This window comes from Aotus nancymaae, unplaced genomic scaffold (assembly GCF_030222135.1).
Source record: "Aotus nancymaae isolate 86718 unplaced genomic scaffold, 86718_ANA_hifiasm-v0.15.2.pri h1tg000103l, whole genome shotgun sequence".
In the NCBI taxonomy this organism is placed as follows: Eukaryota; Metazoa; Chordata; class Mammalia; order Primates; family Aotidae; genus Aotus; species Aotus nancymaae.
This window is the reverse complement of record NW_026988518.1, coordinates 2,270,898-3,394,296: the sequence shown is the minus strand read 5'-3', so window position 1 is coordinate 3,394,296 and position 1,123,399 is coordinate 2,270,898. Positions and strand designations below refer to the sequence as shown.

The window sequence follows — 1,123,399 nt, the reverse complement described above, 5'->3', positions numbered from 1 at the left end:
GATGATATACATTCAGGTGTTTAAAGACTTAAAGAGTAATTTGCATTTAACAACTGAAGAGTTACTACTTTCACTTCTTAAACAGTTACAATTAGGGTGCTATTTATATTCAAAATACTTTGGTCACTTTTTCTAAACAGATATATTGGTATCAAATAACTTTGAAGTTATGCATGTTCCTTAGGTTTGTTCTGTTATAAAATATCCCACAGTTATGCAAAAGTTATACAGAAGATAAAAAGTAAATGAAGGAACATAAAATTATGTTTAAATATACTATACTTAGTACAGTAATTCAGTCACCTCCAAGAAAGAAGAATCTAGTAAGTAAAATAATTTTGTTTAGTATCACTGTTGTCATCTGAAGAAGACCTATTAGAGTCAACAGTTTGGGATGATTTGGAAGCTAGGTGATCCTTGTTTTTTTCTTAAAATAACATTGTAGCACAGAGGAACTCGCAGCATTAGATATTTCTAAAGTCTTAAAAACGAATACCGTGGTTAGTGAACAGTAATTGAACAAAGATTCTCAAGGTGAAGTTTTTCTCAGTAATTGGTGGTGGTTATAGTATTTGAAAGTAGGTTCTGTCACCTTTTCAGGCAGTTCATTGTGGGTCAGATTGCCTGGGGAAGGAGAAACCAAGTCCTGAGCTGTGTCTGTGAACTGAGTTTGCTCCAGTTGCTAAGCTGGTGAGAGTTCCCAGTCTTCCTAGTGGGAGATAACCGGAAACCAGCTCTTCCTGCCTAAGGCAGATCTATACTGTCTTACAGTATGCCCCAGTACAGCCTTCCTTCCAAAGCACCAAGTCAGTAAAGGTGAATTTTGATGTTCTAGAATATTTTTAATTCCGTACATTAACCCAGGCCTTGGCATATAGTGAATTGCTTATTAAAAGGTAAAAATAACAGCTTCAGTACTCTGTGCCTCTTACAGTGAACTAGCTAACAATGAAGTATTCTTAGGACTCAGCTGCTTTGTAAGGTCTTAACTTGAATATTTAGAAATGACTTTATCAGAGAGAAAAATGACTTTTTGATCTTAAATGATGTATTTGGAAATGAGTTTTAAAGCAGCTACTTAAGGAAGAGATTCTTACGGTTTATATTTAATATTAGCATTTGAAAGCAACTAAGAAAATTTTTGCTTTAGCAGGAAGTGTAATGAATCATTATATTAGAGATTAAATTAACACCTTGGAGGCATTTTAGCCCCTAGAGTTAAGGCTAGTAGAGTGAAATTATGGTGATTAGCTTAATTCGTTCATGTACATCTATTTGGATCACCATATAATTAGTAGGGAAAGGACAAATCACTTTTCAGAGCCTCAGTATTATTTGTAAAATGGAGGCAGTAAGTTCTGCTCTGCTCACCTCACAGGATTATTAAGAGGCTCAAATAGGATAAGTGAAGGAATGCTATGCAATTAGTAAACTGTTATGCCAGAGATCCCAGACTATCAGATTTGCCCATAGTAAACTTCATTATCCACAATGCATGCTATCATAATAGGTCTTCTTGCTACAAAGAAATATTAATGTTTCAAAATTATTTAAATACTAGTTTCATAAAGCAAAAATATGTGAAATGCAGTTATAGAGAGCATCCCAAAGCCAAATGAAAAGAAACTATGGATTTAGCTTTATATTTTGTTTGAACTTGATAGCCCAATCATAAAATGGGCTATACAAACATACAATATATTTATATTTAATTATAGACTGCACTTAAAATGAGATTTCATATGTATAAAAAAAGTTGCTGTGAAACTTAGAGGTAATTCTAACACAAGAATTTCAAGGCTAAAGAAGAAAGACATATTCTCACGAGCAGCTCTGAACTTCAAACAGGATTTTCTGGCTGCCTTAATATATTTAAATGGAGCCTAAATCTGAAAACGTTTTTTTATTCAGAAGAAAGTACAGAACTAAGTGAAACAATATACCAGAAAATCTGATGGCAAGAATTCAGCAGAAAGTCATTTTGTTGTTGTTGTTGTTGTTGTTTTTGTTTTTTTGAGGTGGAGTCACTCTGTCACCCAAGCTGGAGTGCAGTGGTGCAATCTCATCTCACTGCAACCTCCGCCTCGCTGGTTCATGTGATTTCTCTGCCTCAACCTCCCAAGTAGCTGGGATTACAGGTGCCTGGCACCACGCCCAGCTGATTTTTTTATTTTTAGTAGAGACGGGGGTTTCACCATCTTGGCCAGGCTGGTGTTGAACTCCTGACCTGGTGATCCACCCATCTCGGCCTCCCTAAGTATTGGGATTACGGGCGTGATCCACTGCCCATCCTCAAAGTCTTAATTTTAAACTACAATATTCACTGGCTATCCAAAACCTTAATTTTACAGTTACTGTTATTTTGAATAGTTTCCTTTTAAATTTTTTAGTTTTGGATTTTGCAAATAAAAGCGTACACTTTAAAGTTACAGAGTATTAGATTATTCACATTAAAACCAAAATGAAGTGTTTTAAATATGTGGAAAAATAATAAATAAAACCATAACGAACACCTATCCACTTCACTAAACTATATCACCACCTAACATTTTCTGTGTTTTAAATGTAATTCTATATCACTTGAAAGAAAGAAAATGTTACAGAATGAACTAAAATCCTACATGAACCTCTTTCTGATCTTAGTCCCAACCTTACTCTTTTCCCAGAGGTTACCTTCAATTTAGTATTACTCATTGGTTGTTTTTCAGGAGGAATTTCTATATTCTGTAGGTTAAATTTCTTGTTCTGCCTAGTTATAAAAATAGCAAATAATACAATATTGGGTGTTTAAGTAGTACAATATTTTGTTGTCCAAAACACACTATAATTTTTAACATTAGAATGTTTGAACATTGATAATCCCCTTATCAAATCTCGTGGCATTTAACCAATTTTTAAGAAAAGTTTTAAGTCGTGTTTAAGAAATACGTTATTTGGGCCTCAGGTTTCTCTTAAAGATGTAAACAAGGAGCTATCGTTGGTATTTTGGAAGGTGAATTATACGTAAGATCCTTAAATACAAACATACCCTTTCTAGCTTCACATTATAACCACCCTTTTTGCACTTTTCCCCTTTTTCTTCCTCCCTACTTTGCTTCCATTTCAATGGACAGACTGTGGCATCTCTGTTTTCATTCACTTGGTTTATTGTCTTGGCGTGTTGTATAGGTTTTTGAGTCAAGGAATTTTTAACATTTTTAGAGATTTCAAACATACAAAAAATAGAATATAACAAACCCTTTGTCAGTTAGCTTCAGTTACCAACTAGACCGTTCTTGTTTCCTCCGCCCAATTCTGATCTCCTGGTTAATGCAAATCCCAGACATATTTTATCATGAAATTTTGTGGCATTTATTTGTGGTGTTTTATTCCTGGTCATAGTTGCTTTCTCTAATATCTAGACTAGCGTAGCTTGTCAATACTACATTTCTTCAAATCCTAGAAGCTTGCTATCCAAAATGCAGTCACCAGACCAGTGGCAAATTAGTGTCACCTAGGAGTTTATTAGAAATTCAGAATCTCTGGCCCTGCTGAATCTACATTTTGACAAGATTGGCAGGTGATGCATTTGAACATAAGTTGGAGAAGCACTCTTAATAAGACGGCATTTTTTCATTTCTGTAAAAATGAGCTTCAAAGTTTGTTTTTTCCTAAGTGAAAATTATTAGTAATTTTACGTTAGGCAGATAGATAGTTAATAACACTAAGAAATAATTGAACTGAAAAGGAATCCAGATATCTAGTTTTAACCTCTTGTTTTAAACAGAAACAGTTCTAGAGATCAAATGAATAATTTAGCAACATATTTATTGTAACTTACCTGTAGTTAGAATCCAAGTCCCTGGGTTTCCAATCCAGTCTTCAATGTATTACACTGATCAAAAGAAATAGAGGCCTGCTATTATTCATAAATTTAAATGATTATGTACAAGTAGATAGCTTATAATAGAAATCAGTAAGATTATTTTGTATTAACAGTCAAATTTAGTCTGACAGGGAAGGGATTTCCATGTGAATTGATTTTTTTAATAGACCGCAAATTAATGCTCTTAATCCCTTATTTGGTTATTGCATCTTGTGGTTTAATATACTCTTGGGTCAATTTGGTAAATAGACAGCTTTTCTATTAATGCTTCCTCATTCACTTTCTCTACTATTGCATAGCACAGTCTAATCGTTGAAATGCCTAAGCCTTACTGAATGATGACTGATACTCTGTCTCAGAGTTAGAGCTGTACTATAAATATACATTTACCTGTGCAAAGTATGGCTTCAGGCGCTACTCTCCATAACCTTAGCAAAATTTAAAAATGTGGCTAGCAATTTTCGCTATTGTCATGTCTTACTATTTCCTGCTTACCACCCCTATTTGTCTCTAAACCTTGTTGCTGCATTAGCTGTCCATCATGTAACACTGTTTATTTCTTTTTCTTCCATCATTCTCTTCTTTGCAACTAAATGTCTTAGACTTTTTATAACCATAATCAACCAGTTAGATTATTTTTATTTGTGGTTAATGACAAATGATAGTGCATTTTATGTACTATTCATGTGTTTTGCCTTTTTTGTCTAGTTCAGCTCAAAATCTCCCTGCTCACCGCCCCCGTGTGTGTGTGTGTGTGTGTGTGTGTGTGTGTCGCACTTGTTTTTTTGTTTTGTTTTGCTTTTTAACTTCTGGGACTGCAGTGGTTTCAGATGGTTGAAATCACTAGTAGTCTTTAGAAACTTGAAGCATTCATGTATTTATTAGTGGTATATGCAACTATAGTGGAAAGAAATTGGTGAAGAATTATGGTTAAAGAGATCGTTTGAAAAGGAGATCTGTAGAATTCTAAAATGTGATTTCAATTCATATAGTCATGATTCTTAGAAATTAGCCTCAAGAAGAGATAGTAACATTGCTGTAGTTGTCTTTGCCCTAAGTTTGGAGTTTTATAGTGTAAAATATATATAATAGCTGTAATTATAAATACATTTTTACTCTGGAAAAAGCATAGACATTGACATAAGAGACATTTGAAAGCTGTAATTTCCTCATCTGTAAAATGGAGAGAACTACTTCATGTGTTCACTTACAAGGATTTTGTGAAATACTGTTCCATTCCATTAGTTTTTCTTTTCCTCTGATTGGGGATGGGGGCAGTTTTTGTCATTTATGGAATTTTTTTCCCTGAAATCATTTTGACCTCTCAAAAGACATTTATTGGACATTGTAGAGAATGCAGTGATAAACAGAACCACAGTACAGTCGGTTCTATAAGACATTGAAAACACAAATTTGTTCTAGTACGTTTATTATATTAGGGAACAATTTAAGCATAATGTGAATTTTATGTTTACTTAAGATTTCATCCTGAGAAACAGATGAAGGCAGGAAATTACAACCAGCTGAACCAGCTGTGTAAGAAAATAAATATATATTTATCAGGTGTGCACACACATACATACCTCAGACAGCTATTAGTGTGCTCAGTTCTCCACAAGTTAGGAGTCACACTCATCCACATCTGGTGCTAATAACTTCCCATCCGATTTTAGATAGCTGTTTTCAACACATCTGACACCCTCTTTTGTTCAAGCAAACTTCAGGGCTTTTTCAAGATAAAGTCATTTATAGTAGTATTTATGTATTTCTTAACCATTTAACATGTAAAACTGTGCTGCCTTTTAAAACATTTTTATTCTTAGCGTCACTGATGAAGATTTTTAGTGTTGTGCCCTAACCTTATTTTCCTCATAGGTCCTGTGGTTTTTATTGTATGATTTTGCATAGTGTGGCAATTCTTGAAAATGCTTGTGTTACAGTACAACTGACTTAGTACTTTAAAAAAGCTTTTAGTCTGACTCACATTATGAGAGTATACAGTATAGCAAAGTAAGGACATCAGGGAACACGAGGCTGAGCATATCACCATTTACTAATGGTAGCTTGAGCAAGGCCCTTCATTTATTTGAGTCCATTTTCTCATCTGTAAAATGGAGGTGATGATAGTACATGTCTTTCTGTCTTGTGTTATTTGTAGTTTCAAATAAGATAACTTACAAAATATCAAATGCTGTAGAAATGAAGGGTTGGAAATATCTGTAGTGGTACAAAAATCACCTTTTGGGACAATTTTAAGGTGAAATAATTATGAGACATTTTTCGACCTCAAAGTCTTTGCTCTTTTCTCTCTACACCATTGTGAATAACACAGTGTACATAAGTTGAGATTAATTTATTAATCGACTTTCCATTTTTGTTTTGTAAAGCAATAAGTTAGTTTAATTTTTTAAATCTACAAAGTTAACTGTAGGAGTGTACCTGCAGTTAACTTTATACAGTTAAGAAGAGATTGGTTTCAGTTTTAAAGATTATGTGTCAGTGTAAAACATCCATTATTATGCTTTCAAGTAAAATAGCTCCTAAAAATATGGATTACTACCAACTTTCAAGGAAAGTAGCTCCTAGAAATATGGATTATTAGCCACATAAGTTGCTAACATTTTAGAGTTTATTTGCCGCCCCCCCCCCCGCCCTTTTTTTTTTAAGACACAGTCTTGTTCTGTCGCCCAGGCTGGAGTGTAGTGGCGTGATTTCGGCTCACTGCAACCTCCATCTTCTGGGTTCAGGCAATTCTCCTTCCTCAGCCTTCCGAGTAGCTGGGATTACAGGCACCCGCCACCACACCCAGCTAATTTTTTTATTTTTAGTAGAGATAGGGTTTCACCATGTTGGCCAGGCTGGTTTCGAACTCCTGACCTCAAGTGATCCACTTGCCTTGGCCTCCCAAAGTGCTGGGACTACAGGCGTCGGCCACTACGCCTAGCCTACTTCCTAACATTTAGCCTCTTGAGAGTCTTTAATTCTTGTGTTCAACATCAATACCTGCTAACTATGTGCCAACTTAGATGCCATGGATGAAATATAGGTTGGTGCAAAAGTAATTGCGATTTTTGCCATTAAAATTACAAAAACCACAATTACTTTTGCACCAACCTAAATAACTAAAACACAATATCCTATCATGGGGTTTTCAGCTCAGTGTGAGATAAGTAAACAATTATATGGGTTGATAAACTTTCTGGAGGAACTGCTGGGAGTTAGAAAATGGATTCTTGAAGGTAGTTGTATTACCTGGGTTTGAGGTAAGTGTGGAAGACACATCGGAAACAGAACAGTTTGTTTAAAAGGGGGTGGGGGGAAGGGACCAGAATCAAGATTATGGCACCCTGGCGAAAGTTCAGCATGCCAAGGTCATAAATTATGAGACAAGGAACAAATAGAGAAATATGTTTGGATAGAAAGGTCAGATTATGCGCTATGCTAAGGTGTTTAGACTCTGCTAGGGTTTCTAAACGCAATTATTGGACTTAGTAGAAGGGACAGGGTTGATGTGACATAACTAGTGAATTTATTATGTTCATTCAAGTATCCCTTTTGAATTGATTTTGTTTTTATAATTCCAAAAAATTATACAAGTAAGTTTATTTAAACTTACCCATGTAAAGGCTGTACACAAAACTTGATACTAGATTCTTTTAAAAAATACAATATTAAGACTTCCAAAAGAATCTTGTTGAATACCCTAAAAGAAAGACCCTTACTCGTTAAAGCTGAGTTATACTTTGGTAGTTTGAACCCATGGCCATGCTCCTCTGTGTGATAAAAATTAGGTAAAACCATGGAATAAGCATGCATGTTTTTGAATTGTCTTTCCTTGGTAACTTGAAGTATTTTTAAAAATGAAACATGGATATATCATTAGAAAACTGCAAAACATAAAGCTTGTAAGACTTGAATTTTTTTTCTTGAGATGGAGTGTTGCTCTGTCACCCAGGCAACAATTATATTTTTTAGATAATTTGAGTAGAATTATACATGCAATACATTCTTGAGTTTGTGACCACACACAAACAGATTAATGATTGAAAATTCACCATACGTTACTACCTATGTCTCTCCACCTGCTATCTACTTCAATTTATTTTGTATATAGGAGTCATTTGTAATTGAGTTTAGTTTTTTTTTTTCTTGAGATAGGGTCTCACCCTGTCACCCAGGTTGGAGTGCAATGGCACCATCACAGCTCACTGCAACCTCAACCTCCCAGGGTCAATAGATTCCCACTTCAGTCACCACAGGCATGCATCACCATGTCTGGCTAGTTTTTCTATTTTTTTGTAGAGATGAGGTTTTGCTGTGTTGCCCAGGCTGGTCTCAAACTTGGGCTCAAGCTATCCACCTGCCTGGGCCTCCCAAAGTGCTGGCATTACATGTGTGCGCCACCACACCCAGCCATGAAAATTATTTTAAATCAAGTGAACAAAATGTCTATGGGAAGATTTAGCTTTATGATAGATGCATATGTTTTCCCAAAAATAATTGTGTTAATGTTTCACTGAAATCACTATAACCTAGAAATCTAGGTTACCAATATCATAGTCTCCAGGTTTTCCTCTTTCTGTGTCTTTCTTTTTACTAATCAGTCATAACTGGGATGGCTTATGGAGTTGATAGCTTAGGTCAAATCCCAATTTAGAAACTCCAAAAGCTTGTCAAATTTTGACACATATTACTTTAAATGAGTTGTTATTGAGTAGGTGTAATTTAGTTGTAATTGGTTTAATAGTGTTTGACCTATGCAAGCAGATGAAAGAACTCTGTTTATTCAATCTATACTTAATATATTTACTGCATGAATCTCAGACCCTCTTCATCTAGCACATGTCCCTAATAAATGAAAAAGAAGTGGCAAAGTTCGTCCAAACTTTGTTTTCACTTGTCATCTATTTTCACTAAACTGAATATCTAAACACAATATAGACGAGTACGAATCTGCCAGTAACAAGAGTTTTCCATTTGTTTTTTTATTTTCAAGAATAGCTAGGATTTTGTTTTTTCATTGGGGTTGGAAAGATGAAGTATGTGGTTCCTGGTAGAACTGTTGAGGGAAACTATAGGAAGCAATTGAGATTATAAAACAAGACACACAAGAACATAGCAACATTATTTAACATTTAAGAAGATTATTGAAATAACACAAACATGGTTACGTATGTCCTTTTAAATCTGCGCTTCTCTCAATCAACTCTTCATGCATTGGGATCTGGAATCGTGAATTTTTTTCTCTTCCTCTTTTGAAAGAAGTATTTTCTAAGGAGCCAATAACAGCTATTTGACAATTTGCTGAAAATTCGAGGTTAAGTACAAAAACTAAATTTATACTGTTTCATTTGCTGTGATGAAGACATGACAAAATCAAAATGGTATTCCTACCCATGGACTTAATCTAGCTTTGTTAGATTTGCAGTGCAAGAAGAGGACATATTCCTTTAATTTGTATCTACAGCCATCACTAAAAGTGAACCATTTGGTGGTCCTTCAGTGAAAAGAAGATGGAGAAAATAATGTTTTTTGAATTTTATCCTTCTTGGTTCTGGCTCTTTATTTCTGACACAGTTTTATATTAACATTTCTTCTGTCTTTTAGATATAAATATTACACATTTTTATCATAGGATCTAAATGCATTTTTGCAATAAAGAGTCAGAACTTTCAGCTGTCCCCCATCTTGTCCTGACGTACCAGCGTCGGAACAGATCTGTTTTCCTTTTTCAAATAATGAGGGTTTAGTAAAGCTTCAGGAAATGACACTCCTGATGGAGCAATGGCAGCAGGAAAACAAATCCAATATCCAGTAGGTCTGGATTTAAAAGTGTGGTCTTCTAGTAAGTAAGAGCCAGAGCTTAGGGAATATTTTCTAGCAACATTCACTATGCCGAACTCTATATGTATTTGCTGATTTAATTCCAGTGGCAAATATTACTTCCATATTAGATAAAACAGGTTCAGTAGATGTTAACTACCAAGGTCGTATAGCAGATGGTAAAGCCTGAACCTGTATTTTAAACACTGATTCTCCTACTGTCATCCCAGGCCACAAGCTTTTACTGATAACACTTTAGCATATGCCTCCATAAATATGCAGAATTTTCTTTTGACACATTTATTTATCCTGTCTCATTGCCCTTGCCTACTTCAGGCTCTAGGGTATTGACAAATAAATACACAAAGCTGGGCTCACTTTCCAATGAAGGTGAGCCAGTTGCAGAGACCAGGTGATAGTATTCTTTGCTATTTACTCTTCTAGTTGGGTAGGTACACCAGAATCTCAACTCTGCCTAAAAGGAATGTGTGTGTGTTCATGAATAGATACATATGTGGGTATGTAGAATATTTATAGTCTGCCTCAGCCACGCTAGCTGCTTTCTAACAACATATACTCATTTTTCCTTGGAGTTAGGTTTTTCTTGTGTTTCTCCCTTCCCTCAGCTTGCTTGCTTCTAGCTCTCTAATCTCCACATATCCTTCCAGAGTCATTAAATTTCCCCTCCTCTGATGAGCCCTCTCTGATGTCTAGAGACTGCATGCCTTTCTCTCTACTATTCGGCTGATCACTTTATTCATTCAAAACAGACTTATTAATAACCTCTGATTACCAGGAATGCATTTGTAATTAGGGCCTGAGTTTATTCTCTTATTTGTGGCCCTTGGATCAGTATCAACATTACTTGAGAACTTAGTATAAATGCATATTCCCAAGATTCAGCCTAGACCTACTGAAATACAAATTAAGAGGGGTGGGGCTCAGCAATTTTTTAACAAGCCTTGCAGATGATGCTGATGGACACGAAAGTTCGAGAATCATTGGCTTACGTAACAAGGCCACCTATTTTTCAGCACTTAACATCTGTGCTGGCTGTGAGGCTCTGATCACCTGCTATGTCTGTTACTTACCCCAGTGTACTGAAGCCTCAGTCCACTCTGAGTTTTTCAGTATGTTCACCTCCATTTCCATTGGGAACCTATTTGTACTAACTTAAACATCTACAGATCAGACCTCTGATTTCTCAGGGCTTCAGCCTACACTAGCTTATAACCAGGCCTTCGTGACTAGTTCCATTCAACTTTCAACACTTCCTTTGGCTTTAACACATTAATCATAGGTACTATTTAAGAATTGCTTTGTGCAAGCTCTACATAAATTACTTTATATGGTTTCCAAAGTCACAGTCTATACGTGGTAAAGCTGTAATTCTAACAGGAATTCTGTCTCCAGAACCTGCACTCATCCGCACTATGCTCTTTGTAACACTTGAGTCAGCTAAGTGCACTCTTAGATCACTGGTCACAATGTGAGTTCCTCAAGTCATTTCTCATCTTCTTCCTCACACTCAACCCTGTACATTTCTGCCCTTTTTTTTCCTGAACCAACTTCACCACTGCCACTATCTCCTTGAACTTTGTGCGGCCTGTGGAACTCTCATGCCAAGGTAAATAAAATGTATACTTAAGGTTCATAAAATGTGTTTTCCTTGGTCTTGTCTTAACCAATATTAACTGAGTTCTGCTCCTTTTGTTTGCATCCCACAGGACCACGAAGTAGTGCATGTTCTTTCTCTCAGTGGCTGCTTATCAGCATATTCTACTTTCAAGTAAAAATTCTTACTTCAATGAAACATTTGCATCTGACTATGCTCTCTTCTACCCATTTTCATCTCTACAATCCAGGAACGTCCTGTTCACTCCACATTCATTGAAGACTTTTGCATCTAGCCTTTTGTCCCATATCATCCAAGTCCTGATATCCTGATTATTCTGATTGATTTCCTGTTTATCACTTAAACATATTATTATAGCATATGTTCTCCTTAAAAACACCACACTTGAGTCATGTATGTTCTTTGGGTTTTCCAGAACTGGTTTATCTCTGAAAACTTGAACATTAACAAACATCTTGGGGATTTTTGTCTTTCCTTTTATTGTTGTATCTCCAGTGCTGAAACAGCACTTGGCACATAGGAAGTGCTTAGTAAATAACCTACTGGATCCATGAATTATAACTTTCCATTTTTCAATTCCAGTATATCTGACTTTTGAAAACATAGTCTGTCTTCCTTGATTTATCCCAGTTTTTCTACATAATCTGGTACCTTCTATGAATGACAGGTTATCTGAACCATTAGTAAAATCTTCATTATCCTTATATTTGTCTACTTATGCCACACATGCCCCACAAATCCCAAACCAAGTTGGTATTAAACTCTATATTCTTTGTTTGAATGCCTAGGTACAGTTGAACAAAATCTTATATCCTTGCAGTTGAGCTCAACTCATCTGAGTCTTTAGCAACATCATTTAAACATTTAAAATATCAGGTTCAATTCTGCTTTCCTATTTCCCTTAGCTTATATATACATATTTCCATCTTTACCACTAGCAAATACATAAGGATCACTGAACATGACATTTTGTACATTTGTCCTTCTGCTGGAATGTCCTCCCCTCTTTCCTAGCTTGCTGATGTATATGTACTCCTAAGACTGAATTATTTTACATAAATCCTTCCTGATTTCTCAGCCTAGCCTTGGTAATTTGCACTCTGCTAACAAACTCTGTTTATTTGTATTGCTGTACTTTCCAAATTCATTCAAGTAAAAATTATAAAAATCACAGTCTAGCAAAGAAAACACAAACCATACCAATATATATAACCATGGGAGTATGATTTATATTCGTATAAATTGTGCTATGAGAGCACATGGGAAAGAGAATGCTGCAGAGGAAGTGGTATTCCTTAGGGTACTGAAGGTTAGGGAAGCGTTTGCCAAAGGAGAAAAGGATAAATGCGAACATCTTGGTTAGACACAGTAAAAAAATATATTCAGATTAGTGGAAAAACATATTATGTTTAGCTCATATGAATAGTTCAATATTGATGGCAGGTGGGAAGTGGCAAGAGATAAAAGAGGGAAAGCTATAGGTCTTGTTTCTATAGATAGAAATAGTCAATATTTAAGTAAGGGCTTTATCTGATCAGATTTACATTAGAAAGGGAACTGGTAAGAATGATGAGGATGAATTACAGTGAAGAAAGCCTGCAGTAATAGAGATCAGTCAGAGAAACTCCTGGAGTAGTGCAAGCCAAAGATAATGCTATCAGCTCGGGCAGTGGGAATGGAGAGAATTTGAGAAATACTTCTTAGATGGGTTGAAGGTTTGACTAAATGAGAAGATGTGAAAGAGGAGGAAGAGCTGGTGACCAGAAGGTTAAACTATTATTTTTTAGGAAAAAATTAGAAAGAAGTAGTTCTTATAGTGTAGTCTAAGAGTGTGGAAGCTAGTGAACTGCACATTAGTTTAAAGAGCTTTTGAAACATCCATTGGATTATAAAAGAGTAATATGAATCCCAGAGAATAGGTGAGAGTGAAGATGACAGAGAGACTGGCCATACCATACAGATAGTAGTTTACGCAGTGGGAGTGGATAAGATTATCTCTAGAGAGAGGGTAGATATTTGTGTTTTTATCTATTTTATGTTCTATCGGTTTGTCTCTGTCCAAGTAGACTATGTGCACCTTGAGGGCTGAGATTGAGTCAAATTTTGTATGCCTCTAAAAGTGCGGCAGCAGAAAATGATATTTTCAATGTAAATAAATATTTGCTTAAGAAGTTTTTTCCCTCTCTGCTCCTTTATGTTTAAAGTACTTCTGTTTCTTCGTTTATGCACTCTCTGTTCAATTCAGCACAGAGAGTAATTTAGAAAGTAATTTCTGGCAAGGTGCATAATATAATGAAATTCTACCACAGGGAAAAATTTGAACGCTCTGTGGAACCTACTCTAGGCAGAGTTTCTTTTCACCTTAGAGACTTTTCAAGAACATAAAAAAGTCATTTTTGTAAAGTGATGATGATGTAACTTCTATTGTTCTGCTTTGAAGCTAAAATATATGCTAATTGGAATGGATACAGTATATAAATAGGGTACTGTGTGGTTTTCACCAAATGTTTGAAAAGGGGCCTAGACTATCACTGCTTATTCTATAATGATATAAATTACTTACAGATATGCTGTCACAGATTAAACAATTCTAGATCTATACCTGTACACTCTATGTCAATAGGCTGACTCTATATTTGTGGATAGATATTACAATTTTATTCCTTTACATTTGGCATTTTTTCTTCATATTTTCCACTAACTGGCTTAGGTGAGGTGGGGTTTGTTTTCCTTTTCTTTTTTCCCCACATTCTTTTTGTTCCATTAAAGTCTCAGAGATAAAGAAGCAATTTTCTAAGGTGTCCTCGTCAGGCGACATTATGAAAATTATTTGAATATCATTGCTAAGCCAGGTGAGCCATTTAAAAATGTAAATAATTTGCAATACCATGAATCTAGCTGATGAAGAGCAGCCTTAACGCTGATTGATTTATTAGAATCTTATCCTGATTCGTAATTGCTTCAAAAATCTCTTTTCTACGTTTCAGCTCATCATTTTACTGCCAGACCTTAATATATAGCTGTATAGCTATCAAATTTGTAATAACCATTTTATGTCATTAGTTACCCCATACTTTTCCAGCCAATCATAGAGGGCCAGATACGGCTCATGCTTAGTGCCTGGTTGATATTATTAATGATCTGACTCATAAATATTTGAAAGTTTTGCACTGGTCCTTCTCAACACTGTTTTCCTCAGGGTATTCTATTGTTAAACGTATATTATGGCACCAAACCTCATTCGGGTCACAGACTTTCAGGCTTGCATTCATTCTTTAAAATTACTTTAAAAGATGTAATCATGACCTTGAAGCATATTGAACTTGAGCTTTGCTGGAAATTCACAAACATGATTATATTTTCAAGAAGTACTGTCTTAAAGTTGCCTTATTCCTGTAATTAAGCTGCTAGAAATTTCATTTATTCTCAAGTTAAATAATCTCAGGAAGCCTATTTTATCATAGGAAATCAGTCAGTGCTAAAATACTGCTTTGATTCTATAGTTCAAACTTATTCATATAACTCCTGAGTAATGCCTTTCACTCAATCACAGAAATTTTATTGCCTATGATATATTTTTTTAATATACATTTAAATTTAGCATTCTCTGAGGGTAAGTACCCCGTGTGTTGCCACTTTTATCATGTATGTGTCTTCTTTTATTTAACTATAAATACATCATGAAGTTTGCCACATTCTACATGTCACAGACTTTGGTGGTATAGTAATAGTAGGATTTAAGGACGATACGTGTTAACTCAAAAATCTGTGGTTGTGGCTGATTGTTAGTCATCTGTTTCATGGTTAAGAGACATACTATGTGCTATACAAGAATGTTTTGCACTTTGGAATTAACATGACTGTGATGTTACTTTGGCAGTTATGATTATCATAAGAACCATGGTTTACTGATGCCAAGTTTAATACTTGCTATATTCCTGACAATGTTAGGATAGATCATTTATTAAAATAAGAGCAAATACATATCTCTTTTAAAATGTTCACTTGTAGCTCAAAATTTCATGCATTGATTGTCCCAAAAATATCTTTTCGTGAAAACAAAAGGCATTTTTATCAATTTCTCAGAATGTAACAACTTTTCTTTAAAAAAGCATAGTTATTTAAACAGCTTTTGTGCTAGCATCTATTACTTCAAAAGTAATTTATCTTATTCTTAAATTGAGGAATCTAACGTATTTTTAAAATCTGGAGATAATATACACCACCACAGTATTGCAGATAAAATATGATTTCTCTTTGTGTATTCATCTAAAAATTGTTTTTATAACTAGAAGCATGTGTAAGTTTTATTTGTTCAATGCTATACCTTTTTTTCTGAGGTGCAGGCTAGTTTTGTTCTGTTTATGTTTTATTTAGCAAGAATTTGTGAGGCCTAAATAGACTATTTATTTGAAATAATAGAGTACCAGAGTGTAAAATGAACATGTCGTTTCTGAAGTCAATAGGGAAGAAAGGACAAACTGCAAGGATTCTAGCTAGAGTGAAAAATGAGAGCATCTTTTTCCCCTAGATAATTGTACTAAACTGTTTTTCTTTCAGTTGATTACTAAGATATAGTTCAAAAATGCTTCACTTGAACTTAAATGTAAATAGGCACTTCTTAAATAAAAATAAGAATTTATTTATTTTGTTGATGGTGAAGCCTACTAGGACAACTGAAAGACTGTCTCACATCTGATCCATTATACTTATTTAGTACAATTGTATTTTTTCATCTAGAAAATGTCCATTTTATCATGGAATTTTTTTTTTTGTTTTAAAGCTAAAACTTAATACATAAAGGAACACATTTAAAAGTCCAGAAGAATGAGCCAGTATTGAGAATGATTTAAATCTGACCTTGAATAAATCATTTAACTATTTAATGGATACATTTTCTCATGAATAGATTTACTATATTTAATGGATACAGTTTTAGAGAAACTAAAATATCTCTTTATATAGAAAAAAAGTCTTTTCATCTATCTTTCCATTTCAATAGGAAATGCTACACATTTTTTAAAGAATGCCGACAACATATAATGTTTCTAATTATAAAGTAAGTGCAGGGTTTATCTCTAGTGGAAGAAAAAAAATCACAATATAGTTGAAAAAAATCATACTGTGGTGTAGTTGAAAAGAGCTAGGCTCCTAAGTAGGATCTAATCTTAACTAGTTTAAGGACTCTGAATAGCAGTGCTTTGAAAATCATGATCGCTTGGAAGATCTCTATAGGACTTAGCCCCAGCTACTCAGGAAGCTGAGGCAGGAGAATTGCTTGAACCCGGGAGGCAGAGGTTGCAGTGAGCTGAGATCGCGCCACTGCACTCCAGCCTGGTGCCTGGCGACAGAGCAAGACCCCGTCTCAAAAAAAAAAAAAATCATCACAGACTTAGAATTTGTTTAATATAAAATGATAAAGGAGAGCTCCTTGGAATATTACTGCAGTTGTTTCAGAGAGATGGGGTCCTTTAAAGAGTACATCAGGCAGGGTCCGAGTGGCAAATTTCTCCAAAACTTACTGCAAATGTCAGTTGTTTGGTAGCATGTTTTGTCTATACAGTCTATGCAGTCTCAGAATCAGACTTCTTCATTTACATATCTGGGCGATGGATCCAGAGATGAAGACAGGCTCACAGCTGTTAGACTGCGCCCATCACTTACTTGGCCCTCAATGCTCCGTGTCAGTCATTTTACTTGACCTCAGTGAAGTCCTACTCCCCTCCTTCTCCTCTAACATTCTATTACGTGTGTATTCTTCTCCTGGTATTGCCTAGGACAGGAGTCATCAAACACTGGCTGGTCCACAGACCAGCCTTCCTTTTTTGTAAATACATATTTATTTATGTACTGTCTATGGTTGCTTTTATGTTGCAATGGCAGAGCTGAATGTTGCAACAGAGACCTTATGGCTTGCATGGCCCAAAATATTTACTATCTAGTCCTTTACAGAAACACTTGTAAGCCCCTGGCCTAGGGAGTTGAGCCTGGTCTTGTGTGAGAGTAGAAGAAATGGCTGCTGTGCTTAGGTAGAGGGACTTGACACAACCACTAAGCACGTAATAGGAAAATGATTTCCCATGCACTCAGAGTGGCAAAAGAGTGGAGGAAAGCCTAAGACACGACAGGTGAGTTTTTCACCACTTATGTATGGCGTGGATGCAGCAGAACAATGACTGTACAGAAATAACTAAGAATATCATCAGGGCATGGGAGAGCCAGCACAGAAATGAACAAAGGATGGCCCCTCACTATCCCTTAGTATCCCTCACGATCCAGTGGCCAGGGACCCAAAGGGATGACTGATGTTATTAACTGATGCTAGCCTGGACTAAGAACCTACACCACAGACCAGGTACTCCCCACTTGCCATGTCAATGCACAAAGCCCCTTTGAAGAATGTCAGCAATGGGAGAGTGGAGACCTTATATCCATTGCTTCATTGATTCATCAATTCATTCAGCATTCAACAAATACTCAGAGAACTCATATTGTCTTCCTAGAATTGATCTAAGAATGGGAAGCACAACATTAAAAAAAAAAACTTTCGCTTAATCGTTTTCACTATGAAAGACAGTGTAAGAAGTTTAAACAATGTTGAACTTCCTCCAAATATCAGCGACAACCTGTTAAAGAAACAAAGATAAATTCATTAGAAATGACTGCAATAAAGGAGAACACCACCTTGATAGAGTTTTAAGAGTGGCTCAGAAAGGCGAAGTCAAAAGTTTAAGGGTTAAATGACTTTGAGTTGGAGCTCAAGTAGTTTATGGCAGGCCTCTTAAAGCGGGAGCCTGAAATTGCCCATTTTGAAATTATAAAATTTTTCAGGATTAGTGAACACGGGGAACTGAGAATTTTGAAGTGAATCTTGATAAGTAAGCTGTGGTTGATGCGTGAATTGTTTGTTGAGGTGAACAGCTCATTGTCTGATAAACTGTTCTCGGGATTTCCTAAAGAAAACAATGAAGTTGTTTACTGGCTAACAGCCTTTCCTTTTCCTTGCAAAGATTTTCTGGAACAAGCAGCTCATGCTGACTGACATAGTGGGTGTGCTGTCATCTACATCATATTACCACAGATGCCCTCAATGCTCATCAAAGCCCACATGGAGCTTTCATTTAGTAAGGGACGTCAGGCAATGAACAAATTATACCTACATCTGTCTATCTAAATCTATCATCTATCGACTGTATCATCTCAAATAGTGGAAAATGCAATGGGGACACACACATACACACACAACTTGGAAAGAGATTGGAATAGAGTTAGGGAGTGCTATTCTGTATGACATGATTAAGAGGCTTCATCGGTAGAGGAACATTTAAGCAGCATTCTGAAGGGTGTGTGAGAGAGCCACAAAGACTGGGCTAGGAATTGCCTGCGAGTATCTTCATCGCTTTAGAAACAAAGGCTCCACAATTAGTTCAACCAGAGAAAAATACGGTTACATTTTTTTCTCACCTGAGACTGAAATTTGTACCTGCTCTTCCAATAAAATAGCCAGCCCACCATTTCCTCTTTTTCTGGCCTTCCTGCTTTAGCCTCCCACCATCCTGTCTCAACTGTTGATCCCTTTTTCTGAGTATATCTCACCTCCCCCAGGTCTGCGGCAAGAAAAAGCAGCCTTGGTCTTCCAGATCTCCAGGTTTCTCTTCCACATTTCATCATGCTTCACTCTCCTCTTCCACTTGCTGAACTTCCCACGCACTTTGCTGCTCAGGAAACGCTTTTTTCCTCCCCTCCCCCAGGGCGCACACGGCCTCCTGGCCTGTGCAGACCACCAGGGGATGCTGGAGAAGCCACGGCACTTGAGAGAAGTTTTGCCGAAGAGGATACCGAGGCACAGAATGGTGAGAGTTTCCCTAGCAGACAACATTAGGGCTGTAAGATGCAGCTGAGCTTTCCTGCACCCAGTTCTTATCTTTGAACCAAGAAGACTCTCTGAAGCCAGGTGTGGATCGTAAGGCTTTACATTGCCCAGGCTACCTCAGACTCTTAGGTCTAAAGTTTTAATTTAATATAATTATAAGTTAGCCTCCTGTAGCACTTTGCAGTTGGCAATACATTCCTATATTCATTTAGGTTTTATACAAAACTTTCAGAGGTGGCCCAGCCAATGAGGACGATGATGATGATGACAACGGCTGAACTTTAATCATTCACTAACTATGGACCTCTGTCAGATCTAGGTGGTTTACATATATTATCATTTTATTCTCGCAAAGTCCCCTTTGAGGGACTGTGTTAGAGGGACTTCCCCAGTTGGCTAGGGGCTTTGTCTAAAGGCAGGGACTTTTACCGCCTCTGGCCCCTGGAGGCGGAGGCTCAGTAACCCAGGGTTTGAAAACTTTAGGCTTTGAGCTTGGAGGAGGCCAAGGTGCAGCAACTTTCTTCGGTCGTCCGGAATCGGGGTTCATCCTACACCAGCCGCTGAAGTTCGACCCCAACGAGATCAAAGTCATACACCTGAGGTGCACCGAGGGTGAAGACAGCCCCCTGGGTCTGTCTCCAAAAAAGGTTGGTGATGACATTGCCAAGGCAACGGGTGACTGAAAGGGCCTGAGGATTACAGTGAAACTGACCGTTCAGAACAGACAGGTCCAGATTGAGGCGGTGCCTTCTACCTCTGCCCTGATCATCAAAGCCCTCAAGGAACCACCAAGAGACAGAATGAAACAGAAAAACAGACACGGCGGGAATATCACTTTCGATGAGACTGTCAACATCGCTCAACAGATGCGGCACAGATCTTTAGCCAGATAACTCTCTGGACCCATTAAAGAGATCCTGGGGACTGCCCAGTCTGTGGGCTGTAATGCTGATGGCCGCCACCCTCATGACACCATAGATGACGTCAACAGTGGTGCTGTGGAATGACCAGCTAGTTAAGAAGCACGAAGGGAAATATTTCAATAAAGGATCGTTTAACAACGGATGAAAGGAAAAGAAAACAGTAACCAATCCGGTAAAGGATTCAAAGATCAATTAATCCAGAGAAAGGCTGAAACAACCCCTCTCATTGGACAAGAACAAGAATGGGGAAGGAATAGCTCAGGGGTATAATCCCAGCCGCCCAAGCCTGCAGCGGCACCCCCTCCCGATCCGCTCCCACTGTCCTTTCGTTCTGCCTGATAAACTGCTCTACTGCACACTCTTTGGGTCCATGAGTTCTATCTGAGCTGTAACATCCACCGCGACACGAGGCCCCCTTCCCCATTCTTCCGGATTAGGGAGGCCAAGAACCTAAGTTTTGGAGAATCCGGTTGCAGCGAGTCCAGTTTCACTATGATTACCACTCTTGCTTATTGGTTAAAATACTGAGTTAAATAACTCTTTAGCTGTAGGTGACTGAGTCAGGAGTTAATCCCAATGGTCGGACCCGGAGTCTGCACACTCACCACTCCACCGTATACCGCTAGAGTGTCTCTGGTTTTACGGGTATGGAAGAAAACAGAGGTTTCGACATTGCTGCTCAAGGATGAAACTAGAAGTATAACCCATAGTTTTGTCTCTTTCCACCTCATAAAATCTCCCTTTAAAAACCTAGCTGTTTTTAGCTAAACTCAAAATGGAAACCGTAAGAAGCAGCTTTGTTTAACCTGAAGAAGGGGATAAAAATGGATTTAGCATGAAGATAGTTTTTCACTATTCAAGACAGTGTAAGAAGTTCCAGACTTCACAAGCTACCCCCTTTCATCTTCCTATAACCCGTGGTAATATGAACTACTGCATTATATGAGCTCAATGTAAGGGTCAGAAGTCCCTTAAAGAAAGACCAATCTCCGTGCAATCTTGTCAAAATATTTAAAAACTCTATTCTCATAGACGGAACATGAACAATAATGTTTTCCCTTGAGGACTCTTTGCTCTCTGACACTGAAGATTCTTATTTTCTGCAGTTTCTGTTCTCCTGACTCGTAAACAGTTTGCAGCTAAAAGTTAAAGCAAAAAAGCCAAGCTGGATGTGTTTAATAGGCTCCATCTGGGCATTAGTGGCAGTTTGAAATACACAGCTTCTCCGCGAACAACTTTATTTTAAGAGCATTCTAGTCTATTCTCTTGAATATTCTGTTTCTCGCTGTGGTCTGCATATACTTAATATGCAGCACCCTGACCAGCTAAAACAGAGTGAATGCAAAGTATGTAGAATAATGTCAGTAGACATTGCCACGTCTCTTCCTGGTCTCTCTCTGCTAAGTCCTTTTGCTCACAGGTAGAATACTATGTTTGCCCATTTTCATCTTCAAAGAATTTTTCTGGACAGTTGGTTATTAATCTTTATAACCTTCTTTAGAACCGTTTTCATTATATTTTCATTTTCTTTTACGGGGGAAGAAACTGAGGTAGAAAAGTCAGGAAGTCAAGACACTTGCCAAAAGCTAGAGTGTGTTTTCTGAGAACTGAGATTAAGATGAGGCCAGATCTTTGCCTCAAGTTCTGCGCTCACAGTTCTCCCGCTTCATGAAAAATACATGCCATTTAAATATTTACATTTTGCTAACAGTAGCAGAAATAATGCCGAGAAATGTTAATTAAGCAGCCACAAGATGATGAAAACACTGGTGCTGGCCTCCCCAGCAAGAGTAAATCTATTAACATTTTCTTATTGACTCTCAGATGCCTCACTGTGATCTGTCTCCATGAGCTGAAACAAAACAAAATTTCTGATCAAAGGGATTTGTCTCATGGGGGATCAACTTTGTCAGTAGATAACTCATCATTCGCCTGGTGGGGAGTCGTTACTTATCTGAGGACAGCCAGAAATGGCAGCATGACTCTCAGAAAGGATTTGTAGTCAAAACCAGTAACTCTCTGGGTGCTGGGTGTGAACTAGGGCTGCTCAGCCCCCACCATTACTTGTTCCTACGATTTCTTGAACAAAGGGCTATCTCTGCTTCCTGCTTCAATAGATGAGGTCCCTATAGCTACAAGCAGTGCTGTGTTCCTCACCCAGCCCAAGAGCCTGCAGACACAAGACGCCAGGTGAGCGTGGGGTTGTGTGTAGGGGTGGGGGTGGGCCAGCTTTACCTTTTTCCTCTCATCCAGCAAGTTCTTTCTCCAAAGTTGGGGACTGGCTTCATCACCTTCCCTAAGCATAGATGCAGGCTGGCCCCACTCAGATTCCTGGCCCCACTCTGATTCCTGGCCCCACTCTGATTCCTGGCCCCACTCGGATTCCTGGCCCCCTCAGATTCCTGGCCCCACTCGGATTCCTGGCCCCACTCAGATTCCTGGCCCCTTTCTTTTCATTCCAATAGGTTCATATTGGCTGCTCTGCTCCTTCCTGTACTCCTTGGCAAAGCAGCCATGGGACGTCTTTCTTTTCTCTTTAAGGTAACTCTTATGAACATCGTTGGGTGAGGACCCTCTTTATTGGCCACACTTTTCCCCAACTCTGGTCTCTCTCTCCCTCTCTCTCTCAATTTTATTTTTTCACTAGAGTTCCTTCTTTGTGGCCTTCACACTGCCGCTGAGAACTGAGGACTGTGTTTGGTGGATAGGCGGCCCCATTGTGCATGCTCAGAGCTGACTTCGGCCTGGCTTTCTAGTATCCCCTGAGGCCACAGACACCTGTCACTGAAGGAAGCTTTTCTAACAGAATGGATTTCAAGTACAAGCAAGAATTTATAGTAAGAAGAATCTGAAAACAAGAAACACCTCATTCATTCAGTCAGAAAATATTCTCATGGGTTTTGCCCTAAAGGAGCTCACGAAATAACAGGAGACATAAGGTAGTTAATGTTCAAAATAGTGAGAGAAGTACTCTGATAAATCTATTCATATGGAGCTTATATAAGGGGCACCAAAATTAGACTGCTGGGTTAAGGATGCCAGCATGGAGGAAGTAATGCTAAAGTTCTAGGTGTGGAGTATCAAGGGTAAGTGGAGATAAGACTGTACCTAGGGGGCTGTGACAGTTATCAGGTAATTCAAGCAGACAGATTTTGGCAACTAAGTACAGGGAGTGTACAAGCACTGACGACTCAGTGGTCTCGAGCACAGGCAGGGTTGGTAGTGAGATAAACGGAAACATTAGGAAGAGCGCTCTGATCTCTCTTTGAGTGTCTTGGCTTCTGGAGATGCCAGTCATTGAGATGGGAATGCAGGAAGCAGAGTGTGTTTGTCAGGGAAGAAATGCGATTGGTTTTGGACATGTTGCCTTGGTGGTGCTTGCAGGTCACCCAAGTGAAGATGACATTCTCCTTGCCTGTGTGTTTAACAGACCCATCTGCAGACTCAAAGCAACAGACACCTTGCCCTAGCCGTTTCCAATTAGCAGGGAGTCCTAGGATATCCTGAGGAGCAGAAAACTTTTCAAAGTTCTTTATGAACGCATAGATGATTAGAACTGGAAACACCCTTAAACAGCAACAACTCGCCTTATATTGAAGATGGTCTAACCTTAACAACGTGTGTTGGGTATCACTGGAAAAAACAAGTGCTACCGTTGGCTGCTATAGGAAGGATGAAAATGGCCAAAGAAACATTTCTGAGCCTCTAACACAGAATGCCGCCTCTGCACAAGCCTACTTCATTCACATACGAATAAGAATCCAGAAGATATATACTTACTGAACCATGTCAAGACTAGACAACTTCTTTGGGATAAAGAGACCCTCTCCTCATCAGTGCTCTGAGTCAGAAATCCTCAGTAGCCTAAGACTTCTCTGTTTTTTAAAATCCTCCTGGACAATGGATGGGAGAACTGGAATCAGAATCTGAATGACAAGGACAATCTCCCTTGACATTTGCCACTCACACTCAATTCTATCAAATGGATACACTCAACGCTCATTGAGTTTTCTGTACCAACCACTGCTAAGTACCATGAGTCAGACAGAAAGAAAAATTATAAGCAATAGTTTCAACCTTCAGATTGCTTATGGCCTAAAAGAAGAAATACACATTTAAAGAAAACATTACAACATAAATTCTTGACTTGTTCTGCTGACAATTTTCTCTCTCAGAAGGTTAAGCAAGCAATGAGAGGAACCAGTGCATTGGGTCCATCTGTGAGAGTCATAGAGGGAAGAAGCATTAAACTCACATTATATTTTCCTGTCAAAGAAAATTATCTTTAGCAGAAATTCTAGATTAGACATTAGCATGAGGAAATTAAGGCCAGAGAGCGAGGGATGTTCAAGTGTCCTGGTGTGGATGAACTTCATGCCAGGTCACTCTCAGAATTTACAGGTGCAGCCTTCAAACGCTACTTAGTGACTTTTGAGGAAATGAGAAGTCCTGGAGGGGTACCCCCAAACTGAAGGCAACAGTGCAGCTTTTCAAAAAGAGAAGCATATGAGTTTAATGACAAGGCAGGACATTGTCATCAAACTGAATTTAATTTGTTTTTTAGAACACACAAATACTTAGAAAAGGAATCATAATTAACATGAATCAACCTTGTTAAGAATAAATTGTGCCAAACTCACCCTATTTCCCTTTCGATTCAGCCAGCACACTGACGCATCATGAAAACTAACATTGTGTATCCAATTTATTTGGGGACACCACATGTGGTTTTTAGAGCCACAGTTCCAAAGATATTGCAAGAACATTAAAAATTCTCAGAACATAGCGTTTTAGCTCTTACTTTAGGTGTAATTAAATTCCCCTGTATTTGCAGTGTCCTCATGACCAATCAACTGAAAGCCATCGTACAGCCCAGGAGGCTATTAGAGAGCACCCAGCGGTTACATTTTAGTTACTTATTCACTTTATCTCATGCTATTCTCTCTCAACTCTTCAACCTTTCCATTAATCTGTTAGCCTGTCTTCAGACTCTGTTTGCTTTAAGTTCCTTTTCTCAGGCCCTGGGACTTGATTAAGGAAAATATCTATGCAATTCGTCAAAGCCAGAGGAAAATCCAAGCAGTCTTTCAGGTTTCAAGTATAATGTAACCTTTTGCTTTGCCTCCATATTTATTAACAAGGTCAAGTGGTGGACATGGGCCCCTGAGGGTCTCTGTTTGACCTTGATTTGGGCCAGGCTGCCTCGAGAAAAACAAAATGAACTCAGAGTATAGATTGCTTTGTATTTTGCTCACACTAGACGAATGGCTCTCCAGTTTTTTGGGCCACGACTCACATCACTTACGGCCTTTATATCTGCACGACACTTTCGTGGTTACAGCCAGATTATACGGTGTGGCAAGAATTAGATTGGGGCAGTTCACCTGCAATTCTTGACAACTTAGTTCTAAATCCACCTTTTCCTTTATCACACAAGAGAACATGAGTGAAATTCATGTTATTACTGGGACAATCTTGATTCTGTTCCATGTTTATGAAAAATGTGTTCGTTCCTATATCTTAGTAGTATTATTAAAGGTTACAAGTTACTTACAACATCTTATAACTGATTGTTTGGCACTAGTGGGTCATGACTCCAGTACCAGGAACTGTTCTAGATAACAGTGACACAGCCAATGGCTTACGCTTCAACATAAACTACTTACCATATTGAGGGAAAATTCAGTTTGTGGACACCTTTGTGTTTCTAATAATTAAGGTTGTTTCAGGCAGATTGGTGAAAAAGGTCAGCCTTTCATGCTTCAGTTAGTTATTTCTCAGATTAACACAAAGAAACAACAAACTTTGTCAAGCTTTCTCTACTTTCAGTAACCAATATCTTTGCTTTCCTTTCTCCTCTACTATCAAAATCTGCACTCATCAAAAGATCTGGCATCAGTCATTAACTCTATAGTATAAATTTAAGTCAATGTACATTGTATATTTAGAAAAAGTGTATTGCTTGCATTTTTTTGGTCTCATTTCAGCTGTAGAGTTAAGAGCATTCCTATCCAGTAGATGTAATTCTAAGTAACTGCTTTAAAACTAGATAGCTTGATGCTGAAATCTAGTAGGGAGATGAGTTACCATTTTCTGAAATGATTTTAAAAAAAAAGGAAATTGCAAAGAAAGGCAGTGTTGATTCACAGCCTCCTCTGCCGGTACTTTGCAAAATTTGCTGGCTGAGATCAGTGATTCCTCTTCACTGCTGTAACAGTTCCTCTATAAAGGGCCCATTTCCCTGAAATTTAAAAATTATCCTTCTTTATAGGAAGAACAGTTTGATTCAGCCCATTTTCACAAACTAAATTTTTCACACAGGAGTGTTACGAATTGGATAGTAAAACCAGATGCCAAAGAGAAGGAGAAAAAAGGAAGTCAAGGCTTTATATCAACCATAACCCACACATAGTCATAGGATCCCTCCTCAGTAATTCTTTTATAATTCTATCTATACCTTTTCTGATTTAGTTAAGTACATGTGGTGGGCAGCTAATCAGGCTTTTGTTTTTTTAATTAAAAATTAAGGCTCGATACTAAGGGAAAAAAATCTCCCATTGACTAGTTTAAGTGCTTAGGCATGTAAATTTCTTTTGAAACAAATCACATCCCTGATTAGATATTTGCTACATTTCAATGTCTTTAATTTGGAAAGTCAAATTGGGGATAATAACAGCCATTAAAAATAAAAGGTCTAAAAGACACCACAGACATTTGTGGAGAAGACAGACCCAGCATGGAGTTAGAGGGAGTCAGCAGCATAGGTTCCCTTCTGGAGTGTTACTCAGACCCGTAGGCCTGCATTACTTTTGAGGAATCAAGTTAAAGTAAGTAAGAGGATTGTTTTACTGGCAGCGTTTTTAACCTGTGAAACTCTATTCTCTCTTCTTTAAGTTATTGACCGAATACCTTCACACTTCAGCGTTGAGGCTGTGGGAAAACCAGAAGAGGTTGCAGCCATTCATAGTTTCTGTTTTCATGGCCAGTACAACCTTCATCCACGGCTTCTTTTAAACCCTCTAGCAAACTCGAGCAGCTTCCAAAAAAAAAAAAAAAAAAAAAAAAAAAGCCATAGACTGGGTGGCTTATGCAACAGGCATTCATTCTCACAGTTCTGGAGGCTGCAAATCTGAGATCAGGGTGTCAGCATGGTCAGGCTCTGATGGGGCCCGCTTCCTGACTTGCAGACAGCTGCTTTTTCATTGTATCCTCACATGGCAGAGAGACAAAGCTCTGGCGTGTCTTCTTCCTCTTCGGAGGGCACTCATCCCATCATGAGAGCCCCACTGTCCCTACTTCATCTAAACCTCATCACTTCCCAAAGGCCCCACCTCCTAATACCATGACATTACGGGTTAGGGCTTCGAAATATGAATTTTAGTGGGGGACACAAACATTCCGCACATAACAACCTCCCGACTTCAAGTCAATGAAGATATCCCCACCTGGAATTAGAAACCCTTTTCTATACGGCTCCCTGCCTGTCTCTCCCCACCCTGCATCTCATCCCTCCCCTTATAGGCTGACCCACGTCTATTCCAAACCACTTTTGCCACGTGCTTTCTGATGGCTTTTTGCACCTTACGTTACATGGCCTGGGATCTCTTCCTTAGCGTTTTTTACCTGAGCAATTCTCATTCTTTTAAGAGTAGCCAATAGAGCCTCTCTCCTCGCCACCATTTTAGGATGTAGTGTTCCATCATTTCTTTTTTTCTTTTTCTTATCAAGGAAGGAAGGAGGGAGAGACGGGGGGAAAGAGGGAGTGAGGGCGGAAGAGAAAAAGAGAAGAAAAAAAGAAAGAGAAAGAGAAAGGGGGAGAGAGAACAGGAGTCTTGCTCTATTGCCCAGGCTGAAATGCAGTCTAAAAATAGATATTAAAACCCTCTTTTATGCCAATAATTGTGCTTAACAGCGGAGACAGGAAGGAATAAGGGAAGAAAATAACAAACAAACAGCCAACCAATATTTCATTTAAGTCTGTGAAATGCTATGCAAATGCTGAAGAGTGATTTATTTCCAATTATGTAGTCACTTTCAAAACAGGTGTAATGTGATACTGAGAAAAATGTATGTTCTATGGACCTGGGGTGAAGAATTCTATAAATATTCACTGAGTTTACTTGTTCCAGGTCTGAGTTCAAATCATAGATGTCTCTGTTAATTTTCGATCTTGTTGATCTGTCGAATATTAACAATGAGGTGTCAAAGTCTCCCGTTATTATTGTGCAGGAGTCCAGGTCTCTTTATAAGTCATTAAGAACTTGTCTTATGTATCTGGGTGCTCCTGTATTGGGTGCATATATATTTGTGATCATTGACTCCTGTTGTTGCATTGATCCTTTTACCATTATGTAATGTCCTTCTTTGTTTCTTTTGGTCTTTGTTACTATTAAAGTCTATTTTGTCAGAGATGAAAGTTACAACTCCTGTTTTTTTTTTTTTTTTTTTTTTTTTGCTCTCCATTTGATTGGTACATCTTCCACCAACTCTTTGTTTTAAGTCTTAGTATGTCCTTGCTTATGAGATGGATCTGGATACAGTGTACTGATGGGTTTTGACTTTTTATTCAATTTGCCTGTCTGTGTCTTTGATTGGGGCATTTAATCCATTTAAATTTAGGATTAATATTGATATTTGTGAGTTTAATATTTGTGAGTTTAATGCTAGCTGGCTATTTTGCCCATTAGTTGATGTAGCTTCTTCATTATAGAGATACTCTTTACCTTTTGGTAAGTTTTTGGGATGACTGATACTGGTTGTTCCTTTCTGTGTATAGTGCTTCTTTCAGAAGCTCTTGTAAAGCAGGCCTGGTGGCGATGAAATCTCTGAGGGCTTGCTTGTTCGTGAAAAATTTTATTTTTCCTTCATTTATGAAGCTTAGTTTGGCTGGATATGAGCTTCTGGGTTGAAAATTCTTCTCTTTGAGGATATTGAATATTGACCCCCACTCTCTTCTAGTTCATAAAGTTTCTGCTGAGAGACCTACTGTGAGTCTGATAGGCTTCTCTTTATGGGTAACCTGACCTTTCTCTCTAGCTGCCCTTAGAATTTTCTCCTTTATTTCAACTCTGGTGAATCTAATGATTATGTGTCTTGGGGTTGCTCTACTTGAGGAATATCTTTGTGGTGTTCTCTGTATTACCTGGAGTTGAGTATTGTCCTGCCTTACTAGGTTAGGAAGGTTTTCCTGAATAATATACTGAAGAATATTTTCCAGCTTGGATTCATTCTCTTCATGACATTCAGGTACACCTATCAAATGTAAATTAGGTCTTTTCACATAGTCCCATATTTCTTGGAGACTTTGCTCATTCCTTTTTACTCTTTCTTCTCTAATCTTGTCTTCTCATTTCATTTCATTAAGTTGGTCTTCAACCTCTGATATCCTTTCTTCTGCTTGATCAATTTGACGGTTAAAACCTGTGCATACTTTGTGGCATTCTCATGTTGTATTCTTCAGTTCCATTAATTCACTTATGTTCCTCTCTAAATTGTCTATTCTCATTAGGATTTCGTCAAACCTTTTTTCAAGGTTCTTAGTTTCTTTACATTGGGCTAGAACATGTTCTTTTAACTCACAGAAGTTTCTTATTATCCACCTTCTGAAGCCTAATTCTTGTTAATGGAATGCACTTGTTCTCCATCAGGCCTTGTTCTCTTGTTGATGAGGAACTGTGATCCCCTGTAGAGGGAGAGGCATTCTGATTTTGGGTATTCTCAGCCTTTTTACGCTGGTTTCTTCCCATCATTGTAAATTTATCCACCTGTTGTCTTTGTAATTACCAACTTTCAAATTAGGTCTCTGCGTGGACATCCAACTTGTTGATTCCCAGTGCTGGAATCTGAGCAACCCACTGCACCAGCTTAAACAGCGGCGTTAAGATTCATGATGCTTTTCTGCCTGGGAATCTCTGGTCTGGCTTCCTTCTTGAGTCCCTTTTTCAATCAGCTGAATAGGTGACTCTGCCCTCCCAGAGCTCCAAACGTCAACCAAAAGGGGACCCAGTCCCGTTTACTCTGCACCGGGAACCGCCACACCAGGGTGCCAGCAAAACCACCGTGCCAGCCACAAGAGTCGCGCTGGCGACCCATGGGGCTCCTCCGCTAGAAATCTCCTGGTCCGTGAGCAACAAAAATTCATCTGAAAGTGTGGTGTCCTCTCATTCTCTGCGCTTTCACTGGGAGCTACAATCCCAAACTGTTAGTAATTGGCCATCTTGGATCTCTCGTGTTCATCATTCAGTCGGCTGGGGTAGTTATTCTGCTTATTTTCTCAGGAAAAGCAGCGAGCAGAAGACAAAGCATCTGTCCTTGACTTTTGAGTTTTTAAAAGCCTTAGGCCCTCAGGGAAAGAGAGACCATGGATTTGAGAAAATAATGAGGCATAAAAGCAGCTTTTCCCCCACCACAGATGAAAGCACCAAAGATGAATTCTCTACTGCTCTAAGGAAGGAGGAGTTGGTGGAGGAGCCATGAGGAATGAGTAAGCAGGGGCGGTGGGTTGGGTTGGGGACAGGGAGGGGCAGGTCTCTTAGAGAGGTGTGTGTGATTGGAGAGCACAGAAGGCCATGTCTCCACACTGGGAGAAGCAGCCTCAGAGAGGGAATGGTTTCGTGGCCCATCCAAGCAGATGGGCCTAGAGCTCCAGCCAGGACACCCCAGTTCTGGGAGCTGTGACTTCTCAGAAGGATCTCGTGAAGGCAAGTGCCATAAGATTTTAGCACCTTTGTTTTTGAATGTGCAGTGGCAGCAGCAGAAAGGGAATCTGAATGGAGTTGCTGGATATGAATTGGCCTTTTGCGGGATGGGAGGGATGACCTGGGTGTGATTGGCATGGACCACCCGAGAAGCAGGTGGGATGATGGATACGGTTATAGATGCCAAGCCCCCAAATGCTACCATACACACAACACCTGGGCACTGTAAACACCCCTAGAATGTGGATACAACCCCAAACTGACTGAGGTGAAGATTCTACCACCTGCCAGAATGGGCACACAAGATAGAAAGTGATTAAAATCAATGCATTCCGCACCAGAATTTTCAGACAGAGATTCAAACCCATACAAGTCTTTAAGATTCAATGCAGAGATCATCCTTATAGACCTTCTAGTAAACCTTCATGAGAATGTTAGGGGCTGTCTCTTTTTTTTTTTTTTTTTTTAAAAAAGGAAAACAATATAAGGATTAATGATAGCATGTTTGTAAAAGACTCAACACAGTGCCTAATTTGTAGGAAACCCTTAATTTGTGGATTTGATTCCAATTCATCTTGCTCACCTTTGTTTGCATGGTGCCTGGTACGAAGCAGACACTCGTATATGCTCACTGAAGTGAACCATGATCTGTCATCTAGTTAATAGAAAAGTCCGGCATATGTAAAATATGAATGTTTATAAATTATGTACCACTCTCTGTATTTGCAGAGTAGTATATAATCTATCAGAGCAGATAGATTATACAGAAGGGAGGAAGAGATCATTTTTGTTAGTAGTGTAACTTTCTAAAATCTGAACCACAAAGAAACAAGAAAGTTTGCTTGGCAAAGAAATCAAATCCCCCTACCTAGAATATGAGAAAAATTATCTACCATCTGCTGAACCACTGCAAATTTGTTCTCTGATTCTAGCTTAAAGAATGTACAATAACTTTCAGTACGACTCTGTCCACACGTGGATAAAACACCCATCAAAATTATTTTTCTTTATAGCATTTGGTTAAATTTGAAAATCATATTTAGAGAGGCCACAGAGAAATGCAGGTACATCACAGTGGGACATGTCAGAGGCTGTTAGTAGTCGGCAGGAAGCAAAAGTAACGTTTCTATAGGAGAAAGAGAAGGGAAGACTGTGGGTGGAACAAGTCAGGGTGGGGCAGGAAACAGCGCCCCTACTGGCTCTGAATTGCAGGCCACCCCACCTGGGCACACTGTGGGGACATCAAGGCACAGTGCAGGATGTTTGACTCCTTGGAGTGGTCTGCGGCTGTGACTAATTAGCGGCATTAAGGAAAGTAACACCAGCATCACTAATCAGGTACCTGGTAAGCGTCTTTATCTGCATGGGGTAGAAAATTAACTGTAGAACAGACCCATCACGAAGGTGTGAGACAACCAAGAGGGTGACTTGGTATATGCTGTGCTTGGCTGGAAAAAAGAAGGTCTATACATGAATTGCCAGCTAAGAATGAAATGAAATATTCTGCAGGGGATACAGCAGTCCTTCTCTTTCCTTTCTCTCCACGCCCCACTTCCCTCTCCTCCCCATCCCCTTCTTTTCTCTCTATCCACTCACCTCCACCCCTTACTAGATATTCATCAGTTGAACAGTGTTGGGACAGCCACAGGTTTGAGAACTTTTTTCCAAGTAAGACGTAAAAACCCCAAACATAGGCCAGGCGCAGTGGCTGATGACTGTAATGCTAGCACTTTGGGAGGCCAAGGTGGGTGGATCACATGAGGTCAGGAGTTTGAGAACAGCTGGCCAACATGGTGAAACCCTGTCTATAATAAAAATATAAAAATTAGCTGGGCGTGGCGGTGGGTGCCTGTAATCCCAGCTACTCAGGAGGCTGAGGCAGTAAAATCACTTGAACCTGGGAGGTGGAGGTTGCAGTGAGCTGAGATCGTGCCATTAGACTCCAACCTGGGCAACAAGAGAGAAACTCCATCTCAAAAAAACAAACAAACAACAACAACAACAACAAAAACCCAAGCCTTTAATGGGAGCCAGAAGGGAGAAAGGGGAAATAGACTATTTTTGTCAGAGGTCTGGAAATTGAGGAGCTCTTAAGGCGTTAGTGCTAGGAAAGTTTGTGAGTATGTGGACCAATGCCCTTTGCTTTCTTCCACTGAGGTCAGAATGAGGATTAACAGACAAACTGGAATAGGGATGGATAGGGAAGTACTGGGGGAAAGGTTTAAATTTATTGTGAGGTATAGATACCTATGGAGCCAAAATACAGATTCACTTCAATCGTTTTAATGGGGCATTTTGTTTCTGTTTTTGTTTTTTGACTAGTGTAATGTTGAAAAGACACTAGATCAAAGTTTCTTATCCCTGGCCTTATAGATACGTGGGGCTGGAGGGCTGCCCTGGGTATTGTAGGATATTCAGAGAATCCTTGGCCTCTACCTACTAACCACAGGAAGCATCCTCCCAACTTTTGGCTACCAAAATGTCTCTAGACATTGTCAAATGTCCCCTTGGGGGTAAAATCAATCCTGGTTGAGAACCACTGCATTAGAGAGTAAAACAGCGAGACATTCACTGATGCTTGTAGCACTGTGATTCTGAGCTCTAAAGTAGAGTAGAAAACATCTTGAGAGAGAACTGACAATGATTCCAGGTTGCTCCAAGTTCAGGGTAGAATGATCTGAAAATTTATAGCACATGTTGAGAAGTTTCTTGACAAATCTGGACATAACACTGATAATAGTATTCACTTGGAGATACATTTCTGTCTAAAACAATTATTTTAAAAACCTAAGGACGAAGAGTGTTTGTGGAGATGTGAGAGATGTAGATGTTAAAAGGGGAATAATGATAGAAATAAGAGCAGTTTCATTTCTGTTGCCCCAAATCGTAAATCAGTCCACAAAGATTAAAAACACCACACAATCTACCTTAATGGCAAACTACACCAAGCACTCCATGGCGGAGAAGTAAGAATGAAAATGATGAAATGGAATGGGCCACAGCAATGCCCAGTCTCAGTCCATTATCTTTTACCCATCCAGCCCTCCATCCAGGATGAGATATCTGCTTTCCACACAAGGAATTCAGAATTGCACATTTGCTGCTACCCTCTTTGGAGTCCAAACACAAAGGGGAAGAGTATTTGAATTGGGTTTGAAAACTTAATAAACAATTTGAAATAAACCTGTGATAAACTGGTGAAACCAGACATATGAACACATTTCAAGAGCAAGCCATAAATGAGCATTCAGCTGCAAGTAAATCCCATGATGGGATCTAGGAGAAGTCAGTATGGATTTTGGGTCAAAGAAGCCAAAGAATAGAGTTAAAACACCCAAACCCTGAAGTGGTAGATAAAGGAATCTTCAGATCACAACTAAATGATGTTCCTATAATACTTGCATTTGAGAGGCTAAAAAATATTTGGACACTGTATTCCACTTTGCCCCTTTCCACTTGGTTCATACGGTAATCCTGCTGTGTTTCTGTTTTTCCTGGGACACTGGACTCCAATCACACATGATATGGTTTGTCTCTGTGTCACTACTCAAATTCCATCTTGAATTATACTCCCATAATTCCCACGTGTTGTGTGAGGGACCTGGTGGGAGATAATTTGAATCATGGCGGCAGTTTCCTGCATATGGTTCTCATGATAGTCAAAGTCTCACGAGATCTGATGGGTTTATTCGGGGTTTCTGCTTTTGCTTCTTCCTCATTTTCTCTTGCTGTTGCCATGTAAGAAGTGCCTTTTGCCTCCCGTCATTATTCTGAGATCTCCCCAGCCATGTGGAACCAATTAAACCTCTTTTTCTTCCCAGTCTCGGGTATGTCTTTATCAGCAGTATGAAAATGAACTAACACAGCAAATTGGCACCAGTAGAGTGGGGCGTTGCTGAAAAGACACCTGAATATGTGGATGCGACTTTGGAACTGGGTATCAGGCAGAGGTTGGAACAGTTTGAAGGGCTCAGAAGAAGACAGGAAAAATGGGAAAGTTTGGAACCTCCTAGAGACGCGTTGAATGGCTTTGATAAAAATGCTGATAGTGATATGAACAATAAGATCCAGGCAGAGGTGGTCTCTGATGGAGATGAGGAACCTGTTGTGAACTGGAGCAAAGGTGACTCTTGTTATGTTTTAGATAAGAGACTGGTGACAATTTGCCCTTGCCCTAGAGATTTGTGGAACTTTGAACATGAGAGAGATGATTTAGGGTGTCTGGCAGAAGAAATTTCTAGGCAGCAAAGCATTCAAGAGGTGACTTGGGTGCTGTTAAAGGCATTCCATTTTAAAAGGGAAACAGAGCATAAAAGTTCAGAAAATTTGCAACCTGAAAATGCAATAGGAAATAAAAACCTAGTTTTTGTAGAGAAATCCAAGCTGGCTGCAGAAATTTGCATAAGCAACAAGGAGCTGAATGTTAATCACCGAGACAATGAGGAAAATGTCTCCAGGGCATGTGATAGTTCTTCATGGAGCCTCCCATCACAAACCCAGAAGCCTAGGAAGAAAAAATGGTTTTATGGGCCGGGCCCAGGTCCTCATGCTAGGTGCAGCCTGGGGACTTAGTGTCCTGCATCCCATCTAATCCAGCCATTGCTAAAAGGGGCCAAGGTACAGCTTGGTCCATGGTTTTAGAGGATGCAAGCCCCAAACCTTGGCAGCTTCCATGTGGTGTTGAGCCTGTGGATGCTCAGAAGTCAAGAATTAAGGCTTGGGAACCTCTGCCTAGATTTCAGAAGATGTATGAAATACCTGGATGCCCAGGCAAAAGTTTGCTGCAGGGGTGGGGGCCCTCATGGAGAATGTCTGCTAGGGCAGTGTGAAAGGGAAATGTGGGTCAGAGCCCCCCCCCACAGTCTTTACTAGGAAACTGCCTAGTGGAGCTGTGAGAAGGGGGCCACCATGCTCCAAACCCCAGAATGGTAGATCCACTGACAGCTTGCACATTGTGCCTGGAAAAGCCACAGACAATCAATGCCAGGCTGTGAAAGCAGCTAGGAGAGGGTATACACCCTGCAAAGCCACAGGGTTTGGAGCTGTCCAAGGCTATGGGAACCTACCTCTTGCATCAGCATGACCTGGATGTGAGACATAGAGTCAAAGGAGATCATTTTGGAGCTTTAGCATTTGACCTTCCTGATAGATTTTGGACTTGCACGGGCCCTGTAACCTCTTAGTTTTGGCAAGTTTCTCCCATTTGGAACAGCTGTATTTACCCAATACCTGTACCCCCATTGTATCTAGGAAGTAACTAGCTTGCTTTTGATTTTACAGGCTCAGAGGTGGAAAGGACTTGCCTTATCTCAGATGAGATTTTGGACTGTGGACTTTTGGGTTAATGTTGAAATGAGTTAAGACTTTGGGGGACTGTTGGGAAAGCAGGGGTGGAATGATATGGTTTGGCTGTGTCTCCACCCAAATCTCATCTTGAGTTTTACTCCCATAATTCCCAAGTGTTGTGGGAGGGACCCAGTGGGAGATAATTTGAATCATGGGAGTGGTTTTCTCCACACTGTCATCGTGGTAGTGAATAAATATCACGAGATCTGATGGTTTTATCAGAGATTTCTGCTTTTGCATCTTTCTCCTTTTCTCTTGCTGCCACCATATAAGAAGTGCCTTTTGCATCCCTCCATGATTCTGAGGCCTCTCCAGCCACATGGAACTGTAAGTCCAGTTAAACCTAGTTTTCATCCCAGTCTCGGGTACGTCTTTATTAGCAGCATGAAAATGGACTAATGCAACAGACAACTCACTGAGAGATTAGAAAAGCATTGTCTGGAGAATAAGGAGAGTTGGTGGGTAAACTTGGATGGCTTAAAATGAGGGGTTATTGTCAGGATAGTACAGGGCTGGGATGTGGGTCCTGTGTGCTCCATCAGGATATGGCCTGAGCCCACCACTTCCATGCAATCCTTCTCACCTTGAAATGGTTAATGCAATACTGACTAAATTTGCAAATAGCACAAACCTTGCAAGGAGGGGAGATAAAGAAGATGACATATTACCACCCAGCAGGATATAGATAATTCAGGACATTGACTGAACAAAAGTGAAATGAGGTTTAATACAAAGCCATGCAAGATAATATATGCACCTGAGAGAAAATAATGCTCAGCACAGATTCAAATTATGGGAGTATTACTCAGGAAGCTGTCGTGCTGAGTGAGACTTGGGGAGGATGGAGGATAACAAATTGAATAGGAGTTCATAGTGCAATGTGATGTCAAAGAAGGGCAGTGCTATTTTGAGATGTATAGGCAATATAAAGTGATCTTTGAAAATACAAGAGGGAATGGCGTGCTGCTTTACACCATGTCGGTAAAATCTCACCTTGAACTCCCTGGTGACCTGACTTTAACAAAGACACAGTTAGATGGGAGATTTAGCAAAGATAGTCGTTTGAATGCTATTCAACATGATGCACGGGTCTCACTAGGAAAAGCAGAATTGTCTTCTCATGCCAAGCAAACACATTTATAAAAAAGTTTTCTCATGATAAGGTCCTCCTGCCATTATATTTTCTTTAATGCCATTTTGACTTTCAGAAAGGGGAAAATAACAATTTACGCAAGAAAAAAAAAAGACAGAAATAAGGAAATAGCCATTATCAATTTTTTTAGGAAGCAGAAAAATCACAATAGAATTAAGATAGACTAAAATTAGAATATATATTCAGCAATATTTATTGGGATTAAATTCCTGCCTGCTAAAAGCTTTGACTCTAATAAGAGATGACAAAATAATCATACAAGAGTAAACGTGGCAAGAACAGTATTAGTTTACAGAGAACATGTGCTATAAAGTTTAAAAAGGAGAGATTTTGTCCTTCAAGACAGTTAGGGAATTTTTCAAAGAACTTTCTCTCCCTTTCATACTCTTGATCAGTAATATGGGAGTGGGCAGATGGTTGAATATGGAGGAACTGGAGCCCAAGATGCTGGTGAGGGAGACAGATGATAGTCACCTGAGCTGGCTGGTGGGCGTATTGGGAATGGAAAAGAACAGAAGTGTACAAGGATTTGTATGAAGGAAAAATAAGCAATACTCAGGAAGATGGCTTTGGAATCAAACATACTGCATTTTCATCTGGACTTTAGTACTTAGTAGATCTATATATGTAGTTTATTTAATCTCTCTGAGCCTAAGATTTTGTATCAATTGAATTTTAAGAACTACTTTGCAAGATGACTATGATTTAAAAATAATATGCCAGAAGCACTTATAAGTTAAAATTTGTAGTAAGTTCATGAAAAATGTTTATGATTTTAGCGACTGATTAGTTGCTGAGGGCATAGGAAAAAAACATGGAGTTTTATTCCTGGAAAAATTTTGGTACTATTTTTAGAAATACATAAAACAGGAGGAGTTATTTGCTTAGCAAGGTGCTAGAACTGGGTTTTACCTATGTTGATTTAAAGAGATGATAGAACACCCTGGCTTTTAACTTTGCCAGAAATTGCCTTTTTAGGTGTTTCGTGAACACTGCTGAATATAGTGAAAGCAGAATCTCTAAAACTGTACGGTTTTGTAAAAATTCTGAACCCAGTTTTCAACACCTAGAGAGAGAAATAGAAATGGGTTAGCATTTCTGTGAAACAGATTTTTGAACATTTTGATGGGCCTCAGTCAAACTGAAAAAGAACTCAGGGCTAAGAATCCTCAGATCATTGGATTACATGTGTTATTTTTTAAAAACCTAAGTATCTAGCTAAAGTAAAGGAATTCTTTGTGCTCAGTTTCTAATTCAGACAAATAATTGGCAATTTTAAAACTCTTTCTTCCTTTATTAAAACAACATTTGACATAATTATGGGGTATATATGAGTGTTTGTTACATGCATAGAATGTGTAATGATCATGTCAGGGTACTTGGGTATCCATCACCTTGAGAATTTATCATTTCTATGTGTTGGTGTTATTTCAAGTCCTGTCTTCTAGTTATTTTGAAATATACAAAAGTTTTGCTAAGTATAGTCACCCTAGTCTGCTATCAAACGTTAGAACTTACTTCTTACATCTAATTGTATTTTTGCACCCATTAATCAACTTCTCTTTATCTGTCCCCTGCCCCCACCCACATTTCTCAGTCTCTGATATCTATCAATCTATTTTCTATGTCCAATCTATGACATGGAGTGTTTTAGTTTCCATATATGAGTGAGAATATGTAGTATTTGTCTCTCTTTGCCTGGCTTACCTTACTTAAGATAATGACCTCCAGTTCCATCCATGTTGCTGGAAATAACATGATTTCATTCTTTTTTATGGCTGAATAGTATTCCATTGCATATATATGTGTGTGTGTGTTTATATATGCATATATAGTATTTCATTGCATACTCACACACACACGCTCCCCACATTTTCTTTTTTCCATTCTTCTGTTGATGGACACTTATGTTAATCCCATATCTTTACTATTGTGAATCGTGCTGTGATAAACATGACAGTCTAATAGTCTCTGTTGGTTTTCATCTTTCTGTGGTGTCAGTTGTAATGTTGCCTTTTTCATTTGTGATTTTGTTTACTTGAGTCTTCTCTCTTTTCTTGGTTAGTCTAGCTAGAAGTTTAGCAATTATGTTTATCTTTTTAAAGAACCGGCTTTTCATTTTTTCACTCCTTTGTATTTTTACTTTAGGCGATATTTTGTTAAGTTCTGCCTTGTTGTTTGTTTCTTCTGCTAACTTCGGGTTTGGTTTGTTCTTGCTTTTTTAGTTCCTTTGTGTGCATTGTGAAATTGTAGCTTTGAAATCTATTTTTTTGATGTAGGTGTTTATTGTTATAAAATTCCGTCTTGGCACTGCTTTAGCTGTATCCCACATGTTTTCTTATGTTGTTTTCATTTTCATCTTTTTCAAGAATTTTTTTTATTTCTGTCTTGATTTCACTGACCCAGGCGTGGTTCAGGAGCACGTTATTTGGATTCCATATATGTGTATAGCTTCCGAAGTTCCTCTTGGTATTGATTTCTAGTTTTATTCCATTGCAGTCTAAGAAGATACTTGATATGATTTTGAATTTTAAAAAATCATTGAGGTTTGTTTTGTGGACTAACAGATCCTGGAGAATGTTGCGTGTGCTGATGAGAAGACTGTATTCTGCAGTTGTTGGATAAAATGTTCTTTAAAGGTCTGTTAGATCCATTTGATCTAAAGTCCAAGTTTAAGTCTAATGTTTCTATGCTGATTTTCTGTCTAGATGATCTGTTTAGTGCCAAAAGTGAGGTATTGAAGTCCCCCACTATTATTGTATGGAATCTGTCTCTCTCTTTAGATCTGATAATGTCTGCTTTATTAATTTGGATGAGTGCATATGTATTTAAACTCATTATATCCTCTTGCTGGACTGATCCCTTTATCATTATATAATAATCTTCCTTTTTGCCCCTCTTTTTGACTGAAAGTCTGTCTTATCTGATATAAGTATAGCTATTCCTGCTTGATTTGGGTTTCTGTTTGTATGGACTTTTTTTCCATCCCTTTCCATCAACATGTGTCTTTACCGGTAAAGTGTGTTTCTTGTAGGCAGTATATAGTAGGATCATGATTATGATTTTTTGTCCCTTCAGCCAGTCTACATATTTTAAGTGATAAATTTAATCTCTTTACATCAAAGTTGTTATTGATATGTGAGGTTTTGTCATTTTGTTGTATTGTTAATTGTTTTCTGGTTGTTGTGTATATTCTTTGTTCCTTTCCATTTCCTTTACTGTTTGTCCTCGTGGCTTGGTGGTTTTCTGTTGTGGCACAATATGAATCTTTTCTCTTCTTCATTAGCGTGTTTGCTTTACCAGTGTGCTTTATGTTTTTGTGTGTTTTCATGATAGTAACAGTTTTCATGATGGTAACAGTTTTCATGATGGTAACTCTCTCGAGCATTTCTTATAGGACCAGTCTAGTGGTGATGAATTCCCTTAGCATTTGCTTGTATGGGAAAGACTTTATTTTTTTCTTCATTTTATAAATTAGTCTTTATAAGGCTAATTTTGCTGGATATAGTAATATAGTATCCTTGGTGGTGACAGCTTTTTCTTTCAGCATTTTAAATATATCATCTCATTCTCTCCTGGCCTGCAAGATTTTTCCTGAGAAGTCCACTGTTCATCTGAAGGAGATTCCTTTAGAGGTGACTAGTTGCTTTTCTCTTGCTGTTTTTAGAATTCTCTCTTTATCTTTGACTTTACACAATATGAATATAATGTACTATGGAAAAAAACACTTTTTTCATTGTATCTGTTTGGGAATCACTGGGCCTCCAGTTTCTGGATGTCTTAATCTCTTACTAGACTTGGAAGACTCTTTCTTTTCTCTCTTTGCCTTCTAGATTACTGATAATTCATGTTTTTGATCACTTTACGGTATCCCATGTATCACTAATTCTTTGTTCATTCTTTTTCTCTGTTTTTATCTGCCTAGGTTATTTCAAGATACCTGTCTTCATGTTCTGAGATTCTTTCTTCTGTCTTATCTAGTCCATTGTTGAAGCTTCCAAATGTATTTTGTAGTTTGTTCAATTAATTCCACAGTTCTAGAATTTCTATTTGGCTTGTTTTTATGGTATCTATTTTTTTTTGTAAATCTCTCATTCACATCATGAATTATTTTTCTGATTTCTTTGTATTGTTCTTTCAGAATTGTGTTATATTTCACTGAGTTTCTTTAAAATCAATATTTTAAATTCTTTTTCTGGGATTTAGTGAATTTCTTTTGGATTAGGGTCTGTTGCTGGGGAATCACTGCGTTCCTTTGGAGCTGTGGTATTTCCTTGCTTATGTTTCCTGTTTCCTTACGTTGATATCCGCACATCCGGTGTGACTTCTTCCAATATTTTGAATTTACTTTTGTAGGGAAAGATTGTTTCTTAAAATGTATCTATGGCCTATAATCCCAGCACTTTGGGAGGCCGAGGTGGGTGGATCACGAGGTCAAGAGATCGAGACCATCCTGGTCAACATGGTGAAACCCCGTCTCTACTAAAAATACAAAAAATTAGCTGGGCATGGTGGCGCGTGCCTGTAATCCCAGCTACTCAGGAGGCTGAGGCAGGAGAATTGCCTGAACCCAGGAGGCAGAGGTTGCGGTGAGCCGAGATCGAGCCATTGCACTCCAGCCTGGGTAACAAGAGCGAAACTCCGTCTCAAAAAAAAAAAAAAAAGGTGTATCTATGATATTGGTTGAGTAGGGCCTGACTTTGGCTTTGATTCTGGGTGTATGCAGTAGTGTAGTTTCTGTCTGGTTTCCTCAGCTAAAAACAGCATCAGTAGAATCTGTGATTTCCCCAGTGGCTTAGAATGCAGTTGTTAGTGGAGGCTGTAATGAAGTTTTTCTGGTGACAGGGATGCTAGGTAGACAAGTCTTCAGGCCTCACTAGTGGCACGGGTTGGCTGACTGTGCCTGTCCTTTGGCCCCAGGGTGGTATATGCTGGCACTGGTGTTAGTGGGTTCAGGTAGATCCTTTCCTGGGCCTCCAGGTAGCTTTCTCAGTTGGTAGTAGTGGCAGCAGTGTGTTGGGCAGGTGGACAGGTTTTCGGGCTCTTGGGCAGCTGGTGTGGCACGGGCAATGACAGTAGCAGGGGCAGGACCCTCTGGTTCCTGAGCAGTGCGTGCTGGTATTAGTGGTGGCTGTGATGGGCTGGGAAGATCAGTCTCCAGACTCCTAGGTGGTACATGTGGGTAGGTAGGCATGGTGTTGGTGGCAGGCTGGGTGGACCCATCTTTAGGTTCCCAGTGGTGAATGCACAGATGCCAGATGTGGTAGAATGGGTGGAGTGATGCCCAGATCATTGGGCAACATTCTCAGGCTCTGAAGAGTACTGTCAGCCCAGGTGGGTCTGACCTCAGGCCCCTGGTCATTTGCAGTGGCATAGGCTGTAGTAAACAGAATGGGCAATCTGTGATGGTGGGTGTGGAGAACCTGACCTCAGGACTTGTGCTAAAGCATAGCAGTCCCGCTGTTGATGTGGGCGGGGTTGCTCTTAGCAGTCTCCTGCAGGCAGCTCTGAGGCTCCAGTGAGTGTGCATTTTGTCTCTGGGAGCAGCAGCAGCTGCCTTGGTATACCTGGGGAGCCTATATTTGGGATGGCCCTTGAGCACAGAGGCCATGCTCTTGCAATGGGTGGGGTTGGCTATCATGGCCCCAGATAGTAGCTCTCAGGTTGTGGATTGTGCTTTTTTGGCTCCTGGCAGCTGTGCTGTGCAGAGGCAGGGAGGGATGTTGCTCTCTGTGCATGGGCCAGGCACAGAGACCACGCAGCCAGTGGGGATGTGGTTGCCACACATAGCTCCAGACACACTGCCCTCAGGCTCACCCACCCCTACTCTTGGTGGCAGCAACAGTGGCTGCAGCAGTGTGCAGAATGGGGAAGAAATCTTGCTCTATGACAAGCCTGAGCATAGAGGTCACTCCACCAGGGGAGCAGGGTTTCTACTCCCAGACCAGACAGTCTACCCTCAGGCTTGCCCACCTCAGCTCCTGGTGGCAGCAACTGCTGTGGTGATGTGTGGAGTAATGGAAGGGGTTCCACTCTCTGACAGTTGGCCTGAGAATGGAATCTGTGCTGCTGCTGGGGGTGCGGTCACTTCTCACGGCCCCAGAGGGAGCTCTCAAGCTCCGGAAAGTGCATGCTTTGGTTTCCATTGTGCCAGGTGCCGCCTCCTTGGTGAGTTGCACCATCCTTTTGCTTGGGAGTAGTATATCATGCTGCCTAGAGTACTACAGACCCCCCGCATCTTTGGGTCTAGCCAGCACTGTGCCACTGTAGGCCTTGGTGTGAACACTGAGGGATGTCAGTGGGGGCTCCTGGGATGTGGATATATGGAGGCTTTGCTTCCCAGGGAAGGATAACGTCTCATGATGGCTGGACTCTCACAGCAGTGCCATCCTGCACTGCTTAGGTCTCATGGTTGTGTGTGATCCAGCACCGTTCCCTCTTTGGTGCAGTACCTTCCAGAGCATCCAGATCACTGCCTACACTAGTCCCAGGGCTCGTGTGGGTAGAGGAGCTCTCCTATGGCTAGGATTGCAGCAGGTCACTGTGGAATGTGGACTGCTCAGGGCCTCTCACTTACCCTTTTCCTGCAAGAGGGAGTCCCTTGGGCTCCCAGTTGATCTTGGCTGACCTAGCTGCTCACTTCCTTCTCTTTCTGTGACTCAGATGTTTACTGTGACTTCTCTGCTGAACTCCAGTGTTCTCTCCAAGATGTTCTATTTGATGAGAGATCATTTATTCACAATCTTGGTTCTTCTTTTTGGTGTGGGCATGAGTCTGATGTCCCTACTCAGTCATCTTGAAGCTATGCCCCAGTAATATTTTTTATGAAAATCAAGAGTATGTGTGATGGGCAAGTTTTCATAGGGGAGTATCCAGATAAATAAATAAGCAAAACACTAAATTAACAATAACCGAAATAGAGGATGTGGCCAGCATATCTACCTTGGGTCTGTGACACCTTGCTTTAAGGCTTATCTTGTTACCTTTTATGTCAGTAGAGTGCTATCAGTTATTCCATTGCCCATAGCCACAAAACAAAACGTGAATATCTGATTAAAAGAGTCACTGATGACACTTCTTTGCACATGTATCTGTTCTGTTTTGTCTTCATTCAGAGGTATTTTTATTTCTGTCATTCCAACAATAACTCCTCTTGACTTAAAATAATATAATAAAATTAAAAATGCAAGTAACAGCATAATGGGTGAAGCGTATCTAATTTTACTCATGAAAACTTGCTAATAAAGGAGAGAAAGTTAATATTAGTGGTTACAATCACCTTTCTAATTTCCCATATTTATTCTTACACTTCAATATTCTAGAACAAGGGTCAGCAAACTTTTTCTATAAAGGAGAAGGTAGTTAGTATTTTAGATTTTGTGAGCCAACAGGCAAAATCTAGGATATTATGTAGGTGCTTTTATAAAAGAGAAAAAGCAAATGTATACAAGTATTTGAAGTACCGTAATGATAATAATTGAATATTATTAATCAATACAACTCACTTCGTATATTAATGATTGAATACATATTTTTGGAATAAAGGTCTATAACTGAGAAAAATAGGATTCTTTTGGGGGGAACAACATTTCATTTAATTGTGATTCAATTAGTGTTCCCTGTCATCATGGTAGAAACGTGGCCTCATTCCCCTACAAAGCCTTCCTGTACTTCTCTGAAAAAGAGTGATTTTTTGGGAGGTTGGAGGAAACACACCAGAATGTGTTGCCTGAGTCCCTCTCTTGGCACTTATGTACTACCCTGATAGTGTTGGATTTTTTTTCAATACAAGGAGACAGGTTAAGGACACAGGCTCTTGGGTAAGAACTCCATGGCATGAGGTCAATTCATTAGCCGTGTGATCTTTGACTACTTACTTCAACTTCCTTCTCTATAAAATGAGTAAGAGTATCTACTTCACATAGTTATTGTAGAGATTAAATGAAAGGGTAAATGCCAAGATTTAGAAGAGTGCATGACATATTGCAAAGTATTCAATAAATGTTATTTTTCCTTGCATTAAAAAAACTATGTAAAAAATGTAAAACTATCCATAGTTCATGGGTTGTACAAAAGGAGGCAGTGGCTGGATTTGGATCGTGAACTACATTTTTCTGAAATTTTCATCTTCCCTTAAATTTGCATTATCTTTGTATCAGAATCAAAATGTAAGAGCCAGTTGGGCGCAGTGGTTCATGCCAGTAATCCCAGGAGGCTGAGATGGGCACATCACCTGAGGTCAGGAGTTCAAGACCAGCCTGGCCAACATGGTGAAACCCCGTTTCTCCTAAAAAAACAACAGCAACAAAAATAGCCAGTGTGGTGGCACATGCCTATAGTCCTAGCTCCTTGGGAGGCTAAGGCAGTAGAAATTCTTGAGGCTGGGAGGAGGAGAGGTTGCAATGAGCCGAGATCATGCCACTGCACTCCAGCCTGGGGAAAAGAGCTAGAATCTGTCTTAAAAAAAAAAAAAAAAGAGCCGGAATGAAGCTCGAGATATCCCTGCCCTGTCAAAACTATTTCACTCATTATACAGATTAAAAAATGGAGACCCAATGGGGAACTGACTTTCTCTCATCACTTCGTTAATTAGTGATAGGTCTTGTATTGGAACTCGAGTTTCTGAGCCTTCCTGTAGTTACAAGGCAAAGGACTGAGATGATGGTTGGAACAGCACGGCATGAGTTGACCTGAGTTAGAATTGGTGAGTTCAGACATTTAGGTCTTAGCGATCACTTAAAAGGAGAACCAGTATTCTGGCCTCCTGCTTGATTCATAGCAGTTGTTAGAGTTGAGGAATTACTCTTACAGAAAGACAGGATTTGCAATCTGTTCTAGGATCCAAACTCCCACAGGTTCTGTATCAGGTTGCTAAGGCTGTCTAAACAAACTACCGTAGGCCAGATAGCTTAAACAATAAAAATTTATTTCCTCACAATTCTGGAGGCTAGAAGTCAGAGACCAAGATGTCAGAAGGATTTGTTTCTTCTGGGGCCTCTTTCCTTGGAAGACAGCCATCTTCCCTCTGTTTATGTTTGTGTCCTAATCTCTAAGTACACTAGTCATACTGGATTAGGGCCCATCTTAATGATTTCATTTTAGCTGAATTACCCCATCTCCAAACAGTCACATTCTGAAGTCATGTGGGTTAGGATTTCAACATATAAATTTTAGGGGACCATAATTCAGCTCACAGCAAGAAACAAGTGCTAATTCTTGAGTATCTTGTACCTACTTAATTCTGTTACACACTGAGCACAGGAGAGTATATTGGGAAGAAATGGATGGCAAGTAACTTTATATAATCTTTCCCCTTTCAGTGTTAGAGTGTTAGAAGTAAGATGGACTTTCATGACCAAGTCTCCCAAATATTCCATGGGCCTTAATTTTCTCATCCATAAAACAAAAATCCTGACCTAACTCACAGAGGCACAGCAGAAGTGAATAGATGTTTGCCAAGTACCTCAGGGTTCTAGAGGAAAGTAATTCCATCGGCCCAAAGCTTTCAGTTATGTATTGCGGTTTCAAAATTACATTTTTAACCAAGTAATATTTCACAGAGATAACATAATCACCTAATGAAGTCGCCTTGAATGTTAATTATAGAGAGGAATTGAAATGTACCAACATGATTTATTTTGTCTGAAATATCTTTTACTTTTTTCTACAGTGTAATTTAGAGCGTGTTGTGCCTTCAGCACTCCATTCAAAGTCATCTTGCTCCTTCACAAACTTTGTCCTGTTAGAAACACATTTACATTAGTGCATGGTATACAGATTTTCATCTTACAGAAATTTGTGAGCATTTGTGATTAAAAATAAGTGTAAGAATAGCTGTTTGTAAGAAAAGCGTCGGAAGGCAAAATTTTGTCTACATTACTCTATACTTCTCTTTTAATAAGAATCTCTTACTTTTGGTAAAGCACATTTACCTTCATTTGAAATAGACCAGGAGGATATCTTGTAGGCGAGGAGACAGATGTTTAGTACTCTGCCCAAGGTCACAGTTTGTAGGTGGTGAAGTCGAGACTAACTTCCACTCTTGTTTGACTCTATTCAAACACTTTCGCTAAAACATATTTCTTTCTCTTTCAGAATCCCTTTCGCTGGAAGAACCTAGTAACCTGAAGTACAAAAGTTTTCTACGATGTATATTGCATGTCTGTAAGTCTTGAAGTACCCTAAGACTCTCTCCACTCAATGATCCTTACTTCAGTAGTTAATCCTCCTGATCATCTTCTCATATTTTCTTTCTTCATCTTATAATCTGCTTTTCTTGCTTATTAATAAGAGCCAATATTTGAATATCATTTGATGCTCTACAAAGCATGTTCATGTAATATTAATATTTCAATTGTGAAGTGGATTTTGTTTTTCCCCATTTTGCAGAACAGAAACTGAGGTTCAGAGAGATAAATAGTCCTGTCCAAGGTCCTTCAGCAAGGAGGAGATAGAAACAAAACTGTACTCGAGTCTTTTATTTTTTCTAACTTTATGATAATGCCTTTTCTCCAGCATCAGATGATATTCTCCAACAGAGAAGAGAATTATCCTCTGGGCTGTTATGGTTGAAAAGTATGGAGTGGAGCCCAAATGTCATGGAAACTTGAAATCCAAGGAAGCTATGCCTGGAAGGTGGTTCATGTCCTCTTGTGGCCTTTTCAGTCTCCTCAAGGGAACCCCAGGCTGCCTTTAGGCATCCTTAGGGGCCAGGAGGAGAGGATGAGCTGGAGACCCTTCAGGCTTTCCCATCAACCAGCAAAGATGCACTTCCATCTCTTTTACATAGTGAACTTTTGCCGAATGTTATTTTAGATGCTGGCGTCTCCAGCTTAAAAGCTGCTGCTAAAAAAAAACAAGCAAAAGAAAAACAGAATGAAAAAGTTCTGGTTATCTTCCAAACTTCAGACAGGTAAAAATTTTCCCAAAATCACACAGCTCATAGCAACATAGAACCAGCAAGGCCATAACCCAGTTCTCCCAAGTTCCATCCCAGGGCTCTTTCTACCAAACCATGATAAATACTACCTTCCTGAAGAAAACAGTCATTTAAAAACCCATTACAGAAATGACAAACTGGGAGCCAGGAACAAAATCTTAAGAAAAAAGTAGGCCAAGTGCTGTATTGAGGTCTGAGAAGGCCATTTTAGCCTACTCAGGCACAATTCAATTTTTCATTTTGGCATGATTTGAGCTTTCTTCTTTCTCATGTCCAGGTACAACTCTTTTTCAGGAAATTCACTATGGACAATTATCTACTTGGGGAAATAAATGAGACTGTTTTTAATGGTGCTTCTTGCCCTGCTATGCAGAAAGATAAATCAGAATTTATCCCAAAAACAAATTAGCAAAGACATGAAAAATATACTTTAATATTTACACACATCACTGGGTAAATGTAAAATAAAATATACGCATGATATGCATGGAAAATACAAGTGATCAAAATTTTAATAAAAATATAATAAAATGCTTAATTTGCTAGAATACTCAGGTAATAAAATAGGCATATGAATATACTTTTCTAGTGAACCGAAACAACCAAAAAGGGATTATTTGAGCCCTGACAAAAGTTTTTAGTGTGATTTCCCTCATTCTTAAAAATAACTATCATATGCTTAATGTAGATTATTTGACAATTTAGAATATTACAGTGCTTTTGGGTCATCATTCTGAATATGAATCCTCATTGAGTTCTCATAAGGTGAAGGAAATTGGACTTAATGAAGCTGATCCAAAAGGGTATTTTAATTTTAAAAATTTCTAAAATTTTCTCTTTAAAAGTTTCAATTACTTTTATGTCTGGCTGTGACAGAATAACTGATACTTGACTTTCTCCCTGCTCTGCAACCCCCACAGGAAAAACAACAACAACAACCAGAAAACTGGACAAAATACATTGAACAACTCTTTTCAGTCATTGGATAACAGGCAGAGGAAGATTGTGACCCCCTAAGAAAAGGAAAACAAATGAGACTATTTCTATAATTGCCCTAGATTTCTGACTGGAGGCACTTTTCATACTGTGGCAAAAGTAAGATGGACCCATACTGAACACAGAGGTGTCAGTGAATTATGCAGTCAGAAATCAGAGTTCAGGGAAGATGAAGTAGTTGGAATTTGAGGGTCACTGCAGGAGAGGAAATACTTGCCCAGAGTAATAGCTGCAAAATTTGCATAGGAATCCACTGTGTTTTTTTTTAAAAAAATACGATGTTACATGATCATATGATGGAATTATGCTGGAATAATCAGAGACTACAGGCACTGTAAGACAAACAATTCTCAGACCTAAAACAGGGCTGGGAAATGTTCAAGCTCTGACTAGGTTGGTAGAGAGATCACTTTGAGCAACTGAAACATTCATCCTAGTAGAGAACCTAGAAGGGTCACTTTTTAATATTAAGACTAAACCAAAACTAAAGTAAATGCTGCTCCAGTACTATGTTGAATAGGAGTGGTAAGAATGGACATCTTGTTTTATTCCAGTTCCTAGGGGGACTCCTTTCAACTTTTCCCCATCCAGTATGATGTTGGCTGCAACTCTGTCATATATTCCTCTTGTTATTTTGAGTAATGTTCCTTCAATGCCTACTTTTTTGGAAGATTTTTATTATGAAAGGAGGTTGTATTTTATTGAATGCTTTTTCTGCATCTATTGAGATGATCATATTTTTGTTTTTAATTCTGTTTATGTGGTGAATGACAATTATTTGTTTGCATATGTTGAGCCATCCTTGCATCCCTGGAATAGAACCCATTTGATCATGATGTATTATTCTTTTGATGTGCTATTGAATTTGGTTTGCTAGTATTTTTTTTTTTTTTTTTGAGAATTTTTGCATCTACGTTCATCTGGGATATTGGCCTGTAGTTTTATTTTCTTGTTTGTTCTTGCCTGAATTTTGGTATCAGGGTGACTCAGACTTTGCAGAATGAGTTAGAGAATAATCCCTTCTCTTTGATTTTTTTGGAATAGTTTCAGTAAGTGGTACCAGCTCTTCTTTGCAATATCTGGTAAAATTCTGCTGTGAATTCATCTGGTCTTGAGCTTTTTATGTTGGAAGATTTTTTATTATTGATTCAATCTCATTACTTCTTATTGGTATGTTCAGGATTTTTATTTCTTCCTCATCCTATCTTGGGAGGTTATATGCTTCCAGGAATGTATCCATTTCCTCTATGTCTTCTAGAGAATTTCACAGTAGTCTCTGATAATCGTCTGAATTCTGCTCTCATCTTTATTTTATCTTTTCTTCTGCTAGTTTTGGGTTTGGTTTGTTCTTTTTTTCCTAGTCACTTAAGTGTGATGTTAGGTAGTTAATTTGAGATCTTTCTTAGTGATGTGGGCATTTAATGCTATAAACTTTCCTTTTAGCATTGCGTTTGCTGTATCCCAGAGGTGTTAGTGTATTGTGTCTCTATTTCCATTTGTTTCACATACAATTTAGTTTCTGCCTTAATTTTGTGTTTACTGGAAAGTCAAGAGCAAGTTGTTTAGCTTCCATGTGCTTGTGTCGTTTTGAGGGTTTTTCTTGGTACTGATTTCTAATTTTATTCTACTGTGGTCTAAGAAGATACCTGATATGATTTTGACTTTTTTGAATTTGATTAGACTTTATGGTCAAACCTCTGGTCAATTTTGGAGAATATTCCAGGCACATATGATAAAAATGTTTACTCTGTGGTTTGGGGGGTAGAATATTCTGTAGATGTCTATCGGCTCCATTTGGTTTGGAGTCTTGTTTAAGTCTAGAGTTTCTTTGTTGATTTTCTGCCTTGATGGTCTCTCTAGTGCTATCAGTGGGGTGTTAACATCCCCCACTGTTACTGTATTGCTGTCGATGTCATTTCTTAGGTCTGTAGTATTTGTTTTGAGAATATAGATGCTCCAGTGTTGGGTGGATATATATTTAGGCAGTTAAATCTTCTTGTTGTATTGAACTCCTTATTATTGTGATACCCTTCTTTGTCTTTTTTAAATTGTTGTTGGTTTAAAGTATCTTTTATCTGATAGCAGAATAACTCCTCCTGCTCATTTTTGTTTTCTATTTGTGTGATATATTTTTTCCTTCCCTTTTCTGTGAGTTGGTAGGTGTCTTTACCTGTTAGATAAGTCTCCTGTAGTCAGCAGATGATTTCATCTGGGTTTTCTAAAAATCCAGTTTGCCAGTGTGTCTCTTTTGAGTAGGGCATTTAGGCCATTTACATGGAAAGTTAATATTGGTATGTGAGGTTTTGTTCTGGTTATAGTGTTGTTAGCAAGTTACTTTGTCTTCTCAATTGTGTAATTACTTTATAGGATCTGTGAGTTTTGTACTTACATGTGCTTCTATGATGGCGAGTATCATCCTTTCATTTCTATGTTTAGAACACCTTTGAACATTTCTTGTAGGAACAGTTATGGTTATGGATGCCCATAGCATTCACTTATCTAGGAAATACTTTATTTCTCCTTCATTTATGAAGCCTAGTCTGGGAGGATATAAAAATCTTGGCTGGCTTTTTTTTTTCTTTTTATTTAAGAAGGCTAAATAGCAGCTCATATCTCTTCTGGGTTATAAAGTGTCTGCTGAGAAGTCTGCTTTTAGCCTGATGAGGTTTTTTTTTTCAATAGGTGATTTGACACCTCTCACTAGCTGCCATTAAGATTTATTTTCTTTTAAATTGACCTTAGATAGTCTGATAACTATCTGCCTTGGTGATGTTCATTGTATACGGTATCTTCTAGGTCTTCTTTGACTTTCTTGTATCTGGGTGTCTACACCTGTAGCAAGATCAGGGAAATTTTCTCTCAAATATGTTTACCAAATTTTTTACTTCTTCTTCTCCCTCAGGAATGCCTGATAGTTGTAGGGTTAGTTGCCTCACATAATCCTTTATTTCTCAAAGGTTTTATTCAGTTTCAAAAATTCCTTTTAAAAATCTTTTTATTTAACTGAGTTAATTTGAAAGACTAGTCTTTAAGCTCTGAAATTCTCTCTTCTGCTTTGTGTAGTCTACTGTTAAAGCTTTCCACTGTATTTTGAAATGCCTTCAGTGAGTTTTTTATTTCCAGAATTTAAAAAAACCACATCTATCTTTATCTCTAGGCTGCATTACTACTGAGGTTCACAGGAAATTCCCATCTGGCTGCTTACTGCAGAAATTATATCTGCGTGGAACCTCTTCCCCCAGCCTGAAAACAGATAGATCTGTGGCTGGTCCACTCTCTGTTGCAGGGATATTGCAGCTATGTGTGGGAAGGGAAAGATGAGCCCTACTGTTTGTGTGGGCCTGTACAGCAGGCATGCTTTCAGCAGGGATGCAGATGCTGAGAATAGCACTGGAGAGGCTGTCTCTAAGTGTACTTACAAGAGCCCCCAGTTGTAAACTTTGTGTTCCATCAGCATTCTTGTCTTTTTCATTTGTACATTTTTCTGAAATGACTCATTTTCTGACCTGGTTGTACCTCTGATTTTCTCATTTGATGTATGATTTTCTGATTTATAAAGGAATATTTAAGTCAAAGCTGCAAAACAAATTTAATTATTACATTTTCCTTTTTTGATTGATGTGAACTTTATTCATTCTTTAACTTTCTAAACATTTGAATAAGACAGCACAACCTAGTCTTTGGAATCAGCCAATTAGACTTGGGTTCTAATCCTGGCCAGTTATTACTTATGTGATGTTGGGTACCTCGGTCTTTTATTGCTGTTGTTCTACGCTATGAAGTCAATAAGTAGCAGAATTAATAAGTCATAAAGAAAAGGCACAGTCACTGCCTCTGAGAAGCTTACACTTGGAGAGAAAGGCAAAGAAACAATTGTGAAATACTTTGGTTACTGTCAGGATGAATGAATATATGTGGGCAATGGAAGCTCAATGAAGAGCCATTTTAATCTCCTTCAGTCATTAGAAAAGGTGTCAGAAGTTCATATTTAAGCTCAGGGTTGAAAAATTACTAGGAATTTACCTAGTTGACAAGCAGGCAGAGGCCATTTTAGGTACAGGAAACTAAAGTGCAAATGGAATAAGGCATGATGTTTTTCTGTTGTAGGGGTGTAAATGTAAGGGTTGTGGGTAAAAGCCAGGGGAGATGAAGCAGGACAGGCAAACACACACCAGATCATAGATGTCATTGCATTCTATCTATATGAGGGCTTTATGGGACAGGGTGCTAATTCATAGAAATTTTATCTTACTTATCTGGATGTAGTGAGATAATCAGACAGGAATCACAATGCTGACCAACACAGTAGGCTATTTTTCCTTTGTGTAAATCTGCCAATTCTATTAAAAGCTTCTACTAGGTTGTTTAAAGTTGTAGTTATTTGTTATAATTTATATTAGATGGTGCTAATATTTTATCAATATACCTACTTTGCCTTTCAATGTGTGAATTTAGAATTTTCTATATTGTTGGATAAGCTGATTTCATTTTTTGCTTCATTGAGAATAAAGTTTGCCAATTTTGAAATGATCATTCATGGAAAAAATGCAGTCTTATAAATTGAAATCTAATTTATAAATAACATATGTACATAAAAAATCAAGTTCATGTTTAAAGTGTCTTTGAAGCACCACCTTTCTCATATCTTTTCCCCAAATATTTTAGAATTTAGTGACCAATAAAAGAAGGTTAAATGAAGTCCATTTTATCTAATGTTCCAAATAAACAATAGGCTTAAAACTCTGTTTTAAGATAAAACTCAGAAGGATAAGAAACCATTGATCAGGGCCATATTTCAAAACAAATAATATTTACCAAAATTCAGTGCAGGAAATAGAACACTATGTATTTCAAACAGTAAGGGGTATAACGTAGGGTACTAGAAACTTACATGCATTATTGGAAAGGTTGGAGAAGTAGGAGTCAGGAAATGACGATTCAATTAATGAGTTTAAGGATATATCACCATAGCTGCAATGCAGGAGTCAGAAGGATATTGCTATCCCAACCGCCATCACTGCAACTAATGCTGCCACGAGTAACTCCCACCTGACACACATAAAGCCAAAGACAAGACAGTGAGAAGCTGAGTCCAGCCACCACAACTGCCTCTGCCCCGTAATCATGATTGTCAGCACCCATTAACAAGAAGCTGCTCTCTAATTCTCTTCCACCTTCCAGACCCAAGAGAGTACACCTAATTGGTACCTAATTGGCAGAAATTAATTTGCATTTATAGATATAGCTACAAAGATATCTGAGAAATGAAGACTGTAGTTTTCCTTCCCCCAGGGGAAAGTGCATAAAAAGGTAAACAGATAAAAATGAATGCTGAGGACCTATTTGATCATAGCCAACGTATCCTTTAATCCTTAGAATTTTATATCATCAGGAGAAAATGTGATGATTTAATATTGAAATGGAACATAATATAAAGAATCATAGTGTTGGAGACTGATGTCCTATAATGTGAACTACAAAGTAATATCTCCATTAAATTGTGTGTGAGCTCCTTGGAGGCAGGATTACTATCTTATTGATCTCTGTATTTTTAATCTGATTAAAAATACTTGATGTAAGATGGACATTCAATAACAATTTATTAAATAAGTGAGTCAAATAAAATATGTTACTCCAACACAGCTGGCCAAGGCTCTTCATTTATTTATTAACATTAAAACTTCAACTACTCATGCTAGGTGCAGTGGCTCACACCTGTAATCTTAGCATCTTGGGAGACTGAGATGGGAGGATTGTTTGAAGCCAAGAGTTTGAGATAAGTCTGTGTAACATAGCAAGACCCCATCTCTAGAAAAATAAACCAATTTAGCCAGGCATGGTGGCATGTTTCCCAAGTAGCTGATGTCATCTCAGCTACTGGGAGGCTGAGGCAGGAGTTTTACTTGAGCCCAGGAGTTTGAGGCTTCAGTGAGCTATGATCATGCCACTGCACTCCAGCCTGGACAACACACCAAGATGGAAAATAACTTCAAATATCATAGTTCAAGTAAATAAACTTTTTTCCATTTTCCCTCCAGCATAGATATATGTAATTTATACATACATATATGTATATATATACATACACATACATACACCATTGGACAGTTAGTTACTCATATTTTGCTACATTTATCTTCTAAGAATAGAATATTCTTCAGCATAAATGAATTTCAGTTATCAAATTTAGGAAATGGAACTTTGACATAGTGCTAATATTTAATATACAGTCTATATTCAGATTTCAGCTTTTGTTTTAAAACCTAAGATTTGATAAAGGACCATATATTGTATGTAGTTGTCATTTCCCTTTAGTGTCCTTTAATCTAGAAGGTCTCCATTCATTATTTATTTATCTATCTGTCTATATCCATTTATTTTCATTTTTCATAACATGGTCATTTTTTTAGTGTAGGTTGATACTTTGCAAAATGTCCTTCGGTTTGCATTAGTTTGACTGTTGTTTCATAACTGGAGTCAGGTTTACATTTTTGACATTAGGGTCAGTAGTACTTTGTGGTGATGCTGTGTTTTCAGTGCATGACATCAAGAGGCACTGATGTCACTTTGTCCTGTTTCAGTGGTGTTATGTTTGATCACTTAATTATTAGTAGTAATTTTATTTTGAGGCTTACATAGTGTCCTCAATATAGGTGTACTGTCATTGTGTTGAATGTCTTCTAGCTCCTAGAGACTTATGTATACAAAAGGGATATGTTTTAAACTATTTCTTAGCAATATAGGAAAATATGAGGAAAAAACTTTATATAATTTTGACAATTTTTTATTTGAGCAAAAAATAACTAATGAATTGGGCAGCACTCAAAACCATAAGAGCTTCCAAGAACTTGCTCTAGTGGCATGACCAGCAAGATTTTACAAGTTGAACATGGAAGTAAAATGAAATTACCTGATTTGGCTGGAGCTAGATGTTTGCCTTATTTGGGCAGAGTATGCTGGAGGTCCCTAGTTATATAGCCAATTGACTGATTAGCTATCTGTGATCGACTGAAGCTCAATGCAAAATTAATCAGTTATTAGGAATGCCTCTAAATTAAGTTTCTGTTTGCTTATGGAAGAGTTCTGGTTACAGAAACAACCCCAGGCTAACAGCCTCCTGCTTATCTTGCTTTAACAGAGATAAATAGAGAATATTTCTCGTCAGCTATTTTCTCTAAGGAGTTTGGCACCCACTTATTACACAACTATAACTCTTATAAATTCAACAGATAGGAGATTGAATAAAGCAGAAAACACTAATGTGAGTATAAAAGTTTTGGGCAATGCCAGGAAATTATCTCTGTTAACAGATTCTCAAGTAGAGGTGAGCCTTCCTGGAAGCTTGTTTCTTTACTTTGGATTCTGCTCTTTGCCTCAATATTTAACTTGAAGTGGTGATCTGCACAGAATTTCCAGACCCAATCCAGGAAATAGCTAAGGTCTGCAGCATTTCCCACACATAGGACTTTTCTCTAAATACTCTGATGGTCTTAATCCAGAACTTTGCTTGGATTAGTATTTTCTCCTTTTTTTGAAAATTTTTGGAAAATAGGTCTCTTTACTGGTAGGAAAAAGATGGTTCTTTGAGATTTACTATTATACATGTAACCTAGTGAACTAGAAGCATTTGTGGGATGTTGTGGAACTAGAAACTAGCTTTATCACAGATGGAAATTTCACTTCAAAGAGGAAGATTGATATAAATTTTTCTTTTTCCCAGATACAGTAGTCAGATCTTCCTGACTGTGTTTACAGAATAACTTAGATTAAGAATCCAGTTTGTGAGAAACACTTAAACATGTAAAGCAAATATTAGCAGAAGTGAAGGGAGAAATAGACAGCAATATAATAGTAGTAGGAGACTTCAGTACTCCACTTTCAACAGTTAATAGATCATCCAAACAGAAAATTAATAACAGAACAGTGGACTTGAACAACACTATAGACCCAAATGGACTTAAAAGTCAAACACAGAACATTCCATCAGTAGCAGAATACAAGCTCACACGGAACATTCTCCAATACAGATCATAGGTTAGGCCACAAAACAAGTCTTAACAAATTTAAGAAGATTGAAATCATATCAAGTATCTTTTTCAACCACAATGGTATAAAGTTAGAAACCAGCAATAGGAGAAAAATTGGGAAATTAACAAATACATGGAAATTAAACACCACTCTCCTGAATGACCAAGAAGAAATCAAAAGGGAAGTTTTAAGTATTTTCAGATAAATGAAAATGGAAGCACAACTTAGCAAAACTTATCAGATGCAGAAAAAGCGGTTCTAAGAGGTAAATTTATAGTTATGAACATCTACATCAAGAATGAAGAAATATTTCAAATAAACAACCTAAATTTATATCTCAACAAGATAGATGAGATTGGGTGTGTTCAGCCTGTATAGCTGTATACCAGTAGAATAGAAAAGAAAGAACAAACTAAGCCCAGGGTTAGTAGAGGGAAAGAAATATTATAATTACAAATCAGGACAGAAATAAAGACTAGAAAAACAATAGAAAGGATCAATGAAACAAAGAGTTGATGCTTTGAAAAGATTAAAACATGGACAACTATTTAGCTAGGCTAAGATAAAACAGAAAACTCAAATAAATATTATAAATGAGAAAAATAGACATACAACTGACACCACAGAAATACAAAGGATCAAACGATACTACTAACAACAACTACACACCAACAAATTGCATAACCTAGAAGAAATGAATAATTCATAGAAACATACAGTCTACCAAGACTGAATCATAGATTAAAAAAATAGAAAATCTGAATAGGACAATAATGACTATGGAGATTGAATCAGTAAAAACCTTCCAACAAAGAATTGTTAGGGTAATGCTGACTTCATAAATCAGTTTGGAAGCCCTCCTCTTCAAGTTTTTGGAAAAGTTTGAGAAGGGTTGGTGTTAATTTTATAAATATTTGGTAGGATCCGATGAACTTCAGGTTACCAGCATTACCATGTGTATTAGTCCATTCTCACGCTGCTAGGCACTCTCCTCTCTCTTATACTCAGCCCTGTGACAACTCGGGAAAGACAAAAAAATGACTTAAATAGGAGAGCACCGAACACATCTTTATATCTTTCTGTTTCACACGATTTCCTATGAAATGATTGTCTTCTCTTGTTACCATTTATTTGTTTATTTATTTTGAGGCAGTCTCACTCTGTCACCCCGGCTGGAGTGCAGTGGAACCATCCTGACTTACTGTGCCTCAGCCTCCTGTGTAGCGGGGATTACAGGAACACACCACCACGCCCAGATAATTCTTTTTTGTATTCTTAGTAGAAATAGGGTTTCACTATATTGGCTGGACTGGTCTCGAACTCCCCGCCTCAGGTAATCTGCCCGCCTTGGCCTCCTAAAGTGCTGGGATTACACACAAGAACCACCGCACCCAGCCTCTTGTTACCTTTCAATAATGGATGAAACTCTGCTAAAATATATTGTCTTTTTTCAGTGAATAAAAATTAATTCAAATAGCACTTAGAAGAAGTATTCAAGAGGAAAATAAGGTTCCAAGTTTATTTCTCTGATTTCTGGGGCTGTGGCCAGCTCCTAGTTGTTCAGTAATCTCAGAATACACACACACACACACACACACATACACACACACACACACACAGGTTTTTATTAGTTTTGTCAAAGTTAATTATATTACAGATTTGAATATTTAAATAATAGGATTCCTAGATACGCTAGGATCTTTGTATATGGAGAATTATTTATAAGTAGGTCCCTAATAAAATCTTTTTCTGGATTTCTATTGAAGATGTAGACAGAAATCCACTGTCTAAGTATTTATTAAGCATTTATGTATTACAAAGGAATATTCTAAATTCTAAGGGGTAAGAAAGAGTAATGAGACACGACCTCTCTTCTGAAAGAGCTTGTAATACAATTAGAAAGCCAACACAAGCAAATAAAATGATAACTGACAAGAGTTCTTGGAAGATAACTCAATAGATATTTGCTATGTTTCATCACCTAGCTTCCCAATCCCCTTTTTTTGTATATCCAGTTCCAAAAATGGATAACTTACTGTAATCTTTATGATTTTATAATTTATAGACTAAATGCAAACTCCAGTGGATAAGTTGGACTTAATTCAAATTAAAAACTTCTGCACTGTGAAGTACAATATCAAGTGAATGAGGGGACAAGTCACAGAATGAGAGAAAATATTTGCCAAAGACACACCTGATAAAAGACTATTATCCAAAATATACAAAGAACACTTAAAATTCAGTAAAAAGAAAATGAAACCATCCAATTTAAAAAACGGGCCAAGTTCTTACCAGACATCTCATCAAGAAGATATACAAATGGAAAATAAGCATCTGAAAAGATGTTCCACGTCTTATGTCATCAGGCAAATACAAATTAAAACAACAGTGCGGCACCACTACCCACCTATTAGAAAGGCCATAATCCTTAACACTGACAACACCAAATGCTAGCAAGAAGGTGGAGCGATAGAACTCTCTGGTGGGAATGCAAACTGGTACAGCCACCTTGGAAGATAAGTTGGCAGTTTCTTACTAAACTAAACATATTCTTACCTAAAACTGAGTAACTGCACTTCTTGGTATTTACCCAAAGCAGTCACAAATTTATGTTCACACAAAACCCAGCACATACATGTTTACAGAGGCTTCACTTATAATTGCCCAAACTTGGAAGCAATCAAGATGCCCTTTAGTAAGTGAATGGATAAATAAATTGTGATTCATCTAAACAGTGGAATACTATTCAGCACTAAAAGGAATGAACTTATCCAGCCACAAAATGACATGAAGGAACCTCAAATGCATAAACTAGGTAAAAGAAGCCAAACTGAGAAGACTACATACTGTATGATTTCAACTAAATGACATTCTTGAAAAGACAAAACTATGGAGACAATGAAAAGATCATTGCTTGCCAGGCGATGTGGAAGGAATGAATAGCAAAACACACAGGATTCTCAGGGCAGTGAAAATACTCTGCAAAATACTGTAATGGTGGATACATGTCATTATACATTTTCTCAAACCCACAGCATCTACAAAACCAAGAGTGAACGCTAATGTAAAATGGATTTATTTGGAGTGATTATGATGCATGTGTAAATGTAGGTTCATCAATTATAATACATGTACCACTCTGGGGGTAATGGTGATAATGGGGGAGGCTATGCATGTTTAGAAGCAGGGAGCATATGGGAAATCTCCATACCTTCCTCCAAGACTGCTCTAAAAAAAGAAAGTCTTAAAAAAGAACAACAACCGTAGAGGAGTTAAAAGGATGATTAGCAAATTGGAAAAATGTAGTTGTATATGTTAAGTGGGGGTAAAGTACTGAAGTATTATTAAAACAGAGATGGCAGTCATGTTAAAAATATTATATACATGGGGAAAATTTGGCAATAAACACAACACATGCGCACGTGCAAATACACACACACACACGCACCCCACACCCAAATATACCCCAGCCAATATTCAATACTAGTTGAAAAACAAAACAATTAAAACAAAAATCTCATTTACCAAAGGGAGGGAGAAAAGGTAAGGAAACTTCAGGTAAACACCATATACTGGTCAACTTCTGCATCCTCTGGATAGGATAATAAAGTATATTATGGGAAAAGAGACATCCATGGGAAATCGTTTATCAGATTCCTTTTTTGGCATTAGAATACATTCCTTGGCAGGAAATCTTGACTCCCTGCTCCAGGCTGGCTAGGTAGTTTTCTCTAGCATAGTATTTTCTCTAGGTCCCATCTTAATAGGGCACTAGGAATAATTTTAAGTATGTATGTATGTGTCCGAATTGCCATAGTATCCATTGTACTTTGTCTTAGTTTTAGCCTTGGTGACACTTCCAGTCAGATGAATCAATCATAAGCCACTACTCTCTAAGCTTGGGGTTTTTATTGATGTTTCTACCCTCTTGAAACCTCCCCATTCACTTTAGAAATGCCATTTAATTTGTTAAAAGCCACTTCTAGAGATCTCTGCCTCTCAAGCCATCTTTCCCAAATTCTGTTTACTCAGTTAATTTGTTTGCTTATTTTGAGGATCAAGACCACTTTCATGGGATTAAACTCTGCTATTTGGGACCTGTTCATCCACATTCCATGTTGTTCTGTGCTTAATGGCCCTTGTCTCAGGGCAGGGATGAAGGAAAATGGATTGGGAAGAAGCAGACGGAGCTTTTTCCTGCCTAATTTGGCTTTATCATATCACCGGTCACTGCACTGAAAATTCCAAATCTAGAAGTAGAATGAGCTGGTAGTTTATTGCATATCCACCATTTTCTCTTTCCTACAGGAAGGACAAATTGGGTAGAGGGGAAGATAAGTTTAATTTTGTGGGTTTGAATTTGAGACTGTCAGCAAATTTCCAAGAGAAAATGTTTTGAAGATAGTTTGAAATTTGAAATAAGAAAGTATAGTAGAGCTAGGAGATTGGGATTGGAGAAGTAGTTTTGGAATCTACTTTCAGCAAATTTTACAGTTGAAATCCTGAGTACATTTAACCTCAGCAAGGAAGTAAATCCATGGTGAGAAAGAATTTTGGAGAATCAAATAGGGTAAGTAAGCTAGCATGTATCGTATATACTAAAATTCAATGAAATATTGGTTTTGATTTTTAATTTATAATTATGATAATAGCTATTGTTATTAGAAGGAGGAAGAGGAATCAGAAATGGATTACTTATAGGGAAGGAAGAGAATAATGAAAGTTAAAAAGCCAAGGGAGAATACTAGAAACTTCCAATAATGTCTCTAGTATCGAATGTGCCAGAAACGTCAGTGTCATTGACTGACAGAAATTCATGATATTTGGTAAAGGAGAGAATCATCAGTGATGATGTTAGGGGTAAGAGTAAGAGTACATGAAATTACAATGAGAATTAAGGTCAGGAATGGGGCATTTGTTTAGATTGTTGGCATAAAAATGGAGGGTGCTATGGACTGGTAAGTAGAAAGGACATTAAAATGAAGTGGAAAAGTGTTATCAACCGGGATACATGAATATATTTCAGAATGGAAAGGCAGGGGAGAGAAGCGGGGATGCAGCTTGTAGTGAGGAAAATACTGAATTATTCTAGGGTGGTGATGGTGGGTGGTAATCTTACAAAGAAAATAGGAAGGAGCGTGGGGGTTCTCTCAAGAATTGCTCTTCATTTGAACTCAGCCAGAGATGGTGTGGAGCCTACCACACCACACAAGAACTTGTTCTCTTTCCATTCTTACTAGGTGACATATATTCTCTATCTATTTCATAGATTTTTTTTTTCCTTTCAACATCAATTGAAACTTTCCACCTTGCTTTGGCATCATATTTATATTCTTTTTTTTTTTTTTTGTGACGGAGTTTCGCTCTTGTTGCTCAGGCTGGAGTGCAATGGCACGATCTCAGTTTACTGCAACCTCCGCCTCCCAGGTTCAAGCAATTCTCCTACGTCAGCCTCCCTGTATTTATATTCTATTTGCCTACACATCTCGCAATATAGCTTACTTATGCGATAACATATAGAATTGTGTCATAGACACATAAGAAGGGTCAAACAACTGTGAACCTCATGCCCAGTGTAATGCAAGTGTTTGCAAGAATGCAATGACTACTCTTATTCAATGCTCAAATATATATATAACAACAATTCTTTTCGTAGCTATCTAGAAAGTGTTCAAGATGAATTACTTCAGAATTGTGAGTGGATACAAGAAAAAAGCATATTTTATTCTTTTAATGTAAGGGTTTTAAAACAACATTATTTCTCTGAATTGATTTATCATGTATTTTTTTGTTTGCATGTTTTTTTGGGGCTCAGGTTCAATAGACTTCACAAAATCAACTTCAAATTCTGTTATTGTTATTGTCCTTCCTCCCTCACCTCCTAGTGTCAAAATATGTGCAAAGGCTGAGATTTTGATTTAAAAACATGGATACATCCATAGAGATTATCAGAGGAGAGTGTATTTTCATAACACTCTCTGATTTTTGTGTACAATGTGTACATAAGGGATTTAAAGTTGATGTAAGTACCTTTTCAATTATAATTAGAACTGAACAAAAACAACGGTTAATAGATTTTTTTTCTTTTTGAGGCTCTAAGAAGTCTCCAACAGAAATTACATTTTGGGACAGCAGTGCAGGATGCTATATAGAAAAAAAATGAATTAATTATAGCCATTATGATGATTTCATCTGAAGGAAAGAAAATCTTTTAAATAAACTTCTTATTTAATCCACCTGAATCTGGTCTTCTTTTGTGCAAGCCTCAGAAGGATATTTTCATGTGGTTGTGTTTGTTACTTCACAACTTTGTGATATTTACGTGAGTGCCAATGATCAGAGAGAATTTGTTCTCTCCATTCTTTCTCACACTCTGGATTGATTCACACAAATTGAGGCGGTGTGTAGAAAGGTTTCAATAATTTCAGACAGGTCATGGATTGAAGAAACATATAGGGTGTTAATTGAAAATACCAGATTGTATGCCGTTTCCTTCTTAATTTCCTAGTTAAAAAGCTGGCTGGAGTTTTCCTTTTTGTCACGTAATGTATGTCTTCTCTGTTTTTATATTAGCTTTGGGTTGCTGCTTGGTTGAAACATCATATTGAAACTTGTTCTAAGCTAAATTATTATAAACCATTTGATTGTGTGTTTTATTTTCGACCACTTCTTTTATCTAGATTATTTAGGTTGAAAAGATAAATTCAAGTTCACCAGATGTAAGATAATTCTGGCGTAACAGAATGTCATAGTCTGTTTCAAAAATATTTTGTTGTACCATTTCATGAGGAAATATGTCTGTGATTTCTCATTTTATAGAACTATGACTTGTATTTCTTAAAGATAGTATTGGAAAACATAATGCTTCTTGATCAAATGGCTGTCATATTCATGGACCCCATAAAGAATCCTGAATGTGAGTGTGTATAGGGTAACTTTAAAAATATCTAGGTAAAAGCTATAAATGTGAATTTAAAAAATTATCTATTTTATTTTTAATTGACACATAATAGTACATATTTGTACATAATTGCACATACGTATGATGTTTATATACATGTATATGTTGTGCAAAAATAAAAGATATTAGCACATCCATCACCTCATACGTTTATCCTTTCTTTGTGCTGAGAACATTCAAACTCTCTTTTCTATTTTGAACTATGCAATACAACGTTGTTAACTATGTTCTTCATACTGTGCAATAGAACACCAGAACTTATGCCTCCTACCTAACTGTAACCTTTGTATCTGTTGACCAATTTTTCCCTATCCTCTTTTCCTTCTTCTCTCCCAGCCTCTGTTAACTGCTATTCTACTCTCTTCTTCAATGAGATCAATTTCTTTAGATTTCACATTTTCATGAGATCATGCCATATTTTTCTTTCTGTGCTTGACATATTTCATTTAAAGAAACCAAATAATACAAATGCTCGTGTGGATATGAAAAAAGGGGAACTCATATACTTTTTTTGGGAATGTAAATTACTATAGCCATGATGGAAAATAATACAGAGATTCCTCAAAAAAATTAAAAGTAGATCTATCTTGTGATCCAATAATCTCATTACAAGGTATATAAAAGAAGGAAATGAAATTAGTATTTGAAGAAATAGCTGCACTCTCACTGCTATTCACAATAACCAAGATACAGAACCAACCTAAGTGTCCATCAACAGATGAATGGACAAAAATACATAATGTAATTCTACAATGTAATATTATAATGTGACATATAAACATAATGTAATACTATTCAGCCATAAAAAAGTAAGAAAGCTGTCATTTGTGGCAATATGAATGAACCTTCTATTGGAATGAGGTGATGTCTCATTGAGGTTTTGATTTGCATTTTCCTGATGACTAATGATGCTGAGGATTTTTACAATATACCTGTTGATCATCTAATCAACAGGTATGTCTTCTTTGGGGAAATATATGTTCAGGTTTTTTGCTCATGTTAAAATTGGATAATTTAGTGTTTTTGTTGTTGAGATGTTTTTAGTCAGTTGCAATCACATTTTTCTAAGTTCTCTTCTATTGCTTGTGCTTTTGGGTATCATACAAAACATTTTTGCCCAAACTAATGTCATGAAGCATTTCCCCTATGGTTTCCTGTAGCAGTTTTTTTTTATTGTTTTAGGTCTTACATTTAAGGCTTTCTGAGTTGATTTGTGTATTTGATGAGAGATGAGGATCTAGTTTCATTCTTTTGCATGTGGATATCCAGTTTTCACAGCACCAATTATTGAAGAGACTGTTTCTTTCTCCGTTGTGCATTCTTGGCAACTTGGTAAAAAATCAATTGGCTGTAAATACATATATTTATCTCTGTGTTCTCTATTGTGTTCTTTTTTTCTATGTGTCAATTTTTATGCTGTTATCATGCTGTTTTGGTTACTATAGCTTTGTAGCATATTTTGAAATCAGTGTCATGCTTTCATTTTTGTTCATTTTTCTCAAGTTTGCTTTGGCTTTTTGATGTCTTTTGTGGTTCCATACAGATTTTAGAATTATTTTTTGTATTTCTCTGAAGAATGTCATTCGTATTGTGATAAGAATTTCTTTGAATCTGCAGAGTGCTTTGGGTAGAAGGGTCATTTTAACCATATTCTTCCAATCTATGAGTATGGAATATTTTTCCACTTATTTTTATCTTCTTGAGTTTATTTGATCAATGTTTTATAGTTTTCAGTGTAGAAATATTTCACTTCTTGGTTAAATTTATGCCTAAGTATTTTATTTTTTTGTAGTTATTGTAAATGAGATTATTTTCTTAATTTATTTTTCAAATAGTTCACCATTACTGTATAGAAACGCTACTGATTTTTGTATATTGACTTTATTTTCTGCAACATTTTGAATGTATTAGTTCTAACAGGTTTTAGTGGAGTCTTCAGCGTTTCTATATATAAGATCATGTCATTTGCAAACAATGACAATTTAACTACTTTCTTTCCAAGTTGGATGTCATTTATTTCTTGATTTTGCCTAATTGTTCTGAGTAGGACTTTCAGTACTATTCTGAATAGAAGTGGTGAAAGTGGACATCCTTCTCTTATTCCCGGTTTAATAATGAGGAGATTATTAGAGGTTTCAGCATTTCTCCATTCAATATGATGCTAGTTTTGGGTTTGTCATGGATGGTCTTTATTGTGTTGAGGCACATTTTTTGTATCTCTAATTTTTGAGGATTTTTATGATAAAGCCATGTTGAATTTTATCAAGTACTTCTTGTGCACTATTGAAATGATTATGTGGTTTTTGTTTTTGGTTCTGTTAATGTGATGTATCATGTTTATTGATTTGCATATGTTGAACCATTCTTGCATCCCTGGGATAAATCCCACTTGATCCTGGTGAATGACCTTTTTAATGTGTTGTTGAATTTGGTTTGCTTATATTTTCTTGAGGATGTTTGCATCTATGTTCAGCAGGGATGTTGGCTTGCAGTTTTCTTTTGTTATTGTGTCCTTGTCTGAATTTGGTATCAGGGTAATGCTGGCCTTGTTGAATAAATTTGAAAAATTTTCCTTCTCTTTAATTTTCTGGAATAGTTTGAGTAGAACTGACATTGGGTTGGTGCAAAAGTAATTGCTATTTTTGCCATTAAAAGTAATGCGAAAAGCCACAATTACTTTTGTACTAACCTAATAGTCTTTCTTCTCTTAATGTTTGGTAGAATTCAACAGTGAAGCCATCAGGTCCTGGGCTTTTCTTTGGTGGGAAACTTTTTATTACCGATTCCATCCTGTTGCTTGTTATCTGTTTGTTCAGATTTTCTCTTTTTTTTGTGATTGAAATTTTGTAGGTTGTATGAGCTCATGAATTCACTCATTTATTCTAGGTTAGCTAATTTGTTGATATATAATTGTCTCTTATGATACTTTGTATTTCTGTGTTATCAGTGTAATGTCTACTTTTTCATCTCTGATTTTACTTACTTGAGTCTGTTTTTTCTTAGTCTGTTTACAGGTTTGTCAATTTTGCTTATCTTTGCAAAAAAATCTCTGTTTTATTGATCTTTTGTATTGTTTTTATACCCTATTTTATTTTTTTCTGTTTTGGTCTTTATGTTTTTTCTATAAATTTTAGGTTTAGTTTATTCTTTCTTGTTTAGTTCCTTGAGGTGCAATGTTAGGTTGTTTAAGATCTTTCCTTTCTTCTTTCTTTCCTTCTTTTCTTTCTTTCTTTTTCTTTCTTTCTCTTTCATTCTTCTTTCTTTCTTTCCTTTTTTCTTTCTTTCTTTCATTCCTTCTGATGTAAATCTTTACTGCCATAAAGTGTTGGGAGGATGGATATGGACAGGTAGTGAGCAGCATCTGTTACAAAGACTCTGTATGGTAAACATTTCCACCATGCGATAATCAACTATGGTCAAATCTCAAAAGAGTGTCCCAATTTACCCCTCTCAGGCATCAGGGTGTGCTTCTGCTGTGTCTGAAAGTATAGGAGTAAGAACAGAGTTCTCTAGTGACTTTTGTTCTTGAACTTTCACGGGAGGAAACGTTTGCCATTTGGAGGAGATGATCATTGGTCACCAGGCATGAAGGCAGGTCAGTTTTTACATTGTGTACAATTTTTCTTTTTAAAGTTTTTGTTATTTATACCAGAAACAATGGCACTGTGTCCTCTTGCTTCTAATCATCAGCATCCTTGGTGCAGGCTCCAGTGGAAACCTAAAATGGAGCTGAAACAGAATCAAGCTGCCAAGAACAGGACTTTCTGGGCATATTGTTAAGAAGTTGATGATGGAGAGGGATATGTGGTAACATTTGAAAAAGTGTTCTAGGATCAGTAAGGTTGCCCTTCTCACCGATGCTAAACACCGTATTTAGGATGGCATTTCTTTCCAACCACTACAAAGGCTTACACATATCTTTCATTTATATAATAATTTCTGCTTTGCATATAAAGGAATAAATGTGCATGAAACTATAAAAATTGTAACCATTTTAACATTTTTGTAAATTTTTTCATATGTTTAAAAACTTATCTGTGCACAAACACATATAAACACATGTTGAATCACATTGTATATTTAATTTGGGATCTTACATTTTGTACTTCACATTACTATATAAGACTTTCCCCCCAGTTCTTATAATTATACTCTAAAAACATGATTTTAATGATTATATGTTGTTAGTTTGATATTTCATTATTTTCTTATTTTTAGGTTTTTTTCCCTAATTTTTCTACATTATTTAAATTTTAATATTAAGCATCCTTAAATTATAAAAGTCACTTAGTATATTAATTATTGGGTCAAAGATAGAAAACATTTTGAAGCTGTATGTGGATATATTTATAAAATATTATATATACATAAATGTTGCCAAATCTTTCGGAAACCTTGTGCCAGTGTATTTTTTGCTTGTAATGCAAGTACCTCTCTTTTTGTACTTTTATACCCAAATGAATCCATTTTAAATCTTGCTAAATTTGGTGTCATTATTTTTCAAATGATAAATTCTGCTTTTTACCATTGAGTAGAAGTTTTTTTAAAAAAAAAATTTGGTTATTGTGTGAGGTTTAAATGACAGCACATCTAAATTGGGACACTTTTTTGAGAGTCAATGATAATTAATTATTGTGTTGCTTTGAAAATTGCTTGACCCATAGAATGAGTTCATTTAATTATTACTCACCCACATGCACAGAGCCACATCACCACCACTCCCTGAAACACACGCACACAGAGTACCCTTTGGATTGAAATCTAATATTTTTCACATTTAATTTTGTAATGGCTACATGATATTCTCTTATCTGCTTGTTTTAATGAATCTCCTTTGTAATACATTTAGGTTGTTTCAAGATTTTCAAATTTTATATGTTGCATATACTACAGCAATAAAGATTCTAGTAGTTACAGCTTTAACAGATTTTGTTATTTTCTTACGATAAATTCATAGAATTGCTGAAATCACTTATTTTTAAAATATGTAAAATTTAATCCTCTTATATGTACTCCCAGTTGTAATACTACAATGATTTCTTTATAATGTTAGTCACATATTTTTCCAGGAAATTATTTACTACATTGAGATTTTCCAATGTATACATATTCTTCTATGGTAATAATTATAATAAACACTATGTTTGTTTCAGTAGCCTTTTTCACATTTGTCATTTTTATTGCTTTCCTTCTGTTGTTCTACATTGACTTTTTAATAGATTGACCTGGTTTATTCATTTATTATACAGCAGAAAACCTTTTAAGATTTATTAATTCATTTTTTCTGTTTTTAAAGTAATTCATTTAAACTATTATTTGTGTTTGTATTTTTACTTTCCATGATGTTAAATTCTTGGCGTTTTTTTTTTTTTAACTTTCTGAGTAAATCTTGAGTTTTAGATTTACATATTAATTCTATTTTTCTGTTTTAAAAATCATTCATTTATGGTATTATGTTATTTTCTCTTACATTATATTTTTTATTTCCTTGGGGCTTATTTGGTGTTGGTAGTAATGTATATTCTTACTCTTTGAGTTGAAAACCAATAAATCAGGATTTAATGACCATTAAATATATGAAATTAGTCAGAAATTAGTAGAGATTCAGTTGCCTCTCATACTTTTGTGTATTAATGTATAAGGTTTTTATTTTTATTTAAACAATATTTAATTCTGTAACTTTATTTTCTGCTTGTTCCATACACTGTTTATGGACTATGTTTCAAATTCAGTTGTTTGGGATTTATGTTAAAACTTTGATATTAATTATTTAACTTCACTGTAATTGGAGAAAATAGTCATTAGGGTTTCTATATTGGGAGGTGAAAACAGCAAGATGGTAGACTAGGAGCTCTCAGGCCCTGCTTACCCCATGGATACACTGATTCAACAGCAAATGGGCCTTTCTGCTTTGTGAGAAACCAGACACCAGCTAAGAGGCTCTTGTGTACCCAGGGGAGCACCAAAACAGTTGCATCCAAGTTGGTAGAAAAATTCATAGCACTCATTCTCCAGAGCCCCTGTCTCTAGCATAATGTGGTGAATTGGGGGAAGCTTCCATCCCTCAGCTTCCGCTAGGGATGGAAAGAAAAGACTGGCAGGTACATCTAATGTGATAACTTTTGGAAGTCTAACTAAATAACTGGTTTCTGTTTTACCCGAATCTAAGTGGTGACAGAAATGAATGCCAGGTTAGGGGCCACTAAGCACAAAGGTAATGCTTTCACCTAGCACATATTCATTCACCATTGCTGCTTCTCCTAGCTCAGTGCAAAGTCAGCAGCAGAAACCCCCCCTCCGCCCCCATTTGTGGCTTCTTCCTGGTGAGAGAAAGAATTGGAGCACGTGTCCAACATTCCAGCTTCTTGTTGGGGTAGGGGAGTGGCTGCCTAAGGGGTGGTTACTATCTTGCCCAACTTGGAGAGTTAATAGGACTTTAAATGCCTGGGGTCCACTAAGAACAAAAAAGCTGGAAAACTTGCTGCTGCTTCATAGAACTCATAGCATAATATATGGGCTGATACAGCTTGGTAGCTTCTCCCTTACTTTCTGGCTTCCGAAGGGCGTTGCCTGAGGGACTGGTTAGTATCTTACCTGACTGGTGGCATAACAAAATCAGCATACTTTAGATGCCAAGCGGCCAGTGACAGAGAGAGAGAAAAATCTTACAGTAGCCCCAGGGAACCCAAGAGAGGTACCAGGGGGTGCAAGAGATTGCAAGCTGCTGAAAAAGGAACTGAGCAAACCCACTCTAATTTGGAATTACTCATGTAAGTCAGAGAAGAATCATCTACAGAAAAGATTTGAGAGGCTGTCAGAATCTCTAATGAGCCTATTGGTGAAAGTCTTTGCTTGCATAAAGCCAGTTTGTAAACATTGGGAGAGGTGGCTGTTTTTTCAAATGTCTACATCCCAACACAAAGTAATAAGGGAGAAACAGGGAAACATGACCCAAACAAAGGAACAAAACAAATCTCCAGAAACCAACCCTAACAAAACAGAAGTATACAAATTACCTGACAAATAATTGAAAATAATTGTAAAGATAGTCAACAAGCTTAGGAAAATGATGTATGAACAAAATGAAAATAGTAAGAGAGAAGTGGAAAATATCTAAAATAACCAAACAAATTTTGAAGCTGAAAAATATATAACAGAATACCATATGTTGAATAAGAAGTTAATAACCAAAATATATCAGAATGTCCTACAACTCAATAACAAAAAATGCATGAATAACCCAATTAAAAACTGGACAAAGGACTTTAACAGACATTTCTCCAAAAGAGACATATAAATGGCCAACAGGTATATTTTTTAAATGTTCAACATACTAATTATCACAGAAATGCAAATATAAATCACAAATAAGATCTCACTTTATACTTGTTAGAATGGCCATCATTAAAAAAATTAATAAATAACAAATTTCGCCAAGGATGTAGAGAAACTGGAACCCTCGTGCACTGTTGATGTAAAGGTAAAGTGGTGTAGCTGCCATGGAAAATAGTAGGATTCCTCAAAAAATTAAGAATAGAACTACCATATGATCCAACAATCCTACTTCTGGGTATTTACCAAAAAGAACTGAAAAGAGGATCTTGAAGAGCTATTTGCACACTCATGTTTATTACAGCATTGTTCACAATAGCCAAGAGATGGAAATAACCTATGTCCATTGTTAGATGAATGACTAACAGAAATTTGATACATACATACAATGGGATATTATTCTGACTTTAAAAAGAAGGAAATCCTGTCATTTGCAGCAACATGGATGAAATTTGAGAGCACTAATAAGCCAGTAACAGAAGGACAAATACTGCATGATTTCACTTATGTGAGGGATCCAAAGTAGTCAAATTCACAGAAGCAGAAGATAGAATGTTGGTTTTCAAGGATGGTGGGGAGGGAGAAATGTAAGTTGCCAGGCAGTGGATATGAAGTTTCAGGTATGCAAGAAGAAAAAGTGCTGTTAGGTTGGTGCAAAAGTAATTGCAATTTTTTTTGTCCTTAAAAGCAATGGCAAAAGTGGCAATTACTTTTGCATCAACCTAATATATAACAAAGTATACACTCTGCTATACAACAAAGTGCATAGAGTTAATACTGTACTGTACACTTAAAAATATAATAGGATAGATTTCATGTTATGTGTTCTTTACCTCTCCCAAACAAGTTTTCTACATTTGAATCTTGATGAGTTAAAAAAACTAGTTTAGTACATATTTAATGATTTCGAATGTCCTTTGGATATTTAAAAAATTACATATATACATATTTAAAATAATCAGTAAATCTAATTACTAAATAAGGCCTATGAAACCTGTTATTTGAACCATGTATATCATAATTTTGGGAACTGAGTTTTTTACAGATGGACGGTAGCTCATGAAAGTCTTCTACACAGTTCATTTCTCCTGAAAATTTTAAACAACTTTCCTTTATAATTTTATATATCTGCCCCATTTAATGCTTTGTTCTGGCATTGCCTTCTCTTTTATGTTTTTGGCATTTGCTCAATATATATTTAATCATTTTTATGTCTTTTTAGTTTTATCTTTGCTGTTTAAACAGCATATAATGTATTTTTATTTTTTGTAATGTTTTGTTTTTTGAGACAGGGTCTCACTCTGTCACCCAGGCTGGAGTCTGCTGCCAGTAGCATGATCTCGACTCACTGCAACCTCTACCTCCTGGGTTCAAGTTATCCTTCTGCCTCAGCCTCACAAATAGCTAGGATTATAGGCACATGCCAACACACCTGGCTAATTTTTGTATTTTTGGTAGAGGTGAGGTTTTGCCATGTTGCTCAGGCTGGTCTCGAACTCCTGGGTTCAAGTGATTTGTAGGCCTTGGCCTCCCAAAGTGTATTGTCAATTTTAATGTCTTACTTTTTCAGCATGTTTTGTGCTTTCTAGTTTCTTTTTTACCTTTCATGAGAATATTTACTTTATTTTTACTTTCTTTAATGTTGCAGCCAGGATATATTCTATTCTAAATTCTAACTTTGATTGTTTTTAATTTATCAAATAAATGCATAATTCTAATTTCTCCATTTATTAAAATCAAGAACCAAGCAGAAATGACACTCCCTTTATGTACTGAGGAATGTATGCCATTCTACTTCTTCTTCCTAGTGCTATTTCTGAAGGATGAATATAGTTATTAGGGGTGTTTTTGTGCATAATTTTTAATGTAATTATTGTAAATATATCTGCAGAAGTTATATTAGTTGGTTTTAATTTTGCAACTTTGCCATTCTTGAGTTTTTTTTATTTTGATTATCTCTTAGTAACCAAGAAGATCTTTGAATAATTTTTTCTAGGGAGATCTGTAATTGGCATAATTTGGGAACATCTTTTCATTTCATTGTCTTAGGTGTAAGTATTGCAAGAAAAGTTAGAGGCTGACCTGATGTTTGTTCTAAGTAAGAAGCTTTGGTATTTGCAGAAATGTTATTGTATAATTAGTTTTAACAGTTGGGCTGTGGTAAGGTGTGTGCCTTTTTCATTAACCATGTCTGAGACATGGTGAGCTCTTTCAGTCTCACACCACAGGTTTGGATCTCAGGAAAAATTTCTCTGAACACATCTTTGATGATTGTGTTCAAGACGATGATAATGGTATTGGCAACAGTTATTCATAGAGTACTTAAAATGCCTACGTAAAAAATTTTTATGCATTATCTAATGTAATCGTAAGAATAGTGATTATTCTTTTTCTCTTAAAGGGAAGCACACAAAACTCAGGGATGTTAGTTAACTTTCCCAAGCCTCTAAGCTAGTAAATAGCAGAGTTTCAACCCCAAATGCCTCACTCCAAATCCTAAGTACTAGGCCAGTAGTTTATACTGTCTCCTCAAGGGTTCCAGGTTTCTGATGTTTTTCTTTAGGGCCTATATATGTATTAGCTTGGATCTCAGCCCTTTATCCTATATCATATTATATTCATATTCATAACTATATCGAAATAATTCTTTTCAAATTCTAGTAGAGCATCTCAAGTTGGACCATTTCCTCAAAGATTTGATTTTACATACTGTAACTTTGCTTTTTTTTTTGCCTATTTTTTAAAAAATTTAAATTATATTTTAGGACTCATTAAAATCCTTTCTTACTTCAGCTTCATTTTTGCCTGTGCCTTGATCTAACAGCGCTTTTCATCATGCCTCGGGACCTGTTGCACAAAGGACTTGTTTTACATCTTTCAGAAAGCACCAAATCGACACTGTTCTAAAATGGTCTTATGTTTTCCCGAGTTTTCGGTACACTTTTCCTTTTCTCATGTGTTGCTTTTTGTTGTTTACTTCTCTTCGGTTGGGGAGAAGTCTCTCTATGTCTCACATTCGTCGGTAGACATGACACAGGGAATGTGTTGTTAGCAACCTTCCTTGTCTACTGATTGTTGGGAAATGCCTTCTCTCAGATTTAGGTCTTAGAGGCAGAGTAGTATCAATAGTCTCTACATTTAGTTTCTAGCACTTATTTTATTCAGGGTGGGTCTACTGGGGTGAGATACTTTTCTGTGGCTGGGTTCTCTACCTATGCTGGTGAGACAGCAATTCTTGCACAAATTTAGAATAGGGGACATTAATCCCTGCCAGTGTGTACTTGTCCCTTTAATATTCATGTCCCAGCATCTCACAGTACACTTTTTTTTTTTTTGGGACGGAGTTTCATTCTTGTTGCCCAGGCTGGAGCGCAATGGCACAATCTCAGCTCACTGCAACCTCTGTCTCTCAGGTTCAAGTGATTTTCCAGCCTCAGCCTCTGGAGTAGCTGAGATTACAGTTGTGCACCATCATGCCTCACTAATTTTTGTATTTTTAGTAGAGACAGGGTTTCACCATGTCAGGCTGGTTTTGAACTCCTGACCTCTGGTGATCCACCTGCCTTGGCCTTCCAAAGTACTGGGATTACAGGCGTGAGCCACTGCGCCCAGCCCACAGTTCACATTTTTTTCCAGGTGCCTGTGTGTCTCCAAAAAACGCTGTACACCATTGAGTGTTCTCGTCTTTTTCTGGTGACATGGTTTGTTGACTTTCATAGTCCCTGAATATGTAGAAAGTGGCAAGCATATGGAAGCAGGGAGAGAAGGGTTATTTTGGTCAGCTAGGTTTTGTAAAGTTTACCATGTACACCATGGCTAAGGGCTAATATTGCAATTGAATCAAGTTTGTTCTTATGGTTTTCTAGTGTTTTCGGTATTCTGTATTATTCTTGGTCAGACCCCAGACTATATGTGATCTAAGAATATGTTTATGAATGCATAAACCTCAGTGACAGTTTTACTGAAAACCTCCCCAGTATTTAACATATATGCTTTTGGGAATTTTGTTTTATACTTCTTTTGCCAGTTTTTAACTTTTTTTCTTTGATAGGACAATTTAATTGCAATATGCAAAGATGCTGTCTTCTACTACGTTCCCTAAAATGTAGAGCCTGGACCCTATACTTTATTTAGACTGTGCCTTCAGGTAGCAGGGTCCAAAGCAAAAAAGGAGGGAAAGCCATTACAAAGAGTGATTCTGGAGCTGGTCTCAACTACCAATCTTGTTGGATATTTGAGAAACCAAATGAAATGTGTCTTAGCATCTAGTGTAAATTAGTTCCCATCTCTCTAACCCATGGGACATTAACCCATTGGTTGTACCTGTGTGAACATTGATTAGGTTCCTGCAATGTCACAAACCACAGTATGAACCCAGGAACCCCAGAGTAAGAGGACAGGGCACACAGCACAGGCTTGGGCTAGGTGCTATCAAAATGCTCTTCCCTGAAGCTGATCAGGGTCCATGTAGAACCACGCTCTGACCAGGGGCTTGAGAAAGATACCACTGAGTCTCAGAGGATGTGGAGTAGTAAAGAAGGGTCTATTGGAGACAAAATAGCCTACCAGTAAAGGTTTGAAGAAGCGTGAAATGTAATAATCGGGAATGGAGCATATTATTTTTAATTAGATTTGACATTACCTTGGATTCCAATAAAATTGAAATCGCTAACATTGTTCGGAAGTTTGCTGTTTTTCCGAGATTTTTCATTTTCTGACACTGTATGAATTAAGGAATCAATATCACATCCACTAAACTGCTCTGGTGTGATCCTATGTATCCTACAACATCTCCTACAACTCTGAATAGAGGCCTTCATCTTATCTTTTATGTGAAACACATACTGTCTTCATGAAATCTGTTAATGGACAGAGGTGACACGGAGATCTTATGCAAGGGAATTATAGTGTAATTCAAGCAGAAGGCTTGGGGGTAAGAACTGAGGATATTGGGCTCTTGAGAAAGGAAGGCAGGAAGAGTGGAAATTCCTGGGGGCCCATTTCACATGTTTGCACCACCCTGTTCCCTGACTTTTCTCAATCATAAATTACTCCTGAAGATAAGAGAGGTGTTTTAACTGTGGGTGGAGTTCAGACCCATGCAAAGACAGATCAGTTAGTAACAATGAACTACTGAAATGCTTGTATACCATATGCTGCTTAACCACAGACATTCAGCTGTTTCTGACTTGCTGTGATGCCTGATAGTGTAATTGTACCCCACATACAATTTTATGGCTGTCACTACTGTGCTGAATAGACCAAAATATTGGTAAGATTTTAAACTGTTGTAAACCCACACTCATATATGTCTTATAGAGGTGATTTTTAAACACTTTTTATTTTGAACTTATTTTAGATTTATAGAAAACTGGCAAAGATAGTACAGAGAGTAGCTATGTATGTCTTATCTCACTTCCGCTAATGTTAACACCTTAAAAAACCATCATTGGATTGTCAAAACAAGGAAATTACTGATTGAATGCTCTTATCTAAACTTCACATCTTATTTTAACTTCACCTATTTTTCCAGTATTTGTCCTTTTTTTTTTTTTTTCTGTTCCTGGATCCTATCGAGGATCCCATGTTGCATTTAGTTGTTACGTCTTCTGTCTCTACAATCTGCAACAGTTCTTCAGTCTCTCTTGGCCTTTCATGATCTTTACACTTTTGAAGAGGAGAATACTGGTAAATTATTCTGTAGAATGTCCTTCCATTTGGGTTTGTCTACTATTTTCTCATTCTTGGAATATACTTTTGTCTCTTTGGCAAGAATGTCAAAGAAATGATGTTGTATATTTCTGAATACATAGAGGCGGTTTTTTTTAAATCTTCTCTACGTCTAGATAAAACTCGTAAAGTTTTCAGAAACAGTGACTAGTCAATGCTCAGGGATGTTGTCTGTAAGATTCTTGGCTTTAGATGTAAAATCAAAGTAGATAATTTCTAAGATCCCTTTCTATTTATCATATTCTATGATTCTGCCTTATTCATTCAGCCAGTATATTTTTACTAAGAAATGAGTATTTGCCAAGTAGTGAAACATAGACAAATATTTGTATTTTTAAAAATCCAATATTCCAGAAATACATACATATAAATACAGATACACACAGAGCAAAAACTTTATGTATATATGATGTTTAATATGTATATATGTATTTGTATTGTGATTATGCAGAACAAGAACTTCAAGATCTACCGTCGTCGACAATCTGTAGAAGTAGGAAAGCAGGTGGTGCAATTCAGTACTAACACTAAGGCCCAAGAACCAGGAACACCGATATCTGATGGCAGAAAAAGAGGAATGTCCTAGCTCAAACAGAGAGAGATCAAATGCATCCTTCCTTTACCTTTTTGTTCTATTGAGACCTTCAATGGATTGGATGATGCCCAACCTCATTGATGAGCTTAGATCTTCTTTACTCAGTCCACTGATTCAAATGCCAGACTCTTCCAGAAACACATTCACAGACATACCAGAAATAATGTCTTACACTCCTCAGCCAGTCAAGTTGACATCAGATATTACCATTACAGGAGACTCTCCTCCCTTCTCTATTCTTCTAACTGAATTAGCTCATTGCTGAGATTGGTAAGAATCTGACATACCCTGGGTCTCACTTTTCCACTTGGCATTGATAAACTGTTTATGTATGGTGCGGACACTTGATCTCCAGGACTGATTTCTTTGGAAGCCATATACCTTCCTTGTAATTTCCATGAGGTCAGACTCTCAGTAGCCCAAGCTCTGGGAAAGGGTGAGGGAGATGACCCTACTATCTTTTTATCTGTTCGTAGTGTGTATGCTTGAATGTGTCTGGGTAGCCGGTGGTTATGAGGCTTTACTCAGTTCTCCAATCCAGCCTTACCATTAATAAGTGAACACTTCAAACCCTGTTCTTATTCATTTATCTAATATCTGATTTGAATCCAACGGGAAGAAAAAACATAATTGGCATTCTTAAACTCTAATACATTTACTGTCAGAACAGGCTTTATAGAGGCAGAGATCTTTAGACTAGATTTTGAAGGTAAGACAGAGAATGGCAAGGATGGAAGACAGGTAAATATTTCAGTCAAGAGTATTGGAGTATTTGGAAATGACCAATTATAGCATCATTCTTCTCTACCTGAGATTTGGAACAAATCATTAAAAAAGACAATGGAGTAGCAGATAGAGAAAAAACAAATATATATATATATATATTTTTTTTTTTTAACCAATACATGCCAAGTTGGAGAATGTAGCTTAATATAGGCCTGCTGACCAGTCTTGAGAATTATGCAGACTTAGCCCCATGGTCATAGACAGTGATGAATTGGGGTAAGCCTCCTGACATGGGTGTATGTATGTAAATTGTGTGTATGTGTGTTTGAAACAATAGGATATGTGACTAGAAAGGACAATTGAAAGAGACTTAGCTCCTTGATATATAGCTTGTATCCTATTTTAGATCACTCTTGCGTGTGAGGGATGCTTTGGTGGGAGGGGAGACAGAGGAGGACAGTAAGTTCACTTCTCCCTTTTTTGAACTAACCTAGAAATGAAATGATTAGCTTATGAACCAATACGAGGGAAGTGAGGGTAGAGTTGCCAGAATAGGTTCAAGACAACAGTTCAATAGCATAGGCCTGCTTGGTGAACAGTTCGATGCGGAAATGTGGGAGACCGAAGCAGCCTCAATTCCTTCTTCCAAATTAACTGAAGTCTGATCAGATTTTACTGGAAAGTTTTTGCTGGAATCTATGACACATTTTCAAAGAAACAGCACTCTTCATAATTATGTTTACTAGCCTCCTAGTATCGGAACCAAATCTGTTCTGTGATTGCCATGCCATCTCTGCTTGATAGCAGCACTGATCTTGAGTTTAGACAGACTCAGAGAACACTGTAGGGTTCGTCCAGCATCGTTTATTTGGTTTTCAGAAAGGCCACAGGATGCAATCACAGCATGAACGAAACAGTAGAATGGAAGTCCCATGACTTGTAGGCACAGCTTCTGAGGTCCCCATCGTTCTACAATTGGAATGAAATAAAAGTGAGCAGATGCAGACAAACTCAGTTTAGGAAAACCATAAGTTCTGGGCCCTTTTAGATTTTATAGACTAGCTAATCTCTTAGACTCCTCAGGATTGTAATTCTAACTCTCATTCTCTGGTGCATCTGATTCTTACCACTGAAAATTATTCATTATTTGATGAATAACCTTGCTAATAAGGTATAGGTTCTTGGTCCAGTACCTAGTCCTTGGCAGGATTATTATTTATCTTGGAGCTGGTATACGTATACTCCTAAAATTCCTTCCATTACTGTTAAAGGAGGATTTGCAGTATCAAATTCCGGGTGTCTCTGAGAATAGAAGGAAGGCCACAGAATCAGCTCTTAAGCATTTCATTCCAGTAATGAAGAAACAAAAATCAAGTGAAATATAAAAAAACTGTATTGTACCAACTGTTGAACCAACTTTAGTCTAGAAAATAATTGTTAGTGCATTTGGATGATCAGTGATCATTTAAGTGACAAAAAAGCAGCCCCAAACAAAACCAAATCCAAAATCTCTAGTCAATTTAAATAAAAAATGAAAATAATTGACTAAAAACCTAGAGGCAAAATACAGCCTCAGATACAGGCTGATCTGGGGTCTGTGCTCTGCTTTTTGACTTATACTGACTTACTGATTAGGTAGGCCCAACACAGTAGCCCCTCTAGATGCAAGGCTCAGTTTTCCCAGTATTTAAATCTAACGGGAAAGGAATGTATTTTTCTTCCAAAATTTTTATGCTGCGTCATTGGCTCTGATTGGGGCATATTTCCATTTTTGAGCCAATCACCCTGAGGCCAGGGAATTTGGCGCTCTAGTTGGCCACACTTAGTGAAGGTTGAGCCTATAAGAACGGGAACAGGGTGCCTCCTGGAGAGGGAATTTGAACAACTGTTACTGAAAACATGGTGAATAGATGCTGAATGGCTAAAAAAGTCATTTATATTTAAGATATTTTTTCTCTCTCAACTTATAGGAACCCAGCTCAAAATAACTTAAAGATAGAACAACATTCATTAACTCACATACATGGGAAGTCCAGAGATGCAGCTGGTTTCTTATAAGGCTGCACCAGGGGCTCAAATGATGTTGGCATGATTCTGCTTCACTTGCACTCTCTCACTTCTCTTTATGTTATTTTAGCAATCAGGTTTCTCCACAAAGAGGGCGGATGGCAACTAGAAGCCTTGTGCTTGCTATAAAGCTAGAAATGTTCAACTACTTGAACACTCTCAGTGGACAAAAGCTGTCTTTACTGTTAGCTCCAGAATCCTTGAAGAAGACTTTGTGGCTCTGTTTGGGTCAGTTTCCTATTCCTACATTAATTCCTAGGTCCCAAGACACATGGCTACTTTGGCAATATTTAAACCCAGTTTCACCAGGTGAGACCAGGTCACTGGGATTAATGACCCCAAACGGCATCAGGAAGTAAAGTTTCCTGAAAGAAAATTGGTATATATCAGAAGGAGAGACATGAGCAGACAAAACCATAGCCACCACAGTCCACTATGGCTGTGTAGTTGCCTCTGAGGGACTTGATATTGTGCCCCTATTAACTTTATTCATGAATTTTCTCACTCCTCTGAAAGCCAATCACCAATCACAAATGTCTGTCACAGAAGTTTTTTAAAATGAAAAAGAGAAAGATCACATATGACTTCCACTTGATCAGAACATATCTACTTCTTGCAACTAAATTTGGAAGAAATTTGGGAGGACTCATGAAATTTCTGGTAATAGGTCTGGTATTTTCTTCTGTAAAGCTACACTCATCAGATCGGAGGAAATAAAGCTACCCAAATGACTAAGCTGAGTTCCACTGACTGAGTTTTGATAGTTGTAACTATTGCTAATGTCATCTCTTAAATAGAGTATCAGAGCAACAATAACATCTCTCCTTAGCACTCCTAGAGTAACTTTGGCAACATTCTTATTTAGCTGTAATTCCTTTATAAGCAAATCTTCTGGAAATCAGCTTTCAGAAAGGGAGATCAATTAGGGAGTCCCTTCTAAACTCATATATCTTTAGGATTAGGCTTGGAGGTGAGTAGGGTGCTTTTGGTGAGGTAGATTAGAGACGATTCACTTTATTTGTTCACCACTAGCCACACATTTCTGTACGTGTGAGCTGAGTTTTTTTCATGTTCATCAGTAGGAATGAACCCACTAAAGCCGATTAACTCACACCAAGGGTTTAAATGGAATGGAATAAAGATGGCTTATTTAAATCACACGCATTTTGAGGATCATTAGAGCTCTGTGTCCTATGAATAAGGACGATTAAAATTCAGCAGAGTTTTGTGTATTCTTAATATGCGTTTAGTTTACACCACAACGTTGTCTTTAACATACCATTATGCGGTGTGCTGTGACTGCTATTCATAATGGCACACGCTTGGTAATGTGCATGATGATACAGAATAAGTTTAAGTGTCTTTACATTATTCTTAATATACTAATGGTTCCTAGGGCTACATGCAGCTGTGAGTGCATATTAACAGAGGTAGCCCACTGAGAATTATGAATCTATAACACAAAATTTTCAGAAAAAGTACTTACTGTGTATGTAAAATAGCAGCGCTTTAAAGCTTGAAACTTGGGCTGGTTAAAATTGCTCCTAGAAATATTTTTAAAAGAAAATATTCCAGAAGTAATAAGTGAACTGAATGGATTTGTGAATGATTGCTATAAAGTCTTCTTTTTAAGGTAATAACTCATAAAACTGCAAAAGGAGTAGAAAATTATCTTTTTATGCATGTGCAATATGAAATCAATTCAAATGAATTTCAGTAACAAATGTTCTTGATGTTTTTACCATCTTAATGGATCTCACAATTTATCTTTTATTCTTGTTGATTGAATGATACTGAGACAGAAAGAACCCTATTTCTTTGCTAATTTGAGCTCAATCTCTACAAATATAGACAGTATAAAGAAGTATTTGTAAATGGTCATTTTTGACCTTATTTTGATAATGTCCACTCTCACTTCCACTCCTCCCTAAAATCTCTCTAAAATTCTCATCATCCTATAAATTAGTTCAAACACTTGAATGTCATACATGAAGTTCATTGAGAACTATCCGCTACTCTCCCTGCACTTAACTTCCTTTACCTCCCATATTCTCACACAGTATACATCAGCATTTTACAACTATTCATTATCTTTTGGTCTGCACACACCATTCCTTTACCCTGGAATGTTTGTCTTGCCCCTCTGGACATCATTTTTCAGTTTCAAGACACAGTTAAAGCTTCATCTTCTCTATAAAATGGTCCTTGACCCTATGTGTGTTATACCTCCTACCCGAGTTCACCCCAATCATGCACTGAGTGACTCCCTTTATAATGCCATTGCTGGACTGGGTGGACTGACCTTCATCAGTATACTTGCTGGGCAGCATGATCATAAAACAGCTAAAATAATACTCTTCCCATGGGATTGGCATATGTTTGAAAATATGTGTAATTGACAGTATCTAGCACATACTCTATTCAGTACATATGAGCTACATTCTTATTGCTGCTAAACTGAATTTTAAGTATTTTAACATATTAGTCTCTTCTACTAGTCTGTGAATTCCTTGAGGGCAGGGACTATGTTCTATTCTCATTTTACTTTCAGGATCAAACATAATACTAAGCATAAAATAGGTGACTAATGAATGTGTGTTTCATCAATACATTGAATATTTCACTAAAGTACCTCATATTCTGTAGAATTATTTTACATGTGAATTGTTGTGGTATTTCTAAGATTCACTTTTTTGCACATTTTAACTTCTCAGAAATTAGAATGGGTTGTCACAGCTTGATTAACAGCACTCATTTTTTCATTTTATTTTATGAAACATATGATAATGATGTGTCTTACATTTGACGGTGTCTTAAATTCAAAGAAATATGGTATTTCTGTTTCTTAATAGAGTTAATAAAATCAGTTAAAATATCTAAGTGTCTGCATTAGTCAGAGTAGTCTAAGTATCATAATAAATAACTAGAATGTCTCAGTGGCTTACCAGAGGTTTAGGTGTTACTCATGTTCCAGTTTAACATGGGTCAGAGAAGGGATGAGGGGAGCCTGTTGCCATGCAGCCTTTCAGGGAGCTATGCTTGTTCCATCTGGTGGCTCCTGCATCCTCTGGGGTGGGATGTCCACCGCTAGATTTTCTGAATGAAGGGAAAAGTGAGAGCACAGACAACTTCACAGCAGACTTACCAACCAGTCTTACAAGTGGTATACATCACTTGCTTTCACATTCCACTAACCAAACTCAGTCACATGGCCCAACCTAACTGCAGGAAAGACATGACATGTAGTCCAGATATGTGCCAGGAGAGAAAGGAAACTGGGTTTGGTGAGTGCATAAAAATGTCTGCCACATGGCCAGTGCTGCACAAGGCAATGTTGAGAACACACGTAAAAGTTACCACAGCTCCTATCTACAGAGAGCAGACAATTCAATCTTTGTTCATTCAGTCCATAAATATCCATCAAATACCTCCTACGAGCTATACCATGTGCTACATGACGTGAGACTTACAGAGCTCAATGAGATTTGGATCCTGCTGCTGAGAATTTTTATTATCTAAGATAAAATAGGCACATAAATAATAATAATACAAGACAGAAAGTGAAAAGGATCATAAAATAGAAGATGCATCTACCTGGAGAAATCAAGAAATGGTTTTGGAAAAGAGATGTGTAGACCTAGACTAAAATAAAGAAGGCTTTGAACGAGAAAGGATCCCAGGAAGCGGGATAGCCTTAGACTCAAATTGTCAAAGAGGATGAGGGCGCAGGTTTGATAAGAAGCTTCCAGAGATTCTCTTGGAATAAGAAATGGTCTCAAAGAGCAGAAATAAATCTTACTGAATAGAAGCCATCTAAAGAGAGGGATCCGAGCAATGTCTTGAGGAGAAGAGAGCATTTTGTTAGGTAAAGCTTAGGCAGGAGAGAAACCAAGAAAGTAAATGCTCAGAGGCAAAATCTCCATATTGCCACCTTTGGTTCTGTCATTTCAGTAGCTGTGTGAGCACATATTTTCCTCGGTCCACATCACTACCACCTAAGCAAAATAAGATGTAATGTGTCATGCTCCATAGGTGAGTCTGTTAAGAACTCACTATCTTTTCCATTTATCTGTCATATAATATAGTATGATACATGTATAATGTATAATACCTATATATGTATATAGTCATATTAGCCTTTTAAAAATAACATTGGGGACTACAGTAGACTCCTTTGGTACCCAGTGTCACATCATCTCTTACCATATCTGATTTCAGCTACAGCTGTGATGCACAGTTCCATGGGAACTCAAACTCTCGTTGTGTTGGTAGCTTTCCTACAAAACCTATAGGTCCAGAAGTCATGAAGAAGTTCACAGCCTTGGGGCAACCCTCAACTCGTGATGAGGTGGTTGAGGGGAATCAGTGGATAAATGCTCATATGTATTTCAATTCAAATATTTAAAACTCTCTGAAGAAAATTTTTGCAATCTACCCATCTGACAAAGATCTATATCCAGAATTTACAAGGAACTTAAACAAATTTATAAGAAAACAAAGAACTCCATCAAAAAGTGGGCAAAGGATATAAATAGACACTTCTCAAAAGAAGACATTTACGTGGCCAACAAATATGAAAAAAAGCTCGATGTCGTTATCATTAGAAGTGCAAATCTGTAATCCCAGCACTTTGGGAGGCCGAGGCGGGTGGATCACGAGGTCAAGAGACTGAAACCATCCTGGTCAACATGGTGAAACCCCGTTTCTACTAAAAATACAAAAAATTAGCTGGGCATGGTGGCGCGTGCCTGTAATCCCAGCTACTGAGGAGGTTGAGGCGGGAGAACTGCCTGAACCCAGGAGGCGGAGGTTGCGGTGAGCCAAGATTGCGCCATTGCACTCCAGCCTGGGTAACAAGAGCGAAACTCCGTCTCAAAAAAAAAAAAAAAGAAGTGCAAATCAAAACCACAATGAGATACCATCTCATGCAGTCAGAATGGCAATTATTAAAAAGCCAAGAAACAATAGACACTGGTGAATGTGTGGAGAAATAGGAACGCTTTTACACTGTTGGTGGGAATGTAAACTGGTTTAACCATTGTGGAAGACTGTATGGTGATTCCTCAAGGATCTAGAACTAGAAATATCATTTGACCCAGCAATCCCCTTACTGGGTATATACCCAAAGGAATTTAAATCATTCTACTGTAAAGACACATGCACTCATATGTTTATTGCAACACTATTTACAATAGCAAAGTCATGGAACCAACCCAAATGCCCATTAATCATAGACTGGATAAAGAAAATGTGGTATATATACACCATACATATACGTAGCCATAAAAAGGAATGGGGTCATGTCCTCTGCAGGGACATGGATGAAGCTGGAAGCCAGCATTCCCAGCGAACTAACACAGGAAGAGAAAATGAAACACCGCATGTTCTCACTCATAAATGGGAGTTGAACAATGAGAACACGTAGACATAGCGTGGGGAACGACACACACCAGGGCCTGTTGGGCGGTGGGAGGTGAGGAGGGAACGTAGAGGACAGGTCAGTAGGTGCAGCAAACCACCATGGCACACGTATACCTACGTAACAAACGTAGGTGCAGCAAACCACCATGGCACAGGTATACCTATGTAACAAACCTGCACCTTCAGCACAAGTATCCCAGAACTTAAAGTAAAATTTTTTAAAAAAAGAATTACTATAAAGTAATAGTCATCAAGACTATATGGTATTAAAAAAAGGATAGATAGATGAATGAATGGAATAGAATAAAATGTTCACAAAATAGACCCACACATATATGCTCAATGGATATTCAGAAAAGGTGCAAAGACAATTCAACAGGAAAAAAAAAGATAGTCTTAATGATGTTGAAACAATTAGACAATCATCAAAAAAAGAGAAACTTCAATACCCAAAATATGGAATAAATATAATGTTCATTGGTAAATGAATAAAGAAAATTTGTTATATAAACACAATGGAATACTGTTCAGCCTTTAAAAAGAAGGAAATTCTTTCATTTGCAACAACATGATGAACCTGGAGGACGTCATGTTAAGTGAAGTAACCCAGACACAGAAAGACAAGCACTGCATTATGGTACGTACACGTGAAATCTAAAAAAGTTGAACTAGAAGCAGAAAGTAGAATGGTGGTAGCAGGCGCTGGGAGGTGAGGAGGCCAGTGAAGTGGAGTGATGTTAGTCAAAGGCTACAAAGTTTCAATTAGGATAAAAATCTTTTGGAGATCTATTGTATAGCATGGTGGCTATAGTTAATAATAATGTATTATATATTGAAAATTGCCAAGAGATTAGATTTTTAAATGTTCTCATCACAAAAAAATGCATATGTGAAGTGTAAAAAAAAACTCTTTGAGAAAAATAATAAGTTTCCCTATTGATTGCTGGCAAAGGGGAAGAAATGTTGAAGGTGTTTCAGGAATGGAGGAAACATTCTCCAGACTCATAGATTAAGAAACTTCTTACCAATGTATAAAGAAATTGTGATATAAACACAATGGAATACTATTCAGCCTTAAAAAAGAAGGAAATCCTGTCATCTGGCACAATATGGATAAATCTGGAGGACATTATGTTCAGTGAAATATTTCAGGCACAGGAATACAAATACTGCATAATCTCATATGTATAGTGTAAAAATGTCAAATTCATAGAAACAGAGAGTAAAATGGTGGTTACCAAAGGCAGTGGGGATAGGGGTACTAGGGCAAGTTGGCCTAAAAACACAGTTTCAATTAGACAGGAGGAATAAGTACAAGAGATCTATCGTACATAATGGTGACTACAGTTAATAATATTTTATATGTTTGAAAATTGATGATAAGTGTCCTCACCACAAAAAGTGTGTCAAGTAATACATATGTTAACTTGCTTGATTGAGCCATTCCATGATGAGTACATGTATCAAAATATCATGTTATACACAATAAGTGTATGCAACTTTTACTTGTCAATTAAAGAAAATTTATGAATTTTCCTTATTATGAAATTTGTATTCTTTTTGGACCTCTGAAATAATCAGACATCTTCCAGGGTGTTTGGATTTTTATTGGGTTACTGTTCTTTTACCTTAATAAATGTTGACTCTTTAAGTCTTCCTTTAAATATAAAAGATATCCCTTCTTTGTCTAACAGCTATAAAAGCCTATCAGCACCTCAGTAACCTTTAGAGGTTTATATCTATTTAACTCCCTTAATCTGATTTGCACTAGTCTTTTTAAAAGAAGCAATATTTTCTTGTGCTAGACACACTTTGAAATTAATGTGGTTTAAATCTTCCCACATGTGACTCTGAGTGGTGACTTACTGCTTTCCTTAGTTGCCAGCAGACTGAAGAGATGCCAATAATAATAACAGAAAACACAGGCTTCCCTTCCTCTCTGTCACCTCAAAATTCTATAATTCTGAATGGCTAAAATAAGAAAATATGATAAGGATACCATCTGGGCTTTTATTATAAAAGTTAACTGCAGAAAACATTATTAGCGATACACATCTCTACCTTGCCTTGCTTACAGATTTCCTCAAGCTCTGATGTTGGTTGATAGAATGCAGTTTACAACTTTAACCTACCTCATTTTGATATGGATGACAGCAATGATGAGAATATCAAAAACGTTATACAGATTGAGTGTTTACTCTCTGCTATGAAGTATGAAACACGTTTACACGTCATTCACTTATTCCTCAAAACAACCCAATGAGGTAGGTACTATTATTCGCATTTTACAAATGAAACATTAAGACTTAGAGAAAGACTAAGTAATTTTTCTTAAAGTTACATACTAGTAAATGGCAGGTCCCTTCAAAGCAGATCTGTTTGATTTAGACTGCATTGATCCCATTTGGTTGAAATGACAAACTGGCTTATTCCTTCCCGTCTTTATTCCTCCCTTCCTTCTGTCCATCCATCCACGTTATTCCTCTTATCCTTGTATAGATCCATACTGAATACCTTTTCTGTAATTGATTCTGGCTTATAATCTTTTATAGGCTTATCAAAATGCATCCATTGGGTAAAACCACCGAGGTGTAATGAACCTAAAAGAGTATCTAAGTGGTTAGACTTCCCTCCAGATGCAGGAAAAAGGAAAAAAAAAAAAAGCTACGTCATTCCAAACAGTTCTAGTTCCACTTGAAACCTTTCTGGGATTGGGAATTTAGTTCTTTTAAAACAGCCCATTCTTCAAATTTCAGCCTTAATCCTTTTCTTTAAGTGTCTGTGGTAACTAGATTCTATCCCTGTGCTCTGCTAGAGCTGCCTGCAGGGGAAGACCCAGCTTGTCTCCAGAGACAATGGAGTTGCTAGACTGCTTTGGCTCCCAATCAAGTGGAAAAATGGGTTTAGAAGGGTCAATTCTAGTTGCCTCGATCAATTTCCAAATAGGAAAGTTTGACTGCCATTGTCTCCTTTTTCACGTAGAGAACAGATATTTAAAATTTCTGATCTTCCAGCTGAATTTCCAAATTGATTGGGAGGATATTTATTTATCTCCCTTTCCTTTTCTTCACCTTCTCCTCCATTTTCTCTTTATTATTGTCAGAAACCAACATAAAGTTTCCATCCAACTAATTGTCTCTCTATTTTATCCACTGTCTCTCTTAGGTATTTTTCTGTCTGAAGCTCGTACTCTAGCACAGCCTCCACTGAAGGTAACTCTATATATTCTGATTTATTCAAATCCAATCAGCTAGAGTTAATGAATTCCTAAGGGCAGGAGATCAATCATGTGCTATTTATATTTAATTAATTTCATGTTGCTTTACTTGTTTTTTTATAACAACGTTAAAGCATTTGAAAAAAGCATATCTGTGATACATTCTTATCTTAGAATATTTTTTCTTATATATTGACAGATTTTGCTATACCAAAATCATAAAAATCTTACTTTCTTCAGGACTTTTAGGACATGCACGCTAATAATACTTTTATTTGCACAAGAGGTCTCCTCACGAATTTTCTCATTTCCTCCAAGGTAGAATTGATCTCATCCCCGTACTTTGGTCTCAAATTAAACTCAATTGTAACAGTTTATTGCATGTGCTTGTTGATCTGTTTGCCTCTTTCTGGGCCATGAAATCCTTTGTCTCCCTGTGTTTATGTGTAACAGGCTGGTTACACACAATGCAAAGGGATATGTCAGATGAAAGAAATAATAGCTCAATATAGTTAACTGTTGAATAAAATGAAAGCATGCTATAATCTATGTTCCTAGGCACTAGGGTTTTAGTATAGAGAAAAAGAAGGGCTACATTGGAAGAAGAAAACAGTTTGGTGGAAAAGTGAATATATTGAGGGAAGATTGAGAAAACAGAACCAGGGCATGAGAGACCCATATCTTTGAGAGAAGCTGGTATAACATGGACACAGGTTCTTTTTTTAATCAAAGACTCTCAGACTTCACTTTGGTTGCCATGCCAGTTGCTAATTTTCCTTCTCAACAAAGTAGGGAGACCATCTAGGGCAGGGGACCGCAAACTTTTTCTATAAAGAGCCATATAGCAATTATTTTCAGCTTTGCAGTCCATATTGTCTCTGCAGAAAATTCTCAGCTCTGCTGCTGTGAAAACAGCCATAGACTGAGGCCATGTGTAAGTGGTTTGATTAAACTTTATATACAAACTCAGGCATTGGACTGGATTTGGCCCACAGGCATCATCTGTCGACTCCTGATCTAGCATAGCAAGATCTTAGTCTGTGCCTTCTGGTTCTCCCTCTGCTCTGTTGTGTTTTCATGGCTTGTCCAGCAAATTGATCTAATGTGATATTAAGAGCTTTATTCTAGGAATAAACAAATCACAATTTTGCTTGTTTACTAACTGAAATTCCTTAACAGAAAACAAAATATTTAATTTCCAATTTAGCTATACACTATTCACTATTCGAATAATACAATGTCTGAAATTAACTTACTAAAATATGCTGTATTAATAAACCAAAAAATTCCAATGACTGTTATTAAATCTTTTCTAGTATTCCAAAAGAAAAGAGACAAGTCAGAGATGATAGCTTGATTTATCTGAAGTTGGGAAACTGGTAGACATGGAAGTGGTAGGGGAATAAAAGTGGCAGAAAAGATTAATTGGAGGGGAAGAAAATCAGCTTTGCTGTCCTCATTATTTGATTGAAATTTGGTCCAGTTGGCCTTAAACTAGTCACAGAAAAACGGATGTTGAGTAGGAGGCAGTTTTTTTGGTCAGCCATGCTCTTAAGACTCTATGGCTTTGTTTTTCAAGATTTCTTGAGGGGGCCTGGGAATTGTTTAAACAATTCATCTGACCACAGGAAAAGAGAAGTATATTTCAAAGGATTCTAATTGTGGTGGCACTCCATTCTTTGGATTTAAAACTCAGACTAGAGAGGTAGTGATCTGATTGAGGTAGGGTTGAAAGTTTATGTATAAAACTACCTCCCTGCAACTACAAACCTATAGTAATGATAGCTATAAATAATATTTATGGAACCATTGTTGCTCTGGAAAAAATATATAAATGTTTCTTATATAAAAACAGAAAAACAAAACCAAACTGCAGTAAGTTAGGCTAAAGCTGGAGATCTACTGCACTACGGGGAGGCTGAAACTGGAGATCTGCTGTACAAAGAGGCAGTTAAGATCTCAATTTCTGTGGGGAAGTAGGACCTAAGACTTCCACACTCCAGTCAGAAGCTGGAGTAGGGAAAAGAGCCAAAATCATTCTCAGGGACTGTAGCCTATATTGTAGTGCTGGATGGCATGGCAGGAGGAAGCAGAGACAGCTGAATATGGCTCAAGCCATATGTTGACTTGGACCCTCAATTTGTTACAGCTCCCAGAATGGTAATTCTGAGCTGCCAATACAAGACTTGTTTCTGACTGGAGACTTGGGTAACCCAAATAGAGGCAACTATAAAAAGACCAGACATATAGAAGGGAGTGCCGAGAGAGAAATAGAAAAAAAAGTTAAAATAAAACACAAGGAAATTGTTAACTTGATCTTGCAACGAAAATTCTATGAATGAAAACTAAATTCATAATAGCCAACAAATTTCATAAATAGTAAAATTCATTACCCAGAAAATTACAATCTTCTGAACATGGCATTAAAATATACATGGTCAACATCCTCAAAATTATACAGGAAAAATATACAGCAAGAGCAAGATATTACGAACAAATATAAATGATTATGAGTCAATTATAAGAGTTTTTTTAATGTATAGGTTTGAGAAATAAAAATCATAATCACGGTAATAAACTCAGTCGATTGACCATAGCCAAGAAAGAAAGAGTTAACTGGAAGAAATATCTGAGAGCTTGACCTATTATTCAGGAGAGATAGACAAAGAGATGGGAAATATGTAAGTAAAATTAAGAAGCATAGAAGATACGGGAGACCCAAACTGCATATAACAGTTCCAGAAGTAGCAAAAAGAGGGAATAGCAGAGAAGTAGCATTTCAAGAGATAATAGCTTAGTGTTTTTCTGAATTGAAGACAAGAAATTTATTGTTACAAAATACACACTGCAAGCTGAAAGGGGAAAATAAAAGTAAATCCAATCAGAACCAAAGAAACCTGTAAACAACAAAAAGGAAATAGAACATTTTGAATGTCAACATAGGATAAATGACATGCTACCTAAAAAAGACTGAAATTAAATTGACAATAGACTTCTAAGAGGCAACAATAGATGTTACAAGTTGCCAGAGAGGGAAAATAACTCTCAACATGTAACTATAACTGGCTAAACTATCATTCAATAGTAAAGGCAAAATATCATTTTCAGGCACTAGGATTAAGTAAATTTGTTGCCCATATGTAATTAATGAATGAAGAAATAATGAACTAGTGAATTCGTGAATCTCTACAAAGACATCATTGGAATATGAATGGAGCCAAATTACTGACTCTAAAAGGAATATTAATAGTCACTATCTTAAGATTATTGGGAATAACAATAACTTAGAAAAAAGGAAGGGCAGTATTTGGAGGATAAAACATGTTAGGAGTAAGAGAGAAATAGCAAAAGCTTTAAATTTTGTTGGAAAAACATGAAAATAAGTAGGATTGTAAACAATTTTAATGTTGCCACTAAAAGAATAGAAATACAAATGATAATTTCTAAGTTAACATAGAAATAAAGAGCAAACAAATGTTATCAATCAAACAACATGCTGAAAATGTGTAAAAGGAAACAGTAGAAAAAATGTGGTATAGAGAAAACATAAAAGAAAATAGTATAATTAAGTCTAAATAAATCAGTAATCACAATAAATGTAAATGGATTATATACATCAGTTAAAAAAAGATGATCCAATTGTATATGAAAAATAAAAGCAAAACCTAGAATGATAGAAGTATCATTGGAAAGGGTGGTTTGAAAGAAAGAGAAGTCAAAGTAAGGCATTTTGGTAGCATTTGTGTTAGTTGGAATTTAGATGACTTCGATATGATTTTGTTTATACAGGAAACCAGAATTAATGAAAGAAGTTAATACCACTGAATTTGTCAACACATTATTAAAGCAACTCTGCTTTTCAGGGGTTTTGGAATGAAGGATGCTTAAGCTTGAATTCTTTTTGTACCACTTGGTTTTGTGACCCAGAATAATTGTCTAAGATTTTTGTGACTGTGTTCTCATCTATAATACATTTTAAAGAATCTACCTCACAGGTTGTGGTTAAAATTAAATTGGATGATGATTTAAAGTGTTTATTACAGTTCAGTATATGTTAGTACCCTTATTTCTCTTTCCCTTGTACTCTTTAAGGTCCTTTAATTTTGAATAAGATGAAATGAAACATTTGGCTTGATTTGTTTCTGTAAAGAAAACTTAGAGGCAGCAAAGGTTCATTTAATCTCAGTCTCCAAATATAGACGGTGTTGTACTTGGAAGCACTACAGGAAATTCAAGATGACACAATAGCTAAGAAATGGGGTTTTCCAGCTTGCATTTGCTGTAAGTCATAAATTGTGGACAGGATCTTAGTGAACAGTTAGTTCATCTCCTTCATTTTACCAGTAAGAAAAATGGAACACAATAGATTAGTGTGCTGAGGTTACATAGACCAATGCCTCTCAAACTTTAATGTACCCATGAATTTCTCAGTATCTTCTTGAAATACAGATTCTGATTTACTATGTGTGGATGGAGACTGAGTTTATGTATTTCTCACCAGCTCCCAGGTGATGTTGATGCTGCTGATCTGTGGACCACACATAGAGTTACAAGGACAGATACGGATGGCAGAACAAACGTTAGAATCAGAAGCTACTAGATACACATATGTTCTATACTATGCCACACTTTAGGAAGTCTTTCAGGGAATCAAACAAGAGGTTTCTGACACTTAAAAAAGGCACACAATGCAGTGGTTTATAGTACAGGTAGAATAGAATTTATATTGATATATACTCTTCTTAGTTTGTTATTGGAAGTCAGGTGGCAACCCTATCTATACAAATACAAATTGAATTGATCAAAAGACTTGTTAGAGGAGAAAAATCTGAATAATGCCACATTAGAGTTCCCCCTTTGTACCTTTCTGCTAACTTCTCTGGCAATCTTTAAAACCCATCTCAAAGTGTTTCCATTTGAGGAGGTGCTTTGAAATTCACTTAGTTTTCAGTGGAAACACTTTGGAAGGTGACCAAAATCCAAACAAAAATTCCCTGAAACAAAAGGCATTGGATTGTTGAGTTTGGATTCAGGTATTTTAGTCAATTTTATTTAGGCAATGTTTGTTTCACAAATACTTCTTCCTTTTGAGATTTGTATAAGATTCTTATACTCTTGGGCTCTATTTCCCTGCCTGTTCTAACACTAATTATTAAAAAAAAAAAAAAAGAAACAAAGAAACACTTAAAACTGTTATTTAAGTGCTAAGTTCTTAGATTTATGGATTCAATAAAAAACAGTGCCTCTTCATTTTTCAGGGCTTGTGCTGATTTATATAGGCTTTACGGGCATAAAAATTAGATTAAAATTTTTTATTGAATCTTGTCTGAAATGCTTAAACTTGAAGGGAGACTTCAAGAAAGAAAATTCATTCTCCCAATTCTCTCATTGGATTTGGCTTTGGGAAAACAGAATGTGTAAGCATACTAGGCTGCTGGTTTATCTCTGGATGCAGCCCAGGCTGCCCAACCCACCAGGGGAAGAAGTTTCTTATTCTATTCATAACCTCACCAGTTATGTATTCTGCTTAGTATTTCAAGGATTTCAAGGTGTGGCAGACTAATTACCATCTATGTAGACAGGGGTTTGGGTTTTCCAGGATCCCAGCAGTTGAGTAGAACTCCTTTTGACTTGCTGATAAATTCTCAGGAGATTTCTTTAGTGAATTTGAAAAGGAACTTGTTTGTCAGAGCTCACATTCAAATTTCTGTGTTGCAGCTTCCTGCAGATCTAATCATAGCTTTTCTCTGCTTGGTCATGATTTTCTTCATTTGAGCTCAGTTTGGTCTCCAGAAGTCCAGTAGTGCTTCATGCACCTGGATGAACATTGAATCAGGAGGACAATTAAATAGCTGAGAACAATGAACTCAGGGATGTCTGCCTTTCTTCTTTGTTTAAATTCAGGAATTCTTCTGGGCTTCACTTTCAGGATGATCAAAACTCTTTGGTTTTTATCCATCAGTTGCAGACTACCAGCAAAGTGTGGAATTGGTTTCATTACCTTGTGAGATTGCTGGCGACAGTGACTCATGCAGGGATGGTTATTTGCTTCCTGTGATTTTCCTGCCATGCAGGTGGTTGGTTATAAAAAAAGAAAGTTATTTTCAGATATGTCTTGAAATAATATCACCTCTGTCGGGTTGCCTAAGGTAACAGGACACTGAAGGATGAGGGGTACTGGGGGATTGGGGCTTGGTCTTATATCAGTGCATCAGAAAGGAGCTGAATTGACAAAGTATCTTAGAATATCTACATGTAGAATGTAGTGCTATAATTGCTTATGGCTAAAACAATTAAGAAACATTGCAATAACATAATTACCTTGTTAGGTGAGTTGGTTGACTGTGGTAGTTTCATTAATGTGTTTTTTAATATGAAAGAAATGTCTACCATAAAAGTCATTAAGCAGGAATTATGATACCTAGTCTTTGCTTTCGTCATTGTCACTCCACCATACATTCGATCCCATGAAGAGCCCCCGACTACCCAGTGTTTCCATTCTCTCATCTAGGACAGTGAAGACTAGGTTTTTGAGAAATTTATTTTTAGCACGTGAATTGTACATAATGCTTTTGAAGTGTAGGTGTTAAATGGATTTTAAATATTAAACATTCCTGGAGCATTGGTGTTTTCATACTGCGAGTGGTCAGAAATATTAAAAAAAATAAGTATCTGCTGTCATCCACAAAATACATTGGTTTCTCATCCTGGCACAAATTATTACCCCATTTCCTAATTTTCCAACTTGTGAGTTTAGTAAAAGGATACTAAGCTCTGTTGTCCCTGTAAATTTAACCAATCACCAAATGCTTTTGAGTATACTTCCTCAGAAGTACCATGCAATTGTGTGGGGATGCTGGCTTCCGTGGTGACAGCGAGGTCTTTGGATGCTACTCTGTTTGCTAAGATCTCACTCTCTCTCCACCCAGCTTGAAGCCACTCGGTTTCTATGTGAGGGATTTGGAGGCCATTATGAGTCAGGCAACAGCTTTCTCATTGATGGGGTCATGGGCTTCTTCTGGGAAACAATGAAGCACTGGCCCTGGCTGCAACCAACAGAACGTCTGCTGCTTCAGAGTTGCTGTTTGTCAAAGCTAATCTTTTTTTCAGTTTATTTGTACATTTAGACTTTATTACCATGTAAAAATACAAATAGAAGAAGAAGCACAAATTTACTCTGAGAGGATATTACTGACTTAATCTCAAGAGATATCATGACTGCCATACATTTCTTTTCAGCTGTTATCACTGGAATATTTCATATTAATCAAGGAGGATATGATTTTACTGGAGGAACCAGTTGGTACTGCCGTCAGTTTTTCCTGTGTATGGTTTTATCATCTTTTTAATTTGAGGGTAGGAGAATTTCTTCAGACTCTGAGCCAGAATAAGATCCAGGAAAAGGTGACATGATCTATAGTCTCAATTTAAGAACCTGTTTCTAATGATCAATATCTGCATCAAAAGTGTAGTTTTTACTCTTTCACTTTAAATGTAGATCAAGTAGCACTTCTGACTCATATATCTTCTTCATTAAGCATTTAATTTATTATGTTTTTTATTTAAGGCTTGGGATGAGGGAACTATTAGTTTATAAAAGAAAATAACTTTTTGACTGAGTTTGAATTTTGCTGAGAGGAGGCAGAAAATTGGAGCTGAAATTGGACAATGTGAGCACTTGGGTGAATTTTAGGTGAATGAAAAGGTATGTATTTTCATTTAATTAATCACTAGACCAAATTCCAAAGAATAACTTGCCTCTAATGAGATGATTGTTCACTTACAGTAAAAACACAGGCAAAGCGAGTTTAAGCACTCAGTGAAAGTTTCAAATCTACACTGGCGTTAAGACAGGGGTCCCCAACCCCAAGCGTGTTAGGAACTCGGCTGCACAGCAGGAGGTGAGCGGCAGCCAGGTGAACGAAGCTGAGCTCCACCTCATGTCAGATCAGCTGCAGCATTAGATTCTCATGGGAACGCGAACCCTGTTGTGAACTGTGTATGCAAGGGTTCTAGATTGCACATACCTTATGAAAATCTAATGCCTGATGATCTGTTATTATCTCCTATTACCCCCAGATGGAAACATCTAGTTGCAGGAAAATAAGCTCAGAACTCCCATTGATTCTCCATTATGGTGATTATGTAATAATAACAGAAATAAAGTCTGCAATAAATATAATGTGCTGGAATCATCCCAAAACCATCTCCCACCACCCCTTGCCCCCAACCTGTGAAAAAATTGTCTTCCATGAAACCAGTCCCTGGTGCAAAAAGATTGGGGACCACTGCATTAGGGCATAGATAAGAGCCACCTACAGCCGCCTACACAAAACACTATAGGTGTTTTGTGTTAACTTTGTACTTTAGGAATTTAAGCAAGGTTACCATGCACCAAACAAATGGTACTTAAAAAAAGAATGGGAAAGAAAGACACTTTTACTAAAATAGTTCCTCAATAAAAATAATAGTTCCTTGATATTTATTAAGCAACTTCTACATCCTAGACACCGTGCTAAGGGAAGGAGCTCTGGCTCATTTTGGTAAGTGTCCAATACCATCTAGCATGACCCCACCTTCTTTCTCACTGCTTGTCTACAATGACCAAGTCACAGGTCCTGGAAAGTGTCTCTTGGACTAATTCGGTTTTCCTTGTTTTGACCATCTGTGGGATGGTTTTTGCACTAGCTGTCCTGGTCTTCCTGCTCTTTTTTTTAGTTAGCCATCTATCTGACCAGCCCAGGACTCTAGTGTAACTTGTCTAAATGGTGTTCTGATAATGGCTGTGTCCCAATCCTTTTGGGAGTGGGATTGTACATTTCTGGGTGTGGCTGCTGTACTTCTACAGGATATATTAGAAGCTGTGATTCATCAGAACTCTCAGCATAATCAACCAAAAATGGATTTCCTCTAGCACGCTGTACTTTTTAAACAAATTAACTTGTTAAATAAATGATACTTGTTAAACAAATTTTAAAGTTAAAAAAATTAAAATTGTTAAATTAAACTTTTTTTCTGAAATAAACACTTTGCACTTGTGAACGATGCTTTTAGTGTCAGGAAACTATGGAAATGGAATGAATTTCCATTGTTTTCGTAGAAATAAAGGCTTACATCTTCAAGGAATTTCCTAGAGGAAGAGAGAAGATGCCTCTCTTGATGCAATTTTCTTTTCAGTGAATATCTTTGCCTTAGACTGTCCTGAGCAAAAGTGAACACTAAGCAGGAAAGAATTCTAAGATTTTTTTCCTTAATTCTAATGTCTCTGGCCATTTGTTTGGCAGTGTCTAGAGAAATTTGGCCACTCATCATTGCCAACATGGACACTTTTTTTCTTTTTAGCAGCAAATATTTTTTGAGAATTCTCAGAAACTTTTATGGTTTTTGGTTAGATTTTTAAAAAGATCATAACAATGAAATTTCAAGTGTTTACTGTGACCTGTGATCATTAAAGGGAATTCAAAATCTAACTATAATATCTCAATTATTTGTATCTGATATGAGTCTGAGGTAAGAAGGAAAAGAGGAAAAAATAGAAAATTTTTTTATTCTGTATTAAGTCACTCTTAAGTAACTCCTGTGTGTTGGTGTATTCGTCTGTTCTTAAACTGCTATAAAGAAAATACTTGGGACTGGGTAATTTATAAAGTAAAGAGATTTAATTGACTCACAGTTCCATAGGCTATACAGGAAGCTGACTGGAGAGGCCTCAGGAAATTTTCAATCATGGTAGAAGGTGAAGGGGAGCAGACATGTCCTTTGTAGCTACATTGGGAAGAGAGTAGGGGGAGGTGCTACACACTTTTAAACAACCAGACCTTATGAGCACTTACTCTCTTGAGAGCAGCACTGAGGGGGAAATCGGCCCTCATGATCCAATCACATTCCACCAGGCCCCACCTCCCACACTGGGGATTACAGTTGAACATGGTATTGGTATGGGGACACAGATCCCAACTGTATCAGTTGGGAAAATATAATTAAAACCAAAATTTTCTCCTAGCCGAGAAAACCTCTCCACAAGGTAGTTCAAAAAGAAAACAGTTTTATTATTAAATAAGCATTAAATTTATATGATGCACATCAGAGACAATCCACTAAGAGGCTGCAAAGACAGAAAGAAATCTCATCGTCTTTTTTGTTTTAATATATATATTTTATTGCACTTTAGGTTTTGGGGTACATGTGAAGAACATGCAGGATTGTTGCATAGGTACATACATGGCAATGTGGTTTGCTGCCTCCATCCCCATCACCTATATCTGGCATTTCTCCACATGTTATCCCTCCCCAACTCCCTACCCCTCACTGTCCCTCACTTAGTCCCTTCTGATAGACCTCAGTGTGTGATTCTCCCCTCCCTGTGTCCATGTGTTGTCATTGTTCAACACCCACCTATGAGAGTGAACATGCAGTGTTTGATTTTCTGTTCTTGTGTCAGTTTGCTGAGAATGATGCTTTCCAGGTTCACCCATGTCCCTACAAAGAACATGAACTCGTCGTTTTTTCTGGCTGCATAGTATTCCATGGTGTATATGTGCCACATTTTCCCTGTCCAGTCTATCATCAGTGGACATTTGGGTTTGTTCCAGGTCTTTGCTATTGTAAACAGTGCCGTAATGAGCATTCGTTTGCATGTGTCTTTATAATAGACTGATTTATAATCCTTTGGATATATACCCAGTAATGGGATAGCTGGGCCAAATGGAATTTCTATTTCTGTGCCCTTGAGGAATTGCCACACTGTCTTCCACAATGGTTGAACTCATTTACACTCCCACCAACAGTATAAAAGTGTTCCTATTTCTCCACATCCTCTCCAGCATCTGTTGTCTCCAGATTTTTTGATGATCACCATTTTAACTGGTGTGAGATGGTATCTCAGTGTGGTTTCGATTTGCATTTCTCTAATGACCAGTGATGATGAGCATTTTTTCATGTTTGTTGGCCTCATAAATGTCTTCTTTTAAAAAGTGTCTGTTCATATCCTTCACTCATTTTTGAATGGGTTAGTTTGTTTTTTTCTTGTAATCTGTTTTAGTTCTTTGTAGATTCTGGATATTAGCCCTTTGTCAGATGGGTAGATTGTAAAAATTTTTTCCCATTCTGTTGATTGCTAGTTCACACTAATGATTGTTTCTTTTGCTGTGCAGAAGCTGTGGAATTTGATTAGGTCCCATTTGTCTATTTTGGCTTTTGTTGCCAAAGCTTTTGGTGTTTTAGTCATGAAGTCCTTGCCTGTGCCTATGTCCTGAATGGTTTTGCCTAGGTTTTCTTCTAAGGTTTTTATGGTGTTACGTCTTATGTTTAAGTTTTTAATCCATCTGGAGTTAATTTTAGTGTAAGGTGTCAGGAAGGGGTCCAGTTTCTGCTTTCTGAACATGGCTAGCCAGTTTTCCCAACACCATTTATTAAACAGGGAATCCTTTCCCCATTGCTTGTTTTTGTCTGGCTTGTTGAAGATCAGATAGTTTTAGATGTATGGCGTTGCCTCCAAGGCCTCTGTTCTGTTCCACTGGTCTGTATCTCTGTTTTGGTACCAGTACCATGCTGTTTTGATTACTGTAGCCTTGTAGTATAGTTTGAAGTCAGGTAGCATGATGCCTCCAGCTTTGTTCTTTTTGCTTAGAATTGACTTGGCTATGCGGGCTCTCTTTTGGTTCCATATGAAGTTTAAGGTGGTTTTTTCCAGTTCTGTGAAGAAGGTCATTGGTAGCTTGATGGGGATAGCATTGAATCTTTAAATTACTTTGGGCAGTATGGCCATTTTCATGATATTGATTCTTCCTAACCATGAACATGGAATGTTTTTCCATCTGTTTGTATCCTCTCTTATTTCCTTGAGCAGTGGTTTGTAGTTCTCCTTGAAGAGGTCCTTTACATTCTTTGTTAGTTGTATTACTAGGTATTTTATTCTCTTTGTAGCAATTGTGAATGGCAGTTCGTTCTTGATTTGGCTCTCTTTAAGTCTGTTATTGGTGTATAGAAATGCTTGTGATTTTTGCACATTGATTTTGTATTCTGAGACTTTGCTGAAGTTGCTTATCAGTTTCAGGAGATTTTGGGCTGAGACCATGAGGTCTTCTAAATATACAATCATATCATCTGCAAATAGAGACAATTTGACTTCCTCCTTTCCTAATTGAATACCCTTTATTTCTTTTTCTTGCCTGATTGCTCTGGCTAGAACTTCCAATACTATATTGAATAGGATGGTGAAAGAGGGCATCCATGTCTAGTGCCAGATTTCAAAGGGGATGCTTCCAGTTTTTACCCATTCAGTATGATATTGGCTATGGGTTTGTTGTAAATAACTTTTATTATTTCGAGATACATTCCATCGATACCTAGTTTATTGAGAGTTTTTAGCATAAAGGGCTGTTGAATTTTGTCAAAGGCCTTCTCTGCATCAATTGAGATAATCATGTGGTTTTTGTCTTTGGTTCTGTTTATGTGGTGAATTACGTTTATAGACTCGCGTATGTTGAACCAGCCTTGCATCCCCGGGATGAATCCTACTTGATCGTGATAGATAAGCTTTTTGATGTGCTGTTGCAATCAGTTTGCCAGTATTTCATTAAAGATTTTTGCATCTATGTTCATCATGGATATTGGCCTGAAGTTTTTTTTCTTGTTGAGTTTCTGCCGGGTTTTGGTATCAGGGTGATGTTGGTCTCATAAAATGATTTGGGAAGGATTCCTTCTTTTTGGATTGTTTGGAATAGTTTCAGAAGGAATGGTACCAGCTACTCATTGTATGTCTAGTAGAATTCGGCTGTGAACCCATCTGGACCTGGGCTTTTTTTGGTTGGTAGGCTAGTAATTGCTGCCTCAACTTCTGCCCTTGTTATTGGTCTATTCAGGGTTTTGACTTCTTCCTAGTTTAGGCTTGGGAGGGTGCAAGTGTCCAGGAATTTATTCATTTATTCCAGGTTTACTGGTTTATGTGCACAGAGTTGTTTGTAGTAATCTCTGATGGTAGTTTGTATTTCTGTGCAATCAGCGGTGATATCTCCTCTATCGTTCTTTATTGTATCTATTTGATTCTTCTCTCTTTTCTTTTTTGTTAATTTGACTAGTGGTCTATTTTGTTGATCTTTTTGAAAAACCAGCTCCTGAATTTATAGATCTTTTGAAGGGTTTTTGTGTCTCTATCTCCTTTGGTTCTGCTCTGATCTTAGTTATTTCTTGTCTTCTGCTAGCTTTTGAGTTTTTTTGATCTTGCTCCTCTAGCGCTTTCAATTTTGATGATAGGGTATCAATTTTAGATCTTTTCTTCTTCTCATGTGGGTATTTATTGCTATAAATTTCCCTCTAGACACTGCTTTAAATGTGTCCCAGACATTCTGGTACGTTGTTTCTTCATTCTCAATGGTTTTGAAGAACATCTTTGTTTCTGCCTTCATTTCATTGTTTATCCAGTCAACATTCAAGAGCCAGTTGTTCATTTTCAATGAAGTTGTTCAGTTCTGAGTTAGTTTCTTAATCCTGAGTTCTAATTTGATTGCACTGTGGTTTGAGAGACTGTTATGATTTCCGTTCTTTTGCATTTGCTGAGGAGTGATTTACTTCCAATTATGTGGTCAATTTTAGAGTAGGTGTGATGTGGTGCTGAGAAGAATGTATTTTCTGTGGATTTGGGGTAAAGAGGTCTGTAAATGTCTATTAGGTTTGCTTGGTCCAGATCTGAATTCCAGTCCTGAATATCCTTGTTAATTTTCTCTCTCATTGATCTGTCTAATATTGACAGCGGAGTGTTAAAGTCTCCCACTATTATTGTGTGGGAGTCTATGTCTCTTTGTAGGTCGTTAAGAACTTGCTTTATGTATCTGGGTGCTCTTGTATTGGGTAGGTATATATTTAGGATCGTTAGCTCTTCTTGTTGCATTGATCCTTTTACCATTATGTAATGCCCTTCTTTGTCTCTTTTGATCTTTGTGATTTAAAGTCTATTTTATCAGAGACGAGGATTGCAACTCCTCCTTTTTTGCTCTCCATTTGCTTGGTAAATCTTCCCCCATCCCTTTATTTTGAGCCTATGTGTAACCTTGCATGTGAGATGCATTTCCTGGCTACAGCACACTGATGGGTTTTGGCTTTTTATCCAATTTGCCAGTCTGTGTCTTTTGATTGGGGCATTTAGTCCATTTACATTTAAGGTTAATATTGTTATGTGTGAATTTGATCCTGCCATTTGATGCTAGCTCATTGTTTTGCCCATTCGTTGACCCAGTTTATTCATTGTGTTGATGCTCTTTACCATTTGGCACATTTTGTGATTGGCTGGTACTGGTTGTTCCTTTCTATGTTTAGTGCTTCTTTCAGGAGCTCTTATAAGGCAGGCCTGGTGGTGACAAAATCTCTCAACAATTGCTTGTTCGTAAAGGATTTTCTTTCTCCTTCACTTATGAAGCTTAGTATGGCTGGATATGAAATGCTAGGTTGAAAGTTCTTTTCTTTAAGGATGTTGAATATTGGCCCCACTCTCTTCTGGCTTATAGAGTTTCTGCTTAGTGATTCGCTGTGAGTCCGATTGGCTTCCCTTTGTGGGTAACCTGACCTTTCTCTCTGGCTGCCCTTAGCATTTTTTCCTTCATTTCAATCCTGGTGAATGTGCCTTGGGGTTGCTCTTCTTGAGGAATATCTTTGTGGTGTTCTCTGTATTTCCTGGACTTGAATGTTGGCCTGGCTTGCTAGGTTGGGGAAGTTCTCCTGGATAATATCCTGAAGAGTGTTTTCCAGCTTGGATTCATTTTCTCTGTCACATTCAGGTACACCTATCAAACATAGATTAGGTCTTTTCACATAATCCCATATTTCTTAGAGGCTTTGTTCATTTCTTTTCACTCTTTTTTCTGTAATCTTGCCTTCTCATTTTATTTCATTGAGTTGATCTTCTATCTCTGATATCCTTTCTTCTGCTTGATTGATTCAGCTATTGAGACTTGTGTATGCTTCGTGAATTTCTCGTGCTGTTTTTCAGCTCCATCAATTCATTTATATTCTTTTCTAAGCTGTTTTTTCTCTTTAGTGTTTTGTCAACCCTTTTTTTCAACGTTCTTAGTTTCTCTGCATTGGGTTAGAATATGTTCTTTTAACTCAGAGAAGTTTGTTATTCACTTTCTGAAGCCTGTTTCTATCAATTCATTAGACTCATTCTCCATCCAGCCTTGTTCACTTGCTGGTGAATAGTTGTGATCCCTTGGAGGAGGAGAGGCATTCTGGTTTTGGGTGTTTTCATCCTTTTTGCACTAGTTTCTTCCCATCATTGTGGATTTATCTACCTGTGTTCTTTGTAGTTGGTGACTTTTGGATGGGGCCTCTGAGTGGACATCCTTGCTGTTGATGATGAAGTATTTCTTTCTGTTTTTTAATTTTCCTTCTAACAGCCAGGCTCCTCTGCTTTAGGACTGCTGGAGATCCACTCCAGACCCTGCTTGCCTGATGATCACCTGCAGCAGCCTCTGCATTCTTGCTGGGAACTGCACTCCAGAGCTCTTCCTATTCGGCCATCTTAGATCATCCAAAATCTCATCCTCTTAAGCCAAGTAGATACTACTCGTTACATATGTGTTTTCAAGATAAACAATAACTGTCCTCAAGTAAGAGGACTCAGCAACACCAAATGTTATGTATAGTTTGTCCTAATTTTACCTAATAACTGGGGTGACCATATGTGTTAGTTAATTTACTTTATCCAGAGGAAAAACAAATTTATTCTGTTTTTATGACAGGTACTTACATTTCCACAAAAACTAAATGATAGATGGTATCTCCCTTGAGGTTTACATTTAAAAGAGAAGAATTTTAAATGTTCTGAGGAAAAGGAGGGGAGAAAAATCTGTTTCCCCATTTTCAACAGGAATAATTAAGCCTCTTATTTTTAAATTGTATTTGTTCTTATGTGTGTAACTTTGCAGAAAAATCATTATTTGGTTTCACAATAGCCTGCTAATAAAATCTGGTGTGTAAATGTTTATCTCTAAGTATTGAGACCATGTGCAATATTTATAACTTTAAATTTGATGAATGTAACCAGTCTACAAGCTGAGTTCCCTGGACATTTGGAATCTCCTTCATAGCACAGTCTTCCTCTGCATGTTCTAAGGAAATGGAGTTCCTCTGGAAACAAAGGATCTGGCTAATGTGTTTTCTTAGGTGCTATGACCCTTGGTCATAATTCTGTGGCATGCCCAACTTTTGAGATCCTTAGTTAATTTGTGTAGAATTAATAATTCTTCTTTTGATCTTCTTCTCAATTCAGTTACTATTAATGTAGATATTTTTATCTCACAGAATCCCTTTCTTGCTTTCATCTCCAACAATAGCTCTCAACACTAGCTAGATGTTACACTCACCAACAGACCTTTTATCTAGTAACGGTGTCCAAAGACTCTACCTTCAGAGATTCTAATTCAGTTGATTTGTAGTGGGACCCAGGCATCAATATTTATAAGGAACTCTGTTTTGCAGCTGAAGTTCAGAACCTCTGATCCAGAACAACAAATTGGTCCAATAAGCCACTCACCAACAATAATAATTACTCTGTTTGTAAGCTATCCCCATGATAATCTTTTTGGAATGCTGGGAGCTTTCATTTTACTGGACACTTCATTAATGACAGACACCTTATAGAAGAGACAACATTATCTTCCACACCATCATCACCACCACTGATAACTATAAACTACACATTGGAATCCTTGGTACCTTGCACAAATCCTAACAGGCACTAGATAAATCTTTATTGAATAAATAACAACTGCCTACTTATTGAGCAGTATGCTAGAATCAAAGAGGCAGAGTATATACTTCTTAAATATGAAGAAGATCTCTTCTTACATTCCATTCCCAGCTCTGGGAACACAGGATCACAGTAAAATTCAAGTGCATGATTAATTGCTGTTGAGAATAATTAAGGTGTGATCATAGTAAGCTTTAGGCTTTAGAAAAGAGGCAAAAACTCAAAGCCAGAGAAATTTGAATGGTAATTGATTCCTGGATATTTAAATATTTTAGTTATGAGAGATCCATAAAAACTTTTCTGCTATAACCTATTCATCTTTCCACTGAGGGAAAAAAAAAACCACTACATTTGGATGCTTTGTAGAGTTACCACTATGTCGTCCCATCTTGACTTGGGTGGAAGAGTAATACAAAGAAGAAAATAAAGGAGAAAAATTAGGGAAGTGTGTCTCCTCCTTTAGGAAGGAAGGGAAAAGAAAAATGAGTGAGGGAGGAAAAGACAAAATGAATTAAGTGGACTTTTTCCTCTAGAGAAATGGATTAGAGCAGAGTTTTTTTTTTTTCTTTAATGCAGCACAATATGATGTTAGCCTAAAAGACATCTAAACAATATTTTGGAACTCTCTGTCTTCTTTGACATACACCTTGTGCGTATGGTAAATGTGCTTCTTACCCCCTCCTTCCAGCCCCCAGCAGATATGTAACCTAGATTTTACCTATGAGTAATCCAGAGAATTCTATAGTTCCCCCAAATGTTCTACATTTTAAAAAAGAACTCATGGTCAGGCAAGTCTGAAATGCTAGGTACTACCGCCCAATGTATACTAGCATATTAAAGGCCCTGAGAAGACTGAGATAAAGAAACCTGTGGGGCTGAAAAAAAAAAAAGCAGGAAACTCTAGAGTTACATAATGCAAACAGGTATGGAGCGAGAGGTCTGTATTAGACACGTTAGAGATATACTGTTAACCCACTTCGCCACATTTTCCATCCTATTACCTTAGTTTTGTTATTGTGGGCCTCTACTAATTTGTATCACAGAATACCTAAGAAAGAGAGGAAAGAGGTTGGATTTAGGAAAACAAGTGGGAAAAAGGGGAAAGTGAAGAATAAATAATAATAATAAAGGACCGAGAGAGCTAGAACAACAATGATGCTAAAGTGGAAACCCAGTCGAGGTACATTACAGCTAAGCAAGGACTTTTCACACGTACCATCTGGGTCAGGAAGATGGGAAGAGAAAATGAGGGACCAGGCTGACTGGGTCACTGTGTTTGTGATGACAGGATTCCTACTCCATGCACACACAGATGCGATCTAGTCTTCAGACACTCAGCCTGTTCAAAAGAATTGTGATGAAGGTGAGGTGAGCTTAAGCTAAGTAAGAGTCAACACAGAGAAAGAAATGTCACATTCTTTATGGTGATTTTAGAAAAAATTCTCTGATTCCTCTCTGGGACCTAGTTATGACCCACATTACATTTAAAGAAAAATCTTGTTTGGGTAACAGTGTCTCTCAACTATGTCGTTACCTAGTGAAAAAATTATCATAACCAAAACCCAACTGACTACAATCTTGCAGTAACTAGAGAAACTTTCTTCACTATGCCACACTTCCAAACCCAAATATCAACAAAAGAAGCAGGCAGGAAGGATTTATGAGATGTGCAAAAATTCCAGCAGCATGAGTTTGAGTTCCACAGTGTTTTCCTTTTGAACTCCTAATTTGGTATAGACCGGGAAGTTATGATTATCTCATTTTGCAGATGAAGAAAGATGATTTGTCCAAGATCACATTGCCATGATAGCTTTCTTCCAACTCCAGATTTTATTCTTGTTCCATACATGTGCCGTTTACTGTGCCCTTGATGTCTATGTTAAATTCGTATTTTAAATTAAAAAAAAAAGATCAGTTAAAAGCTAACAGCTAATGAATATTGAGAACTTACCCTGTTCCAGGCCCTGTTTTAAGTTCTTTACACCATCATAGTCAATCCTAACGATATTCCTAGGGAGAAGGCACTACCGTGATTCTTATTTTACTGATGAAAACGAAGGCTGGCAGGGGTTGGTGGGGCTGGAACGAAGACTCAGGTCTGTTTGGCACAGGAGCCCATGCTTTGCCACATTGTTAATTGTCTTCATTATCTATTGTTCCTGTAAAAACTTACCATAAACACAGTGCTTAAAACAATGCAAATGTATTATCTTATAGTTCTAGAGGTCAAAAGTCCAACATAAGTATCATTGGGCTGAAATCAAGGAGTAGGCCGGGCTGCATTCCTTCTGCAGTCTTTAGGGAAGAATCCACTTCTTAGCCTTTTCTGGTTTTTTAAGGCCAGTCACATTCCTTGGCTCCTGGCCCCCTTCCATCTTCAAAGCCTTCAATGTTTACCAGGTTACATGCCGCTATCTCTGTTGGGTATCTCCAGTGTCCCCTTATAAAGACCTTTGTAGTTATATCGAGCACACTTGGATGATGCAGGCTAATCTCCCTGTTCCAAGGTCTGTTAATCAGCAGTGTTAATTCCATCTGCAACTTTAATTTCCCTTGTCCAGGTAACCTGACATATTCATGGGTTACAGGGATTAGGACATGGACAGCTTTGATGGTTAGGAAGAGTGGGGGCATCACTCCGCCTACCACACTGTTCTTTCTCTTTTTACAGAAGGCAAGATTTAGAATGCAGTACTACATCTACTTAGGGAGAAAGTGTTACCCGAATATTTTAGAAAGACTTTAAAAAATAGATCTGTAAACAAAAATGACTTGGTTGACAACGAAACAAGAAAATATGATTTTAATTAAACAACCTGGGTTTGCAGTACTGTGCACTTTACAAGGTGTTTTCACACACATCTGATCCTCATGGGTAACCTTTGCAGGAGCTAGGAAAGACTTGACAGTTAACTAACCCCCTCCCGCCCTCCTTTTCTTGCTTTCTTTTCCTTTTTCTTTTTTTTTCCTCCTTTGGTTCACAAATGTTTTTCCTAAAATAAATCATACTGTGCAGGCCTAGTAAAAATTATAATTTTAACCTAAAATAAATGTATTAAAATTTTCCACAGCTTTCTATTACTTTTTGGTTTAGTTTTCAAGGAACTCTGCCTGTGGGAGGAATTCTAAGTATCATTTGCAGATGGCAGTTTCTTGAGCTGGTTTAATCACGTCAATGAGAGGAAAATGAGAAGAAGGTATTGTTGGGAGAAGTAAGAATGAAGTTGCTAAAAAGTGGGCACTTATTCATTTGAGAAAACCATATCGAACACTTACTATAGGCCAGGCAATGTTCTGGGCTCTAAGGATATAGTAATGAATAAAAATAGTCGAGAGTCCCTGTCTAGGGAGCATAGACATCAGTTTCTAGAAGAAGAGATTTATAATGGACAAATTAACAAATATATATACATATGTGTGTGTGTATATATATATTTATTTATATATATATTTTAATTTATATATATATTTATATATATTTAGCAATGATAAGTGTTGGGAATTCTGGTGGCAGAATTGTTATTTAATGTGGGATGGCCAGAAAAGACCTCCCTGGCAAGGTACTGTGAACTGAGACCTGAAGGAAGTAAAAGATATAACCACGTGTTTATGTGGGAAAGAGTGTTTCAGACACAGGGAATAGCAAGCCCAAAGACCCTTAGGTGAGAATGTGCTTACCATATAGGAAGAAGAGTAAATAAATGATTTTAAATGGAGCAGAGGAAGCAAACTGGAGAGAAATAGGAAATGCGTTCCGAGATGTGTTGCGGAGCAGACCATAAGCAAACATTTGAGGAATTTGGTTTTTAATCTGAGTGTGATAAGTATCCACTGGAAGATTTGGAAGCAGAGAAGTGATGTGATCTGACTTTAGTTTTGAAAGGATCACTCTGCCTTTCGAGGATGGAGAAGGAAACAAGGCAGGGGGAAGAGAGACCAGTTAAGAGGCTATTAAAATATCCTACCTGATGGTAGAAGCAGAGGTGGAGAAGGGGTCAGATTGTGAGTATATTTTGAGGGTCTACCCGTGAATATGACTGATGAAGGGAAAATAGGGTATGAGAGAAAAGGATGACCCAAATACAACATCAAGATTTTTAACCTGAGCAGCTGAAAGGCTGGAGTTGATATTTACATAGAGGAGTCAGCTTGAGGACAGAGTAAGAGCGAAGAAGCAAATGAAGATTGTGTCTTTGGACATGTTAGGATTGAGTGGTCTATTGGGCACTTGAGTAGCAACATCAAAAAGAGAGTAGGATATGCAAGTTTGGACTTCAAAACTGGAAATACAAGTTGGGAGTCATCAAAAGATTGGTTATTGGTGTGCATTGGTATTTAGATGTTGGAGAACAGAGGAAAAGATCAGCAAAGGAGACTGAGATGGGGCCAGTGGAGACAAGAAGTCAACTGAAGAAAGTACTTCCAGAAGAAGAGAATGAAAATGCAACTGGTAGAGAGAAAACATAGGGCTGAAAATGAACCACTTGATTTTTTAATATATTGGTTTGGATAACCTTGACAAGAGTTTTTGCATCAAGCGGCATGGTGAAGATGAAACTGATTGGAGTAAGCTCAAGAGTGATGTCGGGGAGGAAGTAAAGACAGCAACAACAGACATCTTTTAGGAATGATTTCTATAAAGGGAGGCAATAAAATGGTGCAGTAATAGAGAGCATCATGGTTCAAGGGAAGTCTTTTCCAAAAATGGGAGACTGATAGGAAAGAATGAATAGAGAAAAGAAATTGATGATGCAGGTGGAGGACAGTTGCTGGAGCAATACTCTTGAGTAGATGAGAGTGCTTGGAGGTGCAAGTTTTCAAAAGTACCACATGCCCCTACCATATCCACCCATTGACCTTATGGGTAGATATGGTAGGGGCATGTGGTACTTCTGAAAACTTCTAATAACTCAGTGAAAGTAAGAGTTAAGGTCATCAGCTGACAATGAAAAGAGGAGACTGGACGTGGGGTGTTAGTAAAGAAAAGCTATCATGTAAGAGAGTAGCAAAGTGAGTATGTTAGGAAAATATGAGTTCCACTAGGATTGCTGGTTAAATTTCAGCATGGGTCTGTTTTTCTCTAGCTTTCCCTGGCAAAGGAAGTTAAAAATCAATCATAATAATTGGTGCTATAACACTTTTAAATTTTCAAAAATATCTCTCTCTGGATCATAATAAAATATTATGAGGGAAGTCTTTAATGTGTCCACTTTCTAGGGGTATTTGCATTTTCAACAGTAGGAGAAAACCTTACCCAATGCCTGGTGATTTAACAATGGAATTTCAGACTTCGGAAATAAGGTTGGTGGGGACATATTTTTAGGGAGTGGGTCCAATTGCTGTTCCTCACATACTAGTATATCATTATCAAATGATGCAGGAATTTGGAGCTTTACAGAAAAGCAGTTGTAATTTTTGATATTCCTGATGGAAGCTATTAGTTAATGGCAGTGTGAGCATGCCACTTAACTGCTCTAGAAGCAAGAATATAACAGGAACACGGAGAGGTTTAAGGGAGTAGGACGATTATAGATCTTCTTTGTTACTGTATTGTGGTTGTCTTTTAAAGCTGGGATACTCTTCCAGGGTTTCTCACCAGAGAAAATGATCAACATCGCCATGATTTCCAATATTTTCGCTTGTAGTCCTTTGGCCCATTATTGGGATGCCAAAGTTCTAACACATTTGGAAAATGAGAATATAGTGGTATCCTCATAACACAAGATACTAATTCTGGTCACTGCTTCCATTTAATAAAGACAAGGAGATGGCTTTCTCTCTCTTAAATGGCAGAGCTAACCTTATAATCTGTCATAGCTTTGCTAAAGCAAGAAAATTCTGAAAAAAATCTTCTGACACATTTTTCAAGACTTCTGGAAAAATAGTATATAAAGAACCAAGAGAGGCTGACATAAAATGAAGACAGCTTACTGTTCTGTCTTTTTCCTTAATTGGATATGCTGTTTTATAAGAAGCTCTATTTTATTTTCATGTACTGCAAGGAAGAGCAGCATAGTTTGATTAAACTGGAAAGATCTTCATTGGTGCTTTAATACAGTTTTTCTATGTTAGAGCTCATGTGTGGACATAGAAGTCCAGAGAGGTTGGGGGTCATGATAGTGTTTTCTGACCCAGGTTACAGTAGGAGTCCTGACTGAACTGTTCCCAAACAGAAACCCAAAGGTAAATAGCATAAAATATAATGCAATACAAAAATGACATTTACTTTTTTTTAACATTTGTAATTTATTGGTTTTTATCACTGAATTATTATCTCATTTCTTATCTATTTACCCATCTACCCTATTAAACAAGCATTTATTAAGTATCTACATGGTGGATACTACATGGTAGATATTAAGTATCTACATGGTAGACTTCATGCTAGATGCTGAGGATACAGACATTAGTAGTCCTTGCCCTCATGTAGCACACAATCTAATCATCCGAAGTAGCCAACAGTACTGGGATGAATCATGTCCCTGCCAAAGTTCACAACAACCCAGAACCTCGAAGTGTGACCTTATTTGGAAATAAAGTTTTGCAGATATAATCAAGTTAATGTAAGGTCATACTGCATTAGGGTGGGTCCTAATCCAGTGGCTGGTGTCCTCAAAAGAAGAGGAAAATTTGGACACAGCTACACCCAGAAGGAAGGCAGTTACGTGACTTCCAACCAGAGATTGGAGTTATGCTCCACAGACCTTTTGCCAAGGATTGCTGAGAACCACTACTAGGTAGGCAGAGGCAAAGAAGGATGATCCTCCAGAGCCTTCAGAGAGAGAGAGTGGCACTTCCCACACCTTGATTTCAGATTTCCAGCCTCCAGAACGGCAAGAGTGCAATTTCTGTCGTTTCAAACTACTCAGTTGTGGTCATTTGCTATGGCAGTCTTAGCAAACTAATATAGATACCTACCTATTTTGATACATTTACACTGATCTCCAAATACCTTCTTTCTTCTCTGTTTCTTTTGTGAAATCATTCCATTTAAATAGAAAAAGTGAGAGCAAGTGCTTTGTTACAAGCTGATTTGAGATGCTCTGTGGAGACCCATCCTCTTTTTTTTCCACTCATCTTCATCAGTATTTTTGTCTTAATTCAGAGTGGATGCTTTTTTTTTAAAAAAAAAATACATCTATTTGACAGTTTGCTTTCATAGTGAAAGTATTTTTGTGGTGGAAATAAAGGCTGTTAGTAGAAGACTTGCTAGAAGCTAAAGGCTTTTTTTTTTTTTAAATGAATAGCCTGTGAATAGTTTCAAATCCTTCCCCAAATTTCAAATACTTTTTGTGAGAAGCAGAGATAGAAGGAAAAAGATATCATGGCTTCTTAAAATTAAATGAAATTTCTACTTGGCCACGTTTTAATAAACAGAAGCCAGCTAAGCCATATTTCTTTTATCTGCACAAAATGAATGGCATTTTAATCAATATATCCAACATCAAAGAGCAAGCCATGGTACTTACAGCTGCCAATGTCAAATATAGGAAGTACTCAAGAATACATTGGCAGGGACAAGTTTTGTGCAAATGCTGTTTCATGAAAAGTAAATTCTCATAGTAATTGATGGTGATCATGGAGATCATGTTCTAAATTAATATTGTACAATTACTGATTTGGAGGTAGGAAATGCATTTATTCCAAAAGCTTATTACCTAGCACCCACTGAAGCAGAATCACCCAATCAGAAATAGTCTTTCTCATAGAACTACGGAGGTCAAATTATATGTATGATGTGTGCGTATGTGTGTGCACGTGTGTGTGTGTACGTTCAAAAATGGCCATGAATATCCCATTATATGCAGGTCTATTACTTTTCAAACCTGTTCAAAGCTAGATTACTTTATAAAAATAAGAAAAAGCATTAAAAGATCGATTAGGTGCTTGGGAAATGGAAAAAGTATAAATTACTTGCATAGGTTAGACAATTTTTATGTTTTCTTCAGAGACAAACCTCCTTTCATCTTGTCTTTTCTGCATTCCTCCCTTCCACTGCACACACACACTGTCTTTTTTCTCTCTCTTCTCTCAGGACTAACCAGGTATAAAATCTCAGAACTGTATGGCCAACACCATCTCATGTGGTATTTCTTTTAGAATATTTCTTTCTGAGATAGTTTCCTGAGATAATCATGCTCAAAATTAATCAGAAGATCTCAACTTGATGTAAAACAAAATGTAACTGGCTTTCCCTGAGGTGTGTGATTTCATGAGGTATAGCCATTGTGAGGTGCCAAGTCTAAGTTTACTTGTTTATTTCAAGGAGTTAAATAGTAAACCACAAGGAAATAATGTTCGTCAATGTTGATAAATGTTTGTGCAGCTACTTTAAGATTCTTCTAATTTTTCTCTCAGATTTTAATGTAGTGGAAAAAATTTGATGCCACTGTATAAAAGTGTAATTTTTTTTGGAGATTGCAGGGACATATATCTTAAAAAAATAGGTTATAATAGACTACCACATGTAAGACCTCATCGTTTTTTAACCAAATATTTTCTGGAATATTTGGTAAAACATAAGAATAAACTGAGCTTCCACAGCGCTACTATGAGGGCAAAATACTAAAACATCTTGACCGCCTTTACATAATACATTTATATAATTCTTAATGATGTCTGGTTAGTTCTGATCAACTCTCAAAAAAGAAAATGACTACTCACTAGAAAAAAATTTAATTCTACCCTAATGCTTGCAGAGGAATAATTATGTGAACCACATATGTAACTATATCCTGAACCCTTAGAAATTGGTCATACATTTCTCAAAAGTTTATCTTTTAAATCTCTTTGGATAACCTTAGCACACCTTTTATCATGTTTTGTGTTAAAATCTCTTAGTTACCTGTTGAGTGCCTGCACAAATGGTGAAATGTTTGGAGAATTTGGACTGACAATTTTAGTTATTAGCTATTAAGCTGGTAAAGTTAAGTTTATAACCACCGAAGTAACCACTAAATAAATTCTTTACTCAATTTTTATCTTCTATGTTTTGGGCACACTGCAATTCAAGATGTTCTATTGAGTTTAATTTAAATAATATATCTCTATAAATACATAACTGGAAACAAAAGAATATATATAACTTGAGGCTAAGATCTTTAGCTGACATTAGTAATGCATTCTATAACTCATCAAGTAACAAACATTTATTTGTTATTAACAAATATTGAGGACTGGGCATTGAGAATTTAGTAGTTAAAAAAAAATTCCTGCCTTTGTGTAGTGCACATTTCATGATGACTTTAATTGCATTATAAATGAAATATTTAGTGAAAGTCATATATAAGTTTGAGCAATGTAACTGGACTTTTTATTGAAGTGAAATTTATATACAGTGTAATGTATAGATAGGAAGTGAACAATTCAATGAGTTTTGATAAATACATACACCTGTGTTAAGCACAACTGTTGTCAAACTATGGGACATTTCCATCACAGCAGAAAATTCCCTTATGTACTTTACCATTGAGTTTATACCCCACAGGAGAGATCAGTGTTCTAATTTCTATCGTCACAGATTGCTTTGGCTTGTTCTTACACTTCATATAAATGAAATTATAGAGTACACATTCTTTCATGTCTTGCTGCTTTCACTCAGAATGAGGTTTTTGAGATTCATTCATGTTATATCAGTAGTTCATTCCTTTTTATTGCTGAGTGTTATTTCATTGTATGAATATACCACAATTTGTTTACCCATTCAAATGTTGATGGACATTCGCGTTGTTTCCAGTTTTTGGTTCTTATGAATAAAGCTGCTATAAACAATCTGGTATAATTTTTTTCCATACAAGTGTGTTGTCAGATATATGCACTGTGAATCTTTTCTCCCAGACTGTAGCTTGCATTTTCATTTCTTAACCATATCTTTTGATGAGCAGAAGTTTTTCATTTTGATGAAGTCAATTTGTCAATTTTTCCTTTTATGATCACTGCTTTTTGTCTCATCTTTAGGAAAACTTTGCCTCCTTGAGTCACAGGGCATTCTGTTTTCCCCTGGATTTATAGTTTCAGCTTTTGCATTTAGGTCTATAAACTAGTTCAAGTTAATATTTCTGTGAGCTGGAAGTCAAAGTTTATTTTTTCCCCATGTAATTACTGCATCATTTTTGGAAGAGATTATTCTTTTCTCATTGAATTGCTGTGGGGTATTTGTCAAAAATTCACACACTCGATCATATGTTTCCAGACTCTCTATTCTGTTTCATTGATCTTTTTAAAAATGCTATGCAATACCATACTTTTCATAGTAAATATTGAAATCAGGCAGTGTGACTTGAAATTTTTTCTTCTTTTTTTCAATATTGTTTTGGCTGTTATAGGCATTTTTCACATACATTTAAGAATAACTTTGTGTTATCTACTTTAAAAATCTCACTGGAAGTTTTATTGAAATTGTGTTGATCAATTTAAGGAGAATTGACAGTGTAATAATATTTAGTCTTCGAATCCATAAACATGGTATATCTCTTGGTTTATGTGTCTTCTTTTATTTCTGTGAGAAATGATGTATACTTTTATATATCTTTTGGTAAATTTATTCCTATTTTCTATTTCTTGGTGCTATTTTAAATAGAATGAGTAAGTTTAAATTTCACTTGTCAAGTATTTGCTGTTGATATATGAAAATTTAATTAACTTTGCATATTAACCTTGTATCCTTTGAACTTGCTAATTGTACTTATTTGCTTTGTTTTATAAATTCCTTAGGATTTTCTATGTAAAGATGATATTGTCTGCAAATAAAGACAGGTTACAACTTGTCTATAAGAATTTTCAAAATCTTATTAGGAGATAAAATGTTACTGGCATACAAAAATATTAATGATGTAAGTATAAAAATGAGCCACTAAGCCTTCACCGTTTCAAGGTTATGTGACGGATCTGAGACAGAGTTTATTTGTATCTTTATTTACCTACATAAATTGAGTGCTAGCCATTAAAAATACAATGTGTGGCCAGGCATGGTGGTTCACATCTGTAATTCCAGCACTTTGGGAAGCCAAGGTGGAGGATTGCTTGAGGCCAGGAATTTGAGATCAGCCTGGGTATCATAGCGAGACCCCATCTCCACAAAAAATTAAAAAATTAGCTGTCCATGGCAACCTACACCTGTAGTCCTTGCAACTGGGAGGCTGAGACAGGAGGACAGTTTGAACCCAAGAGTTCATGGTTACCATGAGATATGATAATGACACTGTACTCCAGCCTGGGCGACAGTGAGACCCTGTCTCTCAAAAAAGAAGAAAAATACAACCTGAACCATATATGTAATTAAAAATTTTCTAATAGCCACATTAAAAAAAGTAAACAGAAATGAATATAATTTACATTAATATTATATTTTATTTAACTCAACATATCCAAAGTTATTTCAACATATAACCAGATGAAAATTATTAATGAAGTATTTTACAGTTTCAGTTTTAGTACTCAGTCTTTGAAATTCAGCATGTAGTTTATACTTACAACATATCTAAATTTGGATTTAGGTATTTGAGAGCCACATGTGGCTTTAATATTTTATAGCATAGATCTAGAGGATAAAAAATATATAGAAACAAAGAACTTGTAGTTAAATGACCCCATATTTTGTCTTTCTACAAATGCACAGAGCCTGATAAAATAACTTTAAAATTTTACTTTCTTAAGGCACATATTTTGATATCGAGTGTACTTTTTATTTTTAAGTACTGTTTCAGGAAGACAATTACAATCATTAAGAGCCCAAGTTCTGAAAATTAACTAATTATTTTTCTATCCTTCTTCCTTTACTTACTATTTGAACTTGGGCCAATTCCTCATTCCCTCTTTGCATTCATTTCTAAAATGTTACTTCATCTCTAAAATGGAGACAATAATATTACCTATCCCATGGAACTTCTGAGAGTTAAATAAAATAAAACTTAGAGAAGTTAAATGAGATCAAACAGTGCCGGTTTGCACTGGCACATAGTAAACAGTCAAGAAATAATAGCTATAATAAGTTGTGTGTGTGTGTTTGTTTAAACACCTTGTGTATGCATTGGCACATAGTAAGCAATCAAGAAATAATAGCTATAATGAGTATTCGTGTGTGTGTGTGTGTGTGTGTGTAAACACCTTGTATATGACCTGGATGAAAAATGAATCCAGTGAAAAGGTGCGTGCACTTATGTCCGTTTTGGTTGGTCTTATGGTTAAACTGAACTGCATATATCAGACTGATATATTAAAGTGGAATCATTAGGAACATGACACTCATGAAGAATGTGTCAGTGGAACCAAGCAAAGAAGCAGCTGCCTAGTCTGGTCAACCAGGAGAGGTTCCATCTAGGGATCTCAGAATCACTCTGTATTTGGAGCTGAATGGACTTTTTAGACACTTTCTATGGCTACATTTGCTCTAATTTCTATTTCAGGTCCCTAGCTGCTTGTAACCTCTGCTGCCTCTATTGACATCTGGCAGCTCTCTGGTTCAGTAACTTAAGTCAAATTACCTTTTTCTCTTTGTTTTAATAACTATTCTCTCATAGCCTTCTCTCATGAAGCCAGAGACAGGACAGAATTTAAAAAAAGAAGTCCCTCTGAGGCAAAGTCTTAGATTTTTGAAAGAATCTATTTTGGACTCACTTTAAAATCCATTCATTTTGATAAATATAATCTAGCATGTGTCTGGAGGCAGACCAGTAAATTTGTGAAGATTCTCAGCTTCATCTCAGTACTCTCAGGGAGACAATAATTCTGTACTTCGGCAGCATAATGAGATTTATTTGCACAACTTCCATGAGTGTATCTATAGAATGTTCTTGTGGGGGAGAAGGGTTATTCAAGTGCTATCATCTGACTTTCCTGCTTTCAGTAAATGTTTGCTACTTGAGATATTTTTCTATGTATGTGTCTCTTAGAGTTTCTTTGCTTTGTGATGTGTTCTCCTCTTGGGAGGCTGGCAGTGTAAGTGGTTGACAAAAAAAAAGCTAATAAATCTGAGGTTAATAGGGCTCTAGACAGCAAAGTACGTAGAATAAGGAGTCTCACTAGCTGCAGAGTATTGGTGAAGAAGGAGCTGTCAACAGAAAGCCTGATTATTGCAAAGGGCAGGATGAAGCTCAGAAAAATTCCAGATCAGTTTTCAACGTGCTGAAGTAGTACCTCGCATCAGCATATATTTCTCCCATGGGATGTAAAGTTGGAGCAAAAGGAGTCAAAGAAAGATACAACTCTCTGCGTGATTTCAGAAATCTTAGCTTGGATTGTAAGGTAATATATATATGTGGGATACTTTGAGAAGGCAAAATACATAGGAATGAAGAGTGGTCAGACTCAGGTACACAATACACCTTAAATGTTTGTGTAAAGAGCTGGTGTTTTAGGGTTCTCTTGGAGGGACAGAACTAACAGGATATTATATACATATAAAGGAGAGTATTAAGTATTAACTTACACGATCACAAGGTCCCACAATAGGCTGTCTACAGGCTGAGAAGCAAGGAGAGCCAGTCCGAGTCCCAAAACGGAAGAGCTTGGAGTCTGGTATTTGAGGGCAAGAAGCATCCAGCATGGGAGAAAGATGTAGGCTGGGAGGCTAGGCATATCTCTCTTTTTCACGTTTTTCTGCCTGCTTTATATTCGCTGGCTGATTAGATCGTGCCAACCAGATTGAGGGTGGGTCTGCCTTCCTCAGCCCACTGACTCAAATGTTAATTCTTTTGGCAACACCCTCACAGACATACCCAGGATTAATACTTTGTGTCCCTCAATCCAATCAAGTTGACACTCAGTATTAACCATCACAACTAGACCTCCTGCATTTCGTAAGAATTTGCCATTTGTGTTCCTTTTGAGGCTTCATAATTTAGTTTCTCTCTCTACCTGCAAGGAAATCAGGTTCCTTTAAATATTACCTGTTCGTGGTTACATGGCCAAGGTGAACAGACCCATTCAGCTGGATCTTCTGGCAGGAACTTGGCTGAATGTGCAGACAGTGACTGCTGACACCTGACTGTCATGGTGGCCACCTCGATACTGCTTCAGTCACTTCCTCAGGTGGTGTGAGGGAAACGTGTTACTGTGGTGGTAGAGGTGACTTGATAGTGGGAAGAGGGTTTCTTTTCTTTAAGAGCTGAGCATAGAATGAGGATTGATGGGGATAAAGAAAAGATCTCACAGCCTCTAACATGGACTACGTAAAAAGAGTATGTGGTTGAAACACTGTATATCTGAGGAGTGGAACCAGGAAAGAGAGCCTAGAGTGTATCTCTGATGTAGGGGCATGCTTCCTAAGAAGCTAGCTGTCTCCGACTTACAACACAGGTGTCAGTTTCCTTTAAACTCAAGAAAACGACCTCTTCAAATGTATGCATTTCACATACTGAAGAAAGGAAAGCATCTCATTTAAAGATAACATGTCAAGAATTGGAATAAACCAAGGGTTTCATATAAACTGTAAGTCTCTCAACATTTATTGAGTAGGCAGTTTATGCCAAGTTTATTTCTAGATGGTGGAAGCAGGGAAGCTTTCTAAACAAGCAGGGGTCAAATCCTGCAGCGATCTTCTCCGGCAACAACTCCTGGTCTCCTACTGAGTGCCCAGCTTTGTACAACGCTCTGGGTCCATGCGGGTGAGGAAGAACAGATGGGCAGACCTTACAGAATCCTCATGGGTGACTGACCAGTCCACATACACCTTCTCTGGAGACTGCCATCCAGCTCTGAGAGAGAGAAGGAAGAATGGGAGGCATCGCTGAGGGAGTAAGAGGAAGTGAGCGCTCTCAGCCCCGACAGCACTTCACCTTCTGCAACCTGGCAGCTCTGCTCGCCGTTGGAGTCACTGGATTACAATTCTTTTCTAAGAATCAACTTTTTTTTTGGCTTATACGAGTTTAAATTTTTTTATTTTTATTTTTTAGAACGAATCTCTCTCTGTTGCCCAAGCTGGAATGTAATGATATGATCTTTGTTTGCTTCCTGGGTACAAGCAATTCTTGTGCCTCAGCCTCCTGAGTAGCTGGGATTACAGGTGCGCACCACCACGCCTGGCTAATTTTTGTACTTTTAGTAGAGACGGGTTTTCACCATGTTGGCCAGGGTGGTCTCAAGCTCCTGACCTGAGCATTCGCCTCAGCCTCCCAAAGTGCTGGGATTACAGGTGTGAGCCCTGCGCTTGGCCTGGATATCTGTTATCTTTTGATGGAAACCAGACATGTTTATTATTAAGGAAAGGAAAAACGAATAAGCATAAAATTGAAGTAGAAATAATCTTTTCTACTCTAATTTTGACCTTCTTAGTATGCATGCGCGCGTGTGTGTGTGTGTGTGTGTGTTTTATTTCTTTTTTTGAACTGCTCAGGGCACCCCTTCTCTTTTCTTTGTTCTCTCTCTGTAATTTTTCCATATTTCCTGGCCCTTATTTTTTATCTTTGTAAATGAGTCCTTATTGTTGACCTTCCATGTATATCTTTTATGGACACTATGATGTGGTAAAGTTGGACTATTCAATGATATGACAGAAATCTATTTTACATACATTAATGTATTAGTTATTACTAAAAAAATAGCATTTATATAAACCACAGCCTCTATCTATCTCAATCTCTTCAAGTCCTACCTATTTGAGTCAGCTTAAATGATGCATCTTCGATATGTCTTTCTTATTCCTCTTTCTCACTTCATCCTTCTCCTCCTCCTCCCTTTCAACATTACCTACCATGGCAAGTGATGTCTATTCTTGAACTTCCCACCCATTCTAAGTACTTTACATGTGATAACTCATTTAATACTAGCCATACCCTGTCATGTACCTAATCTTGTCATCACTACTATTTTACAGATGAGGAAATAAAATAGCAACAGTCATATAAATTTCCAAAGTTCATGCTATTAGTAAATAACATATCCAGGGTTCAAACCTAGGTGGTCTGGTTCAAGGGTCCATGTTTTTAACCTTGTGCTATAATGCCTAAATATCTCCAGGGCTTTATGCCTAGTACTGTTGAGGAACACTGCCTTTCCTGCTACGTGCTAATCATCTTGAGTGCAGAGCAGCTGTCTGACTTTCTTTGACTCCCACACACTGCCTAGCAGGGTGCCTCGTACATTCCAGAAACTCGATAAATATTGGGTGAAGGATTGATTCTCTTATTTGTTACTGTATCACTTTCTGTGGTTTGGCTGTCCCTAAATTTAACCAAACAACATATTAGTTGATGATCAATATGTTGATTAATCCAAAGCCTTATTAAGAACAGAGTTAAGCCATCTCCTTTGCATCGTTCATGCCACCTTTCACCTCCTTCCAGCTGAAGAAGAAAGTGGAATTGGTTTGACATGACAAATTTTGTGGGCTGCTTCTAAACAACTTAATAACCTCCAGGATTTTACAAATTGATCTTTTTCTTAATGAATTGCCTCAGAAACTTTCAGGTCTGAGAGTTGGACTAACTGCTCCATAATTCATGAGCTAGCACTGGTGCTCTTCTTATAGTGTAGGATGAACTGATTAATTTTTTGGACATTTTGGAAAATCTGATCTGGATGACTAAGTCCCTGGCCTGTTTTAAATCTTATTTCTTAAGTCCTCTGGTAGGAATTATATTATGTCTCTGACAATAGTAGCCTTTGTAATGAGAACTGAAACAAAACAGGCATTAAACATGTCTGTGTTAGCCAAGGGCTTCATGTGATTTTTTAAAAAGGATCAAATTATATTCTGAAGACTCAGACCTAATGGAGAGAGGTATTTTATATTTAATGATCTTGTATTGATAATAGTTAATGATTTATTTGCCCTATGGCAAAAGAATTAGCTATGGCGTGCTTTTCCTGCTCTTAGAATCACTGTTTTTTTCTCCCCTACTCATTGGCCAGTTTTGAAATCCAACCCCAACTCCTGATATTTAAGCAAGTTCATATTCATTTGTGAGCTGTTTGCATAGTAAACTTTAAACAAATCTTTAATGCACGTTTGTCAAGAAAATGGCATTAGAAGTAATTGTGGAGCTCAAACTTTCTCATCTGATTATGATTAAAGTAGAATCAGGTTTTATTTAAGAGGTACTGAGACTGATTATGGGGCTTGGGATACCGTAGAGCTGATGGTAGTGGTGGCTGCAAGCAATACACAGAACCTCACACCTAGTGAACCGCCAGAATGTCAACGGATGGTGATTTTGACCGTTATGATTCACTAATATGAATGGCCTTTGGCAGACATTTGGATCATGTCTTTGTTTGGGCTGCTATAATAAACAACCAGAGACTGAATGGTTATAAACAACAGAAATTTATTTCTCACAGTTCCAGAGGCTGGGAAGTTCAAGATCAAGGCACTGGCAGATTTGTTGTCTGGTGAGGACCCACTTCCTGATTCATAGACAGCTATCTTCTTGCTGTCACCTCAGGTGGCAGAGGGAAGGAGAGAGCACTTTGGGGCAACTTTTATAAGTAAACTCATTCCATTCATAAAGGCTCTACCCGCATAACTGAATCCATGTCTATAATCACTACCTCTAAACACCATCACATTCGGATTAGGCTTCAACATTTGACTTTAGCGGGGCACGTAAGCAGTCAATCTATGGCAGCTTGGAATACTGGTGTGTTTTTGTCTCATTGTTTTTAAATTTGTTCTTAGAATTTGAAAAATTATTGCACCAGTAAAAACAAAAAAAAAGTCTATGGAAGCAAAAATTTCCTCTAGTCATGAAGAATTGTAATTTTTTACACAAGTCTTAGATCTCATATTTATGAAAGAAGAATCTTGCCATGCAAGGTGTCTTTGAATAGCCTGCTGGGTGGAGATTTGAGAACTGCAGTATATTATAGGGTGAGGAAAAGTAGTAAAACACACAAAGAGAAAAATAGACACAGATTCTATCTTTAAGGACTTATATCCCAGTGGGTTTTTAAATGTTGAAAAATAATGAACATATATAGCAGAAACACAAATGTGTCTACAATGAATTACAATTCTAGAAAAGTATCATGATGTCATCACGTTTGGCTTGAAGTGGAAGGAATTTTGTAAGTAGAAGCTATGATCCTTTTGCTGTCAAGGGATGGTAGGGGGATGACAAATCAAGGCCATAGCTACTGCAGATATGATAAAGTAAGAGTCCATCTTTTGAGTCTTGTCCAAAGACCTGAGTTCAAGACCAGGCTCTGCCACATATTGGTTCTGGCATTGTGGGAAGTTTGTTTAAGCTCTGGGCCTGTTTTCTCATATGTAAGATGAGGAAGTCCAATTGTATGTCCCCTGAGGCACCTCCTAGTTCTAATATTCTTTGATTCTACAAACTTATAGGACTGCCTGAAGGCCCACAGTGTCAATGGTTTGATGAATCTGACCAAGTGGTTGGCTTACCAGATTCTGCTGGTTTGTTTGGGTGGCCATGCTGCTAAGCAGTAATCTAGGTGAGGCTGAGAAAGGAAGGACTTTCTCTATATTTCTTTGTCATTGGAGCTGATCTCCAGCTCTACCTCAGTCTTTACAAACCAATTATGAATGTGGAGTTTCTGAAGCAAGGCTATAGCTATTCACGGGACTGCATCCACCTTAGGTAAAAGGGAAGGAAACAAGCTAGAGCACTGTGGCACCTTTTTGCCGTATAGTCGACGTAGTATGTTAAAGCACTAAGATCAATGAGTAGATAAATCGCTTACCCTCTCTGAGCCACATTTTCCTCACTGGTAAAACTTGCCTAATAATTGCATCTATCTCCTAGAGTAAGCTTAAAGATTAAAGAAAATAATCTGAAAAATAGTATCTATTGAGTGGTACTAAAGCCAGGCACTTTGTATGAGCTCTGAACTCTTAATTTTACTTATTTCTCCAAAAAAAGTAATGAGAATATTGAGTAGAGAGACCGAGTTATGCTGAAATACTTAGTTGAAAGACCATTAGACTGGGGCAGCTCCAGTACCCTGTGTTAAGTAAGCAACATAAAACTCAAATCAATGTAAACTTTCATATTCTAGGTCAATCAGAAACCACCAATTACCCATAACTGGCAACTTTCCACTATTTAGGCTTAACCAATCAGAAGGTGCCAACTAACCTCTGACTAGGGACTTTTCACTGGAATGATCTCAATAAGACAGCTGCTCCACTTTAACCAATCAAATGTTTTCTTTGCCTTGCTTTAGTTTATAAGAGCCTTCCCCTTATGCTCCTTCTTCAGTGGAGCTCAAAATGGCCCACAGTCTGGAGCTGCCTGATTCATGAATCGCTGTGTGCTCAAATAAACTCCCTAAAATTTTAATGTGTCTTAGTTTATCTTTTAACAGGTGGTAGAGAGGGAGGAAAGAGAAGCACCAGAAACAATGTTTTTATAGTGTTGTAGCTTCTCTTAGATCTGGCCTCTGTCCCACATTTTTGCCTCAGTTTTCTCATAATTCATAGGAAAATTCCTGTCGATTGTGTGACCCCTCTTTAAATTTCCAGAGGAAAATAAAGCAGCAAGAGAAAGTTAGTGGATGTGAATTAATGGGTAAATATGAATGCGGTTCTATTGTTTTATGTTCCAATATGTGCTTTTTTAACATTCTCTAATTCTTCTCCACATTTCAACTTGATAAAAATCGTTTGCTGTCCTTATGTTCAATTAGTGGATTTCTTCTGGGAGAAAAAGAGCTTTTAAAAAACCTACTGTAGTGACCACAGCACAAGTGAATCCTCTCTGTAAATCACTTGTATTTTTTTTCTTGAATATTGTAAATGAAATGTAGGAATAAATTTAACATCCCCAAGAGAAGCAATGGTCTCCTACTCTATTACTTTTAGGCCCATTCTTATATTGTTATTTGTTTTTGGTCTCCATAGAGGGCAGCCTAAGGTAAATTGCATTTAAAGTGAAACAGGAGTGATTTGGAAGACGTAGGGTAGAACTGGCCCAGATGAAGATTTTGAAACACGGTGGTGTATTATCTAGAATGACTGAGATTCCTTCCCTTGGGAACTTTGTAAGTAGACTGGCTTCCTGTCTATATTATTTGCAGTGCAGTGGCAGCTGAAAGACTGTGAAAGAGTGTGTATGTGTGTGTGTGTGTGTGTGTGTGTGTGTGAGACGTGTGTTGGGGGTGGGTGGATATTCAAAAGCCCTTGCAGTCCAATTCTTCAGAGTTTAATACCAAAGGGGAAGGGAACTTCACAAAGAGCCCTTATCATTAGAGCCAACTTAATGACAAAGAGCAATTAAGCATTTCTATGGTGGGTAGTATTCTGTGTCTGTTAGCTATTATTAAAACTTATTGAGTTTTTGAAGGGGTTTATCTCTTGTTGCCTCTCTTTGCCTTTGGCTCAGTAGGGCAATGAAATCGGAATTGCATGCCTGTGACAATATGGGGGCGTTGCCACAGGATGAAAGATGTTACCAATTTAGCCTGACGACCACTTCAAAGTCAAGAGGAGGAACAGATGGGCTGGCATTGGAAAATTCTCCTACTTGCTTAAATTAAAAATAACTCATAAAATACTAAAGATGGAATATTGATTTAAAAAATTAAGCAAATATAATTCAATTTTTTGTTTCTATTGTATTTTCTTAGACAATAAAGTCGTGTCTGATCTAGGATCAGTGAAAAAGCATTTGTTGAGGGCCTAATATCTATGTTATGAACTATGTAATACAAAATTAATGAGTGTTAAAGATGTGGACTGTTTCTAAAGAGCGTATGTACGATTACCTGGACAAGCTACACTCACGTGTGTGTATGTGTATGCGTGTGTGTTTGTGTGTGTGTATATATATGTAAAAATATGTGTGCATCTATCTCTCTCTCTATATATAATTATATTAGCAGCAGATTTTTATTGGAATTATATGTATATCACATGCAGATGAAACTAAATGTTAAGTTGTGAGGTACTGTCATGAAAACTATATGCAATATGCCATGCAGATACCATAAAAGAAATTTTTAAAAGGAGATGAATATGTATAGAGGCATCAGGGATGACTTGATCAGGGCATTCAGGTGCATGGAGATTAATGTGTAGGTGGGAGGAACAAGGTAATCAATCAAGTATGACAAAGAGCTTGAACCAAGGTAGAGGCTAGAGTCAGGGAGGCAGTAAAAGGATTTGCTTAATAGAAGCTAATATTTCTTGATTTGAAATTGTAAGAGATAAAATAAACTAAGTACATAGGCTGAGAGAGCTGGACGGAGTTGGAATTAACGTGGTATCCATTATAGGGTCCTAAATTGGAGATGGCTTAAGATTTGGAGGTTGGATGAATTTGGAATTGAAGATAAGATCTACCTTCACCTCTGTATTGTAAGGCTAGGGACTTGCTTAACGGAGTTAATTTGGAATGATGGGAACAAAGCAATTGTGTAAAATGCCATAATGGAGACAGGTAGTTTTAAGGGTGGGAAGGGATGTAGTTTGACAGAAATTGCTGCAAGCTTGGTGACACCATTCATATTTAAAAAACATTCGTTAACACCAACTTTGTGCTAGGTACATCCAAAAGACAGCCTTCCCATTCTTCTGGAGTTTATAACCGGAATGATGTCCAGATTGAATACTCCCCAACTTGAATACATACGACTGTTCTTGTGTAGAGGAAAGAGAAGTTTCTTTTTCTATAACCTATTGCACATTGATGGTATTCCAGGCACCATATTAAAAACTTCACAAATATATCTCTAATCTCACAACAGACCTGTAAGGAGATATTATTATCTTCTTCTTATAAATAGCTGAACACAGGCTCAGAGTGACTATGTGATGATTAAGGTTAAGTGGCTGAGCTGATGTGCAAACCCAAAGCTATACAATCCCATTATTCTCTAATATAGGCACGTAGTGCATTTAAACGGAAAAAGGACCAAAAGTGCTAATGGTGAACACAATGAGGTAAATGAGAAAGATGTAATTTGAGGAAAGCTTCTAAACACTGCTGGAACTCTCATCCAGCTGAATTTAGGACCAGTCAGTACAGTTCATTTGCCACTGTGCTGTCTACCTCACCAGCTCCCCAATAGAGTAGGATACCATTGCTTCTCTTGGGGATGTTAAATTTATTCCTACATTTCATTTACAATATTCAAGAAAAAAAATACAAGTGATTTACAGAGAGGATTCACTTGTGCTGTGGTCACTACAGTAAGTTTTTTAAAAGCTCTTTTTCTCCCAGAAGAAATCCACTAATTGAACATAAGGACTTAAGTTTTCTTGTGTTCATGCTGTGTGTATCCATTCCTAGGGTTGCTACAGCAAATAACCACAAACTTTATAGCTTACACCAACAGAAATTTATTCTCTCATCGATGATAGACTGAACAAGGAAAATGTGGCACATATATACCATGGAATACTAGGCAGCCACAAAAAACGATGAGTTTGTGTCCTTTGTAGGGACATGGATGAATCTGGAAACCATCATTCTCAGCAAACTGACACAAGAACAGAAAATCCACATGTTCTCATTCATAGGCAGGTGTTGATCCATGAGAACACATGGACACAGGGAGAGGAACATCACACACTGCGGTCTGTTGCCGGGGAATAGGGGAGGAACGTGGGGGTAGGGAGGTTGGGGAGGGATAACACGGGGAGAAATGCCAGATATAGGTGATGGGGGAATGGGGGCAGCAAACCACATTGCCATGTATATATCTAGGCAACAATCCTGCATGATCTGCACATGTACCCCAGAAACTAAAGTGCAATAGAATATACATATATTTCTTATATATATATGTAAAAGAAATTTACTCTCTCACACTTATGGAGGCAGAAGTCCAAAATCAAGGTGTCACATGGCCGCATTCCCTCTGAAGGCTCTGGGGGAAATCCTTCTTTGCCTCCTCCACTGGTGGCTCAGGCCTGGCTTGGTTTGTGGCTGCATAACTCCAGTCTGTGCCTTTGTCGTCACACGACCTTCTCCTCTTTCTCCTTTGGTGCCTCTACCCCGTGTGACTCCTATGTGGACATTTATCATGTGATGTAGGGCCCACCTGGATATCCCAGGATGATCTCATTTCTGGGTCTTTAACTTAATTATATCTGCAAAGATCTTTTTTTTTTTTTTCCAAATAAGGTCACATTCACAGGTTCTAGAATGTTGACAAATCCTTTCCTCACTTAACCATGTGTTTATTTCAGGAAGCTCCTGCGTATGTTCTGGACAAATACAACCAAGAAAATTCAGCTTATTCACCAGAAAATTCACCAATCTACTTGTGGTCTCTTTACCCCTGGAGGCAGAAGACTTGCTCAGGGTTCAGCTCTGTTAAGTCGAGGCTTCTGTTGAAGCGTAGGCAGGTTAAAGGTGCACAGAAGCCCATGGGCTTCCCCTCTTTCTTAATTGAAGCCTTCGTAATATTACACAATTGACCAAGATGATACAATTTCTCCCTTCCTCCTTGACAGGGAAAGATATTCACAACTCTCTTTTATCTTCCAGTTTGCACATAGGGCATTAGAATGTGTATTGTTATTGTACCTAAGAGTAAAAAGTCTGTCTGGAACACAAATAATGGTTATGACTTGAAGATTATTTCTTTTTTAATTTGTCAGTGTTACTCCAATAAACCAACACGAAAAAGGTCTTCACTCAGCCCTGAGTTACCATATTCTGTTCTACTCATTCATATGTCAAGGCATAAATGATAAGGTATAGTATGTGTCTGGAATGAAGCCCTGTAATCTGACCTGCAGATCAAAAAAGTGCTAATAAGTGGCAATCAATCCATCAGCCAACAAATGGTTTTATTTTCACTCAGTATGGGTTTCACGCTTAAAGGGGAGATAGATAATTAAGACTTCATGTTTCAAAATATTAAATATTGATTTGTAGACATTTAGCAGCAGGCATAAAGCTCTCCTGAGGGATGACAACAACTGTCTAAAAGATTATAAAAGATTTTATTTCTCTTGGTAGAATTTAGCATTTATTTCTTATTTAAAAGATGTGAAATGAGAGTTAGTAAAATATTATATCAAGAAGATAGCTCAGAGGTCTGCAAACGGATGTCATGTCTGTGGTGTGTGGCTAGCCAGAGTTAAAATAAAACCATTTTGCTAGTTTCATATCGGCTTTTGGTTTATTGAAGTGTCAGAAGGTTTATAAGCTCTTCAACTCAAGTTTTGATTGTTTTATCCAACTACTGTCACTTCTTATCAGTATTAAAGGCAAAAATCAAAGAAAAGGCCCAAGGGAGGAGCACTTCCAAATGTTGCTTTTTGCTGTCACAGTTGTAGCACTGATACCCTCTTGACAGGCCCTTTTTCTTGACACCACAGAGTAATTAGGGGGATTTTTATAATAGGCTTCACCAATTAGTTAATACAGTTTCTGATTAAACACTCCTTTGTCTCAGCCTTAGAGAAACTGCCTAAATGAGTAGGAGCTGGAGATTGGACCTATAGTCAGGGTGAGAAGGGAGACAGCATGGGGAGTTCGAGTGTCACCAGGGCTTTGATCTTCCCAAGACCTTGAGTCAGGAATGCTTGTCAGTGGAGGCAACTGGGACATTAGGACCTGACACAATATTCAGACCTCACAGAGTAATTTTGCAATCAATAGACTCACGTTATGTGTGGTTTTCTAGCACCTTGAGGAAATTTAGTGTCTTTCAAAAGGTTTATTCTACTAATAAGCTCTTTTGGTTGAGGGACTTTGCAAGGTAGAGAAAATGCCATCGAATTGAAGGAATATGGGGAGACTTACAAAATGGTTTAAAGGTTCTGGGAACACCCGAGATAGAAGATTTACAAAACTTGCAGAATTTCCTCTTGTTGCCATAGCATTCTCACAGATGCAATTCCAAAGTTATTTGCACTATTTCATATGCTTCAATAAAAGCAAGCATGCTCCCCAAAATCTTATGCCATTTGGTTGGTTGAATCAAGTTTTTATAGTTGATAAAAGTAAAATGTGCATCTGTGGCCCCAGCTACTCAGGAGGCTGAGGTGAGAGAATGGCTCGGGCATGGGTGTTTGTGGGTGCAGTGAGCAGTGATTGTGCCACTGCACTCCAGCCTGGGTGTCAGAGAGAGACCCAGCCTCAAAAAAAGAAAAAAAGTAAAAAGTAAAATGGTGAAGTTTCAATTCTTTTGGACACGTAAGGCTGGGAGTTTGTCTGTTGGATCTGAGGAAGTCGTGCATCTTGGGTTTTCTCTTTCCCTGGGTTTACAACTGGAATTTGGGTTGAAGTTTTTATAAAACCCCTTTTCCATTGAAGATAATATGATGTTTGAGCATGCAGCTTTAAGCAGGTCCTTCTGTTTACTCAGATTTAGGCAGGTAACATATCCTATGGGCATAAACTATGCAGAGAAATGAGCAGGAGTTTTAAAGCTTCCAAATTGTAGCCACGATCTCTCCAATGGAAGATGTCCTTGGATCTCCATGCCCAGTGGTCTGCCTCCTATTGATTGCTTTTTAATCCGTTGCTCCATGGGCTTTAGAATTGCTCATTAAGGAGGTTGAGAAAGAAACAAATTTGGTTCAAGTTTTCGTGCTGAAAATTTGCACTCTCTTAATCTGAAGTGGCCAGAGCTAGGGCTCTGCAGCTCTTATCTCATGCTTTGATAACTCCATTGCGTACAATCTATGGCAAAGTGGAAAATAGTTAATGAACAGCCTTGTTGTATATGAAATTGATTTCTTTAGCAAATATTTATTTGGGAGTTCCAAGTGTGAAACTGACATGCAATGTCACAGTCCATTTTATTTTGTTTATTGTACAGGTATATTCAATTTTCAAATAAAATACATTTGAATTTCTCATTTAAAAGTTTGAAGTTCTTGTGATGCATTTTAGAGCTATCTTTTTCTATAATGAAACACTTAGAATTAAAATGCATTCTTTTAAAGGCGCATCCTTTTTTTTTATTAGACATTTGAATGCATCACACCATTTTATCAGCAGTAGTAAGAAGAGGATAGAATAGGGAAGTGACAGAAAATCCATCTGACAGAGAAAATAGGCTCTCTTCATATGTGTATGTGATTGCATGTGTGTGAGTAACATTACAGCAATTGTAATATGGGGACAGACATCTTTTGGCATCATAATGTTGAATCATAAAATACGGTACAATTTTTAAAATGTGGTCTGTTTTGATCACTTGATTATTTCATACTAGCAGCAAATAGAAAATAGACTAAGACAAGAGAATCTACTACAGTTGATTCTAAATTAAGTCCTAGGCTGTAGCTCTTTTACAAGTGAAAGGGAATTGGAAAGGCAAATCATCTTTTTGGGAAAGAAAAACAGACAATATATTTAGAAATAAACACTCATATTTTGTTTTAAACATATATTTTATAAAACAAAGAAGCAGCTGTGGTTTTCAAAAGAGAACCGCAGAGCATACACTAAATGGAAAATTTAAAGCTGTAAAGTTGAAGTGGGAGTTCATACCAGTTATCATTGCCTCTGATAATTTAGATAGTATTTCCTAGTATGCAAGAAAATCTCTAAAGTAGATGAACATGTTCCTATTTATATTTAGCTTTGGAAAAACAGAAGAAAACACGTAAAAATTGTCTTTTTTTTTTTCTGAGACCTTCCAGGACATTTTTATTAGACATGCAAATTTCTTCTAATTATCAGGTGATCAAGGAATTATTTGCCATTTTTAAAACAGTAAACTTTAGATTCCGAATATAATGCACCCCAAAGAGGGAAAAGCCTGGCACATTTAATAATGCATACTTCATTTACAGTTCTGAGAATATGCGTTTTTCTGGCTGTGACATTTCCCCCAGTCATGGTTCTAATGTATTTGGATCTCCAAGTACATTGTACATAGAACAACAACTGAAGGAAATACTCAAAAAATTCATGGAGAGGAAATAGACATATTTCAGCATGGGAGAATATTTATGCATTATTTAACAGCAATAATGTTTGAATTCATACATTATGCAAATGCAGTTATCATCAGGAAAATGAAAGAACTTGGACTGCCACAACATCCTTAAACCCACCATTAGGCACCTATCTGTGCATAACGTCTGATACTGCACAACGCCTTATGATGCTACCCCATGTCACATGAAAAGTTACCAGAGATTAACTGGATGTAAAACGAAGAGGGGATGAACCCCTGATTACTATCTGATATTGACTTCTATAAATTTATCCTCAAACGTGTGAAAGTGTTAATAATAATTAAAATGATAACGGAATAAAATCCACTCTACTCAAATGTCACCTACCACTAAAGATTCTTCATATTTAGTTAGATATGAATGACTTCATCCTCTTTACCAAGAGAGGTCTACCTATGTGTAGGTACTGTTCCAAGCATTTTATAAGAATTACTTATTTTATTCTCATAAAAATTACCTCTTAACAATGCTATGAGGTAGACACTATTATTTTTCCTACTTTACAGATAAGGAAACTGATGCACAGAGAGGATGAATAGTTTGTTCAGGGTCACTAAAGTTTTAAGTGGCAGAACTTTGGCTTTGAATCCAGGAGATCCAAATCTAGAGTCTACACTCTAAGCCGCTATGTCATATTGTTGACGTTGCTATGATAGTTATTTGTATTCTGCTTCTTTCTTTCTGTGAACAGCATTTAAAAAGATAATAATTGAACATTTCTTATATCCCAGGCACTGTGCCGGTCACAGTGGATGGAAAGATGAGTAGGCATATCTCCTGTTCTCCAGGGGCTCACAGTCCAGCAGGGATGATAATCATGAACTTACGTTGCATCATAGATGTGCGGAGAGGGCATTAGAGAAGCAAAAAGAAAGGTATGTGATCCATCTGGAAGAATGGTGGTAGGAAAGTGAGGAAAGCTAAAGAAAGAGCTCCTATGATTGGAGCTTCATCCTATCTACCTCATCCCTTCCTTATGCTCTGGCTCCTGGATGGAGAACTGTGCATAGTATGAACAAGTAAATCACTTTCATATTTAATTTGATTGAATTAAGTCACTCTTTCTTGACACCAGGGAACCCAGTGACTTCCATACTGATTGTCTCCAGGTGCCATGGACTCTAGACAGAGTTTGGAGAAGGTACACTCCCTGATTTCAGCTAAAAGCAGTGATTCCTGGTGACTTAGAGAACCTTATACAATTCATGACTTGCCCTAGAAAAAAAATCTACCTAAGTGAAATTCTGTGAAGTTTTATGGTTCTGTGACGTCTCTAAAACCCACTCGAGACCCCACATTAAGGACCCCGTGTCTAAAAGAAAACAAGGTAGCTGAATAACGAGCCTACTACTATACCATTGCAATGAGTAGGTGTACCGCACCGATTCTCAAACTTTTTAATCTCAGGACCTCGTATACTTTTTAAAATAATTCAGAACTCTCCCGATTTTTTGTTTATGTAGGTTATATCAATCTACACTTATCATATTAGAAATTAGAACTGATAAATCTAAACATATTTATTAATTAAAAAATATATTAAATTAAAAAATGTATTAATTAAAAAATTAATTAAAGACATATTTATTAATTCAAAAATTATAATAACGAACCCCATTACATGCTAACATAAGTGTTGTTATAAAACATAACCAGGCTGGGTGTGGTGGCTCAAGCCTGTCATCCCAGCACTTTGGGAGGCCAAGCAGGTGGATCACCTGAGGTCAGAAGTTTGAGACCAGCTTGTCCAACATGGTGAAACGGTATCTCTACTAAAAATACGAAATTAGCTGGGCGTGGTGGCACCTGCCTGTAATCCCAGCTACTTGGGAGGCTTAGACAGGAGAATCGCTTGAACCCAGGAGGTGGAAGTTGCAGCGAGCCGAGATTGTGCCACTGCACTCCAGCCTGGGTTACAGAGCGAGACTCAGTCTCAAAAAAACAAAACAAAACAAAAAACCACATTTTCAAAGACAAGAAAAATTAATAACTGTTGGTATTATATTACATTTTCTGTAAATCTCTTTGGCTCCATAGAAGACAACTAGATCGTCAGGGCTGCCTCTGCTATTAATCTGTTTGGATATGTTACTCCTGTTGAAGCATATGAAGAAAATCTGTTCTCAGCTATGTAGTGGAAAAGGGGAAGTATTTTAACAGTCTGTTAAGATCATTGTGAATATTGATACTTCACCAAAACTTAGCAAGTGATTGTTTATTAAAGGTTATTTACAATGCCAAAGCTGAAATCACATTAAACACACTTTTCATACTTTGTTAATTAAAATTTCATACTTTGCTAGTTAGTTAAAATCGCATTAAACACACTTTTCATACTTTCTGTGCTTAAAAAACCATTTTAAGTGGCTATTTTGCCCTTTCATGATTTTTGTAACATTTTTCAATGGTCATTTGAAAATATATTCAGGGAGTTATGCAGATCTTCCAAATGTTGACATATTTCATTATACAATATAAAAAATGCACCCATTGATACCAACATTAATCTCATTAAACAATTTTCAAGTATTGGGAAGCAGCAAGCTTATCATTTAGATACAAGTTTCCAAAATTTCAATTTTCTTTCAAAACTTTTAATTTTATCAACGGCAGCAAACATTGTCAGTTGCTTTTCTTGAAGTGCTAGTCTTATCTTATTTCTTTTTGGGAAAATGTCCGCCAAAGACACAAGATTGAGTAATTATAGCTTGTCAGTTATTCTTTCAAGTAAAAATAGTGTTCCACAAAGTGGCTTGTTGAGCTTGGAACTCAAACAATCACACATGTGCTTTTCCTTGAGACAAAGTTGTATCTCTCTATGCAGCAAAAGTGCTACATGTCTTCTATCTATTTGTCATCTAAATTATTAAATACTGAGAGTTTAAGAACAACTTGGGCAACATAGTGGGATCCCATCTCTCAAAAGCAGAAAAAAACAATTAGCCAGGAGTGGTGGCACATGCCTGTAGTTCTAGCTACTCGGGAGTCTAAAGCAAGAGGATCCCTTAAACCCAGGAGTTTCAGGCTGCAGTAAGCTATGATCACATCATTGCACTCCAGCCTGCATGACACAGAGATCCTGTCTCTAATAATAAAAAAAAAAAATTATTAAATACTATACTCAAGAATCGAGTTTTAATAAAATTAATAATTTTTACTCTTTCATTAAGATATTTCTAAGTGAAACAGAATTTTGCAAAAACTGTGTGAGACAGTTGAAAAGCACAATAACCATCTAATACAGCGGGTGTCATTGCCTTGATTTTGCTAAAACCGGAAACTTCCACCACACCGGAAGTCTTACCCACCATTGCTTTTGCACAATCCATGCAAACAGTCAACAGAATGAAAAAGGTAAATGTCTTAGTGTTATTATGAAAAAAGTTTTGACCTTGCAGATGCCCTGAAACCATTATGGGTTCTTAGGAGCCGTTCAGATTCTGTATTTCACACTTTGAGAACCACGGGTGTAATGATACAAAGAGAAGAACCTATGAGGGAAGGTTCAAAGGTTTGGGAAACAGACTTTGCAGAGAAAGAAGCTGGCTAATCAAGGTCGTAGTATGTGCCTTAAGTAGTTTCAGGGCAGAGAAAGGCTGCGCTGAAAAATAGAGATTTAAAAAGAATCTTGCAAAACAAAGCCTTCTTAAAGAGTGAGCTTATATTATGAACACAGAAGCTTCAGAGAATCCAGGTTCAGAATGGAGTGTTGACAGAGGCAGGACTAGAGAAGGAGAAGAAGGCTGTTCTGCAGTAATTAAAACTAAACTGAAGAAGCTGAAAGATGCTTGTAATTCTGTGTTTTCATAGCAGTGGGTTCAAGCTGCCACGGAAGAGGCTCTATTAGCATTTACATTACAAATCTCATTTCTTCAGAGGTCATAGCTCAAGCTGAAAATTCACTTCTAGTGAAAACTCCTTACCTTTGTTGTCCAGTGTCGCAAAGGGAATGCTGCTTAGGTTTATTTTAGCTGTCTAAATATTGTAGGGTTGCCTGGTAATAAATCAACTTTATGCAATATTTTTCTGCTATTTATCTGTAGTCATCTTGAAACAGTAGGGTTTCTTGCATTTGGGTAGAATCCTGTATTATAAACAGATCACTGATAAAAAGATAATTTCATGTTGTGAAACAGGTTAATAAGAAAGAATATTACTAGCCATTCATCTTTCTGCCTTCAAGGCAAAGCGTGACTTCCAGAGAGATAGCCGTTGATGTCTTTTTAAAAATGCAGTGGTAATTTCCCTACCAAGATTATTGCCATATGGATGGAAACTTGTGGTAGAAAGTTATCCTAAGCTTCAAATTTCATTCATACTTTGCGATTTTTCTGGCATCATCATTTCTTTAAGCACAGTTAAAGTATATTGTGTAGAATCTTTCATATGGTCCAATATGCAGTTATTTCTGGGATAAAGTTAGCATTTGGTAGTATTTCCTGCCAAGGAATTTTGCAAAGGAAATTGCTATGCTGTGGTATTGCATGAAGGATGTAATTTGCTGGGGTACTGAATACCTACCACAATGAATAAAAATACGTACTCGCAGCAGCAAAAAAAACCCCTGGACTAGAAAAACCTGCCCTATTCTTCCCTCTGTGAGTCACAGTCAGGCTGGCAAGAGGACAAATACATAGCTCTGGAGAGAAAAGTAAGAGATCAGGTGCTCATGTCATAATTCCACCCAGTTGGAAGAGAATACCTTTTTGGTCTGGAATGTTCTAGGCATCCACATGTGGCTTTGTAATTAATATGGTGATTGAACGCATTTATAAAATTCTGGGCAAGGAATGGAAGACAGACTAATGGAAGAACTTCCCATTAGTGTAGTCTGCAAAAAACAAACAAACAAAAAACCCAAACAAACAAAAAAGCAGAGATTTCTCCAAGTTCTTTTTGGAATATCTCACTGGGAAGCTTACATAAGAAGAATCATAGAATGAAAACATCATAGTGATAAGGGGTCTTGGAGATGGTTTGTTTCTAACCCTTCATTTCTTAGGCAAAGTGTATTTTCAGCATTTTAGAGTCATATCAAATGAGACTGAACCTCTAGGTGAAAAATGGGCCAGAGAACTTGAATTCCTTTTGAGCTCTAAGTTTTCATGTTTTAATAATAATAGATGTAAAGGTACTTTCATTGGAATAAAAGCCCTCCATCGATTCTAGAGATTTTAGTTATCTTAACTGTTGGTTAGATGTTATACAGTGAGGTAGTAACAATAAAAGCAGATCTACACTGGCTGAGAAAAAGGTTGTCTGTCTATGGAGCCTTTCAAGGGAAGTGAAAGCAGCTCTGACCTGCTGACTGGTCTTAACAGGGAGCGGTTGAAAAGAGCTTAGAATTTCCAAATCGACAAAAAAGCAGCATAGGTCTCATTTCAATCTCATATAACCTTAAAAAAAAACCCTGTTCTCTTTTTGAGTCTGAATGAATATGGCCTAAAAAGAGGCCACGGGAAAGAAGGATGATACTTGCTTACTCACTATGAAGACTGTACCTGTAACATATTCTTAATATTGAAGCTTTTGTTTTTAGAGAGGTGAAATACACTTCTCCCCACCTCAACACATTCCAAGCTGAAACATGGTACCAACAGCTTCATCCTGCGCAGTTTCATTATTAATAGTGCTATCATTAATGCGAATGTTGACACATTATCTGCACAACGATTTTCTAGTAAGAAAATCCACAAATAATATTTGACATCTTGTTTACATAGCAGCTACGGTGTGTATTTTTCACTCTTCTTTATATCATTACTGCATATCGGAGCGCCACATCATTTTGGCCTAGTTCAAAATCTTTTAATATACAAACCTGAATCAACATCAAAGGACGAATCAGCTTCAAAATGATTTCCCACACTAACAGTCTTGTGTATCTATACCAAATATTATCACATTGGTTAGTATACATTTTTAAGATTCCATGGTTTCATAATGCTTTTTTTGACCATTAACATGACATGTGGACTTTGACAATATGTTTCTTGGGCATAATTTTTCAGTAAGTTTTCATTTTCTTTTTTTAAACATAAACTTCATTAAATGTGCATTATATTCATCATAATCTAAGTTTTTCTAAGATCAGGGTGTTAATGATACTTCAATTATTTTAAACCATTGTTTGCAATGCAATTAAGCCGAGTATTGTGAATCTTTAACATCAAAGATTTCCTCTGTATGAAGAAATTATATAACCATTGCAAAAGTGCCATCAATTCTGCAGGATTTTAATCAGAAACAATCTTTTAAGAGCTGTACTTCACCATAGGATGCAAACATCTTGTCTCCTAAGAAAAGCATTGTAGAGAGGGTTTGCTAATTGATTTTTCCTTAAGAACAATCTGTTTCTCTTCCAGTTTATTACAGGAAACACTGGCATTTGTCATTTTTCCAATATTTGGAGCTTGCTGCCTTAATAAATGCACATATCAGATGATGCTCTCTCCCTGTCTGATGGGTGGATGGTGTTGGGCAGAGGAAGGTCACAATGATGCTAAATTTGCTGCTGAGCGAAGGATCAAAGTGTAAATGGAATCCTGAAAGCTGGGAAATGTGAGTGTGCCAGTGTAAATAATCTATTAATTATTGACAGCTAAGAGACTGCAAATTCCTATTTAGTCATGACATCTTTATTTTCATACTGACTGAATCATTTCTGGCATTTTTTAAATTAAAGTTTTTTTTTTTTTACTGTAGATATAAAATATTTCAATTTATAGTACATCTCTGCTGGTGCTTTCTTCTTCTTTTGACATTTTTGTCTGATTTCCACATATTAAAACAATATCAGATATGACAAAAGGCAAGAAGAGATCTAAGTATGAAAAATAGAACAATGGTATTAGGGTTGCCTATACATTTAAAAAATTCTGTTCCAACATGGGGGGAAACGAACTCCCAGGAACAAAGTAAGTGATATTCGAGAAGCTTCAGGCATGTTAACTATTTATAGAAAGCAAGTTACATTGAAGGTGCTGACACTTGTGAGACCATTTAGCAGATGTTACAGGAGTGTAAGCCATTTTCAATCATTTTCAAATATATCTAAGAAAAGTACAAAGCAAACATGAAATATATTAGCATCCTTGCTGTAAGTGTTTGAAATTATTATTATAAAGTGGGCAATGATATAATACCTTAATATATTCATTTTTTATATCTATACACCTTATCAAAGTTAATTTTAGTATTATTTTCAGAATTAGCTGTTTGTTTAACTGAGGTAACTGACACTCTGCTCGTCACAGTTTAACTGGATAGAGTATAAATTTAGCCTAAAAAAAAAAAGGTTGGTACCATGCCAGACATTTGGGGACTTCTGAGGCACAGTGGGTTGGTGCCCCCGGCACGTGGGGGAGCAGCTTTTATTAACAGCACACTTCCATTGACGAGGTAACGTGCAGACCTTTGATAACTATAAAGGCCCTCTCTTCTGGGTTTCTTAACAAACTAAAAGGTTGAATCAGGTTCCCTGAAGTTTGTGAACCCCTTTTTGTACATTTGAGTCCAGTTTGAAGCCCAAATGGGCCAATTTATGTTTTCAGGTTAGTTTTGCTTTGAGTTGAGGAAATATGTTTCAACCTTCCATTCAGCAACCAAACTCAAGGGGTGTGAATAACGGTGAACTGTTCACACAAGCCTCTGCACACCTCCACCGCTGTGTTTCCTACTGCTGGACTGCTGGTCCGAACTGGCCTCAAAGGACTTGACACCAGAAGGAGGTCTTTCATGTTTCTCTAGCTTTGATTTCACACTCTCGGCTACTGATCATTTATGATAAACTGGAGCCTTTTGAGGTGAGCAATGTCATGGTTACTGCCTAGATTTGAAATGACACTATAGTGATGCATTTTACAACTAGAATATATATTAAAATATACATAGAAAATATATATGAGATATTCTTTTAAAAAGAATGTTTTAGATAATATGTCCAAGATAGAGAGTGAAAGAAAAAAGAACAGGAAGAGTTCCCATGGAATACATTTCAGTGTAAGGAGTTTTATATAGTTTGTTTAAAAGAAGGCAGGAAGGGTAAGTAAAAAGAAAATGCTATCAGAGGTTATACAAATTGAAAACCATTATTCCTAATAGAATCACGTAGTGGAATGAGTCTATGTGCCTTTAGTTTGGAAATTTTTTTTTCCTTAGGGAGATGCTGTGTGTTGTGTGCCCTACAACAAAAGCATCTGAATTGGAAGAAATGTGGATTCATTCTCACTGCTGGTAACCAGGGAGACAGCCCAGCCACAGCCCTCCTGGTGAAATGCTCATTCTGTCCAGCAGAGGGCACTAGCAACTAGTGCACACCAGTCAACACATCACGGTCTTTCCCGTATGATAAATAATCATATTTTCTTTTTTAAAAATTAAACTTAATTTAATTTAAAGTTTCGAGATACATGTACAGGATGTGCAGGTTTGTTACGCAGGTAAACGTGTGTCATGGTGGTGAATAACCATGTTTTCAATACATCACAAGGCACAGTAGTGAGAAACACCATTTCTTTCTTTTTTTTTCTTTTTTTGAGATGGAGTCTCACTCCATCGCCCAGGCTGGAGTGCAATGGAGCGATGTCAGTTCCCTATAACCTCTGCCTTCTGAGTTCAAGCGATTCTCCTGCCTCAGCCTCCCGAGTAGCTGGGATTACAGGCATGCAACGCCACTATGCCGCACGAATTTTTGTATTTTTAGTAGAGATGGGGTTTCTCCATGTTAATCAGGCTGGTCTTGAACTCCTAACCTCAGGTGATCAGCCTGCCTTGGCCTCTCAAAGTGCTGGGATGACAGGTGTGAGACACCACACCCAGCTGAGATACACCATTTCTTATTTTTGTTGTTGTTATCACAACATAATCTCTTTCCTTTACCCCAGTGAACATTTCAGATTCTTCTAGCTTCAATAAAAATATCAATATCCAATTCAAAGCACTCTCTCAATGTCCAGGATGGGTCTACTAAAACAAATCCACACAGACCTTTTCACACTTCTGAATAAAATGAACTTTCCTCATATGAACACCTCTGCTCATTTAAGCAGGATCGCAAAGCAGAGAGACGGCATCTGAATGCCTGGGATCCTCGGGTGAATGGGAGAGGTGTTTCAGAATGTTTAAGACCCTTGCCTCTGCTACTGCCATAGGAACTTCTTACCTAGGAGACCTAATCAAAGTGGAACAAACCTTGATTTTACAGGAACACTGCAATGTCCTTAAGTAGCCATATCTTTACCTATTTAAATATTATTTAACCATCATAAACATATTCAAACAATTAGATTTATTTGAAAGTCTGCTGTATGTTGATCAGCATAAATTCCTTGGAGAATGACAAATATTTCAAATATGTTGCCACAATATCATTTTAAAAGTTTAAAGGAATTTGGCCCTTTTTATTACCCTGAACAAGAATGTGCAAAAGAAAGAAGCAGTGGACTGTATATATCCGAATTGTTGCTGAGGAAAATTACCAATAAAAGTCAAGAGCAATATCTCCAGATCATTGACAAGAAAGAGTTCCTCGCAATTAGCATTATTGAATGATGGTTACATAAATATAAATTGTGAGAATGTTTTTATTGAAACGAAAACTTACAGGGCATTTAAATTACATTTATATTTGTATATATCGACATGTACACATCTTTAACTTTCGATGTTTGTGATTTTTCTCTCTCTTTTTTTTGGGAGTGGGGAGTGGGGAGTGGGGACCGGAGATGTGTAATGATTTTTTTAAATAAAAGCACGAATGTAACCTGCATATCACTGAAATGACATATTTTACTACAGAACTATATCTTCTATGGCTTCCACTAAAAATGTAGACTACATTGGTCAATCGGTCAGAGTTTTGAATTTTTTTTTCAATCATTGGTTTATAAATAGCATCCATCCTGCTTTTCATCACAATCATGCCTGAGTGAGTGTAGAAAAAGTTGCATTCAGAAATATGGGAAAATGTTACAGGAGGATTTATGCCATTTTGAATGGATGGATTGTTTCAGGTTGCCTGAATTTTTAATACCCCTTTCTTGTCACAGAGAAGAGAACTTTGTTATTTTTGGCTTTCATTAGAGTTCTCACTTCAGAGTTGGTTAGTATGGGTTTCTGCTTTCCAAGCTGACATCTCTTTTCTATTTAGCATCTGTTACATAAACAGGGTGAATAGCTACACGGTTCCAAAATTGTGAGTGAAGCAGCTAACCCCCTTCTTCCTCACTAGCCGACATAACTGACAGCACTTAGCTCTCTCCATCCCTGCTGTCTCAGCTCTGAAGGGACTCGACGGTGCTGCCTGCCTGACTCCGAGCCACTGGGCAGGCAGTGTTCTCGGGAAGAGAGCGAAGGAAGGGAGTCTGCTGGTGTGACGATGAAGATGATAAAGGAAATTATTAATGCATCTACAGTATTTTTTTGCATATTTATCTTACTGATCCTCACACCATCCCTCTGAGAAATATATTATTATTTTTACCTCCGATTTGTAGTATCCTATGTACATATTTTTAAATTCTACGTACATATTTGTAATAAAAATTTAAGTAAAGGCAGGAGAGAAGAAATACTCTAGATAAGATTTTTTTTTCTTTTCTACTCTTTTGCAGACAACATTAAGGCAGGGGTTGGGCAAATCAGAATGCCTTAAACACAAAGGAAAAATATTTATCTCACACAACAAGAAGCTTTAGCATATGAGGCTCCGGGGCACAGTGATGTCCTCTATACTAAGCACTAGCTGTTGTATTTCTGCTCTGCTGTCCTCATACAGCACTGATTCAGCCTCAGCTTGGGTCTTCATAGTCGTAAGCTGGCGGCTGCACTTCAGGGGTCACAGTCATGTTGTCACACAACACAGGGTCTAGCACAGGCTCTTGAAGATAGCCAAGACTAAGAAGTCCGGGTGTCAAGTTGAACTGCATCACCTCGGAGTTCCACGATGGGTTTAATTCTCTGGCTCCACGTGGAAGAAAGATGGCTCTAGTCTTTCTGTTGCTCAGATGCAAGTACATCATAAGGCAAACAAACAAATCAAAAATTCCATGAGGCTCAGAGAGTTTAAATAATTTGTTCCAGGATTTTGAGGCATGCATGGAATATGGCGCCCACCGTTCTGTCTCTGAGCCTGGTGCTCTGCCCTAAAAGGTGTCTGGGTTAAGAGAAGACAGCTGTCTCAGGGATCGTTGATTTGTGTAGGTTTCTTTGTACACAGTAGGCACTCAGCATCAGCTGATTTGATTTTAGGCTTAAAAATGAAGTTAAAGTGGAGCTCCCTTGGGCTGTTTCGCTTTGTTCTGTCTTTGGCATTTTCCTGTGTTAAGTTTAATTGAATTTGAACCAGACTCCGCTGTTCTGGTTCAGGACAATGTCCAGAACCCAGATAGCTTTTTCTGGTTTGTTTAACTCTCTGCTAACATCCACAAAGATGGAGAAAATCAGAATCAGTGGACTCATTCTATTGTTTCAGGATCCTGGACCCACTGTGTAATCAGCCAATTAACCTACCCTTTTTGAGCACCTCCACAGTACTACTCCATTCTAGCTGCTTCAAAATAAACAAGATGTAGTGCCTTTGTCCATGTGCTTACAATGTATTTGGAGAAACATGGCAAGTACATGTGAACAATTGGCTAACACTTTTAAGGCGCATTATACGCATCAGATAAATAAGCTCTATGGGAGGTCCAGTGCACAAATTGACAGGCTGCAAGCTGGCCGCTGGCAGGTGAACTGGTTACAAGGAGAAGCTCTACTCAAATTTTATGAGCATGGGGTTTCTCAGATACCTGCCTGCTGCACCACCTGGCGAGACTGAAATTGAGTAGGCCTCAGAGGCAAACCTAGGGCCTAGAAAATCAGGGCAATTGCTTAGGGCTGTGAACTCTACGTGGTGGGATCCTGATTCAGAGAGTCAACCTTGAGGGGCAAAGGAGGGTATTTCCATTTAGATAGATTTAACTAAGACATAAAGTTTGAGGGGTGTTTTCAAACAAAGAATCAACCAATATGTATACTCATTATACCCCAGACAGAGACCCCCATGCAATGCAGCCTGCTTTATGACTTACTTAATAAACCTAATTTTACTTGCCTATACATCTTATCTGGAGTAGGAGGTCATTGGATTTGACAGCAAGAATTTTCTGCTTTGTTACGGTTTCTGCACAGCCTCTGAAGCTCGGATTAGAAATAGAGGTGCAGATTTGGAAGTCAACAACACAGAGGTGGCTGTTAACACCGGAAGAGTAGAAGAACCATGAAGGCAAGAAATTACACACAGAGGGGAAGGCTGGAGACGGAGCCTGGAGGAGTGCCAGCCACGGCTCCTCTTAACCACAGACGCGACTCTGGTCTTTGGTGCGTCATTTGTGGAGTGAGGACAATGACAGTATCTACCCCATAGAACTTTCTGAAGGTTTGGTGAGTTAATAGATGCAAAGCACTGGAAAATTGCTTGATAGACAGACAACACTCAATATTGTTATCAAGATGAATCGAATTCTCACTCCCCATCTCCCATTCTCCTCTCTCTGTGTATTTCTCCTATCCCCATGCAACTGCCCTCCTGCCTGTAAACCCTCGCTGGATGTTTAGAACCCTCTGAACATTTTTTGAGTGGTGGGTGGGCCTCCAGGCCTCTCTCTTTCCTTTCCACCGTCAGAATTTAACTGTTTCATTTTCAGCTCCACTAACCCTACCATGGGTGTTTGCATTTTAACTAGACGATGCCTTCATGTGAAAGAATGTATTGCTGAGATTGCAGTTTCTAACCATGATTTCTAGATACGGGGCTCTCTCTGTACACCCTCTTCCAAACACACTTGTAAGCAGTCTCCCACTCGTGAGACCTCGAAAGTGGGAAAGGAGACAGCAGTGAGGACGATAAAGAAACAGGCACAGAGAAGCCTGCAGGTACCGAAGATGTCATCAAGCGATTCCCACAGAAAGCAAGCACGGATTAAAAGAGAGAAGCCAGCAAATGTGTGGTCATTTGAAGCCTAAAGACACATTGAATAACATGTCTTGATTTCTTTAAGTTCCTATCATTTTCCCCCCTATGGAAGAAATCTTCCCGATATAACATAAACCACTAATGTTGTGCTCTGGGCAGAACATGGTTCTGTGAGCCAATGCAGGCCGGTTTCAGGGAAACTAGCAACATTATTGATTTTAGCCAGGCTTATTAGAATCAGTGTTACATGCCCTCTTCCTCTACCAGATTGTATTTGGACTTCATTATGAAATCTCATTACATTAAGAGGAGGCTGCAATGAGTTCTGTAAATAAAAAATTTCCAAAGATGGATTTGTTAAAATTAGTATATCTGTGAAATCTGCTTTGGGTATCAATCTGTCAAGACAGGGAATCATGTATTTTCTGATTATACCTTGCTTTTTGAAAAAAAAATATTGGGAACGTTCACCAATTCTAGCAGCATACAGGAAAGCTTCACTTGTTTTCCTGTTGGGAACCCCTGTGCAGCATATTGTTACACAACCTGGGTGAGACGTCGCATCACATAATGACTACAGACAGCTTGAAGGGCTGAGCATGGGCTTTTTCCTCTCCATGCAGCTCAGTAGCACAATAGACTCGCGAATCCCAAACCGAGAGCTACGAAATGGAGTCAAGTCTGTGGCTGGCGATGCCTGGGAGTTTTAGTGCAGGAATCCAGAGAACTAAAAGAGATTTGAAATACACCACCTTTCCCATTTCTGCTTCAATATGTGGCATGTCATTTGGATTAGGCGGCTTAAGTGAATTGATAAAATTGATGAAAATGAACCGACAGAGGAAATTACTTCCCCAAAACAAACAATTACAATATGTACTTTTCTCTTAGACACACTCACGCCTGCATCTGTTTATTCAGTATCTGCAGGCACAACCTTGTAAATACTGAAGAAGATGATGAAAACTCTTTAGTTAAGAGAGTTTAGTGCTTAGTGCGTTCTCATCCAAAATTATAACCACAGACTCAACACCAAACCACGTAGTGTGGCTTCACTGAGCACGGAGAGAGCAGTACCGGGATTTTCATCTGCGAGGCAGGGAATGATGAGGCCTCAGAGGTGCTCCTGAACAAGCGCTGCCACAGCTCTCTTCCCTACATCTCTGTATCTGCTACCCTGGTAGAACCCAGCATTCCTTTGAGCCCAGAATGCTGCCCTCCCTCCCTCCCTCCTACTCTGGTGAAATTTAAGGCCTCTCTCGTTAGCCTGGCTCTGTGGCTCATGCCTGTAATCCCAGCACTTTGGGAGGCCAAGGCAGGTGGATCACCTGAGGTCAGGAGTTTGAGACCAGCCTGTCCAACATGGAGAAACCATGTCTCCATTAAAAATACAAAAAAACATGGCCAGGCACGGTGGCTCATGCCTGTAATCCCAGAACTTTGGGAGGCCGAAGTGGGTGAATTACTTGAGGTCAGGAGTTCGAGACCAGCTTGGCCTACATGGTGAAACCCCATCTCTACTAAAAAAAAAAGTTAACTGGGCATAGTGGCAGACACCTGTATCCCAGCTACTCAGGAAGCTGAGGCAGGAGAATCGCTTGAAGCCAGGAGGCTGAGGTTGCAGTGAGCTGATACCGTGCCATTGCACTGCAGCCTAGGCAACAAGAATGAAACTCTGTCTCAAAAAAAAAAAAGAATTAGCCAAGTGTGATGGTGGGTGCCTGTAATTCCAGCTACTTGGGAGGCTGAGGCAGGAGAATTGCTTGAACCCAGGAGGCAGAGGTTGCAGTGAGCCGAGATCACACCATTGCACTCCAGCCTGGGGAAGCAAAACAAAACTCTGTTGTTCAGGAAATTGCTACAATTTATTGGTTTCATGCTGATCTGGGAGAAAGACCTAAGCACAGAGATGCAGAGCAGAATATTACAGTGTGGGAGATTCACTCAGACAAGTTGAGAGAACTCCCAGGACTCAGATCTCCTGGTGTAGGGTAGGAGTTGCAGCGACAGGTTGATTTCTCCCATCTCTTCTGACATGGGTTTCCCCATGCGCCACTCCCTGTAGATTAGTAATGGGGTAACGAATGTACTCAAACCACACTAGCATGCTGAGACAATGTGTGTCTGTGTTCTGTAATTGATCTGAGTCTCCTTTGTGAGCCCCATCTCCTGAATATTTCGAGTTGCCAATTAACAAGATATCAGTCACCTGTGCTTTACCCAGTCTCACTCCAGCCTCTGGTTCATCCGTCTGGCCTTTTCCCAGGGCTGCCTCTCTGCTACTGATCCTGCACCATGAGGACTTGGCTTGTTCCAAAGGCTGAGGATGTCCTAGAGACCTGGAGTCTGGAATAGCATGCTGGCACTTGTCCCCGTGTTCCTGACTTCCCCCGTAACTGTAAGTTTTAAGTTATCATCCCCTCTTGGGATGCGGCCCCATGACAGGAAGGGGGCAAGAGGAGGAGAGCTGTCTGCATATCTGGATGCATTTACATTCTCTACCTTCACTTCTTTTCTTCCTGTTATGCCTCAGTGCTGGCAAGACTGGGCTTTTATTTTACTTATTCTCCCTATTTGATAGGGACTTTTCCTATATCCTGCATTCTCCTTGCAGATCCCAGCATCATACCCTCATTCCCAGTGATATTGATTGGATATTTGTCCCCTTTGTATCTCATGTTGAATTGTAATCCTCAATGCTGGAGGTGGGGCCTCATGGGGGCTGTTTGGATCATGGGAGCAGATCCCTCATGGCTTGGTGCTGTCTTTGTGGTCCAGAACTCTGGATCTTGAAGATAGTGAGTTCTGACAATCTGGTCATTTGAAAGTGTGTAGCATCTCTCCCTACACTCTCTCTTTCACTTGTTCCTGCTTTTGCGGTGTAAAGTACTGCTATTCCTTCACCTTCCACTTTGGTTGAAAGCTCCCTGAGGCTTTGCCAGAAGCTGAACTAATGCCAGCACTAAGCTTCCTTTAAAGCCTGAAGAACCGTGAACCAATTAAATCTATTTTCTTTATAAATTACCCAGTCTCAGGTATTTCTTTATAAAAATGCAAGAACAGCCTCATACATCCAGACAGCATTAAGATTTAAAGACAGCAACTAATTCACCAGTAGAAGATTACAATTCAGCAGGTATTTCAAGGACATTAAACTCATTGTCCAGTGTCATGATTTTCATAGGGTTGAAACTTGAATGGAATTATAAAATATTGGGGCTTTGTCTTTCCCATACAATCCTTTTTTAGGATACAGTTGGCCTCCTGTATCTGCACATTCTGAATCAAAATTGGTGAATAATAAAGGCCAACTAAGGAACTTGGGCATCTGCAGATTTCAGTGTCTTCATGGGTCCTGGAACCAATTCTCCATGAATACCAAGGGACCGTGGCATTCATTTTCCAAGACAGAATGGACATATCCATCGCCCTAGATCCCATATTGTTCACCTAGATATCCTGACATCATTAGAATGTCTTAAAATTCTTTAAGCCTGATGGGCGTTTACTTTCTTTTAAGTCATCACAGTAGACTTGAAAAAGTGTGCATGAAATGGTAGCATGAACTATAAAGGTTATCAGTTTGATTGTCATCAGTGTGCGTTTATATTTATAAGATTCTCTTGCAGCAATTCATTATAGCCCTTCAAAGCAAGGAAGCTCCTCATTTCTGGTTTATAGAGTTATATGCACAGAGGCATGAGGTTATGAAATTAGTTGTCTAAACGTCTACAAAGGGGAGAAGTGATCTCATTGTGCTCACTACTAGTCAATCATTCTCTGGAGAATATAATATGATTCTGGATACAAGACATCACAAATTACTGTACATCCTTGGAGGGCAACTGGGATTCAATCACTCAAAATATATTTATTCAAAAACCATCTCTTGCACTCTAAGTGCTAGCCCATTTTTTTTAGGTGCTGGGGATGCAATAGTGATGCGTTAAATAAGGTAAACAAAGTCTCTGCTTTGAGGGAGCCTGCCTTCTGGCAAACAAACTAAGAAGGAGGAATATAGGCGAGTATGAAGAATCGCTGAAGACCTTCCAGAGTAGACCTATCAGATGAAGAGAATCCCTGGGGAAGGGAAACTATTTGATGATTGCAAATGGTAGAAGGTCTGAATTTTAGAAGAGGAAGGAATTTACATTTCTGTTGGATGTTGCTCCATGAGGCAGAACTAGGATCAATGGGAAAGGCTAGGGAGGCAGACCTTGCTCAGTACAGAAAAGGACTTACTAACAATTAGAATTTTACTACATCTGAAAGTAACAAGCTCTTGAGAAAGTGTTCCAGATAAGGCTGGGTAGCCATCTGTCAGAGACAGCGGCAGGGGGCTGCCTGCTTTTGAAGAAGAGTTTGAAGACGGTCTGTGTGGAGCCATTCATATCTATATCCTTATGACTCTTATCACTCAGGTAATTAATTTTCAAATGTATCGTGCTGGGCTCATGGCCTTTTGAAAAACAAAATATTTTGAAACTAAGACACATACCTAAGCATACAAAGTAATCACAGGTATTTTGGACAGCAGGCTAACACAGAGATCATATTGGGCCTATTATAAAATCTGGTGTCTAAAGGGTTCCCTGGGGCTTACAAGAATGGAAGAGAATTAGAATTAGAGCCCGTGGGGGTGGCAGGGGGAGAGGAAACGGTGTCAAGGGGTTGACAGGCCAGGGCCAGGGACATGGGTTCTGTCACTACGTGGTTGAAGCAGGTCACTTTATTTCCCTAGTCCTCAGCTGTCTTATGTCTAAAAGAACATTTTGCATCAATGGCTTCAACTAAATATGGTATTATGAGATGGGAAGAGAAGTATACATCCTTTTCCCTTGCCACAAAAGTCTTTTCACTGGCAAAGCTGATAACGAGTTCAGTAGGGAAGTGTCCTATACTATCACTTTCACACAGTGTACTCACACATTCATTTACTCTCATCCGCAGCTCAGTGTTCAGAACTTTGGACAGTATCGATAAACTCCTCCTTTTATGGCTATTTGCTTCTAAGCTATTGCAGTTAGTTATTTGATTCTAAAGTCTACTCACTTAGATGTTACTTTATAATAATGGTTAAGATTAAGATATGGTCAACAAGAACAGGAGAAGATGTTCAGCATCGCTAGTCATCAAAGAAATGCAAATCAAAACCACAAAATGCCACTGCATACTTACTAGGATGGCTAGAAACAAAAAGTTAGATAATAATAAGTATTGACAAAGATAGGGAGAAATCAGAGCCTTTATCTTTGCTGGTAGGAACGTGAATGGTGCAACTGCTTTGGAAAATAGTATGACAATTCCTCAAATGATTAAACAATTACCATATAGCTGGCAATTCCACTCCAAAGTATACGCTTTTGGGGTCCGAGATGGGCAGATCACTTGAGGTCAGGAGTTTGAGACCAGACTGGCTAACATGGTGAAACCCCATCTCTACTAAAAATACAAAAAAAAAAAAAAAAAAAAATTAGCCAGGCATGATGGTGAGCACCTGTAATCCCAGCTACTCAAGAGGGTGAGGTGGGAGGATTGCCTGAATCCAGAAGGCAGAGGTTGCAGTGAGCTGAGATAGTGTCACTGCACTCCAGCCTGAGTAACAGAGCAAGACTCCACCTCAAAAAAAAGAAAAAGAAAATGTATGTTTCTAAAAAACTTGCACATAAATGCTTATAGCAGCATTATTCATAATAGACAAGAGAGGAAAACAATCCAAATGCCCGTGAACTGGCACCCAGATAAACTACATATAATGAAACATTATTTGGCCATTAAAAGGCATGAAGTGTTGATACCTGCTGCAATATGGGTAAACCTCGAAACGTTATGCTAAGTGAGAGAAACTACATGTTGTATGACTTTAGTCACATGAAAATACAGAATAGGGACATCTGGAAGACAAAAAGTAGATTAGTGGTCGCTTAGGGCTTGGGGGAGGGGATAGTGCAGTGATTGTGAAAAGAATACTGAGTTTCTTTTTAAGGTGACAAGAATGACCTAAAATTGTCTATGTTGATTGTTGCATATCTCTGCGAATATGCAAAAAGCAACTGAATTGTACACTTTAAACAGATGAATTTTATGGTCATTTTAATTTTATCTCAATTAAGTTCTTTTTAAAGAGTAATATTTGAATCCGTGGTTTGAAAATGGTCTCTAATAAAATGTTTCACTCTCCAAACCAGGTTGTAGGATGCCCCAAATTATACCTTTAGTTCAAATAAGAAGAGAGAGTCCATTTCAGATTCCATTTGAGTCTTCAAAATCTGTATTTTAGCAAGTAAGGAACTCAGTCCTTCAGTCTCTGATAATTTGGGGAAACTGGGTCTGTGGAAAAGTAATTCCTATACTTTTAGTGCTTTCTGTATCATCTGTCCTAGGTTCTTCCTCCTAAAGATGCAATGATGAGATGCAGAAAAGTGAGATATCCAGGAAAGACCCCCAAATCAGTTGCTACTGTGCACTCTCCAGTAAGCTTCTATCAAAAAGAACAAAATTTTAAAGAAAAATGTGGCTGGGCACGGTGGCTCACACCTGTAATCCCAGCACTTTGGAAGACCAAGGCGGGTAGATCACAAGGTCAAGAAATTGAGACCATCCTGACCAACGTGGTGAAACCCCGTCTCTACTAAAACTACAAAAATTAGCTGGGCTTGATGGTGTGCACCTGTAGTCCCAGCTACTCAGAAGGCTGAAGCAGGAGAATTGCTTGAACCCGGGAGGTGGAGGTTGCAGTGAGCCGAAATCGCACCACTGCAGTTTAGCCTGGCGACAGATTATGAAAGAGGCATATTATTTTAACACTATATTTTTGCAATTTAAAATAAGAAAATAAATGTAAAGAGCTTCAAAATGTTATTGTCTCTTGTTATATGACATGACCAAAGTTTTGCTTATTAGCATTTATTAAATACCCTTGTGCCCTAGATGCTTTCATATACCTTTAAGTCATAATCCTGTTTAGGGTTACAGAAGCAGAGTTTACAGTGGTTGCAAATCACACTGTTTTTCATAAGCAGCAGAACGAGGATTTGAATCTGTATCTTTCAGACATCTGACAAAAAAGTCTAATGGTCTAAACTGCCTTTGAAGAAAACAGACCAACACCAGAGCTTGAGTCCTCCTGTTGCTAAGGACAACAGAATAATACAAGACACAAACAGGAAAGCTGGCTACTCAGAGGGTCCATCCGCAGAATTTTCAAAAGTCAAGCCACCTCCCGAAGTGAGTTATCCTTACTAATTTCTTTTTTTTTTTTTTTTTTTTTTTTTGAGACAGAGTTTCGCTCTTGTTACCCAGGCTGGAGTGCAATGGCGCGATCTCGGCTCACCGCAACCTCCGCCTCCTGGGTTCAGGCAATTCTCCTGCCTCAGCCTCCTGAGTAGCTGGGATTACAGGCACGCGCCACCGTGCCCAGCTAATTTTTTGTATTTTTAGTAGAGACGGGGTTTCACCATGTTGACCAGGATGGTCTCGATCTCTTGACCTCGTGATCCACCCGCCTCGGCCTTCCAAAGTGCTGGGATTACAGGCGTGAGCCACCGCGCCCGGCCCCTTACTAATTTCTAAAAGGGTAGCATTATCGCCCAAAGTCTTCACAATCCAAACTTTCTCCCTTTTTTGCTAGCTGAATTCAAATGGCAGCACCTTCCCTCTCTTGTATTTTCTCTTGCTTTCACCCTACACAAATTGCTCGTGGTTGAACTGCCAACTCACTAGAGCTCCCCTAGTGCTCCTCACACATCCCCAGAAATGATGTCAGGCCAGCTCGGCTCATGTTCAGATTCTCCTTGGCTGATGAAATATTTAAGCCATGCTGATAGCCTCAGATGGCATTTTAGATGCAGAATACACCACCCTGTTGTGCCTCTTTCCAGAGAACAGTAGGCCGCCGCGCTCTGCCTCCATTTCTCTCCTATGTTTATGCTAAGAATGATACTTCTTCCTAATGGTGTTTTAATAAAAAACAGCTCATCACCATTTTTTAAAAAAAATTTTATGAAAAGAAGCCATTTCTAGTAGGCTTAGCTGGCAAAGTATATACAGTTAGTAAGACCTTTTGGAGAAAGAATTTACAGAAAATGCTCCATTCATTGACTTTCAGTTAAAATGATAAGAGCAACAGATCAAGTGAAAGGAAACCTGTTGCCATTCTGTCAGGCCCGTGGCAGGCGTGTGGTGGCAGGGCGAGGTTGTCTTTGCAAGCACAAGCGAGCAGGTCATTCTGACTGCAGCTTTTACACCCAAGCTAATTGATAAAGACATTCTCATTTTGACCTGATCCCATGGAAAACAGGCAAACAAACCAAAAACACTTGTCAAAGAGCTATGCGAACACAGGTGAGGTTAATAGGTGTGAGAGACTAGACCTTCCTTAATATGAATAAAAAATAATTTAGGCTTTAACACAATGCTCTTGCTCTTGAATTTTGATGGTAAAAATCAGAACATTTCCCTTCAATGCCATTAATGGGGTCAGCCTCCAAGTCTGAGCTAGTAGCCATGCCGTCAGTCTCGTGGAATCCTAAAAACCATCATCATTTGTTTCTAAACAGATCATGAGCTATTTACCATCTCAGTGTTTTGTGCACAGCTGGGTGTCTGGCAAGTGTCCAATATCCATTAACATTTAAAAATTATTCCCATAATGCATCTTTTCTGGGGCTTGAGAAGTATACACAGTGACACATGGTGGGAACCAATTACACTTGCACTACCATTAGTCTGGCTGCATTCAACTTCCCAGTAAATGCAGGCTAATTTAGTTTCCAGAATGGTGTGTCTAAATTCATACAATAATCTTTGAGAAGGCTGCATATCTAAAGATTTATAGTGGAACAAACTGCTCAGCAAGAATATTACTTCTCACAATGAAACATGAGAGCACATCACAGGACGATTCACTGAATTTCTGCAAGGTTCCTTTCAATAGGTCCTTTCTAAAACTTCCAGTCAGGGGATGAGTCAGAAGGCACAAACAGACTAACAGATTTCAGTAACCATTTCTGTTCCCTTGGTCTGCAGAGCTACCATCGCTTTGTATGCTAACAGATAACTTTAAATGTGCCTTTTTCTCACCTTTGGAGTTATAGCTGGGTTACCTTAATCCATTTTTCGAGGGAATGGACAAATTCTGCCTTTGGAATAGAGTACTTTGAACTCTTTTTGGGCATCATATTACCATATTGCCCAAGATGAGCAAAGTAAACTCCATAATTGGTGGTTTGGCAAAAGGTCGAATATAGAGAAGTTCAGAAATAAATGCTTTCTGGAAAGTGCTGTTCTCCAAACTTCCTCTGTCTGGGATAATTTCTCTAATAATATCCGAGGTGAAGTAGGGAGTCAGGTCTATCTGGAAAGCACCCAAAGAGACCCCCCTTCCTTACTAGGTGTCCATTCCACTCTCAGAATCAGGATGGAGACCGATTAGCTTCTCTGGCTAATGATTCTGGGGCACATACTGTACCAAGCTTATCTTAGCTCGCTCACTCTATGTCATGCTGCTTAATAAAGCTAAATTGCTCACATAAACAGAATACTGTGCCATGGGCTTTTAGGATTCTGAGGTGGTTTAAAAATATAATTTTTCACTAACATTCAACAGAACAATTTAGCAATAGCTTACAGAAAATTGCAGGAAAGCAGTAATTTTCCAAATGTGCACAAACTGATTCAGCAATTTACAAATTAGAGTCTTTGGGGGTGGTTAGGATGTAGTGAGCCAGCAAAGTTGTCCTCTCTGAGGGCAGACTTCCCATGTCTCAGGCTGTGCTGGAGAACACCATTTTCTTTTTCTCTAGCACCTTGAAATATTTAATGGCAAAACTTTGTTTGGAGGTTATAACTGTTAAGTTAAAAATTACATTGACTGGATTGATTTAAATTGGAATTGATTCTAGGAAATGTCAAGGCCTCCGTAATTGAAGAGTAATTTTTAATGAGTTTGGGGCAAATACTAGTTCTCTTTCGGTGTGCTCTTATTTTGAGAAGGCCATGTATTAAAATGTTTTGAGTTGAGATGCTTGTAAACAGCATCGAAAGTATAACTGCCTCATTAGGGCTGTTGATTTGTGCTCTTACTGAATTAGGAGTTTGTGACTAGCATTCTTTTCTTATTGTTTGGGAAGTATGAATCACTGTCACTGCTGAAAACGTATATGAGAGGCAGTTAGACACAGTATATTAAAATAATATAAATGTGTCAATTGAAGAAAACAATGAAACCTATCATTTTTCTATATTGTATGTTTCCAGATCATTTTTTTTAGTGTGATTTTAGTGTAAGGATTAACCCAATTGGTGCAGATTAGATGAGGAGAGGCCTGATTTGAGTGGGAATATTTTCTTTCAATAATCTTAAAAGGTAAAGATTTTATCTATAATAGTCATTTGGATGTGTGTCCTGCTTAAAACATCTAGTTCAATAGAGGCTGGGGAAACAGGTGCACTTATCTTTTGTATAAAATGCATGCAGGGTTATGATCTCATCACACATTAAAAAAAAAAACCCTTTACAACTGGAATCATGAACAAGAAATGTATTTCCTTCAACTTAATTATTTAGTTCCTACTAAGAAGTTGCTCTGCAGAGGTCAATTATCCTTCAGGGATATCCTGGAAGAAATGAACAATTAGCTTGATTTTCTGTTGAATTTGGAGCTTGAGACTCAGTATGTGATCTATTAAAAAAAGGAGATAATTCCTCTTAAACCATGTCCTAATCTACATGGGAGTCTTACACTGCAGGTAAGAAATCAGCAAAGTAATCCAATCCACCACCATGGGGCCAAGACTGAGTATCTTGATATACAACAATCATGGCTTCAAAACAGTAATGGAAAAATCTCTCATGGGGAGCTATGAAGGATAACAGAATTCACTCCTCTTATGAAGTGCAAAGCCTTATGAAAGGGAAATGCCATTTGATTTTTTTTAATGGAACAGAATTGCTCAAATCTGATTAAAGAGAGTAGCAGCAAACATTGTAATTTGGGATAATCAGGAGAGTGTACAGTTTTATGAAGAGATGAAAGGCATGAGTATGACTTTCATAAACTTCTGACTATCCAGGAGGCTGTTACCTGGCTCTGCTCTAAAAAAAGCTTTCTTGCCCTAAGAAACAGAATTTAAAGTGGGGACTAAATTAAGTTAAAAAGCATCCTGCACGGAACTTTTCAGAAAATCAGTGAATTTGCCTATATAATGAATCTAGAAAAAAAATTATTTTCTCTCTGGAAATGTCTTTTTTTTTTTTTCTCTTTTTGAGTTATTTTAATATGGGAGTTGTAATACAACATTCTTTTTTAGTTTATTTTTTAAATTTGAGGATGCTAGTTACAGCTGGCTCTATTTCCTCGGAAGTCAGGGCTATGCTTTAAGCTTAATAATACTGGATGACCCTCAAGACCTTTAAATCACCTTCATGTCACTGATTTAGCATTTCCCCTGAGGATGCATTCATTTGTTCTGTCCCAGTCCTGGGAGTCTGACTTTAACACACATAAACACACACACACACACACACACACACACACAGAGGAAAGAGATGAGAATATGCAGAGGGTTAAAAAAAGAACTCTGGAGTGGGAACTTGCTGGAGTTGTGTCATTTAAAAGATAATCCCAAGCAAATAGTTTTATAGCCAGCTGCTGGTTTTCTTTACAACAGAAAGATCTGTTTTATTAAAAAACACTGAGTGGGTGGCAGAAATAAGTCTCTGCATGGAGATAAGGTAGAGCCCTCTTAAATGGCTGCTACTTATTATATCAATGATAATTTGTAATAATACATTAAAAAGAGCACCCTGAATTCATTTAACCAATATCAATAAGATTTAAACATTTTTCACACATTTTCATTTACTTTTTTTTTCTGAGACAGAGTTTCACTCTTGTCACCCAGGCTGGAGTGCAGTGGCATGGCCTCATCTCACTGCAACCTCCACCTCCCAGGTTCAAGCAATTTTCCTGCCTCAACCTTCTGAGTAGCTGGAATTACAGGCATGTGCCACCATGCCTGGCTAATTTTTTGTATTTTCAGTAGAGACGGGATTTTTCCATGTCGGTCAGGCTGATCTTGAACTTCTGACCTCAGGTGATCCACCTGCCTCGGCCTCCCAAAGTGATAGGATTACAGGCATGAGCCACTGCGCCCAGCCTCATTTACAGCATGCTGGAGAGGGAGTGGGCAGATCTTACTTCTTCCTCTGCAGTTAAGATATGGCTGTGATGAAGACCAGAGCTGAGAATATGTGAAGTGGTGTCTGGAGAGACAAGATTAGGTGCTTCTTGTTGAACCCCTTTGAGTTATTTTTTTTCAACACATATCCCTTTCAACATTTTTCTGTGCTCAGTTTCACACTATTTTCCATGTGGCCTAGGTGAAAGGAAAGGGGGTCCTAGGACTTCAAATATATCTGAAATACATGCTGTTTGATTTTAATCTTCCTTTATCCTTAAACTCAACTTCTGCAGACTACCTCGGCATGACCAAGTAACCCCAAGCCATCAGACTGGCATCTAATGTGGCCACAAGAGATTTTATGAGGAAATGTATGATCTGACCCACTCAGTATGGACCCGAATCTCCAAAACTAAACCCCAACCTGCTTGGCAACTTACTGTGTCCTAAAGGATTGGGTAAAGGGAGCTATCACAGCTTTTAGTGTCATGGCAACTTACTGTGTCCTAAAGGATTGGGTAAAGGGAACTATCACGGCTTTTAGTGTCAGACAGACCTGGGTTTAAGCAATGGCTGATCGTTGGTCTGAGTCCTCACTTCGCCATCTGCAAAATGGAGATAATACCAGTAGTCACCTCAGAGGGTTATTTATTTATTTTGGTAAAGAGGAATGAGAAAATGCAAGTAAAACATGTCTGTAATTACAGTAGGCTGTCATCACAGACCCAGCCTGAATCAAGCAGCTTACATCTTCATGATGCCTATTAGCCTTGGACGCAGTGTTTTCTTCAGCCTGGTCCTTTCTGTGTACACTTTCTTAGTCAAAGCCCGTAAGTGCCAACTTTTTGTTATTCCATGTTGAACCTCACAAAGGAACTTTCCTCAGTATACTCTTTATTTTGAAAATATATTACATAACTCCTAAATCAGAAAGGTTTTTTGGCAGTATAGCTTCCGTGGTTTTTCCATCCAATTGCTCTCCAGAATGTGTAGGCTGAACTAGATCAAGCTCACTGAGGAAGGCAATTACTAATCTCTTCCCTATGCAGAAGTGAATTTTGCCACAAGAAGGTCTTACATCTCATAAAACGCCCTGTGATGGTGTGAAATGTGCCATGGGAGTCTCCAAATGCATTTCTCTGCTTTGCTACCAGAATGGAAGCATCAGAGAGTATTAACAGCATCCTGGAGCACCAAAGTCACTGCTTGGCCCATTTTTCCGATGACACTGAAACATAAAAAAGGTCACGTGGTTCTTCAGTCACCAAAAAGGAGAAGAGCCGTGAACCACTGACCTCTAGTGTTGTACCTTTTATATCTCACAATAAAGCACAATCTTTAATAAATATTTGTGAATACAAGTTTGAAGGCAACTGACCTAACTAATCGAGGCAATCAAGTTCCTTAAACAATTAATTCCAAACCACATTACTAGCAAAAGACGGACAGTCAACTCGAGTGTAGAGTTAAATACAACTGTTTAAAGGCCCTTCTCCAGAAATTAAGCAGATGTTTAAGTAAAAGCCAGAACGACAGGTGAAATCAGAAAATGCGATTTTAACTTTTTCCCTTTCTTTTTGCTTTGGAATCATGCAATTTTCCTAATGAACTGAGAGAGATGAAGCTGCCCCTCTGATAGTAAGTTTTACAACACTCAGAAGCACAAGATGGATTTGACTCCCGTTTCCGATTTCATCCTGGCATTCCTTTTCTTTAACAGACATATTTTATTCTCATCAGTCTCTGAGAGTCAGGAAATGTTTCAAAGGCTACAGCATCCATTCCCATATATCTTAGTTGTCCCCAAATGGGCTCTGGAGAATCACCTTCGCTAATGTAGAGGCAACAGTGAGCTCTGTGACAACTGCGTATGCACCACATTTCTATGTGCCTGACTACTCACGTCACATGAAGGCCCTAGCTCTTCCACACGATGGCACATAAACGTGACTATTACCTGAACGTCACCAGCTCAGAGGCACCTCTTGCTTATTTGGGAATCCCAGTTCCCCTCCTCCCTGCCAACTTGATTCTCTAATTATGTGTGCAGGCCCACCCTGGAATACAGCCACGTACAATTTAGTCTTTCAAATTCTTTGCAAGGTGTTTCCTTAGCCTTGGCTGTGTCCTGAGGAGGAAAACTGCTCAGCTCAGCAGAAGTCTTGTGGTTTGGTAGCCTTTAGGGGGCCTGAGCTGCACAATAATGGGAGTAGAGTAGGGCTGGGGACCCACTAGTGGAGAAAGAAAAGGGCTTCTCCCCAAATCTGCGCTGTGCTTGTCACCTGGGTTCCAGAGTAACTTAATTTGTAATGGTTAATACTGAGTGTCAACTTGATGGGATTGAAGGATTTGAAGTATTGTTCCTGGGTGTGCCCGTGAGGATGCTGCCATGGAGATTAACGTTTGAGTCAGTGGACTGCGAGAAGCAGACCCACCCTCCATCTGGGTAGACACCATCTAATCAGCTGCCAGCAAGGCTGGAATAAAGCAGGCAGGAGAAGATGGAAGAGCAGACGTGCTGAGTCTTCCGGTCTTTATCTTTCTCCCATGCTGGGTGCTTCCTGCCCTCGAACACCAGACTCCGAGTTCTTTGGCTTTTGGACTTACGGACTTACACCAGTGGTTTGCCAGGGGCTGCTGGGCCTTTGGCCACAGACTGAAGGCTGCTCTGTCGGCTTCCCTACCTTTGAGGTTTTTGGACTTGGACTGATCCACCACTGGCCTCCCTGCTCTACAGCTTTCAGACGGTCTACTGTGGGGCTTTACCTTGTCATCACGTGAGTCAACTCTCCAAAACAGGCTCCCTTTCATATATACACCTATCCTATTTGTTGTGTCCCTCTAGAGAACCCTGACTGATACGGGCCCAGAATTGCATAACATCATCTATGTATCAGTCAGGGTTTAAGACAAAAAAGCTCTTTTTGTCTTAAAGTCTCCCTCCCTTTGTGTTCCAGACTGATGTCTACCAGACTGGTGGTGAGAGGAGAGAGGGTGAATGACCCGAAGGCTACCCTGCCACCACTTCTGCATTCTCTTCTTCCACCTCAACACCCTTCCTGTATACCATAACCACAGCCACGCTGCCATCCCCCAAATGCCTCTTTCAGTAAAAATCCAAACCTCCTTGAAAATTAATTCATGGAAATGTATATACATGTGTTGGGGTAGGATGGAGAGGCAGATGGATGGGAACATTCTTACCTTGAGGTGCATGAGCTGAGTGGGGAAGAAAATGAAATGCTGGAGACAGCTGACCAGGCCCTTCCTGTAAGGGTGTCCAGCTCTCTGCATCCAATGGGCCGGGCTATTTCCCAGGTTAGAGAATTCCAGAGGGTATATCCTCCTCTTCATCGGCCAGTCCACAGTGTGGCTGACTGCAACATCTGCTTCACTGACTTCCACAACAAATACGCTGATGCACGTTTTCAGCAGCTCTTTATTGAAGTGCTCATGTATATTGCTCTCTAACCAGAGTCAGGAGATGAGGGCAGTGAAATTGTGGTGCTTCTGCACTGCACATAGGCCTTGAGGATATGCCAAGTAGATGCTTTATTGTTCACTAATCCTCCTCATTTTCTGTTCACACCTCTTTCAAGCCCTTCCCCATCTGTGTTCCCAGCATCATTCCTATCCCCTTCCATTTTCCTCCAATAGAACTTGAAATTCAACACCCTGGCCAGAATAATGGAGTCATAGCATCCCTGCCATGTCCAGCAAATTCCAGAACGTTAGGTCTCAGGCCTCTCCTGCCTATCATGGCTTTTCCCTTCTCTCCAGTCTTTCCCAGTCCACAGAATAAACTTTCACGTAGAACCTTCTGGTTCTGCTGAAAACACTTCCCCCTCCCCTCACCACCTGCCTTCTTTACCCTTCTCAGATGCCTTCCTTTGTAAGACACTGTGCCTAATCTTTGCGGCAGGTTTACATTTCTCCTTCTCAACATACCTTTTTTTTTTTTTGAGACAGTTTTTACTCTGTCACTCAGACTGGAGGGCAGTGGCGGGATCTCAGCTCACTAGAGTTTCTGCCTTGCGGGCTCAGGCAATTCTCCCACCTCAGCCTCCTGTAGCTGGGATTACAGGCGTGTGCCACCATGCTCAGCTAATTTTTGTATTTTTAGTAGAGATGGGGTTTCACCATGTTGGCCAGGCTGGTCTCGAACTCCTGACCTCAAGTGATCTGCCCACCTTTGCCTCCCAAAGTGCTGGGATCACAGGCGTGAGCCACTGCACCCTGCCTCAACGTACCTTTGACCTTGGTGTTTTGTTTGGTTTTGTTTTTGAGAATGTTCCTGGCCATATTTGTTAAAGACGCACTTGATCCCTCCCTACGTGGGATTATATTCTGAAGTTCTAAACTTCCTTAGATTAATTCACATAAATAGTACCAACTCTAAATCTCTTTTTTCTAGTCCCCCAATTTCTTCTTGACACAGGACTGTGGGTGGAGGAGGGAGGAGGACTCATAGGTCAATTTCACCAGTTAGCCGTGGAGGCTGTGCTAGCAAAGGAGGGTGGGGTGGGATATGAGCCTTGGGAGTGCATGTTAAGTTTTACACATGTTCTTTTTTCTTACCAAAAAGTTTACTGAAGACACTAAAGCTTTGTCTTAGGTTGAGTCCCTCAGAAGCAGCCCCTGAGACAAGGATCTGAGTGTAACACACCCATTTGGAAGATCATCTCAGGAAACAGCAACTGGGGAATGCGGAAGTGAGTCGAGAAGAGGATGAAAGGAAGCCATGAAGTGTGCAGGGAGTTTCCAGGGCTCCCTCTCTTCCCAAATCCTGGGAGACTGAGGAAATTACCACAGAGGGGTCACCCAAGGGCCGGGAAAGGTGGCTATTTCTTCTCCTCCATTATTAATGTGCACTGCTCCAGGAGGGATTGACTCCCCCCGCATTTCTGGGAGACCTTACCCTCTGTTAAAAAACAGACCCTCGGGGCAGAGCCCTAGGTACTTGAGGTTAGGTGCCAATAGCTTATATTAGGACAGTCACAGCCCCAGCAGAAGAGAATGGGCAGGACACTCACTTCCCCATCTGTTGTGCCCTATTCAAAGACGTGAGTAGAAACATACTTTTATACTTTACTGGTCAGTGACCCAGAAATGCAGAGAACCCTCCTTCCCTTTGGTCAGTAACTACTTCATGCAGTTTGCTGGTATGATTTCTGAAATGAAAGTCCTTTCCACATCTCCTCCACAGAGAAGGGCCTAGTGAGGAGGGCGGAAGGCTGCTGGAGTTTTGCATCACCTACAGACAGTCACTGGTCTTTGTTTTGATAACTCCTAAGAGAGTGGTTAGTATCTGATTAATGAAAATAAATATTTATTAAATGGAAGAATAAATAAAGAAATTGGGATTGAAGCCAAGGACACCTGATCCCAAGAGTTGTGTTCTTTTCATTTAATTCAGTCTTTACCTTGTTAGGGAGTCCCTGAGCTAGGGAGACTGAAAATAGTAGCTACCACCAGTGGTGGCAAAGAAGGGTCCCTCACTGGGAATCTGTAGCCTTGGCTTTTGTGTGTCTAAGACTGGGACGTGTAAAATGGCCTGCTAACCTCGCCAGGATGCAAAAACCTCACTCTACTGAGGGCTGTTGAAAACCAACCAAAATGTCAACACTCTTAAAAACAGACCTATTAATAATTCAAATGTTTTAGTAACAATATAAGCATTTCCTCACATTATATCAGAAAATTTGACAATGTTTGCCCATATTTATAATTGTGATGGCTTTAGTTTTCAGAAATAGCATGATTATCAAGCACTAATGCATTTGTTTCTGCACTGAATAGCCTGGCTTGATGAAAACCTTCCAAAGCCAATAGCTCTTATTTAAATAAATAAAATTTGTCTAGAAAACTTGTGAATTCATTCCAAGAAAAGGGAGACTATGTTTAGCATAGAGCTAGTGGTGTTTGTGTGTTTTTCTTTCTTTTAATTCTTTCATAATTGGTTATGGATGTTAACTTTTGATTCGGGATGCCTTCTATTCCACCGGCTATAATAGGTAATAGAGTTTCCGTGGTATAAATTCACATACACATTATGTAATTCACATTCATGCACATTTACACACTACATTCACTTATTCAACAACTACTTTTTGCTGATTAATGCATTTGTCATTAAATATATAAACCTGTTTGAGGGCCACAATAATTGTTAAAAAGGAAAACACAGTCTTTGTCTTGAGAAAGACCTTAATTCAAATCCTATTAGTTGTTTAACATTGAGTAAGTGACTTAAACCCTTCAATTCTCACTTTCTACATCTGTCAGATTGTGATAAATAATCCTTACTGCATGATTGATGAAGGTTAAATTAGATAATACATGTAAGTAAATTAATACTTAATTCTATGGATGACTCTATAGGATTGATATTACTATGCATATTTTTACAGAGAAGGCATTCAAGATTCTCCCAAATATGAGTCCTCCAATTTGCACAGAATGGCACCTATGTAGCTAACACACTGAGGGCACATTCTGATTTTGCCCTCAGTGTGTTATTCAGTGGGTTACTGAGTGAGATCTGACATCTCACTTTAAAGTTTTCAGGGTTATATAGAAGTAGTAAGAAGATTCCTCTTATCTCTGGTGACACTACGATTGTTCTTATCATGAAAGAGACATAGAATCTCTTTTTTATCAATTAGATACTCATTAAGGTTAGCAAACTTTTATTGATTAGTGAAGGAGTGTGTGGCTGGTTAAAATAGTAGCAGCTTAACTGTTAACTGTGAAGCAGGGATGCCTAACCACTTCTCTGAAAGTATTTTTATTTATTTCTGCTGGGTTTTATTAAACATCCAGCATCAAGGCCTGAGAAGGCTGTTTAAATATTTGAAAGAGGATTGATCGTGTGTTTTGACATAGTTGTGCTTTTACAGGAGTATCAATGATCATATGGATTGGTTGTCGGTTTGATGTACTTCTTGCATGAGTGGTGTTGACAAAGTCAGACTATTCCTGAAAGTACACGTTCAGCTTCAGCAGCATCATTTTGCAATACTGGGGTGAATATTTTTCTTATGTGTGGGAACACATTTCTAAAATCACAAAGGAAGGCAGTGAGACTACGTGATTTTTGTATACAAATATTTATCTTATAGACAACTTTTCAGGAACATTTAGTGCATAAAGCCAAGTAGATCTATATATTGATCAGGCTGGCTGGTATCCAGGGTAGGAGAACTTGATTCACCTCCCATAAATTCACTATTCTCTTTACAGTTCCAGGATTTTCACTGGCAGCATTTCTCCCAAGGCTACAAGGCCTTTGCCACCTACTTGGGCATGGGCAAAGAAGAAGAAGAAAAAAAAATAAAGGAAGAAGGAAGTATGTGTAGAATATTTGCAAAGCATACAAATGTGTACCTTTGATATCTTTTTTATAAGAAACCTAGGAGAAATAATCTTTGTATTTTTCTTTTATTTGGTTTTTGACTGACTTTTGGAAGAAGAAAGAGGATAAGGCCGGAATGAGGTGGGTTTGGAGCTTGGCCCACATACACTCTCCTCTGCCCTTTACCTGCCATCCACATGGCCTGAAGGAGTTCGCTCCAGTCCTGAGTGCAGGTTCATCCCTTCAAAACTGGGTACAACTATATGCCATGCAGGGTAGTTGTGAAGAGTAAAGAAAAGTACTCATCCAACAGTAAGTAATTAATAATTTTGGCTATTTTTAATTTTTAACAAGAGTATGATCACCTCTGAGAAGGCAGAATATTTACTAGTTAGAATATAGTATTACAAGTAGGCAAGTTGCTAAATTTTGTTTCTAATCTTACTATTGACTCACTGTATACTTGACGTTAATAATGCAGTTGTTTAAGTTACATAGAAAATTTGATGTTGCAATTTGGTGATGATAACAGGGTCCTAAAGTGTTTTCAGAAAGGGATTTGAAGGTAATGAGGGAGGGAACAGGTCACACAGAGCCTTGCTGACCATTGCGAGGACTTTGGCTTTGACTTTTACTACTAAAGGTTATAAGCAGATGTGTAAAATGACCTGAATTATTTTTTTCAGTGGACTGTTCTGGTTACTGTGTTGATGATAGCCACAGGGCTGGAGGTGGGAGGGGAAAGCAAGGGAGAAACAGAAACACGTTTCCAGCAGACAGTGTAGTAACTAATCCAGGTGAGAGGTGGTGATGACTTGGATCAGGAGGGTTGCAGCGGAACTTTTGAGAAGTAATCATATTCTTGATATATATTCAAAGTAGAGACAATAGCACTGCAGATGGACTTGCTGTAGGGGGCAAGAGAAAGAAAGGAGTCAAAAGTCACTTTAAAGTTCTTGGCTTAGGGCCCTGGAAGATTACAGTTGCGATGAGGGGAATGAAGTGGAGTAGATTTGGGGTGGAAGATCAGGTGTTACTCTTTGGTACATGCTGTATTTTAAAACGTTTAATCCTAGGTAGAGATGTCAAGTAGGCAGTTGTGGAACTGCAGTTCGAAAACAAGGTCAGTCTGGAGATATAAATGTGGAAACAGCTTGCATAGAGATGGCGTTTAAAGTTACAGACTGGATGAGATCACCAAGAAATGCATGCAGTAGGGAAGAGTGCACCAAGGGCTGAGCTCTGGAACAGTTTACTTCCATTAAATAATGTCTCCTGAAGATTAAAGGAAAAGCAGCATTATTTAAAAGAGCCCATATCTACATCTGATCACTTTCTTGCCTTGTAATTGCAAAAGGTATAAGTCCTCCTGCTTCTGCCAGGCTTCTGCTGAAAGAGAGGCTATAATAGGACTCAGAACACAATACCCCTAAGTATGGCATTTTGATTTGCTTAGTGCTTTAAACTTAAGGACACTAGAAGGGCCTTATGAGCAGGTCACTCTGATCTTCTGTTGTTCTTCTGTCTCCTGTCCTTCCTTCTCCCCCAAAAGGGAGTCATAGAAACCAGAACTCTGTTTCCCTAAGGTAGGTCATAGAAATTAAGATTCCTCTGCCCCAAACCAAACCGTGAGTCTACAAAGGTTATTCTCCCTCCTCCCTTGAAGATCTCTATTCCAGAGGGGTCCTGCCCCCCACACCTGAGAGGAAGGAATGCTATGTAAGGAGGTCAAGGAGCATCTGAATAGACAGGCCTTGCTGGGCTCCCCGCTCAGTCTACTAGCACTAGATCATACCTTTTTGTGCAATCACATCTCTACACAGCTGTTCATTCTTCATTGAATCTAAGCATCAAAATCAGCAGCTTTCCCTTCAGAAATGAAGATCTGAAAGCCCTATCTTCATTTCTGAATATCTAAAAGATCCCACATCACATAAAACTTCGATTAAATACATCCGTTGTGTTTTTCTATTGTTAAGTTGCTTTTTACTACAGGCGTTTCAGCTATGACCCTTATAATGGGTGAAGAAAAGTATTAAACCTTTCAGCCCTTACAACAGTAAACACCAGATGTAATTTGCTTTCTGTCAATGTCTCTTAACTGTCTTGGGCTTGTATCAGGAATATATAAAGAACAATAAAAATTCGATAATGATAAAACCAACTCTCAATTAAAACATGGACCAAAGATTTGAGCTGAAACTTTTCCAAGGAAGGTATAAAGATGAAAAATGAGCACACGAAAAGATGCACATCATTAGTCTTTATGAAAATGAAAATAAAAATCACAATGAGATCTCATCAACTAAAATGGTTAAAAAGTAAACATGCCCCTCCCCTGCCAAAAACAGCTAGCAGAAACCGATAGTACCAAATGCTGGGGCGGGTAAAGAACAACCGGGACTTGTATATTGTTGGGTGGGAATGACAACAGGTGCAGTCATTTTGGAACACAGCAAGCTTTGTTTTATAAAGGGAAATACATACTCACCATATGTGTTTAATTTTTTAAAGTTAAGCAGTGATCTATATTTAAACAGCAATCCATATTTACCTAAAGTAGGGGTAGAAACATGGTCATACAAACCCCTATACACACATATTAATAGTGGCTTTATTCATGCTGGCCAAAAACCGGAAACTAGTCAAGTGTCCTTCAACTGGTGGATGGTTAAATTGTGATACATCTTACAACGCAAGACTATTTAACAAGAAATAGAACAAAGTACTGATACATGCACCACCATGATGAACTCAAATGCATTATGGTAAGTGAAAAAAATCAGACTTAAATAGCTATATATTGTATAACTCCATAAGGATAATCATAAAGACAGAGAAGTGGTTGTCGAAGACTGGGGTTGTGGGAAAGGGTTGATTACAAAGGGCACAAGTCAATATTTGCAGGAAAGGGAACCATTCTACACCTTGATTGTAGTAGTTATGTTACTGCATACCTTTGTGAAAACTCGCGGACTGATACACCAAAAAGGGTGAATTTTACTATATATAAATTATATCTCGGCTGGGCACAGTGGCTCACACCTGTATCCCAGCACTTTGGGAGGCCATGACAGGCAGATCACCTGAGGTCAGGAGTTCAAGGCCAGCTGGCTAACATGGTAAAACCTTGTCTCTACTAAAAATACAAAAAAATTAGCTGGGCGTGGTGGTGTGCGCCTGTAGTCCCAGCTCCTTGGGAGGCTAGGGCAGGAGAATCGCTTGAACCTGTGAGGCAGAAGTTGCAGTGAGCGGAGATCACACCACTGCACTCCAGCCTGGGAGACAGAGAAAGCCTTCGTCTCAAAAAAATAAAAAATTGTATCTCTATAAAGCTGATTTTTAAAAAATTCATAACATTTTTTATAAAACAATAAACAGCTACAAAAATATAGTAAAAAATCATAACAAACAAAAAGCCACATGGCTTTTAGTGCCAAACTTTTTGAGTTAACTACGTCAAAAAGTCAAGAGGAAGCGAGTTACCTTGCTGAAGTCTTTCCCAAAGGATGGGCAAGAGGTGGAGAGTCGCTGTCCTCTTTCATTTGCAGCATCCAGGAACACTTTGAACAAAGCCAGTGATGCACTTGCTGTGGACCTGTTGGATAGCACATTTGCCTCAGTGAAAGATGACCCCGCCTAATGTACTATAAAGTGTCAGCATACAACAAGCCTGTTGTATTTTTAGATCCCAGACTCAGAGACTCCATGTATGGTTATATTCACACGGGGTGAGGTTGACCTAAAACACCACAGGCAGATTCTCTGGAGTAAAAGATTTTTAACTACATGTCAGCAATGATTAGTTACAAAGGGAAAAAGAACTTGCCCCACTTGACACTAAATGACAGAACAATTTGACAAAAGCTAAAAACAGGAAAAAATCAGTCCTTAAGACAAGAGGCTGATCCCCAGTAGTGTTAGAGACAAGTCTTTTGATTACATCTTTTGTCCCACGAATAATAAATCCCTACCCTCAAAAGGCTTTCTAGGCTGGTCTCCTAGATTTTGGCCTGGTGACCTCCAAAGTATAATTTGCAGAGTTAAAGGAATCTGACCTGCATTTAATATTTAGTTCCTGTATATCTCCACAAAGCATATACTGGAGAGGGAGCCATAGAACTTCATCATCCCTCTACAAATCAGGTACAGCACAGACAACACGTTCTATAGCTTTTTAAAGACCTGGGTAACCAGTTAAAACCCTGATTACTGAAGATGCTCTTTTAAACCTCTTGACTTAGGCTTCTAGCCTGGTTATTATTAATAATTGTGATGCTGGCTTTCTGTGAAAGCTCAATCACAATATTTAATCATGGGACATGCAAGGCTTTGCTAGGGATAGTGTGCAGAGACACCAGACAGACCCCTGTCATCAGGGCTGGCATTGGGGTAGGAAGGAGCAGGACTTATGAATAAAGTGATAATCGTCATAATGATGGTAATTCAAAGTAGCATATGCCAAATTACAGATGTGTGGTAGGAACAGTAAACACAATATAGAAGCAGCCCATCATAAACAGAGGTTTGAGACTCAAACAGCTCTGCCCTTGAGTCCAGATTCTACTCCTTTTTAGCTGAAACATTGGACAACTCTCATAACCTCTGTAAGCCTTCGTCTCTTTATCTGTAAAAAACAGATATATACGGTGGCTCACGCCTGTAATCCCAGCACTTTGGGAGGCTGAGGCGGGTGGATCATGAGGTCAAGAGATCGAGACCATCCTGGTCAACATGGTGAAACCCCGTCTCTACTAAAAATACAAAAAATTAGCTGGGCATAGTGGCGCGTGCCTGTAATCCCAGATACTGAGGAGGCTGAGGCAGGAGAATTGCCTGAACCCAGAAGGCGGAGGTTGCGGTGAGCCGAGATCGCGCCATTGCACTCCAGCCTGGGTAACAAGAGCGAAACTCCGTCTCAAAAAAAAAAAAAAAAAAAACAGATATATAAATTTCACTGCTTAAAAGTGTAAGAACTAAAGGGGATCATGCCTGTAAATGTTTAAGGACAGTGCCTGGCACGGCACACACTCAGGAGGTGTTAACTTTTGGTACAAGCAGTAGTAGGATTAGAAAAAAAGCAGTGATTTCTGCAATGGTACACTGTGTGTACTTCTGGGGGACGTCCTAGTTGGAACTATAAATTTGTGAGTATAAATACTACTTAAAAAATAATGAGCTGGAGGAAGATTATTCAAGGACAGAAAGTAGATTGAAAAAAAGAGGGTAAGAGCCGGGCTCAGTGGCTCACGCCTGTAATCCCAGCACTTTGGGAGGCCGAGGTGGGTGGATCATGAGGTCAGGAGTTTGAGACCAGCCTGGCCAACATGGTGAAAACCCATCTCTACTAAAAATACAAAAATTAGCCGGGCGTGGTGGCCCGTGCCTGTAATCCCAGCTACTCGGGAGGCTGAGGCAGGAGAATTGCTTGAATCCAGGAGGCAGAAGTTGCAGTGAGCCAAGACTGTGCCATTGCACTCAAGGATGGTCAACAGAGCAAGACTCTGTCTCAAAAAAAAAAAAAAATGAGGATAAGGTCTGGTCTGGGGCCCTTCAGGACTCCAAAGTTTAGCATTTTGGAGTTGGAATATTGTCTTCCTTTTTCTTTTTCATTCATTTTAGAGTTTACCTCTATATCATTTTACTAATTCCCCACAAACATCACAGCCATGGAATTAGAGGCCTCTGCATAAATCCTGACGGGCTTCTCCACTCACTTTCATTTCTGTCATTATTAGCGGAATGTGGAAAAATAAGTTACATAAACTTGTATTGGCTTATGTTATTTTAGTCCAGGTCTCCACTGTCAGGTTAAAGGTTGAAGCAATTATCTGGATAATTCAGGCAGAACTTACCAGGCCTTTGGGACCCCTTTCTCCGTCTGCTACTTTTGCCTGAGTAACCAGGGAATCACTTCAATCCTTTTTCTGCTCATGTAACTCTGGTCTGACTATGTCTTTACCCACTGGACCTTGTCACTGAAATAAATATGTCATATTGGAAACAAATACCAGTGAGGGAAGCCATGCTCATTTCAAATGTGGGTGTATTTGATTTCCATATGGACTATGCTGTGAGCCAGTGCAAAAGGCAGATCTAAAGTATAAGTGATAAATGAAGGCAGACAGACAGGAACTGGGTCCTTGTCAGAATAAGAGGAAATCAAGCTCACAAAAGGTAAAGGAGATGAATTTTCTCAACAAGAGCCCGTTATTACCATTTATTGTTATTTATGGCTCTTTGGGAGAATAGCTAAAATACTAAAATAAAGAACATTTTGACCCATGTCACAAAACACCATGTGAATTTATAGCCTCCTTGTTAGAGATATTTTTCTAATCAAGAAGCAGCACCTCACCCTCTTGAAAAAGGATGTGACAGGGAGGGGGACAGAAAAGAGATTTTTGATGGAAAAGCCTGAAAAATTTTACTTGTGTAAATGCTTGGGTTGGGATAAATAATGGCAGAGTAAATGAAAATCGCACCAGCAAAGGATACCCTCCCTTTTGTGTGACTGAATATAAGTCCATGAAACTTATGGGGTGCCCAAATAAAGAGGAGCCACCAGCTCTAACTCAGCATTGACCGGGCCTGTCAGATCTTATCTTAATGAGCTACAGATCCTAGGACAGGAGAGGAACAAAGCGAAGCTGTGTGATAAGGTACACAGAGCAGTAATTGGATCAAGCTGAGGCAGCGGTGGTCCTCAACAGCAGCTGTGGGTACAAATGAAAGGGCTGTCACTCGCAAATAATTTGCTATGTTTCAGTTTTCACTTTGGTCCATAGAGTTGTGTGTCAGAAGAAAAGTCTGAGAGCATAGCTTTCCCTTCTCCATTTGTCTGCCAGAATAGTTCTCTCTATCCGCACTTCAGCAAATTTAACAACATGGCAAATCTCAAGATGTTTGAAATCCTTTATTTACATGAATCCAATATACTTTCTCAGATCTTACAGCCTTGCTCTGCATCCAGTCAATTCCCTACGTTGCTAGTGCAGCGCTGCAATTTGCATTGCATTTTCCACGATTTGCCAGTGTTCCCAAGAAATACTCAGTAAATACTGATGCTGGGCACTGTGAAATGAGCCCTTCAGAGTAAACTGAGGTTTTGTTACAAATGAAGAAGAATTTAGCCTCCCATGATTCACAGCAATTTTGTGACAATTCCAATGGGCATTGTTTCAGTAATCTAATGTTGTGTAACAAACTACCCACAAATTCAGTGGCTTAAAACAACAATTGATTATTTCTCATGATTCTGTAACCTGAATTGGGCTTAGTGATACAATTCTTCAGCACCTTAATGATACAGGTGACTGTTGGGGCTGGAACCCATAAGATGACTTCTTTACTAACAGGTCCAGTGCTTCAGCTGTAATGTTGGGAACCGCTTGTGGCTGAGCAGTCATTCCTCTCCACACGCTGTCTTCAGGTGATAAGCATGGTCTCAGAGAGTTCTGATGTGTTATATGGTGGTGGCTTGCAGGAAGAAGGAGGCAGAAGCTTCCTATACTCTTAAGGCCAGGGCTTGTCCCAGTACATCATGTCTCATATATTGTACTGATTAAAGCAAGTGATGGGGCCAGCCCAGATTCAAGGGAGGGGAGATAGATAGCGGTAGGGATAGATTCCCACCGCTAGGGGGACGAATGAGCAGCTTGTGTGTACAGGCAGGGAAAAGAATTGATGGTGGCCATTTTTAGGGGCCCCATGGCTGCCTCCTGGATTGCTCGTTGGGGACTGAGGAGTACTGGAATTGGATTTGTTGCTTATAACTGGTTTGTTTCTTGTTTTGAGCATATTATCTCAAAGGTATCATGAACTCTAGACATTTATACAGGGATTCTCATAAAATTTTACGGTAATCCGTACTGGAAGTTTTATGAAACAATGTTGACTCTTAATTTGTGCGTTGAATTCCAAAGTCCTTTATTCTGTTTCGTTTTAACGAAAGTTGTCTTGACCCATGACATTGACTTATTACCTACCAGTGGGCTAACATTGTGATTTGAAAAATACCAGTCTAATCCTATGTACTCATTTTACAGATGAGGTGGCTAAGGATTAATGAGGTTGGGTGACATTTTAGTGGCAGAACTAGCACACAGGTCTCCTGACTCACAGGTAATTAAATGCCTATCAGTTCCTCATACTGCATTTATAAATACAGAGTAAGCACTCATCTAATGTGAGTTACTAATTTTGTTTATACTTTCTCATTATGGTCTTCACAAAAGTATAAATGAGGGATTGTTGTTTTTTCTAAATGTATTTTTTGTCTCATTTCCCTACAACTTCACCATGCTTAATATAATTTTTCAAGCATAAACATTAACTCACAGTACTTCTGAGGAAGTGTATAAACTATTCTCTGCCCTCAGACTGTTTGTTTTTAAATTTTATTTTATTTTATTTTATTTTATTTTGAGATGGAGTCTTGCTCTGTTGCCCAGGCTGGAGTGCAGTGGTGCAATCTTGGCTCCTGCAACCTCCACCTCCCGAGTTCAAGTGATTCTCTTGCCTCAGCCTCCTGAGCAGCTGGTACGATAGGTGTGCGCCACCAAGCCCAGCTAAGTTTTGAATTTTTAGTAGAGACGGGATTTCACCATATTGCCCAGGCTGGTCTGGAACTCCTGACCTTGTGATCCACCTGCTTCAGCCTCCCAAAGTGCTGGGATTACAAACTTGAGCCACCACACCCAGCCCAGATTTTTTTTTTTTTGAGGTGGGAGGTGTAGGTTGCCTACTCCACAACTTCTGGCATATTTTATACCCCTGGGGATATAAAATAAATAAAAGCCCATAAATATCATCATATTTAATATTATTGTCAAGAGGAAAACTTTTCTGACTTTCATATTATGAAAAATTGGGGTAGTTTTCTAAGGAAGATGGTGGAAAGGTCCACAGGAGATTTTGAGGAACAGGACTGTCTTCCAGGAAAAGTTTTAGTGTATTTCTGCCTGGAATCAGAGATTGACTGGAGGACCTACAAGTCCAAATGTTACTCCCTTTGATTTAGTGATGTTATGGTGCTTCATTAACTGATGGTTCAATTAGATTTCCAACAATAGAACTGCTTTTTAGGTAAACTAAACTATCGCTAAACGTGGAGCTGCAACTGATAGCAAAGAGTTGGATGGATATTACTTTGGTTTTTACTGTAGTTTGATGTTCTAGTATAGCACTATCAATAGAAACATAATGTGAGCCAAATACATGGCATTTCTAAACATTCTAGAAGCCTCATTTTAAAAAGTAGAAAGAGGCCGGGCGCGGTGGCTCACGCCTGTAATCCCAGCACTTTGGGAGGCCGAGGCGGGTGGATCACGAGGTCAAGAGATCGAGACCATCCTGGTCAACATGGTGAAACCCCGTCTCTACTAAAAATACAAAAAATTAGCTGGGCACGGTGGCGCATGCCTGTAATCCCAGCTACTCAGGAGGCTGAGGCAGGAGAGTTGCCTGAACCCAGTAAGCAATTGCCTGAACCCAGTGAGAATTGCAGTGAGCCGACGCGCCATTGCACTCCAGCCTGGGTAACAAGAGCGAAACTCTGTCTCAAAAAAAAAAAAAAAAAGAGTAGAAAGAAATAAATGGAAATAATTTTTTTAAGTTTATATTTTGAAATAAGTGTAGACATTAAAAATTGCAAAAATAATATGGTGCTCCCACATATCTTTCACCTAGTTTCTTTTAATGTTAGTATTTTGCATAACCATGGTAAAGTTAACAACATTAAGAAATCATCTAAACCACATTGCCATGTATGTACCTATGCAACAATCCTGCATATTCTGCACATGTACCCCAGAACCTAAAGTGCAATAAAATATATATATATGTAAAAAAATTAGCAATTTAAAAAAAACACGATTCAAGAAGTATGTAATAATTCAGACCAGGATCCTATCCTATCAAGAGACTTTAAACAAAATTTTAGCTTTTATTCTCCTATACCCACAGCTCTATTAAACTTATGCAGACTTTTAGCTCTAAAAAAAAAAAGAAAAAGAAATCATCATAGGTCCAATATTATTAACTAAACTACAGATTTTATTTGGACTAGCAAAATAATTAACTCGATAGATCCAAAATATTGTCATTTCAACATGTGATCAATACAAAAAAGTATTAAGATACTTGACATTATCTGTCTTGTACCAAACTTTTAAAATCTGGTGTGTGTTTACTCTCACAGCGTATCTCAGTTTAGCCAGCTACATTTCAAGCCCTCAGTGTGGTTGGTGGTTACTGGCTAGGACAGTACAGTCCTGCTATCACAAGTCAGAGAGGAGCCGTCATCAACAGTCTACTGATTCTGCATGTGAATTTTCTGTAGGAAACCTGAGCATATGCAATGCTGACGGGAGGGGCAACACAGCCTGGGAGCCAGGCAGACTGGAATGCCAGTTCTGCAACTGACCGTTGGTTGTGTGACCTTGACACGTACCTCAAATTTTCTGGACCTTTTTCTCTTCCTCTGTCAAAAAGAAAAAAAAAAACGTAAACAAAAAATAAAGAAGATAGCACCATGGGGTAATCAGATGGATTGAATGAGATAACACACGTTGAGTGTGAGCACAGAACCTTACCTGGAGTCGGTACACATCAAATGTTAGCTTTTAGTGGTCATCTATGTCACTACCAAAAGATCAAATATATGTGCTCTTTCTTTGGTGCTAAGTGATATGAAAAGTCCAATTGGAGCTCTGGTTAATATTCTGGAAAGCCTCGGTCGGGTGTGGTGGCTCACATTTGTAATCCCAGCACTTTGGGAAGCCGAGGTAGGCAGATCACCTCAGGTCGGGAGTTCAAGACCAGCCTGGCCAACATGGAGAAACCCCGTCTCCCTAAAAATACAAAAAATTAGCCAGATGGGCTAGCTCATGCCTATAATCCCAGCTACTCAGGAGGCTAAGGCAAAAGAATCACTTAAACCCGGGAGGCAGAGGTTGTCAAGAGCCAACGTTGAGCCATTGCACTCCACCCTGAACAACAAGAGTGAAACTCCGTCTCAAAAATATATATATATATATTTTTTAGAAAGGCTCAACAGATGTTTATCAGTAATCCTTTCATCTTCACAATTAGCTTTTTATGTCTTTAAAAATATTTAGAGTTTTTTTCATTTGATTAACATTGTGTATTTGTAATCAAAGTCTAAGTGCAATCACTTAACTTCTATATTGCTAGATATTTGCTGCAGAATCTGAAAGACTATTTGTAAAGAGACTGTTACCTAAGGCATTTTTAAATAAATGATTTAAGCTGCATTCATTAGCAGGAATAAAATTTATTTATTTCTTATTACAGAAGGAGGTTGTGAGTTCATGGAGGTAGTTAGAGGTGTTTAAGAAAGTTATCAGTGGTAATGATAATGAGAGCTAATTCTTCCTGAGCACAAGTATTGTGCAAATCCAGCAGTATGACTCCAGAAGTCTGTCTTATCTAATAACTGATACTGTCCTCAGAAAAGTTTGTGTGTTTAAGTGTAATATATGTTGATTTCTTAAAGTCTGGGTATTACAGAGAATTAGAAAACCACAATAATGACTTTACCAAATGTGTAATTGTCTTTGGGAAGTTACACTACGGACTATGTACTTTCCTCCCTCCCTCCTCTCATTCCTCTTTTCCTTCCTTCCTGTTTTCCTTCCTTCCTTTGTGTTTTCCTTCCTTCCTTCCTTTCTTCTTTCTTTTTTTGGTCTATATTCTGCATTTACTTTGTATTATGTGATCACTAATTTTAACTAAATTGTCTTTTTATATTATAGATGCAATTTGAGGGATGGACTATCTTGAACTTTCAAAATAAAAACTAAAAGCTCATTGTTATATTTTTAACTATTTTATTCATTGTGTACTGGTCACAAAACAAACAGATCCAGGTCTGAATTCTGGCTCTTACATTTGCTAGGTATATTTCTTTTGGGCAGCTTACTTTCTTTGAGACTCAGTTTCCTTATTTGTGAAATAAAAACAAGAAAAATCCCTTTCTTCCAGGGTAGTTTTGAAGTTTAAAAAAGATAATGGATGAAAAGCTTGTACTATTCCAAAATATGCTTCACACACATTGACCACAGAAAGTGTTCAATAAACGGTTGTGTAACAGTCAGTCCAAGACACCATAGTTAACTACATGTGACCTTTGTATCACAACAGTCATTTTGAAATCCAGACTTTTTTGCAAGATAAAACGGCTTTGTTTTGCCTCCATTCTCTTATTTCCCATTTATCTTTTCAAGAATCGACTATAGAAGATTTTAAGCAGGATGTTTCTTTTATTACTGAGAGAGGATTGCTCTTCTAACTCTGTCAGCGAGGCCATGAGCCTTGCTGCCCTGGCGTGGAAGGAGGCCGTGAGGAAAAGGAAATGGAAAAGCCAGAAGCTGACCCCTTCTGTTCCAGGAGGATCTGGGGAAGAGGCAGACAGAGAAAGAGGGATGAGATCTTTCTGCCCCTTGTTTGGGTCGGTATCTCATGGGCACAAGGGAGCTTTAGAATCATCCACATAATTTGGGGATTCTGAGAATGTGAGTGCTAGTGGTGTCGTAGATGGGGCAGGGGCTGCAGGGTCTTACAACAATCCCAGTCTTTGCTATGGGCCAAATTGGTTTAGGAGTGAGAGTGCTGTGCTCTGAGGGATAAGCTTGAGTGAGCACCCCCGGCTCTCCTTGGCCTGTGGAAGGCTTGGAGGAATTGCCTGGTGAGGAGCTACAGAGGCCAGAGGACCCCAAGATGGAATCAAGGAAGTTAGTTTAAATGGTTGGGATTATGGCATTTAAGGCATGTAACCCTCATTTCCTTCCTTCCATTTGTTACTCTCCATGTTTACCTCCACTTCACACATCCATCTTCTCTAAGTGTGTTCAGCTATGATGGTGTGGGTACATGCTCTCTTTCACATCACAAAGGGGGATGCTATCTTTCTGGGTAGATGCATTTGAACCAATCTGCTCAGCATCACTGACATAATACACAACTCCCACTCCGTTGACGTGTCAACAGGTTCATTGTCATCTTGACTTGTTTTGAGTTGCTGATTCTGTGGAGTCTATTTTCTTCTTGAAATAAATGTAGGCTCCTTTTCTGAGTAGCCCAAACAAAGTATAAGACAAAGGCTAATAATTACGATGGTAGTAATAATATTAATTATAATATTGAAAGTTAACACTTGTTAAATATGTACTGAGTTACTGGGTTCATTTTTTTCACATGTGCTATCTTAGACACAGGTGAGGTAGGGTAGGGGAGGCCGTGTACATCGTGGTTAGGACCTAGGATCTGAAGCCAAACTGTGTGGGTTGGAATTTGGGCAACACCACTTATAAGTGTGTGATCTGGACCCCCTATTGCCTTGATTTTTCAATCTAAAGAATTAGAGGCTGGGCACAGTGGCTCACGCCTGTAATCCCAGCACTTTGGGAGGCTGAGGCAGGCAGATCACCTGAGGTCGAGAGTTCGAGACCAACTTGACTGACATGTAGAAACTCCATCTTTACTAAAAATACAAAAATTAACCTGGCATGGTGGCGCATGCCTGTAATCCCAGCTACTTGGGAGGCTGAGGCATCAGAATAGCTTGAATCCAAGAGGCAGAGATTGCGGTGAGCCAAGATCACACCACTGCACTCCAGCCTGGGCAACAAGAGTGAAACTCTGTCTCAAAAAAAAAAAAAAAAAAAGAATTAGAATAATAATAGTGAGGAAAATAAGAATACCTACTGTACAGAGTTGTTTCATGGACTACATTTGCTAACATGTTCAAAAAAACACTTGGCACATAGTGATTTGCAAATATCAGCTTTGTAAGTATCAGAATGACATGTCCTCCTGTCGAAAGTAAGAAAAATAAATTAAATATAAGTGATCCTAAACTGTACCATGGTAGGTGGAATATTCAGACTTAAAGCCAGGTTTGTTTAAGGTGATATATTATCCAGTAGTCTAGGGGCCAAGATGCCCCTAAGATACTTCTGATACTTGTGTATAACTAATGAACGTTGCATTCTAATATGAGCTAGTGGTAAACATGTCACATACTGTATCACATGAGTACCTGTTAAATCATCTTCAAGAGAAGAACACAGTATTTCCATTTTACTGGACTTTCTTACTAGTTCAGATAGCTCTGATCCATGTGCAAACTGAAAAAATAAAAATTAAAAAAAAAAAAACCCATCAGTTGTGTGGATATACCTGACTACTACCACAACAGTTCTCAGCCTATATATGTAAAAGCATTTTCTAACCTTTAAAGCTCTTATGATTATTATCCTGGGATGCCTATTGTGTGAGTACCAATACCTAGGAATATTTGTGCCATCTGGATAGAAATAAAAAGGCCCTGAAAGTTGATGTGATAACTCTCAATGCATTTTTTCCCTCTATTTTTCTTGTTTCTAATGTTGACAACCGCCCACATGGTATTCACTGGTTCTCAGTGCAGCCCACAGAAATGCCAGCTGGCTGCATGCCAGTGTCAGGGGGATGAGACTGTTGAGAGCTTCCTCATAGCAAAACCCTGTCAACGACAAGCATTATTTCTGAATCTGAAATATTTTTCTTTTTCTGTCCCTTTGGTTTCTCTTCCCTCTGGGGAATGGGACTCAGAATGGGTAACTAATTATATCGTGGTAGCTGTGATGCCTAACAACACCAGTTCTCATATTTATGCAGCATCACTCACTTGGCTGTACCAGCTAATATGTGGAGATTGGGTGAGGCTGTCAGCATCCACGTGCAGCGTCGCCGGCAAGTCTGGTATGCCTTCTTGTAGTTGCATGCTTACTTTTAAAAATATGATTTGTTTTCTCCAGGCCTTTCCAATGCACCACATTTAGAGAGAAACATGATAAAAACACAAAATTTGCCTTCTGCTTATTTCTTGGCAATTATAACAATCTTTGTCTTAAATAAATAGAAATACCGAATTTTCCTGTTTGAGAACAAATGATCACCAAAATTCAATCACAAGCATTTGTAAACCAATGATCCTGCCTCTGTCCTGATAGCAACTTCTCAAGTAGCATCGCAGATTCACTCTAAGGAATACTCTTTATTTGGAATCTGGTCTTGAGTACATTGGATTGCTGATTAGAGCAATACATGAAGGAAGCTTGGAGAGCTCACAGCGCTTCCTAGACTGTATTAAAACCCATTACCTTTTACTCAACAAGCATAATGCTTTCCTTCAAAATTGATCCTCACTGGCTTTAGGACTTTTTTTGGCCTTGAAATCTCTCAGTCAAAATCTGAGGGATTCAGACTGTATTATGCACACAATGAAAATACATGGTGAGCCTTCAACAAGTGTATGATTTGTGCATACCATTTTAATAACTATATGTTACTGTGCTTATATTAGTCTACCTGGAATGAGATCAGTTCCCCATCTCAAAGGTTTCTTAAGATAATGATGGAGCTAGGATTCATAAGTTTATCATTCAAGATACTTCTGTTTTGCATTAGGTACTGTGATAGTTCAGAATATTGTGTTATTTCTTGTGGAGAACAATCTCCTACCAAGGCTCCCAGGAATTGCCAAACTGGATTTCAAGTAACTCTGGATTTGAGCACAACAACAGAAGAGAGTGATTGATTGGTGACCCTCTACCACAAATATGAGGGTTCCTTGTTTGCAATTCCTGGCCAAGTGATGTCAGTAATTATGTACAATGCAGCTATGGTTTGGAATATTTAAGTTGTTCTTGGTCTATGAACATTGCGCATTTCTTTGGTAGAACGTTAGATGAATTAGTGTTTACTGAGCACTATGACTAGGCATGTTCTAAAGGCCTTACACGTGTTAGTCCGTTTAATCATAACAGCAATCCTATGAAGTGGCATTACTGTTTTTCTAATTTTTGGACAAGGACACTAAAGCACAGCAAGGTTAAGTGATTTTCCTAGGTTCACACAGCTGGTAAGTGGTGGAAGGAAAACAGACCCAGACACTCCCATTCCAGGTATAGTGCTTTTAACCTCTGTGGCCACAGGCTTTGAGAGATAGCTTTTTTGTAGAGGTAGAGGTAAGGAAATTTCCCAATAGTAGGTGAATCCAGAAGAGAAGCAAGTAACTTCTGATTTCTGATGCATAAACTTCCTGACTTGCTAGGTTTCTTTGCCTGATGAGTAACAGCTTGCAGGATTCCTTAATTTCGGGAAAATCCTAAGTCTACTGTAGCTACACAATTTCTCCTTAGCAACAAAAATATTCTGAATGGGTAACATACTGAGAGCACGTGAAGGAATTGCAAATTGTAAATGGTACGAGCATAAAGATTTCCTCAATAAGGGGCTGTGGTAGTGATAGGATAGACATTTCCAAAATCGGTACTATCCACAGTTCCAAGCCTTCCTTGAGAAAGAAATAGGATTCTACCTTAAAGGAATGCAGTGCTCCCAACAGTTAAAGTAACTGGTCGTGTACCTAGAATAAGGAGCACTACTGTGTCCTCTTTTCAGAAGAAGTGTGAGCATCACATTTTCAAGCTACATACATAGTTATAAGACATTTTCATTAAATGCACCGCATGGCGCATTTGATTAAGGACTGGACTTTCAAGGGATTCCTCTGAGTAGAGCGTTTTGATTTGCTCCTATCAGGCTTAGCCCTGCCTCATAAATAATGGAATGTACCTTGCATGCCCCTGAAGTCTGAGCTGTGGCAAGCATTTGAGGCAATAGTGAGTCACTAAGATTCGCAAGAGCCCTAATGAAATGAGGACCAGTTAAAATTCTTCCCTTGGGGAACTTTGCACAGACTTTACCTTGGTCTGTGGCTAGGACGCAAGAGGGAGATGAGCCACTGCTTTGTTTGTTTTCAGTCCCACCACATCATTCCATATAACACAAGCCAGTTCACTCTGGTGTAATATCAACTGCATTCTTTTCTTCTTGGCCTTAACCAGACCGTGAGTCCTTTAGTGTCACCTCCTGATTATATTCTCTGCTGCTCCATACAAAATCATTAGCAGCACTTGTGCATGATTTGGTTGATTCTCTTCTCTGTTTGGCTGCACTTAGAATCCTAGAGCAATTCTACAAATGAAAAGGTGTCCAAGTAGAGGCTCTACATGTTAGGATCATTCGGTGACTAACGGTTGTACTGTTAATTTGATTTTGCGCTGATCAGAGATAGGAAGAGAATTGTAATTGAAATGCATTGCAACCGATTTGTAAATGTTGGTACACATTATCCATCATTGTTATGCTATTATGCTATTAACATAAATTATCACATAGAGGTAATTTAAAATTGTTAACTGATACAGGTATATCTCATTCCTGGCAATAATTACACATAAAGGAAGGAGGTCAGGCTAAATGTTGCATGGTATTATTGTGTGAACTACTGATGGACAGTAGTGATTAAGTGATGTTAGCATTGAAAAATTAATTTGTTCACAGCATTTCTATTTTTTTGGTAATGCATAAATTTTATGTATCACATTCAAATGAGTAATAGATTTTTTTCTTAAGAACACACTTTTAGGACTAACTTTTCTTTCTTTTTTTTTTGTAAAAAGTCTTACCCTGTCACCGAGGCTGGAGTGCAGTGCCGAAATCTTGGCTCACTGCAACCTCCACCTCCCTGTCTCAGCCTCACGAGTAGCTGGGATTATAGGTGCCCTCCACCACACCTGGCTAATTTTTTTGTATTTTTAGTAGAGACGGGGTTTCACCACGTTGGCCAGGCTGGTCTTGAACTCCTGGCCTTGTGATCCGCTGGCCTCAGCTTCCCAAAGTGCTGGGATTACAGGTGTGAACCATCGCACCTGGCCAGGACTAACTTTTCTAAAGTCACTTCTGCTTCACACTGATATGGATTTTAGTGGGTTTTTGTTTCACATTTTTTTTTAGCTTTATACATAGTGATAGGACGTTTTCTTTAAAAAATTAGAAGATATAAGAAGACACGGTTAAAAAGAGAAGCTCTTTCACAGCGAATTCTTGGTTGACTACATGTACTCCTAATTCATTTGTGTATTGATGAAGTGCCTTCCCTATTCATAAGCAAATCAGGACAAAAAAGATAAACACATGCTTCAGGAGACGAGTATTCATTTTGATTAAAGAAACTGTTTATGCAGGCAGATTCCATGTTGACTCTATGCTGTGGAGAAATCCTTTCAGTTTTCCAGTGTAGTCCATCAGATTACATATTATATGTGGCATTTGGGATCAACTAATGAAAAGAAAACGAAGATAGATTATCTGATGGGAGATAAAGCCAGATGAGAAACATTGTATTCCTCAGATTTAAGCTGTGAAAATCTTAGATGCTTGAGCTTGAAGCCTCTCAGCCAGAGGTTAAGTTGTCAATGGATATCACAATCAAAATAGTGGACAGGTGTCATGCCTGGAAATGTTACATGAGATTTTACCACAACCAGCTATCAAGAAAAGAATGTCAAATGACAAATGAACCCTTAACAGAATAACGTGTTATCATTGCATCCTCTCCCAAAGGGTCCCATAAATTCTAGGACTGTTGAGTCTATGAAAGTCATACGATACAACTGTTTATGAAATGGAGATGACACAACACCACCTGTGAGGTTCTGCAGCTGTGAAATGGGAGGCCCAGACAGATTCCCTGGGGCTCAGGTCTGAAAGTGGTTGCACATAAACTTATAGAGAACATGCCACAAAAATTCTTTGTTATGCTCAAATGTGGCATGCTAAATGCAGAGTCAGGGCACTGGAGTTTTTTTCTAAGTGATAAGTTCTACAATAATCATGAAGGATGAAAGACATATGCCATCAAAATTGCCCTTGAAAATCTTAAGAAGATGCCATATTGAAGACTGAGACAACCTCTCAGTGAATCCCACACTGCCAGCTTTATTCCCAGGTTTGATAAATCAGTACGTACTTCTGTGCACTAGATGTAGTAGGTGCCTTTCATTTAGGGCTGTGATGTATAAGAAGTACATATTTTTAAGCACTAGAATCTGAGTCAACATAGCACAGATACTTGCATGATGAGGGACACGTGAGAACTGGGGCTGGCTTGAGGAATACATTTTGATATTCTCACATTCCACCCCCAATTCTCTCTGGGACATACATGCATTGAGTGAAATGGCCAAAATTGCGGTCCTTGTTACTTTTCTAAAAATTTTCCCTACTCTTTCTTCCTCTCTTTGCACTTCCTCTTGTTATCTTCCTCTCCCATCCCCTTCCTTCCTTCTCCTCTCCTATGGACACTAGCAGTTAGCACTATTTATATTTCTCCAACTAACTCTTTGAGACGGGGTAGAAACACTAAGCCTTAAAAAAATTTATATATGGTCTATTCTCAGCTCTAAGGTTTCTAGTTTCAGTTTCTAGTTTAAAACCTGTATATCTTATTTTCTGTTAACAGGGGTTAACTTTTTATAGTCCAGGAGTTTTGAGTAGTTGACAAAAGCAAAGGGCCCTTATCCGGAAAAATACACTATTTGCATTCAAATTGAATTTTTAAAAATCAAGCTGAACTCATGGTCCTATAATCCTTAACTAAGATTCTTTAGAGCTTCTCTTTCACCACAAGTTGCTTTCTTAATAGCAAGTGTCGCATGTTCTTGTAATCTAATATTCTATGTTTTAGAGGGAGACTATCATGATAATAATGACGATTATACTAGTAATAAACAGGTAACATTCATTAAGAGTTTAAACCTCTATAGGCACTAGGCCAAGTTAACTCATTTACCCTTTACCAAAACCCAGTGATGAATGTATTGTTGTCCTCATTTACTGTTAAGGAAACTGAGGCACAGGGGAGCTAAGAAATTTGCTCAAAATCACACAATAGTGAGCAGTTGAGTTATGATTTGAGCCCATTTGAAGTCTGGTTTGAGAGTCCAGTCTATGAACCATTAGGCAATACAGCTTTGATATATATTAAAAGACACTGGGTTTCTTTTCTACCTGGCTTGGTAAAAAAGAGAAGAGAAGATGAGATGGCCATATTGTACCATCAGATTTATGGTACAATGTTTATGTCTTTCAGTGACTCTATAACACTGGTCCTTTCTAACCAGGAGAGCTTCCTTCCTCAAAGGAGAGTAAGACTGGATAAATGTAGTTGTAGGTCAACAGTGACCATTTGATGCTTACATTTCAGCTTACCTGCTGAAATGACTCAAGTGTTTACCAGGAGGACTGATTGTAAGACTGGATAAATGTTACTAAACAGTGAGCATTTGATGCTTACTGTTGACCTACAACTACATTTATCCAGTCTTACAATCAGTCCTCCTGGTAAACACTTGAGTCATTTCAGCAGGTTTATAGTCTGATTCTGGATTCTTAAAAATATCATACCTACTTTCCAGAACAATTTAAGCTGATATTGTAATTTGTTTTAAAATAAAAATATAATTTCAGAGAATGTTTAATTAAAAACGATATTATTGAGGCTTCCAGCATGTAATGACTTTTCACACATATCGGAAATCTAACCTGCAGTAACTTAAGGAAGAAAACAAATTTGTTGGATTGTGATGTCCAAAGAAATACCCAACAGTGAAGTTGTGGGAGGAGCGGGGAGGCCATGAGGCCTGAGGAACAACTCAGATAGGGAAGCAAATACTTATAGCCCTCTCTGGTTCTAATCTGCTTTTCTTTGCATTCATTCTCTCTTACTGCCAACTCACTTTCTTCAAATGGCAGGAAACATGAATGACCATAGCTTACAAGTTTTATATTTTCATCTCATCACAAGAAGGTGACAGTTTTGTCATTGTCTTGATGTCAAGTTCAAAATTCCAAGGCAATTTATTTTATCAACCTAACCTGGGTTAATTTCTCACCCCTAGAATAAATCAAATGTGACTTGAGATGGAGAAATAGGATCATTTGTGAAAACATGTCAGTCTCATAGAAATATGTGAATGGAATAGAAATGGAGAAGTTCCCGGGAGAAAGGACAGGGTGATGAATAGACAATACTGGTTTGCTGAAAAGTAAAACCCAGCCAAATTTATTTGTTTGAAGTTAGCATTAAATTATAGAGGTAATTATTAGACAGGGGGCTTGAAAACATATTTCTTGCTTTATACAATTAGATGAATATACTGGGGAAATTGTGCAAACGGAATTTTATTAATTTAATAAAAAGATAATTATATGGAAAATGTTTATGTCTTTCAGCAAAAGTAACATTATTGTGAAGTAAATAATGTCATCCTTAATTTGGATTTTTAGATGAGTTCATTTAAAGTGAGATAAACTTGTAATGAGGAGCCCATGGGAATAAGCAGCACCTTAATCTTAGAAGAATAGTTAGGACTTCTGCTGAATGACTTCTGGAAGAATCCAGAGGTATGATTAAGATAGATTTAAGGAGAAAATGAAAGTATACCTGCAAAGTTCAGTTACTAAATTGTCGAAGTTTTTTTGATGCTGTACCTGTCACCTGGTGCTTTTTGATGAAAGGAGAGGAATAGAATTAGTATGCACAGATCATTTAGTAACACAATTCTGAGCTGTAGACCTGGGTCAGCTCTTAGAGGGACTGGAAATATGCAACTGGGAAATATCACTGTCTAGCTACAGGTGCCTTACGTTGCTGCAGTTGTGCTGAGCGAATGATGGTTCTGGATAAGAGTCTATTTAGGAATTAAGTCATTGAGAAAGGCTCGCGAGATCACATTTTCAGCCTTGAACTAGAACCAAGATGGGAAGGACAAATTTCTTTCTCATTCCTTTTCATTTGCATTGAGAAAAATACATTTACATTTGGGACTTCACGTATTTGAAAATACATGGACGTCATGTTGAAGACTTTCTTCCTGACCAGCTTCAGTGAGTGTGAGAAACAGTGTTGTGCTGTGGATGGGTACATGCAGCAATGAACCCCATTATTTGGAAAAATGAACATCAACAATTTTTGCTTACTTTATTTAAAGGTGTTTTATATGTAGATTTATATTTGATATTAAAAAATCTTTTTTGTCTAGCATGAACTCTGGGAACATGATGATAATAATACTAGGGCTAATTTGTAGTAATGTTGTCTGCACCTGGGAATAAATGTGCATTTATACAGAAAGTTAAAAAACAATTTAACATTGAGTGAATATAATCTCTAATTTATGGTGATAGTAAGCTGTCCTAGTAGCTTGAAAGGCCAAGGTGGGATACATGGGGAAAACAAGGAGCAGAAGGATGAGACAGGGTGGGACAAATGCAAGAAGGGTGCATTTGACAATAAATGAAGTGTGCTTACACAGACTGTAAGTGATCAAAATGTACACCCTAGCTGATAGACACCCTCCTGAAGTTGCCACCTTGAAAAAAAAATACTCTTGGTTCATTTTATCCTTGTCTCCCTTTCCTTCCAAGTACTTCAGGAAGAACTTTCAGGCTCCCTTTCTTCTATCCTCTAGGCACTAGGACAGGGGCAAGAAATCTAGAAGCAATGATTTATGTGTTGTTTGGAACTGATTTGACCCTTTGCATCTTTTGGAAATAGTTCAAGAAAAACACAGCCAAGAAAAACACATTTTTTACTAAATCCCTCAGTAATAGGACAGAAAAAAACTTTAGGAAAAACTTAAGTGCAGGAATATGTTCAATATGACAATTCTAATTTTTATTATGTCAAGAACGTATAAGATGAGGTGGAGCCTCTAGACTGTCCTTATAATGGAGAAAAAAATTGCCAAAAACATGCCTTTTTATCCCTGCAAATAATGACTTAGGGTACAGCTAGAAATCTATTTCCAAACTAAAGGTTTTCCATCCACCGTGGAATAGTTTATTTCTTTCGGAAAACTTACAAACTATATCTCCATATGCAAAAAGTGGAATAATGGTAGACAGAAGGGAATAGAAAAACAAAGAACACGGTGTCTTTGAAATAACAAATGGTTACTAGAGTATTGGTGAAGGGATAAGAAGAGGAGGCAAAGGACAGGGTGGGTGAAGAGAAAGAAGAGAAACATAGAAGGGCCAGACTGCCAGCTGTCTACCCCCTACAAACCCATTAGGGCAGGGAGAGATTGGGAGGGATCTCTCCCCTCCATCCTAGTCCAAAGGCTCCAGAGAAAAAGGCAGGTCTATTAGTCTTCTAGTGCTCCCATAACAAAATACCATAGATTGGGTAGCTTAAACACCGGAAATTATTTTCTCACAGTTCTGGAGGCTGGAAGTCCAAAACCAAGGTGTTCGCAGGGTTGGTTTTGTTCTGAGGCCTCTCCCTTTGGCTGGCAAATGGCCACCTTCTCTCATGTCTTCACATGGTCTTTCCTCTATTGGCCCACATCCCTGGTATCCCTTTTTGCATCCAAATTTCTCTTTTTATAAGGACACCAGTGAGATTGGATTAGGGTCTAACCCGATTGCCTCATTTTAACTTAGTCCTGTCTTTAAAGGCCCCATCTCCAAATGCGATCATACTCTGGGGGTTAAAGCTTCAACATAAGAATTTAGTGCAGTTAGGGGGACACATTTCTGTCCATAACAGTAAGATAGCTCATCAGCCTGTCAGTCTCATAAAAGGGCATCCTTACAGAGATGAGCAGAGTTTTTGTCTTTGTTGTTGAATTGGAGCAATATCTCTGTAAGGTAAGGTAATGCAAAGTGTGGTCATTTACTTTCAACTATCAAGACTTTGGAGACATAAGGTAGACAGTGAATAAACTGGCTCTTTGACCCAGGTGTGGCCTGACTTTTGCATCAGTTCTTTACATGGGAGACTGAAGTATTTAGAGACAAAATATTATCGGTTTGCCTGAGAATGGATTTCCAAAAAGGCTGCAAATCCTGCTACAAAGGCTTTGCTACCATATACCTCTCCTTGCTGTGTTTACTCACCATGGTAGAGGATTTCCAATCCTGTCAACTTGTCTTTGATTTTACATCTTTTATAGTAACTTTCTAGCCAAATATCAGTGCTGCTGTCTCTCTTTTAGATGTTGAAAATAAAAATATTGCCCAGTGGTTTTTTTAAATTTAATTTAAAGATTATTTCTATTTTTGGCAATCTTTCACAGCTCTTTTCAGCACTGGTGCTACAATAAACCTATTGAAACTCTGGCTTTTATGAAGAACAAAACAAGCCAGAGAATTATTTCACCCCACAAATTTGGGAGATAGATTTTATTTGCACACTTTAGGGTTCATAAATCCTATATATCTCCATTGTAGGTTTACCTTAAGAATGGAATTTTGTGTCTTGCTTGCATTTTATAAATTTTGTCTGGAGTATTTCACATAAGAAAGTACTTTCACGTCTTTTATTTAAAACTAAGACATCTTCTGGGCCAAAGAGGTGACTTTTAGAAATGATGTTAGGACATGATAGTCTGCCCCAAATGAGAGACAAATCTAAAGCATGCTGAGCTAAGAAACAAGACAGGTTTCAAAAACCTCTTAGCATATTTATTTTTATACGTACATTTTATCTTGTGTTCATTCCCATATGATCTGCCATCAATTACGCAACAGTAATGAAAACCTCTATGTTTTTACAAGGTAGAGACACAATAAAACTAACTGGAGTTTAGCAAGGCTGCCGCTTCAGCTTCTTTTCATATTACCTGCCCCTGCATACCCCTGACTCCATTCCCGTGCTCTTCTTCAAGCTTCTATTTATATGTATTTTTTCCTTTTCGTCTCTTAAAGCTTTTTTCTTTCATTTATTTTATTGGGAAAAGCATAGTGTTGTATATCAAAGCACCTTGGAATCCGACTAACCAGAAATTGAAATCCTGGTTCTATACTTGCTGCATACACTGGGACAAGTTACTTACCCTTTCTCTGCCTTGGTTTCCTTACTTCTAAATTGGTGCAAATATGAAAAAAAGATGAGACTGTACTTATAACGCACTATGTCTAGTGCCACATAGTACATGTAGTCTTGGCTATGTAGTGTGGCGACTCTAAGCTCTGTGTGTATGAAACCAGCAACTGGAAATCACTGAATTGTTAAAAAGCTCCAGGGCCAGAGACATTAGAGTACAGTTAGCCTAAAAAGACCTCTTCAATGCCTGTGATTAAGATTTGAATTTCTGAGCTTTCTGGATTCCATCGTGAAATAGTGAAATGGGTTTCACACTGGAGCCACATTGAATAATGTGGCTAGAAAAGATACTCAATAATATTCCTAAATAACTAATACAATGATAGGATTTATAAACATTTTCTTATGGTCTTACCATAATGAAAGGGCAGAGGGCCTGAAACACCACAGCATATTTCAATTAAAGAATCACTCTGGCGTGGCCCTACCACTATTATTTAGAACAGATGAAAGTATCCAGTCCACCTCTTTAATTTTAGATAAGAAAAGATAGCTATAAGGAGTTTAATTTGTTCATTTTCTTCTCCGGTACCGTGAACTTCACATGTTGAGACATATTACTCCCCGAAAAAGTATAAGTTGATCATTTTCACTGCTTTCTCTCTTTTTTAAAACCAAAGTCATTTATAACTCCTCATCAGAGATTCTGATCAGCATGAACCAGACAATTTCTCTATACTGAGCTGACCTAATTGGAGCCAAAAGAAAAGAAGCAATGAAGTGCTATTGCGATCAATTTAAGGCTTCCCTCAGGCTCTTGAAATAATTAAAAATCCATAAGGATTCCCAATATAGTCCCTTATTTGAAACTCACTGGATTAGGTCACAGGAAATTACACATATATATGGAATTTTGTGTGTTGCTTGCATTTTATAAATTTTATCTGGAGTATTTCATGTAAAATAAGAAAATAATTTCGTATCTTTTATTTAAAGCCAGGACATCTTCTGGGCCAAATAGGTGACTTTTAGAAACAAAGTTAGGACATGATAATCTGATTACATATATATATATATGTGTGTGTGTGTGCGTGTGTGCGTGTGTGTGTGTGTGTATTCTGTCATTGTTACAGGAAGAAAGAAAAGACTGCAGACAATAATGAACCTAAAAGAAAATAAAGAAGAGTAGGGAATAGGGGAAGGAAAGGAAAGGAAAGAAGAGACTTACAGAGAACAAAAAGGAGAGGGAATAAGAAAGTGAAAGACTCTGTCATGGCAAGATTTATCACCTGCTAACTGAAGAGCCCTTGGGCCCTGAATAACTAGCAGTAATACTAACAGACTGCATTGAGGGCCTTGAATGAGACTCTGAGACTTGCTGGCTTCAAGTGAGATTCAGCACATTCCCAGCTGTGGTGGCTATGGGGCAAGATTCCTTCTGCTTGAGAAAAGCAGAGGGAAAAGTAAATGGGACTTCATTTTGCCCCTTAGATACTACTAGCTCAGCCACTGGAGGATAGAGCATGAAGCAGGCCCTTGAGGTCCCCAGTTCTAGAACTTGGCTCTTGGATGGCAATTCTGGACCTGCCCTGGGCCAGAGTAGAGTCTACTTATCTGAACGGCAAATCCCAGACCAGGCAGCTCTCACCAGAAGCTGACTTAGCTCTTGGACCTTAAGGGAAGATCAGCAGTAGTCTGGCTATACTCTCGTGGTCTGGTGGTGGCAGCAGCCATGGAGTGAGGCTCCTCTGCCTTTGAAAAGGGGAAGAGAACTTCTGCCAAGATGGCCAAATTGAAACAGCTCCAGTGCGCAGCTCCCAGTGAGAGAGACGCAGAAAGCAAGTGATCGCCGCATCTCCAAACGACGTACCAGATTCATTTCAATTGGACTGGTTGGACAGTGGGCATGGCCCAAAAAGGGCAAACCAAGGTGGGATGGGGTGCTGCTCCACCCAGGAAGTGCATCTGACTGGAGGATTGCGGGCTTCCCCCACCCCTGGCACACCAGTCCAAATACTGCGCTTCTCCCAAAGCCTCTGCAACCCACAGACGAGGAGATCTTCACTGGGCTGAAAGGCACCCGAGTTACCTGCGTAGAACTGAATAGCAGCCCCAGTCAGTGCCACAGATTATTGGAACAGACCTAGGTGGATGCAATGGCTGGCTGGGAGAGCCTGCCAGATGGAGCTACTGGTCCCCCAGAGATAGGGGATGCAAAAAGGAGGGTCCCTCCTGCAACAAAGCCCAGCAGGCTGAAGCCCTCTTGCTTGAGGGTTTCACAGCCAGTACATCAGTTCCAGCTTGACCTGGAAGGATCGAGCTCGATGAGGGGAAGGGCATGCACCATTACAGAGGTGGGCCTAATCTCCCTGTGTAAACAAAAGACACAGAAAGCCTAAACAGCAGCCAGACTGTGTCTGTGGCAGCCCAGCAGCATCTCTACAGGTGGACAAAGGACAGACTACATCATCAAGTGGCTCCCTGAGATCAAAGCTAGATAAATCCATGAAGATGGGAAGAAACCAGCACAAAAAGGATGAAACCATCAAAGACCAGAACACCTCTTCTCCTCCAAGGGATCACAACTCCTCACCAGTAAGGAAACAAAACGGGATGGAGGATGAGTTTGACAAACTGACAGAAGCAGGCTTCAGAAGGTGGGTAATAACAAACTTCTCCAAGCTAAAGGAACATGTTCTAACCCAATGCAAAGAAACTAAAAGCCTTGAAAAAGGTTAGACAAAATGGTAACTAGAATAACCACACTGGAGAGGAACATAAATGACCTGATGGAGCAGAAAAACACAGCACGAGAACTTCGTGAAGTGTACACAAGTTTCAATAGCCAAACTCATCAAGCAGAAGAAAGGAAACAAGAGATTGAAGATCAACTCAATGAAATAAAATGGGAAGGCAAGACTAGAGAAAGAAGAATAAAAAGAAATGAACAAAGCCTCCAAGAAATGTGAGATTATGTGAAAAGACCTAATCTAGATACAGACAAACATCTACAAGTATCAAGACCATCCAAGAAAAAGTGACCTCACCAAATGAACTAAATAAGGCACCAGGAACCAATTTTGGAGAAACAAAAATATATGTCCTTTCAGACAAAGAAGTCAAAATAGCTGTTCTGAGGAAACTCCAAGAAATTCAAGATAATAGAGAAGGAATTCAGAATTCCATCAGATAAACTTAACAAAGAGATTGAAGTAATTAAAAGGAATTACACCAAAATTCTGGTGCTGAAAAACACAATTGGCATAACAAATAATGCATCAGAGTCTTTTAGTGGCAGAATTGATAAGGCAGAAGAGAGAATTAGTGAGCTCGAAGACATGCTATTTGAAAATACACATTCAGAAGAGACAAAAGAAAAAGACAATGAAGCATGCCTACAGGATCTGGAAAATAGCCTCAAAAGGGCAAATCTAAGAGTATTGGCCTTAGAGGGGAGGTAGAGAAACAGGTGTCAGTAGAAAGTTTATTAAAGGGATAATAACAGAGAATTTTTTTTTTGAGACGATGTCTCACTCTGTCACTCAGGCTGGAGTGCAGTGGAGCAATCTCAGCTCACTGCAGCCTCCACCTCCTGGATTCAAGTGATTATTCTCCCTCAGCCTCCTGAGTAGCTGGGACTACAGACATGCACTACCACGCCCAGCTAATTTTTGTATCTTTTGTTAGTAGAGACAAGGTTTCACCACATTGGCCAGGTTGATCTCCTACTCCTGACATCATGATCCACCTGCCTCAGCCTCCCAAAATGCTGGGATTACAGGCATGAGCCACCATGCCTGGCCAGCAGAGAACTTTCAAAACCCAGAGAAAGATATTAATATCAAAGTATAAGAAAAATATAGAATACCAAGCAGACTTAACTCAAGGAAGACTATCTCAAAGGGTTCAATTCAACAAGAACAGCTAACTATCCTGAATACTTATGCACCCAATAAATGAACACCCAGATTCATAAAGCAAATTCTTAGAGACCTACAAAGAGACTTAGACTCCCACACAGTAAGAGTGGGAGGCTTTAACAGCCCTTGGACAATATTAGACAGATCATCGAGACAAAATATTAACGAAGATATTCAGGACCTGAGCTCAGCTCTGGATCAAGGGGACCTGATAGATATCTACAAAATGCTCCAACCTAAAACAATGGAATATACATTCTTCTTATTGCCACAGAACACTTTCTCTAAAGTTGATCACATCACAGGAAGTAAGACACTGCTCAGCAAATACAAAAGAGCTGAAATCATGACAGTCTCTCAGACCACAGTGCAATAAAATTAGAACTCAGAATTAAGAAATCCACTCAAAACTACACAATTATATGGAAACTGAACAACTCATTCCTGAATGACTCTTAGGTAAATAATGAAATTAAGGCAAAAATCAAGAAGTTCTTTGAAACTAAAGAAAACAAAGAGACAACATACCAGGATTTCTGGGATGCAACTAAAGCAGTGTTAAGAGGAAAATTTTTAACATCAAATGCCCACATCAAAAATCTAGAAAGATCTCAAGTTAACAATCTAACATCTCAACTAAAATAACTAGAGAACCAAGAGGAAACAAACCCCAAAGCTAGTTGAAGGCAAGAAGTAACCAAGATCAGAGCCAAACTGAAGGAGATAGAGGCATGAAAAATTTTTCTTTGGAAAAATTAATAAAATAGATAGACCACTAGCTAGATTAATAAAGAAGAAAAGAGAGAAAAATCAAGTAAACAAAACACAATCAGAAATGAAAAGGGAGCTTTCACTATTAACCCTACAGAAATACAAACAACCATCAAAGAATATTATAAACATCTCTATGCATATAAACTAGAAAATCTAAAAGAAATTGAACAATGTCCTGGACAAACACACCCTACCAAGACTGAACCAGGAAGAAACTGAATAGACCAATAACATGTTCTGAAATCGAGGCAGTAATAAATAGCCCACCAACAAAAAAACCTCAGGCCCAGATGGATTCACAGCTAAATTCTACCAAAGGTACAAAGAGAAGTTGGTACCATTTCTACTGAAACGATTCCAAAAAGTTGAAGGGTAGGGACTCTTCCCTAACTCATTCTATGAGGCCAGCATCATCCTGATACCAAAACCTGATGGAGATATAACAAAATAGAAAAGCTTCTGGCCAATATTCTTGATGAACTTAATGCAAAAATCCTAAATAAAATACTGGCAAACTTAATCCAGCAGCACATCAAAAAACTTATCCATCATGATCAAGTTGGCCTGATCCCCAGGATGCAAGCTTGGTTCAACACACAAAAATCAATAAATATGATTCATCACAAAAAGAGAAATAAAGACAAAACCACATGATTTTATCAACAAATATAGAAAAGGTCTTTGATAAAATTAAATATCACTTTATGTTAAAAACTCTCAATAAACTTGGTATTGAAGGAACATACCTCAAAATAATAAGAGCCAGCAGGGCATGGTGGCTCACACCTGTAATCTCAGCACTTGGGGAGGCCAAGACAGGTGGATCTCAAGGTCAGGAGTTCAAGACCAACCTGGCCAAGATGCTGAAATCACGTCTCTACTAAAAATATAAAAATTACTCAGGCGTGGTGGCACAAGCCTGTAATCCCAGCTACTCAGGAGGCTGAGGCAGGAGAATCTCTTGAACCCAGGCGGCAGAGGTTGCAGTGAGCTGAGATCGGGCCACTGCACTCCAGCCTGGGTGACAGAGCATGACTTCATCTAATAATAATAATAATAATAATAATAATAATAGCCATATATGACAAACCCACAGCCAATATCATACCGAATGGGCAAAATATCATATTGAATGGGCAGCATTCCTCTTGAAAACTGGTACAAGACAAGGATGCCCTCTCTCACCACTCCTATTCAACATAGTAGTGGAAATCCTGGCCAGGGAAATCAGGCAAGAGGAGGAAATAAAGTGTATTCAAATAGGAAGAGACGAAGTCAAATTCTGTTTTTTTTTTTTTTTTGGAGATTACATGATCCTATGTCTAGAAAACCCCATCATCACAGCCCAAAAGCATCTTAAGCTGATAAGCAATTTCATCAAAGTCTCAGGATGTAAAATCAATGTGCAAAAATCACTAGCATTCCTATACACCAACAACAAGCGAGCAGAGAACCAAATCATAAATGAACTTCCATTCACAATTGCTACAAAAAGAATAAAATACCTAGGCATACAGCTAACCAGGGAAGGGAAGGACCTCTTCGAGGAGAACTACAAACCACTGCTCAGAGAACTCAGGGAGTATACAACAAATGGAGAAACATTCCATTCCCAATGACAGGAGGAATCAATATTGTGAAAATGGCCAACTGTCCAAAGTAATTTATAGATTCAATGCTATTCTTATTAAGTTACCATTGACATTCTTCACAAAATTAGAAACAACTATTTTTAATTTCATATGGAACAGAAGAAAAGCGAGAATAGACAAGTCAATTGTAAGCAAAAAGAACAAAGCTGGAGGCATCATGCTACCTGACTTCAGACTATACTATAAGTCTACAGTAACAAAAACAGCATGGTACAGGTACAAAAATGGACACATACCAATGGAACAGAATAGAAAACTCAAAAATAAGACCACATACCTACAGCCACCTGATCTTCTACAGACCTGACAAAAGCAAGCAATGGGGAAAGGGTTCCCTGTTTGATAAATAGTGCTGGGGAAACTGGCTAGCCATTATCAGAAAATTGAAACTGATTTCATTTTTATCTAAGGTGAGAGATGGAGGTCTAGTTTCGTTCTCCTGCATATGGATACCCAGTTTTCACTGCACCATTTATTGAAGAAACTCTCCTTTCACTAGTAAGTGTTCTCGGCAGCTTTGTCAAAAATCAGTTGGCTGTAAATACTTGGATTAATTTCTAGGTTCTCTATTCTGTTCCATTAGTCTTTGCATCTGTTTTTATGCCAGTGCCTTGCTGTTTAGGTTATTACAGCTTTATAGTATATTTTAAGGTATGGTAGTATGATACCTCAAGCTTTGTTCTTTTTGCTCAAGATTGTTTTAACTATTCAGGGTCTTTTGTGGTTCCACTTGAATTTTAGGATTATTTCTTCTATTACTGCGAAGGATGTCGTTGGAATTTTGATTAGGATTGCATCAAATCTATAGATTGCTTTGTATAGTATTGTCATTTTAATAATATTAATTTTTCTGATCAATGAGCATAGGATGTCTTTACATTTGTTTGTATCCTCTTCAGTTTCTTTTATCAGTATTTTGTAGCCTTCCTTGTTGAGGTCTTTCACTTCTTTAGTTAAGTTTGTTCCTAGGTATTTTATTTTATTTTTTGTAGTTATTGTGAGATTGCCTTTTCAATTTTTTTTTCAGATAGTTTATTGTTAGTGAACAAAAATATCACTGACTTTTGTATATTAATTTTGTATCCTGTAACTTTACTGAATATTAGTTCTAAGAGGGTTTTTGGTAGAATCTTTAGGTTTTGCTATATTAAGATCATGTCATCTGCAAACATAGACAATTTGACTTTCTCCTTTCCAGTTTGAATACTAGAAGAAAACATAGGGAAACACTTCAAGACATTGGTCTAGGAAAAGATTTTGTGAATACAGCCTCAAAAGCACAGGCCAAAATAAACAAATGGGATTAAGTCAAACTAAAAACTTTCCACACAGCAAAGGAAACAATCATTAACAGAGTGAAAAGACAGTCTACTGAATGGGAGAAAAATATTTGCAAGCTACTCATTCAACAGGGGATTAATATTCAGAATATATAAGGAACTCAAATATCTTTTTTTTTTTCCTTGACGGAATCTCTCTGTCACCCTGACTGGAGTACAGTGGCACAATCTCAGCTCACTGCAACCTCTGCCTCCTGGGTTTAAATGATTCTCATGCCTCAGCCTCCCAAGCAGGTGGGATTACAGGCATGAGCCACCTCACCCAGCTAATTTCATATTTTTAATATAGATGGGGTTTCTCCATGTTGGGCAGGATGGTCTCGAACTCCTGACCTCAAGTGATCCCCCCGCTTCAGCCTCCCAAAGTGCTAAGATTATAGGTGTGAGCCACTGCACCTGGCCACAGAACTCAAACATCTCAACAACAAAAAACAAACAATCTGATTTTAAAATAGGCAAATGATCTGAACAGATGTTTCTTAAAAGAAGACATACAACTGATCAAAATATATGAAAAAGTGCTCAACATCATTGATACTCCAGGGAAATGCAAATCAAAACTATAATGAGATATTATCTCACCCTATGCAAGATGGCTATTATCAAAAAGACAAAAAATAAATGCTGGTGAGGATGCACAGTAAAGGGAACTCTTGTACCCTGTTGGTGGAAATGTAAACTAGTATAGTCACTATGGTGAATAGTATGGAGGTGCCTCAAAGAACTACAAATAATATTACCATAGGATCCAATAATCCCACTACTGGGCATTTATCTAAAGGAAAAGAAATCATTATATCAAAGAGATACCTTTGCCCACAACTTTATTGCAGCACAACTCACAATGTCCAAATAATGAATCAATCTAGGGGTCCAACAACAGACAAATGGATAACAAAAATGTAATATGTATACACAAGGGAATGTCATTCAACCATAAAAAAGAATGAAATCCGGTTATTCATGGCAACATGGGGGGAACTGGAGGATATTATATTAAGTGAAATAAGCCAGGAATGGAAAATAAACACTGCGTGTTCTCATTCATATGAGAAAAAATAGTGATCTCCAAGAAATAAAATGTAGAACAGGGGATACTAAAGGCTGAGAAGAGCAGGGAGAAGGGAGAGAGAGATTAGTTAAAGGTTATAAAATTGCAAGCTAGATAGGAGGAATAAGTTCTAGTGTTCTATACCACTGCAGGATGATGATAATATATTATATAGACTCAAATAGCTAGAAAGAGGATATTGAATGTTCCTAACACAAATAAATGATAAATTTTGAGATGGTAGATATTATTATTACTCTGATCTGTTCATTGTATATTATATATGTTGAAACATCACTGTGTACCCAGTGTATATGTACAATTGTTATTTTTCAATTAGAAATAAAAAAGACATGCAAAAAATAAATAAAAGAAGAATAGCTGAAATCCAGAACAATACCATAAGCAGGCAAATATATGGAACAAGATATGGAACAACAGAAACTCTCATTCATTGCTTATAAGAATGCAACATTGTATAGACATTTGGAAGACATTTTGGCATTGTTTTACAAAACTAATCCTACCATACAATCAAGCAATAGTACTCCTTAATATTTACCTGTTTGTAGCAGCTTTATTCATAATTGCCAAAACTTGGAATCAAAAGATATCCTTCAATAGGTCAGTAGACAGATAAACTGTGGTTCACCCAGACAATGGAATATTATTTAAGCACAAAAAAGAAGTGAACAATCAAGCCATGAAATGATATGGAGGAAACTTAAATGCATGTTATTCAATGAAAGAAGTCAAACTGGAAAAGCTACATACAGCATGATTCTAACTATATATGACATTGTGGAAATAGCAACACTGGAGACAGTAATAAGATCAGTGGCTTCTAGGGGTAAGGGTAGGGCAAGGGATGAATATATGGAGCACAGAGAATTTGTAAGGCAGTAATCATTATGGTACTATAATGAAGGATGAATATCATTATATATTTGCCCAGACTCATGGAATGTCCAACACCAGGAGTGAACCCTCATGTAAACTATGGACCTTTGGTGATTACAACGTGTCAGTTTAGATTCACCAATTGTAACAAATATATTACCCTGTGAGGGATGTTATAACAGGGGAGGTTATTTATGCATGTGGAGAGGGGGGCAGAGGCTTATGGGAAATCTTCTCTATACCTTCTTCTCAATTTTGCTATGTACCTAAAACTGTTCTTGAAAAAAAGCCTTTAAGGCAAATAAGAAAAATTAGAACCAAAAAAACTCCAAAACCAAATTTATTCAGATTTCTATTTTATAATATTTACCTTAAATCCTCTGTAGAAAAACTAAGAGTATACATTAATAAATAACTCTCATCTCTTCCTCTGGCTTCTCTAACTTCTTTGCACTTAGATATTTTATTCAGATGTCATTTTATTCACATTCCTTCTTAAGCTCTGTTTATCTCTCACGTAAAATCATTGATTAATAATCTGCGCACACATATAGAAGGGAAGGGAGGTCTTTTCTTCTTCCTCCCATTGTGACCTCTAATTTTTGCATGTAGATTTCTATTTGGCTTGTAGATGTTATTTAACAAGAGCAAATCTACTGTGATAACTAGTACCCCACATCATACATTACTTCTTTCTATTCATGGCCTTAACTTTGCTGGTGAGAACTCTATTTTATGTTCTCTGTATTTCTCTTTTCCTTTGTTTTACTCTGGAATATGCCATATTTTACCTTGTGGACATGAGTTCCAAACAAAATTCTTCCTGGAAGACCGTGTTTTTACCCTACCTAAAAGCAATTGGTTATTGCAACCCAAATTACCAACACAATATAACTGGCTTGTGCTAATTTTTGGTTTATTAATTTACTGTAGGTTATTGAAGCTGTTTGGAATTTTAATTTTTCAAATTGCTTCAGGAAGGTTTTGATCACTTTATAATAAAACTTTATTAAGCAAGATACACATATATCATTTTATAAAAGAGCCGAGACACTGGGGTATGGTTTATCACAACAGTGAAGGCCATGGACTCTGAAATGGGACTCCTTGGGTTTGAGCTCTAGTTTTTTCACTTAATTACTTTGTGAGCTTGAACAAATTACTTAATCCTTCTGTATTTCGGTTATTGGTCTTGTTTTGTAATCTGTAAAACGGGCATTAAAATAGCACTTTTAACTTAGCTCATAGATTGATGTATATGTAGCATTATTACTTTGGTAATTTTTAATTCTCAGAATAAAACAGTCAAAACTAGCCTGTAATGAACTTGTACATAATTACATTTAATTGCTCTGTCTTCTTACCTCATGATTCTTCATTGTTGAATTTCCATCATCCAGAGAGAGCTGTCCCTTGTTCCCGCTCTTTACTTGGACTTGGAGAACAACAACAAAAAGCTAGCATGTGTAAAATGAAGCTAAAAAGAAGTTGATGATTTAAATAAATGAGCATGTTTCTTATAAAATTCAGGAAGGATAAAGAACTCCACTCAGTTCATTAACCAGTTACTAAATGGTGTTTGCATTATCCACATGAATACTAAATGAATTCATTATGATATGTGCTATTACAGTGAATAGCAAATGAACTCATAACTATGGGCTCCATAAAAATATTCCTAATGGAGAAGTTATGCATTGTCAAGCTGCTTTCTAGAGTAACTGGGGCTTATATTGAAATGGGGGAAATAAATAATACTAGGCACAACATTGGTTAGTTGCAGTTATTTGAATAGGTTCTTTAGAACTGAAAATACTGTTCATGTCTTGATAAAATGTCAGTAGCCTTGTACGACTCCATTTTTTTGTTTCTGTCCTTTATTACTGATGGCTGATGTCTACCTTTCTCTTTGATTCAAAGAGAAAGATATAATTATATGCAGCTGGTCAACAGGAAAGCTTTGGTCTGTGTTTAGATAGACTATGTGAAAAAGTCTTGAAGAGCTTGCAACCTTTTCTGCTCAGAGACTATCTGAGGCATGGTTATCACACTTGATCAATCTCAGGTCAGTTGCTATACATAAAATCCAGTGAACCCCCTCATCTGCCAACTTTTTCTCAGCATAAGAATAAAATAAATTTCAGAATTAACAGCATGATTGGTGTACCCTTGAAGTAATATTTGGATTTTATTGACCATCATAAATAGATTATGAAATCATGGCAGCAACAGAAGCACAGATGGTGTCTTATAAACCTGCAAAGTACAAGTGATGAGCCTGAAGACCAGTCAGAGGGCACTCGTGGGCCATCAGTGGTCTAGAAACCACACTACACACTAGATAACCTCTCATTTAAATGCAGAATTAATTTCTTAGGATAAAAAATGACACAGCTTCTTGGTTTCATGATAAAATTAAAATACTTTCTGTGCTGAAACTGCCGATTTTCAAGAATCACCAGTTTTATAAGTAATCCTAATTTATGGATTACATTTGAGCCTATGGGAGGAAAATGTAGCAAGAAGTATAAACAGTAGAAATAGAAAGTAAAACTTTACTACTGTTAGCAGTTTAACACTTCAGGTAACATTACTTGCAGGCCTACAATGCCCAAGGCATTATGGGGAATGCACAACTAAGACACTGTGTTAGTCTTCAAGAATTGTTTAATGTAGCCTATCACGTGCCTATTCAACCATGATACAAATTAAACTAGAGTAAGACTTAGAACCAATATACACATATGCAGTGTAAATAATAGCAGCAAAATAATAGCAAACACTTACATAGCAATTTCTATGTGCTGGGAACTGTTCTCAGTAAGCACTGTACATAAATTTACTCATTTAGTACACACAATAAGCCTGTGTTGTGGGCACAATTATTAACATGAGAGGATACTGAGTTACAGATGGTTAAGTAATTCAGAGGTAGGTAACTGACCACAACATTGTCATGATTTACTTCCGTGACGGAGGGTTGTTGCTGAGAAGCAGCTACTGCATGTAGAGAATGATGAGGTTGTAGAAGAGGGGAGAGCCACAAGATTCATGATACCATAAGAAAGAATTTTTGCAGATCAGAGAGATCATGGAGCCTAGAGAGCGACTTTCCAAAAAAGAGGTTTTTTTGTTTGTTTGTTTGTTAATAATTAGAACATCATAGTGTTTTTAAGTAAGTGGTACATGGAAGTGGTAGGACATGGAAGTTATTTCCAGATTGTTTCAAGTTAAGGATATATTAGGGCATAAAACAAATTAAAGATAGTGGTTGAAGTCTTTTTTTTTTCTTTTTTAAAGAAGTTTTGTCTTGAGGGCCAAGACGGTGGGGATGAACTTAGTTTTGGGGTATTAAAGAAGTAGAAGGAGAGCTTTACAAAATAAGCATAAAGTAGACTTAAGAGTGGTCATCAGAGAAAAGCCAATGGAAGGAGAGAGACTGAAGATAAAAATCACTGTCTATGAAATCACATACATACCTTCTAAGCTACTGGTAGCATAGAAAATTGGTCAAAAATACGGCTTTTTGGTTAATTACACTAGTTGGATATCACCATTTTGTGAGGGTCCATATGGTTTGTGAATCATCTTCTGAGCTCAGAATCTTCAGGTGGCCAAAGGGACAACTTTATTTTTGATTATGATCCACAGAGGAAAGGAAAGGAGATGATGACCAAGATAGAGAAGGAAGTGAACCCAGAGAAAACCTTCAGGGAATCTAAGAGAAGAGTTTTTCAAGTTTTCCAACGTGTAGACCATTTTAATGTTGTGTCAGTGCTTCCTGAAGAAGTTACTGGCATTCTTTAAGATTCCTGAACTTTCACGGAAGACAGTTTTAAAATACACACACACACACACACACACACACACACACACCCCTTCAATCAATATAATTATAAAACACAAGCATTGTAGTTTCAAACAATTTCCTCTATTACTTAAATATACACTATGTATTATGGTTCAAGTATCTTTGATTATTCTTAACTTTATGAAAACATGGAAGTGGAGTCTATCTAACTTACTAATTGATACATTTCAGGAATGAGAAAGCCTCTCACACAGCACCTAGTAAAATGATAAATGAATTAAACACAATTAAATGAGATTTGACATGCATCATCTCATTTAATGTTCACAAGAATCCTGTGAAGCGGATGTTATTATCCTGTATTTTACTTGAGGAAACATGTTAAGTGGCATGGCTAAAATGACAGGGGGGTAAGAGGAAAAGCATGGTCTTGAATGGATTCTACATATTCCACTAGTATTTTCTTTTGCATTATATTCGTTTCATTTGTACTTAAAATTGAAATGTAAGGCAAGCATAAATCTCACTGTGCTATTAAAAATTGCATTTTTTTAGTGTAATGATGTCTAAAAATTGTTCACAAGTATTTTACTATGGCTTACACCTCAGCAGAAATAGCTCTCAGCACTTTGAAAGTGGGACCATTTTATACAGCCTAAAAATGCTCTCCAATAAGGCTTCTTAGTAGCAAGTTCACTGACAACATTCTGAATATAATGTTAAGTAAGAACAGAATCTAGGCCGGGATGGTGGCTCACACCTGTAATCCCAGCACTTTGGGAGGCAGAGTGGGGCAGATATGAGGTCAGGAGATGGAGACCATCCTGGCCACCATGGTAAAACCTCGTCTCTACTTTAAAAAAAAAAGAAAAGAAAAGAAAAAAGAAATTGGCTGAGTGTGGTGGCATGTGCCTGTAATCCCAGCTACTCACGAGGCTGAGGCAGGAGAATCGCTTGAATCAGGGAGGCAGAGATTGCAGTGAGCCGAGATCGTGCCACTGTACTCCAGCCCGGTGACAGAGCAAGACTCCATCTCAAAAAAAAAAAAAAGATCAGAATCTAAATAGGAAGAAATGTTTTCCTGTTTTGCTGGGAGGAAAATGCTATTGTCATACTTATAGTCGTCATGTATATGATGTCATAGTATATGAAGATAAAGCAATCATGTGGCTTATTGATACTAGTCTCTTACTCTTCCTCCTGGAGGTAATTGACAATCAGTTGCTTAATTGTTCTCAGTATCTTCCTCTTTCTACCATAAATGTCAAAATAGCAGCACAAATGTACTAATACAATCATTTACTCATTCAACTAACTCTTTTTGAGTAATTATTAGTGGCTAGGCATTGGGATGATCATTTTTGGATACAAAGACAAATCGAGTACAGAATCCATTACCTCAAGCATGTGTGTCTTAGATATCTATACATATGTTCACAGGTACAAAATTTGCACACAGAACTTCAAAATGCCTAACAAAAGAAATCATATTTGTGATAACTTAGTATTATGCTCCAAACTAACAGTTGTCCCAGATTATTCAAATTCTAAACCTTTCTAGGAAGAACTGTCTTATACAGCACTTCTCTTCCAGCCTTGCGTCTTCCTTTTCACCAGTACAATGCCTTGGACTTAATGAGTGGCCAAACATGCTAGTTAAATTATTACTAGATTGTCCTTTCGGGAAATCTTCAATTTTTTAAGGTTTATATTTGGCATTTTTCTAATGGCAATTATAATTTTTAATGATCAGTTACATTGATTTATTCTTTTATCAAACTCTGATGAATGCTAGATGCCTGAGGTAGCTGCCATTGAGTTTAATTTACATCTAAACAAGCCTTGATGCTCCAGGGTCACTGAAGACGATATGACATCATGTCAAAATTATTTCTTAAATTCAGTAAAACAGGCAATGTGTACATGATGCTACTCACCATTAAGCGATCTAACATTTAAATTCACATGACTGCTTTACGTTTGCCAATCCAGGGGAAGAGAAAAAATTGAGGAAACCAAAACTTTCTTGGTGACAGAAGGCAATTCATGCAGTTAATGTCCTACCTTTCTAGGAAGTTGTGGCTTAAAATCAGATTGAGTTTATCCAAGCTAATAATGTGGCTGATACTTTAAAATCAAAATGAAAGCCAGACCTGATGAATCCCTTTACTTGAAAACAAAACCAAAGCAAATTAAGTGACTTTAAGGGGAAAACATTTGTTTAGCAACCAGGGATGTACCACACGGAGTCTTGTGGGAAATTGGGGGTGAGAACTTGCCTTGCATAATCATCCTCCTGCCGTAATGGATGATTATGAAATGACCAGGAAAATCACATTGTTGTCTCATTTTGAACGATTAAACTGCTCTAGGAAAACTTTAGAAATGATAACTAAGCTACTATGATACAGTTTACATGATGACATTTTTGTTTATTTTGATGGAAACTACTTTATTTTCTATCAACTAGGGCTTACTTGTTCCTGAGAAGTCAGGATTATGTTGCTCCCAAAGCTTATGTACATTACAGAACAACAAAATTGGCCTGAAGAGTTCAAGGTCCTTTCATGATTAATTAGATTTTTAATTAGCACTTCTTTTGAATTGTCATGAATCCCACAAATTATCTTGACTGACTGAGAGAGAGAGAGAGAGAGAGAGAGAGAGGAGTCTGTGTTTTCACCTTTGCCCCATTTCTTTACTGTGACTCCATCTCAGGTTTCTGTCCCAGGTTCCTTTTGTATCCCTCCCAATATGCTCCCTGAGTGAGCTCCATCAAGATGTAAAAGAAAATACAGACTATCAAGACCCAAAATTCACTAAGCCAAAGGGAAAGTTAAGCTTGGGAACTAAGTCATGCATAAACTGCCTTCCTTTTGTTCTCAAACAAATAGCTGTAATTTCACATGCTTACTTTATCTTATGTAAAATGAGGATTTACTGAGTGCCAGACAAATGCAAAATGGACTTTTCCTTTACTCCCTTCTTCTTACATGTAAAATGTAGATTCACAAAGCTAATAAGAGCCTCACAAGAAGGTAACCACTTGCCTCACTGCTTAACCACTTCCCTTCCCGCCCCCCACTCCCCCCAGGCCACGGCTTGCCCTTTTCCCCTTTAAATTTTTTTTTTTTTTTTTTTTTTTTGAGACGGAGTTTTGCTCTTGTTACCCAGGCTGGAGTGCAATGGCGCGATCTCGGCTCACCGCAACCTCCGCCTCCTGGGTTCAGGCAATTCTTCCTGCCTCAGCCTCCTGAGTAGCTGGGATTACAGGCACGCGCCACCGCGCCCAGCTAATTTTCTGTATTTTTAGTAGAGACGGGGTTTCACCATGTTGACCAGGATGGTCTCGATCTTTTGACCTCGTGATCCACCCGCCTCGGCCTCCCAGCCCCTTTAAATTTTGAAGCTCCCCAAACCATCTTTTGAAAAAGCACTGGTCACACATCCTGCTATGACTCGCGTTTCTTCTTCCCAGGAGTGTCTTCAACCTTGGCAAAATTAACCTCTAACCGATTGAAATCTGCTCAGTCACTGCTTGGTTTACAAAGTTACCCAGCTCTTCTGCTTAAATCTTTCTCTTAAGCTCCCCAAAACTGCCTTTACTGAACTTCTGTATCTTTTTGTTTCTTAGACATTTAAAGTTCAGCATATTAAAAACTAATTTGTGGTTTTTTTTTTACATGACGATGTCCCTTTATTGTGATATTTTAAAAGTAAAATACATACTTAAGAAAATAAAACATTACAAAGCAGGATTGAACATTTGAGTACTGATACCCTTTTCCTTTTCTCTTAACAGAAACCATGTAAAGAGGTAAAGAATGGTAATTGTTTTCCACATTTTTGAAAATACTTTTTTCTTTTCTTTCCAACTTTCACTTTAGGTTCAGTGGGTACATGTGCAGGTTTGTTACACAGGTACCTTGCATATCATGGGGGTTTGGTGTACAGATAATGTTGTTATCCAGGTAATTAGCATAGTACCCAATAGGTAGTTTTTCAGTGCTCACTCTCCTCCCAACCTCCACTCTCAAGTAGACCCTAATGTCTATTGTTCCCTTCTTTGTCAAGAAACTCAAAGTTTAGCTCCCACTTGTAAGTGAGAATATGTGATACTTGATTTTCTGCTCCAGCATTGATTTACATAGCATAATGGCCTTCAGAGCCATGCATATTGGTGCAAAGGATATGATTTCATTATTTTTTATGGCTGCATAGTATTCCATGATGTCAATGTGTTATGTTTTCTTTATTGAGTTCACCATTGATGGGCATTTAGGTTGACTCCATGTCTTTGCTATTGTGAATAGTGCTGTGATTAACATATGCATCCATATGTTTTTATGACGGAAAGATTTATATTCCTTTGGGTATATATCCAGTAATGGGATTGCTGGGTTGAATGGTAGTTTCATTTAAAGATATTTGAGAAATCTGCAGACTGTTTTCTACAGTCACTGAACTAATTTACAATCCCACCAGCAGTGTATCAACGTTCCCTTTTCTCTGCAACCTCACCGGCATCTTATATTTTGACTTTTTAATAGTAGCCATTCTGACTGGTATGAGATGATATCTCATTGTGGTTTTCATTAGTGATATTGGTTTCAGTAGTGATATTGTGGTTTTCATTAATGAAACGTGGTTTCGTTAGTAATATTAAGCATTTTTTTTTTCAAATGCTTAATGGCCACATATATGTGTTCTTTTGAGAATTATCTGTTCATGTCCTTTGACCAGTTTTTTAATGGGGTTGTTAATTTTTTGCTTGTTGGTTTAATTTCCCTATAGATTCTGGACATTAGACCTGTGTTGGATGCACAGTTTGCAAATGTTTTCTTCCTTTTTGTAGGTTTTCTGTTTACTTTGTTGATAGTTTCTTTTGGTGTGCAGAAGCTCTTTGATTAGATCCTACTTGTCAAATTTGTTTTTGTCGCAGTTGCTTTTGGAGTCTTCAGGGCCAATGTCCAGAATCCTAGGTTTTCTTCTAGAGTTTTTAGTTATAGGTTTTACATTTAAGTCTTTAATCCATCTTGAGTTGACTTTTGTATGTGATGAAAGGGAGGGTTCCAGTTTCAATCTTCTGCTTATGGTTAGCCAGTTGTCTCAGCACCATTTTTGAATAAGAATTTCTTTCCGTATTGTTTGTTATTGTCTGCTTTGTTGAAAATCAGAGAGACACAATAGGTGTCTGTCTTTATTTCTGGGTTCTCCAGCCTCTTCTATTGACCTGTATGTCTGTTTTTGTACCAGTATCATACTGTTTTTATTACTGTAGCTCTGTGATACAGTTCGGACTTGGGTAATGTGACGCCTCCAGCTCTGTTCTGTTTGTTTAGGGTTGCTTTGGCTATTTGGGCTCTTTTTTTCATTCCAAATGAATTTTAGAATTTTTTTGTCTAATTCTGTGAAAAAATGCCATTCATAGTCTGACAGGGATAGCAACAAATCTATAAATTGCTTTGGACAAAATGGCCATCTTAAAAACATTGATTCTTTTTATCCATGAGCATGGGATATTTTTCCATTTGTTTGTGTTGTCTCTAATTTCTTTCAGCAATGTTTTGTAATTCTTGTTGTAGAGATCTTTCACCTTCCTAGTTAGCTGTATTCCTGAGTATTTCATTCTTTTTGTGGCTATTGTGAATGGGAATGCATTCTTGATTTGTCTCTCAGCTTGGACATTATTGGTGTATAGAAATGCTACTGATTTTTGCACATTGATTTTGTATCCTAAAACTTTGCTGAGGTTGTTTATTAGATCTAGGAATTTTTGGGCCGAGACTATGGGGTTTTCTATGTATAGAATCATATTATCTACAAAGACAGATAGTTGACTTCCTGTCTTCCTGTATAGATGTCATTTATTCTTTCTTTTTCCTGATTGCTCTGGCTAGTACTATGTTGAATAGGAGTGGTAAGAATGGTCATCCTTGTCTTGTTCTGGTTCTCAAGGTAAATACATCAGCTTTTGCCTATTTAGTATGATGTTGGCTGTGGATTGGCCATAGATGGCTCTTATTATTTTGAGGTATGTTCCTTTTGTGCCTAGTTTGAGGGTTTTTAACATGAAAGTGAGTTGAATTATATTGAAAACCTTTTCTGCATCTATTGAGAGCATGAAGTGGTTTTTGTTTTTTGTATTGTTTATGTGATGAATCACATTTATTGATTTGTGTATGTTGAACCAAACTTGCATATCAAGGATAAAGCCTACTTGATTGTGATGGATTAGGTTTTTGATGTGCTGCTGGATTCAGTTTACTTGTATTTTGTTGAAGATTTTTGCATCTTTGTCTATCAGGGATATTTCCCTAAGGTTTTCTTTTCTGTCGTGTCTCTGCCAGGTTTTGATATCAGAAAGATGCTGGCCCCATAGAATGAGTTAGGGAGGAGGTCCTCCTCCTTGAATTTTGGAATCGTTTCAGTAGAATTTGTACCAGGTCTTCTTTATATATCTGGTAGAATTCAGCTGTGAATCTGCCTGGTCAATGGCTTTATTTGGTCAGTGGTTTTTTTTTTTTTTTTTTTTTTTCTAATTACTGATTCAATTTTGGAACTAGTTATTGGTCTTATCAGGTTTTAATTTCTTCCTGTTTAAATCTTGGGAGGTTTTATGTTTCTGGGAATTTATTCATTTCTTCTAGATTTTCTATTTTGTGTGCATAGAGGTGTTCATAGTAGTCTCTAGGTTATTATTATTATTATTTGTATTTCTGTGGGGTTAGTGTTAATGTCCATTTATAAATTCTGATTGTGTTTATTTGGATCTTTTCACCTTTTTTCTTTATTAGTCTAGCTAGCAGTCTGTCAATCTTATTTATTCTTTCAAAAAAAAAAAAACACCCAACTTGTGGTTTTCTTTATTTTTTGTATGATTTTCTTTACCTCTATTTCATTCACTTTAACTCAGATATTCGTTATTCCTTTTCTTCTGCTAGCTTGGGGTTGGTTTGTTTTCATTTTTCTATTTCCTCTAGGCGTGATATTAGGTTGTTAATCTGAGATCTTTCTAACTTTTTGATGTGGACAGTTAGCCCTGTAAATGTTCCTCTTAACATTGCGTTAGCTGTGTTCCAGAGATTCTGGTATGCTGTATCTTTGTTTTCATTAATTTCAAAGAATTTCTTGAATTGTGCCTTAGTTTCATTGTTTACCCAAAAGTTATTTGGGAGTAGATTGTTTAATTTCTATGTAATTCTATAGTTCTGAGAGATCTTCCTGGTATTGTTTACTATTTTTATTGTGCTATGGTCTGAGAGTGTGGTTGGTGTGATTTAAATTTTTTTGAATTTGTTGAGAGCTGCTTTATGGCTGAAAGCATGGTCAACTTTAATGTATGCGCTATGTTCAGCTCAGAAGAATTTATATTGTGTGTTTTTGTGGGGTGAAGAACTCTGTAAATGTCTGTTGAGTATATTTGGTCAAGGGTTGAGTGTAAGTCCCAAATATCTTTTTTAATATTCTGCCTTGATGATCTGTCTATTACCATCAGTGAAGTGTTGAAGTCTTCCACTATTATTTGTGTGGTTATCTAAATCTCTTTGTAAGTCTCTATGAACTTGTTTTATGAATCTGGGAGCTCCAGTGTTGGGTGCATACATATTTAGCATAGTTAAATCTTTTTGTTGAATTGAACCCTTTATCATTATGTAACGCCTTTCTTTGTCCTTTTTGATCACTGTTGGTTTAAACTCTGTTTTGTCTGAAATAAAAATAGAAACTTTGTTACAGCAGCCATAGGAAACTACAGTTATTGATAACGAAACAGGTAACTACACATTTTTTTAACCAAAAAATTACCTCCTATTAAGCATAACCACAAAATCATCAAACTGGATTCTTTCAACACTTGTTTACTGAGCACACAGTGTCCAATCTGTGTGGAGAGGTAGGTGGTTTGGGTTCTCATTATCTATAAACTTGCTTTAAAAACAGCTGGGCAGCTAATGGCTGTGTGAATGTACACCTGCTTCACATATTCACTGTTTAAGCCGTAATGACATTAGACCTCTCTTGCAATTTCTTAGAATAATTCATTCGCAAATGATTATTGCTAATAAAAATTTCTTACAAGATATTTTTAATTGATGACACTTTAGCTTGAACACCTAACAGTGAATTATATATAACTTATCTTCTCCATGCACAACTCTTTGATCCCCCATTTACGTCAGGTACATAACTGTATAAAACTATCCATGACACTTTAGGGCACTGCTTTACCTGTATTTTGCATGGGCATTTTCCCTGACTGGCTGAATAACCTTTGAAGGCAGTTTTTAGAGTACTACCTGCAGAATAGACAATAGGAGCTCAATAAATATGTATTGAAAGAATCCAGTTTGATGATTCTGTGGTTATTCTTAATAGGAGGTATTTTTTTAGCCTAAAAAAATGTGTAGGCCAGGCACGGTGGCTCACACCTGTAATCCCAGCACTTTGGGAGGCCAAGGTGGGCGGATCATGAGGTAAAGAGATCAAGACAATCCTGGCCAACATGGTGAAATCCCATTTCTACTAAAAATACAAAAATTAGGTAGGTGTGGTAGCGTGTGCCTGTAATCCCAGCTACTTGGGAGGCTGAGGCAGGAGAATCACTTGAACCTGGAAGACGGAGGTTGCAGTGAGCTGAGATAGCACCACTGAACTACAGCCTGGTGACAGAGTGAGACTCCGTCTCAAAAAAAAATGTGTAGTGACCTGTTTCATTAACATTAGTTGTAGTTTCCTATGGCTGCTGTAACAAAGTATCACAAACTGGGTGGTTCAAAATAACAGAAATTTATTGTCTTCCTGCTCTGGAAGCTAGAAGTGGAAAATCCAGTTGTTCGCAGGGCCGTGCTGCTTCTGAAACCTGTAGGTTTGCCTCCTCCTAGCTTTTGGTAGATTGCTGGCAATCCTTGGCGTTCATGAGCCTGCAGCTGCATAACTTCAGTATCTGCCTTTGCCACCACATGGCATTCCCCTGTGTTTGTCTGTCTTCACGTGGCTGTCTTCTTATATTGACACCAATCATATTGGATTAGAGGCTCACCCTCCGCATGCTGTGACCTTGTTTTAACTTGACTGATCACATCTGCAGTGACCCTAGCTCCAAATAAGGTCACATTCTGAGGTACTGGTATTCTGATGTACTTTCACGTTATCTGTTTTTGAGAACCAATTCAACCTACAACACTGACTTACGGAATTCACATTCGAACTAGAATGACAACTTTTGGCATCTAGTGGGTGCCATGAAATGATATTCCTTTCCTTCCTTCTTCATGCTGGGTTATAATTACAGCAACTATTCATGACTGATTTCTGTCTGTCCCAGCGCCTTTATGCTTGTCAGAAAGTGTTCACGAGATGTGGTGAAAATTGGGTCACCCATTTACCTGTTGATCCTCATCCACTGGCAGGCGGTTCCTGAGGATGTGGGCTTTTTGATGCTGTTTGGTGATTTGCTTAGCGAACCATCGGTTTGCCCCCATGCTGTATGTAGCCACTGCTAGTTTCTTTCGTTGTCATTTTGTACAGTCTTGCTGCACTCCCTCCTACACCACAATAGGCTTTTGTGCAAGGAGCCAGCTCACTTCAGGGAGAGGATAGGCGTCCAGCTGCCCATGGATCCCATCAGCACCAGCTCTGATCTAGGAGGGGAAACAGCCCTGAGAGATGCAAAGTATTCTCAGTTATGGATGTTCATAGAAGGATAGTTTGTTTTAATTGTACTACTTCATTTTTGGCTATGCTTACCTCCTGCCAGATTTCCCATTCCCTTAACATTTAAGATTGCCAAATCAGGCCATCTGTAAACATGAAAAGTTGTAAAGCTGGGGTCTTTCACCAAAGTGATAGTTTTAATATTCTGAACAGAAGAAAAACTAATTTTTTAGTTCTGAAAGTCCCGAATAATATAGTCTGGAGTGGGTATACCTTCTCTGTTCTCCAGGCTCTGCATCTCTCAGGGTTTTCTGAATGTGGGTGGATCTTGGTTTGATGGCCATCTTTTTGTTTCTCTCTGTCAAGAATGTGCCTTGGCAACCATCGGAGAAGCCCAGTACAGCTTTTGTGAGCCAGAAAGGTTAAAACTGAGCTGACAGGACAGCCCCAGCTCTCTGCTGTTGGTGAGTTATTCTGTTTATTCTACATATGTTTCCTTTTAATTAAAATGTCATTTTTAATTAAAAATGAAATGTCAAGAAGGAAACAAAATTGGCAAAGTCTGGACTATTGCAATGAATGCAAGCAGGAAAAGTCAGTAGAGAGAAATAACTTTAAAAGGACGAGACAGTATCTTTTTCACCATTTTGGTTAAAAAGAAAAGAAAACAAAACAAAAACAAAGAAAGCCTTGGAGGATTTGGAATGCTTTCTGCTGTTATGGCAGACACACACACACACACACACACACCCCAGCTTTATAGCTTGTTCCCATAATTAAAAAATATATATTTGATGTGTGGGCACATGCTTTAAGTTAATGAAGGATGCTGATGGGTGCCACATTTTTCATGAGTGACAGAGCCACTAATGAGATGTAGCATTGACTGCAGAGGGCACCAATAAATTGTGTAAAACACCCCTGCTGGTCATTTATTTAATTTATTTTATAGAAGCCTAATGCCTTATAGTTTAATACGGAGCTTTTATTTTGTTATAAAGACCCAAGTCTACAATGGGTTTTTCAAGAATTATGCATCATTTATGCCTCCCATTTCAGCATGGCTCTGACAGAGAATAGTCTACATTATGATTAAATCCTCAGAGGGAGGCTTCTATAGGCAAAAACAACTGCACTGGAGTTTACATCACCTTTTCTATAGAGTGGGAACTGATACATGTTTAGGAAAGTGGCGGGGCTTGTAGAAATCAGTTGTGGGAGAACGATGAAAGGTAGTTTTGGTTTTGAATAAAGGACAGACAACTGGAAGTGAGCCTCTCCTCAGCAGGTAGTGTCTCCATTCCCATCTCTATCTTTTTATGTCCTTTTTTGCTCTTTTGATAATTCTGAGAAACTTCCCCTCCCTCTCCACATTTGGCAACTTTGCCTCGTTTTCTTTCCTGTATGGTGCCATTCTTTTCCCTGACTTAGGTCTTTGCTTATGTTCTTTCCTCCGAAATGTAATCATCCCACTACACTCTCCATGTACTCCCCACCTAACTTCTAATCACGCTTTAGAGCTCTGTTTATAAAATCAATTATCGACGTCAATGATTTCTATACTGTAATGGCATTTTTTCCCTCCCATCAGTGGGTCCTGTGAATATTCTTTGATAACTCCCAGGGCTTCTTCCTTACTTCACTTATAGCACCTGTAATTAAATGCTTAATTGTCAACTTAATTTGGTGACATTTTCTAGAATATAAGGTCCATGAGGGCAGAAACAGTGCCTACCTTGTTTACAGCCCTAGCAGCCTGGCACGATGTCTTGTACATAGTCAATTTCAGATAAGTACTTGTTGTTGAATAACTTTTTACTCTCAGTAAAGACTAAGTATTTGGTTATTGTGGTTTGCTTAAAAGCAAGTTAAAAGTAGTACAGGTTCATGTAAATTGTGAAAAAGCTTTATAAACCATTACACATAGTTCCAGTTTAGCTCTCTCTCCTATCCTCCTTGGAGTCTATGAAAATGAAAATAAGACTTAGAGTTTGATTCTCATAATGGTACAGAAAAAAAAAGAAAAAGTCCTGCAATTTTATGGAAACATAATTCAATAAACCTGTACTGAAAGTCTACTATGTGCCAGACAGAACACTTGGCACCTAATGTCCCTACAACTTTAAGGAGCTCTCCATTTAGTCAAATTTGCTGAGCAAGTAAGAATGGAAAAACATTTTTCTCTACATTGGCTGTCTTTTGTATTTCTCCACCAGTAAATGTTATCTAAAGGAAGCCTGGTTCTTACAATGTATATAACAGAATATACTTGTGTCTAGCTACAAAACAAAATCCTGAAGGAAGTTGAAATGCTGTTCCTTGTTTACCCCATTAGCTTATTAGTATGAAAGTATTACTTTATCAAAAAATAAAGTAAAATGCTTGAAATGATATTGTGTGTGCATTATTTTCTCTGTCTAGTACTCAATTTTGTAAATATAACTAATAAAAGACATTTCTTGTCCATTTCACTGGATTTTTTTTACAGTTATCTTTAAAAATTTATTGAAAAGATTTTCCCATTTTTCTTTATCTCCATGATAGTAAAGAAGTTCTGCTTTGTGTCCAATTGAAATCTCTCCTGCTTTATTAAACCAATTTCTGCTTGTTTGCACCTCTGTGTCCATGGAGAACAACTGATCAGCATCCTTTATATAAAATCCTTTATATTCTTGGAGACAGTAATTTCCTGTGAAATGTTTAGTTGAAAGTTCCATAAACTTGAAGAGAATAAAAGGATTGTGGTTACTTTATACTTCATGAAAACATTATTCCAAAGCTTTGAATGTAAAGACAGTTACGTTTACCTTTCTGTGTGACAAATGAACTTTAGCCCCCTTTTAAATTGCGTTTTAGTTTCATCATGATAATACATTTAAATTATGTATTTCTTGTCTAATGTGGTTAATTATTTTGAAAGTGTATACGTATAACAACCCTCTTTGGCTTCTGTTAGTTTCTTGGTAAATCTTTTTGACTGTATTCTATAATTTAAATTTATAATTGTCCCAATATAAATTATTATTTGTTTAGAATTGATTTTGGCAATTTGAGTCTGAAACCTTGAAATCTAATAATGGATAATCACTAAGAAAACATTTCATAAGATAGAGAAAAAAAAATTTTTTTTAGGGTTGAATGGTTTAATTGCATAAATAGGTTTTTTTTAATTCAGAAAATGTATTATCCCTATCATTAATTTCAATATTCCATAATTGTCCACAGGAGTTTAAGAAAGTCAAACAGTATTTATGTAGCAATAAAGACAAAGTATCACTGAAATATTTGTAATGGCGATATTGATGTGCAGGTATTTTCCAGGATTGATAGCACATGGGCACATGGTATTAACTATCTTGTAATTTCTTCATTCTTTATGTCAAGAGAGCTCTTCATGGAAGTTCTATGATTGGAGGGGTCTCTATATACATTAGCTGAGTTCTGCCCAAGTGTTTCCTTGGTTTTGGTGAAAGGCTGCCCTCTTGTGCAGAGATGAGAAGCAACTGTTAAAAAGCCTCATTTAGCTTATTAGCTGATGGAATTTCTGTTGGATTCTAAAATGGAAGTTCACGCTACGCTTGGAACCCATAAGTCATCATTTAAAAATATCAAGAATTTACTCTTAATCTCCCTCTGAACTCTTTGTACCTTAGCAGGGATTACGATTCTCATGGTTCCTCCATGAGACTCAGACGGAAGATAAACTCTCACCTTCAATTCAGGGAAACAGCTCCCCACGAGGAACAGCCTACAGGGTTTTGCTCTCAACAAATAATTGATGTGTTTATTTCTAATTACAAAATATTCTGATCTGTTACTGAATCATATAACTTAATAAAAAAGAAGCTAGACTCACTCCTTTAGTTTTATTGAAGTCTGATCTTGGCTTTGTCACCATTGGAGTAGAAGAAACTTGAAGAATCCTTCACAATGTTAGCATTGAAAAGTGAAAAATAAAGTGCCACTCTCTTCTACTGTTTTACGTCTTAGTTTTCTAAGCATCTGGTTGAATTGAAGAAATGGTATTTCAAAAATATATTTTGGATAACTAGGTAAGATAGATTTTTCTATCTGAGAATAATCTTTAATAATAATAAATAATAAAATAATACAACTTTAGTGTTTTATGTAAATACTTCCTTGTACTTTTTAAATTTAGGGTTTTAAAGAGCTTCAGTAATTATTATCACTTAGAAAACTATTAGTTGAATATCTTTGTGAAAGCTATAAGAGTGGCTAAGAGCCCTGAGCAATGGTGTCTGACTGATCACTCTGTCTCTAACATGTAACTCACAGAATGTGAAAGTAAAGCTCTGATGTGATTACAGTTTAGAATTCCACAAGGTCTTTGTCACTGGAGCATGCTTGAGCCCTACCTTTTTAGTTGATAAGGATAACATAAAAACAAACAGAGCCTCAAGGAAAATGAAAACATACGTCCCCACAAAAACTTGCACACAAAAATTCACAGTGGCACTGTTCATAATAGCCATAATAGCCAAAACATGGAAACAACCCACATATCTGTCAGTGGACGAAATGTGATTTATACATACAATGGGTTATTATTCAGCCATAAAAGGAAATGAAGTACTTACACATGCTACAGCAGGGATAAACCTTGAAAATATCACGCTCAGTGAAAAAAGCCAAACGCAAATGGCTATATAATGTGTGGTTCTATTTTTGTGAAATGTCCAAAATGAGCGATCTATAGAGATATGCTGTAGATTAATGGTTTCCTAGAGCTGGGGTGATGGGGAAGGGGAGGAGAGGGGAAGAGAAGAAGAGAGTGACAGTGGGTACAAAGGTTTTTAGAAAGGGAGGTGATAAAAAAGGTTTTTTAGAGAGGGAGTTGATAAAAAATGTTCTATAACTGTGACAGTGGTTGTACAATTTGTAAATATACTAAAAACAATTACTTTGTACTCTTTATGTGAATTTTATGGCATTAGAATTATATCTCAGTAAAGCAAAACAAAAAAAATGTAAATAAAGTAAAAATAAAAACCGACTGTGTTCTGTAAAAAGTCTTTTGCTTATTTCAATGGTTGGTACAAAGTCTTTGTTTGGTACTGAAAATTCTTCATATGTGTGCAGTTAGTCTCACCAAACCATTTGGTTTAAAGATTTTATGTCTGATTCAAACCTGCTTCCTTGTTTTATGAGTTTAATTATTATGAATAATCTTCTCTCAGACTTTTCTCCCCCTTCCCTGGACAAAATGCCTTGGAGGGAATGTAAATATTTTAAGTGTTGTTACAATATTTATATGAGAAGAAACAAAGATTCGAGGGTGGCACTTTTCCCTAATGAATGCCAGCACTGGCTTTGTGATCAGCTCTATTAAGATTCAAATCCTACTTATTCATTGTGAAATCTTGTACAAGTTTTCTTTGAATGTCGGCTTCCTTGACTACAAAATGGGGATAGCAGTACCTTCTTCATATAGCTGTTGTTTCATGTATTAAATGAGATAACATATTTTAAGCACTTTGCAAATTTGCTTAGACATGATAGGTCTTCAAAAAGCATAGAAATTAATAATAATTTTGAAGTAAATAATTCAATTTATTTAAAGATAATCCTTATTTAACTAAAGTGCATGAATAGAAAACAGAACTAACAGCTTCCTCAAATCATTGCAATGTTAATTAGGGAGTTTTTGCATTGGTCTTTAAAAATATGAATATTTATAGAGAGTTCCTTATTAAGAATCATTTTTTTCCTTCAAAAGAAAAGCCAGATACAAACAAGTAGGGAACCATTGTAGCTTTTGGGGAATGGGCAAAATTATTATCTTGAGATATTATTTTCAAAATAATGGATTTTACTTGTCATAGGACATTTTTTTCTGCCTTTTCATCACAATTGCAATCAGCACATTACCTGCTTTCAGCAGCAACAGAAACAGCTGGATCACCCTTTTTGATGAGGGATTACTCTCCGGTATTTATAGTAACACCCATTTCACCAAGTGGAGCCCTAAAGAAGGAAAAAACAAACAACTGACTTTTCTTATAACAGGTAACTGTTTTCTTTTGTACTAAATTTTCTTTCCTATTGCTTTCACTAGCTTCAGATTCTGAAGCTCATTTCGCTGCTCAGGGGACACTTAAAAGCAGCCAAACCAATGCAGCCAATAGAAATTTAATTTTAAAAATATAAAGCTTTACTTTGAAAATCCTGTAGAAACATTAAGTAAAATATTAGGGAATATAAACAAGCCCATGAGCATGCCAAAGGTCTTGAAATCTGAACAGGGACTACAGTCTAACTCAGATACACATAAATATGTGTCTTTTCTCACTGATATTAATGAAATGGTTAATTCTGTTGTCATGGCAACAAAGAACAGCTGTGATAAAAAGCTAAAGGTCTACACATAATGCCCAATACAAGGTCTCTAATTCTAAAGCTGATTTTCTTAGCTACAATAGAAGTGATGTGTTTTCAATATCATCCTAAGCTTTCACATCAAATCCTTCTAGTTAATCCAATAAATAGACCAGTAGAATAAAAAGGAATATATGTTTGCACATTATGAACCTTATAAAAGAAGTTTACCTATGTCCAATGTTAAGAGGGGATCTGAAAAGTAAATATATGCTCCTTCAAAATAAAAACCTACTCTGAGTGAAATCCTGAAAAATAGAATATGTTTGAATAGGATATCAAGGTAATTATCAAATGCATTATTATCTAGCTAGTCAGTAGGAATGTATTATATTTGAGATAACAACATCACTGCTACTACCAACAGCAACACAACAGCAAAAATGATTCAATTTTAAAAACTCACTAGAACATAGCAATATTAGTGGTAGAGTTTTTTCTATAGGCCTATTAATGTTGTTTATAGGTCCACTGCCATTTGCTAAATGTATTATACCAGTAATCTACCTCCAGTTGTAGATGAATTTTGGGCTCTGACAAAGACTCATGTAATATTTCAACTTCATTGATAAACCTCTTCCTTCCCTTCTTTTTGTCCCTGGGAATCACTAGATTTCTCTGTCTTCCTCATCTCCCTTCTGCATAGGTCTCTATGAGAACTGTCCTCCTTACTCTAGTCCATATTCTTGGCTCAGGTACTCAGTTTCTCTCCTGGATTACTGTGATCAAACAGGCCTCCAATCCTTTCTCCACCCAAATGTCAAAGTAATCTTTCTAAAACATAAATAAAATTATGTCTCTTCTCTTAAAAACATCTTTTAGATTTCCTCCCTTTTCTGTCTGAGAAAAATCCAAAGTTCTTAGCATGGCTTAGAAGAGGCTTCATGTGAACCGTAGCAAATTCACCCTCACCTCCTCCTGATGCCCCACTTGCTCTCCAGTCAAAAAGATCTTCTGAAGTTTTCTGAATGGACATTATGTTCACAATTTCTGTATCATTTTATAGCTGTGTGTCCTTTACTTTAAATGTCCCTTTTTGCTTTTCCATGTAATGATTTCCAATCTGTAGTTGTAAATTTAACTCATATTTTTAAGAGTGAGCAATATAGTGCTTTATATATAATAGTTTTGTAAAAGGTCAAAATTTAAATGTTCCACAGTTAAATAAATTGTAGCACAGCCATAATATCAAACTATTACATGCCATGCTAGAGATACACATGTAGTGATATAAAAAATTATTTGTTGCTCTCTTTTTTGGTTATTATTAGGTTAAAATCAGTATATTCAAGGTGATTCCATTTTTAAAAATTAACTTTATTGTTGTATAGTTTACATACTGTAAAATATTCACATTTTAAAAGTACTTTGATGGCTTTTAAAAAAGTGTTTACTACCATGTAACCACAATCACAATCAATATATAGGATATTTTCATTATTGAAAGGTTCTGTTATTCCCTTCTAGTTATCCCTCATGTTCATCCCTGGCCCCAGGAAACCACTGATTTGGCTTCTGTCACTATAGATCAGACTCTTTTTCTGTATTTTATATGGATGGAACCATGGAGCATGTTTTGTGTGCGTGTGTCTGAATTTTTTCTTTCAACATAACGACTTTGAGATTCACCCATGCTGTCCTGTTTACCAGTAATTCTTTACTTTTATTGGTGAATAGCATTCAATTTGTACATTCAGAAACATATCTATTCAAGTGTTGATGGATGCTTGGGTCTTTTCCAGTTTTTGCCTACCACAAATAAAGCTTCCATAAACATTCAAGTATAAATCTTTGCATAGACTTTTGTTTTCATTTCTCCTGGATAAATATCTAAGAGTGGGATGGCTCGGTTGATTGGTGTCTTAGTCCATTTGGGCTGCTATAACAAAAATACTATAGACCGAATAGCTTTAAAAACCCAACATTTACTTTTCACAGTCCTGGAAGCTGGGAAGTCCTAGATCAAGAGACTTATAGATTTGGTATCTGGTGAGAGCACTCTTTTCAGTTTGTAGGGCCATCTCCTTGCTCTGGCAAGGGGCAAAGGAGTCTTTGTGGGGTCTCTTTTATAAGAGCATAAATCCCATTCATGAAGGCTGATATGGTTTGGCTGTGTACCCACCCAAATCTCATCTTGAATTGTAGTTCTCACAATCCCCACAAGTTGTAAGAGGGACCTGAAGGGAGGTAATTGAATCATGGGGTGGTTACCTCCATGCTGTTCTCATGACAGTGAGTGACTTCTCATGAGATCTGATGGTTTTATAAGGAGATTTTCCCCTTTTGAGCAGCACTTCTCCTTGTTGCTGCCACGTGAAGAGGTGTGTGTTTGCTTCCTCTTCCACCATGATTGTAAGTTTCCTGAGGCCTCCCTAGCCCTGTGCAATTGTGGGTCAATTAAACCTCTTTCCTTTTAAATTACCCAATCTAGGGTGCTTTTTCATAGCAGCATGAGAATGAGCTAATACAGTAAACTGGTACTGCAGTATGGGGTGCTGCTGTAAACATACTCCAAAATCTGGAAGTGACTTTGGAACTCAGTAATGAGCAGAGGTTGGAACAGTTTAGGGGGCTTGGAAGACAAGAAGATCTGGGAAAGTCTGGAACTTCCTAGGCACTTGTTGAATGGCTTTGACCAAAATTCTTATAGTGATATGGACAACAAAGTCCAGGTTGAGGTGCTCTCAGTTGGAGATGAGGAACTTGTTGGGAACAGGAGTAAAGATCACTCTTGCCATGCAAAAAGACTGGCAGCATTTAGCCCCTCCCCTAGAGATTTGTGGAACTTTGAACTCAAGAGAGACAATTTAGGGTATCTGGTGGAAAAAATTTCTAAGTGGCAAAATGGTCAAAAGGAATCAGAGTATAAAAATTTGGAAAACTTGCAGCCTGATGATGCAGTATAAAAGAAAAACCCATTTTCTGGAAAGAAATTCAAGCTAGCAGCAGAAATTCGCATAGGTAACAGGGAGCTAAATGGTAATCACTAAGACAATGGGGAAAATAGGGCATGTCAGAGGTCTTCATGGCAGCCCCTCCCATCACAGGCCTGGAAGCCTAGGAGAAAAAAATGGTTTTGTGGTCCAGGTCCAAGGCCCCCCTGCTGTGTTCAGCCTTGGGACTTGGTGCCCTGCATCCCAGCTCCTCCAGCCATGGCTAAAAGGGGCCAAAGTACAGCTCAGGCCATGGTTTCAGAGGATGCAAACCCCAAACTTTGGCAGCTTCCATGTGGTGTTGAGCCTGCATGCACAGAAGTCAAGAATTGAGGTTTGGGAAACTTTGCCTAGATTTCAGAGGATGCAGGGAAACACCTTGATGTCCAGGCAGAAGTGTTTTGCAGGGGTGGAGCCCTCATGGAGAACCTTTGCTAGGGCAGATTGGAAGGGAAATGTGGGGTGGGAGCCCCCACATAGAATCCCCTCTGGGGCACTGCCTAGTGGAGCAGTGAGATGAGGGTCACTGTATTCCTGACCCCAGAATGGTAGATTCACTGACAGCTTGCACTGTGCACCTGGAAAGTACATACTCAATGCCAGCTTGTGAAGGCAGCTGGGAGGGGGGCTGTTCCCTGCAAGGCCGTAGATGCAGAGCTGCCCAAGGTTGTGGGAGCCCACCTTTTGCATCAGCATGACCTGAATGTGAGATGTGGAGTCAAAGGAGATCATTTCAGAGCTTTAAGATTTGACTGCCCCACTGGATTTTGAACTTGAGTGGGTACTGTAGCCCCTTTGTTTTGGCCAATTTATCCCACTTGGAATGAGTGTATTTACTCAATGCCTATACCTCCATTGTATCTAGGAAATAACTAACTTGCTTTTGATTTTACAGGCTTATAGTTGGAAGGGACTTGCCTTGTCTCAGATATGACTTTGTACTTGGACTTTTGGGTTAATTCTGGAATGAGTTAAGCCTTTGGGGGACTGTTGGAAAGGCATGCTTGTGTTTTGAAATGTGAGGACATGGGATTTGAGAAGTGCCAGGACAGGAATGATATGGTTTGGCTGCATTTCCACCCAAATCTCATCTTGAATCATAGTTCCCATAATCCCCATGTCATGATGAGGGACTGTGTTAACTTCTCTTCCTGGGTTCACAAGGGGCATGGTTTCAAAGGCAAGAACTTCCCAGCACCATGCCTCCATCCATCTCCCCATCCAGGAGCCTAGAGTTCTTTGTCTAACTTTCTTTCATGTGGGAAAGGTAGACAGCCCAGGTGAGCTTCCTTTGTTTAGAAAGCCCGCCAAAAGCCTTGGAAGGAGGGGCTCTATTGTGAGCCAGGCAGCCAATCCAGCATCAGAGTCAAATATCAGTCACTCCAGAGGAAGTCTTGAAAAGTTCCTCTCACTGGACAAAAACTTGAATGGGGTGGGAATAACTCTGGAGTTAAAATCCTACCACTCCCTTACCTATACAGACTCCATCTCTGGATCCCCTCCCACGACAGCATGGGAGCTTGCTTTCTCTCTCTCTCTCTCTCTCTCTCTCTCTCTCTCTCTCTCTCTATTTCTCTTTCTCTCTCTGTGCCTAATAAATTTCTTTTCTGCAAAACTCTCTGGGTCCAGTACTTACTTGAACAAGCTCACCGTGCCACCAGGGCCTTCTCCCCATTCTTGGGTGAGTGAGGCCCAAGGACCAGGGAAAACACATCTGATAGGGGAACAGTGAGCATCTTTGAAACACCCCCGCAGCCCTGCTCCTGTCACCTGGTCACAATGGGAGAGACTTGATGGGAGGTAATTGATGGGAGGTAATTGAATCACGGGGGCAGCTACTGCCATGTTGTTCTTGTGATAGTGAGTGAGTTCTTAAAAGATCTGATGGTTTTATAAGGGATTTTCCCCCTTTAGCTCAGCAATTCTCCTTGCTTCCACCATGTGAAGAAGGATATGTTTGCTTCCCCTTTCACCATGACTGTAAGCTTCCTGAGGCTTCCTCAACCATGCGGAACTGTGAGTCAATTAAACCTCTTTCCTTTCTAAATAACTCAGTCTCCGGTATTTCTTCATAGCAGCATGAGAAAGGACTAATACAAAGGCTCGACCTTCATCAGCAAATCACCTCTCAGAAGCCTCACCTCCTAATTCTATCTCATTGTGGGGTTATAATTTTAACATACAAATTTTGGAAAGACACAACATTCAGCCTATAACAATTGGTAAGTATATGTTTACTTTACAGGATACTGTCAAATTACTTTTCAAAGTAATTGAGTGATTTAATATTTTCTTTTAGTGACTGTCTGTTCAAACCTTGACCACTGTTAATTTTCCTTTTCCTGGAGTTGTAAGGTTTTAGAATTTTTTTTTCTGAAAATAAGTTCTCTGTTTTATATTTGAATTACTCAATACTGTGTAATATTTTCTCCTTATCTTTGGCTTCCTCTTTACTTTCTTAATTTTTTTAAAATAAGAAGGTTTTATGTAATTACATTTCTGTAAAAAGTAAAACATAGACACACACACCCCTTTGAAATACAGAAAATAACCTGGAAAGATATACACATGGTACATACTTCTGGGTAATCAAAGTGATTACCTCTAGGCGGTATAATTATAGTTCATTTAAAATTTTCTATTTTTCTCCTACCTTTCCATAATATACGTGTATTGCTTTTATAATTCAAAAGATATTATATGTGATATGTGAATAACATATCATATATAATTGTATCTATAGCTATCCATATATATATCATTAAGTGACACTACTCATGGAGTGTCATCAACTCTTGTTGATCTTCTTATGTGTCTTTTTTCATCTTTGTATTCTGGTGACTATCTCAGTATCTGAAACTCCTAGTGTACAATATAATTTGATCAAATTCATTTAACAAATATTTATTGAGAACCTACTATGTGCCAGGAATGTGCTGGGTACTGGGAATGCAAATTGTATGTGAATCACAGATCTTGCAAATAAGTGATTTACATTGGATAATCTCTCTATTGTGTGTGCCTATTATAATGCCTAGCACTTACTAGCTACTTGAAAAATGTGTCAATGAATGAAATGGAGAGATTGCAATTGAGTCTTATATTTCTTAGCACTATTTTTTTGCAGGCATATTAGCTATTTATTTGACAATAACTTTTTTCTTTTTTGTAAAATTAGGCTTCATGATGAACAATTCAAATAGTGTGTACACAGGGTTTTGCCTGAAATGGCCAAATGAAGTGGGCTGTTATTCTGAGGCCTCTGAAGAGCTGATGAATTTTAAAAGGTGAGGTATAGGGAGGGCTCTGGAAGATGAAAACTGTATCATTACTTTTTTCTAGGTGGGTTCATCTGTAAATAAAAGTAGAGTCCGAGTCATCTGTCTGGCATGGTAACCTTTTCGTTTTTATTAGAAGTGGTAGGATTAGATCTCAACTTAAGATTATCTTAATTATTAACATGACTACGATCATTCTTTACATAGATGTTGCATTTGTTTTACTTGATCACTAGAATCAGGACAACAGTGTCATCCACATAATCAAATTGAATGATTTCATTCTTCGACTCCAATCTCATGATACTATTAAATAATTTCCTATGAAACATCAACCCTCAAATGTTGGCTATATTTTTGTTGGTCACTGTGTTTGGTAACTGTGTTTGATATTGTCAACTTTGGATACGTTGTTTGAACCATTTTCTAATAAGGGCAAATAGAAATGGTGATTGCAAGAAGTCTCAAGACCTGTGAATAAAGAAAATAATTGTTCTTTCAGCAGATGAATTCTAGTTACCTAGCTATTTGTGTGTAAATAGAATAAATTGGGGGCAGGGAAACTGGTTAAATTGAACATTGACTACCTTTTTAGTAGTGGAGTGTATTTTTTTATAAGCTAATATTTGATGGGGCAGGATTTTGGGGTGTTAAGCATTTATGACTGGAGATTAAAGCACATTTATTTTAATTTTATGGTAGCATTCCACAGGGTGAGAATTTTTGCAAATGTTAGTTTCATTCTGAATTTTACTTCTATCTTCTGTTTTGAGGATACATCATTACCTATAGGTGGAAATATATACCTTAACACAATGGGTAATGACTTTAAAGCAGGGAAAAAATACTTTTTGAGTACAAACAAAAATTCTCATATTATAATATTTAGCTTTTTTAGACAGAAACATGTTTCTAGGAAACACAAGACAGTTGTCTAATTATTGGTCAGTTCTTAACTCTTTGTTAACTTATGTTAAAGTGAACTAGGATCATCTCTTAATCTGATCAAGAAGTTGCCCTATTACATTTACTACACCTTGCTGGCTAGCTCATCATCACTGGCTTGATTTTTTTTACAAGACAATTGATTGTAAAGTTCCTTAAAGCAACAAGACATTTCTTACACTTTCTCATTTCATACACTAGTTGATGGGAACAGTGGTAGAAAGTCTGTGGAGACACCAGTGAACTCTGTCTATTTTAGATCTATATTATATAAGAGATCTCTGAAAGGGAGAGAAATGTTTTTCATATGTTTAGAAATTGCTGGAATAAGTCAACCAACCACTTGGGGAAAGGTGACTTCTATTGTTCGGCTATAGTTTCCCCTAAAACTATAATGATTGAAGAGAGTTCTTGAAGGGAAGGAGTGATGTAGAATTCTACCTTCAATAATTAAAAACCAATAAGCTGAGACCAAAGTCTAACCCAACTGTAACATTACCATCTCACCAATAAAGTCAGGATTTTGTTTAAGTTTGTAAGTCTGTAAATTTGTAAATTAACTATCAGTACCTCCTTATCTGTAAAACTGAAATAATCCTAGCATCTATGTCATTGACTTATTTTGCAGTTCCATGAAATCATGTAAATAAAGCGGTTAGGACAATGGAAGACACATAATGGGAGAAAAAGTATTAATAATTATTATTACTATTAGTACCATTGTTACTGCTATTATTTTCCACTTTTACTATTATTACTATTATTGATACCTCACCAGCTCATCTCTGGTGCCCCACAATGTTTGGCAGTAAAGTTTATAAAATCGACAATGCTAACTGTTCATAACTGATGATAATCAAAAGGTAGCATTTCCCTTTGGGGAAAAAACATCTTCAAACATTAGAGAACATCGAATCTCAATGAGTAGAGGAAAATAGTCTAAGTCTTCTGGGCCTGCCGCCTGGGGGCAACAAGTGCCATGGAAACTGTGCCTGAGCCAAGGTCCTGAGGCACAACAGTGTTTCCCACTGGGCTGAGATAACACTGAAGATGAGCCAAAGTGGATGGTAATCAATTATGGATTTATTTGGCAGTACAGGTCAATGATCTCTTTTCCACAATTCTGAAATCGAATGAACTCCAAAAACAAAGAGTCTTTTTGGGGGTAGGGGGAAGTCATCTGTTATTAAAACTAACTTGACCAGCACTCATTTGGGGGCAAAATCTGAACAGACGTGTCTATCATAGAGTCTTTATTAACCTTAGAGTGATATTACATGCATTGATTCAGAAGCATTAATGACTCTGCCTATGGAGTGTTGCCCTAGACCCCACTGGGGGTATATATAACATAAAGTATATGCATTTTTTTCCCTAAAATGGGAAAAATTCTGAAGTTGGAAACACATGTGGCCCCAAGCTTTGCAAGTAGGAATTAAGAACTATACCTACTGACAGATTTGCTGATTTACTTTGGTTTATAATGTGAGCAGACCCAGTGTCACCATCATTTCCTCCTCCAGCCTCCATCTCTGAATGCCTGCTCATTGAGAGGCTGTCCCTGATAGAAACAAAAGGCAGACAGTTGCCTAAGCAGACAGGGAAGGGTCCCCAGTGAAGCCCCACCTTCAAGCCTAAAACAGTCTGAAGGCTGAAAGACTGGATGAAACCTGTGACCCAGAAGAAGAACTGTGTGCCTGCCCTTTCCTGACTGATTCTTTCTGAATGATGCCTTTTAACCAATTGAATGTTACCTTTTCCTATACCACTTATGGCTTGCCTGGGCATGCCTGCATGTGTACTGGGGGAACAGGGTAGAGCCACCAGGAATTCATGCCTTATGCTGGGGAGGATCCTAGTCTTTCAGCTCCTGTGTGAAAGTCCTAGTACTCCGCTGTAAGGTAGAAGCCTGCTGGCAGGACACCTCTCTTTGCTAAGAGCTCCCCTTTTACTTAATAAATTCTACCTTCCTCACCCTTCAATGTGTCCATGTGCCTAATTCTTCCTGGTCGTGAGACAAGATCCTGGATTTAGCTAAAATAAGGAGCAGAAAATCCTGTATAATTCTTCACCTCCACACAGAGCCCTGATGTGCTCCCAGAGAAAAGGAAGGCCACTGAATTAAGGCAAATGGCCATGACAAACAGTTTTTTTTTTGTTTTTTTTTGTTTTTTTTTTTTTTTTTTACATTAGAGAAAGCAGTCCCTTCCTACTTTTTGAAGCTAGGGGCCAAAATTTAGAGACTTTTCGGATGATCAGAATTCAAACTGAAGGATATTCTCCCCAGTGAAGTTAGACTATGAGGTCGTAGGCCTAGAATTTCTGGTTCCATTAGGCCTTTGCATGTCAGAGATTTGGTTTCTTCTCTCCTTCAGGTTTTCAGTTTAGTGTTCAGTTTGGCTGCCCTAGTGTGCTGATTCTGCTTCAGTCATGCAGCTAGCACTTGGGACAGCTCTGGGGTGATTCTCTGCCTTTTCTTTCTGCTGATGTTGAAAATAAAATACCTCTGAGATTTAGGTTTGAAGATCAGTATTTACTAGTCATAACAGAGATATAAGGTCACGGTAAAGAGATAGAAGTTTCCCAGGCCTGAGCAAGGCAGCGATGCTAACAATGACACGTGTTACAGAAGAAATATTACACTGGAAGGGCCTTTGTTTAGTAATGAAATTCCAGAAATAATTTCAAAGACTGATTGTTAAAGTACCATGGAGGAGGGGAACCTTGGTCGTGGGAGGTGACTTGCCAGCCCCAGTCCTCTGGACTCTTTGAAACTGATGTCAGCAAACATTCCAACCGTCTAACCAATTTCCCTTGCTTTATTCCTATGTTTTCCCTACCTAGAGGAAAAAAATCCACTAGTCAGAAGATGTAAGAGTCCAGTCTTCTCGGTTGTTCTAGTTCTTACTGCATGTTCTGTTTTATATAACTGTGTTTGTGAATTGAGGTAGTCAGAGTTTGCCGCAAGGCATGGAGCTAGTCATGGTGTGTTTGCTAACATGCCCTCATAACTGAGAGGCTGAGGCTGCCACCCAGATAGGACTTCTTGCAGGCAGACATGGTTTCTCCTGAGGCACCCTGCCTTTGCTTCCAGAGGGTAGATAGGTGGTCAGATGAAGCCGACTGCAGGTTACTCCTCTCATTAGAGGAGGAGAAATGTGCATCTTTCCCCTAGAGTTTTTCTTTCTGAAGCAAAACATCTATTTTAGCACTCTTTCTTCATTTCTGAGGTTAGAGCCCATCAGGTTGACAACAATAAGTCAAATAAAAAATGTTGACTAAGTATCTACTGTTTTATCCACATTGTACCTGGCCTTAGGGACATGCAGAAGAAGTAAAGAAATGTTCCTGCCCTGGAGAGACAAAACTAGCAAACTTTGCATAGGGACAAAACATTTCAGCAACAAAACCAGGGCAGGTAAATGTGGCTGTTTTGATTGACAGTGGGGAGAATCTGGGTGTAACTTGGTTAAAGGAGAGAGAAAGAAAAGCATGAACTGACATGTTAAGCTCTAAAAACTGTAAACAGAGAAGACACTTCCAGGTCTACAGGGGACAGGCAGTCAACTGGAGATGGGACTTAGGCTTATTGCAGGTGGTGGGATGGTCTGTCAACCTGGAGAGCTAACATCCTACTTAAAGGGACAGTTGCTTCTGGTCTACCTCAGGGGTTGGCAAATGTTTCCTTGTAATGTGACAGATAGCAAATATTTATTATTTTTAGGCCATTCTGTCTCTGTTGCAACTAAGCTCTGCAACTCTGTTACCCATGGAAGCAGCCATTGACCACGTGATTACTGGATGGGTCTGACTGTGTTCCAGTAAAAATTCATTTACAAAAACTAGGGGCCATGGTGTGGTCACCATCAAGATTGTGATGTGAAATATCTTGATTTTAACATGTATCAAAACAAGTTTAGTGTCATCTGATATAAGCAAAAATCCTTTCTATGGCCTCATTTGCAGCTAATTTGCATACTTTGGGTAAGATTTGATATGGATTTTAAGGATAAGCAAGATTTGATAACTGAAGAGGAGAAAGGAGTGTTTCTAAGAAGGAGGACTAGCATGATATTCAAATTAGCTTAAATTCATACTGACATTGTTTGATTAGCACAGCACCACTAGTTCAGCGTCTCTATCCATCTGAGCAGCCCTCACTAAAATCCAGCTCTTCTTGCAATAGTTCTTTTTATGCTTTGTTATACTTTGGAAGAGGTTTTCTAAGAATCTATTGTATTAGGGAGCCCCAAATCTGTAATTTCCTTCTAATGAGGCCTGTTAATTTGATGATAGCATAATCAAACATAAACACCACCCTCCCTTGGTCTGTAGGATGCTTCATAATGAGATGGATCCAGGGGGGCAGAGAGTTGCCAGACACATTAAAGAAGCTGGTGTCCCTGACTAAGGAAGGACTTATTAATGATTTTAGTCCCAAAGGAAGAGACACACAGAAAATCTTCAGAAAAGAGAAATGGCGATGGTGAAATCAAAGCAACCCAGATGGCCTATAAACAGGCTAATTATGTGGAAGACCCAGAAGCAGCTCTGAAGTTTCTTTCCCAGCCGCCTATGGAGTCTGCCAGGTAGCCAGATGCTGGCAGGGAAAACGCCTTCCACAGGTCATCAGCAAAGTGGTGCTCCACATTAAAGCAAATGATAACCCCAGTACTTTCCTTTATGCAACAAAAAAAGATTTCAGACCTTTACGAGAAAAATTTTAGAGAACTTATAAACCTCCATGTTATTCAATGAATAAGAATTATTATGTTGATTGTTTTCGTTGCTGGAAAAACATAATTACAGAATACAATATGATTTTGTGCATGTACATATACATATTGTCAAATTAAAAGAAAGAACATGATTCCGGGGTATCTTGTTACTACATTGTAATTTATAGATAAATGGCAAATTTTTGATGAATAATGTCATTTCATGTCAGTATTTTCTTTATCATCTTAGGCATACCAAACTCAAAGCTCAGCTCAGATGCTGAAATAAGATGTTGTGATTGAAAAGCTCTGCTCATTCTTAATCCTTCCTTACAGCCTTGGCATCTGAAGGTAGGTAGCACAGGCCCTTCTTGCTAGTTGAGTATGGCGATTTCAGCAAAATCTGCAGAGAAGCCAGGCACCCAGATTCAGAATGGAAAACAAGATAGAAGAGTAAAAAAGGGCAATGTGGTGGCTTTTTATTTTAAGCTAAAAAACAATTTAACTATGGCCAAGACGATATCATAAAAGATAATGCGACTTGTGTTTCAAGAGAGACCTACCTCAGTTTCCTATTTTCATTTTCAATAATACTTAAGATTTTCTTCTTTTTAAATGGAAGAAACTTCATCTTCCTCCATGCTTTTGTTCTTGGTGTCTATTAATTGTTGAGAATTGCATATGAGTGGAGATACTAGAGGCATTATGCAGGTGTCATTTTAATTACATATCATAGGAAGAGAGAATCATTGTAGTAACTCTATGTTCAATATCAGGGCTCAGTTTGGAAACCTGAACAAGACGTTCCTAGCCAGCTCTTGCATTCTTTTGGGCTCACACACTGTTCGTTGCATTGCCACTTTCTCATGTTATCAGCAGTCTCCCTCAGAGTACTATGCATTCCCTGAAGGCAGAAGCGGGGTAGTATGCAGTTTAATTCATAATTTTCTTATGAAGGAAAGATTGGTCTTTTCATCAAATGGGCTGGTACATCTGGAAATCTATACGCAAAATGAATGAAGTTGGACTCCTACTCACCATCTAAAAATTAACTCAAATGGATCAGAAACATGAACGTAAAGGTAAATATATAAACAGAAAAAAGCCTTGGTGTAAATTTTGTGACCTCTCATTAGCTAATAGCTATGTAGATAAATTATACCAAAAGTAAAAGTAACACAATTTTATAAAATAGATAAAGAGGGCATCATCAAATTAAAACCTCTGTGCTTCAAGGGCCACTATCAAGAAAGTGAAAAGGCAACCCACAGAATGTGAAACATTTTTGCAAATCATATGGTTGATAAAGGACTTGTGTATAGAATGTACAAAGAACTCTTACAACTCAATAATAAGACAAACAATCCAATTAAAATAAGCAGACAATAAGAGTAGATATTTGTCCAAAGAAAGAACAGGAAAAGTCAATGAACACATGGAAAGATGTTTAGCATCATAAGCTGTCAGTAAAATGCAAACCAAAGCTACAATGAGATGCCATCTCATGTCATTAGGATAGCTATGATCCAAAGGACAGATAATAACAAGTGTTGGCAAGGATGCGGATAAATTAGAACATTTGTTCCCTGTTGGTGGAAGTGTAAGTTGGTGTAGCTCCCTAGAAAACAGTCTGGCACTTCCATAAAAGTTTAAAAAGAGTTACCACATGACCCAGCAATTTCACTTTTAGGTATATATTCAAGAGAAATGAAAACATATGTCCTTAACAAAATTTGTACATGAATGTTCATAGCAGCTTTATTAATAATAGCCAAAAAGTAGAGACAACCCAAATGTCCATGAACTGATGAATGGGTAGATAAACTATGTCATACCCATCAAATGGAATGTTACGCAGCCATAAAAAGAAATGAAGTATTGAGACATGCTAATATATGAATGAACCTTGAAAATAGTATGCTAAGCCAAAGAAGCCAGTCACAAAGTACAGGGGTAATATCCACACTAGATTGCATGATTCTATTTATGAAATGTCCAGAAAAGGCAAATCCAGAGAGATCAGAAGCAGATTAGTGTTTCCCTAGGGTTGGGCAGAGACGAATGGGGAGTGACTACTAATTGAGTGAGTTTCTTTTTTTGATGTCATAAAAATGCATTCTGGTGATGGTTGCAAAACTGTAAATGCACTAAAACCTATTGAATTGTACACTTTAAATTGCTGTTACATGAACCGCATCTCAATAAAGCTGTCATAAAAGACAATTTACTGAGTACCTAGGCTGCTACATGCCAGGCCCTGCACCTGGCTCTGGGAATGCAGAGGTGAATATGACAACTGCTTGTAACCCGATGCACTAGTAGGCACATGCACAAGGAGCAGAGATATTACCGGGAGGGAATGATTAATTCTTGCAGTTGTGGATATCCTCAGAGAGGAGGTCCCAGCTGCTTGAGATAGTATTGGAAGAAAAAAAAGTTTTCTCTAAGTGTGGCATGATTAAGAGCAATAGAGAATGAGGAAATAGCACATGCTAAGACATAGAGGTATTTCGTGTATTTGATTTTGATATGATTTATTTTTAAAAATTGTATGCCACAAAAAGGGAAAAAAGAAGTTTGAAAAGCACTTTGTTGGGCAATTGCTTTAGTATTGAGGAAAAGTGGTCAGTTGAGGTCACAAGTGTGGGATGGGGTGGGGAGCTGGGAATGAGCACCAGGCACGTTTATGGTGCTCCTGTCCTGGTCCTACAGGGCTTGCCCTCTGTCTGCACACAGCCACATGAGATCTGCTTATTCTTCTTCAATTTATTGACAAGAGAAGTGAGGCACAGAGAGGTAAGGTGACTTGCTCAGTCTCAAGTGGCTAATTGGCAGAGTTAGTATTCAACCTGGAAAGTCTGTCTCCAGAACCTCAGCTCTCAGCCACTAATCTATTTTGAAGACATTATTTTAGTTTTGTATTTCCCATGAAGCCTGGCCCAAGGCATGGCCCATTGCCGGACCTTGGAAAATGATTATTGTATTAATACAATAATAATGATTAAGCCCATGCTTTCCTACCTGTTTATTTCAAAGATTTCATGCTATGGAGCCCTGACATGAGCATAGGTGATCCCATTGCCTACAACCAGAGAAACTGGAAATGCAGGTCTTGGGCTTCTGCTTCAGGAGAGCTGCCTTTTCCCTCCTTTATACTCTTTACAGTGTCTAACTAGCAGATCCCACCATACAGTCACACCAATCTGAAGAGCCAATATTTATTAATATTTAATTTTATGAGTATAAAATTAAGCTAATATCAATCAAGCAAGTTCTACATGCAGGCACTGTGCCAAGCACTTTACATGCATTATCTCCTTAAGCTCTCTCGACAATGTTGAGCAGTTTATCCATGGGAAAGTGGCATATTGGTCAACAGCATGGATTCGGGAGCTGGACTACATGGGTTCAGATCTTAGCTCTGCCATTCACCAGCAGTGTGGTAAGTGACATCTGTTTAATATATCAATACTTCAGCTTCCTCATCTAATAATAGTATCTACTTCATAAGATTATTGTGGTGACTAAATGAATTATTGACTGCTGAGTATTTGGAATAGTACCTGAGGTGGTACTGCTAATAAAATTACTATAAACGGCCGGGCGCGGTGGCTCACGCCTGTAATCCCAGCACTTTGGGAGGCCGAGATGGGTGGATCACGAGGTGAAGAGATCGAGACCATCCTGGTCAACATGGTGAAACCCCGTCTCTACTAAAAATACAAAAAATTAGCTGGGCATGGTAGCGCATGCCTGTAATCGCAGCTACTCAGGAGGCTGAGGCAGGAGAATTGCCTGAACCCAGGAGGCGGAGGTTGCAGTGAGCCGAGATCGCGCCATTGCACTCCAGCCTGGGCAACAAGAGCGAAACTCTGTCTCAAAAAAAAAAAAAAAAATTACTATAAATTAGTACCTCAAGTGGAGACTGCTTTATAGAATTATTATAAATAATTTTCTTTCTACGTCTGTTTACATTGAGAAAAGTGAGGTTTAGATTATTAAGTGCCTTCCACATGACGATGCAGCTAAGAGGCAGAGCCAGATTCAAACACAGGGAATTTGATTCTAGAATCTGCATTCTGAACCAACTCCAGAAGATTCAGTTCCCATGGTGTATAACCTCTGTGAAGCATCCTTTGTCTTCCCAGATGAATTTAAGGATGGCTTTATCTATACTCTCTTAGTAGCATGTTCAATATTTTATTAGAAGTGCAGAACACTGCGTTGCTATTATTTTCCCTTGATGCGGTGGCTGGTATCTAGTAGGCTCTTAATAAATAAATATTGTTAGTCTAAACTCTATTGCTAAATGTTTCTTCAATCCGTTCCCTCCTCCCTAACCCTATTACTGCTGCCTTATTAGTCCAGGCACTCAAAATTTCTTGCTTGAGCAGATGTAACAGCATCCTAATTAGACTCTGTGCTGCCATACCCTGCACCATACCCTGGGATACGAGATAATCTTAGTGAGTTTTTTTCCTGTGCAACCAAAAGAATCTACAGTTTTTCAGCTGATAAAATTGATCCAAAAGGTAAATGTTTATACATATAGCCCAATAATTTCATGATAATTTGGGCAGCCTTGCCACCGGAAAGTCCTTAATAATTGCTCTTTGTTGAATGTAGAACTATCTCTGCTATTTAAAGCATGGTGATGAAGAGTGTTAATTTGTAAACATCAATGTAAAAATAGTTGACCTGACAGTCATACACAAAATATGGTTTGTTTGTTTTTTACTGTTGCTGCACCAAATAAGTCATCTTAAAATTTTAACTTTGACAAGTTCCGTGTGGGTCTTTATGATCGTGAATATGCTCTTTAAAGAACGTGTCTTGGTCCATTCAGGCTACTACAGCAAAATAGTATAGACTGGATGGCTTAAAATCAGCAGAAAGGTATTTCTCACAGTTCTGGAGGCTGAGAAGTCCCAGGTCACGATGTCTGCAGATTCTAGGTCTGGTGAGGGCCTATTTCCTGGTTCACAGATGGGAACTTCTTGCTGTGTTCTCACACAGTGGAAGGGGTGAGTAAGCTCCCTAGGGCCTCTTTTATAAGGGCACTAATCCCATTCACGAGGGCTCTGCTCTCATGATCTAAGGCCTCACTTCCTAATACCATCACCTTGTTGGTTAGGAGTTCATCATATGAATTCCCCCTTGCCAAGTTATTTAATATATTCACAGGTTCCAGAGATTAGGATACAGGCAACTTTGGGGGTGGTGGGATGGGGAGCATTATTCTGCCTACCATGCAGAACAATAAAGATCATGTGAACTTTCAGCTCCAGGGGTTACATGTGGCTTGAAAATAAAACCACATAAAGAAGAACAGAGAGATGAAGGGAAACAGTTCTGATGATGCCACTGTTTGAAACTCTGAATTCAGTAAAAACTTCATTGAACTCTATTCCTGGGCTTTTAAGTTATGTGAGGCAATAAAATTCTTTTTTCTTTTCCTAAACCAGTTTGAGTTGGTTTTCTGTCACTTGAAATCAAACATCCTGACTGATATGGGGCAGGAAAGAAAAGGAAGAGGTAGGAGGGAAAGAGAAGAAAGAATTCGTTGCAAATTTAACAATCAATCCTAAGCAAACGAAAGAAGGCTAAAGCTGTTATACATGTAGAAGGCAGAGACGATATGAACTTAGGAAGAGATAAACTTTAGACATATTGAGTTTACGGTTTGTATTCGAATGTATATTGTATTCGAATAAAATATACATTTCTATTCAAATATATACATATTGGTTTGGATTTCAGAGAAGTCAGGATGAAAGAAAAATTTGGATATGTCTAATATTTTCCCTTTGTCTTTAATATGTATGTTTTATCTATGGTGTTCTTGGTTTGCTAGATCCTTGGATTTCTGTATTTCCTTCCATGTTCAACATCAAGACAAGATATTTTTAAGAAATTTTCAAAGGTTTTAAGGGTTAGCTCATATTTATATTGTGATGGAAAGCATTATTATTGACCACAACTGTTGGCAAGACTTTGGAGTGTGATAAAAATTATTCATGCTTGTAGTTTCAAAAGAGAAAATGAGGTGTTACTGTTCCCCCCCACCCTAACCACATATGCTGGTTGAAGTCTCATTGAAACATCCTAGCTTATAAGAAATAATAGCGAGATGTGGTCTCCAAAATGTTGCAAAGCAGAAATGGAGTGTAAAAATATTCATGATTTGTTTTCTACAGTCCTATCCCAAATCCCTAACCCTTTCCTCCTATTTTACTCAAAAGCTGCTCTTTTAAAATTGAAGAAATAAGCATCTTTGAGTTTCTTGCCTGAAGACATACATCAAATTGAAAGGTTCTTATCTTCCACTCAGGTTCTTATGCTTCCAATAAAAAATATGCAGACTTAACCTTTTCATTAATCTTAAATTTTAACATACATGTATGTATGCACACTCATGGATGTGTATATGCATATATATTAATATATTCGCTTCTTTATTATTGACCAAATACCTAGGTTTCATAGAGATGGATACCACAGAAGGCAGGAAAGATGAATAAGCCAACACTATTAATAGGAAGGTAGATCTCATTTTCAGTAGAAACACATAAAGGAAAATTACTAGTGAGAGAGGAGGTCTTGACCCATGTGTTGATTAATGCAAATCTTTGAAAACTGCCAGCAGCATATAAACTTGAATGCATCAATAGAAGTGGAACAAAGAAGGCAGGGCCACAGGAAGACAAGCAGACAGAAGGCTCTTGGTGCTTGCAGAATACAGCACATGAAAAAGCACAATATAAATTCTGTAAAGAAATAACTGCACAGATTCATAAATCAATATGACTCACTACTATAGACTATTTGCCAGTGACAAAATGACTTGGATTCTTTTATGATGTAGAAGTCTATAGTGCATACTAGAAGAATAGTAAATGAAATACCCGAAGTTTATAAATGTTCTGGATCAGCTAATGAAAGGTTAACATACTCAACAAGGCAGTCAGCCACGCTTGTTTCCAACGCAAATAGCACTATCCAATTTAAAGATGTCACCCACAATTTTAAAAATTTAAGCAGAAATCCATATTAATTAATAAAGATGTACCATATTAATTAATGCTACCATATTAATTAATAAAAAGGAGAGCTATACACTACAGGAACTACAGGAGCTTCCGAGAACCATTAAGGGTCGAGTCCAAATTTTCACCTGGCCGGCAGTTTGCTGAATTGTGCGTGTATGTAAGTGGAAAACGTTACAGCTCTGGGTAGAGAATAATGGCTTTCCTGTTAATTGGATTAACTTTGTAGGCTAGAAGCTGACCAGATTCTGCCAGGTAACATACTCGTTCCTAAGGACAGTACCTTTCAGAAAATATTATTACATGATTTTGCCAGCCCATGGTAACCTAAGACCATGCAAAAGTGTAAAATGCTTCCCCAAATATCCATATTATAGCAAAATATCTAATACTCAGTAAGATTATCTGACAGAGGGCATTGCCTGAAAATCAAATCAACTTAGCTTCATTTCCAAACACAGTTCCAATTAGACATGTCAATTTATGTAAGTCGTTTATTTGCTTTGTCTTTTAATTCTCTTTTTAAAAAACAGAAATAGCCTAGCCGGGCATGGTGGCAGGTGCCTGTAGTCCCAGCTTCTTGGGATGCTGAGGCAGAAGAATTGCTTGAGCCCGGGAGGCAGAGGTTGCAGTGAGCCGAGATTGCACCACTGCACTCCAGCCTGGGTGACAAAGCGAGACTCTATCTTAAATAAATAAATAAATAAAATAGAAATAGTCAGAATTAAGGAGGTAAAATAAGATCATTTCATATTTTTATAATTTTATATTTATATACTAATATATAAACAAATATGTTCATTTAAATTACATTCACATTTTGACTTATATATGTTATGCTTTATTACTAGGATCTTTTATTTTTGACAGAATTGGTTAACTTACTATTACATAAAAATATTGATCTTTCCATTGCATGATGGAATATCTTTTTTTCCAGATTGCCATGACAAATGTTAGTCTAGGAAGTCGTATCATCAGTTACTACGATGATCATCTGACTTTGAGTCTAGCAAATGTAGATTTTAGTAACCTTATATCTTTTAAAACTGTATTTGAAATTCCTGTGCTCATGAATAACATTACTTATATCTAACTTATTAAGTGTACGGCTATTATCTTTTCCATTTAATAGATGAGGAAATTGAGGCTTTGCAGTCTAGTTAACGCATCCAAGTTCAGCAAGTGGCAGATATGGATTCCTCAAACTTTGGGGGTAAGGAAGGCCACATACAGTTGGAATAGTAGTGGGAGGCCTTCCTAGGTGGGTCTTAAATTCCGTTTTAATTTGTTAAAACATGGAGACATCTTGAGGGTTTTATAACAATAGAGAAATATGATGGGATATTCACGTCGGCAAGCAATCTAGGATAGTGCTTGCATGAGTGAGACTGACATATTCTTACAAGAGCTGGATAATACATAATGGAAGAATGAATCATGGCAGTTTGTACAATGGAAAACTGGAGAAAGCCTTGAAAGATGATTTAGAGGTAAAGTTGTTAGACATGGTAAGTGACTGGATGTGGATATGGAACAGAAAAAGTAGGGAAATGACTATTTTGATATTGGAATTAAGTTAAAAATATTGAAATACAGCAAGTGCTCAGGTACTCAGAAGTCCAACAGGTGTGCTGGCATTCACTGTACAGAAAAGGTGACAACAACAGAGTGAGCGACTGGGATGACATCTCAAGGAACATCTTGCAGATTGCTTCTGGGTCATGGTTCATATAGATTTTAGCTGTTGTCTTTTACTATCCTACCTCAATTTACCTTTGTAGTTATTTAAGTAACTCAGGCTCTCCAATCCCTTGACCGTTTCAATTGCTGTTTCACCTCTGGAACACACTCTCTATTCTTCATGTGATTGGTTCCTCCCCATCCAACAGGACCTACCGGCCCACACTGGGAGGAATATGTGCCTTCCTCAGCTCCATCTCAGGCCTCGTTGTTGTTGCCAGAGCACTTTCCATAGTTTGCAGTTTATTTATTTGCTTGCTTTGTGTATCATCCACTAAGATGCAAGCCCAGTAAGGCAGAAGCCATGTTTGTCTTGTTCATAGTTGAATCACTATCAACTAGGAATTGCTTGGCACTTTTTAAGATTCTGATTCCTTGAGGGATTCTAGTGTGATCCAAACCTGTCTCTCTGTCTCTGCCTTACTTCCAACCACATGTTCCTTTCATCCTGGCTAATGTCAACCTTGTGTGGTTTTCTGAATATTCCAGACTTTTCACACCTCTGTGTTCTCTCTTGTTTTCACTGCTTGAGGTGTCCTTCTCTTGTTACCTATTTAGGAAAGTCCTTTATGAGCCCAAAACTTGGATTAATTGTCACCTTGTCAAGAGAGTATGCCTTCGATGTCCATGCTCTCAAGATTGCCTTCCTAGCAGTCACCACATGTTACATACTGTTTCCCCTGTACATTGTAAGCACCTTGAAGTTAGGGAGTGCCATGGTCTGAATGTTTGTGTCTCCCCAAAATTCATACGTTGAAATTCGAATCTCCAAGGTATTAAGAGGTGGAGCTTTTGAGGGGTGTTTAGATCATGAGGGTGGAACCCTCCTTAATGAGATCAGTGGCCTCATAAATAGGCCCAAGGGAGCCTGTTCACCTCACTACCTTGTGAGGACACAGCCATAAGGTGCAACCTATGTACCGTAAAGCAGGCCCTCGCCAGACCTCACATCTGCTGGCACCTTGATCTTGGGATTCCCAACCTCTGGAACTGTGAAAAAATTTTAAGCTACACAATTTATGGTAATTTGTTATCGCAGCCCTAACAGACTAAGACAAGGAGCATTCATCATTCGAGTTCATACCCTCAGTCCTTAGTCCAGTGCTTGGTTCATTGTATAATAGTTGCTTCATAAATATTTGTTGAATGAATAAACAGCTGGTTGAACAAAAGGATGAAGGCATGTGTAGCATATGAGACAGAACCACGGGCACCTACAAACACACTGAATCAGTTATATGACCTGGAATAAGTTAGTTACACTCTTTAAGCATCTATATCTTCATTTTTAAATAAAAAAAAAGTACCTATCTGTGATCCTTATAACATTCAAACGTAATAATATATGTTGTATTAGTCATGACTGCCAGAGAAACATAACCAATATGTTTTATTTAGTTAGTTAAAAAATTCGTTTATTATTTTAAGAATAATAAATGAATGAACACACACAATTGTGGAAACTTGATGAGTCCCAACTTTGACTGCAAGGGGAGGCCTGCAAGCTGGACTTGCAGGAAAGAGCTACAGTTCAAGTCCAAAGGTAGTCCGGTATACAACCAGAAAGAGTCAATGTTGTAGATAAAGGCTGAAGGCAATCTGCTGGAGAATTCCCTCCTGCTCGAGGGAGGTCAGCCTTTGTTCTAGCCAGGCCTTCCACTGATTGGATGAGGCCCACCCACATTATGGAGGGCAATTTGTTTCACTCAGAGTCCACTAATTGAAATGTAAATCTAACCCCAAAACACACACCCTCACAGAAACATGGAGAATAATGCTTGACCAAGTGTTTGGGTACTGTGGCCCAGCCAGGCTGACACATACAATTAATTATCATACACGTAGAACATTTAGTGCAGCTTCTCAGACAATCATTAGGAAGTGCTCACTAACCACACTCTCTGGTCTGGTCCTTTGTCCCCACTCATGTCTGGAGGTAAGGTGCCATGAGAATGTGTGTGTAAGAGTCAATGGCTCCTGGTGTCTTGCTGGATGGGAATAATGTGGTTTTCATTCTTCCTCATTCTGAGTCTCTCCGTAAACAACACATGTAAAATTGAGTTATGTTTTCTACAAAATACATGGATAAGAAACACTTCTTTTTTTTTTCTTTTTTCTTTTTTTTATTGCATTTTAGGTTTTGGGGTACGTGTGAAGAACATGCAAGATTGTTGCATAGGTACTCACATGGCAGTGTGATTTGCTGCCTTCCTCCCCATCACCTATATCTGGCATTTCTCCCCATGCTATCTCTCCCCAACTCCCCACCCCCCACTGTCCGTCCCCTATTTCTCCCCAACAGACCCCAGTGTGTGATGCTCCCCTCCCTGTGTCCATGTGTTCTCATTGTTCAACACCCACCTATGAGTGAGAACATGCGGTGTTTGATTTTCTGTTCTTGCGTCAGTTTGCTGAGAATGTTGGTTTCCAGGTTCATCCATGTCCCTACAAAGGACGCGAACTCATCATTTTTTATGGCTGCATAGTATTCCATGGTGTGTATGTGCCACATTTTCGCTATTCAGTCCATCGTCAATGGGCATTTGGGTTGGTTCCAGGTCTTTGCCATTGTAAACAGTGCTGCAATGAACATATGTGTGCATGTGTCCTTATAGTAGAACAATTTATAATCCTTTGGATATATACCCAGTAATGGGATTGCTGGGTCAAATGGAATTTCTATTTCTAGGTCCTTGAGGAATCGCCACACTGTCTTCCACGATGGTTGAACTAATTTACACTCCCACCAACAGTGTAAAAGTGTTCCTATTTCTCCATATCCTCTCCAGCATCTGTTGTCTCCTGATTTTTTAATGATCGCCATTCTAACTGGCGTAAGATGGTATCTCAATGTAGTTTTGATTTGCATTCTCTAATGACCTGTGATGATGAGCATTTTTTCATATGCTTGTTGGCCTCATGCATGTCTTCTTTTGTAAAGTGTCTTTTCATATCCTTCACCCACTTTTGAGGCACTAAACATAGAAAGGAACGACTAGTACCAGCCACTCCAAAAATATACCAAATGGTAAAGAGCATCAACACAATGAAGAAACTGCATCAACTAACGGGCAAAACAGCCGGCTAGCATCAAAATGGCAGGATCAAATTCACACATAACAATATTAACCCTAAATGTAAATGGGCTAAACGCCCCAGTCAAAAGACACAGACTGGCAAATTGGATAAAAAGCCAAAACCCATCTGTGTGCTATATCCAGGAAATGCATCTCACATGCAAGGATACACATAGGCTCAAAATAAAGGGATGGAGGAAGATTTACCAAGCAAATGGAGAGCAAAAAAAAGCAGGAGTTGCAATTCTCGTCTCTCATAAAATAGACTTTAAACAAACAAAGATCAAAAGAGACAAAGAAACACTTCTTAGTATGAAGTAGAAAGCTAATACAACAGAAAGAAATGTGTGTAAGGAAGAAACTAGTGGAAAATCATGAATTGCCATGGCCTAATCCTGGTCACTTGTAGTTCTCCAAAGCAGTTAAAGAAAACAGCTAAAGCATTTTGCCTTTTCTTTCTCAGAAAACAATGCAAAGGTCATGATTTTTTCTTTAATCTCTATTAAGGAAATTTCTGCCTGGCATTTGGCATTCGGTATCTTGAAGAGGACTCAGGTGTGTACATACATGGATATCTTTCATAATATTCCCAGAAGGCTATTAAACTCCCAGAGTGAAAAACTGTCATCAGATTGAGGTAGGGGATAAGACATTATGATGGCATCCATGTAGTCCTGGCAAATTTCTTTTCTAGATTACTGGAACTGTTTTCTAAGTGTTACCAACTCCAAAACTTAAAATTCCCCACCATGATAAGAATTCCCCACTCTCTTTGCATGACAAGAATGCAAAGAGAGTCAGTTTATATAACTCATTAATATCACATCCAAGGAGTAATATTAAGTGACATGTGTACTTCATATAGTGAGACTGGCACTTCCAGGCAGCCATTGGCAAGAATCTTGGCCTGTTCCCAGTAAAAGATGCCTTTTGGTAGAGTAGAATCTAATTCAGTAGGTAAAGCTGGGTAAGAAAGACAGGAAGTGAAACATTTGAGTAACTACATGGTTATCACCCTCATTTTACTTAAACTACCATGGGTTTTATATTTGGATGGAATTCTCATAGGACTAACCAAAAACTGCCCTATTTCAAAATCTAAATGGTTTATATGAAATTGCATTTACAAAAGAGTCAGCAAAAGACCATGTTTAAAATACATATGATATTTTATTTGATATTATTCAATCATTACAGGTTTTGTGATAAATATGCATTTCTAAAGGTGCATAATCAAACATTTTATTTTTCTAGCTCTTGAATTTGCCATAGAAATTAACTATAGATTGTTACTTTCTGAGTTACTACTTATAGATTGGTATTGAAGTATGCCATGAAGAGGTGATAAATGAATTTATATTAAACTATTTACTGATTATGAAAATAGAGAAATACAAAAATATTATCTAATGATATAAGAAAATATATTTCTTTTTTCATTTCATTACTTTTAAAATTAAACATAAACACTAAAATAGAAAGTAGTCAAACTGATTTGGCGTATTTAATATATATTAGCAATGCTATATTTTTCATTCTTGAATAATGAAGCACATGACTCAGGATTGTATACTTTGGGCTTTGTTCAAACATTAGTTGCTATAATCATGAAGGTAACTATTAAAACCTGTCAGAGCAGGTATGTGCACAGCAAAAGAGTGGCTTTAACCAGGCTCTATCCTATCATCTTATTTTGTTAGGAACAAACATAGTTGTTAAAAGAGGATGAATTTGGATCCCATCTCAGGCATGAGCAGTGAATGGCATTTAGTTAGTAAATACTCTCACTATCAGTATCCAACACCAAAAAGAAGCAATTTCAGCAAAGAGGGTTTTACTTAATAAGGTTCTACAAACCCAATGTTAGGCTTTCTTTTCCTGTTGTAGAAAATAATTTTTTGACTTTCTTCATTTGTGCTTTATGGAGCTAATTACATTTTCTTAGAAACAGCATTAAAATTAAAGGTAATTTTTAATGATAAAATGTTTCCTTGGATACATTTTCTTGTATGCTAAGGTGTACTTTGTTTCAAAGTGCTTAATTTCACTTACAATTAGAAATCAAATATGGAGCACAGCATAGGGCAATTTGAAAACTGTCACACTAATTGCCACAAAAACGTTAATTTTTCATGTAAGACAACTGGTGGTGAACATCCAATTAACTGCCACACAGGATTTAACTACTATCCTCAGAAAAGAATTATTCCATTTTATGACCATTAATTCAATGGTCATTGACATGAGACATTTTTTTACATTTACAAATGTATTTTGAAATTACATACTTTATTTAGAAAATATATATTTGTTTTAATTTGGAAAGAGCTGAACATAAGGATCATGATTTTAAAAGATCAGCATATGTAGGTAACATGAAAGTTCACAGCAACTGTTTCCACAAATCACCTTAACACACCGGATTCACAGATAAAGGTAAGCCTCTCTTTGGTTCATAAGGTGTTGTCCTGGAAACCATTGTGATGCAGTCGACAATAGGGCAGACGCTGAGACACAGAGTACAGCCTGTACAAGTGTCAGCAATGGTGGGCAGGTGGGTTTCGGGATCAAACTGTATAGCCTGCAAACAGAAATAGAGGGTACTGATGTCACTGACCACAAAGGTCAAGAATGTCCCCATTTTAGCATGAACATTTTTCTCCACTGCAGTGGAGCTGCACTTTGAGACAACTACGTCCAGCTCTGTGGTGCAACTATAGCAACAGTTGAGCTGACAGAGGAGGAAAAAAGGAGAGAGAAAAGAAATCCTTTTAAATTAAAAACACAATGTTTAAAATTCCTTAGGGGTATTTTTCTTCATTGTGTGAGGAAAATATGTCATAACTTAGTAACTCTCCAGTTTTCTTTGTTCTGAGCAGAGCTCGGGTCTTTCCAGTTCCACCAGGTTGGGGCGTTTTCTACCTGTGGATTTTGGGGGATTTTCACACATTCTCCTTTTCCTCCTCACACTCCTAGTTCTTGACAGTAGAAAGGTGTTACTGTCAGATTCTCAGGCAATGAATACATTTGTTTGGATTTCAAATAATGCATGTAGTTTTTAGAAGAAAGCAGTAGAAAAAAAATTAGCTTAACAGCGAGCTTTGAGTTTTGAAGATTTCCAAACTGACTCTAGTCACTGTCCGCCATGAAGGGGAAAAAGCACTGAATAGAGAGCCAGGACAACTGGTGTCCTGTCCTGGCCATTACTGAGCCCAGAGAACAAGGGCCAGGCAGCCAGTGCTGAAACTAGGATTTTTCCGAAATTTTACAATTTTTCTTCCCCTGTCTTCCTCTATTCCTCCTCCCCTCCCCTCCCTTCCTCTCCCGTCCCTTCCCCTCTCCTCTCCTCCCCTTCCCTTCCCTCCCTCTTTCTCTGAAACTGTTTAGGGTTTTGACAGATTTTACAATTTTCCTTCCCCCGTCTTCTTCTGTTTCCTTCCTCCCTCCCTCCCTTCCTTCCTCCCCACCTTCCTTCCTCCCTCCCTCTCTCCCTCCTTCCCTTCCCCCTTCCTTCCTTCTTGCCTGCCTGCCTCCCTCCTTCCTCCCTCTTTCTTTCCATGAAGCAATGTAGAATAAGCAATTAAAAATACCTAGTGTGAATTTAGAATTGAGATTTTTTTGAGGATTGAAGAAGATATGATGATTATTTGCCCATTAAAGAGAAACATTTCAATAGTGAAAATGAAACATAAGACCTAGCAGAAGTTACAGGATTTCTATCTAGGAGGGATTTCAGGGCAGCTATGTAGGGGTAGATCACGGTGTCAGAGGGGTTTAGGAAACTTGCCTGGCAGTCTCACTTGCAAAATAAATACAGTAGTTTTACTCAGACTGTATACTAATTTGAAGTGACTAAGTCAGAGCTGAGGAAATTATAAGGGACATTAAGTGTCTCCCCATCCCCAAAATACCCCTTGAGGCCAGGTCTGCAAATCTTACATTTTCAGGTAATTCAAGATTCTGATTTTTTTCCTGTCTCATACCAATGTTATAATCCAAATATATATATACGTATATACATATATATATTTGCTGTTTAAAAAATTCCCTCCTCCAAATGAAGCTACATGCAACCATATTTTTCTCTCTTTTATGGACATGTAAATGAAAATAATATTTTCAGAGAGTAAATCATGACAGTTTCTTAATTTTTTTTTGGAGACGGAGTCTTGCTCTGTCACCAGGCTGGAGTGCAATGGCGCAATCTTGGCTCACTGCAACCTTCACCTCCTAGGTTCAAGTGATTCTTCCGCCTCAGCCTTCCGAGTAGCTGGGATTACTGGCGTGTACCACCATACCCGGCTAATTTTTGTATTTTTAGTAGAGACGAGGTTTCACCATATTGGCCAGGATGGTCTCGATTTCTTGACCTCGTGATCTGCCTGCCTCAGCCTCCCACAGTGCTGGGATTACAGGCTTGAGCCACCACGCCTGGCCCTTAATTTTTTTTTAAAGTCTGGTCTTTAAGGAAATAAACATATTTCAACAAGATCTATAGCTATAGCAAGTCATGAGAATATATCTCCACACAAATTGGTGCTATGTTCTGTAAAACAACATTTCAAGTTGCTGTTTGGATGAATAAAAACGATTTCTTTTCTTTATGTACCCTTTTATATAAATGGAAACTCAATGAAGTAACTGATAAAAATTAATACTAATGCTTAGAAATATACTTTGAAAATCTGCAAACATATAAAACTTTACATTCATTTAAAAATTTTGATTTTCTATTTTTATCTTCGGAGACAGAAGAATCAAAGGACTTTCTAGGTCTTTTAAAATGCATAATTGTGATTTTCTTTCTTATTACTAAGAATATTTTTCCTGAAGTTGTACAAAGTCTAGAATTCCAAGATGGGAGCCATAAGTTCTAAGATTTAAGATATTAGAGAGCTGATGCTATGATAGTTACAGGATTTCTTGATTTATCTCTGATTGGTTAATTAGAAAGATGACATGAAAGAAATGTGATATGATTAGTATTTAAAAATAACTGTTAAGACACCTTTTAGATAGAAAAAAGTGATAAATTGAGTAAAAATTTGGCGCAGAACTGTAAAATTAGGAAGAAAAATTAATAGTTTTTAAAATTAAAACACGTTTGTCATAAGAATATGCAAAATCCCACCATGAGCAGTATGGGATATGCCCCTAGTTTGAATAAGGTACATAAACTTCTCTTTTTAAAAACGGGGATATTTTATTATGAATTTAGAACATTCCATTGATTATTTCTTAAAAAGATCTTTTTTTCAGTTAATCATATTTTATTACAGCTTGAAAAATACAATAAAAATAATACTGTATAATTTTTAGAAATTTTTAATAGTTTAGTAGTTTTCCAAAATTTTAAAATTTGCTTTCTCCAAACTCTGTATCATAAGGAATTCTCTTACTTTCACAATAAATCAGGCTTTTGAGAAGAAACTTACGTGTAAAACTATTGTTATGATCATTTTTTCATTCATTTCTAAAATTCAACCAGTTGAAAGTCATAGTTGTGCTAAACTCTTTAAAAAATAGCAGGTTATAAATATATAGGAAGTAAATGAAGAAGCAAATTCAAAGTCAAAGAGAAATTCACAGAATGTGTTTTCAAGAGAATTGCTCGCTGGAAAGAGTCAAATGCCCAGTTTTTCTTTTCCCCCCACCCCTGTCCTGTGGTAGACTCTCTGCTGAGGGCTGAGGAGCTGAAAAGTAGCTATGGCTCACTTCCTGAGGGAAAATACATCTCTTTGGCTTTTCCAGCTTCAGAGGAATTCCTAGGACCAACCTATACAACTAGTAGGTGGGAAAGTGCTTCTTTCTGACTGCAGTAAAAGCCTAATCAATACTGAATGGAAGAGAACTCCCTTTTGGCAGAAGGAATCATCCTTTCAGCGTAATGGCAGTAAATGGTAGTTCTTTTCTCTTTCCTCTGTATTAAAGCATAATGCTTTCCTAGGATTCACAATTTTGTGTGCATTTCTCTTTTCAGTTGGATTTCTCCCTCCAATGTTGTGGGTAATGAAATGATATAAAAATAATTCTGTGCATTTAATGCTGGCATAATTAGTAAAAGTTACAACTTCTCTTTAAAAAAAAAGACCATGCTACAAGGGTGACAGAAGGATGTACTGTTTCAGAAGAGCAATATTTGGCACCACTGGTTTAAATTTCACACTTAGCAACAGAAGATGCTTTCTGCCACAAAAACCAGAAGAAACATGTCTCATAGCATTCTAATTCCAGCAGCATTCTTACCTGGTAGCCAGAATCATTACAGGTCATGTAGCATTTACCACAGTTGATACACATTTCTTCATCGATCATAGCCACAACGTGCTCTACATTGCTCAATTCACCAAATGTTCCAAGGTATGGCAGTGCTTTTCCTATTATGTCCTAAAAATAGTCACTGAATTACTGAGTATGCTCATTTTAAAACATTCTCATGTAATAATATCACTCAACACTTTCCTGTTTTTATACAATGTTGCATTATATTAACTTGGGAGACTTTGGATAGCATAATTCTCATAGATAAGCTTTTTATGATAATTATAGCTTAGATGTTTGTCTTCTGAAAGATGGGTAATATGCATGCCTAGCTTAGAAATACAAGACCTAATTCACTGCATTCAACAGGTTTTCGACTAGATAATTGAAAACAGCATTTCTGTGGAAAGAAAGAATAAATGCCACCCGTTTGAGTTGTTGTGGCTTACTTTTTCTCATTTTTGGACCTTGAAGAACCAAAGGTAATCCATAGTGACAAAGGGCAATACACTATACTAGAAAACTTTGGATTGCTCATAATGAGGGGAATACTAGTGTGAATGTTATGCATTTATATCACTGTGTGTGGACTTTAGATTTTCATTTAGAAAGTGCTTTGATAGCATACTCACCTGTCATGTATTGAAGAGTATATGACATTATTTAAAAATTCCAATTTATGTTAATTAATTAGGCTGATCCAATAGTTAAGTCAGATGCTCTTTTACTTTTAAAGAACTAGAATTTTCTTCATTCATCATTGAAGATCTTTCATGTGGTTACACATTGCTTTGTTCTTCATACTAATTGGAAGTGTGCTTAATATGTGAAGCACAGACTATGTTTCATCAACAATAAAAAACATTTTGCTTCATAAAACAAAACAAAAGAATGTAGCAATGTCAAATTAGCATGCTGTCAAGATTTTTACTTTTGTTTTTAACTGTTGAAATGAGAATCTTGTTTGAATTCAAGGTCCATGTTCAAGGAGGTTTGACTCTTACTTAAAACCATCTTTCCATATTCTCTCTGGTATTGCATCTTCTGCTCTTCTTTTAATAATCTTGTTTACCCTTCTTTACCTTTTTTTTTTCTATTTGATCTCTACATTACAGTATACTCATTATCATGGAATTTCAAACTGAGACAAAGTTTACATTTTTATACAGCTCCTTTCTTTGTGTATCTCCCAAGTGATAAGATGCTAGAAAACGTCCAATACTGTCTTCCCTATTTTCTTTTTCATGTGTTGAAGTTCTAATTTCAACTACACTGTTGTCTATTTGTAGGTGGGCACTAGATATCCAAATCAATATCTCCATTCTGAAATGTTCTCATAAACTCAAGATCTACATTTATTAGCTGCATATTGAGCATTGTCATTAGAGATTGGTACTGCAAATTCATTACTCACTGAACTTACTATCAACACGAACTGGATCTTTCTTTGTATTTCTTTAGTTTTGTGGACGGCATTTAAGATTTTTCCAGTCTTGGAATTTCATAGTTAATGTTTCACTACATAACTTGCTCCAATATCTCTTATCTGTTTTCTAGTTTAGGTTCTGGATCTGCAATATCTTTTAAATCCTTTACATGTTTACCGCCATCTTTAAGTGTTATTAATTAATTTCTCATTATTTTTAATGCAATTGTAAGGGACTACTTGATAAGTTTCACCCTCACGTTCTTCCTTTCCCACTGCGTAATGCTGCCATCTTAATCTACGGTGTAAGACACAGCCTAAATTTCTCACTACCTTATTAAAAAATCTGTTGAATTAGGCACAGGCTTACCATGCTGGCATTTAAGGTTTTCTGAAAACATGTCTTTTTCTATCTTATTTCTCAGTTTCAAACACCATGCACTTCAGCTACACTGGAGGACACTCCTTTCAACTGACCCATATGAGGTCTAATATTAAGTCCTCTTTCTAAAATACCCTTCATTCCTAACTCCACTTTGCAAAATCTTAAGCATCCTTCAAAGACATCTCAAATGCCATTACTTCACTAAGATTTCCTTAATCATTCCTTCTCCTTTCCTATCCAAATGTGAGAATGTGATCTCTGATTCTTCCTCTTTCTTTCTCTCCTTTCCTCACCTTTTCTTCCTTTCCTTGCCCTCTCTCCTCCTCTTTATTAAAAAATTTTTTTGACGACCTATGGTATTTTATCTATTATGTGGATCTAATGACAACAGATACCTCTTGAGTCCTTAATATATTTCAGGCCAGTGCCATATTTTTTTTACACATTTTCTCACTTAAAACTCATGCATTTAATAGTTGATGATGTGACTGAGATTTAAAGTACACAATTAAGTAAATCACAAAGCAGGGATTCAGAACCAGTGTTGCCTGACTTCAAACACCATGATCATCAGCACTCTGCTATGCTGACTCATTTGTTATTCTCTATTTAGCAAATTCTAATTCAGGTTATGAATATTTTCTACATTTAGCTTCCTATGTTGTGGTCTCTTAGTAGGCTTTATTCATCTTTGTATCTCATGTGGTATATCTTGTTTCTGCAGATCATTAAAACATTATGGGTACTCAAATAGTTGTTAAAATAAATATAAATTTTATATATCTATATACTAAACATGTAATATGGTAGTAGGCACATAGTGGGATGAAGTAATAGCTACTTTACTAAACATTTTTATTGATATGAATATTTTAAATACAAAATAATCATAGTCAAAGTATCTGGATATGTGTAATATTTCCCAGTACTATTTTAAAATAACAAATGCAAAAGGTCACTATCTGGCTGTAAAAGGTTATTTATACATGATAGAAAATAATTTTTTCAACCTAGTAAATTAATCAGCTTAAAGATTTGTTTCACTGAGTCAGATCATGATGACTAAAATCATCAATAAATATTCAAAAGATGATTACACAAGAAACTCCCTAAGCAGTCAGCAAGGGTATAAGGCTTCTTCAAAAGAAACATTATATATGCCTAAGAAATTTTTATGTGGAGCGAGTCCAGATTCTGTGTACATTAAATCTGCCTTTTACTCATATTGGAGGTTTGCTGTTGTCATTTATTAAAACATCATTGTTTAATATGAAACCAATGTGAAGCCTCTAGAAGTTATTAGCACATGGTGTTAACAATTCATCCTTTATTCATTATAGTTTTTAAGAAAATTGTATTTATTTCTTCATCTAGAAGAAGATGAAAGAATAACTATTTTAAATAATTTTGAGAAAGAGTAGCAAAAAAAAAAAAAAAAAAAAGAATCATTCCATATGGCTAAGAATGTGGACATTCGTTTAAAACCCAAAGCCTCCAGGTAGTACTACCGGCTTATGAATACCCTTGAGTAGACGTCCTGGAATCTGGAGTTGGCTGAAAGATGCATAAAATCAGTAAATCACATATGGCTAGTCTAGTCCCTCTTGGTAAAACATCTGTGGAGATCATGAAACCCATATTCATTATTCCACATGGAGTTTGGATGTATAAAGGTTCAGCAGTATGTTGTAGCCATCCCTGATCAGTGGAAATGTTTATATGTGGATATGTATGTGGAGAAAGCAATGTTAAATCCTTTAAATTATAGATGATAACATTTAATTTTAATGTAGGTGTTCAAAGAATTGATGTTGCAAAGTACTGCACAATTCCAAGATAACATTTTTGTCAACTTATTACTTGTTTGAGATAATTAAATTCTTTATTTTTTTATTTTTATTTGAGAAAAAGTCTCACTCTGTTGCCCAGGCTGAAGTGCAGTGGTGTGATCTTGGCTCACTGCAACCTCTGCCTCCTGGGTTCAAGCAATTCTCCTGCCTCAGCATGCTGAGTAGCTGGGACTACAGGCATGTACCACCACATCTGGCTAATTTTTGTTATTTTTAGTAGTGACGGGGTTTCACCATATTGGCCAGGATGGTCTCAAACTCCTGACCTTGTGATCCGCCTGCCTTGGCCTTCCAAAGTGCTGGGATTACAAGTGTGAGCCACTGCATCCGGCCTAGTTTTTTTTTTTTTTTTTTAAATAGACCAGTCAATGTTTCTGTTTGATATAAAGTTTAAGACCAAAGAGTGAGGAACTAGAGAGCCCTGATTCTGTCCCTGATGTTTCATTCTGAATTTATTATGACTAATATGAATTTATTAATTGTGGCCTATTTTTAATAGTTGATTGAAGGATTTTCAAATTCTGATTATCTGGCATGATAACAGTTCTTTCTAGCTTCAAGTTTTCACATTTGATTAGCAGATATCATATCACTTTCTACTGCATGCCTGTGGCTCTCACACTATCGTAAAGTAAAAGAAAAAAAAAAAACCTCCTAAGATGAACCATTGTAATTCAGGACCATCTGCACTTACTACAATTCCTGCAAATAAGTGTCCTTCAAAAACCAGGACCCAGGACAGCATGCTGTGGGCAGTAACTATGACTTCTAACCTAAAAACATTCAATATTTAAATTATTTGGATGTAGCTATTTAATCATTTAAGTATTTCCTTATCTGTACCATTACCAATGTCATATCTTTTTATGCTTTATTCACTTCTTCTCTAGTAAATCTTTCAAAACAGAAAATGAGATAATTTGGTTTGCTCTTAGCAAATTTTTGCTGATTTAACTTCTTCCTTTACTAATGCTCCCGAGTCAAAAGCTGAATGACCTTTGTAGGATTCCTTTGGGGTTAGATATTGATCTTTCCGGTCTGTTGGAATCTTTTCCCTACTACCTCTAGCACATCCACCTTTTTCTTTGGTAAAGAACCTGGAGCAACATTTATTTTTCATCAGTGTGGTATAATGATCTCTTATAAAAGCACTTAAAAATATAGCAGGCACCTTATTCTGGATAGTCTATATGTACCCTCTTAGCAGAAGGCAGATAGGGGTACCGTACAGTGAGAAAACAGGATGTCTCGATGTTACATTTGGTAGAACTCTAATAACTAAGGACTCAGCTTGAATATGTTGAGAGTAGAGGGCAGAGACAAAGTATAATCCAGAAAATGAAGTAGTAGGTTGGCCAGGGAGGGTGAGAGAAGCAAGTAAATCAAGAGACGAAATAGAAGCAAGTGAGAATTTTGGAATTGAAGTCGTGAGAGAGGGTTGGGTGAGAGGAAAATTATTAGTGAGAGAATCAGATGGGTAAGGATTGGATGAGAACAAAGTTGGTTCAGTACATATCTGTGGCCCTGATCACTGTATTTTTTCTATCTCGGATGAGCTCAGGCTTTAAAGTATTAATCTCTTGCAAAACACTTTGGATTTAATTTCATTTAATGAAGGTAAGTGTGTTTTTACAATGTCCTTAGGTATCTTAGGTTTTAACTCTCAAATATCTTTTCTCTACTTTTTTCAGTTCTAAGAACATTCTTTACGGGATTCTAGAAAGAATGGGAGTGAAACAGTTCTCTCTAATTATAATTTAACAGTGTATCACCTGCTCTAAGTAGTGGGTATATTTTCTTTTTTTTTACCTTTAAAAGACAAAATATGTGCCTTTTTTTCCTAATATTTTCTCCAAACTCAGATCATTTGAGACTGTAGCACTTCTGACCCATCCTTAAATCTTGATGGCACCCATTTACTTTCATCATTGATAATGTGATCTGTCTTTTCTCATATGAGCACCAAACACTGAGTTACCTAAATGCAAAGCCTTTTTCTCACTTCTTAGGAAACATAGTGATTATGTCATCAAACTTGTACTTTTCAGCTTCTCATTTTTCCCGATCCATCTTCAGGTTAGAGTTGCTGACTGTAAGATAATATCTATTGTTTTCTCTGAGCTTCCTGAAATTAGATTTACTGAAGGTGGGATACTTGCATTTCTAAGCTCGGACTTCCTTCCATTGGCCTAATGAACTCTAGTTCATGTGGGGTGGTTACTTCCCTTCAAGATTCCTTTAGCTGCCATTTTCTTCAAACAGATTTTTGTAGCCAGAAACAGGCCAAAGCAGCAAGTACCCTCATTGCTTCTCTCTCTTTTGTGAGATTAAATTTCCAACAAAGCAATTCAATAATTTTTCCGACGTTTTGCGTTGAGTGGAGTGAGATCTCCATCTGAAGTCTGCGAAGGCTTTCATCGCTCCTCTTGTCTTCCCTGTCCCTATTAACCATCTGGTTACGAGGTCTTTGATGCAGTCCCAGGGAAACATTTCTGTTTGTCTTTTGTTTCACTCTCCTGCAGCTGCTTCCTCCATACTCCACCCCAGGTTTGTGGATTTCCATGCATGTGTATACCTTTCTGATAGAGACTGCTTTTCTCCCAGCCCTTCCATCAGACCCCTTTATTCCAAACAAGATACATCTTTCCACGCCATATTCTGGTCAGGAATCACAGTTCTACAAGTCCCCATAAGACTTCAGGGATCATTTTACTATATTCTGTTCAGTTTTTAAAGTTCAGTTTGATCATTTTCATCTGCTATTTGTTGGTATAGAGACAACTGAGAATATTAACATTGTTCCCAGCCCATTTTTCTGGTATCTTCTGGAAATTGCTCGGTAAGTCCTCCACTATTTTTCTTTCTGTTCTCTCCTCTTTATGCTCCATGGTATCTAATATGGTCTTACAGTTTTATCTGAGTACTCTTCTCCTTCCTTTCACAATTCAATTGAAATAATAAAGCACTCGATCAGGCTGACTGGTGTCCTGCCAACACTGTCTTGCCAGTCTTATAAGATGCAGTCCATCTCTTACTAGAAGCAGCAGGAAGAAGAGATGAAAACATCACTAGTGCCCCTAAACCATTCATTTTCCTACCCAGAAATTCAAAGACATTAGAGATACATTCCTGGCTTCATAAAGAGAATGAGAATTCATTCTCATATATATCAACAGAAGTGGAAAGCATTCGGGGGACTTTATAAGTCTTGGCAGACTCTCAAGTCTCTGTTATATGCTGCTTGGGAATAAAGCACGTTTCTCGTTTAACTGGGCCAAATGTGCACACTGTCACTTCAGCTCTCTCAGCGAGGAAACAAACCTGCCTCCTGTAGGAGGCATTGTCTGGTTTCTTTTCTCTAGCACAGGTGAACCTGTAGAATATGTCGGGAGCTTCTTCAGAAGGTCCTTGTTCATCTTGTAGAAGGAAATCTTTATACTCATTGCTGGAGGTCAGGTCTCTTTCTCTTCTTTTATCTCATTCTTCCCCATCAGCCTTCCAGTATTGCTTCTGATAGCCTCTTCTTGACTCTTTTTCTGTTTCCTTTATGAAGTTGGTGGCTTCAGAATATGGCAATATGCATGGTAAATTCTATGCTAATATGAATTGGCAATCAAGATGTGATGTTGATAAAAAAGAAATCATGCAGATGCCAGGCTGTCCCTAGGGCACCAGATCATTCCCAGGGTTAGGACGAAGGGCCTCTGAGGCCATTTTCTTTTTTACTTTCAAGGGGTTAGGAGAATCAGGATATATGTTGTTTAGCAAAGATTTCTAGTTCTCAAGGACCCCTAGTCACCGCGTAACACTGAGCATAACCACACTTGATGTTCAGATAAAGTTCTTGGCAGTTTAATCAGTTGACCCCATTGCTTTTTTATATTATGGTATTAATACTGATTTATAAAACCTAGTTATTTTCCTCATTATTGCTTCTCAGTTCTGTGCTTTCTATGAATTCTAATTGAGCAAAAGAATGAGTCTACCATTTAGATGTCACTATCTGCTTGACCCAGGAATTGTGTATTGGATTTAAGGTCCCATGGCTGCATATTACAAGTACGTTTGAACACTGCGCTTTGCAAACATACTGATTTGCTTGAAATGCCACCTTCCTTTTCTTTGTTATTTCTATTTTTCATGAGAGACAGTAGAGGACAAGGTTTAAGGGCCCAAGTTTTAGAGCTACCCTTTGGAATCAAATCTTGGCTTTGATATCTTCCTAGCTGTGTGACCTCGGGAAAGTTATTTAACCTCTCTGTTTATCAATTGCTTACTCCATAATAGCACGTAGGGTTATTGTGAGGATTAAATGAGCTAATTCGCAAGCAGGTAGCAATGCTTGAAACCTCATAAGTACTCAATAAATATTAGCTTTTATTATTAATTCTCTGCTTAATTAACACTAATTTATTAAACTCCATTTTAAATATCACCATCTCTGTGAAGCTTTCCACAATTACCCAAGGCAGAACTAATTCCTTTCACTCTTCTGTTTTCCCAGAGCATTTTGTACATATTTGATTGAACTGTAAATAATTTTTAACATGTGTCTTTCTCCCTTGCTAGACTATGAGCTCCATAAGGATAGACGTCTTTCTTTTTAAAATTCACGTTGTATTCCCGGTTTCTAGCGCAATTTCTGGATTGCAGCAAGTGCATAATAAATATATGTTAGTGCTACACCTCCATCGAGACTGCAAACATCCTCGAGCCTTGGACCATGCCGCGCCTGTTTTTTGAATCTCCCGCAGTCCTTAGCACACTGCCGGTCACATAGTAAATACTAAATACATACTTGCTGATTGACTGATGTTGAAACGGCCTACCTCTGAAGAAATAGACCATTAAGTCATAGCAGGCATTTAAAAGGAAAAAAGGACAAAAGATGAGATCTATTGAGCACGGCTTGCTTAGAAATATTATTGTTGCATTCGTAACCAGCGAAGATGGGGTAGATTAGAAACTTGAATGCATGACTGAAAAACTTGTTCAGACAAGGGGGGCTTAGTTAACTTTGTGGGACACTGGGGCTCTTTCTATAGCAGATGGGTAATAATGTAGTGTGGAAGTTGAGAGGATAAACAAAGCAGTGTCATGGAGTTTAAACTATCGAACAGAGGAATCTATAAAGAGGCCAGCAGAGAGGAGGGAAGAAACAAGCTAAAATAAACAGATGGGTGGACAGAGAAAATATTAAGCATGAAAACAGATAACGCAGGCCCTCCAGGAAAAAGGGAAGTAGGAAAAAATGGTATGTCAAGAAAGAAGAAACACTCTAGGGAAAACACTGAAGTAATCATGTAGCAGCAAATACACGGTGTGCCTGGATGTGTGCTAAAAAACAGCAACAACAACCACAATAAAAGGACAGGAAGCAATGTCTGTGCATGCGCAGAGAGAAAATGACTCTTAAAGGGGACGTGGCTGTTAATATCAATGTGGACTGAAAAACCACACAGCCACATCATCCAGATGGGGTCTGAAATAATGGGAAAAAGGGCAGGGATTTGTATAAAAATAACAATAACTGTGGCTCCCAACATTTGAATAGAACTGTGCTGTGCATAATACTTTCACACACATCTTTTCATTTCAAACAATAGAGTGGAAGCCTTCTGACATTATCCAGTATACATTCTCCCTCCTGCCAACCTCTTGCCTGGATTGTTACAATAGCTTCTAACTGGTCTCCTTGTTTCTGTCCTTGCCTCTCCAGCATACTGTGTCAACACTGCAGCCAGAAAGAGCCTTTGCAAAAATAAGCCAGTTCATATCAGTCTTCCTTCCTAAAGCCTCACTGGTTTCCTGCCAAGGACTTTGCTATTTCAGGGTCTTTGCACTTTCTGTTCATTCTGAATGGAATGGTCTTCCCCCAGATAGTCACATCATTCATTCCCTCACTTTTTTAGGTGTTTGCCCAAATGCCATTAAACAGGCAGGTGTTCCCTGACCAGTAGTCTAGTAATTTTTATTCTCCTAAGCTTGCTCTATTTTCTCCATTACACTTGTCACCATCTGACATATTATGTATTCATTTGTTTATTGTCATTGCCTGTTTCTCCTGACTAAACTATGAGATCCATGAGAGTTGGGAGTTTTACTACTGGTTTGTGCCAGTGATTGTTATAGTACTGGAACCTAGTGGTTGCACATTAATGATCATTGGATAAATGAAGAAACATATACATGGATGAATTTCACAACTGTTACCAACTACAGGTTGGAATTTCATTGATTGCATGTGTGAGAAAAAACGAAACAATACAAAGTATTTGTAAAACAATCGGTGCTTTCTGACCATCTTCCTATTCTTAAGATCTTACTTTTTGGATTTCTTCCACACAATCATTTTATTTTGGTTATCCTTCTCTCTCTTTGATCACTTCTTCACATTTGCTCCTTCAGAACTCCCTACTCCTCTGCAGAGTATTAGGTTAGGTAAGAAATAAGAAAATACATGTGCAGCTTCTATCTTGGGTCTGGAACATAGTGAGCCTTGGAAATGCCAGTTCCTTCTCCTTTATGTTCTCCGGCATAGACCCACAATTCCCTTGAGTTTATCAATTTCAATACACTCAAATCTAAGTTTTTCATTCCACACCTAAAACCCCCCTCAAACCTAAAACACTAAGATCAAAACCCTAACTCATTATCTTTTATTTTTCTTTATCTCAGTGGAACCATAAATAACTGGACATGTTAGCCCCATTATTAGCTCTTTACTATACCTATGCCTAATATAATGAGAATCACTGAGTCTCGGAGGAAGAATTAACAAGACTTTGTTAATTTCATCTCTGTTTCCACTACCATGGCCAACTACCACATCCAGGGACCACATTATGGCATACCTGGAATATTCTCAGTTCCCCATTCCCTTCTAATCCCTACCTTGTCTATAGGGCTCCTTAAATGTCACTTCCTCAGGGAGGTTTTCATCAGTCCCTTCAATCTAAATTAGGTCTCACTAGGAAACAGATTCTATATATCTTGTATTTTCTCTGTGTGGCTCATATCAAAAATATGATTTTATATTGTTAGTGTGATTCTTTAATATCTCTTTCTATATTCTGTATGCTTTATGAGGACAGAATCTGTGTATGTTTTGTTTATTGCCCTACAGATGCTCAATTCCCAGTGCATTGCTTATCTCATGGTAGGTATGCAATAAAGATTTCCTGGAAAATATATAGGCTTCTTCAAAACCTCCAACTTTGTTGGCCTCCAGAGCTTTATGTATTTCTATTTCATTCTTCCGTTCATTTTATTGAATAAAATGGAAATGAATCTTAATGCAGATTTTTTCAACCTGTTCATTTCCAATATTATAGCTAATAGCAACATTTATTTAGGACATATTTGGTGCAGGCACCATGCTAAAAGCACTTCACACATCATCTAATTTATAACCCTATGAGGCAGATACTTTCATTATTTCCATTTCACAGATTAGTTAGCTAAGGCAAGTTCATGCAGCTATGAAATGGCAATTCCATAGTCTGAACCTAGGCAGTGTGACAGAGTAGTCCCATGCCTAATTCAGGAAATTCTTTTACCATAAATATAACCTGCTAAAATTTTACAAACTTTGTTTTGTATTTCAATGAGGACAATAGTTTCTGAAGACATTTTATAGTAACTTTCTTTAAATATGGCTGCTTACTAAAATGACACTGGGAAGTCCAAATTTAGCTTCATGACACGTCTCTCCTCTTATGCAAGATATCTTAATGTACTGTGTAGACACCTTTCCCTCTCTACTTGCCAAAGATGTGGTTTCCTTAATCATGCCCTTTCTGGCAGCTTCAGCTATTCTCTCCTAAACATGTGTAAGCACATGCAAGTCTAGCTCTTTCTCACATAAAGAAAACGATCTTTTCCTCTACTCCATTCCTCTTCTTATCCCTTTCCTTCTGACCTTTCTCAAGTTACTGAAAGCATATTTTGCACACTTTGTTGTTACTTTCTCAGTCTTCATTCATTCCTTAAATTATCACCTCCTGGATTCGACTTTTCATCATTTCATTGAAGCTGCTTCTTAGGCCAGGAAAAGCTCAAATGTGTTGGGTCTGAAGGTTATGCTAAGGACTTTACCTTAGGACTATGGTTATAATGGGGGAATTTTAAGCCAGGGCTAAAATAAACAGACCTGAATTTTTAAAAGACTCCTTCATAATAGTTGGAGGTTTGATTAGATAAGGAGGACAAAAGAAAGCAGGACAGTTAATAGAATGTTTTAGAATTCCAGGAAAGACTATGTAAGCAACACACTGAGGCCTCAGCAGTGTGTAAAGAATGTAAAAGGAGGGAGATGTGAGAGGTAAGAACAACCATCATTGGTGGCTGGCTTGTGAACAGGATGAGTAATAAGATGACATCCAGGCTGAATGGCAGCTTTTTGAGTTAGGTAACATGGGGTTCATTGAGGCATAGGACTCAGGAGGAAGAGCAGGTTTGGAAGGAATGGGAATCAGTTTAGTCCTAAGTATGATGGCCCTTCGGCTCCTTGTTCAGATGATCCAGGTGGAGGTAACCAAGAGATACAGTGACACAGGTGTGAAGCACAGAACAGATGTCTGGGATGGAGAATAGTTGAGCCATTGTGTAGGAAAAGTTTAGATTTATCATAGAGGAAGATTATATTGAGAGAAGGAAGCAGAGAGGTGAATACGGACACTAACATCATGTTCTTTCAGTCCTCTTCTACTTTATCCAACTTGTTCCTCAGCTTCCATCACATGAGGCTACACACTGCTGTCTGAACTCTGGGATTTTCTCCTCAAGGCCCACCTTCAGGTTAATATCAGAAGGAAAAGGGAATCATATTAAACATATTTCAAAGTAAGAATCAACACTACAGGGCAAGAAAGAGTTTTGGCTTTGTAGAAGTGTAAAAAGAGTATCTTAGTTTTGGTATTAATTAAGTAAGAAGCTTAGAACCCAGAATTTTGAATTTAATTAAAAGTTTTCATTTATAGAAAGTTTTCATTTATAAAGATTTAAAAATTATTTATTATTGGTTGAATGCTTATGGCATAAGACTTTTTCTAGAGATTGACCATCCTTATTAGAATTGTCTAATCATTTTTGATTCGTCTTTGAAAAGTTTTAGAACATTTTGAGAGGTTGAAATTTGAATATAAAGTAAATGATGCAATTTATGGTACATTTTTGTCACTGAATCATAATTTGAGAGATGAAAGAGATCACTTTAAAATGCAAATATTGAGGTCTTGGAACAACTGAGTCCATTAATTTAAGAAATTGAGTTATAACTGTACCTGATATTTTAGAGTAAAACAAATTTTAGAGAAATTCAAGTAAAATACAAACATTAAAATCCTAAAACCACTAGATGGGGTAAATATTGATATAATCTTATGGTAGAAAAGGCAAACCTAAGCAAATAAAGAAAGGGCAAAATCACATATCACAAAATAAATCTTCACTAGAGATGATTACACAAATTAAAACTTCTGTGTGTGTATGTATATGTATATACACAGACATAAACTTTTATAATATAATATAAATACAAATATACAAAGTTTTATATTTATAATACAGTCATTTGTTATAACAAATTTAATCTCTAATTTTCCGAAGAGATAATTGCATTTATAAAAAATGAAAATTCTCCCTTCTCCCAAAACCTTGCCACTGTCAGCTACCACTTTGCTTTCTGACAGGGCACAGCATCTGCCTAGAAATGACAACAGGTGGAATGAGTACGGACATTCTGGGGAGAAAGCCAAGGTAGTGGAAAATCCACCAGACATTGGGGAATTCTACCACAGCAGCCCATTAACATGTTGACACCGATGAAGTCTAAGATGCTGGTAAGATGGTGTCTACAATGTCACTTCAGAAATCTTTATCTATATCCAAGACTTTCACATTTCTTTGGTTTATTTAGTTCTGAGTTGCTATGTTTTGATTGATGATCTGTACGCTTTCATTCAATCACAGTAGTTTTTTGTTTGCTCTGTTTTGTTTTTGGTCTAGGTTATCAGTATTTAATATATAATCCCTGAAAGATTTGAGGGCTAGAAAAGGTCAAAATGCTTTCATTATCATCTTGCACTTCTTTTATTTTAGATATAAATAATATCTTTGTTTAGAAATTTTTACACCTAAGGAAGAGATGCCTAGAGATGGAGATCTTACGTTTAATTCAAATTGATTAAGAAGAGAGAGAGAGCTGGGAGAATTCCTATTTAACTCCAAATCATATAGTAATCATAGCCACACTTGGGGAAAAAAGGCTTGTGAAGGGCTGTAGGTTCTGGCCTTTGCGTTCTATCAGTGTTCAGTTTGTTCAGTTCATTCTTTTAGTAGCACAAAAATAATTTAACAAGAACAATTCAAGAGATGATTTGGGGCTTTTATGCTGTTACAAGTCCCAAATGTTCGTTTTATTTAGAATGATGGCATTACAGTGCTGGTATACTTTGTGGTCACCCACTCCCTTTTCCCTCCAGAACCCTGTATTGCTGAAACTTTGCAACGCTGAGTCTAAACTCCACTGTTTTTAGCATGATCCACATTGTTTTTTCTTCATAGGTAGAGGGAATTTTTAAGGGTTCCAATCTCCAGTTGACTGCTAAAGATGAATTTCAGTGAGGTCTACTTAGGAGCACATAAGAGCAAGCTTTCCAGCTGATATTAAACAGAAAATGGAGATGTGGGAGTAGATTGTCATCCAATATAGAAGAGTGAATTTCAGTAACTCCAAACTACATTTTAGTGATGATGATTTCAGAGAAAATGCCATCCAATAACACCTTCTGTTTTCTCATTATGACTGCTTTGAAACAATACCGTCTTGAAGGAGGGCAGGAGAAAAGTGGGCGTGGTTACAAAAGGGCTACCCGAGGAATCCTAGCAGTGATGGGACTATTTTGTATCTTGACTGTGGTGGTGGATACACGAACCTACATACTTGAAAAAATTGTACAGAACGAAATACAACACAGACGTAGAAGTAAAACTGGAAAAACTTGAATAGGATTGGTAGAGTGTGCCTGTGTCAGTATGCTGGTTGTGACATCATCCTGTAGTTTTGCAACATGCTACAATGGTGAAACTGGATAAAGGGTACACAGAGCCTCTCTGTATTATTTCTTACAACTGCATGCGAATGTACGTTTCTGTCAGAATGAAAAGTTTAAGGAAAAAGCAAGAAAGGTAACATATACACATAATTCCATCTTAATGGTAATTTTGGTTATTACCAGAAAATAATCTTTGAGACCCAAATAAATGTCCAGGCTTTCCAGAGGTCAAACCAGAGAAAGTTTTCCTAAAACGTTCTAGGTACCACATTGATATTGATGTGCTTATTGGTAATTGAGTTGTACTACATGACTAATATAATATCTCTTAGAGTTAATTATGGATTAAAATAATTTTTAAATGACTATAAGTAAACAAGGAATTTCATCTTAATATCTATCTCCTGACACATTTAATGTATGTAAAAATTTCCATGGAATGAATGCTTGACAGTATTCTAAAAAAGTATAAAATATGCAAATAATAAAGGTCATTTTATAATTTAAATGTAGTTTTCACCATAGACAAATTTTTCTAAGCATATCTTGTATTTCTAAAACAAAATCAGTGACACATTTAAGCAGTAAACATTTTAACTGTATTTGTATATTTAACCAGAAAGTAGGCATACTTATGTAGTTGACATAATTTTTACCTTGACGGTCGGAATAGGCCTTTTGGGGATAAAACAGTTTCTCTTAAGTGGTGAAAAAACTGCGTTTTGTTCTTTCAGTCTAATCTTGTTTTCTGCTATGATTTTCTTGCGCTGTTCAAGATAAGGTCCAAAACTTGGCAGTTTCTAAAAGGAAAACACACAAATAAGAAAATGTATTAGCTCAGAGAAGAGAAAAATGAGAAGATATATAAATATTATCTACAAACAAATGTGTGTCTAGGGATTGTTTCCTGTATACTGTAACTAGGTCTTCACTCACTGTTTTGGACCACTAGTCTTTTAGGTATCAGGTTCCGTTAATTATTAAAAAGAACACAACAGTACAATACTTTTACCAAATATGTATGTATTACATATACAAATGTTAATGAAAATACATTTCTAAATGGAATAAAGTTCACGATGGCAAACCAAACCCATTCACTTAAAACAATAGCTATTAGTTAAGCCATTTGTTTGGTTTGTATAGACAGAAGGTAAAACCTATTGATGCTTTTTTCCCCTTCATCAGGTTTTTAGCATGATATAGACACAGTTGTAGTCCCTGACAAATGCTTTTGTCAATAGCAAAGGTACTTTGCCAAAGTTCTCATCTGTATCTCTATTTTATTGTGTTCAAATTCTTACTACATCTCTTTAAACATTGTAACTAATGTTGATTGCAATTTACTGGAATGGCTGAAAAACAAAATGGTAAAAATATTGATTTCTTTGTATAGAAAATAAATTTTATTTTGCATGGAGGCAAAAATAGAAATGAAAAGGAGAGGAAATATTATAGTGCTTAAACAAACTCCATCAGTATTCAAAATCACATCACGGTGCTTTAAATTTCAAGGTTATTCAATTGTACTTTACAAAGTTCATTTAGAAAGATACCTGGGCGTCACGGAAAAATGCTAAGTGGTTTCAAGTTAACACGAAAATGCCCTCATACCATTCATTATCCCACAATTATTTTCTCTTCACTTTGTCCTTCCCCTCTTCTAGAACCTTTGATCTTCACTTTTACTGACACATACTGCTGGTGATAGTCATCACTGAATTCCAAATGTTTTGTGTCGTCCTATAACCTGGAATCGCTAGGTCTCTTTCATAAGACTGCAAAAATACCCTCTCTCTCCTGCAGAAAAAAGCCCATTTATTTAGCTGATGGTGGTTTGGAAAACTACAGTACTCCAAGGTCATCCTGAACTCTGACCTAGCAAGTATTTCGGTGAAAAATCACACTTGTTTCAAAACACTGGCCTCCACATTTCAGCCTGCATAACGCCCCAGGAAAATGAGTTCTCTGGTCTTCTAGAGATCTCAGTAGAGTAAGTAAGCTAAACTTAAACCATGTTCCAATTAAGTCGAACTGCAAACTGCAACTGTAAATTTATAATAGCAAAGAACATATTTATGTGGAAATATCTAAGATTGTTACTTCTATTATCAATTCATTAGTTTTATGTCAACAAGTCAAGTAAATAGAAACAATGTTATGAATGCCAAATTAATTTATATATAATTAGATTAGAACTGTGTACTTCATCTCTACACCTTAATGCTTTCCTAAATTATAATATTTGATGGCTGCAGTAATATGAAATGATATGATGGAGGGAGATAATATTTTGTATCTATTTTGCTATAAAACAAGTGATACTGACTTGCTTAAAGCATAAAATAAATAAGAGTATAAAACAAGTCCTCCTTATCACATATATAAGCATCCTTACTATAGGAAAGACAATGCTTTTTTGAAATGTCCTCTTATGAAATGGCTCCTTGGGGCAGATTAGGTGTTAGGGATTACACTTGTTGCCAAAGAAATGCCCTTGGGGTCCAGATAACACCACATAAGGTGGCGAGCGCATGTCCACGATATAAATCTTGTGATATAAATCTTCAGAATGTCACCCCTGCATGCTTCTCTTATACACCAAGGGCATCTGAATCCTAATCTAATATACTCAAAGACTATCAAGAATGGTTGAGTGTTGAAACATGACCTCTGGTTCTAGCAGATGCCTCATGTTAGCAGGCTCCATGAAAATCGGTATCATTATTTTCCCTGTTGGGTTTTACATGGTTCCCTGTTTGGGTTTTACCTTACTCAACACTATCTAATTTCACCTAAGAGTTTTGTAAAGGCAGTTCAAAAGAAATTATTCTTGGAACTTTTTATCTATCTTCCTTTAAACATACATCAGAGGATAGTATTTTTAAAAAATATTTAGATGATTCTTTATCCAAATGGAGACAATGAATGTAGTTAAATTTAAACCATAATGATTTCAAATTGTTTCAACAACGGTAATAATAATAATAAATACTTGAAAATCTTTGGATGCTAAATATAATATAGCCAGGGTAAGTATCCAACAGCCTGATATTTTCTGTCATTTTTACAATGATTGACCACATTTGCCACACATAAATTATGTTATACAGCTTTCCCCTGGCTAACATGCTAAGTTTCTAATGTGCTAATTGGTTTTCTAATTAGTCCTAAAGAGAGAATCTCAATTTAACATAAAGATTCCTACAGGATTTTCTTTGTGCATTGGTTAGAAGATTTAATGGACTAAAAGGAAAACTTGCCAATTTTTTTAAATTCAAAGCACAAAAATACCAAATATCAGTGACTGCTCCTTCAACCTTTCATCAAGCATCTCCAAATCAAATTGGGTTCATTTTTGTTTAATTCCTCACTGCTATGTGGAGCTCTCAGAGTATAGTATCAGGTTCCAAAACTTAGAGGCTGCTGTAGACATTTTGCTTTCCTTATTAGTTTGAAAATTTAAGTGCTTAAAAAAATTATGTTATATGTATTAAAGTAGTCCTAAGGATACGTGAGTACTAAACATTTTAAAAGTTAAGTTTTCCGAAAACAAAAAAGATCAATTATCTCCTGCACCAAAGGATCACCCAATCACCTTTATACATAATACATTTAGGCATACATTTGTGTTCTGATCTTGCAAAGAAAAAAAAGGAAAAATTATAAAGAAAAAGAAAAGCAAGCAAGGAAGCAAAACAAAGCTAAGAAAGAGTGAAGATGAATGCATAGTTGGCCACTGTGTATGTGTGCAATCAGTGATGATTAATAAAGCATTTAGTTCAAATCTCTGCCTGAACATATAGTTAATTGATTTCCTATTGCAGGAGGAGAAGCAGCAGGACCTGACAGTGCCAGCAGCAGGAGCTTTTCCTCTTCATTCATTATTTTCTTACAGAAAAGTTGTAGCCTGCGGTAACTCAAAGTGAGAGGTTTTGAGCGTCATGCTATATTTCTTAAACAAAGGAAAAAGTTCTTTAGGACTATCAAAAGCTGCTTTGTAACTGATGAACTGAACAAAGCCCAGAAATGGTGTGATTTTTGTTTCAATAGTTTCTCCAGGGATTCATCATTGATGAATTTGTTCTCACCAGAAAGGCTAAATCCTACTCATTTAAAGATAACAGTATCTTACACTAAAACTGTCTCTATCCAGATATAAAAAGCATTACATTGCCGATAGAAAAGTGACAACATAATGAATCAACAATGATACCTTAAGCCAGCAAAGCTTTAAGGTAAAGAAGTCTATTTGGATTATGATTTATTCATGGATCAATCTAAAGGTAATTGAGCATATTATGAAGTAGAAAAGGGTTCTTGTTTGTAATAGAAGCAAGCACTTGTATCTTCCAGTTTAAATTGCATAATTTTTATGAGATCAGCAGCAAGTTGTCTAATAGCACTAGTTTATAGTATTGTAATGGATCAACTCTATTTTCTTAATCACACTCTCTTATCTAATTGGAAACAATAACAGAAAGAAAAGTAATTACTTTGATCTCTAAATGGTAATATGTGAAAGATGAAAATAATTCAGGTTAATATCAGAATATATCACTCAGTATCAGATATATACACATGTATCTCCTTCAGTATAAACCTAAAATCAATCAATCAATCAATCTACTTAACTATTTCCTGTGTGTGTGTGTGTCTGTGTGTGTGTGTGTACACTGACAGACTATAGGATATTATATGTAAAGGATATTTAAAAGTTGACTTTTTTTTTCCAAAAGACATGTTTACATATGACATAGTTCTACTATTTATCAGTCTTTTGACATTTATTCAACAAATACAAGATTTAGTATCCACTCTGGGCCAGGAACTGTCCTGTGCTACATTAAAGGCTGCACAATTTCCATACAGTACAGTACAAATTATCATTGTTATTAATTTTATAACTATCTTTTGCTATTCATTAAGGGCTACTGTCAGATTGAATTATATGTCAAATATACCTGATTATTGCAGTTGTCTCAAGGCATGACTCCCTGGAAAACTGTTTGAACTCAATAAAGCGACCAATAATTGCAGAGAAAAATGAAGAAAATAAATTTTCAAAGAGTTGATCTTTAAAAAACTCAAAAAGCTAATTGAAGTAGTTCTTGGATATCTAAAATAAAAAATATGGGGGCAGTGTGGTATAATGGTTGAGAGCATGGGTTCTCTGAGTCTGTTTCATTATCTATAAAATAGCCATTGTGAGGCTTAAATAAAGTAATCCATGTAAAGTTCCTAACTCACTCTAATTCCAATCGCTGTGTGCTCAGCATGATTCAAGGTAGCACGGGAGATAGAGATGAGAAATCTCTTTTCTGTTCTGTACTTTCTAAATTCAATTACTTTTCTTCTTTCCTCTTTTCAATTATGAAAGTAATCAGTTACTTACATTTGAGGCTGATTTTTATTTCAAAAACAGTTTTAGAATGGTTTAGAATCAGAAGCTCAGACTTTCCCATGTGTAACTGGCATGTAATGCTTAATCACTGATACAACAGCAAGCCATGTTTCATGATGTTATCAAATTTGGACAGCGGAAAACAATAAAAAGATAGAAACAGAAAGACCGTCTACATATTACATGTTATTGCAGTGCTGTAGATGGTCCGTGATGCAAATCAGGACACTGGCATTGGACATGTAAAATACGTAAAATAAGAGTATTAGTTTAACCTGATAAATACAAGCATACAACTTTTGATCAAATGTGTGATATCTAAATCAGTCAAAAGCAGAGACAGTTCATGTTTCACAGTGAAAGCAGAAAGTCAACATTCACATAGTGATTAGAGAAATAATTTAGAAGTCAAATTTGCATTAAAATCAGTTTTGCACTCATTAGCTGTGTGACTATGAGGCAATTACTTAACTATTCTGCTACTAATTTTCCTTATCAATGAAATGAGAATGATAGTATCAAACTCACGATGTTGGTATAAGCATTAAATGAAATAATATTTGCAAAATGCATGCCTGCCAATTTATTCCCATAAACCATAACTGCTTCTATTGCATTGTGTACTGTGCTCTGCGTTTCCATGTTTGCTCATGCATCCCCTCTGCCAGAATGCCCCATCCTGTCTTTTTCACCTGGTACATGCCAATTAGGCTATTTAGTTTCAGCTCAGTCTTCATAACACCTAAGTAATCTCTTTTGCTGATTACCCTCCCTGCCCAGTGGCTTAGAATACCCTGGGCCTATTTTAATCTCTGCACCTAGCGTACTGCCTTATCACCATTAGCTTATGCATCCATCTGCGCAGCTTGTGTTGCTGACAGGTAGCTTTTGATTCAGGACATAATAGGTGCCGAATATAATTTTCAGAACTTAATGAATGAATGAATAAATAAATGAATGAATGAACATCTTGAATATACTTATAAAATCTTTCTGGTTTTTTGAATTGTCAAACAATCCCAAACAATTACTTTCAGAAAGAAATTAAAGTACATAGGTTTTTAAATATTACACGAAGTAAAAAATATCATACTTACAGAAAAGCTATGATTCATACATTCAGAAAACATAAGGAGCCAGATACTTAAAATTTCTATATAAAAGATAGTGTGTGACCTTAAAGAGCCTATATTAATAACAACTGCAATACCCTGTGACAAGGGCTGTGGCAGAAGTGACACAAACTGTTATATGAACAGTGACAATGTGTATCTAACCCAGGCTGAAGGGTCAGAGATTTTCCAGAAGAGGTGTCATCTGAGCTAAACTCTGAAGGATAAGGTGAAGGTAGGATGGCAAGTGGTGCAGATGGAGGCGTGAGGTCAGGAAAGGGGAAGAGAATGCTCCAGGTGGAAGAAACAGCAGAGGGAGGAGGGTGACAATTTGGAGAAGGCACTGGGGAGCCAACAGACTGCTAACCCTCTGCTCCATCATTCATAAACTACAAGAGGGTGAGGCACTTCTGTGAAAAGCAGGAAGAGCACATTTTGTTGTGAAGTGATGAAGTTGGAACGTGAATTAGGAATAATGTCAATCAAGAGAAGAAAAATCCAACATTCATGGAATGCCAGTAAAGGATGATGGAAGTAAGACCTGCTTTGTGCCATGTGCTGTGCAGGTGCGGGGGCCTAGGCCACAAAGAGGACCAGGAGGCCATTCTTCCACAAGCATTTTATAGCCTTACGAAGATGACTGACCCTCATTCAAAGGAACTGAGATAAGAAAATTATTATTTTGTTCATATCCTTCGCCCATTTTTGAACAGATACTTTACAAAAGAAGACATACATGAGGCCAACAAACATATGAAAAAATGCTCATCATCACTGGTCATTAGAGAAATGCAAATCAAAACTACATTGAGATACCATCTCACGCCAGTTAGAATGGCGATGATTAAAAAATCTGGAGAAAACAGATGCTGGAGAGGATGTGGAGAAATAGGAACACTTTTACACTGTTGGTGGGAGTGTAAATTAGTTCAACCACTGTGGAAAACAGTGTGGCGATTCCTCAAGGACCTAGAAATAGAAATTCCATTTGACCCAGCAATCCCATTACTGGGCATATATCCAAAGGATTATAAATCGTTCTACTATAAGGACACATGCACACGTATGTTCATTGCAGCACAGTTTACAATAGCAAAGACCTGGAACCAACCCAAATGCCCATCGATGATAGACTGGACAGGAAAAATGTGGCACATATACACCATGGAATATTATGCAGCCATTAAAAACGAGGAGTTCACATCCTTCGTAGGGACATGGATGAACCTGGAAAACATCATTCTCAGCAAACTGACACAAGAACACAAAATCAAACACCACATGTTCTCACTCATATGTGGGTGTTGAACAAGGAGAACACATGGACACAGGGAGGGGAGCACTATACAAGGGGGTCTGTTGCGGGGGAGGGGGGGGACAGCAGGGGGGTGGGGAGTTGGGGAGGGATAGCATGGGGAGAAATGCCAGATATAGGTGAAGGGGAGGGAGGCAGCAAATCATACTGCCACGTATGCACCTATGCAACAACCTTGCATGTTTTTCACATGTACCCCAAAACCTAAAATGCAATAAAAAAAAAGAAAATTATTATTTTAATATTGAAAAATTTAATTCATATCAGGTCTCTCTTTAAAAACTGTCATTTTTTAAAGTAAGCATTTTTGAAGAAATACCTCTAGGTTGGGATTTAGGAAATGTGGCATTGATGGCATATTTTAGGAGACACTAGAACAAAGAGATGTTCCAACCACTATGCATGGAGAAATGCAGAATTTTGAAGGAGAGGGGGAATAGAACAGAGAGGAGAGAGTAAAAGAAAGTGCTAAAAGAGAAGGCAGAGAGAAGGAGCAAAGCCTGTTGGTATGAGGCTGAAAGACTTTTATAAAGAGGGTGAGCCACTATTTAATTTTAAGATGTTTGCATTGCTCCAATCTCAATTCTCCTCCATAGCCTCAATCTAGGAACATCTGCTACACACGTACATGCCTTGGTGAGAAATTCGGAGAAACATCGGGGAAACAGGGTTGAGTTTCATGGTTGGGTTGGCATATAGCAAAGGGAAAGCAACAGGAGGGAGATTTAAAGGAGATTCAGAATTCAATGACAGTTGGAATTTATAGCCAGAAGTAACCTAGAGAACAGAATCTCTGGGGATTTTGTAGCAATCTCCAGAAGGACAGGACTGGGTGAAGTCAGCTGACATCTGGCTTATATACGTCATTGTAAGGAGAAATAAGGTCCATAGAGGATGACTTGCACAAATAATCTGATGTAACCCAGATCCAGTGAGCAATTAATTCCAACTAAGAGATTAATGCAATCTTTATAGTGAAGAAGGAATTCAAATTATGCTGAAAAATTCTGAAAGGGGAAAACAGTGCCTAGTGGTCTGAGGAAGAGAGAAGTAAAGGAATGAAGTGAAGAAAGTACAGGATAAGCTTACCCTTACATAGCTAAAATATACTAAGTGACAGGGAAATAGTGGGGGATGAAGCTGGAGTATCTACAGACAGGGCTCTGAATTCTGAGCAAAGTGTTTGGATTTTGCTCATTAGGGTGTAGGGGAACATCAGATACTTGAAAATTTGTGACCAGATCCTCAGAGTGACAGAAGGAAGGGTGCTTGTGGGATGAGGATGGTGGCAGAAAGAGGAGAATGATCCAGAATGTTGGAGATGGGACTCTGGTAGTGGTAGGAAAGTGAACTAGATGAGTTCTAACATTATCATTATTTTCAAAGATGTTATAGTAGAAAATTAAAAAAGGCTCTATCTACGGTGTGATGGTTAACTTTATGTATCATCTTGACTGGGTTAAGAGATGCCCAGGGAGCTGGTAAAACATTATTTGTGGGTGTGTCTGTCAGGGTGTTTCTAGAAGCAATTAGTATTTGGATCAGTAGATCAAGGAAAGAAAATAAGCCCTGAGTAAAGAAAATGTGGGCAGGCATCCTCCAATTTGTTGTTGGCCTGGATAGAACAGAAGGGTGGAGGAAAGGCAAATTATTTCTTTATTCTGGTGTGAGAGCTAGGACATCCATCTTCTCATGCTCGTGGATATCAGAGCTCTAGGTTTTTGGGCCTTTGGACTCTAGGACTTCTACCACTCGCCCAGCCATCTCCTCCACCACCTGCTGACCCCCTCACCTCTCAGTTCTGAGGCCTGTAGATTCAGGCATAGAGTTAAGTATGCCATTGGCTTCCCCAGTTTTAGGCGTTCAGAGTCGGACTGAAGTGTACTACAGGCTTTCCTGGCGCTCCGGCTTGCATAGGGCATGTCATGGGACTTCCTGGCTTCCATAACCAAGTGAGATAATTCCCATATTAAATTCTCTCTTATATATCTATATATAATCAATGGGTTACATACAGATATAACCTATAACCTATTGGTAATAATAATATAACCAATAGGCTGCAGGTAGATATATGAGGGAATTTAATATGGGTTATCTATATATAACTTATTGGTTATATATGGATATGCAGAAGGGAATCTAATATGGGAATTGGCTCTGTTTCTCTGGAGAACTCTAATACACATAGTATTCAGAAAAACAGAGAAACAACACTGACTAGCCGTCCCCACACCAAAGGTCCAACATTGATCTTCACTCCCACCCCGCCTGCTGACTGCTTCACCCCTACTCACGGTGGCTTCTGCCCTGAAACTCCTGCGTGTGTCATTCTTCCTGACAGACTTCTATTTGTACCTCTTTGCTGGTCATCTTTCTGCAGAAGACCCCTCCTTTATCACCATCCCCTGCTCGATCAGATTCTCAACTTTCAAAATTACATAGGAACTTTGTTAACTGAGGGCTGCATAGGCTATGAGCTGCCGAAGAGTTACTTCTTAGTCAAAAGGAACATAAAGCAGTGTTGGTAGACAACCTGGGAAGGTAAAGTAGACCTAGGTTTACTCTCCTTGCACTCTAAAGGACCTTTGCTTGTATTTTGTAGAGATGATGAGGTAGGGGAGGAGACATGGGGAAAATCAAGTTCCTCAAAAATAGCTGAGTGAGGGAAGAAACTGCACCATCATCTCACCTTCACAAATATCAGCATATTAACTGATCATGGCTATATACCAGACACTTTGCAGAGCACATGAGTATATTATCTCTTCTTCATTGCAAATAGGTTGGGTATTCTTGTATCCATTTATAGACAACACTGAGTGGCAGAAAGACTAAGCAACTTGCTACAATTCTGACCATTAATAAATGGACAGGATTCAAATCTAAGTCTGCAAGATGTGCGACCCTGTGCTATGCTGTTACTCATATTTCTTCGTAGTCCTCATGAAGTTTTGTATAAGATAGGTGTTTAACATACTTTTTATTTACATAAAGAAGCATACTACCTACGTACTCCATACCTTGAAATCTATGCTTCCTGTTTTCTTATTCCACAAATTGTGAAGGGAAAATGTTTCACACAGTAGAAACCATTAAAAAAAATGCTGAACACATACCAAGCAAAATATCTGAATTAGTTTGGTCCTGTTTATTACTGGCCTCAAGTTTAATGAGCTCAAGTTAACACAGGTGAAAGGCCAAGGTGTTACATGCAGAAGTTAATGAAATACCACAGAGCTGCTGAGAAAATGATTACAGCCAAATGTGAATTTAATATACTTCATCTTCAAGAAGCAATGCCTCATGGGAGGCATCATGCTGGGGGAGGTAACGTGGCATACTGGAAACAGTACCGATCCCTTGAGAGTGAGGAGATGGGGCTCTGATCTTAGCTTTGCTGTCAGCTGGTTTTGTGACCTATGGCAGGCTGGCGACTCTTTCTGTGTCTCAGTTTTCTCATCGGTAACATGAGGGGGCTTGACTACATGATCTAGGAGGTCCCTCCCAGTGATACGATAGGTTTTGTTGTCAAATTCACAATTAGAAATCCTCAGGGTTTATGCCCAGGTGGCATCACGTTGTCTGTGAATGAAACATTGGATTGAGCCATAAATTATAACTCATTCCACCCAACTTAACTATTGAACATTCGGAGTCTATTAGGCTATAACATATGGATATCATGGATCATGTTTATCAAACTTCCAAGGTTGGATGAGTTCACAAACTGTTTTAGCCTTCATTAATAAAAGGTAAAACTAAATATATTATTGCTAGTTTGCTTCATTATTAAATAATGAAATCTGTATAGAAAATTAATAGAACTAAAAATATTTTTTAAATGAAAGCTATTATAAATCTGTATGAATTGGGAAATTCACACAGTTCATAACTAACACTACACTGTAATTATCTTGACAAAGTTTGATGTCAAGCTACAAACTCATCTGAGACACACTCTCTAGAAAATAAACCACAAATATTAGAAGTGAATATAAATGATAACAAGCATGAAATTACTAAAGAAATAAGAATAAAATACAGATACACATGTGGTTGCATTTGGTATACATTAGAGTTTTAGGATTTGGAAGAGAAATAGAACCTTCTACTAAAGCAATACAATATCCAGAATGATCATTGATTTTGGGATGCAGAGACTAACTGAATGACCAGGGGCAAGCCACTTGCCCTCTGTGAGCCTCAATTTTCATCTGTGTAAACCAGAAATAACAATGATCATCCTGCTCATTTGTTCTTCACAACAATTGTTTAAAATACGAAAAGCATTAATAGATGACTAAAATACAGCTGTTACTATTTTGAAAACTGTAAGGCATTATAGAACCAAAGTATTCTTATATTGTGCACAAATCTGATTTATGCACAATATACTAAATGATGTAAAGATGAAGTGAGCATTCTGAATTATAAAAGTGTCACAAAATATTAACTATACATAAAGAGAGATTTTCTCAGCAAGTCTTTTCAGTGCCTAAGGAGGACTTGGATGAAATAATTTGCTTTTGAAATCCACCTTCAAAATGCTACTGCTTTCATGGCTAAATGTTGCATAGAATGTCAAGAGCAAAAACCAATGAGGGAAAATGGAATAAAAATTGCCTTACACAATGGAATGGAAGCAAAGGAAAACAGAAAAATGAGGTGATGAGGAAAATGGGACTGCTATAAATATGCAGTAAAAAGCATACAGGACTCAGGCTATATTTGGAGCAAGAATAGGTTAATCAACTTTCTTCCATATTTATGCAATATGACACCTAATATCCTCCTAAGCAGAAACACCCGGATGACTCTTTTAATCCCTTTTACAGCACAGAGCATAAAATATTACATTTTCTTTCTTTCTTTCTTTTTTTTTTTTTTTTTGAGACAGAATCTCACTCTGTCGCTCAGGCTGGAGTGCAGTGGCACTATCTTGGCTCACTGCAACCTCTGCCTCCCAGGTTCAAGCGATTCTTCTGCCTCAGCCTCCTGTGTAACTGGAGGTTAGTCCAAGCTAATGTTTTTTATATTTTTATTAGGGATGGGGTTTCACCATATTGGCCAGGCTGGTCTTGAACTCCTGACCTCGTGATCTGTCTGCCTTGGCCTCCCAAAAAATATTACATTTGATCCATCTAAAACCCTATTTAGTTACCATTCAGAACATACTGGAATAAAATGATCATCATTTTGAAAGTCAATTTTTAGTGGCTGTATGTTAAGCAGGAGATTTATATTGGAAAGAAAATAAAAGTAAGTGCAAGATTTTTTAATATAAAGAAAATATCTTTCTAATATAACTAATTACCATACATGTATGAAATATTTGACATAGGAAAAAAGTACTCCACAAATAATAGCTTCTCCATGCAGCTACAGAATACATCCATAAATCAGAATTCATCTCAAATTTAGATCTCCCAACTCCAAGCCTAGTGTGCTCCCTCTGCATTGGCCATGAACTTCCTGAAGTTATTGGCTACAGTTTTGCCCAACAATACGTAAGGTTGTTGGTGTTTTAAGAAAAGATACTGAGGGAAAGACCTAATCAACTACAACTTTGGGGAAGTCTCCTTCTTTCAGATATATTTGTTGAGTATTTACAATTTGTCTAGCACATGCTTTGGGCTGGCTATTGAAGACATAATAGAGAATAAAACAGACATGATCTCCTTCCTCAGGGAATATGTAATAACTTCTAGTGCAATAGGATTAAACATAAATAATCCCACTCATTTGCACTTTCACCCTCTGTTTTCTCTTCCACTGCTAAGAGAAGTATCCTATGTTCTTTAAAAGACTCCACTCACAGACCCCATCTCATACTCTCTGGTCATCTGAAGGAATTTGCTTGTCATTTTTATCTTTGACTATTCAACAATTCACCCTCATTTTTACATTATTTTCATTAGCACATAGTTATACCTTAATTTCTCCCATCCTAAAAACAGATATACTAAGCATAATAAAACAATTCCTGTGACTTCACAGCCACTTTCAGGTATCATTAATCCACCTCCCTTCAAAAACCTCTTTCAAGCATTTTTAACAGTGTCTGTCCTCACACCTTCACCTCCTATATCCACTCCTCAACATGCCCTTTTCAGGAATTTATCCTCCATTTCAAACAACTGCAATGCTTCCATGATGAAGTTAACAACAACCTGTATTGTGCAAATCCTGTGGCCACATTTTTGTTTGTGATCATCTAACTTTATCTCTTAGCATCAGTAAACCTAGCTGACCCTTGTTTCCTTCTTAAAACTCTATCCTATGGCTGGGCACAGTGGCTAATTCCCGTAATCCTAGCACTTTAGAGGCTGAGGTGGGAGGATAACTGGAGCCTAGGGGTTTGAGACCAGCCTGGGCAACATAAAGAGACTCCATCTCTATTTAAAAACAATGAACAAACCCCCTACTATTCTGTTTTTTATCCTACATCACTTCTGAGTGTCTCCTTTGCTGGGTAATACATACACCCCAAATCTCTTTACTTTTCACCATTTCCATTGATACTGCTCTAGTCCAAGGCTCAATTGCCTCATCCTTGGGCTACTGCAACAGCCTCCTAATCAATATACCTACTTTCTATTTTGACTTGCTCTAATGCATCCTCCTTATAGTAGCCTGAGCAGTTGTCTTAAGTAGAAACGATGACAGATAATTTCTCTGCTTAAAATCCTCCAGTGAGTTCACTGCACTTAGAATAAAATTGGAAAGCATCACCATGACTGTAGGGTTATCTGGCCCCTGCCCACTTTTTCAATATATTTTAACCACTGTTCTCTTTACTTACTACTCGCCAGGCATATTGTTCTTCTTGCTATTCTTGAAAAGTCTTATAAGGTCATATGTCCTTAGGTCCTTTACATTTACTGTTTTGTTTGGTCTGCATCTGGATCTTTTGATGGTTGGATGCTTCATATGGTTTAGGACTCAGATAAAATGTCACCTCCTCACAGAGGGACTCTCTGACCACTTAATCTACAGTAGGCCTTCCAAGTTATACTCTTCACATCTCCTTTTTAAAAATATTCACATCGTTTATTTGCTTATTTTTAAAAATCTCCAACTCCTGTAGAAGGTATGAGATACTATAATAAAATGTTCACTAATTTTGTTTACTAGTATTTCTCTGGAACCTTGAGTAATGCCTGGCTCATTGTACACTCTTGAATGAATGGAAGTACTGGGTAATTATACATTTATACACAGTACAGTCTTGAACTTAGCTTGGCTTCCAATTCTGGCTCCATATTTACTAGGTTTTTGACTTAGTCAAGTTTTGCTTAACTTTCATAAAATTTAAGTTTCTTCATTCATAAAATGGGAATAATATTTTTATAAGGTTGTAAAGATTATATAATTTATATAAATTATATAGAGTGAAGCCAGAGCTTAATACACAGTAGGCACTTAATAGGTCATTTCACCATCATTATAGAAATTCTTATCATCAATATTACTTATATTATAGAAATTCTAGCAATGTCTCAGTTATCTATTATTAACTTTATGAATTACTTATGTATACAATGACACTATTTTAATGTATTTGTTTTTAAAAAATGTGCTTTAAAATATTTTGCTGTGTGCTTAATATTACGATATAGTAAACATTTCCCATCCCTTCAGCAAACCATTTCTCCAGAATTTATAAGGGAAGTCAATGGATTAAGCATGTTGTATGTGATGGAGAACTGCTTATTTCACATTTAGACTGCAAACACTGTATAAAGTCAGGATTGCTCATACAGTTATGTAATTTTGTGCTCCACATGTTTAAATAAGTAAAATTAAGAAAATGAAGATTTGATAGTTGATGAGTAAATGTAAATACTAGCACTTAAAGAATGAAAGCAAGACCATTCTGTAGCCTAAACTAGATGCTGTCATCTGTGGGGGTTAGGGAAGATGCTAAGATCTGAGCCTGCTACCATGCTACTTCATGAACATCTGGCAGTCTGTCACTTCACAGGCAACAACATCTTCTCTAAACAGAAGAGACTTGAATTCATCAGGGATTCCCATAGTACAGTATATGCTTAACTTAAGTACCTGCTTTCCCGTGATTTCCATAGATTATCATATTCATGACACTGTGGAGTGAAAGCATTCTTCTCACTCTCTAACCAGAACATGAAAAAGAAATTAAAACACTGGCAGGCACTTTGTCTCCAGTTTGTTGGACAAGTAAGAAAAGGACTTTCCACCCATTAATGTAAATGAAATTCTGTCAACTTAGAGCATTTAAACAAAGATGACAGCAGCCTGTCTATTAATAAATACCTGACAGAATAACAATTACATTTGTAGTTGACTGTTTTTCTTTCAATAAATGTAGGTCAGTGAGTATTTTTAAGTAATCTGTTTAAAATAAATTTGCAATAACTTTTCTCCTCATTTCTATTAACCCAGAAGTAACTTTAAAATAAATTTGCAATAACTTTTCTCTTCATTTCTATTAACCCAGAAGTAACTTTAAAATAAATTTGCAATAACTTTTCTCCTCATTTCTATTAACCCAGAAGTAATAATGCCTTTTAAGAGGCATATTCTTGCCTCTTAAAAGTGGTTTTTAGAACATTGTGGTCAAAGCCTTTTTAACACATGTAACTGTGTAATTAAATATGTGTGTGCCTACTGTGTGTATATGGATATACAATGGATATATATATATATATACACACACACAAAATACATATATGACATCTACATTCTACTCGAATTTAATTTTGAATTCTATAGAAAGATTTCAAGCATAGGGGGCTCTCTGTTTTCCAGCGATGGTTTTTCCATTTAGGGATAATCTGGACCCTTATGCTACTGCTTCTTTCCGACTTATACATTGTTTTCATTATTGACTGTCAGAAAGGAAAAGTAAAGAAAGGTAACAAATTCATCTAGCTGGTTAGTCCTCTAGCCTTAGGAATCGCTTTTGCAGAGGAAGAAGAAGTGAATTTAATGCATAAATTGAGTTTTGGGGGATAATGTGTGGAATTCACTAATCCACCTGGCTCAATATCACATTAGTTAGATTTGAGAAAGTAAGTTTCTAAACAGAATCAGGATGAGACTTTCAATTTCCTTTGTGGAAGATCTTTCCAAGAGAATGTGTTTTGTCTGTCTAGGGAAGTTTGGGAGATGGTATATGTTGATATATTTGAATGTGAGTTATAAGTACTACCAAAACTGAATAATTTTACCTTCATTTATTAAAAATTAAAAGCACAACTACATTTCATCAGATTTAAGATGCTATCATCCATTGTTCATTCATACAATAAAGAGGGAAATATAAGGAAAATGCATTGTTTAAAATATTACTAAAACTTTTTCACATTCAGCATCTGGCAACTTGAAGATGTAAGATATAAGACAAACAGATTCAGAGGTATTAAAAATGAGAAAATGCATGTCTTGATTTGGTAAAATGCATTGTGTTCTCTAAATACTTACTGGCTTGGTTCTAAGTCTCCTTCTCATCACTGTTAGTAGCCATAATACAGTAATGGCATCTCATTACTCCTAGGGAGATGCTACATGGAAATTACATCATCATATCTAAAACCCTATAAATGAAAGTCCACATTTTTGATGCATGAAACTTCAAGGTTTACCATCATAGAAAAGCAAAGAATAAACCTTGTTCCATTTCTGGCATTATCTCCGAAAACGATGTGTGACTATCTCAGAGAAAGAGAAGTGAGAGTGGGCATCACTGTATGTTCTTGAGTCGGGCTAAGTCTATACCTGAAAACTTCTGAGATAGGTGTCTTTGTTGTTTCTTAACTCCATTTTCCTAATCATATCTCTTCTAGAGGTATGTGATGGTAAAGTTTATTTTTTAAGTTAAAGAATATGTACCTTATATATTTGTATTTGTATCATCTAATGTGAATTCAAGGAAAACATGTCATAAACAACATTTGTTCCTTCAGAGAAAATCAGGATGTCCTAACCATTTTACAAGAGAATGATTTTCCTCTTGTATCTCTCTATGAATGCCTTTGCATGAGTTAAATATCTTATGACAGACTTAGTTATTTCTAGAAGTTTCTGTTGATCAGTATGCTGCGGTTAATTCTAGCACTGCCCCTTAGAGATATTTTTCTAGGGCAGAATGAGCCACGGAGAAAAAGATACACAGGACAGTGTCAATACAGCATCATTTTATCATTTAATGGTTGATGGAGGTTATGGCAGCCAATAGTCTGAGGAAAGCAAGTTTTCCCTGAAAGATGAAAAAAAACCATCATAAAATCATAAACTAATACCATATATTCTTGTTAGTCATCCACTGATGAAACTGTGTATGTGAGTACACTAATGCACTCCTTAAATGCAAATTACTGCTAAATTCCTAAGTAAACTGTCTTCCACTTCAGAACCATTGTAATCCATTTCTTATGTCAGATGAACTGTGAGACTTATCCTTCTGATCGCATACTGCTTTTCATAATTCATCTCTCACACTGGATAGTCCTTTTACCTCTCCCTCCAAGTTTATAATTTAAACACAATCTATTCACAACTGAAAAAAGGACCATAGTGTAAATAGGATGTCTTTAAGTTATAGCCAAAGAAGCCATTACTGGTTATACAATGGTGTGGGTTCTATTACACAGAGGACAATATGGGGAGCCTCACTCTTCACATGCTTTCATCAATGTTTTGTGTTAACACACAGAATAAAGGGTGGGTGCTGAATTTGGGGTCTTCTCTTGCTTTGACTTCTTTCTTATGGTCTTGCAGCAGTTTGTGTTTGAGGGAAAAGTCCTTGAGTACCAGCACTGGCCCCCGTGAGTTCTTCAGTTTGTCATCAACATGGATTCTGATTTTATTGTTTAAAAGTTATAAAACAGCAAATTAACTAAATTGGTATTTACTCTTCAAAATCCTAGGTGGCCATTTAAAAGAGAATCATGTTTAGGAGAATTAAAAGAAGTATGTAAAATGCTTCCATAATATATTTTTAAGTGAAAGAGAAAGCAGGATTAGAGCAGTACATGCAGTATGATCCTAATGTAGTTTAAATGCAGACCATTTATATATGTACACACAGACACATACACACACAAACAATTGGGATCTCTGAGTAGCGAGATAAGAGGTGTTTTATTATACTTACGTATTTTCCTAATTTTCTACAGTGAGCACATACTAGTTTTATAATGAGGAAAATGTTCTTAAGAGTATTGTCCTAAAAGGCACACTAACAGAAATTGTTATAAAAACCCATGCAGGAAGAAAATTACAGTAAGTATTATGGTCACCATTGTTACCTTATATGTTTTTAAAATATGAATCTCAAATCACAATTTAGAATGGTAGATACCAAAGAAATGTGTGCTGTGGGAGGATGCATATGAAAATGACTACACAGACAGAAATATGATAAGTAGACCTCAGGCCCACTTCTAAAATATGGTTAAATACATAATAAGAAATAAATGTTCATTCAGTTCAGCAAAGCAATGCATATGTTTGAGGATATAGAATTTTATTCCTAAGAATATAAAACTCCTACATTTTAGGTATATATGGGGTGTTGGCAAATTAATATCCTCCAAGAATTAAACTGCAATGCTAACTTTCCAAGAATTAAAACCATAATGCTAGCTTTTATTAGAGTGAGTTCTTTTCTATTTGAAGCTCTCAAAGAAGAAATACATTTATGCAGATATACATTTGAAAATATTCATATTCAAAAACACAGATTAGAAGTTTGTCTTTCCAAATAAACATTTAAGTTAAACTAATGTTTGTTGAGCACCTACAATTTTTTAGGTTTTGATCCCTCTAGCTGTCTCCTGATGCAATGAGGATACCCAAACTGCCTGCACTATGGCTGCCTTTTAAAGGGGGGCTACAGCGTATCTTACCAAGACCAAGCTTAGGAGGTCCAAATATAAACTATAGCTGATGTAAAATGACAAATTGGTTCTGCACAGTGACACACACCTATAGTCCCGGCACTTTGCGGGGTCAAGGAAGACAGATCACTTGAGGCCAGGAGTTGAAAACCAGCCTGGGCAACATAGTGAAACCCATCTCTACAAAAAATACAAAAATTAGCTGGGTGTGGTGGCATGTGCTGTAGTCCCAGCTACTTGGAAGGCTGAGGTGGGAGGATTGCTTGAGCTCAGAAGGTCAAAGCTTCAGTGAACCAAGGTTATTGTGCTACTGCACCCCAGCCTGGGCAGCAGAGCAAGACTCTGTCTCAAAAACAAACAAACAAAAAAACCCAAAAATGAACTAAAAATATATAAATAAAATGACAAATCATGAATTTACTATGGAAATGGGTAGTTTTTCTCACAGTATTAATTTTTGTACACAATCTCCTTCATGCAATGTTTTATAGTAAAGACAAATTTGAGTTGTCTTCAGATATCTTCCTCAGAAAATGCTTAAAAAGGCAACTCCAGGCCGGATGCGGTAGCTTACGCCTCTAATTTCAGCACTTTGGGAGGCTGAGGTGGGTGGATCCCCTGAGGTCAGGAGTTCGACACCAGTTTGGCCAACATGGCTAAACTCCATCTCTATAAAAAATGCAAAAAGTTAGCCAGGCATAGTGGTGTGTGTCTGTAATTCCAGCTACTCGGGAGGCTGAGGCAAGAGAATTGCTTAAACCTGGGAGGTGGACGTTGCAGTGAGCCTAGATCACACCATTGCACTCCAGCCTGGATGACAGAGCTGGACTCTGCCTAAAAGGAGAAAAAAAGCAACTCCACATCCCTAGGATAAAAGGATGGCAGGTTGAATGTGCTAACACTACAAAGTTTCCAAAATAAAACCTTTATTGATTGATTGACTGAATGCCTTATCGTTACTGTCACTCATTTATCTGCTGCTTTCCACTACATGTAAATGTGTGGATGAAGAAAGACTCCCTGAACAATCTTCCCTAGAAGATCACTTCAGAACCATAGGCTAAAGCACAGCTTTTTTATTGCTGTGTAACTGCAAAGGACATTTAGAGGAAGCTGGGTCAAGCACTCTTGTCGTGTTTCTCTTATACTGATTCAACTTATTTCCTAAAGTTTATTCACATTCGTTCTATAAAGTTAATAAAGAGACAATTAGGAGAAAGATAATCCATTGTATACAAATTGGAAGAAACTTTTAGTGTTGCTAGAATGTCAAAGATGCAATTTATCATACTTTAGAACTTTTGCATCTTTATTCATAAGTGAAAAATGGTCTATAATTATAGTCTACAAATTTCTGGGTTGTACTATTGTCAGAATTTAATATTAAAGTTAGTCAAGGTTCATAAATTTATTAAGGAGTTTTTTGTATTTTTCTATAACCTGTAATTGTTTAAATAACATAGAAACTCTGATAAACCTATTAGCTATTCAAATGTGAAATCACTTGTGCCTGATATATTTTTTAATAATAAATTTTAAAATTTGCTTCCAATTATATTGATGATTATTGATTATATAATCAACTTGAGTAGTTTTTATTTGATAAGAAATTACTCCTCCCTCTAGATTTTCTGACCAAAGAATTATATATAACACTTTTTCACTCTTCAATTCTCTCCTGTGTTTGAGGTAACAGTAGAGAATTGAAGAATTCTATTTTCATTTTCATAGAATACATTTTTGCTTCCTTTTTGCTTGAGATTTTACTGTAATTGTATATATCTGTTGATCTTTTCAAATGCCATCTTTTGTTTTATTTTTCCTGTTCTTTTGGATCTTCCCAAGACTGACCTTGCTGATGTGAGGGAGAAGTGACATCCCTGAGGCCAGCGCATCTGCTCCCTGTCCAGGCTGGTCTTCCACCTGGATTCTGGGCACCTGAGCTCTCCATGTAACCTTCAGATTTTATTGTGATAACATCTTCTTTTTCCCCCTTTTGTTTCCCACCCTGCCCTTAACCTTTTTCTTAAAAGCTTTTTCCATTTCTCTTGCACATTTTTTTCCAAGCCAGAAACGTTTCCAACAAACAGAGCCATTTAAAAATACACACGTAGAAAGCAAGAGATAACTATAAAATAGATTCCATGCTTCCTGGCTTCTGCACGGGGCAGGAACTGAGGAGGGCATCAGAAAAAGTAGGTCCAACAATATAAGCCGCATTGCTGTGTAACTGCCTGGAAACAGCAGTACCCATTGAAGAGTACTGAACGCGGAATCAATTTTTAAAAAGGAGATTCGGGTTCTAGGGCTTTGTTTAAATTATTTTTACTGCCAGATTCAAAAATTAACTCTTATCTAAGGGATCAGTCACCAAATTTCCCCCTTACTGTCGACTCAGAAGTTTAGAGGGGTACATAGAACCAAACAGAAGAAAAATATTCTAAGTTTTATAATCACATTTATTTGCTTCCAAACTTTCAAAAAACTTGTTTGTTTGTCATTAATAACTCATATTTTGATGGTTTAGAGCAGATCACCTGAAGATCGATGTTTAATGAGTAAATTACTGTGCCAGTTGCAAACAGGAAAGAAAAAAATTTAATGGAAGAGGATATGATAATCTAATAACATTTAATGATGAAGAGAGAAAATTCTTCATTTTTTTCACAGGCTATGGGGACAAAAATTCTTTCCTTCAGGTATTGGCAATTCTGAACAAAAGCATTCATTAGAAAGCATACTAGGTGCGTGATTTATTGTGACTTCTAGTGACATAACAGAACAATATTTGAAAAGAAAGCCATACACCTGCGCATTTAATAATTCTGGCTTATGAATGTTAAGAAGTGAATTTTTATGCCATCTACAACGGGTCTCAGCACTTCAGTATATCCCCAGAAGTCAGGTAACAGCTCTCTGTGCTGGAAAACCATCCAAAGCAATGACATGGAAATTAGCACACCAGTGTCCCGCTTTGCAGCCCAGGCCCTTGATTTCTGTGATTTGACAGGAAGATATCAAAGACTGCAGAAAAGTGTTAAGGGATAGCTCAGATGCTGGCGTGTGTGGTGGAGCAGGTGAGCAGTTACGATTGTGTGCCACGGGCTGACAGGAGAGGGAGTGTCAGGCTACCACGTGAGTGAACATGGGCCCTATCGTGGAAAATACACTTTTTGTTAGGACTCTCAATATCTAGAAGGAGGGGCAACCGTTCTGGCATGAATGTGCTACTGCTGTGAGGATCCAGTAAAAGGTCTTCTCAGGGTTTGTTTAAAAAGGTCAGCTCAGGAACTACTGACCCCTGTGACTTCATCCTGACAGTTTCAGCCCTCTTACAAAATCACTCTTGTCACTTCTTGCCTCCTGTGCTTTTCTGAAAACAAAACCCTCTACCACCTGCCACCCATTATTCCACCAGTGAGCAACATGCGCTCTCTTCAGCTGATATTTCAATTTATTTGTGGTTAGATGTGCAGTAATCCTCTGACTGAAGCTGAGGGAGCAGTTTAAAGATTTAAAACAAAACAAAGCCAGTGCTTCAAACATCTCTTCATGCAAAGCTTACCAGATGCAGAAATGTGGCTAATTCTCATCCACACAAAAGCAAAACGAAGACCCGCAGATGGTCAGTGCCTGCCCTCTGCAGAGGGAGAGGCAGGGTTGGCTCCAAGTAACAAATAATTATCCAGGCCCTTTGTAAATCAAGTTGTACCACTTCTCCTGTGAGCACCCACAAAGACGGCTGCATATATTTGCTATTAGCTCCTCTTTGTCTGAGGATTTTGTTAATGCTCTTTCTTCATATAAGTTTGTGTCGCCTTGTTCTCACATTTGACACCAACTGAAATAGCCTTGCAGAACCTTTGTTTCTATTTTCTTCAAAATGTGTATTCCTCAATGAGGTTTCATCTTAATCTCTTCTTTTCAAAAGGATATGAATTGAACATGCAGAGAATCAGCCTAACAGGACCGATTATCAATTTCCATTTCCTTTCAGTGCCTTTGCCACCCGTGGGCCACCTAGACAGCTTTCCTTGAAGACAAAGGGTGTCTGAAATGGACAACTTTATTTTATACACCGGTCTCTTAGTAGACGACAGAGACTCATCGCCCATAATAAATCCTTCCCCTGACCCTTTTATATAATGCACAGCTGAGCTAAAAAGGAAATCAATGTTGCAATTTTAATTTAGCACTTTCATTCTGTTAATTTATCTAAAAAATCCTATGCCACGACTTCCCCTTGTCAAAACAGCCAATTCCTGTCAATAGGAAAATGGGAAAATGCTCCGAGTCTCTTCTCCACACCCCCAACCACGTTTTTAGTGGTATGGCTATAAAAACCATGGGGCACATACTAAGCCCTCCATGTTTTCCTGTGCGTGCGAAGTTTCTTTTGCAAGCAGTGTGAACTCGGCAAATTGAAGAAATATGGAGGGTCTTTAGGGAGAAAATAATCTGGGACCACATTGTTTGTTAGCTTTGCTAAAGATGTCTGTAAAACTACTAAAATGGAATGCCAAGTGTCTAAGTATGTATTAATGGTGATGCCTGAGCATATTATTCAACTAGGGATATTAAATCCTGATTAATCTCTGGGGAGAGTTCTAAGTAATAAATAACACTGTATTTTCTGTCAGGGCATCATAAAATAACTCAGGTTTTACTCTTTTCTCTCCGTATTTCACAATTTGACAATACACCAGGGATAGAGACTTATTTTGCTCTAGGTATGATGCTGTCATAGGGGAATAAGGTCAACTCTGCACCACCCTGCTCTAGTGCCACGGTGCAGATGCAAAGCAGTGGAGCCCCTCAGCAGCTGAGGACCTGCTGCCTTTCCAAGAGAAATCTCCTGTCAAGAAATTGTTTCTTCAAGCCTTTATTCAAATATTACCTTCTCAGTGGGACCTTTCCTAATCATCTCATTGATATTAAAATCCTTCCCTGCCTCCTGCCACTCCCTAGCCTTCCCTGTATCTCTTCCATGACTTTTTACCCCTTGGCACTTCTGACTTTCAGTATCACTTTATAATTTACTTATTTTGTTTATTATCTATCTCCATTCCAGTGAAATGTAAGTATACTGCTGTTCACTAAATTATCCTCAGAGTATGGGATAGCTTTTAACCATACTGCAGGTGCTCAAAAAACATGTTTCCCAAAAAATTATTATGAGGTCACTTCTGGCCAGTTGTTTCTTGGGTGCAGGAATGGCAGCCTTGTATAGGTTGATGCACATAACGACTGTTGGAAAGAAAACCACTTCTTGCTCTCAGGGTCCTTGTAAATTCTACAAGAGCTGAACTTAACACAGGAGAAGGAGCCCAACTCCAAATCCAGGACAAGGAATTAGCCCAAGGGTGGGCTTATAAATAGAGTGAGATCCTGGGAGTTCTGTGTGGTTTGGGCTTGAAATGAGGCTTCTCCTATTAGTTCAGCATGTTGTAAGCAAAGTAATTCAGTGAGGGCCATTATAGCATGGGTACCATAGTTGGCAATGTAAGAGAGACAGCATCGTTGCCTGGGTCTGCAAGCAGATTATGATCTAGGGAAGTTAACATACATGTTTCAAGAACATACATTCCATGCAGGGCATGGAATTTTCTATTATGGGAAATCAAGGAGGGTTTGTCCAAGATACTTGAATTTTGAAGGATGACAATGTTTTCAGTACCAGAGATGAAATAAATAGCATTCAAGGCAATGGGAATGCTGTTAAGGGAAGCAGAATGCATTTGAGGAATAGCAATTAGCTTCATGTAGCCTGCTTCCTTTGTGGATGTTTGCTGGAGTATGGATGAAAAGATAGATAATTCTAGAAAGATTGGTGATTATTAAATTGGAGGCTGGGTTTTCCATGTTGTATTATTTTATTGGGGAACCACGAATAATTCTTAAAGACGAGACAGACCTCATTTAGAAGCCTGTGCTGTAGGAAGGATGCTTTATTTTGTCTTTGTGAGAGGGATGGGGCTACGGATAAATATGATTAGTTAAGTAAATAAGTATTTACAAGTACTAGGCTATACAGCTTAAAAACTATGGAATCTATCCAACTTATAACTGTAAAGCAGTAAATGTAGAATATTCTAGAATGGAGAGTCATATACTTATATTTCAAAGACCTCTCATCAGAGACTTTGCAATTTTGCTCCTTATTCTTTCTAGTATTCTTAATCTGAATGGTTAAGAATTCTTCAAATGAAACCACTTTAACTTAATTATAACCAATTTGATCTTATTTCCTCCTATATGTACAAAGATAATTACCACATGGCATTGCCCAGAGTCAGCCTGTTACATGCCTGAAGATATTAAACAAGTAAACTGTTGAAACAGTCTACTGTTCTTTAAAAAAAATGTTGCTTTTATCTTTCCTTATGTCACTTAGTCTCTTTAGTTAAAAAAAGAAAGAAAGAAAGAAACTTCCCTCTTTACTCCTTGCTATCTTTTTTTTTCTCTAAATATTGACAGTAAAACTGTATGTTGACCTGAGAAGAATGTGACTACTGGAGAGACTAGTGGATGATCATTTCATGACTGTTTTATGTAATTGACGTTTTAGTCCTCAGTTGCACTGCTCTGGTTAGTCAAATTAAATATAAGGTTGCCTATACTCTCAGATATTTTTCTTCTATATTTGGACCTTGTTAGATCAGGCCATCCTCTGTTATCTTTAAAGTAAAGGTTAACTACCATGTGGTCAGGAAATAGTAAAACATGATCCTGACACATTTATTTAAGTTTTAAAGGCAAAACCTCACTTTTCAGCTGATGAAACATAGGCTCAAAATCTCTTTTTTTTTTTTTTTTTTTGAGACGGAGTCTTGTTCTGTCGCCAGGCTGGAGCACAGTGGCGCAGTCTTGGCTCACTGCAACCTCAGCCTCCCAAGTAGCTGGGACTACAGGCACGTGCCAAACACCCGGCTAATTTTTGTATTTTTAGTAGAGACCGGGTTTCACCATGTTGGTTACGATGGGGCTCAAAATCTTAATGCTAACCATAACATTGTAGGTTCTCATTTGAATTCTGAAAATCAGGTATTCTTATGTAGAAGAAACATATTTACTCTATACAGCAGTCAGTACTAAGATATACGCACAAAGAGTTTACCACACTTCCTCTAGACAAAATTTATTTTTTCTAATAAATCCTGCTTCTAACATTAAGGTTGGATTTAACTAGTTCATTGAGACTTGGTCTTTTATTGTCCTCCAAAATTGGTATTATACTATCAAATAAATATAAGAAAAACAGTAAAAATTCATCTGAGTAGGGTTTGAAATATAGTACCTTCAATAGCCCAGAGGACTCTCTTACTTTTGAATCTGATAAACAAAGTAAATATATGAAGAAAAATATATATGCTCCATGGCATCACATTTATATACTAACTTATTTACACAATTTTTCTTTATTGGTTCTTTGAATGTAAGAAAATCCACAATCTAGAGGGCTAAAAATAGATGAGAGCATTTATTAAGAAAATATACATGGTCACATATATATGAACGCATATGAACATTTACGTTTGGTTTTAATTCTCTCATTTATCTTTCCCAAATTCATTTTATGGTCTATCTAATCTTTAACAGATTTTTTGTTGTTGTTGTTGTTAGCTTCATTACAACATCCAAAATATCCAATTTCCTCTTTAGCTGCTGCTGTGTTTAGGCAGACACCTTTATTGAGTTATCAGAAGACTGTGCAGGTTCTGAGCCCTGCAGCATACAGAAGTAGCCTGGGTGATTCAGGTCAATGTGCAATAATGAATCTGGGGCCCTGCCAAATATGGTCTGCCATGGCGAAGGAAGTTCTTTCTATCTCCGCATTTTAAACTGAATTTTTTTCTTTATTTTTTTTTTTGCATTTCACTTTTCCATGGATTTTGCTTCATTAAACAACTTTGGAAGGAGTACTTTGCACTCTTGATTTCTGCATTGAAATCATTGATTAACTGATTAATCATTGATTAACTTGAAAGTCATTGATTAACTGGTGAATTTATGGTTTGAAATGATGCAAGGCCTGATCTGTAGGAACCAGAGGAAAATTTCCTAATGGACTTCTTCCTGATCATTTTACCAGAGCAAATGCCCTCGCCTCCTCTAAATAGCACAGATTTCTGGTATTTTAATGTGTCATTAGTTTGACCAGACAGATTTTAGTCCATAATAAAATAATTCTCCTAACTCTTAGGTTATTTATTCTTAATACTTTGTTGTGAGATAAGGCAGAAAGACATGCTAACTCATCTGCGATGCTTCAACATTATGACTTTAGTAACTCTTCTGAGTAATTTTAAAAACATGGAGAGCTACAAAAAAACAGTTCAAGGAAACAAAAGGACTAGACTTATTCCAAGCACAGGTTCAGTGGCTTAGTGTGTTTTGTATTTCACATTATTTCTTTTGACAAGCTTTAGTATCTACCAAGGATGAACGAATATAGCCTCCACTGTCCATTTGGAATTTAACCTTCCTATTTGGCCAGCTGTTAGGGACAAAATGTTTGGGTTCAGTGGATATAAGTCCACTGAGGAAAGTTAGATGCTAATAAAATTTTCCTGCATCTTTGCACACCCAAGATGATCTATCCCATCCCAAATATTTGTGCATACACACAGAGAATAGTTTATCTGATCTTCTCATAGTGATTTTCTGGATTATCTTTGCTTTATGAATTTAAGAAAGTCACTTACTTCTTTTTATCTGCTAACCAAGGGGTTCATAAATATTCTCTAAAAATCTGTGGGCTCTAACATGGGAAGTCAGAGAGTACTTACTTTTCCTAGTAGGTATGAAAGAAAAACTCTAGGTTCACCTTGAATAACATCTGGAGGGACTGAATTAATAGAGTAAAACTGCAACTTCAAAATTGTTCTTTAGAATGTTAATTTTAAATCCTTTTAAAAAGGTTTAAAGGATTCTTTTTTAATAAACTAACTAGTGGGGAAGAAATAAGCCACTTGTTTTGAGAAGTTATCAGTGGTTTCAGGACTCTGCAGTGGCAACTGGATTTTCAAAAAAGAGGAAATATTTTAAAATAATCCTCCAGTTTTGACTAAGATAAGGACTATTTGTTAGTGAATGGAGACTCAACATACACAACCATGTCTTCTATTTATGTGGTTGAATTTGTTTTAAAAAGACTATCTTGACCACATGAGATCATTTTTCTCAGCAAACAAACCTAAAAAAAAGTATTACACCATTACTGATTCATTTTTTGTCACTCATATCCAACATCTCATTTGTTATAGAAAACTAAGTAGATTTTAGTAAAAAGGTATTAAAAAGAAATTCCAGTTTTATAACTTTCTAGTACTTATAATTATTATAACAATGCTGAATATTTGCAAAGGCCTGGAGTGTGAGACTCAATTTACTGAACAAGCCAGAATAAGCCAGAGAAGCAATTGCTGTGGTCTGACTGTTTGTGTCCTCCCCCAATTCATATATCGAAATCCCAACCTCCAAAGTGATGGTGTTAGGAGGTGGGCCTTCGGGAAGTGATAAGTCATGAGGGTGAAGTCTTCAAAATGAGATTAATGCCTTTATGAAAAAGACCTTAGAAAGACTCCTTCCTCTTTCTACCATGTGAAGTTATAGTGAAAAGATGGCCTGTTTAGGAACCAGATAATAGGCCCTCACCAGACACCAAAACTGTTAGCAGCTATATTTTGGAATAAATTTCTGTTGTTTATAAGCTCAGTTTATAATATTTTGACAGAGCAGTCTGAATGTACTAAGAAAGCAATAAATTATTTTATATGAATAGGTACTTTTAAGATAGTTTAAAATAATTAACTCTATTTAGCAATAATTTATATCATTCATTTCTTTTGAGATGATTACTGGCTGAGTACAAAAATTAATTACAAAAGTAAAACTTTTGAGATTAGTAGTATAATGATAAACTTCAGCCATGCTCTTATCTGACTTGTCAGAGATTCTCAATTTATGTGGATAAATAGGAATGCTTTGACACTGTTGGTGGGAGTATAAATTAGTTCAACCATTGTGGAAGACAGTGTGGCCATTTCTCAAGGATCTAGAAATAGAAATACCATTTGACCCAGCAATCCCATTACTGGGTATATACCTGAAGGATCATAAATCATTATATTACAAAGACACATGCACACATACGTTTATTGTGGCACTGTTTACAATAGCAAATACTTGGAACCAACCCAAATGCCCATCGATAATAGACTGGATAAAAAAATGTGGCATATATACACCATGGAATACTATGCAGCCATCAAAAAGGATGAGTTCATGTCCTTTGCAGGGACATGGATAAAGCTGGAAATCATCATTCTCAGCAAGCTGACACAAGAACAGAAAACCAGCAAGCTGACACAAGAACAGAAAACCAAACATCACATGTTCTCACTCATAAGTGGGCTTTGAACAATGAGAACACATGGACACAGGGAGGGGAACATCACACATGGAGGCCTGTTGTGGGGTGGGGGACTTGGGGAGAGATAGCAGTGGGTGGGGGGATTGGGGAGGGATAGCATTAGGAGAAATACCTAATGTAGACGACGGGGGGATGGATGCAGCAGACCACCATGGCATGTGTATACCTATGTAACAAACATGTATGTTCTGCACATGTATCCCAGAACTTAAAGTATAATAAAAAATCATAAAAAAAGAGTGAAATCTACTGTACATGTGAGGCTCTTTCCAGAACTGTTCTTTTGGCTCTCATTCTTATGGATGTGGTATGAAGTGGTGAATCCAACCTCTATATATGAGTATTTGATAAATTTGCTTAAGTAGTACTTCTAGATGTATCTGACACTTGTTCCCAACCTAATTGTTTTTTAATTACCTATAGATTATAAGGCATTTTTATATACATGTCTTATTGAAAGCTCTGGATCCTAACAAAGCAAGCACTTGCTTGGATTTGCCTCCCTGGCCCCTTTCTCCACTTGTTCACACTCAAGCTCCTACCAAATCACATTCCTTGCAGTCCCCAAATGTTCCATTACATATCATGTCCCTCAGTCTATGCATGTTCATGCTGGGTCTTATATACCCTTCCTCCAGCATAATCTAATAGGTGAATCCTTACTATGTCCTAGGTTCCACCTTGATATGGCCTTCTCCGGGAAGCACTCCCTGCTGAGACTCACTTCTATCACACCTGAGATTAAGCCATTCATAGTATTTACTATACTATACTGAGTACCGGACATTCCCCCAGGCCAAGGACAGAATCTTGTAATATTATTAGCATACTGTCGGTCACAAAGAAGTGTTCAAATACATTAGTTGAGTAAATAAATGGGTGAATGGTAGCTAAAACTTCATTTTCTCTTGAATGTGTTTTCTGTACATGATTTCCACATTTCAGTTATTTTTAATTCCCTGGGAACAGCATCTTGCAATTTTCTCCAATTTTAGGTTTTCTTTAGGACTTTTGTACCTTGCTCTCCCTGGACACTCCTTCACTCATTCAACAAATATTTTTGAGTTTTGTTTATGTACAAAGTACTTTGCAAGGTTTTCCAAGGAACCCCAAGATAAATAGTACTTGGATTTTGCTCACAAAGGGCTTACGGTCTAATAGAAAAGGGAAGACAAGCATATATGTAGAAAATGGCAAGTTTAATAGAAAGGAAGTAACACATCCAATTGGAGGGATAAGGCAGGCCTTCTTGGACATGAACAAGGCCTGATAGTATGTGCAAAGTCCGGACATCATAGCGTAAAGAGAAAACACATTCCAAGCCATGAGATGATGTGTATGACAAAGAAAGAAGAAAACAACATGAAAACCACAGACAAAAAACTGCGTGGACCTCAGTGCTTATGGAGAAGGGCAACAATGCTGATGGTATGTTGAAAACGGAGCCTAGGTTGGTCCAGGTAGGGGAGGGTCTTGGAAGTTACATTTTTGTAGGCATAGGGGTTTAGTAAAAGCTTCTGTGCAGAGTTGTACATCTCTCATTGGCTGACTCTTGCTTCATCTTTCTACACAACATTTCTGTACCTAACTCTTTTTTTTATGTGAAACTACAGAAATGCCTCTTATCCCATTCCAATTCCTTTTCCTATTATTTTATGATATTCTAAATAATTCTAGAAATTCCAACTTGAAGGTTGCTAGAAAGGTCATCATCAACCCATTTTCCCCCATCCTCATTAAGCTCCATTACTCACATGAGGCTCAAAATCCCAACAATTAGTTTCTGCAGTGGTCCTCTACTGGCATCTTTCCAATGCTAATTTACCTGCTACAGATTTTTTTGGTTATTTCGATAACTTTGCCATCAACATTTCCATTTCTGGAGCCATTTCCTTATCTTACAGCTCCTGTATTGTTTCTTTTTTTGAAATACCAACTCATGGCCAAACTCCTTGAGCATCTTCTAGGATTATGGGAAAAGTATATTAAACAGAGATCATTATTTTCCACACATGGTTCTATGTACTGCAATAATAAACCATGTATGTATTACTGATCTTGCACAGACCAAGTACATAGCAGTCGGCACTCAATAAATTTGTTGAGTGCTCAATGAATGTGTGAATGAGTTTAAGTGTTGGTTCATGCTGGAGTGCAGGTTCCTCAGTATCAAGGATTAGTATTTCTATTCTGTATCCTTAAGCACTTTCACTGATACGGGCACTAAATAAATTCTGATTAAATGAATGCATTAATCCCTTTAGAAGAAGAATGCCTGTAGAAAAATGAAGAAGTGCAAACAAGATGCAATGCAGTAAGTTTTTTCACCTCAAAATATGTAGAACATCATATATATTATTTAGGCGATTACAGAAATATACATATTCTTGAGTTCTCATTTACTGATGCCTGGCATATATGCTTTCAATAAAGTATAGCCATTGTTGATGTTTTTTAAAGCCTGACTCAAAGGCTTCATATCTTTGAACTAAACAAGAGTTCTGGGTTTTTATGACATACACAAACAAACAGAAGCTGAGTATGGTTAGAGTTATCCGTGCCTAATATTTTAATTCCATTGTTCAATAATTCCCATTCCTTTGCATTAGTTTTGCTTTATTATACCCTTATAATACTCTCAAATATATCTATAAAACTTTACAGCCCTTTTCCAATGGCATATGGTGTGTGTTCTGAAGAGAAACATGTTTATGAGCTGAAAGATGGGAAGAAAATGTAAAGTGCTCTTACGGGACTCAGGGAGGGATTGCTGCCTGCCTGCATGGCAGGAACACTGCAGTATATCAGACTCTTGCAAACTGAACAGAAGCCCTTCTATTTCAACAATAGCAGAAGTCTGGAATTATGCTATGCCAACTTTGATGCTAGTGAGGTATTTTTTGTTTTTTGCTTTTCTCCTAAAGATTAAACTCAGTAGTTCCTGAAACAATATTTTAATACTGTATGCTGTAGAATAATATCAGTTGAGATGAAGGGAAGGAGAGAAATGTAGAGTGTGGATGGAGGGGTGACAAAAAATACCATTTTACTGTCCTCTCCCATTGAAGCTCACCTAAACTTTGTCCAAGCCAGAGTTTGCAACATTGTTCCTTGCAGAGCTTGTTCATAATTGTTCTTGGAAATATGAAAATACTCATTCTAAAAGGTCCTGCTGTATTCTGTTTCTTTTTTTTTCTGATGTTGTCTCGATCTGTTGCCCAGGCTGGAGTGCAGTGGTACGATTTTGGCTCACTGCAATGTCCACCTCGCGGGTTCAAACGCTTCTCCTGCCTCAGCCTCCTGAGTATCTGGGACTATAGGCATGTGCCACCACGTCCGGCTGATTTTTTGTATGTTTTAGTAGAGAAAGGGCTTCACCATGTTGGCCAGTCTGATCTCGATCTCCTAACCTCAGGTGACCTGCCCGCCTCAGCCTCCCAAAGTGCTGGGATTACAGGCGTGAGCCACCATGCCCGGCCTTGCTGTATTCTTAAGATGGTCATTTGTGGAGTGCTAGATTCAAATTTTCAGTTGCCTCATGTATTCCATCTTTGTCTTCCTTGTCACGATCATTGGTCTATAGTAACATAGCTGCAGAGACTAGAAATCTTCGTGTGACCTCTGACTTTGTTCTTGCCCCTAGTGGGTCACCAAGCGCAGTCATTTCCCTCCCCATTTCTCTCACTCACTCTTCCCCTTCGTTTCCTTCACTCTTGCCCAGGTTTCAGGCCTTGAACTGATCTCACATAGCCTATTCCAATAGTTTCTTAGTCTCTTTTAACGCTAGGCTTCCTTACTCAAATTACTCTCTAACATGCCACCATAAGATGGTGATTTCTTTTAGACAGCCTTAAATAGCCCATGAAATAAACAACAACCCCTTTATCTCTGTCTAGTAAGTCCCTGGTTTCTTTGCTTATAATTAACATCTTTTTACCATCTTGACCTAGTTCAACTCTGCAGTCTCCCACCCATGTGTCAGCAGCATTGGGTGCACGTATGGTCTTCTTTCTGCACATTCTGTGTAACCCTGAATTCTCCTGAACGTCTCCACCTTCTGAAATATGGCTCCACTATCAAATTGTGGCTCAAAGGCTCTTGTATGTATTCCTGAATTTCTCCATTTAGAAACAATTCTTCTTCTCTGCTTCCTGACACTACTGGCATTGCATTCAATTGTAGCATTTTTTATTCTGCTTTTTTATTATACTTTGCAGTTTTAACTCCTGTTTGCACCCAGTGACTATAAACTGCATCTTCATGTCATCATCTTCAGCATCTCCATTACCCATTTCACAGTGTGTTTTAAATAGACTCAGAATTATCTTTACACAGAATGTTGGTTCTACTCATGAGGATTCTCCTGGTCCATATCCTGACATTTCTAAATGCCCAGCCTTTCCTATAGATATTCTATTAAAAGGTAAAGTAAAAAGGCACTGAACTGCCTTTAAATAGCAATATAGGAAAATTTCACTGCAGGTCAGGGAGGGTACTCTCATGCTGTCTGCCACCCAGTGTTGATCAAACATAGATGTGAAAATAAAATATTTAAGGAGAATGGTTTGAAGGATACATTTTTCTGAATTCTCTAAATTTTACTTCTGGTGTTCTAAATTTAAGCTAGAGCTTTAGAGATCTAGTTAGCTGGACAGTCCTTTGCAAAATTCTTGCCACTGTTAAGAGCGAAAAAAAGACAGTATAAAATGTTACATTATGAAACTTGTTGTTGCATTTGTATCAGAGATGTAGTTCTAGAACAAAATATCTCCTTTGTACGGACATATCAGACATTCTTTGAGGGATTTCTACCAGAAAGAGAAGTGCTTTGCTTTTTCTATTGGCTTAAACCTGTATTGTGGTCTATATGTGATCTATACGTGATTGCTCCACTTTTTGCATTAGTTGCAGGCAGTTCAAAGTCTTATTTTTAACCTCCCTTTATTAGGGATCTAATCCCTGCTACTGATGATACTTAGCTTACTACTTATATACACATAGATACTAACTCCATTCTGTGCCCATTTTATTTTTTTTACTCTAATTCCTATCATCTGATCTTTCTTTCTCTCTTTTCTCTTCTTTCTTTCTCTCTCTCTCCCTCCCTCCCTCCCTCTCTCTATCATCTATCTATCTCACTTCCTGCCCGCTTATTACTTAATTATTGAAAATCATTATGACAAGTTTTAAGAATGAACAGTGTTTTGGAATAAATGAATACACTAGTAAGTTCTATTTCCTATAAAGTACCTAAGGCAGTACTTTACACATAGAAGACACTCTTTCCTGATTGGATTCCCAAAATTTCAAAGCACTAAAATATACCCAGAAACAGGAAGGCTGCAGGTCCGATGTAATTAGTCACTTGAAATAACCTAAATTGGCTTTTGTTCAAAGTTGAACACAATAATACAGTACTCATCCCTATTGGCTTTCATGTATTCTTAGCGAGTCATATTTCATAATTTTAGGTAAAACGAGTGAGGTAATATGTGCAGTATGTTTCCCTGCTATAATCCTCACACACAATATCTGAAAGAGAATGGTACTTTTCATGCATGTAGTAATACCCAGGCACCACTATATTAGCTAACTTTGCTAGATAGCAGTCACAAAAGGGGCATTAATATCTCTCTTACCTCCACCTGAGAAAGGTTAGTGCTATGGGATGTGCACAACAGGGAGGTCAAAGAGCATGGATTGCTGGTCCCTGCTATATGTCAGAGCAAGACAACTGAAATACACTGAGAAGGTCAAGAGCGCTGAGAAGCTGAAGAGACAACTATTTGTGTGTGTGTGAATGTTTATAGGATCTGAAGAAACCTGAGCACAAATGTCAGTCTTCATGACCTGATCATATATGGCTCAATACAGAGGTGAAATCAAGGTGCTCCTACTGAGGAGTTCAAAGTAGAGACTGCTGAAGAATGAGACTGCAGTACGCCAGGGCATCCAGGTCCTAACAGGAACAAAATCCATGAACAAAACTAGCAATGAAGAAAGATCATTCAAAATGGAATAATTTTAGTTTCTAGGGTTACCTTTTTTTGTATTTTTTACATAACAAAAACTTTTTCGTCACTTTTTTTTTTTTTTTACTTAAATGATTTTTAAATTAAGATAAATGGTTGCTAGGGTGCCTATAATTTAAAATATGTCTGAAAAGATTTCTGTGACAGTCCCAATTACCAAGCTATTAAAAGTAAACACAACTGAAAATTTGAAGAACCTGGGGAGAGAAGCCCAGGAATATGTTGATTTAAAAAAAAAACAAAAACAAACCACAAACAGATATTTTTAAAAACACACATACAAAATGTAACTCCTTTATGACCCTCAACAGACCTTCCTACATCTCAGCTTTGTTTAGGTCAGTAGAAAAATGAAGAAGTGCAAACAAGATGCAATGCAGTAAGTTTTTTCACCAACAGGGACATCACTCTTGGAGTGCACGCTTCAGTGTAAGAACTGTTACTAATAATAAAATTTATAATACTAAGAATTTTTTCCTTAAGTGATAAACAAATACCCCTTCAGACAAATACAATGTTGTACCTTATCACTAATCTATTCTACCCCACATTCATTAACACAGCTACAGTAGAGTGTACTGGGTTAGGAAATGAATGAGACGGAGGAAATCTTCATAGCTCACTATTTCTAATATAAAATAGGAATTGTGCACAACAATTTTGTCTTTATATTTTGCAACTATAACAGTAATAACTATGGAATATTTGACAAATGGGGAAAAGTAAACAACTGCTACTACATAAATCTAGCACTCTAAAAATTCTATCATTCTTATAGGTCCTTCCATCTTTTTCATGTGCAAATCATCAAGATGAAAATGACTTGCTCATTTTGCATTTTATCATTAAAACACTGCATCCAATAAATTTACTTTAATTTATCAATTATTTTCTGTATTGCTCCCAAGTTTATATAATGACTACTATTTCATTAGTGAGTAATGATGAAAAGAACTTCTGTATGCACATTAACAATATATTTTGGATTATTTACTTAGCGTTAATTCAAATATTTTAGATTATAGAATTTATTTTCGAAAGAGTTGGACCTATTTATAAAGTCTTCAATATTTATGAGATCGACAGTTTCAAATCAATACTTGATATTGTCTTAATATAACACAAATATTATTTTTTTCTGCTCTGTTAGTATGTAATGAAAAAAATGAGGCCTTAGTTTTCCTTACAATTTTTTATAAAACTAGTTAGCTTGAACATTTTCTATGTTCTTTATTAGATGTATTTCTTGTTTTGTAAATTGTCTAACTATAGAGGTACTAAGATATTTTTAAAAATTTAATTTACCCTCTTGTAAAGTAAAACCGTTAATTCTGCCACACTTACATTTTCTTTAACTTTGTTGCTAGCCTTTTTGAATTTGGGTTATATATTACCTACATAAATTTTGTAATTTATGTAGATAAATCGATTTGTTGGTCTTTCTTTTTTAATTGCTTTTTGATGGTGATATCATACAATGGTATCATAGCTTTATTTTATCCTACATTTTTTGTTTGAAAAAATAACTTGTTTCTCTAACTTATGCAGATAAATCTGCTTATTAGTATCTTTTTCCTATTTGTTGCTTTTAAGAACTGATTACCTATAGAAGCTTAATAAATATTCAGTTTTATTTTTTTCCACATGCACTTTGGTTTGATTTTACATCTAACTATCTAATCCTTTGAAATTTGCTTTGGTATACGGTATGAGATTTTTAAATATTTTTCCTCGGTAATTGCTATACAATATCACAGAGCACACTGCAATTAAAAAAACTTTTTTCCATTGTTGAATAAAACCTTCTATGATACATATTGACCTACTAGGTTACATTTTTTAAAAAAATTATATTCTAGGCTGTGTGCGGTGGCTCATGTCTATAATCTCAGCACTTTGGGAAGCTGAGGGGGGTGGATCACTTGAGGTCAGGAGTTTGAAACCGGCCTGGCCAACATGGTGAAATCCCTTCTCTATTAAAAATACAAAAAATTAGGCAGGTGTAGTGGTGCATGCCTGTATTCCCAGCTACTCGAGAGGCTTAAGTGGGAGAATCACTGAATCCTGGAAGGCAGAGGTAGTAGTGAGCTGACATTGTGGCATTCCCCTCCAATCTGGGTGACAGAGCGAGACTCTGTCTCAAAAAAAAAAAAAAATATATATATATATACACACATATATTTTCGAATTCTATTAGGTAGAGACAGCTATGGTGTAAGGGTGGTTAGCAATAATAAGCTGATAATTTCTTTATCTTTTAGGTAATGACTTATGGCCAAGCTGGGATTTTATATAGCTGGCTCTACGTTTTCAAAAAAAGGGAAGAACATCACTTTTGACATTTAAATTGAATTATTAATCTATTTCCATAATAAAAGTAACTCTATTAAACCTGAGTATAAATATTTGCTTTCCTTTGAAAAATGATCAGTTTAAAATAAGCCAGAACTTGGTATCCTCACATCATATATGTGAGTATGAGTTCTGAAACAAATTGCCTGAGTCTGCCTCTCTGGTCTCCTACTGACAGGCTGGATAGTTTGGCAAATTATACAACCCCTTTGTATGCGACTTTTCTCATAGGTGACGGGACAATAATAATAGTCATGATTTCTTGCAGTTGTGATAAGAATTAAATGAACTGAATGAATATTTATGTTATTTTACCAAGTTTGGGGAGGAAGAGGAGGAAATGTGTCAACAAAGGTTTCCTTAAAGAGGATGATTATTTGGTTAAAACTTAAAATATAAGCAATGTTCACTATTTGAATGTTCTATTTCGACACGACTTTCTGAAGCTGGTGGCGGCCCAGTTAGCAGAGGTTTACTACATACCTTTAAAGGTTCAGTACAGCTCTGCAGGGGCATGTGGGATGTTGTTTCTTATCAGTAGCCCTCGGCCTAAGGATGATGTAAGTTAACATTGCCTTTGACACTTACCTCCTCTCAGTAAAACCAAGGTATGAATCTGAGAGTACCTCAGTGCTGAGAGTTTAAGTAGAAAAAGATCTGATAAAATAATTTACACAAAGGTGAACAGTAACTTGTGGGTTACTCTTTTCAGGCAGGGCCTTATATATATTTGTTAATTTAAAAAGTGTTTTGGAGATAATTGATAGTTTAAAAAATCAGCCTAAAAGGCAGCTTAGTCCACCATTTTTCTGAGTTTCTCTAAGCATTAAGTTTGGTCACCAAGAAGCAATGTTCTTCGATTTTATTAGCTTAGCTTCACTAAAGAATACTTCTTTTGAGTTGATTTAGCTAATCCTTGGCTTTCACTAAAAATTGATAATGGTACATCTATTTGAAAGACATTTTTGTATCTTTCACAAAACCCCGGCTGTAGGCATTTTACAGTAATTTATTTAGTGTTCATTAAATGGGGATCCATGTAACAAAATCTTCCCAATATTTAGTGCCAGGAGCAAAGTATTGCCTCTTAAGACAAACCTAGACGTTCCCTTTATCAGAACATAAGAGCTATAAAACCCATGAATGTTTTCAGTTTCTTGGCTACCCATAAGTTTACAGCTAAACATGGTATCTTGTTTTAATAATACAGCTTATCTTTTGTTTCCCATACAAGTACTTCCTAAATAATTTCTGATTTGTCTTAAATTTTAAAAACTGTCATATCTTTAATGTTTTAGATCGGTAAACTACCTTAAAAGGCATGTCGGAACATGAGTGGAACAGCTGTTGCCTGTGTTCCTCATCTGACCCTTCCTAAAGATTAATTTTAAAAAAATAGTGGTGGTTTTTTTTTCTTTCCAATAGATTTCAAGATCTTATGGTACGACAAGATTTCTTGTTTTCTATCTTCTATACTCAACATATGTAGGTACTCAATAGCTAATTCGATTGATTGACAGCTGTCTTTTAAAAGTGGATGTCTAGAGAGGATTTTTAATGATGGACCTCATTAAAAAATGATGGACTAATAGTGGAAATACTAGGCTGAGAGTCTTTCTGTTACTTTTAAATTCCTCCACAATGGACTATGGCTATCTTCGGTATGTAAGGAAGAACATAACCAGGATCGTCGTTCTTTAAATCAGAAAGGACTTTGATAGAGTCTAGCTTCCTCAGTTCAAATGAGGAAATCAAGGCCCAAGGAGTTAATATCATTCACAGAAGTAGCGTACTGAGTCATAAAGTTAAGACTGAAATTTAAGCCTCCCAGTTGCCAGCATGATGTTGTCTGACGCCAATCCATTTATTCACTTTCTGCTTCCACACAAGAATGACTTGCATAATTTTAAAGGTTTGAAATCCAGCATGATCCTAAATCAGAGTCTCCATTCATAAAACTCTAAGCTTTAAAAAATGCTAGGAAGCATGACACAAATAAAATCCTGAGCACTCATTGTGCTATGTATGCCTTGTGCTAAATGTGTTTCTTTTTTCCATATAATCTTCACAATCACCCTACGAGATAAGTACTATTATTATTCCTATTTTAAAGACGAGAAAATGAGAGGCAGGTCTCACGCTTAGCACTGGGATTCAGTGGTATTCTGCACTGTGTGGACGGCCTTGCAAATCCAGGCGTGTATACACATGTATGTGTTTTTCCTTTTGGACATGTAATGAGATTTTTTTTTCCCCATGCCAGACTGGGGTATTTTAGTATCTCTCTCATGAAATTCTCAATTCCTACCTGCCTAGGTTTTTCCTTGGAAATTTCCTGCCATCAAAGCAGGAATGATATTTAGTGCTTCAGTACTAGAAGGTCACAAATTGTGCTGGAATTCAAGGGAGAATCAGGTATTTGGACAAATCATGAAGGAATAGTCTGAACCTCCCCAAAAACACTGTCAGTAAAAATAAGGTGCTGCCATTAAATGACACCTTCAAAGAATGCAAGAATGCAAAGTTTATGACAAGAAGAAAGGACTAAGCCAAAAGAAGTTAGATCTTTTTTTTCAATGCATCCTTGACACTGGTAAAGATTAGCAAGCTAGATATTTGTGGACTAGAAAGAATAGTTAAAATGGACAACCAAAAGTATCATATTTACAAGTGACACAAATCAGGGAAATTGTTGGCTAACAAATCTCCTCATCCCATCACTGTGGTATTTGCTAAAGCTGACCACCTATTAATTTTTCCAGTGGAGCCTAAGGATATGGCAAATGCCAAATAAATAGTTCAATGTGAGCCAGGTTTATTGTTCGGCCCGCTGGCGCAGCGGTACTGTGCAGGGCTTGTGCAGGTTTGTTGTTCGGCCGCTGGTGTGGTGATACTGTGCAGGGCTGTATCTTCTGTTGCTGTGGAATAGCATGCCTTCCGGGAATGCTAAGAATACAGTGTCTTCCCAGAGCCGATTATATCATGCATGGGCCTCACTGACGCATGTACCAGCTAACACGATGCCGCACAACCCCACAATGCTTTCAGCATATTCAGTAATCTGCCTTGGAGAGACTGAAAATATTACTATTGATTTGGCTTGGTGTTTAAAATGTGGTTGTTAAATTTTAAATCCCTTTACAATGACCAATACTTTGGGTAGTAATGTAATTCTTCCAGGTTTATCTCCTCTCTTGTAACTTGACTATTCAGTACATTGTATAGTATTAAAGTCCAGACAGGGGAATTTAACAACACAAACACTTAACAAAATAACTTTCCATGAGCTTTCTCATAATGGTATTAACAGGAAAGACACTTTCTCTCATTGTGCTTCTCTGCAGACATTCTGTCGGCTCTCTATCTCCATCAGTTTTTTCATAATGTGCTCTTGGCACACTTACTTTAATATTGCTGGTTTGAGAGCACTGTCTTTTTTATCCTTGTCACCAAATGTGATATTTTTGAGCACTCAAGATGCACGGCAAGCAGGGCTAAACTATTTATACCGAAACTACAATGGCAAAGCATGTAGGATCATCTACCTCTCTGAGATGAGCCTTTTGGAAACAACTGCATCTTGGGAACATCTCTGGCTATACAATTGTAAAAATGGGCTGATAATTAATGAACCAGGGCATACTCCTTTTATATTCACTGCTTATAAGCAGAGTGGTCTTGGTAGGTACACACCTTAACGTAAGAGGTAATATTTACACCTTGCCTTTGTCACACGCAGACTGATATCTCCACTATGTACACATCCCTAATCCAAGACGCTAGGAAACGCATCTTTTATCAGCAGTATGGCTTTCACAGGCTTTTTTCAGTGTCCACCAACCACTTTCCATTCTGGATAAAGGATCTTAGCTAGGTAAGAGGCTAAGCACAGTTACAATCTGGATATTCAAGCTGACCTCATGGTAGATGCTGGATGCACACTGAACCTGGCCTGGCGGAAACCTGTTCCTATATGAGAGTGGCATGTGGAAACAGGGACAGATGGTGGGGTCAGTAATAAAGAACTTGTTTGTTCTTGCTGATTGGAGGCCATTTCTTCTGCCAGCATGACTCCACAGATTTATCCTGGCATTGGTGACCAAAGGGAGACAAACAATGTTGTTCAACAAGCATTCTGAAAGCTAGCATATGGCCAGAAGGAAATCTCTGGAGAATACCAGGATGTGCTGTGTTGTGCCACACTGTGGTAGTATTGCTCTTAAGCAGTAGGGGGCATGGTGAGTTCATCCGGTTAGAAGTATAAATAGAAGTAGCTGAAAACAGCAGGAAATATAATCTGGTGAGCTTGCGAGCTGGTGAGCAGTTGTGTTGTGGGCTGCTTTTAAGATTATTTGCTTAATAAACTGCATTAGTTTCATTCTTTTGCATTTTCCTTGCAAAAAATATTCATATAGTTTGGGTTCAAGGATGACAAAGTGTTGAGAACTTTTGTTGATTTAAAAAACATAAATATGAACTAATAAGAGAGAAGTATTAATGTTAGTCTAGAAGCTTAGTTAATTGGGAGTCTCTGGAGGAGTCACTCAAGATGGTGTTTGCTAATTAAGGCAACGCATTTTCCAGGGATTTGGAGAACCAAGAGCTCTCCTCTGCCTTTCTGTCTGCTTGTGAGTTACTGTGCGGCATCAGTGATGAGCTTTCACTGATTCCAGTCACATGACTGGCTTGGGTAAATGCAGTCCACTCTCATAACAAAAGCTTGTGGGTATATTAATAGTTAATATTAACTATCAAATAAAACGCCAAGGTAATTCCATCCTAACTCTTTTCAGGAATCCTAAAATTTTGTCATTGAGTTTGGTCCTTTTGAAAAAGAAGTCTGCCAGAACTGAATATTTCTTTTGAAGTTTTTGGATTAGTAAATCTTATCTAAAATGTAGATTAATTTCCTATAACAGCTCCAAATTAAGAATCCTGCAATTCTGTTGATCCTATTCTGATCGATGCCAGATTAGGTTCATTGGTGATGAACAAGTCATTGTGCCTAAGATTCCTTCCATCTCATTTCTGATGCTGTAGCTGGATTTCTCTAATTATAATCACGCCAGTGGGATTTTTAGAAAACTGCAAAGTGTTTTTTGTTCTTCTGAGAAACAAGTTATAAAAATAAAAAGATTATGTATTCTCAAAATGGTTTCACAAGATGAATCTTTTAAAGAAAAATCAAAACATTATGAAAAACCGAATAACACTCATAAGTTTCAGATATGCAAAAGAAAAAGAAACAGTATTAAATCCAAAGACTGGGTTCTATTCATGGATTAAAAAAAGTCTTGGACCTGTAGTATTTAAAACCTCGCTCCCTACAAAACTTGAGTTTAACCAACTGAAGTAGCATTACATCGTTGGTCTTAAATGTTATTACCACATTACTACATATTTCTAGTCTGAAAAGATTTCTTATGTTTATAAACAATAGATTAAAGGCAAAGTTAGCATTACTGTAATAGGATGTCCTAGGCTGTTTCTCAGTCTTAGATGAGGCCCCAACAATGAGAGGAATGTTGGTAAATCTCCTTCTTTCTAAAGGTGGATCAGGCAGGACTCAGTGTGATGTGATTCAAATGCATTCTGCAGGTTTGGGACCTTTCTCCGTCATCCGTGTCCTGCATAGCTCTAAGGAGATGCAGAGAAGACACTGGAGAAAAGATTATGTAATCTTAGCCCAGAAAAAGTGCTTTACTGTTCTCTCCTGTAGAATGTTGTTTCTGCTACCTCAAACCAAGTGACAGGAGTCACTCTAAATACAATCAAGAGTGGGGTGCTTGCCCAAAGAGGCAACTGATTTTTTTTTTAAACTCTGGGCTACCTGTTTGCCACTTGGAAAAATCTGCCTTTATGGGACACTTGCTGACTGTAGTGATACCAGTCTTGGCAACCTGAACATGGACATGCCCCTGGGTGTTTGGGTGGGTAGCTGCAGAGGGTTAAAGTAAGGAGGTTGGTGTCTGACTAATGCTGAGAAAGGCCTGTATGTTAGAGGTAGGTTGTCAGGGTTCCCTGATAGTATGATCAGTAGAGATGGCTGTCTATAATGACAGAGACAGGAGTTTGTTTTGGGGACACTCTGGAAAGCTGTTGTAATATAACTATCTTAAAAGCACTGCCAAGGAGAGGTGATCGCAGTAGAAAGAGATTTGAGGGGTAAAATGCTGAAGCATGGGAAATCATAATAGGCAGAGCAGAAGGGATCACCAGGGAGAGAGAATGGGAGGCTCTGAAGATCCCACGGAGGTATCCTTTAAGAAGAAGAGTCAGCACCTGCTCTATTTGCGTTGATATCAGTACCATGCCATATGAGCACTACACAATCATCTTTTAGCCTCATATGCTTCCTCCTTCACAGCACACTAGAGGAATCAGAGGTGACATGGAGAAGCAGAGAAGGATGGGAGAGGGAGGCAGAGGATAATCACAGACGACCTAAGCATGTCCGGCCTTTTCTCTACTGCTACTCTAGGGCCTGGTGCAGGTTAAAGCAGAGATTCTGTAAACAAGAGGAGAGCTGCAAGTTTCCTGGCTGGACTCTTGATTATCTGAGGGTGTTCTAATGTCTGGAAATGACCAGAAAAACTCTGGTATTTTATCCATAGCCGAGAAAAGGAGCTTAGCTGGTTTTAAGAGACTAAAAATGTTTCTGGCTTGTTTTAAAAGTGCAGCTCATTCAGTAAACTATAATATTGTTTTTTTTCCCAATAATCAAGTAAATAATTTTTGTGGGATGACATAAAGCCAAATGTAAGTTGGAGCTGAGTGGGTCACTCATCTAATAGATCTGTAAACATGTGGAGGTAGGGAAAGTTCACTTCTGAGTACATATTACATCTGCAATCCCTGTCATACTGATCTAAAATAGAACAGAATGGGAAGTACTAAAGATGTGTAGTGATCTCACTTCATACAGGATTGTACTTGCATTTTCTAGCACAGTCCCTTGCACATAATGGAAGCTTAACAAGTGCATGCCAGATGGAACTGGAAAGCTGGGGAGACAAAGCGAGGCCGGAGGTGCACAGAAAGTGGATTAGAAGGGAACTCAGTTAGAGCATGAGGATGGCCGCTATTTCTCTACTCTTCCTTACATACCTCCCTGACTTTACATCTTATTACTCCCCCTAGCTACTCTACTCCAGACATCTTACTCAACATTTCCAGGCCTAAGAAACAGTAACTCCTCCCCTAACCCCAGCGGGGTTTATCACTGGCTATTCCTTCTGCCTGGAAATCTCTTCTCATAGACATCCACAAGGCTTATTCTTCACTTCCTTCACATCTTGCTCATCTGAGACTTCCTCAAAAAAGTCCATACTCACTGCTCTCTAACTTTTAAATTGCAACCTTTCTCCCGACTTCCGTGCTTTTGAACTCCCTTCTCCACTTTTCCTGCTGACACAGCCCTTATCTCCAAACATACTATCATTTATCATCTTTATTGGTTGTTCATTTTTATCTCTCTTACTTAAATATAGTCAACTTGCACTCAAAGAGTATTGGGCCTTTTTTGGCATAATCATATTGTACAATAGCAATAAGTAAATCTATCTATAATTAGACTTTGTCAAGCATGTCTGCTATTAAATGTGAAAAACCAACTTGAAAATTCTGATAAATATATTTTATCGAAAACTTCATGTCACATTTAGAAAAGAAACTCGTTTCCTTCATACGGTACTACTACATATATAGAATTATAGATACATGAGAATCTCTCTTTTTCTCAAAGACCTAAGAAGAGAAATGAAGAGAAAAGAAAAACAAGGAAAAAGAAACAAAAGATTCCAGAGATGTTGTCAGTCTCTTTCACACGGCTCATTCTTTGGAAAGCATATCTCCATCAGATGTCATTCTTCATACCTGTTTCACTTTCCTTCATCAACAGTAGACTTAAAACACTGTTACTCTCTTTATAAAACTTTATAGAATAATCTGTTTTTTTTCTTTTACAGAAAAAATAGCAATTCCTCCTAAGCCGTTCTTTGTTGACTAGTCTAATTTAATTTGTTCTGTAAGCTAACTAATGCCAGCTCTTTATGCCCTTCCTGACTTTCCTTCTTGGCACTTGAATAGTCTTGATTCTTTTAAATTTGGCTCTTCTAAGGATATTTTGATGAAACATTTGATCAATAATTGTTGAGAGACTCATACAAAACTTTCTAAAGCTATTGCTTTCATTTTTAGTTTTTCTTAGCATAAAATACATGTTTATCAAAGAAAATTGAGGAAATATAGCAAAGAAAATGAAAGAAAAATCACCAAGAATTTCTGCTTTCAGCAATGTTTGGTAATATACAGGTATTATCATAGCTTTGTTTTTTTCCTGTTCACAAGTGCACGCTTTTTTTTTTAACAAAACAAATCATATTTAGATATAGTTAGGTTTCTTTTTTTAACTTAATAACGAGTATTTCTAAGGGCCATCAGATATTATTTTAAAAATTATTATATTTATTTTGAAAAGAAGTCACTTTGATTCTACCAGGGATATTTGGAGCAAGGTATATTTTGGAATTCCTTCTTGCTAGAATGGTTATATTAGAATTCTGTAGGGTGTCTTGACAATCTGCTTTAAGCACATTGAAATGCCCAATGGCCGGGGTATTTAGGACTGAGAACATCCAACCTCTCAGAGCAAATTATTTGTACTTCAAAGTGAAGTAACCCAGAAAAATGACTTGATGACCACTAGCTAATACTGATTGAGATATCGAAACCACTTGTCCACAGGTGGAAAGAGCCTCTAAGGTAAGTGAATCTAGGCTCCTGAGTAAGGAAATTTAGTATTATCCAGTGACTGTACCAATTAGATAGACCCTTCCACCTAGAGACTCAGTGTCAACCTCTATAAAATAGTAAATATAATCCTCATCTCTTTTCCACAGGAGTTTCTTGGAATTTGAGTTTGGCAAACACTATAAAAAATAGCTCTAAGTCATAAGAAATTGCCATATTGCCTGGCTACTTAGCTATTTATTACTTCACACTTTAGTGTCTGAGGTGAGTCAACTTTAAACCAAAAAGCATTTTGAAAATGGATTTTACAGCCTATCTTCGTAAGGCTATTTCTTATATCTCACTTTGCAAATTTCATTTGACCAGAATTTGGGCAAAGAGAATTATTCTTAATATATGTGTAAAGGTTGCTTTTCTGTGTCATCAAGAAGAGTTGTTCACCAGCCAGTGGTAACTGACTCTTCCAGTGTATGCTTTATCCCCAGTTACAGACCTTCCTAACAAGGAAATTATTACTTTGGCCATCATCCTTTGGTCATCAAACCCCACTGTGGATCACCAAGAAACAAATATCAAATAAAGGATAAGTCTCAGGATAACCCCAGAACTGGATTTCAATGCTCAGATCCTGGAAAAGTATTCTCCGACTTTAAGACCTTTGGTCATTCAAGTGACTTTTTAAAGCAAAAAGACAATAAATGGGTATGCTTCCTTAATGCAGACACACAGGAAATATTTTCCTTTTAGCTTTACACAAAGGTAGAAGAAGAATCTCTTACATTCTGGGCAACCAACTGGAATTCTATTAATTGGTATATGAAGCAAGCTAAACTATTAAGTTCCAGATGTAATGGGAACAAATACACTCAATTAATGGAAGGTAAATTCACAGACCCCAAACGGAAAGAACTACAAGTTCTCTAGTCATTCTACATGAAAAGTTCACTTTGACATTTCCATTATATTAACAAACTGTTCCTGCTTGGTGTCCTTGAAAGAATGAACAGCAATATTCATAATCTCTACCATCAACTTTGCTAAATTTTTTTTGCCAAAGACCATCTTTATTACCCTGCAACTTTCATTACTTGAAGTATTCCAGTTTCTACAATAAATAGATTAAAATCAACAGAGGAAAGCTTCAAAAAGTGACAGTGTTGTTGGAATTTTTCTTGGGATTGTTATGACTACTGCTTTATACACAGGTCATCTGAGTCATAGTGAAACATCAACTATTCAGAGTCACATGCTGTGCTTTGTGCCTTTGGTCGATCAGAAAAGCAGAGAACTTGAGCCCATCACTATAATCTGATGCAGCAGGGACGAGTGATAACTAAATTATTCTTAGCTGAGTTATTGGGTTTTTTTTTCCTTACAAATCACTTTCTTATTCACATAGAACTGTCACAATGGCATTAGCTCTCTCACTAAGTCTTACAAATAAAATAGTATACCTTTCAACGTGGTGGCTAAGATTGTGTGACGATGAGAACAGGAAGGTATGCAGAGATGTTAGCATGGCACAGGGTGAAGGTGGTGGTGGTGCTGGGGCAAGTGTGCACTACTAATAGGAGAAGATGTCAAAAAAAATGAAGCATAATAATAGTGCAATTTATCCTTGCTAAACGTACTGCAGTGTGCTATAATTAAATATGAAAACCTAAATTTATCTCTATGTTCGGTTGTCATTAATTTAACAGGGAGTGCACATGTTCTAATCTAATGGTTGATTTTTTTTTCTCCATGTGCAGCATATTAAAATGTATATTAGCCTCAAGGTGCATAAACACAAAATAATAGACCAAAGGTTTTGGCCTGTGGAGAAAAAAAATCCATGCTCAAAGGCCGTCAAGTAGCTGTGATGCAGGGGAGACACTCACTTAGCCTCATTAAGCCAAAGCTCTCTTTTGCTTGTCTTTTGTTCTGCATGACAGCAGCCTCTTTGTTGTATAATAATTCATTCCAAGTTCGTTCCAAGCTACCGAAACTGGTGAACTGTGGCCATTTTAATGAGAAGTATTGGTGGTATGCATAATCTGGAAGCCACGTGGGCCAGACAATCACAGAGCACTGCAGCCAGCAAAATGAGATATTGTCGAAATCACAAATTTGTCAAGTTGTTTTTGGACAGGGTATTATAATAAGCACTAAAATATGCATCCTATTACTCTGCATCTGCCAGTCAAAGATCACTGTAATGAATGCGTGCTGCAGGGTATAACCAGGCCGTTTTCCTAAGTAAAACAAACCACAGAGTACAGAAAAGAATTATGTGGGGTTTTTTTTTTTGGCATTGTTTGACTTTTTTTTTTTATTCCTAATCCTTTTGCACCAGGAGTCAGGTTCTCCTGGCATGGTGTCCACTGCTAGCAGGGAATACACAGATCCTGCTGGTGCCAGGGAGTTAACATGAATACATTGCTTTTTTAATAGGTGTGCTTACCATCTGAGAATACAAAACCTCAAACTCAAGGCTTAAATTGAGTCTAATGAAGAATTCCTGGGAGAGAAAAGAGAAAAAGGAAGAGAAAAAAATATCTCTCCCAATGGTCCTAAGCCTTATGTTTTATCCCTTTCTACTTCAAATGGCTTAGCCTTTGGGACTCGTTTTGTTGTTTGTTTTTCTGTTTGTTTATTTTTGCTTTTTTGTCTGTCTGTTGATTTACTTGCTTTTTAGGTGAATCTAAAGCTTTGGGAAGAAATAAGGGAGATACTAATCCCTCTCAGTTCTATAATATTAATAGTTTGTATAAGAAAACTAATAAAATGTTGACAAGTAGGGAGAGTCTTTTCACTTGCCCATAAAAATGGTCCTCAGGGAGAGTGACCATATACTTTATCACCTAAACCAGAACTCCTTTGAGAGTGAAAGAGATGGTATTATCAATAATTACATGCACAAAAAGCAGGACTGTCAGAGACAAACTGGCCTATATGATCATCCCAACCATAGGCTACGAACTAGCAAATGTAAAGGAAGCACACCATGACCAAAGGCAGTACAATACATTCTGTCACTCTGGGCAGTCTGTATGAAACATTCCGGGTTTTTTGTTTGTTCCATCTTCAGCCAATGGCCTTTCCATAAGGTCTGGATGGAAATACAATGATTGTTAAATCTAAGAATACGCAGAAGAATACTCCTCCATTCTTTTCTAGGCATTCCTTAAACAAACTTTACTGAACCTTTGTTTTATGATCAGGAGGCATGATGTGAGACAGAGACATATATAAAAGTATGGTCCATATGGTATTTATAATTGGGGCTGCAGTAGAAAGATGGGTAAAACCAAGTACAATTACTCAAATAAATATGGATACAGATAGTAAATGTGAATATATGTATAAAATAGATGCTTTCTTAGTTTAGAGGAGATAAATATATCTAGTGAGAAAAATAAACAAAGCTTCCTGGGGTAGATAATGACAGCACCTTGAAGAATTAGTAGAATTTCAATAGGCAAGGAAAATAATGAGTCAAAGGAACTGCATGCCATGAGCCAATGTATTGAGGCTCTTATCGGAAGGAGGAAAGCACCTTTGAAAACCACTTTGCTCAAAGATAATTTATGTGGAAAGAAGTAACAAAAGTAAGACTGGCAAAATAAGTTGCAGTGAGATCACAAAGAGCCTTGAATGCCAGATGAAAGAATCCCTTACATTTCTTGGCCAAGAAGTGTCACTGAATGCTCTGAATCAGAAAATGAGCTTTGGAAAGAATAACCTAGCATTGATATATAAAAGGTCTGGAGAAGGAGAAGGTGAGACAAGAAAGCCTACAGTTATAGGGCAGAAGAGAGGTCCTAACAACCTAAACTAGAGTATTGATATTTGAGTTAAAGACAAGACTATCCAAAGTTCTCCTTCCTTTTCCTAAATCTTCCCACTGTAAGACTTACACATATTTCTCAAATGGCATCAAATCTTCTCATTGTCTTCTATGTCCTTAGCCCATCAGTCCATCTTATTTTCATGTTAAACTCTTCTGTGCATCATGTCAGGCTCAATGATTGCAGAGGAAGTAACAGCTCTCTTTTGCTGTACTTTGAGAATGGGTAGAATCAAGAGGGTGAGTGCAATGCTGGTTTATAAAACTTGGTATAGCTTAAATTGGTAGGCATTTTCTTTTACCCTAAGTTATAAAGTGTGTGCACTTTGTATAGATACATGCCTACTTTATTCTATAGGCACAGGTTTGAAAAGGGAGATAAGTGAAAGGCAAACCAGAGCCCTCAGTAGGTCTCAGGAGATACAAGCTAGAAACACTGCCCATAGCCTGGATCATGGAAGCCTGCAACTAACTGTAACAAATGTCCTGGGATGAAATGTCTGGAGTCTTAAGCTGTCATGCATGACAAGAGCAGCTCTTTAGTGCCAGAGGTCTCTGTCTCTGGGGCACTGGTACATCCCTCTATTGCCCATGTTTCTTCCATTTGGTGTATGTGTAGGGTGTGTGTGTGTGTGCGTGTGTATATGTGTGTGTGTGTATGTGAGTGTGTGTTCTTTTGGGATATCTGCTTTGAAATTTCATCATCAAACTAGGCTTTCCCTGATGAAAGTTCCATATTATAGAGAAAACATCCACATTTGCTTGCAGTTTGTATAACTTAAACTGAAGACAGATGTGTTATGCAGCAACCAGGATATTTTCATTTATCTCTTAATAGATTTCCATCTAGTAGTAAAAAGTCTGATTTTAGCTTTCAACTTTGATGATGAATACTAAGAACTACTTTAATTATAGATCTATTTCATTTAGCAGGAAATAAGGAGAGGCATTTTGAAGGTTTTTTCTTCAAAGACCTCAATAATATTTATCTTCCAAATGAGATTTTCATATATACCATGACAATCTTATGGATTACTATATATTGGGAGACATCTACTATGGAATCCCCGGCAATATCTAGTTTTAATTAAAATGAAATGTCATAGTAATGTCATCCCACATTCTGGTGTCACGACAAACATCTTTGAACTCCTGTGATTAAATAAGCAGAAACACTTGGTAAAACTTCTAATGATTCGTCTAAAGAAATAAAAAATCGTACAGTTCATTGTTTGTATCCCCTTTACAAGTATACCCTTTCTTGTATTATGGCTATTTAGATCTTAACTTTCAACACAATTATAAGCTCTTAATAGAAAATACCTGCATCACTCTAAGTTTACAACAGAGTCTTTTTCATGCTTTGGGCTTGATAGATATTAACGAAATGGGAAGGTAAGTTTCACATCCTTTAGAATTCATCTCTATTGTACATATATAATATGCAGATGCACTAACAGAAGATGACAAAAATTAGCAATCTTTTGAAAACTAGTATTTACTAAATGGATGGGATATGTGTTGATTATCACAAGTTATGATTGAATAAATAATTAAAATTCTCTACACGGACCAAACTGAAAGCCCATATTACTGGCAATCTGATACTGAATTATAGCTGTGTTTTACCTGTGAAATAGAGCTATCTTTTTTTTTTTTTTTTGAGACAGAGTTGCTCTCTGTTACCCAGGCTGCAGTGCAGTGGCATGATTCGGCTCACTGCATACTTCGCCTCCTGGGTTCAAGTGATTCCCCTGCCTCATCCTCCTGAGTAGCTGGGATTACAGGCATACACTGCCACACCCAGCTAATTTTTGTATTTTAGTAGACATGGGGTTTTGCTCTGTTGGCCAGGCTGGTCTCGAATTCCCGACCTCAGGTGATCTGCCCACCTTGGCCTCCCAAAGTGCTAAGATTACAGGCTTGAGCCACCACACCTGGCCAATCACTTTTGTCTTTCTCCAGTGTCATTATCTTAGTTTACGGCATCATCTTCCAACTAGATTTCTATAGTAGACAGTATTAGTTACATAATTTGGGGACCCAGTGAAAAATAAAAATCCAAGGCTCCCTGTTTAAAAATTATGCTGAATTTCAAGATGGAGTTGTCAGAGCATTAATCCAAGGGCAGCAGCCTTCTGAGAGGGAAGTTTTGTGCTATGGCACAGATTACATACCCACAAGGCCAGTGCTGCTCAGCATCTCATAATGATGTCTCTGACTTAATTTCATCACATTTCCTATATATTTTCACACAGTAGTATGATGATGTATTTGTATATTTTCATCATTACTGTGTAAAACCATTTGGTAGTTTCCCTTTGCACATTTAATAAAATCCAAATTCTTTGTCATGGTCAATAAGCCTCCGCATAATGTGGCCACTGTCGACCTTTCTGATACCTAGTGGTGTTGCTTCCACTCTTTTTCTCTAACTTCTGCCACAAGGCTGTCTTTCAGGTTTTTGCACAACTTCCCAAATGCTATTCTCACCAGTGGAACACTGTTCCCTGGCTCTTTATCCTTCACATCTCATTTCAAATATTCCTTTCTCACAGAACCCTTCCCTAATACCCAAATTAAAGTAGATCCACATTCCCTATTATTCTTCTAAGCATGCCTTTTGACCCTGCAAAATGTTTAGTATACACTGTATCTTTAAAAAAACTAAAATAGTTTCCGATCATCATTAGATTGTAATCTAGAAGAGAATAAGGACCTAGTCTATCTTCTGCTCTATAGTATGACAATGTTTAGCACAGTGCCTACTTCACAGTAGGTGCTTAAGAAACATTTGCTGAATGGATGAATAAATGAATGAAGGAAAGCATCATTCAAATGTTCAATAACATTTTTCTCACTGTTACTAATACTGTCATGTAGGTAAAATATAATTTGCTTGGGCAACCAGAACTATATAATAAGCTCACCAGGGATTTTCTTATGGGTACTGGGCTCTCTTCTGGGGTTCTCCTCTGAAGAAGACCTTTTCTCAGATACTCTGCATTTATTAATATTCATTTCTCTCATACAAAAGAAGACCTCAGAGCTAGGTACATCGGTGCTTTCATGACTTCTGGATGGAGTGAGATATGCCTCTTTCTAGGTCCTTCTCTTTTCCATTTTCTATTTTACTTAAGGAGAATGAGCTGTTAACATATTATAACTAACCACCCTGTTCTTCTTTAGCTTCAAACAGAACTGTTTATAAGAAACTACACACAAATAGAGTATATTGCATCTTCTTGGAATTCTAGTACATTATAATGACAAATGTTTTTCATTGCAATATTCATTGCATTATGTTCAATTGCTTTGTTGTTTGTCTGGAAACACTAGAAGTATAATTACCAGCTTTGATAAAGTAATAAAGTCAATGGAATAAACTATGTTAGGATTATGGCCTTTTGTTATAAGATAATCAAAGCTAAGTCAATACACAAGAAAAATTAATATTGATATCAAATCTAGCTATCTTATGTTCAAAATGAGAAATCATTACATTCTCATAACATTCTTCTATGGCATGTGCTCCTTTTAAAACATTAAAAGCATAGAAACATTAAAATACTTTACATATATTTACATTCTACCTTACTACATTTAAGAAAATATATAGAGATTATATATATATATATGAGTTCTTTTGAGTCTTCATAGCAGTACTGTGAAGTTAACTGGGAAGACTTAATTATCTCCATTCTCTAAATGAGAAAACTGAGAATCAGAAAGATTATCTGGGGCCGGGCACAGTGGCTCATGCCTGTAATCCCAGCACTTTGGGAAGCCAAAGGCAGGCAGATCACCTGAGGTCAGGAGTTTGAGACCAGCCTGGCCAGCCTGGCTAAACCTCTGTCTCTACTAAAAATTAGCTGGGCGTGGTGGTAATCACCTGTAGTCCCAGCTACTTGGGAGGCTGAGGCAGGAGAATTGTTTGAGCGCAGGAGGTGTAGTTTTCAGTGAGCTGAGATCATGCCATTGCACTCCTGCCTGGGCTACAAGAGTGAAAAAAAAAAAGAAAAAAAAAAGGGAAAGGAGAAGGGGGAATGGGGAAGAGGGAAGGAGGAAGGGGGAAGGGAGAAGAGGGAAGGAGGAAGGGGGAAGGGGGAAGGGAAAAGGGGGAAGAAGGGGAGGGGAGGGAAAGGACAGGGAAGAGGGAAGGGAGAAAGGGAAGGGAATGGGAAGGGGGAAGGGGAGGGTGGAAGGGGAAGGAAGGGGAGGGGAGGGGAGGGAAGGGAAGGGGGAAGAGGGAAGGGGAAAGAGAGAAGGGGGAAGGGGAAGGGAAGGGAAGGGAAGGGGAAAGAAGGGGAGGGGAGGGGAGGGGAGGGAGATTATCTGGTCTTATGTAATCAGGTATTAATACAGACATAATCCAAATCTTCAAATCCCTGTTCTTTCAATTTTATTGTTAGTATGTTTAACAAATACAGCACATATAAAATGTACTTTAAATTAAAAACATACTAATTAATGGGCATACTCTAGTATTCCATGAAAGAACTTAAAAGCAGAAAGTTACTTCATGGAAAAGTTTTGAAATAGTATATTATCTGAATTTGTCTAGTACATTTTATTAAGCTCAATTTAGCCTGTCCTCATCAAAAATAAGTATTAAATTAACATTATAGTTATTTAAAAATGAACCTTTTCTAGCCTGGTTTAATTTTGTGGGTAATATATTAATCAACATGGCTTGAGGTTTCCTATCAAAATGCAGTCAAGGCCATTTATACTGCTATTTCCAGGAATCTCCTGCTAACTTTGTAAAGCATTTACTTCATAGGAAGCATTTCAAACACTACTAGTGGAAAAATACACTATGCAATTATAGGCAAAGTTTCCCTGGTTTAAACCATCTCTAAACGACATTTAAGAGTTTAAGAGCTGGGAATGAATGGATAGTTGGGTTATTTTATATTCAAAAGAGTGAGATGTGCAAAGTCAATGCCATTATTAAAGTTAGGTATAAAACGCAAAGGTAGGAAGTTTGAATGATGCCTCCACTTTGTTAGGTGATGGCTGAATCACAAATACACAAGCACACACACTTAAATAAACACATTGAATATATACACAAATATATGCAGACATAGATATTTAATATCTATAAATATATTTATTAAATGAAAGTGTTATTATCACATATACATACACAGATACCTATATTCAATAGATATTATCATATATAATATAGTACGCATATCCATTATATATAATATATACACAAGGCTCACATGTAGATATGGCTGTATATATTCTGCAGACTAATATATTAATATATATGATTATCATGTTAATATAACATTATCATTATCAATGTTTTCATCAAGTTGTCACTCTCTCAGGTATGGCATACCTGAGAACTTAATGCTTTTCAAGTTTATGTTTAGATGGTTTTCATGGTTATGTTTTACCACTGATAAAGTGGAATTTTAAATATGATTTGTCTTATTTTTAATCTAATCTGTCCTCAATTTGAGTGTGTCCTAGTTGATTAAATTTAGAAATCCCTTCTCATTGCCCCTCTGCCATGTCGTTAATGGTCTGTAAAACACTTGAAAACACTGAAGGAGTTCATTTTTTAAAAGGAACCCTATGGAGAAGACTTCTGAAATGTGAGAATCTTTTTTAATCAGCTATTTATTTACTTTCACTTTAAATTCTGATTTTCATCTAGTAGACACATTCTTTGGTCGAGGCAAAACTGCAGTCTGCTCTGTAGCTTAGTATGAGCATAGCTGGTAACATCGTAGTTTTTTTTTTTTTTTACCATAACTACTGTACTAAAACTAGTCTGGAACCGAATGAGCTGAATTGCTATCCAAAGGAACAGGATTTAGGTTCAGATGGGGAAAAAGAGAATAACAGCTACATCCATTCTCCCTCCCACATTATCATGTTCATAAGCAATATGATGACCTGGCATGACATGCAACTTTAGGTCTTGGCTATATAGCCTCAGGAGAACATGGTGAGGTCAGTATTAAAAACGTGTCTGTCCTATTCAACAAACGGTGCTGGGATAATTGGCAAGCCACAGGCAGAAGAAGGAAACTGGACCCTCATCTCTCACCTTATGCAAAATTCAACTCCAGATGGATCAAAGGCTTAAATCTAAAACCTGAAACCATATAAATTCTAGAAGGTAACATTGAAAAAACCCTTCTAGACATTGGCTTAGGCAAAGACTTCATGACCAAGCACCCAAAAGCAAATGCAACAAAAACAAAGATAATAGATGGGATTTAATTAAACCAAAAAGCTCCTGTATAGTAAAAGAAATAATCAGTAGAGTTAATAGTCAACGCACAGAGTGGGAGAAAATCTTCACAATCTATACATCTGACAAAGGGCTAATATCTAGAAGCTACAAAGAACTGAAAGAAATGATCAAGAAAGAAATAAATAATCCCATCCAAAAGTAGGCTAAGGACATGAAAAGACAATTCTGAAAAGAAGATATACAAATGGCCAACAAGCAAATGAAAAAATGCTCAGCATCATTAATTGTAAGGGAAATGCAAATCAAAACCACAATGCAATACCACCTCAATCCTACAAGAATGGTCATAATCAAAACATTTTTTAAAAAAAGATGTTGGCATGGATGTGGTGATGTGGTGAAAGAGGAACACTTTCACACTGTTGGTAGGAATGTAAAGTAGTACAACCACCATGGAAAATAGTGTGGCAATTCCTTAAAGAACTAAAAGTAGATCTACCATTTGATCCAGAAATCCCACTAATGAGTATCTACCCAGAGGAAAAGAAATCATTATACGGAAAAGATACTTGCATATGCATGTTTGTAGCAGCAGAATTTGTAATTGCAAAAATACAGAGCCAGCCCATCAATGAGTGGATGAAGAAAATGTGGTACATATATACCATAGAATACTACTCAGCCATAAAAAGGAACAAAATAATGGCATTTGCAGCAAGCCAGATGGAACTGACTGCTATTCTTAGTGAAGTAACTCAGGAATGAAAAACCAAACATCATATGTTTTCACTGATAATTGGGAGTTAAGCTATGAAGATGCAAAGGAATAAGAATGATACAATGGGGCCAGGTGTGGTGGCTCATGACTGTAATCCCAGCATTTTGGGAGGTTGAGGAGGGTGGATCACTTGAGGCCAGGGCTCAAGACCAGCCCGGCCAACATGGTGAAATCCCGTCTCTACAAAAATACAAGCATTAGCCAGGTGTGGTAGTGCGCTCCTGTTATCCGAGCTACTCAAAAGGCTGAAGCAGGAGAATCACTTGAGCCCAGGAGGTGTTGATGTTGCAGTGAGCAGAGATTGTGCCACTGCACTCCAGCCTGGGTGGCAGAGTGAGACTCCATCTCAAAAAAAAAAAGATTGATAGAATGTGGGCTTGGGGGAAAGGGTGAGAGGTGGGTGAGGGATTAAATGACTACACATTGGGTACAGTGTACACTACTTGGGTGATGGATGCACCAAAATCTCAGAAATCACCACTAAAGAACTTATCCATGTAAGCAAACACCAGCTGTCCTCCCAAAACCTATTGAAATAAAAAATAAATTAAAAATAAAAACAAAACCACGTCTAGGTAGTGTACATGCTAGATGTACTCACCCTAAGTTAATGTGTTTTACTTGTCATTCAAAAACGAAGCAAGGTGGCACTATAAAGGCTGTCTGAACTTTTCTCAAGACCTGGCAGTGGGGTTAGGAGTCAGCCACAACTGGTTATTTTCTCTTTGCGGGGAATGTATACGTGGCCTGAATAGTTGAGCAGACAGACTTGGGCTCGGTGCTATTAAATATGTGGGATGTATGTTAATATTCAGGGCATATTTTTTCTGTTTGATTTCACTACTATACTTCAAATTTCATGCCTCCTAAAATCAAAGGCTTTTCACATTTCATATTTCCAAGTGTTGTCATAAGTCTGACTGTGGAATCATCATTTACACTATTCATAGTTCTTTTCATCTATCAAATGTTATAACCTGTTGTTCCCTGGATTCTGTATGAAGCCAGAGCTCTTCTGCTTTTGTGTCCAAATATTCTTTCTGAATTTTCACAGAAGTCATTAAAAAAGAACCATTATCTGCCTCTTCCATGATTTGTCTCTGGATAGGAGGCCCCAAACTGCATTAGTTGTTTTTATTATCCTAATACACTGAAAATGTGATTTTACTATAATTTATTCTTCACTTTCATCCAAGCTTTAGGTCTCCTGATAATACTGCTTTCTAAATTGTGTCTATTAAATGTCTTATTTGGTATTATTATTTCACAGATTCATATCTTATATTTACCCAGGTTTTATTTCATTTTTTCTTTCTTATTTGTAACCTCTTTAGATTCTTTTGTACTAGTTATCTTCTTCTGAGATCTGGAATTAGCTCCCAAATTATAGCCATCTACAGATTTCCTTAGTGTTCTTTTGACCTCACTTTTCAATGGCCTCACTAAGACAGATGAGACACGCTTACATTGAGATTTTATTTTATTGTATTAACTATTCTAGTACTTCTCAAAACTTAAACCTACATATCAATCATCTGGAGATCTTTTTAAAATGCAGATTGTGATTCAGTAGGTCTGGAGTTGGCCCTGAGATTCTGCATTTTCAACAAGCTTTGGTGATGCTGATGTTGCTGGTTTGGGTACCACGTTTTGAGTAGCATTGATCTAGGTAATTCCAGTTGTTGCAAATAAATAACTTGATTGATTTCAAATAAAGTTTTAAAGAAAATGTTTATATTTTTCATCATGGAAATTTTTAAAACTGGTAGTTATTTGAAACAAATAATTTTTTTTTGACCTTGGATTAGAGAATCTCACTTTAATATGACCTAAGAAGGAGTCAGGGATTTGATTTTCCCTTCTTCAGGCTCCATGGTTCTATTCTTAGGTGGAAAAATACAAACTGCATTCTTTTAAAATCCCTTCTTGGTAATAAGTTATATCACCTAGTGTTTGCCCACATTCAAACACACATCACCTTTTCTGCCCATGCACACAGTTTTAGAGATCCCTTTTCAGTGTATTACCATCATCTTGCCTTTTTCTTATTGGGAAGACTTATCTACTTATGTGGGATTTTATTCCTCAAATAAGATGGGTTTTATTACTGACCCTTGAGGAACAAGAATGCCCAGTTATCCCTATATGGAGTTTCCTATTATTAAGTCAGTTCCCTATCCAAGACAACAAAGTCCTTCTCATTTCCATGGTGACTGAATGGGGAAGCAATGATTATAAGGCATCAGCCAGAACATATGCAACAGAAAAAAGGAGGCTTGAAATTTCTCCAGATTCAGGATATATGTATTCCACAGCATACAATAGAGTATTGCTTCTGAAATATTTCAATTTCTGTGAAATACAACTCTTGATGGATATATTTTCAAGTTGTACAGGCATTCCCATACCTGTAATATGTGTATCAGCTCTCCTTTACTTTTGACACTTTTATTCACCCTTAATGGTACATGGAGCTAAAAGTGATATATTTTCCAGACATGGCTTGATTTCAGGTGATATATATCTGCGACTAAAGAATAAGATTCTTTACAATGAGCAATGTTGAATAAATGCTTCTAAAATAATCAGGCATCACATATTTGGACTTGACTGCTGAGGGTAACCATATATATTCTTATTGAAGTACTGGGTGCTTAAAAATGTTTTACTTCATTCCTCAGTTAACAAAAATGACCCTGAAAAGTACACTGATAGCAAGTAGTATTGCACCAATTATACCCTTCACTGCATTTGATTGTAGGGTTTTCTCTTTATTAGCTTAAAAGTGAGCAATACCAAGTCCAATTCCCCAGGGCTTTTTGTGCATCTACAAATCATGTCAAGTTGCTCACAACCAGTGAATTCATTACTCTGATTTAGCAATGGCAGTACACAGGATGGGAATTTAAAAACAACAACAGCAAAAAACATTTAAGTCTTCAAGTTTTGCAAGTCTGCAATTTGGAAAAGTTTTATATCTAGGCGAACGTTCTTTCTATAAGGATTCTTCATATTTTTATTTATGATAGATGATTTTTGAAGATTTCAACTTCTGGTAATGGCAGAATACCTCCTTTGGGCTTCTCCTGCAGATAACTCACCACACACACACACACACACACACACACACACACACAATTCAAATGCACAGAACAATGTCCAAAAGAAGGCAGAAACTAAAGGGGAATTGGCACCTGGAAGAAGGGAATGACACCATCCTTTTTTGCCTGAGGATAGGCTCAGAGGGTGGTACCAAGCAGGGAGGTTAAAATTCAGAGAGAAATTCGCCTTCTAACTGGCTGAGAAATCAGAGTTGGGGGCCATCAAAACATCTAGAAACTGGGGAGATATCCAAGAAAGAAAGCTACAGAGAGGGAGCACTAGATTCTGCATATGTATTCTACCCAAATCACTGGCTGACATCTGAGCTATGCATGTGCTTGGCAGATGCCAAGCAGCCCAGCTAAGATTGAAATAACTGTACAGATATTTCAGTCAGTTGCTAACTGCAGAAGGGGCAGAGTATTGGGGTTTGCATTAAGGTAAGTTAATTGTCTGCTAAAACAAACAAAAAAATCAGGACTCACAGGCATGGAGAGTCCAGAGTCTCTCTATAATGTATCATTTACATAGTCCAGATACAAAACAAAATTGTCAGACATAGGAAAGAGCATTTTGACAGCTCTCAGAATGAAGGGCAATCAACGGGGAGCAATCCTGAGATGATCCAGATATTAGATTTAGAGGTCAAGGATTTTAAGTCAGTTATTATAACTATGCTCAGAATATAAAGAAAAATACACTGATAATGAATGATGAGATAATAAATATTGCAAAGAAATAAATGAGAAAAATGAAGAAAAAATAAATTCTAGATTTAAAAGATGTGATACTAAAATAAAATGTTCACTAGGTGGGCTTAATAGCATAATAAAGATGGTATGAGAAGAAAGACTTGGTGAACGTGAAGATAGATCAACAGAAATTGTCCAATCTGAAAAACAGAGAAACCATTAAAAAAAATTTAAAAGGACCTCTGGGACTTGTGGAACAATCTTTGACATTCTAACATATATTCATTTGGAGTCTTGGAAAAGAGGAAGAAAGAATAAAACAGAAAAACTATTTAGAGAAATAATGACTAAATATTTCCTAAACTTGGTAAACACACACACACACACACACACACACACACACACAGACACACACACACCCACACCCATACAGTTACCAGTTTAAGAAGCCCAGAGAAGCTTAAGGTTGATAAAGGTTTCTAACATTTTAGTAATACGTAGGAAGTAAGTTGTGGAAACTACTCAGGGGGCAATTTTGAGACCCTGAATTTGTGATATGTTTGTAGAAAACTGCAGCAAAGGAGATATGAAAAAATGGGAAAATAACAAAAACTAATTAGAAATAAATTCTGTTCCTTTTAATCTTAATATTAAAATGCTAAATAGGAATATTAAAGGAATAATTTATCCATTAGATAACTAAAGAGACATATGATTATTCAGTTACTATGCCACCTAAACAAATTCTATGATTTCCTTTCATCTTCCTCCCTTCTCTCCCTTCTTCCCTCTCTCTTGTCCTTCCTTTTTTTTTTTAATCCTGGAGAAAGATGAAGGATAAAATTTTTATTACCGATACCATTATATTGAGGAAGACATGGTGTTTTACTGTTTGAGTCAAGAGCCATTGCGGTAACCAATAGTTTTGTATTTATAGTGTTATATATTCAACTAATTTACCGACAATTTCTATATAGTGTGGTGCTGGGCTTTCCAAGATAATTTTAGAACAATTCCTATTTAAAAGGCATGGAATTAAAGCAGAAAAGTATTTTACAAAAATAGGTGAAAAAGCAAAATAATAAAGACAACCTTTCTTTCTTATCCTTTCAGAATATCTCAATAGAATGGGAAGCTACACTTGAAATGCAAGATGGAATATTTTCCCTAAGCTTCTCATAATAAAATGTTAGTTATACATCCTTAACTAAACTAACACTGTATCTTTTCTGATAGTCCTGATAAGAAAATTGAAAATGAACAACTCTTTAATATACCACCTGGCAAATGTGAGATTAGAGAGTCCAGCAGAATTTTAAAGGCCAAGTAATGGGGTGTTTGATGCTGAGAGATAAGCTAACTCTTTGAATAGAAGGATTGTAAGATTTACCCTCTGCTATTAGCCCCCCTCTAGTTCCCAGAGTTTAAAATCAATTACAATTTCATTGGTACTTAAAATTTCTCTTATCATCACATAGATTGAATATCTGAATTTCAAAGAGAACATGATAACCTTACACGTAGAACCAGTCAGTGGGGAGCAGAACGTGTGCCACCTCAATTGTTTACTTCATCCACAAGAGACTGTACCATGACTGGGATTCCATAATGCGGTATCTGAGATAAAGCCTTACTTTAATTACTATTTTATTTTTCAAAGTTCGGTTCTTAACAATTTTTGAAAACAGAAATCCAGGCCTGATCACTATTTATTCTTGAGTTAATTTTTCAAATTGTTTCAGGATAGCCTTAGTTAAGTTGGCAAAATGCCCTAAACGGTGAATTGGCATGTTAAAACTTGGCTAATCACTCCCTCGTCCCCATCCATAGCAATGCCTGCTTAATTTTGAATCGGCATTTTAGCATACAGTGGTCTAAACTCCATCCCATGCACATATCTTGAATTGGCTGATTTGGAAGCAGGCAGACTTCCTTCTGGATCTCATTCAATTTAGAAACAACAGCAGATTAACGATTAAATTGGCTGAACAACTTCTGGCTCATATCAATTAATTTCTTCAAGGATTTTCCCTTAAATAAAGCATCTTGCACAGCTACAGGGAATGTCTCAAACAGCCTGACTGTATACACCACTATTGTTGAATATTTTCATTTGTAATGTTAAAAGCTCTGTCACAGAAAACAGCCTGGGAACTCTGTGGGGCAATGCAACCTATCATTCTACCATAATGATACAAGTAAAAAAACAGTATCAATGTTCTAATACATTAGGACCCTTTATAAAGAGTTCTCACCTTCTAAAAGCATCAGCAATCATAACGGATACTTGGAATGTACAGAGGCATTCTCCTTTTTCACTTTTAATTCAACATGAAGTTTAAACCATGTTTAGTTAAAGTGCTTTTCCAAATAAAAAGAAAACTATCTACGACCCAAATCAACACAGTTTCCTGTGAACAGTATCAGAAACGATGATCCTCTGTCTTAGTCCATTTGTGCTGCTATAACAAAATGCCACAGACTAGGTAATTTCTAAACAGAATGTTTTTGTCTCAGTTGTGGAAGCTGTGAAGTTCAAGATCGGGGTGCTGGCAGATTTGGTGTCTGGAGTTTGGTTTCTGCTTCCCAGACAGCACCTTGTTGCTGCATCCTCCAGAGAGATGAATGCTGTGTCCTCACTCTGTGGAAGGGTCAGAAGGACAAGAAAGCATTCCCTTCATTCTCAAGCCCTTTAATCAGAGTGCTAATCTTATTCATGAAGTCAGAGCCCTCATGACTTAATCACCAACTAAAGACCACATCTCTTACTACTGATGCACTGGGGATTAAGTTTTCCTATCAATTTTAGAGGGGATGTGGTCATTCAAACCATAGCATCCTCTTTTAGAAACAAGATTGAGAGACAACTTTCTGGTATTCAGTTATTTTTGGTTCACAGAGTTCAATCATTAAGAAAAAATGACAAGTTGAAAAGTTGTGCAGTAACAAATAAAACTTCAGACCAATATCCCTGATGAACACTGATGCTAAATTCTTCAACAAAATATTGGCAAACCAAATTCAGCAGCACATCAAGAAGTTAATCCACCGTGACCAAGTAGGCTTTATTCCTGGGGTGCAAGGTTGGTTCAACATATGCAAATCAATAAATGTGATTCATCACATAAACAGAACTAAAGACAAAAACCACGATTATTTCAATAGATGCAGAAAAGGTCTTTGATAAAATTCAACATCCCTTCCTGCTTAAAACTCTCAATAAACTAGGTATTGAAAAAACATAGCTCGAAAAATAAGAGACATATATGATAAACCCACAGCCAGTATCATACTGAATGGGCAAAAGCTGACAGCATTCCCCTTGAAACCAGCACAAGTCAAGGATACCCTTTCTCACTACTTCTACTTAACATGGTATTGGAAGTTCTGGCCGGAGCAATCAGGCAAGAGAAAAAAATAAAGGGCATCCAGAAAGGAAGAGAGGAAGTGAAACTATTACTGTTTGCAGATGACATGATTCTACATCTAGAAAACCCCATAGTCTTGGCTCAAAAGTTCCTTCAGCTGATAAACATCTTCTGCAAAGTTATGGGATTAAAAACTAATCCACAAAAATCACTAGCATTCCTACACACCAACAACCGCCAAGCTTAGCCATATCAGGAAGGCAATCCCATTCACAACTGTCACAAAAAGAATAAAATACCTCAGAATAGTTAGCCAGGGAGGTGACAGATCTCTACAATGAGAATTATAAAACACTGCTCAAATAAATCAGATATGACACAGACAAATGGAAAAACATTCCATGCTCATGGACAGGAGGGATCAATATAATTAAAATGACCACAGCACCCAAAGTAATTTACAGAGTCAATGCTATTCCTATTAAATTACCAATGCTATTTTTTCATAGAACTAGAGAAAACTATTTTAAAGTTTATATGTAACTGAAAAAGAGCCCAATTAGCCAAGGCAATCCTAAGCAAAAAGAACAAAGGTGGAAGCATCACATTACCTGACTCTAAACTATACTACAGGGGCTAGAGTAACCAAAACGGCATGGTACTGCTACAAAAACAGACACACAGACCAATAAAATGGAATATAAGCCCAGAAATAGGGCTGCACACCTACAACCATCTAATCACCAACAAAGCTGACAAAAACAAGCAATGGGGAAAGGACTTCCTGTTTAATAAATGATACTGAGATAAATGGCTAGCCATGTGCAGAATATTAAAATTGGACTCCTTCATTACCATACATAAAAATCAACTTAAGATGAATTAAAGACTTAAATGTAAAACTCCAAACTAAAAACGCTGGGAGACAACCCAGGCAACACCATTCTAGAATGTAGGAATGGGCAAAGATTTCATGACGAAGCTTCCGAAAGCAATTTCAACAAAAGTAAAAATTGACAAATGAGAACTAATTAAACTTAAGAGCTTCTGTATAGCAAAAGAGACTGTCAACAGAGTAAAAAGAAAAGCTACAGAATTGGAGAAAATATTTGCAAACTGTGAATCCAGCAAAGGTCTAATATCCAGAATCTATAAGGAACTTACACAAATTTACAAGAAACAACAGCCCCTTAATAAGTGGGCAAAAGACATGAAGAGACACTTCACAAAAGAAGACATACATGTGGCCAATAAGTATATAAAAACAAAGCTCAATATTACTGATCATTAGAGAAATGCAAATCAAAACCACATTGAGATACCATTTCACACCAGTCAGAATGGCTACTATTAAAAAGTTAAAAAATAACAGGCATTGGCAAGGTTGCAGAGCAAAGGGAATGCTTACACACTGTTGGTGGGAGTGTCAATTAGTTCAACCATTGTGGAAATCAATGTGGAAAGTCTTCAAAAGCTAAAAAAAGACCTACCATTCAACCCAGCAATTCCATTACTGAGTTTATACCCAAAAGAATATAAATTATTCTACCTAACATAAAGACACATGTGCACATAAGGTATGTTCATTGCAGCACTATTTATAATAGCAAAGACATGAAATCAACCTAAATGCCCATCAATGGCAGATTAGATGAAGAAAATATGGTATATATACACCATGGAATACTATGCAGCCATAAGAAAGAATGAGCTCATGTCCTGTGCAGGAACATGGATGGAGCTGCAGGCCATCATCCCTAGCAAAGTAACGCAGGAACAGAAAACTAAATGCTGCATGTTCTCATAAGTGGGAATTAAAGGATGAGAACACATGAACACAAAGAAGGGAACAGAGACACTGGGGCCTTCTTGAGGATGGAAGGTAGGAGAAGACAGAAAATCAGGAAAAAAACTATTGGGCACTAGTACCTGGGCGACAAAATAATCTGTAAGAGGAACCCCGTGACATGAGGTTACCTATATGACAAACCTGCATATGTACCCCTGAACCTAAAATAAACATTTTAAAAACATTAAAATAAAAAAGTAACATTGTTTAGTAAAACTTAGGTGTCCTACAAATGGGAAAAATTCACTTTCCTTTTAAGATTTCCTTACGACAACTAACGCTTTACCTTTACTTTCCCTGCAGCCCTCGGCAGCTGACCGACACAGCCACCTATTCCTTCCAAAGTTCCCCTTCTCTTAATTCAGAGGTATAAATGCTTTTATGTGCCAGAAATTATGTTTTATATTATGAATTCTCCAGACATAAGCAAGAATTGCCAAACTTGCCAGATGGCCCAATACTTGCATTTCAAAGTTTAAAAAAGCAGAATTTAATGCAGATACAGGAATATTATCAAAGTACCATATTATTTGAGCATTTTGGAAAATATTTTTATTTTATTTTCAATAGTTTGTATTACCACTAATGTTGTTAATCACTTCAGAGAGTATATTAATGCTAAATTCAGAAATAGAAATGTTTTTTACAGCAAAATTTAGATTTATAAAAAATATGAGATTCTGCTTTAGATGAGGTTCTTCATAAACAGATTTATATTTCAGTTTTCCTGGTGGAAAATCTTGTTCTTTCCATTTCAAAAAATATCTGATTAAAAGTGTGTATTTTTCAAAAGTTTTAGTGTAGTTTAAAATCATTTTGGACATAGGAAGAGCACAATATATACTTCTATGGAATATCTACCTCATATTCATATACTCTCTCGATTTTATTTAGTCTGCCGGCTTTAGATTTAAACATCAAAGCAATATCACTCCATTTCCTGAAAGTTACCACTTCTTGACACTGTACAATTCTTGGACATAATTACTTTGAGTCTCTAGAGTAAGATCAGTAAGCAACTAATGAAAAATTTCTGGTAGAGGCAGATAGAATGAGACAATGACTATATAACTGAGATCAAATTATATCTACAGGGAATAGGATGCTTTCCACATTTTATAAAAGTCTACAGTAAAAATGCACTAATTTGGATGAACTGTGTGAAGAGTCCTTTTGAACTGGTGAAAAGACTGAATTACAGATTATTTGGATAGAAATGTATTTTTTCAGGTACATCCAATAGGAAGAATTGCTAACAAACATTCATTTAGAACAACAAATTTATTGTTGATTTTCATATGAATTTTGATAGCATACTTGAAAGCTGTTAATTATCTTAAGTAGGTTAAACAATTTCTTGAAATGTGTTTATATTAACAATTCACTTAGTAAAGTAGGGCTTTTTGTCTGATAGCATAAAGGTGTATTATAGCCTAGAAAGAGTAAACATCCTGTATTTTAAAGTATTTATTTCTAAAATTCACAAGTGTGTAGTTCATTACCGATCTTGGGAAACTTCTAGACCTTTCTTTCAGAGGTCCACTACTCTCATTTAATAGTCATAAGTATATTATTTTTAATAAAATAACATATCCTGATGGAGTAATGTTTTCTAGTTTGGATGACAGATTTCTATAGTGGATGATAAACCTAAAGTTTTTATTCCAGTCATATATTCACAGATTCTAATTATAAATCTGAGGAACTCTAAGAACATAAAATCTTTTTTTAAGTGTGATATTCTCCAAACAACAAGTTAAGCTTTCCTTGGGAAATCAGAATATTATGAGGCTTACTAGCTCTGTGATCCAACTAACAATCTTCTCCACAGTGTGTAACAGGCTATCATAGTCAGCTGTCAAATGCCTTCCAGAAAGCAAGATATGTCTTGCTGGCAGCAGCTCTTCACTTTATTGAGGGGATGTAGAATGGTTTGGGATTTGGGCTTTCATTGCCTGTTGTCTGGGTTCAAATCTCAGCTGAACCACTTGTTTTATCATCAATTAATTGCAAAGGTATTAGGAAGACCTACTTCACAGGTTGCTCTGAGGGTTAAATGAGGTAACTGAACTAAATCCTACTGCAAGGTATTAATATTTAGTAAGAGTTGGGTGAAAATTGTTCTCTATTGCCTAGAAACATTGAAAGAGGAAAGTGTGTTCATCTGGTATGGGTTAATCTCACTGAATTTTCATTATTCCTACCCCTAATCACATACATTGCTTTAGACAAATCCTGCTTCCAAAGGACCACTGCTTACTTTTCCTTATATATACATTTAGAATTTTTTAAACCGATGAGTTTAGATATACTCTAGATGACCAAATTGAATTTAATATTTAGAAATTTTCAGAATTCACATTTTCACCCTTTGATAAAAACGAACTTAACATTATTTGGCACTACACCTAACTATGCTTGCTCATAGAGATAGATACAGGGCTTCAATTCCCACTTAGTGATTTTGTTTTGCTCAAGAAGAATAATCATCAGATTGATGATTATTTGATATTATTTCTTCTTGGTGAAATATTAATAGTCCTACATACTTTGTGTTACCTATAAACATTTTACCATTTTACATTTTCTCTCTATGGAATGGTCTAATCATTACCATTTTCATCAGTGTTCTAAAAGGCCAATATTTACCAATGAGATCAGTCATCCTTAATGTATTATTTTCTTTCCAACTCCAAATATTTACATATTGGCATTCTCTTTACATTTTGTCTTAGAAGGAGAATTTGTTTCTTTCCAAGGCAAAATTCTTGGGAGAAAATGCCCCTAGTATGAAGATGTGCTTACAGACACCTATGATAATTAATCAGATTTTTTTGTTGATCTATTGGGTTAATTTTTAAAATACTTCCACACTTTCCTCTTTTAATAGACTCTACTAGCAACCTGTCACATTTAATCACTACTGAATTAGGCATGTTGTTTTAATCTCCATTCTATACATATTTAGCATAATAAATGAAAACTTCAAAAATCCTCCCTGCTGATGACTGGTAGTGTAACTCTTGCTGTATGCATCCTTATACTCTGCCTTAGATTGTTGACATTCTATGCTCACTACACTGGAATCCCTCAAAAACATCCTTGGAACTCTCCATCTCCACTTGCATCCCTTCTACTGCCTCATCTCATTTCACCCCAACCCTGGGATTTATACCTTCTGACACTCAGTAAATAACTAAGAAGTAGACAAATATTTAGATCATTATTCTGGGAATTCTTCTTCGCTGCAAGAGTATAAGGCCAGGTATACTCTAGGGAACTTCCAGAGAGAAATATGCAGGCATACATACATAAAATATATTAGCATCATAAAGGCAGGGGAAAGAAACCGCATACAGATCTAGAATACTTTCAGATGCCCCTCATGAGTTTTCTTTAGGTCCTTTGCAGAACTGCATACATTACAATGCTTGAGTAAGGACTGTGTGAATGAAAACTTCACCTGCAATTGTGATGAAGACACTCAAGGTCCTTGGCAGGTATATCTAGGGGTTTCCTTGCTATTAAGTGTAAATCAGTCATTGCCTGGTACTTTGGACAGTAACAAGAACTGTAAGCCAATTGAAGGTTGCTTACCATAGGGGAATCTGAAGCCCATTTGAATACTTAGTTACTGCCTAGATGGCTGATTTTATATGAAATTGAGATGACTGAAGAGAGACAGAAGGCAATGTTCATGTCAACAGTTTCAGGCAACCATACCCATTTATACAGGCTGTGAGCTGGTGAAGAGAAGGTCCGATGCTGGGGAGAACAAGGCAATTTGCAAGGGTCTATGCAGACCTCAGGATCAGGTTTCTTTCTCCCCATTGCCTGAAGGTCTTCCCTTCTTCATCATTCTCTGACTGTCTTTATCTTAAATACTTTTTTTTTTTTTTTTTTTTGGAGATGGAGTTTTGCTCTGTCACCCAGGCTGGAGTGCAGTGGTGCAATCTCAACTCACTGCAACTTTGCCTCCTGGGTTCGGTGATTCTCTTGCCTCAGCCTCCTGAGTAGCTGGGATTACAGGCATGTGCCACCACGCCCGATTATTTTTTGTATTTTTAGTAGAGATGGGGTTTCACCATGTTGGTTGTTGGTCAGGCCGGTCTTGAATTCTTGACCTAGTGATCCACCCACCTCGGCCTCCCAAAAAGCTGGGATGACAGGCGGGAGCCACTGTGCCTGGCTTATCTTAAATACTTTCAAAGACATAAATCAACAGACCAGAAAAACTTAAGGCATTGGTAGGGAAAATATATGCATATAAATAAATACATGAAGTCATAACCCAAATTGGATTTGTTGTAGAAGAGCTAAAAGTCAAGTAATAGAACATATACAAGCAGAAGAGTAGGAAGAAGAGATGGACCTGTGTTCTTTGCCAGTAAACAGAAGGTCCCTGGTGAGGATCAGCCCAGAATGGCAACATGGGCTGATGCCAATGGTGAAGGGTTGAGGAAAGAAGGTAGCATGCTTGGAAAAGCAATAATTTATCTTGAGTTCACTGAATACAGGTGAGTAAGGACTGTGTTATTTCTACTACCATTGACTGCCATAGGTCACTGGGAAAGAGGTAAAAAGTTAAACAATCTTGCCCACAGATTAGTAAAACCTTAATCTGCTATCTGCCAATTCAGAATCAAATCCAAGACATTAAAACCAATGATAACAATGATTCTGGACAGAATAACAAGTAGAGGTGGTAGAATGTAGTAGGTAAGGGCGGAGGTTTTGTGAGCATATAGACCAGGACCAGAATGCTGCCTCTGCTCTTTCCAGCATAGGACCTGGGACAACTTCCTCATCCCTCCAAGCCTTACTTTTCTCAACAGGATAGAGAATAATAATTCATACCTTACATAAATCAATGTAAGATTAAAGTAGAAAACACTAAAAGCCCTCAAAATGCTAAATAACAACCACTTAAAGGTTTTTCATTTGTATTGTCATTACCATGATTATCAGTTGTACTTTTCCTTGGGCAAATAACCTTGTACTCATAAACTGATTCTAACAGTTTTGTCCATTTCATAGGATGAACACATACATCACTGCATGGAAAAAGCAGAACTTAGCCTGGCTGTGCATTCCGTGGGTGCAGTTTATAGGCATCACTGGCCCCTAGAAAAGCAATATTAATTGTAATGCTAAGATATGGAAAGACAAAGATAAAGCTGTAAGATAAAGCTCACAAAAACAAAGGGATCTTGATGTGGAAATTGTTAGTATTTAGACAGAGTATAAGGATGCACCAAAGTAAAAAGAACTGTTGCATTTATGACCATGACACAAAGAGTTAAGAAATCCAGGTGAAAGTGGATTTCCCATCCCACAGAATTTGAACCGCCCTCTTTGTCACAATTGTAGACATCGGTGATGGTGTTATCTTTCTTTATAGGCTTCCTGGTCTCTAGCCAGTGGGGAGAAGGAGATTCAGATTTTATAAACTCCAGAAGGCATACATTAATGAGTAAAAATATTTCTTAAGCTGGTTAACAGTACTTTTTGGTCATTCTTCAAGTAATAAAATACTTGAAGAATATTGGGTTCTGATGAGTCCAAAAATGCTCAGAGGAGGAAAAAACATGATTTGATACAAAGTAAAGATCCGATTTCTGTGTACAGAAATTCATATGAATTTGTTTTTGTTGCACTGATTTTGATAACCTGCCATAAAACTTTTGTTAATGCTAAGAGAAAAGACATAACTAATGCTATAAATTTACTTAGATATCTCTGCCTTACATATTTTGGTATCAAATTAAATTTATCACTTCATTATCCCTTCCTGGCAGTTGGAAGTTGTAGACTTTAATGGAAGGTGCCAGGGTTGCTAATAGAATCTTCATGTCACAGATGAAGGAAACGTAAAAGCAAAACTCACAAAGATTTGATAGAATTTATGCTAAAAGACAACGACCCCCAAAAGCACAAACTAAGAACAAAGCCTGTGCCCTATCGGGAGAAGGAATTAATTATCTAATAGATTTGTAACTCTTTCTCTACTATAAATAAAAATGTAGCAATTTTCACAAATGATCATTTTAGCCAGAGCCAGCCATTGCCTATAGAATGGAATTAATGAGGACATTTACATAAATGTTATAGTGTTTTCATCCCTCAGGACTCAGTTCATCTGTCGCCTCCCAACTGCTCCTGATGCCCCAGGTTGAGATGGACACTTGTTCCCTTCTGATTCCATAACTCTGATAGCACAATAGTAGTTATGTTGAGGAGTGGTAATTGAATGGTTAAGGGGACAGTGTTTGCAATAAACAGAATTGGGTTTGCATCTGGCTCCCACTAATAAATAGCTAACCCTCTTTAACCTCAGTCTTCACCTTTGTAAAATGAGGATGTATATATATATATACACATATATACAAAAGGTATATACAATGATGTAAAGTACTTAACGAGTTTATTACTACTATATTATTTTTTTATAATTGATCATCATTCAATGATAAAGAGTTTATCTTATTCATCACTCAATCTCAATTGTCTACTGCAGTGCCTGGCATAGAATACTCAATATGTGTTGAATGCATATATGTTTATTTAAATAATTAAAATCCAAATGCTAGTTAAAGTTTCTGAGGCAGGGATATGTAAAATAAATTCTAATGAGTACCCAGAATGAAAATCTGCCAGAATGATGTGAATTCAGAAAAGATGTGCAATACTTCTTTCCAGTCACAATTTTCTAGGAGAAGCATCCTAGATAATAGGAAGTACAAAGGCAGAAACCTGAATACAAAAATAGCAGAATGAAAATATAGTTTTGGACTCTTCACCAATTTGCAATACTAATGCTCTACAAAATGCACAAAGTGTACCCAGAGTGAATGGAAATTCAACCTCAAGTGTTTTGTCTTCAGTTCTATAAATGTTATAATTTTATTATCCATTAATAATAATGCTATTACAAGGCAAAATGTCAATGCATATATTAAAGCACTAGAAATGTATTTGATTTAAAGTTTCCAGACAAATTTCCCACTGGGTTTGTTTGTATAAAGGTAGGTAGGACGTTAGGGCAAAAGAGTCCAGCCCTGCATGTAATACTCTATCAGCAATCAATTTAAGGTTCTGTTCTGGAAGCTTTGGCCTCAGGCAAGGCCAGCTTTTGTTAACAGAGACTGCAGGCAATGGCTGATCCTACAAAGCAAAGCAAATGGAAGGCCTACTAAAATACCTAATCAAATTTTCCATCTTTAAGAAGCAGCTTCTCCTGTGAGTTGTGACACCACATCCACTACCTACTCCACTCCTCAAGGAGCAGATGTACCCCTTCTCCGTTTCTAAGTCCTAGCCAGCCTCCCTGATGTGAAAGGCCAAAAGTCTTCCAACTCCACCCCCAGCTGCTGGCAAGTTGGCAGAGGGAAATGCATTTGTTTATGCCCCTAGCCATTCATTTTCTTTAAGCCGGTTTCCAGCCAAGATTTTTATCTAAGTACCAGCTATTCTTTTCCAGTGGTTAACTTCATAAGGTTTTTAGTTCCCAAAGGCTACCTGATTAAAAGTAATTTGGGCATAAAAAATGTCTTTAGTATTTCTTATATGTCTTATTTTGTCCCTAGAAATATTACCAAATGCTTATCCTGTAGTTTCTTTCAGAGTGAGTTTGCTTTTCTTAAAAAAAAAAAATTAACAATGTATTTATAATACGTAGGATGCAGATAATTTTAAGTAACACTTTAGACAAATATATACATTCACAAAACTAACACCCCAGTTGAGATACAGGATAAAAATATTACTGGAGAAAATTACTGTCCTGATTTCAAATAATATAGATTTTTACTCACATTTGAAACTCCACATGAATGAAATTATTTGGTAACTGCTCTTTTGCGTCTGGTTTCTTTCCCTTAACATGTTTGTGAGATTCAATTACCTCAAAGCCTTACGGATCTGTGCTTTTATTTCTCTTGGAAAGATACCTAGGAGTAGAATTTTTGGGTCTTATAAGAAATTGCTGGAGAGATTTCCAAAGTAGTTGTGCCATGTAATACACTCATTAGCAATGTATGAATTTTTAAGCTGCTTAATGTCTTTGCCAACATTTGATGTTTTCAGTATTTCGAATATTATTCTAGTTGGTGTGAAGTAATATCTCATTTTAGTGTTCTACTGTACTTTCCAATCTCACCTAAGATTTTTCTTTCTTTTACCTTGATCGTCAGTTCTTGTTCAGTGCTTTCCTTCATGTAGGAGAACGTTATTCCCAATCAAAGGACAGACTACCAAAACTATGGTGATGTTACTGTAAGTTCACCTGTGTGATGCAATATAAGTTGATTATGACAAAAGATGCATCTACCAAAACATTTCCTTGATTTTCTCCTGTAAGCTTCCTTTGGGTTTCTCAGAAGGGACAGAATGAATCACTATCAACATAGTATCACAGGCAGACTTATCAGAATCTTGGTGAACTAATTCAACAGAGGTCTTCTCCATTTTGGTGCCAAGGTGATAAAGGAAGAATAAAGGCAAGGGAGTGGTTCTAGAGAATGTCTGTTTCTCAACCGTACCTTAGTTCCCTTATTCAACTGCCACCTTCTCTAAGCCTTAGCTCCTACCTAAACCAGCCAATGCATCCCTCTTAGCCCAGAAAAATCATCCTTGAAGCTCATTAGAATCAAGTGCATCTCTTATTAATTGATTCAAAAGGGGGAAAAAACCATTTCATATAATTTAGGCTACATAATTTTTTAAAGACAGTGCAAATCAATTGAACTGTCCTTTCATGTTGCATCTTTCAACAGCTGAATATTCTATATGGCATTTCACAGAAATATGATTTGATTTGAGAACATCTGCAGCAGTCTGGAACACATTTTCCCCTGTACTTGACTTTTAGCTCATTATAGCTCTCAGATGTTCTCTCAGCAATCCTGTGACATATTGGAGTGTTACTGAACAAACATCAGTGAAGCCTATGTCTTGAGTAGTGTCAATCTCAGTTGAAAATGTTTCAGCTTTCTTAGCATCAACACTAGAAGAATTTAATTAACCCACTGAAACTTTCAAAATGATAGTTAATGCACGGAAGAAATGAGAAATCAGAAAAGTGGGGGGAGAGTGGATAAGTGCTTAACCCCCCACAAGCGGATGCCTGCCTCCGTCAGCCTCTGCTCAGGCAGGCCACGAGAAGCCTTGCTGCTCTGTGTAGCCTTCTGCATTCTGCCATGAAACCTCTGCCTTGCTCTATTGCCCCTATGGAGATGGAGAAGGTGGAGGTGGCAACTACTGCTGTCATACTCCCCTGGTCCCCACACAAGGTCAGCTTCTAGCCTCTAATCAGCTCTCATCCAGATGCCCTCATGTTTTTAGTAGGTGGGGCTGGGAGAGCAAGGTCAGAAAAGAGTTGTCGGCAGTGACATGGTTTTTTGCCCACTGCTGCTATTACATTAAGGAAGCAGCTGGTGAGATAATGTATGCCAAAGTGCTTTGTAAATTATAAAGTGCTTATATAATTGTCAGGGATAATCACTACTGTTGTTTTATTCTGAGGTTGCAGAAAGAGCACTGAACTGGGATGTTGGGTATCAAAGTCCACCGGAAAGCCAAATATAGGAATGTGTAGGGTCCACAGGGAGGTCTTTGGTGAGAGTACAGATTTGGAAGATAATAATAAAGAGAGTAAAATTGGCTTCATGGGTCAAATGAGCATACAACAATATGAGAACCACAGATGAAATAAGGGAATACCAGTATTCAAAGGCCAAAAAATGTGTGTGGAGTGTGTGTGTGTGTGTGTGTGTGTCCTAAATAATTAACTCCAAGAAGTTTCTCTTCACACACAGAAATATTGTTTACCTCCAGGCCTTTGCCATGCTTTATGCCTTATCCTACTTTTCCCAGTCCTACTAGGCTTTGTTTCAGGTTCTCAAACTCCTCCCCTGCTGTCTGTGTATATCTCTATAATTGCAATTATCACACTACATTATAAATACTATTTAAATGTCCAATTTCCACACAGTCTGTGATCTTTTTAAGGGTACAGTTACATTATTATTAATGTTTACATCTATAATGACTGGCATATACTAGGCACTAACAATTGTTTCCTTGAAGAAAGTAATGGAGAAATAGGAGAAAAGTGTGAAAAAATGTGTTAAAAGTCAAAGAAGGCATTTCAAGTATTAAGGAGTAGTCAGTTGTTGAAAGTAGCATAGATTTTGCAAAATAAAGATTGGGAAATATCTACTGGATTGAGTGATCAGTAGTAAATAACTCAACTTTAGCGAGAGCACGTTTAGTGATTTTTAGTGTTGCCAGTGGGTAGATTCTAACCGTGATTAGTTGAAGACAGAAAGGCAAGTAAGAAATGAAGGACAGTGAGTAGAGATGACATTTTCTAGAACCTGAACTGTGAAGGGAGGGAGAAATTTGGACCATTTCTCTTTTTTTTGACATTCTTATGATATATACATATATAAAAATATATATATGAGAGTCCTATGAGATATATATAATACACAGTCCTATAAGATATATATAATGTATATGACATTCCTATTATATATATTCCTATATATAACACATATATAATTTATTATATAAAAAGTTAGGATAAACATATATATAGGAATATATAATATATATAACAGGAATGTCATATATATTATATATATCTTATATATAATATATATGTATTTGCCTTATATATATGTACATGTATATGAGATATATATAATATATGTGACATTCCATTATATATATAATATATATGTTATATGTATATTATATATATTCATATGTTATATGTATATTATATATTTTCATATATATGTTATATATGTTATATATATTATATAATATATATATATATGTTTATCCTAACTTTTTGGATCGGGGCTAAGAGAAAGTATGTATGTTGTCCAAGGCTTACTTCTTACAAGAAAGAAACCATGAGTAAGGTACATACTCTTCTTGGTTCCACAGTTGGATGAGTCCAATTGTTGGATATCCTCTTAACTTATTTAAAATCAGGCTGCCTTAGTCTGTTCAGGCTACTATAATAAAATAACATAAACTTGGTGGCTTATAAACAACAAACATTTATTTCTCACCATTCTGGAGGCTGGGAAGTTCAAGATTGAGACGCTGGCAGATTTAGTATCTGGGGATGGCCTGCTTCCTTACAGAGGGAACCTTATCACTGTATCTTCACATGGTAGAAGGGGCAAGGGATCCCTTTAGGGTCACTTATATAAGGACACTAATTTTATTACCTTCCAAAGACCCCACCTCCTAATAGCATCACCTTGTCAGTTAAGATTCTAACATATGAATTTTGGGCGGACACAAACATTCAGACCATAGCATAGGCATAATGGGGGAATAAACATCTTCGCTGCATGTTATGGAAAGAAAGACTGTGCGGTATCCTGGAGCACTCTGACAAGAGAGGTCAGACTACTAGTGGAGTGATACAATGGGAAACTGCACTATGGCACTAGCTGCTTGCAGATGGGAAGGAGTGCAGAAAAGGAAGTGAAGAATACAAACAATGAGTGTATTAGTCTGTTCTCACACTGGTATAAAGACACAACAGAGATTGGGTAATTTATAAAAGAAAGAGGTTTAGTTGACTCACAATTCTACACAGCCAAGGAGGCCTCAGGAAATTTACAATCATGGTAGAAGAATAGAGAGAAGTAAAAGCACATCTTACATTGTGGCAGGTGAGAGATGAGTGAAAGGGGAAGATCCTCTTATAAAACGATCAGATCTCATGAGAACTCACTCACCATCACGAGAATGGCATGGAGGAAACTGTCCCCATGATCCAATCACCTCTCACCAGGTTCCACCCTTGACATGTGGGGATTATGGGGATTACATTTCAAGATGAGATTTGGGTGGGGACACAAAACCTAACTATATCAATGAACTTTTCCATTTTATAATTTTTCACGGAGCTAAAGAGCCAACTACCCCTCTGGCAACAGTTACAAGTTATATGGAGTTCTATATTAAACCTCATAGGCTGGTTGTGCTGTGGTAATAATAGATCCTTAAATCTCAGTGGCTTAACAAAATAAAAGTTCTTTTCTCACTCACAAAAAGTCTGCAGTGTCTCTAGCTGTGCTAATATGTGGTATCTGACCATCTAGGCCATCCATTTTATATGGCCACCATCTCAGCATGAGACTTCAGTGTTCATCACGGCAGAGGAAGGGAGTAGGGAGAATTCAGTACTAGCACTTAAATGCTTCCAGTCAAAAGAGTCATACACCATACTTGGCTCACATTTCATTGACTAAAGTAAGTCACTCACTCATATGGAAGATCCAAGGGACAGGGAGGTTTGGTTGTCCTGTAAAACCAGAAGGAATAAAGAACAGAAAATATTAGTGAGCACTAGCAATATCTACCACAAATGCCAAAAGCATTCAGAGTCAGATGGCCTTCCAGGCTTATTCTATATCTCACTGAAGATTATATTCTGTAGCACTGGAATAATTTTATTTTCCTAGGAGGACTGGATTACCACAAATGCCACGTGTTTGCCTTTGTTTCACTTGGGATCTACATTAAGTGGAAAGACTTGGTAACATTTAGGGTTTGAAAGATGCCCAGATTGATAGCTTGATGATGGGTGGGTGACATTCTTCAGCTCAGCTGGGCTGGGCAAATGAAGAGACTAACTGCTAGCACAGGACGTAGAAGAGGCTCTACAGTTTGAGATGAAATGGGATAAAATTGATAAGCAGGGAAGACAAGCGAAATGCTTTAAAGATGTATGGCAACACATCTTCAAAAGGCATAGTCTTGACAGTGAAACAATCCACAGCAGACTGACCAGCGTGGTATAAGAGGCTGGGGATGAAGGCTTCAGGGCACTTCCAGTCTATGAGGCACTTCACAAACAGTGCCTGAAGCCGCAAATCAAAGGATTTTCATTGCAGCATTAGTCACATTTTCTGTGTAAGTTGTAGTCACATCTTCTCAGACACATTTCGAGGGGTCACCTGTGACTATGAAGCACAGAACTACTACAGGGCATGGATTTGAGATACCAGTAACATTGCTTTTTAAGATTATACACCATCAAATAGAGTGAATATTTGATAATTAGGTGGTTAACTAAATCAATATGGGTAATCAAACAGAGTAACCAGTTTCTAAGAAGAAAAGGAAAGGAGATAGATATTTCATCTGAATGTCTAAACTGATTTGGTTAAGTGTGAGATTGCCAATTATTCAGTGCAACTGAAGATATCCTCACCTATCCTTCCTATGCTTCCAGAGTTTTGGTAAAGCTGTTCAATATCAGTTATGATCCATATCATTTTGAAGCTAAAAATAAATTTAATTATGGTTTGTTTTGTTTTATTTGGTAAATCAAACCCCCCTTTTATTATTCCAAACAGCAGACATTTCAATTTTTTCCCCTGAAATCTTACATGAGGACAAATTGGTATAAAGCGCAATATAATTATAATTACTGTTGACTCTTTACATTATCAAAATGACTCCTTTGACTCCTATAATTACTAGAAAATTATATCTTCAAACTAATATTCCCTTTATTCAAGTGAGCAGATGGGCTTAACGGGAGATATAACAAATACATGTTTTTCTCAGGAAGAGTATCAGGGGCATAGCTCAAAATTACAGAGAGGTATTTTCTTTACTCCATAAAATGAGGACTGGGAACAAAGCTATCTGGTTTGCTATAAATTTCCACTGATTTTGTAAAGGTCATAGAAGGAAGGGTAGGGCGTGAGTTCAAGGCTAGAATTTAAATCCAAGTTTTGACTTACATGGATATAGTAATGATTTCTTTTTTACTATTATTATACTTTAAGTTTGGGGTACATGTGCAGATCTTGCAGGATTGTTACTTAGGTATACACATGCTATGGTGGTTTGCTGCCTCCATCCCCCATCACCTACATTAGGTATTTCTCCTGTTAACCCTCCCCAATCTCTCCACCTCCTGTTATTCCTCCCTCAGCCCCTCAGCCCCCAACAGACCCTATGCAGTCATAAAAAAGGATGAATTCATGTCCTTTGCAGGGACATGGATGAAGTTGGAAACCATCATTCTTAGCTAACTGACACAAGAACAGAAAACCAAACACCACATGTTCTCACTCATAAGTGGGTGTTGAACAATGAGAACACATGATTTCTTTTTAAATCCTCAATCTCCATCCAGAACAAGAACAATCCTCATATTTTTTCATGGTTTAAAAGTACTAACAGAATTAATGTGGACAACTTGTATTGAATATGAAAATCACTTTTATACAAGTTCTAAGTATATAATTAATATTAATAAGGTGCATTCTGATTAAAGTAGTTATATTTGATGAAGTATATGGAATTATACTTAACCACTTCCATGAGTCTCACAAAAGAAGTAATTGCATTTATGTTTGGCAATTAGATATCAATTTTATCTAATAAGGAGAAATCATAATTTGTATAAGCACGATGGATGAAAGAAAGGAACTTTTGGGAGAATGACAACACACTGAAATGTTGTATGGTTTACATTTTATTTCAGGAATGCAACGGTGGATTGTGATAAGGCAGTTGTAGTGGCTTATCACACTACTGCCCAAATTCCTAGACCCAGTGATCTGCTGGTACTCCACACTCAGACATGGAAGTGGAAATCCATGTTCTGTACTATCTCATCCCGTATCTCAATGTCCATGCAGGCACTGACAATTGATCACACACCTCTACTGGGCTTGGCTTTGCATCAAAAGCTTCCTCTATACAGGGCACCTAGCAGGTAATACCAACTTATTAGAGTTGCCCTGTAAAATGAGCCAACTAACCCCTGGGATGAGAGAAACCAAGCTGGGGAGGCTTATAGGACTTAACAAACTATTCTGGTTATAAGCAATGCAAAACTATCTCTTCCTATAACTCGAGAGACTCCTATCAGCTCCTCCCCTAACGGTTCATGTTAAATTCAGATGTTAACTTTAGGCAACAGCAGAAGATACATCCCTTCTGCCCATTTTAGGAACAATGATGGACTACTCATGACAATATACTACACAAACCTAAAGTTAATTAATGTATCTCCATTTTACCTGGAAAGTGAACACTTCTGAATTATTTAGGAGCTTTTTGTGATAGAAGGTGCTTCAAAAGACAAAGATGCTTGCTAGCTTTTGACCAGATCGAAAAACTCTAAGCTAGTAAGAGCATGTTATCAATAGGTTAAGATAACTTATAAAAATAATTGTAAGTACCACCTGAAAAATATGCACAAAGAAGAGAAGAAATCAACTCATAAAGTATTGCTCAAATGTTTATATCTACCCTAATATTACCCATATATTTTGTATATGGATATATCACATATTCAGTACTATACCAAATTGCATGTCTATGCATCTCCATGTTACAAATAGTTATAATAACAACCACCATGTATTAATTGCTTAGAACTACATGCTATACACTTCAGATATATGATTTCTTTTTTTTAAAGTCATGGAAGACTTCTATGTACATATGTGATTTCTAATCTTTACAAAGTACCAGCAAAATAGCTATTATCATCTCAGTTTGCCTTTACCTAAATGGAGGATTGTGGGATTCATGCAGTTGTTCCAAGCTCACTCAATAGTAAGGCATCATGCCTGGATTTAAACCCAGACCTGCTGGGTTCCAAACACTCTCTCTTCTGTGGTAAGCTTTTGACTATAGCACATTGATAAGAATATCAGAAGCTCAGAACAAAATGGGGCTATAAAACTTTATCCAGTATTTTTTTACTTCTAAGGAGGAATAATCACAATTTATAAAACAGGTGTCTGTCTTATCTTTAAAGGATACTTGACACTCCAGCATTCTACTTAAGGTACCACTCAAACCATCAGATGATATTGAGATGTAGATTAAGTCCCCATAACATCTATGCAGTATATTCTGATCTGATAATTTTGAACATTTAAACTTTCAAGGACTGGTGTTTTTTAAATTTTCCTTCCTCATGTAATATGAAATGAAATAAAACAGTAAAAAACATTTAGCCTTGTGTGATCTTACTACAATCATAGAAAGTGACCTTGATAATATAGTCTATATCAATCATTACCCAAGTAACCGATAGAAATGTAAATGTCATCTGGAATTTTTCTAACAATACAATGTAACTGTCTGGCAGTCCCAGGGAGGATAACTGCGGGGACAGATCTGCAATGGGAGAAGATAACATGGACAAGAAATACAGGGCCATACAATGAACTTGAAGAAAAATGGCTTTCAACCCCCTCCCTTATCCTGTTTTCTGGGTTAGCTCCAAGAATGGCCATTACAGAAAAAAAGCCCCCCAGAAAAGTCTTCATAGATGGATGGGAGTAAGCTGCAAGAACCTACCAGCAGGTCCTCATTACAGATTTTCCATTGTAAGATTCTATATACTCATCGATAAAATTAAATTTTCCAATTATTACAGTTTACATTTGAAAGTATTATATACATTTATTCTGGGCACATGTTCTTCAGGAGACACAAGTATATGAATATTCTCTCCCAATCTGTGACTTGAGTTTTCATTTTCTTAATTGTGCCTTTTGATGAGTATAAGTTAATTGCAATGAAGCATAATTCATCAATTTTTTCTTGTATGGTTAGTTTTTTTTTATCCTGTCCAAGACATTGTTCCTTTCCTTAAGATTATAAAGACATTTACTTAATGTTTTCTTTTAAAAATTTATAGTTTGAAGGCAAGGAGTATATGTCTTCTGCTCAATTTTGCTGTGAACCTAAAACTCTAGAAAAAAAAAAAAAAAGAAAAGCCTTATCATCTTACCTTACCTTTTACTTTTTTATACGCCATATTTAAAATTACATTTTTTGTTGTGTGTGAGGTAGATATGAGGTTCATTTTTTTATATGGGTATCCATTAATTCCAGTACTGTTCGTTGAAAGGACTTTCTTTTCTCCATTGGATTTGCTTTTGCACCTCTGTCAAAAATCAATTGAGTGTATATGTGTGGGTCTATTTCCGGACTTTCTATCTGTTCCATTGATCTATTTGTCTACCCTGAAACCCAAACACACTTGCTTGATTACTGTAGATTTATAGAAAGTCTTGAAGGCAGATAGTACAAATCCTCCCACCTCCCACTTTGTTCTCCTTTTTCAAGATATTTTGGCTACTCTAGTTTGTCTGAATTCCAATGTAAATTTCAGCATAGCTTGTCAACTTCTAAAAAACACATGCTGGGATTTTGATCAGGATTATAATACATATACTGATCAATCGTGGGAGAAATAGCAACTTAACATATCTCTCCACTGATTTAAGTCTTCTCCAATTTTTCTTCAGCAATTCTTTTTTTTAACTTTTATTTTAGATGCAAGGGTACATATGCAGGTTTGTAATAAAGGTAAACTGGTGTCACAGGGTTTCATTATACAGGTTATTTTGTCACTCAGGTACTATGCCTAGTAGCCAGTAGTTTTTTTTTTTTCCTGATCCTCTTATTCCTTTCACCCTCCATCCTCAAGTAGGCCCCAGTATTTGTTGTTCTCCTCTTTGTGTACGTGCGTTCTCATTATTTAGCTCCCACTTATGAGTAAGAACACGCTGTGTTTAGTTTTCTGTTCCTGCATTAGTTTGCTAAACATAATGGCCTCTAGCTCCATTCATGTTCCTGCAAAAGACACGATCTCATTCTTTTTTATGACTACATAGTATTCCATAGTGTATATGTACCACAATTTCTTTATCCAGCCTTTCACTGATGGACATTCAGGTTGATTTCATGTCTTTGCTATTGTGAATAGTGCTACAACAAACATAGGTGTACATGTGTCTTTATGGTAGAATGATTTATGTCCCTTTGGGTATATGCTCAGCAAAGGGATTGCTAGGTAAAATGGCAGTTCTGTTTTTAGCTCTTTGAGGAATCAACACACTGCTTTCCACAATGGTTAAACTAATTTGCACTCCCATCGACAGTGTATAAGCATTCTGTTTTCTCTGCAACCTCACCAGCATCTGTTATTTTTTGACTTTTTAGTAATAGCCATTCTGATGGGTGAGAGGTGGTATCTCAATGTGGTTTTGATTTGCATTTCTCTAATGATCAGTGATACTGAGCTTTTTTTTTAAAATATACTTGTTGGCTGCATGTATCCAGATAACTGTGAAAGCAATTCTTCTTTCAGTATGCAGATGCTACATATATTTTAGTTTGTTCTTAAGTATTTTGTAGTTTTTAGATGCCATTGTAAATGACATTCAAAAATTTTAATTTCCAGGTCATTGTTCTAGTTGTTCATATAGAAACAGAACTATTTTTTGTATATTGTTTTGTATTATAAAAGTTCATTAAATTCACTTACTATTTTAATAGTGTATTTATAGGTTTTTTAGGATTTACTTTGTTCACAATCTTACCATCTGCAAATAAAGACAGTATAAGAACATTTTTTCCAATGTAGGTATCATTTATTTATTTTTATGACCTTATTGCACTGGTTAGGACTTCCAGTACCATATTGAATAGAAGTGGAAAGAATGGATATTCTTGCCCAGGTCTTCATTTAAGAGAAAATAATTTATTATTATAACATTAACTATGATACTAGCTATAGAATTTTTATAGAAGTTTCCTTTTATTAATGAATTGCTAAAGGGTATTATTATGATAGGATGTTGGATTTTGTCAAATGCATTTTCTGATCTAAGGACTTATAATCAGAATACATTAAGAACTCCTGAAATTCAATTAAAACCATTTGACCCAGCAATTCCATTACTGGGTATATGCCCAAAGGATTATAAATCGTTCTATTATAAAGACACATGCACACGTATGTTCACTGTGGCACTGTTTACAATAGCCAATACTTGGAACCAACCCAAATGCCCATCAATGATAGACTGGATAAAGAAAATGTGGCACATATACACCATGGAATACTATGCAGCCATCAAAAAGGATGACTGCAGGGACATGGATGAAGCTGGAAACCATCATTCTCAGTAAACTGACACAAGAACAGAAAACTGAAACCAAATACCACATGTTCTCACTCCTAAGTGGGTGTTGAACAATGAGAACACATGGACACAGAGAGGGAAACATCACACACTGGGGCCTGTTTAGTGGGAGGGGAAGCTAGTGGAGGGACAGCAGGGGGTGAGGGGACTGGGGAGGGGTAACATTAGGAGAAATATCTAATGTAGATGATGGGGGGATGGATGCAGCAAACCACTACAGCATGTGTATACCTGTGTAACAAACCTGCAGGATCTGCAGAGGTACCCCAGAACTTAAAGTATAATAATAATAAAAAAAAAGTTTTATTAAAAATTGAAATTAAAATAAATTGGCAAAATATTTGAAAAGACACTTGGCAGAGGGAGATATATGGATGGCCAATGAGAACATGAAGAAATGTTTAACATCATCTTCTTAGGGAGATGAAAATTAAAATCACAATGAGATACCAATACATACCTAGTAGAATAGCTGAAACTAAAAAGACTAAGAATATCAAAAGATGGCTGGAATACAGAAGAACCAAACACCCAACCACAGCTGGTGAAATGTAAAATAGTAAAGCCACTTTGAAAATCTATTTGGAAGTTTTTGTAAAACTTATGCATTCACCTTATGATTGAGAAAAAAACAACCCATTCAAAAGTGGGCAAAGGACATGAATGGACACTTTTCAAAAGAAGACATATATTGGTCATTAGAGAAATGCAAATCAAAACCACATTGAGATACCATCTCACACCAGTTAGAATGGCGATCATTAAAATAATCTGGAGACAACAGATGCTGGAGAGAATGTGGAGAAATAGGAACACTTTTACACTGTTGGTGGGAGTGTAAACTAGTTCAACCATTGTGTAATACAGTGTGGGGATTCCTCAAGGACCTAGAAATAGAAATTCCATTTGACCCAGCAATCCCATTACTGGGTATATATCCAAAGGCTTATAAATCGTTCTATTATAAGGACACATGCACACATATGTTCATTGCAGTACAGTTTACAATAGCAAAGACCTGGAACCAACCCAAATGCCCATCAATGATAGACTAGACAAAGAAAATGTGGCACATATACACCATAGAATACTATGCAGTCATAAAAAAATAATGAGTTTGTGTCCTCTGTAGGGACATGGATGAATCTGGAAACCATCATTCTCAGCAAACTGACACAAGAACAGAAAATCAAACACCGCATGTTCTCACTCATAGGTGGGTGTTGAACAATGAGAACACATGGACAGAGGGAGGGGATCATCACATACTGGGGTCTGTTGGCGGGGACTAGGGGAGGAGCAGCCTGGGGTAGGGAGGTTGGGGAGGGATAACATGGCGAGAAAAGCCAGATATAGGTGACAGGGGGATGTAGGCAGCAAATCACACTGCCATGTATGTACCTATGCAACAATCCTGCATGATCTGCACATGTACCCCAGAACCTAAAGTAGAATAAAAAATAGTAAAAAAGAAAAAAAAAGAAAACAGCATAAATATCATTTAGAATAAATAAATTATGGTATTTTAATAAAACATAGTATTATTTACCAATAAAAATTAACTAATACCCAAAATAATATGAAAAAAAATCTCTTCAATATTGTACTCAAAGTTGCCACACACATATTCTGTAAAATTCCATTTATGTGATGCTAAAAATCATGAACAAACTAATCTATGGTGACAGAAGCTAGGTGGTGTTTGCTTCCAGTGGTAGTAAAGGAAGAGGTAACAGCTGGAAAAGTACACAAGGCATCATCTAAGGTGTTGGCAATGTTTCATGCTTTGGCAGAGATGAGGATTTCATGGATACATGTGTTCATCACAACTCATCAAATGGTTTATTTAAGACCACTGTATTTTTCCTCTATGTAATTTATATTTCAATAAGGAAAATAAGTGGCATAAAAGATTCAAAACTTTTAAAGCCATAAATAAGAAATTCTAATATCCTCTTGTGAGACTGTTATTATTATGTATTTAGTAAGGGTCTTGCTGTTGACATTTATATATTTCTTTGGACACTATCCTCTGTGTTGAATAACTTACCAGAAAATAAAAAATAGATAATTAGATATCAACAGATAATATTACCACAACCATAGAGGAATAGTTTTATGAAATTGTGTTATTTCAGTTTTATATTTTATTAGTATAAATTTAAGAGGTACATGTGCAGTTTTGTTACATGGATAAATTGCATAGTGGTGAAGTTTGAGCTGTTAGTGTAACCATCAGATGAATAAGGTACATTGTACCTATTAAGCAATTTCTCATCCTACATCCTGCTTCTACCCTCCCACCCTTTTGAGTGTCCAGTGACTATTATTCCACATTCTATGTGCATGTGTACACATTAATCAGCTTCCACTTATAAGTGAGAACATGCAGTATTTGACTTTCAGAGTTGTTTCACTTAAAATAATGGCCTCCAGTGGGCACAGTGGCTCATGCTTGCAAACTGGGAACTTTGGGAGGCTGAGGTGGGTGGATCACTTGAGGTCAGGAGTTTGAGACCAGCCTGGCCAACGTGGAGAAACCCTGTCTCTACTACAAATACAAAAATTAGCTGGGTGTGGTCTCTACTACAAATACAAAAATTACCAGGGAGGCTGAGGCATGAGAATAGCTTGAACCTGAGAGGCGGAGGTTGCAGTGAGCCGAGATCGCGCCATTGCACTCCAGCCTGGGTGACAGAGGACAAAAAAAAAAAAAAGAAAAAGAAAAAGAAAAGGAAAAAGAAGATAATGGCTCTCAGATCCATCCATGTTGCTGTAAAAGACATGATTTCATTCTTTTTTAATGACTGGGTAGTATTCTACATTTTCTTTATTATCTGTTAATGTACATTTAGGTTCATTCCATATCTTTGCTATTGTAAATAGTGGTGTCATAAATATATGAATGCAAGTAGCTTTTTGATGTAATGTGCCTTTTCCTTTGGATGTAAACCTAGTAGTAGGACTAGTGAATTGAATGGTAGTTTTCTTTTTAGTCCTCTAAGAAATCTCCATACACTTTTCCAACAGGTTTGAAATAAATTACATTCCCACCAACAATATGTAAGCATTCCGTTTTTTCCACATCCTCATTAACATCTATTATTTTTTGACTTTTTAATAAAAGCCATTCTGACTGGTGTAAGATAATGTCTCATTGTGGTTTTAATTTACATTTGTCTGATGAATAGTGACATTGAACAGTTTTTCATATGCTTGATGGCATTTGTCTTCTTTTGAAAACTGTCTGTTCATGTCCTTTGCCAACTTTTTAACAGAGGTTACTTGTTTGTTGTTGTTGTTGAGTTGTTTGAGTTCTTTGTAAATTCTGGGTAACAGTCCCCTGTTGGATACGTAGTTTGCATTTTTTTCTCCTATTCGGTAGGCTCTCTGTTATCCCAATTATTTCATTTGCTGTGCAGAGGCTTTTTATTATAAGTCCCATTTGTCTATTTTTGGTTTGTTGCATTTGTTTTTGAGGTCTTCATCATAATTTTTTTACCTAGACTAATGTCCAGAAGAGTTTTCCTTAAATTTTCTTCTAGTATTTTTATAGTTTAACATCTTACATTTAAGTCTTTGATAAATTTTGAGTGGATTTTTAAATATGGGTAGAGAAAGGAGTCCAATTCCATTTTATGCATATGGCAATCCAATCATCCCAGCATTATTTCTTCAAAAAGGTGTCTTTGTCCCAGTGTATGCTTTTTGTCAACTTTGTCAAAGGTCAGTTGGCTGTAGATATGTGGCTTTATTTCTGGGTCCTCTATTCTGTTCCATTGAACAGAATATCTACAGCCAACTGACCTTTGACAAAGTTGACAAAAAGCATACACTGGGTCTATTTTTATGCCCATAACATGCTGTTTTTGCTACTACAGTCTGATTATATAATTTGAGGTCAGGTAATGTGATGCCTTCAGCTTTGTTCGTTCTCTTAAATTTGCTTTGGCTATTTAGACTCTTTTTTGGTTCCATATGAATTTTAGGATTGTTTTATCAATAACTGAGAATGATGCATCTGGTCATATGGATACAACTTTGGTTTCTATTGTCAAAACAAATCCTTGTTTTCACAGTTGCTGTACAACCACCATGACAGCATTTCTGATTTTATCCTAATAAGAGCTTTTTAATGAGCACAGATTATGTTCATTTATTAATATCACCAATATGTGTTTCATAATTTTTAAATACCTACTGAAAGTACAGTAATTTGGCAGGTGTATTGTTTTCTTTTAAAATGACTGCTGCTATTCTTGAAAGGATCTAGCTGGAATTTTAATTGTATATTGGCTTTCTTTTTTCCTCCTAAATAAGGACACAACGGATAATTCATGCAATTTAATTCTATAAACATGTAGCATTGTGCTAGGTGCTTGAAAACTCCAGTATGAATAAGATATGATCTTTCCTTCCAAATGCCTGTAATGACCTGCAGCAATGGACAAGAAGGCATATAATTAAAAGAAAATGCAGTACTTGCAATACTAGTTATAGGAACCATGGGCTATCAGAAAATGAAAAGGAGTAATTCGACTTTCTTGGAGGCCAAAAAAGAGGGTCATAGATGGCTTCACAAAGGAAGAGACATTTAAGATAGATCTTAAAAATATATTAATGATTGATCAGTATGTTCAACTCAGCTACCGTGCCATTACTCCTCCATGGTAGACATTGCATTAGGCACTGGCACACAGTCTGTGTTCTGGGTCCTCAAGAAGCTTATAATCTGGGCATATTTTGCCAAGCCAAGAAGGCATAAAAGTTCCTCATCTGTCTATCTCACTCCTTTCTGTTCTGGCTTTTGCCATGTCATTTTACCAAACTAGACTCACACATAAAAAGGAACTTTAAGTTCAAAGTTTGTTTCTTTATACATTCTTTTCATTTCTGATGTAATGGAAAAAGTAATGGCTTGGTAAGTCAAGCGACTACTAATTCTAAATGTTACCAATAAGCTTTTTTTCTTACAACATTCATTTGGTCATTAATTCACTTCTTCAACCAACATTTAGTAAGGCATTACCATATTCAGTGCATGTCTAGGGAACTGGGATATAAAGATGGATAAGAAAAGTGAGGTTATTGTCTAGTAAAGGAAGCAGACTTATACAAATACAACTGCAATGTGATACTGGTTACAAGTAACGTTCAAAAAGAGAAGGAGACATTAATTCTAGTGTAGAGGTCGGGGAATAGCTGAGAGACAAAGTGATGCTTGGGAACTGGAAGCCCATTCCAAACGTCGGGAACATGTGGAAATTCATGCAGATCCCAAGTGATCATTAGTTTATGGCCTCTGCTGTTTTCCTTTCACAACTCTTATTTAGGAGTCCTGTTCTCATCCCAAGCACCAAACAGCAAAGACATTTTCTTCCATGCTTTTTCAGTTGCAAAATTTGCTGTTCAAATATTGGACTGACCAATTTTTTTCATGTATCTTAAGCAAGAATGTCAACATAACTCTTATTTCCCATAACTAAAAATGCCAAATACTAGTATTTTATTTTCTAAAATCACTAAAATATATACATTGCCTCCAACTCTATAGAAAAACTTCTAAAGTTATATTTGCAATTTTATTTTCATTTTGGTAATCTTCACAAGCCCACAGTTAAAACCTTTGGAGCTAGATGTCTGGATTTAGAAATATCTTTTGGATTTTAGAAAAGTAAAATGGTACATATACCCAATTTTAACAAACACTCTCTCCTCCAGCCCCAGCAAGGTGCGGGGTAGCAACGTGGAATGAAATACATTAATCTCTCTGTAGTAAACACTTAAATGTTCTCTAAGAGGAATAAACATTACAGCAAGCCTCACATCAGTTCAGCCCAGGTTTTCTGCCGAATGAATTATGTAAAGCCATTTAGTTTCAGCATTTTTTTTTTGGATTTCAGAATTGTTAATGAGGGATTATGGAATTGTATTGTAATTATTTTCATTGTACAGTTTTAGAGAAAGGTTTAGACAGATTAAGTAACTTGCCCAAGTTGTCTAGCTAATAAGGAAGCTTCACATAAACCCAGCATCTTACTCTTTGTTAATAACTGCTGTCCTACATGCGGTTTCTTCACTGGGTATTTCCAACCTCTGGTCATTCAGAATCTATTGTGATGCATTCCTCTCTTGTCTCTTTCATTTCACTTCTTTTCCAGCTCAAAATGATTTATTGTTTACTTTCTCCATCAAGAGAAGCTTGTGTTCTGCTCACTGCTGACTTCTCAATCTCTAACTTTTCTATTGCTATTATGTTTTTCATTTTGACAATGCACATTTTTTGATCCCTCCATGAGAATTACGATGTTTAAATGCAGATTCTCAACACATCTCTGACCCCCTGAATCAGGATCAATGCTGATGGGGCTTGGGAACCTACATTTCTCACAAGCATGCTGCATGATTTTTAAGCACCAAGAGTCTGACGTCCACAGCTCTGGGTTGTGCCAAAGCTGATGATTGTTCTTCTTAGGAATTTGCTCTTGTTGCAGGCACAGATTTAAATGCCTTGCATCATAAGTCTACTAACACCCAACTACCTGCCCTTCAAAAGCCACCTGAAGAAACACTGTTTGGGCAGTGTGATCGCTTAATAAGTAAGGTAAGCATAAGGAGAGTATATTAATATGCTAATTACTTGAAAGATAACATGACATACTTGGCCAAATCCTTGTTTCCATAGCCCAAGTCTCATTTTTTCTCCATTGTCAAACACTGCACTGTAATGAGTTTCTTCTAAATATCTATTCTGGTTTATTCTAGCCTGACGTGTGAGTGAAAGATAGAGTAGAAATTGTATTTTCCAAACAAAATTTTCCTGTGTAAAGAAGCCAGATACTTCTAGAGTATCTTTCTACAAAGGGTCTCCATTTTCTCTCATCTTCCCTATAGTATGCAGACACTGTGAGGAGCAGCATACTATTCTTTAATGAAAGCACAATATGAGTTATTTGCAAAGACACACACACACACACACACAGCAGCATCAGCAACAGTAAGAAAGAACGATTAGAAAATCACCTGTATCCTAGATCCAAAGTGCTTGGTTTCACTACTAGGAATATTAATCTAAAGAGAATAATCATCTATTGTTTTAGACAAGTCAGCCTGCACTGGAGAATCCAGAAGCACAAATCTATTACCCGACCATCTGCTTATTCCTCAACTTGGTGTTGAGAAATGAATCACTAATATAATCACATAGGCAAAATCTTCCTTTTTTTAAACAAATGATAATGCTGAAAATTATACTTACAATTTTGATGAAAGCTGAACTTAACAAAATAGTCTGAATCTCGATTCAAAGTATTAGCAAATCAATTTCCATTTATATCCCTGACACAAGTGTCCTCATCATTACCCATCTTTTATTTGAATATGTAAGTTTTGAAACGAGTATGAAAATCCTTTAAAGACAAAACATTACAGTGCCATGCAGCTACTTCCATTTCAGCTCACATGGCAACCACTCAAATTTGAGACAATGGTTTTATAGATGGTCATAAACTATCATGTCAGAGGCAATTTCCTTGAGATATTTACTTTGAATTAATGTAAAGTCATTTGTGAATTTTTTGTTAGTTATAAACAACCTTAGGATATTGATAGTCATTGATAAAGGCAAGAACACTCACTGTCTAAATACTGCAGAGTCAGTTTATGATAATATGATTAGTTACACTAATAATGCTGCTTAGGCACTATCTTGCTAATTACAATAGTATAAATATTAATGTCACAGCCTTTGTTTGATTGCCACTCACGGAGTGATTCATCATGATATTTTCCTGGAACCCACATTGTAAGATTTTATTTCTTTCCTCCTTTTCTTTTTTCATTACTGGACTTGCAATCATACACATTACTCTTGAAGAAGGGTTTATTTTTGGCTATCTGTTAGGAGAGGGACAGTGATATTTTCTACGAAAACTAGCCAAATATAAGTCAATTATATGACGTTTCTATTATTCTTTCTGAGTCCCTAACCAAGTCATCCAAGGCACAGTACTCAGGGTTTTTGTTTTCCATCCTTTTTCATGTGACCTGTTTCAAGTTAAGGTTCATTTGAATTATTAAATGCTTCCTTAAAGAATCTTTTCATACTGCCTCTCTTTTTTTAAAAGTTAATTATTGATGTAGTGACAAGCTGAAAAGACTAAGAATTATAATTTTTTCCTCCCCTCATTGAGGGCTCAAGAAATGTCTTCTGACAATGGTTGTCTATTTAGAATAATACAAAGGAAATACAAAGGCAAAGTGCTGAATGTTGTTTTAGCAGAGTTGCTAAAATCACTGTATTATACAAAATGTAAATGTAGTGTATATTTCTTGGAAAATAGCAGTTAGTGAGAAAGTTGGGACATAACCTTTTGAGCCCAGGTTTAACCACACAGCAGAAGGAGTTACAAAAGATACTGATTAGATTTTAATTTTAAAAACTTCATTATATTATTCAGGACTACAGTGATTTGATTGTCTTGAAAATAGTAAGGTAATGTTATCCAGAAAGTATAAAGAAATCTTCAGACTCCCACTGGAAAGAATGCCAGTCATCACCATAGTAAGCAAGAATTTACAGGCACTTTATACTGCAAATTTCAGTCTTTTTCTTTTATATAACCTTATGCTGTATTGGTTTTATAAAAAAGTAACTCATAGACCTATCATATGGCTGTAATCAAGCCTCCCTCAGAAAGAGTCCACTGCAGAAATCACATCCACGAGGCACTGTGTTTCCTTTGTTAGTGAGAACGTGAGACGGTAAATAAGATCTGAAATAGAAACTGACCAAGGCTGAATTCTCAAAAATAACATAGGAGATTTAAGCACATACCTTGCCCAAGAGTTCAGGTATGCGTGGAACTGGTTTCCCTTTCTGGTGACTCACAGTAGCTGGGCTCTGTCCATCCCAATCTTGTAGTTCTTCAATGCTTTTCAGATAAAGCATGGCTTTGAGGCCAGTGCAGTAGTCTTCAATCACAGTGAAATCCTGATTCTGAATGGCACTGCATACCTAGAAAGGACAGAGAAGTCAACCAAGTGTTAAACCAAGAGCTAATTCTCCAAACAAATTCACTTCTCTTTGATTCAACAAATATTTATTTTATGTGCCAGGCACTGTTTGAGACATGATGGATCGGTCGCCGTCTGGAGATGGGGTGGTGAGGAGGACTGGACTGCAAAGGAACACAGGGAAACTTCCAGGGACAATGAACATTTTCATAAACTTGCAATGGTAATGGTGTCACAGGTATATACAAATTCCAAAACTTATTAAGTTGTATACTTTAAATAGGTACAGTTTATTATACGTCAGGCTGAATTTTCAAGGAGTCAAATTTGGCACAACATAAGAAAGGGCACTAAAATTCTCATTGCCCCTCTATTGGGATGTGCTACCTTCATGTGTGAAGGTGGTCAAACTGAAGCTGGATTGCTGTTCATTCAGTTAACTCAAACATCATTTACGCCTGCCTCTGTCTCCCTCCTCATCTGCTATTGTTCTTCTTGTTGTTGACTATGATCCAGTCACCCAGGTCTCTCCTGTCTTCCTCAAAGAAAAAAATGCCATATTCTTTCATTGCCTTAGGATCTTTTCAAAAGATTTCACTGGCTAGAAGGCATTTCCTTTCCACACATGGCTAACTACCAACCATTCCTCAGGCTTATGGTAAACGTCCCTTCTTTAAGGAGGCCTCCAGGAGCCCAGAGTAGGTTCTGGCCTTCTTTAAATCAGACATTTTTAACTTCTAATTATTGCATGATTATTCAATTGACAACTCACTCCCCAATTAGATCAAAGTTTCAGAAGAGAAGAATTGCATTTATTTTGGTTACTATATTATCCCCAGTGACTAGGACAGTGTTTGTCAGTTAAATATCTGATGAATGAATAGTGATGATATAGTTTGGCTGTGTCCCCACCCAAATCTTATCTTGCATTGCAGTTCCCATAATCCCCACGTGCAGTGGGAGGGACCTGGTGGGAGGTAACTGAATCATGGGGATGGTTATCTCCATGCTTTTCTCATGATAGTGAGTTCTCACACAATCTGATGGTTTTATAAGGGGCTTTTCCTCTTTTTCTTGGCACTTCTCCCTTCTGTCACCATGTAAAGAAGGATGTGCCTGCTTCCCCTTCTGCCATGATTGTAAGTTTCCTGAGGCCTCCCCAGAAATGCTGAACTGTGAGTCAATCAAACCTCTTTCCTTTATAAATCACCCGGGCTCGGGCATAAACACACACACACACACACACACACACACACACACACACACACACGTTTATATATTTTTTGAAATGGAGTCTCACTCTGTTGCTATGCTGGCATGATCTCGCCTCACTGCAACCTCTGCCTCCTGGATTCAAGTGATTCTCCTGCCTCAGCCTCCCAAGTAACTGGGATTACAAGCACACACCACCATACTCAGCTAATTTTTCTATTTTTAGTATAGAGAGGGTTTCACCATGCTGGCCAGGATGGTCTCAATCTTTTGACCTCGTGATCCACCCACCTTGGCCTCTCAAAGTGCTGGGATTATAGGCATGAGCCACTGCACCTGGCCTTGGGTATATCTTTATTAGCAGTGTGAGAATGAACTAATACAAATAATTAAAAAGAAAAGAAAACTGAAATAGAAGATTATGGAGTTAATGAAGTTTAAATCAGAGAAATTACAGTTCTTCCATTAAAAAAACCCTGGGGATTCTGTGATTGTGGCTGGGATTTGAGTTAAAGCTTGAAGAATATGGATTCAAATAACCGCTTCTAGGTTGATTATTTCCAAAGATATCCCTCCAATTTTGATATCATATGTGGACTCCAGAGACTCATTTACATCTTCCTGTAGAACCTCTTCACCCAGAGGGCCCAACATCACTTCAAATTCAAAATTTACAACACGAAATTCAACATCCTTCCTAATTTATATTTCAAATTTGTCTAATGAAGCAACTATTAAAACAAAACTAAGCAAAGAACGACTCATTTCCATCCTATTTTCCCAGACGTTGAATGCCTAGTATATACCGGGGTGTCTGGCAATGACAACCAACAAATAAAAATCATCTCACGCATGAATGAAAATGAAGGAAATGCCCGAAAACAGAATAATAAGATTCTATTTCAGACTCTTAAAGCCTTTTGGGTATTTAACTAAATACATTTTATTGTAAGCTTTGTGCCTAGCATGCTACCTGATACCTCATTGTTGCTAGGTTAGTTGAGAGAATTTATTGAAAACACACTAGGAGTTTTCAGAATGGGAAATGGGATAAGTAGAGAGAGAGAAAGAGAGAGGTAATATGTATATATACATACATACATATATACATATGACACACATACACATATACACACACACGTGTGTGTGTGTGTGTGTGTATGCCTAGAAGTTCTCAGCAAGGAGTGGTAGTGATTCCATCATGTATACCTAAAGAACATTCAGGTGTGAAATTGTGGGAATGCTAGCACTTAAAGGAAGGCTAAGGAAGATGATCGTGAGGGAAACCAAGAAGAGATCCAAGAGAATTAAGTCAGGTGCCACAGAAAGGTCAGGAATATCAGAGCTGAAAGTGCTAACTGGATGTAGCACTTGGCAGGATACTGGACAACATTTGCCTTTATAGGAGAGATCTGCAATGGAGTAGAAGCCAGTTTGTGGGGTAGGTTGAGGAATGGATGGGGGATAATGAACTAAAGATATCCAGCCAAGTAACACTTATAAGAAGTTTGGCTCCTGTAGGAGAAAGAGGTGAACTAGGGGTATAGGTTACAGGGTTTTGCATTTTGTTTTTTATTTTTGAGACAGGGTCTTGCTCTGTAACCCAGGCTGGAAGGTAGTGGGGCGATCACAACTCAGTTTAGCCTCAACCTCCTGAGCTCAAACAATCCTCCCACCTCAGCTTTCCAAATAGCTAGGACTACATGCACACACCACTATGCCTGGGTCTTTTTTTAAATATTTATTTAATTTTTCTTTTATAGAGATAAGGTTTTGCCATATTGCCCAGACTAGTCTCAAACTCCTGAGCTCATGCACTCTGTCTACCTGGCCTCTCCAAAACGCTGGGATTACAGGCGTGAACCACCATGCTTGGCCCACATTTTATTTTTTCGAAGAATGAAAATAATTATGTTTTAAAGAGATGCAGTTATTTTACATTTCAGAATAGGACAGACTGGTTTATATGTATGAGATTTCTGTCAAAATTGGCTGAATGATTATGTGATGAGAATAGAATAATGCAATATCTAACATGAAATAAGCTCTTCTTATTGGCCAGGCCCTCTGTTAGCACTTTTAAACACATTATCTTCTTTAGTTCTCAAAATAACCTAAAAGATAGGTTTAATTTCAGCCCCATTTTACAGATGAGGAAACTGAGTCTTAGGAAAGTTAAATGACTTGCTCCAGACTCCACGGTTAGAAAGTGATGGCACTAGAATTCCTGACCATACATTAGAATATAATCTAGATACAGACATTAACAGAGGAAAAACTTTTAATACAACTGCAATTACTTTTTCTACAACTATTGCATGGACCAAACACATATATTTAATCAAGTTATCTTCAACTGAAATATAGCTATGGTTTTGAAAAATCCATGCTTTTAGATAAAAATTGTCAGTGTTTTCAATTTACCTTACTTGTATAGTATAAGAATAAGAAGCCAAAACCAAAAAGCAGAAATAAAAACCCCTTCATTTTCTATTCTGAAGTGCTGAATGTTAGTACAATGTAGAAAAGAGCATAGAATAACTACTAAATATGAACAGGAACATTTTCTAGGAAGCCCATTTACATTATATAAAAAAATCTGTTTCTCAGGAGGAACAATTTGTACATTAATTAGGCCTGTTATAACTTTCTTAGAGTTGGCGGTGAGTTTTTTTCTCACAACAATTAGAAGGAACATCATTATCATTTCCTCCAGGGGGTTTTCTTTTTCTTTTGACTGTAAAAGTCAACTGATGCTTTACTTAATCCTCTTTGCTCACTCTGAGATCCTGTTTTTTTGTAGTATATGCTTATGGGTATACTTCACTATAGTCTTAAAATAGTTCACCATGTGAACATAAGAAATCAGATTTTGAAAATCATATAATGTCATGTACTTTATGGGATTTTCATGACTATTGTAAAAACCTGCTGCTAAAAGGAATCTAGAAATACTTTTCAAAGGATGAACAGTAAAGTATAATCTAAATCATCCCTGATTTTTCCAGGAAGAAGATACAAAAGCTATGAATTCTCTCAATCCTCAAACATGGCACAATTTGTATGTAGTAGACTCAGCCAAGGAGTGGAGAGGCCAAAATATAGACTTGGTATCTTTTAACTGGAGAAGAACATGGTAGGACCCAAGGCTAAGAAAACTCCCCGTTCCCCACTCACTTCTAGGCTCTTTATCCTACAGGGTTAATGTACCACATAACTGGGAGCTCTACTGAGAATGTGAACTGAACAGAAAACTTGAAGAGGGAGAAGAAACTATAAGATACTTATTGAGCAAGAGTGGGATAGTGTGCAATGCTGGAAGCCCTGGAATCCACCGTGAGACATGAGTGCTGGAGGGGATGACTTCAGATATACTTAATCATATGGCAAATGTCACATTATTTATGTACCTTTCTGAAGTAAGTAGTTTAATTTTTACTTCCAATAAGATTAAACCTACTAATTTTCCTGACAGAATTTCTGACAGTAGGAACTTTGCACATTGATATTTTGCACATTGATATTTTCTTTAAAAATTTTATTGTACATACACATTTTACAAAAAAAATTTTATTGTAAATACAAATCAGGTGGGGATCTTTTTAAAATGCAGATTCTGGTTCTGTGTCTTTGGAGTGGGATCCTGGAGTGAGATTACGCATTGGCCAAGTTTTCAGGGGCTGCTGCTGCTGTTGGACCATACTTAGAACAGCAAAGTCTTAAGCACTGGCAGAGGCCCATCTCATCTCAACTGAAATGCTGGTTGCAAAAAAATTCTTCTAAACAAATAGGTTTCTTATTAATTTTTAGTATTAGATAATATCAATATTTTCATGGCCTTTTAAAAAATGCACTACTTATAATAAGAAGTCATGTTTGAAGAAACAAGAATAATTTGCTGATTAAACAGTAATAAGACTAAAAATAAATCTTAGGATGCAAGTGCACCATTGAGAACAGCTTTGCCCATGGATTTGATCTCAGGAAATGGAATTGCTTAGAAAGATGCCTTGTCATTGCCTAACCTTTATACTCCATTGAGGGCTTTATCTCTATCTCAAAAGTAAATGGTTCTTGTTAAAACTCCAAACATGTAGCTGCTATGCCTAAATGGGTGTATTTTATATGACATCTCTTAATTATTTGTTTAGCAGCTCTGATTAGGACTCTTAATAGCTGTTAACATGTTTGCTTAGTATAATTCGTAAGTTCTTTATGGTGAAGGCTGGTTTATCTTTCCTCACAGCAGGGCATCAGGTGCCATTATAAGGATCGTTGCCACCATTAATTATTTTTATAAGTGTAAATATCCCTATGTGGGCTATTTTAAAGAGAGGCCCCTAGATTCTCAGCAGGATCAGCCTTATGCAGTAGCTGAGTAGGTGGTGGCCCCCTGTGCAGCATGATTTGACGTGTGCCATAAAGCGCCAAATAGTCTCCTCTAGAGGTCTAACACAGTGCCCTGAAGTTTTACTTTAGGTGCAGGCACATTTAATGGAGGCCTGCCTGTGCAGAGCAACTGTACAAATACCTGGATGGTGACAGAGGGTTGTCAGGAGATATTCTTTTCTTATTTTTTTTCATAAAATGAGATTAACTAGATTATCAGTAAATTACCTATTTATGGAGATTTATGTCTTCAAAATCTTCTTTACATACATTATTTCTTTCAGTACTCAAAATAAACCTGACTTAGGCAGAAGAGGGAGTAATATTCTTACTTGAAAAATGGAAAGAGCTTGGACTTGAAGCCCTAGTTCTTAAAGTCAAATCTTGTGGTTTCTGTGCCATATCAAGTTAAGAGGTTGAGAGCACGCATACAGAAGTCAAACAGAATCGAGTTCCAGTTACATCTTAGCTGCGTAATCATGAGCAACATTTTTCACTTACAAATGGAGATTAAATACTTAGCACATAGGAAACTAAAAGGCAACATACTTAAGTGCTTAAAATAGTAGCTTGCACTCAGCTAGACTGGCACCAAAATTAAATTTCATGATGAATAAATCATTAGGGTATGAATTAGGCAGGATATAATTTTAAAATATAATACGTTTTTAGTCAAATGCTGCAGAGGAAGGCTATGGACCTTATTTTTATTTGCATTAAGTAATGATCTCAAAAAAAAAAAAAAAAGCTTTGATTTTGTTGTTAGAAGACTCATGTCTGATACCTAACTCTGTCATTTGGCAGCTGTGTAACTGGGGCAAGTCATTTAGCTTGTTGAGCTCCCTTTCTCTCCTCCAAATCTGAAAAAGGAGGATGATAACAACGTATTGTTGTGAAGATTTATATCACGAAGGTGGACGTACTATGGAAATTATAATGCTGAGACAGAACGGTACTAAACTTCATTGGTATTGTAGAATTTCACGTGCCTAGCAGAGGCCAAAATGGAAGCTGTTGTCTATTAAAAAAAAAAAAAAAAGCTAACTGAATCTGAAAAGTAAAAGAAATTTACAAGGAAGCTATCAAATAAAATCTAAATTAGATTCAAAATATTTATCCAAGGTGAATAATTTGGCAAAGAAGAGTTCTACAAAAGCAGAACACCCTGAAACGGGCACATGGTTTTGTGTAATCAAACAGCACATTTTTCAATTGCTATTTTAAAACATTACAAAGTTTAAAAATAGAGATCTTGATCTATTAAACGTAAGTCAGATAAACCCATGACCATAATTATCCCTTTTCAATTCTTATCCTACAGATAGACAAACTCCACTTTAGGACTTAGAAATATGTGCCTCCAGGTTATATGAGAGTAAAATCTATCTTTATAATTTAAGTCTAAAGTGGTCTCCAAGTTCCTGTAAATTCATTAGTAAAAGGTCTACTGTAGAATTACTACATTTAAGCAAAAACGGAACTTCTTCTGCAATGGTTATCACATTCTAAATTGCATTAATAACTGAGTTGTATGTATCTGGAAGAGGTTCAAGAAGCCTCCCATGAATGTGGTTCATATATAAAACATTGAATAAGGAGGGTTGTTCATCCAATTTTTAAAGCTTTCTCAGGAAAAAAAAGAATATATTGTCTTTTCTTACTAACCTATTTTGATAAGCATGTATTTTATTTAAACTATGCAAAATATTGCAATATTTTATATAGCCCTTTATAGTTTTCAAAGCATGCTGTCAAAAAGAAATATCTATACAGTAATTTACAGTTTTCAAAGCATGGTGACAAATAAGATCAAAGGGAATTTAGACTTTTTTTCAGATCAGCCTCCTCATTTCAGAGATTAGAAGTCCAGAAAGGCTATAGGATCTGTCGATGTTACACAGCTAGCTGGAGGCAGTGCTGGCAGACCTGCCTGGTCTGAAGTTCTTTCTGCTACGACACTGCCTCTCAAAATCATTGTACTTAGTCCATATATCAGTTCTAAGAGAAAGACAGAGAAGGTTCTATGAATTGTTCAGTAAGTGAGGAAGCCAAACATTGAATGCAGTGCCCCAAATGAAGACTTGTAACTGGGAGGACCAATAGTAAGACTCAGAACTTCTGATCTCTGCAGAGCTTACCTTTTCTTTTTATTATTATTTCCATAAATTTCTGAGTCTTAAATGAGATGAAAGTATTACATATATAAACAAGCACATATTTATAATTTTCATAAAAAGGAGCAAAGTGATTTCACATTTATTAATTGATTATGACAGAAATCCACAGATTTTTAACATGTAAGGTTTTAATATTTGGATGACCCACTTAACATTTCCTACTTTAACTGGAAACTATATTTCTGCTGTCTTTGGATAGAAATGCAGTTTCTAATTCTATCTGTCCACACCCACCGATTAAAAATATCAGGTTTTCTGAAGGCATGGAATCAATAATTCTTCATGTAATTGAGTTCTGACCAGTACTGGCAAACAGATGTATAAAACTACACTGTATTTTAGAAACTGGCATACAATATATATAGATAAAGTAAGAATTCAGAATAACAATATCTCCCTATGAGCTTTTGGTACTACATAAACATGGCATTGCTTACTAGAACTCATGAATAAAACACCAAAATTATAATTTTATAAAAATATACGTTAAAAGACAGCCCCTGGAGATACATGGTAAATAGGGAACTAGATGGGGATATATTTGTATATTCACATGAAACCACAAATCTTAGTTGTTCTATCATATTAGTTTCCATTTGTTTGAGCTGTACAACATCAAAGTCGTGATGTCCCTCTATATTGCATTTAGCAGTAATGTAACGGACTATGTGAAGAAATCAAAGTGAGAGTTTCTAAGTAGTTTCCTGGCAATTGAGACAGCAGGCTCTTTCATCTGCTCTGTAACTGTGGCAGTGAATTGATTTAAACTCCTTCTGAGATCTCAAATGGTTTTATATTCTTAGGTCTCTCAAGCAACTTTTTTTCCCCCAAAGTGATAAAATTCTAGCATTCAGCAGAAACCATCTTGTTTCCCCCTAAAGGAGAGGGCTTATTTCAGCTTTGCTACTAAACTGCACAGGATCACTAAGTAAAATGGGTGTCCAAATGCCATTCTACTAAGAAATCTGGCTTTGAGTTCAGTTGTCTATGTTTTGACCACAGCAAATAGGATTGGGGGGGAAAAAAAAAAAGAACAACAAACGAATAGCCCCCCAGATGTTGTTTTTCAAAAGTTCAGTTCAGAAAAATTGTATGATGATAAGTAGTTCTGTTTATTACATATTTTCAAAGTTGTTTTTAATTGCCACTCATTGATAAATCCAAATGGTATAAGAGTCATTTATTTTGTATATCATATAATTCTTCTCGGTATATTACTTACCTTTTAAATGATAAAAATCTCTGATAAATTTTAAGTATATAAATTTCCCCCTTTTCCTCCAATTAAGAAGGAACTTTATGGAGTTCGAAAGTCTATTCTTCAGTGTCGCTCTGTGGTCAATCGCTAATTAATTTCTTAACCCAAGTTCAGCTAAAGACAGACTGAAGAGAATAAAATGTTTTCAAGGTATATTATACTGAGATCCAAACCACATTTTGCCAGCCGGAATATAATCATCAATTCTCCAAGTATTTTCTCAAAGGCAGCATAGGTGATGGGCCACCCACTCGACTACTATTCAGAAGAGCATTTGTGACACTGATCTTCTCTGTTGCACTTTGTTGATGACACAACTTCACTGAAGATGGCCTGGGCTGATTAGTCAAAGGGGCTGTGCCCTGCAGGCGAGACTGCCCCTGCCCCCTTTCTTGTATCTGTCCTTTAAAAGTGAGCTCCAACTGGACTCAGATCTCAATAATGACTGCAACCAAGAAATAATAATAAGAACCATACAGAGACACAGCACCTCTGTCTGCCTTTTATGCGACACTAGAGATAAAATGGGTGAGCCAGGTACAACATGTAGGGCCAAAGAATGGTGATTACTGTTCTGTCTCTTCAAAGATATTGCTGTTGATGGCTGTGCTTCCCAACAGGCATACGCACAAGACTCAAAAGACTGGGGTAACAACTGGAGTCTTCTACACGCCAGGATCCTACGTAGCCCATTCTTTGGTTAGGAACTGTGGCTGCAGTTTGAGGAAGTTTGGCCACTGCGCTTCAGAGGCAGTAGGATTTTTCTACTGACATAGTTTCTCACCATCAGCCTTTGGTGCTGCATCAGTTACCACAGTAATTTTCAATTTACTCTGCAGTAACCCAGGTGGTGGTGTAAGGGTTTGCATGTAGCATTGTGCATACTCAGCACCTCTCACGATAAAAGTGGGGCAAGAAAAGGAAACTCGACCTCCAAACAATAGCTGTCAGATGACTCAAATTCTTCATTTTAGGCAATCTTTCTTTTTCAACAGAGTCAACACGCTGGGAAAACTTGATTTCTCATATCATTTACTAAAATACCACATAGAGTTTGATCACAGAGGAGAAGAAGTATAATGCCTAGAGAGGAAAAGTCTACAGGGAAAATTAATGCATGGAATCTTTTTCTGAACCCTGAAGATGGCTGAAGGTTATGTGGTCACTCAACAACTAAGGAGATATTCACATTCCGAAAAAACAGAACAATTCGGCTACAATGAGAAAAATTTGTTAACAAGAAATAACATTTCAAATAGTCCTGACAACCTCTTAAAGTATTCACAATTCAGTAGTTGGTGATGGTTAATCTATAAATTGATAAATACACAAATTTGTGCGAGAGTACAATTTCCCTGTTATCAGTGAGCCAACAATTCTGACTGAGTTGCCAATATATTCTGGGACACAAAAGTTGAAGTTCAGTTGATTAAGAGTGAATAAACTATGTAAGAGTTAAGTGCTGTAGAAAAAACAAAACAACTTTGCCAGTGTTCAAGTTAATATACGGTAAACACAGTGCATGCCATGGAGGGCTAGAGAAGTGAAGCAATAAGGTTTGCATTTTTTAAAAGGAGTTTTTAAAAGTATTAAATTCATTTTTAATCCCTTTACCCTATATATGGAAAACAAAGTTTGTGATTCTGTGGAAAGACCAGGAAAATAAATTGTAGGCTAGTATTTTTTTGGCTGTTAGTTTTAATGAAGACCAAGAACCTAAAACTAAAATGCCTAGTCTTTAGCTACAAAAGGTGGATCTACTGTAACATGGTTATAGACGAACAAATGCAAGGTCCGAAGTAGTTTTATTTATGCTTTCTCACTAAAAGGGCACATATTTTATGATCTGTGACTATGACAACCTGAAGAAAGATTACAAACACCAGTAAAAGTTTTAGGCTGAGGATTTTAGGAGGATGCTTAGAGAAGACCATATAATTTACCATCCAAACTGTGATACTTGAGAGTAAATGGGAAACTATTAATGAAAATATCAGGACCAGCAGTATAATCTGGGATTGTCCTTACCACTAGGATCTGTGATTCTCTTACTTAGAGGGTTTCTTTCTTCTTATCTTTATAGTGGAGGAAGAATTTCACTTATCCTTCTGGAATGCATTCCAAAATGCGCTGTCACTTTTGGTTTAGTTTAACATTCTGGTCTTTCAGATACTTATGCAGGCCTCAGAGCATTAACATTGGATCGAATTCACAAGGCTTTTATTATTCAGGTAGGGATTTGGAATCTTGGAGACCTGACTTGATCCAGTAACAGGACCCGACTTGATCCTTTTATTGATCCAGATAATCCTAGATTTAAAGGGTCCCTTTTGGCCTCCAACTTAAAAAAAAATAATTAACAGACTTTGCTTCTTGTAGACTTCTCGATTTCCAGAATAATTGGGCAGATAGTACACAGAGTTTCATATGCCCACACCACCCCCACACTCAGCAGATTTCCCATTGTTAGTATCTTGCATTAGACAGTACATCTGTTACAGTTACAGCACCAATATTGATATGTTATTATTAACTGAAGTTCATAGTTTATATGAAAATTCACTCTCTGCATTGTACCTTTCTATGGTTTTTGACAAATGTGTAATGACATGTATCCATCATTAGAGTTTTATACAGAATAGCTTCACTGCCCTAAAAATCTCCTGTGCTGTACCTATTCATCCCTCCCACCCTCGCCTCCCCCATTCCCTGGCAACCACCCATCCTTTTTACTGTCTCCATAGTTTTGCCTTTTCCAATACGTCATATAATTGACATGAAATATATGTAGCTTTTTCAGCCTGACTTCTTTCACTTAGCAATATGCATTAAGGTTGCTCCAGGTTGTTCTGTAGCAATAGAATCCATTCGCCTATTGAAGAATTACCACAGTTTCTTTCACTTTTATTAACAACTTTATATCTTTTAAAGAATAAAATCATTTTTCTATATAGCCAAAGTAATATTTTTGCAGTTAATACAATAAATAATTCCTTAGTATAATCTGATATCCATAGTAACATTTCCATAATATTTTTATAGCTGGTTTATCCAAGCCTGGGTTCCATCGAGGACTGCATGTTGCATCCAGTCGCTCTGTCCCTCAAGTTTCCTTCTATCTGGCACAGCCCCTTTTTCATTCCACGAGCCTGTTTTAGAAACACTACTACTAGGGTCTTGTTGCTTTGCCACAGTGTTCTTTACATTTCTTTTCTCTATCCCTTTCATCTCCTGTAAACTTGTACTTGTCTTGAATCTTGCTGAACTCTCACACAATGTGGTTCACTGGAATTGTGTCCTCATGGGGCATCTCCAGTGCTTTACGGGAATGGGGTGGCAGCGAATGAATGGCGGACATTGCCTGTGATCACGGGCTTGCTCTGCCATCCCACTGGACTTCAGTTTAACTGTTTATGATAAAAGATACAACTCAGGAACAGCGAAATAGAAAAGATGCATAGGGCAAAGTCTGAGGGAGGGATACGGAGCCTCCATGTCTTCTCCAGACACTCCTCCAAGGCTCTTTCGGTCTAAAAAAACCTCAAAAGGACAGGAAGGGCAAGGAGCTACTCAAAATCCAAATCCTTTAAGGCTGGAAAAGTTTGATACAATTTAACAAACTTAATATTCTGTCCTTTTGCAACTTACTTCTTTATGCTTTACCCAAATTCCCTTATGATTACAGCACTTTGAAATTTACTTAGGTTACTTATTATGTTCTAAACCCTGTTCAAAATATGTCCACATATAGTACCACATTTAAACTCACAATAACACCTTGGGTAAGTATTATTTTCTTCAGTTAGCAGATGGGTAAATATAGGTCAGAAATCAAAGGCCTTGATTAAGATCATACAGCTACTAAGTAGGAGAACAAAGATTAAAATTCTATCTGTTTTCCCCCAGGTTCCTTTCTTGTAACCATAGTGCAATCCTGCTTTCTGTTTTGACCACTACTACAAAGGCAACAGTTTTCATGTGGAAACAGGGAGATTATATATGTTTATAATGCATGTGTATGTATGTTTATGTTAATGTATATGTTTATATATGTATATGTGTCTCTGTTTATGTACACACATACGTACACACAAGCATATATATACACACAATATTATATATGTATATACAAATATATATACAAGTATATTTATACATACACAGACACACATATATACATATATTATTTTTCTATGTATATGTAGCATAGATATTTTATGAGCGTTATAGTGTTATATCAAATAAAATATACATAATTATCTACTTCAGTGCCTATATGCATGTACAATAGGTATCATCATTTGGATCTCATTCACCAGATTTTAGTCACAGCACTTAAAAAGGGCAGAGACTATATTTCTTTTGGTTACCATTGTATACCCAGTACTTGCCACACAAAGATCTTTGCCTGGCATATGACTTACTCAATGAATGAATAAATGAAGCGAAACAAAAATATTGTAATAGTATCAGTCAGTGACAAACAGAATTCCCTTTCATTCCCTGTCAAGAATACATTTTTCTCTGTAATTATACAAATATATCGTAATTAAGAATTCATACCAATCCACGATAGAATACTTTTCTCTCAACTCATTGTACCATTTATATATTAATTTCTTTGCATTATTACTTAATTCTTCTTTGGATATGCCAATGTATTTCAAGGATGTAAAGAAGTAGCCCTACTTCTTCAGCATTCTTCTTGATATTCAAACTACTATGTGTCACAGATAAACTGAACAAGGCCTGTATATAGATTTTTGCTTCTCTGGTGTTCCCAGTCTAGATACCTGAATCTTAACAGCAATTGTCACTTGATTATGTTTTCTCTTCTGGTAGTCCCCTTTAACACTAACTGAAGAAATGTGTAATTAAGAATTCTAGAAAGATGTCATTTAACAATTTCCGAATTCATACTATCAAATCCAATATATACAATGTTCTAATTTTCACACATAGATGTTAAAGCAATCTGGATTCTAACTATAATAAAGGACAGATAAAACAGAGCCTGGAGACACTAAGGAAAAGGTCTCTATCTTGTTTTGTGTCTGGACTCTCTTATCTACTTTTTTTGGGTTTCTGCATCACACACCCATAGAGGTCAGTCCAGTATTCTTGGGTCAGGACAAATATTTTTATTTTAAAGAATTCCCTCTCTATAGTTATCTCAAATATACTTTAAATTTACAGTTCAACACTTCATCAAATTACTTAGAAATAGTCCAAATTAAATGATCAAATGTATTATTGAGCAAATTTGTACAAATACTATTAACATTGTAAATGATTTGCTTCCTCTAATACAGGTCCTGCAAAACCACTGCCTGTGCCCAGTAAAGGTCTTCTCTGTTTGCTGGGGATTTGGCCAGGAGAGTTTAATAAATTATTCTGAATTTTTACCAGAAGAGAGCAATTTTCTTTGTTTTTCCTTTCTTCTCTTTTCTTTTTCTTTCTTTCTTTCTTTTTTTTTTTTGGCATGCTCTCACTCTTTGTTGCCTAGGCTGAGTATAGTGGCATGATCATAGCTCACTGTAGCCTCAAACTCCTGGGCACATGGAATCCTCCTCCTTCAGCCTCCTGAGTTGCTGGGACTACGGGCGCATGCCACCATGCTTGGCTAATTTCCTAAATTTTTTATAGAGATAGGGTCTTACTGTTACCCAGGCTGATCTTGAATTCCTGGGCTGAAGTGATCCTCCTGCCTTGGCCTCCCAAGTGTTGGGACTATAGGTGTGAGACACTGTGCCCAGCTGAGAGAGCAATATTCAAACTCATCATTTCTTTGAAAATTTTCTCTATTACTCAAAAGTTACCTACTAATTAATTTATTCTTTCATTCAGCACATACTAATTGATTCATGAATCCTTTGGTTTCTTTTCACATTTCCTTTTTTTTTTTGAGACGGAGTTTCGCTGTTGTTACCCAGGCTGGAGTGCAATGGTGCGATCTCGGCTCACCGCAACCTCCGCCTCCTGGGTTCAGGCAATTCTCCTGCCTCAGCCTCCCGAGTAGCTGGGATTACAGGCACGCGCCACCATGCCCAGCTAATTTTTTGTATTTTTAGTAGAGACGGGGTTTCACCATGTTGACCAGGATGGTCTCGATCTCTTGACCTCGTGATGCACCCGCCTCGGTCTCCCAAAGTGCTGGGATTACAGGCGTGAGCCATCGCGCCCTGCTTCTTTTCACATTTCTATTATCAAACAAAACTTTTGACTACAGCAGCCTGAGGTTATACTGTTTGTTTTCTGTCAGAACGAGCTTTCCATGCAGCGCTGTTGTGAAGACCAAATGAGGTAAGAATAATTAAGTACTATGTACCAGGAAGGCCATCCTTGTTGGTATAGGTGTGACACAATGGGTTTGATTCAGAGGTAAGAATAAATATTAAAGTTCTGAATTTTGTGTTTTAACGTGCAACTGGTATCTTTTGAGGTGTGTGTGTGTTTTCATACTGACTAATTTCTAAGATGAGTTGCTCCATTGAGCTCCAAGACAAATATGATCACATTTATGTTGTAAACAATTAATCACACACAGATAAACATATAAGACAGAATTTTGAGACAAGAAAATGACTTACTTTCAATTGTTATGCTTTCAGAGTATAAGCCAGAATCATCTTAGTACCGCCTACCCATAAATCAATATACTACAGGTCTTAAATCAATTATGGAACACAAATTAGGTCAAAGAAAAGGTAAATAAGGTAAATGTAGATAAACTGGATTTTAAGTGTTTTATATTTCAGTTTTGTCTATAAAATGTCACACTTTAAACCACTGCTTATATTCTGAATCTGCTTATAATCAACATTACCTAATTAAACAATGCTCAGACATGCAATAGAATTGGCATATTTTTAATTCCCTCCAGATTACTCACATTTATTTTATGTGTTTTAGAGACATCAGGCCTTATAAATGTGCAACAGTATACTGTAGCTGTATAAGACCAGGCATGTGTAATGTGTGATGCATTTGGCCATACAAATTCATCAGTGTTTAAACTGATTTTTTGCTTGTATCATTGTTTTCAGGCTCAATGATGAGTCATGAAACTTTCCTCTCACCTCATATTCATTACTACATCTGGTGCCATCCAGACGGAGTTAATATCCACAATGTACTGATTGATTTAGGAAGATGATAATGAGATTATTGCTCATGCCCTTAAAGCATGACAACTGAAATTCTATCATTTTCCACATGAGGAAATATGCTAAATATTATAATATCTGACATGTCTATCACTGTGGGATTAAGCCAGCTATCTGAAACAGAGGTTTGATATTTTGATCTTTAGACATATTATCTTCTTTTGTCTTACAAACACAGAATTATTGATTTGGAGATAATGGCAGTTTATATTTGCATGCCTACAGTCTTTAATTCCACAAAGTATTAAGGTCCTCCTGGTTCAAATCTGTCAAAACAAGCAAAGAGCAAGCATTGCTCCTTCCTCTCATTATGTGGGGCATGACCATAGAATAGGGTAAGACAGGTGTTTAACTTGCAGCATTTATATTTCAGCCCAGGAGAATCTGGTTTAAAAGTTTTCAAAAGACTGATGTGTCACAAAAATATTAAATGTGTGGGAAATCTGACCAGGTAAACAAAATGAAGAAGGAATGCTTCCTGAATATTCAAAGAAGGCAAGTTATGGAATTGGATGAGCATGTTTTTAAGGCTAATAAGTGTAGAGGTTTTTTTTCCTCCCCATTGGAGGGAAATGTTTTATAGACCATTACTTATTTTATTTTAAAATGTACATTTGATGTGAATTTTATTTCTTTTAGTATTTTCCTCAAAATAATCTTCTAAAATTCAGCTTTAGGAATACATTTTTGAGAATGACAAGAGATTACTAAAACCGGCCTTTGAACTATTCAATACACAGGTACTTACTGTCCATTTTTAAACGTTCACTGGTGAAGATTTACAGTAAGCCACTCCTCTCTCCTCTTGGCATCTGTCCACAAGCAAGTATGCATATATCTGCTTTGTGCCTATTATTATTTCAATTACTATGAGGCATTCTTAAAAAGTGAAAATGCACATACATCCTAGCTAGAAGACAAGACATACATTCATTCATCAGCATTGGATTGTACATACATTTTTAGGCTTGAGACATGTCTAAAAAGTAGGATGGAGAAAAGGAGATACAGGTGCCTATCTGACATTTTCACCGAGGTATTTCCTAGGCATCTTAACTGCAGCCAGAACAGCATTCCCAGTTTTTCACTCACTGCAGCCTACCACTCTACCGGTCCAAAATCTAGAAATCATCTCTCTTCCTTTCTTTTCATGTCTACAACCATTCAATTTCTCAGCAAGTCTCATTGCATTACTTCAAGTATGTATTGTCAGTCTGCCTATTTGTTGCCATATCCACTGCTTCTTGCAACTGGAATCTATCATGATCTCTCACTTGCCCTACTGCAATATTTTCTTTATTCAGGCTTGACTCTCCTAAATTAATTATCTACACAACAGCTAGAATGATTATTTAAAAATATTAATTAGATCATAATTTACCACTGTGTAAAATCAATAATCCCTTGCCTCACTTTGCAAAAATGGGAACACTTTCTACAAAGCACTGCATGATCTGGTCCTGCCTCGCTGGCCTTCCTTGAGTATGTCAAGCTTATTTCTGCCTGAGGAGCTTTGCTCTGTCTCTTGCAATGCTTTTCACCATACTTTCCCATAGCTGAATAATATCCCATTGTATGGATGTACCACCATATTTTGTTTATCCATTCATCAAGCTGCTAGGGATTTAGACTGTGTCCAGTTTTGGGGGTATTAGGAACAATGCTGCTATCATCATCTGCATACAAGTCTTTTTAAAAATATATATTTTTATTTATCTTAGATGATGTGGAGTAAAATTTCTGGATCATAGGGTACACTTTTGTAACTTTCTAAGAAACTGTCAAACTGTTTTTCAAAATGGTTGCACCATTTTACATTCCAACAAGTAATGCATCAGGATACCAGTTTCTCCACATCCTCACCATCATTAATTATTGTCTACCTTTTGATACTAGCCATTTTAGTGGGCAGAAATGTTAGCATAGTATGCTGGTTAAAATCACAGATTCTGGGCCAAATTGTGCAAATTCATATCACAACTTGCCGTCCTGTAACTTAACATTCCTGTCTATAGAATGAGGACAGTAATAACACCTGTCTTAGCCTGTTTGGACTGCTATAACAAAAATGCCATAGACTGGGTAGCTTCAATAACACACATTTATTTCTTACAGTTTTGGAGGCTAGGAAGACCAAGATCAAGGTGTTATCAGATTTGGTGTCTGGTGAAGACCTGATTCCGGGTTAATAGATAGCCATCTTTTTGCTGTCCTTATGTGGCAGAAAGGATTAGAGGCTCTCAAGGGTCTCTTGAATAAAAGCACCAATCTCATTTATAAGGGGTCCACCCTCTGATCTAACAAATCTCTTTGACTTATCAAAGGCCTACCTCTTAATACTATTACATTGGGGTTAGTATTCCAACGTATACATTTTGGGGAAACACTAACATTCAATCTATAACAGGATTACCAGAGGTATAAATAAATTATTATAACTTTTAGCTTACAAAGGGTTTGTCTCATAGTAAATTTTATATGAGTTAACCATGATAATATTTAAAATTATCATAATTTGCAAGGTTGCAACATACTTGACCTGGTTGTGGATTATAGTTAGGCTTTGGGAAACTGTTTATGTTCTCTTAATAATTGGTTCCTTATATGATGTCAGCTTAAGATAGTTAAGATAGTTATCCCAATGTCCAGGTACTAGAATGCTAGGTACTATGAATATCAAACCACAGATTTTAAATGACAATTAGAATGGTTAAAACTTCCAAATGGCCAGATCAACCTGCCAGAGTACTTAAGTCAAATATGGGTCTTTGAATGAATGATTGAACTAATGGTTTAGTTTACTCACAAAATATACCTGTCCATGGGGATAAAAAGGAAACTGCTGTGGGCAAGTTGTTTTCCTTTATAAAGTTGTCAATTGTCTGACCATAAAGACCTTCTTCCTCTGTTTTCCTCACCCCATTTATTTGTTTCCTTGTCTTCTTTTTCCTTTGCTTGACTACTTAGATGATTAATGAATCATTGCTGCTTTGACCAAGGAATAAACGGAGAAAGGGCAAAAGGATGACAGTCCCCCTCTCGAGTTACTACTTTAGACACTCTTCTAGAAAGTCACATGTCCTATCTGCTTGTCAAATCCCCTTCTGATTAATAGCTTTAGAAGATATTTTGCATGCATGCTCAACAGTTTTTAAAGCAAATTACTGAATGCTGGGTTTCCAGCTACAAGCAGGGATTACTTCTCAAGGCTTAGGTCACTGCTGTACTAATTTCTCCAGGTTCCAGCAAGCCTTGGGGGTACCAACAGAATTCCCTATTTCAGGCCAAATTTTACTTGAGACCACACAACTTAGCCTTCTGTATCACATCCTGGGAGTGACTGGATTTAGGTTATGATATGGTAAAACTATTATAAAATTGCATGCTATTTTCACTCACGTGTGCACTACTCATAGTCATAAGAATATAACATTCAACTATATTTGGGCTGTCAAGGTTTTCTCCATTTCTGAAATTCTATGTTACTATGAAAATAGCATGGATAGATTCTATCTAGATTTAAAAAGAAGTAGACCAATGAATAAAAGATATATGAAGGCACATCCTCCAAAATGAGGCAGAAATTGTGTATAACTTTAACTTGATAATAGGTAAGGTAATAAGTTATCTGTCACTATGCATATTCAACCATGTTGGATAATTAAAAGTGTAGAAGAGAGTAATAGAGTGGATTAAGTGCCGCACTAGGCCAAACCACAGGGTGTTGGAGAGGCTTTCACCGGGTGATAAAATCCAGAAGGATGGGGGAGTGGAATCTCCAGAAGGATGAACTTCAACCAGTGCATGACAGAAGGCAGAAGGGAATAGAAGATACATTTCCTCTCCATTTTTCCTGTGATGGATTAACCCAAGGCATTGCTTTCGAGCTATTCTCTCTGGAGTTGTCCCATGTGGCCAGTTGGCTGTCTGTGTCTCCTTGAAGCTTGTGAAGCAGTGGCTAACTCAGTAATGCATTACCTTGTATTCAAGTCTCATCTTTCTCTGTCTCATTTCCATTTTCTTTTACTGTTGCTACCCTAGAATTTTATATCCCAACAAAACATTAACACTTGATCTTTTCCTTGGATTCTGTTTTCTACCACCCTGAGCTAAGATACACACTAGTCAAAAGCTAGAATAGAGGGCTGTACATTTTATTTTAAAATTCAGCATAAATTCATAAAACTACTAGCAAAGTGGATGATGATGACGATGATGATAATTAATATCTAACATCTTTGGTATACTTACTTTGTTCCAGATATTATATGAGGTGCTTTGCATATGATTGTGAATCATCATAACCATATTATGAGGTAGGTTGCATTATTTCCACTTTACAGATAACAAAATTGAAGTTTAAAATGTTCACACGTCTAGTAAGCCAAGGTTATATAGCTAATGAGCAACAGAGCTGGGATATCAACCCAAGCAATCTGATTCATTTTCATTTGGGTTGAAGCATTCATGAATAAGGTAGAGTTCTCAGTGGCTTCCTGTTCTTATTTGGTGATTCTGAGACTGATATCACTTTCTGTCCAGTAGCTTCGGGAAAAGGTCATCTGAGTCCTTGCCATATTATTTACGATTACAATAGGGTATCTAGAGAGATACTAGTCCACTTTCTTTCAAGAATGTGTGGTTGTTAAGGCATCTGACTCTCTATCTCCCAGGCTACTTAGATTGTATGTTCAAAAGGAGGCAATGAAAAACACACTTAGTTGAACTAAAATCTCTCATATCTTTCCTTGTACTAGAGGTTTAAGAAAGGTCTACGTTATTTTATATTTAATTGAGGGCACTTGTAGTTTCATCCTTGAATCATTTTTACCCACTATCCCCTAGTGCATATCATGTTCTTCCTGTACACAAACAGCTATGCCCATGCTTAGGCCCATGATACTCCATCATATGACTGTGACTAAAATACAAACGTTCCCATTTTGTGTGGTATAAGACATTTGTGACTGAAAGTGGCCTATACTTCCTTTTTGCCTTTCTGCTGCTCTATTTAAAATAATGACTACAGACTCTCTTTCAACAAAAGGTCATTTGTGTCAATGGACGGAACAGAGGACCAGATCACCTGTGGTAATTGCAAATTAATGCTCTCCTGGTAATGCATTAACTACACACTATTGATCTACAATTGAATCATAGAGGGTACTAATAAGTGATTTTTACTTTCCTGCTTTGTGTGTGTGTGCTTTTATTGCTTTTTCCATAATGCATTTTTCTTTCAACTGGAATTTTCTCTAATTGTCCCCATTTTTAATTTCCCACAGTGAGATGACTTCTAACTTGTAATTAGAATCTGTAAAAATTCATGTCTCTGTCTCAAAAGTCTTTTAGAAATCTACTGAACTGTAACTTTGATGCCATAAACCACACATATGATGCACAGATACATAGTTTTAGAGAGCCAAGCTTTTGAATGATTTTTTTTATTAATACTTAGATAAAACAGAAATCCATTTGGTCTCCTATCCAAAATTGCAATTTGTTGAGTAGTCTGCAGTAAAACATTCAAAAGTTTTCCCTAAAAGCATTTTACTTGGAGAACATTGATGATGTGTTTTTCTAAAAAGAAAACTTTAAAAATATGAGTAAATAGTTTATTCCAGAGATAATTTTTTAAAAGTGTGTGAGAAGAGCAGGACGCAGTAGCTAACCTCTGTAATCCCAGAACTTTGGGAGGCTGAGGCAGGTGAATCACTTGAGGTCAGGAGTTTGAGATCAGCCTGGTCAACATGGTGAAACCCCATCTCTACTAAAAATAGAAAAGATAGCTGGGTATGGTGGTGGGCACCTGTAGTCCCAGCTACTCAGGAGGGTGAGGCAGGAGAATCGTTTGAACCTGGGAAACAGAGGTTGCAGTGAGCCAAGATTGTGCCACTGCACTCTAGCCTGGGCAACACAGTGAGACACGTCTCAAGCAAACAAACAAACAAACAAAAACAAAAAAAACCTTAGTTGATAATAATTATTCTCTCTGGTGGAAATGAACACAAGCTTGTATTTCAGTGTCGTCGTTGATCATGCTCCCTGTCCAGACAGAGGTCATTCAGCCTAAATCTGGTTTCTGAACTGTGATCTAGAAATCACCTGAAATGGAGAGATATTCTAACAGTAATTCCCTTCACTACTATTTGTAAAATTTAAGCTTATCATTGATTTTTTTATATTTCTAAATAAGAGACATAGTTAGAGTTCTAATAAAAGTATTTAACAAAGTGTTTTCAGGCCTGTAAGAACTTTGATATTTTACTGTAATTTCTTTTACAATCATGATTTGTGGCAAGTCACAATTAAATATCACCAAAATAAATGTGTGCCCAAATTGTCTGCTTATTTTTTATTCCTCAGTAAATCATGATTATCTGTACCAAAAAAACCTTAATAAATGTCAACTGCATGGCTAGAATTACATAAGTCTGGTACTATTTATCAGTTTATAACTAGAGAGAGATACAGTTAGAGTTTATATTCATTTTATAAGCAGTTTTAGGGCTGGACCAGAGTGCTGATGGCTCCCTGATGTGCCAATCATTGTTGGATAATGAAAAGCAAGGAAGCACCAGGGTGGCTGGAGCAGGAGGGAGATACTTTGGGGACTGAGACTCTGAATGATGATACTTGCTTTAACATATTAAATATCATTTCTGTCTTATTACAATCCAGTGAGATAGGTACAATAACTTCCATTTTATGGATGAATAAACCAAGGTTTACAGAGGTTATATAAGTAGCCCAAACTTATCCAGCTAGTAAATGGTGAGCAAAGTATTATAAAACTTGAAAGCTCCTTCTGTTAACTACCATATTATACATAACAATAGAACCATATCTGTATACATAATACTGTAAAGAATCTTCAAGCTTAAGATGAACTGAGATTTTTGAAAAATGTTAAAACTAACAACAGGGTTTCTTAATAGGCACAATATACTTTAAAAAGCCCAGACTTCACTATAAAATAAATTCATATAACAAAACTGCACTTGTAATCCTTAAATTTAGACAAATAAAAAAGTGAATGCATTAAGAATGAGAAAACTGAGCATATTGATTTATGAAGATAAAATAAAAAAAGACCAAAAACATACTTTGCATTAGTTCTATAGAGGTATAAGGCAGAACAATTCAGCTTTAATTTTTTTCTCACTAATAAGAGCTATCCCACCCACCTTTATACAGAGGTTCTCAGAGCTTGGTTATATTTTTGGTCTAGAGCTGGGGTCATTCTCCAGTCTAGCTACTGTCTAACAGTGTCTTCCTCCCTTTTCTTCTTTTCTGTTCTACCTCAGCCTTTAGACATCCTGGATCAAATCCAAAAGGTCAATAAATAAATCCTCACATTTTCCAATCTTGGAAGACGGTTAAGAATGGGACCTTTGCAAATCATAAGCAATAAGCTCAGAAGAAAGCAGAAGTATACCAACAGAAGAAAAAAGGAAAACAAGAATAAAATAATGATATACCAAATCAAAAGTGAGGAGTGGACCTTTTCAGAAGACGGTAACATCAGAGGGTCTAGTTTGTTGTGAACATATTGAAAAGATGGTGACCAAACATGAGACTAACTATAAATGGGCCTATATAAACACGAGTGTAAGTGTTAGGAGGATAAGAGATTTTAGTTTGGTTTGTTAGTACTACAAAGAGATACTGCCTTTTGAAAAGGCAAAGCTGCATAAAAAATTAAAGGAACCAGTCTGAAAATAGCCCAGAAAAAACTAAATTTGTTTTGAACCCTTTAGAAGAAAGATAGTATTCATCAGGCAGGGAGAGAAGTCTTTTCAAAAGAAGAGTAGCCATAACCCATGAGCTTCATTTTTATAATAAGCTTATAATTCAGTGTCATTTAGAAAATGTAATGAAGAAAAATTATAAAGAATTGGGATAGTACACACAAAGCAAAATAGTGGGGTACAAAACTGAATGTCATGATTGGAAACTCTCAGGGAGGTAGATGCTTATGAGGAACCAACCGTGAAATGTATTTTTGTGGTCTGTATTTTCATTTTATGTTGCAAGAGAAACACTTAGACTGTCACAATCTATTCTCATCTGAACCCCTGGGAAAATTTTAAATATATTAACCACATGATAGAACTGAATGATTCTGGAAAGGGATCTGTGTTAGTCTGATTTTTGGATTAATATTTAATAATGTTTTCCCTTGTATAGAAAGTTCATGATGATGTCCTACCATTAACAGAACTTGTTCTTTCGAGACATGTTTCCTCTAGAAGTGATGGATTTGAGTTGATAAAGGCACATTTTTGGGGCCAGTCACCATTGGGAGTAGTAAAAAATATTTGTAAGCAGCTAACCAAGGGTAAAGGAGGCTGTCAGTATGCCTAGAAGAGAGGAGAATTAAGATTATGGAGGATAAAAATCATTAATTAAAAATGACCAGGATGCTATGGAAGAACAAAGTAGAAATAGCCCACTAAGCATTTGCTCCAGGATCTGAGGAAAGAGACAGCGGGTGCAGTGTTGGCCTGTGAAAATGTAAAGACCTTGCTATTCTTTGGAGACACATCACTCTTCAAGTGCAGAATAACATCTAAAATCATTATCATGACCTAATGCACTGCAAAAGATTCACCTCTGCCTATGTCTTTCACTTCGTCTCCTACCATTCTCACCTCTGCTCAGTATGTTTTGCCTGAAATGGGCCATGACTGCTCATACCCTTGTACAACTAGGCCCTGATGTTTATGCTGTTGCTCTTTCTCTCACCAGGGGGACACTCTTCTCTCAGTTCTCTAAATGGCTCAATTATTTCATTATTTGCTATGGTTTTAATGTCCCCTTCAAAACTCATGTTGAAACTTAATCTCCAATGTGGCAGTATTGAGAGGTGGGGCCTTAAAGAGGTGACAGGATCATGACAGCTCTGCCCTCATGAATGGATTATTCCATTTGTAGATTAATGCACTATTATGGGAGTGGGATTCATGGCTTTGTCAGAAGAGAAAGGAAGACCCGAGCTAGCACATTAGCAAGCACAGGCCCCTCATCATGTGATGCTCTGCCCCACCTCAGTACTCTCCAGAGAGTCTCTGCCAGCAAAGAATGCTCACACCAGATGCAGACCCTTGACCTTGGATTTCTCAGCATCCATAACGGTAAGAAATAAATTCCTTTTCTTTAAAAATTGCCCAGTTTTGACTATTCTGTTATAAGCAATAGAAAGTATTCTGTTACAAGCATCACTCCTTTGAGAGAGCTTATAGAATGCATACTAAAGCTTCCTGAGGGCAGTTCTCAGCTGTCTGAGAATATCCTTGTATCCTTGATGCTTGAGCCCTGCCTGGGACGTAGTGTGGGCTCATTAGGTGATAAAGATGTTATTTGATGACAGTTCACTGAGGACATTATTTTCCTTTTCCTAAATACTACATGTACTAAGATAAACTTTTTAAGGGAAGCTATGCTGTTTATCTTACTGTCAATTAAATCCCTCTATGGTTTTTCCACAAAAATCTTCTCTTTGCCATGATTGTCTCCACTTCAGATGTATAATTAAGTTTTTGTACCCAAGAAGAGGACCTTACTTTTAAAAATAATTAAGTGTATCTTCTTATATTAGATCAATCACACATGTATCTCCTGATTTTTCTGAATCTACTTTGTGATTTACTCTTTATTCCAAATTCACTTCAAATTTCATGTTATCCAAAAATGTGAAAAAATGGATTTCTGTGCTTCCCCCAAGCAGATCCCAGGAGCCCCAGAGTAGCCAGTCTTCTAGAAATCTCTAATTTTTTTCTACTCAACACCTAGAAAGAATGATCAGAATTCAAAATAATTTTGGAAACTGAAGAAGATAGGGATAAATTTCTTAATAAAGACAAAAGCAAACATCTCACATAAAATTATAAGATTGGGTGTAAACATTCACAGGTAGAGCTCAAGAACTGAGAATGAATCAGCAACTAGTAAGTGAAAGAGCAAGCTTTCATATGTTTGTTATGTTGAATTCCTCTTTCATTCTGCTAGCACATTTCTTGAGTATAGTAACAGGGAGGGTGGGGAATGCAGAGACAAATTATAGAATAGAAATCAAGTAACATGGTTTCTAGCCCTACTGGATAGTCAACTGATAAAATAAACTCAAGGAAATTACAAACTGTGAATATGCAAATGTATAAATGGGGTTAAAAATGCTTATTGATATATCCATAGCTTTAAAAGAGTATATATATACATAATTCTTTATAAGTACATACATAATTGTTATATAGGATTCTTGATGAGAATATATATAATTCTATAATAAATAATTCTTATATTTATGTATATAGTTATATATAATTACATATATTCTTATGTATATAATTTTATATATAAGAATTCTTATATATAAAGAATTCTTTATATATAATATAAATTCTTATATATAAAATTATATACATACTTAAGAATATATATATAATCCTTATAAGTATATATATATTCTTATAAAGCATTTAAAAGTAACATCTTAGCAACACATGATTATTCACTAACTTGAAATAGTCATTATGCAATGCTATTATGTTTTTCTATAGTAAAACTGTCTTTCAAAAATATTAGATTGAGTTTCAATTAATTTCCCTTGAATCTAGATGTTAATCTTTCTATCAAGTGGAGAGTGTACAGTCACTCAAAGACGTAGTAAGTTTCCATTTATTTTCTTCTCTTTGCTTATAAACAACATTTGTTGCACTAGAAGCAAGATGCTTTTTAAAAATGAAAACCTCTTGAAAATAACCTTCCATTAAAGTAATTTAAAATAATGTGATAATTGGCACAGCAATTAGAACTTCATTGAATGGATAAAATAAAAGCATTTTTTTCTTATATATTATTGTGAGAATATTGAGTTTCTATTTTTAAAATATCTACTTACATATTGTTCTTAAAATTGTAAGTGAAACATTCATTAAAGCTAGGACACAAGAAATTACATAATGGAGAGAAAAAATATTTCTCTTTTAACCGGTTATGTGAAATCATTCTGATGCCATTTAAAATGATTTTGAATGTTGTCAACTATTTTTGCTACATTTATTATCCTCTGGCCTGAAAGTGAATGATGATAAAGAAAAAATTAGAAGTTACTGAATAAATATTTTCCACCTACCCAATGAAAATTTATAATATAGGATGTAAAATTTTTATCACCTAAAGACACCCGTCAGTAAAGTTGAAGCAGTGAAGTCTCTGTGTATATTATGACCAAGAGATACTATGGGTAATGCATCCATCTGCACTCATGTGGAAACAGTGTCATAATGCTGCTTCAATTACTTCTTTTTCTCTAATTTTAATAAAATAATACATTTCCTGATCACATTAAAAAATTCCATTTAGCTTGAACTAGCTCCATCAGAGCAGCTTTGATTATTGTTAAAAATTGATTTGGTTATATCAGTCCAGTGAGTGGCTGTCATGTGACCATGACTTTCCATAGCAAATGCCAACTATGCATCATCTTTCTGTTGTATTTCACAATTTTCTATTAACTTTAGTGACAAACCTATACAGAAAAGATAGAATTAAACACACAGACGCACACACACACACACAATCCCAATGATGGCACAGGTCATAACTGTTCATCAATTGACTGATGGTTTCCTATAATTTTCGATGTTCTGAATCAAAGTCCTTAAAGTAATGAATTGTAATGGCAATATCATTAAATTAAATTATAGAAACCTAAGTCATTCAGTGAAAAAAAAGTAATATGTACTTATATTTTTTATCTATAGAGGAAGGTGAATATTTTAAAATGAAACCTATCACTAAGGTGAATATTTTAAAATGAAACCTATCACTGAAAGCAACTGACTCAGTCTGAGCTTCGGTTGTAATACAAATCCCATAGTTTTTAAACAGATATTGTAGTCTAGTACTTAAATATTAGAAAGAGGATACAGGGCTCATTGGGAAGATAAGATCTGGGACTAACAATAAAACCAAAACTTAAAAAAGCCAGTGTTAATTTGTTAAGTTCTCTCTTCAAACTGTTTTGAAGATGAATTACTAGTTATTTATTTATTATTCTCTTCATGAATAACTAATTGGCAATCAAAAGCAAACTTCTTTTCTTCAGAGTAGCCCTCAAAAAAGATTTCAAGACCTCAAGAGTTTATGAATAGTTTGAGAACATAATTTAACAGGAAGGTTTTTATAAATATCAGTACCTGAAATTTACTGATAATTTTCAGCTGTCCTTTCGTATTTCTAATTTGCATATTCTAACTAATGAAAGCCTGTCAAATAAGATTAAAAAATCAGGGATTTCAAAGACACTGAAGTTCCCTTAAACAAATTAGAAGTCAGTTGGGTGACTGAAAAACTTATAAGAGCAGCTACCCAGGAACGCAAACCTGTTATCTGTTTTGAATCTCATTTCTAGGCCACAGTGTTACATCTGGTTCTGTTTTAATAGTCATTTTCACTCCAAAGTTGTACTAGGAAAATGATCTGGAGTCCCAGATTACTCTCTAGCTGATTCCTTAGTTTTTATATTCAGTATTCATTGAGGCATTTTATCAATTTTAAAATTATATATATTTTAATGTGCAGCATATTTTGTTATACACATACACAGTCAAATGATCACTACAGTCAACCCAATTAACACATCCCTCATTTTACACAGTAACTTTCTTTTGGTGTTTAGTGTGTCTAAAATCTACTCTCTTAGCAAATATCCAGTATACAATACAACATTATTAACTAGATCCCTCATGCTGTGCTTTAGATCTCCAGACTTACTCATCTGACATGACTGCAACTTTTTATCCTTGAACTACATTTTTTTGTAACCTTCTTACTTCATGCCCCAAATCTGATAACCAAAGTTCTACTCTCTAAGTATTCAACTTTTTTTTTTTTTGGTTTTTAGATTCCATATATAAGAGAGATCATACAACATTTTCCTTTCTGTGTTTGGCTTATTTCATTTAGCATAATGTTTTCTAGGTTCATTTATTTTGACACAAATGGCAGGATCTTCTTTTTTACAGCCGAACAAAACTCCATTGTGTATATATACTACAATTTCTTTATCCATTCATCTATTGATGGACACTTAAGCTTGCTTCCATAATCTGGCTACTGTGAATAATACCACAAAGAATATGGGAGTCCATATATATATATATATACACACACACATATTTTTCTATATATATATATATATATACACACACACACACACATATATATACACATATATGATATGTTGATTTCATTTCCTTTGGGATTTACCCAGAAGAGGAATCGCTAGGTTACATGATGGTTCTATTTTTAAGTTTTTGAGGAACCTCCATATTGCTTTCCATAATGGCTGCACCAATTTACATTCCCCGCAACAGTGAACAAAAGTTGCCCTTTCTTTTCACCTTCGTCAACACTTGTTATCATTTATCTTGTTTGATAACAGTTATTCTAACAGGTGTAAGGTAATATCTCATTGCAGTTTTGATTTGCATTTTCCTGAAGATCAGTGATGTTAAGTATCTATTCAAATACCTGTGCCATTTATGTCTCCTTTGGTCCGTTATTTACTCAGGTTCTTTATTCAAAGATATTTATTCAGGTTCTTTACTCAAAGAACATCAACATCTACACTCAGGAGACATAACTCTCATTTATTTTTCTATGATTTCACATTTCTTCTCTTCATAGAATCTTGACTCAAAGACTCTGAGTAAAGCATTTTGAAATCAAGTTATTTGTTTTTCCACTGTTGAGTTGTGAGAGCTCCTTATATATTTTGAATATTAACCCCTTAAAAGATATATGGTATGTAATTATTTTTCCAAATCCATAGAAAGCCTTTCATCTTGTTTCCTTTTTTGTATAGAAGTCTTCAGTTTGATGTGGTCCTACTTGTTTATTTTTGCATTTGCTGCCTGTACTTTGGTGTCCTATTTAAAAAATCATAGCCAAAGCCAATGTCTGGGAGCTTTTTCCCTGTATTTTTTTCTAGAAGTTTTATGATTTCAGATCTTATGTTTAAGTCTTTAATTCATTTTGAGTTTAAGTTTAAGTTGAGCCCAGTATTACACTGAAGCCAAAATCAGAAAAAGGGTACTACAGGAAAAAAATATAGGCCATATCTCTAATAAACATGGGTGCAAAAATCTTCACAAAGGAATAACAAACTGAGTTCAACAGCACATTGAAAGAACCATTCACCATGATTAAATAGAAGTCATCTTAGGAAGACGAGAATGATTCAATCTGTGCAAACCAACAAATATGATAACACCACATTAACAGAATAAAGCACAAAAACCATACGATAATCTTAATAGATGCAGAAAAAGCATTTGACAAAATTGAATATTCATTTTTAAGAAAACTGCTCAACAAATTAGATATACAGGGAATGTACCTCAGCACAGTAAAGGCCATATAGCACAAGCATGCAGCTAACATCATACTCAATAGTGAAAAGTTGTAAACTTTTCTTCTAATATCAAGAACAAGACAAGGACGCCTGCTCTCCTCATTTTTACTCAACATAGTACTGAAGTCCTCACAGACTAATTATGCAAGAAAAAGACATAAAAGCACTCAAATCAGAAAGAAAAAGTTAAAAGTTAAATAGTAGATACCATGATATTATATGTAGGAAACTCTAAAGCCTCCATGAAAAAAACAGAACTGTTAGAATAAATGTATTCAATAAATCTGCAGAATACAAAATCCACATGCAAAAATTAGTGGTGTTTCTATAAATTAACAAAAAAATCCAAAAAAGAAATCAAAGAATCAATCTTACTTATAGTAGGATAAAAATAAACACTTAGGAATAAATTTAGCCAAGGAAGTGAAAGAGCTGTATACTGAAAATTACAAAACATGAATTAAAGAAATTGAAGAAATCACAAATAAGTGATAAGATATCTCATGTTCAAAGACTGGAAGAATTAATAGTGTTAAAATACTGGATACTGAATCACAAAACATGAATGAAAGCAATTGAAGAAAGTACAAATAAGTGATAAGATATCCTATGTTCAAAGACTGGAAGAATTAATAGTGTTAAAATAGTGAATACTGAAAACTACAAAACATGAATTAAAGAAATTGAAGAAAGTATAAATAAGTGATGAGATATCCCATGTTCAAGGACTGGAAAAATTAATAGTGTTAAAATATCCATACTATCAAAAGCAATCTAAATATTCAATACAATCCCTACAAAAATTCCAATGGCATTTTCTCATAAAAATAAAAGAAAATCACTGAAGTATTTTTTAAGGTAAGATGATTGGATGCTTTAGCATTGAAATACTAACATCTTGTCAAAGCACATTATAGAGTAAGATCATAGAAATAAATAGCGCCACTGAGAAATGATACATTCCAAGAAAATTTGCTCAAAATATTGGAAGCAAAGTTTGCTATGAAAAGCAATAATTCAGCCAGGCACAGTGGCTCACATCTGTAGTCCCAGCACTTTGGGAGGCCGAGGTGGGTGGATCATGAGGTCAGGAGATCGAGACCATCCTGGTCTACATGGTGAAACCCTGTCTGTAGTCAAAATACAAAAATTAGCTGGGTGTGGTGGTATGTGCCTGTAATCCCAGCTACTCAGGAAGCTGAGGCAGGAGAGCGGCTTGAACCCAGGAGGTGGAGATTGGAGTGAGCTGAGATTACACCACTGCACTTTAGCCTGGCGACAGAGTAAGACTCTTTCTCAAAAAAAGCAACCAAACAAAAAAAGCAATAATTGCCCAATAAAATGTAATCTGAAATCCTAAGAGACATTTCAGTTTATAAATTGTGAGGTGGTTCCTATTTAGCTGTTATGATTACTATGCATTGCATGCCTATATTAAAATACCTCATGTAACCTATAAATATGTACACCTACTATGTATCCACAAAAATTTTTACAAATTAAAAAAGTGTATATACCCTTTACTTATCAATTACATTATACTAAAATATATTAGGAAATAATTGGAGATATATGCAATTTGGTTTTCTCTGCACTGCTTAAACTAGTAGTATATTAAGAAGAACCCATATAATGGATTTTAAAAATAAATTTCAGTGCATTTATAATATGGGTAATATGTGACAACTGAAGGTAGCAAATACACAGAAATACATTGACATGCAAAATGTATTTTGGTGTATCAAGTGAGAATAAAGTTCAATTTGATTATACATATGAAAATAAACAAAAATAAACCGTGAGGTGCTATACAGTGTTTTGTGAATTTACATTTAATTCCTCAATTAGCAAGCTTTAATCAAGTAGTGCTATAACCTAGGTTTTTTTCTTCAATAAAAGTTTCCTAGGATTTACAACCATCAATTTTTAATAAAAATATTTTCAATGAAGTCTATTTTCCCCCACAGCACTTATCATCTTACTATATACCAGATAATATACTTACATTTAACATTTATTGTATTTTTTTCTCTCTCCACTCACAAGAATGTAAGCCCAATAAGGTAACAGACTTTAGCTGTTGTTGTTGTTTTTTTTTAATTCACAGAAATATTCCAGATTGCTACAATAATGCTAAGAATATACTAGGGTCTCAATAAATATTTATTTAAAAATGAATGAATGAATTATTCTCTGTGATGCATATAAAGCAATAAGGAAGCCATGCTCTATCACACTTATACAACTTATGAAAAGAATTAGCTTTCTACTTTTGAAATGTCATTACTTTTCTTAAAGTCATATGGCTTAATTTACAAACATAGATTCATTTGGAACAGATTTTGAAATTAATAATTTGAGTGTTAATCTTTATTTTAGTAGTGAACTCACTTATCTACACAGTCTATATATATATATTTATGATGGATTGTGTATGAGAAAAATCAGAATCAAAATAATAATTTATATTACTATTTCTATACCCATTACAGAACTTCTGTTTCTATACTCCAGTGTATCAGCACCATTAACTAGTTATTTGAATAAATTTCATTTGTCTGGTCATATCTCTTATAAAAAATTCATTTTGTTGGTACACACTTCACTTCTGAATAGAAATCATTAGAAAGGTGGATTTAATACATATTGTAAAACCAGAGAACAGAAATGGGTTGGGCAATGAGAGCCAATGAATGGATGACATGAGAGAAATAGGAGGATGATGATCGAGAGGCTTAAGGCTTTGAGCTGAATGAAAAAGATCTGAACTAACTGCAAGAGAGAATTTGATGGGAAATTAAGAAAAAAAAAAAGGATAGACAAATAAAAAGAAATACTGACTAGTACCCAAGGCCCAGCAAACATTAAACACTGTACTTATTTGGAGTAAGTACAATTGCAGAGTTACTTTATCTAATAAGATTCAACAGCTTAAAAGTATACTGAATGAAAGGTTAGGTTAACCCAAGATTAGGGAGTGAAATGAAGGGAAAATCAATTAGAATGAAAGAAAGATGGAAATATATATTTTCTACCCCATCGAAATACCAAACTAAAATTATAAATTCAAATACTTCCCACCTTATGACCATCCTAAGTGTATATATATTAATACTTACTTTAGTTCATACTTTAGCTAACATTGGTTAAAAAAACATTTTCTGGCTGAGTTAAATATCTGACTGAAGCTAATGGTAGAGCCGATAAATAATCTTTAATTTTCTACAGATTAGATTGCCAGGTCTCTGGGCAAAAAACTATCTTAGGCATTTTTTTAGCTGAGAATGTCTTAATTTCCTCTTCATTTCTGAAGTAAAAGCCTATGTGTGAAACTTTACATTTTTAACCAAATCATTTGGGAACCAATATTTTAATAGCTGGAAAGTCTCTGGGCTATTACCAGCTAGAGCTAAAGAGGCAATGATTTTTTAATACCATGTGAATCTTTTTATCCTCTATTCATAATTCTGGCAAAAACAAAACAAAACAAAATACTCATAACCAAACACATTCATTTAACAAATTCATTCAACCAAAATGTGTTATGTTTCTGCTACACACCAAGCAGTCAATACTTGGGGTAAACAATGGCATGATGGGGCCTGGTATAAAAAGATAAATTTAGGCAAATAGATTTCCTCTCTTAGTAATCTGAGGTATACTCAAAGGAATATAAATCATTCCATTATAAAAGCACATGCATGTGCATGTTCATTTCAGCACTATTCACAGTAGCAAAGACACGGAATCTACCTAAATGCCCATCAACGATAGCCTGGATAAAGAAAATGTGGTACATGTACATTATGGAATACTATGCAGCCATAAAAAAGAATGAGATCATGTCCTTTGCAGGGACATGAGGGAGCTGGAGGCCATATATCCTTAGCAAAGTAATGCAGGAACAGAGAAAAATACTGCATGTTGTCACTTAGAAGTGGGAGCTAAATGATGAGAACACATGAACGCATAGAAGGGAATGACACACACTGGGGCTCATCAGAGGACAAAGGATGGGAGGAGGGAGAGGACCAAGAAAAATAACTAATGAGGACTCAGCTTAATACCTGGGTGATAAAATAATCTCTACAACAAACCCCCATGACACAAGCTTACCTATGTAACAAACCTGCACATATACTTTGAACTTAAAAGTTTTAAAAAAAGAAAAGAAAAAGAAATCCAAGCCAACAGACAATAACCTAGTGAGACATTTCATGTAGAAATGAGAGCTAAATGGCCACGATGTGGAGTGGGTCGAAGGGTCATGATGGTCATGTGACAGAAGTTCAGAGGAGGCAAGAGTAAGCCATGAAGAGCACAAGACTGGAGAAAACTCTAGTTTCTTCTGAAGAAGAAATCACATGTCCCATGAAAATGAGATGGCAAAGGTCTTGCCCCAGAACTGTCCCACTGGTTCTTGCAGTTCCAGTTCCAGGGTCCACTCGTGTACAGAATACAAGAGGCTTTATTTTCATAGTCAGTTTCTGATTTTCCATCTAAGAAGAAACTGGCATTTGAATAATTGCTTCACCATTCATTTCTATGAGGACACACAGTACTCTATGCATATTTACATACTAGGGTTTACACCCTGAGCACACATCTACACTCAGGACACATAACTCTCATGTATTTTTCTATGATTTCACATTTCTTCTCTTCATAGAATCTTGATTCTAAGACATAAGCAATAGCATGAACATGTAAGCTTTGAGTGGGCATGGAAGACTTGCCTATTACTAATATTTCTGTCTTACAGGACCTGTGAGGGAAGACAGGCAATGTGACTAGTTGGAAGACTATTTGCTTTGTGGCTGTGAAACCCTAGATGGGAATTCTGACTCCGTTGCTAGTCATGTTACTTTGGCTATACTACTGTATTAGTCTGCTCTCATGCTGCTAATAAAGACATACCTGAGACTGTGTAATTCATAAAGGAAAGAGGTCTAACTGACTCACAGTTCCACATGGCTGGGGAGGCCTCACAATCACGGCGGAAGGCAAATGAGAAGCGAAGTCATTCTTACATGGTGCCAGGCAAGAAAACGTGCGCAGGGGAACTCCCCTTTATAAAACCATCACATCTTGCGCAACTTACTCCCTATCATGAGAACAGCACAGGAAAGATCTGCTCCCATGATTCAACTGCCTCCACTGGGTCCCTCCCACAACATGTGGGGATTATTACAGTTCAAGGTGAGATTCGGGTGGAGACAGAGCCAAACCATATCAACCACTTTCATCCTCCCAGCCTCAGTTGATGTCAATCAAAAAATATATGTAAAAAAATTTCACTCTCAAGTAGGTTGTGGAAATACTATATGCAGCAGCAGTTACAACCAGCACATGGTAGACCGTCAATAATCTTTACTTCTGTGTCTGACTAGCCCATAGTCACACCTGGCAATGAGCAAGAGCCTCATCTGAAACCCACTCATAACTCAATTGTATCCTCCAGCCCAGGCATTTCTACATGTTCATGAAAATCAATTCAGGTAATATTCAAGCCTGGACACTGTTATCTTCCAGATTCTTTTTGAAGGCACTGCTCCATATTCTTCCTTCCTTCTTGATATCCTAAGGTGCTTTCTTTCATCATTTCCTTTCTTCTGAAAAAACTTCCTTTAGCCATTCTATTAGTTAAGATTTCCTGGCAGTACATTCTGTTAGTTTTTCTTCAGTTGAGAATGTCTTGATTTCTGGTTCATTTCTGAAGGATACAGGATTTTGAGCTGTTAGTTCTTTTAGCACTTGAAAAATGTCCCACTTCCTTCCAGACTCCATGGCTTGTGATGAGAAATCCACTGTCATTACATTTGTTTGTTCCCAATAAGTAAGGTGTCATCTTTCTCTTGCTGCTATCGAGATTTCTTCTTTTTCTTCACTTTTCAGAAATTTGACTATGATGTATTTTGGTATGGATTTCTTTGGGGTTGCCCTCTTTGGAAGTTTACTTGGCTTCTTGAATCTACAGGGTTATGTCTTTTGCAAAAATTGGAATATTTTCAGCCATGACTTCTTTTCTATTCCTACCTTTTTCAACTCTCCTCTGGGACTCTGAAGACATGAATGCTGCATCTTTTGTTAGAGTCCCACAGTTCCCCAAGGGCTGTTTCCATTCGTTCCTTTAGTCCTTTTTTCTCTCTGTTTTTCAGATTGGTCCATTTCTATTGCTGTATCTTCTAGTTCACTGATTCTTTCTTATGTTCTCTCATTTTACTGTTAAGCACATCAATTGAGTTTTGTATTTAAGTTACCGCATTTTTAAAGTCCAAAATTTTCATCTTTATATCTTCTATTTCTTTGACGAGACTTTCTGTTGTTTCATTTGTTTCAATCATGCTTATAAATTTTATAATGGAGGCTTTAAAATATCTGCCAGATAATTATAGCAACTCTGTCATGTAAATGCAGGCATCTATCACTTCTTTTTTATGATCCAGCTTGAGGTTTTCCCAGGTCTTGGCATAATGAGTAACTTTTAACTGAAATCCTGACAATTTTGGTATAATATTAAGAGACTCTTGATCCTATATAAACTTTCTGTTTCTGCTAGCTTTCCTTGGTGTCAATCTGAGAGAGGAAGTGGAGAATGCCATCTCCTTAATGCGAGATAGAAGCCCAGGTATCTTACTAGGCCTTCTTTGACACCTGAGGGGCATGGCTCCTTGTTACTGCTGGGATGAGGTGAGAATTCTGGCTCTCCAATAAGCCCGCACTGATACACCTCTGGCTGAGAGGTGTAGGCATGCCTTGTTGCTGCTCCCTACTTGGCCTTTACTGACACCATAAGAAGGAGGAAGGTAGAGTGGCCTTACTACCACACGGTGATGATGAAGGTCCCGACTCTCCACTAGACTTGTGTACTACTACCCCAGGAGGGAGGAGAAGGGACATCTCATTATTCTCAGGTGAGGGTAGAAGTCCAGGCTTCTGGCATGGATGGGGGTGGGGGCTCATTACCGCCCAGTGGAGACGTGAGACTGCTTGGTGAGGGCAGACGTCTAGGATCCCCACTTGTCATTTGCTTGCATAGATGGGTGTGGGGATGGTATATTTATCTGTGGTGTTGGGTTGGAGTAGAGCAGTTATGCCTAAAAGTTTCCTCTCTTGCTAGGCTGCCTCTTTTCTGGTTCTTGGCTAGAGAGAGCAGGCTTTCCATCTGTGTCTATTGTTGTTTCTGGATTGTTGGGCTTCTTAGGCTCCAAGCGTGAGATATGTGAGGAAAAAAAATCCCAGGAAACTCACCACTGTGTTGTTTCGTGGGTCTTGAGGTCCTTAGCCAATCTGCCTTCTCTCCACCTTTCAGTCTTTTTCTATTAGGTTTATATATAAGGGTTTTTAGCTGTAAATAGTGTGAGGCATAGAGAAAAGTAAGTCTACTCCATCTTCTTGGAAGCAGGAGTCTGCCTTCATTACCTTTCTGATACATAGTATTTCCACCTTAGATTGTAAGTATTTCATAGGACAATGTTAATTCTGATTGTCAAATTAGCAACACAAACTGTTTACACTCTACCCTTTTGCCAGAGAATATGTGATTCTAAATTTTCTGCTTTCCAATTACCAACAATGCTAAGTAGTAAGAAGTCATTATTAATGGAGTATTACCAGAGAGTTCAGTCTAGTCGTCATATAAAAGTTTTGTCCGTAAGTCAATTCAGATTACAAAACCTGAATGTGCTGATAGTACTAAGCCCATGTTGAGCAACGTTATTTTTAAAAAAGTATGTAAATAATTTTTGAAGTCCTAATTTTTATTATTTTAGGGGTGTTATTAAGAGTACAATTCACTACATCTCACAGCATCCCTTTAAGAGGACAATGGAAGAAAGAAGTTCCCTCAGCTTTGTACCACAAGAAGCTGAACAACCAATTTATTTTTATGTTTTAAAAGTCATAAAGCCAATCATTTCCTTCTTTGGCTGCCAGAAACTTCAGGATTAAGTCTGGTAATGACATAGACTTTCATACCTTTCACTTCATTTTGTTCCTCAGTGGAGATTTTACTTTTACCCAGATTTCCTCATGTATTTTTTTTCCCAGTAGGACAGTATGCATTTTGGTACTTCATTTATTTCAGAAACACATGGGTGAATAAATATATTAGAAAAAGACAGTGAGTTTATAAGCCCCTAATAGGACAGGAAACAAACTTCAGGTCTGTTCTTAACTCATCAGAGGAACTTAATACATGTTGCCATTTTCATCCCAAATGGCCTCTTTTTCAAGAAGCCCACCCCAAAATACTTGTTTTTGTCATATAACTTACATTGTATTTATGAGATGGAGATTTTTAAAAGGGACAGACTAACACAATTACTACCTGGAGGACCGAAGCACCACTATGGAGAAACTGAAGAGCACTTTCAGCAGAATCAATTCCACCAGTAGCCAAAATGGGAAATCCAGGCAGAGCACGAGCAATGGAGGTCACAGCTCTCAAGGCAATAGGTCTGATTGCTGTCCCTACACAAAATGAGAATAATCAATGGTTAGCATACTGACCACTTGAGTATACTGTCTTATATTACTTGTATTACTATCATGTAATAACAGTGTCATACTGGACAAATTTCAAATTTCTTTATCTCTGTTTAAGATGTATACATACGTAGTGTATAAATGGTATGTTTTAAAGTATGTTAATTTGTCAATGAATGTTTATTTATTTTAAGGACTTTGATACTAATATTGAATGCAGACATATAAGTAGGTATAGCAAACACAGAATTCTCTATGCATGGATATTACATGCATATTACAATTTGATATACAGTAATGTGTAAAAGATTGCATAGAACATTCAAGCATCAGTGGCTCACGCCTGCAATCCCAGCATTTTGGGAGGCCAAGCCTGGTGGATCACATGAGGTCAGGAGTTCGAGGCCAGCCTGGCCAACATGGCAAAACCCTGCCTCTACTAAAAATACAAAAAAAAATAAAAATAAAAATAAAAAAAAATTACAGGCAGGCACCTGTAATCCCAGCTACTTGGGAGGCTGAGGCAGGAGAATTGCTTGAACCTAGGAGATGGAGGTTTCAGTGAGCTGAGATCGCGCCATTGCATTCTGGCCTGGGTGACAGAGTAAAACTGTCTCAAAAAACAAACAAGCAAACAAACAAATGAAAAGAACAGCCTATTTTGAAAAGAAAAGCAACAATCATATATAGTACATCAATAGGCATACAGCAATATTATGTTTCTGTAGAGTACAAAGCAGCTGGTATGAACATAGACTCTGAAAAAGAAGGCAAGGTGCTGATGAACTTACAGATTCCATGTTGCTTTTTATATGTACTTCTCACAGTTTGAAAAAAAATAAGGAGCCTAATCTAATTTTTCATATATTAGAAAGTTTTAATCAAGTTAAAGAGAACTTACTAGAATCCAGTAATTAGAGTGTATGCATTTAGTTTTAAATATTTAATTAGCCAGACATTGCCAGTATATTATTCCCTAATAGTAATAAAAATTGTATGGATAGAAGAATACTTTGGGGTCATTTTTAAAATGAATATATTGTACTAAAGCTACTTTGAATTATCAAATGTCAAACATCCCAGAGTACATCAATGCTTTCATAAAAAGGAATATAATTTGATATTCATGGTGTTTCCTCATAAGTCAGGCATATTTTAAAGCATTTTCTGAATTAAAGACAGTTCAATTTATGTAAGAATTTGACATTGCCTTAAACCAAGGCTCCACAAACAACATAAACTAACAACTGGTTCAGCCTCATGTGGTGAGTTCTTTATCATCACCTCCACCACTAGTCACCAGCAATATCAATATGCATTTACTGGAGTGCTTACTCTGAGGTAGCACACAGAGCTTTCCTTTAATAAATGGCCAGAACTTAAAATTTAATTTAATTTAATTTAGAAAATAAAATAAAAATAATTAAACAAGAAATGAAAAGTAAAAAAAAAAAAAATGCTTTCAAAATGAAAAGGTTAGATACATGATTCCAACTGGAAAAGGAAAAACTATGAAGACAGTGAAAATAACCGTGGCAGTGGTTGTCAGGAGTGAACTGGAGGGATAAATAGGGAGAGCAAAGAGGCTTTTTAGGATGGTGAAAATACTATATATACTATAATGGTGGATGCATGCTGTTATACATTTACATACAAAAAATGCACACTTAGAGAATGTATCTGTTACACTCATAGAACACACAACACCAAGAGTGAAACCTATAGTAAAGTTTGGACTTTGGGTGGTTAGGCTGTATGTGCCAATGTAAGTTAATTGATTATAACAACTGTATCACTCTACTGGGGAATACTGATAATAAGGGAGGTCATGCATGTCTCCGAGCAGTGGGTATATTGAATATTTCTGTACCTTTCTCTCAATTTTGCTGTGAACCTAAACTACTCTAAAAAATAAAGTCTAAAAAAGAGGCCGGGCATGGTGGCTCATGCCTGTAATCCTAGCACTTTTGGAGGCTGAGGCAGATGGATGACTTGAGGTCAGGAGATCTATACCAGCCAACATGGTGAAACCGCGTCTCTACTAATAATTACAAAAATTATCTGGATGTGGTGGTGCATGCATGTAATCCCAGCTACCTGGGAGGCTGAGGCAGGAGAACAGCTGGAACTTGGGAGGTGGAGGCTGCAGTGAGCCAAGATTGCACCACTGCATGCCAACCTGGGCAACAGAGCAAGACTCTGTCTTTAAAAAAAAAAAAAAAAAAAAGCAAAATAGAATCGGTGGCTTTCTTTTTATCCTGTTCATATCTGTTTCAGATAAAATTGAATCTTTACATGACTAATGCTTTTGTACTCAACACAAAAATGTTTGTGGAAATGTCTACTTGTGGCTCCCATACCTAAAACATCTTCCTCTACATATTACTATAGTATTTTTTTTTTTTTTTTTTTTTTTTTTTGAGACAGAGTTTCGCTCTTGTTACCCAGGCTGGAGTGCAATGGCGCGATCTCGGCTCACCGCAACCTCCGCCTCCTGGGTTCAGGCAATTCTCCTGCCTCAGCCTCCTGAGCACAGGCATGCACCACCGTGCCCAGCTAATTTTTTGTATTTTTAGTAGAGATGGGGTTTCACCATGTTGACCAGGAGGTCTTGATCTCTTGACCTCGTGATCCACCTGCCTCTGCCTCCCTATAGTATTTCTTAATTAGGAATATTCAAGCTGACACTTCAACATTCATAGCAGACATTTTAAATACAAAGTATTAAGTTGGGCAAATTAGAAACTGGACATTAAGGTTTTACTTCTACATTATTTATCAGTGATTCTTCACAGAAGAGGCTAATAGGGGACAGAATTTATAGTGAGAATACAAAAACACATGTATATACACATATCTTTAGCTATACTAAAAGAAATCTACATGACAATAAAAGTAAAGCATTTTCTAAAGAAATCTATAAGAAACTTTTTGATAGACACACAGCTATCTCTGCATAATATAAATGACATAGTCAGTACATACTAACCCAATGGCTTCTTTTCATACACATTACTTTGAAGTAATAAAGAAATATTGCGGTTTTCCCCCTTATTTAGTTGACCCAAGAGAGTAAATTTGAGCTAAGCAGATAAATAATTTATTTCTAACTCCACTGTTAGAAGACTATGACTAACAGTAAGGGGTAAAATTTCAAAGTGATATACAGGGATTTGGCCACATATTCCAATTGATATTAATGAACATCAAATGGCAATATTCCAGAACACAGCTTTGAAAAATTAACCAGTGACACTTAAAGGGCAACATTATTACACAGGTGTTAAAAAAATCAGCGAATTCTCATTGGCATTTGAAGATGTTCAATTAGGTCGATAAGACATTTTCTAATTTACATTTTTCTTCCTTTCTAAGGCTGTTATAACGTACTGAGTTTGAACAGAAAAACTTTTCAAACGAATAAAAGTATTTTTTAAAGTTAAGAGTATGTTCTCTGAGGAAATGAGATCCAAAAAAATGAAGAAATGATCTCTCTTTTTCTGGACTATAGTAAATTCAGTTTTTATTTCCATTATAAACTCAATTTGATTTTTTTATAACTCAACTGATTTAATATGAAATATAATCTACTTGTTCTCAGCATTTTTATGGGGAATAGGTTTTAAAAATGACTTCATCCACTAAGAAAGGTTTCTAGAAGGAAAATGAAGGTATAGAAAATGATCTTTCTAAATGGTTATGTAGAATTTATTTTTAGTTTTAAAATGACAGAAATGAAGAAATAATAGGTTCAAGATAAAAATAAAACTTTTGGTTTAAAGAAGATACATATATCAATGCCATACATAATTGTACATATGCCAATTAAAATCATAAAGACTTTCTGAATCACAATTATTGACATAAAGGTCTTTTAAAATTTTGTCACTGCTACAATGATTAATGATTTTTAGACCAAAGACTAGGGAGGAAGAAGCCAGTTTGAGAAATTCAAGGAATATGTAGGTGGGTTCTATCCTGAAAAAAAAAAAAAAAAAAAACCAAGGTTTAAATCAATAAATTGAAATCCTATACACTTAAATGAACTAACAGGTAACATGCAATTTAAATTAAGCCCTCATCTACATGGGGTTGCCAGATGAACCTAATGGGAAATTCAGTTACATCAAGCCATTCTGCTTCAACTGTGTGGAATCCTCCAATAAAAATCAAGCCATCTGAGTTCCTACATTTTGAAACAAGTTGCAGGTTCAAACAAACAAACAAAAAAATGAACTGGACTTATGAGTTTCAACATTGCTACCAAGAACTTTGCTTTGCGTTATGTGGCTCTCCTGGAGTAGCTGGTGGACTGGATTGAAATGTAACTTTTGGTTTCGTGTCAATCTAGGCCCTCCATGTAGTCACAATTTAAAATACAAATCAGTGTGCTGAATTAATAGACTGTCTCATATAAACTGCACAGAACATTTTTGGATTGATTCATGTTTTAGAAAAACATTTTAGTAAGCCAGAGATTTTGAATTATAATCAATCTGATTTTAATGAAAAGTATTTTTCTTAAGAAAATGAATTCTCATTTGCCAGATATCATTTTAAATACAATTTCAGAAATGCTATCATTAGCTATAGTATTATATATTGATATATGTGTATTATGACAATGAGGTTCCTTACTCAGTCTTCATTTATCCATTCATCTTTATATTCACAAAATACTTCTTAAGCATTTATGGCTTTTCTTCCCCCTGTTTATCAGTTTGTATCCTAACTATATATCTATGCTTGACTCACAAAACACCAGATCTTATCGTTGTAGTAGGTTATTTCAAGGTAATAATTTGAATCCAGTTATTCATTTTCTACCAGTATTCCATTAGAAACAATTCACATTTGTTAGAACATTACACATTTTATAAATACTATTAATATGAATTCTAGAAAGAAGGTAATTTAAGGATGAACTAGTCACCAACATCAGACAGACAATTGGGCCAACTGCTGAGGTTCAACTCTTAGTTCCATTTACAAGCTGTGTGACTTTGTGAAAAATTTTAACTGTCATTGTGTCTAAATTTTGTCATCTATAAAATAATACAAATTGTAATAATATTTTCATAGAGCTGTTTTGAGGAATAAATTATATAATATATCTAAAGGGCTAGCACATGATAAAATTATAGAAGTGTTTGCTGTTATAATTTGTGCTACCCTCAAGGACAACTGATTTCAGAGGGAGCATTTATGTAGTTTACTTTGACATTGCCTTCTGTGTTCTTGTGTGTTTAGTGATGCAATTAAAACCAGTTTTTAAATTGGAAACAACAGCATGATGCCTATGAGGACAGAACTTTATTCTCTGAAACCTTACGAGGCCCATACATGTCCCCTCCTTTTTCTCTTTCCCGAATAGCTGTCATTTAGCAGTGTCATAATGTTGATGAAGATTACTTTGACTCCAAAGGAAAAAAGTCTCAAAGGCTGACATCAATATATTTAAGGATTTTTTTTGAGAAGCAAAATGTCCACTTACTAAACTAACATACAAGGTTTTTAATGACAAATCTGAACTCAAGTTTATTGGTGAAAAGGAGGCAGAGATGTACTTTCCATGACTAAATTCTTGAAGAAAAAAGGAATTTTTAATGGGCAAGAGACTGTGGAACATATGCTAAATAACTGGAATTTTGAATAATTGAGTTTAATTCTGTTTGTTTTTTCCCCCAATCATTTGACTCCTAGGACAGCTACTGTTACACAATTAATTGTTAGAACTAAGTCCACAATAAACTCCCTGATAATAGCTCTAGCTGGCAATAAAACAGAAATTGGGTTATAATACTCATTCATGCTCACTGTGTATGCAAAAAGAAAATGTAGTTTTAATTTGCTTACATTAATTAAAATATAATGAGTTAAGTGAATAACAAATTCATTAGAAATTGAACTTTGATTGTCTAATTGTTAATAGTTTTAACATCATCTGGAAGAAAAAAAATTAGTGAATCAAGAATTTTAAGGATTTAGGAGGTAAGTGATTGATTTTTATAAACTGCATATAAATCAAGCACCAACAAATTTATGCCTTACTAAAACAAGTGTAAAAATGTTAATGAAGTTAATATACTGATAAATACACGAGACACAGCTATTTAAAAATACATCTTTACACATGGATTAGGGTCCCCTGAGAATATTTAAATAATTCAACTAGAAACTGAAGTACTAAAAGGATCTAGGGTTATATGTAGAGATGTGTAATTTAAAAAGAACAAATGGAAAAAATAAAGTTGATTATTTGATGTTGTTATTTTAGTTTTTTTAGGAAAGCTAAAAATTTTATTCTGAAAATGTTTTAAATTTAGTTGAATTTTTCATGTTTTCTCCAAGTAAGTCATTATATATTCGTAGCTATGTTTATCTGCTTTATAATGCATTCGATATGTTCCTAGTGGATTCATATTCAATAACTCAGTACCTAGCATGTGCCCGACATTTATTTTTAGCAATAGAATTAATAATATACATCAAAGAGGGCCATTCTCCCTTCTGAAAGGGTCAGATACAGTTAGTAGAATGAGTAGGATCACTCATTCATGGAGTGATTTCCACGGGCCAAACACTGAGGTGGGGGCTTCAGGTACACTATGTACTTTAACCCTTATAACTCTGAAGGTGGGCGCTGTCCTCTCTATTTTGTTTACAAAGAAAGAGCAGCTCAAACTGAATAAATAACTTGCCCAGTGTCACATAGTTTAAAAAGAATGTAACGCAATTTAAAAATCAAGTCTCTGTGACATGAAAGTTCCAGTTTTCAGTTATTATTGAGAAGTGACAATGCAGCAGTTACAAAGAGGACCATCTTTGTATTGTTTTTGCCTAAGAAAAGTACTATCAATATAGCCTGATGCTGTGAGAACACGAAGGAAGTCCGATCAATGAGGTGTGAGTCTCAGATCATTTGCTTTATACAATTGTGGCTTTGAGTAAGCTCCTCAACTTCCTAAAACATCAGTTTTCCCTGTCTGAAAAACAGAGACATTAATACAGTTATATTCCAGGAAGCTGGGATGTATTAAATGATGCAACTCATGGAAAGGACTTGGCACAGTGCCCACCTTATACTGTATATTAGCTAATATTACTGTCAAAGCCAGAGAAAATTGATCACAAAAATAAACATTCAGCTGTAATACATGTAAGGATAAACACTTAATTTTTAAGGGGTGTTATAATTCATTCCTAGATATAACATTTGGGGATCTTATTGTAATCCATGTATCATTTCACTGGTTTAAAACTTATGAATAGTCATAGCTTGAGTGTTCATAGCTTGAGTCTATGGTAGTAAATGTATATATCTGTGTAAATAAATCTTTATTAGATTATTAAATATAATTTGCAACATATAGACACATTAAATACTCTATTAAATACATATATACATATATGTTGCAATAACACTTAAAAATCTATATAGATATCTATATATAAAAATCTATGTGTGTGTATATATATATATCTTTTAAGTCTTTTTTGAAGAATCTGTTCCATTAGTGCTTAGACACAAAGTTACATATACAACAATGTTCCTTGAAGTATTATTTTCTGTAGCAAAATGGTGAAAAACAATCTAAAGATCGTGAGTAGTTACTCTATTAAATAAATTATAGTTCATCCATGTATGGTATAGTAGAAAACCTTTAAAATTGACATGCAGATAGCTCTAATTATAATGTTAAGAGTTAATCACAAGTAGCAGAGCAATATATATGGCATGGTCCCACTGTTGGCAAAAAAAAAAAAAAGTATGTGATTACATTTATTATGTGTGCATGTAAATGCATATAATGTTGAATTTTATACTATTCACAGGTATCATCTCTGGGAAAGTGGGTGAGCCCAGCAGTAAAGGGTTTGAAGAACTTTCAAGTGTAAGTATTACATAAGTTAAGTATATATAAATATACTTTATATTGTTTGATTCTTTTGATAACAAGGTGCTGATGATTTACTTCTGTAATACAAATGCCTATTTGTATAAGGTTCCTAAAATTTACCTTACAAGAATAAGCATCAGCAGAATATATGATGTGACAATTTTTATATATGGGATGAACAGTGATTCTATCCTCTGTACATTACAAATCACGTTTGGTTCTGTGTCCCATATTTTAAATAAAAGATCAACAAACACAACAGAGTGAATGCGATTCTCTCTCCTGATCTATCTTTCTCACACACAATCTCAAATATATCTATATAGTGGTTAAAAGGAATCCTAATAACTGTCTCCAAATATTTGAAGGATAAGCATGAAAAAAAGGGCTTATCCTATGTAGAAAACTGGAACGAATGATTCAGCATAGATTGGTTTAATTATTCTTATTTTTATAATTAATTTATTGTAAATTCAGCAATGAAAGCAGCCACAATGGGACTTCTCTATTCTTTGAATCTCGATGGCTACTTGACAACAAGATGCAACAGAAATACTTCTCTGTACTGTAGGAAACACTGGATTCGTTTTTATCTTCCAAGTCAAAATTTGGGGATACTATATCTTTTTTGGTAAAGAGCAATTTTACATCCTCTATAGTTTTCCAGTAGATACCAGTGGTTAACTTAGAAAAGAAGCAGTCGGGCGCGGTGGCTCACGCCTGTAATCCCAGCACTTTGGGAGGCCGAGGCGGGCGGATCACGAGGTCAAGAGATCGAGACCATCCCGGTCAACATGGTGAAACCCCGTCTCTACTAAAAATACAAAAAAAAAAAAAAAAATTATCTGGGCATGGCGGCGCGTGCCTGTAATCCCAGCTACTCAGGAGGCTGAGGCAGGAGAATTGCCTGAACCCAGGAGGCGGAGGTTGCGGTGAGCCGAGATCACGCCATTGCACTCCAGCCTGGGTAACAAGAGCGAAACTCCGTCTCAAAAGAAAAAAAAAAGAAAAAAAAGAAAAGAAGCAAGCACAAGTTACAATGAACTTTTTTTTTTTTAAACCAAAAAACATTTTTTCATTTAAAAAAGTATTTAGAACACATGAAACAAGGCAACATTTATTCTTTTTTCTCATCTTCTGGTACGGGATCTGTTGGGGGCTCCTCCACTGTTGCGCTGTTGCTCTCCGAGCCAGTGTTGCTATCACTGGTTCCCTCCTCTGCCACACTGTCGACCCCCTCCTGCCCACTCTCCTTGTCCTCAGGAGTAGACGTGCCGTCTTCACCGTTCTGCTGACTCTGTCGTTTCTTCAAGGTGTGTCTCCTCCGTCTCCATTGGAATGTTCTCGTCGTCCTTCTTCTCCTCGCCTTTGTTGGCTGCTTGTTCCTCCTCAGGAACGATGCTGCCCTGACTGCGTTCAGCTTGCTCTGCTGCCTCCTTCTCCCTTTCCTCCTGCCTTTTGCGGGCCTGTTCCTCTGCCTGTGCAATCTCAGCTGCAATTTTCTCCATATCCACTTCGACTTTCAGACCACACAACCTTTTAAGTTCATTGTTAAATGAAATCTGTGCTTTCCAGGAATTTCCTCTTTTTCTCCTGGTGTCGTTCCTCTATCTGAAGAAGCTCAGGTTCTAGTTTTCGCTGATGAACATTAAGGACTGGACCTGTCGTTTGAGGACCTGCATTCTAGCTGTTGTGACATCTGACCGAACGTCTGGCACCACACTCTCACTAAGGATTTCACTGATGAGGCGGTGGTTTTTCTGGAAACGGGCAGTGGCTGTATGCTTCATTGAAAAGCCATCATCGTAATCATCTGGATCTTCAGCAGGCTGAATGCTCATGCACGGTTCTCCTTTCTCCATGCGAGACTGTCTCCGTCGACTTTCTTCCTCTAAAGCAGCTTCTGCACGACGTTTTGCATTTATGTAAGCAAGGTACGCGAGGGAATTATGATAGACCTTCATAGCTTCATTGTACTCTATCTTTTCTGCTTCGTATTCGTTTAAATATTCTTGTTTTTCTTCATCAGTGAGATCTCGCCACATGCCACCAATAATCTTGCCAATCTCCCACAACTTTAGGTCAGGGTTGGAAGCCTTTTCTTGGTCCCAGACCTTTCTGCTGTACCTCATGTAGGCCATCAGTGGCTTATCTGGTGGCTTTGGGGGTTTTGGAATCGTAATACCAGAGGATGCCGTGACCTGGCTGTTGGTGCCCGGGTTCCCTCCCAGCCTGTAGTTGTTGTAGGCGAGATGACTGTATGGATTGTATCCCACAAACCCTGGTGTGCTGGGCATTTGTGTTGCAGGAGCTGGGGTGGGAGGTGGGGCATAAGATGGTCTTTTTGACGTTTTGGAAGATTAAGTTCTCAGTTCCTTAAGAATGAATCTGAGACACCGCGGGCAGAAAAAGCGCCCGCAGCTCCGGCTTCGCTTCCCTTTGTCCCGCGCACGCCCCGCCCCCACAATGAACTTTTAAGATTAAATACGTTAAATATAAATGCCCTTCTTCTGAATGCTTTCTAATTGACAGGTATTTTCCTATTTATTTTTGCATACATTGGGCTGGAGATGTTACTAGGAAATAGGGATTTCTGTGTCTATTTTTATAGCTATGTAAGCTGAGATTCAGTAGGGATAAATGCCACATCCTCAAAATGACTCTGTTAGAAAGTGTGGGTTCAGTATTTGAATCCAGGCCTACATGACGCCCAATACCATGCTTTTAACCACAATGCTATGCTGCTTCCTGATTTTAAATGTCTGGATATAAATTAAGCTTCAGAAAGAAGAATTAATAATAATAATTGTTACAATTGATAAAGATATATTAGCCAGGTATGATAAAACCAGAAAAACTAACATTAGATAAAAATAGGCATTATATTAATTGCTGAATAGGAATTAAATTAGAACTAGAGTAATCAGTAATTGTATAATTAGAGTAGCCATATAGCCCAGTTGGCTCAGGAGTGATTACGTGATATAACAATAGCTATCTTCCTTTGGTCTAAAAGTATCTCAGTTCAGATGATAAATTACAAAAGCATACTAGCTATAACTAAAGATAATTATGCCCAAGAATGATAGGACAAAGACAATCACAGAAGCAAAGTGAAATTTGTTTTAGAACTGAAACCAAATTTATGAGGAGATTAGAAACTCACTATACTGTCCAGAACTCAAAAGATGGCATGAGGAGCTAAATGTCTTTAAATTTGTCACTAGAGAAAAAAATATACAGCATTTACTGGGCATAATCTATATGTATGTTCTTTCTATTTTCAACCTGTAGGTGGCCACCACAAGCTACACTTATTAAACAACTCATTAGTAGCATTTTCAATACTGTCATCTTCAGATAATTAGCAATTTATTTAAATAACCAATTTCTGTAGAAATAATTGCCATGAAATGCCCTGAACCTACTTTTTATAAACTATAATAAAAGTGTTAAGATAATCCCTGACATTTGCAAATGCCATTAGTTCACCTTTCCTTTTGATAGTGCTATGGCATTATGTTTAAACAATTACCCGATAACACAGCAGTTTAATGAAACAGTACAGTAAGCACATTCTTCAATATGGCCAGAGAGGACATTCAGATTTAGAAAGAAATCCAGTGTGCAGACATGTTTACCCAGAGGAAAAACACAACTAAAAGAAAAAGAATTACTGAAATAAGGACATTATTGCTATTTCCAAGTTGGTTTAGTTTCCATGGTAGATGCCATAACATATGTAGTTTCTTTGGAAAAGAGAAAGGAAAGTTTCATATATTGATTCATGTGATAGGCTGGTGTAAACTATAATCATGCATATCTATGAATATGTATAATATTTTCATTGTATTATTTGCTCTATAACCTTGTCACAGGAATGAACAAGTAGTAAATTTTTCTTACTATCAATCTTAACTGTGCTTTTACTTTACAAATGGTGTGCATTTTCAAAGTAGAGTTATTGAGGAAACCCATTAATGGTTTTTAGATCACAGCTAGTATTTATTATTTAAAACAGACCAGAGTTCTAACTCAGTTTCTTCCTTGCTGTTCAGTTCCTTATTCTACTAAGATTCGCGATTATACGGTGTTTCTTGGTTGCGAGTGGTAAAATTACATGAAACCTTTATAATTTTTAAGCTGTTGTCCACTTTATATAAAAAAATAAAATTAGAATTCAAAGCCAGTGGCAATGTTATTTTTGTGGTTATTTTGAAAAAATTTGAGAACCTAGTAAGTAACCATTGCTCTGCTAAATTATTCACTCGTTATTTATATCCTCACAACATCATTAAAAGTCACATATGTATTATCTCCATTTTACAGACAAGGAAATTCAGGCTCAAAGAGTTAAATAGTATGTGCATGTAAGAAAGGCAGGGCTGTGTGGTTAAACAATGCATTACAACAATAAAACAATTAGTCTGCAATATCACCGTAAAATTCATTGCTGGGTTTGAATATGAGGGCTTTTCTTTATTTCCAGATTAACACATGCCTCAGTCTCTCCAAATAAGAGCTTCTGGCATTACTTGCTTTTTGCCTATAAATTTAAAGGGTTCACCTATAAGTATAAGCAGACAAACTATTAAAAAAAAAAAAAAGACATATTTCCCCAGCCCAGAAATTAATCTGACCCATGACAGACTTAGTGGACTCCAAGTACGAACATTTCTCATGAGATATTGCTTTAGGGTGTCCAGAGCAAATGTTATACAGCATAAAAATCTCACCATTCTGTGTGTTTTCAAAAATGATTATTTGAGTAGGAGAAAGAGGAAGATTATAATAACAACGATAATGCCGACGACCAGAGTTTCATTTTACTCTTGGGAGAATCCACGATAACAAGTGGGCATTATTCTGAGAACATACAGAAAAATAACAAAAAAAGAGGTTCCACAACCATTAGGATTGTATTACTTTGTCCTTCGGAAAACCACGATTTCTTTTCTCTCTGAAATCCTGTGCTCTGTTTACTCTGTGGGTGGTTCTGTGGCCAGGGTGTCCATGGCAGCACTTGCTGTACTGTAAAACCATTCCTTTCATTCTCAGCAACGCATTCTCTTTTCACTTTACAATGAATTACATGTGTTAATCTCTATGCCCTGTGATAAGACTGTGTCCCTCAGAGTCTGCTGAAACACAGGCTGCACAGCAGGTGATGGCGTTTTGTTCTCTTTTTTGGCCTGGACAACTTTCAAAGGTGTGGTGTGGGCAAGAACATCTCTACCTGGGCCCTTATCTGAACCCTCTGAATCAATGCTCAGTCTAAAACTGACCAGGCACTTCGGAAAAGAGAGGTCCTACTGATTAGTTGCTCTCTCAATTAGTTGACAATAACATTTCTTCCTAAATTTCAATAGGGTAGAAAATGAAAAATCATTTTCAATCAAAATTATTGCTTGTACCCAGCACCATCCATGGCTGTTGCTAAAAGGCAGCAGAAGAGATGTCTCTTCTCAACAAGCTTATAAGGCTGGGCCAGTGAGATAAAAACATGGACAACCCATGTTCACATGCCCAATTTTGTGAGTCAGACAACAGACACTGCTGAAACGTAGAACACAGGGAGAGCCAGGAAACCTGAGGTGGTCTAGGAAGGCACTGAGGAAGATATAGGACTTCATTTGGGCTCTTGAAAGATGGGTGAGTAGGTCCGGGACTAGAAATTAGGATAGTTCAAACTGTTACAGAGGTTGGGAACAAGGTGAGAAAAACTGCAGATATAATAATGAACAAAATTTATGAAACATGTTAACAGCAAAACGAAAGTAGCCTCTCAGGTTGGGAAATGGTATACAGTGCATTACATAGTGTAGGAGTGTTGCCTCATAGGCAGGAAAACAGCCTACCCCCAGCCCTCCCAGCTACCAATGTCAATGTCTATATGGTACTTTACTTTTTTAAATGCATTTAAAAATATTGACCTAGTATAAGAATAAACAGGTTTGAATTTAAATCAAATATAAAATGAGTGAAGTCCAAAGCTATTTATTGTTAATAAATAATATTTCTATTTTAATAGCAATTGGTAATTATGAATAAATTAATAACTATTGCTATTTACTGACAATAAAAATATTTCTCAGGGAAAACTTAAAGAGAATCTATACTCTTCATACATGTCCCTGTCTGTAGCCTTTCTAGAGATCATAAGATCTTTCTAGTCTGATGAAAAAGTAATATTAGGATCTGTATCAAACAGAAGAGATAAGAATTACAACTAGAACAGTATGATCCACTTTTTCAGAATATAGAGAACTTGTATAATGAAGACAGCAAGTATTCCCTCCATTCAACCATTCGATAACTATCGCCAGTAATGTAACATAATCATTTTTCACAGATGCATTTATACTTTTAACAAACATCATAAATATTGCAGGAATTTGTAGCATGCATAAAAAAGAGCATATGATCAAAAAATCAGGAAAGGAAAAATAACTTAAGACTACATTACTTCAGACAAGATCTCTTAAAGTATTACTTAAAGGAACTGTAACACTATCCTAGACCATGAGGATATGCAGCAGTCTGGCAACCTCTCTTACCATATCAGAGGGCAGGTATATGCCAAAAATGGGAAGCTAGTTTCAAGCTGTGCATATCTGTGTGGCTCCTGGGACCCCTGATGTTTCAGGGCTTTGTACTACAAGCTGAGGATGTGCCTCAACCAAATGGATGATAAAAACCAGGAGCAATTTGTATAGCCACTGAGTAGGCCTGACTTTCTAATGTACCTAATACAGAACCAAATAAAATAAAATAGAATAGTCTGTAAAACAGGCAGCACAGTGACAAGCACATAGAAAATGCTTTAAAAATGCCATCACTATGGCTTCTAAAAATATAAAAGGATAATAATAGAACATTATGAACAATGTTATACAATAAACTCAACAGTTGAAGTAAAATAGACAAATTCTGTGCAAAACACAACTAACCAAAATTTAGACAACAAAAAACAGAAAACCAAAATTAAAAATAGGTCTGTAGCTATTATAGAAGTTGAATTCATAATAAAAAAACATTTTCACAAAGCAAATTGCAAGCCCAGATGGTTACATTGGTAAATGCTATTAAACTCAAGGAAGAAATAATACCAATCTTACACAAACTCTTGTAGAAGATAGAGGAAGAACAAGCCAACCTGATCTCATTTTATAAAGCCAGCATAATCCTGATATTGAAATCTGACAAATAAATTAAAGGAAAATAAAATTATAGACAAATATCCATAGACCCAAGAACTTATTTTATTGTGATAAAATAAATTCTGCAATATATAAAAGGGGTAAAGCATCATGAACAAATAAAATTTATCCCAGGAATATGAAGGTGGTTTGATATACTTTGTCTGTGTCCCCACCCAAATTTCATCTTGAATTGTAACTCCCACAATTCCCACATGTTGTGGGAGGAACCCAGTGGGAGGTGATTGAATTACCAGGGCAAGCCTTTCCTGTGTTATTCTTGTGATAGTGAATGAGTCTCATGAGATCTGATGGTTTTAAAAACGGGAGATGTCCTACACAAGCTCTCACTCTTTGCCTGCTGCCATCCATGTCAGATGGATGCAAGGAGGAGCACCTCCTTGCCTTCCATCATGATTGCAAGGCCTGCCCAGCTATGTGAAACTGTAAGTTCAATCAAAGCTCTTTCTTTTGTAAATTGCCCAGTCTTGGGTATGTCTTTATTGGCAGTGTTAAAACAGACTAATATATGGTTTAACATTTGAAAATCAATTAATGTAATTCACCAATCAACTGAATAAAAGAGGAAAGCTATATGAGTACCTCAAAAGGGTACAGAAAGTACACAAAGGAAAATCTGAAATCCATCCATGACGAGAACTGTAAGCAAAACAGGGGTGAGACCATCCTCAATCTGACAAAGGGCATCTAGAAAAAGCTATAGTTAAAATCAGACTTAATGTTAAAAAATTCTCTTTCTCTATATACTGTTCATACTTTCTATATACTCTATTCCATATACTAGCAAGAAGTATTTAGAAAGTCAAAAAATAACATTCAAAACAGCACCAAAAAGCAACAAATAGGAGTACATTTAGAAAAGATATGCAAAATCTGTACACTAAAAACTATAAAATATTTCTGAGAAAAATCGACGTAACTTAAGAAAGCAGACATGGTATATTTATAGACTGGATGACTCAAATACTGTTAAAATATTAAACTTCACCAAACTGATATACAGATTTAACATAACACAAAACCAAAATTCATAAAGCTTTCTTTGAAGAAACTGACAAGCTGATTCTTAACGTTATTAAAAAACATAGAGGATGTAAATTAGCCAAAACAGGAAATGAAACAACTCAAGGACCTAATTTCACTTTAGGACTTGCTTTAAACTTACAGAAGTAAAGACAATGGCATTAGAATATATAACGAATTAGTGAAAGAGAGGGGAGTCCTGATACAGCCCCACAGATAAGGCCAATTAATGTTTGACCAAGGCAGGAAGTCAGTTCAACGGTGGGGGAAAAAAGTCATTCTAACAAATGGTGTGAGAAAAGCAGGGTATTTGTAAGAGGAATGGGGAAAAAAAGAAAAAAACCATGGCCCCTACCTCACTTCATAGATGTGATTTTTTAAAGATTCAAGATGAATCGTAAATCTAAATGTAAAACTTGAAACCATAAATTTCCTAGGAAGGAAAAAAGGAGAATATTTTTGTAATCTTGAGTTAGGCAAAAATTTCATGGAAAGGATGTCAAAAACACTGACTAATTTGTAAAAAAATTGATAAACTGGACTTCAAAAAAGACATTATTAGAAAAGAAAGAAGCCAAAGTCTAAAAAAAAATTTACACACATATATTTTAAAAAGAACTGCTATCTAAAATATATAAAGAATTAGAAACCAACAGTTAAAAGATTACAATAGACAAAATACTTGAACAATACTTTTAAAAAAGACATACAAATGATCAATAAATACATTTAAAAAGTGTTCAACTTCAAAAACTACAAACTAAAGTTACTATAAGACACCATTTTAGGCCAAGAGGAATGGCTAAAAATCAAAAACACCGATAACACCAAATGTTGACGACAATGTGGAACAAAACTAACTCTTGTACACTGCTACTAGGAGTAAAAAATGATAAATCACTTTGGATAATTGTTTGACAGTTTCTTTAAAAAATAACATCTATCTATCCTATCATCCAGTAATTTCTTTTCTAGATACTCGCTCAACAGTGAAAGCAGGACTAGAACGGTATATGCACAAAAATGTTCATGGCAGCCTTACCTGTAATAGCTCAGAACTAGAAACAACCTAAATATCCATCAATCAGAGAATGAATAACAAATCGTGGTCAATTAGTGGAATGAAAACTACTAGCAACACAAATGAAATGTCTTCTGATATATGTAACGATATTATTTTAAAAATTATATTTAGCAAATGAGGCCAGACATGTCCCTTACTCACACACACACACACAGAGGTAACAGAGAAGAAAGGTAAGAAAGAGAAAGAGAGAGAATAGGGTGAATGTTATTTAGTTTATATGAAGTTCAAGTACAGATAAAAAGACTCTATGGTGGTATAAGTCTCAGCTGGAGATAGGGAAATTGACTACCAAGCAACCCAAGAGAACTTTCTGATGTGAAGGAAATATCCTCTATCTTGTTTCAGATTGTATTACTACAAATGTGTACCATTTTGAAAGCTAGCTTAGCTGAGCATATATAATATCTGTGCATTATATTATATATAACTACACTTCATTAACAATAAAAATATATGAATACATAAATAACAAGTAGCAAAATGTCTATCTCAAAAGTGAGCATCTCCTATATGAATTCACTTCTAAAAAATTCTTTTGATGGTCAGAATCTTTCAAGTACTTCATTTTAAGAAACATGAGGACACCTTCCTATTTGCAAATAGAAAATGAATCTGTGGCAGGGTGCGGTGGCTCATGCCTGTAATCCAGCACTTTGGGAGGCCAACGCAGGTGGATCACCTGAGGTCAGGAGTTCGAGACCAACCTGGCCAACATGGTGAAAACCCGTCTCCACTAAAAATACTAAAATTAGCCAGGTGTGGTGGCAGGTGCCTGTAATCCCAGCTACTTGGAAGGCTGAGGCAGGAAAATTGTTTGAACTTGGGAGGCAGAGGTTACAGTGAGCCAAGATCATGCCATCATACTCCAGCCTGGCCAATAAGAGCGAAACTACATCTCCAAAAGAAAGAAAAGAAAAGAAAAGAAAAAAATGAATCTTTGAGCTTATATTATAAAGGTGAATAGGACTGAAGATCATCATCTGCAGTACATCATGGAAGGTAAATCTACGTCAACTTAGATGACCCTGTGAGAGCAATTTTTATGATGTTCTTGCCTTTGTTAATGTTTGTAATCTCCATGAAATTTTCTTGAGAGCAATGCTTTTAAAGAAGCCACATATATCACATGTAAGCATGTACACAGTCATACACATACACACACACACCCCCCCCCACATTGTCAGGGATAAATCACTAGTTACTAAGAATAAGGACACACAGAGTACAAAATATGATGCACATATAAAGACAGGTATTATGGCTAGACTATATCTCTAAATCATAACTCTTGAATTAGCCGGCATGCTAAAAAAATCACTCTATTTATAAAGGCACAGCTTCAGCCAGCCACAAAAGCAGTTTGGCCCTTTGCTGACTGTGGTGCTAAGTAAGACCCCAGAGCCAAATTTCAAAAAATGCCATCAACTGATCACAAATATCGTTAACATATAATGAGAATTTCTGTTTCTGCACTTTACGCACAAATTGGTATTTGAGTATATCTTTACCTCTCCAAAACAAGAGAGGAGGCACTCAAGGGTGTTATTCCTATTAAAACCTTGTAATCATAAACTTAACTTCCCAGCTGAATCTTTAAGGAATATTTGGCTCATAGTTATGTCAAGTCTATGATGGGTTTGTAATGAAATACCCTTTCTCTATTTGCTACATTTCCAGTCTTTAATGTTTTCTGATGAAATTTCCGGCTCTTGTCAAATTGAGGTCATTACTTTGTCTATTGGCATGGATATGCAGGCAAATTGGCAAGTGTGCAACCCTGGATGACTCAACTTATTGCCAAATGGCAGTCAGTTAACTTCCATTTGCAAGAAGAGGAGACAGTCCATTGTCAGCACCAACTTGGTGGGGAAAGGATATATAGTCAGTATCTAATGCACATATCTAAGCAAAATGTGATGCATATAGTTTTCCACATTCATAGATGCTCTTTGTTTTTTTCCAATTTATATTGTTGACATAAGTGTCTCATCGTCCAAATGCTTAAACTGTGTATAATGATTCCAAGCAGCATTAAACCATTCAGATTTGGACACTGGGCATCACAGATATGTTAAATCTAGTTACAGAGGCAGAGCTGGAGCATAGTTTCCATGCCTTGAGGGGAGAAACATTTTTTAGTAACCTTTGCCAAAACTGCTATATATTGTTTTTCTCAACAGAGCTGAGAGACTCTTTGTAATTGTGTAGAAGTCAACAGAAATCACATTAAACTATAACACTTTCAAATTTTTTCAAGTATGTTTGCAACCCACTGTAAATAGGGCCAACGGTCACAATGCATATTTTTTTGGAACACTAATATTTATTTTACTCTAGGCACGTGTTCTCATAGGCAGTAACTGGTATGAAAAAGATCTCCCTTTTCATTCTAGAAGATTATTTATTTATAAACTTCAGAATACAAATCATGACCCCCAGAATTCTAATTTACTAAATGCTGAATGTATTATGGAGCAGTTCTTAAAATTTAAAATTTGAAAATGGAAATGTACTGAAAAGTTTCAGAAAAAAATGATGTATTTCCCATATCCAGCAAAAACTGAAATAGAGAAACATTATGATTGCCAAAAAAAGGGCGAGCACTCTAAAGACTGTAGGCAAACAAAATACTAACAAGTTCAATTATTCACAATGGCACATTTATGGAGAGTATAATGTCACAATCAATGATTACAAGCCCACACAAACTGCTTTGTAATAATTCTACAAGGCGTGTTCAGAAGTGAAATAATTTAGAATTTGAAATCAATAGCATTTATAGACATTGGAAAATGTCAAATGGAAAACGAATGCCAGTATTTGTATTCTTTCTGGAGCATTTTTACTTCTCAGCTTTTAATTATTCTTCAAAAGATTTTTTAGTACCTGAAAGCAAAAGCAAACATTTTCCCTTTCATGTTTCAACTAACTCTTTCAATAGACTTAGATGTGTTAAGGTATTGTTTTATGTATGGAAAAATGAGAAGTCTTTGTGAGAACTAAGATTTTGCTAAGTGTTTCCCTTTAATTTCCCTTCTCTTGGCATCTCTCCCTTATGCTATTCTCATCCTCCATATCACAGGGTTTTTTGTTCCATTCATTTCCCATCACTATCAGCATTTAAATTCAGGTTGTGGCACGAAAACTTTCCAACACAAGGTATTACTTTGGTAAATTTTTAAAATACTCCTTGCAATTAGAGAGAGGGTAAATTGGATGAGAAGTATATAGGGATTCTCTGCACTATCTTTTCCACTTCTCTGCAAGTCTAAAATCATTCAAAAATAAACCTTTATTTTTAAAAGTTTCCTTTATATAACACTTGGATTCTTCCTGTTCTTATAAAAATATCAGTTTGTCTATATTATTTGGCAAAAGCAAAACACAAACTTGTGAATATTGAAAATAATTCTTAAAAATATAACATTAGTAGCTGTTTTTATTAATTGCCATTTCCTACCAAGGAATAACAGTAATAACAATAACTATCCTTTATTGAATAACATAAACATGTACAAAGCACTCTATTAAGGCTTTTATTACTGTTACTTATGTTATTTTATTTAAATCTCACAGAATCGCCAGGACTATCACTTTTTATGCTAAAAATTGTTAAATATCTTGTTCTTATAAGAGTAACTATAAGGTCTCAGATTCTACCCAAATCTGTTGACTCTCAAACTAGTGCTGTTTTTCACAAACTTTTTGCCTTCATTCAAGAAGTTAATATTTGTATGTACCTACTGGCTCCAGGCACTGCACTATACATATGTTTTATATACGTACAAATATTCATATTCATATTGGTATGAATGCTCAAAAATAACCTTGCAAACAAGTTACTATTAATTCTAAAAACAAAAGGAAAAATCCTGACATTTTCTAGTAAAAGCTGTTCTGGTTAAGAAAGCATTTAACTGTCAACTCTGGTCTTTGCTGACACTTTTTTAGGTTTCTGAAAGAAAACCCTGTATTTAACCATTTGTCCATTAATGGAATGATGTCCAATCACCTTATGTACCACAAAATTACCTATCAACAGAAAGAGAAAGAGAAGAAAATTTAATTTCAGGTTACTCCAGAAACTATGGCAACCAGGCTGTTTGGCAGCCAAAGGGTGTAAAATCCAGATTAGATAGATGGATGTATTTACATATTCACTTTTACATTAAACAGAGTGGATGACACATCCCTGTATAAAACCTATTATTTAAACACTTCAAGTGAAAAGTGTTAAAATAAATGGCTCATGACTTATGAAGTGTTAAAATAAACGTTTATTTCAACACTATACATGTCATAAGCCATTTATTTCAACACTTTCTACTTCAGAAGACTTACCCAGACAAGAAGAAAAGATCTCATTTGCTAAGTGTATGTCGAGAGGCCAAGACGCAGAAAATAAAACCAAAGTTTTGATGCCAGAGCTTCGGTATGTGGAAGCTTAGATCAGAAGGTAGAAGAGGAGGTTTGATGCTTAACACCTGGTAAAAGCTCTGTAGATGTGGTAAACTTCATCATCACCACCTACATTGGCTTCATTTAGACATCACATTTATCTTAAGTGATTCTGAGACTTTAGGGCATGCTTGAGTATCAAATTATGAATGAAATGCACTGTTTGGGATATTTCTGCAAAGATAACATATGTTTTATTTTATGTCTCCACTTATTAGAGAAGCCTCATGTAATCAAAGTCTTCAGGGAGCAAAGCTTCAGGGATAGAGGCACAGTTCCATAAGCATAGGTGCATACACTTATACAGTGCTTCTTATATGACAAGCTCTAGTGTAAGTGTTAAACAAATATTCAGTAATTTAATATTCACAATGTGAATTTAGGAGGGTGGTATGGTTTCGCTGTGTCCCCAACCAAATCTCATCTGTTATTCCCACATGTTGTGGGAGGGATCCACTGGGAGGTAATTAAATCATGGGGGGGAGTCTTTCCCTGCTATTCTCATGATAGTGAATAAGTCTCATGAGATCTCATGGTTTTACAAAGAGGAGTTCCCCTGCACAAGTTCTCTCTCTTTGCCTGCTGCCATGATTGTGAGGCTTCCCCAGCCACATGTGGAACTGTAAGTCCACTAAACCTCTTTCTTTTGCAAATTGCCTCGTCTCTGGTATGTCTTTATCAGCAGTGTGAAAATGGACTAATACAGAGTGGTAGGTATTTTTATTTAGATGGGAAAACAAATCCAGAGTGGCTGAATAATCTAACTAGAGGAAACTGGTAAGTGGTGGCACCAGGATTTTACCCCAAGCAGTTAGTGCCAGAGTCCATGCTCCTCATCCCTGTCCTAGGCCGCTGCCTTTCAGTAGCAGAATAGCAACTGTCTCATGCTCTAGAAGTCATGTGGGATTAAGAAGTTGAGTTCATCATTTCACTTTCAGGTAGGGCAAGCCCAAATGAGTGATAATTTCACTCCTTTGTAAACAAAATCTCCTAGATGAAAAGAATTAATGCTATTTCTACAAGAAATTGGTATTGACTGATGACTGATGATAGCTGATTATGAGAGCTTTCAGTTTTGCCTATTTTAAGACTTTATGTTCCTACCAAAAGCTGCTGAAGGCCTATGGTTGAAGTGGGAATGTCTGACAGTGACTGAATTATTTCCCTCCAGGGTGTCTTTTATTGCTCCTTAATAAAAACACTGATAACACATTTCCATTGTTAAGCATACCCAATAATAGCTGTCTTTATATTCTGAAACAATTCTGCATAGCTCCCAAGCTTCTCCCTCCCTCCCTCCCTTCCTTCCCTTTCTCTTTTCTTTTCTTCCTTTTTCTTCCTTCCCTTTCCTTTTTCTCGCTTTTCTTTCCTTTTCTTTCCCTCTTGATATGGTTTGGCTGTGTCCCCACTCAAATCTCATCTTGAATTGTAGCTCCCACAATTCCCATGTGTTGTGGAAGGCACCCAGTGGGAGGTAATTGAATCATGGGGGTGGGGCTTTCCCATGCTGTTCTCATGACAGTGAATAAGTTTCATGAGATCTGATGGTTTTATAAGGAGGAGTTTCCCTGCATAAGTTTTCTCTTTGCCTGCTGTCATCTATGCAAGACATGACTTGCTCCTCCTGTCTTCCACTATGATTGTGAGGCCTCCCCAGCTATGTGGAACTGTAAGTCCATTAAACCTCTTTCCTGTATAAATTACCCAGTCTCAGGTATGTCTTTATTATCAGTGTGAGAACAGACTAATACACCTCTCCTCTTATTTCTCTAACATCTCCTCTTTCCTTTATCTTCCTCTTTACCTTACCTCTCTCCTCTCCTCAGACACCTTAGCTCTAAGAACAGAATTAAGTGTGGATTGATTAAAGTTTCTCAGTCTTTACAATTTTATAAATCTGTCAATAATTGCAATCTATGATGTAAAATCATGTAGTCTATCTGTAGATACATATACTTGTCCACAAACCAGACTTTAAAATGTCTACACACTTCCTCTGCCCACCTACCTTCCCACTTCACACCACACAATGATCACCAATCAGTTTTTTTGGAAATCACAAAGCCAAAAATTGGTAAAAAGAAGTCAGAAGACAGAGTGCACTGTGACATACAAAAAATGTGCTTTTAAAATACCACAATGCAAAGAAAAATTCTGAGATAATTTTTTTATTGGAACATTTGGCATTTCAAAAGAGAAAACTAAACTGCAATAAAATTATGGAATGTACTAAACAAAAAGTGACATAATTAAAAAAGGCTAGATAACGTTAAAATATAGTATATACACACCTATTTATAAAATCTCTATATTTGATATCTTGTTATTAGAATCCAAACTACTATAACTAGTAAAACTTTCATATTTATTTATACTACATAAATGAGACCTATATTTTTATAAGTGACACCTGAAATGTATTTTCTGAGCACATATTTTGATATTTACTACTGGTACTAAAGTAAAACTATATATATATTTATACTTTATATATATGAAGTAAAATATACATATACCATATCTCTATATAGTATGTGTATGTATATGTGTGTATATATATGCATATGTGTATATATATGTGTGTATGTATTTGTGTATACATATGGTATATCTTCCCAGTTATTCTTTCAATTTAAGAAAAGTTTTGTACCATCAATTGGAAAAAAAATCTAAATTTATACTTAATTTTTGTACAAATTTAAATTAGACATTCAAAACCAAATATTTTCATTCATTAAATAAGTAGACATTTATTTAATGCCAGCTATGAAGCAGCTGTTATGTTTGGAGGTGGTGACATAAACGAAAGTTAGACATTATCCCTGTCTTTAAGAAACTTACGTTCTAGCTAAATGAATATATAAATAACTTATAATGTATGTTAATGACTCCAGTAAAACCTTAGAAAATGATCATGACAAATCAAAGTGTATTGTAGTTTGTCTAGTTGGGTCATCTTTACTTGAAGATGAAATATAAACTATGTCTTAAAGGATAATTGGCATTTTAGAAGGCAGAGAAGGAATAAAAGGAATCACAGTAACTACATGAGCAAAAGGATGAAGATCTGGAAGTAGCTGGATGGTTAGGTATGCAGTAGGGCCTAGAGTAAAGGATAGATTAGGAGGGAAAGGAAGGAGACAAGGATAGATGGAGAGCGTGGCAGCTGTTTCTGGGACACACACCACAGCCTTCTTGACCACCTCTAATTCAACAGCAGCTGTTATAGTCAGTTCCATGTTAGTTCTTACTGATCCCAAGAAAGCAGAGCACCACCTCATGCTTTGCAAAATTTCTTTGTACCCCCTGTCCCGGAGCCTCTGTTGCCACCACAAGAGCCTACTAAGCCTGTGCATCAAAGCTGCAAAAGTAGGAGAGTTAATGCTTTCAGTCACAACACGTAGGCTACTCCTGCCTTCCACCCTTCAGGGGGACAATTCTGTAAGGCCTCTGTACACTTCCTAGGAGTTCATAATTGTTATCTAAAAGTAATACCTGCTTAAGTTGCCTTTTGCTCCTTCTTTGTCTCATGTTTCCTCCTCCCTGATGTCTATTTCCCGGGATCAACTCCCAAATAAGCCACTTGCATCCAAGTCCTTGTCTTTCAGGCTTTGCTTCTGTAAGAACTCGAACTAAGGCAGAGTTAAATAAGGCCTGTATGTGAAGGGTTCTATACTCTGCATTCAACATTTTGGACTCTTTCTTACTGAAGTGAGAGGGCTTCTGAGAATTTTGAGCAAGGTAGTTACCAGATAAGATTGTATTTTAGACTTTGTATATGATGGTGGTGTTGCATAAGGACCAGAAGGAGATGAAAGTGAAAATGATTAGCAGATGGTCATATAAGAATTGTCTATAAACACAAGGGCTTGGACTAAGTCAAGCCTATATAAGATAGAAAATGACATAAAATATTTCATTCACATTCAGAGATGGACTACATAAAACTTTTTGGTTAATTAGAAATGCAGGCTAAAGGGATCGAAGGTGTCAAGAGGACTCAGGTTAATGCCATTTACTATGATAGTTTTTAAAGTGTTTAGAGGATAATAAATTAGAATTTGTATAAATACTTGAGGTTAACTAGATGGAAAACAGCTGAGCCACTTAAAAACATTAACTATAGCCTATTATTTATGTTTTGGTTTGCCATGCACAGTGTCTCCAGTACTGTAAAACTGAGATTCTACAAATGTCTAATTTATAAATAGAATCCTAGAGCTCAAAGAGTTTGTGACAATGCTGACTACTTGAAAGAGTTTGCTAAAATGTTATTCAATTTAAAACCATGCATGGACTTTAGGATCATTAAAACCTTCTTATACATTCTGCTTTCCTCTCTTAATAGCAACCATAAACTGGATTTTACTGATTAAAAAATTACTGTTATTATTTTTGAGTTAGAGTCTTGCTTTTTCACCCAGGCTGGAGTGCAGTGGTGCAATCATAGCTCACTGCAGCCTTGAACCACTGAGCTCAAGTGATCCTCCTGCCTCAGCCTCCTAAGTAGCAGGGACCACACATATGTGCCACTGCACCTGGCTAATTTTTAATTTTTTTTTGTAGAAACAGCTGTGTTGCCCAGGCTGGTCTTAAACTTCTGGACTCAAGTTATCCTCCTGCCTTAGCTTCCCAAAGTGCTGTGATTAAAAGTGTGAGCCACTGTGCCCAGTCTAGCTTTTATTCACTTTAAAAACAAAGCTAACAACCCTATATCATAAGGTTGTTTTAAGAATCAAGTGAAATTCTGAAAATGCTTTGAAATGTGAAATTGCTATATAAATATTAGCATATCATTTTTAATATAGCCTTGAAAATTGATGGATATATAGCAACATGGATTCTGAAGTTTCTGATGATGATGGTAAGGATGATGATGATGATGAAAGTTAAAATTTATTACATTTAGTATGTGTACGTGTTAGATCTTTAAGTAGTTTTCTGTTTATGATCTCTTCATGATGCTGGCAGAAATTGAACGAGTTGTAGAAGGGGCTGATGATGAAAGAAGTTGAAGGAGTTTAAGGAATTGAGTAAGTTGAAAGAGTTGAAGGAGCTGCAGACGTTGAAGGATTTACAGAAGAAGTTGATTATTATTTTTGAGTCGGAGTCTTGCTCTTTCACCCAGGCTGGAGTACAGAGGTGCAATCATAGCTCATTGCAGCCTCGAACCCCTTGGCTCAAGTGACTCTCCTGCCTCAGCCTCCTAAGTAGCTGGGACCACAGGTAGAAATTGAAAGACCAGTGACCAAGGACCAAGGTATTCAATCTAGGTCAGGCAGTGACTTAGAATTAGTGGATGAGATCAGGTGGCATAATGGAGGCAAAGTCAGTGTGTAAGGTCAAGATGGTATAATGAAGGCAAGAACCTCAAAGAATGGTGAGTGAAAACTGTAAAACAATGATTTGTAAGAAGCAGTGAAATAATAAAACAATTATATTAACATCACCAATTTTGCTTAAATACAACAAGATTTTTATTTCCTGCTTTCAATTTTCATCCTCCTTCTATCTCTGTACAAGTCAGGCTAGCCAGACTGAAATTGGAGGGTGATACGGACAATGGTTGATATAGATGGATAGGTATGTACACATCTCTTTACATATATGCATCAAGTTACCTTTCACCACTGTCATTCTTGGCAGATAAAACACTATAATCACTTTATAGTTGAATGGCATATAACGCAATGAAAGGTCTTCACAAGAAAAAAAAATCATGTTTTTACCTTTTTACTTTCTTTAGCAGTGATTAGTTCCAGAAATATAAGGTATCATCACTTCTCAAAAAAGCTCTGTAGGTTATAAGACTGCTCTTCTGAAGTTGGCAACATGTAATAAATGTGCTTTATTCCTAAACATCAATCAGTTTCAAGAATGGCACTTGCTTGTAGAATGGTAATAATAGAAATAGTCAGCTAATAAGTACTATAGGCATTAAAACACTGGATGACAGATGTGAAGACTTCTTGTTATAAAAGAATACTCTCTTACATAATTATGGTTTTGTAACTAGTTACATCAGTTTCTAAATATTTAGTTTTTAAGATTTCTGTATCTTTTTTAGTAACGAAACTTCTATGATAGTATTCTGTACTATCATATTTTTAATGAATAAAATATAGAGATGTAGCCAAAAGCGACCATGAAAGTACTCTGGAGAGGTGTGATGGCTCTAGGTCATTTAATATGAAGAGTACCAAATTTATATAATTACTAAAAGTGTCGCTTGAGAAGATATTAATTTATTGTACAAGTATAGAATTGTAAAATATTTAGGTAAGTCTTAAAATTACCGTAAAATTAAGATGTTTCAGCAATATATGAAATAGTTACATGGATAAACTTTATTGAATGTGTGGCTTAGTAGAAACCAAAAAAAAAAAAAAACCAAAATACGAAACAAAAGAACACATGGTGATTTTCATTTTCCAAAGCAAAACTTCACTCTGTGTTAAATAAACAGAAAAATCAGGCTTCTAACCTAAATGGAGCTCTATTTTGCTGGAGAGAGGATTTGCAGACTGAACATAACTATATAATGTAAGATATCTAAACACCAGAGGAGTGTAGCAGACAGTCCGGAAGGAATTCAGTGAGCAGGCAAGTTCCAGAACGTACATGGAGGCAGTAAGCATTAAAAGTATAAAATCAGATAAATGGACCACAGCATTTCAAACTTCAGAAATGTTTTCAGCCGGGTGTAGTGGCTCACGCCTGTAATCCCAGCACTTTGGGAGGCTGAGGCAGGCGGATCATGAGGTCAGGAGTTCGAGACCAGCCTGACCGACATGGTGAAACCCCGTCTCTACTAAAAATACAAAAATTAGCTGGGCGTGGTGGCAGGTGCCTGTTATCCCAGCTACTCAGGAGGCTGAGGCAGGGGAATCGCTTGAACCCAGGAGGCGGAGGTTGCAGTGAGCTGAGATGGTGCCACTGCACTCCAGCCTGGGCGACTGAGCAAGCCTCCATTTCCAAGGAAAAAAAAAGAGAAAAGAAATGTTTTCAAAGAAGGCATGCAAGTGAGAATACATATATTGTTTTTACAGAAGAGATAATCGTTCACCATAAGCAAACAGTTTGGAAATGATCACTGAATTATAGATAGGCCTGTAAATAGTTGCTGGATTATGAAGACGTAGTCTAGAATTGTGAAGAAGTTTGACAAACACATGACAAACAGGTCATTGGCAAAATGTTTGGAGTTCTCTTTCCATGTAGCTTTTCGAAGTACATTCAGAAAAGGTTTTTAATATAAATTTGAAAGGAGAGAGAGGAAAGGGGAACTAATGGATGCCTTTATGCACTGGGCACTGTGATGGACACCTTTAACTTTAGAATCCATTATTTTTATTACAGATACTCTATTGTAAATATATGTATCTGAAATCACATCCATCCAAAATTAATTTAGAGATCCAATTGCACAAATATGAGAAAATTAAGTATCAAGTGACACTTGCTAGTGTGGATGAAGTTATGATGACTTTCTTGGAGAAAAAGATAAAAGACTATGCATCTTTAAAAGACCAATTTGTGTCTCTCTTCTAACTTGCCAGGCAGGAAAATTAGAAGGGAAATTGTGCCAAATGGCTATTTTATTTAAAGAAAATAGTTTGAGAAGATAGTTCCAAAATTACTTCTGAAGGTAGCAAAGGGTATGAATTTACTTAAGAGTTAAAACATTTTTTTAGAATTGAGAACTTAGACTAGGCAGGCATTTGGCATTCATGAGCTAATTTATCCGTCATAAGAGCTCTATGAAGTCTGATTTTTGGCATTATCTTCAGTTCACAGTGAAGTTACAGAGGTCATCAGCTGGTGAGTGTATTTCTGACGTTTAAACTCAGTAAGTTTTTTTCATCACTCACGTGACTCTACCTGTTAACTCCTTAAACACTGAACTATTTGCTGTTTCTTGAAAATATTACATTTATTTACACCTCTGTGTGATTTCTCTGCTATTCCTACTGCCTGAATTTTTTTTTTATCTTCTTCTCTTTGTTTGTTAAGGCTAATACCAAATATTACATCCTTTGGAGAGCATTTCTTGACCATCCTCCATCACCAGGTTCCTTTCTTTTTGTTCTTTCTAGCATGAGTGGGTACGACATCTTGAATAATAGCAATACCAACCTGCCTCATCTTTTAAAATGTGAGGGCAGGAGAAATCTCTAGTTACTACTTTAACTATAGGTATATCCATTGGAAAGAAAATAAAGGTAATCTTTAGGTAACACTGGGCCTGGCCAGATAAGCTCTTTAAGTTCTTTGAGTTTTGGTTTCCTCATATGTGAAATGAGGCCAATGGAAGTATCTATCTCACACGAGTCAGATGAGCGATAGCATATAACATGCTCCACATAGGGTTGAACACATTGTAAACCCTTAATAAATGTTAGTTCTTAACACCATCATCACCTTCATCATTATTATTCCTAGTAATTAACAATTCATTCTTCAACTTCCCGAACAATGAAAATGGGTTACATTTTCCTCTGAAACTTGAAGATGATTAATTTTAACTTTTTTAAATTCTAAAGTTTTGAGAGTAGTGATGAAAAATAATCTTTATTTCTTTTATGATTTATATTTTGTCTTTACTTCTGAATGAAGCCTCTAAAGAATTAGCAGTTTGGGATACATTTTCTTTTACCAGAAGCTATATAAAGAACAATATCATTTTTCTTATTTCTTTTTCTTGTTTTAGGAGGTGAAAATTATAAGACATTTTCTGATAGAGAAGATAATATCAGACTCAGGTCTGTATCAGTTTCATTCTGGATCCATGCTGGGAGAGAAAACAATGAATGTTACACTTCATTTATAATTTCCACTGTGAACATGATAAGGGCTAGTATATTCTCAAATCAAATTAATCCACAATTGTAGCATTTAAGATACAGTGCAAATCCCTAATTCAAGTATACAGTATCACCTAAAAGCCAAAATAAATGGGGTAAGATAAGAGTTCTCTGTCTTGGGTTATAGTGTCAATGCAAGACTTGAGCTGTGTTAATTCAGCAAGCTTGATCTTGATTGCCAAAGCATGCTTGTCAATATTTAGCTCCCAGGGGGCATGTCAGGGGCCTTTACAGAAACTAGCTTAAATACAAAAAAACTATAGCAGGATTTGTGATCCTTTTCCTAATACTCAGATTAAACTGTGATTTTTTTCTTTTAGCTTTTTAAACCAAGAACGTGTTTTCCATACTCCTATGGTAACAAGAGGAGAAGAAATTGCAGAGAAGAATTGTAAATGCTGTTATTAGAGTTCCTTGAAACCCAGATAAAATTCTGTCACATGAAATCACTATAAAGCTTTTATCTGAGGTCTGAAATACCATTTCCCTACTATGATTTACAATATAGAAAAATACTTGGAAAAAAATGTTAATCTTTATCAGAAACAAATGGAATACAGATGAGATGATGGGTAATGACTCCCATAAACTTAAAAACAAATAGTTTGCACTTTTAATAACTCTACACTTAGAGTCTTCTGCTACAAGGATTCTGTGAGGTTTTGAAGCTTATATAGCCATTATCATTTATTAAGTATTGAGCCATTAAAACAATTACACTTAAGAAAATAGAGTGGGAATCAGTAGTATACTGATGAAAACCTATACCCTCTAAGGTGATTAAGTATAAAACAAGATGTGAAAAATGGCATTTTCCCAAATTAATACATTTCTCTTTGTCGTCTAACTTTTATTCCTTAATAGATATGAATTAGATATCTACATTTTCCTTTTAATTGAACCTGACAAGCATTCTATGAGATTTGCTATGATGGGATTATGACCAAAATATCTCCAAAACAAATTTAAAAAAACCCTACCACCACAACAAAAAACATGTCAAACACATACCTCAGATAACTGAAAAATTATCCCCTTCATTTAGTGATCAAATTTTAATATATGTGAAGTACTTATAAAATGGAATAGCCTTGATATCACCTGCTATTTTTTATCTACAATAATGGCTAAAGATAAAATCAGATCAATGCTGCAACAATGAGAATCAGGCTGAAATGGAAGAGCCAGATCATGATCTAGCCGCTTTTGGTTGCCTACAGATAGGCAATTCCGGATCTTAATAGCAAAATTCTGTTTTTATTGTTGTTGTTTTTTGTTGTTGTTGTTTTGTTTTTGTTTTTTGAGATAGGGTCTTACTCTGACCCAGGTTGAAGTGCAGTGCTCATTGCAGCCTCAAACACTTGGGCTCAAGTGATCTTCCTGCCTCACCCTCTCAAACAGCTGGGTAAATTATAGGCACACACCACAATGTCTGGCTAGTTTTATTTTGTTGTTGTTTTGTTTTTAATTTTTAGTAGAGATGAGGTCTCGCTATGTTGCCCAGGCTGGTCTTGAACTCCTGAGCTCAAGCAATCCTCCCTACTCAGCCTCCCAAAGTGTTGGAATTACAGGTGTGAGCCAACCCTTCTCTTCCTACTTTATACATTTTTGAATTGAAAATTCCAATGATTTGTTGAAACAATACCATTTCAATTCATCATATTTGTTTTACTAAGCTAAGACAAATGCATAAGACACATCCCTAAATTCTATTTGAACTTTTACACAATAATAAATTTTTCCATTATTGTCCCTAACTCAAGCTTCCTGTCAGCTGACCTTCACAATTATTATCATATTTTATACATAATAAATTGTGCTCAGATGGATAAAGAAAGCATAATTTAACACCACAAAGCAAAGCTAGTTTATATTTAAAGTAGGACTTGAACCTGGGTCTGCTGACTACAACCTTCATGCTGTCTTTATCAACACATCAGGTATTTCTTGATCAAGGCAAAGCTTAAATATAAAAACATTATGACTTCTAGACGTGAAAATGTTTTTGTTTTCAGAGAAATGTTATTCCTCAGTATGTGTCAGAGATCTGGTTATGGGAAAGACATAACTTTATAGTTTTCAGTTATATTTTGCCTTGTGCCTTCAATTTTACCCCAATGGATAATATTAGCAAGATCACGTTTTATCACTGTCCCATTCATCCACAGCAGTGCCATTATTAGATACTGGGAATCCTCATTATAAATTACATCACACCACTCTCACCTTGTTCATCATACTCCTGCTTCACTGGTTCTTGCTGTTTCTTGAATTCCCAGGCTCATGGTAGTAGGTTCCTTGCATGACCTTTTCGCTCTTCCTGGTATTCTAAATCCATATTATTGCATGATTGGCACTTTTCATACAAGTCTTGGTTCAAATGTCATTTATCAAAGACACCTTCTCTGAGCTCCAATCTAAAGTCCCATCTCTTTTTCTATCAAGATTTTATCACCTAGTTTTGCTATTTTCATAACAGTTAGAGGTATTTGAGATTATTCTTATTTATTTTTCATTCTCTCCTCTCTCCTCACCATCCCCTGCTTCCTGTCTGTTCAATGCTCTAGGCTCAGAATTTAGAACAGCATCTGGCATATGGTAGGCTCTTTTATAAATATATGTTTAGTGGATAAATAATTGAATCAGAGTGACATCTACATGTAATATATCCTTAAAAAACTGTTATTCTTAAAACATTTGTCTTTATTTGCCCCACCTGTGGGAGTTTGAATGTGGAAGAAGTTCTACCATTGTGATGTACAATCTTATTATCTATTTTCTGTTATGTAGTGTATAGTTTTTATATCAATACTGTTGGAGATAAATGTGACCTTTTAATCTGCTTATTAAACTTTAAAACACATTTTTTCTTTAGTCATTCCAGGTATCTTACTAACATACTCAATTTCAAACATGTACTCAGTCTACGCATAAGTTAGAACATTTTGATATTCTTCACTTAGATGACTAAATTTCAAAGTAAACCAATCACTTTATTGTGGTCCAAATTTGATTCCTTTACTCAGAAATTTATAATTAAACTTTCCATATGATGCATTCTACAGCATTTTAACTGAGAAATATATTGTTCTTTAAGGAATGGTAAAAATTACTTTTAAAGTCACACGAATTTAGACAAATAGTAGTAAGTAGTAAAGAATAAAGTTACTGCTGATCACCAGATTTTTTAGGTATCAGAGACATCCAGAAATAAATAAACTTAATCTAAGTTTCACAATAATTAGCTCATAATATTTTTAGTAGAACATGGATTTCAGGGATATCCTGTGTTATATAATCTGTGTCATTTGTTCCTTTGAGTTCAGAAGGGTAGGCAGCAATATCCAATTGGCTTAGCATGTCAAGGGAGAATACTAGCTAGAGAATGAAATATAGCACATTAGGGTTCAGAATGCTCAGCTATTAGCAGAAGATACCTTTGCACCATGGAGAGAGGGTACAGGGACATCAAGACAAAATCTAGGAGTGCTACCTAATATCAATTAAATAAATCATTGCTGTATCCTGCAGTTCAGGGTTCTGCATCTTTGGTGTCTTCGTTTGCTTTATGCTGCTATCACATAATACTATAGACTAGGTAATTTGTAATGAACAGAAATTCATTTCTTACAGTTCCAGAGGCTGTAAAATCCAAGGTCAAGGGGCCCGCATCTGGTGAGAACCTTCCTGCTGTGTCATCCCATAGTGGAAGGCAGAAGGGCACACCCGCATACAAGAGAGAAAGAGATTGAACTGGCTGCCTCAAGCCCTTTTATAATGGGCATTAATCCATTCATGAGGGTGGAGCCCTTATGGTCTAATTACCTCCCATCTCTTATCAATATCGCATTGGAGATTCAGTTTCCAACAAATATTTTCAAGGGGAAACATTCAAACCACAGCATTCCACCATGGCCCCCAGAATCATGTCCTTCTCTTATATAATACACGTTCATTCCATTCCAATGACCTTAACTCATGCCAGCATGAACTCATAAGTCAGAAGTCCAGAATCTCATCAAAGTCGGATATGGGGAAAACCCAAGGCACAATTCCTCTTGAGGCAAATTCCCATCAGCCTGGGACATTGAACAAGTTACCTACCTCCAAAAACACAATGGCAAGACAGGCAGAGGAGAGACATTCCCCTTCCAAAAGAAAAAAATAGACAAGAAAAAAGGGTAACTGGTTTCATGTAAGTCTAAACTGTAACAAGAAAAACATTAAATCTTAAAGCTAGAGAATAATACTGTTTGACTCTATGTTCTGCCTCCTGGAAACACTGGGCAGGGGCTGGGCCCCCAAAGCTTGGGCAGCCCCGCCCTTATGGCTTTGCTGGGCTCAGTCCACCCAGCAGCTCTCACAGTTTGGTGTCATGCCCGCAGCTCTCAGAGGCTACAGTTGCATGCTGGTGGCACCACCGTTCTGGGGTCCCAGGGACTGCCTCATTCCCATGGCTCTACTAGGTAATGTCAAAGTGGGGATTCCCTGCAGTAGTCTCAACCTCGCAGCTCTGCTGGGCATTGCCCTGGTAATAGCAGTTTGCAGTGGCTCTGTGCCTATGACAAGTCTCTTCTTTTTTTTTTTTAATTTGAGCTGGGTTTTTTTTTTTTTTTTAATTTAATTTTTTTTTTTTATTGCATTTTAGGTTTTGGGGTACATGTGAAAAACATGCAAGGTTGTTGCATAGGTGCATACGTGGCAGTATGATTTGCTGCCTCCCTCCCCTTCACCTATATCTGGCATTTCTCCCCATGCTATCCCTCCCCAACTCCCCACCCCCCCGCTATCCCCCCTCCCCCCAACAGACCCCCGTGTATAGTGTTCCCCTCCCTGTGTCCATGTGTTCTCCTTGTTCAACACCCGCCTATGAGTGAGAACATGTGACAAGTCTCTTCTTAAGCCCCCTGGCTAACTGAGAGATCCTTTGAAATATAGGTGGAGGCTGCTATGGCCCTATTGCTCTTGCATTCTACATGCTTGAAGAATTAGCACCATGTGGACACTGCCAAGGTTTATATCTTGTACCTTTTGGAGTGATGGCTAAAGGTGCACCTGGGGCTGCTTGAGCCACTGCTGGGGCGGCTAGGGGGTTCTTGACCGAAATTCAGGGAACAAAGAAGTCTCGGGCACCTAATGCTGAGGGCTGGTGTGAGCCCCTGTCTAGAAACTCTGCCTTCAAGGTCCTAACTTGCCTTGAAGCTATCTGAAATGCCTCCATGGTCATTCTTCCACAGTTTTGATGAATAAAACCTGGATTTCTTCTATCCATATTAATCTCTTTAGCAAACAGTCGCTTAACCACATACTTAGCATTCCCTCTTGAACACATTCTTTTATCCTTTATGTGGCTGGGTTGAGAGCTTTTCATATTTTTCTGTTCTGCTTCCCCTTTAATTATAAATTCCATCTTTAAAACATTTCTCTCTCTCATTTCACTCTAAGCTGTCACTATGTAGCACCTTCAATGCTTTGCTGCTTAGATATTTCTTCTGCCAGATGTTTATCATTCTTAAGTTCTGTCTTCCACAAAATGCTAGAACACAGACACAATTCTACCACATTTTTTTGCAACTGTACAAGGATAGCTTTTTACTCCACATTGGTTATTTCAATCTGGGATCTTATCGGAATGCCCTTTACTATCCATATTAGCACCAAAATTCTGATCATGACCATCTCAGTAATCTCTGAAGATTTAGGCTCTTCTTGTAGCTCTTGTCTTCTTCTGAGCCCTTATCAGAATTGTCCTGAAAGCTCTATTCATGGCAATCTAGACTTTTTCTAGCCTTCTCCTTCAAACTGTTCTAGCTTCTCCCATTACCCAGTTCCAAAGTCACTTCCACATTTTCAGATATTTGTTATAGCAGTAGCCCTACATCTCTGTATCAATTTCCTATCTTAAACCATTTTATGGCGTTATAACAGAATAGCAAATATGTTTCCTTCACACCATTCCAGCAGAGTGGCATACAGAAAGCACTCTATTTGTTAAAGGAAAAGAGGAGGGAAGAAAAGTAGTAAAGAAAGCAATAGAACCACTAACAATTTCCCTTGAGGAGTCTAAATTTATAAACAATGGGAGAATGGCTTTAGTCTTCCCAAAAGAAAGATACATGGCCATCGTGCAGTTGAGAGGCATAGTAATATTCCAGTAGAATGAGTATAGGCAATAATTTTTTATTCTTTCCTTCCCCAACTCTGTGTTCTTACAATATCTGAACCAAGTGCTGATATTTCTCATACTCAAGGTATTTCTGTGTGTTAAATATAGAGGAATCTAATTAAAACACACACACATTTTCTGTGAAAGATCATTAGCTACACCATTTACACCATTCCCCATTCGCATGGACCTGTGCTCTAAAGGCTGTGAGGGGGTAAAACATGGGGCTGGTAAGCTCTGCTACAAGTGTGGGGCCAGAAAATATTTCATATATAAACAATTGCTATCTAAGGGTAGGCTTTGGGAGACAAACGTTTGGCTCAAATGAAGAAAGGTGCTGTGAACATTGGGAATTTGTCTGCTAAAAGAGGAAGTTAACAGTGAGAGGGACAAAGATATACTTTGCCTAGTTATGTTCTTCAAAAGCCATCCTTGCCTAGTTAAAACATTTTAAAGGTAAGTTAGTCATGTAAGTTCTCTCACAAACTCTCACGTATTTCGAGCAAATTTATTCAGGAAGATTTCTGCTCTTAATATCTGCCTCTTTTATTCATTCCCCAAGCATTTACTAAGTGTCCACTACCATATACCACGTATTTTGCTATACATCTGTGCTGAAAGAACTTTCAAAGTACTGAAAGAGAAATGCAAATAATAGCCACACAAAATGATAAGTCCTTTGACAGAAATGCACTGAAAGTATGTTTCCCATCAAAAAAAGCATCAAATTCATCTAAAGAATTCACAGAGAAGGTTTGTTTGCATATTGAAGGAAACTAGGATTTCCCCAGACAAGAGATAAGGCTGAAGTGTGGGGAGCATGGTGCACTGGAGAACAGAGCAGTTCCCTTTGGCTGGAGCACAGCTGAGCCTGGGGGCAGGCAGGGAAAACTAAGGAGTCAGGCACAGTGGCTCACGCCTGTAATCCCAGCACTTTGGGAGGCCAAGGTGGGCAGATTGGCTGAGGTCATGAGTTCAAGACCAGTCTGATCAACATGGTGAAACCCCATCTCTACTAAAAATACAAATAAATTAGCCGAGCGTGGTGGTGTGTGCCTGTAATCCCAGCTACTCAGGAGGCTGAGGCAGGAGAATGATTAAACCAGGGAGGTGGAGGTTGCAGTGAGCTGCACTCCAGTCTGGGTGACAGAGCGAGACTCATTCAAAAAAAAAAAAAGGTTCTTAGGAATGAGCTTGTGGGCATCAACAAGGAATTTGAAAATAAAAGAAAATCAAATGTAGTGTAGAGAATGGACAGAAGGGAGAGAAGTGAAATAAAATAAAATCAGGAAGAAGTTAATTTCAGTAATCCCAGAGTTAATCTTGTGGAATTAGACAAAAAGGACCAGCTCAGAAAAACTTTAAGCAAGTAGGTTCTTTGGGCTTTAGAGATCAATCAGATATGGCAATACTTATCAAAGCCTCACCTGTCCTCTTAGAAGAGGTAATGTGCACTGGAGGTGAAATTGTAATAAAGATCAAAGAGAGATTGCTATTTTAAATTGAATCTTTTTTGAGAAATCTGCATATTCTCCACACTCTGCCAGATACTATATTTTGAAAACCCCATAAAAGCACGTTTTGTTAATGCAGATTAAAATAATGCAGAGAACGAATTACTAGGGCATACATACATAGATCATTTTCAATTTAGTCCCTACTCACTACTGTTTTCTATCTTACCACGTCCCCAAAGAGTTGTATTCTCCTTTCTCCCACTTGGTGAACTATTGAATCACAATATTCGAATAGAAGGACTTCCACACTTTGAATAATTGATCTCAAGCGTATTCCCTGATGATTTGACATTCACTTTGTTCTTCTCCCTGAAGTATATTTATATCAATAACTGCAGCTTCACTTGCCCTTATATCGCAGTGTTCCTTTTTAAGAGCAAACTGATACCATAAGATAATTGCCAGTCTCTCTTTGAAAAATTTTATTCTTTCTGCAATTTGAACTTAGGGCAACAGACTTTGTCAAAGGCAAACCAGCACATTTTTGTCCTTTAAAAACTCAAGATTTGAACACCTGTGAAAGGTCTCAATTCAATTTGACACTCAGCCAAGTCCTAGGAAAATAAAGCTCACAGTCCGGTTTATTTTTTCTCCACTTTTGTTTTTTCCAATTTCCTCTACATTAAAAAAAAATATTTTTTGGCCACATGAATAAAAACAAACAAAAATATAGCAGAGAGCACAAGCATGATAGCTACGTTTTAGAATGGGCTACATTTAGCTATTCTGTTGCTTCTAGTATGAATCTTTATTCACACAACAATTAATCAGATATGGTACGTCTTTTAACTGAGTACATGATCAACAACCTCTCCTAAACATGTTAAGGAGTTCATTTCCATCTGAATTCTCCTGACGAATACTAAAATAGATAACCTTAATAAGGCACTAATGAGATCATTATAACTAGGTTTGTCTGTATTTAAAGCACAGATTTAAGATCTTCATTAATGATTAACTACTGGAAAACTTTGTTCAATCCCTTGAGTTATTTTTAAATCTCTATATACTATAATTACATATATTCAATCATAAAACTTTCCGTGGTGCTGAACACAATTGAACTTTGAATAAGTACAAGTATGTTACAAATCTTGGCTGTTTAAAAAGGTTAATCTTTAAGTAGATTAATAACATAGTGATCTTCTCCCATTATAAGCTTTTTTTTTTCTTTTTGACTGAGGAAAAGATATGTTACTACAAGCTATTCATATCTTTCTGATGGAACTTACATGAATGACTTCTTTAGAATGTGCAATAATCAGAACCCTGAACTTTCTATTATAAGTTGTCTCTGAGATCAGATAAGTAGTATGTGCCCTATCACTGGTCTTTATTTTCAGTTGTGCTAAAATAAACCAAGTGTGTTTTCTCCCATTAGTTTCAGAGGAGAGTGACAATTAATTGTTAAATTATATTTCAGCTGAAGGCAATGTGCAAAACTCTCAACTCGAAAGTTGCCTAAGGGATCAGAAACAGGGGCATTTTACAAGTGGTACTACAAAATTAAAGAAGAGACAGAGATGTGGATGTTTCCTTTCATTAAATGCCAAATAGTTACTTCAAACAACTTGTAGATGACTGTATTTTAATGCTATGACATACAATTTTCAAAATTAAATTGTTTTAAGTCAAATTTGCTAACAGTATACAGCAAAAAGATAAATTTTAGAAACATAATTCTCTAACTGTTCAGGACTTTCAAAATAAGCCAAGGGTGAGGATCCTAAAATCTTTACAAAAAAGGAATGCAGAAAATCAACACAGAATTATATAAAATTTGTTAAAGGCACAGCCTAGATATTCATCTATACATGAACTAAGCTACTCCTTCTCACAAGATAGCACTTTTTAATATAGTACAATTACCCCCATACTGACTGCAAAATGGCAGTTAAACCTTTAAAGTGTAAATCTTTGCTTTTGTGTGCTTACCTGCCAAGGACTTTAAACAGTGTGAAGAGAGGACTAAGGAAGGTGGTAAGCTATTTATAAATTGGAAAGTCTTCTTGCATTTATCTAGGAATATAGATATTGTCAATATGTGATTAAATTACTGCACCAGTTTTCCTGGAGGATTTGTATGTTTATTGCTTTTTTGTAAGACATTTATCCAGCTCTCTCAATCCGATTCTCTTTCCTGCATGAGTTCACACATATTAAAATGCAAGTGTTAGGCTTCTCTGATATGTCATTTGCATTATTTGAAACCCTGAAGCCCCAATATTTCTTGATGTCTGTACAATTCAGAAACAAAATTATTTAGTAATAATTTTCCGGATATAAGGCAATGTTTAATGAAATATATGTACAACAAAAAGTTCACAAGCCATCATTTCTTTTCCTATTGAATTTTCGGGGTAAAGTTGAAGGAAACATTTACTTTTGAAGAAAGAACAAGACTCTAAATTATTATCATCACAGGCTGTGAATTATTCTTTGATGCCTATTGTGCTAAACAGGAGATTTTATACACCATAAAGTTAAGACAATATTTACTTCAGCAGTTTACATTTTAAAGACTAAAAATGAGAAAAATAAATATGAATTTGGATATATATACATCTAAATTCAAGGGACCTGGAACATGATACAGTTTGTATATTTGTCCCTTCCAAATCTCAGGCTAGAGTGTAATCCCTGATGTTAGAGGTGGGACATAGTGGGTTATATTGGGCCCTGGGGGCAGATCGCTCATGAAGAGCTTGGTGCCATCCCTGTGGTAACGCATGAGTTCTAACAACCTATTATTTCACACTCGAGCCAGTTGTTTAAAAGAGCCTGACATCTCTCTTGTGCCCTCTCTTGCCATGTGACACATCTACTCTCTATTTTCCCCCATGACTGGAAGCTTCCTGAGGTCCTCACTAGAAGCAGACGCCAGCACTATGCTTCTTTTAGAGACTGATGAACCATGAAACAATCTATCTCTTTTCTTTATAAATTGCCCAGCCTTGGGTATTCCTTTATAGCAAGGCAAAATGGAGTAATACAAAACAATATGAACCAAAGCACAAATACTCATTCATGATGATAATAACAGAAACAAAAATTCATTGAGGATTTACTACTAGGTTGGTGCAATAGTAATTGTGGTTTCTGCCATTACTTTCAATGGCAAAACGTGCAATTACTTTTGCACTAACATAATATGTGCTGTTACACAGGAAGTTGCTCCAGGGTGTCAACAAGTGATCAGTGCTGGTAACCACTGCATCCTAGTGTGTGGAGCTAGGCATCAATGATGTGCCAGGCAAGTCCCTGATCCCCTGAAGTTCACAGACAAGAAACTGGATAAAGAATACGATATAAACACGATAGAGAGATGCATAGGATGCACAAGATGCATGGAATCAGGGGGAAGGGCTTCTAAATTAGTTTGGGAAGTGTAAGGAAAGCAATGGACTGAGAAGCTGGTTCTAAGGGTAGAAATGCCTCTATGTCTAAGGGACCGTATATTTGTAGGTACCATAGGTATAGAAGCAAGAGCGAGTTTGGCATTAGGTAAAAGTGTGAGTAGCTCAGCATGGTTGATCATGGCCTGGGGCAGCTATTGGGGATGGCAACAGGTAAGTGTGGAGATGTAAGCTGGGACAAAATCATCCAGAGCACTGAATACCATGACTAGATAAGTTTTATCCTGGAATCATATTCCCTCTTCAAGTTTTAGATAAAATGCTACCTCTCTCACAATCTTCCCTGATCCTTCCAGTAAGAAGTGATCCCTCCCTCCATGGAGCTCCTACAGATCTTTGTTTGAATTGCTCCTTTGACAGGTACCAAATTTTCTATTGCAATAGGTTGTGGAGTGAAAAGAATAGGAATTTAGGATTCAGAAGGCAAGGGGTTCTACTCTCAATTTTGTCATTTTGCAGTGGTCTATTTGCCTTTGGGCAGATCTGCTTACCTTATTTTCCTTATTTGTAAATTCTGGGTAATAGCAGTTACAAACATTTGTCATTATGAGTTATTATGAGTAATTATGAGTATGTGAAAGTGGCTTTAGAAATTTTAAAATGTCATTTGAGTTGTCTGAGTATACATCATCTATTTCCTATAAGAATGACACACATTAAAAGGAGCAAGATTTAGATTCCAGAAGAGGTGGATAATAGTTTGTCAATTATTTATAAGCCTAAAACCTTGAAGATTTATTGATCTCAATCCTTCCTCTTTCCAAGAAATCTTCCTTCAGTTTCTCTCCATCATGAGTCAGCTTCCTCTCTCCTTGAGGCATAGGCATGTGAACTGCAAATGCCTTAACATGCCTTCTCTTGATCTTCTTCCTCTCAGCTTCTTTTGCTGAATTTTCTTACTCTTCCTGTTCATAAAATGCTAAAATAGTCATTGGACCTCTTTTTTTCTTTATCTGTATGTATTTTTTAGTTTATCTCAACAGGTTCCATAACTTTTTATATCATGTGATGTTTATGGCATGAAGGTTCAATTTATGTATTTGATTCTTTCTTCTCCTTGAACTTCAGGGTCAAATATCCAACTAGTGAATCTATATCTTCATCTGAATGGTTGATAAGACGTCTTAAGTCTAACCCATCCAAAAAGAACTATTCTTTCTCAAGGTTGATGTTCAGAATGGTGTTTTCTAAGTTTTCTTCTAGGACTCTTATAGTTTGAGGTCTTATATTTGAATCTTATGACTAAGTTCTCAAAAGCAATTGCAACAACAACAAAAATTGACAAGTGTGACCTAAGTAAACTAAAATCTTCTGCACAGCAAGAAGAATTACCAACAGTGTAAACAGACAACCTACAGAATGGGAGGAAATACTTGCAAACTATGCATCCAACAAAGATCTGATATCCGTAATCTATAAGGCACTAAAGTCAACAAGCAAAACATAAATATATCCATTAAAAATGTGGCCAAAGATACAAACAGACACTTCTCAAAAGAAGACATACAAGTTGCCAACAATGAAAAAATGTTCAACATCATTAATCATCAGAGAAATGCAAATCAAAACTACAATGAGTTACCATCTCACACCAGTCAGAACGGCGATTAAGAAGTCAAAAAACAACAGATGCTGGTGAGGGTGTGGAGAAAAGGGAATGTTTATACACTGCTGGTGAGAATGTAAGTTAGTTCAGTCACTGTGGAAAGCAGTTTGGTGATTTCTTAAAGAACTTAAAACAGAACAAGCATTTGAAGCGGCAATCTCATTACTGGGTAGATATCCAAAGGGAAATAAATTGTTCTACTGAAAAGACACATGCACTTGAAAAGACACATGTTCATCACAGTACTATTCACCAGAGCAAAGACATGGAAACAGCCCAGGTGTCCGTCAATGGTGAATTGGATAAAGTCTGATACATATATACCATTGAATACTATGCAGCCATAAAAATAGATTAAGATCATGTTCTTGGAAGCAATATGGATGCATCTGGAGGCCATTATACTAAGTGAATTAACACAGGAACAGAAAACCAAATATTGCTTATTCTAGCTTTTGGCGGGGGGCGGCTAAACATGGTATACATGGACATATAGATGGGAACAACAGACACTTGGGACTACCAGAAGAGGGAGGGAGGAAGGAAAGGAGGCAAGGGTTGAAAAACAACCTACTGGGTATTACGCTCACTACCTGGGTGACAGGAACATTTATATCCCAAACTTCAGCATCACACAATTTACCCATGTAACAGACCTGCATGTATGCCCTTGAATCTAAAATAAAAGTTGAAATTTAAGAAAAGAATAAGAGAACACAAAAAACACAAAACAAACAAAATGCCCCCCAAATCAGAAATGAACCATTGATCCCCTCCCTTATTCTCTTGCCATAAAGCTATTCTCCAGAGTTTACTTAAAATGGCACTACTGTTTGTTCAAGTGCTCGGCCCAAACTATTTGAATTCATTTATAATTCCCTTTCTTCTTGTAGCACACATTCAACCCATCAGTTAATCCCATTGACCTTCCTCTAAAACATTCTCTGAACACAACATTCTCCCTCCTCCAATTCTTTCACTGCTACCACAATGGTCTAAGCCACCATGGTCTCTTGCTTAGATTCCTGAATTAGCTTTAAAAATAATTACCCTGCCTCCATTCTTATGCTGTATAGTCTGTCTGTCATACAACAGCAACAACCCATTTATTTAGAAACTGAAGTATAACCCATTTATTTAGAAATTAAAGTCAGATCATACAACTACCTCAAAAAATTAGAATAAATCCCCAAATCCATGTAGGGCCTACATGATCTCTGGTTAGTCCTCCAATCTCATTGTCAATTTTTTGCCCTCCTATTCATCTTACTTCACACCAGGCATCCTCATTGCTGTTTCTAAGCATTCTACTATATTTAGCCCTTTTTCTGTACTATTTATTTAGTGATTGCCCAGTTCGCCTTATGTGGCTAACTCTGACAAATGTGCCAATGTAAGTGTTTACTGTCAATTCATCTCATGACTCAAGTCTGTTCCAGGAAATGCAAAGATTAAAAAGAATTTCTCTTGATTGCAGCTTAACATTTTCCTTATTCTGAAATGTTTCTTTCTGTCTTGAGCAATACCTAATTACTAGTAACTACCAGTAATGTTAATGAAAGTTTGCCTACTCAGGAACTTCATCGCATAAGAAAGTACCAGAAAAGCCAAGGTAATGTGTCAGTCTATAGAAAAATCTATGTTTTTTTGATAATCCAAATTTTAAAAGTTACATTTACTGTCTGACTACCCCTTATCACATTACAGTTCAGGGGAGAACAACCAGAAACTTCAGAAGGTAAATGGATGGGGAAAGAAATTGCCATTGTTATTACTAACGTGCTAGCACATGACTAAGCTGGGAGAGTTAAAACGTTTCTTAATGTTCTTAACTCAATGCCTAGATTTTAAAAGTCACAGATCAGAGCTGCAATTACGCCAAATTACCTATTAAACCCCCAGACTTCCTGTTGTTGCTCCCCTCTACAAGTTTCAAAAATGTGCAGATAAAAATGAGGCCAGCCAAATGAAGCTAATGTGACATGTATAATTTTTTTTTTTTTTTTTTTTTTGAGATGGAGTTTCGCTCGTTACCCAGGCTGGAGTGCAATGGCTCGATCTCGGCTCACCGCAACCTCTGCCTCCTGGGTTCAAGCAATTCTCCTGCCTTAGCCTCCTGAGTAGCTGGGATTACAGGCACGCGCCACCATGCCCAGCTAATTTTTTGTATTTTTAGTAGAGACGGGGTTTCACCATGTTGACCAGGATGGTCTCGATCTCTTGACCTCGTGATCCACCCGTCTCGGCCTCCCAAAGTGCTGGGATTATAGGCGTGAGCCACCGCGCTCGGCCGTGACGTGTATAATTTTTTAAAAAAGCATCATTTAGGAAGAAACAAAGTTTTCTGTTGTGTAGTAATGATGCAAAGGGCTAGGGAAATCTATAACCCTGAATTCTGATTGTACAGAGATTAATCTGTTTTTCTTACACAATGAAATTTATTATCAGTGTATCATTTTTAATTGAGTGTATATATATATACACACACACAAACACACACATATACATAAATATATATTACAGTCTTACTAAGACAATGGTATTTCATAGAAATTATGTTTTTTTTTCCACAGCTCTTCGCAGACACTAAACTCGAACTTCTGAATGGCAGTAAGTGACTTTTAAAATACATGACTTCTTAAAAAATTCAACTTTGATTCTAGATTCAGGGGACGCACGTGCAGATTTGTTCCATGGGCATATTGCCTGGTGCTGAGTTTTGTGATATGAACGATCCTGTCACCTAGGTAATAATGAACACAGTGTTGAATCTGTAAGGCATTAGATTCTGATATTACAATTTCCAAGGGATTTTTTTTTAAATTATATTAAGCATAACACATGGTTTGTTTAAACATGGCAGATTCCCCTATATGAGAAGTTTGGGAAGATGAAAAGCAGATTGTGAAATGATAAATGACTTAGCAGAAAAAAAGAACATTCAACACATGGAACTCCCAAAAAGACAGCTAAAGACAGGGGGAAGAAAGAGTACGATGGAAGCATGGAGGCACAGTGGGTGAAGTGGGAAGACTGTCTGAAGATGCTATATAGAGCCAACTGGACCCCAGTTCCCACAATCCTGTGCAGTCAGGTTCCTAGTGGTCCACTGGAGACAGAGATTTGTTTACTTATTACTTATTTGAGACAGAGTCTAGCTCTGTCGCTGAGGCTGGAGTACAGTTGTGTGATCACTGCCATCTCCACCTCCTGAGTTCAAGTGATTCTTCTGCCTCAGTCTCCAGAGTAGCCGGACAACAGGTGTGCAACATCACGCCTGGCTAATTTTTGTATTTTTAGCAGAGATGGGGTTTTACCAGGTTGGCCAAGCTGGTCTCGAACTCCTGACCTTAAGTGATCTGCCCACCTTGGCCTCCTAAGGTATTGGGATTACAGGTGTGATCTAGAAATTCATTTTTGTAGAAGTGTACTAGAGATACTCCAGATATCAAAACTAGTGTCAGGCTGTAATTGAGACAGGAGACTGAAAGCAGGGAAATGAAATGAAAGTCTGCATATTGAAAGTTGGGACTACCATTCATCCCTTGATCCCTTTTTCAGAGAAAGGCACATTGCTTTCATGATAGGAGATCTGAGGATCCTTCTAAGAAATTGTTTATCCCCAGAGAAAAGACCTGAAGATACCCACATTTGCTAGCCACTGTAAAAGGAAGAGCTTACCACTCAATCTCCTCTGTAATAAAGCTCCCTAACTGTTAAACTTCACTCACATATTCAAAGCTTCCAATCAACTTTTTAATGTCTCACACTTAAAAACGGAACTGAGGAAGTCTTGAATCCCCAGACATTTCAGAAGTTTTTCTACATGAACTAGAGAAACCAAAACAAATAATCAGAATAAATAAATGAAGAATGAGGCAGAGGGTATAGAGATCATATAAGAATTGAAGGGAAACTGTTAAGAAAAAAACAAAAATAGTTAACACCTTCAGAGAGAGTACAGAAGGCACTGCATCCAAAAGATAAGGATGCAATAAAAAAGAAACCACCAAAGAAAATGATATCAATACGATGAAGAGGTATCTGTGCTCCCATGTTTATTGCAGCACTATTCACAACAGCCAAGATAAGGAATCAAACTAAATGGCCATCTACAGATAAATAAATAAAGTGAGGTATGGACACAAAAGAATACTATTCAGCCATAAAACAGAATGAAATATTTTCAGCCATAAAACAGAATGAAATATTTTCATTTGTGGCAACGTGATAAACCTGGTGGGTATTTATGTTAAGTGAAATAAGCCAGGAAGAGAAAGACAAATACTGCATGATCTCACTCACATGTGGAATCTAAAAAAGTTGATTTCATGGAAGTAGAGAGAAGAAAAGTAGATACCACACACTGGGGAGGGGTTGGGGGAGAGGGGGCCTGGATAGGTTAGTCAATGAATACAAAGTTATAGTCAGAAAAAAAAATTTCTGTTGTTCCATTACACAGTAGGGTGATTACAGCAAATAACAATATAGTGTATATCTCAAGATAGCTAGAAGAGAAGATTTTAAATCTTATATCCACAAAGAAACGATAAATGCTTAGAGTGATTGATATGGTAATTACCCTGATTTGATCATTATGCAATATATTCATGCATTGGAACATCATAACATGCCCCATAAAAATATACGATTATCATTTCATTATAAATAAAAATTTTTAAAAACTATCAGGCCGGGCTCGGTGGCCCATGCCTCTAATCCCAGCACTATGGGAGGACGAGGTGGGCGGATCACGAGGTCAGGAGTTTGAGACTAGCCTGACCAACATGGTGAAACCCCGTCTCTACTAAAAATACAAAAATTAGCTGGGTGTGGTGGTGCATGCCTGTAATCACAGCTACTCAGGAGGCTGAGGCAGAAGAATCGCTTGAACCTAGGAGGCAAAGGTTGCAATGTGCCAAGATCATGTCACTGCACTCCAGCCTGGGTGACAGAGCAAGACTCTGTCCAAAAAAAAAAAAAAAAGAAAACTATCAAAAAACAGAAAGAGTTGTACAAAAGTTAAAATATAATGACCAATAAAAAATAAGTTCCAGGTATGATATCAAAGAAATTTCCCAAAACAGAAAGCGAAATTCAAAGTGGAGAAACAAAATAAAAGAAATTAGAGGGGAGGATGACTAAAAGAAAGGATAGAGAAAATGGAGAAGAAAACATGATAAGCAACAGATAACACCAGAAAATTTCCAAACCTAAAAGTAAAACTCTCCACATAGAAAGGAGTTGAGAGTGCAACAAGGAATTAAAAGGAAAATCCAAGTTTTGAAAACCAGATCACAAGAGATTAAGAGTACATCCTACTAAAAGGATAAAATAATTTATATACATGCATGTGTGTGTGTGTATATATATATAACTTAAAAGAGCAAATAACAGTTGAGATCAGCCTTCTCAATAACTGATAGAAGAAACTGGAATACTGGCAATAAATAATTAAAAATTATTTTCAATATAAAATGTATATCCAATCAAATTATTAAGTATGAAGACAGAATAAAAATATTTTCAAATATGCAAATGTCATCTGAAGTTTCTCAGAATGCTTAGAATATCTCAGGAAGTTATCAAACTAAGTAAGTCCCAGAAAAATAAGTAAATGTACTAAGGATGAGAAATGTATGGGATCTAGAAACAGAGGGTTTAACACAAATAAGCTAAGGAACATCCCTAAATGACATCAATGAGGCCACACAGGGAATAATTTTAAGTTTTCCCCTACGAAGTATAACAAAGTGTAATACCATGAGTATAAAACTATCCACTTCATCATTACCTTTGAATTATATGTTGCCTTTAAATATTTTACCAATTTGATACTCAAAAATAGTTCAACATTGCTTCACTTTGCATGTCCTGCAAACTGAGTTTTAAGAGTTTTTGCACGTAAGTTATTGGCTTTTTTCCATCTATTGCTCAAATAACTTTAAAAATCTATTTTAAGCCAGAGCAGCTCAGAGTTGCTTTTATTGACTTACCACTTGATATTATGCTTGATATTAAACCTACACTGAGGGATGCTATAAGCAAGAAAACCCACTGGTGTTACTTTGTTGACTACAAAGCTTTTGTTGAGGATACAGCTATTTTATGACATGATATTCTCTGAATGAGAAGTCACAGACCTTGATTCTGAAAGCAACTGCATTATTGATGTCTTATGAACACTGTTTTATATTCATCTTCTAATTTTGTTCATTTTTTGATATATAAAAATTTTAAGATAATATGCAGTCAAATATTTTCAATATTTTCACTGATATTTTTCCAATTCTTTTATCTATAGAAAGGTTTTTTTTTAACCATTTTCTTTTTTTTCAGGGATGCAGAGGCTGTTTAATATTAGGACATAAATCAATATCATTTTATGACTAATAGACAAAAGTAGAAAATCATATATTTTCTAGATACACTATTTTACTAGACAAGCTAATTTACTAGTATAAAATTTTTAAAATAAAATTCAACTATTTTTTTCTTGCCAACTTTTATTTTAGGTTCAAGGGTACATGTGCAGGTTTGTTACATGGATAAATTACATGTTGCGTGGGTTTGGTGTATAAAGAATTTTGTCACCTAGGTAATTGGCATAGGTGGTTTTTCTTTCCTCACTCTCCTCCTAGCCTCCTCTTTCAAATAGGCCCAAGTGTCTATTGTTCCCTTCTTTGTGTTCAAGTGTATTTATTCAGTGTCCAGCTCCCACTTCTCAGTGAAAGTGGTATTTGTTTCTGCTTCTCTGTCAATTTGCTTAGGATAATGGCCTCCAGCTTCAACCATGTTGCTGCAAAGGCCATGATTTCACTTTTGTATAGCTGTGTAGTATTCCATGGTGTTTATATACCACATTTTCTTTACTCAGTCTACTGTTGATGGGCATCTAATCTGGTTCCATGTCTTTGCTATTGTGAATAGTGCTGTGAAAAACACATGTATGCATGTGTCTTTATGGTGGAATGACTTTCAAATAGGATAAATATACATCTATCTTTTTCTTTTTTAACAGTTTAATTTAGTACAGTTGTTAAAATTTTAGTCTATAATTTATTTTGATGTATAGTATGAAGAAAAGTTAACAGACTTTTTTTTCTAAATAGCTTATATGTCCATTAATCATCTGTTTAATAGAACATCCTTTTTCTCTCAACAATTGGTTTGTCTTCTTTTACATGTGATATTCTTGGAAATATCAAGACTATTTCAGAGTTCTCTGTTCCAAACCACTCTATTTGTTTATCTAATGATTCTTGTGCCAGAAAACATTGTCTTAGTTATTATAATTTCAAAACTGGTTTAAATAATCTGTTATGTATGTCCCTTTTCACCTTTCATCTAGTTGAAAAAGCTGCTTGGTGATTTTTTTCCTGTTTCCTTTTGCTCCTAAATTGTAAAATAACTTTATATGTCTTAGAAAAAAAGCTCATTTCAATTTTGCAATTGCATTAAATCTATAACTTAATTTGAAAGAAATGTGGTATTTACTGAGTCTTTTACTATAAGAACATACTAGGTTTTGTCATATATTCAAAGCTGCTTCTCTCTGCTGAAGTAGTGATGTGTTTCTTTCAGTCCCATATATTATTTAAGGATGAGTGTTTTATACTCTTTTTTTGCTAGTTTGAATGCTGGTGTATAGGAAAGCCATTGTTTGTATGCTCAAGTGTGGATATACTGGGTCGAAGAGTATAAGCCTTGGAATCAGTCAAATCTGACCTCAAATGCCAATAAACCTGAGGTCTTGGTACCATTTTTCTGATTTATGAAATGATTCTTTGTGAAAGCTGCCTAACTCAGAGCCTGATACACAAAATCTCCTTAATAAAAAGTAGCTGCTATAATACCTTAAGCATCACCATTATCATCTCATTGTCTTACACTTCAATTAATTCTGAGATTTAAAATACCTGTTTACATTTCTTAGATATGTAAACAGAGCATCTCTAATAGCAATAATGGTATTTTCTGGAAACATATGTCACTTCTTTGATGTTACATGTGACAGACATAACTTCCGGAACAATATTAAATAACAATGTTCATGGTATATATCTTTGTCTTAACCTTTAATTTAATGGAACTATTTTTAATAGTAAACTCGTTAAGTGTGAGTCTGACTTTTGGTTTAAGATGTGTATTCTCAATCATATTAATTAATATTTATCATAAACTACTTTTAGTTTTCTAAGATATTAAACATAAATTGATAATGAAATTTTAGGATGAGCTTTCAGGTCATTTCAAAAGAATTAACTTTTTTCATAATGGATGTAGTTATATAGTATATTATGTTAATAATGTTCATAATATTAAGCCATCTTTGCATTCCTGGAAGATTCTTCTTTGGTCAAGATGATTATATCTTTTAATGTGCTGTTGAATTTAATTTCCTAGCAATTACTATAAAATTAATTGCCAGTCAATTTTTTTAAAGCATCAAATAAAAGTTTTAGATCAATTTCACTTATGAATATAAATGTATATTAATTATTTTGCTCCCCCACTCCCATCCTGCTACTTCATCATGAATTCATTTTGAGATGTCTGATCGTCACCTTCTCTTTCATAATTTTGATTATCTTGTCTTATTTCTCTACATTTTCTGGAGAAATTACTATGACTATCCTTCACAACACATTCAATTTTCCATGATCTCAATTCTGCTCTTCACAACAGCAATGTGCATTTTATTTGTGCTATTGTATTTCTGATTCTGTATTGTCTTTCCATCTCCCATGTCTTTTCCTATCCATTCTGTATCTTCTCATTTCAACCCAATGAGAATTGTCCTGCTGTTTCTGTCTGCTTGGTGGTGTAAATCCCCTTTTCAGGACTAAAGACAGATAAAACATTGATGCTAATGGATCAAAGACAAATTGTCAGAATCTAGCAGACTTTTATGGCACTCTACAAAGTAAAAGGTGGAGGATTTTAACTTTCCTCCTGCCTTGACGTCTAACACTCTCTATAGAAGGGATATATGGAAACTACAAAATTCACAGTAAGTAGACAGGACTCTTGAAGTCTCTGATTATACTTAAAGATCATGGCTTCTGAGAATTAGACCTCTTAAACATTAGGCATTGCTTCCAACAACTCCTTGCTCAGATGAAGAGAAATGAAGAGGCTTCCTTCATTGTAGGTTCTATCCTATGGCATCAGAGCAAGAGCAATCCTGCTTGCCTTAAAGTAGTTTAAAAAGTGCTAAGTGCTTCATTTTTCTATTTTTATCTATTTGTAGTTAGGGAACAAACATAAAAAACAAAGCCTGAACCAATTATTACAGTATCCTCATAATAACAGCTTTTTGATGCATATAATCATATATGTGTACTCTCTGAAATACCTGGTCAAGAATTAGGAATAGTTAAGAAGGACTACTACTTCTGAATCCTATCACTCAAAGTTTAAATCCATATGTGAAGCTCGCTAAATAGAATATTTGTGAACATTTCTTGGCTATTCTGACAATTGGCTGAAAGTCCACTTTTTATTGTTCCTTTAACTTTTTTTTTTTTTTTGAACACATGGTCTCACTCTGTCACCCAGGCTAGAGTGCAGTGGTGTAATCTCAGCTCCCTACAACCTTTGCCTCCTAGGCTCAGGCAATGCTCCCACCTCATTAAATTTTTGTTTGCCCTCTATGTCTTCATACATTTTAGTGAGACTTTTGGAGAATCCACCCAAGTGTCCAACCACTTATAACCTAAATTCCTATATTTGAATTATTAGTATTAGAATGATTGTTGACTAAATTTAACCTATCAAATATATAGTTTTTCATTTCATTCTCCTTAAAACAAACATCTCAAATTTTATCACACAAAATTATATTACCTTATAATGTGTTATATCCTACATTAGGTTTTATTTTATTTTTTTCCTTTCAAAGTGGAGACTAAAGTTGCAGGTATCAGAATCCTCTGAGATGCGGATTGAGAATATATGTGCCTGGTTTTACCACAAATCTACTGAATCAGATGTTCTAATTCCAAGAATCAGTGTATTTGAAAAGCTCCTCAGGTGACTATTATCACACTGAAGACTTCGGTGACCTCTGCTGTATTATAAGCTGTATTAGTCTTTTCTCCCACTGCTATTAAAGACATACCAGAGACTGAGTAATTTATAAAGGAAAGAGGTTTAATTGACTCACAGTTCTTCAGGGCTGGGGAGGCCTCAGGAAACTTACAATCATGGCAGAAGGGGAAACAAACATGTCCTTCTTCACATGGTGGCAGCAAGAAGTGCAGAGAAAATTGGAGGAAATGTCTCTTATAAAACCATCAGATCTCGTAGGAACTCCCTCACTATCATGAGAACTGGCATGATAGGTAACTGCCCTCATGATTCAATTACCTCCCATTGGGTTCCTCCCATGACATGTGGGGATTATGGGAACTACAGTTCAAGATGAGATTTGAGTGGGGACAGAGCCAAACCACATCACAAACCTACATAAAAATGGTGCAACTAAAGCAAGGTCTTTGGGGGTTATTTCAAATAATGTGCAAGGAGCAAACACCCAGATACACACACAGGTGCAGCATGCATGCACACACACACACACACAAATTTCTACAAAATATTACCACACCCCCATCTAGTATAAACTTGTTATTTTGTTATTAAAACAAGCATTTGGGTAGCTGGAAACACTAAGGTAAAAAGATATTTCAATGACACAAGGCATTAGTGTTGGCCTAATTCATTTCTATTATGTTTTCATTTTAACTACTTAATAGAGAAATTTATAATTCCATTTTAGTATTGGAATAAACTAAAGAAAAAGACCAAATGTTTGCAACTAGTGAATAAAAATCCAACACAGAAATAATTTGATCCATTAAACCTTTGGCATCTGCCTTGAAAAGTACATATGTTTCTTTGTGTTATTTCTCAGTATATTAATATGAGAAATGCGTGAAGCACAGAGGTTAATAGGAATACTGAGAGGTTTACTAGACCACTTACAGTGTAATTGTGACCTATCATTACTGTGAATTTTTTTAAAACAGTGATTAATCTTAGTGTTATATTTATAGATTGTTTTCAGTCAATTTTTTTGTTAAGTACAAAAGTGACTATATATTTTCATCCCACAATATGTTAAGACATTACCAAAGCTTAATAGAATAAATTAATACAGAACGAGCAAGGGAGAGGGGGCAGCTAAGTATAGAGTATGAAGAGTCAGACAGCAGGGATTCCAATATACCTGGATACCAGCTATGTGACATTATAGAATTTACTTGATTTCTCTGTGTCTCAATTTATTTTTCAATAAAACAGGCCCTTAACTGTGATCAGTTTGTTATACTGATTAAATAGCATAATACGTGAAAAGTTCACAGCATCTGACACATAGTAAGATGGCCTATATTTTATTAGTTAGAATTTTTTACTACATTTCCAAAAGCTCAACAGCAACATTAAGATGGCTGGCAAAGATTAAAAGTCAGTCCAGGCTGGGTGTGGTGGCTTACGCCTGTAATCCCAGCACTTAGTGGGGCTGAGGCAGATGGATCACCTGAGGTCACGAGTTTGAGACCAGTCTGGCCAACATGGCAAAACCCTGTCTCTACTAAAAATACGAAAATTAGCAATTAGCTGGCATGGTGGTGTGAGTCTGTAATCCCAGCTACTCGGGAGGCTGAGGCATGAGAATCACTTGAACCTGGGGGGTGGAGGCTGCAGTGAGTGGAGATCACACTACTGCACTCCAGACTTGGTGATTGAGCGACATTGTCTCAAACAACAACAACAAAAGTCCAATCACCCAATCCTTCTGCTTATATGCAGCTGAATATTAAGAATAAAATAGGGTTTCTTGCATGTCTACTATGTGCCTAAAACTTTCCTAAATTCTGGAGGAGATGATAGGAAAGAAACAATGGCTTTTGCTTTTAGGATGTTTATAATCCAAACAGGTCAATCATCAACCAAATGTGCTAAATGAACTGAGACTAATTTAGGAACATTCCTTGGACTTGTGGTTTCTGTCCTATACACTTCTTTTCAAATTAATACACACTAATTAAAACTTCTTACACCACATCATGACAGATATGTGCTAAGACAGTTCAACCTTCTTGTTTAGTTTTGTTTATTTTATTTACGTTATGTCGTGTTTTGTTGCAAATCAGGGGAAGTTAGAAATAGTGTGAGCTCTTTTTTCACTTCAGAAAGGACTTAGTATAGGGTTTTTTCAATCTCAATTTCTTCCCTACCTCACCTTCTTCAAAATGTCCTTCTCTCTCCTCACATAATGAAAAGGTATCATATCTGAATTACTTACTAGGCTTTTTGCAAGCTCAGTTGAAATTATAAAACAGATGATGCTGCTTCTGAGAAGAGACAAATCTGTTTGAAATGAAGATAAGACATACGCAGGAACACAGGCATTTGTAACTTACTCAGGATTACAAAGAAAAAATTAAGAAGGACATCCAAAGTTGCTCTCGGAATCACAGTTAGACTGCGTGCTCAGATGGTTTATCCAAGGCAGTAAGAAATAAACTTTTTTATTACTATGTTGATGGCAGGTTCATTTCTAGCAAACCCTGCATGCTTGCTTACACTTCAAGAAAAATGCCTGAATGGTACCTCTCATTTTTTTCCCTTGAAACAAATCCAAGAATGTCTCCCTAATTTACCTATTTGACTTAATTTTCCAAGATAGAGACTGAGTGAAACAGGTAAGGTGGGCGCATAATTTTAACGAGGGTCACAGAAGAGTACACTGGCAGATTTTCAAAACCAGATAGAATCAATGTTAGATTAGTAAGTGACACTTGTAGCCTATTAGAATTTAATGAGTATACTATATTTAGACAGATGTGACAGATGTTAATCTCTGACATTGATAAAAATGCCTAAAAGTTCATTTTAAAGAAAGATCTGAGTGTGAACGCAGACTATGACATGTCCTGGTTATGTAAACTCTGGCAAGTTTCTTAAGCATCTAGACTTGAGTCTCTAAGTCTGCAGAATGGGCCCAATGACACCCACCTCCTAAGGTTATTTGAGTAAGAATGCATAGAAAGTGTTCAGTAAAGCTCTAGGCACTGAGCTTCAATAAAGATCAGATTATTCAAAGGCCTCGATATTCCCACATAGCTGCTATGAATTGCTTGAATAGCCAGTGCTGCTGAGGAATTTTCTAGCAGCACAAAAGTCTGTCAATATAAATTTCCAAATACCACCAAGAGCATATATTAACTTGAATACTGAGATTTATAAATCCATGAACAACAATTTTCTTCCTTTTTTTTTTTTTTTTTAAGAGACAGGGTCTCACTCTTTTGTCCAGGCTGGAGTACATAGGCGCAATCTTGGCTCACTGCAGCATCGACCTCCCAGGCTCAATTGCTCCTCCCATCTCAGCCTCCAGAGTAGCTGGGGCTACAGGTGCATGCCACCATGCCAGGCTAAGTTTTGTATTTTTGGTAAAGACAGGATTTTACCATGTTGCTCAGGCTGGTCTCAAATTCCTGGGCTCAAGCAATCTGCCTGCCTCAGCCTCCCAAAATGCTGGGATTGCATGTGGGAGCCATCGCCCTCGGTCTGACAATTTTCTTAAAATTGCAAGTGCTACTGTACGAGATATAGTTAGGTTTACATAAAAAGGAAAACCAAGGTATTGCTTAGTTGCCATAAAATTGTGTGAAGATTAAATGAAATGTGCCAGTGGTTCTCACAGAGTACACACACTCAGAGTTACACTGTAGACAGAAATTTATATATCCCACAAGTAAACTGATTTTAAGGGAATCATTTTTTAGTTTCCCAGTTTCAATAGGTATGATTTCTTAAGTTTTATATGCCTAAGAAACAATGCAATCAAGGCACCATGCTGATTCCTCTGCCTCAACTCCTGTTTCAACAGTCCTTCCTCTACTTTAAAAAAAAAGCGTATTTCTCATTGCTCTGAAATATTTCAATGATGTATATAGGATATAAAAATGTTGGGGTACCCAACAAAATAATTCAAAATATTGGTGTTGGTTTTTAAAAAGTGATTGATTCTAATGATTAACAAAAATTCTTGCAAATCAGGTAAATCCCAAGCTCCTGATTTCAATAAAATTGAAAGAACAAGTAATCAAGTTGCTCAATCACTTTTGGTGAAGATCATTAACTAATTTTTGGCTTACAATGGGAAAGGCATTCAAATATTTGGGTAAATGACTATAATAAACTCCTTCCAGTTTATTTATTTAGATAAACAAGGATTTTCAGTGTCCACACCTAAAAATGAAAGAATAAAATTGATGATGAACTCTATTTTTTAAAAATAATATGTCTCAATGGATACATGATAAAATTATTTAAAAAGCAATATATTTCTCAGTAATAAATGAATCTTCAATAAAATTCACTTTTATTTTGAATAATTATCAATATTTATGATATATTTATGTTGTTTTGATAAATTATAAATTCTAACAATACAGGAAATAACTTATCATTTAAAAGACTTAATTTAGGAATTTTTAAAATGTAAACGTCCATTTATAGACATACATTTTATTAAGGAGTACTTCCAAAGAGGATCCTTAAAAGATGTTCAAGTATAAAAAAATATAAAATTAGGATACAATTTGATGGAGAAATTGATTGAAAATATGAGTTTTAGGAGAAAATAAGACGCAAAACTTCCCACTCTTTCTTAGAGCATGTTTATGAATTTTTAAATGGGTGATGACAAATACAAAAAAGTACAGTGGTGTTATTTATTCTTACTAGGTTTATTTAAAAGAATGCTCAAACAGTTTCATTTAAAGAATTCATATTTGCAAAACATGGGGGATTATGTCTTTTGCTAGCAGTTGAATTTACTGCTAAAATTCTCAGGTCAGCTAAAATGAGTGAGGAGTATATGGTTTATAACGTTTTAAATGTAGGGTATTTGTCACCATAACAACTTGAAAACCACAGAAATAATGTGCTATATATAAAATCTTCAGTACACTTTCCAATTCAATATTTCTTCACTGAATTGAGTTGAAACACTGGACTCTCCAAAAACATAGCAAGTAAAGTTAAGTTGTCCTGACCAAATTCCTTTGTCTCCCCTCTTCTGACACTGACTCTCATCTTCACTCCTATATAACCCTTGCATTCTCCACCTTCAAGTATCAGATACTGTGCATGTGTCTCAAAGGTTTACTACTCTCCCACACTTAAGGACCTCTTGGAATCTGAGGTGTTTTCTACCAGGCATTCACATGGTATTACATTGTTGGGCATGCACATCAGGACACTTGTCTGTCAGAAGAAGGTTTCAAGCAACTTCCAGGATTGATGAATAGTATCCTGAACAGACTGTGAAGATGACTTTGGAAGAGCTAACACAGTGCTAACAGCAGGAACACACTGCATTGACATAGCATATCTCCACAACATTGGTTATCTCCCCCTTTCCACTAATAACAGGATAGCATTGTTTGGGGATGGCAGGAAATAAGTAAATTAAGAGAGAAAAGCAGTAGGCTACCAATACTGTTGTTTCCCATACTTTAAGGGTTTGAAAACATAACTAGGTGAATTAGCACATAAGCACTGTCCTAGAAAAGAGCTGTTATTACTCAATATGCTAGTGTCTATACAAAGCTAAGAAGAAAAACAATATTTCACAATTGTGAGCTTAATTTTATCCTTGTCTGACTCACACCTGTTTCCTTTTCAAAGGACTAGTGATATCCATAAATTGTCTTCAGTGGCACTCAGAATAAATTCTTTCTGCATAAGCAATGGTTTGCACTCAACATTTAATCTTAAATGGAGTCACATGTTCTTTTCTACTCGGAGACCTCAAAGACTGTGTTCCACTTTTTCTAAGAATGAATTCAGACTTCATTTACTATAATTTGTTTCAGATACTTAACTGTGGGCAGAGATTATTATTTATTTATCAAATACTATAACCCTCTAATTTTACCATTGCTTAAAGTTTTCGACATTATTTTGGAAATAAGATATTCAAACCAAAATGCTCATCGATACTAATCTTCATTCATCTATTCTCAAAGTGTGGTTCTCACATTGGTAGCAAAAGTATCATCTGGAATTTGTTAGCAGCATACATCCTCAGGCCCTCCAAGACTTATGTATCAGAAACTCTGGGGAAGAGGTCCAGCAATCTATGTCGCAACAAGCCCTCCAGTTTCTGATGCATGCTAAAATTTGAGAACCACTGATCTACTGGAATCTCACCTCATCAAAAGAATGATGATATGCAAAAACTGGCTACAGTTTACAAGTTAAATAAAAATATTTTTCTTTACTCAGATGAATCCTGATCAATAAGACTCATAAATATAAATCATAAATCCAATAAATTAACAGTTAATCTAATTTCTTCTTATGTAATCAGACACTTGCTTCCAGCAGCTTTCAAGATCTTCAACTACTGAGAGGCAATGACATTTTGATAGTCCTCTAGATGTGAGGAATAAATGTGTTGGAGAGTAATGCTAGAGAGTTTGGTCTGATGCTTAGGGATTTAAGACGATGAATGGATAAAGATGGTGAGGAATCTCATTCCAGTCATGCCCTCGTTTCCTAATTTCCCTTTTCACTGTTTGGTCTTCTTCCCCTTTTCCTTAGGGAGTCGAGTGATTGATAGCCTAATCCAATGACTGTATTACAGCTGCCTCAACTAGGACTCTTTCCCTTATCATTAGCAGTTAGCCTATGGTTAAATTCACAGCTCACTGCTTGGTACAGCCCCTGAGATTTAAGAGTCTGGCCTTTAGAAAATATTTAACATAAAACTGAAATCTTGACATACTGAGAACTCAGTTCTCTGCAAGGCTTCCTTAATTAATCCAATGTACTGTACCATTGTTCTGTATGAGACTGTGACATGGTGAACTGTTTCTGAAGCTTACAGAGATGTGTAGTTCTAAATTAAACAGCCACTGACGTGTACCTACACTGATTTTTTAGTACAGTAGATATGCATGAATCTGTGAATATTTAAATTCAAGCTCAAACAGTGACACAATACTCTCTAGTTTTACTTTCATAATAGAACATTTTTTGATTAATTTCAAGCTTGAAATCATTCTTTATGAAAAAACATACACAGAGGAAAGAAATTTAATAATTCATTACCACTGCTGCAAAGGTAAGTTTTGTTAATATGCTTGTCAGAGTCCTTTGGTTTACAAAGTCTATCAAATATTTTCTTAGGAACTGGAGTAGACATTAATTTATTTTCCTAATTTTGAACCAAAGGAAAAATATATAATATCCAGGTACCCATGAATTTGTTGGCTCTTAAATACTATTTGATTCTACCATTTATCTGCAGGACAATAGTTATTTAAAAATACCTAAGGATGTAGACCTTGATCTATGCTTTAAACCTTTGCCCTTACTCCAGTCTGTCGATGAGCTGTAAGCGTCTATGAATATGGCAGCTGAGTCCCAGATGAAAAATTATGCATCTCATAAACTGCTATTCTGCTGAAATGTCAAGCCAAGGCAAGGCTGTACCTCAGACTCAGCACTTGGCATTTTCCTTCTGTCTGCTTTGTTGCCATGAAGCAAACATGAACAGTGAGGATTTGTGTAGGGCAGGTAGCAGGCGAGCTCACTGTCAAAAATCTATTATTAGGGCTCTGATCTCCTGCACAGACCAGCGATGGCTAAACAGTGAGATACTCAGGCTCCAGGAAAGGCAATATAATGAAAGAGGGGATTATTTGTCAATCTGTACATGAATATATTCAAATGGACATTATTTAAATGAGAATATTTCCAACGGTGAGCCTCTCTCAACCAAAGTGATAATTTATAATAAAGATTGTAACCTAGCATCTTTATTTGAAATGCCTACTTTTGATTGTTCTGCAAATATAGTACACATATATTTGTATAACAAGGTCTTTAATAGTTTGATCACTTAAACTTGTAATAAGCTAAGAATGTTTTTACATATGTGAATAACAGGACAGATTTTTTGCATTACTTTTGTACGTACACAAAGAGGAAAAGAGGTAAGTGAGTGTAAAACGGAAGGCTCTCCTTTAGTTATTCTTTTTGGCATGATTTATCACATTTTTATTCATTTAAATTCCATCTTTATCTATCAGGTTACTTTAGATGTTCAATGTTAAAGCCTAAGCTCTTGTCGATAAAGATGATTACAACAGATAGCTTAAATTTTATGACAGATAGTAGGTGTGTTTTTCTAAAAGCAATTTATGCATCAATAATCATGTGACTGACACATAAAAAATCCAGCACATTAAAAATGACTTCCCAATTAAAAAAATACCAACACTGTATTTTATGATAGAATTGTAATGTGTGGTGTAAGAACTTAAAGCAATCCTGCCAAAATCTTCAGTTGCTGGCATGTGTGAAAATAGTTATTTAAAGAAAAATGTAACTAAAACTTCTGAGTTTTGAATGTGTTTTGTTTTGCCATCTTCCTGATTTTACACAAATATTCACTAATAAATACAACAAAATAACTGTATGATTAGAGTGGGTTACACTGGATTTGTGTTTATGTAATGCCCAGTAGCAGAGTGCATGCTGCCAAGTTATTGCATTCTAACAATTCACGCCTTAGTAATTATCTTAAAAATACACATAAACTATGTGATGTGAAGTCAATACAAAAAATCCTTTTCTAAGCTACTATATTGATTCACATTTGTGCAAGTTTTCTAAAGTATATAATTTGTACTTCTGGTCTTACACTGACACAGACCTACAAATTACTAACTAAATTTCTAACTTGTACCTTCTTTTATTAGTATTGCCTATGTTGGTTTTATGATTAAAAACACCTTTAGGAAGTTGTTACCATACAAGCCAGTGTCCCGTATCTCAAGTAGCTAGATTTCAAATCATTCATATTTACTTGTAGACTCTAAGAACATTCATGGAATATGCCATTATAATTTATTGAGAAATACACAATCATTTATTGGATTCCGTAATAACCTCTATGAGAGAAGTAACTTTGGGCTGAAATACAGAGAAAATCTTAAAAGCTGTCTTTTGTAAATTATTCAGAAATCAATAATAAAGTTTATAAGTCTTAATACTGAAGAAAATGTGTTTTGTTTTAATTGCATAAGCAGATACATAATTAATAATTTCAAACAAGCATTCAAAATTTGAAGTTAAGAACAGAATTTTTTTCTGGCAAAAATAGAACAAATTTGGCAAATAAAATAATTTAAAACAGTAAGTTAAATTTTCAAGCTTGTGGGAAGTAAATTATATTGAGCCTAAAGTGTCTATCATTATTTCAATAAAAATGCCTTCTGCACTCTTTCCTGTGTGTGTGAATGTGCATATGTTTGCATATGCAACACATAAAATATATACAGGAAAATGAAATTTATTCCCCAACAATAAAAGACATTAAAAACAGAAGGAACAACAACAAAAACTTCAAATGAATTTACCCCATTGAAAAATGCTTGATTACTTTTTCTCCCAAAGCATCTGTAAATGAATAAAGGTTGTCCTCATGCAGTCAGCTGCAAGAAAGACATCTTTAGTTTATGCCATGCAGGACTGATTCTTAACCAGCTCTGAAAGGATCTTACCCACAGGGAGGATTTCATGTGAAAATGTCACACCACAGCTGGATAACACCATTTATATAGGTGATAGTAATCACTGAGTTGGGGGCTATCTTAAGATGCCCTCATTATTTGGGGATGAAGTCAGAAAAAAAGGTCAAAATTTGAAACTAAAGAGAAAAAGAAAAATACTAGGAAAAATAATGAGTCATGCACTCAAGGATGGAGTTTATAATTGTTACTGAGATTTGAGTTTCTTCCAATCAAATAAAGTCAAAGAATTTTTTTTTCCTTTCCTCTCCCCAAACCCAATAAACTATTCAACTGTGTGGTGATACATGAATTAACTACTGTCTGGTACAACAGAAGTTTCTGCATGGATTCTAGAAAAAGGAAAGTTAGGTCATAACAACTTAGTGTTAAGTCTATATTGCCCAAAGAAACGTAGAGAATTCTTTAGAATCAATGGTTTAGACAGAGTACTTATATGGTGGAGAGCTTAATCAGCCATCCTTGTTAGATAAAAAATATTCCTTATGAATACCAAACGAGATTACCTTTTATATTGTTTTCACTATGATATCATCTGATATATAATTCAACTTTCTGATGGAGCAATACCATGATGTATTTCTCCCATAATTGAAATTCAACTTTATAAATCACTTTACGAGTTTGTTTCATATATTTAAGCACCCCTCACCTCCTAAGAATCCAATCATCTGTAGTTGAATTAGAAAAATAGTTCTAAAATAGCAAAATCGGGGATAAGGCCTTGGAATGAGGTCATAATTCGCTCTCTTGATGGAACTTTTAAAATACAGCAGGTAGAAGTTATCCTTCTACAGTCTTAATGACTTCTTTTCTTTAACAAAAGAAACCTCCCTCTGAAACAGTAACTCTCAAACTCTTTTGAAGATAACTAAGTAAAAAGAGCATTTTACATTATGGCATATAAAGTGTATATTACATGTATAGCTAAAAAAGAAGTTTGATCAAATAATGCTTATGCCAATTATGTGCAAAGCATTCTGACATTTCTTATTCTATTATTTAAAATGTTGATTACAGTTCAATAAACTTGATTTCACAGTATATTTGTGAGTTGGGAACCAACCTTTGAAAAACATTGCTTTTAAATCAAGGCTACTTATATCTGAAATAATTCAACTGACATTCCTTAGCTGAGATCCTGTTTTCCCAATGCAAGTCACAGTCCTTTATTAGCTAACACATTTTCTCTAGAAGAACATTCTTGAAATGTGCCCATTTTTCTACAGCAGGTATACTACTCTAGGTGCCTCACTGTTTCCATATGTAAACAACACATAATCTTCATTTCAAAGAGCAGAAATCTTATTCTGAGAAAAATAACAACAATTGAACAAACAGCTGGAGAATATATTGAAAGGGGAAACTATCCTTCAATGGCAATGCAAAGTATGTATTGTGTTTCAGGTGGCTATCCAAAATTAAACTCTATTTAGTTTTCACTTTGTAAAAATCGGTGATTCATGCAGCTCCCCTGAAAGGAGACATTGCCATGGTCTGAGAGAACACTTGAACACATATTAGCACTTTGCTATGGCAAATTTTTAAAAAATCTTATAAAAATATCTAGCATATTTTATGTAATTTTCAGTATTAAAGCTGCATTTGAAGTCCTGACAACTATATTTGATAAAACTCTTATAAAATTTGAAACCATTATTATTTAACACAATTTTGCTAGGCTAAGTTTTGCTATAACTCATTCTAAAGGTACTCTGTTATAGAATTTGCTCTGTCCTAAAATATATTATCATTGCCTATTTAAACTGCTTTTCAGATTCTATTACCTTTAAACTTAAGCAAGCATTGCTTTAAAGGAGGAAAACCATATTAATTTTGTCAATGTAGAGAAAGGCTATTTTCAAAACAGATTGCTTAATGTGAAGAAACTTAATATAGAACCTATAAGAAATGAGGGACAAGTCCTTTTAAATGTTAGGGATTTTTTGTTGTTTAAAATGAAAGTTCCACCCAGGCTTAGCTAAGCTTATAGCCCAAGTGAATATGTATATATCAATTTATAAATCTTAGAAATAGAGTTTTATGGAAATGCTAACAGGCCCTGAGGTATGGCTGAACTTGTTTTCAGGTACTGCTATAATTTCCAGTGTGTGTATGCTTAAAGACTGCAACACAAAAGACTTTTTCTAATGCTGTAATTTTGTCATTTTATTAGACTGAGTTATAGCATGGGAAAATATTCAGAAATTGCAGTTAAATAAGAAAACGTGAATGGTGTTACTTATATAAAATACTACTGCAATAGTTCTTTTATTAATTTTTAATGTTCAGCACCCTCTGTGACCTCCTTTATTCTCTTGCTGTCAACATGGCAGGCTGGAAAAATTGAAATGGGCTGACAGAAAACATAGTACATGTTACAGCCCAACTCTGGAATCTCTTGACTCTCTTTCCGTGGCACATGCTAACGTGGCCATGTTATTCTGCATTACAATAATATTTAAGGCCCTGTTTGATAGCTCCTGATAAAAGTGAGCTGTGTCTGGAGCCTGAGCAGGTGCTCCTCATCAGCCTTCTTCTTTCTGACATTGTGGGAATGGCATTCAATTGAAAGCAGAATATAACCGTTTTGTTCATCATGGCTCATAAACATACTTCATACTCTCAAAACAGAATACCTCGGCATGGAGAGAGCTTTATTTGTGTCTGTCCAGCCTCTTCCAAAAGCACATTTTGGTCTGATTCAGCAATGCTTTTCTTGAACAGTGGTGCATTGCTATGTTATATATATTTACCACTTTCTCTATCACCAAGGAGACTAATCCCCATACCAGTACAGTCAAGAACCTTACAGCATTGCCTTTGCAAGATCAAGTTCATGTTGTCACAGTCACAGAGCGCATAGGGTAAAGATACTGAACGGGACCTTGAGATTAAAATCTCTCTTTCTTTTTCAAATTCAAGTCTATGATGATGAGAAAAAGAGTGCAAAGGTGTGAGGTCTATAAATGTCTTGTCAGCTGATGCTTAATTCAGTGCTTTAATGATTTGTTTGGGACAGTTGTGAAAGCAAGGTTTTTGAAGAAAGTAGATGTCTAAATTCTAGGAAGAATGAAAACTAGTCCAGACTATGAAAAAGATATTAAAATGAAGGTGCTTATATTTTTCTCTTGGAGAGTCCTGGTATTAAGCCTTACTAATAAGTGCTGAAAGAACTGAGAGACAATGAGAAATTCTTAGGAAAGCAAGGAGCACAAGAGAATAGACCTTATCTTGATATTCTTTCATCCTGTGCTAACAGTCACTTGGGTTTTCAAATTCAATTCGTTCTGTCTGTCGTAATTATTAGGAATATTGACCAGCTATTGGAATCATAAAGGACATGAAACTCTTTCATGCAACATGATCTCCTGATTTTTCAGCAACCTCCAAGGAAGCCCAGAGCAAGAAGTGGCAACACCTACCAGACACTCCTCCATATGTAGTTCGCTTTGCAATCCCCACTGCTGGCCAGGGTGTGCCGTCAGATTTTAATCCCATCAGACCCGAGACAGTGTTGGTGGCTGTAACACCATCTGCACCACCTGTGAAAGACACATCAACATTTTCATGCGGTTCTTAAAGACATGACAGTTAAAACCCATTCGAGCCCTTACAACCCAGAAAAATGCACATTCTACTATCTCTTGAGAACATGTCTTCTCTTCAAGATCTTCACTAATTTAACTCCTACATTTATGTTTAAAATTTTAAACATTAAAAAAGTTTTAATGACCACAACTTTACTGTCTCAATTACCATACTGACTTGTTGATACCAGATGTTTTGTATTCGGTGTTATTTTCCAGGTACTTTATATTGTCTTTGCAAGTCAGGGTGCAATTTCCCTGGAATGGAACACAAGCATGTGTGATTTATGTATTCGAAAGATATTTATTGAGCATGTGTTTAAGGATGTCAGCTAGGGCCTATAAAATATAAAGAGAACTCGTAAGAAATTTCACATTGTGGAAATCAGATTTTTTTTTCTTTTTTACTTCATTAAAGGTTAATATGCTGAATTGTTACATTATGAGGACATTTATTTTGGAGAGGTTTGCTGTGACTGTGTATTTTGTTCTCATAATGTGTGAAATAAGTGTTTATTAGGAAAAACTATAAATGATCTTGTGTTTCCAGATCAAAGTTCATGGTCCATTTGCTAGTGTGAGTCCAGGTGTAAAATTCCTGTGTTTGTGGGATCAAGTGCTCCATTGGAAACTTTTAAATTTTAAACAAAAAAAATATGCACATGTGTTTGTAGGAAAAGACATACTTGAGTATGGCTACATGATATGAGCCAATATTTATAATACTGAGCAACTTATTCAAGTCAAGTTCTTACCTTCCTTTGCAGCTCTTGCGATGCTCACAATATCGGTGACATTTGGGGTCAACTTGGCAAAAAAAGGAATCCGAACAGCTTGCCTAACCCAGCGGCAGATGTTCCGCACCAGCTCTGGATCCTGTTCAAATAGGTCAGTTAAATATAGAACATAATTAAAGAATTGTGATCAAAATGTGTATTGGAACAGTAGCAAAGCTGGAGACATGCAAGACAAATCCAACTTGACAATGAGCTACATGATATATTTCTCAAATTCCTCCTCAGTATTACACCTAGACTCATTAGGGAACTAAGGTTAACATACTTCAAGTGAACTGCAAATTCATCACATAAAGGTTAAATTCCTCAAGAGAGCTTTTAGAAAATAAAATTTCAAAGAACAAAGTGGAAGAAAGTGTTTCCCACTTTCAGTTAAATATTATCAGGAATGAAACACAAACTTTTGATGGTAAGTATAGGAAACATTACAAAATTTCTAGTGATCTCACTGGTTTAAGCAAAATAAAAAAATATTTAAACTGCTGACTCTCAAGTGAATGATATTAAATCTAAAGCCTGTTGTTTTCATTATTAGACTTAGTCTTGACGTGTATTCAAAATAAATCTATGACTTCATCATCAATCTATATGTGATATATACTATATGCTAATATGGAATAATTCAGCCTTGTATCATACATGAGCTGATCAGCAACTTTAAATTACTTTTGTAAATGTTACCAATATCTGTGCAGCATTTTTAACACTAACATACTTGAAAGAATTGATCAAAATGACAAAAATGAAATAAAATATCAAATGCTTATTTTAAAAAGCAAGAAATAGACATTTTCTTTTCCTATTTTCTGTGATTTTCCAGGCTTTTATTTTCTCATGGGGGGGCAAGTATCATTTAGAGGGCAAACACCTATCCTTTCCGTTGAAATAACTTAGCTACAGTACAGTAATGTTCTTTGATTTCAACACATACAATAGTCCTTTTTTCATTACTTTTAGTGCAAAATTTATTCTGACAGGTACTGATAAAGTGCTTTGATAAATTACCTTAAACTATGCAATAGCAATTCATTATTGAACTTGGTAATATTATCTTAGCAAGTTAAAATGTTTTTGAATAAAAGAAAAGCCTAGAAAAATACAGTCATATATTTAAACTATGAAATAGTAGGCAAGCATATCATTTGTAATTAATATTTTTATATGTAAGAAAGTTGCTCTTTGCATTTTAACCTTTCAAATTCCTTTAAGATGAGATTTCTAATGTTATAACCTTTAGAAAGAACCTTTTCACTTAGGTTTAATGTGTCTTGATCCGTCATCCTGTATTACTTGAAAAGTTATGCATTTTTGTGCTAAGATACTGCAATGAGGTAATTTCTGTTGATTGTTATCGTCTCTATTCAGTAAAAACAATACTTTTAAAAAGAAGTCTTTGGCTTGGCTTGTTCTTTTTTTAGAACAGTAATTTCTTCATTAAACATAAATATTAAAAAATACTATATGGAATGCTCTATAGGGCATACTGTGCATTATGAATAGTAAAATGTGGAGACTTAGCTGTACAAATTCTAACTCATGAAAATGGAGATCTGCCCCTGCCCATGCAATGCTCATAAATATTTATAACCACTGCATTGGTATTATGAAGGCAGTTGCATCTTTGTGACTTTCATTTCTAAGTTATGAATTTCCATGGGACTTAGCCTAGAAATGACAGTAACTCTAGATGATATGAATTGCATGTCCTTTGTGAAAGCTCTCTTTAAGGTAGAATTTGACAATAATTTAAAGATCACTTGAATTGCATAATACATGGAACATATCCTGATAAGAATTACTGAAACAAATTTGTAATATTATTTGTTTTCAATAGAGTAAACACTAATAATCTGATATAGGCTTCTAAGTGGCTTTCAATACTATTGACTCCCATGCTATAATAATTTACTTTGAACATCTGTCAGACTTTTTTTTCTGATTTTCACTAGATGACTGCTTTAAATGACTGCCTATTACCCATTGTTTAACAACTTGGAATTTGTTCAAAGGTTTTCTAATCCTTAGAAAGATATGGATTTTGGTCAGCACTGTTTATTTGAATCATCTGTCTCTATTTTATAATATGACCCCCCCATACTTCCATGAGTTAAGTTGACAGTGTTCACATATATTTTTCTCATCTTCATACTTAGACAAGTCTGCTGCTCAACTAATCATCATAGCCAGTATAAGTACAGTTTGGTTACCTGAAAGTTTTAAAAACAACTTCTAACCAAAATTATTCTAAAAAAAAATTGTTTTTCTTTTTGAGACAGAGTCTTGCTCTGTTGCCAGGAGCCAGGCTGGAGTGCAGTGATGCAAACTCCATTCACTGCAACCTCCGCTTCCTGGGTTCAAGCAATTCTCCTGCCTCAGCCTCCCGAGTAGCTGGGACCACAGGCGCGCGCCACCATGCTCAGCTAATTTTTGTATTTTTTAGTAGAGACGGGGTTTCACCATGTTATCGATATCTTGACCTTGTGATCCGCCCGCCTTGGCCTCCCAAAGTGCTGGGATTACAGGCATGAGCCACCGCGCCCGGCAATTATTGTTAAAATTAATGATTGTTCTGTGTATTGCAAAGTTTTGTTTGACAGGCATAACAGAATATTCTAATACAATTAGAAATGTGGTGAGGCCAATATTATCATGAAATGAATCTATATACTTTTAGGGAAAAGAGTAGAGTGTAACTATTTACACTTTCCTGGTTTCATCACAATTTTGATATTAATGTTCAAAATCTAAAAGCAATTAATAGTGTGTCTGCGTCTTGACTTTCTCATTTTCTAGTCATAGCGTCAGATGGCTTTGTCTTTCTTAACAAGCCAGTTTTTAGAATCTTATTGAAATAAATAAGTTTTAGACAATTTCTAATTCTTCCCCAAATCTTCAGGATCAAAAATATACAAAAGTACTCTTATCTCTCAGACAAATTAAAAGTTTACCATTACCAACACCAATAAAAAGAAACAGAACAAAACAATTATTGACTGCTCTATTTACAGGCACTAAAAAAATTTGTTGTGTCAATGAATGAGGAATGAGTAAACACTTGGTAACTTGGCATATTTTCAGATTATTTCTTTATATAGCCGCGAAAGTATAAAATATGTCTAGATTTAGGAAAAACCCAGATATATTTTATGATAGTGTCTAAAATCATGAAATCTAGGAAGACTACTTTATAAATCAGGAGTAATTCTGTGAAAAAGTGACGGATAATAAAGTAAAATAGAATAGCTTAACAAATTTTTTAAAGTGTCTAATACACAAAACATCTACCTAGATTACAAATGCTTTATTGGTGCTTTCTAAAGGCATTAATTATGCTCCTCTCTGAACATGATTTACAATCTCTCCACAGTAGTTGCTTGTCTGTGTGTGTGTGTGTGTGTGTGTGTGCATGTTCTTCAATACCTGTTAACCCTTTTGTTATTCAATGTGATCACTAAAGAAAGCTCTGAGGCAATAAAATAACTTCCTGTGATGGAGGGGAATGATGTTATAAGCAGAAGGCCACTTAAAGCCCATAAGAGAATGAGTGACAGAGCTAGGAAGCAAATGGCAGTCTTGAGGATACTACATGAAGTGAAGGTACCAGACCAGACCTGTGAAATGCTGAGAGTTTTGATAAAAGCAAACTAGAGACAAATTTGTCCTATTTGAATATTTTGATGAGTTACAGCCCAGCGTCTGCCTGTAACTAATCTTATCAAGAATAGATTCCTATGAAAATCAAACAATGATGACAACACTACCGGAAAATGTAATGCTGAGGAATATAGATTACTTGCTGCAGTAGTGTCCATTATGAAAAACTGGTTGTTTTTAAAGCTTAATTTCTAATCTGGGCCACGAGATAATAATTTTAAATTCTAGTAACTACTCTGTAGTTAGTTATACATTAAGGGAGTTCTGAAGATGATCCATCTGCTGCTTTTGAGACCCTGAAGATGACCTCTTCATTGTATGGCAGGCATTTCCACCAATTACGTAGGGCATCAAATCTCACTGGTTTCATGTCCTCTGCAAAGGAATAAGCACTACAGAATGAGACTGAGAATTTCCTGATAAGCTAAATTACAAGTGAAATTTTGACTTGAAGAAACATTTCTTTCCCATTTACCTAGTAATTTTCACTCTGTACAATTCTTTTCAAAATGGCTTTCTTAGAAGCTGGCATTTCAATGAATCCACTGAAAAATTTTACCAGTTATAAAATGTTTTTCACTAAGCAACACTTAATTCACATGACATGCCAAGAGGTGGCTAGAATTTTCATTACATCCATGTTTCTGATGGAATGAACTGGGGCCCAGAAGATCAATCTGAGTACCAATTTCAACTTCTTAATTTTCTTTCCCATTATCATGTCCTAAACCATCATCATTTTTAGCAAAATTGCTCCCTAAAGTGAAATTCAGCCATCAACTGTAAACTAGAACTATAAAAGGCGTCTATTTCACTTATACCTGTAAGATTAGAAGTAGCTGCAAAATAATGAGTAAAAGTGATATATTATCCTTCTATGTCAATAAAACAGGACAGGTAGTCAACTATTCCAGGTACAATTATAATATTAGTGAATGCAAAGATTATGTGTTGGAATGGAGGTGTTTTTATTAACTTATTTCTTTTAGCATGTGTCCTTGCATCTGTTTTCCTGACTTAAGAATTCTAATGGTGAGTGCAACCACTTTGGAAATTAGTTGTGCAGTTTCCTATAACGGTAAACTCTTAATTATATATACAAGAGAAATGAAAGCACACTTCTACATTAAAAATTGCACATGAATACTCATAGGAACTCTTTTAAAATAGGCCCAAATTTGAAATAACCCCAATGTTCATCAATATGTGAGTGGATAAATAAAGTTGTTGCCTATCCACACAATGGAATATGATTATGCCACTAAAAGAAACTAATGAATCATGCCACAACTTGGAATTAATAAAACAAAATGATGCTGAGTTACAGAAGTACACACTATATGCATACACTTAGAAATTCTGTGAGAGGAAAAACTATGAGTATGGACAGCAGAGCAGTGGTTGCTAATACTGAGAATTAGGTGTGGAGGAGGAATTAAGTGGAAACAAGTGTAAGAAAATTTTTGAGGGTAAAGAAAATGTTCCATATTTTTTAAATGAAAACTATCGATATATTTGAAGATATTACAATTAAAATGTTAATATATTTAAAAACATTGTGAAAAGACAAGCCACAAAGTGGGAAAAGATTCTGCAACACAACTCATAAAGGAGTAGTATCCAGAATATATAAAGAACCATCTGCAAATTAATGAGAAAAATGGGCAAAACCTTAACACACTTCATTCGCCAAATATGAAATCCAAATGGCCAAAAAAATATATGAAATGTTATCAGCCTCATGAACACCTTTCATATCTTTTTCCATATAAAGAAAAAGCTCATTTAAACCACAATGAGAACCATTATACATCTACCAGACTGGGGGGCTAGGGGAAAGCCAAGTACAAGAATCTTTGGGAAACAGTTTGGCATGATCTAAGTTCCACTCTTACCTATATGTCCTTTTAAAGATGCAAACTCCAGAATACATGTTCAAAATATCCATAGTAGCCCTGTTTGAAATATCTCAAAGTGGAAACATCAAAATTTTCCATCAAGAGTAAAATGAAAAATAAATGGTTATACATTTATACAGTGGAATAAACACACTATAGCTACATACAATGATAAGGATGAATCTCATAATGCTTAGCAAAAGAAACCAGTCTCAAAGGTATACTATATAATTTGATTCACATAAATTTCAAAAATAGAAACTAAATATGGTCTTTAGAGATATATACATGGGTGGTAAAACTATGAAGAAAAGCAAAGAGTAGAGATGGTGTTAAAGTGGACAGAGAAGGTTGTGTCAGGGAGGGACATATAGGGAGCTTTTGAGGTGTCAGAGATGTTCTATTTCTTGACCTGGTGGTCACATGGTGTGCACATGATGATTTGTTAAAAAAATCTATACATGTGTGTAGGTATCTGTGTATACACGCATACATAAATGTTTCATGTACTTTGTCTATATTCCACAATAAGAAAATATACAAGTGACCAGTAAATATGAAAAGACTTTCAATCTCACTAGTAATTTAAAAAATAAAAAAATAACCATGTTCACCTATCATGATTTTCCAAAATATGAAAGACTGATAATATCCCTCTTTGCTGAGGTTGCAAAGAAATAGACATGCTCATATGCTGTCAATAGGAAAGTAAATTAATAATTCCTTTTTGAAGAACAATGTGGCAATATGTAGAAAAATGCAAAGCTCATCTTTTCTTTTCAATTCCAGTTCCAAATATCCGTCCTAATGAAATTCAAATGCACTCAAGATATGTGTACAAAGATGTCTGCCATTCACTATACCATTGTTTGCAGTAGTGATAAAAACGAATAAATGTCAATAAGGGAAGATTTGTGACACGTATTATAACCTATAAAAGGAAATACTATGTAGCCCTTAAAAATAAATCTTTATAAACTGGCATGGAAAGATATACAAAACATGTTAAGTGAACAAAAGCAAGACACAGAATAACATATACATAGCATAATCCTGTTTATAAAATATAAATATGTACATATATTTATACAGAGATATGAAAAACAGACTACAAAGTTATGCTGTAACCTGTTAGCAGTGATTACCTCTGAAATGTTCCATATTTTGAATGTGGTGTACTTAGGTATAGATATTTGCCAAAACACATCAAACTCTACACTTAAGTGTGTTCACACTAACATAGGTAAATTATTTCTAATATGGGTAAATTTCATCTAATATTATAAAAATAATCTAAGGGTACTCAAACATAAATAGAAAAATGAAAGAAAGTGGCATTGTGGGTAATGTGGGTTCTACCCTTTTAGCAAATATTTATTGACCATAGGGCACTACAACTTTTGTGTGCTGAATACTAAGATGAATGAAACAAGGAAGTTAGAGTCTGTGAGGAAATGTAACCCAGGCACAAGATAAAATGGACATTTGCTATTAAGTGTCAAAAAAGACATCCTAATAGTGTTCTATCATTTCAGATTATTTCAGAGCATGTGGCACAGAACCTGACATATAGTAGGCATTCAATAAGTGTTGTTGAATTGGTAGAGCTTACACCACACAAATGGACACTGACTTTCTTATTTCTATGTACTTGGAAGAAAACAGAAAGTATAGAATACTGGGTCCAGGATAACCTAATGGACAACTGTTTTAGGTACTATGTTGGATGATAGAGATTCAGAGATGTGTGATATGCTATCCCTATTCTTTAAAAACATAAACCAAAATACTTTATAATCTAGGGGAGGAAAATGCATACAACAAACATATAATGTGATTAAAGAATGTTGTAAGTGTATATACCTGGAGTGTGTGTGTGTGTGTGTGTGTGTGTGTGTGGCCACTTTCTTGTGCCTTAAGTAGACTTAGGCCTGTTGCCCTCTCCTCTGCAGGTACATAGCCTTCTCCATTCTGTTTCTCATTTCAAGTTATTTCTTATTTCTCTCTCTCTGCCTAGAATGCCCTTCATGTTTTGTCCCTTGAATAACACCCCTCGAAGCAGCCCTCCGTGACAAATTCTTCCATCCTACTTCAACACAGGATGGATTAGTAAATGACTGCCTCTTTAGTGCTCCTATAATGTTTCTTTATTACTGCATTTATCATAGTGTTTTATAATCATCTTCTCTGCTTAATAATCAATTTCTTTCTACTAGACTATTAGGATGTATTTTATTCTTTTATCCTAGCAAAGAGCCTGGTACATGAAAGACAATAAATACCATGTTGAATGAAAGAATGAAGAATTTCTAACTGCATACCAGCTTTCCATCGTGAGCCACAAAACATTTGCATCTCCTCTTCCATGGAGCCAAAATAAGTGGGAGACACAGGATATTGGTAGCTCTTGCTCCAGGAGTCAATCGAGTTTGAAAACAGTCTTCTGATGCTCTCCATCAGTGAGCTAAAATGCTTGGAGAGAATTGTTCCCTACTCTGGTCTGGAAGTCCATGAGAATCTATCTGAGGGCCCAGGCTGACCATGATTCTTTCCATCTGAATATTTAATATATTGAGGGTTTTCCAGAGTTTGTACCTCTGACCCTGCCTGAACTCCAGTCCTTAGTCCCTGGGACCTTGAGGGGCAGGGAGATGCTATACATATTTTTGTCAGCTACAGGGAACTGCATTCTTGTTTTGTTTCTTTAAATATTATTTCCTGTGACCATAACTTAATACTGTTTTTTCCTTCCTTTCTGACAGGATTTCCCTAGTGTACCATTCCTGACATTAGTTTTTTTTTTTTTTTTTTTTTTGAGACAGAGTCTCGCTCTGTTGCCCAGGCTAGAGTGCAGTGGCGTGATCTCGGCTCACTACAACCTCTGCCTTCCAGGTTCAAGCAATTCTCTGCCTCAGTCTCCCAACTAGCTGGGATTACAGGTGCCCGCCACCACACTTTGCCAACCAGCTAATTTATTATTTTTTTTCTGTATTTTTAGTAAAGATGGGGTTTCACCATCTTGGTCAGGCTGGTCTTGAACTCCTGATCTCGTGATCCACCCACTTCAGCCTCCCAAAGTGCTGGGATTACAGGCATTAGTCACTGCGCCCAGCCTCCTCTAACATTCTTAGTGTCAATGTTCCCCACTCCCACACACTTAATCTCTAAAGCTTTTTTTTTTTTTTTTAACAAATGGACACGAATTGCCAAAACTACTTACTGTTTAGTTAATTCCTTACTGCCAGTGTTCTTTCAGGCACTATTTTAATTATCTGTGAGGACTCCCAGATTCTCTTCACCAGCTCACTTCTTTTTTACTCTCAAATGGCAGTGTTAACTGTAGAGATCAGTCCTGAAAGCTATTCAAATTTCAAATCTACTCCACCACAATTTGTTCCTCGGGAATAGGATTCAGATTTAATAGAATTATCTTGCTGGCTAATTCCAACAGGACATCTACTGCCTCACCTGGCCATGGTAATGAAGTTTGAGAGGTAGCTGCCCAATAAAAGATAAATGAACACTTTCTGCCCACAGTTTCATGCGCTATTCTAGACATTGAGTCTCTCAGGGGCACTGTTCTTTATAGCACTATTGCTATCTTCTTATTATAAATACCTTAAGTCTATTTCAGGAATCTCATGTTGCAACAAAGAAATGGAAGCAGGGCTCAGACCCTCCAAGGTAGATGAAACTCTGCAATTAAAGGGTTAACTTTCTGAAATGTGGAGGAGTCACAGAATCTTTCACCAGAACTGATGAGGAGATATGCAAAGGTAACTAAGTTCTGAAGAGATCTTAGAAAAATACATGCAGAAGCAGGCAACGGCAGCAGACACATACATGAACCACTCAGATCTACCTTCAGGAACAGACTACGGCCCAGCTGCTAGAGTGTGGTGAGCTGACTGCCTCCAACTGCTTCCTCCTTTAGGTGTGCCTCGCTTCTAAATTGGGTAATGCTCCTTTCAGGGAGACCCCAGTGAATGACAGCAAAACTGTAGTACAAGGGTCTAGCTATTTCTGGTGAATGTGGGACTCCTCTAATAGACACTCTTTGTCCTGAAGCTCCCTACTGGGCTGGCAAAGATTTTTCTTGTGTCTGTATCAGGGTCTGATGGCTCCCCTTTTCCAATTCTGCTTCCTCTTTTTTCCTTTCACAAGCATTTCTCTCCAATAAACCTTTTGCCCTCCTAACTCCCTCTTTGTGTCTGATTCCTGGAGGACTCAACTGACACAACAGTTCTCTACTTGTACGAAGAATTCTCCCTGTAAGAGGATTAGGCTATATTCTAGGAAAGTCAAAGAAGGAAAAATCTTGCCCAAGTGACCCCAGGATATCTCACTGAGAGGAATTCAAGAAAGTTATGCTGGATCCAAATGAATCTCTCAAATTTCTTCTGAATTCTAGTTCTAATCTTTGGCTTGACAGAACAAGGTCTCCTGGAACGTCCTGAATAGTTAAGTGTTGCTGGTAACCTACCCAGCAATAGCCAGTATATGCTCAGGGGAAAGAAAAGGCCCAATACCAGGAGGCAGGGCTAATTTTTCTTCTAGTAAAAGACTGCTTTTAGGGACATGGTAGGAGACAACGATTGAGTGACCTCCGCCGAAAGTTAACTCAGAGACATCCTTAAAGAGTTTAGATACCTACTTGATCTCTTGATTCAGAACCTGCTCAAAGTCACTATTGTGATGTTGGACCCTGGAAGCAATTGTGCAGGAGCCCGTGGATAAAGGAGATGATGCTTTTGTGTCTGCAAGGCAAAATTATCCATCAAGGGAGGATGGCCAGAGGAATCAGTGTATATGCTAATCCTCATTCCAATTATTTGTCTCTTACAGATACAATCAATGACAAACATCTTACAAACATCATCGAGAGGCTGGGCACAGTGGCTCATGCCTGTAATCCCAGCACTTTGGGAGGCTGAGGTGGGTGGATCACTTAAGGCCAGGAGTTCAAGATCACCCTGGTCCACATAGTGAATCCCCATCTCTACTAAAAATACAAAAAAGAAGAAAAAAATAGCCAGGCATGGTAGCACATACCTGTAATCCTAGCTACTCAGGAGGCTGAGGCATGAGAATCCTTTAAACTCAGGAAGTGGAAGTTGCAGTGAGCCGAGACTGCATCACTGCACTCCAGCCTGGGTGACAGAGCAGGACTCTGTCTCAAAAAATAAAATAAAATATCATTCATTGAGAGGTCAGGTGAAAATTCTTCCAGGTGTGTTGAGCCTCCAATGCCCTCTGTTCTGAACTGTACTCTATTCTAATGTCTGCTTTAGCTTTCATAATCCATTCTTCTCATTTGAAGCCTAATTCTACCTTCCCACTACCTGTACTCTATGTTTCTATTATCCACTGTTCACTTCTTTCTAGATTGATCCCTCTGAGCCTGTATTCCTGCCTGAATTGACCTGCAGTTGCTCACCTTGCACCCATATTTAATCCATGACTTGCTTGTCACTTAGGGGCAGCCATTCCTCTCTGCCTTATAATGATTTTTTTTACCTATTGTGTACATTTCCAGGTCTATTTCCCTTGTCATAACTTTTATCATGTTTTTTTTTCTAAAACCAAGATTGACACAGGCTCCATAGGTCTATCTTCATAGGTAAACAAAAAACTCTTCTAGACCCATACACTGGTCATATTTCACAGTAATTAAGACACCTCTAAATCTTCTACATTAAAGCATTTAAGAATAGTTTATTCTTTTGTTGAATCCTTTATACTGAGCCAAAAAATGACCTTGACTTTTCCTTATATGTGGGATATTATTTATCTTTGAATTCAAAGGCTAGTTTTATCTACCATACAGAAAGGGTGTCATCCATAGTTTGCTCATTAATGAGGGTATACAGCATAATTTGGAAGATCTTAATATATGGAGAACAAGGTCATGCACATATTTACCTGATACCACCAGTAGGTGTTCAAAATTGTGGACCAGCTGAGCCAACATGAATCCCAGCAGGTTTCCTAATCATTGCTTAGAACACATTAAAAAGACCTCGGTGGGTTATGAAATAAAGGCAGCTGCTTGCCCTACTATGTATGGATTCATTTTGGATAATGGAAAGTGTGTATTTAAGTGTATAATAAGGAGTTTTGATTCTTTGCAGACTTCAGGCAGCTTGGCATTTGTTTTCTTAATGCAAAGCATTATTGTAAACAGTATAACAATTGATGTTTTATACATCTGTTGGTCTATTCACTTAGCTTATGTATTTCAGTGCTAGACCTAGAAAACAACCACAAGCATAAAACCGCAGTATTTTTATAATTCCATATTGAAGTGAATGATTAATCAACATAGGGAGGAGGCTACTGTAAGGCAGCATTCTGCCCTGGAGCACCCACCATGCTGATACATTTAGGATGAAGAGAGTCTAGGGAAGTCATGCTTCTGTCTTGGGAACTTTATGAAATCCAAGCAAGAAAGAATTACTAGTGAGGCAATTTTAAATAACCTAGCAGAGAAAAACTGCAATCCCTTGGCAATGAATGGTTCCAGCTAAGGAGAACTCATCCATAACAAGTTGGTATAGTTCTTTAAATAATTTCTTCCCACTGCTACTGTAGGAGCTGGAAAGAAATATTTAGGCCAATTTGTTTGTTTGTTTGTTTTTGCCAGCTCTGTGGATTGGTTTCCCTTAAATGCTAAAGGAAATAATACGACTAAGGAAATACAAAAGTGGGCGACTTTGCTAGAAATTTTGGTGAAAATGTGGGATAGAGAAGACTTTAAATGTGACCTTTTATAAGTGTGGTATTCACAAATTCAAAATGAAATTAATGGAAACTAGATTTTATCTAAAATCTTCAGCAATCTTGAACCTAAAAATCCTCATCAATGTATTTATTACACTCATGTGGTAGTTTATAAGTATACGTATTATAAGAGATGTGTGTGTGTGTCTGCGTCTGTGTGTGTGGCGTATGTGTGTGTAAAAAGAGAGTTCTCTATTTTAATCTTTCAGATGTCAAGGAAAGGAAACGTGGAGAGGTTACCCCATTTTAGGGAGTTTATTACAAGTATACATGGAACAGTAAAAAAGTAAGTGAAATGATTTTGGTAAAGGAAGAGCTAGGCCTATGGGTGGGGACTGGGACACCGTCACTCATTTTGTAAGATGTGCAGCCGCTCTAAAAAGCAGATGTTGTTTTCTTTTTGTTCCTTTAGGAATGGGTGTCTACTGTTTTCAGGATTAAAAACTCTGCAATACGAATACATCTGCTCTTATTTATCAGCATCTCTTATTCCACTTCTACTTCTACCCACTTTCTCATTTTTCCTATATTACCTTTTCAGTTGTCCAATTCAACTATTTTACATATATATATATTTCAAAAACAAACCCACAGAGAAGGATACCCAATACAAACAGTGTTCTTCATATTTTGGCTGTCTGACATTTCACTTCCCTTCTTATTTGTAGGAAATTTAAACTGTATGATGCATTGGTAGGACACAGGAACTATCCCTAATTTGCAAGCCTTTGAAATAGGGTCTTCCTCTTTCTACTCTCTTGCAACTAAAATACCAGCACATGATCTAGGCCTAGCTAACTGAAGATCTAGCCCCAAGTTTTAACTTCACAATCAGAAAAGTGGTTAAAGTTTATTTGTGGTAGTGTGTGGTGCAGTATCTCCTGACAGTATCCAATGATGGCAGTAGTGGGGGACATCAACCCTGGTAGAGGCTGTATTAGCTGGACGATCCTTGGTGTCCATTCTCTGGGCTTTTTTGGTTTTTGTCCTTTTTCTAAGCCTGCTATTCCCACCTTCTCTGATTCCATAAGCCATCTTGTATCCTGCCAATAAATCTCCTTTTTACTTCTGACAGCCAGTCTGTTTCTGTTGCTTGCAATTAAGAGTGTTAATTGATACAGGCAATTAGCTACTAACCAGAGTGACATTATTGCCTGGATTATGGCATCACACTCCCTGACAGGTTGCTGACCTCTTTTTATTTATTCTTCAAGTAGTTGCTTTTTGCTCAGGATACAACATTTGGTCCAATAAATTGTGGTCAAGGTAGCCAGGACACATGCTTTTATGGCCGGTGTATAACAAATACTGCTTCTGGTTACTTTTCTTTAGAAAGGAGCTATTGGCCTGGCCTGGCAGGCCCTTAGCTTCATGGACTATGTGGAAATTATAAGAGTAAGGCATCCTGTAATTTCTTACAATCAAGAACTTATAATCAAGTTATAGTTTCAGTTATGACACTGAAACTATGTCAGAGTCAACAGAATATAAAAATGCCCTTTGGAACCACAATATATCTCTTCCTCTATAAATCATTTAGCATTTTAATATGTCATAATGAGTAAGCCCTCATATAATTCAGGAGACCCTTGCAGAAAGAAGTGATATATATCACCCAGATCCAGGAAAGCTTTATTTGAAATGTATTAACAGTAGCTATGATTTCTACAAGATGGATATGTAGACAGAGAACAGTAATATAGTCCATAAGGGAAAATATCTTGAGGCACTGAAGTTAAATTAAAATATGACCTCCCTTTCATTCTCAATACCTGCATGATTACCAATTCGACAAGGATCTTTCATTTATCCCAACTCAACTTTACAGAAGTGCCTGAAGCTTACATTGTTGATAAAACAGTTGATGAAGTTTCCATGGGGGACAAAATCTTTAAGCTGCTTGATATACAAAATTATATTAGTACTAAAATAGATGGGTATTTACTTTTGCAATATTCAACAAATGCAAAGTACCCAAAGGACTGATAAATTTAGATAGTTTAAAACTTTGCTTTTTTTTTTCACTTAAAAAGAAGCATACTATGGTGAACTTTACTGGTTATGTAATTAACATCCAGAAGCAGGAGCACCTAATTAGATTTTCACATCATCTGGGCAAAGGCAGCATCCAGCACTCTAAAGAAGTCTTTAACTCATACCTTTCCAGTTGATAGTATTCCTAGAAGTTAACATAAAACTGCTAAAACCACAAATGTAACTCACAATTTTTTTTACTGCTTTTTCCATTTTTCTTTTTGACAAGTGTATAATTTGTGGGAATACTGAAACCTTTTGAATCCGGACCAATGTCCTTAAATGAGCACTTGTAACCATCCTGCATCTAGCCATGAAAGCTTTATAGTCTTCATGGTTTAGGTCATTCTTGGTTTGGTAAAATAAACAGACATAAAAATAATCCAAAACAATGTTCTATTGGAAGTGTTTATGAAGTGAGTAGAAACTTAGCGGTGGAGTGATTTCTTTCAGTAACTTCTAGAGTGTGTGTGTATGAGAGAGATGTGGGGAGACAACAGTGACGATGATTGCAGTGTGGACTCTTGAGGGATTTACAAAATGTCATTCGCTGGAGTAGAGCCTATGGAACAATGCATGACTAAAAAATACGTAAGAAAAGGCTCAAAAGCATAGGAATGCATGGTACCACATAAAATGGGAAGGAAACTAGTGTATATGAAGGAAGCAGGGAGAAGACATGTCTAGATGGTTCAGTTAGAGTTTAGGGTCAGTTTCTGAAAGACTTTGTGCCTTATCCTTTAGGCAATGAGGAAACATGAAAGGTCATATGTTTAGATCCATGTTTTAGAAAAATAACTCTACTATATCTCTGTGGGGTGAGATTATAGGATAAGAATCCAAGCAGAAGACCAATAAGAAAGAGAAGGTCTACCTAATATAAAGGAATGTCAGTGAAAATCAATTATTTCAAGAGGACTAGGATGTTATTTTAATGAGGAATGTTAACTTTCAAGATAAGGACAAATCAGAGTTGGGGAATGAAAATTTAAAATTCTGCAGATCCCAATTGTTGGAAGATAGCAATGTCATCAACCAAAAGAGAAAACAAAAGAGAAGCAGATTTTGGCAGGGGTGGGGAAGGGTGAATGAATTTTAGATACATTGAGTTTGAGGTCTCTATGGGACATCTACCTGAAAGAAGCTAGTTGAGAGTTATAGCAATATGGATCTCAGGAAAGGAGTTTTGGAAACATAGATTTGAGAGTCATTAGCATAACTTTCAAATTAAACTTGCATTAGATGGCGGTTGAAGTCTTGTGAATGGATGAGAAGATGGAAGGAAAGGGCTTTAAGCTCTGGGATCATTAATACTAAGGTGCAGAATCCTTATAATGGTCAGAGAGAGAGGAGAACAATTAGGAAACATGTACATGAGAAGATCACTTCCCCTAAAAAGGATGTGGATGAAATTATTGAAGTAAAATACTGCACAGAAATTAAGTAGACTGAAGACTGAAATGTAAGTAATACGGTATACTGCTCAGAGTTACTGGCAACTTATGAGTATGTAGTTATAGACACCCAGTAAGATGGAAGGCAGATTGCAAGGGTTAAGAAGTTAATATTTGCAAACACATATGGTCAAAGAAAACTAACAATAAAATCAATCTGAACTATCAGAACCTATAATTGTGCTTTAAATAAAAGATACATGCCACAAATATGTATCAATTAATTATCATTTTATATTTCTCACAATTAGAACTAATGACATGGTGAAAGAGATCATTTGTTATGTTATGAGCCAATACATGTATGTAAAGATAAAGATACTATAAGACATTTTAAAATAAATCAGTTGTGGTTTAAACAACATCCTTGAATTTTTACAATGTGTAGTCAGCCACAGTCTGAGATCTCAAAAATGAACTTTGCTAATTAAACACATAATTGAGATCACAGGCCTAAACAGGACCTGAAGAAGTTGCCAGACAATATTAAAACTAACATATATACAACAGCTAATGATTTACCAAGTCCTATTTCATATTAGCTTTATGGTGCTTAAATTATACTAGCTTTCTTATTTTCTTTCAAATTATCCCTAGTAAGAGATACAGTAGACTCTGCTTCTCATAATATTTATAACCATCAAATTCCAATAAGTATCTTTCTCATCCTGCTACAGATTAAAATCAGAGCTACTTGTCTTATGTTTAATGAGAAAAGAAACAATTATTTACCATAATTTATTCAATATTTCTACATTATATTTTTCAAATATTAAAGAAAGTACTTTTCTGAGTATAAAAAAGTTCTAATTTACTGTGGGAGCAAATACCAACTTGAATAAATAAGAAAAAACTAAAATTACTCATAATGAAACAACTAAATAGAAACAATATTAAAAAGGTCTATTTCCTTCTATTTTCTTTGAGTAAGAAAATTTTACTCTTTTATTAAGTACATGGTACTCAAAATTTAATGCTTATCATTTTAGTTATATATCCTTCATTTTTATATCATGCATTTCCCATGTCATAAGCTTCTTTAAAAATACCATTTTAATAGTCATATGTTTCATAAAATAATTTATAAATCAGATAGATATACCCTATTTTGCTTAATTATTTATTTCTCAATTTTTGGATGTTGAGATTATTTCCACATTTTCATATAAATAACACAGCACTAAATCTCTTCTAATGGGTGGTGCTCATAAATTGCCTTGCTTTTGGTGCTAGGTGCTGTGTTTGTAGGCAAAACTTCTATTTTCATGAAAAGCAAATACATAACAATACACACTTAGAAAATATAACTTCTTAGAAGACCTGGGTAATCAACAGCTCTGGGCATGGCATGAGTAGGAACTTATGATGCTGTATGTTACCACAAAGGCAAGTGGTGAAGGAGACAGAAGTGGGTCTTTCAGTTGATGCACGATACCCATCCACCATCAGTCAGTCTTCAAATCCCCTCTGTCCTCTGAGAGAGAGAAGAGGAGACAGGGCTTCTATGTCTCACTCACATACAGATCGATCTCCCCTCAGATAGCACATACATAATTTGATTCAGCCACAATGTATAATCTAAGCCTATGTTACTCATAATAGAATTCCCTAAACCTTATATGCCATAGAGTTGCCTTTTAAGAAATAAAATAGTAATGCTATTATTTTATAGCCACAGTTATTTCTAAATAATTAAGAGACAGACAATAGCTTATACATATAAACCATGGCATGCAGTGAAAAGCGGTCACTGTTAGGAAAGTCATATTAGTCTACTTATGTTTAACTGCCAGGCCAGAGTTTATTGTTTCCTCCATCCACAATATCCATCCCATTCACATCACACACACTTGCTCCTGCCCTTGAGCAAATTAATTTTCTCATTTATCTTTCCTTCATATTTTATGCAGATTTTAGTTTTTCTTAATAGAAATGTATTAAACAGATGAATGAATGAATACTACTTGTTATATAACTGGATACTATGATAAAATTATTTGAAAAGTATCAATAGTGTTATAGGTATCCACAGACATATTAGTTAGAAAAGATAACAGAACTATGTACTACTATAAAAGGGAAAAAATGGTCAGACTCCATAAAACATAGGTTTACTTTTACAAAGTATGCTTAAGTAATATTTTGTTAATCATTTTGGAGTTATATATTTACTTTTATACAATTAAATGCACTTAAAGTATCCTGAAATTTTACTGTGATTATGTTGCAATCAATTATTATAGAAAAGTTGTGAATACTCAAGTTAGTCTTATTGTATCAGCTCTTTAAACCAAAGGGCTTTTTACTGTATGCCTTTGTTTTATTTCACATTTAATTAAAGCTAATAATTTGTTTAAAGTTTGATTCGAGAAAACATTTTCCGAGGTGAGTGAAAAACAACTTCTGAATATTACTTCCTAGATTTTTGGACAATTTGGCAGGATGAACTTATGCCTAAAGCACCTATTAAAGAAGAAGGAAAAAGAAGAATAATGGGTAAATCTGAATTTTGTTAAGATTTCTTGAATAGAAATGAGCATTACAAAAAGATATTTTAGGATGTCAAAATGCTACCAATTTGAATCCTGCATAAATTCATTTTTGTGGTGATGTTAACTTTGAATTATCCATATTAGAGTGGGAAGAGCCATTTATATTACAAGCACATTCCAAATCAAGTATACTTCTCTTTGGGATGTAATCAGAGTTACAAATCTACATTGCTGACATTCTTTATTTCCAGTATTTAATCCTGTATTAAAGCGATGTTTGATGAGCACTCTGTGGCTACTAATGGGTAAGGGTAGGTAAGAAATAATTTTGAGGCCAGGCGTGGTGGTTCACATCTGTAATCTCAACACTTTGGGAGGCCAAGGAGGGTGGATCACCTGCGGTCAGGAGTTTGAGACCAGCCTGGCCAACATGGCAAAACCCTGTCTCTACTAATAATATATTAAAAAAATTAGCTGGGCATGGTGGTGTGTGCCTTTAATCCCAGATTCTCTGAAGGCTGAGGCAAGAGAATCACTTGAACCCAGGAGGTGGAGGTTACAGTGACCCGAGACTGTGCCACTGCACTCTAGCATGGGGGACAGAGTGGGACTTCATCTAAAAAAAAAAAAAAAAAAAGAAGAAGAAGAAAGAAATAATTTTGAGTCATCATGCATGAATGGCACAATAGATAAATGTCTTACCCTACAATTGAACACAAATTCACAAAAGAATGACTATCAGGTCATTTTTTTCCATGTTTGTGGCACTTGATAAAGATTAAAATTTACCATGTATATGACTATTTTGATATTTTATTTCTATGATATTTCTGGTCATGTCTACAATATCAAAATGTGTGATGTATTTTGGACATTAAATTTCCTGTATTTCGCCCTGACACAATACACAGTGAATCAATAAAAATAAATACTGATTTTTCTGGCTTTAAAAGAAATCAGGATGGGCTTAGAAGCAGTCCTAAAAAATTGAAAAGATGATCAGTTCATTCTCTTTTATATCACTCCTAGTCGTGGTTCCTTGTTACAACTATTGTTTAAGGAATATCTAAACCTGCATAATAATTAAAACATATGCATGATAAACAGTAAGGTATCATCAGCCATAATTATCTTATTTTCCTAGTAGTGGGCTGCATGTTGTACAACCAGTCTGTAATAATCCTTATTTGATGATTCTCGTTAATTCATTCACTCCACAAATATATATTCAACTGCTACTCTAACTGCCAGAGCTTGACAGTAATAAGACAAATCTGCTTTTCTCATGAAGTTTTCATTCTAGTTGAAAATAGGTTAAGAAAAAATAAATATATAATATAATTTCAAGTAGGTGATTTAAAAATATACAACAGGGTAGAAGGATGAGGGGGTAGAGAGTAGCTGTAAGGGCAGGGTACACTGAAGATGAATTACCATGGATCACCCTTTGGGAAAGTCACAGTTAACTCTCTGTATATTCTACAACCAACACAAATTATCCATTTGCTTTTATAGTTGCCTTAACATTATTTTAATTTCATGAACTTAAATGTTGTCTTTGCTCACAGATTTTAAGTTGCTCAAAGTTAGAGATCACGTATTTTTTCACCATGCAATATTATCCACAGGGACAATCATAATACTGGTACATGAAAGACAAGGTGGATATCTTTGCTGACTTCAAATATTAGCTGTTGACTATTCATCACTTAGATGAAACTTTTTAAAAATAAAATGCAACTGCAAAGCAAATGTAATGCTGAAATGTTTTATATGATCATTGCCTGTTTGTTTACATGATGCAGTTCTGTGTATAACACAGTAAGAGGAAACTGAGATACAGGTGTGAGAAAGCTTCTAGGAGTTAGGATAACTCTTAGCCAAGTCACTCACTCCCACCAGCCTCACTGTATGACTCAAAGTTTTTGCAAACCAGTGTATTGAGGATGGGTGTATGGCTCATGCCTATAATCCCAGTGTTTTAGGAAGTCAAGACAGGAGGATCACTTGAGGCCAGGAGTTCAGGACCAGCCTAAGTAACAAAGACAGACCTTGTCTCTACAGAAAATAAAAAAAGTAAAAAGTTAGCCAGGCATGGTAGTATGTAACTGTAGTCCTTGCTATTCAGGAGGATAGGGCAGGAGGATCACTTGAGCCCAGGAGAGTTCAAGGTTACAGTAAGCTATGGCTGTATGACTGTACTCCAGCCTCAATGACAGAGCAAGACCCCATCTCAAACAAACAATCCCTCACCAAAAACTGTGTATTGGTATATTTTATATGAGTCCATTCACCAATAGTTGAAACTGCAAATGTTTGCACTCATATTCATATGGGTTATGGGTCGGTAGTGAAGTTTTCTTCACAGAGGAGAAAAGGAAAGAAGGAGGGAAGAAAGATTAAAGATGACCAGACCTAGTAAATTACTGATAGCTCCTCTGAAGTATTATAACATTTGGCTTCTTCTTCAAATTATATGATGATGCCATCTGTGTAGAGCAGCTTAACAATAAAGAATACTATTTTTGTTGTTGTTCAAACATGGATACAGGATAATTTGAATGTCTACGCTTTTATTAAGAAAATAACTTTAAAATTCCACTAGGAAGTGGTATATGTTTAGGTTAGGGTGAAAAATTCAGAGAAATACAGATCCAATGGGAGTATTAATGAGATATTCTCATCACTGTTTCATCTATTATCCAGAAACTTTTACCTTAGAAGAAAGAATGCTTTATTTCTCTCATATTCCAGGTTTGTATTTCCAGGTCCTATAAATTCCATCTGGGATGCTATGGACTTGAACATTGTTAATTATCTTCTAATTGTGTGCCTAGGAACACTGAGAATTCCCTTGGAATTTCTGGGCCTAGATCTACTGTCCAGAGTCATACACCCTTCTTACCCAGCTCTGCAAGTGGTGGTCTGAAGTCTGAGCTGCTTCTTTACAATGATGCACATCCTGTCTATTCCTGTAGTCTCTAAGCTAGCTCTGCTTCTGTTTTACAATTTAACTACTTTAAATGGGCCAGATTGCTTTTGGAAAATTTAAAAGAGCTAAATAAAAATGTACATGTATAAAACAGAGTTATTTCAAGTTTCTCACATATACATTCAGTTTTTATTAAACACAAACACATACACATATATGTATTTTTAGCAAATATAATAAGGGTGGTAGTAATATCAAAGTAGAACTAGGAATAGCATTACTATAGGCAAATTATTGAACTAGGAATTCTGAATTTGAAGGTTTGATCATTTCATTGAGTTCTGTGTCCCAGAAGCATCTTCATCTGCTCCAAGCCAAGAACTCTGTCTTCATGCTTGGGCATGAATACAATTCAAGATAGTTACCAAAAAAAACGATAGTGGTGCCTCATCATGTGATAGAAACTATATTACATTTTTTTTGGATACCTGACATAGTATGAATAGTAATTTAAAACACAAACTCTGGAAAAATAAACTAAATGCATAGTCGAGTAAGTAAATTCGTTATTATTGTTGATGGGATACATTGAAAAACACAAAATAGGCTGAAATTAAAGAATACCACTGTATATTATAGTAAATCTCTGAAATTCATAGACTAAACATTTGCCATTTCAACTACTTGTGAATGGTTCTAAAGAACATATTAATATGTAATTCCATAAGAAACTTGAATCATGCGATGAGGGTATGTGAATGACTCATAAGGCTAAGAATGAGCTTAACTTTCAAGAGTTTTTCCAGCTGGTCTCTTATGTTGAAGTACAGTCTTAACTTTTTTTTAAAACTTAGTAGTTTAATTTTGTGAAATTTTATTTGAAAGACCCCCAAAGAAAGCCAATTACTAATTCTTTCTTTCCATTTTTTTTTTTTTTTTTTTTTTTTGAGACAGAGTCTTGCTCTGTTGCCAGGCTGGAGTGCGGTGTGATCTCAGTTCACTGCAACCTCCATCTCCCAGGTTCAAGTGATTTCCCCTGCCTCAGTTTCTAGAGTAGCTGGGACCACAGGCATGTGCCACCACACCCAGCTAATTTTTTGTATTTTTAGTAGAGATAGGATTTCAGTATGTTGGCCAGGCTGGTCTTGGAAACCTGACCTCGTGAGCCACCTGCCTCAGTCTCCCAAAGTGTTGGGATTACAGGCATGAGCCACCTTGCCTGGCCAAAATTGTTTTTTAAGTGAAACAGTTTTTAAAAGTTGATGGGTTTTAGCCAACAAAAAAGAGAAGTTCTGGATAAATTTGATGGTGACTCAGACAAAAATGAGCACACCATATGCTCTATATGGAAACAAGAAAAAGTGATGTTTGAAAACGTTTTAGCCAGTGCTCAATTCAGAATTTATGTTAATAGCATTATAAATGACTTTAGTTCTGTTTCTATAGACTCATTAGGGGTCTACAGGGATCCTTTAAATATTTCAGTCATACTTTACTGCATTTATGAGGAAAATTATATATTATAGTGATACTTGGGGATTTGAGAAGGTCTTGGGACATACCCCTCATGAATATCTAAGTCTCAGCACTAATAGATTTACTTTGCCCCTATAATTTCTTGTTAATTTTCAGTAATTGCAAAAATTTGGCTTGTTTAGCTTATTATGGAACTCTACTTTTTTGAAGATGCAGTTTTCTTGCAAGTTTATTTTTAAATTTGACAGTAAAATGCCTAAAAACTTAAGACTTAAGACACCAGAAGAACTGCAACCCCTCCAGATGTCCAAGTGCCAGCAAACGCTTCGGTTGAAGTTATATCCACTACTCTCGCTAATTCCTGCTCCATGGTCATTGTTCAACTCATTTGTCTACATTAAAAAAAATAGCAGACATTACAGAATTCATAATATGCATGTTACATGGTCTGTGACCATAAGTAGCTTTCAGGCTAGGAGCAGAGATAAAGTCCAAGTAATCAAAGTATTAATACAAGGTAGTATGGAGTGGGGGCTGCAGCTTGCAAGGCATAATGAAAAGAATGTTGGATTTGGATCAACTTAGCCTCTGTTTTCCTGGCTCTGCTACATAGCAGTTTTATGATAGGTGCCAAGCACATAGTATGAGCTCAATAAATTATAATTACAAGATCAGTGGCACAAACTGCTGCAGAGCTTAGAGAAGAGAATAGTCATTTTGGGTATCAGTGCTCAGTAGAACTATTTAAATTTGTCCTTGGAGAATAGGCTTGATGAGGCAGACAATAGAGGGGAATTTGTGCCACCACCTAAGTATGCACAAAGATGCCATAGGGAACAGGAGAGCCTCGTGCATATTGGGAAAGGCATAGTGTGTAAGTGTGGTACCATGGAGGTTGTGTGTGTGTTGGAGGTTCTATGTGTTGGCTCTTTCAGACCCAAAGAGTAGGTTTTTTTAAAAAAAAGACAGAATGTTTGTCACTGTGATAAACTTCTAGAGAGAATATTTCCTGTGTTTCTCATCATGCTTGCCTTTGCAGCATGCATAGAAAACCTTGCTGTCAGCTTTTGTAGAGGCTGCTTCCTAAATTTAATTAGAAGATGTTTCCTAAAAGGGAAGCAAAGCCTCCCCTCTTCTTTCCATGGCTGCAGTTTATCTAATCAAACTAAGCTCATCAAATTCCAGGCTTAGTTGTTCTCTACACTGGCTGTGCTTCAAAATCATTTATGGAGTTAAAGACACACACACACACAAACACATAGGATGCCTGGGATAAAGAATTCCTGAAGAATCTCAGGAAAAGGTGGTCCACGCATCTGTTGAAAAGAGCTTCACAGATTCCAATATTTAGAAATGATTGCAGGAGAACTTTGAACTCATATCACCTTTCTTAGAAATTCTTTAAAACATGGTGTGATGGTAGAACCTGTTTAAATATGATAGTACCCGATTTCTCCATGAAATCACTGTATATTTTCCCTTGAAACAACTGAATATGTTATCATCAGAGATTAATTGTAAAGATGTCAAAGCTCAAAGAGCCTGTACCACTGACCACAGCTCTCTCTAACTTAGTTGGGTCCCCATAGCCCTCTGCATTACCTTTTCCATTCAGTTAATTCAACAGATAGGTATCAAAATAACTCTCAATTTCTTGCATTTTAAAATAACATGTTGGAAAAGAAAATAGCACAGTTGCTGCATGACTTCAAAGAAGTCTGTCTGCCTTTTGAAAGCAAAGACACCGGACTCAATTTACTCTTTCACATTGTTTTTCTGTTCCTTCCCCTCCATCCCAGTGTGCCCAGGCTACCCAGACCTCATTCTCTCCTTGACACTCATGGGCATTTTCCTTTGCTCAGTGTTTGGTATCCTTGTCTTCCTCTCTCTCTCCCCGCCTCCCTACCCCCTTCTCTAAGTCTCTCTTCAAGGTAACTGGCCTCATATTTTAGTCATGAAGTTATAAACAACTTAATAGTTTTTCCTTATAAAGAATACTGACATTTTAAAAGAGAGCTCCAAAAAGCAACAATGTGACAGTGTCTCCACCTCACAGAATGATTCAATAATAGTGTGTAATTCAGACACCATGGCACAATTGTAGAAAAGATGCATTTGAGCAAGTAAGCCTTTATGGAAGGCCTCTTGAATTACATCCGGTAGGCTATTCAAAGCCTGACCCAGAACAGGTAAATGCAGTATCAATGAGCCCAAATCAATTTTGAAAATTTTACAGCAGTGTTTAAAAAATAACTGCAAAGATTATTTAATGAACAAAGTATAGTAAAACCACCAGTCATCAAACCTGAGGTGTTGATACCTAGTAGGTACTCAATAAGCGTCTGTAGAATAAATGGGTATGGTAACATATTTAAATCATATCAAGAAAAGACAGCCAGGCGTGGTGGCTCATGCCTGTGGTCCTAGCATTTTGGGAGGCTGAGGTGGGCGGATCACCTGAAGTTAGGAGTTCAAGACCAGCCTGGCCAACATGGCGAAACCCTGTCTCTACTAAAAATACAAAAAATTATCCCAACATGGTGGCATCCAACTGTAGTCCCCGCTACTCGGGAGGCTGAGGCAAGAGAATCGCTTGAACTCGGGAGGTGGGGGTTGCAGTGAGCCGAGATTGTGCCACTGTACTCCAGCCTGGGTGACAAAAGCAAAACTGCATCTCAAAACAAACAAACAAACAAACAAACAAATGAAATTCAATCAATCAAACGAATAAACAAATAAAAAATTGTATCAAGGAAGGAGATGTGAACCAGGAGCTAGGAAAGCTGAGTTCTACTTCTGACTTAGGAACAAGGTGAAAATGAAACAGCATAGGGTGAAAACCGAAGTGGTCACAGAGATGGGATGGAATGGAAAAATACAATGTTAGAGATTTCAAGGAGAGGTTATAAATAAGGTCAAATTCTGTGCAACAAATGAAAAGGAAGATGGTTATGAAAATGTGACTGGTGACATTTCTGATAGTGTTTTGAGCAGAGTAGGAGAAAAGTCAGACAGAAGGAGTTTGAAGAGTGGAAGCAAAGAGTTTTCTGGATGACTGGAAAGGAAGGAATGATGAAAAATAGAAAAGTGGATTGAGAGGGTGGTAGAATCGAAGCAATTTTTATCATGCATGTAGGAGAATGGGAATGAACTATGTAGAGGGAGAGATGAAAAATGTGAAAGCTAAACAGAAAGTAATATTTTAAAGAAGTTGATGAGGCTGAGATTAAGCACACAAGCAGGGAAGCTTGCCTTGGAAAGGGTAAGTTCTTTTATCTGATACTGAGCTTAAAGTAGAATGCCGAATAGAAATAAATATTCCCAGGAGAGTCAGAGCGGTGAGGAAGCAGAATTCCTCAGGACTCCATCAAATACCTCCTGTTGTGTTTCCTGTCCAAACAAAAGCTACTAATTTCCCACTCTCCATCCCCCTGCCCTGACCACCACATGCTGGCTCACCTCTGTAGTGTAACACATCCCATTCACCTAGGCGTCCTAAGACAGCCCTCTGATTTCCACTGTTCTAAGATAGAAGACCTTCAAACGAGAACTTAGCTGATGGGCTGGCCTCCTAGGCCTTTTGCTAAGAAACTACCAAGGCTAAGTTGAAGGCTCAGAACTTACACGGTTTTTTGGAATTGGTTTCCAGTTAGGAGACTGGCTTCAATGAAATCAACACCGATCTGAGTAGAATTTTAAAAAAGCTGTATTGTCAGAGACACTCGGGCAGAATGGCATGGGATTGCTTAACAGTTGAGCACCATTTGACTGTGTTAACAGTTATGACTGTGTCAATACTGGGCAAGGGCTATTCCCCAGCAACAGGACCTGAAGCTGTGGCATTCAGACTGGCTAAACAAAGAATTTGCTTTATTTCATGGGAAGTGAGTTGCCACTAAATCTCCCAGGCAGAGTGGACTCCGTACTTAATACCATTGACAATTTACACCTTGATTCTCTCCTTCTCCTTTCCTAATGCAGTGGTTCCTCTATTACTGTTGATTAAATGTGTCTGTTATTATATAATCTATATGTTACAGAGTTTTGCATATAAAGTAGCAAGATATTAAGGTATCATTATGTTCACCTGCCATTTTAACCCCACAGATACTTTTACTGAGACACTGGGAAAATTAGATTCATTAGAAATAATCTAAGCAAAATAAAAGTGAAAATGAAAAATTGTATAAGGTGAAACCTCTATACTTGGTGGCGATATTTAAAACTGTGAAAATGGATTCTGGGAAGATGGGAAGATGCCAGTCTAAGTCAACACTTAAATAAGCTAAGCAGTACCGGTGAAACACTGGGTTTTCTGGAGAAGAAAGCAAGTGTGTGGATTCATTCATCTTAGGGAAGGGAGAAGAGCTGAGGCCCCAACATGTCTGAAGCTAATATATAGCAGATTCCTTGGTGACTGGAGAGTGCCCAGCTACGTATGTCACCGGAGCTTCAATCATCCAAAGAAGAGCACATCTGCCGCTGGAGAGGATGTGGAGGAATAGTAAAGCTTTTACACTGTTGGTGCGGATGTAAATTAATTCAACCATTGTGGAAGACAATGTGGAGATTCCTCAAGGATCTAGAAATAGAAATACAATTTGACCCAGCATTTCTATTACTCAGTACACATCCAAAGGATTATAAATCATTGTATTATAAAAGACACATGGACATGTATGTTTGTTGAGGCACTGTTCACAATAGCAAAGACTTGGAACCAACCCAAATGCCCATCAATGATAGACTGTATAAAGAAAATGTGGCACATATACACCATGGAATATTATGCAGCCATAAAAAAGAATGAGTTCATGTCTTTGCAGGGAAATGGATGAATCTGGAAACCATCATTTTCAGCAAACTGACACAGAACAGAAAACCAAACACCACATGTTCTCACTCATAAGTGGGTGTTGAACAATGAGAACACATGGACACAGGGAGGGGAACATCACACACTGGGGCCTGGGGGGTGGGGGGCTAGGGGAGGAAGAACAAGGGGTGGGGGATTGGGGAGGGATAGCATTAGGAGAAATACCTAATGTAGATGACGGGGTGAAGGATGCAGCAAACCACCACCATGGAACATGTATACCTATGTAACAAACCTGCACGATCTGCACATGTACCCCAGAACTTAAAGTATAATTAAAAATAAATATAAATAAATAAATAAAAATAAAGAAGAGCACATCTGCCAAGGTCTGACACTGTCTTTCAGGAGGCTGCCTCATGTTGCTGGTAGGCAGTTCTGGGAGGGTAGGGGTGATGCACAGGTGGAACAAATTGCTACAGGTATTCGTATTTTAGAAGGAACTTTGTCCCACTTGGACCTAGAGAGTCTTAGGTCCTGGTCTTATGCCTGTCCCAGTGAAGGGGTTTGGGTATGCTAGGGTGTAATCACTAGCTCACTAGACAAAACTGCCATTGCACCCACAAATGTCCAGCTTACCAGGGCTCAGGAAAATCTCACTCTTGGCCTGTTCTTGTGTGACAAAATCTACATTACAAGGAAGTCAAAGAAAAATTACTACCTATTTCATGGACTCTTAAACTTGTGGGAGGAAGGTCAAGCTTGAACAGGTAGCTGCTATTAAGGAAGAGCTAATGAACGAGATAGAGGAAAATGTTGGTTTAAATGTAATGAGTATTCTCAAAGAGATACAATTAGAAAATAAAAATAATAATTACTTGAACTAACAATAATGATTTTCACAGTTCTAAAATCAAACAGAGGAGGTAAAAAGGAGAGTAGCTACTGCTGAGAACTGAATTAACTGTCCGGATGACCAAAAGAAAGGGACAAAGAAGGAAATTAGTGATAAAATAAGCGATTTAGAGGAAGATCTGGGTGACATAACATGCAAAGAGAAGTAGTTCTAAATAGGGAAAAATTCAGCTTCTATCAAATAGAAGTGATAATCACGGAAATAACAGAATAAAAATTCTGTTGAAGAAGGCTGGTACCTTTTGACTGAATGAGGTCACTAAGACTCAGACAGGATTAATTTTACAAAAAGCCACACACCTAGACATAATCAGGGAAAATGTCTGACCTCCAATGCTAATGAAAAAATTCTTTCTTCTACTCAGAACAACAAATAGTTTTCTTACAAAAGAAAGATTATCCGACTATGTTATTAAAAGAAAATGACTGTGGTCCAAGAATCTTTTTACCAGCCAATATAATACTCAAATGTTAAGAAAAAAGGCACAATGGTTTTCAACATTCAAGTATTCAGAAAATATGCCACCCATGTACTGATATCTTATCTGAAGAAAATATTCAAGAAAGTACTCCCAATCTCATAAAAATTCTACCAGAAGTAAATCTCTGCTTTACAAGAAAAGGAAAGAACAATACAGTGTTAATACAGTGAATAAACAGTGGTCAGCCACTTGTTTTAGTTTATGTGATGATAATCCTATAACTAAGACTTATAATAGAAATTATAAGACAGAGTTCTTAAAATTTATGTTTGTGTGTGTGTGTGTTTAATTAAAACCTGTAACTAAAAGCTTGCAACTACTCAGTAAAACCCAGAATTGTGGAAGAAAGAAAGAAGGGGAAGTAAGACAGAAAGGATTTTAAAAATCTCTAAAAAGATACAGGGAGTAGAGGTTCAGGAGTAAAATAGGCAAGTAGGCTGTCCCAGTGTGGTTGCTGTCATTATTGAACTGGATATACTAATTGAGAAATATTGATTCACATATTATTGTGAATAGCAGAAGAATGAAATTTCCAAATTAATAGAGCTTAGAAAAAAACAAAAAAGGGAAAAATCCAACAAGGTAAATGAACAGTAAACACAAAATATGGAAATAATAAGTAAATAAATCATTTACCACTATATATGTTAATGGGATGAATTACGTAACAAAATAAAAGATATTGAGATTGGATTTTTTTAAAAAAGAACTAAAATAGAGAAAACAACAAAAAAAGAATGCAGGAATGGCAATATTAATGTTAAGAAAACAATGAAAACTCAGGTCAAAGCACTAACAAAGATAAAAAAGTGATATAATGATTACAGGCATAATTCTCAAAGCTTTATGCATAAACTATATATCAAACAAGATAAGGCATACAGGAAAAGAGTGAGAAACAACATAAAAACACAACCAAGGCCAGGCATGGTGGCTCCACACTTTGGGAGGCCAAGGTAGGAGGACTACTTTAGCCCAGGAGCTCAAGATCACCCTGGGCAACATAGGGAGACTCTGTCTCCACATGTATTTATTCTTACTTTTTGTATTCTTACGAAAAATAAGAAAAAATTAGCCAGGTGTGGTGATGTGTGCCTGTGGTCCCAGCTACTTCCGGGAGGCAGAGGTGGGAGATCCCTTGAGCCCAGGAAGTTGAGGCTGCAATGAGATGTGATCAGGCCACTACACTCCAGCTTGGGCAACAGAGACCCTATTTCAAAGAATAAAATAAAAACACAACAGTAATGGAAAATTTTAATAGATATCTTTTAGATTTTGACTGAAAATAGATTCAATTTTGTCAGATTGAAAATAGCAAGTATGTAGATGAGTGATACAATTAACTAGCTTGATTTAATAGATAATTGTGAAATTATGTAGCAATATACATAGCACATGTATTTTTTTCATATACTCATGTGAATTACTTGACATACAGTTGCCAATACTTGGCAATTTCCCCCAAAATAGCTGTTTTATACATTGGGTTCTTTGACTAGAATTTAATAAATCTAAACCACCAACAGATGACCTCCCTCACCCCTTTATCCACTGCTTACATTTGCAGGAAAGTGACAATAAAGGCTAGTTACCAAGAGAAATTGATGAAGGGGTACCATGACATTAGGTCCTTGTCTCTGGTCTTCCCCCATGTCAGGAGTACTGCCATTCCTGTGGTTTGGCTCTGAGTCAACAATTACCCTAACTGGGCTTAGACTAGTTTGTCTTCCTTTCTGTTTATTCCAAAAATGAAATGATTGAGTCTCTTTTTTGCTTCCTCTCTCTCTCTCTCTACATATACATGCAGATACATATACTGAATTCATACAAATACCTTCAATTATATCAAGTTGAATTGCAAAGACCCTAATTTACTGCAGATACGCTCAGATTGATATTACTATGCACAAGACTTGACAAGTTAGATTTTTTCTCATGAATCCTTCTCTCTCCTAAAATAATATAATTTAAGGAGCAGATCTCCTGAATACAGGATATACATAGGAACCCATGGAATTTTCATACCTCTAAATTCTTTTACTGAGCAGAGACCATATCATTAAAGAGGAACATTTCGAGTTCCCTAGGTTAGCATTTTTAAAAGGTGAAATTTATGTTAAAAACTTTTTAGTTTTACCTGACCAAGTTAAGTTAAGGATCCTCATTTCCTTTACATCAAAGCAGAGAATCATGATGACCTGATAAGAACAGCTGGCTCTCTGGTCAGCCATGTTATCACTTTGTTTTTCTCCTTAAGGAAGATTAGCACTTCCTTTTCTATTGTTAGTGTTCTAGTCATGCTAACTGTCTTTCCTAGAGAAAGTCTAACTGTTTCAGTGTTGTTCTGGACTCAATTCCATGTTGAGTGACATCAGGTTGGTAGCTTGAAATTGGCTATGGTGAGAGAATTTATAACAGAGAAATCAGCAAATGCTACAAATAGGGGATTTGTTTTCAGGAGAACTGCTTTACCAGCATAGTACTTGTTTTGTCCCAGGTAGTTGATCTGACAAAGTTTAGAATCTCATACTCTAGTGGGAAGAAATAAACTAGAGAAAAGACACGTTAAAAATTGATTATGTTCCTCTTGGGTAAATGAATTTATTTCAGAGATGTATAATTTCTTTAGAAAAATAATGGAGTCCTTAAACTAATATATTTGGAAAATGTTAAGTGTGAAAAATTGTCTTATAAAATTGTAAGCTGAGAAAAAATAGTACTTTTCCTTAAGGCAAGTTAAAAACATGATCTTGTCTACTTTCTTCTTTTTAATCTCCTATATCCTTGTAGTATTGAATCTTTCTAGTTTCTACTTCCAAAAACAACTAATTTAATTTTTCAAAGGATGGTTGGAATGGCATTTCAGTGAATAAAAATATTTCATATTATGCCTTAATAAAATTTGTAAACCTGTTATTATTAGAAGGGAAAAAATACTAAGGCTTTTTCTTTCTAGTAAAGCACTGAAACATTCTTATTACTTCATATAGCTTTACAATGCTAAGCAAAGTCAACTTACGCTCTTAGTGGAATTAATCAATGTGCAGCCAATTATAATTAGTATTAGGTTCAGAGTCGACAAATACGCATATCAAAGTCATGTATGGAAACTTGAACTGAAACTCCTTAATTTACATTCCCCAAATGTCCAGAAAAATAAGAAAAGTAAAAACAAAGTCAAAACTGACCATGGAAAGTTTACCACTGATGAATGTCCAGAGTCTAAAAGATACATTTTTGTTGGGAGTTGAAGTTGTGATAGGAGTGCTGTCCATGGCTTGCAGGGCTCTGGCTTCAAGGATTTTTGAATTGTTGTTATTTAGTGGCCTTTGCAATTACTGGCCTTGCTAGCTCCTGAAGGAGCTTATCATCACTCCCCTTTACCACTTACTATCACCAGCACTTTGAGAATAACAATTCAATTTATTTTTATGACAGAGCCCAATTTTTGAGCTCTGGATGGTCTGCTGCATCTCCTGTATTTGACTTAAAATTTCAGGTGTTAAAAAAAATCAAACAAACAAACAAAAAAAGCCTTTAAAAAATACTGTGAATCAGTACATTTCCTTAATGTTAGAAAAGTCTTTTGAGATTCTTTGTGTGTGTGTGTGTGTGTGTGTGTGTGTGTGTGTTTAATTGTCCCAGCTATCTTCTATGAACTGAGAAGGGCCTTCTTTTGTTTGAATGTGACAGATCAGTTAGAACTGTGGCAACTACCATTTATAGTTATTGATTTCAATGTGACATTAAAGGCTCCAAATTCAACCATTATTCTCTTCAATTGTCACAAACAAAGGTTAATAATAGTTGAGTTTGGACTGAAGGAATCAAGTAAAGATTGCCAACTGAAATTACACGTTGTTTATCTCTGAGGCACAAGTCAGTATGAGGGTCTCTGGTCCCCAGGTTGCACGTATATTATCATCATTTTAAAAATATGCCTTTTTCTAAAAGTAATATTCAAAATACAGAAAATGAAAGTGTAGTATAAGAAATCATGCTATTTAAAATAAATAATTTAAAAAATATATTTGTCTTTGCACAGAGCAAAAACATTTCGTTTTGTTGCTTCTATAGCAGCAAAATAATGTTTCTCATAACTGTAAAAAGTGGTATGTAGCATGATTAAACAATATTTCAACTCTTTAGTTCATGCAGAGGTTACCAGCTAGAGGGTAAAAAGGTTTGATTAGGTTTATGTCTTCCATGATGAATTTTTTTAAAAAGCATACAACTCCTTTAATATATGAGTGCTAAAGCTACAAATGGCTTTCTTTTGTGGTCAGGTATGAAAGAACAAAGTCCCTTTACCACAATAAATAGGTAGAAAATAGCTAGTGAGACATTATAAATCTTCACAAAAGCAATGCCAAGTTTAAGAAGTCTATAAAGTCTTTAAAATTTTAACTTGTTTATATTTATATCATGATTTACTACCTATTTACTCCAATGGTAAATGGTAAGTAGTTTCATGTGCTGTTTCCATGGTAAAGCTTCTTAAACAAGTATCTTTTTTTTTGAAAAATTACTCTAATAATTGTAATTATTATTAATTAATGCATCATCATTCAGTATTTACATAGAACTGTAAAATTATACTCATTAGTGAAAAATAGCCATTTTAAACTATTTTATAAAAAGGAACCCTAGATTAAGTAAATGAATTGAGGATAATTTATTCTTGGTCATTATTTCTTCAAAATAAAAAAAAATAAAGGGAGAGGGAGAGAGAGAATCTTGCCAGAAGTTAATCTGTACTTGATAGTAACCATTCTAAGAAATTCTAGGAGTAGGGCAATTGAATGTCTGTCTTTGAATAGACAGAGCAACATTCAGGGCCAAGTTAGTGCTCCAGAGTACGATTTCATAAGTCCTAGGATAACAGTAATGATAGGAAAATTACTTTAAATAGAGTCACATCCTGTGTACTCAAATGTAAATATATCCTTTAAAAATGCCACTTATTGAGACTGGTTATATTTTAAAACACACAAGTGTTAAGAATTGTTCATATATAGATAATTGTACAAAGAAAATAAAATTTCTCCTTTCCAAGTACCAGAGGTTCTAAACACTAGTAGTGTTGGTGTGTATTCTTTTCATTTTTTTATCCCTATGTTTTTATAGGTACATCTTTATATAATACATGTACTATTATTTTAACATTCAATTGTTTGCTCTCTTTACATTATATATATCACACCACACACACAAACATCACATTGATACATGTGAAAATTGCTTTTTAATTTTTTCCCTTTCATTAAGAAATGGAGATCTATCTCATTGTTTTTTTTTATAGTGGCAGAGTATCCCATTGTGTACAAGCCATAAGTTACTCAACATTCCTAACTTGAACTACATTAAACATGTTTATGCATGTACTGTGATTTTTATAGGAGAGATTCTTAGAATTTGCCTGCTGGGTCTAAAAGTATATGCCCTGAAATTTACTTAGATGCTGCAAAATGCTTTCCCAAAGAGTGGTACTACTTCACTTTCCACTAATAAAATATAAAAGTGCCTGCTTCTCCATACTCTCTATAGCACTAATGGTTATCACTCTTTGCCAAATTAGTTGGTGAAACATGTAATATCTATGTTGGCTTAATCTGTATTTCCATTCTGACCAGCTGGGCTGGATATCTTTTCAGCTTTACTGGCCATTGGTAATTCTGCTTCTTTGAATTGTCTCTCCATTTTTAAAAATCTGGATTGTTTGTCATTTTCTTAGCATTTGGCTAAAAATATTTTTTTCCTAATGTCCCATTTTCCCCTGCTTACACGAAGAGTGCATGGCTCATTTTAGAAAATACATATGGACAAAAAGAAGATGAAAACTGCCCATAATATTTTTGGCATATATTCTGACATTGGTGTTAATGACAAGATGGAATCATGCTGCCCATTCTATTTGTCACTGCTTCTCTTCACTCAATAAAATAGGCTCAACATTTTTCATATACCCTTAAATGTTCATTCGCAACTATGTTTTTCAAACTTTGTCATCAAAATGAAACAATAATAAGAAAACATTGAAATTCTTTCACCAAGCAAAATTTCATTTTGAAAACACAAAAATGGAATCAAAGTGAAATGGCTAAATCATCTTTCCCTCATAACTCATATCCTAGGGTAGATAATGATGACTGGTGGGATGTAAGAAAATGCTTTTTAGTTGACATATAGAAAACAGCAGGAAGGAAAGTGATGGGTACCTCAATTGCAATTATGTGTGTAAACAGGCTCTATTCTTAGAAATAATCTATTCTTCACTACTAGAATATTCACTTCAACTCCATGAGGTGAGTGCTGTTATTAACCCAATGTACAGAAGACAAAATGAGTGCCAAGTTACTTGCTTATATATGCATACATAAATACATTTATATGCATATATATGCACTTATATGCAGATATGTATAGTATGCATAGCATTTGGATTTAGCAATCCAGTTCTGAAATATATGCTCCTAATCACTATGAAACCTGCCTAATAGAAGTACAAAAACAACATTTACACTTGGTTCATATTTTTTTAATGATTGTTTCTGAAGACCTTCCCAACATGTTGCAAGAATTGTAAAAATAGGTTTAAAATTTTGTTTAATACTGTAAAAGCAAAAGAATATTTATAATACATATATTACGTAAAATAAGTTTAAATATCTAATTCTTTTGCTTTTAAAAAAAGTTTTACCATATACACTCATATCTCCAAAGAACATATAAGTTAGTATTAATTTTTTTTCTGAGATGGAGTCTCACTCTGTCACCCAGGCTGAATGCAGTGGCACAATCTCAGCTCATTACAACCTCCGCCTCCAGGGTTCAAGAGATTCTCCAGCCTCAGCCTCTCGAGTAGCTGGGACTAAGGGAGCGTGTGACCATGCCTGGCTAATTTTTTGTATTTTTAGTAGAGATGGGATTTCATCATGTTAGCTAGGACGGTCTTGATCTCCTGACCTCGTGATCTGCCTGCCTCAGCCTCTCAAAGTGCTGGGATTACAGGTGTAAGCCACCACACCTGGCCAGTATTAAATGTTCTCATCTTCCATATACATGAAATAATACTCTTCCTTATTCTTCAGCAACTTCCTTTGTCAATTTGACATTATATCACAGAGATGTATTTATGTTTTTGCATATAGCCATATATCATTTATTTTTTATTGCTATATAGTATTCTACTGTATAATTACAAGTCTTTCTATCTCTTTTACCATAAATGGGCATGTTTGCTTCTAGCTTCTATATTATTACTGTATCTTCTCTTAAATTTGGTTGTTTCTAGTTTTTATATTATTACTATGTCTTCTCTTGCTCAATCCTTTTTTAAATTTTTATATTGAGTTGTCTTTTTCTTCTGAATTTGAAGAAATGCAGATATTCTAAATATCACTCTTCTGTCAGTCATTTGTAGAACAAATGTTTATGCCTAATTCATATCTTGTCTTTTCATTTTCCTCATGGCATTTTTTGATCAACAAATTTTAACAAACTTTTATGTTCTGTGTATTTTCTGATTTGTTTAAGGAATTCCTATAGATTATAAGGTCAATAAGGCATTTTTCAATATTGTTTTTGAAACACTTACAGTACTGCCTATCAGATTCAGATCTACTTAAACTTGATTTTTATGTATAGATAGTAGTTGTCCTACTACTGTTTAGTTAATAGTTCAAAATTTTCTCACTGATTTGTAATGATAGCTCAGGCAAAAATCAAGCTCCATATCTGTCTGGGTACGTTTATTCTGTCTTCTGTGAGTTTGTCCAATTTATCTAACTCTGACAAAACCCCTATCTTAAGAGCTATAGCGTTATAAGAATTGTTAAAAGTGGTTATGGCCAAGTTAATACATGTTAAGTGCTTAGAACAATGTCTAGCATAAAATAAATGCTATATAACACGGATGAATCTGGAAACCAACATTCTCAGCAAACTGACACAAGAACAGAAAACCAAACACCGTATGTTCTCACTCATAAGCGGGTGTTGAACAATGAGAACATGTGGACACAGGGAGGGGAGCATCACACACTGCAGTCAGTTGGCGGGGCTAGGGGAGGGACAGCAGGGGTGGGGGAGGGTGGGGACGGTGCGGAGGGATAACATAGGGAGAAATACCAGATATAGGTGATGGGGGGATGAAGGCAGCAAATCACCTTGCCATGTATGTACCTATGCAACAATCCTGCATGATCTGCACATGTACCTCAGAACCTAAAGTACAATAAAAAAATTTTTTCTTTTATTATTATTATTGAATGCCTTGGTGATTTGGGGCCCTTTTAACATCCATATAAATATATAAATTAATGCACTCTTTTGAATTTTTTTTGTAGATCATCGGAAGATACATGAATAATGTCAAATAATGTCATTTTTCCCAATCTTGATATGTTTATTTTTTATCTCTTTATTTTAAATTTATTTTTCTAGCCTTACTGCATTGGCATTGTGTATCTAGCACAATGTAAAATGGATATGCTAACAGCAGGCACCCTTATTTTGTTTCTGATTTTAAAGACATGCATACTACATTTCACTATAAGTTTGATGTTTGCAGCAGATATTTTGCAAACATCTTTGATCACTTTAAGGGAGTTCCTTATTCATAATTTTCTAAGATGTTTTTAAAATTATAAATGGATCTTGAGTTTTACCAAACATTTTTTCTGTATCTAGTGAGATGATCATATGATTTTTCTGCTTTATCTTGTTAATATGATGAGTTACATGACATGATTTTTTTTTAGATTAAGCCAACCTGGATTTACTGAGATAAGCTCCATGTTGTCATGTCATATTCATCTTTTTAATCTTTTAATATGTTGCTGGATTCAGCATGCTAACATTTTGTTTGGTATCTTACATTGATGTTCATGAGTGAAACTTACCTATAATTTCTTTTCTTACACTAATCTTTCAATATCAAGGTTGTGCCAGCCTCATAAATTGAGGGAGTATTTTTTTTTTAAATTGACTGATTGTTTTTTCAACTGACAGACAAAATTTTATGTATTTATCATGTACAACATGATGTTCTGAAGTATCTATACATTGCGATAGAACTAAATTGAGCTATTTATATGCAATATCTCACAGTCTTCATTTTTTGTAGTGTGACCACAATAAACACTCTCAGTATTCTCAAGAATACAATATATCATTTTTTTTTCTATAGTCTGTAATAGCTTAAAACCTTTCCTCCTGCGTCTCTGACTTTTTAAAGCCTGCTTGGAAGGCCAGCTTGTGCCTGTGTTCTGAAAATCAATCTTGCTGGAATGTTGGTCATCCATTCTACAGTTAAAATGGAAATTAGGAATCTTTTTGACTAATTAGGTTTCAAACAGCTTTTGCTTGTACAGTATATTCATGGATGTTAAGAAGGCATTGTCACAATTAAGGTTTTTGAGAAAATCCTTTCCAAGAGGATGTTTTCCATCAACAAACAGAAGAAAAATTAAATGCCCGATTAACAAGCATAATGTCCTCTTTAATAATTCTCAGCACTCCGGTAATTCTGTTAATATTACTGTGCTATATACACTTCTTTCCTTTTGTTTCATGTTCTGAATAATTCAATTAAAAGTCTGACAAAGCAATAACAAGGGATTGAATGTTGTTGAATTGCGATGTGAAATAAAAACATAAGCTCTTTGGGAACATTTATTTAAAATTCTGCAAAACCTTTTCAAGTATCTGAGATTGTTGCATTCTACAAAAGAAACAGTTAACTACTTAGCCAAGTTATCCTGTTTCCTTTTTTGTACCCAATTTCAGTAAATAAGGAAAACACAGTTGTGTAAAACAATGAAATTCTTGCAAAACAGACCACTTTGTCTGCTTCTGGCTTACATGGAAGGAAGAACTATTCCTTGCCTTCCTTTTTCCTCAATTTTGAGGAAAAACAGTGGCACAGCTTGAGTACTGAACAGCAGAACTGCCTGGAAGGCTCATCCACAAGGACCTACAATTTCTATCCTTTTATCTGGAAAATATTATTATACAAGGTAATGTGAGGGAAATGAAAAAGAATGCAACAAAGACCTTGCCCTTAGAAAGTGGCCACTCTAGTAACAGAAATAAGACAAGAGTTTTCGTGTGTGACACAATCTCATGCAGTTGGTGGACAGAAGGGAGCCAGAAGGTATGGCCAGGAGAATATTGATCCGGATGTTAACACCGTAGGATTCAACTCCTCCTTCCCGAAATAGACACAATTCTGCTTCAGTTCTCCGAGCTGTCATCGGAATTCATGATAAGGAAAGACACAGTGAGGAAATCACATATTCTGATATCAAGATGAAAAGCAAGTAATATAACCCGGTGTCCTTTTACAGAAAAGCTATGGAGTAGTGATGAAGTGTGCAGTACTGTAGTACAGAAATCTGTGGCCAATTTCTGGTTGTAGAATTTCAGACAAGTTTCTTTTCTATGCCTCAGTTTCCTGATCTAGAAAATGAAATAATAGTAGTACTAGCTCAGAGGGTTGTTTGAAGATTAAATAATATAATCAACTTAAAATGTTAACCATTTCCTGGTATACAATAAGCTTTCAAAAAATGAGAGCCATTTGTTATTATCAATGTGAGCCAATCCTACAAGTTCTTATTAAAGAAAGTGGCAATGATTCCAAGAGAATAAAAAAAAATCATGCTGCAGACTCAAACAAGAAAAGCAAAAAGATAAGAAATATGTAATTAAAGAAACAGAAAGATAAAGTTAATTATGAGAACATTTTAAATAAAATTCAGTGAGAGAAACCAGTCTCAGAGCTGAAGACCACTCCTCTTGTGGACTTGGAAACAGATAGAGGTAGGAGTGAAAAAGAAGGTGACCAAAGAAAAAGGAAGCAAGCCATGGTAACATTGAAATCTCCTTTTGGCCGGGCGTGGTGGCTCACGCCTGTAATCCAAGCACTTTGGAGGCCAAGGCGGGCGGATCACCTGAGGTTGGGAGTTCAAGACCAGCCTGACCAACATGGTGAAACCCCGTCTAAAAAAAAAAAAAAAAGTAAAGAAATCTCCTTTTTAAGTAAAAAGAATGAAACTTTATTATAACACTGGCTGGGATACAGGTGGTAAGGAGGAAGATCTTAAATACTCAAACCATAGGCTTTTGTCCAAAATGCCTTATTTAAACAGTTTTCTAATCTGAAGTATAGTACTATATACAACTGATATTAAAAATAATCTAGTCCTTATAATTTACTTACATTCTTTCTATGCTTACAATTTGTAATGGAATGTGGGTTGCTTGTAGCATTTTTATATTTACTCCACATATAAGACTGAACTTTTGTAGGCAGCCATTCCATTTGACAAATCCAAGGTGACCTAAAAGTTTAGGTTACAGGGGTCAGTGAAATAAATTAACTGATATATTAATAGCTTATTATTAAAGCAGTTGTGTTTAAAGGTAACAGGTTTTGTATTAAAACTGGCACTAGTTAAGCACAGCCAGAAGAGTGCTACAACTATTAATAATGCTATGAGTCATAAAATCAGAAAAAAATTAAAAACATCTGACAGAGCTGTTCAGGGTTGTTTTATATACTGACTTTAAAATATAATCATTTACCCAAGTGTTTATGTTATAACTGGAATCTTGTCAATAGAAATGCAATGGAAGATTCAACAGTGATTTATGCTGTGCACTTTTAAAAATGAGTGTGCCATGTCAAAGACTTCTGAAATGGGAGCAGTGCCTGACCAAGGCTGAGCCTTTTAGTAATGAAATGAATGAAACTGGATATGGTGAACTTATAGAAAAGCCACTGTGTTTGATGGAATTGGCTACAGGAAATCGTGGCCTTCAGGAAAGAATCTGTGGGAGGTTTTCTGAACTTCGTATTTCCTATTCAGTCACCATAATTTCCCTGTGACATCCTTTAAGGATGCAAGTGTTCCCGTTATCATATTTACTTATTTATTTTCTGTTTATTATCTCTCTTTCATATCTTCATAGCTCCTTATATCTGTTCCTCCCTCTTCTCCAAAGTGAGAAGAAAATTATTAAAAATTGGAAGCCTGAAATACGTAAGATCTAAATGAGCATTCTACTGCATCTGGAAGCTGACAGAGCAGCTGACTTATTCTTGCAGGTGCTTAAAATGAACTATATGACAAGTTGGAGAGTTTACTCTGAAAGCCCAATTAGTAAAAATAAAATAAGAGAAGTTGTTCCCATGGCATTTGCAAAATGATATTAAAAGAACCAATGTTTCATTTAAAATAAGCGTGATATAGGAAAAAGGTAAGGTGCAGAATTCAAAGTGGCAAGAAAAGAAAATAATAAACCATGGAATGAAAGAAACACTGAACTGGAAATTTAAAGCTATAAGGGCAAGGGGAAAGATTAAAATTACAAAGAACATAAAAACAGAGATAGAAGAAATCATGTCTGTGGTAGAAAACAGTAAACTAAGTTTTTTGAGCTACTATAGAAATTCTTATTTAAAATAATAACTACAACAAAAATAAAAACAGTATTAACCTTAGAATACAATGAGGCAAAAAAAATGGAGAATTAACAAACACAACAGAGAAACAAAATCAAAAGTGTTTCAGGAGAAACAGGATTAGAGAAGAAAATGTTTATAAAAGAGGAAATCAGTCAGGCAAATAAAAGCAAGTGGAGAAAAATATTTAAAAGGAAAAAGGAACTCAATACTGTAAAAGAATCCAATTGCAGATTTTGATGTAACCCACTTATATTTCATAACTATACATATGAATCCAATTACATTCAGCTACTGCAAGTATTACAAAACTTGTAGCCATATCAGAGATGAGGATTATTTTTTTTATTTCATTTTAACTGTGACACAAAAATGGGGTTAAAGAATCTGGCATATTCTTGGGTATTCACTGCCAAGGAGGTTTGAACTTTCTAATATGATGCAGTGAGATTTTCAAGCGGAAAAATTGGAAGTCCTTCTAAAATAACTCTAAATAAAAAGAAGTAGCTCTAGACCCACAGGGATCAAAGAAGTAAAGGTGGAGGAGGTCAGATAGCAAGTGCCAATGTGGCGTGTCCACACTAAGAGGAAAGAAAAATTGGGAAAGATGGATGTGACCAACTAAAGCGTATAAAACATTGAACGAAACCTAAAATGATGATGCCCAGTGTCCCTAACATCTGCACAATGCCTGCTACATAATAGTTGCTCAATTAGTAACTACTGAATTAAATGAATCAGTGAATTAATTAAATTCCACTTCGTGGAACTGTCTTTTCAGGATGTACTCATCAGTGGGAAACAATGAAGGAATGAGCAGATAGCTGGATTTATAAGAAATATGTCAAAAAGTTGTCACTTTGGAAAAGACTGCTTTTGGAGAAGAGATGAAAATATTGAATAATCTGAAATAGTAAAAACACAGATTCCATGTGAACTGCTCTACAGGGAAGAAATAGGTCTGCACTGTTCTCAAAAAAAAAAAAAAGAGAGAGAAGAAAAGGAAAAAAACACTATTCTTCTGGTTGTTTGATTTTTTTTTTTCCTTCCCTACTTTGTGGGATGATGTTTGATTGTTTTTTATTGCCATCAGCCTTGGCACTCCTCTGGACATGTGTTTGGGATTCTTGGAACCAAAATGAATAGTACATACAGTAAAGTGCACCTTTCATGAAGGGAAAATGACAACTACATAACACCATGTAAAAGAATGCAGACAAAAAGAGAATTTGTTTTTCTGTATTGTATGAGACAATAAGGCGGAAAGAGAAAGAAAAGTAAGGCAAACGACGCATGACAGAAAGGGGAACAAGGCTCAGAACACACAAGATCAAGCAAGGGGGGTGGGGGAGCCCACAAAGGCAGAAACAAGGTAACAAAAAGGACAAAACCAGCAGTAGAAAAGAACTGTCAGACACAAAACCCTCAAAACAATAGATAGGAAAAAAAGGAACAAGATGACAGGAAGAGAGCAGCATGGAATCTGGTAAGAAAAAGAAACAAAAATTTCAAATAATGGATTTTCTAACACCCCCGCTGTTCCTCCAGTGCATTGTGTCACAGTCTCACAGAGCAGTGCATAATTTATTATGGTCACTCACTGCCAGGCTGCTATAAAGGGCAATAGCTATATGAAAATACTCCCCACTGCCTGGATGGCTTAATGATCTACCCTTTGTAGAGGGGCAGGGCTGTGGGATGGCAGGCAAGGGCAGGAGGAGCTGGGCTGGATGGTGCTCTGCATATTTAGAGCTTTCTCACCATTTGAAGAAAGGGTGCATTAACTCTCAAGGCATCTCAGTGGGAAATTTACCCTTCTTAAAGCTTCTCCTACATAATCACCTTCTGTCCAGAGCAGTTTCTTAATGTCTAATACTGCATATACCCTCCTTTACGGCAGGGGTCATGTAAAAGTTATCAAACACCAAAAAAGGGATTTTAAAAATAAAATATGACTTTGACAATTAACATTAATAACTGGAAAACTGCATTCTGTTTTCATCATGACTGGAGATTTTTTTTTTCAATGGTAGAGTTTCTCTTCAGAAATGAATTTTGGGTGCAGAAAAAGTTAACGTCTCAGAAAAAAAAATAAATAAAGACCATACAAATCGTTTTCAGCAATCATTTTCCAGAAACTGGCCTTTCCAGTAGTATTTATATAGAGGAACTTTCATAACTCCTACAAATAGCACTATCTTCAAACAGAAATGCATTATTAAGATATCTATCAATAATTTCTGTAATTGAGAAGGCCAGGGATTACTTCTTTAAAATTCTTCTTTGAGAAGCAGTCACACCTGAAGGTCAGAAGAAGCACAGGCTCTTGAGCCAGATGGCTAGGATCTGGGTCCAGATGAGGCCATTTACTTGTTGTGTGACCCTGCCATGTTACTTATAGTTTCTGAGTTCCTTCATCTGTAAAATGGGAATAATAGTAGTAAATATATCATAGAGCTGCTGTGAGGATTAAATGAATTAGCCCTTGGGTGAGAGCCTGGTAAACAAAAAGCAGGGCAAGTGTCAGCTGTTGTATCTGCTCTCAACAAAGCATGAGGCAACGTTAGAGCATTTGTAATCCAGAACTGTTCGCTGTTTGGTAATAGGCATAGAGACTGCTGAAAAGTGCATCCTTTAATTCCACAGGAGGCCAGGCTAGGCAGTGCACTTTCTCTCTCTCTCTTTTCATCCCTGTATACAATCCTTGTTTATGTAGGATAATAGATGTATAAAAGGAAGTCACAGTCAGCTGTTTTAACATCTTTCATCCTCCAAACTCCTATAGTAAAATGCAAAATGCAAAAAATGCTCTTTCTTAAACAAAATGATTTTTGAGTTCCAAAGAAGAAATATTTTGAAAAAGATGGTCCAGATCACAGGGAATGGTGGATAATATGCATATATAAGTAGTATGTAATTCTGGACAAACATATTTAGGTTGGAGAAATCAGACATGTGAAGCTTAAAATAGTTGAAGGTGGAAAGATAGCAAAAAATCAGAACAAGTTATGGATCGTGGTCATAGAAGGAAGAAAATTAATTTGAAATGCAAGTTCTCAACTTAAAAAAAATCAAGAACTACTTTCCTGGGTCATACTCAAGACAATCCTGCTCAGGATCTTGTCACTGTCAACGACACGAAAAGACATTTTGTGTCAAAGGTTAATTCATCCAATTAACCACTCATTCATTCTTTCATTAATCTCTCCGCAAATTATTTACTGAATACCTGCCATGTGCCAGAATCACATTAATCCCTGGAGAGTCAATGGGGAACAAGTCACTCTAGCCTCAGTTTATTTATTTATCATGTGGAGAATATACTTTCTTCCCTCTCAAAGTTGATTGAGGAGTGAACGTGATCCCATGTGTAGAAAAAGGCACAATGCCTAGAATACAATGGGAACTGACTGAATAAATTCAGTTTCTATTCACCATTAAACTCATTTATGAATTTATTATCTTGGGATATATTTATATCATGATAACTATACTTTTATTGGAGTCACCTTAAAATATACTTATTTCCTACTTAAAGGGAAACTGTATTTCACTTTATCTAAATCTATCATCTCGATAGAGATAATAGGTATATGTTTAATATTCAAAATCTTTCTTAATTTTTATTTGTTAATTATAATTGAAAAATTATAGTTGCATATGTTTATGAGGTACCAAGTGATGTTACAATTTATAAATACAATATATTCATTAAAATGAAATCAAGTTAATTAACATATCCATTACCTAAAGCACTTATTTTTCTGTGGTGAGAACATTTGAAATTTACTCTCTTAGCAGTTTCAATATATACAATAAATGATTATTTACTATATTCACCATGCTGTATGATATATCTCATAGTAAAAGAAAACCCTCATTCTTCCTAATTGAGGCTTTATATCCTTTCATCATCTCCTCCCTATTCTTTGACCATCTTCTTCCTATTCTACGCACCACAAGCCTCTGGTGACCTCCATTTTACTTTCTGTTTCTTTAGTTTTAGATTATTTCATTGTTTTAGAGTCCATGTAAAAGTGAGAACATGCAATATTTGTCTCTCTAGGTCTGCCTTCCTTCACATAACATAATGTTCTCCAGTCCACTCATATTGTTGCAAATGACTAAATTACTTTCTTTTTTAAGGCTGAATAGTAGTCCATTTTTTTTTTTTGTGTGTGTGTGTGTGTGTGTGTGTGTGTGTATATATGTAATATTTTCTTTGTCCATTCATCTGTTGATAGACACTTAGGTTGATTCCACAAGTTACCTATTGTGAACAGTGCTGCAATGAACATAGATAGGCATGAAGACATTTCTTTGACAAACTGATTTCAAATCCATTGGGTAAATACCCAGAAATAGGATTGTTGGATCATATGGTAATTCTATTTTTAGTGTTTTTGGGAACTTTTACACAGTACAAATAATAATAATAATAAGCGTACTAATTTATATTTCCACCAACAGCGTGCCAGGGCTCCCTTTTCTCCGAATCTTCTCCAACTCTGTTTTTTTTTGATAAAAGCCATTCTGACAGGTGTGAAGTGATATCTCATTGTGGTTTTAATTTGCATTTCCCTAGCGATTACCAATGTTGAGCATTTTTTCATATGCTTATTGGTCATTTGTATTACTTCTTTTAAGAAATGTCTATTCAGATCCCTTACTCATTTTTTACTCAAATTATTTGTTTTCTTTCCAAAGAGTTGTTTAATCTCCTTATATATATTTGACATTAATCTCTTATCAGATTTATGGCCCAAAAATATTTTCTTCCAATCTATGGGTTGTTTCTTCACTCTATTAATTGTTTCCTTCACTCTGTTAATTGTTTCTCTTATGTTTTCTTCCAGTAGTTTTACAGTTTAAGGTCTTATGTTTGAGTATTTAATCCATTTTGATAAGATTTCTGTTAATGCTATGAGATAATGATCTGATTTCATTCTTCTGCACATGAATATACAGTTTTCACAACACCCTTTATTGAAGAGATGTCCTTTTTCCAATGGTTATACTTGGCACTCTTGCTTAGCATCCACTGACTACACATGAATGGGTTCACTACTGGGTTTTCTATTCTGTTCTACTGGTTGGTTAGTCTATTCTTATGCCAATACCATGCTGTTTAAATTAGTATCACTTGATAGTAGAATTGGAATCAATTAGTATAATGCTTACAGCTTTGCTCTTTTTACTCAGACCGACTTAGCTATTCAGGGTTTTTTTTTTATGGTTTCATACACATTTTAGAATTTCTTTATTTCTCCAAAAACTATATTAAATTTTCAGAGGTATTGCACTGATTGTGTAGATTTCTTTGGGAGAGAATATGGACACTTTAACAAACCAATTCTTCTACTCCATGAACACAAGATATATTTCTATTTGTATTGTCTTCAATTTCTCTCATTCATGTTTTATAATTTTCAGTGTATGGGTAAGTCTCTCACCTCCTTGGTTTAATGGATTCTTTTTGATTTCTTTTTCTTATAGTTCATTGTTAATGTACAGAAACATTATTGATTTTTGTTTATTGATTTTATATTCAGCAGCTATACTGTATTCATTTATTAGTTCTAAGAGTGGTTTTCTTTTTGGTGGAATCTGTAGATTTTCTACATGTAAGATCATGTTAGTAAATAGCAACAATTTAACTTCTTTTCCTATTTGCATACCTTTTATTTCTTTCTCTTGTTGATTGGTCTGGCAAGGACTTCCAGTACTATCTTTTTAAAATAGATTTAGGGGATACAAATGCAGTTTTGTTACATGGATATATTGCATAACGGTGAAATCTGGGTTTTTTGTGTAGCCATCACCCAAATAATGCATATTGTACCCATTAAGTAGTTTCTCATACCTTAACATTTTCCCACCCTTCCACCCTTCCAAGTCTCCAATGACTATTATTTTCACTGTCCTTGTCTATGTGTACAAATTATTTAGCTCTTGCTTATGAGTGAGAATATGTAGTATTTGACTTCCTGTTTCTGAGTTATTTCACTTAAGATAATGACTTTTAGTTCCATCCATGTTGCTACAGAAGACATGATTTCATTCTTTTTATGGCTGAGTAGTATTTCACGGTGTGGGTATATACATATACACATATATGTATATATACACACACATATATACATATATATGTATATACATATATACACATATGTATATACATATACATGTTGTATAACATATATGTGTATGTGTGTGTATATATATACATATATATGTGTATATATGTATGTATAAAATCCAATCATCTGTTTATGAACAATTAGCTTGATTCCATATCTTTGCTATTGTGAATTGTGCTACCACAAACATATCAGTACAGGTAATCTTTTTCCTTTATATAATTTATTTTCCTTTGTGTAGGTACCCAGAAGTGGGATTGCTAGATCAAATGGTAATTCACCTTTTAGTTCTTTAAGAAAGCTCCATACTGTTTTCCATAGAGGTTGTACTAATTTACCTTCCCATCAACAATGTGTAAGTGTTTCCTTTCCTCTGCGTCCTTGTCAATATCTGATATTTTTGAATTTTTAGTAATAGCCATTCTGACTGGTGTAAGATGGTATCTCACTATGGTTTTAATTTGCATTTTTCTGATGATTAGTGATGTTGAACTTTTTTAATATGCTTTTTGGCAATTTGTGTGTCTTCTTCTAAAAAATGTGCTTGTCCTTTGCCTACTTGTTTAGTGGGGTTGTTACAGTTTTTTTGTTTTTGTTTTTTATATTGTTGTTGAGATGTTTGAGTTCTTTGCTGATTCTAGATACTGGTCTTTTGCTGGAGGCACAGTTTGTGAATGTTTTCTCTCATTCTGAAGGTTGCTTGTTCATGCTGTTATTAATTTTGTTGTGTGGAAGCTTTTTGGTTTGAGTAACTTCTGTTTGTCTATTTTTGTTTTTGTTACATTTGCCTTTGAGGAAAATAGTTATGAATTATTTGCCAAGGACAATGTCCAAAGAGTTTTTCATAGTTTTTTTTCTAGTATTTTTATACTTTCAGGTCTTACAGCTAAGTCATTAATCCATCTTGAGCTAATTTTTCTATATGGCGAGAAACAGGGATCCACATTCATTCATCTGCATATGGCAATCCAGTTTTCCTAGCACCATTTATTGAACAGGATGTTCTTTCCCCAGTGTGTTTTTGTTGACTTTATCAAAGATCAGTTGGCTGTAGATATGCAGCTTAATTCCTCGATTCTCTATTCTGTTCCACTGACCTATGTGTCTATTTTTATACCAGTGCCATGCTATTCTTAGTGCTATAGCCTTGTAGCATAATATGAATTCAGGTAATGCAATGCCTCCAGCTTTGTCCTTTTTTCTTATAAGTACTTGTGGCTGTTTGGGCTCTTTCTTGGTTCCATGTGAATTTCAGGATTTTTTTTCTAGCAGTGAAAAAAATGACATTGATATTTTGATAGAAATTGCATTAAATCTGTAAACTGCTTTGGGAAATATGGTCATTTTAATGATATTGATTCTTCAAATCCATGAGCATGGGATGTTCTTCCATTTGTTTGTGTCATTTGTGATTTCTTTCATCAGTGTTTTGTAGTTTTCCTCCTTGGTTAAATGTATTCCTAGTTACCGTGTGTGTTTGTGTGCGTGTGTGTGTGTGTATGTGTGTGTGTGTGTGTGTGTGTTGATTGTAAATGGGATTGATTTCTTGATTTGGTTCTCAGCTTGATCATTATCCAATACTGTTTTGAACAGAAATTACAAGAGCAGGTATTCTTGTCTTGGTACAGATCTTAGAGGAAAGGGTTTCAATTCTTCACTGTTTAGCATTTTGTTAGCTGTGAGCTTATTGTGTATGGTTTTTATTGTGCTGAGGCACACGAAGTCTATTGTTTTGGGTGTAGATTTTAAATGTATGGAAACAAGAAAGGGACATTTAAAAGAAAGTTTTAAAGATGGGCTTAGTGGTTGGGGTTGGAAAGAGAATATTAAAAATACAAGAATCATAGATATTAGTGGATGGTTTAGGAGTAGAAAGGTAAAGATTCCCCAGGATTTGCAATTAGGAATTGTGGATTTTTCTGAGGCCAGGTCACTAGATGGATGGAAAATTTTATCTGCTATAAGTACGAACAAGTCATCCATCATGTCTTGGAGTAAAGAAGAGAAAACCAATTACATCAATAAATATATCTATCTTGGTTTATAACAACAGAATTCCTCCACCTACACCTCCAGCAGAAAGTTAAGAATTATCTTGCCACTTGCTTCTTCCTCAAAACCCATATCCAACCTATCCCCAAACAATGATGAATTGAATCTACTCCTTATCTTTTGCATGTCCATTTCTCTGTATCTCTACTCTATTTTCTTTTTTTTTTTTAAATCCCAGATCCAACTACCTGTACCTACCATATTTTCTAATCTTAGTGATTAGCCACTATTATTTCTTACCTGAACTACTACAAAAGATTCATAGCTGATTTTCTGAAGTCCATTCTCATGCTCCTCTACTCCATTCTCTCAAAATGAAAAGCTAGCCATATCATTCCTACCATCATCACCATTCTACTCACCACACATATGCACAGCCTCTGCACATACACACAAATATATGCATGTGTACATACACACACACACACATCCCTAAACCTTTTAGTAGCTTCCATTGCTGTTTGAATACGTTTAAAATGCTTAACATAGCCTGACATGTGGGATTTTACGTCATATAACCTATATATTCTTCTCCATTTCATCTTCCTTTCTAAACACTCCATTCTTCTTACTTGTCTTTGAATGTTGAATGTGCCTTGTGTCAACCACAAGGCTTTTGCTTATGCTGCTTCCACTGCCAAGAATGTTCTCACTCACCCAAATCATTTCAATTAGTGAAAATACTTATGAATGTTTCAGTTTTCAGCTCAAACATCATTTATTCAAATAGTGATTCCTTGACCTCGCCAAGTAGGCCAGAAACTTCACATTACAGGCTCTTCAAGTATCAGGGACCACTACTTCCTGATTATTATCTCAGTTGCATTCTTTTATTTATGGGGTTATTTGACCAATGTCTGCCTAATCTACTAAATAGAAAGCTCCATGAGGACAGATAACATGTCTATGTTTTATTACCATTATATGCTCCGCATTTCACACAACTTTGGTTTATGGTAGATATTCTAAGTATCTGTTAAATAAATTAAATTGGAGAAATATTTAACGATTTGGGGATTGAGTACATACTTATGGGGCTTCTAGGACCAATTCTGCCTAAATTAAAAAGGCTATTTTTTAAAGTTTGAGACCTAGGAGATAGAAAGTAGAAGCAGAATCAAGAGTGAACAGAGAAAACAAGAACAGGAAAAAGATATTAGAAGAGAAGAGATACTATTATCCCTTCATATATTAATTTCTTCCATGTTACCCAAAACACAGTTACAGAAAAAATGGGAGTGGCAAGACTGCCATGTTGTTTACAGTTTTGGTGTAATCAAGAAAAGAAAAACAGTTGGCAAAGGAAAATTGCAACAAAGTTTTCCATTCATTAATAGAGAGTTAGACATTTTACAAATAAGAGAAGAAAGCTGCATGTTCTTTTCTGATGAGTCATGAACAGACAGTAAGGTTAATGGAATTTGCAACCTATCTATGAGGACTTTCAAAGCTGAACAGACCAAGTAGCAACAAATAGGGAGAAAAGGGCAAAAACTCAAGCAATCAACCCTAGAAAAAATAAATAACAAATAACGTGAGGAAAGAGTCAAAGATGTTTAAGACATATGAAAGGGAGTAAAATTGTAATTCATGCTTTAAATTGGTTTCTCCTTGAACATAACTTTTTTCGTAGAGTACATATATTCATTAAGCATAATGATACTTAAAGTGGTTTTTGGTAAGAGAACAAAAACAAAGTTAGCTATAAAATGAAATTGTCAATAAGATCTCTGCAATATAATTAATGTAAGAGAGACTTCATGTTGGTATAAAATCTGTGATTATCAATAAGCACCACCTCATGTTTGTCTGGGGGGTTGTAATAGTTCTTAGAGAATATGGTTTCCCCAATGATGGTGACAAAAGCCACAGAGACTTTAGTCTTCAAGCAATACTCCTAAGTTGTAAAATGCCATAATTTTAATAAACTTATTTTCCTTGACTTACCTTATCTCCTTCTTTAGTCAGGCAAAGCCACAGGCCTCCTTCCTGACAGGGCTCACCTATCCCAGCTGGAAACCTTAAACTGATTGTACCCTAAAAGACCAACCCAACCTCAGCAGGAAGTGTGTGAAAATTTTTTCTCTGAGGTAGAAGTATCTTAATTTTAAAGTCTTTGTGAAAGTGGTGCCTCTGATGCCTTTGTTTAATTCGTTTTATTCCTTATCTTCTCAGTTGCCTTATTTTAAACTCTGTTGCCTCTACTCTCAGCTGCTGAGTGCTTACTAGTTTTCTGGTCCAATATTGCTTTTTAGCCTTATACGCAGTCTACTTTACTCCCAAGTCTTTTGTGGCTTCTAATGAATGATTCAGTCTTATCCGCCAGTTTTTCAATATTCTAGGCTAGTTGTATTCCATAACTAGACCCTTTTTTTTGTTGTTGTCAATATTCATTTATTAGCAATCCTGGTTTCCCACCTTGTCTCTACTCTACCCTGATGACTTCTGTTTTTCTGCTGTGACATTACACTATCTGAACTCTTTATGAAATCATGGACTAAGACCATACCCTCTCCTCAACCTCACCTCTGTCTCTATCTCTCTTTATGACATTTTTAGTTCATCCTTATGCTACAGTCAACAAATGTATAGAGAATTCTGCTATATTTCTCAAATTCACTGTGATGTGAACAAATATTTGAGGGTGATCTTTTTAAAACTTAAAAAAAAATTTCTGTTGCTTATTTCTTGAATAAAACAAATGATGAGAACAATAAAAACCAAAATAAGTTAAAAATTACAAAGCTGTTTTTCCTGTAGCATTTACCAGGCTGGAGTACAGTTGTGTGATCTCAGTTCACTGCAACCTCCAACTCCCAGGCTCAAGTGATTCTCCCATCTCAGCCCCTCAAGTAGCTGGAACCACAGGCGCACACCACCACATCTGGCTTTTTTTTTTTTTTTTTTTGTATTTTTAGCCATGTTGCTCAGGCTGGTCTCAAACTCCTTAGCTCAAGCAATCTGCCACCTTGGCCCCGCAAAGTACTGGGATACAGGCATGAGCCACCTTGCCTGGCCTACATATGATGTTTTTTACTGCCAGACAATGGTTGGCCTACACAAAAACAACAATATTTCCTGACCTAGAACTGATAATTCAGTTAGATTTAAATGGTGTTGCTTTCTACTAAAAAATTCTAATTTTTAAAATAAGCAAAAATGTTTATATCATTAACCAACATTAATAACTATAACTGAAAAACTCATAGAGAATGAGCTGTAGGCAAAATATGAGCAGTTATATGAATGTCTCTTACAGATCTCCTGTAGTTTATCTAGTTATGTAAGCACCCATGTCTATGCAAATCGCTGAGGATTAGAATCAAATAAAAAGTTGGGCAACATAATATAGTATAAAGCAAGTATTTCTTTTTGATTAGAGATAGTTTTTCTCATAAAAAAATTGATAATTTATTTTAAAGAACTTCAAAAATTGTAATACTATGAGGAAAATAAAATAGGATAAACTCAATGTATATGGCTAACATCAGGTTTTAGTCACTTTTGCAGAATCTTATACCATGCAGCCATTTCTCATGTTTCTTCATGGAACTATGTTATTTCACAGTGCAATGATTTCCAAACCTATAAAAGTGATGTCTCAGGGGCTCATCACACTGAGGCCAACCTAGTCTAGCCCATACTTATCCAGTCAAATCATAGGCCTGGAGTTCCAACTCTAGTCCAAACCTACATGTGTCCATGATGATTACAGCATAACTAAACATCACATTCAGAACAATGCGGCACTTCTCTACATACATATCTCATAGTGGCTGAAGTCAAAATGAAGGAAAAGAATCAAGAACCTGCAGAGGATGTCTCAGAGGCACATACCTAGTCAGTAACAAAAAGTGAACGGAACTCAGCAGTGACCCTCACCTTAGATTCCCCATGAGATGCCAGGGAGGCTACTGTGGCTTCAGTGTGTTGTATTTTACAACTGCTGGGGTTCCCACATTCCTTTCTCTAATCTTTGGGATTTCTTATACTCTGAGTTTCAATTCTTGGAAATAAGGGAAATACTATGACTTCTCAGCTGTTTTGGCTTTAAAAAAGTGTCTTCATATTGTCTCCTCCACAGACACCTACGGGGGTCTGATCCAAACAGGGCTGTGGCCATTGCTCCCTGGACAATGCATCGCATATGGGACAGAGGGTATGTTAACCCAGCTGCTGGAGGACGACTTTATTTCCCAGGGGAAATTCTAGCACATCTGGGGTACTGTGGTCTTCACACTTGGTTTGGATTGTCTTCCTGATGACAGACATCTGCTTTCTGGCAAGGGTAAGAGTAATAATCTGTGGTTAATGTCTAAAGAAAAAATGTTGGCATGTTGAAATAGAAACAAGGCTCGCTCTTCTTTGTTTAAATAAACATACAGTTTTGTGCAAATTAAGTCTGAACATAGAACAGATCATGAGGGAATTATCAAAGTATTGCTTTGGGTGATATTTGGAGGAATAATCTTTTAAGATCAATTTTAAGTTTTACCACTTTTAAACCTTTTATTCTTGCTTAGCTAAATCATCATGAAAGCAGGACTTCATATGTCTCCCTGAGACAAAACTAATGTTCGGACTGTTTGAGCTGAACAGTCTAGTATTTACAAATTCTATGCATAGAATTGAACAATATGATTAAACATAGGAAGGAGACTGTGAGGTGGCAAGATATAACAGATGATAACAGTGGTATTGCCATCTTTGTTCAAGTCCTTACTCTGCCTGTGAAGCTACAGCAGTCTTCCCTCTGATTACAGTATCATTTTGGAACTTTCTATCCAAAGAAATCATTACTGAATGATTGTACATTAAATAGTTGTGCACGCTTTAGCAATCATAGCTACAATGAAGGCTTTCAAACCACTGAACAATTGGAATCCAGTGAGGGCTAGGGAAACAACATCTTTGTAGCCTCTTGGAAGTGTTAGGTAAAGAAATCAAATTCATTGACAGTGACTCAAACTCTAGGTCACTACGGAGTCAAATGGGAGTATGCACTGGGTTTCTACCTTTAAACCGTTTTGCATATAGTCTTCTTCCTTCCTCATGGAAAGTTTGGTTGACTGATAATGTATACCCAGCTCATGAATTAGAATGTCATTTGAAATAGAATTAGAGAGGGGATTTCCATTTGGATAATTTCAGCTGAAAAGGTATAAATTCCATCAGAAGGAATAATAATTGTATGCAAAAAGGTGTAATCAGGAGTAGCCAGAGCAGTGCACTGACTTTTCCAGTTTGATTAGAGACTTTTATACACCTAAATAACAGTTGGGAATATTGCACAAAGCACCAGACAGGGGTCAGTAACAAAGGCACTAAAGCTGTGGGACTTGCTAATTGGCTACTTTAGGCTAAGGCAGATAAGGCAATTTTCTGGTCCTTAATTCCTATCTTATATATAAGGGAGATGAATTGGAAAATCTTTAAGGTTCTTCTCAGCCACATAATTCTGTGCTTCACTATGCCCCATCGTCAACTCAAGGAAAAGAAATAAACTGCTTTAGGTTTTATGATGGCAGGAAAAAGAAAATCATTCCAAGAGGATTATATGACTAGTATTGAGAGGTCCTGTGGAGCATGCTACATCTTGTCTTCTTTATTGCCATATGGAATATAAAATAGGAAGGCAGGGCCTCTTATCACATATCTCACTTCACTTACAACTCCCAGGCAACTATTTTTTCTTTTTCTTTTCTTTTTTCTTTTTTTTTTTTTTGAGATAGAGTCTTGCTCTGTCGCAAGGCTGGAGTGCAGTGGCACAATCTTGGCTCACTGCAACCTCTGCCTCCTGGGTTCAAGCGATTCTTCCGCCTCAGCCTTCTGAGTAGCTGGGACCACAGGCCCATGCCACCACGCCCAGCTAATTTTTGTATTTTTAGTAGAGATGGGGTTTCATCATATTGGCCAGGATGGTCTCAAACTCTTGACCTTGTGATCTGCCCACCTCAGCTTCCCAAAGTGCTGGGATTACAGGTGTGAGCCACCACACCTGGCCAACTATTTTTCTTTTGATAGCTGATGGAGGGTCTAAGAATTAAAGGTACTGCTGGCCAAAGAAGGCAGTCCAAAGACTACAATGTCAGGAACTCAGAGGTTCAGTAAAACTCCTGGGAAGGGTTGGTGTGATATTTAAAGGTGAATCAGAAGGACATACACTGGTCAAATTCATGTTTGAGAATGAGCACTTATTCTTAGTCAAACGTTTGCTACTATTTACATGTACCAGAAACAGTGTCATAAAAGCCTAATTTAGGTCTACCTTCTTATTGCTGTGTGACAATGCAGGCCAGGGAAGGCCTATCTCGTCATTATTTCAACAGAAATAATAGGATCTTTTTGACACCTATTGTTGCCAATAATTTCTAAAACACAACAACCACAACACAAAGGCCTAGTCAAGTTCTATTCAGTACTAGTCTGGGTAAGAAGGATGGACATAAAAAAATTAAATATAATTTTAGTAGGCTAAAAGAGGGTGAGCACTCAATGTGGTAAGACCACGCAGCAATCAGGAAAAGGGGAAGATCTCAAAGAGGTGTCACTTGGGCTGGATTTTACAGAATTGGTTATAATTCAATGACTTTATTAAGTAATATGCTGTTACAGAAAATGGATTTATATAAATTGCATGTAGACAACTTTAAATCTGAATACTAAGACACCAGAGAAGTACCTTTAGTCCCAGAAGACAGAACCTAAATAGTGGATTCATGTTTGCTTGTGCTTTCATATATTTAGAGAAATGAAATAGCAGTATAAAAATCTTTAGAGCTTACATAATCCTGCACTTAATTTTTAGTTAATAATACAGATACTTAACACTGATATTGAAATACCTACTTATTAGGAACTGTTCTAGACAACTCCCATTTATTCAGGCTTATCTTAAATCAAAGTGCAGGTCTGGAAGCCACTGACCAGATCTTTGACCTGGGAAACTCGAGGGCCTCCATTATGTGAAAAATGGAATAAAAACTCAACCGGCTTCAGAGGGTTGTTGGGAAGGAAAGAAAGAAGAGTTGTATTTTATTTTTCATGCCATAATACAACTTTGACTCTTTGGAATGAGCACAACCAAAACTGAATGATATTTTCACCTTTTCTTGAGCATCAGGCTTATTTTGACACCATTCACTAAAATGGAAGTGCAGGCTCTAGTATAAAAGACCAAGGGTTCTCTGTTAGCCACTTTAAGTACAAGATGTCTACTTAACCAATCGTAACTTTTTTGAGCAACTGCTGCTTAGATTCTCATTTGTCAAAGTAAAATATACCAAAAAGTGAGCAACATTAGTTAGGATCAGCATTAGTAAAAACAAGAATCACATAAGTAAAATACTGCCTTAATGCAGGCTAAGGAAATGTTAAAGTGTTTTTAAAAAGAGCAACATGTTTTCTTTAACCAGTCTATCATTGATGGGCATGTGGGTTGATTCCAAGTCTTTGCTATTATAAATAGTGCTGCAATAAACATATGTGTGTAAGTGTCTTTATAGTAAATGATTTATAATCCTTTCGGTATAAACTGGGTAACGGGATTGCTGGGTCAAATGGTATTCCTGGTTTAGATCCTTGAGGAATCGCAACACTGTCTTTCACAATATACACCATGGAATACTATGCAGCTATAAAAAGCAATGAGTTTGCAAGGACATGGAGGAAGCTGGAAGCCATTATTCTAAGCAAACTGACACAGGAACAGAAAACCAAACACCACATGTTCTCACTCATAAGTGGGAATTGAACAATGGACAGAGGGAGGGGAACATCACACACTGGGGCCTGTTGGGGAGTGGAGGGCAGGTGGGGTGAGAGCATTAGAACAAATACCTAATGCATACAGGGCTTAAAACCTAGACGATGGGTTGATAGGTGCAGCAAACCACTATGGCACATGTATATCTATGTAACAAACCTGCACGTTCTGCACATATATCCCAGAACTTAAAGTAAAAATTTTTTAAAAAGAGCAACATAAATATGAATTTGTTTATTTTTTAGTTGTTTTTGTTTTAACAATGCTCTTTAAGGGTAGTTTAAAAATAACAGTAGCCTACTATTTTTAATGTTAACATTAACAGAATATCAAAGTTGGAAGGGGATTTAGAGATCATTTAGTTCAAATTCCATATGTTAGAGATGGAAACTTATGCTTCAGGAGAGTAAGTAGATTGATCAAGGTGACACAGATGGCTGATGGAAAAAATCATGAGACTACTTTTAAACACTTAGCATGCTGAGGTGTTTTAAGATTTGATACGAACCTTTGTTTTGCAGGAATACACAATGCAATTTCCCAAGGTCAGCTTGAGATTCTATAAATTTCATAAATAAATATGGAACCTATATGTTGTAGAGTACAGATTGTGGCCTTCCCTCTTCATAAATTTCATGATTTTAGTCACTTATTTTTGTGTGTGTGTGTGTGTATACATACATATGTGTATATACATATATATATGCTTGTAAATATATTTGTATATATATCAGTGTTAGATCTATACAATGTTGATTACACACAGGCAAATTACTTAGGTACAGAGGCAGCATTTTTCACTTATTAAATATTTGTGAGAAAATATTTGAGATAAAGGAGAAGAAAATCAGGTATTTAGAGAGAAATGTGTACTCAACAAGAAAGTGTCTCTGGCAGATAAATAGTTTAGCCATGGAACCAATAGCATGCCGAATTCATGAAGCACATATTGATTAGGCTCTGACCATGCATGCAGCTCTGGGCTTGGCACATAGTAAGTTTTCAACAAATGAAATGCAAGATCACATAGCAATGGGGAAGGGGGACTAGAATGACTCTTCAGTCCCCCAACACTGAGTATCAATTCTGCATCACACCAATTGGCAAGTGTTCAAGACTTTGGAACTTAGGGAGGTAAAGGGAGAAACAATGGGAAGAGGAGGCAGAGAAGGGGTAAAAGGAACCAGAGGAAAAGGCAAATTAGGCCCAAATGTGTTTGTGCTCACTTGAGAAAGTCAGTCACAGAAAAGCATTTTTTTAAATGCACCAATATTCTGCCTTCCCTTTATTTAAAATATGGAACATTCATGTGTCCTCAGGCAGAGTAATCATTTAAAATATGTTGGAACAAAAATGATTAAATTAGCTTTATTCTTCAATTATATAATTTACAAGAGAATATCATTCAAAAGAAAATTTCTAAACTTGGCTGACAGGAAGAATTGGTTTCAGTTTTAGAGATTATAACTAATAAGTGAAATGGAAATGTTCCTAAATTTTCTTCAGCCAAGCTATCATGGTTTTTGGAACATGCATTTTCCAATAGTTTTTAGAAATCTTAATGATATCTCTGACTGCAAAGTTTTAGCATCTGGCATTCTCATTCAGCCAAAGGCTGTGCAAAACTTTATGTGGCTAAATAATGCTCTAGAAAGGATACACCTAAGACACTTAATGACTGAGTAAGTTCAGATGTGCTCATATAGCAAAATCCTACTCCAAAAAAATAAACTCAGGTGGGACTAGGGCAACATTTTAAAAATAATTGTCATATTTGTGGCAAGAGATAAATATTGAATTGCATTATGCTCTAACAAAGCAATCAATAGATTTAAAATCTCCATAGCTGTTTTTATCTGTGTAACTAAAAAATATTTTGATTCCAAGATACTGAGACTGTGAAATGAGTTGAAGGACAATCTTGAGATGGGAAAAGAATACTAACTCAGCCCCCATTCCAGGTGTCCTTTAAGGAATCCTTCTCCTTTTAATCACATTACTCATCTTACCATGCTATTATCTAACCATGTGACTCATAAAAGTCATGATTTGATATCATGATATTTTGCTTGTACTCAGTAATTCTGAGTTTTGGTTCTGTTATCATATATTATACTTACCGATCTTCTGGGCAACCTGTTGTGAGTGTAACAGAATATACTTGAAAAATATTTGACTAGCCCCTCCTTTCTTGCTGTTACATAAAAATAGTTTTCTCCTTAAGTCACAAATCTATTCTGCATGTTAAATATTTACAAAGTACTTTAAAATTCTTGCTGAATGCTAAAACAAAGACAGCAACCTATGTTCATTTGAATAACCAGAAATGTTTGCCCTCCCAAATTAAGGGCCTCTGAGTTTAATTCAAATCAATTTGATGACTAGAGAGAAAGAAAAAAAAAGCTGGGCACCTACAGAGTACAAGGACCTGTGCCAGAGGTGGAGATAAAAGTAAACTTTCCAGGACTAGACAATCTGTCAGAAATTACTACATTTCGTATTATTTAATTCACATCATTTCCTTTTGGACTTAAAAGCTAAACTGTGAGATGCAAAATACTCACCTTTTTAGCATTAAGTTTTTACAGTGCTCCTTAACGTCCAACATTGTAACTAGTTACATAAAGATGTAGTGTTTTCTATATATTAACATATTATTTCACATTTTGTTCATTAGGCTTTGAAAGTATTTAGAATGAAGTTTCCATTTATTGTATCCAAAAATAAAAATAGCATCAAAGTCTTTTTGCAACTCCCCAAACACAGTTAGTGAATAATGATCATATGCTAAAAAATGTAAAATGCAATTTGTGCTGTGCCCCATTTACTACAAAATCACTACGAACAATGCATTTTGTACACTATATTGCTCCAGGGAAACTGGATCAGCATCAGGAATGAATAAAGAACACTGCATTTGAAATCAGCTAATTCGGCTTCAGAGCTTTTAAAAACTATTTGTTATGATATTACTTCCTGTCAAGCACATAATGTGATATTTTCCTCAATAAAACTAAACAGTTGCTATAATTTCAGCTTCCCTCATTTTCCACTTTTTAAGCACTAAATATTTAAACAATGCAGACCTGGAAGTCTCTAGACAGTCATCCGATCCATGCATCTCCTTGCCTAAGGTATAGTAACTATCCATACGGGAGCCTGTTATGTCACACTGATATACTTAGTGGCAGCTGTCAAGGTCCTTACCTGCCCACAGGCCAGGCCCATTCCTCTTTCTCCCATGCCATGTGGACATGATAAATTTAACTCCAGGGCATCTGCTCCAGAATCCTTTAAATAAGAAAGGAAAACGAAAGAAAATGCAAAGCTTTATTTATATACTAATAGACTTTCACCACTGATATCAAAAGTCATATTTGTCAAGTGTTAACTATTCTGTTTTCTGCATCACAGCTATCTTGTGAGGTATATTCTAACTCTCTCAAATTAAGGTTTATATAACAACCACCACCGCCACCACAATCACACAACCAATATTTACTGAGTGCTTATAAGGGACCACTCACTGCTCTATATGCTTTATATTTGTTACCTCTAATTCTCATAATCTTTGTATTATTATGATACCAATTTTACAGGCATATGAACTGAAGCATAGGGAGGTTAAATGACAAGCTTGGTTATTAGGTGACACAGTAGAGACTGTAACTGAGATCGGTTTGACGTCACATTTATTCTTTCCTAGACAGTTTCTATTATTTATGGACACAAATTTTACTAATTATAGATAATTGATGGTGAGAGTAGGCATACAAAGAAAAACATAGTACGCTAGCTAGAATGAACAAGCAAAATTTAAAATGTTTTTAACTGAAAACCAACATTGTTATATTTAAAACAGTCCATCTAAGAAATTGGAAGTATTGATAGCTTTGTCTTAATTACTTAATAAAAATCCTTCCTATTTTAATCATTAATTCCTTAGTATACAAATGGATCTTGTAAAAATAAACAACGTAATTCATTCTAAGTATTCTTAGAATACTTTGAGAATCTTAGAATTTGTGAGAAGCCTTCTGTGAAGAACTTAAAGGATAAACAAAACACTTTTAAAAGTTATTATAGTGGCGGGGCTCAGTGGCCCACACTTGTAATCCCAGCACTTTGGGAGGCCGAGACAGGCGGACTGCCTGAGCTCAGGAGTTTGAGACCAGCCTGGGCAACACAGTGAAACCCAATCACTATTAAAATACAAAAGATTAGCCAGGCATGGCAGTGTGTGCCTCTAATCCCAGATACTTGGGAGGCTGAGGCAGGAGAATTGCTTGAACCTGGGAGACAGAGGTAGCAATGAGCTGAGATTGCACCATTGCACTCCAGCCTGGTTGACAGAGGGAGACTCTGTCTCCAAAAAAAGTTAGTACAGTAATTTTAGGGATGGAGGAATAAACTAACTGATTCAAGTTTTATATTCTTTTAATAACGTTTTAAAATAACTTCTATAATTTTTCCAGTGCCACAATTTATTTTTCAGTAAGGCCAACTAGAAGCTTGAATTGGTTACAACGGTATATTAACAGGTTTATCACATGAAAAGGCTTAAAAAACAGTTCACTACTTTCTAAGTGTACCAGACCTTTCTTTAGGCCAATAGCTGTTTCTCTTTTCTCTTTCCTTCCTAATTGTTTAAGATTTTAGCCTATTTTTTTCCTTCCTTATAAATTTTAAGGAGGACCTCAACAGACTTACAAACTCCAGTTAGCTATTTCTTGGTTTTGATTTTCTTGCCTATCTTTATTCATTAGTGAGTCTGGTTTTTCTTCTGCACATTTGTTAAAGTCCATTTGATCACTGAGCCTGTTTTTCAACATGGTTTCATTATGGTTTTGCTTTCCTAATCCAATTTCAAAAGGCTTCATGTTATTTGAGAATTGCTGAAAACCATGCTATTCTTTCCTTGATGGTTTGGTAGTGAGCATGGATGAGCACAGCCCGCTGAACTCTGAGTTCTAACCCTAGCCTGTAGCTAAGGAATTCTTAGTCTGTAGCTAAGGAATTGGGAATGATTTGGACAAGTCAGTCAATCTTCTTTGTCTCCAGTTGCTCAAGTGTCAACTGTGGATAATATGACCTGTCTCAAAACTACGCCATGCAGTAATTACGAGCTTAATGAAAAGATTGTACAGTGCAAATATATACAATATAACATGTTTCTTATTTCCTGGTTAGTTCAAATATTTCCTTTAGATTTCTCTATTTAACTGAAATGCAGCAATTAATAGCAAATCAATTCAACCTCATTTTGGATTAGATAAGCTTTCCATGTTAATTGTATACATATTTACATTATGCATATTTCATTTCAAACTTACACCTAGCTACCATATTAGATAATAATAGCTAACATTAACTGACCATTTACAATATGCCAGATACTTTACTATGTCCTTTGTATGTTTTATCTTAATTTATTCTCACAGAAACTCTAAGAGGTAGGATACATCATTATTCCTCTTTTACAATTGATACAACTGAGACACAAAGAGTTCAAGTGATGTATCCAACATCCCACAGCTTCTAGCTGACAGTAGGGTCTTGAACCCAAGCATTTTGAGTTCGGAGCCTGCATTCGTACCCACTATTATAATTTACTACAAATCACTTATTTTATGGCTGGAGTTGTCATAGTGTGTTAGGAAAAACATAACAGCTCGATATCTTTACAGCTTCTAAGTTTGAAGTAAAAGTTAAAATATTTTAAAATCACCTGTCCAATATAAAGTTTTTTCAATGACTAATTATTACAATTTCCCCAATATTATATACATATACAAACACCTACTCACCAAAGACACCTGGAAAGGCCTTTGAAATGTGCATCCAAGCCTCAAAAACAGACAATGCTATTCAAGGCGACATCAAGAGAACAGGAACATTCATGTGGCCTCTGCTTGAACATTCCTGTCTCAGGATGCACACTACCTTAAAAGGCAGTTAATTCCATTTTCAAGCAACTCTAACCATTCAAAAAGCCTTAATTGCTGAATTAGCATGAAATGTTAAATTAACTGAAATTGGGCATAAATAAATGTTGTGGGCTCTGAGCCACACCATGGGTTTGAATCCCACTTTTAACGTATCCTAGCTGTGTGCACTTGAACACATTATTTCACTACTTTTGGCCTTAGCTTCCCCACCCTGCCAAAAAACAAGAAAAATATCAAGTCAGTGATAAGTTAGAACTCCAAAAACAAGTTAAAAATTAGAAGTAAAAATGCAAAAAAAAAAAGATACTAAGTCATAGAGTCGTGTTTATAAGGTATAAATAAATTTGATATTTGCACAGAAGAGTTCTAGGGAGATGTATTTTTAAATGTTTCCAAGGCTAATACAGGAAATAAGAAGTACCAAAAAAGAAAGTTTATTTTTTACAGTTTTAAGTAAACTGAAAAGAAAAATAAGAGCTTTAACATATATGAAAGTTTGAAGAAAAGTGATGAAAAATAAATTTGATAAAAGTAAATGACTTCTGGAAGGTAGTAAATACTATAACGGTATATACTATCTATCTAAATAGTTTATCTATCTATTCATCTAAATACTTATCTATCCATCCAACTAGACCTCTGCCTTGATATGAAAACGATTTTAGATAACTCACCTGGTCCTACATTGTCTAATGAGGTTTAGACAATGTAGGACCAGGTGAGTTTGGTGAGTTTAGACAATGTAGGACCAGACCTTTTTTCCTCAGGAGAAAAAGGAAAAGTAAACTATCCTGAGAAATTCTTGGATTATGGCAGTTGTATACTTTTTAGAATTCTCTGAATCACTGTATAAAAACACCCAGAGAAACTAAGGTGACAAAACCAACCCTGTGCAACATATACAACAAAATCAGGTACAAAGCGCTTTTCCTTTCTCTTCCCCTTCTTTCCTTACCTCTTCCTTTCTTTCCTTTACCTTCCTCATCAATACAGCTCTAGTCATTGGTCAGGGCAGAGCAAGGCAGGTGATCATGAGCATTTGAGGAGGAGCCATGAGGGCTCAGTGTGGGGTGGCATAGCCTATGCAGAGCAGAGCCAGAAGGACATCTACATGGTCGTGGCATGATGTGGTGTATCACGGCCCAAGTGGGAAGGGAAGACTTCCAAGGGTGATAGGGGCTGGCAAAGGACATCAGAGCTGAAGTAGGGTGAGGACAGTGTACTGTAGCAGGGCATGAAAGCCACAGTTATTGGATTCCCTCTAAATTTCTTCTGTTAAATGAATACGTGAGGTCAGATGTTGACTTTCTAAGTAGCAATGCTATCGTCTAGTCTCAACTATCCAAAACTGGAGTTAAAGTTCTCTGGGCTCTTAAACCAATCTGAGACAGACCTGAGACAGGTAAAACACTCTACTGGCTTGGGCTCCAGTGGACATAAAATCAGTTACTATCTCTCATCTCCAGCTGCACATCTATCTCCTGTGATTCCATTCTGTCCTGTTTACTGTCCCTGTTCAGAGACTTACATCCAACTGGTCCTACATATTTCTGTAATGTGCCTCTGTCTGTTTTTTCACCTCAACCTATTTGAGATTGTTAACTCTCACAGCTATTTAATTCAGAACATATTGCTGCCCCAATTCATGTAAAAAATGATAAGAACCTGGCTTGTTAGCGTTTTATTTTTGCTGTGCTGGGAAGAGTATGGTCACTTGGTTTTAGTGCTTGTGCCTTTCCACTGGAGCTTCCTTGTCTCTTCCTACCGAAAGTGGTGAGAACCTTGGCAATCCCTCACAGGTACCTGCTTAAAATCTTCATGACTGGATTTTAATCAATTCTGGTTCATGGGTGCCAAATAAAATACCACTCTTCCCATTTATTGTGTAACAGCTTCCTTTTTGCTTGTCACATGGCAATACTCGAACCGCATACTTCTTTTTTACTTCATTCAACAAATATCTGCTGGTAGACAAAGCCTTGTGCTTGGAATTGAGGATTAAGTAGTGAACTAGACAGGGTCTCAACCCCCATGGAACTTGCTTTCTAACAAGCAGAACAGAGGAACTATTAGTAATGGCTAATCATACAACGGTTAATTGCCACTTTATTATATACTACAGAGGAAAAGCACAGACAGAGGTAGATCCAGATTTTGGGGAGCCTGATGCTTAAATAATTTGGAAAACCCTCTTTAAGGAAAAAAATAATAATTAAAAACTGTAAACACAGAGTTAGGTATAGGGACTTGGAAGTAGCCTATGCAAGTAAATGCCCTGAAGCTTAAGCTTCATTAACTATCTGGTCAACTGGCCTCTGAAGACGGCGAGGTTTAACTTGCAGAGCCAAAGGCTCAGGGTTCAGGAAGAGAGAACATTCCAGGCCAAGGGAACAGCAAATGCTCTGAGGTGGGGACGTGTTGGAGGAGGAAAAGAAGGCAGTGGGATCTGGAATGCCGAGAGCAGACCCACAATGACACTGCAGAGAGGCAGGCAGAGGCGAGACCAAGTAGCACTTAATGGTCAAGTTAAGGGTTCTGAAATCAGGAAAAACAGAAAGAATTTGGATTGGTTGAGGGCAAGAAGATTAGTGGAGCTATTGTAGATAACTTGGATTAGAATAGTAATGATGCATATTGGGTCCCAGCCAATTATAACCTTCCTCAAATTTGATGGCCCTACTTGTCACCCAGGCTTTTGCCACTAGTTCAAAGGGGAGTCCCAGTCCCTGTTGCGATCTTCACATCTTCTATAGTAATTGTCAGCTCTCGCACACTCCCTGCAGATCAGAGCTGGGCTGTGTTACAACCTCCACTGAGCCTGTCAAAGTGAGAGCTCCAGGAGCACCAGTGCCCAGGCCTGATCAGGAAGCTCTGGCCTTTCCCTACAATTCTGGGTTTAGATGAAGCATCACACCCCATGTTATAAAATCTGGCTTCCCCAGCAGCTTCCTTGAAGGGGCAGGGCATACAACTGAAAAGTGCAGAGGCAAGTAAAGCCCTATGGAGTAAAATGGGACCAGTGAGAGGAGACTGAAGAAGCCAGTAGACTCAGTCCTTCCACTTCCTTTCCTAGAAAGTGATGAGAGAATGGGTGAGTCTATCATCTTGTGGGATGATGTGCTATTCCCTTCGCATATGACTGAGCAGTTGGCTGTCTTTCCTTGTGAAGTCGTGGCCAGCTCTGGAATGTACCATATTGCACTTGTTTTCCCTTTTCTCCATCTCATTTTTCTGTTCTTCCTCAGTCTTACTTCTATGAGACTGCATACTTCAATAAAGCTTTTTCACAGTAACTTTGACTCAGGCTGTATTTTCAAGGCTAATTACAAATTAAGAAATAAATGGATTCAAGATCTACTACTGTATTAAAGATCTATTTACAAGCAAATATTGTGGACCTTCAGTAATGGCTCATATCCGATTGCTCCCTATATTCACCTTTGTTTTGGCTGGCCACGGACTTTGTACATAGTAGGTGTTACATAAATCTTTTTTTGTATAGAATTGGAGTAGACAACTACGGTTCCAGAAAAGCAAGAGAGCCTGTGATCAGATACCTGGACCAAGAAAACTAAGCAGATTCTAACAATGCTACAGATTTGACACTAAGCAGTAGAAACTTCTTTCTGGTGCTCAAAAAACCTGAAAAATTTAAACCAGGCTGAAGAATATAAGACGACATGAAACACATGTGCATTCTCAAGTTCTACTGTTCTATATGTATCATTTCTGTTTCAGATAAAGTAGTAAAAAGCTGATAGAGGTTTCCTCAACTCTTTACGTGTAATTCAATAATTCATCTGCCATAAAAGGGTTTTATAAACTTAAGGTATAGTATACACCATCACATCACATTATTAGCCAAACTTAAAGCCGTTGGCATGCAAGAGCGCTGGTGTGGTGTCTCTCATTTCTTACATCTGTATATCACCACCCACAAAAGAAATGTACATGTTAGGTGGATTAGTAACTTTGACTTGAATATGTTTTTGTTTGTTTGTTTTAATGTGGGTTTTTCCATTGTAAGAAAATCAGTTTTAACCTATTTTTAAGCATGTGTTCACAAAAGCAAAACCAAATACTGATTCTACAAAACGTTATTGCGTGTGTACCATATTAACTGTGATGAAATCATGCTGCTTAATGCTACCGTCCTAGAAGCTGTGAAGGCCTGGGGGATACTTCCTTCATGTGATATCTCCTGGGCTAGTACATATCTAAGATTATGGTGAATATTTTTATTTTTTAATTGACATTATCAGACCTTCTTGTTATGTAGACTGCTCTCCTATGGAGAGATTCTGCAGATTGTTTTGATTAAATAAAAGGCATACCTTTTCCTCCCTTCTTTCTTTTTTCCTTTCTTCCTTTCTTTTTATTTATGTTTTGCTGTAGAATAATTAGAAGGTGATATTAAATAAAACTAAAATTAAAGAAAAATATGAGATGTGAAAAATATCTTTAGATTAGCTAGTCTGTTTATACTTAAAGGGTTTTGACTTATAAAAAGTAATCTTGTCCATTTAAAAATTATTATCTAATATTGAAAAATTAATTTTGAAAAGTATTTTCTTCGTACAGAAAGGCAGAGAAGCAAGTGGTATGATAAAGCCATTCATCATAGTCAGCTTAAAATTGGCAAAGCTCATGCCAAGCATGGGCTCTGTGGAAGATTTCATGGTCAATTAGGTAAATACATGTATCAAATGAACCCAGCACGGAAGATCACAAGGCCAATTACTGATCATGTTTAATTTCACCCCTCTAAGTCCCAGAAGTAATTTTTCCTCTCCCAGTTTTAAAATATCCAAATAAAATGTATAATCAACATTTTTGAACACTACAGACAGCTTTACAATATTTTATAATGTAGCATCAATTAGTTCATCAGTATTGTTAGATTTAGTCTTCTGTATTACTGAGGGGTTTTCAAGAAACCCCAGTCAAGACTCTATAGACTATTTTCCATGACAGCATGAGGGACATAAGTGTATAATTTTAAGTATGTATTTTTCTATTTGAAATACAAATTTGAGGCACATGGTTACTTGTTTGCATTTGTGCAGGATTCAATTTATATTATGGAAAACCTGCTGACTAGTGTTCCATTTAGGAGCGTTCTGTCCTGCTATTTTATGCATGTCTGTATTCAAACTAGAATAGTATTAAATGAACCTTTTATACTTTAAATATTCAAGAGTTTTATATTCAAAATTTCTTCTCTTACTGTCAAACTAGTTTGCCTAAAGGCAAGGTAAGATCAAGTTAGACTCTCAAAGGTAGAATTAAATTTTATCATGGCATCCATCATAATATACAGTTTGCTTAACATGCAAATAAAGAGTGTATGGATTCAGAGAATAAAGGATTTTTAGGTAGTGTGTGAAATGCAAGGGACTGCTTTTATAGAATAAATTCCTTTTAAATTTGCATTTCCATCATTTTAATGAAAACACAGGGTAAACAAATTATAATAGAAATGTTTTAAGTTACATTTTCAATTCAATTTTACTTCTACTGTATTATTTTTCATGGCAGCTCTTTATTTAAAAACTAATAAAAATAGGAGAGAAGAAATAAAATAAATATATACTAAAGTAATCATTACCTCAGACATTTTGGAAAGTTCCATCCAGTCATTTTTATTGTAACTGCACATGATGCTAGCAATCACAATCTTTAAAAAGAAAAAGAAAAGAATATAAGTTTAAGTAGTTATGCTATTGTATGCAAACATATATTAATATTTAATAAATGCATAATGGTAAACCATATTATAAAATTAATTGTCAAACTATCAAAAAATAAATCATTAGAAAATAGCAGGGTATGACAGCAAAATGCTGGATGGCATTTGGGGCTTTGGACTTATATTAGGAGACTTTCTCATTTACCATCTGTGAACACTTGGGCAAGTTAACTTTTCTGATCCTCAGTATTCTCTTTTTTAAAATGGTGATGGTAATACTGACTTTGCCATCCTCTGAAAGTAGCAGTGTAAATACAGGCATGTATGTGAAGGGATTGTCTAAATTATACAATGCCATTAAAATTTTGTTTATAATTACTGGTATAGCGAAAGATTTTAAGGGATGGAAAAGAAAAAACAAATTAGTGTCTCTTTTAAACATAACTCATTATAGTATACATAATAATACCTTAAATATTCATAGTGCATTATAGTTTAAAATTTCATTATATATTGATTATTTAACTACAGTATTACAGAAATCCTATAATAGAGACTGTATAGAGTAGTAATTACTAGTGTCTGCTCTGATACTAGGATGTCCAGGTTAGAACCCTGACTGTGTCACTTACATGTGGCCCTGGGCAAGGTATTTAGTTTCATGATTGGTAAAATACGAATAATAGCGCCACTTACTTAGAAAAGTAATAACAGAAATTGCTAAGACTTACATAGCTCTCACAGTGTGCTTGGCACTGTTTCAAGGGTTTTTACTTTATTAACTTACTTAATCATTCCCAATATTATTCTCCCCACTTTACAGATGAAGACGCTGAGGCAATGAGACCTGACAGTCACATAGCTGATGAGGAACAGAGCCAGAACCCAGAGCCAGGCAGTGTGACTCACTGAGTCTGTGCTTTTAACCACTCGGTTTTGCTAGCCCAAAGCAAATACTGGATACGTGTCAGTAATTATTTCCTTTCATTACCATTTAAAGATTATGAGATTGAGGCTGGGTGCAGTGGCTCACACCTGTAATCCCAGCACTTTGGGAGGCCGAAGCAGGAAGACTGCTTGAGCCCACGAATTCATGACCAACCTGAGACATATAACAAGACCTTGCCGCTACAAAAAAAAAAAAAAAAGAAAAATCAGCTGGGTGTGGTGGCCCACGCCTGTAGTCACAGTCACTCAGGAAGCTGAGATGGGAGGATCACTTGAGTCCAGGTGCTCAAGGTTACAGGGAGCTATGATCATGTTATTGCACTCCAGCCTGGGCAACAGAGCGAGATTCTCCCTCTAAAAAAATAAAGACTAAGAGATTGAGACACAAAGAGTTTGTGCCAAGCTTAAAGTTGCAGAGACTAGTGGTAAGAGTCCTCTAAAAGCCATTGCGCTCTCACCACATAGAGCTTTTTTTATGTTGAGAAAGAAACCAAAAATATGCTGTAAAAGTCAGATAAATGTTTTCATCAAGAGGATAGAAAGTTGCGACCATATTGGAGAGAGTTCTAAAAAGCAAGGAGAGAAGTCTGTATTTAAAGTTGGTTTTTTTCTTTCCGGATAGACTATAAAAACCATAAAAGCTGGGGCTAATGTGCATTACTCATCATTTATCTACAGTAACTAGCATGGTATTTGGTACGTATCAAAGACTGAAAGAATAAATGAATGAGGTCACCAGGGGTTTAGGAGCAAGGGGTTGCATTATCAGCTTACCCTTTTGAGAAGATTAAGTAGAAATGAAAATCATAAGCTAGAGAAGGGAAAAATAAACAATTGAAAACTGCTGGCGAATTATTATATGAGTAAGAGTGAAGAGTGAATAGGACTGATGAAGGTATCTGTCTTGGTGATGAAAAAATAATCAGATATAAAAATACACAGAACTAGTCAACTAGAGAAGCAATTAAAAAGAAGGAAGCAAAAGAACTGAGAGTCTGAACTGAAGCCACTGAGAAATTTGCAGAACATTAGTCACATAAAGGTTGAACAACGTTCAGAAATATGGAAGCCAGGAGAAACAGGAATTTTGAATAGACTCCTTAGAGAGAGGAACAAAGAGAAGAAAGTAAAAGTAGATGATAGATAGAGGAGGAAAATTAAGCATGCCAAATGATTGTTCATTGAGTTTAGGATTCAACTTTTTCTGTCTAGTGAAACTACAGCTTTTCAAAATTGGGAAGAAAAATGTAAGAATGTTTGTTCTATGGACTTTTCTCTAGGGGCTAAAAGAAGTGCAAACTCATACTCCAAGCTTCATTTGCAAGCAGAAAAGGGACATCATGTAATTATGTAGCTTCAGTTAGAGATGCTTTCTGCCTTTTCCAAGTGATATAAGAGCTCAGGAATGCTAGTCCCCATTCTCCAGTTAGAAAAAAGATCAGGGAGAAATATCAAAGGGGACACCAGATCTTCCGGGACTAGACCTAATACCTCTTGGTGTAGGCATCCCCTGCATTAATAATAATTAAAAAAAAAAAAAGATATTAAGTATTAAGGACCTTATTTGAAAGGAAAAATCAACTGAAGGAAAAATCAACTGGGATGACACCTGGGGGCAGGTGAAAGCATTCTATTTATTGTCTTCAGTGGCCTAAAGGCAGAGGTCAAGTAAAAAACAAACAGTCTGTTAATCTAAGGATTTAGGGAATGGGCAGAGCCCTGAGGCTTGTTGTTAGAACTTCAAGGGGAGAGACAGATACAAAGATACAGACTGAAGAAAAAAAGAAAAAGATTTGAGCCATTAGACACTAGTTCCCCTGTGGTGACACTGCTAAGCAACAGGCAAAGGTTTTTAGAAAATTTTATATCTTAAAACAAAACAGTAACAACAACCACCACAAAAAAACCCACTCCTAGCATGACAAAATAATCCCGCAATCCACGTTTCCATGCAAATATGCAGTGGCTGCTCAATCAGCACAGTCACAGCAGCGTGTACACCCCCTCTCCAGCTCCCCTCTCAGGGTTCCATGGACGACAAGAAAGACCTTTCTGGTGGGCTGGATCGAGCCAGGAAGATGGGTTGATCAAATAAATCCACACCAGGGAAGCAAGCTTTACCAGCCTTGACAGCAGGATATGATACATGTTCTCAACTAGGGACTAATGCTGTTTCTCTCTTCTCCATGGCAATTTTAATTTTAACAGAGCTGTTTTTGCTTCAAATTTATATTGACTGTGCCAGGGTTAGTTAAAATAATTGTTCGCCCTGTAGGTTGCTGAGAATTATGAGGCACACCACAATTCGGCTTGATGAAGAGAAATAAATATCATCCAGAGAATTGTTCAGGACATTGACAGAATGTCCTCTGACTGGGGAGGGCTGACCACAGATAGAAGAGATATATTATGGTAAGCAGAGGTAGGTTTCCATTTTATTCTCTGAGCAGCCAAACACTACCCTCTTCTTTCCCTATCTACTGACAGCAGACTCTACCTTCTTGCCCCAAAAGATGAGAAAGCATCCCCATCCACACTAATCACAGGAATTGGGTACTCTGCTCCTAACAAAATCCTTCAATGGAACTGGGAAAGTAAAAGCTCTTTTTTTTCTCGTTGGCCGCTAAACTGGAATGAGTGTGTTCAGAGCTGCTGGTGATCACTGACTCCGCACTTTCCTACCCAAAGCTTACTACACTGGGAAAAAACAAAGCAGAGACGGAGGAAAGTAGACAAACACATGAGATGGAGAAAGATCCATTTTGCAGCCACTTTTAAGGCCGGGTGTCTCACTAGCGTATCTGCACATTTAAACTAATAAATACCACATTTTGGCCTAAGGAAATTCTATTTACATTCGGTTTTATGATTTAAGAGTCTTGACAATTACCACATGAAAAACTAAAACTGTCATTTTTGAAGAAACTTTTCAAGCAATTTTTAAAATCAAGTAAATTTCAGGAAAATAACATACTTTATACATTATTTTAAAAATGTCAAATGGTCTTAGCATTCTAAACATCCTTATCTAAAACCAGAGAATGGCTTGTGAAAATATGTGGTGGTATTCTACTTCTGAGGAATAAAGATGACAAAAAAATAATTTTACTTTTTATCAAAAGAGATAGTGATTTTTCAAAGAGTCAGGCTAAGAGATATTAACACTAAAAGGATACTGGACATAATTTAATCTTTATTCAATGATTAGAAAGCCCTTCAGTGTTTTGCTGTACTCTGTTTTTAATCAAGCAGGAGGGAGATTTTTTTTTCTTATAAAAAAACAGAATGATGGATATTTTATAATGTGAAACATCATGCAATGTTATTAGAAATAAATACCCAATGAAATATATTTTTAAATCAAAGCAACCTTTTTCTCTATCAATATTTCACTTAATTTATGCCATTTCTAATGCTCATTTTTATGGTTCACATTTTAAAACATTATTGAATGATGAGCTATGTGAAACCCAAATGCTACATAGTATTTCAAGTTTGTCTTCCTCCATCCTACATTTTATGTTACATAGTCTAGTGGGAGATTCAATGTAACTTAATTGATTAATAAGCAAATTGAGCATCTACTATAAGAGGAATTAAATGACACACAAAAAGCAGCTTGAGACATTGACTTAGAGTCTTCATGCATTCAAACTCCAACCATTATTTCTTGAGCAACCGATATATGCCAATAGCTGTTCTAACTCAGAAGTGATGAACAAGACAGAAAAAGTCCCTGCCCTCTTGAAGCTTACATTTTAGGGAGGAAAATGTCATAACAAGTAAAAAAAAAAAATACATTAATTGGACTATTTCCAGCTCCAATTGTTAGACCTATTTATAAGATTATTGTTAGGAAGGCAGTAGCGGAGGAGGAGAGCATGACAGAGAGTCACCAGAATACATAAATGCATTTCAGATAAATGATCAGTAAAAAGTTCTCTGAGTTGAAAACTGAGAGATGAGATGGCACCTCACATTAAATAAAATGGAGAGGTGAATAAAAGCAGCCAGGTATGTGGAAGTAACTACAGGTGCAAAGACTGAGGTGGGAATGAGCATGATATGTTCAAGGGGGAGAAAAGAAGGCTTTTGTGGTTGGAGATTCATGACAGGACAGGAATAGTATGAAAGAAAATGAGAAGCAGGCAATAGCCAGATCTCTGGGAGCTCTGAACCCTGTGGGAGATTGGGTTTTATTGTAGGTGTAATGGGAGGCCACAGAAAGGTTTAAAGAAAGGTGATAAAATAATCTGACGTACATTTTCAAAAGATGCTTCTGACTATAGGGAATGAGATAAGGGGGTTAAGGACGAAAGCAAGGAGTCTGATTATGTTGAAATAATGTGGCTTTCATAATATCCATGGAGATACAGAGACGTGGATAGCTCTGAGGTTCTAGTTGGTGAATGCTTAGATTCAGAGAGACGTAAAGAAAAGTAGAAATTAAGAATGATCCCAGATTATTGGCTTAAACTACTGAACTATAGAATGTAGACAATTTACTGAGATAGAACAAAGCCTAATGAAGAAAGTAGTAGGGGAATATTGAAGAGGCCCCATTTTAATATTTTACATTTTATACATCTGGTAAGCATAGTATTAGTGAAGACATCAATTGTGCCACTGGATACGTGAGTTGAGAATTCACTAAAGAGGTCAAGGATAAAGGCGCAAATTTTAGAGACTTCAAAATATAATGGCGTTTGAAGTCACCAGGCTAGATGACTTCACAAAAGGAAGGAAATAACATAGAGAAAAAGAAAGGCCCTAGGACTGACCTGGAGATACAAGAGAGTGTGATGTCATTCCAAGAGAAGGAAGTGTTCCAAAAAGTAAGGAACAATCAACAGTGATGAATGCTTCTGAAAGTCTGTGTCAAGGAACAGAGAGGTGTCCACTGGATTTGAAGACAGAAAAACCACTGGTAACCTTTATAAGAGGGGTTTCAGGGAAGTGACAGGGAAAAAAGTCAGGCTGGAATGAGTTGAGTGAATAGAATATGAAGTGGAGGCAATACACGAATCTCTCTAAAGGTTTTGCTAGGCTAGGCAAAAGACAGATGAGGGCAGCCTGTACAAGGGAGGACTAATGAGTTTTTCTTAATGGACTATATTTGAGTATGTTTTTATGCTGGTGAAAATGATTTGGGAACGAGAAAGAAGCTCTTGAGAAGGGAAGAGGGGATGATGAATCGAGAATACAAGTAAAGCAAGTGGCCTTTAAGAGAGGCAGAGGCATTGCTTCTATTCAACAGAAGTCAAGAGTAGACAGAGAAAAAAAATAAGTATGGCTACAGTTAGGTTTCTAAATTTGATGCGGAAAACGTAAAATCATTCTTCTTGGTGTCTACATTTTCTTTATGAACTAGGATGTGAGGACTCTTGCTGAGAGTGAAGAGAACTAGTGACAGGTTTGTGATTATGAGGAAGAGATGAAAGTGTGAAATAGTCTCTAAAAATGGGTTGGACATGGTGGCTCATATGCTTGTAATCCCAGCTCTTCAGGAGGCCAAGGCAGGAGGATGGCCTGAGCCCAAGAGTTCGAGGCTGCACTGAGCTATAATTATACCTCTGTACTCTGAGTGACAGAGTGAGATTTTGTCTTTGAAAAAAAAAAAAGGAAGAAAGAAAGAAATGAAAGGAAAAGCAAATTTACTAGAAATATGCTATAATTACTAGGTCAAAAAGGTAGATGTATTTAATCAAGAGTTGATAATATTTATGAAAAATACAATTAATTAGTAAAAATGAAAGGACAAGATGATTTACAAAATTAGAACACATATTATGGTCCCCTTTATAATATTAAAAACATAAAACTGGGTTTTATAGATTGTCTTAGAGTTGAGACCCATCTTATCAAGATGGTTTTCAGTGCTTCAGTCATTAAAATTTGATGTGCTCTTGAAAGGTCATTCTTTTAGAGAATTCTGCTTTGTAAAAATACTTTTAAATTGGAGTATTTAACAGTTTTGACTTTCATTTTGACTAATGAATATAACTTAAGAAAATGAAGAAAATGTTTACACTTTTTGTAAACATCTGAATTCTATGAGACATTAACATTTTGAAGCATATAAAATGCAAAGTATGATAATTTGCTAATCACATTTTGCATGTTTCTTTCTCCCAAAAGTTATCTCAAAGGTGGAAAGCAATGGGTAGATGCTTACTTGGAAAAAAAAATTAGTGCTATATGACTTCCATTGTCATTCTTTGAAATTTTAAATAAAAGAATCAAATTTAATGGTCATCTCTTTTGGTTTTGACAATTCCATTTTCTTAGGGAATAAATAAAATTATTTTATTAAATAGCTTTTAAAAACTGAATTTCATTAAAGTTTACACATTAAAAATTAAGGTAAAGAATAGCATAAAACTTGCAATGGCTTACAATAACAAGCAGGTTGTCTTGTCAAATTCCCATTGACTTCAAATCTGTCCTTTTGTAAAACACATTGACAATGCTGTTTTGGTATTCTGTAAGCATACTGTCAACTACATAGGAAATCTAGTCAACAATTCAGCTTCAAAACAATCTAAATTTTTTAGTAGGGAAAAATTGCAAAGTGAGAGAGGTGAACAATTGTAAATTACAAGTAGCCAAGTTAGGTTTTGTCAAACGATTTAACAAAATCATTCCTAAGACTATTGGAATTATTTTGATGAGGAAAAACAGCATGAGACATTTGATTTTCAAAGACATTTAAACTAAGAAAATATGTTTATTAAATGCTAATTAACCATACAACATTCAAATTTTAGATGTACTTTATGCCTTAATTCAAATATAATGCAAGTGAGATTGGTGCAATATTCCTGAAATATACACATTGACTACAAGACATTTAAGGTGAAATTAATAAGCTTTTAAATTTTATTTGTTCATTGCTTATTTAATGGTCATAAATGAGACTAGTATGCTTACAAGTTATCTTTTAAAATTATTTAAAAATTCATTTTTAGGTTTATTTTGGGGCTGACAAATGTCTGATTTACATTACTATTTCAAATATAGAAAAGTTATATTTAAAGTTAGACAATATACAAGAGTTTCTCTAAAAAATCAGAGATGTTTTCCAACACGACAGGAAACAACCACTGTACCACTCTAGGAGCTACAGTAACTTGCTTTTCCTCCCCTTTTGATCACTGCATAATATATTTTTATTTAGTTTCTGTCCCCATTGTGCTTAGTAATTGATCTCCCCAAGGTTAACAGTGACCTCACCAAATGTATTAGATACTTTTTGGCCCGTATCTGTACTAAACTGTCTTCAGCATTTAAGACTAGTAACCACTTCCAGCTTCTTGAACTCCTCTTCTAACTAAGCTTTGGAGATACCACTTACTTTTCCTATTTTTTTGGTGTTTTTCTACCTCTGCCAATTTCTTACATGTTGATGTTCCCAGGGTCCACCCACAGTCCTCTTTTAGTCTCATTTCACACGTATTCACTAGACATCATCTTCACAATGACTGTAAATAATATCTATTAATACATGCAGAAAATCCAGAAAGTATATACCTCTAAACTGCATCTTTTCCCTAAGTGCAAAAATTGCATATCCAACTACTTGTTAGCACCTAATTTCCATTTGTCCAAAACCATACTTAAATTTATCCTTTGTAAATTTGCTTATTTCTCCACACTAAGTATGTTTATGCTTTACCCATTTGTCCCAGATTAGAGAACCAGGAGGAGATATCCTATCTTTGTCACCCACACCCAGTGATTTACCAAGTACTGGTTTTCAAACTTGGCTGAGCACTGAAATTACCTAAAGAGTTAAAAATTAATAATAATCCCAAGGCTTATGAATTATGTATGGAGTGAGGTGCAGGTATCAGAGTTTTTCAAGGATCTCTAGGTGATCGTAAAGTATAGGGAAGTTTGAGAAGTACTGCTCTAGTTTATTTCCCAAATATCTCCAGGTTCCTCATTGTGACTGTGTTAAAATCCTCACCATTTCTTCCCTGGATTACTGCAGAAGCTTCCTTATTAGTTGCCCCATATCTGATTTCAGCCTATGCTATCTGCCAAATTATTCTAAAGAGACAAACCTCCTCATATTACACTTCAGCTTCAAAATCTGATTTCAGGGTAAAATAATAGACTATACAAGACCATAATGCAACTTTTGCTTTGACCACACTAAATTACTTTGCTTCCTGAGTGTAACATGCATGCTGAATTCTCTTGATCATATGTCTGTTCCTTTTTGTTTGAATGTGTAAGAAACAGTCAGAGCATACTGCATAATAAAGGAGACATGAAAATTGATACCAAAAAAATATATTAACCAAGATAAAATGAGAGCAAAGAGATGGTAATCATTTGTAACTGTGAGAATCAGGGAAAGCACCATACAACAGGAACACTTGGCCAGTATGAAATCACCCATGGGCATTTAGAAGTATACCTTGAAGAAATTGCAGGTTTGATTCCAGATCACAGCACTAAAACTAGTATCACAATAAAGCAACTCACACAAATATTTTGGTTTCCCAGTGCATAAAAAGTTATGTTTACAACACAATCAACTGAGCCTTTGGCGAATCAAGGAGGGTCTTGTCTTGATGGTGATAGATGCTGGTTGATCAGGCTGTAGCAATTTCTTTCTCTTTTTTTCCTTTTCCTTTTCCTTTTTTTTTTTTTTTGGAGACAGGGTCTTGCTCTGTTACCCAGGCTGAAGTGCAGTGGTGGGATTATAGTTTACTGTGGCATTGAATTCCTGAGGGCTGTAGCAATTTCTTAAAATAAGACAACAGTAAAGTTTGCTAAACTGATTGACTCCTTTCACAGGAGATTTCTCTGTAGCATGTGATGCTGTTTCATCGCGTTTTATTCACGGTAGAACTTCTTCCAATCCTCTCAAATCTCTAAAACTCAGCTGCTGCTTTATCAAGTAGGTTTATGGAATATTCTAAATCTTTGTTTTTATTTCAGTAATGTTCACAGTATCTTCACCAGGAGTAGATTTCATCTCAAGCAATCACTTTCTTTACTCATTTATAAGAATTAACTCCTCATCTCTTCAAGTTTTATCATGAGATTGCAGGAATTCAATCACATCTTTAGGCTCCACTTCTCATAATTGTTCTCTTGCTATTTCTCTCTTCTGTAGTGACTTCTTCCACTGAAGTCTTGAATCCCCCATGAGGCTTACAATCAACTTCTTCCAATCTCCTGTTAATGCAGATATTTTGACTTCCTCTCAGGATTCATGAATGTTCTTAAAGGCATCTAGAATGTGAATCCTTTCCAGGTTTTTCATTTACTTTGCCCAAACCCATGAGAAAAATCACTATGTGTAGCAGCTATAGCCTTATGAAATGTATTTCTTAAACAATAAAGCAATGGATGCTGTGTCAGCAGGCCTGAAACAGCATGAATCTGTTATCTCCATCAGAGCTCTTGGGTGGCCAGATACATCATCACTGAACAGTAATATTTTAAAAAGGAATCATTTCTTTTTTGAACAATAGGTCTCAACTGTGGGCTTAAAATAGTCAGTGAACCACATGGTAAACACACGTGCTGTCATCAAGGATCTGTTGATCTACTGAGCACAGGCAACGTAGATTTAGCAAAATTCTTAAGGGACTAAGGATTTTCAGAATGGTGAATGAGCATTGGCTTCAACTTAAAGTCACCAGCTGTATTAGTCTGGAACAAGAGAATCAGCCTGTCCTTTGAAACTCTGAAGCCAGGCATTGACTTCCCCACTTTAGCTCTAAAATTCCTAGAGGGCATCTTTTAATATAAGTCTGTTTCATTTACATTGCAAATTCATTGTTCAGTATAGCTCCCTTCATTAATTATCCTAGCTAGATCTTCTGGATAACCTGCTGCAGCTTCTACACCAGTACTTGCTGCTTCACCGTACACTTTCATGTTATGAAGATGGCTTCTTAAACTTCATGAACCAGTTTCCATTAGCTTCAAATTCTTCTGCAGCTTTCCCGTCTGTCTTAGCTTTCATAGAACTGAAGAGAGTTAGGTTCACACTTGGATTAGGCTTTTGCTTAAATCAATGTTGTGGCTGGTTTGATATTCCATCCAGACCACAAAAACGTCCTCCACACTAGCAATGAGGCTGTTTACTTTCTTATCATTTGTGTGTTCACTGGAGTAACATTTCTAATTTCCTTCAAGAACTTTTCCTTTGGATTCACAATTTAGCTAACTATTTGGCAGAAGAGGTCCAGCTTTTGCCCTATCTCAGCGTTTAACATGTTGTTCTCACTAATCTTAATCATTTCTAGCTTTGGATTAAAGTGAGAGACATGCAACTCTTTCACTTGAACACATAGAGGCCACTATTCAGTTGTTAAATTGCCTAATTTTAGTATTGTTGCATCTCAAGGAACAGAGAGGCCTGAAGAGATGGAGAGAGTGAGGGATTTGCCCGTCAGTGTAGCAGTCAGAATGCACACAGCATTTAGCAATTAAGTTTTCCATTTTCAATGGGTGTTCGTAGCACCTGAAAACACTTACAATAATAGCAAAGCTCACTAATCACAGATCACCATAACAGGTGTAACAATAATGAAGACATTTGAAATATTGCAAGAATTACCAAAATACGAACACAGAAACATGAAGTGAGTGCATGCTGTTGGAAAATTGGCACCAATAGACTTGTTAGAGGAAGGATTGCCACAAACCTTCAATTTGTAAAAAATGCAGTATTGCAATAAAATGAGGTATGTCTGTCCTGGAAATTGATTTAAAAATCAAAGGAGGGAGAGTATGCCAGGTAAAGTGAGCAGCAAGAGCAAAAGCACAGATGGTGTGTTTAAGGAATATGCTATGTTTAAGGAATCCCAGGTAGTTCAATTTGGCTGACTTACAGAGAAACGAATGGTTTTATTTCATAGATAATGAAGCAAGATACCTAAGTAGGAACCTGGTTTGTGCAGGGAAGAGATGAAACAATGGTTTCTAATCAGCTAAGCATTTGGATTTGAATTTTCGATCATTTTGTCTAGTAAATTCATGCTTGTCATGTAGACATTGCCTTCTAGGAAGCCTCCCCTGTGCCCCATTGCTCCCTTGACTTCCTTTGGCACTCCTCTTCTGAGATTCCTCTGTATCTTTTGCATTTTTCTGCTATGATACTTATTATGTTGTATTTAATTGTTTATATATTTTTAAAATATATAATTTAATATATATATATTTCTACATTCTAGAGACAGAATAAGAAGAACACATAGATGGTAAAAGGTAAGGGGTTAGAGATCCTTTTATAATGTATAAAGTATATTTTATATGAAAAAATAATTATCCATTATATTGTTTCTATATTTACAGTTTAATACAGATTTTCACATACATTATCTCATTTATCCCCCACAACAACCTTGAATTTAGATAATCTTATACTGATAATAATGAGGCATGAATAATTTAAGTTACTTTACCAGGGTCAAGTTAATCAATAGCGAAGGCAGGGATTAAGCTCAGATCTTTTGATTCCAAGTTCCTCTCTACTACATCAAGACTATACCATATTGATTTCCTATCCTTTCAATTTACGTTAGATTCTAGTTGATTTTATGTCCTCAACCCTCTCGTGGTGGATTGTTTAAAAAAATTGTCTCCTCCTTTTTCCATGCTCCTTCACAAGGACTCTCATCAAGTGGGGGAGTTTATCTACCCAACCCTTGGGTGTGGGCTGATTCTGTGATTTGTTTTAATCAACAGAACAAGGTAGAGGTGAGGTTGTGCCAGAGTTAAACAAAGACTTAAAGAAGGCTGGTACTTTTCTACTTACTCTCTCGAAATCCTACCAAGCCAAGTCGACAAGCCAGCGTAGGCGGCTGAAGGAAGACAGACCACATGACACACAGACAAGTCATCCAGCTGAGGCTCACCTAGATTAGCCAGCCCCCAGCCCACCTGCAACTTGACGACAGCAGGAGTGAGACCAGGTGAGACCAGAAGAACCATGTAGCATAGCCTAGTTAAGCAAATTGCTAACATCCAGAATCATGAACTAAATTAATAGTTATTTCAATCCTAAAATCTGAGATGTTTTGTTATATAGGAAAATCTAACTGATGCTACTTTTAGTAACTACCATGATAAGAACTATTACATGCAGTGTACTTGCATATGCTGAGCACTGTGTTTAGAATTTCACATGACTTATCTCTAATCTTTAGAACAACACAGCATAGAAATTATTAGCCCCACTTTACAGACAGAAGAAAAAGTACTTTAGGAAGTTAAGTAACTACTCACGGTTGCATGGCTAATAAGAGTAGATACAAAGCTTGATCTGTTTGACTATAATATTTATACTCTGAATGATTTTTCTGTGCTCCTTATACAACCTTTATAGAAAATGTGTTGGTTTACTTTTACAGATGGTGAATTTTATTCAATGTGTGTCAGTATTATATTCATTCTCAGAGGCTAGCCTTATTTCTATGATCTTGGCCAATGAGTTATTTCGCTATAGCTCTGTGTACCATCTAAGCTAGACCACCATTTGGAACTGCCTAAGAAATCATAAAATCAGAGGAAAGAAAAAGTGAGCAGGAGCCAATGAGATGATACAAAGCCTCCTGACCATTAATGCTTGTTAATGGCTGATGATAGGGTGGTATTGCCGTTTATAACCTGGCTCCAAATCACCTTGCTGCCCCTTATTTAACTTGACATACCAAACTGAACCTCTTATATATACTGCCTACCACATACCACATGTACTTTTAGAAATGACAATAAGAACTATTACATGCAGTGTACTTGCACATGCTGAGCACTCTGCAAGTACTTTAGACACCTAAAGGTATATGTGGTATGTGGTAGGCAGTATACCTCATATTGGTCTTTTCCATGTTGGTCCTTCTCGTAGTGCCATCCTAAATGTCTGACTATACATCTCCTATCTGCTGCTCAAGATCTAATTCAGAGCTAACCTCAACCATATCATCCTCAATGATCTCAGAGACAGACTCACTGTTTTCTCTCGGTTTCAAGTGTGCTACACCAACTACTGCTTAGTTCCTGTTGCACTGTGTCAGATAGGTGTTTATTTATATCATTCTCTTCTCTTGCCCCACTTCTCTTACCTCACTCAATGGGAGAACATGCAAATTTTTATTCACCTTTAGTTTCTTATCATTTGGCGCAGCATTGCCTAGCACCTAATGGAATTTAGTAAATGTTGGTGGAAAGAAAGATGACCTATTATTAATAAATTTTTTTAACTTTCTGTCTCATCCCTGTGAATACTGCAGTACTTGCTACAAGCAAAAGTACATGCATGAAACTACCATGACTAATCTGTATATGCATGTATAAAAGACCATGACCACTACTCTGAATACTGTAGTAGTCATGTGGTAGTAGTAGCAGCTGTCATAGTATATATGACACACATATGGTATGTCTTATATGTATATGAACCTACATTGACACAGCATCATCACAGTTTATGTGAGTTCACTCTTGCTGTTACACATTCTATGGGTTCGGACAATGTATAATGACATGTATCCAGTGTTATAGTATCATGCAGAGTATTTTCACTTTCCTAAAAATTTTCTGTGCTGCACCTATTCATTCTCCTTCACCCCACCCAACTCTCCTGGCTATTAATGATTTCTTCACTATCGCCATAGTTTTATCTTTTTCAGAATGTCATATAATTGTAATGATACAGTATATAGCTTTTTCACTATGGCTTCTTTCAGTTAGTAATACACATTCAAGGTTCCTCCATGTATTTTCATGGCTTGATAGTTTACACCTTTTTAGCACTAAATAATATATCATTGTTTGTATGTACCAAAGTTTATAATTCAGTGGCTGAAGGATATTTTGGTTACTTACCAGTTTTGGCAATTATGAATAAAGCTGCTGTAAACATCTATGTGCAGGTTTTTGTGGAAATATAAGTTTTCAACTCCTTTGGGTTAATACCAAGGAGTGCAATTGCTGAATCATATGGTAAGAGTATTTGTAGTTTTATAAGAAACTGCCACACAATATCTTCTAAAGTGATCCAATTATTTTGCGTTCCCACCAGCAATGAATGAGAGCTCTTTTGCTCCCCATCCTCATCAGAATTTGGTGTTGTCAGTGTTATGAATTTTGGCTATTATAATAGATATGTAGTGATATCTCATTGTTGTTTTAATTTACATTTCCCTGCTGACATGATATAGAGTACTTTTCACATGCTGATCTGCCATCTGTTTATCTTCTTTGATGAGATGTCTGTTAAAGTCTTTGGCTCATTTTTAAAAATCTGGTTGGTCGTTTTCTTATTGTTGAGTTTTAGGTGTTCTTTGTATATTTTGGATAACTGTATTTTCTCAAATGCATCTTTTACAAATATTTTCTCCCAGTCTGTGGCTTGTCTTCTCATTCTCTTGACATCATCTTTCACTGAGAAGTTGTTATTTTGTATTTTTATTTTTTTATTTATTTGAGGCGGGGTCTTCTCTGTCTCCCAGGCTGCAGTGTAGTGGCATGATCTTAGCTCACTGCAACCTTTGCCTCCCAGGTTCAAGTGATTCTCCTGCCTCAGCCTCTCAAGTAGCTGAAATTCCAGGCGCCTACCACTACACCCTAAAATTTCTCATATTTTTAGTAGAGATGGAGTTTCACCATGTTGGCCAAGTTGGTTTTGAACTCCTGACCTCAGGTGATCTGCCCATCTTGGCCTCCCAGAGTGCTGGGATTACAAGTGTGAGCCCACTGCGCCTGGCCAGGTTTTTATTTAATGAAACCCAGCATATCAATAATTTCTTTCATGAATATTGCCCTTGCAGTTGTTTGAAAACATATACGTCATCAACATAGTCAAGGTCTTCTAGGTTTTCTTCTATGTTATCCTGTAGGAGTGTTATATTTTTGTGCTTTACATTTAGATCTATGATCCATTTAGAGTGAATTTTTGTGAAGGGTGTGTTTAGATTAATTTTTGTTGCATGTGAACATCCAGTTGTTCCAGTACCATTAGACAAATGACTATATATTCTCTATTGAATTGTCTTATTGCTTTGTCAAAGATCAGTTGATTTAATTATGTGGGTCTATTTCTGGGCTGCCTTTTTTGTTCAATTGATCTATTCATCTATTCTTTCACCAATGCTACACTGTCAGATTACTGTAGCTTTATAGTAAGTCTTGAAGTTAGGTAGTGTCAGTCCTTTAACTTTGTTCTCCTTCGGTATTGTGTTAGCTATTCTGGGTCTTCCGGCATGCCTTTAAACTACAGAATCAGTTTGTCAACGCCCACAAAATAACTTGCTGGGATTTCGATTGTGATTACATTGCGTCTACAGATCAAGCTGGGAAGCACTCATATCTTGACAGTACTGTCTTCCTATACATGAACATGGAATATCTCTCCATTTATTTACTTCTTGTTTGATTTTGTCCATCAGAGTTTTGTAGTTTTCCTCATACAGATCTTATCATATTTTGATAGATTTATACCTAAGTATTTCATTTGTTTTGATTCTAATGTAAATAATATTATCTTTTAAATTTTTTATTTTTATTTTTAATTAATTTGTTTTTCTTTTTTTTTAAAAATTGTACTTTAGGTTCTGGGGTACATGTGCAGATCACACAGGATTGTTGCATGGGTACATACATGGCAAGGTAGTTTGCTGTCTCAATCCCCTCGTCACCTATATCTGGCATTTCTCCCCATGTTATCCCTCCCCAATTTCCCCACCCCCCACTGGGCCTTCTGGCATGGCTTTAAACTTTAGAATCCCCTAGCCCTGACATCAGACCCCAGTGTGTGATGTTCCCCTTCCTGTGTCCATGTGTTCTCATTGTTCAACACCCGCCTATGAGTGAGAACATGCGATGTTTGATTTTCTGTTCTTGTGTCAGTTTGCTGAGAATGATGGTTTCCACGTTCATCCATGTCCCTATAAAGGACACAAACTCATCCTTTTTTATGGCCGCATAGTATTCCATGATGTATATGTGCCACATTTTCCCTGTCCAGTCTATCATTGATGGGCATTTGGGTTGGTTCCAGGTCTTTGCTATTGTAAACAGTGCCACAATGAACATATGTGTGCATGTGTCTTTATAATAGAATGATTTATAATCCTTTGGGTATATACCCAGTAATGGGATTGCTGGGTCAAATATTTCCACTTATTCATTGCTTGTACAGAAGAAACCAAATGACTTTTGTATATTAACCTTTAATCTTGCCGCATTGCTATAATCACTTGTTAGTTACAGGATATTTTTTGGTCAATTCTTTCTGATTTTCTACGTACACAATAATGTCATCTGCAAAGGCAGTTTTATTTTTTCCTTGCTAACTTGTACACCTTTTCCCCACCTATATTTTGTCTTATTGCATTAGCTAGAAGTTCCAGTATAATTATGAAAGGAAATGGTGAAAGGGGAAATCCTGCTTTGTTATTGATCTTAGTGTGAAAACTTCTAATTTCTCACCATTAAATGTGATAATAGCTGAATGTATTTTATAGATAATCTTTATCAAATTCAGGAAGTTTCTCTGTATTGTCAGTTTACTGAGAGATTTGATCATGAATGGGTGTTGGATTTTGTCAAATGTTTTATCTGTATCTGTTAATATGATCATGTGATTTTTCTTTTTTAGTCTGTTGATGTGATGAATTACATTAACTGATTTTTTGAATGTTGAGCCAGCTTTGTATGTCTGAGATAAATCCCACTTGACTGTGGTGTATAATTCTTTTTATGCATTGTTGCATTGACTTTGCTAGTATTTTGTTGAGCATTTTTGCATCTAAGTTCATAAGAAATATTGGTCTATAGTTTCTAGCATGTCTTTGTCTGATTTGCTCTCAGTGCAATTATTAGGTATTAGGGCCTCATACAATCAGTTAAAAAGTATAGATGCTCCTTGACTTATGATGCTGTTAAGTCCTGATAAGCCCATAATAAACTGAAAATACTGTAAGTCAAAAGTATGTGTTTCAACTTCTGAGATTTTCAACTTACAATGAGTGGATTGATCTGGACATACTCCATTGTAAGTTGAGGAGTGTACTGAATGCATACGGCTTTTGCACCATCTTGAAGTTGAAAAATTCTAAGTTCAAACATGATAAATTTGAGACTATCTTCATTCCCTCTGTTCCTGAAAGATACTGAGAGAACTGGTAAAAGTTTTTCTTAAATGTTTGGTGGAATTAAATAATGAACCCATCTGGGTCTGTTGTTCTTTTTTGGAGGGTTGTTAATAATTGTTTTGATTTCTTTAATAGATATAAGCTGATTAAGATTGTCTATTTTTCCTGCATGAGTTTTGTCAGTTTCAAGGAATTGGTTCATTTAATCTAGTTCACCAAATTTACGGACATAGAATTGTTCATAGTATTCTTTATTTTCCTTTTAGTGTCTATGGGACTTGTAATAATGTCCACTCTTTCATTTCTGATATTATTAACTTGTGTCCTCTCTTTTTCTTCATTAACCTGGTTAGAGGCTTATCACTTTTATTGTCTTTCTTCAAATAATCAGATTTTGTTGATTTTCTCTTTTTTATTTCATTGATTTCTGCTAATTCTTATTATTCATTTTCTTTGGCTTACTTTAGATTTAATTTGCTTTTCATATCCTATTTCCTCAGGTAGAAAATTAGATTATTAATTTTAAATCTTTCTTCTTTTTTAATATATCTATTCAATGATATAAATTGCCCTTTAAGTGCTGCTTTTGTAGCACCCCACAAATTTTGATAAGTTTTCTTTTAATTTTCATTTCACTCAAAATATTTTTAGTACTTTTTGACATTTCATTTTTAGCCCATGTGTTATTTAGAGGTGTGTTGTTTAATCTCTGTGTATTTTGGGATTTTCCATATATATTTTGTTATTGGTGTCTAATTTAATTCCATTGTGTTCTCAGAGCACAGACTGTATGCTTTCTGTTCTTTTAAACTTTAAGGTGTATTTTATGGTTTAGAATGTGGTCTATCTTGCTGAATGTTCCATGTAAACTTGAGAAAAATGTGTATTCTGTTATTGAATGTTGTTGTCTATAGATGTCAAATTATATCCAGTTGACTAATAGTGTTGCTGAGTTTAACTATGTCCTTACTGATTTTCTGCCTGCTGGATCTGTCCATTTCTGATAGAGAAGTGTTGAAGTCTCCAACTATGCTAATAGACTCACTACTTCTCTTTGCTGTTCTATTGGTTTTTGCTTCCATAGTTTGATGCTCTGTTATGAGGTGCATATATATTAAAGATTTATGTCTTCCTGGAAAATTGACAACTTTATTACTATGTAATACCCTTCTTTTGTCCCTGATAACCTTCCTTGCTGTGAAGTCTGCTTTGCCTGAAATTAATATGGCTACTCCTGCTATCTTTACATTAGTGTTAGCATGATACATTTTTCTTCATCGATTTACTTATAATCTATGTGTTTTTGTATTGAAAGTGCATTTCTTACATGCAATACACAGGTGGGTTTTTAAATCCACTTTGAAAAATCTCTGTCTTTTAGTTGCTGTATTTAGATCATTGTTATTCAAATTGATTATTGATATAGCTGGATTATATCTACTATATTTATTAATTTTTTCTATTTTTTTTTGTTCTCTGTTCCTATTTTTGTCTTCAATACTTTTTCTGTCTTTTGTGGTTTTATTTCAGTGTTTTATATAATTCATTTCTTTCTTTTTTTTTAGCATATCACTTGTACTTGTTTTTCACTTTTTGTAGTCGATGCCCTAGAGTTTACAATATAATCTATAGCTAATCCAAGTCCATCAAGTAACACCATACCACTTCACAGATGATAGAAGCATCTTACAATAAAATGAAAAGTCTTATCCTCCTTCCTGTCCCTTGTGTCATTGCTGTCGTTCATTACATTTATATAGGTATACATAAGCATACATATTATACAGAAGTATACACAAGCAAATGTATTGTTGCTATGATTATTTCGAGCAAATTGTTATTAGATCAATTAGGAGTTAGAACAATACAAATTTCTATTTTACCTTAAATTATTCCTTCTTTGATGCTCTTCCTTTCTTTGTATAAGTCCAAGTTTCTGGCCTATACAGTTTTCCTTCTCTCTAAAAACTTCCATTAACATTTCTTGCAAGGAGGTTTACTGTGAACCCATTCTTTCAATGTTTGTCTGACAAAGTGTTTATTTCTCCCTCACTTTGGAAGAATAATATATACTTTTGCAGAGTATATAATTCTACATTAGTGTTTTCTTTCTCTGAATACTTATTTATTCTTTTGTCTGTTTGTTTTGAGACAAAATAAATAAATATTCTCACTCTGTCACTCAGGTTGGAGTGCAGTTCCATGATCTTGGCTCATGGCAACCTCTGCCTCCCAGGTTCAAACAATTCTCCTGCTTCTGCTTCCCGGGTGGCTGGGATTACAGGTGTGCACCACCATGCCTGGCTAACTTTTGTATTTTTAGTAGATAAAGAGTTTCACCATTTTGGCCAGGCTGGTCTCTCGAACTCCTGACCTCAAGTGATCCACCTATCTCAGCCTCCCAAAGCTTTGGGATTACAGGTGTGAGCCACTGTGCCTGGCCGTCTTAATACTTTAAATATTTCACTACAGTCTATTCTTGCTCTTCAGGTCTTGTTAAAAAAACAAAACAAAACAAAGCAAAACAGAATGCTCTGCTGTATTCTGAAATGGTCCTTCTTCTCTTCCCCTGCCAGGAGCAGCAGGAACATTTTCTCTAATACTTACTTTGAGAACTTTGTCAAGCTTTTGTAGATAAATCTCACAATATTCCTGGGTGTACCCTATGCCTGGGACCTACTGGAGGTTTTAACTCTCAGACTTGTCTGCACTGATCCTCCAGAACTTCATTAATTATAGTCCAGGTTTTCCTAAGCTGGTCCTGGTTTCTGATGTGGTTTCTGTTAGTGAGTTTTTGCCTCAGTAAGCTATGACTCCCTATATTTGCCTGTCTATCTCTCTAACCTTTGGGGTAGCAGTTTTGCCCTGAGTCATCCCATCTCTTGTAATCTAAGAAGAGCTGTTCATTTTTTTAGTTTCATTAGCTTTTCACTGGTTAGGATGGAGTGGCAACTTCTAAGCACCTTACATGTGTAACCAGAAACAACCTATCATGTATTTATATACCTATAAGCCATTTACTGTTTTCATAGCATGTCTGGTATTGACATTAATCTACAATGTCCAACTAGATTTGGGTTGTTCTATCACTTTTGGCCTCTCATTGAGACTGTAATAAGTCAACTAAGGTCATAAGATTTGAATGAACTATACACAAACAAAAAAGGTGTGTTTTCCACATAAAACCTGTGCATGAAATTTTCTTTGCTTTTATTTAAAAGGTCACGATGTAGTACCTGCATGGATATGGTTCATTCAGGAATAGAGCTTTTCAATGGCACATAAAGAGGTTGATTTAAAATGTGTTACTATGCATTTATATTCCAACTCTAAACTCTTCTATTCAGAAGCTGTAACAAATATTGATTTAATAAACTACCTTTCTAAATTAAAAAGGTTAATAATTAATGTAGTGTTAAAATGTAATATAGGAATAAAAAAGAGGTTAACAATAAAATGAGGAAAACTCTTAAAATAATTATATGGAATGATGCACAACATCAAATGCTCTGGGTACATTTTCCAAAACCATACATTTAAGCACATGGGTGTTGTAAACACTACTAAAACATTTTCTTTAAAGATTTTAAATTACCAAAATAAAAGTTTATGTAAATACTATTATAATTATTTTATGGTATTTAGCTCTTTGCTCTTATGAACTATGATTGCATGTTTAATGCATATTCAATTAGATAATCCTGGTGTGTACATTAGTGGTCCTGTGTCTCAGGCAATAGGTGGCATGCTCCTAGAGAACATGGGCTATGTCTTCTAGCTCATGATGTCCTTGTGGCCAGGAACTCATCAACCTGAAGCAGCTGAACTGATAGAATGGTGGAATAGCCTTTTGAAGTCACAATTACAATGCCAACTAGGTGACAATACTTTGCTGAGGTGGGGCAAAGTTCTCCAGAAGGCTGTGTATGCTCTGAATCAGCATCCAATAAATGGTACTGTTCCTCCCATAGCAAAGATTCATGGGTCCAGGAACCAGGGGGTCAAAGTAGAAGAGGCACCACTTACCATCACCCCTAGTGACCCACTAGCAAAAGTTTTGCTTCCTGTTCCTGCAACATTATGTTATGCTGGCCTAGAGGTCTTACTTCCAGAAGGAGTAATGCTGCAACCAGGAGACACAACAATGATTCCATTAAACTAGAAGTTAAGATTGCCAACTGGACACTTTGGGCTTCCTCTAAGTCAACAGTCTAAGAAGGGAGTTAAACTGTTGACTGGGGTAATTGACCCAGACTATCAAGAGGAAATCAGTCTACTATTCCACAATGGAGGTAAGAAAGAGTAAGCGTAGAATACAGGAGATCCCTTAGGGCATCTCTTAGTATTACCTTGCCCTGTGATTAAGGTCAATGGGAAACTACAACAACGCAATCAGGCAGGACTACAAATGGCCCAGATCTTTAAGGAATGAAAGTTTGGATCACTCAGCTATGTAAAAAAACACAACTTGCTGAGGTGCTTGCTAAAGGCAAAGGAAATACAGAATGGGTAGTAGAAGAAGGTTGTTATCAATAACAGCTATGACCATGTGACCAGTTGCAGAAATGAGGACTGTAATTGTCATGAGTATTTCCTCCTTATTTTGTTAAGAACATATTTGTGCATGTATACACTTGTACTAAGAAAATATCTTCATTTCATTTCCTTTTTTTCCTTTATCATGTGACATACGATTTATTGATTTCTTGTCAGTATTTAAGTGTCGTTAACTTTATATAACAGAATTGAGGTTAAGGATTAGTGCACTTCAGGTTGTATGAAGAATAGCCGTATTATGTTAGGTGTAATTATGACCTTATTACTGTCTTTATTTGGAGATCATGTATGATTTCAGGAGATGTGTATGAGTTCATGTTGACAAGGGGTAGACTTGTGATGGTTAATCCTGAGTGTCAATTGGATTGGATTGCAGCATATTGTTCCTAAATGTGTCTGTGAGGGTGTTGCCAAAGGAGATTAACATTTGATTCAGTGGACTGGGAGGGGCAGACCCACCCTCAATCTGGGTGGGCAACATCTAATCAGCTGCCAGGGAGGCTAGAATAAAGCAGGCAGAAGAAGGTGGAAAGAGCAGACTTGCTAAGTCTTTGGCCTTCTTTCTCCCATGCTTCATTCTTCCTGCCCTCCAACATCAGACTCCAAGTTCTTCAACTTTTGGACTCTTGGACTTATGCCAGTGGTTTGCTAGGGGCTCCTGGGCCTTTGGCCACAGACTGAAGGCTGCACTGTCAGCTTCCCTACTTTTGAGGTTTTGGGACTTGGAATGGCTTCCTTGCTCCTCAGCTTGCAGACAGCCTGTTGTGGGACTTAACCTTGTGATAGTGTGAGTCAATACTCCTTTATAAACTCCCCTCTATCCTGTTAGTTCTATCCTTCTAGAGAATCCTAACTAACACAATACATATAAGCACATGGGTGTTGTAAAGATTATTAAAACATTTTCTGTAAAGATTTTAAATTCCCCAAATAAGATATTATGTAAATACTGTTATTATAATTATTTTATGAGATGTAGCTCTTTGCTCTCATTAACTATGATTGAAAGTTTAATGCATATTTAATTAGACAATCTGGTGGGTACGACAGTGGTACTGTGTCTTAGGCAATGGATGGTAAGCTCCCGGAGAACTAGGGCTATGTCTTCTATCTCATCAAGTCCCTGTGGACAGGAATTTGCTGGTCCTTTTTATGAAGGTACCTAATACATAGTAGGAACTGAGATAATATATGTTGAATCAAGAACAAATGAAAGAATCATTAAAATGCAATCAGTGTTTGTTAAATGCAATGCTTTAAAAAGTCAAGGACTTGTAAAAACATGTAACTTACTCTTTTTCAACTATGTATGCTCCATTACCTCACAGAAATTCTAATTGAAAGCTTAAATTCATTCACTGTGAAACAAGCTGCACACCCTCCCACTTGAGAGACTCTACCTTGGCTGCTTCCTCAATCTCAAATATTCTTCCTGAGACATACACATGGTGCTTTCCCACATTTCCTTTAAGTCTCTGCTCAAATTTCACTGTCTCAGTGTCACTGTTTAAAACTACAGGGCTGGGCATGGTGGCTCACACATGTAATCCCAGAACTTTGGGAGGCTGAGGTGGGCGGATCACCTGAGGTCAGGAGTTTGCGACCAGGCTGGCCAAAATGCTGAAACCCCATCTCTACTAAAAATACAAAAATTAGCTGGATCTGGTGATGCCTACCTGTAATCCCAACTAAGGTAGGAGAATTACTTGAACCTGGGAGGTGAAGGTTGCAGTGAGCTGAGATGACACCACAGCACTCTAGCCTGGGTGATAGAGCAACACTGTCTCAAAAAAGAAGAAAAAGAAAGAAAGAAAGAAAAAAAACCCTACAAACCACCTCTTCCCAGCTATATTTCCTTTTCCATAGAACTTTCTATTGTATAATTTTCTTATTTAATATATTTATTGTCTTTCTCTCTACAGCTGGAAAGTAAGCTCCACTAAAGTGAGAATCTTTGTTTTGGTTACAGAACACTGCTGGCATAGAGCAGATGCACTGTAAATACTTGTGGAATGAATAATTAGACACTAACATATCACTTGAATGTCTTTTTGCATCAGCTACCTGATATATAAAATGAAAATAATCTCGTTGCCACACTTATTTTATAGAGACTGTTCTGCGAATTATATTGTATTATACATTTGACATTAAATACTTTTCAATAAATTCAATAATTATTTTTTATAACTGAAAGAATAATGTCATATTCAGATTTGCCTTTTTTCTACAATTTAGTTAGAGTGCAAACAATGACATTTTGAAATAGCAGAATACTTTGGTTTTAAACATCCAGAGATAAGACTTTTAAAAATATGCCATCAGAAAGGCTAAAAAGCATCATCTTCATAAAGATCTTCAAAAAGATCTCCTTTGATCTTTCTGTAGTGTCACACTGTGGGCATGTTATATTTGTAAAATAATACAGTTTAAAAAAGAGGTAGAGCTACAGAACCAAAGTTTATAGATAGATTTTATTTTATAAATAGTTTTCAATTATTTTTCGTTTTAGCCAAAATGCTGGAAGAAATTCACTAATATCTAACATCACATTTTACTAAATTATGTTTCCTGGTATTGCCTGAGCAGAATTGATATTAAAATTTTCTGTCCTACTTACACAGAAAAAGTTCTTAGAACTGTGAGCCCCAGACATGTGTGTCTCTCTGATTTGAAGGAGCCATACAGGACCACTATTGCAAACAAATGCCACACCAAACATAGAATAGTGAACTGGGACTGGCTGCAATGTTGGGTGAGGAAAGAATGGACAGTAGGGTCGAAACTAGGAATCGTGCTCTTTACCTGAATGGTTCAAAGGGCATGCATTCTGATCATATAACTGGTTGATTCTTTTCCAATCCACGCTCTACATGAGACATAAAGATTTTCATTGCACCCATCTGTCTCCTATGCACTTCGATATACTCAACCTCTTTTTCCCCATGAGATCATCTCCTTCAGCACTGCATCTTCAATGCTCATCTCTGAGCTGGCACAAAAACAAAGCTCAGTGTAAACAGTGAATGAATAATCTAATGACCCTGTGAAGTATTCCTGCATAAATCCAGTCATCTTCACTTCTTTTTTCTGCTCTCCTTCCTCCCACTTTATCATATTCCATCCTCACCACAATTTCCCTCATCTCTGTAAGATCTTTCTGTACAAGAAGGTATTTCCATGTTTGAATTCACATGCTTCCACCTCCATTTTGAGCATCCAATTCTGCTAACAATGGGCACCATGGTAAACAGCAATAGAAAACAAAACAACAAAAAAACTCTCTAACACGTCTCACTACTTAGGAGAATGATCAATGACACTAAAATAATAAAACATTCATTTTATCATTGAATACTGATAAATCATTCCTTTGCCTCAATATGCTGTTGATGCTTAGGAATCAACCAAAAATGTTTCCCACATTTTTAAAACATCACAGGGTTTTATCTTCATTACAAATTTCAGTTCAAAAGGTTTCTTCTCAGAGCATGGCAAAGTGATTTACAGTAGAAGTAGCGAGAGGACCTTTTTCAAAGTGATTGGAACCTTTCTGGTACAGACGTTAAACAGCATAATGAATGTGTTGGCATTTGTTTCCTATTTGCATACTATAAAAATAAAACAGAGTGTACAACAAGTTCCTGTTAAATTCACATTACCTGTTTAAATAAGTATATTCAAAAGGCAATGTGATCTAATCAGAATCAAGAAATGGTATTCAAGCCATATTTATAAACTTCTAAGATGATACATATGCACTAATGTTTACAATGTATGCAAAGGGTATATACCACATTAAGCATACCGGGGAGAAATTCCCCAATTTCTTCAATTTAACTAGTCATTTCATAATTTTTTTCTAATATGAATGCTAGATATTTCAAGGGTGAACTAAAGTCACATTTAACTATAATCAATGGATTAGTAGTTGTAGTTCAAAGCAAACTGTGAAGAACCTTCTCAGAGCCTAAAACTTGATGCATTTTCATGATAATACACTGAAAGCTGGAATACAAAGTATTTTCTCTCTTAAATGTGCCTTTTTCTCATTGTTCATACTTTCCAACTTGCTCACGAATGCCCAAATGTCGGTATCAATGCTGTTTCTAAGAAACTACAAGAAGGTGTTTGTTCTACAATCTTTTTCCCCTCTTCTCCCACATATAATTACATGATCTTTGAAACTTACAAAACAAATAGAAGAAATGTATCCTTACAAAATGAAGTAATTGTATGGTTGGGGTTTATAGTCCTCTAATTTAAGAGTAGATTGTGCATTTTTTCTACTATATAAAATCAAACTTTATGAAAGTTTGTTTAAAATATAAACGTATAAGCATACTTTCATCTTAGAAATTATTATATAAAGGTATAGATGATTACGTTTTAGGAAAAAAGTGTACGAATGCAGTTTTGGGTCATTAATTGCATCCTGTTTTGAGAATTGCTATGTATTTTCAAAGAGCAATATAAAACCTATAGCACTGATTATTTTAATTAATTAGAATAAAGCAAGAACAGCCTCTAGAATCATTTGATTTAAAAGACAAAGTGTGGTTCAGAACGTTCTGAATTATTTACAACCACCTCCACTTGGCCTATCATTTAATGAAAGAACAGAAAAGTGTCCTTCCCCCACGCCATCCTAAACAAGTCATCATAGTAGAATGCCATAAAAGCCTGTGATGAGGATTTTAGTCTCAGATGCAGCCTATGTCCCCACATGTCTCATAAATTCTTCTAATGCATTTTCACATGCATGATCCTGAATGCCTATTCAATGAAAGGGTTTACCATATGCTACACTTTTCAACTACCAAGAACAAAGGGTAAATGGTCCCTGGCTCTGTATTTGGAACAAAAAATATAAAAGCAAAACAAAAACCTCTTACATTTTTACTAAATAAAAGAATGAATGTAGACTGTAAAGGCTAAGTGGAAACTTTTTTTGGCACCATGCTGTTCTTTCTTGAGACCATGCTGCTTTTTCTCTGTTCAGTGAGGGACAGATAGAAAAAAAAAGGAGACACAAATGTAGTTGACCTCATGTGTCACCTAACCTACCTTCTCCCTAGTAAAGAACTATTCACTGTATTATAGCATTAAATGTTTCCTTCAGTATGCTTTCAGAGTAATGAGGATTTTTGCTTTTTATTTAAGAAGAATTTACAACATAGTAGAGGTAGTTACTGCCAAGAGTTTTTTTGTTGTCTTTTTGTTTATTTGCTTGTGGACTGGGTCTGGCTCTGTCCCCCAGGCTGGAATGCAGTGGCCCGATCTTGGCTCACTGTAACCTCTGCCTCCCCGGCTCAAGGGATCCTCCCACTTCAGCCTCTTGAGTAGCTGGGACTATAGGCACACGCCACCACACCCAGTGTATTTTTTTTTGTAGAGATGGGGTTTCACCATGTTGTGCAGGCTGGTCTTGAACTTGAACTCAATCAATCTTCCTGCCTCAGTATCCCAAAGTGCTAGGATTACAAGCTAGTGTTTGTCTTTCAATTTTCCCCTCAAGCAACTCGTAATTATGACCCTTGAATCAGGCTAAGTAATTTCTTCTCTTTTCTTTCAATATATTTTCATGACTTGGAGTATTATTTCTCATTAGATAACTAGTCAGTTAAGCCAGAGAGATTTATGCATTTGTTAAATGCACAACATACTCACACCAAATTATATGTAAATAATACATACATATGTATATATAGAAGTCATATGTAGATTATAATACATACAAGTACATATGCACTTTTCCTTGAACTAACTGCCACAGTGACTCCACTCAGAAATAGCCACCTATGAGATTAAATTACTCAACAAAAAGAAATAAAACAAAACAAAAACCTAAAAGAACAGACAAAAAAAACACACAAAAAAAATCCACACATTAAAAATTTACAGGTTGGAAGGAAACATGCCAGTATACAAATTTGGTGGTAAATTTTTATCTAGTATAGGAAAATGTCTTCTTTTCAAATTATAGTTTATTGCAATTAGTCTTTCTATCAGTTGGTTGTCAGCCTTGGTTGAGTAGACAAACAATTTCCGTTAAAGGACTCACTGAATCAAAATACCATTAAAGTCAAATATATGGTAGGTGATATGAAGCTCAGTAATATGGGATATTATCCCTATATTATGGCCTTGAAGAAATCTTGTAAAAATTATCATTCGAAATAAGTTAGTGGCTACATTTCATGTATTACAGGACTCGTCTAGTTTTGGTCTAGCAGTGGTTTACGTGGTGCCGTTTTTCTGATGGGCATCAGAGGGGACTCAGAGTAGAAAATTCATTTGGGTTTCTAACTGTAAATGTAGGATACTCACCTTCTAAAAATACTCTTGCCTTAACAGTGTTTATTCTTCTCATATGGAATTACTCTGCCCCACTTCATTTCTTAGTGCCCTCTTATTTATTTGTGGAAGAGATTTTATTCTTCACTGAACACGCTGTAGCTAGAAAATTTTTTAGTCAAGTCTTTCTAGGTGCAAAATAGGATCACAGCCTATATCCTACTAGGCGTCCTAGCAGTAAGCAGTATTGAAGCAATAATATCGCCTGGCTTGGGGTTTGGCTTTTAGTCTGGTTTGCAGAGTCAGCTTCTTCTGATCTATTCAGCCTAAATAACATTGTCAGAAAATCTTTTTTAGGTCACTGAAAATAATCTTTATTAGACTATCTCATTCTTTTTTTTTTTTGTAAACTCATTAACTTATTTTACTTTTAGCTTTTTTTTTTTTTTTTAAACAAATAAAAGTTTCTGTACCAATAGCATGGCTGTTTTTACTTCCTATGAAGCTATCCTTCTGAAACTATAAAAGAAGAAGAAAAAAACTTTCCTTACAGGAGAAATAAAGAAACAAAACCAGAACAAAAGCAAACAAAACTCTAGAGTTGGTAGAATGCAAAGCTGGGAAAATTACTATCAACATACATATTTTTCAGAGACTTTCTTAATTTAAGCAAGTGGTATAGCACAGACATTGATCTTATCTAAATGAATCAGAGTGACCTCTTTCACAATCTCCAGCCTCAATGAAATAATGCTTCATTTACTATTATTATTATTATTATTATTTGTTATTATTATCATTTGAGACAGGCTCTCACACTGTTGCCCAGGCTGGAGCACAGCGGTGCACTCTCGGCTCACTGCCGCCTCCACCTCCCAGGCTCAAGTGATTTTTCTGTCTCTGCCTCCCGAGTAGCTGGGATTACAGGGGCAGGCCACCACGCTCAGCTAGTTTTTGCATTTTGGGGTAGAGATGGGATTTCATTATGTTGACCAGATTGGTCTTGAACTCCTGACCTCAAGTGGTCTGCCCAGCTTGGTCTCCCAAAGTGCTGGGATTATAGGCGTGAGCCACCACGCCCGGCCATTATTTACAATTATTTAAAAAATACTATGTTTCCTTAGTTGTCCATATTTGAATGAGATATTTATCGGGAATGTAGGATTTTCCATGCTTTATTACTGAAAAAAGTTTTTGGACATTTCTGCTGCATCACCCATTCTCTGTGATTACAGATTGTGTATACTCACAGATACGTTTACTCCTGTACCATGTGCAGCTTGTATGGCGTATGGCTTTTACAAGGTAATGTCATTTTTAATTAATTGTTAATTTCTATGTGTTTGTCCTGTCTTCCCAACAATTTTATACACCTTTGATGGTGGGGTCTCTTTCTTATAAGTTTTATTTCCTCATGTATAATGTCTTACATTTATGAGTTGTACTCCTGATTAGTAGATACGGCAACTATTCAATAATACCTGTCTTACAATTAAAAAAGATTAAGGAGATGATATGTCTAGCAAGAGAAATCCAGTAATATTAATGCTTAAGAACCACTGATCTTTCATTTCTCATTCGTCAGCATTTGATATTAAATTGCACTTTGTGAAGAATCTGAAAAACATGTCATACTATAGAATCCTTTACAAAAAGGGCAATCTAATTCCTTATAGCTCTGAAAGGACTTCAAACTGTGTCATTCCACTTGCCAACAAGGAATAAATTCACATAAATTAATCTCTCATTCATGTAATGTAGTGTGGAAACGTATAGTCTTGTCAATAGTTCATGTGGAGCTATAATTTGCGATAGGTAAAGGAAATGTATCCAGCCACTGTGTATGGTGCTATATCCTTCCAGAATCAATGACTGAGAAAATGCTTTACTCTCTGATTTTCTTTATCTATTAGATATCAAATGTTTGGACTTCTCTCATTTTTAACTTTGAAAATGCTATTCTGTTTTAGCTCCAAGGTATACAGTGACATGCTTCCAACAGAAATGGATCCTAGAATACTTTGAAGCCACTGATATATCACTTCTCTTGAAGTACTTCTGTGGTAGTCAGCAGTTGGCATTGCCTGTGGTAGAAAGCTTCACATTATTCTTGGTGAAACAGAAAAGAATTCTATCTGGAAATCATTAGGGATCCATGACCTACAAAGCTCTTTGCAAACACAAAACAATTTTAAACAAATTCAGAAGTACTGCTTCACTCATCATTGGAATGACAGGATTAGTTAATATCCTCCTAAGATATCCTTAACTCAGAGCTGCTCATTGAACGGCCCCGCCCCCAGCCATTTAGGTAGACCCTGGCTTCACGTGCAGTCTTAAGGATTTCTTATCAATATGTATTTTCCTACCATTGCTTGTCAGCATTTACCCTCAAATAATATATAGCCACACAAATATTGATTAAATAACTTTAATTTTCTGGAGTGTCTGGAAATATCTGGAACCAGATATAGTGAAGTCTGACTACTATTTTTTCTGCTTGCTAGCTGGAGAAATATGTTCCTTTTAAAAATCATTAATAAGTAAGACACTTTATTAATTATTTTAAAAGGAACATATTTCCCTAAACTCTATAAGAGAGACCATATAATCTAGTAAAAGAGCATGGGCTTTCAACATTTACTAACTATGGAACTCGAGTAAGCCTCATAACGTCTTGGATAAGTTAACTAACCTCTGTGAGCCTCAGTCTCTTCAGTTATAACATGAGGTTAAAAGAGTGGTCTTAGTGAATTGTTGAGTTAGTTTCTAAAGCATTTGTGTTTACTTATTTGTCTAGTTATATGTCTGTCTCTATTGCTATCTCTAACTCTATCTCCATTGCTTCTTTTTTATCTGCATTTTAAAGTGAAAACTTAAAAGCACTCAACAAATATTAGCTACTTCCCCTCCCCCTATAATTATCTAAAATTATTATATATTTCTTGTATTTAAATACTCAACCATATATGTAAATTTCAATTTCAACAAATAACATACTGCAATATACGTTTTTTACTGTTTGGTAAAACTGTCTGAGCTGAAAGACTGAAGAAAATGTAGGAAATACATTTCTTTTCAACAAAGCTACACAGAGTAAGCAAAATATTCTTTAAATAGCCATATTGTGTTGCCTGATACTGATTTTGATTTTATTTTATGTTGTTTTCACCTTAATTATTTTCAATATTGAAATACAAATAAGCTTCTTATTAAAAACTACCTAGAACATTGAGTCCCATACAATAAGAGTGTTAACCATTGTAAATCCTGTCATGTCTCTGAGAAGTGGAGGAATTATCTTGTTATCAATTTAATAATGGAACATTGAAGTAAATGATGCCATCCACTGACACCAGTAACACTGTGTCTCTGGGGAAATTCATGTCTGTGAGAACTGTCAATCTAGATGGATACAGACATATTAAACATACTCCCTTCACTCCATAAATCTACCCTTTCTGGCTTGCCTTAATAAAAAGATTCCTTATTTTGATAAAGACAAGCTATGCAGAATATCTTGACATTACTGATCTATAATCCCTTTATTTTAAAAAAGTATTTTGTGAAAGGATTTAGTAAATAATTGAATAAATTTTCATCTACTTTTTGTGCTTTAGCATAAGTTACCTATAAACATGCTTCTGAGGTTTTAAATTAATAAAGTATTAATAACAACATAGATGCATTTATTTCCACTATTTGCTTTGGCAAGCTTTCTGCAAAACATAGCTTACCTTTGTTGCTTTGCATTAAAATTGCCTCTAGTTCTAAATGAGATAGATATAAGATAATTTTTTTTTCTTTGAGACGGAGTCTCGCTTGCTCTGTCACCTATGCTGGAATGAAATGGTGCAATCTTGGCTTCCTGCAACCTCTGCTTCCCAGGTTCAAGTGATTCTTTTGCCTCAGCCTCCCCAGTAGCTGGGATTACAGGCACCCGCCACCACGCCCAGCTACTTTTTGCATTTTCAGTAGAGACGGGGTTTCACCATATTGGTCAGGCTGGTCTGGAACTCTTGACCTCAGACGATCCACCTTCCTCGGCCTCCCAAAGTGCTGGGATTACAGGCACTAGCCACGGTGCCCAGCCTAAGATGATTTCTTATATTAAAAGTATAACACTGGCTCATGCCTGTAATCCCAGCACTTTGGGAGGCCGAGGCGGGTGGATCACTAGGTCAACAGATCGAGACCATCCTGGTCAACATGGTGAAACCCCGTCTCTACTAAAAATACAAAAAAATTAGCTGGGCACGGTGGCGCGTGCCTGTAATCCCAGCTACTCAGGAGGCTGACGCAGGAGAATTGCCTGAACCCAGGCGGCGGAGGTTGCAGTGAGCCGAGATCGCGCCATTGCACTCCAGCCTGGGTAACAAGAGCGAAACTCCGTCTCGGGAAAAAAAAAAAAAAAAAAAAAAAAAAAAAGTATAACACATTTTCCCATGAGAAAATATGACAAGAAAAAGTAAAAATTATCAACATAAATATATCAATAAATTACAACAGTAGAAAATAAGGAAAATCTTCTCAGTGCAAAAATATACTATGTTATAGAACGAGCAGAAACCAAGAAACAAGGTGAGTTGTGTTGTTAGTTACCACAGTGTGTTGGTATGTCTTAGACTGCTGAAGCATACAAAATTGCATTAATGGACACAGATTTTAGCTAGAGCCTAACAGCAATGACACTTACTCTAAAAACTGAAAAAGGAAAAATAAGTATATTGAAAAAAACACAAAAAAATGCAAGGTGGCAGCAGGGATTCTAAAAAAGGCTCTTATAACCTCTAACTGATTTTGAATTCTTACTCCCAGACATTGATATTTCGGGGTAGAGAAGGCCTACTTGTCATGAGATCATTTGACTTTTTCTTATCTAAGTGCTTCCTAGACAACCCAATGGATATCCCACAGGCACCAAAAACTCCATTATGCAAAACCAAACTCATCATCTCCCTTCCCAAATCTATATCTCCTGGTGCATTTTATCTTTAGTGAATGGAGCCATCCAACACACAGTTGCTTAAATGATAACTGAAAAATCACTGTATACTACTGTCTTCTTCATATGCAATATATTATGCCCTACACTTGCTACTTGAATAATCACCATCTCTGGTAATTCCAACTCCTACACCTGTCAAAAACTCATCACCTCTTCCACTTCCATTACTCTGCAGTAGTTCTGGTTGTCCTCATTTATTACCAGGTCCTCATATGGACCTGGAATGTAATCACTGTTATAATACATTATGATTTTGGTTATTCACAACAACGCTGTGAAATAGGCACTGATATTTCAATTTTAATGATATTTCTGAAAATTAAAAATAATTTTTGTTAAAAGTTAATTGAAACAACTTAGAAGAATTCAATATGATGAGTAAAAACCTACCTCTAACCCCACCCTCTGCCTCCAGGCCCTTTCCATGTATGTGAACACTATTCATGTGGTTTATCTTTATAAAAATATATCTGGGGTCTGTTGGGGGGACTAGGGGAGGGACAGCAGTGGGTGGGGAGTTGGGGAGGGATAACACAGGGAGAAATCCCAGATATAGGTGATAGGGAGGAAGGCAGCAAACCACATTGCCATGAGCATGTTCTTCACATGTATTCCAAAACCCAAAATGCAATAAAATATGTATTTAAATATATATATATTTTTATACCAAAGAAATAATATTATGCATACACTTCTGCAACTTGTACTACATATAAAAAATCACAATAAACATTGGTTCACACCTATGTTGGTGATTTTTATCCACTGAGTGAAATTTTAATTGAGAGATTTCTAGGTAAAAGAATCCATGTACTCAAAAATTTTATTAGTATGTTCAAATTCTTCTGTAAAAAGGATGTACAAATTTATAATCCTACTAACAGATTCTGACATGCCTATTTTCCTTTATTCTCGCATATTCTTCAGAGTTCTAGCAGGAAACAGAAAGGACAGTCAATTGTGGATAATTTGAATAAATATTAATTAACTGCTTAGAAAGATACAGGCTTGTGCAGAAAAACCACAAGGGACAGTAGAGAACACTGGGAGTGGCAGTAAGGACCCATGACAATCTTAAGACCAGAGGCTGGCAAAAAGTGCCACCAGACATGAGCTGAGATTTCAGTGGCATCCACAGTTACTTCACAGTGATTCTGCAGGAGGCCTCTTCCTCCTCAATCTCTCTGATCTGTCCTGACTGAGTCCAGTTGGAACCTAGGGGGCAAGGTGGCCAATCAAAGTAGATCCATCTTCTAGATGCAGACACTGTGTAGAAGGGAGGACGGTGAATCTGAGCAGCAAATTGAAGACATGGAGCACACTTGTAATTTTCTGGGGTTGAAAATTAGAGTCTGTGTTTAATGTGAACACTTGCAGATTTTTTTTACCCTGCCATGTTCATTCTGAACTATTATATGCTCCTTGACTAACTGGTTTTGTTGTCTACATCCTTGCTTTTGCTTCCGTCAAGTTTCTGTAGAGCCACTCAGGGATCTTTCCAAAATGCAAGCAGGATCATATAATTTCTTGCATAAAATCCCTCAGTAGTTCTCCATCTCTCCAGGGTAAAGTTGAAACTCCTAGGCAAGCATAAATGGCCCTTCATAATTGGGCTCCTGCAGTCTAGGGATCTCTCTCCAACCATCACGTCTGCTATTCTCCCATCTGTATTTGGCACTCAGGCAGTACGGAGCCATTTGTTGTTCCGGTTGTGAAACATTTTCTCAAACTTGCAAGGGACTGCATCACTCTGCTGGTAATGCCAGTGCCTCCTCTACCCACATGTTGAACTTCTAGTCATTCTTCAAGATGTCAATCCAGAGTCACTTCCTCTGGAAGGTCCTTATCAACTTGCTCTTGTGGTAGAGTTAGGTACTTAATACTCTTAACTACTATGTGGCTTTGTGTGTTTCTCATCTGCACATAGCTCTCTGAACCTGTTTAGTTGCTGCCTTCCCCATTGAGATTGCGAGCACTGTGACAGCTTTGTTTCTTAGGTTTGTTGCTTGTTCACTTTATTCATTTCTCTCTTCAGTATCCAGCACAGGCTCTGATATCTTATGGCCTATATATTAGTAGCTTCACTAACTTGCCATGTGTACTTGGTAAAGCCCCTTAATTTCTCCAAGTGTCCTAGCTATAAAATGGATGCAGTATTAGTGCTAAGGGCTTGGCAAATATCAACTCTTTTAACTCTCACAACAACCTTAAGAGCTAATTTTAGCCAAGCCCTTGGCAGTATGTCTGAAACATAAGTGCTCAAGAAATATTAAATCTTTATGTATTATATCAAACCACCAAAGGTCTTATTTCAAAAGATTGAGAATAACTATTTGCATGAAAAACCAGTAGATTTCCCTAGAGAAATGTGAAAAGTTTTGGGGCCTCACACGAAGACTCCTGAGGTTATCAAGCTTAAAATTTCTGAGCAAAAAAAAAAAAAAAAAAAAAAAAAAAAAAAGTGATTGGGTTTTTGAGAAAGATGAGGACGGGTTTTTTGGTCAGTTTTTTTCCATTGCCTAATCCAGAGTATACAAAAGTGCCTAGCCCGTAACAGGTGACAATACATATTTGTTGGAAGAATGAACTGTATGTGCTTTACTTTGGGACACAGCTGCTTATCAATATGGATCAGTACTGGGGCCCAAGGTGAGATACAGGCACCTTGTCTCTGTGCCACGGAGATATTACTGCAACTCCTTGGGGAGGTGGAAACACACCACTCAAAGAGCAAGGCGACATTCAGAGCATCTTAAAGACTATTATCTCTGGTAGAAAATTCTCAGCTTCGAAGGCCCCATTGCAAAAGTATTAGGAAGAATGTTTCCAAAAACTGATGCAGGGGGAATGTCTGGCAAAGGTGAATTTCTGAAATACTATGAGTGAAATAGTCAGAAATACAAAGCACCCACCCCTGAGGAGGGGAGCAGAGAGATACAGAATAGGGGCAGTGGGGATTGGAGTTCTGTATTAATACTAGATGCTAATTCTGAGTGAAATACTCCTGAAATTGTTGTTTATTCTTCCGCCTTGTGTCTTCCCTCAGGAAAGCAATAGATATGGAATTATTCTTATCAATAGTTGAAACTGGTAGAAGGAGTTAAATTTTTTAAAAAAGCAAAGACCTAACAATCTTTTAGTTATCAGTATTGGTTTTGGGAAGTATTTTTAACATTATTATATTACAATATTAATATAGGTAGCAATATTTGAATATGGAATTATTTACAGTTTAGAAAATGTGCATTTCAAATAAAATAATGCACTTATTAGAGAGAGTTTTACAATTAAAGGGAAGAGGGCTTTCACAATTTAATTGTTTAATCCTTAACAAAGGACCATGGAAATGGTTGATGAGGACTTCAGAGGACAAATGACTTTGAATTAGAGAGCTAGGGTCATATTTACAGACTTACTCTGATAACATGTCTGCTGCTGGCTAGAGATTGTGGTAGACTGACCTAGGAGAAGACCACCAATGCACCAAACAAAGGAGAGGTAAAGTCCAGTAGCCTTTGTTAGAATGTATTTTTCTGGTCTGGATTTCAGATGTTTCATTTCCTACCTTCATGGGCTATTGGGTCACTGGTATTCATATCCTACAAGTCACAACAGAGACCTTAAGCACATGGCAGGGTGGTGGACTCTGGGAGTTTATTCCCTAAACACCAACTGAGGACCAGGAATTGGACTCGATTCTGAGAATATAGAATTCAAGAAAACATAGATGACGCCTGCATACTTCAAGCTTGTGATCTAATGGAGAAGAGAAACATTCAAGGAACATAACACAATGGTATACATTACACAATGTGGTAAGTGCTACAAACATGATGCTATCCAAAATAAATGAATGAGTCAATAAATAAATGGGCTGTAATACAGTTCACCCTTTCAGGCAATGCCTCCATATAGAAGTGACATGAAAGTGGAAATTTCACAGATGAGCTGGAATCTGTTGGGTTAACAATGACTCAATTCAAATAAGGGGAATATCATACATCCAGGTCCACATGCAGTGAGAACTAGGCATATTTAAATACACAGAAAAAGCCAGTATTGCTGGATGTTAATGATTGAGCAGGGAATGGGGTGAAATACTGTCAGGGAGGCAGACAGTAGCCACATAAAAATGTTGGTCCTAGCAAGAGAAACCATATTGTCATGATTTTACTAGTGATGAGGCAGGAAATGCTCCAGCTCTCCTATACTGCCCATATGCCTGTTTTCTTTGACTTGAAGAGTTGAACAGCACTGAATTCTTGATTTTATTCAAGTCTTTGAGTAACCACACACCCCACACCCTCTGAACTCATTTTCTGTCAGGTTCATAGTCTGGCCAAGTAGAAAGAGGGGTGTGATTATGGCTAAGTGGGGTAGGTGGAAGGAAAGCAGCAACTTCCTTTGTTCCTTCCTTCTGAAAGAGACCTGATATTATCCTAAAGAAGAGAGTACAAAATGACATTGCATCCCTCCTGCTGGGGAGAGTGCAGAATTGTGAGCACTGAGCTGACATAGTACCCTGGTGACCCGAATGAGTTAATGCATTGTCCTAAAGCTCTAATTTACAACCAGGAAGAATTTGGGGCATTGAGAGGCAGATTGAATAGGTCCATTTTTACCCATTGTGATTTCAGTGACAGGACCAGTTTGCTCTCCTCTAAACTGGCTCACCAAATCATGCATGCAGACAATTGAATCACCAACCCCCTGACATACTGCAGAATCTCTGCAATGTAACACAGCACTGTCACTTCAGGTTCCAGCTTAATGTACCCTTTACTTTCTAGTCCTCTTCTCTCTTTGGACATTTTGCATTGAAAAGCTTCTTTGACACTGATTATAAAATAAGTAATTAATATTGTCATTTATCTTTCCACTAGCCTGTGAGTGGAAAAAATCTTGCCAATAAGCCCACTATAAAACCAAATACAGCTAGTCCTCCTGATTCTAAGATTTGCACCTCTGTAATACACTGACACTACGACACATCTATTTGCCTTTTTGTGTAGAACTTTCTTAGGATATAATAATTATATTTATTTTTATCTACTAATGATAACAAGAGACAATTCCAATAGAATCTAAAGCCAAACACAATTAAACAAAACTACATTCAGAGCTGTTCATAAGTTTAATAAAAACGGTATCTAGAAAGCTCTTAATATTCTTCAGATCAAAGGCTATGGGGAAAGGATACATGAAAACCCATTACACCTATAGTAATGAGTGTTCCGTGGTTACACGGTGAGGCTCTAGAACTTTTAATAGGGTGGTTTATGCAGGAATAACCATAATGCTGCAGGATGGAAACAGGGTAGAAATTTCTCTTTCACCTCCTAGTAGAAAAGACTAGAAAGCATCTTGTCTGTTGTGATCAGAATACTATTGGGAAAGGAAACATAGACACACTATCCAGGCAAGACACAGAAACACAGTGTGAAAACAAGATCTGCTAGAAAAAGAAAGAAGCAACCTTTGCTCCCATAGGCTAAAGAATGTCGCTGGAATCATAGGAGGAAATGAACACTGATTATAGTGCTGTGTGTCCTTATCATTTCTTATGCAGATATTTACAGTGAAATATAACACTCGTGACACAGTTTGGGCTTAGTAATTCTTATAGGATACCTTCTGTCACCTTTATGAGATCGATGGTTCTCCAGACACCGACACTAGTATCTGAACTAATATAAACTCTTTGAATATTATATTTTGGATTTTTCTGCCCATAGTGAACTAAAGAAAACCCTTTTCTGAAAGCTGCTTTACTGAAGGTTAAATTTTTCTCAGAGTTTTCCACAACATAAAAACCCAAACAGTTAGAAGTTCCTAAACTGGCCATTGTCATCTTCTTAACATTACCTTTTATTTTAGTATGGTCTGAATTAGTTAAACACAGGTTTAATCAATTCAGTTTTTCAGATCTGAAAATGTTTTTGTGTAAAAAATATATGAAATTATAACAATACTATCACATGAATTTCATACAAATTACACAGACTCTGCTCTAGAAAATCTGGGGTATATGATGACTATATGCTTATTCACATTATAAAATATTGATAAACAGTTTTTAGAAAGGATTTATTAATTCAAAATTCCCAGAGGATAAATGTGTGCTTCTGGCATAGATATTATTTTTAAGTCTATAAGAAAATCAGCAGTATAAATAGATGTTATCATAACATTTCAACTCAAGAAAAACAAATAAAAAATAACTGCCATAGGTCTTCCTCTTACAACAATATAACATTATGAAACTGATCTCTGATGATTTGCCTATTTAGAATTGATGATTTGCCTCTTTAGAATCTTTTGGTAGAACACAATTAAGCAAATTAAGATATTTCAGCATAACATTATAAAAGCAGAAATCATCAAAGTAGACTGAACAATTATTATCCTATTAAATATTAACCAAGAATATTTTGTTACTAAAACTGTAACAATGAAGAAAGAAGGGAAACTTAAGACATTGCTGCTTTCCATTTACGACTACAACTTTTCAAAAGTTTAGTCTCCTTTAATGACCCAGCACTTCATTACTCCAGAGGAAAATTTAGAAAAGGTACTTTATAGACACAGATGTCTTATGATGGTATCTATAAGGATTCATATATGGTTGGGATCCTACACCTATAGTTAAACTTCAATAGCGGGAAAAGCACATTTGACATTTTGCAAAACAGACTTTATCCAATCATGCTATGGCTTCACCTAAATCCCCCAATTCTGGTCAATTCCCCTGCATAGGATTGTAAACAAATTATCATTTGAACCCTGGCAGCATTCTTTTCATTATAAGTTTCACTTGTTTGCATTTTAGCTACATGATTTCATACATATTATACATTTTAGCTTCGGTTTCACAAAAAGTCTGCATCTTAACTCTTTAAAACTATAATCAAAGAAGAAAGTAAAGCAAACAAGGCATTAGTTGACATTAGTGTTCATTAAATACAGGCTGGAAAAGGAGGGTGGTAGAACTAGGAATTGGCTGAGAATTAGAGCAGAAAGGAGGTACGAAGCCAGAGCTCATAAAATTGTCAAAAGTACATGTGGTGGGAGATACAGAGATATGGACTTTGGTTCAGATGACAGGAACACAGCTTTCAAGACTGTAGAGGTGGCAAGATTCTTTAGGAAAAGAAGGGCAGGAGCTGTCTGTGGAAGAAAGTCAGTCACATGATGGCAAAGTAATTAGAGGATGATCTATGTAACAAAGACCATAAGTGCTGACAGCAGACAAAGATGAAAAGTAATATCCCGAAGATCTCAAAAATATTTGGGGGTAAGGAAGAAGAGAAAGAAATGCATAGCAAGGATCCACGAGGCTAAAGGGTAGAAAGAGTGTGGCTTAGTCTCATAGAATATGGTTTGGTGACATAGAATGCTGACTCAATCTCTCTACAAGTGGCTGTGGGAAGCAGGAAGAGTACTGGATGCAACCATTGGCTTAAAAACTGAGGAGTGGCTCTATAGTGGGATGTGATGAAGGGTACGCAGGGAGAATGGAAAACAGTGACTTCTATTTGAGATTTTTAAGAAACGCTCCTCTTTTTAAGGGCTAATAGATATTTTAGTAAAGGCAAAGAGGTAGATATTAGGATCTAGAAAAATACTAAGGTTATCAAGAGATGTTAAGAGGATATAAGTTTCAGCTGTTTTAAGGGCTAATAGATACTTTAGTAAAGGCAAAGAGGTAGATACTAGGATCTAGAAAAATGCTAAGGTTATCAAGAGATATTAAGAGGATGTAATTTCAGCTGGCAGAGTCAAAAGGAAGGTGCTCTAGAAAAGAGGAAAGTTAATCCTTGTTGGGTGGTAACTGATTAGAGAATATTAACCTTCAGCAATGATGCATGATTTTTATGATGTCGCTAACTTTTTAAGTCAAACTAGAATTTTATTTTATCTGATGTTTCTGCAAATTTCTATAGCGTGAGAGATTTAAGATTCAGAGTTGGTAGAAGAAGGACTTTATTTTTATGCAGCATATAATGTGCGAATTAAGGTGCTTTGAACTTGTACTATTTCTTAGTTAATCTTCAAATATGTCCTTTAAGAAAATTCATATCTACAACTACTAACTTGGGATACTATGACCCAAAAGGAGGGGTATATATCCAAAGATTTACCTTTTATTATTGGTTTTTGAGATTAATTATCTGTTTATGAAGTTAATTATGTTGGTATTATCCATCAAAAGGTAAGTTTTCTGACACTGGAAGTCTTAAAGATCAGACAAAAATGATCTTTGCTTTTTTTTCTGATTCTTATCTCAAGGACCAACACAAACCTACTCTTATTTCTGCCTGGAGAAATGACTGACATTTTTGTTTACCTAAAGATCTATACCTTCAGCACATACAGGCGGTAATACAAAACTCATGTTTGTCTATCCTAGGAAGTTACTAAGAAAACATAACCCCAATCCTTCACTCTATACTAGGTACCAAAATAATTTCACAGCTGATTTAAAACTCTTACCCTAATCTTCATGCCCCAAGTGCAATGTGACCTGTCTAGCCAGGGAACTAACAGAGCATTCTCTTCCCTTCCTCTTTCGGCCTTGTGTTCCCCAGATCCCAGCAGTGGTCTGTTCCCATAGTTAACCTCACAGAACAAGATAAAGCTTTCTTGCCCAATGAAGCAAGAAAAAAAAAAAATCTCTCCCTGAAAATGCACCTTCGTCTCAAACATTTTTTCCCAGAAATAGATATTAATCCTGCCCCTTTGCCCACTCAGCCAACAGTCAAAGAACCTCAGAATATAAAAATTCTCAGTAATTTTCTATGTTGCTCCCATCAAACCATTTCATTACATATGACTAAAATGGAATGGGGAATAGAAAATAGTATGTATTCACCTCTGGAATGATCTCATATATTTTCCAGGCATGAGATCCCACTGGTTTCTCTTATGTGCAATTCAAAGATGCCTAAAAAAATGGCTAAGTATTTATGGTTCAGTTAAAATATAAAAGCTTTTTCTTCTATTCAATACACACTGTAACAATACAATAAAAGTTATACATTACGAAAGTGATTTCTGAGCCTCAGTGAGAGGTCCATTTAATCAAATCATTGTCAGAAGTGTAGTATCTTTAGGAAAGTGACCTTGCCCAACCTCTTTGTTTATAGATGAGATTACGACTTGCCCAAGTTCATATAGTTGGTGACACAGCCGTGAAAGACTCTAGTTCTTTGAGATTCTGGCACAGTATTTAATCATTTATTTTAATATGCTCCATGATTTTTTCCCATAACACCAACAATTCCACAAATTACAGACTTCCTAATACATCAGTCAGTTTTTCGAATCTATTTTTGGAAAGAAAGGCAGTTCTTGAAATTCTAAACATGAAAAAGACATTTTAAAAAAATGTAGTAGCCAGTAAGTACTTATGTAAATGAATAAAATGAATCAGGTACTATAGGACAAATTAATAAGATGGAAGCAGTAGAGGCAGGAAAGCAGTAGGTTTTGTTCCTGGGAAGTTTCAGAGTTTGAGCTCATTATTTAGCAGTAACAGGGGGATCCTATGCTAGTAGGCAGCTAAGACTGTGAAATCCAATCAACCAGCCAAGAAACAACCACCACGAAAAGCAAAACAATAAGAACAAAATCTATTTGAGACTTTTAAAAATTAAACTTCATAACATCTCTAACAGAAACAAATGATTCAGATAAATTGAAAATGAACATGTTGTTCAAATTTTGGCAAGTCCTTAAGTTTCTTGATTTTTTTTTTAGCATGTGTAGGTGTTTTTATGTTTGCTCATGTGAGTGACACTAAGAAAGATTTCAAAATGGGAATATGGTTATGATTAAATTGTAGTGTTAATTAACCTGAGAAAGTGGCTTTTTTGTTAATAGATTCTCAGGTAAATAGGGTATTGCATTTTTTAAAGCATTTAAAAATTTTATAAGGATTCAAATAAAATCAAAATATCAGTTCAGGAAAATTTAAAAGCTTAAGTAGTAAAATAGTGTGAGCATTTTTAGAAACGAACATTAGACATGAATTTGGATTTGGGGAATATTATAAATTACAACACAAATTATCATGTAGTCTTAATAACTGTACAGAGAAAATGTTAACTATTTATCTCAAACTATTAACCAGGGTAACCTGATATACCTCTTGGTAAATCTGAGTTAATCAAGAATTATTATTTGTTTCACTAAATAGGATAATGTAATTGTACCATATGTAGGAGTAGAAATATTGGTATCCTTTCTAAGTTGTTTTATTTTGCAAAATTGGATTTTCTATTTTACCTAAAAAAGTGGTATGCTTCTTAAATTTAAATCAATAGTGTTTCTGTAAATAAAGAAATAACTTTAGCATACGTTTGTCTACCTTAATCATAAGCAGAAAGAAGTATCTTATTTTCTTTTTATTCTTTTTTTGGGGGGATCGGGAAATATGATTAGGTAGATGCTATATTTAACTGTGTTGTATATAGGAGAGATCAAAAACTTTGAGGTTCAATTCTTGAGTTTGCCACTTTCTAGTCTTTTACCTTGAGTAAGTTACTTCTTAATTTTTAGGATTAGTTTCCACATTTGTAAAGTAAGGATAATAATACCTCCTGTCAAAAATTGTGCTGAGAATTAGTGATAAAATATGTCTATTACTCAGACTAGTGACTTGCACCAAAACAAGTAGTTTTTACTAATGAATTTAGTCATTATTAATTATAATACCCTGACTAATCGATATCGGCAACATTTAATTCTAAAACATGTGCATCTGAAATTTAATGCTATACTATTGTGTTTTCCGTAGATTTAAAAGGAATAGAGAGGTGGAGAAGGGGGATGTTGAGAAGGGGAGGTTATCAATAATAATGAAACATATTTCAGAAAAGAAGCATAGTGTGCTTAATAAATGTGGACAAACTGAATACTAGTTTGCACAACTTTGGAACCAATATCTTTAACCCTTAGTTTTTCCCTTGGTAAACAGACTAAGTCATATAATACTTGATAATTAATTATTCAATGTGATTAGTGAATCAGTTACATTTATTGAGAATGCTAAATAATGGCAATTCACATTTTTCCTACTATCGTTAAGATTGCCCTGTTCCAGTGATGGCTGGGAGTAAATCTGAACATGAATCAGAAAATCGCAGGAATGTGTAGTAGTTCCTTAGTTAGAACTATGAGAATGTAGTAATACCCTTGGAGAATTCTAGTGTGTGACTTGAAATATACTTAGTAATCAGTCACTGAAAGACTGACAGTTTTGGTCACTGGTTTCTCAGATTCTACCTAACAAGGCCTATGGGACATGGATTCTAAATGAGAAGAATAATTTAAAAAATGTATTTTGACAGTTGCCTGTTAAAAAAAAATAGAAATATTTTATGGCATGTGTCCTTTATTTATAAGACTCATTTTTATAGATTATTTAGCATGCTTGAACCTAGGAGGTAGAGGTTGCAGTGAGCTGAGATCATGCCACTGCACTCCAGCCTGGGCAACAGAGTAAGACTCCATCTCAAACAAACAAACAAACAAAAAAGGAATTTCCTCTTTCATGTGAAATTTAATAAAATATAATGATGCACAGCAGTTGAACTGTGCTAAGCAGGGGACTTGGCCCTAGGAACACTGCAAGACTGCTCTCTGGTAAGGAACAGAGTCTTATATGTACATAATTACAGGATGGACTGGTTCATGCATTAATAGAAGTATGATTATCCTTCCCAAACATCTGATTCCTCTTATCAAAATACTAGTTTACATATATATATACTTTTTTATATCTATCTATATACCAATTTCTAACAATTGCCTATATGTCAACCAATCCTGCTGAGAATTTAGTAGAAGTGGAGCCTGGGTTTAGAGGAGAAAAAAAATAACAGATAGCAGAACAGGCTTAACATTTTTTTCCAGACAATCTTGGGGGAGAAAATAAAAAATGGGGTTTTAGAATTGACCTGCAGGACAATTAATGAATTTATTTTTTCTTAAGAAATATTTATTGAGCTCCCCCTATGCACCAACTATTCTTCAAGGAGGTAAAGATTCAGGGGTAAATGAGAAAACAAAGAAAAAGGATCCTTACACATAGAGAAAAAGTAAGTTTCATAAGAAAAGAGATTCCGTCTGTCTTGTTCAATAGTAGGTTCTAAAATAATGTCTGCATTTGGCATATATTCAATAAATCCCGGTATAAAAAGAAAAAATAAAGGAACAACTTATATATTAATGAGTATTATTGAGGCACTAAAACCTAGCAATGTGATTGAGAATGACTGGAGTCTGCGATAGGGGCCTGCTTTTAAAATGATGACCAAGGAAGGCCATTGGGAGACGGTATCAAGTGAATTGATGATTTCTACTCCAATCTTTTTCTTATCTCTTTATAACATTCAATTATATGAAGGTTAGAACTTTTGATATTGTTCCACAGATATTGAACACTGTGGCGTATTTTTCTCTCTTTGATTCATCAGTTTGGATAATTTCTTTTAATAATTTTTATGGATATATAATAATCGTACATATTTATGGAGTACCTATAATATTTTGATATAAACATACAATGCGAGTACGTATTTACGGAGTAGCTATGATATTTTGATACAAGCATACAATGTGTAATGATCAAATCAGGGTAATTAGGATATCCATCACATCAAACATTTATCATTTCCTTGTATTAGAAACATTCCAATTCCACTCCTCTAGTTATTTTGAAATGTGCAATAAATTCTTGTTGACTATACTAGCCCTATTATGTTACTGAACACTAGTTCTTATTCCATCTATCTAACTATATTTTTGGAACCATTAACCAATCCCTCTTTATCCTTCCCCTTCTCCTCCATACTACGCATCCCAGCCTCTGGTAATCACCATTCTATTCTCTATCTCCATGAGATCAGTTTTTTATCTCTCATATGTAAGTGAGAACATGCAATGTTTGTCTTTCTGTGCCTGGCTTATTTCACTTGACAAAGTTTTCTCCAGTTCCATCCATGTTGTTGCAAATGATAGATTTTCATTCTTGTTATGGCTGAAAAATATGTCATTGCGTATCTCTATCACTTTTTAAAATCCATTCATCCATTGATGGACACTTAGGTTGAATCCACATATTGGCTATTGTGAGTAGTGCTGCAATAACCATGAGGGTGAGGATATTTCTTTTATATACTGATTTCCTTTCTTTTGGAGATATACCTAGCAGCAGAATTGCTAGGTGATACGGTAGTTCTATTTTTAGCATTTTTGGACCCCCACCCCCGATACTGCTTTCCACAGTGCCTATGCTAATTTACATTACTATGTCTTCAACCTCACTGATGCATTCCTCTGGCTTGTCTAGTCTCCCTTAAGCCTAGCTAATGAATTCTTCCTTTCTCATGAACTATTCTTCACTTCTTTTATTTCTCTTTGGATCTGTTAAATTTTTTATTTTACAACCCTCTGATAAAATTCCACATCTTTTCATGACTGTTTTTCCACCTCTTCCACTAGATTTTCTTTTCACATTTATCATGGTTATTTTATGTCTCTATCTGATAATTTCAATTCTATCTCTGGATCTGCTACTATGGACCACTCTTAAGAATATTCTGTTGATCTTGGGCCACACTTTCTTTTTCTTATGTCTTACAATGTTTTATTGAGTGCCAGACAGTTTCTGTAAAAGAGAAATTGAAATTTACAGAAATAATAGTCATCCCCAGAAAAGGGTACAGCACTTCTCTTATCAGGCTGCTAATGAGGAGACTGAGTGGATTAAGTCTATAGTTAAGCGGAGTCTGGGTTGTGCTGTTGCTTTAGTTAGATTCGGTTCTCCACTGCCTTCAAATGCGTTGACGGCAGAACTTTCTCTTCAGCATGACTTGGAACTCGAGTTCCAGAAAGACTCCAGAATCTGTTTATTGTTAGTCCAGTAATCAACTTTCTGACCCAAGGGACAGCTCTTGCCGCTGTACAGACCAGCTGCTAGGTTTCTGGGTTGCTTGAGAGTTCTCTCTGCTCTCTAGTTTCACTATGACTTTTTGTGCTTCAGGATATCTTTCTACTGATCTTCCCTTCCTCTAGCCTTCCAAAGAGCCACTGCGGTACAACTGGTGAAGGCCTAGAATGCATTGGAGGATTTCTCTCAAGTCTTCTTCCCTACCCTAGCCTTCAGCAGACCTCTTTTAGATGGATGAGGTCCTGCTTGCCTTAGAGGGGATCTCTCTCAGCTTGGCTCCCTTGGCTTTGCAGTTGGTTGACAATTCAGTGACGTCTCATGAGATAGTTAGTTGGTGAGTGCAGAGATTGTCTCTGCCTGGGCTTCTTGGGGGTTCTCATACATCATGCAACTCCAAACACATCCATTAAAAGTTCCTTAAAATTTTAACTGGTTTCTTTGTGGTGATATCTTTCTTTCACCATTTCTCTGGGGAGCAAAGCAGTCATGAGTTTCTGCTCTCCTTGTCACTTTCTGAAATTTAGTTCATTTAGGTTTATTTGCATTCTCAGATTTCAGGTAAATTTTTTAAAAGTCTAATTTTGCTGATTATCTTATTTGTTGTGGTTATAAGGGTAGGAGTAATAATCTCTTAAAGCTTACTATATCCTTACTAAAAGCAGAAGTCCTGCCTGAATTTCAAAGTCACAACCTTACAATTGGCATCTATTTTCCTAGTAGTCTGAGTTTGAATTGGAAAGGCCTTGGAAGGTTTTAAGCAAGAGATTAGGCAACAACTGTGACTCATAAAACATTTCATACAACTCTGCAGTTGAACAGTATGTATGAAAATGTATGAAATGTAAAGCATTTGAGGAATAATTATAGTCGAGGTAACAATAATAATTACTGTTATACTGTGTTATATGTCATTGCTCATATTGATTACTACACAGTTCCCAGTAATTCATTTAAAAACTTACTGTATACATAGCCATTCCAGCCTGTAATTGTGTTCATTTCCTATATTAAGACATCTCCCCACCTATACTTTGTAACCCAAGAGCCATAACTAAATTTACAATTTAAAATAAATCAGGCACAAAACACTCACTGATCATTTTAATACTGAAGGTTTTAAAGGACACATTATGAAAAAATTAAAATGCAAAAAGCAGCACAAAGTTAAATTAAATTATTTATTATGGAAAGATTAGTCAATCTAGTTACTTCCCTACATTTTGCATGAATAAAATATTACAGAAAATTTCCTTTTGGCTGATCAGTATATAGATCAGAAACGCCCCAAAAGAAGATGTATTAATAAAGTTAACTCATGCCTTATTAATGCTCTAGGCATTTCAACAACATGCGAAGTAAAATATCTACCTCAAGAATGACTTTAATAATAAGTTATTTCTTTGCTTCATGTACACAATGGATAATTAGTTCAGGAAAAGATTCTCAGAGGGAGAAAAAATAGCCAACTGTGAAATTCACAAATATTTTCCTTGGATTGGGTACAAATGCTACTCAGGCTAATACCAGGGATGCATAAATTCTTTCTATCCTATTTACAATCCAGTCTTGATTAGTTAGGAGCTCATTTTCCAGTTTGTGAATTATCTAGGTCTTTGATTCTTCTCTTCCCTCTGGCTGATTACCTTTCCCATTTCTCTGCTCATTAGCACCTCCACCAAAGAAAATGAAAATCCAGGTGAAAAGGAAAAGTAAATCATTCATAGATAATTCTAAATAATATGATGCTTGGCTTTAAAAAACAATCTTTTAATTGTGAGTACATGTATATGCATAGTTTTATTTAAGACAGGACAGCTTCTTAGCAGAACAGTGGGGACTGTGTGGTCAGATGTTCTGTTATCAATTTGAAATTCTACCACTTACTATTTAAAAACTATCCTTAGGAAATTACTTACCTTCATCCAGGTATCAATCTTATCATGCAATGAGGATGATATTCATATCTTTTTTGTGAAGTTATTGTGAGATCAATTCAGAGAAATACAAATCTGTATCCTACAAACGGCTATCCAAAATTAAGAAACTGTTATGTTTTCAATTTGTAAAACCCCTTTCTTATTTCTTCTACTTTCCTTAAGAATCAGTGTGCTTTGGGGAAAAGGCTCATTGCCAAGTTATATCTGTTTTTATCTTTTTCCTTCTTGGTCCATTTAAAAAATCATACCTTTTCTCTCTATTATGGTCATGAAATATGCTCTGGTAGAAAGGTTGAAGAGAATGGTAAAAATATGGTTACATCTTTACTGACAAATTTCATTCACTGATTCTTCCCTGTCTCTGACTAAAATGGATAACTACGAGTTACCTGTACTAGTATATATTCTTACCAAAATGGCCTCCATTCTAATTTGTACTTTCATACATTTTGGTCGTTAAAATAAAGACATATCTCAGAGTAAAATTTTCAGTAAATTAGGGAGTTAGTTATACACATTTAACTGTTATATCAAAGTATATTTCATTTGTTTTATTTTAAGGATGTCTGGTTTGCCTGTTGATTAAGCTAGTAGTCCAATGTCTCCCATGAACAGTCTCCTTTTAATTGATTTACAATTAATTGGCTCATATTTGTGGATCACAGATATAGCTTAAACTTAATTACCTAACCAAAAATAATGATTTAAAAAGAAAAACAGTCATTAAAATACAGTATATAAACCCTTAAAACAATAATGTGGTATTTGTTTTTTAAAAGCTATCTTAAACAATAAAGATAATGCTTTCAAGTAGGTATCTTAGAAGACCTCAGGGGGACAATGTGAAATTAGTTCTTTGTGAAAAATAAATATCTAAAGAGTATTCCCTGTAGGGTACAACATAAAAGAATAAAATACCTACTGGCAAAAAAGGAAGCTGGGGGAGAAAAAAAATTATACTGATCAATAAGCCGAAAAAAGAGTAAAATGAAATGAGTAGTTTGTAACAAAGCTACAACAATATACTTGTAGCATATTCTGCTAAATAAAAGCTTTATATTGCCTCCTATATTTAAACCTCTCATAAAACAATCATGCATTTTTCTAACATTGCTTACAAATTAGCAGATTAAACGGACCCTTTGGGATTTAAAAAAGGTACATTTTAAAGACTTAAGGAGATGAGTAGGAGGAAAATAAATGTTAGAGGTTTCATATTATCCTTTCTTTCTCTTTCTTTCCCCAGCCCTTTAAGAGAAGATTGTCTTAGAGTTGAGTTCTCAACACTGATTGCTATGAAATAGTACCAAATTGATATTAAGTAAGACACATTAGAGTTGAGATATCAACACCAATTGTTACTGAATATTACCAAATTGATACTAAGTAAGCAAGCCTACTGAACAAACCTCTTCAGCACTTTGAATATGAATTTTATTTTCATTTTTTGACATGAACTGGGTATGTGACAAACATATACAATTTATAAATTGCTTCCATTGCCTCTCCCATGAGCTAGTTTATACCAAGAAAGAATCTACAGTCACTGCATCATTGCCATCCCTAGGGTCTCTTTCACATGGTTCAGTGTGTTAGATGCTACAATCTGGAAAGACAATATTCTCACCCAAAAGGCAGCCTGACAAATTACAAAATGAAGGGGAAAGAGTATGTTGCAGCCAGTAATGCTTGTATAATGACTCTTTTAAAAGGTTTGATGGATTTTCTCAAGATTCTTCTTTTACTGAATGACATGTACCACCAGCATTTTAATCTTCAGCAGAGCCAAAGCTTAAAAATCCAACCAACATTTCTTTTATTTCTTAATACTTTATAAGGTCATTTTTAACTTCATGTTAATTCCCTTGACTCAGTGTCAAAGTGAGGATGATCAAAATGCTGGAGGTTGTTGACTGGTGTCTTGAGGAGTCACGTAGGGATTGAAGAGCTAGGGCTAGGTAGCCAGGCTTTAGCCATTCAACCCAACCTAAAAGTAATTCCCAAGATGCATTCCAGGAAAATGGCTATAGTAATTTTAAGTTAAACTAATTTTTAAACAGATTTGCGGAAGTATAATTCTATATATGCTATATACAGTATAAAAGAATAATTATATAAAGTATACAATAATCATACATACTTAAAAGTATATAATTTTATAAATTTTGAAACATGTAATAATACTTTGAGACCATTATCACAATCAAGATAATGAACATATCTATTTTGCCAAAAAGTTTCCATATGACTCTATATAGCCCCTTTCTCCCACCTGTAACCCCTCTGTCCATGAGGCAACTATTGATCTACTTTCTGTCACTATAGATTAGTGCACATTTTCCAGAGTTTTATAATGACATAATAATATATGTACTTTTGTGAGTTTTTTTGAATCTGGCTTCCTTCACTCAAAATAATTGAGATTAATCCATTTTGTTGTAGGTATAATAGTTCATTCTTTTTATTGCTAAGTAATATTTCATAGTATGAATATACCACAATTTATCTTTTCAGTTGTTGATGAAAATATGAGTTGGTCTCAGGTTTTGTTGCTGTTGTTGTTACAAACAAAGCTTCTATGAACATTCCCGTATAAGTCTTTGTAAATATATGTTTTGTTTTTTCTTAGGCATACATCTAAAAGTGAAATATCTGGGTCATATGATGGGTATATGTTTAACTTTCTAAAATAAACCCACCAAAGTCCTATATCAGATATATGTTTTGCAACTATTTTCTGTCAGTCTGTGGTCTTATTTTCATATTTTTTTACAATGAGTTTGAAGATGAGATTTTTTAATTTGTATCAAATCACATATATATCATTTTTTTCACTTTCAAAGGCAGGAATTTTGGCAGGTATCTGACAAATACTTATTTAACATAAGGTCAAAAGTTTTCTCCTACATTTTCTTAAAAAAGTTTTGTAGTTTTAGGTTTCTCATTTAGGTCTATGAGTATTTTAACATCTATATATCATGTGAGATCTGAATCAAGGCTTACTTTCTTGTTGCATAAGAATACCCAATTTTTCCAGTTTATTTGATGAAAAGTCTATATTTTTTCCACTGAATTGCCATTTTGCTTCTTGGTCAAAAATCAGTTGTTCATATAAATAATTTGTGGGTTGTTTTTTGGACTCTTTTCTGCCACATTAATACATTTGCCTATCTTTATGCCAACACCAGACTATCTGATTACTGTAATTTTAACATATCTTGCTATCAGAAAGCTTTAGACTTCCAACTTTGTTCTTTCTAAGTTGTTTTATAAGTCCTTTGCACTTCCATATGAATTTCATGATCAGCTTGTCAAATTCCACAAAAAAAAAGTGAAGACTTGGCATCTTAACAATAGTGGCTCCTCTGATCTATGAATACAGTTATTTTTCCATATATTTAGGTTGCCTTTAATTTCTCTCAGAAACGTATTGTTGTTTTCAGTGTTCTTCTCTTTCACATCTTTTGTCAGATTTATCCCTAAGTATTTCATGATTTGCTGATACAGTAAATGATATATTTATTTCAATTTCCAGTTGTTTATTGCTCACATATGAAAAAACAATTAATTTTTACAAGTTAATCTTTTATCCTGCAACCTTGCTGAATTCACTCACTACATAAAGTAGTATTTTGACAGGGCCAAATCTACGATAGGCAAGTTAGGTATTTATCTCTGGTGCAAAAATTAAGGGACTGGCAAACATTCCAGTAATGAAGACAAAGTGTTTCATTGTAATTTAAAAAAAAAATAAAATCTAAAAACAATAGCCTATGGGCTGTCTGCTTGTTCCTGTAAATTAAGTAAAATGTTTGGTTGGTTGTTTCTTTGGTACACTCCATGGATTTTCTATGTAGATAATCACATAGTCTATGAATAAAGGGTTTTACTTCTTCCTCTGCAGTCTTTTAAGTTTTTCTTCTAATTGGACAGGGCAGACTCTCTAGCACAATGTGGAAAATAAGTTGATGAAAGCAAATATCCTTACCTTGTTTTACTTAGGAGGAAGCGATACAGTCTTTCACTATTTAGTATGATATTAGTTGTAGGCTTTGTACATGTTCTTCACCAAGTTAAGGAATTTTCCTACTATTAGTTTGCTGAGATTTTTCCTGTTTTAACTAGAAATAGATTTTTAATTTCTTCAAATTTTTTTTTCTGTTGGGTTTATTGAAATTATATATTTTGTATGATTACCACTATTTAGTTTATAACATATGAACTATGTTACTTCCAAATATTAACCTTCTCTGGAGTTCCTACAATGTATCTCATTTGGTCATGATGCATTTTTAAAATATATTGTTGATTTTGATTTGTTAACATTTGTGTAGAATTTTTGCATCTGTTCATGAGGTCCTCAGTTTTCTTTTCTTGTACTGTCTTTGTCTAGTTGTGGTATCAGGGTGTTGGCCCCACAGAATTTGTTGAGAAATATTCCCTCTATTTTACATTTCTGAAAGATTTGTATAGAACTGGCATTATTCTTTTCTAAATAGTTTAGCAAATCTATTTGTGAAGCAACCTAGGCCTGAAATTTTCTTTTCTCTAATGTTATCTTTCTCTAATGTTATGCCTCTTGAAAAAAACTTTTAAAGTTTGTATCTCTAAAGGAAATTGTCTAGTCCCCTTAAGTTTATTAATTCACTTACATAATGTTGTTTGTTCATAATACGATGCTATTTTCCTTTTAATATCTGTAGAATCTGCAGTGATGTTATCTCTCTTGCTTTCTAAATTGACAATCTGTGTTTCTTCTTTTTGTTTCCTGTACAGTCTGGCTAAAGTTGTTATCAATTTTTTTGGTCTTCTCAAGGAACCAACTTTATCATTACTGATTTTCTCTATTATTTTTCTTTTTTCAATTTCACTGCTTTCCCACTCTGATCTTTATTATATCATTCATTTTGTTTACTTTCGGTTTGATCTGCTCTTTTTCTAGTTTTTCAGTGTAGAAGTGTAGGTCATTAACTTGAGACTTTTCTTCATTTTGATACATGCATTTGGTGCTACACATTTCCCCATGAATAATGCTTTTATGGCACACCACAAATTTTCACATGCTGTATTTTAATTTTCATTCAATTTAAGTTACTTTCTAATTTCTTCATGATTTTTTTCTTTGATCCAAGGATTATTTATAAGTCTATTTTCTAAAAAATTGAGAACTTTTCAAATAAATTCCTGTTGTTGATTAATAACCTAATTCTACTTTGGTAAGAGTATGTACTTTGTACGATTTGAACTGGTTAAAAATTATTGAGACTTCTTTTATGGACAAGAATATGGTCTATCATACTAAATATTTTCTATGCATTTGAAAAGACTGTATTCTATTGCCATTCAGTAGTATGTTTTATAAATGCCAATTAAATAAGTTGGTTGATAGCATTTTTCATATATTTGATAGCCTGACTATTGTCTTATTACTTCCTTTTTTTTTTTTAAACTAGAGAAGGAATCTCACTACATTGCCCAGGCTGATCTCAAACTCCTCGGCTCAGTGATCCTCCTATCTTGGCCTCCCAAAGTGTTGAGATTACAGGTGTGAGACACTGTGCCTGACAGTTTTATTGCTTATTTACAGGAAGGTATGGAAATCCCCAACTCTAATTGTGGGTTTTTCCATTTTTTCTTACAATTCTATCAGTTTTGCTTCATATGCTCTGTTATTAAATGCATAAATACTTAGGATTGTTATCACCTCTGGAAGAAATGAGTTTTGTATCATTATAAAATAATCTTTTTTGCCCCTGGAAGTATTCCTTGCTTTTATATCTACTTAGTTTGCTATTAAGATAGCATGTTTTATTTGATGAGAGTTAGCAGAGAATATATCTTTTTTTGATTGCTTCTAGTTTCTTCTATTTGTGTCTTTATATTTAAACCCATTTATTATAGGCAGCATACAATTGACCTTGCCTTCTAAAAATCCAATCTGAAAATCTTTGCCTTTTAATTGGGGTGCCTAGACCATTTACATTTTTCATGAGATTATTGAATGGTTAGGTTTTACTCTATCATCTATATACTATATGGTTTCTATTTGTCTCATCTCTTCTTTATTCCTCTTTCCTCTTCTGCTTTCTTTTGGATTAAGTACTTCTAATTATTCCATTATATATTTATTGTTGGCTTTTTGGCTATAACTCCTCGTGGCATTATTTTAGGGATTGTTTTAGAGTATCTTTGAATTATCACCACCTACCTCCTGTGATTATATAAGGTGCTAGAACCCTAGAGTAGTATACTTCTATCTCTTCCCTCACAACTTTTGTACTACTGTCATATATTTTACATTTACGTATGCTATAACCTTATACTATCTTATAATAATTTTTTTTTTTTTTTTTTGAGACGGAGTTTCGCTCTTGTTACCCAGGCTGGAGTGCAATGGCGCGATCTCGGCTCACCGCAACCTCCGCCTCCTGGGTTCAGGCAATTCTCCTGCCTCAGCCTCCTGAGTAGCTGGGATTACAGGCACGCGCCACCGTGCCCAGCTAATTTTTTGTATTTTTAGTAGAGACGGAGTTTCACCATGTTGACCAGGATGGTCTCGATCTCTTGACCTCGTGATCCACCCGCCTCAGCCTCCCAAAGTGCTGGGATTACAGGCGTGAGCCACCGCGCCCGGCTCTTATAATAATTTTTGCTTAAACAACCTATTTTCTTCTAAAGTGACTTAATAGGTAAACATCTTATATTTACCCATGTAGTTACAAATGCTGATGCTCTTTATTCCTTTGTATAGAACCACAGTTTGACCTGGTATCATATTCCATCTGCCTAAAACAGTTTAATGTTATGTAGTGTAGACCTCCTTTTATTATGCTTGAAAAATTATTTATTTCACTTATATTTTAAAAAGGTATGTGGCTGGATTTTGAAATCTAGGTTAGTATTTGTCTTTTTCTTCTTTCGGTGCTTTAAAGATGTTGCTCCTCTGTCTTGTAGCTTAGATTGTTACTTACAATTAATCACACTAGTAACTGTCACAAGTGTTTCTCTGTACAGAACATGTCTTTATTCTCTGGCTGCTTTTAAGATTTTCTTATATCACTGGTTTAATTGATCGGATTACACTATATTGCCTCGTATAGTTTTGTTAATGTTCCTTATGCTTGGAGTTGATTAAGTTTCTTGGGTTTTTTGTAAAGGGGTGTTTTGTGGGCTTTGTAGTTTTAGGCAAAACTGAAAATTTTGCACTATTATTTCTTGAATTTTTTTTCTGTATTTCCTCAATTTCCTTTCGGAACTCTAATTACACATATATTAGACCACTTACTGTCATCAGCTCCCTGATGGTATGCTTACTTCTCTCTTTCTCTTTTTTCTCTCTCTCTTTCTCTGTGTGTGTGTGTGTGTGTGTGTGCGCGCGCTTCATTTTGGATAGCTTTTATTGCTGTATTTTTAAGGTTACTAATCATTTCTTACGCAATGACTAATGTGCTGTTCATAGCTTTCAGTATACCTTTCATCTTATCCATTGTAGTTTTCATTTCTGGTAGTTTTATTTAGATCTTTTATCTATCTTTCATGTCTTCACTTTTTGAACATAAGGAATATAGTTATAACCACAGCTTTATTGTACTTGTCTGCTAATTCTAACATCTTGTCAGTTCCAGGATGGTTTGACTATATTAATTTTCCTCCTATGATGGCTTATATTTGTCTACTTATTTACAAAACAGATGATTTTTTACTGAATGCTGGTTATTGTGAATCCTACCTTGTTTGGTACTAGGTATTTTTGTATTCTTATAAATATTCTTCAGCTTTGCTCTGGGTTGCAGTTAAGTTACATGGAAACACATTGATCCTTTCAGATCTCACCTTTAACATTTACTGAGCATGACCAAAGCAGTGCTCAGCCTAGGGCTAATTATTCCCCAATACTTAATTAAGACTCTTATTTATATTCTATTCGATGCTTGTGGTCATAGGGTTTTCCAGTCTGGCTGGCAAGAACAGTCACTATTCCCAGATATATGTAAGAACCAAGGACTAGTGCATGTCATTCATCCTTTTTTCCAGTCTCTTTGTTTACTCACATGCATGAGCTGATCTGCACTCTACTGCGTACTCAGGAGAACACCAGCAGGTCTCTGGAATTCTCTTTATGCAGCTCTCTGCTTTCGGTTACTTTGTCTTGTGAATTCTAACCACTTGCTCTCTCTCCTCAACTCAGGGCTTGGGGCAAGAGTAGAGCTCAGGTCCTTTGTTTTCTGTCTCTCAGTGACCACTCTCCTTTATTGCCTGATGTTCCAGGTCTTAAAAGCTGTTGTTTCATGTATTTTCTAAGATTTCTGCTGTTGTTGTTTCCATTGGGAGGGTAAATCCAGTCCCCATTTCCATCTAGGATGCACTAAAGTTTTATTTTAAAGAACTACAAATGTCCTGTGTCAAGAAAATACTTGGCTACATGGAGCCATAAACTAATCACAGATCTGTGAGCCATATTATATATTTGATTCATTTTTTGCTAACCTTGTTTTGTGGAATTAAATACATTTTAATTTTTCCTTTGCTTCTGTGCTGATACAAAGAAAATAGCTGTCACTATTTAAGTGTTTTAATGAGAAGCTGTGAGGTAAAATGAATGAATGATATTAAAACAGAAAGTATAATAAATAAAACATTAGACAAGGAGTCCAAAGACCTTATATGATATAGGACATATAATGAACTCAAATTGAAGGAGTCACTAAAAAACATATTTAGCAAGTTAGTGTTTAATATTTAAATTGGTAATTATTTCTGAAATAATATATTTTATATAAAAACCACATTCACCAAGTTTTTGAAAATCATTTGGTCAATATAAAAAAAGCTATAAACATGCTGTTACCTTTGACCTGCCAAATCTCCTTTTTACGACATATGAAAAAAAACTATTATTTTAAAAGTAGGGATAAAAACCAAATGCATAAATTTTCTATGCAATCTAATTTATGGTAGTGAATAATTACCATGTGTCAAAATGTTATACATAACCTCTCACAATGTTTACAACAACCTCTGAGAGTCACACAGATGAGGAATTGAGGCTGAGAGTGTCATAAAAAGCCAGTCAGAGGAGATGTTGAGATTCAAAGCTATTCTGACTCTAAGCCCTCTGCCTTTAGTTCCTAGACTACAACAACTCTAGACAAACAGGGTTTTGTTAGGATAAGTGGGCATGGATATTTTTACTCCTAACCACTCTTATATTTTAAATTTCTACTACTATTATGATTTATTCTTATTTTTTTTGCAAATTAGAAGAATATTTTTAAAGGTCCACAAAATAATGTCACCAGATGATTTGAGTTAAAATTTGCCTTGAATTTTGGAAAAGAAAGAAGGATGGGATGTAAGTATATATCACCTCTAGAATTCATGAATATCAGAAAATCACTGCTTAAGCTCTAGTGCAAAAAAAGTGAACTGTTTCCTGGGGATATACTAGTCTTCCCTTCAATAGCAGCTTCAGCAGTTTCTACTAATTTATTTAAAATAAATCAGCATGGGACTGTGTAGAAATCAACAGAAACAAGGACTTGACAAGCTCAAAAAATACCAGAGGGAGCAAAGGAGGAGTCCCTTCAGTACAGAGACTCTTAAATTTCTGTTTGTAAATATCCTCTTTGGGATACAAGGCAAAAGAACTAAGGTGATGTTTATGCTCTCGAAGTTCTTCGATAAAAAACAAAGGTAATTATCTTGTACTGGCCATTGCTGGCCTGACAACAGATATATTATGGTTTCACATGTTACTACGTTTTATTTTTTTAAACAAGTTGTGTGAGTAATAAAAATCCCCCTATTTCTAATAAGGTGAAACTTAATTATAAAAACTTCAAAGAAATAGAAGCCTCCTTTTGCTGAGGCAGTCTTCATGGAGATGGCAAGAAGACTGTACAGGAGCTGTGAGCTAACGAACACCCATCAAAAAAGCAATAAGCATTCTCCTCACTTGCAGCACACCTAGATTTGACTCAATTCCCTGACTTTCCCGTGTTAGAATACAGAATTTCAGATGAGGCCAGGTAACAGCTCAAATCAAAGTCTAAATTGAGTCCCACTGATGCTATTTTCTATAGACAGCTACATCCTTGCAAAGTAGTAAGAGCCGGGTATAAAATGTCCTTAGCTGGGACTAAGAGTAAGACAATGATTGGCTGATAACATAACTTCTTTGTCAAATCGTTTGTTTTCTTTTTTGAAAGTTTATATTTAAGAATGCCCACTTAAGAGGGGGGGAAAGAAAGGACTGGAATAACATATATTCTTAATTTCTCAGGCTACTTAGGGCCAAATGAAATACTTCTTCAAGGTATAATGGAAAGCCTTCCAGTCCTAGTGCTTTCACTCACTACCTTTGTGACCCAAGACAGTCAGTGCAATATCTCTAAATGTCAGTTTCATCATCTGTTAAAATGGGAAAAAAATCTCTGCTTCACAGATACATAAAGCCCTTATCGCAGTGCCTGGAACATATAAAATGCTCTTAATATATTGTTCTGATATAGGAGTTTTAAAAATATTTAATAATATAGGTCAAGAGCTATAAATAATGCTGGCTGTGTATGCAGTAGAATCAATTGATGAACTTTATAAAAAATACATACACGTGTGTATATATATATACACACACACACACACATATACATATACACACATATACATACATATATATATACATCTATACACACACACATACATATATGTACATTGTATCCACACGAGATTTCTGAAATGATTGAACAGAAGAGGGCCTAACCATAAATATCTTTTTAATGCTTCTCAGGAGATCCCAACGTCCAAACAGAATAGAGAGCTAATGGATACAAGTTCTTAACCTGCGGTCCATAGACTCTTTATAGAATACAGAAATTCATAAACTTGAGTGACAAAACATTTAGACCTTTATTTTTACCAGTCTTCTAAACTTTAGGATTTTTCAATCATGAATGTATAAATTAAAAAAAAAAGCCCCTCAGTCCCCAGGTGAGACAGAATGGACTTCGTGTGTCAATAAGATACCAAATTATAAAGGAGACTTCAGGCCATGCCAGGCAAAGGTAAAGTCAAGCACCTCTACACTTAAAGAATAAACTGTTCTCACTGCCACAAGGATTTTTTTTTTCTTCAGCAGTTAAACAAGCACTGGCCTCAAGATAAGCAATATAAAAACAATTACAGCTCACTGATCACCAGACACTGACTGACTTCCCCTGTTCCACAAGTCATGACTACAAGTTTGATTGGACAAGAGATGGATTTTAGCAACTTTCTCCTGATAAGAGACTACAAACCATGGACTGGTTCTGGCCAGTTTACAGAGGCTGTGCACTGAGAGCCCTCCTGTCTCTGCTTCACCTTTTGATGTATAGATTCCAACTGTAATACATTCCGACGTTAAGTCTCCACTGCAAAGTGAACACTACATGTATATAATATGCATGTTTGTTCAGTACACATGCATTAAGGCCCCTTCGTAAATATTCACGGCTTCTCCTATAACCTAACATGTAACTTAGGTGTTAAGACCCCTTCATTAATATTCATCACTTCTATAACCTAGTATATATACTTAGCCAACCCCTTTACTATAAATTCCTGTCTCACCTTTCTTTCCTTGAAGGGTCTGTCTCTGGTTTTGGCCAGAAGCCTGCTTCCTAGTCCATAAACCTCTCCTTTCTAAATATATAAAATGTCTGATTTTTTTTTTTTGAGGTGGAGTTTCGCTCTTGTTGCCTAGGCTGGAGTGCAGTGATGTGATGTCGGCTCACTGCAACCTCTACCTCCCGGGTTCAAGCAATTCTCCTGCCTCAGCCTCCTGAGTAGCTGGGATTACAGGTGCCCACCACAACACCTGGCTAATTTTTTGTAATTTTAGTAGAGACGGGGTTTTGCCATGTTGGCCAGGCTGGTCACAAACTCCTGACCTTAAGTGATCTGCCTGCCTTGGCCTCCCAAAGTGCTGGGATTATAGGCATGAGTCACCGTGCCCAGTCAATTGTCTGATGTTTTTAAGATGATGAATGCAATAAACCATAGTGGCACTATTGATATCTGTTACTTTGCACCAACAAAAATCACAGAACATCACAGTAGAGTTGTAGTAATCGCAAGTACTTATACTCACCACGACATCAAAATTTTAGTAGTTATCAGACCCACCACTAGATTGTGTTACTTAGTGACTTAATTTTAAAAAAGCATATATTACTATATCATATATTTTGATTGAGATACTGAGAATCCTTTTAACCCTATGAATTTTGTTTTACGCATTCAAAAACATTCTGGAAAGAGGCGCCTAAGCTTCACCAGAGTGCCTAAGGAGTCCATGGTACACATAGAATGTTAAGAACTCGGAGATCCAAGATGGCTGACCACTAGCAGCTCGGGCATGTAGCTCCCAGTGAAAGTGCAGAGAACGAGAGGACGCCACACTTTCAGACGAATATTTGTAGCTCACGGACCAGGAGATTCCCAGCGGAGGAGCTCCACGGGTCGCCAGAGCGACTCTTGTGGCCGGCGCGGCGGTTTTGCTGGCGCCTTAAAGCAGCAGTTCTTGGTGCAGAGTCCAGAGATTCCTGGGCAGAAAGGCACCATCAATCTTAACACCGCTGTTTTGGCCGGCGCAGTGGATTGCTCAGATTTCGGCGCTGGGAATCAAAAAGTTGGACGTCCACTCGGAGACCTAGTTAGAAAGTCGGTAATTACAAAGACAACAGACGGATACATATATAATGAAGGGAAGAAACCAGCCTAAAAAGGCAGAGAATACTCAAAATCAGAATGCCTCTCCCTCTACAGGGGATCGCAATTCCTCATCAGTAACGGAACAAGGCTTAATAGATTACGAGTGTGTTCCAATACAGAAGCAGGTTTCAAAACGTGGGTGATAAGAAACTTCTGTGAATTAAAAGAACTTGTTCTAACCCAATGCAAAGAAACTAAGAACCTTAAAAAAAGGTTTGACGAAATGCTAACAAGAATGGACAATTTAGAGAGGAATATAAGTGAATTGATGGAGCTGAAAAGCACAACACGAGAACTTCGCGAAGCATGCACAAGCTTAAACAGTCGAATTGATCAAGCAGAAGAAAGGATATCGGAAGTCGAGGACCAGCTCAGTGAAATGAAACGAGAAGACAAGATTGGAGAAAAAAGGATAAAAAGGAATGAGCAAAGGCTCCAGGAAATATGGGACTATGTGAAAAGACCTAATCTACGTTTGATAGGTGTACCTGAATGTGATGAAGAGAATGAATCCAAGTTGGAAAATACTCTTCAGGATATCATTCAGGAAAACTTTCCCAACTTAGCAAGGCAAGGTAATATTCAACTCCAGGTAATACAGAGAACACCACAAAGATATTCTTCAAGAAGACCAACCCCAAGGCACATAATTGCCAGATTTATTAGGGTTGAAATGAAGGAGAAAATACTAAGGGCAGCCAGAGAGAAAGGTCAGGTTACCCACAAAGGGAAATCTATCAGACTCACAGCAGATCTCTCAGCAGAAACCCTACAAGCCAGAAAAGAGTGGGGACCAATATTTAACATCCTTAAAGAAAAGAACTTTCAACCCAGAATTTCCTATCCAGCCAAACTAAGCTTTATGAGCGAAGGAAAAATTAAATCTTTTGCGAACAAACAAGTACTTAGAGAGTTCACCACCACCAGGCCTGCTTTACAAGAGCTTCTGAAAGAAGCACTATACATATAAAGGAACAACCAATATCAGCCTTTCCAAAAATATATTAAAAAGCAAAGAACATTAATACAATGAAAAATTTACATCAACTAATGGGCAAAACAGCCAGCTAGCATCAAACACCAGTATTAAACTTATATATATTTCAATTGGATAAAAAGCCAAAACCCATCGGTATGCTGCATCCAGACCCATCTTACATGCAACAATACACAAAGACTCAAAGAGAAGGAGGAAGATTTACCAACCAGAGAGTAAAAATAAACAAATAAACAAAAAGCAGGAGATGCAATTCTCGCCTCTGATAAAGTAGACTTTAAAGCAACAAAGATCAAAAGAGGCAAAGAAGGACATTACATAATGGTAAAAGGATCAATGTAACAAGAAGAGCTAACCATTCTATAGATCAACGAGATAGAAAATTAACAAGGATATTCAGGACTTGAACTCAGACCTGGAACAAGTAAACTTAATAAACATTTATAGAACTCTCCACTTCAAATACACAAAACATACATTACCACCTCACACCTATTCCAAAAGTGACTATATAATTGGAAGTAAATCACTCCTCAGTAATCGCATAGCATTGCATAGGTTTAAATGAAATATTGGTTGGCTGTTTGTTTGTTATCTTCTTCCCTTATTCCTTCCTGACTACATCATTAAGTATAATTATCAGTATACAAGAGGTTTTCAACACTCATTACTAAATTGCATTCTAGCCTGGACAAGAAAGCAATACTCCCATTCTCTCTCCCTCTTTCTTTTCCTTTTTCCTCCTCCCCATTCTCTCTCTCTCTTTCTCTTCCTTTTTCCTCCTCCCCATTTTCTCTCTCTCTTTCTCTTTAATAAAAAAATTAAAAAAAAAAAAAAAAGAAAAAAAAAAGAATGTTAAGAACTCAATATTTAGAGGCTGACAGTAAAGCACCTGCAGGAGTGCTGATGGAGTCAGTTTGAACCTAATGTGCACAATGCTGATCTCTCAGTAATTAAATGAGAAAGTGTTTTTTACAGAAATGAGGTGTACTGTAATATATTTACATATCAGTTGTTCCTCCTTTGTTAATTTCTCTAACACAGCCGTCATCTCTGTTTCTATCTTCACTAGTTGATTCACTGCTGAAGCCCTACTTTTTGCTTCCTACTTTAGCTGCCACAAATGATAAAAAAATTTCAGTCTTTGCTTCCTAATTCAGTGCATTCAAAGTGCAGCATATATTTTTTTGTTAAAACATTTTTTTCCAAGGCCCGAAATATATGATTCATAAGGTTTCTGCATTGAGAATAAAAGGATTCACTTTAAATTCACTTCTGCAAGCCCTAGTTATTCTGTATATTTAATAACAAGCATTACAAAATCTCAACTTAGGAACAAAAAACTCTTAGTAATAAATTGTCACTACAATGATCAATGTGCCCAATTTAATTCACAGATAAATAAAAGGAAACCTTGAAAGCCAAGTAGAAGTCTAGTGTGAATGTAGGCTTTAGTATAACTGTGACAATTCAGAGATAAACCCTTACAATATATTTCAGAGGTCTCGCTGCCTTTACATTCAAGAAATTCATTGCTGTCTCCTCCGGTTCATGGTCAACTGGTGCTCACCCTCTCTTGAAACAGAGATATCAGCTACTGATATTAGCTGACCTATATCCCCATCCAGCACAATTCTTTTTATCAGAAAAGTTAGCTTTTGCTTAGAAGCTGCCACAGTGGGTTGAATTGTCCAGTGCCTGTCATTAAAGGTGGCAGTCATGCACTCGAGAATGATGTGAAAAAACTCCAGCGAGAGTGATAATTAAACTTGGAAAATGAAGGGTCACCTTCTTTCATTCAGCTCATTGGGCAAACCCATCAGAATAATTCCAAAACAGTGGGGGTCTGTCTACTCTCAGCATGGCAATATCTAGGTGCACACACATTATTTCTATGGGTTCAAATGGGAATGCCATTTTAATTGTATTTAAAATATTATCTTTGATATGAGGAGTAAAAATATTAGAAATTAGTTTTACAAATACAGAAAAGGAAAAATGTGTACAATCTAAATAGGGAAAAGCATTAGAAACAAGAAAAGGATGCAGTGTTTTCTCAAGAAAAACCATTAAGAGAAGAAAATTATCCCCAGGGAAATTGAAAAGAACATTAACTATGTCTCTTCTTTCTACTTGAGTGTAGAATCACAAAGCAAGCATTTCATTCAGCTTTCTTGTCCACTTACTGTCATTTCTTGGTGGTCATTATTACAACAACTTACTCCTACCCCAAAAAGAGAAAAAGTATCATTTGAAGTTAAGACAATCAATTGATAGGAGTTATTTTCCAGAAAAATGACTTTTTTTCAGACATATTAGCTTATCTAGATACTATTGAAACAGTATTTTAGAAATTATATTTCATATTGTTCTCATATTGCATTAAAATGTAATACTGGGCTGGGAACAGTGGCTTACACCTGTAATCCCAGCACTTTGGGAGGCTGAGGTAGGAGGACTGCTTCAGTCCAGGAGTTCAATACCAGCCTAGGCAACATAGCAAGACTTCATCTCTACAAAAAAGTTAAACAATTAGCTGGGCATGGTGGCATGAGGCTGTAGGCCTAGTTACTTGGGAGGCTGAGGCAGGAGGATCATTAGAGCCTAAAAGCTAGAGGCTGCAGTAAGCCATGATGGTGCCACTGCACTCTGGCCTGGGCTACAGAGGTGGGGGGACCCCATCTCTAGTTTTTCAAAAAAAAAAAATACTGAATATTTAAGAACAACATAGGCCAATGCACTGCACCAAAGAACGCTGTTATCAGACAGAAGCATGGATAGTAAAAGCAAATTTCAAGTTCAAATTCTAGCTTCACCATATATTGGGTGTGTAATGATGGACATGGTACTCAATTTCTGCGTGCCTCAGTTTCCTTATCAGTGAAATAGAGAAAATAATACTACCTATCTTACAAGCCTGTTCAAAAAAATCAAATGACTTTAAAATAAATAAAACTTTTATAACTGTGCCTAGCACGTGCTATATGAGTGCTCACAACATATTATTGTCATTATTATTATGTTGCATGTTCAGTATCTGTCAAAGTATTTAATACTGTAGATCAAGTTTACAGACATATTATTTCTTTTTATAGTTGACCATTTTTTTGTCCTTATCATTCAGAGAAAAGCTTCCCAAAAGATGTGGATCCTTTAAAGAACAAATAGCTCAGCATAACTCTTATATAGAGTTAATTATATAATGTGAAAATAGGGATTATTTTAAAATTAAGCTCAGAAAGGGAAAAATTCCTAATAATCAGAAACTATAGATTTTAGACGGGTCTTGATAATTCCCTTCACATCTAAAAGACTGTCTTGTGGAAGATAAGTTATATTTGTTCTACGTGCACATATTTTATTTCAAGTTAAGAGAGTTTTGAAATAATTAGAGCTGTCTAACACAGAAAAAAAAAAAAAAAACTTGATGGGAAAGGCAGTTGTGTGATTTCTATATTCCTGGGCAAGGCAGTTGTGTGATTTCCACATTCCTTTGTGAGAATTTGCAATTTATCAGTTTGTAGACAAACATCCACAAATTTCAATAGATTTAAAAATATTTATCATTACTATACTTAAATGTTCTCTTTTGTCTTTGAGAGACATATATAGGTTAGAAAAAAAAATTTCCATGACATAAACACACACATTGCCTCAAACCTCAACCTCCATTCACTACCAGTTCATTGAAAGAATGAAAGGAAGAGAAATAAGTTGTGTGTGTTTGAAAGATACAGAGAATTGAGGAGGACGGAGGGGAAAAGGGAGGAGGGAAGACAGTAAGAGGGAGTGGGAGTAGGAAAAAAAGAGGAAATGGGAGAGGGAGGTGGGAAGGAGAGGAACAATAAATAAATGACACTAAGGATAACCCTTACCAGACTATGGAAGGAAAAATACTATTATATTTAAGCCTGATTTTACTGCAATATTTATGCATGGTTCTTTAAAGGAAAAAAAGATTTTATAAAAGATAGTTGACTAATTTAGTGTAAGAGTGTCAAAATTATTTGGTAAATTATTTCCCACTGAAAAAATATAAACTTTATAGGAAGATATGCTGCTTCTGCCTCAGGTTTATATTTAAAATGATTTACAGTCTGCAATTTCTTCCTAAGGTCATCACCTTCATAAATACTAGCCACATACAGTGAAAACCAACTCAGTAAAATGAGTATTTCATTTCTCTTCCTTCTGCTTATGTAGATACTTCTTCCATCTTACATGGCACCCATTTATAACAAAGCCTTACACTGTGTGGATTTTTATGAGTTCTTGAGCTTTTCTTTCTTTTTTATCTTTCTATGCATCAGCAAAGCAACTGGCAGATTCTTTAATAAAATATACACATTAATATTTATAAGCCTATGAATTGGATGTTTAAATAAACATTCACCAACTTATGCCAATTCTCTTGTTTTAGATGTTAAATCACACTTACTTTGTCTGGAAAGTCAGCCTTTAGTTCAGTGACACTTTGACACCAATATGCAGCCGTTTTCTCACTGATGAGCTCAATATTCAGAAAGGAGCTTTGTCCAGGGCCATACATGGGGCCAGAGGTGGTCCCCCGGATGATTCTGGGTGAAACATTTGTCACAATGTCCTGATGAAAGAGTAAAGATACTGAGTCTCCTTTTGACAAAGAAAACCTATAATCTTTATTATCTGCTCATTTCCATATGACAATATTTTCTGAAGTCCCTTTGCACATTTTTGCAGAGGAATTTTTAATATATGTTAATTTAGAATTGAACATAAGCTATTTGCAAATAAAAAGGTAAAATAAAGTATTTGTTAAGTGTTAGCTAAATTACTTCTTGTAATTCTAGGTTTAGTATAGTGTAAAAATAAGTATATTTATATTCATTAACACTGATTTAGGGCATACACATTTTAATTTGGTTGCAATTAAATAATAAAAACATAATAGGTATGCAAAAATTTATCATTTCTGTCTATTTAATCTAGGTATCTCCAATCAGTTTAACTCCAATAAGAGTTAATGTTTGCTTAAAGTATATATTTTTTTCTAAAAAAAAGTAATTCCAATGTAAATCAGCCAAGGAATACATATTAATATTACTGGCTTATCAACTGTTAACACATATTCTAACAAACTGGCTGGGTCAAATTACCTATAGGATTATAACTATATGTTCACATTCAGTGAGAAGAAAGTCACTTTCTCCAAGACCGAAATGAATATATCAATAATTTCCTGATACCAATAAACAGTAAACAGTAAAATTAACTTGCTTGTTAAGTGTAATTAACAATCTACAACTGCTTCTAAAGCTGTATTAACAAAGAAGAATGACATCCTTCCATTACTTAAAACTAAAAAGAAACAAAGAAGGAAAATGTTTCTTTTGCCAACTTCCAATTAAAATTAATTTTGAGTAAAGGTCATTTAGTTAAGGATTTATCAGAATTAGTCATTTAAGTACCCCTCCTCACCATCTTGTCACTTTTAGTAAGATAACATGAACCCCCATTAGTATATAGCAATTAAGGTCAATTTACATATTTTAATTAAGAACCACCCCATATAAAACAATTAGCGTAATAGGCATACTAACTGGATTTCATAACATTTGGACGTTTTTCCAACTAGATAGACAGGAAACCTTAATTAGCATTAATTAGTGCTGATCTGCATATGTTTGATAAGGCATACCCTTGCCACAAAAGATTATTTATTCCTGAATCTGCCAAATGCTACAGTTGCAGAGGATAAAAGGACTTTTCTTCACACTGCATGTTAATTTCTGGTAATTTACATTCACTTTTACATTCGAATTAGTATATTATAAAATAAATGGTATAAATGTTACAATAAACCTCCTTAAATATGTACATTTTAACTTATAGGAATCATGCCAGCTAATTTTTTACTAATTAAGCCATTCCATTTCTATTGTAATTGTGTGCAACATCACCAGCCTTGCTTTGATTTGCTATTGTGAAACCATGTTTCACAATCTTAATGGGTAAAATGACAAATAGAGTTACTGCAGGAAGCTCAAGCCTATTGGGTCACTTTCCATCTTGGCAAATGCTTAAATGTATGTTCTGCATCCCTACAGGTGGCTCTGTGAAGCTCACCGAGTGGGTCCTCTGGTGTTTTCATGGTCTGAGAAGACAATTCTTGTAATGTTTCACTCAAATGAGGCCGGTTTTCTTCTATGTTCCGATTTTCAACAGACATACTCTTTAAGCCTTGAGATCCTCCTTTCCTCTGCTTTACTCTCTACTCTAAACGCCCTTCACCTAAGTAAGTCCAGCCTAGACCACAAGTTGTTCTCTACACGGGATCTCTTGGCCAAGGAGGAGTGAAGTCTGTATTTGGTTTGCCAAGTCAAGTGCCCTGGTACTGTGTAGGTGGGTAAATAATGAGGCCTCTGGTTTTGATCACAAAGCAGGTTCTTCAGGCATATTCAACAAAACTGACTCATGTCAGCAGCATCCCTACTCCTGCCTGTTCTCCAGATCTTCACTTAGACTTCAGTTTCTTTGAGAAGTCTTTCTTCTCTCTCCAGCTCCATTGAGTCTTAGTAACATGCTCTGATTCATGGCACTATAACAATATATACTTTCCCAACTGGCATTCTTACTACCATTTATTGTAATTGTCTATATTCCTGACTGTACCTTCCACTACAGCATAAGACTTGTAAGGAAAGAAACTATATCTTGTTTACTATCATACACCCAGCTTCCAGCCTGGCCTTTAGTGGTGCTTAAGCATTGTTTCTTAAATGAGTCTAGACTAAAACCATAGGCACTAGAATGAGTCTTGTCCTGAAGTATGGGAACCAAAGGCATTTATTGCTGGCCACTTTCTGCTGTTGAACAGAGCAGGGGGTTTGGGCTATGAAATAGTTCGGATGTGCACCCCACCGAAATCTCATGTTGAAATGTAATCCTCAGTGTTGGAGTGGGGCCTGGTGGAGGTGACTGATTGCATCATGGGGAGAATTTCTCATACATCATCCTCTCGGTACTGTCCTCATGATAGTGAGTTCTTATGAGATCTGGCCCTTTAAAAGTGTGTAGCACCTCTCCCCTCTTTCTCTTGCTCCTGCTTTGTCATATGATGTGACTGCTCCCCCTCCACCTTCTGCCTTGATTGGAAGCTTCCTAAGACCTCCGCAATAGCAGATGCTGCTTTGCTTCCTGTAGAGCCCGTGCAGAACCATGAGCCAATTAAACTTCTTTTCTTTATAAATTTCCCAGTCTCAGGTATGTCTTTATAGCAAAAACGGGCTTTTATTCAAAGTTCAGGATTTATTACTATGCTTAGATCTTTTCCTGCTAGTCCATTTCTCTAGAGTTGGGGTTCTTACTTGCTTCTTCTGATCCATCAGGGATCCCTTTTTCTACAACTCAGTACACCCCCTATCATGGCTAGATCCCTGAACCAAGTGCTGTGATACAAATCACCCACTGCTATAGGCCTTCTCAAGGCAGCCTTCTGTGAAGACTCCCTGACAGAAAGCATGCTTGAACGTCATCACACTGCAGCTTCTAAGACCTTCCTGATTGCTAGTTCTTAACTGCCGGGTATCGCTGATCTCTAGGATTTAAACAGAATGGCCCCATTCAGATACAGTCCAACTCCCAGGCTTTTTTGGTTCATGTGGATGTGAATACCTAAACTGGTCCATGACCACTTAGGCTATTTCCTAGCTAAGGAGGCTGTCCAACTACAGTTGTCTTTTATGTTTTTCCTGCAGGCTAAGAACACATCTTAACAGTATACACAGAAATTTTAAAAATATCATAGAATATAAGACACAGAATAGAAATTTCACCTATAACCAATAAGGGCAAACCTCATGGTTCACAAAGTCTAAGCTATGTGCTATTTACAGTAACCCTACTAATAACCATGAGACCAGCATCTCACATTAGCCAAAAGGATCAATAAGCTGATAATATTTAATTGGAAAACTGTCAAGGAAATGCTTCTTTCTTAAGCATTTCCCCCGCTCAGTGATACCTCAAAAGCTACAATTCTACCTTTAAGAATTTTTTTCTTTGTGTATTACGAGTTAAGTTTCTTGCTAATGTTGGAGCTGTTTTATTTTTCTCTTCTACAATGTGTTAAATATAAATATAGCATAGAAGAGTTATCGATGATCTCCTTAATCAAGATAATGAACATAAAATACAAACCAAATCAAAGGGAAATTTATCTACTTCATGATAGAGAATGCTTACTTCTTTGTGTTGATTTTTAATAGAGAATGTTTATTTAAACAGGTCAATTTTATCATTCCTTAATTCAAGCAAAGATAAAAAGCCCTTTATAACTTCTCAAATTACAGATGCCTACTGTTGTAAACCTTGTTAACTATCTGTAAGTCATTTGTTAACATCATAGAAATTCAACATTTTCCAAATTCAACTAAAGTGGCAAAATTCCAATATATTCATCCAGTAGTAAGTCAGTAATATAAATATTATTCTAGATTTTCTTTCCCAAATTCAGTCATGTTTGCTATTATTTTGCCAAATACTTTCTCCACTGACTTGAGACTTCTTAGAATTTTTAAATTAAGTGAAAGATGAATGAAAGCATGGATATAACCAATTATCCTTGGTTACATAACTAGAGTTAGAGTTTAATAATTGGACAATAACTTACTAAAGCTTTTGACCTGGGAAGACTAGAAATTGAGCATGATTCCATAAGAGAATATTTTGCTTTAATATTTAATAGCTAAGTCTTATTAGCATTGCTTAAGGGAGTTAATATAACAAAATAAACATATTCAAGAATAGTTAGAGTATATAAGAGTTCATTCTCTATAATAAAAAAGATAAACTGCCATAGCTCTAATCTTCAGTGCATTAACTATATTCAGATTTTTAAAAACAGATATTTATAGAAAAGGAAGTGTTAGGTAATATCTCTGCTTTATGTGATATTATAACTACCATTATAACATCAAGTATTAGTGACCTTTTAACATGTGAAGTGATGGAAATGATTTTTCTCTATCAGAAAAGAGATTTAAATGGTAAACCGACTGATCATATTTGTTTAGGTTCATTTACTTGACCTCTCTTATTCTAAAAACTTATGATGTTTCCATGGTTACTACTGAATTAGAACAGTCACAATGGCCACAATGAACAGAAAAAGAAAACTTTGCAGAAATGTCTGGGTAAGAGACTAAAAAGAATGGGGTCAAACAAAGTTGGATGAAAATAAGAAATAAAATTTGCAGAGTGAATCATAACTACACAATGGATGAATTTTATAAACATATTGTCGAATGAAAAGGGCAAGTTCTAGAAAAATATGTAGAATATGACACACAACACAAAGCAACATATTGTTTAGTGAAACATACTAATATGACAAAACTATAAATATAAGTAAGATAACAACAAGAAATAATTCAACATAGAGGTTATTTCTTGGAGTGGGTAGATGCTGGAGGAGAACTTGGGAATCGTAGAGCAAGGAGGGCTTTCTGAAAGTACTGGTGATATATAATTATGAAGATGCTTTACTCTTAAACTGCAGAAGTGTGGCCGAATGAGAAATCTGTTCAATGAGCTATGTGGTAGTACAGCGTATGCTGCTATGAGCTATTGAGAAGGTTTTATCAGTTTACCTGAAAACCTGTAGCTGAAATCTAAGACATTTGTTTTGTTTTTTTAACTTCCAAGATTTTGCTGTAAATATTTTGTCAAAAATAGTTTAATTATTTGTTTTTATAAATTAGGAGTTCAAAAATTAAATGTACCTCATGACAAACTGTCTCCTAAAATATATCACTTTCCTGATAAAATCCTACAGAGATAAGTACAATTTAACTATGCATTATTCCATAAAAGAGGAAAATCACTCTGCAAACAAGTCTAACAACAAATATCTTGTTACAGAGTAGGATTCCATCATTATAACTAACATACTGCTACCCCGAGAATAGCTAAAAGTGAAATAAAAGTTCAAGAGTGGCCCAGTTTCTAGAGCAATTGGGCTGCTATGAAAGAACTCGCTAACATTTTATTTTCTTCATGAGCTAAGTATATTAACATTTGATTCCTCCCCAAAATAAACTTTATAATGGTCAGAATAATCTCTGCTTGGTTTTCTTGGAGGAGCAGAGTAGGCAAGATGAATATTTGTTCTCAATAAATCATTTTTTCTCTTGTAGTATCTTATATAAAGACAGTATTCAATATCTGAATTAGTGAAGAATTTGCCCTTTTGTCATCAGGAACTTCAGACCTATCTACATGGAAAACACAATAAGCAAAATCACACTATTATCCTAGACATAAAAGATAAATTATCAGAGAAGTTGTAGCATTGACACTGTAGAAAAAAAATAGTATTTTAGATATGTGTAGCACAAATCTATCACATATATCACTGTTTTGAAATTATTGCAACCTACTCATCGTGGTTGCATATCTAGTAAGCATTAGAGATGAGACTAGAACTGAGGTATACTCATGTGATATGTATAATAATAATGATGTCAGTGACCTCCTAACATTTGCTATACATAATAGTAATTAGAACTGATTTCAGTTGCAAGAAAAAAAACAAATCAACTTGAATAAGTTAACTTTTTAAAAAGTGGGGTGTGTTTCCTTTATCTTAAGGAGAACAAGTATTTCACAAAACACACACGCAAAAATGCAACTATACCTCAGCTAGGAAAGATTCTGTTTCTCCTCTCTGTTTCTGTTGGCTTATCTACTCATTTTTCTCTCTCTCTACAGAGGCCTTCCTCTGTCTCAGTTCATATAATAGAATACAGCGGCTATAGCTCTCTGACAGGTCCCAAGTTTACAAGTCATAGCAAAAGATACTCTTCCAAACTTGTAATCTCTTAGGCCAGATTTTAACCCCTGGTGACAGAGGCCCTAATGGGCTTAAGCTGCATTAGTTAGTTATCCCTTGTTTAATGAACTATGTCTGGCAGGAGAAAATTAATTAGGATTCACACAGATGCTCAGGAAAACAATGAGGGGGTAATTGAGAACCGGACAACTAGTAACAAAGGAATCTGCAACGCCAGGACCAGCAGATTTAAATTCACCTTAGAAACTTGAGAAGAAAATATACAGACACTGATAAATGATTATTGGGAAAATGGTGGTAAAACGGGCAAAATAATTGTCATTTAGTGAAATAAAAACTCTCCATAGTCTTGAATCAAACAAGATGATCCATTTCCTATTCCTGTGGCCCAAAACCTTGCAAGATCAAAATTCCAGAACCCTTTGACGTTCTCCAATGTTTTAGACTACATTGGGAATCTCTTATTATCATGTGTTAGTGTGCTGAAGACTGTCAACACAAAATGGCATGGTGTGTACTTAATCTCAGTCTTGGCCTAGGCTGAACTGACTGAATGGACAGATATTCTATGTAGGAAGGGAAAACAGTGGAAGAAATAGGAAAGGAAGAACAAAGAAGAGTACATTGTTCTAGAATGAATAAGAAAAAATATACGCCCTGATTAGGCTTAAAAGAGGGGAGTAATGAATGAAAACTGACTAGACTGAACGTCTGCTATATGTCAGGGAAGGAGTTTTACTCACATATTCTCCGGTGCTCACTCAACACCAAATGTTCCTCATCTCTTGGATCGTGTGTAACATATATAAAGGATGTGGTATCTTATACAGCAGAAATATGGAGATTAATTTTCTGAATTTTATTTCTGTCTGATAAAAATACTGGCTCACATAATCATGTAGCCTTTTGTTTTTCATTTTGCCCTTTTCCAAGGAGCTTACAGTTTTGTAAAATAGAAACTAAAAGTGGTTTGTTTTGTGTTTTGACCTTCTCATCTGCCGATCCGGATAACCATCACTCTATCACAGAGAAGACGTAGGATATTAAATGAAGCAATACAGCACATGACTGGCATGTGGTATTTGATAAATAAATGTTTATTCATTCATCAACTCACTAGCTTCAGAAACAGTCAAAACAAAGTTATGAGAGTTCAGGTGACTGGCTTTAACAAGTTTACGGCTAAAGCTGGGAAATAAACCGGAAATGAGGATGGGAGGATTACAAAGAGTTGGGTCAGACCGCAGAGTCTTGAATGACTGTTTTAAGGAGTTCAAACTTTTTCTGCAGGCTTTGAGAATCCATTGTGTTCTGTCTCCTATTCAAGTTATTAATACCAATAGCTCATAGCAGCTGTGCATTCACAGAGATAAGTTTTACAAGAAACAGATGAAGGGCTTTTTTAGTGTTGATATCAGATGGATTAGAACGTGATTAATCAACAGACAGACTGATTAAATTATTGGGTTCACTGTTCAGATAAGAGGTTTTGGATACACTCTGCCAAACTGTAATTAACTTAGAAATTTCTGCTGGCCTGCTTATAAGATGATCATGTGATACACTTTGAAGAAATCTTTTAAGGCCCAGAGTAGCAGCTGTGAAGGTGTAAGCATGAGTCAGTTTTAATAATTATTAATTATCTTCAAATATTAAAGCAGAATTTTCATTGGAAATGATAAATATTTTAAAAAATCTTTACTTTTAAGAAAACTTGTGTAAATCTCTGGCTCTATTCTACAGGTGAGTACAAATGAACTGATTACTATCTAAAGGATTGTCTAAAAGAGTCAGAGAGGAGTTTTCCATTTCTACAACATAGTTAAGATATTGAGAGAAATCCCTTGCAATATAACATATATAAAACTACTAGACAGGATATATTTTTTAAAAAGATGCCTAGCCATACTGGTATCAAAATAAGGAAATTTCTGAGAGATCATAAATAAGCACCCAGCAGAGATTCACAAGGGCAAATTAGCTATAGGCTGGTGTTTACCCTCAAGGTTTCTGCCCATCCCTGGTGGCCTAGAAACTGAATCACAAACACCTGAGACAGCAGACAATGTCTGGGACTGAGCACATGGTTAGGCAGAGTAGAAATCTCCACATAAATACCGGACGAAGAAAAAGTGACACTCTCACTACAAAATAACTAGAAAGCAATGGTGGGGCATGTATCAATTTCAGCCTTAGCAATCAATGACAGAAATAAGTCTCTTCTAAGAATTTAAACCTGTGTGAGCCAAAAAATTTAAACTGAGAAGTTAAAAATTTGGTTTAAAAGTGGTTCCTAGTCATGGTGTCCTTAGATAACGAGCAAAAGCAATCTCAGACTCTCTCTTGAAGAATTTACTTTACCTCAAATATTTAAAAATTCCCATAAAGACATATACAAGGAACGTAAGCCCACAAGAGAAGAAAACTGTGTCACAGGTAGGAGCCTATGACATCTTTTGTATATCACGGGATTATCAGATGTAGAGTATAAAAATTTTAATATGCTTAAAAATATGAGAGACTTGAATGTATACATAATGAGAAACTCAAAGTTTATCACGAAGATGTAACATATGATCAAATAGAATTTCCAGAAATAAAAACAATAATACGGAAAATTAAAACCTAAGAGTTTGGAGATAATATGATGATAGAGCTAGGAAAGGTACCTGAACACACAAACAAATATGATGCAAAACATGATCAAGAGGTTAAAAGACATGGAGAATAGATTAACCAGGTAAAGGAAAAATCAAATTGCAGTTCACAAGAAGGAAATGGAGAGAAATGGGAGAGGCACTATTTCCAAAGATACTGTCAGAGCTTTAACAGAATTGATGAAGGACACCAATTCTCAGATTCCAGACACCAACAAATTGAGGAAAATAAGTTTTTAAAAGAATTGATATCTAGACACTTTGTAGTATATAAAGCACCAATAAGAAAGGGAAGAATTAAAAAATAACCTGAGGAAAAAAGACTACTCACAAAAATTAAAAGCAGATTGACAGCTCACTTCATGGCAGTACCAATGAAAGCCAGAAGAGCGTAGAATATTTTATACGAATAAGAAATGTTAACTGACGGGCTGGACACGGTGGCTCACGCCTGTAATCCCACCACTTTGGGAGGCCGAGGCAGGTGGATCACGAGGTCATGAGATCGAGACCATCCTGGTCAACATGGTGAAAGCCTGTCTCTACTAAAAATACAAAAAATTAGCTGGGCATAGTGATGTGTGCCTGTAATCCCAGCTACTCGGGAGGCTGAGGCAGGAGAATTGCCTGAACCCAGGAGGCAGAGGTTGCGGTGAGCTGAGATCACGCCATTGCACCCCAGTCTGGGTAACAAGAGCGAAACTCCGTCTCAAAAAAAAAAAAAAAAAAATATATATATATATATAAACATATAATTATGTTTATATGAAGCAAAAAATAAACAAAACTAAGTAGTACACTGTTTAGAAATACATTAAGTGAAAAACATATGCAAAAGCAAGAAAATGATTATCATAAAATCCAAAATGGTCACCTTTCGAGGGAAGAGCAAAGAATATAATTGAGAAGGCACACATAGAATCAAAGGTACAGGAATACTTATATTCTCTTACCCTGTGAAATGAGAAAAAGGTAATCATTTTTATTATATCTTAAACTATACGCTTTTTGTAGGTATGCAATTTTTATAGTAAAAAATGTAAAATAAACTAATCAAGTAGAAAAGAAAGCCGGTGCAAATATGAAGATAACAGGGAACCCTCCTCATCAATGTCCTACTGACTAAAATGTGAAGAAAAAAATGAGAAGAAAAGTTTGTTTCTGCCAAGAATCTATGAAATTATTCAGCTAAAGAAAATCATTCATTTGAGCATACATACAAAGTCAACCTACCCTAAATGTAAGTTAAGCAGCTATGAGATACAATAATTAAAATAATAAAATTTGAAGTCTGTTTTCTCATCATTCTACTCAATAGCATTCTTTCACATATTAGGCCATAAAAATGCTTGTATTATAATTACAAAACACCATTTAAAAAAATGTATTATGTCCTACAGCACTTAGCCTTGACAAACAATTACTGGATCTCGCATTCAACTGAATACAAAAAGCAATCTTTATCACAAGGTTAAAATTAGCGTTGGAACAATAAATGCTTTCAAAGCTATTCTAAACTCCGAACTGCTTTGCACCAGTCTCTTTTGAGGAACTGCAAACAAGTAGACTGAAGGACATTTGAAAAACTTCCTGTCTGTGTCCTCTCAATTTTTTGAGTTGGTTTTTTCTTTTTAGTTTTATAGGAGACAATCATACTATACCAGAAAGATGATCCATATGGTCCTCACAGGGAAAGGTTTGAAAAATTAAAATCAAAACCAAACAAAAATATTTAGCCAAGCAAACATAGAAACCCTGAGAATTCTGGATTTCACAATGTGTTATTCATAATAGTACTCTAATTATCAGGACTACTTTTCAGGCATTACTAAAGAAAAAAAATGAATACATTTAATTCATGGAGGAGGGAACTGAAAGCAAATGGATTTGTTAGTTAGTTCAAACCCACAATTCTGAGATAATACACTTCTCAATTACTCCTTCAGAAGACAGTATGATATGTAGAATTTCATCATTTAAATTACTTAACAAATTACTTCAGAGTATCTTCTATTTCTGTAAAAGGCATTATAAACTAAAAATAAAATTCTAAGGCCCCCAACCATATGAATGGACCCCTTCCTCTCAGTCAAGGGCATTCCAAAGTTAACCTGAAAAACTAGTTCAAGCCAAGATGGGAAGGTGGGGTTGGACATGCCTCATTTTATACCCTCCTTCTTTTGAAATTCAGGCATAACTGTCCATATTAAACATTAAAACAGACATCTTAAGACTGATGAAACAAACTTTTGTGCAATAAGACATCAAATTCCAGCCCCACTCTAGTATAGCATCACATGACAGGCTCTGAAACAAATTGAAGTATTTTACCCTAAACTATATTACTTTAACATATTTTGAAATGGTCCTGCAAAGCTGTCTTTTGTGGGGAAAGTCTACTTTCTGTGGAGAATCTCCTTCATTTTCCAGGTCTTTTCCCTGATCTAGGAGAGAATTAAATAAGAGCCTGACACCTTTTAAAATCTGATAAGAAACATTTACAATCTATTCTCTCTGTAGCCTGCTACCTGGAGGCTTCATCTGCGTAATACGAACATTGGTCTCTATAACCCCTTATCTTTACCCAGAAACTCCCTTCATTGATTCCAGGTCTTTATATAAACTCTTTCAACCAACTGCCAATTGAAAATTCTCTAAATCAATGACCTGGAAACCTCCCCAACTTCAAGCTGTCCTGCCTTTCTGGACCAAACCAATGTACATCTTATACGTACTGATTGATGTCTTATATTTCCATAAAATGTGCTGATATAATTTGGTTGTGATTCCACCCAAATCTCATCTTGAATTCTCACATGTTGTGGGAGGGTCCTGGTAGGAGGTAACTGAATCATGGGGCAAGTGTTTCTGATGATGTTCTTGTGATAGTGCATAAGTCCTAGGAGATCTGATGGTTTTATAAAGAGGAGTTCCCCTGCACAAGCTCTCTCTCTTTGCCTGCTGCCATCCATGTAAGATGTGACTTGCTCCTCTTTGCCTTCTGCTATGATTTTGAGGCCTCCCCAGCCATGTGGAACTGTAAGTCCATTAAACCTCTTTATTTTGCAAATTGCCCAGTCTTTGGTGTGTGTTTATTAGCAGCATGAAATGAACTAATACAGGAAATTGGTAACAGTAGAGTGGGGAGATGTTGAAAAGATACCTAAAAATGTGGAAGTGACTATGGAATTGGATAGCAGGCAGAGGTTGGAATAGTTTGGAGAGCTCAGAAAATGACAGGAAAATGTGGGAAAGTTTGGAACTCTCTACTGACTTGTTGAATAGTTTTGACAAAAATGCTGATAATGATATGGCAGTGAAATTCAGGCTGAGGTGATCTCAGATGAAAATAAAGAACTTATTGGGAATTAGAGCAAAGGTGACTTTCGTTGTTTTAGTGAAGAGACTGGCAGCATTTTGCCCCTGCTCTATAGATCGGTGGAACTTTGAAATTGAGAGTGATGATTTAGGGTATCTGGCAGAAGAAATTTCTAAGCAGCAAAGCATTCAAGATGTGACTTGGGTGCTCTTAAAGGCATTCAGTTTTAAAAGAAAAACAGAGCATAAAAGCTTAGAAAAATTGCAATCTAGCTGGGCGCTGTGGCTCATGCCTGTAATCCCAGCACTTTGGGAGGCTAAACTGGGCAGATCACTTGAGGTCAGGAGTTCAAGACCAGCCTGACCAACATGGTGAAACCCTGCCTTTACTAAAAATACATAAATTAGCCAGTCATGTTGGCAGGCACCTGTAATCCAAGTCACTTGGGAGGCTGAGGCAGGAGAATCACTTGAACCTGGGAGGCAGAGGTTGCAGTGAGCTGAGATCATGCCACTGCACTCCAGCCTGGGCAAGAGAGCAAGACTCTGTCTCAAAAATAAAATAAAGTTTAAAACCTGCCAATGCAATAGAAAAAAAGAAATCCTAGTTTCTGAGGAGAAATTCAAGCCAGCTACAGAAATTTGCATAAGTAATGAGGAGCCAAATGCTAATTTCCAAGACAACTAGGAAATGTCTCCAGGGCATGTAAGAGGCATTTGTGGCAGCCCCTTCCATCACAGGCCTGGAGGTTTAGGAGGAATAAATGATTTCGTGGGCTGGATCTAGGGTCCCTTTGCTGTGTGCAGTCTAGCGACTTGGTGCCCTGTGTCCCAGCCACTCCAGCTGTGACTAAAAGGGGCTAAGATACAGCTCAGGCTGTTGCTTCAGAGAGTGGAGGCCTCAAACCTTGGCAGTTTCCACAGATGTTGAGCCCGCAGGTGCACAGAAATCAAGAATAGAGGTTTGGAAAACTTTGCCTGGATTTCAGAGGATGTATGGAAATGCCCAGGGCAGGCAAAAGTTTTCTGCAGGGGTGGGACTTTCATGGAGAACCTCCACTAGGGCAGTGCAAAAGGGAAATGTGGGGTCAGAGCCCTCACACAGAGTCCCTACTGGGGCACTGCCTAGTGGAGCTGTGAGAAGACCACTGTCCTCCAGACCCCAGAATGGTAGATCCACCAACAGCTTGCACCATGTACCTGGAAAAGCTGCAGACTCTCAACACCAGTCCATGAAAGCAGCCAGGAGGAGGGCTATACCCTGCAAAGCCACAGTGGTGGAGCTGCTGAAGGCCATGAAAGCCCACCTCTTGCATCATTGTGACCTGGATGTGAGACATCTAGGTTGAAGCAGATCATTTTGGAACTTTTTAAGATTTGACTGGCCTGCTGGATTTTGGACTTGCTTGGGCGTGTAGTCCCTCTGTTTTGGCCAATTTCTTCTATTTGGAATGGCTGTGTTTACCCAATGCCTCTACATGCATTGTATCTGGGAAGCAACTAACTTGCTTTTGGTTTTATAGGCTCATAGGTGGAAGGGACTTGCCTTGTCTTGGATGAGACTTTGGATTGTGGACTTTTGAGTTAATGATGAAATGAGTTAAGACTCTGGGGACTGTTGGGAAGGTATGATTGGTTTTGAAATGTGAGGACATGAGATTCGGGAGGGGTCAGGGGAGGAATGCTGTGGTTTGGCTGTGTTTCCACCCAAATCTTGTCTTGAATTCTCATGTGTTGTGAGAGGGACCTGGTGGGAGGTAACTGAATCATGGGGGTAGGTCTTTCCTGTGCTGTTCTCATGATAGTGAATGAGTCTCCTGAGATATGATGGTTTTATAAGGAGGAGTTCCCCTGCACAAGCTCTCTCTTTCTTTACCTACTGTCATAGTTCAGTAAGACGTGACTTGTTCCTCCTTGCCTTCTGCTATGATTGTGAGGCCTTTCAAGCTGTGTGGAATTGTTAAGTTCATTAAGCCTCTTTCTTTTGTCAATTGCCTGGTTTCACATGTCTTTATCAGCAGCATAAAAATTGGACTAATACATGTGTAAAACCAAGCTGTAACTTGATTACCTTGGGCACAAGTCATCAAGACCTACTGAGGCTGTGTCATGGGCATGCTCTAAACCTCAGCAAAATAAACTTGTAAACTGATTGAGCTCAGGAGTTCTAGAGCAGCCTGGGGAGCATGGGGAAACCTTGACTCTACAAAAATTATCTGAGCATGGTGGTGCATGACCGTAGTTCCAGCTACTTTGGAGGCTGAGGTGGCAGGATGGCTTGAGCCTGGGAGGAGGAGGCTGCAGTGAGCTATGACTGCACCACTGAACTCCAGCCTGGGTGATGCAAAGAGCACCTGTTTCTAAATAAATACATAAATTGATTGAGACACGTATCAGATACACTTTGGTTTACAGTGCAATCAATATTATAAAGAACAACAACAAAAAAATGTTGGCAAATGGAAAATCTGGACATATCCATAAAATGTTCTTATTGGTTGACCTAAAAATAAATTGATTCCTGCTGAAGATTTTACGATCAAAATCTTCCTATTACTTTGGTTAAAATATTCATTGAAACCCCATCACTGGCTTGCTTAAATAGCTTTGCAAATCATTAGACGGTTATAAGGAACGTCATCATGGTGGCGGTTTTCCTTTGGGCTGTAATCACAGTCTGACTTCAAGTATATATTCAAAATTAATTAAGTAGCAACAATAACAATGACAACAAATACATTTTAAGTAACAATCAAGTCAGTCACTTAGATGCCTGTCTGGGCATCAGGATTGATAAAAGCATCTCCAAATGATAGCTGATATTTTTATAGCACTCTATAATTATCATTTGTGCTTTTACACATGCAAAAAAATTTAACATTCTGAAACATCTTATGAAATGAGAGAACCTTTTTCAAAAATGTTCTTTGAGATATTTGGGGCTAAATAGGAAGTTACATGAATAAATTATTTTGGGGAAACACCAAACAGATCTCCTTCTGAGGATTCACAAGGCACCTAAGCATATTAAAGGCCTTCAGACTTCCTGTACTAAACCTACCTGCATAATTTTCTATAATCCATTATCTCACAAACCTGTTAGATGCTAAAAGTTGTTTTTTCATATATTACCCATAAATATCCTAACAGGTTATTTAGATAGAGAAAGAACCCCCTTTAGGGGCCTGCGATGAGGGTGAAGGGTAGGGACCCAAGCATGGAAATAAAGGAAAACCTTGAGATCCTTCAGGAAAAATTCTAGGTACCTAGCTAGCCTTGAGAAGTAAAAAAGCAAATTGATAAGCAAGAAGGTAATAGTAGCTTAAAACAATAGCCAAGGAAGAATCACAGAATGTTTGGTTCCCCCATAGAAACTAAAGATAAAATATGTCTCTAAGTTCTTTTTCAGAATCCTGTACTTCCACCAAATGGATCTGCCTGCAAGCCAACCTCAGAAAAGGGAGAACTGAGGGCTGAACTTTGACCAGAGTTCTTTGTTCTACATTTCTTTCTGAGGTGCTTAGAGAAAGTCAAACCCAAGAGCCAGAGTTAACATTCTTTTTGCTGACCACAATTTTTTAAACAAAGCTTCTCTTCCTTAACTGATTGCAAATCAGAAAATATCTGAATCTACCTGTGAAGTGCAAGGCCCCTGCTTTAAGATATCCTGCCTTTTTAGGCCAAAACCAATGATAAACTTCCAATGTATTGAGTTACAATTTTGCCTGTAACTTCTGCTTTCCTGAAATTTACCCGTGCTTTTAAAAATCCTCATCTGTTAAGCCATCAGGGAGGTCAGAATTTAAGTGTGAGTTGCCTGATCTTCCTTACTTGGTGCCCCGCAGTAAATGCCTCACTTTCTCTTGCTGCTATCGGGATGTAAGTGTTTGTCCTTGTTGAGCCAGGAGAGCAGGCCTCTGATGTATTCACCTAGGTCAATGGTCTCTAAAATTATTTGATCATGTACTCCGTCAACAAAAGCAAACTTTTGACCTGCATCTCCAATAGAACATTTATAAAAATAGAAATCAGAACAAAAGAGAAAAATAATATAAATGTTTTCATACTTTCTTGTCATATCCCAATGCTTTAGGGATATCTGAACCCAAAATGGGCATTGAACAAGATATTTCTGGAGTGCAAAAGAACAGAACAGATCTAGAAAAGAAGCTATTTAGTTTGGTGCAACCTTATAAAAATCTGCCCTGACATGGAAAGATTGCCCAGAGCAGGAGTTGATAAACTCTTATGGTAAAGAGTCAGATAGAGTTTACAGGCACTATAATCTCTGTCACAACTATTCAGCTTTGCCATTGCCACAGGACGGTAGTCATAGACAAGATTAATGAGTGATGTGTCTGAATTCCAACAAAAAATTATTTATGAACACTAAAATTTGACTTTCATATGTATGTATTAATCAGCTGTTGTTTTCTTACTGCTACTTATATTAATTTCACATTATTTTCCAATGTAACAAATCTTCTAATTTTTTTCCAGCCATTTATACTATGGTCTGAATGTTTTTTTTTCCCTTCAGAATTTATATTTTAAAACTTAATTACCAATGTGATAGTTTTAGAAGGTGGACATTTTGGAGGTAATTAGGTCATGGGGTGGGATCCTCATGGATGGGACTAGTGCCTTTATAGAAGAGACTCCAGAGAGACCTGTTGTCCTTTCCATCATGTGAAGACATAGGTAGAGGGCATCATCTATGAACCAGAAAGTGTGTTCTCACCAGACACCAAATCTGCTACAGCCTTAATCTTAGACTTCTCAACCTCCAGAGCTATGAGAAATAAATTTCTGTTGTTTAGAAGTGAACCCATCCATGATATTTTGTTATAGCAGCCCAAATGGACTAAGACAATTTACAAATGTAAAAATCATTCTTAACTCATAGGCTGTTCAGAAACAGGTGGAAGGCTGGATTTGACCCATCGGCTATCATTTGCAGAGTCCTTGTCCTAAGAATGAAGGAACGGATTAAAGAGGAAGACCAAAGATGACTACAGAGGGTAAGTTGAAACACTATTTTGATTTTCTAGCTAAGTTTTAAGGATGAAGGATGAATGATTCAGTTTCTTAAGGTTAGGAGAGCAAAAGTCTTGAACTTATTTATAATAAGTAGCAGTAAGAAATTAACAGCTAGCCAATGCATAATAACTGATTCCAATAAAAAAATTGTTTCTTGAAAGAGTTCACAACATTTTTTAAAACATGATTGCACTTTTGACAAGTTTTCAGGAAACTCCAAAATTATCAGAGTTGGCTCTATGATCTTAATGACCCTCTGTAGTTACTCACCACTATTGTTTATCAGCAGGAGTTGTTTCTGCAAAAATTTTATAAAGGAACAGTCTTTTAATATATTAAGCTTATTAGGAACAAAATACAGTGCTAATATCTGTAATGTTTGACAGCACTACATATAATTATTTTCAGATTTAGGTGAGGGTTAGACAGACATCACAGATCTCCAGAAGGCTTTTATCTGATAAACCTAAATATAATAAAACCTCATGGCTCTGATTACCAAAGGCTAAAGAATGAGTGATTTATATACACTGCAGCCCTCTAGAATTCCAACTTGTTAGCTAAAAGAGCCTTAAGGGAAGCTAAAATGGCAACAAACAAACAAACAAACAAACAAAACAAGAAACTGATAAATAAAATGACAGTATTTCCTCAGAAACCTTTTTCATTGTAGTTGCTTTTTTTAAAAAAATAGTTCAATTATTACTGATTTTTCTGGTAGCAAAAATAAAGCAATAGGTATAAGCATCACTGTTTCATAGTAGCTATATAGAAGAGTATGTTGAAATTAATTCATTAGCATATTGATAAGTTCCTTTTTCTCTGATAAAATTAAATTATGCTAAAGGTTCACAACTTAGAATGTAGATACTAACCATAACACCATATTATGATCTTATAATTGGGTTATGATGTCTTGGATCAATTTTGTAATGGAAGTAATTTCAAAGTAATCTTATTTTTTTTGGAAATGGCTACAAATCTAATATACAGAGAAATGTGAAAGATTCCAGGTATCTGAACAATGTCAAGCAAGATATCTGATTGTTTACTTAGATAAGATGGAGGATATGGGCTAGAAAAAATACTTAAATTAATACGTATTCACATGGAAAAGTGTTCCTAATATAAAAAAGCACTCAGCCAGGTCGTTTCATCGTTTTTGCAGATAACAAATGGATAACTAAATAGGCTTGAATATAGACATAAGGAGATCATACTTACTAAATATGCTGATGTTATTGAGAGAAATTAAGAGGTACCCCAATGGACTGAGGGACCAGATTAAGAGATACAAGTAGATACTGATTCTCATAAACTTCATTTCTCCTGCATTTTTAGAATCTTTTTTTTATATGATGGGGGTATAGTGTATTGTTTAAAAGAGAATGGAGTCAAATTACCTATTTCACATACAGATTCTTTTATTTTACTATCTGTGCCACTCAGACAAGTAAACAGCCTTTCTCAATTTCACTTTCCTCGTTAGTAAAATGAAGACAGTCAGAGATAACATCTCAAAAATTTATTGTCACAGCCATTAAATAAGGTAAAAGAAATAAGTGTATTTAGTTTGGATAAGGTAAAATAAGGGAGGTTTAAAGCGCTTAAAACAATGTGTGGCACAATACAAATGTTCATTATGATTTCATGGTCTTCCATGCATTAACACTTTTACCTTCCCTATGGATGTAATACGTGCAATACAATACTGATGTATGCTTAACTTTGTCTTTGGTGAATGGATGCTGGGTGTTTCAGGGGTTGTATATAGCTGTAAGCAGTATAACTTCATCACGATACTGGGAGAACTTTGATCTTCAGGAGGGCTTCCAAATGCTAATTTGCTAAAGCTGCTCATGTTAGTGGTACAGTTAGACCTACAAAAGGATTATAAGGTTTTGAATTTGTTCTCCACACTGCTTGATCTGGTAAAGGAAAAGGATTTGAGCTGGAGATTTTGAGTGCTACAATGCAGAACAGGTCTAGGCCATACAACTTTTTTGAAAATGTAATGTAAGAACAGAACCTGAGATGCCCGCTTCACTGACGCCAGTGTTTATAATGAGATAAAAAATGTTTCCCTCCAAGTTGCAAATTGCACTGTCTCTATCTTCAATATGTTTTAAAAGGGTCAATAGGGAAATTATAAAAAAATGATGAGGGTCCCAGGACAGGTAAAAACAAACAAACAAACCAAAAAACAAAAACAAAGAGAGAGAGAGAGACCAAATATCATGGATACAGAATCAAGATCCAAAGAGATGTGACGGACCAGAGCAATGGACATAATTTAACAAATTAACATGTAATTTGGGGTCTAAAACTCCAACCTCACAACTACAAGACAGAGACAGTACAGTTTATCAGCTGAAAACCTTAATAAAACACGATGTAGCTGATATTTCAACATAGTCAAGAGAGAAATGGGGGCAACACGAAAAATTAATTAATATGCTGGTAGTAAAAATTAGTATGAGATGTGATCGTCCCACTCTTTTTTTTTTTTTTTTTTTTTTTTTTTGAGACAGTTTTGTTCTGTTGCCCAGGCTGAAGTCCAGTGGCACAATCTTGGCTCACTGCAAAATCAGTCTCCTGGGTTCAAGCAATTCTCTTGAATTGCCTGCCAAGTAGCTCACTACCATGCTCAACTAAGTTTTGTATTTTTAGTAGGGACAGGGTTTCATCAGGCTGTTCTCAAACTCCTGAGCTTAGATGATCTGCCCACTTCAGCCTCCCAAAGTGCTGGGATTGCAGGCATGAGGTACCACACCTGTCCTGTCCCACTCTTTTTCAGAGATGCTCAAAGTAGTGCCTGGAGTTTTGGGCAAATTAGAACATCTTAAGGGGAAAATGTAAATAAAAGAAAGGTTTAGAGACTTAAAGTCATGTCATATGAGAAACAGTTAAAAGAAACAAGCATATTTAGCTTGGATAAGAAAGACAAGAGACATACAAAAAACTATTATTACTTATCTGAAGAACAGTCATAGAGAAGGAGTTTAAATTTTTCTGATTCATCTTAAGATGGGATAATGTGCACAATAATTAGAAACTACTCAAAAGCATTTCAATTGTACTTTCCAGCATCCAAAGCTATTCAAAGAGGCAATTGCCAGTTTCTGTAGAGTTCCTCTTAACGAAAGAGTTTGAGGATAGTGTAGTAGACACCTACTGGATTAATTACCTAGCACTCCTTTTCTGAGAATTGTCTTTTCTCTCCTTTATCCACCTGGCTGCAGCCCCTGCCACACCTTCTTCTCCCCATACACACTTTTGATAAGTTCAGGGGCAACAACCTGAGAAAAAGTCCATATATGGTTCCAATTTTTAGTATACTTTCTTCCTTAGGCAAGTTGGTTTACTGTCATTGGGATGTGAGGGACATCCTCTTAAATTTTTCACTAAGACTTCAGTTGTGCAACCAAAACAAAACTTACATGCATATTAACCAGGGCACTAACTGACAGCAAGATGTGGAATAGAGTAAGCAGATGATGGCCAGTAAGCCCATAAATCCACTTCCAACTGATACTTTGTATTTGTGTGACTACCCATTTTTAGTAAACATCTATCTTTTAAGGACAAGATTTGGGAATCTTATTATAAACCCATAAACTTTTCTCAAATTATATTAATCTAAATAACCATAATGAGAGAAAAATACAAGATAAAACATTCCTCTATTTACTGAATTTTTCACTGAGTTTTCCAGCTTTTTTGAGGGATAATTGGCAAAATTTGTATATATTTAAGATATGCAGTGTAATGATTTGCTATATAAAACATTGTGAAATTATTACTATAATCAACCTAATTGATACATTCATCACCTCACATAGTTGCCTTTGTTTGTTTCTTTTGTGGTGAGAATATTTATGATCTACTCCCTTAGAAAATTTCAAGAACACAATAAATGCCATTATTAACTATTGTCACCATCCTGTATGTATATTAGATCCCCAGAACATATTAATCTTAAAATGGAAAGGGTGTACTCTTAATCAACATCTTCCAACTTCCAACCCACTTCCCCCCACCTCCTGGCAAGTACCATTTTACTCTCTGCTTCTATGACTTCAACTTTTTAAAATTCCACAAGTAAGTCATATCATACAATATAGTACTTGTCTTTCTATGTCTGACTTATTTCACTTAGCATAATATCTTCTAGGTTCATCCATGTTGTCTCAAATGTCAGGATTTCCATCTTTTATGGTGGAGTAATATTCCATGTGTATGTATTTATACTGCTTTTTCTTCTTTTATTCATTCATCAGTGTACACTTAGGTTGTTTTCCTATCTTGGCTATTGTGAATAATGCATCAGTGAACACGGGATTGGAGGTATCTCTTTAAAAGTGGTCAAATGACTCCAATAGAGATTCTTCCAAAGAAGATGCATGAAGAGCCAAAAAGTATATGAAGAGGTGCCCAATATTTCCAATCACCAGGGAAATGGAATCAAAACCACGATGAGCTATCACCCCACAACTATTTGGATGGCTAGTCTCAAAAAGCCAAGTGATAACAAGTATTGGTGAAGGTGTGGAGAAAAGGGAATCTTCATACACTATTGGCAGTAATATACACTGGCATAGCCATTATTGAAAACAGTATGAGCCAGGCACAGTGGCTAATAATTGTAATCCTAACATTTTGGGAGGCCAAGGTGGGCAGATTGCTTAAGCCCAGTAGTTCAAGAGCAGCCTAGACAACATGGCAAAGCCCCATCTCTATAAAAGACAAAAATAAAAAATAAAAAACAAAAAACTTAGCTGGGCATGGTGGCACATGCCTATAGTCCCAGCTACTCAGGATGCTGAGGTGGGAGAATCATTTGAGCCTGGGAAGTTGATTCTGCAGTGAGCAATGATTGTGCTACTGCACTCCCACCTGGGCAACAGAGTGAGAACTTGTCTCAAAAAAAAAAAAAAAAAAAAAAAGGGAAGAAAAGAAAACATAGTATAAAATTTCTCAAAAAATTAGTCAACTATATGATCCAGCAATTGTATTTCTGGGTATATGTCAAGAGAATGAAATCATTTACTGAATTTAAAAAAGATGTTAAATACTGATGTAAGGTAATCAAAATGACACAAAGTCTACAATAAAATATTCTAATGATGAATAATGTTATTTAGCCAGAAATGTAATTAATTTGTATACTAAATATAAATATAAATATTAACACAATGAAATGTAAATACCAATATAAGGCCAGTTATATATACTTTGAATGTCTAACTAAACATATGAAAACATACCTAAGATATATTTCCAATTAGATACAGTGTTCTGTCAGACATATTTCATATTTAAAATTTCTGGGGACTGTTTCTAATAATATTTAAATATTTAAAATTCTTTGAATAGAGAGTTTAGATATTAAATGAACTTAATACAGACTTACAGATTAATATTACTCCTAGTAATTGTATATTAGGTAGTTTGAATGTACTTATTCATTCATTCATTCATTTAATAATAACTTAAAGTTCAGTTTTTCTATACCAGTTTAAGATTAGTAAAGAAACAAAAAATAAATGATAAACACGGGAGCTATGTGTTATTCCTATTTAAGAACAAATTTATGGTGGCATATAATGTAGAAAACACATATAGATATTCAATTTTTGCATTTTGAATATTCTTCCTAATTTCATTTAATCTGAATGAAATATATGTCATAATTATAACAAATGTTTGATCTAACTTCTCTGTAGAATTCTATAATTCATAAACAAAATGCAATTCCAACATAAATTCCTATCACTGACTTTGGAATTATGAAAAAATAATTCCAACTTTTATTTATAAAAATAAAGTTGCTAGAAAAGTTAAAAAAATGTAAACAGAAGAATAAAGGTCAATAATATGTACTAAAATGTAATAAAGGTTAATAATGTATTAGGACATGTAATAAAAATCAGTAATTCAAATGGTATGGTTCTGTTACAAGAAGAAACTGGAAGACCAATGAAGCAAAACAGCACGGTAATGTATGTGGGCATCATATGTTTGCATCTGATACATAGTTAGGCTATAATATTCAATTAATGAGGAAATATGAATAATTCATCAATTGACATAGGATAGTTGATAAATGATTTAGTGAAAAACAAAGTTAAATCATGATGATTTGCCATATGTCAAAATAAACTCTAGATACATTAAAAACAAAGATAAACAAACAAAATAGAAGTAGAAGAAAACATATGTTAGCACAAGCCTCAACTTTAAATGTTGGAAAACTTTCTAAGTATAAGAAACTGTGACAATAAATGAATAAATATGTGACTTAATAAATAAGTAAAGGAACAAATTAATGAGTAAAAAAATAGAATAAATAAAAATTCAAAATATAGCTAGCATGGATTAATATTCTCGACATATTGGGGGAAAAGGATTAACAGCTGAGGTGTGGCCTTTCCTCTAGCTCCGGGGTGGGCAAAGTTTATTTTTAAAGAGCCATTCAGCAATTACTTTACTCTTTGTGGATTTGCCTCTGTCACATCTACTCTGCAATTGTAACATGAAAACCACCATAGACAATATAAACCAATGGGTATGGCTATATTCCAATAATACTTTATTTACAAAACCAGGTAGGTGGCCAAATTTAGCCTGTGCACCTTAGTTTGCTGACTCCTGCTCTAGCCTTAGAGATGTGTAAAGACTTGACCTTTGGCCTAATCTTCCTTGCAATAATAACTCAAAAAGTGAATACCTGATCCAAGACAAATCAGAGTCCTGCTAAGGTTACACTCTACTCACTGGATAACTACACATTGTTGAGTTTGGTTATTAAGTAATTTATAATTAAGGAGATACAGCTGCATCAGAAAATGAAAACTAGATTCCTACCCCTCAGGGGAGTCATGGACTAGCAAGGTAACAAAGAGTAAATAGATCCCAGAGCTGATGGTTTCCCTAAACTGACAGACCACATCAATCAGTCCCTTTCCTAGTGATCATGGAAGTCCATGGTGTAAAATCATTTGGGGACACTGAAAGTTGTGCCAGAGTGGCATCACTTCTACTCTACTAATACTGCACATGGTGTGAAGACCCATCTCAGATCCTTTTGAAAGATAACTAAATTGATGCTAAATTTCTGGGTTTGACTATCAATCAAAATCCAAAAATAACTGCTGCTGGGAGGAGTAAAATACATATGTGATTACAAAATGTGTTCAAAACCAATGAGAAAAAGATGAGCCTTTAGTAGAAAATGATAAAAATATGAATAAACAGTTCACAAAATAGAAATTCATATAAAAAAGCAATGAAAAATGTTTTTACCTCATTAGTCATCAGAGATAAAAATATTAAAATGATCTAATTTTATACTTATTGAATCAGAATTTAATGATAAAACTATGCACTGGTATCAGCTTAAGGAAATAAGAATCTTTGTGAATTGTTAGTGGAGTTTACACTGGAAAACTTGAATAGGCAATAGGAAGTACCACAAAATGTACTTTTTGAAGTATAATCCCACTTCTAGGAATTTATTTCATAAATAAGTCATAGAACGTATAAAGATATGTGCACACAGATACAATGTGTAGCGTTATTACAACAAAAATATTTTTTAAAAACCAGCCTAAATGTCAACTACAGGCACACCTAGGAGATACTGCAGGTTCAGTTCCAGACCATCACAATCAAGTGAATATTGCAAAAAAGTGAATCACACAATTTTTTTTTATTTCCCAGTATATATAATATATTCACTATGCTGTAGTCTATTAAACGTGTAGTAATACCAGGTCTAAAAAATGAACACTCCTTAATTTAAACATTCTTTATTGCTATAAACTGCTAATGATCATCTGAACCTTCTGAGAGTCAAAACCTTTCTGCTGGTGGAAGGTCTGGCCTGGTGTTGCTGGCTGCTTACTGATCAAGATGGTGGTGAAGGTTAGGGTGTCTGGCAATCTCTGAAAACAAGACAACAATGAAGTTTGCTACATCAATTGGCTCTTTATTTCACAAAAGATATCTGTGTAGCACACAATGCTATTTGGATAGCACTGTACCCACAGTAGAACTTCAAAATTGGAGTCAACATTTCAGCAACATTCACAGCTTCTTCACCAGGAGTTGATTCCATCTCAATAAACCACTTTCTTTGCTCATCCATATGAAAGCAATTCCTCATCCATCTAAGTTTTATCATGAGATTGAAGGAATTAAGTCACATATTTAGGCTTCACTTCCAGTTCTCTTGCTATTTCTAACAAATCTGTAGTTACTGCCTCCACTGAAGTCTTGAACTTCACTTGAACTCAGGGACAGATGTGCAACTCTTCATTTCACTTGAACACTTAGAAGTCATTGTGGGGTTATTAATTGGCTTAATTTCAAAGTCATCAATGATTATTGGAATCAACTTCTTTGAAACTCCTGTTAATATCAAGATTCTGACCTCCTTCCATGAATGTTCTAAATGATATCAAGAGTGGTGAATACTTCCCATTCACCACTAAATGTTTTCAATTGACTTTCTCAGATTCATTAGAGGAACCACTAGCAATTATAGCCTTATGAAATGTATTTCTTAAATAATAAGAATTGAAAGTCAAAATTACTCCATGATCAATTGGCTGTAGAATGAATATGTGTTAGCAGGCATCAAAACATTAATCTCCTTGTACATCTCCATCAGAGCTCTTGAATGACGAGGTTCATTGTTAAATGAGCAGTCAGTAGGTCTCAACATTGGCCTTAAAATATTCAGTAAACCATGCTGTAAATAGATGTGCTGTCATCCAAACTTCATTTTTCCACTTACAGAGCACAGGCAGAATAGATTTAGCATAATTCTTAAGGGCCCTAGGATTTTCGGAATGGTACATGAGCACTGGCTTCAAGTTAGAATCATCAGCTGCAATTAGCCCCTAACACGAGAGTCACCATGTCTTTTGAAGCCACTCAGTCACTCCTCTTCTTTAGCTATAAAAGTCCTAGATGGCATCTTCTTCCAGTATAAGGCTGTTTTGCCTACATTGAAAATCTGTTATCTAATGTAGTCACCTTCATCAATTATCTTAGCTGTACTGGGACAACTTACTGCAGCTTCTAATCAGCACTTGTTGCTTCACCTTGTACTTTTATGCTATGGAGATATCTTCTTTCCTTAAATTTCATGAGCCAACTTCTGTTAGCTTCAAACTTTTCTTCTACAGCTTCCTTACCTCTCAGCCTATACAGAAATGGAGTAAGTTAAGGCCTTGCTCTGGATCAGGCTTTGACTTAAGAGAGTGTTGTGCTGATTTGATCTATTCAGACCACTAAAACTTTCTCTATAGCAGCAACCAGGCTGTTTTGATTTCTTATCATTTATGTGTTCAGAGGAGTGGCAATTTTAATTTCCTTCAAGAACATTTCCTTTGTATTCACAACTTGGCTGTTTGGTGCAAGAGGCCTAGATTTCAGCCTATATCAGTTTTCAAAATGCCATCTCCACTAAGCTTAATCATTTCTAGCTTTTGATTTGAAGTGAGATGGGCTGCTCTTCCCCTCACTTGAAAGCTTAGAGAACACTGTTGGATTATTAATTGGTCTAACTTCGATACCGCTATGTCTCAGGGAATAGGGAGGCCCTTGGAGAGGGAGAGAGACAGACGGACAGCTTGTTGGTGGAGCAGCTAGAAGACATACAACATGTACTGGTTAAATTTTCTGTCTTATTTGGGCATGGTTTGTAGTTCTCCAAAGCAATTACAATGACATCAAAGATCACTGGTGTAACAGATGACCGTAACGGATATAATAATAATAAACAAGTTTGAAACCTTGCAAGAATTATCAAAATGTGGCACAGAGACAGAAAATGAGCAAATGCTGTTAAAAAAAATGACATCAATAGACTTGCTCGAAGCAAGATTGCCACAAATCTTCAATCTGTAAAAGCAAAATACATGTGAAGTGTAACAAAGCAAAGCACAATGAAACAAGGTATGTTTGTGAGGTATGTTTATAACAAGGTATTAGTCACATAAATTATGGTGAAACCAAATTCAACAGATATTTTCATTGCCTATCCAATATCCATTCCTATTTTTGTTCTTTCTAATGGGATCTTGATATTATTTAGGGGGCAATGTGTCCAATTTAAAAACTTGCGGGCCGGGCGCCGTGGCTTACGCCTATAATCCCAGCACTTTGGGAGGCCGAGGCGGGTGGATCACGAGGGCAAGAGATCGAGACCATCCTGGTCAACAAGGTGAAACCCCGTCTCTACTAAAAATACAAAAATTAGCTGGGCATGGTGGCGCGTGCCTGTAATCCCAGCTATTCAGGAGGCGGAGGCAGGAGAATTGCCTGAACCCAGGAGGCGGAGGTTGCGGTGAGCCGAGATCGCGCCATTTCACTCCAGCCTGGGTAACAAGAGCGAAACCCCGTCTCAAAAAAAAAAACAAAAACAAAAAAAAAACTTGCCTTTCTAAATTCCCTTGCATCTGGGAGAGACCATTTGATTTAGATCTGGTTAGTGATAAATAATCTGAGAATTTCTGGGAAACTTTTTTTCTCTGATATAGAACTTGCACCTTCCTGCTTTTCTTTCATTTCTTTCTGCCTGAAAAATACATTTCTCCATAGCAGCATTAAATATTAGAAAGCAAGGCGTAATGTGTTCAAACTTTTTAAGAAAAATAATTTTTTTACTCTAGAAATTTTAAATCTATAAGGATACTAAAAATATACCTACTATATACCTTTTCTGAACAACCTCTGGATGACTGGATTTAGGAAAATAAAAGATCAAACTGATAAAAAAAAATATGCCACATGGAGAGTGGCATAAAGTAATTTGAGTACTCAGAAATGAAGTACACTTTGGGAATAGGAAAGATTTGTCTCCAGATGATAGATGGAAACTGATAGAATCTTTGGAATTATGTGTGAAAAACGTATACACTTGTAACAAGATAAAATACAGAAAAAACTAATGATAGTTATGTATAACAGGAAGTCAATAGATGGTTAAACTGAAAAAAATGGCATGTAGTCATATTCTTCAGAAGTATGAATTTACAAATCTAAACATAGTAAAGAACTACAAGATGGAGGAATAAGAATGTGAAGAGATGAGATAGGGAACTGCTGAACTTCATCAAAATGTTTTTGGTATTATTTAATGTTTAACCTTGTGTGCATTTTACTTTGCTAGAAGTCAACATTTTAATTTTAAAATGTTATAAAAAGGCCGGGTGCAGTGGCTCACACCTGTAATCCCAGCACTTTGGGAGGCCGGGGCAGGCAGATCACCTGAGGTCAAGAGTTCAAGACCACCCTGGCCAACATGGTGAAAGCCTATCTCTACTAATAACACAAAATTAGCTGAGCATGGTGGCATGCACCTGTAATCCCAGCTACTCAAGAGGCTGAGGTAGGAGAATCGCTTCAACCCGGGAGGCGGAGGTTGCAGTGAGCTGAGATTGTGCCACTCCAGCCTGGGAGACAAGAGTGAAACTCTGTCTCAAAAAAAAAAGAAAAGTTATAAAAAGCTGAAAGAGAATGTACTATGAAAAACTGACTTGTTAAAGATTACTATCTTCTATGTATAAAAGTACTCCTTAAAATGATAGAGGCAAATAATTCAATAGAAATATATTCAAGGGATGTGCGTAGCCATTTTGAAGAAGAAAAATAAAAGTAATGATTTACTAATAGAAAAATGTGCATGAGAACCATAAAATGCCTTTTTTTTTTTGCACATATTATTTGGCCAATATAACAAAAATTTTAAAAGACTAGTAACATCCAGTGCTAGAGGTTGGAGGTAGAGGGAGGGAGGGATGGTATCTTACATTATTTAGTGTATGAACTGTTAAGACACTTTTGGAAATTTATCTTCAGTGTCTCTCAAAATTGAAAACTTATATACATTTAAATGAGTAACCTCACTTATAAGAGTCTATTCTAGAGAAATGATCATATAGGAAACAAAATATGAACAATTCATAGTCACAAAAATTGTAAAACCCAAATGCTCATCAAGAAAGTAATGGTTAAATAAATTATACTATATCAAATACATACTCTGAGAATTGCACAGCTATTTAAAAGTGAGTGAATAATACCAAAGGGTTTGCCTTTATTTGGTTTACATTCTATTATGAGAGAAAGACAATAAACAGAAAAAATAAAACCACGTATATTAATACAACTTTTAAATTGGAATATTAAAAATGCCAAAATTCAAACTATTTCTTAAAATAAAAGCCATGATTCCTTTGGTTATAATGTTTCATAACTGATAGCTACATTGGCACTGATTTTTACCTAACATAAATATTTTAAATGACCAGTTCTTCAGAAAATTATAATCTCGACTATCTCTCTCTGTATATGTGTTTTCATTCATACACACAAATATTTAGACACATATATACAAACATTTCTAGAGAAAGATATAATGCACTGATAGTAGATTATAAAACATCATTGCATTGAAAGGATCTTTTTTCTAGATTGCTATTACTGAAGTAGATGCATTATCTTCTCCTATGGGAGTGGAGAAGAAAGGTCTATCACATTAAAAGTTATAAAAAAGTATATTACATGTCAACTTGACAACAACTGAAGAAGCACATTGCTGGTATTGAAAGAGTCTAAGGGATATATATAACAAATCCTAGATATAAAGAGTTACTGTCAATCAGTAAACTATATAGTTATTTAATATGTGGATGTATCCAGTTCTTCCCATTGAATTAAACTGTCTTATTCCTCCTTTAAAGCGGTGTTATCCATCTGAACACATATTCAATTACATTTTCCACTAAGGATGAACTGCTAAAATCAATGTGCACATCATAAACACCTGTATTTCTAAACTCCACTAGAGTTTAAGATTACTACAATTCTATAAGTATTGACTGACATCATTAGATTATTTAGGATGAAGAATTTGAAGGCAAGATACTGTTTCCATGTGAGTGCTAAAGTGGAAAATGTATACTTAAATTCTGTCTGTTTTCTTCAAATAAGGGCTGAATCAAATTCAGGTACACATGGCTAAAGAACTTGTTTGGCTAAAATTATACACTCAGACCAGTTTCATTAGTGATAACAAGGAAGCACTTTTATTATAATATTGGGAGTCAAAGACAGCAAATTTAGTATTTGTAGTATGAGTAGCCATAAAAGAGAACAGTGGGCATTTCTGTGTTGATTGTGGATACTGAGAATAAGCCAGCTACCTTTGTACAGAGAAAGCACCACCATTCTACCCTACCTTTGTCTTTGCTCCTAACTTCCCTGATGAAAGCTAAGATTTCAGCTTTTATACCTCTCAAGAATATTTATTCTCCTCCAACTTCCTAAAATATTTGACACATTTTCAGTTAAATCTAAACTCATTATTTTTATGTTTGTAGCTATATAAATATTGGTCACAACAGAACTAAATTGTAGTCTGTAATCTCTTTCCTTGTACCACTCTCTCATTTCACTCTCACCCCAAGTTAAATTTCTTTCCTTTACTTGACTTTTCCCAAATCACAGGCTGTCTTCCCACATATGATGGTAACTTCATAAAATGGCTAATAATCTGATTTTCCACAAAGTCGAAGCTGTCAGATAACTGAGCAGTCTCCTCTGTTTCCTGAGAAATTCCTTCTAGCTCTTGGCTGCCTGATCCCAGACTGTTCTCAAGGTTTATTGCATAACTTGATTTCCTTTGCAATCCCGTCAAAATTTCCTTTTGCTGCAGTCCAGTGTTGGCTTTCTTCATTTATGTGCTCGTTTCAGATGAGCATGCTCTCTAGTTGCTTCCTGAGAAAGGGCTCATGGAAAGTAAATGCATTTCTCTGCCCTTGCTATGGTTTGAATGTGTCCTTTCCAAAATTCAACTGTTGCCAATGTCACAGTATTACTTATAAGTGGGAGCTGAACAATGAGAACACATGGACACAGGGAGGGGAACAACACTGATTGGGGCCTGTTGGGTTAGGGTCAGCATTGGTGGGGAGAGCATAAGGGAAAAGAGCTAACACATGCTGGGATTAATACCTAGGTTCTTAGGTGCAGCAAACCACCATGGCACATGTATACCTATGTAACAAACCTGCACATTCTGTACATGTATTCCGGACTTAAAAATTTTTTTAAAAAAAAGAGGTGTAGCTTTTAAGAGGTGATTAGTCCAGGAGGGCTTCTTACCTGTGAATGGGATTAAGGCCCTTATAGAAAAGGCTGTAGGAGGCAGCAGGACTGGACTAGCTAGCTTGCCTGCCCTTCTCTCTTCTGCCATGTAAGGACACAGCAAGAAGGCCCTCATGAGAGCAGATGACTCCTTGCTTTTGGAATTCTTAGCCTCCAGAACTGTGAAAAAAATAAATTTCTCTTCTTTATAAATTACTCAGTCTCAGGTATTCTATTATAGAAGCACAAAGTGAATAAACTAAGACACACAGTGGCTCATGCCTGTAATCACAGCACTTTGGGAGGCTGAGGTGGGCAGATCACCTGAGGTAAGGAGTTCGAGACCAGCCTGGCCAACATGGCAAAACCCAGTCTCTACTAAAAATACAAAAATTAGTTAGATGTGGTGGCTTGCACCAGTAATCTCAGCTACTCAGGAAGCTGAGGTAGGAGAATCGCTTGAACCTGGGAGGCAGAAGTTGCAGTGAGACGAGATCATACCACTGCATTCCAGCCTGGGAGACAGAACGAGACTCCATCTAAAAAACAAAACAAACAAAAAAAAATTCCCCTTAGATTTTTCAGAGGTATTGTGTTCTAACTCCCAGTGTTGCTTTTTTGGATTTTTCCTTTCTTTGTAGACAGCTTGTTTATTTTCACTCTAGAATTTTCTAGGATCTTCCTAAATCCATGTTTAGAAACCTGGAGATTAAATATTGGTGTGGGTCTTTCTTATTTCATTGTGCCCTTGTGGCCACCATGCTCTTCATTTCTGGGGACATCTTCTCATTTTATGTTGTTGGAAATTCTCTCCTGTTTATTGGCTCTGACTTCTCCATGTCACACAAGTGTCTTAAAGATATCGAGCTATTAGTCACAGTCTCTATTTTTCCTGTCTTTTCTTTCCTGTTCTCAGTTCTGTCATTTGGTTCTTCTTGCTGAAAGATTTTCACAACTTTCCCTTCCAATACTTAAAATACATATTTACTTTGTACTGTCACAGTTTTAACTTCCAATATTTCTTCTGTGATTTGCCAATTTTAATAGCATTATGGTTTTATTCATGGAGTTAGTATACTGTACTATTTCTCTGCACTGATTGTTATTTTTCCACTCACTGTGTTTACTCAGGTAACTATGAATTCATTTCTTAAGTTAGACTATTGTACTCTCTGTCTTTAGGTCAAGGAATTTCCTTAAACCATATCTTTTCTCTCTGATTACTATTAACGTCTTTTCTTTGTCTTTGATCTTCTGTCACTTCACTATGATGAGTGTAAAGAGGAGTTTCTCTTCATTTATTCTGTTTGAGATTCACTGAGCTTCCTCAATCTATAAATTAGGTTTTTCAACATATCTTGACAGTCTCAGCTAATTTCTTTGTACTGGATTTTTCCTATTTTGTTTATTTACTGGAACTCTGACATACTCGTTTGTTTATTTATTTATTTAGACAGAGTCTTGCTCTGTCGCTTAGGCTGGAGTGCAGTGGAGCAATCAATCTTGGCTCATTGCAACCTCCACCTCCTGGGTTCAAGCGATTTTCACGCCTCAGCCTCCAGAGTAGCTGGAAACACAGGAGCACACTACCATGTCTGGTTAATTTTTCTATTTTTAGTAGAGATGAGTTTTTGCCATGTTGGCCAGGCTGGTCTCAAACTCCTGAGCTCAGGTGATCTTCCCACCTCAGTCTCCCAAAGTGCTGGGATTACAGGTGTGCACCACCATGCACAGCTTGACATACTCTAATTTAGAACTTACCATTGTATTTTCCATGTCTTTTCATATGTTATTCATATTTTCTATCTTCTTTCTTCAGATTACTATTTTTCTCTTTGGTTATTTAATCAGTTAATTGAATTTTGTTTATTAATTTTGATTTCTAGTTTTATTTGGTTCTTTTTCAAATACATGCGGTCGTTTTTCAGTTTCATTTTCAGGAATATAATTGCTGATCCTTGACAACATTTTTCAGCTAATATTGACTCGAAGCAACTCTAAGGCTGCCCCCAGATAGTTTCAGATATCCTCAGCTGGCTAAGTAACTTACAATTAGTACACGCACCTTCTGACTTCTAATAGTTTGTTGGTATCCTTTGCTACATTCAATTTCCTGATACGTTTGTCATTGTGAGTTTGCATATATACTATAGTTTAAAAAAATCATTTAAAGGAATGATATTGCAATATTGAAATGAAATGGAAATTAGGAGAATAAGTATGAAGTATGATAAAATAACCATGTTTAACAGGAAGTTAATAAAATGTATTAGTTAAAGGATATTACTATTCATGTATAACCCCCAATATCCAGATTATCTGACAATTTGTAATTTTAAAGAGGCACATTATAATGTTGTTATTGTCTATCCAGTGACTAATGTATAAATATTTATTTTATTTTATTTATTTACTTTATTATACTCTAGGTTCTGGGGTACATGTGCAGATCATGCAGAATTGTTGCATAGGTACATACATGGCAATGTGGTTTGCTGCCTCCATCCCTCTGTCACCTATATCTGGCATTTCTCCCCATGGTATCCCTCCCCTACTCCCCATGTTATCCCTCCCCTACCTCCCCACCCCCTGCTGTCCCTCCCCTAGCCCCCACCAACAGACCCCAGTGTGTGATGCTCCCCTCCCCGTGTCCATGTGTTCTCATTGTTCAACACCCACCTACGAGTGAGAACATGCGGTGTTTGATTTTTCCATTCCGGTGTCAGTTTGCTGAGAATGATGGTTTCCAGATTCATCCATGTGCCTACAAAGACATGAACTCATCATTTTTCATGGCTGCATAGTATTCCATGGTGTATATGTGCCACATTTTCCCTGTCCAGTCTATCATTGATGGGCTTTTGGGTTGGTTCCATGTCTTTGCTATTGTAAATAGTGCTGCAACGAACATATGGGTGAAATTTATAAAGTTCATGGATAACATAACAGTACAGTTGTGATTTACTTGTAAAATATGTAAGGAGTCTATTTTAGTACATTAATAAATTATTTTGGCCTTCCATTTTGCAGTTTTTAAGGGCTGAAGAGAATATTCAATTTTTCATCTATTCTATACTCCATTATGTATGAAACAATAGACACACATTTTTGTTGCTGTTGAAAGTTGGGGCCTCCAAAACTTTATGACAGATCGCTCACAAATTTCATGGTTCTAATGACTGGAAAAATAATATAGAACTTAAGCCATGGAGATTATGGATAGAGAGTATAGAATTTATAGCACCTAAACAGTATAAGATGTTGGTGTTTTAAGAGACTGTTACTCATTCCATGTCCATTATCCAGAAACATCATATTAATTTAGAATCCTTTAAATTTAATGTTTCTGTAAATAATGGTAAGGTATATCACTATCAGTGCTATCCAAATCCAATTTTATATGAATTTATGATTAATTCAGAACTTCTAAAATTCCAAAGGCATTGGGATATTTTCATTAAGACCTTTACTTTTGTTCTAATTTATTATATGGATTTACAACTCAGTATTTAAAATACTAGGCTACTGAAAAATCCTAGCGTTGAGTAAACTTTTCTTTTTTAATATAAGCTATTTCTAAACATAAATACAGAATTTATCTCCATAAATTGTCAACTTGATAATTTTTCAAAGTTACTAAATAGCATTATTAACATAGCAAGCATTAATTTATGAGCAAAGAAACATAAAATAGAAATAGTTATGCAAAAATTAAAAATAAGGTGTTTTGGAGATTACTCATCTTTGAATAATTTTATCTGGACTCTTATGTCATATTTCACATACTTTCAGAGAAGCAAAAAGCTAAAACTTGATTAATTTTCTTAAACATGGATGTTTATTGAACCACCTGAAATTAAAGATGACCAATTTGGTACATAATTCATTATAGTATTTTGGTATATCCACACAATGGAAAATTATACATCAGTGGAAACAAAGACAAAGAACTATCTTTATATTCTATTAATTAGTGACCTCTAGGTTGTTTATTTAAATTAAAAGCATATGGAGAAACAGAAATTTCACTAAATAGGATATACAAATGGCAAATAAGCATGTGAAAAGATGTTCAATGTTATTACACATTAGAGAAATTCATATTAAAGCCACAATGAGATATCATAATATGCCTATGAGAATGGCTAAACTAATTTTTAAAAATAGTGACAAGTGACATCATTAAATACTAGCAAGAATGTGGAAAAACTAGATCACTGATACATTGCTTGTGGGAATATAAAATGTTACAGTCCTTCTGAAAAACAGTTTGGCAGTTTTTAATCAAATTAAAGATATACTTACCATATGACCCATCAATTCCACCCCCTTATATTTATTATAGAGAAATGACAACTTATGACCAAACAAAAAGGAATACACAAATTTTCATAGCAACTTTAGTTGTAGTAACAAAAGTCTGAAAATAACCCAGATATCCTTCAACTGGTTAATGGCTAAGCCAACTGTGGGATATACATACCATGAAAAACTAATCAGCAATAAAACGGAACTACTACTGCCATATGCAAAAACTTGGATGCATCTCAAGGGTATGATGCTCATTTTTTTAAAGCCAATTTCAAAAGTTTACACATGTATAAATGCATTTATGTAACATTTTTGAAATTAGAAAATTTTAGAGATAGAGAACAGATTATGGTTTCTAGGAATTAGGAATTCAGAGTGTGAGGGAACAGAAGTAAGTGTGACTATGAAAGGTAATGTGAGGGTTGCCTGTGATGATAGAACTGTTCTATATCTTGACTGTAGTGTTAAACACATAAACCTACACATGTGATAAACTACATATAATTATATATACACATGCATACACAAAGGAACAAAAGTAAAACTGGGAAATCTTCCTAAGATTGGCAAATCGTATTAATCCAACATTTGTGCTCTTGTAAATTTAATCTGCATTTCATAAGCTAACCTCAAATTACCATGAACATACAAGTGTGAGGTCTGAAGACTCATGGCTGTAACAAGACAACACTGCGGTAGGAGGCAGGACTTTCAACTCTGGAGGCAGGGTTCAGACACCAGATCAAATTGAGAACTAGCTAAAACAGGGCCAAGGGCAGAAGCAGCTTTCCGTAAGACATGTCTGCCAGTGTGCCATGTCAGTTTACCATTGCCATAGCAACAGCCAAAGTTACCACCCCTTTCCATAGCATCAACAACAACCCAGGGTCACCACCCTTTTCTTGAAAATTTCTGCATAATCTGCCACTTAATATGCATGTAATCAAAAGTGAATATAAATATGACTGCAGAACTGCCTCTCAGCTGCTGCTCTGGGCACACTGCCTATATGGTGGCTCTGCTCCACAAGAAGCTTTACCTCTACTGCTGCTGTACACTGCCACTTCAATAAAAGTTGCTAATACCTCTGTCTTGCCCTTGAATTCTTTCCTAGGCAAAGCCAAGAACCCTCCTGGACTGAGCCCCAATTTGGGAGCTTGCTTGCTTGCCCTGCATCATCACCACTGTTTGAGTACATAAAATGTAGTTCAAGAGACAACCCATAGCTTTGTTAAAATGATTTACACTCACTGATATCAGGAATCCTATTTTTAGGAATAATCATTGTGAGGAAAAATATATTTTCAGGGAACCACAGAATTTTTGGTATGTGCTATACTAAGCAAGCACACCATGTTTAAAACCTGAGTTTTGTTCCTACCTTGACGTTAAGGCAAAAGCTCAAATCTAAAGAATGGATTAATTTAGCACAGCAAAAGTAGGAAAATGTTGACCAACATGCTCAACTATACACAGTACTCCTAGAGGGTTCCATCCCCATTATCACTACATGTGATAAAACTGTCTAGACCTAAATACAAACACACACACACAAAGGAATAAAATTAACACTGGAAAATTTTCATTAAGATTGATGACTTGTATTAACATCACTGTTTGTGGCAGACAATACAAATGATACACTTACACCAGGACACACCACAGCCTTGACCTGTGATTACTGCCCTGATTAGTCTTGCCCTATTAAAATGAGGATGAGAAACTACATTAACAATGATAGCTTTTGTTGAGTACTTACTATGCCCTGAGCACTTGTTAAAGTTTTACTTTTATTACATGCTACAAGAGTACCTGATGCATGCATGAACTCAGTAAATTACAATATTCCTATTTTATTATAATAATTTTACAAATAAGAAAACAAACAGCATTTTAAATAACACTGGCACAAAGTCCCATAGCTAGTAAATTGCAGAGGTGGGCTTTATTCATTAGTTCATTCATTCAACAAGTATTAATACTTGATTATTGCTCTAAAGATAGCGTTTAACAAGAATACCTATAATATTTTTGAGTACTCCCTAGATGCTAAGAAATGTATTTAGTACTTTCATGGTTACACCAAATAAGCAACTATGTGTTACTGGTTGCACAAGTCACTAACCCTTCTGTGATTCCTGTAAAGTGTTAATAATATACTTCATAGTGCAACTGTAAAAACTTACATGAAATGGTATATGAAAGATGCTTAGAATACTGCCTGCCACATAAGTGCCCCATAAGCTGTCACTGTCATCATCAACTCACTGAACACTGACAATTCCTTGTAGCAGAAATCTCATCTGCTCTACCACTTACTAACAGTTTTATCAAGAACAACCATTATGTCTCATGCCTTCATCTTTTATTTTTATTATACTACTACTAATATAATATATAATATACTGACAATATAATATATATTACATAGTATATGTTATACATATTATTAATATATTACAATTATGTATTAGTACAAAATACTAATAATTGCTATATTATATAATATGCTATTATATACTATAATAGTACCTTGTATTATTATAATATATGAATTAATAATTATAATTAGCATATTAATAGTATGTTATCTACTGTTAATAATATAATATATATTATTATTTATATTTAGAGGCTGCAGAGAGAAAGCAAAAAGAGGCTGCATCTCAGGGAACTTTGGATGTTCAATCTGTGGAATAAAATAAAAAGAAAAGAAAAAACAGAAAAACAAACTGCCACATCTGGGACCCCACCAGAAGGTGAACTTAAGCATACAATTTCATGAAGCATAACGTGAGTGGAAAAGTCTACTGCCAACAACAGTTTAATATCTGTAATCAAGTGGAATTCCTTAACTTAATTTCTTCTCTGAATAAATTAAGATTCAGACTTTCTAATATTACTGCCCTGAAATGTAATGCCCAAAATCCCTGATTTTCAAGCTTAGAAGATGGCTAGACCTTTCACTAAATACTTATTTTTCTATATTTGCTCTTCTGAAGTAAGCAGGTGATTTGCTATTTTTCTTGGTATTTAAAAGATAGAACTAAACAGTAAATATATACATTGCATGTAAAATTCTGCATATACCTTTAAAATTAAAATGTGCAATTGTATTTCCATCTCTTATAAAACGATCTAATGACTTAAAAGATATATCATATATAAATATATATAAATTTGTTAATATATATTAATTAACCTAATGATATGATATAAATATTCTATATTAAAATATATACTATTTAATAATATAGATGTTATGTAATTATATATATTAGTAGTAGCATATAATATGATATGTATTATATTATTACATATTATTGGTATATTATTATATATCACTAAATAATATAATAGTATATAATAATATTATGAATAGAATATATATTGCATAGATTTGTTGCAGAGGTTCAGTGAGTTAATTCCTGCATGGTGCCTGGGACGTAAGTGCACAGAATTAGTTTTAAAACAGGGAAGCACTTAATGGATGGATGAAGGGAGCAGATAGCAGTGGCTTCACCCTTGAAACTGAAAAATAACTAAATTTTGTATATACTGTGTAACTGTGAAGGTTCACTGATTTTCTGTGTCTTCATTTTCTGTTATAAGGTGCTTTTGAGGCCAATTTTAAGTGACATTTTTAATGAATAAGAGGAGACAGAGTTGTGTAGCAGAAAAGCATTGGCTCTGGAATTATACAAACCAAGGAAGAATGGTGGCTTCATTATTAGCTGAATGACACTGAATGGTTTACTTAATTCTCTGGGCCTCAGTTTTATTAACTATAATTTCAACAAATAACAATATAAACAATATGAAAACATTTAAAATTTCTATCTCTAAAAGTCTTTGCAAGTATTTTAATTATATTGTCTATTATATAAAGTTTTAGATGAAAAGGGGGGTGCTTTACAAAAAGATATGATCCTACGGTTTTGCACCATCATATTAAACATCTCTTTCCCCAAAAGTAGCAACATCAGCAGATTCTTAAACCAACTTTCATGGTAGCACTGCCATTGGAAAGGCATTTACAAGTTGGTTTAAATGTTACAGGGCTTATTATGGATACATCTCATGTATTCTGTGGCAGGTTTCCCTTTTATGTCTCACAGCCTCAAAAAGATCTCTTCTGATACTGTATTTTTAATTCATTTCCACTTGTCAAAAGGGGATATCAGGTTTATTTCAAATTTGTGTCATCCCATTGCTGTGTGATATTTGACATTACAAAATAAAATGCAACTCTCCACATATTAAGCTCGATACAGTCATAAATTTGCACTCCAAGCCCTCATTGACTTCAATAGGTCCTGGACTTGTGGAATGATTGCAGATCAAGGGATTATGATATAATGTAATTTTTTAAAGTAGCTTTTTTCCATAAGGAGAAACATGCTGCGAATAGCAAACTACCTGCACAGCATACACACAGCAGTCAGTGATCCTGCTCTTTGTCAAAACATTTTCTGTTCATATGTAAGTACTGACTGTGGTGAGAGACTTAAAATGACTTTAAAGGAAATCTCTGTGGCCACACTCTATTCTCTATTAGCATAACACAATTTGAGGAGCTTCATTAAAATCCATTCTTATAGACCCACACCTTGCATGCTTTATTACAATAAACTAGCTATCAATTGGACTACTGACTTTCTGTGTATGCAAATCATAGTCTATTTTCCATCATTTTAAAATGCTTTTGTTTCCAAATGAAGATTTGTTTTGCCAGTTGGTCACAGAATGAACATGTACAATAAATCATGAAGAGCACAGTCTGCAAATATATGTTTCAAGTTCAAACAGCAATGATCTGCTACTTACAATCCTGAAGATAATAAACATTTTTATCCAATCACCCAGAGTCTAAAGAAATTCAAAAAAAATGGAAACTCTTTGAAATATACAGGCTTTTGGGTATCAAATTACCTTTGAAACCCCCACCCAGAAGTATCTCTAACAAAATCCATTTGAAATACTGCTTCAATATTCTAAAAAATCAATAATTTAAACCACAGGTTGAACATTTTTACTGCTTCCACTGCAGACTGTCATTTTTTGAAATGAAAATGCTAATGATACCGAAGGGGAAAGCACTAAGCCGAAGAGATGCATGAATGAAACGTTGGATTGGCTAGACTTGCTGGTTTGATCTCTTTCTCCCTCACTCATCTGTGACAAGATGTCTTTTAAAATCAACAACTTTCATTTCAGTGTTTCTAAAAAATGCACTTCTCTGTTGTACATTACATCCTTCTCTATAGGAAGTTAAGGAATATGCTGTAGCAAGGCATTTTATAGTAAATATGAATACAGAATGTAATACCAAGTAGGCTGTATTATTTCAGTGCAATCTATAATGTTGGGACACCTTTAAAATATTGCCGAGAGCACTGGAGAGAGGATAATCCTCTAGTACTAACGGTTTTCATATTCATACCACTGTACTAAAACACAAGCCATGAAGGAAGCCATGGAAATCCAGAGCCCAGAGGAGTTCAACTCAGAAAAAACTTTTTCATTGCCTTTGAAATTTATTTGTAGTCTTTAAAGATTTAAGAAGTAAAGGTGTGAATCAGGGTCACTGCCTTCTCTATAGGGCTCCTGGCTTTGAATCTGCTCTACCCAATATAGGATCTTACTAGTAAACTTGGTTAATGTCAGGTGGAATAACTTTTATCCAAGAATGGGGAATTATGATTTATGGGATTTAAAACATCTTACTGGAAGGAAGACTAGGGAGGTTGAGTCAGCAAAACGTGGGAGGTGAGTAGTCAAACGTGGTCCCATGAGCCGTGAGACTCAAAAGGGAGAAAGCTGGTCCCATAAAATAATTAAAAAGAGGTCCATAGTAAACCTCTTAACAAGTTTCTCATTTGTTTCCTAAAAACCTACAGCAACCTAAATTCTACCTGTAGCAAAATGATAGCACCAAAATACTACTGATCAGTTTCTATCACATGAGAAATCACATTATGTTTCCATCTGGAAGAAAAAAAATAACAAGATAGAAGAGGGCGATTCAGTCTTTGTTGAGCATCTGCTGTGTTCAAGGAACTGAGATATGACTATAGGGACAGACAGAACAGAGGACTTCGAAATTATTAAAGCTCGGTTTATCCATGCAGTGGAGATTATGACATCTACTACAGTGAGTTGCTAGTAGCAAAAGAGAAAATGTAAATTATATGGCTTTCAGAATGCTTGACGTACAATATATACACAATAAATACACAATGCTAGTTTCACAGAAGAAAATGGGGAAAATGGACCTGGTCTACAAATAACTCTAAAGAAAATTAAAAATGTTTCAATGTTATGTTTGTTTGTTTGTCTGTTTGTTTTAAATATGGGGTCTTGCTGTTGCCCAGGTTGGAGTACAGTGGTACGATCACAGCTCACTGCATCCTCGAACTCTGGGACTCAAGTGATCTTCCTGTCTCACCCTCCCAAGTAGCTGGGACTATAGGTGTGTGCCACCATGCCCAGTTAAAAAAAATGAATTAAAATGCAGCATGATAGAATTGAAAAGAGCTAACTGATAGCTGGTTCACTCATCTCATTGTAAAAGGCTTCATAGTGTGTTAGTGGCAGATTTGTAATTTCATTGCAATTTCTGTCTTATTCCTCTTAAAGCAGGTGGTTCTAGGACTCCAACAGTTTATAAGAACACAATTTTAAACCGGGGCAACATGGCAAGACCCCATCTCTACAAAAAATACAAAAATGAGCTAGGCATAGTGTCACATTCTGGTAGTCCTGGCTACTCAGGAGGCTGAGGTGGGTGGATCTTTTGATCCCCGGAGATCAGGCTGCAGTGAGCTGTAATCTCACCACCGCACTCCAGCCTGGACCACAGAGTAAAACTTTGTCTGAAAAAAGAAAACACACACACACACACACACACACACTTAAGATAACAGAAAGCCTCCAGGGAGGGTTACATCTAAGCTGGCTCCTGAGGATGAATTGTAGTCTCAAAAGGCAAGATACTGAGCAGAGCTTTTCAGATACGATCACACTGCATGCACAAGTGCTGGGACAGAAAAGCACAAGCCATCTTCAGAGACTGTGCATGGCACCCTCAGGCAGGTTTACCTTGAGTAGTGAGAGGTCTGCATATCCAAGTGCACAAGCATGATTTGTGGACTGAATAATAAAAAGATCATGTGAAGTCTGAGAAATTTTATAAGGTTCCAGAGGAACACTTATATTTTAAACATCTTAGGGCTTCTGTTACTGTATCTCCTTTGTGGGAAGAGGTTGGTGGAAGGAATTAAGACTAAGAGAAAGTTAAGATGATAGAGGGCATTGTAGGCACACTAAGATTTATGGCCTTTCTCTTACACATAGGCAGGAGAGAGAGATGTCCAAATATACTTTGTGGAAATATAGTTGGACAAAAAAAGTACATTAATTTCTTTTTTTTTCTTTTTCGTTTTTTTTGAGACAGAGTTTCTCTCTTGTTGCCCAGGCTGGAGTGCAATAGCAGGATCTCGGCTCACTGCAACCTCCACCTCTTGGGTTCCAGCGATTCTCCTGCCTCAGCTTCTCGAGTAGCTGGGACTACAGCATGTGCCACCATGCCTGGCTAATTTTGTATTTTTAGTAGAGACAGAGTTTCTTCATGTTGGTCGGGCTGATCTAGAACCCTTGACCTCAGGTAATCTGCCTGCCTTGGCCTCCCAAAGTCGCTGGGATTAAAGGCATGAGCCACCATGCCGGGGCAAGTACATTAATTTCTGTAATGTCCAGAAAGTCTATGCAAATTAGATGTTTTAAGAGTTTCAAGCAGCATCCCTTCTCTGTGCTCCCTCTTCCCTTCATTGAAAGTCAAAATGTAAATACAGACTTAAAGGGATAAATAGTTATGTTTTTCAACTTTATTCATGTGAACTCAATGTTTTAATAAATTTCTTTCCAAGCCACATCAAAATGATTTGTTACATTGTTGATTTTATTATTATTGATTATATTATTATTACACCAGCATTTGAATCTGTGAAATGCTGCAAGACATTTGTTAACAATTTGTCATGACACCTCAGCTGGGTGGGAGGATGACACACATCATTATCATTATTATTAAGATTTTCTTTTACAGCTGGTACCATGATAAATGATTTACAGATAAACATAGCAATACTCAAGTTATTTATACCAAGTTAATTAATCATATTGATTTAACATCCTGTTCTGTTATTTAACTTTTCCCCTTTCGATGTTAGTTTTAGATCTAATTTTAGAATAATTAAATTGAATTTGAAATTTAGAACTCTGCCTTGGTACCTATATCTCATCTGAAAAATTATTAACATTTTCAGATCAATTTTAATAACTGCAGCACCTCTATTAGGGTGACCTTTTCTTTCCAAATATTTGACATCATTATAGTTGGAGAATAAAAGTACCTATTGACAGTTTTCTTTTGATATTGAAAGGTCCTGCTTCAGTGATTGCACAGAATACAGTAACCATGATTTTCTTATCTTAGATTCACTTCCTTTGCAAAACAACAATAAACAGCTGGCAAATCAGAGATAACCAGAGTTTTTCCTAACTTCTCTCTTCCCATATCCAGCCTCATGCAATCAGTCACCAAGACTGCTACTTTACTCTCTTTTATACATGTCAAATAGGTTCACTTTGCTCTAGATACAACCTTAAGCCAATATCATTTCCTCCCTACTGCATTGCATGGTAAGCTCCATGAATTTAGGGCATTATATTCCTCTCCACTGTATCCTCAATACCTAAGCACAGTGCCTAGAAATAATAGAGTAGTTTGTCATCAGTTACTTGTGCAACGAACATGTTGATTTTTCTCTCACTCTTGTGACTATTTTCTACACTATTATAAGGGAACCCTCTCTAAAATGCACATCTAAGCTTGTCTCATCCTTCTTTGCATGTAGTTCACTATCCTTTAAAATAAAGTTCGAGCTCTCTTTGGTGAACAAACAAGGGCCTTTATTATGTGGTTCCATTCTAACTCTTATTCTCACTACATCATCCTTCCAGTGAAAGTAAACACCTGTTTTTACTGGTCTGTCTTTCTCTCCCTGACTTTGCTCATGCTATTCATCCATAATGTGTTCTCTATTCTTTGGACAAGCACTACGCAGGACAACTCTTTGGCATCATCTTTTTTCCAGTGGCATCCCTTGCTCTAGCTTGGTTTGGTGCTGCCTCTGTAATTTTATAGCTCCTCGTTTCTAATTCTCTCATAGCACGTTTTCTCATGCATATCACATTTAGATTTTGGATTCTCTGAGAACCAGGATTGTATCTTATAGTTATACAATACATGATCCATAAAATGGGACAAAAAATCTACCCAGAGTATAAAATACTATAAAAAATACAATGCTAAGAGCATCAAGTATATGGTTTAAGAGCACCCTATTGCCATCCAAATGAATTTAAACAAATATTTTAACTAAAGACTAATTTTCATTATCTGTAAATGAGAGCTCTTAGACTCAAGTTAGATCTGAGGCAAGTCTTTTTTAACACTCACAGTCTGTGCTATTATATCTAGAATGATAAAATTACCAAGCATGGTAGAAGTGAGCAGGGAATGACAATTGATTCAGACTCTTGGAGTAATAGTGTTTCTCCTTGCTATCTATAGTATATTAAATGCTTCTCTTTTGGCTTCTAATTATGTATGTTTTGCATAAAATTTAGCTGGGAATATTTATTCATTTCTTTGAACTATATACAAACAGTAAGAGACTACTCACTGAATATAGATGATCCTGTAACACTTTATTCCAAAGGCAAAGAAACTACATAAACTGGCTATTCTTCAGAAGTTGGCTGTATCTCCAAAATTCTATTTTTAGATTTGCTATTACACCATGCTTCCAATAGACTTGTGTCAAACAGTCCCTGATAACCACAGTTTCTGAACAAGGGAAGAAAAAGATGAAAAATGGCAGCTACTTTAACTGCCAATTATATTAACTAGTTGTCACAATGATTGTTAATAAGAATATTAAGGAAATTATTAGACCTTCATATTTTGACTTTTTCTAGTTACCAATAACACTAGGAGTCAATACCATAATCAGAAACAATGCCATACCCACTATGAAGGCTATAATAAAAAAGATGAACAACAATGCTGGTGAGTGTGTGAAGAAACTGGAAATAACATACATTGCTGGTGAAAATGTAAACTGGGTAGCTGCTTTGGAAAACAGTTTAGCAATTACCAAAAAGTTAAAAACGGAGTTATTTGCCAGGCGCGGTGGATCATGCCTGTAATCCCAGCACTTTGGGAGGCTGAGGCAGGTGGATCACGAGGTCAGGAGTTCGAGACCAGCCTGACCAACATGGTGAAACCTTGTCTCTACTAAAAATACAAAAATTAGTTGGGCGTGGTGGCACACCCCTGTAATCCCAGCTACTCAGGAGGTTGAGGCAGAATTGCCTGAACCTGGGAGGCAGAGGTTGCAGTGAGCCACGATCGTGCCACTGCAGCACTCCAGCCTAGGCGACAGAGTGAGACTTAGTCTCAAAAACAAAACAAAACAAAACAAAACAAAACAAAACAGAGTTATCATATCACCTGGCAACTCCACTCCTAAATATATACCAAAGGGAATTGAATATATATATATCCACTCAAAAACTTACATATGAATGAAGAAATATTTATAATAGGTAAAAGTGAGGTTTTTTTAAAAGAAAAAAAGGAAGAAAGAAAGAGAGAAAGAAAAAAAGAATGAAGAAGAGGAAGAAAAAGGAATAGAAAGAGGGAGAGAGAATGGGAGTATTGCTTTATTGCCCAGGCTAGAATGCAGTCTAAAAATGGGAATTGAAGTAATAGGTAAAAGTAGAAAAAATACCCCACAGTTACAAAGTAATGGCTGGATAAACAAAAGTGGTACATCCACAGGAAGTAATGAAGCATTTCATTGATAAATGCTACAACACAGGTGAACCATGAAATATTATACTAAAAACATAAAACAAACCAGACACAACAGTCATATATTATATGATTTTGTTTATATCAAATGTACATGATAGGTAAATCCACAGAGATAGAAAATACATTACTATATTCCAGAGGCTGTGGGATGTGGGGGATGGGGAGTAACTGCTAATGGATATGGATTTTCTTTTCTGGTGTGTTAGAAATGTTTTGAAATTAGATAGTGGTGATGGATACACATTTGTGAATATACTAAAAACCATGAAAGTGTACATTTTAAAGAATGGATTTTATACATAAATTATAAAAACAAAGAATTCTGGAGATGAAGTTGATCGTTAAGGACACTAAATATTGTATTTTCTTATTCTGAATTTTTTAAATTGCATAGATAAAGCTTTCTAAGGGATACAAAGAGAAACTGTAATTACACTAAATATACACACACACAGTACTTTGGCGTCTCTCTCTTGCTGTCTCTCTCTCTTTCTCTGTGTGTGTGTGTGTGTGTGTGTGTGTGCGTGTATTTATTTAAAAGCCAAAGTTAAGTATCACATGAAGTTCTCAACAGATGATTGCATAAAATCATGATATACAGAATTCACTCTTGTGATGACTATATATTAGTGGAAGCCAGCTACATTAAAAAAATTATTTTACAATATTTTTATATATTAACAAATTATAGTTGTATATATTTATGGTATACAAAGTAGTGTTAAGACTTTCGAATACAATTTGGAAAGATTAAACTATTTAACATATCCATCACTTCAAACACATCTATCACCTCAAATATTTAACATGTTTTGTGATGAGAACATTAGAAGTTTATTCCCAGTGATATTGACTGTACAATGTATCAAAACAGATTGTAATTTAATAGAAAACAACATTGAAATTTATTTGTAAAGATAAAGACATAATTTTTCTTGAAAGTTGTGCTTTATAAAAAGTTATCTAAGACCTTAAATTCAGTGATAGATCCACTCAATATTTCTTTTATGTAAACCTTTATTACTTACAATAAATAACTTTAAAAATTATTTTCATGAGGACTAAGATGAAAAGAGTGAGTGGATCAAAATACAGATGGGTTGGAGTTACAACACTGACCTCTATCTGATTTTTCTCTCTCAGGAGACACATCTTCAAATAAGCAATTGCAATATTTAGCCTTGGATTCCTTTGGTAAATTTAGTAAATTCATTTTTCTCTTATCTTGAATACTCTATAAAGTCTTCTAAGACTTTGTAACCTAAGACTTCAAATGGAATGAATATAATTTTTCTGAATACTTGAAATAAATATTTTTATTTTACATCCATTTTTATGTCTGAGACTAGTATTTTCAAATATTGAAGAATACCTTTTGTGTTAAAACAGTAAATATTTTCATTTACTAAGCCTAAATCTCCAAGATTCATGCTAAGGCAAACACATTTTAGAGACTGCATAATGTGTATTTCTCTCTATCTAAAAACATATAGTATACACACAACTTCAAATTCTCCTTAGAAAACAGTGGGAACAAAAACACATCCATATCTATCCAATCACATACAGACATACATGTTATTTAATAAGAAAGCCACAAAAAATTTGATACTATAATTTAATTTAGGCCTTCTTTTCTCATTACAAATAGAATTTTTATTTAGTAATCTAGTTTGGAAATGCTAAAAAGTTTTTCATGTATTATTAACACAAAAGTATAAATCAATCCAAGGGTCATTGTGCACTTGTGGTCCTTTGTTACAACTGCAACCTAATGTTCTATTCAAAATCTTATTTCAAAATCCTCAAAATATGATAGAATCTGGGTGGCAAATGGTAATAGAGGCAATAATTTACATTCAGGTGTCTTATGAAGAGGCAATGTGTATGTACCTAACATCATCTGTAAAGGACCTATATTCTCCAATGAATTTGTTTAATTCATTTTCAGGGTGAATTTTTATGTTTGTATTTCAGCCATGGATGACTTTCTGAAATGAAAGGGTAAACTTCCTCAGCTATAAAGAACAACAAAAACAACAAAACAAACATCTAGACCTTTTATTTTTAAAGGCACTCAAATTTTGCAGGTAATTCATCAAACGCTATTCATATGCACAAAAAAATCAAATACATTTAATTATGTATTGAAATATTTTGTTCTTATGTCTTAAACTACAAGCAAAATCCAGTTGCACAATAAAACTGCATAAACAGTAAAACCAAAATGCTCTCATTACAAATTTTTATTTAGTTAAAGTATTATCCAAACTTATATTTGTATCATGTCTAATATTTTTATGATTCACAGTGATACATAAATAATTAAATAATGAACTCAAAGCTCTTATTTCAAAAGTCTTCTAATCAGTCATTTTGTTATCTTATATTTTCATAAAGGAGGCATTGTTTTAGATACATGGGATTATCCTGTTGTTTTTTTTTTAATTTTTTGCCAGATATATATGTTAAAAGGAGGAACTGTAGAATCACACAATGTATAGATTAATATAATGTGAGATAGTGTATCAGAGGTGATACATGCCAAGCAAGCAGCATATTTTACATTTTGATGCACATTTTGAGCCTTCTTTTACTCACATAATTTAGGCTTCAGATGCATTTCTCAATTGCTCACTGCAGAATAGCTGTAGAACTGAAACAAAACCTTCAGTATAAAAATGACAACCCTTTTGTTTCCACTAAATCCGTATTCTGTCATCCACTGGCAGGGAGTTTTCCAGTCATGTTCTCTGCCAGTCCTTACCAGTTTGCCAATTATACAAGCTGCTTCCCAGACATCAGACACAAATTCCACAAGACTGCTGTGCAAGCGTACCCTAATTAACCATCAGCTTAATTAGACAATTTACTGTGTAATTAGCAGGCAATTAGTCAACACCTCTCAGATCTTATTGACTGCTGTGACAGCCTTTCAGTCTTTGCACATTCCAACATTCCAATACACAACAGCGACCATGTTTCCAGCACTCTCAAACCCTGTACGACACAGTTCTGGACACAGAAGTGGGTAATATTATATAACAAAGGAAAAAATCAATATGGAGCCTGTCCAATTATTGAACTGTTTATAAACTTGTCTTTTATTTAATACCAGAAGTCCAACATTAAAAATACTTTAATATCTGCTCCAAAATAGTTATATAGCCAACTTCCTAATATGTTCTATTTCATGTTTTAACGTAAAACACTTTATATTTACTATGAATTATACTCAATGATTGGCTATGCCAATACTAACTTGAGTAAATTTTCAGTGTATCAGAGATCTCCTCAACTAAACCTCATTAATATGGCTTGGTGCAGTGACTCACATCTATAATCCCATAACTTTGGGAGGCCAACGCTGGACCACTTGAGCCCAAAGTTTGAGATCAGTCTGGGCAACATAACAACACCCTAACTCTAAAAACAAAGCAAAACAAAACAAAAACACATTAGCCAGGCATGGTGGTGCATGCCTGCAGTCCTAACTACCTGAAGGACTGAGACAGGCGGATCACTTGAACTCAGTGAGTCTGCACTCCAGCCTGGATGACAGTACGAGACCCTGTCTCAAAAAAAGAAATCTTATTCATGTTAATAGCAGTTGTAGACACAAATCCAACAAACACTAATAAAAAGTACTCTGGGGTAGGGAAGCATTTTTTAGTTTTCTTTGAGTCAACTACAAAGAAATCGCAACTCAGCATTTTAACATTTACATAAACACTTTACGTGCATTACATGATATTAACATTTAAATTAACATGTTAATTTTACATGAAAAAGCATGTTTACAAATGTATTCCTCTGAAGTCATGTGTGTGAATACCCACTGCTCTTTGTAAAGCAATTCCTGACCTGTATAAAGTACTTTTCATTATCTCGAGATCTCATGACTTGTAATTAATGAGATCCCAACAATTGTAACAAAGAATGATGGTTTATCACTTTTCTTTTCTGAAATATTAAAGAAGAAGATGGATTTTATTGAATGATTTAACAGTCATAAGATCTTCTGTTAACCAAAAGGAACAGGAAGGAAGACTCTGTGACCACTCCTTCATAGTTTAATTGGTTAACTGCTATATACATTTTCTAACACCTATAAAGTTCCATAAATAAAGAACCACTGTGACAACAGAATTATTTCTGCATTATCTAAACTTTGCCACTAGCAGCAATTTTCTTTTTCTTCTTTTTGAATGTAAGGGCTTGAAAATCACCAGCAAGAACAGTTATTGAAAGGCCACAGGTTGGAGGAATCTAGAGAAGGCCATTATGGCCTCATTGGTACCAGGTAAAGTAGAATGAGATGAGGACCCAGAGACAGGCAGGAACTTTGATTTGTACAAAGATTCTGGATTTTATTTTAAGAGCTAAGAGAACCCATTGAAATGTTTTAAGCAAAGAGCCACAATCTAAGATGTCAGAGACATCTCTTAGACCACTCTGGCTGTGGTGCGGAGGCTGGAATTTAGGATACGAGTGGAAGCAGCAAGACTTTTTTTAGGAGGCTGGTAAGTATTCCATGAGAAATGATGGGGGCTGTGATGTGGCTGGTACCAGTGGAGATGGTTCTACCCTTTAATAACTGATCATATAACTATTAATGTTTTAGTCTGGCATACGGATAATGGTAACAGCAATTATAATTTTTATTGACAGGGTGTTTTACATGTTATAAATCATTTTAATATCTTTTATTAAAAAAATTCAATCTAAACATCATTAGAATACTGTAAAAAGGCAGAGCTAGTATTATGATCTTATTTTGTAATTGAACTTGTAGAAGTTTAGGTAAGTTAACTAATTTATTAACAGGCACACTACTTACAAAAGAGGTGACCCTCAACACTTTTCTCAAAACAAAGGGAGACAATTGTAACATTTCAATAATAACTAGCATGAATCACTGTGAAAACCATAATTTAAAACTTAAAAGTATATTGTGCCTCTCTAGCCTTCTGCACACAGGCTTGTTTTTCTCTTTTCATATTATAATTCTTAATAAGAGAATCTTTGGATCCATTTTATTTACCTGTGGATCTCTGTTGTCTATACAATAGTATTTCTCTTTATATTGATCAACAGAAGATGTCCAAATATCATGCCAATGTTTGCTTATTGCCCCAATTTAAAACCACATACTAAGTGGCTGCTTACCTTATGCTGAGTACTGTAAAATATCCAAATATCCTTGTGGTAATCTCACATAACTCCAACTACTGGGAGTATAACTGAGCAAGGACCCCAGTTGCTGCTCTGCAAATGAATCCACCCTTGCATTTCCGTTGCAGCCATGCTTCCTGTGGCTTAGCCAGCGACTGAGCGGGGCAGAGATACTAAGCAGTCCCCTTCCTGAGAGACACGAAGACTCCAGATGGCTTTGCTGAAGCTTTCTTGGTCTGCAAGACACTCTATGATGCTCCTACTCAACCCTTCTTTCTTCTCTCCTCAATTTACGGCTTGACTTCTATTGCTGTCTTATGGCTCTCCCAGTCCTCCTCAACCCCCTCCACATTGTCTCCCACAACTATTTCACCTAATCAAATCCATGCATGTTTAGTTTAATTCCATCTTGGCAACTGTTTCTTGGAAGATCGGGACTAAAACCTGCTGCCATATCAAGAAATTACATGTTACCCAAAAAACCCAGGAAGAAATCTCTGTATAAGAATAGTTGAATGAAATTTAAGTGTTTTTAAATAATGCATTTTCATATACTTAATGTCAATAATTAAAATTCAATATAGATATTGCTAAGGCAACAGAATATTAAAATATAAATTTTGGCTGAGACCTTTAGGGGCACTGAGATAAATCACAAAAATAAATTTTTCCCTTACAGAAATGTTCAAGTAGATGACAAAAATATGCTTAGGAAACTGTTAGACCCTTCACTCCAATATGGAAACAAAATGTTAAAAAAAAATTAGGGGTGTTGGACATTATGAAGTGTTTCTTTGGGGCTGCTTCTGAGATGATATAAGGCCCACTGTCATCCCAAATCCCTAGAGAGTTTAAAAGGGACCCCTCAGAGCACTTTATTTCTGTTCCCCGCAGTTTTGTTATTTTCTCTTTTGGAGAGTGCACCGTATACAGTGTCCTACTCTGATTGATGTATACAAAAGGTAAGGTCTGAGTTATCTGTTGCTGAAAGATGAGCTAAAAGAGAGGCAACTGTACAGAAAGTAGCCTGTATTCCTAGAATTTGTCAGCGGAAAGAAAATGTAAGATTTTCCTGTGGACCAATGAAGGGACCCATATATACATAAGGAATGTGAAGTTGCCTTAAGTTCAATATTGTCCCTTGGAAAGGCAAATGTGTTGCAGCAGAGAAAAGCTAAGTAACTCAATAGCTTCCTAGTAGTTTCCTAGAGAGTAAGCTATGACCAAAGATTCAAAAACACCATAGGGAAGAGTTCCCAAGTGATGGGAAGTATTTTTGAAGAATGTTTGAAGGTACCCATTAGACAAAAGTTAGTGTAAACAAAAGTATGTCTCCCTCCTAAAGAGGAATATTATAGTTGTACAAAATTATATTCATCCATGAAAATGAAAATACTCTTCAAGAGGTAGTAATATTTATCAATTTAAAATTCATGATATTGCTGAACAACATATTACATTCCAAAATAAAACAGCCTGGTATATAAGAGGAGGGAGGTAGTCAGTCAGTAGGTATCTGCCGATTACATTTGCAGGGCCTGGTGGAAACAAGATCTGATTTCCAAAGGCTTCTATTCAGGAAAGGGGAGTGGGGGTTAGAGCTTAGAAAGAATCCATTCCCTTTTACATCCATTGAATAAAATTCTGTAAGAGCTCAGACAATGGAGGGAAGGTAACAATTGGTTAATATCGCTCCAGAGGACTTGGGTGGTCACTGGCCTTTAAATACTTCAATAGCAATAAATGTCTTCCTATGGATAAAGAATGGTGAAATTCAGGTATGGATGATGCAAACATAAACCTGGTAATTAAACCAGTTTTGTCAGAAAAGAGAGTTTATATGAGGAGAGAAGTGAAAGTTATTGTTGAAATGATGAATGGCAGTTGTACTATGATTAGCAGTGTCTTCCAAATTGAAATATGTAATTTATTTGCTTAAACTTCTTAACAACAGGTTCCCTTTTGTTTATACAAACGTATTTAAATTCCTAACCCCATAGCTCTTTCTCACTGTCTCTACAGCTACTAAAACCATTTCATGAGACATTATCCTGCATTTTAAATATGCTTGGCTCTCTCACGACCATGAATATCCAGGTGCTATCCCTTCTCCCTGGAATAAAGACAGTTCAAATGTGAAGTTATTTTTCTTTAAAAAATAAAGAATATTGCATATTAAGTATCATTTTAATCTAAAAATTCCTGTCGTCTTAAGTCATCTTATATCTTTTGGTGTACATACTTTCCGAACTACAGTTTAAGTTTTCTAAAGTAAAGACCATACATACACACACATTCACACACACACACCCACACACACATACACACAGGAAAAATAGTATATATAAAAGGACATTAGTAAGACCTCTCAAAATACGTCAAGTCTTGCTCAGACACATAGAAATGGCTCTTTATTTAATGACATTTTTAGATTTTTTTTTCACATAAATAGAGGGTAAATTTGGCAAGAGAGAAGTGAGAAACTGTTCAAAGAACATGAGATATTGTAGAAAAACATGCAAATGAATAAAGAGGTGCAGGATGAAAAGGGCAATCGGCTTAGCTGAAGTGAAAGAAGCAGAAAAGGCAATGGGGGTAAGAAAAGGTAATTGGTGTGTGATAGGGCAGTTTGAGTGAATATCTCCCTAATATCCCAGTAACTTCCTTGAGTTGGTGACACTTTATTTCTTATGACATCTCATTTCAGAAATAGTGGTACTTGAACATTAAGTAAGAAAAAGGAGCATACAGAGAACTATAATTTTACTAAAACTGAGTCAGTCTTGTAACAAAATAGCCAATGTATGTATGCCTTTAATAAAAATTTGACAGTAAGGTAATCATGGTATAAAGTATTTAAAATGAGTATAAAGAATATCATTACATAGTAATGACTAGAATCTTATTAAAAAGCAATAAAGAAAATACAAAGGCAAGGAGGATATTATGGAATTCAATCTAACTAATTTCAACCAAAGATTGTATCATCTAAACATACCCAGAATATGGAGATTTTTACTGGTTAAATTTAGAATTCACGAAAGAATCATGTGAGGCAGAATGAGGGTAAAATCAGTTTCTCAAACAGCAGGATTGTACTTTAAGGAAATTTCCATTAGCCATAATTATGAGAATTTTCCATTAACCTTGACACCAGTTGCTTTTTTAAAAAAAAGGAAACTGAATAAGAGGTACTTTCCATTACAAATTAGATTCATATACCAGCTAACTCAGATCAAAACTGTACACGTCAATTTGTATTATTAAAAAGTCTATTTGAGTTTCACCTTGTCCATTTTACCAAAATGATTAACTAATTAACAGGTGTGAAATCACAGCCTGAAATGGGAAAGTGGTGAAGAAGTAATTATATTGGAAAATTGATTAGTCTGCTTCATGGTTAAAAATATTACTTTGGCTACAATTAAAAGATTTTTACTTAATAAATATATGCATTAAGTTGTGTTTGGAAACAACTTAGTCTACATTTTCTATTTAATGACTAAGCCTGGCAAACATGGTATAACTGCAAACAGATTGATTTAAAACTTTAAGGAGAGACAATGGTGTATCCATTAGATTCTAACTTGCAAGATTTAGCTTCAATATTGAATCTGTACACACAAGTGAGTGTGCAAGCACACACACATTCTTTTGTTGATGAAGAAATGAGGATTACATCATAGAAGACTTTGGTAAGTAGTCTTGAAGCGAACACTTGAATGAAATCTCCCATAGGACTGTTATATGTAAACTGTAGCCATTTAATAAACTAATTCTTTATAATTTGAGGATGAGCCAGTTTTATGAATTTTACTTAAATAAATCTAAGTCATAAGTAAGAACCTAACCAGATGACAAACTATTAGTACACAGAAGTCATTTCAGTTTTTAGCATATTAAAAGTCTCGCAGATAAAAAGTTTACATTGAATTTGTTTTAATAATTATAATTCCTTAGTTAATATATAAGTATATATCAGGAAAATAATATTATGGAATAAATAGAAAATATTATATACAAAATTAGAAGCTAGAAATATACCAGCAAAAATAACTGGACTATTGTTAATTTATTGTTTCATAGACTTTCATGATGAGGTAATATAAAAACTCTTAATAGTAATTAAGTAAATCAGTTTTATTTGATCTTTTTAAAAAATCCAGATCTTTATTTCTAATAAGGCTTTCCAAAATGAGTTACAAAAATAAATTGTGATGTTCTGTATTGTAATTCACAGAGAATTACCCAGGCTCTAAAATATTATTACATGACATGTTTGTGAAAGTTTCAACTTTAAATATTATCGTTAGCATTTACAGTCCCGACAGTGTTATTCCTCAATTCTTGTCTCGTTGATAGGTGCTAGCAATTTGTGCAATTTGTGCAAATGCAGGCGCAACTTCCTCTCAATTAAGATAATGTGAATTGAAACAAGTTTCTTGGAATCCACATGGGAGAACAGACAACCTACATGGTAAAAAGTCTGCAAACCTTATTATGAGAAGAAAAACAGAACTATTTAGAAAGGAAAAAGAAAAGGCTTATGGATAGGACATGAGAGCTGTCTCCAAGTAACTGAAGAGCTGTCATGTGGAATCGTGGTTCAAATTAGAATACTATAATTATTCATTTATCTAACAAGTATGTATTGCATCCTTTCTATCTGCCAGACATTGTTCTTGGCACTGGGCATGCTGTAGTGAGCAAGAAACACAATATCTCTCTACTTACAGAGCTTACTTCAAGTGGCTAAAACATAAATAAGCAAACAAATTAATGACCAAGAACATGGCAATTTCATAAGGTGATAAGTGCAATGAAGAAAAAACAACCAGGGTAAGGTGGCATGGAGAGCCTGCGTTTTGAATGGTTAACATGAGCTTCTCTGGGGAGGTAACTTTTGATCTGAGAATTGATTAAGAAGAAAGAGCCAGTCATATAAATATCTGAGAGAAAAGCATTCCAGGCAGATCAAACACCAAGCAAAATGGCCCTAAGACAGGGAGGAAGCTGCCATGTTGGAGAACTAGAAAGGGGGACAGTGTGGCTGGCAAAAAATTGGCATCTGATGACAGCAGATTCAGAGAAACTTTTTAATCAAAATGCTCTCTTGTGTTCTCTCTGTAATAGTACATAGAAATATAAAATTTCTGTGCAATTTGTATTTCTCAATCAAAAGACAAGCATAGGTGCCACTCTGTTTGAAGCAGTGGGTATAAAGTCCTCAGTATAAATGCTCAGGCTGAACTCCAAGTCTCTGAGGAACATGAATGCAGCCAAACTGCCTTCATTTTAGACAAAGTAATGTGGTCCAGAGAAGATGTATTATGTAAAAGCATGATATAGAGGAAATTGCAGAGATTTGTATCAGATAGACCTTGGTTCAAATTCTGATGTAGATTTCAGTGTTTTGATGAGAGGGGCCATTTCCATGCTGTTACAACCTAATCTGGTCTTGTGATTTACCCTAACAAACGGAACACAATGAAAATTATATTGTGCAACTTCTGAGCCTTGGTGTCAAGAGGATTTGCAACTTCTCCTCCTGCCTTTTTGGTAGCACTGACAACTTGTGAACAAGTCCAGTGTAGTCTCTTTGAAGATGAAACCATATGGAGATACAGGCCTAGTCATGTCAGCTGAGGACCCAGGCATGTGAATGAAATCATCCAGGACCAGCCACCAGCCAACCACCAAACAGTCTGTCAACTGACTGCAAATCCATGAGTAAGAGCAACTAATACCATGTGGAGCAAAGGCAAGTCAACCCAGCTGAGCCTTGGCCATATTGCCAAACTATAGAAACAAGAGCAGAAAACATGTTGCTGTTTTTGGTAAGGTGGTCTGATATGCAGCAATAGATACGTGACACTGAAATAGGTTACGTTTGCTGGCATAACAAAATAGAAAACATGTGGCCTGTGATTTGGTATTGTGAGGCAGGTGAAGCCTTCAAAAACCAAGAGTAAGCTCTTAGAAAGGCTGGAAGAATGGTGAACAAACTGTTAGTAGAGGCTTAAAATGTGATATGAAAATTGTGATTGGAGGGTTGGAAAAGTGGCCTCTATTATGTGGTGACAGAACAATTGGCAAGAATGTGAACAGTTTTAATTTGGAAAACAGAAAGTGAACATAATACCTCTCTAGACCTCTAGACAGAATACTGAACATGTTCCATTGACTGTTTCCAAGTATGATAAGGTACTGTAAGAGAGAAAAGAGCCAAGGAAGGCTATATTTGAATTTGCTATGCAAAACTTAGACAAAATCCAAGGGACCTAGGGCCACTGGGTTAGAAAATAAGCTATTCTTTATATTTTATATGGTCTCTCCTAGATGGAAAAAAGATTCTCTAAATAAAGTACCTTAAAGATCACCTCAAGGGGGTTGCAGTAAGAAAGTTTGTTAAGACTCTAGAAAGACCTAAGGAAGGTCCTAGTAGATTATCTCAGGGCTTCTAATACTCCTAAAGATGTTGTATCACAACAGCAAGGCACATCCAGAAACAAAAGAAATCTGCTTAAAAATTATGGATGTGACTTTGGGCATCAAATTAGCCCTTAACAGATTCAAAAATAAGAGAGTTTCATGATAATATCACCATGAGTTAAGATTAAAAGAAACAATTCAAGATAAAGAGAGGAATAAGGTGCTATAACTTTATTTTGGCAGGAACAGGCTGAGAAAGCTACTCAGCTGTCATCAGGGGCCATCATTGTCCACTTACAAAACAACAACAATAACAAAACACAGAGGAGAAAATCAGTAGCCCAGAGGGCAGAGCCAATAGTAGACAGGAACAATGGACTAGGGCACCCCTACCAAGGAGCAAAAATGGACCCTGATTTTCCATCCTTGGAGCAAGAGGCCCTGAAAACATGTGCCAAACTGAATTTCAAAATTGCTATGAGCAAGTGATTGCGATGTGCCTTCCATTTCTCCTATTTCTAAAGGAGATTTTATCTACTGTGGTTCTCTTGACTATATATAGCATGTTGTGTTGGGTGTATGGAAGATAGAAAACATGTCTTTCTACATCACAGAATCCTCAATAAAGAGAAACTAAATGCAGATAACTTCATAGGCATTTGGACTTGATGCAGATCACAGATAATGAAACTTGAACCTAATGCCATGATTAGATGTTATTTTGGGTGTCTTGGAAAGGACTGTATACATTTTACATTTGGGAGGGTTGTGAATCACTCTAATCAGAGGGTAAGTTAAGACTATTTGCAAAGATGGCTGCAATAATCCTTCCCTACTGTATGCATGTCCCTTTGTTATGTGAGTTTATAGTTCTTCTCATCAATAAGTGGATGCTATTTACCTGCTTCATGAACATACATTGATTTTGTAACATGCTTTGAAGAAAATATGGTGGAAGTAACACTGTGTATACTTTGGAGTCTTTGCGTCAAGAGATCTTTTAGCTTCTACTTTTGTCCTCTTGGAACACTGCCAGCCTTGTAAAGTAGCTTTATCAAATCTAAACCAGCCACCTTGATAAGACATGGTGAGGTAAGAGAGATGATGAAGAGAGAGAGCAGGGCTCAGCCATCTCCACAATTATAGCAATCCCACATAAGGCTCCAGACACATTAGTGAGGACACCTTGATCTCCTGGGATCCTAACAACCAACTGTAAATGCATGATTGAGTCCAGCAGACACCTTGTGAAGTAGAAGAACTGCTCATATGTGCTCACAATAGATAACTGTTGTTTTAAGTCCTGGACAATTTATTTAACTTTCTCAGACTATTATTTCATCTGAAAAAAAAAAACTATCTTATAAGCATATTATGAGGATTAAATATAATAATTTATAAAAACATTTAGTCTATACATCATAAGCACTAAATATATGGTAGCTAATAATGTAATTAATAATAACAACCTACAATATTACACATGTCCAAGACAGTGATTTAGAAGCAGCTTTGGATTAAGAACCAGAGCCTCTCAGGCCAAAGTACTTTTCCCCACACTATACTGCTTCTCCATATTTGGTAGACTTTCTCTAAGGTATTTACCTACTTGGGGAAACAACAACATTTTATTTTAAATAAAAAATTCGTTTATATTAATGTTACTCTTATTTATTCCATGATGTATCAGAGGGCAGACTATATATAAAACATAGATGGAACTTATGAGAAGGCTGACGTGGGGTCATTAAAAGGAACATATTTCTAAAATAGATCTTCCTACAGTCATAACAGGTTGTATGTATTGCCTTAAAGATGGAGTGTATTCCTTGTCACTAGAAACATTCAAGAACAGGTTACATTTCTTCTTTCATGACTACTTTATGTCTCTTCTTAATATTGTGTGGTACTTACTATGTTTTCTCAAAAATTCTCTGCAATTTAAAGGCTTATTCAACAATCTAAGTCTTAAAACACAGTCTATGCATTTAGAAATTTCACAGACATTTACATTTTTAGACACATATAGATGTACTATAGAAAGCAACATAGGATATGAAAAATTTTTAATTGGCCTTTTCTTCTTTGATTGAGATCAATACTCAAAACATCAATTGTTTTATGTGTTAACTGTCTCTTCATATGCTGGCAAAAAAAAAAAAAAAAAAGAAATCAATATGCTCTTGCCAAAAAATCTATTTATTCATTTATCCAAAGAATATTTATGAAACATTTATCAAACCTCTCCTATACACTAAGCTTTGTGCTATGTGGTATAAGGTTATATTTTACAGAAACAGCTATAATAAATACTTTGATGACAAAAAAAGAGCCTTAAATATTTTCAGTTTTTACTTCTTAGCATTTTATGAGAGATCTATTATACGTATACTTATTTACCTAATTTGATACTTATTAAAACAAAATCTGTTCATTTGATATATTTTGATACTAAAAGTCAATCACAAGTTAATCTATATATAGACAGAGCTTCTAAATGAAGTGAACTGTTGCTTGGGTTTAGATTTGATTTAGGATAGAAATAAATACTTCTTAGTTTATTTATCTGTGCAGTAATAAAGACATGCTACTTGCAGTTTTGTGTTATAGATTTGCAGTATATAATGTGTAGCTCTCCAAGAGAAAAAAATTTATGGACAAGATTAATGAAAACAAAATGTTTTTATCTACTTCCTATCAATATAATGTGAACACAGGTCAAGGGGTTATTTTATGTGAAGTTCAAATCATTTCTAATATTCCCTGTTAAACAGAGAACTTCTCGGTTTTGTCATGATGCTTTAATCAAGCTTGACTGATCAATTTCTCTCCCACCTTTTAAAATTTAAATTTGGAGCCAATATACATTTATATAGAAAAATAATTTTATAACCATATTATAAATATGACTTTACTATGTTTATAAAACATAAATAGAATCTCAAGAAAAGCAATCCTATTATTTTGAAACATTCTTGAAAAGACTGATTTGAGGAGGAAGAATATAGTTAATAAAAGCCATTTTTGATGTTATTTAACACACAAGCAAACAGATCTTTTCATATTTGACATTAAAAATCTGATCATTTGCCTTTTTAAAGAAAGTGCATACAGCTTTTATATAGACTGCATAGTAAAGAATAATAATATTTCTGTTTACTGAGATATCAACTGGCATTTCACTGTAAGTCAATGGTCTATCGGTGCTACAGCGTATTAGACCTCAATCTGGCATCTACAAATGTCAAGAGTATAAAAAAATATATATAGGATGAAAATCAAAAGCATGTTCCGAACTCCCAAAAAATAAAAAATAAAAAAAGGGAAACAAAGTTCACCTAAACATATTTCCTGCAGAAATCAGTGCAATATTCAGCTGTCAATCCAGAAAAACAACGAGAGAGCCAAACTGTCAGTGGGACAGGATAATAAAATTTCTAGCAGATGTTCAGTCAGGGCTCTAATTTTTACTGAACTCCCTTGGTAAGCATTTAATTTCTTTATCATATGCAAGCTTGGAAAATTGTACTTCATCAAAACTGCATTGTGAAATATTAATATTTCATATGATAACAAAACCCCACAGAATAACCTTTGTCATATTAAGAGCATTCAAATTTCAAATGTCAAGATTTTGAATTTTAAAACATTTTAAATAGATTCTTCAATTGGCATAATAAATTATAATAAGGCTGATCTAAATTGGTATACTATAATGTTACACAAATGTATAGTACATGTAATATTTTAGTAGACGTCTTTAGTAAAAGGCTGTGGAGAAAAAAAGTTCATACTACTGAGTTGTATACTACCAACATTTCATCAGTAAGAAAGCATAGAAAGAAGCACATAAGATGTAATTAATTATATATTCACAAATTTAGTCACTAATTAGGAACCAGATAAGGAAACAAAAAAAGTAAAACTCTATGAGGCAAACAAACTACTCCGCAAAATCATGTATGGAAAATAATCTTTTGTAAAAATGGCATTACATAAGCCCAAGGTGGCTTCATTATTTTTGCCATTGCAATTTGCACAAATATGTTTAAAATAGTCTGCACAATATTTTGTTGTACCCATCATCAAAGTAAGTAAAATAGGGTTTCCAAAAAGCCCCACATGGTTATGTTTCATGTGCCAAATTTAATTTCCATTTGTTCATAACTCCCCTTTTGAACCAGCATCACAGACTTCTAAATTGATAGATTAAATTCAAATTGGAGGTTTAGAAAGAAGTTAGCTTCCACATTTATTTCTGCTGGTGATCCTAATAAAGGCAAGTGCTCCTAGGTTACTGAAATACACAGCATCACAAATCAATGCATGTCACCAACAGTGTAAAGACTGATGTCTCTGATTAATCAGAATTCAATTATTGCAAGCAAAGAAAATATCAAATTCAAAGCAGCAAACAGTTTTTTTAGCTATAATTCTTCATTTGTGCCCAATTAGCCACCTATTTCTGTTTACATATATATATATTTAATAGCATAACTAATATAGTCAGTAAATGCTATCTGAGACTCAGTTTTCTCCAACAGATTAAACATTTGATTATAGTTTTTCAGTAATTCTTAAAGAATCAATTGAAACAAAGACAAATACACTATCAATATTCTAGAAGGTTATAAACAATTGATTCATGATATTCTAAAGCTGAATCTAGTACATTCTGTTAATTTTTACACTTTGTTTAATAAAAGTATTTCTAAATATTCAGTCGATTGATTTGAAAAAAATAACTTCTCTTTGGGTATCTAAATACAAAAAATCTTTATATTTAGATACCTCACTGTTTTTCTTCTAACTTTTGAGAATTCTCTAGATTTTCCTGACCACACTTACACATAGCATCTTGTAAAGCTGTCAGAATAAGACAGCCTTAATGTTTTAGCCAGAATAATGCCAGCTATTGATCCCAGTAAGAGGAAAAAGAAAGAGAGAATGTGTTTAATGGGGCATGTTTGTTCTCTATTATTTTCTTTGCCTAAGGATAAAGCTGATTCAAATAATGATACTCTTTTCTTAGTCACTAAATTCACACATTCATATACATTAATTATTACTAACTACCAGTTAGTATTAAATACATTGAGAGGTTTAGCATATGTAATTTATCAATAAATGATCTAAAAATGTTAAAGTCTGTTGCTGTTTTCTAATTCAAAACCATGTAAGGATGTAACCCTCTGTTGTATAAAGCATCCTGCTTTGAAAACATGCATTTAAATGCTTTGTGTACTTTAAAGACTCCATATCAACTTTAATATGTAGTTTATTTCCTACTAAGTATAAGGTATCCACTTCTGGTGTGAGTACAAAGTCATAATGTTAAATGAAATTCAGGGTATTTGTTTTTGAGAAAGGTTTCTGTATTCAAAATTTATGAAGAATCTATCTTATTACCAGTACCAATAAATTACACTGAGATTCTTTTCGACATAAATTGAATCCCAGAATTTTGTGCAAACCAAACCAGTTGTGTCCCTATCTTTGAGCTGAGGCATCCAAAAACAATGAAACAATTAATAATACAAAAATAAGAATTTTTCATGAGTTTGTGATTATTAAATGAAAAAGTCACTTTGTAATATTTATATGTTTGATGTTGACTAGATAATACCAAATGAGAAATGTGTGCATGCCTCCCCCTCCTTCCACGGGACAGAAAGGAAAGAAACTAAGGACTAATATGTAATGATAGGTCTTGTCAAATAGTTTAATAAGTAGTATTTCTCGGTAAAAAAAATTTATACCTTAATTAAAATACATAAGACATTTTTATATGACTTCAATAATATTTTCTTACCTTATCAAGAGAGAAAGTTTTGGTCAGGGCAAAACCCCATCCAGCTTCAAAAGCTCTTCGAATCATTGATGTGCTGGTAGCCGGAGTTGCACTAGCAAGACCAAAAGGATTTATAAACTTCAATCCGGCCATTTCTACACTAATGTCCACCAGATCAATAGGAGTGTAAAAGAGGGGCAGTTCAGGCTTGGCAGAAACTGAAGCTCCATATTGTGACTGCAAAATATAAACCAATAATTGCTCTCATATCACATCTACATTGTCCAGATAATATTTTATAAAAATCACTTCAACACAGCATATGAATTAACATAGATTACAACAGTCTGTTTACAATGAAAAAAAAAAAACTGGCAAAGAGTCAGTTAGCAGTGAACCGAATGGATATAATATCCTTTTTTAATTTCAAAGGTGGTATGGAGAGTATTAGCAGAAACAAAATCAATTAAATCAACAAACAACTGCATTTAAAACATACTGAGATTCAAATACAAAAGGGAATAATTTTGGAATTTTTCTCCCTGGTCCCATTAACCCAGCCTCTTTGTACTTAATTTATGAAAATACCTTTAGTGCTCAGAGATATGGGCAATGGCAAGTCAGGAGGCCGAAATTCAATTTCCAGTAATCTCACTACTGTTTAGGGGATTTTAGGAAAGTCAACTTATATGTCCCTGTCTTTTCTTCTCTGTAGTTTTCAGTATAGCAGCAAGAATGCTGCTTGCCTAATTTCTACCTCACAGGAATACTGGAAAATTCAGGAAATCATAAGCTGCAGGGAGACATTTAATTTGGAATGTGGGTAATGTACTCTTGTGCATTACAGGGGTTTGCTCTTTTCTGAAACCAAATAGGTCCCAAACAGTTTATGTCAAAATCTTCAACTGGCACTGAAAACTGTAAATTTATCTTTGTTAAATTATCACTGTAATAATGCTTCTTTGCAGTATTATTGGAATGATTTAATAAAAACATTTATTCTTAGCAAATGGCACACTGAAATATCTACATAGGCTTGCTAAATGTTGTCTCCTTTTCTGACTGGGAGGTTATTAGATTGCATCAGGCCTTTTGTTTGTAAAGTCTTTCTCTTCATTCCTCCCTCCCCTTCTCTCTCTCTGTTTATCTCTGAAAGACAAATAACACTGGAAAATACAAAAAGGATGAATTTTCTCAGCCAAAGCAGTTACTGAATGGACAGGGCTAGTTAATTCAAAAGTAGAAATCCTTTCTCTTGTGAATCACCACTCAAAAGAAAAGTTATTTGAGCAGAACTTTAATTTTATAGGAGTGTGTCTTGTGTAGATGAAGATTGCCATGACTTGCATAGAAATTATTTCTGGCCCTCCACCATTTATAATGCAAAGCAAAGTTCACTTAATATGTAAAAAGGCATCAAACTTGTCAATTGAAACACTAATGTGTCTCTGGTACATGCAAAGAGATGCCTGATGGCATCCAGGCTTCAGTTATGGCAGGCAGGCACGTTCTCCCAGGGATGTTCTGGACTTCAAGACACATTTCTGAATATTGGTTAGTCTGATTATGAACATGATTTCTTCTGTCCTCACATAGGATTACAATACTATTAAAAGGATTATTAGCAAAGACAGAAGCTATACTGTAAAATATAGGAAATATGTAAAAAATATATAATTTGAGGGGGCATGTATGTGTGTCCACACATGGATGTTTGTAATGACAAAAACTGGCAAAAGTCAGCAGTAAATCGAACACATACAATATTATCCTTTTTTAATTTGAAAGGCAGTATGGAAAGAATTATCAATTAAATGAACAAACATTTTATTTAAAACATACCGAGATTCAAACACAAAAGGAAATAATTTTAGAATTTTTCTCCCTGGTACCACTATCAGCCTTTTTGTACTTAATTTATGAAACCTTGCTAATGGTATTTTCTTAGCTCTGTGTAATCATAATTTAAACGGAAATGAGCAAGTTTTAGTGTTAGACCAAGGAAGAATTTCCTGACACTACTGGTTGAATAACATTGGTAAAAGTGTAGAAGCACCTTCCCTGTCTTAGAAACAATGTGAGCCAACTTGCCTTTGATGTCAATAGCAGAACTACATGTGGTCCTACATACCTGTACTTTATAAGGTGAAATAAATGACCCTACAAGTATTCTTCTCTTTTTATGGCTGTGTGCTGAAATATTTAATTTTTTCAATCTTACAGAAGAATTTTGGTTTGTTCATAATTGTAGCTATATATGGCATCAGGCAACAGCCCAAGGAGGCAGATATGTATGTGCAGTTCAACTTGCTTTGCTTAACTAATGTAGTTTTAAATAAATAAGGCATTGCTCTGAAATTCTTAACAAAGTTCCTGCCTTAACACTTAGAAAATGATTTGGACAAATTTTGCAAGATTAAGCTTCAAAAGAAAACAAAAACCAAACACAATGAAACAAACTATAAAACACACACACACACACACACACACACACACACACACTTCTTTCAAATGAGAAATACAGCTCCTTATACATATTTTCTTTTATTCGCAAAAATGCTACTTACCTATATGTGTTTATAATATGATCTAACATCTTCACTTGTCACAGGCTGTCTTTTTTCATACTGTGCAACACAGGGCTATTATTGGCTTTGGCTTTGTCATGCTACAGCAACTCAGTTTGTTTAACTTCATCATACATCCCTGCCCTAAAGTATGCCTCCTTTCTGAACTTTAAAAGCCTGTTCCCCCTCTGTAACCTTGCTCAGGGAACTCAAGCATGTCTACTTTTAGCTCTCATCACAAGGCTAATTCCTCCCAAATCTCAACTGCAATCTCCAAACTCAGATTTCCATGAGACTTCAAGACTTTTGGATGTAAATGCTTTGCTCTTACACTTTAACCTCAACTCTTTTATCTCATCATATTCCCTGCTAATGAATATGTTATCTAGATTTTCAATTTCAGACAATACTATTTTTCCAGTCATCCTGTAGTGTTAGTAAACAACAGATACAAGAAAACAACCTAGGTGTTGAACAATAGGAATTGGTTCCACAATGGTTCTACTGTGAAAAGGAATGCTATACTAGCATCAGAAGTGATACAGAAGAAAGTAATTTATTGACATGTAAAATGGTTTATTATGTACAAAGTGAAATAAACAGTGGGTTAACATTATAATATTATATGTAAATACCAAGTTTTCAGTGGAAAAACATATATCTATTTTGCTGTATGTTTCTATTTATCCATCAATCACAAAAGATGGATTTATCCATCAATCACACAACATGCTAGGAGAATTATAACTTAGAATCAGGGTTTTAGATGACCTTTAATTTTTAAATATTTGCTTATTATAATTTCATGTTTCAACAATAAATACAAATTAATTTGAAGACATACTAAATCAAATAGATTTGAAGGTATACTAAAGCAATTTTTAAAAGAAGCCATATGTATTAGTCCACTTTCATACTGCTGATATAGACATGTCTGAAACTGGGCAATTTACAAAGGAAAAAGGTTTAACTGGATTTCCAGTTCCACATGGCTGAGGAAGTGTCACAATCACGGCAGAAAGAAAACCGGAGCAAGTCACATCTTACATGGATGGCAGCAGGCCAAGAAAGAGAGCTTATGCAGGAGAACTACTCTTTTTAAAACCATCAGATCTCATTCGACTTATTCACTATCATGAGAACAGCCCGGAAAAGACCTGCCCCCATGATTCAATCACCTCCCTCCAGGTCACTCCCACAACAGATGCGAATTCAAGATGAGATTTGGGTGGGGACACAGACAAACCATAACACCATGATACTCTAAAAACCCATTAAGTGAAGCTCAAAGTTTGAGCCTGCCCTTTAGTTTCCTCCATAGACTGTCTTGAATCAAATTTTTCAGTTCTATTTATTATTATGTAGACCTAGAACAATCGAAGCGACTATCTGCTTTAAAAGCATTATTTTACAAAGAGAAAACTATAGCCAAAGAAGGTTAAATAAATACCTGTAAGTTACTCAGTTACTGGTAAAGCCACAATAAAATATATAGTTTGCTGTCTTGTTGGCTTGCGTTAAGCCACCCCTTAGAAATAAAATGTTTCAATCATTCCTTCTCAAAAACACTTTGTGCCTCCAACTTAAAACTTCTTTGCATAGCTTATTCTGATGTTTTTATAATAGTGCCAATATACCTGTTATACTCAGTTATTTATGTTCATATAGAACTGTTTTCATTACTTATTCTGCAGGTATTTGTTAAGAATTTGAGGTTATGAAGATAAACAAAACAGATGAGGTCCTTGACTTTTATATAAAAAGCAACAACAACAAAAAAACAAAAACAAAAAATAAAGCTACAAGCTATCACCAAAAAAACACAAAATTTAACCTACTGATAGTTCATCACACTGTTTACCTGTACCTATACATTATCTTATGCATCCTTACCTGCCTAAAATACAAATAAATCTAAGACTGTCTTCATGCGTTAAACTCTTCACATTCCTTCCAAACTCAACTGATTCATTTAAGCATATACTTGTTAAGACATTTCCTTAATACCATCTATACACTTTTCTGAAGTAGCTACCTCAATTTTATTTGCTATTCCACATTTTTAAAATTATACTTTAAGTTCTGGGAAACATGTACAAAACCTGCAGATTTGTGACCTAGGTATACATGTGTCATGGTGGTTTTCTGCATCCATCAACCTGTCATCGACATTAGGTATTTCTCCTAATGCTATACCTCCCCTAGACCACCACCCCCGACAGGCCTCAGTGTGTGATGCTCCCCTCCCTGCATCCATGTGTTCTCATTGTTCACTCCCACTTATGAGTGAGAACATGCGGTGTTTGGTTTTCTGTTCTTGTGTCAGTTTGCTGACAATGATGGTTTCCAGCTTCATCCATGTCCCTGCAAAGGACATAAACTCATCATTTTTTTATGCTGCATAGTATTCTATGGTGTATATGTGCCACATTTTCTTTATGCAGTCTATCACTGATGGGCATTTGAGCTGGTTCTAAGTTTCTGCTACTGTAAACAGTTCTACAATAAACATATGTGTGCATGTGTCTTTAGAGAAGAATGATTTATAAACATTTGGGTAAATATCCAGTAATGGTATTTGCTTGGTCAAATGGTATTTCTATTTCTAGATCCTTAAGGAATCACCACACTGTCTTCCACAATGGGTGAACTAATTTACACTCCCACCAACAGTGTGAAAGCATTCCTATTTCTCCACATCCTCTGCAGCATCTGTTGTTTCTTGACTTTTTAATGATTGCCATTCTAACTGGCATGAGATGGTATCTCATTGTGGTTTTGATTTGCATTTCTCTAATGACTAGTGATGATGAGCTTTTTTTCATATGTTTTTTGGCTGCATAAATGTCTTCAGACAGAGAGCCAAATCATGAGTGAACTCCCATTCACAACTGCTACAAAAAGAATAAAATACCTAGGAATACAACTTACAAGGGATGTGAAGGACCTCTTCAAGAAGAACTACAAACCACTGTTCAAAGAAATATGAGAGGACACAAACAAATGGAAAAGCATTTCCATACTCATGAATAGGAAGAATCAATATCGTGAAAGTGGCCATACTATCCAAAGTAACTTATAGATTCAATGGTATCCCCATCAAGCTACCACTGACTTTCTTCACAGAATTAAAAAAAAATCTACTTTAAATTTTATATGGAACCAAAAAAGAGCCTGTATAGCCAAGACAATCCTAAGCAAAAAGAACAAAGCTGGAGGTATCATGCTACCTGACATCAAACTATACTACAAGGTTATGGTAACCAAAACAGCATGATACTGGTACTGAAACAGATATGTAGACCAATGGAACAGAGCAGAGACCTCAGAAATAATGCCACAAATCTATTACCATCTGATCTTTGACAAACCTCACATAAACAAGCAATGGGGAAAGGATTACCTATTTAACAAATGATGTTTAGAAAACTGGCTAGTCATATGCAGAAAACTGACACTGGCCTCCTTCCTTACACCTTATATAAAAATTAACCCAAGATGGATTAAAGACTCAAATGTAAGACCTAAAACCACAAAAACCCTGGAAGAAAACCTAGGCAATACCATTCAAGACATAGGCATGGGCAAAGACTTCATGACTAAAACACCAAAAGCAATGGCAACAAAAGCCAAAATTGACAAATGGGATCTAATTAAACTAAAGAGCTCCTGCATAGCAAAAGAAACTATCATCAGAGTAAACAGGTAACCTACAGAATGGAGAAAAATATTGCAATCTATCCCTCTGACAAAGGGCTAATATCTAGAATCTAAAACAAACTTAAACAAATTTACAATAAAAAAACAAACAACCCCATCAAAAAGTGGGCAAAGGATATAACAGACACTTCTCAAAAGGAGACATTTATGTGGCTATTCCACAATTTAAAATATGCTGCTACTCAGCTGTCATCATACTCAGCCATACATGGTAATTTTCTCTTCAAATACAACATAAGCTCCTTGAGGATAGTGATCAAACATATCTTAACCAAATTATTATCTTCATTGCAATTAAAAATATGCATCTATATAAAATATTTATTCTTGAAAGCAATTCTTTCCTATGTAGTAATAAAATCACCTTTTACATGGCAATCCTCAAGTATATATTTAAAGAACTAACATATACTTCCTACATCTCCCTTTTTTTCTCTAGGCTAAACATTTTTATCTTTATAATTATTTTTAATACAAAATGCTTTTAGCATTCTAATTATCCTTTGTTAGGTATCTCATTTACCTATATGTTCTGAAATTGAGGAATCCACCAACATAGTTGAAAGGGTTAAAAATGAGAACTTGAATTTTTGCCATTTCCCTCCTTCCCTTCCTATTCTAAAGCAAGAACCATTTTATAACCTGGATATCAACATGACCTCTTCGATTGTTGAAAATACTCAATGAAAAACTAAAGAAAACTACAAAAGCCAAAGAATCTGAAGTTCTAAAGAACTGAGATGAGGATGGCAAAAATGGAGATTAAAGAAAAGCTAAATGTCCAAGTCTTTCTTAGACATAAGAGAAATTGAAAATAACAAGGATGTCTAAAGACTGTTTTTTAAAAGTTTGCTTTTTTCACCCTTAGAATTTTTGGGAGGACTGTGTAAAGATTTTATTCGCTTACAATAAAACTTGTAAAAATTAACTCCACGACAAGCATAGACCATGAACAGTCCCAAATATATATGTGTTTCACTTAAATTTTTCTCATTTCATTTTCATCTGCAAACTCCTTCAAGGTTCTTTACTCCAAACAGGATAAAGCATAACCTCAGCATTATATAATCCCAATTGTGATCTGGGCCCTTCCCCCTTACCAACCTTTCTAATCTCATCTCCTATCCTTCCTTCAAAATATTTTATACTTCCACTTATTGAACTAGTTATAATTTCTCAAATAAAACTATATCATTAATGCATCTATGCATTTTGCCTTTTTGTTGTTTTTTGTTTTTGCTTAGAATGTTCTTTCCTCCTGGTGTTAATGGTTTGAAAATTCCAACTAAGCCTTCAGAAGTCAGTCCTGCTGTCATTTCCACTAAAAAACCTCACTGAGTGTGAAAAAGGGAGACGGGGAGATGATATATCATTTAATGGGTATAGAGTTTTAGTTTTACAAACTAAAAAAGTTCTGGAGAAACATGATGTATGTGCTTAATGCCACTGGAACTGTACATTTAAAAGATGTCTAAGATGGTAAATTTTATATTATGTACATTATATCATAATTTAACTATAAGTAATTTTTTAAAACTAAAAAAAAAATATCTAGAAAGCCTCTTGATAGAAGACATTGTGAAGGTGTAGTGAAGGCAAAGTGTTTAAGTTTCAAAACCTAAAGTGTGTAACAGGCCCTGGAAAGGTAATGAAATCCAAGAAACTTAGGATCAAGCTGAAACTCTTCAACTATAGGAATGTAGTCATTGGAGTCCCTTAGATGCAGGAAAAAAAAAAATTAACTACAGTGAGTTATGTTTATGTTCCACATAAAGAATTTTGAAATAGAGCTGTCCATTAGGAGAAGGGTCTGCCCTGGAAGATGTGAGATCATTTCCACTGGATATGACTCAAATTATCTATTACTCATGCCATGGGTGTGAGGTTGGAGCTAGAACCTCACACCTTTAAGATATTTTCCAAGCCCTAATTCCATGACTTCATGATCATTATCATCAGAAACTCTGAAGTCTTGGCTGGGCACCTTTTTCACAGGGGCTTGTAGAGAAATGAACTCAGAAAAGGCCTATTCAAAAATCAGAACTGGTCATGTTCTAAGATATATTCCCATAAAGCTCTGGGTCCATGATAACTTATCAATATATAACCTGTTGGAAAAACCTATTGTCTCTTTTTTCAAAATTTATTCCATTTCTCACCTCCACTAAGAAAACCTGGCCTAAGCATGGTTATCTCTCACTGAATTTACCACAATAACCTTTCAGCTCGTCCCTTTGCTTCATGTCTCAGTCTTTCTCAGCACAGGCTACTCAACGTTTATTGTGAGTGATTGTGGTGATGGTTACACGACTCCATACATCTGTCAAAACTCACCAAATGGTACAACTGAAATTGGAAAATTTTATTATATATAAATTATATTGCAGTAAAGCTGATGAAAATGTAAAAAAAAAAAAGAAAACCCAAAACCTCCTCAGCTTTCCACAAGCAAAACTGCTTCCTAATCATACTCTGTACTTGTTTGGTATCTCCTGCTTGATTTAATTTCAGCACCTAGCATAAGACTTGGCAGAGAGATGTTCAACATATTTACTGAATGTATTAGACTAGTGACCTTGGGTATTTAGTGTCTTTTTCAAATTAGTTCCCAGTAAGGTGATGGTCAGTTTAGATGAAATAATCATTGACTTTATTCCAAATCTATAAAAGTAAATTATTCTGATTCTAATGTAGAGTGGCATTCAACTCTGAGCTCTGGAAGACTAATGAATTTAGGACAGTCTCTTCAAGAGCCATCTAGTGGGAACAGTAAGTAACTGCCCTGAGTAATTAAGTTATATATATATATATATATATATATTCTATAACTCACACATTAAATGAAATTAATATTCACCAATGTCACACTTTTGCCAGAGTCTAAAATAGAGCACTTTTCTCTCTACTGTAATTTTGACTTCCAGTTTAGAATGAACTCCTTTGGTGGCAAGTAACAAACTGGCCTCAGATGCTTATCATGAGATACAAAAGGATCTCATGAAATTCATGCAGAAATGCAGCCAGGCCTCCAGGAAGACTTGGGAATTCTTGAGAAAGTAAGATTCTTCATGCTTTGTCCTCTTTCTATGTACAGCTACTTTATTCTTCTTCCACTTCCAATTGGCTTCCTCTACTTATTTATCCAGAATGATTAATATTGTATACGTCTAGCCCAGTCACTTTTTACTCTACTTATCAGAAATATGTACAGAGTTTTAAAAATTATGATGTTCAGACCAGGCGTGATGGCTCACACCTGTAATCCCAGCACTTTGGGAGGCCGAGACAAGTGGATCGTGAGGTTAGGAGATCAAGAACATCCTGGCTAACATGGTGAAGTCCGTCTCTAGTAAAAATACACACAAAAAAAATTAGCCAGACGTGGTGGCATGCACCTGTAGTCCCAGCTTCTTGGGAGGCTGAGGCAGGAGAATCGCTTGAATCTGGGAAGTTGAGGTTGCAGTGAGCCAAGATCATGCCGCTGCACCCCATCCTGGGCAACAGAGTGAGACTACATCTCAAAAAAAAAAAAAAAAAAAATGTAATGTCCAGGCCAGGTAGCTTCCTACTAATTATATCAGAATTCCTTCGAGGGGGATTCAAATATTAGTATTTTTAAAAATCCCTTCAAGAAATTACACAGAGCATTCAAGGATGAGATCACCTCTCCAGTAATATGAGTTCTCTTCCTAATTCCTAATTTTCAAGTAAGAGATTCAGGCTTGGTCAAGATTGTGTTAGGTGTCTGGTTATTCACCTACGTGGCTACTAGGGGTCTGTTCAAGAGAACAAGGACCTTTTCAGTTCGGAAGATAGTCTTAAAGGTGCTCATGTGGGCCTCCCATCTGCTAATAAAGTATCACCTCTGACAAGCATCAACACATGTCCAGATGTTAAGGTCTACTATAAAAATAAGACATTTTAAAATTGTTTTCTATTTTATACTTAAAATCAACAAGATACTTGTCCATTTGCAAGTAATATTTATACCAGACCCAGTGATAGGTATTTTTTATCACAATTTTAAGGTATATATTATTCTCCTAATGAAGATGAGGAAAGTGAGGCTCAAAGAAAGTAAACTGCTTGTCCAAAGATTAGTAAGTGGTAGAGCAAGACTTTAATTGAAAATATACACTAACTACATTATATCAAGCTGCCCAATCTTAAATAAATATTAATTTTCTAAATTATTAATGTCCTCAAAACAGGAAACTAACTTAAAAGTTATTCATGATAGTTTGATTGAACACAAAGACTACATATACACACACACTGAAAAATCTTATCAAAAATAAAAACCATATACTATTCAAATATAATTAAGAAAATCATAATGCCATCTATTCAAGAATAGAAATAAAAATAAATACAGTCTTAAGCTATAATAACCCATTATTTTATTATTAAATTATTACTCTTTACCACTGGTTTCTTCTCTTATACCTGGTTGGGTCATGGAATAATAGAAGAAACATTTGCATGTATAATGATTATGTTGTTGGGGAGAAACAACTCACATGATAAGTATATATCCCAGTTGCATTTTCTCCAAATTTGCTTTACTAGAATGAAATTTGATTAAAAAATAAAAAGGAAGAGAAAAGCACTACTAAAAGCAATACTAGTGGTAGTGTTTGTTGTATTTGATTGAAGAAGAAATCACCAACACTATGTTCCATTCAGTTCAAAATAATCAAAATAATCAATAAGCTTTCACTTATTCATTTTGTTTATATTTCATTGTATATACTACACAATGGACCCTATCTTGGAGTACAGCTGCTATAGAGCCATCCATTCTGAAATTATTTTAAGGAAAAGAATAAATAACATTGTGTAGCTTCTTATGGCTAGATTAATTCACAGACTGGATTAATGCATTAATTAACTCAAGCTCAGTTACTTTGCTCTTTGAAGAAATATCTATTGAGGGAAAAATCTTACAAGGTAGAAACTAATTTGGATTAGCTGTTTCCATGAGGGAAAGGCCTAGCTCCAGTGATTTCAATTATAACATAAAAACAGATTTCATTTCTCCATTTTGAGAAATTATTCGTAATAAAATTTCTTTTTGATAAGAAATCTTTTCTGATATGATGCTTCAGAAGTTTCTACAAAATAATAATTCCATTTTATTCATTTCTTTAAAAGACTATATTCACATTCCTCTTAGTAAGATACTTGTAACCTGAGCATAAAATAAGAATAGAAAATTAAATAACATTAACTGGCTCCATGGCATAAATAGTCAGCACATCTGGACTCTGAAAATTAAATGATATTAATTCAAATCCATGTGTGATCTTTCTCCATCTAAACTCTACCTCCACCCTCAATTATCAATTCTTTAACAACTTAATGTAGTATCATGCAAAAATTCCTCCTCCTTCTTTAAAAAAATCTATTCCTCTCCAGTTTTCCCCCGTTTACTTTATGACACTACCATCCCTCAAGCTTAAGTTAAAACCTGTTAGTTGTATTATTTTTGATATTTTTTCTCTCTCAACTCCCATTTCTATTCTACAGCAAATCTAGTTATTTTTGACTCCATTCTCTTTGCCACTATTATCTCTTACTGAGACTTTTTATTACTGATTTCTGCATTTTTCTTGCCTCCTACTCAAATCTAGTCTTTATTCTTACCAGAGTAGGGTTTTTAAAACAGAAATTTGCTTGTGTTATGCAACTGCTTAAATTTTTCATTAGTTTTCCATTGGATTTTGTTAATATTCAACCTTTTCATGATAGCCTACAAGCTCTTTCATGATGTGGTCCTGTCTACCTATCCAAACTTATGCCAATTTCTAGAAATATACACATCATAGTCACATGTGCCTTTTACCAAACTCTGTTTTTAACTGGATGTTTACACTTGCTATTTTCTCTTTCTGACACATTATTTTCCCACGTTTCTATTTCTATGTAAAATCTTCTCCAACTGACATGTACCAGCTCGTTTAGCAACCTAAGGTAGTATCACCAATGAGCCAAGTGAACTTGTAAAATAAGCTTCCTAAACCCCATTTGTCCCATGAGCTAAAATATTTCCTTAGCGTATGAAATCTATCTATAATATCTATCAAGTGCCTACTATATGGCAGGCATTGTGTCCAGGTGCAAGGAAAACAGCAGTAAACAGAGTAGCTTTTCTTTCTTTCTCTTTTTTTAAGTAATCTATTTTACTAATTAATGGTTATAAAACTGCTTCATTAAATATTATTATCTATATATTAATAAGCTGAGAGCAGTATTATTACACATCTCTTTTCCACAGCTTTATTGAGGTATATTTAGTCTACAATAAACATAATTAATATATAAAATTCAGTGATTTGGATATATGCATACATTCATGTTACTATCACTACAATCCAGGTACCATTATATTCATCACCTCCAAAAGTTTCCTTGTGTCTCTTTGTTATTGTTGCTTGCTTTATCTTTTTTTCTTCCTTTCTCTCTCTTTCCTTCCTTTTCTTTCTTTTTCTCTTTCTTCTCTCTTCTTTCCCTTCTGCCCTTCCTTTTCTTTCTTTCCTTCTTTCCCCTACCTTCCTTCCTTCTAACTCCCTCTGTTGCCCTTCTTTCCTTCTTTCCTAACACCCTTCCTTCCTTCTTTCTTAACTCCCTCCCTTCATCCCTTCCTTCCTTCTCTTTTCTCCCTCTCAGTTCCTTTCTTTCCCTTCTTCTCCCTCTCCCTCCCTCCTTTTTTCCTTTCTTCCTTCCTTCCATTCCTTTTTAATGGTAAGAATACATGAGATCCACACTCTTTTTTTATTGAAAGAGAAAAAAGAAAGAAAGAGAGAAAAAGAAAAGAGGAAAGAAAGAGAGAAAGAAAGAAAAAAAGAATGAAAGAGAGAAAAAAAGAGGAAGGGAAAGAGCGAGAGAGAACGAGAATCTTGCTCTATTGCCCAGGCTAGAATGCAGTCTAAAAATATGTATTAAAAACCTCTTTTATGCCAATGATTGTGCTTAACAATGAAGACAGGAAGGAATAAGGGAGGAAAATAACAAACAAGCAGCCAACCAATATTTCATTTAAACCTGTGAAATGCTATGCAATTGCTGAGGAGTGATTTACTTCCAATTATGTGGTCATAATTTTAGAATAGGTGTGATGTGATACTGAAAAGAATTTTGTTTTGTGGATTTGGGGTGGAGAGTTCTGTAAATGTTTATTAAATTTACTTGTTCCAGGTCTGAGTTCAAGTCCTGGATATCCTTGTTAATTTTCTATCTCATTGATCTGTCCATTATTGACAATGTGGTGTTAAAGTCTCCCACCATTATTGTGTGGGAGTCTAAGTCTCTTTGTAAGTCATTAAGAACTTGCCTTATGTATCTGGGTGCTCCTGTATTGGGTGCATATATATTTAGGATCATTAGCTCTTCTTGTTGCATTGATCCTTTTACCATTATGTAATGTCCTTCTTTGTCTCTTTCAGTCTTTGTTGCTTTAAAGTCTATTTTATCAGAGACAAGAATTGCAACTCCTGCTTTTTTTTTTTTTTTTCTCTCCATTTGGTTGGTAAATCTTCCCTCATCCCTTTGTTTTGAGTCTTTGTGTATCCTTGCATGTGAGATGGGTCTGGATGCAGCATACTGATGGGTTTTGGCTTATTATCCAATTTGCCTGTCTGTGTCTTTTGATTGGGGCATTTAGTCCATTTAAATTTAGGATTAATATTGATATATGTGAGTTTAATACTGCCATTTAATGCTAACTGGCTGTTTTGCCCATTAATTGATGTAGATTCTTCATTATGGTGATGCTCTTTACCTTTTGGTATGTTTTTGGAATGGCTGATACTGGTTGTTCCTTTCTATGTGTAGTGCTTCTTTCAGAAGCTCTTGTAAAGCAGGCCTGGTGGTGATGAAATCTCTGAGTACTTGCTTGTTCACAAAAAATTTTATTTTTCCTTCACTTATAAAGCTCAGTTTGGCTGGATATGAAATTCTAGGTTGAAAATTCTTTTCTTTAAGGATGTTGAATACTGGCCCCCACTCTCTTCTGGCTCATAGGATTTCTGCTGAGATATCTGCTGTGAGTCTGATAGGTTTCCCTTTGTGGGTGACCTGACCTTTCTCTCTGGCTGCCCTTAGTATTTTCTCCTTCATTTCAACCCTGATGAATCTAACAATTATGTGCCTTGGAGTTGCTCTTCTTGAGGAATATCTTTGTGGTGTTCTCTGTATTACCTGGAGTTGAGTATTGTCCTGTCTTGCTAGATTGGGAAAATTTTCCTGGATAATGTCCTGAAGAATATTTTCTAGCTTGGATTCATTCTCTTCGTCACATTCAGGTACACCTATCAAATGTAGATTAGGTCTTTTCACATAGTCCCATATTTCTTGGACACTTTGCTCATTCCTTTTTACCCTTTTTTCTCCAATCTTCTCTTCTCGTTTTATTTCATTGAGTTGGTCTTCAACCTCTGATATCCTTTCTTCTGCTTGATCAATTCGACTGTTAAAACTTGTGCATACTTCGCGAAGTTCCCGTATTGTGTTTTTCAGCTCCATTAATTCACTTATATTCCTCTCTAAATTATCTATTCTCATTAGAATTTCGTCAAACCTTTTTTCAATGTTCTTGGTTTCTTTGCATTGGTTAGAACATGTTCTTTCAGCTTACAGATATTTCTTATTATCCATCTTCTGAAGCCTGATTCTGTCAATTCATCACACTCATTCTCCATCAGGCCTTGTTCCCTTGCTGATGAGGAGCTAAGATCCCCTGTAGGAGGAGAGGCATTCTGATTTCAGGTGTTTTCAGCCTTTTTCCACTGGTTTCTTCCTATCTTTGTGGATTTATCCACCTGTCGTCTTTGTAGTTGCTGACTTTCAGATTGGGTCTCTGAGTGGATGTTCAGCTTGTTGGTGATGAAGTTTTTTCTGTTTCTTAGTTTTCCTTTGGTGGACGCCCCTCCCCCACAGAGCTGGACCTTCACGGGTTCAGCTGTGCTTGCTGTGAAACTCTCAATCCTCAGTGTTTCCAATTGCTGTTTTTTGAGGGGGTGGGACCAGCTGAGCCTGATCACCTGGCTCCCTGTCTCAGAGCCTATTTTTTTTTAGTTGAACAGTCAATTCTTTTCCAGTTGTTCCTGTCGCCTGTTGAAAGGGTGCTGGAATCTGTGTAATTTCCCTCGCGGCGACCCACTGTGCTGGCTGAAACAGCGGCGTTGAGATTCATGGCGCTTTTTGCCTGGGAATCTCCTAGTCTGGCTCCCTGTTTTAGTCCCCTTTTCAATGAGCTGAATGGGCAACTCTGCCTTCCCGGAGCTCCAAACACCAACTAAAAGGGCACCCAGTCCCATATACTCCGCACTGAGAACCGCTGCACCAGAGCGCCGGCAAAACAGCTGCGCCGGCCAAAAGAGTTGCGCTGGCGACCTGTGGGGCTCCTCCGCTTGGAATCTCCTGGTCCGTGGGCAACAAAAATTCGTCTGGGATTGTGGCATCCACTCACTCTGCGCTTTCACTGGGAGCTGCAATCCTGAGCTGCTGCTAGTTGGCCATCTAGGATCTCTCTCCAAGATCCACACTCTTAACAAAATTTATGAAAAATACCTTATTTTTCATTGTAGGCACTATGTTATACAGAACTACTCTGGAGCTTACTCATCAGGTATAACTGTAACACTATATCCAATATGCCCAACAATCCCTCTCACCCATCTCCTGGTAACCATCATTCTATTGTCTGCTTCTACACATTTGACTACTTATGTGCCTCAAGTAGAAGGAATCATGAAGTATGTGTCCTTCTGTGATGACCACTTCATTTGGCATAATGTCTTCCAGGTCTATCCATTCTGACACAAATGATACATTTTCCTTCTTTTTTAAGTCTGACTAATATTCCCTTGGATGTATAATCAGAATTTCTTTATCCTTTCATCTATCAGTGGCCATTTAGGTTATTTCTATATCTTGGCTGTTGTGAACGACATTGCAGTGAACATGTGGATGCAGCTGTCTCTCTGAGATAATGATTTCAATTATTTTAGATATATACCCAGAAGTGGTATTTTTAGATCATGTGATAGTTCTATTTTAAATTTTTTGAGAAACATCCATATTGGTTTCTATAACAGTTCCACCACTTTACATTGCACCAACAGTTGTACAATGGTTTCACTTTCTCCATAAACTTGTCAAACTTTTGTTTTTCTGATAATAGTCATTGTATCAACTGTGAGGTGATAACTCAAAGTGGTTTTGATATGTATTTTCCTGATGACCAGTGATGAGCATTTTTTCATGTACCTGTATTTGTATGGCTTCTTTGAAGAAATGTCGATTCAAGTCCTTTGCTAATGTTTTAAACTGGATTATTTAAATAGTTTGCTATTGAATTTTTAAAGTTTCTTATATATTTTGGAAATTAACTGCTAGTTAATTAATGATTTGTAAATATTTTTTCCCACCCTAAAGGCTGCTTTTTCATTCTGTTGATTGTTTCCTTTGCTATTCAGAAGCTCTTTTAGTTTGTTGTAGTCTCACTTATCAAGTTTTGCTTTTGTTGACTGCACTTTTAGTGTCATGCCCATCAAATCACTGCCAAAACCAATGTCACAAAGCTTTTCCCATATGCTTCCTTCAAAGCCTTTTTACAGTTGTAGTTCTTATGTTTTAGACTTTAATTAATTTTGAGTTAATTTTTGTCTGTGGTGAAAGATAAGGGTCCAATTTAATTCTTTTGCATGTGGATAGCCACTTTTCTCAATGTAACATTTATTAAAGAGACAATCCTTTCCCCACTGTGCATTCTTGACTTTCTTGTTGAAAGTCATTGTATATGTTGTATAGTTGACTGTACATGACATGACAGTAGGATATGAGCTCTCTATTGTTCCAATGGTCTACATGTTTGTTTTTATGCCAGTACCATACTGCTTTGATTACTATTGCTTTGTAATTATTTTCAAATCAGGAAGGATAATGCTTCTAGCTTTGTTCTTATTCAAAATTGTTTTTGTTATTTGGGTATTTTGTGGATGCATATATATTTTAGAATTACTTTTTCTATTTCTGTAAAAAAAGTATTTGAAATTTTGATAAGAATTTCATTGAGTCTGTACATTTCTTTAGGTGAAATGGAATCTTTAACATTAGTTTTTCCAATCCAAGAATGTAGGATGTCTTTCCACTTACTTTTCTCTGCCTTACTTTCTTTCATTATTTTAGAGCTTTCATTATACAAGTATTTCATGTCTTTGGTGCAGCATATTCCTAAGTACTTTATTCTTTCTGGTCTTATTGTATATGGAATTTTTTCTTAATTTTTTTGGATAGTTTATTGTTGGCATATAGAAACACAACTGTTTTTTATATGTTGATTTGAATCCTGCAGCTTTACAGAATTTATTATTCTCCAGTTTTTTGTGCAGTCCTTAGGGTTTTGTATGTATAAGATCATGCCATCTGTGTTTAAGTTTTCTTCTTGTTTTTCTGATTTGGATGCCTTTAATTTCTTTGGTTTGGCCACTGTTTTTTGCCCATCATTCTGCTAATACGAGTGTTATCACATTTATTGATTTGTGTATGTTGAACCAGCTTTGCATCCTAGGAATAAATTTTGCTTTATGGAGATTTATAGGTCATAGGATATGATCTTTTTAATGTGCTGTTGAATTTGGTTTGCTAATACATCGTTGAAAATTTTTGCATCCATATTCATCAGGGTTATTGGCCTGTACTTTTCTTTGTTTGTGGTGTCTTTGTCTGGCTTTGGTAACAGTGTGATACTGGTATCATAAAATGAGTATGGAAGTATTTACTCTTCTATTTTTTATAAGAGTTTAGGAAGAAAGGATATTCATTTCTTCTTTAATGTATAGTAAAATTAAACTGTGAAGCCACCTGGTCCTAGGCTTTCCTGTTTGGGCTGATTTTTGATTACTGACTCAACCTCCTTATTTGTTATTGGTCTTTTCAGGTTTTCTATTTCTTCTTAATTATGTCTTGCTAGATGGTATGTTTTTAGAAATTTATCCATTTCTTCCAGGTTGTCAAATTTGTTCATAATAGTCCCTCATGGTCTTTTTTTTTTTTTTATTTCTCCGGCATCAGTTGTAATGTCTCCTGTTTCATTTCTCATTTTATTTATTTTACTCTTTTCTCCCTCTCTTTTTTTTTAAGCTGAGATAACATATTGTCAATTTTCTCTTTTGGAAAACCAATTCTTAATCTTGTTGATTTTTTTTCTATTGTATTTTATTCTCTATTTCATTTATTTCTGCCCTAATCTTTATTATTTCCATCCTTCTGCTAACTTTGGGCTAAGTTCTGTTTGTTTTGTAGTGCATCGATGTTTAAAGTTAGAATATTTATTTCAGATCTTCTTTCTTTTTTAATATAGACATTTATTGCTATACAACATCTCTTAGTGCTGTTCTTGCATAAGCACTGCTTTTTTATTAGCCTTTTGGTAGTTTGGGTTTTTGTTTTAGTTTGTCCTGAGATATATTTTAATTCTGCCCCCATGATCCAATCATCCCCCACCATGACCCACCTCCAACAGTGGGGTGTAATTCAACATAAGATTTGGTGGAGACACAGATCCAAATCATATCACTAATCTACAGTAATACTTTGTATTTTTTTTTTTTACATTCTACTAGTTATAATACTATCTGTTAACATAAAAGCACGTAGACTATTATAGCTTTTACTGCATACAAATGGAAGGGTCTGTTCAAATAAAAAAACAGTAAACCAACTTTTAAGAAATGATTTTAAGTTAGACAGAGATCCCCCTAAAATAATAAATAACATGCTGACAAATTTTCAAAAGTGTCAATCAAAAAGGTAACAATTGCCATATTGACAGATCCAGGGGCAAAGGTGGTGATACTGCTGACAAGATGTCAATGATTACAGTAATAAAGGCATGGTGACCAGCTCAGGGTGGTGCCTGACAGCAAATCCATGTAACATAAAGGAGTCAGTATGATCAAGGTGAGAGTGACGAAGGTAAATAAAAGAAGCTGACATTTAAGAAAGGTGACAGCAGTGATGTTAAATATTAAACCTTGGAATAAGAAGCTCAAAATTGTAAGTCAACAACATATTAGCCAATACCTGCTTTTAAGTTAACCTATTAACCCTTATATTTCTAGAAGGAGAATTCTCTGAAATAGACTAAGGTAAGAATAGTGTGTGAAGAGAAAACCAGCGTAGTTGCCCAGAGGTCACTTCGAAATAGAAATAACAATATCTATAGGGAAGGATGTGAAGATCAAATGAGAAAAACTACAAAGCCCAAGCATGCTCATTTGTATCTTTCTGTTTCCATGGTAGCTCTACGCCACCATCAAGCACCAGATCTTTTAGTAGTCTAAGGTAGTATTTATTACCAATGAGCCAAGTGAACTTGTAAAATCCATTTCCTAAACTCAGTGTCCTCATAATCTAAAACATTTCCAAATCGTATTTATTAAGTGCCTATATATGGCAGGCATTTCATTGGCCAACCACCAATGATAAGGTAACCACTGTTCTAGGGATGTAACAGAGAACAAAACTAATGAAAAATCTATTTGAAGGCTACACTCTCCCAGGATGTTGTCTGGCATACAGTGACAGTTCCATATATGGGAAGTGATCTAAAATGAAATAAGGTAAAATTCTAAGGATTGGTTATAAGAATCACAAAAAGTCCAATATTTGTCCTCACTCTGGAGCAGAGTTCTCTGATGACTGGTAGGAAATTACTTATGTGTTCTGACTTCCGCATGCTTAGCTGGAGCTCAGAAGAAGAGAAAAGAACATCTTGAGGGAGAAGCAAGCTGGTTATTGAAAAGAACAGTCTAGCCCCAGCATTGCCCCAGCATTGCCATTAGCTAGTTTTAAAACATTATGAAAGATATTACATTTTCTTCTGTTATTTTTTTATTGATGTTATTCTTGTCTTTATCTCTTTGAGGATATTTAACAATTTTTGAAGCATTTTCAGAAAATTATATTATTGTTGTGTTCTCCTGAGTGAATTATCTTACTTTGTGAATTTACCCTTTTAAATCCTGTTCCTCAGTTTCCTAACTCATGGCCAACTACATCTCCAGCAAATCCGGCACAGTTCTCCAGTTTGCAAAATGAAGAAATGGTTACTCCAGAGGTAATTTTCAGTATAATATGAATGCTAAGTCCCTAAAAATAATCAGCTATAATGGGATTCAATAAATTAGACTGATTTTTTATATATATTATTTGGGTTTTAGAACCATATAAAATTACAATTCTGTCCCTTCCATGAATGAAAACAATGAGGTTCAAAATAACGTATTAGAGATTTAAAAAGTTGTTAAGCCCTTGAGCTGGGAATTCCACCTCTTAGATGACAATGTTCTGTGTCACAGACATAAGTGAGAAACCAAAAAGGCAACATGATATTCCCAAAAGTTCGAAGGTAGAATTAATGAGCAATTAATTCAGGACTTGAACCCAGACTGCTTGACTTTCAGGCTGCTATCATACCATCTTGGATATTTTTTGATCTGATCCTTCACAACTTGTTTAAGATTCAATTTTACAGGATCATTGAATTCAGAAGAAAACAGTTTTGGTCAACATTTCCAATTACGTTATTTGTATTTGAATTTTCCACAACAAACTCCAGGTTTTGAGTGTTTTGTTTTATTGTGATATATTGTCATTAGACCCAGAGGGCCCCATGCATTAGGGCATTGAAAATTTGGCATGGGATGCATAACACTTCCAGTTTATTTGGACCAATTCATACTGAAGTGGTTAATTTCTTTCATACTCCATCAACACGAACTAAAGTTAGACTCCCTAAGTATTGGATCATATTTTTCAGAGTTATTATTTTCTGTCCATTCTAATCTTCAGTTATCTCTGCCTGAAGTAGCAATCTACTGCTATATTGGTAAGGAAATATTCTGTCTTTATGAAGACAATTTCATTTTAAATTGCTTTTCAGGTCAAATATTGCCATTTAATGAAACTTTGGAACCTATACAAAGTCAATAAAAGGCATTAAAATTACTTATTAGTCATGGTATTTTCTTCCTCTATCACCAACAAGATAGTTTTGTTGTGATAGCTCCATTAGGTACAATCTCATTCCTCATTTTTTCCTTGACTTCCTTTTAGAACATATGGATGTGACAAAAAATAAATTCCCCTTTGTATACAAGAAGATGCACATTATTAGTAGAATTTTTAATAGAGAAAGTGTCAAGTCTCTGATGCATAATAATTTTAAAATATTATCTAAAGAACACATCACAGTTTAACTTGAATGTACTATCAAAGAGGAAAATTATGTGGAGAGTATTAAAGAGTTTATTGTACGTTTATTTATAAGCAACTGAAAAAGACTTCATTTTTCAACGACTGTAAGCAAATTTGACTTCACTACTTGCCATTGCAAGAGATAAAGATGAGATCACACACATTTCTGGTACTAGTTAAGTCTAAAGGCTCAGTTCCCCCATGAGACTGACCTGAAGTCATCTCAACACTATGATCCTGACCCAGTGGAAAACTTAGCATAAAAACAGCATTTAGCCATGACATACTTCAATATTATTTTTTGGAGGCTATCACTATCTCAAGCTGAATCCATTATGATTTAAAACTGTCTTTTTATTGATATTCATTGTTTTTCAACCTGACAGTGGCCAATGATTTATATCAATCTTCTCTTAACACAGGAATTAAAGAGTTTGCAATGTATCTTAAACTGAAGGACACTTTTTCAATAAGTCTCAAGATTTTAATACAGTTGTCATTTCAAAAGCCTGCCTCTTCTCAGTTGGAAAGAGGTTTAGAGAAGAAGGCAGCTCTGTTGATAAGATTGTTTTTATCTGAAGCAGCAGAGGATTCAAAAATTAGTATGACATATCGATGATGCCTTTTTTTCAGGCATTTTTATTCTTTAAGTGCAAGAACACTGCAGCTGGCTGTCAATCATTAAACCACAAAATGAAATCCTTTGCCTGGCTATGAGATTTGCAACTATACCAATGCTGGTAAACTAAACACCAAATTATAGCCTTTTCTCCTGCCTCACCCAGATTTCACAGGGGCTGCACACCCAAATAAATGCCTCTTGGCTACCCATTCATCTAACAGCTGGAAAGATGACACTTGACATTTGGAAACTTTCCTGTGAAGATTGCTGCAAGGCTTTCCCATTAGCTTCCTGGTGAGACTGTAAGGTCGAATAAGCTGCCTCAAAACCTGCAAAGGGTAACGGAAATACTCTAATATTAAGCCTGTGCAATTTAAATTTCTAATTCTCAAATCATAGTTCTTCAGATATTGTAGAAATCACTGGTATTTTTCAGGGCAAAAGAATGCCTTTGAAGATGTGGAATTAAAGTAATATTTTAAGCAATGATAATGATAACAAGTGTCTTTTATTTAAAGTTGGGACTGAAGGTCTTCTAAGTAACAGGGACTTCAACACAGAGAAGTTCTTGTAAGTTTGTTTTCTAAAATCCTTGACTGTCATATTTTTAACAACTGTTCATCTTTGTTCAGAGCAGAAATCTTTAACATGAGAGAGAGTTATTACCATTCTTTATGTTTTTTTCCCACATCATAAACATTATTAAAGATGGCTTTAAAATTCTTACAATACAGCATTGTAGATTCATTTTGAAAATCACTGACCCCAACATAAAGTAAAATAGTAAATATGCCATTATTAAAATACTGTCATCTTATAAATCTTTCAGGTATAAACATGCTTTTTTTCCTCTTAAGAAAGATAATTCCTGTCAAATTTCCCCAAGTCAGAAATTGTTAATAAAATGACAGTTTATTAAAGATGGTACAAAGACAAAATTCCTCACATAATCTCAATCCTAAAAATAACAGAATGTAAAAATTTTCATTTATTGATATGAATGCACATAATTTAAACAGATTTTATCACAATGATCTTTTTGCATGGTACTCAATTTGGAATTCTATGTCTTTAAATGTCTTTACAGTTGTCTGTTCTTGTTTTTTAACTATTTTTCAAGTCAAAGATTAACAAGAATGAACAGGCTTCCCTAAATGTTCAGTAATATTCCCACATTAGATGAAATTAATATTGTGATTAAAAAGGAAACTGAAACATTTAAAAAACATATGCAGAGGGCATTGAAAAAATAGGAGACATGAATGATATAAGTTTTAATCTTGAATTAATCACCATCTGAGACTACAATCACTTTTTAAAAGTTCAAGACCAGCCTGACCAACATGGTGAAATCCTGTCTCTACTAAAAATACAAAATTAGCTGGGCATGGTGGTGCATGCCTGTAATCCCAGCTGCTCAGGCAGCTGAGGCAGGAAAATCGCTTGAACCCAGGAGGAAGAGGTTGTGGTGAGCTGAGATTGCATCATTGCACTCCAGCCTGGGCAACAAGAGCAAAACTCTGTTTCAAAAGAAAAAAAGTCAATTTAGTGATGCTGAATTGTATCTCATTAGCAAAAATGACAGATAAAGATTCCTACAGATGTTCACCTCTTGGTCCCAAATCACAAACCAACATAGGCATAAACCTAGTTTTCTCATGCCATTCCATTCACAAATTCACCAAAAGGAAGCTCAGCTCACAGAAAGAAGATGGAATATCTAGCAATGACTGGACTCTTCATTTCTCTTCAAACTAAAATCTCAACTACCATTTGTACTAACTCTATTAGAGGCCTATGGCATGAATTTGTCTCCACTAGATCTTGAAATCACAAATTCATTTCACACAGCCTATTGAACTGCTATCAGATGGTAATGACTTTCTGTCACTCTCAACCTGGGGCAGATTTGAACTAGTGACCAAGAGGTTAAAGGCTCTGTATCTCATTACCAATCCCCTGAGATACTTAGTCCCCTCAACCACTAGTGACTTTTTTGTGCCTCAATCAAGTCAGAAGAAAATACACACAAAAAATCGTAAGCAGCAAAAAATAGGTCACCAAAGCAAGACATCTGTGATCGTTTTGATGAACCTGATAAATATATCCATATACTATATACACCCGAGTAGAATCACAGTAACTGTTAATGAACTTCATTACAACTTTCAATCCTATATCATAAAAGATATAAGCTACCATTAAGCTGGAAAACACTGCAAAGGAAGAAACTGAAGAAACCTGTGCTTCATGAGCTTACTGGGTTAAGGAATGTATTTTAGATTCAGTATCGTTACATAACATTTATGCGTGTGTCTTGTATATCTATTCTAAAATAATTCTGCCTTATAAGTTAGTTTCACAGGAGGTTGACAAATTAGAAGAAATAATATAGATTTATAAATGAAATAATCAAAACATTAGACACCTTAATGTGGATACTTACTATAGGAATACAGCATATTTTAATAAAAATAAAGTTTACAGAAGAAAATAGAAGAATATTTTGGAACATATATTTAGGCAAACTCATGTATATCCAGTGGTAGAAATATTGAACCTATCCAACAATGAAAAAATTAACTTTTCATTGTTTTTATTGTTGTTGAAAGTTGACTTCAAATGCTGGCTGCCAATAAATAAGATTCTGTAACTATTCAACTGCAATTATTCTGTATGTAACTAAGTAGGCAGTGACTCCTGAAGTCACTTAGAAATATGTACTCAAAATTTTTTTTAAGTTTAATGCCCCAATGCCTCCTTCCATACACTTTGCATTTTCCCCTAAATGTTTAATTTTCATGGAATGAATCCTTTGAAGAAAATAGATCTTTTCTTTTTCATTTCTTACCTATATTTAAAGTGATGCTCTATATAAGTTTTTTTATTTGGATTTCTACCTCTACCTATTGATTCCATATTTATCCTTCTACTAATAACTCTTATTTTTTGTCTCTCAATATATATATTTCTACCACAACTGCTTTCGTAGCAGCAACAAGTACATTTAGTTGTTCCCTTCCACTACTAATAAATACTGTGGCTTTTCAAATGCTGCATCTAAAGTAGAGTGAACTGAAAACAATTCTTAATAAAAGAATAATGACATGGCAAAAAATAACTCCAACGATGTATCAAACCAGTGAGTTCTGTGATTATAATTTCCACATAGATCAACTCTATTTGACAAAATGTTCCATGTTTATAAGAGCTCCTTCTAAGGACTACCATGACTACTGCAGGGACAATGAGCTTCTGATCTTGGAATATAATTTAGAATAATTTAATTTGTGCTCTGTCTCCAAGTTTGTTCTCAGCAGGAAGACATAATATAATGAGATACATAAATAGCCTCTTTCTATCCACTTTTTGCAACCAAATCTGTTTATATGCTAGTATGAGAATAAAGTAAGTCCTCTACCTTCTGAATGCTCTATGAGTGGATAAAACAAACCCAATTTCGGCTGGGCGTGGTGGCTCACGCCTGTCATCCCAGCACTTTGGGAGGCCAAGGTGGGCGGATCAAAAGGTCAGGAGTTCAAGACCAGACTGGCCAACATGGTGAAACCCTGTCTCTACTAAAAAATACAAAAACTAGCTGGGCATGGTGGCTTGTGCCTGTAATCCCAGCTACCTGGGAGGCTGAGGTAGGAGAATTGCTTGAATCAGGACCCGCGAGGTGGAGGTTGCAGTGAGCTGAGATCGCGCCACTGCACTCCAGCCTGGGCTACAGAGCGAGACTCCATCTCAAAAAAAAAAAACAAAACACCAAACAACAACAACAAAACAAACAGACAAACAAACTCAGTTTCTCTACTAAAGTCTCATAACATGCTTCTGATACCAGATGTGTGGGAATTTCTCCTCACCAGCAAGCAAGCAATCAATTTTATAGCGGACACAAGCCCTTCTAGTTTGGCTCCATTCTGACACTCTGACATTCTGACACCGTCTACGTGATGACAGCACCAGTTCCTACAGGTTGAGAGCTCAGTCCCCAAAACTGCCCCCCACCACTTCAAATGCCAATTGCAAGCCCCAGGTTATTTTACCTGTAATGCTGACCAACCAGCTATAAACTGGGATTCCCACAACCCCCTCTTTGGTTAGATTAACTGGTTAGAGGAGCTTACAGAATTGAGGGAACAAACAAAAAACAACAGCAACAACACACTTTTACCAGTTTATATACAAAGGATATTTTAAAGGATACAAACACAATAGTCAGATGAAGAGACACAGAGGACAAGGTCTGAAAGGGCCCCCAGTGCAGAACCTTCTGTCCCTGTGGAGCTGGGGTGTGCCATCTTCCTGGCACATGAAATGTTCTAGTTTTCCTTCCTGGAGGCACCCCTGTCATCCATATTTGGATGTTGGAAAGTTCTTTGAATCTAGTCCTTTTGGGTTTTTATGGAAGGTTCATTACATAGGCATAACTGATTAGATCATTGGCCACTGTTGATCAACTTAACCTTCAGTCCCCTGACTCTCACCGGAGGTTGGGGAGCAAGGCTGAAAGTCCTAATCTTAATCCTGCCTTGGTTACTCTGGTGACCAGCCCCTATTCTGTAGCTACCTACGGGCTGTCAGCCATCAGTCAACTCATTAGCATACACACAGACACACACAGACACACACACACACAAACACACAATGCATGCATGCACGCACGCACGCACTCATCACTTTGGAGATTCCAAAGATTTTAGGAGTTGTATGCCAGGAAACAGGGTAAAGACCAAAATTTAACAATATCACCATGTGTTTTTATAAATTAATAACATTGGATATTAATTATGTCTTCTATTTGGTATTTTTGTAATGAAGAAACTGAGGTCCTCTACATGCTCTCTTAACCAAGTTGGTTGCATCTGACAGAGGTACTGGACTATTTCTTTCTCTTGTTTTTCCATGAGACACAAAAGATGGCCAAGTCATGCTGATTTTTTATAACCAGTAGGGTACCTTTGTATACTTACAAACTTTCTACTTTTATTAGTTGAGTTGTGTACTTATCAAGAGTCAGTTGTACGTCTCTTACCCTATTTCTGTTTATAAATGTAAATAAATAAGCACAAATTAATTAGTTTAGTTATATGGATGCAAAAAGAAAGAAGGTTGATTCTGTGAAAGCTAAGTTGAATGTTCTTAAAGGATATGATAAAAATTAATTACTTAAAATATTGCTATCAAATTAGGTGTTGGTCAAACAACTGAAATGGCTGTAGGACAAACATAAAAACCTAGAAAGTTGCTTTGTATGATTATTGAAGGTCTTGTAACACTTTTAAAAATGAAAATGTTAGACAATATATTGTAGATAGATTTAGATAACATACATAATAAACCTCTGGCTATTTTATTTAAAAACATCATGGCCCTGAATTTAGTTAAAAGAAAAAGGAAGATGAGAATGCTTTAATTAAAATTATAAGCTTTGGTCATGGGCTTCTCATGTAATAAATAATAAAATAAAATGATAAGGTTAATCTATATGCATATCCTTTTTACAATTTCCTATTTTAATTTTTCTGATTAACCAACAAACTATTAATTTTGGTTTCATAGGAAAAGAGAAATTAAGGAATTAAACTAATTAAGGAATTCATTTAGCTATAGTCATTCTTTCAGTTAAAAATTCTTTCTTTAGGTACACTGCCAGAATCATCTTGATATTCAGTAATTCTTATTCATTTGGTAGAAGAAAACAAATATGCCTGGACTCTACTAATATAATCATATAAACAATTAAAGTGAAGTTAATATTGAATTATTTATTAGTAAAAGCAATTAAAGAAGAGTAAGTTTAACGTTATAACATAATTACACTTAAGAAGGGAAATTCTGACAAACAGAAAATGCTTTTCTTCACATTAATACCAGATCTGACACCATCACTTTCATATGTAAACAATTCTTACCACATTACCTACTCCAAATTAAAATCCTAGCTGGGCAGTCTCACCATGTTTTAGCCCTGGTATAATTACAGACCTTTCTCTCATTTTTCCTATATAATCTCTATATTCAGAGCTTCCATTAGTCCACACTATGCTTTCTGGTGAAATAAAAAGGAGCTGCTGCACAGTGCAAAACTTATGGAGCAAGCAGAGGACATCTTTGTGAAAATTCGAGGAAGGTACTCCTTACTCTGTATAGAAGCAGCACAACCAAAGGTTTTATTGTTTGGTTAGTGAAGCTTGGTCTAGATTTCAGCCAGCTTGTACCCTGGTCTGGGTACCCTTGTGCAGTGAGCATCATATGAAATCTTATCCAGCAGGCTTCTTTAGATCCCAGCAAGTCTAATTACTCAGTATTCTAATTTTTCTGATTCTTTTTAAAATTTGTACCTTATTGTTCATGATGTCTTTGCTGATTCCACATCCTAATACCCACATCCAGATGGAATCAGTCATGATCTCTTCCATGTTACCTCTGTAACTTTATGTTTTTTATTATTGTGTTAAATATGTTGTATAAGGCCTACTTACACAACTGACTTTCTTACTAGACAATGAAATTCTTAATTGAAAATTTAAATCTAATAATTGGTGCTATCTATATCCATTACTTTTTAAAATGTATTTTTTAATGAATGAATGAATTTATACATGGATGACTTGGATGGACTGACGTATGCGGATGAATAAGTTAATGGCTAAATAAAATGATTTTGTGATTACCTAAAATATCCTATTTCAATAGTCATCTGTTAAGACTCTATACACTAGATTTCTACTCAAATCTCCTATTTACCATTTCTTTTTCTGATCTCATTTTAACGATCCAGGATGAATGATTTCTAAGAACCCACAACAATGGTATAAACAGCAAATATTCACAAAGCTTGGTCTATACCAAGAGCTTTCCATACGTTCTCTCATAATCTTCTCTAAGACTCAAGAGGATGGCAACTCTAATTATTATTATAAGTAATAATAATAATTTATAATTGCTTATTCACCCCTGAGAAGACCATGCCCTGGAGTGATGAAGTAACTCGTCCAAGGTAATGCGATTTGAAAGTGTTGGAACTGGATCCGATGTCTTCTCTTTAGTTCAGAGCCCAAATGTATAGCCACTATATTATACTGGTTTTATTTATGTATTTTGGTACCCTCCCAAAGTCAAGTGTTGGGCCCAACAGCTATTACTTAGTAAGTGGTAATAGAACAAAGTAACTAATAAAATTTAAGTGAAGCTCTTCTCAGACAACTGTGGGAATTATTGAAATCCCAACATGGATGTCTTCAAATAATCAATTTATCTGAAAAAGCATTTACAAAGAAATTCTAAACACCCAATTGCATGCATTAATTAATACTGTAATGAGTTATCATAAGATCATTTTTTAAAATACGCTATCCAGTGTTACATTTTCCTCCAAAACAAACTAATGTTAAACATAAGACAAATTGTCATAAGCCTTAGTTGTGAAGTATATTGTAGACATTAAAGAAATTTTTCTTAACAAATGATTTGTGGGAAAACAATATTTATAGTGATAATGAATTTACCATATAATAAACTCATTAGTTTTCTTAACTCCTCCTTAAATGTATTTAAGATAAATTATTCCACTCTGCTTATTTTTCCTATTTAACATATGAATACTTTATTTTGAGGATATAGCAATAACAAATATGGTTCCTGGCCTGTGCAAAGACAGACCAGTGAGCAGGCTTCAAACAAGGTGCACGCAGGAAGTTCATGTCACAAACTCTCTGGAGGAGGAAGAGGAAGCCAAACCTGAAGGACAAGTGGGACTCAACCAGGGAGGAATGAGTAGAGTTGGGGAAAGGCCCAGATTCAGGAGAAATCTTGGTATGCTGGGGAATATTCCAATCAGCATCTCAAAGCTAAGAAGTTTGGTCATGAATGGAACAGAACAGAGGCCTTGGAGGCAATGCCACACACCTACAACCATCTGATCTTTGACAAACCTGACAAAAACAAGCAATGGGGAAAGGATTCCCTGTTTAATAAGTGGTGTTGGGGAAACTGGCTAGCCATGTGCAGAAAGTAGAAACTGGACCCCTTCCTGACACCTTATACCAAAATTAACTCCAGATGGATTAAAGACAAACATAGGACCCAACACCATAAAAACCTTAGAAGAAAACCTAGGCAAAACCATTCAGGACATAGGCATAGACAAGGACTTCATGACTAAAACACCAAAAGCATTGGCAACAAAAGCCAAAATAAACAAATGGGATCTAATTAAACTCCAGAGCTTCTGCACAGCAAAAGACACAATCATTAGAGTGAACTTGCAACCAATAGAACGGGAAAAAATTTTTGCAATCTACCCATCTGACAAAGGGCTAATATCCAAAATCTACAAAGAACTAAAACAGATTTACAAGAAACAAACAAACAAACCCATTCAAAAGTGGGCAAAGGATATTAACAGACACTTTTCAAAAGAAGACCTATATGAGGCCAACAAACATATGAAAAAATGCTCATCATCACTGGTCATTAGAGAAATGCAAATCAAAACTACATCGAGATACCATCTCATGCCAGTTAGAATGGCGATCATTAAAAAATCTGGACACAACAGATGCTGGAGAGGATGTGGAGAAATAGGAACACTTTTACACTGTTGGTGGGAGTATAAGTTAGTTCAACCATTGTGGAAGACAGTGTGGCAATTCCTCAAGGACTTAGAAATAGAAATTCCATTTGACCCAGCAATCCCATTACTGGGTATATATCCAAAGGATTATAAATCGTTCTATTATAAGGACACATGCACACATATGTTCATTTCAGCACTGTTTACAATAGCAAAGACTTGGAACAACGCCAAATGCCCATCAGTGATAGACTGGACAGGGAAAATGTGGCACATATACACCATGGAATACTATGCAGCCATAAAAAATGATGAATTCGTGTCCTTTGTAGGGACATGGATGAACCTGGAAACCATCATTCTCATCAAACTGACACAGGAACAGAGAATCAAGCACTGTGTGTTCTTACTCATAGATGGGTGTTGAACAATGAGAACACACGGACACAGGGAGGGGAGCATCACACACTGGGGTCTGTGGTTGGGGGGTACTAGGGGAGAGACCATGTGGGGTAGGGAGTTGGGGAGGGATAACATGGGGATAAATGCAAGATATAGGTGATGGGGATGGAGGGAGCAAACCACATTGCCATGTATGTACCTATGCAACAATCCTGCATGTTCTTTACATGTACCCCAGAACGTAAAATACAATTATTTATATATATATAAAGAATTTTGGTGATTACTTTGAGTGTGAAGAACAGTCATTAAAGTGTTTTAAATGAGCAAATTAGGATTCAACTGATATTCTAGAAAGATGCCTCTGGATGTAGTGTAGGGGCATTGGATTTGACAGGAGAGAAAGTGGAGGCAATTTCAAGAGAGGTGATAGAGGCCAGAACTAAGTTAATGACAATGTGGAGAGAGAAAATCCCACTTTGTCTATATGTACCTTGTTAGCCTTAACACTGCTTAGGAATTTGCAACCAACACCCTGGCAGGAAGATGGAAATACTGATTGATTTTACTTGACAGAGATTTTTACCTACCTTCCGTCTCTACTCCATTTTAAAAGGTAATTCAACACTTAGTTTGACAAGTCTGAATCCTTCAGCTAAGTCCAAATCTCTTACAGGGCAGGACTTGTATTTTATATATCAAACACTATCATTCCTAGCAATATGTGTTTTTAGAGCATATGCATGTTTTTCTTCATTATACCTATAGGTCAGTTTCTCTCCTTTCATGGAAGTAAAATAATCATTCTTTCTTTTTCCAGTACACATTTACTAGATTCAGGGAAGTTACAAGATGCCAGTGAAGTGGACAGAAAAGAACCATTAAGAATCCTTTAGCATGTTATTGTGAAACACTATCAAACTACAATCGTAAACATATTTAAGTATTGTTTATGCATTTTGATTTAAAAATATATAAATAGATTTAAATATTTAGGATAAAAATCAAAAACAAGCCATCCTCCACTGACTGTGTTCAATTTTACCTTTTCAAGTCTTTTTAGTTTCTCGGCCCTCGCGCTATTTTCACTGTGAATTCACACATTCACTGGGCTTCATCTGGCCTAACACAAGAACCTCTTCTTTTATCCCCCATTCCAATTTCATTTCTTAAAGGAGCTAGCAGGACACTCAGTAATATTTCTAGTCAATCAAAAATTATAACTCCACACAAAAGATAAGCAAACTAAAATAAGAGTATAAAAGAGTTTTTAAGAAATAGAAAAAGAATTGACCAGTTATATACAAGAGAGGGAAGAATAAAACTTATATAAGCAGTTGGTAAATACAGCTATGTACAGAAATGTTGTCTTATAATAACAAAAATATGTGTGTTGTGTATGTGAACCAGTGTAAATCTTTTAACTGTACTTTCTTGAGAGTATCTCTTATTCTGAGACTCTATCCTTTCTTAACTTTTTCATAAAGTGTCCTATTAATTTACATAAATAAATGTCAGTTTCCTTTGTCTTAATATTGTTACTTGGTAAAATAAGAAGCCATCAGTACTGTATTAATTTCCAAATTGATGTTGAAAATTTAATTATTCTGAGTAATTTATGAGGACCACTAACTTAGTAGGTCTGAACCTGGAAATAAAAAATGTTAAATACTGGAGTTGGACAAGTTGGAAAGGAATGTTTGGTTTAAAAGCAGTGAATCTGAAGCCTAGGTAAGACATTTACATGAAAACGTTTAGTGAATATGAAAAATAGATTAGAGACACAAGGGAAGATGTCCAGTAGACAGCTGGATTATGCAAGACAGTGTCCTGTTGGAGGTACAGATCACAGAGTTTTACAGCAGGAGGTTAGACTAAAAGCTGTGAAAGTACTCTGAAAATAAGGATAGAATGAGAAAATAAAAACAGGGAGATAGATTTGAGGACAGAAAAATGCAGAAGGAGCCAATGTAGGCAACTATCCACTCCCAGTAGCTGTCCCGAGCTGCTTCCTCTGTCTAAGGCCGTAAACACTTAGTAAAGCATGTTGCTGCTATCTATCCTTTAGTCACTGCAGAGACTGGTGCCTGAGCCACTCACCAACTTGTCTCCTTTGGGTTTCCCAGTGTCTCTGTTCAAATTGTGTTCCCCTTTTTTTATTCCTTTCTTTGTCTAGCTTAGTCTCTTTTGATGTATAACTTTTTAAAATTTTTAAATCTTAGATTTGGCATCTCCCTGGATGCTACTTCCTAAATCAAAGCTTTGTCTCTTTGCAAAACCCATTGCTTTCACTCTGTCTCTCTCTGTCTTTCATTGCTGTTGTTTTTGTCATTGTTGTTGTTTAAAGTTGAGGTCTCACTCTGTTACCCAGGCTGGAGTGCAATGGTGTGATGATAGCTCACTATAGCCTCCAACTCCTGGGCTCAAGCGATCCTCCCTCTTCATTCTCCCAGTTACCTCACTCATTTTGAGATTCCTACATTTCTGGGACACCATGCTTTGGCCCAGACCTAGTATCTCAAGCCCCACTACTCAAAGATGCCAAGGAGGAGGTGGAATTAGGCAGGTGAATCAAACTTTAAAAGATGACATAATCAGTGTCAAGTCCAGGCCCTATCTAGCAAATAAGTAGGTCCTGCATTAGTTACACAAACATGAGAAGGGCAATTAGAATAGACAAAATGGTCATGGAAAAGAGGAAGAAATTAAAAGAAGCACTATAGGTAAAGTGAATTTTGTTACCATGTGGGAAATAAACAAGATAACTAAAACAAGAGTGGTAAAAGAGCATGGTATGAGCAGATTCTTTCCTGAATAGGGAAGAATGAATAAAAATTTTATTAACATGAGCAAAATTTCCAGGAACATTTTATGTAAATGAGGTAACTGTTAAATAACTCCAGTATTTAACATTTTTTATTTCCAGGTTCAAACCTACTAAGTTAGTGGTCCTCATAAAATACTAAGAATTTAATTAAATGTAAATCTACATTTAATTAAATCATAGAACCTAAAGAAAACAAAGCATTTAGTCAGAAAGTAAGCTACTGAGATCTGGTAGTTATACCTTTCTTCCCCAAGACCACAGTCATTGTACCAAAGTATGCTCAACGTCACATCTCATCATTTCACATTCTGCATTTTATCATAAAACTAAGTAGTTTTTAAAAATTACAACTGAAGGCTGGGCATGGTAGCTCATGCCTGTAATTCCAGCAGTTTGGGAGGCTGAGGTGGGTGGATCACTTGAGGCCAGGAATTTGAGACCAGCTTGGCCAACATACTGAAACCCCATCTCTACTAAAAATACAAAAATTAGCCAGGTGTGGTGACATGCACCTATGGTACCAGCTACTCGAGGGATGAGGCATGAGAATTGTTTGAACCCAGGAGGCAGAGGCTGCAGTGAACCAAGATGGTGCCACTGCACTCCAACCTGGGCATCAGAGCGAGACTCTGTCTCAAAAAACAAAAATGAATGAATAAAAATTAAAAAAATAAAATTACAACTGAAATTTATAGAACATTTGTTTTCTTTCCACTTAGGTGCATAGAGTTTGGGAAATAGATAGGATGTTATCTGGTCCAAATGAACAGATCAAACCATTTTTTGCACTATTATAATTACTTGTAATATTGTAATTAATGTAGATTCTACGTCCTATCATATTATATACCATCAGATTTGAAAAGTGTAGGATCTATGTATTTAAGCCATTCATAAATATTTTGAACACAACAGGACTAATGACTTCACAGTACTCAAATGGTGGGAATGCATAATAAATTTTTTCTTTCTTTTTTTTTTTTTTGTGACAAGGTCTCTCTATTGTCCAGGTTGAAGGGCAAATGGCACGATCATAGCTTACTGCAGCCTTGATCTCCTGGGCTCAAGCAATCCTCCCAACTCAGCCTCCCAAGAAGCTGGGACCAGAGGCATGTGCCACCATGCCCATCTAATTTTTTATTTTTTGTAGAGATGGGATCTTACTATGTTGCCCAAGCTGGTCTTGAACTCCTGGGCTCAAGCAATCCTCCTGCCTCAGTGACTTCTAAATTGCTGGAATTATAGGTATAAGGTAGCGTGTCTGGCCCAATTTTTAATCAACTGAACAGTTCTACTACCTAGTCCACATTTTAAAATTTTTATCCAAGTAAATATGTATGTGACATATTTTATATATGCTTGTTATACAGCTCATAGAAAATCTCTTATAGGTGAGTATCAAAAATAAATGAAGTACTTATCCATTGGAGAAGAATTAAGTGGAAATGATGGCAAATGCCTACCTGTATATATTTGTGAATGTACCAAGAAGCTTGCTTTCCATCATTCACTGATTCCACTGTAGTGTTAGCCAAACCAACGACATCACCGCCTGCAAACACCCATGGTTCACTAGTTTGCATTGTTTCTGGATCTACTTCTGGGAGACCCCATCTGTTAAATTTTATAGGACTCAAGGCTTCTTTTACTGGAAAAAAAAAAAAGTGAAAAACAATAGACAATTACTAATCAACAGACAATTCCATAACAATAATGTTAAAATTAAGAAAAATTGTGATTTAGTTATTGTTCCAGAGATTCGAAAAATTGTTTTTAGTAAACTATAAAAATGAAAAGCTCACAAAATATTGGTGTTAACAACACTTTTAAAGTGCACTGACTTAACTTTAACTGCACCTCACATACAGGAATTAAAGACCACAGATTTGGTCAGTGTTTCAGAGTAGACATTTATATCTAAGAAGTATGGATCTATAAAGAAGGAAAGTACAACCTTTTAAATACATACAAAATACATTTTCTAAAACTTTATTCATAACCATTGTTTTTACAAATCTGTTACTAATCATATAATCCCAAACTTGTTCATGTGTGTCACTTTTGAAAGTTACATCATGAATTCAGATCAATGGCTAATCTCTCTTTTACAACAAAACATTTTATAAAGCAAAATGAGACAAAATATTTAATATTTTCATCAAATTATTTGCACTTACTATTTAGCAGTTTAATGGATCTAGTATATAGTTACATTTAGCCAGCAATTTCTGCTTTGTTTTGTTAAAAGCAACAAATGCAAGCATTACCATTAGTTCCTTGTGGAAATTGCTTGGTAAAGTAGTTTTACAATTATTTGGTAAATATGCTGCATTCCAATAAATCCAAAAGAGTCATGGAAGAGGAATAAGGTTGTGTTTCTTTAAGAGAAATATCTAAATAACATTTTCAAAACAGAATCCTGACATTTGGAAGAGATCAATGAATTCAATTTAGAGAAAGGGTTGAGCAAGAGAAGAAATGAAGAAAGGTGGACAACATCCTATTTGATGGAGTAAACTGAATAAGCCAGGGTTTAGAATAAAACATTCTCTCCAGGTAATGATGTCATAATTTTTAAGCATATCATCTCAGACAGACTAAGCCTTATTCTTTACTCAAACTCAAAAGAGAAAATATTAATAACAACTCAAACTAAAGGAAGAGAGCTTATGAGATTTTGGAACAGAAAAGTCAGTTGTTAATTGATTTATGAATCAAGTATAAGGCAAAATAGCCAAATGTAAAAAAATGTTATTTTGACACCTAAACCAGATTCTTCTGAGTAAAATAATAAGAAAAAAACATAAAAATAAAATAAACATTGGTACATACTTGTAGCTTTTTACTTAAAAATGTTAGGATTACAGAAAATTATTGAGGGATTACTGTTGATTGTGCTTTTCCCACAAGATTGTAGGTTCCATGAGAACAGGAATGTTTCCACAATGCTTGCCTAGAGCACATTACAGTTCTTGGAGGACACTCAATTGGATTGATGGATGAATGAATGAATGAGTAGATGGGTCAAGGCTATTATACTCAGGTTTTTATTTTAAAATCTGTTTGTATTTGTTTTTTCATCTTTCATCTAGAGGAAAATTAAACATTCATGTAATTATTTTCAAAGCAGAATGGCATTTTGAGGAAATTTTTCTGATGTCTTTAAAGGTCACATGAAAAGAGACCTTTATTATCTGTTCCCCATTGCATAACAGATCATCACCACCATCTGTTGACAGTTACTTGAGTTGCAAGAAAGTCAATAGTGAGTATGGCTCATCAATTCAACCTCTTTTAATAATGGCAACTGTAACATACCATCATTGCACGATATATGTAATGAGCCTTATAAATAGTGACGAGAGCTAAAAATAAATTCTGTTCTATCAGAAATGACCTTATGTTTCCAAAACTTTGGCCTATAAGAGATTCGAAATAAAGACTATTATCAAAAGATAAGAAATTCAAATTTTTATCACTAGGAGATGAAAGCCTTTTTTTTTTTTTTTTTACATTTATCTCATGTTTTACACGAATATCCTTGAAATTTAGGTACAGATTTCACTCTAAGCTTGAGCATGGTAGGAATAATTCCTTAGTTATCCCTGAGTCCCATGACATCAATTAGAGTCAAAGACATGTTTATAGTTGACCCTCCATATCCGTAGGTTCCACATCTGTGGATTCAGTCAACTGTGCACTGAAAATATTTGAGAGAAAAATAGAATGTTTAAGTCTGTACTGAACATGTACATACTTTTTTCTTTCCATTGTTCCCTAAACAATACAGTATATCAACTATTTATATAGCATTTACATTGTATTAGATATATCATAAGTAATACAAAGATGATTTAGAGTATATGGGAGAATGTGTATAGATTATATGCAAATAATACACCATTTTCTATAACAGACATGAGAGCATAGATGGATTTTGGTATTCATGGGGAATCCTGGAACCAAGCCCCCAGAGATGTGAAGGGATGACTCTATTGTGAAGTTACTGAAGCTTAAATCAGGGTCCTTCCCTTGCATGGGACTCTTTCAAAGCCCTGTGACTAATTTTGAATTTATGAATTTTCTTTTTCTTAAAGAAGAGCCCTCAAATTATATAAGCTTCAGGCCTCATAAAATTTGAATCTTAACTTGAGCACAGTGAATTGTACACAGGAGGTGCTGCATAAATGCTTGACAAATTAAATTGAAGTTCTTGAAGAATGTGCTTTACCATATTTTAGGAGGCAAAAAATGTACATAGAACAATTCACTTTAACACTTCAGCTGTCACAAACTCAGTCAATAAGTAGTCAGGAAACGTTACTTTGAGTTAAATAAGTAACTTTTCATTTCTTAAAATATTTAGCACCAACATCATAAACCACCCTAGGGGCATTTATTTGTGAATTCAAAAGCACTCTTCTGTTCACGGGCATTTCTATTGTATATATGCATTGTGTCATTATGTGTCCCTAAACATTCATAATATTCATGTATACTTTTAAAAATAAGCTTTCTTTCCTCAATATTTGATTTATCCTTTGAAGTCTTAAACTTGAATACCAACTGTTTTAATTATTTTATCATTTGTAATATCCAGCTAACCTCATTAAAAATCAAACAATTCTTTGATACTCTATTCTAAAATAGAAAAGGATTTTCTTTCATATTAAAAATCATCTCAGCCTCCTTTTGAAAATTAACTACCAAATTTCCTCCTGCTCATTTTGGAGAACTTCAAGTTTAACATGCTCCTAATTTCATTCCAGAAATAAAAAGAAAAACTGAGAGATCACACAGCTATGATATTATTAATATCAATCAAAACAGAGATCATCTATATCTATTTTAATACCCAATAGTTGGCTCATCAAACATCTACAAAAAGATCACTGAGAAAATAGAACATGGACAACTTTTATAAATATAAGCAATGCTACAGCAGGTCAGAAATGTTTTCTTTCAGCAGCACTAAACACCAAGAATGACTGTATCACAACTGAAATATCAAATGGTTAGGATCATTTCCTTATAGATATAGCAGACTCTACTTAAGCACATGTAATAACCATATAGTATTCTTAAATTTATTGAAACTTTGTTGAATCTGATTATGGATCTAAATACCTTTCCTAATTTCAACAATTCTTTTAAAATATAGCCATTATTTTTATTATTTAGTCATATTTTTTAGCTTAGAACTCAAATCAAGGATTCAATGAAAAAAATCATGTATATGTTATTTGTAATTTGTCAGAAAGAAATTCATTTATTTAGTTGCTCCTTATGAGGAAGACTATCATCCTCATCATTGTAACTGTTCTATGAACTCCTCAGAGCTCTTTTACATCTCTGCTGATACATTTAACTTGGAATACAATAAAAATAAATCTCAGAAGCAAATCTTCTGTTCTGTCTTTACCCAGCTTGGAAGGAGTGAAAGCATAAGTGGATGAAAAATGTATATTTACATTTGCAAACCAAATAACTGCTTGCCATGTCGTATGAAGTGTTAAATGAATATTAATAGAAGGATTGTATTATTCCTTTCTTGTTTATAAAATGGGGGGGAAGGATTTTCTGTTATGTTCATGAACAGTTTTCTCACAGATTTCCATGAGATTGCATCTTGATGAAGACTATGGCATATGTCTCAGGAGCTCCACAGTTGAACAGAAAAAGAACTTGAAAAAGAATCCCAAAACATGCTTATTCACAGTCTATATTATTCTGCAATTGGGAGAGAAATTTGTAAAATGATATGGTGCCTGGAATTTTATGCAGTCTTTATAAAGAATGAAAACGTCCTTAATTCATACCAAACATTCAAGATTTATGTTAATTTTCTGCTTTAATTACTACTATGTTCAAATGAGCTTATTTAAAAAACAAAGACACTCTGAGGTAGCTTTATAACAAGAAATGGTTTTGAAATTGGAACTTTTAGTCAATTTAATGTTATGCATGAAATGATTTTTTTATACAGACTTAATGGTATTGTGACACACAAGTTCTTCAATAAGCCACAGCTTAAAATTGCAGAAACCGTCCCTCAGGGACACATCACTAGCAGATGCAGATTGCCAAGGTCAATTAAACTGATGTAGCTGTGCTGTCATATATGTAAAAGAGAAACCCACAAGCATATGACAAGTATATTTCTCTGTATTTATAAAAAGATGTCAAGAATGTTATATTTTAGTACACAAATATAAATTAATTCTCCATGAGCAATAAAACAATACAACAGATATAATAATGCAGAGGGATTATTAGTATTGTTTGGAGAGTTTGATATGTTATAAAACAATTTGGGAAATAAAAACTTTCAACATTTACAATAAAATGATACCTTGAAAACATAGATGAATTCATCTATGTCCTTGTTGTTTAATTTTATATAACCTATTACCCAGTAGTATGTAAGCACAATGAAACTAAAAGGCGAGCCGAGGTAGTAATCTCAGTAATTCAGCGCTGAAAGCAAAATCTCAGCAAGATCAAATACATTCTAATTACAATACCAGGATATCAGAGTTCTGTTTAAGTAGAACAACCTGGGGTAGGGAAGGACCAGAACCAGAGAATGCCTCCAACTAAGAATATCAAGTCCGGATGACATGAGCTTTGTCTTCACATCTCCCTTCCACCTCTAAGTATTTTAATCAGTATGCTCTCCACAATGAAGATTCATCATTTTCCTTTTGCCAACCTCTCAAAAGGTAACCTTGATTCTGTACCTTCCTGCTCCTCCAGGTCCTCAAATACTGCCTCTTACCTTTTTTAGTATATTGCATTTGTCATTTTTTCCTCTCCTCTCCTATTTGGAAAAACTTTGTTTTTGACATGGTTCTCTTTTCTCATTGTAATTCTTATATTTTCCTTTACTTGATTTCTCAATCATGTACTCAGACTGCTTACTTTTCTCACCACCAAATTATTCCTTTAATGAAAGTATGGTCTCCATGGTCACCAAATTCTGTGACCTTAGTTTTCAGCCCTTTGCCTGTCTGTAGCATCCAACAGCTGAATGGCATTAACCTTGATCTCCTTCTTTGATTTGCAGAACGCTACTCTACCCAGGCTCTGCTCACCTTTAAACTGTCCTTCTTGGGCTATAACCCCTCCTCTCCTCTTCATTTTATTCTTCTTAGCTCTCAAATATCCAGTCCACTGCACTTTCTCTGTCAGAAATCATAGTCATTTGGGGCTTTCAATTTCATCTCTATAAAGATGGCCTCAAACTCTCCCTTGAGCTCTTCCTTTTATTCTGGCATTTATGGATGCCTGTTTAATATTATAACCTGTATGCTCTAATGTCCCTTTCAAATCATCACATCCAAAACTAAGTTCACAAGCTTCCTCTGGGCCTTCCCATCTCATGATTTATTATTGATGACCTTACTCCTTCACCTCCTCTACTCATTGTGAGCACAAGTCATATCTTTGCTTCACTTCTCAAAGCTTCTACAGACCTGACTCCTTTCTCTTGCCGCCACTGTCAGGAGAAAGTCTCGTCTCACATTTCATAGAGAATATAAAAGCTATCACACGGGAACTATCTTGTCTTCCCATCAGCAAAACTACAAATCTGCTGGATCTATACCTTCACTCTCTCTCTTCCTTTTTAATACCACTAAGGAACTCTACCTCCTATCAGAGGCTATTCTCTCCACATGGGCCCAAGGAACCTTTCCTTTTACCTGGTGGAAAGTTTGCCCCTTACGCTATATCCACTCTCTTCTCTATTACCAGCCACTCTCTGCAAATTAGAGTTTTCCCATATGTAGGTACACATGTGTACAGTAGTACCTCCCAATTTAATACCACTCTAGATTGGCATTTGCCTCCAAAGCTTCACTAAAACTCTTTTTACTGAGATGATTAATTAGTTTCAGGTTGCCAAGTCCAGTGATTCTTCTCAGTGGTCATGTTGCTTTAGTACCTGAAACAGGGTGAGGTGGGTGAGGCAGCCAAAAACAAATTTAAGGAGGTCCTTACTCTTAGGGTCATGCAAAGGCAAAGTTGGACAGGCACCTAATGCACCTCCCCCTTGTTGTGTTCCTTGATTTCTCAGCAAAATTCAACAGATAACCACTTCCTCCTCATGAAAGTCTTTTAGCTTGGCTTCTGTGACGTCATACTTTCTGCTTTTCCACCTGTCCTCATGATGAGTTTTTAATCTTCACGGCTGCTTTGTCCTTTTTTTTTTTTTTTTTGAGATAGAGTCTCACTTTGTCACCCAGTCTGGAGTGCAGTGGCGTGACCACCCTTTACCGCAACCTCCCCTTCCCTGGTTCAAGTGATTCTCGTTATCTCAGCCTCCCAAGTAGCTGGGATTATAGGCATGTGCCACCACAGTCAGCTAATTTTTGTATTTTTAGTAGGATGGGGTTTCACCATGTTGTTCAGGCTGGTCTCAAACTCCTGACCTCAAGTGATCCGCCAGCCTTGGTCACCCAAAGAGCTCAGATTATAGGCATGAGCCATTGCGTCTGGCCCCTATTCCCTTATTCAAAACTAAAAATAGATTGTACAAATCTTAGTATAATTCTTGAATCTTTTTCCAAATATCTCAACAGCCAGTCAGTTAACATGTTGTACCAATCTAACCAATGGAAATTTTATCCTGGTTACCTCATCACTCTCAACTAAAGAAGAATGTTAGAAAAACTAAAACATCACTCTCAGCCAACTGACACAAGAACAGAAAATCAAACACCACATGTTCTCACTCATAGGCGGGTGTTGAACAATGAGAACACATGGACACAGGGAGGGGAGCATCACACACTGGGGTCTGTAGACAGGGCCAGGGGAGGCACAGTGGGGGAATGGAGAGGTTGGGGAGGGATAACATGGAGAGAAATGCCAGATATAGGTGACAAGAGGATGGAGGCAACAAACCACATTGCCATGTATGTACCTATGCAACAATCCTGCATGATCTGCACATGTAACCCAGAACCTAAAGTGCAATAAAAAAAAAAGAAAGAAAAAATAATCAGTTAGCACTTATGGGCCCCTAGTACATGGCAGGCATATTGCTGGATATTTCCAAAGAATTTCTTATTAGATCACAAAAGAACCCTTGAAGGTGCATATTATCATCCTCAATAAAGCCGAGAGGTGGCAGAGACAGTATCGAACCCAATTATTTCTGTCTCCAAAGTCCTGCTGCTTTTGACTTTGGGTGCAGGGGCAAGACAAAGCCAGAATAAATAGACTCACCATAGTTTCTTAAAATTCACCACTGGGGATCATGGGAGTAACTAAAATGAAAATAGGAACAGCAAAGAATTCTAGTCTTGGCTAGCTTCACAGATTCAGCCTTGAGAGCATCTCTTCCAATAAAACCCTTTTTCCCCCTTTCTGGCGAATAAACCACTAAGGGCTGTCTGTTACACTAGGCACTATGTGACTTTATTTCAATTATTTGTTTTACCTCTGCCACTCCTAAGTTCAGAGAATATATTTAAGTCAGCCACTTCCCCAGCATCTAGCATATACTTGGCATATAAGAGGAATCTAATGTATTTTTTTTTGGTCAAAAATGTAGTATTTTCCATTCCATTTCATACATTTTCCAAATGTAGTATTTGTCCATACCATTTATTTAGTATCCATATGTTCTGTCTTAGTTACTTTTCTTGTAGGTCTTATTTTCACAATTAGAGAGTCAGTTCATTGTGTAGAGGAAAAGTGTTTCTACAGTGACAAACATACTAAATTAGGGAAGGATGGACACATGGTGAATTTCTTTTGATTGATTTAACTATTTGATTTCCCTACTGCTATGCTTAGATAATTTTCAGTTTGAATATGCTGGTAGAAATCAGGCAGGGTAAAGAACAGATCTGATCTTCTCGTTCTCCCTGTTCAGGTTAAACTTGGGCTCCCCAAGTTGAATGGAAAAGATGGATGTCAATAATAGCCTATAGCAACTCCTTTTGTGTTACTTGTTTTCTATTGAGAATTTCATTTCCATTTCCTAAACTGACCAACAAACCAATTCAGAATTAGAACAGTCTAAGCATTTCACCTTCATTTGCTTATTTCTCTGAAATAATTCTATCTATTTAATATTCTGAACTCCTTGAACATGGGATTTCATTTTACCTGAAAGAGATCTCCTCAAGGAGGTCAGTATCCCTGAAATAAATATATGGGAATTGTTTTCAAATTCTCTGTTGGATCCTCAAATGCTGTACTTTGATTTGCTTACTTATATTTAATGATATCATCTATTTAAGCCTACAATTCATTGAAGGAACAGATCATCTTTTAATCTGGTTTGGACCATAATCATTATAATTCTATGCACATTTGGGTGCTTAATATTTCTTGATAATTATGAGACAGTAAAAGAAAACCAGAAAGGGTACTGAAATATTTTATGTACACTTCTCAGTGAACAAAATTTTTTAAATGCTGAATTATATCATCAAATGATATAAATAATTACTGAAAGGGGTTAAGAAAAATGTTTCATATAAAAATCCTCATTTGTTGCATTTAACGGAAAAATAAAAACAAATAGAAAACCAGTAGTAAATTATATTACTTGCGAAAACAATATTATTAAAATATAAGTGAACACTGTAAAATATTTTAATTAACAAAATAAATCAAATGGAAAAGATTCCCTAAATAGAGCTTTAAAAGTAAGTCTATGTGTGTCTGACTGCCATGACTAATTATGTATCCATGTAATGTGTGTTCAATTTGGGCTTATTTAAATAGCAGAAATGCTCATTAGCTGCAGTATATCTGTGAAGCTTCAGTAAACAGTTTAATGGCTTTTATGTTTAACCAATTTCATAAGTTCCTGTAATTTTAGCTTTAGCAGCTCATTAATGTTATTTTTTGATATCCATCTTACGGATTTTTTTTTCCTTATCAATCGTCAGTAGGCATACTTCAATGCAAACTTAAAACACACAGTAGATTTTTGTTTAAACAATTTTAGTACATAAGAAAATGTGCAACCAAACGTATAGCTTCTTTATATAGAGAACTATCTGTATTATCATGCAGTCAAGAAATATCAACCTTGGCAAAGGCTATATCTAATAGGGATAAAAATGATAATAATGGAAAACACTTATTGAGTCCTTTCATCAGTATGTAGCTGGTTCTGGGATAGGTAGTGTACATACTGTCTCTTAGGATCCTCATAAAATAGGTGTATCTCCATTTTATAGTTGAAGAATGTGAGACTGAGATAAGTTACCAAGGTCACACCTCTGAGATTTAAACCTCACTAGACATCAACTAGATATGTAGTTGGAAAATGCCCAAAAAGTCCACAGGAGCATTTGGAGATACACACCTAGACCTCAGGTGAGGGCACTGCACCTTGGGATTAAATAAATCACAAGGTTGAGTAAAGTTCCCAAAGAAAGAATGCACAAACAGGTGAAAGTAGAGTCACCCACTTATTTTTAAAGTGTCAGCAAGCATAACCTGAACTAAAGCCAGAGAATGATTCCTCAGAATTACATGAGAATCAAAATATTTCTCAGCCACACAAGCCAAGTAAAGAGATAATTTCAACAAGAATCAAATATAAAAGAAATATAATGTAGGTAAATAGACTGATGACCTGGAGGCTGATGAACCATAAAAAGGTGACACTTGGAGTTAAATGATAAAGGCAAAAAACAGAATTCTGAAAGGGGTTAAGGACAAAGTATCTGGCAAAGACATAAGGCAGTGCTACATACAGGCTATTCTTTCTAGGGGTATGATAATTTTTCATAGAAAAAAAAGCAAGGCATTACCTTGCCTTCATTCATTCAATTAGAAAGAAAAAAAAAAACTAAATTTTTTTTGGTCCCTTGTGTACCAAATCCTGCTGTAGACAGTGTAGACAGATAAGAGACCTGTCCTTGTGTGTTGTAAATTTCATCTGGCAGAAGATAAAAAAAAAACAAGTAAATGAACTATATGATAGTGAAAATGGCTAAATGGCTATGAAGAGGGTTACATGAACAAGACTAGTATAAGATGAGGGAGGTGAGAAGCAGAAGGGGTGCTTTTGATTATAGCAATTATGGAGGGTCAGAGAGCACCTCTTTGATGAGATGGCATCAGAGCTAAAACATAAAGGATAAGAATGAGTCAGTCACGTGACGACTAAGAGGCAGATTATTCCAAGAAGTGGGGTGGTGGCAGGGTGTTAAGAATGAGATGTAGTTTATAGCACATGAGGAACAGAATGAAGGTTTTCTGTGGGTGAAGGAAAGCAAGTGAGGAAAGAGAGGAAATCTGAGAAATAGGCAGGGGCCAAACCAAGGAGGGTGTTATAAACTGTGGTAAGAAGTTTATTGCAATAAAACAGGACAGCATTGGTGGGTTTAGAACAAAAGAATGAAATTAAATAATCTCTGTTTAGAAGGTCATTCTGGTGGGATTATATGGAAGTGAGAATAGAAGCAGGATGACTAGTCTTAGGAAACTATTCTCAATGCAAAGTGAAAGCGTCCAGTGTCTGATCATTCCCTCAACAGAGGGAAGGCTGGCTGACCTTCATGATACTTCACAAATACACGACTTTCACACGCATTTGCCCTTACTGTTAATTTTCAGTACAGACACTTACAATAAAGTCACTTCATTCTTTTCATTCAAGCACTTATTCATCTCTTCATTCATTCGTCTATTCATCCTTTTGGTGAATACCCATTGAATTAAGGACTGTGCTGGATCTTTGGGTTAAAATACAAAGAAAGTACCCTGCAGTGGTTTTGTCAATATACTTTAGAATATCTAAGATATACAGAGTGAAATAGAAGAACAAGAATCAAAAAAGAGAAGCATATTTAATTACATGATCCCTATGTATGTGTAGAAAACACATTTAATCCACATGCCCCCTTTAGATTTCCAGTGCCACAATTCTGGAGAAAATTCAGATAACTAGACACTAAAAACATTTCATGAATTAGCAATGATATGTTTTTCCACACTTACTCTATTACTTCTCGTATACCTTATAGTTTAGACAAAGAAACTCCCCCATGCATTTATCCAGCCTGTTTATTCTAACTGGAATGTGATTTCAAGTCCTGTCTCTGTTCTCCTAATTCCTACCCAATCCTCAACTATTACAAATGTCACTCTCTCCATAAAACCTTTTAATTCTTGCTGCTGGAAGTCATGTCTCTACCCTGTATGTCACACTAACAGTTTATCTGTTTCTCCTGGGTCACTTTCTACCTATTGGCAACTTTATTTACATCATTTTTCCTCCTTTATTAGACTGCAAGCTCCTGCAGATGGGGAAAATGAACTCCTTTTTGTGAACTTTAGAGAACCTAAAAGAATCTTGTATAATTAATACCAAACACATATAATAAATACAGAATGAAACAATGGGAAGTAACATCCCACAAGTATGTAGGAGGGCAGATTAGAAGAATGTCAAAATTAAATTGAAGCATTTGGTTTTAATCCCACAATCAGGGAAGAATCGTTTTAGATTCTAAAGGGTGAGAGTAATGTGATGAGGCTGGTGATGTAACGTTCATTTGGCAACAGCATGCAAATATAGGCAGAAAGACTGGGTCATGTTAAACCAAATGAATTGTAAATACACTTTGAGGAGGGCTTGGAACATCACCAGATACTGGGCAAACACGTACTATAGAAGATGCTTGCCATTCTTTCACATACTTGTATGGAAAAAACGGTTAGGTAAGTAAGTCTTGAAAACACTTCAAAGAGCTTCATAATTACAAAATATAACAAGTATGGTTTTTAAAGGGGAGAAAAAGGTTAGCACTGGATAGCATTAATCCACATACTGTTGGGCAGGACCCCCAAATGGATGTTAACATTAATACTGGTTTCTTCCTACAACAATGGCAGTATATTACATTTGAATTGGGTAGCTTCCATATTTTGGGAGTAAATATTAAATAAGATTTTATGTAATTTTCCAATTTATACAATAGCATACATGCAGGTTAATGCCTTTCATATTTATTTATTTATTTTTGGAGACAGAGTCTCACTCTGACGCCCAGGCTGGAGTGCAGTGGCACTATCTTGGCTCAATGCAACCTCTGCCTCCTGGATTCAAGCAATTCTCCTGCCTCAGCCCCCTGAGTAGCTGGGATTACAGGTGCCCACCACCACGCCTGGCTAATTTTTGTTTTTTTTAGTAGAGACGGGGTTTCACCATGTTGGCCAGGCTGGTCTCAAACTCCTGACCTCAAGTGATCCGCCCGTCTCAGCCTCCCAAAGTGCTGGGATTACAGGCATGAGCCACCACACCCGGCCAAACGTCTAATTTAACCAGAGTATTTTAGAGAGGGACATTGCCTTATATATACTGTGCTTTGATCCAAGAACACAATTACAAAGTAATTAACAATAATAATCTCATTCTGCAACACTAAATACATATAATTAAGAACCTTAGTATAATCTATATTATCATTTTATAATTTAATTAAATCTTACATCTTGATTTTACATCTCATAGCAGCTTAGTTTAGTTTAACATTTCACCAGCATATTAGGTTTGAGAATAAACTTTTACTATACTACAAGCTAACTAGTATTTAAAAGAAAAATATAATAGGCTGTGGTCAATAAACCTCAGTTTATTTATTACACTCACTGGATCTATTACATTCAATACATCTATTACACTCACTGTATATTCAAAACCATTGGCTATGTTTTATGATTTCTGTTCTCTGAAACAATTATGTTATTTTTTCCATTTTCTACCTTTTTTCCCTAACAAAACTTGTTACATGCCACTGCTCTACTTCTTGTATGTAATCTTTGATTTGATGGAAAACTACTGATTTATCCACTGTCTCCCTGTAAGAATGCATATGATATCAACCACTAGTGAAACCTGGAAAATAAAGATAAGGAAAGGCTCTGAACAGAGCTATTCACTGGGGAAACAAACCTATTCCCATGCAGTTATTAGAGGGAAGTAAAATAATTACAGAAATATCATGTTGTGCTTCACATGGATATCTAAGGCTGTTGTAAGCCATGTGACGTTGATTCAAAATCACTTTCAACACTGTTATCACTTTGACCTCCCTCCTCATCACTTCCACCCTTTTAAAATAATTCCAAAGAAAAACTGTGCAAGGATTCCATTACTTTGGATGGTTATTCTGCAGAAATGCCAGTAGTTGCATTAGATTCCCCCACTTCATCCTCACCCTGCATAGTATATTTCATAATAGAAAGATGATAAATCTTTTAACCAAGCAAAAATATTTCTCATAAGAACAATTTTTGTAACACGTAGTGTTACAATTAGGTTCCTGAAAATTCTTCTTCCCCAAAATATAATTAAAAGCAAATCAATGTACAAAGAAGACAAAAATAGTTCATTTTCATTATTTAGCAACTAATACAAAGGATCTATCGTTGTTATTATTCAGACATTTTAAACTAACATGGCAGTACATGAAGAATTGTATGTATTAGTAAAAAGGGGAAGGTAGATAAAGTATCATGGAATAAACTGTCCCTTGATGTCATATCTTCCTTAAAAGATTTACTGTCAGAAAATCAACAGTAACAAAACCTGACTTTTTTTTCCCTTCATATTATGGAATGTGAAAGGCTTGTGGATTTCCAGACATATACTCTTTTATCACACTTTTAAGAAGCTGTTATTTAAATGATACATTATAACACATTTCATTAATTAATTAAATCAATGAATAGCTCCTGTTCTAGGCATTAAGGTATACCAGTGAAAAGATAGGAAGAAGATGTGTAATAACTACCAATGTCTGTTTTCAGTCATTCTTTATTTTCTTAGTTCTAGTCCCCTTCTTCGGTTGTTCCATAGCAAATCCAAATTGAACACACCACCATCTCACTCAGATCTCTTCTACCTCCTACATTTGTGAGTTCTGTTAGCACTACAAACACCTGTATACCTCCTAGCTAGATACCCCACAACCAATCTCTTTATCAAGCAGATAACCAAATTCTGACTATTCTACTTAAGAAATATATCTTGATTCTGAATTTTCTCCTGTATTTCCACTTCCTCTATCTTAGTCATTGAAACTACTGAAAATATTATTTTAATCATTTAACTAGTCTTTCTTAATTCCAGGCCATTGTTCCCAACATTACTGACACTGCATAGCAGCATGCTCATTCCACATTCCTGATGTTGCCATCCATGTATAGAAATAATCACTGGTGTAACATCCAGGGTGTCACACTGCACCCTTCCCACCTCTCTTCAAAAAGCTAAAATATAATGTAAATTAGTGAATCTGGAAGAAGAAATGAGGCCTACATAATCCACCCTGGTCAAACCTGTAACTTGAGAGCTGTCCATCTGAGCATGGATTCTCTTGCTCCCCTTATAGTGAAAATGTTACTGGGCCAGCTTCTCATAAGGGGATTTACTTAGGTGGATCATACTCTATGACTGAATAGCCACCTCATTCAGGCACTAAATGTTAGAAAATGTATTTGCCTACTAATATGAACCTTCCCAAAATGTGGCTGCTTCTTTTCTAACCCCCAACTATTTGAAGATTATTACAAAGGGTGCAAAATCCAAGCAGACAGAAGGAAGCTCTAACACCTGCTAGAATTACCTCATTCAAGACAAAGATCTCTCCCTTATTTAAACCTCTTCATTTGTCACCTGCACATCTACAGCATAAAATTCATAATCCCTACTTTAGCATATAATCCTTTGATTCCACATATATTTTAGCCATATTTCCTGCCATCTTATCCCTACCTGCTCCCTACCCTTATGTAACCATACACCATCTGCTCCAGCAAAACAGAAAGCCTCCCCGTTGTCTGGCCATATGAGGTCATTTTGTCAGCCCATACTTTTATATATAATTTTCTCTGTAACAGGAAAACTCCTACTCAAGCTTTAAAACCCATTCCAAATGTGACCTCAAATTAGCATATTGTGTTGCTATATATGTATTTACATGTCTGTTTCTCCCATTAGCCTATAGGTCCCTAAAGGGCAACACTCTTTTACTCATGTCTGTATTCCTAGTGCCTGAGCAGTGCCTGGAACACGGTTGTGCATCAAAAAATGTTCATTGCATGGTGAATAACAAGAGAATTAATAGTAGAAATCATAAAATAAAAAGCTCTATTTTAGAGATACAAATGAAAAATTCAGATCTTCATTTATGAAGATGAGAACATGCATGAAGTAAGTAGGCTGATGACAACTTTCAAAGACATATTTTTTTACAGCTTTTTAAAATGACTGTAAAATGACTATTTAATCTAACAGTGTGGTGTTGAGCAAATTGCATAATCTCCCTGTGGCTTCCCTCCCTTCCACCCCCGTTCCACCTGGAAACTCCTACACATCACTCAGACTTCAATTTACAACCCACTTCCTCTAGGAAGCTTCCCTGACTGCTTAGATTCTGTTCTGTGCTTCCTCGGGAATCTAAACTTCTCAAAGTACAATTTATTTTAATTGTGAGCGTCCCTGTTAAAATGTGCTTTCTTGGAGGCAAAGTTTGCATTTTTCTTTTCACTACTTTATCCCTGAGACCTATCTTAGAGCCTGGACTAGCCATCATATGTTATTAAAAAAAAACTTGTGAAATGAGGGGATTAGAATATATGATCTCTTAGGTCCCTTCTAGTACATTTAAATATAAATAAGGAAAATCCTAATGCAAGTTATTGTATTGTATCCAGTGTATTATGCTGGACTGACTACTTTAGTTCTTAATGTTAAGTAAGAATGTCATTCATTCATACTTATATTAATCACTAGTACGTCCCTTCCTCTAATGTTTTGCCATTAGTCAAAAAGGTATCCTATTTAGCATATATAGTGAAGTATTCTTAAATCTTTTCTTTGAAACTTTACTGTAAATATTTGTTTATTAAAATGCATGCAACAGTGAAGATTTGACCAATTAATTATGATAGTTTCTCAAATTATTACTCAATTTTTCCCTCTTCCCCTCTATTTTTGATAAAAGAAATTATGTAAGCTGAAGGTCATGAAGAGTGGATAGCTGTTCAAAGAAAATTTTACCACCAGTAGCTTCTATAAGAGATGTTTTCTTGTTTGAAAAATAGAACATGATGGTAACCAAAAAATGGGGTTTACTAAAATTTCGTAGTGTTCTCAATTTCATTATAAATTACTAAATAAGTTACATTTTAACAAGGAGTAAATCAAATCAAACATACTGATTCCAGGTCTTTTAAAGCATAGGTAACCACCATTTTTGAATGCCTAACTCATCTAGTGCCAACATTAAAACATTTTTCATAGGTTTCTCCCAGTACCTAAATAATTGAGAAAAGAAAAATAGACACATTTGAAAAATTTCTGAGTTTTTGCATCGTCAGAATCTTAGCAGGCCATTTCTTGCCTAACTGGCAATTTCTAGTTCTGAGTTAGGCTAGAACAAGGCAAATTAACCCATGGCCTGCCCCTTTTCTCAGTATGGGGGCAAGTGAATCAAAGCTACACTCAAAGCTGCTATTGACAGAATGTTTGATTTACCCCATGAGGCTTTCAAAAACTTTTCTGATGGCCTTCTAATAAGAGGAACTGATGAGTGATTTAAAAACCTTTTTTTTTTTTTTCTGAAAACACTCCCTTATGGAACTAATTGCAATCAATGTTATCAAGGGAGTTGATTTCTGAGAGTTACATTAAAGATTCACAACTATCTAGGTTTTGTGTTTCCTTGTTATCTCTAGTTCCCAGTGAGCAAGCAGAAAGAAAATGTAGGCAGTGGGTGGAGTATATAAATTCCTTCCTAAGAGAAGGGTCAGATCTTCCCTGGCTGTGCCCGGAGCTCAGTCACTTTGTCACCACTCTGCTGAGAAGTATGGTGCAACGTGATGCGGAGACCATCCCCATTCATCCTAACTTTTTCCTTCCCAAAACATGGGTTTTCAATCTTAGTTATATAATCCCATAATTTTCAAGTATTTAAAATCTCAAACTTAGCTGAAAATTCAAAAGTGCCTTTCTTTTCTTCTTAAAATACAAATGAATGATCCTTACACTAAACAAACAAAACAATTTGGTCCAATTTCACCATTCCTAAGAGGAAAATCAAAATCATTTTAAAATATGTGCTTTTTAGGTACCTCATTTGCAGAAATTCAAAATGGATATTTCTAACAACTAAAAATAGTTGAAAAATTGCTTTCAATAGCATGAAAAACATTAGAATTGATAATAGTTTTAAAAATACATAATACAGTTATAGACTATTCCATCTTTTTTTCAGCAAAAAAACTAACCATTGAGCATTTTTTCATTAAAAAAATCATGAATGGCCGGGCGCGGTGGCTCACACCTGTAATCCCAGCACTTTGGGAGGCTGAGGCGGGTGGATCATGAAGTCAAGAGATTGAGAACATCCTGGTCAACACGGTGAAACCCCGTCTCTACTAAAAATACAAAAAATTAGCTGGGCGTGGTGGCGCATGCCTGTAATTCCAGCTACTCAGGAGGCTGAGGCAGGAGAATTGCCTGAACCCAGGAGGCGGAGGTTGCGGTGAGCCGAGATCACGCCATTGCACTCCAGCCTGGGTAACAAGAGCGAAACTCCAGCCTGGGTAACAAGAGCGAAACTCCGTCTCAAAAAAAAAAAAAAAAAAAAAAAAAAAAAAATCATGAATGTATGAGCATCTGCTTCACTTATTTACAAAGTGATGTTGACAGAGTCTCCAAGGTTCCTGAAGTCTTGATATTCAAATGATTTTATTCCTAAACAACACGAATAGCTATATAAGAGTGTAATATAAATCAATTTAATTACCAATATATGGTTTTGATACAGATTAATAACATCTGTAACTTAAGCTTACTATATGCTAGGTCTATATGTAAATGCTTTATATATACTATTAATTAATTTCTTCTTAAAATAATTCTAGGAGGTTGATACTATAGTCATCCCCCTTACACCATGAGGACCATGAAGAACAGGGAGAGTAGGTAACTCACTAAGACGATGAAGTTAGAAGAAGGACAGCCAGGTTTCCAGCTGGGCATCCTGACTCCAGAGACCCTACTCTCAGCCAATATACGAGATAGACTCTAATTAATGTAGTATTTATTGTATTATAAGGAATGCGACAATTTATGCCACAACAAAGGAAGAACTGATAGTAATAGAATAATAGAATTATTTTTCTAACTTTTATATTTTCTAAGAAAAATAAACCAAGCAGATCCCATTATAGGAAAAAATAGTAACTCGAAATAAAATGAATACCCTAACATGAATCAAGTCAAGTCAAATACACAAATATTTTTGTGGATTTATCATGTGCATACTAACATGTCAGTTGCTACTGGAACTACAATTTAGCATAAAGGAACACACTCTTTGCCCTCCTTGGGGTTTATAGTATAATTTGAAAATAAAATATAATAGATTCTGGAAGATCACAAGACATAAATCTTTACAAAGTCAAAATTTCAAAATAATGAGAGGATGGTTGTGGTGTAGTGTATGGGAGAGGCACAGAACCACAGAATGAGTTAAAGTACATTCATTCAGTTGTCTGAACCATATTCAACAAACCATAAAATTACGTCATCCAGATCTCCTAGGAATGTGAGGACAAGACCAACCTTATTGCCTTGGTTGTAAAAATGAAGCCATGAGATTAGTGAAAATGGGAAAGAATTCTTACTAACTAAAAACTAACAGAAATTTGGGCACGCTTAACAACTGGCAGTTTGGTTCCAATAAAAAAAGAGAAGGGGCAATACACTATAAAACAAGCAATAAATTGATTAAACTTGACATTGTACCAACAAACAAGAAGAAACACAATTCCATTCAATAAATATCGACAATAGTGTTTAGCAGAAGACAAAACTTCCTATATTAGGAAATATATAAAAATTTGTATTTTATATATAAATATATGTTCATATATATTATATTATACATATGTACATAATAAAATATACATACATATATTAAATAAATGCTTAGAAATTTCCAGTGAATAGAAAATATTTTTAAAGTAAAAATGCAGTTACGGGAAGTTTGTGCTTAATCCCCCATAGCCTCTACAGTCTATCTAGAACAATAAAATCCCAAGTTAATGTGATATGATCTGGAATCTTACATTCTTAGAGGGAAGAGAGGACAGTTTTTTTTTAAGTGGAACCATCACAAGAAAGATATTTAAGGCTGAGTTAATATCAATTGAGTTAGAAATTGGACACCATTGACTTTAAAATTTAAACTAGTGTTTAATGAAGTATTCAATTAAATTATGCTGATCAGCACATATATATTCCATGTACATGGATATGGACTATTTAGTCTCTTGTTCATATTTCCCACTCCCTGGTATAATCCAAAAAATGATGGAAGAAATAGAATTATGTAAAATAATGATGCTGACTTATCACTCTTATTATCCTTAGTAGCAATGAAATAATTAGCAACTATAATCCCCAAATCTTAACCAACTTCATTTTATAAATTTGATATACTTATCTTTTCCATAAGCTGTTGAGGCACTTATCATTTTATGACAGTAAATATTTATTACATATATATAAGATGCATAACACTAAAAAAAGTTATTTTATATTCTCCATTGTGAAACAAATTAAGAAAATTAGGAAGATTGTGTAGTATTTCAGAAGAAAGTGACATTAAAAATGTAATCTCTTAAACTTCATATGGAACCAAAAGACAGCCCGCATAGCCAAATCAATTCTGAGCAAAAAGAATAAAGCTGGAGGCATCACGCTACCTGACTTCAAACTATACTGCAAGCCTACAGTAATCAAAACAGCATGGTACTGGTACCAAAGCAGTGATATAGACCAATGGAACAGAACAGAAGCCTCAGAGGCAATGCCACACATCTACAACCATCTGATCTTTCACAAACCTGACAAAAAGAAGCAATGGGGAAAGGATTCCCTGTTTAATAAATGGTGTTGGGAAAACCTGCTAGCAGTCTGCAGGAATCACAAACTGGACCCCTTCCTGACACCTTATACCAAAATTAACTCCAGATAGATTAAAGACTTAAACATAAGACCTAACACCATAAAAACCCTAGAAGAAAACCTAGGCAAAATCATTCAGGACATAGGCATAGGCAAGGACTTCATGATTAAAACACCAAAAGCATTAGCAACAAAAGCCAAAATAGACAAATGGGATCGAATTAAACTCCAGAGTTTCTGCACAGCAAAAGAAACAATCATTAGAGTGAACTGGCAACCAACAGAATGGGAAAATTTTTTTGCAATCTACCCATCTGACAAAGGGCTAATATCCAGAATCTACAAAGAAGTAAAACAGATTTACAAGAAAAAAACAAACAAATCCATTCAAAAGTCAGAGAAGGACATCAACACTTTTCAAAAGAAAAAATGCATGAGCCAACAAATATATGAAAAAATGTTCATCATCACTGATCATTAGAGAAATGCAAATCAAAACCACATTGAGATACCATCTCATGCTAGTTAGAATGGTGATCATTAAAAAATCTGGAGACAACAGATGCTGGAGAGGAAGCGGAGAAATAGGAACACTTTTACACTGTTGGTGGGAGTGTAAATTAGTTCAACCATTGTGGAAGACAGTGTGGCGATTCCTCAAGGACCTAGAAATAGAAATTCCATTTGACCCAGCAATCCCACTACTGGATATATATTCAAAGGATTATAAATCGTTCTATTATAAAGACATATGCACACGTATGTTCATTGTGGCACTGTTTACAATAGCAAAGACCTGGCACAAACCCAAATGTCCATCGATGATAGACAGGACAGGGAAAATGTGGCACATATATACCATGGAATACTGTGCAGCCATAAAAAACGATGAGTTCGTGTCCTTTGTAGGGACATGGATGAACCTGGAAACCATCATTCTCAGCAAACTGACACAAGAACAGAAAATCAAACACCGCATGTTCTCACTCATAGGCAGGTGTTGAACAGTAAGAACACATGGATGCAGGGAGGGGAGCATCACACACTGGGGTCTGCTGGCAGGGGACTAAGGGAGGGACTGCGAGGCATAGGGAGTTGGGGAGGGAAAACATGGGGAGAAATGCCAGATATATGTGATGGGGATGGAGGCAGCAAACCACATTGCCAGGTATGTCCCTAAGCAACAATCCTGCATGTTCTTCACATGTACCCCAGAACCTAAATTGCAATAAAATATATATAAAAAGCAAAAACAAACAAACAAACAAAAGTAATCTCCTTTAAATTTTCCAATTTAGCTTATCTTCTCAAGTTAGTATTACTGATATATTTGACATTTTAAAAGTATTTTCATCTAAAATATTATTGTAATCAGAGACTGCTAAGAGTGCAATTTATCACTATATTTTATATGTACTCTGTCAAGTTTACTTCATTCCTTGATTTTTTTCAGCATATCTTTATGTAATACATTTACCAAAGATTTTCTGTGTTACCACTATGGAATCCACCCTATGCTGGATGCTGGGAGGAATAATTCAACAGGGAATGGAAGAAAATATAGCTGGATACACAGAATGTATAGAAGGCCATTTGCTGATGTTCTTACATGTTAAGAAGTGGAAGCTTTACACAATAGTATAAGATAATATTGGTACAGTTAATAAAAATTGTAATTAGAAATTTGAACTGGGGTAAAATTTTGAACTTTGGCTATGGGGAGTACTAATGGTACCATTTGTAATAGTGAAGTTGAGAAAAGATTCTGATAAGGTGAACTTTTTTTGCTGCGTGCAAACCTCTCTTAATGTACAAATTCCTCACTTTCAAATAAAATTTATTGATTACAGATCTGCCTCCACACCTAGTCTATGGAATTTAAAAATCCATGCAATGACTCATTCATTTTCATTAGATACTCAGTAAATGTTTGTCACATGCATTAAGAAAAATTTAGGATGAAAGGAGGTCTTCTGATAAATGGGGAGTGGAAAACTAGATTTCAGAGTTATTTTTACACAGATAGGAAATAGTGCCTGCTGTAAGTCTAGCCACTGTCTAGCACACAGAAGTTCACTTATATATCTTGAGGAATGAATGCAAATAAGTATAAATGAATGAATGAAAGAACAAGACATTTAGTTCACTCAAGAAATAAATATGTTAAGGAGAGAAAATGAACAAAGTCTGAACTTTGGAAAGTAAAAAGCTGGAGGAAGAAAAGCAGTCAGTGATAGGTTTGGAAAGGAATAGTTAAAAGAAGAAGCAAGGAAATAGAGTGTCACAAACAAGAATGCATTCTAGTTTTGTTTACAAGTCCTTTACATTATTTCATTTTAATTCTGACAATAGTCCTGAGAGTTAAAAAGATAAGATATTATTATGCTTGTATTTTTTAATAAATAAAGAAATTGAGCCTCAGAAAGCTTTTTTTTTATTGCACTTTAGGTTCTCAGGTACAAGTGCAGATCATGAAGGGCTGTTGCATAGGTACACACATGGTGATGTGGTTTGCTGTCTCCATCCCCCCCATCACCTATATCTGGCATTTCTCCCCATGTTATCCCTCCGCAACCTCCCTACCCCCGCTGTCCCTCCCCTAGTCCCCCCCAACAGACCCCAGTGTGTGATGCTCCCCTCCCTGTGTCCATGTGTTCTAATTGTTCAACACTAGCCTATGAGTGAGAACATGCGGTATTTGATTTTCTGTGAGCCTCAGAAAGTTTAAGTGACTTGGAGAAGAGCATTTCAAACAGAAATCATTAATATTATCAATTACAAAATGTAGAAAATAGAATAAGGACTGAAAAAATGGCACTGCATTCGACATGCAGTTCATTAGAGTCTGTGCAAAGTGAGGCTGAAAATGAGAAAAGTGGAGGGGTGGAAAGAGAAGTTAACATTTTAAAAGATGAATGTATTAAAACAGGTATCAAATATGAGATAATCACTAGGTACCACATATCAGGGACAGCACATAGGTGTTAGGATGAATCAAAATTTATGGTAGAAGAGAGTTAACATGAATATCTTCTATTCTTACCCAAATAGACAACTTGCTTCCAAAAAAACGCTTTTCACTGTATTTTACATGTATGTCTGCACATGTCAGTTTTCTGACTTTGAAATGGTTAAGATTTTAAATACTATTGAGTAAAACCTTATTGATAGAATTCTAATAAATATTCCTTCCTTGACTCCTTTCTTTAATGTTTTCCATCCAAAAAAACAGTATTGGAAACATTTGGATGGGAGACCAGGAATGAATGCTATCTCACACTGCAGTTCTCCCAGCTCCTCCTCACTTGGAGAATAACTTCTTAGTAATGTAAACATTGAAGGCTCCTGGTAAAGTTGGTAATTCTACTTAAGGATAATTTCTCCAGACTGTTTATTATTTCAAATATAAAGGGAAAAAAAAAACATAGTGAAGAAACATTTTTTCATTGATTTCTCTAAATGTATAAGCGGTGGTATATGGGAAGTACTAGAAGAAATATACGCCGTAAAGTTTGGAATAAAATGCACAAATTCTGAAATGAGCTAGTCAAACTTGAGTAGATCAAATTTTCTCCTTCTTCATATTTTATATGCTAACTTAAATCTTTTATTCTTCATATATGTATACACAAATACACACGCACACACACGCACACACACACACAAGCAGAAGCTTATAAAATCACATCTGACATTGCAAACGCTGTTTTCTGAGTCAAATCTGTTTAGGTTTGCTCAGGAAAAGATAATTTTCATTAATATTAGGATTCTCAACTATAAAACATAAATTTAAATAGTTAAGCCAACCTTTTTGGATAGGAAAATGATCAACAGAATTGCTAGTTAAACATGATTCAACATTTTACTCAATTTTTGGTGACGTACCAAGTATTTAAATACTAAGAATATGATTTTTTAGATAATATAATGCAGTTTTCATATTGTTCTTTTTTCCTGCCTGAATTCAGTTAAATAAATGAACCATACTCTGTGTCTCCATACCACTTAAATGTCTAGATAAACAGTGACAAATTTAGGCTACCATCTAGCTATTTGAAAACATTTATCTTGATGACATTAAACATCTGGATGTTTCCAAATACCAAGACGTTTGATGTCCTGCAGATAAAATATCCTGATGACTAGTTGAATTTTTTACTTATCTGTGGCATGAAAATATACATTTGCATGTATATGTCTCTTCCAATTTCAGACAAAAATGTAATTTTAACATGAATACAGTAGCAAGTCACAGACAGGAGTCATTAGGTATAGAGAGATTTTTGGTATGATTGTTCTTAATGAATCTCTGATCTAGAAAAACATATTTGCAAAACACTACAGTAAACAAAAGAGTTAACTGTCATTTCAATAATTTGAATTAAAAGGTAAAAGGATTTGTAAAATGAAGATACTTAGGTAGGTAAGCTTTCATCTACAATGACCCACAAAAACACTGTATGTGTGAAAAGCGTAACATGAAGTAGTCTTACTTGACTGAATCATTATTCAGTTGAAATGTTATATAAAACATTTCTTTCTCTCATTATCTTTTAAAAAAGCATTTTGTTTTTCTCAGTATATTCATTTATGCCATCCAGGTGAAATGACAGATATTTAAGCTTTCTAATTTGATAGTTCTGACATCTGAAGTGATGATCTGGCATAAAGATAGTAATAAACACAAATTATATTTTTGGCCATTCATTAGATTTTAATTTGTCTGAATCACTGAAGACTGGCTGTTCCAACTACTCTGCTTCATTTTCTTACTTTGGTCTAAGTGAAAAGAAAAGCCATTCTTCCATAAGAAACAAGGCAAATATTATAGGGTAGCATATGCATTTTGGTTATCAATTTAAAAGAAAGATTAATGTTCTCTTTAATTCTTGCCACTTTAAAAATAATTCTGTATAAGCATTAAATATCATTTCTAAGCCTTTTGAATCAAGATTTCTTGTACTTCTTAACTAGAAGAGGAAAATAAATAAAGTGAAAACCAATTCCCTGAAAGCTAGAAACCATTATGGCACTAAAATAACAGACAATTGCATCACATATTTCAGCTCCCAGCACTGTACCTTTAGGATCACTCAGAACTGAACCAAAGGCACTGATGACCACGTCAGCTTTCAGATGGACCATCTGATCTTCATCTTCGATCCATTTTCCAGTTTCATCTTGCTCTGTCCGAACAAATTGCATAGCAACAATTGTCCCACCTTTTACTATAACCTTCCGTGGGGACAGGAATGGCAGAAATTCACACTTTTCTTCCTTAGCAAGTTCCATCTAAAACAGAACAGAACAGAGAATAAACTTGAAAATGTTTCATATTCCATACAATATTTGATTTCTAATTGAATTATACATGCTAAAGCTTATGATATTAAGTCAATATGAAGCTTTTTCTTTCACCAAATCTGAGTTTCAGTTACCAGTTATTTGCATTTTGTAAATCACTGACTCAGGGAATCTTGAATTGGAGTTGTAAGGTGGATGTTTATAGATCACGGCATCATAGAATATTTCTCAAGTTTTAAGTACTGCATGCTCTACAGTTGGTGGTTTGTTAGGTTTCACCATAGTAGCCTATTATTCTTATGTTTTCAACTCTGTAGATTAAGCTCTCTTTTTTAATCATGCCGCATATTAAAATAAATACTTCTGTTTATTATCAGACTGCATACATCTAAGCTGGAAAAAAGTCAATAAAGTGGGTGAGCCAATCTGTGCAAGTACATGATTAGAATGGTAGGTAGGAGAAGACGACTAGAGAAGCTCTGTAGAACCAAGAAATTAAAAAAAAATTTTTTTTCTTCCTTTTATAAAACCACAGAAGCAAATATTATAAATGAAAAATTCAAGACAGTGAAACAAGCAAGTTTTCCTGATGGATCCCAGTTCTTCCCCATTTCTTACATAATTAATTCTGCCACAAAATTTGGATACCCCTGTTTCTGTTTGTTTTCATATACATAATGAATGTTTATTGAGACAGAATATCAATGTTTACTTATTTGCCTATTTTTCCATTCACTGTTTTTGGAGAAATCCAGGCCTTTCTCAGTGGAATCAGAGGTATTATGCTGAGTATTCCTTTTTTAAAAAAAATGCAAAAATGTCCTAATGAAGTGGTTTGGGATGATCAGTCTTATCCTTTTCCTTCCCTCTGAAAGCCAGGTGGATTCTCAACAGGACCCCTGAGTAGCTTTTCCACTGAGGTTGTGTGTATGAGGCTTCAAACTAAGAGTTGTCTGGGCTTTGTCAGGATGGAAAAACTGAGACATAAAGTAATTAACTCAATGCTGCAATCAAGCCATGGGCCCATCTTTCAACAATCTATCCTGAACTGGTGGCATACATCATAATCACCTGGAAGGCTCATTAAACCAGACTGCACAGGCCTATTTTCAGAGTTTCTAAGTGTGGACATTTAGGTGGGGCCTGAGGATTTGCATGTCTAAAAAATTCCTAAGGTGATGCTATGCCTCTAGTGCATAGCTGATATCTTGTTAACCACTGTCTTAATAGATGATAGCTGACTGGCTCAGAATTTGGTCTCTATGATGCATTTTCAAAGACAGTAATATTGCCCCCAGGGAGCAAATTTAATTATTGGAGGAAAGAAAAAAATCCTTAGGTATCATAATGGTCTGGTGAGCTGAAAGAGCTAAAGTTTATAAACAGTTATACAATATTTCTGTGGTACTAACGTTATAGCAGGGAGGATTAAAAAATTTTTAAGATACTAAAGGGGTAGGAATAAATTGGCTTGGAAACACTAATCTATACTATACACTAGTATGAAGCTATTCAATCTATGTCTTATTTATGATATTTTTTGAATATTGTCATTAAAGGCTTAAAAAATTAGAACCACATCACAATGATTACACAGTATTTCCCTTTTCTTATAAAAATCAAGAAATTAGCAATATTAAAAATAATGAACATGTGGCATATCATGGTGGTAAATATACAAAACAGCTGATATTTTCATTGCTCAGACAGGAAGATTAGAGGTAAGTGGAATTGAATCAAATGTGAAATCTGCTCCGCTGCTAATTTGTGATGGTTTCCTTATACATAAAATGGGGAGAACACCATCTCATTAATTGGTATGTGTGGTGTTACTTAAAACAACTCTAAAATGTAAAATGCCTAAAGCAGAACTTAGCATATAGAAGACTATGTATTCATAGCTGCTATTTTCTAAATTCACTTTTTTTTCTCTGAATCATTCTTCAGCTATTCAATATCACTTAGAAATGAGACTGTGATTTCAAGAGAAAGGTGGCCCAATAACAAAGGTTAGTAATCGGACAAAGACAAACCTTAGACTCCTCTTTAATTTTCTACAAAATAAAAATGTATGATTTCTGGAAGGCAAACTATTCCTTGAATAATTCAAATTACAAAATAAATATGATTCTGGTATGTAAAATACGTTTTCTGTATCACTTTTGTCACATTTGCGCCACACATCACCTTATAACTCATCAATATAAACCAGTTTATTGTGTTTTAAAATATCAAGCGGCGCTACATTTTAATGATAATGCCACACTTGATTGAATAACAACTCCAAATGTTTATGGTTTGAATAAATCAATATACAATGTGTATCTATAACAGTGCTGTTTTCTGTGGAGGGCAGAAATGAAGCACTGAACTATGCTGTACCTATTGGGAATATGTTTCACAGATTGATTTAGGATCTGTTTGGTCCTGCTCTATCTTTGCTATCTATTAATACTTCTATAGTGTCTGTTATTATATACAGATAATCTCTTATACTTTTTGGCAAATTTGGCATTAAATTTGGAACCAAACATTGGACATGACTAACAAATCAAAAACTTCTAAGAATTTAAAATAAAGATGATCAATCACTGAATGCCTGGGTATCTTTTAGTAATGTTCTCACCATGGTTTTGATTTTTGAGGACCTTATATAATCATACATGGTTATGAACATAAAAGAAAACTGCCTTTGGTATATCCTCATCTCACATCATAATTTTCTATGTGCACAAGGTTTGATAACATGTATTCAAATATCTAGCATTCTTACCAACTATCTGATAGTGCACTGGGGATGGCATGAACACTGGCCCCCGAAGAGATTCATCTGCATTTTTGCTTTTGAAACTTTAGAGATTTTCTTCACTCACTAATACATGTAGAATTAGACTATCAAGCAACAGTCATAAATCACACCACTTGCTGCTATTTTGCTATTTGATAGCTAGATTTGCCATTTTACATAAGAAAGGGAAAATTGTTTAAAGGAAAATAGAAATATCATTTGCATATATATATATATATATTTGTTTGGAAAGTATTAATATTGAGAGAGTGAGAGCATGTTAAGATTTATCTTGGGAAGTAGGGAAATATTAGGACAACGAAAATACGGGGTAAACTTGTATAGTGAATGCTTATAATTCTATGCTGCCTTGGCATCCATTTTAAATATATGTTGGACTTTGTTATACCAGAAGAAAGATTCAGTCACCCTTGACACAGACAGTTTCCAATTCTACACTCTACCTCCCTGCAGCGCCCCCATTTTTCAGTATGGTGGATCAAAATATTTGCCTTATACACCTGCTCCCTGATCATCATTTCCCTATGAAATGAGCAAATGGAGTCTGCTGGACTGGTCCTGCTGACCCTCCACCCTGCATGGACTGTGAAGACACACCACAATAACTGCCTCTCAGTCACTGCTTGATCTCCTGGAACTTCTGCCTGCTTGCTTTAAACAAAGCTGTTAAAATTCTCCATGTGAAACCTGGACCCAGGACATTCTCATTCATTCTTTCTCTCTCTCTCTCTCTCTCTCTCTCTCTCTCTCTCTCTCTCTCTTTCTCTTTTTCCCTCCCTCCCTCCCTCTCTCTCACCTCCTGGACCCATAAATAAAGGCACTGGTTCGCAGGTCTCATATTCTCATTCTCGCTCTCTCTCTCAGGTCTCATATTCTCATCTCTCTCTCTTCCTCTTCCTCTCTCTCCCCCACCCCTCTCTTTCCTGCCCTGGACCCACAGGCACTGGCCTGCCCGCAGGTCTCATTCATTCTCTCTCTCTCTCTCTCTCCATGCATTCCTGACCTCTGTGTGTGTCACCTCTGTGCAAAATGTGTACCCCCTCAGGAACTGTAAGTAATAAAATCTTTATTCCCATCTTGAGCCTGTCCCAATCATTGAAGGAGTGCTCTCATCTTAAAGATCCTAAATTAAAATTGTGACATTATATATGAAGTGAAATATACTTTGAAATATTTGTGGACACCATAAAGATTTACTTTCACTATTTAACAAATATGTTATTATTTTTCTTGTTATAAATCTTGTTTTATTATTTTTATTATTTTTATGTATGTATGTATGTATGTATGTATGTATTTATTTTGAGATTGAGTTTTGCTTTGTTGCCAGTTGCCCAGGCTGGAGGGCAATGGCACAATCTCAGCTCACTGCAGCCACCACCTCCCCGGTTCAAGTGATTCTTCTGTCTCTGAAGTAGCTGAAATTACAGGCACCTGCCACTACAACTGGCTAATTTTTGTATTTTTAGTAGAGATGGGGTTTCATCCTATTGGCCAGGTTGGTCTCAAACTCCTGACCTCAAGAGATCGGCCCACCTCAGCTTCACAAAGTACTGGATTACAGGTGTAAACCACCATGCCTGGCCGTAAATCTTGTTTTATACTAAGACAAATAATAGTAAGTATTTATAATACTTAAAAGTATTCTTTTAAGTGCTTTACATGTCATTCACTTAATCTTCATACAGAAAATACATAAAATGTTTTACATGTAACTCAATCTTCACACAGAAAATATGTTATGACACCTGTATATTTGTTGTTACAAAAAAGTATTTAGCTTCAATCCGACTTTGTCTCCCTGCTGTGGTGCAAAAAGCCAACACCGCACTGGGCATCATCATGATTTTACAGATTTAGCATACAGCCTTGGGCACACTGCTGCTTGTTGGCCTCATCAAGAAAAACATCTGTGTGGACAAGCATTATTTTCTTCCTACAATGGAGAAACTGAGGCTCAGAGAAGCCAAAAATACACTAAGGGATGAAAAAACTTATCTGAAATTAAGATATGGCTGAAAGTAAATCCTATGTGGTCTTCATTATGTCCAAGAATAGCTACTGCAGTTTATTTGAAAGAATGAGACTCTATGATTCTAGTTGCTGAACCTCAAACAAAGCAAAGTAGAAAAGGAAAAGATTGAGTTAAAGATGAAGGGCTTGGCTGGACAAAGGTCTCTTCGTGCGAAGAGGAGGCTCAAGCTTCCCAGTCTAAGCACATTTACAGGTACTACAAAATCATGAAATATAGGAACCACATGATGGATTTATGAACCCAATATTGTAAATGAGTTAATAGAGACACTTGAATCCAGATAAAAGGTAAGTTTAGGACAAAAAAGTACTACATCACAAAGTGAATATTAGATACACTTCACAAAGTGAATATTAGATACACAGAACATATTACCTTAAGATATAAAATTGAAAAACTAACACACAACTTAAATAAACTTGTTTGTTCAATAGTTAACTCCTTCTCAACACTTTAAGCAGAGGAAGAATATCTTATTTGACATTCTATCATTTATGTCCAAGAGTGATATTAAAATAGTCAACAATTGATAAGTATAAGCCCATGAACATTAAGATGGACACCCAGGAAGCCAGAATATAAACCAGCCAATAAGCCAATGGAAGGGCATCAAGTGAATGCCACATGGAAGGGCAGGGCATCAAGATTGGTCACAACCCTGTCTGTGTCTATCAAAATGATTGGCACACAGTAGACCTTGAATAAGGTTTTATTTAATAGAATAAATGATGAACTATTATGAAAATCTGAAAGACATTTAAATTAAGGAAAGTTCAACCAACTAGTAGTATACAGAGTGAATGGCTATTAAACACCCATCCCAATGTAAGTAACAGGACATAGAAGAAGACGTGCTACCTGACCAGATCATCCTATATTGCAAGGTTAAAATACAAAAGCAAATGGTGTTTCTCTTCAGTTGTCAGTTATGCTGCTATCAGAAAACACGGACCAAATTGACCAGTGGTCTAACCATATGCAGCGTTCCTGTTTAAATTAACCAGCCTTCTGTGACAAGTAATTCACAGATATCAGTGTTAGTGCCTTTTAATATCTAATGTTTGTCAATAATCATTAATAATCAGTAACTCTGAATCTGGGTATGAATGCTTCTCTTCATGGCACCCATATATACTTATTTGTTTGATGGAGCATGTCCTTATGAGGGACAACTGACATATCAAGCAAACATGCAAACCTCTCTTTTCCTCATCTCAACCAATAAAGTAGTAAGCAACTATAAGGGTCCTTTTTTTTTTTTTTTTTGTATTTGACAAATCAGGTTTGTCACTTTCTTTTTACACAGCAGGGGGAAAGTTAAAAAAAATTCCCAGCTTTGATTTTCACCTCCATATTCAGAAAAGATATGTGGTTGATGCTGAGTGAAATAAAAATAGCATGCTATAAGCATGCAATAATGATCATCATTTTAATGATTAACTTTATGTAATGTGATGATTTTGTCTGATTAATATTACAGGCATCATACTGTAGAAATTATGAAACAACTTAATTTTCTATAATTAAAAGCATGATGTCAACTCACTTTTAGATTGCACACAGGCAAAGTAAGAATAGGTTATAAACCAAAATGAGCAGAACTGAAAACCAGCATATATTAAATTCTGGAATAACTTCGAATATGCCAAAGTTTGAGAAGCAATATGATGAAGCAACATTCTTTGTAAAGATTACCCTCTAATAGCAATTACCATTTATCCATTCTATATGAACACAAAAATCTAAAGATATTATTTAGAAGCAAAATTATTTAGTAGTCCCCTTTGGCCAGTGATAAACCTGGAAAATATTATCTCATTTCATCACTGTTAAATTATTAGATGTACCAGAAATATTCAGAGCCATGTGGTAAGAGCATCATCCATGCATCAATCTAACCATTTATTAAATATTATGTAGAAAAATAGTGCTGTGAGCTGTAAGTAAAATAATCTCTGCCTTAAAAATCTCACAGAGGTAGAAAATCAGCATCTATAGGTAATAATATATGACAAACATTGTTTGCTTGACCAAACTTTAGTCAGGTTTCTGAACCTTTTCCTAGGCCTATTTGTGTACTTTTTTGTAAAATCCAGATTTAGCAAGAACCTTGATAAGTCAGTTTAGCAAAATCCCTCACCCTTGATATCTAATAATCTTCAATATCTCACCACGTACCTCATCCTCCCCTATGACCCAGGTGATGTCTGACCCTGGCCTGTCTTCTGCAAGAATCCTGTTAGATTGATTTAGCCAACAGGATTAAACCTTATGCCTGATGTTTCCTTTCAGTATTATTTTATCTACTGACCCCCAACCTACTCCTTGACTATTAATTCCTAATTCCCATTCTGTATTCGGAGTTTAACTCTCACTTGGGGGATAAAAATGTGATCAGATATTGAGAATGAAGAGTTCTTGCTAAAACTGGACTGTACAGGGAAGTACACATGTGGGCCTTGGAGAAGGTTCAGGAGCGTGATTAAAATTTGGCCAAGTAAAGAGTCTTTGTCATGTGTAAAGACAGTGTACTCGATTGGCACATAAATGGGCATGTCACCTAACAGTGTACAGATCAAGGAAGGGCAGCACTGCTGGGCACAGTAGCTCAGGCCTATAATCTCAGCATTTTGGAAGGTCTAGGTGGGAGGATTGGTTAAGGCCAGGAGTTCAAGACTAGCCTGGGTAAAATAGAGAAACCTACTACATTCTTTTTTAAAAATTAGCCAGGTATGGTGGCATCTGCCTGTAGTCCCAGCTACTTGGAAGGCTAAGATGGGAGGATCTCTAGAGCCCATATGTTTGAGGTTGCAATGAGCTATGATCACACCACTGCATTCCAGCCTTGGTGACACAGCAAGATACTGGAAAAAAAAAAAGAAAGAGAAAGAGAAAGAAAGAAAGAAAGAGAGAGAGAGAAAGAATGAAAGAAAGAAAGAAGAAAGAAAGAGAAAAAAAGAAACGAAAGAAAGGGAAGAAGGAAGGGAGAGATGGAGAGAGGGAAGGAGGAAGAGGGAGGGAAGGAGGGAAGAAGGAAGGAGAGAGGTAGGGAGGGAAGGAGGGAGGGAGGAAGGAAGGAAGGAAGGAAGGAAAAGAAAAGAAAGAGCAGCATGGAAAAGGTGCTATATAAGCTAATCTTGAAGGAAAAGTAGGAATTAATCACTGGAAAGGAATTAGTTACTAGGAAGTTCCTGTATGGAATCCATTCTCTCTCTTTGAAGTAGTGGATGTGGAAAGAGAAAAGACTTTATCTCAAGAAGAAAAGAAGGAATGCAGCTTGGTTAAAGCTCTTTGTAAACATCCTACTGGGAAACAAACTATTGTCATTTATAAGTGGAAGAATCTTTATCAATGGAATGCTTTTGCCTATGGCATATCTGTTAGTTTAGGATTGCTACAGTAAACAAACCTGGAAACATGAATTTAAGGGGCATAGATCCCTATAAAGAGTAATGTATGTGGCCAGGTGCAGTGGCGCACGCCTGTAATCCCAGCACTTTGGGAGGCTGAGTTGGGCAGATTACGAGGTCCAGAGGTCGAGACCATGCTGGCCAACATGGTGAAACCCCATCTCTACTAAATAATACAAGAATTAGCTGGGCATGGTGGTGTGTACCTGTAGTCCCAGCTACTTGGGAGGCTGAGATGGGAGAATCACTTGAGCCCAGGAGGCAGAGGTTGCAGTGAGCCGAGATCGCACCACTGCACTCCAGCCTGGGTGACAGAGTGAGACTTCATTTCAAAAAAAAAGAGTAATGTAAGTTGTATAACTATCTGAGTATAAATTAGATGTCTCATAAGTGAAACAACTTTCTTTGGTATAAGTGATGGAGCTACTTACGTGACTTAGAGATCACATGTTGATCTGGTTTACAGCAAATCCTAATGCAGCAAGACAGTATCTGAGGAACTCTGTTGGCAGTGGTCCTGCACTTCTTGTTTACCTGAGAGTTTGTTTTCAATTGTATCCTTGAAATTATTACTAAAGTTTGATACAGAGTGATATTTCTAACACATATCAATTTGATTTCACAATCCAATCTTCTAGTTATCTTGGTTACCAAAGACATGAGGAGGACAAAAGAAGGGGCATCAAACTCTGTCCATTCACACTTGATCTGATATTCTTTAATTTACTAAACAGTTTTTTAAATATTTAGGCATTTTTGACATATATATTTATGGTGAGTGGTGAAATGCAGAACAATTTTTATATGTTAATCTCTGGACTGTACAAGCAAATTCTGCAATTATTCTTTTAATTAGGCAAAAAAAGTTTGCTGAGACCACAAATTAACGTTCCTTCTTTTAGTAACTGGTATGGTATTATAGGCTTCATTCATAAATAGAATGTTTTCATTTTAAGTTTTTTAAAGTTGAAGAACCTTGAACATAAAGAAACATTTCTCCAAATGAAAGTTGTACTACACATTGGATAAATATAGTCGTCCCTTAACTGAGTCCTTACTAATTTTATTGTGTCACTATTGTGCTGCAAAACCCAGATATGCAATGTAAGGAATAATTTAGAGGCTTAAAAATGCCTTGGCACAACTATCATCAAATACATCTCTTTTAACAAGAAAAGAGTATTTTTCAACACTATTCATTTATGATTGATGACATTTTCTTAAACCTGACTAGCTCTTATTACTTACTCTTCATGTTAGCTTTTGTTGGAGTCAAGCCTTCCTGGCAGCTGTTGGAATATCTCACAGAATAAATTATGTTCTGTGTAACTAGGTGCCTTTGTAGTTCCTCCTTTAATCTTAAAATGTCTCTATGTACAAATTCTTTACAAACCAGGATCCTCTGTTTTCTGCCACCTGCTAACACTCTCTGATTCTAGTAATTTTTATTAATTTTTACTTTTTATATATTACTTGCTTATGTTTTCTTTCTTTCTTTTTTTTTTTTTTGACTCCCTGTTCGAGGGATTCTCCTGCCTCAGCCTCCTGAGTAACTGGGATTATAGACACGCACCACTACGCCCAACTTTTTTTTTTGTATTTTTAGTGGAGATGGGATTTCATCATGTTGGGCAGGATGGTCTTGATCTCTTGACCTCATAATCTGTCCTCCTCAGCCTCCCAAAGTGCTGGGATTACAGGTGTGAGCCACCACGTTCGGTTTTTTATTTATTTTTTGTAGCTCTCAATTATCTTTTAAGAGACTGAAAACTAGGAATAATTTACATTTTTCAGACTACTTTTAATGTTGGATTGACATAACCAAGTTGAATGCATCAATCCAATAAAGAAGCTTGTATTTCAGTTTGTGAAATAAGTATAAAGTAATAAGTACCCTATGTTATAAGTTCCATAACAGCAGTAAGCATAAACGGCCATGAAAGCCCACAGGAAAGAGAAATTAATTTGGCATGGAAATAAGGAAGCCTTCAAGAGAAAATGACATTTGGAGCAGACCTTGAAGGATGAGTTCACGTGTTTAAAATCTTTTTTAAAAATCACTTTAAAAAAAATGACAATTTTTATTTTTATATTAATTCATGTGTATTTTTCATTTATTTTTGTCTTTCGAATAGCATATATATTGACTAATGTGTATTTAATAAATTATGCAAATTACTTTTTAATAGTTTCATTTATAGAACAAGAAAAGAAGATATGAAAACCTGAGGTGATTATTTTAAAATGGAAAGGGGCTTCTAATGTTCGTCTAAAAATGAATGAAGTAGAGCATATAGATCTCTTCCCACTTTGAGCTATTGCCAGGCAATGGCCAAAGGGAAGTTCAACTCCTTCATGACTTTTGACTGCAAGCAAGAACCAGATATAGGTGACGGGGAGGAAGGCAGCAAATCACACTGCCATGTGTGTACCTATACAACAATCTTGCATGTTCTTCACATGTACCCCAAAACCTAAAATGCAATAAAGAAAAAAAAAAGATATTTCAATGCACCTTCCCGTGTTCACAGGACGATTATGTCTTCCTCTCTTTCCAAAGAGCTGAGATAGAAGTACAGTGTTTGATCCATGCCCCTCTGAAAGGATGATGAAGTTCAGGTTGTGTCGGGACACTAAAAAGTTCAGCAAATTAGCAAAGTAGTCCAAGGTTATAGGAGGAATTATGTCATCCACATTGAATGGGTGCAGCAGAAAAAGACTGGGCTAATTGGACAACTATTAGTGTGGGCATTGCCCTAGCAAGGTGGTTATTACCAGGCTAGGAGTGAACAAAACCCACAGAAGATCCTTGAAGCCAAATCTCACCAGGTGGGAAGGGAAAAGGACAAACATAAGGAAGAAATGATAGAGATGGTGCAGGAATAAAGTAATCTTACATACAACATTCATTACAAACTATTAAAATGAAAAAAATAGTTAATAGAGTAATAACAATTTTCATTATTAAATAAGGCTTGACAGTGACAAACCACATGAAAATGTTCACTTTTAATGAATCTGTGGGATATATGGGAATATAACTATATATATGTATTTATATAAATAGCTATAATGTATGTTAAAGAAGATTAGTAAAGATTTTTTTAAAAGCATATAATTTTCAGCTCCACAGATATTCCTGGTCAACATAAGCCAACAACCTCCCTCAGAATTTTGAAAATAGTTATGCTTTTAAAATATATAATCTTAAATGGGCACAAGCTTTTGTTGGCTCCTGGCCTATTTGCAGTCTTCTTTTTCTTACACTCACCATCTGAATTATCACATGTACTGTAAAATTCTGACAATTTCACCTGTCAGTTTCTTTATACTCATGTCTTGAATATCACAGATTTTACCTCACCAATTGGCTGGGGATACATTAATTGCAATTTGTTTTAAGTGTAATATTTATACATATTGTTGAAATTTTCAGTATAGAGTTGTCATTCTGTGAAGAAATAGAGTCTTCCTGTCCAGATTCCACATCATTCATATATATTTCTCTGAATGTTAAAAATAAAAAATGAGGAATGGAAAAAACTTTAAGAAGCATATAATTACAACACTAATTTTATAGATGGGCCTACTCAGACTGGCATGTAAATCAAGAACCAAGCGCTCCCGCTGTAATTCCTTTATGACTATTCCATTCTACCTTCTCATACTACACTGAATTTTCACAACTTTCAAAAAGATAAACATATACAGATCCTTGGAATGTGTCATCCCTCTGTCATCATAAAGTGTTAAAGGTGTACTTAATATCTTAGTACGAGGGGAGCCCCTAACTACTATTAATTAGCCTTTTGTGCCTAGGGGAGATTTTGTCTGAGTTTGTTTTCAGCTACCTTCAGATAGCCAATCATGTCAACACGTCTCTGATTACTTTCCATGAAGAACACCAACTCAAATGATGTGCAGGTGTCAAACGTTGAAGAGCTGCTGCAAGCATCACCCTTACTAAATGCAATTAAATTTGTCAGCTTATGGAGGCTATCTTCTAAAAATAGTCCCAGGTTCGTATTCCTCATAATTAAAACTAGAAAGCATCAGTTACTTGTAGAAAATGCATGTTTAGCCACAAGACATAGATGACAAAACTATCTACAGACATAGCTTTAACACAGTCATTTGACATCTGAGAGGAGGCCTTAGGTCATGTCACAAAAATGATCTATTATGGGGTATGCTGCGTGGTGATGAAAAAATTCAGTTAAAAGGTACATTCTTTTACATGACGTGCTATTTCAAAGTTATAGTACCAGATGAAAAAAATTTTGACAAACAAACTGGGTAATCTGGTATCATTATTTTTCTCATTAAAATAGTAAAGTAGCATTAATTATCAAAACAGTTAACCCTCTCAATAGTTAAAATACATAAAAACTGACATATCCAAGTTAAATCAGTTAGTATCTTAACAAACAAATAAATGGAAGCCAAGGGGTCCCAGGGAGTAGCATGGAGATCCCATAAAAATGTAGCAGAATTAAACATCAACCATATTTCGCTGTTATTGGAAAATTCAATATGTGAACAACAGATTCTTGAAATATATTTTGCGTGCAAGATTGTGCTATCAAAGGTAATTTTGAAACCATACATTTTTCAGTAATAATTAATAAGAACTATAAGGTCCTTCCCTAATCTTATCCTTTAAATTTATCAACTCAAGTAGGTCTGTTGAGTCCTGACCTTCATGCCCTCTTTTAGGGATTCCCAACTGCCTAAAGCATTCTTGCAGTTCTATCTGATCTGTCAACAGCTTTTAATACCAGCATTTTGGGGGATTCTGTTATCCTGTGAAATTTAATCTCACCTATTTAAGCTTGCAGAAAGTACTAGAGGGAATTATTAACATATTTTCCCTCATCTTCTTAGAGGATAGTGCCGAGTGATTGGCTGGTTTCCCTAAGGACCCATGGCTGAGAAGTGCCAGTTTGTCAGTAGCATCCTATTTAGCATGTGTGTGAGGCCACAGGGGAGCTGGAAAGACATTTGGAATCAGAATTACATCAATATGCTCATGATGCCTGCATATCTTCATTTCATCAAACCTATATCCTTTAGCATTAATGCTTTCTTAGCCAAGATGGAAAGTGCCTGCACACAGCACACTGTTCGTGACTCTAATTAGACATCTGGAAAGCACGTTGATTATACATCAGAGCAGTGGACCAGCAACCTCAGCATCACCAGGAAACTTGTTAAAAATGCAAATTCTCAGGCCCACCCCAGACTTACTGAATCAGAAACTCTGGGACAGGGTCCAGCAATCTGTGTTTAACAAGTCCTATAGGTGACTTAATGCACCCTTAAGTTTGAAAACCTATGTATTAGAGAAATGGGATGTGCTTGTCACTACAGCATCTATTGGATGATGTCTCTTACTTTTGTGGATTAAAACATTCCTGGGTCTAATCATATAGTTCTTGGTTACTAACCACATAATATATATAGTCTCAAACAATTCCATGTGATATAGTTGGGCTTTGAGTCCCCACTCAACTCTCACCTTGAATCGTAATCCCTATAATCCCTACCTGTCAAGAGAGAATCATGGGGGCAGTTCCCCCATGCTGTTCTCATGATGGCAAATAAGTTCTCACAGATCTGACGACTGTATAAGGGGATCTTCTCTTTTTGCTCAGCAGTTCTCCTTCCTGCCACCTTGTGAAGAAGGTGACTTGCTTTCTACCATGATTGTAAGTTTCCTGAGGTCTCCCCAACAATGCTGAACTGTGAGTCAATTAAATCTCTTTCCTTTATAAATTACCCAGTCTCAGGCAGTTCTTTATAGCAGTATGAAAACAGACTAATACACCATGTTAAATGTAACTGGCATCTGTCAAAATGCGTATTTGCCACTAAAGAATAAGAAAACTATTTTGTTTTATATTTTCCTCACTCAAAGAAAAAGAATTAGACTGTACCATTTAACATATACATGCTGACATGACTAATGGTGAGGTATTTTACTAACTGACAAACCAAGTTATTCCTAAATTACACCCAAGAGTCCATGACCATTAAACAACACACATTTGAGGAAAACTCTAAATGTCCCTGTTCCTCAATATTCACTGACTCTAAAGAAACCAAATGTGTTTGAAGTTCTTACCAGGGGAGACAAAGTAGGAGAAAGAAGACAAGTACCCAAAAAATTAGGTCAAATATTAAACTCTTCATATTGGCTAAAAAATATGTCCTAGACAAAACCTTTCAAAACCTGTATCTTGAAGTAGATACATGATATTGGACCTCCACTCTCCTGACCTTTCCATGTGTGTTAGCACTGCAATATTTTCACTCCTCTTTTGATGTATACAAAACCAAGCAACGATCATAAAGGATTAACACTGAAACCTCTATGAATGCCAAAAGTTCTCAATCCTTACGTGGTATTAGCTCTGGTAAGTGAACCAACCCTGAAAACTTTGCATAATCTGATAATTCGCTACTTATTTATTACTCCATCTCTCTGAGAAAATTTGCCTAAAATTATGAGATCAAGTTTCAAAGGCCTAATGCTATAACATTTATCTAACTTGGAAGGTATTAGTCCCTGTAATGCTAAAAAGCCTTGGGTGCTGATTCCCTTGAGTAAACATTCATTCCACAATTATTTGTTGAACCTTTATAGGTAGCACCCAATGTGCTAAACAGGGGGAAGGTAAAGGGACCCAGAGAGATGATCATGGCCCTTTTTCTCATGAAGCTCAAGGTCAAGTAGTTTTAGTATCATATAAAATTTTGGTTAACTGTAAGCAAATAATTAAAAAAATCAAACATTCAAACATTTTTCTTCTAATTTTAATTAAGACCAGACCCAATTGAGTTCTACTAAGCTCTACTGTAGGCAAGTTACCTATTATCTCAAAGATCTGTTGCTTCTTAAAACTTTGGTAATCAAGGTTCATGAAACTGAGCTCTGGCCTTCTAAGGTGCAATGCCTCTAGTCTGATCCTTTGTTTCTTATAATCTACTCATATTAACTAATAGCTCACTCTTCTACTTAGCCCCTGACTAGCTCTCTGCTTCTGACCCCACTCCACTATAGTCAATTATCAGCAGAGTAGCCATTTGAAAATTTAAATCTGAACTTGCCACTTCTCTGTTCAAAGCAGTCCAGTGATTTTTCTCTTTGAATACGAGTAAAAGCTAAAGGTCTTATGAATGCCTACAAGACTTCATCCAATCTGTCACATTCTGTCCTCTCTCATGCTATTCTGATCATATTGGTGCCTTTTTCTATTCCATAAGTCCAGAAGCTTCCTCAATAAAGGATGAAGGCATTTAGCTTGGCCTGGAATGTTCATCTGCCGGATGCCTACTTTCCCTCGATTTCTTCATCTCTTTGTTCAAAAATCATCTACTCAGAGACGTTTTCCTGGGCCACCCTGTTTAAAATGGCAAATCGTGCCTTCTCTTCTACCATTCTCCTTGTCTCTCACACACTCATTATACTCTTATATTAATTTTTCTCCACAGTGCTAATTACTTTTCAATATACTATATATGTTATCATTTATTTAATTATTGGGTATCTTCCCCCATTAGATACAAATTCCATGAGGGAACGAAATTCTATCTGGTTTGCTGACTGTTGTATCTAAATTGCCCAGAAGAATACCTGGTACATAATAATGCTCAATAAATGTAGGCTTATTGAATGAATGAATGAATGAATGAATTCATTGCTGCTATCCTCTTAATTATCTGGTCTCAGTTTATTTGTGTCTTAGTTCTACCTAAGACAGAAGAAATAGCCACCATTCATTTCCAGTGACCCTTCCAAATGAAAGATGACTATGATATAAAATGTGAAGTTAATTTATATTGCAAATCAGGGTCATCTTCCAACCCTAAAGAAATCACCTTTGGTCATGAAAACATTTCCAACATTGGAATCAGAAAAATAAGACTTAAAATTTAAAATGTTTAGTTCAAAACCTATTTCTCAAGTACAAATTATGTGCCAGGTCCTGTGCTATGCATGAAAATACAGAGATCAATAGAGTTAGCTCTAGTCCTCTTTTAACTCCCATCCTTCACTTAATGCCACTAGGGCTATTTCTTTTTATGTGTAAAACAAACATGATTACACTAATTAATGCCTAAGATTACATTCTAGAAAAAAAACTCCTATGATCATAAGACCACCTTGGATTTTAGAAAAACATCTAAAAATGGTAGATTGGATGGAGAAAAGTCCAGGGAATAAACATGACAACTGAAACTCAGTCATAAACCAATGGTGACCCTGATATTTTGGTAAGATTAATTTGTAATGTGAGTAATCTACATATGACAAATTACCCATTGACTATAGCTATAATTCTTGCCTAGTATAGAGACTCCAAACATGTTCAGGCATTCCAAAGCAAGTCAATTTATAAAACTGATTTGAGTAAAATGAGTAATTTATCTTTTTATAAATACATTTGGTTCTTGTTCTCAGAACTAATACTCATTGTAAGATATTATCTTTCTCTAATACTATTAAAATTTGAGAAGTCTGTAGTACATATAAATAGCTGATGATAGCTCACCCAAGACTAGCCACCAGTCACTGGAAAGAATGAAATGATTTTACACATGTTATTTTTAGTGTGTTAACTACTAATTTTGAGTAGTGCTTATATCAGAACTCTTTAAAAATATACGTGGCATCCTTTTCTTTGTATTTGCTTCACAAATAATGAACTGACTGAAAGCATGACCAAGGTATACATCTTTGGATGCAGCTTGTAAATTGGCTTACAGAAAATCCCGAATGTGTCTTATTACCACATTCTTCTAATATGCATACATTTTGTGAAGAGTACCTACTATTCAGGATATGGAAGACTTAGCACTTTCTATTGTTACTAGTTAAATAGAATACATTTCAAACATATTAACACTAAAAAGAAGCACTTGTATATTGACAAAGATTAAATTTCTCATTTTATCCAACTCAGTATTACAAATTTTCTTTTACTTAGAATGTCTGAATTAGAAAAAACCAATCATATGTCGCCTAGAAATTTTTAAACTTGAATCTGACAATTTCAAGAACATTCTAGTGATTTAAACATTAACAGTTTCATCTCCTAAAATCTGTTGGAGTACAACTCCGTATTTTCTGATGGTTCCATTTTACCTCCTCAGGGACAGCTCTTATATTAACAAAGCCTTTTCTGAAGACGATGAACACACGGCGAGCTCCACAACGTAGCGCAGATGTTGCACAGTCAAAGGCAGTGTCTCCAGCTCCGAGTACAATCACGACTCCCCGGATCGATGGCAATGGAGAGTGACAGGCGCACATTCCTGAATGATGAAAGGAAAACCCCATTTTCAAGTAGAGAAACCATTTCTGCATGACAGCTCAAAAGATACTTGTACTCAAAGCAGTGTAAAATTGCATCTTGCAGTTTTCCAGGATGAAGTGTCACTATCAAATTATTCTGCTTCATTGAAAGACAGTTTTATTCCCATTTAAAAAATATGCTCATATATGTAATTTCATAGTGAGTACCTTTAGCTTCTTTTTTCCTTCTAGGATTGCTACAACACATTTTGAGGAGTTTAGGTCATAACAGACTGGAATCAATCAATTAAAACTCTCTTTGTCAAAATAGTGATATGTATCTTTAGCTTATCATAATTAAGTTTCTTTTTGTTAGAAGAGAATAGTGATTCTTATGATCTGTGTTAATAGTTTGCAATATTTCATTAAAATATATTTTTATATATTACCTTATATAATTTCTAACAAATAGCTCTGTTATATATTTTGCTAACTTTGAATATTAACATGCTGAATAAGTGTCCTTGATGTAACTGAAGAATTTCTGAGAACTATTTTCTTGGAATAGTTCAAATAAACCTTTTCCCTTTCACTACTTTCCTCTGGTTTTGTTTGTAAAACTGGGCAGAAAAAGAACTATGACTTTCTAATCATCCATTTCTCAAGGTCATCTCTATGAAGATTTGGTGTTCATATGAAGATCCTTGTAAAAAGTAAAATGCAAGTATTCTCTCTGTGTTAGGTCACACTGCATAATCAGATTAAATAAAACTGTTCCTAAGATAAATTACTATAATTTTTAAAATGGTACCAAGAATAGAATAAACCTTAAGTGTAATCATTTTGCTTGGAAGATTTTCTGTGTGGGACACTATAATTTTCAAATATATGCTAGGTGCACTATGACCTTCCTCAGAAAGGATGCAGACATATAAACATCCAGCTCTACTGGTAGGAAGAAGGTGGAGAGGGTATACATCTTTAGCTGTAAACTTCTGAAGAAGAATTTAATATAGAAAGTTTCTTACTGTTTTAAATTCTGGGAGAAAAATAAAAGTTTATATCATTTCCACATGTAATTAGTGTAGGAATACCTGTGGCTCAGAGCTCTTTAAAAATAAATGTTTCAGGGATTTAGATTTTCTAGCTTTAGAGAAAATATTAGAACTTTCCCCTAAGACAATGACTCTGGTCAAACCAAAGCAAGATACAGCCTTCACTTCAGGTGGTTCTTTTTGGGGTGTATAAAGTGATAGGGTAGCTATCAAAATATTTAACTTCATAAAATTACTGTTTAAGAAAAGAAGTCAATCTTTCCACCTGTGTAGATACAAATCATGTAAAATATGTGATAATTCATCCTATTTTAAAATAATTCCCAAATTGAAGGTACTGCCATTTCTTTGAAAAACATCTTCCAATGTTTGTTAAGGGCTCGCTTACCTTGAAGCAATTTTTCAGGATGTAGTTGAGACCTGTACATAATACGGTGAAAATTCCTTGTCATGATGCTTTATTGGAAGAATGAACGAACAGACAATTCTGGCAAACTGTTATATCTGGCTTTTTTTGTTTTTTTAACTTTACATTGGGGTATTAGGCAAGGATGGGTGTGAGATCTGAACAATGTCCTGCTGAGCTTGATTTTGATATAAATTTATAATACATAAAATAGGATATTCAATATTAATCATAAAACACAATATGTTATACCTGCTTTACTGCCTTTGGCTACAAGTGGCAAAAAGTCTTTGGATGTGTAAAACCCCTGGTCCTGCGTCAGGCCTTGGAAGATGGCATCCTTATTGGGTTCTGGCAAACCTAATTAATCAAATTTATAAAATATCATTAGTAAAAGGAAGGGCTTTTCCTACTAGATATTAAAACAAAAAAGAAGACTGATCTTTGAAATAATGAGGTTATTAGAGGAAAAAATCTGTAAGCAAATCAATATAAAATGTACCAGATCTCAGAGTATATCTTGTATATTTTAATATATAATCAAGTACACATCATAAATCACACATTAATATATACATACAAATATATAGAAACATATCATGTATATATACACATAAACATATATAACATTATAAGGAAAATCAAGTTGTATTCATTCTTCATGTCATAAATAAGTCAGTTTCAGCTAAAGTACTAAATATAAAAAAAAAACTAAAAATGGGTACATATTTATCTAATTCCTGAATAAGTAAAATCATTTCTTTTTTAATGGAAGAAAAACAAAGAAAAATACAATATATTTTACCACAATAATTCAGCCACTGCTAAATTTCAAAAAATACAAATGAATTCAAATGAAAATTTTTAACCAGGAAAATATTCTAATAATTAAATGTCTACTGTATAAAAGGTTCTCAAAATCAATAAGGAACATATTAGGTTTTCAATGGAAACATAAGCAAAGAGTAATAAAAATTGGGAGAAGAAAAAATATAAATCACTTATAAGTACTAAAAATATTAACTCCATTAAGTAATTAAACTGCAAATTAAAAGAAAATAAGATTATAACTTGCCTATAAGAAGAAAAATATTTAAGAAAATTAAACTATACAGCAAGGGTAGGCATAAAACTTGTCATATTCTTTTGGTAGAAATATACATTGGTGTTCAATATCTGGACAATTGTTTTAAACTATCTTAAGGAAACAATAACACATACAAATAAAGGTTTAATGCAAAGAAAAAGATTAATGCAGAAAGAAGAAAATAAGGTGAGAGAATGCCAGAATGCCAGGTGAATAAAGAAATTAGTTTTACCATATAAAAGGAAAAGACAATGGAAAAAAATGCATCCCTTAAAATGAATATTTGAGGAATACGGTATAAGATTGTAATCAAAACACAGTCTTAAACGAACTTGCAGAATTCAAAACTCTGTATAGTATAATTCAGATTTTGTAAAAACGAATGTATTAATATAAGGTATGTAATCTTAACAGAGATAATTTCTGGTGGTGGTATTAAGGATATTCCAATTTTTATTATTTACTTATTTTCCAAATTTTCCACATTGTGCATATATCAACTATAAATTATAAAATTCTTACCAAAACTTTGAAAGGAATATGAGTAGCAGACTAAATTTTTTTCAAAGTTCAAATGAAGCAAATATTATAGCAGTCACCCCATCCAAGGCAAACAGAGAAATAATTCATATAATAACATAAATACAGGGGAAAATATGTAGTTTCATTTTATTACTAACACTTATTCTACCAATGGGTCATTCTAGGCAGGAGTTTATTTTACAATGAAATGAAGGGCAATGGGCATTTGCTGGTAGATACAGAGTAATAAGCATGGCCCAAGGATGACTTTTGTCACATGAGATAAGGTGGGTGCCGTATCTGACCTGAAAGCTGAAGGTTTTTGTGGGTTGTGTGTAATCAGCAACAAACCACCACCGTCTCTTCAAATTAAACCAAAATTTTTTTCTTCCCCATTCAGCACCCCTAAATCTCCTTTTCCAGAACATTTGCTCATAAATTATTTTAAAAGAACTTTTGCTTTCAAAATGATTTCCATTATGTAGCAGGATGGTTAAGGGAGCCACCTCACCTGCCTTTGCCTCAGCTTCTCTGTAAAGGAAATGGGGATAAGACTGTTTCTTCCTTTCATGACATAAAAAGGTATACTGGTAACATAGAAATGATTATATAAATGTGTGGCTGTTTATGTAATTCTTTCAGAAAACCCAGGGTGGAGGTATGGGGTTAGTAAAAATAGCCAAATATGTTCATGAAGGCTCTCTAATGACAAAACAACTTCTCCTGAAACCTATTAAAAGATGACTGATGTTTGGGCTACACTTGACTATTAAAACCAACATATACATATGTTACATATTAAGATTTAAATAAGGACCTAAGTCTGCCTTCTCATCTTACTACACTACAGAGATAGCATATGCTCTATATCATTTCATTTTCATGTTAAAAAAAAAACTACAAGCAAACAAGAAAAACAACCCGAAGTGCTGTGCAAGTTCAAGGTGACATGATAAGCAAAAAATTTTAAGGTAGATCAAAAATAAGCTATAGAGAATGTAAATGGTGGATAAGTTCCACAGACACTGGTGATTAAGTTCTAAAACTTTTTTTTTTTAAACAAAAACAAAAATTCCTAATCTGAGCTTTTGCCATGGTTAAGGCAGAGAGGAAGATTTATATGTGTAGTTATTTTCTATAACCACTGCTAAAATAACTTATAAGAAGTGCAAGGTACCCTTTCTCAACATACCATTGGACCCACAGAGATGACATTTTCTGTCCTACGAGGATTATTTCACAAGAAAAGTGCTTTAAATTTCATTCTTTCATTTGGATCAAGACACAGAGGAGGACAACTGAGTTTCCTGAGCTTTCATGCCACTCTGCATTTATCACTATAATTAATTTAACATTTACCACGTCAGGTTCTCCCTATAATTATTCAAGAGGGCGAGGGTTGGATGTTTTGCCTTCTGATGCTGGCTTAAGAAGAGGAAAAATGAGCCAGTAACTGTGTAAGATCATGGTGATTAGCTTTTCTCTTCAGGTTGCTTAGCCACACCCCAGATCACACACAGAGCCTCAAGGTCCATGGAGCCCTCTTACCTGGGTGAAAGGTCATCTCTTCTGGCCAAGGACAGTGTATCTGAAGGTTTCCCTGTGGATATTTTGATAGTTTATGTGCTATAGCTGGCCTGGAGCCAGAACCTGAGCAATGCCATTGTATAAGACAAAGCTGTGTCTCCAAAAATGAGTTGTAATAACCGCCCCATTCTCCTTGCAATAACTGCTGACTTGGTTTCTGTAAATAAGACTGCTAGTCTGCTCTGGATAATGTCCACCAGGTGAAGTTGTTTACCTTTCTCATCAGTAACTGACAGAATTGCTGGCCTTTGCTGTTGTTTACCTTTCTCATCAGTAACTGATAGAATTGCTGGCCTTTGCTTATCGGAATGCGCAGCCCAAGCTAATCTCATCTTGGCCCCTGTGAACTAAGATCTGTAATTTCCACCGGTACCCAAACCATATGTAAACTAACGTTCATCTTGACTTTTGTCGGTACCCAATATGTAACCTAATGTTTGTCTTGACTTTTGTGAATCATTTATGTAGCAATTAAAGTGACAATAAGCCCTGGAGCCCTCAGAATGTCCGGAGGCCCCCACCCGCGTCCCTGCCCAGGAGATGATTTACAGAATCCACCAGCCCTCGGAATGTCTGGGGCCCGTTGATCCCCCTCCCCATTCCTCAACCCCACTCCCAAGGTGGTCTTTCGGGTATAAAAAGCCTTGACACTCCCCCCTCGGGGCCGCGGGTTAGAGAGACGTGAGTCCTCCGCGGTCGCCGGCAATAAAGACCCTGCAATTTGGCATACTTTTGTCTTGGTGAATTATTTTAATCTCGCATCCCAATACTACAGTTTATGCTAACCATAATGCTGTGGGATGATCAGAGGCAGAGAGTTTGTCACTAGACAGACTTGGGTATGAGTCTTTCCTCTCTCATTCACCAGTTCTGTGATCTTATATAAGTTCCTGTGAACATTAGGTTTAGGTGTCGACTCAGCTAGGCTATAATATTCAATCTAACACTAAGGTAGGTGTTTTCTGGGAAAGCATTTTGTAGATGTGGTTAATATCTAAAACCAATTGACTTTAAAGAGATTGCCTTAATAATGTGGTTGGGCCCTATCCAATCAATTAATCAAAAGGTCTTAAGAAGAAAATTGTGGTTTCCCTGAGGAAGAAGAAATCCTGTCTTAAGCCTGCACGGTCAGCTCCTACTTGAGAGTTCCAGTCTCCTGTCTTGCCCTACAGAAATTGGACTTACGAGCTCCCAAAATTAAATAGTCCAGTTCCTTAAAATAAGTCATCTCTATCTATCTATCTGTCCATTCAACTAATTATGTTTTCCTGGAAAACCCTGAAATTGAGTTTCTTATTCTGATCTGATTTTCCACTACTTCATTTCTAAAAACAGAGATAATAATTTTCCTTTTCTCATGGATGTGAGATTTTTTAGAATATTAAAAATAGTATAAAATTATAAAAATATTTAAAATATATGTATACAAATAAAGTATATATATAATTGAAACCTGGCTCATAGTGAATACTCAATAAACATTAGCTATTAATATTAAGATAGGTTTATTCTATAATTTATCAATTATTTCATACTTCATATTGCACGGCAAGGAAGGAATAAAAACTTAAATCAAAGTAAAGTATTAAACCTTAGCAAATGTAAATAAAGTTCTACAAAGAAAGAAAAATGAGGCAACCTTAAGTGAAATATGAAAGATAATGAAACTTGCAAATACTCATCTATCAAAGGAAGACTTCTTGGAGAGTAGGTGGCATATTAATAAATAAAGTACGTGTCTATACCAGGATGACTTCAAAATGACACTGAAATGACTTTTTAATTCACCTTTCAGTATGAAAAACGGAGTTTATGAATAAAGATGAATTGACAAGGATTTGACAAACAAAACAGTTCAGCGTAGTAGATATGTATAGTCTTTGTCTTTCAAGAAGGCCAGATATTTGCTTTGTTTCTTTAGAATAGTTATTGAAGTTGTTGGTGTTTTAGCATGTATTTATACAAAGGAACACCTCCTTAAGAATTATGTTTTTAAATAGCGATTTTCAAGTTCTCTGAAAAAGAAGGAATGGAGGGACGGAGGGAGGAAGGATGGAAGGACGCAAGGAGGGAAGTAAGGACGGAAGAAAGGAAGGAGGAAGCTGCTGCGTATGTTACAGAAAATTTAATTTAACATTTATTGACTATAGATACTACTCTAAATGCCTAGCAAACAGGTGACTATTATCTATTATAGCTCATTTTATTATCAAAATAACTTTATGAGACAACTAATATTATTATCTACATTTTAAATATGAGAAAATTGAGGCATATAGGGATTAAACAACTTTGTTGAAAGATCACAGAACATGTAAGCAGCAATGCCAATTTCTAACATGGACATTGGTTGTAGAGTCTATGTTATGAGTTCAAAATGGCTGCCTTTATCATGTGTAAGGTTATAATTAGGCCGCGTTATAATGTGATGTTACGTAGCCAGTCATATCAAAAGTAATCATTCAACATATATGTATTAAGTTTCTCTAGAAGGCTGCAGATATGCATACCTCAGAGGATGTGTCTACAGACAGGTTCCAATCTAGTGACAGAGAAAGGACTGGCTGCTTCTCTTGTCGACATTTTTGTTTTGTGATTATTTTCTACGGTACAATTCCTTTCTGAAATGTTTTCCTTCTTAAATGAATTCCTCTTGGGTATATACTGGTTATTTTTCACTATTTGATATTCTTTGAACCATGTATCCTTGCTTTGTTTCCAAAGCACCTCCCTCTGGAACAACTACTACAGAATAAATAACAGCAGGATATATAGTAAATTCTTTCCTTGTGCTCATATAAAGTTTTGCACAACTTAGGTTAACATGAACAAGATATTAGATATTCTGTTACATATTAAAATTTAGTAAGTAATAAAGGAGAAAAAAAGCTTTTAAGGCTTTGCTTTCATAGCTATGGTAGGGCATGTGTAAGAATTACTCAGTTTCTATAATGTTTGCTTGTGTTACTTCACCAAGCCACTTGTTTAGTGTTAACTGAATGATGCAAGCATTTGTGTGACGCTTCTAGTTCTTGAAAGCATTCACTTGAATGACAGCTAAGCCATCATGGGAAAGACAGCCATCTTTGGATATAGCCTCACAAATCCCAGGAGTGAAGAAGATAGCACAGACCACTGAGAAACTGCCTCAGGTCCCTGGCCAAAGACTGGCTCACAGAAATGGGCAATGCTGGCCAGGCACAGTGGCTAACGTCTGTAATCCCAGCATTTTGGGAGGCCAAGGTAGGTGGATCACTTGAGGTCAGAAATTCGAGATTGGCCTGACCAATATGGCAAAACCCCATCTCTACTAAAAATACAAAAATAAGCCAGGCGTGGTGGCTCACGTCTGTAATCGCAGCTAATCAAGAGGCTGAGGCACGAGAATCACTGCACCTGAGAGGTGGAGGTTGCAGTGAGCTGAGATCACACCACTGTACTCCGGCCTGGGTGACAGAGTGAGATTCTGTCTCAAAAAAACAAAAACAAAAGCAAAAAGAAATGGACAATGTCTAGTATACTGAACTCTATAGGAACATCAATTCTTATTATTTCACACAGGTGCTTTTTCAATAAGACTTCAGTAGACAAATAAAACAACACTGATTATGTTACTACTCTCAAGTTTTCTGGATGAGAACAGCAAAATGTAGCTGATGGCAAATGTCATAATATTTTTACCTTCCAAAGTGCTTTTGTATCTGAGATCTCACATGCTTATATTATCTCAGTCCTTATTTCCTAACCCTGGCTTGGGAAATGGTGCTGCATTAATAATAGTATTAAAATACACAGATTAAACATGTATTTATGGAATAAATGAGGCTAACTTCCTCCTCTTAGTAAAAGAAAACCCATGTAACAACTTTTGTCCTTATTTTTGTTTATTAAATCTTATAAAATATCTTAAGGCCAACTGACTTATTTCTATAATTATTTGTAAACAGTATACTGGATAAGATTAAAAACTCTGAAGTCAGACTTCCTGCATTAAAATTCTAGTTCTAGAACTTACTAGCTAATTATGACCTTGGCCAAATAAATTACTCTTTCTGGGCAACAACAGTCTCATCATAGGATTATTGGGAGAATTGAAACAAAAAACAGGTATATAAACCTCTTTGCATAGATGTGAAATAAATGCTTCCTTAAAACCTTTTTTTGATTTAATGAAATGATACTTTTGAGTAGATATAAGTTAAATGATCATCTAATCCATGATATACACAGTTAATACTATTATGCATTTAAGTGGTGTTAGATAGGTAGTATCACAGTCCATGAAACTTAGCATCTTTGCTAAAATGAAAGGCTGCAGCCATATAAGAGTATTATTCTAACTTCATTCATTCGATAGACTACAAACTCGAGCCACATCTGCATTGAAACAAGGAAAATATTAATAGCAAGATAAAGCCCACTCCTGTAGAAAGTGTCATTCAAATTGGACCATTAAGAACAAAATCATGTCCAGACAGCACTGACTAGGAATCTAAAGAACTGGGTTCTAATCTCATTATTTCCATTTTCTAACTGTACTTGAGTAAAGCTGCTTAATCTTGTGGCTCTCAAATTCCTTGATTTTACAATGCAGACAACCCTGCTTACTATACAGGGTTCTTCTGAAAATTAGGTAGAAAAGTGCACATAAAGCACTATCGTAAATCTAAAATAACATTGAAATATAAGTCATTATTACTGCCTTGGGTAAAATATAAAAACTATGGGGGAAAAAGGCTTACATGATTAAGAGATTCATAGTAAACACCTTCAAATAAAGAAGATATTGCAATTAATCATGAGAAGCCGTTTGGGTGGCTATACACAGGATGTATAGAAGTAGGTAGAAAATCATAAATATATGTGTCTATATATATGTGTGTTTATATATGTATTAGAGAAGATAAACTATTTCTGATTCAAGCCCTAGCAGTTGAGATTACAATATGGAAGTAAAATATTCCTTTCAAGGGCCTAACTAAGCATGTCACAGTTCCACAATGGATTATAAAGTGTTTCATCTGTCACTTAAAGATCCTCAAAGGATTTATGTCTTACTTCTAAGGGACAATAGTGCCATATGGGTTATCATTCTAGGATCTATATATTGATGAGAAAGAATAATCAATGATGGCCTATTGTGGTTCTTTTCTCAGTAAAACTCCCCATCTTCTCCTCGAAGTGTCACTGTAACTACGTTTAGTACCGAGTGTTCAGACTGAATTCTGAAAAAAATGGAGTGATTCAATATAACACATACAAAATTAGATCACCATCACAATAGTATTCATTTCATTGATTTTTGAAATCCCCATTAAACATCTGTTTCATATAACTGCTGTCTATGCTCTTTCTCTAAATGTGACCATACATATTAATTGTGTGCATCATACAACTGGTTACAGAATAACAAGACTTTAAAAAATATTATGAATGGAGTCACCATTTCAAATCATAATTTTTTCCATTATGCAAGATATTCTATACAGAAGCATATAACAGTAAGTCCAGAACCAAGTGGAGTATTTAGTATTCTTATATAATTTTGAAAATCTGATACATGCTTAACTTCTCTTTATAATTAATGTATAAAACAGTAAAATTTAAAAAGGACTAGAAAAGATAATAAAATAACCAAAGAATTTCTATGAAGTTATAAAGTATTTCAATTAGCTTTTACACTTCATGTAGAAAACACACAAATTCTATTATAGCAATGTAATTACTTCATATAACTTCATATTATAACATACTATCAGATTCCAGTTTAGAGTATCTACAGGTGAGAAAGGATTTGAGCAAATTTTTTATAACAAGGCAACGTATTAAGAAGTACAAGTATACATATGAAATGAATTGAATCTGAGTGGCTGAAATTATTACAGAGGATTTTTTTATCTGTAATAAATATCCAGTGATTTAATATAAACAAAATGAGAATATGGGTTCACCATTAATTTTGGTCTCATACTTTTTACTTTCTTTATACATTTGGAAAAAATATAGAGATAATATTTTATTTAATAAAATATTCTTTACAGACATGGATAAAATATCCTTGAGTATATTGTACTTTCATAAAAAATCATGTCTATACTTAGTATCTATTGCATCTTTTCTTCTATTTTTAGGACATTATAACACAACCAGAACAACAAACACTTTGGACAAAAAATAAGAAGTATTTTTTTCTTCATTATTATTTTATAATATTCCAATTTGCTTATAATGAGTAGAAGTTATTGCAATAATTGAAGTTATACTTTAATGCAAGCATTTGATCTAGTTAAAACATTACTAGAAAAGATATGTTAATGTAATTTCATATTTCAGCCATAAAATTATCCTCATTCCTCTGCTTTATGGTATTATTTATTAAAATATGCTTTATCTCTTGAGCCTTTTCTCTTCTCCTTTTCTTTACTTCCCTCCGTTCAATTTCTCTGTTTCTTTTTCTCATTTGGCTTTTTTTATAAAACAATTTCCTTACATTTTAATCCCCACATTGGGAAGTAGGGGTAAGCAAAAAACTCAAACAATACGCCCCAGGCAAAGATTTTTTTTCTTAATGATTGGAGTTCTTAGATAGTGTTAGGAAATTACTGTTAGGACTCTGTAAGTTTACTATATCCCAAAGTAAAGAAATCATTAATAATAAAATACTAAAAAGGAACAGTTATATTACAAAATAAATCTACCAGGCTTACAAAGAAAACAAATTTGCAACAGCCACCTGCTGTGGAGATGAGGCAGTAATCTCAACAGCAGGAAATAAAAGGGAAGAGAGGAGAAAAAATACAAAAGCACAGACATTAAAAAAGTAATTAAAACACTTATCTCCATCGACATACATAACGGAAAAAAACCCTCAACCAACCACCTAAAAACATACTCTATTGAACTGCACAGTAGGAAACAGCATTAAAGCTGCCACCATAAACACACATTCTGTAGAAGGAAGAAGACCCCTTTAAAAATGTAATCTCAAAAGTATTACTAATGTGTTAATCACCAGTAAATGTACCTCACATTCATTGCATTGTATTAGTTACTTTCTGGAAGTTATTTTTAAAAATTGTACTTTTACAATTTTTACTCAAGTAAATTCTTAAATACAGGCAGTGATAACCCCTTTATAGGTAATTGTTCTAGCAAATTATACAATCATATTGTGAGACTGAAATATTCTGTATTTGAAAAACTTTATGTAATAATATTTTACATACCATGCATTTCGATAATGCATTTAAACAGTTTCCTTTGAAGCAAATTAACCTTTGCTATAGTACTGGAATAAAATGAGGTGAAGCACAATGTAGGAGTTAGGGTCATGGATTAAAACTGAAATGAAAGCTAAGAATCGTTCTGAATTACCCACGTATGCTCTGGCCTTCAGAGCTCTGCAAAGTGAAACAATACAAGACTGAAGAAGCAAGTGGCAGCCATTAAAATAAAGAACATGTAGCAAATGTGCTTGTGACTCTCTTAGCTGCTGGAACCTGTTTTCCACATCTATGAGATTTTCTCCAGGCATGTATGTGAAACAATAGAGAGCTGCTCTGTTCAGAAAGATATGATCTCTCTAATGGACTCTTGACTCTGTTACTTACATAGCTGTATATCCAAGCATAAATAATTAAACTTTAAGCCTCAGTTTCCTCATGTTTAAAATGAGAAGTTACAAAACTGTATTTCCTTACAGAACTGTTATGTGGACAAGTAAGCATAAAGTAGCTCTGTGATAATGAAAGAATTTAATTTTATAGGTAGAAAATGTAATTCACAAAGATAGATATTGGTCATGACACCATATAATTATTTTATCTTGTAATGGTATTCACAGATCAGTGTCATTTCATTTTAATTCTGCATTTTCCACTTTAAATGATAAACTTCTGTGCAAATTTATTTTATTTTACTCTAAATCATTAATGTACTTTTATTAACATTCCAAAAAATTACTGTTCTCATAGATTTTTACAAGAACTATGCTAGATATTAGAAAATATTAAATTATTTTCATGCATAAATATATTTGGAGTATATTTAGTATTAATGTCACACTGCTGAGACTTAAAATCATAGTACTTTTCTTGGAATTCAGAAAATTCCACAAGAAAATCACTTTCTAAAGGGCATTCTTGATGGATGTCCTTAGTCAGCAATTCCAAAAACATGTGTTTGACCTTTTTGCATCTCAGTTTCTTCATCCATAAAACAGGTAGATCATGTAGAAATGGAATTCAGGTTCCATAAGAACCTGTCTAGGTTCTTTAGAGACTCCAAGACTATTAAAAAAAGAATACCTTTTATAAGTATGCATTTTATTGTGTACAGAGGGCTTATATATTTCATGACATTCTCCTAGGAGCCTGTGACTCAAAAATAATTAAAGAATCACATTTCCCCACTCTAATATTAAATCAATTACACTATATCATAGCCCAATGCCTTTTCAAGTGTACAGACTATGATGTAAATGCCAAAGGGCACTGCAATTTTTCATATCTGACAATCACTACATACCTGTTTATAAAAGAATGAATATCTGTTTATAAAAGAATGAATACCTGTTTATAAAAGAATTTCTAAGAATTTTGGGTCCAGTGTAAGAGGAAGCAATAGTTTTTAACATCAGACATAATTATGTTCATACCTATATGTGATATGGTTTGGCTGTGTCCCCACCCAAATCTCATCTTGAATTATAATCTCCGTAATCCCCACAATTCCCATGTGTTGTGGGAGGGACCTGGTGTGTGGTAACTGAATCAGGGTGGTGGTTTCCCCCATGCTGTTCTCATGATAGTGAGTGAATTCTCATGAGATCTAATGGTTTTATAACATCTGTCATTTCCCCTGCTGGTACTCACTCCATCCTGTCACCCTGTGAGTGAGGTGCCTGCTTCTCCTTTGCCTTCTGCCATATTGTAAGTTTTCTGAGGCCTCCCCAGCAATGTGAAACTGTGAGTCAATTAAACCTCTTTCCTTTATAAATTAGCCACTCTTGGGTGTTCCTTCATAGCAGTGTGAGAACCAACTAATAAACTACGTCATTATAAATACTAGCTCTGTAACCTTGTATACTCACAGTTATTTAAATTTTAAGTCTCAGTCTCCTTAACTATAAAACCTGCTTTGCTGGAATATTAAATGAAATAATATATCTCAATAATATGATAATTGCTAGCATAGTGACTGGAATATGGAAAATGGTAATAGATGAACTGACTTTATGTACTTAAAAGAATCTTATTATGTTCATAAGTATACCTTTCTTGACATTGTTCTTCCTTGGTATTTAACACAATTATTTATAAAACACCATAACAACAACTTTAACAACAATGAAAACTATGGACACTTTAAAAAATTTGGTCCCAATTGAAATTTCCTTGACTACTGGTGATTAAGCATATAAAACTTGGCAGTTTCAATGTATAATCATTACATATCTAGTTCTGAAATTTTGGTTACATAAAATTATTTAAAAATAGTCTATCATATTCAACTTTTAGATTTGGAAACCAGCTTGATTTTTTTAAGAATTGTGAGTACAATCAGTTGGAAATACAAATCCTAGGTATTTAATTTAACCACTTATTCATTAATATTTACTAAGTGCCTACTATATGTAAACACCATATTTAGTGCTGAGAAAACATAGATGAGTGCCTACTATGGGCTAAACACCATATGAGGTGCTGGGAATATACAGGTAAATATCTTCTGGTGTAGTAGGAAGAAGGACATGTAATTTAAAAAAATGTAGAATAGAGCAAGACATGTGCTATGAGAGAAGGATGCATAGGTTACCCCAGGAGCAGTTACAAAGGGCACTTCACCTGGACCGGAGACAACATTATTATTTTTTTCTTTATTTTTTTATTGCATTTTAGGTTTTGGGGTACATGTGAAGAACAGGCAAGATTGTTGCATAGGTACACACATAGCAGTGTGATTTGCTGCCTTCCTCCCCATCACCTACATCTGGCATTTCTCCCCATGCTATCTCTCCTCAACTCCCCACACCCCGCTGTCCCTCCTCTATTATCCCCCGACAGATTCCAGTGTGTGATGCTCCCCTTCCTGTGTACATGTGTTCTCATTGTTCAACACCCACCTATGAGTGAGAACATGCGGTGTTTTATTTTCTGTACTTGTGTCAGTTTGCTAAGAATGATGGTTTCCACGTTCATCCATGTCCCTACAAAGGACATGAACTCATCGTTTTTGATGGCTGCATAATATTCCATGGTGTATATGTGCCACATTTTCCCTGTCCAGTCTATCATCGATGGGCATTTGGGTTGGTTCCAGGTCTTTGCTCTTGTAAACAGTGCCGCGATGAACACTTGTGTGCATGTGTCCTTATAGTAGAACAATTTATAACCCTTTGGATATATGCCCAGTAATGGGATTGCTGGGTCAAATTGAATTTCTATTTCTAGGTCCTTGAGGAATCGCCACACGTCTTCCACAATGGTTGAACTAATTTACACTCCCACCAACAATGTAAAAGTGTTCCTATTTCTCCATATCCTCTCCAGCATCTGTTTGGAGACAACATTCTAAAATTGAGTCTTAAAAGATTAATGTTTCCAGTCATTGAAATAGGGGAAGAATGAGCTTCATATACAAGGACATGAAGGGGTATGAGTTCAATCTGACAAGAACTGGGATATGGTGAGGGGAGCAGATAGAAGGAGACAGGGAGAAGCAAAGTGTGAAATTTGACAAATAGGCAGAGGCCAAACTATCAGGGGCCATTCAAGTCACATCAGAATGTTTGGATTTTACACTGAGGCAACATTTTAGGAAATGATGTAACCCTAAAACTTTGTATATTAGCAAGGATGAATTGGTCGTAGTATAGAGAAATAATTGGCAGAAAATATAATGGAAGAAGATGGATGTAAGGGGATACTGTATAAATCAAGACAAGAAAGGAAAACTTCTCTTGTACATCTTAACCAGGATTACTAGTAACCTCCACTAACATGGCATTGCAGGGGGTATCCACAGCTTAGTATAAACACAGCTTGCCCTCCTGGGGCAACAACTGCACTCAAAGTTAAGTAATTTAAATTATAGTGTTTGTATTAAGACAAATGTAGAGAGACTGAGAAATGAAATGCAAATTTTGAATGAAATTTTAATACTTCAAAGAAATTCTATATATGGCATTCGAAACTGTGCCTCCAGATTCCCTAGAGGTATGTTTTCATTCTCTTCTCCTATTACAGTAACTTAAATGGGAAAAAAATGGCACTTATAGTAGGATACTGACAGTGGAGATGCAGAAGAATAAAAATATAATCCCAATATATTTAGACATTAACTTCATAGGATTTGGTCTCTAGTGGTTGTAAACGGCAAGGTCAAAGCTGAGTCTCAGCTTTCTGTTGTATTTCAATAGCGGTGTGCTTGACTGTGATTCAGTGTAGTGGAAGAGAGGCAGATTCTAAGGGAAGAGAGTTGTTCCTTTTTGGAAATATTTAATAGAGTGTGGAACAAATGTCTGAAACTCATGAGAGAAATCTAGTCTGGATAAACAAATTTGAAAATTATTAGCAAAAAGATGGTGCTGGGAGCCAGAGATGCTAATGAGCTAATCCAGGAAAAGTGTATACAGTAATCGGAAGAGAAGGGCAAGAGGGGAGCACAGGATAACACACCAACCTTAAGGAAGGAAAGAGGAAAGGAAGCTAAAATGGATATTGAGGAAGAACCAATCAGTTAGGAGAAGGGATGGGAAAAAGTGGTATGCTGAAAGCCAACAAAAAAGAGGTATCAGCTCAAACTTTCTCATTATCGCAAAAGAAAAATAAAAACAAAAATTTAAAAAATTATACGGTGTATAACACTATGTACACTGTAAAGCACAAAGAAACAGTGTTCAAAAAGAATACTTTGGAATTTAGGCGTCATCTTTCTTGAGTTTTAAGTGCAATACAAGGCCACTAACCTACAATTAATTTTAGAAATAATATAAACAAAAAAGATTTATTGGAAGAGAATATTAAACAGAACAAAAGCAACAAATACAAATACATATATTGTAACTATTAGAATCCATTTAAACGAGCCAAATTAGAAGAGGAAAGGGGAAAACTCTATAATAACCGTACTGGGAAGCATTCTAGTGGTAATGTTGGACAGAGTATATAAAGAATGAATTGGCTAGAGGGGGAATACATCATATGCCTTTTTAGGAATCATTATAATGAAGAATATATTCGCACTGGAGTGCTTTCTCAAGAAGTAAAAATTAAATCAGTAATGGCAACTGCACATTAATTAAATTCTGAGTGTATGATATAAAAGGGACATAACTTAATTTGCATACTATTTGTTTCATGAAAAACAATATTTAGAAAATCTTTTCTTACAATCTTAAAGAAATGCATCAAAATTAAAGCCCTAAACAAGGAAGGTGCTGTTTATCCACTAGTGGGTATGTAAATCCCACAGAAGAGTACATTCATGTCTGGTTTACCCTACCATAAATTTTCTGACCTCTGAAAGCAAAACCAAATAAAGACTCCTACACAGTAGAAATATATGCCTAAGGTAGCAACATCTAGGTTTGCTCTCAGTTTCCTCACCTAGTAGCTTTGTGATGTATGTCAAATTAGCTTACCTCCCTGTGCCTTAGTTTCCTCACCTGTAAAATAAAATGTTTAGTACTTCCTCATCTGACCTGTTTTAAGTGCTCTTGAATTATGAAGCACTTAGACAGATATGAAAAATTTAATAATAATGGAAATAATTTTTATTTTAATTGGAGCATATTGAAATGTATAATAATGTGTATTTAATATAAATTTAATAATACACATATAAATACATATTGATGTGCAATAGGCAAACCAGTCATGTTGTCATTTATCCCACTACTAGGTGAAGAATCTATAGTAATAGTTCATGGTAGATTAATTAGAGAGATCAAATAGAAATTCCTAGTTGCTGTTTATACTCTATTTAAATTCTCTGTAAGCTATATAATATATAATACCCATTCACAAATTATACTAACATTTGAACCACTCTAATGATAGTATAGAGAGTATACATTTTGACAGAATCAATAAAAATCTCACATTTTTAAAGGCAATGTAAAATAATGAATTACATTCCAAATGCCTTTGGTTTAATGAACTGAGCAGTCTGCTTTGATACTTTTCTTTTGTTTCAGTTTCTGAGAAGGTAATTTCTATGATGACATATGGTTTTAGGACCATTTTTAATCATTTGTAGATACTTTTATATTTTTTAAAGAAAGCATATTCTAATACTACACGATGTGATTCGTCCTCTTAGAGCATCCTGCATAAAGGACCATTACTGGCAATAAAGTCTACTCCAATCAGTTTACATTACAGCCACAATCTAGACTCTTTTGAAACCCTAACTTGTTGTTTTGCCAATGTATTCTACAGAAGGTAAAGAAAAAGAGAGAGAATCTAGTTCAGAAGGTCTTTTCACCACTGTCTTAAATATAGGTTTAACATCATACCAGTTCAGTAATAATAAATATTTTAAAAGTTTGCACTTGTAAAGTGACTACTTAAAAATGTTTCTTATATATTTGAGCTCCACAAAAACTCTATGGGCTAGGTATCCTAATGCAATTTATAGATGACAAACTGATGTTCATGGCAGTAAAAAAAAAGCTTTCTATAATCTCACAGACAATAAGTGGCAAAGACAGATTTGAAATAGCTAAAACTCTTAAATACATTATTTCTTCCACCATTTCATAAAATATACTTTAGGGCAGCGTTTAATCTTTATTGTTAGGGAGAAAAAAACAAAGGAGACTTAACCTAGTCTGAAAATTTGGCATACAATGCTATGCAGTGCCTTTAATTTTCTGAAAGTTAATATAGCTGTTTTATTCATAAGAAAGAAAAAAATATGCTTTAAAGATTGGTAGGTAACTACTCACATATCATCCCACCTACACTACATTTTGGAATGATTTTAGGTAAACCAACCCACTTAAATTTAAATGACGTCTTGTAAAAGTATCTTCTAAGCACTATTCAGTTGTTTAAAGCACAGATCTACAATGACAAATACCATTAATTCATTTTGAGAAAAGGGTAATAATTAAAGCATTATTTTTCCTCTTTCACTGCAAGTCATTTGACCTGTGTTAAGTCAACTATCAAATTTTCATTCATTATTTCTACATGAAAGATTATGCCAGCTCCAAAAAGTATAAATCTTCATTTGTCAAATTTAAACTATACCTGTCCTAGATACTATCAGGCCTCATAGTTCTTATCCCTTAAAAACAGCAAAATATTGTCATGTCATACCACCTCCCCAAACCCTCAGATGACCCTTGGAATCAATAATATTTGTAACTTGTAAGTGCACGGTTAAGGAGAACAGAAGGCGAGTGCTGTCCTCGTTAACCACATTGAGCTGTGATACTACAGCCGACTCCCTTCTGTGGCCTGTGATCAATTTTAATCTCCTGACCAAGAATAAAAGAATGCAGACCCCTGATTCTGGATTCATCTTGAAAGGAGATTATAGATTTGTATGTCTGCAGTGGGAATGAAAGATTTAATTCAACTGGCATTTCAGGAAAGAATACATCTAAACTATCATTCCTCCTCATTACCCTCACTGCTTCCAGGTCCTCTACTGACAGAACTAAATACTGAAAAATGTATACACAATGGGTTAAAAAGCAAAGTTGTCTTTGTGGACATATGATCAACTAACTACAGAAACAGACTCCATAGTGGTTTCACTACATGATTTCCAATGGAATCAGATTTTGTATCTCAGATTCCTTTATAAACATTATAATTTTTTGCCCAACTTCTTCATGTGAAATCCCAATTTTTTAAGCAATTAAATAATTCATCATTTCCTCTAATCATGATTAGCTGCTTCTAAAATACATATATCCAAGCACATTGGTACATCTGGGGAGCTTTAAAATGCAAAGCAACTGTGATGTCAGAAAAAGAAAAGACATCACCAGTTTTAGTTTCATATCTCTATCTGTAACTATATATTAATGTATATATATGTGCGTGTGTGTATGAACATACATTTGTATGATAATAGATGTATTCATCTGTTTTCACACTGCTGATAAATACATACCCAAGACTGGGCAATTTACAAAAGAAAGAGGTTTAATGGACTTACAGTTCCACATGACTGGCCTCACAATCATGACAGAAGGCAAGGAGGAGCAAGTCACATTTTACATGGATGGCAGAAGGCAAAAAGAGAGCTTGTGCCGAGAAACTCTCACTTTTAAAACCATCAGATTTCTTGAGTCCCATTTACTATCACGAGAACAGCATGGGAAAAACTCACCCCAATCATTCAATCATTTCCCACCAGGTTCCTCCCACAACATGTGGGAATTATGAGAGCTACAAGATGAGATTTGGGTGGGACACAGAATTTCATTTGGGTGATAAACTGTATCAATGGGTTTATATTAAAAATGCACAAATCTTATTTTTCTATACAGATAAATAAAATGTCTTATTGTTGAAAGTCAAGTAAATATAAGGTGTTCTGGGGGGTTACATGGACAATCCATGCAACTGTAATTTGAAAATTCTAAAATTAGTATTAAATAACTTTTTCAATACTTCAGATAACATTTCCAATTCCACATTATCACCACCATCATTACAACAAACAGTTTTCGAACATCCACAATGCATCATGTACTGTACTAGACAAATCCAAGCCAGACCCTGTTTGAGTCCTGACTCTGCTACTTTCCAGCAAGTTAGTTTACCATGTTTTACTACAGTTTTTTTCATCTGCAAAACAGGAATAAGATCTTTAATAGCACTGAGGTTATTAAGATTTTACTAACAATTAAATGAGATAATATAAGCAAACCTAGAAGTGGTGTGCATGGAACTTAATAGTTACTACACAGGTGTTAGCTGTAGTAAAATGAATTCTGGTTCATTCATTCATTCTTCCATAAAAATTCATCACTTCTCATATTGCAAGGACTGTGTTAGGAAATAAAGAATATCCCAACACTCAACAATCTGATCTTGGCAGGATGTTTTAACTTTTTCTAGGAAACAGCCTTCTAATTTGCAAAATTAAGATACTAAAATTTATCTTGTAGCACTGTTGTGTGGATAAAATTAATGAATTATATAAAGTGCCTACCATAGCATCATTTACATATAGGAATGGTAAATAAATGCTTATTGAATAAAGGAATACAAAACTGAATGAATGGATAAATGAATGGTTGGAAGGATGGGTATATGCTATGCTTTAAATCAAATGAAAAATAAGAATGAATAAATCAACTATCAGCTCATAGCACAAATTTATAGGTCAAATTAAAATATCACTATATATTAAAAATGAAATATAACAGGTAAGAAGTTTTTACATGAACCTCTGGCAAAATGTAAATTTATCCTGATTCCTCCAATACAGAAATCAGTGTCCAGTGGAAATGTCAAGGACATGAATAAAAACACACACATATATATGAATATATCTCTTTCACATAAGCTAACTTATCTCCCTTTATTAATTGTCAGATAGGTTTGAAGCTCAAAAGGCCCAAATTTAGCAGTGGTAGCAAGCTAATATTACAAAACTAATAAGGCAATTTATGGTATGTTTACCAGTCAGGGGTGATTATTTTACCATTTGATTTTAAAACACTTAATGTAGCCCTCAAAAATAACTGATTAGTTTGAAACATCCCTGAAAAGAAAAAAAGAAAACATAAAAGTGGGAATCATTTTGACATTTTTATTTTAAGAGTAATGACTCTACCTTAGACAATAGAAGTAAATTAGTAACGGAATCTGTTTCCCTATGCAAATGTTAGTAAATGAAAATTTTATCTATTCTGTCTCAAACTGAATATTAGTCAGAGAGTTTAAAAATATGAATTTGAAAGAACAGTAACATTTTAAACTGTCCATTTTAACTAGCCTGGTTTTAAGGAATTGTTGGTGATGAAGATAATACTATTTGCCATTCTTTTTTTTTTCCCATAGATAATATCATGCTAATTTTAGTGGTAAGATGGGAAAGAAAGCAGGATGGTGCCAGCATCTTAAATGGTAAAGATATTTGTAAACATCAGACCTAGTCAAGTGAAAAGTAGACAGATAAATCTAATTGCACTGTGTTCAAGTACAAGATACCAAGGGTCAAATGAAACCACATGAAATTCAGAGTCCAGACCTGGCACAGATTGACAAAAGAGCAGGACACAGAGAAAGAGACTGGAATTTAGAACAAAACAAAGCAGCTCTTCTTGTACACTGACTGGTTCAGGGAAGCTTTTATATAACTGAAAACAATTATTTTATATATCTTTGTCACTATCTGACAAAAAGAATTGCTAGAGATTTGCTAATATAAATTCCATGTCATGTGTGAACCCTGGGAGAGTGAACTCGTGTTAATTGATGATAGACTTTGTATCGTATATAAAATATATGCATGCACATATATTCACAACTGTAGACACACAGGTAAGATCTACATATACCTGTATATGTATATGTGCATGTGTTTTAGAAGTACTTATTAACAAAAAAATTAGTGTAACTTTATGAAAAAATGCGCAAATCTTATTTTTCTATACAGATAAATAAAATGTCTTATTGTTGAAAGTCAAGCAAATATAAGGTGTTCTGGGGGTTACAGGGACAATCCATGCAACTGTAATTTTAAAAATCTATAATCAGTATTAAATAACTTTTTCAGTACATGAGATAACATTTCCATTTCCAATTAATTGACTTATGTGGGTCTCACTAACAGCTCAAAAATCATTCAGAAGAATCAGCAGACATATCTGCTTCAGGTAGAATGACCTCTCTCCTCTCCTATTTTCCTTACCTCCTACTCTCTCCTAACCTTCCTAAGGACAGAAGTCTCTGAGAATCTTTCACTATCATTATCCAAGTTGGTTCAAGATACCTAGATAAATTAGGGATAAACCAGCTACAATGTCAGGCTGAGTTTTAGCCAAAAAATTAACTTGTTCATTACCAAGTTGTTTATAGCTAATGTACTTCCTTATTAGTCTGTGCCCATGCTCTGCTTGTTATTCAGTATTTGAATGTCACTCCTGGGATCTATTCAAATTAAGAACGTATGAATGAGAGGCCAGGAAATATTTTCTATGCTAATGTGAAAATAAAGTGGGGTGAGATGGGGTAGGGGTAGGAGTCACAGAGAAATAAAAAGACACAGAAATACTATCCCTTTCCAAAATATTTAACAAAATCTTACAGTGCATCTGTTTTTCACTGACTCCTGGAATCTTCTTCTAACAAATAAAAGCAAATAGCCTAATAACTTTATTGTTAACATAACCTTCAAGCATTAGTTTATGACTAGAAGATGCATAAATGGCTTATGTGTAATCTGGGCCATAATGACAAATATTTAGAGTGTATCCTATTTCCACAAATCCTGTTATGCTCTGTATTGATATTAAGTGGTATTAAAAGTAGAAAGGGCAAAATAGACCAACTTAATATGGTGTTGCATTTTTAAATTCAGCATATTAATGCAATATACTATTGTCTCTGTGGAGTTTCATTTCATATGATAAAAGAACCAGGAGGCATCTGATCAATAAACAGAAAATCAAGTTACATGTTCCTGTTAGGTTGCTCTAACAAGGATTAATCTCAGAAATGTTGGTGCATGCCTAATGCTGTGGCTTTTAATCTTCTCACACCAGTGGGTCTAAAATACTTGCTATTAGCACTAATGTAAAAAAAAATTAATACTTTACATATGGCTATCCACTGAACTCAAATGAAGGGGTTAATGGTAAAATAGGCCTTTAAAGATGTAAATGATTCCTCCCATATGGCTGCAAAAGAGCTCAAGTGTTTGTCATCTAAAATTATTAATATATAGAAACATTATTATCTCTGCAGTTAATATGCACCTCACTGAAAATCTCATGATGCAACAATTAAGGAAGGCACCATCCTTAAGGAAGTTATAAAACATATATCATTTATTAAGTGGCAAATTATATCTTTAATTTTGGCTTTAATATATCTTTAATTTTAGCCTTAATGATTATATGTAAAATGTCTTCCAAAACCCCAGGACAAATTATAAAATAGCAGTTGGGCTTGTTTAATTCCTCATCCTCTACGCTGCCCCCAGTGCTGACTAAGAGTTGTCATTTACCTGAGGCTTCCTTTCTATGAGCATGTGCTTCTCTGAAATACTGAGACAATCAAGGCCTGGGCAATACTATATGAATGTTTTTCCATTAAGAATATGTATCTAATTTTGACTTTTTCTTACTGATTACTGTAGAGTTTTGAATAATCTAGAGTGAATGTTGTTTTCCATCAGATTTTTATTACTACCCTAAAATGCAAAACAGTAGCATAAAAATATTGAAACCAAGTTAAGCAGACATGTTTTCCCCCTCTCTCCTTTTCTCCCTTTCCTTTTTTCTACCTTTCCTTTGATTCCTTCAATAAATATTTATTAAGCAGCCTTTCTGTAACAGGCATTGTTCTCTAGACAAGGAAAGTTATCTAAATTTGTTTAAATCATACACCAATTGGATGTAAAGTGTATTTGTATAGTCAAAGATAATTTTAGTTAACAGTCGATAGAGTTTAAATCTGAGAATGCTTTTTCCTAAGGAAAATGTTTCCTTGAGCACACTCTTTGTTCAGTGTGCTTATAAAAATCAACCATATCTCTCTGACAAGGATTAGGAAAAAAGAGTGGACATGACATTAAAATCTTTAATAAATTCTTTACTATTTTGCATCCTCATATTTATCATCTGTTTTACATAAACTATTGGGTGGTTTCACTCACAAAAAGCCCTTAAATGCTACATCTCGAAATCTGGGGCATACTGATGTGTGCTGGTGAGAAATTCCAAAACACCTGTTTTCAATGCATGATCTACCAATATGTGTTTAAATCTGTTCATCTGTTCAATATATATTTACTAATTAAGATAATAAGTGGAAAGAGCTAGAGTATGAATACAGCATATAGGTAATAAAAAAAGAAACCTTGTATAGATTTTTAAGCACATAGGACATGACAGAAATAAGACAAATAAACAACGAGCATGATTATGTATCAATAAACATCAACAATTAGTAAAGGCACAAGTAAAAAGATAATGTTATAGTGGCAGTAGCCACAGGGACCATAAAAGTGGCAGTTATTTTTCTTTGTACATATATACAATATTATAACTGCCTTTGAATTTCCTTTACTGGCTCATCCTTTTATCTGGTTACCTGGCTCATGAAGAGCCAGTGGGAGGGAAGGATCTTACTTGTAATCTCAGCAAGTACTTTCATTGAGTTAATATTCAAATAACTGAAAAATGGAAATATTATATAGCAGCTACCATAGGTACACACATGGTATTTGGAACATGGTGATTTAAAAGTAAATTAATATTTTTAAATGAGGCAAATCTTTAAAACTTATTGAAATTTTAAAAAAGTTTTATAACGGTATATCAAACAAAATCCCTACAAAAAATAGATGTCATATTTAAATTGGGATAACTCAAGAAGATTTTTTTTTTTATGAAAGAACAATTATAAAGGTATAGGTAAGGTGTTAAGGTACCACAGGAGATTGTCTTAATAGATATTATAGCATATGATATTTACAAGACTGAGGTGATTTCCCCCATAAGTTTGACAAGATAAAATCAAACAGAAATACTTTTAATAAAACCATAGTAGACTAGAGATAAAAGGTATGCCAAGGATGATTGGCCCCTAGAAAGGACTTAATAAGTCCAAAATTTTATAGCTAATCTTTGACAGAGATGAGACCTAAATCCAGGGAGTCAATTCTCAGCCTCACTTCATTTTCATTAGCAATAGAGGGAAGCATCATGACTACTCACTAATATAAGTCAATTGTACATTCTCCCCACCCATCAAGATGCACACTTTTCAATATGTATTTTAAAAATCATATTTAAGTATGAATGTATGGGATTCTTTAATGTTACAGGTTGAAGAGACATTGTATATCATAAAATATCACTGTCTCGTTTTAGTATGGAGAAAACTGCAGTCTAGAAAAATTTACAATTCTTAGCGACTAAAACCTAGTTAACAGCAAAGTTAAGGCTTACAGATCTTCTAATTCAAAAATCAATGCTCTTTCCACAATCAAAGCTGCCTCTTATCTCTGCCTTATTTATTCCTTAAGACTGCAGACCTTTAAAATCCAGGGTAATATCTAGTTTTTCATACATGCCTAAAAGATCTAGCTCATTGTTAAACTATGCAATACTATTTGAATACTAGTGCTAACTATGATTAAAGTTAGCACACATTTGGAGACTTACGTAACACTGCTAAGGTCTCTAACCATGAGCAAGACATAATTCTTGTTTACAAAAGTAAAAATTCATAAATCTTTATATCCATATGCCCAACTGCTTACTGAATATCTCGTACTGGTTGGGCTAGTAACACAACAAATTCAAGATGCCCAAAACGCAATTCTTCGTTTTTCCTCTCCAAATGTTCTATTATTCCCACTTTCTGTCTTTTAGAACTATAAGATGATCATTCATTCAAAATATATTCATAGAGTACTTACTATGAGCTAGACACTATACTGGGTGTCGGGAATCTATGCTGACCAACAGTGGGATGATTCCAGTCTTCATGTAAAACATTACAAAATAATTGGTTAATGCAAATTACATACCAGCTATGCAGATTACCAAGTAAAAAATGAAACCATCCTACATATCTTCCTCTCTATCAAACTTCATTTCTATAAAAATCACCAAATCCTATTCTTTTCACTTAATAATCTTTCAAATTAGCTCCCCAATCTCACTACTATTGCTAAGACCCTTATCATTTCTATCCTTGCTGACAAAAAATAACCTTCCATACTGATCTTCCTGCTTCTCTCCTCTCTGCTGGAATCATTCCTCATCATGCTGGCAGATAAATTTTTCTAAAATGAAAAATTCGAAGGACTCCCCAGTGTTTCACTCCCTAGCATGGAAAATAAGGCCCTTCATTATTTGAACCTTAGTCTCATCTTCCCGACCCCTTCAGCAATTACACTTTGTTTCTGATAAACCAATTTGAATTCCATCCTATAGTGCACTGAATACAGCATTGGCTCTCATTACCGCTGAGTTAAGATTCCCTCTGATTGGCATGCCCCTCCCTTCCGATCCTTTGCCTGTCTTCCTTTTACCTTGGTCCTTACGAAATACATGAGACATCAACTCCTCTGAGAAGACTGAGACCATTGTCACTCCCTACCCCAAACTGAGAGAGTAGATTCCTACCCAGTGTTCCTCCTTTTCATTATCCTTACACCCTGTGCTTCATTCTATTTTATTGGTATTTACACTGCACTCTAATACACGATTTCTTATTTTTTTGTCTGAGAACCCTTTACGGAGTTTCTACTTTGTTCTTCTCTGTATCCATTCCACCTAGGACATAGTAGGTATTCAACTAATGTTAGTCTAATGAAGGAATGGTAAATTCAGTTTTTATTTGTTCATTTTTTATTTACTGACACACTTTTCTCAGCATTATAAAAGAAAGGTTCCACACATATGTGAATAAATCATCCTTTTCTTTTTAAATATCCAAGGATCCAAATGTAATTTTAGGATAATGAGATTGAAAATTATTCTAAGTCAAGAAGAAAATTCTTATTCAAAATATTATCTTTTTGAGACAGATAGGATTACATTCAAAGACCAGAGGGACCATAGAGAGATGCTGGATACTTACCTATTGTTCACTTAATTATTCATGCAAACTACTTGAATGTTTTACTAAAACCAAGATTTGCAAGCATATTAATATTATAAACCCAAGAATCACAAATATTAAAAACCATCTCTAACCATGTAGCTTAAATTACTTAAGTGCTTAGATAACTGTGATAACACAAAAAATAGAGACTCAGTTCATACAAAAAAGAAGAAATATATATCCTAGGTGAATGACTTGTACAATACAAAACACAGTAATTATAATTTTCAATTTCAGTTTTTTATGGTATGTACAAAAAGAAAACCTGAAGAATGAATATTTCACTATTGCATTAAAATTCCTAAGATCATTAGAGATTTGTCCTAAAATTAAGGCTATGAAAACTTTCCTTCTTTCTTTTGTAAATGATCCAAAGATCTAATTCCCACATATTCAGATAGGGCATAACTATGAAGAAAACACACACACACACACACACACACACACACACACACACAGACAGAGAGAGAGAAAGAGAGAGAGAGTTCATGTTTACAACCTCCAACTGTTCTTCATCAGAACCACAAGACTGTTCTAAAATTTCTATACAAAAATACTCATCTATCCATGCCCAAATAAAGGTAATTGGCTAGGGACTATTGATTTCAGGCAAATATATTTTTTCAAGAGTTACAAAACACTAAGCAGCAGTGGCTGTGTCAGACCAGTCAGCCTGTCCTTAGTTAGTAATTTAAAAAACTATTTAGCATGAATAAAATTATGTTTACATTGGAGTTCTTAGAACCTTAGCTTTGCTGGATCTTTGGCTTCTAGTTGTCTCCAGGTCCAGTGAAAAACAACACCATTGAGAGTAAGTCAAAGGTGAAGACAAAACATCTCCTATGAATTAGGGAGGGCTACAAAATATTTGCAGGGAGATTCTATCTCTGAGACAGGTGCTGTGCAGGGGTTGGGGGTGTCTGCTACCAAGCTCTAGGTGGAGTGCATACCTGGGAAACAAGACTTATCAAATCCTCGCTTCCATGCAAGGTCTGAAAATCTGCAGCATCAGCACCATGTGAGAAATGCAGAAACTCGGACTCTCTTCTGAGTCAGAGCTGGTTGGGCATCTCTAGGTGATTCCTATACACATTAAAGTTTCAGAACTATTAAACCATGAGTTATCATCTTGAAATAATCAGAAACTTTTACAAAAAGAAGTAAAAAGTCTCAAGTTGCCTTCTCTTTTAAAACTCTCTTAGTTTGCTACTTGGCTCCCCAAAATATGTCCTGGCAGGGTCAGATTTGCTGTAGGTCTGATAGCTTCATAAGAAATCAAATGGACAAGTATGTAGAAAAATAATTTTTACATGGTACAGTAAAAGACCCCTTTAAGTGGTGTCACCTGAAAGGTATAAAAATCATTGCCCTACCTTGCTTTTTGTCCAATTTTAATGATAAGGATATTAAAGATTTGCCTTAATACTGTTCTAGATCAGTGTTTCTCAGACTTTCCATGGCAAGGGACTAGTCTTCTTTCATTCCAATCCATTTCAATTATTTTTGTAAGAAAACACAAATAAATTACTAGAAACATAAATTGAAAAACAAATCACAGGCATAGCATGCCCTGATATTTTATTACTTGATTCATTAGACATGTAATTGTCAAGTTTTTTTTTTTTTTTTTTTTGAGACGGAATCTGGCTCTGTCACACGGGCTGGAGTTCAGTGGCATCATCTCGGCTCACTGCAACCTCTGCCTCCTGAGTTCAAGCAATTCTTCTACCTCAGCCTCTTGAGTAACTGAGATTACAAGCATGAGCAACCATGCCTGGCTAACTTTTTTGTATACTGTCAAGTTTCTATAAAAGTTTCTAAATACAGTATGCGAGTTTATCTCTTTACAGATCAGTAATAAACAGTTCAGAGTCAACCAGCAGCACTGCTATAGATGACACAGAATTTGAACTCAGGTTGATGATACAGAATTTGAATTCAGGTTGTCACACTTCAGATACAAATGTAAGATTTTAATCCAGGCAATCAGGCTTCAAAACCAACAGTTTCAACCAAGGTACCATCACTGACTCATGAAGGGGACAGGGTTCCTTGCTCATAGCTTAATATGGAGTTTTGGTGAGCTCACCAGATAAAATCAAAGGCAGTGTAGATAGAAGAAATAATAATGGGCCAGAAACATCTGGGATGCAGTCCTGTGTCTCATTTCTGCAACAACAGTAAGTAATCCTGGTGAAGATGTTTTTATTTATCTTCACTCCTTTTTACAATTTTTTTGTTTATATTTGATGTGGATATCTACCAGACTGTAACTAGGGATAATATACCACATAACCAGGTTTTTATAAGGATTATACACTTCAGTAAAATTTTGTTATTTTATTTCATACAGATTGGTAAAATTCACAAAATCTTATATTCTAGAAAAATGTAATCAATTGTTCGGTTTCAAATCAGTTAGGTAATCATAAAATATTTTCCTTTTTGGGCAGGTGCAGTGGCTCATGCCTGTAATCCCAGCACTTTGGGAGGCCGAGGCGGGTGGAATCACAAGGTCATGAGATCAAGACCGTCCTGGCCAACATGGTGAAACCCTGTCTCTACTAAAAATACAAAAAAAATTAGCTGGGTGTGGTGGCATATGCCTGTAGTCCCAGCTGCTCAGGAGGCTGAGGCAGGAGAATTGCTTGAACCCAGGAGGCAGAGATTGCAGTGAGCCGAGATCGTGCCACTGCAGTACAGCCTGGGCAACAGTGCAAGACTGTCTCTACTTTAAACAATTTGTACCAAATTATATTTAAGAATCTTATTTATATCAACCTGACAACTACTAGCTTATGATCAAAATGGAAATGCTGGTTGACAGGATAAAATACCACGTTCTGTTTGATTCACTTGTCTTTACCACGTAGTGATATATAGAGATAACAAGTTAGCCACTTTCCATGAAATTAGAATTAAGCATATATTTATACTTAATTGTTCAGAATGTCACATGAGAATCCTGAGGAATAATTTGCTTTTCTTTCCAATGTATTGCATATATTCAATCCACATCCACACTTTTAATAATGTAAGAGAAACATAGGTTACAACGTTAACAATCATTGCTTCTATTTTTATAATACTCACTAGCATAAAAAATCAAGTAATCGTGTTTCTTATAACTTTAAAAAACAATTAGTTTTTTCCTTGCTCTTGGTATCTTTTGTGTTTTTACCATTATACAAAGTATCTAATTTCACTTAGTTTCTAGGAAATTTGAAGGTAACTTTTTAAAATGGATATATTTAATATGGAAACATTATTTTCTGGGCTTAAGGCCTTAAAGCATTGCCAGTGGCATTTGTGCCTATACTGTTTGACAGCTTTTTCTCATGTTGAAAAATAGATTTGAGGAAGTTAAATCAAATTCAAACATCTGTGATTGCCATGACTGATTCTAAATACAAAAAAGCTGAAAGCTGTAAGAACCGTTTTTAGCCATTCTTTTTTATTTAATTTTAAAGTTCGGCAAAATCTCCTAGTAAAATTGAAAAAAAAAATAGGCACTTTGGAATTATTAGCCTGGGTTACACTCAGATTACAGTGAGATTTGGTTGCAATCACTATTCCAATTGACACACAGGGCATTCATCTTAATGTTCTGCCATTTAGTGTCTTTCCATAACCATTTTGAAGGCATGTAGATTTTGTTTTTGTCCTTTTTAAAATTTTTTTTTTGAGACAGTGTCACTTTGTTGTCCAGACTGGAGTGCAGAGGCACACTCATAGCACACTATAACCTTAAATTCCTGAGCTTAAGCAATCATTCAGCCTCAGCCTCCCCAGTAACTGGGCGTATTGGCAAATGCCACCACACTCTGCGATATATTCATTTGTAGAGATAATGGTCTCCCTATGTTTCTCAGGCTAGTCTCAAGCTCCTAGCCTCAAGTGATCCTCCCTGCTTGGCTTCCTGAAGTGTTAGGATTGCAGGTGTGAACCAAGGCATCCACCCTCACATTTAGATTTCTTACCGGTAACATCTCATGGGTTATTAAGAACCATTTGCCCTCTTAAAATTAACTTTTTAAACATAGTTGGCCAAAATTTATTTCAGTTAAGTTTCAGATAGCTTACAATTTCTGGTATCTGGCCAAGAATCCATATTTACCTTTTATATTGTTCATAATTTTATACATTCTATTAGTATATCCTCTTTCATTCTTTACTGTCCCAACATGTGAAAGTCCTGTCTTCTTAGCCTTCCTTCACCCTACTGCCTCCATCTAGTCATTCTTTTTTGTTGTTGTTGTTTTGCTTATTTGCTTTATTTCACTTTGATATGAACTAAATTACCAGTAACCAGATCAGTGCTAAATACTGGCTTGTATTACTTTTAATACAATTAAAACACCTGGAGGTTCTGGAATGAGCTCCTAATGAGATGTTTTTCTACCTGAGAATTACTTTATTTTTCATATATTCACAATGACTTTTTAAAGTAAAATTTTACTTTAGACAAACTGCATCTTCTGGTTCCATTTTGATTATCATTTTTTAATTAAAAAAATCAGCTTCCTAATTGTAAATGAATTATAGCTTTATCTGACAATTGGATAATTAGATAATGCTTTCACCCTCTTAAGAGATTTATCATGAAATAAAAAAGTTTAGCATTTCATTCAAATTCAGCTATCTAATAATCAGCATATTTGTACATGTACTGTACATGTCTGTCTAATTTCATAATGATGGCCATGTCAAGCACTGCAAGAGGCTGTAATGCTTTTTGAATATCAAAAGAAATTTAGATTTGATTGAGTATCCTATTAACTATTTTGGAGACCCATCAGTAGGAAATAGGACCTACTATAAATTCATCATTATTTTAGGTCCTTTCAGTAGCACAGAAATATGCTAAGTATCTGGCACTTTTATGTCATTTTAAACATAATGGATTGGAATGGTGGTAAGAGTTAATAATTTTAATACATGTACATAAGAATTGAATAATTAAGTAAACTGATGGTAGATTATTGGAGTCAGGTTTTTTCATTGTTTCATTGGGAATTTAAATGTACATAAGAAGAACAGGATAGAAAGAGGCTACAATGGTCTATGTGGTGAATTAGAGTGGGAGACATCAGAATATATGCCTGTTCAGTTAAACATAGATACATATGGTTAAAGAAATATATATATATATATATATATATATATATATTAGCATTTCGTTCAAAATCAGCTATCTAATAATTAACATATTTGTACATATATAGTTTGTCTGTCTAACTTCGCAATGAAGTCCACATATATGTATATGCACAGGTTAGTATACACATATATATTCCCTTACTCAACAGCTGAGAGGGCTTAACAAGTAATAACATCACAGTAGCAATGAGCACACTTAGCTATCAGATCTTGGTTTCTAATATTATTATCCAATAAAAGGAATCATGGTCCTTTGGAGAAACAGCTGATAGTAGGACCTAAGAAGGAAATACATAAAAGATAAGTGTATAGCATCTTGTAGAGCCAAAATCTAAGTGCTGAAACACACACACACACAAACACACATGTGTGTGCATGCACACACACACAGAGATGAAGATATATTAAAAGGATACAAGAGTAAACTAAAAGAACTCCCAATGGACACAGTCAGAACAATCTGACCAACAAAACAAAGTAATATTTGATTATAGCAGAAAGTAAAAAAGAAATATCCATGAGTCCATACTTATATAAATAAATTACTGAATAAACAAATGGGCAGAATAGACAAATTCCCATGCAGATGAATCCCAAATAATTTATGTAGATACTCTATTCTCAAGGAAGTGGAGCACAACTTCCCACTCATTAAGTGTGTCCTGCTCATAGTGACTTTCTTCCAAAGAACATAATATGCAAGGAGTCATAGAAGAGTAATTTTTTAGTGGCAAAACCTTATATACACTATGTTAGTCATGAAATCAAGGTTAACAGCAATCATGACAAATCATATTGATATTATATAATATAAGATGATTTAAATGACCCTTTACCTCTGTGGTCTTCTGATGAAAAACCCATAACCCCAGTTTACTCATAAGAAAAACACATATAAATGCCATTTGAGGAACATTCTAAAAATATACTTGACTAGTAATCCTCACAACTGTCAAGGTCATCAAAAATAAGGAAAGTCTGAAAAAAACATTGCAACCAAAAAAAGCTTAAGAAGACATGGCCACTAAATATAACTTGGGATTTTGGACAGACACTAGGTAAAACTGACACTAGGTAAAAACTAAGGTAATCTAACAAATATATGGACTTTAGTTAATAATAATATATTATTTTTGGTTCATTAATTGTAACAAAAACATACTATACTAATGTAAAGTGCTAATAATAGGGGAAACTGTGGACTCTGGTGATTCTGTAATGTCTCTAAAGTAACTCTGTAAATCTAAAACTGTTCTAAAACAAAAAAGTTTATTTAAAAATATACTGAAAAATATAAGACTAAGTTGCATGAAGTATGAGTTTCTAGACAAGACTGTATATAATTAGATGTTATTTTATGCAGTTTCCAGTGTGGTGAAAGTGAAGAAGAAAGGCAGGCAAATAAGATCTGAAGGAATCAGGAAAGAGTTTCATGAAAAGAATGGCGTTTACACAGAATAAGGAGAGCTAAGATTTGCATATGTTAAGCTGAGAAGGGAATATCATGATACCAAAGGGCAAAACAGATGCAAAGACTTCAGGTAAAAATTACTTAAAACCACTTCTCAAGAAAATGGGTCTGAGATAGGACTCTGGTCATTCTAGTTTCCACCAAGCTGGGCTATGTTGAACATGAATGGAGTTACTCCAAGGATATCAGCAATGACCAGTGACTCAATAAACAAAGGAATGCTCTCAAGAATGATGACCAAAGACTGTGAAGCAGAGAGGTGAGAATTAGGTGTAAATTGAGGGGTGTCTCCCGAGAAAAAGCAAGATGGAGAAAGCAGTGTGAGTAACAAATGTGAGCCAGTAACAATTCCTCATGAATTTGCCCTACAGAGGAGAAAACATAATTTTACTCATAAAACTAGAGCAGGCTGTTAAATGTGGTCTTTTAGTGAAGGTAAAAAGAATGTTCAGTCTTCAGGAAAGATAATTCACTGGAGAATAACAGGAAATAAATTTGGAAACACAATGTTCAATTGTTACCAAGGCCTCAGGGAGTCAGGCATAAGTGATAGAGGCATTTTAATGAGGTAGTTTTGATTAAAGTCATAATATAATGAAAAGAACTACTGACCAAAGGAATCTACAGATTCAATGCCATCCCCATGAAAATTCCAACATTAATTTTCATAGAAATAGAGAAAACAATACTAAAATGCATATGGAACCATTAAAAAACCCTGAATAGCTAATGCAAGCATGAGCAAAAAGAAAAACTGGAGGTATCACATTACCTGATTTCAAACTATACTACAAAGCTAGAGTAATTAAAACAGAATGGTATTGGCCAAAAAAAATTAGACACATCAACCAAGGGAACAGAGTAGAGAGTCCACAAATAAACCCATGCATATATAGTCAATTGATTTTTGACAATGGTACCGAGAATAAGCAATGGGTAAAGGATAGTCTCTTCAACAAATGCTATTGGGAAAACTGGATTTCCACCTGCAGAAGAACGAAATTTGACCCTTACCTTGCACCATATTAAAAAAAAAAAAAAAAAAAAACTCAAAATGGATTAAATACTTAAACATAAAACCAGCAACTCTAAAATTGCCAGAAGAAAGGGTAGGAGAAAAACTACATGACATTGGTCTGGGAAATGATTTTTTGGATTTGATCCCAAAAGCACAGGCAACAAAAGCAAAAATAGACAAATGGGATTACATCGAACTAAAAGACTTCTCCATTGCCAAGGAAGCAATTAACAGCACGTAGAGACAACTTACATATTGAGAGAAAATATTTGTAAGCTGTACATCAGATAAGGAGTTAATATCCAAAATACATAAGAAATTCAACTCAATAGCAATAAAAAACAAAAATCTCAATTAAAAATGGGCAAGGGATCTAAATAAACATGTCTCAAAAGAAGATATACAAATGACCCATAATATATGAAAATTATGCTCAACATCACTAACCATTAGGGAAATACAAATTAAAACAATGAAATATCATCTCACACCTGTTAAGAATGACTTTTATAAAAAAGATGAAAGATAGCAAGTGTTACCAAGGATGTGGAGAAAAGAAAACACTCTTGTTGGTGAGAATATCAATCAGTACAGCCACTACAGAAAGCAGTAAGGTAGTGCCTCAAAAATCTAAAAATAAAATTATCATGTCATCCAGAAATCCCACTTCCGAGTATTTACCCAAAAGACTTAAAATCCGTTTGTTGAAGACATGTCTGCATCCCCATGTTTATTACAGCACTATTCACAATAACTAAGCTATGGAATCAAACTAAGTAACTATCAACAGATAAATGGATAAAGAAAATGTGGTATATATACAATATGAAATACTATTCAGCCTTAAAAAAGAGAAATTTTATTATTTGTGACGACATGGGTAGAACTGGAGAACTTTACATGTGAAAGAAGTCTGGAACAGAAAGACAAGTACTGTGTGTTCTCACTTGTATGTGGAACCTGAAACAATTAAACTCATAAACGCAAAGAATAGAATGGTGGTTACAGAGCTTGTGTGTTGGGGAATGGGGAGATGATGGTCAAAGGGTAGAAAATCTCAGACCATAAGTATATGCTCTTTTCTTTTTTTGAGTTATACTGCACAGCATGGTGAATGTAGTTCATAGTAGAATATTGTACATTTCAAAACTGCTAAGATATTGAAGTTCATATGATCCTACAACAAAAATGTTAAGTATCTGAGGTAATGGGTATGTAAACTAGTTTAATTATACCACATACTATTGGTAAAATTATAACGTCATCTTCTACCCCATAAATGTATAAATTATAAACTGTCAATTTAGAATAAACTTTTATAAATCAAGAGAACTACTGAGAAATAATTCCAGTTGGAAGGATTAAATGTAAGAATAATTTCTGACCAAGAGGCTGTCTTTAAAACATTGTAGTTTATAAGCATCTGGATTAGAGTAGTATCAGAGGCAATAGAAAAAAAAAAATGGACCTAAAATGATGATCTTATCTCTGTATTTGGAGGTAAGATCTTCAGAGTAGCAATTAAAATTATGGGCATTAGTTAGAGTGGGCACTAATTCAATATGACTGGTGCCCTAAAAACAGGAGGAAATTAGAACATGGGCATATACACGTAAACACACAGGGAAGAGACTGTCATCTACAATGACAAGGAGAGACACTTCAGAAGAAAAACCAATTCTGTTGCCACCTTGAACTCAGAATTCTTGCCTCCAGAACTGTGAGAAATAAATTTCTGTTTTAAGCCAACCTGTGTGTGATACTCTGTTATGGGAGCCCTGGCAACTAATAGGATGATAGAACACTCAGTTTTATTTTTTGAAGTTTTGCGACCTTATACAATAATTGTGACATCACTGACAGAGACTGGACAAATGAAGGAAAAGGTCATATGGGCTTTGGCAGATGAGGAATCTGTCAATACAAATAAATCATTGCTCTCTTTGGGTCATTTCAAATATCAAGGGTAAGTAGGAAAGCTTGTCCTCTTGACCTCTGTACCTACTAGGCTGTGAGCAAAGTGAGGTCAAAGATCACTACGTTCTTATCTGTTCACTCTATCTGTGATGCCTGAAATACAGCATTAAATACTTAACTATTTGCTAAATGAATAAACTCATATTTCCCATGGTGCCAAGTCCAGAGTCTCTTGCATTTTGTCAGTGTTTCATTAATGTTTGTTAAAACAAATCAATGGGAAAAAATGTCTTAAGCTCTAATGTAAGTTGTAATTATTCTGAAATGTCAGTGATACTAACATAAATGTCATCCAATCACATTTCTCATAATTTGTTGAACCTAAGCATAGAAATAGACAGTTTCCTTCTCATCTTTGGGTCTTCATTCTCAGGCTACTGTGTCACATAAAACAATGATCAATAAATTTGTATGCCTTTTGTCCGGAAAAAAAAAAAAAAGAAAACAATCATTAATGTAAATAGAAAATTCATATAAATATTCAGTTACTTCAAGTATTTCATTTTAAGAAGATTTTAATCTTAATTTAAATTGGAAGTGAATATTTCCAATAACTACAACTGGTTACTCCAAATGACAAGAAAACAAACAAACAAGAAACAATGACTTCCAATTTCCTCCAAAAGGAGGCAAGCTCCTCTGCCTAAATGAAAATTGGTTCACATTTTCCCTCAAATTTCCACTCCCATCTGTAGTCTCTGAATGTGATGGATACATTTCACAAAATAAAAATTGTCTTCTAAAACAATATTAAATCAATATCAGTTATTATTTGTCTGATATCATAGATGGGAAAGATAAAGTCTTAGCATGTCTTCCTTCTATATAAGCCTGACCATTATAGAAATAAAAGACAGAGTAAGGGAAGAGAATGGAGGGGAACTTTAATTTCTGAAATACATAGCATCTCAATAAAATATATTAGTAATATTAATTTTTTTGTTTTTGTTTTTTTGTTTTGTTTTTGTTCTTGTTTTGTTTTAAATGAGGTAACTACATTGGAGCTTAAATAGACTGAAATACCTTTCTAAGATGTCTTAGTCAGTTCTGGCTTCTATGTCAAAGCGCCATAGACTGGGTGACTTATAAACAGCAGAAACTCATGTCTCATAGTTCTGGAAGCTGGAAATCTGAGATCAGCGTGTCAGCATGTCTGGATCTGATGCGGGGCCTCTTTAGGCCCAACTTTTTGAGGCCCCTTTTATGAGGGCACTAATCCAGTTCATGAGGGCCCCACTCTCATGACCTTATCACCACCCAAAAGCACCATCTCCTAATACCATTACATTAAGGGTTGGGATTTCGACATACACATTTAGGAAGGCATAAACAGTCCATAACACAAGGTAAAACATCTGCTGAGATGCAGATCCAGGATTTGGATTCAAATCCCACATAATTTAACTTACAACATATTGCCTCCAGGATTAATAACATTTTATATGTAAATATTACTACCAAAAATAATTTAAGAAACATTATCATTTCTAGAAACAGGAAAGTTTTCCATTATCTCTTCCAAATAAGAGAACTACTGCTGCTAGAGGCTAATCCTCAGTGTTCCATTGTGCACTGAGAACACGAGGAAGCCAGTCTGTGGCAACTCACTCTGTTTCCAGTATTTTCCCCTATATCACCCTCTTGCTCTGCAATTCCCCACGTTTTCTAAGAACCAAAAAATGTATGCACCTTTTCATTTCTTATTATCAAAGAACAAGACACTGCATTAGGATGCCTTTATCTTATCCACTTATGCTATCATCTGCCATAGGGCCAGCAACTTGTAAAATTCCTCAACTTCCACCTTGCTTTTAATAGAAAATACTGTTCTAAGTAACACTGACTCTTTTCTCTCCAAGTATTCTATCTTGAAACATTTTTCCAGTCTAGATGATCTAGAGGAGTTGAATATTATTAGCAGATTATCATCTGATATAATATTATTAATAGTATTATATAATAATATTTTATATAAAGCACATATAAATCTGCAAATAAAATAGTATTATAATACTATTAGGTTCAGGAAGGCAAAATTATAAAGGGCCTTTTGAGCTATGCTAAAGACTTTAGTTGCTATCCTTAAAAAGACCAATTTGCAAACTGAGTTGTAACTATCTGTTAGCAAAAAGACAATTACCTGGACAAAGATAATGACAGTAGAAATAAAAACACAGGTTCCTATTTCAGAGACATTGAGGCATAGACTCTTCATGATATTAGGGGATGTCTGGATGTTAGGGGAAAGGGAAAGGGCCTTCCAAATCTTGGTCATTTTCATGGACCAAATCCTTATACCAAAAATACTTGTTTCTTAGCTCTATTCATCCTATTGCCCAGGCTCTCCCATACCCTTCCTCTATATTCTAGGGACCAGGTAGACTTTTTGCTATAAGGACCTATTTCTACATTCTTCTTATGTGTCCTTACCTTGATTTCAAGGCAACTCAAACTTTGAATAATACATATTACATTCCTAGATACCACCCAGTATACTCAGCGATTTTTTTCTTATTGTGTATGGGAAAGAGAAAATATTCTCAGACATTAACAGTTATATTATCATTTGTAAATCAGTGATAAGAGAAGATGCCTTTGGCATCATACGTATTTTGCCTGCTGTTTCAGGTCCTGCAATCAAGCATGTAGGAAAATTTTCAAACAATTCTATCAAATAACGGTTAATTATAGAAAATTAAGTACTATTTAGAAATATTGCCAATAATAATAATAGTAATATTACCCCTTAATTTTTTTTTTTTTTTTTTTTTTGAGACGGAGTTTCGCTCTTGTTACCCAGGCTGGAGTGCAATGGCGCGATCTCGGCTCACCGCAACCTGCGCCTCCTGGGTTCAGGCAATTCTCCTGCCTCAGCCTCCTGAGTAGCTGGGATTACAGGCACGCGCCACCGTGCCCAGCTAATTTTTTGTATTTTTAGTAGAGACGGGGTTTCACCATGTTGACCAGGATGGTCTCAATCTCTTGATCTCGTGATCCACGCGCCTCGGCCTCCCAAAGTGCTGGGATTACAGGCGTGAGCCACCGTGCCCGGCCCACCCCTTAATTTTTATGAGAAGGGTCATGATTTTTGAAATGATAGTGAAGTCCTATTTAGACTTACAAAATACTTTATATATGCATGCATGCAAAAAAAGTGGCTAGAAGAAAAACTCAGCACCACCTATTCATTATATGCAAATAGAACTAGTAAATATGAATGTATGACCATGCTGTTTTATAGCCTATGTACTGTCTGTGCAAAACAGCACAGTGGGTATGTCCTCAGATTTTAAAACTAGATACCTTGAGTTCACATCCCAGCCTCTACATGCTAAATAAAGGAAACCAGACATAATGATGGAGCTTTCGGGATAACTCATTTGATTTAACATGTGCAAGAGAAGTAGATGAGTGCCCGGCAATTAGTAAACAATCACACAAGTTGGATGTTATCATGGCTCCTTTTAATGGTTATCATTTAAAAAATAAATCATTTATTCCTTTGATTTTCTGCTTTCCTCGTACCCCATATCTAATCTGTCAGTAAATCCTAGTAGTCTCACTTCTAAATGGCATGCTGATTCTGATGAATTCTTACCACTTACATTGCTACTACTCTCTTAGCTTGGGTTCTTCCAGAAGTGGACACCAAGTCAAGAAATTAAGTGCAAGTATTTATTTGGGAGATAATCCCAAGAAACAGCAGTAGGAGAGTGGGCAAGTGAAAGAGGAAAGGGAAGAAGATAAAGCATGTGCTATAAAGTCATGCTAAGAATTCTGGAAGTCAATGTAGGACACATACCTCAGAGCTATCCTACTCCAGGGGTCAGGTAGTTGGCGAACGAAGGGGGCATCATTCACTGCCGGAAGGTTGCGCACAGAGGCACTAGTTCTTTTAATACATCCTCCTCCTATGCTGTCATCTCCTCTTGCCCCCTTACTTAGTTTAATATAGCCATATTTTATCAGAATACAGCCAACATAACTGACACCCTCACATCTTTCAATGACTCAAAGGACTCTCCACAGAGAGGCCATTTGTGATAATCCTATTTAAAACAGTGTCTGCAAAAACTAAAAAAAAAAAAAAAATACATAAAATGCTAGAAATCTTTGCCCTATATCAACACATTCAGCAAATTCTATGAGTGGGTTTTAGAAATTAGGATTTAGACAATGCTATGATCTATGCAATCATTTTAATTTATTCACCTCTAACATAGGGGTAATACAATGTATACTCTGGGGCTATAAGAATTGAATAAAATAATACAAATATGTTATAAAGCACTACATAAATGTAATACAAATGTATTATTCTTACACTGGACATTTTTCTGTATTTTGCCTTAAAGTTTTCAGTGCAATTTGTTTTATTTCATTTCTCATTTTCCTTCCTAACCAGTTACTTTTGTTTTGTTTTTTACCTTCCAAACTCCTTTCAGTACTTTATGTGCCTCATCATCTCTCAGTGGTTAATTTGGTGTTGCTCTATTTCTCCACGCCTTCTCTCTAATGCTCTTTCTAGCTCCCTCCACATCCCCCTCTTGGGGGGCTCACTCCTTCCTCTGAGCACTCTGCCAGTGTTGTCTTTCCTGCAGCTCGAAGCTAACAAGACCCTGAACTGCTGCTTCTCTAGGACCTCAGAGCTTAGTGTTTTGTCAGCTTCAAGCTGTTTTGGAGAAAGTGTTGGCTTATTTCTCAGCTGTAGCATTGACTTAGCAAGTCTTTCTTCTAAACTTGTAAATAATTCATTTCAGGTCAAGTTTTGCTACCAGAAACTTTTCCCAGTAAATAACAAGTTTCTTTATCTCCAGTAAGAAAGTATGATTTTGTAGTAATAGTGGTGAGCAACTTATTAATAAAAGATAAGTTTTATAATAGGAAAAGATAAGCCTTTCACTTTGGTACAACTCTTACTTTGCTACTATTTTTTGATAGGGAGCAAAATAAAGAATTATAGTGGTAATACAACTCTCTGCCCTTTACAAAGCCCATCAATAGGAAGTATTATCAAAAGCTTCAAGAGATAAGCCAAACCTCAAAAGGACACTAATACTCCTGTTGACTTGATTTGTTTCATTCCAGGTCCTCTAATAACTTAAATAATTGAAGAAATGGAGGTAGTTGAAACAACAAAAACGTAAGCACGTAACAGGCTTCTGAGAGCAAGCTTACTGATTTTCATTTGCTGATACCACGCCAAACATGGGCTATGTGTGTCTCAGCAGGATTTCCCAGTCACTGCAAACTGTCATTGTCTGAGCTGCCCCAGTGACTGGATTGAGATCAGGATTTTAGGGCATCTGTTTGGCCACTCCAAGCCCAAAGGAGTGATGGCTGCAAGGCACAAAAGGATACAAACTCTCTTCTGACTGGCAAAATTGAAAACCCAGCCAGCCACAATCAAGCTGGCTTAAAGCATAGTTTATTTTCTCTTGTCAATCTCAGCAAACCCTATTTGTTGTTGGCATTTCAACAAGCAAGACTTATTATGGGTGAAATGTCAATCTTGGGCCTTGCTCCACCTTGTCCCAGGTCAGTAGGCAACCAAAGTGGTCACTCTAGCAAGTGGTACTTTGCAATCATAAGTGCTTATGTGAACTCAATCTGAAAAATGATTTATGTTGACAAAAGAATAAGAGATCAAATGTATAAAGCAAAAAAGAGACGGACAAAAAACAAAAAGTACTTCAAAGGAACATTCCATTCAGAACTAAGCCAGAGGAATTTCATATATAAAAATATATATGAATTAATTTTTATATGCTTTATTCAGGAAAAGACACACACACACACCACAAAAATGTAAGAATAATTGAAAGCAGAGTCTTCTTGAAACATATTTAGGTATTTGAACAAATGTCTGTTCTTTAAAGTTATGAAAGTGGGTAGAGCTTTATAACACTGTGTGGGGGTGCAGGGGATAGAGGAGTCAGAGAAACCATAACATTAAACAGATGCATAAAAAGAGTATTAGAGTATTTTATGGATTACACAGTTATAGTTTTTAAAAATGATTTTTAAAGCCTCCTTTGAAATTGAGATTTGAATTATACATAAATATAGCCACAGGGCTGGACTTCTAAAATTCTATACGACTGTTCGATTGTAATCTAAAAGTGATGCCAAGAGTGCATAAGCAGAAGCCCATGTAACTTCGTCCACAGTAAGAATTACTAATATAACAGGGACTGAAATGAAAAGAGCTGGCAATGCATTTCCCCCCCAGCATATCAAGCAGGTTTTCATAAGGAAGCTGTGGTCATCAATCACTACCTCATTACCAGCCCGTCATCTGGGCTTAGGCTAAATGTATTCTGGCTGGCTGCCATACTAAATGTTCAATGAAACATCCTTAAGGCTCTCTACCAGTTCAGCTGAAGTCGCACATGCTATACATCAAAGAGGAACATTAGCGTTATCATAGCTTAATAAATAGTGCCATTCCAGCGATGTAATCCTGTGTTCTAGAGCTATCTACCATCCCCAGTATTCTACTGCTTAGGTAAACAATCTTTCTGTCTCCTCTGAGGTTTATTTAATGATAAATACATGTAGAGATAATTAGTCATACTACCGCTGATATATAAATATACTTCTAAACTTGCTAAAACCAGGACATGAATGGGAGTAACAAAATATTCTGAGACACACAATACATTAAAAAAATCTGCCTTGGAATATTAATCACACAAGTACATTGCTATTCATCATTGATATTTTGATCCTCACTGGAAAAGTTTTAAGCCAAATAATGACCCCAATCATACTTGTAACTTCCCCAGGTTCAAGTGATTCAGATGTTGTTGTGCAATAAGCAACCATTTTCTTACTGAAATGGTCACTAAGGACCTTAGTTAAAACAATAGTCTCAGGATTTTTAACATATTTACAGGTGCCACCACCTTCGTTTGTATAAACTGTATCTTCAGATAAAAAGGCTAAAAGATGGAGTTTTTAAAAGGTAAATATATACACAAAATTGTTTTAGAGCACTCAACATTTTATAATTGCTAGTCAACCTTGGATTGGTCTTTAGAGTATAAAGACAGAGCCAACATTAACATTACTAAGAAAAGATGTCCCTGACTTCTCTCCAAGTTTCAAAAACACAAATAATCTAACACAAAATAATGGGGCATATTTTTTCAACTCTATCAAATTTGCTCAGGCTGCATGGCTTTCTTTAGGTTTCCTGCTAATTACATGCTATTGATTAAAAGCCTCCAAAAAATAATATTTGAGGGACCTGAAAGGTGAACCTAAAATGTGAAGTAAACCATGTTTATAAGAATTTTGAGTCAAGATGGGATATGACAACAATAAGTTATACTCAATATGAAAGAAAAAGATAGGCCAGGCGCAGTGGCTCATGCCTGTAATCCCAGCACTTTGGGAGGCTCAGGCAGGTGGATCCTGAGGTCAGGAGTTCAAGACCAGCCTGGCCAACATAGTGAAACCTCATCTCTACTAAAAATACAAAAATCAGCCAGGCAGTGGTGGGTGCCTGTAATCCCAGCTACTAAGGAGGCTGAGGCAGGAGAATCACTTGAACCCGGGAGGCGGAGGTTGCAGTAAACCTAAATCACACCAGTGCCCTCTAACTTGGGTGACAGAGCAAAACTCCGTCGAGAGATGAGAGACAGAGAGAAAGATAGAGAGAGAGAGAGAGAGAGAGAGAGAGAGAGAGAGAGAGACTCAGTGTCTATTTTGGACCATGAAATGAGACAGAAACGTAAAGTAGCAAGCAATCTTAAGGCCCCTATAATGTAAAGGGAACTAAAAGTAACATGAGAATCTGGAACCAGGTTTTCCCTGAAAGCCTGGCCCTAGGACAGAATTAACCTGCCAAAGACAAGTGCCCAAAACTGCTGCCAACACACTGACTGGAACTATGTTCTTATTTTAAAATGGGAACCTAGAGAGATGGGAGGGCATAAACACAGTCTCTTCACTATTACTCTAACCCAAGTCATCAACCATTTTAAACATCACAGTGGAAAGAAGTCCTTTAACACATTATTAAGATGTTGGGGGAAAAAGAAAAAAAATTTTTCTTGTATCCTCATAGATTTTGTCAATGGGGCCTGCAAATTAAACTAACAAAAGATAGGTAAGAGAAAAGGTATACAATTTTTATTTAATATTTACATGGATAGGAATTCACAGAAAAGTGAAATTCAAGTGGTTAGGTTCAGGGGCTTATATACCTTTTAAAAGGGGGCATTAGGCTTCAAGGGATGATAACTCATAAAGAAGTGGCTAGACAATATATGGGGGAATTAATATAATAGAAGGGTTATATTAGGTTTGTTTATGCAAAGTCATTTCAACATTGACTCCGCATTCTCAGTGATAATAGTTGTTCTTCTCTTCTTGGTTCCAGGCTAGGGAGGGAGAGCCTTCACAAAGGAAAATGTATGCCGTGCTTTTAGACAAGTAAGGGAAAAGCAGAGAACTCTTCCTGCACCTGCTGCTTCTCAACTGTCCGTCAGCTCAAAATCATCCTTATGCCAAAGTGGGTTATTTTGCAGAAGATTCCCCTTGAAGACCTGATAAGAACTAGAGTCCTGAAGGAGCAGGTGAAGAACCTGCTAAACCACTAGTTAGGAAGGAGGGTTTACAGATGAGGACAGAGAAGAAAGCAAAACCAACACAAACTCACAAATTCCTATTAAAAATAAGCCTGAAAAGTGAAACTCAAATCCTGTAAAAGATTCTAATGCTACAAACAAAAACCAAGTAAGTCAATATGTGAATCATGAATTCACAAAAAAGTAAGTCAATATGTGAATCATGAATTCACAAAATTTAAATTAATTTTCAGGAACACCAACAAAAACTTTGAAATAAGCATGGAAGTGCTTAAAATGGAAACTGACACACTGGATTTTCTCAAAATGAAGCATCAATTTATGACACAAAAAGAAAAATAAATATAGAACAACAATTTGAAAAAATAATATATAACAATAGAAAAAATATATAATCATCAAAATTAAAACAACTAAAAAGATAACTCTTGCTCTGAGGATGTCAAAGCAGTAACTAGTGATGATACTGAGAAATTCATCCACAAGGTAGAGGAAAAAGCCATGAACGAGTAGGTGGAAGATACAAAATATATCAACAGATGTCTTATAAGCCCCCAAAGAATAAAATAGAAAGAGGATCACTATTTGAAAAAATTGTGGGTGAGCATTTTGCAGTATTTGACACTGGTGGCCACGGTAGACACACAAGTTTCTGCAAGGCTTACAGAACCGCATTAGAACAAAGCCTATTCATGTCTGAGTATAGTAAAACTGACAATACCAGGATTTTTAGGGACAAAGAGAAGCCCCTCAGGACCAAATCTAATCTTATCCATCTAGTTGCAATTGCTTGAAATTCCTTTAACTGGAGACAAAGCCTTTCAATCTATAGCTAGAGATAAAGGGCTTAAAATGCAAATAACCGGGGGGAGAAAAATGTGTTCAGTCCATGTTCTGTTTACTTAAATGGAGTGTTCAAAACAGTGAAGAGGCACAGAGGTGCCATTGAGAGTGACGCCTCTGAAGAGAAAGACTGGAGAGGCACTGCCTCAGGCCCAGGCTGGCTTGACCCTTGGTTCCAGAATCTAAAAGACACTGACCATAGAGGATACTGCTCTTCTTTGGTTGTACCCTTTAGGATGAGGAAGTAGGAACTGATACATATGCCCACCTCAAGTGCACACCTTCCTTCCTCCCATTCAATGGTGAGAATTACATTCCCAAAAGGCTGAGCCTGCTTCTAGGGCCTATGTGAGGCACAGACTGTTCCTTAGTGTTCCATCCCTAGGGTGACATGTCTGCATACAAAGAGCTAGGGGTGGCCAGAGTGCAGCTCTTGGGATAGGAGATGGATGTACTGCCTACTTCTCCCTCAGTACCTCCACATGGGATTGTGTGTTAACAGTGTAACTGGCACCCAAAGTTTAAGACCACCAGTGTAGTTCTTACCTAAAAAATGAATTTGCTTACAAATTGCACTGAAATTATTCTCTAGCTATTAAATACACGGACATGTTTCTTAATCAACTAGCATGGAATTTCTCAAGGGCAGGAAACTATGTCTGCTAAAATTAGTCAAGTATCCTCAGTGTCTATATTGTACACATAGAGTGTATTCAAAAATTAATGTCAAACAATTTAAAAGGAAAGATACTGACACTGCCATTAACTCAACTCATCATGTCTAAAGGTGAAGAAATTGTCATCCTTCCCCAAAACTAGCTATTCCTCTGACCCTCACAATTGTTTTTTGTTTATTTGTTTGTTTGTTTTTGAAACAGGATCTCACTCTGTTACCCTGGCTGGAATGCAGTGGTGTGATCAGGGCTCACTGCAGCCTTGTGTTTCCACACCCAAGCAATCTTCCCATCTCAGCCTCCCGAGTAGCTGAGACTATAGGCATGCACCACGATGCCCAGCTAAGTTTTGTATTTTTTGTAGAGATGGGGTTTCACCATAGTGCCCAAGCTGATCTTGAACTCCTAGAGTCAAGCAATCCACCCACCTTGGCCTCTCAAAGTGCTGGATTATAGGCATGAGCCACCTCACCCAGCCATAGTCCCACATAATTTCTGTAAAAAAAAAAAAAAAATCACTAAGCCAGGCTCACTTAGCATCATTTTTGGCTTCATTCCCATCTCTCACTCTAAGCAGATAGTAGTTACTAAGTCAATCATCAAAGTAATATAATACCAATTAATCAAGTCATAATGTTGATCCCATTTCATCCTTTTTTTTTCCATTTTCTTTTCCATTTCAACTGGCCCCACATTTCTCCAGGTCTCTATTTCTCACTTCTAGCACAGAGAAGAGTCATCACATCTGGGTCCTACCACTTACAGCTGTGTGACCTTGGGCAAGTCACTTCATCTTTCTAAAATTTCATGATTTTTATAAATAAATATAGATAAAAATCCACCAAATACAATTGTGTAACAGTTAAGTATGGTTTATTTAAGTTTCTTAGTGCCTGACAAAAACACTTTTGGTATTATTTGCATTCGTTACCTTAAATGAAAGAGGACATGGGTAAGTGAAGACACGTAATATGTGAATTATCATTTTTAGCACTATTATTAAAAATCATCATTAACAACAAACTTTTGCTTCCCCACTTCTCTGAGATCAACACTGCTTTACCATGTTATTTTCTACTGAAGAGTTTTGAATCCCTCCCCAGTAATGTGTGAATTCTTTAATTTCTGTAACAAGTGAAATGTTTTATTCATATTAACACTAGAAATGAGAAGTCCACTCAATGAATGAGAGCCTTTTATGTGCCATGAAATGCCTTGACAAACCAAGGTCAATAAGAAACCCTGTGAGTATGGATGGCAGGCATACCATGTTGCAAAATGCCAGGGACCCTGATTCACTGTGTGGGAACCCACTCAGGTCCCCAGAGTTGGTATAGAATTTAAATGGAAGGTATCTGAGATTCAACTAATGAAGAAAAAAAAAAAAAATTCTTGGAACTTTCCTAAATTTACTAAAAGCAGAAACTTCTGGGAAACAAGGTGCCATAAATTCCCTCTTCTTCAGGGTGGCTTCTACTCCCAGGAAGAAGACTAAGAGTAAAGCTACCATAAATCCTCTCTTCAGGAAAGTTTCATGGCCGTGAAGAAGAAGGAAAGACCACACATATCTGCATAAATGAACATTATCACCAACTTTATCTCCCATTTGTTCTCCTCAAAACCAATTTGTCTTTCCTAAAGAAACCTACTTGTTATTCCCCCATTCCCCTACTAAATTGGGTATTTTAGGCTTTAACTTTCACCATTTATCTAGCTACCTAGTTCCTTTGCTAGATCCTTTATGCATATGAATACACCTTTTTTCTGCCTGTTAATATCTTTTGGCGGTTTATTTTATAGACTACCCCAGACACTGAACCTAATAGAGTACAGGAAAAGTTTTCCCTCCCCAACAACACAAAATGTCCTAAGGTTAGTAAGTGCCCAGAAAACCAGGCAAAGGACGAAACAGCTTTACCTGAGACCAGGAGATATTTTTTTCTGGTTCTAAGACAAACAAGTAAGAAGAAGTGAGAAAAGAGAAGGGTGAGAAAGAAGCCAACAAAGGAAATGAGTGGGATGTAATCCCACGAAGGGAACTGGTGTGATAGCCAAAGAATATTTTAAGAACAGTGATGCCTATTTATGCTTTCTAATTAATATTTTTCATTACTTACTATATACCTCTTTTCCACATTCTTTTCAAGTATCTCAGGAAAATACTAATCTTATTGATAGATTTTGTGAAAATCTATAATAAGGATCATTCTGGAAGGATGGAATAGAGAACAGATAAACCAAGACCTTTTGCTGACAAGGTCTCTTCTGCTTGAAGCATGAACTAAATGCAATACGTTTGTTTGTAGTGCTCAGCCTTGTTTCTCTGAACTTGCCTGATGAGCCCCTGGTGTTCACTCTAAGCACAGGTATTGTATCTCATGTAACATTAAATATTAATGGTGTTCTCATAAAAACTTGTTCTCTTCCTTGGTCTCAACAAGTCCAGAACTTGTGTTTTTGATTTGTTGAGACCAAGGAAGAGAGCAAGTTTTCATCTGGAAGGCAGAGGTTTTTACAGATGAGAATCACATGGATAATGTTTTCAAAATGTATGTACCTTTACCCTCACTTTCAGTTCAGCACACCAGGATTTGGGAAAGAGAGACACATAGACATATGTACATTGGTACATCCCCTGAAATTATGCTCTCATTTACTTCTACAGAGAACTATGCTCTGGGAATCCATGCCTGACAGAATGAGACAGGAATGTTTTTGCACATGTTTGTACTTAGAGTAAATCATTAAATCACCTAGGAGAAGCTACTTTCTAAATTAATGGCTGTGAACAAGCTTACCAACTCTTTATTATTGATGATATAAACTAAGCCATTATGAAAATTCAAGAATTAAGTTTAAAGCTCCTGGTATTGTGTGAGGGAAAAGCTTCATACTGGATGAATTAGTCCATTTTGCATTGCTCTAAAGGATACCCAAAACTGTGTAATTTGTAAAGAAAAGAAGTTTATTTGTCCCATGGTTATGCAGGCTGTACTAACATGGCACCAACATCTGTTTGGCTTCTAGTGAGGCCTCAGGAGGCTTACAATCATGGCGGAAGGGAAAGGGAGCTGATATGTAACGTAGTGAGAGAGGAAGCAAGAGAGAAAAGAGGAAGTTTTGGGCTCTTTTTAAAAACCAGCTCTCACGTGAACTTACAGGGTGAGAACTCACTCATTATTGCGAGGACAGCACCAAGCCATTCATGTGGGATCTACTCCCATGACTCAAACACCTCCCACTAGGCCCACCTCCAACACTGAGGACCACATTTCAGCAGGAGATATGGATGGGATAGATATCCAAACCATATCATTTAGAGGTATTATCATAATGATTTCCACATATATTTTTGAAGTTTTAAACACATATTTTAGGGCCGGGTGCTGTGGCTCACGCCTGTAATCCCAGCACTTTGGGAGGCCGAGGCGGGTGGATCACGAGGTCAAGAGATCGAGACCATCCTGGTCAACATGGTGAAACCCTGTCTCTACTAAAAATACAAAAAATTAGCTGGGCATGGTGGCGCGTGCCTGTAATCCCAGCTGTTCAGGAGGCTGAGGCAGGAGAATTGCCTGAACCCAGGAGGCATAGGTTGTGGTGAGCCGAGATCACGCCATTGCACACTCCAGCCTGGGTAACAAGAGCGAAACTCTGTCTCAAAAAAAAAAAAACACACACACACACAAAAAAACACATATTTTAAGCCAGAGAACAATCCTGCATTATGTTATCCATCACCAATATAGTAAGGCAAATCTTTGTAGGCAGTGATAAGGCAGACATTGGGTTGCATTGAACCAGCTCTCCCCATTTACTAACTGTAAGGCACACAGTTTTAAATAATTTAATCTTGGTGTCTCCATATACCAAACAGAAGTAAGACCATTCTCAGGATTGCAATAGCGATTTAAAAATATACATGATTGGTTAATATGTATAAACATTTAATAAATTCTATTGCTTACTCTTATTGATAACACCATTATTACAAAATACATGTCTGTGTGTACTAAATTAAAAATAATATTCTATTATCTTTTGTTTTCTACTGCTCCATGGCTCAGACACTGAACAAAATTACTGTACTCTATTCATTATTAACTGTTATTTTGTGTGAATATTTTCAGTTTCTTTCTCTCATCTATATTTCTTATATTAATTATAGAAAAAACTTATAAGCACTTTGCATTTTTAAAAGTAAGGATAAGAGTTTAATTTACTAAAATTTTTTTAAAATCTCCTTCCTAATGATTGTTACGTTGATGTGCTGTATCAAATAATCAATGGTCTCATTAAAAACAAGACCTCAGTCTTACAAACAGTCTATGAAGCTGGGTCCTTTGGTGTTAGCAAGATGTGTGTATGTAAAATTAATTTCATATAATTGGTAGGTAAACAAAGAAATAATATTTTCAGATACAACATTGATTCCAATTATCTCTTTGTTAATTCAAGAAACTCACTGGAGGTTTTAATATCTATTTTTTTAAAACATGATAAATTAGATCCTCAAAAACCTGTGTATCAACAGATGATGTGGCACATTCATATTCTAGACAACATGGTTTCTAAGTGACACTGATAAAGTCAGCAATCTTGTGAAAGCTGGCCCTATTCTACTCAACTCAACTGAAACAATGGGGCAGAAACAGTGTTTTTGCCACATCGTGAATATGAAGTTAATTTTCAAAACGAAAGCAACCTAAAGTTAATCAGCTATCAGAAAACCTATCTATCTAGTCTTCATATAAACTGACAACTCATTAAAATATTTAAACACATATGAATGGAGTCAAGTTACATAGTGGCTTACAGATTTAAAGGTCATAAATTCTTTGATTTGTTTTTAAGAAAGGAATTCTATGTAAGAAAACAGCATTTTCCAAGTCCACTTGTTGTATTTAAGATTTTTTTTTAGTATTGCTTCTAGCTTCTCACAGAAACATTTTTACTTACATAATTTCCCCTCCCTTCCCCTTTCCTCTACTCTTCCACGTAGTCTGGCACTTTTGCTCCAGCTGGAGTGCAATGGCATGATCTTGGCTCACTGCAACCTCTGCCTCCAGGGTTCAAAAGATTTTCCCACCTCAGCCTCCTGAGAAGCTGGGATTACAGGCATCTGCCACCATGCCTAGCTAATTTTTTTTGTATTTTTAGTAGAGACAGGGTTTCACTATGTTGGCCAGGCTGGTCTTGAACTTCTGGCCTCGTGATCCACCCACTTCAGCCTCCCAAAGTGCTAGGATTACAGGTATGAGCTACCACGCCTGGTCTCTCTCTCTCTTTTTTTTTTTTTTTTTTTGACGAAGTCTCTCTCTTGTAGCCTAGGCTGGAATGCAATGATGAGATCTCAGCTCACTGCAACCTCTGCCTCCTGGGTTCAAGCAGTTTTCCTGCCTCAGTCTCCCAAATAGCTGGGATTACAGGTGCCTGCCACCACACCCAGCTAATTTTTGTATTTTTAGTAGAGACGGGGTTTCACCATGTTGGTTAGGCTGGTCTTGAACTCTTGACCTGAGTTGATCCTCCCACCTCAGCCTACCAAAGTGCTGGGATTACAGACGTGAGCCACCATGCCCAGCTATTTATTTACTTTCTGTTAGATTATTAGAGTCTGTAATTGTAACAGTTATGTAACCACACCATGGATTAACCAGTGTGAGGGCGTTCCCTGAAAGATGGGCAAAAGGTAGGGCAGAGCCTGAGTTTTCCACAACTGCTACTGCCATGCAACTCCTGCCCCTTAACAAAAGCAGTGCATCATGGAAATTTTCTCTAGATGAAAAGAAAAAATGGTCACTTCTATAGAAAAGTCACAGAGACCAAAACAGTGATAGAAGAAAAGCATGACTCATACTTGGTCCTGTTGCTTGAGGTACCAAGATATGACACTTAGTATAAATAACTTGTTTATTCTTGCCTGCTATGACTGGGTGGGCCTTCTAGCATAAATGCTTCTAGCACAAACTTTTCCTCTTCAATATGACAGGGGAGTTATAGGCTCCCTGTTTTTCTTAGATGAAGTGTATGACTACCTGTCTGGAACACTGATGAAGTGTAAAAGCTATATGGCACTGCTGAGCCTGTCCTGAGGGTTGCACTGGGAACATACCAAATGATAATTTCTTTAGACACAGCTGATTAGATGGGGGATGGATGCCTAATCTAGGTCCTGACTTCTGACCAATCCACACAGATACTGTACATAGTCTGGTGGGGAATTTGGTTGAAATATCCTGCAAAGTACAGGACTGAGGACTTCTTTCAGGACTGAGGACTTTGTTCGGAGATGTATATGATAAGCACATGCAAAGGTGCAGAGGAAAGAAAGGGGATGGAGACAGAAGAAACAAAAGTGACAGATCAGATATAAAAGACTTTTGACCACCAAATAATGAAGGATTTTACTTCTACTGCTGATGTTTTTCACTTTCCCTTTCATTTCCTATGTAATCCATCACATAAACAGAACCAAAGACAAAAACGACATGATTATCTCAATAGTTCAGAAAAGGCCTTCAATAAAATTCAACACCCCTTTATGCTAAAAACTCTCAATAAACTAGGTACTGATGGAATGTATCTCAAAATAATAAGGGCCATTTATAACAAGCCCACAGCCAGTATCATACTGAATAGGCAAAATCTAGAAGTATTCCCTTTGAAAACTGGCACAAGACAAGAATGCCCTTTCACCACTCCTATTCAACATAGTATTGGAAGTTCTGGCTAGGGTCATCAGGCAAGAGAAAGAAATAAAGCGTATTCAAATAGGAAGAGAAGACGTCAATTGTCCCTGTTTGCAGATGACATGATTGTATATTTAGAAAACCCCATTGTCTCAGCCCCAGAAATAATGCCACACATCTACATCATCTGATTTTTGACAAACCTGACAAAAACAAGCAATGGCGAAAGGATTCCTTATTTAATAAATGGTGTTGGAAAAATTGGCTAGCCATATGCAGAAAACTGACACTGGATCCCTTCCTTACACCTTATACAAAAATTAACTCAAACTGGATTAAACACTTAAACATAAGATCTAAAACCATAAAAACCCTAGAAGAAAATCAATTTTCAGGACACAGGTAGGTGCAAAGACTTCGTGACTAAAACACCAAAAGTAATGGCAACAAAAGCCAAAATTGACAAACTCGAGCTTCTGCACAGCAAAAGAAACTTTCATTAGAGTGAACTGGCAGCGAACAGAATGGGAGAAATTTTTTGCAATCTATCCATCTGACAAAGGGCTAATATCCAGAATCTACAAACAACTTAAACAAGTTTACAAGAAATAAACAGCCCTATCAAAAAGTGGGTGAAGGATATGAACAGACACTTCTCAAAAGAAGACATTTATGTGGCCAACAAACATATATAAAAAAGCTAATCATCACTAGTCATTAGAGAAATGCAAATCAAAATCACAATGAGATACCATCTCACTACAGTTAGAATGGTGATCATTAAAAAGTCAGGAAACAATAGATGCTGGAGAAGATGTGAAGAAATAGGAACACTTTTACACTGTTGGTGGGAGTGTAAATTAGTTCAACCATGTGGAAGACTGTGGCAATTCTCAAGGATCTAGAACTAGAAATACCATTTGACCAAGGAATCTCATTACTGGGTATATACCCAAAGGATTATAAATCATTCTACTATAAAGACACATACACACCTATGTTTATTGCAGCACTGTTCACAATAGCAAAGACTTGGAACTAACCCAAATGTCCATCAATGATAGACTGAATAAAGAAAATGTGGCACATATACACCATGGAATACTATGCAGCCATAGAAAAGGATGAGTTCATGTCCTTTGCAGGGACATGGATGAAGCTGGAAACCATCATTTGCAGCAAACTAACACAATAACAGAAAACCAAACACTGCATGTTCTCACTCATAAGTGGGAGTTGAACAATGAGAACGTATGGACACAGGGAGGGGAACATTACACAACAGGGCCTGTCTGGGGGTTGGGGAACTAGGGAAGGGACAACATTAGGAGTAATACCTAATGTAGATGATGCGTTGGTGGGTGCAACAAACCACAATGGCATGTGAATATCTATGTAACAAACCTGCACATTCTGCACATGTATCCCAGAACTTAAAGTATAATTAAAAAAAGAAAAGAAAAGTAAAGTGTATTTTTTAAATTTGGAAAAAAGAATCATCCTTTATTTGAACTAACTGCAATGGTTTTCCACACAGTAGCCTGCTACTGAGAACCACAGAAAACATCTGTATTGAGTATTCATTAATCTGCTATGTGTGTATATGTGGGAACTTGGATTAGAAAATCTCAAGCTTTTCTATCTCTAATAAGTAATAAAAATAAAACTGTAATTTTATATATCATCTACCAAAATATTATGTTAAAAATTCTTCCCATAGCTTTCTGACCCTTAGTTTCAGGTAACTATACATTGTGAATATTTGAGTATATACATCAGATGGTAATACATTACAAAGTGAACTTTACATGTTTTTAATGGCAAATATTTCACAAATATATTCTAGAATAATTAATACAGCCACATAGTCCAAAGATAGGACATAAACTATACACCATGAAAAGTGACCCTTCACTGCTGTCTCTTCTAACTTTCCTTTGGTAGCCTTGTGTCTATAATTTTTTAATGCATACACAAGAAAATATTTACTTTTTACACAAATTATAATATATATGGTTTTACACCAACTTTCATCACATTACTGTTCCATCTTAGATCTATTTCCCCATCAGTATTTAAAGATCTTTAATATTTTTAAAACTTGCAGTATTCTATCGTATGAATATGCTGTTAGTTATCAGTTATTACCTAGTTTTTCTTGATGGACATTTAGGTTGTTTCCATTACTTTGCTATTATAAACAATAGTGCAGTTAGTAAGCTTTTAGACACATTGTTTCATGTATACAATTTCCAAGGGGTGAACTGATGGTTTTATATAAGAATTGTATAAGAGTGTCTATTTCCTTGTAGCCTCATTAACAAGTTGTCAGTGTGTGGTAGATAAAATGGTACATCAGGGAGTGTTGATTTACAGTTCTTTTAATACGTGTGAATTTGAGCATCTCTTCAAAAGTCTAGGAGTAATTTTGATTTTATTTTCTGTGAAATGTATTATTTTATCTTAGTGAATGGATCCAACTCCATTCCAGAGGATATTGCAGTTATATCAATGCCATGTAATAAATAACTTGTCTTTTCTACACTGACTTGAAAGGCTGCTTTTTAAATATCCTAAATCTCTGTATTCATTTGTGTCTGTTTCTGTCTTTTTTTTTCTAATCTGTTCTGTTGATATATGTTTTCATGAGCTAATGCCATATTATTTTAATTGACGAGGCTTCATGATATGTTAGGTTTATAGCAAAATAATTTAACTTTTGTTGTTCTTATAAATATGGTCTTTCCTTACTACATCTTCTGATGGGTTGTTTGCATATCTAAAAGCTATTGATCTCTGTACACTAATTTTGAACCTCAATCTTACTAAAGTTTTTCGCTAACAGCTTCAACAAGAACAGTCTCCCCAAACCAATCTTTTCTGAGTTCTGAGAAATTACTTGTAGATTCTATATTTGAAGGAAATCTTAGCTGAATATCAAATACTTGGTTCATCCTTTATTTCTCTAAATGTCCTGTAGGTTTTGTTTCAGCGTTTTCTGTCATAGAATGATGCTATGAGGAGTGCAAAGCCAATCTAATATTTTCTCTTAAGTATGACTTGATCATTTTCCCTATATGTCCAAGGAAGTTTTTATTATTTAAAATCCAATCGTTTTCCTAGGATATTTCTGTCTTAAGCATCCCAGTGCAAGTCTTTTCAAAGTATAATTTCAAACATATCATTTCACACAAAATTTTTTTGAATTACAATTTCAAATATTTATTCTGTTCCAGTGCAGAGGGAGGTATTCCTATTATGCATATGTTGAATCTACTTTGATTGTTTCCTTTTGTTATTATTTTCTCTCTCTGTTCTTTACCTTTATCTGTATCTTTTTATTTTTTTCATTTTTCTCCTTTCCATATCTAATGTCCTCTACAGGGGTTTGTTATATTTATTCATTCTTACGCTTCTCACATTTTGCCTTTATTTTAGTGACTATGTTGTTTTAACCCACTTCTTTTATATTTTGTCAATGTACTTTCTATCCTATCTTCCTTTGTTCTGAGGTTTATGCTTTATGGTTTTCAAAACACTTGTGATAATGCTACATTAAGTTTTCTTATTTTAAATAAAAGTCAAAATATTTTGTGATTTTCTTTATTTTTTTTTTTTTTTTTTTTTTTTTTTTTAATTTTTTTTTTTTTGAGACGGAGTTTCGCTCTTGATACCCAGGCTGGAGCGCAATGGCGCGATCTCGGCTCACCGCAATCTCCGCCTCCTGGGTTCAGGCAATTCTCCTGCCTCAGCCTCCTGAGTAGCTGGGATTACAGGCACGCGCCACCGTGCCCAGCTAATTTTTCGTATTAGTAGAGACGGGGTTTCACCATGTTGACCAGGATGGTCTCGATCTCTTGACCTCGTGATCCACCCGCCTCGGCCTCCCAAAGTGCTGGGATTACAGGCTTGAGCCACCGCGCCCGGCCTGTGATTTTCTTTATATTCCATTGCAATATATTTTTTTGGAAAGTATGCTTACCTACTGGTAAATTTAATTGTCTCTTTTCCATAAATTTTCCATAGTATTTTTATTTTAATGTCATGAAAACATCTTATCACTCATCATCTAATGAGCTAACTTTGCTTAACTGGTTATTTGCAGGATGTTCCTACAGAGATGGCTGTGGTGAGAGGCAGAGTTCTCTCCTTTTTTGCTGCCACAGGGATAGAATGCTACTTGGAAATATGGCTTCTTTACACTGGGTTACTTGAGTAGTTTCATCTACTCTGGTTTTCTGAACAAAATAAAGTTCAGAAAGCTCTTAGTTGTTATTTTTCGCCCCAACAACACTGCTCATCTCAGTTCCCATACCCATCCATTTAAAGAAGGGTAAAGTGCCCTTCTATCTGAGATATACCATTCCTGGGTTTCCCAAGACTCTAAAATACTTACTTTCACTTTCTCCCCAGTAGTTACTGTCTGATTTCATAAGCTCTGGGAGCCTCTAAATTAAACCAAAAATACCACTTGTATTTATTTCCCGATCTCCTAAAAAAATGCATTTTTTGATATGGCTGTTGACTAAGGATAAATGGGTACTAGCTTACTAGAAAATATAAGTTTAAATATTTTGGTGCCCTTTCCACAAATTAAAATTTAAATACACATATGTTATTCTTAATTTTTAACATTCATACATTTTATTCTAAGTAATTTTATATTTGGTAGCCCAAAGTGATAGGGAGATGAGTACAGAGCCAAATATCTATCTAGTTAGAAATGAAAGATAAATTTTCTTGGGTTGAAATAACATATAAGAGATCATGAAGAAAACAACAAACAATAAGAACAACAGAATCAGTATAATATACAGTTTTTATTCTAACATAATAAATACTTAGCCAGCATGAATATTTTACTAAAAGCAGACAACTTTAAATCCAGAATCACATACGTTCTTGAAGGGAAATTTATACATTACAATGTATAATAAAATAATATTTAGCATAATTTCAGTAAAAAATACTACATCTTTATTATGTCTCTGAAGGAACTAAGAAGATTATCTCAAACTACTGACTTGTTATCAAATCATAATATATTTGCATGGTATCTTTGTATAATTATATAACTTCTGAGAAGACAGATATATAAAATTACTTCATATTTGAAGTTTTTTAATAAAATATTAAGATCACTAAACTGTCAAGACTATATGATAACCAAAATCATGTCCAAAAAGGAGCTACTAAAATAAAAAGTTACTAACTGCAGAATCTCTTCTAGTTTTTCCCAACTCATACATCTGATATTTTGCCAAATACTGATGACTCAACTCTGCCCTTTCTCTCTCATCCATCTTCTCATATTCATTCCTGCTGCTACTATCAAATCAGATTTTCATTAACTTTCACCTTGACTACAGGCTTTCAGAACCATATAAAGCTATTATTGAAAGAAACCTTGTAGTCATAATAAGGCTACTGAATGTCAAGTCTGGACTTAAGTGCAAGTATTATTAGGTGATAGTTTTAGACAATCATTATAGTTTTGGTCTGGCAATCAAAAAAGTATACTGACAGCCTCACTATAACCACGGTAAGGAATCCAAAAAGTGAGATTAAATATGGATTCAATCAAACAATCATCTAGAAAATCTAACCTTAGAAATTATGACTGTGGAAATCACTCTGGGGCTTAGAGTAAATGTCTAAGTCATTATAGGCAAAGTGACGTAAAACCAAGGTAAAAGTGGACCCAGTCATATAGACTGTGCTAACATAATTGGAAAAGGAATTATAGAGCTGAGACTTACAGGCATTTTGGTGTTTGTGGATCATCTCAATAGAAACTATGTCATGTGTTTCATAGGAAGCTAACTGGTTGGGGAGTAAACTTTGATATCCTGTTATATGATTATGGTTAAAATTAGTATTTTGAGAATGAGGTTTGGAACAAGTTACTAAAAGAAAACACTTTATTAAAAAAACACAGTAATCAAGTAAAAGTGGAATCAGAACTAGGAAAGACACTGATTTCTCTTATAAAGACACATAGTTTTATTCACTACTGAAAGGTGTGAATACATTATAATAACAGCTAACACATGTTAAGCATTTGTTTTATGCCAGGCATTATTCTAAGTATTTTCTCTGTGCAAAATCATTTAATCCTCTCAATGGTCCTATGAGGCACATTATATGATTATTCATAATTAACATGAAATAGAATAGAACAAAGAGTCATTAAGTAAATTTTTAATCATAATCATTTGGAATGTAATACTCTTTGAAACTATATATAAGCATATGACTACTGTTACCACATTTCAGTCAGAGAAGATCCTCTATAGAAGATCCTCTATAGACTCTCAGTGTCCTATATTGAATCTAAATTCGTATGATATTTGTAGTAAGTACGCCCAGATCTTAATTTTGTTTTATATATGTTATATCTACATAATTAGTAAGAAGAAACAAATTTCTATGTGTCCTTTGATGTTAAGCATGTTAGGCTGTATTAATATTTGATATCTAAGAAAGGAGCTCTAAAAATCTCCTAAATCAAGGAGGTTTATATTTTCCTATGTTTGCCTACATATTTCAGTATAATTGAGGAAGCAATTTTTAGTCTTTAATTAATTGGAACTGTAATTATTTAGCCTGGAGAAGTAAATACTAAAAATCAATTTAATAAAGATTTTGAGCTACATGAGGAGCTCTCAAGATGATCATGTCTATTTCCACTTAAAAACTGGATATACATGATAGCACGAAAGATGAGTGAAATATTCCTGACAGTGAGGGTTAGCAAATTTTAGAAAATAGAAAGATTGTAGAAATTCTTTCTATAAATCTGTTTTTAAGTCTTGTTCATATTTATTTTCCTCCTTATGATTCTACCTGCACATGAATAAATTACTTAAAATATGTTTTTTCCTATTCTGAATGATTCTGTGGTTGGAAACAACAATGTGCTTAAAATCTGCTCATACTACAATTAATCATGCATTACTCTTTCATAATAAAAACATACTTTTAAAAAATATTTTAGTGAAGTTAAAACTTGGAAAACATAAAATCCTACTGGAACTGTGTTATTACCAGAAAAATACCATTGTGTTTAATTTAAATGATCATTAAAATTCACATACTTGTATGTTAAATATAAGAAAGGGAAGTAGGAAGTTCCAAAAAGTAATGTTGAGAGACACTCTTATTTTTAAGCCATAACCATTCCTGAAAGAAAACAGAAACTGGGAGACAGGCGAAAAGTTGAGGTACCATAGTTGGCAAAGATCTGTATTCCTGCATAGAGTAGAATCAATGCAGTACCTTCTATTCTTATTAATAGGGCCCTTGCTAAAGCCTCCTAAAAGGTTTCCCACCTCTACTCTGCCCTCCACCAAACCCAACAGAGTAACTCTTTTTCCAAATGCAAATCTGATCATTTCACTTCCCAACCTAGCTATCTGGCATCTCCTGCCACTGATTCCTTTCTTTGTTCTCTCCAAACTCAGCTTGCAGGATACCTCCCTCTCTCCACTTAGGAGAGGTTCCCTTAGAATGCACCCTCATAGTCGCTTACATTTCTGCTTTTCAAAATGTTTCATTATGTGATGTGGTGTCTTGAATGTCTGTCTCCCACAGGCTAAGAGCTCCTCGAGAACAGGGACTACACCCACTTTCTTTACCGGTATATTTCAAGTGCAGCCCATTGCCTTGGACAGAACAGGTTCTCCATAACTCTAGTAGAAAAAGGAGCAAAACTGCTATGAATAATGTTTCCTCTTCTAATCTTGTAATGTATTCAATCATTCAACAAAACATTTAGTGAAGATTTTGTTCTATGCTAAGACCAATGGTCAAAAGAAATGCATAAAACTTGCCCCAATTCAGTTTCCAGTTAATTAACAATTATATATGCAATTTAAAAGTTTCATAATTTAAAAAGACACTTTTTCTATAGATTTTAGTTTATGATGGTGATCATATTTTCCTAAATTCTGTCCATCTGGAGAGGAGCTTGTTCGTAATTACAACACCCAACTTTACAATAGTGTCTTTAGGGGCAAGTTAAACAAACAGATAGATACATCTCCTAAATCACAAAAGAAGGAACTAGTAGTCCCTAGGGCATAACTCTAATATAGATAATTACAAGTTTATTTTCACATTCTTTATCATTCCTTTTATGAATATTATCAGTTTACTTGTACCTTGAAAAAATTTTACATCTTATTTCAGTTTCATAATTATCTAACGTGTGAAATATAAGGTAACTACCCTTATACATGAAGTATTACTTTTACCTAAGCCACAGTGAATAATTTAAGGTGTATATACACACACACAAACACACATTAGAGCTTAAATAGTAGTATTTAAAATAGTATCATTCCCTTCATTATATTCTATTATTTGTCATATAACATGTCACCTAACTAAAAATTGTTCAATCATAAAATGATAGATTATTCAAATGTCTAGCCACAATAGTTGCAGTGAAAAGCCTTAACTCTGAGTATCTGATGAGTGTTCAATTAAGACCTCAAACCTTGTTTCTTTTCGGGCACTGTTATTTTAAGTAGATGCAATTTATTCTTCTTTATACATAAAACATGTACAATTTTAATAGTCGTATATGATACAAAATTTGAACATTTAAGGAATGTTACACCACATTAAGTTTAACCCTCATTTATGTCTTGGATGATAGATGCAAGAATTCCAACTGAGGCGATTTTATGAACCAGCTAAATGATTTGTATTCAGAACAGCATTAAAAATCCCCATGACAAAGTGTACTTGAACAAAAATACCCTGCTTGTGACACATCCTTTACAAGTAATGTGTTTTCATTTTTCACATGTTGCATCTCATTTATTTTATTCAGGCACACATACTTAAATCGTCAAGATACCACAAGCTTCCAATACCTTTGAAATAATAAATCACTTCTTGCAGATGTTTTCACCCACTGCAAGGCTGCCGTTCATTAATCAAACATTATCATTTTCTATCAGTGCCCAGTGTTAAACAGAAACGGCACTTCATTTTGAGTTCTGACTTTCATTCACTGGTTACACCCTGACCCCACAATACTTACTGCTTACGTTTTGGAAATGTGAAACCTCCTACAGCGTAATAGATTTTGCAGCAAAAAATCTTAAATGGTATTATATTTTCTGAATTCAATATGCTTTATCAGGAACTAAATCAAACCAGTTTTTAAAAATACCAAATAAATGCAGTCATAACAGGCATTTAAAATTAGGTCCAAAATAATAGTAAATTTATCATGTAAGCTCTTTTTCTATGAATATGTTTAATATCTAACAAATTAAATTTCTAGAACTCAGATTCAGAAATTTGTTTCATTTAGCTTAAGCCATTAAAATCATTTCAGAAGACAAAGAAAGGCCGTTTATCTACCTACTATAATTGTTAAGCCCACAAAAAGAAAATGGAACAAAGTGAGAGACAACTATAAAGTCTTTCTCAATTTTTTAATTCTCTAAGTAAATAAATAACAGAAAATTATCAATTTATAATATAAGAAATCACAGGTGATCTTATAGACCATGAGTCACTATATTCATTCTATAAACGTTCTTACAACCGAAAGAAAGGACGACTGATTTAATCTAGATTGCTTTACTGTCTTAAAAACAGCTCAAGAGTACAGATGCTGCAAAAGAGAATTTTAGAAATCACTTGTATTTTCTCTTAAAAATTCTCATTGTTATTCATTCTCTTTGACTAACGAATCCTAAACTATAAGAACATAAAGCCAACATTCACTTCAAAATCTGACCTGATAATGAAATCATAAACTAGAAATTGCCATGCAATTGAATAAAAAGGAAATAGTTTATAAATATTTTATTTCATCATTATTAATTGATATCATTACTGATTATTCACAAACTCTCTCCCATAAGGTGTAGTGCTAATAACTTTACACATGGATATGGCCCCCTTCCCAATAAATTTATAATAAACATTATGTGAATTTGTGCAGGAGAATTTTTCAGAAAAAGATCTGAGGGATTCAGAGTAAATAAATCTAAAAGAAAAACATATTGTCATGCTTTCATTCAGGTCTCAACAAACCCCACAGAATTATAATTTGAGGGCAAATGAGAGAGGGACATTGCTATTGCAATATTTTATATGGTGAAAATCCTGAGCATGGTAGGCCTAAGGCAGTTTCCTGTGATATCAATCAAGAAATTCAGATGCTTTTCCACTGTCTCTAGGATAAATCTAAACTCTGTAAACTTCTTAACTGCAGGTAAATGACCCATGATAGTGTATTTGTCTCCCACCCTCATGTCCTATGTACTGTTATTTACTCTCTCCCTCCCTCATCATGCTTCCTAGGCATATGCCATCCCATAAGTATTACAATTTCAAAATTACCCTCTTCTATTCAGTCTCCTTGTTATGGTGGACATCACTTTATCTGCCAGTGATGAGCTTGCTTCAATTTTTCTGTCTAATATACTACTACCCCTCAAGATTAAAGACTCAGCCCTTTAGACGGTCATTTATCTATCTTTTCTGTCCTCCCTTTGTACTTTACTACAATAATATTTTTCCCCTTAAACACTGATGAGCATCCCTGGGAAGAGAGTATGCCTAAAATTACTAGTGAATGACCAGTATAGTGCCTGGACAAATGAATACCTTTCAAAAATATGACAAATCATTAAACAAAGGAATGGAATTGGGTAAAGTGGCCTTTAGTAGTCAGAGTTTCAATTTCTTATTTGTCTTATATGCTGTTGTCTTTGTATTCTCATACTTTTTCTTGTCTTTTTATATTTTCATAAGACCAGCATCCCCCTTTTCCTTCTCTTCCATTCTCCCCACCTTCTCCTCTCACCCCTTTATAGGAAAGGGCCTACAAAATTTTTGTACTAAGTTTTAAAGGAGTAATAATGCTAAAATTCTATCCTTCCAGACACAAACACACACATACACACACAAACACACACATTTAACAAAGAATAAACATAAGGTATTGTCTTTATACTAAATAATAAGCCTTTAATTGTGAAACTGTGAGTATAGGCTGAAGAGTGATGGAGGAGAGAAATGAGAATCAGATCTCTACTCAAGTCTGAACTTTGAATCTAGCAGTGATCAATATTGTGTGTGTGCTCTCTATACATGTGCACAATAACTTATCAAGGTGTCATCTATAGTTTACAACCCCCATCTTATCTTAGCTAACCCAACAATCTCAAAAATTAATGAGATAAGGAAAGATGCCATTCACAGAATTGCACAGGGCCAAATAGATTACAGAATACATAGCTATAATATATGCTTTCCTGCTTCCCTAATGCATTTGTGATAATCTAATATGATAGATAATTATAATGATTGAAAACTGAAATTAACCCTGAGCTTTTTTGCAGTGAAGTAAAATGAAATTATTAGAAATTACATAGATATCAATATCTGATAAAAGAAAGCTTACTGACTCATTAAGAGCCAAATTATTTTCCTATCACAAAATTCTTTAAAGAATTCTATGACACCAGTCAAAATATAAAGATTTACTGACCAATATACTATGATTTCTAATCGTGATTTCACAAAAGATAAGAGATTTCATTATGTGATCATTTAATATTCATAGAAGTTCAGGGAATTATAATAAAATATATTTCTACATAATTTTCATGATTATGTGAAGTATTTTATTGTATATAATCTCTATGTATAGAATCTCCAACATGTATTATTTAACATGAGCAGCAAAACCATACCTTTAGAAAGAATAATTTGATCACTACATTGTTCTATTTATCAGGAATAGTCTTTATAAAAACAAGGACTATTACATGGTAAATAATAATACAATAACATGAAAATAATCAATAAAAAACAAATATGGGCTATTCTATTAGTCTGCTTTCATGCTACTGATAAATACATACCTAAGACTGGGTAATTTATAAAGAAAAGGAGGTTTATGGGGCCGGGCGTGGTGGCTCACGCCTGTAATCCCAGCACTTTGGGAGGCCGAGGCGGGTGGATCACGAGGTCAAGAGTTCGAGACCATCCTGGTCAACATGGTGAAACCCCGTCTCTACTAAAAATACAAAAAATTAGCTGGGCATGGTGGCGCATGCCTGTAATCCCAGCTACTCAGGAGGCTGAGGCAGGAGAATTGCTTGAACCCAGGAAGCGGAGGTTGCGGTGAGCCGAGATCGCGCCATTGCACTCCAGACTGGGTAACAAGAGCAAGACTCCGTCTCAAAAAAAAAAAAAAAAAAAAAGAAAAGGAGGTTTAATGGACTCACAGCTCCATGTGGCTGGGGAGGTCTCAAAATCATAGTGAAAGATGAAAGGCACATCTTACATAGTGGTGGCAAGAGAGAATGAGATCCAAGAGAAAGGGGTTTCCCCTTATAAAACCATCAGATCTCATGAGACTTACTCACTACCACAAAAACAGTATGGGGAAACCACCTCCGTGATTCAATTATCTCCCATTGTGTCTCTCTCACAACACGTGGGAATTATGGGAGCTACAATCCAAGATGAGATTTGAGTGGGGACACAGCTAAACCATATCAGCTACCATAACAGAAACAGTTTTCTAACTGTTGTGACCTACCTGAATATACATGCTTGACACTTGCATTTCCAAAAAAAAAAACCGTAGTAGTTAATATAGTAATGAGGAATTTTGAAAATGAACAAAATCCTGTGTGATCCCACAATGAAGTGTCATGGATTTGATTTTTAAAATTACTGTGCAGTTCACACAAAAGTATGTACATCTCTTTCCTTAGAGGCTAAGACATGGTCTCTTGAAGCTTAGCTCTACTCTCAAACCTCAAATAGAGCAAGACACATTTGTGATGACTATTTCAGCTCTCAGAAGACGCTTTTTGCAAGTTCCTTCCACTGTTGCCTGCTGAAATACATCCAGCTTCCCAGATGCAAAGTAATAGAAGTAATTTCTTATGGAGCTTAATAGTTTTGTTTTGTTTTGCTCTTGCTTAAACAAGTTGATTTCTAAAATTCAGCTTGGACACGGAAAATAAAATTTTGGTAACAATAAAAGTTAAATACTTAAAAACAGTCTTCTTATAGCAGAAGAAATCAAATTAGTATAACGAGCACAGGAATACACAAAGCACTGATGCAGAAGACTCTTATCTCCATCCTACCCCAACCAAAGAGACAAAAACTTTAAAAACTGTACACATTTGATATAAATTTGAATGAACCATGTTAACTTGTGTTGTAAGCAAGTTAACAGAAATATTGACTTTAAAGTTTTTTTTTTTTTTTTTGAGTCATTTAGCTTACACAGTTTGGGGGGAAATCAGGATGAAAAAGAGCTATTAGCACGCCTAGGAAACTAAAAAGAAGGACACAGTTTACTTTTTAATTTTTAATGAAAGTAACTGCTGAATAACATCATTATTCTGTAAAATTGAGAGCTTAGAAGACAGAGGGATTTTTCAAAATACCTACATTTTCTGAGCTCTGATTTTGTCATATTTCCATTTTTATTTATAAATCTAAATGTACCATTTTCCAGTAACCAGTGATCTTATAATTCACAACAACACATCTTATGCAACAAATAACCAAGCCAAACAGTCATATGCTATCTACAGAGCAGTTGTTCTAGCAGCCCAGCGAGAAGAAGGAGAATAATGTTCTCCACTTTTAGCAGGCAGAAATTTACTAATCCCCTTCTTTTCATGGAAGATCTTTCTGCCTTGTGTCCTTTGGTCTAGATATTGGGTTTATCCTCTTTACTGAACAACAGAATTCTCAAGCTACTCAAGGTGAATGAGGAAATCAAGGGGTCTAGCTACTTTTTAACAGACTCTTCACAAATCCCCCAGGTTTGGCCTTGGCTTCACTCTTTTTTCCACAGCTACCTGATATTATCAATCTTCAAAGTTTAAGCAGGGTCAGTAATACACATTATGATACTTCACCAGTCGTGTTAAGGATTTAGCTTTCTTGGGTGTGCTCAGTCCAACCTCATGTAGCCATCTGCTTTTCAACTTCCAAAATGTCATTTCCACTCCTTTCTATTATTTTTCCCTTCTGGGCTTATGACGTTTAACAAATCCTGTTGCTTTCATTTTTATGAAAATCCAGGATGGGATATAGAGATACACTTGCATTCCATCTGCCATTTTTAAATGAAATCCTCATTAAACTAATTTTACAAAGAAGAATTTCCATAGGTAGATTGTATCATACTTTGTCTTAATATTTAGGAATTTTTAAAATTTTCTTTTCAAAAGACTGATTGGATCTATGAGATTTATCTTCAGGTGTGATTTTGCTTTCTATGAATTGTCAATATTCCAAGAATGTACTTGAACTTGATACAAAACTCAACTGTAATTTCTTAAGTCTGCTGCACAACTGTATTCTTATTTATTTATTTATTTATTTATTTATTTATTTTGAGTTGGAGTCTTACTCTGTAGCTCAGGCCAGAGTGCAGTAGCTTGATCTCAGCTTACTGCAACCTCTGCCTCCCAGGATCAAGTGATTCTCCTGCCTCAGCCTCCAGAGTAGCTGGGATTACAGGCAAGCACCACTGCATCCAGCTAATTTTTTGCATTTTTAGTAGAGATGGGGTTTCACCATCTCTAGTCCTGAACTCCTGACTTCAGGTAATCCACCCAAGTCAGCCTTCCAAAATGCTAGAATTACAGGCGTGAGCCACCAAGCCCAGCCTGTATTCTTTAGTACCTTCACTGTTATTAGACTGCAAGTAAGCAAAGCATAGGGGAAAAAAATGAGTTACGATTTTCTGTAGATATTTATTCACTAAAAATTCTAAAGAATGTTACAATTTGTATTTTTAAATTAAATTTCCAAATTCTAAAACATGCTGTCTTGCCATGAGTTGCCTCACTCTTATGAGTTATAAAGATGTCAATATTTTTTATGGGCAAATGTAATACAAAGCAAATTATTTTTTGACAGTGTTGAATGATCTCCTCTCAATCAGTGAAAACGCATTCTCTTGCCATTACTGACTAAGCAACTGGTTTTATTTTTAATACATTGTGTGTAAATGAACAACCATCCATCTTCTTGTAGTCACAGATATATCCGATAAAAGATGCTTCCCTAACAAAGGAACCATGGGTGTCTAGAAATAACATTTTATGCTGCAATGTTTGTCTTAATAATGGTATCAGAAAACTGATAATTTAACACCAATAACATGTTCCAATTAGAAATATATTTATTACATATAAATAGTTATTACATAACTAGCAGAGAATGTTGAAGACTAGTGGTTTCGGAAATTCTTCTCAAAGACCATGCACTAAAAATGATGAAACCACTAATCTGCTAATTAGAATTATTCCTAAATAATCATTAAAGCAGACAGTTGCTTTTGTTTTTGAATTTCACATGTAAATTCAAACATTTTTGAGACCAACTGATAGCTGAAATAGACCTATAGGAACACACCTACAGAAATTAAAAGGTATTCAGTTGCTTGTTTCTGTTAATGAGTACTAGTTTTATTCTACAGTTAGTACCTGCAGTTTGCAGCAAATAAGCCAAAAGACCAAGAAAACATCTTGTTTGGTTATGCCAGAATTCAATTGTTGTTAATGCTTTATTATGCACTTCAATTAGTTTAATGTTAGTTTTATAAATTAGTCTTCTCTACATATCTAAATATATATTTCCTCATGAGGTTTAATATTCAAGGAGATAAATATGAGCTTTGAAATCAATTATAGGAATAATCTTACATAATCTGCAAATGCTGATCAAAATACATCATTTCTACAATGTCAATACTGGAAAAATATAGCTTTATTAGGTTGAAAATAATTATTTTGACTTTTAAGATAATGGTTAGACTTGATTATAGGTACACAGAGATAAATACAACATTGAAAACACTAAGCCACATACATTTAAAACATCGTATAATTCTAATAGCTACTTACTACTGGTTACTTTTTAATGTTCTCATTGAAGTTCCTAACACTAAACTATAAGGAAAAAAGACCTAAGAATTTGACTTAAATATTAATTAATTACTTCAGCATTCGCCCAAGTTCTATCTCCAATCATCTCTCTGCTGGACTGTATAACAGCTGCCCAGATCATCTCCACATGTCCAGTCTCACCACTTTCAAATTCATTGTCTACTCAGAAAGTCTACACTGCCTAAAACCTTTTCATCACTTTTCATATTCGGGAGAATAAAAGCCTAAGTTCCCTAATATACTATCAAGCCTTCTGTGACTGTATGACTTCTTCTTGCCTAACACTTCTGCCTAAAGACTCAAAAATAGGAGTTCCACAGATTCCAGAAACACTAGAGGTTTATAATCCTAATTCACTGAACACCTGGCTCTCTGGAACCCTCTTAAAAACCTTCTCTCTCTAACTTCTTTTTTCCTGCTAACTCCTAATCATTTTTGCTAATCAGTAAAGACACCACCTCTTCCAGGAAGTCTTCTATGCCTCCCTCCCTGACCCCAATACACATTGTCACACTTAAAAGTCATCCCAGGAATATTGGACCTACCCACTGTGTACCCACAGATCTCTGGACATCTCTCTATCACTACATATATCATTACCATATTGTATTGTAATTATGTTACTTTACATCCAATGAATCTTAGATCTTTGTGAAGTCAAGGAAAATGTTTAACCCTTCATTGAATGCTTAATAACAGGTACCTAGGACAGATCATGGTAAATGTCGGTAGAATGAATATATGAATTTGTATAATTACGTAAGTCCAACCAGGCTGCTTATAAATTGGCATTCTGGAAATTTGAGGGAAAGCTTTCAATGACGATTTTTAGATTACAAGTACAGTCTGCACATTTATATAAGGGTGATATCAGCTCAACATATTCAGTGATGGATGTTATTTCATTTTCTGTATTGCTCTGAACAGTTGTAGTTTAAAAATATCAATTAATAATGAAAAGTATTTTCCATGCCATATATATTGAACTATTGTTCTTTAACATATGGCTAATTAAGTTTGACAGAAATCCGCACTCACTTTTTCCTTCATCTGAAGTTGAAAGCTTAGCTTAAAATGAGTTATTTCATTTCTCAAAACAGCAAGTAAAAATATTCAACTTGCTATGTTTTTCATGTAATGCTATGCAAATTACCTGGATTTTTTTATTTTATTATTTTTTTTTTTTAGAGGGAGTCTCACTCTGTCGCCAGGCTGGAGTGCAGTGGCATGATCTCAGGTCACTGCAATCTCCTCCTCCTGGGTTCAAGCAATTCCCTGTCTCAGTCTTCCAAGTAGCTGGGACTGCAGGTGCACACCACCACTCATGGCTAATTTTTTGGATTTTAGTAGAGATGAGGTTTCACCATGTTGGGCAGGATGGTCTCCATCTCCTGACCTCGTCATCAGCCCATCTCGGCCTCCCAAGGTACTTGGATTACAGGCGTGAGCCACCTCGCCCAGCCTACCCAGAATTTTTAAAAGTGCACATAGTATAAGAACTCAAAACTTTTTGAATGAACACTAAATTATATTGCCTTTCATTAATTCTTATATACATTTTCTTGCTCTCTTTTGTTTCTCCGTATTCACCTTCATTTCTTCAATTTTCACCTCACTCTATATGAGTATTGTATATTGATAGGGTCATCTGATTTTGAAATAAACCCAATGTACATGGCATAATATGCTTACAGCTGAATTCATCTTCAATTTTCAACTTAGAAAATGCCTTATATTTTTTCTAATAGTAATACTCTGTAATGGCATGGTGGCTGGTTCCATCACTATACTTAAGCAAAATAAAAGTAGCTGCTATGGACTAACAATTTGCTAAAATGCTACTGTTCCTGTATTTTAACAACTAATATGCTTGTCACAATAATTTACTAAATGGGGTTATTTAATGACCTGATAGGATTAACTTCTTTTCAAAGTAATTAATTACAACCTGAGTATTATTTATAGTTGGATAAAACTTGGCCGGGCGCGGTGGTTCAAGCCTGTAATCCCAGCACTTTGGGAGGCAGAGGCGGGTGGATCACGAGGTCGAGAGATCGAGACCATCCTGGTCAACATTGTGAAACCCCGTCTCTATTAATACAAAAAAATTAGCTGGGCACGGTGGCGCGTGCCTGTAATCCCAGCTACTCAGGAGGCTAAGGCAGGAGAATTGCCTGAACCCAGGAGGCGGAGGTTGCGGTGAGCCGAGATCGCGCCATTGGACTCCAGCCTGGGTAACAAGAGCGAGACTCCGTCTCAAAAAAAAAAAAAAAAAGAAAAAAACTGGCTCAAACCAGCTTTGTGTGTTTGCTGATTTTATTTTTATATGCTTGAAGGGGTGATAATTTTGTAGGTTTTCTAGAATACCCATTTGATAAATGATTACTAATTTCACTGTAAAAAGTGCAAAATACATTACTTTTGTCTTAATTATAAATAAACAATAAAACTAACGTTCAATAAAGATATCATCCCTATTTGTTCGCTCTGTTATAATAAAATGCTTTATTTGTTTCTTTGCTTCCTTCCACCCCATAAATGTAAACTAGTATTAAGATCCATAAAAATGTAAAATTAGTTAAGCAACAATGTAATGTTCCTTATCTATATTTCTCTACTATGTTGTACAGTTTCTTCACCCCATTTATCACTTTCTGCTCTGTGTGTTCCTGGAGATGCTTTAAGGTTTTCTCTCTCTCTTCATCCCTCCCTACCAACCTTCAGCTTCTAGTAAAGCCTTCCTACTCAAAGGAGTAAACAAAACCTTACTACTTCACTAAGAAGAGACTAAGGCAAAGTGAACTCACTTGGCTGACATGTTCCACCTTAGAACTTTTTCTATCTTCACCAAACTATTTATGTGTCAATGAGAAAAAAATATATCCTTTCAACTTTCAGAAGCTAACATTTTTGCCTATACTCTTCTTTTCTGGTCTCTTCTTGTTTTGCTCACTCCCCGCTTAAATTTAATTATCATCTCAAATTTCTGTTTTTAACTCACTTCTTTACCTTGCCATAAAATGTGTTCACATTTCTCTGTTAGAAAAACAAAACCCAACCAACCAACAAACACTTAGCTCTTCTTCTCCCTTAAGCCACTATACCATGATTTACCTCTCCATTATTCTTGTATGAAGAACGATGGAAGTTTGAGAAAACCACAGGTTTTGCTTTCTGGTTCTGTCCTATTACATATTAGAGGAGGAATAATTTAGCATAATGCCAGTTATGTTTTAAAAATATCTGCTCATTTGATTTAACATACACCATATATGTAGGTATAAATATTAGAGTTGTAATGAATTCATTATTGCAAATCCATTTGAAGAGGGTAAACAAATCCCAAGATCAAAGACTTGCCTATAATGTTCTCTTCACCCCTTTCCCCTCCATTTTCTTGTGTGTATACCAATTAGCCTACAATGGTAGAGACCATATGTTGAGTTATTCTGCATCACGGAAACATATAGAATCGGGGAGGGCTGATGTTATGTTTCCATAATGCATAATGCATATTTTCTTCCCCTACTTTAGGAGGACACAATATTTAACTGTGACTATGGAAAAGCTAATTTTAGAGACCCATCTACTTGATATTTGCCAAAATAAGAGAATTTTTAAATGTGTTAAGACATATACTATGCTTTGATAAAATAAAAATATATAGAAATCCAGGAACAAAGCTTTATGGAAGAAGCAAACTTAAAGACAATCAAATTACAATAAATATTGAAATTTCTATTGCAGGATAACTTTATTGGTAAGAAAAAAAGAAGTCTTACTATGATGAACAGATCTCTATAAAATAAATCTTCATCAGTTTTTATAAAACATGCTATATGTTAACTATTGTTAAAGGAATTTGCTTTTTTAAAGACCCCAAGATATTTTTAAGTAAAAGATTTATCCCCCAATTTATCTCCTTTTAAATATGTATATACATACATACATACATATATATATGTGTGTGTGTATATAAAATGTCAAATTTTATTTTAGAAGGTATATTTTCACACATAGGAAATATTTCCAAGTCAACAGCAAATCATAAGCAGGTTCAGTAGTATTCACGAATACTAGCTGTGTACCTCAAACAACTGAAATTAAAACACAATACTAACAAAAGTCAATCATCATGTGAACTAACCTTTTTTACCCTATTAACATGAAAATCTCTCTAGCCACACAGAGTTATCTAATATACGATCTGGTGAAAATAAGGATGAGGCAACAGCAAAACCAACACACACTATGAATAAATCATATTGAAATAATGTTCTTAGATATGGAATTAGAGCATATTCATTTCAGTATATGTGAATATCACACTCTGTGGCATTGGTAATCACACAGTTTCATTGGGCTAAAGTTTTCTATCATTCTGTATAGGGTGGTTATGAAAACCAAATATGTAATCTCATCAATGTCATGGCATCCTACTGTGTGCCAATTTTGGTGAAAAGGTAGTTTATATTATTTCTACTACTGCCAACAACCATGAACTACAGCATACTGAGTGAATTTAACTAGCTTCAAGATTCATACTAACAAATATGGAGGAGACACTGCCATTCATCTGATTTCCTCAGAACTAATCAGGTACACCTAAGAGCTTACTAGATATTTTCACCAGGTTGTCACAACGAATACCAAACATAAGAAGCCAGAAAAGATCTCATAATCTCTCCCTATTTTATTTTATTGGTAAATTATAACTACCATCCATTTATTTTGTCAAAAGAAGTGTTGAAAACAACCCCTGACTTGTACTTATTCCTTAGATCTTTACCTTCCCTTCTCCTTCCAACTCCTGTCCTTCACTGACAGTATCTAAGACTCACTAATTATATTTCCTTATGTTTGTTTCCTGTTCTTAGCTCTTGCCACCCTACCTTAGGTCCTTGATTTTCTCTTGCTTGAATTATTCCAATAGCCACAATGTAAAATTACTCAGTGTCTGGTATTGCTCTTCTCCAATCCATTTCCACAGTGCAACCAAATCAATCTCTCTAGTCTCTTACCTCTTACATCAAAATCCTTCATCTTCCACAGCACAAAGTAAACACTCAATAACTACTGCTAACTAAATGCATTTGCATTACTGTGTGAAGCCTCCTGCATCTAGCCCTGGTTCATCTGTTTGTCCCTATTTGCCAGCATGTGACTCTGGAAGTGAAAATTCCAGCAAGAACATGGAGCTGTCATATATGATATTCCCTACATTTGGGTGCACTCCTAATCCCTGCCCCAACATGTCTCCTGGATTACTCTTTTCCTACAGAGGCTTATCGTCTAGGATGAACCAAGAGAAATACATACATGTAAGTGAACAAAATGTTTTGGATGCTCTCATACTGTGTTATATATTGTGGAGAAAAAAGGAATAAAGTGACAGATGAGAAAATATTTACATGTCTGTCTCCCCCTAAAACTGTAAGCCTCTTGATAACAAGAGCATATTAATCACAAGAAACTTGGTATTTACTGAATGAATAAATGAAGTAATATAGGCATATAATGGGGGTGAAATCCTTAGCATTATAAAAGTTATGAGAATGAAGATAATTTATTTTTATTACTACTTTAAGCACATGACTGTTGATATTTTATCAAGGATAATCAAGTTGGATTCTAAGGATAACTTATAAACATTAGACTTTTCAAATAAGAGTTTAAGGTTGTGAGGGCATATATATGTGTGTGTGTGTGTATGTATGTGTATATATATGTATATATGTATGTGTGTGTGTATGGATATATATATATATATATATATATATAGCTACAGGTAGAAAACTATTCAAAACTAATATACATATATGAGTTTAGTATTTTAAACTATAGCTTAAAATACTATTTCAAATAGTATTTTAAGGTTGTGAGAATATAACTAAGTAAAACACACACACATATATATGTGTGCATGTGTGTGTTTTACTTAATTATAAGTAAATATAATTATATATAATTATTTTTATATGTGCGTGTGTGTTTTACTTAATTATACCCTCACAACCTTAAAATACTATTTGAAATAGTATTTTATATAGTTTTTATATCCAGTATAGTTATATACATATTATGTAGATACACACACACACACAAACACACACACATATATATACATATGTGTGTGTGTGTGTTCTAGCTTCCAGCCTTTTACAACTTTTAGTCATTTTTCTGAGAACTGGAAGCTTGAGGTGGCAGAGTAAGGAAAGAGTAGAATTCATAAATATACATATTATGCAGAACATTAGTTTTGAATAGTTTTTATATCCAGTATAGTTATATACATATTATGGAGATACATACACACACGTGTGTGTGTGGATATAAAAACTATTCAAAACTAATGTTTCCAATATATGTTACGTTAAAAGTTTTCTTATCACTGCCTTATTTTACTTTCTTTTATTAGAGGTCTTAGTAGTCAAAAAACTTCTAAATTTTTTAGGGAATTTTGCTTCTAATATAACTTGTTGATCTCAGGCTGCTTTCTGACCCTACAGAAACAAGAGTCTTCGAGTGAAAATAACTTCAAGATTATGCTGCCTTTATGAATTCTACTCTTTCCTTACTCTGCCACCTCAAGCAAGCTTCCAGTTCTCAGAAAAATGACTATAAGTTGTAAACGGCTGGAAGCTAGAACACATATGCACACACACACATACACAGGGGAAAAAAGGGCATACTTAAATATAGTGGAAAGTAGTTGTAGAAAAACGTTAAGATTGCTTTACCACCAAAAGTCTAACACATTTCAGTCTTTACCACAGTAACAGAAAACCTCACAGATACGCCAATCACTAGAGACTCATACTCAGTCATTTCTAAGTCCCATATGATCTCGTATTATAGCCCAGAATGTTTCTGTCAGAAATTCTGGTAATACAGCTACCAAAAACACAGTAGAATGGGAAAAAAGGCACAAACATAACATTGATTCAACTTTCCCTAGAGTACTCTATTAACCAAATATTTCTACAGTCAACAGGAGAGGAAAACAAACATACACACAAAAATCCAATAATGTATTTACTTGACTGTGTCAGGGTGGTTTGCTTTAGAAAATAATTTGAGTCAATATACTTAAAGTGTTTTATATTTTAGTAATTACAAATAGATGTTAATATCTGTTAATATCTATTGAATTAATAAGTGATCATGCCTCCCATAAAATGACAGTAGTATTTTTTATTATCAATCTTTTTTCAGATTGTTTTTATTTTTACTTTTTTATTTTTGAGACAGAGTCTTGCTCTGTCACTCAGGCTGGAGCGCAGTGGCACAATCTCCGCTCACTGCAACATCCACCTCCTAGGTTCAAGCAGTTCTCCTGCCTCAGCCTCCTGAGTAGCTGGGATTACAGGCATGTGCCCCACACCCAGCTAATTTTTGTATTTGTAGTAGAGGCAGAGTTTCACCATGTTGGTCAGTCTGGTTTCGAACTCCTGACCTTGTGATCTGCCTGCCTGGGCCTCAAAAAGTGCTGGGATTACAGGCATGAGTCACCATCCCTTGCCTTTTTACTTTTTCTTTCTGCATTTTTCTAAGTATTGTAAAAACCAACTTGAATCCAGTTCAAGGCGAAAGGAATAAAAAATTTAATTAGTGAGTCTTGAATTTAATGTATTTTTACAGTAGATCGAACAGATTTTGAACTAACATGTTTTGATCCATCACCTGGCACAAAAGAATGCATTTCTACCTAATCACATTATCTTCAAAATGAAAAATCACAAATTCTATTCAATATAGTTATTTTTCTTATTCAGTATTCAGATGAGTCTATCTTTAATTAATTTAACAGTGATACTTTTCCTACGGTGTTTAACAAACTTTGCTACATAACAAACATGCACTTATTTGTCATTTATAGCAAGGTGATGAATATGCTTGCATAAAAAGTTAAGGACATCTTCCAATATAATCCCAGTGTACTGCCCTGAGCACCTTGAATAAAAGGAACTATAGTCTGGATGGCTTTTTGTTATTTCCTGGCTGAAGTCAATAGGTGCTAATTGTTAGAATTAATAATGAAGAATCCACAGACAGAACAATAAAGTGAAAAGGAAAGGTTAAAGAGGTTTTATAGAACAAGTCTTAGCCTAGAGGTAAAGATAAACTTTTTGTATGTGTATATTTTATTTTTTCTTAAGTTATCAAAAATTGATGAGAAAAATAAAACCATTCATTAATAATGTCTGTGATATACTTTTAGAACCATCAATTACTTCATAGAAACTTACTAATTTCAGTTCTCATTTATTCTTTCTGTGATTTATTTCATTTTATTTTTAGAACCAGAATCTTGCTCTGTAACCCAGGCCGGAGTCCAGTGGCACAATCATAGTTCATTGCAGCCTTGACCTCCTGGGCTCAAGTGATTCTCCCACCTTAGCCTACTGAATAGGTATATGCCACTGTCCCTGGCTAATTTTTTCTTTTTGTACAGACAAGGTCTCGCTATGTTGTCCAGTGGGTCTGGAAACCCTGGCCTCAGGCGATCCTTCTGCCTCAGCCTTCCAAAGTGCTGGGGTTACAGGTATGAACTACCCTACCTGGCCCCTTCTGTCTTTTAATTCTTAGTTGTGCATGTGTTTTTTTCTTAGACTATGAAATCAAGTATGAACTTTAATGTACTTTAAATAAATAAAACATTACACTTTAGAAATAAAAGCACTAGCTTTACTTGTGTTAGTAATATTTTTTAAAAATTAACACAAGCGTATCAGGAAAAATTTATTTTTGAATATACCTTTGAAATAAGCTATTTGCTTAAATAGTAATTCAGTTGTGAGAAACACAGTTGTGTTCATGAACATCAAAATGTGGAGATTTGCAAAAATTCAGCTATTTAAAATTGCAGGTAAAAAATAATCAGTGGTAGATACAACTTCTGCTACCTATGTTGGTGTTCTTGAATGATTTCCACAAACAGATGCATGCAATCAAAACAAGTTAGGTTCTATTAGAAAAAAGTTCACTTGATTTATATTTCAACTGGACTCCTACTTAAAATGTTTTTCTTAAAACTAGAAGAAAATATAAGCCATTTATGTTCTTAAGTAATTTTTGGTGCATAGTCCTCAGAGCAAATCTGCCTCTCTATTCATTTTTTAAATAAAGTTTTATTGGCACACAGCCATATTCATTTGTTTACATATATTCTAAGGCTGCTTTCACACCACAAAGGTAGCAAGCTGAATATCTGCCAAAGAGACCATACAGCCCATAACATATAAAATATTTGATATCTGATCAATTATGGAACAATTTTGTAGATAACTGGTTTAACATATTTTATTAGTTAGAAATTTAAATAGAAAATATTTTTCTTTCTCTTAACAGTCTTCTCTATAATTTGCTACTTCAAAACTGAGCTTCTAGCCAGGCGTGGTGACTCATGCCTGTAATCCCAGCACTTTGGGAGGCCAAGGCGGGCAGATCATGAGGTCAGCAGTTCAAGACCAGCCTGGCCTACATGATAAAATCCCGTCTCTACCAAAAATACAAAAGTTAGCCAGGTGTGGTGGTGGACGCCTGTAATCCCAGCTACTCAGGAGGCTGAGGCAGGAGAACTGCTTGAACCCAGGAGGCAGAGGTTACAGTGAGCTAAGATTTTGCCACTGCACTCCAGCCTGGGTAACAGAGCAAGACACTGTCTCCAAAAAAAAAAAAAAAAAAAGCCAAAATAAACTGATCTTCCTGCTGAATTTGGCCCTCTTTCTTCATCCCTTTGGCATATAATCTAATTGAGGCCCTCAAAATATCAAAAAAAGTGAATGCCATTTCATTTTTATGGGAGAGGTTCTTATTTTCTAGTTCATCTTTTTTATTATATACTTATATATTTTTTAAATTTTTTCCTCTATATATTATCACTGCAAGTTTCTGTTGGTAACAAGCAGGCTGCAAACTAAAAGTATATGAAAAATCAATACATACTACTTACATCTATTAGGATAGCTACTATCAAAAAACACACAAAAACAAACTAGCAAATGTTGGTGATGATGTGAAGAAATTAAAACCTTTTTCACTGTTGGTGAAATAGAAAATGGTGCAGCTACTTTGGAAACAGTATTTTGGTTCCTCAAAAATTAAACAGAATTGCCAAATTATCTAGCAGTTCCATGTATGGATGGATATATGGCCAAAAGAGTTGAAATCAAGGACTTGAAGAAGTATTTGTATAACCTATGCTCTTGGGAACATTATTCCCAATATCCAAAAGTCAGAAACCATCCAATGTCCATTGATGAATGAAGGTTAAACAAAATGTGATACATACAAAAAAAGTATTATTTAGTCCTTAAAAGGAATGAAATTGCCACACATGCTACAACATGAATGAATGTTGAGGACATTATGCTAAGTGAAATAAGCCATTCACACACAAAATATATAACTATGATTCCACCCATACTCGGTACATAGAATAGTAAAATTTATTGATTTGTTGCTTAATAGGTAGAGTTTCAGTTTTGCAAAATGAAAAGAGTTCTGTGGATGAACAGTGCTGATGGTAGCACAACAATGTGAATGTACTATTCACTATGTACCACTAGACTGTTCACTTGAAAATCGTGACGGTGGTATATTTTATACTATGTGTATTTTACCATATTTTAAAAAAAGAATTCATTTAAGATATTTTCAAAAAAACATAAATAAATTTTTAAAAATGATTATTTAAAATCTGCCAACTTAACATACTAGCCAAGAGTAGGGCTTTGGCTTCAGATAAACCTCAGTTAAATCCAGGTTCTAGTAAATGAGAAGGTTACTTAACATCTGTTAGACACCATTTACATAAATGTGAAATACAGATATCAATAATACCAATCCAAAATTACGTTGTGAGAATTAAACATGACTTTGCACAGAACTTCAATAAATGTAGCTACTCTATTTATTATATTTCTATGCACTAAATTCTTATTTTTAAAATGCATTAGTTTCATTACTTTCCCAAATATATCATAACCTCTTTAATTTTTTTGCAATGTATAATTGCTATAACACTGCTAGGTATATTGCAGAAGCCTAAAAATACACTGTAAAATGTTATCAACCAACAGTAGCATTAAAGGAATAAGAGAAGTTGAAAAACACCTGACTGTGATACAATATCCATAAAAGACAAAAGAAAGGCTACTTATTCCAGTAAAATGGAAACTTAACCAAAAAAAATTAAATAGCAGTCAGTTTTAAACTATATTATTCTAGGAGTGATAAATTTGTCACCTAAGATAAGACTCAACAGACAAAACTGCCAAGTAATTTTGTTAAAAAAAAAAAAAAGAATAGAAACACAAAATAAGACCTTAAAGATCCAAAGAAGCAATTTTCCAATTAAATTTGACTTTATTCTTATAATTGATGTATTAATATTATCTTTGACTGATTAACCCAAATATCAACATCATGTTTTCCAAATTTAATTTATGAATTTAGAGTTAGATGCACAATTTATCTCAGTAACACAAGCAAAATGAACATCTGTTAACTTTCTGCCGTGTAAGTTTGTGTATGGTGGGGGTGGGTGTGAACAGAGCCTCTGATGTGTAATGTTCTTTCCATCTGCACACCAGGTGGCACTGCATGGTTAATCAGAAGATGATAACACACATCAAGATTCCTTACATATTTGGAGATAAGAAAGTAAATAAATCAAAACATTGTCTTAAAAAACTTTTTTTCTTAGGTATTCACACTATAAATGCTTAATAATATATTTTAAAAGTTTATGTTTCTGACTTCATATTGTAATCATTTTTGCAGTATTGTTTTTCCCATATATTAATTCCTGATATAACTACAATAATACTAATTAATATGAGTTTAAGAAACAGAAAAAATAATATAACCAAACTAGATTCTATTTGGGAAGTTGGGAACAATATGACTGTTTTGGACACCCCTTAAACCATTCAAAGGCAAGATCTGAAGAATAACTGATTTGATATAAATCTCAATTGCATTGCTTCTAAAATAGATATGTTACTTAAAATAGTTAATGCAGTCCCTTAAAAGCTTTGGTCTTGCGTTAGATCATACAGGTGTTAAGCATTTAAAGTCAAAAAGCTCTTTAAATTACAAAGAAAAAGATTATTAGATCACTTTATCTAATCCTGCTAACCAAATATGGCATAGCTTAATTTGTATAAATAGGAAATAACAAATAATAAAACACAAATTATCCTCCAGAATTTCACATTTCCATACTTTGGTAAAATCATTCTAGAAAGAAATATATATCACATATATAGAAATATGCCTAGTTTCCTCCAACTTGTATCAATCCTTGCCATTTCCATACCATTTTTCATGTCTCTTACTAACTCCTCTTTCCTCGTATGTATGTCTTCCTCATTTCATCAAACTTTACAGGGATTCGCAAAGGGGTAAGATAAGAACTGTGTGGTCTGTAGTGTGGAAATAGCTATCTAACAGTACGTCTCCTAGCTCTAATTGAAACCACTGTGTACTGTGCACATGGATACAATGTAGTCTTAATTCTCCACATTCAGCTTTATCGAATTATCAGGGGGCAGAGGGGAAGGGTTTTGTACTGTGGTGTTCCAAAAGTCTTCTTGACAATATCCATTATCTCAATAACTTTTAATTTAGTTAACTATCCTAAAATTTATCCTTCAGCATCAATATTCAACCTCTAGAGGACAATGCAGAACTATAGTATAATTAACAAATGAAAAACAAAAGAAAACAAAACATCATGATGCTCCTAAGGACAAAAGTCATACACTGAAGCCCTAATCTCAAATGTGATGGTATTTGGAGATGGGGCCTCTGGGATGTAATTAGTTTTAGTAAATTCATGAATGTGGGGCCCCCATCATGGGATCAGTGCCCTTACAGAGAGAAAAAGAAACATCAGAGGTCTTTCTCTTTCTATGCAGATAAATCAAGGAAAGGCCATGGGAACATACAGGGAAAAGGCAGACATCTTCAAGGTAGGAAGAGGGCCTTCATCAGAACTCAGCCATATTGGTATTCTGATCTCAGACTTCCTGCCTCCAGAATTGTGAGAAATGTTTGTTATTGAAGCCACCTATATATTTTTGGCATAGCAGCCTAACAAGACTAAGATAATACCCATAACATATGTTCAATAATATTTCCTTCCAGGTTCAAATGATAATTATTTCCCACAAAAAATGTAACTGGCAGCCACGAACAGCAGTTGAAAGACAGCATTTTGATCAGTTCAGTAATTTTCCAGTTCTCTTACCAACTTCTCTTTAAGAGTTAATTAAACCATTGGGAACTACTAAAAGAAAATTAATGCTTAACAATGAAAAGAATTGCTTCATTCTTTTAAAAAAAGGAATTATTTTACTTCTTTAATTTAGATAACTACCATAAGTAAAATATATCTTTATTCCATGAAACATATATAAAGAAATATAATAAAAATTCCTCCATGTCTCCATCCAAAGAAATGCAAAGAAAAATACAAAGAAGGCAAATACAAAGAAGATAAAATATTTTAAAATACAGTTTATGATTTTTATAAAAGGTTTTTAAAACAAAAAGAATATAAGTTATAGAATGTAAAAATAACCACATTGATTAATAAATTATCTCCTTTATTATAATATGGAAGAAATAGTGATAGTGAGTTAATAGGGTTAATTAGAGTTAATCATTAATTAATTAATCAATACTTCAACAGATATTTGTTGATCATCTATAATATTTAGACTTCTACCAGTAGAAAAAGCAATGATTTAAAAAAATATTTTCTTATATCATCACCGTCATCACAAAACACTCATTAAACACCCTAGTGAGTGTTACCATTAAAAATTAACCAAAAATACTTAAAGAAAATATCTCATATTCAGCACAGTAATGTAATACTTGACATAATTAAAAGGTATCAAAGAATGACTTAAGAATGCAAAAATCACAAGCATTTCTATATACCAATAACAGAATAACAGAGAGCCAAATCATGAGCAAACTCCCATTCATAATTGCTACAAAGAGAATAAAATATCTAGGAATACAGCTAACAAAGGATGTAAAGGATCTTTTCAAGGAGAACTATAAACCACTGCTCAAGGAAATAAGAGAGGACACAAACAGATGGAGAAACATTCCATGCTCATGGTTAGAAAGAATCAATATCGTGAAAATGGCCATACCATCCAAAGTAATTTATAGATTCAATGCTATCTCCATCAAGCTACCAATGACCTTCTTCACAGAACTGGAAAAAATCACCTTAAACTTCAGATGGAACCAAAAGAGAGTCCACATAGCCAAGACAATGCTAAGCAAAAATGACAAAGCTAGAGGCATCACGCTACCTGACTTCAAATTGTATACTACAAGGCTACAGTAATCAAAACAGCATGGTACTGGTACCAAAACAGAGATATAGACGAATGGAACAGAACAGAGGCCCTGGAAGCAATGTCACACATCTAAAACCATCTGATGTTTGACAAACCTGACAAAAACAAGCAATGGGGAAAGGATTCCCTGTTTAATAAATGGTGTTGGGAAAACTGGCTAGCAGTGTGCAGAAAGCAGAAAACGAAGCCCTTCTGGACACCTTACACTAAAATTAACTCCAGATAGATTAAAGACTTAAACATAACACCTAACACCATAAAAACCCTAGAAGAAATCCTAGGCAAAACCATTCAGGACATAGGCATAGGCAAGGACTTCATGACTAAAACACCAAAAGCATTGGCAAAAAAAGCCAAAATAGACAAAAGGGATCTAATTAAGCTCTAGAGCTTCTGTTCAGAAAAAGAAACAATCATTAGAGCAAACTGGCAACCAATAGAATGGGAAAAAATTTTTGCAATCTACCCATCTGACAAAGGACTAATATCCAGAACCTACAAAGAACTAAAACAGATTTACAAGAAAAACAAACAAACCCAACCAAAAGTGGCTGAAAGATATGAACAGACACTTTTCAAAAGAAGACATATATGAGGCCAACAAACATATGAAAAAATGCTCATCATCACTGATTATTAGAGAAATTCAAATCAAAAGCACATTGAGATACCACCTCACACCAGTTAGAATGGCAATCATTAAAAAATCTGGAGACAGATGCTGGAGAGGATGTGGAGAAATAAGAACACTTTTACAATGTTGGTGGGAGTGTAAACTAGTTCAACCATTGTGGAAGACAGTGTGGCACTTCCTCAAGGACCTAGAAATAGAAATTCCATTTGATCCATCAATCCCATTACTGGGTATATATCCAAAGGATTGTAAATCATTCTATTACAAAGACACATGCACACATATGTTCAAAGCAGCACTGTTTACAACAGCAAAGACCTGGAAGCAACCCAAATGCCCATCAATGATAGACTGGACAAGGAAAATGTGGCACATATACACCATGGAATACTATGCAGCCAGAAAAAATTATGAGGAGCTTGTGTCCTTTGTAGGGACATGGATGAATCTGGAGACCATCAATCTCAGCAAACTAACCCAAGAACAGAAAATGAAACATCACAAGTTCTCACTCATAGGCGGGTGTTGAACAGTGAGAACACATGGACACAGGGAGGGGAACATCACACACTGAGGTCTGTTGCGGGGGCTAGTGGAAGAACAGCATGGGGTGGGGAGGTTCGGGAGGGATAACATGGGGAGAAATGTCAGATATAGTATGGGTGATGGGGGGATGGAGACAGAAAATCACACTGGCACGTAAGTACCTATGCAACAATCCTGCATGGTCTGCACATGTACCCCAGAACCTAAAGTACAGTTAAAAAAAAAAGAAAAAAAAGAGAAAAAAAAAAAGAATTAGCATTTGAAAATTGAAAAAAAAAAAAAAGAATGCCTTTGAGTCGCTAATCAGAGCTAATGAATGTGTCTTTGCATTTTGTCAAAAAAAAAAAAGATAAAAGAGGATGCTTAGAAAGATCCATGAATTTTAAGCAGTGATCAAGTATAATCTCAAAGTTTCTCAACAAGTTATTACATTGCTTTCCATTGCTTCCATAGTTTCTTTTTCTTCTTTTTCCAATTATTTTACTTCAAAAAACTTTCTTGATGTTGTACTATGTGTTAAGAAATGTGCTGAAATTGCGGAATTCACAGATAAAAACCAATACCAACTCTCATAAATGTTGAGTATACTGTGCTTGTGTTGGGGGCAGGGGAGGGATATATGCCCAGCACCAAAAATAACCAAAGGAAAACTAGATTCTCTACTATAAATGACATGTATTTCATTATATATCAACACAGAATAAACTTTTTTTCTTTTTTATTTTTTTTGAGACAGGGCCTAACTCTGTCACCCAGGCTAGAGTGCAGTGGCACTATCTCACCTAACTGTAACTTCCCCTTCCCAAGTTTAAGCCATGTTCAGGCCTCCTGAGTCAATGAGACTACAGGTATGTGCCACCACACCCAGTTATTTTTTGTAAAACCCAGATGGGGTTTTACCATGTTGCTCAGGCTGATTTCAAATCCCTGAGCTCAAATCATCCACTGAGCCCTCCCAAAGTGCTGGGATTACAGACATGTGTTGCCATGCCCAGCCCGCAGAATAACGTCTCTATTGAATATGAAAGTCTCATGAATGAAGTGGTATTAAGATGAATATTCTAAATATTGTTTTAGCATACAGAGACAGACTAAAGAATTTTCTTAGTAAAGATGAGTATGAGCCAAGGTATAATGGTAGAAAAGTACATTTTCTGAGGAATGGCTAGATACTTAATGGAGGGAGAGGTCTACCAAGTGGTGGATATGGTTAAAGAAGTAGATTTAGACAGCTATTGTATCCTGTTGGAAGTGACATTAAGGTAGTTTGTACTGCCATCCACCACAAACTCTAATAATATGTTACACTAATAAATGCCACAAATATTTGTATCCACTACAAATATTTGTGGCATTTATTAGAGTAACATATTATTAGAGGAAGCAGAACGATTTTGGGTGACAATGGTAATCACCACAGGGACCAGCATTACTTTTGTTAGCATGATTAACATCGTCTCCCATAATCAAACTATTTAGGAATTAGTGGCAGTTTGGTGAGCTTGGGATCAGAACAAGGAGATTCACAGATCTTTAAAATGGACTTCTCTGTGTATCTTATGACCTGGGCTCAAATAAGTCAAGGTCCATTGATTTGTGTGCCTTAAAGGAGACACTGTCAATATTTCTGCAGGTTCTGTTTCTTCCTCAATAATTCTAATGATGACCAGCCCCCACTGCCTGCCTCTGCAGATTAATATGTGCTTTCTATAGATATGTTAATATGATCAAAGAATAAATTGCCCTACATCTATTTTATCTCCTTCTGGGGCTTTGCATGAACTCATTAAGTAATGATTTAATGAACTCTCAGCGGGAATTCTATTTCCCTCATTTCCAAATTCTTGGGAGCCATTTTACAATTATACCCAAGTACTTACAAGTGACACTAGATTAAACAATATTACAAATTAAAAAAAAGTGGATAGGCAAAATACTCAAGACTTGCTTTTTGCTTACAATTAAGTCAGGTTTATTTTTAAAAATAATTTAATCATAGTTGTGGATAGTGACTAAACAATTTCCATTTTTATCTGGGAACAGAAATAAAGAAAGTGGTCTAAAAACTTTGTTGCATATTCCTCTAAGTAAACAGGAAATATACACAACTATGTACAATTTAGAAATTTCTGATTAAGAAGCCAATTAAGAATAACTTTTATAGAGAAGAATTCTGGCTTTAAGAAGGCAGGAGAGATTTAACTAAAGGCCACTATGTAGCAAATTTAATACAACAATATCTCAATGGATATTCTTAATTGTAATTATCTCTTCTTTGTCTATTATAATATTTGGGAATCTTCACATTAAAAAAAAATCTTCTGATTATAACTAAAGAAAAACCAGTTTGTGATAACAATGAGAAAAATGAGGCTAAATATAAAGACTAATTCTTCTTGAGTATGAGCTTGCCCTGTTCAAGAATCCTAAGTGAGATGCTGAAATGTAGATATTCATGTTGGCTTTGAATCCCAATTGAAGTATGGATATTTGCACTTGTTATTTTTTTTTAACTTTCTTTATAAAACTCATTTTCTATGCTTTAGTTGCAATTTACATCTTTTCTTTTACCTTGATAGTCTTAATTTTCTTATCCATAAATGAGTGTTAAGAATATCAACCTCAAGGGTCATTTTAAGATTTAATAGAACAGATCATGTTAAGAATTGAGCATGGAATAATAGTCACTATTACTGCGATTATTACCAATATCAGCACTGCTAATATCACTATTCATACTTGTTTATTTCATTAATAGTGTAATACTGAAATTATAATAATGTAAAATGTATTTCCCCCTGGGTTTGGGCAATGATATAATACTCCAAAATTGCCAATTTTTTAAAAACAGCCTATAAATTTACTTTATATTGGTAAACAGTCAAAACAGTTGCATTTTAAGATCAATATTTAAAAATACTTGTAAAGTTCCTACTATGTGCCAGCTACTTTGCTAGGCACCAAACATCTGTCAATGAAGAAGTTAGATAGAATCTACAGCCTTTAAGCAGCTTACCTCTTGGTGGTGGAAACAAACATGTAACTAGCAAATTATAATAAAGGGGGTGAAAAAGTGCTATACTACAGTAAAAAGTCCACTCTGAAACATGTAGAAAGGGAGCAGGAACATAAGGGTTTCTGTGGGGTGGGGAGAGAGAAAGAGGATTCACTGATCCTGGCTACAGTATGAAGGTAGGGAGTAGATCATCACAAGTAAAATAATTGTATAAATTTCAGAAAGAGAAACAGAAATGGGCTCCTTTAAAACAAAGACCAAGGGTCCATCGCTTCAGTCACCTATAACAGTGGTAATTAAACCTGACTCTAGAATAAAATTACCCACAGAACTTCATAAAAAACAAAACTATACCCATGACCAGCCTGTCCAGCCTACTGCGTCCCGCTCCTGAAACTGTGCAATATGGTCGTTCTTTTTGAATGTCTTGTGATATTTCTGACTCAATTTAATATGAAGGTAGGCACTGAATTCAAATTTCTTTATTGTTTTTTAATTCTTAGCACAGTGTTTGGGATAATGGTTGCAGTCATTTAATACTCGTTTAACTCACTAATAGCTACCTATTGATAGGTGTTGAGTATACCATGAAAAAAAGGTGATTAGTACATCAGGGTCCTTACATTATATAGCATTGGCTATCAAACTTTAACAAGAGCCACATTTAAAAAACACATATTATTGGTGTATAAGAATGCTTGTGACTTTTGCACATTGAGTTTGTATCCTGAGAATTTGCTGAAGTTGCTTATCATCTTATGGAGATTTTGGGCTGAAACGATGGGGTCTTCTGCAAATAGAGACATTTTGACTTCCTATTTTTTTCAATTGAATACCCTTTATTTCTTTTTCTTGCCTGAATGCTCTGGCTAGAACTTCCAATACTATGTTGAATAGGAGTGGTGAGAGAGGGCATCCTTGTCTTGTGCTAGTTCTCAAAGGGAGTGCTTCCAGGTTTTGCCCATTCAGTATGATATTGACTGTGGGTTTGTCATAAATAGCTCTTATTATTTTGAGATAAGTTCCATTGATACCTAGTTTATTGAGGGTTTTTAACATAAAGGGCTGTTGAATTTTCTCGAAGGCCTTCTCTGCATCTATTGAGATAATCATGTGTTTTTTGTCTTTCGTTCTGTTTATATGATGGATTACCTTTATTGACTTGTGTATGTTGAACCAGCCTTGCATCCCCAGGATGAAGTCTACTCGATTGTGATGGATAAGTTTTTTGATGTGCTGTTGCATTTGGTTTGCCAGTATTTCATTGAAGACTTTTGCATTGATGTTCATCATGGATATTGGCCTGAAATTTTCTTTTTTAGTTCTATCTCTGCCAGGTTTTGATATCAGGATGATGTTGGTCTCATAAAATGAGTTAGGGAGGATTCCCTCTTTTTGTATTGTTTGAAATAATTTCAAAAGGAATGGTACAAGCTCCTCTTTCTACATCTGGTAGAATTTGGCTTTGAACCCATCTGGACCTGTATTTTTATTGATTGGTAGGCTATTAATTGCTGTCTCTACTAACAGACAAACAGTCAAATCATGAGCAAACTCCCATTCACAATTGCTACAAAGAGAATAAAGTACCTATGAATACAACTAACAAAGGACATGAAGGACATCTTCAAGGAGAACTACAAACCACTGCTCAAGGAAATAAGAGAGGACACAAACAGATGGAAAAACATTCCATGCTCATGGTTAGGAAGAATCAATATCGTGAAAACGGCCATACTGACCAAGGTAATTTATAGATTCAATGCTATCCCCATCAAACTACCATTGACCTTCACAGAACTGGAAAAAAACACCTTAAACTTCAGATGGAACCAAAAAGGAGCCCGCATAGCCAAGACAATCCTAAGGAAAAAGAACAAGCTGGAGGCATTATGCTACCTGACTTCAAACTACACTACAAGGCTACAGTAATCAACACAGCATTGTACCGGTACCAAAACAGAGATATAGACCAATGGCACAGAACAGAGGCCTCAGAAGTAACACCACATATCTACAACCATCTGATCTTTGACAAACATGACAAAAACAAGCAATGGGGAAAGGATTCCCTGTTTAATAAATGGTGTTGGGAAAACTGGCTAGCCATGTGCAGAAAGCTGAAACTGGACCCCTTCCTTCCACCTTATACAAAAAATTAACTTCAGATGGATTAAATATTTAAACCTAAGGCCTAACACCATAAAAACCCTAGAAGAAAACATAGGCAATACCATTTAAGACATAGGCATAGGCAAGGACTTCATGACTAAAACACCAAAAGCAACGGCAAAAAAAGCCAAAGTAGACAAGTGGGATCTAATTAAACAAGAGCTTCTGCACAGCAAAAGAAACAATCATTAGCGTGAACTGGCAACCAACAGAATGGGAAAAAATTTTTGCAATCTACCCATCTGACAAAGGGCTAGTATCCAGAATCTACAAAGAACTAAAACAAATACACAAGAAAAAAACAACCCCATCAAAAAGTGGGCAAAAGATATGAACAGTCATTTTTGAAAAGAAGACATGTATGCGGCTAACAAACTTATGAAAAAATCCTCATCATCTCTGGTCATTAGAGAAATGCAAATCAAAACTACATTGAGATACCATCTCACACCAGTTAGAATGGCGATCATTAAAAAATCTGGACATAACAGATGCTGGAGAGAATGTGGAGAAGTAGGAATGCTTTTACACTGTTGGGAGTGTAAATTAGTTCAACTACTGTGGAAGGCAGTGTGGTAATTCCTCAAGGATCTAGAAATAGAAATACCATTTGACCCAGCAATCCTATTACTGGGTATATACCCAAAGGATTATAAATAGATCTATTATAAAGACACATGCATATGTATGTTTACTGCAGCAATTTTTACAATAGCAAAGACATAGAACCAACCCAAATGCCCATCAAAGATGGATTGGATAGGGAAAATGTAGCACATATACACCATGGAATACTACACAGTTATAAAAAAAGATGAGTTCATGTCCTTTGCAGGGACATGGATGAATCTGGAAACCATCATTCTCAGCAAACTGACACAAGAACAGAAAACCAAACACTGCATGTTCTCATTCATAAGTGAGTGGTGAACAATGAGAACACATGGACAAAGGGAGAAAAACATTACATACTGGGGTCTGTTGGGAGGTGGGGGGCTAGAGGAGGCATAGCAGGGGGTGGGGAGATTGGGGAGGGATAACATTAGGAGAAATACCTAATGTAGGTGACAGGAGGATGGAGGCAGCAAAACACCATGGCATGTGTATACCTACGTAACAATCTTGCAAGATCTGTACATGTATCCGAGAACTTAAAGTAAAATAAAAAAAAAGAAAAACACACATAGTATTTTAATGTAGTGTGCATGTGCAAGCACACATATCAAAAACAAAAATACACAGCTGAAAAACATTTTTCACAAAATAACCCTTGCCCTAACCATGGCCAACATACTTTGATACTTCCTATTCTATCATTTTCTGTTTATTTTCATAAAATAAAAAGGAAGAAACAATGGTTGCAACCTATTATGTCAATTTCAATACCAAATAAAGGGAACCATCCAATATTTTTTAAAAGTCTTGTATAGCAGATGTTCCAATTCTGCTTCTGAACATTGTCAATCACATGCTGTTCAGGTGCTTTGATTTCAGTAAAAATTCCAACATTTTAGAATCTTTAAAAAAGACTAAATTATTGTGAAGATAACAGTCTAATTTTGAATAAGACATAGGGCTTTATCTCAGTACTTAGAAGAAACTAAACTTCTTATGGTTAAAGAGACGTTAAGTCTCTAGAAGTAACAATGATTACATTCAATGAGATAATTTCCTTAATGGACTCTGGTAGTATTAGGGAAAACCCTAAAAGTGAGAGACTTTGCACAAGCAGTATCACACACAATAGAAAAAACTGGAAATATGTGAACAGGCTTATGTTAAATGAGCTTAATGAACTATCCTTACCAAGTCATAGTTAATTAAAAATATTTTTTCTTTAACACAATCTAACATAGAATAAGACGGTGGTTATAAATAGCAAGATCAATAACTATGGTGTTTCCAACTACAGAAAGAGAAAGCATCTCCATCTTTTAAAACTACCTATGTAACCAACATGTATGCAGTAAGTACTAAGTGTTTGCTTTTCTACTAAGTGCTTTACTGATCTCCTGTATCAAATACTAATGATGATGCACACCTGTGACAAAGACTCTAATTTCTCTCCTCTCTCAATATCTGTTATTCCTTTACCCTATAATACTAGATGTTTGATGGGGATTATGTCTACCCAGCAAAAGGCAATACTTTCCAGCATCCTCTGCTGTTGGCATGCTTACATAGTCAGATTACAGACATTGAGATAAAAGCAGAAGTGATTTGTGTAACTTCTGGCTCATAAACATAAAAGGGAAGGAGCTGCTTCTCTTTCCCCTTTCTATTAGTATGAATGTGAACATGGTAACCACCATAGTCCAAAGATGGAATTCAGGTTTGAAAATGGCTTACACTGTTAGATGAGAAAGAACTAAATGTATATATTGTTTTACCCTCTATTGTTTTCTGAAAGTGCCCAAACCTATATCCTAAATAATATGGAATTCCTATTCTACATTTCCTCCTCCAAAATCGGTGAGAAAGGGGAGATAAAATAAGTGAGTGAAGTTTAATTACAATATGGAAGCAAAGTTAACAAAAGCATGTAAGGTGTGTGCCTGTCCAAGTAACCAACAGTTACATGGTAATACAAAGGTCATAAATTCCCAAGTCGACAATCCTGAGTGTCAAACATTTCCTAGAGAACGTGGCTACTTGTCTTCACAGACTGAAGCTTTCCTTTTTGACATGTTGAAAGTTTTTTGTGTATGGTTCATACAAAATACTGAAATACAATATAACTGCATTCCTCACATCACCACACCAAAATGTCAGAGATTCACTTCTCAGCATGAAAATGCACAGCACATAAATATGAAAGGACTTTACATTCTAAATGCTGTATTCATAACTCAGAGCAGAGTCAAATGGAGACAACTGTATTGTGAACCAGTATAGCATTGTCAAATAATATATTTAAGGGGACTTAATAGATAAAATAAAAAAGCTGAAATACAATTGATTGTTTCAGTTAGAAGGTGTTTCATGGTTATAACTACTCAGGGTAATGAACAATTTAATTATTCTAAATTTTTGGAACAATTTGCTTCTTATGCAATTAATTTGAATACTTCAATATATTGTTTATTTTATTGGTCCATATTTCTTCAGATTCTTTGCAGACCAAGTTCTACAGATACATGTATTAGTAATTGTATTAGTATATATTCAAATAATGAAAAACATATCTTTTAGTACAATGGTGAATTTCAGATAGTTATTTGAAACATTATCAGTATTGCAGACCTAAAGCCTGATGAAATTTTCCACTTATTACTGACCAAGCATTTTTGATCATGTGTTTACTGACAGTAATTGGAATGTGCTGATCTAACATTGCTGGTATTAGCAGAATATACTTTATAGCCACTTGCCCAATTTCTGTACATTAAATTCTCAATACAAATGTAATGTTGAAAAGTAAAGCTAAAATCAAATATAGTATGTCTAAAAACAGAACGCAGGGAAAATATCAGATCTTTCCTCCTTCCTACTTTTGATATACACAATAATTATAATATTGAAATGAAGATCATATAAACAGATACCAATGATAATGGCACCCAAAATTTTCTGAAAGGAAGGAGGTTCAGCTGAGACATTTAGGAGATAGAAGGCAGTGCAAATTTATATTGCTTTCCATAACTTTTCACCTAAATAAAGGGACTGGCAGAGATGGGCTTAGACACGATTCTGGTAAGAAAAATTTAGTAGACAAGCATTAGTGATGACTGAACTCCAGAAATGCAATGAGAAAGGACAGCTGCAAAAACAAACATTACTCAGTGTGTGATCACTTAAAGAGATGATATTATTTAGATCTTCATATTCTAAAAATGTGAAATGCTGAAGAGACAAAGGAAAATATACGATGATGGGCTTATATGAAAAACGAGTAACAATTTAACACAGCAGTCCCCAACATTTTGGGCACCAAAGACCAGTTTCATGGAATACAGTTTTTCCATGGCCCAGGTCAGAGAAGGGATGGTATCGGGATGAAACTGTTCCACCTCAGATCATCAGGCATTAGTTTTAGATTCTCATAAAGAGCATGCAACCTAGATCCCTCGCATGCAGTTCACAATAGAGTCTGTGCTCCTATGAGAATGTAATGCCATTAGATTTTAATCTAATCTAATGCTGATCTGATAGGATGCAGCTCAGGCAGTAATGCTCCCTTGCCCACTACTCACCTCCTGTGTGGCCAGGTTCCTAACAGGCCACAGACTAGCACTAGTTCATGGCCTCAAGCTTGGGGATCCCTGATTTAATATACTCAATTTATATGTCATAATTGTCCATAGTACAATCATATGAGAGAATGAACATGACATTCATGAGGCAAAGACTAAGTCAAATTAACTTATTTGTTCTCTCTGGTCTTTCAGTAAACACTAAGTGGAAGAAAAATGTTAGAAAACTCATTCTCCATAACATATTTAGGCAAAATATGAGAAAACAGTATACACTGAGTGCCTCAGGAGTAATACACTGTCTAGGGGCCGGCTTTCAGAACACTGATGGAACATTTAAAAAATTCAACCAAATAGGAAAAGTCTTTGGAAATTTTTGAAAATTGAACAGCAAAAGGGAAAGAGACAATTCTGTCCTTCATTATCACTCTAGTCAATTGTTTTATTATAAAAAGAAAGTTACAGCCTCTAGACAGGTTCTGAGCTTCCCATGGCATGACTTGAAAATATTTTCTTCCTAGTGATACTCATTGGTGACGATGGTGTGGTGAGAGAATGGGAAGATAAAAAACATCTTGCCAAAATCTCTCCATAATTAAGGTGAAACAGCATGACTACTTATAAAATAGAAATTTAGTTACTTGGCCAACCATTTCTGTCATTCCCTGAACAAATATAACTTCCATCATGAAAGTTTCTGAAGGCAGTCATTCTTCTGGATATTGTTAGGAAATAAAAAAAATACTATAAATAAATATATTTAAGAGTAAACTACTCACCTATTCCAATGAAAGCAGCTTTGTAGCCTTTTTCTTTCAAAGTGCTAAGAGTTATTTCATTCACTGAAAGGCTTTTACCACAAATTATCTATAAGAAACAACATTTTGAATAATGAAAATTTGACATGTGATTAATTAAAATCTTAATATGTAACATCAAAAAGAATGGAAAGTCAGCCAAAAAATTTATGAGATTCCATATAAAACATCATATTCAATATATAGGTTTACATATACAAAATAGCATATAAATGGGACAGGAACATGTTTTACTAAGGGCTAAATGCAGAAGAAAAGCCAGTATCATTAAAATCATCAGTAAACTTGCATAGCTTGCATAATATGTTCAGAGCACAATGTGGGGCATTTAAATAATAAGATGATAAGACACATTTCTGGCATTAATGTACAGTCAAGTAGGGGCAAAAGATATACACAAATAAATATAAAACAGACTATGATCACCACATGTGCATGAGAGTTCATAGTCCGGGGAGATTCATTTCAGCTAACCTTAGAAGGTAGACAATACAGAGAAGTGGGATTTCAACAGGGTTAAAAGGAAAAGACAGGATTTTGATAGGGGACATTGTCAAGGGAAGATGAACAAAGTCAGGAAGCAGAGGGTAGTCACCTCTATTAAAAGTCATAACACTTGCTCAGTTCCAAGACATGAGACAATTTCCACTTCTGAAACCTGCTGACCAAAGAGGTGGCAGGGTCCCTAGTAAGAAAGACCCTGAAACATCCTGACAAGTAAACACTATGATTCCCCTAGTCCTTTCCCAAAGGAAGCTGTGGTCATTTATCCAGGCAACTAAGCCCTGGAGAAAGAGGAATAATCAGACATTTCAAGGAATATTAAGCACTGGTTTTTCAGTAACATTGAAGACTTAAGACTGGTAACATAAGAGTGGGTACCTATGGGGCAAGGTAAAAAATGCAGCCTGACTGAGGTCTAATTCACAGGTGGCCCACTGAAACCACAACCTGGTCAGTGATTATTCTCCTAGTCTCCAAGTGCATAATTGAAATTGTTACACTTGTTAATTGAAGTACTTCCTACATTGGGTCTCTGGTTTGTGAAGTAAGAGCTAAAAAGCTATCAGAGTTGGGAAGGTCCCATGAAAATATCTGAAAATCAAGCCAAGAGAGTAAATCAAAGATAATATCCTATCCTGGGTGCAATGGGATGGGGAATGATGGTAGTGGATGGGGAGAGATGGTAGTGGCCCCTGTCATATTCTCATTTAATTCACCAGCCTGCCCCCGCTACCAACACCAGAGAATTCTGGAGGATGACTGTAAACTTCTGCAGGCTTAACTAAAGAGTAGTCCTGACTGCAGTTTCTCTTACAGACACGATACTATTGCTAGAAAAGATTTATAAGGCCACATGTACACTGCATGTGGCCATTGATTTGGCAAGTACCTACTTCTTCCATTCCAATTAGAGAAAGAGATCAGAAACAGTTCAGATTCACGGAGTAGATATGAATATTCATTTACAGTTTTGCCTCAGGGATATGTCAACTCTTTTCACTAATAATATATGTAATCTGAAGTGATCTGGACATCCCACAGAATGTCACAGTGATTCATTACATTGACGACATCATGTAGATCAGACAGCATGAGCAAGAGGTGGTGAGTATGCTGGAGATTGTTAAGATATCTGCACTCCAGAGGGTGGAAGATGAACTCTGTAATCAGCGACTGGCCTCTTGAGCGAAGTTTAGAGATCCAGTTATCAAGTATGTGCCAGTATGTCTCTTTGAAAGTAAAAGGCAAATAGGTGCATCTCACATTTTCTGCCATATAGAAGGAAGCACAATGCCTCGGAGAATTCTTTGTGTTCTGAAGGCAAAATGTTCCTAAAAACAAAGTCTCTAAGCTGAGTCACAAAAGAAGAGCAGTGTATATCCATGAAATGATAATTACCACTAACCTGAACAGTGCACCTAAGTGTAAAGCTCTCTTCTAAGTACTGAATATACTGACTCATTTAATCTCCACAGCAGCCCCATGAAGCATTACCAGTATTTTCATTTTACAGATAATGATACTAAAGGACAAGAGAGCTTACATAACCTTTATTGCAGTCACATATATAGGCTAATTACAGAGCCAACATACATAATTGTTGTGCTCTTATATCTCTTAAGGTTAGAGGGCAGAGCTGGCACCATCCTCAAGGGCAAAGAACAACATATTGTATGTGAAGACCTACTAAAAATGTTGTGTTTCAGGAGTATAAAGTCCAAAGCATGCAATGGAGCAAGAAGTTAGAGAGGAGAAGATGACTGCAACTGGATCATAGAAGGCCATGTTTTGTCTTCCTAAAATACCAATTCTGTTTTTATACTGGCAGATAGGGTAACTGTCAGAAAGTTTATAATAAGGGACAAACCAAGGTGAGATTAATAACTAATATTCAGAACTGTGGAATGTATCAAATGACATTAATTAAACTGGAACATTAAATATGTACTATTTCAAACATTTTACAGCAAGTAATAGTATAACTATTAGAATTAGTAGAATTAGATGCTATTAAAATTTCCTAATAATGAGTATTCAGAACTTTATTCTAACTTTTAAATAACAGATATTTGATTTAAAAAGAAAGAATTTCACTGTTTGTTTTTTTGAATTAAATACCCTTCATATCAATATATAATAAAGGTCAGACAAAAAAGAAAACACCAGGTCCAAACATTCTAATAAAATATTAGCAAACTGAATAAGAATGCCATTTTCAAAGTTGAGCAGTGGAATGCCCTGCCAATGAGTTAATTAGCAGTGGTGATTAATTAGCAGAGACAAAATACTTAATCTTAGGTTTAGTTTATTCAGTGCCTCTGCAGGAAAATTCAAGAAAGACCTCCCAACCTTTTTGAGGTGGGTATTTGTGGGAGAAGGCACAACAGTTTAGTTTAGTAGTGGCTTTTGTGATTTATCAAAGAGGAATAAAGACATCCCAATCCTTCCACCACAGCAGAGTGAGTATGTCTTAGATTTTGTAACATTTAAGAAAGATGCTCAGACATTTTGCATTTCTACACTTTGATTCTACTCTAATACACAATAGTGTGCAAATGCTGATGAAAAACATTTGAGTTTTCCTTTCGTGTATGGAAAGCTGAAAGACAAGTATCTTGACTCCTGGTGTGAATCTACTGGGAAGGAGACCAGCAAGACTTGACTTTACCATGGATAGCATTGTAGAAAGACGGAGGCTAGTCATCTATTGAGCAGCAGACCCCTGGTGGAAACGAAGACAAAGCAATAACAAGAACATTCCATGCAGTGACAGGCACCAGGCTTCTTTCCTTTCTGTGAATGGGAACCTATTCAGAATTCCCTTTGCTAAAAGCCTGAGGCTCCAAACATTTGCCATGCAGGAAATAATCGACCTTAGAAAGAATTAGAAGAAAGATTCCTTCACAACAAAGTTAAAACTTTGCTCACATCATGCCTTGGGAAATTGAAATGAGATGTGTGTTAACTAAAACTAGAATTGCAAGACAACTACAGCTGTCAAGAACATCACTTAAGCTGATAAGATATGAAATCTCAATGTTATCTGTTAAATAGATGTGATCCTAGAAAAATCACATTATGGGCATTTTGTTTCATGTTTTTGTTTCTTTATTCCTGGTACTTTTGTAATATTTTCCATCTGAATTTCCTTAGATATGGATAACAGTATATATTCTACCTTCCCTTAATGACTTTAGTACACATATTATTAGATATTTCCTTCCTAAATTCAGAACAAAAATTGAATCTATTTATAGTTCAGTGTAACAGTCACTACATTAGTCCAACAGTTCTGAATATAATATACCCTGAGCCAAAGCTCCATCTAATAGTCTTTTAGGCATTTGATGAAAACTTTCTTTATATACTATAATATGTATTTCTATACACAGTATCATTTATTATACAGGATAAAGGTTTACCACATTTTTGTGGAGTATAAATCTTCAAATAAAATATGTGATGCTCATTATTTTTAAAATCAAATAAAAACATACATGCTTTTCACATTTTTCTAATAAAAAATTTGGTTAAATAGACCAAATATTTCCAGATGCTCTAAGATAGAAAATAAAATGAAGAAATTTAAAATATTTAGCTTTCTTTAGAAATAAAAGTTATTTTATTAGCTATTAACATACATGTTTCTCTCCTTGCAGGAGACAAATAATATGATTTTATATTTATTTTCTAGTACTATTCCATATTTACAGATATTCTTGTTTCAAATAGCCATGATGGAAAACAAGATGTTATAAGAGGTTATCAAGAAAAAGATGATCTCTATTAGATATTTCATCTCGAACTATGAAGCAGAAGAAATGTACAGAAATTACAAATTGAGTTAATCAATTAGAAATGACAAATATACATTTTTAAAGATGCAAAAATACAATATCTTTATTTTTTAACTTTGAAAAATTAGAATATAAAGACCATGAGACAAAAATATTTATTTCTATTTAAATTCTGAGTTGTATTACCAAAAAAAAAAAAAAAAAAAAAAAAACAGTATTTAAGTGATTTGTAACACTGACACAAATATAACACGAGATTTTACTGAAGTCCATCTTGGCTTAAATATAATTTGTAGGGGTTTACATCAGAATTTTTGTTAAAAAATTAAGAAGTTTTCTTTTTTTTTTTTTTTTTTTTTTTTTTTTGAGACGGAGTTTCGCTCTCGTTACCCAGGCTGGAGTGCAATGGCGCGATCTCGGCTCACTGCAACCTCCGCCTCCTGGGTTCAGGCAATTCTCCTGCCTCAGCTTCCGGAGTAGCTGGGATTACAGGCATGCGCCACCATGCCCAGCTAATTTTTTTGTATTAGTAGAGACGGGGTTTCACAATGTTGACCAGGATGGTCTCGATCTCTTGACCTCGTGATCCACCCGCCTCGGCCTCCCAAAGTGCTGGGATTACAGGCTTGAGCCACCGCGCCCGGCCTAAAAATTAAGAAGTTTTCTAAAAATACATCAGCTAAGAAGCCATTTCTCCTAAAAGAAACATAATTTGATTACACTATAAATGATCCTTTGGTGTGAAATCAATTGAGAGTATACTTGATAAATTAAAAACCACATATATGGCTAATAAAGTGAAAAAATAAAAACTGAATTCCATCCCAAGAATACAGAAGCAAATAAAAATACTATCCTACATAACTGTTGTTCACACAGGGGGAAAATCCTAGTTTCTGAAGAAAAATAAAAATAATAAAATAATGAAAACACATGGATGCTAACAAAGCTTTTACTGAAAGCAATAACTTTAAATGTTTTCATTATTCAATCTATTAAATGAAAATGACGAAAGTATACAACTCAAGATTTTAAAAAGAAAAACAAATAAGTTCCACTCTGATCTTGGTTATTTCTTGCTTTCTGCTATTATTCTCCAGTTCTTTTAGTTGTGATGTTAGGGTGTCAATTAGAGATTTTTCTAGCTTTCTCAAGTGGCATTTAGTGCTATAAATTTCCCTCTTAACAATGCTTTAGCAGCATCTCAGAAATTTTGGCATATTGTCTCTTTGTTCTCACTGGTTTCAAAAACCTTCTGGAAGGCCGGCACGGTGGCTTATGCCTGTAATTCCAGCACTTTGGGAAGCCAAGGGGGGTAGATCATGAGGTCAGGAGATCGAGACCATCCTGGCCAACATGGTGAAAACTTGTTTCTACTAAAATACAAAAAAAAATTAACAGGGCGTGGTGGCATGCACCTAGTCCCAGCTACTCAGGAGGCTGAGGCAGGGGAATCATTTGAACCTGGGTGACAGAGGATGCTGTGAGTCGAGATCATGCCACTGCACTACACTCTGGGGGACAGAGCAAGACTCTGTCTCAAAAAAAAAAAAGTTCTTGAGTTCTGCCTTAATTTCATTGTTTACCCAGGAATCATTCAGGAGCAAGTTGTTTAATTTTTGGTTGTGTGGATCTGAGTGAGTTTCTTAATCTTGAGTTCTAATTTGATTGTGCTGTGGTCTAAGAAACGGTTAGTGTTTCAGTTATTTTGCATTTGCTGAGGAGTGTTTCACTTCCAATGATGTGATTGATTTGAGAGGAAGTGTCATGTAACTCCGAAAGCAGAACTGAAGGAGACAGAGACATGAAAAACCTTTCAAAAAATAAATGAATCCAGGAGCTGTTTTTTGAAAATATTAATAAAATAGACCACTAGCTAGACTAACAAAGAAGAAAAGAGAGAAGAATCCAACAGACACAATAAAAATGATAAAGGGGATATCACCACTGACCCCACAGAAATACAAACAACCATCAGAGAATACTATAAACATTTTTATACAAATAAACTAGAAAAGCTAGAAGAAATGGATAAATTCCTGAACACATACACCCTCTGAAGATTGAAAAAGGAAGAAGTTGAATCCCTGAATAGACCAATAACAAGTTCTGAAATTGAGGCAGTAATAAATAGCCTACCAACCAAAAAAAGCTCAAGGCCAGATGGATTTACAGCTGAATTCTACCAGAATTGCAAACAGAAGCTGGTACCATTTCTTCTGAAACTATTTCAAACAACTGAAAATGAGGGACTTCTCCCTAACTCATCTTATGAGGCCATCATCATCCTGATATCAAAACCTGGCAGAGATACAACAAAAAGAGAAAACTTCAGGCCAATATCCCTGATGAACATTGATGCAAAAATCCTCAATAAAATACTGGCAAACAAAATTCAGCAGGGTATAAAAAGCTTATCCATCACAATCAAGTTGGCTTCATCCCTGGGTGCAAGGTTGGTTCAACATACGCAAATCAATAATTTAACTCATCATATAAAGAGAACTAAAGAAAAAAAACACAAGATTATCTCAATAAGTGCAGAAAAGTCCTTTGATAAAATTCAATGTCCTGTCCTGTTAAAAATTCTCAATAAACTAGGTATTGAACATACCTCAAAATAATAAAAGTCATTCATGATAAACCCACAGCCAATATCATACTGAATGGACAAAGCTGGAAGCATTCCCATTGAAAACTGGCACAAGGTAAGGATGCACTCTCTCACAACTCCTATTTAACACAGAATTGGAAGTTCTGGCCAGAGCAATCAGGCAAGAGACAGAAATAAAGAGTATTCAAATAGGAAGAGAGGAAGTCAGAATGTCTCTATTTGCAGATGACATGATAGCATATCTAGAAAGCTCCACTGATTAGCCCAAAAACTTAAGTTGATAAGCAACTTCAGAAGTCTCAGTATACAAAATCAATGTGCAAAAAGTACCAGCATGTCTATACACCAAAGATAGACAAGGAGAGAGCCAAATCATGAATGAACTCCCATTCACAACTGCTACAAAGAGAATAAAATACTTGGGAATACAGCTAACAAGGAAAGTGAAAAACCTCTTCAAGGTGAACTACAAACTACTGCTCAAGGAAACCAGAGAGGCCACAAAAAAATGGAAAAACATTCCTTGCTCATGGATAGGAATAATTAATTTTCATGATATCAAAAAGCAATTTATAGATTCAATGCTATTCCCATGAAACTACTATTGATATTCTTCACAGAGTTAGAAAAAAACTACTTTAGAATTCATATGGAAACAAAAAAGAGCCCATATAGCCAAGATAATCCTATGCCAAAAGAACAAAGCTGAAGGCATCATGCTGTCTGGCTTCAAACTATACTACAAGGCTACAGTAACCGAAACAGCATGGTACTGGGACAAAAACAAACATATACACCAATGAACCAGAATAGAGATCTCAGAAATAAGACCACACAATACAACCATCTGGTCTTTGACAAACCTGACCAAAAACAAGCAATGGGGAAAGGATTCCCTATTTAATAAATGGTGGTTGGAAAGCTGCCTAGCCATATCCAGAAAATTGAAACTGGACCCCTTCCTTACATCTTATAGAAAAATTAACTGAAGATGGATTAAAGACTTACATGTAAAATCCAAAACTATAAAAACGCTAGAAGAAAATCTAGGCAATACCATTCAGGATATAGGCACTAGCAAAGATTTTATGATGAAAACGTCAAAAGCACCTGCACAAAGCAAAAATTGACAGATGAGATTTAATTAAACTATAGAGCTGCACAGCAAAAGAAACTATCATCAGAGTGAACAGACAATCTACATAATGGGAGAAAATTTTTGTAATCTATCCATCTTTAAAGGTCTAATATCCAAAATCTACAAGGAACTTAAACAAATTTACAAGAAAAAAAAAAAAACCCATTAAAAAGCAGGAAAAGGGGGCCAGGCATAGGGGCTCATGTCTATAACCCCAGCACTTTGGGAGGCTGAGGTGGGCAGATCACTTGAGGTCAGGAGTTCAAAACCAGTCTGGTCAAACATGGTGAAACCCCATCTTTAATAAAAATACCAAAAAAATTAGGCATGTGTGGTGATGGGCACCTGTAATCCCAGTTACTTGAGAGGCTGAGGCAGGAAAATTGCTTGAACCCAGGAGGCGGAGGTTGCAGTGAGCCAAGATGGTGCCATTGTACTCCAGTCTGGGTAACAGAGCAAGACTCCATCTCAAAAAAAGAAAAAGAAAAAGGTGGACAAAGGACATGAACAGACATTTCTCAAAAGAAGACATTTATCTGGCCAACAAACATATGAAAAAGAGCTCAACATCACTGATCACTAGAGAAATGCAAATCAATCCACAATTACATACCATCTCACACCAGTCAGAATGGTAACTATTAAAATGTCAGAAAACAATAGATGCTGGCGAGGCTGTGGAGAAACAGAAACACTTTTACACTGTCAGGGAATGTAAATTAGTTCAACCATGTGGAAGACAGTGTGGCCATTCCTCAAAGACCTAGAACCAGAAATACTATTCAATCCAGCAATTCCATTACTGGGCCATATAGCCAAAGGAATATAAATCATTCTTTTATAAAGATACATGCATGTGTATGTTCACTGAAGCACTATTCACAATAGCAAAGACATGAAATCAACCCTAATGCCCATCAATGATAGACTGGATAAAGAAAATGTGGTACATATACACCATGGAATACTATGCAGCCATAACAAAATTGTATCATATCTTTTGCAGGGACATGGATGGAGCTGGAAGTCACTATCCTCAGCAAACTAACACTGTATGTTCTCACTTAAAAGTGGAAGTTCAATAATGAGAACACATGGACACAGGGAAGGGAACAACACACACTGGGGCCTGTTGAGTGGGGCAGGGAGAGGGAGAGCATCAGGATGATTAGCTAATGCATGTAGGGCTTAATACCTAGTGATGGGTTGATTGGTGCAGCAAATCGCCATGGCACATGTTTACCTATGTAACAAACCTGCACATCCTGCACGTGTAACCAGGAACTTAAAATAAAACTAAATTTAAAAAAGAGAATAATAAATAAGAATAGCAGGGGAAAGTGTTAATAAAGATATAGTCAGCAATTAATGAATAAGAAAAGATAAAACTTTGATAACTGTTTCTTTTAAAGACAATAATTAACTAGATAAACCACTACCTCGTCTTAGAAAGAAAACAAACAAACAAAAAAACAAAGTAAATTCAGAGATGCAAGAGCAAATATAATCATAGGCACAGATGAGATATTTTTACTGTATATTGAAATAATAGGCTTAAATCTTTGCTAATGAATTCAAAAGTCTCAATGAAGCAGAAATTTTTTCTAGAAAAAATATATTGGCAAAATTGACATGAGAAAAAAATCAGTAGAAAAAACTTAGAAGACATGAAGAAAAATAGTCATAATTCTATTTCATAAAAGGGCTTTGAGAAGCTGAAAGCTTCCAAATTTAGTAAAAAACATGTCTCAAAATAATATTCTTACCAATAAGAAAATAATGAAATGCTTAGAAGTTTAATTTTATAAGGCTAGTTTAACCCTATCATCAAAAATTCACAAAACAACAAATAAAAATAAGGCAAAACAAAACAAAATAGTCTTTGTACATTTAAAACCTGTAACGGTAACAGTATTTGACTGTTCCCTGATATATTTCCAGTTTTAATATCCATTATATAAATAAATAAATGCAAAAGAAAAAATTTAAAAATACTAACAAAATGAATCTGAATTACATGTACAAAAATAAACACAATGCAAAAATTGATATATTCTAGAAATTCAATGATTAATATAATTAAATACATAAACTGAACTTAAGTGTTTATAAAGGGGAATTGAAAAATTTAGCACCCCTTGCTTATTTTTTTAATTAATAAAATTTATTAATGTAACACTAGAAAAAATATGTATTCAATATGATTTAAAATGTAATTTCAGAGACAATAAAAAGTATTCCATGTATTAGCCCTCCTCTTTTTAACATACTAGCTATTGAAATCATGGAAGAAAAAATAATGTAGAAATAACAAATAAAATTCTCATTTTCTTGTGACATGATATTTGACTTGAAAAAATTAATCTTAGCACTAAGAGGAACTGATTGGCTACTAAGTATAAGATAAATTGAAATTAAAATATTCAACAGGAAATGTAGCTAAAAAGATAGTTGGAAGCAAAGATATTGAAATTGAACTGGGTTCTGGATACAATCAGTTTCTTTATTTGGATGATAATATCTTTATTAAACTACTAAGTATATAGGACTGGAGTTCAAAAGAAGGATGGTTCTACATGGTTCTAGTCCTGGCATACTACTTGGCAAATATAAATTCTGAACAATTATTTGTTGAATAAATGAAACAAATCTATTGGGAAGTAAAAGAAAAAGAATAATAATAAACAAGATAGTGATAGGCCATGAAAGTCAAAATACATACACATGTATATAATAGAACTTCTACATCATATGCTACAAGGGAGTCAAACAGTATGAACCCGGAAAAAAAGTTCATTTCATTGCTGTTGACTTTATTACTGTTGGAAATTACTGTTGACTTTAAAATATATAATATTAGTTGAGAGGGACAAACAGAAGGCAAATTACAAAAAGAACCTGGGTGATGACTCTTCAAAAGAAGGTAACAAGCATAAACCACTTTTTCAAAATGTACCCTCTTATGGCTAAAGCTGGTAAGTCATAAAAGCTGCAAGAGTGTCTCATCAATGGATACATATCCTCAAAGTAAAAAAGAATCTCACTGCTATATTTCCTTGAAATTGTATATGCAATTTATTGTTTACAAAGCAAATTTGAAAACATTATTTCCTTCACATCTAAAACAGCCTGAGAAATGGGCAAGACTCTTTAATTTAGATCCTATTTTTTTCTTCAATAATGTAACATATTCACAGAGTTTAAAATTCAAATGTACAAAATGTTGAAAAAATTTTTCCACACCTTCCCAAAGGCAATCTGTGCTATCAGATTCTTATATCTTTCCAGAGATATTCTTTGCATACATAAACAAATATTTTTATATTTTAAACAAATATTAGTACCACACTTTTTATTTGAGAAGATTTTGACCAAACTTTGAGATAATAATTGACTTTGCCAAGGCTATCTGACAAGAAAATAAAAAAGTGGCATGACTATAGCTAAGATGTATTTCTTGGCTCTCATGCTCTCATTTATGCAATATATCTGGTCCTGTAAAAATGGAATGCAATTTTGCAATTTTATGTAAGATAAATGTAGAAATAAAGTTTAATATCTTTTTTCATTTTTATTAATACATAATAATTGTACATATTTATGAGGTACGTGTGATATTTTGATACATGCATACAATGCTTAATGATCAAATGAAGATAATTAGGATATTCATCACCTCAAACATTTCTCATGTCTTTGTGTTGGGAATATTCATCTTCTACTCAGTCATAAATACCAAATCTAATAGTTTGAAATTTTAATAATCATTTTCTTATTCAATGAGATTTAGAGAAGAACTTGTATTCAAAATGAAAGACATTTAAAAACTTTTCAGAATATGCTTCTGTAAAATAATCACCCCTAAATCATCTATTATGAACACTGTAATTTTGAATATTAAGTTTTTATAAAGTTGCAGAAATCCACACTGTGTTTTTGTTCTCAGACATCTTGTTTAGTTATGATGTGTAAATGTTTCATCACCCAACCACTGTCAAATAAAACGTAATTATAAATATAAACCACAAAATATTGTTTTGAGTATTTTCTCTTTTACTGATTCATTTTAAGTTTTACTGGTAAATGCAAAAGGTATAAGTATTTTGTTAATCACTTTTCAAAATATCTTCTGCATATACTTACACCATGTGTTATGTAAATCACAGTACATTACTAATCTACTGTGTTATATCCATTATGAAAAATTAACATTTTTCAAACAAAAATAACAATATGTTCAAGTAAAGAGCTAGAATGCAATGCTCTTAACAAAAGAGGAACATTTAAAGCTATATGCTGAAAGTAACAAATATGTCAACTTTTCAACCGTCTCAAAAAGAACAATACAATATTTATTATACAAAATAATAAAAAAATACAAAGCTGTTGCTTTCTACCCCATTGATTTACTGCTTATGTTGAGAAAGGATTATCACATTCACACTACTGACATGATGAATATAATAAAATAAAATTCCGTAAGAAATTATGTTCCAAATTGTGAAATACTAATGTTTCAGAGTGCACAAAACTTGCATGAAAAAACGTGATTAAAGAAGCCAAATCCTTCTATTAGCTGCACTGAACCCCTAAAGCAATTTAGGAATTTGTTTCTTACAGACAATTAATCACATGCAGGCATGCCAGATGAGAACTATTGATTGCCCTTTTCCAGGCTAGTGGCATTCAGACAGTAGACAGACAAATGCCCTAAGCAAGGGGAAGCATCTTTCTGCTTCTGCCTGGTGTAGCTTTTAATTGTTCTTTCCTAAAATGCGTGACATTTTCTGTTAATCTTTAGTGTAGAGCCTACTCCTTTATTTTTGAGCAGTACACAGATAGGTGTTTTCTTCATTTACCTTTACACCAATGTCCTTCATTAGCTCAATCTCAAAATTCACTACATCATATGGCAGGCGGAACTGAGGGATTTCAGAAGTACTGAAAAAAGAAAAAGAAAAAGAAAAGTAGGCATCAGTAGAAAAATGACCAATCTTAAAAAAACATAGCATATCTGTATGGATTAGTAGTAAATAAATATCTCTTCTGTGGGTATTTATATGAGGACATCTACATTTTTATTGACATAAAAAATATTACATGGAATGAAGTTACAGTAGAAACTGATATAAAAATAACTAAATTACGGCAATAAAAAATGATAAATATAAAACTAACCAAAAGCAATTTCTATAATTTTAAGTTCAATATTTAGCTGATTTATGTAATAATTCTATATATGCCTATGAAAGCAAAATCTTAAAATCTATTAATAAAACTAGTTGGATATATAGATTTTAATATATGTGCACACATATATATACACATATTCACATACATATTCTATAAATATACTTTTGGCTTGTTGAAATGCAAATGTGTAACTCTGTATTACCATACTGTTTAGAGTATTATAAAACCAGTTCCATGTGATCTATAGAACATTTTTACAATAAATTAGTCTTCTGTGAAGGCACTGACTGTCCCAAAAAGATTCAGTAATTTAAAAACAGTCCTATTTTATATTAATACCTATTGCCTTCATTTTAAAAAGATCATGAGGCGTATAGCACTATCATTTTAGTAGTATAATAGAGTATTAAAAGTAAGCTCGGCCGGGCGCGGTGGCTCACGCCTGTAATCCCAGCACTTTGGGAAGCCGAGGCGGGTGGATCACGAGGTCAAGAGATCGAGACCATCCTGGTCAACATGGTGAAACCCCGTCTCTACTAAAAATACAAAAAATTAGCTGGGCATGGTGGCGCGTGCCTGTAATCCCAGCTACTCAGGAGGCTGAGGCAGGAGAATTGCCTGAACCCAGGAGGCGGAGGTTGCGGTGAGCCGAGATCGCGCCATTGCACTCCAGCCTGGGTAACAAGAGCGAAACTCCGTCTCAAAAAAAAAAAAAAAAAAGTAAGCTCAAAACACTTTCCAATGTTTCATAACAATTAAAAAGCTATGTATGTCCATAAATACACAGCGATCCACTCATTCATCACTTGCTCATTAATTCATTCACCTACTCATTGAAAGTGAATAGTGCCAGACAGTGTTTACAAAGTGCCAGCCAAATGTGAGCTGCAATAATTTGATGATGAATTTTACCAAATTCTCACATTTAATAAGCTCTTTTTCTGATCATGGAAGGATGCATAAAAGATAATTACATTTATAATATGATACACACAATGAGAGAAGTATATTCACTATATCTTTAATGTGTGTGTGTGTATATAAATATATATAATAGCAATTATATTTTCTACATTATAGAGATTAATTTGTAAAATAAATAATTGTTGAAGATGAATCTCCTGAATCATCAATTGAAAAGTCTTCCAGAGTGCAGTCTTTTCATTCTTTGATGACTTAAGAAATTGATTATTCAATTAATTTTTATATATCAATCAGCAAGACATCATGCTTAATGTAATAGAAAATGCAAGTTATCAAACACTATAAAATCAAAGCTGTACACTAAAGAAGCTTCCCTCCAGTTAGAAATATAAGATTATGTTTAAAAAATGAATTCAGGCATAGGGCAGAGATAAAAATCTCTTAAGCCAACTTGTGAACTCCAGCCACATTACCTCAGGGTAACATGAATGTGCCAGAATGTTCTGGGAACCAAGAAGGCTTTGCCTTTAAGGCTAAGTAGAAAGATTCTTAACAACAATGGACTGTATGTGAATAAAAAACAGATACCCAGACTTGATAGACATGGGGCTCCATAGGAGAGAGATTAAAAATGGACTAAAATTGGGCATTGATGCAGGCCCTCAATAGGTTGAACAGGAAAGCAAAAGCAATGTACTATGAACAAATAATTCTAGCCAAATAAACCAACTACAACAAGATGAGAATCTTAAATCCATCCAGATACATTGCGAAGCTGAGAACCTTCCAATGAGTCAGGCCTACTCTTAGATTTTTACAGGTAAGTACAAGCACATGGAATTAAAGAAAAAAATGGTGTGAGTGCAAGTCAGTGGTTCTGACTTAAGGAAAAATTTTGAAAGAGCAAGTTATAAAGAGCAGGGACAACTTTCTGTTGGCCAGAAAAAAAAGAAAGGAAGGAACACCTAACATAGCAGAAAGAAACCTGAGGAAGGAAGAAAGAGCAGGCACCACCTATGGCAGTATAGCTTTGAACACAGATGTGGGAACCAGAGAAAATGGAATGCCAGGCTGCTGGGCTTCAGCAGCTCTGCTTAAAACCTCATGCTGCTCTGAAACCATTTCACCAACACTTAGCACAGTGCTAAATGAATAAGTGTGAGAGAATCCATTTCCCAACATCTCCTAAAGGAAATGAGAGAAATGTGAAATACTAAGAAATGTTAGTTAGATTTGGTCACAGTCAAGTAGGTAGGCGGTGGGTGGAAATTATAAAAAATGTGATGTATTTATATTCACTAATAGATGACGTCAGCAAATAGATATAACACATACACATACATATACGCAGAACAACATGACAAATATAAAATACCAAATGCGAACAAGAGTGTTTCAAAGGAGGGGAGGCTTATTGTGGGATGAGATAAGCAGGCAGTAGAAATGTCTTAGGACTTTAAAATACCATTGGTGTGTGATGGCTTCCATATATTTCTTCTCAAATCTAAATTCTAGACTTTTATGTTCACTTGGGTGTCTAACAGGTATCTCATATTTATCACGCCTAACACTAAGCTTTGGTTCTTACAACCCAACATTGGTCCTCAGATAACCCCATTTTATGAGTTCCTCAGGCTCTAAACTCCATCATCACAGACTATTCCCTTTCCAGCACCATACCAAGCCCAGATGCAGGCAATAAGAGGGTGTGTTCTTTTTAGACAATTTAAAAACCATTATAAAACTTATGAAAATGGGCCTGTTTTGTATTATTTTCATGAGCTAGTAATTCTAAATAATATTACTAGTATCCTAAACAATGTCCTCTGCCAAAAAAAAAAAAAAAATTCTCTGGTGGGTCTAAATTCTAAACGATTGCCATAGTTACTACTGCGTTCTAGTAATATATAGGTAAGCTTTTCAATGATTCCATTTTTATTACCAACTCTTTAATAAACATGCTGTTCTCCAGGAAAGTTAACTTGCAGAATTACAGTTAAATAGTGGCCATGAGCACCTGCTGATTCAGCTACAGGCATTCCTCACTCCAATTCCCTGTAGGCAGCATATGCCTCCACCCCTGTGATACTACAGATTCCAATATGTGAAAAGTTGATTTGGAATTTTGATAGCACATGAAGCAATATGAATTACTTCAATTCTGCTGTTTTGTATGATCACATGGAATTTTTGTGTTTAAAATCGAAAATAGCTACATTCTTAATATTAAAATAATTTGTTTTAATTAAAATTTTTTGTTTTACAGAATAAATTTAAAAAGAAATTCTTACTGGTTATTGTGTGATTCTTATTGAATTTTATTGTATAGACCAGAAGATAGCATGTTAAAAAAAATCTATACTGGGTATCTGGTATGCTAGGTATACTATTAATCCATCATTTTTAAAAAACTTCCTCCTTGCATTTATCATCACCTAACATATTCTATATTTGGTTTATTGTTCATTTGTTGTATGTCTCCCCACCACTAGAATATAAGCCCCATGAGAAGGCACTTTACATTATTTACTTTTATGCTCTAAATAGGGCCAGAAATAAAGACCACCACATAGTCAAGTGATCAACATATACACAGGGGAAGGAAGGGAGGGAAGGTGGAAGGGGAAAATATAGGTAGGTATCAGGTCATGGAATGGTTTTTATGCCAGGCCATATCCTTTACCTCTGAGGTTAGAAGGAGTTGTTGAAATATTTCAAGTGGAAGAGAGATAGAATCAGATTTGGAAACTAAAGGAAGAATGAATTTGAAGAGACAAATCAAGAAGCCAAGATAACTGTTTGGAAGCTACTGCAGTGGTAAAGAAAGTGAGAGGTGGCCAGGAATGGTGGCTCACACCTGCAATCCCAGCATTTTGGGAGACCAAGGTGGGTGGATCACTTGAGGTCAGGAGTTCAAGACCAGTCAGGCCAAAATGGTGCAACCCCATCTCTACTAAAAATACAAAAATTAGCCAGGCGTGGTGGTGCACACCTGTAGTCCCAGATACTTAGGAGGCAGAGGCATGAGAATTGCTTGAACCTGGTGGCTAGAAGTTGCAGTGAGCGAAGATCTCACCATTGCACTCCAGCCTGCCTGGGTGACAGAGCCAGACAGCCAGACTCCCTCTCAAAAAAAAAAAAAAAAGGAAAGTGAGAGGTAAAGATATCAGAGGACATTTTTTTAGCATGTTGATAAAATGGAATATTAAAGAGTAGCCCAGATAATGATACCATCCCCTGAGATGGGATCTGTGATGATAGTGATGCCATGTAAACTCATGTTTACATTTGCCATTCCCTGAGATGGCAAACTCAGGAAGAGAAGCAACATTGATCATTGATATGATGAAGCTTATAAAGAGATGTCTAGGGTTTCAGTGTATAAATCTGTTGCTCAGGATGGAGAAAGATGTCAGGGAAGATACAGATTTTTAAGACATTTGCATATAAGTGGTAATTGAAACCATGAGAGTAAATGAGATTACTCTGAAGACTGCAGGGTGAAAAAGAAGATAAAAAGATGGAAGACAGAATTTAATAGGATTGATTGTTTTCCAAGTTTGTTGTGCTTAGGAGAACAAACTTGTCTTCTATCTGTGCTCCTGTAAGAATCTAAGGTTTTGGAAAAATTTTTTTCTTGTTGTAATCATAAATCCTTGAGTACTGTCAGTAGCATGTCAGACAACATGAAAAAAAATCTTTCTTCTATTTCCTGTTTCTTTCATGTAATGAAATGTATCTATAACAACTTTCCAAAGCACAATTCTCATACTCTGACAGAGGTATGCTTCAGTTCATTGCACATTCTCAAAATATTGACTATTGCTGTAACTATTTCACCTAGACCCCATTTACCTTTATTGTCAATCAAGAAGAAAAACAATAGGCATAATAAAAAACAATATAAAATTTGAAAGAGGTAAAGAAAAAGAGAGCCAAATCAAGAATGAACTGCCATTCACAATTGCTACAAAGAGAATAAAATACCTAGGAATACAACTAACAAGGAACGTAAAGGACCTCTTCAAGGAGAACTACAAATCACTGCTCAACAAAATAAGAGAGGACACAAACAGATGGAGAAACATTCCATGTTCATGGTTGGGAAGAATTAATATCGTGAAAATGGCCATACTGCCCAAAGTAATTTACATATTCAACGCTATCCCCATCAAGCTACCAATGACCTTCCTCACAGAACTGGAAAAAACCACCTTAAACTTCATATGGAACCAAAAGAGAGCCTGCATAGCCAAGTCAATTCTAAGCAAAAAGAACAAAGTGGGAGGCATCACACTACCGGACATCAAACTCTACTACAAGGCTACAGTAATCAAAACAGCATGGTACTGGTACCAAAACAGAGATATAGACCAATGGAACAGAACAGAGGCGTCGGAGGCGACACAACATATCTACAACCACCTGATCTTTGACAAACCTGAAAAAAAAAGAAGCAATGGGGAAAGGATTCCCTGTTCAATAAGTGGTGTTGGGAAAACTGGCTAGCCATATGCAGAAAGCAGAAACTCGACCCCTTCCTGACACCTTACACTAAAATTGACTCCAGATGGATTAAAGACTTAAACATAAGACGTAACACCATAAAAACACTAGAAGGAAACCTAGGCAAAACCATTCAGGACATAGGCGTAGGCAAGGACTTTATGACCAAAACACCAAAAGCATTGGCAACAAAAGCCAAAATAGACAAATGGGACCTAATCAAACTCCACAGCTTTTGCACGGCAAAAGAAACAGTCAATAGAGTGAATCGGCAACCAACAGAATGGGAAAAAATTTTTGCAGCCTACCCATCTGACAAAGAGCTGATATCCAGAATTTACAATGAGCTAAAAAAGATTTGCAAGAAAAAAACAAACAAGCCCATTCAAAAATGGGCGAAGGATATGAACAGATACTTTACAAAAGAAGACATACATGAGGCCAACAAACATATGAAGAAACGCTCATCATCACTGGTCATTAGAGAAATGCAAATCAAAACTACATTGAGATACCATCTCACGCCAGTTAGAATGGCGATGATTAAAAAATCTGGAGAAAACAGATGCTGGAGAGGATGTGGAGAAATAGGAACACTTTTACACTGTTGGTGGGAGTGTAAATTAGTTCAACCACTGTGGAAAACAGTGTGGCGATTCCTCAAGGACCTAGAAATAGAAATTCCATTTGACCCAGCAATCCCATTACTGGGCATATATCCAAAGGATTATAAATCGTTCTACTATAAGGACACATGCACACGAATGTTCATTGCAGCACAGTTTACAATAGCAAAGACCTGGAACCAGCCCAAATGCCCATCGATGATAGACTGGACAGGAAAAATGTGGCACATATACACCATGGAATATTATGCAGCCATTAAAAACGAGGAGTTCACATCCTTCGTAGGGACATGGATGAACCTGGAAAACATCATTCTCAGCAAACTGACACAAGAACACAAAATCAAACACCACATGTTCTCACTCATAGGCGGGTGTTGAACAAGGAGAACACATGGACACAGGGAGGGGAGCACTATACACGGGGGTCTGTTGCGGGGGAGGGGGGATAGCGGAGGGGTGGGGAGCTGGGGAGGGATAGCATGGGGAGAAATGCCAGATATAGGTGAAGGGGAGGGAGGCAGCAAATCATACTGCCACGTATGCACCTATGCAACAACCTTGCATGTTTTTCACATGTACCCCAAAACCTAAAATGCAATAAAAAAAAAAAAGAAAAAAAGAAAAGGGCAGCATTGGCCTCACTATCCTACCTAACAAAACGCCATCATTCATATATATTAATTTATAAGAGAAAAATCAGAAAGTATATATTTGCACATACTTGAAAATCTCTTAACACTATTTTGTTTATCTTTGTTATAATACCAAGCCCTTTTAACCCTGTTAAACCAATGTCCTAAAAAAAAGAAACCACCGTTAGAGGAAAGCAAAACTACTGATTATTTTATAAATTTGTTGCAACATCAAAAATAATTGATGTGTTCAATGCAATAGAGATTAAATCCTAGATATCTTTCACTGACTCTAGTGATTTCTTAAAAAGTGGTTGTGATACTAATTCATGAGGGATAAAAGAATCTGTTTGGATGCAAAGGAAAAGGAAAGATAAAACTTGACATTACCTCTTTAAGCAATTGATTTCAAATACAAAGCTCATTTAATCTTTTTTAGCCACTTTGAAGATACAAGAGAATGAGAGGCAGCTATAAGTGAGAAAAGAAATTAACAGGAAAGTTTTGTGGAATACTGGCTAAATTCCAGCATCAGGTTTTATAATCCTGTAACAGTGACACAGAATGCCTCTACCATGGGACAGTACAAATGAGATTGATTAAATATTTCATATTGTCTCTACATACTGGGAAGATTCAAAGGCAAAAGAAAGATTTTAACAACTTTAAAATAAAAACCACGATGTTTGGTCATGAAACCAGAGACATCTGTCTCACTAGAAAATGTTGAACAAATAAATAATAAAAAAAAGTTTAGTACTAATTTATAGGAATTAGAAATGCCTATCCTGCATTTGAGTTAAAAAAGAGATAGGCTAACAACAGTAATCTTCCACCAAAATTGGCAATATAGAGTAATTTATAAACAGGGTTGGTTCCATTTTAGACTCTTTGTGAAAATGCAATTAAGCAGCAAAGAGATTTTTCCTAGCCTCCCAGGGTACTCAATTAAGTTCATATTTTAAAAATTAGCTTAGATATTCACTGATGTATATAACTGAAAACAACAGTGCTTATATATATATTGTTAACAGATTATGTTTTTTCTAATTAATAAAGCTGTGGTAAATGCCATTAAAATGATAGTCTAAATCTTTCCAGCAAAACAATGTATAGGGCATTTTACTTTCCAGAGAAATAAATTCATAAAATACATGTAATCTCTTAAAATTCATAGTAGTGTAATTAATACAGAAGAATAATTATTTCTTAACAATCAATTTGTATATGTTTCATATCCACTCTAAAGGATCTTCTTAGTATGTGATATTTTTGCTTGATGATTCAGTCAAATAATATATTAATGATAGCTTATTCATCAATATTTATGTCAATAAATATATCAACATATTTATATCAATGATACAAATAATTGATAATTTTATATTATCTTGGGTTTAGCATATTGTTGTTTGAGTAATATTGAAATTGATATGTTTATTAACATATATTCACAGGTGTCAAAAACTGTAAGAAACTTCACAGATTTTGGTAATAACTTGATTAAATTTATCCTCTGTTATTATTGGCTATGGTTAATTTATTGGTTACAAATAGTGCTGTAGCCATAACAAATTTAAATGTTAAGTATAGAAACAGATATTCTAAATTCCTGAATTTTATAATCCATGACTTTTTTGATACCATATGTAGAGAAAATAAAAATCAAGTGAGTAATTCAGTTACCATCCAAATTCTTTATTTTGCATCAAATGTTTTAAGCAATATCTACTCCATAATCATAATTTTACTCCTTTATGATAGTAAAATACATGTCCAGTATAGAGTTCTATTTATTTTAAATATACATTCTCACTTCCATGTATAAAACCTCAAGGGAATAATATGATTATGTGATTTTAAAAATGTATATTTAAATACAACATTTCTGGTAGATGTTGACAAAATTTTAATCAAGCCTAAGACTTAAGAAATTATAAACTGAAAATATGTAAGACAACATATCTATGTAGACAACACAATGAATAGTCCAATATTCTATGGAGCTAGGTTTTCCCCATCACTAATATCCATGATTTTCAGGTATACCTCTATTAAAAGAAAAATTCAAGGGGCTAAAACAATTTTTCACATATTGGTTCTCATAATCAAAATATAATTTGCAGAGATTTCTCTTAAATTCACAGAACTAGAGAGAAATATTCTTAAATAAATATTGCTTAAAGCCAACTGAAAATTTTAAAGCAAATAATGTAATCAAAATTTGAACATTTGGAAAAAGAACATTTAAAATACCATCTGTGAGCCTGAAGTTTCTATATGATTATGAACCAACAATATTCATAATTGTATTGCTCCATCATTTCTGACACTATAAACATGAAATAAATGTAGGCATTACCTTAAACCACCAACATATTCTTGTTTTTCAAATATAGTGATGTCAGAGTATCCCAATCGAGCCAAAAAGGAAGCACAACTTATACTTGCAGGCCCAGCACCAAAAAGAGCAATCTTTGCAGAATAGGCTTCAGACATTTTTTCCAGGGGAGGCAGGGAAGGATTTCTGATCTGTGGGATACTCATTGCTTTGAATACCTACGGAGAAATCATTGCCATGGTTAAAATTTTGAAACTAACTTACATCCTCAAACATATTTTTAATGTTTGAAATGAATTTGTGTTTTAAATAGCAATAAGCAGTACATTTTCAGTATTAATATAGTATACTCACAGCTTGTATCAAGTAGATGAGGAATTATGGCTAACTCTCAATCTTTCCTTTCTAGAACCATGCCTCTTCTAGGAAGCACTCCACATAGAGGGTGAGTTAGTGCCCCTCCTCTAAACTCCTACAGCATAATCTGTATGTCTCTAACATAAGCACATATCTGTGGTGTGTGTTATGTTTCCATGTCAGTCAGTACAACATTAGTTTCTTGAATCAGAATACATGCCACATATAAACATATTACCCTTATACTACAGGAGTTAGCATTACCGTGGCACACGGTAGATATTTAATAAATAATTTTTTGAATTCTGCTTTTGATTATGATAGATAAACTTTGGGAGAATAATAATTTTTAAAAAATAGTAGAAGCATTCAAGAGCTACTGAAGCAGGCAGTCTTGGAAGGGCTAAGATCTTAGGGAGGAAGGAAGAACAAAATGAGGTAACCAGAAGTCAGTTTTCCCCTGAGGCATTTGCCACTTCTTATCAAAGGGAGGAAGGCTAAGAATCTTGAGGAGGACCACAGCTCAGAAAAGAGATGTTAGCAGTCTTTAGAAACCAGAGAAACACAGAGTTTTGGAAATGTAGGAGGCCATTAAACTGGAGGAAAATAAAGTGCAGAAAAGTGAGCTTAACTGTTAAACTGCATAGGACAAAAACCTAAGGATCTAAACAGAAAACCTCATGGTCCAGGGAAAACAAAAACCAGAGTGACCAAATAAGAAAGAGACCTAGAAAATACCCCAGTGTACAGTTGAAACTTCCAGAGGGCAACACTCTATATGTAGGGCAAATGAAAGGTAAACAACCAATCCAGACCTGGATTTAAATGGCAGTGATCAGTCCCCACTCTTACCTATCTACCAAAGATAGAATGCACTTTCTGTGGAGAATAATAAGTCAACCACAGTTTCTACACATTTTTTGATAAAATACCTGGGGTTTTATTTAAAAAAATCCAAGAGTGAAGAAAAATAAACCTAAAAAAATAGAAAGAGATACATACATAATCCAGTAACCATAGTTATAAAACATAAATTTTAGAATAACTATGATTATGTTCAAAAACATTTAAGAAGAATGTAAACTTCATTATAAAACTGGAATTTGTCAAAAATAACAGAAATTGTTTAAATTTAGTAAAATATATTTAGCAAACAACCATAACTAGCTAATGTGAAAGGAGGCAGTGGGATTTAAAAATGTATTTAAAAACACATTAATAAAAATCTATTAATTAAAATTGTTATAAATAGGTCAAAGAGGGTAGGAAACAAAAAAATTTTTGAGATGGTAAATATAAACATAAAAATGAGAAATTATTTTAAATGTAAACGGACTAAAATTCCAATTAAAAGACAAAAGCTATGGAAGATAAATACTTGAAATATAAGAACACAGATAGGTGTAAAGACTAGAAAAGTTATACAATGCAAACACTAACCAAAACAAAGCTGGTACAGCTTTCAAAATCTTTATTGAATCTCCACTAAGTACCCAACATCTAGTTGAAGACTCTCAAGGTGTTTGAAGAAATGAAAACAGGTACAGCTTTGTTTTGGTTAGTGTCTAATATTAGTGTGTGTGCGTGTGTATATATATATATATATATATTAGACTTTAAGGCAAGATGTTCTAAAATGTTCTATAAAATGTTCTAAACTTAAAGAACATTTTATAGCATAAATCAGTCAGCCTTTCAACAATATTTTACAATTCTAAATGTATAAGCTTTAAATTACAATTTTAAATATATAAAGCAAGATTGATAGAACTAAAAGTAAAAGAAATGAATCACAATATTCTCACTATTCTACTCTTATGAAAACTTGACTACTGATAGAAGTGGCCAGTGAAGAAATTCGTATTATAGGTAAATTATTTTTGATATCTAATGGATTAGCTCACAGGGTTGTTTGCATTTAACAGGTCAAAGCAGCAACTTTCTCTCCTTCTGGAAACCCAGACAGAGATAAATAGATATAAATGTAAATTTTCTTAAGAGTGAGGAATAAAGATGACAGGCCTTTTCATTTTCTTAACATCATCCCACATATACCACCAACTACTGTAAATAAAGTAAAAACACATAAGGAATATCCAAATGATCTCATTTAAAAAATTGAAGAGGGTATTATCAACAAGTATTACAGGGTCAATTTCTCAGCATGAGATGAATGGCTCTCATAAATGTTCTTATAATATTTTGTCATTTTAATTCTAATACTTTGTCACATTTTACTGGTTTACTCCTAACCTTATCTGTTTCCTCCCTTTTGATCATAAAATCTTTAAGGAGAGACAATATCTTTGAATTGATCTTTTAGTTTTGAGTGTTTTTTTTTTTTTTTTTTTCTCTGATATACTGGTTTAATTTCCTTTGGATATATACACGGTAGTGGGATTGTAGACTTATATGGTAGTTATATATATATATATATATATTTTTTTTTTAATTGCATTTTAGGTTTTGGGGTACATGTGAAAAACATGCAAAGTTGTTGCATAGGTGCATTCATGGCAGTGTGATTTGCTGCCTCCCTCCCCCTCACCCATATCTGGCATTTCTCCCCATGCTATCCCTCCCCAACTCCCCCCCCGCTGTGCCCCCCACTCCCCCGCAACAGACCCCCGTGTATAGTGCTCCCCTCCCTGTGTCCATGTGTTCTCCTTGTTCAACACCCTCCTATGAGTGAGAACATGTGGTGTTTGGTTTTGTGTTCTTGTGTCAGTTTGCTGAGAATGATGGTTTCCAGGTTCATCCATGTCCCTACAAAGGACGCGAACTCCTCCTTTTTAATGGCTGCATAATATTCCATGGTGTATATGTGCCACATTTTTCCTGTCCAGTCTATCATCGATGGGCATTTGGGTTGGTTCCAGGTCTTTGCTATTGTAAACTGTGCTGCAATGAACATTCGTGTGCATGTGTCCTTATAGTAGAACGATTTATAATCCTTTGGATATATGCCCAGTAATGGGATTGCTGGGTCAAATGGAATTTCTATTTCTAGGTCCTTGAGGAATCGCCACACTGTTTTCCACGGTGGTTGAACTAATTTACAAGTGTTTTTATATATATGGGGGAATATGTATTAACTACTCAAGAGTTTAAATTGGTAGTACAATAATTTCTTATTTCTAGCTGCAATCTATATAATTTATAAATTATTAATATATGTTTCTACTTCCCTGTGCTATCCAAACAATACAGATTTTCTTACATACTATTTTTGAACTGACACATGATGGTACCTTCTATTCCTTTCTAAGCAATGTGAACAGGAACTAAATTCTAGTTCTAAATTAATAAATAATGTTATATGATCATTAATTAAAACATAGTTAAAATATATTTTATATTTTATTCCTTTCTAAGCAATGTGAACAGGAACTAAATTCTAGTTCTAAATTAATAAATAATGTTATATGATCATTAATTAAAATGTAGTTAAAATATATTTTATATTTCCCCAAAGAAAGGTTTAACATACTTTTCTTAAATATATATTTTATTAGATTAATTAAAATGTAGTTAAAATATATGTTTTTATATTTCCCCAAAGAAAGATTTCACATACTTTTCATAAATAGATATTTAAAACATACATTCAACATAATCAGGGAGAGATACAGCTAATTTCATTTAGAGATTAAATAAATGCTAATTTCTTTCATATTTAGTTGAATAATGTTAGCTTTGTGAACTAATAATTAAATATTCAACTTTCCAATGTTAAAATCTGCTAACATTTACAAATTAGCATTTCATTTTAACAAATTCTGAATGACATTTATGATTTATTTAAAAGCATCGTTTATTGCTGACATCTTTTACAATGGAAACAGATTTAATGATGACTACTAAGAATTGTTTTAGGCGACAATGTTTATTAAAATGTGACGTTATACTGTGATAACCAAATGGAATAGAATTTGTTCTCGGTATTCACTCAGAAGCAAGAAATAGGAAAGTTCTGAAATGCCTAGTATATCTGACACAAATTCTAGCTAATAGCAGACAAATAATAAAGTAGCAAGTTTCTAATAATAAACAATATGTATGTATTTTTACCTAAGAATATTTTAATATATTTGAATAGAACTTTTTTTTTTTTTTTTTTTGAGACGGAGTTTCGCTCTTGTTACCCAGGCTGGAGTGCAATGGCGCGATCTCGGCTCACTGCAACCTCCGCCTCCTGGGTTCAGGCAATTCTCCTGCCTCAGCCTCTTGAGTAGCTGGGATTACAGGCATGCGCCACCATGCCCAGCTAATTTTTTGTATTAGTAGAGACGGGGTTTCACCATGTTGACCAGGGTGGTCTCGATCTCTTGACCTCGTGATCCACCCACCTCGGCCTCCCAAAGTGCTGGGATTACAGGCGTGAGCCACCGTGCCCGGCCTGAATAAAACTTTTAAGCATTTTTTCAAAAGATTATCAAATGCAAACATTGAATTATTTTTCAAAATGTTTATTGAATCCCCACTAAGTACCCAACACCTAGTTGAAAGCCTCTCAAAGTATTTGAAGAAATGAAAGCAAGCACACTCAGTACACAAAGCATCATGACACATACTAGAATGTAAATTGTTAGCCCCCCCAGGCAATGCAGCTTAATAGTTGTTTAATATATACTCATTACATTGCTTGGTTCAATACACACTAACTTATAATTGGTATCCCTTTGTCTGTTCTGTTCTAGGTTTTTTTCTTTTATAACTTTTTATGCACTGGGTTATCCCCCCTGAGTTGTATAGGAGTTTGGATTAACCTTGATGTAATTTTTTAAAGAGTAAATAATTGAACCAAATTTTTGTGAACTTCAGCACAACAGGTGGTATATATATATTTGTTTATTTTTTAAATTTATTTATTATACTTTAAGTTCTAGAGTACATGTGCAGATTGGGCAGGTTTGTTACATAGGTGTACATATGCCATGGTGGTGGTTTGCTGCATCCATCACCCCCTCATCTACATTAGGAATTTCTCCTAATGCTATCCCTCTCCAATCTCCCCACGCCCTGCTATTCCTCCCCTAGCCCCACACCCTCAGGACTCCCTGTGTGATGTTCCCCTCCCTGTGTCCATGTGTTCTCGTTGTTCAACATCCACTTATGAGTGAGAACATGTGGTGTTTGGTTTTCTGTTCTTGTGTCAGTTTGCTGAGAATAATCGTTTCCAGTTTCATCCATGTCCCTGCAAAGAACATGAACTCATCCTTTTTATGGCTGCATAATATTCCATGGTGTATATGTGCCACATTTTCTTTATCCAGTCTATCATTGGTGAGCATTTGCATTGGTTCCAAGGATGCAGGATGTGCACATGTACCCCAGAGTCCAAAGTACAATAAAAAAAAAGACCAAAAAAAGGCGGGGGGTTAAATTAATTTTGTTAGAATTAAAATAAAATTTTATAAAAGTTAGTAAATTAAAACAAATTACACAATTTTAAAATGTCCATAAATATGAAAAATATTTTTCAGAAAGAAACCACCATGGCATATATGTACCTATGCAACAATCCTGCAAGATCTGCATATGTATCCCAGAACTTAAAGTACAATTAAAAAATAAATAGATAAAAATAAGCTTAGGCTACCTGCAAAAAAAAAAAGAATATTTTTCATTCTTTTATTAAACTACATCAGTCTTCAGAGAAATGTAACACAAAATTACAAATAAGTTATACATAAAAGATATATTAGGTCCAGGCCGAGTACAGTGGCTCATGCCTATAATCCTAGTACTTTGGGAGGCTGAGTCAGGCAGATCATGAGGTCAAGAGATCAAGACCATCCTAGCCAACATGGTGAAACCCCATCTCTACTAAAAATACAAAAAATAGCTGGGCATGGTGGCGCATGCCTATAGTAACAGCTACTGGGGAGAACTGGTCGAACTTGGGAGGCTGAGGTTGCAGTAAGCCAAGATCATCCTGCCACTGCACTCCAACCTGGCAACAGAGTGGGACTTAGTCTCAAAAAAAACAAAAGATATATTAGGTCCAGTTATTTACGATATCATATTCCTAAGAGATTTTTCTTAGAATATAGTTCCCTATTGTTTCATAATGTAACAAAAATATTCTAAAATATTTCGGCTCTTTGGGTGAGAAAGACCCCTCTCTTTTTCTTTTAAGCAATGTCAGTTGTCCATCAACTGACTAATATTCTAAAATTTAATTTTTAAGTTGAAGGGTCAGCTGCCACAACAATTTAACAAATGAAACAAACTTCTTAATATCAGAAGAGAGTGACTGAAATATTTAAGGATGAATTAAAAGTATACCTAAGATGTATTTCCCCACAATAAGGCCAATATTTACTGAAAAACATCCTATGTGCCAGGCTCTACGTTAAACCTCTATCATTTAGTCTTCAACCCTGTGGAAGTACAATCAGATCCATTTCCTAGGTGAGAAAACTGTGGCTGAGTTCACATGCAAAAGATTTTATCCTAAGGCTACTTGACTCGAGAGCCTGAACTCTTAAACTCTGTGATTATCAAATTTTCTCAGTGATTGTCAAAAATTCATTATATATCTATAATGTTTCAATAAGAAATGTATAACTGAAAAAATTATATAATTCCTAACACACCAAGAATATGTGTTATATTCTAATATATTAAATTCTTATATTCTGATCAAATATATTTTGATATAATATATTCTAGCTGATCTACTAACAAAAATAGTTGGTTATTATAATTAATAAATTAACTTTACAAACCAACAGTTGTTCATGAAGTGTTTAAAAAACACTGAACTACATCATCTGGTTTCCCACCATGCTATCCTGCCACTCAAGAACTAAGGTAGTTGTGTATTAAGAGAATTGCCTCCCTGTTATCAACACCCTCTCCAGAGTGGTACATTTGTGTACATTTATTACAATCGGTGAACTGTCAATGGGTTTGCACAAATTCATTATGAAAACAGCATCATAGGACTATAGCATCATACACAACCGTTTCTTTCACTGTCCTGAAAATCTCCTTACTCTCCATACGCATCCCTCTCCCACCTTCTTCCCACTAACCACTCGTCTTTTTAGTGCCTCCATAGTTTTGCCTTTTCTAGAATGCCACATAGTTGAAATCATACAATATACAGCCTTTTCAGAGTGGCTTCTTTTCTTTAGTAACAGATTTAAGTTTCCTCCATGTCTCTCCATGACTTGATAGCTCCTCTCCTTTTGGTCCTGAATAATATTCCAATATCTGTACATACCATAGTTTATTTATGCTTCATATTTATTTATTCTTCATCTAGTGAAGAATATCTCAAAAGTTTTGGTGATTATGAATAAAGCTGCTATAAATATTCATGTGCAGGTTTGCATGTTAATGTAAGTTGTCAATTCCTTGGGGTAAATAAGAAGCAGAATTGCTAGATCATATAATAAGAGTGTGTTTAATTTTGCAAGATACTGTCAAACTATCTTCCAAATAGGCTGTACCATTTTGCATTCCCACCAGGAAAGAATAAAAGTTCCTATTTCTCCTCATCCTGTCAGCATTTGGTGTTGTCAGTGTTGTGCATTTTGGCTGTTTGGTCTCCTCTGAATGTTTGTGTCCATGCCCCGGACTCCATTCAATTCATATGTTGAAAACTAACCACTAATATTATAAAGGAGGGTTTTTTTTTTTAAGTGATTAGGTAATGAGAGCTTTAGGAGGTGATTAGGTCATAAGGAGCCCTCCTCAATTAGATTAGTTCCCTTATACACAGTCCAAGGTGAACTACCTTGCCCCTGCCACATGTGAGACAGGCACAGTAAAAAGACTTCACCTAAGAATGATGGCTTCCAGGTTCATCCATGTCCCTACAAAGGACGCGAACTCCTCGTTTTTGATGGCTGCATAATATTCCATGGTGTATATGTGCCACATTTTCCCTGTCCAGTCTATCATTGATGGGCATTTGGGTTGGTTCCAGGTCTTTGCTGTTGTAAACTGTACTGCTATGAACATTCGTGTGCATGTGTCTTTATAGTAGAACGATTTATAATCCTTTGGATATATACCCAATAATGGGATTGTTGGGTCAAATGGAATTTCTATTTCTAGGTCCTTGAGGAATCGCCACACTGTCTTCCACAATGGTTGAAATAATTTACACTCCCACCAACAGTGTAAGAATGTTCCTATTTCTCCACATCCTCTCCAGAATCTGTTGTCCCCAGATTTTTTAATGATCGCCATTCCAACTGGCATTAGATGGTATCTCAATGTAGTTTTGATTTGCATTTCTCTAATGACCAGTGATGATGAGCATTTTTTCATATGTTTGTTGGCCTCATGTATGTCTTCTTTTGTAAAGTGTCTGTTCATATCCTTCGCCCACTTTTGAATGGGCTGGTTTTTTTCTTGTAAATCTGTTTTAGTTCTTTGTAAATTCTGGATATCAGCTCTTTGTCAGATGGGTAGGCTGCAAAAATTTTTTCCCATTCTGTTGGTTGTCGATTCACTCTAATGACTGTTTCTTTTGCCGTGCAGAAGCTGTGGAGTTTGATTAGGTCCCATTTGTCTATTTTGGCTTTTGTTGCCAATGTTTTTGGTGTTTTGGTCATGAAGTCCTTGCCTACGCCTATGTCCTGACACAGGAACACAAAATCAAACACTGCATGTTCTCACTCATAGGCAGGTGTTGAACAATGGGAACACATGGACACAGGGAGGGGAGCACTACACACTGGGGGCTGTTGGGGGGAAATAGGGGCAGGACAGCGGGAGGTGGGAGGTTGGGGAGGGATAGCATGGGGAGAAATGCCACATATAGGTGAAGGGGAGGAAGTGAGCAAATCACACTGCCACGTGTGCACCTATGCAACAATCTTGCATGTTCTTCATATGTACCCCAAAACCTAAAATGCAATAAAAAAAAAAAAAAAGACTTCACCTATTACCAGAAACCAGGTCCTGAGCACATTATAAATCCACAAACACTTTGATTTTGGAATTCCCAGCATCCAGAACTGACAGAAATAATTTGTGTTGTTTATAAGCTATCCAGTTGATGTGTTTTGTTATAGCAACCTGAGCAGACTAACCATTCTAATAGTATAGTGGTATCTCACTATTGTTTTATGTTGCATTTCCCTGATGACATATGTGAAGCATCTATTTAGATGCTTATTTTCCATCTGCATATCTTTCTTGGGGACATATCTGCTAAGGTCATTGTATCATTTTTTAAATGGGTAGTTTTCATATTGTTGAGTGGTAAGAGACTTTTAGACATTTTGGATAGTAGTTCCTTATCAGATATGTCTTATATCTTTTGCAAATATTTTCTCCCAGTCTGTGGCTTGTTTGTTCATTTCTTTCAAGACAGTTGCCTGCAGAGTAGAAGTTTTAATTTTGTTTTTGTGTTTGTTTTGAGAAGAGAGTCTCACTATGCTGCCAAGGCTGGTCTCAAACTCCTGCACTCAAGCAATCCTTCTTCCTCAGCCTTCTGAGTAACCATGACTACAGGTACATTCCACTACACCAAGCTTAGAATTTTTTATATTTGATAAAGTCCATCTTATCCATAATTTATTTTATAAATCTTACCTTTGAGGCTGTGCCTAAAAAGTTATTGTTTAACCCAAGATCATCTAGATTTTCTCCCAAGTTATCTTCTAAGAGTTTTATAGTTTTGCATTTTACATTGAGGTTTTATAATCCATTTTTAATTAATTTTTGTAATGGGTATAAGGTCTGCTTCTAGATTCATTTTTGACATATGGAAGTAGGGTGGTACAAACAACATTTGTTGAAAAGACTATCTTTCTCCATTGTATTGTCTTTGCTCTTTTGTCAAAGACAAGTTGACTATATTTGTGTGTCTATTTCTGGGCTCTCTATTCTGTTTCAGTGATCTATTGTCTATTATTTTAACAACACCACACTGTCTTGACTACCGTAACTTAACAGTAAGTCTTAAAGTCAGGTAGTCTGAGTCCTTCAACTTTGCTGTTCAATATTATGTTGGTTAATTTGGGTCTTTTGCCTCTGTATATAAACTTTAAAATCAATTTGTCAGTATCTATAAAATAGATTGCTGAGATTTTGATTTGGGATTGCACTGAATCTATGGATCAAATTGGGAAGAAGTGACATCTTGACAATACTGAGTTTTCTATTTGGAAACCTGGAATATGTCTCCATTTATTTAGTTTTTGTTTGTTTGACCACAATTTCATAGTTTCCCTCATATACATCTTACACATATTTCATTAGATTTATACCTAAGTATTTCATTTTTAAGGGTGCAAATGTAAATGGTATACTTTTAATTTCAAATTCTAATTATTTATTTCTATTGTAAAGGAAAGTGGCTGACGTTGGTGTATTAAACTTATATCCCTTTTTGCCATAATTGCATACTAGTTCCAGGAGTTTTCCTGTTGATTCTTTGGAATTTTCTACATAGACAATTGTGTCATCCCCTAACAAAGACAGTTTTATTTCTTCCTTCCCTATCTCTATATATTTCATTTCCTTTTCTTGTCTTATAACATTGTATTTGTGTTATTTTTAAGGTGTTCCCTTCCCTACAAATACTGTAGCATTTGGAGGATTTTAAGATTATTTTCACAGGCACTCAAAAATATTGTGATGAATTTCAAAATTCCCGAACTCCAGTTACATGCTTAAACAAAGTAGTGAAAGTCACCAAGGAAAACAGTTCTACCTTAGTGATAACAAAGAACAATGATTTACAAATGAATATTCTTTTTAATTTTACTTTGGAATTTTTTTTTTACTTTGTAAGTACATAGCATATTCTCTTTTTTTGGTACCTAGTATATTCTTGAGGAACATTTTTAATATTAATTTTCCTGCATGTTCATCCTGTGATTTCTCACCTTTCATTCATCTATAAAGCACATTTATTTCATCACTCCAAATTGACTTTACTAGCATTTTCTCCATAATTTTCACATTATGTTGAAGCAAGGGAGAGATTATAATGACATTTAAAATGGAAAGATTGCAATGCACAGAGGAGCCACAGAATTTTCGCCCTAAGTCCCCTCACCTTCTGGAGACAGAAAGAGTATAATTTTCTAATCATTATTATAAAATTCTAATTTGAGGGTAACTCTTGATTATTTTAATCTTTATTGCTTTCTAAAACAGTACATAATGAAAATAAATACAAATGTTTAATAGCTATAATTATTCCTCCATTACTCTGTTCTAATTCACCAAACAATAGCAAATATAAACTATAGAGAAGTCATAAAAAGTAAAATACTCTTAAAAATTTTAGAACATCTCTACTAGTTGAAGGATGAATTGTAACAGTATGTTTGTATTCTGCATACCTCATGAGAGGATTATACTCTTCCAAGTGTTTAGCTTGATTTCATTATAAAATAAAAATAATTTTGATAATTTCAAAAGAAATATTTCATCAGTTTAGGTCTAAGATAAATCTTAATAAAAATAACACATCATTTTTCTTTTGCTGGTTTCAGTTTCTTGAGTTACTTAAGTAGTGGGATGAATGTCTTGTTGCCTTTTGAACGCTTAAATGGAGAAAGATTGCTATTTGTGCATCCAAAAGTAAGTTATCTAAAATTACATACCTTCTAGAAGATGCTTCTATGTAATTTTCTTTGTTATTTGTTTCCTTTTGTAAAACAAATCAAAGGAAATACTGAGTACATACTAATCACTGCATTCATCCTTTGAAAAGAAATATACTTGGACTTCTTGACAAATAGTTTTTTCTTCACAACAATTAACTAGGAACACCAAAAGTGAGAACTGTGTTTCAAATGTATTAGAAATGATAAAAGTTTCATGTCATGTCAAATTTTTTATCAAAATAACTACTGTATAAAGATTTTTTTCATAATTTTTATATTATTAAAATGGGCATTACTGAGAGATACCTCTGACAGGTTAAATATACTGTGTTAGCCTTCTTTCTGGGGGATGGGTAGCTCCGTCTCATCGGCTTTTTGGCTTTCTCAGAGTCAGCCAGTGCTTCTGCCTAGATCTACGGGGACTGCCCAGTGCCAGCCGAAGGTGCTGTTCTGCCCTGTTCAGGCAGCTCACTAAGGCTTTTCAGCCCAGCGAATATCTCCTGTTCTGTGGGTTGTAGAGGGCTTGGGTAGAGCACTATATCTGGACTAAAGTCCGAGAGGGGGAGATCCCCCTGTCCTCCGGTCAGTGGCACGCTCCCCCTAGGTGGGTTAGTGCCCCACTTTGCCGCAACTTGCCCTATTTGGTTTATACACACTGTCCAACCAGACCCACAAAATGAACCTGGTATCTCATTTGGAATTGTGGAGACCACGCGTCTTCTGCATCTCTCTCACTGGGAGCTGCTTTCCGGAGCTGCCTCTTATTCGGCCATCTCGGGTTTACAGCCAAATTCTACCAAACGTACAAAGAGGAGGTGGTACCACTCCTTCTGAAACTATTCCAAACAATACAAAAAGAGGGAATCCACCTCAACACGTTTTATGAGACCAACATCATCCTAATACCAAAACCGGGCAGAGACACAACTAAAAAAGAAAACTTTAGGCCAATTTCCATGATGAACATCAATGCAAAAATCTTCAATAAAATACTGGCAAACAGAATGCAACAGCAAATCAAAAAGCTTATTCATCATGATCAAGTAGGCTTCATCCCAGGGATGCAAGGCTGGTTCAACATATGCAAGTCCATAAACGTAATCCACCACATAAACATAACCAAAGACAAAAACTACATGATTATCTCAATAGACGCAGAGAAGGCCTTTGACAAAAACTTTTGATGGTAAAAACTCTCAATAAACTAGGTATCGATGGAATGTATCTCAAAATAATAAAAGCTATTTATGACAAACCCGCCAATATCATACTGAATGGGCAAAAAGTGGAAGCATTCCCTCTGAAATCTGACACGAGACAAGGATGCCCTCTCTCACCACTCCTATTCAATATAGTATTGGAAGTTTTAGCCAGAACAATCAGGCAAGAAAAAGAAATAAAGGGTATTCAATTAGGAAAGGAGGAAGTCAAATTGTCTCTATTTGCAGATGACATGATTGTATATTTAGAAGACCCTATCGTCTCAGCCCAAAATCTCCTGAAACTGATAAGCAATGTCAGCAAAGTCTCAGAATACAAAATCAATGTGCAGAAATCACAAGCATTTCTACACATCAATAACAGACAAACAGAGAGCCAAATCAAAAGTGAACTCCTATTCACAATTGCTACAAAGAGAACAAAATACCTAGGAATACAACTAACAAAGGATGTAAAGGACCTCTTCAAGGAGAACTACAAACCACTGGTCAATGAAATCAGAGAGGACGCAAACAGATGAAAAAACATCCCATGCTAATGGCTGGAAAGAATCAACATTGTGAAAATGGCCTTACTGCCCAAAGTAATTTACAGATTTAATGCTATCCCCATCAGGCTGCCAATGACCTTCTTCAAAGAACTGGAAAAAAACACTTCAAACTTCATATGGAACCAAAAGAGAGCCTGCATAGCCAAAACAGTCCTAAGCAAAAATAACAAAGCTGGAGGCATCATGCTGCCTGACTTCAAACTATACTACAAGGCAACAGTAATCAAAACAGCATGGTACTGGTACCAAAACAGAGACATAGACCAATGGAACAGAACAGAGGCCTCAGAAGCAACATCACATATCTACAACCATCGGATCTTTGAGAAACCTGAGAAAAACAAGCAATGGGGAAAGGATCCCCTGTTTAATAAATTGTGTTGGGAAAACTGGCTAGCCATGTGCAGAAAGCAGAAACTGGACCCCTTCCTGACACCTTACCTAAAATTAACACCAGATGGATTAGAGATCTAAACATAAGACCTAAAACCATAAAAACCGTAGAAGAAAACCTAGGCAAAACCATTCAGGACATAGGCATAAGTAAAGACCTCCTGGCTAAAACCCCAAAAGCAACAGCAATAAAAGACAAAATAGACAAATGGGATCTAATTAAACTCCAGAGCTTCTGTAAAGCAAAGGAAACAATCATTAGAGTGAACTGGCAACCAACAGAATGGGTAAACATTTTTGCAATCTACCCATCTGACAAAGGCCTAATATCCAGAATCTACAAAGAGCTAAAACAGATTTACAAGAAAAAAACAAACCCATTCAAAAGTGGGCAAAGGATATGAACAGACACTTTTCAAAAGAAGATATATATGTGGCCAAAAACATATGAAAAAATGCTCATCATCACTGGTCATTGATTTGTAGCAAATCAAAACTACATTGAGATACCATCTCACACCAGTTAGAATGGCGATCATTAAAAAATCTGGAGACAACAGATGCTGGAGAGGATGTGGAGAAATGGGAACACATTTAAACTGTTGGTGGGAGTGCATATTAGTTCAACCATTGTGGAAGACAGTGTGGCCATTCCTCAAGGACCTAGAAATAGAAATTCCATTTGACCCAGCAATCCCATTACTAGGTATATATGCAAAGAATTATAAATTGTTCTATTATAAAGACACAAGCACACGTATGTTCATTGTGGCACTGTTTACAATAGCAAAGACCTGGAAGCAACCCAAATGTCCATCATTGATACACTGGATAAAGAAAATGTGGTACACATACCCCATGGAATACTATGCAGCCATGAAAATGATGAGTTTGTGTCCTTTGTAGGGACATGGATGAATCTGGAAACCATTATTTTCAGCAAACTGACACAAGAACAGAAAATCAAACACTGTTATGCTCTCAATCATAGGCGGGTGTTGAACAATTAGAATGCGTGGACACAGAGAGGGGAACATCACACACTGTGGTTAGTAAGTGGGGGCTAGGGGAGGGAAAGCAGGGGTGGGGAGGGTGAGGAGGGATAATGAGGGGAGAAATGCCAGATACAGGTCATGGGGGATGAAGGCAGCAAACCACCTTGCCATATATGTACCTATGCAATAATCCTGCATGATCTGCACATGTACCCCAGAGCTAAAGTACAATTAAAAAAAAAAAACAGTGTTAGCTGAAAACAGAATATTCTTTCATTCAATTACCATTTCATTCAATTTTTTATGTACCCTCTATGTCCTAGACACCAGTATGAATAAAACCATAGACTCTCCAGTAAGTAGCCCCCTGGAAAATAGAGCACTCATATGTCTTAAATAATTTTTTAAAGAACTATATTAATATGCAACCTGTCTGGTACAGGGTTCATTTTCACAAATGGTGCCTTCAGAGTATTTGAGAAGGTTAACCTACGTAGAAGAGAAACTGACACCTAAGCCAAATCTTAAAAACAACAACGAAAAATATACATATGTTATCTTAGAAAGTACTCTCTCTAAATACCAGCTCTGAAAATTAAAGGAGTAATGATTATTTCAGCAATTAATTGTGAGGATTAGGGTCAATGGTGATAACTTCTTGTGATTAATGCCTCCTCTTTACAAGGCACTCTCTGGGGAACTTAACATTTATATCTCCAATCCTAAAAATCTTCAACTTTAGATATGATTGTTCATTTTCTATACAAAGGAACTGATTCACAAGATTATTCTAGCATTATAGTCCATGTTATTATGACTATAGTGGGGATTTGATAAACCAGTTGAATAAAGTGGTTTAAACTTACCAAATACAGTTGAAAACGTAAGTGTTTATTGTTTAGTTATAAGAAACTTTATTCATCCAAAATCATATGCTCAGGATACTTACATTAGCCCCCAGATAGGCAAAATAATCTACCACAAAGCCTATTATAGGATAAAGTGTAAAATATTTCATGTAATTTATTAAATACAGTACTGAAAGTGAAAAACAATATAGTTGAAAGAATATTTGAAGTAAGTTTTCTACTAAATGTGTATCACTTTTACACCATTTTATTTGTATTATTATTATTTTTTTTTGAGAGAGAGTTTTGCTCTTGTTGCCTAGGCTGTAGTGCAATGGCACGATCTCGGCTCACCACAACCTCTGCCTCCCAGGTTAAAGCCATTCTCCTGCTTCAGCCTCCCGAGTAGCTGGGATTAGAGGCCTGCACCACCATGTCTGGCTAATTTTTTGTATTTTTAGTAGAGACAGGGTTTCTCCATGTTGGTTAGGTTGGTCTTGAACTCGAGACTTCAGGTGATTCACCCACCTTGGCCTCTGAAAGTGCTGGGATTATAGCATTTTAAAGTCAGAAAATCCTAAATTGAATCATTAAGTCGAGGATTGTCTATATACTTATAAGGGTTTAGACAATGTTCTGCAAGTGCATGAAAAAGATGCACTCACTCTATATCAATCGGGCTCAGAAAACTATGGATTTCTTAAATCAATCTAATAAACTTTCTACAAATAAACCTTACAAATTTTGAGTAAGGTTATGCTGTCATGTGTATAAATGTTCATGAATGTTACATCTTTTAAAAGATTTTTTCTTTTTATTATTCTTTGCTTCCAAAACACTTCCTTGTCAATATTATAAAAACATTTTTATATCTTTATTTTTAACATCTCAAAATAAGTTATTATTAGTCTAGGATCAATATTTAATTATTTTTACTGCCATATTTTTACACATTGTTTCTTTTTCTCTTTCATTTCACATTTGTTTCCTTCCTTCTAAAGAATAACACTTAGTAGTTCTTATAAAAAAGAGAGTGAGTGTTAAACTGCCTTAGATTTAAAATGCCTGAAAATAACTTTATTAATATTCTTACTTTCAAAAGAAAAATAAGGTTCTTTATCTTAAACCTTTACAAATACTGTGCTCTTGGCCTCTGACGTCTATTGATGCTGATGAGAAATCTAAGGTCAGAGTTATTGTCATTTGTTTTTCAAGTAATTTGTTTTCTCTTTGTTTTGAAGTTCTGATTCTCATTACCCTTCATACTGCACAATATTAGCACAATCCTATGTCTAGGTAAAGAACTTTCATCTTTCCTTTCTTCTGGAAAATTCCACCATAACTGCTTTATGGCTCCTCCTGTGTCAATGTCTCTCTCTACTTTAGGAACTCCCTTTACATGTGTATTGAAGTCTGAACTTCTCTATTAAACTTTTCTTTTATTCATATCCCTTTACTGTGTTCTGGTTGAATACTCAGATCTTATTTTTATTTTTTATTTCTTTAGTTCTGCAATTTGTGCCCCTATCCAGCCGAAAACTGACCTTCTCTATGGAGACTGTCATTGTAGTGTAAATTTCTAGTCAACTATTTTTCATATTAAACGTGCTGTTGATTTTTTTAATTTTATCACATTTTAGGATATTATTTTATACATGTTAATTTTAATTGCCTGATTATAATTTGTGTTTCATTAGGATAAAGTCAGGTACTATCAGGTGAGTCTTTGGATTATCACTAATAGATTAGCTTTCTTAATGTAGTGTCTACCTTTTTGTTTCTCTTTTGAGTGAATTTTGTGTCTTTCTTTGTAATCCCCCTATGGCTTTGTAGCAGTTATGCGGTCACCTTCACTTAACAATACTCCCATCCCTCTCTCCCACTGCAGAACCAAGTTTCTTAAAGCTGAGGGCTCCAGTCCAACGTGATTAGAGGTATCACATAACCAAATCACTGTGCCATAGACACATGCCCAAAAAAATTGCTGTACAGCTTTCTCTGCTTCTTTCTGTAGCTTTCTATAAGCCCCAGCTCTGTATAGTAGTTGCACTAATTTTTTAAAAAACTTTCTGTGAGGTGTAGTTGAGTTCAGTCCTCTACCATGCAAGATGTTTTTGGCAATTACCCTAGACCACTCCCCAGCAGAAGCTACCAGAGAATAACCTTAGTCCCCATGCTTTTATATCATTTCTGGCCCAAAAGTTATTCATATTTCCTTTCAGTTCACCTCTTAATTTTTCTACTTTCATTACATTTTATTTATCATTATTATTTGGAGAAAAATGGGTGGCTAAAATGTTTACTTATAGCATCATGCTTTTTACAAGTGATTTATGCTAATACAATAATATGTTTTATACTACCCTATATTATTATTCATCAAATATTTTTATGAAAGTATATACTATTTTTTAAGTTGTTGAAGCTTAAACCAATGAATCTTTTAAAACTGTAAATTGCTCAGGAAACTGTATGTATTTACATTTATTTTTAAAAACTAATCTAGAAAAGAATAACAGCAAATAATTTTAACCAAGCAATTTTGGTAAATTTCAAAGTTATTGCCCCCAAATCACTGCAGATTATTTTTAAGCTCTGGATATTAAGATATGGTTTTAAAACAAACTAAAATATTTTTTGTGATGAAAATCATCTAGCAATTCATCCAGTCCAACAGTTTTATTATAAATCATTATGTCAGTAAGGGATATTTTTAATAGATTTCTAAAGATTTTTGGAAAAGAATGTCAGATATTTAGTGAAATCTATCAAGACATTATTCTTTTCTATTAATCATTGTATTAAGACTAAAAGGAGAGACACAAGTCAAGTCTTGAAAGATGTTACTTGTATTTGCATTCCGATAGATACATTTTACCATGGTAAAAAAATTATTTTTTTAATTATTATTATTTTTAAATTTATTATACTTTAAGTTCTGGGGTACATGTGCAGATCACACAGGTTTCCTACATAGGTATACACATGCCATGGTGGTGGTTTGCTGCATCCATCACCCCGTCATCTACATTAGGTATATTAGTGCTTAATGCATATTTTTCATCTATATCTTATTCCCTCAGAAATAATTCACCTTTGTGTTTGTGGGTTGAGTGTGGGTGAAAAACGTTCACAAATAATTGATGGTACTATTTTAAATAGCAGTAGTAGAAAGAAATCTCATTTAAAGTGTTAAAACTTTGGGATAATAGACCAAGTGTGATATATCATTAACAACTATAATCTATATCCTATTTATAAATGACTACAAAAAGTATTAGCTATAAATATTAGTAACTTTCATTATCATGATAATTTATCTTAGTTTTAGATTATAAACTGAAATGACAGATTTTATTGATCAGTTTGTCAAACTGTATCATAAATGTGCTGGGTTTATTCCTAAATTTACTTGTATACCAGCTTTCCCAAAATCACACTTAGGCATTCCAAAATAAAATAAAACTGCAGGTAAACACTTAAGGCTTCAAGGCCCTTCGTCACATAGACCCTTTTTTTTTGAGACAGTCTCACTCAGTTGCCAGTGGCGTGATCTTGGTTCACTGCAAGCCCCATGTCCCAGGTTCAAGTGATTTTCCTGCCTCAGACTCCTGAGTACTTGGGACTACAGGTATGTGTGACCATGTCTGGCTAATTTTTGTATTTTCAGTAGAGACAGGGTTTCATATTGTTGGCCAGGATGGTATTGAACTACTGACCTTATGATCCACCCACCTCAGCCTCCCAAAGTGCTGAGATTACAGGCATGAGCCACTGTGCCCAGCCCACATAGACCCCTTCTAAGGCCCTGTATTTAACTTTTTCAGTAGTGCTTTACTGTAATTTCTAAAGTAGTAACCCAAAATTTTGTTAGTTGAAGTCCCATAAAACTTACGTTCACTTCTGGTTACAGAATAATACTCCCATTGTCAAAAGAAGAAAAGAAACAAAGGAAAATTATTTGATAAAGTACATAAGCTAAAAAACAAACAAACAAAAAAACTCTTAAGCCATATGAGTTGGTCTTACCCAACCTATTTCAATGTAGTTGCTTCATATCTAACAGAAAAACACAAAACTTGTGAGATATGATGACTAGGTATATTTGGCTAGCCTATAAGATGCAACAGACACTGCTGTGGCCTTACAGCCAGAAAACCAGGGTTTACACTGAGCTTTTGTCTTTGACTAGTATCATTATCTGGGCAAGTTAGTGTTTGTGATATAATGAAAATTAAACCACTAGGTTTATATTCTAGATTTGACTCTCTCACTAGATGTGAGGTTGTGGAAGTTAACTAATTTCATGGAGCTTCCTGTTACTCATATGTAAAATAGAGATAATAATATCATTTGGAGAGTTATTTTGAGGATTAGTGAAGCCCTAAATAAAATACTTAACATTGTGCAGGACACTGAGAGTTTTTTTTTAACATTGACTGATTTTTGATCACTTTGATTCTTAGTTTCCTTATGTCCAAAATGGAAAAATCAGTACCTGGTTTGTATGTCCTCAAGGATTGTTTATCAGCATTTTAGAATGAAATATTACAAAAATGCACTGAAGCACTATAGAAGTACACTGTAACTGCATTTTCCCCCTACTTGATACTTTCCTTTGCACTTAGGTCTAATCACATCCAAAACCAACTGACAAAAATTAATGAAGACTGGACTATAAGTCCAAGGATGCCAATGTAAACACATATGTCTTACTACATTTACTTCATTATTTCAATTGTTGGCTTTAATTATTTCCTGAGAAACTACAATGTTTCTTAGGACTTGTAGTAAAAAAGCAGTCTACAACAACACATAGTGCTGATCGATGCCTAATCAATGTTAGTTTGATTAACTGAATCCTTACCTAGTGGGCTCTTATTACACTGGGTATTCACATAAACCAGTTTGCCTGGGGTGGTCACAGTTTACGCCTGCTGTACTGGACTCATATTAATAGTGTCCTGATCATTCTCTAACCTTTCTCAGTCATTTGATCATCTTACTTATAAAGCAATCAACATAATACACAGCTAGACTATTTCCAACCTCACTTTTCAGTTTATGCACAAATATCTTTTTGATGACCGCTTTTAATTTGGGGCTTCCACTTAATATTTCTGTCTCCACTCTTCTATTTGATAAATAAAATTTAACACAGAAATACATTATTTCAGAGCAGACCTGCAATACTCTATTGTTCATCAGAATACATATTTCTATATTCGTCTCAAATATACTTGCAGAATACAAAGTTTAAGAATTTTAGTGACTTCCATATCCAAGGTGAAGATAGGGTAAAAGTAATATTTGCTCTATTAAAACAATCATATACTAATTTGATTGAACAAGTTCTTTCTCCATTCCCAATTCTTCAAAACTATTTATCATGTTTAAGCAAAACATAAATGTTGATGTAATTTAAATAATTGTTCAATTTTCTTCAATGCAGTCTCATAACATCTGCCATTTTTAATTGTATTAGTGTATATTTACTGAACTAATTTAACTTGAACTGTGTCTACCCTTAACAAAATATAGAAATAAATATTTACAGACCCTTGGAATATATAGTATGTTATTTACTTAGTCCTTAAGAAAAAATCCCATTTTCATGTTACTAAGGTACAAGAATAGTTAAAAGAAAATTCAGAAAATGGTAGTTCAAAAATAAAACCCACATCAGATATAAAAATATATTATAAACTATAGCAATTAATACAGTTTGTATTAGTGAATGGATGCATGAAGAGATCAATGTAAAAAAATAATGAGATGATTTATAACTGACTAGGGGTTGGGGGGATAGGGGAGGGATACCATTAGGAGAAATACCTAATGTAGACGATGGGGTGATGGATGCAGCAAACCACCAAGGCACATGTATACCTACGTAACAAACCTGCAGGTTTTGCACATGTACCCCAGATCTTAAAGCATAATAAAAAAAAAAGAACTCCCAATCCTGCCAAAAAAAGAAAAAAACAGACAAATTCATACACATGATCTTACTATATAAAGTCAGAGGTATTACATCACAACATATACTACACAATGTGCAAAGAATATTTTTTAAAAGATGAGGAAGACGGATAGTCAGTAAACAGATGAGAAAGTTTCTAAACTTCAACACTCATTTGAAAATTACAGATTATTTATACAACTATTTCTTAGGAAATATAAAACATAGGCCAGATTCATCAATTAATCAGAGTGCTTGACTTGAGACGGGAATATGATGGATTTTAAAGTTTTATCTGTAATATATGTTCAATCTGAAGCAAACAAAACAAAATACATTTTATCAATTATATAAAAAATCTTCAATTTTTTATTTTTAATTATTATAAATACATATTAGTTGCATAAATATGATGAATATATATTATTCATATACATGTTGTAAGTAGTGTATGGTGTACACATGATATTTTGCTAGACACATGCAATGTGTAATGATCAAGTCAGGGTAAGTAGGATATCCAACACCTCAAGCATTTGTCATTTTTTAGTGTTAATGAAAAATCCAATTCAATTCCAAATAGTTAATGGGTACAAAAATACAGTTAGATAGAACAAGTTCTACTGTTCAGTAGCACAAGAGTGTAACTGTAGTTAATCATTGTATATTTCAAAGTAATTATTGCATTACTACAAATAGTATATGCTGATACAACAAGAACTGAGTAAGTCAAATGAGAGGTGATAGTTTAGAAACCTGCTGAAAGACAAAACATAAAGTAAAATTTAAAAAACAATAAAATATTTAAAAAAACAAAGAAAAATCTAAAGATAATTCTTTTCTGAATAAGTCACCTGATTTCATCTAGAATTGCATGTTAGTTTTATTCTCTTTTTTTGGCTTAAAACAACAGAAATTTCTTTCATTTTTTAATATTTCAATAGTTGTGGGGAACAGGTGATTTTTTGTTACATTGATAAGTTCTTCAGTAGTGATTTCTGAGATTTTGGTGCACCCATCACATAAATAGTGTACACTGTACTCAATGTGTAGTCTCTTATCTCTCATCCTCCCATCACCATTCCCCTTCCCCCTAAGTCCACAAAGCCTATTGCATAATTCTTACGCTTTTGTGTCCTCACAGTTTAGCTCCCACTTATGAGTGAGAACATGCAATGTTTGGTTTTCCATTCTTGAGTTACTATACTTAGAAAAATGGTCTTCAACACCATCCAGCTTGTGGCAAATGCCATTATTTCGTTCCTTTTTATGGCTGAGTAGTATTCCATGGTATGTATGCTGTGTGTGTGTGTGTGTGTGTGTGTGTGTGTGTGTGTACACACATTTTCATTATCTACTCATTGACTGATGGACTGATGTGCATTTCGGAGGGTTGCATATTTTTGCAATTGCAAATTGTGCTGCTATAAACATGTGTGTTCAAGTGTCTTTTTCATATAATGACTTCTTTTCCTCTGGGTAGATACCAGTAGTGGGATTGCTAGATCAAATGGTAGATCAACTTTTAGTTCTTTAATAAATCTCCACACTGTTTTCCATAGTCGTTGTAATAGTTTACATTCCCACCAGCAGTGTAGAAGTGTTCCATTTTCACCACATCCACACCAAAATCTATTCTTTTTTGATTTTTAAATTATGACTCGCTCTTGCAGGAGTAAGGTGGTATTACATTCTAGTTTTGATTTGCATTTCCATGATGTTTAGTGATGTTGAGAATTTTTTCACATTTTTGGTGGCCATCTGTCTATCTTCTTTTAAGAAGTAACCCAAAATATTAGGCTATCTCTGTCTTTAGCCTACTTTTTGATGGGAGTTTTTTTTCTTGCTGATCTGTTTCAGTTTCTTGTAGATTCTGGATATTAGTAATATAAAAGTATAAAATCTAAATAAAAGTAAAGTGCTAAGAGGTATATACCATAAAATGGTATATTTCACAAGTATTAGAAAAATCTTCTAAAATGGTTTTGTAAAATAAATTCTATATTTACATACCAATATCATAATCCAGTATATTCCTAAAAATTCAAAATTGAGGTGGTAATTTTAATTATAAATTTTCCAGCTCTAATTCATTTTGATACACAAATTTTGGAAGATTGGAATTTTAATTTTAACATTTCTAAATTGCCTCCATAATGTTTTAATTAGTAGAAGAGAACTGATTTGACATGCAACAAATTTTCTACGTAAAATCATTTTTTTTTTTTTTCAAAATTTAGGCAATGGGTAGAAAGATGCATTCTCATTTCTTTCTCCTTTTGCAACAATTCATTAATTAAATTTCAGAAGCAACGAGAATCTAGGTGGTTATTAAATGTAATCTATATATGTTTCTTTAAAAATTCCAATAAACAAACAAATAATTTTTGAAACAAAATTTCAGAGTTATATTTGTACAGAGAAATTTAAAAACCATCATGATTGATAAAATTGATATTAAACTATTATTTCCAAGTTATTTTATTGAAACAATGTTATGGACCAAACCTAAATAAAGGACGAAAACACTTAAAAAAAAAAAAAAAGAAAAGAAACAATGTTATGATAGAATTACAATATTACTAGGGGGAAAAATGCCTTCTAGAGTGAGTCATAATCAATCCTGTAGCCTGTTTATTGCATGAACATACCAGTGTGTGAAGCAAGATCACTTCTTCACACTGCAAATGTGGAAACAGCAAAAGGATGAATAGTAATGATAACAGTACCCACCACCAACTCTGCCAAAGAAAAAAAAAAAGCAGCAGCTGGCTTACTGATTCTACAGCAGGCTATGCATCATGTGATCTATTCCTTTTCCACTATGGTCTTTCCAAATCACATGCTCATGTTCAAATGGAGAATAATAAGGTATGTACCTAACCAATAATGGCAGACTACTGAGCTGATATTTTTTAAAAATCACTTATAATTCACAGGAAAATCAATTTTGAAAAATACCATACTATTTTAATCTTCTTTCCTAACCTTTGCTTAATTTAGTTGAAAAAATAGGTTTGTATTTCTTTAAAGGTTAAAAATCAATCATTGTTTTATCAAACAATCAAAACATAAAATTATTTGCATCATGTTGCACTTCAACTTAAATACTCATGTCAATAGTTTAGTAATTTGAAGAACAGTAACATTTTGCACTTTACACTTTTTTTTCTTGAATATCAGTGAAAAATAAGTTACTCATTTTTTATTAATCTTCCTAACAACTTTGACAGTTGGATAAACTGAAGTAAACCACACGCCGACCTAGGGAATACAGGACTTTCTAAAACCAGGTACCCTAACCAGCCAACCCCCACAAAAAGACAAAAAGCTTTTCTAAGTAGTTCCCACAGGGACATTTTTTATTCATAATTCGATATTGAAATCATACTTATACAAAGTATAATAGGAATGGAATAGGCAGATATATTCCTATTCTATATCCTTGATTCACTTAAAATGCATTTATTGCAGTCCTAATCTATGCATAACTCTTCATTAGGTGATACTTATAGCAAGACCTAAGTGTGACCACTCTCAAATTTTAGTGAGTTTCTAATGAATTCTGTACTGAGAGCACATGTGATGCTCTGCCTTAAAAAGACTCTGCTCTGGGAATGAGTGGTAGAACCAAGTAAGAGTTCCCAGATGGATAGTGTTCCCAGACAATAGAATTAAAACCATGTGAGAGTTTCCAGAGGAATTATGTTTCTCTCTCTCTCTCTCTCTTTCTTTCTCTTTCTCTCTCTCTCGCTCACACACACACACACACACACCTCTCAAGAGATCACTGACAAACTAATAATATCATTTTAATTCCTTTGTTTTAAAATATTGTGTTAGTTGATATACATAGTATGTGACCTTTCACTTACTGTATTCTGTGAAAGCTTACCCCAGTTTAATGAAGAGGCAATGGGTCCCCAAAGAAAGATGAGGGAGGAATTCAAGTGAATCTTCTCCATCAACTAAGGATTTTCACAGGTTGTAAAGACCATACTTTGTACTGGTCAGGTAAGCCTAATGCAATTTTGAATTTGGTAAGAAAAGAAATTAAATCCCAGAATTTATTGCAACAATTCACAACCTCAAATTGTTTCTATTTTCTTATTCCCAGGAGCTCTTCTTTGGAATTAACCTGTCAGAAAGCAGGAAGGGAATAACCCTGATTTATTACTAAAAGCAAAGTGAGACTTAAGCTTGAGGAATATCATGGAAGGGTCCTAAAATGAAAGAACATGTTGTGTTTATGTTGACAAAACCAGATCAGTAAGTCATTAACTAAAAATCTAGTGTTGGCAGGCATTTAATTCGACCTTCTAGATGACTAGTCCCCAAAGACTATAAAATTTTACTATATCTCCTTCATATAAGCTGATCATTTAAATGATACGTGGGAATTAACCTGCTTGTTGACTCCAAATAGGAGACCTCAGAGAGACCAAGAGTGTCAGAACCAGAGTCCTTTACAAATGATTCATTAAAGAGAAAGCCAGGATCAAAGTCTATGGGATAAAGAGTAAAAATTGCTTTCATTTTATTTCATTATGTATTTTTTATCCAAATAGCAGATCTGATTCCAAACTATAAGTTCACCATATTTAATGACATTCTTAATGTTGTTAAATAGCATTACTCAGTTTCAGGGTTTCTGAAAATTCTCTAACCTTTATTACTCAAAGAATATAACAAAATATGCTGTATTTCAAGCTTTAAAGGTGAAAGAGAGTTTCAGGGAAAGGAATTCGTTAAGGAATATAGCCTTTTCATCAGAGGGTCTCCTTGCCATACATCAATATAAAGTTAATGAGTAAGTTCTATTTTCAGATCATCTAATTTATATAATTTCACTCAAAGTATTTTAATAACCTGCTGGGATTGTAACTAATTCGACATACGGTTTTAGAAACTTCATTTTTGTAGCCAAGCTGCTGAATAAAAATAAAGTTTGTTGTATAAAACATACTTGAGCTTTGTGTCACACTAAAAATGTTGGGTATCAACAGAAAATCAAGGATTAAAGTTAATTTAAGATATTTGTGCATGGTGATGGTAGTAGGGGGAAGCAATGTGTATATAATACATACCTCAGTAGCAAATTGCTGCAATCCACCAATATTAATGGGTCCCTCTTCAGTGGCATGTAAATTGCATCCACCTACACAAAGATCAGATGTTGGACATACCATTCCACAAGTCAGACCAAGTGGGTTGTCCGAAAAAATCATCTTAGCAGCTCCGTAATAGTTCTGCAAAATTAATACAAAATAAAATTTTACTACATGAAAATATACTTTAAACATCCAAATTATGACAAACATATTATTTCTTCCACTAGGTAATTAGATTGAAGATAATGATGTGTATAAGATGCATAGGTTTCAATACTACTATCAGGAACCATCGATTAAAACTTAGCAGAGAATTTGACACATAGGAATAGTCAATGCATAGTATATTGATAAATGAATAACTACCAACTTTAGAAAACTTAAGTTTAAAATATAAATGTTCTGTAAATAGTTTTCATTTACAAGTCATCTAACTATATCTTGTCACAAATTGTTTCATTTTTTAACAAATGTTAGATAGCATTGTTTGAACAGACCCATAATCTAAAAGTTAAAACAACAACAAAAAGGTTGTACTCAGGTTATCCTCCATTTAACTAAATTAAAAGCAGCCAGAGCTCTCATTATTTTTGGAACACAATTTGGTCATAAACTGGAACACTATATCATTATTTCCTGAAGAAATAATAAATGATAAGCTGAATATCTGGGAAAATTTTTCCTCTAATCAAAAGTAAGAATTGCATCTGACTAGTACTCCTGAAAACTATGAAGTACATCAAAAATAACAAAAGTCTGACAAATTTTAATAGTCAAGAGAAGCCTAAAGACACATGATAAATAAATGTATTGTGGTAATTTTGATGATATCCTGGAACAAAAAAATGTAAAAATTAAGAAAATCTGAATAAACTACAAACTTTAGTTAATAATAATGTATCAATATTGTTTCATTAATTGCAACAAATGTACCATACTAATGTAGGGTGTTAATAATAGGGGTAATTATGTGTGTATATGGGAACTATCTGTGCTACTGTCACAATTTTTCTATAAATCTAAAACTGCTTTAAAATACATTTTAAGAATAGAGTTGATAGAATACACTTAACAATATAAACAATGAATTTATTTTTCCTTTGGCTTTTATTTATAATAATTTTAAGGTCTTTGAAAGTAGACACACTGCTTCCATGAAAAGCCTCAGATGTAAGTACAAATTCCAGTTGATTACTGAATACTGACAACAAAAAAAATGACATTAATTATTTATTGACTCTTTTATATATTCCCAGCACTTTAAAAGACTTTTATTTACTATTATCACAAATTATTTTATTTACTCTTATCATCCCTCACTAAATAGGATGTCCATTGCTCAATCAAAAATTCCTAGACACAAGAAGATATAGGACCAAATGCCCAATAAGAAGAAGAAAATAATAACTAAAAGAAGCAAATACCTACATGATCCAGAAATTTGAGTCAGAAAAAAAAGACTTTTAAAAATAATCTTAATAAAAAATCAGAAAAAGAAAAAAAAATAGCACCAGAATACTAGAATCTGTTTAAAAAGAATCAAACTGACATTTTAGAACTAAATAAACATTTTAAAATAAAAGCTAATGCATAGCTTTCACAGCATTCATGGTGGTTTAACAGTATTTGTCTTGTCAGTGCTCTTCTTCAGCAAAGAACAGTTACATCTGCCACATAAGAATGGTTCTTATACATATATTTTCCTAATATACAGTAAGAATGTGGTATGAAATTCAGTTCACAAGTAATAAGCCTGAAATATAAAGGGTAAATAATTAGCAAAGGATCATAAGGCAGATAAGTAGCAGAGATAGGATTCATACTAAAGCATACTGTCCAAGACTCAATAGATTACAGAATCTAGTTACAGTGGTCTCATTTAGCTACAGTTGATATCTTATAAACACACACCACATGCATACACACACAAAAGTTCTATTCAATAGAAGCTGCAGGACATACAGCTAGTCCATTAGATTCATTACACTTTATATTTAATGAGTTTTTATGACATAGTTCTTTTAGTTGTGGTCTTTTCATCAGTTCAATGAAAAGTTATAATAAGTTAAAAATCTATTTCTTTTAATTAAGAGATTAGGATCTGTTTCTTCCCCCAAATTGGATCAGATTTACCACTGTGTTTGTCAGAGTCTTTGGTAGTGTCTCTAAAACAGGTTAATAAAAAATCATTAAGCTATCAAAAGTATAATATTCAAAAGTCAACATAGAAATATCTTACACACAGAGAAGAAAAATGTGTGAAAGATTATATTCACTTCATTAATAAATAAAGAATAGACAGTAAAATCTGAGTCAAGGGCATTTGAGGCTGCCATGGCTTAATTGGCAAATTCTACAAAACATTTAAATAACAATTTATGCCAATTTTTCACAAATACTTCTAGAACATACAAGAGGGATTTATATCAGGAATGCAAGGCTGGTTTATAATAAAATATAAGATATCAGTAGAATAAAAGACAAAAAAATCACACAATCATATTAACAGATGCAGAAAAGGCACTTGACAAATTCAATATCCATCATGACAAAAGCTCTCAAAAAACTACAAATAGAAAGAAACTTCATCACTTTAATAAAAGGCCTCTACAAAAACCCACAGTTAACATCTCATTTGATAGTGAAAACTGAATGCCTTCCTCCAAGATCAGGACAAAAATGTTCACCATATTAGTCATGGAGTCAAAGTTCTCCAGAGACACAAAATGTTCACCGTATTAGTCATGGAGTCAAAGTTCTCCAGAGACACAGAACTAATAGTGTGTGTGTGTGTGTGTGTGTATACATGTGTGCATATATATATATATATATATATATATATATATGAGATTTATTATAGGAAACTGGCACACAGTTAGAAACCTACAAATTTCCAAGACCTGCAATTTGCGTCAGCCAGCTGGACGCACTGAAGAGCCAAAGTTTTAGTTCGAGTCTGAGTTGGAAGCCCTGAGAACCAGTTAAGTTTTAGTTTTAGTTGTAGTCCAAAAATAGAGGAGAAAGACAATGTTTCACTTCAAAGGTAGTCAGACAGGAAGAATTCTGTATTACTCAGGGTAAGGTTAGCCTTTTTGTTTTATTCAGTCCTTTAACTGATTACATGAGGCTCACCCACACTCGGGAGGGCTATCTGCTTTACTAACTTACTGATTTAAATGTCCATTTCATTAGAAAACACTCTCACAGAAACATCCAGAATAATATTTAACCAAATACTTGGGCACACAAAGGTCCAATCAATTGGACACATAAAATCAGCCATCACACCGAATTACAACTTCTATTCAACACAGTATTTGAAATTTTTACTAGATAATTAGGCATGAAAGGAAGGAGGAAGGGACAGAGGGGGAAGGTAAAGAGAGAAGGGGAGACACACACACACACACACACACACACACACACACACACACAAAGAGAGACAGAGAGAGAGAGAGAAAGAGAGAGAGAAGAAGGAGGTTATCCAGATCGGAAATAAAAAAAAAATTCTATTTCCATGGAAAATGATCTTCTAAATACAAAATCCTCAGTAATCCACTAAAATACTATGAGAAGTAATGAGTACAGCAAACTTATAGGATATAAGATTAAAATACAAATTAATTGTATTTCAATATGTTAGTAATGAACAAACCAAAAATAAAATCGAGAATAATTCCATTTACAGCAACAAAGAAAATTATTCAGAACTATATATCTTAAAAACTAGAAAAAGTATCAAATTTATACTTTGAAAACTATAGAAAATCATTGAAAGGAACTAAATAAGACTTAAATAAATGAAAAATACATCCCATGATCATGGGCCAAAAGACTAATTACTGGGATGGTGATCCTACCCAAATTTATGTAAAATTTCAATAAAATGTCTACTAAAATCCCAGCAATTTGCAAAAATTGACAAGCTGATTCTAAAATTCACATGAAAATCCAAAGGATCCAGAATAGCTAAAAGGAACAAAGAAATAAGAATAAAGATAGAGGACTAACACTTCCTGATTTCAAAAGTTACTACAAAGCTACCATAACCAAGGTAGTATGGTACTGACATGAGGATAAACATGTAGACCAATGTGATAGAAATATGAGTCCAGATAAAAGCCTTCACATTTATGTTCAATTAACTTTTGTAAAGGATTCTAAGTCAATTCAACGGGAAAGAGTATTCACTTCAATAGATGGTGCTGGAATATCTGAATATCCACTTGCAAAAGACTGAAGTTTGACCCTATCTCACACCAAACACAAAAATGAACTAAAAGTAGATCCATAGATCTGGGGGTCTGAGAGGGAGTGGACAATGACTGCTAATAAGTATGGAGTTTCTTTTAGGGGTGATAATATTGTTCTCAAATTGATTGTGGTGATGGTTGAAACGGCAAATGTACTAGACGTCGGTAAATTGTCAAGTTCGCTTACATGAGCAAATGTATGGGAAGTGAATATATCTCATAAAAGCTGTTATGTTTTAAAGCATGCATTTGAAGAAGTGGGAATTATATACTCAATTTAATAAAGAAATAATAGCATCAAATAGCTAGATTATATATAAAACTGGCAATGACCTGTAGGGCAATAAAACATAACTTTTGGAGTCATTTTTCTTCTGAACAGAAATTGCATCTCTACTTGCACAAATCTAGTTAACACATACATTCATAACCTAAATTTTTAACTAAGAATAAATAGCAAAGTGAGTCAATGGTTCTTTCTCCTAGAAAACTAGATAGTACTAGTTGTTCCTTTGTAATAAAAAGACACAGTCATCTCCGTGGCCTTACTTTCTGGTTTTGGATAACTTTACTTAATACTAATGAACATGAGCATTTACTAACTTAGAATTAATCAGTCTATTCCTAAGCAAACATACTTAGTTCCTGCCGAACCCTACTGATCTCTTCACTTATTATATCCAACTGAGCAGGTCATCGCTATGAGAAATAATCTCGAAGTCACTGTCAGTATTCTTTCCTCCTCTTACATGACATCGCATAAACATTTGACATGATTGGTTAACAAATATTTGTTGACTGACTCCATAACTCAAAACTCCCATTGTATAATTAGAAGTGTCCTTGTAATACAAAAAGAGTAACATGCAAATAATGTGATCTGCAATTGGTAGAAAACTTTTAAGGATATTTGGGGTAAAAAAAAGCACAGAAAAAAATATAATCCAATTAAACACTTAAGTATCTTTCCACAAGAATATTGATTGTTTCATGAGCCCCAAATTGGTTTCAAGATTGCACATAAAATGATATCGCAAGAACAGAAAGAGACACGTTTGAATAATTGCAACAAATAAAATATTTAAAATAATACTTATGACCCATGATTTTTCTACAGCTGTCAAATGACAAGTGCCTGATCTACTACTGTTATGAAATTGTATAATAATTCTTTAACACTCTCGTGACTCTAAGTATAACCCTTTCACCAAAACAAATTGTGTAGGAGATTAAAAATTGTTTTAAGTTAGTAAGGATTTATTGAATGTCTTCTAAATATAAAGCATTATGCGTATTTTTTTTTAAAAAAAGTATATGCTTCCTGATATCAAGATGCCTTAGCATCAGAGTAAGAAGTCATTTCAGGTTAAGGCATCCAGCATCAGCTTTAAATGGATGACACTCAAAATAATTCTGGGTGTGACAGGTCTAAGATAAGAGAGAATGATAGCCACATCATTCTGGATTGATATGAGTAAATATTCAAGAAAGTTCAGAACAGGGCTTGGTATAATGACTTCGCAATTTGGCTGAGGTAATTCATTCACTTGAGAAAGATTATTAGAAGATATATTTGAAAAATGTGCATGAACCAAATTATGGAGGATTCTGACTGGCAAGCTGAGGGATTAGTATTTAATTAAAGCTTTTTTGAAAGAAGGGTTCCAGTATTAAGAAATTAACTGAGAACATTATTGAATAGATGATGTGAAAATTCTTGGAAAGGAAGGGGAAAGGCAGGGAGCCTAAGAGAGGTTACACAATGATGCCTGGAAAGAGGAAAGCATGGGCATGTACCATAGAATAAAGAAGAATGATTTTGAAAATGGGTTGAACCAACATTAAGCAATGATTCAGAAGTCACCTTTGCAACCTATCTATTATAAATAACTTTGAAAAAATGGTAGATAACTCCATTGTTTAGGGATCTTAGTACTCACAACCAAAGACACTCAAAAACCTATTAGAAGGGGAATACCTCAACTCTTCCCACAGAGAACGTCAAGATCAATATCAATTTTTTCTCTCATAGTAAGTGGGAAGATTTGTTGAGTCCTCCTTCTACATAAGAGGCTTGATTTCTATTCTGTGAGCTCTTCATTCTTTTTAAAAGTAAAGGCAAGAAAATTTAAATTTAGAAGGGTACTTTACAGACACCCCAGCAGTCTCCTTCTAGAAAATACACACTACTTCAACTGGTTCATGTTACTCAATCAGTCATAAGCATTTCACTGTTCCATCATGTGAAGAAAAAATGTACAGGGCTATGTCAGGAGAGACACAAAATACATATCAGATTTTTTTGTACATAGAGATATTTTGTGTACAAAACATTAGGACTTTCAATCCTTCTTTTAACAAAAATCTAAAAACAAAAGTAATATTTGAAATGTTTGTTGTTTTTAAATCAACACAAAAATATAGGCATTGAATGTTCTTTGGCCCATTAATTTACCCACAATTTGCAGGTATTGAATTTTCTATTAGTCCTTGAGGTTTTTAAAGCATGTTCATAGGCACAACATGTGCCATTTAGGTGAGTTAATTATAAAATAATTTTAACTTCTATATTTTGCTTTTTATTTTAAAATTACAGCATGAAACTGCATTAGTGTCATTCCTCCACAATTTAATGATTTTTAAAGTCATTATCAAGAACTGGAAAACTCACAAGCCGCTATCCTGTCATATGGTATAACTAATTTAACAAATAGTCCTATCATATTCAAGTCTTCATATCACTACAAGATTATCAATACAGCTGGTGGATTTATTTTAAAGTGTTCTTCCTTCTTCCAATGACAGTTTTCACAGATGGAAGCACCCTTCCAAGATAAACTCCAATCTGTTGCATTTTAAAAAATACTTGGGCTAAACTTCAAGAAGTTTGCATGTGTGAGAAGGGTGAATTAACATTACTTATATTTCTGGCTCAAGCTGTAATGGTGAATGCACTGATGTACATTAATTGAATAGAAAATGTCTCTAGCACCACACACAGAAAGTACATGTACAAAGAACACTCTGTCGAGCTGTCACCATCTCTCAATGAATAACCTGTGGGTCCTCAGATATTTGGCAAAAGAGAATGTAGATATATCGTGAACAGGACACATGAAAATTCCTGACATCATCGTACTCATGCTCTCATAGAAAAAAAATGGAGACAGAAGAATAGGTTTGACTAGGTTTATTCTGAAAACTTATCTTTTCATATATTAGATACACTACATTTTAGATCAGTGTTATACAATATGATTTATTTTTAGAACTATACATTTAGTTCAGTGAGCCTCATTTAAGCCTAAACATGTAAAGAAATCAGTAATCATTCTTGTAGAAGATAAAGGTTTTTTTGATCCTGAGACATTAAATTGGAACAAAAACACAGGCATGTATAAGCGCGCGCATGTACACACACACACACACACACATACACATGGGCTTTGAAGTCATCAACTAAATTTGAATTCAGTTTATACCACGCACAAGCAATATGGCTGGGGAAATGTCATATCTTCAGCCTCGGTTTCATCACTTGAGACATGAAGATCAAAATTCTTTCTTCGTCAGGCATATTTATATTTTGTACTTTTTAACTTTGCATGGATAAGATGCCTATTCCATTACATACTATAGAATAGATTTAATGAAGTTAGGTCCCCACTCTACCCCTTTAGGCTTTTTCTCCCTAAAAAGATTTTCTTAAATATGAATACTATGAGTTTAAGATCATCATATTTGTTAAATAAAACTCATGTTAGGAAGTAGAATAAAAAATACAGAAAGAAAGAAGCAACAAATTATACACAGAAAATCATCAATCCACCAAACCATAAAAATCAATGATATGGGGACATATAAATGGTGGCATAATTTTTATATAGAACCAATATAAATTTTAAAAGTTACTTCTATTACTCCGATTTTCTGCATCCTATCCTCCCTTTTCTTTTTAAAATACTTAAGAATTTACAATTTTCCCCATGAGTTAGTCAAAATAACTTAGTCTATGTGTGCACATGTATTCATCATTCATCAACTACGTGAGAGCCCATTTGATAAGCACTAAATATGAATGGAGAATCAATATTGTTGCCTCTATATTGTTCTAGCTAAATGAAATAAAACTTTCATCTATACCAAAACCCATTCTTTTCATACTTCATATCAGATAACATTTATTTTAAAGACCTTTATCAATATTTATGCTTTTTTCCAATTGGAAGCATACTCCCAGATGTACTTCATACAACAGCCTTTTGATGACTGTGTTTGTAAGTATGTATTTGCCATAGTCTTATATTTTTATGACATGTCTTTTTTGTTTTATTTAGGTCAGAGATCATGACTAATCTACCCCTTTTGCCTGTAATCATGTAGTCAACTACGTATATAATACTAGAAACTGAATTACTGATTACTAATTACCTTCTTTTTTTCTTTTTGACAGAGTCTGGCTCTGTCACCCAGGCTGGAGTGGAATGGCGAGATCTCCGCTCAGTGCAACCTCCTGGGGTCAAGCGAATCTCCTGCCTTCGCCTCCTGAGTAGCAGGGACTGCAGGGATGCACCACCATACCCAGCTAAATTTTGAATTTTTTTTAGTAGAGATGGGGTTTTGCCATGTTAGCCAGGCTGGTTTTAAACTCCTAACCACAAGAGACCCAGCCGCCATGGCCTCCCAAAGTGGTGGGATTACACGTGTGAGTCACTGTGCCTGGCCGACTTATCTTTTAATCCTGAAAATGAACATCTCTATAGAAGGCAAAAATAAGAAAGAGCTTCATAGTTTTTGAATGACCAATTAAAATTAAGTAACATGAATGTATTTTCTAAAATTATAAAAGTACACTTTATCCAGTGAAAATAATTATAAATGCAATAAATTTTATAAGAAATTTAGAGGGTTAAGTTTTTCATTTCCAGTAAGTTATAAAGAAACTTGAAGACAGAAATAAAAAGATAAAATATTATTTTATTTAGTGTGTAGTAGAGTTTGTATAATTTCCTTCAAAGAGATAGGATACTTTTCTACGTCTAAACACTAATACAAATATACTAATACAAAAACGCTAATACAAATACAAAGGTGTTAGAGCTAGTCATCATTAGAGTTTTAAAAAAGCACCAGGCATTGAAATAATTCTACAATTTCATTTATTAATATTACACAACTTGTAAGCAAATGAGAATATTTTAGTTTGAGAAATTATTGAGAGGTTAAGAATATTATTCAAAAAATCTCCCATGTTAATGTTAAATATATATATATATTCAAACATATGCATAACTTACATATAAAATGCTGAAAAGTTTTTCTTTCATGACTATTTATGCCATGCCAAAAAAATGATTATTTATGCCATTAAATCTAGAATGTAATATCACACCATTTGTCCTACATAAAAAAAAGTCAAACTGTTTTGTGAGAGTTTGTTCTTTATTGACAAGAATATGAGTAATTCCTTAATTGAAAGACTGTTGTGATGTGTACTATTATTGTGTGTGACTATATTCTATGGTGGATGTTAAAAGTATTTTCAAAAAAGTCTCTAAGTACATTAATTTAGTCCCATTAATAGCTTCAGAAATATAATTAGTATCAATTCTAATAATTTACTTTAAAATTTTAAATTTTTCAAAGTAGTTTTGAAAAAAACTAAACCTAAATTTCTTTAACATGAAGTCTATTACATTATAATTTTCACATAACACTTAAGATGTTAATGGTGCTTATAAAATTTTGTCATGATAGCAAAGGCTCCAGCCTTTTGTATTTTAATGCTAGTTCATAATGTGCATACTTTGTTAATATAGAGAGTATACTGTAATACAAAGGCTCACTGGACAAGAAATCTGGAAAATTCAGTTATACTATCAAGCAGCTGTGTGATCTGACATAAATCACCTAGCTTTGCTGAGTTTCAAATTTCTTTTCTATACAATGAGATGCCTAGTTCAATCACATTTTCTTTTGGTCTATATTCTTCTATGATGAAGTTTACTCATTAATATTAAAAAATACCCAAACTAGTATCTTATGTGTTTCTTTATACAGATTTCTCTTTCTCTTAATATTATGAAAGAAAATAGTTGTGATTCCAATTTAATTTACATATATCTCTCTTTTATATCATTAGTGTGCTTTTTAAATAACTTAAATTTTATCAAATATTTACAAAAGTATATGTTTAAATTTGTCTATACTATACACAACCACAAACAATAGGATGCTACTTGTTTCATATAAAATTGCCTTAAGATGTATCATAAAAATCCTTTCTCATTTGTACTAACATGACACTCGGATTTTAAGTTGTTTACATTTTATAACTTATAACTGACTAACATTTGCTTTGAGCTACAAGCTTTTCAAATCTGAACTTCTTTTATTTAAGTAAATGTAAATAAAATCAGTGACTATTACACATTGTATCAACTGTGATTAAATGTAAAAATGTAACCTTGTGATGTCCCAAATATATATACAGCAAAACAGAAACAAGATAGATTTTACATAATCATTAATGATTCAATAGACAATGTTATATCCATCTTTTTTTTCACACCACAGGTTAATTAAGATGTGACATTTAAAAAATAATACCCCTGTCCTTTGTCTTTAACACTAGTAAATTTAGTATTCTACAATTTGCCAGATTCGAGACTATGAAGTTATTTATTAAAAATAAAGTCTGGATTCTGGAAAATTGAGTTAATAGTTACATTAACTACAGTAACATTTGTGATAAATGAATGAGTCAAGTTGTGCATACATTTACATTAATAATTAGAAATTAATATTTTATTACAATCTGAACATGGCACTCAATGATTATTCTGCATAACTCTTTTTCAGTTTACAAAGCTAGTTTTGCATGCAGAAAAAAAGCTATGACACTTTGAAAATAAATGTAATATCAAGGAGATGCTTTTAGTTAGTAACAAAATTTACTAGACAGCATAGAGATTAAAACAGTTTGGTCCTGTTACATATAGATAGATTGGCAGGACAAAGAATATTTGAAAACAGATTTCGGTAAATATGGAATTGAACAGACAATAAAGGTGACATTAGAATACCAGGGTAATTGTCCAAAAAACATATTTGGAACTATTTTAGTCATTTGAGGGAAAAAAATTCTTGATCTTTCTCTCACTCTTTAGACCACAATGAAAACTTTGAATAGGGTCATGTGCTATTGGGAAACTTCTCAGTTTTATTTTATTTCATTTTACTACTGAATTTCAATTTATTTTTATTATAAAATGTGTGTTCCTTAGAAGAAGCAAAATAATATACATATTTATAAGGAAAACATTAAAAATCTAAGTTCACCCTACACCAACCTCAATCAAATAAAGAAACTAAAGTTAAATTACATCCTCCCTTTTTTTGTTTATATTCAGATTAATCTTTTTTCTAGAAATAGTGTCATGCTATTCAAATTACTATATTTGTCCTTTTTCACCTACTATAAATATCCTTTTAGATCTATAAATATAAAATGCAGTTTTAAGAATTGCTTTTTAACATTCTGTAATATAAATACAGCCTAACAGACTGAGCTGATACTAAAGTTGTCACCAGTTTGTGTTACTTTAAACAATGCTATAATTGCTTTAAATAATATCCTTGTACATGTATCCCTTTACATTGTAATACTTTGTTTCTCTAGGTAGAACAAATTAATAAAGCATGCTGGTGAAACAGCATATATATTTTTAATTCTCAAATATGCACCCACCATATATTTGGTTGTTCTAAAGTTCTTTCCTTCCTGCTAGTAACATAGGAGCTTACTTTTCAACTTCAACAATTTGATAAGAGAAAACTGGTGTCTCATCTTTTCATTTACATATTACTGACTAATATGCAAGTAGACTAACTTTAATATGATTAATAGGCACTTATATTACTTGTATAATAATATAATTTTTGCCTATGCCTGCACTGAGTTATCCTTCTCAAATAAATATTCAGAAACTCTTTGATTAACAAAGATGTTAACACTTGGCTTGAAACATGCATGGCAAATAATTTTTCAGTTGGTTTCAAGTGAGGTTAGTTTTTATTTTAAAATATATTTTTATAATGCAGGTAGTAAAATTTGTTCTTCTATACTTTATAGCTGCTTGTATTTAAAATTATCCTTAAATAAGTATTTTTCATATGTCGAATGTTAGTCCACCTGCAAAGTATTCTAGGAGATAACCTATGAAAGATTCTAAAAGCAAAGTCAAAATTATTCCAGAACTACCTATTGAAGAAGTCATTTATTTTCTACTGAATTGAAATGTCTTCCGCATTATATGTCATATACTCATATTTACTTGGTTCTATTTATAGACTCTCATCTGTTTGAGAAATGTATATTCCTGCACGAGTACTACATTGTTTTGATTACAGCAGCTTTGTAGTATCAGTATCTGATATAATAAATCTTTTTTGTCTTATTTTTTAAAGTTTCTTTCTTCCATGTAGCTCTCCAATTACTATGCCAATATTTTCCTATACAAAATTTGGGTTTTTATCAATCTAGACTATCCACTTACTCTTTTTTTTTTTTTTTTTTTTTTTTTTTTTTTTTTGAGACGGAGTTTCGCTCTTGATACCCAGGCTGGAGTGCAATGGCGCGATCTCGGCTCACCGCAACCTCCGCCTCCTGGGTTCAGGCAATTCTCCTGCCTCAGCCTCCTGAGTAGCTGGGATTACAGGCACGCGCCACCGTGCCCAGCTAATTTTTTGTATTAGTAGAGACGGGGTTTCACCATGTTGACCAGGATGGTCTCGATCTCTTGACCTCGTGATCCACCCGCCTCGGCCTCCCAAAGTGCTGGGATTACAGGCTTGAGCCACCACTTACTCTTAAATATTTATTGCACTTTTCCAGGGCATATTGAAAACTAGTTATCTGCTATGATTCTTCTAATTAGAAATTAAAACTATAGGAAAAAAGCTTTTAAGTCATCTTAAATGTACCCATTCATGAATAGGCATATCCAAACACTGAAAATGACAAGGCAGCAAGTAGATCAGAGAAATCAGTAGGAATCCTCATAAAGGCATTTGCCAAACCATGTAAACATAGGCTTCCGTTTTAAGGGTCTCAGAGGACATAGGATTTAGAAGAAAAAGTTCAAGGTCCATTGAAAGTCTGGGTCTAACATAAGATTCAATCATAAAGCTAGGATCGCCTACGTCCACATCACCAGAAAGAGAAATTAAAATTAATCCTACCTCACTTCCACCTGGAATTGCACAAAAACTTTCCTGTCTTAAACTTGGGTACACAAGAAAAAGAGGGAAAATAATTTCCTTAGCAAATTAAATTTATAATAATACAGTCTTCCAGTGTATTTGTGGCCTGAGTCACACAATCTTGGTGACTTGAAATAAACATCAAATGAGAAATTTAGTTTAAGGTGGTCCCAGAGGACTGGCAGTAAAGCCATTGTCTGAGGGAAGCAAATATAAATCTCTTGTAAAGAAACTTGCATTCTTCATACTTGTCAGAGAATTTCCTCCAATAAGGCATCAACAAAAAATAGCAGAGTATTAGAAAAAAAATCAATGAACATACAAGGGAACATAAAGCACTCAGTGGAGGCAGTAGATAGCACAGGCAGTATAATCAGACTCACAGAGACTTTGAATAGTAAAACTGTCAAAATAAAAGGCTTGAAAAGATTAATAAAAACCTGGCAGATTATTTTTAAAAAAGCACAATAAACTCTTAGAAATGAAAGATATAATTGTAGCTCAAAACTCAAAGGACCATTTTAACAGTATATTTGAAACCGGTGAAGAAATTATAAGTGAACTTCAAAACAGAATTAAAGGAAATTATCTAGAATGAAACCCACACTGTAAACAAAAAGACAAACTTATGAAACCTAAGAGTCATTGAGAACAAAGTAAAAAGATCTAACATGTATCTAATTAGAGCTTCATAAAGACAGAGAGACACTGAAAAATTTCCCAAAATGATGAAAGAAATCAATCCAGTTTCAAGAATTCCAAAGAAAAATAAGCAGGACAAATAAAAGGAAATATGGACTTAGATAAATCATTGTAAAATTGTTGAATGTCAAAAACTAAAAGATCTTTAAAACAGCACCCCAAAGATATATTAACCTCAAAGAACAATGATGAGATTTCCATTCATTTTTCAATAGTAGCACTGTATGATAAAAGGCACTGAAATGGTAAGTTCTATGAGGCAGAAAAATAATAATAATAATTGCCAACCCTAAATTCTATAGTTAGTGAAAAAACTTTTCAAAAGTAAAAAAATAAAAATAAAAATAGCTCAGAAAGAAAAATTAAGATAGTCTGCCAACAACAACAAGAAAACTCTTTCTGAATAAAATTTTATTTATTCCAAGTAAAACTGCTTCAACATGGAAATTGCAACATTGAAAAAATGGGCAAGAATGTGAATAAAGCTAATCCAATTTTGACTAAATAAAGCAATTATCATACTCTCAGAAAATTTTAAAAGAGAGAATTAATATACAAAAAAAATCTTACAACATGGAAAGAGGTAATCAGAATTAAACTTTATTCTATGACACAAAACTCATTCACATTGATATTCTAAATGACACAAACCAACCCAAAATACATACTCCAAAATTGGCAGGTCACCTGTAATGAAACTTGGAGCATGAGTTCAGAATTATTTAAATCACATGGCATACTCAACTCTGCAACTCTGAAAGATAATGGCTTGTGTACCCTCTAGGAATATAACAGAGATAGAGGGGTGTGTGTGTGTTTGTGCACGTGTCTGCATGTGTGGAGCTTTATTAAGATATAATTCACATATCATATTTACACCAATTAATTTAGAACACTGATTTTTGATCACTCAAAAAAGATACTCCATCATGACTTGTAGTCATTACCCACTTTTATAAATACTCCTCACCTATTTTTGCCTAACTCTCCTAACCGAGTCCCAGGAAATCACTTATCTACTTTCTGTTTCTATATATTTGTCTATTATGGACATTTTCTAAAATATTCCACCTACCTAAGTGTTATTCTATAACTTTGGAGGTCATGCTGATCAAAGGTGATAGAGTGTGTTTTGTTTTGTTTTTTAAGCTTTGTTCTATTGAGCACCATCTTATGGCAGATATATAGTCAATACTCTTGAAACGGATAGAGGGGTTCATAACTACCATTGAACAACAAAGATGAAGGAAGTGACCTCGTGTACCAAGGGAAACCTGAAATCTTATCACTGCTTTTTGTTGAATATATATAAATATTTACATTTTTAAAATTACTGGGTAATAAATTATTTACTTTCTAACATTTTTTCTTCAAACTTACTTCTTTAATATAATAGTAGGAGAAAGCCCAATCAACTTACATAATAGGTTTTGTATTTGGACATTAGTTTCTAGGCACTGGGAAGCAACTACAGTTACTGAGCAAGGAAGTCATAGAATTTGAGCAAAGTTTAGAAAGTTATTCTAGAAATGATCAATATTTTGTTTGATAAGAGTATAAACCATTGCCACTGAAATTGAAAGGCAAACCCAACAGGAGAAAGTACCAAATCTATTGATTACATTTCTGCTTTCCTGCTTTGTAACATCTGTAATATGTATATATGTGTGTGTGTACAATATATATATAATATATCCCTCTCAATCATACCTATACATATACATACAAATACATACATATCAAGGTAATTTCAATTTTGTTGTTCCTCTAAAATATAGATCTATCACAAAAAAAAACTTTTATTTTACATCATATCATTTAGTCATCTTTTCTGTAACATATATTATAAATTTATCTATACACAAAAAACACACTAATCTGAGTATATAGATTTTACAAACACATGCAAAATCATGGAAAAATTGATGGCTTACAATGTAATGTAGAAGTTTTGAAGAGAACATACCTCTATTGTTTTAAATAAAGGATCATTAAATCAAGGAGCACTGTTTAAAAAAGCCATTTATTTCATTATATTGATAGATTGATCTCATGCCTTCTCATATAAAGCAGTATTTTTTAAAAGAAAACCTATCAAGAAATATAACCCAGTATTCACAGTTTGATAAATCTGAAACGTGTGCTTCCAATTGAGAGATACAATTGCAAACGACAGCCTGCACAAATGAAACAGAGAAAAACTGACTGAGGGGGGACAATAGAATTGAGTGTACCTTTAAAAACTAGAGCTGTAATCCAGTTTGTAAGAAAATAAAGAATGGAAGTATTGGTCTAAACTCCACTGAATCACAGAAGCCTAACACAATACAAAACAAGTGACATCCTTTTCTCAGAGAGGTGAAAGCCTCATTGAGTCAGCGATTCAATTACCCTCTCAACCTGGAAAGAACCCCCCTACTGTATTGAAGTCCACTGGCAAAGCAACGTGGGACAACCTAGATTGTACACAGCTGGTAAATATCTAAAAACCTGCAGGCTTTAAAAAACAAGAATCTTTGACCTTTTATGATTGCTACAGTGATTCCTCAACAAAAAATTACTTACAAATTTTTTTAATGTTTGACAAAAGATTATCTTTTCAATTAAACATCATCAAATATATCATATTCATATAGAAATCTTTTAAATACATATCTAAGCAAAATGCTCCATTCGGTAAAGAATATGAACAAACTAATGAAACAGAAAGAGTTTTCCCTAAAATAGAGATGATTGTGATCTTGCTTAGACATTTTGTAAACTTCTCTAAGAATCCCATTTGTCTTTTTTTCTAGACAATCTAGACATTTGTGTAGACCTTGAATAAATGAAGTGTGTACTCATAAAATAAGTACTGAATTCTGAAATATCTATGAAAAAAATGGGGTAGGCTGGATATTCTAAGATAGTCCATCATGATTCTCATATTTCCTCATGCTTGATGTGAGGAGTGTTAACTTAGACATATTTTTTAGCAAACATACTTAGACTTCAAACTTTGGATGCTCCTTTTCTGATAAGATCTTTATTAAACAAATAAGATTTTATAAATATAAATTTATTTCAAAAACAGCAATTACTTGTACAATATTTACTATATTGAATGAATAGGGAAACTAATAATTCCACATCAACAAAATATTTGTTGAGTAATTACTATATTAGACATTTTCATATAAAAACATTATTCAGTTTATAACACAACTCTGTAAGATAGATGCTACCCTTCCTTCATAAGTGAAAGTAAGGAGGTAATTTTCCCCAGTTTCACAATAAGTGATTTATCTAAAAATTCAAACCAGACTTCAGATCCTAATAAATCTGACCAGTCGCAGATTAATGCCATGTCCCTACACCAAAGTAATAATTTTTAACTTCTTTCAAACCCCTAAATTGATATAAAAGTATTTATCATTTTTCTCCTCCTAAATTACTGATTTTAAATACTTGACATATATTAAGAAATAATCTTTATATGTAAAAGGGTACCTGGTTGTTGGAGTAGGAGTTAAGGTATCTTTACAGTGTTTTAGAAAATCAGTAGTAAATCTTATGAAAGAATTCTCTGTATCTTTATGGGAGACTTTCTTCAGCTTTGTTTATCCTTAAAGAATTAGACACTTGGGCAAGAGCTCTCAATGCTCTCTTCACAAAAACAATAGGTACTATTAATTATCTAATTAATCAACTATTCACTTAGTGAATGAAAACTGGGCTTAGACTTACATTGATTTCTTTAAAAAAACTAAAGATCAAAATTCTTTGTGTTCTACTCATGCCCATATAAGCCTTGTTTCTATTTTTTGTTGTATTTTTTTTGCTACAACTCTATGAGTCACTACGAATTATTTCAAATCTTAAACAAATTAACTAAATTTTAGTAAAAAAAAAAAACTATTCCCTTGCTATATCTGTGCACTAGACTTACTATCAAAGCACACTTTCAAAGATATTTCACAAATCATAATAGTGTTCTGCTGATCAGTGACAGTTCTTGTCTATGAGTATTTAGCAAGCATAAAGTCAATCTATTCAGTGTCTTGAATTTTAAAAATCATTCATGTTAACATAAACTAATTTTCAAAACGAACAATTAAATAAATTTTCATGATAAATCACAACTTGGAAGTGCTTAATTAATAAATGTGCCACATTTTTAAATGCCTATAGAAATCATATTTAATGCTTTAATCAGATATTCTAAGACAAGCTGTATGCTGTACCCATGGATAATAATAGAGAACAAGATCAAATACTGTTATTATTTTCATTTGCAGATTTAAATCTGAATTTACCTTGTTTGCAATACTTGTGATGAATGATTTAATATCAAGATTAGTTGGACAGCTCTTCTGACAGGGGGCATCTGCACATTTCAGGCATCTAGGAAATAAAATAATTGCATTAAGAAACTACAAGATAAGTGAGCTAATCTATATATTTTCTACCTTATACTCATTCAGAGTCAGTGTCTAGTAAGTATAAATAAAATTATATTATTTTTCGGTAAAAAAACTTTTTATTTTGAGACACAGTCTTGCTCTGTCACCAGGCTGGAGTGCAGCGGCATGACCTTGGCTCACTGCAACCTCCGCCTACTGAGTTGAAGCGATACAAAACATTTTTAAGCAATAAATATAAAATTTCTATGTTTCAGCTTTTGTACTCCTCTTGAGGTGCATAAATGAGAATCATGTTGGCTAGTAACTGCCCTGCCTCTCAGAGTTTCTTCTTGATTTTAAGAGAATGATACTTATTTAGGATACATCATTCGTTCACTCTCTCAGTTTTGTTTTGATCCCTCACTATGATGACAATACTTGGCATGCAGTTTTTTATGATAAGGTTTGTAATTCTTTTAGACCAAAATTATTATACAAATGCAAAGATCCAAGGTAAAGTCTTAGTTTACAACTTGATATATCCTTTCTTCCACTCTTCCTTCCTTCCACCTTCCCTCTCTGTCTCTTTCTTTCCAATTTTCTGAAGTCTTTCAACCTTCATCCTATTCACACGACAACTGAGTTCTGTAGTAGATACTTCAAAGCATAGCCCAGATCCACTCCCTTCAAGACCAAAGCTTTATTCCCACAGCTACCTCCCTCTGCTGCTGAAGACAACAGGTTCCACAAGGTCAGGCCTCCTTTCCAGTAGCAGCACACAACCAATTCAAGGTCACTGAGTGGGCTTAGAGGCTCGTTACCCACTCTGGTATTTGGGGAGCTAGTCTGCAAGGAGCCACTGAAGCATTTATTGTGACTGTTTGCCCAATCCCACCTTCTTCACTCTTCTACAGATGCTAACCTGCATGTAAACTTCCTGTGCATTAATCTCATCTCAGACTCTGCTTCCTGGAGACCTGGCCAGAGATATATTCGAACTCTGTTGCACCTAAGAACCACTTGGAAGCTTGATAAGTGGCACAGACTCACAGAGGAGCCCCTACAGAGTCCAAGTTACTGGACTGGGAATCTGCATTTTGAAAAGGGGCCTCTGAAGTGATTCTAGTATTCATAATTTGAACCACATTGTTAGAACCAGAATTCTATAATTATTCACTTGGGACAATTAAAACCAATGGCCAGACTCATCCTTTATTTTCACATTAACTTACATGTGTTTTTTTTTTTCATTTATTCATTCATTTTAATGCATATTTAATAAGCCTCCATTACATGGCAGACCCTGGGATATGAGAATGTAAAAGTGTTGGAAAATGATCACCATAGTCCTGTCATAGATCATGCAGTTTGAATGAACTACAGACACAGAAAAAGGCACACACTGGTCAAAGTGGTCAATGAGAATTTGGGTGAAATACAGCATGCTAAAGGAACAAAGAAGAAGGACAGTAGTCCTGGAGGGAGACAGTCAGCATAGGGTTCTTGGGAGGAAAAATATTGAAATAGAAGTTTGAAGAAGGAGTGGACATTAGGAAAGCAAATGACAGCGGGATTCTGAGTGCAGGATCACTTAAGAGAATGACTCAAGAATAGAAAGAGTATGCACAAATGCCTGGAAAGGAAAGAACATGACAGGGCAGGTGAATGAATGAATTTGGGCTAGCGTAAAGTGAGAGTGGGAGTAGAAAGAAATGAGGCTGGAGATAGACAACTAAAGAAAATATACAACTGCCACATGTGTCAGAAAAACAGCATTCTCCAAGAATTTCACTAAGAATGAATCCTACATTGCTCAGTGACAAAGGTGACTAGTTAGCTCATTTTCTATACACTTCCATGTTCAAAGACCTTGGTTCATTTCCTTCATGAAAACAAAACCAGTCTCCTCGTCATTCTTTTGTAAGTAAGAGAGCCCTCTTCATTGTCTGAACCAATTTCTCAGTACCTAATTAATATCTTGTTTTTGAATCTGATCTCCTTTTTCTAGTTTGTGCCCTTAGCCTTCTCTCTAAATTAAATTTTACACAATGAGTACCAAAGGTTTTTCATAATCAATTGTCCTCTTTGAAATGTAGTCATTAAACCTCTTCCCTATCATTTCTCTAAATGCCATTGTTAGATTCACATCTATCATTTAGTTGAATTCCTATCTGCTCATACTTAACATTTTTCCCCGAAACACTATTACTGAGTTCAAAAGTAATTTCTTCAATGTATAATTTGCAGCATACATTGCAAACAACGCAAAAAACTTGGTAATGTATGGCCTATTTGGTCCTTGATGTTAAAATGAGGTGATATTTATATGTGTAACTGTCATGTAGAAAAATACGCTGAGCATGAATAGTGGTGTGAAAGGATTTTCTTTTATGTCACAATATAAAAAAGCTAAAAACTTGGCAAATAATATACCAATTAAACAACATCTTATTGTTGAAAAAAGTTTTTTCAACAGTTATACAATATCTCACATTACAAGGAATAAACACACACACACATATATGGCACATCATATGGATTCTGGTTATCCCTAATGAAGTCACAAGTTTCCTGCTTTTCTTTTTTCTAACACCCAATGTGAATAATAACACAATTAAAAAATAAAGTTATAATGTCAGCAGGTATAAATGAATCAAATTAATGTGCAGTGTATTTTTCTGTTCTTCCAGCGAAATCTTATATTCAACGTAAACAGATTCACTTAACAGCATTGACAATGTAAGGATTTTTAGTTGTGGTTATTAAGCCTCTTTACCAAATAATTCTCGTTTTATTATTGAGCTAGTTCACAAATAACAGCTGTTGAAAATGTCAGATGTTAATGAGGCAGGGCCACGCAAACCTGAATTGTAGCATTCTTTTTTCCTTTGGTGTCATGAATATGCCAGAATGGGCAGACTCTGATAATAATACCATCTTGCAATTCTCTAAGCGCTCTGCAGACTAAAGTGCATCAGGCTGCCATTAATCCCACTTATCACTCTGACAGCTCAGTAATTACACTACTGCTATAGCCAGGTAGTCCTAATAAAATATCAACCACTGCACTGGAATGCATACTGGTGAGATGTTTTATTAAACTTCAAGGGGTGGGGGTTGATCATCAAGTGACATTAGTGTTGACCTATTTTTCTATTTGACAATAAATTATCCTTTGACCATGCCATAATAGATATTACAGAGTGCATTTACTGTACCAAATCAGAAAGGTACTGCATTACAATGATATAGGCAAATGGTGTAAATAAAATAGCAGAAATGCATGTCAGAATGTTATTACCTAAATTGCCTTAAATGATTGATACCATGAAAAATCACAGACACGGTACTTAGGGGAATATGTCAACAATTATTGTAAACCACAGTTCCACATAAATTTCTCCATAATTTCTACATAAAAGTAACATTTAAATTACACTTGTTTTCATCTTTGGTCATTTAATTCCCCTTTTACCTTTCAAAGTTACTCTGTTATAGCTTATTTTTAAACGCATAATCAGCAAAAATTAATTCAGATAAACAATTATGTCATGCTTTTATCTCCAAATAATTGTTATACATAAAGTTAAAAAAGTGTATTAGATATTTTTAAATGCAAGGAAACAACCTGGAATTTTCACTAGTCACATACTTTTTAAATTTTCACATTTAATACAAAGCGTAAGCAATGAACTTCACTAAGAGCAAAATATAGAATTCTTAATCAATGTTAATCTTTCATGATTTGACATGACCATAAAAAAAATGTATGAAAACTTAAGTACTGATACTTAAAGTCCAAAAACTATTAAAGATATATTTATCCAGGATATTTCTCTAGAGGAAAAGAAACATGATTCCTCTTCTCAAATATCAGTGAGGCTAGACAGTTTTACTCCATAGTATGACACCAAAAATATTATAGTGAGTAATGAAACAAGCGGCATTTCATTCTTCACACATCTGAGAACAGATGCCTGCTTCTTTTATTGGTAACCATCCACAGCATTTGGAATTGTAACCTATGCTTGTTAAAGAATTTTCTACTCCATGAGTTTAAATGGCTGAATTAATTTCTTTCTCAGTTAAAAAATAGTAATAAAAAAAGACATACATATAAATCGATTTGAAACCCTTAAAACTCACATTGCATTGTCTTAGCTTTGCTAGGTTTTGGTTTAATTGAGTCATCATGGTTTAATCAGGCAATGTAAGTCTATATTAATCTCTATATAATGGCATTAAGCAAGAAAGTATTTATAGTAAAAAATTAAAATATTTTCCTAATAGTAATATTGCATTTCCTCAGATATTTAATGTTTAATATCATCATCTGTAAGGTCTACCTAATTGAGATGCAAAAGATGGATTCAAAACACTGCTTCCCTACCCTGTAATACATCTACTGAAAATTGGGCAGAATCAACTGTCCAGTTGAAAAGAAGTGTGAATAAAGAAATCAAGCTTGGAAGTGTCATTCATGCATGAGTTCCACAACTTTTATCCTTTGTTTCCAGACCCTATCTTAATAAAAGGAGACAAGAAAAATGGCTGGTATCTCTAAAACATGATGGGACTAACTCCATGTTCTGATCCATTAAGCAGTCAAAACAGCCAAAAGCCATCCTCAGCTTCCAATAATTATCTGCCTATTTATACCTCTCTGCTTCTCTTAATAATCCATTAACAGCCCTTCCTATGTACTTCTGACTCTGCTTCTCTGATTACACCACAGGTTCTTAATAGCTTAGGGCTATCTGGAACTAACTTTGAATATTCTTAAATATGCATCTTGGCCCAGCCTCTATTATACTGAGCTGGAAGCTACGATAACATCGTTAAAAGTAACTGAATTTTTAATGCTGTGCACCATTCTACCATTTAACCACACCTGTATGTTCATGTTTTAAGATGTTTAATATTTATTTGTATTTACAAGTTAAACCAAACATAATTTTAAATAGCTATTTATCTATCAGAAATTTTCATTTGCACGTGGGTGCTTCAAAACAATTCAAATGGCAAATTTAGAACAGAACACAATTCACACAACTGATGCTCAAAATTATTTGGTGGATGATGATAATCAGGAAGCTGGGAATAAAACATAGTTGAGAACTTTCCTACAAGTACTTTCTGTAGTCTATGTCGAGGGATTATTGGTTTTGCCATATAATACCAGCTTTAAAATGTATAGTTCATACTTTTTGCATATTTTGAATTAAATGAAGGGACTCATGTTAAATTCCATACTCATTATTTATCTTCATCCACAACAGATTTCTCACAATTTATAAGACTACTTCTATCTCCACCTCATAGATGAGTCTCCAGTCACCTCCCAGAAGCAGAAAGAGACCAGTAGCCAAGGCAGTGGAGGAAACGGCTAAAACACATTTAGAATCTTACACCCAGAACTATCCCATCTACGTATAAAAACGGGTTAGAATTTTAAAAGGTGGTGTTCTACTGACCCCATCTCTTGATGACATCAGTGCCTTCGCCAGAGTAATTTGAAGACTGAGAAAAAAGCAGTTAAGAAGTCACAGCTAGAAAAAGAGTACAGTATCATCTCTCCTGGAGTCCAATTTGAGTTTAGAAAAAAAAAAGTAAAAGGTAGTCTTGACTGTCTCCTCAAGAGGCTTCTCAAGTCCAGATGAAAAGGTTAGGGTTTTGCAGTATCACACAGTTTTGAAGGCTTATCCAACCTTAGCAGTCACTGAGGCACAATGACTCAGAGAAGGAAAGTTACTTGTCCTAAATCTTCCTCAGAATGAATGGCGGGCTTTTATAATTCAGTCCATTGCCTTTCTATTCTGTAACATTTATTTTCTTTTAATCCACATGCTATTATTAAGAAGATAGTTTTATTATAATTTTAAGCAACTTTGATTTAGCCATTTGTGCTGAAAAGATACTTTTATTAGCATATTCTTATTAAAAAATATGCTACAAAATCCTCAATAGCATAAGAAACCACAACCTCGATCAAGTACATTCTGTTGTCTTACAAGTAAATAAAATACCTTCTAAAAAACTTAGTACATATCACCTTTTATAAAAATTTAAACAAAGATTGTCTTATTTTACTATACAGGAAAAAATACCATTAAGATTATTAAAGGCTGTTGCTCTTAAATGTATTTGTTTCACTCTCTTACCCTGAAAGTGATTTGGATAAAGAAGAAGAAGATTCAAAAATATGTTTTTGGTATACAGTGGTGAAATAAGAAAGATGTGATGGAAATGGTATACATTAATAACTGCAGAGGAGTCACTGGAAGAAAACACACACATCTTGAATACAGATACAGATAGATATAACCAGGAATGAAAAGAGAACACAGCCCATATAAGGAAAGTAGGGTCAGCACTTTCTGAGTCTACTGGAGCTTTCACTTATTGGGAATATAAATGCTATATAAATGAAAATATTTAAATAGTAACACTAAACAACAATGACCAAAAGGCCAAAAGAAAATGTTTTTTTGTTCGGTTTGGTTTTTTTGCTAAATGAATGGTACTGTCAATTATGCTGAAAATTATGGGGTTGAATGACATTACTGTAGGTTGCAGCATTAAGGAAAAGTGTCCTAATTTTCACTAATCTCTGTTAGAAATTTATTTATGGAGCATAAGATCATGGTTTATAACCTGAAGTTTTAAAATTGAACAAAAAATACGTTATTAATCACAACTATTAGAAGTAATTAAATATTAGCTATTCACCAGTTTTTATATATCAATAATACAGAAACAGTAACAGTAAAGTCAATGCAGAAAAAATACATAAAAGCATTCATTAAATGCTTTCCTGCCCAGCAGATATCTGGGCACTAAAATAGCTGATATAATTTGATCCCTGTCACCTGCAGCTACAACAGAGGTACACTTTAATCAAGAAAACCAGAGAATACCATAGATAAAAGCTCTGCTTTATGTCCTGGAGGGACGGGCTTGTTGGCAACACTGTCCTAGAAAGCCATTCTTTATTCATCTTAAATATGGTGAGGACTGAGAGTATGTACTTAAAAGGATTGCGGGAGATGGCAAGATTCAGGAAGATAAGATTTTCCTCTTTCTTGTTGTAATGAGGAAAATAGCAATCAGCCATGTACCTAGAATAGGATGCTTTTATAGAAACTGTCTATACGTAGCATAGTCAGTCAGTTAATACATAGCATACATGCATTTAGTGCTTACATGTAATATACATAAACATACACACAAACACACACACACACACAATGTGTGTGGATACACCCAGACTTTTGTGTATGCTAATATTAAATGCTCAAATGTGCTTGCTCATCCTAAGCCTTTAAGTGTATTAACTCAGAAAGAATAGCACTGAGGTTAAGAGTACAAGCTCTGGTGCTTGATTGCCTATATTTAATTGTTAACTTCACTTTACTGGTTTTAAGATGTTAGGCAAAGGACTTAAACTCTCTGAGCATGAGTTTTCTCATTTGCAAATGGGGATTTTGTACATCTAATCGTTGCAATAATTTTTAAAGATTACATACTTAATATGCATTTCTTTAGTAATTCAACAGATATTCTTCATAATCTTCAATAAATTCTGAAAGTTATAGATTGCTTCCTCTTCTTTAACCTGGAAGGAATTAGTGAAGAGCCGAAGTATAATATTTTACAATTATTTATGTACATTAAACATAGTAGGCATCTGACAAACATATATATATATGTGTATATATAAGTATATATATATGTGTGCATATATATGTGTATATATGTTTGTCTGAAATCTTAAAGAAACACTTAAAAATGAACACTTAAAGCATATATATATACACACGTATATATATATATACATGTGTGTGTGTGTGTGTGTATAGATATATATGCTTTAAGTGTTCATTTTCTCCATACAAGATTTCAGAAGAAGGAAAAGTTATTTTCCTCTCAGGAGAACCAGAGAAGCCTTCTTAGACAGAGAAAGTTATGCTTAAAGTTGAAGAACAGGTAGGATTTGACCATGTAGAGATTAGTATAATAGAACTTAATACTGACAGCAAGTTATCAATGCAGTATGGCTCTTCATTTTATTCTACACAGCACCTGCCACCACACCATGTACATTTTAACTGCCCAATAATGTGAAATGAATGAATGAATGAATGAATGAAAAAAATACAGGGAATAGAAACAATTGTCTAATGCAATCTATTAAAATAGATTATAGGCTCATCCAGGACAAAAACTAAAATTCATCACTGGTTCTCAGTGCATATGCTATTAGCAGGCACATATATCAGTGCTCATATGTGTTTATGAAAAATTTCTCAATCACTGTATCAGGAAATCAAACAATGAAAATACATCTCAATCTCATCAGTGGTCTGATACTATTTACAGTGTACTGTATATGCAATCTTTTCTTCTTGAGGCTTTTGGTTGTTTCCCCATGGTAATGGTATGATGTAAAAATACTCACAATTGCTACAAAGAGTATAAAATACCTAGGAATACAACTAACAAAGGATGTAAAGGACCTCTTCAAGGAGAACTACAAACCACTGCTCAACGAAATAAGAGAGGACACAAACAGATGGAGAAACATTCCCTGTTCACGGTTAGGAAGAATCAATATCGTGAAAATGGCCATACTGCCCAAAGTAATTTACAGATTCAACGCTATCCCCATCAAGCTACCAGTGACCTTCTTCACAGAACTGGAAAATAACACCTTAAACTTCCAAAATGGAACAAAAAGAGAGCCCACATAGCCAAGTCAATTCTAAGCAAAAACAAACAAAGCAGGAGGCATCACACTACCAGACTTCAAACTATACTACAAGGCTATAGTAATCAAAACAGCATGGAACTGGTACCAAAACAGAGATATAGACCAATGGAACAGAACAGTGGCCTCGGAGGTAACATCACACATCTACAACCATCTGATGTTTGACAAACCTGAGAAAAACAAGCAATGGGGAAAGGAGTCCCTGTTTAGTAAATGGTGTTGGGAAAACTGGCTAGCCATGTGCAGAAAGCAGAAACTCGACCCCTTCCTGACATCTTACACTAAAATTAACTCCAGATACATTAAAGACTTAAACATAAGACCTAACACCATAAAAAAACCCTAGAAGAAAACCTAGGCAAAACCATTCAGGACATAGGCATAGGCAAGGACTTCATGACCAAAACACCAAAAGCATTGGCAAAAAAAGCCAAAATAGACAAATGGGACCTAATCAAACTCCACAGCTTCTGCACAGCAAAAGAAACAGTCATTAGAGAGAATCAGCAACCAACAGAATGGGAAAAAATTTTTGCAATCTACCCATCTGACAAAGGCCTAATATCCAGAATCTACAAAGAAGTAAAACAGATTTACAAGAAAAAAACAAACAAGCCCATTCAAAAGTGGGCAAAGGACATGAACAAACACTTTACAAAAGAAGACATACATGAGGCCAACAAACATATGAAAAAAAGCTCATCATTAATGGTCATTAGAGAAATGCAAATCAAAACTACATTGAGATACCACCTCACGCCAGTTAGAATGGTGATCATTAAAAAATCTGGAGACAACAGATGCTGGAGAGGATGTGGAGAAATAGGAACACTTTTACAATGTTGGTGGAGTGTAAATTAGTTCAACCATTGTGGAAGACAGTGTGGTGATTCCTCAAGGACCTAGACATAGAAATTCCATTTGACCCAGCAATCTCATTACTGGGTATATATCCAAAGGATTATAAATTGTTCTACTATAAGGACACATGCACACGAATGTTCATTGCAGCACTGTTTACAATAGCAAAGACCTGGAACCAACCCAAATGCCCATCGATGATAGACTGGACAGGGAAAATGTGGCACATATACACCATGGAATACTATGCAGCCATCAAAAACAATGAGTTCGTGTCCTTTGTAGGGACATAGATGAACCTGGAAACCATCATTCTCAGCAAACTGACACAAGAACAGAAAATCAAAAACGGCATGTTCTCACTCATAGGTGGGTGTTGAACAATGAGAACACATGGACACAGGGAGGGAAGCATCACACACTGGGGTCTGTAGGGGGGAAACAGGGGAGGGACAGCAGGGGGTGGGGAGTTGGGGAGAGAGAGCATGGGGAGAAATGCCAGATATAGGTGATGGGGAGGAAGGTAGCACATCACGCTGCCATGTGTGTACCTATGCAACAGTCTTGCATGTTCTTCACATGTACCCCAAAACCTAAAATCCAATAAAAAAAATAAATAAATAAATATTCTAAAATAATTAAATTAAAAATGATAGGAAGGATGACACAACACACTGTGAAGGTTGTACTTTTGAAAATGGCTACATTTTTACTGAAAGTGTGCCTGATCTTTATCATGGTTGTATATGTTTGAAAAGTTTCTGAAGGATGCAACTGGTTAAGTATGAGAATATTTATTTATTCCTATTCCATACATTATCTCCTAGGTATTCTGTACAGCCTATCTCCTTTTCCTTTTTCAATTGTTGTCACATGGTGAGATGGCAACAAAATATTTCTTATGTTCCAGGGTAGGGTAGCAAATTTCCCTGACAAAATAGGCTATCCATGTACAAATCTGGTCTGTCTTTCTATAAGTATTTATAACTAAGGAAACACCTATATTTTATGTATCATATTAATTTGCATAAGTTTAAATACATGCAACCACACATATCCATAATAGAGGTTAGTTATACATTTACTTAACATGTAGCCATTTTCAGAAGCTCAAGGTGCACAGTATTTTTTATAGTCCAACCATTTTATAGTTACCATTTTTAACTATAACAAGCCATTTGCATATTTTTTTGCAAACCAAGATGTTGTTGCTTGCTCACCACAACTGTAGCCCCCTTTGTATTCTAGACAGCTGTTACATGATGCTCAATACCCTTCTGGCTCTTCACAGACTTTGGTGAGTACTTACAGTTTTTATTATAGCTTTCCTACTGCACTGTAATCTTATTTCACCTGGACCATTTCCCCACTAGTGTCATAAACTCTTTGATTTACATCAAAAAATTCTTCCAGCCTTCACAGAATAAAAGACATTATTTTGTGTAGCATATTCACATGCTATGCAAATTATCTTCTCAATTTTTGAAATACCTGTTGTATGTTTATCTTAATTTCAATGAAGACCCTTTAGAAAAGTTTTAAAAAGTAATAAACATTTTTCACAGATGCCCTAGAAGTAAACTTTTCAGCAAACTTCAAAACTGAGAAAGCTCTATATTTTATGACATATTTGCAGGCAATTTCAGAAATAAGATAATAGTAATAATAATCTGACATATAAATTCATAGCACGATTACCTCAGAACATAAAAGAAAAAGAAAAATTTGAAAAACAGATGTGAAAAAGGAAATCAAATAGTTAAATCCATAAAATAGGTTATTTGTTCCTATATAATTCCTATATATATGGAATATGTTTGTTATGAAAAAATAGCATGTAGACAAATATGCAAACCTACCTTAGGGCATGGAGACTAAGATTTGGAATAGATCTTACTTTTCACAATGCTATATTGTTTGCATTTTAAAAAATAAGTAAGTATAACTTACGTTATTAAAAAAACAAGACATAGATGTTGATTGACAACTAAAATCACATTATCTTACGTAATTTTTACTTTTTGCACTGGTCATCTGAATTGACCAGGCAAAAGCAAACCAATGATAACCCCATATATGAATTTACTTTCTCAAAGTCTTTCCAAAGCCTTGAGGAAGATGGCTTTGAGGAGCAAAGAATTCAGTTAAGAGTTTTAATAGAGTGACCATAATGAATATACAATTGACCCTTGAGCAACATGGGTTTGAGCTACCTGAGCTCACTTATACATGGGTTTGTTTTCAACCAAATAAGGACTGAAAATGTGGTATTTGTGAGATACAAAATGTGCCGATATGGAAGGCAAACAGGAATGTATGTGCAAATTTTTGTATATGCAGGGGTCCTCGAATCAATCTTTAACATATACCAAATGATAACTATATTTCTGAGTATTTAGTGGCTCATAAAACTACCATAAAAAAGGGCTGACGCCTGTAATCCCAGCACTTTGGGAGGCCGAGGCAGGTGGATCATGAGGTCAAGAGATCGAGACCACCCTGGTCAACACGGTGAAACCCCATCTCTACTAAAAATACAAAAAATTAGCTGGGCATGGTGGCGTGTGCCTGTAATCCCAGCTATTCAGGAGGCTGAGGCAGGAGAATTGCCTGAACCCACGAGGCGGAGGTTGCAGTGAGCCAAGATCATGCCATTGCACTCCAGCCTGGGTAACAAGAGCGAAACTCCGTCTCAAAAAAAAAAAAAAAAGGGCTGAGGTGGATGAAAAGAATACAGAGCAACAGCACAAGTGCTAAAGGCACTCACTAATTAAGTCGAAAATAGAGGAAAAACAAAAATGTTTGGCCTTAAAATTAAAAGACAGTATTCATCAAGAATAGAATCCTTGAAAACCCAACCAAAACAAGCAATGGGCAAAGGATTTCCTATTTAATAAATGGTGTTGGGAAAACTGGCTAGCCATATGCAGAAAGCTGAAACTGGACCCCTTCCTTATACCTTTTACAAAAATTAACTCCAGATGGATTAAAGATTTATAACACCATAAAACCCCAGAAAAAAACCTAGGCAATACCATTCAGGACATAGGCATAGGCAAGGACTTCATGACTTAAACACCAAAAGCAATGACAACAAAAGCCAAAATAGATAAACGGGACCTAATTAAACTCCAGAGCTTCTACATAGCAATGGAAACAATCATTAGAGTGAACTGGCAACCAACAGAATGGGAAAAAATTTTTCTAACCTACCCATCTGACAAAGGGCTAATATCCAGAATCTACAAAGAACTTAAACAAATTTACGAGAAAAAAAAAACAAATCATCAAAAAGTTGGCAAAGGATATGAACAGATACTTTTCAAAAAAGACATTAATGCAGCCAACAAACATATGAAAAAATGCTCACCATCACTGGTCATGAGAGAAATGCAAATCATAAACACATTGAGATACCATTTCATGCCAGTTAGAATGGTGATCATTAAAAAATCTGGAGACAACAGATGCTGAAGAGGATGTGGAGAAATAGGAACACTTTACACTGTTGGTGGGAGTGTAAATTAGTTCAACCATTGTGGAAGACAGTGTGGCAACTCCTCAAAAATCTAGAAACAGAAATACCATTTGACCCAGCAATCCCATTACTGGGTATATACCCAAAGGATTATAAATCCTTCTACTATAAAGACATATGCACATGTATGTTCATTGCAGTACTGTTCACAATAGCAGGAACCAACCCAAATGCCCATCAATGATAGACAGGATAAAGAAAATGTGGCATATATGCACCATGGAATACTAGGCAACCATAAAAAGATGAGGTCCTTTGCAGGGACCTGGATTAAGCTGGAAATCATCATTCTCAGCAAACTAACACAAGAACAGATAACCAAACACACATGTTCTCACTCGTAAGTGGGTGTCAAACAATGAGAACACACGGACACAGGGAGGGGAACGTCACACACTGGGGCCTGTTGGGGGGTGGGGGAATATCAGAGGGATAGCAGCAGGTTGGGGGATAGGGGAGGGATAACATTAGGAGAAATATCTAATGTAGATGACGGGATTATGGATGCAGCAATCCACCATGGCATGTATATATCTATGTAACAATCCTGCACGATCTGCACATATACCCTAGAACTTAAAGTATAAAAAAATCACTTTAATTATTTTCAAATTATAAACTTTACTATTTTTTTACATGGTACTGGATACTTACTAAAAAGAGTACAATAAAGTAGTGTATTATTATTAAAAAAAAAAAAAAAAGAATAGAATCTTGAAATAAGTAAATGTCTCCATATCTTAGCTGCCTAGGTATAACTAAAAGGTTCTGTGTTCTAAGTTCTGTGCTGGCAAAAGGGAGGACTTACTGGAAACTACATAGAAGATGATGACTTAATATACTGGACATACTTCATGGAGAGGGTTTTCAAAATATGTATGTATATACATATTTGGCAGGCCACAATGGCTCATGCCTATAACCTTAACTCTTTGGGAGAATCGCTTGAGGCCAGGGTTCCAGATCAGCCTGAGCAACATAGCAAGACCCTGCCTTTACTAAAAAAAAAAAAAGAAAAAAGAAAAAAGAAAGAAATTAGCCAAGCATAGTGCCTCTACCTGTAGTCTCAGCTACTCTACAGGATGAGGCAGGAAGATTGCTTGAGCCCAGAAGGTCAAGGCTACCATGAGCTTTGATTGTACTCCAGCCTAGATGACAGAGTGAGAATGCTGTCTCTAAAAACTATTTTTTTTTTAAATTTGAGATGGAGTCTCTCTCTGTTGCCTAGACTGAAGTGCAGTGGTGCCATCTCAGCTCACTGCAACCTTTGCCTCCTGGGTTCAAGCGATTCTTATGCCTCAATCTCCCAAGTAGTTGAGATCACAGGCATGTGTCACAATGCCTGGCCAATATTTGTATTTTTAGTAGAGACTTTCACCATGTTGGCCAGGCTGGTATCAAACTCCGGACCTCAGACAATCCACCCACATCAGCCTCCCAAAGTGCTGGAATTATAGGTGTGAGCCACTGCACCTCGCTTAAAAAAGTTTTTTTTTGTGTGTACAGTCTTTTTTCTTTAAAAGTGCAACATTGACTGCCATTGTTATGAGGATGAAATAACACATTTGGAAAGCAATGGCAATATATGAATTGCTTTCCTCTTAGAACTGTTGAGTTTCACGTATGGCGTCTATACAAGTTTACTTAGAAGTTTTATTCCATAAAAATGGTGCCACTCTCCTTTTTTCAAAAATAAAAAGTAAACCTACTTCACACACACACACATATTAAATTTAAATATTCATTCATTTTACTTAGCTAAATATATGTTGATTATGCCAAGTGAAAGGATAATTTATTCAGCACAAACTTTTTTTCTAAAGTTTTAATGCAATCCTCGTGATCTTTTTAAAATCCCTATCTGATGATGACATTCTTTGTAAGGGGAGAATCTTGGCACAAGATGATCCCTGAGCCTTGGCTTCTACTGCATTTCCACAGCTAGAGCTGCAATACCTGCCCAATGCTAGAACTCTGCTCATAGTTCCACAGGTACGTCATTTTCACACTGTGCATTCCACATGCTCATCCCTCTCCTGAAGAGATGCACTTCAAATTTCCATCAGAGCTCAGCTCAGATGTCTCCTGTGGAACCCCCTGGCTGTCATGCTTGGAGCCATTATGATCTCTCATAGCACCCTGCGGGTTCCTTTATCAAAGCAATTATCACATTGGACTGTAACAGCTGATTCACTTTTCTAGTCTATCTTCTATTTCCTCCTCCAGTGAGAAAATGGTTCGGTTCCTTTGTCTTTGAGGTTAGTCTACTTGGAAATAGATCAATTTTGAATTCATATGAAAAAGCCAGAATTTTGGCAATAACTCACTTATTTTACAGTTAATGTTTGAGAAAAATTATTTTTTAATACTTGTTCTTCAAATTTATGTAAATAACATCTTTATAATTTAAATATTATATTTTATTTATTAAGTATTTATGTAAGGGGTTCTATATTCTAGCACTGTTCTATGTGTTTTATAAATGTCAACTCATTTAATTTTCATTATCACTCAGTGAGGTACATATAAATATTAACTCCTATCTTTACAAAAACCCAAGGAGATAGATACTGTTGTTATTCTCATTCTAAAGAAAAAGATATTAAGGTACAAAATTTGCTCCTCGATTTAGGTTTGAAATATTTTAATGCCTATTTATATGACCCTGGTAATCATAACGAAGTTAATCAAGATCTCCTAAAAGTCTATAATTCTGATTCTCTGCCACTTCCTCAGAGCAGTGTATGGTGACATCAGGGCGCGCCTCACAGTTTGAGAAAGGCAGATTCAGTACTCTTATCCAGGTTTGGCTTGCTCTACAGACCAGCCTGTGGGGTTTCGTCATTTCATTTCTGCAGTAGTTCTCGTAATGATAGTCACTAATCCCAGAGAACTTGAGAAAGTTTCCTGAAAAAACACATTAAAACCATGCATATCATAGTCATTACTATATATTTTATAGATGACTGATTTTAGAAAAAAGCTAACAAAAACTCCTTATTTATTTACTAGGAATCCAGCAATAATACTTGCAGATCATGTCATTATTTACAAAGCATTTTCTCATATGTAAATTACCTATAGAAATCAGTAAGATTAATTTTTCCAGTAGAAATACTAGACAAAATAAAAGTAATTAGAAACAACATGTATAACTATCAGAAACATGAGGCATAATAGATAAAATAAAAATACACATATAGTAAATAAAGTAAAAATACATATCTAACATGTATAATCATGACCCTAAACTAATTATGTCCATATCCAGCATCTGGAATATTATATAATGTGATAAAAAAAGTAGCTCAGATTGACCAGGCATGGTGGTTCATGCCTGTAATCCCAGCACTTTGGGAGGCTGAGGCAGGCAGATCACAAGGTCAGGAGTTTGAACATGATGAAACCCAGTTCACCCAGGAATTTCAACATGGTGAAACCCAGTCTCTACTAAAAATACAAAAGTTAGTCAGGCATGGTGTCAGGCGCCTGTAATCACAACTACTCAGGAGGCTGAGGCAGGAGAATCACTTGAACCCGCGAGGCAGAGGTTGCAGTGAGCCAAGACCGTGCCATTGCACTCCAGCCTGGGCGACAGAGCAAGACTCGGTCTCAAAAAAAAAAATAGTAGCTCAGATCAAAATTGCCCCACTAAAACTATCGTGCGGACCACTATAACCTCACCAAGGTTTTGTATGAAATGGCTTAAGACATTTAATGCCTAAGAATCAATGCTGATGTTGCACATGAAGACTATGTGGAAATTTCAGGAAATTAATGAATACGGGTGAAAAACCGAACATAATATAAATGTTTAATCTTCTCAATTTAATTCCTATCTTAAGGTAGACCAAGTTTTCAGGTAATGGCACTGCTTGGAAAATGAACTAATATAGAGATGATCTACTCATTAACAGAAGATTTTTTGAGAAAATTAGCCTAGAAGCTAAAGGACACAGTGGTCAGAAACAATATCTTGAACAAAATCATTAAAATTAGCTGCCTACAACTTTATATGATTTAAACTCAAAAAACAGAAAAATGAAAAAACTAAGGGCAAATAATATATTTATAAAAATGGAAAATTCCCTCCACTATACTCCGAATGAGATGCACAGAAGCACCAACAATGCTGTCACAGTACATCTCATGCTCCATGAAATTTAAGAAAGCTGAATGAAGAATTTGAGCAAAGGTAATAGTACTTGAATGTGTTTGTGTTCTGTGGAATCTTAACATATTATTTGTGCTGTTCTTTCATTCTTTCTTTCCTTCCTTCCTTCAATAAACAAATATCTATAGAGCACTTACTACTTTCTTGAGATTTTGCTAGGTGCTGGAGATAACAGGATGAATAAGGTATAGGTTCTGCCCTCAAGAGTCTCACAGAGGTGGAGTCAGATAAATAAATGCTCAGTCTCAGAATATGTAGAGGTGGGGTAATAGAAAGATAAGAGATACAGAGTGTGTATGCTTTTTCCTCAATACAAACCCAAGTTTAGAGGTGCACTCATTTGCTCACTCTATCTTCAAAGCCTATCATAATGCTAAAGATACAATGACCGTTCAGTTTTCATTTGCTCACTAACTGAATGGGGTATATATTTGTTTCTTCAGGGAGAATGAGAGAGAGAGAGAGAGAGAGAGAGAGAGAGAGAGAGAGAGAGAGAACTTCTTGTGGACAGGCCAAGTAACACAGGGCTTGAAGAAGACACATTATGTGAAGAATTGAAAGCATTTGTCACTATCCTACTAAAAGCAGCACAGAGGTTGTAGGACAATTCTCTGGATGGCCTTGAACCAACCCAATTCTCCCCTCTTTCTTGCTTGTAGGAAAGAATAACTATAGCATGTGCTATGAATGCAGCATCCTGACCTATGAAGGGAGAAGCTAGAAAAGATCAAGCTTTGTTCTAGTCTCCCCTAGAGACAGAGTCCTTCAATACTTTAGCCCAATATGTCATATGATTCCAGGGAATAAAATCGAGGGCAGGCTGCTTCCCTGAGTCCCTCAGCTGTGATGCCAGTGTGAAATGCACATTAGTGATATCATCCACATTTGGGCAACTTCCCTAAACCTTGGAGGACTGGCTCACATGAGTCTTAGGCTCCTGTTTTCCCTTACTATCTGCAAGTAACAAACCTACTTCATGCAACTTGTTGCATGTAACCATGTTTTGTCTCACCAGACTCAGACAAGCTGGTAACTAGTGCAAGGTGAATCTGCTTCACAGAGCTCTGACCAACTACATTTAACTCACCCCCACTGTAAACAAATCATCCCTTTTTTCAACTGATCTCTCTTCTTTTATCCATACACTACACATCTGGTACCCACTGTAACACAGTATCATAAAAGGCAACACAGTTTAGTGGATTCTGGATTTAAACGAAGCTCTATTATTAGCTTTGTGATCTTGGAAAAGTTATTTAAATCCTTTGTGCCCCAGTTTCCTCATCTAAATTGCTAATTATAGCCTAGACATCATACGATTATGGGGAGGATTAAATAAATAATACATGTGGAACATTTGGAACCATTCCTGCCATTAATGAGTGCTCAATAATGTAAATCGTTGTTGTAAATTATTTGTATTATGATCTAGGAACAATGGAGAATACAATGTAGGAAATTAGCACTGTTTTTTTAATAGCTATTGGGAAGCATAGAGTTATGCTGAAAACTGTAAAACAGTGACTATCACATAGGTTACTGTGAAAATAAATGAGATAATTATGACAAGCACCAAAAACATCATGTTTATAGTAGCTGCTCAATAAATGTTACCTAGAAAACATGATGAAAAATATCTTAATCTTCCAAGTCTATCAAGGGGGAACACAGAAGTGAAGTAGTATCATGGTGAATAAAAACAAACTAAGTAACCAAAGGGATCAAGAATAAAAATTGTAAATGCCATAGGCATCCATTAGGATTATAATGAAAGAAGCAGCCATACACAAAGCCAAAAGTAAACTGATCACCATAGATACCCCACTTGCACGATGAGTTACATCACACAATAACTTGGCAATCATTATCTTATTTCTCCAAGTGACCTCTTCTTTAGTTCATTATTAATGGTTTTATGGGATTGCTTCAGTAACCACTTCTGTATTTGGGTAGTGTAGATAAATTTTTATGTCAACAGTGAAAAGAATTATTAAAGCTGAGGGTGGTAGGGGCAGGCAGGGAGGCAAATGAATTGCCCTTTGTCAAGGGAAGATCTCTGATAGAAGTTTGGTTTTTTGCCTCTTTTATTCCTCACATCTAAAATGGATATTTTTCCAAAACATGAACACCTCCCATATGATGAGATGACACTAAAGTTTCTGCTTTAATTAAAAAGAAAGAAAAAGAAGAGAAACTTATTTTAAAACAATATTACAGAATAAATTTTTCTTATATGCCACCTTTTCATTAAGCTGTGAAATTTCTCACCTGCTCCCTACTTGGTATTTTTTTAAGGTGAACTTTTCAGAACAACCCCACAGAGAGGAAATTGCTTTGCAAGCTAGGAAGATATTAATCTGTTCTCCCAGCATCATGGGTGCATAAATCCTTTTTTATTGAAGAGGTGTTGTTAAAGTTCTATATATAAGACAACAGTACAGTATTGATTTTGGTAATGCTGATACAAAAGCAGTATTTTCAGTTAAACATGCTATATTCTTTCAATTTTCCTGCCTTTGCTTTTGCTTTTTCCTCAATACTAAATGTGTGACTGCTCATTTCCACTCTCTTTCTAGGCATCCTTCAAGACATAGCATTAGGTGGCATCTCCTCTTGAGAAGCTTTCCTCAACTACCCCACACTCCTCCTAAAGGTTATTATTTTCCTTCTTCATATCCCCACATTTTTCAAACTATAATATAATTATTTTTAAGCTAACTGTATCCCAAATAGCCTGATCGGGCTCAGGAGAACATTCATTCATTCAATAAATGTTGTTTGAGTACCTGTTTGGTCCAAGGCCATGGGAAAATGATGGCAAGTAAAACAGAGACAAATTCTTTATTTCCGCAACTTAGAATTAAACAAGTGAACAAACAAACATTGCATTGTAGACTAAGTTTAAATTATGATAACGTAACACGATGAGATGAGGGGATCAGGAAAGTCTTCCTGCTAAGTCAAGAATAAGCAAGAGTTAACCAGGGTTAACTAAGAAGATGAGTGGAAGAAGCAGAAGAGAAGTGCAAATACCATGAGATGGCAGGAGGCCCAGCATTCGGAGGCTTTGAAAGAAGGCCCTGGTGACTGAATCAGGAGGTAGGTCCAGTGAGGCTGACGAGGGCAAGGAAAATGCCAGGTTAGTCTTGGATTTTCAGCAGCAGCCACACCAGGTATTCAACAAATGCTTTTTGAATAAATAAATGATAATACCAACAAAGATAACTATGCCATGGCTTGGTTTTTGAGGGTATGCGTTCCTATTGTGAAAAAAATGAAATTTTAGAAGGTAATTTACCTCCCATTACTATAAATAGGAATATTTTTGCCTTGTTAAGACTTTCCCCTTTCTATGTACTTAAAAATAATTTAGAGAGCTATAATTCAGTATTAAATACAGAATATAAAATATTTATGATGCAAGTAACTAGAAAAACAAACATCTTACATACATCAGCTTCTAGGGGAAGTATTCATAATATATAGAAAGTTTCCCTGTGGATCCAAGGGGATGTAAACCATACAATCTCTTTAGGAAAAAGTCATCATTTTCCACATAGTGTTACCAAGTGAACACCCAGTAAGGCAGCTTGGCACTAACCATTTCTTTTGTCTGCATTACTGAATTCCCATAATACAAATTGACTGAAAAATGGAGCACCTGACCCTGATTGATTATCTCATTTATAGACATCTCCCATCACAAAACACTTCAGTCATGAGGCAATCAAAGATATCCAAAAATAAACTTTTAGGGGAAGACAAATTAGAGAATCTAACCCATAACTGTCCCGCTGCATTGAAATAACACTGGACAAATAGTGCTTTCTTGCTGCTATTCCATTATCAACAAATTATATAAACTTGAACAACCTACTTAACCTTAGCTAAGTGAAACCTTAGTTTTCTTACCTATGAGAAATGGGTGAATGATAGGTGGTCTATAAAGTGCCTTATAACACCCAAGAGCCATGACCCCAAGAGCTCTTCACATGTATCATAAATGTTATCAGATTATGAGAGCAAAATTTTAAAACAAACAAACAAAAAAACCCATAGTTTCATTTTAGGGGGAAGTTGACAGTCACCAAAATTTTAAACTCTGAATGTTTTTTTAGATACGAGAAATTAATCTTTCAAAAAGTAGAACATAGTTGAGGCCTCTCCGAAAATTTCATTAGCAATGAAACCCTTATTTTAAAAAGAATGTGAAGAACTTGAACGAAATCCAATCCACAGCAGTAAAAATGGTAAAATATTTGACAACCCTAATCTAGTCCAAAATATTTGGCTACATTAATTGATTAGGATATAGAATGTTTCCAATTTCTCCACCCTGTATTTCTTGGCAGTCCAGCTAGTAAAATTTTGGAATAAGTCCTTAAGAGAGTTATTTAAGTTCATTTTTGAAAATCAGGCACTGACCTTCCTACAGTCATCAATTTCCCATTTATTTCTATCCCTATCATGTCATTTTAGTCTCCTGCACAGGAAACATAAGGCTCCTTTCTAGAAAGTATAAGACAGAACAGCCAAAAGAACACTGGGTCTGGAGCCAGAAAATATCAGTTTATACCCTGTCACTTGTACTTGGAGGCTGCAGGACTTGGCTAAGCCACCTAATCTTTCTAATTTTCTCCATTTGGGAAATGAGATAATATTTATCCTAGAATCATGAGAATCTAATAAAGTACACAAAGTGTTGGGGCACAAGCAGCTATTCAAGACATAATTATTTATTCACTTACACATGGTTTGTCCATTCTACTGACACCTTACCTGTAGTGTACTTCTGTGGGACTAAACTTTTTGGCTTGTGTTTTGCTTACTTGCTGCCCAGTCTGTATGCCAGTGTTACTGCATCCTACCAAAACAGAGGTTTGCTGCATTGGTGTTCAGAAATATTTCACTAAATATCTTAATGTTCTAAAAGCCAAAGGCATTTGCGGACTAATCATTAGGTCAGATTTTTTATTCCTGTTGTTCTACTTCCCTGTTTTTGGTTAATGCTTCTTAAAATTGCTAAAATCTTGGCTTTTGAGTCTTTACTGCCCATTTAGCTTTAAGTATTATGCTCGCCTACTCAGGTGATCCAACAAATTTATCCATAAGGCTGCTTCTAACCTCACAACTATCTTAAATATTTCTTTTTCCTGCTAGCCATCAAGTTACACAACATAACAGTGGAAAATAGCACTTACCTAAACTAACATTGAAATACTTATCTTAGAAGACAAGTATATTTTTATTATTGTGTAGAAACCAGTAAATACTGATATTTTTTTAAACTGCTTTGTTTTAGATGAATATTTGTAAGACAAATAAATATTACATTGTATTGCCACCTTCTGCAATCTTTATGTATTTTTTGTTTTCCTAAATTGATATAGTTACTAAAGACATAATTCTGATTTAATTCATTTGCTTTAACAATTATATATTTATTTATTTATCGAGCATTTCCTAGATACTTACAATGGGACAAACACTATACTATGAACCAGAGTTTCAAAGATTAACATTAACAGAATGTGATCCGTACCTTTACACAATAACCATATTATTGGACAGCAAATATTTAAATATCCCATTATGGATATATGGAATGCGATAAACTAAAAGCATGTGTAAAACACTCTACAAGCATGAAGAAAGGAATGGGAAGAAACAAGAGAAATGTCCCATGGAAAGTGGCTTTTGAGATGAGCCTTAAAGAACGATATCTTTGACACAGAATTGAAGGAGGCAATTTGGGGGAAGAAGCAGAATGAGCAGAGGCATAGAACATAAAAGTACATAAAGCATTTAGGGAAAATCTCTGTTCCTCAGAAGAGTTAAGATAACAGATAGCTGAGATAGGGTAGCTGGAATGAAATTCTAGTCTGTACTGGAACTCAGTTTTACTAGTCCTCTAAGATTTTGGCTAACATGACATGGTAAAATTTGGATTAGAAGCCCATCTTTATTCCAAATATACAGCACTACTTGAATCTCTTTCACACACATACACAGACACACCCCACATAAATACAGTTGATCCTCCCATATCAGTGGGTTTCACAACTGCAGATTCAACAAATTGTAAAACAAAATATTCAAAAATAAATTTCAAAAATAAAAAAATAGCAATACAACAATAAAAATAACAGCCTTAAAAAATGATGAGTTTGTGTCCTTTGTAGGGACATGGATGAATCTGGAAACCATCATTCTCAGCAAACTGACACAAGAACATAAAAATCAAACACTGCATGTTCCCACTCATAGACGGTTGTTAAATTTTTTAAAAAACTGGTACACACTGGGGTCTGTTGCAGGGTGGGGCCAAGGGAGGGACAGCATGGGGTAGGGAGGTTGGAGAGGGATAACATGGGGAGAAATGCCAGATGTAGGTGATGGGGGGATGGAGGCAGCAAACCACATTGCCATCTGTGTACCTATGCAACAATCCCGCACGATCTGCACATGTACCCCAGAATCTAAAGTACAATAAAAAAAAGAAAAAAAAAAAACAAATAAATGTTAAGATACAGCATAGCAGCTATTTACATATGTATATACATTGTTTTAGGTATATGAGTAATCTAGAGATGATTTAAAGTATACAGGAGGATGTATGAGGATGTGTGCAAGTTACATGCAACTATTAAACCATTTTATATCAAGGACTTGAACATCAACTGATTTCAGTATCACTGGGGGTCCTGGAACACTGGTGGATGACTATAATGTCAAAGTACAGAGGCCACCTAAAGAACAACTGATATACTTCAAGGATTAGAGAAGAAACAAAGATACAGAGTAGCAAGCACAGCTGAAGCTACAGGTCTGAAGTGCTCCAGGTTCTGAAGCAAGCAGAGATAGCCTAGAATGAATTCCTCTGGTGTAACTGAGACCAAATGTGCCCTGCCTTAGGTGGGGGACTGTAGTCAAACTCCTTGCTTAAAACCACAGGCCAGGTGGACAGGACTGATCTTCCCATGCAAGGGGTTAGAACATATAAAAATGATACAAAACTGTATGCCAAAGAGAAAGGAGGAACCCAATATAGATGTAGCTTGAATCTAAGATGTATGTCCAGCCCCTCCTCATGTGGTTTCCACAGATAAAACATCAACACAATATCAATATGGGATTACTCCCAGGGACACTACTATAAGACATGATTCTACATCAGGTGCCTTGAAGTGCATGTTGAAGCAATCATGGAGTTGTTCGATGGGAGGGAAGGAGTTCATCAAGATAAAAACAAATAAAGACAGCAATCACTCTAGATGCACAAATTCACAAAATTTCTGAAGTTATATAAGGAAAAACACCAAAAAAAAACTGCCAATTCTAAGAAAAAAATTTATTACAAAGTGAAAAAGGAGCAATCTAAAAAATGTCTTTAAAATTACTGTTTACAATTCTCATGAGAAAAGAAAATAAAGGAGATACTACTATCCCTTAATGACAATATGAGAATATATGAAACAAAACAAGCAGAAATTAAAGAGAAATGGAAGGTACTAAAAAGAGCCAAACAGAAATTCTCAGGATAAAAAATTCTGACATTACAGCTATTACTAAAAAGCCAAAAAGTAACAGATGCTGACAAGGTTGCTGAGAAAAGGGAACCCTTACACACTATTTGTGGGAGTGTAAATTGTTCAACCATTGTGGAAAGCAGTGTGGCAACTCCTTAAAGAACTGAAAAGCGAACTACCACTTGACCCAGCAATCTTATTAACTGGAGATATAAATCATTCTATCATAAAGACATATGCATGCCTATGTTCACTGCAGCACTATTCACAGTAGCAAAGACATGTAATCAACCTAAATACCCATCAACAGTATATGGGATTTTTTTAAAAACTGGTACATATACACCATGGAATACTATGCAGCCATTAAAAATAATGAAATTATGTCCTTTGCAGAAACATGGATGGAACTGGAGGCCATTATCCTAAGCAAACACAGGAACAGAAAACCAAATACTAGATGTTCTCACTTATAAGTGGGAGTTAAACTTTGAGTAGATATGGGCACAAAGAAGGGACCACAAAGACACTAGGGCCTACTTGAGGGTGGACAGTGGGAGGAGGGTGAGGATCAAAAAACTACCTATTAGGTACTATGCTGATTACCTTGGTGACAAAATAATCTGTACACCAAACCCCAGTTTCATACAATTTATCTAAATAACAAACCTGCACATGAACTCCTGAACCTAAAATAAAATTTAAAAAAAATAAAATTCAGTGATTGAAATGAAAAAGTAAAAAATGAGGTACATTTCAGAGAGGACATAGTCAGAAAAATTTAGCAAATTGTTATATGGTACTGGAGAACTCATATAAAATCTAGCACAGAGTGACAAGATTAACACCTTTATTTCCAAAGATAAGAATTTTAGATATTATTGTACAGATAAAGGAGAGCCATCAAGGTTATTATTCAGGGGATGCTGTAGAAACTCAATTCTGTTGTCAGTATAAGGAATGAGTAGCAGGTTATTGTCATATTCCTGCTAGGAATGATAAAGTCATGAACAAATAGCTGGTAGAAAGAATGGGAAGAGAGCCATTATTTTCCCCAGTTTTTCTCTCTAACTTCATTAAAGTCAGTCTTTATATTTTAAAACTGCTTAGATTCTGTTAAAACTTGATCAGTCAATCTCTAAATCCTCTCCTCCTTAGCCTTAGATTTTCTCTCCACTTTTATTCCTGTCTTCATTCTTTCTTTCAAATCTACTTAGCAGAGAACTTCAGAATTTCCTGGCTAGAATTGTCTTTTTTTTCCTAAAAGATGTACACCTCCAATTTGTTTTAAGCATAGCAGCCATAACATTTTCAAAGAACAATCAAATCAAGCTCACATTCCCACAATATGGTAGTAGAAATAGCATTTTCTTAAAAGTAAAATGGACTTAGATTCAAATTCTGATTCTTCTGTGTATTAACTATGTGTCAACTCACAACTGCTGTGAGTCTCACTTTCTTAATCTGTAGGAATGGCATAAAAAGCTCCTATTTCATAGAAGTATCATGAGGAACAAAGGAGATTAAGTCTCTACAGAGTCTAGCAAAGTGTTTTTAATGTAGTAAATGTACAATAAATATTTTGCCATCCTCATTAACACCCAGCATGAAAGGCATTTTCTAATATTCATGCCTGAGAAAGAAAAGACCAACACCTCCACTGTGCCTTATCTTTCTCTGTTTATATATTTGATTAAACTAATTTATGTACACATATATCTCCCCCTACTAGATTGTAAAATCATTTCAGAGAAGTGCCCATATCGTATTCCTTTCTGTATCATTCTCTTTACAGCACAGTGCCCAGTTAATAGGAGGGGCTTAATAAATGTTAGATTAACAAATTATTGGAGGTAAAGTCTAATTTATCTTCCACTCACTGCCTATACATGCCAACAATGGTTTTTTAAATTGCACAGTACAAACTGCTTAAATTATCATTACTTTCTCTTCCTTTTTTGTTTCTTCTCTCATTCCCTTTAGTTTTCTTCTCCCTGGCAAAAGCATACCCAATCTACCTTCATTGTCTCCATCAGTGCTGACATATCCTTTCTCTGAACTCTTCCATCAAGACAGGAAAGAGAAAGGATTTTAACTATCATATCCAACAACATACTCTTGTACCTAGCCCAGTTTGTCATACACAGTATGAACTCAAATTTGTCGAATTCACCTGAATAATCTTGCCTATTGATTAAAATAGTTATTGCACAGCAGTAAAACGAATCATATAAAAAGGTAATGCATCTTTTAAATTATTATGATTTATTAATTCAATTATTTTATGTTAGGGTATTCAAAAAGAATATTTAAAAATCCAAAAAGGGCATCAAAATTCTCAATATTCATCCAAACATTTATTATGAATCTTATTTCTCTCTGAAAATAAAGCTTCATACCAGCTTAATTAGCATGCATTTATTATGTGTAAAAACATCCTCAAGAATTTTCCTTTTCTTCCAATCAGGTCATAATTGTTTGCACTAAGAGATACTACATATTTTATTAATTCAGAATGAACATAAAGTAGGATATTATCACTGTATTTAAAAAAATATTAACAACACTGCTGACAGAATCTTTTAGGGTAAGAAGGACAGCATCAAACAGGAGGAAAGACTAAGTTGAGAAAGAAGAAACAAGGGTCAAAAAAACTGAATAGGAAAAAACAAAACTGATGAAGGGGTGAATATAAAACAAAAAATGAATAAAAGAGGGAAGACCACAGAAAGTAAAGAGAGAAAAAACAAGCAAAGAGAAAATTAGAGAATGAAGAAGGAAATGAATTTTAAATGAAGAGTTAGATCCATAAAACTCTAGTATTAGAAAATCAAAATACAGTGGAAGGTAAAAATTACACAGTCTTCCCAACACAGAGATTTTTAATATTTTCCCATTCTCTACCGAGAAATTCTTATATAATTTCAAAACACTTAAAAGGAGGTCTGTATTTAGATTTTAACTGTTTTGTTTTACCACAAAGGTGACATTACATCTGCACTACATGTTCAAGTTAATAATAATGAATACTTTTTAGCATTTGTCATTCAGTTCTAAGCAAAAATAAATAAACTTTTAACTTTATCACTTTACACAAAGTTAACTGTCTAATTCTCAGTTTCCATATTTTATATGAAAATAAGTAATCTAGTTCTATTCATAATTAACTTACACTTTAAAGAATTTTTAAACTCTACGGAAAATTTTTTTTCCTAAGAATACATTTTTACAAGAGGGATCCAAGATGGTCGATTAGGAGCAGCTCAGGATTGCAACTCCCAGTGAAAGCACGGAAGGTGAGTGGACACCGCATTTCCAGATGGATTTTATTGCCCACAGACCAGGAGATTCCCAGGCGGAGGAGCCCCATGGGTCGCTAGTGTGGCTGGTTTGGCTGGTGTGGCTGTTTTGTTGGCGCCCCGGCGCGGCGGTTCTCGTTACAAAATACACAGGTCCGGGCGCCGTTTTAGCTGGCAATTGGCGTTCTGGGAAGGCAGAGTCATCCATTCATCTGATCAAAAAGGGACTGAAACAGGGAGCCAGGCCAGGAGATTCCCTGGGCAAAAAAGCGCCACGAATCTCAGCACCACTGTTTCAGCTGGCACAGTGGGTAGCTGCACGGGAGATCACACAGATCCCAGTGCCTTTTGAACAGGTGACTGGAACACCTGGTAGACAGTAGACTGTTCAACAACAACAAAAAAAAGGCTCTGAGGTAGGGAGCCAGGTGATCAGGCTTGGGTGGTCCCACCCCCCAAAAAAAACAGCAATTGGAAAAGCTCCGGATTGAGAGATTCACAGCAAGCACAGCTGAACCCGGGATGTTCCAGCTCTGTGGGGGAGGAGTGTCTGCCATTACCAAGGCAGTCCAGCACTACGAAGGTAGTTTGCCACTGCTGAGGCAGCCTGCCATTACAGAGAGAGTCCATCATTACAGAGGTGGGCCGCCATAGCCAAGGCAGTTCTAACTATACCCATATTAACAGGACTGCAGGGAAGTTCACACAGCACCTGGGCGGAGCCCACAGCAGCTCAGCAAAGCCTCTGCAGGCAGACAGTGACTAGGCTGCCTCCTTGATGGGCAGGGCAGCCCTGAAAAAAGGCAGCAGCACAACAGAAACTCATAAATAAAGCCCTAACGCCCCAGGAAAGAGCACCTGGGAAAAAAAGGGGTGGGGGTTATGAGTTCTGCTGCAGTAGACTTAAACGTACCTGCCCAGCAGCTCTGAATGAACGATGGAGCTCACAGCTCAGCACTTGAGCTCCTATAAAGGACAGACTGTCCCCTCAAGCAGCTCCCTGATGCCTGTATATCTAAAGAGTCACCTCATAAAGGAGAGCTCAGACTGACATCTGGCAGATATCCTTCTGGGACAAAGATAGCAGAAGAAGAAACTGGCAGCAACCCTTACTATTCTGCAGCCACTGCAGGTGATCCCCAGGCAAGCAGGGCCTGGAGTGGACCTCACCAGTCCTATAGCAGAAAGACCAGGCTGTTAGAAGGAAAACTAAGAAACAGAAAGAAATAACTTCAACATCAACAAACTGGACGTCAACTCAGAGACCCAATCTGAAAGTCAACAATTACAAACATGACAGATGGATAAATCAACAAAGATGGGAAGAAACCAGTGCAAAAAGGATGAAAACAGTCGAAACCAGAATGCCTCTCCTCCTACAAGGGATCACAACTCCTCACCAGCAAGGGAACAAGGCTGGATGGAGAATGAGTGTGATGAATTTACAGAATCAGGCTTCAGAAGGTGGGTAATAAGAAACTTCTGTGAACTAACAGAACATGTTCTAACCCAATGCAAAGAAACTAAGAACGTTGAAAAAAGATTTGATGAAATGCTAACAAGAATAAACAACTTAGAGAGGAATATAAGTGAATTGACAGAGCTGAAAAACACAACACGAGAACTTCGCAAAGCATACACAAGTTTCAGCAGCTGAACTGACCAAGTAGAAGAAAGGATATCAGAGGTCAAAGATAAACTCAATGAAATAAAACGAGAAGGCAAGATGAGAGAAAAAAGGGTAAAAAGGAATGAACAAAGTCTCCAAGAAATATGAGACTATGTGAAAAGACCTAATCTATGTTTGATAGATATACATGAATGTGACAGAGAGAATGAATCCAAGCTGGAAAATACTCTTCAGGATATTATCCAGGAAAACTTCCCCAACCTAGCAAGGCAGGCCAATATTCAAGTCCAGGAAATACAGAGAACACCACAAAGATATTCCTCAAGAAGAGCAACTGCAAGGCATATAATCGTCAGATTCACCAGGGTTGAAATGAAGGAGAAAATGCTAAGGGCAGCCAGAGAGAAAGATCGGGTTACCCACAAAGTGAAGCCCATCAGACTCACAGCAGATCTCTCCACAGAACCCTATGAGCCAGAAGAGAGGGAGGGTCAATATTCAACATCCTTAAAGAAAAGGACTTTCAACCCAGAATTTCAAATCCATTTTTTCCTGTCCAGCCAAACTAAGCTTCATAAGTAAAGGAGAAATAAAATCCTTTGCGAACAAGCAAGTACTCAGAGATTTCATTACCGCTAGGCCTGCTTTACAAGAGCTCCTGAAAGAGGCACTAAACATAGAAAGGAACAACCAGTACCAGCCACTCCAAAAATGTACCAAATTGTAAAGAGCATTGGCACAATGAAGAAACTGTGTCAACTAATGGGCAAAATAACTAGCTAACATCAAAATGGCAGGATCAAATTCACATATAACAATATTAACCCTGAATGTAAATGGGCTAAATGCCCCAATCAAAAGACACACACTGGCAAATTGGATAAAAAGCCAAAACTCATCGGTGCGCTGTATCCAGGAAACACATCTCACGTGCAAGGACACATGTAGGCTCAAAATAAATGGATGGAGGAAGATTCACCAAGCAAATAGAGAGCAAAAAAAAGCAGGAGTTGCAACTCTCGTCTCTGATAAAATAGACTTTAAACCAACAAAGCTCAAAAGAGACAAAGAAGGACATTACATAATGGTAAAAGGATCAATACAACAAGAAGAGCTAACTATCCTAAATATATACACACCCAATACAGGAGCACGCAGATACATAAGGCAAGTTCTTAATGACTTACAAAGAGACTTAGACTCCTACACAATAATAGTGGGAGACTTTAACACCCCATTGTCAATATTAAACAGATCAATGAGACAGAAAATTAACAAGGGTATCCAGGACTTGAACTCAGATCTCGATCAAGCAAACCTAATAGACATCTACAGAAATCTCCACCCCAAATCCATAGAATATACATTCTTCTCAGCACCATATCACACCTACTCTAAAACTGACCACATAATTGGAAGTAAATCACTCCTCAGCAAATGCAAAAGAACGGAATCATAACAAACAGTATCTCAGACCACAGTGCAATCAAGTTAGAACTCAGAATTCAGAAACTAACTCAGAACCGCACAGCTTCATGGAAACTGAACAACTGGCTCTTGAATGTTGACTGGATAAACAATAAAATGAAGGCAGAAATAAAGATTTTCTTCAAAACCAATGAGAATGAAGACACAATGTACCAGAATCTCTGGGACACATTTAAAGCAGTCTCTAGAGGAAAATATATAGCAATAAATGCCCACATGAGAAGCAAGGAGACATCTAAAATTGACACCCTATCATCGAAATTGAAAGCGCTAGATGAGCAAGATAAAAAAAAACTCAAAACCTAGCAGAAGACAAGAAATAACTAAGATCAGAGCAGACCTGAAGGAGATAGAGACACAAAAAACCCTTCAAAAAATCAACAAATCCAGGAGCTGGTTTTTCAAAAAAGATCAACAAAATAGACCACTAGCCAGATTAATAAAAAAGAAAAGAGAGAATAATCAAATAGATGCAATAAAAAACAATAAAGGGGGTATCACCACAGATCCCACAGAAATTCAAACTATCATCAGAGATTATTACAAACAACCCTATGCACATAAACTAGTAAAACTGGAAGAAATGGATAAATTCCTGAACACTTGCATCCTCCCAAGCCTAAACCAGGAAAAAGTCAAAACGCTGAATAGACAAATAATGAGGTCTGAAGTTGAGGCATGAATTAATAGCCTACCACCCAAAAAAAGCCCAGATCCAGATGGGTTCACAGGTGAATTCTACCAGACATACAAAGAGGAGCTGGTACCATTCCTTCTGAAACTATTCCAAACAATCCAAAAAGAGGGAATCCTTCCCAAATCATTTTATGAGACCAACATCATCCTGATACCAAAACCCGGCAGAGACTCAGCAAGAAAAGAAAATTTCGGGCCAATATCCATGATGAACATAGATGCAAAAATCTTCAATAAAATACTGGCAAACCAATTGCCAACAGCACATCAAAAAGCTTATCCATCATGATCAAGTAGGATTCATCCCAGGGATGCAAGGCTGGTTCAACATATGAAAGTCTATGAAAATAATTCACCACATAAACAGAACCAAAGAAAAAAACCACATGATTATTGCAATTGATGCAGAGAAGGCCTTTGACAAAATTCAACAGCCCTTTATGCTAAAAATCCTCAATAAACTAGGTATTGACAGAACGTATCGCAAAATAATAAAAGCTATTTATGACAAACCAACAGCCAATATTATACTGAATGGGCAAAAACTGGAAGCATTCCCTTTGAAATCTGGCACTAGACAAGGATAACCTCTCTCACCACTCCTATTCAATATAGTACTGGAAGTTCTAGCCAGAGCAATCAGGCAAGAAACTGAAACAAAGGGTATTCAAATAGGAAAGGAGGAAGTCAAATTATCTCTATTTGCAGACATGATTGTATATCTAGAAGACCCCCTCGTCTCAGCCCCAAATCTCCTGAAACAGATAAGCAACTTCAGCAAAGTCTCAGGATACAAAATCAATGTGCAAAAATCACAAGCATTCCTATACACCAATGACAGACTTAAAGAGAGCCAAATCAAGAACGAACTGCCATTCACAATTGCTACAAAGAGAATAAAATACCTAGGAATAAAACTAACAAGGAATGTAAAGGACCTCTCCAAGGAGAAGTACAAACCACTGATGAACGAAATAAAAGAGGACACAAACAGATGGAGAAACATTCCATGTTCATGGTTAGGAAGAATCAGTATCATGAAAATGGCCACACTGCCCAAAATAATTACAGGTTCAATGCTATCCCCATCAAGCTACGAAAGACCTTCTTCACAGAACTGGAAAAAAACACCTTAAACTTCATATGGAACCAGAAGAGAGCCCGCATAGCCAAGTCAATTATAAGCAAAAAGAACAAAGCGGGAGGCATCACACTACCGGACTTCAAACTATACTACAAGGCTACAATAATCAAAACAGCATGGTACTGGTACCAAAACAGAGATATAGACCAATAGAACAGAACAGAGGTTTCGGAGGCAACATCCCACATCTACAACCATCCAATCTTTGACAAACCTGACAAAAACAAGCAATGGGGAAAGGATTCCTTGTTTAATAAATGATGTTGGGAAAACTGGATAGCCATGTACAGAAAGCAGAAACTGGACCCCTCCCTGACACCTTACACTAAAATTAACTCCAGATGGATTAAAGACTTAAACATAAGACCTAACACCATAAAAACCCTAGAAGAAAAGCTAGGCAAAACCATTCAGGACATAGGCGTAGACAAGGACTTCATGACCAAAACACCAAAAGCATTGGCAACAAAAGCCAAAATGGACAAATGGGACCTAATTAAACTCCACAGCTTCTGCACAGCAAAAGAAACAGTTATTAGAGTGAATCAGCAACCAACAGAATGGGAAGAAGTTTTTGCAGTCTACCCATCTGACAAAGGGTATCCAGAATCTACAAAGAACTAAAACAGATTTACAAGAAAAAAACAAACCACCCCATTTAAAAGTGGGCAAAGGATATGAACAGACATTTTTTAAAAGAAGACATTTATGAGGCCAACAAACATATGAAAAAATGCTCATCATCAATGGTCATTGGAAAAATGCAAATCAAAACTACATTGAGATACCATCTCACACCAGTTAGAAAGGCGATCATTAAAAAATCTGGAGACAACAGATGCTGGAGAGGATGTGGAGAAATAGGACCACTTTTACACTCTTGGTGGGAGTGTAAATTAGTTCAACCATTGTGGAAGACAGTGTGGCGATTCCTCAAGGACCTAGACATAGAAATTCCATTTGACCCAGCAATCCCATTACTGGGTATATATCCAAAGGATTATAAATCATTCTACTATAAGGACACGTGCACACGAATGTTCACTGCAGCACAGTTTACAATAGCAAAGACCTGGAACCAATCCAAATGCCCATCAATGATAGACTGGACAGGGAAAATGTGGCACATATACACCACAGAATGTTACGCGGCCATAAAAACTATGAGTTCCTGTCCTTTGTAGGGACATGGATGAACCTGGAAACCATCATTCTCAGCAAACTGACATAAGAACAGAAAATCAAACACCACATGTTCTCACTCATAGGTGGGTGTTGAACAATGAGAACACATGGACACAGAGAGGGGAGCATCACATACTGGGATCTGTCGGGGGAAATAGGGAAGGGACATCGGGGGGTGGGGATTTGGGGGAAGATAGCATGGGGAGAAATGCCAGATATAGGTGATGGGGAGGAAGGCAGCAAATCATGCTGCCATGTGTGTACCTATGCAACAATCTTGCATGTTCTTCACATGTACCCCAAAACCTAAAATGCAATCAAAAAATAAATTAAATTGAATTTTAAAAAATACATTTTTACACTACTTTATTATGATCTACAATGCTGATTTATAAATAGCATACAATATTTTATGTATCACATTTGTTTTAGAGATTTATTATGTAATTCCTCCTTGTAGGTGGAAATTTATTTGAAAGCAATATTGATTTTAATTCATATTATGTCTCTCATGCTTCGAACAGTGCCCAACAATTTATACATTAAACAAATGTTTGTTGACTGAATTAATGAATAAATCAATGAGATTTTGTCGCTTATACTTTGATTGTGTTCTATATGAACTATTGTTCTCATATGTTTGACACATTTGTGCCTTTTTTCTTCCATTGTAATCTACCTATTACTACCAGGCCAATCTTTAAATATTTATTTCACAGAGGACTCATTATTTCAAAACCCTAAAAATGTAAATGCCTGACTTTTTCAGCCACAGATTTTAACATTCTATAACACTTTCACAACTGTTGAGTTTTACTTTTAGTTTCAAGCATATGTTATTGTCATAAACTCATTGTTGGAGTTGTTTATAGAATTTTGGGGAAGGAAATGCTTTTTCATTTTATGTTTCATTGCTTGGGTATCTTACACATTTACCAACAAAGTGTTTTCAGAAATTTGTGTTTAATGCCTTACTTCTGACTAAGGCTATAGAGAGGCTATTAGACCACTGTACCCATCAGCCATTACACTGAGGCACATCACTGGAGCTATTCAGGTGTAAGCTCACAGAACACAGAAGCAGCTGTGGAAGATAGCAGCTATGACAGTTAACACATCGAATCTACCCCAGGAATTCCATATTGTTTTACTCAACAGCTCACACCTCTCAGGTGGGTTTAGGAAATGAACGGGAGAATAGTTTGACAGTCTTACTCCTGAGGAGGCACTGGCAACTCATCAGAAAACTGGTTGAGACCAGTTGAACTCAGTGTAGACCTGCATGACTGTCCAACCTGACCCTTAGACTTGTGAACAGTAATACATGCACGTTGTTCTAGGCCACTGGGTTGGGAGTGGTTTGTTCTACAACAATAGCTAGTTGATGGAAGACTGTGCCTACAAGTACAATAATATGTAACACAAACCTAAAATATATGGCATTGGCTATAGAATCAGGTAGTAAGCAGAGGCTGATAATTGCTTCAAAGCCAAAAAGATGATATGTCAACTATTATCAAAGGCCGAATAATGAAATGATTATGTATGCCGGAAGAATGGTGACCTGTGTTATGCAGCAGCAAATGTAAAATCATTGCAGCTGGGCACAGTGGTTCACACCTGTAATATCAACACTTTGGAAAGCCGAGGCAGGTAGATCACCTGAGGTCAGGAGTTCAAGACCAGCCCAACCAACATGGAAACCCCATTTCTGCTAATAAATAAATAAATAAATAAAAAATTAGCCAGACATGGTGGCACATGCCTGTAATCCCAGCTACTTGGTAGGCTTAGGCAGGAGAATAGCTTGAATCCGGGAGGCAGAGGTTGCAGTGAGCCAAGATCGTGCCATTGCACTCCAGCCTGGGCAACAAGAATGAAACTCTTGCCTGTGGTAAATTTAAAGTAAGATTATGTACCTAATAGATTTATGGACTATGGTAAGATAATTTCTTAGGTATTATTCAGATTGTCAGTTGGTTTTATTGCGTGTGATAAAGTATATTGATAAGGAGAGAGTCAAAAAAGCACTCATCTGTTTGCAAGCAGATTTTAGAGGGAATACAGAGAGGCCAAGGATTGCTGAGTTGGAAAATGAAGTTGATTTTCCTTATAGTCTTTCCAGTTGGCAAATATCTTCCATGTAAAATGAGGCTTAAAGACTATGATCAAATTAAGGCTGTGGCTTTAAATACCTTTGTTAAGCCCTCTGAAAGAATTAAGTGGTGCCCACCAGGGGAAGGGTGCTTCTAGAAATCTTAGAGTATTCTCCCACAAACGTCAAATCCCCAAAGAGCAGTAATTAAGTGTGTACAAAGAAGCATTCTCGAAAATAATTATAGTATGGCTTTTGTAGCAGAAGTATAGTATAACCAGACTTAGAGAAAACCCATAAAGTTTTCCCACAATTTTCATAGGTGAAATAGCCATCAACCTGTAATAAAAAAGATTTAAATTGTGTATAACTTTCTATAAGAATGAATAAGTCTAAGAAAACTAATCAGGTGCCATATGGACCACTTCTTCAGAAATAGCCCAGGAGAAGATGGCCGAAAAGAAACAGCTCTGGAGTGCAGTTCCCAGTAAGAACAATGCAGAAGGTGAGTGATCACCACATTTCCAAACGAGTTATTGCTGCCCACAGACCAGGAGATTCCCAGGCTGAAAAGTGCCACACGTTTCCAGCATGACAGCCAGTGCAGCAGGTCTCCGCACAAAAACTCACACAAATCTGGGCGGCCATTTCAACTGGCATCTGGAACACCTAGGAGACAGAGCCCCCCCATTCAACTGAAAAAAAGGAGGCTGAAACAGGAAGCCAGGTGATCTGATTCGGTGGGTCCCACCCCTACAAAGACCAGCAATCTGAAACACTCTGAATTGAGAGGTTCACACCAAGCGCACTTGGACCAGTGATGGTCCAGCTCTGTGGGGTAAGGGTGTCCACCATTATTGAGGCAGTTCACCACTACTGAGGCAGTCCACCATTACCAAGGCAGTCTGCCATTAGAGAGGCAGTCCGCCATTACTGAAGCAGACCACCATTACCGAGGCAGTTTTAACTATACCTTTATAAACAAAACTGCAAGGAAGTTCACACAGCAGCTGGGCAGAGCCCACAGCAGCTCAGCAACAAGTCTGATGGCATACTGTGACTAGAATATCTCCTAGCTGGGCAGGGCATCTCTAAAAAAAGGCAGCAGCATGTCAGGAACTTATAAATAAAGCCCCACATCCCAGAACAGAGCACCTGGGAAAAAAGGCAGTTAGGAGTTCCACTGCAGCAGATGTAAACATACCTGCCCAGCAGCTCTGAACAGAAAAACGGAGATCACAGCTAAGCACTTCAGCTCCTCTAAGGGTCAGACTGTCTCCTCAAGCAGCTCCCTGACCCCGGTATATTCAAAGAGATACCTCATAAAAGAGAGCTCAGGCTGACATCTGGCGAGTATCCTTCTGGGACTAAGATAACAGGAGAAAGTGGCAGAAAGTCTTACTGTTCTGCAGCCACCACAGGTGATCCCCAGGCAAGGAGTGTCTGGAGTGGACCTCCAGCAGTCCTACAGCAGAGGGGCCTGACTGTTAGAAAGAAAACTAAAAAACAGAAAGAAATAACTTCATCATCAACAAAAAGGACGTCCACTCAGAGACCCCATCCGAAAGTCACCAACTACAAAGACCACAGGTAGATAAATCCACAAAGATGGGAAGAAACCAGTGCAAAAAGCATGAAAACACCAAAAACCAGAACAACTCTCCTCCTCCAAGGGATCACAACTCCTCACCAGCAAGGGAACAAAGCTGGATGGAGAACGAGTCTGATGAATTGACAGAAAAAGGCTTCAGAAGGTGGGTAATAACGAAATTCTCTGAGGTAAAAGAACATGTTCTAACCCAATGCAAAGAAACTAAGAACCTTGAAAAAAGTTTGATGAAATGCTAACGGGAAAGAACAGCTTAGAGAAGAATATAAATGACTTGATGGAGCTGAAAAACACAAAACACAAGAACTTCGCAAAGCATACACAAGTTTCAATAGCCAAATCGACCAAGCAGAAGAGAGGATATCAGAGACTGAAAATCAACTCAATGAAATAAAATGAGAAGGCAAGATTAGAGAAAAAAGAGTGAAAAGAAATGAACAAGCCTCCAAGAAATATGGGATTATGTGAAAATACCTAATCTACATTTGATAGGTGTACCTCAATGTGACAGAGAGAATGAATCCAAGCTAGAAAACACTCTTCAGAACATCATCCAGGAGAACTTTCCCAACCTAGCAAGGCAGGCCAATATTAAAGTCCAGGAAATAGAAAAAACACCACAAAGATATTCCTCAAGAAAAGCAACCCCAAGGCACATAATCGTCAGATTCACCAGGGTTGAAATGAAGGAGAAAATGCTAAGGGCAGCCAGAGAGAGAGGTCAGGTTACCCACATAGGGAAGCCCATCAGATTCACAGAGGATCTCTCCACAAAAACCCTACAAGCCACAAGAGAGCAGGGGCCAATATTCAACATCCTTAAGGAAAAGAACTTTCAACCTAGAATTTCATATCCAGCCAAAATAAGATTCATAGGTGAAGGAGAAATAAAATCCTTTGCGAACAAGCAATTGCTGAGAGATTTAGTCACCACCAGGCCTACCTTACAAGAGCTTTTGAAAGAAGCACTAAACATAAAAAGGAACAAACAGTACCAGCCACTCCAAAAATATACCAAATTGTAAAGAGCATCGACACAATGAAGAAACTGTGTCAACTAATGGGCAAAATAACCAGCAAGCATCAAAATGGCAGGATCAAATTCACATATAACTATATTAATCTTAAATGTAAATAGACTAAATGCCCCAATCAAAAGACACACACTGGAAAATTGGATAAAAAGTCAAAACCCATTCGTATGCTATATCCAGGAAACCCATCTCACATGCAAGGACAAACGTAGGCTCAAAATAAAGGGATGGAGGAACATTAACCAAGTGAATAGAGAGCAAAAAAAGGAGGAGTCGCAACCTAGTCTCTGATAAAATAGACTTTAAACCAACAAAGATCAAAAGAGACAAAGAAGGGCATTACATAATGGGAAAAGGATCAATGCAACAAGAAGAGCTAACTGTCCTAAATGTATACACACCCAATACAGGAGCACCCAGATACATAAAGCAAGTTCTTAATGACCTACAAAGAGACTTAGAGTCCCACACAATAATAGTAGGAGACTTTAATACTCCATTGTCAATACTAGACAGATCAACGAGACAGAAAATTAACAAGGGTATCCAGGACTTGAACTCAGATCTTGACCAAGCAAACCTAATAGACATCTACAGAACTCTCCACCCCAAATCCACAGAATATACATTCTCAGCACCACATGACACCTACTCTAAAACTGATCACATAATTGGAAGCAAACCACTCCTCAGCAATGCAAAAGAATGGAAATCATAACAAACAGTCTCTCAGACCACAGTGCAATCAAGGATTGAACTGATTGCACTGTAGAACTCAGGATTAAGAAACTAACTCAGAACTGCAAAATTTCATGGAAACTGAACAACTGGCTCTGAATGTTGACTGGATAAACAATGAAATGAAGACAGAAATAAAGTTGTTCTTCGAAACCAATGAGAACGAAGACACAATGTACCAGAATCTCTGGGGCACATTTAAAGCAGTGTCTAGAGGAAAATTTATAGCAATAAAAGCCCACAGGAGCAGCAAGGAAAGATCTAAAATCGACACCCTGTTATCAAAATTGCAAGAGCTAGAGGAGGAAGATAAAAAAAAACTCAAAAGCTAGCAGAAGACAAGAAATAATTAAGATCAGAGCAGAACTGAAGGAGATAGAGACACAAAAAAAACCTTCAAAATATCAATAAATCCAGGAGCTGGTTTTTTGATAAGATCAACAAAATAGATAGACTGATAGCCAGATTAATAAAAAGAAAAGAGATAAGAATCAAATAGATGCAATAAAAAACGACAAAGGGGATATCACCACCTATTCCAAAGAAATACAAACTACCATGAGAGATTACTACAACCAACTCTATGCACATAAACCAGTAAACCTGGAAGAAAGGAAGAAATTTCTGCACACTTGCACACTTCCAAGCCTAAACCAGGAAGAGACAATAACAAGGGCTGAAGTTGAGGCACCAATTAATAGTCTACCAACCAAAAAAAGTCCAGGTCCAGATGGGTTCACAGCAGAATTCTACCAGACATACAAAGAGGAGCTAAATAGTTCTGAAACTACTTCAAACGATTCAAAAAGAGGGAACCCTTCCCAAATCATTTTATGAGACCAACATCATCCTGATACCAAAACACAGCAGAGACTCCTCAAAGAAAGGAAACTTCAGGTCAATATCCATGATGAACATAGATGCAAAAAAATTCAATAAAATGCTGGCAAATCGACTGCAACAACACATCAAAAAGCTTATCCATCACAATCAAGTAGGTTTCATCCCTGGGATTCAAGGCTGGTTCAACATAAGCAAGTCTATAAACGTAATCCAGCACATAAACAGAACCAAAGACAAAAACTACATGATTATCTCAATAGATGCAGAGAAGGCCTTTGACAAAATGCAATAGAACTTTAGGCTAAAAACTCTCAATAAACTAGGTATCGATGGAACATATCTCAAAATAATAAAAGCTATTTACAAGAAACCCACTGCCTATATCATACTGAATGTGCAAAAACTGGGAGCATTCCCTTTGAAATCTGACCCTAGACAAGGATGCCCTCTCTCACCACTCCTATTCAATATAGTATTGGAAGTTCTAGCCAGAGCAATCAGGCAAGAAAAAGAAATAAAGGGTATTCAATTAGGAAAGGAGGAAGTCAAATTGTCTCTATTTGCAGATGACATGATGGTATATTTAAAAGACCCTATCATCTCAGCACAAAATCTCCTGAAACTGATAAGCAACATCAGCAAAGTCTCAGGATACAAAATTGATGTGCAGAAATCACAAGCATTCTTATACACCAATAACAAACTTAAACAGAGCCAAATCAAGAATGAACTGTCATTCACAATTGCTACAAAGAGAATAAAATATCTAGGAATACAACTAACAAAGGAGGTAAAGGATCTCTTCAAGGAGAAATACAAACCACTGCTCAAGGAAATAAGAGAGGACACAAACAGATGGAAAAACATTCCATGTTCTTTGTTAGGAAGAATCAGTATCGTGAAAATGGCCATACTGCCCAAAGCATTTATAGATTCAATGTTATCTCCATCAAGCTACCTGTGACCTTCTTCACAGAACTGGAAAAAAAACACCTTAAACTTCATATGGAATCAAAAGAGAGCCCGCATAGCCAACACAATCCTAAGCAAAAAGAACAAAGCTGGAGGCATCATGCTACCTGACTTCAAACTATACTGCAAGTCTACAGTAATCAAAACAGCATGGTACTGGTACCAAAACAGAGATATAGACCAATGGAACAGAACAGAGGCCCGAGAGGCAGCATCACACATCTACAACCATCTGATCTTTGACAGACCTGACAAAAACAAGCAATGGGGAAAGGATTCCCTGTTTAATAAATGGTGTTGGGAAAACTGCCTAGCCATGTGCAGAAAGCAGAAACTGGACCCCTTCCTGACATCTTACACTAAAATTAACTCCAGATACATTAAAGACTTAAACATAAGACCTAACAGCATAAAAATCCTAGAAGAAATTCTAGGCAAAACCATTCAGGACATAGGCATAGGCAAGGACTTAATGACTAAGACACCGAATGCATTGGCAACAAAAGCCAAAATAGACAAATGGGATCTAATTAAACTCCAGAGCTTCTGTACAGCAAAAGACACAATCATTAGAGTGAACAGACAACCAACAGAATGGGAAAAATTTTTTGCAATCTACCCATCTGACAAATGGCTAATATCCAGAATCTACAAAGAACTAAAACAGATTTCCAAGAAAAAAACAAACCACCCCATTCAAAAGTGGGCAAAGGATATGAACAGACACTTTTTAAAAGAAGACATTTATGAGGCCAAGAAACATATGAAAAAATGCTCATCATCAATGGTCATTAGAGAAATGCAAATAAAAACCACATTGAGATACCATCTCATGCCAGTTAGAATGGCAATCATTAAAAAATCTGGAGACAACAGATGCTGGAGAGGATGTGGAGAAATAGGAACACTGTTGGTGGAGGTGTAAATTAGTTCAACCATTGTGGAAGACAGTGTGGCGATTCCTCAAGGACCTAGACATAGAAATTCCATTTGACCCAGCGATCCCACTACTGGGTACATATCCAAAGGATTATAAATTGTTCTATTATAAAGACACATGCACATGTATGTTCATTGTGGCACTGTTTACAATAACAAAGACCTGGAACCAACCCAAATGCCCATCGATGATAAACTGGAGAAGGAAAATGTGGCATATATACACCATGAAATACTATGCAGCCATAAAAAACAATGAGTTTGTGTCCTTCGTAGGGACATGGATGAATCTGGAGACCATCATTCTCAGCAAACTGACACAGGAACAGAAAATCAAACACAGCATGTTCTCACTCATAGGCAGGTGTTGAACAATGAGAACACATGGACACAGGGAGGGGAGCATCACACACAGGGGTCTGTTGGGGAAGAATAGGAGAGGGACAGCGGGGAGTAGGGAGGTTGGGGAGGGATAGCATGGGGAGAAATGACAGATATAGGTGACGGGGGATGGAGGCAGCAAACTACCTTGCCATGTAGGTAGCTATGCAACAATCCTGCATGTTCTGCACATGTACCCAAGAACCTAAAGTGCTATTATATATATATATATATATATTTATTTATTTATTTTAAAAAGGAAGGAATTCCAGTAAAATAAATAAATAAATAAATAAATAAATAAATAAATAAATAAAATCATTTATTTTTATCTCTTAAAAAAAAAAAGAAAAAAAGAAATAGCCCAGCAAAGTGATAGACTATGAAGGTCACCACGGAAGGTAGAGCAAAAGGGTGCCAGGGGAAAAAATAAACAGGGAAGTTACTCCCATGGAGCAAAGGCAGGATTTAAGAAACATTTCCTATTTTCTAAATGAGGGACTTGGTAACATTTTTCTAGCATGATTTCAGAATTACTACTGCCTGTGACTGCTTGGTAGCTCCCATTTTCCCCCTTTTTGGAGTTCCATCTGAGAAGCCATATCAGAACTTTATGTAGTATAGGAGACCCTGGAATTAACATGATGTTAGAACTGGATTCAATCTGGGTTGGGACTGAGCATATTTTTTCTTTAGGAGTGACATGCATAACTGAGACCAGGAGTGGTAGTCTTTGATAGACTTCAGATAAAATGAGTCCATTTCTTTCCCTTTCTCTGTATCCATTACCTTTGCAATGGGACTTTGGAGCTCTTCTTATCAAAATGTAAGCTTTTTCCCTACTCTGTGAATTTAAACTGACGTTAATTGCTTTAACCAAGAGAACGTGGCAGAAATAATGGCATGCTCATTCTGAACCTCAGTCTAAGAAACTCTGCATGTTCTGTTTCCTCTTTGGAACCCTGCCATTCCTATGTGAATGACTCCTAATTGTCTGATGGAGGATGAGAAACCACAAAAAGAAGAGTCCACTTGATGAAGCCAAAGCTACCATAGGCTACCCTACAGGCACCAAATCTCAAATGTGTGAAAGAGTTCAGCCAAGGTAAGCAGAACTACCTACACAATTCAGCCCTGACAGGATGTGTGAGTATACTCAAATAATAATAAATGTTTATTATTTGAAGCCACTGAGTTTGGGGCTGGCCTTTTTGCAGCAGCTAATACAAGCAATGATCCCTTACAAATATCAACCACAGACTAACATCCAAATTTAAAAAATATATAGAATTAATTTCAGTAGTCCTCCCTTTAAATAGGGTGAGATCTAGATAATCATTTTAGGTTTTTTCAACTTAAGACTGTGGTTTTCCTGCCAACACACGAAGGAAATGATTAGATTTGTGAAAGCTAATATAAAATCCACTACTGCAATAGAAGACTATCTGATTTTTGCTTAAATATTTCCGTGAATAGGTTTACAATGATCAAGTTAAGAAGGACATAACCCAGAGAGACAGAAATCAGGTCCTCAAAAGTTCTGGAAATCAGAGTAATATTCTCATAAATTTGTATCTCTTTCTAATTATGGAATTTATTGAGCAAGGAGCCTCTCATATTCAAATAATTCTTGAATTTTTAAATACTTGGAGCCATATAATATACAGATTTCTGAAAGTTGCTGTATGTCTATATGTAGATCTTTGTGTGTATTATACAAAAAAAATTTCATTATAATGAGGTCATAGAAGTGGAACTCAGGAAACATGAACTCTTGTCCTGAAATGTGCCCTTGTCAGAGTTTATTTCAATGTTAACTGATTCTAAATATCCTTTTTGTGCAAGCATTGCCCAACATCATCATATAGGCAAGAATTTCACACAAATCACTGATAGATAGAAAAATAAATTCACTCATCTCTTTTATTGTCATTTTAGAAGATACATTGAGATCTGTGATAATATAAGAATTTTAAGTATTCCTTCACATTCTAAACTTAGTCATTTTCTTTGCAATGTAGATAGTTGAACAGTTACTGTGATGTGAAAATTGGAATAATTCAATTACAAAAGCTAAATTTCTGCTACGAGATGGATAAATGCTCCACATTTTTTGCTGTGGCTTAAAACTGATTTTTATGCACACAGGGCTTCTAAACCAAAAATACTATTTCAAAATGCATCTTTTCCTAATAAGGAAAAACTCACATCAGTCTAACAGGTTAAATGAAAAGGGTAAATGAGAGAGCTCTTAAATGTAGCACAGCAAATTTCACAAAATACAATTTTAAGATACAATAAATATTTGTCATATTTTTGCAATAAAAGTGGGAAATAAAATTATATTTATATGTTAACCAGGATATAATCATAAAATCTCCACAAAGTAAAGACAAAACACAAAAAAACTCGAGTATTAAATTTTAAAAGTGAAAATTTCATTTGATTTTTCATATGAGATTACAAAAAGAAAAGCATTTACTAAGATATAAGAGGCCTCTCGATAGCTAGTCATCTTTGTATTGACAGAATATCCCAGATTCTTACAAATGATTTAGAAATTCCTGGTCTTGCCTAGATTTCCATTAAGTAGCAGTTTTCTGCAGGAAAGAAAAGGACATTTTGGAAGGAATAAAGTATTCTTTGGCATAACAATTTTCATTCCCAAAGAATATAAGAGCTGGATATAATTCTACAAATTTTTCTAAGGCAATTGAAAAGCAATAGTCAACAAGGTGATAACGATCTTTACCTTGAAAAGACACTATTTTTAACATTTTTCAACCATAGAATAATCTCCATCATGTATCTAAGTTACAAAAACCATTTAACATAGGCTGGAAAACGTTCGTCATCACATAATGATGATTTCATTTTAAATAATTATAAGATGATTTGTTGTGGTGAAAACTCTCCATTTTTTAGATTAGAAAAACTGTTTTGTTTTGCTTTAAACATTTTCAATGTGTGGGACAAGATCCCAAAACTAACCCTCAAAATATTTTTTGGAAAATATCTTAAAGTCAAACTTGAAGTTGATTTAGAAATATTTCTGATAAAATATAAATATATGTATTATCAAACTTGAACATACTAGCTGTTTAATTCTGTGACAACAGCTTAAAAATCTGCAAATATTATTTCTCTCCATAAATTATTTTAAAAATCACTGATAAAGAGATAAGGCAGAAAATTAAAGGATATATTTTTAAGAAATGGTCATAAGTTGAGCATAAGAAAAGACCATGTAGTAGATATTTTATAATATAAAATATTTTGTAAAATAAAAAAAATTAATGTGCTTTAAATTATTAGACTTTGTAATCAAGCACACAAGTTATCCATTTTAAAACAGCACTGGCTTTTTTCTTATCTATTAAATATGAATGTTTTTGTATTAGTTAGAAAATCTGTGGAGCTAATGTACTGTCTATCATATTGACAGAGGAAGTCAGAAACATTCCTGATCCCCAAATTGGGATATATAATTAGTTTTAAAGAAGATTAATGTATTCACCTACTTGTTTGAATCAGATGTAAGGGAATATGATGTCATATACAATTATTATTCCACCACTCAATAAAAAACCTTGCACCCATCTTCCAAGCCCATGTGTGATCTGATTTTTCCGGTACACTAAGGCAAAGAAAAAAAAAAACCCCGGGATACAGAAAGCCCCCTGTCCTTGCAATAAGGCAAAAGGTCGAAATTGAGCTGATTAACACAAGCCACCTGCAGATGGCTAAGCTGAAAGAGTACACTGTAACACAGGTTCACTGGGCCTTCGGGAACTGTAAGCACTCATGCTACCTAGATGCTACTGTGAGGTCCACACTCCCCAAGACCTGCCCGTCTGCATGCTCCCACCAGGGGTTTGAGCTTCAGGACACCACAGAAGCAAGCCACACCACTGTCGCATGCCCAGCAAGGGGAATAAGAGAACTTTTCCTGTTTCAACTGGGGGCTCGTCCGGGATCCTGGACATTGAATGTGAATGCAAAACTGTTGGATATGCCTCTTTTCCAAAACCCTGCCTCCTCTGTTTCTTCCCCATGGGTAAAAGACTCTCCTTCCCCTCACGGAGTTTTAACCACCCTAACCAGGCTAGTTAAATCTCCCAGACTTCATCTCTTTTCTCTCTCACTGTTTGAAATGGCTCTTATCTCTTCCTTTATGATGTTAAGAGTTTTGCTACAGGCTACAGCAATGTTACTAAGTAAAATAAGCATTTGGCTCAGCTGCCAAAGGTGCAGATCAGACCAACTGTTCTTAGAGGTATCATCTCAGCCTCTACCCTATAAGCCTCAGGCACGTATGGCTCTGGGCATCTCTCCTTATTCTTTCCCCTTCCAGCTCAGGTGCCTGGGCATGTCTACAGCATCCAAAGGCTGTGCCTCAAATCCACATTTAAATTGTTTTGCCATTTTAAGGAATGCTTGAAATCACACTCCACTGAGAGTTTCAAGTGTGAAATATGCAATAAAAGGTATCTTCAGGACAGCACATGGAAATAGCACCTAAATTCTTACCACCTTGAAGAAGGTGGTAACTGAGAAAGAACTGGGGAAAAATTCACGCATATCAGTACTGTGAGAAACAGTTTGACCATTCTGGACATTTTAAGGAACATCTTTGAAAATATATGGGTGAAAACCCTTTGAATGTCCAAATCATCATCAATGATTTGCTAGAAATAGCACCCTTAAAGGTCACCTCACTACATGGCAAACTGGAGGAGGGGCAAAAAAAAGGAAAAAGAAGCTCTGTGAAGGCCAGGTCTGCAACCGTGTTTTTAACAGCTGGGACCAGTTCAAAGATTGCTTGGTAATACACACTAGAGATAAACTCAACCATTGTACTTTATGCAACTTGTGGTTTATGCAAGGAATTGACTTAAGGAGAAATCTCAGTGATACAATATTTCAGACTATCTAGTAACAGAAGTTCTTTCAGTAGAAACAGGTGTGCAAACTGAACCTGTAACATCAATGATTATTATAGAATAGGCTGGAAAGGTGCATGTGCTACCATTGCTTCAGGCCCAGGTGGATTCAGCACAAATGACTGTGGAACAAGTTTATTCAGCATAGGCTCCAGGAACAGCCAGGTGTACAATTCACACATGAGTGAGCTTCCAGAGAAGGTCCAAGTGAGTTATCTAGAAGTGGGTTGAATTCAGACTGAAGAAGGTACTAAAGTACATCAGGTGCCAGTAGAAGTATAAACTGAACTTCTAAAAGCAGATTTGAACCACATGACCCCAGAAATCCTGAACCAAGAGGAGAGAGAGCCTAACAAAACAGATTCTGCTGAGGCTGCCAGGAAGATCACAAATACGCTGAGGATTGAGAGACCAAGCCAACAGTGAATTCTGAAGCTGAAAAGTCAGAGAAGGAGGACAGAACAGCTATGCTGGTTTTAGAATGAAATAACACATGAATATATTTTTTAATTTACTTGTTGGATTGATTATGAGCAGTATGACTGTTCTTAAGCCAACAGGCAAATGGACCAAAGTTAAGCTGTTTCTTGTTGTGCTGAATTGTTTCTGTAAAAACAAATTGATTCCCCTCCACCCACTTAATGCCACAGAGAATGGATCTTTTCCATAACAGAAGGGGAGTTTTGAGAAGTATATTTCTGGAAACTTAAATGGATTATAGTCTGATTATGTAGCTGGGTACAAATATATCTACTGTCATTGTGGCAAAAGTTCTCCCTTTTCTCTTTCCCAGGTCATGCCCTTTCTCATTTTTTTTTCCCACATTTTAAAGTCAAACTTAAATCATTAGAATACAAATTTATGTATTCTAATGCATGTTAGAAAATAGAATATATAGGAAACATAAGGCTGCATGATGAAAAGTGCATTGTTACTGTGCAGTTAATTTTGGCTTCTGGCTTTCTTTAGTTTGAATAAACTTTCTTGTCTACCCCAGCAGTCACAGATGACATCTCTGCAACAGAAAGAGTGGTAGTGGCAAAATTTCTAGAACGTTAAAAAAAAAAAATCCACACCCATGTGTCTTTTCAAAACCAACTAAACTTCTATAAAGCATCTCGGGTTCTTTCAAAGTTTGTTTTGTAACGAGCAATGTAGACAATGCTATAATACTTTATATTTTTGCTTTTAATGACAACCACCAGTTCTTTTTCACTTAAGTTAAGGTGAGAAATTTTATTTAATGGCAGCTGAAGGGGCATTTTCAATTGGGAAAATTCATTTACATCTGTGGTAAACTTGATTTTAAACTTGATTTTGATTAAAAGTTGCACTAGTATTTTACCACCAAATTAAAAAAGATATGCATCATTTAAAAATTAATTTTTTAAAATAAACTACAGAGAAAAAGATGTACATAATTATCAGTCTTTGTTTTGAATGAAATCTTTCCCTTCAATCCTTAATGTAAAGATCTTGTGCTATAACTTCTAAAGCCATACATATAAGAGTGCTACACTGTGGACTTAAAGTAGGTGTGTAAATATTTTTAATCACTATTACCTGAAAAATGAAATATAACAAACACATAAACTAATATGCTATTTTCTTTACCTATTAAATACTGGGAATTATTTACATTTTTAAAGTAAACTTTAAAATTATAAATAAAAAACTTAAATGTTTTTAGCCTGAAAATAATATGTTTTTATGGGATATTTTAAAACAGAAAAACACATAGAAAAAGATGATCAGTTAATAATCAAAATCACTTTTAATGTCTGCCACACAGAGACTTCTGGTGCATACTTTTCATGTGTTTTTTTGTTTTGTTTTGTTTTTGAAATGGTGTCTCACTCCGTTACCAGGTTGGAGTGCAGTGGCATGATCTTGACTCACTGCAACCTCTGCTTCCCAGATTCAGGTAATTCTCCTGCCTCAGCCTCCCGAGTAACTGGGACTACAGGCGCACATCACCATGTCCAACTAATAATTGTATTTTTAGTAGAGACGAAGTTTCACCATGTTGGCCAGGATGGTCTCCCTGTCTTCACCTCGTGATCCACCTGACTTGGCCCTCCAAAGTGCTGGGATTACAGGCATGAACCACCGCGCCCAGCCACTTTTTAGAATTTTTAATGCCTATAAAGCACACACACAAACATATATATTACAAAAAGATACTGTCTCATCTGTTTTATAATCTTTTTTTACATTTAAAACATTTTTCAATGTCAATAAAAATAAATGTTATGTCATAATTTTTAAGGGCTACTTATTATTACATTGTATAGCATTAAGAAAATTAAACAATCTCTCATGTTGGACATATGAATTCCTTCTTTCCTTTTTATTTTGCTATTATCAATAATTACATAAGAGACAATATTTATGTATACCACTATTTGTCTGTCAGATTATGGGTCTTATAGTTTCCCTCTTTTAATTTTATAATAAATAAAATATGTTTTTGGTTCTATTTCATTGAACTCTATTTTTAGAACTCTACTGTTAAATTTTTAGCTTTCTAAAATGTTTTATTATCTTAAAGACCAATATCTTAAAGACTCACTCTTCTTAGCTTTTTCAAATACTTAATTAAAATTAAATTTAATAATTGTGATTTTTTTCCACATCCTTATCTAAATGCATTTTACTTTTAGAACAGTAAAATGGGGATAACAATAGCACCTGCTAATTGGGTTGTTCAGAAGATTAAGTGGGTTGATTTATTCAGAAGGCTTAGAACAGCTCCTGGCACAAAGCAAGAAAATACATAGTTATACTATATATATTTATCTAAGTATAGCATATATATATACACACACACACATGTACATATATATGTAGTAATATATGTATCTAAGTATATATGTATAATATATAACTATATAAAATGTTATAACATGCATATATATATATATATATGCACATGAACTAATGAATACTTATACTCCTGCTTCTAAACATTCTGAATATCATCTCTACCATTATTCTTTTAATATACTGCTGGATATAATTTGCTAATTTTATTTAAACTTTTTATCAATGTAAATAAGCTCATTTAATGTTTCTTTGGTGCTATTTTATTCAAGTGCTGTTATCAAGTTTTTAGAATAAATTCTAAATCTCATGTTTTCCTGTGTTCCAGAAAAATTAAAATAACACAGGAAATAATTATAATTGATAATAATTGTTACTCTTTAGGACTGGCAAAGCTCACCTGTGAAACAGTATATTAGTATGGCAACTCTTGCATGGTTAGATTTTTTTCATTTTCTCTTTTATTTTCTCCTTCCTAATTCTTCCATTGTTACACGTTTGGTTATGCTTTCCAATCTAATCTAGGTATATTTTATAATCCATTTATATTTTCCTAAAACACATTGATATTTCAGAATTTTAGTAGTCTAGAGTTCTAAAAGGCTATAATCATTTTTTTGGCATCTACGAATAGATATACTCATTCCTAATGTTCTGAACTTCTATTTCATATCATTTATTTTTGTTTTTTTCTATGTGAATAATTGAATAACTGATTTGCATTTTTCAAAAAACAAATTTTCAAAACAAATTCTTGATTAAATATCATGTTTTCATTTTTTATTTGATAACCTTTTATTTCATTTTTTTATTTGATAAACAATTTTTGCTGATTTGCCTACTGCTATGATCTCTCACTATCACTGAGTTTCTAGCAAACATTCATATTATGAAAACTATTTATAATAGATTTCACATTATAAGTGCAGTGTTAATTGGTGCATAACATTTTTCTTTATTTATCTGTTGCCCCAATGTCTTACAAGGCACATACTTTGCTTTTAAATATCCTTGTTGCTCTTTTTGTGTTTTACTTAAAGGAATAAATTAGCAGATTTTTCTCATGGCCAGATAAGATTAGAATTGTATATGTTAACTTTGATACACGGAATTTAGCACATATTTACTGTCTTTCATTTCCCTAATCCACAGTTACTCAGTCTTCATTTTGATAGTCTGGGTTTTACATGCAAATTATCATTATTATATTGCCATATTCATATTATTATCTACTATTTCAAAAATATTTGTCTTTTATATTCACTTGTACAAAATAATTTTAAACCATACTCTTGATTTCTAATTTTTTTCATTCAATTGTTAAATATTTACAAGTTTTTTTCCCTATATTTTCTGAACCCCTGAATGTCTAAGAATATATTTCTATTACTAGCATACATAAACTATCTTGCATCTACATAAAATTGTTAACCCACAACATAATTTATTTTAAAATTCTGCAGACAAAATTTCTATATTCTGATATATGGAAGTGAATGTGTGAAGCAACCTAAATTTCTCCCCCACCTACTCTTTGCAACCTATTTGTCCCTTTGGCCTATATATTTATTGGCAGGACTTTTCTTAATTATTGTGGTATAATAACTTGACTAGGTAATAGTAAACTAGGAATATAAATCATTTGGAGTTACACATTCAGGTAAAGAAAAAAACTCTTCTATGACATCTCTGATTACTGGTTACACTTATTTAATGTTCTCTTTGGGGTACACCTATTTTGCTGCCCTACTCTTGATTCTCTTATTCTGCTCTGTTTTTACTCAACATGTTATCATCCCCCAACATATTATATATATTATTGTGTCCTAATATTTATGATCTGTCTCCCTCCTCAGGATGTCAGCTTTGTGAGACAGGTGTAATGTTTGCTTTGTTTATTGCTGTATTTCCAGAAAATTGAGTGATATATACCATAGCTAAAATAAAGATAGGTCTTGAGTGAATTCAAGAAATCCCATATTGGGTCATCATTTATCCTTAATATTACTGAGTTTGTCTGACATTATCATATCTTATTTTACATTTCAAATTTTATTTTTTAATATTTTTCTATTTTTTTTCATTTTCTGTTAACTTTTTCATTTTTAATTATGGTGAGTAAGTATTAGGTGTATGTATTTACAGGGTACATGTGATGTTTGATAAGGTTGGGAAGGTAAGCAGGTGGGAGAAACGGGATGCTTAACAGTTAAAAAAATATAGTTAGAATAAATAAGATCTAGTATTTCATAGCACAACAGGGTGTCTTATATAATTTTAAGCTTTATTATTTTCATCTGCATTTTTAAGAGCTGAACAAATTTCTTTTTCTTTTTACCACTTATTATATTTTTCTTTAACTATAATTCTACTCATGACTGCCTGCAAAGTGGAGTTTATTTAATGTTTTTAGATTCTGAGTTGTCTTATCTCTTTCCTTTGTTTTCTCTCAGTCTATATTTTGCTCCTTTTAAAAGAAGTCATGATTTTATGAACTGTGTGAAGGCCTAAAATTATACCAAAGTGTGTGCATATATATGAACTTATCATAAAGGTTAACATCTTTCACAATGCTCCAAGATGTTAGAAGATGGATAGTAGTTGCAGGCATTGCTGCCAGGTTTCATCTGCATCACACAACCTGAAAGTCTTTATTTTTAAGGCAATCCTCCTATAAAGGTCTTATGATTGGATTAGTTTCCCAAAACATTCTCTCTAGTTTTTCTAGGATTTTCAAGATCTGCCTGCATGTAGAAAAAGGAGTAGAATGAAGACCCGGGAAAAAGTCCTCTGTTTTTCACAGACAATCTATATGAAGACAGAGGGACAGCTTCCTCATTAACAAAAGTGTTAATTCTTCAGGCAGAGGCAGAGTATTGAAGCATTTTCCTTCCCTGGTCTCAGGTAATCTATGTTTTGTGATGTAAATCTGAAGCACAACAAAAATATGAAGCCTGCTTAAAGTTTTCTTATGGAAATTCTTTTGATGTATACTTAGTATATATTTCTTTAGAACTTTACTAGTTGTGAAAATTAGTTGTCATTGTTATTACAAGGTTAGACATTTTCTAGTGTATTTTTTGAGAATTCATAAAGGCTCAAAGCTACAAATATAAGTTTTAATTAAAGTAGCATTCAAACTTTTTGACAAAAGTTATATATGCTAAGGGAAATTATCTAAAAATACTATAAGAAGTGTGGATATCATTTTCCATGATGAAACTACTAATAACTGCAATAATTATTTATCTGTATGTCTTTTCTTCTCTGAGTATTCATTATTTGCTACCAACCACCTAGTTGTGAAAATTTTAAATGTTTTACTTTTTCACCCAGGTTATTTATAACATTAAAGTTTTTTAAAAATTAACATATTCCAGACTTTTAAATGTTATATATGTATATTTTTTCACTTATCATACAGACAAGATTATTTAGTCATGAATACTATCCTTTCACTTATGAGCAACTACAAATCTGCTCCTTGCAAATAATGCCAGAGACTGCAAATACTCAAGGCTACACTAATTTCTCTTCTCTTTGAAAATATGCTGTATGTTCACTCACTAACATGCAATTTGGTGCTTACTTATATGCAGATTCATAACACAAAATATTATGTGGATAAAAGGGGCCAGAAGGGAACTTACAGATGATCAAGTTCAATGTACAAATGAGACAATCGCAGAGACCTATTCAAGATTTCAAACTCAGCTAACCCTAGAACACAGGTCTTCCCATTTCTTTTCTAGTTTTGTTTTTTTCAGTCAAAAAGTAAGGTATATAAGGACAGATATCATGTCCTCTGGGTCTTAGTAACCTCCTCCACACTCATAATATTGGTAGGAAATGTACAAATGCTTTAATGTTGATATATGATGGATGATGAACAAGACATGCTTTTTGTTTTTTTGTTTTTGCTGGTCTAGCTTGATTGTGCTGTCAATTAGCCATTACGTACTAATTGTTAGTACATAAATGTAATAATGCAAATAAATGCAATAACCTCAAGTTTTTCTCTCAAAGCAAGGTTACATCAGAAAATAGAAATAAAAGCCAGGTGTGGTGGCTCATGCCTGTAATCCCAGCAATTTGGGAAGCATAGGAGGGCAGATCACCTGAGGTCAAGAGTTGGAGACCAGACTGGTCAACATGGTGAAAACCCATCTCTACTAAAAGTACAAAAATTAGCCAGGTGTGGTGGCACGTGCCTGTAGTCCCAGCTACTAGGGGAGCTGAGGCAGCAGGACAGCTTGAACCTGGGAGAAGGCTGCAGTGATCCGAGACTGTGCCACTGCACTGAAGCCTGGGCAATAGAGTGAGACTCTGTCTAGGAAAGAAAGAAAAGGAAGAAAAGAAAGGAGGGAAGGAAGGAGGGAGGGAGGGAGGGAGGGAGGAAGGAAGGAAGAAGAGAGGGAGGGAGGGAGGGAGAGAGGGAGGGAGGGAGGAAAGAAGGAAGGAAGGAAGGAGGGAGGGAGGGAGGGAGGGAGGAAGGAAGGAAGGAGGGAGGGAGGGAAGGAGGGAGGGAGGGAAGGAAGGAAGGAGGAAGGAAGGAGAAAGAAAATGAATATATTATTTGGTTATAATAATTAGAAAACATCTCAAAATTTAGAAAGCATACCTATAAATATCATCTCATTAAATTCTTCAAGAATCTTGCATGGTAAACATTATATTAGCAACAAATTATTTATAAAAAATCCAGAAGCCAAATAACTGGCTCAAGTTTGCAAAGCTAATGAGCGAGAAGGCAAAAAATTAAACTTACTCTATTTCATTAAAAAGCTTAAATTCTATTACTTCTCTATAGACTAATGCTGTTTATTAAACTATGTCAAAACACTCCTGCATTCAATGCTACCAAAGTCAAAGTTATAACTACTATACAACATTTAACAGGACTATAACCTAAAATGTTACGTCTTACAACATGTAAACTCACTTATCACTTAAATGTATCAATTACTATAACAAAAGATATTTATTTTCATTGTTATGTCACTATATATAGGCATAGATATGGTGAAGGAAAAGGTTTTCCTTATTCAACAGTAAATAATAGTGAAAATCAAAAGAGTAGTATCTTTGATAATTTCACACATATTCCCTAAGAAATAGCTGCTCAATTTTCCTCAAAAAAAGCTACAGGGTAATTTTCATATAGAGCTCAAACTAGCTAAGGAATCACTTGTTGCAACAAGCTCTCTTTCTATACTGATGGTTAGCATTGAAATATACTGCCACCTTATGACAATTCTTTTTATATCTTAATTTTCAGAATATTCTGTTTTAAAAATAAACCTTCACCAGGAATAAGCCCATGAAGTCTAGAAACTACCTGGAATTTATTTGAGATTTTTAAGTTATTAGCTCTATTGAAAACAACCTGAGAGAAAACATTATATTTAAAAGAGTATTTTTAGATTTTGAACATCATAATAATTTTGACATGATTTCACAAGCATTTTTAAATCCAATAATCAAACATATAACTGATTACATTCTGGCAATTGACCTAAAATTTTGAATCTACTTTTCCAGTAACAGTTCAAGAAGTTATATTTAAGTATTTGCCCTTATTGTCTCTACAGTTCTGCAAACACACACACACACACACACACACACACACACACACTAAGACTTACAAACTGCAATAGCTTAGATTTGAAGGAAGTATAGGGAAAATAAAGACTAAAATTTTAAAAAGACTGTAAACATGAAAAAATACATTAGTGTGTGAAATTCACAAGAAGACAAAATAAAACGCTACTACAAAACTACTACTATTACAAAACAAAGTACCTGCTTACATATAACCCTCTTTTTGAGTATTCACAGTATAAATTTCCATTGTACCATGAAACGTGAAGCTTTCTACAGGAGCTCGTTTATTTTTCTCTATAGATCCAGTGATTCATGTTTGCAATGGGCTCTCTGTTTTTCTTTTTGCATTAGTTACTAAAGTACTTATCAAATAATTTATTTTTCATCTTTATCAAGTATATAAGAAATCACTGCATGCATTTTGTACAGTATTATCACTCCTGGTTGCATCTTGTTTTTTCTGTCTTACTTTCACTTTGGCCTGGTAGTACCATTTACTTTCATTTATATGTAACAAGTTGGTACTACGGAAAGATAAGAATTTAGAAGTTGAACAACTAGACCCAACTCTAACTTTTACTAGCTGTAGAACCATGATCAGTTACTTCTTCTCTAGGATAAACAATAGGTTGGCTATTCATAAATTGTGACTAAAATACCTTTAGAGATATCTAATATTTATTGGGTCCTAATATATAATGGCTACTTATATAACTTAATTTCTACATTGTTTGATTTCAGTGAAGCTTCTAAAATCAAGTTATGTTTGATAATTGCATTTAATGCAGTTGTGTTCTCCCACAAAGGCAGTTTTTAAATCAATGATATCTTTGAATTGAGGAAAAACAGTATTAACTTATTGTACTGTACTTTTATAATCACCTTTGTATTATTTTGGAATTAAGCAGAATTATTAACAAAAACATTTCAACAAAATGCTGAGTTGCATTTAAATCATAAATGGAAAAAAATTAAAAACTGTTCAACAAATAAAGGCTATGATTAAGACTTTAACATTGTTTTGAGAAAAAAGTTGACAATTCACTAACTTTTCCATATGTCATGAACATTGAAAATTCACTAAAATTATTTTAAACTTCATGGACAATAATTTTTTTTTAAGTTGTGCACAATAACATAATGCTTAGTTTAATTACTGATTTGCTGTTTGCCCAAAGTTTTAATCAAGAGAGTTCTTACATGTGGATAACAATGATGACATCTGTAAAAGTTAGTGCCACGTTTAACTCCTCCAGGCACAACAGCACCTGGTGACGCCACAGGGAAGAAATCATGGATACTTCTTGAACATACTGCAACAGCTGTCAACTCAGAAGGAGGTATATTCTAAGTTCTACCAAGCAAGTAGTACTCTACAAAACCTCATTCTGTCCCTTCTTTTAACTGAAAGGAAGCCAGATGGAAACATGCAACTTGTCAAATTGCAAATGAAGAATTACTACAAATTGTATTGCATGTATCTCTGGGTGTTCATCATTAAAAATTTGGTTGCTAAATTTGCATGACATTTAAAGAAAACTAAAGATGCTTGATGCTATTTCAGGTAAAGACAATATCATATTTTTAAGATAATAATACATCAAGGTAAAGACAATGAAAATGAGTATATCTTTCATATAATATCAGGACAAATAACTAACAGGCATCATTCTAGAAGCTTCATAATGTCCAGAATGACTACAAATGCAGCATGGCTAATCATCTCTCACAACAGTTAATGGTGCAATCTGCTTGGAGCACACAGCCACAGAAAACCAAGAAAACAAACTGTATTACTCATGATACAGCAGTCTTAGCTACACTGCTATGGCTAAACCTCCACCTGTATCTCCATTATAGACTTCTATTTCCATCCATTGTATGAAATTAGCATAATGTTTAAACATTTTGAGGAAATATTCATTGTAAATTTATACAAAACTCAAAACTAATAATTGTGCTTTATATTTTTGGTACAAAAATTACTTACGATTTTAAGACTACCATTCGTTTGATAAAATTAGACATATGTAGTTATTTCATATTTAGAGTGTAAGCATTACTATTTCTGAGATGCCCCAGGAAATGTTTTGATTTGTTCATCCATTCTTGTATGTCTACATATAAGCATCCATTAAGCACCTACTGTATGACATGTTCCATATATCTTTAGTTACATGAAATATCCTTTCAACATTATTAAACTATTCATTAACAACTAGAGACTTGTTTGGGGAAGAAAAAAATGCCCTGCAAATTCTGAAAGAAAATGATTTGTGTCAAGCTGAATCACGTTTAAGTGTGTATGTGATCCTAATGATGCAATAAAGATCACTGAGTCCCTGAGAGTATCTGTTAACACATCTCCCAAAACTGTGGTACAAATTATTTCTTAACAGCTTTAAATGATACGCATTATTTACTTATCTTCTAAATAAACCCTAAAAATTATATAAATGATTTTAACAAGTCAACTCACATTTTTTCTATACCAATAATGCATTTTAATATGGTTAATCAGCCCTAAATAATACTTTCAAATTCTTACAAATTTAGATACAGCTTAGCTCAATAACCACACCATGCATGGCCACAGAGGAGAAGACGGAGTCTTAGCAAAGACTGAGAAAGTTGCTTAAGATCACACAGAAACGGGATATGGTGCTTCGGACTAATTCACTTTTGTGTCAGGCCTATGTGTCTCATTCCAATCCTTTATTCACTGATAAATCTCTAAGACCAAGAAGTGAAACACTGAAAGGTATTAGTACAAAGTAACCATGAAGGGACACAAAGATAAAATTTAAGTTGTTGAGGAAGTAAACTCAGACACCTTTTTCTGCTGTCTCTCTTCCTCATCCTCTCACATTAATAGATACATGATTAAACCACTGCAAACAAAGGTCTGTGGAGAACACTTTGTCTATACTGCCAGGTTCCCTGTGCATTACATAAATCCCAGTGGGAGAGCTACTGGCCACTATACCACCCCTGTTATCTCCATTTCTCTACAGTTTTACGTTTCTTTCAAACCCAACATCCCATTTTCTTCTGTGGCCCCAGACAGCTGTCATTGCAGCACAACGGACAGCAGTCACAGTGACCTTGCTTGGAGCATGCTCTATGGAAGTCCACATCCCACGCAGCTGCCTTTCCTGGATCATGGGACCCCATCACAGTGAGCCCCTCTCTATCTGCAGGTAGAGGACTGGGAATTACACATTTGCTGGGGGCACTGCCGTACATACACACTTTACTTCCCATCTTTTCAAACTGTCCTCTCATTTTATTCATTTCCCTGCTTACAGTTAAAACATTCAATAAAAGCACAGAAGGTAAAAGTAGTATAAAGGCAAGACCAATGGATGAAAAGGACAACTCAGAAATAGACCACGAATTCAGTGCTACTTTATATGCAAATCCCTTCTATCTTTAATAGTATTCATCAAATGTCTTCAGTCATTTATAAAGAGTAAATTATTTTCCTTTGAAACCTTTGACAGAATAAGTGGTCAAACTCCTTTGTTACGTTTGTCTGTAGGAGTTAGGACCGAGAAAGTATTTCCTGGATATCAGGTGGCAGTATCATCAGGGTGATACCATGGTTCTTTTTGAGTAAAATATAAAATGTGAGCCAACATAGTGAAGGCACAGTCCTGGGGAAATGTGCAATACTGTGGTGGGCACTGAAGAATTCTGAAAGTAGGGGGTAGGAGTGTGTTGGAGAGAAGCACCAAATGCTAGCTTTTATAATCCCTGTGTTACTCATCTCTCAAATGTCCCCTTTCTATTTCTTACAGAGCCAAAGTTGTTGAACAGAAAAAGATGATAGAAAACTGATTTTTGATAAAATTATCATTTGAATGATCATGGCTATAAATAATTGGCCTCTTCTAAAATGAAAAAGAACTCCATGTCCTAGTTACACATGGATAGGCATTGATCATCCTATTTAAAAGTAATGTTTCTATACAAGATGACTTATACACAGAAAATCAGATGTGCTTTATCAGGTTTGGCAAGTAGGGACTGCTATCCCAGAGGGATGTTTCCAAAAAGGAATGAATACACCTTTGTTATTTTATTTATTTATTTATTTACTTATTTACTCACTTATTTATTTTTTTGAGACACATTCTCCTGCTAGAATGCAGTGGCATGATCTCAGCTCACTGCAACCTCTGCCTCATGGGTTCAAGCAATTCTCTCACCTCAGCCTTCCAAGTAGCTGGGATTACAGTTGCCTGTCACAACAACCAGCTAATTTTTGTATTTTAGAGGTGGGATTTCACCATGTTGGTCAGGCTGGTCTGGAACTCCTGACCTCAGGTGATTCATGTGCCTTGGCCTCCCAAAGTGCTGGGATTACAGGCATGAGCCACCAGGCCTGGCCTTGTTATTATATTTTCAATCAAAGATCCAGAGGCATCATTTACTAGGGGTCATAAAACTGGAAAAGACAAAAAACTTGTAGATTTGGAAGACAACTCATTCAGAGAAAGGCCACACCTTTCTTGTGGTTAGTAATTTATCCTAAATCCCAAGATTAACCCATTATCATGGTAACAGAAAGCATCAGTGTTTCCCCACAATCTCTCATCCTTCTAATAAAATAATGGTTCCCATGACAATAGATGCAACCTCAGGAGAGGCAAGTTCAGGGTAGAAGCAGTAAACATATCTTGGCTTAATAAGCAGGGAGGAAACTACACTGAGAGTATTATCCTCTCACTTTCTTTTTGTTGTTAGTAATAAAAGTAATAGGTTATAAGAGATATGAATCACATTATCAGCCATCTAATGTGTAATACTTGACCTCATTTGAATTTCTATTCCAAAGAGACTAGCAGTGTTCAATATAGGAAGAATACCAAAAAGCAAAATGGGGGACATGACAGTTTCTGCTAATTGCTATTCATTATCTCTCCAAACAATAGTGTTTCCTTAGACATAAACCATACTTTTCCTTTTTTAAAAAATTACTCTTACAGTGTAAATAAAACCCATTTCTCAGCTCTTTATACCAACAGTTGAGAGTGTAGACATCTCTTTAGTAACCAAGATTCCATGGTAAGAAGCTCAAGGGGATCTGTGAAGTAGACCTCTAGATGAAGAGGACATAAAGAACAAGAGAACACACTTAAGTCTCTAAGAGTTTTTTTAAAATGTAAATATATGAAGTTTTATAAGACTAAACTGTCTTTCTCAAGAAGCATAGTACAAAATGTGTTCTGGGTGGTTCTCATTGAATACAACAGGCAATTGCTTTACCAAGAAAGGAAATCCAGTTTCTATTTCCTAAAACTTAGATGCACAGTATGGCAGCACTCTCTCTCATAGATGATCTGTGTTCAGATCTACCTACCTCTCTCTAACTTCCTTTTCAGAAGGTGTCTTCTAACTACTGTGAAAAACATGTGAGGGATGCATATTAACAGATTAACTGGAGTGATAAATGCTATCCATTGTGACATTGTTATGAGACTGTGATTTTGACTGCCATCCATATCAATTGCTTAAGGTCTCCATTTTGTATAGTGTCAAAGAGACACTAACAAAGGTAGGCAATACATAAAAATGTATGTCTAGAAGAATTTTTTCATTTTTTTTTTTTGAGACAGAGTCTCACTCTGTCGCCCAAGCTGAAGTGCAATAGCTTGATCTCAGCTCATTGCAATCTCCGCCTTCCGGGTTCAAGCAATTCTCCTGCCTCAGCCTCCTGAGTAATGGGGATTACAGGTTCCTGACACCACGCCAGGCTAATTTTTTGTATTTTTAGTAGAGACCGGGTTTTACCGTGTTGGCCAGGCCGGTTTCAAACTCCTGACCTCAAGTGCTCCGCCCACCTCAGCCTCCCAAAGTGCTAGGATTACAGGCTTGAGCCACTGCGCCTGGCCTCAGAAGAATTTTAATGACAAACAGCAGTTAGGAAAACAATCCCTGCATTGGTTACTTTTGTGTCAGGATATAATGTGCTTAAAAGTAAGAAAGACAATAAGCTATTTGTAAAATATAATTTTTTTATAATTTCATGGTGTTCTGATTTTAATAAATACAAATACATTTATTATTTGCTGTCTAATGAGAATTATTCACATCTTGTTGTTTAGTAAAATCATTAAATGAGAATATAGCAAATACAAACTTTAATTTGTAGAAAGATAAAAACAGCAGCACAGCAAAATGTATTTGCGTTTTGAATAAGCTTCAAACACAAGTCCATTGAACATTTAATTTAATAATTATGCATATTTCATTGGTTATTTTGATAATATGTAACATAAAAAGTGCTGAATGTTTACTGAAGATGAGAAAGGTAAAAAAAATCTATTTTCCTGAGCTACAATATACACCACACAGATTTCCTCTATCTGTGTGTTCTTCATTCTGTCATGTGAATCAGTTTGGATCACTGTTTTATGTTATGCATATTATTCAACTTGAATGTATATTTAAAGTGGTATTTTACAAATGGAAGAAAATAATTACTTACACACATATTTGTGATTCAAAGCTTTCAACAGGCAATGACACTCATCCATCAACAGTCTTCAATGCCATATGTTTTTATAGCAGTTCTCCAAACATGAAGAGAACCTAAATATGCAGTGAGTTTCAAGCACTTCGCACACACCCGTGTTTATTAATACATGTTTCTGCTGGCCACAAGGAAGATTATCTTTTCTTTGAGGTCACTGACTCTTGACTACAATGATATCTTCCCAATTTGGCCTTTAAATCTTAGGTTAACAATATACCTCAGCCAAATAAAAAACGAAAAGGGATTCAACTCTCCCAGTAAATTTAAGACAATCATAGAGGATGAATGGCATTTAAATCCTATTACTCTAAAAAGCACAAAGGCAATTTTAGAAAAGCATCTCCTTCTCTTTTACATATTTAGTAGTAACCAACACTTTACCAATTCTAACAAACTTGATGATTGGTGCCTTAGAAAATTTATATTTCTAATGAAGTTCATGGATTCTCTTAATGTACAGATGAAAAAATGTGACATGTAAAAATGTGGACATTTGTGACTTGTAATTGGCCTTTACTTTTATACCATAAACATCACCCTTGTAAATGAATTATTTTAAGACACAAAGATAAAACTGCTCAGTCCACTCCGAATTATTGTAATGTTCTCATTTAAAACCACCATCTGTCAAAGATTATCTTATTTTATACCAAGGAACATACATTAAATATTTATCCTTCTTATCCTGGAAATGTGCTTACACACAAGATGATGGCCCTACCTGAGGAGATATTTTTATTAGTTATTTTATTAGCTCATCTCTGAATAAAACTTAGAATAGACACCTGAAGTTTACACCTAAAGAGAGACACTCTTTTTAGGCTGAAGAGTGTGATTTCTGAAGGCCGATATTAATTTACACATTCTGAGGCCAATGAGTTAACTTACGTTATCTTGGCCACAAGCAGTTATTACTTATTTTGTTTGACCTAAAAATAGCAAAAATTTGCAAAGGTAAAGTTTGTTAAAATATAGCATATACCTGAAAGAATTTGGGTGGAAATAAAAACCTAATTCTTACATAAGTAGTGAGGGAGAAAATTGTGTAAATTGTTCTTTTTTTGCATGGAAGTTCCTAACTTCTAGAGTAGTTAAGCATTGCTTCATATTTTATGCTTTATTTCTCTAGCTTTGAGAAAAAACACACAGGTCACTCTGAACTAAGAACAGTCCTTAAAATATTCATGCATCCTCCTATTTTCCATATAATAGTAATGAAAAAAATTGAACATTTGGTCAATTACAGAAAATACTACTACAAATTTCAAGTTATATATGCACACAAATAATACCTAAATTCAGAAAGAAAATAAAGCCGCTCATCTTATTTCACAGATTTCCCAGTAGGATACTTCACACTGGCAGTGAAAATATTTGAAAGCATAACTTAATAAGCCATAATTGCATCTACATCTAAACTAAAATGAAATAAGTGAGACTTTTATCCTAAACACTGAAGTAGATCAGAATGACAACACTTTGGAAATTAATAAGTTTCAAGATGCTATATCACAACTTCTGGCTTAAATCGTCAACCTGCATTTCTAGCCTACATTTAGAATAATGGCAGTCATCCATGGCAAAGTTCCACTGCTAGTCTGTAATACATGAAGAAGAAGAAAGAGGTCTATTTACAAACTTCAACTTACCCTTAGGCAGAGAAGTAGCAAAACTTTAAAGAACAATTCTTGGCAAAGACTGCAAGTCTAAGACACACCATTCAAAATAATGATCCTTCTACAATTTTTATGATGTCCTCCATTTGTTCAAAACATAGCTAAATCTTAAGGGAACTTCTGAACAAACAGAAGTTCCATTGAACAAGGCTATGACAACAACAGACCATTTTAAAAAACCAAGTTAATCTCAAAATTTTCTTTTTTGAAAAGAGTTGAAGATATTTACATGTAAGTACTAAAATATAAGTGTATGTGAACACGGATATTATCATAATCAACAGCTTCTACACAGAGATCACTCTACCATTGACCTTTACTGGTCACCTGCTGCATACATACGAGAAACAAGATTTAGTAATAAAGCCTCCTCTAGAAAAATTACACTGTAGTAGAGAGGTAGGTAGGTGAAATTGTCATTGCAACATAATGTAAAAACTACTTTATTAGCAATAAGTGGCAGCTTTTCTTCAAAGACGGTACCGACAAACCCTCCCATCCTTGTATATATGTGCTGTTTGTCCCACGAAGATATCTAGAAGAACTGTGACAGCAGCCCATGACGTATGTGTGGGAGGTGGGAGGCGGGAGGTGGGGCAGCTTTGGGGAAGAAACAAGACTAAGGAGGAGCCACATTAACAGAGACTTGAGACCCGCATTCCCTTCCCTTAAATCTGGACTACTTTGTGAGTTTCAATGACCAATAAAATGATGGAAGAAGTGATGCTGTACCAGTTTTGAACCTGGTTTTAAATAAGCTTGGTAACCTTTACTTCTGCTTCTTTAAAATCCAGAGCTCTAGGCTGTAAGATCCTAGTTTAGCCCACCAAAGGAGGAGAAGCCATATGAGAGAGAAGAAAGAAACACAATATTGCAAAGGCAAAAATACAAGCTTTATTCTTTGTTGTTGTTTGTTTTGAGACAAAATCTGGCTCTACTGCCCAGGCTGGAGTGCAGTGGCCCAATCTTGGTTCACAGGATTCAAGTAATCCTCCCACCTCAGGCTCCTGAGTAGCTGGGACTACAGGCATGCACCACCATGCCAGGCTAAGTTCTGTATTTTTTGTAGAGATGGGGTTTCACCACTTTACCCAGGCTGGTCTCAAACTTGTGATCTCATGTGATCTACTGTCCATCAAGGCATTACAAAGTGCTGGGAACAAGCTGTTTTATGCAAATGCCTGTGGCTGAATAAAACCTTAATCAACACAAGAGATAACCTGCACTGGGGTATATATTAGTACCTTCATTCAATAATAAATTCATATTGACCCAGAATCTGGCTAACATCCACATAACAGCCCTAATTTGAGTATAAAATTAACCTAGTAATTATCCAGTATTAAAAATTTGAAAGCACTATCCATATATTACATATTTGAGAAGCAAACAACTGATCACATGAGCTGACCCACCCTCAGAAATGCTTTATATGAGACACAGTTTAATGATAGGGCTTCCGAGTATACTGGGAGCATCAATCATTGAACAGCATTTCTTTCTTTTGTAAAACTGAACCATAAGCTATTATTTGCATGCTTACTATTGATCAGTAAGATACAAAACCCTGCATGGTAAATTCTAGTTAGTTTAAATTCTGGGAAATAGTTTATGAATATGAATTTTAGGCTTTTGCCTTCAGAAAATAAATCATATTATCTATTGTAGATGTTAAGCAAAATTTTAAATAGTTTTGTTTTTTCTCTGCTTTTTTCTCACCTCCCACACTTCTTTCCAAGCCCATATGACCTCATGCTGGTCAAAGTTCTTTTGCTATTTCATAATTTTCTCAAAAGCAATATTTGAATAATAAAATTCAGTATAACGTAAATGTATCTTCTTAGATATACCTCCTGAAAGACTCTGTGTGCACAAATCACGCAGCTCCCTTCATCAAATCAACATGCTCAACCTCTGAGTACAGCAGATCTCCGCTAGTTATTAGCAAGCTGTAACACAATATGATTAATTTATATATTGCTTTAAGTCTTTGATAAACTTACAGGTGGATGGTTTTGAAAAACAAAAAAGGAATCCCTTCAAGATTGCAAAGGAGAAATATCAAGTTAAAGAACAGAGAAGAACCACAACAGCAGCAGTTGAGGTATGTGTGGGAGGTGGGGCAGCTTTGGGGAAGGAACAGGCTAACAAGGAGCCACATAAACAGAAACCTCAGACCTACATTGTGAACTTTTCATCTGACTCCCTCGAGAAATCATCTGGAATCCCTGCACTGCTTACTATTTTCTAAGGTGAACTCTTTCTGGTATTGGAGAAAAATGATCAATTTTGTCCCAAAATTGGTCTCAGTTCAAAAATGAATACTCCTCATAGACCCAGCTGACGTCAGGATTACATGCTTATTACACAGAAAAGTTGCTGCTGGAAGAGGTCAGTTTTCTTGCACAAGGAGAGCAATGATGCTAATATTTTAGTCTCTAGTAGTTCTTTTCTTAAATATATTGAAAAGGATGATAGAAAGCCCAGAGGGATTCTACACCACAGTACCCTAGAAAGAACTGATTTTCTACAGAATTTATGCATTGCAAACAAAAATACAGTGTTTTCATGGATGGCAAAGAATAGTATGCAACAATGTGATTTATATGTTTCTCTCACTTTTCTGACATTTGCTTCAGAAAACTTTCTTGAATACATTCTATTTTTCTGCAAAACGTGGATAATACCATATGTTGAAAAAGTAAAAACAGTGTGGTTATTTTCTGTGTTCTCATACCATTTGGATATTATTTCTTACTCTCTTCACATCTGTTTTTAACTCATCTTTAAAATTCTTCAAAAGACTAGGCTCATGTTAAGTCACATATTGGAAAAAGTAGAATTACTAGAAAGACATTCTATTGAGTTCAAAAGATTCAATTAGGAAAAAAACTACAGATAATTTTAATCAAATTTGTAGTCATGATTAAAGATTATCTACAATTTTCACATGTCCTTATTTGCTTTAGTATAAGCTGCTATAAAAAATAAATGTCCAGTTATCTATTAAACTATTGAAATACATTTTATGAATAGATAAGTTATTTTACTGAGCTTATAGCTTCTTTATTAATTTTTATATCCTCAGTGAGAAAAAAGGCTGTTCATCCAAAGTTATGTCTAAATAAGAGTTTAATGCATAATGTACATAAACACTGATTTTTCTCATAAGACATCAGGATTATCCACAGTTTCTCAAGTGGCATGTTCACATTTTTTAAGGAATATTTAATTCTTCCCTTTTATGAAATGCTTTCCACAACACTGTGGGATGTATTGTGTTTCTGACAACTTCCTATCAAATGTCAGAGGATCTGCCAATCATTGTGACAACTAAAAATGTCTCTATACATTTCCAAATGTCCCCCAAAAGAAAGGAACACCCAGTACCCCAGTTAAGAATTACTAGACTCCCATTACAATTCAGGACAGAAAACATCTTCATAAAATTAAAACCACTGAAACCTCTACTTAATTCAGAAACCATAATGATTTGCTTTTGCAACTGTAACATTAGAGTAGTAGAACAAGTTTTGTGGTCTAGTGTATATTTATAGTACAGATGTGCTAAATTTGTACTATGTGTAACTTTTAAGGAGTGAGTAATTTGCATTTTTGATAATGCAGAAAGTTTCCAGGGAAGCCATGCTTAAGTCTAGTCACAAAATGTGAGGGTCTGGTTGTGAATCAATCGACCTCAGAAACAGTTCTTACTACTTTTAAAATTCCTTTCTTTTGAGAAAAAGAATAATTAAATGATAGTGAAGTGACTAACCTAATTTATCCTATTCAGTTTCCCACACTGAGGAAAGAGAAAAACAAGCATTTTACACACCTGTCTAAAACTATTTTGATCACTAAAATTTGTGCACTTAAGTATTTAGCTACACCAATCTTTTAATAGGTCTTTGTTATGTTGCATTGTAGGAAAAGACAAAGAAGTAGAAATATAGAAAGGAAGTCAGTGCTCACACCTATAATCCCAGCATTTTGGGAGGCCGAGGCAGGTGGATCACGAGGTCAAGAGATCGAGACCATTCTGGTCAACAAGGTGAAACCCCTTCTCTACTAAAAATACAAAAATTAGCTGGGCATGGTGGTGTGCGCCTGTAATCCCAGCCACTTGGGAGGCTGAGGCAGGAGAATTGCTTGAACCTAGGAGGCGGAGGTTGCGGTGAGCCAAGATTGTGCCACTGCACTCCAGTCTGGGTAACAACAGCGAAACTCCGCCTCAAAAAAAAAAAAAAAAGAAAGGAAGGAAGTCAGTAATGGGAAAAAAAAGAAAAACATATTCTGAATATCCTATTGCTCTCTGAAGAACAGTGCTCATAATATTTTGAGTTTGAGAAACCAATTACAAAAAATTATATTTTTAAATGCTGTAGCTGATGGAACAGATTCATGTTTCTTAATCATTCTAAGAGAACCTTTCACCTGCTAACTTCTATTATGCATAGTCACAGTGTGGCATAGAGTGAAGATATTTCAATTAACAACTATTTTTGGTATGCCCACTAGACACAAGGAAGACAGTGCAGAAAGAAGACCTTAATCATAGACACTCCCAACATCTAACTAGTCATATGGCGATGCCCATCTCCCAAAGAGAAAAATACTGCTACTGAACTCTATTTATTTATTTATTTATTTATTTATTTATTGAGATGGAGTCTTCCTCTGTTGCCCAGGCTGCAATGCAATGGCATGAGCTTGGCTCACTGCAACCACCACCTCCTGGGTTCAAGCAATTCTCCCTGCCTCAGCCTCCCTCCCGAGTAGCCAAGACTACAGGCACCCGCCACCATGCCCGGCTAATTTTTATATATTTTGATAGAGACGGAGTTTCACCATGTTGGCCAGGCTGGTCTGGAACTTGTGACCTCTGATGATCCAGCTGCCTCAGCCTCCCAAAGTGCTGGGATTACAGGTGTGAGCCTTCATGCCTGGCCACTACTGAGCTTCTTAGTCTGCATCAGACCTTCTTTATGCTAAATAGTTTGCACACATATTTTTCTCACTTTGAGTTTACTACATGCCACTATCATTATCTCCACTTTACAGATGATGAAACTAAACCTCAATAACATCAAAACACCTATAAAGTTTCATTAAAATAAGAGAATGACACTTTATCACAGTGCTTGCCCTCCCAAAACCAGTAATCCCAGTCCAATCATGAGGAAAACATCAGACAAATCCTAAGTGAGGAACATTCTACAAAATACTTGACAGATACTTCTCAAAATTGTCAGGGTGATCAAAAACAGGGTAAGTTTGACAAACTGCCATAGCCAAGAGGAGCCTCAGGATATATAATACATAATTATAATTTGGTATACTGGATGGGATTCTAAATCAGAAAAAGAACATTAGGTAAAAACTAAGGAAATACAAATAAATATTATTGATCAGTTAATAATGTATCAATGCTGGTTCATTAACTGTGACAAAGCACACTTATGTAAGATGTTAAATAAAGGGAAACTGTGGAGGGATATCTCTACATAGTGTACTGTCTCTGAAATTTTTCTGCAACTCTAAAACTATTTATAAGTTAAAAAATGTATTTTTAAAAACTACCATGCTGGGAAAAAATTTTGAAGTCCTTACAAAATGGAAAGATATACTATGTTAATGGGTCAGAAGACTCAATTCTGTTAAGATGTTTATACCCCTCAAATTGACCTATCAGGTCAACACAATCCCAATCAAAATCCTAGCAGATGCTTTTAGTAAAAATAAACAAACTTATTCTAAAATTCATATGGAATTTCAGGTGACCTAGAACAGCCAAACAACTTATAAAAAGGAAAACTAACTTTGAGAACTAAAACTAACTGCTTTCAAGACTTATTGTGAAGATAATATGATACCAGTGTTAATACAGAAAAAAAAAAAATCAATGTCACAAAATACAAAGTCCAGAAAGAAACACATAAATATACTGACAACTGGTTTTTCATAAAAGTGCAAAGGCAATTCAGTGGAGAAATGATAGTCTTTTCTATAATGGTGTTAAAACAATTGGATATCCATATGAAAAAACAAAAATAAAAACTTGGATCCATAACTCATACCATATATAAAATTTAATGCGAAATGTATCCTAGAGCTAAATGTAAAACACAAAACTACAAAATTTCTAGAGGAAAACATGGCAGAAAATCTTTGCAACCCTAGGGTAGAAAAAGAATTTTTTAGATATGACACCAAAATACACATCATAATACAACAAATTGATAAATTGAACTTCATCAAAAATAAGAATTTCTGCTCTTTAAAACAACTGGTTGTAGTATTTTGTTTGTTTATTTGAGACAAGGTATTACTCCAGTTGTCTAGGCTGGTGTGCTGTGGTGCAATCATGGCTCACTGCAGCCTTAACTTCCTGGGCTCAGGTGGTTCTCCTACTTCAGCTCCCAAGTAGCTGAGACTACAGGTGTGCACCACTACGCCCAGCTACTTTTTGTATGTTTAGTAAGGATGGAGTTTCACCATGTTACCCAGGCTGGCCTCAAACTCCTGGGCTCAAGCAATCCACCTACCTCAGCCTCCCCAAACTTCGGGTTTCAGGCATAAGCCACCACACCAAAAGACATTCTTAAGAGAATGAAAAGATAACCCACATTCTAGGAGGAAACATTTTCAAGACACATATCTGATAAGAACTTGAATCCATAATATTTTTAAACTCTCAAAAATCAATAATAATAACAGAAATAAGCCACCAAAAAAAAAAAAAAAAAAATGTCCTGAACAGACACATTACCAAAGAAGATATACAGATGGCATAAAACACATGAAAAGATGTTCAACATCATTCACCATTATAGAAAAGCAAATTAAAAATGTTAAAGACTAATCATACATTTTTACAGTTAACATATATTGCTTTTGCTTTGTTTTTAAATCTCTATTTTAAAAAGTTTGTTTGACCTATAGTCCATTCACCTAAGGGTATATACTGTCAACATGATTTATTGTCGTTGATGTCAACCTTGATTGCTTGGCTGAGGTAGTATTTTTCAGGCTTTTCTTCTGTAAAGTTATTCTTTTCCAACTCCTTACATATTACAATTTTTGGAAAAAAGATCATTACACATATTTCACACTTAAGGAGTGGAAAGCCAAGCTTCACTTATTTCAGGGCAGGGCATATAGGTTTTTAGTACACATATCTTTCACATGTCAGATTTATCCCTAGTATTGTACATTTTTTATGCTATTTTAGATGGCATTGATTTTAACTTTTAATTTTCAATTGTTTGTTGTCAGTGATTAGAATATAATTGATTTTTGTATATCAATCTTGCAATATATCTAATCTTTTTTGTTCTGGTATCTTTTTGAAGATCACATTAGATTTTCTTTGTATAGAACAAATAAGAGTAACAAATAAAAATAATTTTACTTATTTATTTAAAAAAAATAATGTAAGAAGACAGTCTTAACTAATGGGATGAGCAGAAAGCCCAGTTAAAGTCATACTTCTTTAAAGTTACCAATGTTGGGTAACTTCAAAATGGGTAGCAGAAAAATTTATGTGAGAAAATAATTATTTTTAATTTCCTATCCTCTCTAAAAAGATATTTAGCAATGGGAGGTAGTTTACTACATATTCACCATATTTCTTTCATTCATTCAACAAATATGTCTACTCACAAGTTTCATCAAATTATTTTATCCTATCATGTATCAATTTTCTAAATGCTAAAAGTGTATAATTTATACTGTTATAATGATAAATAAATATATAATTAACTATTCCACATTTAGTGACAGATGTTAACTGTTAGCTATATGCTGATCTTACTAACAGAATACATAAAATACATTTAAAAAGCAAAGTAACATAGAATGGAGACTAAAGATCATAGTGTACATTAAAGTAAATAATAAAAACAAACATTCCTACATAAATTTGACTCATTCTATAACTTTACCTTTGTCTTTGTAACTTCACTTTTTGACATAGTGAACAATTCATATTTCACATCCATTCACCATTGTAGCTTTTTAAAAAATAATGCACATACTATACACACTCCAATACTACTATTTTATATTTCAATGCTTAAATTTTAATTAACATATATACATACTCAATAAAAACAGTAAAAATTCTTCTCTGGAAAATTTCACTATTAAAATTACTGCTATTTTTTAACGATCACATCTCATTTTATTGTACCCTAGATATAATGAAATACTATTTTTATTATAATAAAATTCAATAAAAACTGTTCTTCCCTGTGTTACCATTGTTGTTTTGAAGTGTCTTCATAAATTTTCTCCAAATGAGGGCAGTTTTTCATCAAGAGATGCCCCCATTAAAGATATAAAAATGATGGTAATAGCTTAAAATCTGTATTTTACGTTCAAAATTTACTTTCACACATATCTCTTTTAATCCACATATCAATTCTGTTAGGTGGGTATAATTATTATCCCCATTTTATAGATGTATCCCTATTTATATTACAATGATGGTAATAGCTTACAACTTTAATTGTACAGTTTAAAATTCACTTTCACACTTACCTTTTATTCTACATACCAACTCTTAGGTAAGTATTGTTATTATTCCAATTTTACAGATGTAAGTACTAAAGCTTAAGTTGTTTTCCTTGTCCTAAGCTACACAGCTAATTAGGGAAGTCAGGTATTCATTCATTTTTCTCCACTGTTTTTAATCACATTAAACTGATCCTTCTATTCGACATACGGAGTTAATGTTCTATGGAAATAAAACTGGAATCTCCCAGTCTACATTGATCACAAATTGAATACATCCTCTCAACACACTGTTTTAATCGTTTATATCTTTGACAGAAGTGAACATCCTAATAATCCCCATGAGTTACATATATGAAATGCCTTCGCCTCACTTCAATAAAACTCTTTCTTAATGTCAATATAAAAAAATACTCTATATTAATTGGTAATTGTGAAAAGAGAGTCTAAATCAACAAAAGAGTAAAATATAAGAAGGAAAGGAAAAGACAAAGAAGGAGGATGAGACAGAGAAGAGAGAACAAACATCCAGTGGTAACAATGCGAATTATTTGCTTAGTTACCACAAAAGTAATAATTACACTGTAACTCTGTGGGAATAATGGTAATTTCACAGTAACTTATGTTACTGTTATCACCTTATATCCTGATAACTGTGAAATTAATTTGTGGCACTACTGTATGTGTCGGCCATAAGCTGTTCCCTTGGTAACAGTATTATGCTACCATAGAGAAGGAATGTTTGGCAGTAAAATGGGCAGCAGCAAGCTGATTATACAGAGAAAAGCTTCTATCTAAATACACATAGCATAACAATCACCCCTGGAAAAACTACATGGCTTACCAAAAGAGTTCTCTCTGTTCACCGTCCATTATCTGTTGACTCAACTAGTTCAAATGAATAACAAGTAATGATCAAATTACTGGTTTATATTTTGCAACAGAGTCTTATCTTTTTAAAAATAATGCAAGAAGGAAGTACAAAAATGTAATACATTTCTCTTGCTTTCTTTTCTATTTCCTTCCATGAAATTATTACTATGCTATTAGAAGTCATACAAACGTGTATATACACAAATATACCTATGCTTCAATGAAAAGCAGGCATGCAGCTGATAGCTAGGCAACCCTGAGGTATAAACAAAGATACCAGACATATTTTTAAAATAATTTTGCTTAAGGAAATTCATTTCAGAAGGAAGATCAGTTACTCTGCCATCTACTACCTACAAAGCTACAGAAGGAAAAGTTCAACATTTGGCCAAAAGGATAGTAGCTTATATTTCTTTTTTTCTTTTTGAGAACAGAATTTTGAAGAGCGAATACACTAAAATAGAAGAATGTAACTATTTGACACCATAAGAAATCCTGAATTAGAAGCGTGTATTTGAAAGGTCATGCATCCTGAGCTGCCAATGGTTTAACAACCAGAGGCAGAGGCCAGTTTTGCCAGCTCACTGCTTCTACTCATCTTTCACGATACTAGCCAGGCTGAATATAGTTCCAGGATGAAAATGAATTGGCTGGGCATGCTGTTTATATTAGTTAATATGTATGTGCCTGTGCTAAACCAAGCATCCTGAGACCAACACTATTTTGCCATTTATCAGAAAGAAAATATAAACCCTTCAAAACACAGTATTTTCAAGTATATATTTGATTTTGAAATGATCAAAATATGGGATATGATTGCATCCTAAATTATGACAAATTATGAAGAGTAATATTTTCTTTCTATATGCAAGGTAAAGTTAATAGTAACTAGAAAGTCTTTATTTGGCATATCATAGATTTCTGTCAACCAAAAAAATGAACTCTGGGGAATATAAGGTTCAGACAACTTCAGAAGAGTTAAGTCACAGACAAACATTTAGTGAATCTTAGTTGGCTCCTACCCACCAATTTTTCTTTTCCAAGTGGAACATAGTAGATTTTCAATATATGTTAAATAATTGAATAAGAATCCTCAAAATTCTGTTTTGGCCATCTTCCCAACAAGAACATAGTCCTAATCTATATCTACAGTCCTTTGCTCTGACATCTATTTCTCCAGAATTATTCTCCTAATTCATATCTGGATAGTCTCTCTGCATTGTTGTAGAAAATTAAGAATGGGAACTATGAAATTTATTTTTAAATTTTTATAATCAACTAGCCACAGAATAACCAGAAATTAGGCTAATAAACCATGGTTTCACAGAATTCCCTTTGACAATCAAGTAAATGGTGAAATAGTTTTTGCTATTATGAATTTATCACTTAGTGTATGACCATGGGCAAATATCTTCAGCTCAATCCTCTGAGGTGGGTACTATTATTATACCCATTTCATGTACAGATTTACAATATTTGTTAAATATTCAATATTTGTTATTATAAAATGGGTATAATGATAATACCTACCTCACAGTATTGAGGTGAAGATATTTGACCATAGTCATACAAAATGGGTATAATAATAGTATCTACCTCACAGGATTGTTATTAAAAAGAAATAAGATAATCCATGCAAAGTATTTAAGACATTATTGAAAAATTAAAAGATCAAAATAAAGCTTGATATTATTGTTATTATGTATTTAATAAATATATCTAAAGTATTTTAAAAATGTATTCACTTCAGTTATTTGACGTTCCATCTGCCACATCACAGAGCCCATGTACATTCAGAAACATTTGTTAAGTATTTCTATGTATCAGATAAAAAAGGTGTTATTGAAAAAGAATAGGCATTGTATCAGGCAGACAGGAGCATAAGGTCCAGCCTTGCCACTTATGAGAGTCCCATCTTCAAAATTATGGACCTTTCTGAATCTCCATTTTCTATCTATAAAAAGAGGTAGATATTATATCTCTACTTGCTTCTTATCATTAAATTAAAATTCATATTCCTTTCTATGGCAAGGAAACAAGTCCTGTACTGTCTTATAACTCATCTCTCTCCACCAAGCTTCATCCACACTGCATTCTTTAGGCCAAGCTTGATCCCTTATCAAGGCAGGCCTGGAAGCCTGTATACTGTACCACAGTGGTACACCTCCTCTAGCCCTATAGAACGCAACATGGAGCCACAGAAACATTATACAATGGTTAGCCAATCATATTACATCAAGTGAAAACAACAAGTTCCCATGAAGTTTATTTATTGGAGTGGCTTCAGTATTCTTGGGAAACACTAAAGATGACCCTGATTTGTATGATCACTTGGCAAATTTTCAAAAAGGTTACTGAGTATATGACAGTAATTTCTAGAGCCAAAGATATACCTGCATGAACAAGCTTTCATCCTGAAAAAAAATCACCTTCTGAAACTCCATGCTAGTTATCTGAAATAACAAAGGTGAAGTACAAATTATGTGATCTATCATAACCTGAAATAAACATATGTTGCTACTCTGTGATTTTGGTCTTTATCCCAGTCTGACCCATTTCTTCAGGCTGTTACCTCAAGATGCTCTCCCATGGAGCTTTCACTGAGAATACTTTAATCTATTTTCTTAAAAATCCTTAACAAAATTACTAGGATCTCAATGTCTTATCAAAACTTTTTGTCTCAGAAATGATACATGAAAAGATAATCTTCAATAAATGCAGGTAAAGTATTTTATACCTGCAGTGTTGAATTGTTCCATTGGAGTGTAGCAGGGGGGAAAAAAGCTCACATAGCCTAGAACAGAACCTTTTTGTTACCTTAAAGTGTGATCTTTCTGAAATTTTAATTAAATCATCCTGTTCTTCCAATGCACATCTCCAAACCTCCCATTTTGCTGAACGTTCCCCTATTAGTAGTCATATTTATGCACCTCAGGATCTCTGTGTAGCAAAGTCATTTAGTGAAGGTACCAGAACTAGACTATGGAGACATTCAAATCCCATTTTTGCCATTTATTTTCTGTATACATGTAGATGTCCTTCATGATCTTAACTGTAAAATTAAAGTAAGAATAATACTTTAAATGTAAGTAATACTACCTACTTCATAGGAGTGTCACAAGAATTGAATAAATATATGTAAAGTATTTAGAAAAGTTGTTTGCACATAGTAGGTAAGCAACAAATTATAGCTATTATTATTGACTTCTTATATTTTTTCTTATCCATTTAGTTCATCTAAGTTTCTACTGTTCAAATTCTATTTTTTATCACTTCAAATAACTATTTATAAGGAGCCTCCTTGCAGATCTTCCATCATGCTTGTCTTAGAATATCCTAATTCTAGATGAAAATATCCATGTCCACAGTGAAAACCATACACCCGTGCAGAAAACTAGCTTCATGTCTAACTTCTGTCACAAACTGAGCTCTCAACACTGCACAGCAATGAAACTAAAAACTTTTTGGTCAAACTCCCACTCTCCTATTCCCCAGAACAACTCTTTAAAACTTTCTTCTTTCTCTTGCAGTTTCCAAGCCAGTCCTATTCCATTCCTTCATCCTCACCAGATAACCTTTCTTTCTCCTTTTGTGACAAAATCAGAGATTTCAGTACTATTTGGCAGTACTCCCAAATAGTGCTGCCACCATCTCTGTGGACCTATTCGTAACTGCCACTATCTTTTTTTCTGCCCACTATCATGATGGTGTTTCTGACCCTCCTCCTGGCAAAGAGGAATCCCCACAAGTGTAACTAGATTCCATCTCCTTCCACCTTCTGTAGAGTCACATGCTTTTACCTTTCATCTCTTCTGTTGTTTCTTGGAACCTCCTCATTTAATTATTTTTGACTGCTCCAATCTGGTAACATTTCTCCCTGAGTCTTACATCTCTTTTCTCCTCTGCACAGCCCAAAAGTAAGAAGAAAGTTTGTCAACTATACTGACAATCTCCGTTTCTTTTCTTTGCATTCATCTATCCATTCATTCTGTAATCTATTTCAGTTGTTATGGACTGCATGTCTGTGTCCACCAAAATTCACATGTTGAAACCCTAATCCCAATGTGAAGCCTTTGGGAGGTACTGAGGTCATGATGGTGGAGCCTACATGATTAGGACTGGTGTCCTTGTAAAAAGAGGACAGAAAGTTAGTTAGGTCTCCTTCCACCATATGAGGACAGAGCAAGAAGACAGTACTCTGTAAGTCAGATAGAGGGCTTTTACCAAGAACCTCTACTGGTATCTTTATCTGAAACTTCTAACCTCCAGAACTGTGAGAAGCAAATATTTGTTGTTTAAGCTACCCCATTTATTGTATTATGTTATATCAGCCAAAGCTGACCAAACACCAATTTAGCTTCTGCTCCTACTCCTCAATGGATACAGCTTATGTCACTAATTATGGCCCTGCCACGAGCTTATATTTTACTGAGGGAGATGCATTAAAGATTTTTAAAAAGTAATATATATTTCATATTAGATAGTTTTAAGTTCTCAGAAGAAAAATACATTAGGAAAACGGATAAGAAGTGTGAATGTTATTAGTTGAGTTCCAATTTTATATGGTAGCCAAAAATGGCAAACCTGAGAAGGTAACATTTGAGGGAAGAACTGAAGGATGCAAGGAAGCAAGGCAAGCAAATAACTGGGGCAGAGGGAACAGCAAATGGAAAGGCTCATTTCTTTTTCCTCCCTCATGTTTCTGTTTTCCTGTATTCTGTGAAACTGTTTTATGGTTTCCCTCCTCTCTCCCATATTGAAATTTCAGCCATGTACAGTAACTATTCACTGCCCAGTATGTTTTGATTTTTTTTCCAATTTCTGTACTTCTTTTCTCTATTGTTTAATTTGAAATATGTGATAAAGATTATTTTATTATTTGACTAGTAGTGTCTAATTTTCATACAAAGTTAATATATCTCCTTTTAATATTTCAGAAGTGGGATATAAAGTATAAATAACAAATTAAAATTAAATTACATAAGTACGTCAATTGAGCCTTTACTTTGTAAAGGGCACTATGTCTAACAGAAAAAAAAGATGCAAAGAAGCCAGATTGTAGTGGGTTGAGGTATGACTGGGAGGTAAAGACGTGGAGTCACGCTGTCCAGACTACATATTCAAAAAGCTTGGCAGTGAAATGCCTTCCAGACAAATTTGCAGTTGGATACGGCGCAATTCTGACAGTTGGCTCTAGCAAATTCTTTCAGGTTTTTAAAACTATTTAATTATGAACATATGAACATAAGCCTTAATTAAGACAAATCTTTCTTCTGCCTGAATAAGAACTGCCAAGATGTCAGAGGGCAAGACTAAAAGTTCCTGTCTAAACTCATTTTACAGTCTCCACATTTGCAGACTGTATAATGCTCAATACTACCAGCAATTACTCAGCACATTCACACACTGTTTTAGGGTCACTTCTTCTGCAGTAGGAACTTTGGACTTATACAATAAGAAATATACAAGAAACCACAGAGTCAGAAACAGTTTGTACTACTCAAAGCACAACTTTTCTTCTGGGGGCCTCAGATCTATCCCTCAGATATTTCTTTTAACAAGACTCCCAACTATATCTTTTCAAGATTCACTGTCAAGAGACACTTGACTTTTGAGATCTTACCCTCCCTTAGTGCAGAAGTCCCACTTCTCCCACTTATCCTTCTTGCCTTGGTTGACCTTTCTGAAACCTAGATCTCTTGCCATTAAAAAAAAGTGTCAAATTTCCACAAATCCACAAAATGAACCCTCTACTCCTGTGCTATAGTCCAAGATGTTGCCCTGAAGTAATTTCAGATTATTTTTCAAAAGTTCTGTTAGATCCTATGTCAATTTTTTGTGATGTTTGTTGTTCATTTTATTCATAACATCTTTTCCTCAAACTAAACTGAACTGGCAGGAAACAGATACCTGCAAAACACTGATACAGGCAAACAGCCTTTAAATGCTTTGAAGTTTAGTTCTTACATGCCTTCAACATACAAGTTTATTAATCTTTCAAAATGAACATATCCTCTCAAACTGAAAGGTATGAAATTATTACAATAAAAGCAAACTAAATATATTAAATGCTGTATAATTATCTCATTTATATGGCTAAGGTTATTAGCTTATATATGGTGTCTTTAAAATAATTCCCATTTGCAGTTACATTTCAAACTGCCAATTTGACGCACCAGTCAGGAGGAATGCCACGATTCCTGCTGTGCTAAACTTACTGAAACAAATAGAAAAAACACTTTATTGTGTTTTGTTCCTGTTTTACTATTTTGTAATTGGACTACCCTACAGGAAATACTCTTCTTTATAATATATCACTAAGTTACTATAATAACCTTGTTTCATGCTCTTCCTTTATATATAAATATTTCTGAATTATCATTTGTCATGGGTAAAAATAGTATGACAGAAAAATCTTGAGACATTAATATAAAAGGTGTTTTTAAACTACTTAAAATGGTGATTGCTCCTAATTACATGATTGAATGTACATTTGGAGAAAGAAAATATGGACACACATACTTATATCCAAGTATCTATGACATTGGACTACATAAAAACAGAGAGATGAGAAATATTTTGAAAAATGTGACTTCTCCAATTTTTTAAGAAATAGATTAACAGCATATATCTCACTATTAAAGGACTATGAAGTTGGTTTCCTCCTTCTGATTATTAAATGAAATATGGATCAAAAATCAAAATTCTCTTGTATATAAAGGAGTCATGAAATTCATTCCTGTAAACTATAACTTAGGGCTATATTCCATTATACTTATATATTACTGTGTGTTTTGTGGTTAGTTTTGCCAAAGCAAATAACTTTTTTCAAAGTGCGGATAACTTCATTGATGAATTAAAAGTGTTAATTCAGAAAATACTAGGCAACTCCACCTCGCATCTACCAGGACTTAAAATATTAAGAGCATTTTTAAAGTGAAAATAACTCTGAATGAAACTATTTTGTCACTTAAGTAATACAATTCCTTTAAATTGTTTTAAATCAAAGAAGTTTTATATGAACAACTGTGATAAACAGCAGTGAAATTTCATTTCTAGTGTAATGAAAAGTCTCATCACAGTCTATTAAAAAACAAAATTTATTGCTATGTTATATGTTATTTTTCTTGACACTAATTCTCATTTTTTATGGATGTCTTTGAGGGAGAAAAAAGAGCCTATCTAGTGTGATACAACATCTGATTTAGAATTTCATATAAATAACACCAGTTCCTCGTGTGTTATCAGCACTTACTAAGGATCAAACTATAAGAATACTTAAAGATTTTATTTTACATAAAGACACATATAGTTTTCTCAGAAATAGACACACTTGTGAATAGTGAAAAAAAATAGAAAGGAATTAAACAAAATCATGCAAATTACCTCCTATTGTATAATGTCCTAAAACTATTTGTGAGGTCTCAAGATGTTAAGATGCTATACAAATTCATTAAGAAAAAAAGAATCCATTTATTTCATAAAACATTAATTAGACAAATTCTACAATGTATCTTTGAGTTTATCTATCCCTACAGTATCTCATTGATGTTTATCTTTCTACACCAAAGACAAAGTCATTTGATTGTGTTCACTCAGGTATAGCACACTTAATGACACAGAACTCTCTCCAGAGAAAAGAGGGAATTAAAGAAATTAGAAGATAACAGGTTGCATATTCTAGCTGTAAAAATAGACACTTTAGGAAAGATAAGTGTTTAAGTGGTCATATAAAAAGCTCAATTAAAACTAATTTAACTTCATCTCTTAGGATTTGTAAAGCTATATTTTGAGCATTGAACTGAGTTGACAGGACAAAGTTACCCTTAATTATTCTTTATTGAACTAGACCAATTAATAACTAATTCTTACCAAAGTAATAAATTATTCCACTTACATATGAGGTAACTGCAAGATTCTATTATGGTTTTGTAAAAAAGATAAATACTAATTTGGCACTTGACAAAATATTTTGTTAAACAAGCAATAATTTAGCTATATTTGGATTCATTTAAATGAAACATAAATTGAAAAGTAAGGATCATAGAGATTAAGGGGCTTACTAAAATTTACAGTCAGTCCCACTGACAGAGCCAGAATTAGAACCCTGGGAATGTAGGAAACCAACTGAAAGGCAAAGCAAATGAATTTGGGGATTGAGATGTTGAGTTTGACGTTCTTGAAGAACAATCAAATGTCAAATAAACATTTAAAACTGTAAGTTTGAGATTCAAACGGGTGACTAAGGCAGAGAAGAGAGACTTGAGAGACAGTGATATACAGTGTGGATAAAAGCCAATGTATAAAACATGAACATAGAATGAGAATAGGACCAGGAATGAAACTTTTCTTACATGTGCAGATTATAGAACAAATATAGGAGATAAAGACAGTGGGTTAAATATTTTGCTTGAAATAAACAAAACGGACAGAAAATTATTAAAAAACATAGTTTTGTCTTCCTTTAAACATAATGATATGTAGATGCTTATATTCAACCAGTCCACGACTTTGATTACCAAAACTATGCACTGAGGTAGACACAGAAAGGAACTTCACCTTCAAGGCACAACGTAGTAGGTCACAGGAGGCCAGTCAATGCTCTCTCTGCTAAAATCTAGAAAAAGCTGGATAAACCACAACACCATATTTTTTAGAGGCCTAAGAGCTCTGAGAAAGCAAGGAGAATTAGACAAACAAAAGTTTCTAAGAGAGAACTTTCTCAAGATAGGCTAAAGAGAAATCAGCAAAACTTCTGATGATCACTGGCACAGGCGGAGGGGTATTATAATTGGAAAATTAAGAGAACAAACACATCTGTTTCCTCACTGGACACATGCTGAATTCAAGAGACTTGTGGGAGGCTAGAAGCTTCCAAAATACAGAAATAAATGAAATGAATGAGGGTTCAAGAGAAGCAGAAAATGTAAACTGTCAGAACCTGAAAGGAGAAAATTGACAAACCTCAAATCATAGTTGGAGATTTTAGCAACCCTCTATCAGAATCAGAAACAAATAAACAGCAGTAATGATATTCAAGAGCTAGATAACTCTATCCATTGCCTCAATCAAATTGATATTTATAGAACACTAAATATAACAATTGCAGAATAAACATTCTTGTCAAGTTCACACAAAACATTCACCAAGAAGAGACCACATGCAGGGACAAAAATAAAGTTTCAAAAGATTATAATCTTACAGATTTTATTTTCTGGCTATAACAGAAGAAAATTAGAAGTCAATAATAATAGTAAAATCTAGAAGAAGATACAGCTGTTTCACATCCTCACCAAAACTTGGGTTTTGCCAGTGTTCTTAATATTTATCCTTCGAGTGAGTGTAAAATAGTAAGTTACTGTTGTTTTACTTTGCATTTTCCTGATGACTAATGATGTGGAGCACACTCTCATATGCCTATTGGATGTGCATATGTCATCTTTCATGACATCTTTTACTCAAATATTTTGACGATTTAAAAAAATTGTATACATCCCCTTTTTAGAATAGTTTTAGGTTCACAGCAAAATTCAAAGGAATGCAGAGATTTCTCATATTTCTCCTATCCCCACACAAGCAAAACCTCCCTCACCATCAACATTCTGAATCAGAGTACTACACTTGTTATAATGATCAACTAACATTGACACATCATTATCACACAAAGTTCATAGTTTGCATTAGAAATCATTCTTAGTGTTGTATATCCTAAGGCTTTTGACACATGTATAATAATATGGATCTATCACGATAGTATCATACAAAGTATTCTCACTGTCCTAAAAATCCTCTGTGCCTTACCTTTTCATCTCTTCCTCCTAAACCACTTGTAAACCCTCATATTTTCACTATCTTTTAGTTTTGCCTTTTCCAGAATGTCACACGCTTAGAATAATAATACAGTGCATAATCATTTAAGATTGATTTCTTTCATTTAGTAACATGCATTTAACTGTACTCCATGTCTTGTTGTGACCTGGTGGCTCATTTATTTTTAACTCTAAATAATATTCCTTTGTCTGGATATACCATAATTTATTTAGGCCTTCATCTGCTAAAGAACACATTGGTTAGTTCAAAGTCTAACAATTATGAATAAAACTGCAGTAAACATCTGTGTGCAGGTTTTTCTGTGGACATAAGTTTCAACTACTTTGGGTAAATGCCAAAAATGCAATTGCTGGACTACATAGTAAGAGTATGTTTAATTGTGTACGAAAGTGCCAAACTGCCTTCCAAAGTGGCTTTACTATTTTTGCATTCCCAGCAAAAATGAATGACAGTCCCTTTTGCTACACATTCTCACCAACATTTGGTGGTGTCAGTGTTCTGGATTTTGGCCATTCTAATTGTGTAGTGGTATCTGACTGTTGTTTTAATTTGCAGTTCCCTAATGACATATTTTCACATGGTTATTTGCCATCTGTATATTTTACTTGGCGAGGTGTATGTTCAGATCTCTTGCCCATTTTAAAATCAGGTTATTTTCTTATTGTTGGATTTTAGCAGTTCTTTTTATATTTTTATGCCATTTATTTATCTGATATGTTTCTTTCATAAAATTGTTTAACCATTCTGTGGATTATCTTTTCATTATCTTGACAGTGTCTTTTGCAGAGCAGAAATATTTAACTGTAATTAAAGCTAACTTATCAATTATTTATTTTGTGCACTATGCCTTTGGAGTTGTATCTAAAATGTTATCACCAAATCCAAGAACATCTGTATTTTCCAGGTTATCTTCTCAGAATATAGTAGTCATGTGTTTTCTATTTAGGTCTATACTTCATTTTGAGTTAATTTTTGTGAAAGGTGTTAGGTCTGTGTCTATTGTGTCTAGATTATTACTATTATTATTATTTTTTTGGAATATGTTTGTCCTATGGTTCCAGTATCATTTATCCATTGAATTGCCTTTGTTCGTTTGTCAAAGACCAGTTAGTTGATTATGTGGGTCTATTTCTGGGCTCTGTATTCTGGCTCATCTATCTTATTTGTCTATCCTTTCAATAACCTTGACTACTGTAACTTTATAGTAAGTCTTAAATTTGGGTATTGTCAGTTCTCAGACTTTGTTCTCCTTCAATATTATGTTAGTTATCTGAGCCTTTTGCTTTTCTACATAAGGTTTGGAATCAGTTTGTCCATTAGCAAGATATAACCTCCTGAGATTTTGATTGTGATAACACTGAATCTGCAGAGCAAGTTGAAAAGAACTGACATCTTGAGAATTGTGAGTCTTCCTGTTCAGAAACATAAAATATGTTTCCATTTATTTTATTTTTCTTCAATATCTTTCATCAGACTTTTTAGATTTCCTCAATAGATCTTGTACTATTTTGTGAGATGTATTAAGTATTCCCTTTGCTACTAATTTAAATGATATTATCTTTTAAATTTTAAATTCTAATTGTTCAGTGCTGGTATATATGAAAAAAATTAACATTTGTATATTAACCTTGTATCTGGCAACCTTGATTATTAGTAAGGAACTAATAATTGCTGATTAGTTCTAGGACAAATGTAGTTTCATTTACTTCTTCCCAAACTGTACACCTTTATTTCCTTTTCTTATCTCATCACATTAGCTAGTGCTGCCAGTATAATGCCAAAAAGCAGTGGGCAGAATGAACATCCTTGCCTTATTCTCAATCTTAGCAGGTCTTAAATTTGGGTTTATATCTTTTTAAAAATAATTACTGATATATCCATAATCTTTAAAAACTATAATAAATATATGGAGTAATTTCATTTTGTAAAAAACTGCCAAACTATCTCCCAAAGAGGTTATAACCTTTCTTTTAATTGATTATTTCACTGCATTTGAAAACTTTTAATGTTTAATTTAATTATTCAGTTCAAAATATTTTTTTAAATTTCCCATTACTTATTTTCTGACCTATAGTTATTTTGAAAAGTGTTAGTTTCTCAATGTTTAGACTAGTATGGCTAAATATGAGAAAAAATTGAGTTCTAAAATATAAAGTCATGGATGCAGTAGAGGGGATCCAGATCACATAGGGCATTGTCTGGATTTTGTCTTTTACTCTAAGAGCAGTTTGAAATCACTAGCAGGTTTTGAATATGATTTGACTAAATTAGTTATATCACTTGGGCTCCTGTGTGAAGAATGGTCTTTATGGATACCAGTTGCAAGAGTAATCTTGAATCTAACTGCATTTTGAAATTATGTGTAACGGGATGCTTCAAAATACTGATGTTAACTTCCACCTCTCCAACACATACACATACACACATGTACACGTGTGCATGCCTGTGATTCTCATTTAATTGATCAGAAGTTTGGATTACATATTGGGATTTTGTTAACCACCCTCACCACACCCCCAGCCCAAGATTTCAGCTGCTGTAATATCCAGCAATGATGGTGGCTTGGACTGAAGTGGTAGTCTTACAGGCTGTCAGTCTTTCAATATTTGGGATTTATTTTTAAAGGAGAGTCAACAATAGTTTCTGATTGACTGAGTGTAGAATGTGAGGGATAATTTTTAAAAGACTAGAAGAGTCAAGGACTACCCACAATTTGGGGGTAAGCTAACTTCTGTTGAACTCCAAGATGAATCAGTGGTTGTGAGCAGAGATGTAAGGTGGCTGAGGTACGGCATAGTATACAATATAACACAGAATTAAGTGCCTGAGGTAATTGTGAGAGCAGGTGACTGGATTAAGGTGGAGAACCAAAAATACTGGAGGAGAAGAAGTCAAGGAGTATAGGCCAGGTACTGAACACCTCATCTATGTGGGATATTAAACTAACAAAGAATCAGGACAAAAGTTGGACAAAGCAAGCCCAGAGACAAACTTTAAAGAATGAAGAGTGTAACCAAATGATCCATAGATGACTACAGGAAGGATGGGTAACAGGCAATATGATGTAATGAGAAACACATTTGATAGATTTTCAGAAAAGAAACGTAAAATAAAGAAGCATCAATGGGAAATAAGGCACTTACCCACCTCGGTACAACAGATGTGAAGAGAAAACAGCATCATATATTCAATAATTTTATAGGATATCATGCTACTTTCCCTTTAATTGCAGATTAAAGGGGATGAACATCTAAGTTTGATATTGTCAAACAATCCTGCAAAGAAACATTGTACCAATGTACATTCTTACCAATAGTGTTCCCTATCCATCCAGTTACACCAAACAGAAACCCGACAGTTAATTCTCTTCTCCCATCCTTCACATTTTACAACCTACACATCTCTCCAATCCCTGCATATTACTTGAGGTCTACCTCTCATATCCATCTCTTATCAAAATCAGTATGAGAGCCTCCCAGGTGGGCCCTCTATATTCATTTTAGATCCTTCTGAATCTTTTTATTTCAGGAAGAATATTTTTTTAATTCTACAATTATTCTACAGTTATGTCTCTCAAATGCTTAACTATTTTAAATACTTACCTAATATACTAAATGCTCCTAATATTAAAAAAAAGAGTATTTAGTAATACTAAATACTCCTAGTATAAAGACAAAATTTCTCAATGGGGTTTCCCAAGATTGGCCCCTACCTACACCTTCAGCCTCATCTCCCACAACACATCTCCATACCCTCTGCTTTTTAGTCACATTGGTCTGCAGTTACTTGCATCTACCATATGCCCACAAAAACTTTGCATCAGAAATCTCTCATGTATGCATTGGCCTATTAGCCTATATCCACTTACCCTTCTTTCAGACTTCAGCTTGATTTACTCTTTGTTGAAGACTCCCCTGTCAAATCTTCCTATAATTTACACTCTTAGCAATACTTCATCTTTGTAGAATTAACATAGTTATAATTTTATATACACTTGCATGGTTATTTGATCAACGCCCACCTGCTTGCCCATCATCCAATTTTCATGAGGATAAAGTTCATGAATATTTGCTCATAATTGTATCCCCAGTTTCTACTTGTACTTTTCATATGTGAGAACTCAATAAATATCTGAAAGACTAAACCAGGTGTAAGAGTATCTCCACAAATTTTCAATGCCACTGTGCCTTCAATGGCCTTACACTGTAACTCTTAAACTAGAGTCATCTCATAGATATAAATGCTAGTAGTGTCACCAAATACAAACATTGCTCAAAGCAATAAATATTTCAATGTAATAACACCTCTTTTTAAAGAAATCCTCTAAAATATCGTAGATTAGATCTTAGCATCTTGCATATAACTTCACTTCTAAACTTCAATAAATTTTACTGTCAATCAGTATTCTTAATTCTATCTTAATACACATACTAAATTTAAAAATTCTATTAAAATACATAATCATGTTGCAAACATATATAACTTTTCGTCTATTATAATCTCCAAATTGTAGGTTGAAATTCAAAGTGTATGTAATCATACACTGTAACTCTTACTTACAGATAGTCCTTACAAAGCCTAATACCCTTTAAATTATCAATTGTAGATAAAGAGCCTGAGGTCATTAACTTAAAGAAATTAATTTAAAATTATTAATAAAAATGTGATACACATTTAAAGGTATCATTAAGATTAGAAAATCACTATAAATGAAAATTTTAGAAAACAGTACAACAATCATCTCTTTCTGATGGTAACTTCTTTCTTTCCTTATCAGTTACTATATAGCTGTGACGATTTTAAGATTTTCCTTTACCCACTGCTTCTTCCCCACTGGTTTTGCTTTAATCTTCTCTCATGATTTTAGAATTAATAAATGCATGCTGATGACTTACAACATTTTATGCCCATCACTGGCTTCCACCTAAATACTTTCAGAAAACCACCTCCTTGCCAGTAAACCTACCCCTAGGCACTAAGCTTTGAAAGCAGAAATTGAGGGCTGTTCACTCTTACACTCTAGCACCCAGCCTTGTGCCTGGTATTTGACAGGCCCCATAACTGAACTGAATTTAATAATCAAGAACAGAAAAAGGTTTTCCTCATATTGTTTTTGGTAAACACATATGGTAATTATAATCACCTTCTGTATAATTAGAGATGAACCTGAAATGTGATAAGCCACTCAAAAATATTCGATTTGAATCATGGTACAAGGAATGTGTGTACACAATATTTATATACATTTTCAAACACTAAGTTTTTTTTCCAAAGTGCATTTTTAAGGCTGAGTGCTCTAACAGTAACACAATAATCTAGATTTAGTCAAGTCAAATTAATCTACTATGTTATATATTTACAAGGATATAAAACAGAAAACCTGACTTACAAAAATTTATTCATGGTCCTAAACTATTTGGCAATTTAAAAATACTCTATTTCTATACATCATCATACTTAAAATGTATTTGTTTTTATAAACAAGCAGAAAAATCATAATCACAGGCATATGATGATTTAGAAATGTCTAGAAATCATTAGTTTGCTCATATAAGTTTCAAAGAGTATATGTTAGTGTTGGTATAGTCAAGAAACCTTTCTGCAATATGTCATCTATGGAAATATGTGTGACAAAAACATTCATCATACTCTTTAAAAACAGATAGGTACTTTGGTGGAAGTACTGAAAGGACAATCAATTCTGAAAAAATTTCAGATGAACAGAATATAATCCCAAGTAAATATGAAATGCAGGAAAAGTCTTGTATTAATGCCAAAGAACAATAGACTTTCATTTTAGTGGAAGGCCCTATGAAAGGTACAACTTTCAGACTGCAATTAATGGTAATGACTGGCTCAAACTGACTACCCACTGTATTTAAATTATTTAATATAGTTTCCTCATATGCAATCATTTACCTTTAATTATATGTCAAAACTAGTGAGTATTTTCATCATAGGAAGACAATTTTTATCCGTGTTTCACTATTAAAAAGAAAAAAAAAATTGGATTCTCCAAATAGCTTTTTCATCCAAGCTGTTTAAATTTCAACCCAATTCTTACCTCTGGGTGAGAAATGTCTCAACCAATATTCCCTCCCAGAATATGAAATTATAAACAACATCTAAGGGGATGAAGGAAGAAATGAAATATGAAGGAAAAATATGACAATGACAAATATAATGCCAGTAAGTAATTTAACCTTATTGTAAATCATTTTTCTTTCCCCATCTAAAAGAAAAAAAAATTACTCTAAACTCTCCTGAAAGATAGAGAAAGATACTAGCAAGATAATTGGTTTGTAAACATAGCACAGATAACAACTAAAAGGATTACCTCTGTGGTCCAATGACAAATACCCATTTCTACTAAAAGTTGATGCTATGGAAGATCTCTAAATAAAATTACCACTATTACTTCTTCTATTCCCCAGCCAAAGTAATGGCCCTTAAAATGGGACAGTGCTATAAGCCTGAAGTTAGAAAATGTACTAAATTAAACTAAATTTCTTAGGCCCCTTGGGAAACATTAGGAAGACTGAACTTTAAATATCTGTATACAATTTCATGGTATCTACAATTTTATTCCTTTAATGTAGCTTTTCTCTAATGTGTGACTAAAGTGTACTGACCAAGTACTTACTATATCCCATGGCCTAGATAGGAAACACACACATACACACACACACACACACACACACCCCTAAAAATTTCTGAGAGGTAATGAGTTCTGCAAGAGGAATGAGTCTGGGTTCAGATTCTGGCTCCTCCAATTTTGTGCCGTGTGCTCAAATTACTTTACCTCTTTCATTCATTTTTTATCCATCTATCTTTTATTGATCCCTTATGGAAAAGATGACACTGAAGCTGAGAGCTGAATAGCAAGAAGCGGCAAGGCATGGAAGAGCCCATGTAAGAAGGAGCCCAAGTAAGCATCAGGTCCAAGCTGGAAAGTTTTAGGGATGGAAGGATGGTTGGTCAGAAGCTTTGTGAGCAAGGTTGAAAGAGGTTAATGAGTCAGGAAGATCACAAAGCTATTTGCAAGACACATTAGGAGTAAGGAATTTGTCATTTACTGTAAGCAAAATAGCAAGCCATTGGAGAGAAAGGTCACAATTTGGTTCATCTTGGTGATCTGTGGAAAATGGATTTTTAAATAAAGAGTGAAAAAAGGGAAACTGTATTAGGAATTTTTATATAGCTTTTTACTGATTAGATATTGGTGTGAAAGAGAAAAATTTTCCATGAATTCCAGATTTGCAGAGATAACTAGAGATTGTGTTACTGCCATTTACTCAGATGGAAAGACTAGTGAACTAACTGGTTCAGTGGAAGGAAGATTGTGGTGAGAAATCAAGGGATCGATCTCAAGCCTTGCCAGCGTGGTGAAACCCGGTCTCCACTAAAAACACAAAATCAGCAAGCTGTGGTGGTGCACACCTGTAGTCCCAGCTACTAGGGAGGCTGAGGCACCAGAAATGCTTGAATCTGGGACGGGGAGGATACAGTAAACTAAGATTGCGCAACTGCACTCCAGCCTATGCAACAGAATGAGACCCTGTCTAAAATTTTAAAAAAATCCAGAGCTCACCTTTGGGTATGTTAAAGTTGAGTTGTTATTTACATATTGAAGTGGCTAAGTGTTTGAGTTTGTAAAGCTGAAGTTTACGGAAGACATTGAAACCAGAGGTGTTAAGTATGACAGTTATCATCAAATAGATAGTTACTTAAGGAAAGAAATGATAACTATCTAGGAACAGAAGGGAAAGTAGTAGAAACAAGGCATTCCAATATTATGTCACTATTTAGACACTGAAAAGAGGAGGACATAGCTGCCTAGGAGAGTTAAAAGGAGCACCAGATGAAGCAGGGAAAGAATAAAATAATATAGCGTAATTTAAGCCTAGGGGGAAAAATGTTTCAAGAAGGGATGCTCAATTGAAGCAAATGCTGCAGAGGTGTCAAATACAAATTATAGATTTGGCAACACAGAGCAGTCTCACTGAACTGACAGCAAGAGATGCCCAGGTGGAGTGGATTAAGTTGAGAGCAGGAGATTAGAAAATGAAAAACCTTATTGAGAACTCTTTTATTGGGTTTTGAGGGTAAGAAGCAAAATGGAGTGGCACCTGGAGACAAAAATGTAGACAGGTTTTTTTTTTTTTGTCTTTAAGATGCACTATATGCAAGCATGCAGATGGAAATAATCACATAAAAGCAAAAATTCCTGTTGCAGGAGAGCAAGGGTAATTACACAGGGGAAACTTTATTTTTGTGGTTTAGTTTTGCATGTTTTTCTTTTGTTTTTTTGTTTTTTGTTTTTACTTTAGGTTCTGGGGTACATGTGCAGGTCATGCAGGGTTGTTGCATAGGTGCATATTATATCCGGCATTTCTCCCCATGTTACTTTGGAAAAGACTAGAGGAAATGGGATCCAGATCACAAGTGACGGTGTTGGCCTCTGACAGGAGCAAGGCCTTTCCAGCCATCATAAGAAGCCATTGAAACTATGGTTTATTCCCAGTTCACTGCATGTCTGAACGTATCAGAATAGCTATCACCAAATAACATCTTGTACATCAAGAACACACCAAGAGCATTTACATTTGTTATTATTATTTTTTTTTTAAGAGATGGATTCTCACTACATTGCCTAGGCTAGAGTGCAGCAGCTGTTCACAGGTATCAACACCAAACACTAAAGCCTCATACTCCTTATGCCTCAAGTGGTATTCACACCTTAGCCTCCTGGGTAGCTGGGACTACAGGTGCCAAACAAATTTTTTAAATAGAGTTTAAGAGTTTAGAATATCCTATATGCCATCTCCTTTTCTCCAAAAAAAAACCAAACAACAACAACAACAAAGCAAAATAACCCTCTTTGTAGACTACAAGAAAATTATTTATTTATGATTCACTAATTTATTAAATAAATACTTACTGACTAAAAGGTTTAATAAAAGTAATTCTTTAGATAATTTCATGGGTACGAAACTTACAAAGGCATTAAAATAATACACCACAATCAATATTTTTCAATCAATATCAGATCATAGATGTAACTTAGTAGATACCATAATTCTTCCACTTACAAGAAAAATAAACTAAAATATCACATTGCTGTCTTTTTATAGGTACCACAATGTAGAAAGCTAATGTCCAACCAAGAGCAACATTGTACTGTAGATTCATTACAGTATAATAGTTTATACAGTAGGTTTCATACAGCATAGTGAACTACATTTCATAATGTAAATGGTTCCTCGGTGGTTATTCCACATTTTAACTAAAAATGTAAACATGAATAATCAATGCTAATTAATTCAGTGGCACTGGTTCCTATGTCTCATGCTTATTGCATATTGATGATTTTACAAGCTAGATTGTCTGTTTAATTCTTAATCACACTTAATTACTTGAATGAGTAATCTAGAAAATATAACGCAATTTCAAAGAACAGTCTAGAAATTAGAAGACAGGGCACCTCTGTCAATGTTCTATAATCATGAGTTCATTGATAAAATTGGAAGAACTTCATAGTATATGTATTAATCTATCAGAGACAATCACAGATTCTTAATATATTTCTCCAAAAATTATTTGAAATTGATTCTAATGGACTTAAGTCATGTCTGCTTTCAACTAGGGTTCTGCAAACTATAACACAAGAACTAAATCCAGATGGCTGCCTGTCTTTGTAAATAAAATTTTATTGGAACACAGTCACGTCAACACAGCCACACCCATGCATTCACATATCGTCTACAGATACCTTTGTACAACATCAAAGTGACAGTTGTCACATTGCAAGTGATAGTTTGATATATTTGGAATATACTGTTTATGTGCTTATAAATAATAATTTGTTATCTGTAAATCTATTCTATTACATTTCCTAGATTACTCCTTCAAGTAATTAAGTGTGATTAAGAATTAAACAGCACAATTGAGTAGTTGTAACAGAAATTATGTAGCCCAGAAAGCTAAAAATATATGCTATCTGGCTATCTGGCCTCTTACATCAAAATGTTTCCTTATTTCTAATTGACTGTCAAAAGAAGCAACACATTTTTTAAAAAGAACTTATCAGAATGGAAGATTTTTTTTCCCCAAAATGAAATAAACACAAATACCTTCAATGGAAGGTATTGAATACACATTATAATAACCTGTAGAAATGATGGATAAAAAATTGTATTGATTTTCTTCTAAATATAACAAGTCGATTTATAAGAAAGGAGAAATATTATAACTAAATGTCAATGTATATCCTCCAGAAGAGATGACTTACAAAAAAATCTAAGGCCAGCTATTTTATCATGGTGTATTGTGGCATATACCCCAAATAATTAGAATGAGCAATAACAAAAAAAATGCCAGTGTGCTTATAAACAATAACCTATTATCTGTAAATCTATTCTATTAGTCTTCTTAAGTTGTTTACGACAAATATAATTACAAAATACGTATTCAAAACATGTAAACCACTAATTTTCCACTTGTAAAAGCCTGATTCAAAAAACAATTTACTTTATGGTTTACTTAAGCTTTGCAACTACATTAAAATATGATAGTATATACACAACAGCTTGTTAACAAGATTATCATAACATTAAAATCATAATGTGGCACTTCAATTATGGATACTTAAAATTAAAGCTAATCCTCACAGTACTAATTTTTATCTCCTAAATAATTTTAGCTATTAGATGCTCATTCAAAGTCTGTATCTGAAATGATAAGCATTCTAGAATAACGACTTAGCTCTGCACTTTTTCTTTGGTAGCAAAACAAAAGCTGCATCCCTTCTTTCCTAGTCTTTAATACATAATTTTCTGAAACTAAGGGGAAAATGCAATATTTTTCCTGACCTTGCTTGGCTCAGTGCTTCCTACTCATGTCGTTGTTGCCAATGCTGTTGTTTCAAATAGATACATTCTGTATATCAATGGTCCTCACATATTTTCTTTTCTGGTTTTATCATTCCAAATATATTGAACTGTCACTTGCAGTATTAATTCGAATTTTTTCTGCAAATATTGTGCTTGAACAAATGTCACCTAGTACATACTAGGCACCAGGTGGAACAAACCAATGATTAGATTAATGAGTATTATAATACATTTCATAAATAAATAATTAATAACAATTAATCAAGTTAACCTATTAACTGATTTCATTTGTTCTACTGTTTCATCAGATTTGTACTTGATAATTATGTAATCAATATTTCTCACATTCAAATTCTAATTCAAGTTTAAAGTGAAGAAAAAGATTCTAAAATGACAGAATTCTGTATTTATAAATGCCATTTGATAACAAAACCATAAATAATCCAAAAGCATTGCTGACCATATGGTTGATTTTATTAAACACTGGTAACAACTTATGTAAGAGTTTTTGTCTATTTCTCATAAAAGGCGGTAAAATTAAATTATATTTGAGCTATCTGAAACTGAGTGTCAAATCTTGCTTTCAGTCACTCCTGAAGTAAGTGAATGGAAGTAATATTCCTAATTTACATGGCAAACAGATAATACCAAATGTCTGTGTCCATGTGGGTGCATGTGTACATATGTATATAAAGACGTATACAGACATTCATGTTACACAATGTACATTAAATTAATTACATAAATTATGAAAGTACATAAAATTAATTACATATATTTTCTGACCTGCATTTGAACGATGTTTATTAGAGCAAGTGCATGATTATCTAATGTAATGCTGCACTTTTGTCTTTCAATTTCAAAAATATCTGAAAGTACTCATCCTGATGGCCTTGATAGTCATGTGTTAAGTGGCATAAACCAAATCAAGGAACGTGCTCTGGGCATGATGAAATATGTGTTTTTCTAGCATAGAAATGATAAAGACAAGATGTTCTCTGTGCATAGGAGACAAGAGTATACTCTTCTCCTGTGGTGATTTGGGGAGTGGGGCTTTCAGGATGTTCCTACTGATCTTTTTAGTGATAAAACATAATGAAGATAGAATTTTAGAATGACTAAAACAGAAAAGAGCTGAAACATTGCTTTTGAATCCAATCTCACTGCTCAAACTTCTCATGTAGTTAAAATACAATCTGGTACACGGGCATTTCTGATTATAAAGGAATTTGTTTTTGAACACTTTGAAAATAAAAGAAGTTACATATGTTAAATCTTCTACTATTATTTGCATCATTACATGACATTTTCAGAATGTTTAAAAAATTATTTACTTTCCATACTATTAAACAATCTGCCAATTTCACTAGAATTATTTGTTAACACTTTCTCATTTTATTTTATATTCTTCTTCATCGCCACTTCAACTTTTGCCTCATAACTTTATATTTACTATCTAAATTACCTAATCAATTTGCTAATTTCACATATTTAGGATGCCTTCTCCTTCCTCTCTTCCATTTTTAACTATTATAAAAGAATTTCATAGAACCGACTTTATCTCTGTAATCCTCATGAATACACCTGAAAGACAAAGTAACTCCATACTCTAAATGCTGTCACATTGCACGTTGTCCTTGACTGCAAAGGGGAGAATATATGGAAATATATACATACATATATAATCTACATAATACATACCACATATAGAAATATGCATACACATGCACATACACCCAAAAATCTCTACGAAGAAGATGAAGTAGAATAATGATAATATTCTTATCTTTAAATCTTATTCAGATGAACAAAATTACTCAGTTCACGGTTTACTAATCACGGTTTACTCTGAATCATGGTTCATGTGGAAGTATCAGTTAAAGTATCAGTGTAGTTCAACCATATATTTAGCAAGAGATGCAATATTAACTTAACTCAAATAATAAACAGCTAAAATAATATCTAGGTTCCAGTAGTAACATAATCCTTAGGTCAGATGGTAGTCAGCACCAGTACTACTGGATACTAACAGAGGAGTGAAATTAAAGACATACTTTAGGCTAATACACATAGAAGGAATATACCAGAAAAGCTGAAAATTACCTCTTTTAAATATCTTGGAATCTCTCTTCAGACCTCAGCCTTTCAATAAAAGGTTAGACTGCTATTTATAATCCTTCCACCTCTAAAAGTCCTTGAGTTGAAGGTAAAGAAACAACCACATTAAAGCAATTTTAACCTTTTGACTCAAATAATATTTAGAAATGTTATCCCTTTTAAAAATTACTTTCCAAGTTTACACGGTTATACTTTCATATTTAACTCTGCATAAATGGCTGTTTATGATGCACCTAAAAATTGTATTATACACACCAGAAAAAAAGCCAGCACAGATAAACTGTGCAACTCAACATCACCATCTAGTGACAAAATTCTTAACACGTGATGAAGGCAAGCCAAAAAGAACACATTTCAGAGACATTATGTACTGGTAGTTCATCTTTATATTACTAATGTAAATATAACAGGTCTCACTAAATAGACTTGGCTCTGCGAAAAAAATAATGCCTAATTGGCAATGTTGGCACTCTAAAAACAATTTGCATTCTTGCCATAGAAATATACCCATAAATCTATTAACAATCTATATTTAATGTGTATTAATTAAGACATTGTCAAAGAACTCCCATTAGCACTTTTACCTTTTTAATTAATGAATATATTCTATACATAACTCTTTTTTTCAGAATCTAATGTCAGCTTTTCTCAAGTTATTCAATTCAAATACCTTCCCATTGCATATACCTATTACCCTTAGCACTCTACTGCCTGTGAGACTGAAAAGGGATATGGGAGGCTGAGCAGGGCGGATCACCTGTGGTCAGGAGTTCCAGATCAGACTGACCAACATGGTAAAACCCCATCTCTACTAAAAATATACAAATTAGCCAAACATGGTGGTTCATGCCCGTAATCCCAGCTACTTGGGAGGCTGAGGCAGAAGAATTACTTGAACCTGGGAGATGGAGGTCACAGTGAGCAGAGATCACAACATTGCACTCCAGCCTGGGCAACAAGAGCAAAAGTTCCATATTAAAAAGAAGAAGAAGGAAAAAAAAAAGACAACACAATGTTAAACGTGGCTCCATCCTTCCTCTTGATGTTCAGGATTTATCACAGGGGCTAAGACAGGTGCAAAATATTACCTTGGCATTAGAGAGTTGAATCAGCCAAGATAAAGTACAATGAAAAGAAACTGAAAATTTTACCTTTGAACTCATTATGATAACTATAAATCAGAGATTTGACCTACAGATGACGCACTTTTTTCCTGTCCTTAAAATGTTTTTTTCTTAAGTCATCATTTTCAGAAATCCTGTATAAGATTTCCACACAGCCATGGCACTACAATGGACGATGCAGAAGTTATACAGGATGTATGCTTCTAGTATTCTATATGCTAAGACTGCAGTGAACTTCTCCATTGAATTCCATTATTTATGTATTACATACGTAATTCTTGTAAGCACATACATCATTAAAAGGAAATAATGTATACAAACATATTTTATATCTTTTTATTAATTTTCATAAATTATAAAGCATTCTCTACTATATATCCTAGTTCCTCATATCAATCCTAGGAGTTTTTAAATCCTATGTTGCAAAAAAGTAAGACTAAAATAATTTATTTACCAAAAATTATAGTTGGAGTCCCAAATTTGATTCTTACTATTGATCCCAGTATTCACTTCATATTTTGTTTTTAGGTTTCTCCATTTTTCCTTCACTATTTTTCTAATTATTCATAATATATTCCCATTACAGAAAATTTAGAATGGAAAAGTATAAGCCTCAAAAAAGTATCTGTCATTCCTATATTTTTTCTCTGCATCTTTTATGTTCAGTTGAGATCATACTCTATAAGCAATTTGTTTCTCTCTCTCTCTCTCTCTCTCTATATATATATATATATATACACACACACACACATATAAACAGATTTATGTAAATTATAAATAAGTACATTTTAAATATGTATAAATCTGTGTATATCTGTATATATAGATACATATATAGAAATATATATCTATATATACACAGACTTTTATATAATTTATAAATATTTTAAAATTATAAATATAAATAATACATATACATTTATATGTAATATAAAAATTATATATATATTCATGCTACATATATAATTTCCTTATCTGTTGCCTTAATAGTAGACATTTAGTTTCTATTACATTTGTTCATGGTTATATTCCATAATTTGAGGCTCACATTTGTATTATCCATAATTTCTATGGCTTCTGTATATTCCTAGAAGGTAAATTAATATAAAAAAGGTATGTTTGTTTTAAGGCTCTTAGTACTTACTGGCACAATCCTTTACTTAAATGCAGCAGTAATTTTCAATCCTCTGAGAATGTGAGAATGGCTGTCTCACCATTTCATTTCTAGCCATCTGTGAGAATGACTGTCTCACTATTCCATCTCTAGCCTCAAAAACTTCCTTCCCATCAAACTGTATTAGCAGCAATAAGCAAGAGATCTGTGTATTTTTATGAAATTTACACTTTCTGTGTGCCATTAGAGTTGAATATTTTCAAGGGTTTCTTAATCATACTTTGCCAATTATCCATTGAGCTCCCAATTTTTAAAATCTGTCATACATATGGCAATATAGTACATTGATGTCTTGTAATTTTGTGATGTTCCCTATTTGCATAAGCTTTTAAAAATAAGTTTGTTTTGTTTTTAATTGGCACATAATAGTTGCACATATTTATTGGATAGTGTTATGTTTTGATACATATTAGATTGTGTAATGATCAAATCAAGGTAATTAGCATATCTATCACCTCAAACACTTGTCATTTTTTTTGTGGTGACAACACTCCAAATTCTCACTAGTTATTTTAGAGTATACAATATATTACTGTTGACTATAGTCACCCTACTGTGCTATAAAACACCAACCTCTCCTCATTTCCACTCTACACTACTCTCCCAAGTCTCTGGTAACCACTATTCTACCCAACTTCTACAAAGATGAACGTCTTTAAATTCCACACGAGTGAGATCATGCAGTGTTTGCCCTTCTGTGATTAGCTCATTTCACTTAACATAACATCTTCTAGGTTGATCCATGTTGTTGCAAATGATGGAATTTTTTTTTTTTAATGGAATCAAAACTTAGTGATTTCTTCACCTACTTTTTAGTGTCTCATCTATTTCCCCATCTCAATTTCAAAGAGTCACTTCTATATTCCACTGGACTTTGACTGTTTCATTTATTTCCTTTAGCTTTTTTAAAATGCATAAAATTTCCTTTGGGCCATGTGAAGTGAGAATATAAAGTCTTATTTGTTTTTGGTCCAAACAGCAAAAAGAAAAAAAAAATTCTTTTATACCATTTACTGAGTGATTGAGCATGTCCTGGATTATTTGGGGTACTTTACCATATAATAATTCATCAGATCTTTATAGTATCTATTATCAATTAGAGATACTATTTGTTTTAAGTAACACACAGAAGAACTTAAGAATTTCCATCTTCATTTTGAATATGATCACATTAAAAGAGGTCTAATTCTTAGGGAGGTTTTGTTGTTAATTCTATTGGGCTTTCTGTGTATAAACCACGTATGTATAAAATAAGAGCTACCTTATCTCCTCTATATCAAGTCGCACTTTTTAGTTTTGGTTTTGTATTATTACCAGGTTATGGATCTACCTTTTACTATTAGTTTTCTAAGGAAGTAAGTGTGTCTATGTGTGATGTGTGTGAATACATTTTAGCTTCACTCTGGTCTCTCCGTTGTTGAGAACTGTTAAGTGAGAGGGAGTCAAGTGTCATATTAGTAACACAAAAACATACCTTTAGGGCAGCACAGACCAAACCACAGCCACTAACCACATAAAAACATTCAAATTTAAAGTTTAAAAAATTAAGTAAAATTAAACATTCAGTTCTTCAGTTACACTTATCACATTTCAGGTGCTCAGTGGCCATATATGGCTGATAGCGCTCACACTAAATTGCACAGATGGAGAACATTTCTCTTATCATAGAAAGGTCTTCTTGGCAGCTTCGGTCTAGATGTCTCTAAGAGCCACAGAACAATGGCCAGGAATTCTATTCCCCTATCCTTTTCTTCTTAGGCACATTATATTTCAGTCTAGTCTTACTCTGTTAGAGAAGGTTATTCAAAATTTTAAATCCCCAAATATGTTTCTTTCTGGCACACATTTTCCTAAGCCCTGTGTTTTCTTAGACATCTGGGTGGACTCTCCTTCTTTCTTATTCCAATGCACTATTTTTGGAAATCACATGCCTTCCCATGGCTACAACAAGTATCAAAATACAAACAAGTCTCAAATGTAAACACCAACCCCCAGTCTTTTCCCTGAGTTGTTGAATTATATTTTCCCTCTGCCTACTGCACATTTACACGAGTTAACCTTAGCTATCTCACAGTCACCTGAAAACCCAAATCTTCATTAATCCTCTTTTTTTCTCTCTCCCTACCTCAATTAATATATTTATTTAATGTTTTATTTAGCTAGCACATTCCAGAGAGGGTTGTAACCCCTCATGCTTTTTACACAGCAGGGTTACAGGCTTACAGGCTCAGGGCATCCTTAAGACTGGAATCAGGAAGAAGCATGGGAGGAATCTAAAGTGATTTGTAAACTCAGATACTGGCAAGAGACTAGGTTCGAGACTGCATGGCAAAGACTGGCCAGAAAGAGAGACTGGATGAGGTAGCTAAGAATCCTCTCTTTTCTGTCCCAAGCTCATAGAAATAGTAAAACCTTAATAAATAAAGAAGTGCCCAAGATGGTGAAAGGTCCCCCAACACAGCAGCCACAATAGGACAATCTTCAGATGTGTGTCCAGGTCTGTTTCAGTTCCTCCTGGCTAGATACATTCAGGACAAGAACATCACTGTGGGCACCTAGAGCCATCTAAGGCCTGCTGAAGAGATCAAGCTAATAAGAAAAGGGGATGCTCCCACAGTCAGCTACGCCAGGCCAATGGACTAATAAAGAAGCTATCATGAAGTGGGTCTTCACCTCAAGCATGTTCCAAACACATTTCAAAAAGTACCTGACCCACCATATATTAAACTGTTGAATGCTATTAATTACTAAATTATTTCACCACATTTAATGAATCCACACATTGTGTGTGTGTGTGTGTGTGTGTGTGTGTGTGAAAAATATACAACTTATACAAACAAGTACATTTCATAGCCATAAAATTAAATTCTCGTTTAAATTATCCGGACTACTGCTTTATCTCATAGTATGAGTGGTTGGGAGGTTATTCCAGCCAGGCAATACTTGTTTTTCTCATCTGTTCATCGCCACTTTTTTAAAAAACAGGACATCCTCGTATGTTCTAAAATGGTATGCATTAGAAAATTCGGCAGAATTTAATAATCTCTTCATATGAAGTTAATTCTGATAATTCAATCTGTTTTTTTCCTGAGGACAAATTTCCCACACTGATTATCTATCCTTTCCTTGTTCATTGTCGTTTCCTCATTCACATCAATTTTCATTCCCATTGCCTTTTCAGTACTTTCTATCTCTTTGGTCTTCAGTTTTTTATTCAAAGCATAAGAGCTGACATCTACTTTGTCTTCCTGTTTGTCTATGTATTTACTTCAAAATAAATAAATGTAAAAATATAGAGAATAACTTCAGTTTTCTAAGTAAATATTGGCGTGCATGCTCACTGTATTTATATTATAATAAGTAATTACCAAAAATGATGTGTTCAATTTATAGCAGTGATAATTTTAGGATAAACCACTATGTATACTGAAAATCAGAAATTCATTCATAATTTCTGCATTAGCCTTTTCCAAAATAAATATTTTACAACTTATTTTTGATTTACTAAAATTTTCTATAACAAACTTTCTGAGAATATCTGATTGCATTATACATAGACACAAATTCTCTATAGTGTACTCAGTTTTATTTTTCCCTCTTTTTTATTAGTAAAGACATTAACAATAAAATAGGCTCACTTGCTCCAGCTGGTAATTTCTCATACTAGTAATATATTATTCCTCTTTTTGTGACATCATAATCATCTATACAGAAGTACCATGTATCTTTGTGTAGAAGCTACTGTTTCCATTAAATTTAATTACCTCCCCCTGTGGTTTTAAATAGAAGTGGCTTCAAAATGAGGGCAGCTTCTATTAAATTTAATTACTTTCTCCTGCTGCTTGCATGGTAAAAGGAAGGTTACTAAATGAAAGCAGCTTCTAAACTAAAGTATATGGTAACCGTGTGCTAGCAATAACAAAATTGTATCTAAACTACCTTTCTAGGAAGCCTCTTAGATTTATCCTTTCTCACATTTTAATATTTTTAGCCTTAACATCCTTGAAAAATGAGCATTAAGATAGAAGGAGGCACATTTTAAAAATCTATTTTAATTTTATAGGCTAAATAAATATAAAAAATATTGTTTCTTTATAGAGATATTGGAAATTAAGCTACACAAACATTCAAGCTCAGAACTTTTCAGACTAGTATCATTTGTTGTTTTCTCAAAGAATGATGAGTTTTATTTCTCACACATTTTTTATGTCTAGTAAAAAGCCTTTCTTGATTCTGATCAAATAGATTTGAAAAATGCTTCACTAAGAGTTATTTTAAAAGCATCAAATTTGGGGCAATTTCATATAAATATTCAGAATTACTGATGTTAAGAAGTGAAAAAAGAAAAAAAATCAGGCTCATTATAGATCACTGTAGTTGAAAGGAAGTTAATTATATGCTTTGTAATACTATAAAAATTTAAATCACTAAAAATACTATAATACAATATAATCCTATAAAATGTTATAGAAGATGAAAATTTAAGTACCTCTCTTTAAATTAAATATTAATTAGGAGGAAATACTACTCAGTTACAGCACCATTGTACAATGTTTTTTTTTTATATACAGGCAGAATTTAGATGAACAATATTTTCGTTCAATCACACAGTTTGGTATAAATATAAAACAAGACACCCCTTAAGCATTTTAAGTAACAAATTAAACATTTACATTTTTTACTGTGCACTGAGGCTTAACATTTATGCAGCTTCAAAACCAAAGTACAGCCTCAAGGGAAGTCTCTCCACTGACAAATTAATACCTTAGAGAACAGAGCTGAATGGTGGCAATGAACTCATTTGTTCCCCAAATAATGAAGAATGACTTTTTCTTTACCACATCTGTGACTGTTGCTATGGTGACCCAGACTTACCTCATTGCTTCTCGGAGAGCTCCTCGCTCACCAAGAGTCGTGTGCTTGATGTCATCAAAATTATTCTCCAGGTTCTCACAATTCTGCAATATATTTAAAAATTGTATTAATTCTCTAAGATCCTGAGAAAAATTATATCTATGCATTTATACAAAAATATAATTGATTATATTGATTATGGACTCATGAAAAATATGCATACCACTTTAATTGGGTAGGATTCATTAAAATTGACAGTTGAATCTGACAGTAACAAAATAAAATATTTTATGATACAACTGTCACAGAAGTCTCATTATCAATTTTTCAAAGTGGATAAACAGAAGAAATAAATTTATAAAAGCAAAACTTCCTAAGTTTGGAGGAATAAAAATTAGTTCTCTAAAATAATCTTAAGTATAGCAAATCCGATTCAAACTCAAAAGAGAAAACCATTAAAGTAAGTTTTAAATCACTGCAAACAGTATACTATAAATATCAAGTTCTAAATAAGTTGACTAAGATGAAGGGATAGAGCACAGATATAATAATGAAAGTTTCAAAATGTTTCAATCAAAATTTTATAATCAGCTTTTTAACAATCTTATGTGTAAAATTTACAAACGTATATATATATTTATGTATTTGAAATTAAATAAGTCCAATTCTTCAAATTAAGTGAAAATCAGATTAGATCAGGTTCTTAGAAGAATTTTAAGATTGAGTAAATATGACATAAGCAGCTTAAATTTCATAAGTGTTTCTATTTTTGGTAAATACTATAGCAATACTAGACTGAATTTTCTACAAGTGTTTTTTAAAATTTTCACAATTTTAAATATAATTATGTATACTTAAAACTCAGTTAATCTGACAGAACCCAAACAGGTTTTGAGGCCACACATTGCTGAAATTATATATATGAATCTTCTGGCACCTTAGATTTCTTAGGGAATTTAGTGGTGTTTCGGTAATAAAATAACTGGATTTAATGTTTTAGTTAATTTTACAAAAAGAATAACTCAATAACAAAATTTAGTATGAATATCTTCTTTCTATTCTTATATAAGTATGTTGAATTTTACAAAATTACAGAAATTTTGTATTAATAATTTCCAACATATAAGAATTAATTGATTTGAAATATATTGGTATATAAACCACTATTTTTAACCTTGATTTTTTTCAGACTAAGTCAAATTAAGGCATAGATCCTTTTAACACACAGCTATATGCTTTTATAATGAAAATCGTTGAAATTACCAAAACGAATCTAAAATAATTAGAATTCTCTATTTTTCAAAAAGTCCTTTTTGGGTGTATACATTAAAAATATCCTCTTTTGTTCTGTCTTGTCTTTTCACATTTTTAGAAGTGTCTTTTCATGAGGAGAACTGCTTATCTGAGATCCAATTTATTATTTTTCTAATTTAAGTATAGTGTTTTTGTGTCCTATTTAAGAAATTTAAAAACATTCTCAAAGTTATAAGTGTTTTGGATTGAGACCATTAAGAAAAATACATATAATTTTTTGTTTGTTTCTTTTTGGTTCTGAAATTCTTCATCACCTTCCTCCTCTTTGTCAATTCTACTGCAATTTTTAACTTTACTTCAGCCTCCACCACTGTAGAGGAACATGTTCATAAAAGAATTAAATAACAAAATTATTGAATGTAAAATGTTTTAAGCTCCTTTCCTAGCATAAACAGCAGGGTTGGAAGATTACTCGACTATCTAGTTTTTCTAGCCACAAAGACAGGAGATAAACACATTCATCGATTCAAAAAAGAGAGAGAAGTCTGTTAGAGATGGCTCACGCCTGTAATCCCAGCACTTTGGGAGGCCAAGGTGGGAGGATCACAAGGTCAAGAGATGGAGAGCATCCTGGTCAACATGGTGAAACCCTGTCTCTACTAAAAATACAAAAACTAGCTGGGCATGGTAATGCACACCTGTAGTCCCAGCTACTTCCGGAGGCTGAGGCAGGAGAATTGCTTGAACCCAGGAGGCAGAGGTTGCAGTGAACCAAGATTGCGTCACTGCACTCCAGCCTGGTGACAGAGTGAGACTCCGTCTCCAAAAAAAAAAAAGAGAGAGAGAGAGGGAGAGAGAAAAAAAAGTGGACACAGAGAGCCTCCAGTAGCCCCACTGAACTCTCTGTGATGTCAGGAATTGAGGCCAGCCAAATTTCTGATTTAGCTGAAATATGGTATTCCAGAGTACTTTCACTTTAATGAGAAGAAGCCTCAACTTTAATAATAAGTTTATCAGGAAGTGGCTAAAATAACATATTCTGCTTTGATGTGGAATGGGAAACCCAAAATGAGTATTAGGTTGACTAACAGAAGAAAGATTGCTCCATGTTTTACACTTCATGTCTTCATAAAGCTTATTATGCCCAACAGAACAATAAAGGAAATAAGTAAGCATTGTAGAATTTAAACAGTTAACTATTACCTTGACTAAAAACACTTCTGTATACAGAAATGAAAATCAAATCTATTTTTTATGCTTTAAGAACAATATATAGGCGTATTAAAGAACAAACACATGATTTGAAATATATTTCAGACAATATTAGGCTCTTGCCATATAGAATAAGTATTTCAACTAACTAACATTCTTACCTGCTCAAACTTCTCCAGAAATAAAAGTAAGCATCAAATATCCACAGAGTAAAGGGCAAACAGATTCACTGTCTTGGTCACCACCAATAACATTTCCCTAACATTAGGGACAACTGTAGGTAAAACTGAGCCAGCGTCCTCCCATCAAAATCTGTTCTCAGCCCAGTTTATATGAGGATGGATGGAAGAAAAACTGTAAATTATTTGTAATCAACAAGTATTAATATGCTATTCATTCTAGGGGATTCTATAGGATTTAGTATAGGACTATCTCAAAATAACGCTTTCAGGAATAACTATGACATAGGCCACTTACTTTACAGGATAGGAAAGTCCACAAAATTCAAAAAAATTATCTTATCTGTGATTGTGGCTTGTGATTTCCACCCTTCAAGTGCCTCCTAATTTCCTTTGACCAATATAATGGCATGAGAAACCTACAACCATCACAGAAGAAGAAAGGAAAAGGCAATGGGTACACAGGGAAAAGTGGACAGAGGGAATGAATGAACAAAGTACTCCTGAGAACAGCAAGCACAAGAACAAAAATAATCAGTGATTAGTAAAAAAAAATAGTGGCACAAAAAGCAGGCCTGCTAGCCTAGACACTGTGGAGCAAGAAAGTGGGAATACACAGGAAAAACGGAAGGTCAAAAAGGTAATAAACAAACATACCATGTGCTATAACAGGCACAGGTTAACCCTAATTAATTAGTAGAAAACTGAAATTTGGAAAATTCATATCAGCAACCATGGTACACATTATAGCTTTAATATATAATGTATAGAGTGTGTGTGTGCGCATGCACGCGTGTGACAGAAAGAGAGAGAGAGTATTAGTTAACCAGTTAATATTGAGTAGTTACTCTGGGGTTAGGTACTTTTATTAGAAACTCTAACCATTTAATCTGCGTGACAACCATATGTATTCCTAATTTACAAATGAGGAAACAACCACAGGGGAGATTAAGATAACTTGCCCAGGGTCATATAGCTAGTAAGGGATAAAGCAGGGATTTGAACCCAAGTAGTCTAGCCTCAGAGCCAGACTCAAACTCCTCAGGAGACTGCTTCTAAAGAGGAAACTGCATAAGTGAATATAACAAAGTTCTGAATAGACCTTCCTCTAGGTGTTGTCAAATTTAAATACTGAGCTGGACGGATAAGAGTTTACTAGTAGAGTCAAATGGAGCAGAAGCTCTTGCAGGATTCTGTTTTATATCTGTCTGGAAGTGCTATACTTTATAATGTAGAAAAATATGGAATCGAATATACACATTTAGGCCAAATTAATACCCATAAATATTTTGCATGCAACAGTCTTTATTTGGGTCTGTGACACCACCGTAACAAATATAATGAGCAATTAAATTCCCAAGTGTTCAGATTTTGGCAGCAATTAAAGTAGAAACTGGAAACTAAGCATCAAAAAGAACTGGTTTTGGTGGCCTTCTGCCAAATGAATCCCCATGGGTTGAGGGAAGGTCTAGAGTTTCAACTGTGATAGATTTCATAGTGTTTTATATTTCATCTGTTTTAAAGATTCTATAAAAGTATAATGAAACAAATAAGTAGAATACCAACAGTCACATGAAAGAAAATGATATACAAGGAGATTTCTGAACACTGAGAAATTTAAATAAGATTCACTGAGCTATCTTTGCTCAATATGCCAAAAAAAATCACAAAATTCAACCAAACATCTACTGATTCTTGATGGAGGTAGAAAGAGGGGAAAAAAAAAAAAAAAAAAAACGCCAGCAAATTACATTATTAAATAAAACAATTCACTGATAAGTCCACAGGACTTAATTTCTGTGGGATTGCATTTTTTATGTTATAATCATGATAACTAAAACTAAGTCGGATCTAAAATTTATATACTAACCTAAATTTAGTAAATTAGGGAACCAATTTTAATAAATGAAAAGTCACGCAGAGTTAATGGCATAGCTATTGGAATTTAAATCTCAGAATTACTAAGTAATAAAGGCTCAAGTTAATGAATTAAGTTTCAATTCAGAAAAAAAATCTTGAAAATCTGCATGTCAGGGATAATACTATGCACAGGGATAAACAAGACAAGACTTTGACTTGCTCACATGTAGTTAGAATACAGACGAGAGAGAAGAAATAATTCTCTTGCAACAAGAGATGAACAAGAGATGACTATGAGTTTTTTACTTATGAATGTGTCTTTGAAATGATTTAAAAATTTCTAGATTAAGACAAAAAATAGGGCGAGGACTGAGGTAATAAAATTGGCTGTAGCCTCAGACCTTACCACGACTGCTTACCAGCTAAGTCCTTAGGCAACTTAATTAACTGAGTTTCCTCATTATGAAATATATTTACCTTCTAGAGTTGTCAGCAAGATTAAATGAGGTAATGCACGTAAATCCCTTAGTACATTGAGCAATGAGGTTTTCAATAGAAGTGGAAAAAGAGGAAAGTATTCATGAACCCCAACTCAATCCTAATGGATCAGATTTTATATGGTGAACTAGAAAATAATATGCATTTTTCATGTTTTCCAGGTGATTTTTATGAATAATAAAGTAAAAGAAATACAGTCTTTATGGAATTTTTTTTTAACTTTTTCATCATAAGACTCCTATGAGGGTATAATGAAAACCATGACCCTTTCCCTTAAAAAATTACATATTCACAAAAATACATATGCACAAGTACACAATATGCTATGCTATATACAATTTCAGTGTGCCAATACAGCCCCTGAAGCCCATCTATGGCCCAATGTCTGTGTACACCAAATTTTAATATCAAGGACGATGATTTCACAATGGAACTAGACAGTTTAGAAATGGAAGTTACAAATATAATTAGTAGTCCAAAAACCTTGTAAAGCAAGGGGTCCAAAAGTTGGCAAATTTCTATTGTTGTTTGATAATAAAGCACCTGAAGTTCAAACATTAAATTACTAATAAAAAATATAATACAAAAGTCAATCCTGTTGCCAAGCTAGAAATGAAAACCAGTCATTCACTCATTCATTCATTCAATATTTATTTGGAACCTAATGGATACTAGATAGTATGCTAATCACTGGAGACACTAAGGTTTAAAAACATTTTTAACTTTTTATTTTCAAAAAAAGTAGCCAATTCAATAGGGCAATTGCTATAAGGTAAATATGCCTCACATCCATGGCCATGTATTAGTGATAATTACAAAATCTCAGCTGGTTGAAAACCTGCAGCATACTACATTTTGAAGGAGTCTCAGGGAATTATCACAAGGAAACCACCACTTTTATGGAGGCAATAATAAAATTCACAAATTTTAAATATGAGGAATATTTAAGTAAAATGGCACACTCCAACACATACTGCTACAATTCTAAAGCAGTTCAGTGTTGGTTAATGTAAAGCTTTTCTTTAGGACATAAAGTAAATTGGGAAAAGGTAATACCAGCACATGCATTTCTCATGTAGTTAGAATTTCCTAAGGTCTAGGTTCCTCTAAAAAGAATGAGTCAATTAGGTGAACTTACTCTTCCAGGAAAATGTTATATCTTAATTTTGGCACTCAACAAAAAGTCTCAAAACTAGTCCTGCTGGCGTTCTTTACAAGTAATAAATAATTACTATATTCAAATTTTGTAAAAATTCTAGATGAACATTCTAGTATCAATATATGATTTCCAGTTTTAATCAAGAGATTCATATTTCAATAGATAATTGCTTTTCCCTTTGGTGTGTCTTAACTATTCTAATCCTTTCAGGGAACATTAAGAGGTAATCATATTTAGCTAATGTCATTTCACTAATTGTGGCCAGCTTACAATCAGGCCCTGTCTAGCAGAATCTTATATGAGTCACAGTGAAATACAATATAACGCAGTTAGAGAGGTAGGAGCTCTGCAAAGAGAAAATTTGTTTTTGAGTTTCATCTCTGCTACTAAACAGCTTATGTGTTCTTAAGAAAATGCTAAACAACTCAATCTGCAAATAGTCCTTCATAAAATGAATGTATCAGTGAAGATGATGAAAGTAATATTACCCACTCAAAGTGTTACTGTAAAGATGAAACAAAATTAAATCATGCATGTGAAAATATACACATTGTTCAAATATTATTAAATATTTTTTTAAAATAGAATTAATCTCATTTCTACCTTCATAGTCTGAAAGTATGTTAATTATATTAGAAATATTCTTAAGATTTCATCTCTCCTACAGGGAAAGAAGTAAGATTTTAATACTTTTTTTGAGATAAATAAAAATAAAAAGTTTAGCTACACTATCCTACTTGTGATAATTAATTCCTATATCTATGAGAGGTCAAGAAAATTCAGGATAAAATATTTGCTTTTTAATCATAATTTCATATTTAAAATTACAATGCATTTGTATAATGTATGGTTATATTCTTATTGAGTCTCATATGGTTTACATGATAATCAAATGAAACACAGTATCATTATTTCAACATATGTTGTGGGGTTCTATGTCCCAGGTACTGCCAACCACAAACTATTATACAAATATTGATATTTACTATTTTGGAAGCCATTATAATTTACTTATTCACTTAATCTTGACAAGAAGGAAGGCTTTCCAAGAGCAATTTATAAAATGAAAATCTACTATTTCAACCAGGGAAGCCTGATCACCTTCAAGCTCTCAACAATTTGACCAATCTCCACTAAATTAATTACCACCACAGGGAAACCACAGCTACACAATTGCTCTCTAGAATATTATACCTAGCAGGATAAAAAATTTAATGTAATCTAGAGGCTTTAAACTTAAAACAATCCCTTGTTCTTCATAGAGTTTTCGCTGAAGCATCTGGCAATCCCTGCTAGACTAAGTGGTGTCTAAGCAAGCAAAGAAAACTTTGGTATCTGGGGTGGGGTGGGGTGGCAAAATCAAATATTCCACTATGACTACTTAAACATAGATATTCCTCTATGTCTCAATTTTGGATGGTTAAGTTTTTCATCTATGTTTTTAGGACTATCACTCACTTAAGAACGTCAAGCAAATGTCTCACTCAATCTAATGAGTCTGTTCACACATTTGTTGATAACACAGAAAACATATTATTCTTAGTCTTTGGAAATCAATTTTTAATGTAGGCTTAATTTAGTTAAAATGTGCAAAAGTCTATTTAGATGGTATGGCTGTGTAATACAATGCGTGATATACTAAAACAATATCACACAGTGTGTGTAAGATGTAAAGTTAGATGCCAGGTAAACTCACAGATGTAAACAGTCTTTTCTCTAGTACACACTTAGAAGGATCACTTATTTTAAAAATCTGTTCTTTTAAAAACAATTAACATCTGAATATGTATTACCTCAGGCTATCTCAATTCTCTGTTTGGAATAAAACCCTTGAGATCACAATGGAGTGAGTCAGTTCAAACAGAAACAAGGAATTTAGTAGATTGAAGCTCTAAAAATTAACAATCTTTGATGTATCACAAATTATAAATGTACATTACAAGAAAAATATGCAAAACAATTTAACATGTCTCAATAAATAGTACATAAATTGATAAACTGATTTCTATTTACAATTTAAAAATATGCCTAAGATTTCCTTATACTGTACACAGTTAGGGAATGCTTGGTAGTAGATAGATATCAGACAAAAAACCTAAAATAGTATTTCTGATCATTTATCTTTAAAAGCACATGTGTGCATTTTAATACGTGAGGAAAGATTAATAGAACCATTTAAGTTATTGTGTTAAGTTAAAATTCAGAGAAGCAATCATTTTTAAGTCACAAAAGATAAAGCCTTCTAATATCCTTCTGGTTTTAGAGGAATAAAGGCTTTTACTTGACAGTTACTTACATGAATTTGTATCAAAAAGAGAATTTGGCAGAGACTTCTAAATTCATAACAATTGTCTATTAGTCTGTTTTTAATAATTTTTCTTTGGCATGTAATCCTCTTTAATTAGATTCCACTCTCTGTTGTTTCAAGACTCCATAAACGGGTGTCTTATGTACCAGCTGCTAAAGCAGGAGTTACTGTCTAAATGATATTCACAATGAGTATTTAGAAGGTTTACAATTATACCCTTGCTAATAAATTGTGCTATTTTCCCCAACAATTTTAAGTGCTAATCTTCAGAAGGCATTTTAAAATTAGCTAAAATTCTGTCAAGAGATTTACAAAAATTGTTAGCATGAAGATAATTATGTCACAGTCCTTGGACTCCATCTCTGATTGTGTGCATAAATCAGAAAATGTCAGCTGTGTTTTCCCTTAATAATTATCCTTGCAGCAATATATTATAGTCTAAACTCCTATTATAATTTTTGTTTCTGGTTTCTAAAACACCAGACAGTTATTTCAAAAGTTTGGAACTGAAAAAATAATTCATATTTCCCAGAATAAGAAGTGATTATCAGTTCTAAAATTGTAAGTATTAGCAATAAGTAGATCAATATGGAAGAGATAAATTCTGTTTTCATAAACTCTCCATCCTAAAAAAACAAATGCTTGAATGTGATGATGATTTTTTAAAATATTAATTCGGTAAAAATCTAGCATAGCAGATGGTAGGCAAACAGAAGCAGGGATCCGAACAGAATTCTGAGGCCCACCCTTTTTTTTTTTTTAATTTCAGCAGCATAGACATGTGAAACACAGGTATCTGAAATATTTATCAAGTTGCTTATCATCTGTTACTATCCATTTTTCTGTATTTCTTATTAAGTATATAACATTTTGACCTTCATTTTAGAAGACATAAAAAAATAATTTTCTCACTTTCATCCAAATATCAAAAATTACAGGTATGTTTTGCTTTGTCTCTGGTTGAACAGACTACACCAGAGATATAATTTTTCTATAAGCTCAGTAATCCTGTTAAAAACAAGTCTCAGATAGTGGTCTTTACAATAAATTAGCTAAGCATTTTGTTTAGTATGTTTCTCTTACTATCAAGCATTTCAGAATTGGTAAAGATTAAAAATCCAGTTATCTAAATACTTTCATGCCGTAACATTTGAAACTCAGGTTTATTATATAAACCATATAAATCCAAATATAATAGTAACAGTATGTGGCTCAGAGTTGTGGGTAGTCAAAGACAAATGAAAAACAGAATATATTTTCCTACAACATTAGGTTCACAAAAACTGTTTTGGAAAAAGGTTTTAAAATTTTTCTCATCAACTATAATCACCAGAGTCAGATTTTCTAAGTTATTCAGTATTGTATTCTTTCCAATTGTCTGTTTCCTCAGAGTGGAAACAGTTATGTTACTCAAAAATAATAGAACTTGACTATTACTACTGAAATTAATATTATGAACTTTGCAATCACATCAAATGAACAGGACCAATGCTACAATAACAAGGATGATAAGAACTAGAATCAGTGATTTCTGCAGATCTTCATCAATCAATTTTTTGAAAAGTAAGTTTACAGCCTTAAAAATCAGACATCTTTACACCTTCGTTAAACCAACCAGCAAACAAAACTTTCTCCTACAAAATACATCCACTTCTTTCCACAACCACTTCCTTTAAAAACTATTGTAGTAATAAACACACTATTAAGCTTCCTACTTTTCACAATATATTCCCCAATTTAAAACCCATGTTTAAAATTCTGCATATGGTAAATGGTTTAATTTTTTAACTTCAAATGTTAGTATGTTCAATTACAAAAGTAATGCATGTCCTTCTGTAAAAAAATTAATACTAAATTATATAACAATAATTTTCTGTCTCCAACCTAACATCTAATTCTACTTCACAGGGCTAGATTACTGCCTTTCTATAGTCTTTCATGCTCACACAACATGTTCTATGTTGTAGTTTTTTGTGTGGGGTATGTGTGTATGGGGTCCATTGACTTAAAAAAAAATCAGTCAGCAATTTTTTTTTGTTTTTTTTGCATATGACAAATAGGTGGACCTACCACCAGGTCAATAAATACATCCATAAAATTCCAAAAACTCCTTAATATTCCATATTTAACTTAATTTTCTTAATGATAGAAATGTAGTGTTTTTTTTTTTTGCCCTAGCATTTTGCTGTTACGAACAATGCTATAATATATTCTTGTAAGTGTGTGATGGTGACTTCTCTTATTGGGGGATATATTCTTTATAGTGAAAATGACAGGATCTTTTAAAAAACATTTTAATATACATTACTAGACAACTCACCACAAGTTTGTAGTAATTCACAATTCACTAGCAATGTATAAAAGTGCTTAATATCCTGAAACTTTGCCAGTGGTAGATATTATTATCTCCAACATAAAGCCAATTTGAGACTGAAAATCATTTTATAATTCTCTGACTACTAATGAGGTGGAGCATCTTTTCATGTATTAATCGGCTATTTACATTTTATTTTTAAATACTGCTTATTCATATCCTTTGCCATTTTTTTTGTCATTTATGTTATAAATATATTCTCAATAATTTTTATTTCACTTATGTAGGATAACTTTGGCCATACAATAATTTGTTGTTTCTCTTTAAAGGATATTAAGAATAACAAAAAAATAACATAAGCTAAAGTGGATTTTTAGAGGAAAATATATAGCATCAAAAGTATAAATTAGGAGACAACAATAAAGTACTGAAAATTATAAAGTATTTTTTAAAATGCATGACAAAAAAAAAAAAAAAGCCAGAACACCCTCTCCCTTGTTCAATGAAATAGGAGTATTTTTTAAGCCCAATGCTGTAATATTTTGGTTGAATCTGCTTTGGGCCAAAGAGAGCATTCAAGCAGAAAATAGAATTGTTATTCATCTATGCTTAACCATAAAATTTAACACATTCAAATAATTTCTGAATAACTGGTTGAAAATGGAGGTTAATCAGACACTGTGTTTTTCTGGGATTAAAACATGAATATCAACAATTTTCCTTATTTTTTTTGCCACATTCACCATTTCATCACATTATTTTTTATGATGTGTTCATTTCCCAAATATTTAAAGTTAACATATGTGAAGAAAATTTCAGTAGGTAAGTTGTTTCACTAATTTATTTTTAATCATTAAATAAATATATTAATTGGAAAAATGAATGGATTTATGTGCACAAATATGTGAGATACATGAAAGGCAGAAGTATAAGGGGATTTCACTGCCTCTCAGCCTGGCTACTTTCCAAATTCCAGAAGCAATAGCCTCACTCTCAAATTATACTTTGTCTCCAAGACTTTATTTTTTCTCAATAGGTTTATTTCAGTGATAAAACAGTTGAATTATATATATTTTAATGTTTGACATTTTCATAATTATGTCTTTCAGTTCATTTTAATCAAATGGTCATGAAAGTGGATAGTTTGCTCTTCTGACCTTCACTGGAGAAAAGTGTAGATATAAGAACTTTTCTCCATGAAGAAAAAATGATGCTCTATCAGAGGTTAAAAACTACAAGTAAAACAATTTAAGTTCATTGCTCACCCTAACAGAGAGATATGCACATTTGGTCCATTTAAGTATTCTTACAACTTTGAGCATGATTCATTAAAAAACAAATTGCAAAGAAACAGTATATTTATGGTACATGACCAAAATGCTGCAATGAAAATGAAATTTGAAAATTGAATGAGGAGAGTTGATTATGTAGATTGCAAAGCTCAGATAATTTACATGTGATGAAAATTACAGTATCAGTTTTAAAATTAATGGCATTATCACTCATCATTATTCCCTGAACTGATCCTTTTATGAGATTATCACAGAGACAAGAGATTGACCAAAAGATTAGTGACCCTTTCATCTCATCATAATCCACAAGTGGCTTAACTTATCATCAAAAAATATACTTATCAAAATTTCTATCAACACAGCCTGGAAATACTGCACTGTACTGCTTCTTTGACTCAATTCTGAGTATCTCTTACTAGTGATTATGTTGACATATTTTACAAGCAGTGAAAAAGGAAACTGATGGCATCTCTCCTCACATTACTGTATGCAATCTTCAATGCTATGATAGCTCAAGAATAATAATCACCTCATTGTTTAAATGAATATCCGACATAAGTATTTAATTTAAACCAGTTTCCTGAACCTGACAGGATCACAGAAACAGTATCTCACCAATTTACCCAAAAGGAGTAGTAGGGGGAAAAGAAGTTTGTTTCCAGGTATGGAAAATTCAAATATCATTTTAATGTCAAAATGAACAAATCTTACAGGAATCTAACATACTGAATATTACGTTTATTTATTTTGTGTATTTATTTTCATTATTAATTTTATCAAAATAGAACACAATCTCTACAAGACAAGAAATTTTCCTGTATTTTGTTCACTACTGTATCACAGGAGCTTCAACAGTGTCTGACCCACACTAGAAGTTCAATGAATAAATAAAAAATATATTATATGTAGAATACAACATTTGCATTCTTATTAAAATTAAACAAAGACTTCATAGATATTGTCTTTTGTGGGCTAAAGGCCTAGGTCTTCTCTAATATTCAGAAGCTTCTTTTTTACTGTTAGTGAAATTTCACTGGAAAATTTGACATGTAGTGCCTTTTTGATAAAATTCTTAAAATCTGGCTTCACAGGGAAAGATGTTAAATATATTTTAATTTTATTCTTAATCAACATTGGCAATATATAAAATAATATTTTTATTAAACATATTAAATATTTCAATTTGAACTCAATGGTTATATTGTTATCCTTGTTATAATAATTAAATATTGGCTACAATCATTAGTAGAATAATAAGTATAATAAAATTCAATTGTCAGTGCATATGTTAATAAAGATAAAAATATTCTTCTAGAGCTTAATTTTGAAATTGACTTTTTATTTTTTGGAAGGAGTCTTGTTCTGTGCCAGGCTGGAGTGCAGTGGCATGATATCAGCTCACTGCAACCTCTACCTCCTAGGTTCAAGCAATTCTCGTGCCTCAGCCTCCCAAGTAGCTAGGATTACAAGCATGAGCCACCACACCCAGTTAATTTTTGCATTTTCAGTAGACACGGGGTTTTACCATATTGGTAGGATGGTCTCAATCTACTGACCTTGTGATCCACCCACCTTGGCCTCCCAAAGTGCTGGGATTACAGATGTGAGCCACCACGCCCAGCCTTGAAATTGACTTTTTAAAGGAAAATCATACTAGGTGGCAATTCAAGTTGATTTTCTCTCTCATTAATATATATTTATTTCTATCAGAAGGTATTATAATATAACTGAATAATCCAAATATTTTAATGCTTTCTACAATGCATACAGGAACTTACATTGCATAATGATTCTACTAAATGCAACTATTAATACCTTTTACTCTTTTACTGATTTTATTATTATAACTAACGTCATGTTATTATTTTAAATAGCTTACAGGTTGACTAGTTCTACAAAGATCTCAGCCTTCTATTCACTGACACATTGCTGAAATCATTAAACTGGAAGGGGCTTTAAGAATCCAATAAATGTTTGTTAAAGTGAATTGACACTAGTGCCCATTTATAAAGTTATGAAGAGAAAATCTATATTGTTTAAAAGATCTCCAAAAAACAAAATTCACAACCTTTCAAGGAATTAAAATCTTCATCTTACTATATTCTTTAGTTCTCATCTAAAGCACTTGTGCTTCCCATCCTCTTGTTCTGCACTCAGTGGAGATGTTCAATAAATATTTGTTAAATCCCATCCTCTTGTTCTATACTCACTGGAGATGGAAAACAGCTAGTCCTCTTTCTCTTATAAGAACCCTTCATCCTTAAAGACTGTTATTAACTCCCCACTCTTCTAGTCTCAAGCCTGAACAATCCAATCCTTTAGCATTGCTTCATCATTTTGACTTGTCTTAAGTCTCAATTTATACAGATGCCTATCTCAGAAAACCTATTCAGGGTCTCAACTTCCCTTATTACTAATGGAGCTTAAAACTGGAAAAGTCACCCTATGCATTTAACCAGTTTTTACCATAATCAACAAAGTAATGCTTTACAGCTTCTCACTATGGCAATAACTCCCCACTACACCTCTCAATCTATATGTTCTTATGAATATAAATAACACTTCAACTCACTAGAACATTCATATTTAGTAGAAGAGGCTATTTTACCTCATAGCAAATAATATATTTCTCTTCAGTATAGTCAACAGGATTTTATCTTAATTTTCCTTAGCATAATCTGATTGTCTGGCCCAAAGTCATCATTTCTATGGAGCCTTCTGAACAATCCACAGTGAACATTATAATACTGGCTGTGTGAGAACTTTTATTTTCCTAGATAAGTTGGAAATGTGAACTTGATTTTTTCTTCAACACTTACTTGAGCATACAATCAGACTGAGCTTGTTTGGTGGAATAACTAGATTAAATGATAGTCATGTTTCTTCCCATAAGAAGTCAAATGTTCATTAATTGAGAGAGCAATTCTCTAAATTAAACCCTCCATAATTATTTTCATATGTACATCATTTGTATAAATTTGATCTGTATGAATTTCCTAGAAAAAAAATTTTAAATACTTTTAGAGTTTATTCTAAATATTCTAGCCCTCTGCCCTCATAAGCTTACATTTTAATAAATGGGGAGAGATGATACAGATACATACTTAAAATACCTTTTTTAAAATACAAAAATCATACATACTTCAAACATCTACATTTAACACCATGTGATAGCCTCAGATACTATCAGAGTATATCAGATAGTGTTAAACACTACAGGGAAAGAAATGAGAGTAAAATGATAGGGAAATAAGGATCTAGTACAAACAGGGTTATCGGGAAAGGCATTTTCAAGATTTAACAAAGGGAAAGTAACTGCAAAGACCCTAAGATGCCTATGAACTTGGAAAGTAAGAGAGCCAATATGCCTAAAATATGATAAAAAGGTACATAATGGTACAAGGTAATATAGGAGACAGGGTCCAGATTACATAGAATCTTGCTAAACCACTGTGATACTGTAATATAATAAAAAATACATATTTTGGTTTTCATCCTTGTTTTCTGGCACACAGCTCCTATGAACTTTGGAATCTCAGAAGTGTCGTTTTGTATGCTAATGAAATGACTGATGCCTGGAGGCTCCTGTACAGCTTCAGAATGGAGTCTGGTTGCCAGCCAATCAACCATGTGATTAAAGAGTTGGAATTTTTAGCCTCATCCCCTATCCCAGGAGAAGAAAGAGGGGCTGAAGTTAGAGTTCAAGAATGATCAAAAATTTGATTGATGATGCCTTCATAATGAAACCCTTATAAAAATAAAACAAAGGGGTTCACAGAGCTTTGAGTCAGTGAACATGTGGAGGTGCTGGTAATGACAGCAGTGGTCCATCCATAGTTGCCACTGTGAAGATGCCAGCTGTAGTTGAGAAGGTATGGCTGGAGGAGGTATGGCCAGCACTACATGCTCCATATGGCCAGTGGGAGCTGAGAACAGGTGGGAGCCCATTCCCTTCTGAGTTTGCAGGGTGGGAGCCCTGCCCTCTCTGGTGCAGCTAAAGCCACCCAGCTGTGGCTCCAGATCCAGGCAATCCTGTTCTCTCAGGGGCCTGGGAAACCCTCCACTGCCCCGGAAGGCTCAGAAGGGCCTCCTCCCACTACCTGGCCTCTCCCTACTCCCAGCACCTGCTCTGATTTTGGAGCAAAGTTGTCGCTGAGCCCGGGTGCTGTCACAACCTGGCTGGGTGTGCACACATTTGGAGCAGGGCTGACAGGACAGCTGCCTCCTGCCTAGGCCCCCTCTGGACTTTGGGCATTCATGAACAAGAGAGGAAGGCAAGGGGGGCTGGGGGGGTTGGCATGGGCCTGCAGGCACTCCTTGGCACAAACAGCCTGGGCACTGTGGATGACAGCAGTAGGCAGACAGGCTGCCAGGGACAGCCTGAAGCATTGGGGCTGGTCTGTCAGTTCCAGGTGGAGTTGCTGGAGTGAGAACTTACAGTGCTTTTTCTAGACATGCCCATGGCCAACTATGGACCAATCAGCACATGCTTACTCCCTTCTGAAGCCCATAAAAACCGTAGACTCAGCCAGACTCAGAGATGTCAGGACAACCAGCTGTGGGAAGAAGCTACCCGGTTTGGGTCTCTACCACTAGTTGGGACGACCCGGCTGCAGAAAGAAGCTACTCACTCCAGGTCTCCTCTCTGCTGAGAGCTGGACAGTCATTTGGACGACCTGCCTGCAGAAAGGAGCTATCCACTGTGGGTCTCCTGAGAGCTGCTCTGTCACTTAATGAAGTTCCTCTCTGTCTTGCTCTCCCTCCAATAGTCCACATACCTCATTCTTCCTGGATGTGGGACAAGAACTCAGTACCCAGCAAATGATGGGATTGAAAGAGCAGTAACACAAACAGGGCTGAAACGGAACCCCCTCACCACTTGCCCTGTTGTGGGAGATGAAAAAGAGAGAAGAGCTGTGGCCCTTCAGGAAACCCAGTTCTAGGGCCTCCCTGAGCCAAGGCTGTCACACTTACTTTGAGGGTCTATGGTTCCTGACGTTTCCAAGATTCTGGGCATCACCACACTCCCTTCATCCACGTGTGGGTGAATACAGTGAAAGCTTTGTGTAGTACATCTGGTCCAGCTGCAGCCTCACATGGAGCTGGGACTTGTGCCAGTGCCTGGAGCTGCCTGCCCTGCTGCAGCAGCCACCATGCATGACTGTGCGCCATGGCTGGATCCCACATTCACTCATTCACATACCCCTTGCCATTCCATGCCTGGCTTGCCCTTGGCAAGTGTGGGATCTAGAGTGGTGGTGCAAGCCAAGAACAGCCTGCTGGGCCGAGGTGGTAGAACACGCCCAGTGGGCATGAGCAATACTCAGGCAGAAGGCACTGTCGGTCACCAAGGTTACTAGCTGGAGAAGTGATACCTCAAGGATCATGCAACACTGGGATGGTGGCATAACCAAGAGAGGACATAGAAGCTCCATGTTTTTTTTCCCCATACCTTGTTCTATGTATCTCTTCAATTTGGCTGTTCCTATGTTGCATCCCTTTATTTTCAAAAACTAGGAATCTAATAAACTTTTGTCCTGAGTTCTCTGAGCCAATCTAGCAAATGATTGAACCCAAGGAGGGTGATGTTACAACATCAGATTTATAGATAGTTGTTCAGAGACACAAGAGACAGCCTGGACTTGTATCTGGCATCTGACTTAGGGGAAGTCTTATGGGACTGAGCCCATAATCCGCAGGATCTGATGCTAAATCCAGGTAGATAGTGTCAGAATTAAGTTCCAGAACACCCAATTGGTGTCCTCAGAGAACTGGAGAATTACTTGGTGTGGGAAACCTCACACATCTGGTATTAGAAGTGAAGTACTGAGATAGGTATGAATATAAAGAAGAAACAATATTTGTTCATTTGTTCAATTATGATAAAGTTTGCATTTATTGAAATTACAATAGTCTTTACAAGGAAATAGTTATGTAGCATTATTATCTTAAAATCACAGGAAAAAAATCACATCATATTTTCTCTGCTACTTTTTAATGACTATTCTTTGTTCACCTATTTTTGACTTCTCAAAATATCAAACTAATAAAACATTAGTTCATCATATGTTTTGATAACTGAAATATTCAATAAGAAGTACAGATTATCAAAGAAACAGGACTTTTCAGTTGTAAAATTAAAAACAATAAAGTGGAAGAGGGATGGCTGCCCAGCTATCATTTTTAGCTATTTACCTTGAAATCATACTTACACTTTGGAATTCTTATCTAAGAATCAGTCTTATGTTTCCAACTGACTGCCATGAATTTAGAACTGGACTATGTGAATTTAGAACTGGACATGGAGTTTATATTTTTCCTCAAAATAAGTATCTTTCTCTCAGGTATCACAAAATACTTTTGGAATACAGTGACTGCTAAAAAAAAAGAATATAATCTCTACAAAAACATGTCAAAGGCTGGGCACAGTGGCTCACGCCTATAATCCCAGCACTTTGGGAGGCAGAGGCGGGTGGATCACAAGGTCAAGAGATCAAGACCATCCTGGTCAACATGGTGAAACCCTGTCTCTACTAAAAATACAAAAATTAGCTGGGCATGGTGGCACGCGCCTGTAGTCCCTGCTACTTGGGAGGCTGAGGCAGGAGAATTGCTTGAACCCAGGAGGTGGAGGTTGCAGTGAGCCAAGATCACGCCACTGCACTCCAGCCTGGGTAACAAGAGTGAAACTCCGTCTCAAAAAAAAAAAAAAAAAAAAAAATGTCAAATAATTACTCAGACAAAAACTCTCTCTATTTACATAATTTCTTAAATATAAGGAATATGTAACATATAAATTAAGATAAATAAAAAATAAAAGTGTTAAAAACTTAAGCAAATGGTATTATGCCTTCAACATACCCATGAAGCTTAATAAAAATATTTAAAATCATTCTTTGAAAAAGGATTCCTACTGCCAAAAAACAAAAAATAGAGCAGATTTCAAACACGTGCTTATTCTAACAAAATAACAGAAGGTATTGTTAGGCAGGGAATAAAGGCATGCTAAATTTATCTGCTCAAATGAAGGGACTCAATTGAGCATGTATCTATTGACCCTGGTACTTACTGACAGTTATAAAAAAAATCAATTCAGTTATATTTAAAATTTAATATTAATCGAGACCATCCTGGTCAACATGGTGAAACCCTGTCTCTACTAAAAATACAAAAAAAATTAGCTGGGCATGGTGGCGCGTGCCTGTAATCCCAGCTACTCAGGAGGCTGACGCAGGAGAATTGCCTGAACCCAGGAGGTGGAGGTTGCGGTGAGCCGAGATCGTGCCATTGCACCCCAGTCTGGGTAACAAGAGCGAAACTCCATCTCAAAAAAAAAAATTAAGTACTTACAGAATCAAAACATAGTGTATGACATTAATCAGGAGAAAAACTTAAAATTTCAGTGAAAAAAAAACAAAAGAAAGAAATAGTATAGATATACTAGGGGTAGGCTGGGAGCTAATACAACATTTGAATGCAAGTCCAAATATGTAAATTAAAAATAAGGTTAAACTTTTCTATTAAGGAAAAGATTCTCAGAATCAAAAATAACCAAATAAGGCTCACTCTGTCATATACAAGATATATCTCTATATCAAATGCCAGAACTTAAAAAGAAAAGGATGGACTAAGTGAATGCAAAGCACATGATTGTTTTATATTCCTAAATGGTGAAACCCACAAAGAACGAACAATAATAGGAAATTGAGATGAAAATACAGCATTTAAAATATTAAAATATTCAATGTCAATGAAAATTTACTATCTCTAATCAACAAGAGAAAATACCACTTCTATTTAAAAACATTTAACAGACTTTAAGTGACTATTTTCCAAAAATGTCATATTGAGTAAAGTAAATTAAATTCAGTTCATCTTTTAAGAGGATGTGAAAGTGTTACTTTAGAGGAGTCCGGAAGTTGGACTGTAAAATGTAATTATATTTTATGTTATTAAGGCAACAGATGTACTAGAAGTTTTCTTTTATGTGTATCTAGCATGTAAATATCAAGCACAATTATTATATACAATAATGCTTAATTTGATATGAATCAGTGCTATGGTGTTACACTTATAAAGGAAAGACTATGTTGTATAATTAAGTATAAGCAGAATCTTCCTCTGCATGGTACCTTTAGCCAGCATCATGAGTACTACACTTCTTTTTTTTTTTAATTGTATTTTAGGTTCTGGGGTACATGTGCAGATCATGCAGGATTGTTGCACAGGTACATACATGGCAAGGTGGTTTGCCGCCTTCATCCCCCCATCACCTATAGCTGGTATTTCTCCCCTCGTTAACCCTTCCCACCCGCCGCTGTCCCTCCCTTAGCCCCCCGCAAACTGACCGCAGTGTGTGATGCTCCCCTCCCTGTGTCCATGTGTTCTAATTGTTCAACACTTGCCTATGAGTGATAACATGCAGTGTTGGGTTTTCTGTTTTTGTGTCAGTTTGCTGAGAATGATGGTTTCCAGATTCACCCATGTCCCTATGAAGAACACAAACTCATCATTTTTTATGGCTGCATAGTATTCCATGGTGTATATCTGCCACATTTTCTTTATCCAGTCTATCGTTGCACTTCTCTTAGAGAAACTCAAATGAAGAACAAAGGTTTTCAGAGGAAAAGAATGAAGAAAGGTTTCTGGATTTTTTCTATGAATTATAAGGAGATTAGGAGTTATATATCTCCAACCATTTTAAATGAGATTGATTTCAGTTTGAGTTATAAGTAATAACTAAGGTTAAATATCAGAAAGAAAATTTGTATATATCTTAAGGAAATATTCTTAAATACATGAAATGATAGTGATTACAATGACACCAATTAAGGCACTGGTTATGGCAGTGAGAAAACAAAACAAACAAAAAAGCCCATTTAAAAACTTAATAGTCAGCTCTAGAGCATTAGATAACAAAAATAACCATATTATTGTAATACTAAAGTCACTTAAATAATGTGTAGTCAAGATTACACAAAACATTTGCATATTATTTTAAATGAACAAAGTTACAAACTAGGATATACACTACAATCTCATTTAATAAAAATATAGACACATAGAATAAGATTGAATGAATACACTTCAAAATGTTATTGACTCATTTCTGGGTGGTAGGATTTCAAGTGATTCTATTTGCCTTTTTTCTATGTATATGTATTTACTAAATCCTCTACACTAAAAATCCTTTAATAGTTAACTCCTTTTTTTTTTTTTTTTTTTTTTTCTTTGAGACGTAGTTTCGCTCGTTACCCAGGCTGGAGTGCAATGGCGCGACCTCGGCTCACCGCAACCTCCGCCTCCTGGGTTCAAGCAATTCTCCTGCCTCAGAATAGTTAACTCTTAATGGGTTCTTACTCTATACTTGGCATTGTTCTAAGCAAATGCTTTATATGTCTTAATTTGTAAACTATTCAATAGCCCTGAAAGAGAGCCATTTCTACATCATTTTTCCCCCACTCCCAAGCTGAGGAAACTGAAGCCCAGAGCTTAAATGACTTGCCTAAGGTTTCCTGAGTAGACACTGACAGAGCCTAGATGTTAATCTTAGAAGTTTGGTACCAGAACCAGCATACATCAAGCACTCCACAAATAAGAACTGTATAATCTTTCATAATTTTCAAAGAACCTTAATAATAATAATAATAAAATAAAGGAACATATTTAATTAATTTAAAGTTTGCCATGCTTGGCATTCATCACAAAGATTAGTTCTATCTTTATTTCTACAAATTTACAGGAAACAATACTGGCCAATATTCCTCAGCAATGTTTGAACAGAGCTTTTCCTAAAGACATGAGTGTCTTCTAAACTTTTAATTTTGTGATTTTCTTTTAACAAAAACAAAATATCACATGTTGTTGTTGTCCTCAGGAGCACTAAGAAATTTCCTGCCTGAGAAGTAAATGACTGAGGGAAAAAAATTATAGACCATTATAGCATGCTAATAATCCAAATTAGATAAACAAACAGAAGCAATGGAAAGGAAGAAAGAGCAAATGCATTCAGCAGAGAATGGTGATAAAGAGTAACGGACAGCTCATTCTCCACAGCTAAAATTGCACAAGCTGAGCTGTCTAAGGGAAATGAGTCATCTGTTTCTCAAGTTATAAGGGAATCTCACAGAATATTTTGAGTTTGAATAGCTAACACCACAGGCAATTGAAATAGGTCTCCAAATATCTGATTAAAGTCATGTATGATTACAGCTGGTATAGAATATTTTTGTGCCTTTCTTGCAAATGGTAAAACGTAGGTTAAATTTCCAGTTTTCTCTGTTACTTAATTTCTAAAGTAGGTATTAATTAAAGAAGTAAATTAAGATATGCCTAACTAAATTCTTAGATATGAAAATGAAGTGTAAAACTTTTTATTAGGACATTATTCACTTTTACAATGCTTGTTAATGAACTATTTGGGCCTTTGATTCAACAGTCCTTTTATTTCATATGAATTCTTTAACACAAATGGATTTTCTGCAGCAGCATCTGGTTTTAAATATCTAAAATATCAGCCTCAGAATACCAGGGTGACTGAATAGGAAGAAAAATTAGAAGAAGAAGAGGAAGAATATAAAGGGTGCTCTGCAATCATGACAGAAAAAACACAGGAGACTACAGTAAAAATAAAACCACCAATACTACTGTCATCTATAGAATTTCAGTCTCCAACTTAATTTGTCCAGCTTAATTTGATCATGCAAATTGCCTACAAAAAACCATCCAGCAAGGTGATTTTTATATTTCATTGCTTATAACTATAACTTCACCATCTGTTCTATAAATGACATATTAAAAATCAAATCAATGGTGATTTTTAAAACACGTGTCCTTTTTAAGAATATGATATATTATCTCCCATGATTCCTTACCAGTTTGCTAATTCACAGAAAAAAAAGGAATTGTCCTCCGGTTTCTTAAATTGTCTATGTAATAAAGCACAATAACATATACTATGAAAAGTTGAGGGTAAAACAGAACTTTAACATCTTTTATAATATAAATATATCATAATATTTTATCATTTCACAAAGCAATGATACTCAAGGAGATAATATTTGACAAAGGGATAGCCATATTCTTTATTAATACAAAAATATATATGGAAGGACATTTTCATTTAGACTTTTATACGCTATGAAAAATCCCTAACAATTTATAATTTTGGAACATAAATTATCATTGTCTAATTCTCATATATGTCACTTCTGTTGCCCTTTATTTAATATTCTTATTCAAATAAGTAAGTGGAAAGTACTTACTGCTTATAGTGAGGTCAGATTAGGATTCTCCTTATTTTTATGCTACTGTAATATATCACTTCACTCTTTATTCCTGTCACCAACTATTACATATTAAATCCCTTAGGTGCCCATATTATATATAATGTCAAGGTCAAATAAAGGTAAAACAAATGAATGGCATACAGCATCATGAAAATTCAAGAAAGTGTAGTTATAATTTAAATACGCAGGGGCATTTGGACCTCCCTTATGAAGTCTTTTTCAAATTTCTACATAATCATAACATTTTACAGAAAGTTTCTGACCCGAAATCCAAATATGATATTTAACCCTAGTCCTCCAAAGTCTGCAAATACCAGGCCTACCTTGGCTAATTGTGACAGCAGCAAAGAAAAAAAAATGCTAAGCTCTAGACTCTAAACAAATATATGTGAATGTTTTCTATAAATTGTAATGCACTATACATAAGGATTTTCTCACTACATATGTGTACATGTGAGTGTTGGTGTTAAATTCGGGAAAACCAGACTATAAGAAAGAAAACGCTTAAAGTTTGCATCTTTGAACCACACAGATAGTGCAACTACATGATGCCTAAAGGAAATCAAATGAAAGAATGTAGAAAATAAGCCAGTTTTGGACAAGCATTCAAGGACCAGCATTAGGAAATTTCAAGTAACTACACTTCTATTACCTAGATTTTAAAAATCAGAACTCCTTATATTAAAAACTAATCATTTGATTCTGTGTTAATTTACTTCTATTTTCTCTTAGGTGGGATAATCATACCTGATAAGTGCTTTTATAACTTAATAGTACTTATTATGTGCCAGACATAAGGAGTCACATACATGGCTATTCACATTATTTCCTATTACTAATATTAGTATATATTACTTTCATCCTCATTTTATAGATGAGAAAATTGAGCCTGAGATAGTTGAAGTAACCGCCCCAGTATCACAGAGCTGATAGTTTTTCAAAACTCAGTTTTCCTATCTTTTAACTGGAGAATAAAACATAATAACATAGAATCTATTGCAATAATTCTTATTGTATTAATGATGATGTTATCCAAATTGTACAAGTAGAGTTGTAGCCATTGAGCAATTAACACTGCATTTTTAAACAGTAATTTCCATTGTTAAACTGTTTTGTATAGTGCCAAAAATTTTTCATCTTACTCAAATTCAACTGATCTGATGTTCATATAGCAACTTTCTGAATATAATTTGACTCTAAATGGATTTGCTTTTTCAGGCATGATGATTTCTCAGGTTAAATCAACAACATACTTATAATGATGATGTGTTACCCCAACACAGGCAGAAAATGATGTTCATCACAATTCAAACACTCATATATATTTTCCTCATTATAAATTAGTAAGCTGGCACACTGGAAGCTATTTTAGCAAGACCTATTCAGATATATTTCCCTCAGAAATACTTCACCAATTTAATATTGAAAATCAATTGGCTGTCAATATCTAAACTCCTGCAGTGTAGTCTTTGTATCATGACATCACTTCTAGGAAGAAGTCTCCCCTGATACACAATAACCCCATTCTGAGTAATAATTGCACAGAAGGGCACCCTAGCACTTGGGCAACTGTCAAGTCATTTCTCTTGTTTTACTGCAGCATTCTGTAGTCTCGCTCCTGCACCACACTAAGCATTATGAGGGCAGGAACTGTCTTCTGTGTATAAAATGTATGGTGCATAACTCAGTGCTTGCTCTATATTAGTTTGTTATACGGTAATTAATGCTCAATACCAATTTACTGAATCAATGATTGATTAATATTTAAATCAAAACTTCAGAAACTTCTAAGCTGTTAGTTTAGTTATGCACAGTCTTAAGCATACCTTGATTCAATAAATTCTCTGGGTATTGTCATACTAAGTTTCTGAAGCAGGTGAACCGCTCTGACAAAAACAATTAAGCTTGTGCTGCCAAATGTGGGCTTCAGCCTTTTTGATATTGCTGAGCACAACCTCAAAGCTGATTTTGTTCCAAACCAAGTGTGATACATATTACACTACATGTGGCCTAGAGTCTATAGCTAGAATATTAGCCAAATGAAGATTTTTAGTAAAATAAACCATATAAATTAACAGCTATGGTTTATTTAACATCTAATGTTTTCCAAAATGTTTTACACATCTTCAATTATCTTCAGACTAACACTTTTACTAGGAAGTAGACGTGAAAGTTATGATCAGATAAGAAGAGACAATCAGATAATGCACAAAAGTAAAGTGACTTGTCTAAGACTGAGTAGTTAACATAAAGAGTGTCCTACCATTTTCCAGTATTGTTTTGCTTTACAAAACTATACTGAGACAATTAGAAAATGTTATAATAATCCAGTCCATGTGGAGGCAAATCTGTCTCATCCTTGCAAAAATACTTATGGCCAAAAAAGAATCACATATGAGTAAAAAATGAAAAGATATTTCTTATTGCAATGGAATTGAAATATTGCTTTGTCTCATCTTTCTCTTTGTTGCTCACACATTTGACTTATGATTATATCGTTAACTCTTCAGAATAAAAAGGAAACACCATTTCACCATTTCTATTTTCTAGAAAATTTATAAATAAAAAGAAAACATTTATGTTTTTTAATTGTTTGCCTTTTTTCCTTAAATTTTCAAGTCTCTATGCAAATAAGTTTGGAGCAAAGAGAGAAATATACAAGACTGATAAATTTAGAAACACAACAGCTTTCTGTAGAGGCATTCATGGAAATATCTGCATTCGTAGATTTTTTTACAGATGTTGAGACTTTTATAAGCAGCCTCTTTAATATCAAAAGTTTACTTAGCTTATTGCATATTCCCTAATGTATCTGATAATCAGTAGTAGCTAAAAATAACATATAACGCATTTATGCAATACGTGGTTCTAGTTCAAAGGGCCATCCACTACACTGGGAAGCAGCTCAGGTGGCCCAACGTGCCTACCATGGGAGCAGAGAGAGTTCTATTCAGCATCAAATGTCCCCTGAAATTAAGATTCAGAATACTAGCATGTAAAAAGGTTTTTGTGTCAGAAAACATTTTACCACACTCAGGAAGAGTTTGAAAATCAACTTAGCACATTGTTGATATGTGAAAAGTATGAAAATTCTTCTGAATACTTCTCTTCTTTAGGTTTGAAAGCTGGTGTTAGTGAAATAAGTTGAAACTCTTGGCTCAGTCTTCCAAACCGCTCCCATACCCTCTGCTTATGGACATTCAAGGCCACTCAAACACAGAAAAAAGAGGGCAAAGAGTCAGGAGATTCTTGTGTCCATTATGAGCTAAGTGAGATGTCTACGGTCACAGGATGAAAAGTTTATTAAGAGAAAGAGGAGTGCTGGCTAAGGCTAGGAGCTGCAAATCCAATTCAGTTTAAGCTTCCCAAAAGAGAACCCATGAATGCTTTATGGGTATGACAAGACCTTGATCCCATCAGCTAAGGCTATCACCTCAGCCTCCTGCATATCTCCTGGGGCCAAGTGACTCTATTACAGACTCTGAGTGTCAGGATGTGAAGGAGGTGGGAAGGCTGTGTTCTACTATGTTTGCTTCCCCTTCCCCACCTCCACTGAGGTCTGTCCTCATTGCTAGGTACTTGTTTGGTTCTGGAAAGAATTGTACAAAGGTGTTCTTGAAAGTTCATAGAGCTAGGCAGGCTTCTAGCAAACTGAGATAGCTTAGCAGTGACTTCAGGAGTCACGAAGTGTGTGTTGTTGGCCATGGTGCTCTGTGTCAAGCTGGTCCTGGAACTGCTAAGATAGGTGATGGTAGTGCTGCCAGGGGCCCTTAGCCCAGGCACAGATCCCTGCAGATTGCTGGATGCAAGTAGGGACAAAGAACAGACTGCTGGAGTTTTTGTCACTTTGGAAGAAAGAACGTATTTATGAGAAGATTAGCCTCATTCAGAAAAAAACTGGATGGGAGGCCAAGGCGGGTGGATCATGAGGTCAAGAGATCGAGACCATCCTGATCAACACGGTGAAACCCCGTCTCTACTAAAAATACAAAAAATTAGCTGGGCATGGTGGTGCGTGCCTGTAATCCCAGCTACTCAGGAGGCTGAGGTAGGAGAATTGCCTGAACCCGGGAGGCGGAGGTTGCGGTGAGCTGAGATCGTGCCATTGCACTCCAGCCTGGGTAACAAGAGCAAAACTCTGTCTCAAAAAAAAAAAAAAAGAGGCCGGGCGCGGTGGCTCAAGCCTGTAATCCCAGCACTTTGGGAGGCCGAGGCGGGTGGATCACGAGGTCAAGAGATCGAGACCATCCTGGTCAACATGGTGAAACCCCGTCTCTACTAATACAAAAAATTAGCTGGGCACGGTGGCGTGTGCCTGTAATCCCAGCTACTCAGGAGGCTGAGGCAGGAGAATTGCCTGAACCCAGGAGGCGGAGGTTGCGGTGAGCCGAGATCGCGCCATTGCACTCCAGCCTGGGTAACGAGCGAAACTCCGTCTCAAAAAAAAAAAAAAAAAAAAAAAAGAAAGAAAAAAACTGGAGACCTTAAATCAACTTTAATAGAAGAAAAACTGAAGAACAAATTATTAGGAATATACAAACTGGAAATCTTTAATAAAGCACTGAAAAGCCCCAACTCTTTACGTCGGTTTATATTAGAGACTTTCAGAAAAGGACCTAAAAAAAAAAAAAAAAAAAAAACCCTAACGTTTAAAACAACTTAGGTTGGTAGTCTAAGGACAGAGCATTTCAGTTTTTAGGAGATTCATCAAAACACAATTCATGTAGCTGCAACCAAAACAGCCTTCAAAATGCATCAGAACAGTGAAGAACAACTTCAGACAGCACTGACAGACGCTTCAGATAAAAATTCCAATCTTCACGGAAACACGGAGCTGCCTTCACAAGAAGCTGAAGAGTGGAACAGGAAGAGGGAACAAATATACTAAACAGAATAAAATGATAGAAAAATTCCAAAATGTGTATGAAACAAATTCTAAAATATGATGAAAGTCTGATTAAGCTTCTGTGTGAACACTAGTTAAAATTGAGAGACCAGGCTACTGTTCTTGGAGAAGACGGCATGGATGGTAGGAACTTGGATATAAAAATGCAACAGAAAATGAAGACATTTAAGAAGATTAGTCAAAATTTTGAAGAATCTTATTAATGCAGCTGAGTTAATTATTTAGAAAATCTTGATTCAAAAAACATGAATGATAACTAAATTAATTGAAAGAGGTAAGGTCTTATTAAAAGTCTGCAAACTGGGAAAGCTTCACTGCACTCAAAAACAAACTAACAAGAAAACCCAAACAAAAAAAAGAGGCAAAAATGCTGGTGGAACCTTCAAGTCCTTCCTGAATTGAACCAAAGAAATGAAACGTATTTTCAGAAAATATCCTATTTAGTTTGTTTACCCAATAAAGATAGAGAAGAATCTTCTCAAGGGAGGTGAAAAGATCAGTCATGCATGTGAAGAGATGAACACTTACAAAATATAAGCCAAAAGATTTTTAGAAAAAAAACAGGGAAAAAAGGTCATTGGCTTATTATCAAAGCCAGATTATTTCCAATGAGCAAAGTCCTCAAATAACAGATGGAGAGTTCTGTTCACTGAGTGAAACCTAATCATGTAAGAAAACAAAATGCCTGTACATAAGACAAATTATTAACAATTTACATATTTCAAAAAATATCCTAATATCCTTGATATTCCAAGTGAAACAGAGACTTCCGAGGACCACTAGGGCACACTCTGGCTGACCAGACTTCTGAGGAAACGGGAGTATCAAGGTGTGAAGGTGTGCAAATGCAGGCTCTCATATGTGATATGAACCAGATGCAACCCACTACCCAGCCCAGGCTCAGGACTACATAAGCAGGGTCCTTCCCATAGGCCGCTCCGTCCTGACACAGCAGGTCCTTCATAATCACAAAGTTGAGCTTGTCCTGGTATTCCTGGCATTGGCAGATGCTGTGGACCTCCTTTGGACTCAACTCTCCAACTGATGTGGAGTTGCTGATTCAGGTTCTGGTGCTCTGAATGTATCCTATAGAAGGCAGCTATTACAAAGGGATTCCCAGTGGCAGGTACTGAGAAGAGGATCCTCTCTCTAGCCTCTTATTCTATAAAGATGAACCTCTCCAATAATCCTCTTCCCCATAAATTGCCTCAGCCAGCACATCCTCCCCTGACAACACGAAAGATCTCAATAACAGCATTGGATTTTGTCTTCAACCCCAGAGTCTGAAAATAGAAGTGAGTCAATTACCTAGCTATCATGGAGTATATGTCTTCCTCTATATTTCCCGGCATACAACTCCTAAAATCCTTGGAATCTCCAAAGTACTGCCTTTTTGTATACTAATGTTGACAGATAGTGTCAGAATAAGATTGGTCACCAAAAAGACCAAGCCATGATTCGAGGATTGGAAGTTTCAGCCCCACCCCCCAACTTCCAGGGATGTGAAAAGGGGCTGAAGGACAAGCTGATTATCAATGAACATGGATTAATCAGTCATGCCTATGTAATGAAGCCTCTATAAAAACCCAAAATGAGAGGATTCAGAGAGCTTCTACATAGCTGACCACATGAAGCTTCATGGAGGGTAGTGTTCCCAGGGAGGGTATGGAAGCTCCACACCCCTTCTTCCATAGCTTGCCCTATGCATCTCGTTATCCTTTGCAATATCATTTATAAGAAACAGGCAAATGTAAACAAGTGTTTCTCTGGGTTCTGTGACCTGCTTCATCAAATTAATCAAACCCAAAGAGGTAGCCATGAGAATTCCAATTTGAAGCTAGATGGTCTGAAGTTCTGAAGACCCAACTTCAGACTAGTGTCTGAAAGGGGTGCATTCTTGAGGCCTGAGCCTTGAGCTTGTGGAATCTAACACTATCTCCAGGTAAATAATGTCAGACTGAATAGGAAGAGACTCAGCTGGTGTCTACTGCTTGGTGTATGGGGCTTCTTGGTCAAACAAGTCTTCTGTGTTGATGATTGCTGTGTTGTATGAGAGCAAAGGAAAAACAAACATTGGTTTGGGAGTTTTTCTGAAATATAAGTTGATCCTCTTCCAATGAGTCTGTTTCTAAAGATTCAGAAATTATAGTAAAATGCTTTTCTTCTTTCTTTACTAAAAGAATTTTAACTTCTTCCTTTTTATTTCTTCTGCTATTAAATGATTATACAGTGGCTCAAATGGAAGCTTGATAGGATTGTAATCCGTAAGATAATACTTTATAACTTTAGATTATTTAAATATGAAGTACATAACTAACTTGCTTCAATAGTATTTGATTTGTAGGCAATGAATTACAGTATTTTTGTTAAGTATGCTAAAATAATCCAGAAACACAGCAAGCATCTTCAAAAACAACTGTGATTTTTTTTCTTTATTTGTTTTATGGCTATTACTTAAGTGATTATGAAAACTTTATAGGATTACAATTCTAGGATAGTGTTTTAATAAATGCAGCTTATTTAAACGTGAATTTCATGAATAAATTTCTTCTTTTCTTCTATTTCCATATATTGTAAAGATAGTACATCTATTTTTTGCTATTTAACTAGTCCCATTAACATCGGCTGTAATAAGAAGTTTGTCAAGGAAATCTTGAAACTCAAACTTTATTTCTATATACCAAAGACTAAATTTAATCAAGTTATGAGACTAATATACTTACCAAAATAAACTGGTTAAAAAAAATGAAACTACCTAAACATATAAGCCTTTGGGGAAAAAACAGACATTACTATCAAGCACTTCATTCGATTAAGTATTATCAAATCTATGCTACTGTCAAAACAATTTTAATAGTAGTCATAATATACGCTTAATGAATATATACATGAAATCTTTAATCCCAAATGCAGAACATGTTTGACAAATATTATGTAGCAGTAGAACTTAATTTTGATTCAACGTAATATGTTATGTTATAGTTCTATGAATTTACAATGTTTTACATCTACTACTTAATCATATTTGTTGTTCTAATTTTTCCTTAATTTTTTCTCCTCTGTTATTTCTAGTAGTAACTTTTTGATAATTTCTCTCCTTTTCGAATCATTTCCTTCATTGTTTTTTAAAATAAGTGATTTACTTAGTTGTGTATGTTTTATTCTTCAGCTTTAAGATTTATAACTGTTTGCCTATTATACAAATAACTCTAAGCAATATTCTTTTTAAATAAAAAATATGTAAGCTTAAAAAAAAACTTTCTGTTAGGATTGTGTTGTCTAGCAACCCTATTCACCACCATATTCAACAAAGAGCAGTGTATGGCAGATGCATCTGACAGCAATAACGAACGTTTATTTCGAGTTCTGAGCTAAGGAATCCAGGTATGATCAACCTGGAGATTTATTCCTTATCTGTAGAGAACATCTGAACCCAGCCCCTCAGGGCAACATGGGCTGTACAGGGAATCAAGGCCCTTTGTTTTGGATTAAAGGTTGTCAGATGGAGGTTGCTAGGAGGAGAATGCTAAGTGAAAATGCTATATAAATTGCATGCTTTTTATAAGCAGTAGCAGTTCTCCTCTCCAGCCCACCACCACTGTACCACCCTATATGTAAGTTCTCTTGATAAACTCTACGTGTCCCTCACTGGCTTCTGGTCTCTTCTTTGGTCTCTTAAACAGGGTTCGATCACTACTGAAGTCAACAGGGGTCCAGCAACACAAGCAACAATAAGGATTCTTTTCTTTAAGTCTCTTTAGTACACTGGTATGCAAAACCTTTCTTTTACTGTGTATTTACTCATTATCAACAAACAAAGATATAAATGACAAAGATATGTTCCACTCTGAATATAAATATTTGTAACAATTTAATATTTTTTCCATATTTTTCTCTGATAGATAAATTAGATACCTCAGATTTTCATAAGTATGAGAGATAGAAATTTAAAACATTAGACTTGGTGTGGTGGCTCATTATGAATATAAATAATACTAACGATTTAATATTTTTCCATATTTTTCTCTGATAGATTAAATGACATACCTCAGATTTTCATAAATATGGGAGATAGAAATTCTAAATATTAGGTTGGATGCTATGGCTCATGGCTATAATCCCAGCACTTTGGGAGGCTAAGGCAGGCAGATCACTTAAGTCCAAAAGTTTAAGACCAGTTTGGGCAACATGATGAAACCCTGTCTCTACTAAAAATACAAAAACTATAGCATGGGGAGAAATGCCACATATAGGTGAAGGGGAGGAAGGCAGCAAATCACACTGTCACATATGCACCTACGCAACAATCTTGCATGTTCTTCACATGTACCCCAAAACCTAAAATGCAATTAAAAAAAAAAATAGCTGGGTGTGGTAATGTACTCCTATAGTCTCAGGTACTCAGCAGGCTGAGGTTGGAAGATCACTTGAGCTTAAGAATAAGACCCTATCTCCACATAGATAAATAAAATTCTAAATATTTTTGAGATTACATTTTAAAATATCTTATTCACTACTGGAAAAAAATTATAAAGAGATGTACACCATATTTGTAGTAAAAAGTATAAAAGAGAACGACATAAACAACAAAATTAGCTTACTGTGGGACATAAAGTATTATGAAATTTTCTAAAACAAATGAAATAAAACGTATCTATAGTGGAAACAAATACACAGAAGAGAATTATGCACAAAGTAAAAAATTAAATACATAAATTCCAGTACATATGAGGCACCTGAGTATTGGACAGTTCTTTAAGTTAAAAATGAAATATAACCAGTGATATTCTCAATGCACAGGATATTCCACACAAATGGCAAACCAGAAACTGAAATTTGCAACGGAAATAACAGATAAAGAATCAGTTAAAAAATGGGTAACACTATTTCTAACCTAAAATACTGAAAACAAAAGGCCTACAAAAACAATTCTATTAATAAAAAATCATTATATGAATCACTGGAAAGCATTACTCTAAAAACACTTCATATGTAAAGAAAATGTTTTGTCTTCTCAAACGACTGAAAGCTACAATTTAAAAAAGGAGGGACATAAAAAGATATAAAGATAACATTTTTAAGGTTTATATATATTTTAAGATAAAATCTAGCAAAGTAAGACAGGGATGGGTGAGCAAAAGGCACTCATAGAAAACTAAAATGCAATAATAGAAACAAATCCTTTGTAAGCATTAGAAAATAGAACTGACGTTACAGACAATTTACTAGTATCACAGATCAATTTGAGACATTTCTGAAAATACACTGCAAAAAAATATATATAACATAAACTAAGGGAAAATAATAACTATTTTGTACTAGTAAGAGAAATTCAATATATGGATAGTGGAGATCTTAAAAGAATAAAACGTAACAAATGATGTAGAAACAGTAGGCTGAGTATAGCGAAAGAAGATGCTCATTAACTCAGGAGGAAAAAAAGACTTTGTATCATTGTAAAGACTTACCAAGTCTTACACAAAATTAGGGGAAAATATCATTTTGAGATATAACTTCACAGAATTTTAAACAAGAAATGAAATAATAAATGTAAAATAAAAGGGTGATAAATTCAACTGAATTAAAAACAAGAACATTTATTCATCAAAATATAAAAAGAGTGAAAAGATAAGCCACAAACTGAGGGAAGATACCTGCAACACATAAAGTTAACAAATTACATAATTTATGTTACATAAAGTGCTTTTCAGTATCATAAGAAAAAGATAATCCAACAGAAAAAAAATGGACAAAAGCCATGGAGTTTTGGGACACAAGATAAAATGCAAGGCCCTAAGCATAAAATGATGTTCAAACTCATTAGATTCACCCCTTATTCGTAATCTGGGAAAAGTCAAATTAAGATTGTATTGAGATACAATTTTATGCCCCAATGTGAACCAAAATTTAGAGGTTGACAATACTAATTATTGGAGACAATGTGGAATGTGAATTAAGATTATTTCTAAAATATTGCTGTGGAAGTATAAATAGCATAAACAATTTGATATTATTCTACAAGGTTCTACATTTGCAGTCTCTATGACCCTGAACACTATAAAGACTCTTTTCACATATGTACAAGGAGAAATGTATAAACATAAATAAAACAAAGATGTCATAATACTAAGATATTCAAAATAATGCAAATATTCACGGAATAGAAGTATAGATACTAAAATCCTTACTATTATTTAATTATTGACTTGGAAAATTAGAACAATGTCAATTTAAACTAGTTAATAAGTTCTTAAAGGCAACCACTATTATTTTTTAAAGGGAAATTTTCCTCCCAAATCACTATAGGAAACAATAACATATACCAGAGTATATGTACGAGAAAACAGAAGACAGTGAAAAGATTTAAAAACAAACATATAAAAAGCACTTAACACTTCATAGAAAACAAATTGATCATTTATGATTATAAGTTTAAATGGTTTACACTCATCAATAATAGACTACATTTTTCACCTTGAATTATGTTTAAATTCAAACATACACTAAGGAGAAACAAGCCAGATACACCTGAGAAATAGAATTAAAGATAAAAGCAAAGAGAAAAATATATTAAATAAGCAAACGAAGACCAAAAAAAGCATAATAATACACTACCAAATAAAATACAATACATAAAACTTGAAAGAGTTTTAACTATGATAACAGATACCACTTTGGAGACCATCCAACCTAAATTCCTTGCCTAGTCTTACATCTCCCTACTTTATATTCACCAGTACCTAAAATTTTGTCCATTTATTTATTTCTTTATTGCTCATCTTCGTTATCTAGACTGTGCACACTACGTGATCTGACTTGTTCAAACAGAGACCTGTTAGTATTATTTAAACAATATAACTCAAAAATTCAAAATAATGACTACATGTCAATCATAATATCCCACAATTAGGGGATATATTTTACTCTCAATAATCATTAGAACATTAAAAAATAATGACCTAATATATCAAATTAAAAACATTTTATAGTCAATTCAAAAAAGGCAATCATATACTTTGTCACTACCGTGTAAGTGAATGAGAAAATGGTAACAAACATAACAATGGGAAAAATACACCCATTTGGAAAAAAAAAATCATCACATCACTCTCTTGAATATCTATTAGGCAAAACTATAATAATAAAAACACTTTTCAAAAAAATAAGTAAAATGAGAAAATGTTATTTATACCCAAGACCTGTCTATGCTGTAATCATTATTTTTTAATCTCAGTGATGTATTTTACTCAAGAAGTTATGATTTTTCAAAGCAAGAAATGATAATAGTGAAATATAATAATGATATTCATAATTAGGATAATTATGGTATGCAGTGAGGGCATCCAGCAGAGGAACATGACCTAGGTCACAGAACCAGGGGTTAACTTTCCCTTCCTTTAATAAAGAAATGCCATGTGATCATCAGAATATGAGAAAATTACACACACCTAACAGCATTTATATCTATAAAGGAAAGGTCTGAAAAAGGGAAGGGAAACAGCAGTTACTATCTGGGATATTATAAATTGGGAATGCCTTTCTAGAGACTAATTTGTCAGCATTCACTGTTTAACAATTCCATTTCTAGGAAGCTGTACTAGAAAACCATGCAGATATATACATAAGAAGATACATACATAAGAAGATACATACAAAGAGGTTTACTGTCGCATGGTTTGCAAAGGTAAAAACCTGGAAGTATTAAATGTCCTTATAAAAAGATGATTAAATATATAATTATATATACTATAGAATATTATGCAGTCATTAAAATTAATGGAATAGATCAATATGTACTGCTCACAAATCAGTTAAATTCTGCCTTGTATGTAGCAACTAGCAGAAGACTTGTCTAGAAGTTTATAATATGATGAACAATTCATTATAACACTAAGTTATAACATGACATATAATTATATATTAGAGAGCAATCAATTAAAAAACCCTGAAAACTGGAATAAAAACAAAATAATTAATGCATGTAACACAGTAATATAGATCTGTCTAGAGGCAACTTATCTTTAGAGTCTTAATAAAGCATGAAGGTGACATTGGACTAAAGCTAATTTATATAAAACCCTGGAATACAGACCAGCCTAATTTGGCAAGAGCGCTCACTGATTAGTGTGAAAGGCAGATTCCAGAGTCAATAAATATTTTTAAGCATACAATAAAATGCCAGGCACTTAGTAGGTAAAGGAACTTATATCCTTGGGAAGAAAGACAAGTAAACAGCAATATTAATACAATGTAAGTTTTAAAACAGTATGATATAATTATTTATAAGTGTCTGTTGTCTGTGTCTCCATGACTAGAATGAGAGTCCCATGAAGCAAATCTTTTGGTCTGTTTTGTTGTTTTCCAAATGTTAAGGGAGTGCTAGGCACTTAATAAGTAAGTCCTCAACAGTGATCATTTAATTAAAGGAAAAAAGGAGAGAGAAGAAAAGCAGAAGGGGGAAGAGCAGGTTATATTAGAGGAAGGCTCAGGGGACTGGGGGGCTGGGAAGGATTCGTTTTCCAGAAGGTATGAAATCTTAGTTGAAGCCTGAAGGTCAAGATTGGATTTAGTAAACATATTTGAATAGTGATTGCTTTCAAGCCGGAGTCACAGACATGACTCTATGCACTGAGGAGTGGAATTGATTTAGAAGAAATAAAGTTACATCTGAAAGAAGTCCAGTAGGCATGTCTTATACACACACACACACACTCTCTTTCTCTCTCTCCCTGCTCTCTCTCTCTCCCTCCCTCTCTCTCTATAAATCTTGATATGAGAAAGCTTAAGAGAGATGTCAGACAAAAACTGAGGACAAAGAAGAGATGGGCAGAAGGAATACTGAATAGTGAGGATGGTGACTTGAGAAGCTGTTCTAGGAAGAAAAATACTTCAAGAAGGAGGGTATCCACCGTTTCAAATTACACAAAGTTCTAGTAAGGAAATGCCTGGAAATATGTTCACTGGATTTATTAACAGTAACAAAGAGGTCATTTGACCTTCATAATGGCAATTTCACCGGAGCAGAGGAGGTGAAAGCCACATTATGATGGATTTAAGAGTAAGAAAGATATGAGAGCCTGGAATTTCTAGAGATGGATAGTGTTTTTAAAGCCTGATTCTAAGTGATGGCAAGAGATTTTTTTAGTTGGTTATAACTGTGAATAATGCTTCTAGTTGTAATAACATACTTTCAATGATTTTTTTGAAGTACCAAACCTAGGCTATGTGTTTGTTTGTGGAGGAGGAAATACTGCTGCAGAAGTAGAGGAAAAAATGTCTACTGCACTGTACATGTCTGCTTCTTCCATAGGCTTTGGGACCTTTTCACCAGGGGCTTGGAGAATCACACAGTATAAGATATCTTACTGACGCAGGTTGGTCAGGAGAAAGAATTATCTGCCTATTATTTGGATTTTACAGAAAATGTAAAATAAACACTCTAATAAGCAGAGTAAGCTTGTTGACTGAACCACATGAAATGCATTTAATTTTTCTCACCACAGGTATTCTCAAGTTTCTATATACTCTGTGCTTTTTGTTGTTCTAAGACAATATTTGTGAAAATATAGAAATATCTCTGGGGATATTTTAAAATGGTTTATTTCAAAGAATATGGAATACTAAGACTTAAAATCCATGATTTATTCAATACTGGGTATTCATTCATTTATGTGATGGAAAATTACCGTAGACTTTCCATCTACATTTTCTTATTCCATCTTGTTCTGTTCCTTCAAGCTATCCTCCTTTACTCTCTGATTAACCACATAGTTCCATTCTTCTCACAATATATAGGCAGTACATTTTTCTAAAAATAACAGTAAATGTGTGTGTTTAACAGTATAAGAGGTAGATCTCAAATGAGCATAAAGATCAATAACAATTATGTGCCAATTATACTATGAATATATAATTGGCAGAACTGTATAGGCAGACCAAGAAGACTTTTGAGCAACAGCTATTCTGATGGAACCATGCCCTAAATGTCTCTACCTAAAATCCTAGGTTTTTAAAAGAAGTCTAACACAAACAAGTACCTAAAATATTGAAAATATCAACACTGGCATACACTTGAAATTAATATGTACAAGACAACTTCTATTTTTTAATTATTCATTAAACTATTGAGCTATAAGTGGTTATATACACATAGCAAAGAAGATTATGATACAATTCCTAACCTCTAGTAACTCAATCATATTTGAAACAAGAAGAGTTTACTACACTGTGAGTTTTTCTCTGATCTGATAATAGAAAAAATTGAAATGCATGCAGTTACATGGCCACAGACAGAAAGCTTCCTTACTTAGCATTGGGATAAATCCTCAGAAACTAATTCCAAAAGTAGATCTAAAATAAACCTTTATTTTCCATTCATTCTCCTAACCACCTTGCCATAGTCTTTGAAGTGGAAGACTTTTGGTTCAGTTGAGAGATGCCACAGGAGGACTCCCACAGAATAATTAACACATGTGGTGGCTAAGTATGGCTTCCACAGTAGAGTTTCTTAATGGGCCTTCTGTAAATGACAGATGGGTTCAAAGAAGCAAATGAATTTGAAAAACCAAACTTTAAATGTGAACATCAATTTTATATTGTCTGTATTTTTTATATCATTGATTAGATTTGAGATAGCAGCATAGATTAGTCTCTGGAATCTATGTTTCATTCATTTAAGTAGCCATGAGGTGTTAGGTATTGCTCTAGGCCCTGAAGTTAGAGTTGTGAACAAAATGGACTGAGCTACTGCTCTCAGGAAACTTGAACCCTAGAGATGGAAAGAGGCATTAAGCAAAACAGTAAAGATAGAGATGATAATAAATTCTGTAGAGAAAATAAAATGTAGTCAGGAGTAATAAATAAAATGTGGTTAGGAGTAATAAGGAATGCTGGATAGGACATGTTACATATGATGTTGCATGTTAGGAAAGTTCACACTGATGAGCTAGCATATGATGAAAGTAAGGAAGTGCACTATGTATATAACACAAGCATAAAGAAAAGTTAGTGCAAATGCCTTGAGGCAGAAGGCTGCAGGATGTGTTCATGAAAAATTAAAGAAGCCACAAGCCAGTGACTAGAAGACTGGGAAAACAAGCAGCAGGAGATGACACAGGGCCTGTAGGCTATATAAGAACTAGGTTTTATTCTGAGTGAGATAGGAAGACAATGGAAAACATAATCTATTTTAGGTTTCAAAATAACAATACAGTTGAGCATTTTTTAACATCTTATGACAAGGGGAGAGGCAGAGACATCAGATAGGAGAATACTAGAGTTCAATATTTTCATTAGACGTGGGCAACAGAGTGTCAGTTTGGAGAACCTCCATATCTCAAACATAAACACAATAAATTTATTAAACAAGTTCCTGCTTCTGTCAGTCTGATATTGGTATTAAGAGCTCACATAGTTCTATACTCTGTCCTAACTCTGGACCTCAGTTCTTATTACCAACCATTCAGTTTGCAATGAAAACTCCTCTACATCTTCTGTCCTATGTCCTCCAAAAAAGAACCACATGAATAATTGTGAGTTATGCCACTGTTGACACTAGAAGAAAACTGCTTTGAAATGAAGGGAAGATTTGAGTTATAGAAGCCTTTAGGTATGTGAAAAAGCAAAACTAACTACTCAACAAAACACTAGCAAACCATACTCAACAGCACATTAAAAGGATCATTCACCATAAAGTGTTATTTACCACCAGGATGCAAGGATGGTTCAACATACACAAATCAATAAGTGTGATATACCACATTAACAGAATAAAGGACAAAAACCATAGGAACATCTCAATTGATGGAGAAAAAAACATCTGACAAACTGAATGTCCTTTCATTATAAAAACACTTTAAAAATTAGGTGTAGAAAAAATGTACATCAACACAATAAAAGCTATGTATCACAAGCTCACAGTTAACATCATACTCAATGGTGAAGAGCTGAAAGCTTTTCCTCTAAGATCAGGAATAAGACAAGGATACCGACTTTTACCATTTCTCTTTAACACAGTACTGAAAGTCTTAGCCAGAGCAATTAGGCAAGAGAAAGAAATAAAAGGCATCCAAAACATAAAGAAAAAGGTTAAATTGTTGTCTGTCTGCAGATGACATGGTCTTATGTTTAGAAAACCCAAAAGCCTACACCAAAAATTAGTTCAAACTAATAAACAAATTCTGTAACTTTATAAGATACAAAATCAGCATACAAAATTCAGTAACATATCTATACATTAACAATAAGCCATCCAAAAAAAAATCAGGAAAACAATCCCATTTACAGTAGCTACAAAAACATACTTAAGAATAAAGTTATTCAAGGAAGTAAACTATTTATATCATGAAAACTATGAAACTTTGAAGAATACAGTTGAAGAAGAGAACAAGTGTAAAAGTTGTCAGAATGGAAATGGAGTTTCCTGCATTAAATACCTTGACAAATGGGGCCAGAGTAGGGCATAAAGGAAGCGTTCTCACACATATGCCTGATAACAAGAACTATCACAAAAGACTTCAACTAATATCTGTAATTTATTACTAAAAGATAAAGTATTATTCAAAGAAATCCAAGCTAAATGCTTAACCATCTGAACCAGAAGTCATTCCCAATATTTAGGTAAAACTAAAATATTAATAACAAAAAGTACTACTTAGTGAGCATTTACCATGTGCTAAGCTTTGTATTATACCCTTTTTAAATTCCTTAGTTCATTTAACTCTCAAAATAATGTAGTTAGATTGCCATAATTGTCAATATTTCTATTTAACAGTGAAAGGAAACTAGAGGTAGCTAGTTAAGGTAAAGAATCACACCCAAGGTCAAATTAGTAAATGTAGAGATTATTTCAGTCTGGGCCTCTGTCTCTGAGCCAGAGCTGATTATATTATACCCTGCTGCTTCACACAACTTAATCATAATTTTAATGTATTCCATAAAAATGAAACACCTCTTTCTAGGTCATTAAAACTTGACATAATAGCACTGTGCTCCTTAGGATTTTTTTGTTGCCTGTATCTCAAACCTGCTTTACATAGTTTAAGCCAATAAGGAGTCTATATAAGAGTATCTCGCAAAACACAAAGTTGCAAAACTCTCCCTACATAAAGCCATGAGAAACCCAGGCAGCCTCTCTATGACTGCCTCTATCTTCTCTCTCCTCAGCCTGGACTTTTTTGATTTTCAATGCACGTCGTAAGTGGAAAGTGGCCATCCTGCAGCAACAAGCTTTCACCCTTTTTCTGCTCAAACAACCCAGAATGAAAAAAGATTTCTTGTCCTAGATATCTAGGAGAGAATCTGATTTCCCCAGCCTCAGTCAGTTCTCTCAATCAGATTCAAATGGACAGAATCAGGGCCAGAGTTAAGGTGGTACAAAGAAAGCTTCAAGGGTCTGTACCAGTAAACTTGTGGATTTGCAAGGCAGGTACCTTTGGAAGTATACACCACAGTCAAATTTATCCAAAATGTATGATAAATATCCATATCTTGTAGGAAAGAATCCTATAAATAAGAAACACAATAAACAAAGGAAACAATCCTGAGAGGCTGTACATGAGAAGATCAGAATACATCACCCCAAAATATGCCACCTTGGCATAAGGACTATTTTGAGCTGAAAGCACTTAAGAAACAACAAACTGCAGAAAGAGCTCTTGTTCTTTGCTCTCCCCCATCTGCCTAAAAGCAGACATAAATTTCCTTTTGTGAAGGTGTTTCCCTCCCTTCTCCCATACCAGGAGGAGAACAACCCTTATCACTGGATACAGAAAGTTGGCACTAAGATGGATTTGCACAAACAAACCTTACTAAAATAGACCTTATCTTCCATTAGTATCCCTCATATATTTATCTTCCCACAATTTATCACCCCTAGAATCCCAAACCCCTTTTCCCTTGTGTTATCCCTTCTGCATGATTTATCTCCCTTTATTAAAATGTATGTAAGCCCCTGGGTTTAAATGCTTCTTTCAGTCTTCATTTCTTTCATGTGAAGGCCTTGTGCACATATAAGCTAAAATACGAACATCAAATAAAACGTGTATGCATTTTCTCCTGTTAATCTGTCTTTTGTCCGTTTAATTCACATGCCCCAGTCACTGTACATAAGAGGTTAAAGGAAAAGCTTTTTCTTCCCCTACATACATTACACATATATGTAGTATATACAGTTACTGATATTTGGAGTTACATATTCAAATATTGATGTTGGAATTTTACCTACTGATTCAATTTGCAAATGTTGAATACATATTAACATTTTTAGGATAAATCACATGAAATATTCTGGGGAAAAGGTTAGCAAAATCTAAATAGATATTAGAAATTTAAAAGACAAGAAAAAAGAAAATATTCCATTCTATCTCAATAACAACTACTGAATCAAAGCAAGACCATCCAAATAGGGTGCAATAAACTTTTTTCTGTAATTAAAGCAACTTCAAGATAGGTAACATTAAAATAAAAATACCCTGGCTTAACAAAAATAAAAATATAAAATGCAGTTAGGGTGTGTTGATCTTTATAAGGTTATATAAAAATCCACATATTTCAAAATTCATAAACTTCAATAATGGAGAGCTATGACAGCAGAGTTCCACGTTTTTTGTTCATATTCATTTTAAGTGCATGACTGCAGGAAGGTGTTTTTCATGCTATTTCTCTATGGTCCCTGATATTCAAAGTAGTACATGCAATATTAATGATCTCAGTTTTGTGAGTATACAGGATACACCACATTCCCACTGAAAGAAAAGCTCCTCAATTCCTAATCATTTCAATAGGCTCTAATGTAATATTTCCTACATTGGAAATCACGGCACTTTATTTAAGGAAATCAGTTTGGCCAAGTGAGCTCTGTGGAGTGCAGCCTGCACAGACGTCGGTTCAAAGGATCAGATGTCAAAGTGCTCCCTCTAATGTCCCTTAATCATCACTCCGTTTAGTGCATGAATAGGACTGTGATTAAAAACGCTGCTGCCATTGTCTACCTATTCAGGCATCTAGCATTCTACGTGGGTTCCACCGATTAGTGTTTGAATAGGGGAACGATTAGAAAGACAGCTGCCATTGTATACCCATTCAGAAAACAGCAAAACTCATATATTTATTTGCTATGAACACCAAATAAATGTTTTGCAAAGGTAAAATATACCATTAGGCTCTAAAGACAATTTTACTGATTTCTTTTGTTGAGAGCACTGTATTTTCCCATATGCAAAGATATTTCTTATTTGCAAATACAGTAATATGCTTCATTAATATCTTTTAAAATATACATATTTTGTTTTTATAGAAATAGTCTTAACACACATCTGCTTTATTATATACTACTTATTGACCTATAATACATCATACAATTCCAGTTTAATATTTATGATTATGCAAAGAATTTCTGTGTAAACAAATTCAATCTATTTGGTTCCAGATCTTTTGGATCACTTCTCAATATTCTTGGACTAATACGTCATCTATAAAAACAACTTCTCCCAAGAGAAATTTCCTTGTCAGACATGGAGAATAAATATTTCACTCTTGGGCCATTCTAAGACAGGGAACACATTTTAGGTTAGCAGTTAGTAGCCCTGCAGGAGCTCACACAAGAGAGCTTTGGCCAGAGTGGAATTCCCCACTACAATACAAACCTCTAGCCTATGATAAAAACTGTCCAAGACCATGGCATCACATTGAGGCTTTGAAGTTTTTTAGAGAAGAGAGAAATATAGCAAAAAAAAAAAAAAAATCACAGAAAAACAATCCATTCCAACTGTGCACATATAGGGCAGTGCTCAAAAAAATTTGATGGCTGTTTCTCTCTTTTCTCTGTCTCTGTCTCTCTCTGAAGAAACATGCTACTAGGAAATTTCTGGGCAATAGAGGTAACGTTCCGTCTTCCATTACCTTCCTCAGTATCTTGCTGCTCAGTACTTCTCCATGGTTTTTCCATATACACTCTTCTTCTCTATCCATTATCATGATGGGCTTCCATATGTAGTAACAGAAACCTCAGCTCATAAATCCAGCTCATAAATGCTGATGATAATACTTATAGAAGGTCATATATATACGCCAGTCACGATATTAAGAATAGTATGCACATTGACTCATTTACTCTGTCAGGTGGATATTATTATCTTCATTTAGAGATAAGGAAATGGAGACAGCAATAGCATTGGAAATTTACTCAAAGTCATACTCTAGTAAATGGCAAAACCAATAATTGGAGCTAAGCAGTTTATCTCTAGAGCTTACTCTCTTAACCAACCTCTCTACAGATAGCTGAACTCTTTAGGGTTCTACTGTCTTCCCTCATAAAAAACCCAACCTCAAAGATAAGGAAGTTTCAAAGGGAAAGTTTTCTTTCTTTCGCAAATGAAGCTGACTGAAATACACCTTACTGAGGGGAAATTTTTTTCCAGTTAAATTTAAACCCTGAGTAGATAACTATACTCTATTAATAATGAAGTTGTTAAAAAAAAATAAAGAGCATCCTGCTTAACCATTATTAAAATTTCAAACCAGTGAAGAACAAAATAAAAATAACAAAGCTGATGGCTGACAATTACAAACGAGTTTAATTTATGTGTCACATGGATGTGGAAAAAGTTGCAATCAGTCTGAAATAAATAATTAAAGTAAAGCATTTTTGTAACAGCCTCAGGAAATTAAGAGTTAACACTTTTCTTCTTTTTAGTCAATTACCATTTTATTACATATTTCTGCGTAGAGAATAAATCTCTGACAATACTAGTCTATGTGTGTAACGAAGCACTAGGGCAACTCATTAAAGACAGATCCTAATATACATCAAAACTCTAAATTACAGCATATCACAAACAGTGTTCCTTCTTAACATATAATATGCACTTCTCAATGAAATAACCAGACTATAGAACTTTTTGAGAAAAAATAATATTTATCATCATCATGATTGTCACTACTCTGTGGAGAGGTCCTCAGCATCATCTGCTGGTACTTTCCTTCATGTTCCAGTCTTGCTCCAGACTTCAGCTATGCAGTACCGAAATTCAATACCTTACATTCAATTAATATGCTCCCCAGTCTTAGGACTTTCAGATACAAGTTTTCTACTCTCATGAAATTCCTCTTTTTCCTTCCTTCCTTCCTTCATCTTTATTTTTATTATTTTTTTAGCTGCTTTATGTTACATTATTTCTTTTTATTTTATTTTATTTTATTTATTGCATTTTAGGTTTTGGGGTACATGTGAAGAACATGCAAGATTGTTGCATAGGTGCATACGTGGCAGTGTGATTTGCTGCCTTCCTCCCCTTCACCTGTATGTGGCATTTCTCCCCATGCTATCTCTCCCCAACTCCCCAATCCCCGCTGTCCCTCCCCTATTTCCCCCCTTCATCTTTATTTTCAACTTAAATTCTGCTTCCTCAGGGAGGTCAACTTTGAATCCTGAGACCAGGCTATGGTACTTCAGCTGTAACTCCCATGTAAAGCTGTACAGACAAAACATGAATGTGAAATGAGTTTAACACATGTGCAAATGACTAAGTTTTCTGGGCAACAACAGTTTTGTCCCTTTCCCATGTGACTGGCACACATTAGATCTTCCGTTAATATTTTGTAATTGATAAATATATACAATTTAGATTCAAATATTTATACTATATAAGTTTTAAAGTGAAATAATTTCTCAAGTGAAAGTGGTATTACAGAAATACTGAAAAGTGTGAAGCAATAAATTAATTATTTAAGTGGGTTCATTACTCTGGAAGGTAATTAATTTCTAGCAATTGAATTAATGCCCCAAAATATTCAGGAGATGATCTTCAGAGTTCATACTTCATATATAAACAATAGAAATTAATCAACAACTTCATATTTTACTTGCTGTTTCAGGCTATACTTTGTATTCCTACAGAAATCTAGGTGGATATTAGTAGATAAAACTTATTATATAAAATATTCAGAAGAAAATCAAAATACATTTTTACTTATGTGTAGATTGAACAATTCACTTATTTTCTCCAAGCTTCATAATTTCCATTAATAAAAAGAGTATAATAATCATAATAATTAGCAAAATAACAGTAATAATTCTCATCCACTGGAATCTAAGTTCCAGAAGAGTAAAGTACACAGTTGTATTTTCACACCAAAACAGTGTTTAACATATACTGAGAACTCAGTAAATATTCCATTCTGTTAATTATTATTTATTGCATACTTACTGCATGTCTGGCACTATTCCAGGAGCTGAGGATACAGTTGTGAACAATACAGGTCTTCATAGACCTTACATCATCATGGGGAGAAAATAACTAAACCAAAAAAGTAACATATGAAAAATAGTATGCTAGATGGCAATATGTTCTATGAAGAAAAATAAAGTAGAAAAGGGAATGTAACGAGTAAATTCATGAAATAATATTTGCTTCAGAGAGTTGCTGATCAACTAATTTAGTTATTATAAACAGCCTGGTTCACTGGCTACTATCCTCATGGTCTTCATCATTACCATTATCACCTTATTTGAGTTACTGTTACAGAGCATGGCACTGTGTCACACAGCTGAATCCTTTGTTAGATGCACTCCCTAAATAGTAGAACCTCAGAAAAAATAAGTGAAATGTATTTGCTTCTCAGCATAGAGATAGAAAGAATATATGAGAAACTGAATCATGTAATCTAAATTAGGCATTTATATCAGATACTCAAAAATGCTTTGTGCACAATAAATATATCATAAATTCATAAGGAAAGAGAATTACAAATATTTTACAGATCATAAACATTTATGCCACTTATGTTTACATAATTTACTTGCAGAACTTGGTGCATACAGAGCTTTTCTCAAATCAAGATTCCATAAGAAAACTGATCTCTCTATATAAATGTCTACCAATTTTGAGTTAAATTAATTTGGGACAGAAAAATAATATATTTGAGAATCCTTAAAAATGATGTGATTCAGATTCTCAGAGGAATTACTTTTCATTCTGGAAATAGCAAGAGAAAATTATCCTAAACTAAGTTGAATTGCAATCTTGCAGTTACTAGGGACCATAGCCCATATACCTATCTTTTTATTTTCAATGGGCTGTCTTTTCATGTATTTCCAGTGCTATGAAAAGCCATCATATCTACAACATTAATAACAACTGGAGAACATTTTCTTTAGTCAAAATATTTTCTGCCTTCTCTGCATACATGCTTTATTTTATAGCTCCAAAGACAACAGAGATCGTTAAGATATGTCATTTTTATATACTAACAACAAAAAAATACTGCTAATTAAATGGATACAATATTTTCTTATCAGAATAACTATAAGATTAATTTTAATTTCAGAGATGTGAAACTCTGATAAAATATGCATCATAGAATTGATCAAATATGGTAAATACGGCAAGTTCCACAATGCCATACTGATTCATGGTTCCATGCAGAAACAAAAATCAAATGGCATAAAAATATTAAATGAACATATGTTATATATTTAATTGAGTCTTCTTTTATTCTATGTTAGTTATAATACAGTGTTGTTGATAATTGCATTTTTACGGTCAAGAATGGCCCCGAGTTTTCTTGTTGGGATGACAAAGTGATTATATTTGCTACCAACATAACAAAAGAAAAGCCAGGTAGGAATGGGCGTGAATAATTCGGTTTTTGACAGAGTAATACTGTGAAACCAATATAATATCCAGGTGGAACTATCTTAAGAAGCATCCAGATACAGATGAGATCTTGGATGGAGATATTTATTCAGCTGTTAATAAATACATACATGGGCATTAAAACTATGGAGAGAATGTAGTCAAGAGAGGCATAACTGAGATTTTCTACTGCTCCCATCTTGAAATCTATACCTAGACTCTAAAATCTCTACCCAAAATGCCTTTGCATAAGTAGCCTGTTATTATTTTTTAAAAAATACTAGTGAAACATCACAATTCATACAATGAAAGACTCTACCTCGACTTCAAAAATTACAGGGTCTACAATATGTATACATGACAACAAGGTAAGGTTTTAGACTCAGCATCCCTGTTCTACTAAAAGCTTTATTCTCTGAAGGGATTTCTAGGTAGTCATATTTCACAGTATATTTTTCCATTCTCTAATTTTTTCCCTCTGCTGAAATTTGAAGCTTGCATTTTCTTAAAACTGTTATTGTTTTCAATTTTCCTAGCACACACACATGCAAAATTAATTATTAAATTTACGCAGTAATAATATCTAACATTTGTTAGTAATAAGGATGCTACTGCCCAGTAACAATCACTTAATATTCTTAGTTCAAAATAAACTTTTATTTTTCTAATTCATTTCCATGTTCTCAACAAACGCCACAGGACAACTATTTTAAAATATATGTACGCTATTTCTGTTTACATCATTTACTTTCAGAATTACTTGCATACAGAGTTTTTCTCAAATCAAGATGTCAAAGGAAACTGATCTCTTTATTCAAATGTCTGCCAGTTGAATTAAATTAATTTGGGGACAGGAAAATAATAATAGATTTAGTAATATACTATTATCAGTAAAATCATACCACATCAAGTGTTCCAAAACACTCAGTAATGGATCATGATTGGTAGTGCAATTCAGAAGTTAATGGAATGACCAGGAAATCCCACACAGTTAGCCAGCAAGTACTTCTGACTCAACCTATGACATCCAAATCCATTTGGGTCCCTACTGTGGTTTTGCAGTTGCTACTGAAATTTAAACACCTGTGGAAACATTACTGGGTCCTGAGGCTGGCTGGTACATCAAGGACAGTGGAAGCCCTTTGGACCAACAACAGGGTGAGGTAAGTGAGGCGCTGTGGCACTAAATTTAAGTTGGCACTCAGTTTTAGGATCATGCTAGTACTCTCCCAACTTCCCAAAGTGGGGTTCCTCTGGCATTGCCTGCCCTCACCTACCTTTCTATAATCTTTCCCATCCCAATTAGAAACTTACCCTGCCATCTCTTCCCACCCCACCAGCCTTTTGAGAACTTGTTCGATGGAGGACAGGAGGTGATCATCATTCCCAATAAATTCAAATTCAAAATCAGTCTTTATGGGGTGGTTGTAGTTTTACTACCATCCCTTCCCAATCCTCCTAGAAATTTATATGCATTAGGCAGAGAGCCCACTGGGTTTTTATTTCTTTAATGAAAGAATGTAACTGCAGAAAGCAGAGAAACAAAGGGTGTTTCTATTGGGCTTAGAATTTTAGAAGTCAGGTTTTCAGAAAAATTGGAAGGATTTCAGTGACTGAAAGTGGATTTAGGAAGAAATGAGTGATAAGTTAAAAGTAATTTTTTTTCCTCCACTCCCATCCTTCCCACCCAGTCTACAAAATATTTAAAGGATGGAGAGATATAATGAGGACCAAAAGGAAAGGGCAGGGCCCAGAGATATTGGTATATCTTAGAGAAAGAGGATCAATGCCCAGTTTCTTAGGCTACTCTCAGAGGGCTGACAAATAGCACGTGTGGGGAAATGAAAGATGGAGAATCTGTGACTCACTGACAAATGAAATCCTAGGAGAGTAGATTGAATCATGAACTTCCCTGGGCCCCAGTGTTGAGTGGAACATCAGAATTACTGTTATCTTTTCAAGAATAGCTTCAAAGTAGTAGAGAAGCGAGGGACAGACAGGTATCTAATGAATGAAAATGAAGGATGACTCCAAAGTCCCCATGACGGTGACCAGTAGGAAGATGGCATGAAAAATCAGCTGAGCTTACCTCACAGCCCACACTTGCCACCAATCCTCGTAAAACTTAGATATCAGCCAGAGAAATAAGGGGCGAGGGATACAAGCAGGGAAAAAAAGAATCCTACAAGTGATACACACGTTTCCACTCTCATAGATACTCACAATAGAGTTAAGTTCAGTTACAAGAAAATAAAACAGGTCACATTACCTGCATACCTGAGTTTCTAGTTGGATATCTGTATTCACTGCACAAACATTTCATTTTTCAAATACTGAAAGAGGTATTTAGCTGCAAAGAATCTATTTTTGCTATTTTTTTAATTTCAGAAACTCTCAACAATCATCTATTTTTGGAAGAAAATATTGTCAAGAAGAAAGCAAGCTCATGCTTGAGAAAGTATTTTTGAATACCATGTAAAAAGAGGCAAGGTTAGAACAGGTATTGCTTTCTTACTAAGTATCGAGTGAAAATTTTATTTACTTTGGAGCTTAAAATTAAAAATTCATATTGTGCATTTGATATGTCAGTAGTGGGACATATACTCTCCATCAAATTTAACAGAGCCCAGCAGCTGGCTATCCATGAAAGAGTGAATGAGATTGAGCGCTAGTTGTATTAATTAAGTGGGTTTCATTTCTTTATAGTCATGGAAACTTGAGAAGGAAAAACGATGCTAGCAGGCAAGGAAAACCTTAAGTAATTTCCAAAAGTATAAAAATTAATCATATTTGGAACATAAGAAATAATACATTATTAGAAAAACACATTAACTTATCCTTCCTTCTTGGAAGTCCCCTACTATTCTCTTGTGGTTCTTATCTCACCTCTCATAGTGCTTATTAGCTAAATTCTCATCTCCACCTGCCTTTTCCATGCTATGTTCAGTGCCATGCTGAGCCACATTGGAGCCTTAGGCAAAAAAAAAAAAAAAAAAAAAAAAAGTATGTGCCTATATATATATTATCATTTCTCTTGACTACTGAGTCTTTTGTTAGCTCCTTATATTTTGTACCTCAGGGCAGTCCCTCACTTGCCTCACCCTAATTTCTGCCCTAATCCCAAAGGTCTAACCAGCACCCTCTTCCTACTCTACATACTCTTCCTGGGAAACTCTTCCCCTAGGCTTTTAATTACTTATGTATATACTGACGATTCAAATATTCTTTTTTTTTTATATTGTACTTTAGGTTCTGGGGTACATGTGTAGATCATGTAGGATTGTTGCATAGGTACACACTTGGCAACGTGGTTTGCTGCCTCCATCCCTCCGTCACCTACATCTGGCATTTCTCCCCAAATTCTTTATCTCCGTTCCAGACTCTTTACTAATCTACAGCTTTTGCAATGACCCACAGGCACAAGGACATCAAATAATCCAAAAGTGAGTTTAGTATGTACCCTCAATTTATACTATAAACAATTAAAAATACACATAAAGTCAACTCCCAAGTCATATGTGTTTTATCTCCTAAATAAGTTCAAGTTTATCCTCCCACCTGGTCTTCGTCATTTGTCTGCCAACTTTCTAAACCAGTCCCAGACACCTTGTCTCCCATCTTTTCATTAAATCCATCTTCCACACTGAAAGCTAGACTGATTCACCAAAAGGCAAATATGACCAACTCACACTGATCATTACAATTCCTTCATTGTTCTTACTTTGAAAGAGTATTATTGTTATTTATTGGTATTTCAGTCTTCTTCAAAACAATGTGAGAACTTCTTGGCAAGCCCTATATCACATCAACTCCAATGTGATAAGTGGCACAGACAATAAATGTGAAACAAACTAGTGACTGAGATTGTGAAGCTCATGCAAGAAAAAAAATGTATCAAAACCCATATATTATTTAGTTATTTTTATTGTCTACAAGGAAAATAAGTCAATGAACTTTTCATTTCTTTATTCAAAAAAAATATTAAAAGGGCTCTCTGGCAATTGCATGGGTTCAGTCTCTAGTATCACCATTTAGTTGTGGAACCATGAATACGTTTCTTATGCTTCCATGTGACTCAGTTCCCTCGTCTATGAATGGATGATAAAACGTAATACCTACCATACGGGATGCTTCTGAGGTTTAAATGAATTACTTCACAAAAAGCATTTAGAAATAAAACTGCAGGTAGCAAATTCTTAATATATATTATAGCTTATTCTCATTTTTTTTTTTATAGTAAGCACCTTCTGTGTCATGCATTTAGAAAAATTTGGTAAAATTCTTAAAAACATGTCTAATAATTGGCTAATTGGCTGTCTTTAACTGCCTTTCCTTTTAATTTTCACCCAGCATAAGTTTTCTGATTGGTAATATTTCCTGGTCTTCAAAAATTGCTCATGGAAAATGAGTGCAAAATATTTATGTAATTAGGATAGTTCAACATTTTCAAAAATGGCAAAAATAAACAGCAGTTACAGAACACCTGCTTAAAATATACTGAAAATAACTGCTTCATGCTTCATTAACCATATAAACATATTTGCCAGTTTAAATCCCCTACTGAAGTCAGAATTTCCAATTAGTACTAGAATAGTATTAAACTGCCAAGTAAAGACATACCTGGGCAATAATTTCAGAACTGCCATTCTTAAGGCACTTTTACAGGTCAAACAGATGTTTATTTTCTAAGAAGCCTATAATTTACTTATTAAACCAAATTTGTATCTATTTTAATAAACAATTTTAGACTACTTATTTTTCTAGATTGTATTCGTCTCTGAGTAGCATTCAATATGGTGTCTGAAATACGGATGCTTCAAGCACCGAAGAAATAGAAAAAAGGAAAGAAGAAAGAAGGCAGATAGTGAGAGAGGACTATACAATGCCTCAAGAAAAACTTCTTTAACTGTTGGGTCCAATTATAACTCTGTTTTGGATAAGTAAACATAAGAAACATATAGTATATATGTTTATACCATGTATGTTTATAGTATATAAAATCAGTTACCTGATTTTTCACGTAAACTAAGTGAATCATACCCATGAAAACACAAACATTTATTTTTAGAATTAGACATTATAATATGAACAATTATATATAGTATATATTATTAGACATTATAATTAGACATTATAACTATAGATTATAAGACATAATTATATAATTATATATTATATATAATTGTTCAGATTATGTCTAATTCTAAAAATAAATGTGCATATATACACATTTATATCTTATATATATTTATATATTGTAATGTCCAATTCTAAAAATAAATGTATATATAATATACTTAATTGTTCTGATTATATATATAATTGTTCAGATTATAATGTCTAATTCTAAAAATAAATGTTTCATTTTATTGTTTAATGTTTAAAATAAATATTTAATTCTAAAAATAAATGTTTATGTTTTCATGGATATGATTCACTTAGTTTACATGAAAAATCAGGTAATTCGGAATATATCCAAATGGCAAAACAAATGGTTTGTTAGCAAAACTAGTTTCTCAAATAACAAACAGAAAAGAAAAAACATAGCTGTGACTTCAAAGAACCCAACTGATAAGACATTCAAAGAATCATGTTAGTAATTATTGGAATCAAAAAATAACAGAACATTGTAAAGCCAAAGCAAAACAGAAATTCAAGCAAAATTAAATAAAGGCTTTATCTAAATATGATCAGAGAGTTGGCTGAAAATGTAAAACTTTAGTTATCTTCAAAAATAATGTGAGATTACTGGTCAGAAATGTGACATCAATTACAATCTGTATTTTCTTAACTTTAATGTTACCTATTTTCTCATAATCTTACTTTTCTTTACTAAGGAGGTGAATTGATATACTAGAAAGAACACACTACATCCAGATGACCAGGATTTTAGGTCTGGCAGGAACCCTCAACCTACATAATCTCATCAGTAAAATTAGAAAACCAATTTAAGTTGTCCACATGCCCCATGGTAAAAATCAAATGCAATATATAAAGGTACTCTAGGAACTGTCAAGCACTATATGTGAAAATGTTTAATCCTTATGTACAGTATGCAAAGAATAGGTAAAAAAATAATCCTATTCATTCATGTATGCATGCATTCAACAGACATTTAGTGTGCACCAACTATGTGTCAGGCACTGTTCTAGAAACTGAAACACAGCTAATGAACCAAACACATAAGTTCCTGCTCTACCAGACCTTATATTCTAGTGGGAAAAGATAAACAATCAACAAATTATGAGTAAAAAATAAGAGTATATTAATAACAAATACTGTGAAGAAAAACTAAGCATGGAAATCTAAGAAGAGATAGGCTGGAAGAGCAAACTAGAATTTGTAAAAGGGTGGCCAGAGAAGGCCTTACTGACATAACAGTTGTGGAAAAAATGAGCAAAAACAAAAACTGTATCCAGTGAACTGGAAAAATACTGAAAGATTCTGATTACAGAATTTTAAAAGGATTCCTCATATGCATTAAGAATAGACTCTACTGGGCAAGGACTATTTGGAGACTTATTGCAAGGTTATTGCAATAAGGTAGGTAAGAGATGAAGTGGTAGCTTAGAAAGGTGGACACTGGTGGAGGTGGTGAGATATAGTCATATTCTGGATATATTTGAAGACATAGGAAAAACAACCTTCTAATTAGTTGTAGGAAATGAGAGAAATAAAGAAACTGAAGCCTTTAATATTTTGCTCTAAGTAAAAGGATGGATAGAGAAGACTACAGGAAAAACATGTTTTGGAGGCAAGATCATAATTTGGATTTTAAACATGTTAAATTTCAAATGCCTATTAGACATCTAAGTGAAGATGTTCAAAAGGCATTTGGTTATAGACTCAGAGACAATAATGCAGGCTAGAAATACAAAGGAATCTTCAATGTAAAGATGGTATTAAAAGTAAAGAGATAATGAGATAACCAATGTAGTGATTATTTTGAAAAAAAAGAAAGAGACAGAGAGTTTGCGCTCTGGGCACTGTATTACAGGTGTGAGAGGAGAACTAACAAAAAACTGAAGAAAAACAAGAAGATGTCAGTGAGGTAAGAAGAAAACTTTTTCTTATCATCAGTTACTGGTTACTGTCTAGCCAGTGAGTATAAAAGTTCTGGCATCCTACTTGGGTCTTTATGAATTGAAAACAAACCATATCTTTTGGTGATACTTACATTCAATTCTTTATGCTAGCACAAAGAGAATAATAACAAAAGGGAAAGGAGAAGCATTATTTAACCACACTGAGGATAACTTTCAACTCTAGCTTCATATTTCCCTTTTGGGAGTAAACCTCACTGCTCTGCAAAATCCATGAATGTCACACAGAGAGTCTTCAAACTAACAGACATCACTACAGTAAATTTGATCTTAAAAATTGAGATTACCATTTTAACATAGATCTAAAGTTTTCATTTTATTTTTCTACTAATACTCATTATAGAAGACCTGAAATATGCAAAAGTGCCAAGAAAAAAATACAATCACTATTAACATTTCAGTATATTTTCTTTTGTTCTTTGTGGATATACATATAAAGGTATGGTTATGTGTAAGCATACACAATTACTATTGAATATAGTACTGTTAAATGCTTTTTCCATGTAACACAGATAGTATTTATCCAGATTATTATTTCAAAAATATTTAATAACTGCACAATATACCACTAAATTAATTTACTCTAATTTGCTTAACCATGACCCACTGGTTGGAATTCAGTGGGATTTCCCCTACACTTGTCTCCATTGAGTAAATAATGCCTAAGATAATCCTCTTTGTACTTAATTCTTTACCTACATTCCTAATTCTTTTCTTCAAATATATTATTAGAAAATAAGTGCTTAATAATTTAAAAGTATTGTTATGGATTGAACTATAGCTCTCAAAAAATCATATCTTGAAGTCCTAACCCTCACTATCTCAAAATGTAGCCTATATTTGGGGAGAGAGTCGTTAATGAGGTAATTAATTTACATGAGGTTATTAAGGTATGTCCTAATCCAATATAGCCGATGTCCTTATTTGCACACAAGCACACCCCAAGTGAAAACTCAGAGAGAAGATGCCATCTACAAGCCAAGGAGAGAGGTCTCAGAAGAAATCACCTTGATCTGGGAGAACTTGATCTCCAGAACTGTGAGAAAATAAGTCTCTGTTGTTTAAGCCACCTAGTCTGTGATCTCTTGTTATAGCATCCCTAGCAAACTATCACAGGTATAAATGAATATTGTCAAAGATATTGTCAAATTGCTTTTCTAAATATTTGTGTCAATATATATTTGAAAGAGAAAGCTGACCTCACTGCACCCTGGTCATTATTTTTAAAATCATAAAACAAACTCAATTTATAGACTCACGTTATGAGATAAAAATGCTAATTTTCATAAAATAACAACAACAGCAATCATAATAAAGAAATCCTCCATTTCAAAATAAAATCCTGACCATCAATAGTTTGAAAACTTATAAAAGCAAGACATTAGGGAAGTCACATAGTGTCTCTTGATCACAGTTCTCAGACCTTTAAAAATCAGAGATTTAGGCTCAATAGTTTTTAAGGGCTTTCTAATTGTAAAAATTATATGATTCTTTTTTTTAGTGTTCTTCAACTGTTCATATATACAGGGCCATGCCTTATAATCGGCCTATTCCTTGAACAACCTGAATCACGTTGGTTTCCCTTCAGAAACCTCTACTAGAAGCATCATGGTAAGAAGCAAAGCTCCAAAAACTAGAGCAAGAAAAACTGAATTCAAAATCCAGGTCTGTTACTGCGTGGCTATGGGGTATTTTCATGTAATATTGTTTATCTATTTCTATTTCCTTCTTTCATTCAAAAGCTTTGCTCAGTGGCTGGTGATAGAAAAATTTAAAAAGAAGATAAATACAAGCACACATGAGCACACACCCTCAATTCCCATCCTCAAAGAGTTAAAAATACAAGAAGTAAAGAAGTAGATAAAATAAACTAAAATCATACATTCTATAAGAAAGTATATACAATGTTCCAGTAGAGCTAATGTTAAGCTAATACTATCATCTCACTCATTAATTTGGGAATATTAATTTGGGGGAAATCAATTTTGGGAAATCAGGTAAAAATGTGTTTCTTTCAAAATTTAAAAATGTATATAACCCTAAGATGGAATTTCTAATATTGCCTTTAAGGTTGTACTTATACCCCATCTATGGTCTCACAGTTTCAGCTCTATAATCACTTTCTAGAAACAGTTAAATAAGATTCTAGCACTAATCTCAGAAAAACGCTTTTTTGTTCCTGCACCTCACCTGCAAATATTAGATGTTCATATTAAACATCTAATGTTCATATATTCTGTAAGAGTGTATTTTTAAAGTCTGCAGATACCAGTATATCTATAACTTTCTTTATTTAGACTATCTCTTCATTATGAAAACTCTTCTGTATCATTGCATCATTATGCACAACAATTTTAAGACAAATTTTAAGGATTTTGAGAAAAGAAATTTTGGCACCAAACTAAATTTACAGATTGCACATTCCTTATCCGAAATGCTTGACATCAGAAGTGTTTCAGATTTGAGTATTTTGAATTTTCAGATTTGGGTTACTCAACCTGTACATAATTTGTATTTCAGCAGATTTTTTAAAGCAATGTAATTAAAAATATGCTTTCAGATTTATTCAAATATTTAAAATATTTTTAAAATCACAGCTGTACTTTAGTACCTAATTGTATTTCTAAGTATATGTAAAATCTTGTCTTAAAATGTGTGGAGTGAGATAATTTTCAGCATGAAATAGTGTATCAGTGTACTTACAAAGCAGTTCTTATCAGGATTTCTTTTCCAATGTTTCTTGTCTAATTTCTTGGCTGAAGTGGAACGCAGAGTTGCATGAGTTTGTGTTCGAGGATTTAAAGCCAGGATGCTCTAAAGACAGCATAAACAATGTGTAAATATATGGAAATATGTTTAAACTTATTTTTATTTATTTTGAAACAGAGTTTCTCCCACGTTGTCACCCAGGCTGGAGTGCAGTGGTGCAATCTAAGCTCACTGCAACCTCTGCCTTCCAGGCTCAAGTGATCATCCCACCTTAACCTCCCAAGTAGCTGGGACTACAGGCACATGCTACCACACCTGGCTAACTTTTGTACATTTTGTAAAGACAAAGTTTTGCCATATTGCCCAGGCTGGTCTTGAACTCCTGGGCTCAAGTGACCCACCTGCCTCAACCTCCCAAAGTTCTGGGATTACATGTATGAGCCACCATGAGCCACCGTGGTTCTCAAAGAGTTAGCTTACTTTAATAGACTAATATTGGATAAAATATGAATGAAGTAATTCCTATTATATTTTCTACTAATTAGTCAGAAGCAATTCTTGGCCAGAAAAAAAAACTTCATGGAAAACAAACAAACAAACATCATCATCAACAACAACCAACAACATACTAGTGTTTCACCAGAGAGGAGGAACGATGGTAGCAGCAAATGCTTCTGTTTAACTGAATTAACATTATTAGCTACCATCTTTTAATAATGATTACATGTTGAAAATCAAGATGCAACAGCTGAAAAAAAGCCCGGAGAAAAGATCTGGGAGAGACACAGTGTATTTCAGTAGCTTTCACACAGAAGAGAGATTTAATTTGTTTTCTATTAATACAGAACCAAGGCTGTGGAAATTAACAAGGAAGATTTGGATTCAGATATGAATTAAGAAGTGGCAGCTGAGATTGTATTACAAATCACTCTAGCCAACATTTCTGCAGTTATTTCAAACAACGTTCATTTCAAAAGTCTTCTTCCATGAAGATACCCCTAACTAATCTAGATCCATTTTTCTGTTCCAGATCACTCAAACATCTCTACCACAGTATTCCAATTTAAACAGTAACTGCTGCTTTAAGAACTTTTCTTCCCTTCTAAACTGTGAATGTTTTGAGAGACTATGGACTTTTTTTAAATATTTCAGTCTCTGATATATAGCACCAAGTAGGTAGCATATGCTTATTCCTGTAAAATAGTGGTTCAAAATTATTAATCTGATTTTTAATTCCTAGTAGTCATATAACTTTGAGTAAACCATTGACCTTTTTTGATCTTTGATTTCCTCACACGCAAAATAGGGCAACACCTGAATCAGAAGTAAAGAATAAATGAAATGCATGATACAACATGTTTTCTAAACTACAAACACCCTAACAATTAAAGTGTAGTGAAAATGGAATCCAGAGGCTATGTGCAGCAGTAATCCTCTGTTCATGATTTGTTCACGTAGGGGATAGGTAAGAATTTGACAAGAGTCCTGAGAATGCAATTCCTACTAGATTTGACCAAGTCCAAGATCACCTTCCAAACTTAGATTCCATGATTCTTTAAAAATTATTGGGTCATGTTCATTTTCACATATAAAAATGAACCCTTATTGAGATCCACAGAGAACTATTAAAAATGCCAAAATAAATGAACAGATAAAAGTATTATATACTATTAACACTAGACACAAGCTAAAAATGTTACTCCTTCCTCCACTATTGTAATTCCACAATAAACATATCTAAAGTAATCATTTTCTAGGTGATATCTTAGCTGATTTTATAAAAATACTTATCACATGCTAATATGAAGAATTTAAAAATCATAAATGACTTTCTAAAATAAATGTTATACTTAGTATTCCTGGACAAGAATAAAATCAGAAAAAGTCACTTCATTTCATTCTGCATTTGATTGAATGTGGTAATAAGAATCCTCTCTGTTTTAAGTTTTCAGAGTTTAAAAGTTCAAAAGCTTTCACATTCATTATGTAATTTCACTTACAAACAGCCACTATTAACTCAATACTTTGGATGAGCAAATAAATTGAGAGTGGTTAAGTAACCTGTTTAAGATCTCACCGTTCATATACAAAAAGAATTGAATTGTAACTCGGTTCTTCTGAGTGTGGGACTTATATTAAACCTCATCCAAAGATGAGGCCTATATTTAAAAGTTACTTTTTGAGATGTAAGGTAGGAAACATTTTTAACCACATGTTTAAATAATATCAAATTGCACCTGAGTAGCTCAATGAAAACTTAATTTCAAACCCTGTCTTGAGCAAGCTAGTAAACACAACCATTAAGAGGTCACCTCTGGAATGGTAGAGTAAGGAACTCGGCAGACTAACTTCCATAAAAACAAACATAACTGCACAAATAGTAAAAATAAAAACGCATTAAAGTCTCTGGAAATTTTCCTTAAGGCAAACAGCAAATGAAGAACAATAATTCATGAAATTCTACTAAAACTGGTAAGAGGAATGAAGGTCTAACCCACCCCATTTCAGTCCAGTGTGGCAGTCATTCTACCTCAAATGGGTATATCTCAAAACACAGAGCTCTCTCTACTCCAGCCGCCAGTTGAAGGCTATGGTATCTCCCAGGGAGGAGTGAGATGCCAGCATTTCTCATTTTCTCTCTCCCCCATTCTACACAGAGACGAAACTTCAACTGAGTGCAGCTGAGACTAAAGTGCAGCTGACAGGTCAGGAGCTCTGTTACTCCATCCAGCTCCCATTCATAGAACCAAGGCTCTACCTCAGGAATACCACGTCAATAACACCAGGGTCCTGATCATCCTTGTCTCACCTCACTTATTGGGTAGAGTTTGCACACGAGGAACAGCAAGCTGAGAGGACTAGAGGCTATTGCCTATACCAAGCAGCTTGCTCATAAAGCAGAAATGTAACTGAGAGAATTGGGCCATTGTTACTACCCTCAGCTCTGGAGTGGTGGCCCAGAGATTTTTCCCAGAAGATACAAGTCATTAGAACAGAGGGGTCCCCCCAAAGGAAGTGACTTTATTTGAACCTGGATGCAAGGAAGTTCAAACTTATGAGTACTCTTAGAAACAATAAAAATGTTCATGTCAAACAATTAAAAAGAGGGAGGTAGCTTCAGGAAAACAATAAACTAAACCATAAGGCAGACGGTTCATAAGGGAAAACCAGGGAAAGATACATAAGACAAGCTCTCCTGGAGTTACAAAAAAACCTCAAGGACTCACCTAAAAAACTACCACTGAAAAAGAGCCCAGATTTAACTGAAAATCACACTTGTGGAACAATTTACATTCCACAGCAAAATTAATAAATCAACCAGAAGCCAGTGGAACTAAGATCTGGGTGACATTAACACAGGCAGACAACTTAACAGAGAGATCAGAGAAACAGGCAGAGACACCTACTAAAACCATGGTCACTCAAGAATGACTGCATATATTCAAGGCTGCACCCTGTGAGAATGATATCAGAGGTTCACACCAGAGGAAAATATACATCCCTAAATAGTATATCCAAGCCAGGCATAAAAGCTCATGCCTATAATGCCAGCATTTTGGGAGGCTGAGGCAAGTGGATTGCTTGAGGAGTTCAAGACCCTCCTGGGCAACATAGCAAATCCCCATCTCTACAAAAAATGCAAAAATTAGCAGGGCCATGGTGGCACATGCCTGTGGTCCCAGCTACTCAGGATGCAAAGGCAGGAGGATCGCTTGAGCCTGGAAGGTCGAAGATGCAGTGAGCTGTGACCATGCCACTGTACTCCAGCCTGGGCAACAAAGTGAGATTCTGCATTAAAAAATAAAGTATATCCAGTCCAGTCACTAAACAAATAAATAACAAGTCACCCTCCTCTAGTAGGGGGATTAGTGTCCAGCAAAAATTGCTACATTATGTAAGATGTTCAGTCTTCAAATTAAAAAAGTATAAGCCAGGCAAAGAAACAGAACTGTGTGATCCAAACAGACACAAAAAAGCAGACAATGGAAACTGTCTTTAAGAGGGCCCACGTGTCAAATTTAACACTTTGGTAAGGTTTAGCTGTATCCCACCCAAATCTCATCTTGAATTGTAGTTCCCAGAATCCCCATGTGGACATGGGAAGGACCCAGTGGGAAGTAACTGAATCATTAGGGCAGTTACCCCCATGTTGCTGTTCTCATGATAGTGAGTGAGTTCTAAAGAGATGTGATAGTTTTATAAGGAACTTTTCTGTCTTTGCTAAGCACTTCTTCCTGCCCCCATGTGAAGGACATGTTTGCTTCCCCTCTGCCATGACTGTAAGTTTCCTGCACTTTGGGAGGCAGAGGCAGGCAGATCACTGAGGTCAGAAGTTCAAGACCAGCCTGGCCAACATGGTGAAACCCCATCTATACTAAAAATAAAAAAATTGGCTAGACATGGTAGCGCGCACCTGTAATCCCAGCTACTCAGGAGGCTGAGGCAGGAGAATCGCTTGAACCCAAGAGGCAGAGGTTGCACTGAGCCAAGATCATGCCACTACACTCCAGCCTGGGCAACAAGAGTGAAACTTCATCTCAAAAAATCAATCAATGAATCAATTAAAAAAATGAAAAAATAAAACTAAAGGAAGTTCTTCAGGCAGCAAGTAAGTAAATAACTTCCTATTCACATGAAAAAACAAAGGCTAATGGCAAAGTATAGGTAATTATGAAATCCTAATAGACAGTATAAATGTATATTGACAGACTAGATAAAAAGCAAGATGCAACTATGTGCTGTCTTTAGGAGGTACACTTTAAATTCAACAACACAAATATGTTGAAAGTAAAAGATGGAAAATGGCATATCATGCAAATAGCAGCAGCGTAAAAGCTGCAGTGCCCATACTGACATCAGAAAAAACTTAAAAAAAAAAAAAAAAAAGATTACTAGAAATAAGGAACATTTTACTATGATAAAAGCTCAATCTACCAGGAAAATATAATAATTTTAAACATATATGTGCCTAACAACAAGGCCCAAAATACAAACAAATTTGAAGGGGAAACAGATCTTTAAACAATACTAAAAATTTCAATACCCCACATTAAAAAATGGTTAGAACAACTAGGCAGAAGACCAAAAAAGGAAACAGAAGACTTGAACAACACTATAAATCAACAAGACTTAACATATCCATAGAATACTCTAAAAGAAATACAAATTCTTCTCAGTTCTCTATGGAATCTTCTCTAGGATATATCATATACTAGATGAAAAAAAAGCCTCCATTAACTTAAAAGTATTAAATCATACAAAATAGTTCTCATCTCACAATGGAATGGAATTAAATATCTGTAACAGACAGAAATTTAGAAAATTCAAAAACAATATGATGAATACTGTAAACATTATGCTAAGTGAAAGATGCCAGCTACAAAATATGACATATTGTATTATACCATTTATGTAAAACATCCAGAATAAGTAAATCTATAGAGATAAAAATTATCTTAGTGGCTTCTCAGGCTGGAGTATTAGGGAGAAATGAGACGCGACTACAAAAAGGATATGTGATTTCTTCTGGAGTGAAGAAACCTGATTATGGTTATATTGGCATAACTGAATACACTAAAAAATACTTTGAATTCTATACTTCACATTGGTGAATTATTGATTTGTGAACTCTATATGAATAAAACTGTTACCAAAAATAAAACCCTATTAAATTCTACATTCAGTCAATTTAGCCATATACTTTATTCACTCTAATAAATACCACTAAAACTTCCTTTAGTAACTCAATATAAATGTAACAAGATTATCTTAATAACTCCTAAATATTACAGAAATCATATTTCTTCAGTCTATCAATCTTAGATATCTGTGTCTTTTGGAAGTAAAATACATAATAAAGCTGTATTTTTAAATGGTTTATTGCTTATGATGAAATAATACTAAAGCAACCTACTTTAAAAAGCCAATATTAGAAAATGCAGGTAATCTCATGCTTATAGAAAAAAGTGAAAACATTTTCTTATTCCAGAATACAATGTTTACTTATCTATTCAGCTTTCAATCATTACTAATCTAATACATTAATTCAAATTGAGAAATAATAAAAAGGTACAATTTTTAAAAAGTAGTTATTCTAACATTTAAAGCAAAAAAAAAAAGTAACATGCAAGAAAGATGGCCACATTTATTTTAGTTTTTATTTCCATAATCCATATTGTGATAAATGATCATGTTTATCTATGTCAGCATAGTAATATAACTTTTGAGAATAAACATTCTGAATGTAATTTATTGGCTACTTATCACAGCTACTTTTCTTTCACATAGCATAAGTAGAAAGCATAACATAACATGAAATATTGGGTTAACCTTTTGCAAAAAGGCAGTGAGTTGAATTCAATGGATCTTGGGTAAAAATAAATTGGATTGTGGAAAATGGTTACCAAGGATTTGACTTAATAATATCCCAAATGAAAAGTGATATAAAATAAAAATACAAGACATGAGTGGTTCAGAGCTGTTAAAAATAATTTTCCAAAGCAAGACTTTTAAAAACTAAAAGTCAATATCATCAATAACTAAGCAGCTGGCAGATAATACAGGAGAGTTCTAAATTGCATTCTTCCTAAGAAATGGCCAAAATCAGGTTCCAATAGGTCACAGGGTCCCCTCTCTGGATAAACTGAGCACTTTAAGAAGCCCATTAACCCTTTCAGATACAGGGTATATTACTTACAAAGGGAGATTTTTCTCTCATCAAAGAATTTGACCTTCGGCTTTACCAATCATTTTCAGTAACACAATAAAATTGTACTGGTTTTTCTAGAAGCAGAAAAACAAAATTAGAAAAAAAATTAACTGTACTAATTTTGCTTAGTTTAAGAAATGATAGAATATGATCCCTGGCCAACTATAAATGAAATCAAACAAGAGTTATGTATTGTCACTGCTCGGTCTGTTAACACTATTCTGTGAAGCACTGGAATGCTGAAACATACAAACTAGAATTATGCATCTAAAGAGAGATTTTTTTCTATTACCACTGAGGACCAAAAAGAGAAGCCTGTATTGATTTCAATCACAGGCCCTCACATCACAAATAAAATCACTGAATCTTAAACCTAAAACATTGGAGCTGCACTATTATTCAACAGCTTGAATTCCAATTGCAGGAAGCTACTTGACCAACATGTCTTCTTTCTTAACATGTGATTTTGTTTTACATCACAATAGTAATTATCCAAACATAGTGTGCCATTAAGCTTTTTTTACCCTTTGCATCTGAAGTTATAAACAAAATTTTCCTATTCAATACTGGTAATTATTTACTATAATTCTGAGGCATTAAAATGATACACATGTTGCTGACGTTTTGTACTTACATGCTTAGGATGATAAATTAAGTTTTGTCTTATTTAAATTATGCTGAAATTTTCTTTAATGGCTTATTTCGAGTTCTCTATAAGTTATCTCCTCCTTTCCAATGCATCAAATAAACAAATAATAATAATAATAAACAAGTTTTTCCATTTCTTTCATAATTGAGCATAAACACTTTGATTTCAATATAACATTGTATTGTACTGCCAATTTTTCCTCAATAAATATTCAAAGCTAACAGAAAAACAGAAATATCTATTGATTAACACTTTTGGTCAGTATTTGTTGCCTTATCCAGGTAACAATATAACAAATGCTGGTCATTGGAGAACTATACTTTTCCGTTTATTTGCTTAACAGTCTCTTGTTCAAAAACCCCAGTCTCAGCCAATTATCCTACCCTTTTCTATGTCTCTCATTAGTCATAGTGTATAGTGATTTAATTAATATATTAGAAACCCACAAAGGTAACTTTTTTTCTTGAATAAGCTGAGAACTGATATGACCCATCTCCTGCTAGGTAGGGAACAGAAGAGGAGAGAATGCAGCTTTATTTTGCATCCTAGGTTCACACTTGAGATACAATCAACCTTAGAGTTTGAAAATTTTAGAAACCCATAGTAATCAGTCCTGGTCAAAGACTTACATTTACCTAATAATTTTTTAAATGTACTTCCATTCTTTGCCCAGACACAGGTTTCTAAGCCCCTACGTTGGTCTACTTTTCCAAGTAACTTATCTTACTTTTTTCCCCAATTTTACTAGCTCTGTACAAAGGCCGATTTTCCCTTTATGCACAGTGAGTAACTCACTGCTGTTGATTAAAAATGTATGAAGGTAAGAATCTCTGATAGTCTTAAATCTTACAACTTTCCATTTGTTAAGTATTCACTAAGCAATATGCATAGTGTTTGAGGTTAAATTTGGGTTTCTATCTTAGCTCTACTATTTTTGCTGTTTTTTTAAACTCTCAAGCTCTCTCCTGTAAAATGATTAGTAATAGTACTGACCCCACAGGATTGTTCTGATGATTAAATAAGAAAATGCAAAGGATGTTTAGAATGGTGCACACAGTAAGTTCTTACCACATGTTAGCTATGTATGTAACAGAACTAGGTTTTAGCCACTATTAACCAAATGTATATTCACATTCCTGTATTGTCATTCTGAATGTACACATGGGAATGATTTTTTTAAAGCACAGAAAATATAGAAAAAAAAGATTAAGGAAACAGGTGAGAAAGTATCTATGAATAAGACAGTACAAAAAAATAGAGATGTATCTCAGCGGAAACCAAATCATTGACTGAGTCATGGGTCTCTGAGCTTATCATTGCCCTAAGCCCTGCAATTTCAAAGGCAAACTGCCTGAAAATATAATATGCTTTTCACAAATTAATATGGCAGTGTGGAAGGGTCATGAAATTCAAAAACAGATTTTAATATCCATCGCATATAAAGAGCAATGTAGACATCATTTTATAATCCATAGAACTGTATATAACTCTTGAGTCTTTGGTCCTAACATGTTTAGGTGAATTTACATTACATTTCCTTCCCAGGAAGGACATGTCAGATGAAAAATGATGAATTTGTAAAACATCAAAAAATGTTATCAACTGAAAATAAATGAATCCCTTCAAAATGCTCATCATATCGCTTTGAATATTTGATTCATTTCTACTGAGCATACAGTTAACACAAATAGTTCACACATTTTAAAATATTGTGTCTATCATGTCACTCTTACACTCAACAAGCTAAGGTCAGCCACAGGAAGCTCTTTGTCGGTCTTTGCAAAGCCCATTGTGTGACTCTTCTTCACTTCTAAAATACACACCACACAACAGGCACCTAAATAATCTCTAAATGAAAAAAAAAGTCTTTTTACTGCCTTTCAGAAAAGTTTGAGAACTCAAACACAAGAATAATAACTATAACTTATATATCTGATATTAACCTTGCAATTCTTAATACAGAACAGAGTATGCCAAAGGTAGTGACTAATTCTGACTTAGACGATTTAGTCTGCTCAGGCTTTCATAACAGAATACCATAAGCTGCGTGGCTTAAACAACAGATCTTTATTTCTCACAGTTAGAGAGTCTGGGGAGTCTAAGATCAAGGTGCCTGACAACTTGGTTCCAGGTAATAATCCTTTTCCCTTTTCTGACTCACAGACAGCCACCTTTTCGCAGTGTGATCATGTTGCAGAGAGAGAGTAAGAATCAGAGAAAACTCTCTGTAGTCTCTTCTCATGAGAAGCACTAATCCCATTATGAGAGTCCCACCCTCATGACATCATCTACTCCTAGTTACCTTCTAAAGGCTCCATCTTCAAATACTACACATTGGGAGTTAAGGCGTCAACACATGAATTTTTAGGGGACATAAACAGTTCATAACAGACAAAGAAAGGATTCTACCACATGTGAAAGTATGCAAATATTATTAATATTGGACATCAACTTAATGACACCTTTAGCCTAAGCGTTCAAATGGTCCACGCTGATTGTGCCATTTCATTTTATCAAGAAGAAACTTCAGAATAACCAAAGAAGATATTTTAAAGTATTGCTTAAGAAAAACAATATTACCAAATAATTTAACACTAGCTATTAATTATATATCTTCCTTTATTCTTTAACAATTTGAATAGCAAAACATTAATAAAATATATACTAATATATATATATACTGTTTGCATATTTTAATTATAAGAATTGAGAATAAAGTATCAAGTGAAAACACAAAGAGATATCAAACATTTATAAAATATTAGAACCTATACTGTATTTTATTTTAAAATTTCATTAATTATAAACTATTTCAACTTAATATAATGTGGCAAAGCATCCAGGTATTACATATTTAAATTAAAATCAATATGTAGAAAACATATAACTATGAAAATACTGTTGGAATATCTTGTGTTTGCAAAAGTTGAACATATGTATAAATATATACAAAATCCCAAGACAAAATTGTGAGAAAGGAAAGTTGATGGGGATTATTACCTTACCAAAAAAATTCACCAGTTCACTGGGTAAGAAAATCTCTATTTTAGTATTTACATTTTTTTTCATTCAAAACAAATGAGTCAATTTACCTCAAAACTTGCTTTACATAAATTGCCTGACCCCTATGTAACATTGGCCTTAGAGGGCCTTTTCAAGTAGTATGAAAAGTATAATAATTTACCTTTACTCTAATAACTTTTATGTACACAATCCACTGATTTACAAAAGACACTGCTCACAAGACCAAGGGTTATTTTAGTTCAAAAGAGGCTAAGTGTACACCAGTATGCTAAAATTAAATAATACCAGTCAACAATTAGAGAAGCTGGAAAACAAGACTTTAAGGAAAAGATGAAAGCAGGACCTGGGCTAATTGAGTTTAAATTTTTTACAAATTAAGTAAATGGAGCAAATAGCATGATTTTCAGGTTCACAAAACTGTAATAAATCATAGCTTGACTAACTGCCCTTCATCTATATGGTTAACAGATAAAAGGAAATATATATGGGCTGGCAAGTGATTTATGTTAAAAATAGGAACTGAAATGATAAAAATGACTTTTCATTTCTGGATTTTATTAATGGAAGGATTATCATAAGATATCTATTTTTGAGAAGGATCAGCATATAGCAAGGAGCTGAGGAGTTGGGGAATTGGGTGAGTTGAGGAGTTGGACTATTTAAAATCAAGAAAATGCCATATTTTAAAACATGTGTTATTATTGTGCTATTAAATCTTAGTTTAACTTACAACTCTCCATGATTTTTATGCAGTATTCAATACTGCTGATTCTTCCTTCTATCCAGAAACTCATCAGCTTTGGTTTCCCTAGCATCCTGGCATTAAGACTCCCCTTTCTCTTCACTGGTTTTACTGTTTTTACTTCCACTGTCCCTGCCAATCACAATTCTGGGTTCTTGAATTTTTATTGCATGCCCCTCTGCTCTTCTTCCTTGGAAATAGTCAGTGCTTGGCATTAATGATTACCTTTCTGCAGTTAAGTTTTATATCTGTATCCCAAACCTCAAGATATTTGCCTTGATCTACTGTTATCCATGTCATTGAAAGTCAAATATATAACCTACTTAAGTGTGTTCCATCACGATCTCAATTTTTTCACATCAAAAAACAACATATTGCCCTTCACCACACCCAAAACTTTTAACTCTTCTTGATTTCTGTCAATGATACCACTACTTCTGTGACAAACCGGGTTTCATATAGTGGTCAATCTATAGCTATTACTTTTATTTTGTTCCTTAAACCCACATAATAGTCCATGTTAGTCACATCTGGCCAGTCTTTTGTATTCCCTATTTCTCCAACCTATGGAAGATCCTTCTTGCAGTATGTCTGGATCATAATACAACAGTACTCTCCTAATTGGACTACTCACTCCAAGTCTGTGCTTTCTCTCCCTTATTAGACAGATATACTTCATAAATGCACACTTGTGCATACATACCCACACGCATGCACACATACACAAAGCTTAAATGGCTCCCCATTAAATATATCATACTAATAAAAACCACCGTCTTTTGGTGCAACCCGGTACCCACTTGCCACTCCAACCTACCTCCACTCTAACCTATTTGTTGTTTGTTTAATCTATGTACACTTCTATTTCTATACCTTTGCTTGCATCATGCCCTATGTCCAGGATCCAGTCACTCTATGTTAGTCTAAATGCTAATTTTCCTTAAGCTTTAAATAAAAACCATTTCATCCAGAAGTTAAGAAGTGGCTATTCCTCTATGTTAGATTATACCCAGGAAATTCTAGGGAAGCTCTTGCCACTGCCATTCATTTAACATATAGGATATGATATCAAATCATTATTAATATATATGTCCTCTCCCATCAAATTGGTCAGTAAAACTCTCAAAAGCAAGAACATATTTTATATAAGCTCCTGTCCTCAAAACCAAGCAAAATACTTTCCTAGAGAAAATATTTTTTAAAAGTTGTTAATAAGAAAAATTCCTTAGCAAAATAGTCAAAAAAAAAAAAAAAGCAAGAAACTTCTGTTGGAAAGCGAAAGGACTGTAATGGCAGCAGTACAAATGGAATTCTGTTTTCTTCTTGGTGTTCTTTCTATTTCAAAGGACAAAGGGAACACCATGCAGTACTTGTCAGTAGTTACAAAGATTTTAAGTCATATAATCATTAACTACTCAAAAATGTGAGGTCGGGGTTTTCCTCACTTTCATTCTGAGGTTTAATCACGCAACTGACTTGCTGAAGCAGCAGTGAAACACTTCAAACTGAACCTTGTAATCTGTGATAATATAACATCAGCAACAAGTTCTGACAAGAACACAAATGAATCACTTGTTTCCACTCTTAAAGTGTTACAGGGTCAAAATTTCAAACTTTAGGCTGGGCAAGGTGGCTCACACCTGTAATCCCAGCATTTTGGGAGGCTGAGGTGGGCGGATCATTTGAGGCCAAGAGTTCAAGATCAGCCTGGCCAACATAGCGAAACGCCATCTCTACTAGAAATACAAAAATTAGCCAGGCATGGTGGCATGTGCCTGTAATCCCAGCTACTTGGGAGGGTAAGATGGGAGAATCACTCCAATCCAGGAAGCAGTGAAGGCTTAAGTGAGCGAAGATCACGCCACTGCACTCCAGCCTGGGTGTCAGAGTGAGACTCTATCTCAGTTAAAAAGTACTTTATTGTACACACACATACCTCCAACCTTTGAAAAACATGGTCCCTGAAACTAAAGAAGCAGCAGGAGACAGTCATAACAATGAAAACAAAGTGGCTTAAGTATGTTCATATGTTTGTAGAGTAATACACAGGTGCTACGTGAGCCCAGAAGGGAAGTTTGGAAAGGACAGATTTAAAGAATGTATATTTTAAAATGGATTTCTATTGTAATCTTTAGAATAAGGAGAAATCAAATTTATATCTAAAATAAGATCAGTTCTATTAGAAACATATAATTTAATGTATTAAATACATATTTTAAATAAAATTCATGCATATAATTACTTAAGCTACATTGATTTTCTTAATAAATAATATTTTGTATTCTTAATTAATACACTTTGTTTGAATGCCTAGAGAAAATGCTCTCCATTTAAAAAGTAGTATTAGCTAATAGATAATATGCAGTATGGAGTCACATCAAGATATCCCAATTTTTTACCAAAAACAACCTAGGAATTCCAATTTGAGAGCACAAATACTTCACTTAAAATAATTTAAGTTTATAGCTAAAGCAAGATATAAAAATATAATGCCCAGTCCTCCACTGTAACTACATACTAGTTGACTTAACCTAGCTTCTTTCCAGGAATTAGTAAAATTAACTCTGCATCTTCTTTGGGTCCTAGGATTTAGTATATTAAAGTTGGAATGGACACTTGGAAATTAACATTTGATTTCTCATCCTATTTAGGAATCCTGTTCCAAACACTCATTTAACTATATCAAACAAATTCATCAAAAAATGATAAAGTGTTAGTCTCTAATACATATAAAGCTCACACAAATTGATAAGAAAATAGGAAAATGTTATCAGGTAAACAGGAAAACAGCATGAACAGATCACAGAAAAATGTATGCATATCTCCAATTTAACAAAGAAAAAGAGAAATATTCAGCTACCCACTGAGACTTCTCCTTCCTACCACTACTGAAAATGTTCCTGTGAAGTCTCACCAATTATATACGTTACCCAACACTCTGTGCATTGTTATCACACATTTTACTTGTCCCCACCCCACATTCAGTATTTTCATTTTTTTTCTTTATAGGTAAAGTACTTTTTTATAATAGCTTTATTGAGATATAACTCACCACATGATTCACCTATTTTAAGTGTATGACTTGTGATTTTTAGTATATCTACAGAGCTTTAAAACATTTCATCAAACATATCCCTGCCAAAAACATGTACCCATTAGCAGTCACTTCCCATTTTCCTGCAAACTGCAGCTTTAAGCATCCATTAATCTACTTTCTAACTCTGGATTTGTCTGTTTTGGACATGTCATATAAACAGAATCATGTGGTTTTTTTGGTAACTGGTTTCTCTCACTTAGCATAATGTCTTCAACGATTATCCATGCAGAAATTTACCTGTATATGTGTTTTGAGCCCCATAAGTTACTGTTTAATTTAAATGACCAATTCTTTTAATGAGATTTAAATAGTAAGTAAAAATCATATATCTAGCTATGTAGCTACCATTTTTGCAGTTATCTAATCCTTGGTGCAAACCCCCATTTTTATCTATATCATTTCCTTTTGACTGAAGGATATGATTTCCTTTAACATTTCTTGTAATGCAGGTCTGCTGCTTACAAACATTTGCAACTTCTGTATGTCTGAAAAAGTCTCCTCTTTGCCTTGGTTTTTGAAGTCTAATTTCACTGGGAAACAGAATTCTATATTGAAAGCTAAATGTGCTGCTCTTTGCTTCTCACTTGCATTATTTCCAACAAGAAATGTGCTATTGCTTTATCTTTGTTCTTCTGTATCTAGTAGACATTTTATCCCCCTCTGGTTGCTCTGAAGATAAACTCTTTATCACTAGTTTTGAGCAATTTGATTATGATATGCCTTGGTGTCGTTTTCTTAATATTTCTTCTCCTTAGGTTTCAGTGGTCTTCTTGGACTTATGAATTCATTTTTTCAAATATTTTCTTTCTCTGCCCTCCCACTGCTTCACTCTCATCTCTTTGGGAAACTCCATTTTCATGTATGTGAGGCCACTTGAAGTTGTTCCACAGCTCACTGATAGTCTTTTCATTTTTTTTCTCTCTCTGTGTTTCATTTTATAGTTATTATTGCTATGTCCTCAAGTTAACTACCTTTTCTTCTGCAATGTCTAATCTGTTTTTAATATTATCCAATGTGTTTTTCATATCATTGCAGTTGCCAGCTTTAGAAGTTCAATTTGGGTCTTCTAACTATCTTCCATGCCGCTACTTAATTTTTTGAACATATAGAATACAGTTATAATGGCAGTTTTAATGTTCTTCTCTACTAATTCTAACATCTCTCTCAGCTTTGGATTTGTTTCAATACATTAATATTTATCCTCATTAAAGGGTGTATTTTCCTACATCCTTTCATGCCTGGTTATTTTTAATTGGATAATAGGCATTGTGAATTTTACACTATATTGGGTACATGATATTTTTGTATTCCTATAAATATTTTTGAGTTTTGTTCTAGGACATAGTTGAATTATTTGGGAACAACTTGATCCTCTCAGGTCTTGGTTTTAAGTTTCGTGAAGTAAAACTCAAGCAGCATTTGGTCTGGGGCTAATTATTTCCCACTACAGAAGCAAAAACCTTCTGAATACCCAATGTCCTGTGAATTATGAAGTTTTCCAGTCTGGCTGGTGGAAGGAGGCATTATTCCCAGACCCATGTGAGTGCTAGTTCTGTCGGATTGTTCTTTACACATCTGTGGGTCATTTTCCCACATGCATGTGCAAATCATTAATCTGTGGAGTACTCAGGGGAATCCTCTGCAGATCTCCAGTTTCTCTCTAAGCAGCTCTTGCCTCTCTATTATTCTGCTCTACAAACTCTAGCGGCCCTGGTCTCCCTAGATTTTCAGGTTTGTCCCTCCAATTGAGGGCATCCACCAGGCTCTGTGTGGTTTCTCCCTTCCTGAAATGCAGCCTATAAACTCAAGAGGGTAACCTAGAAAAATATTAGGGTTTCCTTCATTTGTTTTATGTTCCTCAGGAAACACTGTATTTCATTGCCTGACAGCCAGTATCTTAAAAAATAATTGTTTCATATATTTTGTTTCTTTTTTATTGTTTCAGGTGGAAACATGTATAGAAATGAATTAACCTGACAGGCCTGAGTTGCTCAAATCTTGAGTGATACGGTTTGACTGTGGGCCCATCCAAATCTCACCTTGAATTGTAATAATCCCCACATCACAAGGGTAGGGCCATGTGAATATAACTGAATCACTGGGAAGGTTTCTCCCATAGTTTTCTCAAGATAGTGAATAAGTCTCATGAGATTTGATGGTTTTCTATATAGTAGCTCCTCTGCATATGCTTTCTTGCCTGCCACCATGTAAGATGTGCCTTTGCTTCTCCTTTGCCTTCCACCAGGATTGTGAGGGTACCTCATCCATGTAGAAATGTGAATCCATTAAACCTCTTTCCTTTATAAATTACCTAGTTTGGGGTATGTCTTTATTAGCAGCATGAGAACAGACTTAAACACTCAGCATTCCCAAGAAAGGCCTGTTTTCAGAAGTGGCCCTCAGCCTCACTCCCAGGAACCAAGCTGGGACTATTCTGTCAAACAAGAGTGTTCTTTTTTATGCTGAAGGCCTTGGGCGACATTGTACTAGTTGACTAGTTTAAATGATGAATATCTACTTTGTCTCTGGTGGTCTGAACCTTGAATAACTAAGTCAGTCACACAGCACTGTATGCCTACATGACTGATAAGCAATTAACAGCCTGGATACTACGATTTGGATGAGCTTCCCTGGGTGGAAACACTTCACATGTTGTCACACATCATTTGCTGGAAGAATTAAATGCGTGCCAAGTAACTCCATTGGGAGAGGACAACTGAGAGCTTGTGAGTGATTTCCTCTGAACTTTGATCAATGTGCCTTTTCCCTTTGTTTCTTTTAATTTATCCTTTCATCATAATAAACTATAACCATGAATACAACAACTTCTATATCCTGAGAGTATTTATAGTAAATCAATGTGCCTGGGGTGGTCTTGGAATCTCCAATGCAAAACATACATCTATTCCCTACTGTCCCACCTTGAGTGTATGCAGAATTCCAGTGAGAGTACCATACTTTAGTGGCCACTCCTTCAGATTGCTTAATTTTATAGTGCACCTTGACAAAAAATACAGAAAAAATTTCAAAATGGCAATAAGTAATTTCTTTACTCATTTTTATGTAGGAATCTTAGGTTAATATATAAGAAATTGATACTTGATCATGGGATCACTGGCTTTAAAGTAGAAAAAGTTAACTTACCACAGATACTTCTGAGTAAATCAGCTGCATCAGAATATCTCAGATTTCCCTACACACCTATCAATTTTCCATACACAGGTCTTGGCAATCAGTCAGTTTAACAAATGTCCATAGCACAGTTTGTATATCTTCTGTCTCAGTATACACTCTATCCTTCTTTCTTAGTAGCAAATCAGTATTATATATTGGGAGCCATAGTTCTCAACTACAGACTATAATTTCCAGGCTTTAACAAGCCATTCAGCTAAGTACCAGGAAATAACATGTATTTAGAATTGTGTATCTTTTAGGGAGTCTCATTAAAGGGAGAGGTATATATTGTTTTTCCCATTCTTCTCTGCTTTCAGAGCTCTAGCTCCTAACTTCAACAAAGAAGTGAACTTGAGGATATCAGAGTGGAAAGACAGAAATCTGTTGACAACAAAACGGTGCTATATGCACTCTTATATGTATCTCTGGATTTCTTTTATGAGGAATAAATGAAGTTCTGCCTTCTTTAAGTCACTTTTAGCAAGTTTTTCCATGTTATATACTATAACCTGGTTTTTACAGTGCCCAAGGTGATTCTGGTGGCCAATTAGGGATGGGAAGCACTGACAGTCCAATCAACGATGTAAAATATTCAGAATTAGGGTGCATGGAAACTTCAAATTAAAAGCATTTGGCTTATGTACTTAAACGACAAGTGGGAAATTACATCAGCTTAAGTATTTTTTTTGAAATCCATCAAAATGTCAAAAATCCTAAACCACAAATTACTCATTTCAAAGAATGATCAATGGAAATTTTATTGTGCCAGCACAAAAAAAAGTAATTCATTTTAATCTCCATTGATTGACTGCTAATAAGTTTCTCTATTTTAACTGACATAAATTTTTTACAATATAGCATAATGATGTGAATAAAATATATCCAATGCTCCTTTATAAACTTTTTTTTGGAAACCTTCCCTAACAGTCTCCTACACACAACTCGCTCCCCAAAATCTGCACTTCCAACCAGTCTGTTAAATCCCTCCTATCAGGCCATGGTAGATAACACATTTCTGTGCTCCCAAGATACACCATGCAAAACACCCTATCTCTATTAATATTGTGACTTAATTTCAGGATGTGTTCTCAGTCTAACATATACTTCAACAATAAGACATTTTAGCTACTTTTTCTCAAAATTTTATGTCTTTCATTTGAAAAAAAAGATAGGCACTTTTTTTAATGTTCTTATATCAAATGACTGTTGAGTAATACCTGAAGTTGAATGAAAGCTTATAGTATGCCAGGCACCCTTTCAAGGGTTTTTCAGGTCGATCTTCACAATATGACATTAGCATTATTATTGCCAGTTTATAGATAAAAAAACAAAATTACAAGGAGATTGAGTAACTTCCACAGGTAACAGAGATTATTATTTATTTATTTATTTATTTATTTATTTTTATTGTACTTTAGGTTCTGGGGTACATGTGCAGATCATGCAGGATTGATACATAGTTACATACATGGCAATGTGGTTTGCTGCCTCCATCCTCCCGTCACCTACATCTGGCATTTCTCCCCATGTTAACCCTCCCTGACCTCCCCGCCCCCGCCACTGTCCCTCCCTTGGTCTCCCACCAACAGAACCCAGTGTGTGATGCTCCCCTTCCTGTGTCTATGTGTTTTCATTGTTCAACACCCATGTATGAGTGAGAACATATGGTGTTTGATTTTCTGTTCTTGTGTCAGTTTGCTGAGAATGATGGTTTCCAGATTTATCCATGTCCCTACAAAAAACACAAACTCATTTTTTATGGCTGCGTAGTATTCCATGGTGAATATGTGCCACATTTTTCTTGTCCAGTCTATCGTTGATGGGCATTTGGGTTGGTTCCAGGTCTTTGCTATTGTAAACAGTGCCACTATGAACATACGTGTGCATGTATCTTTATAATAGAATGATTTATAATCCTTTGGGTATATACCCAGTAATAGGATTGCTGGGTCAAATGGAATTTATATTTCCAGGTCCTTGAGGAATTGCCACACTGTCTTCCACAATGGTTGAACTAGTTTACACTCCCACCAACAGTGTAAAAATGTTCCTATTTCTCCACATCCTCTCCAGCATCTGTTGTCTCCAGATATTTTAGTGACTGCCATTCCAACTGGCATGAGGTGGTATGTCAGTGTGGTTTTGATTTGCATTTCTCTAATAATCAGTGATGACGAGCATTTTTTCATATGTTTCTTGGCCTCATAAATGTCTTCTTTTGAAAAGTGTTCATATCCTTCGCCCACTTTTGGATGGGTTTGTTTTTTTCTTAAAAATCTGTTTTAGTTCTTTGTAGATTCTGGATATTAGCCCTTTGTCAGATGGGTAGCTTGCAAAAATTTTTTCCCATTCTGTTGGTTGCAAATTCACTCTAATGATTGTTTCTTTTGCTGTACAGAAGCTCTGGAGTTTAATTAGATCCCATTTGTCTATTTTGGCTTTTGTTGCCATTGATTTTGGTGTTTTAGTCATGAAGTACTTGCCTATACCTATGTCCTGAATGGTTTTGCCTAGGTTTTCTTCTAGGGTTTTTATGGTGTTAGGTCTTATGTTCAAGTCTTTAATCCATCTGGAGTTAATTTTAGTGTAAGATGCCAGGAAGGGGTCCAGTTTCTGCTTTCTGCACATGGCTAGCCAGTTTTCCCAACACCATTTATTAAACAGGGAATCTTTTCCCCATTGCTTGTTTTTGTCGGGTTTGTCAAAGATCAGATGGTTGTAGATGTGTGGCGTTGCCTCCAGGGCCTCTGTTTGAAGTAACAGAGATACTTAACCCCTATATTTTGGCTTCAGATTAGGCACTGTTAATCACTACTCTGTACTTCTTCTATGGGCAGCAATAATGTTAGTATCATTTTATTTTTAATGTAGCAATTCAAGGATTGCTTCATAGTCACTGTAAATACTGAAATCAATTTTGCACTGGTGCAGATAACCATGGAAACAAGACCCAAAATAAATCAGACTCAAAGAAAAGTCTATTACCTGCCTATTAGGCCACAACATACCAAACTTCTGGTTACACATTGATTGTATATTGTTACTTGAAATGAAAAGAAAAAGACAAACCTCAGAAATATTGTTAAGGAAGTTCTAGTAGGACTTGATGATAATGAGTATAGGTTGTTTGACCTCCCATAGCAACAATTTATGATTATAAGGGCAATGGTATCCACAGAAAATAAAAGCTGGGATAGAAAACTGGCTTAGGAAAAAAATACTTAGTTCTGTTTGTCTCATCACTTGAATTCTGATGTCATTTTACAAACGACATATAAGCAAAAAACAAACAAAAAACTGACAGTGAAATACAGCACGTCTCCGGTACCTTTCAATTGTAGGATTTGTATTAAGTTCAGGCATCTGGTCTAAAAGCTAAGATTCTTCTTTAATTGTAAAAAAATTACAGATGCTCTGGTACTAAAAGTACATTTACTATTCAGAAATGTCACGTAATGCCATTTCCATTAAAATAGAAATTCTGGGTTTAATATTTATCAATTTGTACAATAGTTTACATATATTATTAAACTCTCAAATTCTTATAGTCCAATTGAAATCCACACCATCTAAAATTTTCTACTTATATGCCTGTCTGCTCCATTAGCCTTTCAGCTTATTGAGTATGATGACAGGCAATTACTCTTCTAAGTATTTCCAGGAAGACTTGTTAAGATTTAAGAAAAAAAAGGCTTGATAATTAATACATCTCTTACAGTATTTACTATGAAACAAAACTAAAACTTAAAGAACTAGAAACAATCTATATTTAACAATATCACAAAGAATGAAATATCTCTGAACTCTTTGGTTTTAAAATTTGTTATACTGAACAGAATACATTTTTATATTTAAGGCATAAATATAGACACTTGCAATAAATTGAACTGTATCTCCTTAGAGTGTAAGAGCCACAAAGTACCTCTCTTTACATAGGTACCTAGTGAAGTAAAAGAACAACAACAACCCACATTAAAGACTGAGTCAAGGTTAGAACCAAATCTCCTAATTCCATCACATCACCACACTCATACAAAAATATTACTACAAAGAGGCTCCCAAATATTTTGAATTATCCATGATTTTACATTGCCTATGAGCCTACTTCTGATAAAAAATCATATATGAAAGTAGTATAAGAGCAAGAATTAGAAGATGTATAAATAATATAAATCAGTGAGAGGCATAAGAGGTCAGAAGTTCAGTGTTTCAGATTTACTGGGTAAAATTAGATTTCTTTTATTTCCATAGGAAAGATTACATGATCCCCATATGTCAAGTAATTCTTTAATCATTAAGTTTGCTGTTGCCATTCAAATATTCTTCATCTCAAAGATAAGTAAGTTATCACCATCATTTTAATAGAATGCTTACTACACTTTCTCTGTCATTTTACATTTAAATTTATTTTCAGACTGAAAATAAATTTAAAGCCATGGTATGCTGCTACATAATAAGTGGTAATTTCATCAAATTAGTAACATTCAGATACTAATGAGATTTATTTATTATTTTATTCATAGAATATTTTGTAAAAGGAGCATAGTAAACAAAACAAGCTACCTTTTAAGACTTTTCTTAAATGGAGCATACCACTAGGAAACAATCAGCTATTATTTCACATTTCAATCTAAATAACTGCAATAACTTCCAGGTATTTAAAAAGATGCACCTCCCAACACTGCATAGTTCCACACTTTCTTTAAACCTTCCTAACACTTAAACTTACTCAAAGATATAAACATTATTCCAAAGGATGATAAATATTACATCGTAATTAGGATTGTTGGTCTAGCATAGAAGATAATTTGACTTAATGGAAGACTTCTGTGATGGAATTAACAAGTTTGCCAATTAATTACAAATAGGATGGGTTGTGAGCAACATTCATACTATTTACATACTTGTTAAGATTTAAGAAAGAAAAGGACTGATAATTAATACATCTCTTATGGTATTTACTATGAAGGAAACCTAAAACTTAAAAAGCTAGAAACAATCTATATTTAACAATACCACAAAGAATGAAACATCTCCGAATTCTTTTGCTTTAAAATTTGTTATACTGAACATTATGCATTTTTATTTTTAAAATGTTTAATGCAAATGAATGATAACCCCATAAAATTCAGGTTATAGAGTTGGAGGCAGCATGTGAAAATTTTAGATATATATATAAATGGTGTTTCTCACAATTTATGGATCGGTTCTATCAACTCCAAATTCGAATTTTTGCCATAACCAGAATCTTGAAATGATCAACATGTTAGTATAGCAAAGCAATATCTAACATGGACAAGGCTGAGGAAACGTCCTTGGTTATTAAGTTAATTACATCTTAACACATAAATATGTTTAGTATCAACAGTATCTTTTTAAAAACTATTACTTGGAAAATGTATCTTGGTACTATCTTACGATTCATCTTTTCTCACCTTCAGGCCCATTATTTGGTAATTTAAAATTACTTCAAACTATACTAGAGGAACTAGGAAATCCAAATATCTAGAGTTTTAAAATCTTAATTCAAACTTTAGGCAGCCTTTTTAAAAAACTGCCTTTCAAGACTGCTAGGCAAATGGCCAATGACAACATTTTAACTGTCCAAAAATTTGACGGCTGAATAAAAATTTGAATTTTACTAGCAAATGAGAAACAGCTAAAGTGTTGCTTCTAGAAAGGGAACTGTGAGAAGATGGAGAGGGGTGAGGAGAAAGATAGATCCAGTGGAGAGAGGATAGCTAACATCTCTTTCCAATTCCATATTCTTAGGGAAGGCTTAAAATCAGCAACAGAGGCTGCATGTACCCCAGGGTAATCAGGAAGGGCTACAATTCAGGATGTCCCTTCTCTGCACCATCCCTCCCCCAATTTCCATTTACTAGTTTGCCATCATATCACTGGGAGGAATAGAACTGCTATTCCTTAAAGTTGTCTATTTTTAAATGTTTATGATATGCATGTACTATCATGATAGAAATTAAACAAATTTAAGATGTCATTATTAAAACAATGGAATAATTCAAAAATGATTACACAGGATCCAGTGGGTGGCAATGTAATCACAACATGTCAGTGACAACATCTTAATCATGATGGAAGTATGGGAGACCAGAATACACCTTCGCAAAATATAAAGGGAATTAATTGCACTTAAAGCAGTTAAAAAGAAACAGACACAGGCGAGCTCTCTGCCCTCCCTTTATTTGCCTAAAAGCAAGTAATAGATTTACAAAGAAAATGGAATCCTGCCCTGCTCTCTACCAAGAAGAACAAAGATTAACTACCAAAGACAGCTTTAGACCCTTATCAGCCTAGCAATAGTACCAGAGGAATTTATATTAACAAGTTTTACTAACTTTTGTCTGCCATGTATTTGCCTTCCCCTCAAGTTGCCATCGTTTGTCTTTTCAGCTCTCTAAAAATAATACCATTCTTTGTTGAAGGTGCTATTTCAAAACCACTTCTGGGAAAACTACTCATTCTCTGGGTGTCTCCCATATACTTGTGAAATATATATGTTAATCAACTTGTTTGTTTTTCTCTTGTGAATCCATTTTTCATAATAGGGGTATGTTCCAACTAAAAACGTATTGAGAGTTGTTATTACTCCCTTACAGTTTGTACTCAAAATTCCCTATCAATCCAAACCAGTTGCCAAGGGTATTAAAAGGTACTTCTGATCTTGAGTAATAGCATGGGCATTTGCAGAGTCAATGTAATTTAATTTCTCTAGGAAGGTTGACTTAAACAATTAAATTTGGGTTATCAAACCCAAATTTATATTTATTTTGAAGCCCTACATATGTTTTTTATGGAAGCATACTATTTTAGAATAGATAAAATAAAGAATTACATAGATTCTAGATTTATTTCACTTACAGATTAACTGAGAACTAGACTAAAATTGCTTTGTTTTGAACACTCTAGTGCAAATGATAGTGTAAATGATATTTGCTCCCGTAGCATAATTAATTCAAAATTATACAGGACTAAAGATGCAAAGGGGGCAAGGGTTAGGCTAATTTAAAATTAACCTTAGATGATACCCTTGTCATTATACTTTTTTAGTCCTCAATATGAACTGGTTATCTTGACAATGACATCATTATCGTTACAAAGTAGAACTAAAAAGAAAAGTGTCCTTCAGACAAGGACTCCAGTGAATCAGTTTTATAACACATCTAAATGTACACACACTCTAAAGAAAACACAATATAGAATCCAAAAGCCAATTCCAGTCCTGTAATCCATTTTGCCTATTTCTTTTTCCAAATTTCCCCAACAAATAAACATTCTGTCCTGTCAGCCACCAAAGTAGCCTGGCAAAGGACAAAACTGGTCATTTGACATGATGTAGAGAAGTGATTGATGATATCTCATCAGCTCCCTCCATTGCAACCATCTGGCCTGTGGATTAGACACCATTCATACCTTGCTTCATTTACACATGTGAAGGACTCCTTGAAGAGCCGAATATTAAATATCTTATTGAGAAACTCAGTGAATGCATACAGTCAGGAAAAATAAGGTAACTTTTGAAGGACTTCCCACTTCTATACCTCTATGATTCCTGATTTTCATGTCATGTATTTTAATGTCTGAATAAACAGCAATGTAAAACTGAGCTCATATTCATAGATTTTAGTTTCCAGTTCACTACTGACTTTAATCAAACCATTTAACCTTTCTATGTCCTTGGTTTCACGATTTCTGAAACTGATACATCTTCCTAAGACTGGAAACATGTTCTTAAGCAGAGAACAAGAAAAAAAATGCTCGAGTGCATAGACCCACAACGATTCCTATTAACTCTAACTCTGCCAGCTCCTGTACTTACATCTGCCTTACACCTGACCCATTTCTGCCAGGACAGCCTTCCTCCACCTGTCCTTGGAAAGTGATTACCTAATTCATTTTCTGGCCCCTAAATTACTGGATATTGAGGTGAAGGTGAAGGGAAACTGTAACAAAATTTATATGAATTTCCTTACCACTTATTAAATACAATCAAAATAATAGTATAAATCTAAATCATTAAGTTGCATGAATGTGAATTTATAATATGCGTACTTTTACACCATAATTCTGAACCATCATCCCCAAGTACTTATCACTTTCTGTCTTGGTATATAATTCTTGGTGAATTTGCCTCATCTTCTATTCTGTATCAAAAGCACATTTAGAGGAGATGCATTTATCTTTCTAGCCAGACTCTAAATGGTACTTAATATAGTTCCCAAGATACAGCAAGTACTTAAAAATTACTTATAAAATTGAATGATGGAATAATATGTTTTGCTGGTAACTTAAGCTTTGGAAAAATATATACAGGAGTTCACCCTCAATTACGAGGATATGTTCCAGGACTCCCCCAGTGGGTGTCTGAAACTGCAGATAGTACTCAACCCTACATATATATATAGTTGTTTTCAATACTTTTTATATTGTAACTGAGCACTTCTCACAAACTGTAGCTATAACTTTTACAGTCTGTGGTGCAACTGCAAAGCTAGCAAAAATTTCTTTTTCCTTCTTCACAACTTCAGGGACAGAAGATTCAGTCTTACCAGAGATCGTAGCAATCTCAGTATTGCTTTCCTTAAGTCAAGAACTTCCACCTTTTCACTTAAGGAAGCACTTTACTGCTTCTCTTTGGCATATATAAATTGCCTCCATCACTACTGGCACTCTAGAGCCATTATTAAGTAAAATATGAGTTTCTTGAACACAAAGGACTGCAATATTCCAACAGTCATCTGAGAACCAGGATGGTTACAAAGTGACTAGCAGGCAGGGAGCATAGACAGTGTGGAGACCCTGGCTGGACAAAATGATGAGTCATGGGCTGGGCAGGATGGGGCAGGACAATGCAAGATTTCATCGCAATACCCAAAATCATGCAATTTAAAACTTATGAAATATTTATTTCTGGAATTTTCCATTTAATATTTTCAGATCTGCTTGACCATGGGTAACTAAAACTACCAAAAGTGAAAACTGGATAAAGGGGAACTACTGTGTTTAATTTTTAGTGTGGATTTAAAAGTTATCCACTTGGTTCTTTTCCATATTTGATAACAAACATCTTTTCCCTTCATATAAGAACTGTGCATACCTGTAAATTAAGCAACTTCATGATAATAACGGCTTACATTTGCATTTGTGCTTAATTCGTTTCTTCCAAACAACAATACTACAAAATAAATAAAACAAGGATCATGATCTCCATTTTATAGATGGGGAAATTAGCTTAACTTCACAAAGCTCAAAAGTGGCAGAAATAGGACTTTAATAGCATATTTAGAACTCTTCATATTTAGGGATAGTCAACCCCAATTACTTCTTTAAACTATGAATTTGAATTTAATAAATAACAAATGTTAGTTATCCCTGGTCATTTATTCCGACTATCAAAGTATATGAGGTCCTCCCCTGCTTCTTCCTTCCTTCCTTCCTTACGTTCTTTGTCTTTTCTCTTTCCTTCCTTCTTTTCTTCCTTCCACAAATATCCCAGCTCCTTTTCAGCTCACATTAAAATCTGTATTCATTTTCTTCGGCCACCATTAAAAAAATTACACAAACTTAGTGGCTTAAAACAGAAATTTATTGCCTCACTTTCTCAAGTCTAGAAGTCCAAAGTAAAGGTGTCAACCTTGTCGTATTCCCTCTGAAATCTGTAGGGGAGAATTCTTTGTTGCCTCTTCTAGGTTCTGACAATCCTTGTTATGCCCTGGCTGGTTGATGCATCACTCCAACCACTGTCTCCAGAGTCATATGGCTGTCTTTTCATCTTTTTTCCCCTTTTTTTTTTGGAGAAAGGTGTCACTCTGTTGCCCAGGCTGGAGCGCAGTGGTGTGAACATGGCTCACTGCAGCCACCAGCTCCCTGGCTCAAGCAATCCTCCCACCTCAGCTTCCCAAGTACCTAGGATTATGGGCATGCACCACCACACCAAGCTAATTTTTTTATGTGTTGTAGAGATGGGTTTTTGCCCTGTTGCCCAGTCTGGTCTTGAACTCCTGAACTCAAACAATCCACCCCACTTGTAATCCCAGAACCTCCCAAAGTTCTGGGATTACAGGCGTTGAGTCACTGTACCTGGCCCGGCTGTCCTTTCTCATGTACCTTCTCATCATATTCTCTCTGTGTTCTACTGCCTATAACTCTGTGCTTCTGTCATCTACCAACCCAAGGGGGTTGTCACCACACCGTCTACTCAAATTCAATGAGAATTTAACATCTACTTCTCTGTCTTCAACTCCACTCTATTTTTTCCACCAGTCTTAGTGACTTCAACAGACTCTTGAGTCATTTAGAACCTGCCTCTATTTACTTACCATCTCACCACCAATAATTCTTGTTCTTCCACCCCACTGCAGCCACCATCACCCTCAGTTATATTCTTGACTTTACCGTGATTAATTATTGCACTATCCCTAAAAGCTTCATTTCAAACATACCACTCCAATCTTTACCTCTGATAACATTCCACTTTCCAAGAATTATTTGACCTTACTGAAATAATCAATCCATGGAGCATATCATCGTTGTTTTCAGTACTCATTTCATGCTCCTACACTGACTTCCCTCAGATCAGCTTCCATGACACACTATTAAGACTTCTTCACAACATCCTTAAGTCCATACTCTTCTCTCACTCCAACTTTATTGCCCAGGTAAAACTAATCCACTTACACCCATCTCTTTACATCTTCTTTGCCTGAACCCAAGCAGTTAAAAGTGGATTGTTCAATCCACAACTATGTTCACTGCTCTCATATTCAATTCTTGACTGCAAATATAATATGGAAAACAAATACTGCCTAACAATCCTACTATACTTCCTTATTATTTTCATTATCCTACTTTCCAGAAAAATCTATTTATACTTTCACCTATTCTTCAAACTTGTATAGCCTGTTTTCCTCTCACTCTTAGTTGGTAATTTTACCTCATACTCTTATTGAGAAAATTAAAATTATCCATAAGACGAGGGAACCTATTTATTATTCCCACCCAATGTACCACTTTCTCTGTATCACAACCTATTCTACACCTTATATTATCAATCCTATTCCCTCTCATCAAAAGAATCCCTTTATACAAGTAATTATCCCCTCTATGTCCTTCAACTCTAGTTTCCCTACTGCAACACTTCCCTTAACTATGTACATGCTCTGTTATCCCTCTCCAGCTACTTCCCTATTTTTTTGTTCCCCTTTACAGCAAGACTTTTCTCCAGCATTTCCCAATGTCATTGTCTTACTTCCTCACATTCTATTTTCTTCTCAAAGCATTTTTATTAGGCTTTTTTTCCCAATGGCTATTGTCAAGCTCACAATTTTTCGATGTTACCAAGTTAAAAGCAATCTTACCCTCCCAGCAGCAGCCAAGAAAGTTGACTACATATGCATTCTTCCTCCTTCCCTGGTTTCTTGGCTATCTCAGCTATCTCCTCCTCTTCTCAATGCCTAAAATCCTCAGTCCCTTGTCAAGCTACACTGGGCAATCTTATTCAATCCCAAGACTTTAAATACAATCTTTATGTCAATAATTCCTCAGTTTCTATCTATCTCCAGTTATGACTTATTTACAGACCTCCAAAAGCTTACTTTCAGCTGCCTATGTGATATCTTCACTGTGCTATCTAATAGTGATTTCAAACTGAATGCTATTACATACTACACCTAGTAGACTTCTTATGATCATCTAGGTTTCAGCTTAAATGTCACCTCTACAGGGAGACCTTCTCTGACTACCAAGTAAAAACAGACTCTACTAGCCATTCTGCATCACATTTTCTTGACTTATTTTTACAAAAGCTCATAATATTATCTGAAATTACCGTACATTAAAAAAAAATTTTAGTGGCTATTGTTTCTCCATTAGAATGCAATTTTATTGATTGCAGAATTCTTTTCTGTCTTGTTTGCAAATGTGTTTCCAACATCTAGATCAGTGCCTGGCACATTAGTAAAAAAATTAATAAATATTTTTAGATTAAAAAAACAGTAAATTCCTATGTTTTAAAGAAGACTAAAATAACATATTGCCAAAGAGATTAAAAAGGTCACTGAAGTCAAAACAATAGGTGGTAGCCATTATTAATAATGTAATACCTAATATTAATTGCATACTTGTCACATGCTGATGAATCTGTATTATTTTCTTCAACCACACAACAATCCTATAATGTAGGTATGAATTCTATACCCACTTTTACAGTGAGAAAACTGAAGCATAAAAAGCTTAAGTTATTTGCCAAGGTCAAAACTAGTAAGTGGCATGGCTAGGATGTGAGCATTAGCACTATAATTCCAGAGCCTATACTCTTAACCACAAATCTATGTTGTCCTTTCATTATAATCAGAATAAATATTAATAATCTATTACTTATCATTGATAAATATTATAATAGACTGAAGTTATCAGTCTACTACTGTTTCTGAATTTATCTGAGGTTACTTTGAGTAGATTGTAGGGTTCCAAAATAACATTAATTTTGTTGTGATTTTATGATACATTAGCATCTAGTTTTCTTAAAATTTGTTATAGTTCTACTTTTCTTATTAGTATTCTTATTTATATTTTTTCTTATTTTACTCCTACATTAAAATGTTGTTAAAATAATTTGTTTAAAGAAAACCCAAAGTATTTTAATTTACAAATATTCAAACAAATACAAATTAAACCAATCAGACAAAGGTTTCACCTGTTTACTTAAAAAAAAAAAACATAATTTTTATTAACACTTGAAAGGGTATAATTTTATACTTACCCATATGGCTGCTATTAGCAATATGAATCAGTAGTACCATTTAGACATCAATTGGAAAATATTTCACATCCTTAAAGTAGTCATACCTACCATTGATTATTCCTTTCTAGGATCCTATCATAATATTGTGACAATAAGCATAAAGGATATGTTAAAGTTTTGTTTCTTACTGTCCAGTCTTGGAATAGAAGGGGTGATGCACAGTAATTTTCATGAGCCACATAGGAATTTTTCTCTGCAGATGTTTTTATCTCTAAGAAAAGACAGAGGCTTAAGCATATCAATGTGTAGAGTTCAGGTTGCAAGTGAGCTTTAGCTTTAAAATGTAGCAAAAATCAAGAGTAGTTTTGGTTAACACACCTAAGGAAGAAGTAAGTTTTGCTATATTTAATTTGTATGTAGGAGAAAAATGTGTTGAATCAAAAGTAGTTATACTCATGGACTCTTTCCTCTCTCTGAGTACCAGGAAGGAAAAAAAAAAGAAAATGTACACACATATGTGCTTGTTCATATGTATATGCACACACATGACAACCGATATTTCTAAATAAAGGCAGGCTAGGATACAATAATTCAGTGAGAACCTGGTCTGCCAGAGTGGTTTGCTCTTGGGGTGAGGGTGGGAGGCTGGGACAATAGAAAAGTTTCCATCACATGATGAGACAGCTGCAGTTAGTATTACATTTACTCATTCTAGATAACAACCTGAGATTTATCCATTCAAGACAACAATCTGAGATTTATGAATGTTCCATCCAAGATAACAACCTGACACCCAACCTTACTCTTCCTTTTCTCCCATGGCAGAAAAAAACAAGGAATCATGCAGGCTGTCAAGCCATTCTCTAGAAAGAAACGGTATTATCAGCACTAAGTTAAAAGAAGTCACATTCACATCAAAAGGAACTACATCCAGATGCCTGCCTGTTCTGTTACCTAGAATCAGTGTTAGAAAGATGAGGCAAATGGGTAAACTGGTTCGATTTCTATTTTGCCCTTTCTGTCTTTGCACCCAAAAATGGTCCCCTTTTCCTTTTTTAAAACATATTTTTAAAGACGCTTAATTCAGTTGAAGCACACAGGTGAGAATGGCAGAACTGAAATGTGCTAAATATCATTGAGCCAACCCTCTCAAGTGTATTTCCAGCACAAAACTTTAAGGTAAAAAAAGGAAAAATTGTGCTGAAGCATTATTGTTAATAACTGACTACAAATAAACAAGGTAAATGTCTGATAATAAGAGGGAGGCTTGAATATATTTTGATATCTCCACCAACAAGAAATCTTGTGCTGCGACTTAAAATTTAAAACCAAAGTTAATAAAAATGATAGGACAAGAAAACAAATATCAAATTATATATGACTAAAAATATTCAGGGAAAAATTACCTTGTGCACAGGACAGAAATGTATTATATCAATATCACATGGATGACTTGAGTGGGATGACTATGTACCTTTGGAATCATCTTTTGATGTTAGTTTTTCGGATTTTTTAAATCTTCCATAATGATCATGAAAAATACTTTAAAAATTAAATCAGGGAAATAAAGTGTAGTATAACTAAGGTTATACTAAAAGTAAACAGGAATTAGTATTTTGTGGTGAATGGTAACACGCATTAGCCCCAGAAATCTATGAGGGGAACTGAATGTCTTTCTTCTTTGAATTGTAGAAAAGTTTAATTTTTACCTCAGTACTCCTCAATATTTGGCATGGAGAAATATCTGAAAGAAGGTCCCCAAAGCTTTCAGGTCACTGTGGCATGAAAAGTCAGAGAAGAATAGCTTGAATTCTGGGGTACCCATTATTTATGGCATGGTTTTCACCTATAATCATCAATCAAAAAACACACTGAAGAAACTGGCATAAATAGTCCCAACTCCTTTTTTGAATCTCTGGTTTTAATTTCTAGTTAAAGACAGCATAATCCAAGAAAAACAAAATGCAAATTTATTAATTCCAGATCACCCTTACACAGAACTCCAACCATATACAGTAGGATTGAACTTTTCCTGTATTCTCGGGCAAGATTTAGATTTAGCTTGTTCATTAGATTAAAAAGAAAAGGCAGAAAGCAGACATGAAAAAAGTTTAAAAATCAGCTGACTAAGTACATCAAACTCATATAGCTGGCATAAATAATACACTCAATTCTATCTAGCATGTAAATCGAATAGCTAAGATCTCTGCATTTCCTTAATAGGATCACACAGCAGGTCACATTCCCAAACAATTTCACCGTTGCCATATTTTATTTCAAACTATCCTTAAAGGCTAATCAATAGCAAACTCACGGAAGAATCAGAAAACTCTTCAAAGTGGCTGAATGATTCCCACAAGGTCAGAGAGCAAGGGATCTATGTCATGGAGCAAAATTATTCCCAGGCTTATCCTCTATCTTGGGAAATGTACTTATTTTAATCAACAAATAGTAAATATACATTCTACTATTTTGCTGGCAATTTCACATGACCTTTTCATTAGGCATAGTAACATTTTTATAAATTTTAACATGCTGCAATTTTTCATGTCAGTCTTAAATAATTTTATAAAGATTAAGATCTACTTGATGAGTCAATCCTGGGTAGGTACACTGAGTCGTAAGTTGGAGGATAAAGTTTTGGGAGAGAAGTAAAAGTGCTGGGGGTTTTGAGAGGTGGAGATGGAGGAGAATGAGCAGAGAGAGGTAAGGAATAAAATATCGGGAGAGGAGGAGGTGCAGTCAGGGCTCCATCCATGATCGCCTCCTGTATAAATCAGGCCTGGAGTTGACATGTAATTTTGTGTGGGTCCCCTGAGAAGTGGCCCTTAGGGATTAATTATTGATGAAGAGATTTTTCTTCAAAGTGGCCCAGTCAAGAGTCCCTCAAGGGGACATTCATAAGCGCTTATAATATCAATTTCCAAGTACCTGGGAGGTAGAAACGCAGATTGTCTCTTTAATTATTAGGATGGAGGTAGAGTCTAGCAAAAATGCTGGTACACAGTCAAGCTAAAATTCTCAAAGAAATAAAATTATTACAGCTAGTAAAAAAAGTTTGATATACGAGTTGTCTCTCAGTAAGATCACACTTTACCTTTTCCTGGTGCAAAATAGGTTATCTCCAACCAACTCTTTCCTAGGAGATAAGAAAGTCATTCATAAGCAAATGCAGTGTGTTCAGGGATGCTTAAAAGTTTAGAAAAAAAAATTGTGTTTGAAGCTAACAAGTTTGCTTAGAGAGAAGGTAAGTTTACTCCAGTTAGCACAAAGAAATCTAGGGGTTTGTTTTAATTATGTAAGAATGTATTTTCAGAAAAAAAATAATGTCAAATGCCTTCTAAATTTCTACGAGAATGCCAAAAAATAATTTTCACATATGCATTAGCCCTAATCTAGTCTCAAAAATACTCAGAAAAACAAAGAAGAATCAATCCATAGGTATGTTGCAGTACAAAAAGTAAGGATGGGGGATCAGCCCTGGATTTGAATCTTATTAACCTATGTAATAGATGTGAATAGTCTTGTATAAATAAAACCTAGGCCATATACTTCTTTTATGTCACCTGAAGCTTACACCAGTGACCTGGCAGTACAACCAGTACTAAAAACATATTTTTAAACAGAAGAAAAAATGAAATGGGTCTCTTTAAATTGATTTTATATACACACACATACACATATATATATATTCATGGTGAACTGGCTAAAATAAAAGTTATATGTTGAGTTTAAATACAGATGTTTCATATCTACTAGTGTAACATTTTAATTAAAAGCAATGGAAGCAGTAATAATTATAAACCACAGGAAGGACATAATCCTATTAAGAGTTATCTCAGTATTATAATTCGCTCCAGGATATCAGTGAACACCTACACAATTGATATTTGAAGCCAAAAACACCTTCTGTCTTGATATGGAGGATTAAGAGCAAATGAAGGCCAGAAGGTAAACATGTCACATTTTTAAAATCAAAGTCCCAATTATAGATAAAGGTATAATCTTACAATCCTTTATTAAATATTTTTTGAATTAAGATAGAATATAAACAAAATAAAATTTTCTTTACAGTTTTAAGGACTGAAGGTCCCTGCAACATATTTGTCATCCATCCATACAGCTAAGAGGCAGAAAAATAAATTGGCCAATCCTACTGTTTAATTTCCTCTTTAGCTGTATGGAAGCCTGGATTATATCAAATCTCTCATCAGATTTTCTTTGTCATGATATATTATGACAACCTTTTTTCAGTCTCATTGTCTTTTAGTTTGGTATTCCAAACCATTACTTACATTTACACTAATTATTAGAATTCTTCCACAGTGATCAGGCATCTTTATCTCACTAGGAGTTCAAGCTTTCAGCCCTTATGTTGTTGCCAGTTTATACAGTTTGGTAAGATGCTGTATTCTAATAGTTAAAGAAAGGTATGATTGCTTTAAGAGTTTCCATAACTGAATTAGTATTTTGCCTCTAGATCTTCTTAGTGTGCTTATCAATTCTTACTGTTAATATTCATCTTCTTAAAAGTGAATTTTTCCTCTAGAATGTAACAAAGGAGGCTACTGAATTCCAGCACACTTTACAATTAAGCAATCAGTCAGCACCATATGCTATCATTAAGATTAAGCAGATCCAATCTAAAAATCACCCTCCATCAAGATCCATCTTTAGTTATTAATCTCGAAGATTTTAATTAAACTACCAAATCTCGTCATCTGAATTCATGTGCAAGGGATAGAATTTTTCTTTAAACTGCCCAGAACTTTGGTGGGCCAAGCTAAAAGGTTCACTTGAGCCCAAGAGTACAAGGCCAGCCTGGGCAATATGCTGAGACCCCATCTCTATTTTTAAAAACTACACTGAAATACATATAAACATGCTCAACTATACAAATATGCAGTACCTTAAAACTACAGGAAGCTATCACTAGAATCAGTGACTCTTCAAATCAGATAATCAGACATATTTCTACTATCCAGCTAAACTCCTTAGAAAGGAGAAACACTTTAAAGTAAAACTATGACCCACAAAACAGCTTAAAGTAGGAAGGACAAGCATACTTTCAACAACTCTAACTCACAAAATAGGTTTTAAAAGTTAAAGCTTTAATACTCTTAATTATTTAAGAATACATTTCCACAAGATCTGTAGTGCCCAATCAATAAAAGGAAGGAGAAAAGAAATGACTGTTATTTATACATTCAGTAAAAATATATCCATTTAAATAAATAAACAACTCATGGCTTTCTATAAAGTGGAATCTTTGTTATCTCCTTTGGATCCATGATCCTTCTTCCTCCCCAACAGCAAAGGCAAATATGATAAGGGGTGTTCTGAAAATCTTTTGCCATCTCTGACGCTTCACAACCCATGCCTTTCCTTGTTTCAAAATTTGTAAAGTCCACTTTCTCCAAGTCTTTCCCATTATGCTTCTGTTTTCCAAATTCGCTATTTTTAATCTCATTTTCCTAGTTAATCATACAGAAAATTCCCAATTACCTTCTCAAATGAATAGAAGTCATAGTATCACTAATTCAGAAACAATTTCTGTTTGACTGGAAATGAATTTGATTTTGTGGACAATGGACTCCCCTTTTCATTCAGGGTAAATGTGAATTAAGTTTGTAACTCCTTAACATTCATTAACTAATAATTCAAGGAACGGGCCTTGTGATTGTGACTGTGGGATTAGTATAGTGACAGACAGTAACTTAGTTTGGTTATAAATATTTATCAAAATTACTAGTATTCAAATAGTTAAAAGCTTGCTGTAGCTGCATACATTTTCGTTTAAATAGATACTTTCAAAGTGTATTCTCATTATCCTTGCCAGTGGAGGGGAACAAGGTCTTGAACAAAAAAGAACTCTTCCAAAATAATTCTCATTTCCTTTCAAATGTGCAGACGTTGACAGCACACTGGATATCAATTCAATCTAAATGAAGAAGTGCTGTGAAGTTACTGCTGAGGCCTGGGAAAGTGACCAATGTCCAATACTAACCTTCTTTAAAACTATCACAGGAGAGTCTGTATTCAAGCCATCGCTGACAAAATTTAGACTGTATCCAAATAGTATGCTCACAAAGCCAAATAACTGCTAAAAGCATATAACTACCGTTAATGAACTTTAAAGTGCTAATCATTTCATTAGAAGTGATTTTCCCGAGAATATCTTTTTGTGTTATCTTTATTTTTTAACATTTTTGTCTTTTTTCCTAACAAGATGCTGTCAACTTGTGACATTTGTTCATTATCCTTACTATTATTATTTTTTTCTTATTATTTTCTGAATTTCCATGTGCAATTCAGAGAGGCTAGGTGACTTGCCCAAAGTCACACAGCTTAAAAGGGGTTAAGATAGACCTCAACCAGAGGCAGTTGGTTTCAGAAGCCAGGCTCTGAACCACATTAATATATCTATAAAAACTTGACTTCTCATACAACTTCTATGATTACCACAACAAAAATTTTGAGATGAGCTAGGTCCTATTACCAAGTAACACATCCTTTCTATGCCTATCTCCCAGCCCAGGGATATTCCAGCTATGGAGTTTGGTGATCTGATTGTTTTCCATGTTCTTAACCCTCAAATCCTGATGTGATATTTATTGGATTCAGGCTAGGGATTATGAAGCAGGCACACAAAGCATCTTTATATGTACTTCAATAACTTTTTCCCCCAGAAACAAAGATATTTCTTGGCTGTTTCACCGAAACCTGAAGTTCTATAGTCAGCTCATAGGAAAAAGTCAATTACTATTAGAATAGGTTGTTACCAACATCTTCTGTTCTTTTCACAATTATCAAATACTTTTCACATTTATCAATGTGTTCTTATCACATTTATTAACTGTTTCATACCAACTTTTTTTAATATTACTTACTTGCCTATGTATTTTAAGCTAAAACAATGATCACAATCAGATCAATCTCTAGAAAATGGTCGTAATGAATTTGTTCAAGAAAAGCATTCAAATTTGATGGAAAACTGAGCCTTTATCATTCATTCTAATTCTTCAACACAAAAAATGAACTTTGGTAAGTCAATAGGATCAACTGAGGCATTTATGTGTGAATGTGCTCCCCTAGGCTTAAAGTATTTTTCCTCACTGCATTATATTTTAATGATTAATTTCATGCTCTTTCATGGTACTTTAGCTCATGAATCACGGTTATTACTCTGAGGGAAAAGTAAGGTACTGGGAGTAAGGAAAGATGTTATTGATTAAACTGCTGCACATATAAACTACATAAAAGCTGAAGGCGTTTGACCACCAGCATTCTAGATTAAAAGTAATATTAGGCAAACTGGCCATATAGACTAATGTTGATTTAATTGAGTGGAGGGAGTGGGTAGGATGGGTTTCTTAAATGTTCTTAGTTGAAACAATATATGAAATCAAGCTGAACATTCAATGTTTCACTGGCATCTTTCTCCTCAGTAGAATGTAAGTAAGAACTGATTTCAAAGACAACTGCAAAGAAAGAAATCAGTTAAGCAGATAACGCACCATTCTGAAATTAAACAGCCAAAAGCTACCCAACCTAAGACAGCTCTGATCTCTGAAATCAATACTGCCTGAATGCTATCAGAACCTTGTTTTTTGACTTAACAAAAAAAAAAAGTTGAGTCAAAGTCACTAGACGACCCTAAATGAAATATAGAAAAAGACAAGTATCCATGTACATCTGTGCTGCACATAGATGAACAAATACTTGTTAAATATGTCATATTGCTCAATATCAAAACGTCAACTCTCTGGAACAGAAACCAAAAGTAAACTAACTAGAGATGTCCACATAATACACTTTGGCTCTTGTTACTAAAAGAATTTTTCAAACCAAGTTATGGAGCCTGGAAAAAACAGGACTACCTCCTCCCAGAATACAAAGTTTCTTCAATGAATTACAGAGGCAAAATGTGGCAAAAGCAGCTATTTGGCAAACAGGTGGTTTGCAAAACTTTTACTTAAGCCGCCAAAAGGACAGATGAAAGGATAATTTTGTTATTACTAAACACACACACACACACACACACACACACTCATACAACGTTCTACCAGCATAAAAGACTCAAATAAAGAAAAGTCCCAAACAAAATAGAAAAACTAAAAAGCAGTTTGTCTTAGCCCAAAAGTGCTGACCTTGGTTAGTATGTGTAAAATCACTGTTTATAATTACATCCTTCTCATCACATATATTAAGGTACTAGAGAGAATGGAAATGCCATGTCGTTTCAGGTAGGACCTTATTTACAGGGAAAAAGAAGATTTTTTAAAAAAACAAAACAGAAACGGAGTGCAAGAGGGAATAAAAAACCGCTGAGAGGAGAGAAAAATACAATTTATGTTTTTCTGAGGGCACTGCATTTTTCACGTTCTGAATACTTTGTTCCAGTCTCTCCATGTTAAATTATTTCATAAACAATACTATGGCTAGAGGCGAGTGCTACAGCCGCCACACAGATCTTTTATTTCTATACTTCACCTTTGCAAACAGCAGGATTCAGTTATTGAAGATGGGGGCAGTGGAGAGGTGTCCAGAAACGACATACAGGAGATGAAGGGGTAGAACGCGTGGGAAATGGGCGCTCCTACCCGCCCAGAGTCCACCTCTCCAGAACTCCGGTGCTGCTTCAGTCACTGCCACTCAGGGCAGGACAAAACAGGCTTCCCGAAACATCTCAAATCTCTTCCGAAGCAAACAGGTCCCGACGCAACGGGCACCCCCTCCAGTTACGGAAAGTCCTCCCCTCAGCTCCCTGTGTGCCCACGCGTGTCTCCGGCTCCGCGTCCCTCCACCTCCCCCCACAGATCTCCCACGGGGAAAACTTTCCCGCGTCTCTCACCCTCCGGGGCGCGGTGGCCGCGGGGGGCCTCCCCGGCCCCGACCAGCTGGGCACCCCCCACCACCCCGCCACCACCGGCGAGCCGGCGCGCAGTCCGTACCTCGATGTCCGCCGAGTCCTTACTGAGCACAGGGGCCATGGCAGTGCCTACAGTCTGGAGTCGGCCAGTGACAGACACTCCTCACGTCCTCAGGCTCCAGCTAGAAAGCCAAGTGACGGCAGCCGTAGCGCGAGTGGAAATAGGCAGGCGAAGGCCGGCAGCGCGGGGGCGGGGCGGGCGCGGGGCGGCGACGCCCCCGGGGCGGGGCTGCGCGCTCGGTCCTGCGACTCCCGCGCCTGGCTCGGCAGCCGCAGCCCTGCCTTCTCCCCTCAGCCCGCTCAGCGCCCGGACCGAAAAGCTTGTTTTCCTTCTGCAAGCGGAAGGGAGGGAGGAGAGTGCCCGCTCCGGGGACTGGCCTTTACTCTAAACTGCTGCACACTGAGCTAGGCAGGCGGGGCCAGATAGGAGGGATCCCCGGAATTAAGGTAAAAGCAGTCCGCGCGCCAAGCAACAACTCGCACTTTTCCTTTTCTTCCGCACAAACCCCGCGAGATGTAGATACATTGTCTGAGGGGCGACTGCGTCTTCAGAAACTCCTCTGGGATGAAGTAGTAGATGTTCCTCCATCCATCCACCGAGTAGGCGAGCGGGGTTTGAGCTGCAGCGGAGGTTACCGGAGCGTGGGTCTTCTGAGAGTTCACAGTCCTTGCGGGGAGGGGAGGGAAGCGAGCAAAAACATCCACAACCCGCAGCAGCACGTAGGAGTGCTGCAGGTGGTACGTAATCAAGGTTGTCTTTTTGCAGCGAAGTCCCATTTTAATGGCTATTTTTTAAATATATTTTTATTCTAAAATGTGAAACTCTTTTGAAAAGTTGCTCTTCATTTTTGCTCTAGAGCTTGCTGAGAAGGGAGATACTTCCTTTAGAGTTGGTCTGCATCCAGAAAACATTCACTTCGTCTTTGAGGATATCTGTACTTTAGACCTCTATTTTTCTCCCCCGCCGTTAGATGCATCCCACCTCTCTTCTACCATAACATTTTCTACTTAACTTCTGTTAGGACATTTCCGGCACACCTTTATGCTCTTGGCTAGTGACACCTTGGAGTAAAGTGTTTCCCGCTTAACATTTTTTATTAGTTCATTCATAGTTTTATTCAACAAATACTTATTGAGCGTTTTCAGTATGCCAGACACAGACACTGTGTTAGGTTCTTCAGATATGATCTTCAAGAAGACCCGTCATTCATGGAGATTATACTCAAAGTAAGCAAGTAAGCAAAATGTGATACCTGCTTGTAAGATAAAAGAAGAATAGGACAGAATAACTAGGGCATGGGTACCTTGAGTGGTTGGGAAGGCTTCTCTTAACGAACCATCAGATTACCTTCTAGAACCTGGAACTTACTAAGGGATAGATACATTTTTCTTGAATCAAATATTAAGAGACACTAGAAAGTCAAATGGAAACCTCGAAATCATCTTTGACTCCTTTATTCTCACTGCCTCATTTAATGTGTGCCCAAACGCTCAGGAGTCAACCTCCTAAGTAGATTTTGAATTACTCATTTCTCCATTTTGCTACATCCACCAGGGTCCAATCTACTGGTATTCTAGCTTCTGTTCTTACCTCATCTCCACGCCAGATTAAGCTTTAAAAAGTATTAATTGACTGATACCATACAAAGATACATCCACACACCCAGGTGCCCATGGTATAAATTCTTCAATGGTCCACTGCAGTCAGAGTAAAAACTCCCTAGTGACCTCTGAATAACCTCCTCTGCTCCTCTTCTCTGCCACTCTTGCCCTGACTCATTATGTTCCAACCACAGGGTAATCTTCTCATCCTCCAACCACTTCTCTACCTTCGCACATAGTCCTCCACTTGGAGCTCTTCTTCCCCATCTACTCATCATTTAGGTCTCACTGAAGCCTTCCCGACCTATCACCATCACGAACAAAATTACACCCATTCTGTCTTTTTTGTTCTATTTTGTCTTCACTGACTTGTCAAATGTTATTTAAATATTTATTTGAATGTGATTTGTTTAATATATGTCTTGCATTTAGAGAGGAAGCTCCAGGAAGAGGGGACCCATGTCTACTTTTGTTGTTTACTGGATACTCAGTTCCTAGCTCAGGACTGAAACATAAGAGACCAAGAACACTTGGTGATTGAGTGAACAGAGCACATTGGCTTATCATTTTAGAAACTTTAGTTTCACTGCATCATATATTCTCATTGTTCTACTTATTACAATACATATCAATGAATTTGTAGTAAAATGGGTCAAAATAACTACTTATCTTTTCATGGAGTAATGTTCCATAGTCAGATGTTCCTGCATCTCCCTACAACCACACCTTACCCACTTCCATTTCTTCTTAGAGATACAGATTTAGATATATAAATCTTTATATCTATTTATCTAGCAGTCTATATATATAAGTGCACATGTAAACACCCAAATACATACATACATATACACACATGTGTATATATTGAGAAAAGATGTACACACATCAACATATATAAATTTCCATATATAATATATATATAATTATAATACATATGATATCCTCTCCAATTTAATCAGTCAGGCTCAATGTTCAGTTTCCTAACCTTCAAAGATACAGGCTTATTGCTCTTTCGGGTTACACTTTAACACAAATCTTACCGGTTAGTAATTGATAATTTATGTGTATAAGAATCCAAGTTATTTTTAAGAATTAGATATCCTTAAAGAGTTAACATATAAACATAAATTTACATATGTTTATGTGTGTATTTTCATGTTAGTTTTTTGTGATTATAATTCTCCTAAACAACTATAGAGGATAAGTCCAAAATATGCTGGCTTTCCAAAGATAAGAGTTTCATCAGTGATAGTCTATAATCAAATATAAAATTCAAACACTATTTACCATCTTCTCAACTTCATCAAATAGATGTATCCTGTTCTGACATATTAAGGCATCTAATCACATTGCTCACATGCCACACCTATGCTCTGTGATCAGTGAGTGAATCTAATAATATTTTAAATTCATTGAAATTGCACATTAAACACATTTGTACCTGTAAATAATCCAAGCTGTTTAAAGCTTACTGCAAATGCATTCGTACCACACTTTTTAAAAGTTGTAAATTATGATGGCATTTGTCAAGCTGTCCCTCCATCTGGAAGCACAGTCAAATATCAGGTGTTCCACATTAATTTTTTTGTAGGCTTTGGAGAGGCAGCTTATCTCTCAACCTAATAGTTTACAGTACATAAGTGAATATCATTATTACTACCAAAGTCAGAAGTAGGGCTTATGAGTCATCTTTCATTTCACATCTAAAAAGTTATTCAATATTATAAATTTAGAAACACAATAAAAATTCAGATTTGCATATGCCTTTATTTTCACTTTGCAGTCTAGCATTAAGAGATTTTTTTAGGGGGGACACTTCTTTGAAAATGATTTTCTCCTGCAAAGTCAAAGGCTGAATGACCATGAGATGCATTTTTTTCTACTATCTGATTTTCAAGGGCCAAATTAATTCCTACCCATGTTGACCAGTAGGATAATGACATAAGATCAGTTAGGCTCAGATATTTCCAGCATTCCTGTTAAAAAGACCTTAAGGCATATGTTGGCTTATATTTCATGGAACAAACAGTATAATGTGCTCAACTGTATGTATATCATTTTGTATATATAGAAACATAACATATAAGCATGTATTATGTAAATGCCATAAAAAGCACAGCTAACACAGAGAAACAACAAACTTCTCCCATAAATTTATTTAATTATTTATTGAGTACAATTGTTTCAGGCACTATGATAAGCATTAGTGATATATCAGTGGACAATAAAGACATTGTCTCTGTTACCACAAACCTTTAGCCACTAACTAAAAAACAAAAATTGCCACTTAGTGATTTTGAAAAATTGGCTTAACTGAATGGGATTCTTATGAGAGTCAGATGTCAAAATGTATGCAATAGTATTTTATAAATTGCACAGTGTCACGTAAGTTAAATATTACAAATTTAAAGACATAATCCTTCAATGCTCACATTCTAGAAAAATGCCATTAATGCATGATTGCCTATGAAAGATTTGGGGTAAAATACAGTGTGTCTGGGAGGTTTATAGGCTTATCTAACTTAAAGTAGGGGGAAAACATCCTTTGGGATGAATATTCTCTGAAATCATTGGCCTCAGTACTTAGAGGTCTTTTCTTTGGCCTTGTTACTTTCCTCTCACCATCAAATACTGTCATAATTCCAAGAGCTGACATTTAAAGTGCTTTCTTGTTTTATTGCTGGAATTGTATTGTTTCATAATTTCAAGTTCATTTACATCTGAGCAAGTTCATCATATCTTTGGTGTGTATTGTCCCTTTTGGTTATCTGTCGCAGATGTTATGATGTGCTTCACAGATCACCGCCCATCCCCCAACCCATTCAAAACTGAGGCACTCATTCTCTCAGCTCCTGGGAGTGTTAGTGGTTGACAGCTCTCTGCTGAGTCTCTTTCTGGGAATAGCCCCTGGCTAAGAGAGCAGTCTCACTCAAAGTTCAAGCCCTTTTCTAGGGTAGCAGATATCCAATGACAGCTGATGTGGCAATATAAAGTCTAGGCCCTAGCCTCAAGACAAGACACCTTTTAGGGGCCATCCCACCTTCAGAGGTCTCTAAAGGGATCAGCTGGGACATATGTTGGGACTTTAGTAGATTCTAGTTCAGCTTCTCTCATTGTCCATCCTGCTTCATTTCCTTGTTCTCACTCGGCCTCATCTAGGCAGTACTGCACAGTGAATATACTTCCTGCACACACGTTTCTATTGCAAAGTCTGTTTCCCAGTGAACCTAAGCTGCATTGTTACCACTGTATGTTAATTAACAAATAGACTATACTGCATGTAAAATGTACATGCTTACTTATCATCATGCCTGGACATAAAAATTAACTCATATTTTAAAATCTCATTTATTTCAATGTTCTGAGATTTTTTGTATTTTTTCATTCATTCTTATCACAGATAATTATGTGCCAAATGCATGCTTAGTTCAGTAAAAAACACTAGAGGTACTGTGATGAGCAAAATAAAAGTAAATTCTATTCTCCTGCACTTTACAGATGAGTTAGGGAGATGAACATTTACAAAATAATCACACAAAAAGATAGTATTTACTGCGAATAGCAATATCAATGAAAAATAAAAGGCTGTTAGAATAGAGGGCCCTGGGAAATCAATGGAGTCCTTGAGGGAATGACCTTACTGCTAAGACCTAAATGACAATGTAAGAGTTAAAAAGGCAAAAGGGGGTTATTAAAAGACTTCCAGGAAAGGAGAACAAAGTGCAAAAGCTCCAGGGTCAGAGATTTCCTGATAACAGGGAGAGAAGGCCTTAATGGCTGGAGTTTAAGCAACAAGTAGGAGAGTGACCCAGGGTGCAGCTGCAGAGATAAGCATGCCACGTTTTATTTAGTCTTTGTTTCGGGTTTTGAACTTTATCCTATAAGAAATGGGAAGCCATGGACATTTTTTAAAGCAACAGAATGGTGTGATCAAATGTGTATTTTGAAGTATTACTCTGATTGCAATGTATGTGTAGTTGCATATTCATATACTCACTTGGTTTAATGTGTGAAAATCAACCAAGGCAAATGATTTCTGGAGATGGGCTCAGTCATTTCCTGTGCATGCTAGCCTGGGTGGTAACTGTAAGCGCGGTTAGAAACCAAAGTAGTGCATTTCTACCATATAGTAATACCATTGCTATTTAGCATGTTGTGGCACTTAAACGGCAGATAATCTGTTTTCAATCAGAGGCTAGAAAGAAAAACCTACACCCTAGAAGGATTTCTGTCTCTCAGTCAATGGCTTTCTTTGTGTTTTACTACATAAAATTCTAATCATCAGTTTTTAATCATCTGAATAATGAATGATATGCTCTTCTTGTTCTGCAGTTTGTTTTCATGATTGCCACTATCCCTACACTGTAAGATCCTTGATAATTTTTATCTTTTTAGGTCTTATCTTTTTATCCTTCATGCCTAATGTAGTACCTAGTACATAGCAGGTACATATGTATTATGAATAATTATCATATTTTTCTCTTAAAACTTCATTACAGGTCAATATTTAGTATTACTCTTTTTCAACATGACAGAGAGTATAGAAAACCTAAGGGGAAAAGATTTCTAGTGATATACAAACAGATAAAGGGCATCAGTGGCCAACTAACAAAAAAGAGAATATAAGCAGTTAATGAAAATGTGAAAATTGAGTCAACCCAACCAGTAATCGAAGCAATGTCAAAAATTATAATGACATAGGATTCTTTACACATCTAACTGGCAAAGATTTTTTAAGGAAATGATCAAGGTGTGATAAAATTAACAGGTTCATAAGATTCCATAGTGAGTAAAAACTTAGCACAGTATATAGGTAGGACAGTTGAGCAATACAAAGCTTTCTTAGTCCATTTGGCTGCTATAACAAAATACCACAAAGTAGGTGGCTTATAAACAACAGACATTTACTTCTCCCAATTCTGGAGGTTGGGAAGTCCAAGATTAAGGCATTGGCAAGTTTGGTGTCTGGTCAGCGCCCACCCTCTGGTTCATGGATGACGCCTTCTCGCTGTGTCCTGAGATGGCAGAAGAGACAATGCAGCTCTCCAGGTCGCTTTTGTAAGGGCACTAATCTCATATATGGAGGTTCTGCCCTCATGATCTAATCACCCCTCAAAGGGCTCACCTCATAATATCCTCGCATTGGTGATTAGGTTTTAACATGTAAATTTTGGAAGGACACAAACATTCAAACCATAGCAATAGCCAAATCGTAAATATGTGCATTCTCTGACTCATCAATTTTATTTCTGGTTATTTCAAGGCAGCAATATTTTTATTTGTAAAATTTATCCAAAAATATGTTCATTCTGAAGTTGCTTATACAAAAATAAAGCAACATATATGCCCTATAACAGATGACTGACTGACAACTGACATTAATCTGGTGAATTCATAATTCAACTTTATGCAAGCATTAGAAATGAGGTTTTTCTGTGTATAGAAATATAGACAGAAAAAGATGTGTATATTTATATATCAAGAATATATATCAATAAATCAAATGGCATGATATTATAAGGTCTAAATATTCATGGACAAGTAACAAACACATATTAGTTAATTATACAAAAAAGTAAAAGTAATTTTACAAGCTCCATTGCATTATGAGCAGATACACCAATACACATACCTTTTATAAATTTGTATGTGTGTGCATGCAGGGTAAAAACCTTATTACTCCCACCCCAGTGCTTGGCACATGTTAGGTACTCTGCAATTTTTTATATAAAGCAATTTATGTGAAAAGTTGAATAACAAATTTGTCTATAATAGTTTATGGTTCATCCTTTGAAAAATTATTATTATCATCAGTCCAGGGAAAATTATTTTTAAGAGTTATAGAAACTAGTAAATAGCATGAATTCCTTAAGCTTTATCTAACTAGGCAAAATAATCTGAATATTTGGAAAATGTCCTTTTATAAGATATTGTTTGAATGTTTTGACTTATTTCATCTATAAAACAGCAATCCTGTCAGTCTTTTGCTCCAAACCCATCATGTCCTCCCATTTCACTCAGTAGGAAAATCTCTGTACAATGGCCTGCAAGGCATGTATGTATGTATCTAGCTTTTTGTTTGTTCTCTCCTCCTCATTCCTGCTGTTCTTGTTTACTCCAACTCTATCCACAGTGTTTTTTCCACTTGTTCTTCTCTCTGTCTGCAATGATATTCCATAACTAGATATTTCAACAGATAGCCCTTCATCAGCTTCAAGCATTTGCATAATGATCACCTTCTCAGTAAGGTCTTTTTTGAATACCATATTTAAAACTGCAGCTCTTGGCTCATGCCTGTAATCCCAGCACTTTGGAAGGCCGAGGCGGGTGGATCACGAGGTCAAGAGATCGAGACCATCCTGGTCAACATGGTGAAACCCCGTCTCTACTAAAAATACAAAAAATTAGCTGGGCGTGGTGGCGCGTGCCTGTAATCCCAACTACTCAGGAGGCTGAGGCAGGAGAATTGCCTGAACCCAGGAGGCGGAGGTTGCGGTGAGCCGAGATCGCGCCATTGCACTCCAGCCTGGGCAACAAGAGCGAAACTCCATCTCTAAAATAAAAAAAAATAAAAAAAATAAAAAAACTGCAGCTCTCATTTCTCACATAAACTGTCCCCCTGGCCGGGCGTGGTGGCTCACGCCTGTAATCACAACACTTTGGGAGGCTGAGGCGGGCGGATCACAAGGTCAAGAGATCGAGACCATCCTGGCCAACATGGTGAAACCCCGTCTCCACTAAAAATACAAAAATTAGTTGGGCGTGGTGGCGCACGCCTGTAATCCCAGCTACTCTGGATGCTGAGGCAGGAGAATTGCTTGAACCCAGGAGGCGGAGGTTGCGGTGAGCCGAGATTGCGCCACTGCACTCCAGCCTGGCACCTGGCGACGGAGCAAGACTCTGTCTCAAAAAAAAAAAAGAAAAAAAAAAAACTATCCCCCTTTTCCTACTTTATTTTTCGCCCTAGCAATAGAATACAAATGACATTCTATTTGTTTTCATTATGTGTGTGCCTGTGCTCATTGCCTGCCTTCTCCTAACAGAATGTAAGTTCCCTGAAGCTGTTTTGTTGACTGCTGTATCATCAGTGTCTGAACCAGTGCATAGCATATGTAGATGCTCAATACATTTTTTTGAATAAATTCACGAAACAGATTGTAGGTTATGGTCCCTTTTCATACTTATATATTAGCATTTAATATTCTACATTTATGTGTCTGTCTCATCCACTAGAGAGAACTGTTCAAGGGCAAGGACTACGTCTTATTAATCCTTGAATCCCTCAGCATAGACAGTATCTGGATTTAAGGAGATACGCTCCAAATATATGTTGATTGAACAAGCAAATGGAATAAAAATCAACATGTTTGTATGCTTTCCCAAAAGCGCCCACCTCAGTGCATCTTTAGGTATTCAAAAATTGAAATTTATCATGTACGTCAATCAGAGAAACTGTAACCTAAGAGCTTGCTCTGAAACACATTCCTTGTTCTTGTCATAACAACTCACTTAACAATATTTGATAAATACAGTCATTCATGCAAAGGATCTATTGTATTTTCAATAAATTTGAAAATATTTCCCATTTCCTTGTATCTTTTCTTGAACACATTCAAAGAATTTCATTTGTTTTGTTATTTTAAATATTCTGAGCAGTTTCTTCTCCACTTATTAAAAATTTTATTACATTTTAAAGAATCTTTATGTCTTATTTGCAGAATTTAAAGGAAAGATTATTTGGTACTTTATATCTTAGAAAGAATAAGCATTCTGAAAGATTTTGACAATCCTTTGGAAGAACTGATATATTACATGTTTATACCATTGTATGTGTTGTGTGTATATAGATATATACATATATGTATGTGTATATATTTTAAATAATTAAGCATACTTTTTCCAGTTGTTACTTAAGATGAGTCATCATTGGATTCATTAATTCAACTATCTTGTTTTAGGCTTCAATTAAGCTTGTAGTTTTTTCCTTTTTTATTTCTTTTTCTTTTCTTGGGGTTGGCTTTGCGGGGTGCTGATTACTGTCACTCTTCCAAGTAGCACAAATACAATTCACAATGTGAACTTTGATAAATGTCCAAATGGATTTTAAAACTAAGCAAATTGAACTGCTTTCTGAGTCCCATAATTTATTCCAGCCATCTGTGTCACACACACACACATTTGTTTCTTAAAGGCTTTATGATTTTTTTTTTTTTTTTTTTGCCCATCTTCCAACCCAGCACCACCTTTCGGATATAACAGCATTAACATATTTCAAGATTGACTTTGGCCCCCTCAAGAATATAATACATCTTTCCATTGAGAAACATTTTTCAACTTAACTGTTTTTCAATTTGGAGATTAAAAAATGTAGAACCAAAAACATTCTTTTGGCATGATACTTTCTATTTAAAGGCCACCAAATGTTTCTTTCTGAGAGATTGTATTGAGCGGTTGGGATCTTGGCATCCGCTATTGTTCTAGGGAAAGATTTTACTGGCCTACACTTGTTGTTCCTGGATAATGAATGACTAGAGTATATGGACAGAGCCACCTTCCCATCTGTACTAGCTTTAACTACCATCGATTACTGTGTTGCATCCTCTGTTGAGCCATGCATGCTTAATCATTAATTCTACTTAGAGCTAATAAGAATAGCTGACTTTATTGATCATCTACTGTATGCCCAGGACATTAAACATAATCTTTGATTTAATTATCACAATAATCTGAATTTAAAAATTTAGAAACTGACATGTATTTTATTGGAGTTTCTGATACTTAATTTCATTTTGGGGGGGTGGGTAGGAGTTACTGAAACAACACCACAATATCGTGAATCTTATTTGTTTATTTTAAATGCAGTATACTTTATAAAGAGCATTTTTTGGTTTCATAAACATCCAAATGGATTTTATTTTGATTTTATTCATGGAACTAACTTTTAGAGTTCTTATTTTGCTAAGAAATTTATTAGACTTTGTATATTAATTATCATATAGTTAAGAAAATTGAGGCTTCACAATGTTAACACTGTATCTTTACAAGACTAATGGGTGGCAGATCTTGGATTCTTGCCCAGGACTTCTTCACATTTCTTCTATTTTACATTTCTGCCTTGAAATAGCGTAATATGTTCCCTTTTCTCTTTTGCTGTTCTATTCTATTTTAGTCTAATCTGTGACCTGTGAGAATCCTGATTAAAGAATGATAATACCTACTTCATGGTTTTTCTGTGTTACAGTAAGAAACAAACATGTGTATACATATTATATATGACTATATATATTACATATATCTCCCACATCCTAAATAAATATGTATAGTTGTAGTTGATACATATAGTAAATCCATGTCTAGGCGATGAGTTGTATCACAGATTTTGACACAAATATAATGTGTTAAATACTTTGTCATCTTTCTCCCATCATTTTAACTAAGCTAAACTGCTAAACGTAGAATATAAATTTCTAATCAACTTATATGTGCATTGATACAAGAAGCAATTCATACTTTAAAGTAGATTGTTCTGGGGAAAAGAAAAATTTGACTAAAGGGATAAAAATAAAGAATGATTAAAGAGTTTCAGATCATTTAGCTTAGAGAAGACAAAGCTGGCTAAGTTTGAATGAATTGTTATTTTTAGGTTTTTATAAGAATAGTGAGCAATTGTTTTCTCTTTTGACATCATATCATGAAATAGGTTTAATAAATTGAGACAGTTTAATTGGATATAAAAAATAACTTCTTTATGTCACAGATAAAATATTAGCATGGACTACTAGGGATGTTATGAAGTCTTAAGAACATAAACAGCCATTTATCCAAGCCACAAAAAGCAAGCTGATGGACAACGTGATCCTTAATAGGCTTTTCTAATATTTTATTTTTATAGACATCATAACTTTTTCTTTTCTTTTCTTTCCTTTCACATTTCCTGGCCATTTAAGATAATAGTAACCTTAAAGCAGGAGTGACTTCTGATTTTTAGTTTTAAACATATCTGACTATAAGATATTAACTGCAGTTTCTTTTTTACATTAAATTTTCAATAAGTGAAAATGGTAATATATTAGCCAGTTCTTTGGGGAAAATGCAGATTTCAAAGTAGGTCACATTTCTGTTATATCCCATAACATACATACGGTAACTAGATTGATGGTTAAAAAACATATTTACATCATCACACTCCTCTGTTAACCTGTCAATGGATTCTCATTAAAATTAAAGTAAAGTCCACATTACTTAGATTGGTCTACAATGATTATACCTCTGTGTATCTCTGATCTCATGTCATCTCCATTTTACTCCAGCTTATACCACATCAGCCACTGTGGCTTTACTATTTATCCGGCATATTAATTCTAAGCTCTTTCTAGTCTTTGTACTTTGATAAATATCAAAATGGTACAGAGCAGGCAACTATTCAATGATGTTGGATCAGGGTAGTCCATAAGTGGGAAAAAGCAAGTGCAAAGTCCTTGACTTCTCTTTCCATCATTTTCCCCTGAGCATGAATAGGTATATATACACACATCAATGCCCATCTGTTTCTTCTGATCATTTTTTTCACTTTATATGTATCTATATCTGTATCTGTATCTATATATACATGCTTGTATCTATAACTGTATACTTGTTTACTGTCAGCTTCTCCTTCCCTACCATGAGTATTGTGTATTCTTTGCTGTATTGCCTACACCTAGAATGGTGCCTGGCACATGACAGACATTTAATAAATAAACCTTTCACTTCACTTTCAATTTAAAAGTAGATATTTCTGCAGTGTCAAAATATGATGAAAAATATTGTTTATAGTTGTGACTATAGCTGAAGTCAATATATTTGTGAGTGAATATTATACTTTCCATCCATATGGTTTGTCATCATGGAAAGAGAGCTGTAGTCTTAAGGTGATGTGGGAAGTACAATTTGCAAAATCATTACCATTCCTTTCTAAACGCAAATCAAGGGTCTTTGGGTAAACATGTATTATTTAGAAAACTTATTCTGAAGTTTTTATCTCCATATAAGAAAATATTTTCTCTTAAAAAGATGTGACTCTCGTTCTGATGTGAGAAGAATTTATTCCATTCCTTATCTGAGAATTTCATTGCCATTTGCATGTTGCCTGGAATACAAATTATACTAAGTAATCAATCATTGTTTAATTGCTGCTCAAGTAAACCCTTGTAATCAGACTTGCTATAAAAATGTTAAGGTGTGCAAAAAGCATAAGGTGGTATTTTCCCCTCCTTCTTATTATGCCTGTGTAACTTCCATTAATACTAATAGGAGGCACAGCTGGTCGTCAACAGGAGATTACAGGTTGCTGTTTAAATCATATTTTATTTTTATACCTTGGCAAGATTTATGTATTAAAATCAGGTGGCCAGATTTTTGCTGTTGTTAAGAAATCTTTTACTCTGAAAGAATGAGATTGGGGGGTGGGAATTGGGTCTCACATATTTTATTTTAGGACTATAAAGATTCGAAATCCAAGCAGCAGCTTGTCCTTATACAGCAAGTCTGTCTTATTCTTTAGCACCAGCTGGAATCCCGTTTCTAATTTGCTGTGAAGAATTAAGTGATTTGAGACCCATACCCTGGAGTATTTGACCTCCAATGTCAACCAGCTAGCTTGCAAT

At 35.6% G+C, this 1,123,399-nt stretch overlaps 1 protein-coding gene, 2 long non-coding RNA genes and 3 pseudogenes across 5 annotated transcripts; 4 read left to right on the top strand and 2 right to left on the bottom strand.

Annotated features, from left to right (window-relative positions):
- Positions 1–16,933: 16,933 nt before the first annotated feature.
- Positions 16,934–20,216, top strand: LOC135272068 (large ribosomal subunit protein uL11-like; annotated as a pseudogene).
- A 224,311-nt stretch (positions 20,217–244,527) lies between these two features.
- DPYD (dihydropyrimidine dehydrogenase) lies at positions 244,528–1,110,349 on the bottom strand. Of its 3 annotated transcripts, XM_012458471.2 has the most exons (24): positions 1,110,175–1,110,270; positions 1,077,760–1,077,845; positions 1,071,057–1,071,167; positions 1,013,368–1,013,450; positions 909,368–909,455; positions 890,830–890,991; positions 863,850–864,046; positions 854,463–854,544; positions 841,512–841,599; positions 747,624–747,731; positions 745,761–745,930; positions 728,136–728,346; positions 702,557–702,741; positions 667,132–667,347; positions 602,889–603,053; positions 534,796–534,864; positions 526,447–526,530; positions 465,839–465,959; positions 464,919–465,038; positions 398,459–398,601; positions 359,327–359,506; positions 265,013–265,156; positions 249,624–249,764; positions 244,528–245,958 (listed from the first exon to the last, which is right to left on the bottom strand). In XM_012458471.2, exons 2-24 carry the CDS (start codon positions 1,077,778–1,077,780, stop codon positions 245,788–245,790), a joined length of 3,060 nt encoding a protein of 1,019 aa, XP_012313894.2. In that variant the 5' UTR covers positions 1,077,781–1,077,845; positions 1,110,175–1,110,270; the 3' UTR covers positions 244,528–245,787. The 3 variants fall into 3 exon arrangements, with proteins under 3 accessions (XP_012313894.2, XP_012313893.2, XP_012313895.2); XM_012458470.2 differs by lacking the exon at positions 1,077,760–1,077,845 and having other exon boundaries at positions 1,110,175–1,110,349; XM_012458472.2 differs by lacking the exons at positions 249,624–249,764; positions 1,077,760–1,077,845 and having other exon boundaries at positions 1,110,175–1,110,349.
- LOC105721409 (SWI/SNF-related matrix-associated actin-dependent regulator of chromatin subfamily E member 1-like) lies at positions 407,635–408,973 on the bottom strand (annotated as a pseudogene).
- LOC105721411 (uncharacterized) lies at positions 431,708–478,674 on the top strand. Its single transcript, XR_001108327.1, has 4 exons — positions 431,708–431,767; positions 465,851–465,971; positions 468,034–468,066; positions 478,422–478,674. It is a non-coding gene; the product is annotated as an uncharacterized LOC105721411 (long non-coding RNA).
- Positions 938,148–957,807, top strand: LOC135272055 (zinc finger protein 131-like; annotated as a pseudogene).
- Positions 983,237–984,356, top strand: LOC105721412 (uncharacterized). Its single transcript, XR_001108328.2, has 3 exons — positions 983,237–983,388; positions 983,534–983,614; positions 983,783–984,356. It is a non-coding gene; the product is annotated as an uncharacterized LOC105721412 (long non-coding RNA).
- Positions 1,110,350–1,123,399: the final 13,050 nt, after the last annotated feature.

Coding starts and splice junctions, on each gene's coding strand:
- DPYD (XM_012458470.2), bottom strand. CDS start 1,110,213: ATGGCCCCTGTGCTCAGTAAGGACTCGGCGGACATCGAG. Junction 465,039..465,838: donor CGCAAGAGCTGCAAAGGAAG/GTAAGAACTTGA, acceptor TGTCTTTCACAG/GTGGTGCAGATGGTGTTACA. Junction 265,157..359,326: donor TACCTGAACTCTTGGGCAAG/GTATGTGCTTAA, acceptor TTTTCCTTTTAG/AAACTGCCAAGTTTTGGACC.